The sequence below is a fragment of the Hippopotamus amphibius genome, chromosome 1 (genome assembly GCF_030028045.1).
Source record: "Hippopotamus amphibius kiboko isolate mHipAmp2 chromosome 1, mHipAmp2.hap2, whole genome shotgun sequence".
NCBI lineage: Eukaryota > Metazoa > Chordata > Mammalia > Artiodactyla > Hippopotamidae > Hippopotamus > Hippopotamus amphibius.
In genome coordinates this window covers 187,405,116-188,400,286 of record NC_080186.1, presented here as the reverse complement: position 1 = coordinate 188,400,286, position 995,171 = coordinate 187,405,116, and the positions used below count along the sequence as shown (strand labels likewise).

General features: G+C 38.4%; 3 protein-coding genes and 2 pseudogenes across 8 annotated transcripts; 2 read left to right on the top strand and 3 right to left on the bottom strand.

The window, feature by feature from the left end:
* Nucleotides 1–98,264: 98,264 nt before the first annotated feature.
* On the bottom strand, nucleotides 98,265–166,001 carry PJA2 (praja ring finger ubiquitin ligase 2). Of its 5 annotated transcripts, none has more exons than XM_057737757.1 (12): nucleotides 165,895–166,001; nucleotides 158,825–158,936; nucleotides 153,686–153,797; nucleotides 148,395–148,511; nucleotides 146,874–147,074; nucleotides 144,370–145,420; nucleotides 133,896–134,081; nucleotides 123,542–123,727; nucleotides 121,348–121,459; nucleotides 104,304–104,418; nucleotides 103,794–103,915; nucleotides 98,265–101,433 (listed from the first exon to the last, which is right to left on the bottom strand). In XM_057737757.1, the coding sequence occupies exons 4-12, from the start codon at nucleotides 148,423–148,425 to the stop codon at nucleotides 101,308–101,310; spliced, it is 2,130 nt and encodes a 709-aa protein (XP_057593740.1). In that variant the 5' UTR covers nucleotides 148,426–148,511; nucleotides 153,686–153,797; nucleotides 158,825–158,936; nucleotides 165,895–166,001; the 3' UTR covers nucleotides 98,265–101,307. The 5 variants fall into 5 exon arrangements, with proteins under 5 accessions (XP_057593740.1, XP_057593746.1, XP_057593731.1 ...); XM_057737763.1 differs by having other exon boundaries at nucleotides 158,861–158,936; XM_057737748.1 differs by lacking the exon at nucleotides 153,686–153,797.
* Nucleotides 166,002–169,757: 3,756 nt separating this feature from the next.
* On the bottom strand, nucleotides 169,758–451,001 carry MAN2A1-DT (MAN2A1 divergent transcript). Its single transcript, XM_057737741.1, has 4 exons — nucleotides 449,425–451,001; nucleotides 441,318–441,509; nucleotides 204,401–204,488; nucleotides 169,758–171,593 (listed from the first exon to the last, which is right to left on the bottom strand). The coding sequence occupies exon 1, from the start codon at nucleotides 450,870–450,872 to the stop codon at nucleotides 449,829–449,831; it is 1,044 nt and encodes a 347-aa protein (XP_057593724.1). The 5' UTR covers nucleotides 450,873–451,001; the 3' UTR covers nucleotides 169,758–171,593; nucleotides 204,401–204,488; nucleotides 441,318–441,509; nucleotides 449,425–449,828.
* Nucleotides 298,208–299,396, top strand: LOC130854848 (dnaJ homolog subfamily A member 1-like; annotated as a pseudogene).
* Nucleotides 450,123–614,548, top strand: MAN2A1 (mannosidase alpha class 2A member 1). Of its 2 annotated transcripts, XM_057737710.1 has the most exons (22): nucleotides 450,123–451,136; nucleotides 474,250–474,507; nucleotides 476,817–476,961; nucleotides 492,600–492,771; nucleotides 510,090–510,217; nucleotides 518,616–518,789; nucleotides 521,515–521,701; nucleotides 525,326–525,503; nucleotides 530,794–530,996; nucleotides 533,826–534,008; nucleotides 538,495–538,609; nucleotides 539,896–539,963; nucleotides 567,040–567,205; nucleotides 568,535–568,753; nucleotides 569,448–569,570; nucleotides 572,487–572,601; nucleotides 585,871–586,004; nucleotides 588,786–588,927; nucleotides 591,339–591,472; nucleotides 599,005–599,199; nucleotides 609,471–609,581; nucleotides 611,216–614,548. In XM_057737710.1, exons 1-22 carry the CDS (start codon nucleotides 451,002–451,004, stop codon nucleotides 611,366–611,368), a joined length of 3,438 nt encoding a protein of 1,145 aa, XP_057593693.1. In that variant the 5' UTR covers nucleotides 450,123–451,001; the 3' UTR covers nucleotides 611,369–614,548. The 2 variants fall into 2 exon arrangements, with proteins under 2 accessions (XP_057593693.1, XP_057593701.1); XM_057737718.1 differs by lacking the exons at nucleotides 450,123–451,136; nucleotides 474,250–474,507; nucleotides 476,817–476,961 and adding an exon at nucleotides 490,271–490,388.
* Nucleotides 495,004–495,444, bottom strand: LOC130854863 (protein BEX4-like; annotated as a pseudogene).
* Nucleotides 614,549–995,171: the final 380,623 nt, after the last annotated feature.

The following is a 995,171-nucleotide window of genomic DNA, read 5'->3' as shown; positions in this document are numbered from 1 at the left end:
ATGATAATGGGTGTGTGTTGCTTACAGTCCAATCACCGCTTCCTCTTTAGAAATCAAAACTGAAATGTAGTTCAAGTCCTATTTCTCTGTGCTGACTGGCTGTTTGCCAGGGTTTTTGTTATTGTTGTTTCATAACAGGATCTGTTTAGACATAACAAAAGGATTTAGGGGAGAAAGGTGGATGAGAGGGATGTTTGCAAAGAGAAGATGAAAACTACTGCTGCACGGCAGTTACAGGCGTGCATCCTTGCCTGGCTCGTGTACAGGGCTGAGCTGGTCACAGAGCCAAGATGCTGGACTTCTGTTTACCCTTCAGTCAGCAAATCGATAACCTTTCTAAAACGGCATGCTGTCATTTACACAAGTTCCCCTGCGTTAAACCAAGCCCTCTCCCATCCCTAATCTTGCATTAGAAGAGGTAACCGCTCCCCTCTCAAAAGCTTCTAAGGACTGGCAAAATGAATCCACACAACCCTCTCTGACTACCTGCTCCTGCAGCACTCTGGCTGACCAGAGTTGGGTGTTTCAGACCCTTAGCGAATCCTTTCACCATAGCTCTTAATTGTCTGGCTGAGATTGCATCTTCATCTCCGGCAGGTTTGATTTCTGACACAGCATCCCAGACAACCTGTGCTTTTACTGACTTCAGTTAATTAGGACCAGGTGCATCCATCACCAAGGAAGGTTGGCTATTGGACAGAAGTCCCATTCCCCAGGATGCATGAACAGCATCTCTGAAATTTCCTGGAGTTCTCGTGGTATTTAAAGGCCTAGGTGTCACTGTTATATCCCCCTCTGGCTAATGATATCTTCAGGCAGATGGTGGTGATGTTGCTTGCAAAAAAACATAGATGTAAGAACTAGTATCCATTAATTAAAAGCATCAGTGGTTGTTCCTTTAGGTAAAAGCTGAATGTAAATGAAGTATATTTTTGAACTCCTCAAATCTGCTACAATTGGACTGACCAACCACACTTTGGCCAAACTCGTGACTACAACTGAATCAGGCTGTTGGTGCTACTTTCAAAGGCATCTGGTATTGAAACACACACCAAGCTGGGAGCTAGGAAACCTATGTTCTCATCCCTGGTTGGACTCTCACTAGTTTGTAAACTTGAACAAGCCACATCACTATCTAGTCCACAGTTTCCTCACCTGTAAAATAGGTCGGACTAAATTATTACCTAGTATTAAGCTTTTTTTAAAAAAAATTTGCTTCTCTAAAAGCACCCTTATTCCCTCTTCAGTATTTGATATAGTCCTGATGGTGCCCTCCCGCTGTGGAAGCCAAAGGGCGGATCCATAATCTTTATTTACCCAGTTGGATCCTTTCTCCCAAAACTGAGTCTTGAAGGACAGAAGGAAGAGTTGGAGGACTTTGTTCCTGGGAAAATATTGCTGTAAAGTCTCCCTAGCCCTCCAGGGCACCCTTGGTCTCTTCCCATTCCCAAGCCTCATTCTCTAGTCTCCTATTGACCTTGGAGCCTCCCGATGGCCTTCCAGCTCATTCCCTTTTACTAAGCTATCCATAGAGCAGTTCTGCTGCCTGCAACCAAGGATCCTGGCTGATACAATGACCTCTGTGGTGAGGCCCCTTCCAGCTTTGAGATTCTGTGATCTCCCAAGTCTTCTCAGCGTCATTTTAAAATCTGAACACCTGCACTGTGCAGGTTGCGTTCTGTTCTCTCACTTTTACAGTGTAGCTGTCAGAATTCAAGAGTGATGAGAAAAAGGAAAACTCCCTAAGGTTCCATCATCTAAATGTGCTGATTATCCAAACTAAGCCTTTTAATGTCTCCCCAGCTCTGGACCTAGGTAATTCAAAATTATAAATGTTTCTTTTGCAGTCTCCCTGTGGTGACAGTAGCACCATAGGATAGTTAAATGATAAGGTCAATGGACTAGAACATTGTGAGAGGCTAATTGATCTATCACAGCAATATAAATGCCAAGAATTAATAGAAAAATAAATGTCATAGGAAGCGGAGATATTGACAACCTTAGAAGCTATTCTCTCCTGGCCTCTTCCCACCTTTCATTAGGGCTTGGTCTTGTTCCATATTCAGAGGGTCTTTTCCTTTCCTGCAAACACATTCAGCCCCCAAATCTTTCCTTCTTGACCTGGGTAAGGGCCAATGAATAATTTAAGCCTGCTGCGTTTTTGTCCCAAGTTAATTTTCCAAGCAGCCACTGGACGCCTTCCCTCTGTCTGCAGTCCTCTTCTTGTCCCCCTGCCAAATGTCAAGGAATAAGTATGACACAGTAATACAGCACAGAAGGACTTGAAGGAACACACTGAGGATGCATGTGCCTTATGAAAGGCAGTGAGTGGGTGAAGTGGGAGAATTTGCTCACTGGTGTCCCTCACTGAAGGTCCTGTTGCAGCAGCCAAAATCCCAGAAGCCCGGCTTTTTCTCTTCCAGAACTGAGCACTTCATTAGTCTTCCAGGGAATACCAGTCAGAGATAGGAACATCTCATCTGCTATGGTTGAACTATTACCTTTAATATCAATCAAATCAGGGGACAGGCAGCCATCTGCCCTAGCCAGCTTAACTCCTAAATTTCTTTTTATATCAAACTAAATCCAGCCTCTCTTCTACGTCGCTCTGATTCATATAGAAACTCACAAGTGGGAGACCAGGAGATTCACAAAAGCATCTCTCCTCTCTTCACTTCACTGTTCTCTTTCTTAAAACCTTTCTCATGGCTTGAAATTAGTCCTATAAAACCCCCCACAGTTTTTTACCTCAAAATAGATGTCCTATGAAAATAATCATTGCTGTACATTAACGTATATTCCTTGAGTACTAATTTGGGAAAACCAGAGTCACCTACAAGGTTAAACATATGGTAAAAAAGGAAAATTATAAATAAAAACAAAGTCCAATTATAAAGTCGAATTATAAAGAGCAGAGAAAGAGAGGAAACCAAACATCTAAAATCTGTTAATTACAATGAGGCAATAAGTTTTACTGAACTTCCTGACAACCAAAAAAAAAAAGGCTGAAAATTCATGAACTAAGCATTCAACTTAAAAGATTAGAAACTGGCACAACAGTGTAAAGCAATTATACTCCAGTAAAGAGCTTTAAAAAAGGTTAGAAATAACGTAATTCCGGAACTTTATGTTTTCTAAGATTGAACATAAGAATCACGGCAGTGGTTTTCAACTGGAAGTAATTTTGTCCCCCAGGGGATGTTTAACTATGTCTGCAGATATTTTGGGTTTGTCACAACTGGTAATAGCTACTAGCATCTAGTAGGTAGAGGCCAGGGTGCTGCTAACCATCTTACAATGCCCAGGACAGACCTTCACACTAAAGAACTCTCTAGACCCAAATGTTAATAGTGCCATGGGTAAGACACCCCGAGTTATGAGGCTTCTCTGAACTTTCATCCAGGGGAAATGGAAGGCTTTCTTTAACTGGATAAATTTTAAAGGAACAATGGAAGACAAAAAAGAAAACTGCTTTTTAATTTCTTTCCCTACACTGATATGTTTGACATACTGCTTATGCAGACAAACAAAACCAAAAGTTGGTTCTTCAATGAGATTCACCAAGAAAAAAAGAATAAATTATCTTAGGAATGAAAAAGTAGATATAAATAACTACAGAAACAGCAAGGATTGATAAGGTGATAAGAGAATACTGTGAACTCTCTGATAAATTTGAAAACAACCTAAATTTTAAAAAATTGATGATTCCTAGAAACAATATAACTCGCCATAGCTTTTTCTAGAAAAAACAGGTGTTCAGAATAGTTCGGTAACTATTAAAGAATTGAAATCAGCAGTTTAAAATCGTCACACAGTATTTAACCCAGATAACTGAAAGTTTATTTCATGCATAAACTTTTACACACATGTTCATAGTAGCTTTTTTTTGTTTGTTTTTGATTTTTTACTATTTTAAATGAAGCTAGAGGAATTAATAAAGATACCCTTTAATATGATTCAATTCACTGCAGGGCTGTTAGAAAATCACAGGTGAAGTTCCTAGGCTTAGGAGAGAGATGTTAGAAGTATGCTAGCAAGATATATTATTACATCTTTAAAACCATTTACTTTAAAGCTTGTAAGATCACAGAAAAATTTAAAATAACTTTTAGACAAGATCAGGTGTGTTCAGGTGGTATGGCTGCAGACTACGGCCAACATCATACTTAGGGGTGAAAAGCTGAAAGCATTTCCTCTAAGAGCAGGAACAAGACAAGGATGTCCACTCTTGCCACTTTTATTCAACACAATTTTGGAAGTACTAGCTATGGCAATCAAAGAAGAAAAAGAAATAAAAGGAATCCAAATTGGAAAAGAAGTAAAACTGTCACTGTTTGCAGATGACATGATACTATACATAGACAATCCTAAAAATGCTACCATAAAACTACTAGAGCTCATCAACGAATCTGGTAAACTTGCAGGACTTTGTTGCAGGACAAAATTAATACACAGAAATCTGTTGCATTTCTATACACTAGCAATGAAAGATCAGAAAGAGAAATTAAAGAAACAATCCCATTTACCATTGCATCAAAAAGAATAAAATACCTAGGTATAAACCTACCTAAGGAGGTAAAAGACCTATACTCAGAAAACTGTAAGACGCTGATTAGAGAAATCAAAAATGACACAAACAGATGGAAAGACATACCGTGTTCTTAGATTGGAAGAATCAATATTGTCAAAATGACTATACTACCTAAGGCAATCTACAGATTCAATGTCATCCCTATGAAATTACCAATGGTATTTTTTACAGAACCAGAACAAAAAAATTTTAAATGTGTATGGAGACACAAAAGACCCTGAATAGCCAAAGCAATCCTAAGAAAGAAAAACAGAGCTGGAGGAATCAGGTGCCCAAACTCCAGACTATACTACAAAGCTACACTTATTAAAACAGTATGGTCCTGCACAAAAACAGACATATAGATCAATGAAACAGGGTATAAAGCCCAGAAATAAGCCCTTGCACCTATGGCCAATTAATCTACAACAAAGGAGATGAGGATACACAATGGCAAAAAGACAGTCTCTTCAATAAGTGGTGCTGGGAAAACTGGACAGCTACATATAAAAGAATGAAATTAGAACATTCTCTAACAATATACACAAAAATAAACTCAAAATGGATTAAGGACCTAAATGTAAGTCCAGATACTATAAAACTCTTAGAGTAAAACATAGGCAGAACACTCTTTGATATAACTCACAGCAATATCTTTTTGGATCTATCTCATAATGGTGATGAAAATAAAAAATAAACAAATGGGATCTAATTAAATTTAAAAGCTCCTGCACAGCAAAGCAAACCATAAACAAAACAAAAAGACAACCCACAGTATGGGAGAAAATATTTACAAATGATGCAACCAACAAGAGATTAGTCTCCAAAATTTACAAACAGCTCATGCAGCTCAGTATCAAAAAAAAAAAAAAAAAAAAAAATCAAAAAAAATGGGCAGAAGACCTGAATAAATATTTCTCCAAAGAAGACATACAGATGGCCAAGAAGCATAGAAAAAGATGCTCAACATCACTAATTATTAGAGAAATGAAAATCAAAACTGCAATGAGATATCACCCCACACCAGTCAGAACAGCCATCATAGAAAAGTCTATAAACAATAAATGCTGGAGAGGGTGTGGAGAAAAGGGAGACCTCCTACACTGCTGGTGGGAATGTAAATTTGCACACACTATGGAGAACAGTATGGAGGTTCCTTAGAAAACTAAAAATAGAGCTACTATATGACATAGCAATCCCACTCCTGGGTATATATCTGGAGAAAACCACGATTTGAAAAGATACATGCACCCCAGTGTTCATTGCAGTGCTGTTTACCATAGCCAAGACATGGAAGCAACCTAAATGTCCATTGACAGATGAATGGATAAAGAAGATGCAGTCCATTTATACAGTGGAATATTACTCAGCCATAAAAGTGACTGAAATAATGCCATTTGCAGCAACATGGATGGACCTAGAGAGTATCATACCAAGTGAAATAAGACACTCCACTTAGTATGATAAGGGCATACTAAGTGTCTTTATCACAAGACAAAGACAAATATCACATGAACATTGCTTATATGTGGAATCTAAAAGAAATGATACAAATGAACTTATTTACAAAACAGAAACAGACTCAGACTTCGAAAACAAACTTATGGTTACCAAGGGGAAAGTTAGTGGGGGAGGGATAAGTTCGTAGTTTGGGATTGACATATACACACTACTATATTTAAAATAGATAACCAACAAGGACCTACTGTATAGCACAGGGAACTCCACTCAATATTCTGTAATAACCTAAATGGGAAAAGAATTTGAAAAAGAATAGATATATGTATATGCATTACTGAATCACTTTGCTGTGCACCTAAAACCAACACAACATTTTAAATCAATTATACTCCAATATAACACTTTAAAAAATAAAATAACTTTTAAGGATGTGCAGTTAATTTGACAGCAGTTGTTGTCATAACAGCCAAAAACTGCAAGCTACCCAAATGTTCTTCAATAGGAAACTGTGTGGTACATCCATACCATGAAATACTAGTCAGTAATAAAAATGAATGAACTATTGATTCACACAATATGAATGAACCCCAAGAAAATTACACTGAGTGAAAAAAAAGTCAGTCTTAAAAGGATACATACTGCATGATTTCATTTGTGTAGCATTCATTAAATAACATCACAGAAAGAAAACAGAGCAGTGATTGCCAGGAGCTCGGGATAGAGAAAGGGGATGGGTGTGGCTATAAAGGAAAAACATAAGGCAGTCTTGTGATGATGGTGCAGTTCACTACCATAATTATAGTGGTGGTTATATAAGGCTACACATGTGATAAAACTGCGTAAAGCTACTCACACACACACACACATGAATGTGTACAGAGGTAACTGGTGAAATGTGAATAAATCCTATGGATTGTACCAGTGTCAAAATCGTGGGGAAGGCTGGGGAAGCACACAGGATTTCCCTGTACGTTTCCTGGTAAACTCTTGTATATCTATAATTATTCAAAGTTAAAAGTTAAAAAATAAATAAGAACATAAAAATCTCACAAAGATAATACCAGGCCTAGAGGTATATAGGGTTTAGAGGGATCCATCACTCTTTCAAGGAACAGATAATTCCTTCTTACAAACTCCTCCAGAGAGAGGGGAATGAAAAGAAAGAAGACTCTCTAATCCATTTAATGAACTAATGTAACTTTGAAAACAAAGAGCAAAAAAAGTGCAAGAAAAGAAAATTTCAAGCCAACCTTCGTCATGAATATGGATAAACCTCCTCCAAAGTAAAGGCAAACTTAATCCAGCAATGAATAAAATATTTAAAACATCAATTTTGAATTAGATTTATTCCAAGAATGAAAGAATGGTTTAATTTTATAAGATCTTTTTAATGCAAGTTATCATATAAACAGACAAAATAGGGGAAAAAACACATAAAATTCTATGAGACAGTCAAAAATCCAGTTAACTGGGAAGAAGAATGTAACTTCTTTAAAATTATAAAGAAATCTACAAAAACCCTTACAGTAAACATTGGAGAAACATCAGCAGCATTCCCCTTAAAGATCAGGGATAAAACAAAAGAACATCTATCATCATTTCTATTCAACCTTGTACTGGATGCCCTAACAGAAAAGTCAAGAAAAAGAAATACATAATGTTTTCCATAGATATGATTGTTTACATTCTAAACCCAAACACGTTCTTATAATGAGTAAGAACCAGCTAAATTTCTATATATAAGATCAACATGAAAAAAAATCAACTACATTTCTTCAAAGAAAAATATTTTTTCTTTATAATAATAATATTCTTTATTTAAAAGAATAAAATTTTTAAATACTATTACAATAGCAACAAAAACTATAAAATGCCCAGGAGTAAACTAATAAGAGATGTGTAAGCCCTTTAGCGAGAGTTTTCAAAACATCCAAGACGACAGCTAAATAAATGGAGAGCTATATCTTTAATGGCAAGGAACACTCAGTATTATAAAAATATCAGTACTTTCTAAATTATTTACAACAATAAAATGCAATTCTTATTTAATATTCAATAGAAATCCGTATAGAAATTAAAGAAATGTAAATGTATATAAAAAAGGGTCAAGAACAGCAAAGATATTTTTAAAGAAAAATCAAGGGTTACAAGGTACAGAGGTTTCTCCTATTATACAAGACTTATCATAAAGCTATAATATGGTATTAGCACAGAGAAACAAACAGAAAAATAGACAAGAATAGAGAGACTGAAAATAAACCTAAATACAAACACCTGATACATTGCAAAGGTGGTACTGCAGATGAATGGGGGAAAGATGGACTATTCATTAGATGGTACAGGGAGATTAGGTTATCCTCATGGGGGAAAAATGATATTAAATGCCTACTTCACACTCTATGTACAAAAATTTTTAAAAATTAAAAACTGATGAGATTAAAAACTTAAATGTAAAACGCAAAACATTAAAAATTTTAGAAGAAAATATTGGAGATATCTTCACAACTTTGGAGCAAGACAATGTTAAAAACAAGACACAAAAGGAAAAAGTTACTAAACGCAATTATATTAAAATTAAACACTTCAGTTCATCAATGGACATCATAAAAGATAAAAAGACATTATAAACTGTAAGACAATATTTATAATACATGTAACTGACAAAGAATTAATAATCAACAATACATAAAACACTCCTATAGATCAAAAAGAAAGGACAGTCCAAAAGAAAAATTGAAACCACTTTACAAAAGAGGAAATATAAATCACCCATAAACATATGGGAAAAAAAAACCTCATCAGTAATCAGGGATATGCACACTGAAACTACAATTACACATAACTTTATACCTACAAGGTTGGCAAAGTTTTAAATGTGGATAATCTCAAACACAGGTAAAGATGTAAAGAGTAACATCTACATAGTCACTAGTAACCTAGCAATTCCTTTCCTAGGTACATATCTGAGAGAAATACTTGTGCAGCTGTACCAGGAGACATTTTTTTTAAAGCATTTATAATAGCATCACTTGTAATAGGAAAAAAAAAAAAACCCTGATGTTCATCAACAGGAAAGTGGAACGTGAATTCTGATATGTTCTTATAGTGACATACTATGCAGCAGCCAAAATTACTGACCTGCATTCACTAGCATCAACATGAATCAATCTCAAAAATAAAATTTTGGACTCTTCTACTTCTGCTTAGGATGCAGAAAGCCACAGGAAAATGTCACTCCCACCCTAAACAATGAGGAAAAACCTGAATAATCTACAAAGTCATAATTTTTTTAACCATCAGAGAGTTGATGTCACAAGATAACCACGTACAGTAAACTGCAAAGAGTGACAACTCCTTTGAGGAGATTTTGGGGCACATAAATTGTTTCACATTTGACTGAGCACAGGAAAAAGTGACAGCCACCATAAAAGCAGTTAAATGGAAAACAACTGAAAGCATAACAAATTAGAGGCTAAGTGGGAGATAGTGTAACAGAGAGACATTGGCACCCACTTGCCATCTCTCTTCCATGGGTATCCACCACATGCTCATGAGGGCAGGAAACCTGAGAATGTCCTTCTTGGTGGCTGAGACATGAAGAAATTGCCAAGATTTGAGAGTGGAGCAAGAGTACAAGGAGGATCCCATCTGCATTCTTAGCCCAGCAGAGGTACAGGATCACCACTGGCTGCTGCTAGAGAACACACAAGAAACTGGCCTGCGCCCTAGATATTAAACATTTCTGTGCTAAGAAACAAAAACCATCTGCCTCTGAGGCAGAAAACCCCGAGCCCTAGAATCTACACTGATTAAGAGGAAGTAGAAGTGGTCTGCCATTAGGGTGGGGATAGGAATGCTGAGAAAACCCCATCCCTAAACTCAATGAAAATGGGAAAATAAAATAATAAATTTTCTGGAATGCAGCTAAAGCAATGTTGAGAAGGAAATTTATACCAATTTACACCATTCTTTTACTAAAAAAGAAGAAAGGTTTCAAATGAATGACCTAAAGAAGCTAGAAAAAGAAGAGCAAATTAAACCCAAAATAAAAAGATAGAAGGAAATAACAAAAAGTGGACTGCAGTGAAACAGATAACAGGAGAACAAAAGAGAAAAATTAGTGAACCTAAACACTAATTTCTTGAAAAGATCAATAAAAGCAACAAAGTTCTACCAGATTGATCAAGGGGAAAAAAAGGCAGCAATACAGATGACTAACATTAAGAATGAAACAAGGGGACAATCCTACTGACTCTGCAAACATTAAAAAGGAAAATAAGGAAATATCATTAATAACTTGGCAAACAATTTTGCCAACTTACTAAAATCAACAGATTCCTCAAAAGACACGAAGTACAAAAGCTCAGTCAAGAAGAAATAGATAACCTGAAGAGCAAACCTGCTGACCCTTGAACAACATGGAGGTTAGGGATGCTGACCCCCGTGCAGTCGAAAATCTGCATATAACATATCGTTGGCCCTCTGTACAGGCGGTTCCTCCAGACGCGCAGTTCCTCTGCATCCATGGTTTTGCATCTGTAGATTCAACCAACCAGGGCAGTACTACTGTATTTACTACTGAAAAAAAATCCACCTATAAATGGACCTGCCTTGTTCAAACCCATGTTGTTCAAGGATCAATTGGATATTTATTAAGGAAAGTGAATTTGTAGGTAAAAATCTAACCACAAAGAAAACTGCAGGACCATATGGTTCCATTGATGAATTCTACCAGTGATGGTTGAAATAACAACAATATTACACACACTTCTAGAATGTAGAAAGGAGGAAATACTTCAAGACATTTTATGAGACCAGCATTGCACTAATACCAAAACCACACAAGGATATCTTAAGAAAACTCCAGACCAATATTACTCAAGAACATAGATTCAAAAATCTGTAAAAAAAAAATTAAGAAATCAAACCCACTAATATGTAAAAAGGAAAATAAAGCATGAACCAATAGGTTTTAATCCAGGACAATAAGGTTGATTCAACAATCAAAATAATAATAGTAATAATGAACAATGTCAACAGACTAATAAAGAAAATCTATATGATCATCTCATTGGATGGAGAAAAACATTTGACAAAATTCAATAGCTTCTGATGACAGAAATTCTTAACATAATAGAAATAGAAAGGAATATCCTTAAATAATAAAGGTTATCTATGAAAGATCTATAACTAGGAGTTTGGTATTAACATATACACACATATATATAAAATAAAAACAAGGACATACTGTATAGCATAGGGAATTATATTCAATATCTTGTAATAAGCTATAATGAAAAGGAATCTGAAAAAGAATAGGTATATAGATATATAAATATGTATAACTGAATCACTTTGTTGTACACCTGAAACTAGCACATTTTAAATTAGTTATACATCAATTAAAAAAGATCTATAGTTATCATATTTAATGATTTAAAAAATTAATGTTTTTTCCCCTAAAATTAGGAACAAGGCAAGGATATCCACTCTCATTGTGTTTATCATTGCACTGGAGGTCATGGCAAGTATAATAATGTAAGAAAAAGAAAAAAAAAGTAATAGTATATGAGAAGAACAAAGTAAAGTCATCTTTATTTTCAGCAACATGACCCTCCATGTAAAATACCCTAAGGAATTACCAAAAAAGCTACTAGAACTCAATAAGTGAGTTTATATAGCAAGGTCACAGGATAAAAAGTCAACATACAAAATCAGTCTGATTCTATATACTAGCAACAAACAATTGAAAACCGAAATTTCACAAAACCATCTACAATAGTATCAAAAAACCATGTAATATTTAGGATAAATTTAATAAAAGGTATGTAAAAACTGTACACTAAAAAATACAAGTTATTGCTGACAGAAATTGGTAGAGAGCGATATCATGGTCACAGATCGAAAGACAGTATTAAGTGCTCAGTTCTCCCCAGATGATGTGTAGATTTGATGTAATTCCAATCAAAATTCCAGCAGGCCACTTTTAAACAGTTATTTAAATATTTATGTGTAAAGGCCAAAACTTTTGAAAAAAGAAAACTTACACCACCTAATTCTCTATAAAGCTACAGTAATCAAACAGCACGGTATTTGCATAAAAATAGACATATAGATCAATGAAACCAAATTGAGATTCCAAAATTGATCCACACATGGTAGATATGATCAATTGCTTTTCCTCAGCATGCCAAAACATTAAATATCTCTATGCAAAAAAGAACTTTTGCCGTTACCTCTCACTATATAAAAATTAACTCTAAATGAATCAAAACCTAAACATAAAAAGTTAAATTATAAAACTTCTAAAAGAAAACACAGAAGAAAATCTTTGTGACCTTAAGTTAGGCAAAGAATTTTTAAAATAGACTATAAAAGGCACAAACCATAAAAGAAAATGATAAATTGAACTTTCTCAAAATTTAAAAAAAAAAATGCTCTTTAAAAGATACTCAATAAAATGAAAAGACAAGTGAAAGACTAGGTGAAAATAAAATATCTGAACCAATATTTTACCAAAGAAAAATGAAAAAACCAATAAGCACATAAAAAGATGTTCAATGTTGTCATCAAGTAAATAAAAATTAAAACCTATACCATTGCACAGCCAGCAGAATGGCTAAGCCTATAAAGATTGACATTACCACCATTGGCAAGGATGCTGAACGACTGAAAATCTCATATACTACTGGCAGGGATGCAAAATGACATAGAAAACACTTTGCTCTTTCTTTTTCGATTTTTTCTTTTCTTTTATGGCCATGCCACGTGGCTTGAGGGATCTTAGTTCCCTGACCAGGAATCAAAATGGGGGCCCCCTGCAGTGGAAGCACAGAGTCCTAACCACTGGACTGCCAGGAAAGTCCTGCCCTTTTCTTATGAATTTACCTATCATATGACCCAGAAAATCCACTTTTAGGCATTTACCCAACAGAAATAAAAGCAAAAGACCACACAGAAATCTGTTTGCAAAAGCCTTCATGCTAAGTGGGAAAAAAAAAAAAAAGCTTAACAAAAAAGACTTTATAATGAACGACTGATATCACCAAGATGTTGACATAGGTTGTTCCTGAGTTTTCTCTCCCCCACAGGAACAACTAACAACTGCTCACGGACAAGACACCATTGAGAGAAAAGGGGTGAGGCTGAAGCACCCTCTGTACTGCAGAGACCAAGACAGACTGCATTTAGAAGGGTGAGGAGAGGCTACTTACTGCATTGCCCCTCCCCCAGACCAGTGCAGCGCCATGCTGAGAGGCCTCCCCTGAGCCTACAGATTCCTCCAGGTGGAAAAGTGAGCCTAAGGTGGACCTCTAGCTCCCCAGCCTTGTGGGTCACTTTTTGGGAGTCTCATTCCATCCAGTCTTGCCCTGTAGGGATTGCAGGGGAATCTGCAGGGCCTGACCACTGGGAAACTGATTTTGAAGGAGAAGCGGGGAGGGCCTTGCAACCACCAGCACTCTGACCTTGGCAGACCAATTTCCTACCTGCACTGTCCAAGTAGTAGTCCCAACTAGCTGCTTTGCTTATCTGTAGAGCCAGGATGGTGGCACGGTTTGACCAGAGAACTTGGTGATACACATCTGCCTGGTTCAGGTCCTCAGATGAAGAGACTTCCTGGCCCTGAAACCTGTTCTTCCTCCACTGAGGCAGGAGTGCTGAGGGATAGCCCAGCTCATTGCTGAGTATAGCTTCCTGTCCTACCTTGCCAGAAAGCCAGGCTAGAACCCCTGGGAGCTGCAGAGCCCAGCAACACTCAGGCACAGAATATGCAGGTATTGCTGATCTTCTGCAGAGCAAAACCAGTGGCTCTGTTTGGCCGGGAAATCTGGGGAGTGGGTCCGCTTGAGTTAAAACCACAAAGAGCTTTACTGGGCTTAGAGAGTCCCCTTGCTTCACAAAGGCATGTGAGCTAATTCATAGCCTGGCTCGCTGCTGAGTGTAGCCCCTGGCTCCTCTCAGCCAGAAAGCCTGATTGGGAATACCTGGAAGGTGCATAGCCCAGCAACACCCAAGAAGAGAGTATGGCAGGCAGAGCTGATCATCCACAGAGCAAAACTAGTTGCACTGTTCAGCCAGGGAACTCGCACATGAGTCAGCTTAAGTCAAGAATACAAAGAGCCTTGCCAGCCCTGGAGCTGGTTCACCCACTACACCCTGGCAGGAAAACTAATTCACAGTCCTGCCTATTGCTTAAACCCACTCAACCAGGGAACCTAACTACAGCACACAAGAAGTTGCATAACCCATCCAACAGCCCAATTTACAGTAGAACTTGAATAAAGAGCATAGCCTGTGGCTTTCCACCTCTGCAGAGCAAAACCAGTGGCTCCATCTGGGCAAGGAATTCAGTGCACAGTCTTGACTGATTTGGGTCCCCACACAATGAGGCATGCAGGTCCTGGGTCCTATCCTACTGTTCTGGAAGGGCAGGGAAGTTTTCATAGCCTCACCTACTGTTAAATATAGTACCCCAGTCCCAGGCATCTGGTAAGCTTGACCAGAGAACTTGGGCACTATGGAGCTCATCCTACAGCCTTACTTGGGCAGGGAACCAAGCCAGTAGTCCTATCCAACTGTTCTCAGCCAGTAGCACCCCAAACCAACTCGACCTCAGAGCTCAGGCAATGGCTTCTCACAAAAATAGACCCTAATAGCAAGCTCCACTGCCCACGGACATTACTAGCAGACAGGTCCAGAAACCCAGACCCAAACTTCACTATGACTGGTAAAGAACTATTTCTGCCAGCATGAACCTGCAAAGTCTGGAAGAAGAGACTGTTTACTCAAAAGTGCAGATGCCAACATAAAGGAATAAAGAATCACAAATTTAGGTATACATGACACCACCAAATGAAACTAATAAATCTCCACTAACTGACCCTAAAGAAATGGAGATCTCTGAACTGTTAGACAAAGAATCCAGAATAATCCTCTTAAAGAAGTTTACCGAACTACAAGAACACACATACAAGCAACTACACAAGATTGGGAACACAACAAATTAACAAAACAAGTTCAACAAAAGAAATATACAAACCATAAAAATAAAAAAACAGCCCAGATGTCCTAGAACTCAAAAATACAATGACAGAACTAAAAAATCAAGATAGAAAGTGAGAGAACCCAAATCAACACTATTTTCAATGAAAAAGACATTACAGCTAATACCACAGATATAGAAAGGATCATAAAAGGCTACTATGAACAACTATACACCAACAAACTGGACAACCTAGAAGAAATGGAAAAATTCTTAGAAACACACAACCTACCAAGATTGAATCAGGAAGAAAGAAAATTTAGACAGACCAATTATTAGTAAGGCAATTGAATCAATAATAAAAAAATTTCCCAACAGAGAAAAGCCTAGGAACAGATGGCTTCACTGGTGAATTTTACTAAACATTTAAAGAAGAGTTAATGCCAATCCTTTTCAAACTTTTCCAAAAAATCAAAGAGGAGTGAATGCTCCCAAACTTATAAGGTCAACATTACCCTGATACCAAAGCCAGAAAAGGGCACCACCAGAAAGGAAAACTACAGACCAATATTCCTGATGAATACAGATGTGACAATTTTCAATACAGTACTAGCAAGCTGAATTCAGCAGCATATTAAAAGGTTCATCCACCATGACCAAGGGGAATTTATCCCTAGGATGCAAGGATGGTTCAATATACACAAATCAATCAATGTGATACAGCACATTAAAAGAATGAAAGAAAAAAAAAATGTGATCATCTTAATAGATGCTGAAAAAGCATTTGACCAAATTCAATATTTATTTATGATAAAATCTTAATAAATTAGGCATAGAAGGAATATACCTCAACATAATAAAGGCCATATATGACAAACTGTAAAAGAAGAACAAACCTGGAGGCATCATGCTTCCTGGTTTTAGGCTATATTATAAAGCTACAGTAACCAAAACAGTAAGGAACTGGCACACAGTACAAACAGACACACAGACCAATGGAACAGAATCGAGGACCCAGAAATAAACCAATGCATATATGGTCAACTAATATTTGACAATGGGGCAAGAATACTCAATAGAGAAAAGAAAGTCTCTTCAATAAATGGTGTTGGGAAATTGAATATTCACATGTGAAAGACTGAAACTAGACCCCTACCTTATACTTCACAAAAATTAACTTGAAATGGTTTAAAGACTTAAATGTAAGATTGGAAACCATAAAATTCCTAGAAGAAAACATTGGAAAAAGCTTCTTGACACAGGTCTTGGGAATGATTTTTTGGATATGAGATATGACTCCTAGATCACAAGCAACAAACCATATATCTGATAAGGGGTTAATACCTAAAATATACAATGAACTCATACAACTCAATAGCAAAACCACATCTCAAATAATCCAGTTTAAAAATAAAGAAAAGGGACTTCCTAGGTGGCACAGTGATTAAGAATCTGCCTGCCAATGCAGGGGACACTGTTTCAAGCCCTGTTCCCGGAAGATTCCACAGGCCTCGGAGCAACTAAGCCCATGTGACACAACTATTGAGCCTGTGCTGTAGAGCCCGTGAGCCACAACTACTGAAGCCCATGCACCTAGAGCCTGTGCTCCACAACAAGAGAAGCCACCACAATAAGGAGTCTGCACAACACAATGAAGGATAGTCCCCACTTGCTGCAAGTAGAGAAAGCCCATGTGTAGCATCAAAGACCCAATGTAGCCAATAAATAAATTAATTAATGAAAAAAATAAAAAATAAAAATGAAAATAGAGCAAGGAACAAACTCATAGAAAAAGGTATCAGACTCGTAGTTATCAGAGGTGGGAATTGGGGGGAGGTGACATTAGATGAAAGTGGTCAAAAAGTACAAGCTTTTCGTTATAAATAAGTGCTAGGAATGTAATATACAACATGATGCCTATAGTGAACACGGCTGTATGTTATATATGAAAACTGTTGAGAATAAATCCTAAGAGTTCTCATCACAAGGAAAAACAAAACATTTTCTTCCTTTTTTGTATCTGTGAGATGATGGATGTTAACTAAACTTACTGTGGTAATCACTTCACAATAAATGTGAGTCTAATCATTATCCTGTTCACCTTAAACTCATACAGTGCTGTATGTTACTTATATCTCAATAAAACTTGGAAAAAAGACTTTATACTGTAAGATTCCATTTCTTGGATATTCTGGAAAAGGAAAAAAACGTCATAGTGACAGAAAACAGATACCTGGTTGCCAGGGGGTGGGACTATTAGGGGTATGAGCAAACATGAGGTGATGGAAACACTATGTATCTTGAGTGTGGGGGTTATCACGCGGCCGTACACATTTAACAAAACATTTCAACTCTGCATTTTCAAAGGTGATTTTTATTGTATGTAAATTATACCTCAACAGACCTAACTTAAAAAATTTGAATGTGAAAGCCAATCATAGAAGAATACATACAGTATGAGCCTATTTCCATAAAGATCAAAACTTTTTATAAAATTTACAATATTGTTTTGGGATACATAAGTATTCAGTTAATGTTATAATATAATAAACACAAAATTCCAAACAGTGCTTTTTTATGGGGGAAATGAAGAGGAATAGGTTTAGAAGTAGATAAGGTCTTTACAATCTTTTTCATCCTCTATTTCTTAGGGTGGGTAATCTCTACATTGTATCTATATTATTATCCTTTATTTCTTATACACTACATATATATATTTCTGTATGTATATAACATAATAAAGATTTATTGGTTTAATATTTTTCCTATAGGGAAACAATGCTTGTGGTACCTTGTTTCTCTAATAAATGTGTCATTTATGCAGACAGCAGTTTTCTGCTGAAATGGGACAGAGGACCCAAGGAATGACATGCTCTAGTTCTAAAGTGTCTTACAGGAAATCACCTCGAGACTTCCATCCATGTTAAAGAGGACGATCTCTACCTGGCAGGCCTGAGGGACAGAAAGGACACTTGGAAGGGCTGTCCTCCAATTTGAAAATAATTCCATCTTTTTATTTTCTCTCAATAATGACCAGAACTTTGCTTAAACATCTAGATTCAAAGTGCTGAGTGTGACACTTTGTTGACCATAAATCCAGCACTCAGGCTATAACATGCTTGGCTATCTTGGTCCAGGAAAATCAGAGTGACCAAAGGAGCCTGTGAGAGAGTGCACAGAGCACTGGGGAGTACTGAGCAGATGTCCCAGCTCGGAAAGATCACAGGGAACTTTTGGCATTGGGGTTCTCCTTCCCAATTTCAAATCCCCTGCCCAAAAGTCTGGACTTGTGTCACCTGCTCAATCCTCTTCAATTTGTCAGTCTTTCCACATTTATTCTTAAACTGCCTTTTGGCTCTATCCCTTGAAAGAGATCAGATGCTGCACAAGTGTGGACTAGGACAGCATGAACAGGAATAAAAGTCATGAAGATGGTCCAGTGACCTCAGGGCTGGCCAGGCAACAGAGCGGAAGCTGGGCAGTTGCTGGTCCTCTCATAAATACTTCTGTCATGAGTTTGCCTGACCCAGCTCGCTTCGCTCTGTGGAAGCATTAGGCCACTGCTGTTAGAAAGTCTGTGCAATACTCAAACTCACGCCTAATAAGAGAAATGAAAATGAAGACTGCATGGAAATACCATCTCTTTCCTTTCAGATCAGCAAAATTCAAAACTTCAAAAAAATTTTTTTAAAAAGTAGATTCTAAAATATACACGGAAGTTTAAAGGGCCTAGAACATCCAAAGCAATCCTACAAAAGAACAAAGTAGAAGGACTTAAACTAAGATGGCAGTACTGGCATAAGGACTGACAAAAGGATAAATGGAACATAATGGAGCCCAGAAATTGACCTCAAATTATATACTCAATTGTTGACAAAGGCATCAAAGTAATACAATGGGAGAAAGAAAATGTTCTCAACAAATGGCCCTGAAATAGCAGGATATGGGGGGAAAAAAAAGATCTTCAATCCCTACCTCAAACGATACTCAAAAATTGAGATGATTCATAGGCCCAAAATAATAGCTAAAGCCATAAAAATTTTAGAGGAAAATATAAGAGTTTGTGACTCAGTGATGAGGTAGCCACAAGTTTCTAGGACAGAAATAGCAAAAACCTTAAAAAATTTTGTTAACTTGACTTCAAAATTAAAAACTTACACTCATCAGAAAGAGACAATGAATAGGCAAACCACAAACCAAAAGAAAATAATCACAAAACACCTAACATAGAACTTCTACAACTCAATAATAAAAGACAACTCAATTTTTTTTAATGAATAAAAGATCTTTTTAAAATAAAAACCTTTTTTCTTTTAAAATGGGCAAAAGAAATAGACCATTCACAAAAGGAGATGTGTGAATGGTGAATAGGCACTAAAAAGGCACCCAACATCATTAGTTATCAGGGAAATAGAAGTTAAAGTCATAATTAAATACCAGAACACATCTACCAGAATGACTAAAATTATAGGCTGACGATACCTAATATTGACAAGGATGTGAAGCAATTGGAATTCTCATACACTACTGGTAGCATGTAAAATGATGTAACGTACACCTACCCTACAGCCTGCCAATTCTACTCCTAAGTATTTACGCAGGAGAAACGAAAACACATGTCATATGTTAACCAAATACAGAATATTTATAGTGTGTTAGTAGCCAAAAACTAGATAGAGATGAGGTGCCCATCAATAAGAGAAAGAATAAACTGTGGTCCATGGGGTAAGTACAAAGGGATCCTATTCAGCAATAAAAAAGAGTGAATTACTGATCAACACAACATGAATGAATCTTAAAAGCATTATGTTACATGGAAAAAGCTTTATGTAAAGGAGTATACACTATATGATTCCATTTATGTGAAGTTAAGCAAAACTTCTCTGTGGCAGAAAAAAAAATCAGAACAGTGGCTGCCTCTAGGGTGGGAATAGGGATTGACTAAAAGTCATGTGGGAACATTGTTGAGAAATCACAATGTTCTATATCACAGTAGGGGGTTGGGTTTCACCAGGACATCCATTGGTCACAATCAGCAGATGTACAGTTAAGACTTGTGCACTTCACTGTTTGTAAATTTTATATCAAAAGAGAAGAGTAAAATATTGAACAGTAATTAATAATGTTCATGCTGAACTATATAAGAGTAAGTGCAATGATGTCTGTGATTTATTTTGAAATACATTTATTTAAAAAGATGAACAGATTGAAGGGTAGAGAAATGAAAAAATGAATAGGTATGTGATAAAACAAGTATAGAAAAGTGTTAATTGTAGAATATAAGTGATGGGCATATGGTTGATCTAACAACTGTTAAAAATCCTCCAACTTTGTTGTTTGTTTGAAATCTGTCATAAATGCTTTTTTAAAAGCAAGATGCAGAACTTTAGATACAGTATGTGGTCTTTTCTTTCAGAGATAGGAAGAAATAAAAATACATATATTCTCCATTTGCTTATATTTGTCTAGAGTAACACTAGAAAGATAAATGAGGAGGTTGATGAGGGCATGTCAGTGCATACTTTTAATATTATTTCACTGTTTGAATCATATAAATATATAACCTATTAAAAACAATGGTATTTTTAAAAAGAAGACAGCTTGCCCACACAAGGAGTAAAGGCTTAGGGGATCTAGTTGACCAGCTCCTCATTTCTCCTGCCCTCCCATGTTTGAAATCTACTCATTCTAAGGTCTTTGGGAGAAAAGAGAAAAGGCAGATGGTTGAACTTCTTGGAAGTTCCCCTTGAAATCTGGAAATAGTGAGATATCTGTCTTAGCTACACCTTTATCCTCCCTTCTGCCCTACATACACGCTCACATACACTCATCCACACTCACACATGCGTTCACCCACACTCACTCACTCACACAGCAGTGTGCGTGGCTCCCAAGGAGCCATCTCCAGTGTCCCTGTGGCTTCCTCCCCCTCCCCACACACCCCAGTTCCCCTCCCCCCACTAGCCTCCTCTCCTCAGGACAAAGTTTTTCAGTCAGGTACCCAGGACAGCAATGATGGGGAAGATATAAATTCAGGAAACAGCCACCCTAAACCAGTTTCTCAGGCAAGGATCGGATCCTCCCTAAGAGGTGCTTCTGTGATATGTTTTGCTCAGAAGCATGACTGAGCTGAAGTGATAATATGACCCTGGAGAAGGGAATCTCCAGCTCCTACCAGAGTTTTCCTAAGGCTCGGAAACCTAAAATTGAGACCCTGTTTAGCTGAATCCTGCCATACATTTTCCCTCCGCCTCAAAAGTAAGCACCTTGTCCAGCTGGCCCCAAACTGCCAGAGAAGACAGAACACCCACCAGCAGGACAAGAAACTCGAGAGCAACCACCTCCTGTGCAGGCGGCCTTATATGCAGGGCCCTGGTCTACCAGATGCCAGCAATAAAGTGAACCAGAGGGGTAAGGAATTTATGAGAGGATCGAATATTTGGGGAGATGAGAGAGAAAACATTTTTCTCAGGTAGGTAGAATGCTTATTAAGACTGATTACTCTGGAGAATGGCCAGAGAAGGGCAAATACGTTGACCCTGTAACTAAAAATTAGAGCTATGAACAGCAGCCAAGAAAACCCAACTGATTACGCTGCCTCTAAAGGAGAAACATCAAAGAAGAGATTAAATTAGAGCAGCGAATTTTAAATCGTGGATGGGCTGTCTTTATCAGCTCACATCGCTAATGAAATCCGAATCTCCGTGGAAAGCAGGGACAATAATACAGAAATAGAAAGAACGTCAAGGGGAGGCTGGCTTGAGAAACGAGTGTCCTGGGAGAGGCGAGATGTTTAAAATTAATCAGCGAGCCTGTGGGAACCACCCCGATCTTCTGCTTCCCCTTCCTGGAGCTGAGCCCAGCTCTGGGAGAGCCTGAGCCCTGAGGGGTAAATCTGGGGAAGAGAAATCACTGGAAGGAAAGAAAGGAATTAAAGAATGCAAAACAAAAATAACAGGGGCTGATCTGAAGATCATTTTACACGCAAGAGGGGTGGCCTCAGGTGCTATGGACAAGCTGCCCAGTGCAGCGCCCAGGCTGTACATGGGGAACCCCACACCCTACAGGGCCCCCACATTTGGGTCCTCTTTGGCTGTCAGCCTGGGATTTGCCTGTGGGGGCTACACAATCCTATACTAGGTGGGCTGGCTAGGCCCTGGTTCTCAAGCAGGCACAACCAAGTCTCAGTGGGATTCCCCTCCCCCCACATTAGGGAACTAGGAATGATCCCATTTGCACCAGAACAGAAGACGTGTCTACACTTGCCTCTGCCAGGAAGACACTGCTCGGTGGGGCTCAGCACCGCTACAGCCCCAGAGGATGGTTATTTATCCAGTTCCCGGGCATGAGCACAGCCAGAGGCTGTCCCTGGACGTGGCTACAGGGGCCTTCTTGACATAACTAGAAAAATCCCACAAAGGAACAGACTAAAAGAACCCTACCCACCTTGCTCTGGTAAGCCTCCTTTTCCATGCCCCAAGCCAGCCAGCTCTGGGCAAAATTATTATAGGAAAGGGTGGGGCGGCAGGGTGCTCAGCCTTTCACTCCCCTGGACCCTTCCCCTGAGCTCTAGAAGCCTGGCTCTCTGATTCTTTCTTCATCTTGGCAATGTCTTCTGTTAGGGGAAGTTCTGCTGTCAATTATTTTCCCTTCAAACTACATGGGACAGTGGTGTCTATTAAAAATTACATGAGCTTTGGCATCAAAGGATCTGAGTTCAAATCTCAGCGCCACCACACTGTGAAACACTAAACAAGTCTCTTTGAACCTTGGGTCTTCCACTGAGAAATAAAGATAATAATACCCACCCCATTGGTGTGCACTTTAATTAAGAGCAATGTGTGTAAAGGGGCCTAAAGTAGCACTTACTACTGAGAAGTGCTCCGTAAAGTACTCCCTTTACCTTTCCTCAACTTTCTCTAGAGATCTCCACTTCAAAATGCTTGTAAACATAACGGTAACTTCCAGGCAAAAATCCACTGTATTCCAATTAGATTTAATACAGTGTCTTTAATACAATGTCTTGAGTTAGGATGAGTTTTGGTGGACTCTGTGCTCCCTAAGTCTCCTAGAGTCCATTTTCTTAAGCTTCTTTATCTAAGTACCCTGACCTGAGGGCACCTCACAAAGGACATTCTCTGCCGCTCATTTCTTCATCTTAAATCTTTCTCTGTGACCGGTACAGCCAGGGTGTTTGTGAGGCCTTGGTCTTTGTGGAAAGCTGAGAATTGTCCCTCAACATATTTTACGGGCTGAATTCTGCCCCCCACCCCACATTCATATGTTAAAGTCCCGACCCCCAGACCCTCCAAATGTGACTGTATTTGGAGAAAGTGTCTTAAAGAGGCAATTAAATTAAAATGAGATTATTAGGGTGAACCCTAATCCAATAGGACTCGTATCCTTATAGCAGGAGGAAATTTGGACATACCTATGCTTGGAGGGAGAACTTAGAGGAAGCCAAGCCTGCCAACACTTTGTTCTTGGACTTCTAATTTCCAGAAATGGCAGAAAATTAATCTCTGTTGTTTAAGCCACTGGGTCTGTGGTATTGTCATGGCAGCCCTAGCAGACTAATACAATATCAATTCTGCCCTTTTTCATTTTAGAAATATGGCTTCCCAGCTAGAAATTACATTTCCCAGCCTTCCTTGAAGCAAGATTGAGCCATGTGACTAAGTTTGAGCCAGTGGAAGTAGAAATGAGGTGGCAACTTCCAGGTCCTTACTTTAAAGGGAAAGTGCTTGTACTCCACTTACTGCTGGTAGGGAGATGGCTACAAGCAGAGCAGCTTCCCAGATCAAAGAGATGGAAGGCGCATCTAAGCTCTCCCCCAACACTAGCCCACCCACTGCTATACCCAGGACTTGATAGAGAAATACATTGCTACCATATCTATGCCTCTCTTGGGTATTTTGGGCCTCTAGATTACCACAGCTTAGCCTGCCTTTTGGGTAATATGGCTGTTCTCCCTCCAACACCCAGATGCTCTAGTTCCCAGGTTCCCTAGAAACACCGGGCTGTGGGAAGAACAGAGACCACCAGTGCTGTACTCAAAGTAAAGACTCTCAGAGATCAGGTGGATGGAGGCCCAGGATCCCAGGATCTTAGAGGGACCTCAGTGACTCTCTGGCTTCCCTTTCCACCTAAGGCAGGTACAAAAATCTCCTCACCTGTATGGCCAAGTTCTTATCCAGCCTCTGTTGCAATGACGCTCTCAACATAGATCTCACACCCCAGGAGGCTACCTTTAACATGGTGCGGTCCGAGTGGGTATGGGACCACACCTGTAGTCAGATAGTCCATCCTTCTGTGATCTGAAATTAGCCTCCTACAACTTTGCTCTCTGCTTCTAGTCCCAGTCTCTAGGTGAAATGGAAACAGCCCTTCAAGCATCTAGAAGCCTGGATTGTTGAGTACAGGGCTTCCCAAATGTCTCAATTCTCAGTGTCCTTAGTGTCATAGTAACTTTATTCACAACATCTAGGCCAAAAGAAATACTTCATAAGTAATTATCCCCAACCAACTTAATATGTATATCTTAACAACTTAGTAGCTTGAAATAACATAAACTGAAAGAAAAAGATATTTTGATTTTGCTTTGAAATAACCATTACTTATTAATGGGATGTGTACCTGCACTGTGCAGCTGGGCACTGCACAGCTTCTGAGACCTTGGAATCAGACTGGACTTAACCACCCCTTATTTCCTGTTCCACACTGATTTTTATTCAGTACTTGTTTTTATTGCAGCGACCACTGAAAATCCAGCTTCACAAAGAAATGTCATCAAGTAGACTGTAATATGGTCTAATGTTGAAAATGTAAGCTCTATGGAGCTAGTAATTCGCACAATAGTCAACAGATATTTCCCTCAAATTTTTAAAGTATCCCATGGGATGCCTATGAATTTCTATGGTACTTTGGGGTGCCTCAGTGCACAGTTTGGGAACCATAGGCCTAGTCATAAGTATTTAGTTATTAGAAGTCTATCTGGGTTCAAATCTTGTCAGTTTCCACATCTATAAAATTTGTAAAATTAGGGGGCCTACTTCATATGGATCTTGTGAAAATTAAATGAGATTATACATTTGAAAATGTCTAGCACAGGACCTGACAAAGAGAAGTCCTTTGTATTCGGTTTCTATCGCTACATAACAAATTACCATAAACTTAGAGGCTTTAAACAATACGCATTTATCATCTCACGGTTTCCATCAGGAGACATAGCTTAGCTGGCTCTTTCGCACCAGGGTGCAGTCAGATATTGGCCAGGGCACAGTGTCATTAGAGACTCAAACGGGAAAAAAATCACTTCCAAGCTCCCTCAGGTTGGTAGCAGAATTCATGTCCTCAAAGCTGTAGGACTGAGGTCCCTCTTTTATTACTGGCTGTTGGCCAGGGGCTGTGTTCAGCTTTTTATGGCTATCCACAGTTTCCTGTCATGTGACCCTCCCTTTGCAGGTAGTTTGCAATGACAGCAGCTTGCTTCTTCAAGACCAGTGGAAGAATTTTCTTTCCAGTCTTTAAAGACAGAGTCTCATATAATGAAACATAATCATGGGAGCGGTATTTGCCATGTGAAATAATCTCATCAAGAGAGTGACCTGCCATCACTTTTGCATCACATATTCTGTTCAAGAGAAAAAACCCACAGGTTCCACCCACACTCACAGAAGGTTACTATAAAAGGGCGTGATTCATTAGGGGTCACCTTAGGTTATGTCTGCCACAGCCTCAAAAATAGCGTCACGTCCCCCTTCTTTTCTCCAGGCTAAATATGCTCAGGTGCGTCCACTATAGCCTGTGTGGTTCTACCCTCTATGTTGACAACAAAAGACATCTGCCTTGGAGGAAATGGGGCGGCAAGGGGAGGGCATCAGCACTGCTTTGTTGTGTACGGGAACTGGGTCCCCTCAAGAGCGGAGGAGGACAGTGGAGATATTTTCCATTCCCATTTAGTTTACTCACCCTTCCACTCATTTACTCAACCATTTTGGGGGAACAATTTCTACGATACAGCCTCTGGTTTGGCACTGAATGCAAACAAGGATTAAGGAAAATCCTCATGGGTTCCTGTACACATGGTCCCATGTACCCACATTAGACACAAACCTCAAAGTCTGAATCCATTCAAATGGTACCTTTAGCACATTTCCCAGCCTGTGACTCCTTTGAGGTCAGGGAACTGCCATTCCACGGAAAGAGCTGTGGTCATTCGTTTAATACAGATGTGCTCAAGAGCCACCAGCCCTGGGAAGAAAGAGAGGGAAGTGGCAGAGGTGGGTGACACAGAGGAAAGAGAACATGACCAGGTCAGGGTACCTGAGTTTCAGGGCCCTCTTGGAGTGTGTTCCCGGAGTTCCCCAGGGCTCAGTTTCTTCATCTTAACAGAGTAGGGGTGATCTGAACCAGTGGCTACTGAACTTTCCACCACTAAAAACTCATTTTTATTATCTTCCAAACATACACATTTTGAAAAATTGTGTCTATCCAAATCAGCTGCACATATTAAAAAACAGTCCATTGGTTTTTCAATGAAATCAGCAGTGTTATACTTGAGTTGCTATGATTCCAGTCAAACACTGAGACGCTAATGCTTTTGGCAGACCCAGATAGCCAGGGGGCATGCAACTGAGTGCAGTACGTTAGAAACTGAAACATGCTCATGGCACCCAATACTACTGTGTGGCCCTCTATGCATACCAGGGCCCAGCCTACCCAATATCTCATCAAAGTGGTATGTGAGCACTAGCTAATCCTGGAGATCAATTAGGTGGTACATCATAATTATAGGTACATATTTCTTTTAATATGCAATAATAAAAATTATAACTAGCCCAAACCAATGAGATAATTTCCATTTAAAATAAACTAAATGGAGAACTGTACAGAGTAAATAAGTACCAATCCAGGTGGTGTATGACTCAGTAACACTGTGAGGCCATATGCAAATGACTGGCATTTGGGAAACTGTGGCTTCCCTCACCCCCAAGGACCCCTCACCCCACATTCTGTGATGCTGTTTGAGTGCACTGCCTTTCCAGGCCAACCTCCACGTACCACCCCAATTCCTCTCGGCTTCTGCAATAATGGGGCCCATAGACACACTAGGAATATGGTGCTCAGAATAGCCAGACTGGGTAACCAGCTCTTTGATTGCTATTGATGTGTTTTGAATTGCTGATCAGCTGTTTTACAAGAGCCCTAGCTTTTCCATCCCTACAATTTGCTGTCAAATATCAGATAGCAAAGCAAAACGTGACAATGGTCACGGATGTTTTGTCTTGAGATTTTAAAAAGTAATGATATTGTTCTCACTAAAGATCAAATGCAAAGCTCTTTTACTCAGCACATCAAGAACTGTGTTGCCTTGATGCTTCCCCTGGCCCTCCTCTGCGTGACACATTAGGATGCTGGCTTTAAAAATCTTTTTCTTTTCTCTTTTTGTTCCCCAGCATTTTTCCTGGCAAGAAGTTGACAGTGAAAAAGCGAAAACTAAGCCTAGAGCCTTGACATTGGAGATTACCAAGAGACTAAATGAGATCTCTGTCTGTCAGTCTGTCTTGGGCACATCCGCAGCACCCCCACCCCTCTCACCAGTTCAGCACTGTGGACAGAGAGTCAGAGTACAGGCTCTTGATTTATTTGTGCTTGCTATATTCCTCAGAAGCATATTTTTTAAAGGAAGGAAATTGGTATTTTTATATCTCTTATGGATGGGATACTTTCTCCCTATCTATAATAGTTTGGAAATGCTTTTAAAGAAACCCAGATGATGAGGTTAGGAATAAATCTTTCTTCTGGCCTTGGAGTTTCCTGAGAGAGGAAGAAAAAATGAGGGCCTCTGTAAGGCCAGCTGAGCAACACCACCATCTCACGTGTCGAGAAGAATCGTGCTGTTCCGCTGTCATACCCGCCCCTCCCTGAGGCAAGAGTGGGAAACAGGGGCTTAGCCTCAGTGTGGGGAGTGAGGGCAGGAGGGAGATTTGCCTTGTGCAAAGGCAAATGCACTGAGAATGACTTACAGGATGTTTGCAACTGACATCTACTTATTTATTACAGAGCAAAATGTGCTCCTAGTTTGAGGAAAATAGAATGGGCAGCAGGAAAGCCACCTGGCTTAGTTCTCTGAAAGATTTTAAACGCTTTTGCCTCTTCCAGTGGTGGATGTCATGGTGGAAACTTCCCCCATCCTCTTCTCCCCTTACATCTGCCTTTCTAAGATCTGCTGCCCCAGTTCTAAGTTCCCCGCAACAGCCCTAGATTCCTTTATCTGTCTTCTAATGTGAATCAGCCCTTGGGCTCACTGCTCTTTCTTTGCCTATGGTCTCCATATCCCTTGGGGTGCTCAGAAGCCCAGGAAAGTAAGAGCATCACAGCTCACAGAAGGAATATTCTGCAAGTGCTGGGAGGAGGGAGAAGAGAGGAAGTGGAGGAGTAAGTGACTGACACACTTTTTTTTCTTGGGATCCTGTTAATTTATATCACTGTTGGAATTGGGGGGAACATATTCACCTTATGAATATAGTTAAAGCTCTTTTATGCCAGTTATGACAATAACAGCCACTGGAATATCTCACATAAGTAAAGCTCGAGTCAAACTTCAAGGACCTATCCTATCTACTGCTTCATTCATCCCCAATGCAGTTCTAGCTCAGGATGCTCTCAAGGACCTGCCATGTTTGAGCATCTACAAGGAAGAGTGTTGACTGACAGAATTCACAAGAATCACCCTAACTTCATTCCCACAAAGTAAAGCAATGCCTTCAGATCACTGGCCCACAGATGCCAAAGGGGGGTTGGAAGAGTCAAAGGTTGGGGGCCATAAAAGTTTGAGATGATCTTGACATCGAAAGGGAATTGTCTTAATAACCGGGACCACAGGACAATCCTAGGCAAGCTGGGAGGTGTAGTCACCAATTCTAAGACTAAGGGACCCTGCTGGACATTGCCTCCTGTCTGTCACATTCAGAGCCTCCCCCACTTTTTTGCAACACATTAACTTTGTAATGTTGAATTTGTGCAAATTGAGATATATTTAGGATGCATGCAATGCACTAGGGATGAAGAGAGGTAGACTCACAGAAAATGCATCTTAAAAGGAATATAGGGAAAAGAAAAAAATATTGCTCATTGGAATTGAATTATATGGAAAAGTATTGGCGATGTAATTCAGAGTCAGAAATGTGACTCTACTCAAATGCAGAAATATTTCACTATAAACTACTTCCCTTTCATTGTCTCATCAGCCCAAGTTCAGCCATCTTGGGCTACTTTGTCCAATTGATTATCAAGGCAGTGGGCTGCTCATAGGACTCAGTGAAGCTGGCTGCTGGAGACTGGGGGAGAGGAAGGCAGGTGAAGAGACTGGCCTGGTATCTGAGACAGAAAGCTTCCCCAGTTATGGGGCCATGAGTAAGTGATGACATCCCTCCAGATTTCAGTTACCTAATCTGTATGTGGCAGGGGGCACAGCTCAAGCCTAAAACACATTTCCTGCAGGATTCAGGCATTGGCTCCAAGTTGAAACCATGTCCCTGGAGGACTCAGGCCTATCTGGGGATAATTAGAGGACTGGTGGGCAACCCTCTAGGGCCTATGGTTAGGTAAATGATTAAGGAGTCATGGTCAGCATGGGAGGATGGAGAGATTTCAGGCACACAGAGTCTGTCAGTCAAATGATTCCCAACTGATATAGCCCATCCAGAGGGGCCAATTTATAAGCCTTTGTCTCTTTTTAAGAATACCAACCCAAGGCCAGCATTACCCTGATACCAAAACCAGACAAGACACCACAAGAAAAGAAAATTACAGGCCAATATTGCTAATGAACATAGATGCAAAAATCCTCAGTAAAATATTAGCAAACCAAATTCCACAGGATTGCTGAGAAGAATACTTTTAAAAGGATTATACAGCATGATCAAGCAGAATTTATTCCAGGGATATAAGGATGGTTCAACATCCACAAATCAATCAGTGTGATTTACCATATTAACAAAATGAAGGATAAAAATCATATGATGATCTCAATAGATGCAGAAAAAACATTTGACCAAATTCAACATCCATTTATGATAAAAACTCTCAAAGTGGGTATAGAGGAAATGTACCTCAACATAATGAAGGCCATACATGACAAACCCACAGCTTACTACATACTCAATGATCAGAAGCTGAACACTTTTCCTGTAAGACCAGGAGCAAGACAAGGATACCCACTCTTACCACTTTTATTCAAAATAGTATTGGAAGTCCTGGCCAGAACAATTAGGCAAGAAAAAGATACAAAAGGCATTCAAATCAGAGAAGAAGTAGTAAAACTGTCAGTATTTGCAGATGACATGACATTTTACATAGAAAACTCTAAAGACTCCACCAAAAAATTGTCAGAACTAATCAAAGAATTCAGTACAGTTGTAGGACACAAAATATACAAAAATTGGTTGCATTTCTATACACTAATAACAAACTATCCAAAAGAGAAGTGAAGGAAACAATCCTATTTACAATTGCATCAAAAAGAATAAAATACCTAGGAATAAATTTAACCAAGGAGGTCAAAGACCTGTACAATAAAAACTATAACACATTGATGAAAAAAATTGAAGACACAAATAAATGGAAAGATAACCACACTCATGGATTTTAAGAATTAATAGTGTGAAAATGTCCATATTAGCCAAAGAAATCTAGAGATTCAATGCAATCCTTATCAAAATTCTAATGGCATTTTTCACAGAAACACAACAAACAAGCCTAAAATGTGTATGGAACCACAAAAGATCCCAAGATCCAAAGCAATCTTGAGAAAGAAGAACAAAGCTAGAGGTATCATGTTCCCCAATTTCAAACTACACTACAAAGCTATAATAATCAAAATGGTATGGTATTAGCATAAAAATAGACACATGGATCACTGGGACAGAATAGACAGCCCAGAAATAAACCCATGCATATATGGCCAATTAATTTATGACAAAGGAGCCAAGAATATACAATGAGGAAAGAACAGTCTCTTCAATAAACGTTGCTGGGAAAACTGGACAGCCACATGCAAAAGAATGAAACTGGGCCACCATCTTACACCACATGCAAAAATTAATTCAAAATGGATTAATGACTTATATGAAGACCTAAAGCATAAAACTAGGAAAAAACACAGGCAGTACGCTCCTTGATATTGGTTATGGTGATGATTTTTTAGATTTGACAACAAAGCAAAGGCAACAAAAGCAAAAATAAACAAGTCGGGTTACAGCAAACTTAAAAGCTTCTACAAAGTAAAGGAAACCATCAACAAAATGAAAAGGCAACCTACTGAATGGGAGACAATATCTGCAAATCATGTACTTGATAAGGAGTTAATATCCAAAATATATAAAGAACTCATTCAACTCAATAGCAAGTAATAGTAATAATAATTCAACTAAAAATGAGCAGAGAATGTGAATAGACATTTTTCCAAAGATGACATAGGACCAACAGATACATGAAAATGGGCTCAACATCGCTAAGCATCAGGGAAATGCAAATGAAAACCACAGTGAAATATCACCTTGCACCTGTCAGAATGGCTATTATCAAAAAGCTAAGAAATAACCAATGTTGGCAATGATGTGGAGAAAAGAAAACACTGCACTGCTGGTGGGAATGTAAACTGCTGCAGCCACTATGGAAAACAGACATAGAGGTTCCTCAAAAAATTAACAATAGAACTACCAGCGATTCCACTTCTGCGTATTTACCCAAAGAATACCAAAAAAACCCCACTAATTCAAAAGGATATATGCACCCCCATGTTCACTGCAGCATTACTTAGAATAGCCAAGACATGGAAGTAACCTACGTAGCTAAATGATACATGAATGAAGAAAATGTGGTATTTATATACAATGGCATATTAGGTGTAAAAAAAGAATGAAATATTGTCATTTGTGACAACATGGATGGAATCTGAGGATATTATTCTAAGTGAAACAAGTCAGAGAAAGATAACTACTGTGTGGTCTCACTTATATATCAAAAGAAAGAAAGAAAGGAGGGAAGGGAGGAAGGAAGGGAGGGAAGGGGGAGGAAGGAAGGGAGGGAAGGGGGAAGAAAGGAAGGACCAAAAAAATGAACTCACAGAAAACACATTGGTGGTTGCCAGAGGCTGAGTTGGGGGAGAGGAGTCTTTGTGAAACAGGTGAAAGGGGTAAAAAGGAACAAATTTCCAGTTAAGTCATGGGGATGTAATGTACAGCAATGGGGACTATAGTTAGTAATACTGCACTGCATAGTTGTTGCTGAGAGTAAATCTTAAAAGTTCTCATTTCAAGAAAAAAATTTCTGTAACTATGTGTGCTGTCATGTTAACTAGACTTGTGATCATTTTGCAATACATACAAATATCGCATCATTATATTGTACACCTGAAACTAATATAATGTTATATGTCAATTATAGCTCGATTGAAAAAACAAAAACACCTGTTTACTACTCACAGCAATAGTAGTAGGCAGAGTAATACCGTGCACCTGTTCTCCAAACCCCGATTCCCACAGAGCAACAAGATCAGGCCAAGTGTTGCCTGCACACGCAGTGGGGTGCATTATAGCAATGGAGCTCTGAGATTAGCAAGCCCCAATCTCATGCAAGTGTTTCTGGAAAACCTGCCCATCCTCCTTTCCAGAGAGAGACATTACGCTGAATGTAAGCAAGTCTGTTCTGAGGAGGGGATGGGGATGTCTCCATCTTTATTAACCTGTAACGTAAGAGTAACTGCTATCTTGCCAAGGCTGCTTGTTTAAACAAACATTCTCGAAAACACAGTACCTGGCTGTTATGCCTCATCATCTAGAAACTTGAGAGATTTATGGAGAATCATCTCCCAACTTGTACGCCAACACTGTAAACTTGTGACCGGCAGAGGAGGTAGCCAAAGAAGCGATTATCTGATGGCCTCAATTTTACTCTTTTCGGTCAAGTACCAAGTGAGATTATTTGTCAAGAAGAAAGTGTGGTGTGGTGGAGAAGCAGATTTTTAAAAGACAACTGAGAATGTAAAAGCACCTGAGGAAAGTGGAGAGGTAGCTGGCTCAGGCCCAGAGAAGGCTTTTCCAGCATCAAGAGCCCAGTTAACGTTGGTGATCATGAATGTGGGGCAGGAGCAGAGACCTCAGCCTGGAAGATGGATAAAGGGCTGGGAGATTGCAGGGCAAGCACAATGGAAGCCAAGAGAGTGCTGAAGTGAAGTGCAGGACCATGCATGCGATCTAGGCAGTATTTCCTAACGCTTTGCACCTGATGGCACACGGGGGTGCACGGAGACTGCCTGCACTTGGACACAACTGACCAGGGGCTCCAGCCCCAGGAGACAGAGGGGATTGGTATTGCTACATACCTGTTGCTCCATCAGGACACGTTGGAAGGAAGCTCAGAGCTAGAGAAGGAAATCAAGTCAGGGGGAGTTAATACACAGGGAGGATAGCCTAGCTTAACAGAAGACTGAAGAGTCTGTATTAGGGGTGAGTGAGGGAGACAGCTGGAAGGACTCAAGGCTATAGCCAGAGAATCAGTACCTTAATAATTTTGAGTCTTCTGAACCATACACAGAATATCTCTCCATTCATGTAGGATCCGCACCGTGATACGCCACGAGTTCCTCTTGTTCTGTCTGAAAAGGTGCCGGCCGACCAGTGATGCTTTGTACCGTACTTCTGTATCCCTCTCAGACTGCTCTCCGACACCCCCTGGCTTGGTGCACTCAGCCACACAAGGCTACTAATGTTGCTCTGGGGGAAAGAGGCCCTGCGTTTCCAAGTGCCTCTAGTTGGGTGTAGGTTTCTGCCCCCGTGGATCTTGGAAGGCGTGGAGACACAGCAGGGCTCATCTGCTTCCACCAGCATCTACCCACCAATTACTCTCCTTTTGGCTCCCAGTCTCTGCGCAGGCTCAGAGTCGGGAAGCAGCGTCCTTGCGTTTCACACATTTTTCAAATTTCTTGATTACCTGCAGGGCCCAGGTTTTTGAAATGTAGACGTTCCTTTTTCTGCATTTCTGCAGTAATAACCCTTCCCTGAGGAAAAGACTCCCAAGTGGTCCCGCTGCTGTCTGAATGGGGATAAGGGGCAGGTATAAAGGAAATACGGGGGATGGGGGAGGGAAGCATTCAGCAGTATTTTGCTACTTTCTTTTAAAACCCCTACAATATCCACCCCACGTGGCACAATGTCTGGCATCTAGCAGCCATGGTAACTCTAGGGCCCTTTTCCCCAGCCTCTGCCCATGTGAACTTCTTTCCAGACCTAACATTATCTGTTTCTCCACAACTGTGTGCCTCCCATCCCAGGTGCCTCTTTCCCTCCTTGCCCTGCCTGGGAGCTCCCTGGGGCCTCTGCACAGGGGCTTACAGACAAATCAGAGCAGCTGGGAAATGCTTCTCCCCATCGGGCCCCAGGGCTGCCATCAGTGTTTCTGACCGGACCATCCATCTTGTATAATTACCACTAAATTCGGAGCTCAAGTTCTTATGTGGGTCCCCTGAATAAATCTGAACAAAGCCTTGAGGAAAAATACTGATCTCAAGATGAATCAAACCTGACTGCTTTTGCTGAGCGTATCAGCTTGTTAATGTCATTTGGCTTCTTTTGGGACAAACGATCCCAGTCACAGTTCAGCTGGGAGCTGGAGGACAGGACCCTGTTCGTTCCCTGAGTCTTGCCCACCAGGAAGCCATGGGCTGCTCTGTCTAGAGAACCACTTCTCCAAGACTTCATTTGTGAATCCAATATTTCCTCTTTAGAACTCTCCGTCGGTTCTGAAATGCTGAGACTTGAGTTTTGTATATTAGCACGGGTTCAAAATTTGAGTCTAAATTAATTTATTTGAAGATTATTATTCAGGCATTGCTCTATATTCAGCAAATCGTCCAACTTGGCCTTTAAGCCTAGAATGATTTCCTAGCTGCTGAAATAATCAGGTGCCCAAGAAGTAGCATTTAGCCAAGAAGAAGTGGGAGACGGAGGGTAGCAAAAGCCTGGACGTTTACCTCCGTGTAAGAAAGCATGTGATGCCACCGCGAGACACTGCTGTGGTAAATTAGAAGAGAGTCTGCGATTTATATAGAGCTTTACAGTTTATAAAGGGTTTTCCCATATGTCATGGCATTTGTTTTGTGGGTTTACTCTGGCATTAGTTCAGAGTTTCGGTGTTCTAGAAAGATGCTGAGCTGGGGGCCAGAGCCTGGGTTCTGCTCTTAGCTGTGCCACTGATTAGTTACTAAACAAGAGCAGAGAGCAGGGGTCCTGAGGCCGACCCCACCAGTGGTGATGAACCCTCCCCTCCTGTGGGGCTGCATGGGGGAGGAGTGGGTGGGAGCTGGGTCACGCCCCCTCAGTGGCCTTGGAATCTTTTCAGAAGATGTCTTTCAGGCTCCCTTTATTCTGCAGATGGGACCAGCTGGCCAACAGGCTGGGCCTTTTCCAAAGCCCAAGTGTGAGGACCAGGAGTCTGACCACAGGGAGTGCCCCTACTGCCTGCCCTCGGGAGACCACCTGATGGTGTCCCTGTCATGCACCATGCTGCTCTCCCTGGCCACACGCTGTGAGTGAGAAGAGGAGAAGCCGGGGAAGGAAGCGGGATTCTTTCCAACAGCCGCGAGAAGGGTTCACCCAACACGAGTGCATTCAGATCTGATCATTATGTCAGCCAACCAACAGGTTCCAGGGACACAAGGGGGCCTGACATAGATGTGCTCAAAGGCTCTGAGGCCTTGCATCAGTCTGCTCTTGTGTGGGGGATGGGGAGCCACGCGTGCCTGAGCACCAGCAGCTGCTGCAAGAATCTCTTTGGGGCCACCTTCTCCAGGGCAGCTTTCAGGAATGCTGGCTGGAGCCTTGGGCCTCAAAACAATGGTGTAAATTGATCCTGGGCCTGCCGGGTTTGGGAGAGCCTAACTATATACCCTGCCGTACCAATCACCCGACGCTGATGTGGGAAGACAACGCGGGGATCCCAGCAGCTCAGAGGCACACTTGCACGCATGATCCATTCCTTCAGGCCTTGCACAGTCTCAGGTATCGGCGCTCAGAACTCCCAAATGTCAGTACCCCAGAGGCACGCTGAGCTATCCAGTGTCAGCCAGAACCAAGAGAGGAGACTCTGTTCAACTTGGAGGAAAGAAACATCTCGGCTCAACCTGGCCATCATCTTTCTTATTTTCTAAAACTTTTCACCTGCCTCTCAGGAGTCTCCAGGGACACAGAAAATAAGTGCTGACTCCAGGTCTTCTTGCTTCTCCCTTTTCAGTTTATTGGCTTTGAGTCTGATGCTTCTGCCTCCCCATAGACACTAACCTTTTTAAAGACTATTTGATTTCTCTTTGCTGCTTATATTGTTCTAAGGTGCTTTACCTACCTTAGAAGAATGTATTCATATCTAGCTTTCCGGATAAGATTTCTCCTCTAACAGCACGGGGCCAGGATTTGGAGTGTCTCACACTTACTCTTCCTTCAAATGTATTCTTGCCCATACCAACTGGATCACTAGATCACTGCTATTGAGGCCACTTTTGGAATTGTTGAGCTGCCTTAACTGGATCTTCTTGCCCAAAGTGATCTCGACAATATTCACGGGAATTTGTTTTCCTCCTGATCCTTTGGGAAATGATAATATAATCTCAGCCCAGAAAGACATCAGGAGATTTGTGTGGCTGTGAAATGCCACCTCTCCAAAGCAGCCAGCAATCTGTAGCCAATTTTTTTTCCCCCAAAGTCAAGTTGCTTCTTCTACCTCCGGTTTTATAAACACTGAAGAAGAGGGAAGGACAGAGACCATGAAGTGTTAGAGCACTGAGGATAGTAGGTCTCGGTAATTAATTTAGATGAGACTAGGACTCAGGGAATTTGTTCTCAAAATGCTTGGAAAAGGTTCCGACTGGTTGAGCGATGAGATTGTGTGTGAATCTTCAGAGTGAAGGAGATAAAACTTTGGGCCGGCAGAGCAGCCTGCCTTCTTTGAACACCTGCCAGCACTGAACCTCAGGAGACTCCACTGATTCAGCTCTGGCCCCACAGTCTCCTCCAACGGCCTGCCTGATCGAAGGAGATTCTCCTCCGGGTGTGCTGTGAGGTTTCTATGAGCAAGCGCTCCTTGGAAACCATGGCAACCGGCCAGGCCTCCAGCGTTTTGCTGGGGTTAATGGTCTCACTCGTGGTTTAGTTTTCCTTTGTGCCTTCTTTTTCTCCCCTCTCCACCTCCCTTTCCCTTGCAGTGTTGGTGTTGATGGGGTAACACTCAGCTGGTAGGGTCGGTTTGCAAACAGCCCTCAGAAGGTTTGTTTCTACACACAGCCTCTGGCCTGTCTCCCCCAGATGCTGATTCAGTGGCTCTGGGATGGCCTCACAGCCACCAAGCAAGTGCAGGTAGAGGCGAGGATAATCCTGATGGTGGGTTTTCCCCACTCAAATAAAAATTCAAATTACTAAGATAAGGAACATAACCTTAGTAAGTATTGCTAAGGTTACGCTTAATAAGTACTTCTGTCTTGTCCCAGACTTCCTGGGTTCCTTTAGCCCACTGAATTCACCTAGAAGTCTGCAGAAGGGAGCAGAACATTCTTTGTTAGCCTCTTCCTCTTCCCCAGCAGTCTTTTTCCTTTCATCACTTTCGAAGACACAGCCACCTTAGTCCATGCTGAGTTTTCAGGGAGAATAAGGGGTCTCAGGGCATAGTGCTGCTAAATTTTATTCAACTCAATATTCTTAGGTTTCCATAAAGCACTGGGATTTGTAATAGATTGAATTAGCCTTTTCCAGGCACCACTGGAATATATTCTCTTTCAATTGCTTGCCGTCCCTTCTTCCAGGCTTGGGTCAGGCTGAATCTTTGGAGGAGTCAAGATGAAAAAAAAAAAAAAAATGCACAGCTTGGTGCTTTTTATCTAATGACTGGATGTTACAATCATTACTAATTCTGACACTATTTTTTTCCTTAGTTCTGAACAAGGTCTGATCACCTTGATTTAGTAGGATAATTTAGGGAGCCTTTATAATCAGTAGCGTAATTTGTAAAGGTGGCATTTTCTAAGGAAAGTTGGTTGCATATTTTGACTCACTGAGCACCTGTAATAGTCTGACAGGGAAACCTGAGACCTCATGGAGAGAGGAAAAGCATAGATGGAGACTGCCTACACCGAGACTTGGCATTGAGAGTTACAGGAATGATATGATTTTGCACCCTGAGTGCAAAATGCATGCTGACCCCAAATGCATTTGAGTCTCTCAACGCTAACTTCAAAGAAGAGTCTGCACACCCCACCGCCATACACTCCTCAGAGCCCTGCCAGCGGCAGACGGAGGCGAGGCAGGACACCCCAGAGCCTCCGTGTCGTTTCTCCTCTCTCATAGATCATGAAGGATGATGCAGCTATTCAGTTTTTGGGTTTGTGGGGGTTTTGTGTTTTAAGCAACCTCCTGATTGTGTCAGGTAAAACAGGGATCTGACACCGGGCAGATCACGGTCACCCCGAAGCAGCACCGTTAAACAACCTCATGCCGCCCCCCTTGTATGATGAAGATGTGGTTTCAAAAGCCCCAAATGCAGTGGCTTAAACAAGACAGACGTTCATTTTTCTCCATACATGTGTCCACAGTTAGGTGCACAAGAACATGAGGGAGGCCTCAGCGGGGGGGTGCGGGGGGTGGGCAGGGCTTAGTCTACGTCACTGCTCAGCCACATACAGATCCTGTCCCCCAGGCCACCTCGCAGCTAAGGTGGCTGCCCCAGCTCCAGCTGTCATGTTCACACTGCAGTCAGCGAGAAGGAAGGAAAGCATGGACAAGAAAGATGCTTCTCAGAAGTGCCAAACACCATTTCTGCTTCCATCTCATGGACGAGAACTTTCTCACATTTTCATGCCAGCTTCTAGAGGGTAGAAAATATAGTCTTTTTTTTTTTTTTCTGGAAACCCTATGCCTAGCTACAAAATGGGGCTTCTATTATTATAGAAGAAGGGGGAATGGATAGTTTTGAGAACAGACAGCATGGTCTGCCACACAGCCTCTGTTTCACTTCCCTCAATGCACATATTTTTACATCACCACATTAAATTATCTTTCATCTTATTCTGTGCTCAAATCCATCCCAGAGGTTGCCAGCAGACTCCAAAACTTCAGACTAATTTGGATCAAAATCTCTTGAAACTTCCTCCATCAGCTACATTGCATTTCCTACTGAAAACCCACTGGCCTTTCTTAATCACACAGTCGTACTAGCATCCTGGTCCTTAACTCCTTGATCCCCAGGCAGAAAAACACAGACATGCACACGCGCACACACACAGGATCCCGAATTCTTATTTTTCCATTCATCTAGAAAGAAATTATAACCACAGATGTTGTTTGTTAATATAACCCCTGTGGCTTTCTTTTGCAACCAAAAGGTGGTCATTTTCTAATCTCTTGCTTAAGAAGAGACAGAGGGTCCTCCTCCAAACAGGAGTCACCAGAGCCATGTGCCTTGGCATCTTTGGGCTATCTAAAAACACCTTCATACTCTTTTTAAGGGAAACAGTTTTTTAATCATAAAAGTAACATTATAGATAGAACATGGGGAAATCGGTAAAAGAAAAAATATGTATTATGTATCATCTATAACCTCATTAGTCTCACACAGGCACTGCTGCCAAAAAAGTCTCACTGGAGCAATTTCTTTCCAGCCTTTTTTCAAATGGGCATAATTTTATAAAATATATACATACATCTTTATTTGACATTATTTCCTAAAATTTTTCATATCTATACCTTAGTTTTCAATAAGCCCATTATTTTAACACATGGAGTAGATATATCATAACTTACATAACCATTCCCTGTCGTGGGCATGCAGGTTGCACCCAACTCTCTTCCTTTTCCTGCGATAATAAACAACAAGAACTCTTATAAAGATTCATTTCATATTCAGAGTTACAGGGATTCAGAATTTAATTTTTTAAACAGATATTTTTAAACTACTGTGGTTTCATTACATAAATAATACATTCACGTTTTTTTAAAAAGCCAAGCAGACAGCAGGGCGTTAAGCGATCTCTCCCCATGCCTGGTACTTGCCCACTCCCCAGTGCTATGTTTCTGTTGTTATTCTTCTGGTGACCTTCCAACATAACTTTAAACAATATTTATGTGGCTTTAAATATTTACATCTATGAGCTGGTGACTCCTGAATTTATATTGTCCTCTTGAGCAAGGATTCTATGTGCATCAAGGTCTAATGGATCCATTTTTATTTCCTTTCTCTAACTTTTCTCACATCGTCTGGTTCATACTCAAGTCTCTCTGTCTCGTTTCTGATGTCATTAATCTTCTGGACTCCTTACTTGTGTTTGTCTGGAATATGACCTCAAATAATTTTTTTCAAATGAATGAATGGGGGGCTGGTAAACTTTACAAGTGCTTTCAGGTTAAAAAATGCACCGCAACCTCCCCCTGCCCCAACACACACACACACACACACACACACACACACACACACACACACACACACACACACACACACACACACACACACACACACACACACACCAGACAGTTCAGCTGAAAATAAAACTCTCAGACTAAATTCCTTTTAAATTCCTTTTTCCTCAGGACTCTGAAGACAGTCTTTTAAGGACAGATCTCACATTGGTGCTGAAAACTCTGACACGGCAACAGATGCTTTTTCCTTTGGATCCTGGGCGCTCACCTTATAGCAGGCTTTCTCAACCTTAGCACTATTGACGTCTTGGGTCCAATAATGCTTAGTTGTGGGGTCTGCCCTGTACATTGTGGGATGTCTAACAGCATCCCTGCCCTCAATGCCCTGGATGCAATTACGGTTTAATAAGTGTGATAACAGAACTAGTCATGGGAGTGTTAGAGCACAGATGAGGGTTTCATCCATGGTGGTGGCCGGGAGGTTAGGGAACTGTCGGGTGATATTCGAACTGGGTCTGAAAGAAGGAGAAGAGGGAGTGAGCCAGCAGAGACCGGGAGACCGTGCTCCCGGCAGGCTGAACAGCAGCCCAAATACATAGAGGCCTGAAATCAAACCTCACACCCAGGAGACCTGAAGCAGAGTGTGTGATGGGGACCTGATGGAGGGGAGGTAAAGAGACGGGAGGGAAAGGCAGAGAGGGCCAACTCTTCAGGAGGTTGCTACCTTCTGAGATAAAGAAATGTTCATCCGGACTTTGGGCTAAGATGACAGCAAAGCCGTCGCTCTGTGCTCTTCTTCTCCCTTCCATCCCGCCCTCTCTCTGCTTCTTGCCTCGGATTTCCTTGATCTTGATCATTCTCAGGCAGTCGATCCTCAAGTGATGGATCCTAGGGGATTAACGATTTTAGAAAGAAATGGATGCCACTTTCTTCACAGCTCCAGTGAAAGTTCCCGGGGTTGGCCCTGCTGAGGTTGGGGGGGCACCTGTGACCCAGTGAGCAGAGACGGGGTAACCTGGGGCAGACCTGGGTCATGTGCCCACCCCTTAAGCTGAGGGTAGGAGAGGCGGGCAGGCAAAAAGCATATGTCCTCTACAGGGAACTCCTGGAGGGATTGCAGAATGACGATTGCTGGCAACAGTGTAGAAACTGGCTGCAAGGGAGGGAACAGCACCTGGAAAGACGTATCGGAGCGTCTTAAAAGTCCAGGAGAGAGGAGATGAGGGCTGTGGGCTAGAGGAGAAATGTCATGCTGAAGAGATCTTTAGGAAGAAGAATAAGCACAAGGTAAGGGCTGCTTACGTGTGGGTGTGAGGAGGGGGGCATCTAGGTTCACAGGCTGATTTCTGATTTGGGAGAGGGTATCCCCTAGTGAAGTCAGAGCAGACAAACCTTTGCTTGTGCCCTGGGGCACTGTGGAGCTAAAAAACTTCAGAAGCTGAGAGAAAACACATCTGATAAAACAAAGAGAAAAGGATCTCAAAAGTGCTGGGGGATTTTTATTCCCTCTCTCACATGCCCTGCTTTTCTAATATAAATGCAAATTTTTTTAGCAAGAAAAAGGGGGGCTCTGACTAATTGAATCAGTGTGTATTAATTATGCATTAGTGAAGATTATTCCACAATCCAGTGCAGTCCTCACAATCAGTCTTCAAGCAGAAAGCAAGTGTAGAATATCATTTTTCATGATAATAACAATATCTGTTAAAGAAGAAGAGTCCTCAGCACCACTCTTGCTGGAAATCTAATCAGGAGTAAAGTACTTGACAGACTGTCTGCTGGGGGTTGACAAACAGGCAGCCTCTGTGGCCAAACAGCATGGCTGTGCGGAGGCTGCCTCCAGGCTCAGCTAAGGGAAGTGTCTGAGTGTGCTAGGGATGCCATAACAAAATACCACAAACCGGGTGGTGTAAACAATGATGTTTACTTTCTCACTGTTCTGGAGGCTAGAAATCCAAGATCAAGGTTCTGGTCCATTTGGTTTCTGGTGAGAGCTCTGTTCCTGGCTTACAGATGGCCGTCTTCCCCCTACGGCCTCACACAGCCTTTCGCTGGTGTGCCTGTGGGGAGAGAGAGCGTCTCTTCCTCTTATAAAGACGCCTGTTCTATTTGATTAGGGCCCCACCCTTATGACCTCACTTAACCTTTATTATCTCCTTACAGCCCATCTCCAAGTACAGTCACATTGGGGTTAACACTCCAACACATGAATTTTGCTGGGGACATGATTCAGCCTATAATAGGAAGTCTGCCACAATACAAGCAGTTGTCACTGGAGGCTACCTCATTTCTAGAATTTCTGAGATTACTTGAGCTGAAATAGAAGGTGATAGCCGAGTGGCTATCTCTAGTATGATACCTAGTGGTTTTCCATCCTGTTTCAAGGCTCCCTTGCTATTCCTTGTCCAGCCTCAGGGACACAGAGAGCAGAGGCGGCTGGCATTTTCTCTGAAGCCCCCCCGCCACTCCCAAAACCCAGATCCAGAGCTGTGAACATTTATAATACGGGGAAGTGGAAATGGGGCTACAGTGGGCCGGACGACAACCTTGGGGGAGCAAAGACCTGGAATTGAGAACCAGAGGTTTTTCTAGGAACACATACTTCAGTCTCTCTGCAGCTCAGGTTTCTCATCTATAAGATGACGCTGATGATGCCAGTTTCACAGGGTGGTCCGCACAGTAGATAAGGTGATGCATGTAAATAACTGGCCTTTGAGAATTCATGCTTTTGGTTTTCTATTTTGGTACAATGAGAACTATTCCAAGGGATTTTACTCTCCCTGCCTAAAAAATAAACCTTGCTCCACAGGACAGAGAGCCAACAGAGCGATTCTGCCAGTTGCTAATTTCATCTTTTCCAATTACACCCTCAAGTGCCTGGGAGGTAGAATGGAGCCATCAGACATATTGTGAGGTGGACATGGACCAAAACATGAACTTGTACCAAAACACCATTTCCAGCTGACCTCACATTCTGACTGGTAGACCACACTGGCATTTTAAGAGCCAAGACCAATGATCCCCTAAACAGCTGGGCATTTTCCTCCACCAATACAAAGTTACCCTGGTGAAAGTCTGCAGGTCCCTTAGAGAAGGCTCAAAGGGCGATTTAGAGGACATTTCTGTGACTTAATCATCAGCTCCCTCCTCAAGGTTATGTCACAACCCTTCACTCAGGGAGCTTCAGATTTGCAAACCATCTCAGGCTTGGGAATTGGGGGAGAGGGCGTGATCCTCTGATAATTCAAGCTAGCTTTTGTTCTGAGGTGCAGGGTTTTTTCAGCTACACAACTTCAGGAGTGCCCTAGTGGGCCACCCATCCATCCTAGATGAGTTCCAGGGACTCTGTGACCAATCAGTCACCAACAACATTCCTTGAGGATCAAACCATTCTGATACGCCATCTGACCATTTGCCCATGACAGAAAACATGCCGACCTTGCCCTTGGCAGATAACTGCTGCTGCTTGGCCTCCCCGACCCAGGAATCTAAATACCCACACTAAAACCAAGGAGGCTGTTTCAACGGCAGCATCTCCACTTTCATCCCGGCCCTCAGAGTATAGCCACTTCTGTTTTTTCAAAGATGTGAGATGTCATAGCTCAGATTACCTAGAATCACAGCCTGGCTAGGGTTTATTTGTGAAAATAATTTATTGGTGAGTGCTCTCAGGAGAAGGGAAGTGACAGAAGCAGGATAGAGCAGGGGGAATGGGGGAGAGCAAGGAAGTCTTGGCTGGGCAAGGGCACTAGTTTCAGCCTAGTCCCCAGTGCTGAAGTACGGATTGCACCACAGAGCTGGTAGCACCCAGAGGCAAGGGGACCTGCCTTAGATTCTTTGCGTCCATCAGTCTTTGGCCTCTGGCTGCTTAGGAGAGCAACAGGAGTGGTGTAAACTCTCAGTCAAATGGTTTCTGTTTGGTGGAAGAGAATTCTATGGAGAAGGCAGTAGCCAGCACTCAGAGCAGCTGTCAATAGATGCTCCAGCCTCACGAAGGTGATTTGGCATCAAGAGTATGCACCACGCAAACATTCCCGCATCCATGTATCACTCAACGCTGTTGTGACAGAGGGGTCCTCTGGATCTTTCAGGGGACATATGGGCAAGTAAGCCAGTAGAACATGATTAAGTTACTGTACCATTTCTTCCTATATTCCCAAGTCTTTGAAATCCCTCTTCTACATTACCCCAAGGAATTTCTGACATCTCACCTTTGCCTACTGTAGACCTAGACCACTACACTGAATGGAAGGAAGAGAGGGAGTGTTCCAAACAGAGGAAACAATGACTGTACAAAGACTCAGACCCAGCATAGAGCATGGCAAGTTCAAGGACATGGAAGAAGTTCAGACAACCAGTTCGAAGAGAATGAGGGAAGAATGACCAAAGACATGCTAGAAAGGTAAGTGCAGGCCATGTGATACGGGGGCTGGGGTGTAGTAAAGGAGTTGAACTTTACACAGTAGTAACAAGGGTTCTGACCATGGGAACAGCACGATCACACTTTGTCTTCAGAAAATTTCACCCTGGCAATGTGTTAGGACTGGGAGTGGATTAAAGGAGAGCAAGAATGATCAAGGGTCAAATGGTTTGGAGGCTGTTGTGGTCACCCACGCAACGGATGATGGGATATTGGGCTTAGGAGTTAGTGGTGGCAATGGAGACAGGGGTTAGATCCAAGAGATTGTCAGGGTGGGATTTTTCAAACTATGGGACTCAACTAATTAGTAGGCATAAATGTATTTAGTGAGCCATGATTCGAACTGTTTTAATGAAATAGAACTAAATAAAACTACCAGAGGGGAATTTCCCCCAGTTTTCTTGGGTAGCTCCCATGTATACAGGAGGTATAAACATAAATAAACTTGTTTTTTTCTCCTGTTAAAATAAATAAATAAAAAATAAATAAAAATAAAAGCTACCACCATGAGCCACAACTGTTGACCCCATGTGCCACAACTACTGAAGCCCATGTGCCTAGAGCCCGTACTCCATAATGAGAAGCCATTGCAATTAGGAGCCCACGCACCACAATGAAGAGAAGCCCCTGCTCACTGCAACTAGAGAAAGCCCCTGTGCAGCCACAAAGACCCAATGCAGCCAATAAATGAATTAAATAAATAAATAAATTTCTTAAAAAAAAAAAAGCTACCAGAGGACTTTGCACTTAAAAAGGGTAAGTGCTACTTCCTGAAATGGTTGTTTCAGGGGTGTGTGTGTGAGATTGTGTCATATGGTATCGGAGCTGCCATATAAAATATATTTCTTCTTGCGGGGCCACAAGAAGAGTTTGAAACCACTGATGTAGGAGCAAGACCTAAATCTGATGACGGATGGGATGTGTAGACTGAGGGAGGGGCCGGAGCCGGTAGTGACTCCCAGTTTTCAGGCACCCCCTTCTCCCCCCTACCCCCCAACTGGGGTGCAGAAGTCACTGAGGTAGGGATGGACGCTACCGAATGAGGAGATGGGATAAACGATGTTTCTTCACCATTTTAGGTGGACGAATATAGGTCACAAATCCTGTGGGGATGGAGGGCCCTTGGAATACACAGTGCTCCCAAAAGAGGCCTCCTGGCAGGAGTGAGCCGGCTCCTCTGCAGCACTTCATGCCCTTCAGGAAAGGTGTGAGCAGCCGCCAGGCTTTGGGCAAGGTCTCGGACCTGGGCCTGGACCCTAGTCCCCTCCCGAGGACATCCCCTGCTCGGATGCAGACCAGCCCACATGCCCATCACCGACTCCACAAGAGAGGCAGGCAGTCGGCAGCGTCAGTGCCGGGATTTCGGCCTCATAACTCACAGCCCGCTCCTGGGGTGATGGATGGCCTCTGCGCGGCTTGCCATTGATCCGGGTCCTCGCCGAGGAGTAAAACAACGGTGGCCGCAACATTTACATCGCGCGCTGACACGTGTCTGCCAGGCTGCGCCGAGGCCCGCGGGACTGTGGCGGCGACATCTGCGAGGCAGCACACGGCTCAATTCCTCCTTCTCTCGCCCCTTTGTAAATTGCCTTTGTCAGCTTCTCCTCGCGGAAGCTACTCTCTTCATCAATCAGAACCAATGGCCTGTTGGAATGAAAAATTCCCCTTCCCAGCCAGCTGAAGAAAAGGGTTTCAGGCCTGGGCGCTCGCTCCTCGCTCTCAGGCGGCCACCAACAGGCTCCCACACCCAGCGCTGGGCTGTCGGGCGACACACACACACAGACACACACACACACACGCACACACACGCACACACACGCACACGTGTCCGGCCTGCCGCCCCTACCGCCAGGCACTCATCTCCCACCTGATGATTTTGGTGCCTGAGCAGAATTCAGATTTGGTCCCTTGATTGTAAGGATCAGAACTGCCCAATTTCTAGTCCTAATAAAGACAATATCTTCTTATATGTTTTTAGCACTTCATGTATCCAGTAAATCTTTTCAGTAAACCTTCCTTTATGAAACACATGCTAAATGCCTGCCTTCTGGAGGCAAGAGATTTCCAAAGTAGTTTCACGTAGATTATCTTGGCAAAGTTATAGCATAAGGTTACAAGAGGGGGTCCTGAGGCCAGGCTGCCCAGGATTCAGTTCTGCTTTGCTACGACTACTGGCTAGCTGTACAGCTGTGAGCAAGTCAGTCACTTAACCCGTTATTTCTGTAAAAGGAGGATTATATGGGTACCTACCTCATTGGAGCGATATGAGGACTAACAGAACTAACAGATGTCCTACAACATTGCCTGGAACACGGTAGGTGCTACGTAAGTGACACCTGTTATTTGTCATCAACAACACCATCACATCACCACATTCATCAATATCTGAGTAATCCTGTGGGAGAAGAAGATTAAGCATTATTATGCCCATTTTCTAGATGGAGAAACTGAGCCTCAAAAACTTAAAGATGTTAAGTGACTAACTCACAGCCCTGATGTCAGCAGGTATGTCCCAACTCCAAGCCTAATGCTCTTTGCCCCTCAGTTATGTAGATCTATAGAGTTAAGAAGGCTCTTTTATCTGCTTTATTACAATTCTAATAAAGCTTCCAGAGCTCACCACTCCCAATATGATTTGCCCATCCTTAGGGAGTGTCTCCAACAACATGACTTCCAAAGGCTGCTGCCATCACTCACCAGGGGAATGGCAGGGGGTAGAGGAAGTGTCACTGTCCTGAGGGCCACCACCACCATTGCTGTAGCTCTCCTCCACCTGGGAACAAGTGTGCTCTGGAAAGGTAGTCATCCAGTAAGCTGCAAATTGTTTCCCAGGTTGTTGGTGATACACAAAGCCATGGGTGGTCCCCATCTTCTAGCGGCTGGCTGGCCACTAACTGCAGGATGCACCGCACCACGGCTAGTGAGGGAAGTGGCTTGGATTCTGCCTTCTGTTCTGCTGGAGGTGGGAGCGCAGAATGGACCCAGGTGGATCATTTGATGGGGTAGCTGTTGAATAAGGTCCACGCTGACACGAGGCTCCCAGGCCCCCTCCACCCCACGAGGGTTTGCTCCCAGCTCCTGAATGGTGCCTTGTCTGGACAGACAGCCCAGTCTGCCCTGCAGCACCCTTACCTAGGCCCTCATTGCTGCCTCCCTTCCTCTCTGTCTTCCAGCCTCAACTTCCTGAGGGCTCTCTGCGGTCAGCACTTTTGATTCTGGGCCTGACTTGATGGCATCCCCTCCCTACTCCAGCCCTGGGCCCAGTGGGCTTCCTCACTCCTCTAGGAAGTAGTAGCCTTTCTTCAAGGGTGTTCCTGCCTAACTGCACTGAACAGTGACGGTGCACAGATCTGGTTTCTGCCTGTCACTTCCCTCTGTTGCTATTAGCCATCCACTTCCTTTCATGCCTATCTCCTGAGAGACAGAGCTAATCAGTCTCCACTAGCTCACCTCGGAGGCGTGAATGCAGTTGATTGCCTACTGACAACAGCCGGCAGAAATACAAGAGTCTCTCGGTACAAGGTGGGAGAATGTTTATGTAAACAGAGTAGCCCAAAATTTTAGTCTAGCAGAGGCATGAATGCCGGTATTGGAAGTTGGAACGAAAACCCTTATCTGTACTTACAACGTGCATCTTCCTGCCTTTTATACAAATTCTTCCTAAGAAATTCTATGTCTCACACTGCTAGAATCCTGAATATGCCAAAAGCAAAACAGCAGCAATCCAAACAAGAAAAAGGCATTTGCTGTAACTTACACTCACTGCTGGGATGCTCATTAAATATGCTTGTTGTCATGTGCTGTGAAGGCTAAACCCGTAGAGGGCAGAGGTTCCTTCATGAGACACTAAAAACACTTAGACAAGGCTCAGGAGCTCATTTCCAAGCTCCTCAAGGTTAATGGAGGTGCCCCGAGAGCTTCTGCTTATTGTTGAAGGAGGTTGGAGTATGTTGGGAAGATAGCGCTGTTTGTGATGTGACCATTTAGCTCTTCTGAGTCTACATTCCTCTCTGCAGCTTTGGGGGTGGATTTGGTGGTAGCTGCAGTGAGCAGAGGTGGGGACATGGCTGCTGTCACCCGTGCACATAGACAAACGTGTCCACGAGCACAGCTGTGCAAATACATGCTCTGGAGAAGCTGCAAATGTGGCAAATGCCTGAGGGCATTAAACTCACAAAGAAACAATCTAGTAAAGTTACCCCGGAGTTACCTGTTTATTTTTGCTGTCTCCATCCCAATTCTTCTATTAGAACAAAATGTTATTGTTTTAGGTTTTATCAACCTTGGAGCCTCTGTTCTCTGGACCAAACCAAGCTGATTCTGGTTTTATTGTGATGAACTAGAAGTCACAGGACACTGACAGACAGATACTGTCAACATGCTTTCCACGTTCCTCATTCCCCATCAGATGCCATGTGATGTCCAGATTGACTATCTACACTGTTCCCAGCTTCCTGCCCTCAGTGAGATTCTTTACCTGTCTAATCAGGGCCCCCAGGACTGGTGCTGCTTCTTCAGTAGTGGGTGGGCTGTGGGAGGGATAGACCCAAGGGTTGCCCACATCTTCAGCCAGCTCAGTGCAGGTCTGTGGGGGGCATTGTTCTAAGGCAGGAAGCGGAGGACCCACCTTTTCTTGGTGTCCTTAGGTCTCGGTTGAGGACCCACGTATATATATGTGGGCTCAGCTCTCTAATGTTCTTTGGAATAACTAAGGGCAGGTTTTCCCCTGTTCTTTAATGGGGACGTAAAAAGTAAGTACTTATGATTTCTATCCCAGAGGTACATGGAAGGAACTTACAGATGTTACCTCTGTCTACCCACTCTCTGGTGAGGCACCCTGTCCTCAGGGAAGAGGGTGCATGGGCCTGGGCGTATTTTGCTTGAAGAAGAGGGAGAGAATTCCCAACATATCAATCCCATCAGCTTCCCGGAGGAGGGGTCTCAGGTCCCAGGTCCCTGCGGAGAGATTGTCCTGAGAGCCCCCTGTGACATGACATAGTTGAGTGAGAGGTTTCTTCATACAAGGTTTCTCTTCTTTAACACATTTGCCTCCAGCAGCAATCACTTCACAGCAGAACACGGAGCCACAAATCTAACACTGAAGCTTCAGCATAAAACTGTTGAATTCTACTATACAATTGTTCACGGCATAGAGACATTCTTTGCCTGAGACAGAAATTCTGCCGCTTTCTCATTACCTAGTTTCCCCAAACAACAGCAAAAGCTCCTGATTTATAAACAGTCTCTTTCTCCACAGCCCCTCCCTGAGCTATTTTTGGCCACTTGCTGAGGAACAGAAGCAAAATTACATTTTAAAACCAACTATTAGTTTATTGATGCTGAGAAGATTTGTTAATCAAGTCAGACTTTTTCCTTTCTTGATCAATACAGATCTGGCTTGTCCTGAGAACAGACAGTTATCCAATTACCCGCCTTCTAATTGCAGCCTCCACATCCTTTGACAATTCAGCTTGTTTCATTGATCAGGTAACAGCTAAATTGGCACCAGGTCTCTTGCAGAACAGATTTAATCTGACCTGCATGTGATTAAAACGCCTCACCAAGACCAGTGCCAGCTCTGAATTTATCACTTGTTACAGTGCCCTCAGGAGTTATCACAGCACAACATGTAACAAGGCCTTGCAAGGGGAAATTGAAGTTGTAAGTCCACTCACCAGTCCTTGGACTCTCCTAAATGTACGAAGGGATAAATGTGTCCTAGAAACCGAATTCTTGGTCCTCACCTCCTTGAGAAAAATTTCTAGAAGTAGAATTCTCAAGTCAAAGGGACGGTTCCTTACACATCTGATGATTTATTGATTACAGAATAAAAAAAAAATCAGAAAATAAATGTCAGCAAAATATAACTATGAGAAAATACAGTGTTCCCTTTGTAAATTAATTTAATAAAAGGTAAATTTCGTGAATCACAGTGTGATGCAGTAATAATTTTATAGAAACCTTTAAAACAATTCCTATGTCCTCAAGCATTTCTGCTGCTAAAATTTACTTAACGAATCTCTCATATTGTGAAAAAATTTTAATTAAAATGGAACTGTAGACTGCAATTCATTCATACAGAGTAATAACTTACCCTGTCCTTGGGGATTAAATAATGAGCCTAAAGGCTTTCTAATTACCAAGGGGAAAAAATCTGTTTTCTATGTCATTAGTTTTCACCTCAACCTTGCAAAAGGAGAAAATGCAATTAATTCGTTTGCAATAAGACTCCTGAAATTGTAGGTAGAAAACCAAAATATATCCAATATTTTATCATGTGTTGGTGATGTGTGATGTAAATGTCAATTATTTACAAATGGATTACATTATATTTGTAACAGAGGAACAATGAACTCCTTGTCCAGGATAATGCAGATAAGGAACAAGGTAACTCAGCTTCTAAGACGCCTTAGAAGCCATGGGGGAAAGTTAGTGGCAGGATTCCTGCCTTGACTCCACATAAACTATCTAGGCAGCTGTGCAAAGGGAGCTCAAACCCAAAATATGCTTCAAAAATGTTGAAATATAAAATATTAAAAAATATAAAAATATTTTTTAAAATCTGCTTTCTCATGAGAGGAGAGAATCAAGTCTGTTATTATAGAATAATGCTTTATAGTTCTTGTTTAAATGATACTAGGGTTGGATTCAGATGAAATGCCTTCACTTCCTTATCTGAAACCAGAAATAACAATAACATACTATTAATATTTACATAAGTTACATTCGTACAATATTATTTACAAGAAAACATTAAATAACAATTTTCTTCCTCTAAGTCAGTACTATACAATAAAGTGGAGGTGAATATAAGGGTAACAGATAGAAAGAATACCTGCAAACAATAAATTGGGGAATTTCTAGATTTTACCTTTCTAAATCAGTCATACTGGTCTGAGAATAACTACCCTAAAAAGACGAACACTGGAGCCTGGAGCTTCACAGAACAGGAACCAAGACGGAAAATCTGCAGATTGCTGGGGGCCACACTTTTCCGGCTACTTGCCAGATATCAGCTACCCACCCTGTCTTGCTGGGTTCAGCAAGATGCAGTGTGTCATCTCCTAGGACACGGTGTGGAGTACATTCTTGGATGGAACTGCCTTTGATGGAGCGTCTCTAGGAGTCCATGAGACCCTCTGCTTTCCCTTCCTTCTCCAGGCCCTTCACGATTGCCCCAACCCTAGTTCCAACTCTCCTTCTGGCAGGGGGGTCTGATCGAAGACTGAGATCACTATGGCCAAGCACCTCAGCTTTTCTCAGGGGACAAATTGGCAGGTGCTCCCCTGCGTTGACGTGGTTTTAGATGTTGCTTTCTGAGGGAGCAGAAGAGCTCTATCCTTTCTTCTGAGGAAATGTCTGAAACCGCCGCTGCTGCGAAGTAGCAGGTGGTGCTGTCTTTCACGGTTGAGAGCACCGTCCAGCTGGGTGGCGGTGGGAAGGTCGAGCACTTGCCTCAACTGTCCCCAGGCCCCCAGACGGGCATATAACCGGGGGGCCCTCACGTGGAAAGAATACTTTTTGTGGCAACGACACTGAGAACGCGTGAAGGTGTTGACTGAAGTGTCTCCTGCTAATGAGGAGCTGGAGCCGGCCTCCCCTGGGTCTGTCACGTCATGTAGTAGGTGCCTAGGCCTGGCACACAGTAGGTGCTCAAAGAGCGTTGCCTGAGCAAGTCTCCTGTGCAGAAGAGGTGGGCTTTTATCGCCACTTCTGACAAGAGTCTCTCAAGGTCAGACCGAGGCGCCTAGGGAGCAGGGCTCCCAGGAATTGGGTGGCCGTGGGCCCAGGCAGCCTCCTATAGGCTGGCCTGGGCCTCTAGACTTCCCGACCACTCGGGAGAGTCTAGTCACTGCAGGGGCCCGGTGTCCGGTGGGGCTTAGGAATCTTCTTCCTGTTTACCTTCTTCCTCCTCTGCCACGACCTCGTCCTCTTTCTACCTCTAGCTCACTCCAGCCTGCTTCCCTCCCAGTCTCAGCTTGCTTAGTCTCCTCTCCCTTAATGCAGCCGAAAAGCATCGACGTTAAGAGGAGAAGGAAGCATTTGTGATTTTCTATTCCAGCGCTTTCGTGTTACCCACAAAGAAATCAAGGATCGGACAAATGACACGATCTGCTCAAAGCCCCACGGCTGGTAAGTAGGAGTTCTGATAGTTAACACGAGTGTTTACTGTGGGCCAGACACGGTTAAGTGATTCACAGCTATCGCCATAGCTTTACAACGGCCTGTGATGTAGGTACCTGTGGTGCGTCGACCTGACTAGGCTACCGTCAAGCATTAGACCGTCAAAGGCTAATCTAGGTATTGCTATGAAGACATTTCTAGATTTAATTAAAATCCATAATCGGTTGGCTTTCGTAAAGGAGATTGTCTTGGAAAATCTGGGTGGGTTTAAAAGCAAAGATTTCCATGGCTGTGTGTGTGTGAAGCATTGTGTTGAACGATAGATTTGAAGGGAGCTTCTGAGCCCCAGCTTAGCCCTAGAAGCCAGGGATGGTGGTTCCTTCCTCCTTCCTGTTCAGCTGCAAGCAAGGGTCCCGGGCTTTCGTCCGAAAGGATCGTACTCTCCCCCTGCAGTCTGAGGGTGGGTCGTCACAGTGGACTGGCATCTAACTCTGGCTGTTACATTTACATGGTAAAATATGACTGTTCTGCTGGTAGAAGGAGGGGCGAGGGGCAGCTACAAAGGAAAGGCCTAACCCTTCAGCACCTACCCACCTGGCTTCCCACGGACCAGCTGTGAGTTGTGGGCAGAGGCAACTTCCGCCTTGCTCAAGAGGGCCACCTGCGGGGGGCCGTGGGGGGCGGTGGCGGGTAACGTTCCCTCGGGATAACGAAGCTGCAGGTGAACCACTGAAGTTCAAGACCCATCATGAGCGTCAATCACCCACATCAAGGGGACTGCAAGGGGCAGTTGCAGGCAAAGGGGTCAGGGAGGGATGGTCTAGCCCCCATGAGAGAGTCAGCAAGGATACATGCCAGGCTCCGTATGAGAGGGGGACGCTCACAGCAGTGCTGTGCAGGGAAGACCTTTCCTTACCTGAGAGGGAGGATGGATAGAAGAGCGCTCTGAGGGGAGAGAGGAGCCAGCCATGACCCCCTTCTGCTTTCTGCTTGGAGCCACTGGCCCAAGACTGGTGTGGGGAGATGCCTCAATTTTAAATCAAGTACCTAGTTTTGATTATTACAGGGACTGGGCTTATAATTTCTGGATAAATCCTGTGCAGAAATTTAGAATACCTGGAGGATTTGTATGACATGAGAGGGACCAGGAAATTCATGTGATGCCCTGCTCCAGGGAAGGAACTGGCCCTACCAAGTAAATTTAAATGGAAGCAAAAATAAAGTGTTTTTGTTTTTTTAATACAGTGAGACACTTGTATGAGACAAGTCTGCTCTGTGTACCATGTACATGAATTGTAACATTTCTAACAAGTTTGGCACCCTCAATGCCCTAGAACTGGACGCCTTCTTCTCCAGAGAACATAGCACTGCTTTATCGTCTTTGAGGCTTCTTTGCAGTCTTAGGTGCTTCAGGTGCAAACTCAGATATCTGTTTCTTTCTTTGAAGTTACTCATTATCTTGTGAGTGACTGTTGATTGTCATTATGAAAGGAGAAAAATGCAAACAAACAACGTATTCTTATTTATCCTTCTACTTCTGACACATCATTAGTCTTTGCAAATTCTTCAGCTGTCATACTTCTCAACCATTGCTACGCTTTAAGCCGCCTAATTTCAAACATTATCTTTAGGGCCCCAATTCTGAAGTCAGTACTTCACTGCTCTGCAGGGTCTGGCACCACAGTGGGTTTTAACATGTATTGTTTTCACTCTGTTCCGTGAGGCGGTAAGAGTGGGAGTTTTTTTTTTATTATTATTAACACACATGTACCCGTACATTTAGAGGGAGGTTTTTCCTTTTTTGTTCTCAAGTATAGGAGACTATGAAGGAAGCAGGCTACTCCCCAAAGCTATAACTCCAAAGAAAATTTGCTTGTAGACGTACCTCAGATGCTTGGGTCTCGTCTCCCTCAAAATTTGTTCTTCCCTTTCCTTCCTTTTCTCTCTCCCTTCCTTCTCCCTCTCCCTCTGTGGCAATGTGAGAAGTTACATATATTTCCTTTCCTCTGTGCAAGAACACTTCTGCCCCTCTCCCGTGAGGCCTCTCTTCCGCTAATGGAAGTTTCCCAGGATCACTTGCTGAGAAGGGTGTGCTCCCCCTCCCTACTCCATAAAGGGAGATTAATTGTCAAACATGTGAACACAGCCAACTGGCAGAGCTGCCTCCGGACCAGTGATCTTGGATCTTCCGTGTGTACCGTTTTAAATACCTTGTCTCCCTCACCTTCATGAAAGACTGAAAGAAAGATAAAGCAAAACAAACCCCAAATCCTATAGAAAGCAAAATAGTTTTCTGTTAACTCAAGCGGCAAAAAAAAAAAAAAAAAAAAAAAAGCAATTGTATGAGGCTATATATTTGGAAAAGCCTCTGCATTTCAATATTGTGCCACCTGCAAACATAACAAGCAAAATTGAATTTAGGTTAAATAGATAAGATGCACCATCTAACTGAAGGGTTACAATACATGAAAAACGCGTATTCATCAGGAGATTACAGTTATATTCTCTGCTGGTTACAAAGAGATAACACAAAGGTGCAGATAAGAAATACGACGCCTAGAGCCATATACAGGCCAATCATCCTTTTGGAATTCCACTAAATTCTCCCAAATTGCCTTCTTTCTAAGAAAATTGTGTTGCTGTTTACATGAGCTCCTTTCTCCTCCTGACATTTCCCCGTTGGCAATCACTGTCACAGAATATTACGTTTTCCTCCCTTGACTCAAGTCCAGGTCAGAGGCAGGATGGAATAAGTGACATAGACATTCAGACAAAAATTTCTGGCTGAGTTTCTTGGCTCACAGCAACCCAAGAATATCTGTGACCCTAAAAAGTGACCCTCGACTCTTCACAAGAGACCCCCATTTCCATTCATTTTGAGTTTTCCCAGGTTTTTCAGTCCATGCCATGAACGACCAAGAGTAGCTAGAAATCACTACAAAGAACCTGAAACAGGCTGATTGTCATGTTGTCCACAGCCAACCTGGAATCACCCTGAAGGATGTCATCTAGTTCTGAATTCAGCATGTTACCATGAGGACACGGGCTCCATGGGTAATGGGACTAAAGGGACTGGCAGTTTCGTGGGCACAGTTGGAGCTGGAACCCAGGTGAGCAGAGCTCCCTGTGTCCTCCCTGGACCAGTTCAGTTTGCCTGTCGGAGGTTTTGTGGACACAGAGCCTCAGGAATCTCATGCGCCGTTGACACACCCGACCCGCCTCTGGTAAGGTGGGGACTGTCTAGAAAGAGACAATTGTGAGAGGGGAGCGTCTTCAAGGATCACAGTCAGTGCTCCACAACCACTCTAGAAAGGGGGTCTCCCCTTTATCTTCTCTCTCAGATTTCCCTGAGGTGGGAACTCTCCTGCCACTCTCTGCTTATCCACCCTGTGCTCACACCTTCATTTCCTATTAAAGGCAAGTTTACTGAGCTATAATTTGCACACAGTAAAGTTCACTCCACTCCCAGAACCTAGCAAATTTTGATGTCTTCTGTTCCTATAATTTTGCCTTTTTCAAAACATCATTTTGTATCTGACTTCTTTCACTTAACAGAATGCTTGTAAGACTCATCCATGCTGTTGTACTTTAGTATTTCATTTCTTCTTATTGCTGAGACGTGTTTCATTGAATGGATGTCCCACAATTTGTTTAGTAGTTTACAGCTGATGAACATTTTGGCTCTTTCCAGTGTGGGGAAATTATGACTAAAGCTGCCTTGCAGGTCTTTATTGGACACGTATCTGTTCTTTCTCTTGGGCAATAACTTAGGAGTTGAGTTGCTGGGTCATATAGTGAGTGTATGTGAATTTTATAAGAACTTGCTAATTGGCTTCTGACATGGCTGTACCATTTTGCATTCCCATCAGCAATGTGACAGAGTTCTGGTTACTTCACATGCTTGCCAGGACATGGTATTGTCCATTTAAAAATGTTTAGACACGTTAGTGGGTGTATAGTGGTATAGAGGAAGGAGGAGGAGGACGAGGAGGAGGAGGAATACCATCTCCCTAGCTTTTTCCAGTTGAGGCAGTTTCCTTGGGGTCAGTCTGCTGTGGTCTCAATGTTTGTGTCCTCCCACAATTTATATGTTGAAATCTTAATGCCCAATGTGATGGTATGAGCAGGTGGTATTGAGAGGTAGAGCCTTAAGGAATGGGATTAGTGCTCTTGTACAAGAGACCCCACAGAACTCCCTAGCCTCTTCCGCCCTGTGAGGACCCAGGGAGAAGTCAGCAGCCTGCAACCTGGAAGAGGGCCTTCACCAGGACCCCACCATGCTGGTGCCATGATCTTGGACTCCCAACCTCCAGAACTGTGAGGAATAATGTTTGTTTTTTTTATAAGCCAACACAGTTTATGGTAATTTTGTCACAGCAGACTGAATTGACTAAAACAGAGTCTTTTTTCTCCATTCAGAGACCTGGTTGCCACGGATCTAGTGGCCCAGGATGCAGACATATTCTTTGTCCACATCCCGCAGCATCTCCTCTGCTCACCAAGGCTGCCTGACTGCCAGTACCTGCCACTCTCTGCCTGAGCACTTTCCTCTCCTCGCTGTAGGCGCCTGTGTACCAGGAAGCAGCCCTCAACCAATGAAAGATGGGGGGCTAATGAATCAATATCCCAGCTTCCTCACCGCCCTCCTCCCAAGGTGAAATGATTGATGTGTGCTCCACATGGTCCCCAAGATCCCAGGCAGGACTGACCCCCAGTTCCCCAGTGGGAATAGGCCTGATGCACACCCTTTACTGGCCTCTTTCTTCTCCCTGGCTCACTTCTCTACTTTCTACCTAGGCTTCTAGTGTCAGCCATCAAATAACTACTTGCATTGAAATCTGTCTCAGGGTCAGTTTCTGGAAGAACCCAAATCAAAACAATATTTTTTTTTTGCATTCTTTTGGACAGCTTTGCCCATATGTCTAAAGCACAAGCCAAATCCTTTTTAGAGAAAGCCTTGGCCAATGCCAAAGAAGCAGAAGGACGGATTCCGGCAGCCTGCTATCAGGCTTTTCTGAGTAGTCCACTCAGAGCCCTCTGGGCTGCCGCTCATCCAACATGCTTCCAGTAGATTCCAGGTCTAGTTGTTTCTAAAATTCAGAGCTAAATATAGTTGCGCTTAAGAGAATTCACTGGATCTGGCATGACGTGCTTCACACAAAGCCAGGCAGCTTCTGAGTCTCCAACATGAGTGGCTGTGTACAGACCACATTTAGATCAAACCATCAATGACCTTCACTAACGTGCAAACCAAAGCAACACTTACATACACAAGATTCACCCCAAGTACTTCCCTAAACCAAATAGTTGGGAATATTTTATCTAATAGACTGGCAGAAAGCTTTAAGAAAATTAGAAAAGAGTCTTGCAATGAGAGTCAGTCTAATATCAGATCAAACCTATTCTGACATATCTACTTTATGAGCCCAGGCCACTTCTAACACAATGAAACTGCCTTCTTTACTGGCCTATATCATGTTCGAATCCATAAAGCAACACGATCCAGCTTTGACATTATTTGTAGGTATAAAGCCATGGTGTTCTGAAAAGAATTATAAATGCTTCACTGAGCTTTAGGAGGAAAGTCTTCTCTTGAAAAATGGAAATCAATGTCTAGTGTAACATGTAACACTTTTAGAAATAAGGCAGATTCTGTACAAGTGACAGAAGCTTGCCGGACACAACAAGCTTGAGTGCACTCAATCCAGCCATTGCTGTTATTCCTCACAATAGCTGAAGCAGGTTGTTAACAGGAGAGATGGGAACACTGGGTTCACAGTGCAAATGAGAACCACATATGACACACTGTGGTGTCAGTGTCCACAACTGAACTCACTATCCAGCAGGGTCTCACGTCAATGTCTAAAGCGTTGTCACTAAAGGATGACTGAGAACATCTGGTCCACTGTGACCAGGGACTTGCACCTCTTCCGGTCTGTTCTGGTTGGGTCTGGGAGTCTCTTAAATGTGCCAAGTTCTACTAGTGTTCATCTGTGTGCCATGAATGCTATTCTTATCTTCTTTATTACCAGACTACTAATTTTCAGAAAATTCTTAGCTCCTGTGTATGCAGTTGTTCAGTGCTTACTTTAGTACAGAATCTTTACTCGATTGCTAAAAGCCTTCTACTTTCTGTCACTGTGCCCGGCAATGCTGGCCTCTGGTTACCCACAGCCTGGAATGGCATCTCGCCAGCGCACTGTGGGCCAGGGCTCTGAGTCTGCACGTCTGCATGCAGCTGCCCAGGCTGACATTGTGGGAGGGTTATTTATTATGCATCCTTACTTTTAGGTGGGAGGTAAGAAGCATCCAAAGCTCACAAGATTTAAACAACACACAGAAATAGGAATCCCAAGTATAATTAGAGTCCCAGTTTGGATGGTTCCAGGAGATTCTTCCCACCTGCATTTTCCGTGAGATTCTCTTTGAAAATTAAACTGTTAACAGGGATATAACTAAACAGCAGTGCTTACCAGTGTATTCCTTCAGCTCAGGTCTTTGTTGGTCAGAGATGAGCTCTTTTGAAATCGCACAGAGCTCTGAGTTTGGGTCAAACTAATTTATGTCTCTGTAAATGTCTTGCTTGGAGATGACGTTAGTTTTTAAAACAATTAAAGGCAGAGCGGATGCAATAGATCTTTAGAGGGAAAAAAAAAGTTCCCAGGATAATGAAAATCAATTGGATAATGTTAATGTGGAAATGGCTTTCAGAAATGGTTCGAGTGGTTTATCATAATATTAGTCACAGACCTCCGAGAACATTAAGAAAATGTTACACACGTATTAGAGCACAGGGAGTCTTCTCTTGATCATATAACTTTAGAGGCAGACGACCTGCCATTTGCCTTAGATTTGTTTAATGGCTCCAGGACTCAAGATCCTACCTGATGGTGATGCTTAAGCTTCGTGAATGTGAGGGCGCAGCCAGAAACCTTTCCCTGCGCTTGCTTGCTGGATCTCAGCAACAGGCCAAAGGCCAGGCCAGAACCATTTATCATCTTGTATTAACATCTCAGCCGGCTCAGGGCCTTGTGCTATTGATTATCCCTTCCACTCCTGTACTATCAACCCGTTTCTTGCAACGGGCTCATTTCCATTAACATTTACCATTTAAACCTGCTCCGTGTGCTCCTCTCTTAAAATTCAAATGCCTCCCCTTACCCCTTTCTTTCCACATTTGGATGTCTTACACTTACTGGCTTCAATCCCTTACCTCTTGCTCATTCCTCAACCCAAATGCAGCCAGACGTGAGCTCCATGAACACTGCTCTTGCGCACATCACGAATGGCCTCCTCGACACTGAGTCCAATGGACACCTTTCAGTCTACATCTCCCTTGACCTCCTGTCACCTTCTCATGCTGCTGACCTCCGGGGGATCCCACTAGGACGGGGCAGAGGCTGACAGGCTGCAGAGGCAGTTCCCTGTGATGCTGAGGTCGTACGAGGTGGGAGTGTTAAGGAAGCGGGAACTAGGAGAGTATAAGGATTCAGAGTCACAAGACACACATCACCCCCTCCGCAATTCTACCCACACTGATGCTAGAAATATGACCCAGCACCCTGTGCTATCTGTTGCAGGAAGGAAGAACCAAGACTGGCTTTACAGTACTTTTTCTTTCCTCCTCCTTAAAATTCAGCCATTCGAGTAAAGATGACAGTTTCCAAGCAACATGCAGAAATAAGGGTATCAGCCTTCTCCCTGAATTTCTGGTTAGTTTATCAAGCATAATATGCTACATTGTAAGTAAACATTGTTTTGCTTTGTTTTTTCACTGATGGAACTAGAACTAGGCAGGTTAGCTGTCATCTGTGTTTCCCCCTTTTACCTTCGGTCACATGTGCTTCCTCCACATAACCCCACTGCCAGCTTCATGAATTTCTATAAATAGTCATAACTTCTTGATTTACAAACCACACCTTCAAGCTTGCCAGTATATTTGTCTCCATCATGATTCTGTAGCCATGACTTCTACCCAAGTAGCTTTCTGTAGTACCTGGAATGACAGTCATAAATTTGCTTTCTCTACAGTTCGCTTTTTTTATTTCCTAGATAGAGCTCTGGCACATAGACACATGAGGGCATAAGTGCTGGTCTTCGTGACCTCCTTATTTCCCACTAAGCACTTAGGTCACCATTTTGTGACTGTGCCCTTTTTTGTGCAATGCCTCTTGTTGAACAGCTCTCTGCTAGAAAGCCCCTTTTGCACATTGTGGTGCTTAGTAAATGTTTTGCTAGAATTACACATCTCTATCCACCTCTAGTAACTTTCATTCTTCTTTCCCGTGTCTACCTTCTGGGGTTACCTAAAACATCCATGTGTTAGGCTAGCATAGGGCATATTTGATCATTCTATATGACAGTCATTAAAGAATGAAGATAGATGTCCTGTATTCAGTTAGGGCAGGAGCCTCAAAGCACTCCCTCTTTTCTATTACAGTAAAGGAAAATGCTTTTTACTCTGATAAAAATAAAAATCCTGAAGTCTTTACAATGGTGTATAAGGCCATACTCCTGTTGTCATCATGCAAACCTCCAGCCTACTCTCCCTGCTCACTGCTCTCCAGCCTCACGGCTTCCCTGCTGTTCCTCCAGCACTCCAAGGACGTCTCACCTGACGTTCTCGCTCTCGGTTCCCACTGCCTGCGCTGCTCTTTCTCCCCACTCCCCACTGGGCTCCCTCATCACCGCCACCAAGTCTGCTCAAATGGGACCCGAGCCCTCACAACCCACACGCTTTGTCTCAGAGTTCCCGATGCCCCGAATTCTTGCTCCGTCCTTTGGTCCATAGTAAATCATGTAATTCACTTATTTACTAAGTTCACTGCTTACTGTCTGTCAACCCCAAGCCTCGCCACGAGGGCGGGGTGTTTGCCTCTTGGTCTCTTCACTGTGTATTCCAACTACTGAGAAAATGCCAGGCACGTAGTAGGTGCTCAACTTATTCATTACTGTATGAATAACAATGTAAGCAAAGTGGATATAAAAAAGTAAAAATGTATTAGTTGTAAGCAAATTTCAGCTGGTTGTCTTTTTCTGATAAACTGTCTACAGCTCTATTTACTATCTTCATGCTTTTTCACAGCTCAGTGGAAAACTGGTCCTTAGAAAAGAGATTAAAGAGGTTCAATTGCCAGAAACCATAATTTTGACAAAGGATCATGTGGTGGGCTGGGTTTGGAAAGGAGGAGTTGGAGGGTATAGGTTCAGAGATGGTGGTGAAGGGGGAACGCAGCCCCTCACACACAGAGCTACTGAACCGCTGGATGAGGAGTGACCAGTTCAAAACGAACTCATGGTTTCTTGCTAGAAAGGACCCCCACAGGGATGTTTGCTGTTGCTGCTGTCTTTCACCTGCGTTGTGGTAGACTTTCATCATGTTTGCAGAGCCAGAGGAGAGAGGCCAGGAGACCTTGTAAACTGCCTCAGTCCAGGGAACAGCCGACCTCAGGAAGGTGAGCCTTTCTTAAGAAAATCACAGGAATGGTTTGTGAGTGCATCAAGAGTGCGAGGCTGGTGACCGCGTGGCGCTCCCCTGGAGGTGAGTCTGCATTACGGGTCCAGCACACACTCATCCAAGAGCTGTCCTCAGCCCTTAGCACTCTTTGGGCTAGAACCCCTCACTCTCAACTTCCCCAAACTGGGGAACAGGGACTTTACTGGGCAGTGGATTGAGCCAATCTTTCTGGAGCAGCTTGCCTGGGCCAGGACTGCGTTGGGTCATGAGAAACATGAGAAGACAACAGACGCAGCAACTGCCCTCAAGATGCTTCTCCCTGAGGGAGAAGATCAGCGTGCACACAGAGGACCAGTGCCATGGCCACGACACACGTTAGTAAAAGGCCTTTAGTCTGAGAATTGAGAGACCGTTTCTACCTGGAAGAATCAGGCAAGCTGTTATAGAGGAGGCGGCGGCGAAGCTGGAATGGAGGAACAGGTAGGATCTTAGTGGGACACGGGGAGCCCCTTCCTGGCAGAGGGCACTGCGTAGGAAGAGACATGGAGATGCTGGGACTGCGGCAGGTTTTCCATTCAGTAAAATACTTGGCACCCTTCAGGAGCCGTACAGGGAAATAAGGGCAGAAGTCATGTTCAAACTGGGAAGGAGGCCGAAGTCCAGCCTCGGGGATGAGCTTTATTCTGGCAGCAATGACAAGTCACTGGATGTTTCTGAGTGGGTATTTAAATGGGTTGGAAGCAGTTTTTTCTTCGACGTTGAAAAGTGAAGACTAAGAGGAACCCATTGGGAAGAAGGCTGCCCAGTTCTGGACGATTCTGGGGTCCAGCTACCATGACAGACATTAGAGATCAGAAGGCAAAATGGAACATTACAGAAGCCCAGGGGGCTGCTCCTCTGCTCCAGGCTCTGAGTCACAACATCCAGGCCTCTCTCTGGGCCTCCCCAAGGTAGGTGGCCCCAGGTCACAGAGATGAAGAAAGTATATCCAGGCCCAGGAGAAACAGCAGTCATGTATCTGAAATTTATGCTCCCTCAGTGGATTCTCTACCTCCCATTGTTTCTGCCAGCCTGCCAATTTCTCTTTCTGGTTTTACGTTAAGTCAAATGTTTTTTTTTTTTTAAAAACAACCTTTAAAAGGAAACATAATAGACATACCGAGTGAAAAATAAGCAGAAGGGAGCTGTAAATCATATTTCTAAAAGTAGTAAGATGGAATAATCACATCCATTTCAGAATCTTGGTCAGAAAGACATCATCTAATGTCTGATTAGATAGTCCTCTTCAAGAAATAAATATAGATGCTGACAATTTTGTTGCTGTCTGTGTATGTCATCATAGGCCTGACTTCTTCAGAGGTTACAGGGCATGAGTAGAAAAATCGCTCTAAAAATAATCCTCTGCCATTTTTCATTTCCAAATAAAATTGGTTACTTGGCTCAGAAAGTACTGCACAAGAGATAAATAATTTTTAAGAAATATTGAATTGCCATTAAAGTTTTTTCTTTATGTGGTAGACATTCTCACTTTAAAGATAAATACGTACTTTACAAATTAAGGTATAGCAGGAGCATTTGTTCTACTAAAGTTGACAAGAAAACATGTTGAAAGGAGCACGCCATCTGTTTCCCTGCCTTATGTTGATATGCCCGGTTCCTCTGCATGTACCTACACGCCTCGACGTACATCACGTATTAATAACAGACAGTGTGACAGATGCTCCCATTTCTGCTGCTTTTGGAAAAATTTAACAGATTGTATTTAGCTATTCCGTGATGATATCGTCTCATGTTGAACAACCAGCGTAGAACTTATGCTGTTCTGTAAGTAGCCAAAGCTAAGCACCAGCCGTGTCTTTTTACATTACCCGAGGGCACTGGCTGTGGAGCTGTATTTTAAAACCAGGAAGGTTGTCTTAGCTCAGGATGCTATAACAGAACACCACAGATAGGGTAGCTTATAAACAGGAGAAATTTACTTCTCACAGTTCTGAGGCTAGAAAGCCTAAGATCAGGGCGCTGGCAGATTCGGTGTCTGGTGAGAACCTGTCTCCTGGTTCACACACAGCCTCTTCTTGCTATGTCCTCACACGATGGAAGGGGGAAGAGAGCTCTATGGGGTCTCTTTTATAAGGGCACTAATCCCACTTATGAGAGCATCAACCTCATGAACTCACTACCTCCCCAAACTTTCACCTCCAAATACCATCACATTGGGGATTAGGCTTCAACATACGAATTTGGGGAAGATACAACCATTTGGTCAATAGTAAAGGTATAGTAGTTTTGTCTGGCTTCCTCAATTTCTTTCTTCCCTCTTCTATAACAGGCAATGCTGGCCTTAAAAAAGCATGTTTATCGAGGGGGGGGGAGTCAAGGTAGGGAGGGAATACGGGGATATGTGTATAAAAACAGTTGATTGAACTTGGTGTACCCCCCAAAAAATAATAAATAAATAAATAAAATTTTTAAAGAAGCATGTTTATTTTTTTAATTTCTATATATTTTGATTAACACGTGCAGAAAGACTTCATTCTTAATTAAAAATAAAACACTATGTGCATATGTGCGTGCTCTCACACACACACACACACATACTAAAACACACACAAGGATGTTGAGACTGCATTTTTCCTTAAAGATATTTAGCTAAAGTTCACTGAACCATCCTAGTGCTTGAGGTAAAGTCCAGTTTGAGTATGCCTTCAATCAATCTCCATATTTGTTTCCATAACTCACTCAATTTCACTCACACATCTTTGTCTTTTTACAGTACATCTTTGGAGTATTTTCAATTAGTTGAAAAGAATGCTTTTAAAAAGCTTTATTGTTTTAATACAATTACCAGGTAGAAGCACAGGATGTATCTGTTGCTGAAAATTTATAGATCTGCTTTGACAACTCTGCCTCTCCACAATGTGGAGGAGATATTTTATAATGTGTTATTGGATGCAGGCTTATCATGCAGCATTAGTGCATTTATTAGCTTACACTGAGGGTTCTCTGTTTACATGCAATCATAGTTTTATTTTCCTTTTAGTATAAATACCTCTGATGAACAAAATGTATCCTGCAGTTACGTGTGACATTTCCCTGCTTCTCTTCCACCTTGTCTGACCTTTTATGCATTCGCTGAGTATCTTTCTGCTGCAGGACTTGAACAGCCCTTCCTGTGGCATGATGAATCCAGTCAAAGGTGTGTCCTGGAAATGGTGGAAGTACTGATGTTCAAGGAAAGGAGAGAAGGAATTAAGGAGCACAGGTCATTCTGAGGTGTGGGTGTCACTAGAAATATAATCGAAGAAATTTACAGTCCCAACAAACATGGTCTTCAGAGGACCATATTCCAAACACTCTTACCACTCTGGGCAGTGTCCTGAAGAGTCCAGAAACTCGACCATGTAAAGAATAAAGAAGCTGCTGAGGAGCCTTCTCTCCTCCCTCCCTCCAGGCACAAAAAGAAATAACGGGACTTCCCTGGTGGCATAGTGGTTGAGAATCTGCCTATCAATGCAGGGGACACGGGTTTGATCCCTGTTCCGGGAAGATCCCACATGTTGTGGAGCAGCTAAGCCCATATGCCACAACTACTGAGGCTGTGCTCCAAAGCCCTCAAGCCACAACTACTGAGCCCACGTGCCACAACTTCTGAAGCCCATGTGCCTAGAGGCCGTGCTCCACAAAAAGAGAAGCCTGTGCACCACAACAAAGAGTAGCCCCTGCTTGCTACAACTAGAGAAAGCCTGCGTGCAGCAATAAAGACCCAATGCAGCCAAGAAAGAAAGAGAAATTAAAAAGAAAAGAAATGGCTAAGGGAAAAGGAAGGAGAAAACTGGTCCTGTGTTGTTCCTGGGAACAGGGTCAGGGTCAGAGTGGGGAAGTCGGAAGGGACTGATTTTAGCATTCCAATATTAGGATGTAATCTGTACCTAGATTTGTCCTCTAGAGGAATGAACAGCCTTAGGAACTCCGTGGCACTGACGTTTCCCTGGGGAACCACAGATGTTCTTTTCTACCGGAGGGAGAAGTTGGCCTGGATCAGTGGTTCTTGGTGCTGACAGTACTTTAAAATCATTTGAAGAAATTTTTTTTGAACTGACGATTCCTGGGCCCTATGCCAAACTTACAAATCAGAATATTCAAGGGAGGGCCCTAAATATTTGACCTTTTATAAACTCTCCAGGTGGTTCAAATGTGCAACCAGCACTGGGAGCTATTTGTAACAAATAACTCTAAGATGCCATTCCAAATCAAACTTCTACTCAACTATCCACAACAATATGATAGCAATAACAATAATAATACCTGTGTCATCAGATATCTGCTTGTCTTTCCAAGCTGAAATTTTGCTTTCCTTGATGTTGAATCAGCCAGGATCTCTCCAAGGGGTGGTAAACTGACTACTTTCACATACTCCCTTCCAAGTAATACTTATTTGCCAAAAATCTTGTATTTCCCATAATGTGAGTAGAAGCATGAAATGAAGCAGGAACGAATTTTTAAGGAATTGTGTGCTGTTAACCTACAGTCATATGAAAGTTTATTTTCTTATAGAAGGTGAACAGCTGGTCTCAATTCCTCCTGAGAATAGTGCAAGACAAAATGAGTTTGCTTTAGACACAAAGACAAGCACCTTCTCACTGAAGGTCATCACACCTGGAATATGTTACTGAGGATACATGCATTCCTCGTGGGAGTCTCTGGAAACTACATGGGTTACTGTCTGTCCAAGAGGACTGAGTTCTGTCTGTAGGTCATAGGCTCTTGCAGCCCTTAATTCTACATTAACTTTCAGCCCCCAAATGCATCCGCAATTTTGACTGCTTTCTCAGGTATCACTTCAGTGTCTCTCTAGGAGAAGGTGTGTCTGCATCTGGTGGCGGGGTTGTAGTAGTGGTGTGGCCCGGGGCCTGGCTTTAATTTACAAACTTTATTTTCATTGTTTCTTTTTGAAACCAGGGCACAAGAAGGTAATTGGACTCTTGTAGTTGTTTTGGTTATTCATTTATTATCTAACTCTCGTTTTCATAATGAGAGAATTAAACTTGTTTGATAGGCTCAAGGATGTTATCACCAATCCCTTGAACTTTTGTCGAATGAATAAATCAGAAAAATAATGAGTTTGAAAGCTGGGCGATCGATGGCCAACTTATAAGTGCTTCTTACTTTCTTTGCCCAGACTTTACACGCACTTGGTTCACCTGACCAAACACAAGGTCCCCTCCCCTCTGGGAAGTGAGACCCTGGCCAGGGCACTCCCAGAGTGGTGAGCACCAAAGAGAGTTTGTGTTCTATGAGCTGTGCTTGCCTTGGAGAAAGGTCACCTGGTGGAGGTCATTAGCCATAGACCACTGAGTACCATCCTGCAGGAAGCTGGGAAGGTGGTAGGGAAGTGTGGGTGGTGTGCAAAGTGCAGCAGGGCTGTTCACCACGTAGAATATATAGGTGCTCCGTGGGAGTGTCCAAGAAGCTCCATGTTGTGAAATCAGGGAACTGAGGATAGATGTTTACTGAGCTGGTGTCAATGGAAAGCAGTTTCCCAGATCAACCCATCAGAAGTCTTTTCATCTCCTCATTTTGCTGTTTCACTTATCTTTATCAATAACATCCTCCTCTTTGGATACGTCAAGGTTGCATATGAAAAATATTTTACTGCTTTTTTCTTATAGAAATTCTGATTTATTGAGCCTGCCTTGGCCATTTCTAAGATTGTGTTTGATAGAGAATACCCTGTCTTCATGAGAATTAGTGCAGGAGGGGGATGGTTTGGAAGTGCCATTCCACAGGGAATCTGTCCTCCCTGGGAGCTGCCAACTGGCCTTGAATCTGCCAGCTCATATTATTTTTGGATCCAACATTCTACACTTCACACTTAAACAAGAGACAGTGGAGTGAATGTCTTGTATTTTTTTAATCCTAGAATTTCTTTTGCTACCCACCATCTAAACATGACAGACCAAATCTTCTGAAACGTTTTCAACACCCACAGCCTCGCAACTCAGAATAGGAAAAAATCATGCACAATATACACTTTAAAAGTATTTTTAGTTTCTTACATGAAGTGACATTTTATCTTACTCTTCTTAAAAACATTTAACTGTCAGCAATGCCTCATGTCTGCTAAGTTCTGCAATTTCTCTGAACAACTTTCTTAGTTCCTCAAGACAATGGACAGCTTCACCATAACTTGTCTGCCCAAGTTACAGTAGGCTCAGAGCAATTTGGTGTGATTGTGAAATAATGGAAGTTTACCAAGGGAAGTGGTAGCATCTGCTCTCCCAGAACAAAAAAAGAGTCCAAGTCCTAATCTAAAATAGGATACATTTATACCTACCTGACATGAGATATATCAGTATCCCTGGGGAAAAAAATGGCATATCCAAAGCAGATAATTTGAGGGTTTTTCTTTCTTCTTTTTTAATGGACTATTTGCAATGGTGTGGGCAAAGTGATGGGAACTGGTAAGGAAATTCGCAGGACTAGCAAGAGAAGGGAGTTACCATCTCTAGGCCTTAGATGGATGGAGGAGTTATATAGGACCCCAGAAAGAGTAGTTGTACAAAAAGAAGTTCCTAGTCCAGACCTCACTCTCTGCCTATCCTCCAGTCTCCTGCCAGTGTTTCCATCAGCTAAACCTGTCAGAAGCCAGATGACAAGGGAGCCTGTTGATTCAGCCTCCTAGGTCACAGAGGGGGATGGAGAAGGATGGACAATGGATTCCAGGGCAAGTGGAAGATATGCAGTAAATAGGGATTTAGAGAGGCAGAGGTGACCAACCAAATGCTCTAATTCATCTCTCTGTTCATTCTTTCATTCATCAAACATGTATTTGTTAAGCATCTGCTATAGATTGTTAAGTACCTTGGAAAACACTGGTGAAGAATGACAGTTCCTTCTCTCAAGAAGCTCTTAACTGAACAGGGGGAAGAAGGCATAAAACCAAGTGGAATGTCATAAAACAAAAGCTCAGCTCAAAGTAGTAGCATGGTAGAGAGTCGGAGGAGGGGGCTGTCAGCATGGGCCCTGAGGGAAGGGTGTGGGTGGAAGGATAGAGGATTTTAACAGGACTTATGGGGGGATGGGGGATGGGAGGGGGTGGGCAGGGGGAGAGTCCTGAAGCCTTCAGTCCCCACTTCGGCACGTCTGGAGTGACAAGCTGACTTCTCAATGAATCCTAGGGCCATACGAAAACTAGATATACATACTGCTTTTCATTGAGTACTTACAATGTGTCAGGCGTTTTACATATAATATCTCAACTGAAGCCTTATGATGACATTGTGAAGATGGATGTTATTTTCCACATTTTATGGATGAGGATAAATGAAACTCCAAGAGGTAGTGTGTCTTATCTAAGATAACATATCTAGTGGTAGAGAAGATGGGATTCAAAGCCAAGTGTTTCTGACATCAAATTCTAAGTTACTAACCTTAAATAATAATGACAGTAAAGGACTTAGCAACGGTGCCTGACTTGGATTTAAACATTTCTTTTGATAATACCCCCGTGTGTTCTCACATGACTAGTAGCTAGAACTATTCGCCTATTTTAAGAAGCTGCTTGACTTGTAAAATAGGTATGAGCTGCTTGCATTTAGTTGTAACACTGGCATCTGAGGAAGTCTGTATTGAGGTGCTATCTTTGTAACACCCCTATTTAAAGCCCTCTAATAACATTTCATTGTGCTTGGAATTAATTCCATGAGCTGTATGAACAAATGATCTAGGCTCTACTACCTCTGATTTGATCTCTTACTAACCACCATTTTCTCATCCTGCTCTAGCCACACTGGCTTTCTTTCTGGTCTTTGAATAAGTTATGCTCTTCCCACCATGGTTGTTGCTCTAAGTGTTCCCTCTGCCTAGAATCTTTGCCCCACAAGTTTTCACAAACAGCCTCTTTTGTTAGTCTCAACAGAAATGTCAGAGAGTCCTTTCTGACCATGTCCCATAACGGCCTCCCAATCAATCTCTAAAACATTACCCTTCTCTTAGAGTAATGGAAATAGAAACAAAAATAAACAAATGAGACCTAATTAAACTCAAAAGCTTTCGCACAGCAAAGGAAACCATAAACAAAATGAAAAGACAACCCATAGAATGGGAGAAAATATTTGCAAATGATGCAACTGACAAGGGATTAATTTCCCAAATATACAAACAGCTCACACGGCTCAATATCAAAAACAAAATCAAAACAAAACAAAAAAAACCCAATCCAATCAAAAAATGGGCAGAAGACCTAAATAGACATTTCTCCAAAGAAGACATACAGATGGCCAACAGGCACATGAAAAGATGCTCAACATCGCTAATTATTTAGAGAAATGCAAATCAAAACCACAATGAGCTATGACCTCACACCAGTCAGAATGGCCATCATCAAAAAGTCTACAAACAATAAATGCTGGAGAGGGTGTGGAGAAAAGAGAACCAGGGAACCCTCTTACACTGTTGGTGGGAATGTAAATTGGTACAACCACTATGGAAAACAGTATGGAGGTTCCTTACAAAACTAAACATAGAGCTACCATATGATCTAGCAATGCCCTACTCCTGGGCATATATCAGAAGAAAACCACAGTTCAAAAGAATACATGCATCCCAGTGTTCACTGCAGCACTGTTTACAATAGCCAAGACATGGAAGCAACCTAAATGTCCATTGACAGATGAATGGATACAGAAGATGTGGTCCATATATACAATGAATATTACTCAGCCATAAAAAAGAATGAAATAATGCCATTTGCAGCCACATGGATGGACCCAGAGATTGTCATACTAAATGAAGTAAGTCAGACAAAGACAAATAGCATATGATATTGCTTATATGCAGAATCTACAAAAATAATACAAATGAACTTATTTACAAAACAGAAACAGACTCATAGACATAGAAAACAAACATGGTTACCAAACGGGAAAGGCGGAGGGGAGGGATAAATTAGGAGTTTGGGATTAACAAATACACACTACTATATTTAAAATGGATAACAATAAGGACCTGCTGTACAGCACAGGGAACTCTGCTCAATACCCTGTAATGACCTAAATGGGAAAAGAATTTGAAAAAGAATAGATATATGTATATGTATAACTGAATCACTTTACTGTACACCTGAAACTAACACAACATTGTAAATCAATTACACTCAATACAACATAAAAATTTTAAAAAAAACAAGAAAAAAATAAGCATCTGTAATATTTTTTTTTAAAAATTTTAAATAAATAAATCATCACCTTGTATTATGTAACACCCATCACTATGTAATGCTTCCTGTTGGCCTACTTACTCTCTGTCCACACGAGGACTACAAACTTTCAGCATCTTATGCAATGCTAAATAACCATGTCTTGAACAGTGCTGAGCTCCTTAAAAGTTTGCCAAATGAATGAATGAATTCATGGAAATGAACCCTGGTTCAGAAAGAAAAGTAATCAGCATAGTGTATTTATTTATTATTTAATAGTCACCTACCTTTGTATTATTTCTCCTTATATTTCAAGATGAGAAAAGTAAAGTTTACAGATGCCCAAGACATGCAAGCAACAGAGCAGGACCACAACACACACCTTCTGTCCCAAAGCTATTGAGCTTTCAAACCCACTACTGCTGCTTGTGTAAGTTATGGCTGTGATTATGAGGCCCCCAAGTACTGTGGCTTAAATAAGATATACTGATTTTTCTCCATGTAAATGTAGAAGTCAGTGTTTCTGCCAGGTGGAAGGTATAGCTTCCCTCTATGATTCCAGGCTGGCTGTTCCAGTTGTTGCCATTTCCTAGCCAGTGGAAAGGGGGAAAGAGAGTGGGGAGGGCCCGTAGTTTCTTATGAAGACATGATGGGGAAGTTACATGATGGGGAAGTTGCATGCTTCATGTTCACCAGAGCTACAGGAGAAGCTGGTAGATGCAATGGCTGGTTTGGAGAATATGTGCTCAATTAACAGTTGGTGAATTCTATTACTATGAGGAAGAAGGGGAAACTAGATGTGTGGGACAACAAGCAGACTTTTAGGCCTTATAACAATCACATTGGATGAGATTAGTTCATTTCCATTTTACAAATGGAGAAACTAGGGCTTAAAGAGGTCAGAGATCACACCATTAGTCAGTAAAAGGGCAGGACTCATAACAAGATTCCATTTTAGTTCCCTGTTTAACATTTTTGTCGGTCTCTCTGTCTCTCTCTGTCACACACACACACACAGAGCTCAGTGTTCCGTGCTTAGATGGGATTTATCCCATTTTCATGCTTGGAATGTCATTAGCCTTGACCTCTTAGAAAGAATTCAACCAATGAGGACAAAGAAGGAAGTAGATGTGAGTGGCTGGAGGACCAGGACCCTGTCTGACTCTCTGACAGCAATGCTTGCCTCCTGGGAAAGCTTGCCTCTGGGGCAGCATGTACTGACGAGTCAGGACCTGGGTCTCAGGTAGAGGGGACTGAATGTGCACTGGGAGCTTTGTAAATAATGAGAGGCAGGAGTCCCTGACTCCTAAGCAACGATAGCAAACAGGCCGTCAATAGGTACGGCGGTCACGTGTCCTTGTGAACTGAGATCATCTTTGCCCACAGCTGCTGTCCCAGTGTATTTATTAAAAGTACCCTTCTCAAAAGTGCCCCAGTTTGGATAAAGCATATGGTCACCCGACCAACAGCCCTATGTTACCATTAGTACTCAGCCTAAAAAATGTCAGGGAAAAAACTATGGAGGTGTTAACAGCTAACAAGCAGGAGAGATGCCTAAATATGAGCTCTAAATTTAATTGTCATTGTTAAGTCCCAAAAAAGAAATTGATCAGCTGTTCAAATTAACAGTAATTCCATCCTGCTGGATAAACTTGAACAATCTAATTATAAAGGTTAATTTTATAATTCATTCTTAGATTACCGAACAGAATAAAAATGTCTTGGAGGGTGTTTTACACTGCAGAATCATTAATATTAAAATGTCTGGGAACAGAAGCATGCATAGTTACAAATTATTCAAACCACATAGGACTTCATAAAATTCTATCTCAGAGAGGCATTCAATAAATAACCCAGAATTCATCTATTTCATGTCCATGCCCTTTGGTTTCAATGACATTCTCATTTTTCAAAACAATATTGAGTTATGCTGCACATGGAGTTTCAGAAAAGTTCTTCCCAGTTAATCAAAATTTACTCAATTTGTAGCACAACAATTTTATTCCTAGAGGTCATCATTGACACTCCATAGCTATGAATCTGACCAAAAAATCCTGGAAGGAGAGTTGCAAAATGACAGTCCTCAAGGAACTTTATGATTTGGAATCAGAGAGATGTAAAGATCAAGACATAAAAGAAGTTTCTGCTTCTTGAAGGCAGAATGAAATACAGGACATGTTCATTATCTAAGGATAATGGATAAGAGAAAGAAAATAGCAATTTAAAGCAAACTCTCACAAAATAGAGACCAACATTTCATAGTAAATGATGAAAACAAAACATGTTTCCATAGGATTCATTGAAATCAAGAACTGTGCAGATTTTGCTGTAACTTTCCAACAAAATTGTACTTCACATTATGCCATATTTTATATGATGCTTGATTTTCACAAGAGACCACAAAGAGGATCATTTAACAAAAACATGTGAGGGCTTCCTTGCTCTCCCCAGGGGATTCCTTAAACCCTTTCATTTCCAAATATTTACTTGGGTGCTTAGCTAGTTGACCTCCTTGTCCTCTTCTCTCATCTGTTGATTAGTCTGACTCTACATTTATCAAAGTCTTAGCACATGTGACTTTAAGCATTTTTCACTTCCATCAACCTCATGAAATTCTGCATCTTTCACAAGATGTGCATTTTCGCTTTGCAGTCAACGTGCATTGTATTAACAGTGCATTGTTGGATATTCCAAACAAACAATAATCCTGGGGTCCAAAAAACAAAGATATTGATGTGATTGGTGGGAATCAACACTAAAAGGAGCAGAATGTTTGAATGGGGATTAATTGTATGACTATTTAGCCCATCAGATAATACTTTTCTTTTAAGCCCCCCTTGCCAACTGTGTGACAGCACGGCCTTAGATAATGAAATCTGGGGGTAGTCAGGACTCCCTAGTATTTCAGGTTCAAGTCCTAAATTCATCAGCTTGTTCTATGGTCTTGAGCAAGTCACTTTATTTCAAAGACCATCCAAGACCAAGAAATCCAGATTCATCTTCTGGTGTCCAAGGAGTTCTGCATATATGTTTTAGTGTGCATGTTCTCAGGGAGTTTTCTCATGTGTTTCCTCAAATTCTCAAAAAAATTCCAACCATCAGTCATGAAGTTTCTCACATGATTTCTAAGGCTGCTTCCAGCACTCACATTCTCTTATTTCTGACTTTCCCTGGGTCAGATTATATGTAGGGAATATAAGTGGAGGATTGGATTAGGCCAGGGGAAAAAAAATCTGTGAACTACTACTACCTGTAATCAGTGTTGAAATGTAAGTAGGTAATCCATCTGTTCTAACCAACAATCTACTTCCCAGCAATCTCTTAAAGCTTGTTTTGAGAAACTAAAGATTTTCAAGTTTGTTGTTTCAGGAGAGGCAGAATGCTATATAGAAGATTTAACAATGCTTACGCAAATCTTTAGAGAAATACTGGGCACTCAGCTGAGTCTATTTCTAAGGATTTAAAACATCACTAATAACTACCACCCTGTATTAGTAATTAATTATGACTAAAATCATTACAAATATCAGAACCAGAAAGATAGAAAAATGACATAATATCTGATGTGGACAAAGCAAGTAGGTTTTCTGAATTGGCCTTTAATACAGTTATTCCAAACCTTGACATCCTCAGAGCTGTAACTTTATTAAATGCTAAATGCTAAATCTACATTTAAAACTCTGAAGATGATCTGAATATGATACTCCTGTAACAGCAAATACAAGGCGGGGGAAAGGGACACTGCTTTCATGACATCACTTTCACTTTTTTTTTAAGCTCTTTATTGGAATATAATTGCTTTACACTGTTGTGCCAGTTTTTGCTGTACAACAAAATGAATCAGTTGTATTTATACATATATCCCCATATCCCCTCCCTCTTGAGCCTCCCTCCCACCCTCCCTATCCCACCCCTCTAGGTCAACACCAATCATCGAGTTGATCTCCATGTATTATGCAGCAGCTTCCCACTAGCTATCTATTTTACATTTGGTAGTGTGTATATGCCAATGCTACTCTCTCACTTTGTCCCAGCTTCCCCTTCATCCCACACCCCGTGTGCTCAAGTCCGTTCTCTACATCTGCATCTTTATTCTTGCCCTGGGTTTATCAGTACCTTTCTTTTAGATTCCATATATACGAGTTAGCATACAGTATTTGTTTTTCTCTTTCTGGCTTACTTCACTCTGTATGACAGACTCTAGGTCCATCCACCTCACTACAAATAACTCAGTTTCATTTCTTTTTATGGCTGAGTAATATTCCTTGCATATATGGACCACATCTTCTTTAGCCATTCATCTGTTGATGGGCATTTAGGTTGCTTCCATGTTCTGGCTATTGTAAATAGTGCTGCAATGAACATTGTGGTACATGTGGTACATTTTTTTTGGGTTATGGTTTTCTCAGGGTATATGCCCAGGAGTGGGAGGGTATATACTAGATCATATGGAAGTTCTATTTTTAGTTTTTAAGGAACCTCCATACTGTTTTCTATAGTGGCTGTACCAGTTTACATTCCCACCAACAGTGCAGGAGGGTTGCCTTTTCTCCGCACCCTCTCCAGCATTTACTGTTTCTAAATTTTTTGATGATGGCCATTCTGACTGGTGTGAGGTGATACCTCATTGTGGCTTTGACTTGCATTTCTCTAATAAAGAAACCATAAACAAGACAAGAAGACAACCCTCAGAATGGGAGCAAATATTTGCCAATGAAGCAACTGACAAAGGATTAATCTCCAAAATACACAAGCAGCTCATGAAGCTTAATATCAAAAAAGCAAATAACCCCATCCAAAAGTGGGTGGAAGACCTAAACAGACATTTCTCCAAAGAAGACATGCAGATGGCTAACAAACACATGAAAAGATGCTCAACATCACTAATCATTAGTTTCACTTTTAAAGCTCTTTAGAATCTCCTTTGTTGAAATCAAAGGATCTGAGTCTCATTTATTTATCTAGTCATCAGAAGTGGAAGGGACTCAGGATGGGGAAGTTTAGTTTGACACTATTGCACTAGTGCAAGCTTGAACTCATAAAATCTTAGATGACAATATTCTATAGTGCATGGGCTGAGGCCCAGGACTTTAGGAAAATAGCCTATATATTTTTATTTAGCATTCATAGGCAAATAGAGCCTATCCCTTTGTAAGTGTGGGATTGAGAAATTTATGGAAAAACTTAAAATAGGTTATAGGGGCTGAGTTAATTCAAATATAATGAGAGGCTAGGACACAGACATTGTTAAAGCAATTTACTATCTACTTGCTCAACCATAGCCATTTTTTTATTTTTAAAGGGCTCTGAGAAAACAAGTATATTGAACTCCTGATCAAGCCATGCTTCCTCACAGATATGGAAAGACATATGAACAAAATGAACCTGTATGGAGAAATGAAGAGTGAGGCTTACTAATTCAAGTATATGCCAGGATTTATATTCAAATTGGATAGAAATATTGGATAACTGACAATAGGAAGGAATTATTTTCCACTACCAATCTGCCAAGAGCTTATTCAAATTACATATTTTCAAAAACTGCACCATGATGAAAGTAAAGTGATAGTTTCCGAAGAGATTTGTAGGTTTTTATGACCACATAGCAGGTGACATTTTGGACATTCGTGGACATTTGCCTTCCCAGCATTCATCTCCCCTTCTTTCTTGTGGTTGCATGTTTTCCATTGGGATTCACCCCTTCCCCGCTATCAGTCCGTAGGTCTATGCAACTCCATCCAAGGCTCCAGTGGTGGCCTTGTGATCAAACACATGACTCAGGCCTGACCAATTAGAGCACCACTTCCCTCTGGTCACAGTGACTGGAAGAGTAATGGGTATGACCAAGGTGGCTGCAACAGTATTGAATCTTGGGGTTGTTAGCGAGGCTATTGAAAAGACTCTCTCGATTTAGACTCAAATATAGGAGGATGTGAAGATGCAGTGACTTTGTCTGGGACCACCTTGAGGAGCCTGAGGATAACATACTGCTACAATCTAAGCCCCAGACCTCACGCCAGTTTAGGCAAAAAGGTCTGGTTCTGAACCACACACTGCTTTTAATGATCATGTCTCTGAGCTCCCTTTTAGTCTGGAACAGTCTCTCAGTTTTTCTCTGACTTTTCTGACCTTGAACCTTTTGAAGATGACAGGCCAGTTGTCTTTAGAGTGTTTCTCAACTTGGGTTTTTCTGATGTTCCTTCATAGTTAGATTCAGGTTATGCATCTTTAGCAGAAATATCACAGAAGTTTTTCTGAAGGTCTCCTATCAGGTGGCACAGGATCTCAATCTTTCTCGTTACTGATGTCTGTTCACTTTGACAACTTGGATAAGGTGGTGTCTGCCAGATGTTTCCACTGCAAAGTTGTCTTTTTCCCATTTGCAGTAAGTGTTTTATGGAGAAGTACTTTGAAATTATGTAATTATACTATTTTTTAATCAAGGTTTCACTTATTTATTACCTGAATGGATTCATAATTTCCTACTTTATTTAATGGGTTATAGTCTTTCATGAGCGTTATTTATTTTGATGTAAAAATTGTCCTCTATTTGGCCAGTGGGAGCCACTTCTAGTCACCTTTTGAGTCTTTGTGGACTGTCTCCATCATTCGTTGCTCACTTCCTTTTCTGACTCAAGGTGTTTTAGGCTCACCTTGTACTTTTCCTAGCCCAGCACTAGAATCAGCCACTTCTGCAATAAGCCCTGGTCCCTTTTAGTGGCAGATGGTTTTTAGAGACCAAGATCTGGGTATTAGGATTATCACTGCTCCCAGCATTTCAGTGGGTGGGGGTAGGCCACGCTTGTTTGCATGTACCCGCACACACGTGCACTCTGCGCGTCTATGTCTGTGCTTCCTGAAGACCATGAATTCACACTGCCATATCCAATTCCAACCAGGATCAGAGGGCTCATTCTACTTTTCTCTGTCTCCACATCTGTAACTCCCTTCACTGACAGTAAAAATTCTGGATTCTGTATCAGTAGTATATTTATGTCGTCAGTCTCCCCCGATGTAACCGATCTCCCGTCTCTGCCACCTGCACTCACCTCAAGGGCTCTGGATCTCTGCACAGGGCTGCCCCTGCATGGATGCCCCCCCCCCCCCCCCCGCCGTCACCCACTTGGCCTTGACTCTCTTGGGCGGGCAGCCACCCCACCCCTGCTTGGGATTTGATTACCCTGCTGGGCCCTTCTCTGAAGGGACCCTCTCCACACCTGTTGGGCTCCAATACCCCACCCATGGCGTGGGACTTGGACACAGTAGGCTGAGCTGTGGAGATGCCTCCTCCCCCTTCTCAGACGCCAGCACCCACTCTGGGCCACATGCTCCCCTCATCCTAGTGCCTATACCTTCCTTACTCTGTCCTACCTAATGGCTTTAACACTGAATTGTTCAGAAAGGAGAGAGGAAGGGGTAAGCTTTAGATTTTTTTGAAGCAAATTTTTTGTGCTTTAAAAAACAGCTTTGGTACTGAAAAGTGAGCCATTCTTTTTGATTGGAAAGAAAAGGAAGGAAGTTTTGGGGGTTTCCAGTGGTGACCTGATCCTCTCTTAAGCTTTTTGTTGAGGGTAATGGATGAAGGGATTATGAATGTCTTTAAAGAAGCAGATCCCAGCATAGAGAAAGTGCTTTTTCCCTTAATGGGTAAGGGAGACAATAGGCCTAGGGAACCACCACCATTGGCCCAGCCTTGGCGGCACCTCAGCTTGGTTCTTCAACTCTGATTGTACCCTACAGAGGATAACTGCATGCGTACTTCAGAGGGCCTCCTGGTCAATGGGTCTGGCCTCCTTGGCTGTTGTAGCAACCTGGCCCTCAAATACACTTTTCTTTTGCTCAGAAAAGATCATGTCCTGGGAGGTTTCATAATTTATCTTCAAAGCTTTGAAAATAAATTTGGGCCTTCTTTTCGGTGCACTACTTAATGGAAGCCCTGCTGTTTAGGAGAGTGGATTATTAATGGATTTGATTATTATTTATGAATTCTGTGAAAATCTGGGTGACCATTTTATCTTGGACAGAAATTACAGATGATGATAAAGGAAAGCATGAGTTTTATAACAACTCGGTATGCTTATTTACACACACATGAGGTGAGGAAAGTTTGTAGTCGTGTGTTCGGAGCTGTATTGTAGCAGAACTTGGCAAGATGAGCGCAGGGGCCTCCTGACAATGCCACGTGGCACCGAATGGCTGGACCCCAGCCTGTGCACCTGGCCCTTCTCCATGAGCAGAGAACACGAGGCCTGTGTAGCCCACCCAAGAAATAGCAGTGAGGAAGGAGTTCATGCTAGCACCATGCATCCCCAAGGAAAAGCCTCATTAGTCTCAGAAAACATGCCTGCTTATTTTTTTTATGTTTCTGGAAAAGATTAGGGAAATTCTTGCCCTTACGGAAGGTATCTTACCCTTCTTAAAAAGACAAAATACAATTATGATTGGGTGAAGCCTTGGGCTCTCAATTTCTGCCTTGAGTGAAATTCATTCTCTGAGTGAATTCTCTGAAGTGTGAGAACATGCCCCACTTCGGAAGGGTTTCCTCCCTGTAGTGCGGTGGAAGCTCTGTGGTGACAGGGGACAGGCCTGCTCCTCTTCAGGCCTCACCTCCTGAGGTCCAGGACTGTTGGCACAGCGGAGGATCCCACCCTTAGTTTGAGGGCTGGAAGCAGTGGGTGGGATCATGACTGGGCATTTCTTGGCATTATAATAATGGAGGATTAAGGAAAACTGAAACCCTTTGGCCAGTCTTAAGACTCCAGAGTCCCGTGCTTTCTCTTTTGTTGTGATTAAGAACCAAAGTGAAGCATGTCCTGAACAGTCAGCCAGTCAGTCCTAACTATGGCAGGAAGGCCTCAAAGTGGAGGGAAAGCAAGTAGCAATCCTATGACAGGACAGCTTGCTTAAAAGATAATATTCTAAGCAAAAACTGTCAACAAATTATAAATAAAAAATTTGTAAAGAAAATCTTTGCCGATAAATAACACTATGTTGACTGAGTCTCTAAACACACACACACACATACGGCATAATTTCAGGGGATTCATTTTGCTTTAAGAAATAATATAAATCACAGAAATCTGAGGACTTTTGCCTAAAAAAATGTTTGCTCTAAACGTCAGTGTGCATGAGGGTCACCCAGGAATCTGTTTACAAGGCAGATACCTCAGCTCTATCCCCAAAGACTGTTTAAATGATACAAAGAGCATACTTTGTGAAACAACAAATTAGAGAGAAAAGAGCAAGGGTGTCACAGGAGACAAGACTCCTTAGTGTGACTCAGGCATGGGGACCCTGAGGCTGCAGACTGCTGGGAGAAAGGCAATGGCTGAGCCTCCCTTAGAAAGAAAGTATTTATTAAATTATATTAAAGTAAGATAACTATATTACATTCTTTTTAAAAAAAGCAACAGGAAACATATAATAATCCAATTACTCCAACATACTCTCTATTATCACTTTATTCCCATCCTTTTTCCAGATGCCAAATTTTCCTTAGTTATAACCACAAGATATACATTTATACAATTGTGTTGTGTCCTTTCCTCCCTATTTAATTTCACAGAAGTCTTTTTCCATGTCTCTACCTGGCCGCCCTAACATAATGGCAAAGCACTCCACATTGGTTTATCGATTGGTTTAACAATGATTTATTTTTATCATGTCCTTCCTACATTTAGTAAACATTTAGTTTGCTACCAATTTTGCTATGTTGAATACCTTCATTCCTATAACTCTTGACCTTTTGAATTAAATGCTTAAGGTAGATATCCTTCTTCCTGGGCATCTTGTTTTTTAACCCATGAATGCACCTCTCTCATCATCTTTCCCTCAAGTCAGGGCCCACGTACAGTCTATGGGCCTCAAGAGCACGGCAAGTGAGGGCTAGGAAGCAAAGAATTTTCATTCAGTCCAAACTACTGAAGGACATTAAGAAGGAAGGGGATTTCTTTCTGTGCTATTGTCCAGGTCTCTGAAACAACCATAAAAACAAACAAACAGGGACTTCCCTGGTGGTCCAGTGGTTAAGAATCTGCCTTCCAATGCAGGGGACATGGGTTCAATCCCTGGTTGGGGAACTAAGATCCTACATGCTGTGGGGCAACTAAGCCCAGACGCTGCAACTACTAAGCCCAAGTGCCACAACTACAGAGCCCACACACTCTGGAGCCCGCATGCCACAACTAGAGAGAAGCCCATGCGCCACAACAAGGAGCCTGCACACTGCAACTAAGACCCAATGCAGCCAAAAATAAATAAGTAAAATATTTAAAAACAAACAAACAACAACAACAACAACAACAAAAAATCCAGGGATCTTGTAGGGCTCAGAGAAGAGTTTATAAGCTTTTGGGAATGGAAGGGAAGGAGAAAAAAGAAAAATAAAATGCAACCTTAGGAAGTGGTTCAAGATGGCAATGTAGGAAGATTCTGAACTCACCTCCTCCCACAAACATACTGAGTCTAAAGCTACATATAGAACAATTTCCTAAGAAAAAGATCTGAAAACTAGCTGAGCAACTCCTACACATGTGGCAAATGAGAAAAAGGCCACATTGACGTGGGTCAAAAAGACTGAGACACAGTCTCACCTTGAACCCCACCCCCGACATAGGGACCCACAATTGGGAGGGAACTCACAAACTCACAGCTTCTCTCTGAGAAGTGAAAGGTTCATACCTGATATCAGACACCTGACTTTTTAAGACATGCACCTGACAGACAAGCCCCTAAAACATCTGAACAATGGGGTTCATTTCCATGAGAACCAAAGGGCTGTAATGAACTGAGAAACATCTCCTAAAGGACCTATGAATGCTGTCACCCACCCCAGGGCCCAGGACAGAAGCAGCTATTTGAAAAGTGTGCAGACTTCATGTGAAAGAGATTCATTTGCTCATCTTAAAGTGCTGGCCAGAGGAGTAGGGGCTTGTTGGGATATTCTCTGGGGATGCAGGAGTTGGCAGGTGCCATTTTTCTACTCTCCCTCTGCCTTGCTAAAGCCAGCAGACACTATTATTTTTATTTTACTCTAGATTTTTATTTTTTTCTCAGCAGGTACCATTTTTATCTTCCAACTAACAGGCACCATCTTTGCACTCTCTGCCTGCATCTCCCAATGGGGAGTTTTCACACATGTCCGCTGCCCCAGTTCTTACATCTTGTGTCTCAGTTTTTGCAGCTGCAGCCCAGGGGATGCCCTTCCTTCACCAGGCTCTGGAGGTCAGGGGATCTTGCATTCCTGGGTCCAAGGGGTCTGTAACAATCAGAAAGACAGTTCTTGGCAGTCTACCACCTCCAGGGTACTGCACAGACAGCTGACTGAAAGATACCCCCAGCCTCTCTAGCAAAGAGGCCCATTTGCTTATCCTGGAGTTTCAGTCTGAGGAGCAGGCTTCAGGTTTGGCACACATCCAGGGGCATAGGGAAGTGCTCTCAGGGAACATAGGTCAGAAGACACCACCTTTGAGCTTTCCCTCTGCCTCATTACACCTTGCTGGTACTTCCCAGAAAGGAGCCAGCAGGGCTTACTTGCAGTTCCACAGGACTGTATATATTTGCATACTTTAAAGTTGTCACCTGAGGGTGTGGCTTCCTGAATCTAGGTGCTGAAGTTCCACCCCTCTGGGACACTGACAAGTCTTGGAACATGCTCAAAAATTGAGAACTATTAAAAATTAAACAGGCTACTTGGACTGGGAAGGGTGGCTGTTTTATCTACTACATGAAAACAAACACAGAGATCAAACAAAATGAGAAAACAGAGGAATTTGTTCCAAAGAAAGAACACGATAAAATCTCAGGAAAAAACCTTGATGAAAAGGAGATAAGTAATCTACCTGATAAGGAGTTCTAAGCAATGGTCATAAAGTTGTTCACCGTAGTTGAAAGAAGAATGGATGAACACAATGAGAATTTCAACTAAGAGACAGAAAATATATGAAGGTACCAAATAGAAGTCATAGACCTGAAGAATACAATAATTGAGCTGAAAAATGCACTAGAGGGGTTCAATAGAAGACTAGATAAAGCAAAATAAAGGATCAATCAGCTTGAAGACAGGGCAATGGAACTCACCCAATCACAGCAGCAAAAAATAAAAAGAATTTTAAAAAGTGAAGACAACTTAAGGGACTTATTGAACAACATCAAGCAGACTAACACTTGCTTTATAAGGCCTCCAGCAGGAGAAGAGAGAAAGGGGCAGAAAACTTATCTGAAGAAATTATGGTTGAAAAGTTCTCTAACTGGGGAAGGAAACATATCCAGATCCAGAAAGCCCATTGAGGTCCAAATAAGATGAACCCAAAGAGACACGGGACGCATAATAAGTACGATGTCAAAAGTTAAAGACAAGAAGAGAATATTAAAAGCTGCAAGAGGAAAGCAACTTGTTTTGTGCAAGGGAACCCCCATAAGACTATTAATAGATTTTTCAGAAGAAATTTTGCAGACCAGACGTGATATATTTAAAGTGCTGAAAGAAAAACACTTCCAACCAAGAATACTCTATGTGGCAAAATTATTATTCAGAATTGAAGGACAGATAAAGAGTTTTCAGAAAAGCAAAAGCTAAAGGAGTTCATCACCACTAAACTGACATGAAAAGAAATGTTAAAGTACTTCTCTAAGCTGAAAAGAAACGGCACTAATTAATAACAAGAAAACATATGAAAGTATAAATCTGACTGGTAAAAGTAAGTATATAGTGAAGGTAGAGGATTAACCATTTATAAAACTAGTATGAAAATTAAAAAAAACAAAGTACTAAAAATAACTATAACTACAATAATTAAGGGATACACAAGATAAAAAGATGTAAAACCCGACATCAAAAACATAAAATGTGGTGGGGGAGAGAAAAATGTAGAGGTTTGGAATGTGTTCAAACTTAAGTTATTACCAACTTAAAATATACTGCTATAAATATAGGTTGCTGTATGTAAGTCTCATGGTAACCACAAAGCAAAAATCTATAGTAGATGCACAAAAGATAATGAGAAAGGAATCTAAGCATACCACTAAATAAAGTCATTAAACCACAGAGGAAGAGAGCAGGAGGAGAAGAAAGGACTAGAGAGAAACTACAAAAGAAACAGAAAACAATTTTAAACCTGGCTAAGTTAATATCTATCCATAATTACATTTAAAAAGTGGGTTAAATTCTTCAATCAAAAGACAAAGAGTGGCTGAATGGATTAAAAAATAAGACCCATCTATATGCTGCCTATAAGAGACTCATAACAGATGTAAGGACACACACAGACTAAAAGTGAAGAGATGGAAAAGGATATTCCATGAAAACGGAACCCAAAAGAAAGTTGGGGTGACTATACTTATATCTAACAAAAGAAACTTTAAAACAAAGACTGTAACCACAGACAAAGAAGGGCATTACACATGATAAAGGGGTCAACCCAATAAGAGGATATAACATTTGCAAATATTTATACATTCAACATATGAGCACTTAAATATATAAAGCAAATATTAGTAGACCTAAAGGGAGAAATAGACAGCAATACAATAATAGTTAGAGCCTTTAATACCCCACTTACATCAATGAATAGATATCAGATTTAAATGACAAATTAGACTTAACAGATACATACACAACATTTCATGCAAAAGAAGCAGATTACATATTCTCAAGTGCACATGGAAGATTCTCCAGGATAGAGCATATGTTTGGCCACAAAACAAGTCAATATATTTATGAAGACTGAAATCATATCAAGCATCTTTTTTGATCACAATGATATGAAGCAAGAAGTCAATTATTAGAAAAAACTGAAAAATTCACAGATATGTGGAGATTAAACAACATGCTACTGAGCAACTAATGGGTCAATGGAGAAATCAAAAAAGAAATAAAAAAAATCTTCTGACAATGAAAATGGAGATACAACATACCAAAATTTATGGGATGCAGCAAAAGCAGTTCTAAGAGAGTTCATAGTGGTAAGCACCTACCTCAAGAAATAAAAATAATCTCAAATAAATGAAGTTCACACCTCAAGTAACTAGAAACCAAACCAAACCAAACCAAACAAACCTAAGAACTGTGAAAATTGACAAACCTCTAGCCAGACTCATCAAGAAAAAAAGACAGAGGACTCAAGTAAGTAAAAATTACATCCGAAACAGGAGATGTTACAACCAATGTCACAGAAATACAAGGAATCGTAAGAGACCTCTAAAAATAATTATATGCAAACAAATTAGACAACTTAGAAAAAATGGATAAATCCTAGAAACATGCAACCTTCCAAGACTGAATTATGAAGAAATGGGAAATCTAAATAGAATGATTACTAGAAAGGAAACTGAGTTGATAATCAAAAACCTCCCAACAAAAAAAAGTCCAGAACCTGATGGCTTCACTGGGGAATTCTACCAAACATTCAAAGTAGAGTTAATATCAATCCTTCTCAAACTCTTACAAGAAAAAAAGAGAGAGAGAGAGAGAGGGAGAAGAAAACACTACCAAACTCATTTAATGAAGACAGCATTATCCTGATACCAAAACCAGAAAAGAACACAAGAAGAGAAAATTATAGGCCAATATTCCTAATGAACACAGACACAAAAATTCTCAACAAAATGTTAGCAAATCAAATTCAACAATACATTAAAAGACTTATACACCATGATCAAATGAGATTTATCCCAGGGATACAAGGATGGTTCAACATTCATAAATCAATCAACATGATACAGCACATTAACAACATGAAGGCTTAAAACCCATATAATCATCTCAATAGATGCAGAAAAAGCATTTGACAAAATTCAATATTCACTTATGATAAAAACTGTCAACAAAGTGGGTATAGAGAGAATGTATCTCAACATAATAAGGCCATATATGACAAGCCTACAGTTAACATCATACTCAATGGTAAAAAGCTGCAAACTTTTCTTCTAAGATCAGAAATAAGACAAGGATGCCCATTCTTGCCACTTTTACTCAACATAGTACTGAAAGTCCTAGCCAGAGCAATTAGGCAAGAAAAAGAAATAAAAGGCATCCAAATCAGAAAGGAAAAAGTAAAACTGTCATTATTTGCACATTGCATGATAATATATATAGAAAAACATAAACTTTGCCAAAAAACTGTTAGAACTAATCAATGAACACAGGTAAGTTGCAGGATACAAAATCAATATACAAAAATCTGTTGTTTCTATACTCTAATATCAGAAAAAAAATTAAGAAAATAATCCCATCTAGAATTGCATCAGAAAGAATAAAATACCTAGGAATAAATTTAGCCAAGGAGATGAGAGATCTGTATACTAAAAACTGTAAGACAGGAAAAAAGTTGAAGAAGATGCAAATAAATGAAAAGACATCCATGACCATGAATTGTAAGAATTAATAGTGTTAAAATGTCTATACTACTCAAAGAAATCTAGAGAGTCAATGGAATCTCTATCAAAATTCCAATGGCATTTTCATAGAAATAGAATAAACAATCCTAAGATTTGTATGGAACTACAAAAGACCCTGAATAGCTAACACATTCTTGAGAAAGAAGAGCAAAGGAGGCAGCATAATAATGTTCCCTAATTTCAAACTATGTTACAAAGCTATAATAATCAAAACTGTATTTTATTGGCATAAAAACACATAAATAGATCAATGGAACAGAATAGAGAGCCCAGAGATAAACTCACACATATATGGTCAATTAATTTATGGTAAAAGAGCCAAAAATATACAATTGGGAAAGGACAGTCTCTTCAAAAAATGGTGTTGGGAACACTGGACAGTTACATGCAAAAGAATGAAATGAGACCATTATCTTACACTGTACACAAAAATTAGCTCAAAGTGGATTAAAGATGAGTGTGAGAACTGAAACCATAAAATTCCTAGAAGAAACATCAGCAGTAAGCTCCTGCACTCAGTTTTAGCAATGATTTTTTTTGGATATGACTCCAAAAGCAAAGGCAACAAAATCAAAATCAAAGGGCTTCCTAGGTGGCGCAGTGGTTAAGAATCCGCCTGCCAATGCAGAGGTCACGGGTTTGATCCCAGCTCCAGGAAGATCCCACATGCCACGGAGCAACTAAGCCCGTGTGCCCAAAAAAAAAAAAAAAAAAAAAAAAAAAAATCAAAATCAAATCAAAAAGCCTCTGCACAACAAAGGAAATCATCAATGAAATGAAAAGACAATGTACTGGATGGGAGAAAACATTTGCAAATCTTAAGAGTCCTCATCACAAAGAAAAAAAAATTGTAACTATATGTGATGATGGATGTTAACTAGACTTGTGATCATTTTGCAATATATACATATATTGAATCATTGTTGTATATCTGAAACTAACATAATGTTATGTATCAATTATATCTCAATATTTTAAAAATGTAACCTGAATGCTTAAAAAATGATAATAACTAACTTTGAGTGCTTACTCTTGGGGACTTTGAGATGGTTTGAATAAATACCACCCCTCTTCCCTGATCAAATTCTAAAAAAACTGAGGAATAAGATAAAAGAGTGGCAGATAGTGGCCAAAATAGCACCTTTGTTACTGATATAGTTAAGATGGGGGAATGCCTTTTTTCTACGAGCAAATGCTTTTCTTCAGGGCAACTCCTAAGGTGTGCAAGGTTCCCAAAAATATTTTTGTTGGGCCCTTGTCTATATAAATAATTTGATTAAAAATATATCATAAACCTCATGGACCCACGTGAGGTATTGTGATTCATCAATCAAGATTTAGAACCAATAATGAGAAAAGATGTACTTACATATTTGTCTCTGATCCATCAGTGCATGTGAAGATCTTTCATACTATGCAGGCACCATTTCTTCCTGTCCAGGTCCAGGGACCATTTACTCATGTTCTTTATTATCATATGCATCATTCCTGGCTAATTTCATATCTCCCACAGTGAGGAAATGATAGCAATAGCATTATTACTCTTGATGCCACAGCTTTCGGAACCTGTTTGCATTGAAACAACATAGGTCTTCTTGCCTCTGCAGGTTCCTCCTTCCACGCTGGTTGCATCATTACTCCTGTTGCCGCTGTATCACTCAAAGTGTGGCCTGTGGATACCAACTTCCAATGACTCCAACAAAGGTCGTTATTGTGCTTCACCGATGATGACCACATATGCAAGTCTTATCCAGAGCAGGCAGGAGGATGTGAACAATAATTCATTTCTAGATACGTTAAATGCACTGTTCTGAATTCGATGACATAAACAGAACAGTGTATCTTCCAACTACATTCCCCCTGAACTCCTTAGGCTACAATCACTTCATTCCTAGAATATGATCTCTTTCCATATGGACCTCTTCCACACACCATCAACAGGGAGAACAGGTGTTGGCTGGCAGGAGAGAGCAGTTCCTTTCACACAAGAAATGCCAATCCCTCATCCAGCACAGTTTAAGACCAACCTGTGAGAGCACAATGTCACCATGACTGGAGGCAGGAGAAACGGATGGAAAGGGCCCCTCTGGTGTGGTGGAGCAACAGTCTCAAGTGTCCTCAGACGAGATGGCACAGCCACCCCAGAGACGACCTGCTGGGGGTGAGTGACTGCCCTGGCTGCCAGCAGTGGGGGTGGAGCAGGGTAGGGAACACCTGCTGGCTCCCACCTTGAGTACCACGGACCAGGTGGCTTCAGTGACACAGGCCCACACATGCAGCTCAAGCCCAAACTTGAACTTGTTCTGTTTCTGATGTGAGAGGCACTCCCGATTGGCATGATTCTGGTGGCCTAATCTTGCCCACTTTTTCAAAAGAAACATTCTGTCAGTCAGCAGGAGAGAGCTGCTGGCCAGGTCATTCTCCGGGAACCAGAGCCAGGCCATGGGTCCCAGAATAACCCTGGAGATGCGTCCTGGAACCTCCGGGGCGTCTCACTGAGCCCACTTGCGTGGTAGAGGGTGAGGGATAAAATGCCAGTTCTGGGGCCCACACTGGTGCCTGTCCAGCCAGCCCCAGGCCCCGGAGGGGGACCTGGAACACCTTAAGGAACGAAGGCCAAGGCACAGGACTCCTGCTTGCGGCGAAGCGCACGCAGCGCTGCTCTTCTCCATAGGGACTCTGGGATTAGCCTTGACGGCGCCGCCGGTTCAGCAGTGGGCCAGAGCCAGTCTCACGTGAGGGCTGCCTTGGAAAAGCAGAGGCAACTACTCACTTCCGAGAGAGGAAAAGAAGCTGAGACAAACATGCCGGTTTACTCACCCTAATTCTAACCGGATTAAGCCACTGCTCAGCAAGTGAGAGCGAGAGAGGCCAGGGGTGTCTCAGCCGTGGAGCTCCCGCCCCGTGGAAGGAAACACGGGGAGTGGGAAGAAGTGTTCCCCACCTAGAACTCATTAGAAGCCTGACCAGACAAGTATCACTACTTTGCCTGTACTCACTCAATCCTCACAATCGCTCTACAAGGGAAATACCACCTGTCCCTGTTATACAGATGAGGCAGGAGACAAGCAGGTCAAGCAAGCTGCCCAAGGTTTCACAGCTGGTAAATGGTTGGATTTAGGATTTAAACTGAGCTACTCTGGCTGATGAAGGAAAGAAGAAGTAAAGGAAGGAAGACGAGGAGGGACAGAGAAGAGTAGAAAAGCCTAGTGCCTCTCACCTCTGGAGTAACTAGCAGGATTGAAGGGTTTTTTCTTCCCTTGTAACCTGGAGTGTGTAAAAACTGCCTCAGCTTCCATTTTGCTAGGCTCAAGAAAGCCTGCAAAGAACAACCCTAATTTTGAAAAGAAAAAAATATTCTCCTTGAGTGCAATGAAGCTTATCCTCACTTTTGTCGACATCATCTCTTACTTTTAACAGGTCACCAGAGAATGCTGTTACTCAATTTACAAGACAAAGCGTTCCCTTCAATGTGTGTGTGTGTTTTTTTTAAACCCAGCAGGTTCCCTACATCAGGACCATGAAAGCAATCACCAGTTCCTAGGGATGATTAATCAGTGTTATCCTTAAAAAGCGCAAAATTTCACACTGTACTTTCATTTTAATAAAGGGCCTGCTGCAAAGCAAGCTGTCAGAAATGCAAAGGCAGGCTAGGCTTCAGTCTAGAAGAGATGAAATGCACCTCACCTCCTGCCTGGAGCTGAAGAAACATTGCTTCCCATGAGGCCTTCCACAGACTTTCCAGGGAGGAGCTATGGTGGAAAACAGGCCAGAGGTTAGAGGTAGAATTTTCTGCAGAAGGAGTCCAACCAGAGAAGGATAAACTAATTCCTTTGAGACATGAATTACGGGTGTCCTCCTGAATGCAGTGTGGCTCAACTTTTACCGTGATTTGGGAGCAGAGCATTACAACAGCACAGTCTCAAAGTCAGCAGGGAAGGAGGCTTATCTAGCTGCTGGGCTGAACAACTGTGGCACATCCCACAGTAAACAGAGAGATTGGGGGGTGGGGCAGGGCGTAATGAGGTAGAGTTGGGAGCAGGCACAGCTCTCAGCCTCCAAGCCACCTTTCCCACACCTAAGGTGGACATAGCTTCCCAATCGTGTCACTCCCTGAGCCTGGATTCAACTGCACTCCCTGCAGCCAGCAGATTAGAGTCGACAAGTTAGGCAAAGCCCACTTATGATCCTTGATGGTGGAAGACCCATGTGGTTTTAGGAGGGCCTCTGAGAATGAGTCAGGTAGTGGAGGCTGATGTCAAAACAACTTTCCTTGGTACATGTCCCTTTTTTGAGGAAAAGAAACAACTATTATACATAGGTATACATATGAGAATTGTCTTCATCAAAGTAGTAAAATATGAATAGTTCTTAAATTATCAAATCCACTGCAGACAGATGATGGGTATAGAGGGATTTGCTATGTTCTTTTAATTTCTCAGGTATTTTTGAAATGTTATTAAAATGTTTTTTGAAACTGATGACATTTGTATTTTAAAACCCCTTAGAAGTTTAATGTTTGTGCTCTGCAAGAGCGTCAAACACCTACTGAGAAATTCCTCAGGTGCTGGAGTCCAGAGAACCACTGACATTGCTTTTATTTTCTGTCTCATTCTAGTTCCCTGTTCTACCACTCTGTTTTCTTCCTTCTCTTTCTTTCTTTTTCCTTTCCTTTTCTTTCTTTCTTTTGTCTCTCTCCACCTCCCTCCCTCCTTTTTTCTGTCTCTCTCTGTCTCCCCCTCCCTCCCTTTCTCTCCCCCCCCTCCACCCCAGCCTTTCTTAACTTAAAATGGTCCTCAAATGGAAGAATAAAAACAGGAATTCACAAGCAAAAGTCTTGATCTGCTTATTGGTCATTATTTTCCTGCTTCATCTGCTGGAAGCTGAGAACCTATGCACAAAGCAGGTTTAGAGGTAAAGACAACCTACCCCTGATCTAACCTTGCTGCTGGCCTGACTCACCAGAGGATGACACTGGGCAAGAAAGCAAAAGCACAGTTTTGGGCACAGTCAGAAGACGTGCCTCCAAGTCTTAGCTCCTACGTTTTCCAGTTGTATGATCATGGGCAAGCCACTACCTCCTCCTTAGATGAGGTAATATATTGGTGATTTAATTGTTAATTTTTCATTGATTCTAGTACAGCAGCCTATGAATAGTAAAGCACCTACTGCCAAGTTGCTTGGACAATGGTCTCCCAGCTTCCTGTGGTATCTGTTACTGCAGATGATGAGGCCATGGGTACTCATTAACCAAAAGGATTAGCTATCTGGGAGAGAAACTAATTAGGACTGAACAAGATCATGTAGAGCGGATTTAGGATGAGGAACAGTAGGGACTTGACACTTACCCTATTCAATCACAACCTGCTTTCTACCCAGGCTTTACCAGGGTGAAAAATAACAGGCTCCCTTTGACCACATTATTGTTCTTGCTTATTTAGAGATGTGGATAGTGGTCACTAATACTGTGGATACCACAGGGACTGACAAGAGAAGAATGGTGGAGGCAGAATTCTCTTTGAGCTGGATTGGAGAGTAACATAAACTTCTGCATCTGCTGAGATCTTTTTCTTTTTTCAGGTAGGAGCCTAATCAATTTAATATGTTTAGGCTCCTCTCAGCCTCTTTGGGCTTATTCTCTGAGATTATTAATAAAGGTAATTACCAACTTCAGAGTAGTTTTTGGTCCAAATGTTAGGTTAGGCTATTGAACTTGCAGGTCAGTTTGTGAGAACTATCAGTACTGAAGCTGAAATTTACTTCATTTATACTTGAGTGTTAACTCACTTACTTATGCAGGATGAAACAGAACAAAGCAGTGAAGAGCACTGGATTGGAACCCTGATTCCCCTACTTACTACCTGTGTGACCCTTGGCAGCTACTTAACCTTTCGATGCCTTTTGGAGATTAGAGGTCTACATCTAAAAATTTTTGTTAGGATTAACTAACATAATGCATGTAAACTACCTACAAAAGTTCCTGGCATACAGTACGCACTCTATAAATGTTAGCCAATTTACTGTCCTATGACATTTCTGCACATCGTCTGTTCTTCATAACCTGAGTTCTTTTTTAACTACAGACTCACTCAAATTCTCTGCAGAAATGACTTATGTATGTGTTACTATAAAGGATGCCTATTTTGGTGTGGGGAGCAGATGGAGATGAAAAGCAAGGAGCTAATGCTACTTCTCCGTTCCAGTGTCCACAGTAACAGGCTCAGCTTCCTGCCCTCCGCTGCAGTTGGCTTCCTCCCCAATCCACTCTCGCATATCTTATTCTCTCGTGGTTTCTAGTTGCTTTTTCTGCTGCCTCATCACTTCAGCATGATCATGGCTACTCACAACTTTAATATCCCTCCTCATACAACCCTTTTGCTGAATTCATCCCCCATTTCCTACTGGGAGTTCCCTATTCCCCAGCATAAATTAGTGACAGAACTTCACTGGCCTGCCTAACCTTTAGCCCCTGGCCACTGGCCAACTTCTGAATGGATAGGTCTTGAGTCAAGTGCCCCCACCAGTCACATCACCTGAGGCTGGGGTGAGTGGGGGGTTTTTGACCTGCAGTATCCCATCCCTTTAGCAGGAGCTACAGTGTTGGGAGACAATTCATGGGTTTCTTGCGTTTTTCATGTCTTCTGAGCAAGAGGCATTGACAGCTCTGTACCGTCTTTTTGAAGAGTCTATATAGAAAAATTGTAGAAGACAGATATATATTATCCTCTCCTCCTGTCCCCAGGTCAGAGGACAGATTTGTTTCCTGACCAAGATAAAGTATAATGTCTTTCTCTGGGACAAAGGTTAGGCAGGCTTGCCAGAAGCCCCCTTGTAAGACTGGGGTTTCCTAAGCTCAAATTTTCTTGTCTGTGACACAAACTCAGTGTGTGTGCAGCAGACACCTGGACCAAGCTCTGCATTGTCCAGAAGAGATATGGGGGCAAAGTAAACTAAGGCAATTATGTAGCTCACGCTGCTCACTATACCATGATAAATAAAATCCTTTGTCTCTGATCCAGGGGTCTCATAGATTCTGCCAGAATCTATGAAATGCATTTGCTTACAAGCAGGGTAAAATCTCAGACCCTCTGCAGCTCTGGACAATGAGAAGGGATGCTTCACGTAGGAGGGCCATGGCAGGCAGCATCTAAGGCAGCCTTCTACTCTGCTTCCTCTTTATATAAAGTTTCACTTATATAAGGATTAAATAAGCTCGAGGGGCTCTTTGAGGGCCTGATTTTGGGGAGAAAAATGCGTTATACGGCAAGCAGTGTGGGTGGGGAAGACACGAGAACCCAAAGGAATGTGGGACATTTCTGCATACCATGGTGCTGCTGCTGAGTCAGGCAGGGGCTGTCCTAACACGACTGTGCATCTGCATAGCACTTAGTGCCCTTGCAGCCCAGTGTGATCTCACATTTGGTTCATTCAGCTTCTGTGAGAGTCACAATGTAGTAGATTTGAAAATGGTGCTTACTCCATTGCTTGTCCAGCCCTTAGTAAGACAGTTTTCAGGGTATATTAGCCCTGGTCCTCCAGCATGGTTACCAAAACGTATACAGTATTTTGTACCCAGGTTACTCAGCCAGCAGGAAAGCAATGACTCAGAATTGCCTGCTTTATGTTCCATTTTCTGGGGAAAAACAAACTGGATGCTTATGTATAAATGCCTTACAGCACAGGGAGTAGGAGGGAAAGGTAATAATATAGCACAGGAAATACAGTGAAACACTTTAAGTTTTGCTTCTCTCCATTATGGCCAGACCCATCCCTGCAAAAAAAATTCTTTGCAACTTCCTGGTTGTGAGATATCATGACTTGCTGGGGGCGACAGGGCATATAACCTCCTAAGAGATCTTCAACCTATAAACATAGTAACACAGCTACAAATCATTGGGGAATGAGGGTAGTTGCTGGTAGCTAGTCGCCTTGCAGGGCTTGGCGCTTGTTATTCCTCCTCCCTGCTTTGGTTGTTTCTCGCTTGGATAATCCCAGAAAAGCCCTATGAGCCAGGCATCTCCCAGGCCAAGATGAACACCTTCCCATCTAGAGAATCCAGCTGCTTTGGGAAAAACATGTAGTAGAGTCTCCTCACTACAGGGGACACTCCAGGAGGCCAGGGAGTTTGGTGATCTTGTGAACAGTTGTACTAGAGTAGGCCCTTGATAAACATTTGTTAAACAGCAGCTCAGGATATGGAGTTAATTTGTTGGATTTGATGAAAGTGTTGTATCAGCAGATTCAGGAGGATGCCAGGTTGATATGTCTAATATATTACTTTTATAATCCCACTAATTTTTATTAAAAAATTTTCAACATCTTCTTTCAGGTGCTATTTACTGATTTAGATGTGGGCCATGACCACTTCTTCACTTGTGAGTCATCAGTCATCATCATCCAATCTAGGCTAGAGCTTGCTTTCTAGACAAGGTTGATTTTGTAAGCTCCCCAATTCCTAACCTCATCTGCTTTAAATGTGAATTTAAATTTGTAAGATCCAAATTCCTATCCTTATCTGCCTTAAATGTGAATTTAAACTAAAATAAAAAATCTGACATTCTTTAGTGGCACCAAACATAAGGTACTGCAATACCAGGGTTGATGGATCCTTGGCCCGGATCAAGAGAAGGAATTGTTTGTGGAGTGGAGGCCAAAGGCCAATCAGCATGATGGTACGTAGTGAAGCCCCTAATAAGAGCTGTAAGACTTGAGGTCTTTTAACTAGAAAATGGGAATAAAATATAGACAAGAGAACTAGGGCATAGTTTAAATGCCTAGAAAGAATTTAAAATACTATTTAAGGATTGAAATCAAAAGGAAACCTTGTGTCAAATGTTTGTTCCTACTGATGAAACAGTTTGAGGGTTAAGTTCTTCACTCTGGAATGAATGCAATTGTGAGGGCAAATGTCCACAGCTTCTGAAGGAAGAAATCCAGAGACTTTTGAAAAGAGTAGGGCTAGTTGCTTATAGACAGATATCTACATTAGTGAGGTCTCATTGGTTGAAGAGACAAGAGGATGCCACACATCTCTCGGGCCAGAGAGTCTCTGCAGAAAAATTTAAGGATCCCAAATAACTAGGCAAAGGTAGGAAGTTCTCATCAGATCTTAATGGTGACTAAGAAACTTCACTAAGTAGGACATTAGAACTTTGATCAGCAGTATATTACTTAAGGCAAAAATGTCTATAAAAATTAGGAAAATAATATGAAAAGGAAAAACTAACAAAATATTTTTCAGAATTTTAAACAGACCCCCACTTTTCCCACTTTTAAAACTCGGACTACATTTCAAAGAACTTAGTTAAATATCAACATTGATCAGATAGGCTGCTCCTACCCAAGAAGGTAGCATGAACTACACAGAACTCTCAGGCCTTTGCTTAAGAACCAGCACTCAATTTTTTCATTTGCAAAAGTTGGGACAATACAAACTACCCTGCAGATTCATTATGAAGATTATCTCAAACAGAGAGCCTAACAGAAAATCTAATATTTAGCACTTCATAAGTGGGAACTATTCTTATAATGTAAAAACGCATTTTTCTCAATGAATCTTATAAAGAAGAATTGCTGTTTTATAATCAAAGGAAAAGAAATCATGGTGGCTTGCAGAATTTCTCTTACTGACAGTGAATGGCTAAGAGGTAGTATCTTTCCAAAAAATAAGATGAAGACCTCCCCCCTCTAATATTCACTAAAAAACTGCATATTGATTATAAACTAAGACTACAAAATGGAATAAATTGCCATATCCAGGCATGTAGCCTTTTAGTAAAACTGACATGAGTTTTTTCTTTTGGTTTAATAAAGTTTCGATGTCAAATTCTTTCAGCTCCTAAGAGGTGATTAAGATGCTTTTATTTTCCCCATGACTTTGCACATCAACAAAGAACATTTTTTTCTCAACATTTAATTTAGAGTCTTTACAGAGAAAACACAAACAGAGTGATAGTGACTTGTCAAGGTCATGTTACTTCAAATATCATTAATTTCTGAGAGGAAAAAAAGTAGATTCCAAAAATTACAAAAATGAGGTTGACATTGATCACTTACCAATTCTAGAGAAGATTAACAGATGGCATGTGAGCAGTTAGAAAAGGAGGTAGTATGGTTTCACTAAGAGTGAAACATTTCCAGCTAACTTCATTTGCTTTCTTGATTTAATATACTAGCAGATGAGTCTGCTTCCATACTGCTTGTCAGCCAAATAGGACAAAATTTCTTACAGTGTGCTTTTAGGAAACACGAAGAAACACAACCACTTTAAGTGACCGGTAGTTGCTTCAACAACTGTACCCGAAGTACAGACCGGTGGATCAAAGTCATCTACAGGGCAGTCTACAGTGGCACCCTGAAGAGGGTCTGTATTTCATCCTGTTCTATTCAGTATTTATCAGTAACTTGGACAAAGCCACTAAACAAGAAAGACGTTCTTCATCAAAATTGGGACTGACACAGGCTGAAAGAAGAATCAGAATTCATATGGACCTTTACAAGTTGAATTTAGTAAGGATGAATGTAGTCCTTCAATTAGGTTAAGAAGAAACTGTGTAAGTAATTATTAGGAGCAGACTTGGCTTACTAGCAATACCCTGAAGATTTTAGCAAGAGACAACAATGTGATATGCTTGCCTAATAATGATGGTAATGATAATAATATCAACATACACTAGTCATAACAGTCACAGAAGAATCACTTTGATGTTGGCAATAATGCTTCTGGACCTTGCTCTAGTCAGACCACAGAAGAACTGTGTTTAGTTCTGAGCAACACATGTTAAGTGAGGGACTGAAAGAGCCAATGCCAGGCTGGTCTGGAATAGAAATCATGCAAGATCTGAGAAAAGTGTGAAGCCTGAGGGAAGATATGAAGAGGTGGCCACATAGAACAGACAGGACCTTTCTGCCTAGCTTCACATATGTGCTGTTTATAGGAACATTCATTTGGGTGACACTTGTCCAACAATGAAATCCAACCCTTGTAGGGGTGCTGAGTAGCTCCAAATCTGGAAGTCCATCAACCACTTCTGTACAGCTGGGGTCTCTTTTCGGGTCTTCCTTCTCAGATCACAGTTAAAGAACTATAAAACCATGTGCTCAGGAGCCTATTCCAGACTTCCTTAACATCTCTTCTTCACTATTGACACTAAATCCTCCAGGGGCTACATTATAGAAGTGATACGACCACACAATTAAATATTAGAAATGACCACTGAGTATATCCTGTTTATTGTTTATGATTTACACGAAAAATGATGGACTGGGGTTGTAGAACAATAAACCAATCATTACATTTAGACCTGGGCTTCTGAAAAACTTGCATTCCATTTTATCAGTCCACATATATTTAACAGCTTATATATAAATCCAGATCACAAATAATCTTAGGAGTTAGTTAGCTTAGAGATAAACAATTAAGAAACACAAAAGAAAACCACATAGATCTACTTTTAAATATCAGCATTCATATTATAGGAAAGAAGAAAATGTTTAAAAAAAATAAAATTATTAGGTCAAGTCACAACATATGATAGTGAAATAAGAGAAACAATATTTTTATTAATATTTATACTTCTAATTTACCTTCATATATTCTTTACTTTTTCAAAAGGATCCAAGATGTGATCAAACAATATTTAGGTGTCTTAATCTGTCAGCCTCAGCTTATATCAGCTTGTTACAATGAAAATTCTAAAACCTCAGTTTTCTTTTTAAAAGAATTTTTAAGCCAACTCTTATTCAACTCTTCTCCTTCATAGCAGCTGTTTATAGATAGCAGGAAGCCAAGAATGAAGGGCAGAAACAGATGGAAAGCAAAAAGTACAACAGCTATCTTAAGTTCAGCTCTCAACACTGCTGGTTGAATTTGGAACCAAAACCTCTTAACAACTGGCAGATAATAGCTAAATCTTAACAGGCAAAGAAGAAATATTTTCTTTGGGACAGCTGCTATCTAGGAGAAGAAAACTAAGGTCCCTTTAAACTGCCTAAATATAATGTGTGGCTTATTATAGAGAATATGTAACAATGTCAGTTTAACCAGTAGGTGTCACACTGATCATTATTACTTAAAGGAAACAACAATAGAAAAATCACACTAGCCACAAATTTCCACAATATACACATGAGAATTAATATTAATCTGATTTGACTCCTTGACACTAACTGATCATTAACGAAATATGGTATGGAAAGATCACAGAGTAGAAAACAAGCAAAGATTATAGTTTATACAACAGTGACTATATACATCAGAAGGAAAACATGCTACCTAATGCAACATTAAGGCCTGAATGTAAGCATTTCCAAAGTCACAGAAGCCCCAAAGAACCCCTAAATTACAAAGTCACCACATTACATGCATGCAATGTTCAGTTTTGTTTTACCCATAAAAGGATACACAGTATTTTGCTGTAAATACCAGACACATTTACAATATATGCAAAAATTAGAATGCAAGTGTTATATTCCTTATATTTAAGCCTCAAATGTGCGAACAGTGAAAATTCATTTATTTTTAAGAATGAAGAAAAGAGATGGAATATAAATACTCAAGAGAAATTACACAAATAAAATGTAATTTTGCATTTGGAAAGCCATGTAAACATTTTTTTATATGTCCAACCTAAATTATCAATGTACTACTTGGATGGATGTACACTCACTATGCACTTTACCATTTTACTTGCCCAAATGTGGCATTCTAATACCCATCATTCTCTGGTGTTACCTAATCACATCTGTAAGTTAAATACTATGCCCATGTTGATACATACTTGCCTACTAGGTGTGATCACCTAAATGGAAAGCTGTGCTGTCTTAGTTTGGTTACATAATTACAAAGGTGATCTTGTGGGTCAAATTTCCCTTTTAAAAAAAAAGTAAGGAAAGCTGATTTCCTTACTTTTGTAAAAGCCTGTGAACAGATCTCTTTCAGAGAATAAATCTGAGGTCAGCATCTTCTTTTCTCTTTTAGAAAAAGAAAAATAAGAAAGGACTGTGTTACCTGTTCAGTTCCATTCACACAGTCACTAGGCAATCATATAATCTATTCCTTTTTCACCCATGGCTTAATTTAAAACTACTTGTTTTTATTTTAGTTCCAGGTAAATAATTTTACCAAAATAAATTAGTGTAAAGAAACAAAGACTTATAATGTAATATGAATAATCCTTGTTCAGCAATACTTTAAAATAATAAATTATAACATAGTAAGCTTTAGATATGTTGTAAAAAGGTATGGCCAAATCTGTTCTGTACCCCACCCATTTTATGCTTTATATAAGACAGTACAATTAACCTTCTAGTTTTTTAAGGATTCAGATTTTCCTTTGGCATACAACCGAATGAGTGTTTTAAAACACTTTATGCTTGTTCTCAGGCTTTCCAAAATATATCAGAACTAAAATTACCTTTACCTATATCCAATATTTATTACACAAACGTGCCATGAGTGTTCTGGACCTTCAAGTATAATTTTAACCAAGTAGAAAGGATTTCATAAGGCCATCTAATTCATCTCACTGTACCAAGCACTGAGCACACGAGATTGTTCATATGCTTTACTAACCTTACTTTAAGCACATCCACCATTTCAAACATAATAATTTATTTACTACCTAACCATTTCAAGGAGACTACATTTAAGATTTAAGAATTTTGTGATGCTCTAGCCAGAAGTTTTGTTTGATATTCTAAAAAGTCCTAATTTTAAACAAAGATGAAAGAGTAGATATCTTCTTACAAAACCACTCAGTATTATGAACCAAGAGGTTTTGATGAAGCAAAAGCAAAGGGACCAATGAAAAGGCATGCTTTAGAGTTTTTTTATTTCCAATGAAACCAAATTTTACTACTGTTGTGACCACGATCTTCACATTTGATACAAATAGGAAAGCTTAATTATAATCACTTAGTGGCAGTACTTCAGACAAAACCAATAATGTGTGCCACATAGATGATTATTTCTTCTGGAGAAAGTTAATTGGTAAGCTTGACTTTACAATTAATAACATTAAACTAAAGAAAATGGATGCACTACTTCAACATTCAGCTTGAAAATGTTTAGTACTTTCTGCAAACCTAAATTTAGTTTAGAAAGGTTAATATTCTCTTTCTAAACTATGGCATAGACTATATATAGCATTTTTAATGTATTTATATATACTTATTTGCACATCAGATTTAGAAGGAATCTGCAGATTTACTTTGATAGACCGATCTCATTCAAGTGTTAAGGTTTAGGGGGCTTCTGCAGTACTGTCGTTTGAAGGTGGGGCATCATGATCAGGCTCAGAGGAAGCAGCTGGAGGTGTTTCCATCACAGCAGGTGGGAAATGACGGCGGCACACAGGGCACGTCCCTGACTGGAGGGACAAAAAAACAAATTCATAGCCAATAAAAAGGTCTTGGCTGCTACAAAGTATCAGAACAGTATCATTATCCTAAAAACAAGTCAAACAACTTAAAAACAAAACCAAATAAACTTCAAACCCACACAAGACAGAGAGGCAAAATTTTGATGCTATTTCTTCTTCATCCCAATCAGACTCCTCATTTCTTTGAGTGTCTCCTAATCATGTTTGTATCTTTTAGGTCACTCATCTTTCATTTAGGGAGTATTAATTGAGAATCTACTATACTCTCCACTTGGCACTGATACTACAAGGGTGAGCAAAGAGTCACAGGGCATGTCCTCACCTGAACTGAATTATTATTATTACTTAATCTATGATGCATATATTATAGAAACCAGAGACCTAATTAATTCACATATTTATTACACCAAATCATCCCCCTAGGATCTTCCTGATATATACTAAAGCTTCACTTTAGTGTAGCACAGATATGTCAAAGCAGATGGACCACAGACCTTTATAAGCCATATACTTCCTCTTCAAAAAGATATGCAGCGTTAGGTGCCTTCTAAATGATAAAACAAATCAATGAGGGAAGGTGGAACAGGGAAAGCAGTTAGACTGGGAGTACATTATTTTAGGACCAATGGAAGATTATAGAGATGTGTCTCTGGCGATATGTTATCCCCTCACAAATCTTGTCTTGTTCCCAGAGACCTCCCTGATAGAGAGGGAGATCTTTGTCACTGCTGCTGAAGGTGACAAAGATTTACATCTTGGAAACCTTCTCCCCAGGAGAAAGCTTCACAATAAGCTGTTTCCTGACAGGAGAGAGACTAAAGAGATCATTACCCTGGGTCAAAGCAAAATCAATGACAATTCAAGACTGTACAACATATATAATATTTACAATTCAAGAATTTAATTCAGCAAACATTTATTGTGCACTTGCCATACAGATGGGGCCAAAAGAGCAACATTTTAGAGTCAAATACATGAGTACAGTCTCAATAAACCACATACTAGCTGTGTAACCTTGGCTGAGTAAAAATTATTGGAAAATGAGAATAAGGATACCAATACGTCCCAGAGTTACTCTTAGATTAAATGGGAAAACAAGCATGAATCATCTAGCACTGCGTGACACAGAGCAGGCACAGACAACACTAGACCCTTCTTAAGGTTCAGATACTATTGTAGGAGTTTAAAGAAAGGGGATATTAAGGATAGAAAAGGTGGAATTTAAGCTGGACCTACCTAGATCATCTATTCTTACAGGAAGGGGAAGATCACACCAGGTTAAGCAAACATGAGTAAATGTACAGAGGAGTAAATCTGAAGAGATAGACTAGATCACAGAAAGCCTTGAAAGCCTCTTAGACAGAAACTTTAGATTTTTTAAAGGAATAATGAACATTTCTGCACTGGATTTTAGATATTAGCTAGAGTTTTGACAAAGATGAAGTAGCAGTAGAGGGGGAGAAATAGCAAAGAAAGAGAAAGGAAAGAAAAGAACGGAGGAAGGAGAGGGGAGGAAGTAAGAGAAGGGAGAAGGAAGGGAGTGATTATAGAAGAGAAAGGGAGCCATATCCATAAGTAATTCAGCTGGGAAATCATTCGGGAATTTCTATTGAACTGCATGAAATATCCTTCATGCAAGAATAGAGATCACTGAGAAGATTTAAGTAAAACGTTTTCTTTTTTTCTTAAGTAATTAAAATATACTTATGAAAATTATTGGGTAAACACTCAAAAACAGTAAATAAAATTTGAATATGAGGTAGTTGGTAGGTTATTAAATGCGTATCATGTACACTTTTATTTTTTTAATACTTTATTGAAGTATAGTTGATTTATAATGTTGTATTAATTTCTGTTGTACAGCAAAGTGATTCAGTTATACATATATGTATATTCCTTTTCATATTCTTTACCATTATGATTTATCCCAGGATATTAAATATAGTTCCCTGTGCTATATACAGTAGGACCTTGTTGTTTATCCTCATATACGTCTCATATTCGCAGAATATCTGTACAATGTTATAGTACTCTGAATAGCCCTAAAGGCTTCTTTGCTTAAGATATTTCTGAAAACATCAAATTTCAGGGGTATAATCAAAGATCTAATTAGCTTTATCCTAAAATCATTTGCCTATATTGTTTTTAGACAATGTTATTAAGATAAAATAGTTTGATATATCATTAATCTGTAATCATTAAAAAGTAACCAATTTTAAACACTGAATTAAAAAGTACTACAAGTATGTAGGTAAATAAAATAGGCTTAAAAGACACTACTATCAATATTAACTTGTGGGAGAAACTATTAAAATATTAATTAAAAAAAAAGTAAATCTGCAACTCACCTTCTGTAGCCAAATTGACACACAAGGTTTGTGAAAGAAATGGTGACACGGTAACTCTGTTGCTATATCATCCTTAATATACTCACTGCAACAGATTGGACAGCATTGCTCCTGACCAATAGCTGAAAAGAAATAATTTGATTTATCAATCCCATAAATTTCAATTTTAATAAAATTGAAAATCAACATATTAACTCATAGATAATACCCATGAAAGACAAAAGAACCAGGCTTTGATCAATTAATTGACAAATGTGTTTTGGCTTTAATACATGACAATTTAGAATTTAATAAACATTGTTTTTTGTAAAAGCTGACTGGAGAACATTTGTTCCAGCCTATCACTTGATAAATTAAAAAATTCCACTAGGGAAAAGTTTGTGTGAATTAGGTTTCATACAAAACCTCATGAAGGTTTCTGATACTCACTATTTTATCTTCTAGGTGTATTGGTAATATACTTGAATGTGCAATGTATCATTTGACATTAGAGATCAACTTTGCCCTTACCAGTGTGGTCTTCAAGAACAAGGGTCTCTGGAAGACCATCAATGCTCTCCTTACTAGCTGGTGGATTGGCCACCTCAACATCCACTGCAAGAGACTCTAAATGTGCCAGGGCAGTCTGAAAATGAAAAGTCACATTTCTTTGTTAGAAAACACTTTTTAAAACAGTAATGAAAAACTATTTTTAAAGGTATCTTCCAAAATTATATCCACCATTATCCTCTTCCTACTGGTTTCTTTTGTTTCAGTCCCTGCCCTTTTTGCCTCCTTCCAAAAGGAACCATCATCACCACCACCAAACCAAAAATAAAAAAACACAGGAAAAAATAACCCCTACTTTTAATAGGTACAACAAAAATCTATCCTGTCTCAGTAACCATTTACCTGCCCAACATACTTATATTTGTTTACCTCTTCCAACTTATCAGTTTATGTGTGAGACCAATAACATGAAAGAAAGTAAATACTCTGGACAGGTTCAACTGATGAAAAATAAAATGTGGTCAAGATTACAAGATGTTCAAGGTAGGGAAGCAAATAATGCATTCCTGAATGGCTATATCTGCTACTGGCATAGAGGCAGTGTACCCACATTACTAGTTCACTAGTACTGGCACAACTCATTTTATTGCACTTTGCAGATACTGCATTTTTTACAAATTGAAGTTTTCTGGCAGCCCTGTCTCAAAGAAATCTATCAGTGCCACTTTTCCCAACAGCATTTCTCATTTCATGTCTCTGTGTCACATTTTGGTAATTTTCACAATATTTCAAACATTTTCATTATTATTATATTTGTTATGGTTATCTGTGATTGGTGATCTTTGATGTTACTACTACGACTCACTGAAGGCTAAGATGATGGTTAGCATTTTTTAACAATACAGTGTTTTTTAATTCAGGTATGTACTTTTTTTGCACCTACTGCTATTGCACATTTAACTGACTACAGTATAGTGTAAACATAACGTTTATATGCACTGAGAAACCAAAAATTTGTGTGACTCGCTTTACTGTAGTGCTCTTTAACTGAACTTGGAATATCTCTGAGGTATGCCTGTACTCATAGGTTACCTGTGTTGTGAACTTTATATAGGGGTTCAAATGTCTGGAAACAGTCACTTACAGGGATGGAAAGAATGGCAAATCATATGACCATCTAGTATGAGTCATCCTCATCCTTCTGTGACTTGATTAGCCCTTTTGGTTATAATCAGGTTAGAACTGCAGACAGTACCTATATTCATAAGATCTAAAAACTAAGTATTCACTGACAGATGAGTGAATGAACAAAATGTGGTTGGTAAAGGTAGGTATTCAATATATAGTCAAATTCAGAATACTTAGATATTGTAATATGGTAGTATACTGATCACTTTACTAAGTATAAAAGTTAAAGGACAAGAGTATTAAAAATAATTATACTACAATAACTAGTTAATGAATATTCAATATAAAAATGGTAAACTGTGACATCAAAAACATAAGAGTGGGGAAATAAAAGGATAGAGTTTTTGTATGCAGTTGAAATTATCAGCATAAAATGTTTTATGTAAACCTCATGGTAACCACAAAGCAAAAATCTATATTATATTCACAAAAGATAAAGAAAATCATCAAGTCAGAAAAGAAGACAACAAGAGAGGGAGAAAGGAACAAGGGAACTACAAAACAGCCAGGCAACAATTAATAAGAAGGCATTAGTAAGTTCTTATCTATCAATAATTATTCTAATATAAATGGACTAAATTCTCCAATCAAAAGGCATACAGTGGTGAATGGATTAAAAAACTAGACCCAACTACATGCTGCCCATAAGAGACTCACTTCAGCTTTAAGGAAATACATAGGCTCAAAGTGATGGGATGGAAAAAGATACTCCATTCAAGTGGAAACCAAAGAGAGCAGAAGCAGCTATACTTGTATCAGACAAAAGAGACTTTAAGCCAAAAATGGTAACAAGAGGCAAAGAAGATTATATAATGATAAAGAATTAACTCATCAAGAGAATATAATAATCACAAATAAATATTTACCCAACAACAGAGCACCTGAGTATATTAAGCAAATAAAAACAGATGTGAAGTGAGATTAGACAATGATATGATATTAGGGGAGTTCAATATTCACTTTCAATAATGGGTACATCATCCAGACAGAAAACAAAATGGAAACACTGGACTTGAACCATACTTGAGTTAAAATGGACCTAACAGACATATACAGAACATTCCACAAAATCAGCAGCAGAAGATACATTCTTCTTGAACTGGAACATTCTCCAGGTTAGATTATGTGATATGGCACAAAGCAAGTCTTGACAAATTTGAGAAGACTGAAATCACACCAATTACCTTTTCTGACCAATATGGAAAGAAATGAAAAATCAACAACAGGAAGAAAACTGGAAAATTCACAAATTTGTGGAAATTAAATAATACACTCCCAGACAACCAATGAGTCAAAGAAGAAATCAAAAGATATCTTGAAACAAACAATAATGGAAACACAATATGCCAAGATTTATTGGATAAAGCAAAAGCAGTTCTAAGAGGGAAGTTTATAGCCAAAAAAAAAAAAAAAGTCTACATTAAGAAAAAAGAAATATTTCAAACAACCTAACTTTATAACTCAAGGAAGAGAAATAGTTTGAATTTTTTTGGAAAATATCTGAAAAAGAAACAAAGCTGAAGGTTATCAGAAGGAAGGAAGTAACAAAGATCAGAGCAGAAATAAATGAAGTAGAGACCAGAAAAACAGAAAACACCAACTAAGAGCTATTTTTTTGAAAAAATAAAACTGACAAATCTTTAGTTAGACTAAGAAAAAAAGGCAGAAGACGCAAATAAAATAATAAATGAAAGACGAGACATTACAACTGACAACACAGAAATACAAGGTTATCAGAGGAGACTGTCATCACTAACTGTACACAAACAAATTAGATATATTAGAAGAGAAACATAAAACCTACCAAGAATGGATCATAAAGAAACAGAAAATCTGAAGAGACCAATACAAATAGGGAGAATGAATCAGTGATCAAAAATCTCCCCCCAAAGAAAATCCCAGGATCAGATGGTTTCCCTGGGAAAGTCTACCAAATATTTAAAGAATTAATGCCAATCCTTCTCCAGCTCTTTCAAGAGGAGGGAACACTCCCAAACTCATTTTATGAGGCCAGCATCACTCTGATAGCAAAGCCAGTTCAGGACACAAGAGGCATACCTTGCTTTATTGAGTTTTGCTTCATTGCTCTTCACAGATATTGTGTTATATACAAATTCAAGGTTTGTGGCAACCCTGTGTTGTCAGATGATGGTTAGCTTTTTTAGCAATAAAGTATTTTAAAATTAAGGTATATACATTGTTTTTCTAGACATAATGCTATTGCCTACTTAACAGACTACAGAATAGTGTAAATATAACTTTTATATGCACTGAGAAACAAAAAAACTAATTGACTTGCTTTATTGTGATATTCACTCTATTGCGGTGGTCTGGAGCCAAACCTGAAATATCTCTGAGGTATGCCTGTACAAGAAAAGAAAATTACAGCCCGATAATTCTGATGAATACAGACGCAAAAATCCTCAACAAAATGGTAACAAACCATATTCAACAGCACATAAAAGGGTCATACGCCATAATCAAGTGATATTTATCTCTGGGATGCAAGGATGGTTCAACACATACAAATTGATAAATGTGATACACCACATTTACAAAATTAAAAGATAAAAAGCATATGATCATCCCAATAGAAAAAAAAAAAAAAAACTCACCCATTTGACAAAACATAGCATCCTTTAGTGATTAAAAACTTTTAACAAATTGGGTATAGAAGGAACATACCTCAACATAATAAAGGCACACAAAGCCCACAGCTAACATCATAATCAACAGTGAAAGCTGGAAAGTTTTTTCTCTAAGATGAAGAACAAGAAAAGGGAGCCCACTCTCACCACTCCTATTAAACATAGCACAGAAGTCCTAGCCAGAGCAATCAGGAAAGAAAAAGAAATAAAAGGCATCAAATTGGAAAGGAAGCAGATTAAAAAAAAAAAAAAACCACTGGAACTAATCAACAGCTGCAGTAAAGTTCAGGATACAAAATCAACATATAGAAATCATCTGTGTTTCTATACATTAACAATAACATATCTGAAAAAGAAAATTTTAAAAACCCCATTCATGACAGCATAAAAAACTTAATAAAATACTAAGGGATAAACTCAACCAAAGAGGTGAAAGATCTATACACTGAAAACTATAACACTTTGCTGAAAGAAACTGAAGACATGAATAATGGAAAGACATCCCGTGTTCATGGATGGAAAGAATTTAATATGTTAAAATGTCCATACTACCTAAAGCAATATATAGATTTAATGCAATCAAAATTCCAATGGCATTTTTCACAGAAATAGGAAAAATAGTCTTAAAATTTGTATGGAGCCACAAAAGACCATGAATAGCCAAAGCAAAGAATAAAGCTGAAGGCATCATATTTCCTGATTTCAAACTATACTACAAAACTATAGTAATTAAGAGGGAAGTTTATAGCAATACAATCCTACCTCATGAAACAAGAAAAATCCCAAATAAACAATCTAACCTTACACCTAAAGAAACTACAGAAAGAAGAGCAAACAAAACCCAAAGTTAGTAGATGCAGAGAAATCATAAAGATCAGAGCAGAAATAAATGAAACAGAGACAAAGAAAACAATAGCAAAAATCAATAAAACTAAAAGCTGGTTCTTTGAGAAAATAAATAAAATTGATAAACCTCTAGCAAGATTCATCAAGAAAAAGAGGCACCAAGTTCAAATCAATAAAATCAGAAAGGAAACAGGAGAAGTTACAATGGACACTGCAGAAATAAAAAGCACCCTAAGAGACTACTACAAGCAACTATATGCCAACAAAATGGACAACCTGGATGAAATGGACAGATTTCTTAGAAAGATATAACCTTCCAAGACTGAATCAGGAAAAAATAGAAAATATCAACAGATCAATCACAAGTAATGAAATTGAAACTGTGATTAAAAATCTCCCAACAAACAAAAGTCCAGGACCAGATGGATTCACAGGTGAATTGTATCAAACATTTAGAGAAGAGGTAACACCCATCCTTCTCAAGCTCTTCCAAAACATTGCAGAGGAAGGAACACTCCCAAACTCATTTATGAGGCCACCATCATCCTGATACCAAAACCAGACAAAGATACTACAAAAAAAGAAAACTACAGACCAATATCACTGATGAATGTAGATGCAAAAATCCTCAATAAAATACTAGCCAACACAATCCAACAGTTACACATTAAAAGCATCATACACCATGATCAAGCGGGGTTTATCCCTGGAATGCAAGGATTCTTCAATATCTGCAAATCAATGTGATACACCATATTAACAAATTGAAGGATAAAAACCACATGATCATCTTAATAAATGCAGAAAAAGCTTTTGACAAAATTCAACACCCATTTATGATAAAAACTCTCCAGAAGGAGGGCAGAGAGGGAACCTACCTCAACATAATAAAGGCCATATATGACAAACCCACAGCAAACATCATTCTCAATGGTGAAACACTGAAAGCATTCCCTCTAAGATCAGGAACAAGACAAGGATGTCCACTCTCGCCATTACTATTCAACACAGTTTTGGAAGGCCTTGCCATAGCAATCAGAGAAGAAAAATAAATAAAAGGAATCCAAATTGGAAAAGAAGAAGTAAAACTGTCACTGTTCGCAGATGACATGATACTATACACAGAAAATCCTAAAGATGCCACCAGAAAACTACTTGAGCTAATCAATCAATTTGGTAAAGCTGCAGGATACAAAATTAACACACAGAAATCTCTTGCATTTCTATACACTAACAATGAAAGATCAGAAAGAGAAATTAAGGAAACAATCCCATTCACCATTGCAACAAAAAGAATAAAATACCTAGGAATAAACCTAACCAAGGAGGTAAAAGATCTGTACTCAGAAAACTATAAGACACTAATGAAAGAAATCAAAGATGACACAAACAGATGGAGAAATATACCATGTTCTTGGATTGGAAGAATCAACATTGTGAAAATGACTATACTACCCAAAGCAATTTACAGATTCAATGCAATCCCTATCAAATTACCAATGGCATTTTTTACAGAACTAGAACAAGAAATTTTACCATTTGTATGGAAATGCAAAAGACCCTGAATAGCCAAAGCAATCTTGAGAAGGAAAGATGGAGTTGGTGGAATCAGGCTTCCTGACTTCAGGCTATACTACAAGGCTATAGTGATCAAAAGACAGTATGGTACTGTCACAAAAACAGAAATATAGATCAATGGAACAGGATAGAAAGCCCAGAGATAAACTATAGTCGACTAATCTATGACAAAGGAGGCAAGGATATACAATGGAGAAAAGGCAGCCTCTTCAATAAGTGGTGCTGGGAAAACTGGACAGCTACATGGAAAAGAGTGAAATTAGAACGCTCCTTAACACCACACACAAAAATAAACTCAAAATGGATTAAAGACCTAAATGCAAGGTCAGACACTATAAAACTCCTAGAGGAAAACATAGGAAGAACACTCTTTGATATAAATCACAGCAAGATCTTTTTTTGATCCACCCCCTAGAGTAATGGAAATAAAAACAGAAATAAATAAGTGGGACCTAAGGAAACTTCAAAGCTTCTGCACAGCAAAGGAAACTATAAGCAAGACGAATAGACAACCCTCAGAATGGGAGAAAATATTTGCAAACAAATGAACAGACAAAGGATTAATCTCTGAAATATGTAAACAGTTCATCCAGCTTAATATCAAAAAAAAGACAACCCAATCAAAAAATGGGCAGAAGACCTAAGTAGGCATTTCTCCAAAGAAGACATACAGATGGCCAAGAGGCACATGAAAAACTGCTCAATATCACTAATTATTAGAGAAATGCAAATCAAAACTACAATGAGGTATCACATCACACTGGTAAGAATGGGCATCATCAGAAAATCTACAAACAGTAAATGCTGGAGAGGGTGTGGAAAAAAGGGAACGCTCTTGCACTGTTGGTGGGAATGTAAATTGGTACAGGCACTATGGAGAACAGTATGGAGGTTCCTTGCAAAACTAAAAATAGAACTACCACATGACCCAGCAATCCCATTGCTGGGCATATACCCAGAGAACACCATCATTCAAAAAGACACATGCACTCCAATGTTCATTGTAGCACTATTTACAACAGCCAGGACATGGAAACAACCTAAATGTCCATCAACAGATGAATGGATAAAAAAGATGTGGTACATATATACAATGCAATATTACTCAGCTGTAAAAGCAATGAAACTGGGACATTTGTAGAGACATGGATGGACCTAGAGACTGTCATACAGAGTGAAGTGAGTCAGAAAGAGAAAAACAGATATCGTATATTAACACATACATGCGGACTATAGAAAAATGGTATAAATCAACCGGTTTGCAAGGCAGAAATAGAGACACAGATGTAGAGAAGAAACATATGGACACCAAGTTGGGAAAGCGGGGAGGGTTGGGGGGGGGGAATGAATTGGGAGACTGGCATACCAAATTGTACACTCTAAATATATGCAGTTTATTGTATGATAACTGTATCTCAATAAAAGTTCTTAAAAATAAAAAAATAAGCTTAAGAAAAATGGTACTGGCATAAAAATAGACACATAGACTAATGTAACAGAATCAAGAGCCCAGAAATAAACCCTGGCAAATATGAATAACTGATAAGGGAACTAGGAATATTCAATGGGGAAAGGATAATCTCTTCCATAAATGGTACTGTGAAAACTGAATAATCACATGCAGATGAATAATCACATGCATAAAACTGAACCCCTACCTTATACTACTCACAAAAATTAACTCAAAATGGAATAAAGACAACATATAAGACCTGAAAACTATAAAACTCCTAGAAGAAAATATTGAGCAAAAGTTCCTTGACATTGGTTTTGCCAATGATTTTCTGGATGTGACAACTAAAGTATAAGCAATAAAAGCAAAAATGTAAAATAAGTGGACTACATTAAACTCAAAAGCATTTGCATTAGGAAAAAACAATCAACAAAACGAAAAGCAAAGCTATGAACTGGGAGAAAGTATTTACAAATCATGTATCTGATAAGGGATCAATATTCAATAGCTAAAAGACCAACAATAAAAAGATAAGCAGAGGAACTGAACAGACATTTTCCCAAAGATGACATATAAAAGGCCAACAGTACATTAACAGATGCTGAATATCACTAATCATCAAGGAAATGTAAATCAAAACCACAGTGAGATACCACCTCACACCTATTAGAATGGCTATCATGAAAAAGACAAGAAATCAAAGTGTTGGCAAAGCTGTGGAGATAAGGGAACCCTTATGAACTGTTGGTAGGAATATTAATTGATGCAGCCACTATGAAAAACAGTAGAAAGTTCCCCCCCAAAATTAAAAATAGAACTACCATATGATCCAACAACCCCACTTCTTGGCGGTTACTTAAAGGAAATAAAACTAGGATCTTATCTGCACTGCTATGTTCACTTCAGTATTATTCATAATAGCCAAGATATAGAAACAACCTAAGCATCACTTATGAATGAATGGATAAAGATGATGTGGTGTACACACACACACACACACACACACACACACACACACACACACACACTGGAATATTACTTAACCATGAGCACACACAATGGAATATTATTTAGCCATGAGAAAAAAAGGAAATCCTGCCATTTGTGAAGACATGGATGAACCCTGAGAGCATGATGCTAAGTGAAATAAGTCAGAGAAACACAAATACTGTATAATATAACTTATACGTATGGAATCTAAAAAAGGTGAACTCATAGAAACAGTGCAGAATGATGGTTGCCGGAGACTGGGGGTTGAGGAAAATGGGCAGTTACTGGTCAAAGGGTACAAACTTCCAGTTATAAGATGAATAACTTCTGGGGATCTAGGGTAGCAAAGTGATTACAGATAACAAATTGTATTATATACTTGAAAGTTGGTAAGAGAGTAAATCTTCAGCGTTCTCACCACAAGAAAGAAATGGTAATTATGTGAGCTGATGGAAGTTAACAACCCTACTGTGATAATCATTTCACAATATATGTGTATCAAATCAACACACTATACACCTTAAACTTACACAATGTTACATGTTAATTATATCCCAATAAAGCTGGAAAAATGTGGTATACACATGCAATGGAGTAAAATTCAGCCTTGAAAAAGGAAGGAATTCTGATACACGCTAAAACAAGGATGAACACTGAAGGCATTATGCTAGTGAAATAGGCCAGTCACAGAAGGATAAATATAGTATACTTGATATGAGGTACCTAAAGTAGTAAAATTCGTAAGATAGACAGAAGAATGATGGTTGCCACGGGATGAGGAAAGGAGGGAATGTGGTTATTGTTTATGTACTTAATGCCACTTAACTATATACTTAAAAATGATGAGTAAATTTTACTTTATGTGCCTGTTACCACAATAAAAAACAAACTAGGCTTCCTAGGTAGAAACTGGATTCTGCCTGATGTGTTCTCTTGGATGGCAAACATAATCTTCTGTATACTACTCAAAATCTAGCCTAGATATTTTAGCAATTTTTTTTTCCAAAAAGGATTTGAGATGACTTACAATAGAGGACAGGGCCAAAGCAAAGTCAGGACTGAGAAAAGAGTGAGCAAAAAAAAAAGTTCATTGTAAAAGTTAATAAACATAGTTAATAATATTGAACACCAAATTTGACTCTGGATTTGCAGATAGATATTGCAAAAAGAAAAACAGTGTGCCAGTAACAGAATTACTGCCTCTCAGCTCCAAATTCACCTTTCATTTCCATTCCATTAAAACAGATCTGAGCCCTTTAAATAGTTTTCCCTTTGTCAGCCACCATGATCTTAGGCTCTGTCAGTAGAGGGTGCTGGAGAGACATCACAGGAAGAAGGGACTGCTTCTTCCTTCTAGTAGGCTTGGTGGGAGCAGTGTGTGAAGCTTCCCTATTGTGGGCTTCTGCAACACAGATGGCTCCTCCTGCACCAGGCTCCCCCAGTGTGAGTGGCTTCTCCAGTGCCTGGATCCAGAAGCACGTGCAGCTTCCCCAGTATCTGACAGCTGCAGTATAAGGTGGCCAGCAGCTTCCCCTGACACCATCTTGGGTGGTTTTGTAGCAGGAGCACTTCCAGTTAGTCACCTCCCTGTGAATAGTTTCTCTAGCACTCCAAAGGCAGATTTTTGCCAAAATCCAGAGGGCAGATTTCCAGCAAGTTCTGCCAGCATAGTAGCACAAACCCTTCTCTAAGAGCCATGGTTGTGTCCTCTTCAACAGCCTGGATCTCAGAGGTGGAGATGGGGGATGGGGAGATAGAGTGCTTCATCTCAGCCCTAAGGCTATTCCTTAAATCTGCTATTCCTATATTCTTTAGAATTCACTTTACTTCCTAGCAGCCTAATTATAGGTAGTAATTCTTTATACCAAACTTACCCTGTTCAAATTGTTTTCTTTCTTGTGACTGAGCCCAGATTGATAGAGAATTGGTATCAGGCATGATTCCATCAAGTAAGAATGGGATTGCTTTGGTTGAGCTTTTGGGCTTGAGCTCACTGCTGAGCCCCTTACCAACTGGAGTGGGATGCTATCAATCCATGGTCTGCAGTGGCAAAATTAAACTATCACTGTGGTTGAATGCAATGAAGTGCCAACTAAAGCACATTTAGGAACCCAGGTGGCTGCCGCACCTGGCCTTATGAAAATAATGATGACTATAAAAACTGTGATGTGGGAAGGATCCTTTGGAGTGCCCCTGTAAACTTACAAAAAGAAAATGACAAACTTGGGCCCATTAACTCTCAAAGTGAAGCACAGTATGAGAACCAGAGTGTCCATGACAGCCCTGAAAAAAGTCTCCTACTTCACACGTACATTTTAAATTAAATTAATTCTCAGTCTTCTCAAGTTTCTCAAGTTATACCACTGACTCCGGTTAAAACAGGATTCTGACACTTAGAATGAGGACATTTGGTTGAACTCAGATGAAACTGACTATTTTGAATCCCCATGTCACTCTGAGCCTCTTTGTACCAGCAGTAGTTTACCCTCCACAAACCAGCTTTCCTCTACTTGAAAATCCTGTGATAACTGCAAGTACAGAGTGCACAACTTTTAGTACTTCTATGCTCATTAGTAAAGTTACCAAAAAACTACAGCAGCCAAAAAAGGCATAATGATTGAGGGCACAGACTCTTGAGAAATGTAGGTTTGGGTCACACCACCAAGTAAAGACTCCTAACTAGGTAAGATTCTTGCCGAAGACAGGGTTAATAAGGAAGAAGGACTCTACAGCTATCAATTACAGTCTGTGACCAAATACAGAAACAAGGACTAGTAGCTTTGCAGATTTTCTATCTGCTTGTTATGTGTATATGTTTATGTGTAGCTACTAACCATTTTTTTTCTGTCCTTACCATTTTTATTTTAAATAGCAGTCAACTTCACAATTTATATTTTTTTAAATTAATTAATTAATTTATTGGCTGTGTTGGGTCTTCGTTGCTGCATGAGGGCTTTCTCTAATTTTGGTGAGTGGGGGCTACTCTTTGTTGCGGTGTGCTGGCTTCTCCTTGTGGTAGCTTCTCTTGTTGCAGAACACAGCCTCTAGGCTCTCGGGCTTCAGTAGTTGTGGCATGTGGGCTCAGCAGTTGTGGCTCGAAGGCTCTAGAGCGCAGGCTCAGTAGTTGCAGTGCACGGGCTTAGTTGCTCCGCGGCATGTGGGATCTTCCCAGACCAGGGATGGAACCTGTGTCCCCTGCACTGGAAGGCAGATTCTCAACCACTGCGCCACCAGGGAAGCCTACAATTTAATCTTTATATAAGAGAATATTCAGTATGACTTGACAATTTCTGGAGTAATTAAGATAGCCAGCAACAAATACAGTGACTCTTAAGACTGTTTATCTGTTCATTCTGGGGAAAGAGTGAAAACAACTTCTTTTGTAAGAACAGCTGTATCTTGTTAGGTAGAAATATAGCTGTACTGTTGCTGGATGGGAGTTGAAATGTGTGTAGAAATGTATATATGGAATCCAAGTAGTCAAAGATATGGACTGTTCCAATGATCAACTGATTGCTTCTTGGATCTAAATTCACTGTTTTTGTAAGCTCTGTGAAAATGGATCTGGGCCATTTAAATGTCTTCCCTTTTGACAGCTGTCATGATGTTAAGCTTTGTTTATGACATAGAAGATGCTGAAGAGACAGTACAGGAAGAAAAGGGCTTTGCTTCTGATCCCAGTAAGAAGCCTTGACAGGTTTCTGTGGCATGCATAGCTTTCTCCAGCACCAGACTCCTGCAATGTGCACAGCTTCTCTAGCATCTAGCTCTTGCAATGCACAAGGTCAGTATCTTCCTCCAGCACCCACCTTGGACAGTTCTTTAGCAGAGCTAAAGGGTTTCCAGTTAAACATCACCCTAAAGGGCTGATTTTCACCAAGTTCTGCCAGCCCAGTACCACAGTGACTTCTCTGCTATTCAGTGAGCCACAGCTGTGCTACCTCCATCAAGGTATGAATCCCAGCCTGGAGTAGTGTGAGAAGTCTGCCTTAGGTGATCCTGGGTAGTGGTTGTTCCTTATGTGTGCTTATTCTATATTCTTTAGAATGATCTTTGTTATTAAACAATCTCTTTTTACTCTAATCCCCTGTTACAGTCAATAACTCTTTATATTAAACTTTCCCATCAGGAGATAGGAAATGGAAAGCAAGAGCCTATTATTTGTCCTTTCTTTCTCATGAATAACTATAGCTATAATCATGAATCTCCTCCAAATCCCTATGTACTTCTCAAGGTAGACTCCACAAGAATTTATCTGTACTAAACATAAACAAAAAAAGGGATATTATTTATAGGAAGATCCATTTTGGGAGGTTATTCCAGGCTAACTATGCTTTAATACATGTTTCTGTCAATGTGTTTGTTATTCCTTTCTGATGACTATCTGCATATTTGCAGTGCTAACAAATACCTGAAATTTCAATATATGTAAAAATAATTTATTGCCTTGGTACTGACATATATTTAAGGTGATCTGGGATTCTTTATAAACAAGAGAGACAATTTTATAGCCACTGCTATGAAAATCCATAAAAATCTGCCTATACCTTAGGACAATATTTATTCAAACGTTAGTCCAAGTGTCAGGAAGACAGCTAGATGGCCTAAACAGCCCAACTGGAATACATCTAGTTTTAAAGTAGCATAATCCTTTGTCAGTACAAAATATAGTTTCTAAAGAATAAAACATAACTTCGTTTTTAAAAAATGAACACATAACAAACAACTGAATACTGATTTTGAATGACTACTGAATCTAGATTTGCTAGATGATTACCACTTGGTTTACTGCTAATTTGAATGTATCTTTGAATATAGCAGCCATTTACTGAGAGCTTACCATGGCACTAGGTATTTTGCTAAGTGCTTCAACACAATCTCACAATAACTCGTGAGGTAAATTTTGTTATTCCCATTTCATAGAGGAGGACCTGAAGCTTGAAGATGTTAAGTGAACTATCCAAGGTCACATAGCCTAAAAGAATCAATCTAACTCAAAAGCCTATGTGCTTACCTCACATACTATCTTCCTAAGGCCTATGCCCTAAGTGTAAATGAGGTGCTCTGTAAGTATGTAAAGACTTTCCTAGGGGTCCATGGGCATGGGGGGTCTTAAGAGACTCAATTTCAATCAACTTTCTTATGCAATCTTTCCTCAAAGGAATCTGCCTAACAACGCACCTGCAGTCACAGTATCCTGTTGGCTCTCCTGTTCCCACATTCCTTTTTATATTCACCTTTTTTCCACTTTACAAATAAAAACATACTTCTTCCCCATTCAGAGGGGAAATCTGAAATACTGGGGTCAAACTGAACTATAATGACTTTGTAGATGGCTTCCGATTTTCTACTTTCAAAAAAAATTGGAGGATCTAAACAACTTGACAAGTTTTTGTGATTTTGGCAAACATCTCAGAATTCAGTGACAATGCTATGATAAACTCCTTCCATCCCCACCAATTTATTTATTTGAATAAGGTTTCTCAGCCTATGTTCATAAAGATAAAAAACAGAAATAAAGTTGATGCTGAATTATGTCTCGTTCCAGGAATAAAATTCACTCATAAAGGAATTAGGAAGGAAAAAAGCTTCTATTTCATTAAGAGATGCATTTCTAGTGAAATTTTACTTATCTTTAATTATTTATCAAATTTTATAACTGTTTTTGATCAATAGATACAACAATTTTAACTCAATCTAAACCAATTTTTTTTCACATTTAAATTTCTGAACATTTTTATTGCAAAAGTGGTGTAACAGAGTAAATAATATTACTTAGGATTTCTGCCAAAAAAATTTTAGATGCCAATGTAAAGATGTGCAAAGAAATACTTTTCTTTTTCCAAAAGAGTAAAAAGCTTTAAAATCATTGTTTCAAACAGTTAAAGATCTTAAATATTTGCCCTCATATCTGAGACAGAGGTATGAGGTAAATATTTATTGCCAATATATTCACCAGCATTTACTACCTGAGAAGAAAGATCAGTAGTACTGGAAAAACAAAAAAATGAAAACCACTGCCAAAAAGAGACAGGGCTGCTGGGAAAAAAAAAACTAACCAAAGCACTCAGTTGGTCTGATTACTTGTTTTTGCTTCATTTAAAGAATGTTAGTGTTAAATTTAAAAGGAAAAATCCTAAATTATAAATTATTTCAGTTTCATTTTTCAAAATGAGTAAGTACATACTCTACCCAGAAAAATAAAGATTTCTAGAGAGTGATGGGAAGAAGGAACTGTATTGATTCTCTAGCAGTGAAACATGTCTCAATCAAATTCAAATAAAATAAAGCTGAGCACTAAATCTGAAGAAGCTGTTATACTATGGAGAAGGGGAGACACTTAAATCTGAAACAGAAGGATAGATGGGTAAGAACAACTGAAAGTGGCAGCACCACTGGGTTCCCAGAGAGCAGAAGCCAACAAAGTGGAGACTCTTAAGTTCCCTGGACATACTATGTTCTTTCTTGCCTCTTGTCTTTGTCCACTCTGCTAGTGCCTTCACCTAGCATGACCTCTCATGACCAGTCTCTCTGGCTCTTCTTTGAAGATGCCAATCAAATGTCACAGTTCTCATTAGTAACAAATAATAAAACTTTTAATTTTCAAAACTTCTTTTTAAAAACACCTCCATATTGAAGGAATCATAAACCACTAGCATAATAATGGAAACAAACTATTTAAGCACTGTGAAACCAGACTCTAACACTGATGTATTCCATGCAGTCACTTAAAATATCTTTAACTCAAGGAAGTTAGTAATCCTCAATCTTTGTAAGTTCTAGTCCTGATGCAGGTTATCATGCTGCGCCACTGTTTCTCAAGTGTCGGAATTTGACAAGGCAAGTTATATAGTCTAGGAAAAGTCCTAAGTGTATTATCCTGTCACATGGTATTCTGACTTCCCTCTAGTATTTTTCTTTTTCTCTCCCAGTTTTACAGAGATACAACTGACATACAGCACCATGTAAGTCTAACATATATAGCATAATGATTTGACTTACATACATCATGAAATGATTATCCCATTAAGTTTAGTGAGCACCCATCATCTCAATATAGATGCAAAATTAAAGAAACAGAAAAAAATTATTTCCTTGTGATGAGAACTGTTAGGATTTACTCTCTTTTAACAATTTTCATATATAATATACAGCAGTGTTAATTACATTTATCATGTTGCACATTACATCCCTAGTACTTATTTATCTTTTAACTGAAAGTTTATGCCTTTTGACTGCCTTCATCCAATTCACCCCCCCTCCTCATAATAACCACAAATCTGATCTTTTTTGCTGACTTTGTTTGTCTTTGAAGTATAATTGACCTACAGCACTGTATTAGTTCACTGTACTATATAGCGATTAGGCATTTCTATACATTTCAAAATGATCACCACGATACATAGTATTTCTACTATGGTCACTTTGAGAAAAACATACTATAATGCATAATAGAGAGCAATGATCTTCATGGGAGATTACACACACTCAAAAAAGTGATGCCAATGCAGAGCTACCTTGTGTATGTACATGTGCGTGCGTGTGTATGTAGATAAATACGTCTGTCTCTATCTAATTACCTAAACTAGGCTTTCTAATCTCATAAAATTTCAAGATAAAATGCTATTATAGTTTTCCTGAAAGTTCTTTCATTCATTTTTGTTTCTCACTTTTAACTCATTCACGTTATTACTGTTCCTCTACTCGGGAAACAGTGATTTAAAGAAAGGCTTCTTACAGCAAATCCACTAGTGCAGTGGAAGTTCCCAAACGTGAAAATGCTTGGGCTTTTGACCATGGGTACATACAATTATGAACAAGTTTTTGTGTTTTGGTCAAATAAAGCAAAGGAGGCAAGACAAACAGGCACCAAATGTGCCACATTTACTAACCCGTATATGTGTGTGGGGATTAGAGGAAATAATTCTCTAACTATATTAAGCAGCTAGATAGACTTAAAAGCCAGAAGAACCAAAAAAGGGAAGTGATTTGTAATATATCTTTAGAGATCTTTAATTTCATTTAACAAATATACTTGTGTGCATGTGTGTATAAAATATTCAGATTTACAGACCTGTATACAGTAATTCGATACAGGAAGTATATTTTCTAAATGTAAGCAAAACAAAGACTTTATATTCTGCAGTAAAAACCGGAAAATATTGTAATTTTAGGCAAATTGGAAGGATATCAAGTATAACATACACACATACTGAATCACTATTCAGTGATTGTTATTAAGTTGGTAAGAAAATTATTCACCTTTTCTTAAAAGCAGTTAAAAAATCCTTTAATTTTTATCACTTTGCATCCCACAAACCTATATATGGGTACCAGAGCACTAAAATAAGCACTAAAATACCTCCATAGCCTGGGCTAAGCGTTCTTCTAGTGCCATGTAAGTGAGGAACTGAGGATCCACATAAGAAATAGCTTCAGCAACTCCTAGTCCATCTGCAAAGCCGTCAAACAGACTGGAATAAAAAAGTACAACCATGATTTAGGAAACCTTTATAGTGAAGACATAATTATATTAGCATACTGACAAGCCAATATACATATATTGAATAGAGTACCACAAAACCAAATAAGGAGGTGTTGCCATATCTAGACAAAATTCAGAACAGTAACCTTCAAAAATTTTGTCTTAAAATTAATGCTAAATTGTTTTCCATATTAAAAAAATACTGCTTTAAAGCTCCCCAAATTTGGGGACAATCAGCAATGTCTCTAAAATCTTAATACAACAGCCATAGCCAGAAAGATCAATGAATTAGAAGTTTTCAAATTTAAGTTAAATTTTATTCAATAAAGACCTCAATTATTCCTTCAAATTCTTATGTGAAATCTTTTTTGAAAGTTATTTAGAAATATATCCAATATATCGAGATCTTAAAAAATATCACGTATCTTGGTAATGTCACCTCTTATTAATCTGTCCTGAAGAAATAAACTGAAGTACAGACCAAGTTTTATGGGGGGGGGGGGGGGGGGGAGGAGTTTACTGCACTATTTCAGTGGGAAAATAATTAAATTTTAGTGTATGTATAGGATGGAGCATCTATATAATGGAGCTGTAAAAAATTATATTCATAAAATTTCAAAAATGTGCAGAATGAAATTCTTCATATGTAACCATAACCACCTCTCACCATGCATAGATATGCTGAAAAGACAATTCTGTCATCTGCTGAGCACTGTGAGTAATGACTTTGTATAATGTCATCAGAGAAGACATCAGAATTAACAAGCAGTTCAGCAACAGGGGAATGCGCAGACATAAAAGGGGGAAGAAATGAAGGGGGTGTCAAGATCATGAAAATTAGGACTAGGTGAAGCCACTGATTTTCCATAATGTTTGGGAAGACAGAAAATAGGTTTTGGAGGAGAATATTTAGGATGGAATTACAAATTCTTTGTGTGGCTGTGAGGAAACCCTACTTCTACTTCTACAACATGGTCAATACAAGCCTGCTTGGAACATATAATTTTTTTCTTCCCCTGGGGAGTGAGAATAGGAAACAGTAAGGAGGACTTCATGGAGATGCTGAGTTTTGTGTCTGGAATAATTTGGAGAAGTACAAAGAAGTAACTAAACACTCACAGAAACTGAAGACACAAAGGAGGCCTTAAAAACATAAAGTTTTATCCAACCTACGGGGTTTTCAGGGGTATGAATGAGTTTTTCTTACCTTTATTTTTCTAAATTTTCTGTAATGGAATTTTAACTGGAAAAACAAGACAAATTCTTAAAAATATATATGTGCAGAGATGAAAACAAGGGTAGTACCAAGCCAAATTTTTTCCAGAAAAAGTAACAAAAAGGGATCAGTTGGAACAAACATTCTAAGACTCAATAATTAGCTGCTTCCAGAGGGCTACTGCACACTTGAAAAATAAGTCTGAGTTTATAAACCAAAACAGTTAAATTCTGAACATTATATCATGAGCTGTAATAGTTCTATAATCCTTTTAATTTATATATTTTTATATGTTACTTTCATTTGAAGCTCACTATTCTTTGTCAGCATAAAGTAAATTTAATACATTCAACATCTCTGGGAAGGTACAATTATATATTCCGCATTTTGCATATGGAGAAGGAAAACTATAGTCTTATGATTCTTCTGATTCAATGACAGGTTTTGAAATTCTTCAAGTAGTATTCATTATGGACATTTTTTTTAAAGGATTATATTAAGTGCTATATTAAGGAGATCGGGAAACATGACATATATTTGTTGTAAAAAAAAATTTTTTTTTTTAAAGTCAAATTTAAAAGTTGGAAATCTCAAACCATAAGTGCATAAATAACTAGGATATAAGGTGAGCTTCCATAGAGCTAAAGTCAAAGAAGGAAGAGGTCACTGACTGAAGTAAGAAAGAAGTTCACGTAGAAAGCAACATCTGAAATGAGCTTTGAAGGAGAGGAAGACTGACAGATGAGAAAATTGAGATATTTCTTAGCTACAAGGGATTCAGTTTCCATAATTTAAAATCAGAAACAAATTCTACTTAATGATCAATTAAGATGGTAATTACACTGTGCTACATACCTCCAGTCCACATCCAAGTCTTCACTCACACTGGAGTCATCCTCAAGGTTATTGTTACCATCCAACATGAAAGCTTCTGGCTGTGCAAATTCGTTGGCTGGCTCATTTCCTTCATCACTGCTGCTTTCATTGACTTCATTGTACTGTAACCAAGGAATTTCTCCTTCTTCTAAGGATGTCTGTTCCCTAATACAAACATTTTAATGGAAGAAAAAATATTATTTTTAGAACACATCGTAAATTTTTTCTTTAAAGAGTTCTCTTTAGTGCAGGTAGATACTTTATTCTTTGAATTTGAAATTCTTGGTACTTAAATGATTCTAGAAATCTGTTTCCTTTAAATGTGTAATTATTTAAAAGGGAAGCAAATTTGTTATAGGGTCATATGTATACAGAAATAGCTCCTAATTACATAAGAACCTATTCATTTGATATACATATTATCTAGCCCCTATATTTCCTCTTTTTTTCAGGAGAAAAATAAGAAAAACTCAACCTAGACAATCTGAATCTTTAAGCCCTGATCTTGAGTAGTTCCCTTCACAGTTAAAATAAAACCCAAGTTGCTCAGCCTGGCCTACAAATCTCTGCATAATACATGCTTTCTCCTCAGCCCTCTTTTCCATCTATTCCTATGTTCCTCCCCCCCCGCCCCCCCTTACTATACTCCTACTATTCTTTCTTCTCTTGGAGCACATCCCACCTTAGGGCCATTTCCTCTGCCTGAAATGTACTTTCAACAGATTTTTTTTGTACAGCCACCCCCCCCCCCCACCACCCCCCCCACCCCTGGTTTTCAAAATCAGAGTAAATGTTACTACTTTCAGGGAAGCCTGTCTTGACTGCTCATTTTAAGTAGATCATCAGTCACTGGCTATATATCATTCTGCTTATTTTCATTACAGAACTTACTTTTACTTATTTTCTTATTTGTTTACTGACAGTCATTCTCCCACTAGAAAATAACCTCACAGAAACAGAGACAGACAAATCAATGGTACATATAAAGAAAATAAGAAAGATGAAAGATGCATTTCAAAACAACAGGGAAAAGGATCACTCCATAAATGATTTTGAGACAATGGGGTATCCACCTGCAGGGAGGGAGGTTAAACCTCTATGTCATTATTTAGTCTTAAACAAATTCCTGATCTACTTATTAAACATGCATGTGTACCCTTAATACCACTAAACAAAAAAAGTACTAGAAGAATCATGAGAGACATTTTGACAAAAATCTCTGTCATTTTAAGCATGAATGCAAAACCTTAAAGCCAAAGATAAACAGACTGTTAAATTTCGTAACATAGACATTAAACACTCATGGAAAAGTCAAAACACCAAAAATTTGGACACAAAGACCAAACTGAGAAAAAATAATAATTATAATACATAAGAAAAAAAGGTATTTCAAGGCTGCAATGACTGAACAACAGGTACTTTTGAATTTAGAAATAAGAAAACTATACTGGTAGGATTTTCTTATTCATTTTATTTAACAAGAAAGTACCTTTTAGTATATCAAAAGGAGGTTAAATCTTAGAGTATAGTCTTGGCAAAGTTTAATTTTAGTTTGGGTTTTCAACTTGAAGAACAACTCTAATTAGAGTTCTATTCATTCTAATGTGCAAATTTAACTTCAGGGACAAAAATATTTATGAAAGAGATGTAGGTAATGCCCACATACAAGAATCAAAACATTTTAAATACAAAGAAACAGTATCTTTTTGTATACCTAAATTCATAAATGTTTCTTTAGTTTCAGATCCTACTAAACTACACTTCAGAATAACACGTTTATAAAATTTAGTCTAGTAAAATCAGAGAAATAGCATAACAAAATATGATTTTGTTAATTTTTTAATGTCATACATAAAGATAGTAGATGCTTTCTTTTTGTGCATAATTAGATCCAATGAAAAATTAAGCCTCAAATGGTTTTAAAATACAAAATTAAACTAAAAATTCCTAAGCAGCAGATCTCTCTTCACACCTTTATGAGAGTACTTGTCATATTGTACTGTAACTCTTCTGGTGACTCACTTGTCTCCTCCTAGACTGGGAACTTCTCAAGGGCAAACAATGCTGTCTCTCATCATTGTAACCTCACTCCCTGTAACAAGTGCTTGACACATGATTAGATACTCTGTGTTGCAAATATAATAATAAATCCTTGAAAAATAATCTTTTAAAAGTCAAATAATTTAGAGATTAAGCCGGAATAGTCCTTGGAAATGTTTGTTATTTGTAATGTATGCCTACAAGAAATATATTTCTTTTTCCTCTTATACAGCCATCAAAATGACTGTTACTCTGTACTTCAGATACATAGCATAAAACTCAAACACACTGGTGAAAATGACTTGTATAAGAAATAAATATTAATTTATGAGTTTTTTTTTAAATTCAAAGAAGAAAACTAAAATAAATCATTCTGAATTTAAACAATAACGTCATTTTACTATATACACAATTCTTGGCTACATATTTTGCTTAAACATTTGATTCTGTATTTCACAACTCATTATAACACAGTTACGGAAACAGAAATGAAGTGCTGTGTGGCATATGCTTTCAACATGTTACATAAAGTTCATTCACCATTTAACACAAAATTCATCAGGCTAGAAGAGCAGCACTGTACTAGGCCAGAGTTGGCTTGATAGTATAACAAAAGGAATTTTGATCTTAAAAAAAAAAAGATTCTGAATAATAGGGTCAAAAGTATCTTTTGTGTAGCTATCAACAGAAACAATATTCCCATGGGAATGTAAGTATATAAGTTTAAATGCTTAAAAAATCTTAAAAACATTTCAGCAATATCTGTCTTCTTCCTCCCTATAACTATACACATATGCACATACCACACACATACCATATGTAACACTGTCACAAAAATTTAGATCTTCAATGCCCTTTCTTCATTTTGGTAGTTCAAAAATCAACAAAATGTCATTACACTGTTACACAGTAATTTATGAGACTTAAAAAGACATATTATCTAATCACACTTCCAAATGGTCAAATCTAAAGAAAGAATCCAGCAGATGGAAGATGCAGAAGCCCTACCACCACTACTACCAACGTCACAAGTATTTCACCTAGGAGGGGGAAATTACCAATCTGCCCTTTCCTTTTGAGCAATTTCAGCACAGTTTGGAGGAAATGAATGCTACTGCTGTAACAGGAAGCCACAAATGCCCCATAATGTATCTGCACAACCTACTTCCAGTGAAAACCCTAGAAGACCACCAGCATGATATTCTCTTGATTACAGGCTACACTGTTACTTCAAAGCTTCAGATAAATAGACTGTTGCTCCCTTTATGATTATGCTTCATGATTAAAGATCTCTGTTCTTCAATGACAGAAACTAAATTTAATAACATTACTGGAACAGCAATATTAAAAGTATTAAGATATATCAAGAAACTAATACTATTGAATATCTTAAAGAAATTTTCATTAAAAAGTTTTAAAATATGCTATTATATAATCATGCATCATAGAATTTCCTGAGAAATGAAGAAAATGAAAGGTAGACAAATCAAATTAAATCTCTGAAAACACATTACTCTGATTTTTACAAATGAGTGGCTTCCTTTAGCTAATAAATCAGCAATTCCAGTATCCATTAAAAACAGCTCAGAATATTAAATTCTTCGGTTAATACCAACATATTAAAGGGCTAAGGCTTTCATAAAGTAATATAGCTATATTATAAGAAAACTTATTTTATAAAATTCTGGGGTGCATAATAAACATTCTTAGTTAAATGGTAATAAGCTAACTGCTTTTCATTTTATAACTCAAGACACATACATTTAAGTAGTTGCTAAACTTTAGGAATAAGCTCATTTTTAATAATTCTAATTGTATGGCAAATGTTTAAGATTTCTAGTCCCTATCTTGGAGGTAAAGTACAGAGGAAAGTAAACTAAATTTGACTTAAGAGTCAAAAAAGCCTAAAGGGAATTACAGCTTACAAAATCAAGGGTACCCTGTTGTAAATCCTTTGCATGTCATCCAGTTGCAAAGATGGATTCCCAGCACTTAATTTGAAGAATTGTTTCTTCATTCTAATAAACTGTCTTGATTAATAGAAAAATTTTATTATTAAAAATTTACTAAAAAATGTTAAGACTATTTACATTAAAAGTTTGTAAAGTCACCAGAATAGCTGGAAAAGCCTAAAGAAAAATACATAAGTGTGATTTTGTTAATTTAACTTTAAATTCAAAAACACATCTCAAATGGACACAATACTGTCCAACAACTACTAAGTGTTTATCTAATAAACTTGTGGTCTAGTTCTCTGAAAGTCCATTTCCCATCTTTTTCTTCTTTACTTAAATTTCATCTTCCTATCCTCCCCATCTCTCAACATCTAGTAACAACAAAAATACTAAAGTCACTCGAGACTCATCTTTTCTTCCCATCAGCAAATTTACAGACTCACCTACACTTGTACCTACCTGTTACCTTCCCACTAGTTCCAATGGAGGAGTCTGCTCCTATAGACCCTCTTCCTGAGCTCTGGATCCCAACCCTTCTCATCTTCTCAAGAACTTCACTTTATCTTTGCTATAATTATCAGTTACTGACTTTCTTCTTGAACATTCTATAAGCAAACAGTCATGCTTCTAGGTTTTTAGGGGTGAGGAAAACACTTTTCTAAGCCAAAAATCCACCTGTGATACCTTTCCTTTTGTAAAGAATTGGATATCTCCATTTTCTCACCTTCATTTCCCTTAATTTTTTCATTCCTTTTTTTTCAAATGTAAAATATATACAATCTATTTTAGTTATAAAGCATATTATATTGAACATTCAGAAACCCACCAGCCAATCCAGGAACTAGAATATTACCACTGACTACCATACAACTTGTGTTCTACACTTTTCCTATTCCCTTGGCCTGACCATCCAGAGCAAAGTACTATCTTGATGCTGCTGTCATTCCATTGCTTTTGGAAAGATGTTTTCACTATTTTTGTATACTTAAACAAGGTATTTACTACTGCTTGGTTTAAAGCTTTATGAAATAGGTATCATACACATTTTCCTAGGGATGGCTGTTCTCACTCAGCATTCTATCTTTAAGATTCATCTATGTTTTTGCACATAACTGTGGCTCATTCATTTCCACTGCTGTGTAATACTCCATGTATGAATATACCACTAATTTTTCTCTTATTAATCAATACTTGGGTAATATTCACCTCAACAAGCAGTGTGTACGAATTGATTCATATCCTCCAAAACTCCTGACATTGTCATATTTCTTAACATTTGCTAATCCAATGGGTGGGTAAAAAATGATACCTCCTTGTGATTTTAATGTACACTCCCCTCATTACTAATGATCATCGTTTGAAATTTTTATTCACCATTAATATTTCTTCTTCAGTAAATTATCTGCTCAATGTTTTGATCATTCTGCAATCAGACTGTCAGTTTTTCTTACTGATTCCTAGGAGTTCTTTATATATTCTGCACATCAAGACTTTATACTATAAATACATTTTCCTAGTTTGGCTCTTTCCTTTTCAGTGTCTCTTCTTTTATATCTTCTTTTACATCTTTTTGCCTTTTATTATTCTCCCATCCTGCCATGCTAAGACATGCCTGTCAATGGCTACAGAAATGGTGCAACTTGTCTTGCTCCTGATCTTCAGGGGGAATTTTTTTTAATGCTTATTGAAAATGATTTCTATTTTTTTTAGGTAGTTTTTATGAGGGCAAAGAAATTCTGTTCTGATCTCAGTTTCTGAATTTTTATCATAATGAGGTGCTGAACATTACTAAGTGATTTTTTTTCCCCTTGCATCTACAGAATCTATCATATGAATTTTCTTCTGTATTTTGCTAATGCAGTGATGACATTTACAGGTATTCTATGTGAAACTACTTTTGCATATCTGGAAAAAACTGAGATTGGTAACTGAGTTTTATCTGTTAAAAAAATACACTTACAAATTCAGATTTCAAATAATTCTGTTTAAGATTTTGATGTATATTTTAATGAACAAATTAGGCTTATAATTTTCTTCACCATACTCCTTTGGTATTAGGGTTATACTGGCCTTATCTGAATGACTTGGAGAAACAGTTCTTTTTCCATTCTCTCGAAGAGTAATGTGATATGGTCCTTGAAAGTTTAGTTTAAGAGAATTCAGCTCTAAAACCATCCAGATCGGTTGTTATCTCCACGGGAAGAAATTAAACCACTGATTATGTATCTATAATACTTCTATTATCTAGGTTTCCTATTTTTTTCTTGAGTGAGTTTTGGTGAATTCTATTTTTCTAGGACTTTGTCAACTTCTAAGTTTTCAAATTTACAGGTACAAAGTTCATAGTACTCTTTTTAGTCTATACAATCTTTATTGTGTTTGCAGCTGTGTCTACTTTTGTATTTCATGATTATTTATTTGTGTCATCTTTATTCTCCTGTTCACTATTAAGTGGAATGTCTCTTTTTCTTAATCTTTTCAAAGTATCAGCTTTTGATTTGTTTGATTCTCTCTATTGTAACTGTTTTCTAATTTATTGATTTTTGTTCTCATCTTCCCTAATTCTAATGCTTATCTCCTTAATTTGTTTATTCTAATATTCCTTTTTTATTTCTTAGGTTAAATGCATAGCTACTCCATTTTTAGCTTTTGTTCCTTTCTAACATATGCATTTATAAAGGTAAATTTCCCTTTAAATATCAATTTCCTTGCAATCCCACAGATATTGGCTGGTGGTATTTTCATCATCATTGAGTTGGTGAGCATTTTAAACTTCTAATATGATTTTTTCTTTGTCCTGATTTTTTATAAGGATGGATAATTTAAAATGCATGGGAGGTTCATATATATATGAAGTATATATTTATACGTTAAAAATTTATATTTGTATTATTTATTTCTAAATGAATTGCATTGTGGTCATAGAAAGTGGTCTGCAGGATATTGATTCTTTGAAATGTGTTAACCTGTGCTTTGCAGTCTGGTACATGTTCAGTTTTTGTGTGTTTGTATATTCCACAGCATGCAGTGTTCATTAAATCATGCTTAAATGAGTTGTTCAAATCTGCAATTAGTTTTTTATAGCCGTGAATTAGTAATTGAGAAAGGTATTTAAAAATTTTCTAATACGACAGAAAATCTGTCAATATTCTCTAGTTGGTTAAATTCTGATTGATATATTTTAAGTTTATTTTATTAGGTGCATTCAAGTTTAAAACTGCTACATTTTACAGGTAAATTGGACTTATTACCTAGTGACCTTCACTCTCCCCAATAATGCTTTTCTGTCTTTAAGTCTACTTTGCTAATGTTAGTATAATTAGTCTATTTTCTTTAAGTTGATACTTTCCTGAAATATCATTTTCTGTCCTTTTACTTTCAATCTTTCTGTATACTAATGCTTTAAGTGTGTCTTTTGTAAACATCATTTTTTAAAAAAATCCAACTGATTTGAAGCTTTGTCTTTCACAAGTAGAGAGTAAGCAATTTATATTTATTATAGGACTTTTTCTTACATCCTGCCTTTTTCATCTCTATTTTTCTTCCTTCTTTTATGCTTTTTCTTCCTTTTTTTTTACTGTTACTTGGATTGACTTTAAATGTTATTTTTCCATGTCTTAAATTCCTTTTCTCCTCTTCTACAGGTTTCCAATACATATACTCTGTATTTATTCTTGTAGTGGTTACCCTGGAAATTTTACCGAACAAATTTAACTTATGTCAAAAGTTAACCTTCAGACCTCTCCCAAACTATACACTTCAACCCTGATCTTCCCCCATCAACTTAAATACCAATGCTGTCCAGCGTTTTAGTTCTGTCCCCCTCACCACTTGACATCTATTTTTTTTAATTACTGGTTTTATTATTGTAGGATATCAATGCAAGTAGCTGATGACTTTCAAACATGTTTCTGGTTCCACTCATGTATCGTATATGTAACTACAATTCAGGACACTTCCCTTAAACTTGTAAGTTAAATATCCAAGTGCCTCCTGCCATCTGCAACACGTCTGACTGACACTTAAAATTTCGAAAAGGAGTTCCTATTTCCAAGCCCTCTCCTCAGGCTTCCTCATCTCAGTCAGTGACATTAATGTCTACCCAATGTTCAAACCAAAAAACTCAGTCATAACTGACTGATTCGCCCTCATTTCACACCCAATCCATCCTAATATTTATAACTCAAAAATATTCTCAAACCTGTTTACCTTTCTAAATTCTCACTACGATCCCCTCACAGCCTAACCCACTCTCATCCTCTTTTTAACTTTAGTCCCTTTCCAATTCAATCTCCACAAAGCTGTCAGAATGAACTTTTAAAATGTGTATCAAATCAGTTAATTCTCTACTTAAAATCTCACCCCTCTCTGAATAAATTCCAGATGCTGTATGTCCTGCATACTCTGGTTCCTGCCCACTTCATCTCACATTACTCTTCTTTTCACTCATCTGCTTCAGACCTACTACCTTCTTACATGCCAAGCACTTTCCTTTTCAGTGTGTCTGCTCTCATCTTTCTTTTTGCCTAGAAAGCTCTCTAATTCTCATCTTTATATACCAGCTCAAAAGTCAATTCCTAAGAAAAATCCTCCCTGACCACTCTAATTAGTGTAAGCCCCTATCAGTTACTTTATCACATTAGTGTTTTATTCCCTTCACAGTAATTATAAGTTTGTACTTTTATCATACTCATACCTTGTTTATTACCTACCTCCCCCACCATAATGTAAACTTCACGAGGGAATCTTATTTGTCTTGTTCACTGATATAGTCCCAGGATCCAGTACAATGCTTGGCACATACTACATGCTCAATAAATATTTGTTGCATGAATAGTTACTATCACAAACTACATATGAAAAATTTAACAATATTTAGTAAACTAACTAATAGTGATTAGAGATGATCAAACATAAAGTTAGGAAGAGCAAAAAATGCCACCTCAACCTACCACTATCAAAACCAATTATGTTTGTGAATTTCTTTCTTTACAAATTACCTAATGTCTTATTTCCAGATTTTCTTACAGAATTAATCTCAAGCTGGAAATTTATAATTTTTGAGAAGTAAAAATTTTAATGTTAGTCCAAATTGAGATAGTTTTTTCCTAAGAAAACATATTTACCAAAATAGATCCCACGAGACTAAATTAGAACCAACCAATTTTTATCACAGATAAAAATTTTACTTATTAAAGAAATACTCCCTCACAACAAAACACCAAGCCTAGAAGTTTTCACAAGCAAATACTTACAGCCTTTAAAGGAATAAACAGCTATTTAAACACCAAAAGATAATATATATACACAAATATTCTTTTAGCAAAGTGATCATGTTAGGTTACTTACAAGTAAGGGGGTAGCTGAATATCAGGAAATCTAGTAACGGAATAATTGCTCGTGATCATCAGGCTAAAAGTAAAAAACTATTATGTCATTTCCACTGGTGCTAACAAGACTTTAAAAAAATTCAACCAACATTATTGCCAGAAACCTATAAAATACCAATGGTAAAATTTCCTTACTGTGATTTAAAACAAAAAAAATTGTATGTGAGAGTATATGTATGAAGTCAACCTGAAAACCAGAATCATTCTTACTAGGGAAATACTTGTGGAGCAAAGACTGGTAAACTATAGCCCACAGATTATTTCCAGCCTGCCACCTGTTTTTATAAATAAAATTTTGTTGAAAGACAGCTACATCCATTCATTTACATATTGTCTATGGCTACTTTTACACTATAAGAGTAGAACTGAGTAGCTCCAATAGAGACTCACACACAAAGCCTAAAGTATTTACTATCTGGCCCTTCACAGTATAAATCTGACAAGCCCTGTTCTATAGCATTCCCATTAAAGTTAGGAAAAGACAAAGATATTTATCATCAACCACTAATTTCTGGAGATATCATCCAATGCAATTAGACATAAACATTAAAACTTCAACTTTTACAACTGCCTGCATTTCCATGAATAAATCACTGATTTCCCTCTGAGGGCTTCCCTTCCCCCATGCCATTATCTCCACTGAACAGCAGTGGCAGCTCTGACTCACTCATACCTGATTTAACCAAAATGATCTTTTAAATGTCCAAGGTTTCTTTAACAAAGCACAATGGAAACACATACCATATCTCAAGAGAAGACACTGTAATTATCAGTATTTGCAATTTAATTGTTCTTTGGAAATACCAAAAGTATAACAAAATTCAGTAGGATAGACTGGTCCTACACAGGGCTTGTAAATGCAATTAATAGCATACCCAATATTTGAATGTAATGTACAGCACTCTTGTGCAATACACATAAAAACAACAAATCTTACTCTTAACATACCCTTCCTGAAGAGATAATTCTTGGTTTTCTTCTTCAGGACCACTGCTGTCACTTTGTAGTTCAGGTTCATTCTCATCTTTTCCTGGCAGAGTCTCCCAGCTTTCATCACTGGAGGACTGATCTTTTTCAGCACCAGAAAATCGATGAGGCAAAGAAGCAGACCATTCTCCATCACTGCATTCTGAACTGCAAATTTAGAACAGAAATAAATTGTCATTACATGTGCATTTATCATTTTGAGTGTTAACCAGGCATCTTGGAGAGAGTGAACTACTGATGCTCTACATGTTTCATCAGGTGCCAGTTCAATTTTAACATATTTTTAAAACACATACAGAGATAAATATTCAGCAGAATGGGATTTTTTCAAACAAACATAGAATAAAGTAAGTTCTAAAGAGGGAGGGGATATGGGGACATATGTACAAATACAACTGATTCACTTTGTTGTACAGCAGAAACTGGCACAACAGTGTAAAGCAATAATACTCCAATAAAAAAAGAATATGGCAAGTTATGTTATCAATTTATTATTTTCTTCATTAAAGTAACTAATTCCATGGTGCTTAGATATAGGTTCTTTATATTTTGGACATGTTTCTAAACAAAATTTTAAGTAATTTATTTGGTAATCACTGATTAAATGCTATCTGGAATAAATAATAGAGTTATTACTCACCTGACCTAGCCAAAACAACTAATTACATACTGACAACTTATATCATATCCTCTATGAATAAATTTTCACTATTACCATGTTTTAAAAGCTTAGCTATTGTTTCTCTTCCTTTTACAAAATACACTTCACAATGGAGAGAGATTCAAATTCATAAAAAGAAGCACTGACAAATCTTTACTGAAGTCCTTTGGTAGGACTGTGAACACAAAATTAATTTCAACTCAATATATAGATAAGGAATGAAAAAGTGTGATAAAAGGGTTAATAAAAAATCTCAGAAAAATTATTTTTAGTTATATGTATTTAACTTTGGTTAATTTGGTTACATTCAACAACTCACAAAGCATTAGTCATCTTAAATCACCAAAAGTTAAAATATTACTTAACAACACTGAAAATAAATCCTAAATGCTCTTTCCAACTGTATTAACCATTCTGGTCAAGAATTTCCTTAAAGATTACCCTTTGTGCACTTTTAAGGAACCCCAAAATAACAATATTTAATTTATTTTTTTGAAAGGAAGTGATAATTGGTATTGTCTCCTTCTATAGGCAGATGAACCCAAGAGATCAAGATGCAATTAACAAAGAGCAGCATTAATCTGAGCTCTGAGAAATTAGCAGAAGTAAAAAAATAAAAATCAACTTCCCATTTTCAGGAAACAATGGGCAGCAGGGCACAAACATCCTGGAGAAGGAATAGACCATAGGCCTGGCACAGCAAATAAAAGGTGTTCCTTCACTGGGTATGAGCCCAAACTGCTTATGTTCTGTAAAATTTTCTGTGACCCAAAGAATAATCTAAGATCAAGTAAATCATTTCCAGACTTGTATCAGTGTCAAAATCTAACACAGAAAACAGTTTTAAAGGAACTTACTGAGCTAAGTTTCCTTAACTATGAAGCTTCTGAAATTCAGAGCTAAATTACCAACTCCAATTTTGAAATGTCTTTAAGAAGTAGAGTAAGATTTCTATATTAATTTGTGGCAATTTTTAACACACTTACTTAATAGCAAAATTCATTTTTTAAAACATTTCTCTGAGAGTATGATCCTGTCCCCTGTCCCGAAGATAACGTATGAAACTTCTGAACTTTTCTGAATTAATGAAATAATGATGGAATATCTCCAAATTTCAATATAAAAAGGATGTCTATGATCAACAGTCAATATATTTAAGAAGCTTATGTCAAGGACTGGCAAACTATAGCCTTTCTTAAGCCAAATCTGGCCGTGCTGCCTGTTTTGTTTTGTTTTTACGGTATGTGAGCTAAAAATGGTTTTTTACATATTTATATTGGATTTTGCCTCTTAGTCAGCAAAACCTAAAATATTTACTACCTGGCCCTTTAGGAAAGTCTGCATATCTCTGGCCTACATTATTACTCATTACACAGAACACTGACCTCGAAGTAGATAATTTTTAAACATATATCCCCAGCCCTGACCACCATACTAAGCTTTCATAACCACTAACTGTCCACCAAACATTTTTAGATTTTTACCCTCCTTTTACAAATTATATTTTTATAACAAAATTCATATGCCATTTAACTCCCTTTCTTGATTTTCTATCTACTAATGGTATTATCCTGCCTTTAAGCTGAAAACCACGTTGTCTTTGACTCTTCACAAACTCCCCACATTTAAATCCTTTCTTACTTTCCATTCTTTCTGTTCAATGGCTCTTATATCCTAGCTCCCTTTTCTCCATTTCCCCTAAAAATCCTTGGTTCAAGGGCTAGGTTTTCTCCAAACCCAGACTCAGACAATCAGTTATTAACTGGTGTCCCTAAATTTAATCCCAGCTCCCTCAACTCACTTAAAAAACACATTCTGAATATCCCTATCACTTCAATTTATATCAAACAGTACATTTATAATATTACTCCAAAAATATTCAACAGTTCATTTCCACTAAAGCTGTACTTCATAAAATTAAGCCATTTGCCTACAGCCCTCATAATTTTTGCTACAGCTGTACATTGATACTGTGTCTTAAGGTACAGCAGTTGAGAACACAGGTTCTGGAGTCAGCTGGCCTGGATTTGAATTCACCAGTTACAAGCTGTGAAAAAGTTATTTAACCTCTCTGTGCCTTTATTGCCTCACCTATCAGGTGAATATAATAACAATATCCACTATTTCACTGAGTTCATTTGAGGAGTAAATGAATTAATATACAGAAATAGTCTAACAGTGCTTGGTAAATAAGTCATCAGCAACTATGATCAAATCTTTTTTTTTTAAACATCGCTTTTTTTTCCACTCTAATAACATTTTAGTTATCTCCTAAGCAATATCCATAAAGTCCCAAATTTGATGTGCTAGCTATATTTTTCTCTGATTCACATTAAAATAAATATATAATTATAAAAAAAACACTTGTCTGTGTGCCACTTAATATATTTTACCCACTTTAAAAAAATACTGGCCTATAGAAAAAAATGTTTGAACTTCCAATGGCACTTATGACTTACTACAATCTGATTCTAGTTACAACTATATTCTTATATCCAATTCTTTCCTTCCAGCATGCTCTATTCCCAATACTGTCCCCAAAATACGAGTTTTCATCACAACTATTCCTCCTACCACCAAGAATGTCTTCACAATCACTTCACCTTTTTTTCCATTTCAGGATCAGATCATTCCTTCAAGACCTTCCCCTACAACACTGCTTCTTTTGTTTTTCAATTAATTCATGGACTAGCCTTCTTATTTGTTCAGTCTAAACCACTAAAGTGCAGCTGCTTCTTTAACACTGCATTTAAAGGTATTTTTCATAAGTGGAAAATCAGTTCTTTTACCAGAAAAGCATCCAAGGAGATTTGCCTGAATTGTGAAGTCCTTGTAAGCTTTTGGAAATTAACTAAGACTGTGTTATCGAGTCATTTTAAGTAGAGAACTTCAGTGATCTCAGTTTATTTAAAAAGGGCCAACAATTAGTCCTCTTTAAAGTATGTTCCCCAGAAATTAATATGCATTTGTGATATGTGATAGAAAGTAATAGACCAATAATTTCCTATTAATACTTCATTCTGAACATTATTATCTACAACAAATTTCAAACTTAATATCTATTACTGGGCTTCCCTGGTGGCGTAGTGGTTAAGAATCTGCCTGCCAATGCAGGGGACATGGGTTCAAGCCCTGATCTGGGAAGATCCCACATGCTGTGGAGCAACTAAGCCCGTGAGCCACAACTACTGAGCCCACGTGTCACAACTACGGAAGCCCATGTGCCTAGAGCCTGTGCTCCGCAACAAGAGAAGCCACCACAATGAGCAGCCCACTCACCACTACAAAGAGTAGCCTCTGCTCGCTGCAACTAAAGTCCGTGTGCAACAACAAAGACCCAATGCAGCCAAAATCAAAAAACAAAAAACAAAAAAACAAAACCCAAAAAAGTCTATTACTAATTTGTAGCTCTAAAAGTCCAAACTGGCTCAGAGGACTAGTCAGAGGAAACTATGCAACTATGACTAAGATTTTTTACTATGAAAAACAAAAACCTACTACAGGCAATTTCTTTACTGAAGAAAAAAAATACAGTATTTAACATCAGGTGAAAGTTCCATCTATGACATATGACAGCCTTTTTCACCCTGGCAGTGGAACACCACAATGGCAAGAGCAAGCTTTGAAGTCTGACACTGTTAGGTTAGGATCTGCTCAGTACTTACTAGTACAAGCCTAGGCAATGAATGAACTTCCCTGAGCTCACTTTTCCTCATCTGTAAAATGAGGATATTAATATTTACTTTTCAGGTCTACAGTGATGTTTAAATGAATACCACAGAAAAATGTTTTGCACAATTTTTGGAAAATGGTAAACATTTAATAAAGGTGGTAGTTACTCTTTTCATTATATAAGCTGTTTGCTTAGAAATTTCAACTGGATTTCCTACCAGCACACCACCATCTTCCTCTTTTCTCCACCAAACAAAATCTACTCGACGTCCTCTGGTTTGTCTTACTGAATAGCAGTATCAGCCTCCTGGTCACCCAACAGCTTTTTATCAGGGGTCAGCAAATTATGCCCTGGCACATGAGCCAAATCTGGCCACCTGTCTGTTTTTCAGTGGCCTGGAAGCTAAGGATGTTTTTTGCATTTTAAAATGGTCATACAAGTATCCACATAATATCAACGTTGCCTTTTGGTCCACAAAGGCTAAAATATTTACTATCTGGTTAACCTTTTAAAAAAAGTTTGCAGGCCCAAAGAAGATGTAGCAAAGAAGCATCCAACACAGGTCAATGGAAGAGAAACCATGGAGCAGAAAAGGGTGAGCAAACACCTCAATGGTAGCACTGAAGTCAAAGAAAACAGGTAGATAAAAAAATCAATTGGCTATGGAAATTAGGAGGTCACTGCTAACATCAGAGAATATAGAAATAATACAGGGAATTAGATTTTGAGGCATTTAATAAGAGTGGATAGTGAAGGAATAGGAGCAGCAGTGGATGTGAAACATTTATTCTGAAAATTCAGCAGTGGGAGGAGAAAACATAAACAGGCAAGTAGTTAAAAGAGGGACCAAGATCAATGAAAGCTGTCCCCAGGATTTAGAAAAATTAGAGAAGGAACCTAGGAGTAAAGATAATAGATATTCAAGGTGTCAGATATGACTTCAGGCACAGAATGAGAAAAGTTACCTCTCTTCACTGAAGAAGAAATTTAAAATATGAACCAATACCAACATATTCTAATATGTTAGTATGTTAATATATATTCTGATGGAGGAGAGGAAAACAAGAAAGTTCACATTTAATTATTTCAGTATCTTCAGGATAGCAGAGGCAGTTATCTACTAAGAATGACAGGAGTATAAGGAACTAAAAGCAAAAAGAGAAAAGATTTTAAAATAACTTTTCAAGGAGGACAAGTAACAGAATAAATACAACACAAAATGATCATGGACTAGTGAGGACCCAATTGTTCTTGATTATAAAAGCACATGAGTTAAACATTTCAAATTTTTCAAAATAAAAACTAAAATACCTCTGTGACTTTCATATGGCCTTTCATTAGTACTGTCTCCCATTAACATTTAGAGCTGTATTCAAAAGCAGAAAACTATAACTTACTCAAATATTACACCCTTACAGATTCAACTGTGAATCAAAAAACCTTTTTCACATAAATAAAATTATATGTGTTTTCTAGACAAAATATTTTATGTACAAATCCTACGTAGATATAAGATACAGAAGTAAAACCAGCCAAAAGCAACCTCTTATTCTCTAAATCTCCCGAGGAATTGGTTTGTCTTCTCTGGTATTTATCACATCCACAAAAACTCAACTATATAGGAGCTTAGGGAAGAGTGAAATTTTAGATAATTTTCTTATCTGACCAGCTGTGGATCAAAAACACTTTTTGAATTTTACTGAAAATACTCTGGAAGAAAATTATATTAAAACATACTATAGGGCTTCCTAGGTGGCGCAGTGGTTCAGAATCCGCTTGCCAAAGCAGGGGACACGGGTTAGATCCCTGCTCCAGGAAGATCCCACATGCCGCGGAGCAACTAAGCCCGTGTGCCAAAAAAAAAAAAAAAAAACCCCAAAAAACATAAAAACATACTATATAATTCTCTGCATTTTCCAAAATAGTATACTAAACATAATCTAAGCAGTTTGGGATTTTTTACTAGTACTAACACTGAACTATGTTGTAATAAGGTGATAAAAATGAAAGTTGTTCAAATCCATAAGTCTGCTTAATTTACTAAATAGAGTCCAAATCATTTGTTCTTTTGGCTGTGCAGCTTGTGGGACCTTAGTGCCCCGACCAGGGATTGAACCTGGGCCCTCCGCAGTGAGAGCATGCAGTCCTAACCACAGGACTGCCAGGCAAGTCCCTGGTTTTTCTCTTTGAATTGTGCCTGCCTTTCACAACTTTCTGGTCTTTTCCCTTAGTATCAAAATATTATAATCTGTGACTCCTTAGCATACCTTAGGAACAAAGTTATTTATCCCCAACTCATTCCTTCTAAACTCCTATGAACTTGGAAACAAGATAAAAAGTTTTCCTAAAATACTGGAGTATATGCTTAAAGATCTTTGTTTTGGCTGTTCACAGATATTTTATCTGTTGGGAGGCAGTGAGATCACAGGAGCTTTATTCATGGCTTTCAGCTAACACACAGGAGAGGAAAGGAGCTTAATCTAGCCTCATGATAATTATCTGTATATTCTGTCTTCCTCATAAGGCTGGTGAACACCAAGGCAATAGGGATCATTATTATTTGTATTTACAGAGTACCTGGAACAAAATGTGACCCGTGGGAGGATTTCAATAAATCTTTTTTAAATATATCAAATTGAAATCAACTCAATAACTAATATTCCTTTTATTCTCCCAAGGTCATCAACAACAACAAAAAAGTTGTCCTGACATTTTTATCTTAGGTAAGGTTTCTTACCTTTTAAGCAAGGTTAAGACCTAGGGACTGAAAAATTCTGAAAAAATACAAACAAACAAGCAAAAAAAAAACAAGTGCTATAAGAAGTGCTCAGGAGATGGCACACCTCTCTTCAGGGCAATTAGGCCTAAGGTTAAAATGTGCTGGCATGGTTGAAAGATTCTTTTAAACTCAAGATCTTGTCCTCAAACAGTTATTAAAGTTCTTAGGGTATATTTCAAAAGATCAGGGTATTAACCTTAGCTCTCTGGTGTAATTCCAAGTCTGGTAATTATATGCTGCCTATTAAAATTCCCCTTGCAGTTCTAATTTAATAAGGCGGTGTTCAGTTCCTGTCAAACAGCTCAGAGCAATGCCACTAGCTGCAATTCTTATCCCCAAAAGTGTAATGTTTCAGATGTGATTAAGTGATCATTTAGAATTTTTCGGGGAAGCAGGTCATACATGAAAATACTTTTCTGCTTACAAAGAATAAACTATATATTTTTTAAGTGGCCAAAAATTCCTATATCTTAAAATGTCACAGTAAATTTTAGTTTATGTTCTTGATAAGAAAGTTCTATTTGTAGCTACTATAATACTACATGACAAGAAAACTCTTCAAGTATATCATCTTTACATACTGCTTTTTCTCTGCATTTGCAGAGAAAACAAAAAAATCCTCACAGATTCAATGCAGAAGCTATTTATATTTCCTTCTCAAGGTACTGGTGGGAGAGTCACTGTGTTTCCCATGTCTCCAATCTGAGAATATCAGAACTGAGCAGAACTACAGTAAAACATTAGGAAGATGAACAAGTGGCAAAAGGAAACTAAATAGGAGTGTATAGCTACTAAATTTTAAATTTCAATGTTTATCTGGCACCAATATTAATTAAAAGGCATTCTGGAACTGTGATCTTTTGCAGAAAGTAAGGGTAGAGGAACTGGAAACAGTAGCATAGAAACAGAATTACTCCACAAGATTGTACAGATTATTGAAATGAGGTCCTAAAACGTATCTTAAGGCTTACAGATGCATATATAAGCAGAATCCTAGGTAGAATTGTTATCCTTGAAAACTTATTCTGTGATGAGAGCCTTAAAAAACAAACAAAAACAAAACAGTATGTGTTTCTGGCATATCAATGTGTCTTAAAGAATACTCCAAAATTAATTCCATCATTTAAATACACACCAACTACAGGTTCTATAAGTCAATATAGTACTAAAAAGTCAAAAGAAAAAAAGTTCCTATTAACTATAAGTGTTTTTCTCATCTGTATATTCTGCTTATAAAAAAGATCTGTCATTGTTCACAATATTGACATATCACTCAAGGAAAAAATTATAAATAAATATACTAAGAAAACATCCCATAACCCTTAAAAATTCAGAATCATTCTAGGCAAAGAAAACACCTCTACAATTAACAACAACAACAACAAAATCAATTTAAAAACCAAGAGACAAGAAAACTACACTTTTTCTTGAGGCTGGCAAACAGTGTAAATATTTCATCAACTTCATTAGATGTCATTAGGCCTGACTATAAAAAGCAAATAGAAGAGGTGTTTATCTTTGAGTAGTGTATCTGTAATGGAGAAAGCAGAGCCAAATTCAATGACTTTCTTCAAAAAAGCAAAAATGTGGTAAAAAATGCAACAACCTTATACTTTCAAAAATATAAGATATTAAGCCATTGTTTTCAATAGTAATCTAAAGGTATAACAGAGGTTCACAATCCAATCCAAAAATCTTGGGGCAGAATATGCTTCAGAATTTAGATCCGTCCCCCACCCCGCCCGGAGATTCAGATATACTACTTAACGATTCCCAGTGGGGTCTAAGCCAGTACCCAGAAATCAAACACTTTCGTATCTCTGCAGCAAAATGTATGAATACTTGAAAAAAGGCCTCATTTTAGTTCAGATCTAGATTTGCCATCAAGGAAGTTAATACTGGGTCAGGTTTTGTTGCCAATTTCTGTTTTTAGAATTTTGTGAATTTTGGATAAAAGACTCTGGACCTAAGCTACAAAAACAGCAATAAGTCAGGCACAAGGTTTTTTGTTTTTTTTTTGGTTGCACTGCGCAGCATGCAAGATCTTAGTTCCCAGACCAGGGATCAAACCTGTACCCCCTGCAGTGGAAGTGCAAAGTCCTAACCACTGGACCGTGAGGGAAGTCCCAGGCACAAGTTCTTAACTAACTTTATTCTTAGCTTAGAAAACAGTAGGTTACATAAATATTGTCTGCTAACCCTTAAAGTTTACAAACTTCAAGATAGCTGTAGAAATTATATTTCAATTGTTTCTACAGGTTGCTTATACTATATTATACAAGCTTAATTCATGTCCAAAGAAAATCAAAAAGATTTTATTAATTTTATATGAAATAAAATATATAAAATGCATTCATATTCAAAAGGATAAATTGCTTCTCTTGCACTACTTTTCAGTTAAAAAAACGATTTCTTTAAGTTAATAAAATCTTGAAATTGCACTGTAACTGAGCATGGCAAGAGTTACCACTAGCTTAAAAGAATAGGTAAAAGTCTAGACTCTGGGGTAATGAAAAGTCAGCAGTTGTACAAAGAAATTCTTCATTTCACTCTTCTTTCTGTTGTCTTACAATTTGGAAAAAAGAGAATCTATGTAAGAGGAATCAGAATGCTTATTATAAGAAAGTTATATGTTCTCTTGAAAACAGTAAATTATAGTGGCGAAGAGCACAGAGCCTGGAGTTGGTAAGTAGATAGTCAAATTCCAGCTCTATCTTTTACTAGCTTTGTGACCTTAGGAAGTTAGTAAACGTTCTTATGCCTCAGTTTCATCTACAAATGCAGAAAATAATAGATGTACCACATAAAATTGTTAATGAAAATTAAATGCTAAATAAACATAAGTAAAAAATAAACAATGATAATAACAATGGGAAGAATAAACAGGTGATATTAATAAATATTAGCAAAGATAATGCAGTATTATCGAGCAAGATTTTCTGTGATCTTAATCACTCTTTAAACCCAGACTGGCTTAACAGAAATTTTTAAAAATACAATAGATGTTTACCTCACATTTTATTAGCTGAAACACCATGAATCGAAATAATTAGTATCTCTATCCTTTTACAATAATGAATAATCATTACCTGAACTTATAATTTCTGTAAACTCTTGAAACCTCTCAAAGAGATTTTCTGTGAAAAACTAACCCGTAGTTTACATGTATGGTTAGCACTCAATAAATAAGAATATTTGATATGTCAAAACATCTAATTCCCCAACTATGCTAGAGAGCCCATTCACCAAATACCAAGGCACTAGAAATAAACCACTTTGCTTATTACTAAACTATCCCATGAAGCACTGCACGAAACCTTACCTATCTTCATCTTTGTCATACAGTTGGTAATAATCTCCACAGCCATTCCAAAATGTGTTATCCATAACTTCTTGCCTTCCGGTGGCTCCATTTTCTGGTGTTACTTGGTTATCTTCTGTTTCCCTCTGTGTAACTCTTGCAAAAGGCATATCCAAGAACATACAATCATGTTCTCCATCATAGTCATCACATTTTATTAAGAGGTCATCTGAGCCATTTTCCTCAACTTCCAAAGCCTCTCTCCACCTCTGAACACTTCTTTGTTTAGCCTCATGCCTATTAAAACCTGTTTCTTGGTCTACCTGGCTTGAACTTACCAGTTTCCTAACTTTGGGCCTCACTACCTGTTCAGGAGAACTTCCCTGGTTTTTGCCCCTATCACTGGTATTGTGTTCACTGCAAATATGCCTGGGAGCACAGGCTGAATCTTCAGTTGAATTTTCTCTTTGTTTCTCCTGGCTAGTTTTATTTTGCTGTTTCTTTCTAACCACTTCATCTTCAGAAGAGGACTTCTGAAATTCCTGATTGTTTTGATTGACAAACTCAGTATCACCAGCAGAACTTTTTACTAAAGGTGCTGAATCTACCTCTTTAAACTCATCTCTTAATTCACAGTTAAGAGAGGGAACTGTTGGTGAAATACCAGTGTATGCCTCTACCTCTCCATTTTCCAACTCAAATACTGTACTGCCCAGTGCTTCCTGATATCTATCACCTTCCACAACAACTGCAGAGAGCTGAAGATGGTCATTTTCCTCTCCATGTCTGCCATCTGGATCATAAGAGTCAGTATGAACCAAGGTAATTCCATTTTGGACACTTGAAGCGTTACAAACTCCTGGAGCATATTCTTCCTCAGAGTGACTGTGAAGATCCGTACTGCTTTCTAAGGCCTCCCTGCCTTCCTTGCTATGATGTACTGCAGCAAAGGATGGACTGCTCTCAATTGTTTGATTCAATGCTGTATCACAAATGGGAATTTCTGCTTCACTTTTTTCAAATAAAGGGTCACTGGGTAAAGAAGAATGAACTTGATCCAATGGACTGGAACCTTCATTGAGAACAAAATAAAACATGTTTAGACAGATTAAATTAGATAACATTTTATTTAATAATGACTATTTAACTAGAAATCATACCAATTATTATCTATTTGAGAATATGAGTGAATTTCTCTGATAGGTGCTTCTAGACTCCCTAACTTAACTGGGAGGGCAGATTGGTTACCCTATGAGTTCATTTATGCCATTGTATAGCCTCTCAATATCTTCTCCCTCAGGTGTCTTCTGTAGGTTTTTCACCTAAATTCTAATACCTAAAACATTCTGTAAAAGACATTTAAAAGAGAGGCTAACGAGAGACTAATAGCAAGAGGCATAAGTAAAGTTACAGGGTAGCCAATCTGCCCTCCCAGTTGTTGGAATGTGCAATGCAAACAAATTATTTTATTACATGTAGATTTTTTTTAAAGTGCTTATATTAGATGTAAGAACAGGTTAAAGACCTAACAGAAATGAGACTACTGTGTTTTATGTCAATTCAGAAGATTATATCTCAGTCACTAGATACATATTAGATTTCCATCCTCAAAATGTATTGTTGTAATATATCTACGAGTTAACTTTAGCTGTTACAACTATGACGGAAAAACAACAAAAAAGTCAATATGTTGATTCTCTTTATCACAGTTTGTCAGAATTCTGAGACAAGAGTAAAATCCTATATACTCCGCAAATTACTTTAAGCATGACTATCCTTTACCACCAGTAATGTAATAATAAAAAATGAAGACACTGAGACCTGCTAGAACAAAAATTTATAAATTATAAATAACAAGAGAAGTCTTGTCATATCACAAAGAGTCTTCTTTAACAGAACGACTTAGCTAATAATTCAGATTCTTGTATATAAGTGACAGCAAAAAAAAACTTAGAATTATCAAAGTTGCTCAGGACAAGAGGAAGATGACATTCCAGTCCAAAAATGTGTAGTTAAAGTACATGAACACCTGCAAAACATTTTTTCAAACTAATGAACAATTAAGAAATTTGAATTAAATAACTGTATTACTTGACATTTGTATTTTATACAATGATTCTAAAAAAATCAAATTAACCAAGCTAAATTATTCAGAGATACAAATAAAACAACAAAAAGCTATTTAAATGCAATAAGCAGGGAAAAATATACTCAGTTCACATTAAAAAAATTTTTTGGATTGAAAGATGAAGATTTCCTCTGGCTGAAGGATATGAAAATGTAATCATGTCATGACAATGTAGTTATAGTTTAAATGACTGGCCATATTCTATTTTCTTCTATTTTTAAATGTATATACTATTAATATTAACTTCAATAGAAAATTTTAAAATAGAATTTCTTGATAGGAAATGTACAGTTTTTATACTCATAGACACACATAAGACCCACTCACTATTTCAAATATTACAAGATCAATTCTTACATGGTTATTAACAGCTTTTAAATAATTCCATGTTGCATACCTGAGGAACTTTCTTTTGGAACATCATCTAGTTCCAACACTTCATAGTCATCACCAGCCCGACCTAAGCTTCTTTCATGCCTGGTCATACATGGTTTAAAACTGACATATGCATGTCTTCTGCCATATCTCCTGCCTGTGATTGTCTGATATCCTCCTGCTGGTTTGGGCCAGGCAGCCTTGCTGGATTCTTGATCCATTGCTGAAAAATGAGTTAAAATTAAGAGGCACAGAAGTAACTTTTATTCTGACATTTGCAGTAATGTTTCAACATATATGCTATTATTTGCCAAATCATGTACTACTGAATATCAAGTGCCCCTTACTAGTAATATAAAACATACTCGAAAAGTAAACATGAAATACTATGTTATAAGAGTTATGTGACCCCTTTACCCCCCAAAATATCTTTTAAAGTTTGGTTCCTTTATAGTATTTCAGATTTTTATAATGTAACCTACCCCAAATTTTTCCCACAGGCCAAATTACTATACTGTAAATACTCCTTAAGGATTAGAGAATGATCTTCCAAGTTAACAAAGTACCTTATGTATAAGTGCTCAACACATATTTGTTGAGTGAATTACTTGCACATGATAACAATGGTTTCAATTACATTAAAAGTGAATAAATTCCTGTCAAAGGTAACAAGTAATTTCTTTAAATGGTATCTGTACTATTATAAAACACTAACTGGACCAGAATAAAATATATCCCAAAGATTAGGGTCAAGTAAAATTCTCCAAAAGAAAACAGTGGTGATCCAAACTTTTCAAAACTACCAATTGTAAACATATAGTATGTATGAAAAAAAAAAAGCCATCAACATTTGAACAACTCCAATACTAAGTTCTGATGCCTGAGGGATATATAGTAGCAAACAGTAGCAAGTTTTACTAATAGGACATTATCTCATATATACATACAGTATAAGTTTGCTTAGTCAATTTGAGTTTTACATATATTTCGCAGGAACTAAACAAAATATTTTCTCACAGTATATGGAATAGTCAATAAATGAAACAATTCCATATTTTATTGCATTAAAATAAGAAATATAACTGCTTCTAAGCACAAAGAAAAACAAACAAGTATTTATAACATATAATACCAAGTGTTACATTGTTACTTCATCCCTCACAAACTTGATGAGGTGGATACTGTATTTTATTTTAAAGATTAAAAAATTAGGGTTAAAATCAATTATTTAAGTAACTTGTCCAATAATCCAATATTATGACTCCAGAACCAGTACCCTTAACAACATCTCCAAAAGAGTACTCTCCAAAGTGGAAAGCACAACAGATGCCAAGGGGGTATGGAAAGAAAATTTAAGAATTTCTGTTTATACTCATTTTTTGTATCAAAAATTAGAAATTAAGCTTTATAAATATTCAATACATGGATTGAAACTGGCCTTAAGTAACACCATGATCATACATCATATATGGTACTCAAGGAATCCAGAGAAAAAAATATTAAGTCCTCAATGTAGAGGAATTAACAGAGACACCTTGCTTACCTGCTGGCTCTTTTTCAGTATATTGTGACATATGTGGCAGTTTTGTGTGCCCAGTTCAGTGGAATTATGGATGTGATTTAGGTTTTACTCATACAATGGATAAGCTGCAGAAGATTCCTACAAAGAAACCATGGATTAAACAAAATACTAATAATATAAGCAAAACAAAACAAAATGGCAAAACTAATACTTCTCCTAGTGAAGCTCTTAGGTAGCCCATAAAAACACAGAAAAATACAACTGGGTCTGACAAGTCAGTCAAAAATATCTCAAAACTATGAAGATGGCTATTTGAAAAGAGATTTAGATCTCTTGAAAAACCTTGCCTTAAGTATATATCATCCTTTAGACTGACAATGATAATAACACACAAATAATTTATAAGCAAATAAGCAAATATATTGGGAGAAGTGTTGTCTGGGGTATGTGATCAAACTGGACATCTACTACACACTGTGCTATCTTTGCTTCTCCATTAAGCACTAAAGTTCCTTTAGCCCTGGCACTGTTAAAAGAGGTTAATCCTAAGAATACAAACTTCATTTAAAAAAGGAAAGTGGCTTATGACAACTAATAAGTAATGTCTATAAAAAATGATATTCTTGCTCTTTACAATAGTCAATTGGTCATTCAGATATTTTAATTCCAAAGAAGAACCTATTCTAAATCAGAAAAATTAAAATTTACTGTGTAACTTACATAAAGACTTCATCTGTTTTTAAATTTGTCTACTTATTTATTATTTTAAAAGTTGCAACCTGCGCTTTTTTTTAAAGTTTGGCAAGAGCTTAGCTTTTTAATTAAACACCTTATTTACTTAAATAAATATCTGAGTTATTGTTAACCACCTATCACCAACTTAAAGTTATTAGATGACAGTTCTAAAATTTAGTTTAACTGTATGTTACTTGTCTAGCCATGTATAGCTATAAATTAGCATACACACACGTTCTCCCATTTAATTATAAATTCTGCAACAGGTTATACAGTAACGCTCTAATATAGCTGAATCAAGTCAGATCGTTAACAATAGCTAAAGGAATACCAAAAAAATAACCCTACCATACTGGCAAAAACACAAGCTCTGATTAATACTGTTTTAATAGTAAGAAAAATAATCTGCAATAACTTGAATCTTCACAGACTCCCAGTACAATACATGGCAGTCTTAAAGGATGGCCATGGATTTAAGTTCATGAGTATTTTACCCAAAGCCATTTCTTTGAAATAAGGCAACATTCCAGGCACAATTTTCAGTGCTGAGGATATAACAATGAACAAAACAGACAAATGTTCCTGCCCTCCTAAAACTGCACTACGGGCTCTAGACACTAAACAAAACAAATAAGTAATAAATAAAGATATGTTAGACAATACACACTATGGAGCAAAATAGAACAGAGAATAAAGAGCTGCTATGGGTGGGAAGTTTAAAGTAGTGTGGTTAGGAAGGCCTCACTGAGAAGGAATCATCTGAGCAAACACCTGGGAGGGAGGGAGCCACGTGTAAATTTAGGGAAAGAACAATCTCAGCAGAATAAACAGAAGATCCTGAAGTGAGAATTTCCAGAAGTTACCATAGCAAGAAGTCTGGGATGGAATAAGGAAGAGAGAAAGTAACAGATGAGGTTAGAAAGTTAATTAAGGAGAAGGTAGTAAGGTGGAACAGATTACATAGGCTTTTACAGGATAATACAAGAAATGTAGGCTTGACTTTGAGTGAGATGGAAAACCACCAAATAGTTCTGAGCAAAGAGACATTATCCAACTTCTCTTTTAAAAGGAACACGCTGGCTACTGTGTTCAGAATGAAGGCGAATAAGGTCAAAGGCAGGGAGATTGGTTAGAAGGCTATGGAAACACTGACAAAAGATTATGTGGTTTGGACCAGGGTAAAAATACAGGTGGTGAGAAATGGGCAGATTCTGGATATAATGTGAAAACAGAGCCAACAAAGTTTTCTGATATAGGTTATGAAAGAAGGTTAAGGATTTGAGGTTGAAACTAAGTTTTACAGCCTGGACAACTAGGAAAATAGAGTTGTCATAAATTGATGTAGGAAAATTTGTGGAAGAAGCAGGTTTGGAGAAAGTATCTTAAGTTTAGTTCTGGATGTGATAAATTTGACATATCTATTAGATATTCAAGTAGAAATGTTAAATAGGAGGCTGGAGATGACTAGAGAATTCTGAACTCCCAGTATAATTTGGGAGTTATCAGGATATAGATAATATTAAAAAATGCTTGAACTTGGAAGAGATGTCTAAGTGGACTTGGAGAAGGAAAGTTCACTGGCCGAACCCTGAAATGATGAGAAAGTAAGAGGCCAGGGAAAAAGAAGTACAGGAAAACCGACCAGCGAGAGAAGCTGGTGAGAGAAAAGAAAAATCCAGGAAGGTGGATGTCAAATCAAGAGGGGTGCCTTAGACCAAAAAACTGATCCACTGTGCCAAATGCTGCTAAAAGGTAAAGTATGACAAGGATCTATAACTGACCACTAGACTCAGTAATGTGGAAGATTACTGGAGTTCTTGACAAGGGCACCTTTGGTAGAATACTAGATATAAAAGCCTGATGAGAATGTGCTGTTAAAAGAGAGCGATGTTGAGTACAGAAATCATAAAAATCACCCTGCTTCTTAATCATACTTTTCTTAACATGAATCCACTTCCTTCTATAAGATTCTTTTCAGAGCCCTCCAACATCCTGATATAAATTTAGTCTACTTGTTTTCAAGATCCAACTACCTCTGCGCTAACTTTTGACTGTACTTCTGAGTTAGGCCCCCTGATTTGAAACCCATGTTCTCCTTTCTTCGTTTTCGGAAGGGGTGTGCATTTGTTTGTCTTTACTCAATCTTCAAGTAACTGTTTCAGGAATTTTATGTAAGGAGGTAAATGCTGACTTTGCATGTCAAAATATTTTCATCTTTCCCTTACATTTTGGATATAGTTCAAAACAAAATCATTTTTTTCCAAACTCTAAAAGGCATTGTTTTCTAAGCATCCCATACTGCGGTTAAGAAATTTTCCTGCCAGTTTATTTCTCATTCTTTTGTACGTAAACCAATTTTCCTCTCTGGAATAACCAGGATTTTCTCTTAATAAATGGTATTCTATAATTCCCAAAGGACTTTCTTAGGCCATTTAAAAAATTTCTACTGCTGCTTTAATTTAAAGGCTTACGTTAGATTGTCTCAAAGATATCCTTTTTCTCCCTTTCCTATTTTCTCTGTATTTGGCCCACACAGTTTAACCCTTTGCCTCTAAACTTTCTCATTTTCAGTTTATGGAATGGTAGATTTCATCTACTTTTACTTCCAGCCTTCCAATATTCTCTATAATAATTTTTTTAAATTTCTTGCACTTTCTTATTCCCTTCTTATTCTATCACCATCATCATCTTCAATAGTGGTTCTTGTCTCATGAATAACATGTAGACTCCACTCTCTCTGTGGATACTAGCTATCCCTATTTCATCTGAGGCCAGCTACATAGACAAATGTTACTCATTCCTATCTCTAAAACATAAAAAAGAAAACAAAGCAGAACAGGGAAGAGAGAGGATGAATAATGAAGTATAAAGACCATACTTGTGTGTCAAGATTAAAATGATTAATTCATCAGTGCCAGATTTGTATCTAAAGTTTATTGGGAATGCTTGGTCCCTGAGTTCTCTCTAAAGAAATGTTTCCTTTGCTAGTACTATTCACCTAATAAATAACATATGCTTCCTTTCTGCTTGTGACAATTATTCATTTCAAATGCTTTGGAGTTTTCATATACTTCTTCTGAATTATAAAAACAAAAACAATAACCAAGAAAAGAGAGAAACAAAACAAAGAACTCCACAAATGTGCTGCTAAGAATTAAAAGAGTTAATCAGGGAAGTATAAATTCTAACTCTTTCAATTATTAACCTAGATGTAATCATTTTAGCATTTTAACTAGGATAGTACACTAGCAGCTCTAGATAGGCAATGGAAACAACTTTCAAAACAATACAAGGAAAAGCACGGGAATGGGGTGTACACCTCCCACAGCAGGATTGAAAGACTGAATTTAAAGACAGAGACCTTGCTTTAAGTACATTATGTCTATTAAACACACTGTGTCTATTCACTGTCTAACATAATCAGCTGTGAACAAAGGGATGAATGAATGATAATTCTGTGCTCCTTTCTCTGATGGAAATATATTGAAAAGAGACAGAGTCAGAAATATTTAGATCCAAACACCAACTCTTATACTTTCATACATTAAATGGAAGCTAGTGGTAATTCTGAAAACTAAAAATCCAAATTAGTAATAAAGCAAAAGACTTAAGCAAACAGAATGCTCGTATACCTAAATGAACACAATATACACTGAAGTTGATATATACTAAGCCTACACCTTGAATTGCCTTCAGAATCATAGTTCTCCTATACCGCTGAGTAGTCAACTAATAGACCAGCTTGTATATTTAAAACTTACACATTTATTATTATTATTTCTGCAATGTAGCCTACTCACTTCAGTAACATCACACCATACCTGTTAGAATCATGTGGTGGTTTTGCAACATGTCCACGAATTCTTTGATATTTCTCCCTTCAAAAAGCAGAGCTTAATTTCTTCCCTTTAAGTGTGGGCTATAATTAGTGACTTGTTTCTAATGAAGACAATGTGACATAAGTGACAGTGTGTGGTGTACGAGGGTGAGTCAAAAATTATCCACACTTTGGCTGTAGAATTTATTTTAATTAACTTAGAAAAGACAAATACATTATTTTTCAACATAATCTCCTTGCTTTTCAATACACTTTGTCCATCTGTCAACAAGCTTTCGTATTCCCTCATTAAAAAATGTTTTGGGCTGAGGTGCAAGCCACGAACGCACCGCTGTCTTCACTTCTTCATCAGAAGCGAATCTTCGTCCTCATAGGGCTGCTTTCAGGGGACCAAAAAGGTGAAAGTCTGATGAAGCAAGATCAGGACTATAGGGAGGATGCTTTAACACCTCAAAACGAAGTTTTTGCAGTGTCGACAGTGTGGGCAGAAGTGTATGGACATGCACACCTTCAGATCAGACAAAAAAACGAATCACTGCAAGCTGTTCTTCTTTCATGCAAATCATAAATGGGGCATCCATTTTTGCTTGCATCACAGTTACAAATGAACTTATGTAACACATTCACACCCGCACAGCAGTGACTGGGGACACAGCAGCCTTGAAAAGAAAGTGCTGGTAAGACAGTGCGGCCAACAGAAGTTTTAATATAACAGGAGTACGGATAATTTTTGACTCACCCTCGTATAAGATTCAGGCACAGAAGACATTGTGGCTTCCTCCTTATTCTCTCTTGACTGACTCTCTCTGGGAGAAGCCAGCTGTTACACCATTAACATCACTCAAGTAGTCCTATGGAAAGGTCCATGTGATGAGGAACTGGCAGTTTCTGCCAAAAGCCAGAAGAAACTGAGGTCTTCTGGAAATAGTCATGTGAATGAACCACCTAGGAAGCAGATCTTCCAGTCCCAGTCAAGGCTTCAGATGACTGAAGTCCCAGCCTACATCTTGACTGTAGCCTCATGAAACCTTGAGCCAAAACCACTTACCCAGGCTGCTCCTGAATTCCTGACCCATAGAAACTATGAGATAATACATGCTGTGAGCTGCTAGGTCTATTGCTGCATAACAAATTACCTGTGTTAGATAAATACAAGCAATTTAAATTACGCATACTTAAGATTCTGAATTTTCTTATATTTCCATCTATCACCAGATCAAAGATTTTCTAATACTACCTCACAAAAGTACATTTTCACCCTTTAAAAGATCTACTTTTTCTCAATTTGGAAAGTGCCATGTTGGGGATGACAGTACCAAAATGCATTATACTGGTCTTTTGCTTGTTGACAATGTCAGAACTGCTGCTTAGCACCTACACGCCACCTATCACCTAGTAGATACTCACTGAATAGCTACTGGATCAGGAACACTTACTTTCAGAATTTACATCTAAATAATTTAAATGAAGTTTTAAGCAGAAAGAGAGAAAGAAATCAGTTGAACTTTCAGAGGGAAAGTTTCAACTGAAAGCCTGGATCTATACCCTGTGACCTATTTGCTGGGTGCCAGAAACAACTCATTTGGGGAAAAAAAAAAAAAAAAAAAGAGGCATTAATGACATATAACATTGTATTAGTTTTAGGTGTACAACATAATGATTCAATATTTATATATAGTGAAATAATCATGTCTGGTTAACATCTGTCTGTCACTATACATAGTTACAAAATTTTTTTCTTGTGAAAAGAACTTTTAAAATCTTAGCAACTTTCAAATATACCATACAGTACTATTAACTATTAACTACTAGTCCCCATGCTGTATATTACATCCCCATGACTTACATACTTCATGACTGGAAATTTGTACTTTTTGACCCCCTTTCATCCATTTTGCCTGCTCCTACCCCACACCTCTGGCAACTACCAATCTGTTCTCTGTATGTATGAGTCTGGGTTTGTTTTTTGTTTGTTTGTTTTTGTTTTTTGATTCCACATATAAGTGAGATCACATGGTATTTGTTTTTCTCTGTTTGATTTCTTGGTAAAATGTCCTCAAGGTCCACCCATATTGTCACAATAGCAAGATTTCACTCTTTTAAAAAGAACATTCCTCACATTTACCTCTCATTTAGATAGGAAGATTTCTGGTTCAGATGTGTCACAAATAAGAAGGATGCTGCTCAACCTACTCTGTTTTGAGATGCACAAGTCAATCAGCTCAGAATAAAAAAGCTGAGGAGAACTAACACAACACTGTAAATCAACTATACTTCAATTAAAAAGAAAAAGCAGAGATTTATTTTCATGTTAATGAGCCAGGAAAAGAAAAAACAAGGGTACAGGAAATAAGGAAAATAAAAAATTCAAGGTTATGCATACCAAAAGGTAGCAAATCTCATCTGACGGTAAAAAACACAAAATGTAATGTATCCGTGATAAATACTTAGATGTGTGCACTACCAAAAAAAAAAAAAAAAGAACATATGTGAGTGAGGGTTGGGGACATACAGAAACAAGCAGGCAAAATGTTGAAGCAAGATGATATGTACATGGGGCTTTCCGTGTACTCTATAGAAATTTGTTTGGAAATTTTCAAGATAAAAACTTAAAATATTTTCCTTTTCTCTGCAATCACTTGTTGAAGAATTGTTTACATATAATAAAGTACAAAACTCTTAAGCATGCATTTTAATTGAATGAATTTTCACATATGCATACATCTGAATAATTACCACCTAGATCAAGGTGTAAATAATTTACCATCACTTCAGAGGGTTCTCTCTCCCCCATTCCAAGACACTGACTCCTCACAACCCAAAGGCAACCACTGTCCTGACTTCTAGTACCCCAGTTTGGTTTTTCCTATTTTAAACTTCATACAAGTGGAATTACACATCATGAACTCTTTTGTGTCTGTCTACTTTTGCTCAATACAATGTTTCTGGGATTCATTTATGTTGTTATAAACATCCTTATACATGTTTTGTTTTGTTTTGTTTTGTTTTACCTTTCTTGGGTACATATGACCTGGAATTACTAGGTCACAGTATAGAACTATGTTTAGCTATAACAGATAACTGAGTTTTGTAAAGTGGCTGAAACAACTTACATTCCCATCAGCAATATATAAGAGTATCAGTTGTTTCATATCCTTGGCAACACTTGATATTGTCAGTCTCTAATTTCAGCCATTCTGGTAGGGGTGTTATGGTGCCTCATTGTGACATTTCCCTGATGAGTAATAATGTAGAGCACCTTTACCTACGCACACTGGCCATTTGGATATTTTCTTTTGTGAAGAACCTGCCTGCTTTTTTGCATATTTTAAAAAGTGTGTTGTCTGCCTTTTTCTTTTTGGTTTTTAAGAATTACTTATATTTTCTGGATACAAGTCTTTCACCAGATTTACTTAATGTGAGTATATTCTTGCAGTCTGTGGCTTGCCTTTCCTCTTTAATGACGTCTTCATGAATAGAAATTCCTAATTTATTGTAGTCTTAATTTATCAATTTTATGTTCTATTTAAGAAATTTTTGCCTACCCCAAGGTGATGAAAATATTCTTCTAGGTTTTCTTCTAGAATCTTGTTAATTTTAGCTTTTACATTTAGATCTATGCTTCAACTCAAATGAATTTCTGAATATAGTATCAGGTAAAAATCATGGTTCGTTTTTTCCCCAAATATACAATATCTAACTTACTGAACACAATTTATTAAAAATAAATATTTTCTTAACTTCAGTGGAGTGCTGTCATAAACCAAGAAACCACATATGTGAAGGTCTATTTCTAGAAACTCATATTCTTCCATCAGTTTTTCTGTCTACCTTGTTCTAATATTACACTGTCTTAATTACTATAACTTTATAGCAAGTCTTGAGACATTTAGATTTTGACATAAATTTTGGAATCCATTTGATCAGGATTTTTAAATTCTGGGATTTTAATTGAAATTGTATTGAACCTATAGCTTAACTTGGGGGAAACTGACATTCTAACAATATTGAGTTCCTACTGTATAAAGATGGACTATTTCTCCACTTATTTATTTTAAAATATCTCTCAGCACTGTTTTATAATTTTCAGTGTGAAAATTCTGCCCAAGTTTTTATTAACTTTATTCTTAGGTAGTATCTTGGATATTTTGATGTTATTCTAAATGTGCTTTTCTAATTTTATTTTATACTTTTTGGTTGCTAATACACAACTTACAATTAATTTTTGCATGTTGTCCTTGTATCCAGTCATCTTGCTATCCATTCACTTACTTTAAAACTTTGCTAGTAACCACTTTTAAAATTTTTTTCCATTTTTTTAAGTTAACTTTTTTTAACCTGAGGGCACTGGTTAGGATTCCAATATAACGTTAAATACAAAAAAAGATATGGAACATGAAACAAGGTTTTTCATTGAGTATGATATTGATATTAGCTGTAAGGTATTGTTGTTGTTGATACTCTAGAAAATTAGCAATGTTTTCTTCTATTCCTAATTTGAGGATTTTTAACACAACAGATTTGTCAAATGATTCATCTACAAAGATGATAATATGAGTTTTCTACACTTTTATGTTAAAGAGATGGATCACACTGATTAATTGTAAAACATCAAACCAAACTTGTATACCTGGAACAAATCTGTGATACATTTTTTACATAATCACTGGATTATTCCTGTATCTATGTTCTTGAGAAATATTGGCCCGTAATTATCTCTTCTTCGTCATGTTCTTGCCAGGTTTTTCCTACCAAGATTATGCTAAAATCATAAAGTATTTTGGGAAATGTTTTCTTCTTCAGTTGTCCAAAGAATCTGTGTAAAATTAGCATTATGTCGTACTTAAATGTTTGAGAGATTTACCAGTGAAGCCATCTAGGCCTGGGGTTTTCCTGATGAAAATGTTGTTAATAAATTCAATTAGTTAATAGATATTGGACACTTTATATTTTCCATTTCTTCACATGTCAGTTTTGATAAGTTGTGTTTTTCAAAGATTATCATCTTTCATTCAAGTTATCAAATGTACTAATAAAAATTGTTCATAATTTCCCTTAACAATTTAAAATCTATATGATTTGTAGTGATGCTTCACTTTTTCATTCCTAGTATTGGCATTTTGTGTTTTCCCCTAATTTTTTCTTGATCAGTCACTACAGGTTAATTATTTTTAAAAAATCTTCTCAACAAACTGACTGTAAATTTTTCTATTTCATAGATTTCTACTTTTATATTTACTATTTCTTTCTACTTTGGGCTTGATTTGTTCCTCCCTTCAGTTGTGAGTTTACACTACTGATTTTGAGCTTTTCTTCCTTACTAATATATGCATACAGGCATACCTCAGAGATATTGTGGGTTCAGTTTCAAACCACCAAAATAAAGCGAATAGCACAACAAAGGGAGTAACAAAATTATTTTTGGTTTCCCAGTGTGTATAAAAGTTATATTTTCACTATACTGTAGTCTATTAAGCATGCAGTAATATTGTGGCTTAAAAAAAAAAAAGGACACACCTAAATTAAAAAATATTTTATTGCCCAAAAAATGCTATCAGTAACAAAATGCTGACAAATGGCACCAATAAAGTTGCTCATTGCAGGGCTGCCACAAACCTCAATTTGTAAAGAAACACAGTATCTGTGGAGTGGAATGAAGCAAAGCACAATAAAAACAAAGTGTACCTGTATAAAGCAATAAAGTCCTCTCAAAGCACTGCTTCAGTTACACTCAACAAGCTCTGATGTAATACTTTTGTTGTTTTTCAGATAAAAATATTTTCTAATTTCCATTGTGACTTCATTTTGATTCATGGACTATTTAGAAACGTCTTAATTTTCAAACATTTGGAGCCTTGCTTGCTATTCTGTTACTTACTTGTAATTAATCCCACAGTTGTCAGAAAACACGTACCATACAATTTCAATCCTGTGAAGTTTGCTGATACTTCTTTAAGGACAAGAATATTTTGACAAATGTCCCATGTGCACTGGAAAAAAAAATACAGTCTTCAGTTGTTAGATAAAATGTCCTATGAATGTCAATTATATCAAGTTGATTAATGTCATTCAAATTTTCTATTCCCTTACTGATATTTTTATATAATTTTTCTATCAGTTACATTAAATGTAATTTAAAATCTCCAACTATGAATGCATATCTATCTTTACTGCTAATTATATTAACTTCTATATTCAGAAGCTATGTTATTAGGTAAACACACACTTAGGATTATGTCATCTTGATGAACTGACCTACTTATTATGATATTTTCCTGTTTATCTCTTATAATACTAATCCCTATGTCCATTTTATATAATTGAATATAGGCACATCAGCTTTCTTTTGGTGAGTGTTTGCAAACAATATTTATCAATCTTTTTACTTTCATATTATGTATGCCTTTACAGTGCTTTTTTTAAAATAAATGCCTTTAGAGTTTTTTTTTTTTTTTTAATATCATGCAAACACTAATCAAAAGAAGGATAGGGGGACTTGAGGGAGGGTGGGGGGTGAGTCGAGGGAGGGAGGGAATACGGGGTATGTGTATAAAAACAGATGATTGAACTTGGAGTACCCCCCCAAAATAATAAATAAATAAATTTAAAAAAGAATAAAAAAAAAAGAAGGATGGAGTGGCAGTATTAGTATCAGATAAAGTAGACTGCAGAAGAAGAAATACTACAGAGACAAAGAAAGATACTATACAATGATAAAGGGGTCAATTCGCCAAGACATAACAATCCTAAACATATATGCACCTAACAACAGAGGTTTGAAATACATGAAGCAAAAATAGAACAAAAAGGAGAAATAGACACATACACAATTAGACTTCAACTCTTCTCAAAGTGATGAACAAAACAAGCAGACAAAACCTCAGTAAGGAAAGAGAAAACGAGCATCATCAGTCAACTTGACCTCTGACAATTACAGAATATTTAATTAAATATATATTTTAGTATTCAATATGGAATATAGAATTTACAGAATACTCAACCCCAATACAACATAATATACATTATTTTGAATTGCACATGGGACATTTTCTAAGACTGACCATATTCTGAGTCATAAAACTTCAAACAAAATTATATAAAATATGTTTTCCGTCTACAACAAAATTAAGCATAGAAACAGATGGGCAAAAATCAACAAATAGATGGAAATTAAACAATATACTTCTAAACAACCTATGGGTCAATCTGAAAGTCACATAAGAACTCAGAAAACATCAACATAAAAATTTGTGGGACCATCTAATGGTCTCAAATCAACAGCCTAAGTTTACACCTTAAAAAATTGTAACAGTGGATTTAAATCCAAAGCACACAGAAGAAGTAGTAAAGAGCAGAAGTCAAAGAAATTGAAAACATTTTTTTAAAGTATTAAAATTGAAAGTTGGATCTTTAGAAAAATTAACAAAATTGTTAAATCTAGAAACAAACTAATAAGACAAAAGACAGCATACATCGCCAGTATCAGGAATGAAAGAAAAGACCACTACAGATGCTACAGACAATAAAAGGACAATAAAGAAATAACTTTATGGTAATTAATAGATTAAAGAGATGAATTCCTTGAAACATACAAACTACTAAAGCTCATATAGGTGATTCACGTAGTCAAAGACTGAGAGTTTTTTTTTAAAAATTAAATGACCCTAACCATCCTATACCTATCAAAGTAATTAAATTTATCCTTTGAAGCCTTTCAATATAGAAAACTAGGCCCAGATGATTTAGCTTGCAAACTCTGACAAACATTTATGAAACAGCACTAATTCTATCCAAAATTTTTCAGGAAATATAAAAGGAAGAAACACTTTAAACCTATGAGGCCAGCATTATCCTGATACAAAAATATTACACAAAAAGGTATCCTTCATGGACACATATACAAAAAAGTATTCAACAAAATATTAGCTAATCTAATCCACCAATTTATGAAAATGATAATACATCATAACCAAGTGAGGCATATCTAGAGAACAAGTCAACATTTGAAAATAAATCAATGTAATTCATCTCATTAACATACCAAAGAAGATAACCATAAGTTCATCTCAATAAATACAGTTAAAACATTTGAGCACACTCAATGTGCAATCGTGATTAAAATCTCTCAGCAATCTAGGAACAGAATGGGGACATCCTTAACTTGATAAAAAGATTATTATACTTAACATAATATGTAGTACATAATAAAACCTGATAAAAAGCCCTAGTATACTTAATCATGAAAGACTGAAAGCTTTTCTCTTAAGATCAGGAACAAGGCAAGGATATCTGCTTTCACCACTCCTATTCAACATTATACTGCATGTCCTAGCCAGTGCAATAAAGAAAAAAAAAGGATCGGGGGGAGGTGCTTACGTACAAACTGAAAACAAAAGAAACAAAACTGTTCTATATTCACAAATGATATAACTATCTACATGAGAAAATTCGAAAGAATCTACCAAAAAAAAAAGTTACTGGAAAAGTCAGTGTACAAAATCAACTGAATTTCTAAATACTGTCAGTGAACAATTGGACATGGAAATTTAGGAAAATTATCATTTATAATACTATTAAAAGTGATGAAATACTTGTATATAAATCTGAGAAAATATGAGCAACAACATCTGTATGTTGAAACTATAAAATGCTAATAGAGGAAAATGAAGATCTTTGATTAAAATCAAATAGATGGAGATAACCTGTGTTCATTAATTGGAAGACAACATTAAGATGTCAATTTTTCCCAAATGGATCAATGCATTCAATATAATCTAAAATTAACAACCCCTCAGTACTTTTTGTAGAAACCAACAAGTCACTTTCAAAAAGTTTTATGGATTTTGCAAAGGAATTAGAACAGTCAGAATGATTTTGGAAAAGAATAAAGCTGAAGAACTTACATTACCTGACTTTAAAATTTACTATAAAGCAACAATAATCATGACAATGTGGCATTGGCAAAATGACAGATACAAAGATCAAGGGGATAGTCCAGAAACAGACTCACATACATGGTCAATAGATTCTTGACTAAGTTAATTCAATGTTTGAAAGGAAAGTGTTCCCCCAAAATGGTGCTAGAACTGGGAAAGTAAACTTGACCCTTACCTCACACCATACCCAAAAATTAATTCAAAATAGATGATACATCTTGACATAATAACTATAACATTTGTAAAAGAAAACAAGAAGAAACATGCACAACTTTGCACTGAGCCAACTTAGAACATAGAAACACAAATCATAAAGGAAAAATGGACAAAGTGAATTTAATCAAAATTAAAAGCTCCTCTTTTTTAAAAAAGTTAGGAAAATGAAAAGGTAAGCTTCAGACTGCACTGTGTGTGTATGCATCTGTGTGGGTCAAAGGGCTTATATAGAATAAGGTACAAAGAATTCCTCCAACACAATAAGACAAACAACTCATGCTAAAAAATGGGCAAAAGATTTGAAAACATTCTTCATAAAGGAGGACATACAAATGACCCGTAACACACGAACAAATGCTCAATATCATTAATCATCAGATAAATACAAATTTAAAATACAGTGTCATACTACTACATACCCACTAGAAGGGCTAAAATTAAAAAGACTAAAATAACCAAGTGTTGATGAGAAGGTAGAGCAACTGGAACTATAAAATGGGAAACAGTTTGGCAGGTTCTTATAATTAAACATTCATTTACAATACAACCCAACAAATCCATTTCTAAGTATTTACCCAAGAGAAATGAAAACATATGTTCACATGATAACTCATGAATAAATATTCATAGTGGCTTTATTAATAACAACCCCAAACTGGAGACAATCCAAATACGCATACATAGGTGAAATGGTCAATAACTGGGGTAAATCAATACCATAAATTAGTACTCAGCAATAAAATGGTCATGAACCAGCTAAACATACAAACACATGGATTATCTTCAAAAACATCATAGTGAAAAAAAAATGGATGCAAAAAACATAATTCCATTTATATAAAATTCTAGAACAAATGTAACCCATTTATAGGGAGAAAAAGAGGACAAACTGTTTCCTAGAGCTGAGGGTAAAAATGTGACTTGCTGCAAAAGGGCAGAAGGGAACTTTGGGGGATAACAAAAATATTCTGTTTCTTTACTGTGGTAATGAAAATATTCTATTCTTGATTGTGGCAGTGGTGACATGGATGTATACATCTGTCAAAACACACTACGTTTTAAATACATACATTTTATTGTATGTAAATTATCCTCAATAAAGTTGATTCTTTAAAAAAGAACTCTCTTGAGAAAATACTAACCAGGGAATACCGGTGATGCCCCTATACAACCACTCAAAAGATATCAAAAATATCAATAAAATGTCATCAGAAATGAAAAACAACAATAAAATCATCTTGGAAAGCTAAAAACACAAGAAAACATTTTATTCTATTATACTCTTCATTTGTCAGAAAGCGTCAACAAACATAACTGATGCTAAAACATCAGAAGCAATCCCCTTAAAGCCTGAAACAACACCAAGTTTTAAACTATCACTGCTATCATTTAACAGTATATAAAACAAATAATAACCAAAGCAATGAGGAAAATACAAAATTTAAAAGAAAGCCACAAAACTGTATTTTCAGATAATCAACTCAATAAAATGATTAGATACATGATAAGCAGAAAGAAAATCAAAAGCTTTCATGGGGGGGGGGCGAGGAGAGAAAAAAATGTTACTGAAAGTTTCCATCCACCAGAGCTATCAAATCATAAAACAGCTAGGAATATTAAGAAGGAATGTCATACATATGGGATTAAAACTATAAAACTTTCCCTAAGTAAGATGCGAATAAAATGTAGAGACATACCATATATACATATATTTCTGAGGGGAGAGACTCAATATCACAAAAGTCAGTTTGCTCCATATTAATCTAAAATTTCAATACAACATTCAAAATACCTGAGGATTTTTTATTTAATTTACATATTGAGTCTAAAATTCATTTGGAGAAGAAATGTATAAGGGTCAAGAAAAACTTCGAAAAGTGTAATGAGGGAGAAATTGTTATCAAAATTTTAAACATGCATTCTCTTTTTAAGCCAGCAATTCCATTTCTAGGAATCCATGCTCCAGAAATAATCACCTAAGAGGACGTTTCCTGAACAGCTGACTCTTAGGATGAAGGTAGAACTAGAAGGGTAAGTGGGAGGTGCACTTTTTACCTTACAGTCTTCCATACTGTTTTAAGTTTTAAAATTTAAGATTTAAAGTTTGTAATTAAAAACAGACAAATGTAAACGTTGGCTTCAAATAAAGTATTATCTGTGATAGGAAAAAAGGTGGGGGGGACTCGAGGGGGGTGGAGTCAAGGAAGGGAGGGAATACGGGGATATGTGTATAAAAACAGATGATTGAACTTGGTGTACCCTCCAAAAAAATAATAATAAAAAAAAAGAAATTAATTTAAATGTCTTTCAGTAAGGGAATCGTTAAGTAAACTAGAGCCCATTGAAACTATTGAAATATCATTTAACTTTTAAAAAATATCAGGGAGGCTTATATTTTACAGGTAAAGATGACCAAGATATATAATTTGGTGAAAAAAAGCAGGTGATATACCAATGTGTTTGGTATATCCCCACCAAACTCCCCCAACTTTACATGTATGCATATGTGTTTAAAAGTGTACATTAGAAAGATGTACAGTGCTGTTAACTCTAGACACCGGAACAAAACTGGGGGATGAAAGGAAATGTTCACATTTTACTTAATAGTTCATTTTCTGCATTGCTGAATTTTACATCTAGTTTGCATTCTGTAATTAATTTTTAAAAATTAAAATTATTTCATATAAAAATGAAAAATTCCAGAAAACATGGGGGAAAAACAGTTTAAACGTTTATAAAAATCGTTTAAACGTTTATCGTCATGTTTATTTACATATTCTGCAAATGACCTACAGTCTTCACCAGAAGTGGCTGCCAATATAAAGAAATTTAACTTACCAGTTATGATAAAAACAACAATATATTAGTCCTTTAAAAAAAATCATAAACTTCCCCCGAACTAGCAGCCTCAAAGCAGTGCCTATGCATATGTTTTAAAAAAAAAAAAATGCCTGGAGAAGTAAGTCTCCTAAATAGATTCTTCCTGTCAGTAAAAATGACTGCCTCCTCCCCTTTTCTTCAACTTCGTCTGAGCGGCTTTAAACTCACCATTTTGAATGTGCGCAAAATGATTAACAAGCAGTAATCTCAGGGAGGCCGAAACTGAAGATGCACCCGCCGGAGGCGTGCTCTGACCTGACAGCGCTAACGGGGGGAAGCACTGACGGAATGGTGCTAACATCTGGTGAAGAACGATTTTTATGGCCTGTACAGGGTGTCTGCGTGCCCGAGCCGCGGTGACAATCGGGAAAAATGCCAATACAGTCAGCAGAGCGACGGCAACGGAAGGTTTTTCGGGGGAGGGGGGCTGCTGCAGGCCTGTGGCGCAAGATGGATCAGCTCTCCACAGGGTGACTGGAAATGGGCAGAGACGGCGGGTGAGAGGTGTGGGTATGGGACACTCTTCAAGCGTCGTCGCGACTGAGGGGAGAAAAGCAGCGGGGTCCTTGGCCAAGCCACCAAGGACAGCACAAGAGACAGCAAGGAAGAGCGGCCGGTGGAGAACCCGACACCAATCTATGCCATCGCCTGAGGCAGCAGGCGCGGCGACCACGGACCAGAGTGGCCCCAGGTTCGGGCTGCACAGGGCCCAGGAGGCGAAGAAGGCCTCTCCCAGCCATCAACCCCACCCACCATGGCCGGCGCAGCGGGCCAGGGACAGGCCCCGCTCCTTCTCGACGACAGAAATTAAGAAACGGAGGAGGGGAAGGCAATAGTTTCCTCGCCTTGACCCTCACATTCCCAACAGGAGAATAAGCCAGATTTAAAAAAAAAAAAAAAAAAAAAATCCCCTCACCGAACTGTGCAGCGGCTCCGGAGCGAGAACAGCGCTCGATCCTCCACCCGCCACCACCGCCTTCTTCTCCGCCTCCGACTCCTCCCCCGCCGAACGCGCAGCGGCTGGCGGCGGCCGCGGCGGCGGCGGCGGCGGCGGAAGCAGAGGCGGTGGCGTCGCGTCCCGCCCCTTGCGCCGCGGCAGAAGCGAAGGAGGAGGGAACGCCAGCCCCGCCCCCAAAGCAGAGTCGACCAATAAGCTTAAAGGACCTCTGCGGGAAAAATCCATATACCCAATCGGAACCTGAGCAGTAGGCTCACGTCAATGGTTGGGACGTGGCAGAAAAAGGGAAAACTACTTGGACTGTCTTTACACCCTGGTCCCCCTTTCTAGCTCAGGGGAAACTTCACCGATTGGCGGTAGAGCGGAAGGACGAAACCCACCCCCACCTGGCCCCGCCTCCTTTCCCTGCAGCACTGCGACGTTTGGGAGGGGGCGGGGCGCCATGCTCGGGCTGGAACAGCACGGCCTTTTGTGGTTTGGGCTGGGAGAAAAGGGCGGGGTCTCAGGGAAAGGGAAGGGGGTGTGGAGAACTAAAGGAAGAACTGGCGCAGCTAGACTTTCAGAAATTCCAACAGCGGCAACCAAGCTGGAAGCATTAAAATCAGTCCTAGTTTGACTGGAAACCTAACAAGATTAAGATTTCCTGGCATAAAGTTCAATCCATTGCAGTTCAGATATGGGTGGCCAAGAGAAAAGAGACGGAGGAAGGGCAGGTCTTCCCTGCCCACCTTGCCAGCGCACTATATAGTGCCTTCTCCCCTCCCACCCCGCAGTCCCGCAGTCAATTACCTGCCCCCTTTTTTTCTGATTCTGTTGGGGTGGGACCGGATTATAGGGGATGCCTGCGTTCCCTCTGTATAGCCGTGGCCTGACCAGAGCCTTCCAATTTGCACCTTGGGGCTGGTGGGTTGTCAGCCGGGAAGTAACAGCTCCCATCACATGCAACCGAAATAAATACAACAGCTGTAGTCCCTGGACACTTTGCCTAATTTAAACACGGATAACAGTTTAGTCAGTTATGTCACTGATGCTAAATTGTTTCTTAGTCCTGCACATGTCCCTTTTTTCATCCTGAACATGCCGGCTTCTCTGATTACAGTCCCACCCTACTCGCATCTTACCCCCAACCCCCTTCACCCCCTCCACACACATGCCCGATGCCCAAGATATATTTATCGCATCCCCTCCGCCGGGAGTTAAGAGCCCCACTTCTTATGCTGTCACTGGCAACTGCAAAATCTCCTGCCAGTGAATCGAGACTAATTTTTTTTGCTGTTGATGAAAAAAATTATCCAAAATTTACTATAAAACTTGGACTATGAGAGTTTGCCAGACATTTTGTGAAACCAAACTCTCAGCCCACCCCCGTAGTATATTTCTTACCAAGAAACCATTTCCCACTCGATATTTCTCTGCTTTACACATGTTGCTCTAGAAGTTGTGGCTCTTTCCCCATCCAAGTCTCCCCCTCTTTAAAAGAGAATTGATACTTTAGTCACATTTCCCTGATCTCCTTTTAGGATGTTGCATATTGATTCACTTGGATACACTAACCTGTTTGTTGGGGCAGGGTTTCCCAAATTTCAATCTCTTTCATACTATATCTGTATGATACCACTAGCAGTATTTATTACTTCCTTTAAATAAATGTTATTCCTTCAGTTTCTTTAAGAGGGAAACTTTATAAATTACTATTAATGGAAAACCTGTATCACTTCTCCTCAGTTGAAAGTAACTGAAAGAAAAGTGAACATAAAACAATGTTTTTAAATTCTGGGGATAGAGACTATTTTTTCTACAAAAGTCTCTCAGCCTAAAGCCTACTCCCTGTGAAAAGGGAAGGTCTCAAAGCACTAGAAGTATATTTAAAAAGCAAACAGGCAAATGGCATTTTTATCATGATGTAACCAAAGGATAGAAAAATAGAACCAAAATAGGAATCCCTCTCTTACCATGTGAGTCATTGTTTTTAATCCTGCATGCATGTCCCAACTAAAGTTATCCAAGGCATCAGAAGTGATCTATGTTACTCTTTGAGAAACACTCTTGTGGAGGCTTGCAGCATGTACTCTAGAATCAAGACTCTCATACTAGCGCCTGCATTTATTGCTGAGTGCCTCTAGACAATCTCTCCTTACCTCTCTGACCTCAATTTCCAATTTAAATATGGGGAAAGAAATAAGGCCTACTCATGAGCTGTTGCACTATAGACTAACTTAAGTGTGAAACATATCATACCTAGCATGTAGTAAGTACTAAATACATATTTATATTGGCTTATTGTATTATATATTTATAGAGAGATAATATGTATTAATGACATATGTATTATTGCTGATTTCAGAGGTGGGAAGCACTTCCTAAAGCAATGAGTTGAAGGTACCACTAAATGTAATGCAGTAGTTCTTAAAGAGTGATCGCCATACCAACAGCATCATCATTACCTAGAAACTTTTTTAAAATGCAAATTCTCAGGTAGGTCCAACCTCAGACCTGAACTGGAAACTCTAGATATGGTGCCCAGCGGTCTGTATTTTAGCAAGCCTTTGAGATGATTCTGATGCACGCAAGGTTGGAGAACCACAGACGTAATAGAAGGAGGCTTGGTCAAAGAGTGAGAGGACCTGAATATGAATTATATCCTTAGAGTGACATCAGCAAAAATGGAGACATAAGCACCTCTGAAAATTCTTCTCTCTATAAAAGCAATGAGAAAACTGGCAAAATTGTCAGTCAACTTTTTCAGAACTCTGAAAATCAACCAAGGGCTTGGAACAACCCAGGAAGCATTTATTCAAGAAAACAGCTGAATCTCAGAAAGAAGAGCAAGCTTTGTGATGTTTTGGCTTGCTCTAATCCAATCCCCTCATCTCCAGCTCCACTATAACACTGAAAAACAATAGTTGACAATCATGGTGAAAAGGAGCAGCCTGGCAGATACCAGACAAGGCAGAATGAAGCTGGAACTCCTTCAAAGCCTAATTCCAAGAGAAAAGTCATCATTTAACCTATCTGGTGGTTCTCCAGAAGATCTCATTTGCAAGCCTGTCTTGATTTGATTTGATTCTGAGCCAAACCAGTGGTTTTCTGGGGAAAAGAAAATGCTTTTCCCCCAGAAGCATTTGTCAAACAAAACAAAACAAAAAACCACAATGATAGGGAATTGATTAACTTTGCCACACCTAAGGCAGTGGAAACAGTTTGGGGCAGACAATAGGTTAACCAAAAAGCTTAAAAGGAAAAGCTGGAGATTGTCTTAGGAACTTTGTAAGCTCCAACATATTCATGAGAATTCAGAAACCCACACACTTACCCAGGGCTGTGCTAAGCAGTGCATGATAAGTTCAGGAAAGACCTGAGAAGGCCGTAAACATTCATCTAAGGCTGACCTTGAGGCTTTGCATAAGCAAGAGGTGAAGGCTAAGGGAGAACCGTCAACTAACTGCCTGGCTTGGTGCTGAAACCCTGCCTGAAATGCGCGTGCGCGTGCAAACACACACACACACACACACACACACATACACACACACCCCCTCAACAAACCCTGGGAGACATACTGATTCCAGGCATTTAAGGAAATCTCTGTCTAATCATTAGATGAGGACTAAGGTAACCAAAGAAAATGTTCGATGGCCACATACCACTGTTGATGAAAAATTAATCAATTGATATAAGAAAGAAATGGAAAATTTTATTCAAGGCAAATTGAGGATTATAACCCAGGGAATAGTATCTCAGAAAGCGTTGAGAACTATTCAGCCCATTAGAATTCAAGGCACAGTTATATAAGTTTTTTTGAGACAGAGGACTGTACATTAAATGACATATTATTGACAGTTTACGTAATCCATATCTAAGCGCCATCATGGTCCTTTACAAGATCAAGAAGCAATGTTATCTTTTAAGGAGTTGTCTTATTGATGCAAGGAAAATGTTGCTCTTTATGGTTGAGAAGGTATTTCTGCTAATGGGGGAGGTTTGGTCAATGTATAAAACACAATAGAGGGGAGAGATGAAGCCAAAGGGTGAAGAAAAAAAATTTTTTTATGTTTAAATGCTTCTTGTCATAAAATATGAATTTTATTTCACAATTTCCCCCTTTTAATCATTAATCTTTTGCTAGAAAGCAGTAGGTGAACAAACATTTTGCTGGGGTGGTTGCTTGCCTGCACTGGTTCCATCATGTCCATTGATGCCAAGTCTTAATAGCCTGGTTCTCTCTTTTTCGGGGGGTTTAAACTAGCAGAATGTTTGGCAAGGACTGACAGTCAATTTTAAATTGTCCAATAAGACTAAAGCCAATTTTTCTCACATGTGCATTGTGTATGCCCATTATTTTATAGAGAACTATTGGTGTGATCTATAGTTTCAAGTCATTTAGACATCATCTTAGTATGAGCAAGTGACACATAGTGTGAAAGGCAAGAAACTATTACCTTATAAGTTCCACAAACTATAACTAAAATTGCCAGTAGGATCAACAACATTATTAGCAAATATTTAAGCCAAGATCCTCCTGAACCAAACCATTTTCCTAGTGTTTCCCCTAAACTGGGAAGAGGATTGTTCAGAGCAGAAATGTGACACTTCATATGGGTCATAAGATTGGTAACATTTGAAGACTCTTCAGGTACAAATACCCAGTATTCAGTACATATTACAGCACAAGTTCCCCTTGGGAAGCAGCTAAAATACTGAGGGCCACGCAATTCTGTAGGACTGATTTTCTCATCATGGAGACGTCCAAATTGAGCAGCTAATGGGTTGATTACTACCATTCAAACCTTGCCGAGTGAATTTTGTTAAAGCCTCTATATGAATAATGATATCTTCTATTCCAAGTGAAGGAACAAACATTGAGATCATATGATCATACTATTGGAAAACTGATCGAGCCCAGTGTGCCTGCATTAAAAGCAGATAGGAAGATTGGCAGGGGCTGTTTCCAAGGTTACCTGCAGGTTACCTTGGGCCCAAGGGAAACCAATTATATACCTTCCTAAGCAACCTGGGGAGAACCAAGGTCATAAACTTGTTCCAAAATTCCACTGGATCCTGTTAGGAGCTACCCAATATTCAACATCTAATGAAAAGGAGTATTTATGGTCAGGTTCAGAATAGGCATTATTAATTGGCTGGGTAAGAGGGTCTCATTTAGTAATATTGGTGGTAATATTAGCTTGAATGGTGCTAGAGTTTCTTTTCTTTAATAAAAATTTCTAAAAGCCATCCAGTTAGAGCCCTGGAGAAGAAAAATTCACCAAGGCAACCAGGGAGTAATGGACATTGGTAATTGGCCATAAACCTAGAAATTTGATTAATTTTTGAAACTTGCATAAGATTGAGCACAAAGATGAAATACATTTGGTTTATAAGCAAAAGCATGAGCAACTGTCGAAGTATCCAGTATACAGGCCTAGTCCAGCATCTTGGGTTAGTCTTATAATTCAGATATCATCTTCTCATCCTGGTCTGGTAGTGCTAGTCTTAGTTGTAGTCCGGTGTCAAAAACAGGAGTTGCAGTTCATCCAGGAGCAGCCTACTATGGTTTCTTCCAAGGTAGCTGTAAAGAGTCCTTTATCTGATATCTTTTCCAGTATGTATAATCTCCTGGTTGCAGGTCATGCTGAATCCGATCTTTATCCAAAGTTGGATTACTGTGATAAGTTTCAGAAACAAACTTAGAGTGTCCTTTTAATAACTAAACTTTACAAGGAGCTATCTAGAAAGTGAATACAGACTGACTCAGTAAATACAGACCTCAATTAACAAAACTAGAATTTTATATTCACTAAAACATAATCTTTTTCTCTCTAAAATTACTGTCATTTCTACCAAATAGAGTCAAATCAAGACTAATCTGTTTGCAAAATAAGTTTGGTTAATTGATCACATAGGCTTTTTTAAATTGGCTGTGGTGGAACTTTTCATAAGGAATCTCAGATTGAACTTGAAAAAAGAGTAAAAAACTCTTGAAGCCAGGAAAGCCACACCAGAGGTGTGTCATAGAGTTCACCTGTGATATCTATAGATTTGGGTGACCTCTTCTGGAGGTCCCCAAATGCCTTGAGATTCCAGCACCTATTAGAAGTTGGCTTTCCTTATACCTGAGAAAGCTTCTTGGAACCTAAGAGTTTCCAAATTCTGGAAGAATCAGGTAGAGAGGAAAGATAAATGTTTCAGTTCTACTTATAGAAGTGTAATTTAAAGCTTTCCTTATATCTGGAAAACACAGGTTAAAAAACAGTGATATTTCAGACAGGAACAAAAAATTATAACCATACTCATAAGATTGCTCAGTCCTATGTAACTTATTCTTGATATTAATCTTCTATTAATAGTTTTATGAAGTCATCAGGTTTTCCATTAGAATTTTTAAATTTCTTACCCAGTTAAGTGGTATGATCTGAAAGTTATCAGAAACCTGTACTTGTCAAAAAGTCCTTTCTATGAGTTTTCTTCAAGATAAAGAATTTTTGCAAAAGCATCAGAGTACAACAATACATGACAAAAGGCTTAAAAAGTCAAGTTTAAAGACCTTATTACAATCCAATTGAAAAGAAATTTGGTTACTGCTAAGACATAGAAATTTAATATAATTACTAGAAATATGACTGATAACATTTTACCAGGACATACTAGAATTTTAGGAGTTCCATATAATTTCTAGAATATTTATATTGATAACATTTACCCACATGATACAACCAAAGAAGTTTTATAACCACTCATCCAACATTTCCCATGTTATTCAACATACCAAATAAGCTTAATTACTTTAATATTTCTCTCTGAGATAATGAGAAAACAAATGTTTTAAGGTCTTTCAGGGACCCTTTGGAAAACCTCAAAGTTAGCTAGAGGTCAAACTTTATTTAGAATTTGATGTTTGGGAATTTTGTCAAAAATATCAAAAAGTTTTAAAACACTTGGTCAAATAGGATCATAGGTCAATGTGAAACAATACCCATTCACTTGAAATTACAATAAAAGATCTCAACGGTTGTAATGAATCACTTAAATACAAAGAAACTTACACAATCTATTATCAAAAGCAGTTCAATATTTTAAGAAAACTTTGTTGTCTTAGAGAGAAAACCAAATTCAAGTTTAGTACCATTTTACGTTTAAATTCATTTTCTTAATTAAATTCAATCTGAGCCAATCCTGACCAAGAACAAAACTCCCTCAGTGTTCCTCTTCCACAAACCTTCCATAACTTTCTGTATCCATATCAATCTGTCCCTATTTTTTTTTTTCCATTCAGAAACAACCAACTCCTGGACAAAACTACCCCTTTTCCCATTAACAAAATGCATTTCCATTCTTCACACCTTCTTTTACCGACAACACATGTCTTATTTTCCTGGGATACTGATTCTGGATCATGTAAACTGTTGGTAATACATCATTTCATGTACAGCCCTCTGTCTTCTGACTTCTTGTCTCCTTTGTGTACTAAGAATGCCACTTTGGGCTTGAACTCTAGTCCTTGGCATGACAATTTGGTAAATGCTCTCATGGAAAAATCCAGGATAAATGTGAAGCTCCCCATATGTTTCACTTCTCTCAAGAATCATAGGTTCTCAAGTCCTACCTGTATTGGTACCTATTCAATGCCTTCAAACATTGTTTTATATATTTTCCCAGTTTTTATAATTACTTTCAGTGGGAAGGTTAGTCTGATGGATGTTTATCAATTGTGATTGCAACCAGAAGTCCACTGGATGATTGTTTTAGAGTTTGAAAAAGGAAATGCATTTTTAGTCATGAACCATTTAGAATCACGGTTCTTTATCAATAAAATTCCTTTCAAATCTTAAACTTTTGACATTTTTTCTTCCATGCAGTGTTAAGCGATATTAGCCATTTTATCAAGACTTCTTTCCCAGATTTTATTCTCAATTCTTGTTTAATTCTTTTCTTTCTAACCTCCATGCCTCTCTATTTCCATTTAAAGGTGATTACCTTGAGGCCATCAGGCTTGGGTAGGAAAGCCATACTCAGACTGAAGTTTTTCATAAAGCTTAGTCTTAATTGCCCTGTATTGATCAAAACCTTTCTCAGTCTTTTATCTCACAGCTTAGAGTCTAGTGGAAGTCCACTATTCTAGTAATTTGCAGCTCCAAACTTCTGGAATTTCTCTATTTCTATTTGGATACAACCATTTTTTGCCTGAGTTCATCTCTTTCATCTTATATTTTGATAAACCGTCAGTGGCAACAGCGCACACCTCTAACATTCTGTTTTCAAAATTTTAGGCCTCCAGAACTCATTTATAACTGCAAGTTTGTACCTATGACCAACAGTTCCCCTATTCTCTCACCCTGGTAGCCACCATCCTACTTTCTGTTACTGAGTTGACTTTTTGAAATTTCACATGTAAGGGAGATCATGCAGTATTTACCTTTCTTTGTCTAGTTTAGTTCACTTAGAATAATGTCCTCCAGGTTCACACATGTTGTATAAATGGCATTTTTTTAAAAGGCAGAATAATATTCCATAGATAGATACATCTATCTGTCACATTTTTGCGGGTGCTCACTATGCTCTCACTTTCCCCTGTGGGAGAAATTGTTGGTTAAAGGGATCTCTTTCAGCATTGAGCTGTGCTGCCTTGGGGAAGGGGTGTCATGGGTAAAGTAAAACTATTCTTCCTGCCCTTTTCAACACATCTATTCTCCGATTTTTTTATTCCAATGGTGTGCTGAAACTTCTCCACTGGACTCCTGGGTGGTTGTCAGAATCAGTGATCTGTAGGGGGAATGATGACAGAAAACTCTTATTCTGCCACCTTCCTGACCCCCAAAATTCTGCTTAAAGGTTTCTTTTATTTTTTTAAAGTTCCCTTCTTTTGTTTCCTTCAGTGTTTTTATAGTATTTCTTAATCTCAATATTCCTCTCTCTTTTATCACAAGATTTTTTTGCATATATGGTGGCCCTTGATTTGTGTTCTGATTTGAAAATAAGTAAATTGTAAGTTCTGTGAATATGAATGGGGCTTGTTGACTGGAAGACAGCCTTTTTTTTTTTTCTTTTGGTCTTTAAGTGGGGGAAACCCTTTTGCTGAGAGAATCACAAATATTAAAATGCCAAAATATTGCTTCCAGGGCCATTCAGTTTCTTCAGGGGAGTGAAAGCACATTTAACTTTTCCTGTCTTGGCAATATACATTTGACTGTTTTGCTTTTCTGCGTGGAATTTCATATAGAGCTACATGGTGCAATACACTAGCTACACATGGCTACCGAGCATATGAAATGTAGCTAGTTTGAATTAAGATGGCTGTAGGTATAAAATACACACCAAAATGTAAAGACTTACTACAAAAAAAAGAAAAGAACTCATTAAAAATTTTATATTGATTACTTGTTGAAATATTAGTATTTTGGATATGTTGGGTTAATTTAAATCTATCAAAATTAACTTCATTGTTTCTTTTTACTTTGGCTACTGTAATATTTTAAATTATATATGTGGCTCAAAGTGTATTTATATTGCTTAGCACTTATATAGAGCTTTTGATGATCTTTTCTCAGTTCTGTATCTTAAGCTTTTCATAGTTCTAATATCTACCTTGCTGAATACCAAGTATATCTGAGGCTCTTTTAAGTTTGCTAATTTCCCACATCAGCTATAACTCCTTCCAAGTATCCTTAGATTTTAGCACTTTTCTGCCTGGTTCCATCAGTTACATTCTTCCATTTGATTTCTATTTTCTAAAAATTAATTGAAATGTCTCATGTGCTCATGTTTTTCCTCTTATTACCTTTATAGTTTAGGGTTGATACTTATAAATTTTTAAAATATTATTTTCACATAGATTCAAGAATAAGAGGAGATAACATGTTGTTTTGAAAATACTCTTTGATCTAATAGATTATTCAAGCCTGGAAGACATTCTTTGGATCATATACTTGGATATGTCTTCAGCATTGCCTGGCAAGGAGCACCAAAAACAGTAGGGATTCATTTAATTTCTAATGAATCCATTCTTGTAAGAGAAAGAGAGTATATATTTAAACTGAAAGTGATGAATTCTGTTTCCTTATGATGGGGACTGTATCAGTTTAAGGTTGAAATTAAGCCAAACTGGTTAATTAAAGAGGTAAATTAAAGGACTGAAAAAGATACTGGGGTGGAAATCAAAATGGTGGAGTAGGAGGACATGGTGTCACCTCCCCCCATGAATACATCAAAAATACATCTATATGTACAGCAATGCTCACTGAAAACAAAGTGAAGACTGGCAGAAAGATTCTTGTACAATCAAGGCTGTAAGAAAGATCTACACGTAACAGGTAGGAAGAGAAGAGAAGTGATCAGGTTGGGACCTGCACACCTGGCAGGGGACACAGAAGAAGAGGGGAATCCTCCCTGGGGAATGAGTGGTTTGAACCCCATATTGGGCACCCTAGCCCTGAGATCTAAATCTGGAAGACGGGTCCACTTATTTGGTTTGAAAACCAGTGAGATTAGCAGGAGGGCTGTTAGAAACCTGGACTCCTGTAAAAGGCAAGCAAACACTTGCTTACTCCAAAACAAGGTAGAGGAAGCAGATTGAAATTGCCCATGACTTTAGCCATTTTCCTGTGACTGCCCCATGTACACCCCAGCCTGAGCCCAGTGCCTGCTCTGGCTGCACTTGCTCTGTGGCACAGTTCCACATTAAGGTATGGGCTGACACAGCTGACGGGAGTGCAGAGTCGCAAGGCACAGTACAAGCCTGGACGCAGGATGGCATCTGAATGGGGTGAGGGTGGCCATTGCTGGTGCCTATGGAGGCAGTGGATCAGGAGCAGTCCACGACTCTGACACAGTCTGCACCCCATTGCATGCTGAGCACCTGCTCCAGATGCTTTTGCTCCAGGATTGCTCCCCTCTGGGCCAAGGGTGTCAGTGTTGCAATGGGGAAGAGCACACTTTTACAAAGACACTTTTACAGAGAATAGAGCCAGCTTGGACCTGATCATCAAGACCTCTGCTCCAGCAACCTGGGACCCAACCCTGCCCTAATAAGGTGATGGGTGGTGTTGGCCACTGAGCAGAGGAGAAGCCCTGATTCATACCTGCCTCTGGCTCTAGTCTTTCCAGGTCCAGCTCCACCTTCTACCAAGGTGATAGCTGTGAGCACACCCTGGAGGAAGACATGGCTCATGCTCACATCAGATCCAATTCTCCCACCAAAGTCACTGGGTACACAAAGACCTTAAAGGGACAATCCCACATAAGAAAACCCCTTCAAGACTGCAATAGGTAACTATTTCACTTAATTTCACAGAGATAAACTTCATCAACATGAGAGGACAGAGGTATTTATCTCAAATGAAAGAACAACAGAAAAACCCTGAAAAAACAACTAATGAAACACAAGTAATTTACCAGATAAAGAGTTCAAAGCATTAGTAAATAAGAATACTAAGTGAATTAGGGAGAAGAATAGGTGAACACAGTGATAATTTTAACAAGGGGCTAGAAGACATAAAAAAAGAACCCATCAGAACTGAAGAATACAATAACTGAAATAAAAAATACACTAGAAGGAATTAATAGCAGACTGGGAGATACAGAAAAATGCAGAAGTGATCTGGAAGATACAATGATGGAATTCACATATTCAGAACAGCAAAAAGAACAACAAAAAAAATAACAGTTTAAGGGAACTCTAGGACAACATCAAGGGTACAAATATTTGCATTGTAGGGGTTTTCAGGAGAAGAGAGAGAAAAAGATGTAGACAATGGATTTGATGAAATTATCACTAAAAATTTCCTGAACCTGACAAAAGAAACAGATATCCAGGTACAGGAAGCACAGAGGACCCAAAAAGACCCACAGCAAGGCATATCATAATTAAAATGGCAAAAGTTAAAGGGAAAAGTCTAAAGGCAGCAAATGAAAAAAAAGAGTCATATAAAGAAACTCCCCTCCCCCATGCCAATAAGGCTATCTACTGATTTTTCTGCAAAATCTTTGCAGGCCAGAAGGTAGTAGTATGATATATTAAAGTGCTAAAGGGAAAGACATACATTCCAAGATACTCTACCCAACAAGATTATCATTTAGAATTGAAGAAAAGATAATGAACTTCTCAGACAAGCATTCACTAAAGGAGTTCATCAATACTAAATCTACCCTAAAAGATATAAAGGGTCTTCTCTAAGTGGAAAAAAAATGGCTACAACAAGACATAAGAATCTATAGGAAAGGAAAAATCCCACTAGCAAAAGTAAATGTATACTGAAGGCTGTGGATCAATGACTTAAGTAAAATAGTACAAAGATTAAAAGACAAAAAAAGTAAGATCAACAATAACTACAAAAAACAGTGAGGGGATAAACTTGAAGATATAACATATGACATCAAAAACACAAAATGTAGGGGAGGGGACTAAAAAATGTAGATATTTTAGATGTTTTAGATTCTTTTTGAACCTAAATGACTACCAGTGTAAAACAAGTAAATATAGTTCTAGGTCAATATATATGAACCCCATGGTAACCACAAATCGAAAACCTATAGTAGATACACAAAAACCATATAGAAAGGAAACAGCATGCCACTAAAGGAAAACATCAAACCACAAGGAAAGAAACTAAAAGAGAAATGATTAGAGAACTATAAAAATAGCCAGAAAACAAATAAAAAAAAATGGCATTAAGCATTTACCTATCAATAATCAATTTAAATGTCAATGGAATAAATGCTCCAATCAAAGGACATATGGTGACGGATTGGATTAAAAAAACAAACTCATCTATATGTTGCTTACAAGAGATTCAATTCAGAGCTGAAGACACACAGAGACTGAAAGTGAGGAGATGGAAAAAGATATTTCATGCAAACATATGACTAGCAATACTTATATTAGACAAAATAGGCTTTAAAACAAAATCTATAACTAAAGACAAAGAAGGGCATTATATCATGATGAAGGGATCAGTACAAGAAGAGGATTTTATATTTGTTAACATATATGTACCCAATACAGGGGCAACTAAATATATAAAGCAAATATTAATGGACATAAAGGGAGAAGTCACCAATAATATAATAAGAGTAGGGAACTTCAACACCCCACTTACATCAATAGACAGATCATCCAGACATAAAATCATTAAGGTAACAGTGGTCTTAATTAATACAATAGATCAGTTGGACTTAATAGATATCTACAGGAAATTTTATCCCCAAAGAGCCGAATACACGTTTTTTTCAAGTACATAAGAAATATTCTCCAGGATAGATCACATGCTAGGCCACAAAACAAGTCTCAATAAATTTAAGAGGCTAAAAATTATATCAAGTGTGTTTTCTGACTACAACATTATGAAACTAGAATTCAATTACTGGGAGAAAAATGGGATAAACACAAACATGTGGAGACTACACAGCATACTACCAAAAAACAAATAGGTCAATGGAGAAATCAAAGAGGAAATCAGAAAATACTTTGAGAAAAATGAAAATAAGACCACAGCCTTCCAAAATCTAAGGAACACAGCAAAAGCAATTGTAAGAGGGAAATTTATAGCGATACAGTTATACCTCAAGAAACAAGAAAAGTCTCAAACAACCTAACCCACCATCTTAAAGAATGAGAAAAAGAAGAAAAAACAAAGCTCAAAGTCAGTTGTAGAAAGAAATAATAAAGCTCAGAGAGGAAATAAATAACATAGAGACCAAAAAGGCAATATAAATACCAATGAAACCAACTGCTGTTGTTTTTGAAAAGATAAACAAAATGATAATCCTTTAGCCAAGTTCAAGAAGAAGAAAAGAGGACCTAAATAAACAAAATAATTAAAGAGGAGAGATAACCAATACCACAGAGATACAAAAAATAATAACAGGAGAATACTATGAACAGTTATATGCTAACAAATTGGACAACACAGAAGAAATAGATAATTTCCAGACACACACAATCTTCCAAGACTGAATCAGGAAGAAATAGACAATCTGAACAGAACAATCACTAGTAGTAAAATTGAATTTGTAGTTTAAAAAACTCCCAGCAAACAAAGGTCCAATACTAAACAGCTTCACTGAGGAATTCTACCAAACATATAAAGAAAAACTAATACTACCCCTCTCAAATAATTCCACAAAATTGAAGAGGGTGAAACACTCCCAAATTCATTCTATGATACCACCATTACGTTTAAACTATAAACAAAGACATCACAAAAAAAAATTTAGGCCAATATTTCTGATGAATAAAGATGCAAAACTCCTCAAAAACTTATTATTGAACTGAATTCAACAATGTATAAAAAGGATCATACACCATGATCAAGTGGGATTTATTTCAGGGATGCAAGGATGGTTCAATATCCACAAATCAATGAGTATGATACACCATATTGACAAACTGAAGAATAAAAACCATATGATCATCTCAATAGATGCAGAAAAAGCTTTTAACAAAATTCAACATCCATTCATGATAAAAACTTATCAAAGTTGGTATAGAGGGAACATACCTCAACATAATAAATGTCATATGTGAAAAATCCACAACTAACATCATAATGGTGAAAACTGAAAACTTTTTTCTAAAATCAGGAATAAGACAAAAATGACCACTCTTGCCACTTCTATTTAACATAGTACTGGAAGTCGTAGCCACAGCAATCATATAAGAAAAAGAAATACAAGGCATCCAGATTTGAAAGGTAGAAATAAAACAGTCACTCTTTGCAGATGACATGATACTATATATGAAAAACCCTAAATTCTCCACCAAAAACTATTAGAACTACTAAATTAATTCAGTAAAGTTGCAGGTTATAAGACTAATATACAGAAATCTGTTGCTTTTCTATACATTAATAATGAACTATCACAAAGAAAATTAAAAACACCAATGCCATTTACAATTACATCAAAATAATAAAATATCTAGGAATCAATTTAATTGAGGCGAAAGACCTATACTATATAAACTATAAGGCACTGATGAAGGAAACTGAAGCCTATACAAATAAGTGGAAAGATTTCCCATGTTCATGGATTGGAAGAGTTAATATTGTTAAAAGGTACATCCTACCCAAAGCAATCTACAGATTTTTTTTGGGGGGGGATCAGTCTCCTAAGGCAAAGGAAACAAAGGCAAAAATAAACAAATGGGACCTAAATAAACTTAACAGCTTTTGCACAGGAAAGGAAACCACTGACAAAATGAAAAGCCAATCTACTAAAAGGGAGAAAATATTTGCAAATGATATGACCAATAAAGGGTTACTATCCAAATATATAAACAGCTCATATAAGTCAATATCACAAAAACCCCAATGCAACCCAATTGAAAAATGGGCAGAAGACAAGAATAGGCATTTTTCCAAAGAAGACTTACAAATGGCCAACAGGCACATGAAAAGATGCTCAACATCACCATTCATCAGAGAAACACAAATCAAAACCACAGTATAATACCAATTCACATCTGTCAATATGGCTATCACCAAAAAGGCTACAAATAACAAATGTTGGTGAGGATGTAGATAAAAGGTAACCCTAGTATACTGTTGGTGGGAATGTAAATTGGTGCAGTCATTATGGAAAACAGAATGAAGACTTCTCAAAAAACTAAAAGTAGAACTACCATACGATCCAGCAAATCCACTCATGGGTATATATCCAAAGAAATTGAAAACATGAATTCCAAAAATTACATGCAACTTGATGTTCAGAGCTGCATTATTTACAGTAGCCAAGACATGGAAGCAACCTAAGTGTCCATCAATAGGTGAATGGATAAAGAAGATTATGTAGATTTTTAAAATATATATGATGGAATATTACTCAGCCACAGAAAAGAATGAATTTTTACCATTTCAACAATATGGTTGGAACTAGAGGGTAGTATTCTTAGTGAAATAAATCAGACAGAGAAAGACAAATACTGTATGTTATCACTTACATATGGAATCTAAAAATTATAACAAATGAGTGAATATAACAAAAAGAAACAGACTCACAGATATAGAGAACAAACTAGTGGTTGCTGGTGGGGAGTGAGGAGGGGTGAGGGACAAGATCAGGATAGGGGATTAAGAGGTACAAACTACTATGCATAAAATAAATAAGCTACAAGGAAATATTGTACATCACAGAGAATATAGCCAATATTTTATAATAACTTGACATGCAGTATAATCTGTAAAAATTTGAATCACTATGTTGTTCGCCTGAAACTAATATAATATTATAAATGAACTATATTTCAATTAAAAATATATATTGGGTAGTTCCCAGAAGTATAGAGAAGACTGGAGAAGTAAGGTTGGGAAACTGGCAGGGACAAATAGAGGTTTAGCATTCAAAATCATAGCCCAAGGCATGTCACATAACCACACTATCAGTACACTGCTGCCACCCCACTGAGCATTGGATGATACAGCCTGCACCAATGCTGGATTTTGCTCTTGGCAACTCTGCCTCTGAAAATTGGTTGCTGTTGTTGCCAAAAGAATTCTTCCCTGACCATGCTTCTTTATATCACCAGTACCTGAGTCAAAGTCCCTGGAGGGGGCATCTGATTACCAGAGCCTAAGTCATATGCCAGTAGAAGGTAGGAAAGCAGGTATCTGTCATTTTCTGCTACTATAATGAGAAGCTCTGCTTCTCCTTAGGATTTGTATAGTAGGAAATTCCTCAAACAGTAAAGAGGTTTGGATTCTAGGTAACCAAAATGGCCACCTCAGAGCACATAGCCAATATTCAGAACCAACATTCAGCATAACTTTTAGAAATGTAAATGCTTAAATATGTTTAGAAAATAGATTCTTCTAATTATAGTAACAGCAAACTGCAGAGATAAATAGGCTATGAGATCTATAACAGTATATCAAATGATTTCTGAAAGATAAAAAATCTGAAGATTTAGAAGAAAGAGTTAATATCAATGGTTCAGCTTCTTACTCAATTCAGAATCCTTCTCCAAGATCCATTTCAACATTTGCCAAACACTTTTGGGGAGCTCATTGAAACAGGGTTTCATTCCATCTCCGACTTGTTAGTAGTGTAATGTTAGAAATTTCCTCCTTATATAAGATGAACTTTTTTCTCTCATAACATCCACCCATGAGTCCTAGATCTGATGACTGTAGTTATTCAGAATGGGGTGCAGTAGTTAAAAGTTTTATTTTAACTACTGGAGTCAGACCAATATTTGGTTCCTGACTTTGTTTCTTACTAGCTGGGTGACCTCTCTAATTCTTATTTTCTACATCTGAAAAATAAGAATTACAACAGCATCTACCCTAGAGAATTATTTTAAGGTATAAGGCAATAATTTAGTGCTTAGATTGGTAACCAACACAGAGTGAGTATTCAATAAATATTAGTGATGATAATGATTGATGGGCTGATGGTGATGATGATAACAGCACCTCTGAAACTGAAAGTCAGCTTCCATGAAAGTGCAGAATAAAACTGAAGAAAGAACACTGAACTGTTGTGAGATTTTGGTTGCAATCCTGATTCTACCACTGACCAATTCCATAGTCTAAAAGAAGTTACCCTATAGTTCTTTCTGCAAAATGAAATATTTGGATTAAATTATCTTAGTAAAGCCCCTTTCAGCTCTAAATATCTGAAGTTCTGTATACGTATGTCATTTGTTTTTCATGCTGAACATTACCAATTCCTTCCAATGACCTTGTATAACTTAACACACTCATGACAGCCTTTGCCACCTTTCCTCAGCAATGCTTGTCAGTACTCAGGCTATTATTTTATTAAGTAGACTTGTTTTTTCAGATAATTAAAATTCTTAGTCATACTATAGAAACTGAAAATAGAACATAAGGATATATATCTATAATACAACAATATAAAGCTATGAACCATATGGCTTGCATTAACTCTTCATGAAAAGAAATAGTCTTACACGCAAAAAATTTGATTACCCATGTTTTAAACACAGGTCTTATAGTCCTAGAAAAACATATGTATTCCACAGATAGTCTGTATGTTTGATCACACTCATCTATAAACCCTATGAAGACAACATATATGTCTTTTCTCCACTGTATCCTGGCATTTAGCAAAGTATATATGAGTGTACACACACACACACACACACACACACACACACACACACGATGAACGGAAAATTTGCAAAATTTGGGTAACCCTAATTCTACCTCTAAGCAAAACTGACATTTATCTCTTCAAGTGCTTACTTTGCTTTTGAGGAATGGTGTTATGAAGAATTTTGAATGGCACCTCAAAGAATATGGTGTCATATATTTTGCTAAATTAATTTAATCCATACTTTTGAGCCATTACCAAGGCTTTGCAAAGTCAATGCTCCCTGGAGTTTATATTGCCAAAAGTTTGGAAATGTTGACTTAGAGGTAGGAAGAAGAAGCCAGAAATTGCTTTTCTAGAATACCCCCTAATTTTGTTTTGAAGAAAGACTAAGTGTAGATGAGGACACTGAGAAAGAGAGATATTTTGGACTGCAGGGCCGTCATTATGCAGATAATATTCAGCTTTATTCAGCTATACATCTCCTTTTCCTCTAGCCCAGATGGTGAAATGACTCATCCATTCCACTGGCCAGCAAAACAAGGGAGACAGAAGAGGAGCTGTTATAATCCAGATAAAAATGGATGATGTTTCAGAAGCAAGGGGAAAATATTTCTAGGCAATGATGATGGTACATTGATAGTACTTGCTAATACTTTACATTCCTTTTCAGATTCACAGCTTGAGTTTCATATTGCTTCCAGGATTCCTGAGGAGTAGTAATTCTGACCAGGAATTCTTTTTATCTTTGTCGTGTATGTAAGTTGCAAATATTTTTGAGCATTAAATTACTTACTTTAGCAATTTTTCTTTGTGAAGCCTAAATATCAACCTTCAAATGTGACTTTTAAAATTAGTTTCTTTGAAAATCATCTAGCAATTTCATGTGGAGCATATTCTAGTTAAGGATTTGGCTAGGATGAATGTACAAATTCCTTTACTGAATAACTGGGGAAAAATGGCTACTGGGTAGGAAGAACAATGAGGCAGATAATTATGGGGACTGAAAGACAAAAATTAGTGGAGTAGGATAAAGAAGGTTTTGTGTATGCTTGCTTCTGTGGTTGTCATTATGGGAAGCTATGCTGTGTCTCTGTGCAGGACCTTTTAGATATGTCATTACAGAAAATCATGAATCTTGCCTTCTTCCCCAAAGATTTGAAGAAATAATCAATTTCTAGGAAATCAGACTTGTCTTTCACTAACTGGAAACTTAGTTTCTAATGCAAGAGAGAATGGAAATAACTAGGTAAGATTTGTTCTTAGTTATTAGTGGCATAACTGTATTTTGAATCTAACTTCCTATTCCATTTGCTCCCAAAGCCATTGAGCTGAGATTCCTTAACTACAGTTGCTGTTAGTATTCCTCAATCCTAAAACATTTGATAGCTGTCTATGCCTTGTGACATTAGGTAAAATCTCTCACCTGAACACTCAGGGACAGTTCTACACAGCTGAGCCTACTTTCCTGTTGTTATCTTGGAAGGGTTATTTGTATGCTCCATGTTAGCCAAACTAAACTTATATATACAATTTATTATGATTCCACTACAACCTAGCTGACAAAGCCATTATTACTCAGAATACCTTTTCCTACTACAGTAGGCATCTTTATTTTGCCTACCTAACATACAATTCTCGTTCTTCTGGTAATAACATCTAGATTTTCCATTGGGGAAGAACCTCCTCTCATTGCAAACAATTTTTGTGCGTCCATCAATCAAGGTGTTCATCCCAACTCTGGCTAAGGAGTGGATACATTACTTATGGAAAGCCAGTCAGAATCTCTCTCTCCCTGGAATTTCAGTCTTGAGCAGCATAAAAATAAACACAGTTGGAGCTATTCATCAAGAGAGTAGTGTCTATTAAAAAGGTTGCAATCATCTCCTACTTTCTGGATATCCAGAGCTGCTCTGTTTCACACCCATTCCAACACAAAATTATTCAGCTTCTCTATAATTTTATGAGCTAAACCTTTATCCATCTAATAAATTCTCTATCTGCTTAAGTTAGAGATAATTTCTATTGCTTGTAAACAAATAATACTGATGGCCTCTGTGCTAGACAGAATAACGGCTCCCCAAAGATGTTCACAACCTAATCACCAGAACCTGTGAATATAGTATACTACATGGCAAGGGAGAATTAGGGTTGCCAATGAAATTAAGATTGCTAATCAGCTGATTTGAAGATGAAGAGATTATTCCAGATGGCATCTTCATTTTAGCCCAGTGAGACATATTTTGGATTTCTGACCATCAAAACTATAAGATATAAATCTGTGCTGTTTTAGGCCACTAATTTTTCAGTAATTTGTTACAGCAACAATAGGAAACGAATACAGACTGTGTAAATCCCATATATAAATACATAAAACATGACTGTGTAAATCCCATATATCATTCAAGGGAAATACCACTTTCTCCATGTAGCCTTTTATTTTTAATTATTTTTTAGTTGTGAACTATTTCAAACATTTATAAAAATCTAGAGAAATTTATCATGAATATACATATACGCCATCCAGTTTTGCAAATTATATCAATAAAATTTGCAATATTTTCTTCAGTATTTTTTAAAATAAACAAAATATAACAAAGTCCCTTGAGTGCACTTTTCTTAATCTCATTTCCTTCCCAATTTCCCTAGGTATATCTCCTAACCTGAATGCATCATTCCTGTGTACATATTTTATACTTTTATTTGTTTATATCAAAACAATAGGTAGTTTTCTTTTTCACATTTTCACACTTATATAAACCTGTATAAATCATTCAGTAACTTCTTTTCACTGAAAATTGTATTTTTGGCTTTTATATATGATGAAATATGTTAAAATAATTCATTCAATTTTGGTATCTAGTAGTACACAGCTAAATATAAGTAACGAACCCCCTCAAAACAGAGTCACTTAAAACTAGATAAAAGCATATTTCTTTCTCAACATAATAGTTCAGTGTTGGGTAGTACAAGGCTGTTGTGTCATCCTCAACATCTGGTTTCCACCTATGGGACGAAGATAGTTATGTTTTAGCTCTTCTCATTTCCCAGACAAATAAAGAGGGAAAGGATAAGAGTAAGGTAGTTGCATTGTTTTTTGGTATAACTAGGAAGTGACATATCACTTCAGCTTACATCCCATTGCCAGAACTAATTACAAGTTCACACTCAGCTGCAAAGAAGCTGGAGAATGCTGCCTCTAGCTAGGCAGTAAAATGCCCAGCTATAATCTAGAAGTTCTGTTACTAAAGAAAGGAGGAGAAACTTCAACACTATCCTATCAGTAAAATAGACCTAGTAGAAAGAAAATCACCAAGGACAGAGAGAACCTAAATCCTATAGGTCAATTGAATCTAGTTAACATTTATAAAGTGTTCCATCCACAACAGCAGAATATACATTCTTTTGAAGTGCACAAACTCACCAAGATAGATTTTATTTTAGGTCATAAAACAACCTTAACAACTGTAAAAGAATTGAAGTCATGCAAAATGTATTCTGACAATAATGGAATTAAACTAGAAATCAATAAAAGGAAAGTGACAGAAAAATCTTTAAACACTTGGAATTTAAAATACAGTTCTAAACTCAGTATGCAAAGTACAATTCTCGAGGGGAATAAAAAATGTTGAACCAAATAAAAATGAAAATACAACTTAGCAAAATCTGTGGGATGCTGTTACAGCAGTGCTTAGAGGTAAATTTATAGTATTAAAATTCTTATACTGTAAGAAAAGAAGTTTCAAATAAATAAAGCTTCCACCTCAAGAAAATAGAAAAAGAACAAAATAATCCAATGTAAGCATTAAAAAATAATAAAGACTAGATATTAGTGAGACAAAGTATAAAAACAATAGAGAAAAATCAATTAAAAGCTGTTTCTTTGAAAGGATTAATAAAACTGATAAAACTCTAGCAAGTCTGACAAATGAAAATAGAAGACACCGATACCCAATATCATGAATTCAAGCGGGGAAATTTATAGACTCTGCAGAAATTAAAAGGATAATAAAGGAACACTGAAATAACCCCCTACACACATGAACTCAATAACTTGATAAAGTGGACAAATTCCTTAAAACCAAAAGATAAAATATATAATGATTAGTCCTATAACTACTAAAGAAATTGAATTAGTAATTTAAAACCTTTTAAAAGAGAAATCTCCATACCCATGGTTTTACTGTCCAAAGTGGGAACAATTTGAGCACGAAAATAAAGTAGTATTGAATTACAGCCTAGAATAGAAACTAAATATCAATGAGTCCATACTGATAGAAATAAATGATTAAAATAACAAGTGGGAAAGAAGAGACAAATCTGTGCAGAAGAATTTCAAATAATTTATGTAGATACTTCAGCCTCAAGGAAGGGAAGCATAACTCCCCACTCCTCAGGGGCAGGACAGTGACTTTCTTCTGAAGAGGACTGTATGGAAAGTGGGGAAAAAAGAGTAATGTTACAATGGAGAAAACTGACGTATATCACCTCAGCCAGGTGATCAAGATTGACATCAGTTTTCACAATTCATTTGCTGGTACTACATACTCTTGATGAAATGTGATGAAAACAACACTTGACCTGTGTGGTCTTCCTCCCCCAAACCCGTGACCCCAGTCTTATCATGATGAAAACATAAGAAAAATGCCAAGAGTGGAACATTGTTTGGAATATCTGACTAGTACTGAAACTGTTCTAAAACAATGTCTATTTTCAAAATAAAATAAGATAAAAAAAATAGAGGGGAAGAGGATCAAAAATAATTAGAAAAAATGGGGCAAAGACAGAAACAGGCAATTCACAAAAAAAAGTATAAAAATCTCCCTTAAATATGTGAAAAGCTGTTCAATTTCACTTATATTAGAGAAATACAAATTAAAACATTTCTAAGTTTGTCTCTGCAGAACATCTTTCCTTTTTTGGAGACGGCACCCCCTTTTGTTAAAAAGTGTTCTTCTACCCCACTCCATCCCTGTAGTTCTAGTTAACAAGAGTCAGTTGGAATCTCTTGATACACACCAAGCACTCTGTTACTGTCAGCTAGTAAATCGTTATTTGACTTGTGGCAAAACCCACATTTGAGAAGATTTCTGTTCACAGACAGCTTGAAATTGTAACACATTCACCTTCTAGGTTTGGGAGATTGGAAAGAGGCTAATAGTGACCACAGTGGGCATCATGGAGGCAGCAGTACTGGCAGGGGAGTCATATAGACATCAGGATCCTCTGTTAGGTCAGGCCCAGGATATATGATACACAGTTATACAGAGGGGTACTCTGACTCTGCTCCCCCTTTCTTACTTGCAAGATTGATACCTATCATATTGGCCACCGCAGTGACAATTTTGTGCTGGTATTAGTTTGATTTCTAGGCCAGACATCAGGAAAATGTATTTACACTCTCTCTTTCTCTCTCTTTCTCTGTCTGTCTGTCTCTCTCTCTCACATACACACACACTGTTCACGATAAAATTAAGAGTTACGCAGGGAGGAACATCTCACTTCAAGGACAGCTTGAGCCACATTCACCTGTCCCAGGCTCTGAGAAGATGCTCATTTGTAGGTTTCAGTTGACTGGGCCGCCTACACAGTGGTGGATGTTGAAATCCAGCTTGTGATATCAGACACTCTCAATTCTTTTTTTCTTAGCAAACTTGGGTTTTTACATACCTTGATATGGTTTCTAATATTGTAGCTGTGGTGGCTTAGTTTAGGATTGAGTATAGAAATTCCCAGATAGATCAGCATTTGCAAGTGGGCTCAGGGAGAGGCCACTGATAATGGTCAATTTCTAGAAGTCCTGCGACACAGATTAAATGTAAGCTGCCCAGGAGATTGCAGGAGATATCAGAATGTGAATTTATTAACTAAAAATGAAAAATAACTGTCAAGGGAATTAGAAGACCCAGAGTTACATGAAGAGCTTTTCCCTCCTTATAATCAAGGTTATGTGATTAAAAGTTTATCTGAACATAAAAAATTTTAACAACAGGCAATAGATAAATCTAATGTTTGTTACAATCAGGGCTGATGTGTCCAAATCTCCATGGACATAGTCTTGCCCTAGGGACAGTATTCAAAAGTATGATGCCTAGGACTCCCTCTCATTAAGAACACATTGAGATAGACACTGCCAATGTTATCCTTGATAACCCTCCTTTGTGTGTGACACTGATGAAAGAAGTCAAAGACGATACAAACAGATGGAGAGACATACCATGTTCTTGGATTGGGAGAATCAACATTGTGAAAATGACTGTACTACCCAAAGCAATTTACCCAACGCAATCCCTATCAAATTACCAAAGGCATTTTTCACAGAACTAGAACAAGAAATCTTACGATTTGTATGGAAACGCAAAAGACCCCAAATAGCCAAGGCAATCTTGAGTTGGTGGAATTAGGCTTCCTGACTTCAAACTATACTACAAGGTCACAGTGATCAAGACAGTATGGTACTGGCACAAAAACAGAAAGGAAGATTAATGGAATAGAATAGAGAACTCGGAGGTAAACCCAAGCACATATGGGCACCTTATCTTTAACAAAGAAGGCAAGAATATACGATGGAAAAAAAAGACAGCCTCTTCAATAGGTGGTGCTGGGAAAGTTGGACAGCAACATGTAAAAGAATGAAATTAGAACACTTCCTAACACCATACACAAAAAGAAACTCCAAATGGATGAAAGACCTACATGTAAGGCCAGACACTATCAAACTCCTAGAGGAAAACATAGGCAGAACACTTTATGACATCCATCAAAGCAAGATCCTTTTTGACCCACCTCCTAGAATCATGGAAATAAAATCAAGAATAAACAAATGGGACCTCATGAAACTTAAAAGCTTTTGCACAGCGAAAGAAATCATAAACAAGACTAGAAGGCAACCCTCAGAATGGGAGAAAATACGTGCCAACGAAGCAACAGACAAAGAATTAATCTCCAAAATATACAAGCAGCTCATGAAGCTTAATACCAAAAAAGCAAATAACCCAATTCACAAATGGGCAGAAGACCTAAATAGGCATTTCTCCAAAGAAGACATACAGATAGCCAACAAACACATGAAAAGATGCTCAACATCACTAGTCATTAGAGAAATGCAAGTCAAAGCCACAATGAGGTATCACCTCACACCAGGCAGAATGGCCATTATCAAAAATCTAGAAACAATAAATGTTGGAGAGGCTGTGAAGAAAAGGGAACTCTCCTGCACTGTTGGTGGGAATGTAAGTTGATACAGCCACTATGGAAAACAGTTTGGAGGTTCCTTAAAAAACTAAAAATAGAACTACCATATGATCCAGTAATCCCACTTCTGGGCATATACCCAGAGAAAATCATAATCCAAATAGAAACATATACCATAATGTTCATTGCAGCACTATTTACAATAGCCAGGACATGGAAGCAACCTAAATGCCCATCAACAAATGAATGGATAAAGAAGATGTGGCATATATATACAATAGAATATTACTCAGCTATAAAAAGGAATGAAATGGAGCTATATGTAATGAGGTGGATGGACCTAGAGTCTGTCACACAGAGTGAAGTAAGCCAGAAAGAGAAAAACAAATATTGTATGCTAACTCGTATACATAGAATCTAAAAAAAAAAAAAAAGGTACTGATGAACCCAGTGACAGGACAAGAATAAGGATGCAGATGCAGAGAATGGACTGGAGGACACGGCGTTGGGGGGGCAGGGGGGCGAAGGGGAAGCTGGGACGAAGTGAGAGAGTAGCATAGATATATATATACTACCAACTGTAAAACAGATAGCTAGTGGGAAGTTGCTGTATAACAAAGGGAGATCAACTCGATGATGGGTGATGCTTTGGAGGGCCGGGACAGGGAGGGTGGAGGGGAGTCGTGGGAGGGAGGGGATATGGGGTTATGTGTATAAATACAGCTGATTCACTTTGGTGTACCTCATAGGCTGGTACAAGAGTGTAAAGCAATTATATTCCAATAAAGAGCTTAAAAAATTAATTATAATAAAAAAATAAAATAAAAAAAAAAAAAGAAGAACCTATTGAGATGGACACTGCCAATGTTATCCTCGATAACCCTCCTTTGTGTGTGGGGGGAAGGATCCCAAACTACCTTCCGTGACTCTCCTTTTCTGGATTTCCTTGGCTGACCTGACAGGTATGGATATAAATGTCACCCAAACTTTATAGTTCTGAAGGCCCAAAAGTTATCTCTTTTTCAGGAGGATCTGCAAATCAAAGATATGGTAACTATGCTCATTTTAGTTTGTCTCATAAAGCAATCTATTTCCTTCTTTTCTAAGTTCTTGAGGGCCACCTCTATATATAGTTCTCTATGTACACTACATCTAGCTTTTGACAAGCACAGCACTTTCAATTTGTTGCCATATGGAGAAAAATATGTAAGAAACTGATGGATAATAGCCTTGGAAGTTTATATTATGAAATGCAATAGACAGGTGCAAAAATGTTGAGCTGCCAAGTTAAAATTAATTATAAAAGATATATCCATAAAATAATCAAAGCCAAAATTTGTTCTCAGTCTAGATGGCATTCAATCCTTTTGGATCATTCATCATGTTTTCTGTAACTTAATTGATTTTTAATATTTGATGCATTTTTATCTTATTAACTGTAAAACAGCGATCAGCATCAGATGAGGGTAAATTTGTTTCTAGAATGAGCGATTAATGTCCTGAAACCCTTTTGTCAAAGGAATTATGTTATCAGCTAAAAACTGTTCAGATGCTGGCATCTGCACATTATTCTTCTTTTCTTAAACTTTTCATGTATGAGGTAGTGATAAATCTCAACTATTTTTCAAATAGGCAAAGTTTAAAATTATGAAAGGTCATTAACTCATTTGCAGTTTTACGTTTTGACTATTTGCCAAGTTAACTTCCTTTCGCACATGGCCCTTATTTTAGAGCATGTTTTAAAAGCTCACAATATGTTAGTTGTATGAAATAGCTTGTCTGCTGGAAGGATTCTGGAAAGGAAGACGCTGTTCCATCTTGGTTTTGGTTCGTACAGGCTAATGTTCTGACACTGGAGAGGAGGTGAGGCTGAAGTCAAACTACTCTGGGTGTGGATAATAGCAACTGGTTCTGTATTTAAGCCAGTAACTCCTGCACAGTCACTCTCCCCTGGAGCTGTTCTTCTGGATATTCATTGTGTTTTGGGCCCAGCATTTTTGAACAAAATGCCCGTTTCACAGAATTTCTACTTTATGAGGTCTACCTCACCAAGATAGAACACAGAAAGTCCAGTGTCTTTAGCAGTGAGGAAACAGGCATGTGATCTGTATGTCTCCATCAATCACTCTGTCATGTGAAACTTTGGGAAGTCAACAACTGAAGGAAGGCAGCTCTGGGGGCCCTATGTGGCGAGGATAATGACTAAGATATACAGATTTCGAGGGTGGCAGTAGTTGCATGGTTGAGTTCTGGACTGGCAGTGGCCTTACTACTATCGGCATTTGAGTTTTTGGCACCAGTGTAAACAATGCACCCAGTACTGGTGGTGCCAGTGGTAGCATTGTGGTAGTTTCTTTAGACCATTCTTGTTGGAAGCTTGTGGCTGCAGGCATGGTTCTTTAGCCTTTACAATTCTGTAGCCTACAAAGTAGCCTTTTAATAAACTCACTTGCTATTTAATCCTCAGAGTCTGTGTTTACAAGTAAGAATTCTGAGTATAATGTAAAACTGGTAGATATAAACCTAGAAACTTCAGGGGCCCTGACAAGAAGATAACTTTGAAAATAAAGTTAGAATAAAAGAAAGGATGACTGAATCATCAAGATTTAGAAACAGACTGAGATTGGATGAGTACCTGGACCCAGCCTTGCCTGAAGCTAATATGAATAGCTATGTAAGCCAACAAATAAATTCTTTTATTTAAATTTTTGCACAAACCACTTTGGGTTGGATTATTTGTCATTGAAGTTGAATGCATTCTTATTAATACAGGTTCTTGATTAATATCTATCTATATATTTATGGCAGGAGTGTCAAAGAATTTGTGTTTTAAGACCACCACAGTGGGGCTTCCTAGGTGGCGCAGTGGTTAAGAATCCGCCTGCCAATGCAGAGGTCACGGGTTTGATCCCAGCTCCAGGAAGATCCCACATGCCACGGAGCAACTAAGCCCGTGTGCCCAAAAAAAAAAAAAAAACCACCACAGTGACACAGCTGGTCAGTGACAGAGTTGTGGGGTTCAAACCTAGGAAGTGTAAATCTTACCTGCTATGTCAAAAGGGATCTATTAATCAGAATATTACATATATATATATATATATATATATATATATATACCGAAAATTACAGACATTAAAACTTATATAGAGCAGTGATTTTTAATTTTCCTTTTTAGCAGCAGAACCCTTTAAACAGATAAGTGGGTTTTTTTTTTTTTAAGTAAAGCATATTTTTTAAAAAGTCTCCTTTTGATCAAGATTGGATTTGGGATGGGGTTGGGGTGGGGCATTACTCAGTCCACTCAGCCACAGTGTAAACCCTGAAAACCCCTCAGGAATCTCAGATGAAGCTCTACGTCTCTTCAGAGTGCCCGTTTAAAACTGTTTATACATGAAAATTCAGGGATGTATAAAGATGTTCAATATGCAGGGTTGGTGAGAAAAGCAAATTAAAAAGTAATACGTGCACTATGGTCCCATTTTTGTTAACAAACAAGCAACCCCACCTATATATGAAACAATACATAAGAAAACACATGAAAATATTAATGGGCTGGTGGGCTTGCAGGTGATTTTAATCTTTTAATTTAAATTTTTTATTTATCTGAATTGATTATCTTCGTATGAAGAAAATCAAGGCTTTTTAAAAATGATTATTATTAAGTTCAACCTTTCTGAGATGACTTCCCCTCTACTTAAACCCTGACCGCACTACTTTAAAATAATATGTTGACAACTTTTGAAGCTGAATCAAATTAATTTTTCAAAGTTATCAGTAAACTGAGAGACATAGTGATGTCTGGGAAATTATGCGTGTAGCATATATTTAACAGTATGCTGACACTCGAGAGTATTTCAATCCTGAACTGAACTTAGAATTCTTGGTTTCTATTCAATAGAATAAAATTCCCTTTATTTTATTGAATAGAAACCCTGAAACAGCTTCATAGCTTTTGAACTAGTCAAGGAATATTTGTCCCTTTCAAAAACATGGCATTTGAATAGACACCGTGGCTTTTAGATGCAAATAGATAATTTATTTGATACAGAGACCTCATCTCCTCTCACCTCCTCTCTCATCAATGCCCTTTGCAATCTCACTGAGATAGATGTTCAGGCTTAGTCACTGGATCTGTTCTGGTTCAGTGGTGTACAAAATTAGCCTCTATGCGATAGTATCCTTCTACATTTGCATGAAGAAGAGAAAATCATTATTGGTCCTTCATTAGCACCACTAAAGATTTTGCCTTTCTGACTAAAAACTGTAATTTTTTGTCATTAAAACAGATAGACCGAGAGATTCAAACACTATTTTGTTCTCCCCTCCAGTACGTGACATCAGCGTTTGTATGTTTAAAGACAGCTGTAATGAGAAAAATCATGGCGTGTTGGAGTTGTATGGGGTCTTGGAGATGATATGGACTTGTTTTGCTGGTGAAGAAACATATACTGCAAAGGTTGTTACTTGTCAGAGTTACATAATACAAAGTGGGATGACCAGACTAGAATGCAGTTCTCCTTACTCTGGGGCAGTTCTTGCGCAACCACGCCATACTGCTTGTTATAAGAGAGCTTCCTAAAAAATTCTGAATGGGCTTGAGACCTCTGGCATTTCTATGGGATGATTTATTTTTCTTATGAGAACATGGAATTATTAGCTCATGACCACTGTTTTTCAGCAAAGTATGCCAGGGTCACAGGGCCCTTTTCTGAAAAAGAGACTGGATGTCTGGAGTGTGGGTATGTGAGTGATATCTGTGCATCTCCTGCAGTGAATCTATAATTGAATTTCTCATTGAGGTCACAGTTTTACCTTGTGGAAAATAATAAAAAGGGTTAGAATACACCCTTTTCTAATCTGGGGGACCCCCATAGAGACTTGGATTTAGAACTATGAAAAAACACTTTCTATCACATACTCCCCAGTTGCCAACTAAGAGACCTCAGCTCTGGGGCTCAGGACAGCTCAGACAAGAGTCTCACCATTAGACAAAGAACTAGGAGGAACTATTCATTGAGAATTCATAGGGAATGAAGGGTATCTGTTGGCATCCTGTTAATTCTTCTTCATTGCAATAAAAAGAAATTTCACCCAAAAAGGAGGCAATTCCAAGTTTAGGAGATTTCTACAACAACTCTATGATAGCATTCTATGATTTAAAGAAGCAGTTTTATTTTATATGATTCTCTTATCAGTTCTTTGATATTAGCACAGAGGACCATGTGGTCCAGAGAAATGGAATGACAGGACCCGGTCACAGTTCTGACTCTGCATGGGGAACTGCTCCTCAAGCTCTTAGTCATTGTTGATGCAGATACATGAATCTTACAGACATGGAAACAAGCAGTTAAAAAAACATAAAGATTAAACAACAGGAAGTATTCTGTTGAAGGCAAAAATCCTATGACCTAGATAGTTAAAATACTGTCCTCACAGAGGCAGAGATGCTAAGAGTGGCTTCTTTTCATTCTGGCTTTTGGACATGAATTTGTAACCGTGGGAGACAATTCTATTCTCTCATCTGAGAGAATGAGATGTCTAAGAAAATGAAACTGTTTATTTTTAAAACTGTATCCCCAAAGGGAAGAAATACTTTTCATACCACTCAATGTGTCATTGGGGTATTACATTTGAAAGCAACTGGATTTTGACATGCCCTTATGGTTGATAGACTTAAAAAGTGGTACAACTAAAAATGGTCTTCTACCCTGTTGTGAAGTATACTTTAAGGTTCTGCTGCAAAATCTTTTATAACACCTGGAGAGAGGTTCACAGACTGTCAATCTGCAAAGTTGTCCCACAAGTTTCCCACACATCAAGGTGACCTAAAGCAGAGTGTTATGTTGACAATTATCAGCCGATTGAGACACTAGTTTACTAGGTAGAGCATCTGATAGTTTCACTTTTATTCATTCAAATTACTCACAGATCCAGTTCTTATACGTTTAGTTTAATTTCATTCAGGTTGTATAATTTGCATGGCTGATTTAACAAAACGATTACTTTTTTTTCTGGTAAAAATTCCTTTTATAATATTCACAACAAGTATCTATTAAGTTAGACTTGAGCTGACCCCTGTTTGCAAATTTCGTCCCTCTTTTATCTCTTTGTCTCTTACACTCTTCCCTCCATCTAGAAATATCCTTACCCTTTTTCTTTTCTGGCTAACTCCTCCTTATCCTACAGACTCATCTCTTCTGAAAAGATTTTCTTGGTCCACAAATTACTTCGATGCCAATATTTTTATTTACTCCCTGATGGGAATAAATGATCTTCACTGGGGAAGAACATAACATGTGAAAACAGAATTGGTTTGTAATGGACACACAAAGGAAGCCATGCCTGCAGGGGAGAAGGAAAAAGAGTAGTAGAGAGATAGGAGAAAAAAAGGGAGAGAAGCAAAGGGACCACTGTTTCCAGACATAGAGCATAGTGAGCCTTGTTCACTGCTACAGAGAAGACAAGTTAGCTGAGAAGTGAAAACCATTGTTGGTTTGTATTTGTATCTGCTTCAATGCACATAGAGTACACTGGAATGATTCATAAAAATCTAAGAACAGTGATTACTTACAAAGGAGAGTAGGCTCTGGGCAGATGAGGAATATGGATGGAAGGTTGACTTTTACATTTTGCATACCTTCTAAAGTTACTGAGTTTTGAATTATATTAATGTAACACATATTCAATAAATTAAATTAACATTAGACTAATTGTAACTCATTAATGTTCATATCAAATTAGCAAAATATACAAACTTTTAAAATTTTTATATGAAATTAAAATTGAGTTTAATGGGTCAAATGATCTAATCAACACTTGCATGAAATTTGTACAATAAAACTTTGTAAAGATCATTTTTGCATTTGTTAATTATACTAAATTGGAAAACAGAAGATGTTTTCCAATACATTTGGATTCAGAACCAAAATATACTAATATTGCATAAGGCATTTTCTTGATTTCACAAAGCTTCTGGAATCCTTTTATTTTAAAGTAAGTGAAGTGCATCAGAAATACAAGACTTAAGTGTACCTAATGAGGGATCAAATCTTTATGTTCACCATGGAGTTTATGTAGGAATGAAGAATATTAAAAACACAACTTTCCTTTGGGGAAATGAAATAATGAAAATGATAGAATTATTCCACTTTCCAAGGAATACTTGTCAAAGTATTAGTGTCCAAAATACTCCATCAGATTCGCTAAGGATTTTTTTCTTGTTTTATATGTGATATATTCTATCATTATGGGTTCTAAGTGCTGCCTATATGGATACTTTTTTAACGTACTGGTTACATATTATAATTTCTGTGTATTCAAGCTTTTGAAATGTTTCTACGCCATTTGCTGTAGTCACTCTCTCTTTCTGTATCAAACTCCCTACGTGGGGTCTTGGGATGACATCTAACCTGTCACACCCTCCTTTCTGGGCTTATTTGTAGCTAAACAAGAGATTGGTTTTCACTGATTTTAGCTGAGCAGCCTGTAATAAATTCCAATTTATTTTATTTTTTTATTAAAATCTAGAGTTAGGAAATTCCCTGAAGTTCAGTAAAAGTGATAGTATCTATTCTTTTTAAGAAGTATGTAAAATCTTGGTTATATACCAACTTTTCTAAAACTTCCAAAAGAATTTTCCAAGAACTTAACAGTTTTTAATATTTTAAAAATAAGACTTTCTTCCAGTGGTTAAATTTCACACTTTTGCCTAAGAGAAATCCATAGGGTATGTATTATGTTTCAATTTACTAGTCTCAAAGAATGATAAAGGGACATACTCCGTCCTTAGAGTAGCTTTTTGAAGCCTAGTAGGCATATATGAGTCCTTAAGGGGAAAAAATGTCAAAAGCCCAACATTTGATTCATTTTCTATTTTAAGCACAATTATAACATTATAATCTACATTTTATTAACCATAAGAGAAAATATACTAATTTCCATAATTATTTTTAAGATAAAGTCCCAATCAAATAATTTTTCCACTATTTATATTGAAAATTTGTTTCTCTGATTAGGACACTTAGGATGGGCTAGACTATCTTGCAGTAGTAAACTAATCCTGAAATCTCTATGACTCAACACAACAAAGGTTTATTTCCAGTTCATAAAATGCTAATCCAAGAATGATATTGTCCACTATGCAGACTCGGGGATTCAGGCAGCTCCCATCTTGTGGTTCGGCCATCTCAACAGGTGGCCTTCACTGCTGAGGTAGAGGCACCTTCCACTCCACTTACAGGCCCGTGGCCAGAATTAGCCACATGGCCACAACCAACCATAAGGAAAGCTGTAATATGCTATTTTTCCTTGTGTTCAGGAAGAGAAAATGAAATAGACTAGGTGAACTCAGAGCATTGCCTTTGCCACAGTTTTAAGTGTAAACCCTTTGAAAGTACTTTTTCTACTACCAAATATCCTTGCAAAAGGAGAACCTCTATGACTGAAACCAAATTAGATCTGTTACTCATCTCTGATTCCTTCTGTTTATGACGGAAATGTTTTGACCAACCATGTACTCACATACAAGTGACCATCCAACCATGGGACTTGTGAACATCTCTGGTGTGTTATTGTTTTCAAGATTTCATGTCATAATTTGTTTTATTTTAATTGATATTGCAAATAAGGAGGGACTGCATATGTAAGAAGATATCAGTTTTTAGAATTGCCAAGCAGAGAGAGAGTCTCCCATCATGACTTTAGTGTAGCTTTTAAAAATATTATCATCAAAAATGGTTTTCATGCCTCTGATAATAAATATGGCATTAAAAGTTTTACTGCATTAAGCATTTGATGGAGTTGAGAACCTACATTAACAAAAATGAAATTATATCTAATAAAAATACTCTGTAAATGTCACAGAGATAAATGAGGTATTTTCATGACTTAAAATTCTCTCATCTGGGAGTATTTTTAACCTAAGATAAGAATTCAAATTTCCCCAAATTTTATAGTTTCAGGCTATTTTGAATTTTGCCAGAATGAATTTTTTTTTTAAAACAAAAATTTCCCTTCCAAACTTGAAAGTGCAGTCAGAGAAGGCTGAAATATTTGCTGTTGGTTTGCTTTATTAATGTGAAGACATCCTGGGTACAAAAGAGAATCAACGGCCATATATCTAACATACCTAGACATTTCCTTGCCACACAGGGTACTTGGAATGGACCATATAGCTGTCATCTGAGGTCTGTGGGTTGACCTACTGGGTACAACATGAGGGTTATATATGGTAGCTGGCTTGGCAGGTCTGAGCATTGGTATAATATTTATGAGTTTCAGTGTGGCTCCTGGACCCTTTTTAGTTTCAAATAAGTAATAGATGAAACCCTGAAAAGTAACTTTACTGTTGGAAGTGAGGCAAACTTACTTTAGCCAAAATAATAAATAGATAAACAAAGAAGCAAGAAAATAAAGCTTTAAAAAATTTCCACAAAAGAGATTTCTTATCTCACATTGCTATTAACAACACTGATGGCAAAATCTGACTATGAATGAGAAACAAGAGAAAAAGCACATTTTGAGTACACTGACTCAGAAATAGCCAAAAGATAAAGATTTTTTTGTTAATTCCTGCCGGCAGCCATGGAACACTGTGTGGCCAATACCACTCATGGGACAAAATTGGGGTAAGGCTTCCTACGGCCAGCATAGCCACTGGAGTCAAAATGGGCAGTATGATAAGAGAGATTTTGAGGCATTTGGAGGGGTCCTTAAACTTAAGGCTCAAAGAACTAATCATGGGCCCAAGGTTGTGGTCCCTTTGAAGATCAGGCAGGTATAAGAAATGTTCTAGTCATTTATCTTTTTAAATTTATATATGTATATGTAATTATATGTATATAACTTGCAGGTAAAATGAGATTAATAGTTAAGAAGACTGTACCTATAGTAGACATATTCTTTATTTTCATAAACAAATCCTAGGGAAAATTTGGGATACACACATAATCATATACCTAAGCTGGCAGTTCAGTAAGTATTTTTATTATGTACCTGTCTTTTCCAAAATTATGAATTAAATAACTATTTGAGATATAAAAACTGTAACACCTCCTTGACCCAGATGCAACCATTTGATAATCTAGGGTCCTGATAATATTCCATAGTCAGGGTTTTTCCATAATTGACACCTCTTGAGAGATAGATCCCTCAGTGGCTTCTGAGCAGAGGTCAGGCCTGGCTTTGACATCTGCAGAGTGTTGCACCTGCAAAGAATGGCTCTGACTGATCAATAATGTGGTGAGTAGGGTAACTACCACCAGATAAGGCCTTGTGGAAGGAATGTACTCATCCATTCATCATCCTTCCTTTCACCCATTCAGGAATATCTACTGAATGGCTACGTTATACAGGCTTGGGTATAAGTAAGACCTAATCTTTGCCTTTCAGATGGTTACAGTTTAGAAGGATGATAAGTGAGCCATATAAAGCAAATGGGGCAAGTAATTTGAAGGAATGAGTAAAGTTAGCCTTCAGTTGCTGAGAAAATCAGGTAAGTTATGAGAACTCAAGCAAGCAAGGAATGTGAGGTGGAAAGGGTTTTGTAACCAAGCAGACCGCTCAAGAAAGGGCTCTGAGGGCTTATCTGCCACAACTCCTTCAGTGAACTTTGTTACCCCAGCAGAAATGGCCACTCCCAACTTTATCCTCTGTTGTACCAGGCACACCTTTCAGTACAGATAGCTTTAATTTTGTTGCTTTATTTTGTTTATTTTTTTCCCCTCAAAGCTCTGTCTTATTCATCTTTGAATCACCATCACCTAGTGTAGTATGTTTAGAATTTAGATTGCAGTTTATTTTACCTGACCAACTAGTAGTTGATATTGGACTAGTTAGTGGTTGTCTGGACTATGAGAGTGTATCAGCTATGAAAGCAACTAAAATAATTAGGTTGTCTCCACACAGATTAATGATTACTAGGACACATTTTTTCCACTCCATAGTACTTTGCACAATGCTCTCAAGAATATAGTATCTGCTCAATAAACACACAGTTACTTGCTATTTAGACAAGCTAAGCCAAGTGTAGTGCTTGCTTTACTTGTCAGCTGACGGTTGCTCTTCAAAGTGGATGTAAAGGAAGTGAAAAAAGAATAACAGGAAACATATCATTGGCTCTTATGTATATAGAAAAAATGCTCAATCATTTTCCTAATAAAAGAAATGTAAATTAAAACCAAACTGAGATATCATTTTTCACCTAATCATTGGCAAACACCAGGAAACTTAATAACACCATTTTTAAGAACATGCAAATGTAAAACTAGTACAAACTAGAATAGTAGTTTCTGGAGGGCAATTTGACAGTATCTATCAGAATTACAAACGTATATACCCTTTAACTCAGGAATTCCACTTCTAAGGATGTTGGCACCAATATTCTCATATGGGGAAAATAATGAATCAGCAAACTTATTTAGTGCATCAGTGTCTATAAGAGCAAAACATTGGAAACAACCTAAATATGTAGTCAGTAGGTGTCTGGTTCAATAAACAATGACACAAGGTACAGTGAAATACTATGCAGCCATAAGTAGAATGGGGATGCTTTCTTTTTTTGCATTGGTGGAATAATCACTGAGACAGGCTAAGCGGAGATAAGAAAGGTACAGAACAATGTTGTAATTATGCTATTCTTTAGGTAAAATAAGAGGAAAAAGAATGTGTATTTATACTTGTATATGCAGAAGATATCTTTGGAAGATGACAGAAGAAACTAGTAACACTGATTGCCCTTGAAGAGGGGAACTGGGTGGCTGAGAGGCAGGAATGGGAAGGAGAGTTTTCACCACGTGCCCTTTTACATTTTTGAAATGTGGAATCTTATGACTATGTGGCCTATACAAAAATAAATAACAATAAACACACTAAAGTGGGCACTGTGGTTCCTGGCAGGGAGCTGCCATTGCCATGGTCACCTGCTGCGGCTGTTATATTGGTGTGGTCACCTACAGTGACATCTGTTGTTACTTTCCAACAGCTCTTTTAGGTCAATTTTTTAAAACTGCTAGTTTGAAAGTGGGCCATGAAATCACTTTAGTGGGTTCAACTAGCATTCAGAAAAAAGAAGGAAAGAAACAGAATATAGAAATAGAATAGAAAATTTCAGAGTTCATAACCAGTAGTGAAGGTAAATCCTACTGTGTAAACTTTGGATTGGTTTATTTATATATGTGCTCTATATAATATATCTTTCTTACTCTGCTCAAAAATGTTATAAAGCACCATCCTCAGTGGTGACCTTTTTTCCAGCCAATCTAGACTTCCACAGTTCTCCCTGAGCAACCAATATATTCATAGGGAAGTCTTGAAGTTCCCATCCTGGTTGGGCCAGGATTTTCAAACCATGATTATAGGGTTCCCAGCTTTGCAGGTTGGTCCCTCTGCTTATGTCTCCATTACTACTGTACACAGTGTCTATTCATGCAGGCTCCAGGCTGTGTGTCTCCTCACATGAAAGCATATCCATTTTCTTTAGGAGAATATATCCCACCTCATAGAATACTGTGCTGTCAACAAGGATGTTGGCATCTAGATGGGAGTAACTGGGACCAAGCTCCAATGTGGAGTCCTTTGTGGATCCTGGGATTGTCACACTGTAGCAACTTTCCTTCTCAGATCGACCCCAGTGCCTTGGATCATGCAGCTGTGCTAAGCAATGCCCTTCTCTCCACCTTTGCTTACTCCAGTCTAACTTCCTTCAAGACCCTGCCCAGTACTACTTCTTCCATTGAATGTCCCTAATTCCCTCAGTCTAAAGTGATTTCTCCTGTAGCTGTCATGAATAAAACTCAGCACAAACTGGTCTTAAACAAAGAGGGGGAATTAGCTTAACTAATTGAGAACTTCAAGAATAGGTTATATGCACAGGCTAAAAAGATACCATCAGGACTCAGTCTCTCTCTCTCTCTCTTTCTCTCTCTCTTCCTCTTTCTCGCTCTTCTTTTCCCCTGTCTACCCCTCCTCCATCCCCTTGCTTTCCTCTGTGTTGGCTTAATTCTTGAATAGACTGTTCTTTCATGGTGGCAAAATGTCTTTTAAGAGCTCAATGATTATATCCAACAAGTTGAATTCCAACAGGAAAAGAAGCACATTTTTTTTCATGACCCTACCAAGAGTTCCAAGGATGTGTCTCACTGGCCTAACTTGAGCCATGTGCCCGACACTGAGTCAATCGTTGCACTTATGAGATTAGAATCCATTGATTGGCCAATCTCAGATCACTACTCACCCCTGGAGACCAGCCCAATTGTGGAGAACAGCTACATAAAGCGTGGAAAAGGGATGGTTCCTCAAATATATATCAGGCGTGCTGCCACCTGAAGGAGAAGAACGATAAAACAGGCAAAAACAATAAATGTCCTTGTCAAATTGCCATCTGTACAGTGAAAATGCCAACTACCTAAGTATGTTTTTCTGTGTTAATACCTTACCTATGTGAGAACGAATCATTTAAGATAAAAATGTCAGGGAAGCAAGATTAACATTTCAATTCGTATTGAATTGAATAAGTTATCTCATTCAATTGTTTTTCATATTTCAGGCTTCTCCGTGGTGTGTTTTCCCTTAGGATTCTATTTAGATCTCCCTCTAACCAATCTTATGAAGAACTGAATAGTTCATCAGCTAATAAAATCTATGCCAATGATAAAACTATTGAATTCATTGCTTTTGCCCCATTAATTTTGGTCAAATATTTTAATTGCAATAGAAATCTAAAATCTATAAAGGAAGACCAAAGAACACTTTGAGGAGCACATATCTCACTTTCTGCTTTGCTCATTCTTTCTCAGGAAACAGAAAATGTTTCTAAAGAGAAACATCTTAACACATCTGGTGTGATTTTCTAGTTATCCAGTTTAGGCCAAAAAAAAGTGGTATCATCTGTTTTTCTCTTATACGTTTTGAAACATGAGTCTCTGAAAGCTATTTCCTAACACGTCAATTTAACATCTGCCAGTTCCTAACTGATCGCCAGAAACAGCTGCGCTGGCAGCGCCCTGCAAGAGTGCCAAGGTATTTCCCATTAGAACTGTCTTCACTTTGGAGTTGTCAGTAATATTTTTACTCTAGGGGTAGCCTATTTCCTTAACTTGAAGGAAATGTGTGAGTTGGAAGCATAGAGCAGGAGGAATAAATAGGATGATGTATTTACAGTTATGTGGGGGTACAGCAGAAAACAGTTTCAAAAAAAAGTATTAGATAAGAAAGTCCATGTCATAGGTTATGGATTAAACAGCTCTGGCAAGCATGCTTCCCTATACCACATCTTAATTTCTCCTTGTTATTCAATATCAAGAGTGGTTGCAAGCAGAATTAAGATGTATTAACCATAACTAAGGGTACCCAACCATGTCCACATCTTCTCTTACATTTCTTCTCCTTTTTAATCCTTTGATGGAATTTAAAGTGCATCAGTGAGCTTCCATTTCTGTCTGGGAATTCATAATAGAATGATATTTTGACATTTATTTTGAAGAGGGAGCCTAAGTGCCCGCCCTGGGAGAGATCAATATTTTTACCTGCTCCAAGACAACCTGGTGTTGAATTTAGCAGTTAAACAATTTCCAGACCTAGCAATTCAGGGGCCTCCAAATGATTAGTGTCATTTGTTCTCTTTAATACATTTTCCCCACCCTCATAACATTACTGCATTTTGTTTCATTGGACTTTAAAGGTAAAGTATCACTGGGGGCTCATCAAGGTCAAGGCTATCTGCATGTCGTTACTGCTATATCCTCAATGTCAAACTCATTGCTTACACAGTCAGTGTGGAATGAATGAATCAATCCTGTCCTGAAATTCTGAGATCCAGCGTTTGCTTAGAGTCCTCAAATTCAGGCATCTTGAATAGTCTTACATAAATTATAAATCCATGAAACTGACTTGGATAAAGCAAGAAGAAATAAGTTCTAGGGCTTAGACTTCCACAGGAAAACTTTAATGGCAGTTTTCTCTAAATAAATTAGGGAACTCACATGTACTCTATGCCAAATACCATTTATGGTAGTGGCCACTCAAAAACGTTTCAGTGAATATAGTGGTTCTGAATATAAGTGTGGAGATTGTGGAAAAAGAAGGAGCTTTGGTGATTGATGGAGTTGAAATACCGGATCCACTCCTTACAAAGTTATTTAACCTCTACTTCCGTACCTTCAAAATAGGCAGAACAACACTACCATGCAGGGCTGTTGTAATAAATTGAGCACAATAATTAAAAAAAAAATAAAGCTTAGCCAAGTGCCTGGTGTGTGCAGTCACTCACTAAGTGGTAGTTATTATGATTCTTGTTATAACCACTCTTGATATCAGCTGTTCTGATATTACATAGCACAGAATATATACATGCTATATCTAAATTAAACCTTCATAGCTTAGTAAGTTGAAGCCAAATTCTACCCAGTGCTTTGTTCATCACTGTTGCAGAATGGTAAATGATGTTTCCTTTTCTGTCATATCTTCAGCAGTGGCATGCTAATAGGACATGGCCCTAATAAAACTCATGCCATGAGGTCTGTGTTCCCCCCCCAACCCTCCCTGCTTTCCCCACTTGGTGTCCATATGTTTCTTCTCTACATCTGTGTCTCTATTTCTGCCTTGCAAACTGGTTGGTCTGTACCATTTTTCTATAGTCCACATATATGTGTTAATATACAATATTTATTTTTCTCTTTCTGACTCACTTCACTCTGTATGACAGTCTCTAGGTCCATCCATGTCTCTACAAATGTCCCAGTTTCATTGCTTTTTACAGCTGAGTAATATTCCATTGTATGTATGTACCACATCTTCTTTATCCATTCATCTGTTGATGGACATTTAGGTTGCTTCCATGTCCTGGCTATTGTAAATAGTGTTACAATGAACACTGGAGTGCATGTGTCTTTTTGAATTATGGTGTTCTCTGGGTATATGCCCAGCAGTGGGATTGCTGGGTCATATGGTAGTTCTATTTTTAGTTTTGCAAGGAACCTCCATACTGTTCTCTACAGTGGCTGTATCAATTTACATTCCCACCAACAGTGCAAGAGTGTTCCCTTTTCTCCACATCCTCTCCAGCATTTACTGTTTGTAGATTTTCTGATGATGCCCATTCTAACCGGTGTGAAGTGATACCTCATTGTAGTTTTGATTTGCATTTCTCTAATAATTAGTGATGTTGAGCAGCTTTTCACGTGCCTCTTGGCCATCTGTATGTCTTCTTTGGAGAAATGCCTACTTAGGTCTTCTGCCCACTTTTTTGATTGGGTTTTTTGCTTTTTTGATATTGAGCTGGATGAGCTGTTTATATATTTTGGAGATTAATCCTTTGTTGACTTCCTTTGCAAATATTTTCTCCCATTCTGAGGGCTGCCTTTTTGTTTTATTTATAGTTTCCTTTGCTGTGCAGAAGCTTTGAAGTTTCCTTAGGTCCCACTTATTTATTTTTGTTTTTATTTCTATTATTCTAGAGGGTGGATCAGAAAAGATCTTGCTGTGATTTACGTCAAAGAGTATTCTTCCTATGTTTTCCTCTAGGAGTTTTATAGTGTCTGGCCTTACATTTAAGCCTTTAATCCATTTTGAATTTATTTTTGTGCATGGTGTTAGGCAGTGTTCTAATTTCATTGTTTTCCATGTAGCTGTCCAGTTTTCCCAGCACCACTTATTGAAGAGGCTGTCTTTTCTCCATTGTATATCCTTGCCTCCTTTGTCATAGATTAGTTGACCATGGTTTATCTCTGGGCTTTCTATCCTGTTCCATTGATCTATATTTCTGTTTTTGTGCCAGTACCATGTTGTCTTTTTTTTAAATTAATTAATTAATTAATTTTATTGGCTGTGTCGGATCTTTGTTGCTGCACACGGGCTTTCTCTAGTTGCAGCAAGCGGGGGCTACTCTTCGTTGTGGTGTGTGGCTTCTCATTGCAGTGGCCTTTCTTATTGCAGAGCATAGGCTCTAGGCACATGGGCTTCAGTAGTTGTGGCACATGGGCTCAATAGTTGTGGCTCATAGGCTCTAGAGCGCAGGCTCAATAGTTGTGGTGCATGGGCCTAGTTGCTCTGTAGCATGTGGTATCCTCCTGGGGCAGGGCTCAAACCCATGTCTCCTGCACTGGCAGGCAGATTCCTACCCACTGCACCACCTAGAAAGTCCCATATTGTCTTGATTACTGTAGCTTTGTAGTATAATCTGAATTCAGGGAGTCTGATTCTTCCAGCTCCATTTTTGCCCTCAAGATTGCTTTGGCTATTTGGGGTCTTTTGTATCTCCATACAAATTTTAGGATTTTTTGTTCTAGTTCTGTAAAAAAAATGCCATTGGTAATTTGATAGGGATTACATTTAACCTGTAGATTGCTTTGGGTAGTATAGTCATTTTCACAATGTTGATTCTTCCAATCCAAGAACATGGTATGTCCCTCCATCTGTTTGTGTCATCTTTAATTTCTTTCAAAAGTGTCTTATAGTTTTCTGAGTACAGGTCTTTTACCTCCTTAGTTAGGTTTATTCCTTGGTATTTTATTCTTTTTGTTGCAATGGTGAATGGGATTGTTTCCTTAATTTCTCTTTCTGATCATTCATGGTTAGTGTATAGAAATGTAAGAGATTTCTGTGGGTTAATTTTGTATTCTGCAACTTTACCAAATTCATTGATTAGCTCAAGTAGTTTTCTGGTGGCATCTTTAGGATTTTCTATGTATAGTATCATGTCATCTGCAAACAGTGACATTTTTACTTCTATTATGTTGAAGAGTAGTGGTCAGAGTGGACATCCTTGTTTTGTTCCTGATCTTAGAGGGAATGCTTTCAGTTTTTCACCGTTGAGAATGATGTTGGCTGTGGGTTTGCTGTATATGGCCTTTATTATGTTAAGGTAGGTCCCTCTATGCCCACCTTCTGGAGAGTTTTTTTTTTTTTAACATAAATGGGTGTTGAGTTTTGTCAAAAGCTTTTTCTGCATCTATTGAGATGATCATGCAGTTTTTATCTTCAGTTTGTTAATATGGTGTATCACATTGATTGGCTTGCGTATATTGAAAAATCCTTGCATTCCAGGGATAAACCCCACTTGATCATGGTGTATGATCCTTTTCATGTGTTGTTGGATTCTGTTGGCTAGTATTTTGTTGAGGATTTTTGCATCTAAATTCATCAGTGATATTGGTCTGTAATTTTTTTTTTATAGTATCTTTGTCTGGTTTTGGTATCAGGGTGATGGTGGCCTCATAGAATGAGATTGGGAATGTACCTTCCTCTGCAATTTTTTTGGAAGAGTTTGAGAAGGATGGGTGTTAGCTCTTCTCTAAATATTTGATCAAATTCACCTGTGAAGCCATCTGGTCCTGGACTTTCGTTTGTTGGAAGATATGTAATCACAGTTTCAATTTCATTACTTGTGAAATACTTTCCATTCATATTTTCTATTTCTTCCTGATTCAGTCTTGGAAGGTTATATATTTCTAAGAATTTGTCCATTTCTTCCAGGTTGTCCATTTTATTGGCATATAGTTGCTTGTGTAGTCTCATGGTGCTTTTTATTTCTGCAGTGTCCATTGTAACTTCTCCTGTTCCATTTCTAATTTTATTGATTTGAGTCCTCTCCTTTTCTTGATGAGTCTTGCTAAAGGTTTATCAATTTTGTTTATCTTCTCAAAGAACCAGCTTTTAGTTTTATTGATTTTTGCTATTGTTTTCTTTGTCTCTATTTCATTTATTTCTGCTCTGATCTTTATGATTTCTCTCCTACTAACTTTCGGTTTTGTTTGCTCTTCTTTCTCTAGTTTCTTTAGGAATAAGGTTAGATGGTTTATTTGGGATTTTTCTTGTTTCTTGAGGTAGGATTGTATTGCTATAAACTTCCCTCTTAGAACTGCTTTTGCTGCATCCGATAGGTTTTGGATTGTTGTGTTTTCATTGTCATTTGTCTCTAGGTATTTTCTGATTTCCTCTTTGATTTCTTCAGTGATCTCTTGGTTATTTAGTACTGTATTGGTTAGCCTCCATGTGTTTGTTTTTACAGTTTTTTTTCCTGTAATTGATTTCTAATCTCACAACGTTGTGGTCAGAAAAGATGCTTGATATGATTTCAATTTTCTTAAATTTACCAAGGCTTGATTTGTGACCCAAGATGTGATCAATCCTGGAGAATGTTCTGTGTGCACTTGAGAAGAAAATATAATCTGCTGTTTTTGGATGTAATGTCCTATAGATATTAAATCAAGCTGATTTATTGTGTCATTTAAAGCTTGTGTTTCCTTATTAATTTTCTGTGTGGATGATCTGTCCATTGGTGTAATTGGGTTGTTAAAGTCCCCCACTATGATTGTGTTACTGTGGATTTCCTTTATGACTGTTAGTATTTGCCTTATATATTGAGGTGTTCCTACACTGGGTACATATATATTTACAATCGTTATATCTTCTACTTGGATTGATCCCTTGATCATTATGTAGTGTCCTTTCTTGTCTCTTGTAACATTTTTTATTTTAAAGTCTATTTTATCTGATCTGAGTATCATTACTCCAGCTTTCTTTTGATTTCCATTTGCATGGAATATCTTTTTCCATCCGCTCACTTTCAGTCTGTATGTGTCCCTAGGTCTGAAGTGGGTCTCTTGCAGACAGCATATATATGGGTCTTGGTTTTGTATCCATTCAGCCAGTCTGTGTCTTTTCGTTGGAGCATTTAGTCCATTTACATTCAAGGTAATTATCGATATGTATGTTCCTATCACCATTTTAATTGTTTTGTTTTTGTTTTTGTAAGTCCTTTTCTTCTCTTGTGTTTCCCACTTAGAGAAGTTCCTTTAGCATTTGTTTTAGGGCTGGATTGGTGGTGCTGAATTCTCTTAGCTGTTGCTTGTCTGTAAATCTTTTGATTTCCCCATTGAACCTGAATGAGATCCTTGCTGGGTAGAGTATTCTTGGTTGTAGGTTCTTCCCTTTCACCACTTTAAACATATTGTGCCACTTCCTTCTGGCTTGCAGAGTTTCTGCTGAGAAATCAGCTGTTAACCTTATGGGAGTTCCCTTGTATGTTATTTGTTGTTTTTCCCTTGTTGCTTTTGATAATTTTTCTTTGTCTTTAATTTTTGTCAGTTTGACTACTATGTGTCTTGGTGTTTTTCTCCTTGGGTTTATCCTGCTTGGGACTCTCTGCACTTCCTGGACTTGGGTAGCTATTTCCTTTCCCATGTGAGGGAACTTTTCAACTATAATCCCTTCCAATATTTTCTCGCATCCTTTCTCTCTCTCTTCTCCTTCTGGGACCCCTATAATGCGAACGTTGGTGCATTTAACCTTGTCCCAGACATCTCTTAGGCTGTCTTCATTTCTTTTCATTCTTTTTTCTTTATTCTGTTCCATGGCAGTGATTTTCACCATTCTGTCTTCCAGGTCACTTATTTTTTCTTCTGCCTCAGTTATTCTGCTATTGGTTTCTTCTAGTGTATTTTTCATTTCAGTTATTGTGTTGCTTAACTCGGTTTGTTCTTTAATTCTTGTAGGTCTTTGGTAAACTTTTCGATCTTTCCATCCAGTCTTTATTCAAAGTCCTGGATCATCTTCACCATCATTATTGTGAATTCTTTTTCTGGAATGTTGCCTATATCCACTTCATTTAGTTTTTTTCTGGGGTTTTATGTTGTCACTTCATTTTCATTTTCTCTATGTTTCTGTGGCTGTGGTTTTCTGTTCCATAGAACAAAATACTGCTGATACTGCTTAATACTGCTGTCTGCCCTCTTGTGGAGGAAGCTATGTAAGAGGTTTATATGAGCTTCCTGATGGGAGGGACTGGTGGTGGGTAGGGCTGGGTGTTGCTTTGTTGGGCAGAGCTCAGTAAAATTTTAATCTGCTTGTCTGCCAATGGGTTGGGCTGCATTCCCATCTAGTTGGTTGTTTGGCTTGAGGCTACCCAGCACTGGAGCTTACAGGCTCTTTGGTGGGGCTAATGGTGGACTCCAGAAGGGCTCATGCCAATGAGCACTTCCCCGAACCCTTGCTGCCAGTGTCCCTGTTCCCATTGTGAACCACAGCTGCCCCCCCACCTCTCTAGGGCAACCCTCCAACACCAGCAGGTAGGTCTCATTCAGTTTCTTATGGGGTCACTGCTCCTTCCCCTTGGGTCCTGCTGTGCACACTACTTTTTATGTGCCTCCAAGAGTGGAGTCTCTGTTTCCCCCAGTCCTGTGGAGGTCCTGCAATCAAATCCTGCTGGCCTTCAAAGTCTGATTCTCTGGGGATTCCTTCTCCCGTTACCGGACCCTCAGGTTGGGAAGCCTGAAGTGGAGCTCAGAACCCTCACTGCAGTGGGTGGACTTCTGTGGTATAACTGTTCTCCAGTTTGTGAGTCGCCCACCCAGTGGTTATGGGATTTGATTTTAACATGATTGTGCCCCTCCTACCATTTCAGTGCAGCTTCTCCTTTGTCTCTGGATATGGGGTGTCTTTTTTTGGTGAGTTCTGGTGTCTTTCTGTCAATGATTGTTCAGCAGTTAGTTGTAATTCTGGTGCTCTTGCAAGAGGGAGTGAGCACGTGTCCTTCTACTCCACCATCTTCCTTGCCATTTCCGCATATATTTTTAAATAAAATTGTAGTTCATTTTAGAGTTAACTGGATTTTACAGACATAGATATGATACCATGGCTAATAAATGTAAACAAGATTAAATTCAAATTATAATTTTTACTGGCCTCCAGCAATAGCATTCATATACCCAAGTTTCCCACACTATTCCTATCAACTGTTCTATCTTCACCACTTTCCTTTGCCTTCTCTGCTGGAAAATGTATTATCTTCTTGTTTAATCCAGGCTTGAAACATTAAATTTGTTTAGCTTTTCTGTCTTTCTTCCCTTTCCAGTTATCTATTGCTGTGTAATATCTATTGTGCCCCAAAACTTATTAGCTTAAAACAACAACAACTGTTGATTCAAAGAAATGGAAAGATGTCCCATGTTCTTGTATTGGAAGAATTAATATTGTTAAAATGGCTATCCTACCCAAAGCAATTGACAATTTTATGTGTTCCCTATCAAATTACCCATTACAGTTTTCACAGAGCTAGAACAAATAATCCTCAAATTTATATGGAACCACAAAAGGCCCAGAATTGCTAAAGCAATCCTGAGGGTAAAGAACAAAGCTGGAGGCATAATCCTTCCAGACTTCTAGACAATACTACAAAGGTACAGCAATCAAAATAGCATTGTACTGGCACAGAAACAGACATATAGATCAATGGAACAGAATAGAGAGCCCAGAAATAAACCTAAACACCTAGGTTTATAATTAATCTCAATTAATCTTCAACAAAGGAGGCAAGAATATACAATGGAGAAAAGACAATCTCTTCAGCAAGTGGTGTTAGAAAAGCTGGATGGCCCCATGTAAATGAATGAAGTTAGAACACTGCCTCACACCATACACAAAAATAAACTAAAAATGGCTTACAAACTTAAATATAAGACATAACACCATAAAACTCCTGGAAGAGGACACAGGGAAAATATTCTCTGACATAAAGCATACCAATATTTTCTCAGGTTAGTCTCCCAAGGCAATAGAAATAAAAGCAAAAATAAACAAATGGGCCCTGATCTAACTTAAAAGCTTTTGCATAGCAAAAGAAACAATAAACAAAATGAAAACACAACCTACGGACTGGGAGAAAATATTTGCAAATGACTTGACTGATAAGGAGTTAATTTCCAAAATGTACAAACAGATCACACAACTCAATACTAGGAAAAACAAACAACCCAATCAAAAAATGGACAGAAGACCTCAATAGACATTTCTCCAAAAAAGACACACAGATGGCCAAGAGGCACATGTATAGGCACTCTACATTGCTAATTATTAGGGAAATGCAAATCAAAACTACAATGAAATATCACCTCACACCAGGCAGAATGGACATCATCAGAAAGTCTACAAATAATAAATGCCGGAGAAGGTGTGGAGAAAAGAGAAAATTCTACAATGTTGGTGGGAATGTAAATTGGTACAGCCAATTACCAAGCAGAGTTACCATATGATCCAACAATTCCATTCCTGGGCATATATACAGAAAAGATGAAAACACCAATTCAAAAAAAGACATGTACCCAATGTTCATAGCAGCACTATTTACAATAGCCAAGACATGGATGCAACCTAAGTGTCCATCAACAGCTGAATGGATAAAGAGGATGTAGTATATATATATATACAATGGAATATTACTCAGTCAAAAAAAGAAAAGAATGAAATATTGCCATTTGCAGCAACATGGATTGACCTGCAGATTACTATACTGAGTGAAGTAAGCCAGACAGAGAAAGACAAATATTATATGTTATCACTTACATGTGGAATCTAAATATTAATCAAATGAACATATTTACAAAACAGAAACAGATTCACGGACATAGAAAAAAACTTATGATGAATTGGGAGATTGGGATTGCTATATATGCATTACTAACAAGAAAAAATATCAAATTGTACAGTTTAAATATATGCAGTTTATTGTATGTCAATTATATCTCAATAAAAGTCCTTAAAAGAAAAGAAAAAATTTATGGTTAGCAAAGGGGAAAGTGTGGGGGAGGAATAAATTAGTAGTATGGAGTTTACAGGTACACACCACTATGTATAAAATAGATAAACAACAAGGATTTATTGTATAGCACTGGGAATTATATTCCACTAACTTATAATGGAAAAGAATCAGAAAAAATATATATGTATAACTAAATCACTTTTCTGTATACCTGAAACTCACACAATATTGTAAATCAACTATACTTCAGTAAAAGTTTTAATAACATAATAATCATTTATTATTACTTTTTAATTGTTCCCAAATCTGCAATTTAGGTAAGACCCAGCAGTGTCAGCTTTTCTCTGTTCCACGTGGCATCAGCTGGTGTAGCTCAAGATGGTTCAATCACATTAAGCCAGATGGTGCTGGCTGGCAGGTGGAAGCTTAGCTGGGTTGTTGGTTGGGGGCCTTTGTTCCTCTCCATGTGGATCTCTCTGCTGGATTTCTTGGGTTTCATCAGAGCACAGATGCTGAGTAACAAAAATGATTGCACCAAGAGGCCCAGGAGGAAGCTGCAAGACTTTTAATGATCTAGCCTCACAAGTCTCAGAATGCCACCTTTGCCACATTGATCAAGCAAGGCACTAAGACTATTGAGATTCAAGGAGAGTAAGGAGTGTCTTAATGGAAAAAGTAGCAAAGATTTTGAAGACATTTTTACTCTACCATGTCCTGTCTTTATCCAAGTTCTGCTGAGTCTACTAACAAGAGATTGCTCAAATCCATTCCTCATGCTTTCATACACCCAAATCTTCTTGTGCAGAGCAGACAGAGAAAATCATGTTGGCATTGCCAATAGATCATGGAAAGAGATGATGTAAGATCCTTGCAGCAATGTGTTGGTCTCTCCAAATAGCCACAAAGGCAGCTTTGAATAAGTTGGGATACTGGGAAAGCTTAAAGGGAAAATATACTTTCAAGGGAGGTCCTTGCCATTGTCATTGTCATCTTTTTTCTAATAATCATCCTTAAAATCTTTCACTAAACGCTTCCTTCTACTCTGTGGATTGATTTCCAATGACTGAATATGAATATTTATAAAGAAAAAAGTATAGACACATTTTCTGATACCTTGGATTTCTTTTAAAAAGATCTGGGCCAACAACCACAACTTATCCTACCCTTCTAAAAAGGAACAGAAAATTAATGATGATTAATTTATAATCAATATATTATAACTGAATTTGATTTTTTAAAATGTGCTATAGGTATATTTGCCCACTGTGTAATCAATGTAGATGGGAGCCCCATGCCCATTTTATAAGATGTGGAGTATGATTTCTACTGTTTAGATTATTATAGCTATATCTCATTGTTGAAGCTTTGTTTTTAGTGAAAATAAGCTGGAAAGTTTGTTTTTGTGTCTCTTTTTTAGGACTATGACCCTCACTTACAACACTAATGTTATGAGGGAAACTGATCACACAGATCCCTATACGGCATGGTTTCCAGGAAAGCAGTGTGGACATGAACAAGGACTGTCTGTACTATTCTAGGAAGTGAAAACAACACAATCCAGCATTTGCGGGAACACTGAAATGCACCCTGCAACCAACCAATGGATCAGGGCACAAGATAAGTGAGGATTCTAATGGAACTTGAAGAAGAGCACTAAATGGAATTTAATATATTGCTCCCTAACTTATCTTTCTTTATGTCTCTATAGGGGGCCAATTATTTTCCTCAATCCTGTGACAAAAAGAATTGGATGGGACAGGAAGAGCAAGAACAATTTGGCTCTAAGATAATTCTCAATAAATGATTAATGAACTTCATCAGGACCAATTTAAGGAGATTAACCAAGATGGCAGAGTAGGAGGACATGGAACTCACCTCAAAAATATATCTACTTGTGGAACAATTCTCACTGAAATCTAACTGGAAACTAGCAGAAAGACTCCTGTACAAATAAGGCTGTAAGAAAGATCCACACAGAATAGAGAAGTGATCAGGTCAGGACCTATGCCCCTAGGAGGAGACTCAGAAGAAAAGCGAAACTACATAGCAGGAGGTCCACCCTGGGGAGTAAGTGGTTTGAGCCAAATACTGGACACAACATTTCTGGGGTCCAACTCAGGGAAGATGAGCCCCCTTGTTATGTGGTAGGGGTGTGTTAATCCTCTTAGGACTAACAGAAGGCTTGTGGGAAGCCTGGACTCTGCACTGGATTGCCCTCAAGGCAGGGCAGAGAGGACAGATTGAGGAGTACTTCAGTGGCTGCTAGGTTTTCTGTGACAGCCCCAGCATGTGCTCTAGCCTGAGCTGAGTGAATGCTCCAGCCCTGCTTACTTCACATCAGAGCTTAGCACTGGACTGAGGGCTGCAACAACTGGGGAGAGAACTTGGCCATGGGACACAGAGGTGACTTAGACCTGGGGAGGTGCCTAAAGGGGGTGGGGACAGCCACTGCTGGTGCTTACACAGAGGCAAGGGTGCAGTTGTTGGAGAGGAGAGAGCATACATGTAAAAGGAACAGAGCCAGCTCGGACCTGACCCTCAGAGCTTCTGCTCCAACAAGTTGGGATCAGACGCCACCCCCAATAGGGCAGTTATGGCCACCAAGCAGTGGGGAAACCCTGCTTCGCACTTGGCTCTGGCCTTAGCCCATCTCCAGCCCAACCTCTTACCAAAGTAATAGATGCAAGCAAACCCTGAGGAAAGACATGACTTGTTTTCAAGTCAAATCCAGCTCTCCCACCAAAGGCACTGGGGAAAAAGAAGGTACAAGGATGGTCCTTTATAAAGGAACCCCTTCAAGACCACAATAGGTAACTGTTTCACTAAATTCATAGAGACAGAGAAAGTTAAGCAAAATGAGAAGACAGAGGGACTGGTCTCAAATGAAAAAGCAAGAGAAAGCCCCTAAAAAATGAATAATGAAACAGAAATAAACAATTTACCAGATAAGGAATTCAAAGCATTAGTAACAAGAATGCTAAGTAAATTACAGAAAAGATAGGTGAACATAGTGACAATTTTAACAAGGAAATAGAAAATATAAAGAAGAACCAGTCAGAACTAAATAAAGAAGAACCAGTCAGAAGTAAAGAATACAATAACTAAAATAAAAACACACTAGAAGGTATTAATATCACGCAGAAGAATGCATAAGTGATCTGAAAGATAGAATAATGAAAATCACCCAATCAGAATAGCAAAAGAAAATTTTAAAAATAAAAATAGTTTAAGCAATCTCTAGGATAACAGCAAACATACCAACATTTGTATTATAAAAGCCCCAGAAGAGGAAGAGCGAGAAAAGGTTATCAAACATGTATTTGATGGAATTATGGCTGAAAACTTCCCAAATCTGAAGAATGACATACATATATCCAGGTACAGGAAGCACAGAGGGCCCCCAAAAATGATGAACACAAACAGACCCACAGCAAGATATGTCACAATTAAAATGGCAAAAGTTAAAGATTAAGGGAGAATTCTAAAGGCAGCAAGAGAAAAACAAAGAGTCATATACAAGGAACCCCCCCTCCCAATAGGTCTACCAGCTGATTTCTCTGCAGAAAGTCTAGGAGACTGAAGGGACTGGCATGATAAACATATTCAAAGTGCTAAAGGGAAGAACATACAATCCAGGATGCTCTACCCAGCAGGATTATCATTTAGAATTGAAGGATAATATAGAGCTTCTCACACAAGCAAAAACTAAAAGAGGTCATCAATACTAAACCTACCCTAAAAGAAATGTTAAAGGGTCTTCTCTAAGTGGAAAAGAAAAGTCTATAACAAGAAGTAAGAATCTATAGGAAAGGGAAAACTCCAATAGGAAAAGCAAATAAATAGTAAGGGCTAGGATCAACCACTAAAATAAGCTAGTATGAAAATTAAAAGACAAAAATTGTAACAACAACTATAACTACAATAAACAATGAAGGGATAAACATGAAGATGTAAAATATGACATCAAAAATATAAAACATGGGGGATGGAGGTAAAAAATGTAGATCTTTCAAAATGTGTTTGAACTTAAAGTAGATACAGTTGTAGGTCAACATATATATGAACCCCATGGTCACCACAAATCAAAAACCTACAATAGATACACAAAAACTAGAAAGGAACAAAAGCACACCTCTAATTAAAATCATCAAACCGCAAGGGAAGAAACAATAAGAAAAAGAAATGGAGAAGAACTACAAAAACAACTTGAAAACAAGTAATAAAATGGCAATAAATACACACCTTTCAATAATCACTTTAAACATCAATGGACTAAATGCTCCAATCAAAAGCCATAAGGTGGCTGACTGGAGAAAAAACAAACTTATCTATATGCTGCCTGCAAGAGACTCACTTCGGAGCTAAAGACACACACAGACTGAAAGTGAGGAGATGGAAAAAGGCAAACAGAAATGACAAGAAAGAGCAGGTAGCAATGCTCATATCAGACAAAATAGACTTTAAAACAAAATCTACAACATAAGACAAATAAGGGCATTATATAATGATGAAAGGATCAGTATAAGAAGAGGATTTTATACTTGTTAACGTATATGCACCCAATACCGGAGCAAATAAATATATAAAGCAAATATTAACAGACATAAAGGGAGAAATTGCGAAAAATACAATAATAGTAGGGGACTTTAACACTCCACTTACCTCAATGGACAGATCATCTAGACATAAAATCATTAAGGCAACTGTGGTCTTAATTAATATAATAGATCAGTTGGACTTAATAGATATCTACAGCACATCTCATCCCCAAACAACAGAATAAACATTCTTACCAAGTGCATGTATAATGTCCTCTGGGATAGATCATATGCAAGGACATAAAACAAGTCTCAACAAATTTAAGAGGCTGAAAATTATACCAAGAGTTTTTCTGACCACAACAGTATGAAATTTGATATTAATTACAGAAAGAAAAATGAAAAAAGAACAAACACATGGAGACTAAAATACATGCTACTGAAAAACAAATGGGTCAATGAATAAATAAAAAAAGGAAATCAGAAAATACCTTGAGACAAATAAAAATAAAACCACAACTTTCCAAAACCTAGGGATGAAGCAAAAGCAGTTCTAAGAGGAAAGTTTATAGAGATACAGGTATACCTCAAGAAATAAGAAAAGTCTCAAATAAACAACCTAACCTACCCTCTACAGGAATTAGAAAAAAAGAGAATGAACAAATCCCAAAGTCAGCAGAAGGAAGGAAAAAATAAAGATCAGAGAGGAAATCAATAAAAAGGAGACCCTCCTCCCCCCCAAAATACAAAAGATCAATGAAACCAAGATCAGATTTTATTTGAAAAGGTAAACAAAACTGGAGGCTCTAGTCAGGCTCATCAAGATGAAAAGAGAGAGGACCCAAATAAACAGAATAAGAATTGAAAGAGGAGAAACAACAAGCAATACCATATAAATATTAGATAATCATAAGAGAATACTATGAAAAATTATGTGCCAACAAATTGAAGAAACATGGAAGAAATAAACAAATTTCTGGAAAGATAGTCTTCCAAGACTGAATGAGGAAGAAACAGACACTCTAAATAGACCGATCACTAGTAGGGAAATTGAATTAAAAAAAAAAAAAAGTCCAGGCAAATAAAAGTCCAGAATTAGATGGCTTCACAGGGGAATGCTAGCAAAGATATAAAGAAGAGTTAATACCTGTCTTTCTCAAACTATTCCAAAAAACTAAAGAGGATGGAACACTCCCAAATTCATTCTACAAGGCCACCATTACCCTGATACCAAAACCATACAAAGACACTACAAAAAAAGAAATTACAGGCCAATATCTTTGATAAATACAAATGCAAAAATCCTCAACAAAATATTAGCAAACTGAATTCAACAATACATTAAAAAGATCAAATACCATGATCGAGTGGGGTTTATTCCAGAGATGTGAGAATGGTTCAAAATTTGCAAATCAATCAATATGATACACCACATTAACAAAAGAATGGATAAGAATCACATGATCATCTCAATAGACACAGAAATATAATTTGACAAAATTTAACATCTACTTATGATAAAAACTGTCGTTAAAGTTGGTATAGAGGGAGCATATATCAACATAAGAAAGGCCATTTATGACAAACCCACAGCTAACATAATACTCAATGGTGAAAAGCTGAAAGCCTTTTTTCTAAAATCAGGAACAAGACAAGAATGTCCACTCTTGCCACTTCTATATAACACAGTATTGGAAGAATTAGCCACAGCAATCAGACAAGAAAAAGGAATACAGGGCATCTGGATTTGAAAGGAAGTAGTACAACTGTCACTATTTGCAGATGACCTGACACTATATATAGAAAACCCTGAAGTCTCCACCCTAAAACTACTAAGACTAATGAATGAATTTAGTGAAGTTACAGGATACAATATAAATATGCAGGGATCTGTTGCTTCTGTATACACTAATAATGAATTATCAGAAAGAGAATGCAAGAAAAAAAATCACATTAAGAATTGCATCAAAAAAAAATAAGAATAAACTTAACCAAGGAGGTGAAAAACTTATACTCTGAAAACTAAAAACATTGATGAAGAAAATTGAACATGATACAAAGAAATGGAAAGATATCCCATGCTTGGATTGGAAGAATTAATATTGTTAAAATGTACATACTATTCAAAGCAATCTACAGATTTAATTCAATCCCTATCAAACCACCCATGACAATTTTTCAAAAAATCATAACAAATAATCCTAAAATTTATATGGAACCACAAAAGACTCAAATTACCAAAGTAATCTTGAGAAAAAAGAACAAAACTAGAGGAATCACACTCTCTGACTTCAGATTATACTACAAAGTTACAGTAATCAAAATAGCATGGTACTAGCATAAAAACAGACATATAGATCAATGGAACAGAATAAAAAGTCAAGAAATAAATCCATGTACCTATGGTCAATAAATCTATGATAAAGTAGGCAAGAATATACAATGGAGAAATGACAGTCTCTTTAATAAGTGGTGCCGTGAAAACCAGACAGCTACATGTAAAAGAATAAAATTGAACATTTCTTCACACCATATACAAAGATAAACTCAAAATGGATTACCAATCTATATATAAAACCTAAAACCATAAAACTCTTAGGAGAGAACATAGAGATAACACTCTTTGATATAAACTGCAGCACTAATTTTTTGGATTTGTCACCTCAGGCAAAGGAAACAACAGCAAAAATAAACAAATGGGACCTAATTAAATTTAAAAGCTCTTACACAGCAAAGGATACCATTGACAAAGCAAAGGACAATCTGCTGAATGGGAGAAAGTACTTGCAAATGATAGGACAAGTAAAGGGTTAATATCCAAAATATATATACAGCTTACACCAGTCAATATCAAAAAACCCCAAACAACCTGATGTTTTAAATGGGCAGAAGACCTCACTAGACATTTTTTCAAAGGAGAGAGAAGATGCTCAACATTGCTAACTATGAGAGAAATGAAAATCAAAACCACAATAAGATGTCACCTCACACCTGTCAGAATGGCTATTATCAAAAAGTGTACAAATAACAAATGTTGGGAAGGATGAGCTGAAAAGGGAACCCTTGTACACTCTTGGTGGGAATGTAAATTGCTGCAGCCACTATTGAAAACAAGTATGCAACTGACAAAGGATTAATCTCCAAAATACACAAGCAGCTCATGCAGCTCAGTATCAAAAAAGTAAACAACCCAATCCAAAAATGGGTGGAAGACATAAACAGACATGCAGATGGCTAACAAACACAAGAAAAGATGCTCAACATCACTAATCATTAGAGAAATGCAAGTCAAAGCCACAATGAGGTATCACCTCACACCAGTCAGAATGGCCATCATCAAAAAGTCTAAAAACAATAAATGCTGGAGAGGGGGTGGAGAAAAGGAAAGCCTCCTGCACTTTTGGTGGGAATGTAAATTGGTACAGTAACTATAGAAAATAGTAGTGAAGTTCCTTAAAAAACTAAAAATAGAACTACCATATGACCCAGCAATCCCACTCCTGGGCATATACCCTAAGAAAACCATAATCCAAAAAGAAAGGTACCATAATGTTCTTTGCAGCACTATTTACAATAGCCAAGACATGGAAGCAACCTAAATGCCCATCAACAGATGAATGAATAAAGAAGATGTGGCACATATACACAATGGAATATTACTCAGCCATAAAAAGGAATGAAATGGAGTTATTTGTAGTGAGATGGATGGACCTAGAGTTTTCATACAGAGTGAAGTAAGCCATAAAGAGAAAACAAATACCATATGCTAACACACACACACATATATGGAATCCAAAAAATTGGTACTGATGAACCCAGTGACAGGGCAAGAAGAAAGATGCAAATGTAGAGAATGGACTTGAGGACACAGTAGAGGAGTGGGCAGCAAAGGGGAAGCTGGGACAAAGTGAGAGAGTAGCATTGACATATATACACTACCAAATGTAAAATAGATAGCTAGTAGGAAGCTGCTGCATAGCACAAGGAGATCAATTTGATGATTGGTGATGACTTAGAGGGGTGGGATTGGGAGGGAAGGGATATGGGGATATATGTATAAGTACAACTGATTCACTTTGTTGTACAGCAGAAACTGGCACAACAGTGTAAAGCAATTATACTTGAATAAAGAGCTAAAAAAAGAAAACTGCAACTTAAAAAATATCTATATCATTAAAAAAAAAGAAAACAAGCATGAAGTTCCTCAAAAAACTAAAAAATACAAATACCATATGATCCAGCAATTCCACTCCTGGGTATATATCTGAAAAAAAAAAATGAAAACACTAATTTGAAAAGATCTACACCCCAATGTTCATAGAAGCATTAGTTACAATAGCCAAGATATGGAAGCAATCCAAGTGTCCACCAACATATGAATAGATAAAGAATTTTGGGTATATATAAATACAACAGAATATTACTTAGCCATAAAAAGGAACAAAATTCTTCCATTTGCAATGATGTGGACAAACATAGTACTATGCTTAGTGAAATAAGTCAGGTAGAGAATGGCAAATACTGTATATTGTCACTTACATGTGGACTCTAAAAAATAAAGCAAATAGTTGTATGAAACAAAACAGAAACAGACTAATATATATAAAGAACAAACTAGTGGTTACCAATTGGGAGAGGAAAGTGGGGAGGGGCAAGATAGGGGTATGGGATTAAGAGATACAAATTACTGTATAAAATAGACAAGCAACAAGTATATATTGTACAGCACAGAGAAGTATAGCCATTATTTTATAATAACTTTAAATGGACTATAATCTATAAAAACATTGACTCACTATGCCATACATGTATAATATTTTAAATCAACTATACTTCATTAAAAAAAGATAAATAAGTATTAGGGATGTAATGTACAATACAATAAGTATAATTAACACTGCTGTAAGTTACATACAAAAGTACTTAAGAGAGTAAATCCTAAGAGTTAACATCATAAGGAAAATTTTTTTCTTTTTCTTTAATTTTGTATTTATATGAGATAATGGACGTTCACCTCACTTACTGTGATAATCATTTAATGACATATATAAGTCAAATCATTATGTTGTACACCTGAAACTTATGCAGCACTGTATGTCAATTACATTTCAGTAAAACTGGAAGAAAAAAGACCAATTTAACATTTTAAAACAATAAAATTTCATTTAAACAAATTATTCTTGACAAGTATTTTCAAGCCTGACTTGTGTAGGTAACTTAGACCGATCAACTTATATCCAACTATTCCAGTAAAATATGACTAGAGCATACTTATTCATTCTATTTAAAATTTTATTTCTGTTTGGATCCATTTTCAAATCTAAAAACTTTAAAATTTTTAAACATTTGCATTTATTTAATATGCTGTGTTTATAGTGCAATACTAAAGGAAAACATAACTAAACTATATTTTCCAAATTTTCTACAATAATTGAAAAAAGGTTATAAGTAATTAAATCCATGGGCAACTCTTATAGAGTATACCTAACTGGCAAATTTGACCTATAATTAATCCTAACTTAGCATACCGTGTAAACCAGAAGCTGGGAAATGCAGCACATGTTCTTCTAAACTCAGCCACAGTTGAACAACTGACATCCATATACCTTTCAAGTAAGTGAGTATTCCCTAAAAGCAATTTTTAAAAGGAAAGGAAAATGTTATCTCTTTCACATAAGCACTTTCTTCTCTATTGAGTCTCATATTTTCCTCCTTTGCTTGCAAATTTCCAAGGTGGGGAACAAAGTTAGCATTTATACTTTGAAATTTTCCCTGGATCAGATCAAAAGGCATGTGAATTCTATATTTTGAGGAACAAAAGAATACAGAGGATAGTCGATATAGGGCAAAGATATGTATGAGGGGATCAAAATGTCAACTTTCTTTCTTATGAAATATAAATGAATCACTAGAACTAACATTCCTTGCTTTACTTCAGGTAACTGGGGTATAATTTATGGAAAGCTGAAAGTAAAAATGCCTCTTGCAAAGTAATTTTGTTTGCTGAAGACTGAAACAGTGTGAGAGAAGTAGCTCTTGCCATTTGATCCAAGTTCCTAGAGAGCTATGGTTAAGATTTTTTTTCTACTTACTCAGTCTATAATTTAATATGATTATTTGTAAATGGGGCCTGAAATTTATTATGTTAAAATGGCAGGCAGTGGTGTGAAAGAGAATGAAGCATGAGATGAAGGAATCTGGTCTGCAGAACTGTATCTTTGTTGCACAAAGGACACAATTATAACTTCTTTTTCTTGGTTTTTTCTTGATTGGGCTAGAGTAGCTGTAAGATGTGTGGCTCTGGTAACTAAGCAGATAGCAGAAAATATACTGGGAAGAAAAACTTCCAATGGTGTTATAGGACTCTGGAAACATGATTTTAATAGTCTGCATGCCTCTAGAGGTAGGAAGATAAGTTACTGTTTCTCAAAAAGAAAAACCAAAATGAAAATTCTAGTTCTTGTGAGAAAGTGCTAGAAGTAATCATTAAAAAAAAAAAAAAAGAAACAGAATCCACTTTCTATTTTTTTAATCAATATTGCTCCCTAAGTACAAAAATAAGATAGCATTGAAAAACAACAATAACTGTAAGGCTATTAGGGATAGCTGAACTGACACGTGTTAATGTTTTTCTTATTTCTTTAAAAATAAAACTTGAATGCTGAAGTAAAATGTTTTCTTTAAATTATGACATATTTTATATATATAAATAATACCAATGTATTTGTTACCCAAATTTGTCAATATTTCCCCTATTTGTTTTAGATTTGTTTATAAGTGGAACAAAACAGTTGAAGTTTCCTGTGTCTCCATTCCCATCCTCCCCAGAAATAACATGATCATGAGCTTGATATTTATTTCCCAGAATTTCTTTATAATTTTATAAATAAGTAATGATTCATAAACAACTTCTTGTTTGTCATGTTTCTAAACTTTACATAAATTGTTAAATAATGTAACACCATAAAAACTTTATCCATTCACCTATCAATAGAGCATTTAGATTGTTTCCAAATTTTTGTTTTTACAAAAGATGTTGCTTCTATGATATTTATCTAGAAGTGAAATTTCTGGGTAGTAGAAGGTGAGTATCTTGAATCTTACTTGATATTGACAAGTTGCCCTAGAGAATAATGACCAATTTACATTCTTCTAGGGATGTATAGGAACTATAGTTTCTATACACTATCACAAAACTTAGAGTTAACAGATTTTTAAACTTTCACCAGTGGGACAGGTGGCTTTCTGTAGTTTTAATTTGCATACCCTTAATAACAGTGAATTTAAACATCTTTTCCTATGTTTATTGGCCACTCGTCTCCTATACTGTAAATTGTCATTTTTATATAGGATTATTTATTTTAAAAAGTTTATCCATAAGAAGAATGTAGGTATTTGTGAATGTGTTGCAAATATCTCAGTTCTCCTTCTTTTTGTTATCTTTTGATGCACAGAAGTTAATATGGGAAAATTTATTACTTTTTGTTTTGTGCATTTAGTGTTTTATTTAAAAAAAATCCCTATCCTGAGGTTAAAAAAAAACCCAAAACACTTCTACAATTTCTTCTCACAGTTTTAAAGCTATGGTTGAAAATATCTAGGTTCTTAGTTGTCCTGGAATTTATCTCACTCATGTGAGATAAAATTTTAATTTTATTTAGGTTTAATGTTTTCCCATATAAATTCTCCTTCCTTTGATTTTTGGGATGCCATCATGGATTTTTTAAATTAGATTTCTATTTTGTTCCAATGGTCAAGTAATGCAAGTTACTCCTATATGGTTCTTCTTCAAATTGAACAGACTATGTGTCAAGTCATGTAGTTATATATAGATTTAGTATCACCTTGTTAATTTACACAAACAATTGTGTTGGTATTTTGATTGGAATTGTATGTAATATGTAGATCAATTGCAGAAACTGACATTTTTATATTTTAGTTTTTCTATCCATGAACATTGTATAGCTCATCATTTTTAATAACTTTTTAAACCTGTTTAATAATGCTTGATAATTTTCTGCATAAAGCCGTGCATACCTGTTGTTAGCATTATTCCTGAGTACTTCATACTTTTTGTAACTATTGTGAATGGGATTATCTCATATATTATGTTTTCCAATTGGTTATTGTGAATACATAAGTAATAATGTTATTGTTTTTTGTATGCTCATCTTGTGATGAAAGCTTTTACTAGCACAAACTTTTATTACAGAAATTTGGCATTCATTCTGATTCAGCTAAAATCATGGTTCTCTGGAGATGAGTTAATAATTACCTGCATTGGTGTGCTAAATCATTATAAATCTTTCACTTTAAGACCATTACATTATATTAGACCCAGTTTGGTAAGACTTAATGACCCCATCTAGTGGCAGTTTGAAATTCTAAGTGAATTGGAAAATGCACTTACAGATTTTATTGGATAGCTATTTTACTTTAAAGAATTATAGTAGCAACAATATCCTTGTTGGAAATGTCGAAAAACAGCAAAGATTAATTTGACACATCAAAATTAATTATGCTTATACTCTTGTGTTGCTGATTTCAAGATTAGAATGAGGTATGCTTACAGAAAAAATTATGTACAACCTCCCATGCTGGAACCAAATCGTGTATGTGGAGATTTAATTTTCAGGATTGTTATTCAGGGACTTATGATAGGTCATATTCACATAGTATTTTAAAAATAACATTACCAACAGCTGGCTAGGGTCAATCCATATGACCTTTATAATAACAAAATACTCAGAGTATAACCCATAAGAGGACTATCTCACAGTGAAGGATGCTTTAAAATGAGGCCCAGTTTTATATTTCACTAATCAAAATTTTTTCTTTGTGTAGGAAATAAAATTTTATGCATAATCATACTCAATTTCAGAAAACACTGGGACAACTTGCTAATCACTCAGAAAAGTATTTTTAACTCAAAAATGAATTCAAGATGTATTTAAAATGTAAATGTATACACAAGAAGATTTTTAAAGTGTAAGATTAAAATACTTGTGAAAGCTAATTTTGAAGTGAGGAAGACCTTCCTAATGATAGATAGAACCTCTAAGAGTAAAGGTTGAGTAAAACTTTTTATAAAAAATAAAAAATTAAATTAAAACAACACTCATATAGTTGGTAAAATTTAAAAAATGATGATTCTGTGTGTTAATACAGGTTAAAGATGAAGACATTGGGCTTCCTAGGTGGCACAGTGGTTGAGAATCTGCCTGCCAATGCAGGGCACATGGGTTCGATCCCTGCTCCAGAAAGATCCCACATGCCGCGGAGCAACGAAGCCCGTGCACCACAACTATTGAGCCCATGTGCTGCAACTACTGAAGCTCACGTGCCTAGAGCCCATACTCTGCAACAAGAGAAGCCATGGCAATGAGGAGCCCGTGTACCACAACGAAGACTAGCCCCCACTCACTGCAACTAAAAAGAAAGCCCACGCACAGCAAAAAAGATCCAACACAGCCAATAAAATAAATAAATAAATAAATAAATAAAAGATGACATCAAGAACAGACTTTTCTTGTATAAAGGGAAATTTGACAATGCCATCAAAAGCCTTAAAATATGCTTAGCCTTTGCCCTGGAAATTATACTCCTCAGAATAATTATAGGCATACAACAGAGAAATGATTATAAGAATGTTCTTTATAGCAGTATTTAAAATATTTTAAAATTATAAAAAATAATTGTCCATCAATAGGTGAACTGGGAAACTAATTAGAATTATACGTACAGTAGAATTTTATGTTACTATTAACCTTAATGTTACAGAATAATAGTTGAAGATATTTAAAATATTTGTACATATTTAATTACATAATTACACAATTAAGTGGGATGATATTCTCAGAATAGTATTAAATGAAAAGCAGAGACTTACAAATCATTTTCATTTTCTACAAAATTTTTTTTGTTTTCACACAGAAAAACAGAATTTAAATACTCAACAGGGGTGATATTTTGAATTGTGATATGCCCTCCCCCATTTATATGTTGAAACCTTAACCTCCAATGTGATGATATTTGGAGATGAGACCTTTGGGAGGTAATTAAAATTAGATGAGGTCACAGAGCACACCTTCATGATGGGATAAGTGCCTTTATAAGAGGAGACATCAGAAAGCTTGCTTTCTCTCTCTCTCTCTCTACCATGTGAGGACACAGTGAGAAGGTAGCCATCTGCAAGCCAGGAAGAGAGGTCTCACCAGGAACTAAATTGGCCAGCACCTTGATGGGGGATTTCTAGCTTCCAGAACTATGAGAAAATACATTTCTGTTGTTTAAGCCACCCACTCTTTGCTATCTTGTTATGATATCCTAGGCAGACTAAATCACAAGATGAGAAGGTTTCTTTTTTTTCCTTCTTTTGCTTATCTACATTTCTAAATTTTCTCCAATAAACATACTATGTTCATAAATTTGAAAGATATTATAAAATATATTAAACCGTATTAGAACATTTTCAGTGCATACAGATAATTCAGTGAGAAACTCATCATTAGCAAAATCAGTTATTCAAACCTTGTTTGTGATTACTTTGACATAGCTTCATTAATTCTCTTCATACACTAATTATCTGGCCTACAGTTAGACTTAACAAAACAGATTGAATCCTTCTTAGCTATGAATGTCAAAGATTGATAAGGTTTCTAAATATACCACTGAAGGGCAGATTTGTTTTCTCCCATATAGCTACCCTACAGTTATTATTTGGAAACATTGACCATTTTAATCACTGTATTTCCAATTAGAGTGACTAATTAGCATCCTGCCTTAGGATCACATGCCTAATAATGGTGGAATTATACATTTTCTTGCATTACAAGACAATTTTCTAATTATCTTACTTATCCATCCTATTTCCCTTATACCATCAAATTTCTAAGAAACAATTTACTCCTTTTTCTTCTGTTACAATTATATCCAACCATAAAACAGAGGTGAGATCATAAGTCTCTCCACGGCAACATGTGATGTGTAATACATCTACACACACACACACACACACACACACACACACACTTTTTATTAGTTTTATCTTCATCACCTCAAAATCCCATGTTAACACTGGGTATCCTGGTGAGGGGAGGAATGGAGGAAGCAGGGCACATGTTTCATGAATGGCAAGTTTTCTCTGTGGCAGCAAAGGGTCTGAATAATCCTGGGATCTGAGGAATGTGGAGTCCATCTCTAGAGAGCTGAAAAGTACCTGGCAGCCGGAAATTTCTCCTCAGGCACAGTAATCCACTGTTAGTGTATACAGAACACTCAAAATGACTAGGCCTGTAATGTACATTCATCACTTGAGCTACCTGCCACATGTGAGCACTTTCTTTACGTTATGATAATTTCCCACATTATATGTCTCACCTTCCCAAAGAGGAAACCAGAAAACCTGCAATCCCAGACTCGCTGCATTAGGGGGCAGGCATGACCTAGCTTCCTCTAATCAGACTATCCTCGGGACACAGATCTGACGGGAGCACGTGAGGAGGCAGTTGCACCTAGGAATATTGGTCTTTTGGCAAACCAGGAGGTGGAAGGGTCAGTTCTTGAGGGCAGGGAGGGGCAGTGCTTCCAGCAACCAGTCCTGAGCATCATAAGTGCCAACTGCTAGTGTCAGTGGTATTTCTGCTTGGAAAAGTAGAGGTTGGCTACTGCACATGGATGTTCAGATTTATTGTTGGATCCTCTGGCCCTACCAGACATTCTGTGAACTGTCTAATAGCCTCTCACCAATTCCTTTTCTACTCAAATTGCAAAAGTGGATTCTGTAGATTACAGTTAAGCACTTTGCCCAATATATCATCCCAATAATAAACCCCTCTCCTCAAAGCAAAATGAAACAAAACAAAGCCTAACTCTAGTAAAGTTTCACTGCTCATTGTTTAATTACCATGAAGACCAACCATATTTATAGATATTAATAAGAAAATTTTACATTTAAATCAGTGCTATTTGTTTATTTATGGAGATTTAGTAATTAAAAAAAGAACTTTCTGGCCAAAGCCCCCCTCTTCTCTCTCTCTCTCTGTCTCTGTCTCTGCAGTGATCAGCAGAATTCATTCTTCCTGTTTCTTTGGTTTCACAAATAACACGAAGATTCAAACAGAACCTGTAAAGTTGACAACTTCCTCATTAACACGTTTAATCTCTGCAAAGCCTCACTATTCATTTACTGGGTGCTTAACTGCTTATTTCTTGTTATGCAAACATCTTGAAATTCTACTTCATATCACATGCAATGTTGACTATCACATGAAAAAACCTAGCCATCAGCCCATGAATATTCTCAATGTAAACATAAACGCCAGCAGGCGAATATTTTTATTGGGAGCAATGTGTATCCAGGATGAAGGAAGGAAAGGACACAGAGGAATCAACTGAAATACATTCCCACATGAAAAGCCTGTAATTAGAGAGGCCACTGCTCTCAGGGACAATAGAAAAGCATCAGAAGTGGCTGAAATTGGAATTATTTTTCCAGCTTTAATGAGATATATTTGACATAAACCACTGCAAGTTTAAGGTGTACAACATGATAATTTCATATACGTTTATGTTGCCAAATGCAAAATTGGAATTTAAAGAGATTGTAAGTGCACAACAAGCATTTGATCATGTGTTAGAGTGATTATGTCTCAAAAATAACTTTCATTTTCTGTTTGATGGGATACTATACCGTCTAAACATTTATATTTTGTGAAGCTTATTTTTAGCTAAAGTTTATTGGACATTTAGTACAGGCCAGCCTGAAGACTGTGTGTCCCATAACTCATTTATTTCTCCTGATAGCACAAGGCAGATACTGTTAACCCTACTTTAGGGCCAGAGTGATTCCCAGAAGGGTTAATCACCCAAGGTAATACAATTACTAAATGACAGAGGTAAGATCTGCCCCCAGACCCATTAGACACCAAAACTCCCTACCCTGAATTACAAAGGCTGTGCAGCAACACTGAAATAGTACTTATGGTTTTACGTTAAGTGCCAAAGGAAGAGTAGAAAATTATATGCACACTATGATGCAACTATGTGAAACTGTATACACACGTGGACAAAGGCTTGGAAGGGGGCACGTCACGTGCTGCTTACTTCTGTGTCCAGGAAACTAAGAGAATGAAGAAACAGAGAGTTTGTAAAAGCGAAAAAAGATTAAGAGTTTGTGTGTGTTGTGTGTGTGTGTGTGTGCATGTGTGTTTGTGTACATGCATCATAGTTTTAAGAAAAGAAATTAGGAAACTTGAACTCCTTCACTAAACACATAGAATAAAGAGACTTAGAATTCACAGACTCTCTTCACTATGCAGGTGGGTACTGGATTATTGTTTTTCCCAGTATTTTTTTTTCAAATGTTCTTGAAAGCTGCTATATTGTTTTTAAAATTAATAGAGAGATAAGAATAAGCAATACACAGAAGCAGAAAGGTGCAGGATTTCAGGCCCGGAGAAGTGCTGAGCTTGTATAGGCTGAGGAAACCAAGGTCAGTCCCACCCCATTGCCGCCAGGGCAACTGCTGGGCTCTGCCCAAAGCTAGAGCCAAGTTTGGTTTGAGAGTCCATAAGGTCACTGAGCAAACAGCTTGAAAAGGTCATGCTGTCTCACTGACAATCAGAGACCCGCAGGAAGGTAAACATCCCTTCACTCCATGAAGAGAAACATGTTATCCTAGGATCCTAGGGATGAACCCTCCTGACTGTTGAGAAACTCGTGGCTGTTTTTTTAAATTAGTGATTTGGCAATCTCTTAACCTGTGGGCTTAGGGTCATCAGGCCTTGCCAGCTAACAGAGTCCGTGCTGGTACTTCCCCGTTACAAAGTTCTATCATATGAGCAGCAGCTTGCGCCCTCTTATTCACTGAAGGGTAAAAAACAGAAAGAGAAAAATCAGGTGAAATGTAAATGTAGCTTGGAGAAGAGAGGGATGAAAGATCAGAAGAAGCTCCCTGAAGGAGCTGTCCCTGAAGCTAGGCCATGAAAAATATGAATACTTGGGGAAAAAGGTAGAAAGCTACTCTAAATGGATAGAGAATGAATAGAGTGCAAAGACCTAGAGGAAAGAAAGTTCAAGGCTAGCATTCCTCTGAAGCTTCACCCATTGAAGATAACCATAATTATTTCTAATTTCTCAAAAACCAGGATGACATGCTAGATGCTATGGTCAGTTACAGATATGTGATCTTTGAGTTCTGATGGCTAATGTTTTTCAATAAACATATTCCGGTTTATTTGGAAGAACAGATAAAAGCCTTAAAGTACTTAAGTTATATGTAATAGGGTAAATGTCTTGGCTTGTGCTTTGAGAAAGGAAAACTTCAGCATCACACAGTATTTTACAGCAGTTTAGCTTGGAAAGAACAGGAAAACAGAGACGAATTGGATGAGTCACCAACAGGCTAAGCATGTCTAGGACCAGCCAGGGCTGAAGAACAGCTACCCATGAAGGGCTGTGGCAGCCTGCCTGCAGGATGGCCCCAAGGCTCCCTGCCTCCTGGTATTCACACCTTGTGTAGTTCCTTTCCACGTTATCCCAGGGTTGGTCTATGTGACCAATAGAATACAGCAGAAGTACAGGTATGTCGCTTCTGAGATTAGGTTATAGAAACCATTGTGGCTTCTACCTTAGTCTCTCTTGCTTTCTTGGATCACTTATTCTGGGGAAAACCAGCTCACGTATCATGAACAGTTCTATGAAGAGAACTGAAATCTGAAGAGAACAGTTCTATGGTAAGGAACTGAAATCTCTTGCCCCTGAATAAACTTGGAAACAATCCTGCAGCCTTGGATGGCAGCTTGACTTCACAGAGATCTCATGAGAGACCTTGAGCCAGAATCACAAAGCTAAGCTACTCCCAGATTCCTGGACCTCAGAGATTGTGTGATAACAAATGTTTGATGTTTTAAGCTTCCCAGTTTGGGAGTAATTTGTTACATAGTAATATGTAACTCATGCTAATGGAATGGTGGACACTGTAGGTCCCCACAGAGGTTACATTCATGGAGGTCATCTAAGACAGAGAGGAAAAAGCAAGGCCACACAGCAGAGCCAAAATTTAGGGAGTCGGTAAGAGCAAGGAGGAAGCAGTGGTCTGGTAAATCTGATGCTATAACCTCAATAATCACCTGTTAAATGAATGCTCTCATGTGCCTAACTTCCCTTCATGAACCTTTTAACAAAAGACCTATTCTGGATCTTCTACCAGACTTTGAATGTCACTCACTTTTCTGTTGTTTCAGATTCTTCATTACAAACCAAAAGTCACGTGACCTCAGAGATTCCTACCCTTGAATGCCTGTACTTTGCTGTCGCATCCCTGGGGGAGGGTGTGTGAGTGACAAACGCTTGTGGAGAATTCTCCGAAATGACTCCTGACTACTTTATCTGAATACCACTGGGCCTTAACAAATCTAGAGGTCTTCACTGGTGGTTCTGGAGTTCCTGTGGGGACTCAGACCTCCTCTTCATACCTAATATTTAGAGTAGCTGACATTTTAAATAGCTCTGCTACTATTGACACTGTGCTAAACATTTCATATGAATTTTGTTATTTCATCTTTATGACAATCTTGTTACATAGATATTAGTGTAATTCTCATTTTAGAGATAAGGAAATTGAGGTAAAGAGAGGGTATATGGTAAGTGTCCAGGTTCATACTGTTCTTAAGTGACAGAGTTAAGGCATGGATTTGATCGGTCTGATTACAACACCCATGCTCTAAAATACCCAGCTATAAATGCCTGGAAGAGAATTTTGCCACCTGTAGTTGCCACTTCTAGACAATCAGCCCATTTTGGTGAATATTTGATTCTTCACACAGAACCCCTCACTCTTTCTGATTGATTGCAATAGTCAAGCTAAGTATCCCCAAATTCAGTTGTATCAAATCCATAGCTTAAAGCATTCCATGAAAAAGAGAATGGTAAGTACTTCATTTTAAAAATGTAGGTGGGGAGAAAAATGGCTTTCTTATCCATGTTCAAGTTTCTTACACGTTACCTAAAATTATACACTTTGAGGTAACTCTTCATGCTCTCTCCCACTGCTCTTGGCTTTATGATAGAATGCTTTAATTTGCACCACATATAATATCCTTGCAACACTGTTTTTTGTAATTTATACCACATGCTGTCCACTCTCTTGTACTATTTTATTCGGTAAAGCACTTTGGATACCAGTTTATATAAAAGATGTTATTTGAAATGAAGTTGTATTGCAAGCTACATTATTATAATTTCCTTCTTGCTTTGGTCCTACTTCATCTTACACTGTTGCCTGATGTTTGATGCAGTGCTGAAATTTAAATGAGAAGAGTGTTTGGAATTGATGCACAGGTATTACTTATTTAATCTGCTGTCAGAGCAATCCACTATCCAGTTCTCAGTTTTCAATATCTTCCAAGACCTGCTCTGACATCCATCTTACTTGTTTCATGGAGAAAATATGCACTATGTATATTGTTATGAGTTAAGTATAAATGAGCAAGTTGTTTTGGCTTTGAGGGAATGTGTCACAAGGTACAACTTAATACTACACAATTATGGGTAGTAGAAAATTTTGTCAGATCTCACTTATTCAGGGACTAATTGCCTTGGTCCTTTGTTTCTGTTCTTTTTTCATTCTGTTATTTTGCCTTTTATTCATTCCAATGATTTACTTTAATACTTTTAGAAGTTAAAGAAGAAGAAAAATCTGAATGGGTCACTTGAATGACTTCTTGGCAGATCTTGATAAAGACTCAACAAAACAGAAGATTACTTTGCAGACAAAGGTGAAGCTAGTGCCTGAAATCTACATATTCTCTGTATTTGTGATTCTTTCTGGATTTAAATATATTTCAGGTATTGAATGAATGTTGCCTAACTTAATTTTGCTAAAAGGACTATATTGATACTGAATAATAACAAAGATGACAACATTATTACTATTATCATTTACAAGAAAACACATTCCAGTGTCTTTTTGGTAGAGAAGAGAGATGCTAATAATGTAGACAGCACATAGTAGTTCTGGGTTACTGTTCTTCTGTTCCATTGCTTTAATCTCTGCATGTTTAAGCCCATCCTGTAGCTTAAGGCTTATGGTCACCTCCCCACTCTGACTCTCAGAGCACTTGTGGTCCCTGTCCGGCAGTGGATATTTATATATGCCCCAAACCAGAGCATGCACTCTGAGGGTAGAGAAAGGTTTCGGTTCATCTTTTATTCTTCCCAGCACGTGTAGAAAGGAGGTGTCAGGGAGTACCTTAATAACTAGATTTTTGTTTCTTTTTTATTCTAAATATTATACAAATTACTAGTACAATATGTTGACATGTAAATAACAATAGATGCTCCCAGGGAGTCTTTGGAGGGAGGCAAGCTAGAACTAGAAGAAATCTTAGAGAACAGCTAACCCAACCCCAGGTTTCACGGCTTGCAGAGCTTGAATGGAGACCTGGGGCTAGCATTTATTGTTAGCATGCTCCTCAGAAGACCATTTACCAAGCCTGGACTTCACCTGACTCTATTTTAAAAAACAGAGATATTCGCTTTACACAGTTGCTGTCAATAGTAAGCGAGATGATGGATACAAAAGTGCTTTTTAAAATGGTAATTACTTTATCAAGGTTAGATCAGGAGACTGGTGTTTAGAGAAGTTAAGGGACAACTTCATGGTATCTTTTACAGTTGGTGGCAGAGCCAGGTTTCCTTAGGGGGTGTCATGCTATTAAGTAAGAACTGAATTTGGGGTCAGAAGGAAGGTACATTTCAAGCAGATCATAGTACTCCTTGGAATATACCCAGAATATCCTTGCCACTTTGGATAGTGCTAATTAGAAATATAACAATTAAATTGAGAGTTCTGAAAAATAAAATTGACTTCAAGATACCGTCACTCCTCAGCTGAGCTTGTTGGTGAAATGCAGAATGGAGTTAAGAACAGTCCTACCTACCTTTTACAGAGCTTTGTGTCTATCAAAGGGGATAATGGGTGTGCAAGTATTTTGGTAAACAGTAAGGAGCTATGTAAATGTTATTATTATGGTCTCCTGCTTCCTCTGTGTAACTTATTGTATTTTTCACATCAGGAAGAAGAAAAATAATTCTCATGCAAATTTCACATTAAGTAACTGGAATAGTTTCGTATAACATTTTTTGGGGGAAATAACGTTGATTGATTTTGTTCAGCATGATAAGTCCATTAAATCTTCCTTTCACGACACCCATTTCATTTTTCAAAACCTCTTTATCTTATTTTCTTATTTTTCTCCCAAAGACTGTTACTGCATATTTGTTATTATTTTTTGATCCCACCCTGTCTCCTACTATTAATCATTTTGCTGCTTTGTTTCTTGTCATTAATTTTTATCATACACTCTTTGTTTCCTATTACCTGAATAACTCTCCTTCCTTCTACACCCACAAACCTTATGGAGTCTTACAAATAAAGGCTCTGAATTAAGGCAAAATTTTTTTTGCGGGAATTCTTCAGTTTCCCTTTTGGGAAATGGTTGCGATTTTGACATTGTGTTTCTCTTTAAGAGAATTGCTCTAAAAGAAAACTGTCCTGAATCATAACTCTTACTAGTCCCCAATTTATGGAGCTCCCTCTGCATAGGAAAAGAATCCATACAGAAAGAATCGCAAATAAACACCTAATAAAAGAAATTCAGCTCACATTAAAATACTAGAATACCAGATGGTGGAGTTTAAGTATTATTCAACTACTGTTTATCCTACCCAGTGCTCATTTTAAATTCAACATTTTTGAGAATTATTCATGGAGCCACAGTTGTATTTCATGCAGATAACAAGCTTAGTTTGGAGTGAATTACCAGAATGCACCCATAATTTCCATACTTCCTTGGTTATTGTTAATTTGGATTGCAACTATTAGTTAAAGTTGAGAGGCTTTCCAAAGCAAATCGACACCAAGCTATCGCGGACAATAATTTGTTCAGCAATCTGCGGGGAGGGCAAATCATTAAATTTTACAGGGTGGAGGAACTCACCAAAGAATGTGATGTTCCATCTGCCAAAGCTGAAAAACACAACTGTTTGATGAGTGTGTTTCTTCCTCTGTAGCAGCCTGCCCACTGAGCAGGCAATTATTCTTGCTTTTATCTAATGGCTGTGGCATAACTTTTAAGTGAATGTAAAATGCAATTTCATCTCCCAACACCTCTCCACGTGAATGGACAAAAGATCAACAGAGCTGTCTTTAACAGAGCACAGTTCCTTATGTAAAGTCACAGGGCCCTGTGAGTTGATCGCTAGGACACACATTATAGAAAATGTTGATTACTGAGCTCCTCCCAACTCCAGTTCCTACCATATATTTGTATTTTATTCACATTGTGTTAGGGAAAATGACAAGCTTTCCTGCTCCGAGTCATTAAAAAAATATTAGAAGACCTTTTAAAAGAACATCCATTCTAATGCTAAAAGCTCATACTTTGACAGCTTAAAGAGTTTTCACTCCATGTTTAAAATTAATGTTTGAACAATAAAAAGTTATATTCAATATGACACATCCCAATGCCTGAAAAAGCTTTTACATGGAAAAACAGGACTTAAAAATCTCCTGATTTTATTATTGAATTTTCCAAATTTTGAGAGCAACAAAAGTTAAGACGGCTTTGCTTACAATTATCCTACAAGGCGTCATGACTGCTGTCTATTGTTGAGCACTTAGTATGTGCCTGAATTCTGTTCTGGGAGCTTCACATCCATGGTTTCATTTAATTCCTACAATGACTCTTCAAGGGATCCCCACTTCAGGAGGAGGAAACTGAGCCTCAGAGAGGTTAGTAAGTATTGAGCTAAAATTCCAACTTGACGTGGTCTGACTTCAGGGCTCCTGTTTTTTCTATTGCGACATACTTCCTCAAGCAAAGTAGATATGAAATTATATATGGAAGTTAATATTTACATTTTAAAAGTGACATTACACAGAAGAAAGCACAATTTATTTTTCAAAACACCTACAGAAAACTTACCCTGGGTGCATCTTTACACCCAACCCCACTCTTTGAATGACTCCTTAAATTCATGCAGTTCTCTCTAAGCTTAAAGGTCTTCATTTCTAAGGGGAATAATGATAGCATCTACATCATGTTGTGAGATAATTCCCCGTGAGCATCCTGCGTTTCTATATGTCCTGCAAGCACAGGCACAGAATGCTTTTGTTCTGGACTAACTGTTCAAGGATGTCTGTACAGTAAATACCCTTGAAAAGACAGTGACAGTGTCACCCTCTGGAGCAAACAGTAACATGCTTACTGTCCATTTTAAAAGATTCACGTCCTCTAAATTCAGGGCTCCTCTTCTGGAATGTGACCCACTGTGTGTTCTTCATCTTCTCCTGTGGGAACTAGAGCTTGGAGAACTGGCCCAAGAAAATGCTGACACTCTGGTTTTTGTTATTTCTGTGGGTAATAAAGTCCTTTGTCTCTGACCCAAGAGTCTCATGTTTTCTGCCAGCATCTATAAAACTATGATAGGCTATTTTGTTAACTTCCAAGTAGGGTAAAAATCTCAAACCCTTCATAATTTTTGACATCTTATACAGCTGTGACAATTAAATAAGATCATCCATGTAGCTGGATTAGTGACCAGCACGTAAAAAGTACTAAATTTATATTGGCTATTAATGCTATTATTGAATCAGAAAAAAAAATACATAATTGTTTCATTAATAATATAGGTATTTTGGTATTGTACATGAATTAACTTCAAACTGCTTTTTTTTTGGTATGATAAATGATCTGATAGTAATATTTTTTGTATATGCTATAGATAATGCAGTTGGGACTCTTGGAGGGTCAAATCAATTCTATAAAGATAGGATTCATAATTCTTTTTGCCTCTTATGGCTAGGGAAAGTGGTATAGAAATAACTTGGAAGGCATATTTTACAATGTAACTGGAATATAGATTTTGAAATGTTATAATTGAATGTTGAAGGAAAACTGATAAAACAATCCCACAACAAGTGGTATTCAATAGTCTGCCAAAGTATAATGACTCAGAAACCCTAAAGCCCATGGCTCTTTATGACTTTGATCTAAAGAACACTGGAAAAATGATTTTTATTCCATCTGTGAACCATATAACTTTCTGATAAGAAATTGAGTTAAGAAATACGAATGATAATGCAGCTCTGAAAACTATGGAATCTGTCTGGAATTCCTTCTACTTCTTTTCACATTTTAATCTCTTTATTTCAGCTCTGCTCTTGAATTATTGAAAAGAGAAGGTTTCTTAGTACTAATGGCAAATTGTTTGACCCTTCATGCCTTTCTGAGGGTGTTTTTGTTTCATATGCTCTGCCTTTAGCATTTCTAAGATTCTCTGGTTCAGGATAATCATAACAGCCCACCAATCTCTTCTGGCTTTTGGTGCCACTAGTAGAGTTCTCTTATGTATGGATTACATTTGCATTTCCTTCAAAAGTGAGTTGCTTAGTGTGTAAAATTTAAGAAGAAATAGGACATTTGAATAATTTCAAAGTATCTCATATGTAAATAAATGCTTATTAATTACAAAGGGAAAAATAGTAGATTTCTGGTGGGGAAATTGGGCAAACACAGCCTTAACCAAGATTAACCTCAGCAGTAATAAGACGTATCCAGATCAGGTACCCGCTTATGAGATACAGTGATGATGGGCACATCACTTCTGTGATATTCTTTCTAATAATGCATAATCTGTCTAAGCATGGAAAAACATTAAATAAACCCAAACTGAGGAACAGTCTGCAAAGTATCTGGCTAGTACTCTTCAAAAGCCTAAAGTTAATGAAAGACAGTAAAAGACTAAGGGACTGTCAAAGATCAAAGCAGACTAAGGATATATGACAAACCAAATGCAATCCTGAATTAGACCCTGCGACACAGAAATAAAGGACATTAGGAGAAAAACTGGTGTAATCTGAACAAAGTCTCCTGTTTAATAGCATTATACGGATGGTAATTTCTTAGTCTAGAGATCAATCATCTCTATCTCTTTGGTTGAGTAAGGTGTTAACATTAACAGAAGCTGAATGAAGTGGACATGGGAACTCTGTACTATTTTTCAACTCTTCTCTAAGCCTAAAATTATCTTAAAATAAAAAGATTTAAAAAAATTATAAAGTGAATTATTTATTAATCATTGTGATAAAGTCTGGTTTTATTTTCCATGCTAGGAAATAAAGTTAAAAGGTGAAAGAATGCAACAGATTAATCTTCGCAAGTGAGAATAATTATGTAACATCAGGAGATGCAGGATAAAGTGAGGTCATTTATGAAAGACATTCACTAAATGGCATCCACTTTGCTTTGATCACTTTTAACGTGTAGGCAGGTGGATAGGCATAGTCTGTCTCCTGAAATAGATTTTAAGATCTCCTACATTTTATTTTTCTGCTGTCTAGTTCATATTTTTATACACACTAGATGTTCAATAGAGGTTTGTTTTGATCTTTGAGGATGATAACCAAGTGCTCTCTGCTGGCTCTGATCTCAAGTACTCTTTTTTTCTGGGTGCTGAATATCTGCTCTATTGACGTTCCATTTGCATATTCAACATAAGTTCTGAGCTACCAATTTCTCTACATAAACTTAGGAAAAAAATACTTTTTCCTTTACTTCTAATTCACAATTTCTCTCAGCATTACCAGAACATACACTCAAAGAAGATCGTATGACACATTTTCTTTAACCAGTGACAAGAAAAATGTTTTATTTCCACTGCTCAATTATGTTGAGTGTTCATGTCAATGAATTAAGGGTTGAAAGGGAGGGGTGAAGTTTTATGTTTGTCGTGATATTTTTGAGAGGCTGGAAAAAGATGCAAATTATACTGATGTTCATACAAAGGAATTCTTACTCTGCTACCATCTCTTCTTTGAGATGTATTTTTCCCTTGAAACCCCAACCGTTTTTCATCATTCTCATCAGAAGATATTTTTCAAGCATATTTTTCCCTGTCACTACAACAGAGATGGACAAAAACATGTGGTACCTGACTTCAGGATCTTGTAGAATTGAGACTTTTAGGTGTCACGCTAGAAACTTCAGCCTCCTTTCCTGAGACTATAATCTTCTGAGACTGTATCAAACTGTCACTGATCTAAAATTTCACCATTAAAATTTCATACCACGGTAGCTTGCTATTCAAATGCAACTGAAACTAAAAATTATATGATTACATATATATGAAAATTATTATATTATTAAATCCCTTCTAACATGATAGCTGGTTAAAAGTCAGTTTGAATACGAAGAGCTGACAAAAGAGGGAACACCAAGAAAGAAATAGAAAATAGGGAGGGTACATTAAAAGGGGATTTAGAATTAATAAGACCCAAGGTTATATTTTGGCTTCTCCATATACTAATTGGTTAACTTTGGATATATTGCTCCCCCTCTTTTAGCTCATTTCCTTCATTAGTTAAAGTGTGACTAGTTAGCTCACCTCCCTGGAATGTTGTCAGATTTAAAGGAGCTAAGAAATGTGAAAACACCTGGTACAGCACCTGCACTGGAAGAGGTGCTGAAGAGTGTCTGTTTTGTCTTTTTTTAACTGAATACAAACTTTGTCCTCTTCACGATTTTGACTGTAGGATCAACTTTTACTGAATTCAGAAACCTCAACACTATCCGCAGAGGTTTAAAGACAGTATGAGAGACATCCTTCAAGCCCATCTCCTTGCATGTTTGTGCCTCGGAGACTGAGCTCTGGATATGCAGCCTCCCATTGCTCTGCCTGTGCAGAAGGCACGAAAACAGCTGCTCTCTCCTTTCCACCAAGGTGCGATCCTGGTTTCTTCCAGCAGTACCCTAGGCTTGATCTGGGAGGCAGTCATGTTGGATGAAGGGGAGAAGTTACTAGCAGTAGAAGAAAGTCTCTGTGCAACCCAGCTGTGAGGGAGAGCCCAGGTGAGTTACTAATGATGCCCTCAGTTGAAGAGGCGGGCAAGGTGAAACTCCAGGGCATTTCAGAGGCTGGACAGATTTATGAGGAGCAGAGCCCTGTTTCCAGTGAATCTGAGGGAGATAATTGGCCTTTTACATGGACCTGATATGGGTCATCTGTAACAGCTGTGTCTGACTTTTAACCACTTCTCCTTTGGCCTGGAAAGGTGTAAGTCAACCTTCTGTTTGTCCTGCCTCAGTGCAAGCACTGTAAATACCCATCTCTGTGTTGAGAACAATCTTTGAATAGCACTTTTAGACAGCAGTTGAAGGAAGCTTTTCTTGCAAGCTGCTTTTAGAATCCAATTGGGCTCTTTTTCAGTAAAGAAGAATTTAAAATAACAACAAAAGTAATGCTTATTTTTCCCTGAGGCTTTTCACTGAGGTTTACTTTATTCATCTATGTTTATATATTTACTTCAATTTTGTCTCATTAGTGTCTAAAACAAAACTAACCAGCATGCACTTCTGTCATCATCTGTATGTTCTATTCTTTGGGGACTTCTTTTGAGTATCACCTCTGAATAATCTGAAAAAATAACCATCAATCTGAAGAAGCCATCAGAGAAAACAGGTAAACCCCAAGTATCTACCATTTGTCTTCTGTGATAGTTGTTCTCTATGCTCATGAGTGAGGTTATATCTGCTTCAAAGCCTATTGGCAATATACACAATCAGTGTTATTGCTTCACAGTCAAATTATTTTGACTCAGACAGCATCACCCAGTTTGGTGACTGATCTTATTTACTGAGTACTAATACAAAATTACTTTTTCTTGAGATCTGGTGAACATAAAAGATGAATTTTTAGGAAGTGGTCTCCAAGCTCAAAGAGTTTGTAATCTATGGTGGAAGTATGATATCTAGTGAGGAATTTATTTTCAAAAATCAGGTTTCGTCAATATTGCGAGTATTCAAAAATATGAAATGTGGGCAGCTGGTGAAAGTGTCAGTTGGAGAGAAATATGGTAGTAATAAGAGTATCTAAAAATGTACATTCTCTTTTTTTCCAGAAATTCTACCTCTAGGAGTTAAAATAACTTCTAGAAATTGTAATTCTACCTCCATTGAAATAAATGTGCACAAAAATTCATGTTCAAGGTTACTCATTACAGTGTTATTTATAAAAACAAACTATGGAAAACATTAGATAAATCTGGCAATAAATTGCTGTACATCTGTTGAACACTATGAAGCCATTAAAATGATAGTGACAATAATATTTAATGACAAGGGGAAATATTTATAAAATATTAACTGAAAAAATCAGGTTACAAAACATTCAGAGTATTTCCAAATTTGTAAAACATATACGTGCATATATAGATAGATTAAAAAGAAACCTGGAGTATATACCCAAACTTTTATGATTGTTTTTAAGTGGTGGGATTAACATTGATTCTGCATGTGTTTCTGTATTTTTCAAAGTTTTCAGTAAAAAGTGTGTATGTTTGTAGTTCAAAAAAATAGTCACAAAATTTTTAAAAGTGTTTTGACTTTGAATGTGATTACAACAGAGAAAATTTAAACGTGTTTTGGCCATGTTCGGGTTATGTAAAAAGCTCCATGGGATGATTACTTGGAACTATCTCTATGTCTTATCAGTTTCCAAACAGGTTATTCTACAAAAAAATGTATTTTACATATTTGTTTAAATATAGGGAACATTTTCCCAAAGAAAATAGCAATCCAGATAATCTATAAAGAAGCATCTGGGTGCTTACTCTCTAGAAATCTCTCTGCTACAAGCTCTGAAGAGTACAAAATGAATGAGAAACAGCTGGGCTGTCAGGGCTTGCAGAGCTTAGCTGACTTGTCCAAGGTCACCCATCTACATAGAGGCAGAGACTAGAATTAACAAATAGACATGTCTGGAGGCCAAGAATCCTTCAGTCCTACTGATGACTCTTGTTCTGTGTCATGTGCCTCCATTTACCACGTGGGCTTTGACCTTCTCTCTTCCCAGCGTGACCAGTACAGAGACACATGAAGATGTACTGACCACCACCAACCCAGATCTCTTTCCCTTGTATATACTGTTCACTGAGGCCTGTCATTTCCTCCACCCTTGCCTCATCCTCCTTACCTTTTACTTTTCATTTTTATTAAGGTTAATCATATACATCAAAAAATTCCAATAATTGACAAGATTTGCTATGAAACACAGCATTGCTCCACTCCTTTTCAACTTTTTTGTCCTCCCCAAAATTAACCACTTTCATCTCTTTCACCTCCTTATGATGTCGTTTAGCTTCATGACTCTAAGTAGAATTCTTGCTACTTCTTGATTTTTCAGTTTCTGACACTGTTAATTCACTTCCCACTATAAAGTAGAGACTTGCATCTCTCTTTCCCCTTTCTCCCTCCTTCCCTTTCCACAAATGCATAGTCTTCTCATTCTCTTTTCTTCTAGTAGATTTATACTGTAATTTTGGTTAAATTAATATTGCATATTAATACATTATTATGACTATGTAAATTCTAGTTTTAGCTGAGACATGTAGTAAACTATGAGCACCATTCCTTTCCTGCACAACTTTGTGTTTTCCCTAGAGCTATAATTGTTTCCACTTGCTTCATTTTTTATGTTTAATCACTATTTGACCTCTCACTCTTCAACAGTCGTCTAAATTTTCTCTCAAGAGTCTTCCTGAAAACTCTTCTACTGAGTTTTCATTCTTAGCAATAATATTTTTCATTTGTAAAAGCTCTTCTTTGTAATCTACTTCTTTAGTATCCTGTTCTTGTTTTTGGTTGTATGATCTCTCATCACCTGTAGATACTAATGCTGTTTTGTTCTTATTTTCAGGTTTTCTTATTTTTGCATAGTCTCTGTTGTCTGCAAGTTGCTTTAAATTTGTTTTGGTCTCTATCTTTCAAAGTATATGCTGGCTTCCAATGTCTGATAACCCTTTATTGTCTTCTCGTATTTTATAGTATTGTTGTCTTCTCACGTCTTCATACTTTATACATAATTACATATGCATATATGTTATTGTCTTCTCCCATTTAACATATATTGTCTTTTCATATTTTGTAGTATTTTAAATAGCTGACTGGTCCTTTTGAGTGCATTAGCAGGCCTTATAGATTGTGAATTTCATTTACAGTGATCAGGTTAGGCTATTTACTCAAGAAATTTCGATGTCAGCATCTTTGGAACTTACTGTTGAGTTGGTATTGCTTTCCAGAGACCTTTAATTTCTTCCCTGGATGGTGAAGGCCTGGCTACCAACATATGGGGAGCTGAGTGGCAGAAAATGGCCAAATTCACTTAGTTCTTTAATTTTCAATATAGTACTCACACCTTCAGCTTTGTTTTTTTGCTCCCAGATCAGAGACCCTCTGTCTTACACACTTCAGAAAATAAACCTCCAATCCTCCTCCAAAACTGAGGTTGATTCGGAAATCTTATAAAAGATCAGAATTTGTCCAAGCATGTCTGTCTATAGTCTTGTCACATTTTGGGGAAAAGTGTGGTTTAGCATTCCTGAGGAGCAAAGCAGTAGTTTAATAAAAACAACATAAAAACATAGAGCATCAAAAATACACATCATCTATAATGGCTTGTATTCCAAACACACATGCGTGAGCAGCCAACTTCACATTAGATGGAAATGATGATGGGTGTTGAAGCTCTTGCTTTCTCAATTCTTGACCCTGAATATCCCATCCTTTCACAAGAAGGTGGCCCAGTGTGACATGCCAGTCACGAGCAGAACAAGTTGATGAAATCATATTAAACGATCTGCATGTGCAATGTGCTCCTGCCCACATCACTTTAGGTAAATGGGAATGCCTTTTTAGACTACGTATCTGAGATCAAGGTGAACTTTAAGTATGAAAGTAAACATTTGTTTTTGACACTAAAATAAAACTTAATCCCTGGCATTTTTCTATAGTGGCCGAGTCCCTAAAGCATTTTGTTCAGCAGAACCTACCTTTCCTGGGGTCCTACTTGTAAAGCAAAGACATCAACGAGTTAAGGAAAAAACATTTCTTTTCAACCATAGTAACAGGACTTCTTCCATGTTTTGAAAGATCTTAATTTTCATTTGAATTTGAATATTGTTTCCTTTCTGATGATATCTGACATACAAACAGGTCTTGTTAATAAAATATAGGCCACCTTTGACTAATTGGTCATGATAAGCTCCATCAATCAGTCTTCCTAACATTTTTCCCCATAAATTAAGCTTTGGAGCTTTGAAAAATATGAAACAATCAAATCACTGTTATTTGAAATAGATACAGTGTGTCACGCTGCAGTTTAGTTTACAATGGGAGCTCATTACCATACTTATTACCGTGAATTATGGGAGTTTCCTGGCTGGCCTTCATTAACCATCTGGCTTCAAACGTTGATTTGTGGTTACGTATGTTATTTTTAGAAAAAGAACACCTGAACATCTACTGCAAACATTTGTTTCATCTTGTTCTACATATTTTTAAAGGCCATGAATCTCGCTGTTGTGAAAATCTCATACATTCTGGTGTATCTTCATCTTTGACTTATATTCATGTATTAGTTATCCAAAGAATAGCTAGCCATGCTATTAAGTCTTGATCCTATAAACTGCTTAACCCAAGAAATTTCCTAGGAAGCGTGATAGGAAAATATAGTAGATGGAAGACAAATCTAATCCTATAGATTTTCATTCCAATGTAGTGGAAAAGTTTATATATTTGAAAGTATATAAGGACTTTGATATTGGCGTATTTTGAACAAGAGGATACTAAAAACATTCATTCATTAATTCAGTCAGCAAATATCTACTGAGCAATTTTTAGGGAATAGAGACTATTCAGGTGCGGGAGATGCTGGGGATGCAGCAGGGGACAGCAAGGCTCCTATCCCATGTAGTCGGACAATAAACAAAGGAAAGGACCGATAATCAAGATAAGGGTATGAAGAAGATAAATTAGACTTCATAATGGAGAGAAATCAGGGAAGGAAGCCTACTTTAAAAAAAAGTAGCAAAAGCCTGCCTGAGGATGATATGAGAATTGAGAACATGTGAACAACCAGTAGAAAAAACTTCTTGATAGAAGAGGCAGCGAATTCAAAGGACCTCAGTCCATAAAGAGCTGGGTGTGCCATGAGACAGAAAAGAGGCCTCTGAGACAAGCACAGGGAGTGCAAACAGGCTGTGATAGGAGATGAGCTTGGAAGTGCTGGCAGGGATCAGATCCTAGAGGGTCATTGTAAGGAGTCTGAGTTTAATTTTCACTGTGACTTACCTTTGAAAAACATTATGGCTACGATGTAGAAAAATGACTCTAGGAAGGTAAGAGTTGAAAGATGGAGATCACTTAGAAGGCAACTATAATAGCCAAGGTGAGACAGTCTTATATTCTTTATCAGAGAGATCTAGCTTATTTTCATGTGTTTAAAAGCCCATTTGCTTTTTGAATGTATGTGAAATCTCAGCTCAAGTTCTTTGCCCACTTCCATTGGACTGCTAAGTTTATTTCTGTATGAGTTCACTACTGGGTACCTTCTCCAGCAAACCCACAGGGCCATGATGATGCTCACACATGGGAAGGAGCAATGAAGATCCTCATCCTCCCTCACTCGGCACTAAACTATTAGCTTTGCTACCAGTTTAAAAACTGTAGTGGTAATTTTGGTTTCTTCCCTGCACTCTGGTCTGGGAAGCTGAAATAAAGTATTTTGGGGGGGGCGGGGGGGCGGGAACCAAGATTCAGTGTTTTTATTCTCCCCCTGCTTCTCTTAGTGAAGGAACAGCCAAAAAAAATTACTGCTCTCCTAGCTCAAAAAGAAACATTAATTAAAAGTAAGCCATGGGCAAGAAGTAAAATGGAGAACTTATAAGAGTAAATTATATCATAATTAACACAATAATACCTCTAAATTTTAGGGGATGACTGTCTTGTTTGCAAGACATCAAATATTGATATGCAGCTTTTTTTTCTACTAAGAGAAGCCCAGAAAAAAGCATACAGCATTAGACATAGGGATTCTAAGTTCTGAGATACTGTTAAAATATTGTGCAATCACAGAATTTCCCTGAGCCAGTGCTGAACAATATTTTTCTATTTCTCTCTATCCATGGCTATCATTCATCCATTCATTCATTCATGCCTCTGTTTGATCATTTGTTCATTGATTCATCTGTTCATGCAACATTTGTTGAGTATATTTTGACTTCCAGGCACAGTTTTAGACACTGAGACTCACAAAGTTGAACAAGACTCAACCTGTTAGGCATTTCATTTATAGGAGAGACATGGGGATGATTAAGTGTCACGTAAGTACTTTATTCCATTTGAACTTCAAACTGGCCCTGTAAGTTAGTGCTCTTGGCTGAATGTTTGTGTCCCTCCAAAACTCAAACATGGAAATTCTAACCCCAAAGATGATGTTATTAGGAAGTCTGGCCTTTGGGAGGTGATTAGGTTATGAGAGTGGAGCCCTCATAAATGAGAGTAGTCCTCTTATAAAAGAGGCTCCGGAGAGCTCCTTAGCTCCTTCCTCCGTTCGGGAACACAAAGAAGTCTGAGACATGGAAGAGGGCCCTCACCTAACCACGCTGGTGTCATGATCTTAGGTAGCCAGTCTCCAGAACTGTAACACATAAATTTCTATTGCTTATAAGCCACCCAGTCCATGCTATTTTGTTATAGCAGCTTGGACTAAGCACTTAAGTAGAACGTGTGTTGCTATTCTCACTTTATGGGTAAAGAAAGGGAAACTTCAATGATGGCTAAGTAAATTATCCAGGGTCCTACAAACAGTAATTGTAGGCCAAGACACAAATTCAGTTCTATAATTCCAAATCTACATTCTTCTTATTGCCATGCTACATGGTGCTAATGTCCTTCCTCGAGAAACTCCTGGAGACAGCATTGCTGGTGTGACCACTTTACTGACCCTTGCCATCTGTGCCATGAACCATGAAGTATGTCCAAAAGCAGACAAATTCACTGAATAAACTAAGATTTTATTCGTTTTATCTGTTGATAACAGAAAGACAAGCTTATACTATGCCCCAAAGTTTCCCATAGCTATGCTTTAGCAATAGCAAACTTTAAAATCCAATTAAGCCCCATGCATGGAGGAATCAGTCTCATCCCTCAAAGCAAACTAACACACATCTTCCTAATGATGTTATCAACACCACACATTTTCCTTTCCTGCAACACCTTAAATGATCATGGTGTTCCCTGCAGAGCCAAATTTTAATATATAGCAAGCCATGTTGTGATAAGCCTAAGAGATAAAGCTAGGTGTGTATCACTGTCATAATACAAGCTGACTGACTACTTAGGAATAATTTATCCAAAAGCAGAATTTAAACGTGAATGGTGGAAAGGCCAGGCATGGACTTAGAAGAAACACACACAGTTACAATAATTGTAAACAAGTAATTGTAAACATCAGGTTTGGTAGGACTTCACCCCCTCTCCTGTACCTTCTGATCTCTTCTGGGATGATATATGATATGACCCAAAACTGGCAAAAGACAGGCTTCTACATCCTGGATGTCATTGGTCACTTTACCCTAGCTAGACCAATAAGACTCAATTTGGGGATTTTTGTTGGGACAACAAGGAAAAAGAAGCTCCTTTTTCTCCCTCCCTCCCTGCCTTCCTTCTTTCTTTTCTTACTTGATTGGAAGCTGGGAGGATATAAGTCTCCATAGAGCTTGTAAGGGGCATAAGACAGAAAGAGCCTGTCTGAGAATTAAGCCAATACAGAGAAAATTTGATTTAAAAAAATGGAGGAAAACTGAATCCTAGTATTATTGTCTCAAACCTGGACCCAGCCATGCCTAAAGTGAGAGCTACCGCTGTACTACCCTGGTAATTAAATCAATACATTCCTTTTGATTTTCTCCTCCCCCTCCCCCTTTCTGTTACTTGCTCTCACTTTCTTCTCACACCAGTTTAATGTAGATTTCTGTTACTTGTTCCGAAGAGTTCTAATTCAGGAAAATAGCAACCAACCTTTTTTCCCAGTGATTTTGTGTCTTTGTCTGAAAAATTCTAGATTATTAGGGACAGTAGCCATTTAGCCCCATAAACCCTTACCTGTGCAGTCCATAAGATTCAGGCTTGTCCCTTTTCTTGATGTTTAGAGAGCGACTGAAATAGGTTTTGGAGAAAACATAGCCTAGAATGATTTAAAATTTTATTTATTTACTTTTAAATTGAAGTGTATTTGATTTACAATATTGTGTTAGTTTCAGATGTATAGCATAGTGATTCAGTTTTGATTTTTTTTGCAGATTATATTCCATTACAGGTTATCACAAGATACTGAATATAATTCCCTGTGCTATACAGTAAATCCTTGTTGCTTATCTATTTTATGTATAGCAGTTTGTATCTGTTAATTCCATACTCCTAATTTGTCCCTTCTCCCTCTCCCCTTTGGTAACCGTGAGTTTGTTTTCTATGTCTGTGCGTCTGTTGTATATAAATTCATTTGTATCATTTTTTAGATTCTACATATAAGTGATATCATACAGTATTTATCTTTCCCTGTCTGACATAAAATTTTACTTCTTAATGAAAAGCTAATTCTATTATGAAATCCTGAGACCAGAAACAGTTAAATGCTTGCAAAGTTAATGACATTTTCAGTTGCTATAATAAACTGCAATCTTTTATTTTAAAGATCACAGTCATTTAAAATCATCCAATAAACATGGTACACTGAGTTCATTCTAATGCTCTAATCTGTTTCTCACAATCTCTTTAATTCTGCCAGTTGCCCCTGAAAACACCTCGGGTTTCAGTGAGATTCCATGAGGACGTAGTTTTGTATGGTTTTCTTAATATTTAGAACTAAAAAGGGAAAAATGGTTTCTAAAAATAAAGATCTCTGGAGCCCTATATCTGAAATCCCTAAGGTGGGTATCGTGTCTCAACAGGCTTTTCTTTTTCTTTTTCTTCCTTCATTCAACAATAACCACAACAGCAACAGAATTTTTGAAGAACTACAGACGTTGTACACACAGATTAGCAAGATACATTCTCATTGTCTTGTGGCAGAGAGGAATTAGGAAGTCAGTTAATAGACTGCTTTTTGTTTTCTTTATTCAGAAATCTCCATGATATTTTAATACTTTTATTTGAGCACTCCTAGGCCCCTAAAATTATAGATTAAATTTTGAGTAAGCAGTTTAAACTTGAAACTAGTTTATCAGGCAAATATGTTGACTTGTCTGATTTTGGTACCATATAAACACAAATATGTTATGTGGGCCTGAAGGGTGGGCTAAGGTTTAAAATAAAATGTGAAAACAACTTTAATACTTCACATGAAAGTCAATGTGTAACCCATGGCAAATGCTAAAAGAGGTGGTAAGGAAACCAACACTTGTTATGCACTAATGTGCTAAGTATTTTTATAATAAGTTTTCTCAATTAATTCCCAGAACATCCTATGAGGTTGGCACTATTGTCTCTGGGGATCCATTCTGCTCTCCCTCCCCAGGCAGGCCCTGTCCTCCAAGGCTGTTGTGGGGCAGGGAGAGCCCTCTGGGGAGGCCTGGGTATCCCAAACCTCTACAACCAGGTACCAGAAGAGTGGACACTTGCCATTTCCCCGTTCAGGGCTCCTGATTTCAGGGGTTTCCTTCCAAGCAGCAGTCTGATTAGACTATGTGGCAAAGTGCAGACGTGCAACCACCTGATTTATTATTTACCTCTGACTCTCACCAAAGTCAGCTCCAAGAAGCAACAGGTCATCAGTACCAGATGCTCTCCCAGTGCCCAGGCACCAGGTAACCCTTTCTTGTATAATCATATTCTCTGTTGTGGCATAAATTTTTGTCTGTAACCTAATCCCCTTTCAAACTCCCTCCCAGATAATTCTTAAGGCAACATTCATTCATTTACAAGGAGTAGTTTTCTTTATAATGGTATTAAGTTAAAGTAAGGATCCTATTGTCAGGGTAACCTGATATAAGGCATAATTGTGTAGTTTTGACCAAGACCTTTATTCCTACCTGGCCAGAGTCCTACTTTGCTCCTGAGATTTTCCACTCTGTGGTTACAAGAATGAAAATCAAGTCATTATTCTGCCTTTTTCTCGCCTTGTTCTGTCTTTGTCTCTCCCTGTGCTCTGGTTGAGCTACACAGCTCCTCTCCTTTCATCGATCAACTCCTGCTATTTCTACTAGTTAACTCTAGTTAATTTCTTGTACTACAGATGACTCCTCTGAGCTTTCTCAATAACGACCATTTTCCAAGTGAAGACAATGAGGTTCAGGGAAGTCAGTTATAGCACTAGTAACACTAGAGCAAAGATTTGAATTCATAACTGTTTTATTTCAAAGCCCATAGGCTTTACTCCACCCTCTGTGGCAACTCTCGCGATTGCTTCATTTGTAATTGATTTAGAAAATAAAATCGTAACGGAATGGACTTTTTGGATTACTTAACATGAATCCTCCCCTATGGCCAATTATCCTGCTGTTGAACATTTTCAACTACACATAAATAAAATGTGTATGTTCACACACTATAATATTTTTCATTATTATCATTTCACCTAAAGACATCCTAAAATTGATTTGTTTTTTCCTGAGATTTTTAGTAAGAATCAATCATATCATATAGCCTTGCAATTTTTAAGAAAATTATGCTGCTTTTACATAAAGATCTTGGAAAGGATATTCTCCAAAGGAAAAAAATGTAGTAATAAATAATATACAAGGTTAACTCTAGTTTCCTCAAAATAACTTCTGCCCTTGGATGGGTTTCTATGATCTTACTGGCATTGGCATGTGTAAATATAACTATTGATGACATTCCCATGCCCGGTTCCAAATGGCTAATAATTGTAGTTAACACTGGAAGTTGAAAATATTTTCAAGGTTATCTACATTTTGAAGTTTTGCTTGTGGTTCATTTTCTACAAAGTTCTTTTTACTTGAGAAGACAGGATTTTATTTTCTTTGAGGGCTTTTTGGGCAATGTAATCTCATAAATAATAATTATCTGGGACTGTAAAATAGAATATATCCTTGAGATTCTGTTTCTTTTAGATCAAAGTTATTGATTGTTAAATTACTTCTCAAGTTTCTAAAAGTCATATTGTGTATGAACGTTAGTTATTGTCAACAAATTCCACTGCCTTGTTTTACTTCTATTTCATGCATTTAGCCTGCCTAACCTGCTAACAAACCAGATTGTGACAGGACTTTGTGATAGTCATTCATTTACTCACTCATTTATGCAAATGATTTGAGCAGCTCTTGTGGGCCAGGCACTGTGCTAGATACTGAGGATGAACTAGCTGGCAAGACCAAGTCTCTGCCCCGTGGAGTCTAGCTGGGAAGACAGATGGTAACTTAGTAAGTAAATATCTCACCTACTACATATGATTTTGGGGCTGTATAGGAGAACTTGAAAAGCAAAATCTGGTAAAAATAAAGAGTGAGAGCAGGAATCTAGACTGTCCAGGTCTGATTGGTTCATCCTTCAAAAACATTCCCTTTGCCACATATTCGTGAATCTTGGCCACAGTACTTTTGCTGTATCACCTGAATGACATTGTCTTCCCCAAGAAAGTGGCAAACTTGGCCCAGTTAAGATCAAGAAACAGGCAAAATTGGCTCTATTTATTTAGCCACCCATTCCAATAAACATGTATTCACTTTGTTAGATTTTTTTTTAATTGGAGTATAGGTGATTTATGTATTATATTAGTTTCAGGTGTATAATACAATACAGAGATTCAATATTTTTATAGATTTTACTCCATTTTAAGTTATTATAAAATATTGGCTATATTCCCTGTGCCGTACAATATATTCCTGTAGTTCATTTATTTTATACATAGTAGTTTCTACCTCTCACTCCCCTACTCATATTTTGCCCTTCCCCCCAACCCTCTTCCCACTGGTAACCACTAGTTTGTTCTCTATATCTGTGAATCAGAGGGACTTCCCTGGTGGTACAGTGGGTATATCTGTGAATCGGTTTCTGCTGTGTTATATTTGTTCATTTGTTGTATTTTTTTAGATTTTACATATAAGTGATACCAAACAGTATTTGTCTTTCTCTGTCTGAATCATTTCACTAAGCATAATACCCTCCAGATTGATCCATGTTGCTGCAAGTGACTAAATGTCATTCTTTTTTAATGGTGAGTAATATGAATATTTCATTGTATGCATGGTTCTTCTTTATCCATTCATCTGCTGGTGGACACTGAGGTTGTTTCCATATCTTGGCCATTGTAAGTAATACTGTTATGAACATTGGGGTACAGGTAGCTTTTCAAATTAGTGTGTTCATTTTCACTGGATATATACCCATGAGCAGAACTGCTGGATCATATGGTAGTTCTATTACTAATTTTTGAGGAACTCACGTACTATTTTCCACAATGGCTGCACATTAAATATATCATGCCAGTCTCTTCTAGCCTGCAAAGTTTCTGCAGAGAAACCAGCTGATTGCTTTACGGGGGTTCCCTTGTTTGTGACTCTTTGTTTTTCTCTTTCTGCCTTTAAAATTTTCTTTAATTTTTGACATTTTAATTTTGGTATGGATCTCTTTGGGTTTATCTTGTTTGGCACTCTCTGTGCTTTCTATACCTGGAAATCTGTTTCCTTCCTCAGCTTCAGAAGTTTTCAGCTATAATTTCATCAAATACTTTTTAACCCCTTTCTTTCTTTCTCCTTCTTCTGGGACCCTTATAATGTGAATGTTGGTATGCCTGAGGTTGTCTTAGAGGTTGCTTAAAATATCCTTATTTTTTAAAATTTGTTTTTCTTTTTCCTGTTCTGATTGGGTGATTTCCATTATTCTATCTTCCAGATCACCTATGCTTTCCTCTGTATCACCTAGTCTGCTGTTGCTTCCTTCTAAGTGTATTTCTCATTTATTGTATTCTTCAGTTCTTACCAGTTCCTTTTTATATTTTCCAGTTCCTTGTTAAAATTCTTATTGTGTTCATCTGTTCTTTCCCCAAGTTCAGGTAGCATTTTTGTTAGTAATGTTTTGAACTCTTTATCTGACAAATTATTTATCTCTGTTTCATTAGGGTTTTTTCAGGTTTTTCTTCTTCTTTCATATGAAACAAATTCCCCTGTCTTCTCATTTTGTTTAACTTTCTGTGTCTCTATGAAATTAGGTGATGCAGCCACCTATCCAAGTCTCAAAGGGATGTCCTTGTGTGGGAGTGTCCCTATGCCATCTGCATGTGCCAAGTGGCTTTGGTGGAGAGCTGGAGCCAAAGTGAGGATGGGTCACATCCTCTCCCAGGGGGTTCTGGCAGCTATCACCTTGGTGTGAGGTACGGCTGGAGATGGCAGGGCCAGAGCCAGGCCCTGCATGAGCTGGGGCTTCTCGTGCTCAAAGACCATCACTACCCTATTAGGGCAGGACTGAGGCAGTTGGAGCAGGACCCCTGAGGGTCAGCTTTGAGCAGGTTCTGTTCTCTCCCCACCAGCAAGGGTACTTCACCCTAGCGGTGAACAACACCTGAGAAAGAGGGTCTCAAGGAGATGCCTGGTGTGAGCCTCGGTGTGCACTGGGATGGTCCCAGCAAGCCAGGCAGAGCCCCAGGCAATTGCCAATTCACTGCCTCTGTACACTCTCTGGCAATGGCTGCCCTTGCTCCATTCAGAAGCAAGGTCAGGTCTGAGTTGACTTTGCTTCCTTCTGGTACATGCACCCCTGCCCCCGCCCCCAAGCAACGGCATCTTCACCCTAGTTGAGAGAGGTGCCAGAGCAAGAGAGGCTGAAGCAGGTGCCCAGTGAGGGTCAGGGCATTGACTGGGATGGTCCCAGCATACCAGTCAGAGCCTCAGATGGCTCCCAGTCCGTGGCCTCCATGTGCACACTGGCAGCGGCTGCCCTCCTCTTGTTCAGATGCAGGGCTGGGTCTGAGTTGGCTCTATACCCCGAGTGTGCACTCTCCTTGGCAGCAGCAGCCAGCCTCCAGCCTAGGGCAGAGTTGTGCCAGAGCAAGAGGACCTGGAGCAGGCACCCGGTTCAGGCTGGGGTGTATGCTGAGGCGGTCACAGGAAACCAGCCAGAGCCCGAGGCTGTTTTCGGTTTGCTTCCTCCCCCTTGCTTCAGGAATAATCAAGCACATCTGTGCTCTCTTCTTGATCTGAGTCTTGGTTCTTTTATAGCCTTCTGGTAAGCCCCACTGGTTTTCAAACTAGCTAAGGGGATTTGACTTCTCAGTGTTGGACCCCAGGGCTGGGGTGCCTGATATGTGGCTTGGACTTCTCACTCCCCAGAGAGGATCGCTAAGCCTGTGATATCCCCGCGTCTTCTGTGTCCCCTGTTAGGGGTGTAGGTCCCAACCCGATCGATTTCCTCCCTCCCTACCGGACTCTGTGTGGATCCTTCTTTACAGCCTTGGCTGTAGAAGAGTCTTTCTGCCAGTCTCCAGTTTGTTTTCAGCAAGAGTTGCTCCATGTGTAGATGTATTTTTGATGTGTTCATGGGAGGTGGTGAGCTCAGCATCCTACTACTCCACCATCTTGATCTCCCTCCACTTCATTAGATCCTCCTGGAAGGCCACATTGTAAAGATTAGAAACATGTGGAAAAGGACGTCTGCTTCTGAGCAGAATCTGAGAGGCTAATACTCTTACTTGAACAAACAAAATATTACAAAAGTCATTTTCAAAGCATTAGAAAGCTGTGAAAGCAATGAAGACTAAATGAATTAAACTTCTAGGGAGAGAGAGAATAATTTTGAGATGACCTCATGACTGTCAGCTGTTCTTCTCTCGGGGCACTTGTCAGTCTTGGAGATGCACTGAGGCTTGGTTTGACCCATGTGGAGGGACTCTGAGAAGAGAAGCCAGTAAAGCTTTTATAATCTTGTGCAGTTTTGGAAATCTGAGGAGCCGCAAATGCACGCCTGTCTCCCCAATGTACTGAAATCTCCCACAGTCTCATAGAGCTTAGAAACAAATTCTCATTAGGAAGAGGTCTGTCTCAAACACATGGCCAGTCTCCCTCTGAGGACTACCTGTCAAATCTTGAAGTTGCATGGGACAGGAAGCCAAAAAGTAAGCTTAAAACTCCTGAAGGGCAGAAACGTATCTCCTACAGGCTTTCAGTAATGAAGAGGCAAAGAACGACATGCTTGCAATGAAAAGCCTGGGATACTCATGTACCAGGAAAGTGATTAAACCAGCAGTAAACTGAATCTCACTAAAACTTTACCCCAGTACAGTTCCTGATTGGATTTAAGTGATTAGGCCCCATTTTCTGTGTAATAGTGGTGTATTAGTCTGCCATTGGGCTGCCATTACAAAATACTGAATACTGGGTGGTTTAAACACCCAGAAATTTATTTGTCACAGTTCTGAAGCCTGGGAAGGCCAAGATCAAGATTCTGGCTAATTTGATTCTGCTGTGAGTTCTTTCCCTGGCGTGTTGATGGTGGCGTTTTTGCTGTGCCCTCACATGGCCTTTCCTCAGTGCATGAGAACAGAGGCGGGGGTTCTGGTGGTGAATATTTCTTTTTCTTCCTATAAGGTCACTAATCCTAACAGATTAGGGCCCTACTCGTATGACCTCATTTAATCTTAATTACTTCCTTAAAGGTCTCATGTCCAAATATGGTCACATTGGGAGTTAGAGCTTCAATATAAGAATTTTGGGAGGACACAATTCATCCACAGCAAGAAGACAGAGAAAGTTTTTTTTCTTGTGGAAAATAATAACTGGAATCTCTATGGGTCTTTTGTACAAAACATCCTATTTGCAATCAAGTGTTACTAGACATGTGAGGAGGCAAGGGCATATGACCAGTAATCAAGAGGAACAAAACCAACAAAAGCAAATTGACAGATTCTCCATGTAATTGAAGTCAGCAGACAAGAACTTCAAAACAACTATTATTGGGGACTTCTGGGTAGCTGAAGACAGTGACAGCTGCCTAACTACTTGCCTCCTGATATTTCTTCCTCAAAGGCTTCAAAACAACAAGATAGGATAGGCAACTCTGCATAAAACGATGCCTTCAGCATAACTTAAAGACAGAATGCCAAAACTTTAAAATGACTGTGACTAAAAAGAGAAAAACCACCACATCCCAGTGCATGATCTCCCATACTTGCTGACCCCTATAAAACCATGACGTTCTGTTGTGGGCAAACGCAGACTGAGAAAAACTCCGGGAAAGTTGAAAAGGGAAGCTAGCAGAGGAGCTTAAAGTTCATCAAAAACTACCATCAAAAAGACTAAATTCACCTTCCATATGAAAATATTATCACAGTATCCAGGCATAGCACAACATGGAAAGGGAAGGGGAAGCTGGGACAAAGTGAGAGAGTAGCATTGACACATATATACTACCAAATGTAAAATAGATAGCTAGTGGGAAGCTGCTGCATAACACAGGGAGATCAACTCAATGATTGGTGATGGCCTAGAGGGGTGGGATAGGGAGGGTGGGAGGGAGGCTCAAGAGGGAGGGGATATGGGAATACATGTATAAATACAGCGGAAACCTCACAACATTGTAAAGCAGCTGTACTCCAATACAGATGAAAAGAAAAACTAAAAAAAATATGATACAAATGAACTTATTTACAGAACAGAAACAGACTCACAGACATAGAGAACAGACTTGTGGTTGCCAAGGGGGTGTGAGGCATGGGGGAAGGGTGGATTAGGAATTAGGGATTAGCAGATGTAATTATTATATATGTATAACTGAATCGCTTTGCTATACAGTAGAAGTTAACAGAACATTGTAAATCAACTGTACTTCAATAGAATAAATTAAAAAAACTAAGAATTGTGAAATACTTTCTCAACATGACCATTTTTATACATATACATTTATATATATACATATATATACCTGTTATATGTATGTGTATATATATACATACATGTATATATACTTCATATATATAATGAGCTCCCCTTCACATAAGAAAGGGGGGATATAAGACAATATATATGCATCTGCTAATTTGTGCAAAAAAAAAAAAAGGGATTATAATCCTAATGTTAAAGAAACTGGTTACCTATGGGGGGTGCAGGGTGGAAAAGGGGTAGAAACAATGCAGAAATGAAGAATGACTAGTGAGGATGAGAAGAAAGTGACACGTCTGTGCGTATCCTTAAGTATTTCTCTGACTCTTTGAAACCATAGTCTGCCAGTTGGTTTAGCATAGAGGCCAATGGTCAGGTTTTCTTCAGGATTGGACACAGGAGGCCAGCAGAGATACAATACTCATTCCTTATTTTTGTGCTTTTTACACTAACTGTATTGCTTCACTTATAAAACAGCGCATAGTTCTTTGTCTAGATTTTTTCTAACCTTAAAGTAACTAACACCCCATTTACAGTGATGGTTAAAAGAAAAATCAATTTTAAGTACCAAATAGATCATTTTATTTCTAATTTGTAAATTATGAGTTTACAGTAACCATTGCCTTTTTTTGATACCCACAGTGTACCCTAGGCACTTTTCACTACTCTGGACAATCAAACTAATTCATAACTGGTTGACTTTACACAGGGGTTAATTATCTCCTCAACACATTCCTCTATCTCTCTCAGCACTAACTGCTCTTAATTGCCTTCAGTTTGCCATGAGAAACGGGAGAAGAAAAAGGGGAAGCCTGGGAACTCCAGTGTGCTGCCTTTCATCTTTTGTGTGGGTGAAGCAGAGTTACTCAAGCAATTACTAAGCCCCTTCAGAAGCCTTCTATTTTCACCCACCATGGCTTACATTTTGTGATATTTGCTACAAGAACATGTGATCACCCTAAACCATATGTCCTGGTTATTTTGGTGTAACTCTATTTACATTTGCACATTTTAATTTAAGTTGTTAATGTTACTTAGCCTTGTTTCCTTCATATAGGCAAAAGAATTAGAACTGAATTTGAATTCTGACTCCTGCTTATTGACTTCAGGCAAATCTTTCCGAGCACTGGTTTTTCTATTAGTGAAACTGTAATAACTGTATATAATAAAACCTAAGCCTCAGTGCCAGTTACTAGTAACATTCAGTTAATCTTAGCTTAATCCATTTAAAAAATTTAATCTTCCTTCTGTAAACAGTAAGAACTCATTTTCTATCACTATTTTTGAAAATAACACAGAACAGTGTTTCCTAAGGTCATTTGTTTCAGTCAAGATTTGTGACTGTATGCAACAGAAACTAACTCTGGCTGATTCAAGCAGGAAATTATTTAATTAAAGGATATTGGACAGATCACAAAACCTCCAGGAAAGCTTGAGAACCAGGCTTGGAGGCTACATAACCTGGAAAAAAGGCTCCACACCACACCCCAGAACTCTTTAGAGCCACCCCCCTGCAACTGCAGTTGGCACAGGCAGCAGGTGGTATATCCAGCTCCTCGCATCCTGGAGCCAGGATGATGCCACCAGACCAAAGAGCCTGTAGTCTCTGCCTGTGGCCTTGCTAGGACCGAGTCCTTGCAGTCCCTGATTCTATACGTCACCACCTTCTGAATTATATCTAGTGCAGGCTCATCAGATTGGACAAGTTTATGTCTTGTGTCTGTACACTCACCACAGGGGTGACTGGAAAAATATCTCTTAGGTGTTTTCCTCTTCTGGGGGGGTTGTGTCTGGTTTATACGCTGAGGGTCCCCCAAAATAGGAAAGGGGTTCAGGTATACTGGTTGGTCAAAAAAATAACAAATGTTTACCACAGAATTTGAGGAGATGCAGTAAGCACTGCCCGAGAAAATAAGGGTCTATCCCATGAGCAGATAAATTGGGGAAATGCTCTTTCCCCTTCCTTCTTCCCCCTGCCTCTCCCTCATTCTTTACCTCCACCTCACAGAAACCATCTCAATCCTTAGGCAGCTTCTCTCTCTCTCCCTCAAGAGTGTGCAGGAAATGTGAGCAAGGGGTAACAGCATTAGGCTAAGGCTACTCTTTAATCCCCTCTAATCTATTAAGGAGAAAAGAGGAATCAGTTCTAAAGTTTGGTATTTATTATCATTATTAGCAAATATAGCAGAATTACAGTTGATTTTCATATGAGTCATAACACCACGACTAAAGCATAATTTAGGCCAAATAGTATCAGAAAAACATTGCTCAAAATGTGCAGTTTTGGAACCTGCTCTATGAACATTAATAATAAACCAAGACCCCAGTGGGTTTTGCTGTGTCCTCTTTCCTTTCTACAGAGGACAGCCAGTTATGCTATTACTGATATTACTTTGTTGTTGTGTCCACTTAAGCTTCTAGTATCTTTCCACATAATCTGCAATCAATTCTAAATAACTGCAAATTTAAATAAAAACTTTGTAACCAGCCAACATTAATCGCTGCTTTCCTCAATTACAATGCTTCCCAAACGATTAAGTCCATAGGCTAGTTAATGTACAGTGCTTTCAATTCTAGCCGATTATGTCAATTACAAATCACTTTGTGGCGTCTGGTAGTGCTGATCTGTGAGTTGTGCTATCACCTTATTGAGCTTTTATCCTGTTAATGACCGTGCTGCCACAATCCTCACATCATTCAATATAAATTAGCTGTGGCTTCATGCCTTACCAGTGGAGTACCGCATGTGTGTGTGTCTGTGTGTGTATCTCTCTTCAGAAAAAAAATCCACTGTTTTGTTAATAGCCCAAGTGTCTCTTACTCAGTGATCAAGTTAAGGGTATTCCCAGAGACTGACTGGTGCCTTTAATGCCTTGGGGGAAATTCCACTGTACTATGTTTGCCATTGGCCCTCACCTCTAGAAAGATAAAGACGTTTATCTAAATTTAGCATAGAAGTCCCATGGGTGATCCTATCATCTGCAATCTGGCCCAGTTTCTTCCGTTTTTGACTTACATCCCCTGATACAGTTTAAATTTTTCCTTCTTATTGGAATGGTTCTTGCTATCTCATTCTGAGCCCCTATTCCCAGTCCCCTCCTTCCCCAGTACTCTGCCTTGGGTTTTAGATGAAATGGACACCACGTAGAGCCTCCCCACTGCTGTCCTAGGATGTCCCTGGACCTTGCCTGTCCCCAGTTTTCATTACCCCTGGTGGGAGAATACATGTTAAGACATCTCTCATTCCATTGATAGTGCTGGTCTGGAGATATTTGAAATGCATCAACTCTATCTTTTCTCATTTTCCTTCTGAGAGTGTCTCCAAAGTATAAGAAATGAAGAAAAGGGAATCAACAGGAGAGAAGAAAATGGAAGTTGCTTGTATAAGCCATAGGCTACATATTTCAAGTCCCAAATAAACAAAAGATGGCCTGGATGCAGATTTAGAAACCTTAAATTGTTCCTATTTGCTTTTAAAAACTTTAACGTTTATTACCTTTCAATATGTCCGACACAGTGCTAGGTTATATTTGAATATACGACATAATATAATGTAATATATTGCCATGTAATATAAATTATATATGATATTATTAATAGTATGTAAACATACACATACATAATTTACTTCTTACAACAACCCTCTGGTACAAGGATTATGGGAAATAGTAATTATCTGGTTCGAGGCAATCGATTTGCCTCTCTGAAAAACTGGTCCCTAATTTGTATTTGATATTTGTGTCTGAATTATTCCTATCGGTTTTATTCTTCCAGATCCCCTAAAGGAATTAAATAATGTTAGGTGACCTACTAGAATGGCAGTTCTGCTTCTAGTAGCAGAAAATTAGGCTGGAATTCTCCGGAGATTTGCCAGCAAAATTAGCAGCAGAGGGTGTAAAAGCAGCAACTAATTCTGCTAGAAAATGAACAGAAGGGAAGGCACTAATCTTATTAGCAGCTATGTCATTAGTCAAAACAGCAAGAAAGTAGGAACGAAGTTTTGAAGGCTATTTTCTTTTTAAGGGTCCCTGTTTCTCTTCTTATTTCAATACCAATGGCAGGATAAAGGATAATGGTAGCAAACGAAATTTAACAGAGGTGAAAAAGCAGAGTTGTATGATTGTCCTGTCCCATAATTCTGCAAAAGCTGGTCATGGCTCAAGAGTGACTCTGGGCACGCACAGGACTGATTGCCCAGACAACAAGCAGTTGTCGCTGTGTTCGAAGTATACTGAAAGCTTTGCAAGAATAGTCCCTCTGCGTAGGGTTAGCCTGAGTGGGTAGGCCTGAGTGGATTCAAATATGAAGGACATGCATCAAGCCCAGGTATCCCTCAGAGAAGACAATCTGCCTTTTGCTGGCTCAGCCCACAGTCCAGAGGCCATGAGGGTGGGCCACAGGGATGTGTTCTGTTCACTGACCTGTAACCACTGAGACTAAGTTAGTGTATATGTGGCCCAGCAGGGGAGATGGGGTAGGTACTTTGTTTCTCCTTTTATTCAGTGTAAGGTTATAAGTCAATAAAAGCCTAAGGTTTTATGAGAAACCTACTTCTCTTAAAGGAAAAGGACTAAAAAAACTATACAAGAAAAATATGATCTCATACTTTACCAGTGTGAGAGACCAAATCTTAGACTATGGCTAAATGCGCAAATGTGTTTGTTTACATTGAATTTCTTCTCCTGATATGAATCGACCTGAATTTTATTCCTAGCTTTTATGGTCTCTGGTCTCTCATCTGTAAATTCTCCAAGTCTCCTTCCAGTGTTAACACTCGAATTTTGTAATTAATCAAGTCAGACTCATAACAACTGGAACAGTTAAAACATGTAGACACAAGTGTTTATGGGAAGTCTTGTGAGGACATCAAAAAAGTGGGACTTCTGAGTCACCAAATCTCAGGGCATTAACTTAATCTCCAATTAGATGCAATTTCTGGTAACGTCACATAGGACCAATAGGAAATTAAAAATATAATGACTTTCCCATTTTCACATTCATTGTTGAATTGATAAAACATTTGTTTTTTAAAACCCATATGGTTGTTGATTTTTCCTGAACACAATTAAGGAACTCGGAGTATCAATACAGTAATTTAGGCTGAATGACAATACAGTCTCATGTGATAACTTTCAAAGGAAATTGTGGTCAAGCCAGAAGTAGTTTAGGGAGGTGAGTAAACCCCTATCGCCTGTGCTTGGTACTAGAGAGCTCAAAAATGTCATTTCTCATTCTTCTTCTGTATTGTCTAGTTTACTCTGAGAAAATCATGGGCTAAATCCAGAATACTCCATAAAACTATCCTGCTAGAGAAGTCTGCCTGTTTTTCAAGCTGAAGGGTGGAGATTGGGCTCCCATACTGGTCTGCTGTTGGTTTGTATCTGCATCACTTCTACTCTTATTTTTTATTTTTATTTTTTTAATAGTACCATCATTTTCCTTTTGGGAGCCATTTTTCATGACTCTCAGCCTAAGAGGTGTAGGTGGCTGGTGCCAGGATGCACCCATGCCTGGCTAACCAGCAAATTCAAACACAATGATTCTTACCTCAGGTTCCCTGGAACTCATCTGCCATTGGACTTATTGGTGATTTTATAAATTCCATTTCTTAAAAGCCAAAAGAATTCTAGCCCTCTTATTTTAGAGCAAAGTCTGCACAGGCAAATTCCATTTTCTTTCCACACAGGCAAATTCCATTTTGTGTGGCCACAGTGCCACTAGGTTCACAGCATTTTTCATAGACAGTGACACTCCCATACTTTCCTACTGTTTTGATTTTCTGAGCTCTGCTCAGTATAAGACACTATTGATTTTGAAGGTCAAAAAGGCTAATTCTTAGAAAAGAATCCCAAGAAATATGCAGTTAGGACAGAGCTAATAGTTAGTGAATGGAATGTAGAAATGATCTTCTTCTTCCCCTCCAGGTAAGGGCGGCAAGCTTTTCCTAGAAGAAAGAAGAAAGCTTATTCACCTATAAAAGCCCACACCAGTGCAGTGAAATATAAATCAATGGCTGTTGTCATTGTGTACACCATAATCACTGAAGGAGAAAAAGAACACTGAGTGGCAGACAAATATCTTTCTGGAGCTTTCAACTTTTACTTAAGAGAGGTAGTATAGCATCATGGTTAAGGTCATAGAATTTGGGGTCAAATTGCTTGGTTCCAAATCCTACCATGGTCATTTACTAGGTGTATCATCTTGAGAAAGTTAATTAACTCCTCTGTGCCTTATTTTCTTCACCTATAAAGTGGAGATTAGAGCTATCACATAAGTTTGTTTTTTTTTTCAGATTTTTGCTTTAAGGAATTAGCATATGCAAAATGCTCACAACATTGCCAGGCCTATAGTAAAGGCTATTTTTATTCTTGTCAGGTAGCACTGCTTCATCTTGTTATTAATTGCTCTTTATACTTGCAAATTTCAGGATCACTACACAGCTCTTAGATCTCTATCTCTATCTCACCTAATCTCAGTCCTTTTCTCAACTACCAAATTTCTGACAGTGGTACCTCCATCCTCGAGTCTAAACTCCAAACTTTTGGATTATCTCAGGCATTCCTCCCAATGAGATGGATCAAAGAAGAGTAAGTTTATCAGATTCTAGCCAAGGCCAAAACAAATACATGTCCCATCACAACCAACAGTGTGACTTTGGGTAATGTCCCTGTGCTTCTCTTGTCTGTAAAATGGGTAAAATTGCTCCCATTGAGTCCATGCAAGGCTGATGCTGGAGTCAGTTCCAAGCCTTACAGGCAGTCCTTCTGGTCTGGGGCTGCAGAAGTCAGTCTGAGTTAGTGGGGCCCTGAACTGTGAGCTCCCTGAGGTGAGTGAGGGCCACACATTCCTATTCACTGTATCCCCAGGGCCCACCATGGGGTCGATACTGAAATACATATTTGTTAAATAAGTGAATAAGTGGTTTAGAGATAAGAGCAGCTTCAACTCTGGGGATGACAATTGCCTAACTGCTTCAAGGTGAGTTACTCACAGGGATTACTCCCAATAACCACTTTTTCAGTGCGCAAAAAATTTAGGCCATATTATGTGTGGGGGTTTTTTTATTAATTAATTAATTTTTATTTTTATTTTTTAATTTATTGGCTGCGTTGGGTCTTCGTTACTGCACAAGGGCTTTCTGCAGTTGCAGAGAGTGGGGGCCACTCTTTGTTGCAGTGAGCAGCCTTCTCATTGAAGTGGCTTCTCTTGTTGTGGAGCACGGTCTTCAGTCGTTGTGGTGCATAGGCTCAGTAGTTGTGGCTCTCAGGCTGTAGAGTGAAGGCTCAGTAGTTGTGGCACATGGGCTTAATTGCTGCAAGGCATGTGGGATCTTCCCAGACCAGGGCTCGAACCTGTGTGCCCTGCATTGACAGGCGGATTCCCAACCACGGAGCCAGCAGGGAAGCCCCTATATTGTGTTGTTTTTTTTTGATTTAATTTTTATTTTAGATTGGAGTATAGTTGACTTACAATGTGGTATTAGTTTCAGGTGTACAGCAAAGTGATTCAGTTATACATGTACATATATCCATTCTTTTTCAGATTCTTTTCCCATATAGGTTATTACTGAGTACTGAGTAGAGTTCCCTGTGCTATACAGTAGGTCCCTGTTGATTATCTATTTTATATACAGTAGTGTGTATATGTTAACCCCAAACTCCTAATTTATTATATTGGTTTATGGGTCTCTAAAATTGCTGATATTAGTTACTAAATTGTCCCAAGTGAAAGCTACACTTTATATGTTTATAATAATGCTTTTTAGTTTTAGTCTAGCAGGATTTTTTATGTCATGGATTAGTGCTGCATGAAGGTATATGCTTTTTATTTATTTATTTCCATAGAAGTTCATTAAAAAAAGTAAAAATAAATTAAAATTGCTTAAACATGGTTCAGTAACAAACCATGAAATCTTTTGGGGGGCATCCTATGAGTATGTTTATAAAAGTTTTTTTCATATGCAGTCATATTGAGAAAAACATATTGTCTTTATGTGTTACATTTTCTTTGTTTTTAATTTGTTGGTAAATTTAGAACAACCTTTGGCAATACTGACCATGGGTTATATTTATAAAGCTAGACTGAGACTTCATTAATCACTGTATCATGAATTTACATTAGGTTTAGTAAATCTGATAAACATTTATAACATTTAGTTTTTCAATAACTTGCTAGAAGGAAGATCTTGAATCATCTGTTAGTTAAGACATCAATGAAAACAGATTCAGTTAATTTATTAAGGAAATAGTTGCTGCAATTTCTCAGCGCAAACCCTTCTTTCCTGTCATATTTATTGAGTTCTGTCCCTAGTATATGAATCTGAGAACTAGGCTACTTAAGACTGAAATTAGAAAAGATTGTGGTAACAAACTGCACATTCAGATGAGCATTCATTTCTGTTTAGCATTAAGTTTTAATGGCATATTTGTTAACCTTGCTGTTTCTATAACTCTTAGAAGTAAATCCAGTTTTATTCAGGGCAGAAGCTGATACAACTGGATGATGGATTTTCTTGGTAAATTACAGAGGGGCTATTAAGAGCTGTTGGGTGTGCTTGCTATTATTCCATGAGGAATTTTTTCTATAGAACTTCTCTTTAAAAACAAGGCCTCTGGCTTATCAAACATTTAACAAAAGTAACTCCTTTCATAAGTCTCAGAGCGTCTCAAATTTAGTTTGGTTTCATGACATCCAGAGAAGGGCTCTGTTTACTGTAAATCTGTGCTTAAGTGCAATGCCACAAACCAGGCAAGGAATTGCAGAGTGCTCTCATGGGGTTCACCATGAATAGTGAACACCATAAATACAACTAAGCCGGGCACCCCATTCATCCACTAAACAAATATTAAACGTGAATTCAGAGCTTCCCATCTCTGTAAAACATGGAAGAAAAGGAGGGAACCAGAACAGCTGATGTTATGTAGCCCCATTTTGATTTGCCATTGGTTGTTTAATTAAAGTCCAATGTATACAAAACATAATAAGTTTGGGATTATGGTTTTCTTTGGGTATATGCCCAGGAGTGGGATTACTGGATCATATGGTAGTTCTATTTGTAGTTTTTTAAGGAACCTCCAAATTGTTTTCCATAGTGGCTGTACCAACTTACAGTCTCACCAACAGTGCAGGAGAGTTCCCTTTTCTCCACACCCTCTCCAACATTTGTTGTTTCCAGACTTTGTGATGATGGCCATTCTGATTGGTGTGAGGTGATACCTCATTGTGGCTTTGACTTGCATTTCTCTGATGATGAGTGATGTTGAGCATCTTTTCATGTGTTTGTTGGCCATCTGTATGTCTTCTTTGGAGAAATGTCTATTTAGGTCTTCTGCCCATTTGTGGATTGGGTTATTTGCTTTTTTGGTATGAAGCTGCATGAGCTGCTTGTAAATTTTGGAGGTTAATCCTTTGTCCGTTGTTTCATAGGCAATTATTTTTTCCCATTCTGAGGGTTGCCTTTTAGTCTTGTTTATGGTTTCTTTTGCTGTGCAAAAGCTTTTAAGTTTCATGAGAAACTTGTACCATAATGTTTATTGCAGCACTCTTTACAATAGCCAGGACATGGAAGCAACCTAAATGCCCATCAACAAATGAATGGATACAGAAGATGTGGCATATATATACAATGGAATATTACTCAGCTATAAAAAGGGATGAGATGGAGCTATATGTAATGAGGTGGATAGAACTACAATCTGTCATACATAGTGAAGTAAGTCAGAAAGAGAAGGACAAATATTGTATGCTAACTCACATATACGGAATCTAAAAATGGTACTGATGAACTCAGTGACAAGAACAAGGACGCAGATACAGAGAATGGACTGGAGAACTCGAGGTATGGGAGGGGGCGGGGGGTGAAGGGGAAACCGAGACGAAGCGAGAGAGTAGCACAGACATATATATACTACCAACTGTAAAAGAGTCAGTGGGAAGTTGTTGTATAACAAAGGGAGTCCAACTCGAGGATGGAAGATGCCTTAGAGGACTGGGGCAGGGAGGGTGGGGGGGACTCGAGGGGGGAGCGTCAAGGAAGGGAGGGAATACGGGGATATGTGTATAAAAACAGTTGATTGAACCTGGTGTACCCCCCCCAAAAAAAAATAAAAAAAAAATAAAAAAAAATAAAAATAAAAAAAACATAATAAGTTATTCATTCATCTGACATTTATTTCACTCTTACCATAAGAAAAAGCATTGAAGTAAGGGCATGAGAGCAAGAATAAGACCCAATACTTACCAAGTGTATATAGCAATTACTTGGTGTAGAGAAATCATGTAAAAATGAACAATGTTAGTCCAAAAACCCGAGGCACCGAATCACTACATCCCCACTTCACCCCTTCTGTTACATATGGTCCAAGTGGTAAAAGCTACTGCAGGTGTGGGTTGTGCTTCCAATCACATATTGGGGCCCTTCAAGTTCAGCACAGTTTACCAGGTTTCCCTCCACATGCCTGCCCTGCTGATGTCTACCAGGGTCTGCCCAAGAAGAGCTCAACTGCATTTATAAAAAACAGTCTTCAGTCTCCAAGAAGCCTGTTCAGTTGGTCCTAGCTGTGACCTCCAGTTTTGGCCACATTCCTAAACACTGGCTTCTTGGTTCTGTGCACTCAGCCACAGCTTATGAGGCATATCACCTTGCTTTTGCTTCCTTTCTGGTCCTGGCTAACCCTGGCAAAGAGCCTACCCGTGTTCTTTATCATTGTACCAGAGTCCACAGCATGTCTGCCTTTAGCTCAGCTCCCTCAGCTGTCCTGATGCAGCAGCGTCTGGTATGGTGGGGCAAGAAGGGCTTGATCTGGGCCTCAGATAAGAGTTCTGACCTGCCTTTGCTGTTTACAGAAGCTGTGAGATCCTGGACAAAACAGTTAACCCTCCCAGACTCTGAGACTTCTACTTCGAAGCAGATAATAGTTTTTAATTTCCTCTGATTGTTATGAGGATTAAATGAGCTAATGCAGGTAAAATGCTCAGTAAGTAATTGTGCTAAACACACACGAGTTAGCATTTTCCTCTTTTTCAGACCCTTACTTTCATTAGCCAGTCTCCACACTCTTGTGCCTGACAATTTACCAGCTTAGCTCTTGAATATTCAATTACTACATTTGTCAGCAGAGCTTCCCCAGACCCTCTGTGGAGAGTCCCAGGTCCCTTGCCCACGGCCTGTCAGGGAAGAGGGCAGTTTCCACTACCAATGGACAATGCAGTGTCTGTGAAATAAGTGGTTCCCATAGACAACTCACACATCACTTTTTGGGCACAATTAAGGATGATTCAGATAAAGGGATGTTGAATATAGGAATGAAAGGCTTAGCTTAGGCCAAGCTCTCTTATTCCTCAAGAGCCTGCTGGAAAAGATCAAGCAGAGAAAAGAGGTTGGTTTTATTCCCTTTGGGTCCATATCCCATTCCTTACACTCAGGAGCAAGCATGACATTGTTTTGAAGGCTGCCAGGGATTCTAGGAGTGAGTTATTTAACTTCACACACCTCAATTTCCTCATCTATAAAGCAAGGTCAGTGTCTACCTGTTTCAAGAGTCACTGAGATCAGTTCTGTGAGCTGCTTAGAACAATGCCTGGGACACAGTAAACATTATGTAAGTGTTTTTTAAAGTAGAACACACTTAAAATGCTAGGTACTAAAACTGTGCCCAGATCTTGAAGGGTGAACGCACGCACTAGCTCTTTCCTTTTGCCTCAACTGCACCTGGGAAAGCTCTATGGAAGCTACTCACAAAAATTCTGCAGGTTGCCACTATTCCCATGTCTGCTCAAAACTGCACTAATCTAGAAATACAGCTGCAATATGTGACTTCCATGCCTCCATCAGTATGTGAAGGATATGGGCTTCATGAAGTTAGACTGAGTGCTCTTCCTTGAATGGATTACCCAAGATATCTACCTGACTATAGAAACAGTGCTAGCTCTTTGCATATAAAATTTGAAAAACAAAAAACAAACAAACAAAAACCCCCAAAAAACAACTTTAAAATACTGGGCCAGCCAAAAAGTTTGTTTGGGTTTTTCCATACCATCTTACAGAAAAACCTAAATGAACTTTTTGTCCAACCCAATAAAAATGCTGCTTACCCTGAGGCAAACTGGAAGCCTTTTAATGATAAAGGTTCTGCATGCTTAGACCTATGACTGTTTTCCTCATCTTCACCTGGAGAATGTATTCTGTTACATTTGTGAGCCTCAAAGCCCTCTGCTCAGATCCCTTCTGCCATGCTGCCTTCCTTGATCTTGAAACAGGTGAGCCTTCTCCTGTCTAGTTTACTTTCTCTCCTAAGTTCCTTTCACTCAATATACTGAAAGAGCACTTACCACGTGCCAGGCACTCAGTCAGGCACTGAACGATACCGATGAATAAGACACACATGGGCTAGCTTGTCCTGGAGCTTTCAATTTTGACAATAAGAATTGTGTTTTCTTTGTTCTGTAACTCTGTTTAAACACCTGGTAAAATGGTTTTCCCCAAAATGGACATTTGATAAACCTGTTAGACTCAAGGAACAGTTAACACAGAGACAGGAGAACAGGGCTCTATTAGTATATAACAAGGCTGTGTTTTCTTGGATAAGTGACTTACATGTTTGGAGTTTCTGATTCCTTAACAGTGTGATGTTAGGGTTGGCCTGTGCTGTCTCCAAAGACCCCTGGCTCCTCTAAATGTCACTAAACTGTGTTTGTGAAATTTTAAGATAATTGCAGGCGGGTACATTAGTGTGAGCTGCCTTTTAAGTGAAGGGGTAGGAATTTAAAAATAAGATAAATTACTAAAACATCTCTGAAAGAAACATGAAAGTTTCTAGGATCAGTTTTATAGGTTGCTTTTGAATTATTATAACTTCAGTATGTAGATTTTTTATTTAAAACTAGAAATAGAACAATGAAAAAAGAGTTAAGGTGACACCAGGTAAAGCACAGGTTAACATTGTATCTTTTAAAACTGCTGATAGGAAATTTTCATTTCAACATGAATATTTGGTGATAAAATCTCTTCTCTTCTTGAGTGATGTAAATACACACTTATCCAAAAGTGGCTACACAGGGGGTGAAATTATCCGCAAAACTTAGCTCAGTATGAGCCTGAAGTAATGACTTCCATGGGCAATTAGGCTTATGAATCCAGGTTCTCTGCAAATTATATGTACTTGTATTTACAGTTCGATTTGTATATATTAAATGACTGATGATCAAGAGAAAAGAATATGTTGTACAATCCATATTTATATGATTTTTTAAAAAGCAGCCTAAATGTCACCATAGTAAAATTTTTTGAAAGCAAAATGTCAAGGAAAATATCCAATACTTCCTTATATCAATAATTAAAGTTGGATTATACTCATACAGATCCTTAAGATCCTAAAAGATGAGTCATTAAAAGTCTGCCAGTTTGCAGAAGCCTAGAGAAAATAAGTGACCTTCTCAACGCCACTCCATGAATTAGCAGCAGAGCTGGAATTCTAACTTATTCCTTTGGTCAATTAAATCCCAAAGATTTTGTACTCTGTGTGTGGAGGAAATGGAGACAGGTCATCTCTGCTACCCATATTTTAAAGATACTCAGTTTAGAAAGCTCAGAATATCCATACTTTACGGATCTTTGTTTTAGCCACTTATTTTAGTCAAGCTGTTTATTATTAAGCTAAAGCTTTGATTTCTTCTTTTAACCTAAACATTTCTTCTAACTTTGAGCCCCCCCTTTCTCCTTCTTCTTTCTGTATTTCTGTATTTTGTATAAAGCTTACCTTCACTTGCTTTACTTATATAATCTCGCTAGACTTGATCCAGCTGTTGGTGCAGTCCTTGACAAGCTCTGCAGCATCTCCTTTCGGGATTCTTAGAAGGATTTTACTTTTGACTTTAAAAGCTGGCACATATGCATTTGTATCTGGTGTTTCTTATTTCAATTATTTTTGAGCTGTTATCAAAGATTTAATGTGTCTGTGTAAACTTTATCTCTCTCATCTGACACTTTGAAGACAAATTCCTTCATCCCAGATCATCCTAGGGAACCACACTATTAAGTTCTGGATGAAATGCTAGATATTACTTGACAGATGTGTTTGCTAGTGGTAACCCTTTCAATGGCATAAGCGGGTGGGGAGATAAACATAAAATGATTGAAGGAGAAAGTAATTAAATTTTTGATGCTACTTAGGTAAAGAAAGTTGTTACATTAAGCTTGTGCAGGTGGTTAAGTATCAGCTTCTTTCATTCTAAGTTGGTAAAACACATTCTCCCAGAAACATTGGAGAGAGAATCATTCTTCTTTGACTCTGCTTCCAAGGGGAAATGAAGTCATTTCCCACATCTATGTGAACCTATATGTTTATAATGTCTTAGCTCCCAATATAGGCTTATTGCTAGAAAGGAAAGTTAATCTCTGAGCCTGAGTTAATACTATGCTTCTAGAACAGTCAGTGTGAAAAATTGACAGGGAGGAATTCTGCTTTTGATTATGTCAGACTAGCTTATATCAGACTAAACCTCTCACTGACTAAAATTACAAAAGCTGCATAAAGAAAATGTTTGAAGCTATCCAAGAGCTTCCAAGAACTTTCTGTGCTTGAGGGGCTATGATGCTAAAGAGAAGGGAAGTACAGGGAACCTGACGTTTGGCTGAACATTTCTCCTAAGCCATTTGCTGCTTTATAAACAATGAATGAAGTGAAGACAAAGTAAGAAGAGTTTCTGGCAGGCTCATAAGGCTGATGAGACAAAAATTTGGGTTTAAGCCCCACCAGAAAGGAGGGATGATAAAAATTCTACTCTTGCAATGAGCTCCCATGAAGCCTTAAACTTTAGGGAAAACAGGGAATATACCTGCCCTCATAAAAACTGAAACCAAGATTTGAGTCATCTCAATCCCCAGTTAGATTAAAATGATCTGCCGCTAACCTAACTGCTGAAGAGAAGCTGAAGCTATTCTTTCTAGGAGGAAGATGACATCATTCAGAGCCTCAATTATCTTTACAATCTTTCAAAAGGAAGGTCTGGAATTTAATTTTAAAGTTATCAGGAAGAAATAAAAACAGAAAAAAGCCTTTGTGAGCTTAGGTTAGGCACAAATTTCTTAGCTACAATATGAAAAGCTCCATCCATCAAAGAACAAATTGCTTTATTGGACTTTATCAAAATTGAGACCTCCTACTCTGAAAGACACTTTTAGGAGAATAAAAAGAGAAGTTATAGAATGAGGGAAAATATTTGTAAATCACATTTCTGATAAAGGACTTGAATCCAGAATATGTAAAGATCTTTCAAAACTCAATAATAAGAAAACAAATTACTCAATTAAAAAAATGGGCAAAAGATTTGAAAGGAGACTTCACCAAAAACAATATACAGATGACAACTGAGCACATGAAAAATGGTCAACATCATTAGTCATTAGGGAAATATAAGTTAATCATAATAAGATACCACACACTCTAGTTATAATGGCAAAAAAGAAAAAGAAAAAAAAAAAAGACCAAACCAAATACTTGCAAGGAAGTACTTAAAGCCACTGGTACTCATAGATTGTGGTAGGAATGGAAAATGGGAAAGCCAACTGTGAGAAATAAAATGTTTTCTATTTCTTATAAGATTAAACATACACTTAAAATAAGACCTAGCAATCTTACTCCTATTTATTTTCCCAAGTCAAGTAAAAATTTATGTTCATACAAAACCTGTATATGAATGTTTATAGTGGCTTTATTTGTAATCACCCCAAACTAGAAAAAACCACAGAGGGAGAGTTTAATCACGTCTAGCAGTAACAGATTGAAGAAACATACAAATGTTAGTTAGAATATAGACAACTTAACAACATGATTTACAAAATGGAACTTATTGGTATATCTAGGAAACTCTACCCCAAAACTTCAGAATACAAATTATGTTCTAGTGCTTTTGAATTATTTACAAACTGAGCTACACTAGACCATAAAACATGTCTCTACAAATTTCAAAGGACATAATAATGAGCAAAATCTCTGACCACCATGAAATGAAGCTAAAAAAAACTATCTAAAAAGAGGAAATCACCAAGTGCCCAGAAATATAAAGTACATTTATATATAATCCATTGGTTAAAGAGGAGATCACAATAAAAATTAGAAAATATTTTGGACTGCAATATATAAAATAGAACATATCAAATCTTGTAGAATACAGCTAAAACATGTTAAAAGGGAAAGTTATAGCTTTTAGTGCATATATTTCAGAGAAGGAAAGGCTGACAATCAATGATTTAAGTATTTGCCTCAAAAGGTAAAGAAAAAGAAAACACTATAGAGCCCCCAAAAGTAAAGGAAGGGATAATATTTAAAAGAGCAAAAAATAATGAAATAGCAACAAGTCCCATAATGAAAATAAACAGATGTAAAAGTTAGTTCTTTGAAAAGGTCAATAAGAAAGATAAACCCCTGGCAAGAGTGGTGAGAGAGAGAGTGAGAGAGAGAGCGAGAGAGAGAAAGAGAATGAATTCCTAGTACCACTTGTAGAAATGGTGACATCACTATAATTCTTCTTTTGTTACAAACACATAGCTGAATGTATTGACTTATTGCCAACAAATTGAAAAATCAAAAAAAAAATGGACATGTTGATTGAAAAACACTTTTCAAAAACTATGTAAGAAGAAATAAAATATATAAATATTCCTGAATCTAATTTAGTAATCAAATTTCTATTTAAAAACCATCCCCCCTAAAAAACTCCAGACCCAGATGGCCCCACTAATGAATTCTTTTAAACATTAAAGGACAAAATAATACTAATCTTACACAAACACTTCCAGAGAACAGAAAACAACAGTCAGCTTATTTTTTGAGGTCAGCATAATCTTGAGAGCAAAATCCTATAAGAACATAGATGTAAAATAATCCTAAACAAAATGCTAGCAAACTAAATCCAGTGATATACAAGAGGAAACACACAGCATGGTTAACAATGTGTCTGGTTTAATTATAGAAGAATACAAGACCAAATAAATGAAGAGGAAATAGGAAAATTGCCTGAAAAAGAATTCATAGTAATGATAGTAAAGATGATAAAAAATCTCAATAACAAAATTCAGAAAATACAAGAAACAGTTAATAAGGACTGAGAAGAACTAAAGAGCAAACAAACAGTAATGGACAACAAAATAACCAAAATTAAAAATACTCTAGATGGTATAAACAGCAGAATAACTGAGGCAGAAGAATGAATAAGTGAGTTGGAAGATAGAATGGGGGAAATAACTGCCACAGAGCAGGAAAAAGAAAAAAGAATAAAAAGAATGGAAGGCAGTCTCAGAGACTTTGGTGACAATATTAAGCACACCAATATTCGAATCACAGGCATCCCAGAAGAAGAAGAAGAAGAAAAGAAAGGGTCTGAGAAAATATTTGAAGAGGTTACAGTGGAAAACTTCCCCAACATGGGAAAGGAAATAATGAACCAAGTCCAAGAAGCACAGAGAGTCCCATACAGAATAAACCCAAGGAGAAATACACCAAGGCACATATTAATCAAACTAACAACAATTAAACACAAAGAAAAAATATTAAAAGCAGCAAGAGAAAAGCAACAAACAACATATAAGGGAAAACCCATAAGGATAACAGCTGATCTTTCTACAGAAACACTGCAGGCCAGAAGGGAGTGGCAGGAGATACTGAAAGTCCTGAAAGAGAAAAACCTACAGCCAAGAATACTCTACCCAGCAAGAATCTCATTCAGATTTGAGGGAGAAATCAAAAGCTTTCCAGACAAGCAAAAGTTAAGAGAATTCAGCACCACCAAACCAGCCTTACAACAATTGCTTAAGGAACTTTTCTAAGTAGGAAACACAAGAGAAGGAAAACACCTACAAAAACAAACCCAAAACAATTAAGAAATGGTAATCAGAACACACATGTCAATAATCACCTTAAATGTACGTGGATTAAATGCTCCAACCAAAAGACACAGACTGGCTGAATGGATACAAAAAACAAGACCCTCTATATGCTGCCTACAAGAAACCCATTTCAGACCAAGGGACACATATAGACTGAAATTAAAGGGATGGAAAAAGATATTCCATGCAAATGGAAGGCAAAAGAAAGCTGGAGTAGCAATACTCACATCAGACACATTAGACTTTAAAGTAAAGACTATTACAAGAGACAAGGAAGGACACTACAGAATGATCAAGGGATCAATCCAAGAAGAACATATAACAATAGTAAATATCTATGCCCCCAACATAGGAGCACATCAATACATAAGGCAAATGCTAACAGCTATAAAAGGGGACATCGACAGGAACACAATAATAGTAGGAGACTTTAACACCCCACTTACATCAATGGACAGATCATCCAAACAGAAAATAAAGACACACAAGCTTTAAATGAAACATTAGACCATCTTGACTTAATTGATATTTATAGGACATTCCATCCAAAAACTACAGAATACACTTTCTTCTCAAGTGCCCATGGAACATTCTCCAGGATAGACCACATCTTGGGTCACAAATCAAGCCTTGGTAAATTCAAGAAAATTGAAATTATATCAGGCATTTTCTCTGACTACAAGAATAAATCAGTATAATCTACTGCATTAATAGAACAAAGGAAAAATTATATGATATCTCAATAGATTAATTAGAAACATTTGACAAAATTTAATACCCATTCATAATAAAAAACCCTTAGCAAAATAGGAACAGAAGGAAACTATCTTAATTTGAAAAAGTCTATCTATTAAAAAAGCCTATAGCTAGCATCATACTAAATAGTGAAAGAGAAAAAGTATTCCCCTCAGATTGGGAATGAGACAAGGACATCTGCTACCTATAGTTTTATTCAGCATTGTCTTGGAGGTATTAGCCTGGGCAACAAGTCAAGAAAAATAAGTAAAAGACATCAGGATTGGAAAAGAAACTGTCATTGTTCACAGTCAATATGATTATGTACAATGAAAACCCAAAAGAATCTGTAGGTACACTATTAGAATTAATAAGTGAGAGCTTCCCTGGTTGCACAGTGGTTAAGAACCCGCCTGTCAATGCAGGGGACATGGGTTCGAGCCCTGATCCAGGAAGATCCCACAGGCCACAGAGCTACTAAGCCCACGTGCCACAACTACTGAAGCCTGCATGCCTAGAGCCTGTGCTCTGCAACAACAGAAGCCACTGCAATGAGCAGCCTGTGCACCACAACTAGAGAAAGCCCAAGTGCAGCAACGAAGACCCAATGCAGCCAATAAATAAATAAATAAATAAATAAATAAATAAATTTATTAAAAAAAGAATTAATAAGTGAATACAGAAGTTTCTTGATACTAGAGCATTATACAAAACCATTTTTATTTCTAGATATAAGCAGTAAGCAATTAGAAAGTAAAAATTTCAAGAATACTTAAAGTAGCATAAAATTCAAATACCAAAAAATAAATCTAAAGACAGATGTACTAATAAGAAAAACATATCAAATTGTACACTTTAAATATATGCAGTTCATTGTATGTCAATTATATCTCAATAAAAGTTCTTTTAAAAGTTCTTTTTTTTTTAAATAAAGACAGACGTACAGGACTTCTATACACACTCACACACACGTGCACACTATAAAACATTATTTAGAGAAAATAAATATGGTGTAAATAAAGGGATATATCACATTCAAGCACTGCAAGCTACGATATTGTAAAGATGTAAATATTCTCTATCCTATCTACAGATCATTTGAATCCCAACCAAAATCTGTTTTTTTGTGTGTGATTTTTTTGAGGGGTGAAAATTGACAAGCATGTTATAAAACATAGGTGGAAATATAAAAGGCCTAAGATAGTCAAGACAATTTTGAAGGTCAAAATTGGAGGACTTTTGTGAGCAAATGACAGAACAGTCATTAGGGCAGTGTGATATTGGTGCAAGGATAGACAAATAGGTAAATGAAACAAAATACAGTTCAGAACCAAACCCATATATATGATACCTGATTTATTACAAAGTTGTCAATGCAGAGAAATGGGGAGAAATATTCTCATTAATAAATAGTGGTGAGTCAATGGATAACTCTGAAAAAATGAGTCATTACCTCCACCTCACACTTACAAATAATAAACTCAAGATGAGTTGTTGATCTAAATGAGAAAGACAAAATAATAAAGGTTTAGATTGATAATATAGAAAAAATACCTTTGTGCCTTTGAGAAGTACAAAAACTTTTAAATAGTACAGAAAAAAATGCTATCTATTAAAGATAAGATTGATCAATTTGACCACATTAACATGAAATTCTGTTCATTCCGTTAAAAAAAAAAAAGAAATGAACTTACTGAGTGGAGAATATATTTGCAGAACATAAAAACAAAGATTTGTAAGAAGATATAAAGGAGCCCTATATTTCAAAATAAAAAGACAAACCAATTTTAAAAAGTGGGCAAACTCTGAAACATGTAATTCACAAAAGAGGATATCTAAATAAACTTATGACAAACGTCATTACCCAACATCATTAATCAGTAGGGAAATACGATATAAAATAGCAATGATATACCACCATATACCCCCCAGATTGGTTAATTTAAAAAAGACTCACAACATGGCAAGTTGGCAAAGATGTGGAACAACTGGAACTTTCATATTCTCCTGGAATAATTACTTTGGAAAACTGTTTTGCAACATATCCTAAACCTGAACAGTTGCATATTTTGACTTAGAAATTCAACTCCTGCATATATGCCTAACAGAAATACACACACATGCATGCTAAAAACATATACAAAAAGTTAACAGCAGCATCACTCATAATAGTCCAAACTTGGAGATAACTCATAAGTCCATCAACAGTAGAATAGATAAATACATTTTAATATATTTATACAAAGAAATACTATGCTGCAATAAAAAAGAACAAATGACTAATACATGTAAAAACATGGATTAATCACACAAATGTAATGTTAAGGAAAAAATACACAAAAGAGCAAATAGTATATAATTCCATTCCTATATGGTTCAAAAACATTTAAGATTAATCTGTGGTATTATTGTGAATACTGGTTACCTTTGGGGTATGAAAGGTTGGTGCCTGGTAGGGAGCACAAGAGTTGTTTCTCTTGTGCAATGAAGATTTTCTTTCTTGATTTTTGTGGTAAATACAAAGGTGTGTTCATATTACGGAAATTAATCAATCTGAACAATTACTATTTTTACACATTTGTATATGTGTGTATTACTTTCATAAAATTTTGCTTGAATAAAACTAACGGGGAGACTTAGACAGGAGCACTTCCCTACAAAAGGTTTAGCAGAACAGCAAGGTTATATTCCATTTCCAATTTTTTAAATCCAAAATGACAAATAGCATAATTTAAACAGAATTAATGAAAACAGACAACCTTATAGTAGTTTCTATTTCTTTCATCAGAAAGCAGGTTGTAAACTAACAGCACATTATAGGCAAATATTTTCTTAATATTTATAATGATTACATTTCCTTTGTTCTTTATTGAGTCTTTTAAATGTGTATTCAAGGAAGTGGCAGCTATTTCCTTCAGAACACTATGTTCTTAAAAAAAAAAGTATTTCTTGTTCAATCACATTTGTGATGCTACTGAAAGAGTGTCTAGTAGATAAAATTCAGTGTCCCATGGAGATAAAAGTGTTTGCTTTGCTACAAAACAAACAAACAAACAAAATGTATCACTTTAGAATTAGGCTTTAAATGTTCCTGAAACTAGCAGGAGTTTTTTACAACTAGTTAAAAATAGGTAACGAGGATTGAAGGATAGCAATAAGGCTAGTGAAAGGTCTTGAGTGAGCATAAAAAACAAAATGAACTAAGATGAGATGCTATCTTTCTCTAAATATTAAAAAGAATACAGTTTTGTGACAGAAAATTTAGAAGGTACATGGAGGGATAAAAAAAAAAAAAGAAAAGAAGAATCATCTATGATCCCACTACCCAGAGGTTAAAACGTACCTATTCTTAAAATTTATTTTCTTGGTCTATAAGTAGGCTTTACTGTATTATAACAAGCTTTCTACCCTTATCATTACGTCTGGAACATGTTCCCATGTTGTTATATACTGTCCTGTATTTAATGGTTTAAAATTGTTCATCAAATCAATCTGTGTGGAGTTTTAAAAATACAGAAACCTGGATCTAACCTGCAGCCTACTGATTTGATTCTCTCTTTAGAGAGACCCAGGCATGGGTTTAAAAAGTTTCCCAGCTGATCTCAATGCAGAACCAGAGTTGAGACTATTCTTTGACTACTCTTTTTCTTTTAATAGATGCGTAGAATTCTATCATATGAATATAGCGCAACTTAACTTGTTCCCAATATTATTTGACATTTATGTTCCCTTTTTTTTGGGGGGGGGTGGTGGTATTAGAAATAATCTTGTAGTGACTATCTATGGACACATCTCTGATTACTTCCTAAGATTAAATTCCTAGAAGTAAACTTGCTGGTTTGGTTTAATTTAAGGCTTTTCATTGCCAAATCAACCTGTAGAAATGTTTTGTCAGACTATTCTAGATGTTATGAAAGTCTCTGTTTCCTTGCACCATCACTAAATAATGGTAAATATTACAATTTTAAAAGATTTTGGCTGAATTTATTATTTGGTGTATGCGTTTCTTTGGTTATCAGTTAGGTTGAACAATTTTTCATCAGTAAATTGCTTCTTTATATCACAAGCAATTCTTATGTGGAATAAGACTTGAGGAAAAGCCTGAAATTTTAAAGTAGAAATGAAAATGACTTGGTATTCAATGTTCCAAATCAGGAACCAAAGCAAAATTTGAAGTTTTTATTGAGAAATCTAAAGTTATTTTAAATATGTTTGACTTAAATTAAAGTTAATAGAAAAAAAAGCACTCAAGGAAAAATGAGTTGGTGTTTATATTTAAACACCTAGTATATTTAACTCTGAATCAATGTCTATAAAATAAATTTGTGGATTATCCATAAAAAATTAAAATCTAAATGGATATTTGGGCCATCACTTCATCTAACTCCCTATTGAAACATTTACTGTACATTGTATCACCTGGAGTTCCAACAGAAAACAGATAGTCTACACATATTAGCATAATCTGAGGAGGGTTTATTTACAACGGACTAATTACAAAGATGTGGGCAAGGTAATGGAGAGCACAGGACCAGGGCTGGCATGGGCACGACTGCTCCATCCTCAGTCCTGGAAGAAGCCAGAGTTAACTATACATAGTAGCCCACTCTGAGAGATCAGGAACCTTGGGCAGAAGAACCCAGCCAGTCTATAATTATTTTATAAGGAAGACGCTAGTGAGTAAATTCCCTGATAAGAGGGTCCTGTAGGACCTCACCTATACTCTCCAGCCCTATCTCCTACCATTGTCTCCCCATGTCTTCGCATGCCAAATTCCTTCAGCTCAGTTGGATATCTACCCAAATGTTACCTCATCAGAGAGGCCTTCCCTGACATGCAAAGCAGCCAGAAGAGCCCTGTTCTCCCTCTCCCAACTCCTTACCCTGCTTCACCCTACATTATAACCATTACTGCCACCTGATATGGTACTTTTTTTTTGCCTACTTCATTGATTGCCTCCAACTTCAGAAGGCAAGCTTTACGAGGGCATGGATTTTGTCTATGCCATGTTATCTGTATCTTCAGTGCCTAGAACAGTGTCTGTCTCATAGCAGGTGCTCAATATTTTTCATCTTTGAGAATATGTTTAGTAAACTCCCATGTACCATAGAAACATTAAAAGTCATCATTTAAATTACATATAACACTGTGTAAATACACACTTTTTTGGGATTATCCCATTTTCACTCATGTGCCTTTCTTAGCACAAATGACTCATTTTATATCTAATTATATTTCCTATAGATTCTGCCTCCAATATATATCTCTAACCTGTCCACTTCTCTCCATCTTTACTGACATCATTCAAGACTAAACTACCATCTCCCACTTGGACAAATACAATAGCCAACTTGTCTCCCTGCTCTATTTTTCCCTCTTTCATTCTTCCCACACACAGAAGCCAAAGCAGGCTTTTAAAAATCTGCTACCTCTTCCCTGTTTAAAAAGCTTTGGAGAGGCTTCATTTTGCTCTCATGAAAGAATTTAACATCTTTAGCCTCACCTAGAAGGACCTGCATAATCTAATTCACCTGCCCCCTTTTCCTTCACTTGCAATGCTGTGGCCATTCTGACTTATTCTGTTTCTTGAACACCCTAGCTCTTCCCTGCCTGAGGGCATCTATACATCTCTCCACTGCCTGAAACTCTCATTCCTCATGCATTTCCTATCTAAATTCTACTCAATCTTCACATCACAGCTTAAAGGTGCCTTCCTCAGAATGGGCTTCCCTGACTCCCTGATCTTGATGGGGACCCTCTATCTTAAGTGCTTAGAGTACTTTGTAATTTTAGCTCCTAAGGTTTTACAATTGTAGTTTTAGTGTTATTTGTGTGACAATTTGTGTACTCTGTCTTCCCCACTAGACTACAAGCTCCAAGGAGTTTGAGCTGTGCCTGTTTTGACCCTGCTGTCTCCAACAGTTAAGATAATGTCTGGAAACTACTGACAATTTTACTGATTCACTTTTGAATGAATAATAGAGTTTATGCCTTTAAAATTCTCACCTTTAACATTTCAAAATGCATGTCCTTGTATGTGAAAGTGGCATTTAAAACTCAATTCTGTTTATCAACTGCTTCGATTTCCTATCAGGGCAATACTTATTAATAGACCTAGAATAAAAACTGTTGAAGAATTCATGAATGTCCACAAATGAGGGACTTATTCTTCATGTCTAGTTAGATTCTTAGCTCCCCAGGTTAAGGGGTGATGGCACACGGTCCAGGTCTTCACACTAAGTGAAAATATGATGGATGGATCTGGGAATCAAGATGGCGTAGCAGGAGGACGTGCGCTCATTCCCTCTTGCAAGAGCACTGGAATTACAACTAACTGCTGAACAATCATCGGCAGAAAGATACTGGAACTCACCAAAAAAGACACCCCACATCCACGGACAAAGGAGACGCCACACTGAGATGGCAGGAGGGGCTCAGTCACATTAAAATCAAATTCCATAAATGCTGGGTGGCTGACTCACAAACTAGAGAACAATTATACTGCAGAAGTCCACCCACAAAAGTGAGGGTTCTGAGCCCCACGTCAGGCTTCCCAATCTGGGGGTCCAGCAATGGGAGGAGGAATCCCCAGAGAATCAGATTTTGAAAGCCAGTGGGATTTGATTGCAGGACCTCCACAGGACTGGGGGAAACACAGACTCCACTCTTGGAGGGCAAACAAAAAATAGTGTCCTCATCAGGACCCAGGAGGAAGGAGCAGTGACCCCATAGGAGACTGAACCAGACATACCTGCTGGTGTTGGAGGGTTGCCTGCAGAGGTGTGGGGGGCAGCTGTGGCTCACCAAGGAGACAGGGGCACTGGCAGCAGAGGTTCTGGGAAGTGCTCATTGGCATGAGCCCTCCTGCAGTCTGCCATCAGCCCCACCAAAGAGCCTGAAAGCTCCAGTGCTGGGTCTCCTCAGGCCAAACAACCAACAAGGTGGGAACACAGCCCCAGCCATCGGCAGACAAGCACATTAAAGTTTTACTGAGATCTGCCCACCCAGCCCAACCCACCATCAGTCCCCCAAATCAGGAAGCACCCATGAGCCTCCTAGATAGCTTCCTCCACAAGAGGGCAGACAGTAGTATCAAGCAGTTATCAGCAGTATTTTGTCTTGTGGAACTGAAAAACAAAGCCACAGAAAGATAAAGAAAATGAAAAGGCAGAAGACTTTGTACCAGATGAAGGGACAAGATAAAACCCCATAAAAACAGCTAAATAAAGAGGAGATAGGCACCCTTCCAGAAAAAGAATTCAGAATAATGATGGTGAAGATGATCCAGGACTTTGAAAAAAGACTGGATGCAAAGATCGAAAAGTTGCAAGAAAAGTTTACCAAAGACCTAGAAGAATTAAAGACAAACAGAGATATGCAACACAATAAATGAAATGAAAAATAAACTAGAAGGAACCAAGAGCAGATTAACTGAGGCAGAAGGGCGAATAAGTGACCTGGAAGGCAGAATGGTGATAATCACTGATGTGGAAAAGAATAAAGAAAAAAGAATGAAAAGAACTGAAGACAGCATAAGAGACCTCTGGGACAACGTTAAATGCACCAACATTCGCATTATAGGGGAGAAAAGAGAGAAAAAGAACCTGAGAAAATATTGGAAGAGATTATAGTTGAAAACTTCCCTAACATGGGAAAGGAAATAGCTACCCAAGTGCAGGAAGCACAGAGAGTCCCAGGCAGGATAAACCCAAGGAGAAACATGCCAAGACATATAGTAGTCAAACTGACAAAAATTAAAGACAGAGAAAAGTTATTAAAAGCAACAAGGGAAAAATGACAAATAACACACAAGGGAACTCCCATAAGGTTAACAGCTGATTTCTCAGCAGAAACTCTGCAAGCCAGAAGGGAGTGGCACTATATATTTAAAGTGATGAAAGGGAAGAAACCACAACCAAGAATACTCTACCCAGCAAGGATCTCATTCAGATTTGATGGAGAAATCAAAAGCTTTACAGGCAAGCAACAGCTAAGAGAATTCAGCACCACCAAACCAGCCCTAAAACAAATGCTAAAGGAACTTCCCTAAGCGGGAAACATAAAAGAAGAAAAGGACCTACAAAAACAAAAACAAAACAATTAAGAAAATGGTAATAGGAACATACATATTGATAATTACCTTGAATGTAAATGGACTAAATGCCCTAACCAAAAGACACAGACTGGCTGAATGGATACAAAACCAAGACCCATATATATGCTATAAGAGACCTACTTCAGCCCTAAGGACACATACAGACTGAAAGTGAGGGGATGGAAAAAGATATTCCATGCAAATGGAAATCAAAAGAAAGCTGGAGTAGCTATACTCAGATCAGATAAAATAGACTTTAAAATAAAACATGTTACAAGAGACAAGAAAGGAGACCTCATAAAGATCAAGGGATCAATTCAAGAAGAAGAGATAACTATTATAAATATATATGCACCCAATATAGGAGCACCTCAATACATAAGGCAAATGCTAACAACTATGAAAGAGGAAATTGACAGTAACACAATCAGAGTGGGGGACTTTAACAACCCAATTACACCAATGGACAGATCATCCACACAGAAAATTAATAAGGAAACACAAGCTTTAAATGACACAATAAATCAGCTGGATTTAATAGATATCTATAGGACATTACATCCAAAAATAGCAGATTACACATTCTTCTCAAGTGCACATGGAACATTCTCCAGGATAGATCACATTTTGGGTCATCAATCAAGCCTTGGTAAATTCAAGAAAACTGAAATCTTACCAAGCATCTTTTCTGACCACAACGCTATGAGATTAGAAATCAATTACAGGAAAAAAACTGTAAAAAACACACATGGAGGCTAAACAATACGCTACTAAATAACCAACAGATTACTGAAGAAATCAAAGAGAAAATCAAAAAATACCTAGAGACAAATAACAATGAAAACACAATGATCTAAAACCTATGGGATGCAGCAAAGGCAGTTCTAAGAGGGAAGTTTATAGCAATACAATCCTACCTCAAGAAACAAGAAAAATCTCAAATAAACAATCTAACCTTACACCTAAAGAAACTACAGAAAGAAGAGCAAACAAAACCCAAAGTTAGTAGATGCAGAGAAATCATAAAGATCAGAACAGAAATAAATGAAATAGAAACAAAACAACAGCAAAAATCAATAATACTAAAAGCTGGTTCTTTGAGAAGATAAATAAAATTGATTAACCTCTAGCAAGACTCATCAAGAAAAAGAGGGAGAGGACTCAAATTAATAAAACTAGAAATGAAACTGGAGAAGTTACAACGGACACTGCAGAAATAAAAAGCACCATAAGAGACTACTACAAGCAACTATATGCCAATAAAATGGACAACCTGGAGGAAATGGACAGATTCTTAGAAAGATATAACCTTCCAAGACTGAATCAGGAAAAAATAGAAAATATGAGCAGACCAATCACAAGTAATGAAATTGAAACTGTGATTAAAAATCTCCCAACAAACAAAAGTCCAGGACCAGATGGATTCACAGGTGAATTCTATCAAACATTTAGAGAAGAGCTTACACCCATCCTTCTCAAGCTCTTCCAAAAAATTGCAGAGGAAGGAACACTCTCAAAGTCATTCTATGAGGCCACCATCACCCTGATACCAAAACCAAAGATACTACAAAAAAAGAAAACTACAGACCAATATCACTGATGAATTTAGATGCAAAAATCCTCAATAAAATACTAGCCAACAGAATCCAACAACACATTAAAAGGATCATACACCATGACCAAGTGGGGTTTATCCCTGGAATGCAAGGATTCTTCAATATATGCAAATCAATGTGGTACATCATATTAACAAATTGAAGGATAAAAACCACATGATCATCTCAATAGATGCAGAAAAAGCTTTTGACAAAATTCAACACTCATTTATGATAAAAACTCTCCAGAAGGAGGGCATAGAGGGAACCTACCTCAACATAATAAAGGCCATATACAACAAACCCACAGCCAACATCTTTCTCAATGGTGAAAAATTAGAAGCATTCCCTCTAAGATCAGGAACAAGACAAGGATGTCCACTCTTGCCACTACTATTCAACACAGTTTTGGAAGTCCTTGCCACAGCAATCAGAGAAGAAAAAGAAATAAAAGGAATCCAAATTGGAAAAGAAGAAGTAAAACTGTCACTGTTCACAGATGACATGATACTATACACAGAAAATCCTAAAGATGCCACCAGAAAACTACTTGAGCTAATCAATGAATATGGTCAAGTTGCAGGATACAAAATTAACACACAGAAATATCTTGCATTTCTAATAATGAAATATCAGAAAGAGAAATTAAGGAAACAATCCCATTCACCATTGCAATAAAAAGAATAAAATACCTAGGAATAAACCTAACCAAGGAGGTAAAAGACCTGTACTCAGAAAACTATAAGACACTAATGAAAGAAATCAAAGAAGACACAAACAGATGGAGGGACATACCATGTTCTTGAATTGGAAGAATCAACATTGTGAAAATGACTATACTATCCAAAGCAATTTACAGATTCAATGCAATCCCTATCAAATTACCAATGGCATTTTTCACAGAAATAGAACACGAAATCTTACGATTTGTATGGAAATGCAAAAGACCCTGAATAGCCAAAGCAATCTTGAGAAGGAAAGATGGAGTTGGTGGAATCAGGCTTCCTGACTTCAGGCTATACTACAAGGCTACAGTGATCAAGAAAGTATGATACTGGCACAAAAACAGAAATATAGATCAATGGAACAGGATAGAAAGCCCAGAGATAAACTATAGTCGACTAATCTATGACAAAGGAGGCAAGGATATACAATGGGGAAAAGGCAGCCTCTTCAATAAGTGGTGCTGGGAAAACTGGACAGCTACATGGAAAAGAGTGAAATTAGAACGCTCCTTAACACCACACACAAAAATAAACTCAAAATGGATTAAAGACCTAAATGTAAGGCCAGACACTGTAAAACTCCTAGAGGAAAACATAGGAAGAACACTCTTTGATGTAAATAACAGCAAGATCCACCCATTAGAGAAGCGAAAATAAAAACAAAAATAAATAAGTGGAACCTAAGGAAACTTCAAAGCTTCTGCACAGCAAAGGAAAGTATAAGCAAGATGAAAAGACAACCCTCAGAATGGGAGAAAATATTTGCAAATGAATCAACATACAAAGGATTAATCTCCAAAATATATAAACAGTTCATCTAACTCAATATTAAAAAAACAAAAAACTAATCAAAAATGGGCAGAAGACCTAAGTAGGCATTTCTCCAAAGAAGACATACAGATGGCCAAGAGGCACATGAAAAGTTGCTCAACATCACTAAGTATTAGAGAAATGCAAATCAAAACCACAATGAGGTATCACCTCACACTGGTCAGAATGGGCATCATCAGAAAATCTACAAACAGTAAATGCTGGAGAGGGTGTGGAGAAAAGGGAACCCTCTTGCAGTGCTGGTGGGAATGTAAACTGATACAGCCACTATGGAGAACAGTATGGAGGTTTCTTGAAAAAACTAAAAATAGAGTTACCATATGACCCATCAATCCCACTATTAGGCATATACCCAGAGAACACCATAATTCAAAGACACATGCACTCCAATGTTCATTGCAGCACTATTTGCAATAGCCAGGACATGGAAGCAACCTAAATGTCCAACAGATGAATGGATAAAAAAGATATTGTGCATATATACAATGGAATATTAATCAGGTGTATAAAGGAATGAAACTGCGACTTTTGTAGAGACATGGATGGACCTAGAGACTGTCATACAGAGTGAAGTGAGTCAGAAAGAGAAAAACAAATATTGTATATTAACACATATATGCGAAATATAGAAAAATGGTACAAATCAATCAGTTTGCAAGGTAGAAACAGAGACACAGATGTAGATAACAAACATATGGACACCAAGTGGGGAAAGCGGGGAGGGTTGGGGGGGAAAAACTGGGAGATTTGGACACCAAATGGTACACTCTAAATATATGCAGTTTATTGTATGTTAAATGTATCTCAGTAAAAGTTCTTAAAAAAAAAAAAGAAAGAAAGAAAAGAAAGTATGCTAGATGGAGCAACATCATTTTTCTTATGGCATTCTTTTGTCATCCTAATGTCAAATGGTGGTACCACACAGTTTTCCTGGCTAAAATGGGCTCCTGAATTATATAAGTTGTGAGAAAGGTTCCTAAGGTTGCTACTAACTCAGGGAACTCATTGTTGGCTTTGAAAAAGGCCCCCTTCTTCAGGCTACTTTGCTTCCATTTGTTTGCAGTTGTTACATTATATTGTTGATTTCATTGGAATTTTACAGCCAAAATTGTTCTAATCATTACACAAATCTGCAACATCCACAATGTGAATGCTGCCCTCTGGGTGGTGTCATTGTATCTGCCCAAATGTCCATGGTAGCCTTGGGAGGTGCAATAAATATGGAATATAATACCAAAAATATGTTACCCATTGCATATTGGTGCAGTGATTTTTTCTTCACCAGGGATACTAAGTACAGTAAATGTCAAAAATCTATCTTTATGTTCATTGGGATTTTTCTGAAGAAAGATTGTAACCTCATAGATAGGTCTTAAATATTTGATTTTACTGTTCTCATTACTTCTTCGCAAACCCTATCAGTTTTGCTCGATTCCATTTTGCCCATGTCACTCTGACTGATCTCTTACTTCACTTTTATGATAGACCTTTAAATTCACTCTTTAAATTCATCCCAGAGGGCATCATCTTTCCTGCCTTGAGCAAACAACAACAAACAACTCAGGTAGTCTTCTAGAAAACAGAGTAAAATGCAATTAAATTTTAAAGTAGCTGTTTTGTTGGCATGAATTTTCTCATTTGCAGTGAATTTTATCCTCTCATCTAGCATTTCCTAAAGTAGTATTCTGTAGAATGCTAAGAAGAGTTGGGTGGAAAAAGTATCCTGTAAAAATTAGGGAGCTGCTGGTTCATCACATTCAATATGGTTTGTAAGTTTTTCTAATGGTTTGGCTTTTGGTAGGTTTTACCTAGATCTTTAATTAAGTTAATGTGTATTTGAATTGAAAATGTTTTGCTATTTAATATAAACTCTTTGTAGCACCTGTTAACAAACCCTGAAAAACGTTCTGCAGAACACGGGTTTGGAAAAATGCTGCTTTATCGATTAGTTCATTTGTGTGTGCTCTGGGGAAGAAGCCTCCTGAAGAGCAAAGGCATCAACTAATAACTAGTAGACCTAGTTTGTAGGCCTTCTTCCTATTAAGTAGTTATATACCTTGGGCAATGAACTAAATCTTTCTATGTCTAGTTTTTTTTTCTCATTGAAAATTTGTTTAAAAATGTGTCAAGTTAAAGTTTGGAAAAAATGGGCTGAGTAGGAAGACCCTGAGCTCACTTGCTCCCATGGACACACCATGATTACAACAATTTAAAACTATTTTCAGAGCAACTATCTATGAAAATGGGCTGAAAATTATCATAAAGGATTTTTGACAACTTAAGATATAAAGAAGGAGCTACAGTGAGATGAATGAGAAAGGCAGAGATGAGGTATAGTCAAGACCCACACCCCAGGTAGGTGACCCATAAGTGGGAAGATCATCATAATTGCTGAGATGCTCTCCAAGGAGCAAGAGATCCAAGCCCCATCCCGCTCTCCCAAGCCTGGGATTCCTGCACCAGGAAAATGAGACCACAAAACGTCTGATTTTGAAGGCCAGTGGGGCTTTCATTGCTGACTTGCATACAGGAGAGCTGGGTGGCTGTAGGAAACAGAGACTCTCCTCTTAAAGGGTGTACACAAAATCTTATATGCTCCAAGTCCCAGCACAGGCGCAGTAATTTGAAAGGAGCCTGGGTCAAACCCATTTGCTGATCTTGGAGAGCATCCCGAAAAGGCAGGAGGCAACTGGGACTCACCCTGGGGACACAGACATGGATAATAGCCATTTTTGGAAGCTTATTCTACCATGAGGACACTGGTGCTGGAAAGTGCCTCTTTGCAGTCCTCCCTCTAGCCTATTAGCACCAGGGGATTACCACCCACCAGTGAGAAAGCACCTGTCCTTGGACACCCACTGACCCTCTAGCCAGCCAGCCCTGGCCCTTCCCACCAGTGGGCTTCTATAAGCCCTGGGCACCACTAGCACCCACATCCAGACACTCTATGACCCAGTCCTACCCACAAGTGGGCTGGCAGTCAGCATATGAAGCAGGGTCTGGTGGCCAACCAGGCCAGGGCAATTCCTGCCTATCAGAGTACTCACAGTAGTTGGCCCTGACATAACAGAATGGCCCATGCAGCCACATAGAGGGTACTCCTAGAGCATATAGCACTGATGAACAGAGGAGTGTGTGCTGATGGGCCCCACAGAATGTCTCCTACATAATGCCACTTCTCCAAGATCAAGAAACATAAAACTATCTAATACATAGAAATAAAAACAGAATTTGGCAAAATGGGGAAAGAGAGGAATATGTTCCAAATGGAGGAAAAAGACAAAACCCCAGAAGAAGAACTAAGCAAAGTGGAAGTAAGCAAGCTACCATTAAGAGTTCAAAGTAATGGTCATAAACATACTCAGTGAACTTAGGAGAATGAATGAACACAGTGAGATTTTAGCAGAGTTATAAAGTATAAAGAAGAACCAAAGAGAGCTGAAGAATACGATAGCCAAAATTAAACAAACAAACAAAAGACACACTAGAAGGAACACACAGTAGATTAGATGATGCAGAGGAATAGATCAGTGAACTGGAAGACAGCATAATGGAAATCACCCAAGCTGAACAGGAAAAAAAAATTTATAAAAATGATGATTGTTTAAGAGACCTCTGGGACAACATCAAATATACTAAGATTCACATTATAGAGGTCCCAGAAAGAGAAGAATGAGAGAAAGGGGCAGAAAACTTATTTGAAGAAATAATTGCCAAAAACTTCCTTAACTTGTGAAAGGAAACAGACATCAAGGTCCAGGAAGCAGAGAGTCCCAAACAAGATGAATCCAAACAGGTCCATGCCAAGATACATTACAATTAAAGTGGCAAAAATTAAAGATAAATGTAAAAAACAGTAAGAAAAAAAGCACCTAGTTATGTGCAAGGGAATGCCCATATAAGTACCAGCTGACATTTTTCAAAATTAATTAATTAATTAATTAAGTTTTTGGTTGCGTTGGGTCTTCATTGCTGCACATGGGCTTTCTCTAGTTGCAGTGAGTGTGGGCTACTCTTTGTTGTGGTGTGTGGGCTTCTCAGAACAGAGGCTTCTTTTGTTGTGGAGCACGGGCTCTAGGCTTCAGTAGGTGTGGCACATGGGCTCAGTAGTTGTGGCTCGCAGACTCTAGATTGCAGGCTCAGTAGTTGTGGCACACAGGCTTAGTTGCTCCACAGCATGTGGGATCTTCCCGGACCAGGGCTCAAACCCATGTCCTCTACATTGGCAGGTGGATTCTTAACCACTGTGCCACCAGGGAGGTCCTACTAGCTGACTTTTTAGAAGAAACTTTGCAGGCTAGAAAGGGAGTGGCATGATACATTCAAAGTGATGGAAGGAAGAAAACCTACAACAAAGAACACTCTACCTGGAAAGGTTATCCTTCAAATTTGAAGGAAACATAAAGTTTTACAGACAAGCAAATGCGAAAAGAGTTCATCAACCACTAAGCCAGCTTTATATATATTTTAAAGGGATTTCTATTAGTGGAAGAGACCACAATGAAAAATTCAGAAATTACAAAAGGAAAATTCTCATTGGTAAAGGCAAATATACAGCTAAGGTAATAGATCAGCCACTTATAAAACTAGGAAGTTAAAAGACAAAAGTAGTAAAGTCAACTATAGCCACAATAAGTAGTTAATGGGTACACAGAACAAACAGATGTAAAATATGATGTCAATACAGATGGCCAATAGGCACATGAAAGGATGCTCAACATTGCTAATTATTAGAGGAATAAATATCAAAACTACAATGAGGTATCACTTCACACTGGTCAGAATGGCCATTATCAAAAATAAAACTACAAATAAATGCTGGAGAGGGTGGGGAGAAAAAGGAACCCTCCTACACTGTTGGTGGGAATGTAAATTGGTGCCGCCACTATGGAAACAGTATGGAGGTTTCTTAAAAAACTAAAAAAAGGGTTGCCATATGATCTAGCAATCTGACTCCTGGGCATCTTCCAGAGAAGACTCTAATTTGAAAAGACACATGCACCCTAATGTTCACTGCAACACTATTTAAAATAGCCAAGACATAGAAGCAACCTAAATGTCCATGACAGATGAACAGATAAAGATGTGGCATATACATATGTGTGTGTGTGTACATATATATGCAATGGAATATTAATCAGTCATAAAAAAGAATGAAATAATGCCATCTGCAGCAATGTGAATGGACCTAGAAATAGCCATACTAAGTAAAGTAAGTCAGAGAAAGAAAAATACCATATGGTATCACTTATATGTGGAATCTAAAATATGATACAAATGAACTTCTTTACAAAACAAAAATAGACTCACATACATGGGAAACAAAGGGGAAAGGAGGTGGGTGGGGGTGGGATAAATTAGGAGTTTGGGATCAGCAGATACAAGCTACTATATATAAAATAAACAACAAGGTCCTACTGTATAGCACAGGGAACTATATTCAATATCCTGTAATAAACAATAATGGAAAATAATATGAAAAAGAATATATATATCTCTATATATCTCAGATATATATATCTTTCTCTCAGAATCACTTTGCTATACACCAAAAATTAACACAACACTGTAAACTAACTATACTTCAATTTAAAAAATAAAGCAAAAAATGGGAAAGAGTTGTGGGATAAAAATGATGTCAAAACATTAGGCTTTGTGAAGGGGAATAAAAACGCAGGATTGTTAGAATAAATTCAAACTTAAGAGACCATCAACTTAAAATAATCACATATATATATGATACATATGTACTTATATCTAGTTATATATGAACCTCATGGTAAGCATAAACCAAAAATCCATAAAAGATACACACACACAAAAGAAACGAATCCAAGCATAACACTAAAGATAGGCATCAAATCATAAGAAAAGAAAGCAAAAGAAGAAAGAAACAAAAAAAGACCTAGAAAAACAACCCCAAAACAATTAACAAATGGCAATAAGAACATACCTATCAATAATTACTTTAAATGTAAATGCTCCAATCAAAAGATATAGAGTGGCTGAATGTATACAAAAATAAGACCTATATATATGCTGCATACTCTAAAGACACATAGAGACTGAAAGTGAGGGTACAGAAAAACGTATTCAATGCAAATAGAAGGAAAAAGAAAGCCAGAGCCATACTTATATCAGACAAAATAGACTTTAAAACAAACAGTGTAACAAGAATCAAAGAAGGACATTACATAATGATCAATGGATAAATCCAACAAGCAGAAATATCAATTGTAGATATATATGAGCCCCTAAACACACAAAGTTAATATTAACAGGGAGAAATTAAAAGGAAGAAATTAACAGTAACACAATAATAGTAGGGAACTTTAACACCCTACTTACATCATGGATAGATTATCCAGACAGAAAATCAATATGGAAACACTGGCCTTATATGAGACATTAGAGCAGATGAATATATATATATATAAAACATAAAAATATATAAAACATATATTTATAAAACATTCCATCTGAAAGCAACATAATACACATTCTTTTCAAGTGCACACAGAATATTCTCCAAAATAGATTACATGCTAGACCACAAAATGTCTCAATAAATTTAAGATTGAAATTTTATTAAGCATCTTTTTCGACCGCAAAAGTATGAGACTAGAAATCAACTACAAGAAAAAACTGCAAAAAACACAAACATGTTGAGGCTAAACAATATGCTACTTAATAAACAATATTCACTGAAGAAATCAAAGAAGATATAAAAAAAATACCTGAGGGAGGGTGGGGGGGACTCGAGGGGGGGGGCGTCAAGGAAGGGAGGGAATATGGGGATATGTGTATAAAAACAGTTCATTGAACCTGGTGTACCCCCCAAAAAAAAAAAAAATACCTGAAGACAAATGAAAATGGAAATACAGCAATCCAAAATCTATGGGACATAGCAAAAACAATTCTAAGAGGGAAGTTTATAGTGATATAAGCCTGCCTCAGAGAACAAAATCTCAAATAAACAATGTAGACTTACATCTAAAGGAACTAGAAAAAGAAAACCAAATAAAAGCTCAAGCTTAGTAGATGGAAAGAAATAATACAATCAGAGCAGAAGTAAACAAAGTAGTGACTAAAAAACAGTGGAAAATATCAATGAAATTAAGAGCTGGTTCTCTGAAAAAATAAACAAAATTAATAAACCATTAGCCAGACTCATCAAGAAAAAAAGAAAAAGGGCTCAAATGAATAAAATCAGAAATGAAAGAGAAGTTACAACTGATACTACATAAATACAAAAGATCACGTGAGACTATTATAAATAATTATAGATCAATAAAATGGACAACATAGAAAAAATGGACAAATTTCTAGAAACAATCTCCCAAGACTGAATCAGAAAGAAATCAAAAATATGAAAGACAGATTACCTGTTATGAAACTGAATCACTAATTTAAAAACTCCCAATATACAAAAGCTAGGCCCAGATGGCTTCACAGGTGAATTCTGCCAAATATTTAAAGAAAAGTAAGTTAACACCTACCCTTTTCAAACTAGTCCAGAAATTTAAAACAGAGGAATGTTTCTGAACTCATGCTATGAGGCCACCATCACCCTGATGCTAAAACCAGAAAAAGACACCACAAAAAAGAAAATTATACACCAATATCACTATGAACATAGATGCAAAAATTTTCAACTAAATACTAGCAAACTTAATTCAATGATGCACTAAAAGGATAATGTACCATGATCAAGAAAGATTCACCCTAGGGTCACAATAAGGGTTCATTATTCAGAAATCAATCAAAGTGATAACAAATTGAAGAATAAAAATCATATGATCTTAAAAGATGCAGAAAATGCTTTTGACAAAAATTTAACATCCATTTATGATAAAAACTCAACAAAGTGGGTATAGAGGGAACATATTTTAACATAATAAAGGCCATATATGACAAACTCAGCCAACATCACACTCAATGATGAAGAGCTAAAAGTGTTTCCTTTAAGATGAGGAACAAGACAAGGATGCCTATTCACACCACTTTTATTTAACATAGTATTGGAAGTCCTAGTCACAGCACTCACACAAGAAAAAGAAATAAAATAATCCAAATTGGAAAGAAAGAAGTAAAACTGACACTGTTTGCAGATGACATGATACTATATATAGAAAATCCTAAAGATGCCACCAAAAAACTATTAGAATTAACAAATGAATTCAATAAAGTTTCAGGATACAAAATTAATTCACTGAAATCTGTTGAATTTTTATACAATAACAAGAAACTATTAAAAATAAATAAAGGAACTTTTCAGAACGCTCTGTGAGACGCGGAGTGGCGGCCGCCCGAGCTGCGCACAGGGACGTGCTCCTCGCTCCCCAACACTGGCATCAGCCCGCTCAATGGCTGTAGAAAATGGTAAAAGAAACCACTTACTACGATGTTTTGGGGGTCAAACCCAATGCCACCCAAGAAGAATTGAAAAAGGCTTACAGGAAACTGGCCTTGAAGTACCACCCTGATAAGAATCCAAATGAAGGAGAGAAGTTTAAACAGATTTCTCAAGCTTATGAAGTGCTCTCTGATGCAAAGAAAAGGGAATTATATGGCAAAGGAGGAGAACAGGCAATTAAAGAAGTGGAGCAGGAGGCGGTTTGGGCTCCCCGATGGACATTTTTGATATGTTTTTTGGAGGAGGAGGCAGGATGCAGAGAGAAAGAGGTAAAAATGTTGTACATCAACTCACAGTAACTTTAGAGGACCTATATAATGGTGCAACAAGAAAACTAGCTCTGCAAAAGAATGATTTGTGACAAATGTGAAGGCCGAGGTAGCAAGAAAGGAGCAGTAGAGTGCTGTCCCAATTGCCGAGGTACTGGAATGCAAATAAGAATTCATCAGATAGGGCCTGGAATGGTTCTGCAAATTCAGTCTGTCTGCATGGAGTGCCAGTGCCATGGGGAGCGGATCAGTCCTAAAGATAGATGTAAAAGCTGCAATGGAAGGAAGATAGTTCGAGAGAAGAAAATTCTAGAAGTTCATATTGACAATGGCATGAAAGATGGCCAGAAGATAACATTCCATGGTGAAGGAGACCAAGAACCAGGACTGAAGCCAGGAGATATTTATCATTGTTTTAGATCAGAAGAACCATGCTGTTTTTACTCGACGAGGAGAAGACCTTTTCATGTGTATGGACATACAGCTGGTTGAGGCATTGTGTGGCTTCCAAAAGCCAGTATCTACCCTCAACAACCGAACCATAGTCATCACTTCTCATCCAGGTCAGATTGTCAAGCATGGAGATATCAAGTGTGTGCTAAATGAAGGCATGCCAATTTATCGTAGACCATATGAAAAGGGTCGCCTAATCATTGAATTTAAGGTAAACTTTCCTGAGAATGGCTTTCTTTCCCGTGATTAACTCTCTTTGCTGGAAGAACTCCTACCTGAGAAGAAGAAAGTGGAAGAGACTGATGAAATGGACCAGGTAGAACTAGTGGACTTTGACCCGAATCAGGAAAGATGGCACCATGACAATGGGGAAGCCTATGAGGATGATGAGCATCACCCTCGGGGCGGGGTTCAGTGTCAGACCTCCTAATGGAGCTGCTGGATGGCACTTGCTGCTGGCGTTTTATTTGCAGTAGTGATTGAATGAAGGACTATAATCATAATATGCTCACTACTTGCTATTGTTTTGTTTAAATATTCAATTATAGTAGTGTTTTAAAAGTTAAATGAAGAATAAACACGAATATAAAAGCTCTGACTTTGCCCTGTATGTATGATGACTTCAGTGTGCAAGATAAGTTTAATACTTGTAAAAACTACTTTAAGAAATTTCCCCTAGCATTTGTTAGGCCATACTTTGTAAGTGATTTCAGCTATGTACATGAACTAGCTTAGACTGAAATGCCAGGTATACGTATTGACTTCAGTGTATGACCCTTAATTGCTAAGCTATGAAGTTAAAACTGTATTTAACTAGCAGTCAAACAATTTGCAGAGGAGTGCTGGTCTGTATAATGGGATTAAGTGGGATTCATTGTGATGCCTCTGCATTTATTCTGTTGCCTCAACTGTTACTTGAAGATGGCATGCTATATAATTTAATTTAGCCTGTGGTATCAGTGGTAGAAATGATACCTTTCTGAAGAAGGGGTTTATCAATATAACATGCTGCTTCTTGAGGGCTTGCATTTGTAGAATTGCATTCCCTTCTGCTGTGCCATCTTTTTTTTAATATATATAGCTATTGGTCCTGGATACTTTTTTCCCCCCCCTTCTCTTTGGACCACAGTAAGCCTTTAGAGTAGTGACTTCTGGAGCAGGGTAACTTAAGAGGTTAGAGTGATGAGACCTTTACATGGAGAAGTAATTTGCATGTATGAAATAGGAAGGTGTTTTGCAGGTATGTTACAGGCTTACTTTAAACCTTTTAATTATACTTCAAAGTAACTGTAATTTAATGTTGGTAGTATAACAAATTATGATGAATAGCTTTAATTGTATGTTTAAAGTCATATGTTGACAAGCTTAAATCTGGATATCAGAATTTAAGCAATTCTTGAAATGTATGAATGTCTCCTTAATATACTGATTACAAAGCAAAAAAAAAATAAAATAAAATAAAAATAAATGAAGAAAACAATTGCATTTATAATTGCATCAAAAAGTATAAAATATCTAGGAATAAATCCAACCAAGGAGGTAAAAGACCTGTACTTAGAAAACTATAAGACATTCTTGAAAGAAATTGAAGACAACACAAACAAATGGAAAGACATGCTGTGCTCCTGGATAGGTAGAATTAATGTTAAAATGACCATACTACCCAAGGCATGTACAGATTCAGTGCAAGCCCTATCAAAATGTCAATGGCATTTTTCACAGAACTTGAACAAATAATTCTAAAATTAACACAAAAGACCCCAAATAGCCAAAACAATACTGAGAAAGAAGATTGAAGCTGGAAGTATCACGCTCCCTGATTTCAAAGTACACTAGAAACCTACAGTCACAAAACAGTATGGCACTGGCACAAAAACAGACACATAGATCAATGGAACAGAATAGAGAACCCAGAAATAAACTCACACTTATATGATCAATTAATCTACAACAAAAGAGGCAAGTATATGCAATGGAGAAAAACAGCCTCTTCAGTAAGTTAGGAAAACGGAACAACTACATGTGAAAGAATCAAACTGGACTACTTTCTCACAACATGTACAAAAATAAATCCAAAATGAATTAAAGACTTAAATGTAAGACCTAAAACCATTAAAATCCTAGAAAAACACATAGGCAGCACATTCTTTGCCATTGGTCTTAGCAAAATTTTTTGGATGTCTCCTCAAGGCAAGGGAAACAAAAGCAAAAATAAAACAAATGGGACATCAAACTAAAAATCTTTTGCATAGTGAAGAAAATTATCAACAAAATGAAAAGGCAGCCTTCTCAATGAGAGAAGATATTTGCAAATGATATATCTGATAAAGGGTTACTATCCCAAATATACAAAGAACTCATACAATTCAACATCCAAAAAACAAACAACCTAAGAAAAACTGGGCAGATGACCTGAATAGACATTTTTCCAAAGAAGATAGAGATGGCCAAAAACCACATGAAAATCTGCCCAACATCACTAATCATTAGGGAAATGCAAATCAAAATCATGAGATACCACTTCACACCTATCAGAAAAACTATTATCAAAAAGACAAGAAATAACAAGTGTTGGTGATGATGTGGAGAAAAGGGAACTCTTGTGCACTGTTAATGAGAATGTACATTGTTACAGCCACTATGAAAAACAGTATTTGGGTTCCTCAAAAAATTGAAAGTAGAACTACCATATGATATAGTAATTCTTCTTCTGAGTACTTTTCTGGAGAAAACAAAAACATTAATTTGAAAAGATATATTCACTCCCATGTTCACTGCAGCATTATTTACAACAGCTAAGATATGGGAACCCATAAATGGATAAATGAATAAAAATATGGTATATATACATAACAGAATATTACTCAGCCATAGAAAGAATGACATCTTGCCATTTGTGAGAACATGGATAGACCTAGAAGGTATTATGCTAAATGAAATGTCAGAGAAAAACAAATACTGTACAATTTCACTTATAGGTGGAATGTGAAAAACAAAACAAACAAAACAAAAATAGAGTCACAGATACAAAGAACAAACTGCTGGTTGCCAGTGCAGAGAGGGGCTGGGGGTGAGGGAGATTAAGAGGTTATAAAACAAATAAACCATGGGGATGTAATTTACACCATAGGGAATATAGTCAATAATATATATACTTTTAAATAAATTTATTTATTTATTTATTTATTTATTTATTTATTTATTAGCTTTGTTGGGTCTTCGTTGCTGCACACAGGCTTTCTCTAGTTGTGGCGAGTGGAGGCTTCTCTTTGTTGTGGTGTGTGGGCTCCTCATTGCTGTGGCTTCTCTTGTTGCGGAGCATGGGCTCTAGGTGTGTGGGCTTCAGCAGTTCCGGCACATGGACTCAATAGTTGTGGCTCACGGGCTCTAAAGTGCAGGCTCAATAGTTGTGGCACACGGGCTTAGTTGCTCTGTGGCATGTGGGATCTTCCCAGAGCAGGGCTTGAACCTGTGTCCCCATTGCATTGGCAGGTGGATTCTTAACCACTGTGCCACCTAGGAAGACCCAGTCAATAATATTTTAATAAATTTATATGGTGATGGATGATAGCTAGGCTTGTGATCATTTTGTAATGTATAAAGATATTGAGTCACTATGTTGTACACTTGAAACGAACATAATATTGTAAGTCAATCATACTTCAATTTTCAAAAAATCTTGCCAGTCAATATTCTTCTTATTTAGTCATGCACTGGGCTGCCATAACAAAATATCAAAAATTGGGTGACTTAAAACAACAGAATTTTACTGTCTCACAGTTCTAGGGGCTAGAAGTCTGAAATTAAGGTGTTGGCAGGGCCATGCTCTACGATAGCTCAAGGGAAGAATCCTGCCTTGCCTCTTCTAGCTTTTGGTGTTTGCTGGCAGTCCTTGGTGTTCACTGGCTTATAGATGTATCACTTCAGGCACATGGCCACCTTCTCCCTGTGTGTCTTCACACTGTGCATGTCTGTCTTTGTGTCTAAATTTTCCCTTTTTATAAGGACATCAGTCATATTGGATTAGGTCTCATCCTAATAACTTCATTTGAACTTGATTGCCTTTGTAAAGACCCTATTTCCAAATAAGATCACATTCTGAGGTACTGGGGGTTAGGACGTCAACAGTATCTTTGGGGGGAGCAATTCAACGTATACCAAGCAGCCACCAATAAAGTTTGCTTTTTCTCCTAAAATACATTAAATTTACAAATACTGCCTTTGTTAGGAACTACACTTGCTCTCCAACTCTATGCTACTCACTCTATGCTTTCCAGTTATGTGCTTTGCTTATCTCTGGGTTGACCTAAGACGCTGACGTACAATATGATCCCCATACCAGCAGCATCAGTATCATCTAAAAGAGCAGTCCCCAATCTTTTCAGCACCAGGGACCAGTTTCTAGTGGAAGACAATTTTTCCACGGACTAGGGTGGGGGAGGGATGGTTTCGGGATGGTTCAAGCGCATTACATTTATTCTGCATTTTATTTCTATTACTATTCCATTGTAATATATAATGAAATAATTATACAACTCACCATAATGCTAACAGGAGATGGAGCTCAGGTGGTAATGCAAGCAATGGTGGATGGCTGTAAATACAGACGAAGCTTTGCTCACTCGCCCACTGATCACCCGCTGCACTGCTCACCTCCTGTCATGCGGCCTGGGTTCCTAACAAGCCACGGACAGTATGGGTCCATGGCCTGAGGGTTGGGGACCCCTGATCTAAAAAGTTTGCTATAAATGGAAACCCTAAGCCTCACCTTAGACCTCCTGAATCACAATCTGCATTTTAAAAGATCCCCAGGGGAATATATGCACTCTATTGAAGAATTAGCTTCCATGAGAACAGTGGACTCCTAAAACTGAAGTAGGAAGCTGCCTCTTCTCTCAAATCTTATTGAACCAAGGGGAAGGCTCCCCAGGTGTTCTCTGTGCTGCCTTCCTGCTTTCTAGTCATCTGCTCCCCTGACTTGTCCTGACAGAGTGGACCTCTATTAGCATCATCTAGTTTGACTCACATCTTGGTATCTATCATCCTCATCAGTCCTTGCTAAGTCCTTCTCCTTTCCTGGATACCCATCTTGTACTTATATTCTGCCACGGCTGCCTAAGCACCAGCATGCTATAAATAATTATAGTGCCACTGCACCTGGAGTACAAAGAGTTATAACAAAGCAAGTCAAAGACTATCAAGCAGATGTATTATTGTATCCTCAAACGACACTGGAATGTTGGTTTCATTAGTTTCACAATATGTAAGATAACTCTTTCCCCCGTTACTAATATAATCCACAAAGCTAAAAACAGAAGCTGCCCACCAGCTGGGAAAGTCTGTGATGTAAAGCAAAATCAAAATATTATGATATTGAAGTTATAAAAGTACGTATGTAATTATGCTGGCTCTATTTTGCATTGGATTCTCTCCGAGGTAGAAAATGAAATTGCTTTCCTTTGATAAAAAAGTAAAATTCCATTTATACAGGATGCCATTTGTAACAGAAATTCAGTTAGATGAAAATAAAAGTGAATGGCAGAAAAGCAATCAATAAGCCATAGGAGACATGTCATTTATTATTCTATGTGTAAATTCTAGTTCACTAATAAGAAGAAACAAAGAAATACTAAACTTATACTTCATCATTATTTCAATGTTATTTTTAATGAAATTTTAGATAAATTCCTAACTTTTCTTTTTTAGAAAGTTACTTTGGATCATCTTGATTGCTACTTACTTCATTAAGATAAGATTTTACTACCTGCTTATGAAAAATGCATTTTTTCCCTAATGTTATTTACATATGAAATTTTATGTCTCGTAGAGCTGGAATTTTTTTTAACTAGGAGTACTTATTCCACCTTTTTTTAATCCTATCTTGTTATACAAAGCCAAATAATGTCTTACATTTAATGGTATATTGCCACTATCTATATGTAATTGCATGAAATTATTTAGCTTCACTTTTAAAAATTTATATCTGGTTCCTCTTCTTAAGGCAACTTGTTTTTAGTAAGTTTATATATTGATTTATTTACTGATTGATTGGTTGCATCGGGTCTTCGTTGCTGTGCAGGAGCTTTCTCTAGTTGCAGTGAGCAAGGGCTACTCCTCATTGTTATGTGTGGACTTATTGCGGTGGCTTCTCTTGTTGCAGAGCACAGCCTCTAGGTGCGCAGGCTTCAGTAGTTGTGGCACTCAGGTTCAGTAGTTGTGGCTTGCGGGCTTAGTTGCTCCGTGGCATGTGGGATCTGCCCAGCCCAGGGCTCCACCGCGTGTCCCCTGCATCAGCACGCGGTTTCTCAACCACTGCGCCACCAGGGAAGTCCAAGTCAACCTTTTTTTAACGTGAGCAATGTTTAAAATGGAGCTGTTTGCCTGAAACTTGATCATTAACAATTCTTATCTATGCCACCCAGTTCGTTTCAGATGTTGAGATTCAAATGGAAAACATTCACAAATACTATCTTTCTTATATAGTATGTGTTATGTTCTTCCATTAAATGTGTTTTTGGCTAAGCATCCTAGAAAGAAAACATTTATGACCAGGAAAGTGCCTGCACTGAAAAACAGAGCAGGCTGGACACAGACTGACATTTTACACTGAGAAAGGCAAAGATCGACTCAGATGAGACAAAATTGGAGCTCAGTGTTTCTCGTTCTGCTAGTAAATCACTTATATGGCTTTAGGCACTTAATTAACCTCCCTGGACCTCATTTTCTATCTATACAAGTAGGCCTCTACCTATTGCAGTAACGCGCTTTTGATATGAAATATGGAAATGAGCTAAATAAAAACAACTTAAGTAAAAATACTTTCCTATTCAACAGTCATTAAACAAATGGTTTGAACACCTTATTCCAGGCAACATTGCTGACTTGAGGAGCTAACTCACAATCTAAGGAATATATCACACGCTTGGAACCGAGGGCAGTGTGAGGCAGGAGAAAAACCTTACGATGTGCAGTTGGAAGGACCAGGCTTAACTCTTATTATCTGGGTGAACCTGGGTATATCACTAAACTCTTCCATCTTGGTATTCTCATCTGAAAAATGAAACAATATTCTTATCTGCCTGGAAAATAGAACTATAAGTTGAAAGTGCTATACAAACATTAGTTGTTATTAGTTTTATTAATTTATAGAAACTTAAAATATGCAAAACTATGTTGCCAAACTGTCAACTAAACGAATGACTGTAGCGCTTTAAACCTTATCATATAGTTAAAAAGGTACAGGATGGAAAGTAGGAATTACTGCATATACACTGCACATAAAATATGATATGGAAATCCATAACTATAAGTTATTTTCTCAACTCCAACAGAGAATTTGCTAAAAATCTGGGCAATCACTCATCTTTTAACTATAAAGCCCTTTCAGATGAAAGGTTCTCTGTGAATTCAAAATAACATTGTTGACAAGGTTTTATCAACTCTTAATCCACAAACTGGGTGATCAGACCCTGAATAAGATCTGTGCTCTTTGATAGATGCAATTATTTTGCATGAATATTGTTTCAACAGGAGTCAGGATCTATCTGCTTCTTGTATAGACAAGAGAGATCTATACATCCTCTTGTATACATCCAGAGAGGTCTGCTGTATTTTATAAATGTCCCCTTACTGACTCCAGCTGGACCTGGAAGGGCATCCTTCCACAGGATACAGAGTTATAAGTGAGGTGGAAAGAAGGGATGGAAAAGCATTGACGGGGGTGTCCCTAGTGAGAGAGGTTAGAGGAATTACCAAATCACGGGTTATAATCTAATAGTGACCTTCTGCAAAAGCATCACCTCTCTGCTCCTTGGTTTTATCCTACAATAAAACATTAGAAACAATGGTCTCTACGGATCATTCAGAGGAGTATATGAAATGATAGGTAAGCACTGAACATGGTGCCTGCTATATAAGAGATGCCCTATAAGGTAGCTAGTCTTATCAACATCACTACCACCACCATCATCATCTTAGTCTCTCTTCCTTCCTCTAGGATTAGATCCTCTGGGGCTAACTTGCTCTGAAGATAAAACTGTGCCTGCAGCCAGTTTTTCTTGCTTCCATGGTGGTGGCTTTAATTAACATTTTAAATATCGCAAAGATAATCTCACGTTATTTGTTATCTACTGAGTCTCTCACGTTCTCTCAGCTTTTTCCACTCCGTCATAGGGGAAAATGTGGCCATTTTATCTCTGTCCCTTCTATTAAAAAATATTTGTAATTTGTGACTCTGCTTCCTCTGTTACGTGTCTGTTGCATGATTTTAATGTTATTTTACCTTCTCTGCCTTGACACTTTATCATGAATAACATTTCTACATTTGGCAACCAGTTTGTATCTTCTTAATCTGAATTTCTTTTGGAATCGTTCTTCAATCAGCCCTTGATTTTTCTTCAGGACATTTAAATACAACAGAGCTCAGCTTTTGTTTTTTAATTTTAACATATAGAAAAAGATATTTCTTGTAAAAGCTAGGATTTAATAAAACATTTTCATTTTATGTAAGTAGTATTTGTCTATGTCATCCTCCTGTACTCTAATAGTTAAGAGGTGATCAATATTTTCATTAATATTTTATTAATATAGAAAATAATAAAAAATAGCCTATGTTTTCTTCATCTTTGTGTCTCTGCTAAAGCAAGCAGCAAATTTTTGAATGAATAAATAAGTAAAGGATTTTTATGCAGGAAAAGGATTTCAGTAGTTATAAGTTTATTTATGGTAGAGAACTTATGAAAAAAATAAAGTGAGGCTATATCAAAGAAAAATCTAAGCAAGAAAGTCAGAGATTAATCTTCACATCATAATTATGACTTAAACCCCAATACATCCAGTGGCCTTATCTGAAAGCCTGAGTACTGTTTTCTGCAGATAAGGTGCCTGTAACAAACAAGTATTTATTCTTCTGTAGAATTCTGCAGTTCAAATGCTAAAAAAGAAAACCCAGGTACCATAATTTTCCTTCCAGAATCTTTTGCTCACAGGATATTTAGAGATAAATCTCTAAAAAGAGTAAAGTTAAATTATATGCAAAGAAGAATAAAATACTAGACTGCTGAGGAAAGGCACCCCATTGAGAAAGCATTTGTGTGGGTCTTGGCTGAACTTTAAGGGGAAACTTTAAAATTAGAGTGTACAGGTAAATGATCACCACCACAAGAATACTGAGTCTCTGAGAAATACAAGCTAAAGACAGAGAGTTTACTGGAATTACTTACTGAAATCAGTATCACTTACATAGCCTTAAACATTAAGATAATTCAGGATTTGCTTACCAGGTTACAAATCATAAGGATTCTGTGATTTTAAGCATTTTTTCGTGTAGTGATGGTATTAATAGTATGAGTATTAATTACAAAAATTAGAATATAGCATAATTAGTTTTCAAGATAATATTTTCCCCTATCATTCTGAAGGAATTAGGAAATCATATTACTGTCAATATTTTCCAGAAAGAGTCATGGAAAACCCCAAAGTTCAAGCAAAAGGATTACTTATCACCCAAAAACATAGGGAAGAAAGAGATGATGCTTGCAATCCACCCAGCAAATAATAAAAATAGCTAACAACCGCTAGAGCCTATTATATATATGATGAAAACTGACAGAGCCTCACAGAAATCCCACAAAGTAGGTGCTATTATTGTACCCATTTTACAGGTGGGGAAACTGGGGGCACAAAGATATATTGTAACTTGCTCCACATCACACATCTGGTTAATGAGAGGTATGAAAGTTGAATGCTGGCAGCCTGCACTCAAAACCCAGACTCTTGTATTCTGCATAATACCATTTTCCAGAGAGCAAAATTCCAAACTACTATTCATTCTGAAAAAGATAAATGTTTACATGTTGGTGCACAACATGAAGCATTTTCCATAACATACTCAGTTCAGTTAACAGCATTAACAATTCTCTTTTAAGAAATCCCAGTTCGCATTAATTAGGTTTGGTTTTTCAATTTGTCTTTGTTGAATGTCTCCAGCCTGGGGTTACACTATGACTACTGTGTACAGCATTCATGAATGTTCAGACCACCTGGGAGAAACAGGACACAGGAAAATTTTCAGGCCTTGCCTGGAAGGAGTCTCCCCATGTTGTCTGGGGACCCTGTGGCCACAGATGGCAACCACCCTGCTGTCCTTCCAAATAGGGCCAAATCTCCACTGCGATCAGGTAAGAAGTTACTATGCCTTCAGCTGACCCAGTTTTGCTTAATAATTAAAAATTAAAAACAATTTTCTGGCACAATAAGTCCAAAGGTAGGGATGCTCCAAGGTTAAATTCAGTGGCTCCATCCTACCATGAAGGATCTAAGTTCTTTCCGTCTTGTCACTCTGCCATTCACAGTGAATTGGATTTGACTTGTGATAAGATAGGAGTTACAGCCAGTCTGATAATGTCCAGACAAAGTGGAAACCATCTTTTCTAGACCTTTTCTCATGTTTTATTACTAGGTCACATGTCCACCCTAGGCCAACATGGCAAGGGGAATGGAGCTGCTATGACTGATTAACAGAAGCCCTATAACTGGGGAGAGGATTCCTTTCTTTAGTCACTTGGAAGAAGGATAGAAACCCAACCATCTTGCTCTGCCAGCAAGGTAAAGGAGAAAGAATTGGGGATGGGCCACCAATAGTGTACACTGTAGGAGGATCAACTGCTCATTTTGAGACTGATCACCTTTGAGTTAAAAAGGAAAAAAAAAAAAACCAGCTACCTTCAATTCCAAAAACTATATTCATAATACTGTCCATCTTTCTGGTTATGAGAAAGGTTCATTGGTATTTTTTACACTCAGAGACACTTTTCATATTCCTAGCTCTAATTTAATTTTAACTTTGCAGGAAAATTATTATGCAAATAAGACACAAACTGAGGAAGCAAAAGCATGACACACTGTGTAATACTTTAGCGGTTGAAGAGGGAGAGAAGAACCTGAAGTCGCTTAATAGATGGATCAAATAACTCTTTAACGGATTGTCTTCCTTTCCCATGAAATTTCAAGTTCGTACCCCAGATAGGGATGGGAGAATGGTGGAAAAAGCACAGAGAATTTGGAAGTTCCAGTACTTAAGTCCTGGCCTGCCTAGAGTGCTCTTAACTGACACTCCATTAATTTCCCTCTCTCCGTTGGTGATGGAGGATAATGAAAACCTACTTCAGGTTTATCATGAAGTTCAAATGAGATATTGTCTATAAAAGCATTTCATCAGTTAGAAATACTTTTAGCTACAAGTAACAGAGAATTAAAACCCTAATACTTTAAACAAATAGAAGTTCATTTTGTTCTTATAACAAGACACCTGCAGGTAGGTCAGCAGGTATAGCAGCTTCATGACATCACCAGGGTCTTAGGACCCTTTTATCTTTCCATTCCAACTTCCTTAGCAAAGTTGGCTAATTGCTTCACGCTCACAGTCTGGCTGCTGGGTCTCTAGATATTCCCAAGTGACACGCAGCAAAAAAGGGAGAAGTGCGCGTGAACTTTGTCTCTTCCCCTCCTCCCAGAGCTCTCTCAGCAGGCTTCACTTATATTTTATAGTCTCCAGAATGAAATGGCATGGCCATGTCTTTGCCAAGAGGGCTTTTCACCATCCATAGCAAGAGAGGGAAAGGAGTTTGAATAAGATAATCAACAGTGTCTGCCACGCCATTTTGTAAAGTGGTAACTCTGGGTACATGTTAATTACTAGTGTTCTAGTTGAAAGTTTCCTGAAAGTAAATCAGTCACTCAATAGATGGTAGATGAGAACTAGTAAAACATATAAGAAGAGGAGAAAGTTAAAATGCTGGCTTATTTAGAGGGATGCCTAGTTTCTACTTTATCACTGTAGTAAACACCACTAGGTCATACCTGTTACCTTTCTCGCAGGAAGGAATGTCCAAAACAGGCCTCCAAGTGAAATGCTACAAAAGCATGGATTAATTGGGCACCATTTCCTACGCTTACCATCCTTTTTTACAAGCAGATGAAATTATTTGTGCCCTTTCCCAGCCCCTTTTTAGTATTTGTCAGTAGAATGGAATGTCAAAAAGGACTTACAATGCCTGAAACATTTAGAAATTAAAATAGTATGCAGTAGTACCATGACCTTTTCAATATGCTGGATTTGCAATTGTTCAGCCATTCCTCTTGTTCTTTTCCCCTAACTCTTCTTTATGAGAGGAAAAGGTGAATTGGCACCTAAAGTAGGGAGCACTCACAGGAACAAAACAGCACATCATTAAAACAATTCAGAGGCAATCCTGCACTGCTTCAGAGTGGCAGGGGAACAAAAGAGGGTAACTTTATTAATTGTGACGAGGCTGGGGGAGTGGATTTAGAACTTTGCCATACCAATTTTCCTCCAGCGTGCTCTGCATGTAGCCTGGTCCGCATACAAACATCTATTCATGAGCAATATGTGACCCTGCCTATTCCAAAGAATAAAAACAAATAAATCCCATAATGGTATTGCTATTCTGCTTCTCTGAAGGGAAACAGTTACGTTTGTGTCATTATGGTTCCATGACATCTCTTGGAAGAAGCCTTCTGGGGATGCCCAAGCCTCTGCTCTGGGTTTCCCTAGCACTCTGCATGTGTTCCATGTAGGAAGCACCGCATGGTACTGCAAGCTTCTATTCACCAATTTGCTTTCCCAGGTAAGTGTGATTTCCTGAAGGGCACCTAGCACATGCCTGGAACAGAGGAGGAATTCACAAAATTTTGGCCCAATAAATGCCACCCTGTGCCAAGGAGCAGGATAAGTCTGCAACCTAGAGGCCTTCTCTCTGGCTAGTCAGAGGTTCTTCATCTCTGAAGAGACTTGAGGAAACACCAGGCATACTGGATGTGTGACGCCTGCTCCACAGTCTCCAAGTTTTATCGCAAAGCTGATTTTGGTACAGCTCTCCCTATACTACAGAATTAGACTACCTAAGAATTCCACAGATGTAAGCAGCTGTAAAGCCATTCTGTTACTTTCTTACAGTGAAAGAGGAGACAAGTATCATTTTTAGATAATAACGGTAATTTCACAAATCAAAATAAAATTAAAAAACCCTGTGCCTCACCCTTGTATTTTTATCCTTCTCCTTTCTTGCTTCATTCCCCAGAGGTGGATAGCTTCAGAAACTGACAGCCAAGCATGGTTAGAAAGAGCCAGTCTCAAAACAGGTGTCTGTACATGCATGTTAGGTAGGTGTCAGAGCAGAGCAGGTGCTGGCATATGGGACTATATATATAACAGGGGGAGACTTTTTCTAATTCTGTTAAAAAGGGATGGGAAAACCGTAACACATGTAACAGTGAATGATAAAGTGTATTATATTGGTTAAGGGAGAGGCCTCTGGAGGAAAGGATAGAGGTTCAAATCCCAGAGCTGCCACTTTGTAGCTATGTGCCTTGGTTACTTAACTTCTCCAGCCCTTGTTTTCCATCTCTGTAGAATGGGGAGTCTTGCTAGTGCCTATATCACATGCAGTTGTCGGGAGAATGAGAAGTGATGTACTATTGGTGAGTTCTCAATAAGCATTAGCTGTGAATATGAACTCTCACTATGTGACAGTGGCGTGTCATTGCTCTTCTAGGAGGCTGAACATTTAGAGTAGAGCGGGTGCAAGTGTCAGGAGACCTGAGCTATAGACTCAATTCTATGACAAACTACAGACTCAATGCTGGGCAGTTCATAGAACCTCAATTTTCTCATCTAATAAATGGGAAGGGTTTAGATGAATCACTTCCTACCTGATTGTTCTGGAAACGCTGGATTCTAGCAAGCAGTACAAAGCAATCTCAAGACTTAGTCCTGGGTATTTTCTGTGGGACTGGATGCAGCAAAGACCGGCTTCCTGGGAGCATCCCTTGACAGGTACAGGCTTTAAGCTTATATGAGGCCCATGCCTACAAAAAAAGGAACGTGTATTTCTTACTACAGAACTACTGCCAACCCACAAATGAGCACAGACTGTCCTAATTAGCTCCAACCTCTCCACAGCTCTTTTTTTGGGTTCTTGGACCCAATTGCAATGTGTGTGTTTTGGGGTGGGGGTGGGGCCTCCCACACAACAGCGAGCAATTCTCAGACACTAGCAGGGTATCTGAGAACTCAACTCAATTCTGACATATCTCCCCAGAGACAACATCAGATTCCATAGGTTAAGGGCTCAGTGCTACAAGATGAAGCCCCCTCATCCACAACTGCAGATGCCAACAACAACCCCAGGTTGTCATCTGTACTTCTGACCACTGGCCATAAATCAGGGGTTCCCTTCACGCCCTTCTAGGTTTGATAATTTGTTAAGGAGGCTCACAGAACTCAGGGAAACACACACTTGTGTTTATCAGTTTAGTAAAGGATACAGCAAAGGATACAGATGAACACTCAGGTGGAAGAGAGGCATAGAGCAAGGTATGTTGGGAGGGCTGTGGAGCTTCCATGCCCTCTCTAGGCCCACATGCTCACCAACCTGGAAGCTCTCCAAACCCAGTTCTTCTGGGTTTTTATAGAGACTTCATTACATAGGCATGGTGGATTAAATTATTGACCATTGACAATTGATCCAATCTCCAGCCCCTCTCCCCTCCGAGAGGTTAGGGGTAGGATTGAAAGTTCCAACCTCTAATCACATGGTTGCCTTCTGGTAAACCAGCCTGGAGGGGATGTGGAAACTCCATGTGTATTTTTTTCCCATGTATTTCCCTACACATCTCTTCCATCTGGTTGTACCTGAATTATATCCTTTTATAATAAACTGGTGATTAGTTTAAAAAAAAAAAAAAGAACCTCATTAACATAACAAAAGACATCTTAGCTGTTCTCAAGTCTTAGGAAATTCCAAAGATTTTAGAAGCTCTGGGCCAGAAACAGGGAAGAGGACTAAATACTAGGTGTATTTCTTATTATAACTTACAATATCACAGCCACCTAAGTCCTCCCAGCCATAAATGCCTATTTTCCTTGGTTACTTCCCAAGGACACCTTTCTAGTTATGCTTCACCCTGTAACTTTCGTTCTAATAATGCTTTGTTCATCTCCCTGCTCCAATCTCCTGTTCTTCCCCACCAAACTCTCCATCAACACTTTACAACTCTTTTTCCATGGCCCCAAATCATAGCCAACATCCTCAACTTCTTCAAGCAACATTCCCTGTCTTTTCACCTGCACAGACATTTGGCTAAGACCTTATAAAACCACTGGTTCTTCGAACTTCTTGAGTGAAGGCTGTGTTTTCCCTTCCACACCCTGTGTAGCTCAGCATTGGGAAGTAGTCTTCAGCCCATACCTTCTGCCTCTAGTCTTTTACAAATGAAAACCTCTGTCTCTGATGCTCTGACAACTAGATACAATCCCCATCTTTGGCTTCTCCACTCATTAACTGGTGACTCTGGCAACTAGCTCACTGTCTACCTCCCTCTCCGAATTCCTGCCACTGTTCTGTGGAATGCAAATGTGCATGTGGCTGGCCTGCCCAGCACACAGCGTCTCAGGCCCATGACTGCTGTCTGCTCAAACATCTCCTTCTCTCCAGCTGAGTCACTTAGTTCCAGTTTCACATCTTGTACCTTGTCATGACCTGAAATTTTGCCACTTTCCAAATCTCTAATTACACCATCTTATGCTTCAATCACAGCTCCTTATTTTTTAAGATTGACTATTCATTTACTTTCTCTATAATCGATCATTCACTTTATCAAAACAGCCAGTCCCTGGATCCATCTACCACCTCTTTACTCAGGGGCCTTCTCCTGCCTGACCTCCCTCCTAATCAAGCTTGGATATCATGGTCCATAGTTTTGCACCCATGTGACAAAATTCCTGCCCTGATGAATTCACTGTCTGCTTTCCGTACCTAAACTTGAGCTGCTGAGACAGCTGTAGAAAAAGAAATTGCACAATCAGACAAACTTACATCAGTATAAACCTATGCTTTCTATCAATCAGGATAGACCAGATTACGTTGCAGTGACAAACAAAATGAAACAAGATGAAGCAAGCAAAACATAAACAACAAATCTCAAACATCAATGGCGTGATACAAGTTATTTCTCGTCTATGCTGCAAGTCCAGAATGGGGTTCCACTCATCTTAGTCATTCTGAAACTCACGGGGATGGAGGCTACATCTGAGTTTGTGCTTCCAAGGTCATTGCAGCAGGAGGAAAAGAGATATGGTGGTAAGTACATTGGTTTTGAAAGCCTTCTGTTAATCTTATATTGGCCAAAGGAATTCAGGTAGCCACATCTGAGTTCAAGAAGCTGAAGTGCAATCTTCCCATGTGGCAGCAAGAAGAAGAAACAAATCTTAGTATTTATGGACAGCCAGTGGCTGCCACGGCCATCAATTTCAGCTGCTCCTGGCATTCTTAACGTCTTTCTAGTTAGCTTCCTCTCTCTATGGCAATGATTTCAAACTTCCTTTACCCTATTCAGCCTCTGACTCTGCCTTATTCTCGTGCTCCCATAGCTGTGCAGGTTGCAGAGAGATGAGACTAGTCCTAGGACAGTGACTGTGAGACTATCATCTAGTTTCCTCATCTGTAACACTGAGGTAGTAACAACTGTTAAGCTTACTTCAAGGCCAAGGAGGTGTAAATATTAATTGAGAATATATTTGAAAGTACTCTGAAAAGTCAAACACTATGTTTTATAAATGTAAATTATTATTATCATTACTATTTATTTCAGAATACCTAACATGGAAAAAAATGCAAAATGGGGATATTAGCATTGCAATGGTTTAGAATTTAAGCTCCACATGGGCTGACTTTTTTTTTGTCTGTTCATTGATATGTTCTCAATGCATACAGTGTCCAACACATAATAGGTAATCAGTAAATATTACTGAATGAATAAGTTTTTATAAAATATGTGGTCTGATATATAAGACAGCATCACTACTATAAGGTGTTAAATACTTTGATCTAAATTCATATACTAGGAACTATTATCTAATTCTATATACAATTGAATATTTTCTTGTTTATCCAATATAAAATTAGGACTGTGTGTTGGGAAGTGTAGGGGGCTGGTTATCTGAAAGAAAAAAGATCAAAGTCCTATCTAATGGCATTTTGAAAGTAAAGTTTTGCTTGCTAACTTACCCATATTCCAAATGCTGTTCAAATTCATATGTTTTGTATAAGCATAAAAAAATATTATCATTATTATAAATTTAAAATGCATTATTTAACATAAGTGACAAATGTTTGCCAAAAATGTTTTCATTATATATTAGACAAGGCAAATACATCACTTAAATTATGACATGAAAATTTAACAGGAAATATTCACAACTGATCTTTTTTTAAATAAGCTGGATGCAAGTTGATATTTACTCTGCAAGTTATCAGTCATTTTTTAAGTTTATATAAAATGGTTCTTGTCTTTATTTTTTAAACTTACATTTTATAGCAGTAGTATACATGAATAGATATGCAATTACTATTTATTTGGTTTCCCTTGTAAATGCACCACTTGCTAATATATTCAAAAACAACTATTTTCGAGTAGTTAATCTTTGAAAACATTTATAACTGGGCAATTTTTTTCAAGTTGTGAAATTCAAATAGCACATCTATTTCTTTAGCCTTTTATTCAAAATTTTTGTTTTATATGTAATGGTTTTTTGTCAGAATGGACATTGAAATGATGTTTAAAGCGGCCACCATAAAGGAATAGCCTTCCTGAGAGGTGACATCCAGCAGTGACAGCCCCAAAGCTGCTCGGTATTGCTGAAGCAGTCATTTGCCTCACTGTGACCCCAAGCCACAGATATCAAGTAAGTCAGGTTTACTATGTCACCAAATCCCCCAAAGACTCAGGGTTCTCCCATATCCCCATTCTTGCACAGAGATCACTGAGATGCTCCATTACATCTGCTGAAGGCAGCACTGATGATCTCTTTTGACCTAATTTTCCTTATTAAAATCATCTGTCTTTATGTTCTCTACCTTTATATCTTAGGTGATATCTTGCTACTCATCTAATAAGCGAAACAAACTACACTGTTAATGAACACTTGATATGCTTCCCTTCAAAAACTCAAAACATGTTTGAGCATCTATTATATACAGGTGATATGCCAGGCTCTGCTTGTCTATGAAAGGAGTTAGAAAAAGACCTTCTCGAACATAGGCAAAACATTCTCTGATGTAAATCTTACCAATATTTTTTTATGTCAGTCTCCCAGGGCAATAGAAATAAAAACAAAAATAAACAAATTGGACCTAATCAAACTTACAAGCTTTTGCACAGCCCAGGAAACCATAAACAGAAAGAAAGGACAACCCACAGAATGGGAGAAGATGCGACCGACAAGGGCTTAATCTTCCAGATATACAAACAGCTCATACAACTCAACAACAATGACAACAACAACAAAAAAACCCAATCTAAAACTGGGCAGAAGACTTTAATAGACATTTCTCAGAAGAAGATATACAGATGGCCAATAGGCACATAAAAAGATGCTCAACATCACGAATTATAAGAGAAATGTAAATCAAAACAGTATGGAGCTTCCTCAGAAAACCAAAAACTAAAAATAGAATTATCATATGATCTAGCCATCCCACTCCTGGGCATATACCTGGACAAAACTAGAATTCAAAAAGAGATGCACACCTGTGTTCCTAGTGGCACTATTCACAATAGCCAAGACATGGAAACAACCTAAGTGTCCATTGACAGATGGATGATAAAGAAGATGTGGTACATATATACAATTGAATACCACTCAGCCATCTAAAAGAATGAAATAATGTCATTTGCAGCAACATGGATGGACTTAGAGACTGTCATACTGAGTGAAGTAAGTCAGACAGAGAAAGACAAATATCATGATATAGCTTATATGTGGAAAATGTACAAGTGAACTTATCTACAAAACAAATATAGAGTTACAGATGTAGAAGAGAAACACGTTTACTAGGGGATAAGGTGGGGGAGGGATAAATTAGGAGATTGGGATTGACATATACACACTAGTATATATAAAACAGATAATTAATAATGATTTACTGTATAGCACAGAGAATTCTACTCAATACTCTGTAATGGCCTATATGGGAAAAGAATCTAAAAAAGAGTTGACATATGTGTATGTATAACTGATTCACTTTGCTGTACACCTGAGATTAACACATTAACATAGTTAATCAACTATATCCCAATAAAAATTTAAAAAAGAAAAAGATCTCTTTAAGGATTTCTACCTGTAGAATTAGACAATATACAATTTTATTAGCTTTTTAAAATCTAACTAAAGTTAACCAAAATTTAACAAGAAGGTATTACTGGCCAGTCATTGTGTTGGGCTCTGTGTATACACAAGTGAATAAGATTCCTTCCATGCCCGCAAGGAACTCACAGTACCACAGGGCAGAACCTGCAAATTGGTGCCTGCAGGCCCACTCTGGCGGAGTGCTTTAGCAAATTTGAGACTAAACTTGAAATTGTGAGGTTTCATATAAAACCTAACTTTCCAGTTTCTACAGAAAAATCATAACATCCGGCACTGTTAGTCCCACATTCCTGGCACAGCCACCTGACACTGAGTGGCAGCCTCCTCTTTTTGTCGGGGTGTGAGTTTTATAGTTTGCCATAGTCTTCACCAATCCCTCTTCCTTCCCGACACTAAGGTTGGGTTTTAGTCGCCATTTATCAATGAGTTTGAAAAAATACTAGAGAAAGTATCTGTACATCTGTCTACATCAAAAGTGGGAAATGAAAGGTCCAAAGGACTACATTTTAAGGAAAAGGGAGAAGAATGGAATTTTCTTTATTTCATTAAAGAAAATAACCCAAAGAAATTTAAAGGAATTTTCTTTATTTCATTAAAGAAAATAACCCAATGTATTTAATGTGCAACTAGTAGGCCTTTATCATTTATTTAGGCCATCTGCTTCACCTCTTTAAGTATCTGAATGTGGGGTCCCTATTTTAGGGGATATTGGTGTAAACTGCAAGATGGAAAGAGGAGATAGAAGAAGTTGTACAGGGTAATGGGATACATAAAGAGAGAGAGGTTGATAATTAGTAAATCTGAAAGGGCTTCAATCAGATGGTGGCATTGTCCGCAGGGTAGGAAAGGTAACTAAGAGGGAAGTGTCATATTGAACCAAGTCCTGAAGGTGGGAGAGCATTTAGTGAATATTAATGAAATAAGTGGTAGAGTGAGGACAGGGGTAAATGGGTGATAATACTAAAGCTGTAACCTCTGATGCATACAGTATTTTATATGGGCTTCAGGAAGACTAATATGAGTAGGTCTCTCTCATCTTTTTGGTGACTTCTTCTTATAGGCACCATAGACCATTTTCACTATGCTTTTTCAAGGCCACCCCTGAATAAGGCTAAAATGTTGCACCACTCCATTTTTGGATGATGCCAGTATGCCCTGAAGAATCATCACAAAATCAGGCCCAAGTTGTGTCTTTATCAGCCAAATGATCACGGGGAACTCCCCTAGGACTGTACGTGTGGGTCAAGGGAGAGGTGATCAAGTAGCTGGAGTTGGTACCATGAGAATCTGAACCAACTGCTCACTTAGCTTTTCCGTCTTCAGGCCTTGCTTGAGCATGATCTCATTTATCCTACTTCCACTTGATGATGGAGTGACACTGCCATGCCCACTGTGGCTCAGTGAATTCAACAACTTCCAGCTCATGATGAGCAGCTCAGGCTGTATGGTTGCTTGATGCTCTGTCATTCAGTCTTTACTTGTATCCAGATTTACTCCAAGAGTTATTTCTCAAAAGAAGAATTATCTGTCGAAGAGAGCATGTTTTGCTCTAAAACCCCAAAGGCTGCACTGTAATTCTCTAATCTGGATTTGTCAGAGGCTTAATACAGCATTTCCATTTGCAGCAAGTGGCCTTTATATTGAGAAGAAAGCATCTGTCAGATCAATAACGGCATACTTGATGCCAAAGGATGTGTTAATTTGCTCCAGAAAAGATAGCACATTTGAGGCAGTAGTCGTAATTAGTGTCACAACCTGATTACGTTTATGATAATTTACTGTTTTTCTCCAAAATTCATCTTTCTTCTGCAAAAGACAAATAGGGCAGATTTATTGGGATGTGATAGGAATCACCACCCCTGTATCTTTCAAGCCTTTGGTGATAATATTAATCTCTGAAGGTCCCTGGGGGTTGTAGAACTATTATTAATTTACTACTCTGGTAGAAAGGGGATAGTTCCAGGGGCTACCTCTTGGCCCTTCCTATCATAGGAAGAAAGAGTCACTTCAAGAGTCAGGAAGTGAGGGTTCTACCAGCTGTCAGCTGTACTTTTGGAAACTGGGGAAATAACCACAAGGCTAGGTTTACAGATCCTCTGGGCCCTCTGGGAGAGGAACTCAAGCCAAAATTCCATTTATTATCTGGCATTCCTAACTCCCCACACTAACTGATGGAACCTAAAATTTTGGGGGTCATTTCAGAGCCAGTGTCCAAAATTCTGGAAATATCTCAGCATTTTCCTTTCTCCAGAGTATATAATCACCCTGATAAATGGATGCATTTCCTTTTGGGGAAAGCTAGCAGGAAATTTTATAGCACATTTTTGTTACAATCCCATTGGGTCCTTCCTCAAAGATCCCAGCCTCCCCTTCTTTTAAGGGACCCTGATAACTAGCTTAGATCTGAGGACTGGTGAGTCCATGACTCTCTACTGTGGATATTTAAGTTAGATATCTGTCCATCAGATTATTATTTTTTTAATTTTACAAATGAACTAAGGATTTATTAGCCTGACAATCCATTTCAGTACCGGGACACTATGATCAAAAGTCACTGCTAAAGATCTCTGTAGATAAAGTCATCCAGATTATTGTGGACAACAGGTCAAAGTTCTAATCTTGGCTACCTTGTTTCTCTGGTGGCCAAGTGCTGTCAATTGGCCTCTGCAACTCCCAGTAGCCCTTCTGTTATTATTATACTCTCATGCCTAATCTGAAAAGGGACAGACTCCACTGAGCTTTTCAAGGGTGCTGGTGCTTCTCTTACTAATATACTTTTCAATACCTTTGATGGGAGTGTCCTCTGGACTCTCCTTGGGGCCATGGTTAAGGGGTGGATGAGCCAGTTATATATGATTAACTCATGCTAGCAAAGTTATCTTCCTAATCCTTTGAATTTCTTCTTGTTATACCAATTTCCTTTAATGAGGACCACTGTTGGGTCCTAGTTTTAGTCAACCAATCAAGCAAACTCTATAGGGCTGTTCCTAGTCACTCAAACTAAATCATGAATATAGAATCTATGGTAATTGCACCCATGCTAACACATTTGCCTATACCCAAAATTAGGTTTCTTCTTCTTTTGTCTAAAACCATTAGATTCCATTCCCGGTAATGTTTTCCACTTTTCCTATATCCTCCCAGGATCTATTGGACTCTGACTCTAGTTATAAGTCTGGGGGCAATAAGTAGCGGAAGTGGACCATGAAGAGACTTTGGATCCGTGTGAACGGTAAATTTTCAGGATCTTTAGGCTAGGGAAGGCTAACCTCAAACAGTGAAGAAGGGCAGCTCAGTGGGATTTAGAAGCTGGTGACTCTCAGTCACTGGAATCTACCCAAATAGCCTCATTCCAGTTTCTGCTCCTTCTCAATCAATGCCCGAACTTTTTACGTAAGAAATCTGGCAAGTCTGTGAATTCCCTTTGGGTTGTAACTGTGCAACCTACAGGATAAAAAAATTATACATTAGCCATATGGCTAAAAGAGATATTTTTAGGGCAGTCTTAGAAGCTCTCTGGTTCTCTGTGTGTTGAGATGAGAATTTGAAGTCCTAACCTTCTACTTAGAAGAAACCAGCCCATACTATAATCCTTATAGTCCTTATTCCCTCTAAAAATCCTATGGTAACATTTAGTAGTCTCTTGAAGGCTTCTTTGCAATAAACACTTCATTCTGGAAAACTATAGATAATTATTTTGCCACTGCTTTCTGTGAACTACTGGTATTCCATTTTTCACTGGCAATGATGTCTTAACTGCTTTCTAATCTAAGGAGGTAAGATAACTAATCCCAGATTCCTATCTTTGAGTTTCTGCATCCGGGAACTCAGGAACCAAACACTGTTTTATCAGTCAACGTTTTGCCAGGAAAGCACTTGCCTCTTTAGTGTATAGCAGGGAGGGATGATTAAATACAAAGGGAATTACAAACTTACAATACTGTTGGGAGGACTGCGGCAATTAAGGTTCATGGTAAAATACTGATGGCTTTGAGGAAATTTAGAAATCCAGGAATGACAGTAAGTAACTGGTGATTACAGCTACTTGAAGTACCAAGGTAGATAATTCACAAGAGCTCACCCAGAACCATCTGTAAAGTTCATGTCTACTATCAACTAAGACATCTACCAGCCACTCCTGGGGAAGAATAATGGCTGTCCTCTCTTCTGCTTTCCAAATTTTGTGCAAGATGCCTTTTATTGACAGAATCTAAAGGAGGCGGTGAGGGAGTTTAAGCATTGTATTTTCCAGACTTCCAGACCTATAATACAGGGAAGAGGTAGGATGGGTAGAGATCATACTGAATATAAACAGTCAATATTTGACACAGTTATAACCATCAGCTTCTCAAAAATATTTTAAATGTGGCAACAAAAATTAATATGTGAACATTCAACTTTTTCCCACTGCCTTTTCAATAAGTAGAGGATTATAGTTTTCCCATGGTCTGTTTCTTCTTTTTCCTCACATTTCTGAACCAGTTATTTTGAGCTTTTAAGATGAGACTAAGTAGGTAAGAGGTAGATAGAGATGGATTAAAGGATCAGGGGCAGTGACTAGGGAGGGAGCTTTTAAGGTGTTGGAGAGAAAGGCTCAAAAGTAGCAGCAATATGACAGCTTTGGATGGAATGGGAAAACTGATTTTAAAAGCATTTAGTGAAATATGTTTATTTCACAGTGCTTGAAAAACACAAATAAAGGATTCTAGTCATTTTAAGATTCCTTTGGCTGTCACACTTCATATGTTTGTTTACCGCAGGGATTCTCCAAGTGTGGTCCACAGACCACTGAAGGTCCCCAAGAGCCTTTCAGGGTCCTGTGAAATCAACATTATTTTTGTAATAATAGCAAAACATTGTTTGGCTTTTTCACTATGATGAAATTTCTATGGATGTGCAAAAGCAATGGTGCGTAAAACTGCTGGCAATTTAGCAAGAATCAAAGCAGGGCACCAAGCTGTACTAGTCTCAGTCAGTATATTCTTCACTACCATGCACCCACGTTATAAAAATAAAATTTAAATGCCACTTTCACTTAATAATGTCCTTCATGAAGTAGTAAAAATTATCATTTTATTAAATATTAATCTTTGAGTATACATCATTTTCATATTCTGTGTGACAAAATGGCAAGTACATCTGTAACGTGCTTCTGCTGCATACAGAAGTATGATGCTGTCTCGAGGAAAAGCACTTCTGTCATTGAGTTGTGAGCTGAACTAGCCAGTGTTTTACATGGAACATCATTTTTACTTGAAAGAATGACTGACAAATCATCATTATTCAGACTTGGGTATTTGGCAGACATGATCTTCAAAATGAACAAAATGAGCCCGTCATTTTAAGAAAAATAATTTACACTATAGGTTGACAATGATAAAAATCCAAGCTTTTAAGTAAAAATGAAGATTTTGAAAAACTTTTATCTAAACTGTGAGCTTGACAGTTTCCCAACATGTACTTGAAGTCTTTTCTAATGAGATTGGTGGTGATATTAAGTAATGTGACATTTGGTATTGGATAATGAAATGTGTCAAAATTTGGAAGATCTGCATAACTCAGCGAATTTTCCAAATGACCAATGCTTGATGTTATGAAATCATACATGGGTTAAAGATCCAGTCAAAGGGTAAGACGGTAGACTTCAATGTTACAGGCTACCAAGAGTTCACTGATAATGGCTTCAGATACCACCATGCAATTCACCTTTAAGTAACTACTAATTGTTGAGTTTTGGTGTGTTATCAAAGAGTGTCCACTACCATCTGAAAGGGCTATTAAAATATTTCCTTCTTTTCAACCTTATATCTATGTGAGGCTGGATTGTTTTAGTATATTTTAACCAAAGCAAGATATTGCAACAATGTATGCAGAAGTAGGTGTGAAAATACAGATGTCTTCTATTGAACAGCATGTTAAAGAGAGTTGCAAAATGTAAAACAATGTTCTTACTCTCACTAGTTTTAATTTCATTTTCAAAAATATAGATTATTTTAATTAAAATGTTATTTATGGTAATATGCAACGGGTTTAATCATTTTAAGATAAATTAATCTATAATTATTTTTAAAATGCCTCAGCTTTACTTTCAGATATAATAAATAATGGTAGATATAACTCACATAAACAAAAGATTCCTGGGGTCCTCAAGATGTTTTTAGAGTAAAGGAGTTCTTTTTATTTATTTATTTATTTATTTATTTTTTTTTTTTTTGGGGGGTACACCAAGTTCAATCATCTGTTTTTATACACATATCCCCGTATTCCCTCCCTCCCTTGACTCCCCCCACCCTCCCTCAAGTCCCCCCCACCCTCCCTGTCCCAGTCCTCTAAGGCATCTTCCATCCTCGAGTTGAACTCCCTTTGTTATGCAACAACTTCCCACTGGCTATCTATTTTACAGTTGGTAGTATATATATGTCTGTGCTACTCTCTCGTTTCGTCTCAGCTTCCCCTTCACCCCCCACCCACTCCCAAACCTCGAGTTCTCCAGTCGATTCTCTGCACCTGCGTCCTTGTTCTTGTCACTGAGTTCATCAGTACCATTTTTAGATTCCGTATATGTGAGTTAGCATACAATATTTGTCTTTCTCTTTCTGACTTACTTCACTCTGTATGACAGCCTCTAGGTCTATCCACCTCATGACATATAGCTCCATCTCATCCCTTTTTATAGCTGAGTAATATTCCATTGTATATATATGCCACATCTTCTTTATCCATTCATTTGTTGATGGGAATTTAGGTTGCTTCCATGTCCTGGCTATTGTAAAGAGTGCTGCAATAAACATTATGGTACAAGTTTCTTTTGGGATTATGGTTTTCTTTGGGTATATGCCCAGGAGTGGGATTACTGGATCATATGGTAGTTCTATTTGTAGTTTTTTAAGGAACCTCCAAACTGTTTTCCATAGTGGCTGTACCAACTTACATTCCCACCAACAGTGCAGGAGAGTTCCCTTTTCTTCACACCCTCTCCAACGTTTGTGGTTTCCAGATTTTGTGATGATGGCCATTCTGATCGGTGTGAGGTGATACCTCATTGTGGCTTTGACTTGCATTTCTCTGATGATGAGTGATGTTGAGCATCTTTTCATGTGTTTGTTGGCCATCTGTATGTCTTCTTTGGAGAAATGTCTATTTAGGTCTTCCACCCATTTGTGAATTGGGTTATTTGCTTTTTTGGTATTAAGCTGTATGAGCTGCTTATATATTTTGGAGGTTAATCCTCTGTCCGTTGTTTCATAGGCAACTATTTTTTCCCATTCTGAGGGTTGCCTTTTAGTCTTGTTTATGGTTTCTTTGGCTGTGCAAAAGCTTTTAAGTTTCATGAGGTCCCATTTGTTTATTCTTGATTTTATTTCCATGATTTTAGGAGGTGGGTCAAAAAGGAACTTGCTTTGATGGATGTCATAGAGTGTTCTGCCTATGTTTTCCTCTAGGAGTTTGATAGTGTCTGGCCTTACATGTAGGTCTTTCATCCATTTGGAGTTTATTTTTGTGTATGGTGTTAGGAAGTGTTCTAATTTCATTCTTTGACATGTTGCTGTCCAACTTTCCCAGCACCACTTATTGAAGAGGTTGTTTTTTTCCATTGTATATTCGTGCCTCCTTTGTCAAAAATAAGGTGCCCATATGTGTTTGCGCTTACTTCTGAGTTCTCTATTCTATTCCATTGATCGTCCTTTCTCTTTTTGTGCCAGTACCATACTGTCTTGATCACTATGGCCTTGTAGTATAGTTTGAAGTCAGGAAGCCTGATTCCACCAACTCCATTTTTCCTTCTCAAGGTTGCTTTGGCTATTCGGGGTCTTGTGCGTTTCCATACAAATCGTAAGATTTCTTGTTCTAGTTCTGTGAAAAATGCCATTGGTAATTTGATCGGGATTGCATTGAATCTGTAAATTGCTTTGGGTAATACAGTCATTTTCACGATGTTGATTCTTCCAATCCAGGAACATGGTATGTCCCTCCATCTGTTTGTGTCATCTTTGATTTCTTTCATCAATGTCTTAAAAGTTTTCTGCATACAGATCTTTTGCCTCCTTAGGCAGGTTTATTCCTAGGTATTTTATGCTTTTTGTTGCAATGGTAAATGGGAGAGTTTCCTTAATTTCTCTTTCTGCTCTTCCATTGTTAGTGTATAGGAATGCAAGAGATTTCTGTGCATTAATTTTGTATCCTGCTACTTTACTAAACTCATCAATTAGTGCTAGCAGTTTTCTGGTAGAGTCTTTAGGGTTTTCTATATATAATATCATGTCATCTGCAAAGAGTGACAGTTTTACTTCTTTTCCAATTTGTATTCCTTTGATTTCTTTTTCTTCTCTGATTGCTGTGGCTAAAACTTCCAAAACTATGCTGAATAATAGTGGTGAGAGTGGACACCCTTGCCTTGTTCCTGTTCTTAGAGGGAATTCTTCCAGTTTTTCCCCATTTAGAACGATGTTGGCTTTTGGTTTCTCATATATGGCTTTTATTATGTTGAGGTAATTTCCTTCTATGCCCATTTTCTGGAGAGCTTTTATCATAAATGGATGTTGAACTTTATCAAAAGCTTTTTCTGCATCTACTGAGATGATCATATGGTTTTTATCCTTCAGTTTGTTGATATGATGTATCATGTTGATTGATTTGCGTATAGTGAAGAATCCTTGCATCCCAGGGATAAACCCTACTTGTTCATGGTGTATGATTTTTTTAATGTGCTGTTGGAGTCTGTTAGCTACTATTTTGTTGAGGATTTTTGCATCTATATTCGTCAGTGATATTGGTCTGTAATTTTCTTTTTTTGTGACATCTTTGCCTGGTTTTGGTATCAGGGTGATGGTGGCCTCGTAGAATGAGTTTGGGAGTGTTCCGCCTTCTGCGATATTTTGGAAGAGTTTGAGAAGGATAGGTGTTAGCTCTTCTCGAAATGTTTGATAGAATTTGCCTGTGAACCCATCTGGTCCTGGGCTTTTGTGTGCTGGGAGATTTTTAATCACTGCCTCAATTTCCATACCTGTGATTGGTCTGTTCATGGTTTCTATTTCTTCCTGGTTCAGTCTTGGAAGATTGTATTTTTCTAAGAATGTATCCATTTCTTCCAGGTTATCCAATTGATTGGCATATAGTTGCTTGTAGTAGTCTCTCATGATCTTTTGTATTTCTGAGGTGTCTGTTGTTACTTCTCCTTTTTCATTTCTAATTCTGTTGATTTGCATCTTCTCCCTTTTTTTCTTGATGAGTCTGGCTAATGGTTTATCAATTTTGTTTATCTTCTCAAAGAACCAGCTTTTAGTTTTATTAACTTTTGCTATGGCTTCCTTCCTTTCTTTTTCATTTATTTCTGCTCTGATCTTTATGATTTCTTTCCTTCTGCTCACTTTGGGGTTTCTTTGTTCTTCGTCCTCTAATTGTTTTAGGTGTAAGGTTAGGTTGTTTATTCGATAATTTTCTTGTTTCTTAAGGTAGGACTGTATTGCTATAAACTTCCCTCTTAGAACTGCTTTTGCTGCGTCCCATGGTTTTGGCTTGTTGTGTTTTCATTGTCATTTGTTTCTAGATATTTTTTGATTTCTTCTTTGATTTCTTTAGTGATTTCTTGGTTGTTTAAGAGTGAATTGTTTAGCCTCCATGTGTTTGCATTTTTTGCAGTTTTTTTCCTGTAAGTGATATCTAGTCTCATGGCGTTGTGGTCTGAGAAGATGCTTGATATGATTTCAATTTTCTTGAATTTGCTGAGGTTTGATTTGTGACCCAAGATGTGATCTGTCCTGGAGAATATTCTGTGTGCACTTGAGAAGAAAGTGTAGTCTGTTATTTTTGGATGGAATGTCCTATAAATATCAATTAAGTCGAGATGGTCTAATGTGTCATTTAAAGCTTGTGTGTCTTTATTTTCTGTTTGGATGATCTGTCCATTGATGTAAGTGGGATGTTCAAGTCTCCCACGATTATTGTGTTACTGCCGATGTCCCCTTTTATAGCTGTTAGCATTTGCCTTATGTATTGAGGTGCTCCTATGTTGGGGGCATAGATATTTACCATTGTGATATGTTCTTCTTGAATGGATCCCTTGATCATTATGTAGTGTCCTTCCTTGTCTCTTTTAATAGTCTTTACTTTCAAGTCTAATTTGTCTGATATGAGTATTGCTACTCCAGCTTTCTTTTGACTCCCATTTGCATGGAATATCTTTTTCCATCCCTTTACTTTCAGTCTGTATGTGTCCCTTGGTCTGAAGTGGGTTTCTTGTAGGCAGCATATGTAAGGGTCTTGTTTTTGTATCCATTCAGCCAGTCTATGTCTTTTGGTTGGAGCATTTAATCCATGTACATTTCAGGTGATTATTGACATGTGTGTTCCAATTACCATTTTCTTAATTGTTTTGGGTTTGTTTTTGTAGGTCTTTTCCTTCTCTCATGTTTCCTACTTAGAAAAGTTCCTTAAGCAATTGTTGTAAGGCTGGTTTGGTGGTGCTGAATTCTCTTAACTTTTGCTTGCCTGGAAAGCTTTTGATTTCTCCATCAAATCTGAATAAGATTCTTGCTGGGTAGAGTATTCTTGGCTGTAGGTTTTTCTCTTTCAGGACTTTCAGTATATCCTGGCATTCCCTTCTGGCCTGCAGTGTTTCTGTAGAAAGGTCAGCTGTTATCCTTATGGGTTTTCCCTTATATGTTATTTGTTACTTTTCTCTTGCTGCTTTTAATATTTTTTCTTTGTGTTTAATTGTCGTTAGTTTGATTAATATGTGCCTTGGTGTATTTCTCCTTGGGTTTATTCTGTATGGGACTCTCTGTGCTTCTTGGACTTGGTTCATTATTTCCTTTCCCATGTTAGGGAAGTTTTCCACTAGAACCTCTTCAAATATTTTCTCAGACCCTTTCTTGTTTTCTTCTTCTTGTGGGATGCCTATAATTTGAATGTTGGTATGCTTAATGTTATCACTGAGGTCTCTGAGTCTGTCTTCTGTTCTTTTTATTCTTTTTTCTTTTTCCTGCTCTGTGGCAGTTATTTCCCCCATTCTATCTTCCAACTCACTTATTCGTTCTTCTGCTTCAGTCATTCTGCTGGTTATAGCACCTAGAGTATTTTTAATTTCAGTTATTTTGTTATCCATTGCTGTTTGTTTTTCTGAGTTCTTATGAACTGTTTCTTGTACTTTCTCTATTTTGTTATCGAGATTTTGTATCATTTTTACTATCATTACTCTGAATTCTTTTCCAGGCATTTTTCCTATTTCCTCCTCATTTATTTGGTCTTGTGGATTTTTTTCCTGCTCCTTTGCCTGCATGGGGTTTCTTTGTTTCCTCATGGTTGTCCAAACTTTTGGGATTGCTTGTCCTGGCAATAGAGGTTTTTATAGAAGACTGTCCAAGCCTCAGACTAATGTCCAAGTATTGGATTAAACAAATACGGAGTCTAGGAAACACATACATGTATAAGACACACAATTACTGAATCCATTAGGACATAAGGTTCTGGAAAGACCTGACAGAACCCCAGTATGCTATCAGATATTCAAGGAGTAACCCAACAGAAATTGACAACTGAAACAGAACAAATCAGAGACAAAAGCAAAAGCAAACAAACAAACAAATAACACCTTACACATACAAACACTAATCCAGGGAGATTTTGTAAGCTAGGATCAAATATAGAAAAGAGCTCGAGTAGCACCAGACAGGATGGAGATTCTCAGAATGAAATTAGACAACTGTACTAAGAACTAAGATAAAGACAAAAGCCTAATATTAAATACCAAGGCAGTGCGTCATCTGGAGAATAGAGCAAGGAGTCTGAGCAGATCGATAGTGTTGCTTATAAGCATGCTAAGATAAAATAAACTTAAAGTGGCTGGAAGAAAGGGAAACAGAAGAGCGTATGTGGTTGGAAATACGCAAATAAAAAGAAAGGAATAGAAATGTATAAAAGATAGGGATGAAAGGAAAGTATGAGAGATATATTGTCCATACTACCAAAAACTTAGCTTGATATAGAACTATATAAAAAGGCAAAAAAATAAAAATAGAATAAAAAATATCATTAAAAAATTATGTTATAAAACTTGTAGATCCCTTAGGGCTAAGATCGTATTTAATAAAGAAAAAAAAAAAAGAGAGAGAGAGAAAAAAAAAAAAATCCAGAACTGATCCCAGAATGGACCAGTTCAATAGGATTGATACTAATATTTCTGTTTCCTTAGAGTCTCAGCTGTAAGTGTCCTTCTACTCACATTGGGGTTTTTTTTGCATTATTCCGTGAACAGCAGAGGTTCCTTTATTGTTCGTCTGTAAGCCTCGGTGTGTGGGGAGGGAGAGGGTACAATAGTGGCTCCTTCCTCTGGGAGTGAGTGAGCAGTGGCGCACTGTTGTTTCAGTCAGGCTTGGAGGTGCCTGTTGCAGAGGGACACCGGTGGCTCAGGCGTACACAGAAAGTCTTAGAGTTGGGCCTCTCTCCAGTTTTTTTGTTGTTGTTGTTGTTTTTCTCTCGGCAGCCTCCCTGCTGCTGGCATTCCAAGGGGTTTTAATCTAGCCCTGCCCGAGTGCCTGAGGGTGCTTGTTATCCCTGAGTGCCTTAGGTGGCCCACAGGCGTCTCTCCACTGCCTGTTGCAGAGGCACCAAAAGAGAGGGAGAGGCTACGTGCGCGGCTCCTCCCCCCCGCCCGTGAGCCTGCAGCCTCCAGCCGCCATCATGGCCGGGCAGCTCTCAGGGATGGGCAATCCTCTCCGCGGACCTCCTCCCTCCTGTCCTCTCGGTCCGTCACCCTACCGGCAACAATGTTTCTCACCCGGAACCAGCTCTCCGGTTCCCACGCTCCCGCTCCTGGACCCTCCGTTCAGCCGCGGATCGATGTCTCGGTCAGGGAACGCTGAGCTGCACTGCGGACCCTCCGTATGTTTCTCACTCCCTCCCGTCTGCCACAGCTCCGCCGCTTCACCCTCTTTGAGCCTTCGTAGATGCCTCCCTACCGGTTATGTCGGGCTCCTTGCGGTCCTTTCTGGTGTCCGAGGCCGTCTGCTGGTGTTCAGCTGGTTCTCTGTGGGAATTATTGCGTCCTTCGGTGCATTCCCAATGCATCTGTGGAGAGGGATGCATTCCACGTCCCTCTACTTCGCCGCCATCTTTTTCCCCCGGTAAAGGACTTTTAAGACTAAAAAGTTTGAGAATTATTCGTTCACAGCAGTACCACTCTAAGACCAAGTGAAATGGATTATAGAATTAGATATGTTACATAAAATACTGAGGTGCATTTGTATATAAATGCTTTCCTTATATTAATATGTGTTGTACACATCTACTGTATAAAAATCTAGGATACCTTAAAAATTACCATGATTTCTTTTAAGAAAAACACATTGAGTCATGTTATATATACAAATTAATTTAGAAATAGATAAACAATATAGGAGAGTGGGAAAGTACCTGATTTTGGAGCCAAATATAAACTTAAATCCCAGTTTACCTATTGCTTTAGTGTATCATCTTATACTTTTATACTCATACTTTTACTTAACCTCTTAATTTTAATTTCCTTATTGTAAAAGAGAAAATAATACAGACCTCACAGGCATTATTATGTTTAAGCAGAATTATGTTTAGATATTACTTAGAATATAGGCTAAAGTGCTGTTTAAGGGTGAGATAAAAAATTACAGCAGTTCAAACAAGATTAGTTTATTTTTGTCTCTGTTAAAAAGTCTAGTTGGTCCAGAAGAACTAGATATTTCTGTTCCACACAGAGAATCAGGAGCCCAGGTAATTTTCATTATGTTGCTTCTGTGTTCCCTGGGTTCTTGTTCTACGTGCGTGGCCAAGCTAGTCTATGGACACATCTATATGTCATCCAGTAGAAAAAAGGGCAAGAGAGAAACAACACAGGACAAGAAAGCTTTATTTATTTAAATGATGCATAAGTTGTACACTGCACTGCTCACATTCTGTAAGGCTGAGAAATAGTCTCAAGGTGGAAAACCATGTGCTTGTCTGAAAATTCATTACTGTTGAAGGAGAGAATACACCAGAAGCCAATTATCGGTTTGCAGAAGCTAATGTGTGTTAAATACCTAGTATAGCACCTGCTAATTCAGAGGAACTCAGCAATGGGTATCTATTTTTATTATAAGAGTAATACTATAAACAGGTGTGTGTTTTGTCAAATAAGTTAAAAGGTTTACAGAAAGGTCTCTGAGACAGCTTTTCAGCAAAGCCATATTTTTAAGTGGAGGCAGAAGTTTAGTACAAACATGCATTTCTTGGCTTAATATGAAGGTTCATAGCCTTAGGTTGCACTTCTTCCACTCTTCTGAAAAGTTTGAAAATTTTACCCTTAGGGTCTAATTTCTTTGAATACCCTGGGAGTGAGTAATACAATGTTATTAGGGGCTAGTACCATCTTAGGGCAAATTCATTAATTTATTATCTCCTGTTTCGCTCCTTCCCCTCTTCCCATTTATTCTTGTAAAAATCCAGAAGAATATATATATGGAGAAGCAATAATTTCCCATTTGGGTAGGAGAAGAGAGGAAACTAAGCAAGGAAGGCCAGGACCCTCTTTATAAGCTCAAGGCAGTTACTTGTCAGAACAAGGGAGGAGCATAACAGGTGAGTTTTAGGAGAAAAGGGGGAGAGTGTGTGGTTCTGAGCCAGGGCTCATCCCTGAGAGGGTATGTCTTAGTGAAACTATAAAAGCATTCAGTACAAATGGCCAACTGGCACATGAAATGGTGCTCAACATCACTAATCATTAGGGAAATGCAAATCAAAACCACAATTAAATATCACCTCACACTTGACAGAAAGACTATTACCAAAATGGCAACAAATAACAAGTATTGTAAAGGATGTGGAGAAAAGGGAAACTTTGTGCATAGTTGATAGGAATATAAATTGCTGTAGCCACTATGGAAAACAATATGAAGGTTCCTCAAAAAATTAAAAATAGAACTATCATATGATCCAGAATTTCCTGCTTCTGCGTATTTATCCAAAGAAAATGAAAACACTAATCTAAAAAGATATATGTACCCCCATGTTCACTGTAGCATTATTTACAAAAGTCAAGATATGGAAACAATGTAAGTGTCAACTGATGGATGAATGGATAAAGAAGATATGAGATATATGTGTGTATGTCTGTGTGCATATATATATGTGTGTGTGTGTGTGTGCAATGGAATATTACTCAGACATAAAAGAGAATGAAATCTTGTCATTTGTGACAACATGGACATACCTTGAGGTCATCCTGAAATAAGTCAAAGACAAATACCATATGATCTCATTTTTATGTGGGATCTAAAAAACAAAACACAAACAAACAAAGCTCACAGACACAGAAAACAGAATGGTGGTTGTCAGGGGGATGGGGATGTTAGAGGGTGAGAGAAGTAGGGGAAGTGGGTCAAGAGGTACAAAGTTACAGTTATAAAATACGTAGGGAGGATATAATATACAGCATGGTGACTATAGTCAATAATACTGTACTGCATATTTGAAAGTTGCTAAGAGAGTAAATCTTAAAAATTCTCATCACAAGAAAAAAATATTTTTTGTAACTTTGTATGATGATGGATGGTAACCAGACTTACTATGGTGATCATTTAGCTATGTACACACACACACACACCCCCCCCCTCAAATCGCTATGTTGTATACCTAAAACTAATATGTTATATACCTAAAACTAATGTTATATGTGAATTATACCTCAGTTTTTTAAAAAAAAGAGTATTAGGTGCTCCCGAGGGGAGAGAAGACAACAAAAGGGGGCCCTGGAGTTGCTGATATCAAAGGAGCTATTTCACAGTTTTTTCCCAGGGACAGCCATTCTTCAGAGGCTTTGCTGCAGCTACATTTAGCTAGAGACAAGGTATATGAAAACTCCCAGGGCGACAAGCTCTTAAAAAGCTTGTGCAGTTGCTGGGTTTTGCAGTTATTTAATTAAGGCAAGCAAGAGGGTTATAAATTCAACAACTTTGTGATTGAGATTAATGTGCTTAGAAGTTACCCTTGCCTTCACAGGTAAGTGAAAAGTGAACATTAGACATTCAACATTCTCTAAATTAAATGTGCCTGCTTGGTGGCCTAGAACAAAACATGGCTCCTAGAATTTAACCTTTTCAATGGTTGCTACCAGAGACAGATTAAATGGTGGCCAGTAGGATATTACCAAGAGTTGAAATCTGTAAAGGGTGGTAAAGCATCAGTAATAATGCAATAAAATGGGTAAATGTGATTTTGTTTTCAAGCAAAATTTCTTTTAGGAAGGTTATTTTGCTACTAGAAGGAATAATTTGAATATGTTATGTAGGGTTGATGTCAAAGCCAAAGAATTTGCTTAGAATTCTTTCTGTCTTTTTTTAAACTGAGACTTTAAAAGCTAAGAATAAAACAATAGGTTATAGGTGTGCTTACAGTCCAAAATGAAGTGCTAAATCAGCATGCAAACAAGGTTGACCAATTTTGCACACTTAGGCAAACATTTGAGCACATAAACAGGTTTGGGTTGAAGATGTTGGAGGGGGAAGTGTTTTGGGGGGAAAGCTGTTGAAGTACTATGGCCTCATCTTCAGTAATGCTGGAGTGGTAGGGTGTACCACTCCTCTACCTCAAGGAAGAAGAAGTTCAGGAAAACTACTTAAAAAGTTTGACTCATGTCCCTGAAGTTTGTAAGGAATAGAGACTGGAAAAGTATAAAGATGAGAGACTGTGGCTGGCTTGCTACTCTCTAGCAGTTAAGCAGTCTCTGGGTAGCAGCAGGTGGGTAAATGTCCTGAGGATCACTATAGAAACCGCTAGGTTGGTTTGCCGCACTTTCAGAGATTTGGCTGGTAAAGTGACAGCGAACCCAAGTGGATTCAGGTAGATTCTTGTTACACAGCAAAATCAAGGTCCCCATGGTGTCAGTTCTCCTTCTCTCTCTCCCGCAGGACAGGGGTGGAGATGATACCAAATAAGAAGGGCGATGTGGGTAGTGGCCAGTCTGATGCTGAGGAGCCAACCCTGAATGAGAGCCAAGCAGTGTTATAGACTTACATAGAAGCCTGTATCTGTACCCGAAGGAGGGAGGGGAGAAGTGGGTGGAAAGCCCTGTGCTTGGTTGAAGTCAGGGAGACGGATGGGAAATGGTCTCATGGCAGTTTCTCACAAGACAGGGAGGCAGATGAGAAACTGTGCTGGACAGCTCTTCACATGGCTGCTTATCTCCCCTTATTCTGGGAATCACAGGGCATTCAGCCAAGACTTGGATAAGACTGTGATCAAGCCTTGCCTATGTGGCCTAGTGGAGAACAAGGCTGTCAGGGTGCTGAAGTGAAGCCTACCCAAGTGTGCCCTGGTATGACAGATAAAAGAAGACTGCTTTGGGAAGTGCTTTGGATTTTTCCTGAAAAGACAGTCTGGAGGATGGATAAGACTCCTAATAGTGGAGACCAACTACATGCAAATGACCAGGAATCATAAGATGCAAGTGGAAAGAGATTTATCTCCAAATTACATGAAATGCAGTTGGATATTTCCAGTTGATAAATATCAGAAAAACATTCAGAAGCACTCAATAGGGGAAAAAGTCAGCCTTGAACATGCACCAAGCCCAGAGAGCACCCAATGCTTTATCACAACAGCACCAAGACAGATCCTTCCTACTGCCTAGCATTTCTGTCTAACCCCACCCCCAGAGCAGAAGTCAGAGTCAGGCTAATGAAAATGGAGTGCTCTAAAACAAGCACAAGTCAGAAAATAAAGAGGCTGACTGTTCATCCATTATACCACCATAGGCTTTCAGCTGGAAGTAGCCCAATACAGAGGAAAAGAGAAGCTTTCCATTTGATTGAAGTTTGCAGTTTTGACTACTATATTGGAAAGAACATTTTAATTACTGATATTGTGCTTTGACTAAGTTCCTGGAGGACTTTTAAAACATTATGTACAAGTGAACATAAAAGCCAAGATTTCATCCACTGACAAGGAAAGAACTAGGGCACAGAAAGGATTTAAGGGAACTTGAGGAAAAAAATAACATTGTTTTCCCTTTGTGTCTTATTGGGTTCTACTTTTTTAACATCAAGGCTATATCCAAGAGTATGCCTGAGTAACATTACATGGTGAGAAACTGACTTTGATGCAAGGTGGATGTCCTTCTGCTGAGTGGGGTATGCAAGTTTAGGCTGGAATTGAATTGCCTAGGGAAACTGAGGAAGGACTGAGGCTGCCCCCAACCCCACCTTTTCCACCTTCCCCCCAATAACTGTCAAATAAATATTAGAATAATATTTAAGAAATGTAGATTTGAAGGAGTGCCAAATTATTAGTCTGTTAGCTGCAGCACATAAATTGGTCCAACTGCACCAAAATTTTTCTTCCTAACTAGACTAAGAATCAGGTTGGAGGTAACTAAGTGGAACAGATTTGGAGTAAGAAGAGGTGGAGCATGTCCTTTTCCAAACCTTGCCGCCTCTGTGAACAATTCACTTGGACTTTCAAAAACTCATCGGAAAATAGTACTGTATTCCTTGGTAGGTCACATCACTAACACAGACATGATTTATGCTTTATTATTAGGACATCTAGTATCCAGCAAGTTTCAGTGTTTATGAAAATATGAAACAACTTTTACAAACAACTGCAGGTTTCATGTAAAGATTGGTTAAATGCTTTGAAAAGATAATTTGTTCAAACCAAGCGAACAATTTGTTATAATCAGGCACCACTTAATGGTTCTTAGCTCTGGAAAAACTTGTGCCTAGGCAGACACTGGTGGGTGTTTCATGACTGAATGAAAACCTGCACACTAGGCCATTAAAAATAGTGCTTAAGAGTTTCAAAAGATCCTGTCATTGTCCTAGTGACCAATCTGGATGTTTTTCTCTTCATCCCATATAGCCAATATAACTATTCAACCTTTGTTTTCTAAATGCCAAGACTAATATATCTCAAATCAAATAGAAGCTAAATATTAACACACATTTAATAGAATGATAGAACTAAAAAGAGACTTGAATCATTTGTTTGGTTCATCAAAGTGAATGCCCCAGATCAGAAATTTTCATTTATTTTTGCGACATCTTACATTTAATTGAGGGAATCACAAGGGGACTTTTAAAATATTCTAATTGAATTAACTTTAAAGCGATATGCCTTAACATACTCTTAGCAGGAAGCCTCGGTATAATAAAATACAGCAAATAGTGAAGGTATCTACTGCCAAAAGGTTGGATCTTGGTGTCTGTCAAAGTGGAAAGTTGTCTACCTATAGTTTCCATAAATGGAGGGCCAAGAGTTTCCCTCTGCAACTTCAGTAATTTCTTACACTCCTGTTGGAAAAACAGATAATCCCCATGGTAGATACTTTGTCTAGCGTCCCAAGTACTGCCTGAAGGAAAATTCGTATACTCTGTACAAATATAATGGGGATAAATAGAATTTTGTTTAGGGTATAATAACTCAGGGCAATCAACATATCCTCATAACTGAGGATAGAGGGGCATGATGGTGATGATTGGACAGGTGGAAGGGTCCCCATCAATTTGTGTTCACAAAGAGCAGTTTTGAACATGAGATAGGCTGGGACCTGGGACCTGGGACCTGGGACCTGGGACCCTTTACGGGAGCACTTGCACCTAAACAAATGTCTGCTCGAACAAAAGAATACAAAGAAACTATAAGAGACTAAAAGTAACTGCAGGCATATAAATAATAAGACACAAAATGGCTACAAACCAACTGCCAGTTTTGAGCAGGGTATACACAGCACTACCAAGGGGGTAGACAGATCACCTAAGCTACTCCTTCAGCCTGACCCTACCCTCACCCCATTTAAGGAACCAGTCGTCCTCCTTGGGGAGTGAGCAAGGGGACCTGTGCTTGTTTTTCTCCCTCATGCTGCAGCATGAGTCCCAATAAAGCCTTATCTGAGTTCCTTATCTGGCCTCTTATAGATTTCTATTGATTAAAGAATCCAAGGACCCAAGTCAGTAGCAAACACATAACATCCATTCAAGACTTATACACTACTACCAAAACAAAACTCAAGAGACTCCCTTGTAATGCCAAATATTGCTCACATTCTTTCAAAGGTGTTCCTGATGCTAATTTAAACATGATTGTTCCTGTGAGATACATTGTTTTCAGGCTCTGAGTACCTGGATAATTAGCTCTGGATCTGGACTCACTTGGTTGGCTCTGGACCTCTTCCTACCTGGAAACAGTTACAAAGCTAAGAACAAAGGGTCATTCAAACCTTTCCCCAAATACAGGCTGATCCTCCTTGCCACTAGCATTTGTAACTCATCTCATCACTCATCATATTCAGTCTCTGCAGAGTCCCAACTGTATTTCTTTAGTATTCTTTTGAATTTCTCTTCTGAATCGTCATTGGATGTTTATACTCTGCTCCCTGCACCAAAACTTCACAGAATTGCATCTTTCTGACTTCTGCAAGAAATTCAAACCTACTAATTATACCATGATTTGGGGAGTTTTCCTGAAGATTTGTGGGATCTGAGGAAAAAATCACAGTGTACATTTTGGTGGCATCCTGCTGCCTGCACAACCCCTGCCCTGCTCATTTACTTTTTGTTTCTCAGATTCTCTTCTAGTTGTCATTTGTTGCCTTCCCAAAGCCTGTGTTCCTGTCATGTGACACTCGATCCTGCATGGAGCCCAGGATTAGTTGTAGAGTCCTTCATACCTGTTTTGACTTCTTATTCTCCTTGCCCCTTTCTTTTGTTAATAGTGCCTCTATTTCCCCTCTCACATCCACTGCACGCATTTCAGGCAAACTGTCCATCATGGTGCCTTGGAGTCCCTGGTAGAAGAGCCTCAGGGCCTAAGCTGGGCCAATCAGCTGCCCTCTTCCAGTATTTGAATCAGCTGAAGCGATTCCTCCAGGGGGTTGAACCCCCAAGAAACTGCCTATTAGGTGCCCTCGTTCCTTTCCTTTCTAAAGCCTTTCTCCTTCAATTCTCTCAGCTACACTATTTATTTCTTTTCTACTTAAGTCAGTAGAGCGCCAACCAAAGGACCCTGAGTGATACCAAAATAGTGTCTACTTTCTTGCCTCAAATACTTGGAAAAAGCAATTTCTCTGGAATTCTGACAAATATATATATATACACACATATATATAACTGAAGTATAGTTGATTTACAATGTTGTTAATTTCTGCTGTAAAGCAACGTGATTCAGTTTTATATACGTATATAAATACAATACATATATAAATACATTTTTTTCATATTTTTTTCATTATGGTTTATCACAGAATATTGAATATAGTTCCCTGTGCTATATAGTAGGACTTTGCTGCCTATCCATTCTATACATAATAGTTTGCATCTGCTAACCCCAAACTCCCAGGGAGTTTTCGAAGTCTGACAAATTTTCATCTTGTTATATAAATATCAGGAAGATTCTCACAGTTCTCAAACTGAGCAGGTTTTTGGTTTTTGTTTTGTTTTGTTTTTTTAAGAGGGGTAAGAGTAAGAGTAGGAGAAAAAAATCCCTCAACTATCATTTCCATGGGGAGAGGGGAAGGAGTAAGAATTGATACACAAACTATAGGCAGATCTATTACTTAATCTGCCCACAAAAGCTTTAGTATATGTCCACGTTGGGCTGAGATATGCAACTGAGTTGTGTTCTAAAGGCAAAATTCACTGAATGATGGAAAGATTTTCCTGGAAGTTAAATAGTGGTTTGAATGTAATTGTTCCTTTTTATTTGAGGACTCAGACTGTTGGCACTCATTATGCTGTATAGCCTTCCTTTTTGTCATGTGGTTAATCAGAACAACTTAACTGTATCTTCTTCTCAGCTAGGAAAATGCAGTACTAATATGTTAATGATTTTATTGTCCTGGATTTCTCTCTATATAACTAGATTTTTGAGTAGAAATTATCAATCAGGTTAACTTAAAATCATGTTCAAAGAAAATATTATGCAACTCTCATCAAGTGATCACCCACAGCTTCTTGCAAAAATGTAATACTAAAGCAAGTTTTCATTTGGTCCTGCATAAAAAATACACAGAGAAACTTAACAATATTCCAACATTTTGGTCTGGCAAGTATCATCAAGGAAATATTTTCAAGAAAAAGAAATGTTTAAGAAATAAGTATTTATCCATGAGATGTGGTTAGGCATAAGTCATGGGAAGGTAATTACCAGATGGAGCAAATTACTTGTGCTTTCACATAAGGTGAAAGGCATTCTGTGAAGAATATTTATCATATAAAGTATGATGTACTCAATAAAAATGGAAATTGGCTGGAATTAGACTTCAAGTTGGTCTAATATTGTGATTGATTATCTTGACTGTAACAGAACTGAGTCTTACAGACTTACGGCATTCTAAAGCAGTCTATAGGTTGCCATGGAAACTCCCAAAAATATATTCCTACACTATTTGGGGGCATTTCCACTGTACCAATTGACAAGTGCCTGATAGAGAAAGACTATTCAGTCAGTGGTTTACCAGAGCAGTTTTGGATTGGACCTCAGAAGAAAAGATAATTGTTAATAAGAATGTATATGTTATTTTGCATTTTTCAAACTATTTAAGACACTTGAATTTGGCATTCTTTATAAAATTTATGAAGTAGGTCAGTATTATGATTGCCCTCTTTATTTAGCTGAGAAAACAGAAAAAATAGAATTGTGTGGCTAGAAAGCATTTCAGGCCATGGTCCTTGGGTAGGATTATAATTAGTTATCAGAAATAAACCAACCTGCATTTTATTCTGAGAAATCTCTAATGTATTCACAACTTCCTAATTGAAAAGAATTTTCCTTAATTACTCAGTCTCTATATCTGTCCTAGTAAAATCTAAGCACGCTTGTTAAGAAGAATAAATAACGGGATTTCCACGCTTAGCACACACACTGAGCACTGTGTCTATGCTGAGTGTTCTGCTAAACTCTTTTCCTATGTTATAATACTCCACGTTTTCTCTCACAGAGTTCTGCGTAGGAGCTGTTGTTACTGCCATTTACAGGAAGAGAAATTGGACTCAGAGAGGGTAATCAACTTGCCCACGTTCACTATTAAGTGAAAGAAGCAGAATTTGAAACCAGATCTGTTTGGCTCCTAAGCCTACTGAGTTTTTAATCATTTTCCCATACTTTCTGTTGCCATTTTATATTTGCATCCAACATGCAAAAATTTGTTTTGCATAGCACTGTGATAAGCATCATATGTATAACATGTTTTGAAACAGCAGTGGGCTAAAAAATAAAAGTGTTGGGATTAGAGAGCATTGGGTTCAAACCCAGACAGAAACCACTTTGTGGTTATTGCTCTCTGATTATGAGAAGGATTTCATAAAATTAAATAACAAAGTCAGCCTCAGGGCTTAATATAGAGGCACAGAACAGGTGGTCAACCCATTCTTCCTAAGTCTCATACAGAAGAATTTTTCTCACCTGATCCATTCCTGTCACTTCAAGCAGTAAGCCTGCCCAAAATGCAGTCATTCATACATTCATTCATTCAAAATGCTTATTGAAGTCTTACTGCTGGACACTGTCCTAAGTGCTGTTGACATAATACTCAACAACACAGACCAAGCTCTAGCTCTTCTAGGGCCATTTTCCCGCAAAAGCTCTTCAAGGGCTCCACCTTACTTACCAGATAATACTCACATCCCTTATCAGGGAACGATTAATCATTCTTGACTAGGCCTCTGGAATGGAGAGATTTATGATACAGTCTGGAATGTTGAGAGAAGGCAGGTAGGACATGAGACAGCCAGAAGGAAGGCAGGAGTCTGAAAAGCTAAGCAGGACCATGGACTGGACTTGAGGAAGCCTGACTTCTGGCTCCAGCTGTGAGTTCTGCATAAGTTCTCCCTTTCTCTGCCCTGGCTCCCCATACCCCTGCAAACTCCACAAGGATGGACAGAATTATGGTACCCTCATCTTATACCCCTATTGCCTGACCCAGGCCTGCACACAGTAAGAGTTCAATAAATCGTCCAACACAACAGTCCTAAGTATCTGTGGAAATTTAAGTTTCTAAATCCAGTTTGGGTCAGATTTTTCTCTTCTGAAAATGAGGTCATACAGATTCTTGCAACACAAAATGTGGTCCACAGACACGTAGCATTGGCTACACCTTGTTCAAAATGAAGAATCCCAGGTCTCACCCAAAATAAGTGGCTCATAGTCTGCATTCTAAAAAGATCCTCAGGTGATGCATATGCACATTAATGTCTAAGATGTGCTGGCCCAGATCATTTTTATAACTGATTATAATTTTAAGACAAAATATAAGCAACTCTATAACATTACACTCTGGTAGTGCCCACTGTTTTCATAAATATCAGGGGACAAATACAAGGCCAGGGCCTCCATAAGCTGCAACAGGATACACTCTGAAATCCTGTAAACCTCCTCGGAAATATTGGCACCCAAGGGGGAAGGACTTTATAGCTCCTGACAAAGTTAGGAGGCTGTAGACAGAACATATTGCATTTGTCAACCTGAAAACATTAAAGAAAGTTTGTTCTTTTGTGCAGTCATTTAGCAATAAGGTAAGGCTTGCCAGCTAGATTTATTGGGATATTGGATTTTATGTTTCTTGTATCGAATAATATTTTTTACACTGTTTATGTCTAAATAAATCTGTCTTCTATTTTACATTGCCCTGTTGTATTGCTGCTTACAGATAAAGGGTTCAGGTAGCATAATTTGCTCTGCCCTTGGGACATGCAGCCATACATTAAAACCCAGTCACATGGCGACTACAGCAGAGAATTTCAATGTGCTCTGAAAAGTTGCACAGAAATAGTGAAGAAATAAAGCTCAATGAGAAGATGTGGTTTTTGATCCTGTCTATCTAGCCTGTGCCTGTCAGACACTGATTATCAGCAGAATTCAAACCCAAAGATGATAATTTCAAAGCAAAATGTAAAAGCCCTAAAAACCCCACTTATGATCCAATCCTTGCAACAGCTGTTTTGTGACACCCAAGGCTGTGTGACCATCAGTACATATGTGGCTTTGTTTTTTTTTTTTTTTTTTTTTGGTATATATACAAAGAATTGAACCAGTAAGCAATAGTGAACATTAAGAAAAATATGATCAGATTAGAGCTTTAAAATTACTTAAAATTTTGCAAAGGAAATCATGGCTATTGTGAGGCAAATTAATGTAGACCCTTCTTTGTGCTTATAAAAGAAATAGAAATGTGCTCTCATTTTGAACAGACAGGATAAAATATGTCCATTTGTGTTATAGTCTTTATCCGTTAGTCTGCTTTAAGATTTGATTTCATGTTTTCATTGTTCCAAAGCAATTTTCCAGATTGAATCTTAAAAGGATTATAAACCACAAAAGTCATTTTAAATTCTACATGGAGTTAATACACCTATTGCAATTCTGTGCATCTGTCTTTAAAATTTTATTAAAAAATTTGTTTATGGACACCAAGTAGGGAAAGCGGGGAGGGCTGGGGGGGGGGGAAATGAATTGGGAGATTGTATCTCAATAAAAGTTCTTAAAAAAAAATTTGTTGATACTTTCCCTTTTACCTGTTTCTCACAATCCATTTTGTGTAAAAATTTGTCAAACACTGATGCCTGTCGTATTTGATATGTTTTAAAATATGCCAGCCAATCAGCATATTTCAAATGTCAAATACACTAGAGTTTTACATTTTTTTAAGTATTAAAATACTATCCCACATTGAAGTCATTTCGTGATGCAACAGAAATAAATAAGAGCTTAAGTTCAGAAAACAGTCTCTGGAGGTTGTTGTTTTTTTCTCTCCTAAGTCTCCTTGTGACAAAAGGATGGTTGTGTCTTTCTTTTCCACTCTAAAGTGGAGCCACTACTGACATCACTGGCGAATTTAATGGATCAGTCTTCCTGAGCACCTCCGAAAGACAGTCTGTGTTTGAAATGGAAAGAGAAAAACTGAAGAGTAATGAATTCTTCCATCTGGAGAAATAAGAGCAGGTGTAATAGTTTTTCAGCAGATCCAGAACATTTAAGAAAGTTGACGAAGAGGGCCACTAATTTTTTAATTAGAAATTTAAAATTTAGCCTTTTCAAAATGAAATGAGTAACCAACCAGTATTTCCCTCAATTATCATCCTCTCCATAATTCAAGCACAGGAATTCATAACTCGTTTATTCTCTTATTTATAATTCTTACTGTTTGTCTGAGATCCCAGTGTAAGAGTCCAGGCCAGGAGGATTCAGCCAAGTCCAGGAGGTGGGCGGACTTTCCAGAAAAAATAGAGGATCCTCATGGGGATGACTTCATTGTGAACAGACAAAGAATAGAAGCTTCATGGGAAGGACTTCAAGGAAGTCAGAAGTGAGGGATACACATCACCTCTAAAGACAAATTTTACATGAAATAACACATGTGCACCATCAAGTTTGTCCTCTTGCCTTTCCAACACTGGCCTCCACCCCTTTCTCTTCTTGGCGTTTACGCCTAAGCTTGAGGAGAAGAAAGCCCCAGAGAGGATGAGGTAGCCCTGCCTCTGGCCCATGGAATAGAGGAGTACACAGATGGGAGCAAGGCATTTTATCCCCTTCAGTGAAGCTGGTATTGGAGGATGGTGAAGTATAAAACAGAGCATTGGTTATGAGTTCAAATTAGCAACAAGCTATGTCTTTGTAGTGGCCAAAGGTCCATGTAGCCAGGGTCAGAGGCAGTGGAGGCCCATAGAGCTTCTGTCTCATTTTAAAGCGATATAGCTACATATTTACATTTCTTACTTGATAGACGGTTGAACACAAAGGTATAGTCAATGAGCCAAATATTCAACCTGCACTCTGCAGTTCTCAAAGCCAGTATCTTATATGAGGAATAGGTGGGGTAGCCCACGACAAATTCTGTTATACTCTATTACCCTTGGGAAAAATATCTTTCAGGAATAGTATTAGTTTCTGATTTTACTGGCCTTTGTTCAGCCTTTAGCTCAAAAGACAGCAATCAGTTTTAGGCATAATTTAGAAACTTGATTATGGATACAATATCTGCATATTAATTCTGCTGTGAGAGTCAGGGTTGGTAATAATCTGTACATAAAACAAAAATTTCCAGCAGAGTAAAATACACTTGTGTTCTGTTCTCCTGCCTCCCCTTCTTTTTACTTTTTAAACATCACGCTTGGATGGATTATTACAGCCCATGTAAGAGGGTGCACTTCTCTGATCTTAGGAGCCAGCAGTCGTCAATTTGCAAATTGATACTCCAGTTGCCTGACACATGCCCAAAGTGGGCTTTCATCCTTTCTTGGAATAGGTGATTCCAATTTTTCCAGCCACTGGATGGCCATTTTTCATACCAATGCTACTAATGATATCCAAACAAGTCCCAGCAGATTGCACAACTGGTGTGGCAGTGTCTGGGATATGATCACACAATAAGTGTTTTTATTTGATAAAGAGTTTCTATCAAATAGGCAAAAATCAGAGCTAATTCTGTACTTTGTATTTGTACCTACTAACAAACACATTGTTTTGTCAGATACTAATCCAGGGTCAGAACGTACTTCTGCTTTAAAAAAAAAAAAGTTAAAATTAAAGCAGTTGTAAGAGTAATCTTTTTGCTAAATTTTCACAAAAGATAGGATTTTTCTAAAAATATGACCACGTAGTCAAAATCTTGAATTCACTGCCCACTTTCTTATACTCCCATACTATTCCACAACTTAAATTTGCCCTTTCTCCACAGGTCAGAACTAAGAGCACTCCTTTGCACATCCCTGGTATGGACAATGAGTGGATCAAAAATGAGGATTTGCTAGGGGCATGCAATTGCCTCACAGTTGGTTATGCCTCACTCTGTCACTCTCCATTGCCTAGTTGTTCATCTACAATTACACACTCAGGAGAGCATCTCCTGATGCTCTCTTGGTTGGTATCTCCTGCATAGTTAGGAGACCTGAGCTCACTCTGCTTTATAGGCAGACTTCAAGCGGAAGCCGGTTCACTTAATGTAATAAAGTCATTCTTCCCCAATTAGCAATTGGTATCATTTTGTCTATCATTTGAGACAAGATTGTGAATATTTTCCAGGAAGCAGAATCATGTAATACAGAGTTTCCATGGTAGAAACCACACGGATAGACATCAATTTGATTGTCCAACTCCCAGAGGTATCATCATGTTCAGCCTTTTCCAAGGCTAGATGACTCTCCAAAAAGTGTCTTAGTATAGGTAGCATTTTAGAACTAGGATGAGAGGGATCTTAGAGTTTATCTGGTCTTATCGCTTATTTTACATTCATAGAGGATATATACATATATATACACACACATATCTATATAATAAAATAAGATAATTCATGCAGATTTCTTGCCACACTGTCTAACATGTGTTCAACAAATATTAGCTATTATTATATTGGTCGGCAGTTTGCTTTCTCTTTAAATATATATCCTTGAGAATACATATCATGGACCTTTTTTGGATCTATTTCATTTACTTATATGAATGTATCACCATTTTTAAGTAGTTCTTGGCTGATGAGCATTTAGGTTATTTCTGATGTTTTAAATTTTAAACAATGTGTAATGAACATCCTTAAAGAAGTATTTTTCCATACCCATGTATGATTTCTGTAGGCTAGATACCTAGAAGTGGGATTGCTGAATGTGTGTATTTAAAGTTTAAAAATTATTGCCAAATATTTTTCTATGGCTATTCTACTAATTTGTACTCCATCAACCATGTATAGGAAAATTTCCCCACAATCTTGCTTGCACTGGATATAATCAGTCAGTCATTTAAACATTTTTTTTTTCAATTCAGAAAGTTAAAAAAAAAGATAATTTGGTTTTGTTTTACTTTGTATTTCTATCATTATTTTTGAGATTGAACCTCTTTCCATGTAAACACAGACACTGCATTTTTCTGTGTATTTCCTACCATATCCTTTGCTTATTTTTCTATGGGGTGTCCTTTCCTTATTAGTTTGTAGAAGTTATTTATTTATTCAACAAACACTTACTGAGTGTCTTTATGTGCCAGATGTCCTTGCACTGAGGATGTAACGGAGGCAACGGCTATCATTTACTGAACATCTACTGTATACCAAAGACAACGCTCAGTGATTCTCACAAAAATGCTATGAGCTCAGTACTGTTGTTACCCCCATTGGGCTGTTACCCTGAGATGTGGAGAGGCTACATGACTTGCCCAATGTCATGAAGTTTGCAAATGGCAGGGCCAGAGCTTCAACCCAGACTTGGTTAACTCTCTTTATGATCCTAAGAACTCTGGATGAGGATGGACCCAAGAACTTAACCAGAGGGATGGTGGCCTGAGAAAAGAGATTCCCCGCAACAAGGCTCTCAGTGTGAAATTACTGTTGAGAACCAATAGGGAGTAATGCTGAGGATAGTGCAAGTGAGAACATCAACTCTTTGTCAACAAGTGTCACAGATATTTCCTCCAGCTCTCTTGCTTGAGGGTTCTCTGGGGGAAGTTTTGGAATAGCTTCAGTACAGATGTAAATTTAAAAATTACATTATCATACCTGTCAGACATTTTCTTTTATGGTTTCTGGATTTTGTTTCTTAGAAGGGCATCTTCCAAAGTCAGATTTTTAAAAATTTATCTAGTTTCATTTTGATACTTTATTACTTTTTTAATGCTTAGATATTTAATTCATATGCACTTATTTGGGGGCTGACTCTAACTTTAGATAATCCAAATAAACCTCTTTCTAAGTAAAATGAGTTCCATTTCATTCACTACCTTTATTATTTGCAGTTGCTAAGTTATTTGATGCTAAAGGATTTTAGGCTGAAAGAAAGGCACTGATAAAAAGTCTGCCTCAAAGGATTTTGATATTGGAGTTTTTTGAGAGGATTTTTTAAATTAATTAATTGATTAATTTATTGGCTGAGTTGGGTCTTCATTGCTGTGCGCAGGCTTTCTCTAGTTGCAGTTAGCGGGGGCTACTCTTTGTTTCAGTGAGCGGGCTTCTCATTGGGGTGGCTTCTCTTGTTGTGGAGCACAGGCTCCAGGCACGTGGTCTTCAGTAGTTGCAGCATGTAGGCTCAATAGTTGTGGCTCACAGGCTTCAGAGCGCAGGCTCAGTAGTTATGGCCCATGGGCTTAGCTGCTCCGAGGCATGTGGGACCTTCCCAGACCAGGGCTCAAACCCGTGTCCCCTGTATTGGCAGGTGGATTCCTAACCACTGCACCACCAGGGAAGCCCCTCTTTAAGAGGATTTTAATGTGTCTTTCTGCAGTTGGGCACACTACTGAGTACATGTAGAAAAGTCTAGTGATCAGTAACAGGTTGATTTCTTCTTGGCCAGTATGTTAGAAGAGAAAGAACTTGGACTCTGGAATCAGACAACTTGAGTTTAAATACTGGCTACATTACTTATTGGTCAAATGACTTTTAGCAATTTTTTAACCTTTATGAAACTCAATTTCCTTGCCTGCAAAAATGAGGTGGGGCATATCTACCTTGTGAGGTAAAGGTAATTAAGATAATGTGGGGGGAAAAAATCAGCTCAGTACTTGAGCAATAACAGGTCTGCAATAAATATTAGTTTGGGTTATGTTTATGATGTTGATTGTCATATTACATATGATCCAGAAATATTTGTCTCCTAATCCCCCCAGACGCTTTTGTCATTAGACAAGGACATCAGCTATTACACCCTTAATCAAATAAATGGTTTCACACACATATTTCTTATTTAAGTGATAAAAAATCAATAACAACTTAAAAGCTCTGTTGCTATAAACAATTAGCCTGGTTGACACACATGTAACAAATGTAAGGGAGGAACCCATTAGAGGAGAAGCATCAGCTAAGTGGTGAAGGAAGGAAACAAAGACCTTAGGGAAATAAGACACATTGCAAATCATATTGTTAATTTCTAAAGTAACTCCCAGAGATTCATATAAAAGCTAGATCCAAATGACCATATCCCAGGCATTCAGTAGACTGTACTTAATGGTGAAAGGCTAATTTGTCAACTAAATGGAAGTAATCAGAGTAGATTTTAAAAGAAATGGTAGGGACTTCCACTTTCACCTGACATAGAGTAACAGGAACCAGACTTACTCTCCCACATTAAACAACCAAAAAAGGGACAAAACATATAAAAGAATGGCTTGCAGAACACTTGATATAAGGTAACAAAGGACAGTAGTCCTTGAGAGATGGAAGCAAACAGGTAAGTCCTACAACTGCCCCAGCTTACTGCTGAGAGGGTGTTTCCAGGCTGTGGTGCAGGGAGGGGAAACCCAATTAGAATCCAGTGGCTTCCTAGGATTGAAGAGATGGAGCTGGGTATCCAGAGACGTCAAGGTGATCAGTGGTCATAGGACATTGTACAAGAAAGAGGAGAGGGGCTTCCTAGGTGGCGCAGTGGTTGAGTCCGCCTGCCAATGCAGAGGTCACGGGTTCGATCCTAGCTCCAGGAAGATCCCACATGCCGCAGAGCAACTAAGCCCGTGTGCCAAAAAAAAAGATAAGAAAGAGGAGAGCTGCAGAGCGTGGAAATTCCAGACATCTGGGGAGGGTCTGCCTCAGTTGAGGTTTGAGCAGAGCATGCCTGTGCAGAACTATTTGAGTTAAGAGAAAGAAACACTCAAAAAGACTAGAGGTAACAGTGTCTGGCACTCATAAGGCTGGGAAGAGTGTCTATTCTTACCAGCCAGATCAGAAAACCTCAGAATTCACGGAGAACTATACACAATACACAGAAAATTCTTGCCTCAGTAATGGAATAAATAGCCCTAGATTGGACTTACTCTAGTTCTGTCTAACAAATCTTAAGAGCAAGATCAGGAAGGATCAAACAGTTGCTAAATAACTACATTTCAGAGTAAAACTCAAGTGTTCTTATAGGCATACAAAAATACCCAGCACCCCAAAAGGTAAAATTCATGAGATCTGGCATATGTAAAAAAATTACCAGCCATGAAAAAAAAAACTGGAAAAATACTATCCATAATAAGGAGAAAAATCAAACCACCTAAGCTGACACAGATATTAGAATTAGCAGATAAGGACATTAAAACAGGTATAACTCTATTTCATAAATTCAAAAAGTTAAGATGTAAAAAAGACCCAAGTCAAATTTCTAGAGATTATAACTACAATGTATAAGATGGCAAACGTACTGGATGGGGTTATTGGTTATAGACATTGAGGAAGAAAGATTAGTGAACTTAAAAACACAGCAATAGATACTATCCAAAATGAAACCCAGAGAATAATTTTTTAAAAAAATTAGCAGAGCATCATTGAGCTATGCAACGACTTCAAGCAGACTGATATTTGTTTAAATGGAGTCTTGAAGGTGAAGGGAAGACACAAATATTTGAGAAAATAAGGGTTGGAAATTTTCTAAATTTTATGAAAACTATAAATCCATAGATCCAAGAAGTTCAATGGACCTCAGATACAAGAAACATGAAGAAAATGACACCAAGTCACATCATAACTGATTTGCTCAAAACCAGTGATGAAGAGAAAATATTAAAAGAAGCCAGAGAAAGAAGTTACATTATGTAAAGTGGAACAAAGATAAAGATGATAGAGTGCTCAATAGAAACAGTGAGAAAATAGTGGAGCAAAATATGCAAAGTACTGAAAGAAAAAAAACTATCAACCTAGAATTCTATACTCAGTGAAAATATCTTTAAAAAACAAAGGCAAAATATTATTATTTTCATACAGAAAAAGCTAAAAGTATTCACCAGCAGACATACCCTATAAGAAAATTTAAAGTTCAGGCAGAAAGAAAATGATAACAGATGGAAATATAGATGTGCAGAAAGGAAGAAAGAACACCAGAAATGGTAATTACATGGTAAATATATATAACTTATTTCCTTATTATTTAAATCTCTTTAAAAGATAAGTGAGTGTTTAAGCAAAAATAATTACGATATAGTGTGTAGCTTATATAAGAAGTAAAGTGTGTGACAACTACAGCACAGAGACCAGAAAGGAAGAAATGGAAATGTGCTGCTTAAAGGTTCTTATACTATGTGTGAAGTGGTATAATGTCAATTGACAGTAGACTGTGACAAGTTAAAGATGTATACTATAAACCCTAAGGCAACCACTAAAATAACAAAACAGAGAATTACAGCTAATAATCTAACTAAGGAAATAAACTGAAATCATAAAAAATTTAAATAATCTACCATAAGGCAGAAAAGAAAGAAAAAGAGAACAAAGAAGAGATGAGAAAAACAGAAAACAAGTTACAAGATGATGTATGTAAATCTAATCATAAAACAATTGAATTAAAGTGCAAATGACCTAAATACCCAGATTAAAAGGCAAAGATTGTTGCACCTATATAAATACTGCTTTACAGGACATTTACCTTAAATATAAAGACAAACATGAGTTAAATTTAAAAGGATGGAAAAAGATATACCAAGATTAAAGCTATATAAAGGAAAGTTGGAATAACTACTATCTACTATATTACTACTATATTACTATCAAGTGAGGTAGATTTCAGAGCAGCAAAATTCTACTTGGAATAAGATCATTTGGTAATTATAGAGATCAATTTATTGAGATGACATAACAATCCTAAACATTAATGAACATAATAACGGAGCCTTAAAATACCAGAAGCAAAAACTGACAGAACTTCAAGGCAAAATAGAAAAATCCACAGTTATAGTGGACATTTCAATACCCCTCTCCTGGTAATTGATGAAACAAGATGAAAAAGTTCAGCAAATATTCAAAATATTTGAAAACAGTATTAACCAACTTGACCAGATTGACATTTGTAGAATAGTAGAAAATATATTCAAGTGCACACAGAACATGTAGACCATATTCTGGGTCATAAAATAAGTCTCAATAAAGTTAAAAATGATCCAAATTATAAAAAGTATGACAGGATATTTCTGGAAACTCCTCCCAGAATTTGAAAATTAAATAAAACAGTTCTAAATAACTTACAGGCCAAAGAAGAAATCAAAAGGGAAATTAGGTAGCATTTTGAACTGAATAAAAAAGAAAAAAATATATTTTAATCTATGTAATTTCACTTATGGGGAAATTTATGGCACTTATCTATATTATGAAAGAAGAAAAGTAAGGTGATGAATAAGTAGACTTGTGATCATTTTGCGATGTATACAAATATCAAATATCAAATCATTACAAAATTAATACAATGATATATGTCAATTATACCTCAATTAAGCTGTTAAAAAATAAATAAAGGGATCAACAAAGAGGGAAAAAAGAGAAAGGGTTATAAATTCAAGGATCAGTGTTTGGAGTAAGTTATTTATAGTCTGGATTAGGAAACACAGAAATGAATTTATTTATTAATGAGCCAGATTGTCTCCAGTCTCTAAGTAATTCTCTAATAGGAACTTAGGTGTATAGCGTTGAACATTATCTTTTTCTAATCATCAGGGTGCCATTAGTGACTCTCTAGAAAACCAGCCATAATTGCAGTAATGCACTAACCGCTCAGAGCGGAGCCAGTGACTCCCTGGGGATTCAGCTCAGCTCTCAAGATTCAGAGCATCCCATGCTTGGCCAGAGGTTTCAGCAGCATACAGAGGGAGTGACATGGAATCTTCACTGTCCTGTCCTAGAGAGAACCTGTCCTAGCTAAAACGTATTACCGACTTCCCAGGGTTTCCACCTGTATTCTGGGCCATCTCTAAACCTGCCCACTAGGCAGAACCAACAACATGAGGGAAGTGGTGACAGCAGTCGTCACTGCTCAACTTTTGCTGAGGACCTGTTCCATCCCAGCTGCTGTGCGCAAAGCTCAGAGTGCAGCGCCTTCTGATAGGTGCAGGACCACAGGTGGCAGCCTCTGTTGTGGCTTCCAAGGCACAACATACTCCTTATCACAGCTGGCTCTGGGCACTTCTTTGTGAAGCTTTTCTTAGCCAGGTCTTTCTCAAGGTTAAAATACGGAAATAAGTACTAAGCTTATCTCCTTATCTCAATATATTTTACCCACTTAACTTCGTGGCTATTTGTGTGTGTGCATTTTAGATATCATCTACTGAGTTCTTTCATGAGTCAGACATCATTTAAAAGCCTAATGTGGATTAACACATTTAATCCACGTAAGAACTCTGTGGGATAGTAGTAGTATTATCCTCCTTTAAAGATGAGGAAACTGAGGCATAGAGGGGCTAAGTAACTTGTCCAGCTTTTCAGAGTTAGTTAGAAACAATGGAGACAGGATTTGAATCCATGAGCCCACACTCACTTGATCATAAGACTAATGAAATTGAATGAGGGTGAGGACATGATGCGCTGGGAGCCAACTGACTTTGCCAAGTGAAAAACATTCTGTTTTGTGGTCACAGAGCCCTTAGAATGTTTGCTTACTTGTGACAAGCAGTATCAAGTGAAAGAAATAGAGTGGCTCATTGTAAAGCCATTCTGATGGCTTGAAAAACAGCCCCCAGCGCACCGAGTATCAGCAATGCCAGCTCACCCAGAGGGCCTGAGTAGTCTTCCCTCTCAACTCTGCCCAAACTTCACTCCTGTGAGGAGTGGGGGCTGCAGAGTCAGTGGGAAAGGCAGAAACTGGAGCCCTGGCCAGAGGAGAATTGCTGCCCATTGCCCGAAGCTGTCAGAGAGAAAAGGGACAGGGCTAAGCCTTGGTCTCGGAGACTCTAAGGGAGAAAACATAGGAATCAGATTTCAAGGTATAATAAGGAAGAACTAGAAGGAAACACTCCAACATTTCAATAGCAGGTATCTAGTTGGTGGTGTTAACGTTATTATGAATTTTTCGCTTTATAGGTCTATATTTTCCGTATTTTCTACCAAAAATCTATAATTAACGTCATAATCTTTAAAACGATAAATGGTAGAAAAACATAATGAAGGATTTTCTGGCAGAGTTGCCAAAGGATAGAATAGCCTAGAAATATCAATAGCAGGACTTAGGAAACACATATACACACAAGTTGTTAACCAGGAGAGATAATGGGCCTCATCAGAGGTAGAGAGATTCCTTTCACAGGAGATAAGTATAGGTCAAATGACCTTTTGATGGCATATAACACAGAAGATTCAAGCATCTGCTGGGAAGTCAGCCTAGAACCCTGCTACTCAAAACATGGTCCATGAACTGGCAGCACACGCAGTTAGAAATGTAGAACCTCTGGTCTCCACCCCAAGCACCAAGAATCACCTGGGAAGTATTTAAATGTTGGGCCTGGCTCAAATGTAGACACTTCTTATTTTGTAGTGCTAGATCAGGGGCCATGTTGGAGAACCCCTGGGCTCAGCGACCTTTCAGAGCCCTTGCAAGCTGGAGAGTCTGAGAATCTCAGCTTTCCAGGCCCTGGTGGCCACACCCTAAGAATCGGGTGCTTACTCCTACCACAGACGTCAGAATTCTGCCAGCCTAGCCACCTTGGGCATCCTCTGCTCTTGGAGGTATTTCATGGCTTTGATCCTTACCAGATGGGACATTCAGCCTCCACTCTCCTCACAGTGTTGAGTGTCTTTTCAGCCTGCTCTGCCTGTATCTTTGCCAGACTCCCATCCATGGGCCCACTGATGGCTCTCCTTTTGCTTCAGGTCCACCTTAAGCCAATCCTGTTGGAGCAGGAGTGAGAGCTATCACCTCTGTCCCAAGGTCTGAGGGAAGGAGGTGTTTAGTTAAGTAGCCCACATAATTCATGACACTGGAGAGGGTCAGCCCACTGTTCATCAGAGGGTTCTAGGGGTGACCTATGAATATCTGTGTTGCCCCCCTTAAAGTGCAGTAATTGCTATCGCTCCTTCTCTCATATTGCCTATATGATTGTTCTTGTGTCTGGTCCTGAGGTCTGACTGATTCCTCTTCCTTGTATACCCCAGAATCTCTCTAGAACCCAAAGGAAATGAACCAGTCATATGTGAGCACCTATACTGTGCTGGAAACTTTGTTATCAAATTTAATCTTTACCCTCATATTAAGAGGACATTACTAATGGCTCCATTTTTCAGATTAGAAAAATGAAGGCCTAGAAAGATTAAGGACCATATTCAATATTACACAACAAGTAAGAGGCAGAGATTTGACCCCAGAGCTGGCTGATCCCAAATTTCTATGTTCATCCCACTGTCCCATCCACCATCCTGAATTCCCAGCAGGCAGCTGGGTGGCCAGAGGACCTGCTGAGTTCTAGCTGCATGGAACTAAAGAATCCTGTGTAACAAGATGGAGATGTTTTTGTCTGCCAAAATTCCAAGGCTGGGGAATTATGAAAAACAAAGCAACCCGGTGAGGCCATGGGGTCACACATCAGAGCAGAGGCTTCAGAGAGCTGCAGAGCATGACAGACTGGTCCAGTGGAAGAGGAGGGTGGACTGGGAACAGGAAGCTGGCAGGTGGTCACACCTTCCATGGAGTTTACTGCCTATCTTTCCCACTGGACTGGAGACTCTAAGGCAGAAATTATGTTTGTCTTGTTCACTGCTGTATCTACAGCACTTAGAACAGTAACTAAAACATAGCAGGTGCTCAGTAAATGAACAGATGTGATTGCCTCCTGCCCCTTGTCCCAACAAATATTCAGTAAAACTACAAAAATTAGGATATACTTTGTGTGACTGGATTTCTTATGAAAATTGAGGAGGGATTAGGGTGTTGCACCTGGGTTAGACCTTTGGTTTGGTGAGGACCTAAATTGTATAATGGACACAGGAGTAGAGATACAGAATAAAAACAAGCCTGGAAATGAACAGTAGTTGTGGTGAGTCCTCACTAATCTCCAGCTGTGAGCACAGAGATTTGAGAAAAGTTTACCTAAATCTCAGAGAGTAGAAAAACCCCCAATTGACTCATGGAAGTCCTCGAATAGACAAATGTTCTGACTGACAACTATATCCTTCCTAATTTTTATTTTATTTTTCATTTATTTTTATTGGGGTTTAGTTGTTTTACAATGTTGTGTTTGTTTCCTTCCTAATTTTTAAATACCAACCAACATCCTCGCCCTGCATGCTTATTGGACCAATACCAAGAGTTTCCAATATGGGGACTAAAACTGTTTTTTCTTGGGCACTAGGTCTCGGTTTCCCTGTTGTCTCCTTTGGTGTTCATTCTCCAGAAGAGTTAATTTAGTCCAATTGCTGCCTAACTTTGGTCTGTAGGGTATTGTATTCAAATCTGTGTTGTTCCCTAGTGAACCATACGTCTTGAGCTCAAAATCCAGGACTTTGACATGAGCCCTCATCCTTCTCTGGCTTTTATCTTGGCTCTAGCAGCCCTGATCGATGGTCTATCTGCTCATCTTTTGCTGCCCATGGGCTAATTACAAAGCACTCCTAGGGCTCAGGGGCACGGGCTACAGACCTCTGCTCAGTTATCTTCATCTCATGTCATAATCATCACTGCATCAGGCATGCCCTTCCCCAGGCCTGTGAGTGGCCCAAGGTTGGTGCTTTCTTTTCATATTCTTCACTTTCTGTGCATACACATAGCATGTGCTCAATAACATGGCTGACCAAGAAGATGTTGGATCACTCTAATTTCTAAAGTCCTGTAGGGCAGCAGTGGTTTTCACATAACTTGACTCTAGGTAGGGGGATCCTGAAGGGAGGGTAGAAGCTATAAATTTCCTTAGTTATGCCTCTGCATAATTTTTGTGCTATCAAGATTTTTTCTGTTCCATTTTCACTTAAATTCAGTGAGACATTAGTAAAACGTGAGGCATATAGAGACACATTTCAGAGAAGCCTAGAAACATAGCCCATAACCTTGAAAAAAGAAAGAAATCACTATCTTTTTTTCCTTCTTATATCCTTTATGTACACAGTGATGACAAGCAACAGCAATGTTAATGAGATTAGGTATAAATGATGAACAATTACGGACCATTATGTTATTGTGATTTGCCTGATTCTACTGTTGATGTCTAGTAGTTAAGAGATTCAAACTAGATCTCAACTATAAGGTATTAAGTATAAAGGGGAAAAAATCACATAAGAGTAAAGCAGTAAAGAACAACTTGGTTTGAAAATTTTGGAGGGTCTTTGAACAGTTGTACTTGCTGAGGAGCTATGCAGAACTTACATGTGGGTAGGTGCGGGATTCTAGGAAGACTGGCAAAGTGGAAGAGGGTCTTGGTGATGATAAACTGTAGAGTAAATTCAACACTGCTGTTCCCACTGCAGGCACAGAGTGGGAGGTTCCTGTCTTCAACCTGCAAGTCTTCATCCTTCATCTTTTGGCATCCTATGACCACCCTGAAATGATCTCATTCCAATTTGCTTTTTCCTTCCCGAATTCCTCCCCTCCCCTATCGCTTTTCCTGCTATCTCCTTTCCTTTCTTTCATCCTTGAAATACAACTGCTCTCCACACTGCTATTCTCAGCCCTCTGCTCTTTTCTTGATATACCTTCCCTCAGAGACCTTATTCACTATCAAGGGGTCAACTACCACTTCTAAGCTGTTAACTCCCAAATCTTTATTTCTTCTCCTAGCCCCTAGCCCCTCTTTCCATGCAAGGGCACATACTGCCTACCTGATTTCATACTTCATTTCCAAATGCTGTGTCACTTAAAGCTCAGGATGCTTCAAATTGAACTCTGCCCAAACCAGCTCCTTTCCCCAAAGTCTCGCTAAGTAAGGCATCTCTATTCCCTTAATTCCCAGCTGTCCCTCACCCTCCATATCTAATTAGTCCTCAAGTAACATGCCTTTGATTTTCATAATTCTCTCATCTATCCCACATATCCATGCCCATTTGCCACTGCCAGAGTTCAGGATCTTATCCTTATTTGGACTGTTTAAATAGTCTCCTAATTGACCTCCCTGCCCTTAATCTCATACTGCTTCATTCCATCCTAAAATCTGCTGTCAAAATAACTTTTTTTGAACACCACTGGGATTCATCTCCTTACTCAAAAATCTTATGGCTCCTGATTATCCACTGACTAAAGAACAACTCATACAATCCTTCACTGAACAAATATTTATTGAGTACCTACTACATGCCAGGCATTTGCACAGTACTGGGCATTCAGCAGTGAACAACACAGAAAAGAATCCTGTTTTCAAGGCTTCTGCCTTATAGTGAGAAGATAGGCAGTAAACAAGAAAGCAAATGAACAAGATGATTTAGTGCTATGAAGGTAATGAAATAATTAATGAAGTAATAGGTAGAGTGAGTTGCTGGGTAGAGAGGGAATTGCTTAAACAAGCTGGTCAAGGTGAACCCTTTGGAAGAACTGACTTAGACTGCAGACCTGAATAATGAGCAGGACCTGATCATCTGGAGATCTAGGGAGAGCATTCTAAATAGAGAGAACAGCAAATGCAAAAGCCCTGAGGCAGGAAGGGAATTATTTGTCATCCTTCGCCCTCTACCAAGTTGACCCAAGTTAGCTTTTCAGTCTAATCTCATGTAACTCATCCACCCAATACTCAGGTTCCAGCAATATTATTTACCTTACTTTTCTCCAAACATAACTTTGTGTCCCTACCCCATGTTTTTCTCCATTTTTCCCCTTTCATATGGAAAGCGCTCCTCTTTCCTATCTATGACTATTTAAATGCAGCAAATCCTGGTTCTGAGGCCACTCCCTGCTTCTGCGAAAGCATCACAGATCACTCACAGCAGAAGTCTACCTTTTTTTCCTCACTGAAATCTGATTGCATATGTTGGAACCTCTCATGTCTTACTTGCTACATCCAGATAGTTCTATAGGGGGCTGCATTCCCAGGAAAGGAATTATAAATTGAAATATGTAAGCCAAATCAGAACTTTCTCATGGAGACTGGTGTCATGATGATGGTTACACTCCCATTTAAGGACCTGATCAGCTAGTATACAAAGAAATGTTCCAAAACAACAAATTTAAGAAACTCTAATAAACCCATATTATATCTCAGAGCTATTAAAACTTCATTTTTAAGCTCCCCATAATATATACCTGAATTATCCACTATATAAAGCATAAAGGCAGAGCTGGTCTGGTCGAATCAGGGAAAAAAGATCCAGGAGTCTCCTTGCTCAGCGTCTTTGCCTCTGAAAGGGACAGATCCTCTCTCTCCACTCCTCACCTTTACCCAGTGAGACCTCTGTGGAACCCTAGGGCTTCCAGAACATGATTTAATAACGCACAGTCTTACCTTACATAAAGCATATGTAAATCAATTCAATTAATCTCATATTTTAAATTTCTTTAGCATGACTCCAATGGAGACTTTGAGGCCATTGCTATAGGGCTTACAGAAAAGAGCTAGCCAGATTATTTACAGGACAGAGTTTCTGAGGTCCTATCTGCATCCACCTTAGCTTAGCCAATTCCTCCTTTCCCTTTGAGTCTCAAATTCAGTACCATTTATTCCTGAAAACTTCCCATGATGCCAAGCCTGGGTTAGATTTCTCTGTTATGGGTTTGTACATCACCCTGCACTTTCCTAACCACAACTCCCTATTGTGACTGCTTGTTACACTGTAACTGAGCAGTGTTTTGTGAGCTCCATGTGAGCAGCAACTGTACCCATCTTGTTCACCCCAGAAGTCCCAGTGCCACAAATGCATAGCACTAGGTGGATGCTCTGGTATCTGCTGAACAAATGGATGTACAGGTGGATGAAAATAGACAAGGAACATTACAGGACAGGAGAAGACAAGGAACGGGGCCTTATCAGCCAGAACCCACCTGCAGGCACCCTGAGTGCCATGTAGACAGTGAGCAATCTGCTGTATTAAGGAGTGTTGTTGAGTGCCCTTCATACCTATTTTTCTTTCCTTCTAAATCATAAGCTTATTGGAAGGCTCCAATCACAGTTTATATCTAAACCCCTTTAGAGAACATTTAATGTTTGCTACCCAGTATTCGTCACCTTTTAACAGTCCTTTTAGGCAATTACTCTTGGCACCCCTCATCCAGCTGCTGTCAATGCAGTGACCATACTTCCAGATCCAGGGTGGGTCCTAATTGCTTTGAGCCAAACAGCATATTCTGTCCCAAGCAGCCCACAGTGATTGGCTCGAGAAGAGGCACATAACCCAGTGTCGGTAAGCTATCAGTGGCTCCTAGCTGGGGATTCTAGGAAGAAAGAACTCAGCAGGGAAGTTATAAGTACAAAACCTAGCTCCAGACTGGGTTGGAGCTCTGCTTGCATAGCCATGTAGCTGAAAAACCTTAAATGATAATAGGTTAATAATACTTAACCTCTCCTTGTCTCAGTTTATTTACGTGTAAAATACATATAATGAGATTTTATATAGTATATACTCTTCCCTCTATATCTTGATCCCTAACTATATCCCTATTGCTTAGAAAGGCACCTGACATGGATATTAATTACCTTGATTATAGTGAATATTTTAAAATGTATACATACATCAAATCATCATGTTGTACATCTTACATATATACAAGAAGGAAAAAAGAAAAGAAAGACACTTAACACACAGGTCAATAGATAGTTGCTGCTCAGAGATGAAAAAGAAATAAAAGGAATCCAAATTGGAAAAGAAGTAAAACTGTCACTGTTCACAGATAACATGATACTATACATAGAAAATCCTAAAGATGCCACCAGAAAACTACTTGAGCTAATCAATGAATTCGGTAAAGTTGCAGGATACAAAATTAACACACAGAAATCTCTTGCATTTCTATACACCAACAATGAAAGATCAGAAAGAGAAATTAAGGAAACAATCTCATTCACCATTGCAACAAAAAGAATAAAATACCTTGGAAAAAACCTAACCAAGGAGGTAAAAGACCTGTACTCAGAAAACTATAAGACACTAATGAAAGAAATCAAAGACGACACAATCAGATGGAGGGACATTCCATGTTCTTGGATTGGAAGAATCAACATTGTGAAAATGACTATACTATCCAAAGCAATCGACAGGTTCAATGCAACCCCTAACAAATTACCAATGGCATTTTTCACAGAACTAGAACAAGAAATCTTACGATTTGTATGGAAATGCAAAAGACCCTGAATAGCCAAAGCAATCTTGAGAAGGAAAGATGGAGTTGGTGGAATCAGGCTTCCTGACTTCAGGCTATACTACAAGGCTACAGTGATCAAGACAGCATGGTACTGGCACAAAAACAAATATAGATCATTGGAACAGGATAGAAAGCCCAGAGATAAACTATGGCCGACTAATCTATGACAAAGGAGGCAAGAATATACGATGGAGAAAAGGCAACCTCTTCAATAACTGGTGTTGGGAAAACTGGACAGCTACATGGAAAAGAATGAAATTAGAACACTACCTAACACCATACACAGAAATAAACTCCAAAGGGATTAAAGACCTAAATGTAAGGCCAGACACTATAAAACTCCTAGAGGAAAACATAGGAAGAACACTCTTTGACGTAAATCACAGCAAGATCTTTTTTGATCCACCCCCTAGAGGAATGGAAATAAAAACAAAAATAAATAAGTGGGACCTAAGGAAACTTCAAAGCTTCTGCACAGCAAAGGAAACTATAAGCAAGATGAAAAGACAACCCTTAGAATGGGAGAAAATATTTGCAAACGAAATCAGCAAAGGATTAATCTCCAAAATATATAAACAGTTCATCTAGCTCAATATTAAAAAAACAAACAACCCAATCAAAAAATGGGCAGAGAAAAAAAAAATGGGCAGAACACCTAAGTAGGCATTTCTCCAAAGAAGACATACGGATGGCCAAGAGGCACATGAAAAGTTGCTCAACATCACTAATTATTAGAGAAATGCAAATCAAAACAACAATGAGGTATCACCTCACACCAGTATGGACATCATCAGAAAATCTACAAAGAGTAAATGCTGGAGAGGGTGTGGAGAAAAGGGAATGCTCTTGCACTGTTGCTGGGAATGTAAATTGATACAGCCACTATGGAGAACAGTATGGAGGTTTCTTGAAAAACTAAAAATAGAGTTACCATATGACCCAGCAATCCCACTGCTGGGCATATACCCAGAGAACACCATAATTCAAAGACACATGCACTCCAATGTTCATTGCAACACTATTTGCAATAGCCAGGACACAGAAGCAACCTAAATGTCCATCAACAGATGAATGGATAAAGAAGATGTGGTACATATATACAATGGAATATTAATCATCTGTAAAAAGGAGTGAAACTGGGACATTTGTAGAGACATGGATGGACTTAGAGACTGTCATAAAGGGTGAAGTGAGTCAGAAAGAGAAAAACAAATATTGTATATTAACACATATGTGTGGACTATAGAAAAACAGTACAAATCAACCAGTTTGCAAGGCAGAAATAGAGACACAGATGTAGAGAACAAACATATGGACACCAAGTGGGGAGAGAGGGGAGGGTTGGGGGGGAACGAATTGGGAGATTGGGATTGCCATATATATATTACTAGTAAGAAAAAAAATACCAATTTTGTATACTCTAAATACATGTAGTTTATTGTATGTTAACTGCATCTTAATAAAAGTTCTTAAAAAAATATAGTAGCTGCTGTTGTTTCCATTGTTGTCATTTTTGTTATTACTCCAGAGGTTATGGCGGTGTGCAGATATGCAGCTTTGGGCTGCAGCCGTCAAACCAAGTGGTGTGCTACCCTCTGTTACAGTTTTGCTTGTGCTGTATCACTTAACCTTCATTATGACCTCTAAGACAGGCATCTATGATAGGTACATCCCCTTTGTATGGATATGGAAACTGATGCTTAGAGGGATTAAGTGATTTACCCAAGGTATAGAACTAGTTAAGGGTGGATGTGAACCCTCCACCTTCTGACATGAAGGCCTGTGTTTTATCTACCACATCCTTTACCTCTCCCCAAGGAAGGAAGAATAGATTGGGCTTCAAAGGATAAATGCTTCATATTTAGGTACTTGAAAAAAACATGGAGTGAAATTCAGCCCTTCCTGATTTTCATATCTCCTCAGTATCATGTAGTAAGACTGTATTTCAGGGACAAGTGCTAGTTAGCTACCAAATGTTTCAAGAATCAATAATCTAATCTAATCTTTACAAAAGGAATCAATTCCATACTTACATTTTTAGGCTATAGATCTCAATTTTTTAGAGATACTTTAACCTGGCTGAGCATTAAAAATAGAAAAGATCATGAAACTGGTGTGAAGAAGTTGTTTGGTTTTTTTTTCCTTTTTTTTTCTCTTTCCTACTTTTTTAACCCAAGGCTCTATATGGGTGGCAATCCTAACTAGGAAGTTATTTCCTTTCAATTAATTGTAGATGGCCATAGTCATATTACAGGCTATAATCCACAGTTCAATATATATTCACAAATGTTCCTGTGGTGACTTGTGATTGTCCTAGTTTTAATAGTTATTTCCCTCCTGCTTTCTATAAAATCAACCTTTTGTGAATCCACTTATACACTGCTAGCAAGAAATTTTAATTGTGAAGAAAATTATATGGATTCTAGGCTACTTTCTGACACCCACTCTGCACATACAGTTCTCTACGTGGTGATGTAGGGCCCTCGCGTGAGCTCAAAGCTCTCATTCACACCATGGGTGAAAGCTGCTAGTGATAAGAAGGAAAGTTTGTGGCAATTCTAACCTTCCTGTGAAAGATCTCTAGGATCTGCCACTACTGTTGTGCAATTCATTTTTCCCGATGCCATTGCAAAAGCAGAAGTTGCAAAACACTCATTCATTGCTGGTATAAGTTCTTTACCCCACAATATCCCTAGTAAAGAAAAGATTAGGGGGAAAGGAAAGATGGCAGCAAAGTAGAAGGACATGGAATGCATCCCTCTCCACAGATGCATCAGGAATACACCAAAAGATGCAATAATTCCCACAGAGAACCAGCTGAACACCAGCAAACAACTTCGGACAGCAGAAAGGACTGCAAAGATCTGGAGATAACTGGGTACGACAGAGGGGGAAAAAAGGAGAAAGAGGAGAAGAAAGGAAAGGGATGGGTCCCACACCCTAGGGAGGGGTATCTGAAACAGAGGGGAGATTGCCGAATTTGGGGAAACATCCTTTATCTGACGGGGAAACCCCTTCTCCAACAGGGAATTTCCCTGGGTCAGAAGGGAGGCATTTAGGACTGTTCAAAGAGGGTGAAGTGGCTGAGCTGTGGCAGACGGGAAAGAGGGAGAAACACACAGAGGGTCTGCACCATGGCTCAGCGTGTCCAGACTGAGACATCGGTTCCCAGCTGAACAGGGGGTCTGGGAGCTGGAACATGGGAACCGGAGAACTGGTTCTGGGTGAGAAACATTGTTGGCAGTGGGGGGACGGACTGAGAGGACAGGAGGGTAGAAATCCGCAGTGGAGAGTGCCTATCGCGGAAAGCTGCGCTGCCATAGTGGCAGCTGGATACTGCTGACTCACAAGCAGCGGGGAGGAGCCGCGGGTATAGCTTCTCTCTCGGCGCCTGCTTGTGACGGACAAAGGAAGGACCCCTGTGGGCTTAGCTAACGCATTCAGGGATAACAAAGGCCCCTGGGTGGGGCTGGCCTAGAGTGCCTGCAGCCGAGAGTCAAAAGCCGGCAGAGTGGCCCAACTCTGGAGATATTCTATTTACACATGAGCTGCCAGCATCCCTCTGCAACAGGCACCACCATGGACAACTGAGCCGTGATGACCCAGGCAGGGCACCCCGGCGGAGTTGTAGCAGCGGGGAGGAGCCGCGGTTGGAGTCACTCTCTCAGCCTGAGCCGCCCAAGCTGCCGTGACCCAGGCAGGGTGCCGCTGCTCACTCACTCTCAGGGGAAAGAGCCACTATTGTACCCTTTCTCTCCCCACCCGCCAGCACTTACAGACAAACAATAAAGGAAGTGCTGCTGGTGGCAGAATAATACAAAAAGCCCAAGGTGGGTAGAAGGATACTTACAGCTGAGACCCCAAGGAAACAGAAATATTAGTATTAATTCTATTGATCTGGTCCACTCTGGGGTTAGTTCTAGTTTTTTTTTTTTTTTTTATTAATTAAGATCTTAGTCCTAAGGGATCTTCACATTTTATAACATATTATTTATTCTATTTTATTCTAGTTTTATTTTTAGCCTTTTTATGTATTTCTATTTCTAGCTAAGTTTTTCGTAGTGCTGATTGCATCTCTCCTACATTCTTTTGATCTCTATTTTTTATACATTTCTATTTCTTTCTTTTTCTGTTCATATTTCCAGTCACACTACGCTCTTCTATTGCCTTGTCTTCTATCCCTTTTTAGTTTCTTTTATCTTAATATACTTATAAGCAATATTATTGATCTGCTCTGTTTCCTTGCTTTATTCTCCAGATGACACACTGCTTTGGTATTTATTATTAGGTTTTGTCTTTATCTTATTTCTAAGTATAATTGTCTGATTTCATTCTGAGAATCTTCAGTCTGTCAGGTGGTACTGTTGCTCTTTATTATACTCGATCCTAGCTTTCAAAATCTCCCTGGATTTGTGTTTGTGTGTGTGGTGTTTTTTTGTTTGTTTGTTTTTGTTTTTGTTTTATTCTGTTTTGGTTTTGAATTTCTGTTGGTTTTCTCTTTGATTGCCTGATAGCATACTGGGGTTCTTCTGTCAGGTCTTTCTAGTGTCTATTGTTCTACTGGATTCAGTATTTGTGTGTCTTATACATGAATGTGTTTCCTTGACTTAGTATCTGTTTGAGTCAACACTCTGCCATTAGTCTGGGGCTTGGACAGTCTTCTTTAAATTCCTTTATTGCTGGGACAAGTAACCTCTGAATTGTGGACTACTAATGAGAAAACAAAGAAACACCATGCAGACAAAGGAGCAGGAAAAAAACCCACAAGACCAAATAAATGAAGAGGAAATAGGAAAATTGCCTGAAAAAGAATTCATAGTAATGATAGTAAAGATGATACAAAATCTTGATAACAAAATACAGAAAATACAAGAAACATTAATAAGGACTCAGAAGAACTAAAGAGCAAACAAACAGTAATGGGCAACAAAATAATCAAAATTAAAAATACTCTAGATGGTATAAACAGCAGAATAACTGAGGCAGAAGAACAAATAAGTGAGTTGGAAGATAGAATGGGGGAAATAACTGCCACAGAGCAGGAAAGAGAAAAAAGAATAAAAAGAATGGAAGATAGTCTCAGAGACCTTGGTGACAACATTAAGCACACCAATATTCAAATCACAGGCATCCCAGAAGAAGAAGAAAAAAAGAAAGGGTCTGAGAAAATATTTGAAGAGGTTCTAGTGGAAAACTTCCTCAACATGGGAAAAGAAATAATTAATCAAGTCCAAGAAGCGCAGAGAGTCCCATACAGAATAAACCCAAGGAGAAATACACCAAGGCACATATTAATCAACCTAATGACAATTAAACACAAAGAAAAAATATTAAAAGCAGCAAGAGAAAAGCAACACATAACATATAAGGGAAAACCCATAAGGATAACAGCTGATCTTTCTGCAGAAACTCTGCAGGCCAGAAGGGAATGGCAGGAGATACTGAAAGTCCTGAAAGAGAAAAACCTACAGCCAAGAATACTCTATCCAACAAGAATCTCATTCAGATTTGATGGAGAAATCAAAAGCTTTACAGACAAGCAAAAGTGAAGAGAATTAGCGCCACCAAACCAGCCTTACAACAATTGCTTAAGGAACTTCTCTACATAGGAAACACGAGAGAAGGAAAAGACCTACAAAAACAAACCCAAAACAATTAAGAAAATGGTAATAGAAACACACATGTCAATAATCATCTTAAATGTACATGGATTAAATGCTCCAACCAAAAGACACAGACTGGCTGAATGGATGCAAAAACAAGACCCTTACATATGCTGCCTACAAGAAATCCACTTCAGACCAAGGGACACATACAGACTGAAAGTAAAGGGATGGAAAAAGATATTCCATGCAAATGGAAGTCAAAAGAAAGCTGGAGTAACAATACTCATATCAGACACATTAGACTTTAAAGTAAAGACTATTACAAGAGACAAGGAAGGACACTACATAATGATCAAGGGATCCATTCAAGAAGAACATATCACAATGGTAAATATCTATGCATCCAACATAGGAGCACCTCAATACATAAAGCAAATGCTAACAGCCATAAAAGGGGACATCAACAGGAACACAATAATCGTGGGAGACTTTAACATCCCACTTACATCAATGGACAGATTATCCAAACAGAAAATACATAAGGACACGCAAGCTTTAAATGACACATTAGACCATCTCGACTTAATTGATATTTATAGGATATTCCATCCAAAAACTACAGAATACACTTTCTTCTCAAGTGCACACAGGACATTTTCCAGGACAGATCACATCTTGGGTCACAAATCAAGCCTCGGTAAATTCAAGAAAATTGAAATCATGTCAAGCATCTTCTCTGACCAGAATGCCATGAGACTACATATCAATTACAGGAAAAAATATATAAAAATTACAAACACATGGAGACTAAACAATACACTATTAAACAACCAAGAAATCACTGAAGAAATCAAAGAGGAAATCAAAAAATATCTAGAAACAAATGACAATGAAAACACAACAACCCAAAACCTATGGGACGCAGCAAAAGCAGTTCTAAGAGGGAAATTTATAGCAATACAGTCCTACCTTAAGAAATGAGAAAAATATCGAATAAACAACCTAACCTTACACCTAAAACAATTAGAGGAAGAAGAACAAAGAAACCCCAAAGTGAGCAGAAGGAAGGAAATCATAAAGATCAGAGCAGAAATAAATGAAAAAGAAAGGAAGGAAACAATATTAAAGATCAATAAAACTAAAAGCTGGTTCTTTGAGAAGATAAACAAAATTGATAAACCATTAGCCAGACTCATCAGCAAGAAAATCGAGAAGATGCAAATCAACAGATTTAGAAATGAAAAAGGAGAAGTAACAACTGAAACCACAGATATACAAAAGATTATGAGAGACTACTACAAGCAACTATATGAAATAAATTGGATAACCTGGAAGAAATGGATAAATTCTTAGAAAAATACAATCTTCCAAGACTGACCTAGGAAAAAATAGAAAATATGAACACACCAATCACAAGCACTGAAATTGAGACTGTTATTAAAAATCTCCTGACAAACAAAAGCCTAGGGCCAGAAAGATTCACAGGCAAATTCTATCAAACATTTAGAGAAGAGCTAACACCTATCCTTCTCAAACTCTTCCAAAATATCGCAGAAGGAGGAACACTCCCAAACTCATTCTAAGAGGCCACTATCAACCTGATACCAAAACCAGGCAAAGATGTCACAAAAAAAGAAAGTTACAGACAAATATCACTGATGAATATAGATGCAAAAATCCTCAACAAAATACTAGCTAACAGAACCCAATAGTACATTACAAAAATCATATACCATGATCAATTGGGGTTTATTCCTGGGATGCAAGGATTCTTCAATATATGCAAATCAATCAATGTGATACATCATATCAACAAATTGAAGGATAAAAACCATATGATAATCTCAACAGATGCGGAAAAAGCTTTTGACAGAATTCAACACCCATTTATGATAAAAACTCTCCAGAAAATGAGCATAGAAGGAAATTACCTCAACTTAATAAAAGCCATATATGATAAACCAAAAGCCAACATCGTTCTCAATGGGGAAAAACTGGAAGAATTCCCTCTAAGAACAGGAACATGACAAGGGTGTCCACTCTCACCATTATTATTCAACATAGTTTTGGAAGTGTTAGCCACAGCAGTCAGAGAAGAAAATGAAATAAAAGGAATCCAAACTGGAAAAGAAGTAAAATTGTCCCTCTTTGCAGATGACATGATATTATACATAGAAAATCGTGAAGACTCTACCAGAAAACTGCTAGCACTAATTGATGAATTTACTAAAGTAGCAGGATAAAAAATTAATGCACAGAAATCTCTTGCATTCCTATACACTAACAACGAAAAAGCAGAAAGAGAAATTAAGGAAACTCTCCCATTTACCATTGCAACAAAAAGAATAAAATACCTAGGAATAAACCTGCCTAAGGAGGCAAAAGACCTGTAGGCAGAAATCTATAAGACATTGATGAAAGAAATCAAAGACAATACAAACAGATGGAGAGACATACCATGTTCTTGGATTGGAAGAATCAACATCGTGAAAATGACTGTACTACCCAAAGCAATTTACAGATTCAACGCAATCCCTGTCAAATTACCAACGGCATTTTTCACAGAACTAGAACAAGAAATCTTATAATTTGTATGGAAATGCAAAAGACCCCAAATACCCTAAGCAATCTTGAGAAGGAAAGATGGAGCTGGAGGAATTAGGCTTCCTGACTTCAAACTATACTACAAGGCCATAGTGATCAAGACAGTATGGTACTGGCACAAAAAGAGAAAGGAAGATCAAAGGAACAGAATAGAGAACTCAGAGGTAAACCCAAGCACATATGGGCACCTTATTTTTGAGAAAGGAGGCACGAATATACAATGGAAAAAAGACAGCCTCTTCAATAAGTGGTGCTGGGAAAATTGGACAGCAACATGTAAAAGAATGAAATTAGAACACTTCCTAACACCATACACAAAAATAAACTCCAAATGGATGAAAGACCTACATGTAAGGCCACACACTATAAAACTCCTAGAGGAAAACACAGGCAGAACACTCTATGACATCCATCAAAGCAAGATCCTTTTTGACCCACCTCCTAGAATCATGGAAATAAAATCAAGAATAAACAAATGGGACCTCATGAAACTTAAAGCTTATGCATAGCGAAAGAAACCATAAAGAAGACAAGAAGGCAAGCCTTAGAATGGGAGAAAATAGTTGCCAACGAAGCAATGGACAAAGGATTAATCTCCAAAATATACAAGCTGCTCATGCAGCTTCATACCAAAAAAGCAAATAACCCAATCCACAAATGGGCAGAAGACCTAGGTGGACATTTCTCCAAAGAAGACATACAGATGGCCAACAAACACATGAAAAGATGCTCAACATCACTAATCATTAGAGAAATGCAAGTCAAAGCCACAATGAGGTATCACCTCACACCGATCAGAATGGCCATCATCACAAAATCTAGAAATAATAAATGTTGGAGAGGGTGTGGAGAAAAGGGAACTCTCCTGCACTGTTGGTGGGAATGTAAGTTGGTACAGCCACTATGGAAAACAGTTTGGAGGTTCCTTAAAAAACTACAAATAGAACTACCATATGATCTAGTAATCCCACTCCTGGGCATATACCCAGAGAAAATTATAATTCCAAAAGAAACATGTACCATAATGTTCATTGCAGCACTATTTACAATAGCCAGGACATGGAAGCAACCTAAATGCCCACCAACAAATGATTGGATAAAGAAGATGTGGCAATATATATACAATGGAATATTACTCAACCATAAAAAGGAATGAAATGGAGCTATATGTAATGAGGTGGATAGACCTAGAGTCTGTCATACAGAGTGAAGTAAGCCAGAAAAAGACAAATATTGTATGCTAACATATATACAGAATCTAAAAAAATAAAAAATGGTACTGATGAACCCAGTGACAGGACAAGAATAAGGATGCAGAGAATGGACTGGAGAACTCGAGGTTTGGGGGGTGGGGGGTGCAGGGGAAGCTGGGACGAAGTGAGAGAGTAGCATAGACATATATATACTACCAACTGTAAAATAGATAGCTAGTGGGAAGTTGCCATATAACAAAGGGAGAGCAACTCGATGATGGGTGATGCATTAGAGGGCCGGGACAGGGAGGGTGGGCAGAGTGGCGGGAGGGAGGGGATATGGGGATATGTGTATAAATACAGATGATTCACTTTGGTGTACCTCATAAGCTGGTACAAGAGTGTAAAGCAAATATATTCCAGTAAAGAGCTTAAAAAAAAAGAGAAAAGATTAATTTATAGTTGCTTTCTGAAATGTAAATATCATGAGAAAACATAAAGATAATTTTTACAGTAACAATTTATAGAGTATTGATAGTTTCAATTTTTCAAGAATGTATATATAATTCTCTCAGTACAACTTTTCTAATTACATTTGATAGTATTTTATCTTTCAAACTTGTAGTTTGAAAGAATTAATTTTGTATAGAAAGGCAACAGGAAAAGAAGAACCATGTCACTGAAGTTGCTTTGGGGCATTTCTTTGGAGACAAATTGGATAATACTTTTAGCAACCAGTTAACATGTATTTTTATGCCATTATGAGAATTCTTATCTATTCTGGTGCAAGCCAGTAAAGGTTTATCAGGCAGAGTCTGTGGAAGCGGAAGCTTGCTGGATAGTGTTCATGGGACACTTTATACCATTTTCTCACATGGAGTTTAGGACAAAGAATGTCAGTTCACAGTGCAGCCTGGGGAAGAGGGAGACCTGAGTAATTACAGGCCTTCTCCCTTCTCCTCAGAAGCTTATACCTGGGGTTGCACAGTGGATGAAGCATCATGTTTAGGATGAAATTCCAGCACAAATAGGAAGTGGTATGGTTTTAGCGCAATCTGCTATGTTTGTTCACTGAAAGCCAGCTTGTTGTGCAAACTGTAGAAAAAGTTTTGAGCAATGTGTCAGAAAAGGCAACCGAAGGTAAATTTGTTAAGTCGTGCACTCTGTGCTCCGTTAGCATCCCTGATCAGGGCCACTTCCCACTCTCTGTCACACACCTTATACTTAACGTATGCCCACACCTCTGTAACACCTGGGCCTTCCACCCCACCCAAGGAAGGGAGCAGGTGGGAGAGTCAGTTGGCCTTCTTTACTAGCCAGTGGATTGGGATCCTTCACGGCTTGCCCTGACTTTCTCCATCTTCCACTCTGGAAGAACTGAGTGTGCCTATAGACCAGGCATGGGGTGTGAGAGTATAACAGAGTGGCATATCCCCAGGCAAATGTTACCAAGAATTCTTAAAGCTTTTCTTATTCTTTACCTTAGATTCAGGTAATATAATCTATAGGACAGAATCCAAAGTGTAGTGAGTGTGTCTAGTCCGGCCAGCTTGTTCCCATGCCTTATCTATAGGGCATTTCTAGCTTTTGGGGAGCTGCATTGTCTACCCTAACAATAGCTGGCAGATTCTCCATGGAGCCTCTCCTCTACATGCTTTTCACCCCTTCTCCACCCTATCCCAAGCGTCTGGTCCTCTCCTATTTCACTTTTTGGCATAGGGTCTAGCCAGTCTTAACACCAGATAGAGTGGAGGGGGATGCCTAGGATCTGAAGCCTGGAGGGGGAGTAGGTCATCAAGTGGTCGGATGAGGCAGAAATATCTTTCTAAAACTCTTACGTTTCACACTGTGAAGGTCACACAGACTTTTATTTTCAGCCTCTCCCAGGCTGTTTTAGTCCAATTGTATATATCTCTGTACATGTCCAATTAACAGTGACCATCTTTGCAAGTTTCTGCTGCTATCCTGTAAGTGTTCCTATCTATTTTCATTTGTAACTGTCCCATTTGCTTGCCTGTGTATTTTATTCCTTCCATTAGATTTCACACTCCTAAAAGGAAGGGGCCATACCTTCTATTTCATTTTAATTCCCTAAATTCTCTACAAACAGTGCTTAATGGATGCTCTTGGCTGCCTGTTATGCCTTAACAGATAGCTTTGATTCTGCTGGTGCCCTGGGCTTTCCACAGGAAGCCTGTCACGTGAAGGTGCCCCTTTTGACCTTGAGCAAAGCTCTAAATCCTAGTCAGCTGCGTGTTTTCCTTTCATCATAAACTTGCTGCCAAGGAGTTGTGGTCCAACACGGACTCAGGAATCAGACCTCAAGTTTGACCCCCCTGTCGATATTGAGGACAAGGGTGACTGCAAGTCACACCCCGGACACTGGTTTTCTAGCTCTAGGGAAATCCTGTGTAATGAATTGTTCTGCGGACAGAGATTCAACCACACTCTCTTCCTCTGAAAAGAGAACAGTTTGCCTGACAGGCTCGTAATGAAATTCTTTTTGTCCCTTTCTTGCATTCTAAAAAATAAAAACAAGGCCATCCACAGAATAATGACACCAAAATAATACTAGGCTCGTGAATGAGCATAACAAAGGCAGAGAAAATTGCGGGCAATTAAGGCTGAAGCATTGTGCCTGTCTTTCTAGGCACAGCAACGCCTTTTCCAAACTGTTTTCTTCCTCTTCCATCCTGCCCAGGTTTTTTGAGGACATGTAGACATTTGGTCATTTTAGCCTTTGTTATTATGCTTTTTCCTTGTTGTTTGTTGAGGAGTTTGCTGTTTGCTCTTTTAGTGCTAAGGCTTCTTTCACATACTGGGATTTTCAAGGAGGATGTGAATGATCCCATGAAGGACAACGTTTCAAAAGCTCCTAAACTGACACATAGTGATGACTGGGTGAACCGGGAAACAAAGAGACAGAAATTAAGCCCGGGGTCTGAGGAAGATTAGCATTCAAAGCTCAGTGTAGAAACCCGAGGTCATTCATTCAGGCACCCAGAAACCCAGCATGGCTTATGATCAGTGCCAAATGATGAGGACTACACGTCAAGGTACAAATGGCATCATGTTTGACGATGGGGATATTGGATCGGGTGCTTTTATTTTGACTGATTTTACTTTGTCACCAAAGTGGTAAATATATGGACTTCATTGGTTATCACATAAGTGCAGTCTAAGAAAGCTGGAGACAGCATCACTGTAACTCTGACTTTGTCTTTAAATTAGTCTCTTGAGCTTCGTTAATCCAGTGAAAAGTGATGGATACCCAAAGTTTTAATTTTCTTATTTGTTTAGAAGAGCACTGACTTCTCTTTACACCTCACTTCCAAATTCTCCTTTTTATTTCATTGTAATTAGCTCTCCCTTGCTTATGTACAATCTCAAAAGGAAATTCCGCATATATTTATGAGAATCAGGTCTCTCAGTAAGGAGGAAATTCAGACTTACTCTATGTTATTCCAGGCCAGAGAGAAGGAGTCCCTTTAAACACTAACTTTGAATCTACTTTAAACCTCATTGCTCTTTTTTTCAATGTATGCCAATACTCCTCAACCTATCTTGAATTACCTTTTTGTTTCCACACCCTTACCTGCTTTGACATGAAGACCCATGCTTTTGATTTCTTTTGATGCCTCTCATGTTTGAAATCATGCTGAGAATCTTTACAATGTAATAAACAGAGAAGTATAATGTATTTACCTCGTACCTGTAGTTACTCAGGACCGTCTCACAAAGAAAATTAATTCATCTCTAAAATTCAGGGCTTCCCAACCGCTTCAAAGTCATGCAGTCACACGCACTGATGTGAATATATATATATATATATACACACATACATACAGGCTTAAGAAATGGAGTCCTCTGCATGCTGCTGCAGCTGGGATCTGGGACTAGTGAAAACGCAGCTGGGAACTCTTTTCAACTCATAATGGGCTCTACTCCAAGTTTCAACCATCACACTGCTTGTTTTAAAACACTTACTCAACTTCTAGGGAACATACAAATTCCTGTAGGGGGTGGTGGGGAGAGAAGAAGGTACAACCCTGCCAAGGTCTAGAGGGCATGAGCCACCTTCTCCTGGGGGATGAATGAAAGCAGAGGAAAGAGTCAGGCACTTTCTTCATTTGTCCTGCACTTACCCTCTGGCAGTAGCTAAAGTCAATACCAAAATTTGACTGACGGTAAAGCAGGGGGAAGAGTACAGTGGCCCTCCATATCTTCAGGCTCCATAGCTTTGGGGTCAACCACTGAGGATTGAAAATACTTTAAAAAAAAAGTTCCAGAAATTTCCAAAAAGCAAAACTTGAATTTGCCATATGCCAGCAACTATTTACATAGCATTTACCTTGTCTTCACAGCTGTTTACATAGCATTTACATTGTTTTTGGTATTATAAATAATCTGAAGATGATTTAAAGTGTGCCGGAGGATGTGTATAAGTTATAAGCAAATACTATGCCATTTTATACAAGGGACAGGAGAACCCTCAGATTTATGTATCTAAGGGGGGTCCTAGAACAAATCCCCTACGGATACCGAGGAATCACTGTAAAGATGCTTGAAAGGAAGCTAGTTTTGATTATTTGATATTAATAAAGACATCCCTAATCTTTTCCACTGCATTTCCATTGCAAAGACGAGTCAACCAAGAAAGGACAATGAAGTTAGTTTGAAAAGTTCCCTTCTAAGGAAACAGAAATTTCAAAGACATGAGAGTTAAGCAAATCCCATGCTTGAATTGAAGCACCCAATGTAAGGCTTTTGAACTAACTCCTATTCTTAGGAATGCAAGATATTCTCAGTATAGCAAAGGACTCATCCACAAAATGTTCTTCCCCTCCCTACCATATCTGGTTTAATTTTAAAGGTAGATGTCAGAAAGGGTTTATGAATGTTAATTTTTGCTCCAGGTACTACAGCTTTTATCTGCCAAGGTTTCTCTTATTTTCTGGCCATGCCTAGAGTCACTGCTCAGGCATACACTCACCAGCTTTTTAGTGAACAACAGCCAAACTGGGCATGGTGCATGTGTATATAAACATAAAATTCAAGTATTATTCTCAGCACTAAAGTTTGAAAGCATGAGAAACTGGCTCTATGCCCTGTCATGACTTGCAATTGGTCTGCTGATGCATAAGCTTTGGTTGGAGGAAAATAGGTCCTCTGACAATAATTCTAAACATTAACTTTAAGTGCTCTCCCAAAGATTTATTTAACTTCCAAAAATACCATGCTTCAAATTAATGGTACTTTTGTCTGAAAAGAATGGATGCAAAAATGGTGAGAATGATATTCATACTATCAGCTTAGAGACAGGGCTCCTGGTTACCTGTCTAGGTTATCCTGGGAGGGGGAGAAGAGTGTACACCAAAGTCACTGTCAACATTCTTCCCCCCAGAAACAGAGAAATGTAAGTGCCTGAATCAAGACACACGATGACACTTTTTAAAACATAAAAGACATATTTAAAGTTACTTTTTGATAAACTTACATTATAATGGCTTTCCAGGGTTTATTTCATTTTTTGAGAAATTCAGTGTCTTCCCACATTGTCTCCCTGCTCTTCAAAAATGAATGAGAGCTGAGAGAATGGTTTCCTTATCCTGATTTCAGAGTGACCCTCGATGACAAAAATGCCCCACATTCTTTCACTGAATAAATATTTACTGAATGCGAGTCACTGAGCAAGTTCTGTCACAGATGTTAAGGACACAGCAGTGAGTGGGCAAGATCCAGGGCTTGCTCATTGAGGAATTTACAGTCTTGGGGGGAAGAACTCAATTTAACAGATTATTGTAATCCAGAAGTATACGGATCACTATGATAGTTAATCAGGGGTACCTGGGAGCAAATGGGAAGGAAACCTAACCCAGTATGTTTGGGGAAGAGGTCAGGGGATACTCTCCGGAAGTAGAGATGTGTAGGCTACTACCAGAAGAATCAGTAATTCGGGGAAAAAGTGGCAATCTGGGGCATGTGGGGAAGCTTTTCAGGAAAACAATGTGTTCAACCCTGCTGGTAGTGAGAGAGGGTTGGGTTTCCCAGTAACCAGAGCAGCCAAACTCCAATTATTGTCTTTACTAGCATTCTCCAATGTGGGAGTGGTCAATAATGAATACTTCTATAGAGTTGGTAAATATGCAAAACAAGCTGGTACTGCACTTGTACCCACGGAGGCAGTAGGCACACCAGTGGGCCATTTTACCTTACAATGGGATTTCATGCAGAACTATTATACCTATTCCTGTGATTGTTTTTGACAACTGGAAACCATAGCCTGAAACACTTTTCATTTATTTTTGAAGGTTACATACATTCACATGGTTGAAAATTCAAAAAGAACCAAAGGGCATATGCCTTGCTTTATTTCCTTAACAATGTATCTTTAAGATAATCCCTAATCAGTAGGTTAAACAGCCACCCCCCACCCCCTGCCCTTTTGTTTTAATGGCTTCATAGTGTTCTGTTTTATGGCTGTACCATATAATAGTACTATTATATAGACATTTACATTTATCCAAAATTTGATATTACAAATACTTCTGCAACAGTAACATTGTATATTCCTGCAGGCTAAATTTCTAGAAGGTGCACTACTGGATTGAATGATACGTGGACTGCAGATTTGTTAGGCACTGACAAATTGCCTTCCAGGGGTATGTCAATTTGCAATCCCATTGGTAATGTATAAGAGCACCTGTATTCCCCCAGTTTGTATAATTTTTGAATCTTTACCAATCTGATAGATCTTTTAAAAAGATATACCAGAATAATTTTAATTTGCATTTTTCTTGTAAATGAAGCTGATCATTTTCCATCTTTTCTAAAGAGCCATTTGTCTATATTCTTTTGTGAATTGTCTGTGCCTAGCCTTTGACCCCATTTCTAATATGTTTTGACTTTCTTTTTTGGTTTGAAGGAGCTCTTTATATAGACAAATAGTATATGTATGACAAATAGTTTTTTTTTTTATATTCTGCTTAGTGTAGACCTACATACTTTTGAGCTCAAAACTTATTTTAGTTTACTCTCCAGTGTGGAAAACGGGGTCTCGAGCATTGGTTCAAGTGATATAGGGAATTCGGAATGGTTTCCTAAGAAATATCTTGATTTGGATTTCAAATACCCCGACCTTCCACATAGAGGAAATTTTGCCTTAATTTCATCATAAAATATCCTTATCCCCTATTCATCTCCATGGTTTCCAAAGCCAATAACTTAGTAGTGTAAAGATCCTTTATTTCAGGCCCTCTTTAGGGAGTAGAGTCTTGATGTGCCTAATACCAGCTTCTATGAAGAGCTGTTTGAAGGTAATGTCCTCAAGGTATGTGGTATGATGAGGTGTAGGGATAATGTTACCCGTTTACTCCTCAGGTATCACATTTTAAGTTCTATCCATGCATCATTTGAAGCCATCATTCAGAGCTACACATTACAACCATAGCCCTATAATCTCTTAAACAACTGCCTTCACTGAGGTGATGGTTTTATGGGTGTATACATATCTCCAAACCCATCAAGTTGTATACATAAATATACCTCAATAAAGCCTGGACAAAATGTTTTTTTTTTTTTATAAAAAAGACCTGCCTTCACTTTGTCATTAAGCATGGGAATTTCTCTCAAAATTTGTGCCAGGAAAAACTTTGTTTCCTAAAACACTAGTTTGTTTCCTCCTTTTATGGAATGAAAGTTTGAATTCTATCATCCCAACTCCTTCTATTTAAATTCCTTTAATTATTGTTACCACTCTTTTTGATGAATTTAACTTTTTTGAGGGGAAGGAGTGATCCAGATAATTAGTAACCAACCAATTCAATCAGCATTTCTCAACCCAATCTGCACACTAAAATCACCTAGAGTGATTGAAAAACTCCCTATGTCCTGGATGAGTCAGTCAGAATCTCCAGGTGAGTCTATTTAGAAGCTGCCCAGGTGATTCTGATGCTCCGTGAGGGCTGAGGACCAGTGAGCTAAGTGAACAGGTTAAACTGTAGCAGCAGAGAAGAAACTGCCCAACCACATCATTATTTCCATTCTCTGTGTGATTAGTAAAAACAGTAACAGCAAATAGGTATTGTATTAACAGTCATAAGTTTGAAATGACATTGGGGGTGAAGAGCTGTGCCTCTCTCTCTCTCCTTCCCCCCTCCCCCTCCTAGAATAATGGAAAAGAAGATTTATGCAGTTCTTTTCTACAAAAGAAGAAAATTCCCTAGAAAATTTGACCAAAGAGCTAATATCATCTTGGGCTTTTCTGAGGTGAATTTTTGTCATTTCTTCACCTTTCCACTTGATAGAGTTCATTAAAATCAAGGATCATTTCTTAGCAGCTTTATATGCTCAGTGTCCTACATGTTGCCAGGAATGTAGTTGGTACTTAATAAACATTTGTGAAAGGAATTAAGGGATTACGTTTAAGATTGTTTCAGTTACCCACGAATATATTGAACATTCCATAACTGTTTTGTCATTTTACACTGCATTTAATCACTCAACTGGAAAATTTCTCATGGAAATAAATTATCCTTTAAAAAAAAAATCACCTAAATAAATATCCTATGAAATGGGCATTAAAGTACACACAGAGTAAAGACAGGACCACTAACTGTGTTGCATATTCCATCCTGCTTGATACATATTTATCTGTTTTATTTCTATTTCTTTCTCACCTCATTGATGTTCATTTCTGTAGACAGAAAGTGAACCAGTGTGGAGGAAGGGTTTCAGAAAGAGAAAGAGACGGGGGTGGAAAGAGAGATGGGAAAAGAATGAACAAAAGGAGAGGGATAAAGAGAAAGGAACAAAAGTACAAAGAAAGGATTAGTTCTACACCATATGCATTTATAGTCAAAAAGTTCAAAATAACTTTCATGAGATTTTTCTATAGGAACTGATCCTTCACATAAAGCCGAGGGAGGGGTGAAGGGAGCAAGAGAGTGTAATAAGGGGCCTTGACCTGTAGGAAGATGTCCAAACCTGCTATACAGATAGTATATCATGTAAAGCAAGCACCCTTTCCATGACAGCTCCACAGCCCACCCCATTTCCATTAATTCAGGAGACGTTCACCTAGTACTTAGTATTTGCAAGATATGGTGCCTATGAAAATATGAGCAACATATCAAGATGGTTTCAGCAGGAATCCTACCCTCAGGAATCTTGTGTCTGTACCTTCAACTATAATTTTAAATAGAAAATAATACTTGCCATAAAAGGTACACATATTATGGAATTTTATAAAAAGGATATATCTCACACATTGTCATTAGCAGCCCTTTTGATGTTTTCCTTGACAAAATGAAATTATCTCTAAATGTCTTAACTTCCTAGAGTCAATCTAATGTGCCTAAAAAGAAACACTCATTATTCTGAAGTATTGACTCCAAGTTAGTACCAAGGTACCTCCTAATTCTTGAATTCCACATTCTTATTAAATAGTGAAATTTCCAGATATATATGTCATAGTTCTGGACTGTTAAATACACACAGCCCTTGTCTTTAAGGAGTGGAAAACCTCAGTAGTACATCAAATATACAAACACAAATACACATTGTATGATGGACCCCCCCCCCGAAATTATTTATAGGAATGAAGTAAGAACTGACACAGACATCTTTAGAGGTTCTTCAATTATTGGGACCAATCAATTGGAGTATAATAAGGAGGAATTAGAGCCAGGCTTGACACCAAGGAAAATCTTCTAAAAGAGTTGGGGTTTCAGTCGATGCAAAGGGTAGAAGAAAGCTAACTTTAAAGTGCCAGGGTACCCCCGCTAAATGAAATAAGGTGTGAAGGCTCATGTTTGGAGGGGATAGAGAGAGGGACTGCTTTTTAAATACCTACACTGAAATAACATCTGATATATTTGTAGAATGTATAATTTTGCTATCATATTGTTAATGATGAATCTGGAAAGGGCTGCTCCTGTACGCATCTTAGAACTGCCCTAAGAGAAACTTGGGAGACAAGTGGAATTGATTACAACTTTGATGTATGGCAATCATCTTTTCTCCTAATCCAAGAAGACAGACCTCTGCGGCCAGTCCAATAGGAAATACGGATGCTGACGTGGAAAAGGCCAGGACAAGGATCTTAAACTTGTCAGGTTCTGTGCTTTTCAAGTAAAAAAATTCTTTTTGGGAAAAAAAAAGGTAATTTGGTTTCAGTGACCCAGTGGCCTAGGGGTTGATTGATCTCATTTCATTCAGTCAGTGCAGGCAGGGAACAAGATTGTGCTTGAGGTACATGCAGTGGTGGCAGCAGCAGCTGTCTCAGCTCAGCCCCCTTCTGAGAGCCTGTGGGGCTCAGGCAGAACTAGAGGCAAAAGTGCTGGATGAACGGGAGAGGAGGCTAGGACACTGACTCACTTCATCTGGGTCTAGCCTTTGCCAGGTGGCCAACACTGTGCTGACCTGGGCTAAGAGAGTGGGGAAAGGCTTAAGAGATGCAAATAGAGGTGGTTAGATCAGCAGAGCACCTTGTCTAGGACTTAATGCTGACATGATCAGTGGGGAAAGGGGTCCTTGGGGAGCTGTTGTTAAGGAGAAAAGCAACATGGTCAAGGAGGGGAGAGAAATCCTCTCAGCAGCAGCATGAACCTTTATGAAGCAGACTTCTAAGACAAGAGCGTGCAAATCCTATCAACTGCTGCTGTGAATCCGGCTGAGCTGGCTCCCAGCACTTCATATTGTTCATGTCACTGTCAATTTGGTAAACCAGGCAGCGACTGGAGCCACCACTTCAGGAACCTCATAAAGTGAAACTGCATTATAATTTCAGCAATGTTAAGAGAAACCGAAGGTTTCAACAACATGAAACCCTGTAACTATAGATATGAAGCTCTATCTTCCCTGAAAGTGGCTTTATAGCATATAAAATCAACCTTCAACCAACCTTCCTTTCTGCAATTAAACCAGAACAAGATGAATGTGTCTCATTCCTTGACCTAACGGCCTAGAAGCATCGTAATGGAAACACTCTAATAAAAGTTTATCTCAAATACTGACCAAACCTTAGCACTGGCTGCAGTGAGGGTGGTCAGCAACAGCCCCAAGCATTCAGCCTGATCGAAAAAGAAACTTCTGTGTCAAAACCTGGCCACGAAGAGATCAGGATGAATTGTGAGAACTGGGAGGATGGGAATAACAAAACTACATCTGGACCGAGCCCCTCACCTGACAATCTCAGAGAAGCACTTTCTGATCTTTCTGTCTACAGGTCTTCTGAAGACTTTCTGATACCTCCATCAACCCCCGTGCAGTGGCTGGAAGATGAATAGAATGGTCTCCAGTCTCTCTTTCCTGTGAGAGCCGTGTAAAAGAACAGGGCATCACTGTATTACTCACACTGGAACTGAGCTCCTTAAAAATAAAATCCCTTCTTAATCTCTAAAAGAAAGGAAATAAAAGCCTTTGAGCAGCCATAAAGAAAATCCTAAGACGTGTTCAGAGAGAAAAATGCTCCTAAGTAACGCACCTCTCGGCACGAATACAACACCTTCAACATGGATGGAAATATGAACGGCATTTCCTCATGTGGTTTTCCATTTCCACAGGAATCATGACATTTCCAATACAGCCTCCCATAATGAGTGTATTCCACAAACTTCAGGCCTAATTCACATATATATGCCACTTCTCAACCCTGTCCCCTCCATGGGGCACCAGGGATTCATTGATCCTCATTTCAATTGGTGCAGTCAGGGAACAAGATGATGCCTGAGATACAGAAACAATAATCAAGCCACTTTAATCTTAAAGGAAGCTATGAAATTGGGATATCCTGGGTAATCATTTTCATGTCCACAAAGACTACTTAATATCTATAGCTTTATTTACAAACGGGCAGAATTTATACTGAAACTTAGCAGTCAAAATGAAATTTAATCACTAAATTTGTTTCCTGTTGTCCACCTTTGCTTGAGAATACCACCTTATACTGGTGCTGTGATCTGATCAGAGTGCTGGGGAAAGCCATGCCTATTTAAATGATAGCCGCTCTTCTTGGACTTCAGAAACTCACCCAGTTGTAAGTCAATGGCATGGACTTTCCAGTAAGTCCCTGTCTGAGCTGGTATCAGTTTGAGTCTCTGTCTCACAAGCTGCTGGCTATGCGACAGTGGCTAAGTTATATACCTCTCAACAACTCAATTGTCTCATCTGTAAAAAGGCAGCTACTTCACACATGTGTTGGGAGAAGAAATTCAGATAAGGGTTATAAGTGGTGGTGTCTGGCACCTGGTAAATACTCCATAAATGGTAGGTGTTAGTAGTAGCGGTAGAGCTATTATCATTCAGTTTCTCTGGCTGTGTACATAAACCAGGCAGAAGAGGCCAGAGCCGAAATATTCAATGTATCTTCTTGTTATACTTTTTGTTTTGCTCGTTCTACTTTTTGGCAATGGAAGGGCATCAGTGAGGCTTTCGAGAAAGTGGATCCAATTTTTTTTTTTTTCTCTATTCAACTGGTGCCCTCTTTGGCCATGAACACAGTGCCACAATGAATAATGAAAATTCTATAATGTTTCCACTCAACTTCTGCCTCTTGGCAGCCATGACCAAAATCACCCTGCAGCTGTCATTTACAACAGGGTTCCCCAGCCAGTCACTTGCAGCCACCCCGCTGTGAGGGGCAGCTGCTCAAGAGTGTTTCAAGCAGGAAAAGTGACAGAGCCAGATGCTATCAGGAATCCCTCCATGAGGTCAGGGTATTAGAAAACAGGAGGCCCTGCCTCTCCCCTCCACAAAAGGATGGGGACTCCTGTTTCCAATCCATGCCAAGCAACTAAACATACAATCTTCCTGAGATCTTATTAATTACAGCAAAGGCCCAGATAATTTACTGTGCTTGGATACATACATAATTAGGAGGAAACCAGTGAAGCACAATGATAAAGTTTCACGAAAGGTCATCTGTTAGGACAATCCTTTAAACCTTTCTTGTAGGATTTCAGAATTTTTAAATGCAATTATGTGGGATAATAATGCATAGCTGGAACTTACACACAACTCTTTCAAATATATAATACACGTTATCTCCTTAAAAACTCCTAATTCAATAACGTATCTGGGAAATCTGAGAATTCTTCCTCCACCAGAATGGGAAAGATGTCCATAAAAGCATCTCCCACTGGTTGTTTGAGAAATGCTAGTTTCTTGGACTGTCAATAGGTATCACACAAAAGGTATATCTAAATTTATCTGAATGAAATAAAAATAAATAGGATTCTTTATCACCAAACACCTAAAGCTTTTAATATGTTGATGTACCCTGTGTATAGCATGTCCCACATATATCTGATCAGAGAGAGAGAGACAAAAAAACTTAGAGACAGAAGTGAAGAAACTGTAGAAACGTTTTATCTGCAACACACTTGGGAAAAGCACTCTAGACTGTAAGCATCTTGAGAACAGGGACATTTTATTTTTCTTTATTACTCCTAGACCACTAGCATAATGACTGGAATGGAATAGGTATTCAACAAATCATTCACTGAATGAATCAATGAATGCTAAGGCAATTTTTTAAATTTATTGATAAATTCGTATACAGCAAGGGGAAAAACAGTTTCCGGTCAGAGCAAAAGAATGGTTGCTAAGATGTGTCACTTGATGAAGGGACAATCAATTTTATAATAAAATATAGAAAAATTCAGAAAATAAAAAAGAAATGGATATGTCAGTGACTGAAAACATATTGGTCACATATCTAGTAAAATAGAAATTATTTTAATATGGGAAATTCAATAAACGATGCTTTTGCAAATGACTTCTACGGGATAGTGTCTTCTACCTGCTTAAGCACTGGTGATGGCAAAGAGTGACCCAAAGGCCTGCCTTGCCCCAAGGCAGGGCATCTCCTTGTTTGTCTTCTCTTTATTTCACCTACAGCACACAAGAAAGCTAAAGCGGTTCCTCAGGTGTGATTGCCCTACAATCCGTAGTGAATAGATGCAGGCAGGAGGAGAGAAAACAGTATGAAGGAGGAACATTTCTCCATCTGAAGCTCCTTTCTCCAGGCCTGACACACAATAGGCCCCAAACCACACAGCCGGCCCTGCTGCCCTGTCTCCATCCCTTCCCTGATCCACACAGCATTGTGAAGACCATCTATCTGGATCACTGCTTGTAGCTGCAGACTTGATAAGGAAGCCCACATCAGCTGCCAGGATGTCAGTTGCCAAGCCTAGCACCTGTCTCCCACAGAGACTTTCAGGGATGCCAGAGAGGAGAGCTGAGGACCTGTTTATACCTGGCAGGGTAGTTGATACAAGGAAATATAATATTTCATCTATCAGAAAGGAAAAGATCAAATAGTTTGATAACCACCTATGTTTACTCATTTTCTTAAAACCTTATATTATTTATTCTGAGAAGACTAGGCTGGTGAAGAATTTTTAGTAGACTGGTAAATTAACAGCATCTTCTGTTGAAGGCAAAGAAGGTGTTACTGTCTAAAGTAAGATAATTAAGTTGCAATTCTTCAGTGTACAAAAATACTTTAAACTCTCTAGCAGAATATCTACAATCAAGCAAAGTCTCTTCTTCCTATGCCAGCAGCTGCTGCATTTTTAAGTGCTTTCCTAGGAATTCTATGTTGCCAAAAAATACAATTACTTTTCAGTTACTTCAGAAAACTTAAAAAAAAATGTTGGAAAATGTCAGAATCTGAAATAAGAATCTGCAAAGAAACTTGTTTCAATCATATTCATTTTGGCTGTGAGGTGCAAGCTTGGTGATTCCATCCTGATAGACTGTGTTTCATTTGCCTTGTAAGCACCGTGTAATTTATGTCTATGGTTGAATTCTATCAGTGGAAATCTGAGCTCTGTGGGATTTGCTGTCGGGTTGCTTTCTGTGTGTAAGGCCTAGGATGTGTCTTCTGGTTGAACCTAATGTTCTGTTAGATCAACAGCACACAGGCAGTAAGCACAGTCAAGTCTCCAAATTGATCTCATATAACTACAAAGTTACAGTGGGCATTAAGGACTTCTAGAAATCCTTTAACATTTCTGAAATGGCTTTAGACTTCTATTTTCTATGACTATTTTAAAACTAGAAGACCAGTGCCCCTAATAAACACAGGGCTGTGCTTAAAGAACCAGACTATACCAGGGCCTTAGCTGATCTCTGGAAAGAAGAGGAAAACTATGATTGATTTGGGTGCCTCCCAGATGCTGTTAATACTACTTCAATGATCACATCTATGATCTTATTTAATACTCACAAACCCCTGAAATGTTGGAATAATTCTCCCCACTTTCCAGGATAGGACACTCAGATACTAAGAAATTCATTCATGTGACTTAAGTCCTATAACCCATGTATTATGTGGCAGAGCCACATAACACACAGCTGATCTGTCTAAATCCAAACAAAGTCCAGGGTCTTTCCACTAAATAACCGAGAAAGATTACATTAATTTGGTCAGTCCATCAAGATTGTATTTGAGATGCTCCTGAGCTAGTCTGTCCAACAGAAAGTTTTCAGAACAGTTTACCAACTTTCTTATTATGTACACCTCTAATTGTGAACCAGGCAAGGGTAGAAAGTGTACAGGACTATTCTTGTGCCCATGACCCTAGTACACTCATGCACCTTGCAGTACAGTGGGCTGGAATTTACGCAGCCTCCACAGGAGACCACCTTGAAGAAGACAGCTTCATTGGCATTGGGAAAATGTGGCCCATTCAGGTGAAGTCCACCTTCATTTCCCATGCTATAGCACACTAAAATGGGATGGACTCCAGCCCTGCTGGTCCTCACCATGACCCGCCTCTCCCTTCAATTGTCCTGTTTAGCTACCAAGAGTGTGAACTGCTTAATCTCACTATCAAAGGGAAGAAACATGAGTTGCAAAGGAAGAAGGTGTCCTTCTTGTCCCTTTCAAGCCATGAAGGTCAATGGCATGCACAGTCTTCAACAACAAGTCCAAGGCCACACTGGCAGAATGCAAAGCTCAAATCAGGCCTGAGGCTGGGGCATCCTGCCTGAGTAGAGACTTGAAGCATCTCAGAAGAAAGTGAAAAGCGTAGAGTGATTCATCAACTCACACTTTGTCTCACAAATAACAACTGCTACTCTGTTCCACCTGGAAACTAAGGGGATCCAGTTTAGCATAAAGCATCACATATTCTCCTTTTCAAGAGCATCTGGGCACCTTGACGTTTCTGCCATCTTTTATGAAAATATTTATTTATGACACCTACTATATGCCAGGCACTGTTTTAGGTACTTATTGGATATTCAGTAATGAAAAAAACAGCAAATAACCATTAAAAGACTTCCATGAACATAATCAAAGTAGTACAAATTTGAGTATACGCTTTAATGACTACTATGTAAAATACATATACCTCAGGCTGAAGAATGCAATAGCAAACGCACAACTGAAAATAATTTTGTTGGCATCCAGGATAACAGTTGATTTCTTTTTATTTTTTCAAAATTTTCTTTAATATTGGTCGTGTATGATTTTACAATTTAAAGGAAGCAAAAGATAGGAAAATAGTTGTTAGGCACTAGAGTTAACTTCTCCGAGCTGTATTTTTTGTCAGTCTCTGATTCTTCAATGTAGGGTGTTTTTAATCCTAATTTTAATTAGGAACTTAGGTTCCTTGAGTATGGAAACTCAAGGTCATTTGGGATAAGAGTTGGGGATGGTATGGCAATAAATCTATGAACAAGAGGAAAATCTAACTTCTAAAAGAAGCACCTACCAAATCTTGAGGTCCATTTGTTATATTGTCAAACTGTAATTCCCAATGATAGAAAGGGGAAAAAGGAAAGAAAGTAGGTTCCATAATCAAGAATTAGAAAATAAACAGAGATGCATTGAAGTATATTCACATATACTTTCATCCAAGTGAATTTGTTATTTGAGACATGATTTTAGAAGGTATCACAGTTTGCCCAAAATTTCCTACAATGTATTGTTTCAGCAGAGTCTGCGTATGTTAGTTGCACTGTTTAACCAGTTGAACATTATGCGGATGTCACTGGCAAATAGATGTTGATAAACTGTTGTACTGAAGTACTGAAACCATTAATGTCACAGTGAAACTGCACTTTCCTTTCTTTACCACCATCTTTTCAGCTTCTGTTATAGACACGGGATCATCCTCAAGGGGACCAGGTGAAATCCAGTCACATCCAGATTGTTGGTTTTTGTTTTTGTTTTTTTGTCATTATTTATCAAGTAAAACTCAAAGTACTGAGTCTTGTTTATAGTCTGCATTAAAAAAGAACTAAATATATTGTCACCACTAAGTCATTTGACCAATTTCTCATTATGAATTTGCAACATTTTCTGATGACCAAACTCCTTCAAGCATTACATAAATGATTTTCAATTGAGCAGGTCATACTACCAAATATCACTTGTAGTGTTTTTTCTTCCTTAGGTGGGCAGAAAGTTTTGCACTGTCACTGAAAAGCAATCTGGAGGCTCACTTTACCACATCTAGAAAGAATTCGGTCTCATACCGTGGTTAAAAAAATAATAAATAAATAAAATGCACAAAATGAGAAGCATTTCTATGAGTAATTTCACACATGTTGCTAAGTACTGCAGAGTATTGCTAAGACTAGCCTTTAATCTCTATGGGAGCCATAACAGCTGTAAACTCTTGTTTGCAGTCAAATGTCTTTTGCAGGGTTATTAGAAAAGATAGGAGGTAAGAAATCCTTCCAAGTTACCTTACTTTATTTTTTGACCTGATGTTATTATCATTGCCACTTTATATCTGTTGATAGCTCAAAATGTGCATATTTCGCCAGCCCCAGGCAAAATTATGAAGCAGGATTCATGAGGCTTTGGTGTTTTTCTCCCTCTGCTTTCTGGGTTCTTCACCTACATTCTCTGCCAGCAAGTTTCTCGCCCCCTGAACCTAGCTCCTGCTCTCTGTCCAAAACACCTTTTAACAACTTTAAGTATGTATTTTCAGCAAAATGCAGACCAGTATGATCTACTGACCCACATTCATGGATCACCCTGCTACATCACTCAGGTGAAGATCTTACATGAGAAAATGGGCCTGAAAGAGTAAAGCTAAGCTGTGGAGAAATCAGACTTGTTGAAGTAGTCCCTCTCCTGCAGTGGAGGTGCACTTCTAGATCTTTAGCAGGCTCTGAATGTGCTCCAGCTTTTCTTTCTATAGAGTTCCACAGACACGCTTTGTAGGATTACCTGATTCCCCTGTCCTCACTTTTGCGACTCTGGGCAAAAACCCAAACTACCCAATAGTTTCCCAACTTTGATGCTACCCTCCTAGTGCTGGAAACACACTCCTAGTTTTCAAACCCTTTAGAATTTGTAAGGAATGATAAGTCCTGCTACTAACTATGTAAGGGCAAGGTGGGTAAGATGGGAGGTAGCTTTAGCGCTGTGCTGAGCTTGGAGAACTGAAGAGCAAGTTTTCAGGAATTTTGTGAGTCAACTCATATCACCTTGGCAGCTTACTATCAGCCACAGGTGGGACTCTTACACTATGAATTGAACAAACTTACACAAAGTAGCTGTTCCCCTCACCACCAGCTGCTGTGGGGAGAACCAGAACTACCATGTGGTTACATTTCGCCACCACACCATAAGTTCTGTGTGTCCAGCTCTCCTGGTTCTATATTGTTCACTCTTGTATCCCCTTCCCTAAGTACTCACTAAGGGCGTGCTGAATAAATGAGTGAATGAATGAATGAATGAGTTGGAGACAAAAGAGATTTTTTACACTGTATGTAAAATTTGTTCTGGTCTTCACTGAAATATCAAAAAAAAGTGTAGGCCTATTTCCTCCTGGCCTCTCTTTGCCAGCCTATTTAGAAATTCCGATAGTAATTGCATCCTAGCCTACTCACTCTGTGACTTTAATTCCTGGGACTGGAGTTCACCATTTGCTTTACCCCCTTCCTTACACCCATAACATTACCCATTTATTTCTGTCACATAGGTTCATGAATATCCTACAGAATATATTCTTAAAAAGTTAGGAAGAAACAATGAAAGAACATTAAATGTTTTATTCTATTTGGGTTGTTATTACAAATTACCATAGACTAAGCGCTTATGAACAACAGAAATAGATGTCTCATAGTTCTGGAGACTAATAAGTACACAATCAAGGCACTAGCAGATACAGTGTCACAGTGTCTTAGGAGAGCCCACATCCTGGTTCATAACCTGCCATCTTCTTGCTGTGTCCTCACATAGCAAAAGAGGCAAGAGAGCTCTCTGGGTTCTCTATTATAAGGGCACAAATTCCATTCATGATGGTCCCACTGTCATGACATCAGCACCTCTCAAAGGCTCCATCTCCTAAAACCATCACATTGGGGATTAGGTTTCAACACATGGATTTGGGCAGAACCAAACATTCACTCCATAACATTAACTTTTCAGAAAACTCAGCTTCCAGGTCAGTTCAGTCACATGAAACCTGTGTTGCCTCAAGAGAACATGTAACCCCTAGGTTATCTGGTGTCTTCATGTATAAGTTAAAATGTGATTAGCGCTATGCCTACCTCAGTGAGTTCATGAGGATCAAAGAAGATGATACAAGCATTTTTTCCAACCACAAGAGTATAAAATCAAGAATAGGAAGAAGAGGAGAGTAGAATCAAGGTGGCAGAGTAGGAGGACGTGCGCTCACTCCCTCTTGCGAGAGCACCAGAATTACAACTAACTGCTGAACAGCCATCGACAGAAAGACACTGGAACTCACCAAAAAAACCACCCCACATCCAGAGACAAAGGAGAAGCCTCAATGAGATGGTAGGAGGGGCACAATCGCGTTAAAATCAAATCCCATAAATGCTGGGTGGGTGACTCACAAGCTGGAGAACAGTTATACCGCATAAGTCCTCAGGGTTCTGAGACCCATGTCAGGCTTCCTAACCTGGGGGTCCAGCAATGGGAGGAGGAATCCCTAGAGAATCAGACTTTGAAAGTCAGCGGGATTTGATTGCAGGACCTCCACAGGACTGGGGAAAACGGAGACCCCACTCTTGGAGGGCACACAAAAAAGTGTGCTCACCAGGACCCATGGAGAAGGAGCAGTGACCCCATAGGAGACTGAACCAGACCTACCTGCTGGTGTTGGAGGGTTGCCTGCAGAGGTGGGGGGAAGCTGTGGCTCACCAAGGAGACAGGGGCACTGGCAGCAGGGGTTCTGAGAAGGGCTCACTAGCGTGAGCCCTTCCAGAGTCCACCATTAGTCCCACCAAAGAGCCTGTAAGCTCCAGTGCTGGGTCACGTCAGGCCAAACAACCAGCAGGGTGGGAACACAGCCCCACCCATTGGCAGACAAGCAGATTAAAGTGTCACTAAGCTCCACCCACCAAATCAGATTAAAGTTTTACTGAGCTCCGCCCACCCAGCCCAACCCACCATCAGTCCCTCCCATCAAGAAGCACCCAGGAGCCTCCTAGACAGCTTCCTCCACAAGAGGGCATATAGCAGAATCAAGCAGTATCAGCAGTATTTCATCTTGTGGAACTGAAAATCACAGCCACAGAAAGACAGAGAAAATGAAAAGACAAAAAAAAGACTTTGTACCAGATGAAGGGACAAGATAAAACCCCAGAAAAACAACTAAATGAAGAGGAGATAGGCACTCTTCCAGAAAAAAAATTCAGAATAATGATGGTGAAGATGATCCAGGACTTTGAAAAAAGATTGGATGCAAAGATCGAAAAGTTGCAAGAAAAGTTTACCAAAGACCTAGAAGAATTAAAGAACAAACAAACAGAGATATGCAACACAATAACGGAAATGAAAAATACACTAGAAGGAATCAAAAGCAGATTAACTGAGGCACAAGGATGAATAAGTGACCTGGAAGACACAATAGTGATAATAACTGATGCAGAAAAGAATAAAGAAAAAAGAATGAAAAGAACTGAAGACAGCATAAGAGACCTCTGGGACAACGTTAAACGCACCAACATTCGCATTATAGGGGTCCCAGAAGGAGAAGAGAGAGAGAGAGGACCTGAGAAAATACTGGAAGAGATTATAGTTGAAAACTTCCCTAACATGAGAAAGGAAATAGCTACCCAAGTCCAGGAAGCACAGAGAGTCCCAGGCAGGATAAACCCAAGGAGAAACACTCCAAGATATATAGTAGTCAAACTGACAAAAATTAAAGACAGAGAAAAGTTGTTAAAAGCAACAAGGGAAAAATGACAAATAAAATACAAGGGAACCCCCATCAGGTTAACAGCTGATTTCTCAGAAGAAACTCTGCAAGTCAGAAGGGAGTGGCATGATATATTTAAAGTGATGACAGGGAAGAACCTACAACCAAGAATACTCTACCCAGCAAGGATCTCATTCAGATTCGATGGAAAAATCAAAAGCTTTACAGGCAAGCAACAGCTAAGAGAATTCAACACCACAAAACCAGCCCTACAACAAATGCTAAAGGAACTTCCCTAAGCGGGAAACGTAAAAGAAGAAAAGGACCTACAGAAACAAAAACAAAACAATTAAGAAAATGGTAATAGGAACATACATGTCGATAATTACCTTGAATATAAATGGACTAAATGCACCAACCAAAAGACACAGACTGGCTGAATGGATACAAAACCAAGACCCATATATATATGCTGTCTACAAGAGACCCACTTCAGACCTAGGGACACATACAGACTGAAAGTGAGGGGATGGAAAAAGATATTCCATGCAAATGGAAATCAAAAGAAAGCTGGAGTAGCGATACTCAGATCAGATAAAATAGACTTTAAAATAAAACATGTTACTAGAGACAAGAAAGGACACTACATAAAGATCGAGGGATCAATTCAAGAAGAAGAGATAACTATTATAAATATATATGCACCCAGTATAGGAGCCCCTCAATACATAAGGCAAATGCTAACAACCATGATAGAGGAAATCGACAGTAACAGAATCATAGTGGGGGACTTTAACACCCCACTTACACCAATGGACAGATCATTCACAAAGAAAATTAATAAGGAAACACAAGCTTTAAATGAAACAATAAATCAGCTGGATTTAATAGATATCTATAGGACATTACATCCAAAAACAGCAGATTACACATTCTTCTCAAGTGCACATGGAATATTCTCCAGGATAGATCATATTTTGGGTCATAAATCAAGCCTTGGTGAATTCAAGAAAATTGAAATTGTACCAAGCATCTTTTCTGACCACAACGCTATGAGATTAGAAGTCAATTACAGGAAAAAAACTGTAAAAAACACAAACACATGGAGGCTAAACAATACAGTACTAAATAACCAACAGATCATTGAAGAAATCAAAGAGGAAATCGAAAAATACCTAGAGACAAATGACAATGAAAACACAATGATCCAAAACCTATGGGATGCAGCAAAGGCAGTTCTAAGAGGGAAGTTTATAGCAATACAATCCTACCTCAAGAAACAAGAAACATCCCAAATAAACAATCTAACCTTACACCTAAAGAAACTAGAGAAAGAGGAGCAAACAAAACCCAAAGTGAGTAGATGCAGAGAAATCATAAAGATCAGAGCAGAAATAAATGAAATAGAGACAAAGAAAACAATAGCAAACATCAATAATACTAAAAGCTGGTTCTTTGAGAAGATAAATAAAATTGATAAACCTCTAGCAAGACTCATCAAGAAAAAGAGGGAGAGGACTCAAATCATTAAAATTAGAAATGAAACAGGAGAAGTTACAACAGACACCACAGAAATAAAAGGCACCATAAGAGACTACTACAAGCAACTATATGCCAATAAAATGGACAACCTGGATGAAATGGACAGATTCTTAGAAAGGTATAACCTTCCAAGACTGAATCAGGAAGAAATAGAAAATATGAACAGACCAATCACAAGTAATGAAATTGAAACTGTGATTAAAAATCTCCCAACAAACAAAAGTCCAGGACCAGAAGGCTTCACAGGTGAATTCTATCAAACATTTAGAGAAGAGCTAACACCCATCCTTATCAAAGTCTTCCAAAACATTGCAGAGGAAGGAATGCTCCCAAACTCATTTTACGAAGCCACCATAACCCTGATACCAAAACCAGACAAAGACACTACAAAAAAAGAAAACTACAGACCAATATCACTGGTGAATGTAGATGCAAAAATCCTCAATAAAATACTACCCAACACAATCCAACAACACATTAAAAGGATCATACACCATGACCAAGTGGGGTTTATCCCTGGAATGCAAGGATTCTTCAATATATGCAAATCAATCAATGTGATACACCATATTAACAAACTGAAGGATAAAAAACACATGATCATCTCAATAGAGGCAGAAAAAGCTTTTGACAAAATTCAACACTCATTTATGATAAAAACTCTCCAGAAGGTGGGCATAGAGGGAAGCTACCTCAACATAATAAAGGCCATATATGACAAACCCACAGCAAACATCATTCTCAATGGTGAAAAACTGCAAGCATTCCCTCTAAGATCAGGCACAAGACAAGGATGTCCACTCTCACCACTACTATTCAACATAGTTTTGGAAGTCCTTGCCACAGCAATCAGAGAAGAAAATGAAATAAAAGGAATCCAAATTGGAAAAGAAGAAGTAAAACTGTCACTGGTTTGCAGATGACATGATACTATACATAGAAAATCCTAAAGATGCCACCAGAAAACTACTTGAGCTAATCAATGAATTTGGTAAAGTTGCAGGATACAAAATTAACACAGAAATCTCTTGCATTTCTATACACCAACAATGAAAGATCAGAAAGAGAAATTAAGGAAACAATCCCATTCACCACTGCAACAAAAAGAATAAAATACCTAGGAATAAACCTAACCAAGGAGGTAAAAGACCTGTACTCAGAAAACTATAAGACACTAATGAAAGAAATCAAAGAAGACACAAACAGATGGAGGGACATTCCATGTTCTTGGACTGGAAGAATCAATATTGTGAAAATGACTATATTACCCAAAGCAATCTACAGGTTCAATGCAATCCCTATCAAATTACCAATGGCATTTTTCACAGAACTAGAACAAGAAATTTTACAATTTGTATGGAAACGCAAAAGACCCCAAATAGCCAAAGCAATCTTGAGAAGGAAAGATGGAGTTGGTGGAATCAGGCTTCCCGATTTCAGGCTATACTACAAGGCTACAGTGATCAAGACAGTATGATACTGGCACAAAAACAGAAATATAGATCAATGGAACAGGATAGAAAGCCCAGAGATAAACTATGGTCAACCAATCTATGATAAAGGAGCCAAGGATATACAGTGGAGAAAAGGCAGCCTCTTCAATAAGTGGTGCTGGGAAAACTGGACAGCTACATGGAAAAGAATGAAATTAGAACACTTCCTAACACCATACACAGAAATAAACTCAAAATGGATTAAAGACCTAAATGTAAGGCCAGACATTATAAAACTCCTATTGGAAAACATAGGAAGAACACTCTTTGACATAAATCACAGCAAGATCTTTTTTGATCCACCCCCTAGAGGAATGGAAATTAAAACAAAAATAAAGAAGTGGGACCTAAGGAAACTTCAAAGCTTCTGCACAGCAAAGGAAACTATAAGCAAGATGAATAGATAACCCTCAGAATGGGAAAATATATTTGCAAACGAATCAACAGACAAAGGATTAATCTCCAAAACATATAAACAGTTCATCCAGCTCAATATCAAAAAAACAAACAACCCAATCAAAAAATGGGCAGAAGACCTAAGTAGGCATTTCTCCAAAGATGACATACAGATGGCCAAAGGGCACATGAAAAGCTGCTCAACATCACTAATTACTAGAGAAATGCAAATCAAAACGACAATGAGGTATCACTTCACACTGGTTAGATTGGGCATCATCAGAAAATCTACAAACAGTAAATGCTGGAGAGGGTGTGGAGAAAAAGGAACGGTCTTGCACTGCTGGTGGGAATGTAAATTGATACAGCCACTATGGAGAACTGTATGGAGGTTCCTTGCAAAACTAAAAATAGAACTACCATATGACCCAGCAATCCCACTGCTGGGCATATACCCAGAGAACACCATAATTCAAAAAGACACATGCACTCCAGTGTTCATTGTAACACTATTTACAATAGCCAGGACATGGAAACAACCTAAATGTCCATCAACAGATGAATGGATAAAGAAGATGTGGTACATACATACAATGGAATATTACTCAGCTGTAAAAAGCAATGAAACTGGGACATTTTTAGAGACATGGATGGACCTAGAGACTGTCATACAGAGTGAAGTGAGTCAGAAAGAGAAAAATAAATATTGTATATTAACACATATATGTGGACTATAGAAAAATGGTACAGACCAACCAGTTTGCAAGGCAGAAATAGAGACACAGATGTAGAGAAGAAACATATGGACACCAAGTGGGGAGAGCAGGGAGGGTTGGGGGGGGGAATGAATTGGGAGATTAGGATACCAAATTGTACAGTCTAAATATATGTGGTTAATTGTAAAAAATAAAAAGTGTAAAAAAAAAAAAAAAGAATAGGAAGAAGAAATGGGAAAAACACAAACATGTGAAGACCAAACAACATTTCACTAAAAAAATCAAAGGGTCAATGAAGAAATCAAAGAGGAAATCAGAAAATACCTTAAGACAAATGAAAATAAAAACACAACTTTACAAAATCTGTGGGACGTAACGAAAGCAATTACAAGAGGAAAGTGTATAGTGATATAGGCCTTCCTCAAGAAATAAGAAAAATCTCAAACAGACACCTAACCCACCACCTAAAGGAACTAGAAAAAGAAGAGTAAACAAAGCTCAAAGTCAGAATAAGGAAGAAAATAATAAAGATCAAGAAGTAAATAAAATAGAGACAAAAAAACCAAAAAACCCAGGAAAGATCGATGAAACCAAGAGATGGCTTTTTTAAATGATAAACAAAATTGATAAGACTCTAGCCAGGCTCATCAAGAAAAAAAGAGAAGGGATCCAAATAAACAATTAAGAAATGAAAGAGAAGTAGCAACTGATATCACAGACAGAAAAAAATCATAAGAGAATACTATGAACAGTTATATGCAAACAAATTGGACAACCTAGAGGAAATAGATAAATATCAAGAAACACACAATTTTCCAAGACTGAATCAGGAAGAAATGGACAATCTGAAATGACTAATCCCTAGTAGTGAAAATGAATCTGTAATTAAAAAAAAAAAACTCCCAGCTAATAAGAGTCCAGGGCCAGATGTCTTCACAGAAGAATTCTACCAAACATATAAAGAAGAGTAAAAACCTATCCTTCTCAAATTATTTCAAAGTACTGAAGAGTATGGAACACTTCCAAATTCATTCTACAAGGAAAACATTACCCTAATACCAAAACCAGACACAGACACCCCAAAGAAAGAAAATTATAGGCCAATATCTCCAATGAATACAGAAGTGAAAATTCTCAACAAAGTCTTAGCAAACTGAATTCAACAATGTATAAAAAGGATCATACAGCATGATCAAGTGGGATTTATTTTAGGGATGCAAGCATGGTTTAGTATTCACAAAATCAATCAATGTGATACACCACCTTAACAAAAGGAAAGGTACAAATCACATAATCATCTCAATAGATGCAGAAAAAGCATTAGACAAAATTCAACATCCATTCATGATTAAAAACTCTCATCAAAGTGGGTATAGTAGGAACACATCTCAACATAATAAAGGCCATTTATGACAAACCCACAGCTAATATCATACTCCATCATGAAAGCTTTTCCTCCAAAATCAAGAACAAGACAAGGATCCCCACTCTCACCACTGCTATTTAACATAGTATTGGAAATCTTATCCACAGCAATCAGACAAGAAAAAAAAAGGCATTCAAATTGGAAGAGAAGTAAATCTATCACTATTTGTAGTTGACATGATACTGTATATAGAAAACCCTCACATCTCTGCCAAAAAATAAAACTATTAAACAAATGATTTCAGCAAAATTGCAGAATACAAGATTATTATACAGAAACCCATTGTGTTTCTATACATCAATAATGAACTATCAGAAAGAGAAAGCAAGAAAACAATACCCTTTAAAATTGCATCAAAAAGAATAAAACACCTAGGGATAAACTTACCCAAGAAGGTAAAAGAACTGTACTCTGAAAACTATAAAACACTGATGAAGGAAAGTGAAGATGATATAAAGAAATGAAAAGATATCCCATGTTCATGGACTGGAAAAATTAATATTGTTCAAATGGCCATACTACACAAAGCAATCTACAGATTTAATTCAATTCCTATCCAAACAACCATGACAGACTTCAAAGAACTAGAACAAATAATCCTAAAATTTATACAGAACCACAAAGACCCTGAATAGTCAAAGCAATCTTGAGAAAAAAAGAACAAAGCTGGAGATATCATATTACCTGGCTTCATACTATACTACAAAGTTACATTAATTAAAACAATATGGTGCTGGCACAAAAACACACAGAGCTCAATGGAACAGAACAGAGAGTCCAGAAATAATCCCATGCACTTATGGTCAATTAATCTAAAACAAAGGAGGCAAGAATATACAGTGGAGAAAAAACAGTCTCTTCAATACGTGCGGCTAAGAAAACTGAAGAGCTATATGTGTAAAAGAATGAAATTAGGATGTTTTCTCACAACATACACAAAAATAAATTCAAAATGGATTAATGACCTAAGTGTAAGACCAAGAACCATTAAACTCCTAGAAGAAAAAATAGGCAGAACACTCTTTGACATAAATCATAGCAATATTCTTTTGATCTGTCTCCTAAAGCAAAGGAAACAAAAGCAAAAATAAACAAATGGGACCTAATTAAATCTAAAAGCTTTTGCATAGCAAAGGAAACCATTGACAAAATGAAAAGACAACCTCCTGAATGGAAGAACACATTTGCAAATGATAGACTGATACAGGATTAATATTCAAAATATATAAATAGCTCATATAACCCAAAATCGAAAAAATAAAAAATAAAAAACCTGATGAAAAAAATGGCAGAAGACCTGAATAGACATTTTCTCAAAGAAGATACACAGATAGCCAACAGTTACATGAAAAGATGCTCAACACCACCAATCATCAGAGAAATGCAAATTAAAACCACGAGATACCACCTCACACCTGTTAGAATGTCTATCATTAAAGTGTCACAAATAACAAACATTGGGGAGGATGTGGAGAAGAGGGAACCTTAGTACATTGTTGGTGGGAAGGTAAATTGGTGCAGCCATTATGGAAGACAGTATGGAGGTTCCTCAAAATATTAAAAACAGAACTGCCACATGATCCAGCAATTTCACTCCTGGTTATACATCCAAAGAAAATGAAAACACAAATTCAAAAAGGTACATGCACCCCAATGTTCATAGCAGCATTATTTACAATAGCCAAGATATGGAAGCAACCTAAGTGCTCATCAACAGATGAATGGTTAAAGACGATGTAGTATATATATATAAGAAAACTGTTACATAGAAGTGGTGAGAGTGGGCATCCTTGTCTTGTTCCTGATTTTATAAGATGTAGTATTTATATATATACACATATATATTGTATATATTAGTTATATCAATTAGTTATATTAGTTATATTAATATACATAATATATATAATATATAGTATGATATAATAATATATTATATATTATATACATATGATGCAGTACTATTCAGTCATTTAAAAAAATGCAATTTTCCATTTGCAAAAATGAGGATGGACCTGGACCTGGAAGGTATTATGTTAGTGAAATAAGTCAGACAGAGAAAGGCAAATACTGTATGCTGTCACTTATATGATATATAATAATCATCTCTCGACTTTGTAAATTCTAATGTGAAATCTAAAAAGTAAAACAAACATATTAATATAATAAGACAGATTCACAGATACAGAGAATAAACTAGTGGTTACCAGTGGGGAGAGGGAATAGCGGAGAGGCATGACAGAATTAGGGCATTAAGAGGTACAAAGTACTATGTATAAAATAAATAAGCTGCAAGAAAATATTATACAGTACAGGGTTATTTTATATTAACTTTAAATGGAGAATAATCTATAAAAATATTGAATCACGATGTTGTACATCTGAAACTAATATAATATTGTAAATCAACTATACTTGGATAAAAAAATTAAGAAGTTGATACACTTGACAAAGCTTTGTAAACTGTGAAGTGCTCATTTTTGTTAGAGCCAGTCAGATGCAATGAAATAATCACTGACTTCAGAGACAGTAAGAATTAGATTTGAAAGCCATCGCTGTGCTTTCTAGCTCTGTAGTGTTAAGCAAAACTTTTAAGTTTCCTGAGCCTGTGTTTCTTCATTCATAAAACGAGAATAATGATACCTAACCAGGTTGTTGTGAGGGTTAAATGAAATCACTTAACCAAAGGGTCTGATTAGCACAGTATCCCAATAATATTTCTTCCCTTTTCCAATTTACCAGTTCAAATATCTTTGGGATGATATTATTATCATGGTTATTTGTCCATCACTAAGGAACTCCTCTGTTCTCAAGAGAGAGCAAGTGGTATTTTTTTTTTTTTTGGTGACATGTTTGTTGAAAATTCTTTTAAATTAAAGTATAATTGCTTTACAATATTATATTCATTTCATGTGTACAATATAGTGATTTAATATTCTTATACACCACAAAATCACTACAAGAAGTCTGGTTATCATCTGTCACCATACAAAGTTATTACAATACTACTTATTATAGAAAGAACCATTTATATCTTAGATGTTAAGAGTGAGGGTTCTGGAGTCAGATCACCTGGCTTCAAGGGCTGCCTCTGCCACTTGCTAAGTCTGATCTTGAGGAAGTCACTTAACTTCCCCATGCCTCCCACTGTTTTTTATCTGCAGGAGTACCTACCTGGGTGACCAGCCTTCCCAGCTTGCCTGAGACTAAGGAGTTTCCTGGGATTCAGGACTTTCGCTGCTCAAACCAAGGAACTTCCAAGTAAACAGGGATAAGCTGGTCACCTTGGAACCCACCTCACAGGACTGGAACAAGGATGATGGGAGGTGTGTATGTAAGGTGCTTGGAAACAGTGGCCTGCAGTTAGTAAGTATCATACAGGACTTAGTTATCACTATTATTTCTCTGGATACATTCTTTTGGTTCAAAGGTTGAAGAGTAGATTTAAGGGCACAAATTATGCTAGAGATGCTCATGGATAGAGGGGCCTCCTCAGAATCATTGATCTAAGCCCGGACACAGCTGTCTACCTGGAGCCTGGTGCTGATGATGTTCTGAAACGTTCTCAGCTTCATGGGATGACAGGCAGAGGAGAGCCCCCTGTCTACTGCCCCTGTCTCCTACTGTGACTGTTGTTCTGATCACTGAGTCTGCTGCTTGAAGGGAGGAGAGAGGTCAGAGGAGAAAATTACCTAATTGTCTGATGCTTCTTGTGAGGACTCACCAAGGGGGTGAGGGGAGGTGAAGCAGGGATGGATTTCAGTTCTCTATCTTTCCTATTCTGCCTCTGAACAGGTTCCATGGGGACCCTGGACTTTATTTTTGATGCTGTGCACTGAACATGGGCACTGGACTATTAATTCTGTGCATATCCCTGAGTCTGAAACAGCCTGCTTGGGTTCTAGTCCTGCCTCTGCCCCTGAGAGGTGGATAAGTTATTTAATTTCTTAGTATCTTCATCTGTGAAACGGGAATAATAACAACAGGACCCACACCATGAAAGTGTTGTGAGAATTAAATGAGATAAACCATGTAATGAACTTTTCTCCGAGCCTGGCCTGGCATATGGGAAACTCTCAAAAGTTATTCCCTTCAGTGCCCATTTATACACAGGGCATTGAGGGGAAATGATGACTCAATGATGTTTCATTGCTATGCTTATATTTCCAAATACTAAAATCTTCTTTTTAGCTAATGAAACTTATACATGATTTATTCACTCATTTTAAACACATCTCTGAAATGAGAAGGTTCAAATTTACCACTAAATATTTTTCTAAGCCTAATGCTAGTTGAAATGGAGATCATGTGTAGTTTCCCTGCCTTCTTAAGAGTTAATTTATGAAAGGAAAAAATTGACAAAACCTTAGCTGAATTAACTAAGACAAAAAGATAAAGTTATACATGAAAGAGAAGACTATATAAATGATTATCTGCCAAATAAAGTTATACATGAAAGAAAAGACTATATAAGCAATTATCTGCCAACAAATTGGACAACCTAGAAGAAATGGATAAATTTCTAGAAACAAATAACTTACCAAGATTGAGTCAGGAAGAAATAGGAAACCTGAACAAATCAATAACCGTAAAGATTTTGAATCAGTAATCAAACCCTTCCAACAAAGAAAAGCCCAGGATCAGATGATTTCACTGGTGAATTCAACCAAACATCCAAAGAATTAATGCCAATCTTTCTAAAACTCTTCCAAAAAAACTGAAGAGTATGGAATATTCCCAAACTCATCTTATGGAGTGAGCATCACCCCGATACCAAATCCAGATAAGGATACTACAAGAAAAGAAAACTACAGGCCAATATCCCTGATGAATATAGATCTAAAAATTCTCAACAAGATACTAGCAAACCAAATTCAACAGCACATTAAAAGACTCATACATCATGATCAAGTGGGATTTATCCCTGGGATGCAAAGATGGTTCAACACACACAAATCAATAAATGTAATATACTATATAATAGAACAAAAGATTAAAACTATGGTATTTTCAGATCTATCTTGGGAGAACCCTATATCCTAAATATAATTGGGGATGTTGTCCTCTCTATATATGTATATCAATTTCAAAATGCCAGTTTGTGTTAGCAGGTATATCTGGCCAAGTGCTTCAAATCTTGTATGAAAAACAGTTATAGAAAGTTTAATAAAGAACCAAAAGGAATTAACAAGAAAAAAGTTAGTTTGCTTATTTTCAATAACCAGTAAAAATTTAAAATCTGAGCTGCCAAAAACTGGTTCCAGAAATTAGGTTTTAGTGTGTCATTCTCCCAGAAAGAATGCCAGAAATGAACATCAAACAATAAAGTTATATCTTGCATGTTTAAGTGCTTACATGTTTACCAAATTACTATTTTTTATACTGATAAAATTCCCAATTCTCCCTCTTATCAATGTTTCAGAAGCAGTTTTAATTGTGAGAAGGAAAATTGAACAATGCCTTAAATTTCTTTATCTATTTGTCCTTCTTTCGTGCTCTTCTGCATTTGACTTTTTGATATTCTCTAGTATTTTTCCATGCAGAGGATCTTACTCTTGGAATTACAACACGAGACAAGTCTTTTTCCTTTAGACAGGCTGATGCTGGTAGAATTACCTATGCTACTCCCTCTCCCATCCTCTCTATATAAAACAACAGGACCATATAAGGGTCTTTATTAAAGCTTTGGGGACCAGATCATAAGTGCCAAGAGCAGCCCTCTGCACTCATTCTATTCATACAATCCCATTTCTGCATAACAGGACTTAAGGTCATATGAGTGGGGTGAATACAAGGGAAACATACCTTCTGGCTGCGTGGTCTTCCCAGAGTTCATTGATGTGCATCATTAATTTGGAGTTCTAGCATATATACTCAAAAAAGAAAATTTTTAAAAATTATGTATTCTGACTCTTGTCAAACTGTACCTTCTGAGTAAATGTAGCCGAAAATATATTTTAAAGGTAATTTTAATAATCATCTACATTTCTGCTAAGTCTCTGAATTTATTCTAGCCCTATAGGTATTCAATGTGCTGCTTGAAGGTCAAAGACTGTGCATCTCTAAATTTTATGTCATCTCTCTTTTAAAAACTGGATCCACTCATCAATGGTAAACCAAAAATCTGCCTGTTATTCTTTGCAAATTAAATTTAAGTTTTAAAATAGGAGAAAAAAAAAAACTTAGAGCACTTAATTCAGGACCTCTTGGCAGTAGGGCCTGGATACAGGTTTTTTTTGTTTGTTTTTTTGTTTTTTTTCAAAACTCCTGAGGTGATTCTAATGTGGAACCAGGGAGGATAAACATTATTCTCTAATATAAGACAATCAACAGTAGTTTAGGTGTAGGGTTTGGGCACTCCTACGGTATCTGGGCATAGCTGTGTCTCCTAGTACTGAACTCCTACCCTCAGTCTCTAATCATATGCTACAGAAGCTTAGATAATGCCATTCCCTTTTAAATCCTCCACTCCTCTCCACCTAGACCTTCTAGAACTTATTATTAAGTATGCATTTTTGGAGGGTATTTATGAAGCTGCCATGACCTCAGAATCTCTTCTCTCACTCATCCTGCCAGAATGAACATTTGCCTTACTGTGAGATTTAAAAAATGCACAGAAAAAGTTGAGCTTAGGGACTTCCCTGGTGGTCTGGTGCGTAAGACTCTGCCTTCCCAATGCAGGGGACCCAAGTTCGATCCCTGGTTGGGGAATTAGATTCCACATGCATGCCGCAACTAAGAGTTCACATGCTGCAGCTAAGAGCCCGTGTGCCACAACTAAACATGCCACAACAAAGAGTCCACATACCACAACTAAGACCTGGTGCCGCCTAAGTAAATAAATAAATAATTTTTTTAAAAAAGTTAAGCTTACTCTTGTCCTTTAATCGGAGAGTAAAATCATTATTTTCACTGCAGTATGAGTTTGTCTCCCCTTTTTCTTGCCTTGCTCCCCTATTTTTTTGTCAGGAGCACGTCTCCATGACACACTTAGAGCTAGGAAGGAACTATGCATCTCACACAGGGAGGCGTGAACATGTTCACCACAGACCACAAAAGGCATAATTGGCAGTTTCCTGGGCCAGCCCAGAAACCAGAAGCGTGGGTTGCAGTGAGTATGACAGAATAGCTTGCATCTATTCTCTCTGAATCCTACTGGCAGAATGTTTTTCTGAAAGATGACATTGATCATCTCATGTCCTTAATCAGAATTTTCAAGTGGTCTTTTGGTTGCAGGAGAAAGTGCAGCCTCCACAGTCCACTACTAAATAGCCCTACTATTCAGGCCCACTGCTGCTAGTTCAAGTCTCCTCCTCCACTACTTATCAGCACTACTACTTGCAGTTCCCCAAGTGAATCCTTCCCTTCCCACCCCACTCCCTTTCCTGTGCTTTATTCCTGGACATCCTCTACTCTATTCAACCACAATTTGAAGTGACCTTTTCCTTCCCTGAAAGTGTAAGACTGTGCTCCTCCTAGAATAAATGTGGGCTTTGGACTCAGGTCCACTTTAAAATTCCATGACCTTCAGCAATTTCTTCATTTTTTAGCAAAAAAAAAAAAAAAAAAAAAAAAGGCAACAAAAAGCAATGATAATACTACTCCTGGGGGAGGATGGCTATAAGAATTATATGAGATCATATGTGAATGAATTTAGATGATCAATACATATTTCCCTTCCTTTACCACTCAGGTAGCATTACTCTCTATTGTGGGTTTTTGAAAGCAGGTCTTACTGTCTCTAAGAGCATGGGGTCTTCGAAAGCAAGAGTCTTTTCTTAAACTCATTTGAATTCTCTAACACTAAGAAGAGAGCATTGCATGCAGAAAGTCCTCCATAAATATATTTGATGGCTGAATTAATAAATAAATGAATTTTCTGAGCCTCTGTTGGATAAAAGATAATGGCATAAAGGGATGTTAAGGAAAGTGCCAACCTACTTAAAATAGAGTGCCCTCGAAAAATGTTATAATCATTAGCATTAATGATAATTATGGAAAATGCATTAAATAACTTATCCAGTCATATCCTAGCCTAGCTAGGCTTCCTGGGCATGGGCATGAGGATTTCAGCTTCACAAGGAATTGATGAGCTTATATTCCACACAAAAAGGGACTCAGAATCACACAAAAAATAAATTCATTGACATTTGATGTCCTTACACTTGCAATGTAAAGAATAAAATAGGCTCTTACAGTTACTATTTAAAACTTCTCTTTAATAAACTGCCCGCTACTGTGTAGTCCAGATGGCTGTTTGGTATATCAATGTATAAGAATGCTTTAAATTCCCTGAAAACGGGGAGGATGCACACAAAAGGGATGTTTTATGGACAGTCCAGGCAGGAATGGTGTCTCTTTCACAAAAGGGACAAAAAAAAGACCCCCCTTTTTTTTTTTAAGATTCTGTATATAGAAAGGTTATTGCTTCATTAGGAGGAGAGCTGTTTGACAAAGAGATGATGCCAGAGAGTTTCTATTCCTTAGGAGGAGACATCTTTGTTCTCTCTCAAGAGAAAGAAAACTAGATGTGACGCTTTTGAGTGTTTACTGCTAACAGTGCTAAAAAAACACTCACAGTCTTATTAGATGATATAAGAACAGACTCAGTTTTATATTGCAAGGCAGGAATGAGCCACTTATTGATGTTTAAGATCCATCAGGATTTTCAGGTAAATTGAGACTCTTGACAGACAACCTTGAAACAAAGCAGTGCAATGTGATATTTCTCTACTACCAGAAAGAAAAGACATTTTTGACAGCTGAGAAATGGTGACCAGATCTTGAAGTCATTTTTTTTCCACTTAAAGGAATTTGAAATATAAAACTTAGAACAGAGGTCACATCTTTGCTAGGCTCCTCAAGAGCTTAAGGTAATATCAAGATCACACAAATAAACAATGACTCCTAATAATTAAGTTTCTAAGGAAAAATAATATGATTTAGTGAGAATTAAATTTAGAGCATAGTTTAACAAATGTCTCACAATTTCACAAGGACAGATATTTATTCAGTTGGACCTTCATTGCCATATGTAGTATTGATGGAAAAAATATAGGTTAACATAAAAACTCCTCGATGTAAATGCACGATAATAGTAGCATGGTTACTTCTCCAGCTACTTCTCTTTTGGATAATAAATATGACCAAAATTAAACAATGGTGCATTTTATTAACACCTTTAAGACTTTTAAGAATCTGGATTATTCTTTCAGGTCTTATAAAACTGTTTTAAAAGAGGGAAAATCACTTTTCACATTAATGATTGATATTATAGCTAGTGGATAATCAGTGACATATGATTATTTTTCTAAAAGCCTAGATATAAAGCAGGAAGGAAAACTGAAGGGAAACAAAAGAATGGAATTCTAGGATCTATCACTCTCACCAAGATAACAAAACATTTAACAAGAATCAGATTACAAACAGTAATGTTACTGTTACTCTCATTTACCAAATATGCCTGTTAATGCTAGAGATATTTTCAGTTTCTAAGTCTGACTATGAAATATAAATGAAGAAAAATATCTTACAATTATTTTACTATCTTATTGGAGGAAAGTTTTGCTGACACCATTTCTAAAATGGATACCTTTTTTGCAGCATAAGCTGTGTTTCTAAATTTTACCTTATGATGCGTAAGCCTAACAGACTTACTGAAAAGACAGAATACAAAATGGGAATTCACATTTTAATGTATGCCTTTTTTCATATTTTTCTTCAATCACATAGCTGATATGAGGCCATATTTTTTCCCTAATCAATAAAAGTAGAGGTGGAAGGATTAAAAAAAAAAAAGTCCTTCCCAGAACTGATCAAAATTTATTAGTCTTTATTTTACTCTAATTATCCTAAATAAACACTTTTGTCTAGAAGTTTTTATCTTTTTTTTTTCCTTCTAATCTCCCAGGTACTCTCTAATTGCTTCCACATTGTAAAGAATGTGAATATTGTCATGACAACTAAGAAGAAACTTTGCCACCAGAAGTTGTTCAAAACACAATGAAATACTGTTAGGTTTTCTAGTGTTGGCTGAAATTATAAAAATGTACTTTGTGTCTCCCACCTCAATCTAGATCAAAGTATTTTGGACTAATTTGTCTGCTTACATCAAGAAAAAAGTGTTTGCTTTTAATTTTTGTGTGGGTTTAGTTGAACATATTTTAGTTATAGTAATGGTACATTGAAGGGAAGAATGTTTAAAACCTAATTACTTTCACGGAAGGGGACGGTAGTGAAAATTCAATGGGAGAAGCACGTAGCGTGTCTTAAAGGCCATGTAGCTTCAAAAAGGTATACCAAATTAAACAAAAATGGGCCAGGCTAAAAACTATAGGGTCCAGGTTTGTACTCTTGGGTGACAGAACTATAAAGGTAGTGGTTGCTTTTGAGTGATGGAACAGCTGATAATACAATTCATGTGGAGAGGCTTTTGAGGTAGCCTTGTAATAATGCATTAAGCTATACATTTATCTAGCTTTCTGTATCTGTGTTTCATTTTACAGTTAAGATTTAAAAAAATTTAAGACTATGTAGCTTTAGATTATGAGCATAACTCTGTAAACTATTTATAATCTGGGGGTGGTTTTTTGGACTTTCGGCAATGCCTTTGCTTTGTATGTTCTGTACACAGAAAGGGTTAGAGAGCAAAGAGAAAGATAAAGAAGAAATGCCAAAAAAGGAAAAAAACTAAATACTTGAAAATAAAATTGTAATTTAAAATTGCCTTTACATTATTATTCAGGGTAATAATGGTATTTTTTCCAAAGAGCTACATGCTGAAGTATTTATAAATGAAATATTATTTGAGAGTTGCCCCCAAAATAATCCAGTGGGGCATGAGATATGAAAAAAAGTGTGGTAATAGGTGAAAACAGAGTGCCCATATGTTGATGATTGTTGAAGCTATGTGACTGGTGGATGGGAGATCATTGTATAATGCTCTCTACTTTTGTGTATGCTTGAACACTTTCATACCAAAAAAGTTTCAAAAGTAAAATAAATTCTAAAGTATACAGTGAGAGTATACATATTTTATAAAATGCCTTTGGATACTGTAGTCTTTATGCAGTTTGTAGCATTCCAATCAATTTTAGGTACCCGATACGACTACTTGTGAAAATTCTAACAGAACTATCTTAGAGATTAGCCCTTCATTTGGGACTAGTTCAATTAGAAATTAATGCCTTAAAATAGTTACAATCACATGGTCCTGTAACTGAAATATCACAGGTATATAAGCAGGTGGGGAGGTTTGCTGTTTCTGGCATTCAGAGAATCTATGCATTATCTCTAACTCACACTGAGGAAAGGAAGGGAGACCAGCAAAGTAAACAGTCAAAATGGAGCAGAGGACTGAATTTACTCCTTATACAATTCAAAGGGGAAAGTATTAGAAGACAGCAATGGTTTCTAAAGAAGCACTGTAATTTTTCCTTTTTTTTTTTTTCTCAAAGATATCATACCTATTCTCTGGAAAGTAGTTTGTTTTCTCTTACATATTGTCATTTACTTAAAGTAAAATGTTAAAGCTATAAGTAAATTTGCTATAACTTACAATCTTATATTCTTCCCATTAGAATGTTATTCATTCTTGAGCTAACAACTTCTCAGGGTAAGAAAAAAATATCTTCTCTTGGAACAAAATAGTGCTCATAACCAGCTTCTTTAGCTGTATTCCTAATTACTGCTGTCTTCTGTACAGATCGGTGTCCTCTGAAAGACAGAAAAACAGTTCATCAAGAGAAGACCAATTCTTAAACAGGAAACTTTTCATACGAAAAAGCCCTTTTCTTGAAGTGTCTTTCCTAAATATACAAGAAACATAAAGTCCCAGCAAACAAACAAAAAATCCACCCTTTTTATTTGGAAATAATTTCAAACTTATACAAAGATACAAGAGTATTACAGAAAATACCAATATTCACTTTACCCAGATTCACCTACTGTTAATATTTTACTCCACTGCTTTGTTTTTGCTTGTTTTCTACCTATCTATCCATCCATCCATCCATCCATCGTGTATATATACATATATATACACGTAAAATATTTTCCTGTCAACAATTTGAGAGTAACACGTATATATAATGTTCTTCATCCCTAAATACTTCAGTGTATATTTCATAATATTAGGGATATTCTTTTGCATAAGTAACCACAATATAGTCTTCAACTTCAGTAAATACACAATGAGACAACACTTAGACATAGTCCACCATCCACATGTCAATTTTACCTATTAACAAAATAACACCTTTATAGCATTTTTTTCCCTTCAGTATGGGATCCAGTCTAGAATCAAATATTGCATTTACCTATCAACCTTTCATTGCAATATTTCCACAGGCTTTCTTTGTCTTTCATGTTACTGATTTTTTAGGAAGTATATAAAAATATACAATAGTATCTCTCATTTAGGGTTGTCTGATATTTCCTCTGATATGATTCAGGTTATACATTACTGGTCAGAATACCACAAAAGCAATGTTGTGTCCTTTTCAATGTATCGTATCTAGAAGTGTATGATATATATTTGCCCTTCACTGGTGAGGTTAATTTTGATTACATGGCAAAGGTGTTGTACTATTTGTTTACTATATAGTTATTATTTTTCCCCTTGTAACTAATAAGCAACCTATGGGGGTTTCTTGAAGACCATGCAAATATCCTGCTCCCCATCAAAATTACCCCTGTATTCAGCATCTACTGGTGACTTTAACCTGGGCCAATCTTTGCAAATTAATATTTATCCAACTTCAGCTCTCCATCCATATTTGCCACTCTACACTCAGCACTCTACTGTGAACAAGAGCCCTCCTTATCCTCTATCGATTTATCTACCTATTATCAGTATGAACATATGGATTCCTATATTATAATTGGTTTATAATTCATTACTGTACACAGTTATTTTGGCATTAAAATTGTCCCAGATTTGGCCGGTGTCATCTCCTTCAAACTGGCCTCTATTATTTTTTTAATCACTTCAGTTCTGGCATGACAAAATATTATAGGTTCATCCTTTACCTATTCTGCTCCAGTCTTATAAACAGCCTTTTCTCTAAGAATTCTTGGATCCTTTACATAAAGGAATATTAGACATCAAAAGAAGCATGCTAAGTGTGTTCATTTTGACTGTGGTCTCTTTATTCCTATGTGGCCAGGGCTAGGAAATATATGCATATATGTAGATATAATCATATATACATATGTATACATACATGCAATATACACATGCACTTTGATATGTCTGTGCACAGATATATACATATTTTAGAAATCAGGAATTCACATTCATTTCTTCAATTCTAATTCATCACCATGGTCTTTCTTAGTTCTGTATGTGTGGGTATCTTCTTTCACAGTGAGAACACTGGCTCTCAACACCATCAGTATATTTATTATCTTGCTTAACTGTATAACACATCTAAAATGGTTCTAAAATTGTTTTTTCCATAACACTTCAAAACAAATAAATAAACCTACTAAGAAGAGCTCAGAATTTGCTTGCAATACTCACCCCATCCCATTCCCCAACCAAGTCTAAGAGTATATAGTCAAATACTGTGTTTATAAATTACTTTGATTAGAACTTTTCTCCTCTTCACTGTAGTTATGGCATACATTTGAAATACAAATGTGTTTGTTTATGGCAGGTGATCTTCTATTGTAGTTTTCTCCCTCTTTCATCTTGGAGAATTAATTTTGTTTCAAATTTGTAGAACACTAACTTGCTTCCAAAAGTCAAAACTATGCAAAAAGGTATAATGAGAGAAGTAGAACTGCTTTTCATATCCCTTCCACCTTATTTATTGTTCCCATTGTAAGTAACCAAGTTCATTGTTCTCTGGTTTAGCCTTCTGTTTTAGTTTGGTAGAGTTGCCATAACAAAATACCACAGGCTGTTTGGCCTAAATAACAGAAATTTGTTTTCTCACAATTTGGGAGGCTGGAAGTCCAAGATCAAGATGCCAGCAGTGTTGTTTTCCTCTGAGGCCTCTCTCCTTGGCTGCCCTCTTGCTATGTCTTCACATGGCCAGTGCTCTGTGCATGAAAGCGCCTGGTGTCTCTCTGTGTGTCCTAATATCCTCTTCTTAAGGACATCAGTCAGATTGGGTTAGGACCCACCCTGATGGTCTCATTTTAACCCAAGTACCTCCTTAAAGGTCCTTTCTCCAAATAGTCACATTCTTAGATACTAGGGGTTAGGACATCAGCATATGAATTTTAAGGGAACACAATTCAGTCTACAACACCTTCCTATGTTTATTTTTGTAAAGATAAGTAGATACATCAATGTTTTCTTCTTCCCCTTCTTTCTTACACAAATGGTAGCACAGTATTTATATTCCTTTGCACTTTTCTGGCTCACTTTTTTTCAGAGGCATTTTGTTAAACATGGCTTTGAGTTTTAGTATCCGTTATGTAACGTGTTGCATACGTTCAACATATTTCCAAGAGCCAAAAATTTTTATGCATTTGTAATGACTGTATGGGTCTTCACCTCATAGAAATTATGTTTGGACTAGACACTGAGGAGTCATTTTGGGTTTCTGGCCTACCAAGGGGTCCTGAAAAATAATAATTTCTAGGTACAGTGGCTTAATCCATTAAGGTGGATATGAAATAATTAAATAGCAAAATTTCACATGACTGTAGCCAGGAGGCATTTGATGTGTGAGATAAGAAAAATAACTCTTCCTCAGAAGAATAATTTTTTTTTCAAGTATGAATTAATATTTTCTCTCCAAAAGGAAGGGTGGTCTGAATAATCCTTCTATCACAGCAAGCAAAGAGAAAATGCATAAAAATATAAAAGATATCTCTCAAATGTCTCTCTCCCAACTCCAATACCTAAAAGCGATTACACTGCAGATTAAGTTTGGATCTGTACAATAGCAAATTAGGAACTTTGGTGGCCAACGCAGTAGGGATAAACTTGCTCAAGACTCTATACCTAAAGCCTGAATATACATCACTGAAATAGAGACTGCATTTCTTTGCAGGGAAAACAACCTGTAATTGTGAATAGTGTGCACAGGTTTTGGAGTCAGACATCTGCATATTTGTCAAGTGTCTTTCACTTTTCTGTGTTTGGAGAATCTGCCACTGCATGTATAAGTCAAGTGGAAGTCAGGTCCTAGACTCCCATGATGGAAGAAAAAATAAAGAAGCTGGTTCACTGTTACTGACTGAATTGTGTGCCCACAAAATGCATGTGTTGATACCCTAGCCCCAGTGTAACTGTATTTGGAGGTAGGGTCTTTAGGAGGTAATTAAGGTTAAATGAAGAATGATGGGGTAGGGCTAGTTGTCTTATAAGAAAAAGAAGAGAGAAAGAAAGAGAGTGGGAGGGAGAGAGAGAAAGAGAAATCTCTGCTGGCACACAAAGAAGAGGTCATATGAGGATACTCCGGGATAGAGGCCATCTGTAAGCCAGGAAGAGAGTCTCACAGAATCTGCCTTGGCCAAACCTTGCTCTTGGATTTATAGCCTCCAGATCTATAAGAAGTAAATTTCTGTTTCCTGTTGTTTAAGCCACCCAGCCTGCGGTAGCTTGTTATGCAACTAAGCCAATACACTTGTCCAGATCCAGGCAGATGCTCTCCATCTTTAGATGTTCTCCTTCTGGAGCAAAGAATGCAGAGAAGGTACAGATGCAGAGAGCTCATGTTGATGGTGGCAGCAGCAGTTACAGAATCCTAACCAGATCCTTCCTCTAGCATTTATAAAATTATTACATGTATTACATAAACACAACTTTACATAAATGCAGAAATGTAATCATATACATATGGTGTATCTTTTTAGATTTTTTTCTTTGCCTTTTTGCTTGATTCCATCAACCCTCACTCTGCAAACTCTTCCCCCCCACCCCATTCCCACCTCAGCCAATCACTTTTGGTATAAGTACTTTGCATCATCTTGATTTTCTTACTCAGCAGCTCCTTATGAAAATCTATCCAAGGTACCAGGGAGAACATTATTCATCTTAATTAGTGGCAGCATTATATTCAGTTAGTTCCATCATAATTTATTCAGCTATCCTCCTTGATGGCCATTCACTGTCTCCATTTCTATTTCTATTGTGAACAAGTGGCATGATGTGGGCTGAGCTTCTGTCTAGTCTCTGCTTTGATCCTCTGCTTAGTTCTGAGTCTATTTCTCCAGCATAATATACTTTTTTTTTCTAATGGGAAAAACACATATATATATTTTCTGGAATAATACATATAGATGTTGTGAGGTCTCTGATATCCTTTCAATGAATTACTCTTCTGCTTTATGTTAACCAGAATCAGAACTACTGTCTGCAACCCAGAACCCTAAGTGGTACACCAGGATTCCCATCTTAGCTTTCACAATTATTAACCGTGTATCCTCTCTGAGCCCTTACTTCCTTGTGGAGTTATAAGAAATTGGAAAATATATGCAATGTGGTTGGCGCAGTGCTTGACATATACTAGGTTCCCAATATATGGTAACAAGAATAATAATTAATAATAGTAGTTACTGATAAGTTAAAGAACTTGGATGAGGACCAGTGGAAGACATGGAAGAAGGTGAGAATCAAAATGGGACCAGGTTCAAGATTTCACCAATCCTTTAATGAGAATGATTTGGGAACCATATAGTATTTGTATGCCTAATTATCCATTTATGATCCCATATATTCACTCTCCAGTGTGGACTCCAGCATTCTTACTTTGCCCCTTCCGCTGCCATCACAAAGTTTGGCATTACAAGAATCCCTTGTGATATTAACATGAATGCTGAAAGGAAGCAGAAGACACATCTGATAACAGGTATGATTTGGCCCAGGATGGGTAAAGCAAGGAGGTAGCTCCTCCTACCCCTATAAGTGCCACATGTTAAATTACCATTTGATGCACTCCAAAAATGTATATATCCCTTTGAATTTATCTTTACCACGTAAGGGTATGGTCACAGCAGTTATTCCAATGAGAGGAATGTCTACATTTAGATGTTGATATTTTAAGTGGGTCATGAAATTAAATTTCCCTTCAGTAGTGAGCATCTGTTGACAGTGATGGCAGAGCTGTGAGTGAGTGTAGTTAGGAAGAAGGAAAGAAGCCTTCTGTCTTTTAGATGCATATTCATGGGGAGACTCATAAAGTTCTTTGAGAAAAGTTTCATTTATATATTTGATTCTTGATAATTAAAGCAACTGACTGAAAGGGAACCATTAGCTTCACAGTTTTGTTGGTAATTTAGTGCTGTTAACACATGGTAACTAATGTGTTGACTGTATTGTTCAGCATTTATTTTCTGGTTGTTTTATTTTAGAATCATGAGATAAATTTATTTCCATTGAAAATTATCTCACTTTTTTGACCAAATAATGATTTCCCTTTGTTAAACTTTCAGTTTTTTTTTCTTTGATATATTTGATGTTTGCCATTGTGTCCTTACAGTTTTTTTTATTAATTTTTTTCTCAGTTTTAAACTAGTTTACTATTATGGTAATTCATGCTCATGGCTAAAAATTTAAAGAATATGGTATACACACTGAAAAGCACAAATATACCTCTCACCACAGTTTCACTCCTAGGGGTAGTCACTGTTCACAATCTCTTGTGTATCTTTCCAGAAATAATTATATTTATACACATTTTTCCCTTTAAAGAGGTGTACATATGATACCATCATATAACTAGAATTATTTTTTCACTTGGTAGCTACCTTTAATATTTTTCTACATCCTGAGTATCTACATCTTATCTGTCCATCCTAATTATGATTTCTGTAAAGTATTTAAATACATTTGTATATACATGTTATTTTAATAGCTGATTAGTACTGCATTGCATTGGATGTATTATAATTTTTAGTCTTCAATTTATTAATATTTAAGATATTTTGAGGGTTTTTTTTTAGTAGATTACTTTTTTATTGAAGTATAATTGATTTAAAACGTTGTGTTAGTTTCTGGTATAGCACAAAGTGATTCAGTTTTAAATATATATACATACACATATACATATATATGGCCTTTTTCAGATTCTTTTCCATTATAGTTTTTACATGATATTGGATATAGTTCCCTGTGGTACACAGTAGGACCTTGTTGTTTATCTATTTTATATATAGTAGTTTGCATATGTTAATCCTAAACACCTAATTTATCCTTCCCCGACCTTTCCCCTTTGGTAACAGTAGGTTTGTTTTCTATGTCTGTGAGTCTATTTCTGTTTGTAAATAGGTTCATTTGTATCATTTTTTAGATTCCACAAATAAGTGATATCATACAATATTTGTTTTTCTCTCTTACTTCTCTGAAGTGACTTACTTCACTTAGTATGATAATTTCTAGGCCCATCCATGTTGCTGCAACTGGCATTATTTCATTCTTTTTTCCTTCTGACTAACAGTCTATTGTGTGTGTGTGTGTGTGTGTGTATACATACCATATCTTCTTTATCCATTCATCTGTTGATGGACATTTACACTGCTTCTATATCTTAGCTATTGTAAATAGTGCTGCTATGAACACTGGGGTGCATGCATCTTTTCAAATTAGAGTTTTTTCCAGATATATGCCCAGGAGTGGGATTGCTAGATCATATGGTAACTCTATTTTTAGTTTTTTAAGGAACCTCCTTACTATTTTCCATAGTGGCTACAACAGTATACATTCCCACCAATAGTGCAGGAGGGTTCCCTTTTCTCCACACCCTCTCCAGCATTTATTATTTTGATGATGGCCATTTTGACCAGTGTAAGGTGATATCTGGTTGTAGTTTTGATTTGCATTTCTCTATACTTAGAGATGTTGAGCATCTTTTCATGTGCCTATTGGCCATGTGGGTATCTTCTCTGGAGGAATGTCTATTTAGGTCTTTTGCTTTTTTTTTTTGATTGGGTTGTTTGTTTTTTTGTTATTGATTTGTATGAGCTGTTTGTGTATCTTGGAAATTAAGCCCTTGTTGGTAGCATCATTTGCAAATATTTTCTCCTAGTCCATAGGTTTCATTTTCTTTTTGTTTATGGTTTCCTTTGCTGTGCAAAAGCTTATAAGTTTGAATAGATTTCATTTGCTTATTTTCTATTGCCTTGGGAAATTAAGAAAATACTGCTACCATGTATGTCAGAGAATGTTTTGCTTATGTTCTCTTCTAGGAGTTTTATGGGATCACATCTTATAGTTAAGTCTTTAAGCCATTTGAGTTTATTTTTGTGTATGATATGAGGGAGTGTTCTAACTTCATTGATTTACATGTGGCTGTCCAGCTTTCCCAACACTGCCTGCTTGAAGAGATTGTCTTCTTCATTATAAATTCTTGCCTCCTTTGTCAAAGATTAATTGACTGTAGGTGTGTGGGTTTATTTCTGGGCTCTCCATTCCGTTCCACTGATCTGTATGTCTGTTTTTGTGCCATCCCCACACTGTTTTGATTACAGTAGCTTTGTAGTCCTGTCTGAAGTCTCATAGAGTTATGCATCTAGCTTTGTTCTTTTTCTTCAGGATTGGTTTGATGATTCTGGGTTTTTTGTGGTTCCATATAAATTTTAGAATTATTTGTTCTAGTTCTGTGGAAAATGTCATGAGTAATTTGATAGAGATAGCATTAAATCTATAGATTGCTTTGGGTAGTATGGCCATTCTAACAATATTAATTCTTCCAGTCCAAAAGCATGGGACATGTTAGATTACTTTTAATAAAATGATGGATTGTCCATCCTATTATCGAGTAATGGATATCAACTGACCAGAGGAAAGACTTCAAATTCACCAGTATCTAACCCATGCCAGCCTCTGTCCCAATAATGATTCATACTCTGCTTCTCTAGCAGTGTTCTGTAAACCAGTTAACTAAAGCAAAAACCTTCCTAGCATCACTACTTTTGTCAGTAAAATACACATGCATTCATTTCTGGCTGAGAGTTTGCTATGATTTAGGAAAATTTATTATTTTGATAGCCAGTTATATAATTTTCTTTTTGATGAAAATCATGCTTGCCAAAAAGGCCATGGATCAGTAAGATCTCAACTTCGCCTGTGTACATTGCATAATTGTCTGTGTGATTACCATAAGAAATGCAATAATAGCAGCAAGATAATTCAAAGTGAAAAAGAGGATTCAAAAAATCTGCTACAAAATGCACCAAATGCCGCCCACTTATCTCATTTATTTTTGTACAGTTTTTTATTGATGTTGCCTTTGAGTGTTACACAATTTTTTTAAAGTGGAAATTGACTTCTTACCTTTCTGTTAATGGATAGATTTCTCTTTTTTGGGTGACATCCCCCCATTTTGTGGTACCTACCAACATGAAGCTAATAGTGAATACAAACAATTTTATCTTTGAGTTTTTGTCTCTGTCATTTATTTAATGGTCTCAATTTCATAAATAGTCCCTTTTCATACTTTTATTGACTTTATTTTTATTTCTTAAATCATCACTATTGCAGATATCCCATGATGCATGTTACATGAACTCTTTTGTGTGTGTGTGTGTACTCTTATTTTTATCTTTCTGTAACATAAATGATTCCTAATGCAGGATATTCCTATGCCTCCTAGAATGGGCTCCGCTATCATACACAGATTGGTCAGGCATTCTCCAGTCACTTCTCTACTTTACTACTGGCTCTGAAATATGCATTATTTTCTGCTTCTTGACTCTTCCTCTATTTCTCTGTAGCAACATGTGAAAACCCTTATGCTGTGGGGAAAAAAATACACTACCAAAACAAAACCCAATATTTTATTTAGATTGACTATCAGTTTTCAAGGTGTTTTCTTCTTTGCATTCTCAGCATCTTAGAATATTGCCTGGTACTTAGTATGCAGTCGATAATTACACATCAGGGGATTTATTTACTTTTTTGAATAGATCCAAACTGCTACACGTGCAATTGCAAAATTATGTTTGACGCTGGACAAACTCGAAAAAGAACATAAAAAAATAACAATTGATTTGTTAGGGTGAGGAGTAGTAGTAGGTACTTCGCTGCTCTTTTTATCATTTGATATGATTCTACTGCTGGCTGAACAATAAAAGTTCTGCTAGAGTTCAACTGTTACAGGTCTATGGCTAAATTCAGCATTCCCTTTTCCTTTGACTAATGACAGAGCACACTGTGGCCTTCCTCTGACTCACCCCTAGCATTTTTTGATACAGTACAATTGAACTGAAAAGACATTAAGGTCAGTGTTAAGGATAATGATAAAAATAAAAGCCCAAATTGCTTGTTCACAGTATTTAGCACCGTGTGTGTAGCACCACATTTAATCCTCCTGACATGGTTAGGAGGTAGCATTATTATTGTTTCTGTTTTAGACATAAGGAAGCAAAGACTCCAAGAAGTTAAATAACTTATTTGGGAACCCCCACTAGCTCGAATGTGTCTCCCAAGTCCTTGCTAGTAACCATAATGGGATAAGCAGTTCCGAACAGACAGCTAGCAGGTACATCTACTTTGCTCCAACAGGATTAATGGGTTGATTGACTATTATTCTTTGTTTGAGGGTTGTGACTACTGCCTCAGCTTTGTTTACCCAAGACTCAGATAAATCAGAACATAACTGAAGAGCAAACAGAGTGGATCCATCGAGGAAGTCATTTGCATAAAAGATAAAGATGTCGGCTGTGGAAGTAAAAAAATAAGGAAAATAACAACAACAACAACAACAAAAGCATATTCTCATTCTTCATAATAAGACAGTCAAAACTGCAGGTCTGATCTAAGGCTCATCACTTAGGATCAGAGGAAAGCATCTGTTCAGATCCATAACAGTCCCTGGGTCTGAGGCCAAAGGTGTTTCAAACAAGATTACCAAGGGACTCTTTCATACCATCTGTCTGAGGCTTTAGGACCATCACTTTCTAAACCACGTAACAGACCACATATAGACCAAGAGGTAGAGTGTGGGGTGAGGGACTCTTCACACTGCAGCCTCAAGAGTCTTGGTTGCAGGAAGCCAAAGAAAACAAGGAAAAAAAAAAAAAATAGAGAGAGAGAGAGAGATGAGTCCAATCATGAGGTCATGTGAAACAGCCCTTGTGTTCATCCTGGGTTCATCAGAGCCTTCTTTTCCTCCCTGGACTTCTGACTGCTTCCACAAGTCACGCTCCACTGGATAAGGGTTATCTGTACCAGAATTCACTATACCCAAGGGAGAACAACATTTTACTGTTTTTGTTATTAAATATTGTTGTTCTAAGAAGATGGTGAACTCTTCAAGGGCAAAGACAATATTATTTTATGCCTCTCTTGTAGGGCTCAGGACAACATTGGACATAGTACATGCAGTTGATAATTTCTCATTAACCTGACATGACATTATTTGACAAGTTTGGTTCTCACTGTTAGTAACTCAAAACTGTACAAGACTGCTAAAAGGTATAAATGAAAAGAAAATAAATCCCCCCTTCCTGGCTATCACCAAGGACAACATTGCTTGGAAAGGATTAAAACATTTTCTGTCTCTACCTACCATTTCCCTGGGAAGCAAAGCAAAGCCTGTAATGCTGATTAACAATGTTAATGTTCTTCTGTAGGCGGACAGGCAACTCAGAGGCTTGCTTCTCACCTTCCCCCTCTTCCTTAGATAGAATGACTTAACTCTTCTAATTTTCAGAGAGAGAGTCCGGGTGGGGGACGGGGAAGAGAGAGACTTATTTACAGTTATGCAGACTCTACTTGGTGTACGCATATCCTACAGGAATTTAGAAAGCAGTGAACTTTAAACTATAACAACAGCACACATACTCTTCGCTTACTTAACCCCGTCTACCATATCAGAATAAATTAGGAACCAGGAACCGAGAAAAGACTTGATGCTGTAGGCCATTTAAAGGCCTTCTTACTGAAGCCAGTAAGGTTTCATTATCAGAAATAGCTGCAGCCCCCAGATCTCAGTGACTGTGGGAAAAATAAAATACACAACACACCTGGCAGGTTACAGTCTCTCAGCTCAGTTGTTTATTTATACTTCACCACACACTTACTTGACTAAGAGACCGTTTCTCTAAAACATTTTATTGTCAGACTTTATCCCCTGATTTTTCTGGTGACAACTGGGTGTTTGTTAATTTCTTTGCCCTCTGACAGAAATTAAATGGTGGGATGACTTGTGGTTACAACAAAGTTTGATAAAGAATACTTATCTATGGCAACAAGGAGTGAGCACTGGTCCAGGAGTCAATCGATTTTAGCCTCATTCCTTACTGAACTTTGGAGAGAACCTCACCTCTTTAGGCCCCACTTTCTTACTTGTAAATGAGCAGGCTGGATTAGATGATGTAAAGGGTCCTTCCCAACTCTTATGTTCTGTGCTATATCTATGAGAGAGTGCCGTATGACAGATATGTCCAACTGAAAAACCAGAGGACACGGCTTAAGGTCCCCACCTGGCTGTGTAACAACTCATTAAACCTTTCTGAGCCTTGACTTCTTTTGTCTATAAGACCCATTCCAGTTCTAAATTCTATGATTTTTTATGACGTTGCTTATTGAATCTGAAAATATCACAAACATAAGGTCTCAGAAATTACCTTCAAGATTTTCGTACTACACAGATTGCATCTCATAAACAACCCAATATGATAATCAACCACCAGCATCTATTGTGCAAACAAATAGTTTATCTGCACAACTGTGCAGGGATGAGAGGATGCATATTTTGCAAACATCACTCAGTAGTGATGGTTTTATTTGCCCTGTCTTAACTGTATTTTAGATCACTTAATATTTAGCATGAATTACCACCTTGATGTCTGGTTTTCATGAGGTTAAACACTGTGTCAGGTTGCTAAGTTCTATATTTTTAACACTCTGGGTTGCCTGCTTTCTACAGAATGGTCCCACTGGCAAACAGCCAAACAAGCACAGATGGGTACCTTCACCCAACTGGCCATTGGAAAACTGCATTCTGAGGTACTTATGCAGCCTGCTTCCTGAAGTAGGTTCCACTTAATGGTTTCATCTACTTCCTTCCTTAGGGAATAAAGTGCCATTTTTGTACCAGCTTGATTATGGCTAGGCTGTTGTCTAAGCTATGAGAGTGTACTGAGAAAAAATGGCTGTTTCCAAAGAGAGATCTGCCAGATGCAGAGGGAGCTTGCGTTGCTCTGGGGTGCTGACTTTGTGCTCATCATTTTCCAGTCTGTCTTATTGGCTTTCCTCTAAAAGCAAGAAACAGAAGTGCTGGCTGCCAAAGATGGTTTGAATCCTTGTTTGGCAGCTGCCAAAGTCAAAAAGGGAGGAAAAAAGATGGGAAATAACATTTATTGAGCACTTTGTGTTATCAGACACTGCTTAACTCTTTCAATACTCATGAAGTGACATCAGACATGAAGGAATCATTGACCCAAACAATGTGCTCAGGACTCTGTCTCCATCTCCCAGTTCTGCTTTACCCTGCCCGACTGTTCTCACATAGGCTCTTTTCACTCGGTAGCAAGATGACACCAGCGGCACCATTCTCACATCCTCCTGGCTTAGCACGCCCATGAATGGAAGACTTCTCCTGCCCATGTCTGTATAGCAATCCCAAGGAAGATTCAGATTGGGACATGCTCCATATGTCACATGTTCATGATTGAACAAATTCCACCCAGGCATGGCGAGCATGTGCAGGAGTCAGGGTGGCACAGTGGTGGATAGTTCCAGTGTGAAGTCTGGCAGTTTCTTTAAAAAACCAAAAGAGGAGGGTGGCAACCCTTGCTAGAGAGATGAAAATTCTGTCCAAATGGCTACCCAGGTCCAATGCAATCAGCTACTTAAGAATAATGTTGGTTTGAGTTGTCAATTTGAATGTTTTCTCTAAAAGAATGGAATCAAGAATGCAAAAGGGAAAGTTGAGGGCAGTTTACCAAATCTCAGTGGACATATACATTAACATACATTTATCAGACAAGCTACATAAATCTGTCTTTTTTCATCTTTTGATGACTCTTGTGCAGAAATGGCAGTTAGCTTTCTCTTGGATACGTATGCAGTCATCTAGATTTAAAGGCATATGGTCTATCTTGGATCGCTTACAGATTGCAAGATGGCTCTGAAGCCAAACTTGCTGCTTATTTCATGCCCTGCACATTTAATTACTGCTTGATGTGAATGAAGCGTTTTATCCGAAGATATGCGCCGCTGAAATTTTAACTGGGTTGAGTCATAAAACAGTTTTCAACAGATTGAGGCAATCTTAGAGGGAAGTTTGTGAAGAAAGTTGGCTTGAACTATCTGACTGCAAGTCATAAATGTTTTGAGTCAGCCTGAATATTGCTGGATAAGACGACAGATACAAGTGTTCCCACTTTAGCACTTTTCTGGAAAATTCAAAAACCAAAATTCCTCTATTGGGGTTGATCGGTATTGGTAAATGGTTAATCATTATAGGAGTTAGTTCTGAAAGAGAGATAGGGCATTTTCCCTAGTCACTTGTTTCTTTTCTGGGTTATTCTTTACTTTTAGTTTGGTGCAAACTAATTCCTCTGCAGCACAGGTTTCCTTAGTTCCACTCTCTGGCTTAGCTTCCATGTTTTCATGTCAGTTAAACCATTCCTCTAGCTGGTCATCTCAGGTGGTACTAGCCTGGAACAGGGAAGAAGCAATAACTGGAGAGCCTACACAGCTTGGTATTTCAGCAAATAAAGAGCTTATGAGCTCAGGTTGTTCTACCTCATGGGTTGCTCTACCAATTTCTAAGTATGTAACTGTAGGAAAATAGCTAGGCTTATGACGAGGACTGAGTAAAATAACACTAGTGAACTGCCCAGCAAGGTATCTGGCACATGCCCTTCATCTAAAACGGCTGCCATGTTGTTATCATTCCAAGGCTGCTGTCCACGCACATTCTTCATATTGGAGCCCTTGGGCTGGTGCGGCGGGGGAGTTGCTACTAGCCACTCCTGGCTCCTGAATGCCTGCTCTAAACTATCCTCTGCTTTTTCTTTCTCTCCTGCCCTCCCTTTGTGCCAACTAACCAGGACAATGCAAAAAAAAAATTTATTTTTCTTTTTAATACAAGCTCTCATCTTAAGAAACAGGAGAGAGAAAATAATTGTATTGACTTATGTAAACTTTTCCAAAGCATGGCATGCTCTCTCCTCCTTAGGAGCCTTCACACAGGCTCTTCCTTCAATCACAACACTTTTCCTCTTGTATTTGTTTCTTAAGCTTTCTCACAATCAAGGCCTTAGTGTAGATTCCTCTCTCCTCCATAAAGCCTGACCCCTAACCCCACACCTTCTAGGTCTTCTAGCATATTAGACCCTCCCTATCACTGTAGTGCTCATTCTGGTGACTGGCTCAGACAGACTGTGAGTTCCAGGAAGGGCAGAGACCATGTCTGCCTCATCAATCCATACGGATCACTGTACCCTTGGTTCCTAGCACAGTGCCTGGCCAAGAACAGGCACTCAATAAATGTTCTTCCTGGGAAACATGTCAGTGCCTTTTCTAAAAGGGACTCAAGGATCATTTGCTCTTTTGTATCGCCTCAGTTATCTGTATCCTGGGGCAGTGCTGCTGTTATGGTGGAAATGTCGCATGGCTGTGTGGCTAGCAGAGTGGACACTAGCCACATGCTGCTCCTGAGCATTTGAAATGTGGCTAGTGCAACTGGGGGCCTTACATTAATTTAATTTGAATTTAATTTTAATAGCCAATGTGCTATCATATTGGCCAGCACAGTTCAAGAGTCTGAGGTTTAAAAGTTTGTCTCCAGGAACTATAACTCTAAGAACTTTCACTTTTTGAGGGGATAAAATTGTCACAAAATTCAGAAGTTTGGCAGTAACACTCAAGTTTAGTTAATGTTTGGAACCATGCTTCCAAAGAACACCACATTGTGTCACTTTTTTGGGCTATGCACCTCAATTTTAGGCAAAGGAGTGCAGTGCTTGGCTTAGCAGGCCTGCTCTGATACCTTCTGCTGTGTGACCCTGAGCAAGTCACTTAACATCTCTGTGTCTCAGTTTCCTTACCTAGAAAGTGGAGCTAATAGCTGCTACCTCAAATTGTGTTAAGTGAGAGTGTGTGTGAGAGAGAGAGAGTGTGAGAGACAACAGTCCCTGGCACATAGTACGTTCTTAAAAATGCTAATCACCATGGTTAATTATTCCATTCTTCCATGTTTCTAGATCAACATGGCCTTTGGATATATATGTGTGTATATATACACACACACCCCAACAGATCCACTAAACCTGCTTCATAACTTCTGATCAGGCAGAATAAGAATGTGAGTGTAAAGTACTATGAGAAGTTCGAAGACAGGTATACTAGAATGTTACACGGAACCATTATTAGGGAATAAAACTCATTTTAGAAAGGTAAAGTACCTTGAAATATTATTTTAAAACAGTAACAGTATTTGAAGTAGGGAGTAGAATTTCTGCTTGCAGGAAGGCTTTCTGCAAACATTTCTATTTTCCTTCTCCTTTTTTGTCACCTGTCCAGGTTGCCCTTTTGCCATCCTCTCAATAGGCAAAATGTTCAGGGGATGGTTGCCTTGTACCATGCACCAAAGGGACTGAAATGAGCTGATGCAATGAGTCTAACGTCCACCCTTTGAGTTCTACTATTCAAATTAATGTGCTATACAATGTTTTGTGTATCCTCTGTGGCCCCTCAGCCCCATTAGAAAACTGTGTGAGCAAGGGCAGGAGACAGGGAGATGGTTCCTGGAATCAGTAGCTGATTTGCAAGCCAGAGGAGTTTGCATGAAAGGCAGCAGTAAAAGTCAGTCATCAGCTCTGATATTTATAGTGAGAGGGAGGAAAGAAAGAAGAGAAAGCCATGAAATGTTATTAGGAAGTCAGGGAAATAAGAGAGAGCTACTCAATATAACTCATGTCTTACTACCTGTTCTTCATTTTCCAAAAAACTTTTTTTTTAATGTATGATGTATATGTGGGATCCTTTTAAAGAAACAGAAACAGCAAACCTCCTCCCTCTGATCAATGGTATATAAGTTATATTCTTTTGATACAAGAAATTGAAATGAACTAGCCACACATGCAGGAAGATGAGGTCTAAAAAGCAATACAAGGTTTCCTTTATTTCCCTTGCTTTTTTGTTAGAAATTGGGGAATCATGCTTAATTTCAAATAATCCGCCAGGTCCTGATACCAAACTGTTGCATGCTTTGCAAATTGAGATGCATTTTAAAAAACATTTTATAAAATACATGTTATATAGTGAGAAAACAGATGAAAAAAAGTAATTCTCACATGATATTAGAAGAATATCTAGTGGCTTGCAAATAAGGAAGCACTGATTTTATGGTCAATAGTCACAAATAAATACATAGCCATAATAGGGAGTCTCAGATGCTTTGAAAACTGTTGGAACTACTGAAATGGCACAGAATTAGGGAGTTTTAACATGCCCTCATGAACTGTCACTATTGTAAGTGCAGAATCATCTGGACTCACTGTTTGTTTTTGTATCTTTGATTTATTATTACCCTGGGGAAATTAGACCATGGTGTTTGGAATTCTAATTGATCCTCCACACTTGGAAATTATTCCCTTATACTATCTAGCAACTAGAAAGTAGGCAAGCTTTCGGGAGGAAAATAAGCTCAAATAAACAGTAAAGTGAAAAACATATAGGTACCCCGTCTTTAAATGTTTTCTTGGGTCTTTGAAAAGCATTCATTTTGGCACGAAACTGCTCCTCGGATTAGAATTAGGACCCTTTGGGAAGGCTTATAAAAGCATTCACCTTTGGGAGGCTACTGGGCTTCTAGGGCCACGAGTGAACCTAACCAGTAGTAATCACAGAATGCTAGGGTCTGAAGTTAGAGAAGCTCTATCCACCCCCTGTTTTGCACTAGAATCCCAGAGGTTGACAGCCTTGCCCAGGCCACACATGTCAGGCATAAGGCTGTATCTAGAATGGCACCTCCTGACCTCATCTAGTTTCTTCTTTGACCACAGCATACTCTCTGGAATACTCTGGTACCCAGCACCTCCACCAATGCCTGGCATGTAGTAGACTCACAATAAATTTGTATTGACTAACTGAATGGCCTGAGAACCTTGATAATTAAAAATATCATTTTAAATTAGTTAAAAACACTGAACAAATCTGCTTTTCAGAGAGGCTAGCCAACTGCAACAAGACCACTATGCACAAGAAGAGGGGCTGCTGAATAATATAAACAGGAGGAAAGAATTTAACTACAGCCTTTAGTAACAAGCTGAAACACCCCATGATGGTGAGGGGCTGGAAAAGCTGGTGACCTGCGACTATATCAGAAACACTAAAGCATCCTTGGCTATGATGGAGAGAAGCATAGCATGAGATTCCTTTGCTTTCTGCTGCTATTCAAACAGCAGGCATATGTTCAGAATAGTTCTTTTAGAGAAAACAGGGTGAAATTTTGACATCAAAAGGTCTTAGGATAACCACAGAAATGAGAGTGACCACTGGGGGAAGAGCATCCTTCTTTTATACTGAACTAGAAGATAGCTATTTTGAGCATTCTTATTCAAAAAAATGGAAATTTTGCTTAATTTCCATTTATCCTGTTCTAAGTCTACCAACCCTGCAAAGCAGAGGCATGATTGATCTTAAAATGTCAATCTCTCACCTAAGGAGAGGAAGAAAAGATTTATTTAAAGAATAAAATGTCATAGGGGTTCTTAGGAAAAAAGCTCCTGGGTTTGGATTTTCTTTGACAGCCAGGCTTCCAAATGAGTAATTTCTCCCCTCCGTACATCTTGTAGCAGCTCCCTAGATAGCTATGAGTGAAGACTCCAGACTGGCAAATGCTTCCATGTTTCAGGGTCCTTTTTGGCAGTCAGTCTACCTGGATGCTGACTTTCAGGAAAGACTTCTTGGTACTGAAAGGAAACCTCCTCAGGACTTTGGAAAGATGATAAAATTTTACTCCTGGATACACTCATCCCAATGAAAATGCATCTACTAGGCTGGGGTTGGGGATGAAGGAGCTGGGATTTAATATCTTTGGTTTAGTCCTAGGGGATCATGGAGGCAAATGAAACCCACCATTTGGAGAGTTCACCTGACTACAGTTTAAAGTATGAATGGGTAGAGAAAATGTGGATGGATTCATCAGGGAGCCTGAAGAATTCTCAGCATCTATATGCAGTCTTCACATTGAAGGTTTAATATACACATTATGCTATATTTCCAGCATCTACAACAGTGCCTGCCTGGCTCATTGCAGGCTTTTAATGATTATTGGTCAAAACATTTCAGTGTTAAAATTAGAGGAAATCTCCCACTGGTTTAGGTGCAGACAGAAATTTATATTATTTATGAAAATTTATCCATTTTTATGACCTTTTCAGGTAAAAAACAAAACAAAAAAAATGAGCTTAAAGACACCTTGGATTTTATCTAAATTAGCCTCTTGTTTCAGAAAGAATCTTACTCAAATCACCCTAGATTAATGAGTTCTACTTCTAAAGACATTTGGATGGAGAATGGCTATATATAAAGTCCGGTGACTGGCACATTGGTTTTCTTTGTGTGAGGAAAAATAATTCCTGCTCTTCAGGTATTCTGCATTTTCCAGATGGTGGGCAAGATTAATGGTGCCTGTTGCCATTGCTCTGAACTAGCTGGAAAGACCTCTAGTCATCCTGACAACCTGGAAAACTAGGTCCCTCTTCTCACCCTTGCAGTCGTTACAGAGGATCAAAAGGCAAAGAGGAGAACCACTGTCACTGCAGAAAACCAGCCTAAGGAAGGACCAACCTAGAGATAGGAATGTGTGGTCTGCTCTCACTCTTAGGGAGAGTGAGGAATGAGTCAGTCTCTCCAAGGACCACCAGGCTGCCAGAACCCACAAACTTTCATTTGTCCTCTTTAGGATGGGGAGGGACAGATGGCACAGGTGAGCACCCAGCCGCCGTTAGCTATACTGAAACCTTTGGGAGAGCATGGCCTCGAGAAAGAGAAAGAAGAGAAGGGGGCCTGCAATGGCCTGAATAGTTCACTTTCTTTCTTTTTTTTTTTTTTAAGATTTTCTTGATGTGGACCATTTTTTAAAGTCTTTATTGCATTTGTTACAATATTGTTTCGGTTTTGTGGGGTTTTTTTGGATTTTTGGCCACGAGGCATATGGGATCTCAGCTCCCCGACCAGGATCAAACCCGCACCTCCTGCACTGGAAGGCGAAGTCTCAACCACCGGACCCCAGGGAAGTCCCTGAGTATTTCATTTTCAACAAAATTTATATTTTGAAATCCTAACCTCCCAAAGGTGATGGTATAGGAGGTGGGGCCTTTGGGAGGTGCTTGTGTCATGAGGGTAGAGCCCTCATGAATGGGATTAGTGCTCTTCTGAAAGAGACTCCACAGAGCTCCCTAGCTCCTTCTGCCACATAGGGACATACTGAGAGAAGCATGCATCCCAGAAGAGGGCCCTCATCCAACCATGCTAGCACCCTGATCTCAGATTTCCAAACTCCAAATCTGTGAGCAATAGATTTCTGCTGTTATAAGCTACGTAGTCTATATTTTTACAGTAGCCTGAACTGACTAGGATAGGACCAAACTAACAACGTTCCTAAAAAGTAAATCGACCAGGAAACCACCTATTCCTGGTTTCCATATAATGCAAAGTTCATTCATTTATTTATTCATGCAACAAACAGAGCAGCTCAGACCACTGTTATGGATTGGCCTGGTAAGTATCTCTGCTTCTTGGCAGAGAATCAAGCAAGACACTTATATGTGATTTTGGACTATTCTTTTAAATAATTTCTGTAGGTTACATAGTTGCATGTGTATGGTCAAACGTACCAAGGATAAAGGGAATATTCTGAAAACAAAATCACCCTTCAAAAATTATTTAAAAGGTCTGGAAGATTTTAAATTGAAGGGATAGCTTAGTATGACGTCAGGGTACGAAGGTACCAAAACTGCTATATCTTAGCAAATTTATTCCCTGAGTGGGTAGCACAATATATATGAAACTGAAAACGCACAGGCCTTTGGTTCCCCAGCGGCTGTAGGGTAATACTCTAATTTATCTGGAATCTGCCAAGGAAACAGCTTACCTTTTCATTTATGTCTCATTTTATGTTTTTGAATTTTTAATAAGTTTTATTGATTTTTGTTGACCATTTTTCTATGACACACTGAGAAAAGTAAGTTAAGTGTTTCAGAATTTTCTCTCTAAACACTTTCCATAAAATGTAATGATATTGCTTTTCCTTTGTATAGTTCTTGGATGCTATTTTCCCCTCTTTGTGTCAATGACTCATCACAGGAACAAAAACGTTCCCACCCATTCTTTGCTCGGTATCTATATGGCTGTAAGTGAAGACATGGGCTTTATCCACAAACTGCTATAGTCATATTGTTGCCGAAATGTGAATTAATTACTGCAGAACCAATGTACTTCTGTTACCAGGAACCAGAGAGTTAAATCCAGGATCCAAGGCAATACCTAAAAGCAAAAGTGGTGATTTGTATCTGAATCATGGTGGGATACTAAGGTGTATGAGGGAGGGTGAGATGGAGAGACAGAGAAAACCTCACCACAGCACGTGGTCGTTTCTCCTTAGGAGAGCCTTGTGGCTCATTGTGCCTGTCAAGTAGGCTAATGTGCCTGTAAATTTCCTCTGACAGAAAACACATCACAGCAGTAGCAGCAGCACCAGAAAACAACACAACCAAACTGTGGAAGACTGAAAGCCCAGTGCTTTCAAGGGTGATGAGAATGTAACAGAGTAAAAAAAAAAAAAAAAAAATACAAGGCATGGAAAATAAACAAAGGCTAGGAAGAAATGAGATCACTTTCCAAGAAAAAAGCATTTATCATTTATAGGCAAAATAAATGCTTCTCCTACAGCCATTTTTTTATATATTATTTGGCAGTCTCGGTTCAAGGTCAAAAATATTAGAGGGCAAAAGGAATATGACTCAAGATTTAAGATTTGTCGTGACTGGCTTTGTAATTGCATAAATATTAAATATGTAGAAATAATTGTAAGCACATTATCTCCACATCTCCACACGTTGCTTTAATTTTTAATGCAATCTTTTATCCGCCTTTTCCTGAGCTGGCTGCAGGTCTGTGATTTGCATAGCTAGAATGATCCGGTGCCATCAATTTAGTAATGAAGTTACTCATTGAACAGAAGAGGCTTCGAAAAGATTATACAAAGCTGCAGGAAAGCAGAGTGTGGAAATGAAATTTTATGTTTCAGGTAAGTGGGAAGTTTATTTTAGAGTACATTTTCCCATTATAAATTTAATATGGCTACTTGAAAATAAATTTGGAAAACAGAGAAGAGGGGGAAAAAGCACCTATATTTTTATCATCCTTAGTGTTTACATAGATGTAATCACAGTTCTGTGTGTGTGCATGTATATAATTTTGTATCCAGATTTTTTCTCTCGTTAATATGGTTTTCATAACGATAATTTTATGACTATAAAATAATAATAATAAAGGGGTCTACCCACCAAATTTCTGGGGGCTAGCATTAGCAGAGAAGTTAAGCACCTGACACTGGGGCCAGATGAATCAAATACCTGCTACCTAACTGTGTGGATTTGGACAGATTAGTAAAGGCTGTGCCTCAGTTTCCTGATGTATAAAATGGGTGTAATAATAGGGCCTTTATTAGAGTGTTATTGTGAGAATTAAATGAAATAATCCATGGAAAGCACTTAGCCTGGCTCTTCCATACAGTAAGTACTACATCTAAGTGTAAAGACAAAAAAGTCAAATACATTACAATGGGTTAAAAAAAAAGCTTGAGTTCTATAAAACTGTTTCCTGAGACATTGCCATCATTCCCAAAATCCCCATGTGCCTTTCCTGTGACACCTCCCCACCTCCACCATGAATCAGACTTTGATGGTTAACACTTCCTCGCTCTGCTTCATACTTTAACATCGAAGTATGCTTCCCTAAAAGTGTAGCTTCATTTTGCTTGTTATTGAACTTGATATAAATGGGATCTCTCTCTCTCTCTCTCTCTCACACACACACACACACGCACACACACAATATCACTGTACTTAGGAAGTATACAAACTAAGGCTTGGTTATGCTGTGATGAAAAAAAGCTTCGGACAGGGAACCAGAGAACGTGGCTTCTGGTCTAGTCTCCGTGACATCTTAGGCAAATCTTTCTACTTCTCTGGGGCCTCCATGTAAAATGTTTGGATGTGCTAAGTGTCTTTGAAGCTTTAGAGTACTAAATTGTTAAGCCCTTCCTATTTGAGTATTGTGTTGGTATATGAGAAATCAGAGCCAAAAAAGAATCCAGAGAAAGGCCTGGGGCCTGCTGGAAATAAGCCTCCTCTTCTAAAAATTCATGCCAATAATAGTGTCAGCAAACAAAGGGCTATAGAAAAATGAAAGTGATGATCCCACATCACAAGTAATTTTCTCATCTCTGATATGTGTACATTTAGATATATTATAGGCCTTAATGTGCATAGGGAACATTTTCCCCAGGATAAATCATAGCCATTAAGAGTTGCATGTTAGGAGTCTGGAGTTCAAATAAATAATCACATCATATCGGTTTTCCTGGACAGAGTCAGTTTTGAACATTTTAAGCCATTCTCTCTGTAGAGTAGAAGTATTTGTGTTTCTCCAAATACGTCCTGGGGTAAAATACTACAGGTTGGCTTGCCCAATGTCCATTCTGCCATCCTCTTATGGTAGTTTTCACAATGCAGAGACTAGAAGCTAAAACATATCCTAGACTTCTCTGAACCTAGAGCTATGGATATGAATTAGGTCTGCCAGTAAGATATACTCATGTAAGATTTAGAAAACATAAGAGAAGTTGAGGCATCCTTCTCACTACTTCTGACTGTACTTCTCTCATAATTAAGATCATGGAAACATTTTTCTAGAGCAATGTTCCATACTTCATTGCCTCCTGGAAGACAATAAGCAGCTGTGGCAGCTATGAGAGCAGTAGCTTTTTGACTCCACTCTCTATCACAGGGTTATGTTCTTGAACCCAGTGTTCCAATCATCCTCAGCAATAATAACTCCACTGATAGGTCAGCTCTGTATTGTGCTGGAATCATGTTCATTCTTTTTTTTTTTTTTATTTTTTTTTATTATTATTTTATTTTATTTTTTTGGGGGGTACACCAGGTTCAATCAACTGTTTTTATACACATATCCCCATATTCCCTCCCTTCCTTGACGCCCCCCCCTCGATGCCCCCCCACCCTCCCTGCCCCAGTCCTCTAAGGCATCTTCCATCCTCGAGTTGGACTCCCTTTGTTATACAACAACTTCCCACTGACTATTTTACAGTTGGTAGTATATATAAGTCTGTACTACTCTCCCGCTTCTTCTCAGTTTCCCCTTCACCCCCCGCCCCCTCCCATACCTCGAGTTCTCCAGTCCATTCCCTGTATCTGCTTCCCTGTTCTTGTCACTGAGTTCATCAGTACCATTTTTAGATTCCGTATATGTGAGTTAGCATACAATATTTGTCTTTCTCTTTCTGACTTACTTCACTCTGTATGACAGATTGTAGTTCTATCCACCTCATTACATATAGCTCCATCTCATCCCTTTTTATAGCTGAGTAATATTCCATTGTATATATATGCCACATCTTCTGTATCCATTCATTTGTTGATGGGCATTTAGGTTGCTTCCATGTCCTGGCTATTGTAAAGAGTGCTGCAATAAACATTATGGTACAAGTTTCTTTTGGGATTATGGTTTTCTTTGGGTATATGCCCAGGAGTGGGATTACTGGATCATATGGTAGTTCTATTTGTAGTTTTTTAAGGAACCTCCAAATTGTTTTCCATAGTGGCTGTACCAACTTACAGTCCCACCAACAGTGCAGGAGAGTTCCCTTTTCTCCACACCCTCTCCAACATTTGTTGTTTCCAGACTTTGTGATGATGGCCATTCTGATGGGTGTGAGGTGATACCTCATTGTGGCTTTGACTTGCATTTCTCTGATGATGAGTGATGTTGAGCATCTTTTCATGTGTTTGTTGGCCATCTGTATGTCTTCTTTGGAGAAATGTCTATTTAGGTCTTCTGCCCATTTGTGGATTGGGTTATTTGCTTTTTTGGTATGAAGCTGCATGAGCTGCTTGTATATTTTGGAGGTTAATCCTTTGTCCGTTGTTTCATAGGCAATTATTTTTTCCCATTCTGAGGGTTGCCTTTTAGTCTTGTTTATGGTTTCTTTTGCTGTGCAAAAGCTTTTAAGTTTCATGAGGTCCCATTCGTTTATTCTTGATTTTATTTCCATGATTCTAGGAGGTGGGTCAAAAAGGATGTTGCTTTGATGTATATCAAAGAGTGTTTTGCCTATGTTTTCCTCTAGGAGTTTGATAGTGTCTGGCCTTATATGTAGGTCTTTCATCCATTTGGAGTTTATTTTTGTGTATGGTGTTAGGAAGTGTTCTAATTTCATTCTTTTACATGTTGCTGTCCAATTTTCCCAGCACCACTTATTGAAGAGGCTGTCTTTTTTCCATTGTATACTCGTGCCTCCTTTGTCAAAGATAAGGTGCCCATATGTGTTTGGGCTTACTTCTGAGTTCTCTATTCTGTTCCATTGATCTTCCTTTCTATTTTTGTGCCAGTACCATACTGTCTTGATCACTATGGTCTTGTAGTATAGTTTGAAGTCAGGAAGCCTGATTCCACCAACTCCATTTTTCCTTCTCAAGATTGCTTTGGCTATTCGGGGTCTTGTGCGTTTCCATACAAATCGTAAGATTTCTTGCTCTAGTTCTGTGAAAAATGCCATTGGTAATCTGATCGGGATTGCATTAAATCTGTAAATTGCTTTGGGTAGTACAGTCATTTTCACGATGTTGATTCTTCCAATCCAGGAACATGGTATATCCCTCCATCTGTTTATGTCATCTTTGATTTCTTTCATCAATGTCCTAAAGTTTTCTGCATACAGATCTTTTGCCTCCTTAGGCAGGTTTATTCCTAGGTATTTTATTCTTTTGGTTGCAATGGTGAATGGGAGAGTTTCCTTAATTTCTCTTTCTGCTCTTCCGTTGTTAGTGTATAGGAATGCAAGAGATTTCTGTGCATTAATTTTGTATCCTGCTACTTTACTAAACTCATCAATGAGTGCTAGCAGTTTTCTGGTAGAGTCTTTAGGGTTTTCTATATATAGTATCATGTCATCTGCAAAGAGTGATAATTTTACTTCTTCCTTTCCAATTTGGATTCCTTTAATTTCTTTTTCTTCTCTGATTGCTGTGGCTAACACTTCCAAAACTATGTTGAATAACAGTGGTGAGAGTGGACACCCTTGTCTTGTTCCTGTTCTTAGAGGGAATTCTTCCAGTTTTTCTCCATTGAGAACAATGTTGGCTTTTGGTTTGTCATATATGGCTTTTATGATGTTGAGGTAATTTCCTTCTATGCCCATTTTCTGGAGAGCTTTTATCATAAATGGATGTTGAACTTTGTCAAAAGCTTTTTCTGCATCTATTGAAATGATCATATGGTTGTTATCCTTCAATTTGTTGATATGATGTATCATGTTGATTGATTTGCGTATATTGAAGAATCCTTGCATCCCAGGGATAAACCCCACTTGATCATGGTGTATGATTTTTTTAATGTGCTGTTGCAGTCTGTTAGCTAGTATTTTGTTGAGGATTTTTGCATCTATATTCATCAGTGATATTGGTCTGTAGTTTTCTTTTTTTGTGACATCTTTGCCTGGTTTTGGTATCAGGGTGATGGTAGCCTCATAGAATGAGTTTGGGAGTGCTCCGCCTTCTGCAATATTTTGGAAGAGTTTGAGAAGGATAGGTGTTAACTCTTCTCGAAATGTTTGATAGAATTCGCCTGTGAATCCATCTGGTCCTGGGCTTTTGTGTGTTGGGAGATTTTTAATCACTGCCTCAATTTCCGTACTTGTGATTGGTCTGTTCATGGTTTCTATTTCTTCCTGGTTCAGTCTTGGAAGATTGTATTTTTCTAAGAATGTATCCATTTCTTCCAGGTTATCCAATTGATTGGCATATAGTTGCTTGTAGTAGTCTCTCATGATGTTTTGTATTTCTGAGGTGTCCGTTGTGACTTCTCCTTTTTCATTTCTAATTCTGTTGATTTGCATCTTCTCCCTTTTTTTCTTGATAAGTCTGGCTAATGGTTTATCAATTTTGTTAATCTTCTCAAAGAACCAGCTTTTAGTTTTATTTATTTTTCTTATGGTTTCTTTCCTTTCTTTTTCATTTATTTCTGCTCTGATCTTTACGATTTCTTTCCTTCTGCTCACTTTGGGGTTTCTTTGTTCTTCTTTCTCTAGTTGTTTGAGGTGTAAGGTTAGGTTGTTTATTCAATCATTTTCTTGTTTCTTAAGGTAGGACTGTATTGCTATAAACTTCCCTCTTAGAACTGCTTTTGCTGCGTCCCATAGGTTTTGGGTTGTTGTGTTTTCGTTGTCATTTGTTTCTAGATACTTTTTGATTTCCTCTTTGATTTCTGTAGTGATTCCTTGGTTGTTTAAGAGTGAATTGTTTAGCCTCCATGTGTTTGTATTTTTTGCAGTTTTTTTCCTGTAATTGATATCTAGTCTCATGGCGTTGTGGTCTGAGAAGATGCTTGATATGATTTCAATTTTCTTGAATTTGCTGAGGTTTGATTTGTGACCCAAGATGTGATCTATCCTGGAAAATGTTCCGTGTGCACTTGAGAAGAAAGTGTAGTCTGTCGTTTTTGGATGGAATGTCCTATAAATATCAATTAAGTCGAGATGGTCTAATGTGTCATTTAAAGCTTGTGTGTCTTTATTGATTTTCTGTTTGGATGATCTGTCCATTGATGTAAGTGGGGTGTTCAAGTCTCCCACTATAATTGTGTTACTGTCGATGTCCCCTTTTATAGCTGTTAGCATTTGCCTTATGTATTGAGGTGCTCCTATATTGGGGGCGTAGATATTTACCATTGTGATATGTTCTTCTTGGATGGATCCCTTGATCATTATGTAGTGCCCTTCCTTGTCTCTTTTAATAGTCTTTACTTTCAAGTCTAATTTGTCTGATATGAGTATTGCTACTCCAGCTTTCTTTTGACTTCCATTTGCATGGAATATCTTTTTCCATCCCTTCACTTTCAGTCTATATGTATCCCTTGGTCTGAAGTGGGTTTCTTGTAGGCAGCATATAGAAAGGTCTTGTTTTTGGATCCATTCAGCCAGTCTGTGTCTTTTGGTTGGAGCATTTAATCCATTTACATTTAAAGTGATTATTGACATGTGTGTTCCAATTACCATTTTCTTAATTGTTTTGGGTTTGTATTTGTAGGTGTTTTCCTTTTCTTGTGTTTCCTACTTAGAGAAGTTCCTTTAGCACTTGTTGTAAGGCTGGTTTGGTGGTGCTGAATTCTCTTAACTTTTGCTTGTCTGGAAAGCTTTTGATTTCTCCCTCAAATCTGAATGAGATTCTTGCTGGGTAAAGTATTCTTGGCTGTAGGTTTCTCTCTTTCAGGACTTTCAGTATATCCTGCCATTCCCTTCTGGCCTGCAGAGTTTCTGTAGAAAGGTCAGCTGTTATCCTGATGGGTTTTCCCTTATATGTTGTTTGTTGCTTTTCTCTTGCTGCTTTTAATATTTTTTCTTTGTGTTGAATTGTCGTTAGTTTGATTAATATGTGTCTTGGTGTATTTCTCCTTGGGTTTATTCTGTATGGGACTCTCTGTGCTTCTTGGACTTGGTTCATTATTTCCTTTCCCATGTTGGGGAAGTTTTCCACTAGAACCTCTTCAAATATTTTCACAGACCCTTTCTTGTTTTCTTCTTCTTCTGGGATGCCTATAATTCGAATGTTGGTACGTTTAAGGTTATCACTGAGGTCTCTGAGGCTGTCTTCTAGTCTTTTTATTTTTTTTATCTTTTTCCTGCTCTGTGGCATTTATTTCTTCCATTCTATCTTCCAACTCACTTATTCGTTCTTCTGCCTCAGTCATTCTGCTGGTTAGAGCATCTAGAGTATTTTTAATTTCAGTTATTTTGTTATCCATTGCTGTTTGTTTTTCTGAGTTCTTATGAACTGTTTCTTGTACTTTCTCTAATTTGTTATCGAGATTTTGTATCATTTTTACTATCATTACTCTAAATTCTTTTTCAGGCATTTTTCCTATTTCCTCCTCATTTATTTGGTCTTGTGGGTTTTTTTCCTGCTCCTTTGCCTGCATGGTGTTTCTTTGTTTCCTCATGGTTGTCCAAGCTTTTGGGGTTGCTTGTCCTGGTGATAGAGGTGTTTATAGAAGACTGTCCAAGCCTCAGACTAATGTCCAAGTATTGGATTAGACGAATATTCAGTCTAGGAAACACATACATGTATAAGACACACAATTATTGAATCCGTTAGGACATAAGGCTCTAGAAAGACCTGACAGAACCCCAGTGTGCTATCAGATATTCAGAGAGAAACCCAGCAGAAATTGACAACTGAAACAGAACAAATCAGAGACAAAAGCAAAAGCAAACAAACAACAAATAACACCCTACACATACAAACATCAATCCAGGGAGATTTTGTAAGCTAGGATCAAATATAGAAATGAGCTGGAGTACCACCAGAGAGAATGGAGAGTCTCAGAATGTAATTAGACAACTGTACTAAGAACTAAGATAAAGACAAAAGCCTAATATTAATACCAAGGCAGTGCATCATCTGGAGAATAGAGCAAGGAGTCTGAGCAGACCGATAGTGTTGCTTATAAGTATGTTAAGATAAAATACACTTAAAATGGCTGGAAGAAAGGGGAACAGAAGAGCGTAATGTGGTTGGAAATATGCAAAGAAAAAGAAAGGAATAGAAGTGTATAAAAGAAAGGGATGAAAGGAAAGTATGAGAGATATTTTGTCCGTACTACCAAAAACTTAGCTAGATATAGAAGTATTTTAAAAGGCAAAAAAAAAAAAAAAAAGAGTAAAAAATATCCTTATAAAATTATGTTGTAAAACTTGTAGATCCCTTAGGGCTAAGATCGTATTTAATAAATCAAAAAAAAAAAAAAAAAAAAGAGAAAGGAAAAAAAAAAAAAAAAAAAAAATCCAGAACTGATCCCCGAATGGACCAGTTCAATAGGTATTGATACTACTATTTCTGTTTCCTTAGCGTCTCAGCTGTAAGTGTCCTTTTCCTTGCCTTGGGTTTTTTTTTTTTGCGTTATTCTGTGACCAGCAGAGGTTCCTTTATTGTTCGTCTGTAAGCCTCGGTGTGTGGGGAGGGAGAGGGTGCAATAGTGGCTCCTTCTCCTGGGAGGGAGTGAGCAGTGGCGCACTGTTGCTTCAGTCAGGCTTGGAGGTGCCTGTTGCAGAGGGCGCTGGTGGCTCAGGCGTACACAGAAAGTCTTAGAGTTGGGCCTCTCTCAGGGTTTTTTCTTTTTGATGCTGGTTTTTTTTTTTTTTTCTCTCGGCAGCCTCCCTGCTGCTGGCGTTGCAAGGAGTTTTAATCTAGCCCCGCCCGAGCGCCTGAGGGTGCTTGTTATCCCTGAGTGCCTTAGGTGGCCCCGCAGGGCGTCTCTCCGCTGCCTGTTGCAGAGGCGCAGAAAGAGAGAGAGAGGCTATGCGCGCGGCTCCTCCCCCCCGCCCGGGAGCCTGCAGCCTCCAGCCGCCATCATGGCCGGGCAGCTCTCAGGGATCGGCACTCCTCTCCGCGGACCTCCTCCCTCCTGTCCTCTCGGTCCGTCACCCTACCGGCAACAATGTTTCTCCCCCTGAACCAGCTCTCCGGTTCCCACGCTCCCGCTCCTGGACCCTCCGTTCAGCCGCGGATCGATGTCTCGGTCCGGGAACGCTGAGCTGCGCTGCGGACCCTCCGTATGTTTCTCACTCCCTCCCGTCTGCCACAGCTCCGCCGCTTCACCCTCTTTGAGCCCTCGTAGATGCCTCCCTACCGGCTATGTCAGGTTCTCCGCAGCCCTTTCCGGTGTCCGAGGCCGTCTGCTGGTGTTCAGCTGGTTCTCTGTGGGAATGACTGTGTCCTTCCGTGCATTCCCAATGCATCTGTGGAGAGGGATGCACTCCACGTCTCTCTACTTCGCCGCCATCTTTTTCTCCTCCATGTTCATTCTTATAGGCCTAGTCTGTTAACTCACTTCTCCAATCCGGATATAGATTTTTTTTAAGCACCCTCTATTAAATACCTTCCTGCTTAAAATACTTAGAACTGTTTCTGTTTTTTTGCAGTGAACCCTGACTGATACACATCCTAGGTATTATTTTGGGAAATCTATTCACTGTCACACAAGATGCAAAGTACTATAACTCTATAGAAGGGGTTTTGAAACCAGAAAAACAAGCTAGTTTAGTAGCTATGTATCCTAAAGCAAGTTATTTAACCTCTTTGTATCTAAGTTCATACATACACACACACACACACACACACACACACACGAACTAGATATCAGTATACTAATTTTGTAGAGTTGAGAATAAGGTAATACAAGCAAACTATCCATGTACTTACTATCTAGCATTGAATGGTCACTCACTCACTAGAGTTCATTTCTTTCTATCCCCATATTGGAGTCCTTTAGTGATTAAGGTGATTAGTAAAATAATTTTGTAGGGAAATTCTCTTTAAAGAACTTTAAAAAAACCTTGTAGGAACACAAAGATTTGGCACTGGTTCACAAAGACAAGAGGAATAGCTTTAAACTCAGCCCAAGAGCAAACAGACTTCTGAGTACTACCAATTCATCCCAACTGGTGGCTCAGGGCCCAGATAATTTGTTAATTATTTCAATATATATTTATTAAGCCTCAACATTTATGGACAATTTACTCATTAAGATACAGTGGTAACTCCTAGAGTAATGGAAATAAAAACAAAAATAAATAAGTGGGACCTAAGGAAACTTCAAAGCTTCTGCACAGCAAAGGAAACTATAAATAAGACAAAAAGGCAGCCCTCAGAATGGGAGAAAATATTTGCAAATGAATCAACAAAGGATTAATCTCCAAACTATATAAACAGCTCATCCAGCTCAATATCAAAAAAACAAACAACCCAATCAAAAAATGGGCAGAAGACCTAGATAGGCATTTCTCCAAATAAGACATACAGATGGCCAAGAGGCACATGAAAAGCTGCTCAACATCACTAATTACTAGAGAAATGCAAATCAAAACTACAATGAGGCTATCACTTCACACTGGTTAGAATAGGCATCATCAGAATACGGGGATATGTGTATAAAAACAGATGATTGAACCTGGTGTACCCCCCCCCAAAAAAAAATTTAAAAAAATAAATAAATAAAAAAAGAAAAAAAGAAAATCTACAAACAATAAATGCTGGAGAGGGTATGGAGAAAAGGGAAGGCTCTTGCACTGTTGGTGGGAATGTAAGCTGATACAGCCACTATGGAGAACAGTATGGAGGTTCCCTGAAAAACTGAAAATAGAATTAGCATATGACCCAGCAACCCCACTACTAGGCATATACTCAGAGAAAACCATAATTCAAAAAAACACATGCACCCCAATGTTCATTGCAGCACTATTTACAATAGCAAAGACATGGAAGCAACCTAAATATCCATCAACAGATGAATGGATAAAGGAGATGCGGTACGTATATACAATGGAATATTACTCAGCTGTAAAAAGGAATGAAATTGGGACATTTGTAGAAACGTGGATGGACCTAGAGATTGTCATACAGAGTGAAGTAAGTCAGAAAGAGAAAAACAAATATCGTATATTAACTCATACATGCAGAATCTAAAAAAATGGTACAGACCAACCGATTTGCAAGGCAGAATTAGAGGCACAGATGTAGAGAATAAACATATGGACACCAAGGGGGAAAAGCGGGGGGGTGAGGGGGGTGGGGTGTTGGGGTGGGATGAATTGGGAGATTGGGATTGCCATATATAGACTACTAATAAGAAAAAAAAATACCAAGTTGTACACTTTAAATATATGCAGTTTATTGTATGTCAATTATATCTCAATAAAAGTTCTTGGGGAAAAAAAAAGATACAGTGGTAAATCAAAAGGTCCCTGACTTCCAGGAGCTTGCATTCTATTGGAATGCAACAGAATTCCATTGACATAAAATAAGTCAATATATAACTTCAAATAATGAGAAGGACTATGAAAAAAAAGGCATTCTTCCTTTAGCTCTCTTTCCCTTACCTTCTCAGAAGTTTATTATGTTGCTTGACTCATCCCCTCTCACAGCTTCCTTCCATGGGACGAAAGGCACAGGGAGGTGGAGATTATGTCAATAATGTCAAGATTCTCTTAGGTAGGTGAGTAGTTTCAGGATATGTGAAGAGTCTGGGGCCTGCTACTGTTTCATGGATGCCAGCAGAAAACAGAAGATGCCTGAATTAGAGAAAAAGGAGCATGTCAAAACAGCACTAGCATGATGTTGGCACTTGTTTCCTATGCCCCCCAAATCCCACAGGGTCTAAGGGGAGGGGTCCAGGTGGCTGCCAGTGCACAGTGGTTTTCTGTCACAGCCAAGGAATACTGAAATTGGGGAATTTGGTGCTTTTATAGTGTTTGGTAAGCAATCCTTCTCTTTGTTTGGTTGAAGATATTACTTGGCTGCTCAAGGTTGCTTGCTGCAAATCCAGCCCTGAGAAATGACCCAAGTGAAGAGTAGTCTAGGTTCTGCATCCTGGGCATACCCAGAAATAATGTATAGAGATGCTCACAACACTTGGCAGCTTGCTTTTCCCAACAGGTAGAGGGGAGAAAATAATTGAACCCTCCATCCTTTACAGTTTTGTGCAATCATAATTATAAAATTTTCTAAGGTTCTTAGAACTTAGAACTTTATCTCTACCCCCTTCCAATCTTTCACCCCAGATATGATGTATTTAGGTGATTGAAGACCTCAGGCAGATTATAGTAGAAGTTGATAAGGGAAGAGAGAGATTTTCCAGTTATTACCAAATATAACCAGAGGCTTCTGTATGGATATACAGCCTCTCATCTCCAGAAGCATGGTGCTAGACCTCATACCTTCTAGAAACTTCACCCCAGGCTCTTTTCCTGTTCAAGATATCACTGAGTGCTCATTTTAACAAAGCTTCACTGCAAACATATATTTATGTGGGTAGGGAAAAGAGCAAAATGTGGTATGTTCTCAGCCCTGAGCTCTCCTGTATGGCCATTGCTCTAGAGTCCTGGTAGAAAGGGCCATTCATGGGTCATCCTCAGAGTCTACCTTCCTTGGGCTCTCAAGCCAGGAAGAGAAAATTATAGACTTGCTCCATAACAAATCACTGTTGTCCAATTATCTATGTGGACTCCACTCTCCATTTCCCATGGTGGTGATTTCAAATATTCTCCAACCTATTCACATGTTCATGGAACACATTTTCCTGTTTCCTAGAGAAAATGGAAGGCATATGGGGAATGCTCTTCTAACATGTCATTTGTTACCTCTTGATTCCCACAGCAAATGCTGAAAAATAGCTATTATCATCTCAATGTGATACATTAGAAAATGGAGTTTTGGAGATTTTATGTAACTTTCCCAAAATGACAAAGGCTGTGTTTCCTAGAGAAGAAATCAGAAGAAATCTTTATGACATGGGACCTTCCTCACGTAGTCTTCTAGAAATGGGAAAATAAAACTTCCCTGTTTTTTTTTTTAAAGTGTTCCTATAAGAGGCTCTAGCCTCCTAGGCCACAGAAATATATGCACTATAGAGAATGTTTTCTTTCACTTTTCCTAGATACATTTCTCATACTATAAGGATTAGATCTGTAGCTGTTTGCTTTCCTAACGACAGAGCTAACTGCTGTGATCCAAAGGGTTAATAAAACCTCTCTTACCTTCTCCAAAGCAAAAAATTATATCCTGGGAAAGGCTCCTAGGTTAGTTCTGAAGGTGCTGGAGAGATTGGAGTATTATCTTTATAGTTACTTAAATTTCAACTAGGAACAAGGCCCTGGAGCTTGGAGACATCTGGAGTAAGAGACAGACCTTTTCAGGAGGGGTGGAGGGGACAGCTGCCTCCTTTACCTATATAAGCAGAGAAAAATCACTTTCCCTTGTCCCTTGTCTACAGAGTTTCTGGCCACTCATATAAGAAAATTTCCATTGGCTTTCATCACTTCGTCCCAGGGATAAGGCTTGGGCAAGCAGGGAGGGGGAGCATGCAGTTCTTATTTACTGTGGGATAATAAGAAATCTGCCTCTGATTCAGGACACCTCATGTGTTCATTCAGGATAAAATGAATAAAGATGGGTATTAAAAACCCACCACTAGACAATTCAGAGGAGGGATAAGAACTCAAGTATCACAATTGAAGCTTCCAGGTTGGCTTGCTACACTGTGAGAGATTCAGCCATTAAGGTGACCATAGGCTCAACCGGATTCAGACAATTTATTACTTGCACAGCAAAAATAATACCAACATGGTGTCACCTCCCCACATCTCTAGTCCCACTGAAGGACACTGAACTGGAGAGACCCAGTGACAGAGATAGGACTGATGGCTGATCTGCTACTGAGAAGCCATCTCAACTATAGCCAGGCAGTTTCTAGACTTACACAGAAGCTTGCAGCTGTATTTGAAGATGGAGTTAGATGGAAAGTCCTGTGCTCAGCTGACATGAGGGAGATAGATGAGAAATGGTTTTACAGCAGTCTCTTGGCAGCTCCTTACAAGAAGCTTATCTCCCTCTGATCAAGGAGGAATTGCAGGGCATTCCATCAAGACTCTGGTCAGACTTGCCTGTCTGACCTATGTAAAACCATGTAAAGTCATGTGGTAGCAGAGCTGTCTCTCAGTAACTCCATCTCTGACCTTTCATGTATCCAAGAAAGAATTATTTTCAGGAATTCAGGCCACCCATTAGATCACCTAATTAACTCTACTGATTAACTACAGGGTCTTGGATCAAATAGTTTCTATTTGTCTTCAGTTACCCAGATGAGAGTGACCATGACTCTGACTCCTAGCAGGATGATCAGACCAATTTAAAGGCTAAATTGCAAACAGAGCCAAGCCAGCTAAGTACATCTCAGGTACCACTGATATAGACATTAGAAAGCCACACAGCTTTCTCTCTAAGGTAGAAGATAGATCGCTCCACCTGCCCTGATTTATTAATCCCAGTGCAGCAACAGGTGTTGTCATTTGAATATATTTCCTTGATTGGCCAGCAGGAGGTCTGGAGCAATGTGATTGTCTATAACCACTTGCATTAGAGAATTCAGACTGGTTTTTGTCAGGCAAGCACAGGCCTGATGTCCACATCAGCAGTACCCTATTAGGGGCATAAACTGTATTAGGAGTGTTTATATTATTTACTGGGACGGGTCAAATCTGTGACCCTTGGGATGGGCAAAACCCTTGGTTAAACCTAAATTATTCCTGCAAAGCAGGCTGCAGTGCTTCTGAGGAGAACAACCAGCCATAGCCTTTACAGTAAGAACTGCTCCAGGTAAACTAGATTCTGCTAATAGGTTTGCAGTGACTTCAGCAACAGTATTTTGCTGACACGGGGGTCAAGGTTTGATTTTTCAGTGTCCAAAGGAACATCTGTTAAGTATTTGGCAGTAGGGTCAGGAAGGAGTGATAGATATAGCAATCACTCAAATTCAGAGCAGTAGCTCTGCTCGTGGGACAGCATAGAAGGGAACCTTGCTTTCTCCTTAGCTGGTAAATAGAGAACGCATGGGACTGAATAATCTCAGGCTAGGGGACCCATGTTAACGTCCAGAAAATTATCTTGTTCTGTCAATGTGGGTGGAAGTCATCCATCCGAAACATCAACAGTCCTGAGTTTAAGATCTAAGGACTAAGGATCTATGTCCTAAGATCTAAGGATCTAGGATCTAAGTTAAGAATGGGTATTCAGTTACCAATGTATCCTGAGATACCAGGCCAGGTGTCCTACAGGTAAGAGCCAAGAGAGGTTAATGTCTTTCCCCTACGCTCAGCTTACTGGGGTTTAGGGTGTTCCTTCTCTCCAGCTGTGTTGTTGCTTTCCTCCCATAGCTACACGATTGGTAGGGCTGGTGCCTGCACCACTCACCTCACTCTTTTTTTCCAATCCTATAATTTCTAACCAACACCATTTGCTTGGATTTATCTCTCAGGGGCTTTTTCCTTGTAAGCTTGTACCATCCTAGAACTTATCCCACCCCTGAGGTGTGGGCCTTGCCCGGACCACTTCAGAGTTGTCATCTCACACTCCTGATTATCTGATGTCCTCTAGTTCAAATAAATCTTATTAAGGTGTATAACATACTTGCTGCTTCCTGCTCATCATATCCAATCAGCATACTGTTGTCATTATGAACCACCAACATGAACCTGTGTGATGTTTTGTGGAATGTCTAGATGATCAACACTTCTGCAGGGTATGTTAAGGAGAACTGATGTGTCCCTGAGGTAACACTGTGGAGGTGTACTTGTAATAAGGAAGAACTTGCTAACAAGTTAAGAATGTTGCCTAGAGCCTGAAATATATAGGATAGCCCATTCTCAGGGCTCTGATCTTTAAGGGTATCATACTTGTTCCTACAGAGATAAAAAGTTGCAAAATAGAGAATAACACTTTCTTATTGGGGGTTTATAGGAACATTGTGACATGACCTATGTGGACAGCTGTAAGAACAAAGGATTCTAACACCAAGAAGTTTGCAACAACCAACCATGCCCCCTCCCCTTTTAATATAAAAGAAGCCCGAATTCTAACTCGAGAAAGATGGCTCTTTGGGACACTAGCCCACCATCTTCTCAGTCTGCTGGCTTTCAGAATAAAGTCACTATTCCTTGCTCCAATAACTTCTCTATTTATTGGCCTGTTGACTGGTAAGTAGTTGGAGCCTGGACTTGGCAACATACTGTTGGCCTTGTTAGGTAAAAGCCAGCTGCTTCTGGTGGTTTTTACAAGTAAGTACAGAGAAGACATCACGAGCCACCTCAGCAGCTGCATACCAAGTGCCAGTTTCTGTGTTGACGTCTTCTAGTAAAAACACTACACCTGGGGAAAGCAGCCACAACTAGAAGTACCTCCTGGTTAAGCTTATAATAGTCCACAGTAATTTCTTCAAGATTCACTTCTGCACAGGCCAAACTGGTGACTTAAATGAGAATGTGATAGGTATCACAGCACCTCTGCTTTTTTCAAGTCTTTTATGGCGACATTGTAACAGGGAAGAACAAATCTGACTCCATATTAAATCTGTTTCTTTTACTTTAACCTTTGTATTCTATTGCTTTTGCTACAAGTTAATCACTTAAGGGATGTTGCCTGTAGCTTAAAGTATCCATAATGGTCCATCTCTGTGAATCCCGTCTCCCATGCCTGAACTTAACCTAAAATACCTTTGTTTAGCTCACAGGAAACATCCTGACCAGGCCACCTGTAAATGGCTGCAGGTGCAGGAAAGAAGAAATGAACACATCACTTCCAGAGTCTGGCTGGGACCCAGAAACATTTGCAAAAACTTATTGCCTTTCTTACTTTACCTCCTCACCTCCTCCTCTTTGCTCTATAAAAGAAACTAGCATCCAAACCCAGACAAGACAGCTCACTGAGACACCAATCCACCATCTTCTTGGTCTTCTGGCTTTCTGAATAAAGTCACTATTCCTTGTCCCAACACACTGTCTCGATTTATTGGCCTGTCGTGTGGAAAGCAGCATGAGCTTGGACCCAGTAACAACATTAATTGTTTTACTATCTTGGAAGAGAGTAAAATTTCCAGGAGCATCCACTTAGCTCTTCCTACTATAATGGCCCTCATCCCATGGATAAGAAAGCCAAAATGGGGATATAATCAGTTCTAGAACTGAGAAAATAATCACACAATTAGTGTGTGGATTAAGTGACCTAACAACCAATTGTGAGATGGATATGAGCTAAGACTTCACCTATCTACTGACCAAGAGAAACTCCAGCTTTGGTTGAAGGGTCCCAGTGGTGTTTTGTGTCGCCAGGATTTAGCATCAATTCACATCCAGTGTCTAGAAAACCTCCAAAGATCTCCATATTTCTTTTCCTCCAATGTACTGCCACTCTGCTATATGGCCATATATTTCGGGGGGACAAGGTTGAAGGAACATTTACAACATGTACTATGGCAATGGTGCAAGGTAATTCCTAAAGAGTACACAGACTGTCCTTCAATCAAGGGGTTCTGGGTCTGTGAATTTATATAGATCTAAAAACTGAGTGAGAGTCTACTGTGGTGACTCAGGTCAGATATTGGCTACTTGATTTAGAACTTTTCTTATTAATAAATATAAAGCAGTACTCTATTAGGTTGCCTATCTATTTTTTCCCTAGGGCATCTCTGTGGGCCAAGGCACTCTGATTGCCTGTACACAGCGGTTGCCCTTTCATGATGCAGATGTACCCACATTATCTTTGGTGGTCTGTGCTATTTTGGGATCCTGTCATCCCCATTCTAATCAATGAGTCCACCTCAATAGTGGCATCCTCTATGGTCATACATGGCCTACAGAGGGAAACATCCAAAGAGATTTTCAAAGATGCATGTCTTCCTCTCACTAGTGTATTTCTCAATTCCTCAGTGAAGGGAGCATCTTCTGGGCCTTTGCATGGAACACAGTTGGGGGATATGTATGCAGATTACATAGAAGTCCAGTGTAACATTTCCCTAAACTTTTGGATTCCCTGCTCCACATCACGTCAGGGAAACTCTGGCATTTGAACCTCACAAACTCTAGGTAACCAATGAGTCCAAGTTTCCATCAATCAACCAAGTAATAAGCTATTAGAACCACCTCTAGCTACACAAGCTAACACATATAACAAACACCATAACAATATGTTCGGCTCAGTATATGGTATTACATTCCATCCTCCATGGTCTAACACCCTCAGAATCCATCCCCACACATGTTCTCCAGGTTTCTGCCTATATATTAGCGAAGTCTCGTCCTTACTTTGGTGTGTAAGTTACTTCTTCCTCCATGATAGTGTGCACCTATACCCCAGAAGCGTGCTGAAATTTGATACTAGTTGTGAGTGCATTGGTAGTAGAGGGTGATTACCTTGAGATCTGAGAAGACTGAATTTCCTCGCAAGGCATCTGACCCAGGTGAGTTATCAAGCAGAGGAAGCCTACCCCTTCAGAAACTAGAGGGCAACCTACTTCCACTAGTAAGAGAGGCTCAGAGTGACTTGGGGGTTCAAGATTGTCAGTTCCATCTGGGTCTAACCCACTCCAAGTTTTGGAATCCTGTTATTTAACAGCACCCTAACTTTTACGTGAGAAACCTGGCACAACCCTGAATTCAACAGAAGTTGTAATTTGGTAATTTGAAAATCAAAATTTTGTCTTTGATTTTTAGCAATATCATTTTGTTGCTACAATCAATAAAAGTTACTTTTAGAGTCGGATGGAGTCTCTCTGGTTCTCATACCATAACTCGGAACTGTGCTTGTCATTTCTCTTTTTAAGCATTCAAAGGAACTCAAAAGAATACATCTCATGCCACAGTCCTTATAGTTACCTTACAGCCATAACAGTCCAGTGTAGCTACCACCTGGGGCCCCAAGGCACTTGGTAGTTCATCACAATCAGCCACAGGTGACTGACTGGTTAATCGGGATGCCTCATGTACCATGACTTACTAGCGTCTCAATTCACTCTGGCAAGGAACTCAGCACTGAGCTCAAGCCAAAGGCCCAAACTCCTAATCCCACCTTTGCAGGTCTATCTCTTGGGACTACAGGTAAAGTTTAATAAAAAGAAGTATTAACTACAACAGGGTTTTGGAGTAATGAGAGATTCCCTAGTAAGAAGAGAATACCAGAGAATACAGCAATAGCAGCTGTAAGGAGCTAACCTTATAACTAACCCTAGGGCTAGGAGACAGAGTTCTCAAAGAAGAGCGCCCCCAGTTTTTCCCAGGGCTAAGATCCAGACCTTGCTGGAGAGGGCACAGCCTCACCCACTGAATGGCAGAGAAATCACTGTGGTGCCACACCTGGTCAAAAAACCAGCCCTCTAGAACTTGCTACACATCTTGCCTCTAGGGTACCCAGAAAGCTATTCATGAGCTAGTGTCTATCTTTAGATCCTCTACTACAAAATCACTAGAGCTGGAGACGTGGGAGGAAAGTGCTGGCCCCTGAGCAGTATAGGAGCTCGGCACTGGAGAAAGCCATATATGCTGCAAGAGCCTGCCTACCAAAACACCTAAACCAGGTAGCAAAACACCTTTCTTCCTGTTATGTCTCTTCAGCATCCTCTACTGACAAAGCTTCAGCTCCTGCTGGCAAAGAAAAACTTACTTTAAAAGGCCCAGATCCATTTTCACAGTGCAGTCAAAAAGGGTGAATTTGGAGTTGAGGGGCAGTGATTCAACACATGGCACAAGCATCACTTCTCAGGTTCCCCTCACAGATTTTGTAGCCAGGTACCTACACCTGTCTGGAGGGATCTCCGGCAGGTAGGCTCTTTTCCCTCAGGGTTCAACAGAAGTCACCAAAAGCAATGGAGGTAAAGATGAGTCTGAACAGAATTCGCAGCCTCCTTCTTCTCATCGAGTTTCCGTCCAAAGCACCCCAGGCCTGGGACCTCAAGGACAGGAAACCTGGGCATCGAAAAGGAAGTGGGGAGAAAACGCAGCAGAACGGGGCTGCCTGGCTCCCCAAGGCCTCTCAGGGCCTCAACTTCAGCAACTCTCCCTCCTAGGTCACAAAAGCCGCCTGAGGTCTTCCCTCCGCCGGGGCTCCGGGAGGCCGACGCTGGGCGGGCCCGGCGGGCGGCGCGTTGTGATTGGGCGCCGGGGAGCCCGCCCCCTCATCCCGGCGCGTCGGGAGGGGGCGGGGCCCGCCGCCTGCTCGGCTCCGGGGCTGCGGGCGCCTATTGACCCAGCGGCCACTGCACCGCCGCTGTCTCCTCCTGCTCGTGGCGGGCGGTGCAGGAGTGCCGAGTGGCGCTGGAGAACCGGCGTTTCCTCTCGCAGCTGCCGCCGCCATCTCCGTGTTTGCGGGGCGGGAGGGAGGGAGGGGACTCGCGGCTGCAGCTGGAGCAGGCTTCTCTCCGGGGAAGGTCCTCTTCTTGCTCTCCTTTTCCTCCTCCGCGCGCCGCCGCCGCCCGCCCCCTGCGCCCTCCCGGCGCACCCCGGGTCCAAAAGCGGAGAGGAAAGGGCGGCGGGGGCGGGAGGGGCCGGCGGGCGGACGCGCGCTCGGGGGAAACTCCTGCCGGACCCGTGCGTCCCCGCGCCCGGGGTGCACCCCGGGCCGGCCTCAGCGGCGGCGGCGGCGGCGGCAGCAGGAAGGGGCTCAGTCGGGGGAGGCGGAGGCGGAGGCGGTGCCACGGGGGCGGGCCCGCCTGTCCCGGCGCTAAGTTGTGGGGCCCGGCTCCTCCCGAGCTGATTTCTTTCCCCACGGCTCCTCGAACCCAGTTCCGCGCCGCGGGCCCCAGAGCCGCCGAGCCCGCACCTCCTGGGTGAAGAGGACACGCCTGCCCTGGTCGGGAAAACTTTTCCTGCCGACTCGGTCGGGGCGACGGGGGCAGGAAGTCCTGACAGCGACCTTTTCTCCGCCTGCCCCGCGCGCCCTGCCGGGTGCCGGCGCTGAGCTCGAGAGCGAGTTGAGAGAGCCCCTTCCGGGCTGCAGAAGAGTCCCGCCTCAGGAGGGACGCCCGGCCCCAGGGAGGGAGGCGGGCCGGGGCGAAGGCCAAGGGCGCGTGGCGGCGCCGGAGATACGGTGCGGAGCGCCGCCGGGACCCGCATCCGCAGCGGAGAGCGCGGAGAGCACGAGCCCCGGAGCGGGGAGCCTCCGGCGGCCGCTTCCAGGAATCCACGCTCCGCCTCCTCCTCCGGGCGAGGACAGTGCCCTGGCCCCGAGTCTATCCAGGAAAAATGAAGTTGAGTCGCCAGTTCACCGTGTTTGGTAGCGCTATCTTCTGTGTGGTGATCTTCTCGCTCTACCTGATGCTGGACCGGGGTCACTTAGACTACCCCAAGAGCCCGCGCCGCGAGGGCTCCTTTCCCCAGGTAAGGACCGGGAAAGAGGGGGCGCGGGGCTCCGAGAGGGTAGGGGTGGGGGCCCGTAGTTACCCGCTGCTCCGCCACGTCTCGCTCGCGCCGAGGCTCCGCTCGCCGGCTGGGCGAGGCCGAACTGGAGGAGGCTTGGGTCCTCCTCCAGCCTGGGCTCCGCAGCGTTCCGACGGCGGTGACCGGGATTCGGGAGCCGTCTCCTCCCGGGCGCGCGGAGTTAACAAAGTATCAGGCGGCTTGCGGTGGGCCGAGCACGCTCACGGGAAGTGGCCGTGTTCCCGCACGCGCACCCGGGCCTGTTGGGGTGGTCACCTGCTGGCCAGTGAACCGGCACGGCGTGAGGCGCTGCCTCGCCGGCGCAGCGCCCCCTGACAGCTGTCGGCTAGCCCCTCGGCCCGCACAGGGTTAAGCCGCACAGAACCCCCTGCGCGCACCCAGTTACGGAAAGGGATCCAGCAGACCCCAGATGGGTGTTTTATTTGTTTATGTTTTAACTCCACTGCCTCTTGAGAAGTAAAAGTTTATTTCGTGTTGCAGATCTCGAAGATGTGAATCTGTGGGGTTGATTTTAGTGTCGTCATTCTTCAGCTATTATATCGGGTTTGTTTGGAGCAGAAGAGGGAGCCTAGTGGGGAAGCGCTTGTTATACTCCGGCCGGAAGCTGTGGGGCGCTCAGTCCTGAGCCAGCGGTCAAATTGTCAAACGAGTTGGGAAAACGACCCGTCTTGTCTTTTATTTAAAGTTACTAAAAATAAGCAAAGGGAGACAATCGGTTCTATTGGGGAGGATACCGCGTCGCATGTAAGATTTGTTTCAGGTTATTTGTCAGTGACCTGTACGATCCAGAAATTTTAGTGAAACTGAATTGTGTAGTATATCCCCTGTGATGAATGAACCTGAAGAACTGAAAACCCTAACAAGCTGATTTATCAACTACTTGACTCAAGGGTAGATAAACGTAGGACGTGAACAAGTTGGTGTTTGTTTTTTCTTTTTCTTTTGTGTGACAATGTAAATGACCGAAGAATATTCTTGCCTTTTGATTTTGTGATACGCTAGGACGAAACGTTTGCGTTTAATGAAATTAGACTACTAATTTTATCTGAATTATTATCAAAGTGAAAAAAGACCCCTTTGTGGATAGTGTCATCAATACAGAGCGCTCCATTGCTTTGCAGATGAGAGAGATTAAAAATCTGGTTGTAAACAGATGTATCAAAAAATTTAAAAGCTTTTGCTTTTAGGTAGTATTATAGAGAAAATATAGTGAGATAAACACTATGGGATATCTATAAATATTGATTTTAGAGTTTGTCCAGTGCTTGTTGATGAGATTGAATAAAACGCTTAAAAAAAAAAAAAAAAAAAAAAGAGGGGGTGGGTAAATCCTCTGAAGCCAGAGCAAAAGGAGGAGGTCTAAGCCTTTTTAAAATATGTTGTGTAATTTTGGGGCTTAACTTACTGTGATTTTTTTCTTCCAGTAATCCCATTTTTAGGATTTTCTCCATTACAGGGAAAACCATAAAAACTGATAGATTTTACTTAATGTGTTATCTTGAATAATGTCCTTTGGCTTTGGCTTGATGATCACTTGGAAATGATTTATGCAGTCATCTGGGGCGGGGATTCTCTGGCAACCTTGACATTTTACTGTTTCTAAAGAAGTGAGTGACTCATCTGGTTACTGGGGAGTCTTAGGCGAAGTTATTTCCAATATTTTAATATCCAGCCCTAGTCCTCGTCAAGGGGCTGAAGTTCTGCTTAGAACACAAAGCATTTAATGGAAAGTGACAGTGGCTGCTGGAAGAGAAGGCCCTGTGTGTATTGTGTTTTGTGTGCAATGGGAGAGGGTTTGGAAGATGGAACTTTTTATACTTAAGTTTGCCTTTCTCAGATTTTCAGTACTGGATTTTCAGTGCAAAAGGCACCTTTGCTGATTTAGTTTTGGAGAGCCACTGAATCCCCAGGCAGGTAGACTGGATAAATGCTGTGTAAGCCTGTCTTGCATGTCTGATAGCAACCTATGTGTCTTAGTCTTACATGATAAATTGCATTCACACAGTCACTACCCAGTAGATGAGGAAAAACTTAGGCACAGAGAGAGTAACTTGCCCAAAGTCACACAGCTAAAAGCTGAGATTTCAACAGGCAGCCTTCGGAGTCTAAGCTGTCAGCCACTATGCTGTACTGCCCCTTAGTAATCCTTTGCTTACTGTTCAGGCCCCAAGTTGCTTGTGGAAAATAGAGCATTTTGCTCCTTAGCTTATGACTTTTTTTTTCTTTTTTAAGAAATTGTTATTATGAAGCCCTAATGAATGTGCCCCTTTTTTTAATGCTTTTCTTTTAAATTGTTTGATTTTGAAATACTTACAGGTTCACATCAAAGTATAAGTAATAATACAAAGAGATCACATGTATCATTTACCAGTTTGCCCCAGTGGTAACATCTTGCAAAACTGTAGTACAGTATCACACCATGGATATTGGTATCTTGATACAGTCAAGATACAGAATATTTCCATCACCACAAGGACCCTTTACATTGCCCTTTTATAGTCGCAACCACTTACATCCTGTTGGTGTCCCCTTCTAGCCGCTGGCAACTACTCATCTGTTGTCAGTTTCTATAATTTTTGTCATTTTAAGAATGACAATTGAAATCACAGTGTGGAAGCTTTGGGGATTGGCTTTTTTCACTCAGTGTAAATCTCTGGAGAGGCATCCAGGTTGTTACATGTTTGTTCCTTAATATTTTTTATTGATGCTATCTTTTCATTTTTCTTCTGTTCCTTATTATTGCTGAGTAGTATTCCATAGACAGAGCACAGTTCATTTAATCATTCACCCACTGAAGAACATCTGGGTTGTTTCCAGTTTGGGACAGTTTGTTTTGAATAGAGCTGCTATGAACATTATAAACATTCACATACAGTTTTTGTGTGAACATTGTCTTCATTTCTCTGTGAGAAATGCCCAGGAGTACAACTGCTGGGTCATATGGTACAGGCATACCTCAGAGATATTGTGGGTTCAGTTCCAGACCACCAAATGTGCTCCTTTTTATGAAACATTTAATGCTTGAGATGTGTACCTCTCCCAGAATGTCTTCTAGCTCATTTGATAGCTAAACATTATGATGAAAACCATTATGCAGAATACCATCCCAGCATTTGAGTTGATTTTTATTTTTTTCACTACTTCTAACGCCTGTGTAAACTTTAATCTGATGAGAACACCAAACATAGCAAAACTAGGTTGCACTAAATTATATTTCTTTGATGAGTTTGGGTATTGAATTCCTTAAGTTAAATAGAGCCAAACTAGTCAGTCATTAGAAATTGCTTTTTTTAAATGTGTTTGATAGGTCTTATTTCTCTCTCTCTCTTTTTAAAAATATGTATTTTTTAATTTTTTTGGTTGTTCCGGGTCTTAGTTGCAGCACGCGGGATCTTTGTTATGGCATGCGGGATCTTTGTCAGTTGAGTCATGCCAGCTTCTTAGTTGCGGCACACGAACTCTTAGTTGCGGCATGCGTGTGGGATCTAGTTCCCCAGTGAGGGCCCCTTGCATTGGGACTTTTGTTGTTAAGGTCTTCTTGAAATTCTTCATCACTTCCTACAAGCAGATTTCACAAGTTGCTTACTGTTTACATTGTGTATAAGAGGATGGCTTATTAATGCCTTATGTTTGGATTTGGAGAATTAATGACTCGTATTATTAATTAAATATTAATTAATTAATAACAAAGGATCAGTCTTTAAATAACTAGTGTAGTATATGATTATAGGGATTAATATTAACCCTTGAAAGTGCAGAGATTGAGACTGATGGAGAATGTGAAAGTGAAGTTCAGATTTTATCTTTGTGCCCAGAAAACATTTGTCAAGTGAGAAAGTGTAAATGTCTTTAAGTATTTGATTGAAAGACATTGGTGGGTGGGGACTTTTATGCCTTTTGGGTTTTTTTAACTTATACTTTGAAAATAAAATACACATATAAAAATTGCTTAAACACTTTACATCTCTAGTGCTTTCTAAAGAGTTCAATGTAGTGTATGTTTAATAAAAGTTGACCTCAGTCCCCCAGTTGTTTTTTCTTGTTTTTTAGAAATCTGTGAATCTTAAGAATAAATAGAAAAATATGATCCTTTCTGCTTCTCCACACTCCAGTGCACCCTATTTGTAAACCATAGCACTTGTTGCTGGGGTTTGTGCAGGTGTAGGAGGGAGTTTGTTTCATTTCTTGGGGTACACTGTTTGAGATCTGTGACTTTTGAGAAGTGATAGAACTTTGAGTTTGACAGTGGTGGCAACCAGGGATTTAGGAGAAGTGAGTGCAAGAACATGAAAGCCCCTGAAGAGGGCTGGTTTCCTCCACCCTCTCCTGAGTCCAGCAATCCTTCAGGACTCCTCCTGCCAGCATGTTTCAGTAAGACTCAAGAGTCTTCCTTTATACCAAGTGGGAAAGACACTCATGACTGCATCTGGTGTGAAGGCTTAAGTCTATTATTTTTTTTAAATTGAATTGAAAGTGTTAGTCCCAGATCAGCACTGCTTTCAGGGCCTAAACAAATACTTTTGCTTGGGAAATGTTGCAATCCTATTTATCTGCAGGAAATTTTCTCTGTAACTCATTAATTAGCATTAAAGGATATCTAGGCTGTGGGCAAAACATTGAGTAAAATTAAGACTTTTATTGCTTTTATTTTGAGTCAGCTATTGCTTTTGGTGATAGCTGTTACAATTTTTGCCTTTTTTGACAGACTAGACTAAGCGTTGAGATTTTCCTAGAAAGAGTAGTTAAGTAGCTGCTGCTGATTCCCTGCTTTACTCTTAGTTTTTTGAGTCCAACAGTCTTAGTTTTCCCAGGTTGTTCCCTCACTTCCATGGAGATCTTTAAGAAAATAGGAGGATATTCAACAGCTGGGATGTAATCTCTGGTTGCTGGATTGTAAAGGCCGCATCGTGTTTTTGGCCCTTTCTGTCTTGGTGGTCGCATTCCTGGTAGCATCAGCTTTTATGGTACATGTAGAGCTAAAGAGAGGAGAAGGAACTCTAAAGAGCAAATTTTGCTTGTTTGCATAGTTTTGATTAGTAAGCTGATCAGGCGAGGAAGTAGACCATTTTCGCTAAAATGGGTTTCTGTTTCAGTTATAGGTGTTATACCAAAGCAGCTAATTTTAAGATTGAAACCATGTTTAGGGTCAAACAAGTTTGAGGGTTGACTGTACTGAAATGGAGTTCAGACCTAGTGCCTGAGTATTGTTAAATTTGCCTTGTCATGGGAAGTAAATCATTGGATTTGAGTAAACTCAGTCTCTTAAAGTTACAATGTAGCTTTTCTATGAGACTGTGTATTTAAGGCAATGTTATTTGTTTATGCAGACCAGTGTATAGTAGGTATCCAGCAAATATTTCATGTTAAATTTATAAACTTAACATATTATATTCAAAGAAAAGATCCACCTTGAAGCATGCTAGCTTAAACATGTACATACTTGACCTTTTGCTGCCTCACAGACTTTGCTGTTGACATTTGGGGCTGGATTCTTTGGTGTGGGGAACTGTCCTAGGCATCATAGGGTGTTTAGCAGCATCCCTGGTCTCTACCCAGTATACGCCAGAAACACCTTTCCCCAACTTGTAGTAAACAAAAATGTCTCCAGACATTGCTAAATGACCTTGGGGGAAAAAATCAACCTTGTTGAAAAGCACTTTGGCTGCAGGCTAGCCTGAGATCTGTTCTTTATACCCATTGCACTTTGTTAGCACTTTGCATTTTAGGAAGGAGTGATCAAAAGGCTTAATTGAAGTATAGTGTTAGTTTCTGGTGTACAGCAAAGTGATTCGGTTATACATATGTGTGTGCGCGTATATACATACTTGTGTGTGTATATATATTCTTTTACGTATCCTTTCCATTATGATTTATTATAGGATATTGAATATAGTTCCCTGTGCTATACAATAGGACCTTGTTGTTTATCCATTCTGTATATAATAGTTCGCATCTGCTATTCCCAAACTCCCAGTCCAACCCTTCCCCACCCCCCACCCCCCTTGGCTGTTCTCTATGTCTGTGAGTCTGTTTCTGTTTTGTAGATAAGTTCATTGTGTCATTTTAGATTCCACATATAAGGATATCATATGGTATTTGTTTTTCTCTTTCTGACTCACTTCGTTTAGTAGAATAATCTCTAGGTCTGTCCATGAAGCTGCAAAAGGCATTATTTCATTCTTTTTTATTTCTGCGTAATAGTCCATTTTGTGTGCAATACGTATATATGCCACATCCTCTTTATCTGTTCATCTGTAGGTGGACATTTACCAGTCTTGGCTATTGTAAATAATGCTGCTGTGAACATAGGGGTACATGTATCTTTTTGAATCATATTATAGTTGTGTCCGGATATATGCCCTGGAGTGGCAACTCTGTTTTTAGTTTTTTGAGAAATGTCCATACTGTTCTCCATAGTGGCTGCACCAATTTGCATTCCCACCAACAGTGTAGGACACACCCTTTCCAGCGTTTGTTATTTGTAGACTTTTTAATGACAGCCATTTTGATCAGTGTGAGGTGGTACCTCACTGTAGTTTTGATTTGCATTTCTCTAGTAATTAGAGATGTTGAGCATCTTTTTATGTGCCTATTGGCCATCTGTATGTCTTCTTTGGAGAAATGTCTATTTAGCTCTTCTGCCCATTTTTTGACTGGGTTTTTTTGTTTTTTGAGTTAAAAGATCTGTTTGTATATTTTGGAAATTAAGCCCTTGTCAGTTTACAAATAATTTCTCTCAGTGCATGGGGTGTCTTTTGTTTATGGTTTCCTTTGTTGTGCAAAAATTTATAATTTTGATTAGGTGTCATTTGTTTATTTTTTCTTTTATTTCTCTTACTTTGGGAGACTGACCTAAAAAAACACTGGTATGATTTATGTCAGAGAATGTTCTCTTCTAAAAGTTTTATGGTGTCATGTCTTATATTTAAGTCAAAAAGCTTAATTCTAATACTCAAGGATAACTAGCATTTTTTTTGATGACTGAAATGTATGCTTTCACTAGATGCCTAAAATTCACTTATATTTTTGGGATTCTACATCACAATATGTTACAGAAAATAAAAGGGTAGATTATGTTCATATGGAAGTTAAAAACAGAAGATTATTATAATGAAACTTAACTTTTAAAAAAATTGAACATGCATATTATTATGAGAAAAGCATTTGGTCAAGTGATAGTAAATAGATCATGTTTTACTTTCTGCAAGCTTAGAGGTTAGCAATAGTCTGGATTTATTCCCCTTGCCTTTTAGCATGGGAAGATAAGATATATTGATTAGTAGTAAGGTAGTATGAAAGGCATATGCAAAAATAATTTGAGATGTCTGATGATTCTGGTTACTGCATTTTGTATTCCTTCTTAAGATTAGAAAAAAGCAGGGAGAAAAACTGGAAAATGAAGTGGATGGAAACTTCCTTCCCGTTCATTTCATTTTGTTCTAAATAGCCTTTTGAAAGAAAGGGGGGTGGAGGGTAGGGGTAGGAAAAGAATGAATTTCTGGGCATTCTCCTTCCTTCCCTTTTGTCCCAAGACCTCTGGTCTTGAACTTTGCTGAAGTCAGCTAACTGTGGGCCCAATCCAGCCTGCCACCTGTTTTTGTAGGGCCACAAGCTAAGAATGATTCTGACATTTTAAAATGGTTAAATATTTCATGACATGGTCACACTCATTCTTCTGTGAGTCAGATCATCTCTGGCTGCTTTTGTGTCACAAGGGCAGAGTTGAGTACTTGAGACAGAAACAGTGTAGCCCACAAAGCCTAAGATATTTACTGTTTGACTCTGCAGAAAAAGTTTGCCAACCCCTGGTTTAAACTGTATTTCTCTGTTATTAACATTGGAGGCAAATAGTGTGATTAGATCTGTTGAAGCAGAGGTGGGTTACTTAAAAACAAAATTCTCGTAAACTGGTCATTAGGTAAGCATTACTCAAACTTTGTGTTTTGAGAGTGTGGTTTAAAACTCATGTTGTCTCTGTGTTTCATAGATTTCCAAGCCTCCTTGGGGAACTTCTGTGCTAGAGCATGGACATGCTTGACACGTTTAATTTGTTTCTCTTCTATTACCCGAAGATATCTTACTCGGGACCGATCTGGGACGGAGGGTTCTGGAGCATGAACTAAGCATGAACATAGTCTTGAGATTGCAAACTGTGACTTTATTGTATTTTGGATTTGCTGTAATTCACAGATGGGCTGAATTCTGAGCCTAATCTCACTGCTTGGATTGCTTAGTACTGGGGAAGGAGAGCCCAGGTCCAGGTGTCTTCTCCATAAACCGTATTTCTAGTCTGGAACTTAGCAGTCATGTCTGGGACCCTGAGGACTGCTCAGCTTGAAGGCGAAGAACTGACTACCAGGGCATCCGCAGGGCCACTGTGCTATTCTTCTTATCCAAGAGTAATTAATTCCTGCTAATTTTGATCCCTCTTCATGCTTCTTAAAGATTATGTGTGACTTTCATCTGTCCTTCTGGCACAGGCCACCATTCCATTCGTGTCCCCAGAGACTTTACTGTCACCATTAAAATGTAGTATGCTTCTTCTGAACAAAATAAGTGTAATGCATCTCATGAATGGTGTAATTTTTAATTGTGTTGTTCCCCCCCCCTTTTTTAAATATATGCATCTTTTCATATATAAATGATTTCCACACTGGCTTCCTTTGCAGGTATTTGCCTTCAGAAGTCCAGAGAAATCAAATGCTTCTTGCAAAGGCAGAGCAGGTCCCAAATGGGACCCCATCCTACCAGTGAACCTTATTGTCTTGAATCAGGAGTCTAGAGAGCCAGGAAACTTGCCAGTGATTCTTTTCTTCTGAATATATGTTTCTTCCAGGTCTGATGTTATTTAATTTTGTGATGGGAAGCTCTTCCTCTCCAGGGTGAAGCTGTACTTTGGGCCCGAAGTTGTACTTTGCAGCATTTGTCCTCTTTTCCCTACCACATGTGTGGCGGAATGTGGAATTTATTGGTCCTGGCCTTTGTGGTAACATTTTTACCTGTGGAGCATTAGAGGATGGAAGCCTGACAGTATGAATCATTCTCGGAAGTATTTTCTTCATAAAAAAAAAAAAAGTCCTGAATTTGTGTTTTTAGAATCCAGTGAGGTAGTCATTCTCTTAGCAGTCATCAGTACCCCAGAAAAGTCATAACATGAAAAAGTCATAGAATTTTTGGAGTTGGGAGGGCCCTTCCAAGGTTGGGTAATTTAGTCTTTGATTTTTCAGATAAGGACACAGATGTGTAAACTGGACCTCAGCAGTTTTTGTTTTTGGCCTAGGTCCCATAACTAGTCATAGCATATCTGGGACATGCTTGCTGTCCTGTAATTCAGTGACCTTCCTGTTGTACTACAGCCAGCATATATTTGATGAATCATTGTGTGTTATGTACTATGGAAATTGTGGTAGACATACCAGATGTGCTACTTGCTTTTTGATGGAGCTTCTTAGTTATTTGAGGAGACACAACTGCAATTTGTGAAACAATTAGAGACAGTTGAGTGTTAGTTATTCTTTAAAAGAGTTAATTTTAAAAAGTTAGAACAGTGCCTGGCACGTGGCAAATGCTCAGTAAATGCTAGTTATTACCAATGAACAGAGGTTTATATAGTACCTATTATGTACCAGGCACTGTTGTAGGTTCTGGGTATAAAGGAACTAAGAATAAAACAAGAGTCCATGGTCTTAATTTATATTCTTAATATAAGGGCAAAGGCCTTAAAGAGAATTCAGTACTAAGTTTGTGTAATGGCCTAGCTCAAATTGATCTAAGGACATGGGACAGACGCTAGGCTTTTCTGATTGGGTAGGACTTTGAAGGGAGAAAGAACATTCCTAGTGTGAAGTACAATGCTTCTGAAGGCTCAGAGTCACAAAGGAGCCTAGCACCGTGAGAAGAGGTGAGGAGGCTGGTTTGATTTATAATATTTGGAGCTTGTAAGGAGTAGTTGGGAAAACACAGCAGGTGGTTTGGGATCAGATTGTGAATTTCCAGTGCAATGAGTTATGAATTGGATGGTGGTGAACCATTTGAAGTTATTGAGTATGTCAGGAAGTTGCCTGAGAAAACCAATGCTAGAGAATTAATTTCATAGAAAAGTTTAGACCTGGAAGGGAGCTAAGAGAATATTCAATCTAAATTATTCTGGTAGCAGTGTGTAGGAAGACTCAAAAGCAGGAAGGCAGCTGAGAATCTGTTTGAGGTAATACAGACATAAGGCAGTAAATCCCTGTAGCAGTATTGAATTGGCTGGAATCAAGAGGAAGAGGCAAAATGTGGAGACATTTTGTAAAAAGAAGCGTCCGGGCTTTCTTACAGATTTGATAAAGGGTAATGATGGGTGGCTTGAGTAAAGAAAGTTCTCCCACCTTTTTCCTTTGGGGCTTTTGGAGACTGCTTGTACTGTTTGCAGAAGGGGATAGTTGGAAGGATAAGCTAGTTTGAGAAGCCAAGTTCAGTTTAGTTTGTGATGAGGTGGGTGTGAGTGGAAACAGCCAAGTGGGCTGGAGTACCAGAGTGAGAGATCAGGGAAGGGAGATGCTGATTTGGTATCATCAGCACAGTGGGGAATGAATGAGCTCACTTGGGACTTTGCTTTGTGAGAAGAAAGCAGAGAGCCAAGTAACATTTCTTATAGCCAAAAGCAGCACTCCTTAGATTAAGATTATTGTGTAGCAGATGTTAATAAAATGCAGCAGCTTGTATTCAAATTGTCAGAAACCAGCTCATTGATCCGCATACCCCAGAAAAGATAAGGCTATCATAAGAAAGGATTTCAAAGAAACGTTTCAGTAGGAAACGAAAAAAGGCCCATCTCATCTTTGGCCCACATTATGGGGTAAATGATTGTTTTCTAGGTTATAAGAACAGAAAATAGATTACTCTGTGTGTATGTGTGTGTGGGAGTGTGTGTGTATGTGTATTGGGGGGTGGGGGAGGAAGAGAGAGAGATTTATTAAAGACCAAAACCAACACTCTAAATAGAGGTTGTTCTGAAGATCAGCCAGAGTTCTGAGAATACCCCCAAACTGCCTCTTGTTTATAAAGAAGAACCTCTCCCATTTGATGGGTGGCTGACACCCCCTCACCCCCGCCCCCCCGCCCGCCAAATGGAAGAAGTAAGAACTGTTTTTGTTCCTGTGCCAATTCTTGAAGATTTGTAAGGCCAAAGGACAACACTCAAGATGCAAGATACTTCTTGTGACTTTCAGCGGAGATCTAATCAATAATTGTTTAAAAGAAAAAAAAATTGAAGAACCCCAGAAATGTATATCTTTAACTCATCTTTAGTAGCTGATAGTATGACATTTAGAAGTTATTATTATTTTATGTTCTTATGTGTTACATTGTACCTTACTATTGCATTTGTTGTGTCTGTGGTATTTATCATATCCCTCCTTGCCCTTGTAGATCAATTGGTTCAGACTGACTTTAAAAAAAAAAATTTATTGAAGTATATAGTTGATTTACAATGTTGTGTTAATGTCTGCTGTACAGCGAAGTGATTCCGTTATACATATATATACACATTCTTTTTCCTATTCTTTTCCATTATGGCTTATCACAGGGTGTTGAATATAGTTCTTTGTGCTGTACAGTAGGGCCTCGTTTATCCATTCTATGTATAATAGTTTGCATCTGCTAATCCCACACTCCCAATCCATCCCTCCCACCCCCCCTCCTTGGCAACCACAAGTCTGTTCTCTAGCAGACCGATTTTTATAAAGTCACTAGGAAAGGATTTGTAAAACTTTGGAATATTTAATGCTTGTAAAGAAAAGTGAGGAAACTCAGAATTTATAATATTGAATAATTCAAGTGGGGCTTGCCTAAACACCTCTCTTGTCTGTAAGGAATAGAGGGGCTTATTCAGGAAATGATTAGTATAAACAAGATGGAAGGTAGGCTGATTATCTACTTAATACAATCCTACCTTCAGAGGTTCCCCAGAACTATTTCTGTATGAAAAACCGTCTTAGACATGCCAATTGCATTTATTTTAAGAGGCTAAATAACACTGTTTAGGCTGACTTGCTTTTTCCATTATTGACAGTTACTCTCTTTTTACATTAAAATTGTTTCTCACAGTTCCTTGTGTAAAATTATAATATGTCAATAGAACTTTTATTGGCAGATGCTAAAATACAATACATGCCATTCCTTGATGGAGAATGAGTTTAGGTAGTATACATGGATCATGCATAATAACCTTGTGTACAAAGATAGGCATATGTCAAAAAATATAAGCTAGATTAACAAGATAGACTAGAAGTCTTTGATCAGATGAATACATGACAGTATGACCCTGGTTCCCTGGGAATTGTTGCAGGCCAAAAGTGTATTCCATGAACTTTTATGCATGTTCTTGGGTGGGATACAATGTTGACATATTATCTCAGAGTGCTGTGTATAAAATAGAAATTCCATTAAAATATAAAATATGTTTTAGAAGAAAAATTGATGTGGTTTTTTTAAAAAGTTGCAAAAATATAAAGAAAAGTAATATTCCATAGAACAGTTTGCAAAGTGCTGAATTAAAGAAAGAATTCCATTAGTCAACACCTAATTTGCTTAGTGTCACTTAATTGCAGTTATTAAATATATTTGAAAGTAAAAAACTGCACTCTGTGAAAATCTTTTATAACCTAAACATTTTGAGTTACCGTCAGGCCCTTGTTCCCATAATCATTTTAAAAAAGATACCCGTTTTGCAGAATTTCACTTTATACTCAGAGGTTTGGTGCCTCAGACGTTGCCTCAACAGGAGGTGGTTTCTGTGCAGCTGCATTGGGCTGCTCTGGGTGGGGTTGATAGGGTTGTAATCTCAGTAAACACCTGGAAACCCATGGGGTGGAAGGAAAGCTGTGTCCTGGAGCCTGCAGAAAGCGGACAGCAACTTGAGTCCTGACAGTACTTTTGGAGGTGGTGAGAGGATGGGATTACAAAGATGGGGAAAACCAGTGTGGCCTGTTGTTTTTCTGGGTCAGGGCTGGGATTCTCTGTAGTGATTCCAGCAGGTGCAGAGTGGTTACCTACATGCAGCCATGAGTCTTTGGGGTTCCTTACAGGAAACAAGGGATGGTGAACCTGGAGTCCCAGCTCTTCCCTTCACAGTCACTTGGCCCTCTATTCATATACCTACATCTGAATAGCTTTTGTTACTGTCACACCTAGGCAGGGGTGAGATTTATGAATGATGATTTCCAGGGCAAAGAGTGCCTTGGTTCCTGTGTTTTGGCAGGGTATTATGTAATTGAATATTCTTTATTCTCACATGGTGAGGGCATCTGTTTCTTTGAATGGACAAATAGAAGCACAAAGACAATACTTTGGGTGAGATACAGGCGTGATAGGCTCCAGGTCTGGGCAAATCATTGAAAGGTCATTTGTAAATGTGGTTTGTGCCTTGCTGATAGAGAAGTAGAATTACATACATAACTGTGGCCACAGCCTTAGTTCACACTCTTTCTGGCCTCAGCACTGCACATCTTAAGGGGTGGAGTGGTCACTTGGGTCACTTGTCATTTTATCAAACCAAAATGCTTTCCTGTTAAGTGCCTAATGACTAAATAGCAGGATTTTTCTGTATAGTTGAATAGCAGCTGACTGACTTGAAACTATGGCAATAACAGTGACACCCCTGCTGGAAATACAGACTCTCTTTTACCTAATCACTGTTCCTATATTTAGCTTTAATGCAGTGGTTCTTAAGTGAGAATTGCCTGGTGAGCCTTTTACAATGATAAAAGGTGTATCTGTTCACTCTCTCTCTGGGTAATCCCATTCGTTCCCACTGCTTTAAGTTCATATTTGTACTGACCACTCAAGCTTACATGTTCTCCTGACTTTCAGACTTGCATGTCTGTGTGACACCACATTGAACTATCTAATAGTTCCAGAATGGAACTTTTGCCCCTTGCTCTGCTCCTTCCTCAGCACTCCCTGTTTTCTTAAAATGCTACCCACCATCCTCCCAGTTCCCCAGGAAAGAACATCCTCCTCCCAGTTGCCTCAGCAAAAATAAGCAGCCATTTCTCTTGCTTTCCTGCCTGCCCCCCCCCCCCCCCCGCCCCCAGTCCTTTCAAATCCTTTGACATTCCTCCACCTCTGCTACCTTGGCCCTGGCTGCCTCGGTGTTTACCTGAGAAACTGCAGTAACCTCTTACTCCACTGCTTCACTGCAGCTCCAGAATAGCTTTAAAACACTTCTTGTTCATTGATCCCAAAACTGTGGAGGATGAAGATATAGATGTTTCTTTCCCTGAAAAATATTTTTAACCATAAAGTCTTTTCCTACCTCCTTTATTCAAAGATAGTATATAGTCTTGTTAGTTCAAAAAATGCCCCTGGGAGACAGCTTATAAAGTCACATGGTCTCACCTTCCTTGCTCCATTCTATGGGCTCCCAGCTCTCCACCTCTTCTGATGGGCATTTGGGCAGACTTCCACTAACAGGGACTGCAAGTGTAAGAATACTTGCTGAGCTTTATATAGGTCAGCTTTCTGCCAGGTGTATTAGTTTCCTAGTAAATCACAACAAACTTAGTGGCTTAAAACAAGAAAAATGTATTATCTTACAATTCTGCAGGTGAGAAGTTTGAAATGAGTCTTATTCAACTAAAATCAAGATGTTGGCTGGGCTGCCTTCCTTCTGGAGGCTTTAGGGGAGAATCCATTTCCTCACCTTTTACAGCCTCTAGAGGCTGCCCGCATTTGCTGGTGCCAAGATCCCCTTCCAGCCTGGCATCACCCTGACCTCCTCTTCTGTCTTCATATCTTCTCTGACTCTGACTCTTCCATCACCTTCTTTTTTCCATTATAAGGCCCCATGTGATTATGTTGGGAGTATCTGAATATTCTAGCACAATCTCCTCATCTCAAAAATCTTAATCACATCAGCAAAGTCCCTTTTGCCATGTAAACGAAGCACAATTCATCCAACTTTACTCTTCTTTCTTGAGATTGCTTAGGCTTTTTGAGGTCTTATGTCATTCTATACAAATTACAGGACTGTTTTTTCTATTTCTGTCAGAAGTGCCATTGGAATTTTGATAGAGATTGCATTGAATTTTGACAGGGATGGCGTTGGGTAATATGGACTTTTTTTTTTTTTTTTTGGCCATACCACACAGCATGTGGAATCTTAGTTCCCTGACCAGGGATTGAACCTGTGCCCCCCGCATTGGAAACTTGGAGTCTCATTCTCTATATGTCCAACCACTGGACTGGCAGTCAAGCCCAATATGGACATTTTAACAATATTTGTTTCTTTGACTTGTGTACAAGGGAGATCTTCCCATTTGCTTCTCCTCTAATATTTGTTAATTCCTTGCTTCTGCTAACTTTGGGCTTAGTTTGTTCTTCTTTCTCTAGTTCCTTGAGTTGTAAATTTATGTTTTTTGAGATCTTTCCTTTTTCTTAATGTAGGCATTTATCACTATAAACTTCCCTTTTAGAATTGCTTTTTCAACATTTACTGGTTTTGGGTATGCTGTGTTTCTATTTTCATTTGTGTAAAGATTTTTTTGATTTCTCTTTTGGTTTCTTCTTTGATCCATTGGTTATTCAGGAGTGTGTTCTGTAATTTCCATGTATTTGTGAATTTTCCAGCATTCCTCCTATTAGTTGATTTCCAGTTTGATTCCATTCTGGTGGGAGAACATACTTGATATGCTTAAATCTGCTAAACTTTCTTTGTGACCTGTCATATTGTGTATTCTGGAGAATGTCCCATGTGTGCTTGAAAAGAATGTGTTCTGCTACTGTTGGATGAAATGTTCTCTATATGTCCATTAGGCCCACTTGTTCTAAAGTATGCCTCAAGTCCAGTGTTTCCTTTTTGATTTTCTGTCTGGATGATCTATCTATTGTTGAAAGTGGGGTATTGAAGTCCCCTACTATTATTATATTGTCTGTTTTCCTTCAGGTCTGTTAATAATGGCTTAATATATTTAGGTGCTCCAATGTTGGGCACATATATATCTAAGATTGTTATATCTTGTTAACTAATTGATTGCTGTATCACTATATAATGGCCTTTTTGTTTCTTTTTTTTACCATTTTTGACTGTTTTGTCTGATAGAATTACATTTACTTCTGTTCAGTTTTGGTTTCCATTTGCACAGAATATCTTTTTCTACCTCTTTACTTTGAATCTGTGTGTGTCCTTAAAGCTGAAGTGAGTGTTGTGTAGGCAGCATATAGTTAGGTCTTGCTTTCTGTCCATCCAGCCACTCTGTCTTTTGATTGGGGAATTCAATCCATTTACATTTAGAGTAATTACTGATTGATAAGAACTTACTAATATCATCTTGTTGTCTGGCTGTTTTGTAATTCCCTTGTTCTTTCTTCCTCTCTTGCTGTCTACTTTTTCAACTTGATTTTCTGTAACAGTAAGCTTTGATTCTCTTCTCTTTAACATTTGTGAATCTGCTGTAGCATTTTGCTTTCTGGTTACCATGAGGCTCACATAAAACATTTTATAGTAATAACAGTCTATTTTATCATGATAACAACTTTGATCACAAAACTTTACCCTTTTACTCCCCTCTTTGATGTTTTTGATGTCATGATTTACCTCTTTTTATATTGTGTATCCATTAGCAAATTACTGTAGCTATAGTTACGTCAATGCTCTTATTTTTTAACTTTCTTTATTAGAGTTAAATGGTTAACACTCCACTCTACCATGTTACAGTATTAGAGTATTCCAAATTTAACTATATAGTTAACATAGAAAATACAAAACACACTGGTAAAGGTTTTCATGTTACTAATTAGTGTGTTTTCATTTCAGCTTGAAGACTTTTTTCAGCATTTCTTGTAAGGCAGGTGTTGTGGTAATGAGTTCCCTTAGCTTTTGTTTGTCTGGGAAAGTCTTTATCTCTTCTTCATTTCTGAAGGACAGCTTTGCCAGGTAAACTATCCTTGGTTGGTAGCTTTTTTTCCTTTCAGCACTTTGGGTATATTATCCTACTCTCTCCTGCCCTGAAAGATTTCTGCTTAGAAATCCATCAGTAGCCTAAAGGGGGTTCCCTTGAACTTTACAAGCTTTTTTTTTCTCCTCCAGCTTTTAGGATTTTCCCTTGTCTTTGATTTTTGTCAATTTTATTATACTGTGTCTTAGAGGGGATCTCTTTAAGTTGATTTTGTTCAGTGACCTCTTAGTTTCATGAACCTGGTATCCAAATCTCTCCTCAGTTTGGGAAAGTTCTCAGCCATTAATTCATTAAATAAGCTTTCTGCATCCTTCTCCTTCTCTTCTCCTTCTCAAGCTCCAGTAATTTGCAGACTGGTTCTTTTGCTGGTATCCCACTGAATATGTAGGCTTCTAAAATTCTTTTCCATTTCTTTTTCTTTTTTTCTCCTCTGATTGGATGATTTCAGTTGATCTTTGAAAGTGGTCTTTGAGCTCACTTTTTCTTTTGCGTGGTCAAATCTGATGTTAGAGCTCTCCATTGATCATTGTATTCTTCAGCTCAAAAATTTCTTATTTGGTTCTTATTTGTGTTTTCCATCTCTTTGTTGAATTTCTCATTTTGTTCTTATATTGTTTTCCTGATATTGTTAAATTGTTTATCTACGTTCTCTTGTAACTCTCTGAGCATGTTTTGAAAAATTATTTTGAATTATTTGCTGGGCAATTTCTGTATCTTCATTTGTTTGGGACCAATTACTAGAGGTTTACTGTATTCCTTTTGTGGAATCATGCTTCCCTGATTGTTTGTGATCCCTGTAGCCTCGTAAAGGTGTCTGCATTTGGAGACGCAGTGACCTCCTCCAAACTTTACAGACTGACTTCAGTAAGTGAAGTCCATGGGGCATGCTGGAGCATGCTGTGACCCCAGGTCTAGTGGTGCAGGGCTTCAAGTACAGAGGTGTGTGGCTGCATCAGTTTTAGAGGGCAGTGTGATGTTTCTTTGGCTCAGGCCACTGGATTCCACAGCATTGATATGTGTGGTCTCTGGTGAGTGGTGCAGGGTGTTTGCAGTGGCTGTGAGGGCTCTGAGTCCTCAGTGGCACCACTAGGCTCAATGGCTAGGCATCAGAGCAGACAGCAGTGATGGCCAGAGCTGGTGGTGTGCACACATTTGGCTATGGGGGCCAGCTACAGGGGCCAGTGTAGTGGCAGGGCCGGTTGCAGACGTACATGTGGTTGTGGTACTACAAGTCAGGCAGCAAAGCAGGACCCAACTAGGGGTGCACTGATAGATGTAGGGGCCCTGGTTGTTGACATGTACTACTATGACTGCTCAGTCTCACCATGGCCATGTGGTAGTGGAGGCTGGTGACAGGGGCAGTCTGGGGGCCATGCAGGTGCACAGCTGGTGGGTCTAGCTGCCGGTGGGCACAGTGGTGCCTGCTGGGGATGGAAGACACGACCTCATCCTGACCCACAAGCAGCTGTAGGGGCCCTGGATATAGGCATACTTTCCCATGGCTGTACAGCCTCTTCCTGGGTGTGCACGGGTGATGGAGGCTGGTGATAGGGATCAGGTTGGTGGCAGCTTGCAAGTGCACAACTGGTGGCGCTCCCATGGTAGTGGGGGTCTAGGCTGGAATTTTGTACTTGAGCAGCCACAAAGGCCTGGAGTGGCTGCTGGTGCGGTTCCCGGGCTGCAGAGGGGCTGGATGGGGAGGAAGCAGGAAGGGACACAGGTGGCTGGTGTCAATGAATGTAAACACATGTAGGGTGAAAACTGGTGAAATCTGCAGGGATTCTGTGGCTACTATGCTGGCCATTGGTTCCTCCTTCAGTGATGGAAGTTGCTGGGTTTCTGCATAGAGCAGGTCACTGTTGAACTTCTCCCATTCCTGCTGCGTGACTGGTATTGAGAGCCTCTGTTTATCTTCCTTGTTCCTAGCTATCTCAATGTGTCTCTTTGTGCATGGCTCCAAATTGTTGAGGAAGTTGCTCTCTCACCCTGCTTTTCTTTCCCAGCAAGGGAAACTCTTCCTAGCTGTGGAGTTCCCTCTTGGCATTGAGCAGTGCTGGCTTGGGGGATGGGATGATGCAGGCAAGTGAAGCTGCCTTCCTTCTGTTCCACTGTGTTGCTGAAATTCTGTAAGCAGACTCCAGAGCTCTCCCAGAACTATTTTGTTTGTGAATAGGTGTCTAATTGTTGATCTTTGTGGGAAGATGGAGGTGGGGGTCTCCTGTGCTGCTGTTTTGGTGTCTTATATGGGGCGTATAATTATATAATAAGTTTTTGGATTTAGCAGTAGGTATACATAGATTGATTTTATTCATAGGGCGCTGTGGGTACTGATCTTGGTTTGCTTGTAGTAGGCTCTAAATTTTCTCTCTCAAGTCTTTGCTATTGGTGGTTTTTTTGTTGTTGTTTGTTTGTTTTGCTCAGTTTTTCTCTTTCACCAAAAGCAGAGTAAATCAAATATCATGACCTCCTTCCCCACTCCTTGGCAGTGCAACACTGTGGCCTCCCTGTAGAATGGATTAGCAAATCAGAGAATAAAGTGGTTTTTCTCACAAGTGATTTTCTTGCCCTATAGAAAATTGGCTTTTTCAATATTACCATCAGCGTTATTTGACTTGTCAGCAAAAATGAAACATTATCTATGATTTCTGTTATTTTAATGCAGGCTACAAGTGCATCTTTTTAAGGTCATGTTCTTCTCTGTTGTGTGTACAGAATTTGCTTATGGAAGTATATGTATTTCAAGAATTTCAGCTCTTTGGAGTGAGATTTTATTCCACTGCATAATATAATTTAAAAAATGATTTTCATTAGACCATTATGCTAACATATCCCTAGGCCACAGTTTTCTCCATGGAGTTATTAATTCTGTACAGAATTCCAGGACTGATCATTAATTGTATCTTTAAAGCTACAATGAGATTGAAAGTCGTCTTTAGTGCCTGTAGGATCTTTTTTTCATGGAACATCCATTGCCTGTAATGTTTATTTTGTATAGTTCTCTCATCCATGGGTAATGGGACTGAGGCCATACTGAGAATATTCCCAAAAGGAGCCTCTTTTTTTCTCAGTATGTTCTTTTAAGCTATGGGTGGCTTTGTTATGTGCTTGGCTCCAAAATTATCTTTTCCCGAAAGTACAGAAAGATCTGGAGAAACATGGGCACCCATGAATTAATTTATACATTATAAGTGTCTGATAAAACATGTGGCATCTATAAAGGCTCTGGGATGGTGGTATTTTAGACTAAGCTAAGGTTTTATTTTATGGAGATGTGTAGCTTTACTGCAGGCAAGACAAGTCAACATGTTCTAATTCTGGTTGGAATCAGAGGAACTTGATTTACTCTTGTTACCTGCTGTGGTAGAAATTGCAGACATCACTACTGAAGTAAGCTTGTATCTTCAGTATTGGAAATATTCAACAGAACTCATCAGAAGTGATTTCAAGGAGCCTCAGTCTGGGGTGTTGTGATAACCAGTGAAGAAAAGTTTTTCTTTTATTTCAGACAGCCTTTGATAGCATGTCTGTTTAGGAAAATATGTAGAGATTAGTCAGCTGTGTACCTAACTCTCAAATATTTTTAGCTTCTTTGGGTGAACTTTGGGTTATGCCAAGGGGTCCCCTTTGGCCTTTCCACGAGAACCAGTCAACCAATATGGATGTGTGATTATAAAGAAAGATGCGTAGTATATTACTGCTCAACTGCTGACCTGCAGCCTCCATGGTTCAACTAGCTTCTCTTTGGGCCCTGAATTGGTATTTCCCTGATCCATCAAGTTTCCTTTGCTTTGCCATTTTTAGTCAAGGACTGATCCATATTCTCTCTCTTGCTTTTCACTAGGGGAAGTGGGGCTTGTCTTGCAGGATGAGTTCTTTGCTAAGACCTTGCACTTACTGCTTCTCTGTATACTGATGAACAGGCTTGAGTTCTCCCTTGTGGAGACATGGCACCTCACCTTAGAGGTGACAGTTGCCTTAAAGGAGGACTACAGTTCTGACCTGTAGGGGGCTATTTCTGTGGCTATATGTGTCTAAGTAGGAAGGCCTGTCAGGACATCTTTCAGGTCTGAGGAAGTCCATGGCCGCCTTGTGCTCCTTGTCTCTTCAACGTCAAGGCTTTGGGTATTCGTCTCCAGTGTTGTCTCTCCCCCTCACCCCCAAGGTACTTTCCTGCTGGTTTGCTTCTCATCTTGGCTACAGTAAGTTCCCTACATATGAACCTTCAGGTTGTGAACTTTCAAAGATGAAAATGTGTCATAAACCTATTACAGTACAGTACTATCAATATATAGCTGCTTGTGTTAGTTGGTTACCTAGATTAACTTTGTTGGACTTAGATGAACGAGCCCTCAGGATGGAATGCATTCGTATGTAGGGAACTTCCTGTACTTTTTTTCTTATTCCAAAATATCTCCCCTAGTCCCTTCAGACTTCTGTCAGCTCTCACACAGTTCGCTGTGGCCTTCTCTTGGTAAATAGCACTCTGTTGCTTTCTGCCCTCCCCTTGTTGAACTGGCCAATACGTGGAACTTGAATCCTTCTTACTCTTGGCCTCCCCATTACAAAACCTACAACACTCCTAACAGACTAAAGAAGAGTATAAATACACATCATCATTTTTTTCCATCTTGATTATGGCCTTCCTTATGTATTTTTTTGTCAGAAGAGTATCAGTCATGTCATGCATACGGTTTTTTCATACGTACTATTTTAAAACTGTGTTTTCTTCACTGTATCTCCTGAAAGTACCTTCCTAATATTTCTTTTTTTTGAAAAATTTGTATTTCTAGGGACTTCCCTGGTGGTCCAGTGGTTAAGAGTCCACGCTCCCAATGTAGGGGGCCCGGGTTTGATCCCTGCTCAGGGAACTAAGATCCCACATGCCATAACTAAGCCTGCATGCTGCAACTACTGAGCCCAGGCTCCACAACTAGAGAAGTCCTCACACTGCAGTAAAGACCCAGTGCAGCCAAAAGAAATTAAGAAAAAAAATTGTATTTCTAAATTTTTAGTGACTGAAAACTATTTAATGATGTTAAATGTATCATTTGACCAGTTCTTCACTCTGGGACATGTAGGTGTTTTTTCTTCTTCTTTTCCTTCTCCCTTTCTGTCTACCTGTTATTTACTGGTGAGAGAACTTTGTTACTGGGTATCCAGATTTGTTTGTTTTCTATGCATATATTTTATTAAACCTTAATGTGGACTTTTTGGAGATCATGGGGCAGGCTATTGCGATTGCTGTGGCACAGATACAAAGTCCTTGTGTATTCAGACAGGGACCCATATCTAATGCACATCTGTCTTTCTAATGCACATCAGCATGTAGCATTATACAGTGGGTGTTCACTAAAGAATTGTTGTTGAGTTAAAGAAATGTGAGAGCCATGTGACAAACATATAAGTACTATGTGTTTGGGACCCAGGAACAAGGCAAAGATTGTCATTGCTCTCATAAGTTGAATGGTTATTCTATATAGTAAAGTTTCTGTTTAGAGGTGTCAAGCCTCTACATGTGAGGATCAATTAAAAAAAAACTGAAGGGTACACAGTAGTACACCAGAAAAAATCTAAATGACTTACAGCGCAGTTGCATGGGGAAGGTTCATGCCAGTCTCTTCCGTGATATAACTAATTGAGTTGACTAGTTGATTTTTCTATTGATGATAGTTCTTATTTAGGATTATTCACTGATTGAAATGGAATGATCTTTTTCAGGTTCATTCTCTTTTACTCTTATATTATACTTAAATTTAAAATTTCATACCTGAATATAATATGGTGTTGTACTTAGTGATTTTAGAGACCTGAAGATCTTTTAGGGCTGGCTTTGGGGTAATAGGAAATACAGCCCTAACTATTTTTTGGTCTTCCTGTGCACATTTAAAATATGACTAAACAAAGATTGCAGCCACGGAGAAGATTTTCTCCTGTAAATTGGTGTTTTCACCGTGCCAGCTGTTCATGCTTTCTGTGATCCCACTTATAAAAGTGGAAAGTGAAGGGTGAGTGGCTGCCCTCTTGGTCAGGCGCATAGTTTAAAAAAAATGTTGTGTGTCTCAGCAGAGCTATATTAGAGTTTCATATAGCTGCCTTTTTCTTTTTTATTGTAGGGCCAGCTCTCAATGTTGCAAGAAAAAATAGACCATTTGGAACGTTTGCTAGCTGAGAATAATGAGATCATCTCAAATATTAGAGACTCGGTCATCAATTTGAGTGAGTCTGTGGAGGACGGTTCAAAAAGCTCACAAGGCAATTTCAGCCAAGGTGCTCGCTCACCATTTCTGCCATCGAAACAGCTGTCTCTCACAGTTGACCCTGGAGACTGTCTGTTTGCGTCACGAAGTGGAAGTCAGAGTTCAGATGTGCAGGTAATGTATGCATTCATTGATAATTACTGGGCTGTGATTTGTTTTTTTTAGATTTGATCTGGTATCTGTTCTTAATTGCTAAATTCTCTGGATTATCATTTCTATTTGTGTAAAATCATTTGCTTACTCACGTGATCATTAATGTTCTTTTTAGCAATAAAATTCTGTAATTCTGTGTTTCTCCTAATTTTTCTTATTTTATACTTTGTGATTATGGCCTTTTCTGTATGTTTCTTAGGTCTTATCTTCTGTAATAGTTGAAGACGTTTAGAGGTTTAAATCTGGCCAAAGAGATTTTTTTCTTTACTTTTCTTTGGAGAGTACGAGAAAAGCCCTACTCTTAGTATATGTCTGTTATACGTTATAGGTTTTATACAGTATAAGGTTAGATTCCTTTTACTGAATGTGCCTTTGTGAGAGAGAAGGGAAATGTTCTAGAGCTGTGCTGTCCACCTGTGGTTAGTGAGCACTTCAAGTGTGGCTAATCTGAGTTGAGATGTGCACTAATATCCACACACAGTGCTGAAGATTTAGTGTGAAAGAAAAGAATGTAAAATATCTTGCTTGTTTTTATATTGATGACCTGTTGGGATGGTACTATTTTGACTATATTGGGTTAAATAATATATCATCAAAATTAATTTCGTGATCATGGTATCTCCCCTGCCAGGTAAGTATGTTTCATTTTACTAGAAAATTTAAAGTTACGTATTTGGCCTGCATTGTGTTTCCCTCGGGTAGCACTGTTCTAGGGGGTAGTGGAGTTGAAAATGAAAGTAAGAAAGGACTTCTGTGTTTCTTAAACTTTGAATGTGTCACTCATATTTGCTCTGTTCTACAAATTGGCAAAGAGCTATTTTAACGTTGTACCTTAACTGGAAGCTAGAACTTGGTGACAGGACCCTGAGGGGTGAATATTTTAAAGTTGGACAGAAGGAGTTGGCTCTGGCCTTGCTTCAGAGTAGAGGTTTTCACTAACTCTTGGGGAAAGAGAACAGGATATGATCTTGAGGTGATGGCTCACAGGCCACTCCGGAAGCTGGGGACAGTGGAGCTGCCTGGGCCCCGTGCCTGCAGCCTCATCAGCTGGTGTGTGGCCAGGTGCAGATAGGATCAGGATCCTGTGCTTCGAAGGGATATCTGTTTCTGTGAGGCTTGGCTTTGTTCAGGTTTTAATTAAGTACCTTTTAAAGGGAAACGATAAAATCTTCTTTTTAGAGGGGGTGGGTTCTAAATCTGGCTGGACAGGAGTTGCAGAGCAGCCATGGAAGTCAGGCAGAGTGAGGCCACAGGGTACTGGGAGAGCTGCAGGGCGCAAGGGAGACCTGGAAGGAATAGCAGAGACTGCTCTCACATCCTCTTGTCCAGCTGGTTCCCAAAGATTTGTTCTCATCCTTGGGAGCATTTTATTTGTTATAAATTTCCATGGGAAAGATATGTTATTGTCTTAAAATACTTTGTATTCACTTTTATATAATTTGCTTGTAGTCTTTAAAAAAAATTTTGTAACCCATTTATGTATTAATTAGGATGTAATTTTTTAGAGAGTTTAAATTTTACCGAAGGAGGGCTGTGTTCTTTGTCACACTTACTATTATAGAGAGTATGAAAAGTAAGTTTTTAGGTTTGTTTGGCTGTGGTTTTTGGTACTATTTTTTCCATTGTGTCCAAATAGATTATTATCTAAAAGGAATACACATTGGAAACTTAGAAAATATTTGAACACTTAAAAGCTGAATCTCAGTTTAAAAAATTCTTCCATTTTAAACCAGTTGACCCCATTATAGTTTTAGTTTTAGAATAAAAAAGGTAAACATACATACGCTAAATTACAGCTGTATATCCATTTCCATTCAGATACAGATTTTAAAATATAGGACACTGATTATAAAATAAAACAAAGTATAAAATAATTTTCCGTACTGTTTGCAAATGCTAAAATATTTAATCATAATGAAACATTTTTTTGTTTGCTCTTCTGTTCCTGTCGTTTTCTATTAAATTGTATTGGAAATAAAGCAGGGGAAGAGGAATTGAATGAAGTTATTTTATATTAGAAGCAGAAGAGGAAGGGTATTATTTATTGGGTTAATTATGTAATACAAATAGCATTTTATCCCTTTGAATGGAGATTAAATGTTTTCTGCCTTAAACTCTTTAGTGTCTACAGAACTAGTTTTATTTTTTAAAATATATATACAGAGTACAGCAATGAGTAGTTTTGAGCAAATATTTCCAACATTAAGTTTAAATTAATAATGGTTATACATGATTCAACTTAACTTTTTTTGTGTCTTTTACATTTTTAGATGTTGGATGTTTACAGTCTGATTCCTTTTGACAATCCAGATGGTGGAGTTTGGAAGCAAGGATTTGACATTACTTATAAAGCTGATGAATGGGACACTAAGCCCCTTCAAGTCTTTGTGGTGCCTCATTCCCATAACGACCCAGGTAAAATTTGCACTTCAAAAGTCTGGAGGTTAATAAGTCCTTGTAGGCCCAGAGTATTTTAATGAGAATCTGGTATAACCCACTTCTCAAATTTTTGAGACGCTATTCTCTGACTTTTAACAGTAACATATTTATTTTATATATCACTGTGTTCTCATTGTATCAATTTATGGGCCATTCAGGGATAATACTTGTGCAGTATGAAATAGGAATACATACAAGAAGGTCTTAGCTTTGGGAGATGAAAAGTTACATGCGTTTAAGTTACTGATAGTTCATTTCAGTTACTTCTTACATATTGTGTGGGAGAATTTTTCATGTCCATAAATTCTATGTTAGAAAATGCAGAATGCTCATGGGAAAGTTTGTATCTTTAAAATGTAGAAATGGTATAAAGTGGTTAAGAGCCTTGGTGTCAAGCAGACGTGAGTGTGAGTCCCAATCCCAACAGTTAGACAGCTTTAGGCCAGTTTCTTAACCTGAGAGTAAGTTTTTTTTCCCAGGTAGAAACAGGGTAAAGTATTTACTTCATAGGGTGAAATATTAAAGGTATGTTGCACGGCCCAAGAGTAACTGTTGTCATTATCATTAATGTTATTATTCTCTCATATGACAGCTTTTGTTATTTATTGGGGCCAGAGATTTTTTCCCCCAAGGTAAAGGCAAGTTGCTAAAATAATGATGGGGAATATGATTCGATGTTTATCTTGGTTAGTGTGAGCACACAGGCACTCAGTAAATGCCCAGTGAATTAAGTTGCAGGATTTTTTTTAGCATGTACTTCCAAAGACTTCTTTTGAATGACTTGCTTATGCTTCTGTTATTTTTCTCAATTTCATTATTACTGTCGGAGGCGTCATATTCATTTACTACTTTGAAGGTTTTTTCTTTATTCCCAGCATTCAATTTTGTCATACTTATATTCCTTCCCACTAGTTTATTATATATTTCTTTCTAAGACAATAGAACCTGTTACTTTATGTCTGGACATATGATTTGGTGAAGTTCTGTGTGTATGTGTGTGTGTGCATGCGCATGTGCTGCTTTTGGATGTGAGAGAGAGTCTGGGAGATGCTGAAATGTTTGAATTTCCAGGATACCTCAATATCTAGTATGCACAGAGGTATAATATATATGAAGTCAATATTGTTCTGGAAATTTGTGATGAGCAGTTACTACACATCAGCTTCTGACTTGTTTCCTTGTCTTTGGTCTTAATGTCTTCATCTTTTCCTAAAAATCCCTGTTAGTCTTATTAACTTTTCCTCTTATATGTTTTATATCATCTTCCTCCTTAATCTTAGCCCTTCCCTTCAAATCAAAACTCAAGGTTGCCTGGGTATTGTATAAAGGCTGCAGAGATTTGGAGCCAGGCAGAATGAGGCAGACCTGGTGTCCTTGGGCTTGTTTATTTGTGTATCTATAAAATGGAGGTCATATAGGTGGAGTAGCATCTTAAGCAAGAATTAGTTATAAAGTAAGTACAAAAGGTGATGAAAATCACATCTAATCAAGATTCTTTTTGCTGTTTACCCACGGGAGCACCAGATTAAATAGTAAATTTGCATTTAGGGGACACATATGAAAAACACACTATCTTTGTTTATATCTGGACTCACTCAGTGAGATGAGGTGCTCACACTTCACACGTGGGATCTGAGACTGCCTGTAGGACTGCAGATTTTTGTTGTTTTTTTTTACTCTGAAATATTCCTTCATTGAGTGAGATAGTGGCAGAGCCACTTTTATTATTTAAATTGTTCTCTCCTCCTCTTTTCTCTGCCAATCATGTATAGTTTAAGTCTTGTCACTTAATTGGGTATATGATGTGATTCCATTGCATACTAGTCCTTGTAGGTTTAAAAATACACTTAGCTGTGTGTTTTTCAAGAGCCCCTAGCGTAAACCCAACTCTCGTCCCTTTTTGATTTTTTACAGACCTTTATTATCTTTTCCTCTTTTCTGCCATCCTCAATTTCCACCGATCTCATTTGTTGTTATTCTATAATGTGGGCTCTTAACTGAAATAATAAAATTTGTAGTTTACCAGGCAATGTGCCAAACGTTTTATAAACATCTCATGCTCACAATAACTTTGGAAGGTTAGTGCCACTATTCACGATGAAGGTGTTACCAACTTGCCAAGGTTACACAGGCAGTAAGTGGCACCAGAATACATGCCTGTTATTTTACCTAGATCTCCCACCCAAGTAAGCTCGAGTGGCCGAGAACATGTGTCTCTTGTTACACTCTGTCCTCATTGCCTTGCCCAACACTTGGCGTACAGTAATCGCTAAATATATGTAGGGCCTTCACTGACCTGCCCACATGCCCCTCTGCAGCTTTTTCACACGGTGTACACACACGTGATAGAGCGCCGCAGCACACAGCCCTCAGCACTCGGTCATTGCTGCACACCGTTACCCCTCACCCCCTTACCAGGCAGTGGTTACCGGGAGACCATTAATGTGGGTCCGTTTGAGCATTAGAGGTCCTGCTCAGCCATGGGTCGGTGCCGCAGTGGGCCCCATTCAGCCATGGGTCGGTGCGCAGTGGGCCCCATTCAGCCACGGGTCGGTGCGCAGTGGGCCCCACCCCCCAAGTGAGCCCCTGTCAACGCGCGACCATTAGAGGGGCACTGAGCCAGCGGTCAGCAGAGTGGTGGTCCTCACATGGAGAGTGAGGTATGAGGCAGATCCCGGCCTTCTCCCCAGGGCCCTCCAGCTCACCCGGCCTCCGGCCAGCTGGGGAGCCCAGGAAACAGGCTGGTGGTGTGTCCTGCAGGGCTCCAGAGCCCTCGCCTACACCGCCCACTGGTCAGGCCCAGGCCCTGAGGCGGCGGTGAACCTCTCCTCCATCCGTCACGCGACCTCATGGCAGCGGCCGTCTGCGTGGGACACAGTCTGAGGACCCTGGCCCCCACCGTTTGGGCAGCCTGAGGAGCCTGACAGCCACTTGGGTCCTGGGTGCCTGGCTCCCTCAGTGATGACAGCTGGGCAGGGTCTGGAGACCTGGTCCCTGAGGGAGCCACCGACGGAGATCTGCCTCTTCATCCAGGCCTGGGCACTGGCGGGAGGACCCAGACTGGGTGCTGGACAAACACTCCAGGGCAGGGTGACCCCCCCACCCAAGGGACCCCCTTCTCTTACCAGGCCTGGACCTCGTAGGGTGAAAATTGTGCCTTGGGACCTTCCCCTTTCTTGTCAGAACAGAGAGTGACATTTGTTTGGTGGAGATTTACAGGAACGTCGTTACCTGACCTCAACCTGACCTCAAGAACATAGGATCTGACACCAAGAAGTTTGCAACAACTAACCATACCCCTCCCTCACCTTTCCTATAAAAGGGCTTTGCTGAAAGCTTTCGGGGAGTTTGGGGTTTTTTTTTTTTAAGGCATGAGCCATCCATCTCCTTGCATGGTCCTGCAGTAAACTTTTCTCTGTTCCAAACCTCCAGTGTTTTGGTATAGTTTGGCCTCACTGTGCATCTGGCACATGGAATTGCGGTTCAGTAACACACACACACACACACATACACACACTAATGGTTGCATATAGGTACAGGTATAAACTTTTGCTTGGTCTCCTTACTGGAGTGTAAGCTTAATGAGGGCTCAAACTTTGTTTTCTTACTGGGTCGCTATTGCCTAAAACAGTAACCAGCACGTAATACAAACTCATTCAGTTAAATAAGTTAATGAACAAAGGAATCTGACTGCAGACTCAGATGAAACAGTTGATTTATTCTTTGGCCTGTACTTCTAACTTCCCTCCTTCCCTTATTCCTGTTGTCTACTTATTTCCTATTCTTTTTAAAAAAAAGCTTATTTAAAATGTACTTTTAAATACCAATAGCAGTTAATATTAAGCTCTTAAAGGGCAGGGACTGCCTCTGTCTTTTAGACTTTGTTTGCATTAAGCTTCCTGTTGCAGTTAGTATGTTGTTCTGTGAGAAGACATTCTGAATAACTGTTCTTGACTTTAATAAATGAATCTGTCTGTTGGTATCCTAGCAACCACAGTTGAATCTTTTTGTCTTAGTGAAAGATGTTAATGACCCTTACCTCCAGGCCCTTCTCCACTTGAGTCAAAAATAATGGTCAGGAACAGACCTTTTAAAACTAAAGCCTTTTTTTCCTATCAAGCAAAACGCTAGAGAAAAGAACCTGCTGACTTTTCTTAATAATTTTCACTGCTCCTTAACAAGAGTGGAATTTAGATAAACTAAATTATTCTATGAAAAACTGAATCATTCAGATCATGAAAAACCACTTTCAGTAGAGGAAAAGAGATGAGTATGTACACATACATTCCAAGTCAAAGTGTGACTCTGTGATGGGAAATCTTTGTATAATACTTCTAAATGAATGTGCAATTAAGGCAGTTTACTTTCTAAATGAAACTTATAGAGATTTGTTTGCATTTTCTACAGCAACAGTTTAAAACAAACTTTAGCTCAGTAGTTTGTTTCATCAGTGGAGTTTTGCCTGTTGAGGATAGAAATATTTGAAATAAATTTTTAGAAGATTCCTATATTTAGTCACCATATTTAAAAAATTATGTTGTTGAATTTTTATATGTGGAGATATTTTTCTTTTTGGATCAAATTGGAAAGACAAATTTCAAATTATATTTGTATATAAATAAAATTCCTAATTACGTCTTCTAGTCCATAAGGATATGTAACAATTATCATATAATATTTTGTATGGTTTACATGAGTTAAAACAAAGTTGGAAAGGAATTGTTAAGTAATGCTGATAACTTTGTACCATGATGCTTTTGAAAAGTTTTGAATCATAGACCATGAAATTAAATGTTAGTTGATTGATACATGTTCATGTTGAATTTAATAAGCTGATTAAAACACAATTACAGCACCTTTGTATCTACAATCTTAATTCTTTGCTTCCTACTAAACTGCTGAAATATTTAGTTAATTTTCCTTCAAAGAAATCACAGTGTGTAGAGAGAAGATAAGGTATACTAAATAGAAAATTGGACAGCATATTGTTAGTTAAGCAATTTGTAAAATGAACATTAGAAAATAATCCCCCGTGTGGTATGACTCCAAAATAGGAGGCCCTAGGCCCAAGAGTCACACTGGAAAATAACTTTCTTTCATGCATTTGTAGTTCTTTTGCAGAATTTGTATTGACTCAAATGAGTGATTAGGATTTTTCAGCCTTTTTTTTTTTTTTTTGAAAGTTAGGGGAACAGATTTTTGCATTTAGTATTATATGATAATCTGAAATGAATTTGTTCATGTATGCTTACTCTTAAAAAGTTTGTGAAAAAGAACAAAAACATGTGAGGACATCACAGTGTAATGTTGTTTCACAGCTTTTCTGTTCACATATTGTTAAGCACAGAAGCAAACAGTTCTGGCCAGCCATGGTTGAGTGATGCCCATGTAGGTGAAAGGCAGTGGAGACAGAGCTCAGGCTGCCAAAGGAACCTGCCCAGCGGAATGAGATGATCAGGAGAAGGAGAGCTTTGTACATGAGCATAGTTTGGGGGGGTATATTTTTCTGTTTAGTTATTGTGGAATAAAGTGAATTCTTTCGTTTTGGCTACTGTGATGGGAAATTTTGAGTTTCTGGAGCTAAGACACTATGACATTCATAGCCTGTCCTGCCTCTGTGTGTCAGGTGTGTGTTATTTCATGTAATCCGTCCTGCAGCCCTGAAAAGTGGTAAATTTTAATGCCATTTACCAGGTGAGGAGAGTGAGGGTAGAATAAGTGTAGTTATTGTTCAAGGTCAAGCAGTTATACGTGGGCAGAGGATGGTGAATTGGAGCTCAGATTTGCCTGATTCTAAGATCCATGTTCTATACTGCCTCTTAAGATACCTTGTTTAGTTCAAATGATGCTAGTATTTCTCTTCTTGCTTTATGGGCATTAGTTAATTTAGCACAATTATCTGAACTTTGGGTTGTTAGTAGAGTTGCCAGATTTAGCTGGGGGTGGGGGGAAGAAACAGGCTGCTCAGTTAAATTTAAATTTCCTGTAAACAATGAATAATTTTTTTACATATGTTGCAGATATTGTATGGGACACACTTATACTGAACATTATCTGAAGTTCAAATTTAACTTGGCATCCTGTATTTTATCTGGCATTCTTAATTGTTAAGAAATCGTGGTATTTTAAAAGTTAAATATTTACATGGCTCTTTAAGGTGGTCTTTTTAAGAGATCTCTAGAATTGGTGTATTGAGATTTATTTTTAGAGGGAAAAAGTCTGATTGATTGGGCTCTGACTGGACTGTATTCTTCCGGAGCGCAAATGTCAGGTAGCGCCTAAGAGGTGTAGGTGATCATTAAGCATTTCCCGATTTGCCTGTTTTGATCCTTTTGTCTGTCTTCTATCCTAGATGCTTCAGAGCTCACCAGTATGCTGGTTATGCAAATAATTGCTGGTACTATGGGAATGTATTATGTTCCAGGTGCGGTTCTGGGTATTTTACTCTTCTGTATTGAGTCCGTCTCTCGTCTCAGCAACTTTATGACAGAAGTCCTGTTTGTACCCTCATTTGGCAGATAAGAAAACTGAGGCAGAAGAGAGGATAAGTAATGTGTCTGTGGCAGGGTTGGGTTTGAACCCAAGCTGTCTGGCTCTGGCATCAGAACTTGTAACCATTAAATATTGCCTCTTGCAGGTAATACTTCTGAAACTACAAGAGAGCTTCTAGGAAGAAAGTTTTTAGAGTTTTTCTGAGCCAAATGTCACCTACTTTAGTATTATTAATCATATAAAACATTTTAATACCTCTCTTGCGAAAGTAGATACCTCACTGCACTGTTTCCTATCCTTTTTTTCTTCTCGTCTATCCTTATTGAAACAGATGTCTTTGTCCTTAAATACTACATTAGTACATGAAATGGTGAGTGGTTTTCCTCATTGCTACATATTTTACAATTAGAAAGTGATTGAGAAGCAGTATTTTCCAGCTTTTAAATGGTTTCTTCTAGATACTTTGATAATTTGCCCAATATTGGCTTACCTATGAGGCTAAGTAAGTAGACTCCTCACATATCCTGAGAGTAACACTACAAAGGAATATACATGTCTCTCATAGACACTTTTCATTATTTCAAACAACCAGACTCTATTTGGAGAGAACTTATTAGGCCTGAAGTGTCCTCATTTGGTGTGAGTAGATACTCATGGATAAAGTTCTTAGCAAGGGAGGAAAGTAACTTTAGCACAGACTTAGAAAATATTTTGGAGGTTGATCTCACAATTGCAGGTGTCAGGTATCAAGGTATGCGGGTCTTTTAAAGGGCATTTAGAAAAGCAATACAGTAAGAGGTCACATTTGGCCATTATATACATATAGCTGCGGGGTGAACAAAACCCCGCTGTCCTAATAGTAACGCAAATGGGCTCTTGTGGTATGGGATAGAATTTCCAGTGACAGCACATTACATGGGTTCAAAAAATGCTGTATCTCAAACAAGTTAATGGAAGTGAAGCTGATATGCTTTAAAAACGATTAGATGACACTGAATCACCTGGCAAAAAGGTTGAGTTGCTTTGGAAATCTGAGTTCAAAAGCATTTAGAGGAATCAGCAGGTTGTAGGTTTCCAAAGACTCAGCTTCATCTTTGACTCTCCCTCTACTCTCTTCTGGAAACTTAAGTCAATTACTAAGTTCGCTTCACTTTGCCTCCTTGGCCTCTTATTTCCCTCTGTTTGTTTCCACTGTGATCCATTATCATACTTTAGCAGAATTATTGCAGTGACCTCATTTCCTGTTTTTCTTCTACTTTACCTTGTTAGTCTAGCCTCTACACTCACAGTACAGTTATTTTTGAAAACACAGAGATAACCTTAACATCCTTCCTCCTAAGTTTTTAGTGAGAAACAAGGATTGTTGAGAAGGTTTTCAGTGATCTGACCCCCCACTCCTGTTTGTCTCACCATGCTCCCCCCATGTAAGCTGCAGTGCGGTCATACCCGTCATACCCAGCTGCCTTCTGTGCCCTGAGAGTGACGTGTAATTTCATGGCTTAGTGTCTTCCCTTTCCTCCTCCCTCTGTTTGGAACTTCCACCCAATCTCTCTTACCAGATTCTAATCTAAGAATCTCTCTTCTGTCCTTCTGGTCGGAATTTACCATTTCTTTATTCCCATGGCATTTGGTCCATATTTTCACTGTAGAATCTGTTTTCATTTAGCTTAGCTTTATTGCTTTGCCCTTATTAGATGCTTGGTTTGTGTTTGAATGAATAAACCAGAACAGAACATTAATTAAAACTCTTTCACAGTTTATCAGGAGGGAAGAATAAGCTTATTTTATAATAGAAATGTTGGAATTAAAATTAATCAGCATGTGAGTTATGATAATACCAATTAAAATTGTATGTGACCCCTTCAGTGTAAGTTTGGATGTTGTAGTCAAATATCGAAGGGTTTGACAAGTGATGGAAGACACTTGTTGATCATTTGTTGATATAGAATAACTTAATTACTGAAATAAAGGAGCTTTCCTTTTTGATGAACTCTACTTGTATTCTTAAATTTGAGAATATTATGTTAAAATGGAAATAACTTGAAGCATGTTGTATGTTTTCAGTGTTTATTATCTGGATATAATTGTTTTTGACTCAGAATCTTTTTATTTTCTTAACACTTGGTACCCATTGAACTTTTGAGTGAAATTAATGTACTCATTAAAAAATCATTATTGCAGCAGTTAAAACCATAACAGTGTAACAATGATTTGAGGGGCATGCCTTCTTCCGGATGTGTGTTTTAAATCATCTTAGGGCTGACAGAGCCTTTTTAAATATAAAATAGAAACTTAGAGATATTGTTCAAAGATTGCTATCAGAACAGACAGCGAACATAGTAGAAGCTAATAGTGTCTGGTATCTTTGACCTTTGGTTTCATTTCTAGTTGAAGTAGTAAATTTGCATTTATATTCCACATGATTTTTTTTCTCCAGTCCTTTGGGCCGTACACTTCATTAACCTATCAAGTACTTATTGAACGCTTGCTGTTTGTAGACTGTACCAGGTGCTAGATTCATGAGCATTGACTTGTTTGAAGTTCAGGTTGTAGGCAGTATCTAGGCTTGCTTCTACAGTGTGTAGCACCTGGGGCAAAAGTACATGGAGGCCCTTAGACACTATGTCTAAACATTTAAAAGTTACAAATCAAACTAATACATTGCTAAGGAAAATAAATCTTTTCCTACTGCCTTGAGAGATAGCTGAGTGATCCGGAAGGCCAGGTGTGGGTTCAGATTGCTTGGTCTCCAGCTCCCCACTGGAATGTGCTGGTGTTATGGGGAGAGCCCAGCCCCCTCTCCTCCTAGACCCGGCCCTGTCCTAACCCACGGGGGGCCCTTCTTGCAGACACTCCAGCACTCTTCCCACATCTCTACAAACGGCAGCCCCATGACTACTGTCCAAGCCTGTTAGACTGCTTGACCTGCAAGGTCGACTGTCCTGGCAGGGAAGGCCTTGTAGAAGGCCCCGGGAGGCTCAAAAAGCTGGCGTGGGGATGTTTGGACACAGATTTCTGGGTCCCAGGGACTCGGGAGGGCAGGGCTGGGTAGGACAGGCTATGGGTGGGCAGGTTCTTTGCCCTATGGATGTATCATTTGGAAAGGGGTGTGGTCATAGGAAGAATAAGGAGATCCCTCTCAAGTCCAGTGCTCAGGGTGGGGCACTCTTGCCCAGGTCCTAAGGGTGGTATGGTGTATGCCCTTAAACTAAATAAAACTAAGTGTTCCTTAAGAGGATCAGATCTCCACAAAGTCTATAGACTTCAAAGCTAGGTAAAGAGCCCAAAATTTAAAAAATAAATTGTATTTTGTTAGCGAACAGTTACTAGGTGCGTATTTGTTTATGCACATTAAAAATAAGCAATAGAGCTTTCAACTTTTTCAGTTTTATATTTTGGAACTTAAAAATTTTTATGATAAAATCATGGTAGTGAATTTGGAATTATGCTGGCGGCATAGAACTTCTAATTGTGTACTTTTTGTTTTTAGTATTTCTCCACTTATTTAAAATAGTGATTAGCTGTTTTATGGGTGATAGTGTTGTTAGAATGAAAAAGAATAAATTGAAAGGTATTCTTAATGCTGTTCTAGCTCTGGTTCAATTTCGAAGTGTATTCAAGGGAAAGAAAAAGGCTGTGAATTGACCGCTTAAGTAAATCAGTTTGCAACTGAATGTCCCAAGATTATTAAATCTAGAGGTAGGAATATAATTTTGTCACAAAAATTCATCCCATACAACTTTTTATAAAATACTATATCTTTGTGATTGGTCTCATGTTAATATACAATTGGAGTTTAAAAGTAATTTAGAAAAAGAAAGAGCCAATTCAATGTAGAAGGGAATACTTGATTACTCTATTGTATAAGAGCAATAAAAGCTAATTTACTGTTATATTACTCAATATTGAAAACTGCAAGAGGCTATCTTTCAGTTCATTCTTCACTAATTGTGCTGTATTGTAGTGATATTAGTATCTATTATAGATGAGTTTTATGGAAGGCTTTTAAGTTGACATCTCTGGGCTTGTATTTTAGCTCACGTAAATATCTTTGACATATTTTCTGCATGATTGTTGACGGGCGAATGAAGTGTTGAAGGCAAGATGGATTAATCAGTCACTGTGATTCCTCCATGAAAACTCCCGTGATAATCTATTCTTTGAAATGGCCTGAGTTCATAAAAAGTGTAACTGATGAAAATAAGTAATTGTACTTAAAAAAGGCCTTTCACTTTTTTATCTTCATAAAGACTGTTTCTTCTAAATTTGCCTCTTTTGCTAGGTTTCTGGTGTTCTATTATTAAATTAATTTTGGAGGCATTTCACTGTTCATAGTTCTTTTCTTTGAGTTATCAGCCAAGTAATTAGGGATTAATTTTGACCTTTGTTAAAATTTAGGCAACAGGTAGATGTGATGTCTTAGGGACAATAATTCTGATAGGGCCAATTAGTAATTTACCTGTTCCTTATTGCATTATATAATAACATGATACAGAAATCGATGTTACTTATATACATTTGATTTCAGCTAAGTCTTGCAATAAGGAGGTGGATGTATATTAAGTACTATGGTGGTATTTGGTAAAGTATTGACAAATTCTCTCCACATTGCGACCTGTATATTTTGAATAGTAACAACACATTTTTTCTAGTATGGTATTGGTTTGCTACGGCTGCCTTAACAAAGTACCACAGATCAGGTGGCTTAAACAATAGAAAATTATTGCCTCACAGTTCTGGAGGCTTAGAGTACAAAATCAAGGTATCTACAGGGTTTGTTTCTACTGAGCGCCTCTTGCCTTGGCTTGTAGATGACCATTCTTTTCCCTTTGTCTTTACATGGACTTCCTTCTGTGTATCTCTGCCCTAAATGCCTCCTCTTAGAAGGACATACATGATACCTTGCAGATATTGCAGGTTTGGTTCAAGACCACTGCAATAAAGTGAGTCACACTGATTTTTTCCCAGTGCATATAAAAGTTATGTTTATACTGTACTCAAAGTGTGCAATAACATTTTGTCTAAAAAAATCAACATACAGACCTTACTTAAAAGATATTTTATTGCTTAAAAGTGCTAGCTATCATCTGAGTCTTCAGCTGGTGGAGGGTCTGGCCTCAGTGTTGATGGCTGCTGACTGATCAGGGCGGTGGCTGCTTAAGGTTGGGGTGGCTGTGGCCGTTTCTTAAAGTGAAAATGAAGTTTGCTGCATCAGTTGACTCCTTTCATGAAGGATTTCTCTGTAGCATGCAATGCTGTTTGATAGCATTCTGCGCATAGTAAGACTTCTTTAAAAATTGGAGTCAGTCCTTTCAAACCTTTCCATTGCTGCTTTATCAACTAATTTATGTAATATTCTAAATCCTTAATTGTCGTTTCAGCAGTCTTCATAGCATCTTCATCAGGAATAGATTCCATCTTCAGAAACTGCTTTCTTTGCTCATCTATAAGAAGCAACTCCTCATTCTTTTAAGTTGTATCAGGAAATTGCAGCAATTCAGTCATTTTCAGGCTCCACTTTTAATTCTAGTTCTCATGCTATATCCACCACATTTGCAGTGACTTCCTCTACTGAAGTCTTGAACCCCTCAAAAGTTACCCGTGAGGGTTAGAATCAACATATCCCAAAATCCTATTAATGTTGATATTTTCACCTTTTCCCATGAATCACAGATGTTCTTAATGGCATCTAGAATGGCACGTCCTTTCCAGAAGGTTTTCAGTTGACTTTGCCCAGACCCATCAGAGGAATCACCATATATGGCAGCTGTAGTCTTATAAAAGGTATTTCTTAAAGAATAAGACTGAAAAGTCAAACTTACTACTCAATCCATGAGCTGCAGAATGGGTGTTTTTATGAGCAGGCATGAAACCAATGTGAATCTTGTACATCTCCACCAGAGCTCTTGGGTGCCCAGGTGACCATTGCTAATGAGCAGTACTATTTTGAAAGGAATCTTGTTTTCTAAGTAGAACATTTCAGTAATGGGCTTAAAATATTCAGTAAACCCTATTGTAAACAGGTGTCACCAACTGCATTAGCCCCTAACAGGACATGAACCTGTCCTTTGAGGCTTTGAAGCCAGGCATCAACTTCTCCTCTCTAGCTAAGAAAGTCCGAGATGGCATCTTCTTTCAATAGAATGCTGTTTCATCTACACTGAAAATCTCTTGTTTAGTGTAGCCACCTTCATTCATTATCTTAGCTAGATTTTTCCGGATAACTTGTTGCAGATTCTACATCAGCACTTGCTGCTTCACCTTGCACTTTTATGTTATGGAGATGGCTTCTTTGTTTAAACCGCATGAACCAGCCTCTGCTAGCTTCAGACTTTTCTTCTTTATCTTCCTAAGCTCTCTCAGCCATCATAGAATTGAAGAGAGTTAGGGCCTTGCTCTGGATTAGGCTTTGACTTAAGGGAATATTGTGACTGGTTTGATCTTCTGTCCAGACCACTAAAACTTTCTCCATATCAGTAATAAGGCTGTTTGGCTTTCTTATCATTCATGTGTTCTTTGGAGTAGCAGTTTTCATTTCCTTTGGGAATCTTTTTGTTTGCATTCATAATTTGGCTAATTGCTTGGTGCAAGAGGCCTAGCTTTTGGTGTGTCTCGGCTTTCAACACACCTTCCTCACTAAGCTTAATCATATCTAGCTTTTGATTAAAAGTGAGAGACATGTGACTCTTCCTTTCACTTGAACACTTAGAGGTCATTGTAGGGTTATTGATTGGCCTAATTTCAATATTGTTTTGTTTCAGGGAACAGGGCGGCCAGAGAAGAGGGGGAGAGATGGGGAATGGCCTGTAGAGCAATCAGAACATTAAGTTCACTCTCTTAGGTGGATGTGGTTCATGACACCCCAGAACAACTGCAGTAACAACATCAAATATCACTGCTTACAATTCATGGTAACAAACATAATAATAATTAAAATTTTTGAAATATGAGAATTGCCGAAATGTGACAGAGACGCAAAATGAGCAAATGCTGTTGGAAAAATGGCACTGATCGATTTGTTTGGTGGAGGGTTGCCACGAATCTTCAGTGTTTAAAAAGAAAAAAGCGCAACATCTATGAAGCAGAATAAAGCAAAGTACAATAAAATGAGTCATGCCTGCATTGGATTAGGGCCCATTCTCATGACCTCATTTTACCTCCATTATCTCTTCAAAGACCTTATATCTAAATAGTCACATTTCTAAAGTGGGTGTTACTGGGTGTTAGGACTTCAGCATATGAGTTTCAAAGGGACACAGTTCAGCCCATAATGGGGCATAAAATGAATTCTGTGGAAATCGAAGTGTTGGGTAACCAGTATGTTTAAGATGTGGAACTTTTCAAAATTAGATGTTAGGAATATCTTTTATTTCTCATTTGATCCAGTTTGATTGTAGAGATGTGGAGGGGGCAGTTAGAGACTAATGAGGATTATGATAATAATAATAGCAGCAGCAGCTATTATTGTTAATAGTAAGTGCTATATTATATACTAGGCTCAGGTCTGAGCACTTGACATTTTTTGTCTCTCAGGGTGCTGTATGGTCAGGAGGGAGTTAGGGCATCTTCATTGAAGGACAGGTTGAATGTTCTTGTCTCTGGGAATCCAGATGTGGATCCTGGCCTCGGTGCCCTAGGGCAGGGTCCAGGTTCGTACCTTTGTGAAGCAAGGTGGGATTCTTTGTAAACAACTATTTCATGAGATATCTCTGAGTTTTCTGTAGTACAGGCTTTTTATTTAAACATGGAAGAGTTGAATTATTCAGGTAGCCTTCTTTGGTGACAAACCAGCTTAAAAGTGCCCCGGTCAAGAAAGTCCTATAAAGAATATTTTACGTTGTATTCCTATTTGGCTCATAGCTTCATACCCGTCACTTTGTATGTGTTCAGTAAATAACTGTAGAATGAATAGATTTCAGTTAAAGCAAAAGGGAGAAATACAGTCACAGTGGCAGTGCCCTTTAGAGACTCTTATTTGCATTGTCGAAATAGTATATTGGCGGCTCAGCCCTACCAGGTTTCCCTTATTTTTCATCAGCAAATACAACATGCATTGAATATTCGCTTAATTGTAGACAGACAAAAGAAATAGCCAGTTGTGGACCCCTTGTATTTTAGACCTCCCACGTGTTTGAGGCTTGGTAACAATAGAACAGTAGTTAGGCCTGTCTGTGTAGAAACTCCCTGTCAGTAAGATTTCATAGATAAGAGGTTCTTCTCCACAGGGTACATCTTGTCTTTCACCAGTAGGGGGAATTGGTGGCTGTGTATGTTTTGCCTCAGCCACTTACCATGTTGCTTTATTATTCTGCTGAATGGGGCTGTATTTGGAACTATGAGTCTTGTTAAAGATGTTTCTTTATAGTGAAATTGCAAATGTCTTTAGGTAAGGTTTCCAGGATATATGAGAAGTAGTAGGAAAAGTCAAAAAACTAAGTTGACAACGTCAGTACTTCTTTTTTAAAAAAAACTTTACATAGTTGTGTATACGTTTGTTATTTGATTATTGTCAATTTGTACTTCAAAAACATGGAAAAATGAACAGCCTTTTGGGAACTCGTGCCTATTTTTGGTAGAATTCTTCTCAGTATTCATAATAGTGCTGTAATTACCTTATTGCTCTGCTACTGGCTTTTCAGTATAGTTTGTACTTGTGATTTCTTTTTCTAAGTTTAGGTTACTTAATGGATAGGAAATTTTAGATGGTATGAAAGGATAAAATTTTGATTCCATATTATGAGAATATTACTGCCAACTTAATAACACTGTTCAGATTTTTTAAATTAAAAAAATTCCTTAAATTAGAGATAAATTATAAACAGTTGAATTAGATACTATAATTGTTAAGTATGAAATACTTTTTGGCTTTTTCATTTTTCTCATTGATATCTGAGTTTGTACAGTTTTCAGAGTATTTTTATCATTTCAATATTAGTGACTTTTTGAGTTTCACGTCCATTCAAGTGGAATTTCATTAGTTGAAAACGTTTGCTAAATTTTTAAATATGTCTTTTTATGAATGAAACATCTAAGGTTATACAAAGGTAATGCATTGGAATGTGACCGAGTTTAAATCGGACATATGAATCAGACCTTTGTGGTATACTTGTGTCTTAATTTAGGTTGGTTGAAGACTTTTGATGACTACTTTAGAGAGAAGACTCAGTATATTTTTAATAACATGGTTGTCAAGTTGAAAGAAGATGCACGGAGGAAGTTTATGTGGTCTGAGATCTCTTACCTTTCAAAGTGGTGGGAAACTATAGATATTCAGAAGAAGGATGCTGTTAAAAGGTTTGTTTTTTAAAACTTTTTTTTTGAAATTTGATAATATTAAACATTAATTGTACAGTGAAACAGGTATTGAATTTTTAAAAGGTGAAATTTCTTAGCTTTATATCTGAAACTTAAAATATTTCTTCACATCTTGTTTTTCCTTGATTCTGGTTCATCTCTGAAAAAGTGACTTGAAACTTTTTCATTGAAATCCTTATGTTCCAGCTTTGTCCTAGAAATGGAATTACTAGGTCAAAGGGGCTTAATGTTTTGAAGATTTTTTTGAAGCATATAATCAAAGTGACCCCTAGAAGTGTGGCTTCAGTATATTCTTCAGCCTTCCATACAGAAATGTACCAATTTCTCTGCATATTAGGCAACAATATAATTTTTTCTAAAACTTTGACCAATTTAAGTGGTGAAAAATGTGAATTTTTGATTAGTGATAGTGTTCTATATTTTCTCATATATACAGGCAGAGCTTTTTGTGAATTGCTTGATCATGTACTTTTTCTTACTGATTTATAAGAATATTTATATACATATATCAACCCTTATTTTTCCTGAAGCTTTAAATTTCTTCTTAATCCTTAAGTTTTTGATATATAGACTTTTAAAATTTTTATGTAGCCAAATGTATGTCTATTTTCTTGACTTTGCTGTCATATTTTAAAAGGCTTCCCCAGTCTAAGAGATGAGATAGTCTTTTTTTCTCCTAATTTAGTTTTTTATTGTTCACTTTTATAAATTCTCCAGTTTATTTTTTTAATGTGGTGTAATGGGAGGTTTCACTCCCCATGTCTCCTTCCCCCCTACTCTCAGGAGTTTAAGGATTGTCTTAGCATAAATTGCTTTCTTTTACTTATTTAATATCACATATACAGTACTTACTGTATTACTTCCCATTTTAAGTACCTCACAAATAATAACTGATAATCCTCTCAACAATCCTGTGACGTAGGTATAATGACTATTCTGACTTTACAGATAAGGATGTATAATGACTATCCTGGCTTTACAGATAAGGACACTTGTCATCCAGGGTCACCCCGTTGCACATGCCACACTGGTTACCATCCAGCCCAGTCTGTCCAGCCCTGTAGGCTGTTGCCTTGTGTGTTGTGCTGTGGTGCTTCTCTAAGACTTAAGTAGTCCATTCTTTTCTTGTGACTTGAAGTGCCTTCTTTATTGTATTTCAATATGCATTGATTTCTGGGTTTTCTGACCTCTTTCATGGACTTTTCTGTTTAACTGTAATTGTTGCAGCCTTATGTGTTTCATTAACAGACAGTTTAAACCTCCTCTTGTTTCTCTTTATTGAAAAGGTAATGAGTGACCACTTAATTTTTGCAGAGAGCTTTAGAATTAACTTGCTAAATTCTTCCTACTCTATCAAAAAAAAAAAAAAAAAAAAAAAGCATGGGGGGCAGTGCTTTTGATAGATATTGACATAAACATTTCAAAGTAATTTGGAGAGAACTGGTTTTCCATTATTATCTAAGAAACTTTTTTTATTCACCTGATAGCATGCTGAAAATGCTGATAAGAATGTCCAGGAAAGTGCCATAACTGAAGGCTGTAGGCTCTCGGGGTCCTGAATGCACCAAGAGTAACTGCCGCATCTGAAGGGACTACACCCTCTTCCACTCCTGCCCAGTGCAGCTTTGGGAACCAGAGTTGTCAGGATATTCTTCCAGTTATTCTTGACAAGCTGGACTTCCAAATTATTACATAAAATGCCTTAACTTTTTAAATTGAGATGTGAGGAGCTAATTTAGATTAACACGTGCGCGTGCATGGGCGCTTGTGTGCGCACGCACACACACATCTTTCGTTTAAATCAAGTTAGCTACTGGTTTGCAACGTTTCAAAAATTAAGAACAGCCCTGTAAAACCCTATGGAATTGGTGTTTGTCTATACATATATTTTTTTTTACAAAGTTTAGAGATTAAAACTTTTTTTTTTTTGTCTGTCTGGGTCTTATGTTGCTCCTTGAGTACAAAGAATACTTTATAGTTTTTTGGGGTTTTTTTGGCTTTTTAATTGCTTTATTAATTTTATATTATGAAAAGAATACTTTTTTCTATAACTGGATGAAATTGCCCTGCTGACAGAAAGTTTTACACTGAGACAAAACAGTATTCAAGTAGAAACTGATCAGTGGAAACACCAAAAGGTTTACAGAAAAAGTAAATCACAAAACTACAAGCATGATGCCACATTATTAACCTCAGGGAAAGTCTTAGGGTTCAAGGTATAAGGCAAAACTCATAATGATTGTCAGGTTCAGGAGTTTGGTAGGGCACATGAAGCCTCATTTGCTGCTGCTTAGTCTTTCTCCTGATTTGCATCATCTGCGCTACGTGCTTTTCTACATCACCCCGCACTTCATTGTGACCAGTATGCCTGTTGGGTATGGCCCATCTAAAATTAGGGACCAGTAGTCCAAGCCGGCCCAACCTGACATTTCCTCCAGGCTTCTGGCCTCCGCGCCCCACCCCCTGCCCATATCGCGTGATTCTTCTCCATTCTGCAAAGGGACCTGGTCCCCTCCTTTGCTGTCCTGTTGGGCATTTTCCACGTTGAGATTTTTTTACTGCTTCTTCCTCTTTGGACCCCATTGCTCCTGGACCTATCCTCGATGTCTCCTGCGCCTTCCGATTCTTGCTGCAAGTGCGCCGCAGCGACACTTCCACTGGCGGACCTGCTCCCCAGGCGCCTCTTACTCGTGGGGGCCACACTCACTCAGGGCCACCGGGAGCAGGGACCCAGAAGGGAGCCAGCGACTGCCCAGGCTGAGGCTAGAGCTGGGCGCGCTCGTCCGTAGTTCCTTAAATTATAATTTTATAGTGTTTTACTCAGATTATTCAGATTTTAAGACTTTATTGCATCTGTAGTTTTTTTGTTTGCTTTTTGTTATTCTTATTTTTTTCTTCATCTTGATTAGATCGGCTAAAGCTTTTACTCTTTCTGTTGGTTTGTGTACCCCCACCTGTTCCCCAAAAAACTATTATATTTGTATTTTACTGGTGTTTACTTTTGACTTTTCTGCTTTTATTTAATCCCTTCCGCGTTTTTTTTACTAATGCTAAATGGGTCAGTTGATTTATTTTAACAAGGAGCATTTCTCCCTCTATGTTTGCCTTTTAGCACTGCTCTTAACTAGCTTTCACGTTTTTATGTTATTTTTTCCCTAAATATTCTGTAACTGTATGTATTGTTTTCTCTTTGACTTGAATATGTTAGGAAAATTTTCAAATTCATATTTTTTTCCCAGTTATACTTTAGCTGTTAAAAGCTACTTTTAATGACTTGTGGTTAGAGAGTATGGGCTGTACAATTTTTACTCTTTAGAATGTTTGACATTTTCTTTGTAACTAAGTTTACAAAGAAACAGTGCCGTTGAGCCCTAAAATTCCAAACTTTTGCCATAATCTAGGTATGTATAATTTATTAAATTTTCCATCTATCAATTCAGATATTTCTCAGCTTTTATTTGCTCTAATTAATTACTGTTTTTATTTCATTTGTTTTAGAATTCAGTTACCTAGTTGTTAAGTCTCTGGTCTCTCTGGCATATGCCAGTTAATTTTAATTTTTTGGTTATATTTACTGCATTATGTGAGATTTTTCTCGAGATTTCTTTCTTTTTTGTTTGTTTGTTTTCCCCACTTTACATTCTATTCTTGATGGTGTGGAGCCTGTTCTTTTCTGGCTTTGAATGCTTGGTTTTAACTATGCTTTTTAATTACTCTTTAGTTTTGGGTTTCTTTATATTATTGTTGTCTCTAAGTCCAAGCATTTTCCCTTTTTTAAATTCATCCATGAGCAATAACATATCCACACCTGGAATTTGTTTCAAAACAGAGAGTTTAACTCAAATCCCTTCCTTTTCTAACTGAACACTTTCTTTCCCAATCATTTCACCTGGTTTCCTTTTAGGAAATGGTCTCCAAACACAGAAGTCAGATCCTTCATTTTCCTGCTCCAGGTCAAATAGGTCAGTTATGATCTGAGCTCAGCTAATCAATATATTATTTCCCAGGGTTTTGAGTCTTTAGAGTGAAGCAAGGGTGGAGAGATGGAAAGAAGGGAAGCAGAATGGAGGGAAGGTTGCAGGTCATCCTTCACAGCACTGGCGCCTTCACAAGATGCTTCCTGTCCTGTGTCACGGACCCTGTCATGCCTGTAGCATTGCCTCTCATTTTTTTCCAGTCCTTTGTTAACCCTGGATTTTTAGCCTGTTCTCAATTCTGTGTACCCAGGACAGTCCCCCAGTACATTTTCCCTTTACACTCAGTCAGTGTTGCTTGTGACCAAGAAGGCTAGCCGATATATTTCTCTCCACATCCTTTGTTGGGGATCTGGGTTCCAGTAATAAAGCAAAACAGATAAGAAGAAAACTTAATAGATACATAGGTTTGCTCCCATTATTTAAAATTCTGAGCTTGTACTAAATGGCATTACTGATAGAATTTTTTTGACTGCTAGTGTAGTGCTTATGCAATGGCTTGTTTTTCTCTTTTTGAAGATGAGTCTATGGATTAAATGTCTGTACCTAAATTTGCAAGTTAGCTGTTGCAGAGAAAAACCTGTTAATTCTAGCAGAATTCTGTGTAAGCTTTTATTGTCCTTGAAGAATACCAATTGATTGTGGGAACTTAACAGAAACATAACTCAAGTGATCCTCATAATCTGTGCTAGCAATGACTTGTTTGATTCTTCCCCTCTGTGGCAGCAGTATTCAGCTCTATAAGCTTTTAAAACTGAAAATCTAGTTAACTAAGGGGAGGTCCATGCAAACAACATCGAGCTTTTTTATTTTGTGTGACTCAAAGTAATTTAATCAAGTATAGTCATGGTTCCTGCTTGTAACACATACCCAGTGGATTTAAAAGAAACTGCCTTGTTATAATCAGCACTTTTTCTGTCTACGTTTGTTTTATTTTGAAAATGACTGGTATGCTAACATTCTTTTTACATTTTAGCCTTCCTATTTGAATGTTTTTTGGCTAAATGCAGTTAAGTACTGCATGACGTTTATAATACTGCAAAATGCGAACCCTATTCAGAGTCAAACAGCTGAAGCATTAGCCTTAGAGTTTCCTTTGACTAGCACCCAGCATGTTACATATTCATTTTTCCTCTCTGGGCTCTGAGACATTGAAAGAGTTTTTACATTGCATCTGCTTCTGCTGTTGAGACCAGTGTTCGACTGAGAAGCTTACCGGACTGTTGGAACCTAGAACAGTTTACATGTTTGCCAGAATCTTGACCAGCTTCTCTGTGTGGACCTTTTGGTATGAAAAAAGGCTGTGAATGTGTGAGTGGGGAAAGGTACCATTAGATGTTGTGTCTTCACCACATTGCTGGATTTTATTGCTTTGCCAAGACAGCAAAGTCTTTAAACTTTCTACCATTCTCTTACATTTTTTTCCCCTAGGTTTATAGTTAAGTGAACCTTCTACCCTGTCCTTATAACTATCTCTGCTTATTGAAATCAGAGAAATGTTTGAGGTTACTTTCTTAAATAATACAAATAAGACAAATCCAGACTTACATTTTGCAAGCTAACATGCATTCTGCATTGTGAGTTCACTAGAAAAAAATACCTTTAAAATTCTTATACTAGCTAGTTTATTATACATTTTATACAGGTCAGATTTTATGGTATTTAACCAAAGGCTGCTGTAAAATTTGCAGAGCAATGAGAAGTTACAGTGTGTCTTGTGATGTTCAGAGTAAATTGCAGATTTGGATGGAGTTTAGAGCCTAAAGATATGTAGCATTTCATCAAAGGAATCAAAAGCAGTGCACCAGTGCTTTCACTTCTCATTCACTTCAGCTGCTGGCTTCTGTTTACATCAGCTATGGGCGAAAGCCACGAGGACTTCTCTGCCGCTCTTTCTGTTGGATACTTCTTCAGTCCTCTGGGAGGATTTCGTTGCAGCATTGACACTGACTGCTCCATTCTCCTTGAAATTCTTTCCTCTTTTTTTTTTGTCTTCTGTGACTCAGAGCTCTTTCTCTCCTGGTTCTAGTCTTGCATTTCTGAACACCCCTTGGTCATCACTTCTCTGACTCCCTCCTCTGCTCTATCTGGAATGTCCCAGTTCTCACCGGTGGAGTAGCACTGTTGGTTCTCCTCTTCATTTCACATGTGCTTCCACACTGTTGTTTTAATTTCCAGGTGTGTGGGCTGCTTCCAGATCTAAAGCTCCAACCTCAGTTTCTTTCTTCTTCCCTAGTTGGGGGTAACAGTAATGGCTAACACTTATTGAGTGCTTACTCTGTACTCAACATAGGAGGCATGTTCTGAACACTTAGATGTGTTAATTCTGCCCATCCTATAGCATTGCTATGTGTTAAGATCCTTCAGTCCTCATTTTACTTCTGAGGAAACTGATGCAGAGTGGTAAGGAAGGTGCCTAAGGTCCCCCAGCTATTAAGTGTGGAGTCAGGACTGGAACCAGGCAGCCTCACCCCAGAAACCAGTGCTCCTACCCACTGTGTGCTCTGCCTTTCCTTCTGCTGTTCATCATCCAGTCAGTCCCCAAGCCTGTCACTTGTGCCTTTTAAGTATCTCTGCACTCTGTCACCCCTGCTGTATCCCCATTACTCCTGTTTCCTGCTTTCATGAAAGCCTCCCAGTGGTCTTCCTGTTTCCAGCTTTGCCACTTCTAGGTGTCCTCCATTTCACTCACAGAATTAGGTTTCTAATATATGAGTCTGCCCATGTCTCTTCTTGGCTTTCAAATGCTTCAGTGACAATTCAGTGTCAGAAGGTACAGCTCAACTTCCTTTGCCTTGTCCTCTGATTCCTCCCTGCTTGTCTGCCCTTACCTCCGATCACTTCCTGCCTTATACCCCACTCTTAGCCATACTGAACCACATGCCCTGTGACAGGTTATTTCTTGCTTCTTAGGAATTTGCCCATGAGTTTAGCTGAGAATATTTTTTTCCTTTTGTATATTGCATAATCTCAATTCTATTTATTCTTCAAGACTTGGCTGAAATATTACCTCATCTCCAAAGCCTTCCCTTATCTTCTCCGTCATCTATTCAACAAATATTTGCTGTGCTAGACTCTAGGGATACAGTGATCCCAGCCCTCAGGGCAGAGCAGGGAAGACAATGTAATTAACACAGTATCACAGTAAAGCCTTTCCTTCTATGGAAGCAAGAAAGGGGGTCTTGGAAAGCTTCCTGAAGCAGGTGATATTCAAGCTGAAACCTGAAAGGCTGTTAGAATTAGCCAAGTATGAAGAGGGTAGTGGAGGGAATTCCAGGTTATGAGAGGAGGATCGTGATTATGGGCCAGGGATTAACAAGAACATGGCATGTTCAAACACCTGAAAGAAGTTGATTAGGCTGCAATAGTGCAGGAGAGGGTGTACATGCGAGGGCTGAGTTAGGCGCGGTTATCAGGGAGATGCAGATTAAAGCTACCACAAGATACTATCCCAAACCCCTTAGAATGGCTAAAATAAAAAAGACTGGCAACACCAAGCCTTGAAAAGCATATGCAGCAACTGGAACTCTCCTATATTGCTGGTGCGAATATAAAGTGAGAGATCTACTTCCTGAAAGGCTGCCAGAGTTTTCCAAAGTTAAATATACATCATGTGATCTGGGAGCTCCCTCCTAGGAATTTATCCAAGAAAAAATAAAAACGTTCACAAAAAGACCTGTATAGACATTTTCATAGAAGAATCTTTCATAATGACTTCAAACTGGAAACAGTTCCAATGTCCATCAATAAGATAATGGATTAAAATTTTGTGCCATATTTAAACAATGGAGTACCACTCAGCAATGAAAAATAATGAGTTACTGAAATACACAGAAGTATGAATGGATCTAACAAACACATCAGCAAAAGAATCCTGACACCAAAGAGTATTGTATGACTCCATTTTATGAAGTCTGAGAGTATCTAAACTAATCTGTTGTGATATAAATCACTAAGTGAGAATATCTTTTTTGGTGGGGAGGGGTGGTAAGCTAGTAATTGATTGGAAAGGGCCAAAAGGGAACTCTCTGAGTTGATGGGAATAGCTTATGTCTAGTTTTGGGTAGTAACAGTTGTTTTGGGTAGTAACAGGGTATAAACAGTTGTCAAAATACATCACACTAAACACATGCATATTATGTGTTGTTATATCTCAATTATAAATACTTTAGAAAATACAGTACAGCCATAAACATTATGATATATGTCTGTTTATTAACATGGAAAGATGTTCATGGTATATAGTATTGAGTGAAGTTAATTGATTAAAAACTATGCCTGCCATAACCCTTTGTGCATTGATAGCAAGATATTGAGTGGATTTTTAAATTTTATTCTTCAACCTTGTGTACTTTATGATTTATTTGAATGAACATTTAATTAATTTTATTTTGGAAAACGAGAAAATGAAGTAATATATACAGTGAAATATTTAAAGTATATCTTATTAAAACTTTACAGAAACTATTAATTCAACTGTCTAATATGAGAAATATTCTTAAACAAAATTGCATGACTATTTTATGCTATAGTTTTGTTTGTTTTTAGTGCTTAGGAGAAATCAGGGCAATATAGCATTTATAGTTTAGAAAAAAATTTATTTAATTCATATTATAGTATAAGCCCAACTATATAAAGGGTACACAAGAAAGGTAAGGTTCTGACCACTCCTGTCTCCTTGTCATCTGACTCTTCTCACAGGAGGCAGCTACTGGAACCAGATGCTTATGTAATTTATAGACACACAGGAAAAATATGTGCCTGCACGTATGTGCAAAGACACAATCTCATGTTTTATACAAATGATAGCATACCATGCACATTATGCTTTTTTTTTTTTTGAGTGCATCTTTTTTTTGTGGTGAAATGTACATAGCATAAAATTTACCATTTTAACAATTTTATGTGACATTCAGTGGCATTACATATATACATGTTGTCTTGCAACCATAACTATCAACCATGTCCAGAACTTTTTCATTATCTCAAACTGAAATGCTATACCTCGTAAACAGTAACTCCCCATTCTGCTTCACCTCTGCCCTGGCAACCGCTATTCTGCCTTATGTCTGTATAAATTTGACTGTGCTAGGTACCCGATATAAGTGGACTCATACAGTGTTTGGACTCATTCACTTAACATAATGTCTTCAGGGTTCATGCATGAGGAAGCATGTGTCAATTTATTTCCTTTTCAGGGCTGAATAATATTCCATTGCATGAATATACCATGTTTTGTTTACTCATTCACCCATCATTGGACTTTTGGATTGTTTTTACCTTCTGGCTATTATAAAAATGCTGCTGTGAACATGAGTATACAAATATCAGTTTAAGTCCTTGCTTTCAGTTCTTTTGTGTTCCAGAAGTGGAATTGCTGGATCATATAACATATTCTATGTTTAATTTTTCACAGAACTCCCATACTGTTTTCCACAACAGCTGCACCATTTCACACTGCCGCCAGCGGTACCGGAGGCTTCCAACTTCTCCACATTCCTTATCAACACCTGTTTCCTGTTTTCCTTTTCTTCCTTTTTTCCTTTCTCCCTTTCTTTCTTTTATTCCTTCCTTCCTTTTTTTTTTAGGGGGGGTGATAATAGCCATCCTAATGGGTTTTGTACAGTGCTTTTTTAACTTAATATATCTTGGTGAACCTTTCAGGAACCTTTCTTTTTAAAGATTGTATAAAAGTCTTTGTTATCTGTGAGCCCCAATTTGTTTTTCTCCTGATTAATGACCCTGCAGCCCTTTAGGTTTGTTTCTAGTCCTTTGTGAATGCAGAGAGTGTATCTGTCTTTAGTGTGTATAAGCATCACTGGATAATCCTCAGGGGGCTGGTTGCAGAACCTGCTCCAGATGCCCAAAATCCTTACATAAAATTGAGTAATATTTGCATTTAACCTATGCACATTCTCCTGTATACTTGAAATCATCTTGAGATTACTTACAATATTTAATACAGTGTAAATGTTATGTAAATAGTTGTAAATACAGTATCAAGGCTATATAGATAGTTGCTAGTGTGTGATAAATTCAAGGTTTGCTTTTTGGAACTTTCTGGAATTTTTTTTTTTTTTCTTTTTAAAGTTTTCCTTCAGAAGTTGGTTGAATTTGTCAGTGCAGAACTTACGGATATGTAGGGCTGACTGTACGGTGCTTTTGTTTATTTTTATGTATTTTCTGACTTCATTTTAATGAGCGTAGATAAAAATATATATGCGTTTTAAAATTTGATCGTTATTGACAGCCTTTAAGTAACAATACCTGTTTCTAAATATCCTTGACATCACAGTATGTTATACAACTCTTTGATCTCACTGAAGTTTTATTTTGCATTTCTTCATAGATTAAACTACCTTGCATTTTTAGGAGCTAGGTATTTCTGACATATCTGCTTCAAATCTTTTGTTTCATTTTTGGGGGGGTTCCTTTTTAAATAGGAACACCCAGATTTAAATGGCGAGCAGAAGATATGATTCTTGCCTTCATGAGCTTACAGTCTATTTAGGGACAAAGACAGTAAACATGCAAATATGTTGTTCAATTTTGTGATAAATGCTATGAAAGAAAAGTTTTGGATTTTATGAAAACAGCTTAGGTGGAGTTTGGGTAGAGTGTGGTGGCCAGAGAAGGCTCCTAATGGACCCGTTTTGAGGCAGTGAGGCAAATACTGGGAAGGAAGACATTCCAGACAGAGATAGAGCATGGATTGCAAACTCAAAGATGGGGTATCGCTGGAATAAAGTGAGGAAGAAATGAGGAGATGACTCATTGGCCATCTGTCCCTCATATACTCTCTAAAGATGGGTGTCTACAATACTCAGACGTATATGATGAGTTTCCCTGATTATTATGTGAGGGGTTTTTAAAACAAATCTTATTTTTATTCTCTTATTAGATACTCCCCATGAAAGGCATATGAATCAGATAATCTGATGAGCAAATGTTTTAAGCCTATTAATTGATTCATGGGGAACCTCCATCTTTTTGAACTTTCTATTTAACTAATTTTTTATTTAAGAATGAATCCCTGTACATCATCTTGTATTATTTCATATTTCCCCAGATGTATGATTACAAATTCAGCTCGTTTTCTCATGTGAAATTAATTTGTGATTCTTTGAAGCTCGCTAAATGATGCATTGTTTGCTACTAAGTTATCTGTAACAATTTCCCCATTAGGGAAAAAAGCTCTTTGAGTCTGTCCTTCTGTGTGTGACCAAATTTCAAATGTGTAATGTGTCTACATAGGGGGAAAAGTGACACTCAGAGAAAATGATTTGCAACTTCTTGTGCCTGGCAAGTAAATTCATAAATGTAAATTCTGAATCTTGGGCAAAGTGAGCTGTGACAGATGTTCTTAGCTTAATTTTGATCAGTATTTTCTCAAGCTTTTTATATCAAATTCTCAAGGAGAGAAATAGAGAAGTACTTAGTAGCTTACAAGTCAACCATTTAAAAAAGTAAAATAAGGATATTGTTAATTGTTAAAGGTAGTGCCTGATTTCCTGTTTTCTGGCTTTGCTGCATATATATACTCTTCTCTCTCCCTCTCTTTCCCTGTCTTTTCATTTATTTCTAGACATCTTGTTTATTAGGAAATATTAGGAATATTAGGAAGAGTATTTATGGAAAAAATTTGCCAGAAACCAGTGTCTCTTGGCAGAAATTAAGCAATAGACCCTATGAGGTGGACACATCTTTTCTGATTTTGTACTCCCCTGACTTTTTTTTTGTTTCAGAGTGATAACAGTGGTTGTTATAGATTCGAGTAACTTTTATTTACAACTTTCTGCATCCTTTCAATTTTGTGTTTAGAACAGGCATTACTCTTCTCGAAGTAGTATAAGCACTGTGCCTGTTATTTTTTTAAACAAATAACCTTTTATTGAAGTACAGTTGATTTACAATGTTGTGTTTGTTAGTTATAGATATTCAGCAAGGTGATTCAGTTATACATACACACACACACACATATTCTTTTTCATATTCTTCTCCATTATACATTATTACAAGGTATTGACTATAGTTCCCTGTGCCATACAGTAGGTCCTTGTTGTACTGCCCTGATAATTGCAGAGAAATAGCTCAGTTCATGCTTGTTGAGCACTAAGTGAGTGAAAATACTTGGAAGCACCTGTATTTGTTCTCAGTAACTTTTTCTGTAGGTGTTTCCCATTACCTGATTTTAAAATGATTAAGAAGGTGTCAAATGTACAGCTTGCAGTCTGTCTTAATTTTATTTTATGTTGCTAACAATGGCAGTTTTAAATAGGGTTACTTTTTGTAGGCTAACATAGCTTTTCTGCTTTTGCTTATAAATATTTTTCTAAATACTTATTTCCTGGAGTGTTATTTCTATAAGACTGTCAGGCCTACTTTTTGTATCAATACCTGTCACTACATGAGGATGATGGTGGCTGTGCTTCTCAGTCATTAGGTCAGTGCTTTCCTCATGTTTATTTGGACCATTTTGTTTTTCCGTTATTCCTCAGATACTTCTTAAGTGCTTATCACGTATGTTCTAGAAATCGGGTATACATGGCAAATTTGTGCACTTTGGCAATTTTTATGGGTGTGTGTATTTGTTTTGTTTGTTTTGTCGTTGTTGTTGTTTGACTGGTCAAATGGCAAGGGTTCTTGCCTAACACGTGAGTATCTGATATCAAGCCTGACCTTCCTGCCAATGAGAGTGTCTGGTTTATAATCTGGTTTTTACCATTCGTATGTATAGACTAGGGAGAGCTGGTAGTTCAGTGAAATAGGAGTACTCACTCACCTGATTATGTGGCCGGGTGTCCACTCATTGTCACCTTGCTTCATATCTTAAATCAGGTTGTCTATTTTCTTCCATTTTGTTCTACCTGATTAGAGAAACTGTGCTAAGAAAAACTGAAACCTGTGTTCTTTCTGGCCTGCTATTATGACATCACTTATGCCACTTATGACCTCTTCATGTAGTTTTTATTAGAAACCTGTCTGAGCCATTTCAAATATCAGTCCTTTGGTTTCCATGACATAGTATTTTGGCTTTCTGATGAGTTTAAGTCACTCTGACTGAAGGTTAAAAAAATAAGCTGTAATCCAGTCTTCCCCACTAGTTTAATGGCTATTTTAATAATATAAATATTTTTAAAATTTATGTCTCAACTTTATATTCTGACCCGCTGATGTGTCTATTTCTAAGTCACGGTTATATGGTAGCTTTTTCTTTTTTTTATTTTTTTAAAGCTTTTTATTGGAATATAATTGCTTTACACTGTTGTGCCAGTTTTTGCTATACAACAAAGTGAATCATCTGTATTTATACATATATCCCCATATCCCCTCCCTCAAGCGACTCCCTCCCACCTCCCTATCCCATCCCTCTAAGTCATCACCCATCATCAAGTTGATTTCCCTGTTTTATGCAGCAGCTTCCCACTAGCTATCTATTTTACATTTGGTAGTGTGTATATGTCAGTGCTACTCTCTCACTTTGTCCCAGCTTCCCATTTGCCCCCCACCCTGTGTCCTCAAGTCCATTCTCTACATCTGCATCTTTATTCTTGCCCTGTCATTGGGTTCATCAGTACCACTTTTTTAGATTCCATATATGTGAGTTAACATATGGTATTTGTTTTTCTCTTTCTGGCTTACTTCGCTCTGTATGACAGATTCTAGGTCCATCCACCTCACTACAGATAACTCAGTTTCATTCCTCCTTATGGCAAGTAATATTCCAGTGTATATATGTGCCAGATCTTCTTTATCCATTCATCTGTTGATGGGCATTTAGGTTGTCTCCATGTCCTGGATATTGTAAATAGTGCTGCAGTGAACATTGTGGTACATGTTTGTTTTGGATTATGATTTTCTCAGGGTATATGCCCAGTAGTGGGATTGCTGGATTGTATGGTAGTTCTATTTTTAGTTTTTTAAGGAACCTCCACACTGTTTTCTATAGTGGCTGTACTAATTTGCATTCCAATATATGGTAGCTTTTTAAACTATAAAAATGCTTTTTACCATGGAGAAGTGTAGGTTGCTCCTCATTACTCTTTTCTAGAATGTTTCAGGCTATAGTCACAGATTTATTCTTTTTTATCTTTAACATTCTTTATCGCCTCCATTTTCTCTTATATTTTCCTTCTGCCTGGTCCTGAATCTCCTTTTGACTGTTTTCTCCAGACTTCCCATCCTTCTCTATTTCTTCGTTTCATTTCTCCAAAACTTAATTTTTATGTGGGCCTTTTTCCTAAACTTAGTTTTCTTTTTCAGTTAGATCCTTTGGCTGCCTCACTGTCACATCAAATAGCCTTATCCAAATTTATATTTATGACTGTACAGTGATTCCCTTCTCAACTGAACTCCACTGTGTGTATTATCACCACCACCCCATTAGACACCTAGAATCATAACCCCAAATCATATGCACTTTAGTCCTTCCTTCTATGTCCAGACATTTCTTGATTCCCACTGAGGCTTCATGAAGCATCTCCTCTCTCTCTCCCTCCTCATTCGTTTTCCCTGCACGAACCACGTTCTAGATCATGTCGCTTCGTACCTAGATTATTCACACTCCTTTTTAACTAACCCTTCCCTCTGCGGTTTATTTTGCATATGTCTGTGAACTTCATCTAATATAAAAACTTTATGTTAATACTGATTTTAAACTGAGAATCTCATTCACTCATTCCCTATTCACCTAACAACAGAGTGCCCATTATATGCCAAGTAAGCTTCTCAGTGCTGGACCTGGACAAAACAACACGTCCTGGTCCCTGCTCTCTTGGAGCTTATGTTATGATGGTGGGTGGGGTGAGGGAGGAGCAAGAGGAAGCAGAAATGAAGGCCATTTTTGTGAGAAATACTATTGTGTCACAGAGTGTGGGGGTATGGTGGGAGTGTTGGTTTAGGTTGGGTTTCCCGGAGACTTCTGTGGGTAGGTTTCATTTGAGCTGAGACATGAGGGCAGCTGAGAAATGAGGGCAGCTGGGACAGCCAGATTGGGAAAGATAGGAGAGAACAAAATAGATAAGAAAATTATGAAAAAGATGTTAATGAATAAGAGGCTTTCATGCCTCCCCCATATTAACAGATAGGATAGTCTTTAAAGTAATCATTGTGTACAGGTAAGAACTCTGTATACAATCACAGTAGCATCTCAGGCATCATGGGGAGGGGGAAGGGATAAATTATTCACAAATGGAGCCAGGAAGATACATGTGTGATTCTTTGCTTGGTTGGCTGTTTCTTGGAGCCCGTTTATGCCTGCGGTGCAGGGAGTATGTAGCAAAAAAAAACTGACTGATATAGATGAAAAATTCCATCATCAGAGTGATTTTTTTTCCATTTAATATTCAGACTACTTATAGTTTCTCTTTTCTATTCAAGAGCAGCAAAGAATTTATTTTGACCAATTTATTTCTGATATTTTCCAAAAGATCTGTGTATTGGAATACTGAGATAAGGAGGCCAAGTTTCTGTATTTGTTGGCTCAACATTAAATCCCAAATCTGTGCTGACATCTCAGGCTTGCAAATACTGGTCATAGGCATAAGGGGTGGGGCTGGTCCATGGCGTCCAGAGTGTGGCTAAATCAGGCAGTCACCAGAAACATAAGTGGAGTCCCATTGGCAGTAAGAGTGGGACAAAACAGCCTTGGATTTAGTTGTGTTCTTAAAGAAATACAATTTTTGGAACTTCCCAGCTTCTTTCTTATAAGTTGTTGATGTGGTCCTGTGAGAATCGGAGGTTTGACTGGATGTTGGGGTTTCTTTCGACATGAAAATGAGCTATCATGTTCTCCATATGAAATTGTATTAGTTGGTGATCCCCATGGTAATACAGATGTAGTTAATATCTTTTTATTTTATACAAGGAAATCATTCATGCATTCAGTCATCTTTAGAATTGCAGATGTAGAGAATGGACTTGAGGATGCGGGGTTGGGGGTGTGGCGAAGGGGAAACTGGGACAAAGTAAGAGTGTAGCATTGACATATATACACTACCAACTGTAAAATAGATAGCTAGTGGGAAGTTGCTGCATAACATAGGGAGATAAACTCAATGATCGGTGATAACTTAGAGGGCTGGGACAGGGAGAGTGGGATGCAGTCACGGGAAGGAGGGGATATGGGGATATATGTATAAATACAGCTAATATACTTTGGTCTACCTCAGAAACTGGCACAACAGTGTAAAGCATTTATATTCCAATAAAGAGCTTTTAAAAAAAAAAAGAAAAGAAATTGTGTCCATTATCCACTCTGTCATTGGTTCTTTGATCACTCACATGTTTGAAAAAATCAGATGTTCTGTTAATGCTGTGGCTTCTGTTACATGCTTTGTAGGAAAATATTTATTCTTTATGCCTCTGGTGTGTTTCAGCTAAATTTGGCTTGGTGCCTAGCTGTTAGCTATAGGCATTCAGTGATGTTTATCCTTATTAAAGCTGCTTTTCCTTCTGAAATTTTACACCATTTTCAAAACCACCTTGTCTCAAACTCAGAAGTCTGTGGCACTTAAGACACTTGCTTCAGTTTTTGACATTTATACTTCCTCAGGTAGTTCTTCAAATTTTTAATGGTTGATGATTTTTTTCTTTCTCTGAGCAAGGTGTCTTCTTGTAACAATTAGCTTTCCAGGCCTGGGGTCTAGTTACTTTGTATGGTTTTATGGTAAAGAGTACCAGTGAACAGCTGATGATAATGTTAGAGCTTTTCACTCAATAATGGAAGATAAACTATATAGCCTACATTATAACTGACTCTGGAGCAGAGTGCTTTAAAATGTTTTCTGTATTCCCAGAAGCATGTGATATTTACTAGCTCTACCTTTATTGTTATTAATTTTGTAGTTGATTAACGTATCAGTGTTAGAAGTACTAAAATAAATCCTGATTTTTCAGCATAGGCGTAATGAAACAAATATTGTGCTTAAAATGACAGTCCTCCAGCAAACACTTATCAAGCATATACTCAGGTATTTGCTAGGTGCTCGGCAAGATGCAGAAGTAAATCAGCCATGGCTGCTGACATCAGGAATCTTTGAAATTGTGTGGGAGGTTATACCCTTCTGAAATGAACTTCCAGAGTGACCTGCATGGCTTTGCTTGGGGCAGGAGGGGTTACCTTAGATACTTTACTAAGCATGCTTTATCACTACCCTCCCAAAGTTGAAATACATTCACTGGTTTAAAAAAAAAAAAAAGTAACAACTAGTGTAAATACTAGTTACATTTAAAGGCTGTCCCTAATGTTTATGATGTCTTACTTTTTTATTTGAATTTTTCTTATATATGTTAATGTAAACTTTTATGTTATTTTCTCCCTAGTTTACTAGAAAATGGTCAGTTTGAAATTGTGACAGGTGGCTGGGTTATGCCTGATGAAGCTGCTGCACATTATTTTGCCTTAATTGACCAACTAATTGAAGGACATCAGTGGCTGGAAAAAAATCTAGGTATGTACTGGTCTCTTTCTCTTTCATTTGGGCAATTAATTTTGGGGAATGTGAGATGGGGCTTTTTAAGTTTTTAAGAACTAATTTGTCCAGTACTGATTATTATTGAATAATTTATTTTTCATCTATTTATGATGTTTCTTGGATCATAAACTAGTTACATAGATACAATATGGTCACTTTTAGGGTCATATACCTTGTTTCACCTACTATTTTATCAATTTTATCTATTTAATTTTAGTATTTTTTTCTAAAAATATCCCACTGGGATTTTAATTATATATTAGTTAAGACTCTGGATCATAAGAGGCAAAAACCCAATTTACTAGCTTAAGCAAAGAAAAAAAGAAAAAGGAAGAAGGAAAGAAAAGTATTAGCTTTGTCATTGAGAATTCCAGTGATAGGGTAGCTTCAGGTAAGGTTGGATCCAGAGTACTTAGATTATGTTCTCTGGATACTATCTCTTGATGCTGCCATAGACAACCGGGACTCTGATCTTCTTGGTCTAACAATTAGGAAGGCGTCTTCCTTAACACCTTACCTAACTGACCCACTTCAGGTTAGGTGCTTATCTCTTAGCCAGTTTACAGTGGCCAGAGTTATAGCAGCTGAAATCACTGAGGCCTGGTTAATTTGATGGAAATGGTCATTGTGGGGAGAGTGGTTTGGGGCAGGGTCAGCCTCGCCTGAACCATGTGAATGGGTCCTCCATGGGTAAGAAGGATCCTGTTACCACAAGCAGACGGGAAGGGGATTCTGAACTGATAAAATCAGATGTTCATACAACTCATAAGAATATGGGACTATTTGAAATCTTTGTGATATCTAATATGTACATTCTGCAACATGGTATGTAACTGTTTTCAAATATTTCATATCTCTCAGTACTATTTTGTAGTTTATGATAAATATACATGTTTTTTATTGAAGTTATTTCTAAATATTTTGTTATTATTTTAAAATATTCTTCTGTTAGGGATGAAATCCTCCCACCCCCATTACTTTTTATTTTGGAATAATTTCAAACTTAAAAGTTGTAAGAACACTACAAAAAACTCCCAGAAAGCCCCCAACCAGACTCACCAATTATTATTTTGACACACTTGCTTTACTTTTTCCTCTTTCCATATTGTTGTTGTTGTGATTGTTATAGAGTAAGTTGCAAATATCATAACCTCTGCCAAACAGTTAATATAGCAAGTCTGAAACTGCTATCCTTAGAAAGATCTTGCTTGCAAAGTTGGTGGTTGGCTGCTGTCTGAGAACTTGGATTTCTTAAATGATGAGTGACTCACTGTTTAAACTGTTTGTTAAAACAACGTAGTGTATGCTAAACACTTGTTTCCCTTCTGGGAGTCACACGGACTCTAGGCACGTGGGCTTCAGTAGTTGCAGCACATGGGCTCAGTAGCTGTGGCTCATGGGCTCTAAAGTGCAGGCTCAATAGTTGTGGCGCACGGGCTTAGTTGCTCCACAGCATGTGGGATCTTCCTGGAGCAGGGATCAAACCCGTGTCCCCTGCGTTGGCAGGCAGATTCTCACCACTGCGCCACCTAGGAAGCCCCTTAAAGCCCATATATTCTTGATATAAGTTCCTTGTCAGCTAATTGAGTTGCAAATGTTTTTTTCCATTCTGTGGGCTGTCTTCTTAGTGTCTTCAAGGTATCCTTTGATGCACAAAAATTTTAATTTTGACAAAATCCAATTTATTTTTCCTTTTGTCACTTGTATTTTTGATGTCATAGCTGAGGAATCATTGTCTAACCCAGGCTTATGGAGATTTACTACTGTGTTGTTGTTTTTTTTCCAAGAGTGATGTGGTTTTAGCTCTTACATTTAAAAAATGAATACATTTGAGAATATGAAATTTCTTATTGTAATTTTGACTGCATCTTGTAAATTAGAGTAGTGTTTTCAGTTTTGTTTTCTAAACAGTTTAGAACAACATGTTTTGGACACTGTTTTTACATTTGGTTATGGGATACTTTTATTTCCCTTATTTTAAAAAATATTTATGTATTGACTGTGTTGGTTCTCATTGCTGCATGTGGGCTTTCTCTAGTTGTGGCGGGTGAGCGGGGGCTGCTCTTCGTTGTGGTGTGTGGGCTTCTCCTTGCAGTGGCTTCTCTTGTTGGGGAGCCTGGGCTTTAGGTGCATGGGCTTCAGTAGTTGTGGCACACGGACTTAGTTGCCCCACAGCATGTGGGATCTTCCCAGACCAGGGCTCGAACCCCTGCATTGGCAGGTGGATTCTTAACCATTGTGCCACCAGAAAAGTCCCAAAGAATAGTTTTTAAATTGTTTAGTCTTAGTGGTTAATTTCTGCTTTTATGAATTTTATTATATAAATTTGACCATTAGAAACTTTTTTGAGTTTTTAAGGTTATCTTTTGCCTAAAATATCCATTTTGTAACTGTTGTCTGACACCTCATAAGCTTTAATATTAGATATATTTGGAATAATCCAATTTTATTAATTAAATTATTCATATTGCTCATGTTCTAATTTTTAAGTCTACTAGATTTGCCAGTAATTGAGTGGTTTAATGATTGTTTCCTGTAATTTTTCTTGTTTTTACTTTTTTATAGTTTGACAATCTTATTCTTACATGAAAACACAAAATCTTTCCTGGTTTTTATTGGCATACATGCCCTCTTTATAAAATTTTGGATTTTTCTTATATGGCATTTTCCACTAAATTTGTCACTTGCCCCCTTAAAAAAAAGAAAAAAAACAAAGATTCTCTTATACCAAGGAAAATCCTAGCAGGATACTGGGTTCCCCTCTATGTCTCCCTAGCTTTCACCTCCTTTCATATCAGTTTTTAAAAATGTAATTTATATTCTCTCCCTTCTACATCATTACTTCTCAGGGATTCTTTAATCTGTTGCAGCTAGGTTGCTATTCCTGTGTATCTTGTGATTTTGATATAGAAAAGATCACCAGTGATGATAAAATCTCAGACATCACTGTAACTTTTCATGTTGATTTTTATTCTTATTTGTAAGCTTATTCTGTCCTAGTTATTTGGGACAACACATACATCTTTTGTTTGTTTTGTAACTTTTGATTTCATTTCAAATTTTTAAAGAATTGCATGATAGTATTTGGGAAGGGGTCTTATATATCCTGTAGAGTTGGCCCTCTGTATTCACTAGTTCCACGTCTGACAATTCAACCAGTCGTGGCTGGAAAATAATTGAAAAAAAAAATTCTGGAAAGTTCCAAATAAGAAAAGGTGAATTTGCCATGCCTGGCAACTACTTACGTAGTATTTACATTGTATTTACTGCTATTTACATAAAATTTACATTGTATTATGTATTATAAGTAATCTGGAGATGATTTAAATTACAGGTGTACCTCATCTTACTATGCTCAGATATTACATTTTTTACAAATTAAAGTTGTGTCACAATCCTGTGTTAAGCATGTCTATTGGTGTCATTTTTCCAACAGCATTTGTTCACTTGTGTCTCTGTGTCACATTTTGGTAATTCTAGCAATGTTTCAAATTTTTTCATTGTTATTATGTTTGTTATGGTGATCTGAAATCAGTGATCTTTGTTACTGTTGCAAAAGGATTGTGACTTGCTGAAGGCTAGCCATGGTTAGCTGATTTTTAGCAATAAAGTTTTGTTTTGTTTTTCTTCCAGTTTTATTGAGATATAATTGATACACAGCACTATGTAGGTTTAAAATATACTGCATAGTGATTTGACTTACATACATCGTGAAAAGATTATCTCAATAACTTTAGTGAATGTCTGTCACCTTATAGACACAAAATTAAAGAAACAGAAAAAAATTTTTTTCTTGTCATGAGAGCTCTTAGGATTTAACTCTCTTAACAACTTTCACATGTAACATACAGCAGTGTTCATCATATATATCGTGTTGTACGTTACATTCCTAGTACTTATTTATCTTTATAACTGGAACCTTTTGCCTGCCTTCATTCAATTCCCTCTCCTCCCACCCTCGCTTCTAGTAACCGTAGATCTGATCTCTTCTTTCTATGAGTTTGTTTGTTTTTGAAGTATAACTGACCTACAACATTATATTAGTTCTTGTTACACAACAGTGATTCGATATTTCTATACATTTCAAATTGATCATCAGGATAAGTTTAGATATGTCACCATGCAAAGATATTACATAGTCATTGACGATATTCCCCACTGTACATTTCATACCTGTGACTCATTCATTTTGCACCTGTAAGTTTGTACCTCTTAATCTCTCTCATCTATTTCTTTCCTTATCCAAGCCCCCTGTCTTCTGGCAACCACCTGTTTGTTCTCTGTATCTGTGACTTTGTTTATGTTTTATTATGCTTGTCATCTGATTTGTTTTTTAGCTTCCACATGTAAGTGAAATCATACAGTATTTGTCTTTGTGTGACTTATTTCATCAGCACAGTGTCCTCAGAGTCCATCAGTGTTGTCACAGATGGTGAGATTTCATTCTCTTATATGCCTGAATAGGATTCCATTTTATACACACACACAAACACACACACACACACCCCCCACATTTTCTTTATTCATTGGTCCATCTTTGGATCCCTAGGTTGCTTCCATATTTTGGCTATTGTAAATAATGTTGCAATGAACATTATTGTTATATAGCACTGTATAGGGGGTGCCTGTATCTTTTCAAAGTCATGTTTTTGTTTTCTTCAGAGTGGAATTGCTGGGTCATATGGTAATTCTCTTTCTAATTTTTTGAGAATTCTCCATACTGTTTTCCATAGTGGCTATACCAGTTTACATTCCCCCCAACAGTGCACAAGGGTTCTTTTTTCTCCACGTACAAAGTATTTTTTAACCAAGGTATGTACGTTTGTTTAGCCTTATGCTATTGTACACTTAATAGACTACAGTAAACGTAAATGTTATATGTACTGAGAAACCAGAATATTGTGATATTCTCTTTATTGCAGTGGTCTGGAACTGAACCCACAGTATCTCTGAGGTATGCCTGTATGGAAGAGGCTGTGTGTAGGTTATGTGCAACTACTACACCATTTTATATAAGAGACTTGACATCTAAAGATTTTGGTATCTTCAGGGCTCCTGAAACCAATCTCCTTGGATACCAAATGGACAACTCTGGTTAGATTTGTGTGCATTTTTTTCTGAACTATTTGAGAGTAAGTTGGAGGAATCTTGTCCCTTTGTCTCTCAATACATCATTGTGTTATTTCATAAGAAATAAGGATGTTTCCTTAGATAAGCAGAAGATAGTTATCAAATCAGGAGTGTCAGCAGCAATACCATAGTATAGTTCACAGATTATATTAAAATTTTGTCAATTGTGTCAATAATGTGCTTTAACAGAGGCTGCTTTTTCCCCTCCCAGTCCAGGATCCAACCCAGGATCATGTATTGGTTCTAGTTGTCATGTCTTTTTAGTCTCCTTAACTTGAACAGTTCCTCAGCCTTTCTGTGGATTTCTTGACCTTGATATTTTTAGGAGGGCAGACCTCTGTTGTAGAAAGGCTCTCAATTTGAGTTTGTGTATTTCCTTATGATTTGCTTTAGGTTGTTTATCTGTCTGATCTGTCTTGTAATCTAACCCCATCTATTTTGCTAGAATATCACTGCAGTTATTTTCTGTTGTCCTCAGCGCATCCTATCAGAGGTGCTTGTCATCTCTCTGCTCCCATATTAGTGACAGTGTTCTTGATCATTTGTTTACGTTGTGTGTTTTAACTTTCTTTACTGCACTGTTACATTTCCTGCCTTTTGAATTAATTACTAATTTCTAGGAGATAAATTGAGAATAGGTAAATATCCTGTTCCTCATCAAACTTTTAGTTTTAGGATCCACTGATGATTTTCCAATTCCATCATTCTGTCTATGATTATTAGTTAGCATTATATTAATACTAAAAGGAAGAATGTTCGTTTTTTTTTTTAAACCCATCTACTCAGGAGATGGTGTTTTTTTAAATTAATTTATTTGTTGGCTGTGTTGGGTCTTTGTTGCTGCACATGGGCTTTCTCTAGTTACACAGAAGGAGGCTACTCTTCACGTGGTGCATGGGCTCCTCATTGTGGTGGCTTCTTTTGTTGTGGAGCACAGGCTCTAGGCACGCGGGCTTCAGTAGTTGCAGAGCATGTGGGCTCATCATTAGTTGTGGCTCTCGGGCTCTAGAGTGTAGGTTCAGTAGTTGTGGCGCATGGGCTTAGTTGCTCCGTGGCATGTGGGATCTTCCTGGAGCAGGGATCGAACCCATGTCCCTTGCATAGGTGGATTCTTAAGCACTGTGCCACCTAGGAAGTCCCTGTTTTTTTGTTTTTTTTTTTTAATTAATTTATTTATTGGCTGTGTTGGGTCTTCATTGCTGCACACGGGCTTTCTCTAGTTGCTGTGAGCTGGGGCTGCTCTTTGTTGTGGTGCATGGGCTTCTCATTGTGGTGGCTTCTTTTGTTGTAGAGCACAAAAGAAGTTGTAGGCTCTAGGCATGCGCGGGCTTCAGTAGTTGAGGCACGTGGGCTCAGTAGTTGTGGTGCATGGGCATGTGGGATCTTCCCGGACCCAAGATTGAACCCATGTCCCCTGCATTGGCAGGCAGATTCTTAACCACTGCCACCAGGAAAGTCCCAGAGCTTTCCTTTTTATTTCCAATTTATTTGTGAGGTCATAGATTCTTATTTTATTCAATGGGTTATAGTCCAGTACTGTTATTATTTGTTTTGATGCACCAGTTGTCCTGGATCTGGCCAGTGGAAGCCCCTTCAACTCTCCTGATTTATTTTTATATGTTCCCATTGCTTTTTTGACCATTTCTTTAATTTATGCCCCAAGAATATGGTCCAGGGTTATCTTGCACGTTCCTAACCTCAGCCCTGGAATAATCATTTCTTTAAGATCATTTTTAATAGAGCATGGCATTTAGAGGTCAGGGTCTGGGATTGAAGATGTGTTGATTGGTACTGAGATGTTACTGTCAATCAGCTCTCCTAGTGCACTGAGCTAGGAAATTTATGTGTGTGTGTGTTTAATATATAGAGTTTGTTTAAATATATACATTTGTGTGTATATATGTATATTTACTCATAAGTTAGTACTACTATCTCCTACTTCAACTCAGTGTCATAGGGTTCTACTCTTACATATTTACATATTTTGTAGTTCTTTTTCTTAACAGTATAAAACCTGGCTCCTTCATCGTAATTTACTCAGTCTTGAAACACATGAAAGTTTCAGAATTGCTAAACCTAAACTACAACAAAAACCCAAAATTACTAGTTCAAGATCCTTTATAATTTTTTGGAAGTAAATTACATACCTGAAATGGACAAACTTTATATGGTCACTTTGAGTTTTGATACATTCTCTTGGCCCTCTGACAGTTCTGACTTTTCCTTCTCAGTCGCTTTGGTGGCTTCTCATCTCTGTGTTAATCTTCAATATTGTTCTACAGAGTTCTCTCTGTTCTCTTCTCTGTGATCCTGGGTTACACCTATTTGCATGATAATCTCTGCATCTAGAATCAGGATCAAGATTAACTCATTTTTGTAATCCTGGGGCCTCTTTTAGTCTTCAGTATATGAAGGGTGCTAAACAGTGAAAAAATGAGTGAAAAAATGTACACAGTTATACTACTTATGTTGATTTATAGGTTGTTTGTAGAAGCCTTCTTTGAGAATCCTGAATAAATAAAAGATCAGATTTGTATAACGCTTAATGAATAACCTTATTTCATTAATCCTAATCCATGCATTTATTTTGGTTTTTTTTATATTTTATCCTCTGTGAAATTGAGATATAGCTTTAGTCCTTCACTCTTAGAATTGGTGTGTCAGGTGTGAAAAATTCTATTGGCCCATTCTTGGTAGAATGTACCAGCATCAAAATGCCTTAAGATTTAATGAAATATGGTACAGTTATTTTGCCCAGTTCTGCTACTGTATGCTATGATGATTTGGGACTCTTGTTAAGGTGTAAAAGATAGCCTAAAATCCCTTAATGTTGGAGTTGGGGAGTACCAGTTGAAATGCCTGAGGTTACTTTTGTATGTTACATAACAGCGAGTGGCTGGGTTATGCAGCTCTGTTGCATCCTAGAGGGCAGTGACTTGGCCCTGGTTGATTCTCTGGCTCCACTGAGTGCAGCAGCTTTCTAATGTCTGTCAGGTGGCAGAGTGCTTATTTCACTTCCAACTGATTAACATCCAGTGGGTTCACCCTGCCTGGGGGGAACACGCAGTAGCAGAATCCTCCTCTCAGGGGGTCCTGCTGGGCATGCCCCCTGAGGGTCGTGCTGGGCTCCCCTTTATCTTAGAACCCAGGGGACTGAAGGACTCTGACGGGTCTAAATTTGTTGTGACTTCTTGTATTTCATTTATCAGTTTAAAACCATAACACTTATTTTCTTTATCAACAGGGGTGAAACCTCGGTCTGGTTGGTCTATCGATCCTTTTGGACATTCACCAACAATGGCTTATCTTCTAAAACGTGCTGGATTTTCTCACATGCTTATCCAGAGAGTTCATTATGCAGTTAAAAAACATTTCTCATTGCATAAAACGCTGGAGTTTTTTTGGAGACAGAGTTGGGGTATGTAGCATTTGATGAAAGCTGAAGATCTCATTTGACCTACATGTTATTTCACAGGGGTTATGAACTCATGCTGTTGTGGGTTTTATTCCGAGTGTCAGTCTTGAAAGATACACGTAATTTTTTTTTGCCTAAAGATACACGTAATTATTTTTTCAGCGTATTTGTGTCAGGAGTCTTTTAAGCATTGGTGAAGATATTTATCTCTAGAACATTATAGATTCTTTTTTAAGCCTAAAGGAAGTAAATAAATATAAGAAATTAGTCTTTTGCAAATGATGCTTTCACTTGCTTCTGTTTTGAGAAGTACCTGTTTTATCACAAAGTTGGACATGCACTGGAACTGATATCTAGTCATGTATCTCATAATCAGCCCATGTTTCTTCCTTCTGTCTCTACTGTCTCTACATCTGGTAAGAATTGCCTTTTAAAACCTTAATCCTGTCCTCCTAGAACAGCCCTCCTACTACCTATGTCGCTTGTTTTCACACTCTTTTGTGGGCGCCCAGGTGTTCCAAGGACATACTTCTCCAGCTCTTTGCTGGGAGAAAGGTGACAAGATTTAGGCCTCTTGAGAGGCCTTTTGCCTTTCCTAACCCCCATGTAATTCAGAACACTTGTTTTCTTATTTAATTTTATTTATCGAATCCTTATTATGGGCCATGCATTGTGTTATATGCTTTATATTCACTCACTGAATCTTTATAATTCTTTAAATTAGGTTCTATTATTATCCCTTTTTAATGGTGAAGAAATGGAGGCTTAGATATGTGAAGCCATTTGCAAAAAATCATACAGGCAGTGGGTACAGAGCCAAGATTTGAATCCAGTTCTGTGCTGTTCCAAAGCCCAGGTCCCTAACCCCTATATATACCGCCATCAGTATTAAGTTCTTGGTAAAATCTCATCTGAAAAAAGGATTTCATTGCTAAGATAATGTTCAGAAATCCCTGCATTACATCATACTTGCTGCTGTGTGTAATCTGGACCCTGCTTCAGTGTTTCAGAAAAATCATTTGTAAATTTAGAGGGTATCTTTATATTTACTGTTGTTTTCTTCGACAAGGAAACATATTAGCTATATAATTTTTTATCCTGGAAAATTAAACCTGCAGGGAAAACAAGAGCTTGTAGAGGATTGCATCCTGTATAGTTTGATCAAATGCAAAGGAACATATTAATTTTTTTAAAAAAGATTATTAATTTGAGGAAGCCCTACTTAAACTACTGCTTGCATTCGAATTGCCTGTAAATATCCATTAGCATGAAATTACTGAGTACTTTTATGTATTTAATACCATGCTAAGAATATAGAAAACATCCTTGTCTATAAGGAAATTATAGTCTAATTTGATAAAAGACAAACACCACCAAATACAGCAGATAAACTGAAATGTGTAAATGAGCTGCTAAATAGTATGGTGTGAGGAGAGGTAGTGGGATGTAGAGTATGTCCTTGATTCATAGCAAAAAGGAGGGGAAGTTGCCATCAGTCCTGGGACTGACAACCTCTGCAGGTAGCAAGCGTTAGTGACCAGCATCCGTGGTATCACAATGATGAATGTGATTCAGTGAAACAACTCACAGCACACAAATATACAAATTATAAGAGCTTTAAAGTTTGGGAAAAACCTGGTAATTATTTTAACTAAATGGAGTATGAGATAAAACTGGAATATTTTAGGACTTACCCGATAGATTGGGACATGTTGCTTTAAAGTGATGTTTTGGAATTAAGTTGAGCTTCTTTGTGTGTTTTGGTTCTTAATGAAGCAGTTTTCGTTTTTTTTAATGTACATGTTGCTTGTTTTTTCTTATCGTCTGTCTTTGTTATAAAAGCAATACATTGCTGAGAATTGGAGATCCATACCTAAAAGGGAAGAGGTATTTATAGGTCAGAATCATAAAAAGATACCACTTTTAACTCCTATTGAAGTCCTTCAAACTTATTTGGTGGGAGGCTTCTGACCTCTTCAAAGCAGTGATATCAACACATACCAGCATTGAGGTTTCAATTAAAAACAATTCTGTGTCAGGAACCAGTGCTCATTTTCTGTATCTTTTTTGTTTGGTTTGTTTTGATTCTTCTTTTTGCTTTGAAAATTACTTTTACTTTTCCTCTGCCTCTGTGGAGAAAAGTCACATTGGTTCTTTATTGGTGAACATCAGGGTGACTCCACAAACTTTCCTGAGTGCACTTCTTTCTTATCACTGCAAGACCAGTGTTTCCCTAGTATTTTCATAACCCCCTCCCTCTTCTTCCCTTATTCTTCCAGTTTCCCTTTTTACTTGCTTCCTCTCTTCTTCTCACCCAGCCTCTGCAGCTAATGGTCTCTCTCAGAGTGTCCTATTACCTGAGGTGGGAGCAGATGTGGCAGGAGCTGGCAACCAGGGTTGGATATGGCCGTAATTTTAGATGAGCCAGTTATAAGTTTTGCTTCTGCTCAGTTTATATCCTTCCAGGTCAGCAGATGCTGCTTTGATGGGGCTTTTCTATCTCAGCTAAGTTTAGATAATAGAAGAGGTAGATAGAGACTGAAATGGGAGTATCTTCCTTCTGGCTAGTGGTCATTAATTGCTGCTGGGGTGTGTGTACTAGTAGTTAAAGGGATTGTTGATTTAGGGTAGAGCTTGTATTATGTATCTGTAAAGTACTGGCGTTTTGAACAGTTTTGGGAAAACAAAATTTATAAATGTAGATTTGTCTGTTGGCTCTTTATTTTAGATCTGGGATCTGTCACAGATATTTTTTGCCACATGATGCCCTTCTACAGCTATGACATCCCTCACACTTGTGGACCTGATCCTAAAATATGCTGCCAGTTTGATTTTAAACGGCTTCCTGGAGGCAGATATGGTTGTCCCTGGGGAGTCCCCCCAGAAACAATATATCTTGGAAATCTCCAGAACAGGTATGAAAATATGCATTTTGTAAGACAGCATCTTGAACAAGCAAGCATTAGTGACTTGTTGCTGAAGCGTTGCATAAATGGGTTTTAGTAGCCAGTATTGTCCTTGTTCAAGGTATTCATTCAAACTAGATCTAAAGCAACTTGAAAGTGCCAGAGCCTTGACTGTTTGTCTTGTATATCTTAATGGAAAGTGAACAATAGTAGATCAATATACAATGGATAACCTATAATACACTGTTATTACTGTCTCCTTTTCCTTCCTTATAAAAGCCTTCTACTGTGTTTGACTGATCTCGTATACTTCTGTTGATAATAAAACTTATGGTCTCTATGGTATAAATTGGTAAGAAAAGCACCCCAACTGCAGAAACACATTTATTGAAATGGAACACATAAAGAGTATAATTATCTGTTCCCTTAATAACAATTTCAGTAATAGTGAATGCTGCCCAGCTCTGATGAATACATGTCTTTGCCTCTTTCTGATATTTTTGACTTACAGAAAACTGTAATTAGGAATATTTATACTTAAAGATTGTTAAATAAAAATCAAAGGAATGAATTACTTTTTTTTCTTAGAAGATGACTGTCCTAATGATGGAAGCATCTCATTAAACCAAGCTACCTATACTTCTAATTCTGGTGCTTTCAAAGTTTAATTTCTTCACTTTAAAATTAGTGGCATGTAATGTATTAAAATAAAACATTATGGTGTAACATAAACCACTCAACTCTGCTAAAAAAAATAATATAGCGTTTTAAATAAAGTAAGATTGTTGCTCTGTGCTCAGTCAAATCTGTTTTTTAAAAATGTTTTTTAAAAAGTGTATGTGAGGATGAAGGTGAGATTGGGTCTTTTGGCATTGAGTGAGTTCTTGTGGCCATAAAGAAAATATTCCTGTGTGAGCCTCTTACTGTGGCAGACACAGAAGTATTTTAGCATGGCAGGCTTCTTGAAGCCGTGGATCCTTTGTATGAAAATCTGGCTTTCATAGTTGTTTTGAAAAACTATCCAAGATTTGGGATCAACCTGGTTTCATTTTCTTGGTTTCCAGAGCAGTGAGGATTAATAAGAGACCCTGAACAGCCTGCTTTCTAGCATCAGGCTATTTAGGCATAAGAGGAGAATCCAGTATATTATGTGGTGAAAGGTGTAATGGAAAGGAAATGGTGGTGGGTTGGTGGCGGTGGGGGGATCGTTGCTGGCTACTTGGGAAAACAGCTTTTTGCCACGGAATGGTATTTACACTCCTCTCATCTTCTGTGGTCAGGGATGATAGGAGCCTTTCTGAAGGGTAACCAGATGCTTTAGATGGGCAATCCCAGTGCACCCACAGATATTGTGAGGACCCTCTTTTTCTATTTTGGGTGCTGTTGAGAGTACCTAAGAACCATTTTGTGTAATCCTGTTGCTATGTCATAGAACCCTTCAAAGATTACCCTTCCTCCCTCTTCCCATCCGCTAAGAACGCACCTTGTGCTCAGTCAGTTCTAGTGATCCTGAAAGTGGTTTCCAGGCACCTGGGACATGCTGATGAATGAATCTATATAATGTTTACATAGATTTTTTTTTTTAACTTCTTATACGTCTTGAAGTCTTAGCTCTAATGGTTATTTCCCATGCGGTTATCACCTTCCTTTTGATGCTGTGGAGAACAGAGATCAAACACGGGCATTCCAGCTTAATGGCACTTGATTTTTTAATATCCTAAAGAAAATGAAATTTAAGTCTAATGTATAGGTGATACATTCATTACGTTCAGTTTATCAGGTTCCTCTGCTTTGCAGATAAAGAAATACCATTCATCATCAAGTTCAGTTTTTGCTCCAGTGCCCTATATTTTGCATATGATGATGATTTACATGTCAGGTGATTTGATGTTTCAGGGAATTCTTTTTTTTTTCGTTGTTCTAGTCAAGTGCACTTTCTTAGCTGGTAGAATAAGTGAAGAGCAGATTGCAGCTGCACATCGTTAAATGTGATGTTGGTCAATGCATTTGTCATAAGTTTACCATATATTTAGTGAGTATCCACTACCTGCCAAGTGGGTTTGGTTGGTCCCTTGGCTTTCCCAGCATTGGCACTTTCTGAGCAGAAGCTTGGGAGTTAGGATAAATGCTGAACAGAAAAGGCACTTCATTAAAATTTGTGATTTCTCTCCTCTTATGTGTTTTACACATATACATGCAAAATATATCTAGTAGTAAGCCTTGGGATGCATTTAAATGATCACGTACCCTTTTTTATGGTTGCCTGGGGGATCTAGTTGGATGCTCATTCGTACTACATTCTATATCTGTGATTTATGTATGTATTTTTCCTCATTTCTTTTGGTCTTATATATCTTCCTATGTGATTAATCTCATTGTATGTGGTTTTTTTTAAATTATAAGTAATAATCTAAATTTTTTTTGGAAAATGTGGAATATTAGTAAAAATTAAGTACTATATTGAGTGCCAATCTCAGAAAACTAAGTATTATATGTTATATAAGAATATTACGGTTATATTTTACTCACCAAGTTATTAAATTTTTGCTAATTTAATATTTGCAAAGCATTTTCAGAGACTGTCAACATAAAAAGATCATATGAGATTCTAGATTTAGTTAGATTTTTTTATAATTTCTATAAAATGCCTCTTTCCATCATTGATGTTCTTTGAGAGGTCTTTAAAAAATTTTATATTGTGGATTAGAATCTACTTCTGGATAATCCCTGAAATGAAATTTGGAATACTGTATAAAAAAAACATATTTGTCGTTTATCACTGTTTTTTTAAGCTTTGGCATTAGAAGTATGGATAAGTACTCTGGGTTCATCTGCTTGTTTAATTTCACTTTCAGAAGCCCTTCCTCTTAGTTTCTGAGACTTACTCAAATGGGTCGCCAATTCATCATCTCCCAAAGGGTTTTCTACAGAATATGAGGACATGAAATACAAAAGCACAACAGCACATTGTGTTTAGCTGACCTTTTGAGTCATGGGTTAGGGCCCAGAGAGATAGAAACCAAAATAGCTCATTCAGCTCCTAAGCTTTATCTGTTGATCAGTATTAAGAAGGACACCGTGAGGAATACTCAGGTTATTGATGGAAGGTGTTAAGTGAGTTGATTTTCTTCCTTTAGAAAAGGAAATGTGGTTCTATAATTGGCTTCATTCAAAATACCTTTTTATGTTTAATTAGGCAATTTTAGATTAAATTAGAGAAAGGGATATTAAGTCAAAGCAAACTTCAGAGTTCACATAGATGAGAAATCCTGTCTTTTTGGACTAAATTATTTAATGACACAGGCTATCTGGGAGCCAATCTCTGTGGCCAAACGTTAGGAGGGCATTGATGCCCCCAGAAATTATATGTCGAAGTTGGTATGTGACTTTACTTCTCTAAGGATATTCCATTGGAAAACTATAGGTTTTTTTTTTTTTCCCTCTGATAAGAATTTATGAATATTTTAAAGGGATAATAAAAATTAGTATGGTAGTTAAAAAATATGCCTCATAAATCATGCTAAGCTAGAATATAGGTAAAATATACAATATTTTAATATTATACACTTTTTAATGAGTTACCACATTGTTCTTTTCTTAGCAGTATTCCTGTTTTCTTTTTTTCTTTTGTAGGGCTGAGATGCTTTTAGACCAGTACCGAAAGAAGTCAAAGCTTTTCCGTACCACAGTTGTCCTGGCCCCACTAGGAGATGATTTCCGCTACTGCGAACGCACAGAATGGGATCATCAGTTCAAGAATTACCAACTGCTTTTTGATTATATGAATTCTCGTTCTCAATATAATGTTAAGGTAATGAGAAAATATTTTATTGTCATACTGTATTTGAAGTTGAGTCTTCATTATTAAAAGGAGCCTTAGTTTCTTTGTCCCATAGCCCAGTATTTCTTAAAATATGTAGTTCTTCTGCAAAAGTATAATTAATGAAGAGGAAATTATATTACAGTTCCATTTCTAAAGTTGTCCTTTCCTTACCACTCATTGAGGGTTAAAGAGGCATTAATTTATGTAATTGAAAACATGCACCTACTAAGTTGTGATGTTCATTTTCCAGTAATGCCCTCTTTCCCCACCAGCACTGAAAGTTTGTTGTTTCTTAAAATTGCATCCTGTGATTTAGTAGTGTGACTGGCAGATGCAGATGCACATGTCAAGAATTTTGCAAACAAATGTCTTGTATCCAGAGACTGCACTAGCATTTTTCTTAGATGAGAAGGCTTCTAAAATTAATCATTTGTCTGTCATTCTTGCTCTTTTGCCCCCCTCCTATGGAAAGACTAAAATGTACCCTAAAGTTTTGGGAATAACATAAATTGTTCCCTCCACTCCACCCCCGCTTCCCATATCCATAACTTAGTTACAGCAATCATCAACTCAAGGTCACTCTTGTTTCAGCTGTGCCCCACTGTCATCGCACTCCTCTCTCTCGAATTATTTTGGAGCGTATCTCAGCAGGTTGTGTATTTTTGTCTATAACCACTTCAGTATGTATCTCTAAATGACAAGGACTCTGTGTAAAATATGATCATAATGCCATTATCACATCTAAAAAATTAACAGTAATTTAATTATATATTCAGCGAGATTCAAATTTTCCTGATCTCATAAAAACTTTTTTTTTTTTAGCAGATGCGTTGTGAGTCAGGATTTGAACGAGTCATCATGTGTTGGACCCTATATGAGAAAATCAGTTATCCAACATGTTTATTATATCACATATGAACCTTTAAGACAATGAAAGATCTGTGTAAATACTATAGAGAGGAAGTGATATAACTGGGTAGGAAATTAGAAAGGTTATGATGTACCACATTTTATGTAGTGAGAATTCAAGTGTATTAAGTAAACTTAATATCAGATAGATAAATAAACTTAAATAAAATATCAAGATTATTCAGGATACTTAAAACTGAATTTCTACCATGTTATAAACTCTGAGCATTGGGCCTATGTTTAAATCATCCCTGTAATCTCAAAGAGAAAGAGCATACTTAGACGTTTGAATAGAAGAGTATGTATGTTTGTGGATATCTTATCTCTAAATATATCTTCTTGAGGAATGGTTTTGAGGTCTGCAGAAGGATCCACTGCATGATTCTGAAGAATTTAATCCTGCTTTTAGTATTTTACCTATTTCCTCCTTTGTTTGCCCACTAGAACAGTTAAAAGTTGATGTATCACATAGTATGCATCATACAGACAAACTGTTAAGTATACAGAGAATATTTTCAAGTTTTAAAATCCCCGTGTAATATAAAAAAAAGAATGTAGATATATGTATAACTGAGTCGGTTTACTGTACAGCAGAGATTGGCACAACATTGTAAATCAACTATACGTCAGTAAAATAAATAAATAAACCATCGCACCCACCCGCCCACCCCACACATAACCACCATCCAGATCAAAATGTAGAACATTTAAAGCCCCTGGAAGGGTCCCACAGATGTCCTCCAAGTCATTACCGATTCCTGCAAAAGTAACCACTATTTTTATTTCTGTCACCACAATTAGTGTTGCCTGTTTTTGAATTTTATGAGAAGGGAATCTTAAATATGTGTTATTTTGTGTCTACCTTTTTTTGCTGCACATTATGTTTTTGAAATTCATCCATCCACTGTTACGTGTTGCTATAACAGTAGTTTATTAACTTTTAATGCTGTATAGCATTTCTTTTTTTCTTTTTAATATTTACTTATTTGGCTGCGTCGGGTCTTAGTTGTGGCATGTGGGGTCTTCCTTGCGGCATGTGGGATCTTTAGCTGTGGCATGTGGGATCTTTAGCTGCGGCATGTGGGATCTAGTTCCCTGACTAGGAATCTAATCCCCTGCATTGGGAGCATAGAATCTTAGCTACTGGATCACCAGGGAAGTCCCAATGCTGTACAGTATTTCTAGTATCCATTTGATATAGATAGATAGATATATACTGCCATTTATCCATTTTATTGTTGATGAACATTTGGGTTGTTTCGTTTTTATCTATTACAAATAATGTTGCTTTAAACTTTTTGTGTATGTTTTGGTATACCTGAGTATGAGTTTATGTGGGTATAAAATGAGATGGAGTTTTGGGGTTATCGGGTATAAACATGTTCAACTTCAGTAGATATTGCCAAACAAGATTCCCAAATAGATACACTGAATATTGCATAGTATGACAGCTTCACTTGCTCTGTTTTCTTACTCAGGCTTTGTATTGTCGAGATTTTTTTTCTTAATCTTTTATGATAGATGTGATGATTTTATTTTGTATTTCTGGTAGTTAATGAGGTTGAGTCTCTTTTTGTAAGTTTGTTGCCATTTGGGTATCATCTTTTGTGAAGTGCCTATTTAAGTCTTTTGATGATTTTTTTATTAAATTGGGTCATCTGTCTTTTTCGTAACCATTTATAGTTCTCTTATGTATTTTGGATTGAGTCTTTTTTCAGATTAAAGTTATGCAAATATTGTCTCCCACTTTGTAGCCTGTGTTTTCTCTCTCAATGCTGTCTTTTGATGAACAGAAATTCTTAATTTTAATTGAATCTAATACAGCAGTATTTTCCTTTGTGGTTAGTGTGTGTTATGTTTTGCTTAAGAAATTTTTGTTTACCCCATGGTCATGAAAATATATTTCTTATGAAGGTATCCTCTAGAAGATTTATTGTTTTACCTTCAACATTTAGGTGTGTAGTGTATTTGGAATAGATTGTTGTGTATTGTGTGAAGGGAGGGATCAAGATACTTTTTGCCCATGTGAATATCCAGCACCGTTTGTTGAAATGATCATAGTTGGCCCATTGCACTGCAGCATCATCTTTATCATTAATCATGAGTGAGATAAATGTATGTGTGGGTCTGTGTCTAGACTTTGTATTCACTTTTGTCTATTTGACTGATTTCATACTGTCTTAATTACTACCGCTTTATAATAGATCTTACCATCTGATAGTATAAGTCTTCTAGTTTCGTTTTCTTCAGTATAGCATTGGTTATTGAGCTCATCTGTATCTACTGGGTCTGAAGTTAATGCTGTATTTCCCTGTAATTGTGACCCTCCTTTCTTATAGGTTCCCCCACACACATTCTGCTTCCTAGTAGTTACATTCTGCTTCCTAGTAATAAGATTAAGGAGTAATACTTAATATTAACTAAAATGTATTGAGAGATTATGATTTGATGTTAACTTTTTATAGTGCTTTATTTTAAAAATTTTTTTCTAGTTTTACTGAGATATAATTGATATATTACTGTTTATGTTTAAGATGTATAGCGTAATGATTTGACTTACATTTATCGTGGAATGATTATTTCAGTAAGTTTAATTAGCATCCATCTTCTCATATAGATACAATTAAAAAAAGAAATTTCCTTGTGATGAGAACTCAGGATTTATTCTCTTCACAATTTTCATACAACAAAGTTAATTATAGGTACCATGTTGTGCATTACGTTCCTAGTACTTATTTCTCTTATAAATGAAAGTATATACCTTTTGACCACCTTTCTCCAATTCCTCCTCCCTACCCCCCACCTCTGGTAACCACAAATCTGCTCTTTTTCCCTAAGTGTATTATTGTTATTATATTTCACATGTAAGTTGGATCACACAGTATTTATCTTTCTCTTTATCTACTTAGCATAATGCCCTCAAGTAAAGTGCTTTACTTTAACAATTATTTAATTCTCTGAACATTTTCTGGTAGGTACTATAATTATTCCTACTATATATGAAGAAACTGAGGCACGAATAGATTAACTTGCCCAAGAAACACTATATTTGGTGAAGCCAAGATAAGAGTAGATAATATAGTTGAAAACTGCTTTTCTTTAATGTAAGCATAAGGATTTGGAAATAGCCATCTACTTTGCTGTTACAAAATTTATTATATCACAATTAGATTATAATAACTTATATTTGCCATACTAATATCATTGTTATGTTTCCAGTTGATATTTTGTCTTTGCGTTGGATGAATAATAGCTAAAGTTTATACCATTATTTGCCAGTCATGTTTCTAAGCATTTTACTCAGAACCCTATTAGCTGTAACATAGAGAGACCCAGAGACATTATATAATATGTTCAAAACCACAATGTAGGATAAGTGGTAGAGATGGAATTTAAACCCACATTGTCAGGATCCAGCTTCTGTGCTGCTCTTAATAACTGCTGGTGTGCCACTAACTGTTTTTGACTACTTTAATTATTTTTCTGTCACATTGAATCAAATGGCTCTCAGTATCTTGTGTGTGTCTGTGTGTGTATGTATAAGGTCAGAAACAACAAAATTAGCATCTTATTAAAAAGAGCACATTCCCTGTTTAATTGTTTACCTCTAGCAACACTGCCTTTTAATATCTGTTTATGAGGTCTGGTATGATGTTTTTTTTCCTTGGATTTATGGAATAGTTTGGGCTCATAAAAATTGATTTATGTACTAGTAATTTGAGTCAGTAATCAGAAAAACCTTTTCCTTTGAGCAGTCAACCTTGGAATTCTTGTCCTTCTTTGTGTTTTACCTCTATTCATTGTTTCCTGCTGGTAGAGAAAGTCCATTTTTTAAATGACCTGCTGTTCTTAAAGTCTCTCTTTTCTCCATTGTAAGAACACAAACTGGGGAGAAGGGGAGGCCAGGGGAAGGTATGTGTGTATCATATATGAAAATACTTAATAGCTAACAAAGCTGTTTTTCCAGAATTCTGGAACATTTTGCTCAAAATATGTCTTTTATTTTTGCTGCTTCCCCCACTTTCCACTCATCTCTGGATTATTCCATATCCTGATCCTTGCACACTTAGAGATTCTAGAGATATGTAAGGACTCTTCAGATCCACAAATTTGTAGCTCTAAATAACTCTTCTAACTGTTTAGGTGTACAGGTTTTCTCTTTGTTTAATTTGGGACTTGATGCAAGTAAAAGAAAGTCACTGAGTGCTTTTCCCCCTGCATTTGGGTAAATCTGAGCTATATATTTATCTTAACTTGGAAGCATGCCTTAAATATTTATTAGTAACTTTTCCTTTCAGTGCTAGAAGTAATTTTAAGGTAGAGATGAATGTGTGAATAAGTGAAATGTAACTTTTTTTTTTTTAACTAGATACAGTTTGGGACTTTATCCGATTATTTTGATGCACTGGATAAAGAAGATGCAGCCAATAGAGAGAAAAGCCAATCAATGTTCCCTGTTCTAAGTGGAGATTTTTTCACTTATGCTGACCGAGATGATCATTACTGGAGTGGCTACTTTACATCCAGACCCTTTTACAAACGAATGGATAGGATATTGGAATCCCATTTAAGGTACATTTACCTTTAGATAGCTACATTTATTCTTTTCACTTCTTTAATGTTATCATAACTTATCTATAGAGTTTTGCATAAAATACAGCATTTATGCAATGTTAGGATGCATTTAGTGTAATTGTGAAATTTTACTGTAATCAGAGATATGTCTCCAAACCATAATCAGATTATTTCAGAGGCTTTTGTTCTGGAAGGAAAAGCAGTTTATGTAATTAGATTTGCTGGGAGTTGTATTCAGTATTTTATATTTTTCTAATTAAACTACCTGTATTATTTGCACTCCATAACAGTATTCAGCGACATCATTGTGTGTCTGCAGGCCAGTAATCTGGCAAGCTAAATTGTTGGAAACGGGCAAGCGTCAAAAGGAGCAAATAGGGTCTCTTCAGCAGCCAAAGTGTAGGCCTCAAAGTATATACTCTAAAACCAATGTATTTTATATGTGGGAGAACTTTAGAGACTCCATCTTAGTTCTTATTTATTTATTTGAAACACATTTCTATAGGTATGATTTTCTGCTTCGAAGAGGAACGTTTGAAAGAGATGATAACTGATGGAGGCAGAGTGATTGGTTGAAAAAGTAAACAGATATGGAGAAGACAGAAAAGTCAATAGAAAAACATAAAAACACTCTAAACCTGCATTATCCAGTTCTTTTCCATTACTGTCCAATAGAACTTTCTTCAGTAATGGAAATATCTATTTCTGCACTGTTTATGCAGCGTGGTGGCCACTAGCCACATGTAACTGTGGAGCACTTGAAATGTGACCAGTGTGACTGAGGAACTGCACTCTTAATTTTATTTAATTCTAATGAATTTTAATGTGCATAGCCACATGGGGCTAGTGGCTTTCATGGTGGAGAGTACAGTTGTAAGTAACTGGCCTCATTGTTTTTTGATAAAGGGAAACCACCCCAAGGGAATCCTGAGGCTTTTTTTTAATATGTACCGCTCAAGAGGGTAATTTATTTTCATGACGAATTCATTGTCAATTCAGTTCAAGCTGTGAATTCATGATGGTTGATTTTCATGATGAATCTCAGTATTAAAAATAAATAGTTATATCAAGCCTGCCCTCTTCTATGTACTAGTGGATATTGAGTATATTTTGGACTGCCTTTTTATGAATATCATTCATGAAGAGTTGTACTTTGGTATAGTAGTGTGTATTTTTATTATTTTTACTGCTGTCGTGCTATTGTTCTCACAGACTAACAGTAACTGTTGTTTAAAAAGCCTAACCTTTGACTATTTGAGGGGGGGCATCCACAGATGTGCCAGATGAATACATATTATTGTATTTATAACAAAATAGCATTTATATATTATAGATTTCTGCTTCTAACCCAATAGAATGTTAGTTTTCTGTTATTTTATTCTAAAATTCTATTTTATCTGTGATAAAACCAGAGCAAGTACTAAATAATGTAGAAATTCTTTTGGACCACTGCATAATTTTTAAGTGTCAAGTATTTTTTAGTGACAAAGTTATGAATGTTGGTTCAGTCTTAATTTATTGAAATTATTTAAGGTGTTGCCTAAATACATTACTACTGGTAATTTATTTTGAAAATTCTGCTGCTTTAAAATAATAAAGTATATAGTAATTTGAATTTCAAAATGTAGTTAATGTATTTGAAAATGTTTATTGTATGATAATAATGATATTTCATCCTCAGCTCATTTGTAAAAAATGTGTATATAATAGAAAAGTACAAAGAAGAAAATATTCTTAAAATCCACTTTTTTACATTTTGGAGTATTTATATGTATATGTACTCTTTCCATTACCAGGAATATTTGCTCTGGGTATATATGTATACATATACATACAATTTCCTTAATTCTACTACAGTGATTCTCATGCCATGAATTTCAGAAGGCTGATAATTTTTAAAAATGAAGATTATTTAGTGTCTTTTAATTATTTCAGCAGTTCAAAGGATTATTTTTTAAAGTAGTTTGAATTTCTCCATTTTTCCTGATATCATGATATATTTTCATGCTTCCTTGATTCTTCTCTCCATCATCTTAACATGCTTGTCCTAAAGAACCTTCTTGTATATTTTACTCCATCAAACCATGCCTCTTTTTAAAGAACTTTTTAGAAACCTATCTTGAACCGTATCCTCGGATGAAAAAACTTAAAGGTGAAAATCATAAATCCCTATATTCTTGCTCAAAACTGTTCTTAAGCTAAGGTGCTTTTATTCTTTACTTTAAAATAAATGAGAAAAGGCCACATATGCTTTATCATCTTTCAGTTCTATTGTTAAATTCTCTATAGTGTTGTATGTTATCATTCAACACTTAGACTAACTCTTGTCTCTGAGCTGTCAGGCCATCATTTTCTTCCTCTCCTTTACTGTTAGTGTGACACTCACGTGGCCATGCATTTCCCTACCACCTCTCCTCTTAATGAATGTATGTGAGGGTAAATGGCTTTCTGGTGATGAAGTTCATGGTATATGTCTATGCTGCTGAGAAGAAAGGACAGAAACACTTATCCAGTTTTTTACTGCTTTGAGATATTTTTTCACTGTTATATTTAAATAGACATATCTTGCTGCCAATGGATACTGGTTTCTCTCCCTTATATCAGTAAGACATGGTGTTCTTTGATGATGGAGAATTTAGATTTATTAGGTAGACACTGGTGGTTTAATAGAAATGTTTATTGTCAATATGTCTTATAAATTGATCGTACTGAAATCGTGGATTTTGGGGGAAAAAAATTTGAAAATGTATCAGTGCCACCTATTTCAGGTAGTAAACTAAAATGTTTGTTTTGAAATAAAAATTAATGACTGTTTTATGCAATTAGGGCTGCTGAAATTCTTTACTATTTCGCCCTGAAACAAGCTCAGCAATACAAGATAAGTAAATTTCTTTCATCATCCCATTACCTGATGCTGACAGAAGCAAGAAGGAATTTGGGACTATTTCAACATCATGATGCTATCACAGGAACTGCAAAAGATTGGGTGGTTGTGGATTATGGTACCAGGTAATATCATTATTGAAAAGGGAACTTAAAATCTTTTAAAATTTTGGGTCATAAGCTTTTATCTTTTTATGAAGTGTTTTTTTAATTGTAATACTGAAATTTTATTGAAGTAAAGCACACTAAATCAAACCAGTTTCAAAGATACATGTGTCACACCAAGGAAACACTTTCACTTATGCTGACAGCCCAAAATGCTTATCTTTTGATCACATTTTTAATAATTATATACCTTATAAGTATTGCTATAGAAAAACCACCAGTTTTTAGAGCCACCATTTTTTCAAGAAATCTGTTGACAAAGTACTGGCTGTCCCAACTTTTTATTGTAGTGCATTTCTATAAATGGAGTAGTAAAACAGTATTATAAAACTGATCCCACTTTTCCCCAAGTACAGTGTGGTAATTGAGGTTACCTTCTTGACCAAGGATTTCGTATCAAATAAATCATAGTTACAATCTAGGGAGATAAAGAGCTCCACTTCATTATATAGCCATTTAATTTCATCCTGTTTCATATCAATTTGTTCTTAGACATCTCATTTTTGAAAGAGGCATTGACAAAAAAGAATAAGCCTAGAATAATAGCCAGGAAGTAGACGAACCTAGAAACTTTGTCGTATATGTATGACATAAGGAATTGAGCTGAAAAGGGATGGCCTGGGTATTGATATCAAAGACATCTTTAGCTCTTAGATGGTGTGTTAGATGAATGAGAGAGTAGAACTCAGTTATTTTCATCTTGTAGATCAGAAACAATGAGTACAGGCTTTGGCTCTCACAATAGCAGAGGGCTTTGTAAACAGTGCTTCCCAATAAGCTTACCTTTTGTGATAGCGGGATTTCCATGGTCATACCAGAGCTGAGGCTACCATTCGTTAGGATCAGCACAGAGGAGATTCTGACACTGGGGGGAGGAGTTTTGCCTATTGTTTCACTGTAGTTTAGATTAGTATTTCTTCCAGATTATGCTTTGATAATATTTCAAAATCATTAAAAATATGCTCTGATTATAGATTTAAAAAGCGAATCTCTTTTGTTGGTATTCTCATATGTGGAAAGTGTACATAGCACATAAAGTCATCATTAAAAAATTGATCCACAGCTGATACTACTAATTGTAATGAGGATTAATTAAATTTTTAGTTAGTGTTTTGACTGCCTTTCAAGAAACTTGGGAAAAAAGTATTCTTGAGATTTCATTAGTTGACTTGAGTCTTTAAAAAATATATTCAAGGTAGTACCTTGAATATCTTCTCAGTTTTCTTATGGCAAATGTATTTGGCACCCATCTATTGAGGTTGAGCTGGGCTTAAAGTAGAAAATACTTATTGGGTGGTAATGATGTTATTTCTTCCACAGAAAGCATTTTTGAACGTAAGGCCAGGTACTCCATTTTTTCTTTTTCACCTGTTCCGGTCTCCTTGGTTTATTGAGAGTTTAAAAGTGAGGCTACTGGGAACCAGACCAGAACAGAGCTCTTAAGAGGAAATAGAGAAGTCATCCTCCTCCACTTCTGCCTACTTGCTCTCTCCCTGGCTGCCATGTTGAAGGAGATTTGGGTACCGGTCATTGGGTTTTTGCTACAGAACATTTTCTGTCTCATAACCTCTCCAGAAGGCCTGTCATCAGTTCCTCCATATGTTCGGTGTTGCTTTTTTAGCTTATAAAAGCATCCCCATACAAAATGGCATCTTAGAGAAAAAAAGACACAATAATTCTCAAATTGTGCTTGACATTTGTAAATTTGCTTTGTGAGCACTTCACACTTCATTGAAAAGTCATAAACAATTTTCAAGTCATTAGCACAGACATTTTCAGTAGGAAATTTCAAAACATAAGTTAGAGAATTATAAATAAAGAGACAGCTAGTATTGGGTAGTCTTTTGTTCTTGGATTGTTTACTACTGTTTATTCAGATGTTGGCAGAAATGTCCCTATGAACAGGTGTGTGAATTAAGGGCTGCCTTTGGCTACTAGTAATAGCAACTCAAAACAGAATTAATCCCATCCTGCTTATTTTTAGGCCATGTGAAAGAAGTCTGCAGGTCACTGGTTCAGGTGTGACAGCCCCACAGAGCCATCAGGGCTCCAGACCCTTTTAGCTCTCTCTTCTGCCATCTAAGGGGGACTCAGAGTCATGCTGTCATCAGTAGATTGGATGTTTATGTAATTATAAACTGGAGAGCAAGCATACATCATGGCATATTTGGAGGTTAATTCTAATCATGGCATAAAAAATCATGGCATAAAAAATGAATTAGACTGGGCAGTGTTTATGTGGATGTTCAGCTTAAAAGTGGATAATGGGGCTGTGTGAAAAAGGAATGGTGATGAAGTCAGTTACAGAATGATTAAGAATTCCGCCAATTGCTAAGTTGTAATAAAGATAAGTAGGAGAAAAAAATGCACAGAGGGTAAGAATGAGGCTCCTAACGTGTGGGTCAAACTGTTGAATGACAGACATGATAACGTCGCCTTTAAACAGCAGCAGTGGTAACAAACTAGATAACTGTGATTCCAAAGTGATGTTTCCTGAACTGTTTCATAATAGGATAAGGGCATATTAGGGAATTAGAGGCTCTGAGAAATCCCACATCGATGAAATGTTGAAACCTGTAACATTTTGTTTTACCCAATTTTCCCCAAAGTTATTTACTATGTTTAGCTTTGTTTTGTTTTCAACAAAACAGCTTTATACACCCTGAGAAAGTGGTAAATACGCCTGTCTTTAGTGGTCATCTCATAAGACTGCGTGTATGCCTTTAGGACACGAACATTGATTCTTGGCATTCACTCAGTTTAATTAGGAATCTTTAATACACTGTAACACATATAAAGTTTTAGCTGATGGAGAACATGAATTTTCTGCAGGGTCAGATGACCTCATAAGGATAGCCATGTAGATAATAAAAATAAACTTAGATTGAAGGAGTTGTTTTTGTAACTGAATTTTATTCATTCATAAATATGGTCGTTTAGTCTGGTGAGAACACTTACTACTATTTAGTAAAACATTTCAATAGACTGAGAAATTTAGCTGGATGATGGTCTGAACTCAAATCCATGAGATTTTAATACTGTGGTTATAGATTTACTATGTAAATGCATTTAATTAATAATTTATTGATAATCACATATCTCAAGTAAATCTTAATGTTCTGCAAAAATAAGTTATTTCTAATTCTTTCACAATTTTTTTGTGGTTGCATGCCAACAAAAATGTTTTTAACACATAGATTCAAAATTGCTTCCTGTGTTGAGGAAAGTAATATAATCACTCTACATGATTGTAGATTGACTCTACATGATGATTGATTGAAATCATGATTAGCAGAGTTTCCCTACAGATTTCTCCAATGTAAATTTACTTAGAGATGCCTACTCTCTAAAGCTTTAAAGAAATAAGAATAAACTTGGAAAAAGGCCAGGTTTTTCCCCTATGTGTAGTGCTTCACCAATAGCTGGTAATGTACTGAGATTATATTCCAGAATTGATCTTGAAACAGTTGATTCATAAGCATCCCTTAGGTTCCTCAGACATAAATACACGATTTGGATACAGTTAAGAATTTCAATGACAAAGAAATACAATAAGGACAAAGACAATTTCTTTATTTGGATCTGTGAAGAACTTTTTTCTCTAGTTCTTTTGAACAAGAACATGAAACTAAATTCAACAAAATATTTGAATTCTTCAGGAATTTAAATTCTTTGAAGTGTGTATACTGATTGAATTTTCTTGTGAGTGAGAATTAATCTCATGTGTTCTTTTGTCATTATTTCAATGCTTGTTAAGGATTTTTCTAAAGTAAAGTATCAAATCATTGCTTTTTGGTAGAATGCCTTAGAGCTATTGGGGTGATGATGCTGGCTGTTCTTATTGTTTGGTATGATATTCATGGAGAATATAGGTAGTTTGAGTAAGTTTATGTGTTTCAGGTGCATCCAGAAAGTTTTCTATTTTGAATGAATCCTTTTCAGTGATACCTTATGAGTAACTCTTTTTTTCCCCCCTAAGTATTGCACTTCATTCAAGGGAGAAAAAAAAAAAAAGAGCCAATTCATCATAGGTTTATTATAGGTTTCACTTTGAATACAGGATGAAGGTGATGGTGGTCTGGCCATAATTGAAGAAATTGAAAATATTGTATACAGATTTTTAAAATGTTTTTATTGAAGTATAGTTGATGTACAAAGCTGTGTTAATTTCTACTGTACAACAGTGATTCAGTTATACACGTATGTTTTTTTATATTTTTTCATTGTAATTTATCACAGGATATTGTATATAGTTCCCTGTGCTATACAGTAGGACCTTGTTGTTTATACAGTCTATGTATAATAGTTTGCATCTACTAATCCCAAACTCCCAATCCATACCTCCCCTACCCCTCCACTGCCGACAACCACAAGGCTATTCTCTATGAAAGTATTGTATACAGATTTTTGAATTACTTCTCAGACTAGTAAAATTTTTGGTTCACAGACTCTTTCATTCATGGATGAATTTAAAGAAGATAATTGGACATTCTGCACTGCTGCTTATTTTGAAGGACAAACGCTCGTACGACTCTTACTCTTCTGATACCTTCCTAGAAATGGTTAGTTGATAACTTTCATAATAAAAATGTTTGATTCTTTTGTACTTGGATTGGAAAAGGGAGTGAGAAGCTTAATAAAAAGAGACATTGAAATATAATTATTTCTTCGTACGTTATTTGAAAGAAATTCTGTCACTTTATGTAAATTACCTGTGTGTTCTTCTTTCCTGTAACTGTGTCTCTATTTGATTTATAGTGTGTATTTTGTTCTCACTAAATCTAAGCATGAAAAATAAAATGATGAACTTATTTCAAGGTATGTGAAACATACAGGCTTTTAGAACACTTAAATGATATCGTAAGGTAACTAGACATTATAATTGTTATTTTCCTTAGCTTTAATTAGAAGCTCCTTGATATTTGAACTTCTGTAAATCCTGAATCTGTTCTTGCTAAATTTCAATTTGCATGATCCTAAATTGTCTTCTGGTTTTAGGATGAATCCAAGGAGTGCTCTGGGCAGTGTTGAGATGTAACACTAGAGCAGTGATTGAGGAATTAAGAGACTAGCTATTAGCCTCAACCTCTGCACCTGATTGCATGGGCCTTAAAAAAGTTACTTCACATCTGTGAGCCCTCGTTCATTCATCTGTAAAATGAAATGATAATATATGCCTTAGTTTGTTAGGATCAGATAGATGAGCTAATAAAACAGACCGTGCTCTGAAAGGAAGAACGTGGTATTCTACAGCAAGGAAGAACAGTTTAAAAATTGGTTGATCGCAACCCTCTTTACATTTCCACTTAGCAACTCAGGTATTTAAAAATTGTCATTTATTTATCATTAGAATCTATTGTAAATGATGACTTTGAAATTTTACATGTAATTTGAATTCGCACATCTGGAATCAGGGATATAGCTTCAATATTTCTTACACTGTTGCTTGTAATCAAACCATAATTATATACTTTCATATTAAAGTAAAAATGCAATAAACTTACATTTCTTAAAGATATGAAACATATGACACAAAAGTAACATAGTAAAACTTTTTGTAGAATTGTTTCTAAAACTCTGATTTATTTGGTTAATTGGAACTACCTATTATGGACTCTAATCACTGTAACATGTGCTATACTAGAAATCTAAATACACAATACATATGCACAGACACAGGATTTCCTTATTTTGAGCTTTGATGGACATTATGTGGCTGGAAAGAGGTTTTGGGCCACCCCCCGCCCCCCATGCCCTTTTCATGTTTTTTTTCCAAGGTATTATTACACAGCTAATTTTGAAACTTTAGTTTTAAAAGTAAAATAAAAACTTCTGTTCATTTTTATAGGATTTGAAACAAAGAACACAGAGTTCTCTGCCACAAAAAAATGTAATAAGTCTGAGTACGGAGCCAAGGTAAATAGCATAATTTCTCATAAACTTTGACCACTTCTGTGACTTGACTTTTTGGGTTTTCATGATTTTGTTCTGGACCCAGCATATATTGTAAGGCAGTATTTCATTTAATCCACTTATTAATTTAAAACAGTTGTTTTGAAGAAATGGATTTTCTCCCATGACTGTGTCACGTTCAATGCTAAAAGCTAACACAGCGTTTGGTATATTGGTAGCTGAATAAACCATTATAACCATATTTCTTGCTGATACTTGATGTGAGATGGTAAATATGTAGCTTTATTATAAAAACTACCTTATATTTGTAATATTGATTATTTTTAGAGTATGTTCTTTATTAACTTTTTATTTACTTACCTTGTTTTCATTAATCTCTGATCCTGTATTTTTAAATGAAAGAAGAAACTTAATTACTATTAGAAGATAAGGGTTCCTATACTATAATTTACTTGATAATTGTCGTTGTGCTTGTAAAACTGCCTCATTTTCTCACTGTTGATTTATGTTTAAGTAAATGGGAAAGGTGTTCAGTCGACCTAAAAATTGGGCATTTAACTGATGGCTGCCTCTAATTTGCAAAGAAATGTTTTGTGTTTTTATTGGCAATTATTTAACCAAGTTATCTATTTTTAATGACCATATATCAATCAGTCAATACCCACTGTACCCAGATACACAGTGTAGTTTTGTAATACAACTTTTTGCTATCTAAATTGAGAAATTGAGTATCACCTCTTATAAACTGTAGCATAAAAGAGTAATTGTAAAGTGTAATTCTTGATTTTAACTAGATACATTTTATTAAAATTATTTTAAAATAAATGGAATCAAAGTTATCACAGAAATTTTACAGTCACTAGTAACATTGGGATTTTGGTTAAACATAGATTAGAGCCTTAGGGGACTAAACTTCAATAAGCAGAGACTTAAAGCATATATAGCTCACAGCTTAGAACAGGAAGATAAATATATTTCAGTAATACCAAAGTGTCACTAAAGTAATACTAAAGAAACCCTACATCTCTTTTGGCCGGAAAATGAAGGGGTTAATTTGAAAAGAAAGTTTAAGTCTCAAGTTTAGTCTTGCTGAAGTCTTAAAAACTTTTATATTGCCAGGCCATGGTTAGGATGAAAGGATAATGATACTGAAAGAAAAACCAGTTATAAAATTAAAAAACATTTTATTTGTCTTAAAATAAGTAATGTTTGGATGAATTTTGGGTTGTATGGCCATTTTTCATTTATTTTGTCCCTAATAAACTGTGGTGTCAGTGAATCTATTTGGCTTTAGGCATAATCCCCTTATCTATTACCTCTTTTATCTTTTTCTGTTTTGGGGAGGGGAAGGTCTTCTTTTTTGCTGACTGTAAGAATGGCTTATGCTTACTGTGAGTAATTCCAGCTCCTTCCCACCCCCTTAGTTTTCCTGTGGGTACATGTTAGGGTAGGTGGGATGTGGTGGGGTTGGGGCCATAATGAGTCAGAGGAAAAGATTCGTTCTTTGGTTTCTCTCCTTCCTGTACTGTGCTTGCCTTAGCCAGCCGTAAGTGATCATTCAACCTTACTTTTGCTGGAGGAAGAAAGTTAGGAGATACAGATCTATTAAGGAAAAATGTATTTTTGAGCTTTAATATTGAAGAGTTTTAATTAAAGATAAACATAAATAGACTTTTTGAATCTATTAGGAAAACAGCTGCTTTTTGATATTTCCTTTTAAACAGTTTGTATTTAAATAGTGTTCTTCATTTTAATATTATATCTTCAGAGTTCTTGTCTACCAAATGTCAGTGCTACTGTTTCCATAGTTAGGTGAATTGGGACTACTTAGGATTGTCAGCTTCGTATTTTTATCTTTATTTTTCCTTTTTGAAGTACCTCATGAATAAAACCATTTATATTTTTGGTTTTAAAATGTGTTTTTTACTTGTTTTCCACAAATTATCTGAGCTATTGATCTTTCAGTACAATCAGTGAAGAATGGAAGACTGATGATGGCGTTTAAAATGGAAGCCTTTGATAGTTTTATTTTGCAGCTACCAAAAGTTAAATAATTGTCTGTAGTTCTCAGTCTTTAAATGGGCAGTTTCAAAAGAGTGGCCACCATGACTCAGTCCTCAATTCTTTGTGAGTCTTCTGTGATGCACTAAGGCTTAGTTTTGATTATAAGAAAAATTTTCATTCGAACAATATATTATTAATCCAAATAAAACATGCATCCTCAATAGGGAGATGCCTTCCCCGGGAGGATAAGAATTGGTTCTTGGGCTGCAGGAGGTGGGGGGCGGGCAAGGGGGGTTGAAAAAAACTTAATCTTTTTAATATGCAAAGGACAGTTACAGTACATAATATGTAACAGATAAACATTTTATGTGTAGTATTAAAATTGTGTAGAGGGATGGTTAGGAAAAAAATGTCTAAAATGTATCTTTAAGGAGGTTGTAATGAAAAAAGGTTGAGAAATACTGGTCTAAACCCATACAGTTTAAATCATACATGTAAATGAATTTGATCATGCTGTTGGCAACATTAGTTATAGCTATAACCTAACATGATTTAGTTTGTGAGTATTTAAAAAGTGGTCCACGATCTGCTGAAAGTGACGTAGTACGTCAGTGTGCCTAGTAAGTTCACAAGGTTATGTGAACTGTATAGTGAATGCGTTCTTAGTGTTTGTATAAAAAGCAGATGTAATTAAAAGTTAAAAGTTAGGGCATAATGAGCAAGTCATAAATTTTTCATAGCCTTAAATAATCCTTAAATGTACAAAGATGTTTCTGGTTCTCTACACTCACAATTGCCTAAGGAAACCAGTCGTAAGGACACTTAATATAAAGACAGGATTAGGGACTTGGGGAACTCTGAGGAAGCAAAGTAAAACCTGAGACAGGCAAAGAGATTTCAGTCTTCTTTCAGTATTCCATCTGTTCAGGTAGGATAGGATTAAATATTGTCATAGCACAGGTCTGTAAGCCATGTGGTTTGACAAGATATAAAAGAAATTTTTTTTAATGGTGGATAATTTGAAATGCCACCAAATATATAATCAAAATTACATCGATTGCTTCTGTAGAGCTGAAAGTTTAGTTTTTCAAGTAATAGATACATTTTTAGTTTGAGAGTTATTTATTCAAACCACTATTGCAAATTTACCTTTAAATGCTTTTAATTTTTAGCAAGGTATTTATTGGTAAGGAATCCTACATCTCTTTCTTTTGGCCAGAGAAAGAAGAGGTTAATTTGAAAAGAAATCGTTAACAATGTGGAGACAGAAAAGAAGTCAGTGTTTTCCAGGCTTAGGTGATTTCAGAATATCAGCCAGATATGAAAAGGACAGAATTCCAGAAAAGGCACTCGATACCCCATTCACTTGGGGTATTGCCATTCATTTGTTGGCTGACCTCCCTGCCCATCTAATTTAATTTCCTCTGTTTTTCTCTGTATATGCATTTCTTATGGATTCTAATCTTGATTGAGAACATCATTTTCTTTTTAGCTGTCTAGGTTCTAAAACCCCAGAATCCACTTTGACTTCTTATTCCTTTAAGTATCATCAACTGGAGAGTCTTTTGGATTTTAGCTTTAGTCATCTCTGACATCCATCCTCTCCTAATCTTTCTATTACTTTTGATTTTAAGCCATCCTTTATGTTTTGCTTGAACTACTGCAAAGGCTTCTTGCCCATAGGCCTTTCTCTGTGCCTGAATTATTAACTATAATTTACGTAGTAATCTGAGGAATCTACCCAAAGCAGAAGTCTGAAAAAGTTACTTGGATAGAAACAGCAAGGCTCCTTAGGACCTAGACTCAAAAGTCCTGGATGGTCTTTTTCACTACATTCTATTAGCCAAGCAAGACACTAAAGCCAGCCAGAACATAAGGGAGGGGAATTATTCTCCATTACTTGATATGAGGAGCATATGCAGGAAGCAGAGGGAATGATGGCAGTCCTCTTTGGAGTCTATCTACTGCAGTTCACCACTGGCTATCACACTTCACATACCGCCCATGTGCAAAATAAAATAAACTCACCCTCTTCCCAAGATGCCCAAGATCTCACCCCAAGATGATACTGGCCCCAATTTTTCATCTAAATCAGGTCCAACATGGCTCAGCCGTACGGCTGGGAATTGATGTTGGTTTATTTCTGTCACTATAATTGTTTGAAGTTAAGCCCACTAGACTGCAAACTCCTTGAGGGTACAAATTATTTCTTTCATTTATGTCCACCAGTATGCCTATGGTATGAGAGTCAACATAGTAAGAATTTAGTAAATATTTGTCATGATACATTTTATTATTGCTTGAAGGGAATATTAAATTTCATACACCAGATATGCATAGACTATGTTTCACATTCTGTGTGAACGTGTGGTATCCTGGTATATATTCTCCCCAAGTGGTTCTTTTATCTAGTGTTTGGAGGTTGAGTGACAGAAGACTTCCAATCCACTAAATACTAATACAAGTAAAAATAAACAGTAATTCAATATAGCTTTGAATGTGCTCAGCCTTTAGACCACTGTTCATTTGAGGTTTCAGTTTCATACCATGAGACTTGACAAAGTGGGGGCTGCATCTCAGCATCACTGCATTCTTATAAACTTTGCTGGGATTGCATTCTTGGGGGCTCTTCAGAATGAGTGGATTCAAAAGATACTCCCAAATACCTGAGTGAGTTGACTGTATCAGATAGTAAGACTTTTTCTGTTGTTGTTGACAGAGAGTATTTGCCTGATTCTACATTTTGTATTTTTAATATTGTTCTCAGAAACAGTTCTTCTGGTAGTAATTATCCACTAGTGTGATGGGATTCAAGGCTTTAGAGCATTTTCTGATTGGTCACTATGTCATCAACCTATTTTTATACCAAGTCAGAATGTATCTAAGAGAGTATCTAACATCTCTACCAGTTATTTAAACGTAAGCTTTAAGTGCATAAACCAAGTTCACAGCCTTATTTTATTTTTATTGTTGGGAATATTCAGCATTTTTCTTTGGGGGAGATGGAAAACCGTTAGCGGTGAGGATTAGTGTAAAGGCGGTGCTTGTTGCTCACGGATTGCAACGTTCAAGCTCACGTCTTACCATGTACTAGCAAGCTGGCGTAGAAGTGTCTTCGCAGTAGTTAGCAGAACAATAAATGGATGCAAGCACAAAGATTGAGGGTTTTTTTTTTCCCTTGAAAATGATGAGCTGCATTTAAAAATTATCCTAAGGGAGTTCAAGGTGATAACAGAGTACATGATTTGACTAGGATTTTACACTGTACCCTCCAAAGGTTCTGTTATTTTGAGAGCAGCCCGCATGTCCTTTCCTGAGAAAGCTAGTTTAGAACTTTTCTTTGAATGGGGGAATTGTTAACTGACAGTACTGGAGACTCAAGAAAACTGAGCTATTCTAGTCTGGGTATATCTGCGTGTTAATGGCATAGTCCATTTAAGAATTAATACTCATTACTGGACCTGAAGGATGAGTTCCTAAACTCTCCTCTGAGATACTTTTCTGTTGAAGTATTACTTGCTTGTGAAGGATCTTTGTGTATTTTCTTCTGCATTCCATTTGAGTTGTGTTTTATTAACTTTGACTATTCTTAAGATGTAGATTGATCAGTTATCTGACTATCCAGAAACACATTTCATCCTGTTTGTAATCTGGAATATTTTTAGAGAGGATATTTTACGCATAAGACTGAGTGGGATATAGTATATTATTTAAACAACTAAAAGTTTCTTAGGGAATTGGGGATACCTTCCACATGGTACATTAGTTAATTAAAACTTCTTTGCCTAGTGATTGGAATTAGTTTTGGAACAATCATATCTGGCAAGCAAAATAAAATACAATAACTTTGTCTGGAGTTTGCCATTCTAAATCAGTCATTCACTGGCTTGCTTTTTACCTGACTTTTCAGGGAAATAGAAAGATCTTTGGGGAGAGAGTAGGGGGAAAGACTCCACCTTTTCCCACACTGTTCTCCCACCCTTAATATTTCTATTTATTTTATTATATCAGGAATGATGAGTATTAATTCCTGAAATACTCTTTCAACCTCACATTGACTTAAATGAAATAACACCTAGTATATGTTTTTTTTTAAATGTTGACACTTCCATTTTATATGATGGCTGACTAGGAACCCTGAGACTGACTCTCTCAATTTTTTATTAAAACTCATGAAAACATAAATGATGAACAGTCAGAGGAGCACCAAAACCTTGGCTTGACAGTCACCCTATTGCCACAATCTAAGATAACTGCAAACTACAACGCTGATTGAACTGGACTAAAAAATGCAGTTACTCACTGACCAATGATGATAGTTAGAAATACAAACAAGAAGCAGGTCTCTAAAAGCAGGTGTGGAGATTGATTCCTTTACCTTTCTATAATGTCTGCCCCCAAGGCTTTGAAATTCTGGTCCTTTACCAATAAGAAACATGGACAAATGTTTTTCTGCAAGGAGGTTGCTATTTTTTGTAGCTTGATAGGTAGATTTTCTTTCCTTTTCGCCTAAGATCTCTATTAAAAAATCTCCACTTAATTGACCAGCCAGATCAGCTGATACTCTACATTCCTTTTCTTTGCCCATGGCACCCTGACCTCGTTGCTAGCAGACTACAAGCTAGCAGGTGCCTGGCAGACTTCTCTCCCTCCAGTATTTCATTTGAGTTGTGTGATTACCATGAATCAATTACTTCTTCCCAAATCCGTTTTTCATGTTACTTTTCTCTCATAATTTGATTTTTCTTAAACTGATGAATTAAGCAAAAAGATTTTTTTTTTAATATAAAGTTGAATGCTTTGGAAATTTTCAGTAAAGGTGAATCACTGATAAATACTGATGAGATACCTACAAAAGATTTGGGAAGAAATTGTATAGATATTTTTAAGTGTTTAAGTTCTTGGTCTGCTTTAGAAAAACTAAGCTAGAAATCACAGATAATTTATCATATATATGGTTATGTAGAAAATATAATACAGAATGCCTACTAGTGATCCCATAATCAAAGCAGAAGCTTTGCTTTTACATCAGTAGACTGGGGCATGATACACATTTGTATGTTTTATGGTAAAGTATATATATGTATATATATATGCACCTTAAAGATGTCCTACTTTATAAGTCAGAAAGAGAAAGACAAATATTGTATGCTAACTCACATATACGGAATCTAAAAATGGTACTGATGAACTCAGTGACAAGACCAAGGACGCAGGTGCAGAGAATGGACTGGAGAACTCGAGGTTTGGGGGGGCGGGGGGGTGAAGGGGAAGCTGAGACGAAGCGAGAGAGTAGCACAGACATATATATAGTACCAACGGTTAAATAGCCAGTGGGAAGTTGTTGTATAACAAAGGGAGTTCAACTCGAGGATGGAAGATGCCTTAGAGGACTGGGACGGGGAGGGTGGGGGGGACTTGAGGGAGGGTGGGGGGAGTCAAGAGAGGGAGGGAATACGGGGATATGTGTATAAAAACAGATGATTGAACTTGGTGTACCCCCCAAAAAATAAAAAAATTAAAAAAATGTCCTACTTTAATTTTTACTTTTAAGTCAATGAATCTGTTGCCAACCTTAATCACATTGATGGCTTTCACTGTGTCTCTGTTTTACAAACAATTTGGAGACTGAATCTGCCAGAAATAAAATAGGCAGGAGCAAATGGGGAACTGACGATAGAGCATTGATCTAGGGCAGTAACCACTCAAGGAAATTGCTGTTGGTCGTGGCATGGACCAGAAGAGTACCTGATGTTGTTTGTTGAAGAAAGAAGCCCTCCATTCGTTCAGAGCAGCAGAGCTGGTGTAGAAGACCAGATGGTGTAGGCAATAGCCTCCTTGGACAGTAGCCTTTTGGGAACTTGCAGTTAGACTGCATTTATACATGTGAACTTATTTTTCACTCATTCTTTTCTCCATTACTGCATCTTCTTTACATGCTTCAGGCGTTACTAACAAACATTATTTCCTTTATTTCTAGTTGTCCATCTCCCGTGCTAAATTATTAGCTCCATGAGGGCAGGGAACTTTTGCTTTTGAATCCGCTGGCAAATACCTGGCACATTATAGGTGCTCAATAAGTATTTGTCAAATAACTAATTCTGAATAAGAGATAAACTTCAACACATACTGCAATAAGACCAAAGGGTACCTTTCCCATACACAGGGTCTAGGTGGATGTCTATTTCTATGAGGATAAGTAAATGGAAAGTTATAGGAAACACGTGAAACTCCACAGAATGATGGAAATTAGGGTAACATGAAGACTGAGAAGACCAACTTATCTCTTAATTTATTACAGAGACCAGAAAAAAAACTTTTTTTTAACTCTTTTGAATTCTCAAAAAGTTTGAGTCCTGATATCTAAGAAAAAAGAAACAGAAGGTGGAAAGCAAGATAAGATGCTATAGAAAGGGGGAGGGTTGAGATAAGGAAAGATTGTTAGGGGGACAATAGCAGTATCTTTATTAGTGATACTTAAGAGTGAAAGCTAACATTGTGAAAGAGTGTATCAGTGACATGAAAAAAAATGTGATGCTTTTCAAGAATGCAGGGAAAAGGAGGATGATGATATGGAGGACAAGAGTTCAACAAAAGAATCTTAGATTTTCTTTAGAAAAAAGTGTAGCAGAGGCAGTGATCAAAGATATAATGAAAAGTTTTCTGAGCTGAGAAGGCCTTTCTTTGTAGATGAAAAGGGCTAAGTTCTTGGTAATATAAATGAAAAGAGTCACCCCTAGTGCGTCTTGGTAACTTAATTCAATTAAAAGGAAAAGGACATATTGTAAAAGTACCCAGGCAGAGAGACAGATATTGTATAATATGGAACAAAAGCTAGACTGACTTAGGTTTCTTCTCTGTAACAAGAAGTCTATGGAGTTTTGAAATCATTTTATGCTCAAAGTTATCTTTCATATGTGAAGGCAACAAAAAGACATTTTCAAATATGAAAATACTTATAAAGCATACCACAGGTACTCTTTTCTTCTTTTAAAAAGGAGATTTTTTTTAAATGTTCCTGATAAAGTCCACTCACCTGACTGATATATGAATCAAAATTAAGAAGGCATTGGAAATAATTAGACATAGTGGAAATCCAAATCTTGATTGTAAATTTGATTACCAAGCTGAATGTAAAAATTTCCCATCTAGTTTTGGCAGGATTTTTATAATGTAAAGATAATTTACAGATAGTAGTATTTGTAGTTTCAGATTATGTTAACATCTGAAAGAGGTAGAGAGGCAGAAGCATATAGATCTTAAAAAATAATTTTTTTGCCTCAGGGAGATTTAAAAGATAAAAATTTCTGGTGAGCATGGTATTTCTTTCCCATTGGCTTCATTTATTGTCACTCTACTATTGACTTTCCAAATACACATCTCTGCTGCGAAGTCTCTGGAGCTCTAGGCTCACACGCCCATGGGCCATGTGGATAGCTCCATTGGGGCTGCCCACTCACATCTCCATCTCAATGTGTTTAAAACTAAACTCCTCCCTTGCCCAAACCTTTTTTGTGGTCCCAAGCTGTTTGATAAATATTAGCATCGTCTTCCCATTTCCCAGGCCAGAAACCTGGGCCTCAACTTTAACGTGATCATGTATTCTAGTTTTTCATTAATGTCCTTTTTCACTCCCAGAAGTCTATTTGTTAGACAAGAAATTGTAGGATTACCCTGATTATCTTTGTCTCTTTCATTTTCACCTTGGATCCAAATAAACACCACATCTTTTCATTCTATTTATTAAATTTAATCTCAATTTTGTCCATGTTTATTCAGTGCCAGCTCTTTCTCCCCTGGGTGTTGGTGACAACCCTGTGACAGGTGACCCTGCCTCATTTGTTGGAGGAATTAAAATAAGATTATGTATATGAACTTAATCGGATGAGATCTAGCACTAAGAGTAGGCACTGAACAAGTATTGCCAATGATGTTGTAACTTTCCTGCTCAAAACCTTTTTTTTCTTCATTGCCCTAAGGATGAACCCCCAAAGTCTTTAACTTGGCTTAGGTATCTGCATTTTGATTTCTCTTATATTACCTTTCATATCACTCAATCTATACTATGAGCTCTAGTCTTTCAACAGCTGTCAATTTTTTGACTTGTCATGTTCTGTCTTACTTATAGGTCTTTGCTGCCTGGAAACAAAACAAAATAAAACCAAAAAACCCCCTTCCACCCCACCCCCAAACACACATGCGCGCACACACACACACACACACACACACACACACACACACACGATTTGCTTGATTAATTCCTGAGTATCTTTTAGGACTCAGCTCAGGTGTTACATCCTCTGGAACCTTTCCTGATACCCTTGAGTCAGGACTAGGCCTTGCTCTTGTACGCTCCCACAGGAGTATGTGTTTACTCACTGTTGCTTCTCTTACCACATGTGTAATGTTCCTCTGAAGAGACTTACTGTAAACCTCGTGAAGGTGTGGGCTGAGTCTTGTTCATCATTCTAACAAGGAACCTAACAATCTTTCAGGGAAGTGACCTAGTAATATGTGCCAGGAGCATTTGGATTGGGCCTTCTGCTGGAAGAAATCTATCCTGCAGAAATAATCATATATAGAGATGAAGACAACTTTGGATAAGGATATTATGTCTCTTGGTTTTATTGTGTGAACAAATATTTTAAAAGACTTCAATGTTCATCAAAAATAACCATCAATGAATTGGTCAGATATTCTGTGTTTATAAAGTTCTATATGAAGTTTAAAAAAGATGCCAAATTTTTTTTTGTAATAACAACAGCATGGAATTGGTAAATTCTGAGGTTTTTGCTTATGTCTTTATGAAATCTGCCTTCCAAGTCCATGGAGGAAAGGAAGATGACTTGTTTGCATTAAAGAAGTTGTGATTAGTTGAGTCAAATAAGGAAGAAGTGCTTGGCACATAGAAGATGTTTGCTGACTTGCTAACTAAAAATTGAAATGGAGGGGGTGACAATTATGAGAAAGAAGTTATGTGGAATATTTGATAGGCAGTTAAGGACTTGTTTAAAAATAAGCAACCCTTTAAGGAAAAGCATGTCTGTAGTGATGAATCTATATGGGAAATTTTTTGCTTTAGGAGAATTATCTTGCATTCATTATTACCTTCTTCTAAGTTTTTGGTACTTTTTGGCTTCCCTTTGTTACCCGGTATTATTTCTTTTGTGTTTAGTGAATCACCCCGGGTTGCATTCAACTGCATATAACAAAAACCTTATTAAACTGGCTTCACAAGAAAACGATCAATTTTTCTTATGTATAAGTTTCGAGATAGGTAGTCCAGGACTTGTGATGTGTCTCATGGGGTCATTATAGGACCAGTCTCCTTCTACCTTTCAGCTTTCTGCCATCCTAAGCCTACAGCTGTTGTTCTCATGGTCTCAAGATTGTATCTGCTTCTCCAGACACTGCATCTGTGTTCTAGCCAAGAATGGGGAGGAGCAAAGGATGAAAGTTATGCCAATTGAGTCTGCTGATTTTTATTAAATTGGTGATATAATAACTTTCTAGGAAGCTCTACTTATTGAATTCTGATTACGTTTTTTGTTGGCTACAACTATGTCACATTGTCACCCCAAGCATGGGGAATCAAGGTTTTGTTTGTTTTGATTTTTTTTTTTTCCAAGCTAGGATTTTTGTCATCCCAAGTAAAATTGGGTTTCTTTTGGCAAAGTGGAAAATGAGAATGACTGTTGGGTCAGCAACTAGTAGTATCTACTCATTAAGTTTATTGACTAAACTGCAGGACAACTACCATATTTTCTGGTTGTTGGTTACTCTTTCCTGCCCCCTTCAGCTCAGAGTGGACTTATGTTCTGTGTACTGTAGATACAGATCTGTGTTGAATAAATCAGTCCTGGGTATTAGAAGCTTCTTAAAAACTTGTCCTCAAGACTTTCCTAGCAGTTAGGTAGAAAAATCATATCAAACACAACTATTAAAGAACAGAGATATTCTGTTTATTCCAAAACCAAAACATAACTGGATATTACAAAATTAAGAATTGGGAGAGAGATAAAGTTGTATCTCATAAAAGAAGAGGATATATGTCCTTTTGGGCTTTGGGGATTTCACATATTATCAAAATAGAGTATTCTTAGACATTTACTATTTCTTAGTGACCTGTTTAAGACCATGTTAAAATATACCTGGTCCTTGGTTCAGTCTGTCAGCCATCGAATGCCAGATTTATTTTGCGTTCCTGCCCTTTGTAGCACTATGCTGGGGTGTATACACGTTTTCTTTCCCCTTTTATTTCTTAGCTCTTTCTTGCTCAGAATCTGTAAGTAGTCTGTGACTCAGATTACTATATAGGCTGCAAATACAAGTCCTTAATCCTTTACCTGAAATCTTCAGGGCTAGATATTTATTTGTGAATGCAGAATTTTTAAAATTTTCGGAATGTAATATGCATGTATGGCATATTACATAATAGTTCAGAGTCTGGGGCAGAACTCATCAAATACTTTAAAATTTTTGAATATTCAGGTCAAAAGGAATAAATAATTATATATAATTTCATGTCAGTTCAGTTTAGGTTTTGCCTCCAGATGAACATTGAAAAATCTTATAGACCTGTAGATTAGTGGTTTGGAAGAATGATAAAAAATTGTTTAGCATAATTAGCAAGTTCCCTTCAGAAGACACAGAAACCACCATGATTCTTCCAACTGGCAATGGATTATTACCAGCAGGTTTGAGTGCCTCAACTCTTCCTCTCTGATTCCCATCCCTTTCAAAAATCTGTTGGAAAATGTCTGTCTCTCAAGAAGTCTTTGCAAGTTGAGCAGTGCCAACTCTCCACCTTTCTGTACCACATTCCCTAGTAGCCATGGATGTATTTTTTCTTCGAGACTACTAAGTGTTGTAGCTTCTTGATTATACTCCAAGCTTCCTCATTATCAGAATTAAAAAAAGAAAAAAAAATTTCTTATTCCTTTCTTGCACCTCCTGAAATAATAATTTTTATAATTCTTTCATTAACGAGTTTAAAGTTTATGATAGAATGATTTAAATAATATAATTATTAATTATACATACTTTGTATTGTCATTTGTAAGTTTGAAGACAGTGTTTGTCAGTAGGCGACTACCAATCTCACGTATTGATTTTTAAATGATTCACAATGTGGAAATCATCCCCTGAACGCCTTCAAGGTATGGTATCTTAAACCATTCTTTTCATCAATTTTATATAAACTTGAAAAGTTCAGGTTTTTCCCAGGCCCTTATAATTAGTCTGCTGTGATTTTTGTTCCTAGGTACAACATTTTTTTTAGATTCATCAGATTTAGTTGTCATTTGTGGAAGTGGTTGAACAGACTGCATTTTAAATGATTGTTTTCAGGTTTATTTGTTTAAAAGCAATGACAAAGTAGTTATATGTTCAGTGAACACCTGCTAAATTGCCTGGTTAGTCTATGTTTTAATTGCCTTTTTATTGTTTATGCTTTAAATCAAATTTTCTTAACTAGCTGTGTGGTTCTGGTTTATTGTTGTCAGATTATTATACAGTGAATTAAGTTTACACAGGGTGTTTTAGTTGTGTGGTTTGTCTAATGAAATTAAAGTGATTTTGCACATTGCTTACAACATCTTACAATTACTCCACCAAGGACCTCAATCAAACAAGTGCAGAAGATGGGGAGGAGTAATATGTGCCTCTATAAGTAGGATTATGATATTATTTTGATACCTTATAATATGAAGGCAGAGTTAGCATGGGGACTACCACCTATGATCTAGGAAGGACTATAATAATTTCCAGTTAAGGTGTTTGGAAATTAGTAACCTTGTAAAATCTAAGAAAAAATTTGTAAAGGAGATGAAATAGTGTCAAAGAAGAGCTGGCATTAGTTTTGGTGTGTCTGCCAGATAATGCAAATTTTGAGTGATTCTGTTCTGTTATTGCTTGTAGCACCCCAGTTTTCCCCCATTAGTTGGAGTTATGTCGTGCACTGTGAAAGTATTAAAGTAAATATCTGTCACATGAATGATTTCTCTAGTGATTTCTGTTGGGTGGGGAGAATTGACGAGTATGTGAGAGTGATTCCTTATTTTTTCTAGTTTTGTGCACACTTGTTGTCTGTCCTCTCTCTCTCTCTTGCTCTCTTTTCCTCCCAGTGTCCATCACGTCTTCTGAAATTGCTAACACAAAGCTCATTAACTCAGAGCAGTTCAGAGTACAGACCGAAGTGATGCGGCATATTTCAAAGTCTTCCATTCTTCTGAACCAGATTTTTTTTCCTTCTAAATGCAGATTAATAAACCGTGCACTACAAGAGGAACAAGGAAAAGGATTTTAGTGAAGGTATCCTGATCCTGAAAAAGTCAGGGAGGGCTTCAAGCCCATCTTGGACTTCAGCACACTTCACAACTTTGTGGTAAAAGAAACATTTTAAATAGAGCCTTTGGACTTACTTATTTCATCCTTATTTGGAGAGTAGCTTTATTTTATTTTTTTAGGCAAGAAAATTAAATGTGAAATTGGGGTACTTTTCAAACTAAAACATACTTGGGTTTTAGATTTTGATATTTGATATTGTAGGTGCTTAACATACACTCAAAATACAATAGGTGTTTGGATGGCTTGTGTGTTTTTCTTTGGAACGTTCTCTGTCCCTTTGTGATGTGGTGTTCACCTTCACTGTGAGTGATGTTTTTTCTAGTATTTTGTATCTTCTTTAATCGGTTCATTCGACTGTAGTGTCTTTCCCAGAACCAATATTGTGTAAAAGTGTTTTGAAAAGAGAGAGTAGTTTGTGTTTTGTTGTTTTCATATTTTTACCTCTTACCTGATGGCTCACTAGCATGAAGAGATGTAGCACCAATAGAAAGTTGTTATTTTTCTCTTCACCTGAAAACCTCACACAGGATAGATTTTCAGTTGTCAGCAAAGTGAATACAAACATATTTGCCATTTTTGTCTTTAGCAACAAAACAACCTTATTTTACTGCATTAATTTTTAAGATCTTTTTATTTATGAAAATCAGCTTGTTTATGTACTATGTATTTCTCCAAAGTTATGGCGTTATAGTCATTGGAGAAATGAAATTTTCTTCTAGTAGATGAAAATTACATTTTGATTGAATATCATTCCTTATGCAGTCATCCATAAATATAATGTCTTTTGCTGTCTTTTTGGAAAATGGCTACAGATGTGATTTTTGAATTGACAAGAAAATAGAACATCTTAATGTTTTAGGCGAAACAGATGGTATTTTTGTTTTAGGCAAAACTCTCAGGGTGAAAGCAACTTAAATGGTGACAAGACTCTTGAGTTCAGCCAAATTATGTACAATTTTTGTATCTGTTTCTTTTTATTGCTTTAGTATCAAAAATTTTAGAGTAGTTGGAAAGGAATATTTATCCTTTTCATTGACTTCCTATTTTCTGTTATGCACTGGGAATAGTTGCAAGATTTTTCAACCTTATTTTGTTTAAAAAAGTTATGAAATTACATGTTGATTCTACTTTGGTTGTGGTTTTATTTATGCTGTTAGAAATGCTTTTCTCAGTGTAGGAAAGCCTGAAATATGTAGCTGTACTTTTGAGGGTTAACTTTAATTTATAGTATTGAGTTGCATTTGTAGCTATAAATTCTGATAACATTTATGATACTAACTCTTTTGCTTCTGTACCATTGAGCTTTGGGCAGATCTCACTGCCAGATACCTGGAAAGAGCACACTGCTGTGAAGGGAGCCTTGGACTGAAAGTCAGAGGATTCATTCTGGTCCCACCTCTGTCACTAACCAGCCTTATTTTTTGAAATGTTAGTTCCATTTGCAACATGTGTTGGGGGAAAGGGGGCTAAAGTAGTTAATCCCTAGGGTTACATCCAACTGGCATTTAGTTTTCTTGTCTGTTGCAAATCATTTACAAAGCATTCATTTGAACACCAGGAAAGGAATTTGGGGGGTAGAAAACTCAACTCTGGGAAAATAACCAAGTTTGTTCAGTAACTGGGACATTGGATAAGGAGACAGTGTCCCAAAGTATCACCAATATTGTGAAGTAAAGACCTGTAATGTAGCAATACCTATCCCATTGCTTCTTACATAAAGTAAGAACTACTGAAAGAACAGCTTGTGTTATTAAGAGCAGCTTAGATAAGTAGCCTCAGTTTCATCACCTCAAAGAAAGCCCGCCCCACCCCCACCCCACACCCCCAGTCCTGCCACTGCAGCTGGCTGGGGACTTTCAGAGTGAAAGCTCTTTGCTAGGGTGGAGGTGGAGCCCTCTGATGAAGCACTGTTCAGAGAGCCTTGGGGAGACGGAGCTCTGGTGGGACTCTGTGCTTCTAGCACATACACCCCAGGTCCCTTACGCGCTGGAGAAGAGCAGGGCCACCTAACCTACCAGCAAGATGCCTTAAAGCCTGACTGCTTGCATTTGAATCCTGGCTCTACCATTTAAATGGCTGCGAACCATGAGCTGGATGCCAAACCACTATACACATCTATATAATGGGCGTGATTTCAGGACTTGATAAGGGTTGTGAAGCTGAAAGAAGTTAATTCCAGTAAAGTACATAGAGTATGCTAGGCGCTGCTCTAAAGGCTCATTACTGCTAGCTGTTTGGTATTATTGCTATTTTTGTTGTTGTTATTACTATTAACATCTGGAACACTCTCTGTTACTTATCAAGTCAAATTCACTTTCAGTTGAAAGTAGCAAAAAATATTCCTTTAATATACAATTTTATTTTTGATTTACTGCTTTGCCTATTAGTATTACAAACAAACATAATTCTCTACACAAAGTAATGTCTTCTGACGTAGAGATTCTAGAATATTTACTTAATAATTGCATACTTTTCATCTAAACTAAGAACTCCTATCAGTAATATTTAATGGAGTTCTTGGATTTTGTAAGATATTTTCATAAATCAAAAACTTAATTGACAACAGCAGTTTTAGGTGCTACTATTATCCTACTGTTTCATAAAGGGCATCTTCACCCTGCAGTACATTTGTTTACTTCCCTTTTGAATCTTGTCCTTGGGTGAATGACTCTCATGGGATGATAGATTTATAATATCTTTGTGCATGAGTTTTGATTTATTTCTCCTAAATATAAAAGAATGCTGAAATAAACTTTCATGTGTTAGGAAGTTCATATAACATTTATGCACTACTGTATTCAAGTACATTCCTAATTTTGATTGCTGAGACGAAAGAGTATTCTGTTCCTTAGTGTTAGATTTCTTTTTTTTGTTCTTAAATTAAGCCAAATAATATATGTTACAGAATCAACTAGAAGCTTCCAGAAAACGTCATGTTTTATTTTTCCTATTGCAAATATAAATTCCAACATCTGGTCATGGAAGATAAGTGAGATTGTTATTGTATAGTTTCTAGAGAGGTTTTTATGGGAAAACAGTTAAATGTTTGCATATTTAAGAAGACCTATTTTATAGGAATAGAAAGGTTTTTAAACTGGGAGGCCTTGGAGCTTGTATGAAAAATCTTGTGCATATGTGTATTTCTTCAGTGAATGGTATCTGTATAAGGCATTCAAAGATTAGGAAATAAGTAGAATTTTAAAAGGTTAAGAATAACCACCTTACTCAGTGTAAGGGACTGTCAGCCATTTGCTTTTTTATGAAGTGCAGGTCTGAGGGTTTTCTCCTCTGCTTTTTCCTTATTGTTAGCTGTGGGCACTTGCACAGGGACAGTGTGAATTTGGTCAGGTCCGTCCTCATAGCCAGCGGATGAGGAAGTAAGAGGGAGTCCTCCATGAGAGAGCAGGTCAGAGGGCTAGACACACTTACTTCAGTCTTTGCTTGGGCCCGGTTCCAAGGACCCCAAGCTCTTCTTATTTCCCTTTGTCCTCCCCCACCCCGCCCCCTTTTCCAGCACTCAAGTTTTTTTTTTTCTTTTTGTGTATGGTTGTCTTTGTGATGTGAAACCAGAGGTTGGCCCTCGTTTTCAAGAGGAATAGTATAACCTGGTGTATTAGTTTCCTATTGCTGCTGTAACAACCACGAACTTGGTCTCCTAAAAAAAAAAACCCACAAATTTATTATCTTACAGTTTTTGGAGGTCAGAAGTCCAAAATCAGTTTCACTGGGCTGACAAAGTGTTGGCAGGGCTTGTTCCTTTTGGAGGCTCTGAGGGGAAAATCTGATGCTTTGCCTGTTTCATCTTCTAGTGGTCACCTGCATTGCTTGGCCTGTGGCCCCTTCCACACACATTCCAGCCTCTTGCTTCTGTTGTCATGTGGCAGCCTTCTCTGTTAGACTTCTCAGTCTCTCTCTTATAAGGACCCTTGTGATTATATTGGGCCCACGTGGATAATCCAGAAAATCCTCCAATCCCCCCCGCCCCCCAAGACACTTAATCACATCTGCAAAGTCTCTTTTGCTATGTAAGGTAGTGTATTTGTAGGTTCTTGGGATTAGGATGTGGACATCCCGGGGTGGGGGGGGAGTGTGGAATTATTCTACCTGCCATACCTGGAAACCAGTATATTTCCAGTGAATAAATGGGATAATTAATTTAAGAACATCAGGATAAATCTATGTAGATGTTCCTCAGGTACCTCAAATTCGAGAAGTCTAATTCTGGATTTATCACCTTCATCTTGATACCTCTTCCACTACCCATCCTTAGGTGTTCAGTCTTGCTTAGTGGCACCACAATGTCTATGCCACCCTAACCGAAAAATAGGAACTATAGACTTTACCTTCTGCTTTATGCATCCTTCTCCAAGGAATCCAAAAAATCCTATTAATAAGGATTCCTACCTGTTTCTCAGACTTGTTCTTCTTTTTGTATTCCTACCACTCCTGTAACGTAGGTTTTCACCTTTTCTACTTTGGCTGCTGTAGCTATTTACTTGATCTTCCTCCTTTGAGGTTTTTTTTTTTTTTTTTTTTTAATTGGCTGTGTTGGGTCTTTTTTGCTGTGCGCGGGCTTTTAGTTCCGGTGAGTGGGGGCTACTCTTCGTTGTGGTGCGCGGGCTCCTCATTGCCGTGGCTTCTCATTGCGGAGCATGGGCTCTAGGTGCCTGGGCTTCAGTAGTTGCAGCACATGGGCTCAATAGTTGTGGCTCACAGGCTCTAAAGCGCAGGTTCAGTAGTTGTGGCGCACAGCCTTAGTTGCTCCGCGGCATGTGGGATCTTCCTGGAGCAGGGATTGAACCCATGTGCCCTGCATTGGCAGGCGGATTCTCAACCACTGCGCCACATAGGAGCCCCTCCTTTGAGTTTTGACTCCTTAAGTCTTTCCTCTACTGGGCAACTAGAAGTACCTATTAAACATGAATTTGACCATGTTAAACCTTCAAGTCACTCCCCATACCCCATATAATAAGGTTTTTAGCAATTTGTAATGATTTAAAGACATCCCACTCCTCAGTGTGACTTGAGATTTTTCTCCCTTTCTGGCTCCATATTGGCATTTAGGCACATGCTTTACTATGTAGATTCTAGTGATATTAAATGACCTATATGTCCTGGAAATGATGTCCTTTTTTTTCTGTATATATCTGTACCTTTATTGTTATGGTCACTCTACCTAGAGCGTATTTCCCTACTTTCTTTTACCTGGCTAACTCTTCCCAACCTTTTAAAAAGTTGCATGTTTTTGTTTTTGATTATTTTAAAAACACATGCTTTCTGTAGAATAGTGTTTTAAATCTAGATGTCTAAAAAGTAGTTGCAGAATGTTCACTAAAAATCCCAAATTCTAGAGGAAGTATCTCTGTTAACAGTTTAACTTCTCTTCTCCTTAATCTACTCTTGTTGTTAAACATATCTGCTGAGTTCTTAGTTTCAAATACTTATCCTTCTAGAATTTCATTTGGTTAATTTTTGATGTTTTGAGTTTCTGTGGTGGGATTCTTTTTCTTTTCATCTGCTTTATTCATGTTTTCTTCTTTCCTTGGACTTAGTAATTATCATTTTAAAGGCTATTAGTTAACTCCGGTATCCAGATCATGTATGGTTCTAATTCTCTTTTTGTTGTTTAATCTTGTGGCTCTGTCTTTGGGAATGTCTCAGAATTTTATATTGAGTGCTAGACATTGTGTAGAAAATTTTTATAGGCTCCAGAAAGTGTATTCTAAAGAGAGTTCACTATTACTCCAGTCAAAGGCTATGCTAAATTGAGGCTAATTCTCTCAATGTCTTCTTTATCTAGCTCATTAAGTTTTCAATTAACAGCCTGGTATATTCTGTAGGCCCTATGCCCCAGTGGGTTCTAAAATCTTATGTCTCTGCTCTACTTTTTAGAAGCTTTCTATTTAGATTTGAAGCCTCCTTTTCTGTGCAGCTCCCAGTATTTGGCACATGCACCGATGAGAATGCCAACTGTGTACTTGAAACCTCCTACAAAGTGCTTTTTAGCCTCTTTGCCCCCACAGCGAAACTTCTCTAGGCTTTGTACTGGGCTTTGCAAGGAACTCAGCCTTTCCCATGCTGAGAATTGGCACAGTCCAGGGTGAAAATGGCTAGAGAAGGCAGCTCTCTTTTCTGAAGTTCTTTCTCTCTTCAGCATTTCTCTGTTGCCTTCAGGCAGCTGATTACTGTATTTTTCCTGGATTTTCTCGTTGGCCCATAGAATTGAGAGCTCTTGTCAGCTACTTCATCTCTCCTGGAAATGGAAGCATCATTTATTTTTCAGCTTCAATTTGGTGAAAGAAAAATGCTTATTTTTTCCATTTGAGTGTTTATATTTCTATTGATTTGTAAGTGTACTTTACAAGTTTCCCAAATTTGATCTCCTTTTATTTTTTTTATTCTTTAATCATATTTCTAAGCTTTTTGTTGTCAAATCTGTCAGCCTTTTGCTTTACTATATTTTCCCATTATGGTTAAAAAGAGTTTCTGTACCACAAATTATATATTTATTTTTCGTACTGATTTTGTATCATTTTTTTCTGTTTTTAAATTTTTTTAATTCATTTAGAATCAGTGTTGGCATATTATTTTAATGCATCTGTTTAACCGTTTGTCTTGCCCATCTATTATTGTAGATATATCATAGGATTGTTTTGCTCCTTTTCTCCCAATAAAATGAGTTCAGTGGAATTTTGGTTGGCAGTACATGAGATTCATGAATTAATTTAGGGAGAGTTGTATATTTTGCAGTATTTTGGTTTTCTCACCTAGAAAAGTATGTCTCCCCATTCATTCATTTTTATGTCCTTCAGTAAAGTTATGTCAACTTCTGTTGACGTTTTGCTCATTTTGTATTAATTTTCTATTTTGAGTGCTCTCCTAATTAATTCTTAATCATCCTGACTGCCATCTTTTTGTATCACAGGAGACATTGTACATACTTTTGTCTTATTACCTACCCTATTATACTGAACTCAATTTTTCTCTTTCTCCCCTTCCAGACTACAGGTATTCAGAACAGGGACTGTGTAGTCACATTCATAAGTTTATAACTGCACATACCGGGATGGGTCCTTCTCTCTGTCCTTTTTTTTTTTTCCTTTGCCTTTTAATTTAGCCATATGCCATGTGGTTACTTTGTATGTGTGTATCTTCTGTGTGCCTCTATTTATTTCCACCCCCTTCATATTATCTGAACTCTTGTTTCAAGGAATGTATGTTATAACATGTGTGGTTTTGTTAATTTCTTTTATTTAGATTTATATATGCCTTAAATAAGGAAGCATGTAAGGCAGATTAGTGACCTGGGTTAATTAAAACATTTCATTTCACCATCTGTGTGATTCATGTACCAGGGTACCTGGTCAGGACACCAGGAGGATCTTGTAAGGGAAAGGAGAGATTTAATTGCTGTTGAGGTTCTCCTTTTTGCCAGGTCTGAGCTCTGAGCTCTGTGATTTTCCAAACATTTTATCATTTAACTGTAATCGCTATCTTGTCTCCTTATATTATAGATAAGGATACTAAGGCTTGAAGAAATGAAATCACTTGTCCAAAGCTTCTCAAATTCTGAGTGCCATGGTGGGTTTTTGAACCTGAATGTATCTGACTCCAGAGCTTAGGACTCACAGATCTGATTGTGATTTTTTTTTAATAAATTTAGTTAGTTAGTTAGTTAGTTAGTTAGTTAGTTAGTTATGGCTGCATTGGGTCTTTGTTGCTGTGCACGGGCTTTCTCTGGTTGTGGTGAGCGGGGCTGCTCTTCACTGCGGTGTGCGGGCTTCTCATTGCAGTGGCTTCTCTTGTTGTGGAGCTTGGACTCTGGGTGTGCGGGCTTCAATAGTTGTGGCACGTGGGCTCAATAGTTGTGGCTTGCAGTCTCTAGAGCACAGGCTCAGTAGTTGTGGCTCACGGGCTTAGTTGCTCTGCAGTATGTGGGATCTTCCTGGACCAGGGATCCAGCCCTTGTCCCTGCATTGGCAGGCAGATTCTTAGCCACTGTGCCACCAGGGAAGTGCCTGATTGTGATTTTTGAAGATCTAATGTATCTCAAAAAGGCTCCCTTTTTTTTAATATCTTGATTTTTTTTTTTTTCCTCATGGTTAATATGGTAAGCATTATGTTTTAAACCTAGGAAACTAAGTAGACTATATGAAAAGGAGTTCATATCTAGAAATTGCAATTTTTGTAAACATATAAAACTATATTTTTGTATTCAAAATACTGTGTAAAGGTTCCTACTCTTCTTTAGATTATGCTCCACTAATGAGGCTACTTAGAGAAGACGAATATATTGTTTGAATTTTTTAATATGCTCTCATTGATTAAGAATTGGACAGACTGAGCTCTAGTCTTTGCTTTTGTTCTTAACGTTCTCTGTGATCTTGGATCTGTCATTTTCCCCATTTTTGCAAAGGGGTTCATTACATAGCTTGTCGACAGCATTTTTTAAGGAATTAAAATAATCAAAATGAAAATGATTTGATAAAACTATAAAGCTCCACACTAGTAGGTATTATTCACAAATGATAAATTCTCCTACTGGGATTTTTGTGTGTTACTCATTCATCACCTATTTATTGAATGTTATTCCATGCCAGGTGCTATACTAGGCACATGAAGTTACAATTACTTTTCATATAACCTGGTGTTTGCATAATTGGTTTTAAGCTGTACTTACAGGGGACTTGCAAATATTTTTCATTTCTGTCTTCCTTACACAGGCATGAATGTATGTAGTATTTTTTAAATTTTTTTTGAATGTTGTTTTTGCTTTCCTCATGCAGTGAGGTCATAAGATAAACTCTTTAGTATATATTACAAGATTTTTTTCTATTCCAGTGTTCCAGTTTATAAATTTTTCTTTCACAAATATAATGTACTGAAATGTAAATAGCTTTTTGTTCATCCTGAGCTTCCTGAAGAGAGAAGATCTAGGGAGATCTTTGGCATCAGTGAAGACAAAGTTCTTCTCAAGAGAATTAGGAACTAAGGGAGTCTCCACAGGAAACCCCAGCTGTCAAAAAGGTCTTTATAAGCTTGGCCTGTGAGTAAAGTGGTATAGATGGTTAGAAAGACAGTAGTAGACTGAGTTAGAGTTAGTAATAGACTTAGACTGAATTCTAAGCCTGTTGTGGCACTTTTAGCGGGTTGAGTCTTGGCAACATACCTAACCTCCCTGAACCTCAGCTCCCCTGTCTGTCTGGTGAAGGATGGAAGGCTGTGCCTCGTAGACTGCAGGCCTGAGGACTGAGCCTGGCGTATAGGAAGCACGCTGTAAGTGGTAATTGCAACGTCACTCTCACCAAGGAGCATCTTACTTTCCTTCTGCCCTGTGTCCAGTCCGAGAGGGAAGTCCGTGTGGTCCTAGTCTTTGTTCATAGTAGGCATTGATTAGATTTGCCTCCAAGAGAGGACCTGGAGTGCCACAGTTGTCTTTCTTACCATGACGTGCATCATTTCTACCAAAAGGATGAGGAAGTTCCAGATATACTCCTCCTCGTTAGAATCTTCAAGGACAGAACCGCATGTACAGTGGAATTCTAGTTCTTCATAAAATGACTTCCAATTTGACGTGAGTGTACAGATGTCTTTTCATTTCTCTCCAATCCTTTCTGTCTCAGCCACAGTAGATCATAGTCTGCCCGCTCATTTGAGTGGCAGGTAACATATGAGTACTTTGTCTTCATGAGGTGAAGGTTGTTCCTTGTATATAGAGAATTGAGATAATTGCCCATAACTCCAAGTTGCGGGGGCTTAGTGTCATAATGAGAACGAGGAGGCTGGATGTGACTTGGTGACAGATGATGGATAGGAAGCTAATGCAAATATAGGGGAAATTGGGAAAAGATATTTCTGAGCTTCCTATACAGTTATTTCCAAGGTAAAATAGAAATTAACTATCCCCATTTTTCAGGGATATTTTTCTTTTCATTTGTTAGTGTGGGTGAAATAGTATTAATTTTTAATAAGTCAGTATGGTATTATAATATGAAACCTCTTGGTTCTATTCACAATTGACTGGCTTAAGAGGACTCGTGTTTGGAGATATTGGCAGTGTAACAAATGTTTGACTACTAAACACGGTAATGACAATGAAAATTTAGTTAATTTGTGATGGTGTACTTATTTCCCAAGGAAATGTAATTCATGTATGATAATGCTTTCTCTGTACTCTACTTGAAATGTACATAGGTTGAAATTTGTGTGTCGGATAAATGTGCACTGTGATGCACTTGAACATGCTGTGAATCTCTAATTATGTTAAAAAATTATTTTCTTAGTGCCGCATTATACTCATTATGTACTCTACACATTTAGTTTTTGAATAGATTCCTGGCATGATAATTACATAATCATTCAGTACAGTAGAAACATCATTATGGTCAAATACTAATTAGCTACTGAAATGAAACAAAACAGAACCTAGTTCACAGCTTATTATAAAAAGCTGTTTAATATTGTACAAAACGAAATGTATAGTTAAAATTATTATTTGCTTTAAATTTGAGTCATTTTCTTCCTCTTGGGGAAGAATTAGTGTTTTGGATGCGTGCTGCCTAATTTATTGCTTGGACACATTATATTTTACTATCAGAGCCTTTATGACCAGCTCTGGGTAGTGGAGCATCCAAAGAACTTGAAGTGAGAATTCTGGGCTCCATACCTAGGTCTGTGTCAGGGCTTCTGCAGAATTAGGAGACTGGCCTAAGTCTTCAGACTACATGTTCTAGAGCTCTTCACATACTGTCTCTAAGCCTGTGTGCACATGGAGTTCAGTAGAAAGTCACTCATTTCTGGAATGTTGGTTTGAACATCGTTGGTGCTGGACATGGGTGAACCTCAACTGCTTTTCTTCCCCAGTGCACCTGAGGAATACAGTATAGTCTAGTTGATACCAGTGAATTCCTGGCATTTGTGATTCTCCAACTGTGTTTGTGACAGGAGAATACTCAGGCAAACTGTAAGCCCTGGTGGAGGGCGGTGGCAGGGTGCAGATAGGTTAATAGATTTCTTCAGGCATACCTCTCAAAGGGGCAGTACTCTCCTTCTCCTTGAGAATTGCTTCTGTGGACAAAATAGGGTTTTGTCTAGTACTTCCAGGCTTCAGTGCTCTTTGTAGATATGTTTTTGACTACGTGCTTTAGCTGCTCTTTTCTCATATACATAGGGGTACAAGCCAATAGGAGCTAGAGACATTATTATATCTTGTTACCTACCTTAGGTATCTCATAATATTGTCTCAATCAATGCTTCTCCTGATAAACAGTTTATAATTCAAACATATTATAGGTTTTTACGCTACGTACTCTTTCTTTTCCTTCGTGCTTTTCTCTTATCCTTTACTTTTGGCCACTGTATTAATTTTATTTCCTAACGAACCATTTGCAATGCAGTTGAAATATACAGGACACGTACAGAATAAAAAAGCACTGCTAGGCTTTCTGATGCACTAAATAAACAATGCTAGCTTGCTTGGACCATGTGTGACATGGGTAAGAGGTAGAAGTGGTTGACTGACTATTCAGTTCTGTGTTCCTGAAGTTACAAAATTGTATAGGAAAGCAAAATATTTCAGATCATGAATTATTCACTGATGAATCAGTTTTATTATTAGTCAAATATCCTCTTTGAAATACTGCTTATTTTATTTGAAGACAATATGATGCAAATTGATTATAAAGTAAAATCATAAATCTTAAAAAGAATGCATAATTCATGAAGTCTGTGACATGTTGATCTAGAACGTTTTTACTCACAGGCAAAGCCATGAAGCAGTGAGCATCCGGCAGAGTTATGCTACTGAGAAAACCAAGGATGTTAGGGGCTTCAACTGACAATTACATAAATGTCAAAGAATAGAGAGAGAACTTTAGGAAAAAATGATTAAGTCCTTGAATGTTTTTTGTAAATATAGATATGTTTAAAACCATCCTGTAAAAATTAAATGTTATGTGAAGAATGTCATAATGTACTAATATAAATTATTGTTGGAAAAATTTTGCCAAAAACCCTACTTCATTCTAAAAACTGTTCTTAGTTGCAAGTATTGCTTAAGCTTATTTTAATAGTCTTTATTTCCCTTTTCTAGCCAAGTTCCAGTCAATTTTTTTTACCACTGTTTATTATAAAATTTCAGCCTCTATTTTAAGTAGATTCACTTCAAATGACCTTTCTTCTAGAACCAACTCTCTTGGATAATAAGGGCTCCTGTGTAGAAAATATATGTGTGAATTATATGATTCTGCATGTATAGCCATACATTTCACTGTGTTTTAGTGATCTAAAATGAATGTCAGAATTTTAATTGAAATTAATTGTAACTTAAATGCAAAGAGACAATTTAGGTAATTTTTTTATTCGGTGAGATAAATTCGGGATCAGGATGTTAGTTGTATAGGGCTGGCTATTTTAGAAAGGCTAATGAAACCATATGTATATAAGTCATTTTCTGGGACATAGGAATCATTATAGTTCTATTAATGTCTTCCATTTGTATAACATTTATTTTTATTCTTAGAAAGTGAATCATTATTTCATTACCCTTTGTACTGTGTGGTATTTGTTGGGATGAAATTGCCTGTTCTCCAAAAGTTTTACCAGACTGCTTCTTATAATTCTTCTCCATCTGTTGGCTTTATGACTATCTATGAGCTGAAATCTTACTAATAATACGAAAAAGTACAAATATTTTGAGACCCCAATAGTAAAGCAACTGTTTTTGCAGGTATCTCGTGGTCTATAATCCTTCAGAACAAGACCGAAACTCTGTAGTCTCAGTCTGTGTGAGCTCTCCGACAGCGCAAGTGTACTCTGCTTCAGGAAAGCCCGTGGAAATTCAAATGAGTGCAGTGTGGGATACAGCAAATTCTGTTTCACAGACAGCCTATGAGGTATGTGCCCTCTATGGAACTGTAAGGGGCAGCACGAGAAAAGCATAGCCAGTATATAGTTTATATATATATTAACATATACCCCTGAGAGCTGTCAAGTTGGTGTATGTGAAGTGGTTAAAGTTGTAAATGCCCAAGGGTTTAACTGGCCAGTTAAGTGACACTAATGGAAAATAGATCCTGTGTTTTCCAAAATATTAATATCTTTGTTAGTATGTGTATTGTATGTTACTTTTAGTATGTTATTAGTATGTATATTGTGTATATTTATGTGTGTTTATTGTAACGTGTTCCTAAAGTCATGAAGTAATCATTCCTCATAAAATTTTGAATTTTTTTGTCTAACTCAATTTAATGACAGTTATAAATATTGAAATGGAGGTAAATACCATCCGTCTGAATAACTTTGGATACTTTCAACTTTTCATTGCAAAGGTGACATTAATATACCATGAAAGAAAGACATCCTAAAATAAGATGCTTCTTTAATGAGATATAATTATGGAAAAAATCTGGGCTCAAATAATAAATATTTCTTGAGAAAAATGTCTTAAAATAAGCAATATTAAACTGAACCTCCATATCACTAGGAAGATACGGAGTTTTAGAGTTTGGAATACAATTTAAATTGTACTTCTGAAGACACCGACATAAGCTAGGAACTCTAGAGGAGAATTAGAAGCCATTGCTGGGTACTCTTATAAATTCATAATCCTTCAGGTAGAAATGAAAAGTATAACACAAGTTTTGGTCAGATTGTACAGGAAACACCCCATGTAGAGAATGGAACAGTAGCTCCTGGGAGGCAGGAGTCATGTCTCACAGTGGGTGCATCCTCCATGCCTTGTTCAGTGTCTGCTGGACCCCAGGCATTTGATGGTTGGTGTTGACTGAACTAATGTGCTTAATATTTATATTGTTACACTTACCATTTTTATTTTTAATGTACTGAAATATCATAGTATTGTAAAAAGATTCTTAATAATTAGGAAAAATCATTGTTCACAATAAACCCTTACCTTCATGGAGAACTTCCCTGTCTGAGTATCCACTAAGAGTACCGTAGGACAACTGAGGATGGTCACATAATTTCATATATTGGATGAAAGCATTAATGTTTTTGATAGCCTTACCCAAATGAAGCTGTTAGGTTCCTGGATAAACAGAGATGTGGATACTCTACCCATAAGTTATCAAAACATATTTATAGAAAAGTACTATATTCTCTTTTTTAAATATGGTAGTTTCTTGTTTTTACTAGAAGTATATATGGTTTCCTTTCAGTAGCTACTTTTCTCTTTAATAAATTCTCTCCTTTATCTTGTAAAGATCTCTTTTCTAGCACAGATGCCACCGTTGGGACTGAAAGTGTATAAGATTTTGGAAACAGCAAGTTCAAATCCACACTTAGCCGAATATGTCGTATATAATGGTAATATAGCAAATAAAGGAATTTTCAACATGAATAATATAAAAAGTGCCCGAGCAGATATAACTCTGGAGAACTCCTTTATTAGGCTGCGATTTGGTCAGTCTGGGCTTATGGAGGTATGTTCTGAATAGTTCTGAAGTTTATAGAAACCTTGTCACTTTTATTAAAATCTATGCAGATTACTTGTGCAAAGTGGAAAAAGTGGACACAGATATTCTGGGAGAAAGAATAGATTCTTCTTGTCCACAATGACCACTTGCTCCTCACAAGTGTGGTCTGTGGGCGGTGCTGCTCTGTGGACTGTTATTAGTCCACAAGATAAGTATGGAAGCTGTGGCTGTTTAGAAATGTTTATGGAAACTTTGAAAGTAATTTGGCTAAGTAAATTTATGCCTATTGAATCTAATAAAAAAATTTGTGTATTTGGCATATCACTTTAATTTTTCTCGTAATTCACTTTCATTGTACTTTACAGAAATATTGTTCCATGCATATTGGAAATAAAAATAAATCCACTGCTTTACTACAGAAGTTTGAGAAGTACTGGTCTAATCTCTTAATTTGTGTATCTCTTTCTTCCTGCGTAAAATGTGTTCTTTTTGTTCCTATTACAAAGGTTTTAAATCCAAAGATTAAGTGTAAAATTTTGAGTGTTTATCTAAGAATTGTAAATATTAGCAGCTGAACGTTATCACTTTTGAATCTATCTCAAGGTAATTTTCTTTTAATTGATATATACATAGAACTAGGTACAAGTCGTTAATGTCTTGATAGTGAGTTACCTTAAAAAAAATTTTTTTTTATCCTTAGGAAATGATAAATAAAGGAGATGGTAAAAGTCACGAAGTAAAAGTGCAGTTTTCATGGTATGGAACCACGAGTAAAAAGGACAAAAGTGGTGCCTACCTCTTCTTACCTGATGGGGAAGCCAAGGTAAGTGCTGAGCTGAGCAATGAATAAGCACTTACTGAAAGAATAACCAGGAGGAAAATAAATGCATCTTAATGTTTTGTCACCTGTTAGGAATAGATGAATTGGCTCCACTATTATATATCATTTTTGACATCTAGCAATTTCTAGTTAATTATTAGATAAACAAATAATTTCTCAGAGTTGGAATTCGGTTAGGATGCCACAGTGTAGACAAGTGCTCTCTGTGGAAAGAAGCTAGATTTGGTTTGGGATTAGGGTGCAGCTGTGCTGTTATGTATGTTATGTGGCATGGCATATATACAGACACAAAATTCCTAACTGTATGGGAAAAACAGATTGACCACTGAGCCATTTTTCTCCTTAAGTTTTAGCACTTTAAAGAACAAAAAAATATTCTCCTACCCTTGACTGTAAAGGTAGTATATGCAAATCTTAGCACAGTTAATGCAGAAAACTGAAGAAAACAATAAAATCTGCCAACTATTCCACAAGCCCATGAAAACCCCTGCCAACATTTTGATGTATTTTTACTGTCTTTTATTCTATATGTATCTTTTTCCCCCATTTTTAAGTTTTGTCTTCCTCCATGAACATATTTTATTTTTCATTGTGACGATGCTCACAATCATGTTTCTTGAAAACACAGTTTTAATATACATTTTTGTGTGTAAAAACTTTTAGCTATAAGAGGAATTAGGTCTGAGGGTCTAATGTGTTATATGGTAACTGTAGTTGATAGCACTGTATTGTATCATTGAAATTTGCTAAGAGAGTATAACTTAAGTGTTCTCACATAAAAAGTGTGTGTATATATATTTATATATGGGGAAAAGAAGAATTTTCTATTGTTGCCTGTGTATCTTTTCTCCCAGTCCTTTACTACTGTGACATTGTGATAAGCTTTCTCTGTAGCATTCTTTTTTGTACAGTACTAATTATTTCCTGAGAATAACTTTCCAGAAGTCAATTTATGTCAGTGGATGAAGCCTTTTAAGGCTTTTGACATGTGCATACTACTTACCTTCCCTCTTGAAAGATGGCATACATAGTCACTCCCACCAGTGTTTTTTTGAGAACAGCTCTCTAGTATACTCTTCTAAGCTCTGAGAAGTGGCCATATTAAATGCTTTACCTATAATAACAAGTGAAAAATATTTTACTGTGAAAATTTTTATGATTATTAGTGAGGTTGAACTTTTTTATGCCTTTATTTGTCTCATATTTCTGCTAGGAGTTTCCTATTTAAGTTCTTTGACCATTTTTTCTATTGAAATGACTTGTGGATCTCTAAGTATTCTTTATATATGGTAAAATTAATCCTTTTTCCTGTTTATTGCAATTCTCTCTCTTATTTATGCCCTCAGTGTGTCATTTAGTTTGTTAATTATTCTATTTTTCTCTTGTAGTAGTTTTTAATTTTTGTGTAGTCAATTTTGTATTGTTTTTTCTTTAGAGTTTCTTCCTTTGCTCTTACACTTACGCGGGCTTTCTCCACTGTAAGATAAATTAAATATTCTCCGTATTTTGTTGCCTAGGGTCCTGTCTCCTGAAAAAAAGTTCCCTTTGTTCTAGAAAAGTCTGCTAACCAAAATCAAATACAGATTTTAAGAGATTGTGTAGGCCATGCTCAGGATTCTAGTTATTTGTTGTTGTTTCTGTTTTTGTTTAATCATTGAGGAATTAAAGATAAGCTACACCTCAAAGTAGGCATTTCAGGATGGGCAGTGGATCCTGAGTATAAGCTTACGTCAGTGTTTTCTCACTTAACAGCTTTTGTCATTAGACAGGGCTTTTGTTTTGACTGACTTTTCTTTAAAAAGGAAAAAAGTAGCTATGCTATAGAATATTATACACTGACAATTGTAATTGCTAATTTATTTAAAATTATTTTATCTTTAAATAGCTCTAATATTAGATAGAAGGATGAAGAGCATCATCATGTGTTTACAAAGAAGAAATAAAAGAACATCAGGGAAAGAGACAGCTGGGTTTATCAGAAAAAGGCCCAGACATTACTGTCCTAGGTTTCATTCTCCTCCATTACTTTCTAGCTATGCAATAGTTAGGTACAAGAACTTTGTTAACTATAAAGCATTATTTAATTTCAGAATGTTTTTCTCTAACCAAAGAGGTAAATTTGGAAGAAAATCACACAGTTCTGAAAATCTAGTGCTACATTGCAAACCTAGCTTTTTATGCTATTGTTGAGCTTTCTAAGGTGTGTAATACTTAAGAAAATAAAATACTTCATAAGTGCTTTAAATTTTGTTTCTGTGTCATATAAGTTATGTGTTTTATTCCTATAATTTCTTGAATCTAGTTTGTAAATAATGAAAACTAAACCAGTGGTTGCCATAGTTTTTCAAAGTTTGGAAGTTGGCTTTATATTCAGCTAGTTCTTTCAAGTAAAAGGGCAGTGTGTTTTATAGAGTAGTAAACCTGGCTGTGATTAAACTATGTTTCTGAATCCTGCTTCCTGTTTGCTTAAGATGACTCCCTGTGGTCATCCTAGCCACCTGCCCAACCCCTGAACATTAGGGAACCATGGTTATAATAAATGTTTGCCTGGGAAAATGTCACTGCTGTAGAATGATTGCTCATTCTAATGAATAACATATGGACAATATAGAAGGATTTTAATAGAAATTTTAATATCTGGGAGGAATGTTTATAGACCATCTAGGCCAATCAGGTTGTAAAAGTTTTATTTTCTATTTTCAGCAATTTTTGTCTAATGCAAAACTTTGTTCAATTTTTATTGCATGTGTGTATTCCAATACCTTGTAAGGTTTGTTTTTCACTTAAAATTGCAAATATCAGGTGATATACATTTGCCAGTTTGGAAACTATAATAAACATTCCTTGGAAAAACTAAAAGCCAAAATGCTTTTCTTAAAAATGTGATTTCCTCCTCAGCCTTATGTTTACACAACACCACCCTTTGTCATAGTGCAACATGGAAGGTTTTATTCGGACGTGACTTGCTTTTTTGAACATGTTACCCACAGAGTTCGACTGTACAACATACATGGTAAGAAAACAGAGAAATGCAGCTGTGAAACAAATGTATACTGATTCTTGAATTCTTGCTTTTCTTTTGTTGGTTTTAGTAAATTAGCAGTCTGATTTTGGAGATGAGATAATCCTCTGTCTAAACTTGACATCATACTTATCGTATGATTTAAGATGCAATATTTACTCTTTGATAATCAAAAATGGTAAAACACTTAACACCCTACATACACTTGTTCTTTTCTTCTGTATATCTTCTCTTTCCTGTTGCAGTATTTGTCTTAAGTCATGTGCTCATATCTCAGATCTAAAAACAGTGTAGTGATAGTTTTTATTTTATAAAATGGAAATTATATCAAATGTGGCTTTCAACTAATGGATCAGTGACTACCTCTGGCGCACACGCACACACACACGGCCTGCCTTAAATATAGAATGTATTGCCATAGTGTGTACTACTAGAATTTAAGAGAAAAATATTCTCTACTTGTTCTGCTTGTTTACGACTTTTTATCTTGTAGAGCATAAAATCAGGCAGTTTTTATTGCTTTAAAGACATTATTGAAGCAGCTTCTTTGTTAATTAAGTGATAAGAATTAGGCCTTTATCTCATTAGAAACTGAACTGTGGGCAGTGGCACTGGTCCTTCCATAGGATTTGGGTGGAACTGTGGTTCCCAACCAATCTCAGAATTGTACAGTTATGTTGGTTGATTTTGCATTCACTGTTTTTAGAATACAGTACTTTTCTAACCATAATTTTAATCCTAGTAACCAGGCCATTTACCATTGTATCAACTCTCTTAGAAAAGGACCTTATAAAAACATCACTTTAAATGTTTTGGTGCTGTTAGCTAAGATGAAAAATTAGAAAAGGAAAATACTCTCTCCCAGAATCTTTAGGCAGGTAGACAATAAAGCATTTCAAAGTAAATGATAAAATATATGGGCAGGCACTGTTTACGTTTTAGGTATTGTGGGGAAGCAAAGGCCGCTCTGTTCAGGGAATTTTTTAGACAGCTAAGTTCAGTTTTCAAATTTCAGTGTCTAAATTTGATTTTGGTTTTAGTTAACTTTTTTAAACTTCAGATTTCATCGATGTTTGCCTTTGCCTTTTGGTCAAATTTCAGGTATGGACACACTTCCTCATGTGGCTTCTTAGGTAGTAAAGTGATACAGTTTCAGGATAGCCCATGATTCATATGTTGAATTTAGAAGTAAAAGGTCTTCTAGAAGGTGGGAAAAGTCATAGTAGACACTAACTTTGTGTCTTTTGCAATTACCTGCAATCACTTTGCTACCTCCAAGAAAGTCTGTAGTTTTGAAATAATCCTTTGTTGAGTTTCCCAAAACCTTTTAAGTCAGAAACACTATTTTTGGCCATTCCTTTGTACTCTTGCATAAAGCATTGTTTAATGTTTCTGAGAGCCCTAAAATTCCATCTTCAGCTATGGTCAGAGGTTTTATTTCATGGGTAGAAAATAGCATGATCACACAGGAGATGTGCTTACCTACTTTTAAATTTGCTTAAAGCTATTGTTTTTTTAATGGAAAATTTCTTCCTTGAGTATAACATGATGCACCCTTTGATATAGATCTGCATCATCAAGCTTGGTTTACTGTTGCTTTTCATCAGTTATATTTAGGGATAGGCTAGGTCTTAGAGTAAATGCTGAAGCAGCTCATCAGAAAATTCCAACTTCTCAACAGGTATATTTGCTTAATTGCTTTTGCTTTTGTTTATTTGCATCTGTCCAATGCAACTTCTGAGTTTTTTTTTTCGGTCAGCTATGGGATCTGGGTCTCATATCGAAGGGTGGTTTCTGTAAATTAGAGGGCCCTCTTCTGCTTCTGTGGCTGTAGCTTAGCTTGCTGTCATGCTTCAGTGGCCAATTTGGAAATTAATAGGCTCTGACTTGGCCTGTTTACTTACTCCAACAAACACACACTCCTCAGAGCTAAATGCTTGTCTTTTCTTCTCTCCCCCTATCCTCCTGTCCCCCACTGAGCAGTCAGAAATGCCCAGTGGCTGACGAACAGCCCTTTAGCAGGAGCAGGGGCCATGTTAACTGACTCCCAGCTCTCCAAGGTGGCAGTGCTGGCTCTGATTAGTCAGTTAAGGAATAGAGGTTGTTTTAAATGGGGCACGTAGGGTATTAGCATAACAAAAATAATAATGAAAAATAAATATGCAGAGCTCAGATTGCCTCTGGATGTCTCAGTGGGTGGAATAAACTTGACCTGAAGCCTTTTCTCCTGATGTTAGATTTTTGCAGCTTGAAAGCAGGAAGCTTCAGAAGTTTGTAGGAAATGACAGATAAATAAGTTAGATATAATGTGAAGTTAAGTTAAAGTGCTCTTCAGATGAGTTTTACTATACTTGCTTGGACTGAACCTGAAACCAGCATATGTAACTATTCAAAGTGGCAAATCCATCTTTCTTTTTGCTCTCTCAAGCCCAGGGTATTTTTTTTTTTTCCAAGCAAGACTATAGTTTGTGGAAAATGGAGATTTTAGATCACCTGCAAGGCTTTCTTCCAAACTGTATACGCTCCCATGTTTGTATTTGAACCCCTCTCAGCATATCTCTCTCCTGGAAAAAAAAAAAATAAGCCCAGTTGTGGAGATGGGGCTTTTTCTTGGTAGCCTCTGTGACCCATTTCCACTATTGCGTGAGGGCACAGGTTGTCTGGATCCTAGCTTAGTGGGTTTTCATTAAATCACTAACCCAGGCCTTGACAGAAAAGTGAAATCTTCAGAGTGTTTGATTCTCTAGGTGTTCATATTACCTGAAAAGGGTTTGGTTACGCAGTGCTAAAGCAGCTGTAACTAAGAAATACTTGACAGCTCTTCTTTTAAACTTTGGCCACTTGTAAACCAGGCTTCTGAGTGATTGATCAAAATGCATAGACAAACTGACTTTTGATCTTTGGTGCTACCAATACTTTGGCCAGCTTCCATGCTTTTGTAGTTTGGCTTTGGTTTAAATTTTCTTAAGGTAGCAGAAGTATCTATTCTTGAATTTAACTTCTTACACTATTTTCAGATGTAAACTAATTGTACCCCCTTTAAATTGAATGGATGCAGTTATTTGGATGAGTATTAATGACTAGAGCCTGTTGTTAGTACCAAATTCATGAACCAGAAACAAATGGGGATTGGGGGGAGGGAGACTATTCATATTTTATAATTACATACTGAAGTTGTATTAGTTTACTAAACCACTTAATCATACAAAAGATTATATTATCTCTCAGCAACAAGGGTAAAAAAACAGAAAATGAGTTAATATTATGGGTTGTCTTTAGTGAGTATCTGTTTATATTAAACCTTTCAAATTCCATTTACTTAAAACATTCTTTTAAAACCTAAGGTAATGCAGACCTGGCAAACTATATTTAAGTTCCTCAATCTCTTTTTTAGTTATTCTTTGATTCTTCTCTCCATAAAGTAACTTTTACCCAATTTAATCTTCAGCAGAAAACGAAGTCAAGGACAAAAATCAGCCAGCACTTCCCAAAGTACATAAACTGTGTGGTCATTATTGATTTTGAAATAAATTGAGTTGGGAGGCCTGGGTTCAGCCTGACTTCTGGTTTTGTTCTTGGTTTGGTATTTAACTTTAGTTTCTCTATTTGTGTTCTCTCCAGATTCTGAAAATAATAAGCGGTGCAGTTTAAAGTCTCTCTCTTAACATCATTTAAGCTATTAAAAACACTGTGTTTTTATTTTCATTATTGTTCAGACATTACATTCAAAAGGTTTCTAGAAATATTAAGTTAGAGGGAATCTTGTGCTTACAAGCTTTGAAAGCTTCAAAAGATCTGAGCAATTTCAGAGGTTTCTATCATGCTTTGCCTTTTATCAGGTTAACTAAGGAATCCTTTTTGTGGTGACCATAATTTAATGAAATGCCCTTTTAGAACTGTTTTATGATTTCTAAAAGATTATTTAGTTTGTAGAAAATAACAATTTTCTGGAGGAGAAGGTGTGAGAAGTGGGGATTCATTTTTCTTGTAGTGTAATCATCTTTCATTAAATTGAAGCTTTAAATGTTACCAGATATGCTAGTTTAGCTTTTATCATTAATCTTGGATTAGAAGATAGGATATGATACAAGCAGAAACTCCTGTACCCCGTTGTGTTATAGTAATTTGATATTTTACCATCGCAAAAAATACGTATCTTGCCATGATGTTATGATCAGTAAGTGATATTCGCTAGCTGTAGTCTCATTTGTCTTCAGGGTTGTAATTATTAGACTTTGGTGCCCTAGTTTTCTGACATCAGCTGCTACTTTGAAGAATTATGTTGCTATGGGTTACCAGTGTGTCATGTACATTTTCACTGGCACAAGGTTCAGGTTCCAGATCTGTTATAATATATACCTTCAAGGTTTTTTCCTCCCTCAGGACTATGTTCTCCTAGGCAGGTGTTAGTGAGTGAGTGAATGAGTGAGTATGTCTGTGCAAACCATGTTTCAACCCTTAGGAGAAATATTTTAAATGCAATACTTTTGCCTGTTTCCCACCAACACCTTATGAAAGTACTGCATATAATGGATCTTGCCAAAAGAAAGTACAAAGTAGCCTGGGGGTAAAATGTAATGAACTGCCATCAAAAAGAATGGAAGAAAAGACTTTCCTTTGGCTGAAATGACTGATGATTTCCTTTCAGGGGCGTATTTATCAACCAAAGAGAGGTTGCTTAGTTTTTCTTCTGTTTTGAATATATAATCTAAATGGATTCATAATATGACCCTTGACTTTTAGAGAGTCAAAATGAACTTTATCCAGTTAAGCATATGAGAGAATCACATTGGGAATTAGAGATCTGAATCCTTAGTTTCGCCTCTAAGCAAACTAGAGTGACCTTGAGTTTGTTCTTTAACTTCTTAGGTGAGAAAGACTAGGTGGTCAATTAGGTATCACCATCAAAGAGTCTTCACAAAGCTTATTTTCGCATCAAGTTTCTTTGGTGCTTGACTCCTCGCTTCTAAATTCATCTCCTCTCCTAAGGATACTTGAATCTGGGGCCCTCATCCCTGGAGTCCTTCCACTTATAAACAAGGTCTCAGAGCTTCGCTGAAGTTGTTTTTATTTCCATAAAAAGATTCATGAGGATATTAAAATGGTTTGTAATCAATCTCTCATTTTTCCCAGGACTATGTTCCGTTTTTAGTTTGTTTTAAGAGTAAAAAGCATTAAGTAAGTTATGGCTAGGCAGACTTAGGTAATTAAAACATTTTTGGAATATCATAATATGCAATTGACTGCTAAGGATTTTTTTCCTGTTAATTGGAGCTTTTAAAAAATGAAATAAGTAGCTATGTCTCGAATCTGATTATTCCCTACAGGCATGGAAGGGAATGTTATTTTAAGGGGTGGTAAGCACAATCTGGGCACAGAATCAGAACTCAGAGGTTATCTTGGTGGCTGTTTAATAGCAGCTGCATTGAAGGCATAGCTTCTTAGCAGGAAATAGCATCATCCCCCACACATATGTGTTGTACTAAACTCAGATGAAGGGAATAGGGATGGGAAACACAGGGGAAGTGTGATGGTTAAGAGCTCAGACTCCAGAGTCAGCCCATATACATTTCATCCCCAGCTCTCAAGCCGGCTCTGCTGCTTACGGGGTGTTTGACCTTGTGCAGGTTACATGGTCTTGGTTTCATCATCCTGAAAATGATGACAATAATAGAGTCTTCCTGATGGGAGTGTTCGAGGATTAACTTAGTTAGTGTACATAAAGCCTGGCATGTACTAAGTGTTGTATCTCCTTAAGAGGATGTGCAGGCCAGATAAGTTAGACCATAAGTGTTAGAAGAGAGAGTGGTCATTGGAGGCTTGTGAAAGTTGAGGAAGATTCGAAAAAGGAAGTGAGTTTTTGAGATGCTAGGTCTCGGAGAAATGTCACTTGAATGGGCAGGAAGGAGGAAAAGAATATCACAAAGTGTGAAGTGGTGTGGGTGAGATCAAATTCCTTTGTTCTTATAAGAATTTGAAGAATCTGTGTCTGTTACATATTTGTAATTTGACATCTGGTTTTTCTTTATATGGTTAAATATTTGCAAAGGCTATTATTTTTGGTATATTGTAAATATTGACATTTTAAAATTAGCATATCCAATGGGTAGCAGTTTGATACTAAATCATGCATTTTTTAAAAAGCCTGAACAAGCTCCTCTTAACAAATTTCATATCATTATTTTCTCCTTGAACTCATATTTCCATTCTACTTCCTCCACCAATTTTTATCTTAATGTAATACTTTATGCTTGAGAGTCTTATTGGTCAACTTTCATTATTCTTCTGAAATAAATGTGTTTTAAATATATGTTTTAAAATTCTGTCATCCTAAAACTCCAAAGTATTAAATTTCTTCTGGATTGAGTTATAAAAATTATTATTAATAGTATAAAGTGATCAAAACATATAATTGATCTATATATATTACCATTTTGATCATTTATTTTATAAACTTTAAGAGAAACATTTTTCTTAATGAGATGAATTGTACCCTTTGTATTCTAAATGTTTATGCATTCATTGGTGAATGTTACTTGTTGCTAGAGTGAGATAGGTTTCAGCATCGATTTTATTCTTACTTTTTATTCTTATAAATGTAAGGCAAAGGAATGTTGCTAACATAAGTAGGTGGGAATAGAAGTAGTTTAGTTATGAGAATACTGTTTAATTCCTTGAACACTTTCTGAGTTATATTCCATAAATCACAGTGATCTATTGCCAAACATTAATCAATTATTTTTAATGATCTACTGTCTGACAGCTTTATTAGGCAACCTTCAATTTTGTTGAAAGCCAACAATTGGAAACCGCGTTTTGCAAAAATATTTGTTCCCTAGTCATTAAAGTTCAATCAGACACCAATATTTTGAGAATTGTTTTTGTTCAGCCCCACTGGAGTTAGGGTGGGTGAGAGACATGCTGCTGCCTTTTTTTTCTTTTTCTTTTTTTCTTTATCTTTCTCTTTTTGGTTAAGTTGGGAGAAGGAATAATGACAGTGTAGTCAAAAAAGAAAAACAACAAAGGAAGAACCACATGCCTCCATGGCAGGTCCCTTTTAGTGGAATCTGAGCTTCCTATCTAAAAGCGCCTTGGAAAAGAGCATGGGAGAGTGAGGACAGGAAGTAAGCGACTCCGGAGTGACTGTGGAGGCAGACAGATCATTGAGATTACTCCAACATTCTCTCCTCTGTGCGAGACCAGCCCAAGTCTGAATTGGGGGTCATGTGCGGTTTATTCACCTCCCAGGGGGAGGTGACGGTTAGTTAGACCGAGTCTGTTTTGGATTTAAAAGAATGTTACTGATATAGGTGTTATGTTCCTCCAAGACAGGGCTGCTAAGAAACCTGTTGTTTTTTAAAATCAGTGTTTATTAGAAAAGAAAAAGACAGATTCCCAGTTCTGTTGTGTTTAACCAGAGTTTGCAATCTGCGTGATCAAATGCTATACCTTTCCTATTATGCATTTACTTTTGTGTCATGAGAATTATTGAAATCAAAAGCATAAAAAATGTAGACTAGTGCCTAGCTCATGATAAGTTGATCACTAGTAGTCATAGTTATTTATCTAGTGCTTTATAAATGAAACACAGTGGTGCATCATCATTTTCTTAAATTTGAGTCTTGGAATGAAATTTACTAAACTTTGTATTCCTGAAAGCAGATGTTAAAATTTTCACTTGTGGAGAAATAATCAATGTGAACATTTACAGCCTTGGAAATCAGCAAGCACCTCAGAGGAGAAATTAGATCTTGTAATGGACGATAAGTTGAGTTAGTCAACATGGAGAAAAAGGTCATCTGCTTGTGGGAATTACTATCATTTCTATTCTTCGTACTTTCAGATAGGAGTACAGTTTTTTTTTTTTTTTTAAGTATAGTCATGGTATTATTTGCTTTCTAAAAACATCATCTACATGTTGACCTACTAAATTTATTGTTGTTGTGAGAATTGTCATTTAAGTGCATGTGTCAAACTAAGCAGCGTGTGTTAATTAATAATCATGTGTCAACTCCCAGGTAAGCTAGATAAGTTTACGAAAAGAATGTCACAAAGTAAATACACACTGGGAGCATTATTTTTATATTTTTGATCACTTAAATACAAAACAAAATTCTCCCAGAATTGAAGGGGAGGTATTCAAAATTAGAAGCCCTGGTTTTCCATGACAGCTTTTATTGTCCTACTTCTGCTATGATGTGAGGGCTCAGTCCCTCTCTGTGTTCAGACACAGACTTGAGGAAAAGAGATGAGGACAGCAGACTGATAGCAAGGTTCTTCTTTTGTTCCAGAGCCCACATTTTAAGGACAGTCACTGAAGACCTTGCTTTAAATCTTGGATGGTTTTATTGAGGATTTATTTTATATGATTTCCTATCTATGTCAGATTTCTGTTAGACTTTTGTTTGAAGGCTTAAACACCTCTCTTAGGGCCCTCGCCATCACTTTTCATTTTTCCTGGTGGGTGTGGGCCAGTTGCTGTTTTTCCATCTTGATCTGATGACTTGTCCTAAGCACACATTGCATGCCACTAACAAGATCTTGGATTCTTGCTGGAGTGTGACTGAGGCTCTCTTTTTCTCTTTCTCCCAAGCTGCTGCCTCTCATTCCTGTAACTACTTTGGTGTCATGAGAGAATTGTCTGATTTATCAGGTCTATTCCTTGGAAAAGTATACCTTGCATTTCAGAATTGCTAAAGTAAGGTGATCTAGACAGGTGGAGGGGCCTCAACTAGGCTGTTCCAGGTAGACTTTAGCATGGTCTGATGTGAAGACAGTAGACTGTGCAGAGGAGATATGCCTAGGATCCTCCAGAGGCCATTAGTTGCTGCTCACAGCCATGACCCCAGGCTTTCCATCTGCATGACTTAGTCGTTAGACCTTCCTGGATATTTGCTCAGCCTCTTCTTTCAGGCACAGGGGATGTGTTAGAGGCGCTCTGCAGTGTTTCTCTCCGTACTCCTTCGAGGTCGTTTCTTGGTTTCCTTAAGAGCTGAGCAACAGAGTCAAGAGGTGATGCCCTCTGACCCTGACCCCTTGCCTCCTTAGTTTCATTTTTTCCCCTGCCTTCTCAGAAAATATTCTTTTTAAAAAAATGCTTAAAATTATTTTTATGTATAAAATGCAAATTGTGTGTGTGTTTATACACATATTCTTTTGACAAAAATTTCACACATTATGGATATAACACAAAATCTGTCTGGAATCTGTGTCTGGTCCGTATCCACTGCTCAAGAGAGGTAATACAGATATCTGTGCACTCTTGCTCTCTCACACACACACAAACACTCACACACACACACCCCTATAGAAATGTATATAATATTATGTTTGTGTCCGTTTCTGCATAAAGTCTGTCACGCCGTATAAATGCCCTGTTTGCTTTTTCCATCAGATCTTTCTCTGCCAGGGCAGAGAGTTGCCTCATTCTTTTCATTTGCTACACAGCATGGGTGTACCTGATTTTACTATTCATTTGCCTTTGATGGACATCTAGCACGTTTCCCCATTTTTTTTTTTATTCTTGCACAGTGTGCTGTAAACATGCTTGTGCTCGTGATTAGTGTTCATTTTAAGTAGATAAGAGAGATAATTAGGGTATGTGTCTTTAATATTTAATGTGTATTTATTGGCTTCTAAAGTGACTGTGATGTTTTAAAAGAGATATTTGGATTGTTTTAAAGAAGTTTTGAGTTCTGGCAAGCCTTGTCCCTTCATTTTATTTCATTCAGTTCAGTAGCTCTTGCTGCGTATCAGATCCCAGGTCAGTGCCCTCTCTCCTTATTTAATAGTAATCTGGAGCTCTCCTCTGCTTAGAGCTCCTACAAAGCTTTCCCTAATCCTTGGTCCCAGAGTAATTTCAGCATTTTCCAATAGTTGGTCTGCCATTGAGACATGATGGTTGAGAGATTTAGTCCTGGTCCTGCCAGGGCTTGTGATCTGGGTAGATAATTTCCTCCTAGGCTTAGGGTCAGGATTGAATAAGTTACTATATGTAAAGCCTATAGTACGCGTATGGTACATACATAGTAAGCACTTGGTACTTGTTGGCTGTTGTCATTCCCTCATACAGCTGCCACCCTTCACTCACTTCTTGTGTACCTATTATGTACTGAGAGCATAAAGATAAAGAAGACATGTTTCCTGTACCTGAGGAGCTGACATTCTAACATGCGTGTGTTTGCTCAAAATGAAAGGGCTTACTTCTCATCTCTCTATTTGAACCTTATCCATAGCCCATCTGCTTTTGCCCGCCAGCTAACTTCTGCATGATGAGGGACAGCCTCCCACATTTTCACTCATTCTGTTTAACAGTGATTCAGCACCAACCATGTGCCCAAAAGATTGTTAAAAACTGAAATACAAAGATAGTGTGTAAGACAGCCTGTGTCTGGGAGAAGCTCATAGGCTTTAGGGATTCTTTTGGCTTCTCTGTTATAGCTTTTCACCTGTGAACTGGCTGAATTTTCCTTTGTGTTGCCTATGTTAGTAAGAATAAGCAGTCTCCATCCTCTTTTCTCCAAGGGTGCAGAGTGTGAGGTGCTAGCAAGAGAGCACTTAGTTCTCTTGAAACCTGGGAAGGGCCTCACACCTGCTCCCCCTCCCCCGTGGACTACTCTTGTAAAGTAGGAGCTATTTTCTTTCCCAGGATTTAAGGAAAACCAGAGGGGCTCAGAAAGCCCTGACTGTCTGTGCTCTGGTAGAACCATTTTAGTAAAAGTATCTTTTGCTGCCACATCCTGCAAAGATCCAGCAGATCACTGGGACCACTGGGTTTGTATCCCTGCTTCCTGGGGAGTTCTCCCCGCAGTCCCATAAGCTTCTTTGGGACTGGCACGTCTTAGGAGTTCTTGATACAGAACTGGAAAAGTTAGCAGTCTTCTTTCTCCCTCACACATGTTCTTCTTTTAAAAATAATAATTTTTCTTTGAGAACTCAAGGATACCTCCTTGCTTTTATTACCATTACAGTTTTCATTTAGTTTGTTCATAGTAAGTATATTAAGTCTGATCTTATTTTAAAAGTCTGTCCTGGCACAGAATTTAAATTAATGTATTGCTGAATTGTGAATGGACATGGAGTCCTCCTTTTAAAGGAGCCTTAAGCATTTGTTGCCCCAATAAGATATGAGCATAATACAGAGCTTGAGAAAGATGATTTTCTCAACAGAAATAGTTTATCATTGCTAGAGGTAATGTGAAATTATTAATTTTTCCTTGAAGCATGTTCCCTGTAAATGTTTTCCAGAGATACATGGCTTGAAATTAATGACACTCTCCTTTGTGAAGACTTTATTTCATCTCATGTGTTTTGTTGACCCCTGAGATAATATTCCATCTAGAGAGGAGAAAACATAAAGTAGTACTAAAAACCCTACAAATGCTTTCAGTAAAGTAGAGTCACTTACCATCTGCTGTTTTCCTTAATGCTGCCTTAATACTGGCATCCCTAGTGCTACATTTTGGGTTTGGGCATCTTTGGTTCATTTGTGGATGCTTGTCTATTAAAATTTCATATACAATTCATTTGGTTTTAGAAAAATACTCTGGTTAATATAAGTATACCGGAACGAATGTTTGCATTTAAAGTAATGCATTTCGTAGTTCAGAGAACATACTATTTATTGTTCTATCGCCAGCGTATGTACATGTTTTTTCCCCCCAAACTTCCAAATAGTGATGAAGAAGTTTGGATCAGCTATGTTGGCAGGTTCTTCTGGTAATTCTCAGAAGGAGATGTGTATATGCGTTTAGCTAGCAGAGGTTAGTGGTTCAGACTGTGGTTATAAAGCAGGAAAAAAATGGCACTTCCTTCCCCCACCCATGGAGATCATACTCATCATAGTAAGAAACTGAAGTTGGCTGTGGTTGAGGTTGTTGAGTTTGGAAGAGCAACATCTACCAGGAGAGAATTTCTGTGAGCATTCTGAAAATTATATTGATGGAAGCTACTGCCCCTTTAGTATTGTTACCTTATTATTATTTATGGTGTACAATTTCCAGTGTACTTTTCACACGAACCTATAATGCCTGGACCAGCTGCATTTACATTTTTTCTACGAATCCCACAGCTTCAAACTTCCTTTCTATTTGCTGTCACCTTCTGTAAGTTCTGGGGATTCCTCTTGGCTCCTGGAAAAAGGCTTCCTCACTCTTTCTCCCCTTCCTGTTTTTCTGTGCACAGCCCTCTTTGTCTGAAGAGTGCGCTGGTTATCAGCTGAGTGACAGCTTGTGTGTGAGGAGGGGAGAGGTAGGTCAGAATAACAGCTGTGGGTAAGTGTCCAAGGGTCTTGGAACCTCAAAAAGCTTCAGCTGTATGAAATAGGATATGGCCGATCTTCCTTCTTTGACCACTTTCCTAATAGCTCTCTTTCTTAGAGGATCCTACAATATCTTTTATACCCACTCAGTCTGTATTAAGAGTCTTGTGTTTCTTCATAACTCTTCTCTCCAACTCTGAAATAGAACCAAGGGTTCACTGAGGACCTGAAGATAGAGTTAGGGTAGTATGACAGATAGAAATGAGTAAATACTTTAGGCTTATCCAAAAAAAAAGGAAAAATGTTCAATACATCTGTGACTTTTTCAAGCTCTCTTCTGCTTTATGTCACAAAGGGCAAAATGAATCACTACATTACAAGGGGTCCTAAGAGATACCAAACTCAATCAAAATTGATTTAAGTTTGGGGAGCTCTCCAGATTACACTCCACAAGTACTAGTGTGGTAATATCGGTTTCAGTCATAAATCATTTCATTGGATCTCCTGTCTCTTTTCCTGGATACAGATCATGGGCAATAATACACTGTGTCTTGAACCAACAGAGTGTAAATTTCACTGCTCATAATTTGCAGTGTGTGAGGAGAGCCTGGTGAAGAAGTAGGCTCAAATGGCTCTGCTGAGGAATGGCAGCACCCATGAGCGGTGGATTGACCTGTAGTGGGGCTGACCTTTTCTCATTTAATGTCCCCTTTCCCCTCTAGAACTCATTGCAGAATCATTTGCATGTTATATTTCATCTATATTTATCTCATTCCAGCCTCTCCATCCTTTTGTTGAATTATATATGCTCCTGAATAAGTGTTTTCTATTGTCTGATTAAATAGAGAGAGAGGTGAATTGTGACACCATTTAGTGTATGAGAGATGGTAAATATACGAAGTAGGAAACAGGAAAATATGTGTAACTTTGGAAGGAGTTCTGTACAGTATATTTAAGAAAAGCAGGGCAATTTCTTAATGTATATATTCTTTCAAATTTAGGAATAGAAGGACAGTCTGTGGAAATTTCCAATATTGTGGACATCCGAAAAGAACATAACCGTGAGATTGCAATGAGAATTTCTTCTAGCATCAACAGCCAAAACAGATTTTATACTGACCTAAATGGATACCAGGTAATTTTCCTTTAAAGTTTTTAAGTAATGGTTATAGTATGTAACTTTTATATGTGATAATGGGTCAGTTAATTTTGGATCCTTTGAAAAAATATGCTTAAGGTTGCAAATTATTTCTAAAATAAAACTGAATTTTAACGGACACTTTTAGGTTCTATGTTCAACCAGATTTTCAAGGTTAGAACAAATATTTGCAAGACTATTTTATAAAACCTATTTGTAAGGATTTATTTTTTTCAAAGGAAGATTTGGTGACCATTATGCATGTTGAATACTTTGATGCTAAAATATATGTGAATTTATCTAGTAGAAAGGAAATATTAATTAGGGATTGATGTAGTATATCTTTTTTTTTCCTCATAGGGAATTGGTCCATGCATATTTAGTTTATTCCACTTATATTTTTAAATGTGTGATTTAATAATGGGCTCTTAAATTTCAGGAAAACTCTTCTCTCTACCGATGTATATATATGTATGTACATTTATACGTGCACATATATGTGTACATAGACATACAAATAAAAACATTTATCTGTTTAGAAATGTGAGTAGGTATGTATTTAGTCCAAATTTTCGTGAAATAGTTTGAAATAGTAATGGGAAAATTGATTCATAAAAATTTTTCAGATTGTCATTTCTCTAATTTGCTTGAGCTCTTTTGATTGTTACCTAAATTTCTGTATTCAAAGTGTATGTGCGTAACAACACATCTTTGAAATTATACTATTAAAAACATGAGCATGTTTTTGAGACATTAGCATTTTAGAAATTTCTGACTACGAACAGAAATAATTTCACAAATGCTGTTACTTTGATTTTCAACTGGGATGAGGGAAAAGGATTGTGATAATTTCTCTTCCACAATTTCCTGCAAAAGTTAAATTTAAACCTTTCCAAAGCATAAAAATTGCAGCATACATTTTGAATTAACATGTTAATTCTACTACAGCTGTTTGGTTTTCAAATGAAGCCCTGGTTTTATGGTGATTCATTTTCCCTTGTGTACAAAAGAAAGGCTTTTCTTAAAGTCTTACAGAAGCAATAATTTGTAAGTGTGGGTGTATACATGAATGAAAAAACTTAGTGAAAAATGAATAAAAATTTCTTTACAAGGATCAAGCATTTGAATAAATAGGAAAATATTATTTTTAAGTCTATAACCTAAATGTTTCTTCTTTAGAATAGGCCTTTACTTAAGCTTTGAAAAGAGTAGTTACTTGGGCCAAACTAGAAGTCTAGACCCACAGGTGTGGAGTGTCACACAGTTGTGACAGTTTTAAATGTCCTTTTTTTAAGTATACGACTTAATTGGAGTAGGAAGATCAGGATTGGAGATTTTTTCAAGCTAGCTTTTCCTTCCTTCCTCCCTCCCTCCCTCCTTCCTTCTTCCTTCCTTCATTTTACAGTTTTTTTTCCCCCCTACCAGCTTATTAATTTCCTAGGGCTGTGATATAAACTGCCACAAACTGGATGGCTTAAAGCAACAAAATTTATTCCCTCACAGTTTTGGACATTAGGAGTCCAAAATCAAGGTTTGGGCAGGGCCCCACTCCCTCCATCAGCTCTAGGGAAGTATAACCTTGTCTCTTCTCGCTTCCGGTGGTTGCAGACAATCCTTGGTATTCCTTGCCTTATAAACACATCACTCCAATCTCTGCCTCTGCTGTCACATGGTCTTCTTGTGCCTCTGCATGTGTCTCTCTGTCCAAATCCCCCATATCTTGTAAGGACCACTCTTTAGATTATCGCCCACCCTAATCCAGTATAACTTGACTATATATGCAGAGATCATTTTCAAAATCACATTCACAGGTTCTGGGCAGACATGAATTTGAGGGGACACTATTCAAAACCAGTAGGTTGAAACAAACTGCTGCATGGTTGTTGTGAGGATTAAAGATCTTATTTGTGAAATACCCAGTGCTGTGCCTGGCGTTCATGGATACTCAGTACATGTTAACTTATTACGTTTACTTTGTACTTCTTTTCTGAGTTTCATGTGAAACTTTCATGAGTTTAAAAGAAGAGGTGACATTTTTATATGGTATAAGACTTCTGATAACAGAGTCTCTGTTTGGTGTCTCCTGCTGAGGTTTGAGTGAGTCTCTGTGACCCAGACCAGCTTAGTGCATTGTCAGTCTTCCTCAAAAAATAAAGTTAGAGTTGTATTTCATGCGTTCAGAAACTAGGCCAAGAAAAATTGGAATTTGGATCTACATTGAAACTAAACAAGAAGAGTAAGCATTAGTTTTTAAATATAAATATGCATTTGATTATTATAACATAGTATGTTAGAGGATTTGGTGGGGAGCTGTGTGGTATTTATTAAAACTGACTCAAGAATTATAAGATATATTTCTTGAAAGGGGATAGAGAGCTATTATGCTTAGCATTCATTACAAAAGTTGTGTTTTAGATTTAGATGTGAAATGAATACTTAATACCTTTATAATTTGTTATATGCAAATATTGGAGAGCTAGAAGACTTTTGTTAAGGATTTTTATTCTGAATTTAAATAGTAATGCCTATTTTCAAAATCTGGACAAGTTCTGCCGTTCTTGTTTAAAAATTGTTTTCTAAGATGCTCATGGTTTTTCTTCATATTGTTTTGAAGAGTGTTTTAATTTCTAAGTTAGCTGTTCTATTGGACAAGAAAGGTGCTGTACCTTTTTCTGTTTGGAACAAATGCCGTCTGTAGTCAATGGTAATTTTTTTAAGTACATGTGTAAATATCACTTGATTTTTTTTTTCCGTAACGAGACTTGTTTGGTCTTACAGATTCAACCTAGAATGACAATGAGCAAATTACCTCTTCAGGCGAACGTCTATCCAATGACTACAATGGCTTACATCCAGGATGCTGAGCATCGCTTGACCCTGCTCTCTGCTCAGTCTTTAGGTGTTTCAAGTTTAAAAAGTGGTGTGTATTGCTTAGATTTTTTTTTTGGTCTTACAAGTTTCACTTCCCAGTGTAGTCTTCCTGTTGATCACACATATTACCATCCATCCCATCACAAGCTTTCTTCTTTTGGGAACCAGACTTGTTAGCTAATTTTGAGCTTTGTGAGACCACCATAAAATAATAAATTTCCTCAATCTTCAGAGGAAAACAGAGGGACCTAAAAGTCCCTGAAACTGGTTATTTTTAAGGATAATTTACTTCTCCTGATAGCGTATTGTTTGCAAAAGTCTCTGTCATTGTTGTGAGTGAATGGATATGGAAATTCAGACTCAGGTTAAACTAAGTTTAGATAATTTAGACTTTAGATAAGTTAAGTTTGCAAAGGCAGAAAGTTAGTTCAAGCTTAGGTCCTTCTCTGAATCGGGTTCTTCCAGGCCACTACCACCTGAAAGATGGAAAGGAGTAGAGATGATACAGATATGGGAATAAATTGGTGACAGACATGTCTTTATGGATTCCAAAAGAGAGACTGAAATGGAGAGAAAGAGAAAATAGATCATAGATTGATATTTGTAAAACTTTCTATTGGGAGACTAGTCCTTCATAATACATGTTTTTAATTATCATTTGCATGTCAATTGCTCCTCTTTCCTTACATACTAAGAACTGCAAAGACAAGTGTGTTATAGAGCCAGGCAGGTAATAAATGAGTGCAGGTGCCCAGCATATTCATTTTAATATTGGGCATATGCTTACAAACCCACTTTTTATATTAGGCGTGTACATGCATTCTGTACTTCCACACACAGAAAACCTTACTACTTGTCATTTTTCTTTGTGGCCTTCATTAGACAAAATCATGACATCATGTCATGAGGACTTGAATGCAGTTATAAAAATAATAATGGCCTCACGTCGGGGCTACTGCAGGGAGTGCTGGAATTTGAGGGAGTTGCAGAGCACCCCCCCCCCCCGGTACAGTGGGGCAGCCACTGCATAGTGTCAGCTCCTCGCCATGGGGAAAGGGGCCCAGTGTTGCCAAATTTTTTTGTTTTTGAAGAAAAGCCCAGAAGTCTGGAATTTTATGAGAAGTTGCCCATTCTGTAAATGTTGAAAACCTCTTTGTGTCAGAGATGACTCCTGAGTTACCCATTTTTAAACCCTGCCTTAAATTCTCAAAACTGGGCTGTAAATAAGGGACTAGACCTTAGGATTCAAGCAGTCACAAACCAAACAGTGTTATCTCACTTCCTTGGTAAAGATCTGATATAAATACCCGGATACCCTAGTGTTTGCATAGCTATGGATATAGAAGCAATTTGAGTACAGGCCAGGAACTTACTAAGTGTCACATAGTATATAGAGTAACATTTGGAGGCAGAAGAGTTAGAAATAACCAAGAGATTGATATACTACTTTGAATGTGAAGTGATCAAATTCTAGATAGACATGGGGACAATTAGCCCCAGGACCTGAGGAGCAAATTCTAGACAAGTGTATTATAAAATATGGAGAAAGCAACAATGAAAATTCTAACCACCGCTGGTAATTTTAGGTACTGGACACCTAAACTGAGAAGAAAGAGGCTAAACAGAGTTGGTTTGACTATGTAAGCATAATGGTTATTAAAATCCTTTACGTAGTTCCCTTTTATGCCAAATGATTGCTAAATACTGTAGCAAATATAAATGAGTGGATGGATGAATATATATATATATTTAAATACATATAACTTTAGTGGGTTTTGGGGGGAGCATAATCTTAAGCATATAAATATGTCTCTGGGTGATTTTTTTTTTTCCAGTTTTTTTAGTTTGTAATTTCATAACCTAACCATTAGCCTACAACTCAAACTAAAGGAGTTGTAAAGTTATTCCATAGCGAATAAAGGAACCAAATATGACAACTTTTGGGGCTAACAGACACACAAACGGAAGGGGGTACATGGTGCGTGTCTCCAAATCCTAGGGCTTCAGAGAATCACAACACATCAAGTAACCTAAAATTTTACTTCAAATCCTTTTTAGATTCTATCCTTCTGTGTTTGTCTTCTTACTCCATATGTGATGTACATTTTTTAATGAACCTCATAAACATTTTTAAATTCCTAGTGCTGCCACTAAAAGTTTTAGAGGATTAAATGTACTGTTTCAATTAATTTTGTGTGTTTCACTTTAATTTTGATCTCTTCTGTCCTGTTTTTAAATTTCTTATTAGATTTTACTAGATACTGATAAAGAAAAGGAGAAATACAATCTTGTTTTATGAATTTATACTAGCTGCTTTGAGCTATTATCGAGAGGAAGTCCATGGTACTTTGGGTTGTGGAGATCTGTCTCCCTGACTGGAGGAGAAACTTAAATCGAGACCCTGCCTTGTATTTATGAGATTCTCAATGAATAACCCTGGCCTGTTTGTCTGTTTGGTAGGTCAGATTGAAGTCATCATGGATCGAAGACTCATGCAAGATGATAATCGTGGTCTTGAGCAAGGTGTCCATGATAACAAGATTACAGCTAATTTATTTCGAATACTACTAGAAAAAAAAAGTGTCGTGAATATGGTAGGAAAAAAGCTCTCATGTTCTGATGTTGCTTGTTCTTTGCCATCCAAAATTATGACTTTATAAGTTTTTATTTTTTGCATTTTCCAATATTGAGATATCTTTATAATAGACTTAGCCTGTATTCACAAAAAGAAGTTCAGTTATATATATCTTGTAAGATTTACATTTAGGCCATTTTATTTTTTTAGTTTTGCTTATTATGTAGATATAAAGTAATGTGAAGGAATCAGCTTGGGTGAAATTTCCTGAAATTACTTTGAAAGAAATAAGAGTTGAGTTTAAAGAATAGAGCTTAGTCATGTACTTAGATTAAATTTGATTAGTAAAATGTATTTGAAACCTTACTCTGCTCATTCTAGTCTTAACTCATCTGTTGAAAGTAGATTTACTTGTCTGCCTTCTTGTTCAGTTTTCATCACAGCAAAAATCCAGCATTCTGTGTAAAAGAATCTGGCAAAAGCTTGGTTGGACATGAACCAACCTGACAATATACTTCTTCAGGTGGCAAAAAAGTTACCCTCAGAGCCCCCCGTAGACTGCTGACTACCCACCTCAGATGGCCCTAGACATGGCCCTTTTTCTCTTACCCTGCTCTCCCTCTGTCTGCACTGACCATTTCAAATCTTTTCTACTCTTTTCAGCCAGTGGCCTCACCATCCACTTTGTAGAAGAGAACAGCCATTCGATAGGGCACTCTGTTCTGGATACCAAGCATCTACTCCCACCCTTTCTTTCTTCCCTCATATTACCTTCCTTTCCTTGTAGCCCAGTCCCTCCAGTGTCCTTGGAACTGACCCCCCATCTCCCTCTGTTACTGAGTCCAAGCTCGCTCTGCTCGCCGCACAACAGGCCAATGAATCGGAGACGAGGTGTTGAGGCAAGGAATACTAAAGTCGGCAGACCGAGAAGATGGCAGGCTCATGTCTGTCAAAAGACCATCTTATCGGTGTCCGGATGCTAGTTTCTTTTATAGAATTGGAGAGGGAGAGGCGGGGAAGTAAAGCAAAAAGGGTTATGAGTCTTGCAAAACATCTCCTGGAATGACTAGCCTTGGGGAAGCGATGTGTTAGTTTCACAGGCAGGTAGGGTTCCCCAGGCAGGCCATTGTGTGTGATTAAAGTAACGAAAAGCAGGGCTTCCTAGGTGGTGCAGTGGTTGAGAATGTGCCTGCCAATGCAGGGGACATGGGTTCGATCCCAACTCCAGAAAGATCCCACATGCCGCGGAGCAACTAAGCCTGTGCACCACAACAATTGAGCCTGCGCTTTAGAGCCCGTGAGCCACAACTATTGAGCCCATGTGCTGCAACTACTGAAGCCCACGCGCCTAGAGCCCGTGCTCCGCAACAAGAGAAGCCATGGCAATGAGGAGCCTGCACACCACAATGAAGAGTAGCCCCCACTCACTGCAACTAAAAGAAAGCCCTCACACAACAAAAAAGACCCAACACAGCCAGTAAAATTAATTAATTAATTAATTTTAAAAAAAGGTAACGAAAAGCAAAGGTTAAAGTCAAAAAAAATCAGATCCAACATGGAGTCCGATTTAGCTCTTCCGGGAAACATCTCCTAAGGATCCTTTTGTTAATCATCTTCCCTCCTTCCCTGTCCCTGCCCCTCATAGCCTTTCTGTTGGCTTTTCAATGCTTTTGATTTTCTTCTATTAAAAACAAAAACAGAAAATAGCCCTCACTCAGACTCTCATTTCCGTTTCCCCTACACTATCTCCTCTACCCCACTGAGCCAGAGCTGATGAGATGAGTTTGTGTCCTCACGTCCCTCTCACAGTCGGTTCATTTCAGTCTGATTTTAGCCTCCATCATACACCCTTGCCCGTGTCACTAGATCCAGTGAGTGTTTTTGCTTATCATCTTACTTCACCTTTCAGTAGCATTTGACACTGACCCTTGTCATGTCCTAAAACACTGCCTAGCCAGGGCTTCCATGGTGCCCTACTTACTTGGTTTTCCTCCTGCCTCTGGGGCACTTCTTTCTCTGCTCTATGATAGCTCTTTATTCAGCCATTAAATATTAGAGCCCTCAAGGCTCAGCCCCAGGCCGTTTCCTTTTCTCATTTTGTATGTTCTTCCTCTGCATCAGCTGGAACCCGCAAATACAAAAGTGCTCCCTCTCTTGATAACTAACAGCACCTTCCATCCAGTCTAGATGCCCAGGAGTTATCTCTGATAAACACTTCTCCCTCGCTTGCTCTCTTCTCACAACAGAGTCATCACCGGTGCTTGGCTATCTCATTGCCTACGTATTTCAAATCTATAAACTTGATTACTTCAACGACTCTAATCTAAGCTAGCATCATGTGTTTCCTGGAGGTAACCTATATACATCCACCTTTGCTCTCTTGTTTCTGTTCTTAAAAAATCTGTTCTTAATCCAGTAAGCAGTACTTTTGTTTTTTCAAAACCAAATCTGTCCTCACTGTTCCCTGCTTAACCCCTCTCTGTCTTCTCATTGCTCTCAGTATGAAAGCCACATCCTTACCATGGCCCAAGAGCTCCTCGTGATCGGGTCTGCCTGTCCCCCATCCTCACCCACGTGGCTCTCCCTGTTTCAGCTCTGGGCCAGCTGGTTTTATTTCAGTCGTAAGTACTTCCCATGTACCCAGTCCTCATAGCACCTTCGCCCACGCCTTTCAATCTCTCTGCCCAGCAGCTCATAGTAATAGTTCAGATCTGAGCCTATTTCGTCAACTAACTGCTTCAGTTTGACCAGGTCAAATCCCCTTCTGTTATGCTCCCTTGGAACCATGCATCGCTCCTTTGTGTGTGTGTCTGGGTGTGTGTCTATGTGTAATTTTGTGATCATTGTTTTTCTCCTCCTTTGGACCATAAACTCACTAGGAGTAGGGGTTATGTCTCTGTCTGCTTCTAGGATTGTTCCTAGCAGAGCAGAACCCAGTGTATGTTGTATGAATGAGTACACAAATGCACAAATGAATGAGCTGTGATAGCACATTGCCCCACTATATTTATAGCAGTTCCTGCTTACTGCCTTGTCACCATATGCATGTTCTGTTCCCCCTACTAGATTCTAGGGACTTGTCTACTTCATTTGCATGTGCCCCACAGGGCCTCCCTGCCTGTGGTAGGCATTCTATAAATAAAATACTAGCTGACTGAATGAAATGGCAACAGCTAATTAAGGCAAAGAATTCTCCCAGTATTTAGAATCTTTTAGGAAAAAGATTTTAATATCCATTTTAGATGTCAAGATTTATGCCAGTTCTTGGGACTCTGGGTTTAAATCAATTACTGACAAGATAGCTTAGTTTTAAGGCTAAAACTGCATATAAAAATCATTGTCTGAGTGCTGGCAGCTACTGTCTTTTGCTCCTCCTGAAATGTTTCTGGCTTTGATGATTCTTCTCTCTATAGACACTAATTTACAAAACTTCTGTTAGCTATGGCAATAAGAATTTTCATGTCAGATCTGTAAAGCTTTCACTTAGAAGTTAAATAATTTGTTTATTCTCATTCAGAACTCTTTAGATAGTAATTGATTTAAATTTGATTCAAAGGTTTTATAATCCTGCGTTGGTTAAATTTTTCTTTTGCTCAACTATAGATTCTTGGGCTTAAATCAAATAGTGTTTTTTAAAATAAGAAATGAACTAGAGAAGAGAAAATATGTTTTCATTTCTAGTGAAATTGATTAAAAAGCATTTGATAAAGAAATGTTAATATGTCACGTAACTTAAATTGTCTAGAAAGTGTCTTTACCTTCAACTCAGACTTATGACTAAAATATCGATGGTAGAAACTGAGGTGGGGAGACACACCCTAAAAGGGAAGGGATTTTAGTGGAAGGCCTTGAGCCTCGTGGGAGTAATCCGGGATGGCTAAATGGAAGTGTCCTGTTCTCAAGTGTTCTACACGGAGGCAGTGAGAACGAGACTGGAATGATAAATAATCGCTGGGAGAGGTATAAATGCCCAGTGGAGGACCGTGACTGTGTGAGGTTGACTGTCATCTTTGGAAATAATGCTCAAGGCTCAGCAGAAGTGGAAAATAGGAATTGTCTTATCAGCATTGACTCTTTAGGATTTGTTTCTTTGACCCTTACATCCTACCCACCTCTTGCTGGCGACTAGTGTAATAGTAAAGGGGGTGTTGAACTAGGAAGTGTTCATGAGTTACAATTGGGTCATTTTACCTCTGGATACCAGTTCTTTACACATAAGGAGAGGAAGTTGGGAGAGATCGGATGAAAAACTCAAATGCTGCTGGGGCTCAGGGAGGTGAAGGAGTGAGGGAGGTGTAAGAGCAAAATGCTTAAGTTAGGTGACCAGAGGGTCTGGTGAACATGAGGATGGATACGTTCCATTTGGGAGCCACAACTCAGCCCTAGATGATGTTTCCATGTGAGAATGTGGGGACCCAGTGTGACTTCATTTTCCAGTGTTTGGGGTAAAAAAAAAAAAGTTATCTGAGGCATTTTTTGTTATTATTGTTGTTTTTGATGATTTTCATGTGAAGCCTCTTGGATTTTTTTCTTTTTTTGAGAGTCAGCTGAAAAACAAACAACTTTTTAATACCATACAGGGCTATCAAAACATGTCTAATAGGCCAACTTGGCCCATATACTACTAGGCTTCAGCTCTGCATTAAATGATATTTATCTCTAGATCTTACAAGTCTGTATATTTTCATTCATTCTCTCTCCTTCTCCCTCTTTGTCTTTTTAACCCATCCTTCCCCCTACAGTAATTTTCTCTCTTTCATTTATATTGCACTGCTTGTTAATGTAGTAACTAATAAAGTAATTAATCATCAACAAACATTTATCAGGTTCTCACCATGTGTCAGGTCATTCTAAATAAACAAAGGTGACCCAAAAAAAATGATCTCTTTATTGATAATTTACTAGGTTTTGATGTAGATGAAGTGGAAACCTTTGATGTTTAAGAATCAGATACTCAAGTGGGCTTAGTGAAGGGCACCAAGGAGCCCTGGCTGGAAGTTCTGACTTACAATATAAGGGCTGAAACCCAGTGGAGAAGATCTCAACTTGATGTGGTTAGGATCAGAATATGGTAGAAACTCTTTTTAATCTTGAGCAGAATGCAGGGGGAAAGCCAGACTTACACAGTCTGAAACCTTCCAACCTCAAGAAACTAAATAATGTTTAGAGTGGTATATTAGTTACTGTAAGGCTGGGGAATTCATTTATAGCTTAAACAAACATGTAGAATTTCCTATAGCAAATACGTTTTATAAACTTTGGGTTTATTATCAGGGTTAAAAGATTAGTGATAGCTCCACAGTTAAATATCTTGCCGAGCCCTTTACTGCTATAAATATGTTAAGAAAATGTGTGAATGATGGAGCTTTCCCTGAAACTTTGCCCCACCCGGCTGGTCAGCACCCAGCAGTGCTACTTGTTCATGGAGTTCTTCTGGCACCGAACCACAACTTTTATATAAACTTCTCTCCCTTATCTTGCTAGGAGACAATAAATAGCACAGTTCTTGAGTGCTCAAAGTGCTTACATTCACAACATTGTATCCTTTGACAAGACTTTTCATTAACATATTTTTGAGTATGCATCTTGGTTTTTTTAATCCCAGACTAGTTAAAGGGTGAGGTTTATATTTTTGATTCCAGTGGGAGCTCTGTTTCTTCTAAAAGGTTGGGAGGATGTCTGAGGTGGCAGTTCTTAGCACAGATCAACAGAACAGTGTGGGACTGACTATGTGACATTTACCTTCCCAGGATCCCACCCCGGGAGATTCTCATTCAGTAGATTTGGGTTTGGATCCAAGGATCTATGTTTTCTGAAAGTTCCCCAAACCCTTCTGATGTATGGTCAGTCTAGGGGAAGCACTGAAGGGCAGGAGAACTGATCTGGGTTTGGAGGAATAGTAAATATACACATGACTGCTGCTAAGGTATAGATAATCTATCAAGAAGTAACCTACCTACTACTCACCGAAGTGCCTGAGGATTCCTCCAAGAGCATAGGACAAAGCCAGGAGGCTTTTTCTGAATGTTTCTTGACCTAGAATGGACTTAATGCCTCTAGAATTTGATAAGGCAGGTGTTTTCCTTTCTGTAAGAAGCTCTTATCTTTTATTACTCAAAAGTGATTTTGTCAGCAATCCTGACCTAGATTATGAAGTCCTTTGATCTTTGAGTACATTTAAAGCTTCTTGTTGAAAATGTTCCCTCTCTCTTCATGTTGTTCTACAAGCTGCATTAAATTTTAGTACTGTTGAAGAATATTATTTTATGTGCTTTATTTAATCTTTCTTTAAAAAAAGAATGTGGAATGGATAAAATGTTTTAACAACTCTTTTTATACCTAATATTTTTTGTCCGTATCTTAATATTGTAGTGTCCCTCTGTTGCCTTTAAAAACTTTTTTTTCTCTTCATAGTCTGGATTGTAATGACGTCTACCGTCGCTGCTGGCAAGATGCTTGTCTCTCTTTGCTAACACCCTCTGTTCAGTTCTAATCTGACGCTCTGAATTTTAAGCTCTGTATCTTCTGTAGATCATATGTTTTCACACAGATAAGTAGCCAAACCTTTTGTTTGCGTCCTCTGTTAAAAAAAAAAATACATGCAAAATCAGAAGATCTCAGTGAAACAGTCATTTCAACAAATAAGATACAAAATTAAATTTTCTCCAAATATTGCTTCTGATCAAAAGACCTTTCTACATAAGTTATGTTTTCTTCTTAGTGCTTTTCTGTGTCTGCTTTTACACCTTAGGCATTATTGGTTAAGGTTCTGCTTAGTCATTGATTTAATTAATTGTGTATATCATCTACTGTATGTATATCCCCACTCCTGGTAGATTTACTTAATGTTTGAACATGCTGAAATACATGTCTATAAGCATACACCATAGCAAAGACTAAAGTATTTTAAAATTATACTAAATAATTGTGTACCATGTAAATGTGTGATAACTATTCTGTAACACATGTAGTAGTTCCTATTTATGGAATAAAGTGAAACAGCTGACAGTGATTTTACCAAATTTAAAGAAAACAGATGATCTAGATATGCTACGTGTGTTGTTTTAAAGCCTTATTTATTTTGAGTTTTTTTTTTTAATCCTATCATTGGGTAACATTTATAGAACATAACTTTGGATCAATACATAACTTTATGGTCTAGTTAAGTGTATAAATGAAACCATGAGAATATGATGGGTAAAACCTGAGGGAAAAGAGATAACATTTGATGGTGTACAAAATACATGAATATCCAACCCGTCTGCTGAAAGAGTTTTGTGGTAGGTTGAGAAAGAATTTTCGTAAAAGGTTATACCTTGTCCTAGAATGTTTGTGGGGAATGTTATCAGGATTTTTAGTTTTAAAGCAATGGGAAAGAGATATTTCTAAACATAGGAGTTAAGTGGACACTTTTTGTTGTATTGCTTAGAACTGAACTTTGTATTAATACATATTTTTTTCCTGTTTAAGCCCTGTCTGATAATTCAATTAATACTACAAGAACTACAAATATATATAATTCTCTTAAGCATTTTTGTTTTTTCTTGATAGGAGGAAGAAAAGAAGTCGGTCAGTTACCCTTCCCTACTTAGCCACATAACTTCTTCCTTCCTGAATCACCCTGTCTTTCCGATGACAGAAAAGATCCCTGTACCCACCCTGCAGCTGCTGGGTGAATTCTCTCCATTAATGTCATCTTTGCCTTGTGACATTGATCTGGTTAATCTGAGGACGATACAGTCAAAGGTATATCCCAAAATATATCTATAAAAAATCACTTTTCTTGTAGTATACTTGGTGTAAGGGGGTGGGAGGAAGAAAAGTATAAATTTTACTCTGCTTCAAGGAATGATTAAGAGGACTTCACCTTTAGGCACCATCATCATACCTTTCATTTGACTGTTGCTCTATAGTTTAGAATGTGTCCTTAGACTGATTTATTTTATTCTCAGAAAAGTTCTCTGTGGTGAGCAGATCAAGGAATACCAGCTTCTTTTTACAGATGAGGAAGCTAAAGCTGGCCTGAGGTCACATAATTGCCAGGTGTGAGAACCAGACCTTAAGATCAGCCCTATTGGCATTTTGCATTTGTTTCTCCTTATTAGCCAGTGTTTCTCAGGAGTTAGAGAAACAGAAAGTATAGTGTTTAATTATTTCTGTACCAGAGGCTTTTTACATTCATATCTTTTCTCTGAAAAATACAAAAAGAAAAAATTCTAAAAAAAAAAACCCCCAAATCTTTGCATTAAGAAACCAGCTATGTAGGAGAGATGTAAAGATATATTAAATAATTATGGTACATGTTTCTTTTTGGATTATGGTTTTCTCTGGGTATATGCCCAGTAGTGGGATTACTGGATCATACGGTAGTTCTATTTTTAGTTTTTTAAGGAACCTCCAAACTGTTTTCCATCGTGGGAGGGAGGGGATATGGGGATATAGGTATAAATACAGTTGATTCACTTTGGTGTACCTCACAAGCTGGTACAAAAGTGTAAAGCAATTATATTCCAATAAAGAGCTTAAAAAAAAAATAAAGGTATATTAAAGGAAAAAACAAGGGAAAGTTTTATTAGGTATGGAATTTTAACTTCATTAGATTGCTTGACTTTACCCATATGCCTACTTTTAAAGTCAGAGACTGCATTTGAAAAGAATAAAAGATGAGGGGTTTGCATCATTTTTACTGTTTTGTAGAGCTTTTTTGATATTGTGGATTGGCATACACTTAGCTGGAAATAGTAAGTGGTTATGGATTCTGTGGGAAATATCTTACAATAAATGGCCTGAGTGTGAGAAGAAGAGAATGTTCATGTTTGAAGACAGCATAAGAGGAAAACTATGCTTAGCTTGAGAACAAAGAACCTTCCAAATAAAGGAAGGATCAGTGCCTACAAATTTGGACATTTAGAGCTTTAAAGCTATATGTCCGAGACTACATAGGAAAATACACGACTAGTAAGAATGAATACAAGTGAATGTTAGAGGCCTGTGCGTATATCTCTGTGTCAAAAGGGCTTGTTTGATCATCTGAGTGAACTTCAGGTTTTATTTCATGCCTGCTACATGCCAGTTATTGCTAAAAGCACTGGGGTACAGTCATGGACTAAACAGACAAGAGCCCCTGCCTTTCCGAAGCTTAGATTCTAGTGAGAGGAGAAAAATAATTACAGATGAACAAAGAAGAGAAACATATTAGATGATGGTAAGTGTTATGATGAAGGGGAAAAAGGAGGGAAGGGCAGTTTTAGACGGTGATTTGAATAGGGTGGTTGGAGAAGGCCTTGCAGAAGAGATGATAATGGAGTAAAAATCTGAAGGAAGTCAGGGAATAAAAAACTCGTGCAGATTTCTGAGGGTAGAGTGGTCGGGAAGAGTTAGCAAATGGAAGGCCTGAAAGCAGGAGGTGCTGGTCTGAAAGGAAGAGCCACGAGACCTGGGCTGTTCTTTGATTCCTTGCTGTATCCCCCCCTGACGAGGACAGAGCCTTCAGCTAGTAGGGGCTCGGTAACAATTTATTGAACAAGTGGATCTTGTGAGTGCTCTGTCTAGAATTGTGCTATGGTCTTTTGCGGGTCTACTTTTTGACTCATGGAAAGAACACACTAGAGATGGTCAGCCTCCCTGAGGTAACCTGTTATTAATTCATGGGCTACATAGAATGAAAGGGTAAAGTAGAGACAGCAAAGACTCTGAGCGTCAGGCTGCCACCTTTGGGCATGGATGGTAGAGGACGTTAGCGAGCTGAAGGATCCGAGGGCTTCTCGGGCCCATGGCAGGGCCGTTCCTCAGCCTCGCTTCTAGATGACTTTTTTCCATGATTGTTTTCTGAAAGCAGCATCAGCTGACTCTACAGTCGGTAAGTGTAGGGTTTTACCCTCCAAGGTTTTTGCTTGTTTTCCAGATCACCTCTTTTTTGTGCTTACCTGTTCCTTTCATTGTTCCTGCTGTTGGCTATCTTCCTGTGATACAAATCTAGTCACTTTCGGGATTAAAAATCCCATGCCTGGGAAGTTGATTTAGACCCTTGGGCATTCAGGCCATCTGCAGTCTGGCCTCCACTGGCTGTGGCCAACTGGCTTCCCATTGCCCGTCTCCCCTTTGGACAGGTGGACCACCTCCACTCCCTGCTGGCTGTGTGACCACTGACTCAGCTACCATTTATAAAATGGGCCTGATACCAGATACGCCTGCTTCAGGTCTAGCATGAGAAGCAGATGAAATGGTGCTGTGAGAGCCCTTTGAAAACAGAGGTGCTTTGTAGACCTACATTGTTATCCTGATGATGCTTACAGTCCATGCCAACACAGGTGCAGGCTGGGGTTTTAGCAGAGGGAATCAAAAGCAATTGAACAACTTAACCAGAAGAATAAAGACTGAAGTGCCTGACTGTAGGCATAGGTAGCGCGTAGCCACATGCTCAGAGCTAAATATTTGGGGCTGTTTTGCATTAGCATATCAATTGGTGCCAGTTCTATGTTAATCTTTGACTCTTGGCACATATTTCTAACAGTTGTTTGAAAATTTACTAGGAATCCGAAGGGGTCCTTTAAAGAACTTCTCTCTGTCCCCTAACCTCTGATAATAGGAGAGTAATCATTGAAGGAAGCTGATGTAGAGATTCATTCAAAGAAAGCTTGGTACTTAAAAGGGATCAAGTGTAATTCCATGGTTATACTAAAAGAAAGACAAAAATAACTCAATCCAGAAGCCAGGGCTAAACATTTTGGATTGTGTTCTTGTTTTTTGTGTGCTGGCAGCTCCCAGCATACAATAATGAGTTGTTCATTTAGAGACTGCAGTGCATTTTTCCCATTGAAATTATGTAAACAGAGAGGTTGGCTTCCAAACAAGACTAGCTAAGTAAGGATTTTCCTAACTATCGCCTCACACTATTTCCATGAGAAAAGTGTCTGAGGACCACCGTGACATGATAAGGGCACATCTGTCTTCCCTTCTGACCTCCTCTGTCAGCTGTGTAATAGAGAGCACCACAGCTTGCCCATGCCCCAGGCTGCTGTCTCAAGGCTCCTCAGTTCTAAGTACACCTCAGTCTCCTTTACTCCTTGTGGAGAAAGGGGTTATGGGCTCAAGCAGTAGTGAGAGAAGCAAGGTGGAGGCTGGAGATTTGCTAACCACGGAAGTGGTTCAGTGTTTCAAGCTACCGGTTCTCAGAGTCACTATGCCCAGATCACACTGGGGAGATTTTAGAAAAAGAGACTTCTACAGATTTCCTCATCTCTTAGATTCTGATTCTGTAGGTATGGGGTGGAGAGCTTAGGAATCAGTAATTTTTTAAAACTCTCCTCGTGATTCTAGAAATTGCTGCGTTATCTCCATTTACTAAATTGGGAAAGTAGGGGTTAGAGAAATTAAATGATTAAAATTAAACTACCCAGCAGTAAATGGCAGAATTAGGAGCCACATCCAGGTCTTCAGAATCTGAAGGCTGAACATGGCCTCAGAGGCTAGTATTTGACCTTTTCAGACTTACTAAATCTGTTCTCAAAGTCCAGTTTTTCAGAAACTGTTCTATATTGGTAGATGAATTTATGTTTACATAGGCATCTCTTGCTTTTCTAATTTATAGATTTTTGGGGGGAAAAAATTAATTATATGTCATATATTTGTAGTCAGACGAAGAGGGGAATAAACATCTCTTAAAACCCTGCCTCAGCCCTACCCACCATCAGTTCCTCCCGTCAGGAAGCACACACAAGCCTCCTAGATAGCTTTCTCCACAAGAGGACAGATAGCAGTATCAAGCAGTATCAGCAGTATTTCATCTTGTGGAACTGAAAACCACAGCCACAGAAAGATAGAGAAAATGAAAAAGCAGAGCACTTTGTACCAGATGAAGGGACAGGATAAAAACCCAGAAAAACAACTAAACAAAGAGGAGATAGACACCCTTTCAGAAAAAGAATTCAGAATAATGATGGTGAAGATGATCCAGGACTTTGAAAAAAGACTGGATGCAAAGATGGAAAAGTTTACCAAAGACCTAGAAGAATTAAAGAGCAAACAAACAGAGATATGCAACACAAGAACTGAAATGAAAAATATACTAGAAGGAACCAACAGCAGATTAACTGAGGCAGAAGGGTGAATAAGTGACCTGGAAGACAAAATGGTGATAATCACTGATGTGGAAAAGAATAAGGAAAAAAGAATGAAAAGAACTGCAGACAGCCTAAGATACCTCTGGGACAATGTTTAACACGCCAATATTTGCATTATAGGGGTCCCAGAAGGAGAAGAGAGAGAGAAAGGACCCGAGAAAATACTGGAAGAGATTATAGTTGAAAACTTCCCTAACATGGGAAAGGAAATAGCTACCCAAGTCCAGGAAGCGCCCAGCATGTTCCAGCCACTGTCTAGGAATTTAAATGTTAGCCTTCTCATCCTATATGCCTGGCCTCCAGCCCTCTTCTCTTCATTGCCCTCTTTTCTTGCACTGTCAACAGCTTGAGATATAAAAAGAAGCTTCTATAAAACTGGGGACTCAAGTGCACTAAACAGGAAAACCATGTCATTAAGAAAGGGCAGTGGTTTAGGGAGAAGAGAGCCTCGATAGAGAGGATCCTGGGAGAATCTCGGGAGGATGGATCATGGGTGAATGGTTCAACCTGCAATGCTCACATTCCAGGGATGAGGAGGAACTTGATTAAGCTATTCAGCTAGGCTTCATGGAGCCCTTCTGCCTTGATGTTTTGAACAATAATATCTATTTCAACTTTTTTTGCAGATTATTTCCACAGCTTTTATGTTCAGATATATTTTTATTTAATTTATTAATAGATATATATCTTTATATCTATACTCTATCTATAGCTGTATATTACATTTAACTTTTTATTCTCTATGGAATTTATTTCAATTTGTGCTTAACTGCTTCTTACAAATAGTTAACCATTCATTTCACCATATCAGCACCACTTATTCAATAAGATTTTCTCTCTCAACTTGTTTACACCACCCCCTCCTTTTCTTATAAGAGGCAGTTTAAGGTTTTACTTTATTTTGCCTTTCTTATAAGAATTGATTGGTGCTTTATTGATCTTGCTAGCTTCTGGAAAGGTGAAAATTGTGGGGGAAAAATGTCCTTTTTGTACATATTTGAGAACAACCGTTCACCTTCGCCTTTTTTTCTGTCATGCTATCTTGTTGATTAAAACAGGATAACTGTTACTGACATTTTAACGAGTCCCCTGGAAAATGAATTTCTACTGGTTACTTTCTGTCTCAGGACTTTTAACACAGTGTGAGATTTTCTAACCTTCCCAGCTGCCAGAATGCACTGAAATATGAGTGTTGTTTGGCATTTTCAAAGAACCTGAGCGAGTTGGAGAAATTTTCCCACCAGGTGTTTAGCCATGCCTTTATCTACATACACCTCACACATCCTCTGAGAAGTGTGGGTTCACATTCTTCTTGGAGAATCTGGTCAAAGTTATGACCCCTCTCTTCTTCAGAAGACAATGTGTGTACAGTCACTGTTTACCATAGTTTCCAGGAGTTACGGATTTGTGAACCTCACTTTCCTAATGAGAAAATCCAGTTTGTTTTAGCATGAGACAGGAGTAGCTCAGCTCTCACATTCTGCAGCGTTCTCATCCACCTCAGGAGAGGCACATTTGCCTGTTCTTTTTCTTAGAAGAGACTGTCGTGTGTGTGTGATATTCTGAGTGGCTTTAAATCCTGTTTCAAAATGGGATGAGTGCATGGGTGGGCAGGTTGTGGATGGATAGAAACGATAATTTCTAAACCTTTCTTTCTGAATATGTTTTGATAAATCGTGGTTTTAGCTCTGTTGGAACCATTGATTAAATACTCCCTTTTTCCAGCCTCAGATCAGAGGGGTGATCTCCTTTAGTTGATAGCCTTTTGTTATGTTAATTCAAATGCAGTCCTCCTCTTTCCTCTCCGAGCTAGGTATCTGTGAGCACCAGTCCACAGCTAGAGCAAAGGCAGGAGAATGTACCTGTGAAAGTACAGACTTGGGAGTCAGACCACCCAGGTCTGAATGCATTTCCTCTCCGTGCTGGCTGGGTGTCTTAGAGCAAATCACTTAATCCTCCAAGTCCCAGTTTCCTCACTAGTAACAAGGCAGTGGGACTAGTACCCACCTTAGAGATGTTCTGAGAGGATTAAATGAGTTGATGTTTGTAAAGCGTTTAGAGCAGCATCTGGCACTAAGTTCTTAACAAATAAAAGGTTCTCAACTGTGATCGTTCAGTCATAAGCAGTTGTGATTGCTACTAATAATGAAGTAAAAATGTAGGCACTGTTTTTTTTTTATAAATTGGAGAAGGTTGAAGTTTATTGCCAAAGTAAATCTTGAAGTCACTTTGATGTGTATTCCTTATATAGTGTATTACTAATGCCTCAGATTTTTCAAAGCAACATACCTATAGTTGTCTCCAATGCTAGGCATTACCCTGAGTGCTTTCTGTGAGCCTTATTTAGCTCTACGACAACACTGTGAAAGTAGGCATTGTGTGTGCTCCATCGTGTAGAAGAGGCAACTGACTGACCTAGGCATGGGGGTAGCTTTCCCAGGTCACACAGCCAGTAAGTGGAGGTGCTAGGAGGCACACCCCAACGAGTCTTGACTCCAGATCCCTACTCAAAACTTTATACTGCCTCTTACGTGGGAAGACAAGGGGAGTGATAGTGCTGAAAGTGTTGGGGAATGCACTGCCTGTTATTCTCTTGTCTGCTCAGTAATAATGGGACACCTGTGGAAGGATACACCAGCCATTGGTGGGGAAAGATCATGAAGGGCCATCGTAGTGTCATTAGTGATAATTGCTGTTTGAGTGTCAGAGGGAATGTTTTGTGATGGGGGTGTTCCTGTACCTTTAAATATAGCAGTACTCGTTGTATACCACTCAACTACTTCAGAGGTTGTTGCAAGATGAAATGAGTTAATCCATGAAAAGCCTTCTGCACAGGGCTGGCACACAGCAGGTGCTCAATAAGCGTTAGCTGCAGTTACTGTTATTGTCACTGTGCTTGGCCCTTGATCCTCAAGGGGGCTCTTCATGAGTCTAACCGAGTTCCCTGAATTTTCAGAGGATAGACTCAAGTCACTTAACTGGCTAATGGTGGAACCAAACCTTGCCTCCAGTCTAGCTTTCTCTGAGCCTGATGGCTTCATTTTGTAAGCCAGATCATCTTCCCCCACATTCCCCCCAGTTGCTGGAGAAGTTTCACGGGCCCCACTTAGTCTAGGAGCTAGATTTTGGTTTATCCCCTGAAATAAGTTCTATAGTGGATTTCCTGGTGCAACTTGGGTACATCCAAGCAGGGATGCAGTCTCAATGGTGCTCTGAACTGTTTTACGAAGACACTTAATTTGAAGCTCACCTAGCACAGTGCTTGGTGCAGTTTCAAAATTTGTAAGTTTTCTTCCCCACACCCTCCCCTTCTTTTCTGAGGTCTGGATGTCACTAATGTATTAATGAATATAAAAACAGGTCTTTCAAAATTTGTTTACTCTCCTAGAGCATGTAGTGTGACTACTTGAAGGTATCTGTTTTCCTGAATACATATTCAAGTTAAATTCACAGTTTCCCTTCTTTGAAAAACAGTTTTCTTGGAAATAAAATGTCTAGACAGACTTTGAAACTGAAAAACTGCTGCCTTGCCTCAGGTATTTTTGCTCGAAAACTGATACTTTCATGAATATTTGATTTTTAAAAACTTACACAAGATGAATGCCATTTCATTTTGGTGTTTTAGTCTTTATGAAAAGTGATGCAATTTTAGTTTTTAGGGAAAGTAAAACTTTTTCCCATCATTGAAAATTAATTTTTGTGATTTTGGTCTCTACTTTTGTATTGTTTGTTTAAATCTCTTATTGAATTCAGTGGTGGAATTCCAAAAATGTTTCCCTTCCCACTTTTTTTGTCACCTTCAGTCTGCTGAAGGCCTTACACATTCATTATTCCAAGAACAAATGCATTGCAGGAATTTTAGCAATGCCTGCTTATCAGTGGTTTTTTAAGGATGTTCTGGTGAGTTAAAATGGCCAGATGCTTTAGGTTAATAGTGATAAGTGCTTTTGGAGTCTTAATTAAGAGGCCATCTAATTTGTGCATTTGAATCAAGACTCTGTTATGATTTTGATGTCTAATTGTGGACATATAATTTTGGGCTTCCCTGATTCCTTAGCTGCAAAGTTATGATGTCAATAAAAGAAATTCGTGAATAAGAAGTTAAATGAGAATATTGTTTAATTTGTAGCTATTATGAAAATAATCACTATTTTTTTGATGGATGATGTTGATAAGAATTAATAATAATAATCTGAGGGCTTCTTCTGCTCCAGACCCTGGGCTAAGTCTTTGTTATACTATTTCATTTCATCTTTTTTATGGTAAAGGAAAAACTGTTTTGCTGAAATCAGCAGCTAGTGAATTGCAGAACTAGGATACAGATCTTAGGCTGTCTGACTCCCAGCCCGGATTCTGAACCACTCATCTCTACAACTTCTGCACTAGCACATTCTGTCCTATAAGCTGCTACCTTACATAGTGTTTTCAGTGGGTTAACCCAAACCGTGACTCCATGAAGGAGGTAGACATGAATTTGCTCCATTTTATAGACGAGAAAACTGATGCTTAGGAAAAATAAAGGACTATTCCAAGGTTTCATAATTGGCACAGCTCTTATCCTTCCGTATATAATAAATAAAAGATTTTCTTATGTGCTATTTTCGTGCTTTTTTGGGACTGTGAAATTGGAATTTCATTAGAAACCTTTATCATATGATTTCAACTTGCTGTGTGTATCATGTGGTCCTGTGATGACTCAGAACCCTTAAATGAGTTTTTTCTATCCCTTCAAACAAAATTTTAGCAGTCCCACTGCAAAATACCAGTGTAAAATGTCATAAAACAGGTTATTCCAGCCAAGAATCTGAGGTGAGGACAGCTTTAAGTTGTTCAGTCACATTAAAATCAAATCAGTGGTGGAAATGCTGGCAGCTATTCAGAAAAGATGTCTCTGTAGCACATTAAAAAAGCACATTAAAAAATTCTATGGCCTAGTAAGATGATCAAGAACCCAGGCATATTCATATCTGTGGCCACAAAAAAAAAGAAAAAGGGACCAATTTCGTCGCAGTGTCAGTGCCAAGCAGCACATGACTCTCCTTGGAATAAATGGGCGTTTCTTAATTTTTCCAAGGATTTTTAATTCACTTTATTTATCATAAACATTTTTCCAGTTTAGGAAACATAAAATTTATTAAATAATTGTAATTATAAATATTCAAGGACTTGAAACGTTCATGACCTTGTTACTTAAATGGGTACAAGAAATTTTACTGCAAGAAACTGTATACTGATCCCCCTGTAGCTGACTTGTCATGTTTGGTGTTTTCCTTTTTGCCTGCACAAGAAGAATAGCTTTTGTAATGTGAATTTAAATGATACATCAAGCTAATAAATGTGGTTGACTTAGCAAGAGATAAGCATAACTAATTCAATTTAAATGTCTCATATAAAAATAATGAACCAATACATTAAAGATTAAAAATGTTAATGCAATTAGCAAAAATTAGTATTCAGTGAAGAAGCATGTTTCAGTTTTAAGAGGGATGATATATCACTCAATGACCAGATAAGGACCAAATTCAGGTATACTTTATTCAGTTGATGGATTTATTAAAAATAAATTAAAATGAAATGCTTTATTTGAAGAAACTTTAATAAAATGGTATACAATATGTGGGCAAAAGATAACCCATGTCCTCAGGAACTATGGAGGAAACCAAAGCTTGAGTGACTTAACAAGGACTCTTAGAACATATCATCTGAGTCCTTGGGGGAGAGGGGGGCAGGGGGGTGGGCACAGTGAGCTTGGGACCTGAATGGAAATGGATTTGCGTGAATTCACTTTTAAAAATGAGCATTTGTAGTTTGGGGACACTGATATCGAGGGTGTGCAGGAGTGTCTGTATTTGCCTTAATGTTGCCATGGCGTGTTGGCACTCTGCTCATTTGCAGGTGGATGGCCAGCATTCCAACGAGGCAGCCTTGATCCTCCACAGGAAGGGATTTGATTGCCGCTTCTCTAGCAGAGACACTGGGCTGTTTTGTTCCACTACCCAGGGAAAGGTGAGCTGAAAGCTGATTTTTGTTTGTTGAGTTAGCATGCCTTGAAATCCTTACTCTTGACAATGAGATGTTTCATTGCCTCTTCGCTGACTCATTCCCCTCAACTTCAAACTAGTTAAAGTTTCCCCATATCAAGAACGGCCTTTCTCAACGTTCAGTCTCTTCTCCTTGTCAACGTCAAAATGCATAGGCAAGCATGTGCACATTTGAAGACAGTGCCCTCATCGATTCTTAGGCCTTCCATTTCCAACCTGCAAAGCATCTTCTTCCCACTCGCCCACCCCACCCCCATTTCCCCATTTCCATCTCTCTCAGACATGCTCATGTATGGTCCAGTTCAGCGACATCAAACCCAGGTCCTACAGGGGCCAAGGCAAGTTTTATAGTAACTAAAGTGGGGTGCTGGCTTGCAGTAGGGGAAGACAGGGAGCAATGAGACTGGCCAGCAGGATAACTCATCTAAAGCCCCGAAGGCAACTGTACTTAGCTCCAGTCAGTTGTTTCCCCAGTGGAAAGATGCACGGCTAGGTCTTCTGATTAAGCAGCATTTGTGCATGTGTCCACACTTTGCAGACCAGACAGATCCTGAGGCTGAGCACTGCTTGGTGGCTGCGCATTTCTGATTTCTCTTCAAGTCCGTCTTGCTGAGAGTTCTCGTCAGGCCTCTCCTTGGAAGGAAATGAACCTCCAATCTTGTACCTCTGGCTCTGAGTTGACTATAATTCAAAGAAGATGCTTGGGCTGATTCTAGCACTACCGGATCTCCCCCACCAAGTCAGCTCAGCTGACCCAGCTCTTCTCCAAAACCTCATAGACATACTGTAGACCAGACTTAAGTGATTCAGTTCCAGCCCTACAAAATTAGTGTGTACAGAGGATTCAAAAAGAAGAGAAAAGAAAATATGGTAGAGGGGCCTAAGTCTGCTTAGAGAGATAAGCTTCTCCATTTCTTTTGCCTCACCCTGCATGTGGTTGGTGCTAAGAAAGCACTGATAATCTTTGTTTCATTACATTTGCACTCTACCTTATTATTGATGATCTGAGAACACTTGCTTGTGAACATTTGTACTCAAACATTAAGGCATTGAGTCTTCAGGGGATTATACCATCCAGAGAGACATGTTAGAATAACCTGCCAGAAGTAAGGATAGTATTTTCCAAACAACTTCCTCACCCTATAAACGGGACTCACTGACATGATGGACCTTCCTTGTGGCGGCCTGTGTCCTATCTCCCAGCTCTTTTGGCACAGGGCGGATGGTGGAGAGGCACCACTGCTTAGGGGTCGGTATTGACTGAAAGAGGATGTAGATGTGTTTAAAGCTTCTTGGCCTGTAGATGTCCTTTCTTTTATTGAAAAAATGGCCCCTACACATAATATGTTCTCAAGCAACTGAAAAGGAATACAGAACACATTGTCCTGTCCTGTTCCAGTTTCCTGTGTCTCCCTCCAGGGTTAGTCTCTATGTTCAAGTATGTAGAGGTGGATTTAATCTCCCTCCCCTTCCCTTCTTTTTCATTAAAAGGGAACTTCAAACATACTTTTCACTTTTTCTCATGCTGAATATATAGATGCGCTACTAATCTTTCTTCAGAGTTCTAAACATGCAATATTTTTATCATTTACTTTTTAGGTATTGGTACAGAAACTGTTTAACAAGTTTACTGTTGTAAGTCTCATACCTTCGTCATTATCCTTGATGCATTCACCTCCAGACGCCCGAAATATAAGTGAGATCAACTTGAGTCCCATGGAAATCAGCACATTCCGAATCCAGTTGAGGTGAACCTGGCTTTCAGATTTGGATTGGGAAGCATTGGCTTTTATACACTTCTTGATTTGACGTGCAATAAAGAAGCACATTATTTTAGCTTCTGGCTACTGTGAGGACATGAATTCTGTGATTCTTTTTTTTTTTTAAAACTAGTACAGTAAGAGAGAGAGAGAGAGAAAAGCCATGCTACAAACTAGTTTTTTTTTTTTCGGTTTTTTTTTTTTTTTTTGAAGTTCCTTCCATGAACTACCATCATCAGTATGAACTGATGCAACAAACGAAGAAATGTCTACAGACAACCTCTCAACAGATTGTATCTCAGGTTAAATGTTAACTAATTATATCTGTGTTGGGGGTTGTGAAGAGATTGTTATAAGTATTCATGTTGCTGACCCTTTGTTAGTTTTACAAAAATACCCATTTTTACCAAAATGGAATAAAAAGCTGGTGGGTAATAGCTAATGGCCAAAATGGTTGCAATCATTCATACATGTTAGAAAAATTTTATGTGTTGAAATATGTGGAAAAGTGCAATCCATCAACCCTTATAATATACATAGTTAACTTTACCTGTTTTTCTACCGCTTGTACCACTTGACCCCTCCCTTCCTATCCTTTGTAAGTATTTCCAGAAATATCAGATTTTGAATCATTCAGTAGTAGACAAAGAGGCATATTTTCATTACTTGACAATGTGGGATAGGTGCAATTTATTCCATTGTCACTAAAATAGAAGAAGCAATTCTGTAGGTACCATGACCTCTTTTAGGTACCACAAGGTGTCTTTTTACACAGCTCATTTGAATACAGATGTTCTGAGAAGGGGTTTTCTATTTTAAAATTACCATATCAAAATAAATGTGCCTTATTTTTTATAAGTCTTGTTAAATCTTTTGGTTGTCCATATTACTGTTGTGGGAAGGGGAGAGGTTGGGGGAGGGGGAGGGGTGGGTACTTTCTATGACACATAAATTGTATAATTTTTGCCTGACAATGCTGGCCACGTTCTGATTCGTTTCATTAAATTTGTGGTGATGTTACTCTAAACATTTTGACTATTTGAATGTACTGAGATGTCAGAAAACAAAACAAGGAAGAAAAATATTGTTAATTAAAATATGCTGCTGCCAAGGAGACTGCAACTTGAAGCACGGATTTTGTAACATGCAGAATCCACATACTGTTTTCATTTCACAGGAGTTAACCATTTTGAAGAGAGAATGCTTTAAAATAGACCGTGTTTTGAAACCCACTTATATGTAGCTCATCATAATTTATCTTATTAAAGAATATGTTTATTCAGTGAATTCCAAACTTTTGTACATGCTAACCTCAAAGTGAAGTTCTAAACCTATGTGCCATTACAATACTTCTGATAAAATTTATTTGGGATCATTGTTCACTTGGCATTAAAATAAAAACCACATTATCAACAATTAGAAAATTCAGTTTTAGCATAGAAAGGATTCTTGACTGTGCACTTCTGAAAATTCTTTGTGTTAGCTAATAGATTTAGTATTATCTAACTTTAAACTTCCATTTACCTCCTGCCATTCCAACATCTTCACATAGAAATAAAACATAATTTCTGTTTTATCATGTAGTCTGATCATCATCTGGATTTTCAGTCAAGATGCAGCTCCTAAGATTATTGTTATGTTAAATGCATAGACTTTTTTTGCCTTTAATTATTAAGGAAACAATGCTAGTGTTGATAAAGATATTACAAGAGAGTAATTTCATGCAATAAACATGTACTGTACGTTTCCTTCCTCATTTTGGGGGGATAAACAACTTTTAAAAAAAAGCTTCCTTTTTGTGGACATCTACAGATGTTAGGATTGCCAGAAGCAAATCCCAGGAATAAGATCAGTATTTTCATCGCATCTTAAATGTAAAACCTTCCTATAGGAGTTCACTGTGTTCTGTGGTTTAAGTGGGTGTGCTTAATTTTTCTGGAATTTCTGATCCATTGAAATAAAAAATCTTGATGCAATAACTGGTTTTTGCCACTCCTGGTTGTTTGAGATGGATCTGTCCCGTGTTCGGTCGGGGTCTTATTTAGTGTGTGTTACCACCAGCTGCTCAGAAGTAAAGCAGAAATTCTCTTTTACCAGCAAGTTTCTGCTTTTTATTTTTAGAATAAATCATCAGGGAAATGAAGAGAGGATGCTTTTGCTTTGGGTTGTGGTCAAGAACTGATTAAATAGTTTCGTGTCCCCAGCACACACTAAAAATCACACACTTCAGTTGTGATCTCAGTGGCATATTTGTTTGCTTAGGTTTTATTACATGTTCATTATCACAGATGTTCAGTTGACCAAGTAGTTCATTACTTTCTCTTATTTTTTTTTTCTGAAAATTTAATTTGGAGTTATAACTGCAGTGTTTGAGAACTCAGCATCCTTGTTTTCTACAAATAATGATTAAAACAAAATGCTGTAAAATGTGTTGTAAAACATTGTAATTACCTTCTCATGTCTTTGTTGTATTTGTGCTGAAATGTTTTCACATTCCTTTGGAAGAAAATCTTTGCTTTCATTTTAAATATGTTGCTTACCTTGAAATCAATAGGTTTTGATATTTTCTCTTGGGAGATTTTATATCTTTTTGGGAATGTGTAATATAAGATGTCTAATAAAAGAGAAATCTTATCATGTGCATGTTCTCTAGAGTAGTTCTTCAGTCCTCTTTTGTAAACAAGATATATTAAAATGTTTTGAGGGGCAGGGTGGAGAAGTGAGGGCTTGTTCTTTCTTCCATCATGAATGAAACACTCCCTCTTCAGTCCAATTCTAGTTAGAAAAGGTAGTTTTAGTGAGCAAGTGGCAGGCAGGGGTGGTAGTGAGTTTCACATCTGGGTTTGGTGTCAGCTATGAGGTTGGAGTCCAAGAACCCTCCCAGCAACACCCTGCCTGTATGGCCCTCTGAACTAATGAGGAGATTGTGGCCACATTCTGTGTATTCCAGAAGCAGATGAGAGTAAGCCAAAATGTGAAGCAAAGAAGGTCCATGTAAGCTGAACCAGAAGGTAAGGCGTGTTGAAAGAGTGGCATCTGGAGACCCTCTGCCAGCCCACTGACCCAGGCCAGCACACAACTTAGTGGTTTTAGGGGAGTTCCTTCAAAGCCAGGAGGTAGGGAAAGGGGGAGGGATGAATATCCTGGAGGTACATATGGGTTACGCAGGCAAATGACAGGTGCTAACTAGGAAGTTTGGACTTGTTTTGAGTGACTTTAGTAAAGAGATTAAGCAATTTGTGATATGTATATACTGAGCTGTAAAACCCTAGAGAAATACTAATAAAAATACTAATTTCATCATCAGATAATGAAAATTATTTTTGGCTCCATAATATTTGATTATCAACGTCAAAATCATTTGAATGTTAAAACTGGTAAAGAAAAATTTAGTTCAGGTGGATGGGTGTTCACATTCCTCCTACAAAGCTGTGATATGAAACCAGCCAACAGTTATTGTGGCTGTGAATGGCTGAAGGAGTGGCTCGAAGGGGAGTGGGCAGAAGACTCTATGATATATGCTGCAGTATATCCTATATAGAGAATGCCCGAAGAGAGGTTGTGATGGATGAGACTACCTCAGTGTACAACTGGCTTAAGCAAAAATAGATGATTTATTGTCCGCAGTTAGTAAGGTTCAAGGGTAGATAGCACTGAAATACAGGTGTAACCAACTATAAGGTGATGTCATCCAGAATGGTTTTTTTTTTTCTCTTGTTTTGCTCTCTGAGTTATTCTCCTTCTCATGCAAGGAATGCACATTTGATGGCGAGATGGCTACCATCAGACCCAAACTTGCATCCAGCAGGCTTAGAGACCCCATTGGTAAGCTCACCTTCATCCAGATTTTCAGCAAATGTCCTGGGATTGACAGTACTGGCTGTCATCTTGGTCATATCCTAATGATGGTGGCTAGGGGTAGAGCTAGGTTCAACTGAATCACATGGACAAATGCATGAAAAACAGCCCTCCCCTCACCCCCCCGCCCAGTAGAAAACGGAATTCTACTACCAGAGAAAAAGGAGTTGGGTACTAGGATACTAAGCAGGCAAAATACAGTAAGAAATACATTGCTGAGAAGAAACAAATGTGCACATTTAAAAGAAGCAGAAAGCACACTTAAGTTTCAATTTCAGAAAAGGTTCCATAGAAGAGGTAGGCTTGAGATAGTTCCTAAAAGACGTATGTGACTTTAGCAGTATAAACAATATGCATGTTCCTAAAAAGACCAGAATGAGGGAAGACATGGAAGCAACAAGCCTGAAGAACGAGGAACAGTTCCTTCTTTCTGGAGCAGCCCTATCCAATAAAACTTTCTGTGATAATGGCAAGGTTCTTTCTACATGTGCTGTCCACTATGGTAGCCACTAGCCACATGTGCCTCTTGAATATTTGAAATGTGATGAATGCAACTAAGGAGCTAAATAGCTTATTCCAGCTGAATTCAGTAACACCACATGTCTATAGGATTCACACTAGTCTGAAGTATGTGGTATATGTAAGATACTAGTGAGAAATACAACTAAAAATGCAATTTAGGGGCACATTGTGCTACAATCCTGCTACTCAGTGTGGTCCTCACCCCTGAAGCACTGGCGTTACCTGGAAACTTGTTACGAATGCAGAACTTCAGGCCCCACCCCCGACCTGCTGAATCATAATCTACTTTTTAGCAAGCCCCCCAGAGGATTAATGTGCACACTAAAGCACCAGGCTAGAACATTTTTCAAGAAATAAAGTCAAGCCTCTTAGAATGACTGTTATCAAAAAGGCAATTATCGAAAAGGCAAGAAATAAGAAGCGTTGGCAAGCATGTGGAGAAAAGGGAACCTTCACCCACTGTTACGATTATTTTTCTTCGGGGCTTTGCACTTGATCCCTCTGCTTCAGTGATTCTCCTTTTATACCTTCCAGTGGCAGGCTCCTTGTTATTCTGCTTTGGTTCATTGTCACCTCGAGAGTCTCCCTGGACCAGCCAATTTATGCTAGTCCTACCTCCACTTCTTCCCTAAGTTTTTTATTACCCTGCTTCTTTTCTTCTTAACAGAGCCAAGTGTGAGGTTATGTCAGTTTGCCTTCCCCACTGATATAAGCACTGCCGAGGGCAGGAACCCCAGCTGTGTGTTCAGCCTTGACTCCCCACACTTGGAACAGCAGACATTCAGGAAATATGTGTCTAATAAATTGAGGAAAGTGTTTATCACCATTAAATGTTGAGAAACAAACATTGCAATCTTCAGAACCGAAGGCTGCGAAGTCCCTTACATCTTAATTGTATTTGCTCATGTTATTTTCCTGCTCAAAACCCTCAGGAAGGTCCCATTACCAGAAATTAAAGTATAAATGTTTTAAGCTGCATACTTAATTTCCCTAAAGAATGTGACCTCCTTATGGAAGATATTATAGTTTCTTAACAACCAGCCACTGGCCCTCTGGCTTCTTTGCTAATAAAATCCGGATTGAGCCTCAGAAGGTGAATTGTGATTGGTCTAAATTCGTCTTGGTGATTTTCTTCTCTAGGCTTGATGACTGATTTAGGAATTGACTTGTGACACAATTTTGGCCAGTGAACCGTGATGGGAAGTCAGCTGATGGCTTCTGGGTGAGGACTTCTCCCTGCTCAAAGGAGGAGGGCATCACCTGACCCCCACGCAACCATGTTGAGAGGCACTTTTGTGTAAGTGTTGTTGCTCGTGCTACTGCAGCCATTTTGTAGCCCTGCAGAGACAAGCCTGAGAACAAAAGTCAACTGGGTGACCACATCAGTGAGTAGAGCTGATGATGTGGGGCTGCTGCATAAACCAACTCCCACCTTCTTGTTGTATGAAGTTATGTCACTTTAGTATTGAAGCCACTTCGAGTTCGGTGAAAGCATTGAAACGGATGCTCCTCACCACTGCCTCAGCACCAGGCTCTCTTGTTTAGAATGGGTACGTGTGTGCTGCCTAACTAAACCTTAGTTGTAAGGTCCGCTTCTCAGAACACAGCCTCTTACTTGGTCCCTACTGCTCCCACCACCTTGCACGTTTGCTCAAAATATTTAATGAAACTGTTCTTAATGATATTGTGTAGACATTCTTTACAAATATGAAATGAGAAGAAGGATTTTAAAAAATGCAAAATGAATCCAGGATGTGTGTACCAGCAAAATGCCTGAAGACTGCAGACTTCCTTTGGTATAGGCACTCAGAGAGTGTGTCAACTTAAAGGCGGAATTGGGGCTGGCTCCTGTGTAGTAAGGTAAACTTACAAATGTTAAGCAAAATCTGGAGGCAGAGGGGAAGAGGACCAAGGGGCTGGGGTGGGAGCAACGAGTCTGTGGGGGCTAGCCTCTTCGAAGTACGGCAGCTAACGCTTTAAATATTTTAAGATTTTTCCAAATAGATTTAAATCTTTGAAGGACTGTAAGTGAATTTCTGAATCTCCAAACCAGGCAAAGGAAGGAAATTGTAACAGTGCTATTTTAAAGGGCATATTTTAAGGGCTTATATGGAGCCTAGTGTTCTTGGCTCCCATGCTCTATGTAGCTTTCCAATTTTTTATTCATAAGCTTAGCCTTGGGACTCATTTTCCAGTCCCAAATCTAAACGGCAATGCTAACACGCAAAACGTATCTCTAGGGTCTGGAGGTGTGAAACTCTTTTACTAAACCAAATGGAGCCCTCATTGGTTGACTTTCAAAGCGTGATCTGAAGTCGCACGGATCCCTTTGTTTTGATCCAAAACTCCCCCCGGAGCAGAAGATCAGAGCAGTTGCCTTCCTTGGGGTGGATGTCTTGTCACACACAGGGTTGAAATCATTTTGGGCTGGCTGTATGGAAGTGAGTTTTCAAAAAAAAAGCGGTTTGATTCATTTGTTTATTTTGTCTCCCTAAATGGATTTTTAAAGAAGTTAATAAGATTACTTTGAAGTTTAAATCTATTTTCTTAAGAAAAATCTATAAATTCATCCTCAGTGAATGTGTGGGCTCCCTTTAATAGAGCCTGAAGTGAATTTTTTTTTCAGTAAATAAATTTATTTATTTTTGGCTGTGTTGGGTCTTTGTTGCTGTGTGTGGGTTTGCTCTAGTTGCAGCGAGTGGGGGGTACTCTTCGTTGCGCTATGCAGGCTTCTCATTGCTGCGGCTTCTCTTGTTGCAGAGCGCGGGCTCTAGGCACACGGGCTCAGTAGTTGTGGAACATGGGCTTAGTTGCTCTGCAGCACATGAGATCTTCCTGAACGAGGCATTGAACCTGTGTCCCCTGCATTGGCATGCAGATTCTTAACCACTGCGCCACCAGGGAAGTCCAAGACAATCGGTTTTAGATTTTGTGTTGAGCTTTCAATAAACCTTAACCGGAGTTGTCATTTGCACAGGGTACCTGTGCTAGGCTCTTAGGGAGCGGGATTTTAATCATCTTGCCCTCCTGTCTAGTAAGGGAGAGAAATCCTGCATGGAGTGAAGGTGCCCTGAAGATCAGAGTGCAAGTGGGCCACTTTAGCATTGGTGGCACAAATGATAAGAAACTTAAAGCACATAGGAAGGAGACTTTGCTTCCATATGGAGTGAGGGGAGAAGAGGAGGAGGTGGGAGGATTTGAGCTGAGCCTGGAAGGATATAAGTATATCACCAACTAGATGTGGGAGAGGAGGGTGGCGTGACACCAACAGCATGAAAACAAGAAATCTCTTGTCTGGTGGAAGTTTTGTGAAGGGGAGTCATTGGAAATTAGACTGGAAATGTTTTTGTATAGTTTAAAGGTTCCACGTAATCTGTATCTAGACTTTGGACTCTGCAGAAGGAAGCGGAGATGTGGTAGTGTGTACATTAATATTGATTGGTAAACACATTTAAGAAGGTGAAAGGAAAGAAGCATGTGTGTAGTTTTCAGGAAACCTTATTAATTGCCAGTAACAGTGAAGAAAGGGAAACATATGTCTGAATTGATTTTTTTCATTGTAGCCATGTGATGCTTGATTAAGGCAATTATGAAATGTAAGTTTCTTGTGTATGAGACTGTTGCCTCCAGAACTCTATAGTGATTTTGTTAGTAAAATGGTAGCATCTAATCTAAGCTTGGACAGAACAATTTTATAGGGTACCAAAGTAACTAGCTCCTTTCATTAGTCCACAGTCAGTCTACTTCACGACTGTCTCTAGGGTTTAATTTGTCGACTATAAACTCTAGAGTATTTGTCATCCAGGTAAGAGGTCACAGAATTAATGAGACACATTATTAAAATACTTTTAGCTTTAATGGCATCTAATATTTTAAAGCTTAGTAGAATTTTGTCATATGCAGTCTCTTGGGCTTGTGTCACTGAAATGCAATGATGAGGTTTTGTAAGTCAGTTAAAAACTACTCAAGGTGAAAGACTAGCCCACCTTATCCTGAATCCCACCCTGTTTGCATGGTGAGAGATGATTGAGGTTTCAACAGAGTTGTAGCCCCAGTTTTTACAGCTTTAACAAGTACGGGGGACATGGAGCCTTTTGGAGGACAACACTTCAAATTAGAAGGGAATGCAAGGGGCAAGATTGCACTGGCAGAAATGACTGGTTTTTGAAACTATGCACCTGACTTCATTAAAATCTCTAGAAATAAACAAGGAAAATGAAACCTTTCCAATATTTAAAAAGAAAGCTACCTACTTGAGCACCTGGTATCACGGAGCCAGGAGGCTATAGGAGTTCCAAACTTGCCAGGATTCCAAATAGAAGGCAAACCGTCTGTCTCGGGCCTGTAGGGTCTGGTGTTGCCATCTGTGGGGTTGTGACAATCAGCTACCTGATAATGTATGTAGAGCAGCAGGCAGATATCGTCAGAGGGCAAGGAGAAAGAAAGGACCACTAAATGTTGATTCCTTTTTCTCTTCCTTTTTCAGAAGGCATGGCCAGAAGGAAAATACAATAATAATAATAATAATAATAATAATATTAATAATAATAATAATAGTAATAATTGCCAGCACTTATTGTTATGTGCTAGGTACTGTAAATACATAATATATTTAGGTATGCCTCACAGCCACCCTATAAAGTCTGTACTGTTATTATATCCATTTTACAGGAAAGGAAAGTGAAGGCTAATGAAACTGAATTCCAATCTTGGTCTGTTGGGGGTCTGAGAACTATGGTCCACAGGTCAAAGCTAGCCTACTGCCTGATTGTATAAATACAATTTTATTGGAACACAATGATACCATTTGTTATGTACTTTTTATGGCTACAGTATGGCTACAAAGGCAGAGTTGAGTAGCTGTGACACAGACCATATGGCCCACAAAGCTGAAAATATTTACTAATGGTCCTTTAGAGAAAAAGTAGACCTTTTATCTATCTGACTGTAGAGTCCACTTGATGTGGAATCCTCAGAGTTGTCTTTCCAGTGAGTACTGAGAATATTTTAATTATAAAAGAATGGAAAAGGTGGCAGCAGTAGTGGAGAGAACACTAGACTGGGAGCCTGACAATCTAGATTCTTGTCTCAATTCTGCAGAAAGTAACCTTGCTGCATTGGAAAAGTGTTTCTACCTCCTAAGAAATCTTTCTTCCTGATCTACTCATTAAAGCCACACTGCCAAGCTTCCAAATTAAAAGGTTTCCTAAACACTTTTTCTGGTTTGCAAAAAGCTATTTTAACTTATCAAATAAAGTGCATTTTTACCAGTTCTCCATGGCAACGCTCACGGCTCTTGCCAAATAACCTTTTGAAGTCCTATTTCTGCATGTTTAGGGTATGACACCTTTGGGTAGAAAGATGTTTCAGAATGGGAATAGAATTATCTGTTTAATGCAAAAACTTATTTTTGTTTTGGTTTGTTTTTGTGAATGCCAAGGTTTCCTTCCACTGAAACCACCTAAGCCTAAAGCTTTCTCTAGGGAGATTGAAGTCTGAATGTGAAGAGTAATATAAAAAATCCCTAAAGGATTATGTGAAAACCATTGAGTTTCAAGCTGCAAAGCAGCACCTATAGCTCCTACATGTTTTGGTCTTCAGATCACTACAGGGACCTATGGAACAGGAGATTCTTTGATTGAAGAACTAAGATAAGAAATCACTTTAAATCTCAAGGAATCTTAGTCTTTGGTCATCTGTGGTTAAAAATCAGTCCCGGTGTAACTTTACCCTGAAAGATTAAGGGAAAGGACTACTTAGAGGGGGGAACAAAGTTGCCTTTTGGTAAGTGCCTGAGCTACTGACATGCAAAGAGGATTTGATGAGAAGGCTGGTAATGGGAACTGTATCTTGTTCCAACAATGCATCATGGTTTGTTTGAAGCAAGAAATGTGTTAGTTTGGTGATCCTGTCTTGACTCTTTTCTATTTAGTGTGTAGATTTGGAGTAGGAGCAGAAAGGAGATAATTAGAATCTTTGAATTAAACCTCAGTCAAGTTTGAGTCTGAGAGAAGCTGTATGTATATTTTCGAAAGAGAAAGGTGTCAGAACTCCATGCCCACCATTTAGGAATGAACTTCCATTTAGCTAATCTCAGCTGTGGCCTGTTAGGTCTCAAGTTGGTAAAGCACTGCACACACTGAAACTGATCCCTTCTTATGATACAGGCATTTGTAGTGGGTGGAAGGGGAAGGGGTGGTCCCAAGAGATTTGTCCATATCCTAATCCCTAGAACCTGCTAATGTTACCTTATGTGGGAAAAGGGTCTTTGCAGCTATAATTAAAGAACTTGAGATAAAATGGATTATCTGGGTGGGCCCTAAATCTAATGCAAATATCTACCAAAGGCTGGAAGAGTCACAAGAGGATTCTCCTCTAGATCCTAAGGAGGGAAGGTGACACAGCTGACACCTTGATTTCAGACTTCTGGCCTCCAGAACTATGAGACGATAAATTTCTGTTGTTTTAAGCCACCCAGTTGTAGTAATTTGTTACAGAAGCCTCAGGAAACTAATATAGTACTCAAAATACATCTATCCAATCCATCCCTCTGCCTGTCTGGATAAGCCCCCGGGGCTTTCCCCAGTCTCCCCTGGGATCCTGTCAGAGAATAAAAGGCTGCGGGATTATGTTGATTTGTGGCAGAAACAGCACTTTGCCAAAAAGAGAGAAGCACAAAACTAGACAGGAACCCCTTCCGCATTTGATTCACTTTGTGGGATTACTTATCTACTGGCAGTTTAGAGTACGACTTGGAATAAAAACAGGAAAATGTTTTTAGTGTTTTGCCACCACTTACTACAGAAAGTTACTCATCTAGTTCCAATCAGTTTGAGTAAAGTCTTCTCAAGATGAAATGGTTGGATACTTGTCAATAATAGAAAATATGAATAATTTTCACTTCTTAGGAACTTCTCATTTTTAGAGCACTTTTAATATGCAGGTTAATTTTCACTCTCTTGTCTCACAAATAACTCTGAAGCAGGTCAAATGGGTATGCTTATAGATCCTTCAAAGCAATGCATCTTAAAGCTGAAAAACTAATGCAGGCAGCCTGAATGGAAGATAATTTTTTTTCTGATCCAGTGCCTTGCTCATTGGCTTACTTTTTAGGGATTGACTGGATTCAACAGAGACTTGATTAATTGACACGTGTTTACTTGACTGTGTCCTTGACTGAGACTAGGAAAAATGTTTCAAAGAAGAAAAATAGAGATTTGCCTTATCACATAACAAAACATACAGATATAACATATACAAAATATGATAAGGATTGCAACTCACACTGGAGGTGAAGAGTTAGATCATTCAATAAATAGCATGGTCTTTATTTAGAGAAAAAATTGTGTATCTGCCTCAAACACACACAAATAATTGGCAGATTAAAGATTTAATTGCAAAAATCAAGACTATACATATAATAGAAAAAATACAGGAGGCTATTTTAATCATTTAGGATTGAAGAGGCATTTCTATGCATGGTAAGAACTTGAGAGCTGTACAAACAATTAGACAAATTTGATTATTAAATTAAAAATGGCATGGCCAAGATGTCAGAAATAGGGTTCAGAGAAAAACAAAACAATATAACAGTGGTAAATATTTGCAATATATGTGTTATTCATTAATATATTCACAGCTTTGGAGTACCAACTATGGTCCTGACACTGTAGTTGGTGCTGGAAACAAAACAATGAATAAGTATAGACTATACCTGTGAAACTTGTGATTTAGTGAATAGGGAACCACTCACTAAACAATTTTGAACAATTTTGAGTATAATGAATATTATAAAGTTTAAGTCTGGATGCCATGGGAAAGAATGAAATGGATAAGTATTGAAAGACAGGAGTTAATATCTCTAGTATATAAATAACTCATGGAAATCAATGAGAAAAATATTAACAGAGAAAAATTGCCAACAGATGTATACTGGAAATTCCCAAATGGAGAAATATAGTTTACCAATAAACATAAGAAAAAATGTTTATCTTCATGCATAATCAAATATATGCAAACCAAAATTAGATATAGTGCTTTATCAGATTATGAAAGAATAAAATCAGTTACAATAAAAACTGCTAATGATGAGATGTAGAGAGATGGGAACTCTCACACATTTTGGTAGGAGAGTAAATTACAGAAACTCTGAAGATGCATATCAACACAATTTAAAAATTTGTCCCTCTGTTCAATGTGTTATGAACTGAATGTATCTCCCCAAAATTTATATGTTGAAGCCCTAACCCACAAAGTGATGGCATTTGGACCTTTGAGAGGTAATTAGTGTTAGATGAGGTCTTGAAGGTGGGGCCTCCAAGATGGAATTAGTGCCCTTGTAAACAGACATGAGAAAGCTTGTTCTCTCTCCCTCCACAGACACACACTGAGGAAAGGCCATGTGAGGACACATTGTTTTATAAAGTATTATGCAGTGTTTGATAGGGTGACTTCTTACATACAGACATGAGTATATGTCTTAAGATATTTTCAGTGAGAATTACAGTTCAATATAGCATCGTCCAATTTTGTAAATAATATGTATAAAGAGAGATGCATACATATAAAGTGCTACATTGTGCCAAGTACTGTGCTATGCACTTACCATAATTTATCTCATTGGCTCATTTATTCCATACAACATTCACATGTGTTTAGAGTACTACTATCCCTATTTCACAGATATTAATTAAGGTCTAAGAGGTTAATTTGCCTAGTCACACAGCTAATAAGTGGTAAAGTGGGCCTGTGCATTCACACTCTGAATCACTACACTGTGCATAAATGTTCAAAAAGGACAAATACCAACAGTTATTATTTTAGATTAGGGATGGGAATAGGAATAGAACTATTAGGGCCTATAATATCTTGATATTGTTTATTGTGTTTACTGGTAATAAGTGATTGTTGTTAAAAATTCAAAGTTCCCCTATTTTGGAAGAGAAAGAAGAAATGAGATAATTCAGTGACATTTGCCTATCTATAAGATGATGTTTATAGTCAGTAAATCATGGATACTGTCACATTAATGCAAAATACATTGAAATCTGTCATTTAAAATCATTCTTAATTAATTTGTTATCAGAAAACCAATTCAGTTTTAAATGAAGAAAATAGAGCTTTAACATCAATTATTTTTCTAGAAAATTGCAAGAGAAGGAAAACTATAAAATGTCAAAGCTTGGAATAACCATGGATTTCCTAAGTTTGCATTATTCAAATGGATGCAATTTTCCTGCCTTGTCATTTGATAGTTGTGGCTTGGTGGAAATAGATTTATGTTGAAAGTAAATTTGATTGAATTAAAGACTTGGATTTAAATCTTATCCCTGACTTTTTACTAGCTAGGTCATTAAATAACAGGTTATTTACCCTCCTGAAACTTTACTTTCTTCATATTTAAAATAGATATGTTAGTCCCTAACTTTGGAGATTTACATACATTAATCCTCTAAAATACCCAGTACATTGCCAACCACTTCGTTGGTGCTTAATAAACATTGGCCATATCTGCAGAGATATAATTTAAGCTCTCAAGTAGAGAGTTAAATTGGTCAACTCAGATTTTTCTGTCCTCAGCTCCACTAGACCAGAAGGAAGGTGGTTTTCTCCCACTCACTAGCACAAGCCTGCAACAGCACCATCCGGACTAGATGTTCATCACTATGGTAACAACCATGGTCTCCCTGCTTCCTGCTCAGTGTTTATGCTCCCATTTTTTCCCTCTCCTCAGAGCCAGACTCAGCTTTATGGCTCCCACTCAGATGTCCTTTTGAAAGGAATAGACAAACCATAGGAAATAGAAATTGGACATATCTCTTTTTCCCTTAAAGTAAGATACCACAATGGTCCAATTTTTTTTAAGGAATCTAACTAAATACTGTACTTCCATTCTTATAGCAACACAAGAATCCCTCATTTGATGGAAATATAAAAGGCAAGACTTGTGATACTCAATCCTGGTGGATTTGCTCTTTAAAGCTCTAACGTAGGGGCCTTCAGATTAAAGTGGCTGCAAGAGCAAAGACACAAATACAGATATGCAATCAGTGGATCTGAAGGTCCATGGGTTATCTGGCTTTGTTGAAAGAGAAGGTTGACACAGATAAGAAATACGGCTGGAGTACTAGATTGGGGTCAAGTTGTGAAAGAATGGATACTAATAATCTCATTGGTTTCCTAGAAGTCATCTCTCATTGTTCCAAATTTCTCTGTAATAATCTCTATAGAGTCCTGTACTGCCTATGTTTCTATGATTCTAGCATCTGCAAGAGATCCAAATGTGTAGAAACTCAACAACATTTGGTCTTAAGCAGTTTGTCATCTATGGCCCTAGATGCAATAGTTACACTTGCATAAATTATTCTCTTAGGTCACAATTTCCAAAAGGCAGATATATCGAGATTATCATTTTTATAGGAATAATATTTTTGTAAACATTAAACTGACATTTTTTCTTTCCCAGAAATCATGTTGCTGTGTGGCTCTGTACTTAATAAATCAATGGACTTCATCATGTCATAGGAGTTTGAAACACAGAAGTCATTTCTTGACAGTGAGTGGAAAACCATATTTTAAAAAAGTTCACAGGGAGACCATAGTGTTAAAATCTAGGCTTTGTTGAGAAGGAGGAAAAAAGTTTGTTTAACTTTGCCAAAATTCCTTTTACAAATCAAATGCTAAGCCTAGGGAATCTGGATCACTGCATTTTATCTTAAGCCATAGTGTAGAGAGGACTGATATTTGCTCTAAGGGACATTTCCACCTCAGAGGAACAGGGAAATACCTTCCTTTTTTTGAGAGGAGGTGTCTGCGAGTAGAAAGGAGAAGAAATACAAGTCATCAGATGTGAAAATCCCAGCTGTCCGGCCCCATCGGGGTTGTACTTTTTTGGAGTATGTGGTGGAAACATGTTCCAGAACAGTGGCTTATCCTAGCATATATTTCAGAGCATCCCCACAGTTGGCATGACACCACATCTAGCACGGTGCCAGACAGGATTTTAGAAATGGCTTAGGAAGGTGTCTAGAGGGTTGAACTTTAGCTATCACCCCATGTCTTCATATCCTACCATGTGATGTATCCCTGGCAGGGATGAGAAATGAAAGAAGCGGTGGACCAGAAGAGGCCCAGGGTGAGAAAGAAGATGTCATACGTGTGACCTTACAACTAAAGCTGAGGCTTCAGCAGAGGGTGCCAGCATGGCATTTGAAGGAACCAGGGGAAAGCACACTACTCGTGATGAGGTTGTGGGAGAACTGACTTGTTACCCAACCTCTTGTATTAGGACTACTTTGTATTAGGAAGTTAATTTCCTGCACTATATGAAGAGTACACATGGCCTCCAAATATAGACCAGTTGTCTGACCACAAATGTCACTCCCTTCTTACTTAAGCATTGACTGAGAAATACATATTCCACATCAGTAGATTGTTCTTATTTTGTTTTCCTAAAGGAAAGGAAGTTAGGCTTTCAGCCCAGAGACATTTTTTTTTTTTAAAAAGACAGTTACTATGAACCGGTTACTATGAACCGGTTACTGTTATCCCAGCCTCTTTAGTTCCATTTCTATATTCTCCTAAATGCAGTGCAGATTTTTCTTTGTACCTCCAGCAAATTTTCAGTCTTTGTTAATTCTACATCTCTTCTGTGGAATGCCTTCTCATTTTTAGAGTTATTCTTCAACCTGCTTTCATCTACCTGTTTAACTGTTTATGTGCATTTGTATGTTACCATTACAATGAACAGACAGAACTTTTAAGGAATAAACATAAAGTAACTTAAAATATTTTTTCTCTTCCAACTGCTGCAGCAAACCCACCCCAAGGGCTGATTCTTTTCTGTCCCTAGATAAAATTGGAGGTAGGTACCATTGGCTTTTCTGGTCACAGTTAGAAAATAAAGATATTTAATCTGCGGAGTAGTCTCAATTCAATCACCTGGATTTCTAATCATAACTCCAAATTTTATTCAGACGTATAACTTCTCCCTTCCTCCAGCTTCTTTGGCCTGTCAGAGCCCAAGGTGAGAAGGTGAAGAGGATGTGATTGACTTCATTGTTCTGCTAGCTCTTTTCTGCCCTACTCTCCAACTCCTTGACAAGGTAAGAGGGTGGGAGAAGAGGCAGAGGAGTGGGGGACGGTCTTCATTGACTGCCATCAATGACTTTGTCATGGGACATTTTCCTAGGTTCTTTAAGAACCCTCCCCATTGTTGGTAATCTCTCACTGACCTTTCCCTTGATGTGGGCACAACTTGTGGTGCATCTCCATCTTTGAATGTAACATCTTCCCCAAACACAGCCCACTTTTCCTTTGGCCACCTGGTAGGCATCCATTTCCACCATTTTCTACCCTTTTGAGAACAGCAAAACTGGATGTGAACCATGTGTGTTACAAACCTTTCAGAGGTACATCATCTTGGAATCGGGGAGCAGTTGCCACCTCTTGTCTTAAAGCTTCAGGCGAAACCAAGCCCCAGATCCATCTTACTTTCCTGTTGTGTTCAATTGGAGTCAGATCTGTGCAGCAGGGTGGCGAGCTGGTGTGTATATAACCCTGAGCACCCATGTGACTCTCTGTTTCCTTATGTCGGGGACTTTCTCTTTTCCTCTTCCATCTGATAAGTGCCTCCTCCTATGAAGTCAACTCTAGGGCACTTACTTTATACCATTTTTCATTCTTTGATTCTGTGGCTCTTCCCAATTTATTTCCTTGGTTGATCTCTCCCCACCCCCAAAACCTAAGGATTTTTAGCTTTTGTTCCTACTTTCTATTCAAGTCTCCTATAAAAAGGTAAGAGCTGTATGTCTAGAAAGAAAAGTTTAGGAAGTTTTTCCAACACCCTGGGCTCTTTGCTCACAGATTCTTACTTGCTTCAAGGGAACTCTGTCTGCTTGTAGGGACAGGAGAGACACTGTTGTTTGTTGGCTAAGTGTGGCACAAGCATTGAGAGGAATCATAGTGTGAACTCTATTTGCTTGTAGTATTTCAGCTTGTGTATACTTATTTTGTTCCACTGCCGGGATCAACTCGGCGACTCGAGGTGAGTGACGGGTGCCGCAAGCTTGAAGAACACACAGACACAGACTGAAGAGAAAGATGGGACCGGGGGACTCAAGACCTCTAGGATCAAGAGCCCTGCTGATTGATCCCACGTTGCTTTTATTGAGTTCTCGGCATAGCCTAAGGGTCTAACACTCCCAGGTTAATCCCATAAACAATCAAAGGCCTCACATGACTGGGGGCAATGATCTTTGTTTGCCTCCTGGGTCCTGATTTGAGCTGGGCATGGAGAGCAAAGCAGCCCTGGGGGCAGGAGACCTCTCTCAAAAGGATTAAGGGTCTGTGCCCCACCCGTGTTGGCCCCTCTGCGACTGTGCCTGTCTTAGGTTGTTCCTCCCTTGAGGAATCTTACCCGTCTCTGGCTAACCAGTCATCCTCCAGGGCCAAACACGGTGATATAAGGAAGGCTCTATGCACCACCCCTGTTGGCCCCTCTGCGGCTGTGCCTGTCTTAGGTTGTTCCTCCTCTGAGGAATCTTACCCGTCTTTGGCTAACTAGCCATCCCTCAGGACCAAACAGGGTGATATTAGTCTCCACGCCCCGCACCCTCAGCTCCTCCACTGCTCAAGCAGGACATTCTGAATCCCATCGCTCGGCCCACATACTTCAGCATTTTCAATGTTTCAAAAAGGTTCCAGAATGTCTTCCCACATTCCACTTCTTTACTTTCAGTAGAAGGACAAACAAAAACAAATTTTAAAAAAATGACTTTGGTAAAACCACACAAAGCAGGTGTGGTTTTTTTTTTTTTTTCAGACTAAATTTTTTTGAAGTACTTTATTTACTGTTGAAAAGAAAATAATAGAAATAGATAAAATGATGTTAGTGCCAAGCTAGGAAGATGTTAAAATCGACACACTGCATTATATCGTTATCAGTGATTTATCTGGCCACATGATAAAGGTTATAAATGCTTTCAACTTTCCTCTGGATCCTAAAAAGAATGTTTTTTGTTCACATTAGACTAATATACTTTGGAAAATAATTTGAATTTAAGAAGCTAAATATTTAGAAAAATTTTGATTAGATTGCATATTAAAGAGGGCTTAAATATTCACCATTAGTAATTCCCAATCTAATAGTGCCAATGAGGAAATTCTGAACAGCTGCCATCTAGAATTCTAAAATATCACTCGTTGTTAAATGTGCAACATAAGCACCATAGCTCAACAAAATGAAGTGCAATTTTCTCTTCAGTCAGAGAAAAGAGCAAGTTCAAGATTAGTTATGCATTAAATAGTCCATTTGGGGAGGCTAATTACAGAGAGAAGACCTTGAAATAGAAGTCATCAGAAAAAGCTAGCAGATGAGTCTTTTTGGAGACTTAATTTGTCCTTTGTCACAAACAAGAACACCTGTGAAAAGTGGAAGTTGCCCTCATCCAAAGTCTGGTTATGAGGTTCACAAGGTTTTCTAATCCTGGAGGAAAAGAACAGTAATAGTTCATGAGATTGTCTTTAGGGGCACTGGTGCCTTTTCACTATCAGGTTTCCAAATTGGTAGAGCAGGTGTGCAAATTAAGTGCCAAAAAAAAAAAAAAAATAGACATGGGTGCAAGAATTTGCAGTGTTCTCTTTTCCCTAGGACTTTATAAAGATTGAGAATGAGTAGAACATGTAGTGTGAAGACAGTCACATTTTAAACAGGAAACCTAGCACATGAAAAAAAAGTATCTGAATTCTATCCCATTCAAATACACTCAGGTTAGTATAATTCTCACTCCAACCAAATCACAATGCCCCTGGAAGCTGGGCCAGTTTAATATCACATGTTATTTTTCTGTAGCATTTACATCAAAAACAAGAAGTAATTCTATATAAAGATATTCACTTTGGTATCATTAATGAGCATACTTCTAGAAAATGTAGACAATATGTTTTCTTAACAAATTTGTGTTAGATTATCAATATCCAGAATGTTTCTCTATATTATCTCATGAGAGGGCAAAAAAAAAAAATGCTGTGGAAAACAGTAAAAGTGTGGATTGTCCATTATGAGGGGTGTCTACAAGAATTAGTGATCACTCTTATGAAATATCTCTGAGCAGACTATTCTAGGCCTGTCTTTGTAAGGGATGGACAAAATGCCCCGAAGAAAAGACCACAATCATAAATTAAGGGCTTTTTTTTTTTTTACAGCCTCTGTTTTCTGAAGAGTTGGCAGCCCAGCCCTGAAACCAGATAGACCGTAAGTTCAACACTTAAACTTTATCAGTGTCAGAAACTCTCAGATGATCTATTAAAATCTGAAGCCATCTACTTTCTCTTCAGAGAAACTATTTTTATTGTGAAAAAAACTAATTCTGTTCTTCATATGCGAAGTAACAAGGCCAAGGAAGGTCACTTCTGGTGATTACATAATGAGGCTTAATGAATGGTTGAATTTGCCCAATCCTCTGAACTTGGGGTAGGCAGTGATTAAAGGCCAAGAGAGTTGCTTTGGGGTCATACTATTTACTTCTCTTTCACCCTTTCCTCAAGTCTTCCTTACCTTTTTAGGGGAGGTGTCTCAGTCCCAAGAAGCAGAAATATCCTCTTGACCTGGGTTAGTTACTGCAAGTATATGCTTCTTGAAAAATATCTCCAAATCTCTGCAGGCTATAATCTCATGGATGTGAATGACTTCATTTATATTTAATTCCCACAACAAAGGGTGATATTCAAAACATTTGACAACTAATAAGATACCTTTATGGATGATTCAAATGGTACCCTCGAACAGGGCTGGAGCAGGGACCTGGAGGCCCCTCTGTGTCTTTAGCTGGAGGATTATGGAGAAGTGTGAGTAGCGTCCATGAGGAACACTGTAGAGGCTTGGACAGTGATTACTTACCAGTTTGCACTGAAAATTTTTAATATTTTAACAATCAATACAGCTGAATCATTGAGGGTTGCCTCATTGGAAGCCCTGCTCACAGCAGCCTGAGGCAGAGGTTATCGTCACTATCTTATAGTTGAGGAAACTGAGACTCAAGGCGATGAAGTAGTTTTGCTCTTGTTGCTTAACTAGAAGGAGACAGAGGGGAAGGGGAAGCTGGAGGGCACCCAGGCTTGGAAGATGCCAAAGCACAGGCTCTTTTCCCTGTGCAGACTCTATGCAGTGTCTCTGTCAGCCAGGCCCACTTTTATCCAGCTCTTCAGCATATAGTCTGATGTTAAACCAACTTTAGATGTAGCCTCCGACCCTCTCTCATTCTGTGAGGTTGGCCCTGCTAGAAAAGGCTGCAAGAAGACCAGGGAGTTGAGTATCTACAAAAGAAAGTTGTTACCACCCTGCCTGTACTGCAAGCAGCTGCCGGAGGCCATGGTCATATTCAGGCCGTGTAAGACCGTGTTCAGTGCCTGTGTTTCTGAATAAGAGATGGAAGCTTGAGGGCTCATCTTTTCTGAGGTTGCTTTGGGAATAGGAGGGTTAAATGTACTCCTTTTAAATTATTTGGTTTTTCTCTTTCTCTCTGAAAATCAGTAAGGCATACAAAGGAAATGAATTTTGCTTGTACCCTTCAAAATTCCTCAATATTTAAGAAACTTTGCTGTTGCCTGTAAAGTTAGCATATACGCACTGTAGATGATTGAGGAAAAAAAGTTGCTTTGAAAATTGCTTATGTTCCTACTACCTGTTATTATATTTATTTACATACCTAGTTTTGGATACATAGTTTTTAGCACTTTAAAGTTATTTTAAAAATTATTAGTTTTATAAAGTTATTTTTGAAGTAGTTTTATGAGTTTTTTATCTTATTACATTATCTTTGAAATTTATGTGATGATTCCTTTATTGTTGGACATTTAGGATATTTCCAGTTTTTCACCATTCTACATAATCCTCCATCCAAATCTTAATAATGTGAATCTGACTCACCACAGGTTGTTTTCTTAGGTAAAATCCTAAAAACTGAGATTACAGACACAAGAGTGTTAATATATTGTATTTAATGGCCCTTTGTGTCTTTTCTCTTTCTGAATTGTTTGTTATAGCCCACGGCTCACTTTTATAGCCACATTAGCTCTTTTCTTACTTGTTTCTCTACATGTCTAAGATGTTACGTATTGAGCTGGCATAGTCCATGTCAAGTAATAGCTCCTAGTATATTGTTTGCCATTTAAAATTGTTTATGGTATTTTTTATATAGAAAGTTTTCCACTTTATAACCAATTCTACTGCCCCTTTCTATTTTGATTTTTACATTTATTAATTCCTTAAAAGGCATTCCAAATATCAAGATCTCATAAATACTAAATACATTTTCTTCTCATTTGTTTGAGCTAATTTTTAGCATTTCACTCTTTAAATCATCAGAAGTTTTATCTGATTAAGATGAACTTATTTTTTTTCAAAGATGAGCTAATTATCCCAGAACTACTTATTGAATATTCATTTCTTCCCCATAAAGGTGTGATACAACATTTATTTTACAGTACGTTATTATATATACTAATATTGGCTTCTTGGCTGTTTGTTTTATGCTATTGATTTACCTGTCATTTCTTTAAGCAGTACATATTTATTTATATAAGAACCATAGGGTTACTATAAAAGAATTACTATCAGTGCTTGAATGATCATTTAAGAATATTATTTATTTTAAATAACTAAAAATCACTCACTAAGACATATATATATACATAATGTATTCATACATGCTTCATTCCCAAAGGCTTTGGAATATTTTACACAAATGTACAAAACACAACAGAATAAAAATAAATGAGAACATTAAAAAAACAAGATACATCCAGGAATCAGGTTTAGATATGAAATGATTGTCATAATGAACTTGAGTTACTTTAGAATATGGACCATGTATTGGTTCTAAGCATCCTAGCGATCAAAGCAGAAAAGAAAATGTAATCAATCACAAGGTTCCAAGGTTAAGCAATAAAAATTATTTTTTTAGGAAAAGTACTGCTCCCCTGATACTGAGACCCAAAGTGTTGGAAAACATTCCTAATTATATCCCTACAAATGGTGAATGAGTCACTCCCTCCCTGTGCTTTCAAGACATTTTTGTGTCACTATTACAACACTGTTTATAACATAGTATAAAAGTGATGTAGGTCTTCCCTGGTTGCACAGTGGTTAAGAACCTGCCTGCCAATGCAGGGGACACAGGTTCCAGCCCTGGCCCGGGAAGATCCCACATGCTGTGGAGCTACTAAGCCTGTGCGCCACAACTACTGAGCCTGTGCTCTAGAGCCCAAGAGCCACAACTATTGGGCCCATGTACCACAACTACTGAAGCCTGTGCTCCGCAACAAGAAAAGCCACCTCAATGAGAAGCCCGCACACTGCAACAAAGAGTAGCCCCCACTCTCTGCACCTAGAGCAAAGCCCATATGCAGCAACAAAGACCCAATGCGGCCAATAAATAAATAAATTTCTTTAAAAAAAAGCGATGCATGCTTTGCCCTCTCCCCACCACCATGACCTTCCCAATCCCAGCCTGTGAACTTCTTTAGTGCTTGTTTTCATAACCTTTGTGATTGGCATAGTGCTTAGAACAATAGAGAGCTCAAAAATTGTGGAAAAAAATAAAGAAAAATGTTGGAGGGTGGGGGGGAAGGAGAGGAGAAAAAGAAAAAAACATAGTAATCAACATGGATTGGTTTGAAATTAGCACTGACAGGCGAGTGGCTTCAGCTTGCATCCCATGTTGTTGCTGCTTTTTTTTCTTTGGAGTCAAAGTTCCTATTTTATCTTGTTTTATTGTGGCAAGAACACTTAACATGAGATCTACCCTCTTAACATACTTTAAAGTATAAAATACTATAGTGTTGTTAACTGTAGGCACAACACTGCACAGCAGATCTCTAGAACTTATTCATCTTGCATAACTGAAATTTTACACCCACTGACTAGCAACTGCGCATTTCCTCCCCCCAACCCCAGCCACTGGCAACCACCATTCTACTCTTTGCTGCTCTACATTTGACTATTTTCACTACTTCATATAAGTGGAATCAGGCAAGGTTTGTCATTTTGTGTCTGGTTTATTTTACTTAGCATAATGTCCTCAAGATTGTTGCATGTGGTAAAATTTCCTTTTCTTTAAAGGCTGAATAATATTCCATTGCATGTATATAGCACATTTTTAAATGTATTTGTCCATCCTTAGATATTTAGGTTGTTTCTACATTTTGGCTAACATGAATATTGCTGCAATGATTATGAAAGTGCTAGTATCTCCTCTATATCCTGATTTCAATTCTTTTGGATAAATACCCCGAAATGGAATTGCTGGGTCATATGGTAGTTCTATATTTAATTTTTTTATGGAACCTCCATACTGTCTTCCATAGTAGCTGCACCATTTTGCATTCCTACCAACTCTTTACAAGGGTTCTACTTTCTCCACATCCTCACCAAAATATATTGTCTTTATTGTTATTTTTTTGATAATAAGCATGCTAATGGGTGTGAGCTGATATCTTGTGGTTTTGATTTGCATTTTTCTGATAATTAGTGATGTTGAGTATGTGTGTATATACATATATATATATGTAAATTGGTCATTTGTATGTCTTCTTTGGAGAAATGTCTATTGAAGTCCCTTGCCCATTTTTTTAAGCTCTTTATTGGAATATAATTTCTTTACACTCGTACCAATTTTTGAGGTACACCAAAGTCAATCAGCAATATTTACACACATATCCCCATATTCCCTCCCTCCCCCGACTCCCCCCTACCCTCCCCGTCTCAGCCCTCTAAGGCATCATCCATCATCGAGTTGATCTCCCTTTGTTATACAGCAACTTCCCACTAGCTATCTATTTTACAGTTGATAGTATATATATGTCTATGCTACTCTCTCACTTTGTCCCAGCTTCCCCTTCACCCCCCGCCCTCCCAACCTCATGTCCTACAGTCCATTCTCTGCATCTGCATCCTTATTCTTGCCCTGTCACTGGGTTCATCAGTACCATATATTTTTTTTTTTAGATTCTATATATATGAGTTAGCATACAATATTTGTTTTTCTCTTTCTGGCTTACTTCACTCTGTATGACAGTCTCTAGGTCTATCCACCTCATTACATATAGCTCCATTTCATTCCTTTTTATGGCTGAGTAATATTCCATTGTATATTTATGCCACACCTTCTTTATCCATTCATTTGCTGATGGGCATTTAGGTTGCTTCCATGTCCTGGCTATTGTAAATAGTGCTGCAGTGAACATTATGGTACATGTTTCTTTTTGGGTTATGGTTTTCTCTGGGTATATGGCCCAGTAGTGGGATTACTGGATCATATGGTAGTTCTATTTGTAGTTTTTGAAGGAACCTCCAAACTGTTTTCCATAGTGGCTGTACCAACTTACATTCCCACCAACAGTGCAGGAGAGTTCCCTTTTCTTCACACCCTCTCCAACATTTGTTGTTTCCAGATTTTTTGATGATGGCCATTCTGACTGGTGTGAGGTAATACCTCATTGTGGCTTTGACTTGCATTTTCCTGATGATGAGTGATGTTGAGCATCTTTTCATGTGTTTGTTGGCCATCTGTATGTCCTCTTTGGAGAAATGTCTATTTAGGTCTTCTGCCCACTTGTGGATTGGGTTATTTGCTTTTTTGGTATTAAGCTGTATGAGCTGCTTGTATATTTTGGAGATTAATCCTTTGTCCGTTGCTTCATTGACAAGTATTTTCCCCCATTCTGAGGATTGCCTTCTTGTCTTGTTTATGGTTTCTTTCACTGTGCAAAAGCTTTTAAGTTTCACTAGGTCCCATTTATTTATTCTTGATTTTATTTCCATGATTCTAGGAGGTGGGTCAAAAAGGATCTTGCTTTGATGGATGTCATAGAGTGTTCTGCCTATGTTTTCCTCTAGGAATTTTATAGTGTCTAGCCTTCCATTTAGGTCTTTAATCCATTTGGAGTTTATTTTTGTGTATGGTGTTAGGAAGTGTTCTAATTTCATTCTTTGACATGTTGCTGTACAATTTTCCCAGCACCACTTATTGAAGAGGCTGTCTTTTTTCCATTGTATATTCTTGCCTCCTTTGTCAAAGTTAAGGTGCCATATGTGCTTGGGTTTATCTCTGAGTTCTCTATTTGGTTCCATTGATCTTCCTTTCTATTTTTGTGCCAGTACCATACTGTCTTGATCACTGTGGCCTTGTAGTATAGTTTGAAGTCAGGAAGCCTAATTCCACCAACTCCATCTTTCCTTCTCAAGATTGCTTTGGCTATTCGGGGTCTTTTGCATTTCCATACAAACCGTAAGATATCTTGTTCTAGTTCTGTGAAAAATGCCATTGGTAATTTGATGGGGATTCCGTTGAATCTGTAAATTGCTTTGGGTAGTACAGTCATTTTCACAATGTTGATTCTTCCAATCCAGGAACATGGTACGTCCCTCCATCTGTTTGTGTCGTCTTTGATTTCTTTCATCAGTGTCTTAAAGTTTTCTGCATACAGGTCTTTTGCCTCCTTAGGCAGGTTTATTCCTAGGTATTTTATTCTTTTTGTTGCAATGGTAAATGGGAGAGTTTCCTTAATTTCTCTTTCTGCTCTTTCATTGTTAGTGTATAGGAATGCAAGAGATTTCTGTGCATTAATTTTGTATCCTGCTACTTTAGTAAATTCATCAATTAGTGCTAGCAGTTTTCTGGTAGTCTTTAGGATTTTCTGTATATAATATCATGTCGTCTGCAAAGAGTGACAATTTTACTTCTTTTTCAATTTGGATTCCTTTGATTGCTCCCTTGCCCATTTTTAAATCAAGTTATTAGTTTGTTTCTGTTTTGGGGGTTTTGGTTCTTTCTTTCTTTTTTCTTATTGAGTTGTTTGTTTCTTACATATTTTTGGAAATTAACCCCTTATCAGATATAAGGTTTGCAAATATTTTCTCCCATTCCATAGGTTGCTTTTTTACTCTATTGTTTCCTTTGCTGTGCAGAAACTGTTTAGTTTAATGTAGTCCTACTTGTCTGTTTTTGCTTTTGTTACCTGTGCTTTTAGTGGTATAATCCATGAAATAATTGCCAAAATCAATGTCATGAAGCATTTCCCCTGTATTGTCTCCTAGGAATTTTATAGTTTCAGTTCTTATGTTTAAGTCTTTAATCCATTTTGAGTTGATTTTTGTGTATGGAGTAAGACAGGATACAATTTTATTGTTTGCATGTGGAAATCCAGTTTTCCCAACACCATTTGTTGAAGAGACTATCTTTTCCCCTATGTATTCTTGGCACTCTGGTTGAAGATCTATTAACCATATACGTGTGGATTTATTTCTGGGATCTCTATTTTGTTCTATTGGTCTATACGTTCATCTGTATGCCAGTACCATACTGTTTTAATTGTTGTAGCTTTGTAATATATTTTGAAATTAGGACATTTGATACTTCCAGCTTTGTTCTTTATCAAGATTGTTTTGGTTATTCATGGCCTTTTATAGTTTCATATGAATTTTATATTTGTTTTTTTCTATTTCTGTAAAAAATGCCATTGAACAGGTAAATCATATATCTTAATTTTACTATGGTTGGTTTCTGAAGGTTTAACTTGTTTTTTGTTGAGGAGGGGGAAGTCATGGGAGGACACATTTCCTTGTTTCTTTATTTTCCTTGAGTCTCTCTGTTGGTGCCTGTGCATTACATAAAACAGCTACTTCTCCCAGTCCTCATGGACTGAACTTGTACAGGAGAAGACCCTCCAATATGTCCAGCTAGAGATTCTGGAGGCCCCTCAAACTTTTGTGCTAGTCCAACCTGTTTTATTTATTCTTAGCAGCCCCCAGGTATCTAGAGTATATCGGGTCCTGTCAGTATAGGTGAGACAAGTGAGAAGCCAGTTCCTTGGGCAGCACTATGAAAAGCTGGGACATTAGATGTGTGATTCAACTCTTTTCATCCTCAGGGAGAAGCTGGAAGCTGGGGTTTATTGCCTGTCACTATGTGCTGAGCTGGAGGGAACTGCTGTGGTGAGTGGCTGTACACCAGTTCAAACTGTTTTGTCCTCTGTAACCCCAGAGACTAGAAAATGCCAGGCCCTGTCAACTCTCTAAGACAGGCAAGATTCAAACCAGTCTCTTGGGTAGCACTCAGAAAAGTTGAGACACTAGATGTGTGGTGTAACTCCTTTGCTTCTTAGGGAGAAACCTGGAACAGGGGGTTCTCTCCTGATCATATGGCCCTGTATCAGGGGTGGGGTGATAAAGGGAGGGGGTTCTCTGTTTTTCCTACTGGTTTTATTTATTGATTGGCTGAGCTGGATTTATTTATTTATTTATTTATTTATTTATTTATTTATTTATTGGCTGAGCTGGGTCTTCATTGCTGCACATGGGCTTTCTCTAGTTGTGGTGAGCGGAGTAGTTGCAGAGCATGTGGGCTCATCATAAGTTGTGGCTATTGGGCTCTAGAGTGCAGGCTCAGTTGTGGTGTACAGGCTTAGCTGCTCTGCAGCATGTAGGATCTTCCCTGACCAGGGATCGAACCTGTGTCCCCTGCATTGGCAGGCAGCTTCTTAACAACTGCGCCACCAGGGAAGCCCCCTACTGGTTTTAGTGTGGCTGGATTTGTACTTGCCCAAGATGTAGGAACCTCTCACCTAGTTTCTGATTTACCACAAGGGTATTGATCCATGTGTTGCTGTTGGATCAGTGTGTCTGTGGAGAGGATAGTTCAGGGCCTCCTATGCCACCATCTTGCTGACATCAAGAAACCCCAGACTGTACCTCTAACTTATCCCTGGAACCATCCAGGGTTCCAAATCCAGTTCCCATTACTCAAAACAACAGAAGTTGGGATTTTAAGCTCTATGCTTAATCTCCCAATGCTAGCCCTGACAGTACACTGTATTTGCTCATATTAAATGACAACAGATGATCTTCATGGTCAATGTGATGGAATTTGAGGAACAGAATGATTTCCAGTTAATAATGTGACATCAGTAGTTCATAGATTTAGCTTCAGCCTCAGAAGCTAAGTCCAGCTCACTCACCTGCCTTCAGTGACACTGTAACTTAGTTCAGAAGGACCATTTGGAAAGCAGAGCTGCCAGCTGCTTGCTCACTGCTTCTTAGATAAGGGAGGCCCATTCCCTTGGCTTATTCTCTGAGCATAATGTGCTCACAGCATCTGTCAGGACTGATTGCTTATAAAAGAAAAAGACTTACCTTAAATCAGCTTAAGAATAAAGTGAAACTCAGGCAACTAACTCGTACAACTCATGCCACTAAAAAGTCCAAGCAAAGTTGAGTCGGGGATCAAAGCAAACTGTGTCACCAGGACTCAACTTCTCTCTCTCTCCCTTTTCCTTTGTCCTCATCTCTCAGGTCTGTTCTTCTTTATTGCCATCATTCTTAGGTAGGTCCTTCTCACATAGTGGTCCCCAATTGTTCCTTGTTCCTGCCCTATATCCTCCTGGGTCTTGAGCCTGCTGGCTTTTGGATTAGAACTTGTATCATTGGTTCTCCTGGTTCTTCAGTTTGCCAGCTCACCCCATTGAGATCTTGAAACTTGTCAGCCTTCATAATAACATGAGCCATTATTCGCTCTCTCTCTCTCCATGTGTATAGGTTCTATTGGTTCTGTTTCTTTTGAAAATTCTCATTAATATAGCAGGAAAAACAGGAGAAACTCTCCATTTCTTCTCTCTAAGACTTTCTATTCCTTTTCAGCCTGTGTGTTCTATCTACTCGCATCCTCTCCTTTCTGTCGCTGAAATATATCTATTTCAGGGCAATCTGTTCCAGAGCTCATTCATATCCTTTCCTTTGAAGTGCCCCATGTTTTTATGCTTGGAGAACTAGGCATCACCCACTTTATATAGTTTCACAGGGCACTGGAGTTTCCTTACAATTTGCTCATTCTCTTTCCGCATAGACTTCTTCAGCTTCCTTACCTTTAAGGGAGAAAGAGCACCTTCCTTTTTGGGCACCTACTATGTACAAAATATTATGTTATATGTTTTATGGAATATGGTTAGGAAATGTTAGTTTCTTTCTCACAAACAGAGGAAGAGTCAAATAATCAGGGTCTTCTCCTCCTCTCCTCTAACCTGGCTTTCTTATTCATCTCTAAACAGGCAGTTCACAGTATTTCTACAAGCCATATTTTGTCCCCACACTGTTGCTAGGGTAGTAATTCAATTCTGTGACCAGTTGCAATAAACCAGAGTGATTATTGGAAAGAGCAGTGAAATTGGCTTGAGGAGCAAATGAGAGGCAAGCTGTACCAGAGTTGGTCCTTTAGGGTGGTAGGGGGCCTGCTGAAGTGCCTGGCTGAGGAGTGACATCAATTACAGATGTAGCAGTAAGATCCATCTCCCATAGTGTCTGATTCACCTTGTAGAAGCCAGTCTGGCGAACTGTAAATGATCATAAGGCCTGGGGGCAGATCTGGTACCACCACTGACCTAATGTGAGATCATGGGGAGGCCACTTCACTTTTCTGGTTGTTCTCTCCTATGTAACTTGAAGATGATGGACCTTCAAGGCTGGCTTCATGGCTGTACAAGATCTTTGCAGTCCTTCAGAACCCAATGCTTAAATGGCCCTATACTTGGGTTGGTGCTCTGCTGTCACTGACTTGAAATTCTTAATGATTTTTGTATAAGGGGCCAAGCATTTTCATTTTGCACTGAGCCCTACAAATTATGTAGCTGGTCCTGTAGGCCAGGTCAGTGGTTCCTCAGGATCTCTAGGGTTGTTTTATGGAATAAGGGACCCAAAGTCCCATCAGTTGGAAAAAAAATGGGCTAACTGTTAACTAAAGTAAATAGATTCTTGTGTTAAAAAAAAATCTCAGAGTCTTTAGTATGCCAGTGTGCTTAGTAGTCTTCCAGGAAGGGGATGTGAAAGTTATTTTCTAAACTTGTTTGACCACAAAGCCCCTTTTTCTTTCAAGAAGCATCTAGTGTAACAAGTATTACACAGACTACATGTTGAGGAATGTTGATCTCAATGTTTGCTTAGGTGTCTGTGAACTCTAGCAACCTTTACTTTTCTGTTATAAAGAATCATGTGCGAAGAGTGGAGATGGGGGGTGGGGGGAAGTAAAGCTCTAATTAAGGAATGAGGGTGATGCTATTCCTTGATCCAGGGCTCTGTTACAAGGGAGAGTTATGCAGTTCTAGTCTCAATAAAGCCCACATAGACCCACCATTTTTCTCCTCTGAATCTTTACTTATATTGTTTTGTCTACTTAAATGCCCTGTTCTACCTCAGTCCGGTAATTCTTGTTGTTTCTTTTTCTAAAATATATCTCAAATTTATCTACCTTTGTATCTCCCGGTTTCACCCTTGTATAAAACACATTGTCTCAAATGGACCAATGCTGCAATCTCTGTATTCCCCTCCCAGCTCCAGCCCGTTCTCCACATGGTGCTTTGACTTGACCTCTCTTTTCAAAATGCAAATTGGCTTCACGCCACTGCCCAGCTTAAGACCCTTCAAAGGTCCTTCTACAATTAGGGGAAAATCCAGATTCCTTCCCATGACCAATGCCTTGTAAGACCTGAACCCCACCTACTTCTCCAACCCCTTCTCAAGCTGGCTGGCCCATTGCTTCCATTTTCTGGCCACAGTGACCTTTTGAGTCCTTCTTGATAATCTCAAATGCTTTTTCTTTTTAGGAGTTTTTCACTTAATGCTTACGGAATCTTGATCGTTCCAATCTCTGCTTTTCAAATGGCTGGCTCTTCCTCAGGCCTCAGATCTCCACTAAAACTCACTTCTGGAGTAAGATCTTCCCTGCCCACTTTGCCAAAGTAGGTACGCTACCCTGCCACCAGCACCACCTCCTCTGGTTAATACTATCAGAGCATTCTGCTCATTCAATTCTTGTATCCATAAAAAGCTATAATCAATTAATTTGTTTACTTGCTCATTGTCTAATTAATCACTGGAATGCAGATACCTTGAGGCAGGGATTATGTCCCTCTTGGGTCTCCAGTTCTTAACACATGCTTGGTACATGATAGATGTTCAGTGAATCTTTATTGACTGAATGACTGAATTCCTAAAAGTCTGTATCAAATGTTAGCTCCTCATCCATGGTGTCTTTTTTCCAACCAGAAGCAGTGTCTCCTTTGTCTGAATTCCTATAGCTCTTTATCTGTACTCCTTTATAGTTCTTGTCTTTGCCTCTTTGCATTATTTCTGGGTTTATTGCATCCTCCTCATTCCTCAAGTTCCTGGAGCAGTATCTTAGTGATCTTTTTATACGTCTGTCTGGCACAGAATGGGTGCTCAATAAATTCTGATTGAATTGATTTGAATAATTGAAAAAGCTTTCAATAGAACAGGCAACTAAAAAAAATGTCAGATAGGTTTATTTAAAAATAAGACCACAATAAGCACTGGACTCCTTGTCAAAAATGGGCATGTTTCCCGGCCATTCTGGAGGTCTTGGAGAACGGCCTAAACACCAATCTCCGCTGATCCAAATCAGCTCCATTAAACACTCCCTGGGCATGTGAGATGGATGGCATGTGAGCCGTGTCTTGACAGGTGGGGAGAAGAGATCTCCCGCCTCCAGGTGCTCCTGGCCCCAATTAATGGGCTTGCCATGGAAACTTTCAAGGAGGAAACTCTGTTATGGTCATGAGGACTGAATAATGCTTCTTTTTCTGGACCTGTCAGAAGTTTCCTCTGATTGAGGAGGAAGCCTGTATATATATGCATGGGTGGGATTGCAGTGAAGACTTGGGGGAAAAGAAAGGTATCTATCCTGGCCAGGACACTTAAATGAGAGTGACCATCACCACTCTGAGTTCATTTGTTTTATCTGTAAATTAAATAGTACATACCTCGTAGCATTGTTTTGAGTATTAATTAGGATAGTATATGTCTTAGCTTTATATATAAATAGTGGGTGGTAAATATGTGTTAAGGTCCTTCCTCTCTTTCTTTCCACTCCAGGTGAGAACTCCACCCATGGCCTGCAGGATGGGCCAATTCTGGGTACACAGCAAGAGTTCGTAGGCAGGGGGCAAGTAGATTTATAAATGTGTGTGTATGTGTGTGCATAAGGCTCAGGGATGTACTGTGTCATATAGAGTGAAGCTTATATTTGCTATGCATTTTGAGGTAATAAGTGAATAATAAAATGATGTGTAAGTAGCATCTGTTACTTTTACACCTGGAAGAGAATGGAATTGGAATCTAGGTCTCAGTGTGGAGAGCAATGACTTGCTGGGCTAACGTTTGTTTGTGGGAAGGAAAGTTCTGCACCTTAATGGGACAAATGAAAGTGAAATGTTCATACTCAAGCCAGGAATAAGAATGAATTTAATCTGTGGCAGACTGATAAGTAGCATCAAAAAAATTCGAATTTCTTGTTATAAAGATTGCTCAATAGCCAGAGGGAGGGATTCCCACTGGTAGAGGTGGAAGCCTTTTCAGGTTAGTCTTGATGATTTATTAAATGAGCACAGGAAGTGGATGATTAAATGATTATCTGTATTGGTTTTCTAGGGCTTCCATAACCAAGTGCCATAAACCAGATGGCTTAAATAACAGAAATCTATTGTCTCACAGTTCTGCAGGCTAGAAGTTCAAAATCAAGGTATTGCCATCTGGAAAACAGGTTCCTTCTGAGGGCTGTGAAGGAAAGATCTGTTGCAGGCTTTTCTCTTTGACTGGTAGATGGCCATCTTCTCCCTGTGTCTTCACACCATCTTCCTTCTCCATGTATGTGTCTCCAGAGATACCAGTCATATTGGACTAGGGGCCACGCTATGTCCTCATTTTAACTTGATTACCTCTGTAAAGATCCTGTCTCCAAATATGGTCACATTCTGCTGTACTGGGGGTTAGGACGTCAACATGTGGATTTGGGGTGGGGCTGGGGGATATAGTTCAACTGAATTGCTTAACAGTTCTGAAACTTGGAAGTGTCTGCTAGATGCTATGCTCCTAGCTCAGCAAAAGAGAGGCCAAATTATATTAAGATGCTCACTTTTGCATCTCTGACAATAGGTTCTGGACACAGGTATGGAAAGCAGATTACTTGGATGTAGAATGTTTCTAGTAGGAGCTCACTTAAGGTTCAGGATGTACTGGAAACAGTAAGGTGTATTGCTCCTCATAAATGTGATGTGACAAGTTCACCTGTGGACCAAATGAAGTGATTGCATGGAGGGCCACCAAATCATGCATTTGCCAGAGAATTATTCCTACGACAACCTGACTTCAGTTTTCAGGGAATGTAGCTTCTGGGACATAATCCTTGTGCCTTTTGTATCCTACTCTCCACCCCGTAATATTTCCTCTGTTCTTTCATTATAAATGGGCAGGAGATCGAAAAAGAAAACAAGAACTAAAGTGAACAAACAGACAAACATAAGACCCTCAGAAGCTTGTATATGTTCAGGAATAATAGATGGAACTTGAGGCATATTGGTCATAATGATAGCTGTTATTTAAAATAGCTGTCTCTGAGGTTTTGTTTAACTGACTTCTTTTAAAGTGAATTCTATAAGCATGGTATCTTTTTGCATTTCTTTTCTAATTATAAGATATACAAAATAATATGTATATTGGTTTTGTTGTTAACAAAAGCTTATTTTAAAAAGACAATATTGAAGACAAGATTCATAGGGAGAAATGGCCATCTGCCCTGACATTCAATACTACAAAATTAAACACAACAAAGTACTAGGGAACTATTGCAACAAGTTCCAGAATGTTACTCTTTCAGAGAATCCTCCCCAGCTGTTTGTATCTTTGCTCCTCTGTCTCACTAACAGTTGCTTTAGTGGCACAGTAGCACTAGGGTGGTTTATTCGATGAAACAAAGGCATTTCATGGGAATGGAGACACACTCAGTCCTTGAGTGAAGACACAAGCTGGTATTGGGAAGAACACATTTTCCACAGGCTGGGTGTTGATGCAGCCTAATGTCAGAATGTCTTTGGTGAAGGGTTTTAGTCCTCTTTCAGCACTGAGCACATCACTTCATGTAAAGACAGGACAGAGCCCTTTAAAATCTTCCCTGGAGCTTAACGAATGGATTTGAACATGCGTATAAAAAGGGCTACATAAATATTTTTCTTTGCCCATTTCAGACCATGCTAATCAGAAAGGCTCTTTGGAAACAATATTTTTATCTGTACCTCAAATTCATCCATACCCATTAGCTGCTCAATTAGGTGAAACAAACTTTCAGTTGCACGCCAGGGGCTTAATTTAATTTGCCTGGGATAAGCAGTTGGCCATAACTGTGAAACTCTGTGTTTTTTTAGAAATTAAACCAGAGTAGTGAAGCAAAAACTCTTGAAATGCAATGTGGAAACTGAAGTAGACCATAGTTCATATGCTGTGGAAATTCCAAGCGATTTAGTAAGCAGTATGCAGGTATGTTAGTCACATCCTCCTGATCTTGTTTGCTTTCCAGTTACTGCTTGTTTTTTTTTGTTTTGTTTTGTTTTTTTGTTTTTTTCACTCTAGTCCTGTGGATTCTAAAGCAGAACAACTCAAGTGACATCAGTTCAGGAAGACAAAAGAAGCTTTTTGTTTGATTGTGGCAGGGTGGGTGTTTAGTTCAAACAAGAACTGAGCAAAATAAAAGTTGTCTTTATAAATCCTTAGCCTAATGGAATTTTCTTGGATTCAAATGTAAATTCTATTAAATTACTTTTCAGTCATCATATAATGTACTGAAGCATTTCTAGATCGTGAAATACATTCAGCCTAAATGCAAAAAGAAAAAAAAAAAGTTACCTTTGCAAGAAACTGCTCTGTTATTTTTAAGCATTTTAAAACATCTAAAATACCCAATTCTTATAAAAAGGAAAGTTAGAAGGCTGATTCTTTATGGCATTAAAATAAGTATATTTAGGTATGATGTACCTCCTAGGAAAACAGGGGGTCAATAGCAAAGCCTGCTTCCGTTGTGCATCACGAACACATGTGCTGTGGGGGAAGCAGGAAGAGCCATGGATGGGGCTGCAGAGGCGCAGGGTAGGAGTCCTGCTCTGATACTGATAAGAGCTGCTTGACTTCAGACAAGTCACTTGACCATGTTATCTCAGTTTCCCAGTATGTGAAAAGTTGAAAGAAATACTGTCTGTCTTATACAGCCCACGGGGTTGCCTTTATCACAGGAGAGACAGATGAAAGTGATTCCTGTATTTCGGGGAGGGGGTCCAAATGAGATGTGTAAGATGGAAGAAGAAACAGAAGTAGGTTCAGAGAAAATTTGGAATAAGAGCAAAGTGGCCAGATGTAGTAACTAGACTGAGAAGGATGAGTAGAAGGAAAAGCATCAGTGAGTTTGAGCTCAGAGGAGCTGGCATGAGAATGGACAAGGACTCTGTGGCAGTGGGAAATGGGGAGCCACTTGAGGGAGATGGGGGGAGTCTTCTACCTTGACCACCTTTGTAGTGGGTACCTTCTGCTGACTATCCCCACTCTGCAATCGCTGACAGTGGAATTTTAAGAATTCTTGTAGTTTCAAGGTCAGGGAGGGAATCAGTGCGAAAAAAAGGCATCGTGTTGATGACCAAGTCCCCTGCCAAGCCTGGTAGATGGAAACATTCCATGTAGTGGCTGAGAGTGATGAGGTGAGAACTGAAGAGGCAGAGTAAAAGCCACAGAACACCACTGGGTGTTCAGTGCCCAAAGCTTCTCAGCATGCTGGGTGTATCTAACGGGAAAAAGGAGTAGAGGGAAGTGACTGGCTGATGATCTTTCGGTTGTATATTCACTCGCTTAATTGCCATCGAGGGAGACAGGCTGCTCACAGGTGAGTTGCCAAAGTGAATAATCGAGAATTATGTTAAGAAATTAACAAAAGATGAATTTCAGGTAACTTTCTGGAAAACACAGTCTGGTGATAAGATCCACTGGACTGTGAAATAGCCTTTCAGTGGAAAGGGGAGGGAGTGCCATCATTTAAGATATTTAAAACAGGACTAGCTAAAGCATCTGCTAGAATCTCATCCAGAAGGGAAAAATCCAGACCTGGCAAGAGATGAGCTAGCTGATGTCTGAGAACTTTCACACCTCTTATTCTTGATGTTGAAAAGTTGTGGTGAAATCCCTGAACATTTTCACAAGCACTGTGTGACTCATTAGTCATTCCAGTAATCTCTAGGATTCAGTGCCAGCTGTGGAATTTCAAGCAGATGTGGCAAAACAGCGAAGACTACCTTTCAGATTCATATCCTCTTTACCTCTCACTCTGGTTTTATCCTTGGAAGAATCTGAGCATATTTTTAAAGGGCAGGTTAGGTGGTGGTAGAGATGAGAAAAATAAAGGAAAAAGAAAAAGCTGTTTAAGACAGCTTCTAACTTCCTAATTTGTATTAAAGGGAGAAGAATTGCAAATGCCCAGGTTTAAGTGCTATAGATGATGCCTTGATCTGACCATTAAGGACTGTGCCCATCCCAGAAAAATTGTCAGCTGTTAATTACACATTTGAGCATTAGACCTGGCAAATTGATAATTCCAGACCATCTTCTCTCTACTGTCTAATATGTTTCTGGTGCATCCCTTGGCTACTTGCTAGCAGAATACACTATATCCTTGATAAGTCTGCCATTTGAGAAGAAGTGCATCTGGAAGGACTGGCAGAAGAGAAGGAATAGTAGTGCTCCCTTGATAAGTCATAACAACCATCTGTCAGCTCGGATTCTCTGGGCTAGGCTGATTGGGGAAAAGACAGGTGCAGATCAAAGTTGAAAACATTTGTTTTGAATGAATTTGTCAAAAGTTTGCCTTACTTAATTTCCACAAGATACTAAACTGCTGGTGGCGTTGACTCATCCCCTGAGAGTGGCATTTCCATTGTGTGTCACTGACACACATGCTGTGTGGAGAACCAGGGATGGGGTCTCAGAAGCTCAGAGTATGCGTCCTGCTCTGATACTGATATTAGCTGTTTGACTTCAGACAAGTTGCTTCACACAAGTTGTCTCAGTTTCCTGGTGAAAGGGGAAATAAATAATAACCTATCTTTCATATGTAGCCCACAGGATTGCTTTTATTAAAGGAGAAAAATGAAAGCAATTAGTATATTTATTCTGGGAAAAAAAGCACTTAGATTAGAAAAATCTGTCCTATCAAAGCCAACTCCTATTCATTTAGGAACTGGAGCTTATCCTCTTTTAATTAAACTCTTCATTTTCTATCCTGTATTGTCTTAGTTCGGGTTGTTATAAGAATAATATCATAGACTGGGTGGCTTAAAGAACAGAAATTTGTTTCTCACAGTCTGGAGGCTGGAAGTCCAAGATCAAGCTGATGGCAGATTCATTTCTTGGTGAGAGCACTTCTCCTGGTTTGCAGATAAATGCCTTCTTGCTGTATCTCACGTGGTGGAGAGACAACATTTATCTCATGTCTCTTACTATGAGGGCACTAATCCCATTCATGAGGGCTCTACCCTTATAATTTAATCACCTCTCAAAGGATCCATCTCCAAATACCGTTACATTGGGGATTGGGGCTTCAACACATGACTTTTGGGGAGACACATTCAGTCCATAGCATATATAATCAATTTTGTCCTCTCTACTGGATTGTTCCCATAGGCATGCAAATACTCCTAATACTTCCTATCTTAAAACAAACCACCAGGAGAAAAAACTTGACCCCAAGTTCATGTCTTCCTTCAGCTACAGCCTGTTTTCACTGCTCATTTTGATGACAGAAGCTCCAATACAGTAGTATACACTCTGCTTCTGCTTGCTCATCTTTGAATCTCTTTTTAATTCATTCCCTTGTGTTTTGTCCTCACTACTCCTGATCAAGTCTCCAATCCCTTCCCTGCTGCCTACTCATGACCACCTTACAGTTCTCATCTTTTGGCAACTCTCAGCATCATTTGATACAAATTTTCACTTCTCGTTTTTGAAACAATCTTCACTTGGCTTCTAGGACATCACAATTTTCTCATATTCATTCTGTATCCTCAACTACTTCTCAGTCTTCTCTGCTGATTCCACCTCTTCTTTCTGACCACTATTTGGGGTGCACTGGGGCTCATGTTTCAGATCTCTGTCTTCTCTATATCCTTAGATGATTCTATCTAGTTTCATGTCTTTACGTATTTTGTGTATCCTGTTTCCAGCCTCATCCCCACCTCTGAACTCCAAACTCACAGCAAGGTGCCTTGTTGGAATCTCCAATGTCCAATCAGTTTCTCAAACTTAGCATGTACAATAAATCTACTCAGTTGTTCAGGTCATAATTACAGGAGCCACCTTTTAATCTTTTGTTGACTTCATATCCTACATCTTACCCATCAGAAAATCCCATCTATTCTTCAAATTACACCTCAAACCCAACTATTCCTCAATTTCAAGACTACTATCCTATTGCATCACCATCATCTGTCATTTAGACTAGCACAAAACTTCCTTATGAATCTTCCTGCTTCTGACTGACACTGCCCCAAATCCAATCTCCACACAGCAGCCTCAATGGTATTTTTAAAACTTAAGCCAGATTCTGACATTTCTCATTCAAAATCTTTCAGTATGTTCCTGTCATGCCAATGATAAAATAAAAATTTTTATCGTGGCCAACAAATCCCATATATTTTCTGCCTATTTCTCTAATATGATTTTCTACTTCTGTCCCTGTTACATATTCTCTTCCGGTCGTGTGAGCTTTCTTAGGTCTCATGAACACACCAGGCTTATTTCCTCCTCAGGATTATTGCAGTTACTCTTTCCTCTGTCTGAAGAGTCTCTTCCAGATCTTTAAAAGAGTTTGCATAAAGACTCTTCCCTTGCCCATCCTACCTAAAACATTCCTTGCCCCCACTGCTGTTTTGCCACAATCCCTCAACCTGATTATATTTTCTTCAGAGCATATATTTTCTTCAGGATATCTGAAGGTACATCTTTTATTTATTGTCTTTACTTGCTTTTCTCTGTCTTCCCACATAAATGTAAATTCCCGATAGGCAGGGACTTTTAAAGTTTACTATTGGATCCTCAGTACCTAGAATAAGCCTAACCTGTAATAGGTGCTCTGCTATAGTCTGAGTGTTTGTGTTCCCCTCAAATTCAGATGTTAATATTCTAAACCCCAAAGGTGATGGTATTAGTAGTTGGGGACTTTGGGAGGTGCTTAGGTCATGAGGGTGGAGTCCTCATAAATGGGACTAGTGTTCGTTTATTAAAAATTTTTTTATCTTATATTAAAGTATAGTTGATTTACAATGTTGTGTTTTAGGTGTACAGCAAAGTGATTTAGTTATACATATACACATATCCATTCTTTTTCAGATTCTTTTCCCGTATAAGTTATTACAGAATATCGAGTAGAGTTCCCTGTGCTGCACAGTAGGTCCCTGTTGATTATCGGTTTTATATATAGTAGTGTATATGTGTTAATCCCAAACTCCTAATTTATCCCTCCCCCTACCTCTCCCCTTTGGAAACAAGCCATAAGTTTGTTTTCAAAGTCTGTGAGTCTGTTTCTGTTTGTAAATGTTCATTTATATCATTTTTTTAAGATTCCACATGTAAGTGACATCATATGATGTTTTTCCTTTTCTTTCTGACTTACTTCACTTAGTATGATAATCTCTACTCTAGGTCCATCCACATTGCTGCAAGTGGCATTATTTCATTCTTTTTAATGGCTGAGTAATATTCCATTGTATATATGTACCACATCTTCTGTACCAATTCCTCTGTCAATGGACATTCAGGTTGCTTCCATGTCTTGGCTATTGTAAATAGTGCTGCAATGAACATTGGGGTGCATGTATCTTTTCAAAGTATGGTTTTCTCCCAATATATGCCCGGGGGGTGGGATTGCTGGATCATATGGTAGCTCTATTTTTAGCCTTTTAAGGAACTTCCATACTGTTCTCCATAATAGTTGTACCAATTTACATTGGGGGATTAATACTCTTATAAAGAGATCCCTCACCCCTTCGGCCATATGAGGACGTAACTAGAAGGTGCTGGCTATGTACCAGGAAGAGGGCTTTTACCAGAATATGACCATACCAGAACCTCAGTCTTGGTCTTCCCAGCCTCCAGAGCTGTGAGAAGGAAATTTCTGTTGTGTATAACCTACCCAGTCCGTGATATTTTGTTATAACAACTTGAATAGATTGACGTGTTACATAGTGATTTTTTTTGCCTCTGATTAATTCACCACACCTTTTAAATTTCTTTCAGAATTGCTTTGTTATGTTTAATTTTTGATGCATAAGGAGACCAGGTCTTCTTTATGGAATCAGAAGATGCCTGCTGTATTGGATAACTCCAACATGCTATTCTTTATTCTCACAGTGATGCTGACTAGCAGTGTTTGTTTAGTGACTGATTCTTTATAACTTCTGTGTTTTTTTTTCTTCCTAAGGAGTTGTAGATATGTCAGTTATCATAGATCACAAGGGAAATTAACCACTTGCATGTGCTTTGGAATTGGCTTTTTGGTGAAGCTAGAAAACCTGGGTTCTTTTTTGGTCACCTTCCTGAAACACGGATGTGTCAGTATGAGGACTGGCTTGAAGCAATTAGACTTGAGAATGGAGGAGAGTGAGCTGACCAAAGAGTAAGCCAGGTTGGGGATGTTTCCAGCACATGGAAGAAAGCAGAACTGATAGCCTGTGAATAGACCAATATGATACCTAAAGGCAGAGAACAGACGCCCAGTAGCTGGACGGTGGGAGGTCACTGATGGCCAATGGCAAGGTGAGGGGGTGAGTACAGGGCAGAGCCATAGGAGTAGATGGGATCTGCAGGAGAGAGGGCTTGGGGGTAAAGGAGAGACAAACTTCCACTCAGAAAGGCCCTCAGATAATTCTTTCTGGAGCACTAACCAACTCTTCATTCAACTTAATTGATTATTTGGGAATTTATTAAGTGCCCACATATGGCAGTCTTTCTCATAGGAAACTAAGAGATCCATTCTATTTATATCCTCAAAATGATCACAGTCTGATACGTTATTTGTTCTCAGTAAACCTACAAACAGATGAGTCTTTGTTAAACCAAATAAATTTGGTTTAATTTTGGAAAGATAAAGGTGATGAAAAGTGGTTGAGGTGGGGTGACTGAAGAAAGGTTGGACAGAAAAGAGAAGACCTGAGGAGGTAAGGTCCCTTCTTGAAAATAAAGAATTGTCATTTTTTTTTCATTATTATCTCAGTATTTATTAGAGGCTTCATCAGTGTAACTAGTGCTTCACTGTCAAAAGATATTTTTTTTTCCTCTTTGGCTCACATCAGCACAGGAGCATGCATGATGAAATAGGAAATCTGACGTCAGTTAGATAGGCATGTTATTTCCCCAAATGTCTGAAAATTTTTATACAGTAGATTTGAATGTAGGCAAATGTTTATAAATGCTGTTCTTTTCTTCCATGCTCTTCTTCTTTTTCCCTAGGACTCCTTGGAGAAGTTTGCATGACATTCTGTTTGACGTAAAATCAGCATGTGTCCCAAGTAAATCAACAACAGCTGTTTTAAACAGCAGATTGTATCCCAAAATATCATTATGAACCAGGGGAAGAATTGCTTGGATGCTCGTGTTTTCAGATTACACTGACAGAGCCCTGCATCTGGACACTGTGACCACGAGTAGACAGAGTTCAAGTTGGCTGAGAGAGGATGGTGAATTTAACAGGGCAGTGACCTTTGGGGGAGACTTTAGTATCATCTCAGGGCTAGAGGTGCCAGCAAAAAGGGGCCCATCTACATTCAGAGAAGAACATTGCTATGGTTGAAGCTTTTACTCAGAATCCTGGGGATTTCTCTAAAGGGCCAGAGAAGCAGTTCAAATCCCCTTTCTCCCCTTCAAAAACACTCACACCAGTGCTTTAAAAAATATTCAGTACCTTCCTCCCTCCAAGAGTTCATAGTATAATATGGTGGGCTAATTATATCATCTGGTATCACTAAGAAAAGTTCAGTTCTGTGACCTATAGATTGTTTTAAGGTCAGGCTAGAACCAGCTATACCTTCAGTCTCTCTCCTTGCCTGCCATTGGCTGGGATTCCCCTGGCAATGCCTGCGGTACTGCCCTGTGCTCGTATCTCAGGCCTCGGAGGAGGGCTTGGGCATTTCGCCTTCGACTCCTAATACTGCCTCTTTGAGCTATGTGCTCCCCTTCCACAGTGCTGCCAAACGTGGCCTTTCCTGTGGAGACTGTCTCAATGAGTTACAGGAAAACAGCTTCACGTGGCGGACGGCACATGCATATCTCAGGAGCTTCAGAGTGGGCCTGACTCAGGCAGGCAGGCCACCCTCCCCTGGGAGCCTCTCGTTTGCCTTATTTTGCAGGCTTGCTGAGAGGCATCGCCATTTTAAGGGACTGAAGCTTCACCAATCGTCTTGTCTAATGGCTTCCTCCCTGCAGAGGCAGGCTTGTCCATTGGGCACAATAAGTCTCTGTGCCACCTCATACCCATCAGGATGGTTACTTTCAAAAAAACCAGAAAATAGCAAGAGTCGGCGGGCTGTAGAGCAATTGGAATTCTTGTGCACTCTTGGTGGCAATGTCAAACAGTACAGTTCCGAGGGAAACAGTATGGTCGTTCCTCAAAAAATCAAAAGTCAAATCACTTTGTGATCCAATAATTTCGCTTCTGGATATATTTACCCAAAAGAATTGAAAGCAGGGCCTTGAAGAGATACCTGTGCGCCCATGTTCATTGCAGCATTATTCCCAATAGCCAACAAGTGGAAGCAAGTGCCCATCGACGAATGAATGGGTAAACAAAATGTGGTACGGACATACAATGGAATATTCCTCAGCCTTAAAGAGGAATGAAACTCTGACGTATGCTACAGCATGGAAGACACTTGAGGACATTAAGTGAAAAAAGCCAATCACATTAATTGATTCCACTTACACGTGGTACTTAGGGTAGTCAAATTTATAGACAGAAAGTAGAATGGTGGTTGCCAGGGGCTGAGGGTAGGGGGAAATGCAGAGCTGTTGTTTAATAGGTGTAAAATTTCAATTTCACGAGGTGAATGAAGTTCTGGAGATTGGCTGTACAGCAATGTGAATGTGCTTAACACATATAGCTGATTCATTTTGCTGTAAAGCAGAAACTAACACAACATTGTAAAGCAACTATACTCCAATAAAAATTTTTAAAAAATGGTTAAGATGGCAAATTTTATCTATATTTTATCACAACTAGAAGTAAAAAAGGCCCCTATGACCAGTCTCAGTATCTCAAGAAACTGCTAGAATTGACCTTGTGCCCCACATTTTCTGTGACAGCACACCTGCTAACTTCAGACTGACCACAGCTAGCCCACTTTTCCTATGTATACTTCCAGACTAAGGGCAATCCCTCCCCAAACCCCCATCCCCAGCCATCAACAGGGCTTTGGGCCCCTTGCTACTCTGGGATCATATATACCCCAAAGGAATTACTGGAAAATATCAGTTTCTATCACTTATATCGAAGTTTTGCCTGGCATAAGTAAAAAAGTGAATCCAGAGCGTTCGCTGGTCCCGCTGTTTTGGTGCCCTTTGCTTTGAAGTGATTGGTGCGGTACTTGATGAAACACCTGCTGGTCCCAGACTTCTCTTGTCATGGAGAAAATTTATCTGAAAGACAAAAATCTCTTATTTATTTTAGGATTTTCACTGTTAAAAAGATAGGAAAAAAGCTCACACATTTCAGTGCCTGTAGAATGCCTTCCAGTTAGGTCCAATACTATGCCCACCCTTTAAAGCACAGCTCAAATGCCAAATGATCCTCTGAGCCAGAAGTGATCAATAACTTCCTCTTTTGAATTCCAAAGCATTTCATCTGAAACTCTCTTAAGACACTTATACCTTTCATCCAAGTTTATGGTTATTGATGCTTACCCATCTTCCATGTGGACTCTGTATAGTACAGGCTGTCGTAGTGCAGAGTCTCCCACAATGCCTGTGCATGCTTGAAGGATGCTTAAAGTATGTTTGCTGAATAGAAAATACAGAACTCTTTGAGAGGGTCATGTTAACTCTGCAAAAAAAAAAAAAAAAGAAAGAAAGAAAGAAAGAAAGAAAATGGCAACATTTCTACCCCTGTAGCTCCTGGTTTGTGCAGACGTCTTTGGACGAGGATTGTGGGCTATTTCTGGTTCTTCCCAGACTGACCTCCCTGGGCAGCTTGGACTCTCAGGAAGGCTGACTCCAAGTGTGAAGTTGTTAATGAGACAAATGCAAGGTGATTTTGACCACTCACCCAAGCCACGATGGTATCTAATTAACAAGGGTGGTTTTGACCAACATGTGAGGATAAAAGTTCACATGCACACTAACATTGCCAGGGAGACCTTCTGAAAGAAAAAGGAGTCTCATCGAGTGGCAAAAAATGGTTATTTCATGGAGAGAAGCAGCCTGGTTGTTTTAATCGAGCACAGGCAGGAAGATGTGTTCAGCCTGGGAGAATCAGACTTAACTCTTTCAAGTGCACAACAAAGGACTCTCCAGCTTTCAAAACGCATTTCTTCTGTCTGCTGCTCTCTCCTTCTAACTCATGATGAAGGTCAGAGAAAGGACAGACTATAAATGAAGTTAAAAAAAAAAATTATTACCAATGCGGCTACTTTTCCCTTGGAAGTTAATTTCTATTCAGAATCCTCTCCACAGAAGAGCTTAGAGAACACACGATAAAATCAACGAGAACAGCAGACAAATCGCTCTTTCTCTAGGAAAGTGATCTCAACAAACCCTTCATGGGACATTCCAGTGAGCAAAGCATTGATGGTCTTCTCTCTTCATACCAAGATTCTGCTCCCCTGAACTCTTAGAACCAGCCACCTTACCCTGCCCTTTTACCCAGATCCTAAAGTTACTTTTCAGTGCCTACCCAAACCAATGACTATGAAAACCCCATTGCTTATGCCTTCTGGTTTACTGTATTTACTGTGTAGTCTTGAACAGCCAAGGAGTATGTGGGTGAGTCCCCAAAATTGCACCTCATAAGGCCCCTTCTGTGTGGCATGTACATTCCCCTTTATTAGCTAAATGGAGATGCTTATATCGGCATAATTTACATTATTATTCAATATTTATTTGGGCACCAATGATAAGCAAAGTATAGAACATATGTTTAGGTAATATTTCTGCCCATAGGGATGTACGTGGTGAATGCAGAGCAACACGATTACTGAAGAAATGCAATGCTTAGTGGCTGAGGACAAGCAACTGGGTCCATTCTGGTTTCCTTTCCCCGGAGGAACCTGGAAGATGCCGTCTTCCTTCCCCATGATCGCCTCCACTCCCCACCCCACTGGCCCAGCCCTTCTTTTGCTCCCACATCAGATGTGCACACTAGAGGACTGGTTCTGGCTCTTCTGAATTCCTGAATCGTATGTATAGATCCTTTGTTTTGAAAGGTGATTGGTGGTTGTGTGTTTGTTTTTTTTTTTTTTTACCAGAGATACTGACTTACCCTACAGTAAGTGCTTCCCATTTTAGGGTGGAAATGCTGATGTTCAGAGAGCAATACCACCTGAGTATAAACTGATTGTATGGAAACTGATTGTCCAGAGCTGGTAAAGTATGCCCAGGTATGTCCTAGGATCTAACATGTAAGGTCTTGGCTTTCCCTGGGGAAAATGTAGAGGTTTTGGACCAGATTTATGTGGCAACTTCCATTTCCCCCATTTTCATCCTTTCCCCCTCAAAATTTGATCTGATTCCTGAAAGTGAGACAGTAATCCTGGGATGCTCTATTCCTTAATTTGTCTTTCGAGTAACATTTATGGAGCATCTGCTATGCACAGGGAAGCTTCTCTACAGAAACAGAACTAATAGGAGAAATAGATATTAACAAAGAAATAGATAAACATATGATTATGGAGGTCGATAAGTCCATGATCTGCTGTCTGCAAGCTGGATGCCCAGGAAAGCCAGTGGCATAAATTCCAGTCTGAGTCTAAAAGGTCTGAGAACCAGGATCACCTGATAGTGTAAGTCCCAGTCTGCAAAGACTGATGTCTCAGCTCATGCATTTAGACAGAGAGAGTGAATGCAATGTTCTTCTGCCTTTTGCTCTATTTGGGCTCTCAATGGGTTGCTTGATGCCTCCCCACTTTGGGGAGGCTTTACTCAGTTCACCAATTCTCAGTCTATTCTGGAGATACCCTCACAGACACACTCAGAAATAATATTTTACCAGATATCTGGGCATGTTGTGGCCCTTTCAAGTTGACACATAAAATTAACCAACACAGCAGGTCTCTGTGCTGGGTACAAATGAATAAGAGCTGAGCCTTTTCCTCAGTGTGCAAAACTGCTAAAATAATTTCTTCCTTACTGAGAGTCTACAGTGGTCCTTTATCATCTGGCTCTTGTTTGCTGCTTCACCTTCCGTTTTACCTCTCCTCACCAGGCATGATGGACCAGCTTAGTTACCTGGGTGAGCTGTATTCTCGCAAGCCCTGAGCCTCAGCACAAGCTACTTCCTCTGAAGGCAGTGGCCTCCCTGCATTCGTGTCCCTAATACATGCTTACCCTTCAAATTTGAGCTTAAGAGCTGCCTCTTCTGTAAAGCTTTCCTCTATTTCTTCAAATTTGGATGCTCCTTCCCCAATACACTCATAACACTGTGTATACAGTCTCATAAGCTTGCTAAAAAATATGTCTCACCTCAAAATCATAAGCTCTTTGAGGACAGAGACTACATATTTTTATTTTTCTAACCCTATCATCTTCCCCAATGGGTTGGCAGGTGCGCAACACATATTTGATGATCGAATAAATATACAAATAAATGAGTGTAGAAAATGGTTAATATCCTAAGAGGGGAAATGAAAGTGGCAGCTGTCATTTATTGAGTGCTTATTCCATGCCAGGCATGGTGCCTTGCCTTTAAACTCACCATCTTGTTACTATTTCCTATGTTGTAGATGAGGAAACTGGACGTGGAGAGGTTAATTAACTTGCCTAATTTGACATGGCTAAAAGTGATGATGTGAGATTTGGATTCAGGTCTGTCTGGTTGCCCTTAACTGCCACACGGTATTATCCTCATTGAGACAGAGCTGATCCAGGAAAGTGATCCTGTAATTTAGAATGTTATGGCTCTTTTTAAAAGCAGCAGTCAGACCCATGCGTATTATTGTAAATGTATTGCCCATGATTTCCGAGTCTGCCCTATAACCTCAGACGATGGTTTTAAGGAGGAAACAAAACCTTAGAGCGGAACAAGCCCAGAGCAGGCAGTGTGTCTTCTTCAGAAGTTAGGTCACTGCGTAATGCACAGTGTTTAATTGATGCCTGATCAAATTCAAATCTCATTTGAATGTGGAAATTAAAGTTCTCTACAGTGAACTCTGAGGGATTTTGTCAACATGAGATAACTCTCTTCCAAGATAATGACTGAATTTAATCTCACATACGCCTGATAACAGGCAGTTCTCCCGGCAGCCATGGAGCTGCTGGGCTGCTGTGTGAGTGGGGAGGGGCTGAGCAGTCTGCAGAAGTCCCAGGTGTGGAGTGGGAGGGCGGCGGGAGCAGAAAACAGGACATCTCCAGGAAGAGGAAGTCTAGGCCTCTTAGAGCAAATGCAGCTCTGTCAAAAGTACAGGCAAGGATGATATTGGACATCTTACAGGCATTTTTGGATGTATTCATTTTGATTTTCTTAACCTCATTTTTTTTAATGCTCATATTCCTATTCGTCAGCAATGGAAAATTGACTTCTCCTCCTCAGCACAAAATAAAAGATATAATATTTCCCTGACTTTGTACCTCAGTCTAGAAACACTTGAGCCAAAACATTTATTGTCCATGATTGGGTGCAGAGAAATTAGCCAATGTCTGAGCTCCTAGATCTTTCTAAATTGACTTAAAAATTTTGTTTTCCAGCAGTCCCACTACTGGGCATATACCCAGAGAAAACCATAATTCAAAAAGATACATGTACCACAACGTTCATTGCAGCATTAATTACAATAGCCAGGACATGGAAGCAACCTAAATGTTCATCGACAGATGAATGGATAAAGAAGATGTGGCACATATATACAACGAAATATTACTCAGTCATACAAAGGAATGAAATTGAGCTATTTGTAGTGAGGTGGATGGACCTAGAGTCTGTCATACAGAGTGAAGTAAGCCAGAAAGAGAAAAACAAATACTGTGTGATAATGCATATATATGGAATCTACAAAAATGGTACTGATGAACCTAGTGGCAGGGTGAGAATAAAGATGCAGACATAGAGAATGGACTTGAGGACATCAGGGGGAGGGGAAGCTGGGACGTAGTGAGAGAATAGCATTGACATATACACACTACTGGGTGTGAGTGGATGGCTGGTGGGAAGCTGCTGCAGAACATGGGCAGATCAGCTTGATGCTTTGTGAGGACCCAGAGGGGTGGGATGGGGCAGTTGGGAGGGGGGCTCGGGAGGGAGGAGATATGGGGATATGTGTGTACAAATGGCTGGTTCACTTTGTTGTACAGCAGAAACTAGCACAATACTGTCAAGCAATTACACCCCAATAAAGACCAAAAAAGTAAAACAAAACAAAAAATCTTATATGGACTCTGCTAGGAGCTGACTTTGAATGGATTTTCTCTCTTGTTCCTCCTTCTCCACCACTGAGAGTGGTCAGGGATTCCAAGGCCCATGAGGGCCCTGCCCCTTGCTCCCTGGGGCATGTGAAAGTAGGGCTCTTGGTGGGCCACAGCCAGGGGCGTGTCTCTGTGGGTCCTTGAGCATCTGGTTTTGATGGGGATTTCTGTCTTGCTGTTGTTCTGGACTCTTTACCTGTGAGGGTCCATAGGGCTAGCTTTACTCAGTTACTTTGCAAAGTGTCATTGCTGATTTCCCCAATTCCTCTCTCAACCAGGTCTGGCTCTCCAAGGACACCCAAGGTGAAGCAAAAAGGCAGAGTCCTTTTGGTCATTTCTGGTAGCTATGGTCACCTGTGGTCCATCCCTGTAGCCATAGGAGGCTTATGGTCCTGTCACTACTTCTTGCAGTTGATGGGAGCTGGATAAAGCCTTTGACTGGCAGGGACCACTGATCCACACTTGGGGCTAAAGGAAAGATGCTGTAATTATGATTAGAAGCCACCACCATTTGCACTGCAGACTCCCTCATGGAAGGGAGAATTACACAGAAATAGACAGCAGGGACATCCAGATGGTCATGGCTCACCAGACCTTTGTTGGCCAACCACAATCACCTTGCTCTGACCTTTGGAAATTACACAGTGCTTCGTTCTCTGGATGCAGAATAAGGATACTAAGGAGGGCGGCTGAGAAACCATGCCTTGAGATGCACATTGTCACTGATTTATTATTTTCTTTCCTTCTAATCAATCATGCAATCCAAGAGTGTGCTAAAATGATTTGGGCTCATGACATTGAGGGACACAATGTTAACACAGACGTAATGACTGAGAACAATAAAAGGGAATTGAAAATGACTGCAGAATTGTGTGCAACTGTCTGAAAGGGTTGTAGGAGGAGACTTGGGGGCTGTGGTAGGCAGCCAAGAAAGGCTTCGAGAAAAAGTAACTAAAGCTGGGTCTTAGAAAATGTGCCACATTTGAGTTGGGGGAGGGGAGGACTGTCTAAGAGCCAAGAACAAAGGGGAGTCTGCAGGAAGTTTCGATTCAATGCTAAAAAGAGACGTGGTACAAATCCAAGCCTTGGAAAGACAGACTGTGAGCGTCTTTAATTATAGACTGAGTTCCTGAGGGCACCCTTGTTCAAGGCAAACCAACTGTGACTCTCTCATGTCGAAGGTCCACTAGGTGACCCCTCAAGGTCACCATGCAGTCATGGTGCCAGAACGCTGCAGTGCATCTGCGCAGTCATAGGCTCAAAGCACGTCTCTCTTAACCACGTGGCATTCGCTCCCCACTTGTAACTCCTTTGAAGCTGCCAAAACACAGGTGTGCTTTTGTTTTGATTACAAACTCGGAGACAGAGCGGCTGGTGGGACTTTTTGAATAATGTAGGCAGCTGTTCAAATCCTTCCAGGAGCAGAGGCCTGAGCGGTAGGGGGAGGGGAGCATTTGTCTTCAGAGGTTTAGGTGGGAGGCGTCTTTTCCACTGTTGCTCCCCTCCACTTTGGAAGCAGAGGGTTCTGGCCTCTTTCAGAGAAGATCCTGAGCTTCCTCCTTGTCACCGATGGCCCTGCTGTGCCAAGCACTGACAGGAGGTCGTGGCCGCTTTCAGCTGAGCATTAGCCCTGATGGGTTTGGCAGGATTTTAAAATAATCAAAACAAAGCAGGTTAAAAGGTTCGGTGGGGGAGGGATGTGGTGACTGCCTGAGCTCAGATCACGGGATATGCCACACAGCCTGGGCCCAGAACAGCTCCAAGGCCTGATGCCAAGGGTCTGAGCTGAATAGAAATCTGCAGTGGCTTTATCAGAGAAATTAGCCTGTGATTAGCGCTGAAAAGAGTCACGAGTCTTAACACGTATTTAGCACTCCAAGGATAAAGAATCCCGTGTGGTACTAAATTACTCCCTCTGGCTCCAACAGTCTCCAGAGGGAACGGGGAGGCTTATCAAAGAAGTATGGTGGGGTAAGATGGGGTGGCAGGGGTGGCGGTTGCTTAGAGGGAGCCGCGGGTGGACGTGCTTCCACTTTGTTTGGGGGAAGTGAAATCCTTTTGGCACTGATTTGAGTCCAGTGATCAGATACCTAGACCATGGATTGGAGCTAAGGAAAGATGGAACTTTGATCAGATTGGGTATAGAGTTTTCAATGAAACTGGAATAGTGTATAAAGTATCTTGTTTCTTTTTTTTTTTTTTACATCTTTTAAAAACCTTTTTATTTTGAGATAATTTTAGACTCAGAGAAGAATTTTGAAAACAGTGCAGAGAATTCCCACCCACCCAACTTCTCCTAGTGTTAACACCTTACCTAACAATGGCACAGTTATCTAACCTAAGACATTGACATTGGTGCGGTGCTGTTAACTACAGACTTGATTCAGGTTTCACCCATTTTTCCATTAATGTCATTTTTTTGTTCTAGAATCCAGTTCTAGGATCCATGTTGTATTCAGTCGTCATGTCTCCCTTTGTCTTCTTCAGTCTCTGACAAGTCTTTGCTCGCCCCTTGTCTTTGACACTTTTGTAGAGTACAGGGATTTTGTGGAAGGCCCCTCAATTTGTGTTTAGCCTGTGTGTTCTCAAGGTTAGGGTGATGTAATACATTTTTGGCAGGCACGCTGTGGGGGCGATGTGCTCTTCTTAGTGATCAAATTAGGGGCACATATGTCAGGATGTCTTAAGTTTTAAAATTTTTTATACAATTTTTAAGGTCACTTTCTATTCACAATTACTATAAAATATTGGCTGTATTCCCCGTGTTGTACAATACATCCTTGAGCCTATCGTACACTTCTAAAGAAAGAACCGGCAGGCCTTCACCGTGGTGGGGAGGCAGGGAGTTGCCCTCCCCAGTTTCCTTTTGGCAGGAGGACTGTGTTCCAGTCACACTGGGACACTCAACCCTGCAGCTTTTAGATGTAACCGACTGACTGTCCACTGTAGGGAAGTGGGGTTGCTTTTTTGTTCCTGACCCCAGGACAGAATTCAGCTGAGAACACTTTAGTGGAGTCCCAACAGGTTACAGCTTGAGAACAGCCAGGGAGAGATGCAGTTGTCAACAGCAGTCCCTGGGTTTGCTCTTTTGCCAGAGGCTCCCTCCTTCATCCTTGGTATCTTTGTCTTCTGGCTCCACGTGCCTCTGGCAAAGACAGAGTGCTGAAAAGATTCTTTCAGAGCCAGCAGGGGGGTCTGGTTCTGAAATGGGCCGGGCACTGGTCAGCCCAGGTGGTGGCAAGCTCCCAGCCCAGCATGGCTTTGCTGAGGGCTGGACCTGAAGCCTGGATTGGACCCTGCCCTCGCTTCGCCAGGGGTCTTCCTCAAAGCTCTTTTTGATGGCACACAAACTAAGCAGAATGAAGGACTGATGTTATGAAAATAGGGCTATTGCCTGAAATTCAAGGAAAGGCTAGGCTTGGGCCCAGGGCTGGCTGGGCCCAGCACTTCAAAATGTGTGAAAAGCAGCACAATTTCTTTCCCTTTCCATCTCACTCTGGGCTCTAGGTCCCCACTTGTCATCGTGTACCTGCTTTATTTTTCTCTCACTGCACAAAACTTTGCTATTTCTTCCAGCACATGGCAGAAGATGCCACCTCTTAGCTCCCAATTTTACAAAGCCGTCGGTTCAGGCAAACAGCTGAGCTGATCCTCTCAGTGCCAATTCCAAAGTCACAGAAAAAAATCTGATTAGTTGAGGTTAAGTTAGAGTAGGTTCAAAGGGCGAAGAGGGCAGGATATGGCGATTAATATGGTGATTACCTGATTTCTGGTCGTAGATAGGCCTAGCAGCCTGGGTCCAAAGCGGCTCCAAGGCTATGGACAGAGGGCAGCAGGGGGAGGGAGGAGTGTGGGGAGTGGTAGTAGAGAGAAGGTCACAGAATGTGAACATGGCTACCTGGACCCACATTCATTAGGGCTCAGAGGTGTGTGTGTGTGTGTGGTCTTATAGTTGGACAGTGACCTCCGTAAGTGTCTACCACATCAGATATATAACCAGAGAGGATAATTGGACACACCCTTTATCTAGAAATTTCTTCCTTTGAAGGTACCTCCCTGCTGTGTGCTTCAGCAAAGTTCCTCATCAACATGGCGCTGCTGAATCTGGAGATTTGGTCCCAGATTATCTAATCATCCTCTGTCTTCCCAGAGTGGATAAACTGATATATGCTGGGGAGGCTTTTATGAATTTACATTTCCTTTAATATGCATTGGGCACAGATGGTTACCAGGTTGTCTCTGATCCATAAGTCTTCTTTCATCAAGGGCTGATCAAAATTTAGTGCAAGCGAGTTTAAAGGGACAAGCTTTTAGGCTTGGAAATGTGCATATAAATAAAAATGTTGCTGTAGTGGCTCCATTGTTAATGAAAGAAAAATGATCCATGTCCTCTTCCGGGATAACAGAGTCTCTGAATATATTTATTTCAAGATTTAAGTGCTGGGGGAACTGGCCACAAATCACAGAGCAACCATTAATGAGCCTCTGTCCCTACCTGTTAAGCTTATTAACTGCCTGTTACCTACAGTTCTATATCCCACCTGGGGAAACAAAATAGATGTTTCGGCAATGCAATGGCTGAAAAATACAGAAGTTAATCAAAAGCACAGGGGGGCCTGGAAATGCAATCAGAAGACATGTGCTGGCTGAGATCACTGGGGCACTGGGAGGTCGCTGGGAAGAAGGATCTGATGCTGCCTGATTTGAGACTTAGCTAATTAAATTCAGCTGTCCTTTAGTCAGTGTCTTCTCACTCCAAGCAAGCCGAGGACATGAAAGGCAGGGTCCCTGCCCTCAAGGAACCTGCATGCTAATTGGATGGGCAAGCTCCACATAACTGAATCAGATGGATTCTGTTGGGAAGCAAGTTCAGGGCAGTTATGCTGAGGCAAGATAAGTGCTAAAGTTAAAAAATAAGAGAGTTAGAGCCCTTTGCTGGGAGAAAGGAGACTTTGGGTTTTGCTCCCATTCCACCCTATGACAGGGGCTGTGCTATTATTCATTCTCTTCCAGTCTCAGTTTTCTTTCGATAAAAGAGTTTGAACTTGGTCATTGCTATAAAGTATTCATGAGATGCACTTTCATGTGTCCGTAAGACAGAAGTGGTGACAGAAAATTGCTTAGAGGAAGGCAGCTTGATTTGAGCATTTAGCATTTAGTATAGGATGCAATTCGTGGAGAGGAATGAGGAAGCCGCTCTTAGAAGGGCCACTTTTATGCATCACGCTTAGAGGTGGGTGTGTGTCTGCAGGGGGGATGGCCTGCCTTGTGGGGATGGGAGCTGAGGAAGGAGGGAAGTGGATACAGATTACAGGCAAAGAGAGGAATAGACCCGGTTAGGGGGGTAGGCAATGCAGAGATCAATGCTGGAACCTATAGTTATGTTCTTTAACCCAAATATTTCAGGAATCTTCCCAGTTGCTTTCCCACTTGAAGGCAAGTTTCTCTCTACTAAAAGCAGCAGCAGTCTTTTTAATGTAATTTGAAGGTAAAGATAAATACTGAAAACTGAAAAGCCTCAGCTCTATGATGAATTAAAGGAATCATCTCAAATTTAGAAAATTGCTTAAATAAAAGAAGACACCAAATTGCATCAGTGTGCCTCCATATGTTAATTATGGCTATTTCCCCTTGTTTTTCTGCTGCCGCTACAGCCATGTCCCATCTATCACTTGGTTTCAGGCGTCATGATCAATTGACTGTACCATAAACAACATGTTGTACATGTGGCAAATGATAACATCATTTAACTCAACACAGGGTAAAAAAAAATTCCCTCTTTTTCATCCTTCCAGTTCCTCAGAAGAGAAAAAGGACAGCCTTGAATTAATTCCTTGCTTATTCAGTCAAGCAAGCATTTTTTTTTTTTTTTTTTTTTTCAGATTCTACAGGGTAGAGAAGCAGAGCCCAGCCGTCCCACCACAAAACTAGACTCGCCATGATGGAAGCTCCACAAAGGAGTCTGTCTGTACCCTAGGACATAGAATAGTGCCCGGCACATAGTAGGCACTCAATTTTCTGTATGTCACCAAATCACCACTCCTAATTTTAGTTTTTCTGATAGGTGGTAAATTTCATAGAGAATTAATATTCATCACCAGAAGGATGTTTGTACCCTTGGAGAGCATCACATCTTTTTTTGCTGGCTGAAAGTCAGTCAATACAGAAAATCTTTCAATGGCCTCCACTTAGCAACACCCAGCTCCGCATGGAATTAACCAATGCTCTTCCAATTCTCCTCTAACACAAGGCGCTGAAGCTCATGGCCACCGAGTGCTTATAGCCAGTCGACCACCCAGCATCATGCCCTGTTCTTCCGCCTCCTGGGTGAGCTTTATGCCTGTGTGCTTACAAAGACCCAACTGCATTTGTTTTCAGATCTCTTCCACCCAGTGGTGCTTCAGATTGTAATTATAGAATTTAATTAAATATTACATAAACTGGTGATACATGTAAGGGAAGAGGTTCTTTTTTTCATATGAAAAATAAGTTGAATGCTCTGGAGGAACTCAAAGTCAAGTGCTTAAAAAGTCTCTGTAACATTAGTGGGCGAGACACCTGTAAATGATTGGAAGGGAATAAACATCTAGAAGAAATGCACTTTTAACCTTAAGGAAACTAAATCTGGAAATAATTGGTGATGTATGGGTTGTATGAATGTGCTTGATGCAAGAAAGACAGCATGCAGCTCCAACTGGCAAACACCCACTCGAAGAAAGTACACAAAGTTTCAAGGGAAAAGAAGTATTTAAGCCATGTATGGATAATTTTTGGAAATGGTGTGCTGCTTTCATAAACTTTTTACAATTAACCAGTTACCTATTCTTCCTGATTGGTGGGTAGCAAAAGAGGAGTTTTACTAAAAAAAAAAAAAAAAAAATTACTGAATTAGAATTAAGGCCACACAAAATCAGCAGTCTGTCTTTGCCGTGAAAGCACAATGAGTGGTGGTCACACGCTTGGAGCCTGAAATAATATGGGAGATCAGCCAAGCACCCCAAGTGACACAGGCCAGCATGCCTCTCACGCAAGGTGGCACTTCCCTTCGATAACAATTCCATCTTGCAATCAGCTTGTTGTTTGTCTTATAGTATCTTTTGCTCTCTCTTTTTCTCTAAGGTTTTACACAATGTTTTATTTTGAAAAAAATTCAAGCTTATAGAAAGATGCAAGTGTAATGTAATGAACTTCCTTCCCCCTTTACCTAGATTCACCAGTGTTAACATTTTGCAATCTTTGCTTTGTTTCTCTCTCTTTCTACATGCTCCACACCCCTGTGCACATACTTCTTTTCCTCCCACTCCTCCTCTTCCTTCTTATTAAACTTGCTAAGTGATTTGAGATACCATGACTGTTACCCCTAAATAGTTCTGTGTGCATCCCTTAAAAACAAGAATATTCTTTTACATACCCCACGATATAATGATCAGATTCAGGAAACTTAACATTGATATAATAGTATTCTTTAATGTGCAGTTCATGTTTACATCTCATCTCAATAATATTTCTTTTACATATCATCTTTCTCTCTTGATCCAGGATCAAATCTAGGATCCCTCACTGTACTTTTTAGTCTCTTTTAATCTGGAATAGTTCCTCAGCCTTTAATTGTCCTTCTTGGTATTGGCATTTTGAAAGAGTACATGGCCAGTTGTTTTGTAAAATGTCCATTGATTTGTGTTTGACTCTTTCCTCACAATTACTTTCAGGTTATGCATTTTTGGAAGGAATACTCCACAAGTGATATGTGTCCATCTTAATGCATCATATCAGGAGACAGGTAACCTCCATTTGTCTCATTATTGGTGACGTTAGTTTGGATTGTGTTGTGGGGCATCCACTGTAAAGTTACTGCCGTCTTCTTTGTTAATTAGTATTTGGAAACTATATCAATAGCCCGTTTTCCATCAAACTTTCACCCAATTGTTTTCATCCTTTGATGATTCTTGTGGGTCAGCTGTTACCATGAGAGTTGCTAAATGCTGTTTCTCTTTACCTCCCTACTTCCAAATGGAGAAATCCAAGTATTTGCTAGAAATTGGAGGGAGGGATGGGGAAAAACAACAAGTACTCTCTCCCTACCCTCACTTGGCCCATGAAGCAAAAATAGATCCCTTAATTTATTCAATATGCCCACAAGTTGCATTCTAGAGTCTTGGGGATGTTGGGTACATGGATGGCCTTCCCTCCTTCTTCCTTATGGCAATCCCGACAGTTTCTCAGGGCTTTTAACACCTTTGCTCTCCGTCCCTCATGTTTCTGCTATTTCCTGTGTCCAGCCTCAAAACATGGGAGATCAGAAATTTTTTGCTCAGCCCAGTATTTTTTTGCTGAATGGAATGTGTGTGTGGAGGCAGGGAGGGGCGGTAAAGGGAGGGGAAGTGGCAGCTGTGAAAGCGGAGCGTCACGAGGCTAAAGGAGCAGAGGGAGAAGAAGCCTGTCGGAGGTCTGTTCTCAAGTGAAATGGCTAAAAAAACAGTCAGATGTCTTGCATTACAAAGGTTAATCTCCTGATAGCTTGGCATCTCTTTTTGTTACCATATTATGTTAAGTGAGTGTCTCTCTGCTCCCCAGGCTTGAGATACTTCTTTTGCTTTATTTAATGCCTACATGTACTCGTGCTTTACTTGGTTTATCTCATTTACATCTTGCAATAACCATATGTCCTAGGTACTATTGTTAGTGTCTATTCGCATATGAGGAAACTGAAGCTTAGCGGGGTTAGCCTAAGATCGTATAGCTGATAACCAAGGCAGTCTATTTCCAGGGGCCATTTCTTTTGCCACCGTGTTTCTGAGAAGACAGAAAAATAGGCAGCGTAAAGCTCATGCTCAGGTACACAAGTACGGAATTACCTTCTGGCTCCCCAGGTAGAGTTGACTGATTAAATTTTGAACAAAGCTCTGCTTCCTAATATAGTAATCTTGGTGATATGGTTCCCCCTGACGAGTAGCGACTCCGTCTCAAGTCACAGCTGATTCTCATGAGAAATGACAATGGCTACACTGACAGATGGCAGCTGGGCAGCCAGAAAGGAATCAACAGAGGGTCCTGAACGGCCCACTCAGAGCAACTGTAGTGAACACATCTAGCCCCCAAGACGGCAGCCTAGGGCAGGAAAGATTCTCAGACACTGACAAAACGGAAACAGGAGGGAAATCATACATTGTGTTTCAATAATCTCTTTTACCAAAAAAATTTTCTTTGGTGCGTAAGATCAGGGTAAGGTGGTCTGAGGAAAGTCACTTCATCTCAGCTGCAAAGGAAGGAAGCAGAATTCAATGATCTCTAAAACAGTGGTCCCCAGCTGTTCTGGTCCACAGCCTGTTAGGAAGCAGGCCTTACAGCAGGAGGTGATCAGCGGGCGATGGAGCAAAGCTTCATCTTCTGCTTCCCCTCCCCATCGCTTGCATTGCCACCTGAACCATCCCCCACGACCCCACCCCCTAGTCCATGGAAAAATTGTCTTCCATGAAACTGGTCCCTTGTGCCAAAAAGTTGGGGGACTGCTGCTCTAAAAGTTCCCCTCTAGTTTCATGAATCCACACATGAGTTATTGTAATCATCAGTTCTAGAACATCAATATCTTCGTTGTTTCTGTGACACATAAACATGACCTACACTGAAGTTAATCCTGCTGCTCAAACCACAGTAAAATTCTTTAAGACAGTGCTCTACTAATTGGTTCCTGGAGCAGACGCTTTTGGTGAATAAATCCTCCCAAGGAAGAACTCAGATCATTACCATATTGAGAAGACAAATGCATCACCTCGTGAAAATGTTAATGTGCAGCATTAATTGGAAGCAGAGGTCCGGCTGGGAGTTCCCTGTAGATCCTGGGAGCCCCAGAGGACTCTGGCGTAAAGTGCGTCTTTCTGGGGCTGGACAGGGAGTGCCATAAGCCCCTTAGATGCCCCAGTTCTCTTCCTTGCCTTTTGCACTGTCTGCCTTTGTTCTTAGCTTCCGCCTCCTCACCCTCTCCCCCTCTTCTCTCTAGTAGTCTGTTCCTCATCCCTGCTATATATTTCTAGCATGAGTATTAAGGTTCAGGGATGCAAAGGAAAGAGAACAAAACCAGCAAAAATGTTGCTTCGAAGGAGGCAATGACACATCAACCTGAAAATTATTTAAGCATAGACTGTAGCATCTGCTATCAGGCACATCACACATGAGGATGCACCTTCCCCATGTCTCTGTCTAGACATTGTCTTTCCTTTGTGAGGTCAACTCACAGTAAAGAAAATATGATAGGTATCCTAGCTTAATTTTAGCTCCACCCTCGCTTTTATTTCTTTTGCTCCCACTTGAAAATTATGCTATTCTATCGTATTTTACTTATTTGTGTTAGCTGCCTCACATTCTTTCCAGAGCAAGAGGGATTCAAACAACAAGAAGCATGAATTTGTCCAGTTGTGAGAAGCAATCCGTGTGTTTCTATTATCCATAATGGGAATCAGCCCTTACATGGTACCTACTATTGGCCATTCTTCTACCATTTCACATATATTGGCTCATTTATTCTCCAATCCCGCTGTGAGTTAAGCACCATTATTACCCCTTCCCCACCTTTTGAAGGGGAAAGGAAACTGAAACCTAGAGCAATTAAGTAGCCCTTGCAAAGTTCCAGCTAACAAGAGGTGGAGCCAGGACTTGAAATCATGTTCTCTGAGTCTAGACTCCAGGCCTTTGACTGCTGTGCGATATTGCCTCTCTCTGGTGCGCTATTTTGGGTGTGATGAGTGAAAACATATGAACAAACACATCAGTGCTCAGTGAACTGGGACCAGCCATTTCGGAGACAGTGACTTCACACAGCTACTCTTTAGGAGCTAGGATACATATAGATTTAAATACAACCCAATCAATTTCTTAAGCCGCAATAGATCCTACTAGAGAGTCCAGCTTTAACATGGATTTTTGGTTTTGATTTTGCAAAAGACATTTCTAAAATGTCTGTTGATCTCTTCTGGTAATTTTAAATACGTAAGAAATATGCTTCCCTCTCTCCTCCTCTCTTGGGCATTTTGGACATCTCATCTTCCTCTTATCTCCTATGGCTGTCCCTTGTTACAGCTTCAGCTTTTTCTACCTGATAGGTAGTAGCTCCTTTGCTTCCAAAGCAGTCCCACCTGATACTGTTTCGACCTGAAACTCATTTGGCTCTTTTGCTAGAGAGCAAAGCCCACTTGGCTCAGAGGCCGTGGATGCAGGCGGTTGCTGCATCCTGCATCTCTGAGGACGGGTGTTGAAGAGTTTCCTTGAGATGTCTGCTGACTGGAGGAAATCCGCACAGCCTAAAATGTGTGAGTTAAGTTTTATTCGGGGATCTTACTGAGGACTGTGGCCTGGAAGTCAGCCTCTCATGTAGCTCTGAGGAGCTGCCCCGAAGAGGTAAGAGAGGAGCCAGGATAAATTGGAGTTTTTTGCGAGAAAAAAATGTATTTTCACAGCAAAAGGTTACTGCTAATCACAAAGAACAGGGATCTCGTGAGTGATTTTCGTGCTTTTCAGTGTAAAGAGTCTGGGCTTGTTGAAATTATTCCTTAGATATGCATCTTGACTACCCGAAGCACGGAATGCTTTCTGTTTTTCTCCTTCCTGAATTCCTCTCAGGTTGCACCAGTTGGGGCTAATGGCTTGATCCTTGTACAGCTGGAGTGGCAGGCAACAGTCTTTGTTTACTGGAGTGGCAGGTAACATTCCCGGCCCACAGGTCCATTCAGCCTCAAAGGCTGACGTGTGTAGCTTCTGTGCTAGCCCAGATCACACTGAAGTCTGCCTTGCTTGGGGCCATGTGGGAGGGCCGATTTGACTCTTATGTTTGTGGATATTGTTCTGGCTTAACTTAAAATCCTAGCTTATTCCAGGTCCTCTGATCTGCTGACGGGAATGTCCAGGTAGAAGGAAAGAGATGCAAATTTTCCTTTGAAATTCTACTGTTGGCTTGGAACTCTTCTCAGCCCCAGCCAACAGGAACCAGCAGGGATTTTGAGTTGTTTTTCACTTGAGCCCTCTGCGCTTTTTAGCTATGGGTGTTGGAGAGAAAAAGGAAGCACGTATACATGTTGCATTGGTTACATGCTGTTTGTACAGAAGGATACGTTTGTTAGCAGTTAAATCTTAACCAAGTAATAGCTTTACGAGGCAGGGACCCCCATGCTTGGTGGAAGCCCCCTCCTTTGTTTGGAAATCGTTAAAAGTCAGTTTCAAACTTTCTGTCTTTAATGATATCCCAGTAGTGTGGCTTCCTTTCAGACATGATTATTTTGAGTGACTGCACTGCTTGAATTGTCCCTGCCCATTTTCTCTTAGGGACAGTTTCTTGGGACACACCAATGGCTCAGTGACTTCCATTCAGCTGACAACTTTTTGTTTGTCAGGTTGTGACATGTTCCTTACACACATGGTTGTGTGTGTGGTGGACTGTAGGAGGCTCTTGGCTATATTTTGTACCTTTCCCACCTTAGTTATGGTAACCATTCCAGTTTTCCCTTGACGGGTCCACATTTATGCTGGTTCCTCCCAGCACAATTATGAACAATGCTCCTTTCCCTCTAAAAATTGTTCCCATTTTGATAGTGAATTATATGGTTGTACTATTTCCAGGGAACCCAGAACAGATGTCATCCAGGGGACATCCATTGTGGTATAGTAAAAAAATGAGGTTTAGAACTAAAAATCTGCTTCTACCTCCTGGATTTTCCGTGAGTGATGGAAAAGTAATTTAAAGTCTCTGAGCCTCAGTTTTGTCATCCAGAGAATAGAAATAATAACATCTCATAGAGATATTATGAGAATTAACTGGGTCAATATATGTATAAGTGAAGACACGGAGAAGTGTGCACGAAACCCAGCAGGGAGTTGCAAAGTTTGTTTAAGGACAAAGTCTTTTCACCTGAGGTGAGGGTAGGGCTGGATTGTACCTAGCTGCCATAGAAACAAATTTTTGTGATGGAAATAGGGCAGAGAATTAAGTGAAGAAGAGAGCTGGAGGGCAAAGGAGGAAATGAGTTAGAAGTAATTCTGGTATAGGACACAGGAATGCTGATTTTAGAAGTAGCACGGAAATTGTTTGCACTCAGGTGTACGTAACAATTACACCCGCATCCTCCAGGGCACATGTGAGGTTTCTCAATGTGTTTCATGTATTGAGGCTTTTGATGCTTTGCTGTGCTCCAGCCCATCTCTCATGTTCTTTTGAAGCAAACGAAGCTTCCTCTGGAAACATGGCATTTCTGTGGAAAGGCTTGTGAGTTCTCTGGGACTTCAGTCTCCGATAACAGAAGAAAATTAATCCAAAAAAAAAAAAAAAAAAAGTGGCACATTGCAGTGTTGACAAGACCAACAGAAAAGCTGGTCCATAACAATTATTCTGGGGCCGTTGGTTTCAGCTGTTAAAACATGAATTACAACAGGGTGACTAGTGTCATGTATCTGCAAGATGTAGAGGCCTAGACACAACCAGATTCTATGTTTTCCTTTTTCTGTGACCCATTTACTACTTCACCTGGAATAAAGATAACTACAGGAGACGTTATGCCGTTAATATCCTTTTACTTAACCGTCCTCATCATGTTTATTATGGGAAATATTATCCGTGTTTCTACCATTCAGATGTATCCACTGTTTTGGCATGTTTTATTTGGTCATATTTCTATAATTTTGTAACCCCCCCCCCACCATTTTTGGCTCATAATTTTTTCATGTTAAAATTCCCTTGGATGAATCTTTCTGAAACTTACATAGTCTCCAAATGTTAGATTTAATTTTTTTCAAATTTTTAAACTATCAATCTTTGTATGCATTTGGGATTACTTCTTTAGTATGAAAATTAAGGAAGAGGAATTATAGGGTCAAAGGCATGAACCTTTTAAAGTTATGCGTATTGAAAGCTAAGAAGCTATTTTAAAATACTGCTCTCAGTTCACAACTAACATTTCATTTCATAATCATTTTAGTAATAAGTAGTAAGCACTCTCTAATCAATAGTAATCAATCCAATTAATCCTCACATCACTCTGTAAGATATGCTGCTCTAGCCAGCATATAAATTAATCTGGATTTTTCAGTATAAAAATTCTGATTTCTGCAATACTCCATACTGTTGGGATAGACTGTGTTACTCTTCTGATTTTTCATGGCCCGACGTTTTCCTGGGAATCTTGCTGGTCCCTTTTCCTGTTCATCATTGTACTCAAATTATTTTAAAAGTCAGGCTGGCAGCAGGAAGGGAGGAAGGGCAGAACTTTCTTCCTGTAGAAGCACCTTAAGCACCTTAAGTAGTCTCAAGTGGGCTATACTTCTGATATTTGCAGCATATTTCTACACAGATTGTGGAAAAGATGGTTTCACTTTAAAAAGAATGATTTTTATATTCTATTAGCTTCTTTGGAAAAGCATTGTAAAATTGGGCAGAAATCTTGGAATGGATTTCCATAAGTGGGGGTTCAAAATCTGTGGTTGCTTTGTGTCTCTTTGAGGTAAAAGCTCAGGTCCCAAGTGACAGCTCTCACCACTCAGTGGCTCACTCAGAACTTATTGGGGGAGAGAAACCTCTTCCCTGCAGAGGAGAATAACCCTCCGGATTGTCTTTTGCCTTCCTCTTTTGAATATAAAAGCACCTGGCCAAGAGAGGAGACATCCTCAGAACCAAGCTAAGTGCCCAGACTCGGATGGGATGCCACCTTTGAGAGCAAGAAGCCGTTAGACACCAGGTCCTGCGCTATGACCTAGCACTCCATGACCACATGGGATGACTGCTAATTTTCTCTGGGAAATACAACATTCAAGTTCTCACTCTGTCAGATAATGAGAGGACAACACTAATTTTGAGCTCAGACAATTTTTGGTCAAGATGGATATATTCAGAATTGATTTTGATGATTTCTGCAACGTCAACAGCATTTTCACCATCATTGTGAACTTCTCGTCTCCTGGCTTAAACATCCTCAGTTTCTTCAATGATTATTCTGATAGAGTAGTTTCTAGAATTTTCCCTCTGGTCAGCCGTCCTCCACATCCTCACCAAACTTGGTCTCATTTGGAATGTATGTAATTAGCCTACATTTTTCTTGAAATACTGTGCCTGCGTTAGCATGATACTTCATGTGTCATCTAGCATGGCTAGCCCGCATTCTAATAGTATGATATATTCCTGCGATCAGGATAATATTATTGAGAGAGCCCAAAGTTAAGTTGTCCCCCCACCCCCACCTCTGACACATGATACTCTTTGTCTATAATACATCTGTTGTCTGCTACGGCCTTGGGAGTCACTGCCGAGACAATCTCAACTCTGTTTATTCTCAACTTGTAGAATTGCCCTGTCTTTTTTCTGTACACTTGGATGTATTAAATAGAATTTTACATCTCTCTTATTTCAAGTGCATCTAGTTTAAGTCTAGGGAAGGCCTTGCTTAGTATTATACGATGTTCCTAGAAGGTGCTTAAAAAATGGTTGTTAACAAAATGCTTAGTATATGCTTTTTAAATAGGTGATCATGGAGTCTTTCTGGTATTGTTAGAAGTAGCTTTAATTCTACTCATCCTTTTCTTTTCCTTTTCACTCTATTTTAAATTCTTCCTGAAGTTGTCAGTGCAGAAATCTATTTCTTTTTCATCTCCTGACTTGCATTAATGAAATACCAGAATTTGTCTCTAATGGTCTTAGTGCTACATTTTAAAGAAAAGAAAAAAAAGGAAAAAGAAGAGAGTTAAGCATGCATTGCCCTCCTTAATAATACATGTTTTCTGTCCTCTGAATAGTTTATTATTTAGAAACTGTGGACTCTAGTATCTTTCCTATAGCAAACAGAAACTGCATAGGGTAAATCAGAATGATTAGTATGCAAGGGGATGATTCTGGGATATTCACTATAGCTTGTCCTTTCAATGTGTCTTCTTTTGACATCTTCACCCCGGGTATCCTGGCAACAGAGTACTTCACAAAAACAAAAGTCCCATAGACACTGTTTGCTGAATTCCATCAGAATAATAAAAAGACCGTTTTATTGAAGCATTTACTGAAGACAGTAATTTAGAAAAACAGCAAGATGGCAGCTAAAAGTACTTGATTCCAAAGTGACTGACCCTGAAGTAAACCCTAGTCCAAGGATGGCATCTTTGGGTCACATAATTTCTCAACCATTTGTAGGAAGACAGGGGAGGGAAAAAGAAATGATTTATGGGTTAAAATGGGAAGTAAACCAACATGAATGTACTATAGTAAGAAATCCCTAAAAAGGGCCCATTTATATAATGTGGGGCACATGTCTCCATACAAACTAGAGATGTATCTTTGCTCCTGTGAAGGGACCTCTTTAGGCTGCACAGTCTCCTTCTCCTCAGTGCTGCATTTGCTCTGGTGGAGTAGCAAGCTGAGCTCTTAGGGGGGCACACTCACTCTTCCTAGGCCTTTGGGGATCCAATCACTGTTGTAGGACATTTGGCAGTTCTGATGCGTTTAGTGCAGTGATAATGCGGTCATTGGTCCCCTTTGGGCTTTAACAGGTTAATTAAAGCACGCCCCACCCCACCCCGACTCCTGCTGTCTCCTTCCTTAGGCACTGGGGAGAGGAGCGCACAGTGGATAAGAGCTATCCTGGTTAACATAGTTTAGTTAGACTTGCCCTTGCTGTGACATATCGCCTTTGTGACTTACTACATGGGTGCAGGGACTGTCTGCTCTTCCTGAGGGCAAACGTTAGGAAATGTTATCTTACTGCAAGGCTGAGGCCTTTATTGAACAGAACTCAAGACTCACAGGGAGGACTTGAGGGACAAGAAGTTTAAGCTCCTCAGAGAATTGGAATTCAAGCAGGGTCTGTACGAGCGCAGATGCATTTTGATGGCATACGCAGCCGGAGAAGCCCCTCCTGGTGCCTCCCCGCTCACGACCCTCCTTCCCCAATTCTCAGAGGCTGCTGCTGAAGGCTCTCTTCATCCAGTATGATCTGACTCCCACCCCCAGCCCCTGTTCCAGGCCACAGATGATTGGACCAGGATCAGACCCCTAACCCCATCTGTCAAGTCATAGTCTCTCACCTGGGAATTTGGAAATGAAATTCATCAGTGGTGGTCAGTTCAGCTGGTTGTTTGAACTTGGGACATTTACACTTGGAGGGCTAACTTCTATGGGCATGCAAAAGCAGAGACAGAAGTGACATAGCTACACAGCAAAACTAGATGAGAGAATGTGAAAAGAGAGAGAAGCTGCCTTGATTCTTGGTGACTTTTTAGTTCCAGTTGCTTCTGGGTTTCGACTCTGCTTTTTTCCCTTGTAGTCCAAGCAAGACCCACACACAAGACCCTATTTGACCTAACCTAATTTGAGTGCGTTTTACTCACATATAATTTTTTAAAAAGCCTTGACCAAGCTGATTAAAGAAAGATGCAAAACTGGAATCCAGGCCCCCTGTCAAATGTTTTGTCTGCATCCCTGGACCTTCTGCCTGTTAGCTGGACTCCAGGCTGCAAAGGCAGGACCGCTTTCCTTTGGCAGCTCTGCTCTGTCCTGGGGAGGGCCAGGTCTTACCATTCAGCCTTTTGCCCTAGATGATTCCCAAACTGGATGATCTACTGGTGTCCAGTGCTCATCTCATGCAGACTGGAATAGAAGTCAGTGCTGTGGCCTCCTCCACGTGCCCATCTGAACAGCATGTCTGAAAAACCCTGGACCCTTGCACTCCTGATTCCTGCATGACTTCTCACCACCCACGGGTCAGTTTCTGGGAGCCCTTACCTGAGAGGCCTCAGGTGATGAAGGTGATGCCTTCTACCCCTTTGGAAGAGTCACTTGAGAATCACTGGAGGAGAAGAATCCCAGACAGGCCCTCACTTAGTGCTCTAAGGCGTCAGCTCTTGTTTCGCTGCTGTGTGCTGTTAGGATAAGGGCAAGCTGACATTCTGCACAAGGCTAATTGTTGGGAGCAGGAGGGAAACAGGAGAAAAAAACAGGCTTCTGATGGTGTCAACAGTGTTTCTATAGCTCCTGCTGTGGGAGGCCCCCTCTCTCCAGCACAAGGCAGACTGCATACTTTTGGCATGAATTAAAGCCGTGTAGTGATCCAGGTTTGATCTCTGCACAGAAGAGCTTCCTGCATTATTTGTGGCTTTAGAATGGGCAGTCATAGATTTCTGGGCAGGGAAAAAAAAAAGCTAAGTATTCTTGTATTCTTGTGAAGCAAAGAATAGAATTAGTGGGATAAATAGTACTTGAGAAGCTCTTGACCATTCCCGTACTAATCAGAAAAAAGTCTAAATGTTGCTGATTATACTTTAAACGATTTCTTTGGGGCCTAATTTGGCCTGTTCAAATGCAGGGGCTGGCTGCAGTCTCTTGTAGGGCCTGAAGCCTGGTGAAGAGGGAAAGCTCTAGTCCTTTTGTGACCACTGTCACAGCAACACGTTTCTTCACTCTAAAGGATGAGACAAGTTCTGTTCGCAGAAGCCAGTGTGTTGCTGGAGAGAGCCAGGACATATCAACATCAAAAAGGGCTGGAGTCCTTGAAATTATTGTCCTTTTTCATTATCTATACATTACCTTCCTGGCCTCCCCTTCAAAAGGCCTGCAGGCACATACCAACACACATTCACGTTCACACACACAAGCACATGCATACTCACACCACTGCAGTGGTCCCTTTGATAAAAATCTATTTTCAAACGAATGTAATATTAGGGTGAGAAGGGGCTTTAAAGTCTGTGCTAGTCATCTATTGCTGCATTACAAGTTACCCCCAAACTTAGCAGCTAAAAAGAACAAACATTTATTCCCTCACAGTCTGTGGGTCAGGAAACCGGCGTGGCTCCCAAGGCTGCAACCAAGGTGTCAGCCAAGGACGCTATCACCTCTAGCTTCAACTGGCAGAGAAGATCTGCCCCTAAGCTCACATATAAGGCTGTTGGTGGGTCCCAGGTGCTCACTGGCTGCCGGCCAGAGACATCATTTCCTGCTGCAAAGGTTCCATTGAGATGCTCACAGCATGGTAGCTGGCTGCCCTCAGGGTAAGTGAGCAAGCACCCAAGAGGTCAAGAGAGGGAGAGAGGACACCCAAGACAGAAGCCACATAATCTCGGAAGTGACTTCCCATCACCTCCACTGCATCCTGTCCTCTAGAAGGGAGTCTCTAAATCCAGCCCACAGTCAAGGGGAGGGGATTACGCAAGGGCATGGATACTGGGAAGGGGGAGTCACTGAGGATTCTTCTAAAGCTGCCTACCATGAAGCCATCCAGTTCAACCACATCTCTGCTCTGCTTGCATACCTCTTATGCAGGAAGCTTTGTCACTTCTGAGGCAGCTCTTTCCATTCCACTTTTTTTTTTTTTTAAGCTCTTTATTGGAATATAATTGCTTTACACTCTTGTACCAGATTTGAGGTACACCAAAGTGAATCAGCTATATGTATACATATATCCCCATATCCCCTCCCTCCCGCCACTCCCCCCCACCTTCCCTGTCCTGGCCCTCTGAGGCATCACCCATCATCCAGTTGGTCTCCCTTTGTTATACTATTCCACTTCTAGAATTTCCTCAAAGTGATCCATAAAACCTGTGTTCTTACAGTGGGCATGTTTCGTTTGCAACTTCCCAGCTTCCCTTTCCTTTCTGGCACTTTTCCATCAGAGGCTCCCTCTTCTATCTTCAGTCTAGTTTTGGGGTGGGCACAGGACCCAGCCCTGAACAATCAGAATTTTGCATCTCTTAGTAATTGATTAAGGAATGGGTATAGGTCTCAAGCTGATCTAATTTACATACCCTAAGATCTCTTTTTACCATTCCTGTGAACCTTCTCCCCTCTCTCCCCTACACTTTCAATATGTTCTCAAGGGCTTTTCATGAGAATTCTCCTGAGGACCACTCTTGGGCTGCCTCAAACACTTTGTCCCAACAACAGTGAACTGGAGGTACCCAGGAATTTATATTATGCCCCCCGTTTTTATTTTGGACCAGTTAAAAAATTTTTATTGAAATATATTTCACATACCATAGTCTTTACTCAATTAAATGTACAAATCAATGTTTTTCAGTATATACACAGATACATGCAGCCATCCTCACATTTTTAGAATATTTCGGTCACCTCAGAAAGAAGCCCCATACCCTTTAGCTATCACTCCTTGACTCCCCCCAGTCCCCACCCCATCCCTAAGCAACTGCTAATCAGCTTTCTCTCTCTCTAAATTTTCCTATTCTGGACATTTCATATAAATTGGATCATATGTGGTATCTTGTGACCAGTTGATTTCACTCAGCATAAAGTTTTCAAGGTTCATCTGTGATGTGGCATTTACCCAGATGGCATTTATTCCTTTTCATGACCAAATAATAGTCTATTGTATATATATACCACATTTTGTTTATTAGTTCATCAACTGATGGGCATTTGGGTTGTTTCCATGTTTTGGCTACAAGGAATAATGCTGTTATAAAAATCCATGTGTGCATTTTTGTGTTGACATGTATTTTCATTTCTCTTGAGTATATACCTAAGAGCAGAATTGACTGGGTCATAGATACCTCTTAAATGTTTGAGGAGCTGGCAGACCAATTTCCAAAGTGGTTGCACACCATTTTATATTCCCATCATTAGTGTATGAGGGTCTGATTTCTCTACATGTTCACCATGTTATTATTGGACTTTTTTATGCTAGCCATTCTAGTGGGTATAAAATGGTATCTTGTTATGGTTTTAATTTACATTTCCTTGATGACAAATGGTGCAGAACATTTTTTTCATGTTTATTGGCTATTTGCATATCTTCCTTGGATAAATGTCTATCCATAAACTTTGTTTTTTAATTGGGTTCACCCACCCTGTTGACCAGTAACTTTTTGGTGTGAGAACATGAAAGCTGCATTCCCTTAGGTTGGGGTACCTTGAGACATGACTTTCTCTCCAGACTTCCAGAATCAGGTAGGAGTCAACACTACCTGAGACTTTTGCCTTCTTCCCTTCCCTTCCCTATCAGACTCCTCTGGTAGAATGAGGTAGCTTGTCTTCAAAACTGGCTGGCTTCAATTACTTCCCAACCTGTATTACATGTCATTCCTCCACTGCCTTCATCTACGTGAATCTGGGCCAGCTTGTGACTACTTTGTCCAACAGAATACAGTGATCCAGAAGGGATACTTCTCACTTTCAGACTTAGACTTGAGAATTGAAGCAGTTTTCACATTTTCTCTTGAGTAATTACATAAGAAGTCCAAGTGGTAGTTCTAATCTGATCCAACATTTCAAAGTTTTTCAGACCAATCCAGTTTTACTCTACTATAAAACATTTTTTTTGTCATAAAATTACAGTTTCTCATTGTAGAAAATCTGGAAAATGCAAAAAAATAAAGGAGGAGAGAGATGAATAGGCAGATCAGGGAGGATTTTTAGGGCAGTGGAAACACTCTGTATACCATACTGATGGAAACATGTCATTATACATTTGTCTAAACACGTAGAATGTACAACACTAAGAGTGAAGCCTAGGGTAAACTATGGACTTAGGATGGTTATAATGTGTCAGGGTAGGGTCATCAATGATAACAAATGTATCACTCTGATGAAGGATGTTGATAATGGGGAAAGCTAGGCATGTGTGGGCCAGGGATTACATGGGACCTCTTTGTTCCTTTCAATTTTGTTATGAACCTGAAACTTCCCTAAAAAAAGCTGTTTTAAAAAAAGCATAAATAAGATAATAAAAATCACTGATAATATACTTCTTAGTGATAAGCACTGCTACCATTTTGATATATATCCTTGAAGTTTTGCCTGTATTAATAAATCCATATCTAGCCATCATTTGTCTACCAACCAATTTATCTTTATGTATTTTATCAAAAATATTTGGCTTGATTTATATGTACTTTTCCAAACTCTGTCAAGTTTCTGACCAGGGTCATTATTTTCCTGGTCTCAGAAGCCTAAGACACTCTGACAAAGTATTATAGAAGGTATTTGAGTTCAAGAGGTATAAATTAAGAAAGAAAGCATGGAAAAGGGAGTTGTGAAAGAGGGAGAGGGAAGAAGAGCCGTAATTTCCCTCTTAAGTGACATTAAAATCTCTCATTCTTAGCAGACCCACTATTTCTACCTTCTAATTCTCAAAACTGACACTTTTCATCTTCATAGAACCCATTTTTGTTAAGGGAATGGAATGGGCGAGGTACAAAGAACTTCTCCCCTTGAAAGCACTGATTCAGCAGATGCCCCCTTTCCTAAAACACTTACTCTAAATAAACAAACACCAACATGAATCTGCAAGTTTTAGATGATGATACTTTAAGATAATGAGTTCTGCTTCAGGTGGCACAGGGTGAAATAAAATCACAGAAGATGATTCTCAAACATTGACTGCAAGTCCTAGGGGTTAATTGGATGGACGAGAATGGAGGTGACAGGGTAGAACAGGTCAGAATGCATTGACTGTTGTGGCGGCTGGATGCCTGGCTAGAGGTCCATGAAGGAGCACAGCTAGTCCGTCAGCAGCATGTCCTAAGTGAAGTCCATGAATCATTCGTAGCTCTAGAGTTATACAAAATAAAACATTAGATAAAATGTCTGTTCTGTTAGGATGGTGGGAGCATGGGCACAAACCATAGGAAAAGGATATACTGACAAGAACTAACTATTGTAATCATGAAGAATCAACGGAAAATTGATTCCAAATACATCTGCAGTGGAAATCTATGTAAAATCCAAGAAAATCAGTTTTGCCATCTTCTTGCAACAGTATAAATAGATAGCAAATGAGTTAAAGGTAAAAAATCATTTGGAAATGCTGTGGTTACCTTCTTCTTTATGAATATTGAAAATGTCATTTGTTCTATCCAAGCTTGGAAGAGTGGAGGCATGGGGCTCTCAGTGAAGCATCTGCTTTCCTTACATGCTCTCTTCTGGCATGAGAAGGCTGGTCTCTCTTTCCTTGTTGGAGGTTTGCTTATTGAGGCTTGCCAACACACCCTACACTGCCATATCTACTCAATGGCAGTGTCATATTTTATAGGTTCTCACAACTTATTGTGTCCAAGTTTCCTGCCATTAATCACCAAAGCCTGCCATCTTTGCACTTATGAAATATAATCTAATGAATTTACATCTGCTGAAACAAACCCCTTTTCCTGGCTGCTGTAGTGCTAGAAAAAGAATGTATATTTCTGGTACGTTGTCTTGTTCAAATGCAGTTCCACCAAGAAAGAAAGAATAACTCTTCTAGTTCTAGTACCAAATTTTTTGTTTGTTTTGTTTTCTTGAGAGCACTTTTGCAAATCAGTGGTTATTGGGACATTGACTTTATTAGGTAGTAACCATTGACCTTGCTTGATTTCCCAAGATGAATTAAGGCTGAGGACTAGTTGACAGACTGGGTATTTTCACAAACCCTGACCATGCTGATTTACCTCAAGTAATGTTAGCATTTAGATAAAATAAGATTTAAATACCCTTACATGCAAAGATAACAGATGCATGTTAGAAAATGGCAAAATGAAGATGCTTACCAAATGTAAAGCTCTCTCTATAGAATAAATTCCAATAATAAATATTAGAACTTGTTGATTCTAAGTTCAGGTAATAAAATACATGTATGGTTCTTTATTTCATTGCTATTGCATATTCATTTAAATACTAAATGCTGCCATGGTATATTAATTAAGATAATATTAGCAAGAATTGTAAAGTCCTAAATAAGGCTGTGGTGGTGGAGATAAAGAAGAGAGGAAAGATCTGAAGGACCTTTCTAATAGAGAATCCCTAGGAAAGTGATTCTATATAGAGGAGAAAGGAGCTGGATAACTTGGAGCTTTCGCTGAGAGGAGGAGACACCATTAACTGAGTTCTGAGAATGCTTGGTTCAAGGTATCTACATGACATGAAGAAAATGAAAAGTGAACTACCTAACACAGTAAGCCTTAGTAAATTAAGATTTCTGTTTGAAGATGCCTCCTTTCCTCCATCGATAAGCAGGAGTTAGCCTTGCAGGCCAGGTTTGGGCATGAAATCCCAGTACCAGTTTCTGGCACTGCCTAGCCCTGATATGTGTCTGAGTAGTTTTAAGAGAGAGCATCCGGGGAAAAGCATATTGAAAAGCCAGGAAAATGGTCTAAAGCTATATATGAGTCCCATTCTAATAGACTCCTTTACAGAAAAAAATCGCTGTTTTTTGAAGACCAACTTGATTAGGACTCTGAGTGCCCACTCCTGTTCAATTGGAGGCATATTCCATCTCTGTCATTGGGGATCCTTCTTTCTCTTGGAATGGAACCAAAGCCTGGGATGGAGTGCAGGCTTACCCGATGGCTGCAAAAAACCCCACAAAAGTCTCCAGTTTTAAGTCCACTGTGTTCACTGCCGGCATCGTCACCATCCAAACCCTCGGTGTCTCCTGACATCCGGTAGCTCTCTGTTTCCACATCACATGGGATGTGGGCAGTTTTGATGAAGCCAAGACTGTCTGTGGCTAGGGTCCCAGCCCTTGGGTGCCCATGGACCTGTCTCATTATGAGGTCTTTGTGCACCAAGGCAGCACTGCAGAGCAGGGCCATGTAGTTCTCCATTTGCTCTGGGCACCTGCAGCTCTCTCTCCACCCTCCAGCCCAAGGGAATCCCCATTGCCCCCACGACTGCTCCACGTCCCTCCACTTCATCAGCCCTCTCCTCCTCAGCGGGTTTTGGGTTAAGGAAACACAGAGCAGAAAATCTGGCAGGCTTCCTGTTTTGCACTCTGTTGTGTACCTGCCCTAAGGCAATGAATCAAAGAGCTGGCTACCTGCTTTGATGAGGGAAGAAAAGGGGGAAAACACAGGGAGGAAATCTACTGAGGAAATCTACTTAAATCAATACCTCAAAACATGATGTGGCTGCTTCAGTCAGGAATCTGAAGGCACTAGGCAGAGAGAGAAATTCTGGGTTTTGAAGCCAATGTAGTGAAAGCCTGGTAAGCCCACAGATTGCAGGCTTGGAGAAGTAAGTGGGAGATGGAGCCTGAAATAGTCCCTTCAGCTGGGGTGGAAGTGTCTAGCTATCACGTCTCTTCACAGGATGTTCAGAGCTCCGTGGAAATAGGGGGAGTGAAGCAGCGTGAATGTTTCTTTCTGTATTTCCTTTTCAAAAAGGTAACAGAGTAAAGCTTTACCCTCAAAAGGAAGTTGGGTTTACCCTACTTTCTGCAGACTGATTGATCTGCTCTTACATTTCTGCTTCCTGGTATGCCCTGCCCCTCCCAGGCCCTGGAACTCAATGCCCTCCTAACCCAGGGCAAGGCAGACTTGGAAGACTGGGCTGAGCAGATGGGGAATATTAGTTGATCCACTGCTGGGCTGGACCCAGTTATTGATTAACTTACGGAGCAGAGAAGACGCAGCTGATGGTGCTCTTTCAAAATAAATCAGTATTCCAGACACTGAAAGGGAAACTAGGTCTGAGGGAATTGCAAAGACAGGCTGAGAAAAGATCAAACCACAGAAGGTCAGGTACCACCAAGAGGTTTCTGGCAGAAGGAGGTAGCCTTTGTATTGAAGATTGTGGGCAGCTGGGGAAAGGCATCAAAGCCGATTATCTATTTACAACTCCCGATTCTGATGTGACCTGCATCTCTGAGTCTGCCCAGAAAAGATCAAGAAGGGAGCTGGGAGTGGAGAGAAAGTGGTGGCTCAGCAGGTACCGATGTGATGGGGCAAGGGCACAAGTGTCTGATGAGGGGCCCAGCAGAGCTATGGGTGCCACTCTGATACGTATGTCCCTCTGGGTGGGCTGCGAGGTGGCGGGGGTCCCGGGGGACTGCCCGCCCGTTCCTTTGCCAGGAGGTGACAAGTGCTAGTAGCATCACTGTGGGCTGGGTGCAGGTGTCTGGGTGCGGCTGAGGCTGGCCGGCGGAGTGTGGAGCCAAGCACTGCCGTGATTGAGACTACAGGAGAGGACACAGCTGATCCTGGGGGATCCATTTTCCTTACTAGACCTTGGTTTTCTCACCTGGGGCACAACAATACTCTCACACATTTGTGAGTATTAAATGAGGCCGTGCATTCGTTTGTTCATTTACTCATCCATCTATTTTTTTCCTGGGTAGCGAGGGTATCAGTGCAAAGATAAACTCTTGCCTTCATGGAGGACACAGGCAATAAACAACTCAACACAGAAATCTAAGACTGCCAGGTCCTGAGCAGTGGTAGGAGCAACATGAAACAGGGTGAGTAGATGGGGTGATGGAAGATGCAGCTTTAGATAGGGTGTTGGGGAAGACTTCTTGAGGAGGGGGCATTTGAGTAGACTCCAGTGAGCAATGGGAGCAAGCCAGGCTGCTCTCTAAGGGAAGAATATTCTAGGTAGTGGAAATAGCATAGAAAACCCTGAGACTGAAACACACCTGATGTTCTTGGGGAACGACTGGTGATAAAGGAAAGAGTCATGGGAAATGAAGTTAGAGAAGGAGCCAGATCACGTAGGGCTTTGTAAGCCATGGGGAGGACTTAGGAGAGAGTATTTTAAGTGTGATGGAAAACCTAACATATTCAGGGAGTTTAATTAAAACACATATGGAGCACTTACTGGGAATCAGGCTCTATTCTAGGCACTTCACTAAATCATTTCTCACACAACCCTGTGATGGCCCAAGAAATTCGATTCTTACTGACCTTTGTGAGTCAGGCCCCAATAAGAGTGCTTCTGTCCGGTGTTGCTAGCACCCATAGAAAGAGACTGAGTTAGGTACAGAAACAAAGGAATAGAGATCAGGATCAAAGAATGGAGAGTGCAAGCTCACCCTGTAAAGTACACGCTTCTCCCAGAAAGGCATTTGGCTGTTTTTAAAGGGTTCTCGTCTAGGAGAGAGGAGCAGAGTCCTTTCGGGTTGGCCCTCTCTAGGCAAGTGAAACTAGACTCAGCACAAAAGAAGAGGATAGATCTCATCACCTACATGCCATCTTATTTTTCCTGGGGACCCCAGTGGGCTTTGGGGGAGACACGACTTGCCCAAGTTCACATGGCTGGCAAGAGGACGTGTCAGGATTTGAACCCAAGCAGTTTGCCTTCAGATCAATGCACATAACTTTGTCCCTTTGCACAATGTCACATAGGAAGTGGTCAATATATGTGTATGCTGTTGCTGTTTAAACCTTTTAATTGGCTTCGCATGTTCCTAGGAAAACCTCCAGAACTCTCAGTAGCATCTGCCAGTTCTCTAGGTGTCTTGAGCTTTCCCAGCCTTTGCCCTCCTTTGCATGTTTGCAGACCCCACTGCCTCTGCCTGGAAAGTGCTCCTCTGGAGCCCGTGGCCAGCATTACTCATGTTCTTCTCAGATGGGACCACTGACCACACACCTGATAGTTGGTCTTCCCGCCCCGTGATTTTCGTTTGTGGTCTCTTGTTTCTTCAAGCACGTGCTGCACGCTGAGATTGTTTCATTTGCTTTTTCACTTGTTACTTTGGTTTTCATATCTCCCATCCATTCTACTATAAGCTCCGTAAAAATAGGAGTATCTGGCTTGTTCATTCTGCATCCTTGAGGCCCACACTCAAAACATATTTTTTGAATAAGTGAATGAATGAACAAATGATTATTTTTATGAGGAGACCTTTACGGGAAATTTTAAATTTTTTCCGCTTTTTTAACAATACACCTGTTACCAGCCCTTTCAAGTCATACTCCATACTCCATCAAGGGTCCCCTTGCTGAGGTCCTTTGAGCAAACAGAGTGAGATAGAGTTCGGTTCAGAAGCAAAGGAAAGTTTTATTCTTTGATCAGAGAATGGAGCGGTGTGAGCTGGTGCTTAGAGCACATGCTCCCCCCACAGGCAATTGACGGGGCTGCTTTATAGGGATCGCCTCAGCTGGGAAGGGGGCAGGGCTCCTGGGGGTCGGGGGGAGCTGTGGTGCTCCCCATGATCAAGATCAAATCAAGTGCTGAGGGTAGCGTCTCTGCACATGGTTTGCCCAGCTGAAGTGTTGGGTGCGAGGCCACTGCACCCGGCACCCTATGAGCAAGTGAAACTAGATGCAGCACCAAGAAAAAGAAAAAAAAAGGTTAGGTCTTATTTTATTACTCAGATTCTATTTTTATTTCCCAGGAATTGTTAATGGTGATAAATCCCTCCTGGTCTTTTTTCCTGCTCCTCATTCTTGGGGGTGTAAAGGGTAAGGTTCTTCTGCAACTAATTCCTGATGCGTTTAGGTGTCACCCTCATGCTGAGTGGAGGGGCAGGGTTTCTCCCCAGCTGCCTTCAGATGCCATGTGTGACGATCACCAGGCCTCAGCCCTAACTATTCATATCCCTGAGCAACCACCATTGGTCTGAACTTTTGGAGACAAAGAATGCCAGACAATTTAAGATATGTGGCCCAAATATTAGCAAGAGAAAAATGGTCATGTGCCACATTTTTCCTAAAAATGAAGGTGTCTAGGTCTTTTACCTGTAGGCACAAGTGTGCCCCGATGTTGAGGCTCACTTCCTAGGTCAGGTGACTGTTATACATCGTGACTATGGTTTCTATACAATCATGCTGGGGCTGGGGTGGGGGGGTGTTTCTGTGGGTAGCAGGGTGGCAGCATTCAGCATGTGACAGGTTTCTGTTGTAGCCACTGGGTTGTCTAAAATCATAGCCTGAACTTGACCTCCTGGGGGAGAGCCATTCCCTTCCCTTAGAACTTACTAAAGCCTAAACCTGGTGGAGTCTATATAGTGGTTATCTGATCAAATATTAACTTTTCAGCCTCCTTTAGCAGGATGGTACTAGCTGCTCCTGCCTGGAGGCAAGGAGGCCATCCCTCAGCAGTTTGATTCAATTGTTTAGAGAAATAAGCCACCATCAAAGTAAGAGTTCCCAGTTTTTGAGCTGATACCCTGAGGGCGATTCCCCTTCTCTCAGGAATGTGAAGGTCAAAGGGTTTAGCTAAATCTGGGAGGGGCAGGGCAGGGGTCTGAAGTAATTGCTTTTTCAATTCTTGGAAGACTCCTTCACATCTGAATTTCACTCAAAAGGATATTCATCCTTTCCCTTCAACTTTCCAGGTAGAGGCCTTGCTATCAGACCTGAGTTAAGGATGTGGCAATACCTGCCTCCCCCCAGGAAACATCTAAGCTGCCTTCTAGTTTTAGGAGGGACAAGTCTCCTGGGGTAGGCTTCTCTGACCTCTGTGGGAATGAAGGCTCCGTAGGTCACCCTAGTTTGTGATATTTGAGCCTTTTTCTTGGACACTTCATATCCTTATCGGCTAGGTCCTTCAGAGCGGTTATAACCTGGTGTCATTGGAGCCAACAGAACGAGACCCCCTTCAGTTCAAAAACAAAGGAAAGTTTCATTCTTTGATCAAAGAATGGAGCGGTGTGAGCTTTGCACTAGAGCACCTCTTTCCCTTACAGTCCATGGGCAAGGCTGCTTTATAGTGTTCAGCTGGGAGTGGTGGGGCGGGGTTTTCTCTGGTTAGGCACAGGTGCGCTGCTCTCCATGCTGCCGATCTCCGTGCCAGGTGCAGCATCTCTGCGCCGGCCCGCTGCCGCTATCTTTTAATCGCAGCATCGCGGACAGCACTTGCGCACGCGCCCTGCAGAGCTGAGGTGTAGGCGCAGTCATTTTGCGCTGGAGCTCTGGCCTGAAGTGCCTGGTGCAAGGCCTCCACACGCAGCACCCTAGGAGCAACTGAAACTGGACCAAGCTCAACGGAAAGAAAGGTTAGACTTTACTTTATTACCCAGGTTCTACTTTTATTTCCTGGGATTTGTTAATGGGCTTTGCTGGTGACACATCCGTTTGGAGATGGTGTGACTGAAGTGTCATAGTCAGTTATATCGAAGTGCTCATAGGTTTTCTTCTCTATAGATGAAAAGGTTTTGAGTTTTGAAGAGTTGCAGGACAAATAAACTTTGACTTATCTTTCATAATATTTTATATCGCTACCAGTTGTAATTTGTTTTTTCTCGTAGGAAGTGTTCTAAAAGTCAAGAGGCATCAAAATAATGATTTTTTTAAGCCTAATGGGTAATATTTACATACAAATACTTGAAAATACATAAAATTAAATGAATAACCATAGTTATTTGAGAAATCATTAACTAAGGTATTAATTCATTCAAACATTGAGTGCATCTGTGAAACAGATGCTGGGCTACAGTCTGGACCCAAAAGATAAATAAGCCAAAGTCCTTTTTCCCAACGAGTTTATAATTCGATGGGAAAGACAACAAAACACAATTACAACCCAGTTTGACAAATTCTGTGCTAGAAGGAAGCCCAAGATCTTGAAGCAGTATGTGAGAAGGGGGCCTAATCCTGAGTGAGGGGGATGTGTCAAGGAAGGCTTTGTGGGTGTGCTGCCTGAGATGAAGCTGAAGATAAATAGAGGGGGTCAGAAATGGCATTCCTGCTGAGGGAATAGCATGTTCAAAGGTGCAAGGGTGTTGGAGAGCAGGGAACATTCCAGGAGCTGCAGACGGAGCAGACAGAGCCAGTCCTACATGGAGATCCTTAAACAGCTCCACGTGGGTGACTCTACAAGCACAGCTCAGGCATCCGGCTCTCAGACTGCTCCACATGTTTAGCCCATCCTTCCTCTAATAGCTTTCTCCCCTCCATTCGGGGTTGTCCTACTCATTCCATACTTATTCCAGTCCGTAAACTGTGGAGCCCTGTGGCAAAGACACAGAACAAAAGAAGCCCCTGGACCGAGTCCAGGGGCAGCTGTCAGCAAGGGCTCCCTTGACCTTGTCCTAACAGCCCCTCCCCACCCCAAGACCTTGGCTGAGCAGAGCACCCCGCCCCCCCCCCCCAACTCCTTACTCGGTAAAGTAGCCAACATTTAGCAACCTGACCAATCACCTAATGACACCCTTTGCCTTACGGCATACTGACCAATCAATTAATGCCATTTTCCTACCAGGAATTTTCTTTGTCTTGAGGGTATAAAAATTGGCTTACAAGCCCACGAAAGTGTGGGCTCTCCCTGGTCTGCCAGAAAGTCGTCCCACTGTCGTTACAGCGTCCCTTCCCTCTAATAAATTCTATCTTCCTTACATTCTGCCTTGTGTCTGGAAATTCTTTTCCAACCCACACTCAGACCTTTTTTATCATAATGTTCCTAATCCTTAATACCTTTCCTATTCTCTTATGGTATTTTAACCTTTTCCGCTTTTCATTGCCTGTCTCAACGACTGCCTCTTCTAAGAAGACCTCTCAAACTATACCTGTTCACAGTGATCTCGCCTCTGAATTGATTTTGTCCTTCAAAACAATACCCTTAAGAATCTACTCCATTATCTTTTATTTCAAGTGTTAGTTGCATTTTCAACTAGTAGGTAACCCTTTGTTATTTCAATTTGTCTAGCTCAGTGTAGGGCATGTTGAACACTCTTGGTCAGGACTATAAGTTGATAAATATTAACTGGACACTTTTTTCAAGGTTACTGCTATATGGTGGTTGTGTTTTGGAGTCCCTAGCCTCTTGTACAATTAGGTAGTAAAATGGGAAGGTTTGATTTCTCCTACACAAACATCCTGTGACCTGGGGAAATTAAGAAGAATCAACTAGATCTGTGTATATCACGTATACACCACTGAAACACACTATAGAGTGGAAATAGCGACTTACAGAATAATACAGCATGATATGGTTTATGTAACTTTTAAATGTATATACATACTATATACATTTTCATGGGCATCTATATGTATGTTAAGTGGATTGGAAGTATACATATACAATTCATGCTAACGGGTATCTCTGCATTGGGAGAGGATGGTCAAAGAAAATTGCAATGCAGTCTATTTTTATTTTACAAAATAAAAAACCCAAAGCATATAAGATAAAATATTTTCAATGGTCAGTGTTGTTTTTCTAACAGTTAATGTTATGGGATTGTTGTATTATTCCTTACAATTTTCTCTATTTGAAATTTTTTTCTCTAACACCTAAACACACTACACACACACACACACACACACACACACACACAGAAATTGCATGTGTGTTCAAGAGCTTGAACATTTAGGAGAAAAGGAGACAAGGAAGGTAGAGAGCTTGAACAGCTCAATTATTGTGAGTGGAAAACTTTTCTTGTAAAATATTCCAGCGCCTGCTATTTTGCTATTATAGCTCCTTGTAGATCAGGAGACAATTCTAGTGAAAAGAAATTCTGTGGCCTTTGCATGGTCTTTGGTTTACTGTAGGCTTCATGAGATAATACGGGTGCTGCCCTGGAGGAGTTCAGCGAACTGTCTCGAAATGAACTGATGCTTCCTCTCTGCCTTTTCTCAACTGTTTGATTTCAGGTGAGGTTAACGGGCATTAGTTATACCAGTAGGTGGACTATATGGGGCCTGAATTTTAATGCCCGAGCCCTTGCCATTCTAAGGCCGATACTGACTCAGGAGAGTTCCACGTAGGTAGACAGCGTCAAGGGGCTGATCATTAACATTCCCGTAAAAGCCGAGAGGGTGGGGTAGGTCGAGGGGGTCGGCCCTGATCTAGAGCCAGGAGGACCTGAGGACAGGACCAATTTATAAGGTCTGAATTGCTCTCACTTAAACTCACATCAGTGGAAAACTTTAAATGAACAAACTGAGCTGATTCAACAAGATTCTGTGACCTTATAGCCAAGTTCAGCCTGAGGAGATAATAAAGAGACAATTGATTCTAAAAAGGAAGGCCCAATTGTTTTAATACTAACTCACAGAGAGGGAAGGTCCTTTGAAATCCAAGTCGGCCTAGGTTCCTAAGAATAGGTCTTGAGGTAGACATTTAAAAATCCTTTGAAATTATGCCTTTAAAATTATGTATATGTTTATGTGTATAAACACACAGGTATGCATACATGTACACACATAAACATATAGACACAAACATATGCAAGTGATAGGTATACATATATCATGATAATACAGAAATTTACATTATATTTATATATCAATGAGAGATTATATGTATATCGATCCCAACAAATCAGTACCTATGATCAATAAAGGTATGGTGAATTGAGTGAGCACCACAAACAGAAAAAGCTTCTTCAGAGTAATATTTTCCTCTTAGACGTCTTATTCTTCATGGAGGTTTGTTAACCTTCCTGACTTAGACTGAAGTTTCAGGACGCATGGTAACAACTGGGACAGCAGGGCAGGTGAGGGGGGTGGGGGCGTTGAAGGAGAAAGATCGGGAATGATACATCTCCCATAGTCACTAGCTCGTCCTTCCTCTCCTGCTGGCTGGGGAGTGGTTGCGCTTCTCAGCTTCACGAGCAGGCACTATGTGTGAGGCACTGTGCTCAGCTGCTGACAAAGATCTTTCTCACGTAACCCTCACCACCAGACCCACCAGGTATCTGCGTCCTCATTTTCAGAAAGAAAAGCTTAGACTAAGTAGCTTTGCCACTCAGTCTATAACTGATAAGTGGCAAAGCTGGGATTTAAACCTGAGTCTGACTGACTCTCAGTGCCTGCTTTAGCAGTCACCAGGGAGGATGCTTCTGACTATACTCAATAGCAGGTGGAAGGAGCTTTCTCTCTAGTGCAAGCCTGAGGGACAGTTCAGGCTGCAGTTAGAAGTAGGTACCATACAGATGCCTACCCCCAGCAGTTGTGAGGACCACATAATACTCACTGACCATCAAAAGATGTTCCCAAACCACACACCAGAGGCAGCAGAGAGAGCTTTAGGGTGTTGGCTCTGACTGGGTAGAAGGCAGCATAATTTGGGGAAAGAGTATGGGCCTTGGAGCCAGTTGAATTTATGATCAAATCCCACACCTGCCACTTAATAGTTTTGTAGTCTTAGGAAAGTGACTTAACCTCACCGAGCCTGGTTCTGAAGCTCTAGGATGGTGACAGTAGTGCCTGCCTTGCAGAGTTAGTGTTGGTACTGGAGAAAAGTAGCCTGCAGCACATGGCAGGTCCTAAACTGCAGGTAGCAATTACTATTAACAACATGAATTATAAAATTTGTTGGATATTGAACCTAAACAGAAAAAACTGTACAGTGGTCTAGATAGAGGGACAGAATAGCCCTAGTGTGAATCCATGGCTTACAGGTTAGTGGCACAGAGGTTCCCTGTGGAAATGGCTTCCCCTTTGCTGGTGAACAGGGTAGTCAGGCTCCAGGGGAGAGCACACAGTCTCCCCTACCCATATATTGTCACGTGGTTGATCCACAGGACCATGAATGGTGCTCGAACAGACTTTGGCAGGGCAGCTCGAGGGAGCGTGCTCTGGGGTGTAGTAAGTCTTTGGACAACTCTCCACTTTGGTCCATTCTCTTGTGTGTGCCGAAGGTACCCATTCCCTTGTATGCTGGCATCTTTTAAGGACAGAGTTTTCTCTTTGAGTGAAAGGTTTGGCTTCCTTTGAGAATTTTCATTCCCAAGAGGAACTCATACATAGACTTATTAACGTGGACATACGTAGCGAAGAAAGAGAGCAGAAATGATAAACTTTAATAGCTAAGATTTATTTAGCACTTAGTTTGTGCCAAGCACTTTTAAATACTCTACATGTATTAGTCTTTAATAATTTAAAATTTAATTCTCACAATAACACTACTAGGTTGATACTAGCGTTATCTCAGTTTATAGTCAAACAGGCACTGAGCATTTAGATATGTTGCCCAAAGTCACAGTTCTTAAGTGGCAGAGCCGGGATTTAAACTCTGGCAGTCTATCTCCAAAGGTCTTGCACAGTGGGAGGCAATAATTGGTATTTACAGCCCCACAGACTTCATATCATGGTGATAGAGTTGTGTACAAAGCAAAAAGGCAGCTAGCAGAAAGAGTCCCTCGAACTCAGCAGCTCAAAGGCTTTGCTACCCGGAGTTAAAGACAGGCTTCTCAGGATTGTGTCACTGGCATCTAATTTTAGAGCAGTTAGGTAGCAGCAGGGATTCTAGCCCATATTTACTGAAATCAAATTAAATGTCTGCTCATTTTGTTATCTTGGAAATATACCGTACCTTAATGATATGCTAAGTGGATACAATGTCATGGCAAGATCACACAGTATATCATCTTTGTTAGCTATACATAGGCCAGCGTTTGTGATGTTATTTCATGGGAACTTGTTTTTTCGAGTGCCTGATTCATGCATTCTCTAATTTCTTTTATGCTCTACATGTTGTTTATTTTCTTTTCATAAATTTACCTTGCTTGTAACAGAGAGTATATTTTTGGTTTAAATGGATAGGTAGCGGACAACAGTAGTGGGTGACATTCCAGGCCCTGGGAATTCTGAAATGTTTTAGGCTTTCCAGTTAGAAACAAGCAGCAAGTAGTAAGTAGCTGGGAGAACACACAGATACTAAATTTCATTCTGCTTGTTCTCATTTCTATCGTAGACCCAGGGATCTGTAATGCTGAACTCTGTTCTAGGCCACAGAGAATGGTTGGGTTCTGGATTTTCATCCTTAATTGCAGAGGCCATTGGCCAAACCATTGCTACCAAATGGATAAGGAGGTTTATAGTTCAGATGACACAATACCATACCGAGCTTTGTAGTTGTCATCTGCTACACACCCAGGGAACTGCATGAATTTGAAGTACACCATCTGTTATTAGGCAAATCTGAATCCATGGAGCTTCATTCGTGTGGATTCCACATCATGAACATAAGATCACTGGACCTGACTTTGCCCACTGGGGAGAAGGCCTTGCTAAATATACAATAAAGTCAAAAGGGTGATGTGGTGAACTTTTCAGTGTTGAAACTTCCCAATCAGCATCTCTTTTTCCTGCCATGATGATACCACCTCTCTCTCTGGTGAATCATGCCTATGCCTCCTTCTTCCTCCTCCTATCAAATTTGGGGCTTGTGAAATACATTGATAAAATCACTTGCAGTAACAGGTAATTGACTGATAAGATTTCTTTTTTTTTTTCTTCACTATATTGTGGGACATTTGCATTTTAATAGAACTAAAGTCTTTATCCAAAGGAATAAATGCATTCTAGAAGTAAGGAACTGGTCAAGCAAGTATAGTTTTGAAATTGAATATTTCTTTCTGGTACCCATGAACACATAAATGACCACTTTTACTGCATACTTGAAGGGCTGACCTTGCATACTAAATGTTCATGTGTTGAGAAAAATAAACTATGTGCTGAGTCTTTTTGTTAACTATTAAAGGCAAATGATGAGAGGAATTATAAATGATTGTTAACTACAGTATATCAGTATGGTCTGATAATACACGTGCTTATAAAAACTCATAGAATTTATTTTGCATATAAACTTAATACTAAAATAAACACTTCCATGTTTGAATTTTATACTGGAGGATAATAATAAGGCTGAAAGGGCTATATAGATCAATGTTTCCAAAGTGTGGCCTCTGTACCAGTAGCATTAGCATCACCTGGGAACCGGATAGAAATGCACATTCTTAGGCTCCACCTGAAAAATGCCACATCCAGAACCCGGGGGGGTGAGCCCAGCAGTCTGTGTTTTCACAAGCTCTCCGGGTAATTTTGATGCATGCTAAAGTTTGAGAACCAAGGTTGTAGATGATTAGGTTTGAACTCATCCTATTTCACAGATGAGTAAATTGAGACTCAGAAAGATTAAGAGGCTGAGCAGAGCTGGTGGTTTTTAGTAGTGTTCTTTTTACCATCCTAAGATAAGTCCCTCAGGCTCTATAATCAGTTTGAATGAGTGAGTTTTGCTGCAGCATCTTTGATTGACAGGACAGTCAAATCTCTCCCTGATTGTGTGACTTTACCCTTGTAAGGCTCGGGGGTGAGACTTGAACAACTTCAATCTCTTGGAGCCTCTCAGGGATCAGGCTGTTCCATATTCACTCTCTTTAAAAAGATCAGCATTCATTTTCCTTTAAAGTTGGGGTTAGCCTGCCTGAGTTGCATACTAATAAGAAGAATGAATTCATTACCAAAAGCTAGATTAAGTTTTGCAGCTGTTCCGCCTGGGGATCTAGTAGAAAAAGGGGCCAGCACAACCGAAAATCCTTTACTGATCAAGGCAGTCTGAAAATGCAATCTTACGTGGTAAGTAGCATTCAGAAATATTGAAATGAAGTGAAAAATTAAAATGACTTTTGCCTAAAGATGTGGGGAATGGGGAAATCCTGGGGTGCCACCAAAGGTGTATCAGAGCTGTGGAATGCAGATGCTGTCTTTTCAGCCGGCTCACCCCAAGGGGAATGCCGCTTGTGGATGTAGGAATGAGAATTCACATTCAAGACTTCAAGGGGCTGTATAAATTTTAGGACAAACACTGATGTTTGTGACTCTAACAACCTCATTTATCCATTTATCTCTAAATCACAGCCTCTAAACTAGGCAGTATCTGGGAACTGATTTCTTATGACCTGCTCTCCTCAGTATAGGAATGAATGAATGCTTTTATTCATTTGTTCCTTCACGAATGCCGCCATTTATCCTGCCAGTATTTTAAACCTATGTACTATGTGCCAGGACTACTTTGGGATTGTTTTTCTCTCATTTCTTGCCTTTTATTCTCTCTCTCTTTTTTTAAATAGATTTATTTATTTATTTATTTAATTTGTTTATTGGCTGCTTTGGATCTTCTAGTTGTGGCAAGCAAGGGCTACTCTTCATTGTGGTGTGCGGGCTCCTCATTGCTGTGGCTTCTCTTGTTGTGGAGCACGGGCTCTAGGTGTGTGGGCTTCAGTAGTTGCAGCACATGGGCTCAATAGTTGTGGTTCACGGGCTCTAGAGCACAGGCTCAATAGTCGTGGTGCACAGACTTAGCTGCTCCACGGCATGTGGGATCTTCCCAGAGCAGGGCTCGAACCTGGGTCCCCTGCATTGGCAGGCAGATTCTTAACCACTGCACTACCCAGGAAGTCCCCTTTGCATTTTATTCTTGATAGAATGAGTAATTTTTATCTTCTGTTTTTCCCTGTACCTGTTTGAAATTTGCACATTCTGTTTCTTTCTTTTAGTGGTTACCCTAGAAACTTTATGACATATATTTAAATTATTGAAGTCTAAAGTTAACCAAAACCTGACCCTCCTCCCAGTAATACAAGTTCTTTTCAAAATTTAATTCCATTTATCCCCTCTTGACTTTTGTTATTGTATTGTATTTTTAAGTCTACTTAAAAACAAAAACAATTAACATTATTACTGTCTTATACAATCAGTGCTAATGAATATTAGTTCACTTTATTCCATCCTGCATTTCAGATCTTACATCTAAAATCATTTTCCTTTAGTTTATCTTTTAGTAAGAGTATGCAAGAGATTATCTCTCTTAGGTATATAAATGTCTTTATTTTTACTTCATTTTTTTTATTGAAGTATAATTGACATATTAGTTTCAGGTATACAGTGTAGCAATTCAATATCCTTGTACATTACAAAATGGTCACTATGATAAGTCTAGTTACTTCATTCTTGAAAGATATTTCAAAGGATATAGACTTATAGGTTGGCAAGCATTTTCTTTTAGTACTTTGAAGGCTTTATTCCACTATTATCAGGATGCCATTGATGTGTTGAGACATCAGCTATTTGACTTACTCCTTTGCATATGACCTGTTTTTTTCCCCCCTCTGGCTTAAAAAAATGTTTTCTTCTTGTTGATTTTCAGCAATATTAATATAATGTATGCTTTTGGAATTTAATTTATTCTATTTGAGATGCAGTAGGTTTCTTGAATCTCTGGATTGCTGTCTCTGATTAGTCCCTGAAAATTTTCAGATATAAGTATACTTCATTTTATTGAGCTATGCTTTATTGCACTTCACAGATATTGCATTTTTCACAAATTGAAGATTTGTGGCAACTCTATATTGAGCAAGTTTATCAGAGCCATTTTTCCTATAGCATTTGCTCACCTTGTATCTTTGTGCTACATTTTGATAATTCTTACAACATTTCAAACTTTTTCATTATTATTATATTTGTCACGGTGATCTGTGATCAGTGATCTTTGATGTTACTACTATGACTTGCTGAAGACTTAAATGATGGTTAGCATTTTTTAGCAATGAAGTGTTTTTTAATTCAGGTATGTACATTTTTTTAAGACATATTGCTTTTGCACTCTTTTAAAAAATATTTGTTTATTTATTTGGCTATATAGAATCTTAGCTGTGGCATGTGGGATCTAGTTCCTTGACCAGGGATCAATCCCAGGCCTCCTGCATTGGGAGTGCAGAGTCTTAATCGTTGGACCACCAGGGAAGTCCCCTATTGCACTCTTAATAGACTACAGTATAGTATAAACATAACTTTCGCGGGCCCTGGGAAACCACAAAATTTCTGTGACTTGCTTTATTGCAGTATTTGCTTTATTGTGTTGATCTGGAACGGAACCCACAATATCTCCAAGGTATGCCTGTATCACCTTTTCAAATAGTGCCCTGACCCAGGCTGTCTCTTCTCTCATTTTCGTTCTTCAATATTTATACTTGCTGTTGTGTTTTCCCCATCCCTTACCCCCTCTTCTGTATTTTCTGCCTTTTTTTTTCCCTCCTGATGCAGAATTCAGGATCATTTATCCTATCTAATTTCCCTAATACCTGGTAGGCATTCAGTGAATCTTTGTTGAATGAAATGAAATATTGAACTTAAAAAAAGGTCTTAGTATATTAGAATAATTTTCTGTGAGACATACAACTTGAAAAAACCTGATCCGATACAATCCTTTCAATTTTATGTTGCGAAAACCAAGGCCTGTAGGTTAAATGACTTAGCCAAGGTCATAGAGCTAGGTAGTAGCATATCTGGCCCTAGAACTCACATCTGACTCCATTGTTCTTGCCACTTCACCACACAATTTCTCATTCCAATCCAAAATATTACAGTATACCTAATGACAATATGGGTATGACATTTTCACTATCTTCACTTATGAGAAGTTACATTGTTATTTACAAAATAATCTATTTCCTCTATTAGTAACCAATAGAAATGAGGAATTTGGAAGTGATGTAGGGAAGGACAGTGGATGGTTTAAGAACTGATCAGGGAGGGTTTTGATAGCTTTCAGGAAGATACTGACTTACTAGTGGAAAGCCCTCAGGTAAAGAAAGCATCTTCTCATTCACTAGTTTGGCAAAATCCACCCAGAAGCGTAACAGGAAAAATAGTAGATTACAACGAAATCTTGTCTATACTAAAGTGGTGGAGAATGTTTAAAGAACGATAAGGACTTATTCTAATGCCTGAATAGTTAGCCCTAAGATGTGAGCTCTTTAATTCTAAGGACACTTGTCTGCTGATAACAGACTCTTCTACATGAGTGAGGACAAAACTGAAATTAAACAAGATCTGTGAATGCAATCTGTGGGGAGACATAAGTTATGGGGGAAAGTGGAAATGCAGAGAAAATACAAGATAAATTCAAACACTTGCAACAAAGTATGTATGTGAGTGTGTGTGCTGGTGATGGGAGGAGCAGTGAGGGAAAAATTAATTTTTATCAGTTATTTAGGAAAACTACCAAACGGTAGCACTTGTGTATGAATAAATCAATGAAATAGCCTAAAAGACTTCTATGAACATTTGGACTAAATTAAGCACGTGTCCTAAAGGGCAGTTTTGAGAGATACCGTATTTTGTATCTTTTTGCTTTTGGCTATTTGAACATATTTTTGAAAATTATATTTACTCATATACTTGCTCAGTTCTCCCCAATTGTGTCAGTTCCCAATGCAAAATTATGGGAGGATAAAAAGAATAGAACACAATGACTCCATGTACTCACTTTCTCACACTTCATCCCTGGCTTTGAAACAATAATCATTTCCGTATGCCTGTTCAGTTCCTCCCAGTTGCCCTGTATAGTACATTGCTTCACAAATATAATACATACTTACATGATGATAGATAAGGAGAGAAACGATTCTTTCATGTTCTTTTCCCCTCCATAATTTGTATCTTTCCTCCCTGTCAGGATAAGCTCGCTAGTCTCAAGTCTCAGAGTAACATGACTCTAAGAGCAGCTTTCCAGAGAGGAGGGGGCAACCCTGACTTATAGAGCAAAGAAGAATAACTAATGGCCTGGGTCTGTGGGAAAGGGGGCAGCATCCAAGCCTACCACAAACTACAGATACCTTGGCCATGTGCTTCCTGTTAGCCTGTAACCTTAAAGGGACAAAGCAAAGGATCTAGACCCATATATACCCTCCTTCTCTTCATCCCAATAAAGAATGTCATCATATCACAAAATAAGATCTGACACATTCTCTGAAGACCATCTCTTTTCAGGCAGCCATCTGCATTAAAGCCATCTGTCAGCTTCTCTTGCTTATTAGTCACGTCCCTGAGAAACCAGTTGTAGTATATCTACTAATCCTTAAAGGCCATGAAATATTATTGATCAGAAACTGAAAAGGATGACATTTCATTGTACATAGTCTGCATCCTTACAGTGCAAAATAAAGCACTGAAAATTTAAATTTTATCAGCATAGAAAGCCAAGCAGGAACACTCATCCCTCAATGTGTATTTTTTCTGCCTCCTTCTTTGTTTTGGTTAGTTGGTTGGAATTTAATTTGTTTTCTGTCCTGAAACTGATTAGGGTAAAATTTTTTTTGTCCTGAATTTTTCTTCTTTGCTTGCTTGTCATAATTGATGTGCAGGAAAAGGTGATTATTCACCCAAACCATTCAATCCTAATCTTTTTCGAAATTTCAAGTTTAATCCAGGGGGAGTTTTAAAATTAGCAGCATAGAAAGAGCACTGGCTCATTTGTCAGACATCCTAGCATCAAGAGTCTAGGTTTCAAATTTGGTAGGTTATTTGATGTGATTTACTTTGCTATATATAATTTAAAGATAATAATATCTTTTTTATTGAACTATAGCTGGTTCGCAATATTAGTTTCAGATGTACAATACAGTGATTCAATTTTTTATAAATTATAGTCCATTTAAAATTATTACAAAATAATGGCTATAGTTCCCTGTGTTATACAATATGTCCTTGTTGCCTATTTATTTTATACATAGTTATTTGTGTCTCTTAATCCTCTACCCCTATCTCGCCCCTCCTTCCTTCCCTCTCCCCACTGGTAACCACTAGTTTGTTCTCTTTATCTGTGAGTCTGTTTCATTTTTGTTATACACATTATTTTATTTTTTAGATTCCACATAGAAGTGATAACATGGAGTAATTTGTCTTTTTCTGTCTGACTTAATTCACTAAGCATAATAATTTCTAGGTCCATCTATGTTGTTGCCAATGTTGTATATAAATACCACATCTTCTTTAATCCATTCATCTGTTGATTGGCACTTAGGTTGCTTCCATCTTGGCTATTGTAAACAATGCTACTAACATTGAGGTGTGTGTCTTTTCAAATTAGTGTTTTTGTTTTTTTCAGATATATACCCAACAGTGGAATTGCTGGATCATATGGTAGTTCTATTTTTAGTTTTTTGACGAACCTCCACATTGTTTTCCATAGTGGCTGCACCAGTTTACATTCCCAACAACAATGTACTGGGTTCTCTTTTCTCCACATTCTCTCCAACATTTGTTACTTGTAGACTGTTTGATGATAGCTATTCTGACAGGTGTGAAGTGATATCTCATTGTGGTTTGATTTGCATTTCTCTGATGATTAGTGATACTGAGCATTTTTTCATGTGCCTGGTGACCATCTGTATATCTTCTTTGGAAACTGTCTATTCAAGTCTTCTGCCTATTTTTTAATTAGTTTCTTTCTTTTTTTGATACTGAGTTGTATGAGCTGTTTATATTTTTGATATTAACCCCTTATTGGTCAAATCTTTTGCAACTCTTTTTCTCTCATTCAGTAGGTTGTCTTTTGTGTCGATGGTTTCCTTTGTTGTGCAGATCTTTTGTATTAAGTCCCATTTGTTTATTTATGCTTTTCTTTTGCCTTAGGAGACAGACCCCCAAAAATATTGCTTCCACTTATGTCAAAGAATTTTCCTTCTATGTTCACTTCTAGGAGTTTTATGGTTTCATGGCTTACATTTAGATCTTTAATCCATTTTGAGTTTATTTCTGTTTATAGTGTGAGGAAATATTCTAATCTCATTCTTTTGCATGTAGTTGTCTAGTTTTCCCAACATCACTTATTGAAGAGACTGTCTTTTCCCCATTGTGTACTCTTGCCTCCTTTGTCATAGATTAATTGACCATAAGTGCATGGTTTTATTTCTGGGCTCTCTATTCTGTTCCATTGATCTTTTTGTCTGTTTTAAAGGTAATAATATCTTTTTAAAACAACTAATAAAGTTGGTTACAAAAGACGAAATATATTCATTAATTCACTCATCCAATTACCTACTCACCCATCTATCTATCCAATCGACAATCCATCCTTTTAAAAAATATTTCTAACGTGCCAGGAAGTGAGGGTAAAGCAGCAAACAAAACAAAATGTCTGCCCTCATAAAGCTTAATTCCTAGTAGGGAAAAGTAAACAGGTTATAATAATTAAGCTATATAAATGATCATAGGTGTTATGGAGAAAAACTAAGTAGGGAGGAGGGTTACAGAATTGTGGTTTTAAATTGAGTCAGCAGGGAAGTCTTCACAGAGAAGGTGACATTTGAGCAAAGACCTAAAGGAGGTGAAAGAGTGAGCCATGCAGGTATCTGGGGGGAAATTGTTTTAACCAAGAAAATGTAGGAAGAAAATTCCTGAGGCAGGAATGTGCCTGCCATATTTAAGAAAAGGCCAGGAATCCAGTGTGGCTGGAGGGCAGAGTAGTGGAAGATGAGAGAGATAATGGAGGGACAATTAGTAAACAGGAGGTCCTGCAGCCCCTGAAAGGACTTTGGCTTTTATTCTGGATGTGATGGGAGTCATGAAAGACTTGGGGCAGAGAAGTGATATGATCTGACTTAGCTTTTGGATTCTGTGTTGAAAAGAAGCTGTATTGGGGTGGAAAGGGTGTGGGAGTAAAGACAGAAGCAGAGACTATTCAGGAGGCTGTTGCCGTCATCTGGGCCAGGGTAGTAGCAGTAATGTGGTGAGAAGTGGTAAATTCTGATATATTTTGAAAGTAGAGTCAGGTATATAAGCTATTTAGAAAGGAAAGAGAAATTAGAGAATTTGGCCTGAGGAATTTGAATAGTGGAGCTGTTCTATACTGAGATGGTAGGATGGGACCTACTGGGGGAGAAACCAGTTTGATGGGGAAGATGAGGAGGTGGGTGTTTGATTGATGAATTTGAAGAGCACCCAACTAGGAGCCAAATCACACTGAGTTCTTGGAGGAGGAGGGAGGTGATGGGCAGAGATGACTGAATGGCCATCCTGGCTTGAAGGTTCTTATTCCTTACAGAGGGGAATGGGCATGAAGCCAGATAAATAAAATAGAAGGCAGACTAGCCTAGGCTGCAGGAACAGTGCCATTTCCACCTAGAACTTTCCCTCAGGATAGAAATAAGTGGCCCCCAAATGGTTCAAACTTTTAATCATGTATTCAGTCTTGAGACCAGGCATAATCAATTTCACACCTCATCTGATGACAGCCCTTCCTCGACACCATTAGTGATAAGACTGGAAGAGACCTCTATTGCCCTGCACACACTTGAAAACCACACTTTGATGGCTATGTGATTATATACCTCTTTGGAAAAAAGTTTCAAGTAAAATCAAATCCTTTTCTTGATATCTCAGACCTTCACCTTTTTGTTCTATACATTTTTGCCCAATATTTTTTCCTGAAGCTGGAAATGGTTAAGTTTCGTCTTCACCACTATGCTAACATAGACAAGAAGTTCTGTTGCTACTATGTATAATTATCAGTGATTTGATAAATAGTCCCATGAGTTTTCAGAACAATGTCTTTCTAAGATTGGTTTTAAATGAAATTTAGGGGTATCAAGAATAATTGTTAAGGCAGTTTAAAATCAATGTCCAAGACTGAATGAACAGCAATAAGAATTAAAATAATTGTGCTGAGGTGGTAGATTGTAGGTGTTTTCTTTTTTCCAATGTTTATATTATTTAAAAATATACAGGCTGAACCTCAAAAAATAAATAAATAAATAAAATGAAAAAATAAAAATAAAAAAAATATACAGGAAAGAACCACTGTCATAGTTCTATCTTGGATTGATAGTGTGTTTACACATTTGATTTTTAAAAATATCTGTTGTGAACATTGCAAAGCTAGTGTATCGTGTGTTTGTGCTACATGCCAGTTTTTCCTTGCTTATTACTATGCCTACTGTTCAAGTGAACTGGCAATGGGAAGGAAGAATAGTGGTGCCTTGTCCTAACAGACATCAATGTGACCTGAAGCCACTCACGTGGGCTTCTTTGAGTACCCTACTCACCTCAGTCTCCTCCAGGGAGAGCCTTAGATGCACAGAGTGGGGAGAGTATGGGATCAGCCCTCAGATGAAAACAAACAGACACAACAGTTGGATGATACGGACTACTGAGATTGGAATGGGCGGATCCTTTTTGATATTGGGACACAGGTTTGGAAGACATTCTTTTTGAGCACTAATTTCATTTCCTGAAATCTCCAGGAAGAAGATTAGGAATAAAACTTGGGTGAGAATAGGAATCAAAATGCATCTTTTTAGTTCTCTGGGGAGAAACTAGTTTTCTATGGGTTCTGGGGCCTGAAATTGTAGGGAATCTCCCTCTGTCTTTGCATAATGCTTAGAAGGAACTTTGACTTTGTAGGCTTGGACTATGAAGGGCCCCACTGAAGAGAGAGAGATTATGGTGCTGGCCACCTAAGGCTTGCTCCAGGCTCAAAGGGAAGAAAGTACATGGTATGAACAACCATTGTTTTTTTCCATACAGCATCTCTTCTTTCTTCTTTATTAACAACACCCACCTCCTCTGAAGAACTTGTCCTCCACCACTCAAAGTGATTTTGTAAGAAGTGCCATTCACAGACCCTACCCCTCTGGCCTAATGGGAGGGCCTGTGAACCAAGCTTACATAATCAGTGCCCTTCGCTGAAGTTGGGAGGGAGAATTCTCCCTTTCTCCTTGGACCATGAGCTGCAAAGATATGACTTCAAAGATGTCAGATCCTCCAGAATATGGAATATAGCTGAGAGAATGAAGTCAATAAAGACAGAAGCCAAGATGAGAAATGAGTAGACGTAGAGTGGTTGAGATGGAGATAGATTGTAAGGTAGAGAGTGAGTAGGCTTTACCATGTTTAATTCCTATGTTCTTGGGGATACTCTACTCCCATCAGACCTGGGACACTACTCATGCCTTGTCCATGCTTTGGTTTTGTGATCCAGTAAATTATCTTTTAAAAAAATACAATTAAATTTTTTAAATTAATTTTGTTTCTTTTATTTTCAACCATATTATACACATTAATATAGGGAAATGCATACCTTTTCTAGAAGTCCTAGTCTGTGTTTGCAACATAGGCCAGCAGGCAGGTGGGAGAGAGAGATTGTGCCTGTGGCTAGAGATGTTCTGTGTTGATTGTTTCTTTTTCCTTCTCCCTCCCTCCCTCCACCTCTCCTTCCTTCTACTTTTCCTTCTCTCTCTCTCTTTCTGCAATTGAGCATAGCGGTAGAAGTGAATGAAGAAGAGGAATAGTAATTAGCTGAGTTAATCACATTTACTGCAATTACTAACTATTTAATGTCTAATGTCCAATTTAAGTGGGGACTTAATGTAGTAAAAACAGCTGGGAGAGGAAGAGAGCTAACATTAAACTGTGCCTGTTACATCTTCAACATGGGAAAGACACTTTGTATTCATCACCTTGTCTCATATTTATGAGAGTCTTATAAAGTAAATGTATAAATTCCATGTGCTTTATGGCTATTCTGTATTGGCTTCTAGAATTGACTAGGTCTAAGATTAGAACTGTTGCTAGGAGGGTCTTGATTCAGTGCTGAAGTGAGGTCATCATCCATTTCCGAGTCAGGACCATTGTGTCACATAATTCCTGTTACCTAGAAAAGTGAGTGAGCGGTATGCCCTGGAGTTGTGCAACTGCTCCGGCTCTTTTTTTCTCACAGTTCCATTATTCTTAGGCTTACTTTGTAGACCCTGGAACTTGAGCCTCCTGTTATGCCAGCAATCTTAAAAAATAGAAACTGTCTTCATGAGAGTATTAACAGAAGTCCTGGAATTGAGCCTTACCAATTCTATACAATTGCGAAAACAGTTAAAGATCATAGATCCTTGTAGTCAGACCATGCTGACATTAAATACTGGCTCTGCCATTTACTGGCTGTGTGACCTTAGATATTTCCATGACTTCTCTGAACCTCAGAGATGGCCAGTACCTTCCTGCTAAAATTTGGTGCCGTGATTTGCTCAGAAAATGAAATTTGTATAACCTAATTTATTTACTATGTTTTTTTCATCTTTATTGGAGTATAGTTGCTTTACAGTATTGTGTTAGTTTCTGCTGTACAACAAAGTGAATCAGCTTTATGTATACATATATCCCCGTATCCCTTCCCTCTTGAGCCTCCCTTCCATGCGCCCTATCCCACCCCTTTAGGTCTTCAAAAAGCATCGAACTGATCTCCCTGTGCTCTGTAGCAGCTTCCCACTAGCTATCTATTTTACATTTGGCAGTGTGTATAGGTCAATGCTACTCTCTCGGTACGTCTCAGCTTCGCCTTCCCAACCTGTATCCTTAAGTCCATTCTCTATGTCTGCATCTCTGTTACTGCCTGGTCACTAGGTTCATCAGTACCATCTTTCTAGATGTTTTTTAGAGATCCTAGAAGCCAACACTTTAGTTCAGGAGCTGCAATATACTCTACTCAGGAAACCTAGTGCTTTAACTCTTATGCTTAACTCAGATGGATTCTGTTTTTTCATCCTGAAATTGCCTTTGAGACTTGATTTTAGCAGTAGCCAGAGACAATCTTATTGAAAGCAAAAGGTTATGGTCACCCAACTTTTGCCTGAAAAACATCCTTCTGATGTTTTCCTTCTAAGTAGAAAGGAGCTTTTACTAATTCATTCTAAACTTTTCTCCTTTCATCAAAATGCTGAAATTTTTGTATAATTAGGGTCTCATGAATTGTTCTAACATTGATTTCTATTATGCACAATTTTTATTTTAAAGGATCACTAATTTTTCTTTCATAGATTTTTAACTTCCTAAAGGATATGTAAATAGTAACTGTGTATTAAAAACGAGTCATCTTTATCATATGTGAAATTACACACGTGCAAGAATAATAACTATCTCCCTGCCCCTCTAACGTCTCTCATCTTTACCTCCTGCACATCAGTATTTTTACCTGTCCTCACTTGACCTGGAGTGTCTTTGATGTTCACAGTCTGTCTGGTGAGTATCATGATATGTGGTAATACTCCTTTTGATAGGACTGTCACAAATAGATATTTATCACAAACATGTGCTCTTGGAATTCACTTCTGGAAAATCAGCAGCAATTTAGAATATGTTGTCTTGGATTTTACTCTGGAACTGAGTTTGGGTTTTGTGGACACACACTTATCAACAAGACTGAAATATGTTAAACATGCTGTGAATCTGAAAACTCCCAGAACTTGAATGCAGTTCAGAGGTTAAGACAGTTTGTGTCTACTAAGGCATCCTAGTGTGTAAGCCTCTGAGGGAATCCAGTCCTGTGAGCTTGGAGAACTATTTTCCATTGTCAGAACTTTCACGTTATTAAGGTACAGTGATATAAAAAGAAGAGCTCTTTAGGCATCGTCCTCCCTTCTGATAGAGTTCCACATCACTTCCTTTGTCACACAGCTTTGAGACCATGCACATCCCACTGTGGGTGATATAAGGGTCTTCTCAGAAGAAACATCAGGGGCTTAAGGCTTAGAGAAGATATCAGAGTTGCCCCCAAATACTTGACAAGTTGTCAGGTGAAGAGGACCCCCAAGAACTGAACTGGAGGTAGAACCAATGGATGGTAGATTTTATAGGAGGACCATATTGAGACACAATTTAATAAGAAAATTTCTAAGAATTGTAGCTATTCAACAAAAGAACAGGTTTCCCTGTAGTATTCAAGAAAGTACTGCATACTATTCAGGTTACAGAGTAGGGGCAAGAGGTTTAATCTCATGGGCTCTCAGAATGTCTTAAAAAGAAAACAGTCAGAATAATTTCTTGGTCCTGTTGGACACACTTACATTCTGAGATGTGAAGAAACTTGTTCATCCTACCCCGATCTCAGAACTACCTCCATACACTTTTTTTTTTTTTTACAGAGTGGAGTACAAAGTACTCTAAGGGGCATAGGGGATGTGCAGGAGGGAAATATAAATGGGTGGGCACTGTGGTTAAATAGAATCAAACTCTATTTCAACGTACATGTACCTATGGCTTCCTTTTGCCTTATGGGAATTGAGAAATAATGTTGCCAAATCTGGAATTTTCAAGGAAAGCGGGAAATTGATTTTTGTATGTGAAAGCTCTTGACTTTTTCAATGTTGGCAACTAAAAACATTTAAAACACAGTGCAGAATTGAGGGTGGTGGAGGTTCAAACAAAAATTCTCTGCGAATCAAATTTGGCTTTTAGACCACCTTCTCGTGACACCTGGAACAAGCAAAGAGATCATAAAATGAATGAATAAGTAACTATCCTGTTCACAGATGAGAGCACAGGTGAGGATTCATGATTTCGGAGTCACGTATCACTAATTTTGTCATCACTCGTGCCATGTAATGTCTTGCTCTTGGAACATGGGCTGACTAAACATCTTCACTGTCCTCACAGCAGTACAGATTCTGGAGAGGTACTGTGGTGGTGTGAAAGTGTTCTAATACACAAGTCCTGTCAGGGCTCTTTGTACATCATCAACAGTGCACCGTACTGGAGGAAACAGTGGAGTCAGAGACACCCGAGGAATTATTCCTATGTCCCTACTCACCAGAAGGTGACCTCAGAAGATCACTTAACCTACCTGAGTCTGAGATTCTGGGTCTGAAACACGAGGAAACTGATACCTACCTCTTAAGAAAGCTGTGGTTTGAATGGAAGGAGTATATGAAGCACCCAGCAAAGGAGCTCAAAGGGAATTACTTCCCTGGATTTTTGTCTGAGCTCTTCCCTCGCATTCATTTAAGTTGATTTTCTAATGAAAAGGAAGAGTAATTGTCTGAGTTTATTCAGGAAAAACAAATAAGTGAATAAAAAGTCAAACAAGATCCTGCTACCCTCTTCTCATGATACTTCATATCCTACCGTTTCATGAAGTGTTCTTAATGTTGCGGGGAAAGGCTGGGTGGCGTTTAGCTGGCTCATGAAGGTCTCCATGTGAAACTACAGGAGGGAGAAATTTTATTACTGCAGAAATTTCATCTGGGGTCCTTTGGGGCCCACACTGTCATGCTTTGTGTTAAACACCCTCATACCAGCTCTCTAAGATTTTGAGCATCTTTGCTAAACTCTTCCTATATCCACATCTAGAGATAATGTGCAGATCTGTGTGCTTTCTCCTTCTAGTCCAGGATGTATGAGCCAGCCATCTGCTGAAGTTCCATCCTGATTGCTTAGAATCCACGGTGCTCACATGACTGCCATTAGGAACACATAGCTTCATGGGGCATTTTGGGGGAACTGTTATTCTGTGCAGTCATTTCTCTGTCAGCACAGTGTGTGCAGCTCCTTGAGAATTATTTGATACACTCTTTTCTCACTGCACTGCCCATCTTTAAAAAAAAAATCCTAAAATCCATTAGTGCATTAAACAAGTGATCTCAGGAGGTGACAGTGATCCTAGTAAGATCTGACTTATTCCGATTGTATTCAAAACAGAAATGGGTACAGGCAGACAGTTGTCCAGATATCACCCCATATATACGCTACTATAACATCACAGGACGAGAAAAAGATAGCAGTTTTACTCTCATCACTAAATATATTTGTCCCACATCCACACCTAGAAAGCATGGCCGGGTGCCATTTTGCAACATAAAATCTAAAACAGATATGGATAGTAACACAGAACATTATTCCCACAGTAAAAAGGACTGCACCAATCAATATTTATTCTGCAGTTTATGGAGGCTTCAATGTCCATTGTGTGGGAGCTGGACAGAAATGGAGTTAAAGTTGGGAAGGAGAAAAATATAATTACTTTTCTTTCATAAAATTAGAGCAGCCTTTATAGAGAAGGTAGATGTGTATAAATTCTTAGAAAATAAAGCTTGGCCAAGAGCTTTCAAAAATTAGAAAAAAATGTTGATATGATCATCACTTGGTACATCTTATTGGCCCTTTTAGTTGAAAGAAGGTGTGAGTCTCTTAATTGAGCAAATAATAGTAAGCAGAATTCCAGAGACAGCACCTAGGCTTCAATTTTGAAAGTTGCTTAAAATCCAGCGGGATCAGAGCTCCCTTAATGTGACAGTGTAAGGCCTTCCTCTCCCAATATGACACCTTCTGGGTTCTCTGAGCAGGGGACACCCAAGTTAGGATCCAGACCTCTATTAACTCTATTTAAAGGCCTAGAAAATTGCTACCACTGACAGTTTGACAGCACCCATTAAATTAAACAATGCCTAGTCACCATTTTTAGGTTTAAGTGTTATTAGGTAGATTCTTCCTTCTTTCTTCCTTTTGATGTTTCTTTCACACAAATTTCATCTCACATTTATAATTCATTCTGCCTTAATTTCCCCCCATTATGTCAGAATTTTTCAAATGCTCGTGTCTTAGTTTTCTCTCTTTAATTTCTCCCGTTCCTTCCCTATTATCACAATATTTCCTTTTTGCAAATATTGTTCCCATTTGGCATTAGTCTTTTAAAATATATGCATAAGAACCTCATATCCATGGGAAGAATGATCTGCATTCAAATGTCTTCTCATATTTTTTACTTTTTTATAAGACTGTAAAAGAAGAAAGAAAATAAATTTTATGTTGTCTTTCCACTCCCCGCATCACAATGCAGGCCCATTTCCCATGTGGGCAAGGCTACCTCCCCCCTAGTTTTTCCAGCCTTAGTCAATAGCAACCTCTACTCGTCAAGTCACCCAAGATAGACTCAGCCCAGACTAACACCTCTTCCTTATTTTCCAACTCCTCTGTATCTCTAAGTACTTCACTATATACACCCTCCTGGCATCTCACATACCCACCTTCAACTCTGCTGCCACTGACACAATTTAAAGATCCTAATAATCTTCCACCTGGACTATTTCGGTTGCCTCTTGCTTCTAGTCTCACTTCCTTTATTTATTCAAAAAGTATTTTTGAGATCCTACCATCAGCCGGGTTGGGTGTTGACCAAGTTGAGCATGACTGGTGATCAGCACCCTAACAGAGTTTGTAGTTTAGTAGGGGAGGGAAATGTGAATCGAATGATCAAAAAATATGTAGGTGCAGAATCTCAGCTGCCTGTACAATTTTCCCAAAGGCAAATCTCCTCACACTTCTTAACATCTTTCAGTATCTCCCCATTTCCTTTAGGATAAAAAACCCAAGCCTAGTGAGGCCTACCAGGTCCTCCACACTCAGGTTCCTGAGGGTCTTTTCAGTTCTCTTCCTCAACGCTAGCATCTCTCTCCTCTCCCCAGCACTACAGCACAACCGCCTGCTTTGGCTCCTGCACTCCTGGGCTTGAACTTTCTTCTTCCACTCCTCCTGGGACCTTTTCTGCTAGGCTAAAACTATGAATTTCCCCAAACTCAACTCAAACATCAGCTCTATTTTGGGGAAACATCCTTGCCGTTCTCCACATGTGACACAATCCACCTTTGTCTCCCTCTGTGCCTTGTGTAGACTTGAGTCTCACTCTTGCACCACTTTATCACATTTACACGCTCACGTGGTCATCTTACCGACTAGATAAGAAATGCTTTGAGCTTACAGACCTTGTTTCGTTCCTCACCTCTGCATCCTCCAGGCCGGCTCTTAAGGCTGCCACACGGTAAAATAGTTCACTGCAGATGAATACGTGAATGAGTAAATATAGAGTTATCGAGATATATCGAGAGCTACGTTAGCAACTGTGCTAAATACTTTATGTTTTTAATTCTGGTAGCAACCCAAAAGGTGGGTACTATTATTTTCTCCATTTACAAGTGGCGTTATCAAGTTAAAAACAATTTGACTAGTTAGCTCAAGCTTACCCAGGTTGAAAGGAATGGAGCTTGGACAGTGAGTACAGACAAATGGTTAAGAGAAGGAATGACTGAATGGATGAATTCAGACAATTTAAAATAACTTCATTGAATTCAGTTGTCCTTATTTTGTCACCATGGAAGAAATGATTTGTTGTTGGAATGGCGCTGACTCTAAATGGCTAGAAATTTGGGCAAGGCCTTTGGTCTTAATTCATCTGTGAGCAAGAGGCCATGATGTACCTCCCATAGGTATGTTGTGAGGGTTAAATGAAATAAGTGACAGCAATTGCTGTTATCATTAATCACAACAGGAATTCTTTCTTTTCCTTCTTTTCTTAATTGTCAAAACATTACAGAAAGTTTTATTAAACAGACAGAAGAGGACAAAACAATAACACAAACCTCCATGTACTGAACACCTAGATATAACATAAATTAACAAAGCATAAATCCTTTTTACAGGTAAAGTCATAACATAATAACATTTTATGGTTACTATTGAAATCTCTTTCTATGCCTCCCTTCCCAGAGGTAAGGACTATACTGATATTTGAACTCGTTCTTTCTATTCGATATTTTTTATACTTTTATTACATATATATTTATCTAAAAACAATATACACAGTTGTTTTGCATGCTATTAAAATTTGCATTAAAGTATTCTATATACTTTTCTATTTTATAACTTGCTTATTCATTTAATATTGCATTACTGAAATTTACCTATTTGGGTATATATATAACTTGTTTATTCATTCCATTCTGTGGATATACTACCAATTCATCTTATGAATATTTATTCATAAATATATTTTTCTTAAAAATTTTTTTTTGGCTATAAAATATCCTAATATTAATACATGTCTTATTATGTACATGTAAAAGAGTTTATCCCTTCTCAACTACAGTTTTGAGAGAGAATTAAGCCCTACTGCTCTAAAATACCTACCATGTGTAATGAATTAATTCTCTCCTATGAATCTAGAAGGGAACTAGCTATGGACTCTGGGAGAATAGAGAAAATAGTTACTCAAATTATCTTCTGTAGGAGTTTGTTTTCTCGCAGAACCGTGATTGACGAGGGTTGTACCAGGAGGGGAAATATTAGATTATAGGGTATATATTGGTTGCACCATGTGAAATTGCCAATATCTAATCACTTTTGACTTACAAATGTGGCAGTTTTATATAGCTCAACCTACGTCTTTAACTTTGAAAAGTTTTTGCTTATATGATGTTTATGAAATGGTATTTTATTGTTGTTTTAATTTGTATTTACTGGATTACAGGGAAGTCTGAGAATCTTTTTACATGCTTTTGACAACTTGGCTTTCCTTTCCTGTTCATAATCTTTGCCCATTTCTCCGACGGATCTCTTGTCTTTAAACATGCACATATGTGTGTGATAGTAAATATCCTTGCCCTGTCTTTGGGCCTTTAAAATATTTTTGTACGGTATCAATTTATGTAGAAGTTTACATTTCACTATAACAAAATTGTTAGTCTTTTCCTTTTTAGGTTTTTCTTCTTATTTAAGAATTGTTTCCTACTTTGACAGCAAAATATATTTTCTGTGTTACCTCTGAATGTTAAAAAGTTTTTCTTTTTATGTTTAGGTTCTTAAAATATTTAGAGTTTAATTTTATGTGTGGGGTGAGGGATCTAATATAACTTTTTCCCATCACCCATCCTTGACTCCTCATACCCACTTATGATCTAGAAATTACAGGATTAGTATCTGGTACACTCAGAGCCTCTGTGCTGAAGCCCTCTAGTTGATTGCAGTACTCACCTATTGAATATTTAGACTATCCTTCCTGCTAATATGTACTATTTTAATTGTGACAGTCTTATAATTTCCTTATATACATAGGAGAAAAATTCCCATACTTTGTTGTTGGTCTTCAAAATTGTCATAAATCTTCTTTGCTCTTTGTTCTGCTATGAATTTTTAAGATCATTTTACCAAGTAAGTTCCACCTAAAAATATATTGGGATTTTTAAGAAAACAATATATTATTTGAATCAAAACAAAACTGAAGCCATAAATTTTTATTTCTTCATGTGTCTCAAGTCTCTTTTAATCTGTAGGTTTTCTCTCCTTCTCTCTTTTTATTTCTTTTGTAATTTATCTGTTAAAAAAACAAAAACAAAAAACAAGCAGACATGCTGTGTAAACTGTTGAGTTTCTTACAAAAACTCAGTCTGATAGTTCCAGATTGCATTTCAAGGCATATTTTAACATGTTTCTTTGGCCCTTGTTTTTTTTTCTATAAATTGCTAATTAGAGCCTCATGATCTGATTCAGGTTTGATTTTTTTTTTTTTCCTGATTGCACGACTCCATCAAAGAGGATCTCGTCTCAAGGTCCTTAACTTGATTACATTTGCAAAGACTCTTTCCAAATAAGGTACTTTCTTTGGTTCTGGGGGTCAGGATATAGGCATATATTTTTGAGAGGCCAAAAAGTGTAAGCCTCAGGCTTGGTTTAATGCTCCACTGTTCCTATCTTTAAATTCTTACTAATTTTATCTTTGAAGCTGTGTTTTCTAAGCCAGATCTGATGGGACAATGGAGTGTACATGTGAGCAGAGGAGATGTGTGCACCATCTGTGTCTACTGCTCCCTGTGGCCCCATGTGCTTATAGTGTTCACAGCACAGACTTAGCGTAGACCCATGATATATGGGAGCTCAGTGAGACTCAAAGCAAATGCAAGGTAAGTGTGTAGGGTCTATGCCTGAGTGGTGGACCACGGACAGCCTGAGAGCTACACTTCCCATTCAAATAAGAATGTGCTTCTAGTGTATAAAGAAGGCAAGGGATTCTGCTTATGAGTAAAGTGCTTTTTTATTTGCATTTAAAACTGGAATTGTGCAATATAAAGATGAACGGCAAAATTCATGCAAATCATTTGTAATTTTAATTTTTCATTACTCAGAGTGACATGAAATAGCAAATAAACTGTCATAAGTCAAGAGAGTATAGAAGAAAGAAAAAGTCTTTATATTTTAGTCCTTTTAATGCCATTTTTCCCCCCGTGTTTTGAACAAGGGCTCCTGCAATTTCATTTGCCCCGTAAGTTATATAATTTGCCCTGGTTCTGTCTTTAGACAATCATGATGGTTTCTGAGTCCTTTGGATAGAACTCTAGTCGTCAACTACAGCTTCCTGGGCATCTGTGATGACAAGATATTCCAGGTTCATCTTGGACATTTCTGTCCCAGACTTGAAATCATGCATTTCTCTAAGAAGTTCTGGATCTTTTTAGTTGAAATTGGTGTTTTGAGACCACAGTCTGGGCACTAGAGGTGCTGATTGCTACCATGTGGTTGTTGTTTCTAGATCCTGTCAGTAGAGAATGTTAGGAAATAAGATTCTTTTCTTTCTTTTTTATTGAAGAAAGAAGAAATATTTATATACAGAGAAGTATGTACAAAATATAAGTATACTGAGTGAGAAATTTTCACAACCCCTTGAGTCAGGAAGCAGTATTTCCAGCACCCAGAAGCCCCCTCTTGCCCATTTCCAGTCATGTTTCCCTCCAAAGGTATACTAACTTTTAATACTAGGGATTAATTTTGCTTGGGACTTTATATAATTATAATCATACATTATGTTATTTTTGTGCCTCACTGCTCTTGCTAAATACTGTGTGTATGAGATTTATCTGTGTAGCTGCTGATAGTTGAAGTTTATTTTTGTTGCTGTCTCATCTTTTATTCTCTGACAATACTGAAATGACTGTCTACTCCATCACTGATGGACATTCAGATTGTTTCCAGTTTTGGCTATTACAAGTAGTGCTGTTGAGAACATTCTTGTACTTGTCTCTTAGTGAACTTGTGTACCATTTCTGTTGGGTGTATACTTAGTGGTACAGTTGTTGGGTGTGTTGATGTTCAGTTTTAATAGGTACTGGAACTGATTTCCAAAGTGATTAGGACACTTATGTTCCCTCCCACAGATATGAAAGGACCAGTTCTCCACATATTTGCCAATGCTTGGTACATTTTAGCCATTGTACTGTGTTTATAATGACATCACATCATGGGTAATACCTTGTAATTCCTGGGTGATGAATAAAAAGGGTGCTTTTTATATGTTTATTAGGTATTTAGATATCTCCTATTATGAAATTCTTCTCTCCGTTCCCACCTATGTATTTTCTTTCTTTTTTTTTTTTATTGGTTTGTAAAAGTCTTTTGTATACTCTTGATGTTAGTCCTTTCTTGGACGGATGTCTGAAGGTATATATGTATCTATCTCAATTATCTTTTCCCATTCTTTCTGTGGGTTGTCTTCATTATCTTAATTATTTAGTAGAAGTATTTAATTTCAATATAAATTTTATCATTTTTTGCTCTGAGATTAATGCCTTTTGTGTCCTATTTTAGGAGATCTCTGATTACTCATAAAACATGAATATATATTCTATGTTTCCTCGAGAACATTTTGCTTATTTTTCTCATTGAGGTCTGCAGTCCATCTGAAATCATTGTGTGTGTGTGTGTGTTAAGGTAGGAGGTAGGGTTCTAAACTCATATTTTAGTATGGATTAATCGAATTAGCACAGTATTTTGAAAGATAATTATTTCTCCTTGCACTACAGTGTCATCTTCAGAAATCACGTGACTGAATGTATGCCGACTACTTACTGACTCTTGTATTCTACTAGCCTATTTTATAGATTCTCATAATTGTTTTTGATATCTTTGAGTCTCCCAGTGCTCATATGCTTCAGAATTGTCTTTGTATGGTAGGTTTTTTTGAATTTTCATATAGAATTTTCATATAAATTTCATATAAATTTTGAGAATTTATATGAAATGTAGAATTTTAGAAGCCTGTTAATTTGCACAACTCTTTGGGGTTTTGTTTGGGAATGCATTAAATCTATAGGTTAATATTGAGATAATTGACAAATTCACAATGTTGAACTTTACAAAATATGCACATGATAAATCCCTCCACTTACTTAGAACTTTAATTTGTTAGCATTACTCATATATTTTGGTGTAGAAGCCTTCCTACATTTTCGTTAGATACAATTCTAGGTATTTGATGTATTTCAGTGCCAACATAAAGCTTGTTTGATGTTATATACTAATTCAAATGGTCAAGCAGTTCCCAAGATTCACTTGTCACATTTTCACAAATTTGATCAGTAAGGGAACGAGCCAAAATGGATGTAGATGATTTATTACTCATGGCACAACTTATTTACATCAGTTCCCTTAGCTCCCTTCCCCAGGTTCCATGGGGGTGAGGCAGAGCGGGCCTGGGGAACGCTGCCCACAGAGGTCTGTGTGGCAGCTGAGCAACACGGAGTACTAGAAACATCTAATCTCACAAGAGATTGCTACAAACCTACCCATTCTCAAGAGAGGGAGATTGGGTTTATTATCCAGGAACGTAAGCAAATGGCTCCAGAGAGATAGGTCTCAAAATCTCTCCAGAACCATGCATTATCTCTTGCTTCCAAGACATTTGCTATTCAAACTTGCCTCCTTGCTTGGGAAGCCTAAACGTTGCAGAAATGAAAATATTCGTGGATGATTTTCTTCAAACCTATATAAATTCACTTCAGAATTCTTCACAATTGTTTTTGGATTTTCAGTTAACTAACTAATTGAATTTCTATAAATACAATCATATCATCTGTGAATAATGGCAGTTTTATTTTTCTGTTTCCAATCTTTAAACCACTGATTTCATCTTGCCTCACTGCATTGCTTGGAACCTCCAGTGTTGGACAAAAACAGTGTTAGTGAGTCTTCTGGCTTATTCCCCATTTCAGGGAGAAAGTGTTCATTAGATAACACTTTGTGGATAACTTAGATTAAGGAAGTTCTCTTTTCTGTCTAATTTGCTCACAATTTTTTAAAGACAGTAAATGGGTATTGAGTTTTTGTCAAATGGTTTTTTTCCCTTCTGTTTACACATAATTGTCTCTACTTTTTTGCTATTAATATGGGAAAACATACTAATACATTTTTGAATGTTAAACCACTTTTGCCTACCTGAAATCCCATTTGATTGTGATATATTACCCTTTTAATTTGTTTCTGGGTGGGAATTTCTAATATTTTGTTTGGAATTTTTGCAACTAAGCTCCCTAGAATATATGGTCTGTAATTTTCCATTCTTGCAGTGTTCTTGTTTGATATTGATATCAAGGTTAGGCTGGCTGCAGGAAATGAATTTGAAAGCATTTATTGTTTCTCTTCTCTGAAAGTATTTGTATAATATTGGTATTAGTTCTTTAAATGTTTGAAATAATTCGCCTGGGAATTCATCCAGACTTAGGATATTTTTTGTGTGAATTCGATTGCTTTAATAGATACCAAACTATTTGGAATTTATTCTTTTGTTTGTTCGTTTTGATCGGTACTCTTTTTTCAAGGAAATTGTTCATTTTATATAAATTTTAAAATTCATCGAATTTTGAACTTATCTTTACTAGGCTCTTCTGTTTTCTCTGGAGTTTATTTGCTTTTAGTTAGCTTTTTGAATTGAAAAATCAGATTGATTTTTTTAGCCTTTTCTTTTCTAGTCTGTCTTTTGAAGGTTGTACCTTTTCTTTTCAGTACTGTCTTATTTGCATCCTACAAGTTTAAAATTTTGGTATGTCATATCTTTATAATTATTTAATTTAAAGTCAGTTCTGCTATCTTTTGTGTTTTGTTGGAGAAGGTCATCTAGAGGATGTCACAACTAGTCGACCTGTGTGCTAGATCTGGGCAACTGGAGGTTCCTCACCTCCTCCCCATCCTTGGAATGTGTATTTCACCCATCATTCCCCACAATGGGAACCAGTTTCAAGGACATAGTCTTGAGAGAGTTAGGTGTTGTTGAGACCATCTGCATGGTATTGATATATGTGACTAAACCTTGTTAAGGTCTCCAAATAAACTTTAAAGATTTAGGTGGGCAGGGGCAGAGGTCTACTCATCTTGCAGCTGCCGAGACAACCCTCCTATGTACTTTTCCTTGCTTACTAAACCTGCCACCTGCCAGTCTGGAGTGGCCTGCCTCTTTTTTTGGTCTCTCCTTGCCCTCTATTATGGGGACTACTTTGCAAACTAACAGTTTTCTTCTCAATTTGTGGATATTTATAAGTGTGCTGCTTAGTTTTCAAACAATGGGGGCTTTGCTAATTATCTTCATGTGACTTATTTCAACCTTTTAAAATTTATTTCTAGTTTGGTCTTTATGGTCAGAAAAAATGCTCTGAAATTATTTAAATCCCTTGCAGTTTGTTGAGATTTCTTTTATGAGCAAATGGTCTTTTTTTGTAAATATTTCATTTCTGCACTTCAAAAATGTTCTATTGTTCACTTGTTGGATTCAATGATCTACATATATCAATTCACTCATATTATGTTCCTCACATCTTCAATATCCTGATTTTTTTTTAACTGCTTGTTTTAGAAGCTATTAGGATTATAGAACTATCAATTTCTCCTTTATTTTGGTAGTTTTTTTCCTCCAAATGTCAACCTTCCATCGATAGCCAAACTGTCAATAGATGTTTTGAAGCTATGTTGTTGAATGAATACAGATGTAGAACTAGGTTTTCTTTCTGTTAGATTGGCTCCTTTATCATTATAAAATGCTCTTCTAATCTCTGGTAGTGTTCTCGTCTTAAAATTTTCTTTGTCTGACATGTTGCATCTTTTTGCCATCCTATTGCTTTCAATCTATCTCTGTCCTTATATTTTGAACTTGTTTCTTAAAGCAACTCAGAGTTAGATATTGTATCTTAAAATGTTAAATGATAGGGAATTCCCTGGTGGTCCAGTAGTGAGGATGCCACGCTTCCACTGTAGGGGGCACGGGTTCGATCCCTGGTCAGGTAACTAAGATCCCATAAGCTGTGTGGTATGGCCAAATAAAAATTAGATAATAATCTTAGTTTTTAAATGGTAATATTTAATCCCTTTATTTTTATTATAATTACATTTGTATTTGGGTTTAAATTATTTCATTTGCCCTCTCTGCTTTATATTTCTTTTAATTTTTTAAATCTTCCCTTATTGGATTAATCAAATATATTTTTATTATTTCCTTTTCCCCTCTACATAGTTTAATTATTTGTTCTTTTTCAATTCCTAGAGACTAAAATATGTGTATTTATTTTGCTACAAGCTAATATTATTTTACAACTTCCTTAAGATTCTAGAACCTTAGAACACTTTAGCTAATTTACCCTTTCTGCCCCTTAAATTTTGTCATGCATTTTAAATCTAGATATATTGTAATTCCCACAAAAGATTTTAATTTTTTCCACAGCTAATAGTAATTTATATTTATCCACATTTTTTACTTCTCTCATTGTTCTTCCTTTTTTTAAAAATTTCTATGGTTTCATGTGTTTGACAAATTCTTTGTTTTTTTTTTAATTGTAGGTCTACTGGTAATAATTTTTTAAAAATTTGTAACAAAAATGCATTTATTTTACCTTCAATTTTGAATTTTTTTTCCAATATAGTATTCTAGGTTGGCAGTATGTCTTTCTTTTGTTTTCTGCTTTTCATTATTTTTGTTGAAAATTCACTTTAATCTTTTACTACCACTTTAAAGATAAAATGTCTTCTTTTATCTGAATAGTTCATATTTTTTCTTTGTCTTTTTTTTTTTTTTTTTTAGCACATCTTTGGTAATTAGCCTAGGTTAAAAAAAAATATCTTCAAAAGCATTTTTATTTTCTTTCCCCTCCCTTCTTCTGCTAACCTAAGATAAGGATATGAATTTTGAAAAATCTGGGGGAATAAGAATTTACATCTCTCTGGATTTGGTGCTTAATTCGTAGGTAGATTTGTAAAATTTCTAATTTAACTTCTTTAATTGTTATAAGATCACTAAGTTTTTTAAAAGTCTGTGTTATCAGTATTGGCAATGTATTTTTTTCTATAAAAATATTTCATCTGAGTTTTCAAATTTATTGCCAAAAATGTTCTTAGTTTCCTCTTCCTCCCTCCTCCCATCATTTCCTTCTTTCCTTCCTTTTTTTCTTTCTTTGCTCTGTAGCTCAGTGAAATTATTATAACTTAGAAATACATTTTATAAAGGATTTCCCTGAGTTTATTTTGGAAGGAAAGCCTATGTAACTTTAGTAATCCTAGTAACTTTGTAACCATGTAACTAACAGTAAGCATGTTACCTAAAAGTTAGATCCAGTTAGATTTATCAGGATATTTTCGTGCTACCACTGAACAAAACAGACAGCTAGTTATATTACTTTCTTGAGATAATCTAGTTTCCTTTTTGTGGGGTGGTGGTAGCTTATAATTTACTTATTTTCCTATGCTAATTCTAATTTTATTGCTCTAAATTTTAATGTATGCTTTCCCTCCCTTTTCTGTTCTTTTCGGGGGAGAGTGCAGCGCCATTTTCAAGTGGCACATTTGTGTGCCTTTGTAGGAAAAGCGAATCCAGTTCTGCACATCACAATAAATGAAATAAGAAACAATATGTCAAGATGAAAAACAATATATTTCACTCAGATGTACACTATAGAAATATCATAGCCATTTTCTGATCTAGTGCAGTATTTTACACAAAATTTTCTTCTCTAATTTGAACAGCTCACTGTTTTCACGTGAGAATCCATCTGCATTGTCTTTATTCTCAAAAAATATATGTATATGCCTGGAATGGAGCTGATTGTGGGCTGAAGGCATAGAGACAAGTTACCTAGTGATTATTTTTCTTGGCTATTCCATCCTTGACAAATCTTAGCCTCCTAGTGATATAGAAATGATTTCCTCCAGGAACCGTTTAGGCACATGAAAAGATACTCAACATCAGTAAATATCAGGGAAATGCAAATCAAAACCAAAATGAGATAGCACCTCACTCTTGTAAGAATGTTTATTATCAAAGACAACAAATAGTAAGTGTTGGTGAGGATGTGGAGAAAAGGGAACCCTTGTGCTTTCTTGGTGGGAATGTAAATTGGTGTGGCCACTATGGAAAACAGTTTGGAGATTCCTCAGAAAAATAAAAATAGAACTACCATATGATCCAGCACTTCTACTCCTGGGTATTTATCTGAAGAAAATGAAAACACTGATTAGAAACACCCCTGTGTTCATTGCAGCATTATTTATAATAGCCAAGATATGGGAGCAACCTAAGTGCCCATCAGTAGATGAATGGATAAATAAAACGTGGGGTGTGTGTGTGTGTGAAATCTTGCCATTTATGAAAACATGGATGGACCTGGAGGGCATTATGCTGACTAAAATAAGTCAGACAGAGAAAGACAAATACTGTATGATTTCACTTACATATGGAATCTTAAAAACAACAGATGAGCAAACATAACAAAACAGAATAGATTTACAGATACAGAGAACAAAAAGGTGGTTGCCGTAGGGGAGGGGAGAAAAGAAACAGGTGAGGAAGATTAAAAGGTACAAACTTCCAGTTTCAAAATAAATGAATCACAGGTATGAAATGTACAGTGTAGGGAACATAGAATAGCTATGTAATTTTCATATGATGATGTGCCTTATCTAAACTTGCTATAGTGGTCATTTGGAAATATCAAATCACTATGTGTAACAGAAATATAGTGTTATAAGTCAGTTATTTTTCAAAAACAAACTCATAGGAAAAGAGATCAGATTTGTGGTCACCAGAGGCGGTGGGGGCCGGGCGAGGGGGAGTTAGAGGAAGGGTGTCAAAAGGTACAAACTTCCAGTTCTTGTCTCTCAGTTTTTGTTTGGATGATGGATTATGCTATATTGATTAATATGTTTTATTTTTGTCTTCCTTTGAAGAGTTCGACAGGCAAGTGAGCTTTTACGTAATCCTGATTCTTAGGATTGTTTTTTTAAGCTTTTAAAGTGTATCTGGAAGAACTTTTATTCTAGGGCTACTTTAGTCCTATGTCTGAGGAGCGACATATCTGGGCTCTCTACTGAATGTCTTGGGTGGTCAACCAGGTCTTTTCACTTTTACTGGCCAGATTTCAAACATTTCCCGGATCTGAGATCTGAGAATTGTTAAATTTACTGCTTTCTGGCAGTTGCTATTTACCCAAACTTTTGGTTACCTGTTAGAAGTCTCTCCCAATACGTGCACATATTGATATGCAGACTTAAGAGGACACCTGTGCAGTTGTCTGGAGACAGTTCTGTGTATAGCTTTCCTTTCTGCCCCACAAACCCCACTGCATCAGCCTCCACAAACCCTTCTATTTTTCCTCAACTCAGTGGGACCACCAGCCCTGCTTAGGTTGCCTCTTCCTGCATCACACTTTGAAAAATGCCTTTAGGTAGATAGCTAGTGCTATTGCAAATCTTACACTGTTTCAAAGATCACAGTCAGGTTGTCTATTGTCCACTATCTGCATGTGATTACTTCATATATTTTGTTTCATTTCTGAGTTGTTTATGAAGAGAGGCAAAGCTGATATCAGTTTCTCTGTCATGGATGGAAGCAGAAGCACTGGCCAGTCTAAGTAAAAGTTAGGGAAGAATTAACTTTCCCTTGAACTGGGGAGAAGAATTCTGCTATATTCTTCAAGGATACTTGGAATGTATTCCAAATTTGATACAAAAATGTGTCAAGTTTTATATAATATATAGTTCAAACTCCTTAATAATGATTCCTTGCCTCAAAATCTTAAAGGACACACATAAAGGATTCTTTCTCCATGAATGAGTCAAAACTTTTTTTCACAGAAGGCCAATTTTTAACAATAGAATGGTTATTGATTTAACTCACTAAGTATCTCCCTGAGAAAACTATCAAAGAATTGACAAAACTAGAACCATGTTAAAAATATGCATGTACAACCCAGAGAACAGATGGAATAAATAACGGAAGAATTTAGAAGTAATTTTTAAAATCCTTGGTAAATGTTTTTCTCATGCTTCAGGATTGCCAATCATACTCTAAATCACAGTAATATTGAACTTAAAATAAAATCTGGTTTGCATATCTTTTCTATCTAATATGACACACTGTAGTTAACATGCCATCTACAAAAACAAACATACTATTAAATAAATTGAATTAGTCATTCAGATAGCATTTACCTATTTCCTCACACACTGAAGGAGAGAAAGAAGAGATAAAGATTGGCCTTCCCTGGTAGCGCAGTAGTTAAGAATCTGCCTGCCAATGCAGGGGACAGGTGTTCCATCCCTGGTCAGGGAAGATCCCACATGCTGTCGAGCAACTAAGCCCGTGCGTTACAATGACTGAGCCTGTGCTCTAGAGCCTGGCAGCCACAACTACTGAGCCTGCGAGCCACAACTACTGAGCCCATGTGCCTAGAGCCCCTGCTCTGCAACAAGAGAAGCCACAGCAATGAGAAGGCCAAGCACCACAACAAAGAGTAGCTCCCCGCTTGCCACAGCTAGAGAAAGCCCGTGCGCAGCAATGAAGACCCAATATAGCCAATAAATAAATAAAATAAATAAAATTTATTTTAAAAAATCAAATCTGTCATCTAGGGGTTGGATATGTGGGTGTTCGCTCTACAACTCTGTTTTCTGTATGTTTGGAAAAAAAAAAGAAGAAGAAGAGGTAAAGATGTAAAAGGACAGCCTGGGTTTTCTGGATAACTACAGACCTATCACCACACATTGCCGCACTACTGTTCTCATAACTCCTCCGCTGTATCAGTTAGAACAGTGTCAGCGTTTACTCACAGAACTCTATCAGTGACATGCTCTTGATTGTCTAGTTGACTGTAAGGCTATTGAATGTTTTCAGTATTTTCCCTCCAGCCCTGCCAAGGGCTTCCTGCCATATTGAGGCTAAGGATTAAAGATCCCTATTAAATTGACAAAATGTTGACAGCTGTTGGAGCTAGGTGATGGGTTCATGGGGTTAGTTTCCTGTCTTCCTTAGTATCGGCCTTTTGGTCTTCCTTGCTCCCCTTTACCCTCTGGCATAAGCTTTTCAAGGGTTTTTCTTACTCCACTGGAAACTTTTTTTTTTTTTTATCATCCTTGCTTCACAGCCCTTTCACCTACAAAACTCCAAGGATCTTTGTCTCCACTTATCTTTGGTGGCAATTCCTGTTCTTTCATCTCTTGCCCTTTCACTCAGTGATTCTGAAGCTAGAATTTGCTTCACCACGAGCTCCTTGCCTATTCTCAGAGCGCATCCCCTTTTAGCACTTTCTGTGTAGACTCACGGCCTGTAGCCATTAACAAAGCCATTTTCCCGAATCTTCAGATCCCTCTGTCCTCATTGGATCAGTCTTCAGTGCTGTCTGGTCTCCTCGTGTCTGATCTGTCTTCTGAGATGAAAATCTCTACTTGATTCTCATACTCTCTAGTTTTAACTGGATCCTGACAACTGTTTGGCAGACTATTTAGTCATCTTATTTGACTGGCAACTGCAATCAGATACTGACCCTGCTATAGATTCCCTTATTCTCAGAAGATGACTTATCTCTCACTTTTAAGACATCAAGATAAATGAACAGAAATTCCTTCAGCTTCCCTTTTTCTTTGTAAAAACTTCCCTGTATTGTTTTCCATTTTCTGTTCTCCCTGCATGTCTGTGATAATGGCCCTTCTTATTTTACAAAATAAACCCTCCATGTAATGCTCAAGTCTTTGCAATCGTCAAAACCCCCTCTTTTAATCCAAATACTGTCTCAAGACATTACTCTCTCTGTATCTTTGCTTCTTGAAAGCTTGGTATCTACCTCCTATATCTACTTCCTCACTAACTCCTCACACCTTCCCCCCCAGTCACTGGTGGGCTCTCGGTCATCACATTTAACAACCCGGGGTTGCTGTTTGTTCTTCTCATTTTGCTGCTGTTCACTTTCTCTTTGAAATTTTTTTCCTTCTACTTTCTCAGTGCCTGAATCTTCCCTGACCTCATGAAGGAATAAGAGATGACTAAGATGAACACTGACAGAGTAGCCAGGACGAGGCTGAGATGAAAGAGGCTGATTGTATTCATGACTGATGGGGAGCTGGAGATGCAGGCTCTTGTCCAGTCTGGAAGACCACCCACTAAGGTAAATGCCACACCTGGAGGACGTAAAGGGAGGATCATAACTGGAGTTATGGAGCCAATAATTTAGAGCTGGGAATGTGAGGTTGTGGGAGACAGACCTGCGTGACGACTTTCACATCGGCTGGTGTTTGAGGATTGCCCTTGTGAGCTGGCAGGGGCCTGATGCATGGGTAGGTCAGTCTAGTTTTTAGGCCACAGGTGGATCAGCCACTGTCACAGGCAGAGTTCCAACAGCCCCTCTTTATGTTTTCCTAGTGGAATTCCTTGATGTGGCCTAGTACGTGCTTAAAAAAAGATGCTTGTTCCCAAATATGTCCTTTAGCCTTTACACTTTCAGTTACTCCAAGCATTGGTCATACAGGGTATCAAAAATTTCTATCGCTGCCTAATCTAATTCTCTATTTTTGGTTGAATGGACTGAACATGGGTCTGTATAGTATTTAAAAGACAACCAGGAGAGGTTGAGGACCAGGTTAATGGTGAGTTTCCGGGAGTTTGTGATAGATACTACTAGCTCAGCAGGTTGTCTCCATTAGTGTTCAGTAGGATGCTGTGTGAATAGAGGAGACTCACCAGGGAAGATTAGCATCCAGTAGTAACCTGGGCAGTGGTGGGAGAACTGGAGGGATTGGCTTAGGTGACTAGTTGGGCACAGGGTGGGGTTTTATTCTGCGATACTTCCTATGTTCTTGGTTTCTCAAAGCATGTAACTAGAGGTAAGGGCCTGATTCACTCAGTTTCGCAGATACGCAAAATCTGGCCTCTAAACTCATTGGTAGGAACTAGCATTCATTGAGTGGGAGTGTACAGTGGATCTGACTTCTTCACTCTTTACCCATGGCGGCATTTAAATTGAGAGATGGGTTTCCGTGTGTGTCATGAATTTTTTCAACTAATTGCTGGCATTTTTCTGTATTATTTTTGTGCTTTTTGATAGCAATAACTGTGACTTCCTCATTCAGGTACGTTTTACAGTAGCTAGGACAACAATGGCTTTGGTGTTCCGTTGACTAGTCATTCTGAGCATGGGGTCTGTGTGTGACTGTACTGTGATTTGATCAGAGATAAAGAAAAAAACATTACTCCCAAGTTGAGAATGCTGATGCACCTCCATTGTTGAGTTTTCAGTCTCTGTGTCTTTCTTTTCTTAGTACTACTATTGCCCCCCATTACGTTGCTTTACGGCACACTACAATAAATAACTAAATGACTGTGTCATTGCCCAGGGCTGTCCAATGGTCCCATTGGGTTATTTAATGTATGTATATTAATTGTAGTCATTGCTGGTAATGCTATAGGTTCTCCTGTTCCCTTTCCATTGCCCTGTATTAATTTGATTACCCAAGGTGGCTTTGTTGAGAGTACTATATACAATAAGGTGTATTATTAGCAGTAGTTTTAAAAATCATTTGCAAGCAAATTGCAATGTCAATGCCCCATAATGATGTTGACTACTCCTATTCTTTGCAAAGTCGTTTTTATTCCTTCAGAAATAAGTCATACTCCTAAGAACTTTTGCTCTAAATGAAAATATGAGCCAGTATACATCATAATGGAGCCCCCTCCAGGGTGATAACGTTATTCCCATCATAAGGGGATTGTACATTTAACAGTATTAAGAAAAGGACCCATACTTCATCTCAGAGTTGTGCTACAATCTGTTTTTTTTTAAGTCTTTCCCTCTCTTCAGGAGAACCGAAGCTTGTTTCTGAACCAGGAAGGACATTTGCAAGGACATTTTTTTCCTCCCAAATCCCTGCATGAGCTGTCTGTGTCGACTGTGCTGTCCTAATTCTTAGTTGATTGCTTTCATTTGTCCACTCTTGCTCTCTTAGTGCCTTTAAAACATGTGTCCTTTAAGTCACACAGTTCTGCTCCAAGCCTCGTGCTCTTGTGCCTGTATGATAGTATCAGAAAACTTTGAAGTGCAAATATCTTCCTTTCTAGGACAGTCTTTGGGTATTGGCAAAGAAAGGGTTTCAGTCATGATAATGTATAAAGTGGGGGTGAGTTAGGTTAAATTTCCTTTACCACTGCTGTTTGGACAGGCTCTTCAAGAACCGCTGGGGGTGGAAAAAAGCAACGTTTTTTCCCCCAGACCAGGATCCCATATCAGGTGAAATACATTTCTTCAGCTTTGGGGAATAGAAACCAAGAAAATTTTAATTTGTCTCAAGATGGCTAACAGTTTGTACATCATGGGAAATTGCAGTGTTGACATTATTGTAATGATCAGATCCTGCCTTGAGTTAGTTTCTAATAACAGCTCACATTTGTTGAACTCCTCTTATGCTCTAGGTCTACATAAAAGTGCTTTATGTATGTATTGTGGTTGTGAATTTGAGTCTATAACTCAAGGATGCAAACATATATTTCTTTTTTTACTGAGATGGCAGTCCACGTACCGCAAAATTCACCCTTTTAAAGAGTTCAATTTGGTGTTTTTTAGCATATTCACATAACTGTGCAACCATCACCACTGTTTAATTCCAGAAAACTTCTTCACTTAGCCCCCCGTCCCCCCAAATCAGATGCCCATTAGCAGTCACCCCCTACTTCCCCTCCTCCCCAGACCCTGGTGTCTACTATTCTACGTTCTGTCTCTCTGGATTTGCCTGTTTTAGGCATTTCATATAAATTGATCAGACAATGTGTGAAATTTTGTGTCTGGCTTCCTTCACTTAGCATAATGTTCACGTTGCAGCATGAATCAGTACTTCACTCCTTTTTATGGCCAAATAATATTCCATTGTATGAATATATCACATTTAATTCATTCACTGGTTGATGGACATTTGGATGGTTTCCACATCTTGGCTATTAATGGATAATGCTACTATAAACATTTGTGTGCAATGTTTTGAACATTCATGTTTTCATTTCTCTTGGGCGAAATGGATTTTCCGGGCCATATGGTAACTATGTTTTCAAGGAACTGCCAAACTGTTTTCCAAAGCAGCATTTACTTTCCCATATGTGAAGGTTCCAATTTTTCCACATTCTCAACAACATGTTATTATCTTTCACATTATAGCCATTCTAGTGGGTGTGAAGTGTGGTTTCTCATCGTGGTTACGTTCTATCTCTTATTGTTTACGAGTCAACTTACTTTCTTTTGTAAGCCTCCATCCTGCCAGGTTTAAACTCTGATTTTTGGTGTCTTCTACCTGAGGTTACCTCAGGGTCCTGGGAGACTTACCCGGTACCTAGATACTGGTGGGTTAGGAACTAAGCTGTCTGGTCCTTGAATTATCCACAGCTAAGGCATCCAGCAGCTTGGTCCATATGGCCAATATATGTACACAGTTATTTCTATCCCTCTTGGACACAGAAACCTTTTGTTAGGTGCCTCAGGATTCCATCTGCATAGGCGTGTCATGAAGCCATACGTTGCTTTGTTCTGCTTTGACACTAGTGTGGTTGGGCCCCAGTCTACCTTCCTCACTATCCTAGCATCTCTCTATTTTTCCTTTAATCCCTAGAGAATCTAGCCTGAGCAAATCTTTTTCCTTTCATGTTTCTCCCACCCCCCAAATCTTTCTTTCTCCCACCCTCAACTGTGGGGATTAAGGTTGTGGAAACAAAAGCCATGAGGCAAATATTTTACAAGGAAACAAATTTTGTTTCCTCCACACTGTGTATTTTCCTCCTAGGCAATATGCACAGGACTTTCTCCCTGCTTGTTGGGAGGGAAAACTAAATATTTTAGGGAAGGATAGGCCCTCATTTGTCTCCTTTAAGAGATACTACGCAGGTAGCTACTAGAATGAGCTAACCCCTAGAATGAGGTGGGTAGACAACTAAAGTTACTATCTCAAAATGTTAGTGATACATGCATTTTTATAATTGAACTCTTACAACCTTAGGAATAGGGATTATTACCCCCATTTTCAGATGGGGAAACTGAGACTCTGAGAGATTCAGTAGCATATTATGCAGATAATAAGTATTGGTTGAAATAATTGAACTTACACAGGATTATACAGTTGCTAAGTTATAAAATGGAATCACATTATAAAACTCAAGCTCTCCACTTGACTTCACTATTTAAAGTGATTTGATATTTTGGCTCCAAATGACTACTTACAATCCAACATTGAATTTTATCACTGAATTCCTCAGACAATATTATTTCTTCTTTTTGTACTTAAAAAAAAAGATAATTGCATTATAGACATGAATTTGAGGCTTCTCATGTGCTCTGCAAGTCAGGAAAAGTGTAAATGTATGTATGTGTGTGTAGAATCTGGATTTTTTTTAATCGCCTTAGTGTCAACCTAAAAAAATGCACAACTTGAGAGTTGCAAGTTAAGCTTTACTTGGGGCAAAATGAGGACTGCAGCCCAGGAGACAGCATTTCACATAGCTCTGAGAAACTGCTCCAAAGAGATAGGGAGAAGGTCAGTTTAGATGTGATCTTGGTGAAGGAGGAGTCAAACATATTTTTGTAGAAGGTTTCTGCTAGTCATGAGGAGCAGACATCACCAAGAAGGAATTTAGTGCTTTTCTAGATATGAGGAGATGCAAGGATGGGGCTCATAAAATCAGCTCCTGAAAACATCTAACTATCTGAAGACCAGTTCTGCCTATTTTCCCAAAGCACAGAGTGCCTCGTTCCTGATCTCCATCCTGAATTCCCTTCAGGGGATGCTGAAAGTCAGCAGCTGCAGCAGCACATGTGATTTAATCCTTGCAAAGGTAGATGGCAAGTGCCTATGGCAAATGCCAATTTGTAGTTGACGTTAGAACAGACTACCACGGTGGCTGGATTTGCAGAAGGCTAAATTGGAGCCAGTGTTAGGAGGAGGGATTGAATGTGGCAGGGGCACCATTGTCCTTTCGAGGGGAATGGCCTTCCTGGGCACTGGAGTTGAGGATGTTAGACATTTCTGGGACATTTATCTCTTTCTGTCCTCCCAGTAGCTGTGGCCAGGTGGGCTGTGTCCCACTGCACTTGGTTCTTAAATCACACCCCCTCCTCCATGTTTACCTTATCCACAGGGAGGCCAGGCCATATCAGCAAGTAGGTGAATTTACCCTTTGCAGCTGATGTCTTTTCTTCTAATACTTTTATTCCATGTAGTCCCAGAGGTCCCACCCTGCCTGTGTTTCCTCCCTAATCAAAATGTGCCCCTCAGGGTGTTATCATTAGTCATTCCCGCCTTCCATCAATTCACCTAAATTTACCAGGAGTGTCTTTGTATTTTGAGAAGCTTTTTCTTGAATCCTGGGGAAAAAATAGTTTTTTTCATTAACAAAATTTTAACTTCCATGGAGCTGATAGCTTATGGATTGATTTTCTAAAAGTGGAGTTTATGTTGGGCATATGATGAAAGCTAACATTTACAGAAAACTTCATTCCAAGCCAGGCAAGAACTACTGCTTTATATGTGTTAACTCATTTAGTAAACATAATAACAGCTCTTAGATGTAGGTATTACTATTATGCAATTTTACAGGTGAGGGGGAGAATAGTTATACTGCAGAAGTCCACCTACTAAAGTGAGGGTTCTGAGCCCCACGTCAGGCTTCCCAACCTGGGAATTCAGCAAGGGGAGGAGGAATGCCCAGAGAATCAGACTTTGAAAGCCAGTGGGATTTGATTGCGGGACCTCCACAGGACTGGGGGAAACGGAGACTCCACTCTTGGAGAGCACACAAAAAAGTGTGCTCACCAGGACCCAGGGGGAAGGAGCAGTGACCCCATAGGAGGCTGAACCAGACCTACCTGCTGGTGTTGGAGGGTTGCCTGTAGGGGTGGGGGGCAGCTGTGGCTCACTGAGGAGACAGGGGCACTGGCAGCAGGGGTTCTGGGAAGTGCTCATTGGCGTGAACCCTCCCAGAGTCCACCATTAGCCCCACCAAAGAGCCTGTAAACTCCAGTGCTGGGTAGCCTCAGGCCAAACATCAAACAAGGCAGGAACACAGCCCTACCCATTGGCAGGCAAGCAGATTAAAGTCTTACTGAGCTCCGCCCACCTATCCCTACCCACCATCAGTCCCTCCCATCAGGAACCAAGCACAAGCCTCCTAGATAACTTCCTCCACAAGAGGGCAGACAGCAGTAGCAAACAGTAGCAGCAGTATTTTGTCTTGTGGAACTGAAAACCACAGCCACAGAAAGAGAAAATGAAAAAGCAGAGGACTTTGTACCAGATGAAGGGACAGCATAAAACACCAAAGAAACAACTAAATGAAGAGGAGATAGGCACCCTTCCAGAAAAAGAATTCAGAATAATGATGGTGAAGATGATCCAGGACTTTGAAAGAAGACTGAATGCAAAGATCGAAAAGTTTACCAAAGACCTAGAAGAACTAAAGAGCAAGCAAACAGAGATATGCAACACAATAACTGAAATGAAAAATGCACTAGAAGGAACCAATAGCAGATTAACGGAGGCAGAAGGGCGAATAAGTGACCTGGAAGACAGAATGGTGAAAATCACTGATGTGGAAAAGAATAAAGAAAAAAGAATGAAAAGAACTGAAGACAGTCTAAGAGACCTCTGGGACAATGTTAAACGCACCAACATTTGTATTATAGGGGTCCCAGAAGGAGAAGAGAGAGAGAAAGGACCCGAGAAAATATTGGAAGAGATTATAGTTGAAAACTTCCCCAACATGGGAAAGGAAATAGCTACCCAAGTGCAGGAAGCGCATAGAGTCCCAGGCAGGATAAACCCAAGGAGAAACATGCCAAGACATATAGTAGTCAAACTGACAAAAATTAAAGACAGAAGAATGTTATTAAAAGCATCACTAATCATCAGAGAAATGCAAGTCAAAGCCACAATGAGGTATCACCTCACACCAATCAGAATGGCCATCATCACAAAATCTGGAAACAACAAATGTTGGAGTGGGTGTGGAGAAAAGGGAACTCTCCTGCACTGTTGGTGGGAATGTAAGTTGGTACAGCCACTATGGAAAACAGTTTGGAGGTTCCTTAAAAAACTACAAATAGAACTACCATATGATCCAGTTATCCCACTCCTGGGCATATACCCAAAGAAAACCATAATCCCAAAAGAAACTTGTACCATAATGTTTATTGCAGCACTATTTACAATAGCCAGGACATGGAAGCAACCTAAATGCCCATCAACAAATGAATGGATGCAGAAGATGTGGCATATATATACAATGGAATATTACTCAGCTATAAAAAGGGATGAGATGGAGCTATATGTAATGAGGTGGATAGAACTACAGTCTGTCATACAGAGTGAAGTAAGTCAGAAAGAGAAAGACAAATACTGTATGCTAACTCACATATATGGAATCTAAAAATGGTACTGATGAACTCAGTGATAAGAACAAGGAAGCAGATACAGAGAATGGACTGGAGAACTCGAGGTTTGGGAGGGGGTGGGGGGTGAAGGGGAAGCTGAGACGAAGCAAGAGAGTAGCACAGACATATATATACTACCAACTGTAAAATAGTCACTGGGAAGTTGTTGTATAACAAAGGGAGTCCAACTTGAGGATGGAAGATGCCTTAGAGGACTGGGGCGGGGAGAGTGGGGGGGACTTGGGGGGGGGAGTCAAGGAAGGGAGGGAATACGGGGCTATGTGTATAAAAACAGATGATTGAACTTGGTGTACCCCCCAAAAAATAATAAATAAATAAAATTTAAAAAAAAGATTAAAAAAAAAAGCAACAAGGGAAAAATGACAAATAACATACGAGGGAACTCCCATCAGTTTAACAGCTGATTTCTCAGCAGAAACTCTGCAAGCCAGAAGGGAATGGCACGATATATTCAAAGTGATGAAAGGGAAGAGCCTACAACCAAGAATACTCTACCCAGAAGGATCTCATTCATATTCAACAGAGAAATCAAAAGCTTTACAGACAAGCAAAAGCTAAGAGAATTCAGCACCACCAAACCAGCCCTACAACAAATGCTAAAGGAACTTCTCTAAGCAGGAAACAGAAGAAAAGGACCTACAGAAACAAAAACAAAACAATTAAGAAAATGGTAGTAGGAACATACATATCAATAATTACCTTGAATGTAAATGGACTAAATGCCCTAAACAAAAGGCACAGACTGGCTGAATGGATACAAAAACAAGACCCATATATATGCTGTCTACAAGAGACCCACTTCAGACCTAGGGACACATACAGACTGAAAGTGAGGGGATGGAAAAAGAAATTCCATGCAAATGAAAATCAAAAGAAAGCTGGAGTAGCAATACTCATATCAAATAGACTTTAAAATAAAAAATGTTACAAGAGACAAGAAAGGACATTACATAAAGATCAAGGGATCCATTCAAGAAGAGGAGATAACAATTATAAATATATATGCACCCAATATAGGAGCACCTCAATACGTAAGGCAAATGCTAACAACTATGAAAGAGGAAATGCAAGGCAGAAATAGAGACACAGGTGTAGAGAACAAACACATGGCCACCAAGTGGGGAAAGTGGGGAAGGTTGGGGGGGGGGGGATGAACTGGGAGTTTGGGATACCAAATTGTACACTCTAAATATATGCTGTTTATTGTCTGTTAACTGTATCTCAATAAAAGTTCTTAAAAAAAAGTATTACAGAATTGCTTTAAAAAATGATTTATAAAAAAAAAAATTTTACAGATGAGGACATTGAGGATTTGCAATGCTAAGTGATTATTCCCAGTTTACTCGGTTAATAAGTGGTGGGACTAGAAATTTGATCCAGGAATTTCTGACTCCAAAATCCTCTCTAGCTGGCTGCTGACTCCTTTCATGCTTGCCTCTGAGATCTCAAAGACAGGTCAGAATACCACCTCTGGAAATTAGTGAATTCCCAGTATTGACAGAGAATGTGGATCAAGCAGAAGATGTATGGAGTATTATTTAAATGCGGTTATATATGTGCCTGTAATTAAGTAAATGTTTGTGGCCCCCACTCCATTCACATATTAAAGTCCTAATCACCAGTGTGATGGTATTAGAAGGTGGAGCCTTTGGGAGGTGATTAGGTTAAGATGAGGTCTTAAGGATGAAGCCCCCATGATAGGATTAATGCCCTTCTAAGAAGAGAATCCAGAGCTCTGAGTCTTCTCCATGTGAGGATACAGGGAGAAGGCATCCATTTGCAAGCCAGGAAGCAAGCCCTCACCAAGGACTAAACCTGCCAGCACCTTGTTGATCCTAGACTTCCCAGCCTCCAGAAATGTGGGAAATAAATGTCTGTTATTTAAGATGTTCTATTTTGTTACAGTGCTTCACCCTAAAATATCACCAGCCCCAAACTCTTATCTTTCCAAGAAATATTTAGGATTATATTCTTTGGGGCCAGAAGGCTTTGAATTCCAAGAGTTCAGATTCCCATGTGTATTTGTGTGTGTGTTTATATTAGAGATCATCATGCCTTTAGCCATTGTCAGCCAGTTAGCTACCATTTGAGCAGGAATGAATTTTTCGACCAGAAATGGAATACAGATAGATTCATTCATTCATCTGCTCTTCTGGGGCAAGAGGAGGGGGAAGTGAAGGATATGCAAGGAGCAGGGTAAGTGTGCTCTACAGGAGGCTCCCTTCTTCCCTATTAACTTATCTTTGATACAGATAGTTGCAACTGTAGTCTGAGGCCTGACAGAAATAGGAAAATTCTGTAGATGTGTCATAAAAAAGGGCTGCCTGCCTTGCAGAGATGAAAGTGGAATCTGTCATCAGTTCTGTGGCTTATGCCTAAGCAGAGAGGCAGTTTGGAAAAGGCAGTCTAATTAGGTATTATTGTATTGTCAACCTTTCCTTGTTTGGGCGTCTTTTCATCCCACAAAGAGACTTAGTTCTCCAACCTCCAGAAAAATCCTTTGTAAGCTATAGATTTCTTTCCTTTTTCCTTACTTTTCAAACTTTCCAAGAATTTGTATCCTCCTCCCACTTTCTTACTTCCCTTTGAACTTCTCATCCCCTTATAATTGGGCTCTGCCTTCATCATCCCACTAAGACTGATTTCACTGAGAACATTCAGAAATGAAGCACAAGAAAACTGTCACTTGTCATGTCCAAGGACATTTTTCTGCCTCTTGCTACAAAAGCACCTGCAGCATTTGACTCTGAGGATTGTATCCTTGCTCTTGAAATTCTCTCCCACCTCGGATGCTGTTGTAGTACTCTCCTCCTTCTCTTTTGTTCAACACATTCATGTACTTTTTCATTGAATGTACTGGTTTTCCAGGGCTGCTGTAACAAAGTACCACAAACTGGGAGGCTTAAACAACAGAAATTTATTGTCTCACAGCTCTGGAGGCTGGAAGTCTTAAATCAAGGTGTCCGTGTCCCAGGGCTGGTTCCTTCTGAGGTTTGTCGGGAAAGAATCTGTTCTCCTTGGCTTGTAGACAGTAGTTTTTACTTTGTATCTCTTCACATTGTCTTCTGTCTATGCATTTCTTTCTCTGTGTTCAAATTTCCCCCTTTTATAAAGACATCGGTCATATGGGATTAGTGGCCAACCTAAAAGCCACATTTTAAATTGATTACGTCTATAGAGAGTCTGTCTCTAAGGTCCCATTCTGGGGTACCGGCAGTTAGAACTACAGCATAGCTCTTTCAGGGAGTGACATCATTTAACCTGTAACACTCAACAAACTTGTTTTAGTTTCCTTAATTCACCTGACAGTAATCTAGGAGTTGGTAGTTTGGATAGAAAGCTACCCAGTGCCTAACGTCAGAGGGGCTCAGAGTCCAGGGGGGAGATGAACCAGTCCTTGACTGTGTCTTGGACCTGACAAGATGGAGAGTTAACACAACCTCCTGGGTGGCTCCACGGCAGAACCCTGGAGGTTCCCGAGAGTGAAAGGAAAAGATGATGAGAAACCCTGGGAAAGGGGGTGTGACTGTGACAGAAGGAGTAGGGAACGGAAAGCTAAGGTAGTCAAGGCCAGGTGCCACAGTCAGGAAGAGTCCCACGTGCACTTTGCTGTCACATTGCCTGGAATGGCTAATGGGTGCTTTTTTCCCCACCATAGTGGGGATGGAAAACGTCTCAACACCAGCCCCAACTGGGTGGTGAAGGGGATTAAGGGATAATAACCGAGGAGAAGGAGGGGTTAGGGGCAGGTGACCACAGGTGTGGGCGGATTGGCCCACTTTCAGGCATTTTCTTCTTTTACCTCCTCGCACGTTCAAGTCTAGGCAGTTATAGCTGAAAAGTAAAAGCTTTCAGAGAAGAGCAGTGCTTGGGCCTTGAGGAATGGAGTGGCTTTCTCAGGCACAGGACCACCTGGTAAGCAGAAAACAGTGACGGGTGATCCAACGCAGACTGTGAGTACATTACCAATCAAGATAGCCGGTAACTCTAGGGGAGGAAAAAGTCACAAGCCATGTAATCAAGTAGTGAACAGCATAACTAAGAGAAAAGACAAAACAGCCTCTATGGAAGCAGAATGAATGGAAAAGAGAGATCAAGAATTTAAAATACATGTAATTAATTACTTTTAAGGAGATAAGATACTGTAATATGAAGCATGTCAGCTTATAGAAACCTGGATGTACATCATTATGGGAATGGGAAATTTGAATATGATAAGGGTAACTATAAAATGCCCTATGAGAGTAGGAAGCCAGAAATTTGATGTAAAATACCAATTTGATTCTCACCAAAAGAAATAAAAAGAATTAAGTGGCAAAAGTAAGAAGTAAAAAAAAAAAAAAAGATTTCAACACAAAAATACTTATGTAAACTAAAAGCTCACATATTCGTAAAATATATATTACATTTCATAAGAATATAGGCAGATATAAGAAATATATCAAACATATTACATGACCACCTATTGGGCAGTTGGTGGGAATGAGAATAGGGATTCAGGAAAGGGGTGAAAAAATAAAAAAGGAGGGGAACACAATTCTCCACATTGAAGCAAAACCTACTTCTTGTGCCTCTCTGACCAAATCTTCCTAGGTTTCTGTCCTGGTTCCTTTTCCTCTTAACTACCGCTTAAATATTGACATTCTAATCATTGACCCTCTTTTATTGCTTGGTAAGCATTTCACCACACCCACGATATCAACAATAACCTATTGCCAAATGGGCCTCTCCAGCTTTCTCCTGTTTCCTCACCTCTGGTCTTGTAATTCCACCCATTGGCTAGATGCCCCCACCCTAAGTCCTTAAGTACAAAGAGCACAGCTCCAAGTGCCTGGATCTTGCAGAAAACATGGTCTACAGAAGTGGTGGCCAGAAGCTTGTTTTAGTTTCCAGTCTTCTAAGGTTCTCTGTAATGTCAGATGTGGTACCTTCAGGTACAATGATATGAGGGAGAAGAAGGTACAATATTGACAGAGACCAAACGTTCTCCATTTTATGGTTTTCCTATCAACTGGCTCTGAGACTTCCTGCTGCCCCCATATGGGTTTAGTTGCTCAATTGCTGGGAATATCCCTTTGGGGCTTTGAAAATGTGTCCTCAGAATGTTGCCCAGATTGTTTTAGGACTGGTTTGTTGCAACATGTTTGGCACAGTATGCTTGAGTATATGCGTGTATATATATATATACACACATACACAGACACACACACACACGTGCAGACATTTTGAGTTGGAATACATATTAGTTGTCAAAGAATTTTGCAGTTATCAAACTCTTCAGAGCCTTAAGATTTCCAAGCGAAGCTTCAGGAATGGGCTTGTAGGCTGTCCACCTCGCTTTGGTTAAAAGTGAGAAAGAGCTTTGGTTTAAAGCAGAGTGCTTGAGAGCACAGACCCTGGAGCTGGATCCTATCCCAGAACCACCATGTATGGCTGTGTGACCTTGGGGAAGCCTCTTGATCACTCTGTCCCTGTAAAATGAAATTTATAACCAGATTTACCTCATAGGCTTTTGTGAGAATTAAGGTGAGTAAAATATACACGGAGCAGTTGGAACCCAGCTGTGTGCAGAGTGCGTGCTTGATGAGCAGTCTTACTGCTGCTGTTGTTATTAGGATTTATTTCAGATAATGGGATGTGGATAAAATTTGATTTGAAAATGGAATTGTATAAAAAGTTTAGAACTTATACTTTCTAGTTCTTTCCCCATTTTCACAAATGGGGAGGCTATGATTCACTCATAATCACGCAGTTAGTAGTAAAGTGAGAGTAAGATCTTGGGGTCCCTGACTCTTAACAGAATGCTCAGTCCCCCTACCCCCAACCTTGATCAGGGTTGGATATCCCAGTTCCCTTCCTACATTCATCATTACTCCGTAGATCACAAGTGACAGAAAACCAAACTGGCTTAAGCAGAATAAGGATTTATTTAGCCTTGGTCATCCCTGTGCCCAGATCTACTATCTCATATCTCCTTAGCTTAGCATCTCCCACCACCTTCCCAGGGAAAGATCTGTTCTCCTAATTACGGCAAAAATCCAAGAACTCACTCTCATGCTTTTATAGGTCCAGTGTGTGTGTGTGTGTGTACACACGTTATTGAACCAGTTATTGTGGCCAAGGAGCCCAGATGCCCTGACTGTCCAGGAATGAATCAACGCCCAATCCTGGAGCTGCAGGGTGGGCTAGTCCTTAGCACATCTTACAGTGGTATTGGATGCGAGAGAGGTTGCTCCCAAAGGAAAATTGAGAAAAGAAGAATGATTATTGGGAAGACAAAAACATCAGGAGTCCTCCTTATTTGCAAGAATCGGCTTAACCTCAAAAGAACTAAACACCTCAGAGAAAACAGCCCTATAACCTAAAAGATCTGGGCCATTTCACTTTCTATTATCAACTGTTCACTGCTGGTTAAGTCCAATTCACCCTCATCCTTTGCTCCCCTCGATGGCTGCTAGACCTGTCCTCTTGCACGGCTGCGATCCTTGTGCTTTTCTTGCAACCAATGATTGAGATTATTAGGAGGGTACTTTCTGAATGACCATCTAAACTTCACAGTGGACTGGGTAGATATGGCGTGTAGCATCTTAGGTGATTTTATATTGTCAACAATTTTCCCTGGGTCTATCAGGGCTTAGTTATCATTTGAGTTTGAGTTTTGTATCTTTGAGATCTTCTGGGAACATAGCATTTCCCCTGGGACTGCTAAGTGGGGTGAGCTATGGGGATACTAGGCCCCAGTGTGTTTAGCCTGCCTTTTCCATTCCCGGTACAATTCTCTGTAAGACACTGACCTCTAAGTCCCTAAATAACCCAACTCCAGTCTTGGAAATTGCTCCTCTTCCCTTGTGCCATCATGGCAATTAAAATGACTTGAAGCACTCTAGATACAATTTAGAAATTTAGTCTTCAGGGAAAGTGGAGCAGGAACTTCCCTTGAAGGGTCCTCATTCGTAGAATTTTCCCTCCCTGCCTTGATTGCAAAGCTCCAGTGGAACAACAGCAACAAAAATTTATTATGGTGAGTTTCTGATGCTAATATATGGTGTCAATGTTGTTTGCTATCTATTTAAATTAAACATTATTTTGCACTGACTCCCTGAAGAGTCTATACCACCAAAAAAAAAGCACAGTTTCACAAATCTCATAAACAGCTAAACAAATACATGCCTTTGCACACTGATACCAATTGGAGTCTCTGTATTTTCATAAGTTCCATCTATTGCAAAGACAGCTATTTGTACTTATTTGTGCATGAGTAATTCCTCCAGTTTCCTTGGAAGTAAAGCCAAAGGCAGACATTGGCTGCTTTGCCACACATCTCTGTGTGTACACAGGGATCTATAAATATGAATGCTCATACTTTCAGAGTTTGAAAATAAAACAACCGAATATTATTTGAATGAAACTGGTCTTGCTTTTAATTCACAGCTGCTCTCTGGAAAACATGCTAATAAAACCACCGTTAACAATCACGTTTCTTTGGAACCATCAGTATAATTAGCCCTTTCAAGAAGAGAATGAAACTGTGTTGGAAACCTTAATTTGAAATACAGTGAAGCCAAACACCTACTTAGAATGATGTGGTTTTGGGGAGGGGGGCTTTTTTTCCCTCTTGCTTTGATTTCCTGGCAAGACAATATTTGTTCCCCCTTCAGTGACCATAATAGTTTTGGCATAAATTTTGCCAGGTAGGTGAAAAACCTTTGGGTGCTTCTTGTTATTTTGGAGGATATTCTGAGAAATAACCAAACCAATTGTGTTCTTAGAGGGCTACCTCTGGAAAGGGAGGAGTCCCTCCTGAGCCAGGCTCCAGACAAACACTTCGGTCTCCCCTTCCCCTCTCCCCAAGACACTCAGTGACCTCGAATCCCTCTTCCCTCTATTTGCAATCTCTTCCTGTTCAAGGAAAAGGTTATATAAGGAAGGGCTTTCAGAGTAAAGAGAAATCTTTGAGGAATCTGGGAAGGCTTGTAGAGGAGCCTCCTTGAAAGAGTTGAGCTAGAACTTTTACCTCCTCTGGGAGCTTTTGTCTTAAAAGCTTTGGCTATGGAATGAAAAGTTTTGTCCCTAGTGAAAGGAATTCCTCTGTGAGCAGGATGGGGGAACTGTTTGTGTGTTGGGAGTCTTCTCCCAGGTAAAGAGACCTAGAAGAACAAGTAATATAAGCATAATAAATAGAGCTGGTGAGAGCTGGGATTTCCAGGTGACTGCTCCAGTGCTCTAAGGGCAGCCCCTAGGGTTAGGAGCTAAAACACCTCACTTTGCACCTGATTTAATAACTACCCTGAGGGAAGAGTTGTTCTGGCTGATTGGATTAAATCTATCTTCACTTTTTTTTAAATTAATTAATTCATTTATTTAATTGGCTGTATTGGGTCTTTTTTGCTGTGCGTGGGCTTTCTTTAGTTGTGGTGAGTGGGGGCTACTCTTCATTGTGGTGCACGGGCTCCTCATTGCCGTGGCTTCCCTTGTTGTGGGGCACGGACTCTAGGCCTGTGGGCCTCAGTAGTTGCAGCACATGGGCTCAATAGTTGTGGCTCATGGGCTCTAAAGTGCAGGCTCAATAGTTGTGGCGCATGGACTTAGTTGCTCTGCGGCATGTGGGATCTTCCTGCAGCAGGGATCGAACCCGTGTCCCCTGCATTGGCAGGCGGATTCTTAACCACTGCACCACCTAGAAAGCCCCTCTTCACTTCTTGATTTGCTCCTGAAGCATGGAAGAAGCTAATAGTAAGGATCAAATGCTCAAGTCTCATTTCACCATCACAATACCAATACTAAAATGCATCTGATCCTACTGGTATGTTCATTTTTTTTCCGTTATCATAGATTCCTAATGAAGGCTTATATTAAAAGCTATGGACATTAAAGAGGAAAAGCAAACCAGTTGGAACATTTGCACCTTATTTTTAACCTTTTATTTTACATTGGAGTATATCAGACAATGTTGTGATAGTTTCAGGTGCATAGCAAAGCTACTCAGCCATACATATACATGTATCTGTCCCCCCCAGGCTCCCCTCCCATCCATGCTGCCACATAACCTTGAGCAGAGAGGGAACATTTGCACTTGGATTTGATTGATAGGAAACCATTCATGTAAAGTTTCCTTTCTTATTTTTCTCAAAACTGTTGCAAAATTTTAAGTGAAACATCATGTTTGAAACATGTCTCCAGATGCAGGTTACCATCAATAGTAATTTTCTTTCCTCTGGAAATGATAATAGGTGTCAATAAGCCATCCTTCCTTATTCCTTGGTAGCTTCTGAGGCACTGATGACAAAGTCTGAAATAATTTACGATGCTTACCAGGACTTTAGCATTGGGCATTCCAGAACTGTTACCCTCTTCTTTGTTTTCACATTTTAGTTATCGTGCCATCTTTCAGCACCTGGAGTCCATACTGCTTTCTCCTGCTTCCGAGAATTCACATGTGCTACATCCCTAGCCTGGAAACTCTTAGTCCCACCGTTCATCTAATAAACCTCTGCTCACTGTTCGAATTTCAGCTTAAACTTCAGGTCCTCTCCTGGACCACAGAAGAAGTTGATTCCCTTGTTACTTATGCCCTTAATATTCTGTCTAACTTTAGACCCTGCTTCTATATTTATAGTTATTTTTTCATTATCTTTTTTAAACATTTTATATTGGAGTACAGTTGATTAGCAATGTGTTAGTTTCCGGTGTACAACAAAGTGATTCAGTTACACATATACATGTATCTACTCTTTTTCAAATTCTTTTCCCAAGTAGTTTGCTACAGAATATTGAGCAGAGTTCCCTGTGCTATACAGTAGGTCCTTGTTGGTTATCCATTTTAAATATAGCCGTGTATACTTTGTCATTAGAACACAGGCTTCATGAGAGCAGACACTATATATACACATTTTCCTTTTTCTTCTTTGCGGTTATCAGCACTAGACTTGGCACATAATAGTCAATAAATGTTTGTCAGACAAACAAAATGCCTGTGACAAGATCAAGTATTTATGTAAAAGTTTTAGTAAAAAGTCTTTTGTTCTGTTTCCTTTAAAGAAAAAGTGTACACACAGGATTCTGCATCATTTATGTGTGAGAATTAGGGGGCAAGAAAAGAGTAAGCAGATGTAACAAATTAAATACCATGGTGTCATTTTCAATGTAATTAGCTCAAAATAGGCTCCTTTTTCTTTCCAGTGTGACCTGAAGCAGCCTCCTGATCGCTCATGGTGCTTCCTAGAAGTTCCTTCTAAGACCATGATTGTGAGCCTAACAATAAAATTTCAGGAATGGGCTTTGGCTTCACATTGGTCCTTTAGCCTGGTCTGTGCTGGAAACAGTCATCACCCTGCTGTCCCCTCTTCTGTCAATCTCTAGAATATTTAGTTAGATCTGAATAGAATGGTCCAGAAATTTTGGTTGACCTGACAGTGAAGCTTAGACTGAGCAAAAGATTCTTATTCCCATTGATATGATTATAATGACTCCAGACTCCCATGAAATCCAGAATATAAACTAGTCAAGTTTAAGTGAATCCTATGCATCAACTCTTAGGCCATGGGAAGGGGAAGGCTGGCACCAGGTGTTTAAAGCCTAACAGTAGGTCTGCCAGGCTGGTGGCTTTACTCAGACTTTGTCCACAACAGCGAGCACTCTCTTCATCCCTTGGAATCAGACCAGGTGCCTGGACTTCTCTTTTGCTGGATAATGGTCATCCTGGCTGCAAAAGGATTCATTTTACTCTTGATTTAACTTTAATTCTTCCTTAAGTCTTTGTGCTATACTCTAAGCTCCATCAGAACTTTTCATTATTAATGCAGTTTTATTTAGAACCATTAAAATTTTGCATTCTAATCAACATTTAAATATTATTTTATCAATATTTTAGCTTATAAAATGTTTTTGAAGCATGTAAGTCATCTATATACATATCCTTAAATCTCCACAGATGGTGGTCACACTGAATCAAATGACATTTTTTAATGGAAGGTTACACCTTTGAAAATTTACGTAGGAAATAATACTTTGATCAAATTCAGGATAAGCATTTTAATAACTTACTTGGTGCCAAAAATTTACAGAAATAGGAAACCTACCTTTTCATCCCTACCCCTGCCTCTTCTTCCCCATCCAAGCTTATTTTAGTATTAATAACTTTATAGAAAGGGTGAGGTATGGAACCAATTTATGATAAGTTCATCATCTTTGCAGCATTTATTCAACATGCTCAGAGGAGTTAGAATCATTTCTGCCTAGGAAAATACACTTTCACACAAGCATTCATTTATCAGAGTATTCGTTAGGAATAAAACCCATGTGCACATCGTAAACCACTGAATAAAAATTTCTTATGCCCTCATATATTCCTGAACTTGTTATAGGCATTGGAGCCTTCTGACTGATTGAACTGTCATCTGGAGCCCATATTGTTTTTTACTCCTGAGCATTGATCAAGCATTGACTATACACCAGGCACTGTTCTAGGTTTTGGAAGGTTACAAAGTGTATAGACACATTCTTTGCTCCGGGAGCTCATTGCTTGTAGTCTACCCAAGGCACTTAGAATAATTCTTGTGTGAGCCTAGGTCATGGGGATGTAAAATGAGGTCACACATGGCAACGGTCTGAGAGTTCCTGACAGTGCCTCCCTGGGTTACTCTAAAGGGCATTATGGCATTTTAAGAGATGAGAAAATTTTGGCTTACCATTGGAAACACAAACAGGAGGACTATCCCTAAGTGAATGCATAAAGTTGACAGCAACTTCTTTGGCCTTTGCCTCAAGTCTCCTGTTGTTTCTGTTTCAGTGCAGACTCTCTGAATTAGCTCATGTCACCACAGTTTTATCTGGGTAATTACTTCCCCTCTTATTTCTCATTTTAATCATGACAGAGAAAGGACCAAGTGCATCCAGAGTGCAGGGACAGTTCCTTAGCATAAGCAGGTTGATTTAAGATTGAAAATTAAGATTTTAAAGACAGGAAGATATTTTTTGACAAATGAAAAATTCCAGTTGTGCAAAGCCTTCTGGGTTAAACATTTGCATAAATTTGGCAGTGCCTGGATTTATTTATTTATACACTGCCTTTTTCTAGAAATGATTTCAAGCAGACTAAAGTGATACATGAAATACCCCAAAATGACATGGGTTAAAGTGGGATAAAAAATAAAAACAGGGATGAACACACAGTGGTTTTAGAATAAGCCCAAAGACAAATGCTGTGGAGACACCACACGCCTACAAACGGTAGATAATACGTGTGTCTGTTCCTGACACCAAGTTAGCACAAAATAATGATAATTGGCTTAGAAAAAACCTTATGTGTAATTACCATCTCTTCCTGATTGACTGAATTGAGTTCTGTGGGTTGGTCCTCCTCAGGGATGACTGAGTTGACATATTATTTTCTGTTTTCTGTCAAACTTTTCAGGAGATTGTAAGCTCCTTGGGCTAGCAGCGTGTTTTTCTTTGTAACTGTGGCATCTGACAGAGTGTGTAGCATATACTGGGTGCTGAATAAACCCTGACTGATTGGCTGAGTAAATGAGGAAATCAAGAAATATGAATCAGGTGATTTGCCAAGTTGGGGCAAGCATTAATTATTTTGTTTAGATTTTTACTGTTTTTAACTGTGACTAAGCGACATTCTTGGACTCCAGCATGTTTTACTTTACAGCATGATATCTGGAATAAAGATAGAAACTTTGGCAATTAATATATACTATTCACTCTTTTAAAATAAAAATTTAATGCATAGAAATAACATTTTAATATCTCTTAAGAAAGCATTATAGAGCTGATTTACAGTAACTACATTTTTTTAAAAGAGGCTCTCAAAAGCTTGTTTCACATTTTCTAGAATGGAGAGCTGAAAGGAAACTTCCAGAATTCCTTATTATTCCCCTTTCCTACTCTTGTTATGCAGATGAAGAGATAAACCAGATAGCTGACATTTCTTTTTCAAGTTTACGCAAGTCTGGGTGGGGGCTCTGAGTAAGTACTGATTTGCAGCCTAGGAGTTTTTCCCTTTGATCAAACCAAAGCTGGACCACCATTCCTTTATACCACCCACTTTGATCAAGTGATAAGGTTGTCTTAGAAAATGGAACTGAATGAAACATTAGGATTTGCATGAGGTGGTAGTAGAAATGTAAGGGTCTATGTAATTGTGTTTGGCAGATTTTAACAATGGTAATATATCAAGATTTTAATTTGCTTGGTGATGTGTCTGTTCACCCATAAGGTATATCTGGCTTGAGTTTGTTATGATTTACTACTGCTGGTGATCACTTTGATTCAATAGCTGATGTATTTACAGAAATTCAAAAACAGGTGTTCGTGATTCAGCAATGTCTCCAACATCTAATTCAGGCTGTGTATCATATTTATAGGAACTCCATTACATTCATAATAGGGTGAATATTTTCCCTGGGCAACATCTTAAAGTTTATCAGGGAAATTATTATGTATTCGTGGCCACGTACATGAAAGTATGTAATTGTGAATTTAAATTTCTTTTCCCCACCTTGTTCTTTCTGAATCATCTTGCTCTTTGAGAAGCAAAACATAGAATAGCTTTTTCTTTATAAATTCTCAGCTGCATTTTCCTGCATCCCAATGGTGGGACATAATGGTTTAAGTGTTTAGAAGCCATGTTAAGTGAAAATCTTCTTGGCACCTCTGGAGAGGGGCCGATAGGACACTGAGTGAGGCCTACATAATGCCGCTGGATGTTGGAATAAAGAGCTGGTTTAATCTCCTGGGTCTGTAGACCTTGTTCTCGCTTCAGGGCTGTGAACAAGATGCTAAAATATATTGCTGATCCTTTGCCTCAGGGAGAAGGCATTTGAAGTCTTAGGGAGAGAGATAGAAATCTAACTTGTATTTGTAGTTTTTACTTTGCATGTTATTTTTACTGAAATATAAACCATATACAATGAAGTATTAATCTTAAGTGGATAGCTCAATGAATTTTTATAAAGTGGACATAGAAATTTTTACAAAGTGGACAAAGTGGAATTAGAGCACTACAAGCTCCTTCACAATCTTCCTCAAGCCAAGTCTCAGTAATTACACCAACTGTAAATTAACCACTAATCTGTCTTCTCTACGAATAAATTAGTTTAACATTTTTTTCAGTTTTATAAAAATGGACTCTCATAACGTGCACTTTTGTGTCTGGCTTTTTTCCTCAATATCATGTCTGTGAGATTCACCCAAGTCAGCATGTAGTAGTAATTTTGTTTATCACTGTTCTATAATATGCCATTGTAGGACTATACCACACTTACTTATTATCTCATCTATGAACATTTTGGTTATTTCCAACTTGCGTCTATTATGAATAATATTTTTAAGAACATTGTGTGCATATCTGTGGTGCACATACGTGCATATTTCTGTTGGGTATTCCCCTAGGAGAAGAATTTCTGGTTCATAGAATATGTATACAACCAGCTTCAATAGTTACTGCCGTGTGGTTTTCAATACAGTCCAATTTTTCAATCTTTTATTATGACTAATTACTTTTGTTTAGTAAATCTTTGACCCAATGTCATTAATATATTCTCTATATATTCTTCTGGAATTGCTGTTTTATCTTTCACATATAGTTCCACATTCTATATGGAATAGATTCTTGTGTATAATGTGTAGTGGGGTGAAGTTGCATTTTCACTTCATGTGTATGTACAATTGACCCTGTGCTATTTATTGAGAAGACCATCCTTTCCCTACTGTGTTATAGGAGCTCTTAAGTCAAATATCAGGCAATTGTGTAAGTATGTCTAATTCTAGGTTCTCCACTCTGTTTCACTGATATCTAATTGTCCATCCATGTACACAGTGCTTCCTTAATTACTGAAGATTTGTAAGGTCTTAATATCTGGTACTAAAAAACTTCTAATTTTGTTGTTTTTCAAGATATTCTTTCCTATTCTTGGCTCTTGCCATTTCCACAAAGCTGGAATTTTGATTGGAATTGTACTGAATCAGTTTGGGAAGAAATGAAGTTTTATAATAATGATTATTCCAATCCATAAATGTGACATATCCTTCTATGCATTTAAGTGTTAAATTTCTTTCACTATGTTTTTTACTTTTCTGTATGGCAGTTTTACACATATTTCCTTTATTTGTAGGCATTTGAGGACTTTTATGCTATTTTATGCTGACTTAAAAAACCTTCCTAATTATATGCTGCTATTATATATACAATTTACTGATTCTTAATATTGAGCTCAAATTGAGAAACATTGTTAAATTTATTAATTTGTTTGCTATAGTTTAAGAAGTTTACAATGCACACAATTACATGATCTGAATGAGAGCAGTTTTCTTTCTTCCTGCTGTAGAATGTTTGTATCTCCCCCTCTAAATTCATATGTTGAAACCTAACCCTTAGTGTGATGTGAAGAGATGGCTTTGGGAGGTGATTAGGTCATGAGGGCAGGCCTTCATGAATGGAATTAGTGCCCTTATAAAAGAGATCCCAGGGAGCTCCCTTCCCCCTTCTGCCATGACAGTACCAGGATGCAGGCCCTCACCAGACACCAATTTGCCAGTGCTTTGATCTTGGACTTTTAGTCTCCAGACCTGTGAGAAATAAATTTTTGCTGTTTATAAGCCACTCAGTCTGTGGTGTTGTGCTATAGCAGCCCCCAAAGACTAAGACACTTTCTGAGACTTATTATGTTTTATTTTTATTTCCTCTTGCACTGCCCAGCTCCTCCAGTGAGTGATAAAGAGTCCGGAATAACTGACATCCTTGTTTTTCTCCTGATCTTAGGCAGGAAGAAAGTTTTTAATATGTCACTATAGAAGCCTCTTATTAAATATGACATTTATTGTAGAAAGTTTCCATAATCAGATTAGAGATGTTACCTTGTATTCCTAGCTTGCTAAGAGGATCTACCAGGTAGATAACTCATCCCTTCTTCTGGGAGGAGCAAATGAAAGTTGGCAACAAGTTTGGGAAATGTTATTCCATTATATAACATGGCTCCCTCCTGGCCAATGGCACGCAGGGGTACAGGGAATTTGCCCATAACAAAGAAGTAGAAGAGAAGAGGAGAGAGCCTAAGTAGGGAGAGACAAAAGAATTTCTTCTCTCCTGAGTTACATTTCTCCTACCGTCAGCCCCTCAATGGGTCTGACTCCTCTCAACATTTTTGTATCTTTTTTCTCCTTAATTTTCACTATAGATTGCAATTCATATGTGCCCTGGATAAAATGAATAGAGAAGCATTCTTCTAGTCATTTCAACCTCCCTTTTAGCTGGGAAATCACTTTTAACTTGCTGTGTTGGGTGACTGGTGACCAGCTCAGCCAATACTGTCCCATGGGCCACGGCAGCAGACGCCCATTGACCTCACATCCAGGGCAACAAGATGAGCTCTGGTGCTTCACAGCTTCCCTCTGGAACCCTCTGTCCCAACCCCTCACATTTTCTAATAACAGCTGTGCTGTTGGAGTCTCAGTGATTAACAAAGTATCAAACCACTCCCCTGGAACCTTCTAGAATTGCCTCTCGGGGGACATCTGATGGATCTCCGCTTCACAGATGGTTTATCAGTACATCAAGTAATAACTTTCTCTTCTGTCTCCATTCTCGTGGGTACATTTTAGAGGAAAAAACCCTCCAGGTCATATGATAGGTGTTTCATCTTTGTTAAGACAAGCACCTGGCAATGAATCTTTATAATATTAGCTGCATGCTGAACCAGACTATCCCTGGGCTCACTTTGAGAGTCTATAACTCCACGTTTGCTTTAGCTTTCTTATGAAAGCTCAAGATTATTTATTTTCTCTGTGTATATTCTTGGCATATTTCTGCCTAGAGGAAGAGCAAAATCAATAAGTCCTACAGTTTTATTAAGTTTCTTAAAGAGCAGGATATCTGATCTGTTGGCTGGAGTTGGTTAATCACCATCCTGTGTGAATCCATCTTTGGATGGTGGTTTTTCCCACATGTTTTTCAGTTGACATTAGTAATAGTGTTGTCTAACTTGAAAACCTTATTTAAAGAATAATTGTTGCTCCTGGCCACATATCAGTGCCTCTTGGTGTAGCCCAAAGCAGCCAAAGGTAAAGAACATTTTCCTACACACATGTTCTGTAATTTTAGTCTGCCACGTACTATCGTTCAATCTCTCTTCTGTTTTCTGTGGGTCTAATTGTGGCAATCCTGTCTAACACTTAGCCTACACCAATCTTCAATAAAAATTGTGAGATCACATGACGTATATTCACTATCACTCTAATCTGGAGGATTCTGTATGCAGGGCTTGGGATAAAATGAAGCATGCTGTCCCCAAATTACTGTGCTCTACTGGGAAGGTCAGCAGCAGCTTGCACAAACCCTTCGACCTCAACGGGACTCTCTGTGCTGCCTGGAGTCATTCTGCACGCTGCCAGTCAGCTGCTTTTCCCTGTTTTCTCCATGGATATTAGGAACTTTCATCATTTTCTTCAAAAATGCCTTCCTCTGCCCCATCTTCTCTTGCTCTCAGCCCATAAATTTGCCTTTTTATTCATTCAGAAAAACAAGAAATCACTCATCTCACAACCCAAAGCCACCTCTAAAATGTATTTTCACCAGGACCCATGCTTTCACTGTTTTTCCTATTTCTCACTGCCAAAGTCTAATTTACCTACCCAACTACCTGCCTTGGAGTTTGTCTTCTGACTTGACAGAGACCTTGGGCCATCAGCCATCTACTTTGCTTTATATTCTGTTTGCTCCCTTCAAATATAAACATATTCTTTAAAAATAAATTACTCTGACCCCATATTACCCTCTAGCTACTGTTGTATATCTCTTAGCCTTTGCAGCCAAACTCCTTGAAGAGCCATTTAAATTCCCCATGTCCCTTCCTCATTGGCCATTTACTGCTCATCTGACAACGATTTGTCTTCTCTCCCCCAAACAGCAATGAAATTATTTCCACCAATTAACTTCATGTTATTCAATCCAGTGCATGTATTTCTTCTTCTTTTTAATTATCCTACAATGTTAACAACTTCCTCTCTCTTAAACTTCCCTTCTTTTGACGTTCCTAACAGTTTTCTTCTCTGGTTTTCCTATTACGTCTCTGGACACTCCTCTTAATCTCCCTCATTGGTTCCTTTTCTTGTGATCCCTCTAAAATGACAGTGTTCCCAGAGGTTTTTTCCCAAATGTTAGTATGTTTTTCCACAAAGAGTTCCACAGCCACTTATATGGGTGACTCATAAGTCCAAATATACAGCTCATCACTCTCTGCATAGTTTCAGGCTCTCATTCACTTGAATATCTTAGTCACCAGAACTCAATATGCTCCAAACTAGTGTCATTGTCCTTGTTCCTAAGCAGGCTGCTTCTGTACTGAAAGAATAGCACCCAGAGGCCCAGAAGAAAACCTAAGTCATTCCTAAATTTATCTCCTGAACATAGCATAAATCTCTTCCTTCTCATTGTCATTGTTTTATTTCACTAGTTGCCTATATAGCTTTCTAGCTGGTCTTTTCTTTCTTTGGTTTGAACCTGCCAAACCTAATACACTTACCATTACTAGAATGATGCTTCTAAAAGGTGGATCCATGCTAATTTCACCAAAACTTATCTGTAGATTTGCTGCAAGTCTAATAAAAACAATGACATTTCCCTCAAAAAATAGATTTTAGAATGTGACTCTAAAGTAGATATAGAATAGCAAAGAACTAAGAACAACAGATGTTTGTGAAGATTAGGGTGGAAACACTTGCTTTACTGATACCAAGGTTTATTTGAAAGCTGTCATTAAGGCAGTGTGTTATTGCCTCATGGGTATTCCAACCAACAATACATAATAGAAAACCCAAGAGACCCACTTATAAATGGAACAAGGATCTTTGACAGAGGGTTATCTCTTACGGCAAAATAGGGGAAACAGAAACTACTCAGTATTTCAAGTAGGAAGGATTTAAAACAGGGAAATAGAGTTATGTAAATTATTGAAGGGCTAGAATTACAAACGTTTGGGACACCAGGGTGCCTTAACTTTATAATTCACTGCTACAACCATCCAGAGAGTCAGAAATATTTGGCTGCTACCCAGACGTCAGCAAATTTTGGGACACTCCTTCAGCATCTCCAAATTGCAACCCCAAAACAGGTGACTAACATAGGAATTCTGAGTCCATTTGGCTCCTAAAAAAAAATCTTCCTACTACCCAGGTCTGTAGTTCCTCTACCACTGTTTCTGGGAATGAATCATTTCTACCTCCTTACTGTTTTCCAAATTTCATAAGTGCATTTCTCTGACAGCATCTAGATCACATCTCAAACCTTGCTGGCAAGGAAGTTTGAAAAGTTTATTTCCTAGGTTTCTAGCTTTTGTGATAAAGGCGAGAGCAAGAAGGAGAAATCAATGGGTGCCACAGGCCACAGAAAACATCTAGCATGGGGTCCATTGAAGATCAATGGAGAAAAGAAGAACTGTTCAATAAATAGTGCTGGGAAAACTGGATATCCATTCTAGAAAATGAAATTGAGTTCCTGCCTCATGCTATGCACGAGACTCAACTTAAAGCGATAAGGACGTCAGGAAGGAAATATAGAAGAATGTTTTTCTAGTTTTGGGGTGGTTTTGATAAATGAAGTATAAAAAGTTCTAAACATAAAAGAGATGGTTAATTTTAATATATTAATAGCTTCTATTTACCAAACAAAGGATTTGAAAAGACAACAAAGTAGAACATATTTATCACACATGTAACCAACAAAAGTTTAGTACTCAGATTATAAAAAAAAAAACTTCCACTAATCAATAGGAAAAACATACACACACAAACAAAATAGAAAAATGGGTAAATGACGTGTAAGTGTGTGGCCATTAACCGTAAGAAGGTGTTTAATCTCTTAAGCAATCAGGGAAATGAAAATTATAATCAAATTGAAATATTATACTTGTTATATTGGTAGATATTAATAAGTAGATATTGAGTCATCTTGACTTTTTACTCATGACATCTTTGTATGTTTTATCTCCCAAATACAGCCTAAATCTGTTTTTTTTTTTTTAATCTTTTCGCTTTCACTGTCATTGCTTTAGTTCACAAAGCCTTGGAGAGAATATGGATCAATAGGAATTCTTTTATAATGGTTTTGGAAGGGTAAATTTGAAAGTCACTTTGGAAAACAAGTTGGGATTATCTTGGAAATCTGAACATGGAAACACACTATAACTGAGTAATCCATACCTAATGTATACCTAATATATAAAATGATCTGTGTTCTAAGATGTTCAGCTTGTTTTACTTTTTAGGAATGTTTATATATGTGCCCAGGAGATAGGCTCCTAGCAAACAGTTTGTAATAGCCAAGAACTAGAATTTTTAAAAACTCATTTTAAAGAGATGGATATATAAATTGTGCTACATTTACACAATGGAATGTTATACAGCAGTGAAAATGAATGATCCACAGACATACTCAGTCACCTCTGAATCTTAGAAATCTGGTGTTGAGTAAAAGAGAAGTTCTAAAAGACACTAAACAGTATGATACCATTAAGATAATGCTCAAGCACACAAATTAAGCAATGTTTTTAGAGATAAACATTTAATAGTGCCTGTTTTTTAAAAGTAAAGTATGAAATTCAGAATAGCACTTTAATCTCTGGTTTATGGAGAAGAGGATGAGATGAGATAGAAGAGAAGTAGATGCAATTTATTCATAAAGTGTTCAGTGGTTAGTAGCTTCAAGAATGTTACAATATAAATATGTTAAATACTTTTGTATGTGACTGACATTATATTAAACATTTAAATAAAAATCTGTATTCTAAGATGTTCAGCTTGTTGTAAGAGTAAGGCTATTTATTTCATTTTTGATGTTTAACAAATACATCATGATGTTTTAAAAAACTGCTTTCTGGCTGCTGTCATCTATCTATATCACACATGTGGCCACCCAGTTGCTAAAAATATTTGTTTTCCCTCAGTGCCAGAATGGCTTACTGCCCACCAAAACAGAAAGCAGTGTAATGAAAGGAAATACATCAGAAGAAAAAAAAAAAACAACTGATTTACTAAACTGGGGGAAATGTAACATTCATTGAAAAGCACCTGGGGATTTTATGTGCTAACATCCAGCAGGGGAAATAAACCTGTGACAATGACAAAGTAGAGTCAGGATCAATCACTATGGGTTTTTGGTTTTCTTTTGAAATCTTAGTATAGTTCACTGTTGGAGGTAGTGGGGAAAAAAGCAAAATGAAATAAAAGAGGAAATAGTTCCTTGTCTCTTTTTTTTAATCCTGTGTTCTCTCTCTTTTCCTTTTTGGACGAGTTTCCAATGCCTCAGTGTTACACATAAGACTTCTTCTCTTAGGGTCTCTGCCTTCTCTGCCTGTCCAGCCCTACCTTCTATCACATTCCAGGTCTCTACCTGCTCACACCCTTCCCATAATGCAAACTCACCTTCCTGCAGATCCCTGAGTAAGTCCTGCTGTTTCATGCCTCTGTGCCTTTGCCAAGTCTGTTTGCTCTTCCTGGAAATCCCATCCTTTCCGTCTTTCCCACTGACCTCTCACTAGGAAATCTTGCCCAAGGGATCCCTTAGTCTCTTATTGGATAACTTTCTCATGGTAATTCTTACACTCCCATAGAAGTGAATTTTTCCTATCTTTCCTATTAGACCTTAAGCTCTTTGGGATCAAAGATTATATCTTTTCTTATTAATTATACCAGTGCTACCCAGTACTTATCAATAATGTTAACTGAACCGGCCATGTATGGGGAAAGTACTCTTTTGAGTCTGAATTCCTTCCCTGCCTTAACCTTTCCTCCATTGTTCTTCCCTAGGGCTGGCGTGCTCCTCCCACTCCTCGCCTAGTTAACTCTTTCCTTGCTTCCACAGGAATCTTCTTTGCTCTGTATGAGTAGATGGTTTTCCTCCTTGTGTGCTCTTTCATAGCACCATTTATTTCTCTCGTAGTTGTGCATTTATGTCAATTTGTTTGACAATTTGAATAGTGTTTGCTTCTCCAGCTAGACTGTAAGCTCTGTGAATATAGGGACCAGGTCTGCTTTTGTTCATGATTGCAGTGCTACAACGTGGCATCGTGTAGACTTTCATAGATATTTGCTGACTGACTGACTGAATGAATGAACAAACCATGAGCATTGCTGGAATTCAGGACACAAGAATGGACTGGTAGGGGATGCACAGCCCCCTCTGTTACCTGAGTGTGTGCGTGAGGGCGACATGGCCTGTTCAAAGAAGGATTCCATGGGCACCTGCAGTAGAGATGAAGATGGGGAGTATAGCATGCTGCTTCTTTCAGTTACTGCTCTCCCTTCCTGGCCCACAGACTTATGTCTGAGTCTAAAGGAGAAAGGTTTACAGGCATAGGGTGAAGCAATCCTTTCCACTAGGGAAACTCAGATGTATAAGATACACTGCTTTTGGGCCTGGTTGTCATAGTCATACAAATTGGAGAAAAGTTGGGAATTTTCCTGCCCCTGCAGAATCCAGTATGGTGCTTTTGGTGCAGGGTGACTGAATGAGGATGGACTTGAGTATTTCCTCGTTGACATCAGGTGCAGTGTGAACAGCTGGGTGCTACTTTCAGGTAGTTTTCTGGGTCAGGCATCCAGAATAAAGAGGAGCTTGGGTGAAGAAAAACCATGTGCACTCCTGTGAGACAGTCTGAGGCAGAAATTCCTATGAATCCCATGAACACTGTCTTGTGCATGTGGAGTACAGAGCGGTGGAATTGGGAGGTTTAAAACATTTTTTTATGTGGGTCCCTCTATACACAGAAGTTGCTGAGACCCGGGAAAATAAGTTCTCTTTGGTTGTCATTGTAGCCCTCTGTGTTTCCAGGTAAGAACTTGCTTCTGAATTATTTAAAGTTTTGCAATGGGTATAGTCTCTAGTCTCAATCTTTAGTGTTGTGTTTTACTGGCGAATTTACTTGGTATATAGTCTGAGTTCTAAAAAGAGCCCTTTAGTTTGACCGTCTGGAAGTAGTATGAATTATTGATGTTAATTACTTCCCTTCCATATTCTATTTTTGTGATCCTCTCAGTTTTCAGCCTTTGGTGATACATATGACCATCATTAATATTTCATGTTGCAGGAGACGGCCTCTAGGTCTTCATTAAGTGAGCTTATATTGCCAAATGAATATGTTAACCTGAGAGAGCAAAGCCATTTATTGCCTCAAACTTTTTGCCTAAACTTGGTTATATTTTCTATAATTTCTTCACATGCAACCTGCTTTTATTTGTAAGCCTTTAGTTACTCTGGAGGCAATCTTTATTATCTATAAGAAATCTGTCATCTGTAGACTTTCCTTTGCATGAGAACTTCAATTCAGTTTCCAACGCCAATGCCTACATCTTTCAAACGAAGGTACTTTACTAGTCGCAGGAGAGGCAACCTGGGCAGGTGGGAGGGTGCTACATTGCACCTAAGGGGAGCTTGCATCTGTTTCTGGATCTTCCACTGACTCTGCGGTCCTCGCGTTTGTCTCCTGCACGATTAAGGTGATGAACAGAACATCATCAAGCAAGAATAGACCAGTACTTAGTTTTGGTGGGTTGGTGGGGGCAGACATTGCTATAACTCAACACACATACACACACGGAAGGAAAGGCCTGGTGCATATCAGAAGGTGGTGGAGGAGGCTATGTGCCAGAGGTGGAGAGTTGCTTGAGGGCCAAGTAGTCCAAACAAGTCTTAATTTTGTCATCTTCTCCTCCAGTTTCTACCTGTTCAACCTAATTCTTCATACCTCTTCCCTCTCTATCACTTACCTGTTTTCCTCCTTTGGCATTCCTTTAATAGGACACTTTCTGCTCCTTGGCTTTCCAGCTGCAACTTAGATTTCTCTCTTCTCACATATTTGAACTATGCAGTCTCAGGTCGTTTTGATAATGCTTGTCCTGGTTTAGTCCACAGGGGTCCTTGTGACTACCTTAATTAGCTTCTTTTCAGTTCTGTCAGGCCAACTTGCTGCCTGTCCCCAGAAAATTCCATCCAGCCACAGTGAACTCTCATTTCTTGGTCCTTTCTTGAGTCTAGCAGTCTAGAATTTTATGCAGATGAACATTAATGTTCCTTAACACTCAGATTTCCAGGCCTCATGGGGGATTCCAGAACCATAATTGAAGATGAGTACGATTCTTCCTATTCTAGTTCAACCCACTGTTCTACCAGGGATTGGGAGACTTATTTATTAGTTGCATCTGAAGATAAACATTAATTTTTTATAGTTCACATTACTTAAACCCATGCTGAAGAAGGGATATTTTCCTTCTTACTAGCCCTGTACTTTAGAAACTGTGTTCTCTGGTTATTGTTCTGTAAAGTATGGCATTATTGCACTCTCCGTCTTGGATCTGGAGGCATCAACATAGTCTCACGGGTGGGTCTAGTTAAATTATGTTAATTTTAAGCTTTTCTCTGATGGGAGATCTATTGGCGCTTTATTTTTATCAATTTAAAAATTTTTTACTTTCTCTTTCTATCATTTAATATTTTTCTTTACAACAAATGAAAACATAATATAAATGCTGTTTTGTAACCAGCTTGGTTTTTCACATAGGCATCATTTCATTCCAACAATTTTCTGTGTCAGTTATCGCAGTATTCCACTGATTCCATAGTATTTCCATATTATCAACTTTTTTGTTGATCATTTAAATATCAGCACATTTTAAAATCTATTCAGACATGTACTTTCAGTACCCAACAAGCAATGTAGTATAGTTTGGTCATTTAGATTATTCATATCATGTAATTGCTGTGTTTGTTTAACTTCTCATCAAAAATTCAGAGCTGTCTCATTCAGAACTGCTCTAGTGCCTATACTTTTAAATGCAAAACTTGGATTCCTTCCTGTTCTTGGTCATGTCCATAAAAAAGAAGCTCATAAACAGTTAAAATTTTCCAAGGAGTCTTGAATTCTGACCTACCTCTTAGGGATCAGGATGATAATTCAGTTTTCCTAGTATTCCTCAGTTTTCCATACTAGAAACATGGTGTATAAAAATATATCTTTGACTTATTTCACTCTGTATGACAGACTCTAGGTCCATCCACCTCACTACAAATAATTCAATTTCATTCTTTTCTTCTGGCTGTGTAAAATTCCATTGTATACATGTGCCACATCTTTTTTATCCATTCATCTGTTGATGGACACTTAGGTTGCTTCCATGTCCTGCCTATTGTAAGTAGTGCTGCTATGAACATTGTGGTACATGCATCCTTTTGAAGAGTGAAGTAAGAGAAAAACAAATACTGTATGCTAATATATATATATGGAATCTAAAAAAATGGTACTGATGAACCCAATGGCAGGGCACAAATAAAGACGCAGGTGAAGAGAATGGACTTGAGGACACAGTGGGGCAAGGGGAAGCTGGGATGAAGTAAGAGAGTAGCATTGACATATATACACTACCGAATGTAAAATAGATGGGTAGTGGGAAACTGCTGCATAACACAGGAAGATCAACTCGATGATGGGTGATGACTTAGAGGGCTGGGATAGGGAGGGTGGGAGGGAGGCTCAAGAGGAAGGGGACATGGGGATATATGTATAAGTACAGCTGATTTACTTTGTTGTACAGTGGAAACTGCACAACATTGTAAAGCAATTATACTCCAAAAAAGATCTGAAAAAATGTATATATCTTTACAAATAGGGGACAAATTGTATTGGTTTCCTACCACCACAGACTTGGTGGCTTAAACCAATAGAAATTTATCCTCTAACAGTTCTGGAGGATAGATGTCCAAAATCAATGTGTTGGTAGGGTTGGTTCCTACTGGAGGCTCTGAGGAGGAATCTGTTCCATGCCTCTCTCCTAGCTTCTGGTACTGACCAGCCATTCTTGTGGCATTTCTTGTTTTGTAGGTTTATTATTACACTCTCTACCTCAGTTTTCACATGGCATTCTCCTCTATATGTCTCCATGTCCAAATTTCCCTCTTCTTATAAGGATACCAGTCAAATTGGATTTAGGGTTCACCCTAATCCTGTGTGACTTCATCTTCACTCGATTACATCTGCAAAAACCCTATTTCCTAATAAGGTCACATTCACAGGTGGACACAAGCTTTGGGGGGACAATATTCAATCCAGTTGTGCTAACCAACCAATGAACTTTCATTTGGCTTCTCTTGTTGGGGCTTGGGCAGAAGGGAGAGGGGGATTTTACTTCTCCCAGTTTTTGATGGATACCTTCTATAAAAACTAGAAACAGACTTGGATGCAACTCAGAGAAAACCCAAAGAACATTTTTTTCCTTATTCTCTTTCTTTGTATTTGACAAGAAGTCTGGAGACAGATGGCACAGAATAGGTACTGTGGTTCCTAGTGCCAGCTGGGAGCCAGGTGCTCCTTGTCTTCCCTCTCTTCCCCTTAGCATGTGGATTTGACCTTATGCTTGCTGCCTCATGGTCACAAGATGACTACTCCACTTCAGCATCGCACTTTGGCAAAAGGTACACACCAACTGATGGCTCCTTTTTACAGAGCTTTCCTAGAGGTCCTCTCCAGTGCCTTACACTTAGGTCTCATTGTCTAGAGACAACTTATGTGCCAGAGAGATGGGAAGATTTTTTATTTCATTTCATTTTATTTTTTTTAAGCAGGACACATTACTGCATTAGAACAAATGAAGTTTCATTTACCAAGAAAAGAGGGAAAGTAGGTATTGCAAGAGCAAACTAGGACTGTCTGCAGAATCTCCCAATGTTTATCAGAGCCAGGACTCTTGGTCCTCAGTGAGGAATTAGGGTTAATTGTTTTAAGTAGCCAGTGAATGTCTCTGTTTGTGCAGGTACACGACATAGACCCAAGGACTGACTTTTTCCGATGCTGGCCAGAGACTCTGCTACCTATTATTAAACAAAATCTTGTTTTCTAAGCTTCAGAAACTCTCATGCTCTAACAGCTTTTTTACAAGGCTTGTGTTTTGTGAAAATGTATCACTGGCTCAAAACTCTAGGGCTAAAGTACTGGTTGCAGAGTATTCTAGTAAATGTATATTTTACAACTGATTTTATTGGACATTTAAGTTCTGATAATTTCTTAACAAGTTTCTTTCATATAATTTTCTAATTGGGTGACTTTTAAAAGTTTCCCACAGTCGTATAAGACTTAATTACTGCACAAGTTTAGAGAGCTTGATTTTATTAAGACTGATGTTAGTCTGGGTGGGATACATTGGGCTTTTCTATGCTCAGTGTAATGGTGTGTGATTTTTAACTTGGCGAAGAAGTGAGGACAAAGTAGCGACCGATAGATAATCTGAGAGTAAAGGGGAGAGAGAACTCAATAGCCTTTCCTTTGCGCTTTTCCCCTCTTTGTCCCCCTATGCTTGGCTTCCCTTCCCCATTATTACCATGTTCCTTACCCCTAAAATTAGCCCAGAGGTATTATCGTTGTTAATTCTTTAAGACAGGTTTTAAAAAAATCAGTCTCAGCCACCAGCTGCATTTTGTCTCCTCCTCTCTTCACCTCCACTTTGATTCTGACACAACCATCTGACCCCATGCATCAGACATGGGCTCTGGCTTCCAACAGACGCTTGGTCTCTCTGTGTCTCTTTTCCCTTTGTTCCTGGGTTTGTCTGCTAGGGCTTTCCAAGGCAGGAGGAGGCCCAGCATTACGCCTTTTCCCAGGCCATATGCAGCATACTAAGGCTTGCTCCCCGGGCATTGGTAATTGCAGATATGGGCTGTGTATGTCAAGGATGAAAGTAGGTGAGCAGCTGCAGCTGCCAGGCAAAGATAATGCAGGAAGGAGAATGTCGAAGTAGCTTTCCCAGGCCTGCAATTAACTTTGCTTGTTTCCCTTCGTTTTCTCTCCTTTTCCATTCAATCTTTCTACCCCAGAGTTCTCAGCATCTTTCTCAAGACTTTGATCTGTTCTGCTACATTAACTGAGTTGGCTGTTCTAGGAAGAATGGTAGCCCTCAGAGGAGGGAAGGGTAGAAGGATGGTGGTGTGGAGGGGGAGGGGGAGGCAGGGGTAGGAAGAAGAAGACAAAGCAGCATACGGACGGGAAGACGTTTATCATGTATCACAGCACCTCACTAGAAGCACCAATTAGAGTGTTTCTGAGATTATAATTCAATTCAGGGTTCTAATTCTTAGCCAGCATGTTAAAGTATATATTGCAAGTCTAGTGATGTTATGCCCACCTCACATTTTAATGCTGGATAGTTCTGTCTGCCTCTGGGAATTAAAATGAACGATGCATTCCCCATGCAGCACATCACTCTCCATCTTCCTTCTCTGCACGGTGGGAGCCCAGCTCATTTGTGCACCCCTGGCTTGCCAGCCTCTTATTCTTGCTTTTCCATTGCTCTTCCTCCCTTATCTTGCAGGAGTACAAGTGGCTATTTTTTCCTCTCGCTGCCTTGCAGCCCAGCACTGAGATAATTCACCTTTCCTCCCCTTATTGACAGACACTGACATCACTCTAAGAGTGAGGACAGAATCCGCAGGCTGCCCTCTGCCTGAGTGTGACCTGGCTCCATGCAGGGGGCCAGGTGGAGGCGGCTTTGATAAGCTCTTGTGGCCGCTGCACTGGTGGACCAGCCACTGGTGCCTCTGGAGTGTGTGCGCTCCCCCATGACCTGGCCCTTTGACAACACCATTTGTTGTCATCGATTTCCTGATGCTCGGAAGGCCGGTGGAATCTGCAGGCAGTTTCTTAAATCTTAGAGGAGGAAAGGCTGCATACTAACTCTTTTGGGACCCGCTAGTCTCTTTTCTGGCTGGAAAGAAGCTCATCTAGGGGCTGAATAAGTGCTCAATCGTTGGTTGCATTTAATTCAGCAGATATTTATTGAAAAGTTGCTTGGAGTCAGACATGACGCTAGGCAAAACAAGGCATGAAAGATGAATGGGACCCAGACCCTTTCCTTCTAGGAGCTGAAAGCCTAGTGAGGGTTATAGTAAGACATGTTTATGAATAGCCTGAAGATCTAATAAGAGGCAACAATTCTATAATAACTTGGATTTTAGGTAGGTCAAGATATAGCAGATTCATTCTGACTGGACAGGATCTGGGAAGTTTTAGAAGGTGATGAAATGCGAATAGGGCCAAGGAGAATGTGTGTAATTGTAACAGAGTGTGTTTATGGGTACATGGTAGGGAGGAGGATGGATATGAGAAGGGGTATTCCAGATGGGAAATGAAGAAAAAAAAGACTGTTGTGGTTTGTGTAGGGTTGAATTCCACATACGTGTGTGTCTTAGCTTGGGATACCATAAAAACGTCATACATGAGGCCTTAAACAAGAGAAATTTATTTTCTCACAGTTCTGGGGGCTGGAAGTACAAATTGGGGTGCCATCATGGTTGGGTTCTGATGAGAGCTTTCTTCTTAGCTTGAGGATAACTGCCTTCTCACTGCTGTGTCCTCACATGGGGAAGAGTGAGAGCAAGAGCCAGCTTGGAGTTGCACAACAGTGACCTGGGCACCACTCTGCTCTCTCTTTGGTCAACTTCTTAGGGTCTCAGTTACCTCATTTGCACAATGAGAGAGTGGCGTTAGGTGATTTCAAAGGCAATGTAATCCTTCTTTTTCTCCCCAATTCCTTCTATTCCTCACTCTCTCCCTCTTTTCTTTCCTCCTTTCCTTTCTTTCTTCCTTCTTTTTTCAAAAAATATTTGTTAAGCACTCACAAACCTTCTGCTGGATATTATGAGATGGGTGTGGTGCTGGTCTAGCACTGCCATGCTAAACCTCTTGTCTATCCCTGATAACACAGTGAGCCTGCAGACAGAACACAGAGGTTGTGCCACCTTGTCTGATCACTTCCCATCCACGTCCAAAGTTCTCAGAACCTTCTCCTCCATTGTCCACATCTTCTACCCCTTGGTCTTGCTTTTGCTGGGCCTCTAACTGGGCAGAATTCTATTCTAGCTCATGAAGAAGAAGGCAAGTGAGTCTTTCTGTACATACTGAGATTGTGGATTGGAAGACACAGGATCTCTTGTGATGGCCTGCCTGTTCACCAAGTAAGAATACTCAGTTTCTCTATCTGCAAACTCTGAGAAATTAACCACCACCTATGAATTATCTAATAGCAAGTTTATGCTGAAGAATATAAAATATTAAGGAAATAAAGCCTTTATGGGTCACATGGTTAACATTAATATTAAGGAGGTACTTACTACGTGCCTACTAGTGAGGTCTGCTAGACTTTGATCTAGTCATGGCTGGTGCCTGAGACCCTTCTCTCTTTCCACAATGTTCACCTTCTAGAAATAAGTGGGAAAGATTTATTTTCCCGTATCTGAGGTTTCTAGGAAGTCCTGTTCCTAAGAACTTGAGTCTCTGGCATCTTAGAATTTTTTCTGAATTGCCAAGAAGAGGTGACTATGCTGCTTATTACTACCTTTCTTAAAAGTACTAAATAGTACTAAATAAATCAGTGCCGAAGTCGGCAGAGTAGGAGGATGTGTGCTGACTCCCTCTGTCAAGAGCACCGGAATTACAACTAAATACTGAACAATCATCGACAGAAAGACACTGGAACTCACCACAAAAAACACCCCACATCCAGAGACAAAGGAGAAGCTGCAATGAGACGGTAGGGGGGTGCAATTGTGTTAAAATCAAATCCCATAAATGCTAGGTGGGTGACTCACAAGCTGGAGAACACTTATACCACAGAAGTCCACCCACTAAAGTGAGGGTTCTGAGCCCCACATCAGGCTTCCCAACCTGGGGGTCCAGCAATGGAAGAAGGAATCCCCAGAGAATCAGACTTTGAAAGCCAGTGGGATTTGATTGCAGGACCTCCACAGGACTGGGGGAAAAGGAGACTCTACTCTTGGAGGGCACACAAAAAAGTGTGCTCACCAGGACCCAGGGGAAGGAGCAGTGACCCCATAGGAGACTGAACCAGACCTACCTGCTGGTGTTGGAGGGTTGCCTGCAGAGGTGGGGGGCAGCTGTGGCTCACCAAGGAGACAGGGGCACTGGCGGCAGTGATTCTGAGAAGTGCTCATTGGCGTGAGCCCTCCCAGAGTCCGCCATTAGCCCCACCAAAGAGCCTGTAAGCTCCAGTGCTGGGTCGCCTCAGGCCAAACAACCAACAGGGTGGGAACACAGCCCCATCCATTGGCAGACAAGCAGATTAAAGTGTCACTGAGCTCCACCCACCAAATTGGATTAAAGTTTTACTGAGCTCTGCCCACCCAGCCCTTCCTACCATCAGTCCCTCCCATCAGGAAGCATGCATGAGCCTCCTAGATAGCTTCCTCCACAAGAGGGTAGACAGCAGGATCAAGCAGTATCAGCAGTACTTCCTTCTGTGGAACTGAAAACCACAGCCACAGAAAGACAGAGAAAATGAAAAAGCAGAGGACTTTGTACCAGATGAAGGGACAGGATAAAACCCCAGAAAAACAACTAAATGAAGAGGAGATAGGCACCCTTCCAGAAAAAGAATTCAGAATAACGATCTAGGACTTTGAAAAAAGACTGACGCAAAGATCAAAAAGTTTACCAAAGACTTAGAAGAATTAAAGAACAAACAAACAGAGAGATGCAACATAAGAACTGAAATGAAAAATACACTAGAAGGAACCAACAGCAGATTAACTGAGGCAGAAGGGTGAATAAGTGACCTGGAAGACAGAATGGTGATCATCACTGATGTGGAAAAGAATAAAGAAAAAAGAATGAAAAGAACTGAAGACAGCCTAAGAGACCTCTGGGACAATGTTAAATGCATCAACATTCACATTATAGGGGTCCCAGAAGGAGAAGAGAGAGAAAAAGGACCCAAGAAAATATTGGAAGAAATTATAGTTGAAAACTTCCCTAACATGGGAAAGGAAATAGCCATCCAAGTCGAGAAAGCACAGATTCCTAGGCAGGATAACCCAAGGAGAAACATGCCAAGACATATAGTAGTCAAACTGAGAAAAATTAAAGACAGAGAAAAGTTATTAAAAGCAACAAGGGAAAAACAACAAATAACATGCAAGGGAAATCCCATAAGGTTAACGGCTGACTTCTCAGCAGAAACTCTGCAAGCCAGAAGGGAGTGGCATGATATATTTCAAGTGATGAAAGGGAAGAGCCTACAACCAAGAATAATCTACCCAGCAAGGATCTCATTCAGATTTGACAGAGAAATCAAAAGCTTTACAGGCAAGCAACAGCTAGGAGAACTCAGCACCACCAAACCAGCCCTACAACAAATGCTAAAGGAACTTCTTTAAGCGGGAAACATAAGAGAAGAAAAGGACCTACAGAAACAACAACAAAACAATTAAGAAAATAGTAATAGGAACATACATATCGATATTTACTTTGAATGTAAATGGACTAAATGCACCAACCAGAAGACACAGACTGGCTGAATGGATACAAAAACAAGACCCATATATATGGTGTCTACAAGAGACCCACTTCAGACCTAGGGACATATACAGACTGAAAGTGAGGTAGGGGATGGAAAAAGATATTCCATGCAAATGGAAATCAAAAGAAAGCTGGAGTAGCAATACTCATATCAGATAAAACAGACTTTAAAATAAAAAATGTTACAAGAGACAAGAAAGGACACTACATAAAGATCAAGGGATCAATCCAAGAAGAGGAGAAATTATAAATATATGCACGTAATATAGGAGCCCCTCAATCCATAAGGCAAATGCTAACAACTATGAAAGTGGAAATGCAAGGCAGAAATAGAGACACAGGTGTAGAGAACAAACACATGGACACCAAGTGGGGAAAGCAGGGAGGGTTGGGGGGGAATGACCTGGGAGATTGTGATACCAAATTGTACACTCTAAATATATGCTGTTTATTGTCTGTTAACTGTATCTCAATAAAAGTTCTTAAAAAATAATAATAAATTTAAAAAAAATCAGTGCCATTTCCCCCTTCATTTTGATAAACTGATCTCAATTACCAGGAAGGCTATGAGGATTCCAGGGGGTTTTTCTGACCAGTTTGGCAAACAAAGTGAAAGAGCAAATCCACATGAGTCCATGACGGCGCCTCTATCAGACTTTTTGTTCCTGGCACTGCCCATCATCTGTTCTAAGTTGCTCCCACAAGGGTGACTCTAAATAGAGTTGGGTTTTGCTGCCATCAGTTGCTGAAAACTCATAATTAGCTGGAGACTGTCAGTTACCAAGTCTGTTTTGGCATCACTACTGTCTTCTTGTTTCGGATCACTTCTCCCTGCCTGAGGTTAGTACGTGCTGGCTCTTCATTACCCATAGTAAAGCTCTTTCCAGCTTGCTTTACTTTGTATCCACTCCTTCGTGGCTTTTTTTTGTGTGTGTGTGGCGCACAGGCTTAGTTGCTCCGTGGCATGTGGAATCTTCCCAGGGCAGGGCTCGAACCCGTGTCCCCTGCATTGGCAGGCGGATTCTTTACCACTGCGCCACCTAGGAAGTCCGTTCGTGGCTATTTTAAACACACAATTACAAGGGAAGAATAGGTGGCTTTGAGGTATAATGTTAACATCAACACCTGACTCTCACAGTAATGTGACAACCTTTACCTTGCAGAATTATGGGTTCTGTTTTAATAATATGAGCTCACCTGGTTTATTTCAGTAATCATTTGAAATTTTACACACACACACACGTTTTTCCAGGAGACTACAACGACAATTTTTAATGAAATAGAACTTACATTGTACTTCAGTGACTATACAAACATTGACCAAAATGTCTACCAGATAGTTTTTGTTCATACAGAATCTGATTATTTTTAATAATAATATTTACGATAATATCATTTATCAAGCATTTCCATTTCTAAGCAGTTTTAATGTAGTAGCTCCTTTGAAAATACACTAAATCAAGCTTAAATGATATCTAATGTAGACAGACACTATGTGTCCATTGAATTCAGATAATTATCAGTATTGTTCTTTCCTGGAAACTCACATCCCTTAGGTTGTTTATGGTAAATTCTTTTTCTCTTTTTTCAAAGGATCTGGAGCCAGACTGGGCAGAAAGAGTCTCCCTGAGAAGCCCACACAGCCTGTGGCCCTCTCCCTCTCTGGGAGGAGTGGCTGCTCTTTGCTCCTTTCATACCCCTCGTTATTGTTGCAAACTGACACATGTGTCTCCTCTCCTTAGTACCACTCTATTTTCATGAACACTTGCAGTTTGGTACAAATTTAGTGCTAAAACTTGATGTGGCCAATTTGGAAGAGCCCCCTGCTTTGTTCTCCTGGTCTCACCTTGCCACTATCCTTGAGGTTTTTAACCTGGATGATGTAGAATGTATAAACTTCATAGTCAGCCTACACAGGAGTTTGTGTGTAGGTAAGCCTTCCCATAATTGCAGTACTCTCAACCTGTGCTTTCCTTTTCTTCCACTTCCTAGGATACTTGTGGCTCCTCCAGTGCTGAAATTAGGGAAAGATTGGGAGGGAAAGGGGTGTATACATGTGTTCTTGCTGGCTGATATTGTCATGTATGGGCATCAGCACAGTGTGGGGTACACTCCACTCGTGGAGTTTTTGGAGACCTCCCACCCTATCACTGAGATATACTCTCTGAGAGTTCACCTTGATAATGGTAAATGAATTCTTCAGGCAGGTTACTTCGTGCTCCTTCCTAAGCCTCTAGCCTTGTAGGAAAGCACTTCAACCTTCTCTCTGCTAGGATCCCTTGACCCCTCCAAGTGGCCTTTCGAATAGGATTTAAGATAGCTTCGCGCCAACTCTCCCCTTTGCATGGACTGCTCCTGGTCCAGGAAAATCACATATGTTTTTTGTTCCATGAAACCCTGAGGAGGGACCGCCTTCTCTTCCGCTTGCAAAGTGGCTGACTGCCCACAACAATTTTGCTTTAGATTTCTTACAAGTGAGACTGCAGGCCCCTTTGCCCCAGGCTCCAGGAGACAATGATTAAGTTTTGGCTCAGGTTAGAGGAGGGCATCTTTAAAGCCCATTTCACTTTTTTTGAACAACAGAAATGTGTCTCCTATTCTTACACCCCTGTTAACCATTCCTCAAAATTCCCTTCTGGTATTTCCACCCTTTGTCAGCCTCTCCAAGTTCTTTTGTGGATTGGAGGTGGGTGTTCAGCTAAGTCCCCAAATTGTTTCTCAGCTACCTATTTGAAAGTCTCTGCTTTTGCTTTCTCACAGCTCACTTTGTGATGTAAATAAGGTTGAGCCCTTGTCTTATGGCCCCAGTCAAAACTGCACTGTGTTAGTTCCATTTTAACGTTTTGTGTTACCTACAACCAAACAGAATATTGGTGAGAGTTATGACTAATCAGTTCACAGATGCAATCATATAAATAGCCAACACACATATTAAAAGATGCTCGGTATAATTATGAAATCTTGGAGATGTAATTAGAGCGATTAGATATCATGTTTATCATGTTGGTGGAATACAAATGATTGATAACAGATAGTATTAGTGGCATGTAGGGAAATGATACATGGTTTTTGGAATATGTACTGGGATAGTCTTTTCTAGAAAGCAACCTGTCAGTCTCCATTAGGATAAGAATTGTGCACTTTCTTTGAGCCACCATTTCTGTATCTCTTTTTTCTACCTTAGAGAAATATTTGTTCATGTACTTACAAAGGCAGGCCAAACACATTCATTGCAGCATTAATTGTGAGAACAGAAACTGGAGACAACCTATCAATGGCAGAAGAGTTAAATTAGCAATTTCAAAATCTCCCTTGAAGTTAGTGGTATAATATTAGTGGAAAGAATGTGGGTCACTTCAAGGTTATGTTTTTTAACGAGTACATGTACCTTCTCCATGCTCTTCACTTACAGGATGAATATAATCAGAAGACCCTAGGAGATGGCTGGTGACCAGATGGAAGGAGCTTAGGTTCCTGAATGGAGGAAAGCTACCTGTCAATCTGCATCACTCTCATTGGACTGGTCAGTGAATAAGACAGACTTCTGCTATATCAACCTACTGACGTTTCGGGATTTATTTGTTAAAGTAGCTAGTGTTACCCTCTTACGAATTATACGTAGCAGTTAAAAAGGAAGTAGATTAGTATGTTTTGACTTAATTGTATCTCAAAGATATATTAATGAAGAAAGCATCATGTATATTAAATAACATTTATATATGTGTGTATATATATATATGTATGAACACATAGAAAAAGTTTTGGAGGGTAAACACTAAACTGATAATAGTGAATACTTCCAAAGAGGGGAATGGGATTAGGTATTGTGGTAACTGGAGACTTTTGCTTTGTATTATTGAAATTTTTATGAGAAGAATATTTCTTGTAATACTTGTGTAATTAAAATTATAAAAGAAATTGGTTTGGCTCCCTGGGCAATTGCTTGGCTCGAACTGCTCATTTTTGTTCCTGTCCTCATTTATGTGAGGAAAATAGATAAAAGCTTTCCATCCTGCTCTGTTCACCAATATCCCATAATCAGTAGAGATTATTGGGAGTAGTTCCCAAATTATGGTTTTTGGCACAGTTATGAGGAAATTTATCAAGAATTTTAAAAACCACAGAAAATTCTAAAATATTAATAAGTTGAGAAGACAAATGCTAATAAATCAATTATGACACCAAAATTATGTAGATTTAGAAATATTCTGAGGGGACTGTTAATGTAGCACTATCAAATCATAAATATGCCTTTTATTTTATTTATTTTTTTAAAGCTCTTTATTGGAATATAATTGCTTTACACTGTTGTGCCAGTTTCTCCTGTACAACAAAGTGAATCAGCTGTATTTATACATAAAGCCCCATATCCCCTTCCTCCTGCGACTCCTTCCCCACCCTCCCTATCCCAGCCCTCTAGGTCATCACCCACCATCGAGCTGATCTCCCTATGTTATGCAGCAACTTCCCACTAGCTATTTTACATTTGGTAGTGTATATATGTCAATGCTACTCTCTCACTTTGTCCCAGCTTCCCCTTCGCCCCACCCCCCACCCTGTGTCCTCAAGTCCGTTCTCTACATCTGCATCTTTATTCTTGCCCTGTCACTGGGTTCATCAGTACCGTTTTTTTAGATTCCATATATATGAGTTAGCATAAGGTATTTATTTTTCTCTTTCTGGCTTACTTCACTCTGTATGACAGTCTCTAGGTCCATCCACCTCACTACAAATAACTCAATTTCATTCCTTTTTATGGCTGAGTAATATTCCATTGTATATGTGTGCCACATCTTCTTTATCCATTCATCTGTTGATGGGCATTTAGATTGCTTCCATGTCCTGGCTATTATAAATAGTGCCGCAATGAACATTGTGGTACATGTTTCTTTTTTGGATTATGGTTTTCTCTGGGTATATGCCCAGTAGTGGGATTGTTGGGTCATATGGTAGTTCCATTTTTAGTTTTTTAAGGAAACTCCATACTGTTTTCCACAGTGGCTGTACCAATTTACCATGAACATGCCTTTTAAAGAAAACTGGATTTACTCAACTGCCATGACATCACCTTTCATCAAGCTACGATGATGAAACTTCTCATTTTGAATTCAGTATGACAGCAGCAAGGCAAGAACGGAAGCCCCTTTCCTCTCTGCACTGCTTATGGCATCCAGTGAGTCACTGGGGTATGTTTTCTAAGAAAGTAAGAATATCTAAAGCATCCAGTCATGAGTAACCCAGAAAACAGCAGAAAACAAAATGGCTTTGCTCCTTTTCCACCACTCCACTTTTTATTCATTGCTTCCTTCAGGCCCGCTCTGCCAGCTGGGTCATTGACACCTTTATACAACCGTAATTGGTGCTTCTTTGGCTACCCCTTGGGTTACCAAGGCAACTGCCTGTTCTTATGCCCTTTGGAAAAAAAAAGTTAGGGACTCTCTCAGAGGCTCTGTGACTTGGACTAACGTGGTCGTTCTTCACATCTTCATAAGACCTCAACTTCAGATCATGCCTTACACATCACACACCACTTCCCTACAGGGAGGGAACCTGTGTAGGTTTAAGTCTCATTCCCCTCTTCTCCTCCTTTTCATTTCATTCTTCTAAATAGGGTCGTATTTGACCTTATACTCCCCATTTCTTTCTCCATTCAACATTTCCTATGCTAGTTTTTTCCATAATTTCTGCTACAGCATTTAGTAAGATTCAGATAAAATAGAAATAGCAATGTATCAATGTGCTTAGCAGGAACACCATAATGTTACTTTCCTTCCCTTGGTGTCTTATTTCTTATATTCTGCAGGTGTTTATCAGTGTTGCAAAATACCAACCAGGTGGGATTTTAAGCTGGGAGTTTTAAGACTGGAATAGCAGGTGTTGTGCTTTATGGAAGACAAAAGTGGTTCAATCAGAAAATGATGAGGGTGATGAGGGTGGTGGGCTCAAGGGTGAGTTAGGAGCTAGGGAAGCCAAGGGATGACAACTGCTGCCTGCAGGAGCTGACTATGCCAAGGACCTTCTCCTGTTAAGAATCACAACCTGGCAGTAAGCTTAACTTCCATTTGATTCTAATACATTAAAGCTAACATCGGGGTAAAAGAAAAGCAGCAAGAAAAGTCAAAATCCTACCTCACTGCATATGCGATTACTTACCAGTGTGAAGAAGAATTGTGGACTGAGCAACCAGAGTGATGGAGGGATCCAGCAGGAATGAGAAGATGAAGAATTGTCTTGCTGTAAGTCAAACTCTCCCTGTTGGTTGGGATGTGTTTGCTCTACTCTGCAGGTCTCTGCTGACCTCATTAGCATTCTGCCAATAATTTGCTCCCTCCCGCTATCTCCAGCCTGAGGCTTACGTGGGTCCTGATGTGACCAGCATACAGGCTCCTCCACTTACTCTCTCCTGCACCCGCTCTTCTGCTTTGGCTTGTGGGACCGTCCTTGTACTAGGGAGAGGCAGTCCTTCCTCTGGTGCCTTCCTCCTCTTTTTCCTCTTTTTGTAGAAACTCTGCTTCCCTCCCTCCCTCCACATACAAGTCTCCTTGCTTTCCAGATGCTCCTTCTGAACCATTGGTTGATTCTGATTCTTACAAGTTGAATGCTCCAAGTGATGGCATTAGTGTCTCCCACTGCCTCTGCTTGTTTCATTTTGCTAAGTAATTTTAACGTCTTGTGCGATTCTTTCTCTTCTGCCATCTTGGGATTCAAGTTAATGACCCTTAATCTCATCTTCCTTGACCCGGTTGAATGCTAATTTTGTCCGCATCTCCATCTGTCCAAAGTTCATCCATCCCAGGCTCAACTTAAAAACTATCCCTTCTTCACAGCTTTTCCTGATTCCTGTAGAAACAACTACAATTGAACTATTTTTTTTCTGGATGACCATATTCCTTTATTTGTACCATTTTATATGTTTAAAATTTTTGATCTTGAACAGTAAAGATTTCCCCTTGTTAAAAGTATGATATTTAAGGCCAAGAACTGTGTTTTATTCATCTTTATATTTTTGTCAACCTTATTCCAGCACCTCCTTTTGCATTTGGCATACAGAGTGCACTTAATAAATGTTAATTTGAAGACTGAATGATGACCCCTGCCTCCTTTTCCTATTACAGTGCTTATTATAGTGCCATAAACTACAACCGCTAAGACTCAAGAATTCCTGGAACTTCTTGGGTCACTTCCACAATGCTATTTCTAATAATATTCAATAATGGTTTTAAGCATATCTTGTATGTTGAGCCCTGTCCTAAATGTTGGTGAAAGAGTATTCTAACTAGCTCCAAAGGAAGTCACTTGTCCATCCTTATGGCTGGGGGAGGACCTATCAGCCGGTCTGAACCATGTAACTTGATCCGGATTATAAAATAGGGGAACAGTAGTCCCTAAAGCAAAGAGCATGTGTCCACTCCATTTCCCACTTAAATTCTTCCTTACCTCCATTCTGTAGCTCTCCTCTAGGCCTGCTAAGTTGCAATTCTGCATAAATCCTATTTTGTTTAAAATCCTTCAATATCTTTCAGCATGAAGGGCCCACTTTAGCAGTTAATGCTTTCCTGAGCTTCCTGTTTCTGGATCTTCTTGCACTAAGCCACATGCATGCCCACCCTTTGATCATGACAACCTTGTTTTAGTTCTCAAACCGGGCATGCTATCTTGAGCATCTGTGATTTCTTTACTTCATGTGTTTTTTCCTTTCTAAATGGTTTCTCTTCTTCATTTTAAGAATGAAGAAACTGGTTTCTTAGCTTGGGCTGTCCTTACAACATACCACAGGCTGAGTGGCTTCAACAACAGGAATTTATTTCTCACAGTTCTGGAAACTGCAAAGTCCAAGATCAAGGTGCCAACAGATTCAGTTCTTGGTGAGAGCTTTCTTCCTGGCTTGCGGAGGGCAGCCATCTCACAGAGAGCTCACATGACCTCTTCTTTGTGTGCACTTAGAAAGACAGAGGGAAAGGGAATGAACTCTGGTCTCTCTGCCTCTTCTTGGAAGGATACTAATTCCCTATTTTAGGAGCTCCACCCTCATGACCTCATCTAAACTTAATTACTTCCCCAAAGCCTCACTTCCTGATACCATCATATTGGGGAATGGGGCTTCAACATATGGATTTTGAAGAGACATAAACATTCAGTCCCTAACAACTAGGAAACTCCTTTTCACCCTTTAAATTCAGTTTAAGGATCATATATCCTGGGAATTGCTTCTCTGTTTTATTTAAACTCTCCTCTCATAGCATTATTTAGTTTGCTCTGTCATAGCACTTACCACACATTCTATGATGGTGAATTTACATGTCTGCTTCCTTTTGTTTAATTCAATGTTTGCATTCACAGCACAACCCAGGGTCTGACTTACGGTATGAACTTGGTAGCTTTAAAGGATTTAACTCTCAATACTTTTCAGGCCCCTCTATTAAGTCTGAAATAAATAATTGCTTTATTTATTTGCTTTTCTCTCTTTTAGAAGTGTTTATATTGGACACATTTATTATTTGATTGTAGAATTTTGTGAAACTTTCTAGTCACTTCTATTTGGATGAATATGCTATTTCTAGTTGGATGGTTATTAATAGTTGATGTTGCTATTGAAGCACTTATAAAATGGAATTATATTAATTATTCATTTGCTTCTCTATCTCATTCTATTGTGAAGTCCCAGAGGCATGGTCCACATCCTATTCATTATTGCACAGCCAATGCCTGGCACACAAAAAGTTCTCAGCGAATGTTTATTGAATGAATACAAATACATATCCTGTTTTTCCAACTAACCTCTCACCTCCTTGTAAAAGTACTGAAATTGACTTCCCTTTTTTCCCCCCCCGCACTCTTTAGATCCCACCTTCTTCTGTCTTTTAAGGATCCCTGCTTGTATAATTTCTCCTTCTTTCTTTTTTTTTTAAGAACTTTTATTGATATATAATTGACATACAATAAATTGCATATATTTAAAGTGTACAATTTTATATTTTTTTTCTTAATAGTAATGTATATATGGCAATCCCAAGCTCCCAATTCATCCCATCCCAACCCCACCTGTCATGCTTTCCCCTCTTGGTGTCCATGTTTGTTCTCTACACCTGTGTCTCTATTTCTGCCTTGCAAACCAGTTGATTTGTACCATTTTCCTAGACTCTGCATATATGCATTAATATACGATATTTGTTTTTCTCTTTCTGACTTACTTCATGCTGTGAGTCTCTAGGTCTATCCATGTCTCTACAAATGTCCCAATTTCATTCCTTTTTATGGCTAATATTCCATTGTACATATGTACCACATCTTCTTTATCCATTCATCTGTTGATGGACCCCCTTCTTTCTTAACTAGGCAAAGGAGACACTAAGAGGAGTACATGCTGTCTGCTGGTGATGCTTTCACACCTATGAGTTCTAACTGGAGGACAGTGGCAGCTAAATGGGAGGAGGCGCCAGGAATCCTATTTGGCAAATTCACGTCATCTTCATGGCAGTCTATGCAAGTGAAGACTAAGCAGGTCCAGGACACAGCACAGGAGCCTCTGAAAGTCAAGGTAGGATTGATTCAATCCCTTGCTTGAAACTGTGTGCAACAGAATCTTTCGAAGAAAGGCTTTGTGGCTATCACTTGCCCCATTGTTAAGGGTTAGGAAATAATGTGAGCAAATGAAGGGGTGCCAGAATGTGAATCAAAACGTCAGAGTCTTAGTGTCTATTTTTTCTGCTTGCCAGATGTTGTGAAAATTATAAGTCCTAAGAGCCTTGGTTTCCATGTCTCTGGTGTCGGACAATCACATGTATCCTCCCTGCTGCATAAAATTGTTACTAAAATCAAATGAAATGGGGGCTATAAAATCAACTGCAAATTGTTAGGATGTTTACCAGTGTGGGGGGTTATTATTGTTACTCTTATTTTGTAGAGGAAATGGTATTCTTACCTAGTTCCCAGGTTTACAGTGCTAATTAGACTGTCTGCGTTACTTTATTCTGTACTGACAGTTACACTCATTACACGCGTTTTCAAGAAAAACAATAACTAGTCCTCAAATAAGAGGATTTGGCAGCACCATTAGTCACACACAGTTCACCCTAACTTTACCTGATAATTGGGGTACCCACCTATGTTAGCTCCTTAGCTTTATTCAGAAGAAAAACAAACTTCTTATACCTTAAGGACAACTTGGAAGAAAGTGCCCCCCAAAGTTAAGTTTCTACCCTCCCAACAACTGTTTCTCTTGATGTTTGCATTTCAAAGAGATGGTTCCCAGGTTCTTGATGGAGACGTTTTTGGGTTATCAAGATGACAAAAAGTTTATCTAGTTTTCCAAAGGTTTTATATACATTGCAAAAGGAGGAGGAAGCACTTATAATTACATTCTCTAAGGTGAATAGTCTAAGAAAAAGAGGAGAGGTATTTTCAACAGACAGAATGAAACCTCTTATTTTAAATTTTTATGTCTCCTTACACAGACAGCTAATTTAAGAATTCCAAAGGTGAAAAAATGGTCAACTCAGAAAGACTGCCCTGTGGTTTATTTTTTCTTATTGCTTTGTGAGTGCTCACTCAAATGGAGGGGGGTATGTATCTTTCATACCCTGCACATGTATTTCCACACTACAGTTGACCCTTGAACAACACAGGTTTGAACGGTGTGGGTCCACTTATCCACTTGTATGTAGATTTTTTTCAATACATACAAAAATATACATGTAGAAGAACATCATGTGTGATATTTGTATTAAAGTAGATAGCCTATTTTTACATAGGCTTGAAGTGAGTGATATTTAATATAAAATTAATAATATGTTAGTTTTCTTACTGTTTTATAACTTTGCTTTCAGAGAATTATATTACTGTACAGTATGCTTTTCTCTATAATTGAAGAATCTGCTTATCAGCTTATCATCACAGGTAAGCCGTTACTTTTTAAAAAAGTAACCATGTTTTTAATACTGTATGATGAATATGATGGTAATACAAAAATTTTATAATGACTTATTCAGGAGTGTATAGGCTAGGCTACGGTGAAGCAATCCTATTGATTACACCAGGCTGCTGTAAAACAATCATGTTGCTGCTTCTTTGTTATCAATCCGTGAATCATTTAACCTGTAAATAAATATGAATTTCTGTTTCACATTATCTTTCATTTTTGATGTCTAGTGTTAGTAATAGTATAACATCTACAGTATTTTGTATCGTATAAGACAATATTGATATAGGTACTGACAGACAATTCATCTTGTGAACCAATGGTATAAACTTATGTTATCAATAAACACAGTAGAGTACTATAAATATAGTTTCTCGTATGGGTTTCTTAACATTTTTTAATCTCGCTTAGTTTATTATAAGAATACAGTATATAAGACATATAAAATGTGTGTTAATCGCCTATGTTATCGGTAAGGCTATTGCAGTTAAGCTTGGGGGAGTTGAAAGTTATGGGCGGGTTTTCGACTGTGCTGGGGGTCAATGCTCCTAACCCTCCTTATTGTTCAAGGGTCGACTGTATTTCCTTTGTCTTCTAATTTCATGGTATGTTTTACGATGGATAAATACTAAGACTCCTTACCTCCAGGAAGTTGGGGGAAGCTGCAGTGAAATTTCACTTGATTTAAATGGTCAAAGTCTACAAATTCATTATGAAAGCAAAATGCGCTAGAAATGGGAAGGTGTTTCTAAACCTGGAGCTTGTCTGGATTTTGGTCTTGAGGACTGGCAAAACAGCTCGTGGTGATCATAATCACACTTTAGCTTGACGACATTTCAGCATTTTATTCTTAGCATCTTAGAAGTCCCAGGACAAAGTAGGTTCTCAGTAAACCTTGGCTGACTTGATGAATAGCTGGGTTGTCTAGAGACAGAAGCATGCTAGCCATATAGAGAGGGATGAGTGTCACATCAGGGTCAGCGGACTCCTCTGCAGTTTCCCTAAGACAATTAACTTCATGAATATCCATGTCTCAGCATTTTCCTCTCTTCTCTGCCAGCCCGCTTGGAAATATCTGAAAACCACACACTTAAGTTTGGTGAACATAAAGCAATATTAATCAAAATTCTAGAACTTCTGCTATATACATCTAGTCTATAATGGCTGAATAAGAGAGGGCCCTTTTTATTCTACCTCCCCCAACCAAAGGCATATCTTCCTGATACTTGGGCTTGAATCTCCAAAGCTCTGGGGTTGATAAACGTTACTGACGGTAGGTAGGTATAAAACACTACACCATTAGGGTCATAAGTGGTGGAGAGCTTGCTTCTTCTCACTTGTAATCACGTCCTCTTTCTCACTTTCCTCCGATGCTTTTCCTGTGCTGGTTAGGGTCCGTTCTGAAACCTTTGTGGTCCCTCTACTCCCAAGAAACTTCTGAAAGTTTCTCTTTCTCATCAGCTGACAACTAACCCACTCTACACGGTGCATCTCTGTTACAGCTACACTACACACTTTTTTACTATGTATATGTATTTAGAATACGAGAGTCACCTACAGGTAATCACTCACGTAGAATATGATACTGCACGTGAGCAGTTTCCTCCTTCCCCAAGAAATCCTAAAATATGTAATCATGTTTTCCTAGTTTCAACCATAAGTTGTTGGTAATTAACTTAACCTTATTAGCAATCCTGAAAAAAGCAATGACTTTTCACTTTTTGGAGACACAGACTCTTTTGAACTATTGTGAAGGAAGAATCCCAAAGGACATTAAATGAGCCCCATTTAATACGGGGGAACTGCGATTCATTAAAGCTACCCTAGCAGTGTACAAACACTTTGGTGACGGCCAAGCTTTAAACATTTAGCTTTAAATATTTAGTCAGTTGGTTATTTGGCATTATGCCATCGAAATGTACAGATGATTGATTTCATTTTTAAATCACTAGACCACATCATCCTGATGTTTTGGCATTTTGCCCATGGCCTCAGCATGCAGTGCTTTTAAAGAGAGCTCTCTACTGCCACCTCATGTTGAATGAATGAATGGCCGGGAGTTAGGAGTCAAAACTGGCTCTACCACTAGCAGGTAAGTTTGAGTAAATTGGATAATCTTGGGTAAATTAATGTGTGTGGGCCTCAGTTGCCTCTTTTATAAGTTGCAAGTTGAATTGATTATAAAAGTCTTTAAATATAGAGCTGTCTAATTGGCAAGAAAAACGCTAAGAACTCCGTGAATAACTTTGCATAAAACCATGCATTTTGGCCTCTGTGCAGTTTTCATTTTGACTTCTAATGTATTCCCTGACTCACAGGTTCAGGTGATTTATAAGGAGTTCCGTGTCGTCCCTATGAATTTATACACCCTTACACTCTTCCTGTCCCAGGGCTTAGGGGCAACATCTTTTTTTGAACACAATAAGGGCATTCTTCAGGAGGATAATTGAAAGCTTTTGCCCTCAACCAACAAAACAGGCTTTAATCAAAAAAGTTGAATGCAGAGATTCCTCCTCAGAAGTTGAATAAATCAGGTACAAACCAGGATGCAGATATGGAAGATCAAAGTGGAAATTACCTCTGCAGCTCCCTTGAAGAGCAAATTGTTTTATTGACTTTTCTTCAACATAGTTCTTGTTCTGCCTTGTAGGGGTTTTTCTTATTTGCATTTTTCTAAAAAATAGAAATTGATGATCTGTAAGGAAAGAGACAAAGACCTTTGACTAGCACAGCCTCTGTCTTGCTAGAGGCAGAACTAACTTTGATATTGTACTTTTTAATTACAGTGGAGACTTCCATGGCCTCCCGAGTAAAAGCCAGCTACAGCCTTTCCTTTCAGAAAGCAGACAAGGGTGTAGGCAAGAAAACAAGGGCATCTCCGTCTTCCTGAAAATAGGAGCCTCAGATGCTTATATCAGGAGGAATTGCTTGGGCGCTGTCTTTTCCTATTCAGACTTTAGCTTTTTGGGGACTGGCAGAGATATGGTGAATCCCTCTCTTGAGAATTTCTGAGGGACACACAGGGCCTGGAAAAGCCTCGTTTTGCAACTTAATCAACCCAAGGGATATGAGTAGCAATGCTTTGCCTGGTAGTTATATAAGATGAAAGGAGTCTCAAAGTCGAATGAAACTGTATTATTCAGCTGCTTTCATTTACTCTAAAGACATCCTACTATACAGGTTATGCATGAATTTCTCCCATTTGCAGGAGTAAAGCACAGTAACCAAAAGTCATCAATGTTTTATAAACTGTGACTAATCTCTTACATAGTCTCTGTGTGTGTGTGTGTGTTCAAAATTTTTTTCTATTGGCTGACGTTTAGCTGCTACTTTACAGTACTATTATTATTATTCTTATTATTATTTATTTTCAAATCACTTGAGACCATGGCATACTGTGGGGTTTAGGATTGATAGGGTTGTTAGGGAAGCCTACTCTCCAAGCCTTTAGATTGCTTTGAAATATTTTGCTTGAAAATGGCAACAAATAAATCTGAAGCTCTGCCTTCCAGAAGCAGCAGCATGGTGCATTTCCAGGGTCCGCTTGGCTTTTACTGAGCGGTTGCCACCCAAAAATAGTGGTGGGCTCATAAATGTTCAGCAAATCATGATAATGAATGTGGCCAGGGCAAACGTAGCCAGTGTGTGTTTTTTTAATCATGCATCATTTAGTGCAAAGATGACTCTTGGATGTTTTGGCGAATTAATTTGTATTGCACTTCAGAGAAGGGAGAGAGCAGCTGGGCTCCAGCCCATGGAGCTACACTGGCTGTATCTGCTAATAAAGCTACTGCTGCCACTGCCTCCTATGAAAGCCCAAATGGAACTGAAAGGCACAGGGAATTCTCTGTAGCTTCCCTCCAGGGTTTTGACTGAAGTCATGTCAGTCCTTCTCCAGTGGTTCCAAGAGTTCCTATTGTGCTTTGTTAGCAACTTCAGTGCAAGAACCAAGCAACCATTTCCAAAAGAATCATCCTCTACAATTTAAAAATCAGTTACCTCATTACATAGAGTTCAATTTTCATTCCTTTTTATGGCTGAGTAATATTCCATTGTATATATGAGCCACATCTTCTTTATCCATTCATCTGTTTGATGGGCATTTAGGTTGCTTCCATGTCCTGGCTATCGTAATAGTGCTGCAATGAACATTATGGTACATGTTTCTTTTTGGATTATGGTTTTCTCTGATACAAGAGTGTAAAGCAAATATATTCCAATAAAGAGCTTAAAAAAAAATCAGTCACAATGCCACCTTCTTTGAAATCTGGTTAAATATGTACTCCTGGATATTGGTACAATTCAAATGTAACTCCTCCCTCATCAGTGTGTGATATTTTGTGTAACCCATCATGAAAGGTCTTATGTGGCCTAGCTACTTTTCTAGGTGTTGATTTAAAGACAAATGGTCTGAAAGAAAACCGCATTTAAAAACGTTTCCAAATTTACTCTTTTAAGGAAACATCACATGGGAAGCGGAAGGAGAGGGAGCTGTATGTTAATATGCACATAAACACATTAGAAATCTTCCCACTGTTTGTCATTCTAACAGCCTCTGCACAAATGGCTGTTGTTATCCCCAAATGCTTCGACATTAACTCTCCTCTTCCCACTGAATTATATCCCAACAGCCAGCACACACGCACCACCGGGTTTTCTTTTCTTCTTCTAAACCACCTCCCCTTTTTATTCGGTTCCCATTCAATTCTTTAAAAAAAAATTTGGAATATATGTTTTTGATGCAAAGCCTCTTTTCTTTGATTTTTTTCCCCCGGTTCTGCCTCTTAACCATTGCTAGAATTCTGCATGAAGCATCCTTGCTCCTCTGCTTAGAGGGCAGAGGAGTGGGAGAAGCCACAGAACTTTCTTTAGCAGGAGAGAAGGAAGGCTGGGAATATGCATACTTTAATAATTTTTTAATGGCTACAGTCTTGTCTCTAGGTATACGTGAACTCCTTCTAAAAATAAGAAAATCACACTATTTTCTGCCTTTCAGAGGAGCTCCAGGGTACCAGGGGTGGCTGAGGCCTGGGGTTAGTTTCAGGTATTTTGTAATGGAAATATGTCTCCTGAGACCTTGCAGAATTGAGTTGGAGTAAACAAAGAGTGTTAGAAAAAATACAGGCTTTTCATATTATTTAATACTGTCATTTAATACTAAAATATAATTTTTTAATATTTTGATCAATAGTTCTATGACAATCTTTGCATGTAAGAGTTTAGCATTTTAATTAATTTATACCTTAAGCCTATGTGTTTGGTTATTTGGTTGCTAAATGGTTTCAAGGACTCTTTAGTCCTTGGAAAGGCTGGTAGTGTTTTGTGGTATGACCCCTCCCGATAGATTTTGTGGTGGTGGTGATAGCTAATATTTATGGAGAAGCCGATTTGCGCTAGGTGTGTTTGAGAACTTTATGTGTAGTAATTCAATCTTCATAACACCATCATTAGTAGGAACTCCTATTATTTCCATTTTTCATATAAAGAAACAGAGGCACAGAGAAGTTCAGTAACTGATGAAGTGGGCTTGGTGCCAAGTTGCTTGTATTCACTGAGCACAACCAGTGCCTAGCTATGCAGCCTTTAATAAACGGCCAAACAACTTACCCTAGGGCTGCCTTTGGTGGGCTGTCAGCCAGTTTGCCACCATTGCTCGACATTTATCTCTATTAGAAACACAGATTGGAAAGTTGCCACTGGCTTCTGATGTCAGATAATGTGCCATCCAGTTACACATTAATAAATAAGGATAGGAAATAGAATCACAGCTTTTGGCCTATCTGTGGCAGACAGACAATGGACCTTAGGGCATCTGGTTTCTGAACAAATTAAAGACATTTTTACAGAATTATGGGTAGCAGTTTTCAAAGCTGAGCATCTGCTATTTTGTGCCCAGTACTGTGCTAGGTAGACATAATAGAAAACATAAAAGAGGCAGAAAGATACTATTATCAGTGTTAGAGCCACCTACAATTTTGGAGGCAAAATATGACAACACACTGGCAGGAACAGTACGTGAGCACATTTGAGTGAGGTTCAAGGTGTGCTGTTCAGATACCGACTATTAGGGGAGCTTTTTATTGTGTAATGCAGACTGGACCTAATACAGGGGAAACATGTGGCTGCTTCAACAGCTCCGTCACCCACAAGCCCTGGGAAATATAAAATGTCATCCCATGTTTACCGTCTTCAAAGCCGTGAAATACAGCATGACTAACAGCATTAGGTCAAAAATTGGCCAGTGATATTTTTCTGCATTAACTTTGGATTCATAGATGTGCAGGTGAGTGTTAGAATCAGTACTGGAAAGTATAGGGTGACCTCTAGAAGTGTCTTTGCCACTTGCTGGAAGGCTTGGGGTCATTGTTCTTCATTGGTTCTGAAATGTCCAGTGACATGGTGTGGCCCAAATGGCTAAACCATTCATTCATTCAATGCATAAAAAGAAGCTGCTGTTATGTGCCAGCTTCTCTGCTAGCTTTCTGAAGATATTTCAAATTCTAGGAAGGCAAAGGACAGAATTTAGTGTCAGGAAATCCGGATTATAATCTTGGCTCTCTCCTTAATTTATATTGAGGCAGAATAAAAGTCCATTTACTTACCTTGGCTTCAACTGCACATTTGTGAATGAGAAATTGGCTACACCTGTTGCTCATAAGCTGCTCCAAGGATTTCTGTGGCTGCTTTCTCAGGGTTGCTGGGGATATTCTGGAACAGTGGTTCTCCACAAGGGGCAGTTTCCTGCCCTCATTCCCAGAGGACATTTTGGTCATGTCTGGGGAGTGTATTTGCTACTGGCATCTAGTGGGTAGAGGCCACAGATGTTGGTAAACATTCTACAGTGTATGAGATAGCGCCCATAACCAAGAATCGCGTGGCCTGAAATGCCGATAGCACCCAAGTTGAGAAGGCTTGCCGTGGAAGATGTGTATGAGCCCGAGCCTCTAACCCACTAACACCAAAGTACAACCATTTTTACTTACTGGGTGTAGCGGACATACATTTGACAGGCAATAAACAAATATGCAGGTTTTAATTTTCTTTATTTCCTGTAAGTGAGCTTAAATTGTATCTTAATTCCCCCACTCTGGTTCTCAGTCGATTCAGAGTTTGCACTAAGGTCCTTCAAGGCTCTGCTCCTTTGTTTTCTTCTCTTCAGCTCCAAATCTACCCCTGGGGCTTGAAAAGGAGGAAGTGGATGTCTAGTTCATTGCCACCTTTGATCCTACACTCTTGACTGCAGCCATCCACCCCTCTTTGCTAGGCTTCAGCCACCAGGTTTGTTTTTTATTGAAGCATTGTTGGTTTACAATATTGTGTTAGTTTTAGGTGTACAGAACAGTGATTCAGTATTTTTGGAGATTGTATTTCATTATAGGTTATTACAAGGTAGTGGGTCTAATTCCCTGTGCTATACAAGAGATCCTTGTTGCTTCTCTATTTTATATGTAGTAGTTTGTATCTGTTAATCCCACACCCCTACTTTGTCCCTCCCCCCCTCCCTTTGGTAACCACAAGTTTATCTTCTATGTGTGTGAGTCTTTTTCTGTTTTGCATATACATTCATTTGTATTATTTTTTAGATTCCACCTATAAGTGATATCAGGTAGTATTTGTCTTTCTCTGTCTGACTTATTTCACTAAGCATAATATTCTCTAGGTCCATCCACTTTGCTGCAAATGGCAGTATTTGAAGACTTAATTTGTTTAGAGTGTTCACAACAGAATTGAGAGGAAGGTATGGAGAGTTCCTATAGACCCCTGCCCTACACATGCATAGCCTCTCCTATTATCAACATCCCCCACCAGACTGGGACATTTGTTACACCTTATGAGCCTACACTGACACAGCATAATCACGCACAGTCTATAGTTTATTTTAGGGTTCACTCTTGGTGTATATTTTTTGGGTTTGGACAAATACATCATGAGATGTATCCATTATCACGGTATCATACAGAGTATTTTCATTGCCCCCCAAATCCTCTGTGTTCCACCTATTAGTCCCTCCTTGTCCCGCCTCTAACCCCTGGAAACCACTGATCTTTTCACTGTCTCCATAGTTTTGCCCTTTCCAGAATGTCATATAGTTGGACTTACATGGTATGCAACATTTTCAGATTGGCTTCTTTCACTTAGTAATGTGCATTTAAGTCTTCTCCATGTCTTTTCATGGCTTGATAGCTCATTTCTTTTTAGTTCTGAATAATATTCCATTAACTGGATGTGCTATAGTTTATTTATCTATTTGTCTACTGAAGGATATCTTGATTGCTTCCAAGTGGGCAATTATGAATAAGGTTGCTATATACATCTGTGTGCAGGTTTTTGTGTGGACTTAAGTCTTCACTTCTAGTCATCAGTTTTTATCTTTGCTGTTCTTTGCCTGACCTGCCATAACCACCTGGGCCTCACAGCGTCCACAGTAGTATGCTCTAATCACAGCTGTCATCACACTTCTGGTTCACTTCCTCAGCCACTTGTGTTCCCATTTGGGGTTCACTGGAAATTTTCACACTTGCTTCCTAACCCCTCTGGGGTATGGAGCTTCAGGGTAGGACTCGCTCGGACCCTCTCTACCTACAGTTGTGGTACCACAATGGAGGGGGAGGCTTTTCTGTAAGGCTTTCTGCCACTCCTAATGCAGGTGTGAGGAGGAGGTACGTTTCTCTCTGGCTCTGAGAACACCTCAATCCTATCTAGATTTTCTTTTGCAAAGGCTCCCACCAGCAACTTAGTCTACTATTATCCCCTTGACTATCCTCTTCTCCTCCCAGCTGGTTGAAATTTATCTCTTTTTAAGAGTGGAAAATGGCTTCTATATAATCTGGCATTTTTTCCTAAACTTATTGTATATAGTATAAAATTAATGCTCTTATTTTTATCAAAACTGCCATTTCAGTGAATGCGTTCTTCTTTCAAAATCCTTGCCCTTGAAATAGAAAAACTGTCTTTTAAGCTAATAACTCTGCAATGAATTTCAAAACCCTAACTATAAGAATTGACTTCTTTGTAACCCAGTGGTATCTGGCCTCCTCTAATGACATGGAATGCCACTGATTCAATGGGTAGTGGGTTTCAGGATTAATAGTTATAATTTCAGTGTACTTTAAAAATGTGATCTGCTGCTTAGAAGAGAAGAGAAGGAAAGAAAGAAGGAAGGAAGATGGGAAGAAAGGAAAGTATAAAGAAAGGAAAGTTGAAAACCCTGAGCTAGGTGGTCTCTATTCTTATTCCTTCATCATAAAGTGATCTGGATGTGTGAAGAGCCTGGATCTGTTATCCATGCCTATTACTCTCCTTCCTTGATGTATAATTTTCTTCCCCAAAGGGACCACGGGAAGAAAGGCCTCTGGAGTTTCCATAAGGAAGCAAGGAGCTCCACAAGGAATTTTTTCTTTTAAACTCAGGTCAACAGAAAAACATAATTGGATAATTAGAAACATTTTACATGGGTATTTGGCTAAATACCACTCACATATTATTCCAATCCAGAGTACCAGAGTCTTTGTTTCTGAACACCTAGAAATACTCAGAAGGGAGAAAAATGTTTCTTAACTGGGAAAAATAATCTCTTTTTCTAGTTTAGAGAATGGAAAATAATTTGCTTATTCTCTTACCCACCCCTCCTCTTTTTCTCTTTCCCCGAACATCTCTTTTTACTATCTATCTATGTACCTATGTATCTATCTAATATTTAGTGTGGGTAATAATTTCTGCTTTTTTATTTAGGAGACTAAAATTTAAATCCCCAATGACAGGGCAAGAATTTATTTGAAAAGCATTGCATGTCAATCATTCATTCAAGGAATATTTATTGAATGTATATTCCATGGATAAACCCCTGACCTAGTATAGTACCTAGAAGACTAGATCCTAGTCCTGCTTGGGTTGTTAACTCCTGATATGATTCTGAAAAAAGCCACTTAATCTTTATATGGTTCAATTACTTCATCTTTAACATTGAGGGCTATTTCTATGGTTCTGTTTTAATGGTTAGAAATATGTATTTTTTTCTCCCACTGGCCACCCCAGCCTATACAACTTTTTTAGAATCTAATGTGTATGTAAATGTAACTTCTATATTTAATGCTTTAAACTGTCTATGATTAAATACTCAAACAGTTCTGTTTCACCACTGTTATCTTTTTTAGCAATCATTATCTGTTAAACTGCACAGCAAATAAAAATTACTGATTATTAATGAGTATAAGCCATTGGCAACCCAAGAACTAAAATCCACTTTGACTACAAATAAACTTTTTGTATTTCAGATAAAGTCTAAACTATAACATGTAAATTTTTATTCAAAGCAATCTGACAAATAAGTCACTTCAGCTGAAAACAAAGTAAAACCAATCTATTCTTCCTTTTCTTTCCATTTAATTCCCTGACTTTGGGCAAAATTTAATCAATGCAGGGTCATGTTGAAAGCTAACACATTTATCTGGTGGGTCAGCTTTCTGATTAAAGAAGGAACATTGAACTTTTAGTCAGGACAACATTCTGGGAAATGTAGCTTTTCAGTCATGTTGCATCTGCTGTTGGAGTCATTTATTAAATCCGTTCATTAAAGGAAGGTGTAGGTAATTAGATTTCAACTCAAAGCTTTGCTATCTGGTAGGAGCTAACATTTTAAATTAAAAGGACTTTTGGAAGGGCATATTTATATGGGGGTTACTATAGGGTCCCAAGGAAAAAAATCACCTCCCTTCCATTGCTAAACCTCATAGCATGCTTCCAAAATGCTTCCCTGGAGGTTCTCTGTCCATGTTAATGTCCGTATTTCTACCTCTTCTTGAAAAATGGACTATCCTGTTATTGATGTTGAAGGATAAGTCTCTGGGTTCACAAGTTCACACTGACCTTTGTATTAGAGTAGCTTATAACTCTGCTATCAGCTGACAATTTAACTCATTTTTCCTGAAGCTCTGGTTGAAGGTAAGACTTCACTTGCATTCTGATCTCCAGATGGAATATGTACGCGTGTTTAAAAGTGTGCTTGTGGACACCCATGGATGAGAGGCAGAAAGAGTAAAGAGGAGTACAGTACAGATCTTGTGATAGAGCCCGTTCTTGTCTTTCCCACAGTCTGACAGATTGATTGTAATTCTGATCCCAATGCTGGCTCTACGTTGGGTAATTATGAAATGCTGGGTAAAGCATTCACTTACCCTCTCTTCCCTTGCCAAGGTATTTGATGAAGATGGTGATGGGCTCTAAAGCAATTTCTGTTGCTGTTAGTCAACACATATTAAAAGGCTATTCTAGTACATTTTCTGCAAACACAAATAAGCCAGGACTTTTGTCCTTTAAAAATTCACAAGGCTTTAAGATGAATACATAAATAAAAATAACTCTGGTGTGTACCACTATCATCTGAAGTTTCATTTGTAGAAGATAGTGCTATGGTTTTTCTGTTATTACAGATTCAATATTGGCTGGAGTTACACCTAGATCCCTATCATCTAGCTATTATGTAGGTGAAGAATATGATATTCTGCTAGATCACTTAGATGTTTCTGCTTTACATATTCAGTTCTTAAGGAGATCTCTTAATGCCCCAGTATTTTAACGTGAATATGGTCAAGAATCATCTTTTGAACTAATAAGATCTAATCTATAGACGAATCTGACTGCAATTGTTTCTTCTTCCTAAATGTTTATTTATTCAGAAAAAGCACAGAAGAGAGTTTATGGATCATTTGAAGCTTATCAGGACCCGTTTAGTAAAGAGAGGCAGTTGGAACGGCATATTTTCAGTTGTGCAAAAGGAAATTAATATGAGATGGAGATAATCACGGCTTCTGTGGAAGGCGGCTTGCAACACAGGTAAGATTGCCTCCCACTGAGTTAATGCAGCAAGATAAACACAGCTGCTGATTGTCTTGTGCTTTTGTGCAGAGGCCTGTCACAATACAGTATAATGGGGATCTATCAAAGCACCATCCAAACCCACAGGTCAAAGTATTCTAATACCTTGTGTTTATGCAGCACCTGGCCCCAGGGACCTTACAGTGCCGACACACAACATTACTCCCTGATTGCATTTCACAAGTCCCTGCGGCGATTGGGTGACCGCTGTGCAAATCTAGCCATAACTGCACACTTTGAGTGTAGAAACAGAATCATAGTTGGAAACCCAAGTTTGAACTTTAAGTGCATGATGAATTAAAGGCAAGGAGGCTTGGGCTGGCCATCAGAAAGGACTTTGTCTGCAGAACACCATTCAGAGTAAAATTAGGTTCAAGGATAGAGTAGTCATGGCTGGTAGTATTAAAAAAAAATGACTACGCATTATAGATTATTATTAAGAAATAAGAGACCAGTTATCAAGAGAAAGATTGTCTGAATCGTTGGTCCAGTCTAATCACCATGTGTTTCCTGTGCGTCAGTGACTCATCATGACACAGTAAAAGGACTATACTTATTTAAATCTATATCATGCCACAGCTCTACCTGTGGGAGAAAACTGTAACAGGCAGGAGAAATTTGTTCCAGGGAACATCAGACACATCCAAGCTATCTGGGAACTGGCAGACCTCCCAGTGCAGCAATTTAACACATTTATTGGGGGTAGTGGAATGTACCTGTATATCAAAGGGAGGTATATTTAGTCTTTTTCAACGTATTTTCTGCATGTGAGTATCGATGTTTTCCCTGACTGTGCTATGAAGTATAAGAGATCCTCAGAACCCAGAAAAACACGTGGCCATGATTTCCACATAACCGTAATGTCTCCAGTATAGACACTTACTTATAACAAACTAATGGTGTTGAAAACGGCCCCTTCTACCCACCCCTCCTCCTGATGTCTTTTTGGTACATGGGCTAAGAGCAGTGATTCCTTCTCTTCTGTCATTAGCTTGGCCTGTTATTTATAGGTAGAATGATAATCACCTTATGTTCGTATGTGAGAAAATCCAACAAAACCTTCGAGATCAAACCCCAATTAGGACGCTGATTACCATATTGAATAACTTGCCAATATATTATCATCGCCATTGGAATGAAGGGAAGGAAAGAAATTAATAACTATGGGTCATCAAGACAAGTTTGGGGACATTTTAGTTCGTTTACTTCCACACTTAGAATGAATGAGTATACAATAGATCCAAGACCATTGTAGACTTTGACTGCTGTGACTCTTACCTTAGGCTCAGTGCTTTTGTGGAAATCCCTCTAGTCTTCTTCTGGTTGCTTCACTCCCCATGGGGAGAGGAGTACACTGGGGAACAAGGGGACATGTCCATTTAAAACCCACTCTCCCTTATAGTACGTACTCAGGGTACCCACACTCTGATATCAATTGGCTTCAAATCCACTTCCAATGATTGTGTGTGCATTTTTACCAGATTTCTCTAAGTCTGAGGACAAGGGACACTTGTTTTAGGGGTATGTGGATGGGGCTTAGATTTCTGGGTTGCTTGGCCCAGGTGTGCTTGTGTGGTCCCTCACCATGTGATGAGTGGGAGAATGGAAGGGTGAGTATTCTGTGAACTGGGGGCCTCTCTGTCCTGTTGCTTTGCACCCTGAAAATACTAGGTGTGGGTCTGTCTAGACACACGCCAAACAATCTCAGTCACTACTCCTATTTCTACCAATACATCCCATAGTGTATGTTAGACTTCTGGCTCTAGGAATAAATTTTTGCTTTTCCTTGAATTGCTACAAAGCACTGCCCTTCTGCCTTTTTGTTAAAACCCAAAAGCCAACCTCAGATTGCATCCTACTTTTTCAACCTTCTCCAATCTTTGTAGGGACAAAGAATGCTAAAGGCAGCACAAAAATACTCAGTAAAGAAAGTAACTTTGGAAATGATGGTCTGCACAAATGGATAAGGCAATTAGGTGACAGTGGCCATGGTTTTAATGCTCAGGGTGAAATTATGTTCAGGAATTTTGTGTGTGTGTAACTGATTGCCCCCCAGGTCTACTTTATTCCTTATTTCTTAGAAATCATTTTCAGATCCCCTGTTTTCCATCAACGATTTCTTTCTATATGGCAAGTGTGAGCCTGGCAGGGCCCAGTATGAGCAAGACTTTGAGTTAAGTAGACAGAGTAGCTGTTGTGGGATTGGATAACTGAATGTAATTTTAGAGAAGCTAGCCAGGTCTATTCTCTCCTCAGTCTAATACCTCTCCTAGCCTATAGCTTATGCATTAGTGAGGGGAGGGGGGACAGCCAAGGAATAAGAAATGGAAGACACTGAGAACTTGAGAGAAGGGAATGGGAGTCAGTGAGGAGGCGAAAGGCACAGAAGGGAGATGTCAACCAAATTTGGCCTTTTATAAAATTTTCATTAAGGAGAGGCTTGGCAAAATGAATACCTGCTTACAAATTATACCATAGGCATTTAGAATCATTTCTTAGGGCGAATCCCCAAAGTGAGATTAATTGGATCAGAGGATATTGATATTTTAAGGCTCTTGCTATCTAATGTCAACCTGTAATCTGCACTCCAACTGGAAGTGTCTGAGGGCTCCTACTTTATTAAATCTTTGCCAGTATTAGCAATTACTTTTTCTTTTTTATTATTTAAAAAATTCTTTGCCTAATAGCCAAAATGTCATCTTACTGTTTTAATTTTATTTTCTAGTGTTATTAGTGAATCAAATGTTTTTCACTAACCCTATTGCCTTCTATTTCCTCTTTTAAAATTATTTGCACAAGACCTAAAATTCTAATATATATACATATTAGAATTTTAGTATTTTAGATAAGCCTTCCTTTAAAATACCAATGGCACAGCTAGCGTATGTGTATATACAAAATGGCATACCAAGGCAAAATGTATAAAATGGCAAGATACCAAAGGGCACAGCTAGTGTTTATATGAAAAAGTGGCCAGTGCAATGTGTTTTAAACTCAATGCACAATTTTTTTATGTCACCCATGCATTCTCTTTTCCTTTTTATTTTATTTTTAAAAATGTTTGAGATCTTATAGTGGTGAATGATTTAGAATGGGAATAAAGCTGATTTTGTCCCATTAAAAGACTATTTTTAAACTTCGGTCATTTAAAATCCAACCAGAAGATACTGTGGATCATCAATTGAATCATAACTATAGCTAATTCTAACTTGTTTTTAAATCAGCCAAAACTTTTTTTTTTTTTAAATATAAACACTTATATGAGACTCACACAGAGTGATTTTCTCAGCAGAAGAGAAAAATCGCAGAGGTTTTTACTCCTTTGAGAAATACTATAGAGAGATCTGGTAAGAGAAGGAAGCTTGTACCAAGGATTTTCCCTTGGTTCCCAGAGACAGTAGAGATGAAATAGCCACTTCAGTCAGTCTCCACCTGCTACAAGAGTACACACTGAAGCCTTCTTTCACTTATTTTCCGGACTAGGTTATTTATAAAGCAAGTTCTTATTTTAAAAGAATAGCATATATATCATGAATGAGGGATAGGAAGACACAGTAAAATGTACTTGTCTTTCAAACTAAATCAAACGATATTTTTTGGATGATTCAAGAGGTTGCTTTTTTCCTTCATTTATTCATCCGTTCAATTGGTATTTATGGAGCTTCATGCTTAAGGCATTATGGTAGATACAAGGGGAATATAAAAACAAATTACTCTGGATCCTGCCTCGCAAGCAGTGTGGTTGAGTAGGAATGATGTGACACATTCTTAAACTGAAGTAATCGGAGGTGGAAGTGAGAAACATACGAAAGAGTCACCTGAAGGTGCCATGAATGTTCGGTATGGGGAGAGCATCCAAATAAGCCTACCTTGACCAGACTTTCAAGCTGTTGCTTACTGTTCCATTTCCACTTGCTTGTGTGGTTGGAGCAGCTACATTGCAAACAGCAGACCTTCCCTGGAGCGCAGACAAAGACTGCCCTCGGAGTCTACCAGGGGACCCCTCCACATTTAAAGTAGACATTTGATGTTTTATGGCAGTCCGGCATATTTTTCTTATGCTTTCCATTTGGAATATTACTTCTTACCCACTGAGTATAATCTGACAGTACTGAATTAGAGGTCTTGTCCTTAACTAAATTCAGCATATGCTAAACCTCAGTCCCACTCTCGAATTTGAATTTAGAGCAAAGTGGCCAAGTTCATCCTCACTGGATTGTTACTATAGTTTCTATTTCTAGTCTTGATTCCCTTTCATTGCTGAGTCTAGTTCTGTAACCTCCCAGAGGTTATTTTTCAAAATCTTCACCTTTTGTAGGTTAGCTAGAGTTGGGTTTTTGGTGCTGTGTAGAACATCTGTTGTGTCCTGTCCAGATCCTTTTCCTACCCTCCTCTGCTCTGCTGTCTGTCTAGGAGGCTGGCCTCAATAAACAATATCAACAGGCTTCTCTTTTCCTCTGGTTTCTGCTTGTGTTTTGACAAAGGGGAGTTTCCATAAGAGATCAGAGGAAGGAGGAGAATGAGAGCATATCTCTTGGTCCCTTCCCTGTGAAGTCAACTATGGGCTGCTATGTCTCTCAACTAAGCCTGGGTTCTGACTGTAAGGGATGATGAATTTCCATGCTAATTAAACACACAACACTGTCAAGTCTCTTATACTGGAGTAAGGGGATTGGTGGAGATGGGGTGAGAACCTGAGAAGTTTAATGGGATTAGGCGTGAATAAGAATGAGAAATTTTACGTCTGAGTTTCCCTGAACATCTCTTTATGGAGGATGGAGCCTTTTCTTGCCCCTTCCCCATCTGAGGGCACTAGCCCTCCTCTGCTTAAAGATGTTCAGATTGCACTTGAGACAGTGCTAGAGTTGCCTTAGAAGTTGATGTCCATCTTCTTTAGCATCTACATCAGTGTATTGCCTTGTGGTCCATGAAGAAAATTAGATCCCAACATTGCCCAGGACTACTCCTACCCCCGCCCAAAAGCCTATACATTGTGAAAATAAATGACCTTATAAAATGAGTTTGAAAGCGGTCCCCTTTCTTAAATTTTTTGGAGGAATTTAAGAGGTGTTGATGTTAATACTTTTAAAAATGTTTATCAGTGAAGCCATCTGGTCCTGGGTTTTTCTTTGTTGAGAGGTTTTCTCTTATTGATTCAATCTCCTTATTTGTTGTTGATCTATTCAGGTTTTCTATTTCTTCATGATTCAGTCTTGGTAGGTTGCAAGTTTCTAGGAATTAATGAATTTCTTCTAGGTTAACCAATTTGTTGGTGAATAATTGTTCAGAGTAGTTTTAGCATTACACTAATATCAAAGCCAGACAAAAATATTGCAAGAAAACTATAGGCCAATATTCCTAATGAACGTAGATGCAAAAATCCTGAACAAAATGCTAGCAAACTGAATGCAACAGCACATTGAAAGGATCATACGCCATGAGTAAGTGAGATTTAATTCTGGGATGCAAGTACGACTCAGTATACACAAATCAATTAATGTAATACATCATATTAATAGAATGAAGGAAAAAATAAAATGAAGAATAAAGATCACAGGATCATCTCAATAGATACAGAAAAAGTATTTGATAAAATGTAACATCATTTTCATGATAAAAATTAAGTATAGAAAAACTTAGGTATAGAAGGAACTTACCTCAATATAATAAAGTTCATATATGTAAATCCCACAAATAACATTATACTTAATGGTGAAAAATGCTAAAGTTTCCCAGTAAGATCAGGAAGAGGCAAGGATGCTCATTCTTGCCACTTCTATTAAGCATGGTATTGGAAGTCCTAGCCAGAAAAATTAGGCAACAACAACAAACAAGTATCTAAATCAGAAAGGAAGAAGTAAAATTTTCTCTGTTTGCAGATGACAAGATCTTATTCACAAAAAACTCTAGAGACCCCACAAAAATTGTTAAAATTCAGTAGATTTTGTGTCATAAAAAATCAGTCATGTTTTTATACACTAACAGTGAACTGTGCAAAGAAATTAAGAAAACAATCTCATTTAAAATAGTACCAGAAACAGTAAAATACTTAGGAGTAAAATTAACCAAGGGGATAAGAGACGTGTACATTGAAACTCCAAAGCATTGCTGAGAAAAGTTAAAGAAGACACAAATAAGTGGAAAGACATCCTACGTTCATAGGTTGAAAGATATCAAGGTGTTAAAATGTCCATGCTACCCAAAGTGATCTAGAGCTTCACTGAAATCCCCATCAAAATTCCAATGGTGTTTTTATTTTGTTTGTGTTGCTTTTGTTTTTGTTTTTTTACTTAAAAAGAAAAAAATAATTCCAAAACTTATATGGAAACACAAAAAGTCCTAATAACAAAAGCAATCTTGAGAAAGAACAAAGGCGGCGGCATGAAAACAAACATAGACTAATGGAACAAAATAGAGAGTCCAGAAATAAACCCATACATATATGGTCAGCAGATCTTCAACAAGGGTGCCAGGAATACATAATGGAGAAAGGACTGTCTCTTCAAAAAATGGTGTTGGGAAAACTGAATATCCACATGAGAAGAATGAAATTGGACACTTATCTTCCACCATACAAAAAAATCAAGTCAAAATGGGTTAAAGACTTAAAAAAAAGAACATAAAGTATAAATTCCTAGAAGAAAATACAGGAGAAAACCTCATAACACTGGTATAGGCAGCTATTTCTTGGTTATAACACCAAAATTACAAGCAACAAATGCAAAAATACACAAGTGGGATTATGTCAAGCTAAGATGCTTCTGCATAGCAAAGGAAATAATCAATATAATGAAAAGGCAACCTGTGAAACAGGAGAAAATATTTGTTAACCATATATCTGATAAAGGGTTAATACCCCAAATGTCTGAGGAACTCCTACAGCTCAATAGCTAAAAAACAAGTAATCTGATTTAGAAAATGGGCATATGGATATTTCTCCAAAGAAGACATACAAATGACCAATAAGTATATGAAAAGATACTCAACATCAGGGAAACACAAATTAAAACCACAATGCAATATCACCTCACAGTGAGGCTTTTAGGATAACTAACAAAAGACAACAAGTATTGGTGAGAATGTAAAGAAATTGGAACACTTGTATACTGTTGGTAGAAACGTAAAAGGGTGCAGCCACTATGGAAAACAGTATGGAAATTCCTCAGAAAATTAAAAATAGAACTACCATAGGATCTAGCAATCCTGCATCTGAATATATGTTGAAATCAGGCTCTCAAAGAGGTATCCACGCTCCCATGTGTTTTGCAAAATTCTTAGCAATAGCCAAGATATAGACAATCCAAATGTCCACTGATGGATGAACTGATAAGGAAAATGCATGTGGTATGAATATAAAATGCAATCAGCCTTAAAGAGGAAGGAAACCCTGCCATACATGACAACATGGATGAGCGTGGAGGACATTACACTTAGTGAAATAAACTGGTCACAGAAGGACAAACACTGCATGATTCCACCTATACAAGTTACCTAAAATAGTCAGACTCATAAACACAGTGGAATTGTGGTTGCCAAGGGATGAAAGGAGGGGAAAATGGGGAGGAACTGTTCAATGGATATAAAGTTTCAGTTTTCCAAATTGAATTAGTTCTAGAGATCTGCTGTATAACACTATGTCTATAGATATCAGTACTTACTGGGCATTTCAAAATTTAAGAGTAGTTCATAAGTGCTCTTGCCACAATAATAAAGAAAAGTTTACTTACAAACAATAAATACATTTCATTATTTGGGGAAAAATATCTGTAGAGGACATTATTGGGATAAGTGGCAATTCTCAAATACAGATAGTGAATTATATAACAATATTGTATCTAAATTAGATTTCCTGATTTTAATAATTATATGCCGCTTATGTAAGAGAATGTCCTTGTTCTTGGAAAATACATATTGAAGAATTTTGAGGTAACCATGCATGATGTCTGCAATTTCCTCTCAAATGGCAAATGATTCAGAAAAAGTGTATGAGGCTATGTCCACATAGAGAAAGAGAAACAAAATCATAAAGTAAAATGTTAATACTTGCTGAATCTCGGTAAAAGTTATATTAGAGTTCTTTATACCATTAATGCAACCTTAATGCATTTTTGAAGTTATATCAAAGTTGAAAAGTTAAATAAAAAAATAAATATACTTCTGAAAAAAGAGCAAATGATCTTGCCATTCTCTATCATTGGTAGCCTGGAAAGTAAGCTTGGAAAGTAAGCAAGGAGTGGATTCTTTGGGTGTTTGAGCAACATTGATGAAGTATAATCAGAGAAGGCTGAATTCATTGATCTGAATGGACTCATTTGAGATTCAGAATATAATGTTTTGGTTAAAGTACTTGGTAGAGACATCTATAGTTGGCTGAATTGGCTGATCTAAAGCTGTACCCAAAGTTGGCTTATAGTTAATAAGGTTAAAATGCTAGCACTCCTCACTCCAGCATTCTGAAGAGGTAGGAGTCCAAAGCTGAAGGAAATGGGAATATTGGGATGGATTTATTATGTGTAACCTGCTCAGCCACTCCCAGTCACACACTCTGGGGTTACATGGAGGGCAGTCTTTACTGAAGCATTAAGAAATCATTGGTAAGGAGCACACCACCATCCTTGAAGACCTCTGAATTGCCAGTTCTCTGTAGTCCAGGTATGGTGTAGGGAGATTTCAGTGACATTGGGTTTTTTTTTTTTTATCTCAATGGGAATAATATCCTATGGAATTGAAGAGAACAGGTGGTGATGCAATTACTACAATAAAATCATGTTTAAAATGGTTATCAAAGGATTTCTGACCTGCAGAAATTTCTGGCAGTGGCTCCTTAGAAATGAAATAGGTGGGCAGCCTAGTAAAATCCTTCTCAAAATACATAGGCAAAAACAAATTTTAGTTTGGCTGGGAGGAAAACAAACTTAACTTACCTTAAGTGGGATTTATACATTTCCTAAGTCAGTGCACAGCCCCAGATTCCTTTGAGTTAAGGGGAGGTAGGGTCTCTCTGAGGAATGACTGTGTAACAAACCCACAAGCATCCTCCAACTGTTCCAGGTTATATGGAGTCCTGGATAGTGTCTGTCTCAAAGTGTGTCCAATAAGAACACAAACCCATGCTCAGGTTATTTTTCCAGAGTTGTAAAACATACAGTATGCTTAGTAATTGGAAATAAAACTTCCATATTGGTTTCTTGTGGATTGAGGAGAAAAAAGTACAAGCCCAGTTTATAGATTTATCCGTATTGTATGTCAGTGCCAGCAAGATTAGTTTGGCTGCTACACTACTGTCCTACTCAGGATGGCCTGAAAGACATTGGTGAGCAGGAATCCTCCATGTGAGCAGACCTTTTCACAGAACATCTGGTTGTATATTTTGTGTGGAAAGAAAGCCTAAAATACTGAGCTATTGTGACTCATGGGCAGTAGCTAAAGGGACTTAGAAATAACAAAGTTGAAAAATTGGTTGTAAGAATAATCGGTTGTAAGTATAGCTGAAAGAAAGGTGTATGCACGGCTCTCTTAGAATGGGTACAGCATGTGAAGATACTCATGTTCCATGTAATGCCCATCAGAGGACATCCAATGCAGAGATGAAGATGTTCTTTCCCGTGGATGCCGTTTTTTTCCCCAGCCACCTATCTCTGTTCCAGTGAGTCCAAGCACAAAGTATCCAGGGTAGTAGCGATAGAAGCTATACATGGGTTCAAACTTGTGGTCTTCCCCTCAGTTGGCTACTGCCACTCCTAGCTGTGCAAATCACCAACAACACAGACCAACATGGACTCCTGATAAGGTACAATTTTCAAGGGAGGACCAGCCAGCTACTTGTTGGTGTGCTAGTTGTATCTGACCAGTCTTTAGATAGGGAGGGCATAGCTTAGTCCTTATAGGGCTATGCTTCATATTTCGGAAATGCTCAAACCCTCATTCATGTATCTGAGAAGTATTTTCTTCGTTCCTGTGGGATACCATATGACATCCCCTCTGGCCTGGGGACACATTTTACAACAGAGTACAGGAACACAGGCACACACCCATGGTTTCAGCGTGTGTTTGATCCCTGAGAAGCGCTTGGCCTGATAGGGTGCTGGGATGGTCTTCTGAAAGTTGTTATGTTTCTAGCTTGGAAATACCTTGCAAGATTGAGGTGCTGCATGATAGGATGTGGTAGATATTATGAACAAACATCTCTCTGAGCTAGTTTCTCATACACTCGTTTCTCTGTTAGCCAGAGTCCATGGCTCCTGGTACCAAAATGTGAGGACGAGAGTGACCTCTCTCCCTATACTTAACAACCTACTTGGGAGACGTTTGCTCCCCATATCTATAATTTTGGCTTTGGTGCTTTTGGAGCTCTTAGGGCAAAAAGGAATTATTTTATCAGAAAGCAGTCATTGTTCTGCTGTGCTAGGCACTCTGATCATTTTGGGTTCCTTGTGGCAGAGAAGAGGGTTGCTGTTTTATCTGAGGTGATTGCCCCAATTACCAGGAAGGAATACAATTTTTGCTACTCAATGAGAGCAAAGAGTAGCAGGGCACCCAGGGAGTTTAAGGAAGAACTTCTTGCTTGTATAGTCAGTAGTCTATACTCAGTAGTTCTGGCCAATGGAAAATCTCAGAAACCCAATTAGGATAAGACCACTAAAGTCTTAGATTTTGTAGAAATAAAAGTTTGGGCCACATCATTGGGTAAAGTATTTGTCTAGCTGAAGTCTTGGTGGAGAGGTTAGGAACATGGGACAGGGTGGTAGGTTATTATGACTAGCTACAGCAGTTATGTTGTGTTCTATAATTATATTTTTCTTCCATATTTGTCTATTTCTCATGTGATGGACATGAATGGTGATTATCATTTTAGGTTCCAGTGGGAGTTGATTAAATGACATCAGCCTGTTCTAATGCATTAACTAATGAGACAATGTGTAACCTCTGTATTGGGGAAACATTACTTTTTTAAGAAATTAAAAAAATTAAAACTTCATTAAGGAATAATTGACAAATATTTATATGTACATTTAAAGTCTGCAATGTGATGATTCACTATACATATACACTGATTGATTACCAAAATCAAGGTAATTAACACATCTATCACTTCACATAATTAACTCGTGTGTGTGTGAGAATGCTTAATATCTACTCTCAGCAGCTTTCAAGTGTACAAATATTAACCATAGTCACCATGCATATTAGAACCTCAGAACTTATTCTTCCTATAGCTGAAAATTTATACCCTTTGACCTACATCACCCAATTTTCCCTTTCCTCGGTCCCTGGCAACTAACTATTCTGTTCTCTGTTTCTATGAAATTGCTTTTTTTTTTTTTTTTTTTTTAAGATTCTACATATAGGTTATACCATATAGTAGTTGTCTTTATCTGGTTTTTTCATTTAACATAATGCTCTCCAGCTTTACCCATGTTTTTGCAAATGGTAGGACTTCCCTCTTTTTTAAGTCTGAATAATATGCCAATATTATGGAATTTTCCTTACCCATTTATCCATAAAATGACATTTAAGTGTCCTTTATCTCGTTTCCATATCTTCCATATCTTATTTGATTGTGAGTAATGCTGCAATGAATATGGGTGTGTAGATATCTCTTTGAGACACTCATTTCAATTCCTTTGCCTATAAAACCAGATGTGAGATTGCTAGATCATATTCTTAACTTTTAAGAAACCATCCCACTTTTCCGTAGCTGATGTACTTTTCATCTGGATAAAGGATCAGAAGAGACACTGGAGGGTAAAAATAGGTTGACCATGCTAGACATCTCTGATTGCACTCCAGATCCTCTTCATCATTCTCCATCTGGCCTCTGCCTTAGAAGGCTGTGGTTTCCAGTTAGGTTTGGTCATTGAGTCCCTGCATGATAGCTTAAGACTGTTTGTATCCCTTGACTGAGAGAGGCATCTTTTATACACCATTATTCTTGTCGGTTCTGGTAACCCCTCTCCCTTCTTGTTATTGCACTATCTTTCGTAGTTTTCTACACTGAACAACAGCTTTGTAGATAGCCTTTTGACCTTCCTCAGCATATCCCAATGTGAATATATTGTTTTTGTTGAGTTCCTGATCAATACAGTTGCTTAGCACCACAACACAGTGACAAAAAAAAGGAACCAAAATCTCACTGTGCATTTACCTCCATTAATCTATATGTTGACATTATACTGATAACCAATTTTTCGAATCATAAAAGTATTAAATTTTGTGTGGAAAATTTTAAGATGTGAAAGATTTTTATCATAACACGATTTTAATACACATTATTTTAGTACTAGTTAATACTTTAGAAATATTTTATAACAAGAGCTGAAAAAACAAAGCCAGAAATACTAAAAGACTTGGCCAAAATGTTGAAGTAGTACCAGAAATGTGATTAGAATTTTGTGCTTTTCTCAAAATATTCTCTATTCTTTGATTTGTATGTTATCAGAAACTTGGTATACTCATTTTTCCTCATTGGCAAAGCTTTTCCATAAATCATTTAGCTCAACATATCCTATCTTTTAAGTACAGAGTACAATTTATTTATTTAATCAATGGAGATGATTTCACAGAATCTTTGACAAATTTGGTGAATTTTAGATTATACTTTTGTATTTATTCATTTGTCTTTCAAATTACATACCGAATTTTGAGGTCTGGATTTTTTAGTGAATAAAAATTAGCTTTATTGAGATATAATTTATACACTGTAATGTTCACATGTTTAGGGTGTACAATTCAATGGTTTTTAGTTTATATATAGAGTTGTACATCTATCACCTTAATTTTAGAACACTTTCATTGTGCCCCGAAGAAACCTCATACCACTTAACTTGATATTCACTCACTCGGACTTCTCTGGTGGTCCAGTGTTTAAGACTCTGTGCTCCCAGTGCAAGGGGCATGGGTTTGATCCCTGGTCAGGGAACTAAGAACCTGCATGTCTCATGGTGTGGCAAAAAAAAAAAAAAAGTCACTCACTATTTTCATTCCCCATGACACTATTTTGCTCCCTATAATTCTAGGCAACCACTAATCATTTCTTTTTTTTAATAGATCTGTTGAGGTCTGGATTTTGATCTTTATTTCTATATGCTTAATGCTTAGTAGAGTGTCTGTTACTTAGTATCCATTCAGTATAGTAGATTTGTTTAATAAATGTTCATCACTAGCTGGGTGAAGTTAGATAAGGCTTTTATGAATAGCCTGCTTTCCCTGAATATCTTTGAATGGTCTGAATCTTTTAAATTTGTTTCTCTGGACATGCCAAATATGAAGCCAGGAGGCTATGCTTTTATAAATTGTGTTTTTTATCTTCAAAGTTTAGATCTTACAGCTGCAGTCAGCATTGTTTTATGACCAGGAGCATACCTCTTTACTTAAGTTCCTCCTTGCTCCCCAGAAGCCTTTTGTGACTTCACCATCAGCTCTGTAATTGTAGAATCAGGAAGAATGTCTTTGAAATTCAAAACTTGCTCTTCGAGTGGTCTGTTGGGACATCCTCAGGTATTCATGTATGACGAGATTTATTGAGAGAATCCCTTCTATCTTCATAGACAGGTCAGGGTTATATAGCCAGTGTTCTATGTCAAGGACACTAGTGAATAAAGGCTGACAAACCTGAGGGAGCGCCTTGAGGATATACGTTTTGGAGATGACCCAGACCCGGTCATTTGCAGCCCGTCCCTGCAGACTAGCGGTGACACCTAAGTGCAAGGAGCTTCAGAACTGTCGTTCTTAGAATAGTAAAGCGATATCTAATACAGCTCAGATCACTTAATTATTGAACTTTTAGTCAGAGCTTCCTTCTGTTTTCAAATGAAAAGGAATAAAACTAACCCTCTAGACCCTGTGAACTGGGCTACTAGGTACAATTCCACTTAGTGACATTTTGTACTGAATCCACACAAGAATGTGTGTGTGAACATTTGGAGGGAAGGTAATATTATCACATTAAAATCATAACAATCTAAGAGGTTGGAGGAACACAGATTTTTCTATTTTCCCCCCACAGTCTTTGTACTGCCTCTCACAATAAATACGCTTGCTGTGTCTCCTCAAGGCTGCTGCCTGATATTATTTTGTTGCTACAGAGTGCTAAACAAAAAAATTTCTCATTCTCAGTTTTCACTTTCAGCTGTTAAATTGCATCTTAAATGAAAAGGAAAATGACGATTGCTAAGATATGGCACAGTGCTTTGACTCGTTTCTTTTCTTAGCCTCGTGCCATTTTGGTGTTAGGCAACTGGGAGGGGTGGTAGAGATTGCAGGGCATAGAGAGAGGAAAAGACAAGCATTTTTAGTCCTAGTCCATTTTAAACACCATCAGGTGGGAGGTATTAATACCTGGAGAAAACTTAATGACTAAGTATTTGCAAAAGGGAAAAAAGGAATATGAAAAATCAACAAGAGGGAGAAGTTGTTTCTGCTTTTAGAATTTGATCTCAAAAGTTGTCAATTTGTGTATATCTGTTAGACTTTGGAACCCCTTCTCATGGGATTTTGAGGGTGTGGGGGAATTTTGAGGGAATATTGCTACTCTTGCATAGAATTGATACCTACGATTCAAACTGGAGGACTGAAGAGTTAACACAATTATGCTGCCTGTTTACATTGCCATGTTATTTACATCTAGTATTGTTTGCTTGGTTTGTCACTGTAATTTCTGATAGCCAAAGGAATTGGATAAGCTAGAAATATGATGCACTTTTGTGTAAGAAATGAGGGGAAGGGTGAAGAGTGGAAGGAGAAGCTTCCATGGTGGATAGTCTCTGGGGAAATTTTACTTTCTCTTCCACTTTCCAGAGACACCTTTGTTTTGTACTTTATTCTCACGTTCACAGCTGTACACAGTAGAAATTTGTAAACAAGAGCCTGTCTACATCCTCTCTGGGGATTTGGGATTTCCTTGGAATACCAATGGTGTCAGGGGAATAGGAAGAGCTGACACAGATTTCAGGGCTGATTGCTACCAACAGACAAACAATTAGGTAGGTGTAACAACCAATGTGGTTAAAATATCACCTCAGAAAATGTCTCTGCCCCAAAAAGAGGATGGTGAGTTAGTGACTGACTTCCTCTATACACATACCAGGAGCTGTCAGACAGTCCTAGTGGGCAGAGAGCATGTTCAGTCCTCTGAGGTTTGCAGTAAATGGCTGTGATGTCACTGCTCAGCCAACAAGAGTGTTACCTGTGAATAAGTCAAGAATCGACACATCACTCAGCTCAACCAAGGAAAACCTGTGACCTCTAGAGACTCATACAACCCAGACGCAATTTCTTTCTTTGTTGTAAATCAGTCACTATGTGAAATTGTGTTAACTCTTCCAGGCCCCTAGAGTAAGGTGGCAGTGCTAAAAGAGTCTCAGTAGAGCTTAACAGAATGCCTATCTCATAAGGAATGGCTATTTTTTTAAAGAGAGAATTTGGTTATACTTTTATAAAATAGAGAATCAAGGCTCCTCTACTGTCCTCTACCTATTCCTTATATTTTATTTTTCACACATTCTTTTATTGATCCAACATTTACTGAGAACCTATCTTATCAAGCCATTGTGCTAGTCACAAGGTATATAGAGATGAATGTGGTATAGGTGGAACTCTTTATTTGCCCTTGCTGGACTCCCGAGCACACACCTGCTTCTTCTGTATCGTGTGCTTAATCTCTATCACGTTGGCTGACTGATTCCTGAAGCAGCCTTCAAAATTGTGTGTATGGATGGCCAACAAACACATGAAAAGATGCTCAACATCACTGATCATTAGAGAAATGCAAGTCAAAGCCACAATGAGGTATCACCTCACACCAATCAGAATGGCCATCATCAAAAAATCTAGAAACAATACATGCTGGAGAGGGTGTGGAGAAAAGGGAACTCTTCTGCACTGTTGGTGGGAATGTAAGTTGGTACAGCCACTATGGAAAACAGTTTGGAGGTTCCCTAAAAAACTAAAAATAGAACTACCATATGATCCAGTAATCCCACTACTGGGCATATACCCAGAGTAAACCATGATCCAAATAGAAACATGTAGCATAATGTTCATTGCAGCACTATTTACAATAGCCAGGACATGGAAGCAACCTAAATGCTCATCAACAGATGAATGGATAAAGAAGATGTGGCATATATATACAATGGAATATTACTTAGCCAAAAAAGGAATGAAATGGAGCTATGTATTATGAGGTGGATAGACCTAGAGTCTGTCATACAGAGTGAAGTAAGCCAGAAAGAGAAAGACAAATACTGTATGCTAACTCATATATACGGAATCTAAAAAAAAAAAAAAGGTACTGATGAACCCAGTGACAGGACAAGAATAAGGATGCAGATGCAGAGAATGGACTGGAGGACACGGGGTTGGGCGGGCAGGAGGCGAAGGGGAAGCTGGGACAAAGTGAGAGAGTAGCGTAGACATATATACACTACCAGCTGTAAAATAGATAGCTAGTGGGAAGTTGCTGTATAACAAAGGGAGATCAACTCGATGATGGGTGATGCCTTATAGGGCCAGGACAGGGAGAGTGGGAGGGAGGGGATATGGGGATATATGTATAAATACAGCTGATTCACTTTGGTGTACCTCAAAAGCTGGTACAAGAGTGAAAAGCAATTATTTTCCAATAAAGAGCTTGAAAAAAATAACTGTGTGTATGTATCTGTATATGCAGAGAAGACCCACAGCTTTCATCACATTTTCAAATAGGTCCAGGGAATAAATCTTTTATAACTAAAAGTATTGCTCCTGGTAATTTGAGTAGATATGGAGATGTATTTGATTAAATTGGCAGATTTTAGACATCAGATTATACCTACAAGCCAAAATTTGACAAACTTTAGGACCAGAGGGACACACCAGACAGTTTTGCAAGAGTCTCTAACTGCTGCAGACCAGAGAGAATCTTGTTTGCACGTTTCATCAGGCATCTGGGGCTTTGTATACAAAGTGATTGCTCAACACATTGCACATATAAATACTGCAAAGCAAAAGAATTTGATTCACCACCAGCCACTGATCTATTTTTTACAAATCTGGCTATTTTTGTTCATTGTATAACTTTATTCTGACTTTTTAGAAACCAGGATGTCCTCTGGAACATGGAACTGTGTTTTGCTACATTTTACCATTTTAAGGATATTTATTGTTGTGATCTATTGTAACTACTTAAAATGTCATGCATAATCAATGTAATTTGAAGAACAATTAAGCAAATTACTAAATTGAGTACTGTGCTATTACAAAGAATGACCATTGTTGACTTAATAGTAAAAGGGCTCACAACTTATAGTATGTTTAAATTTTCCTGATGCATCTGTGGAGAGGGATGCATTCCACGTCCTTCTACTTCGCTGCCATCTTTCTTCCCCTTTGTTTTATTTAGCACTTTTTGAACATTATCTTAAGTTTCAAAATAGTTCTATTAGATAAGCATTACTATCCCTATATTAAAGACATGAAAATTGATCCTTAATTACAGTCTACCTTTTTGGAAATTATTAGCTATGTTTGAGTATCATGTAAGCAAAGCAAATGTGCAGAAAGTCCTCTTATTAGTAAAACCTGAATATAATGTTTGCTGAATATTTTGTCTAATATATTAAATATAGATGGCTTTAGAGCATGCAAAAATCTTGAGTTTTCAACAGCTATGTGAACGCAATCTTTGATTAATTTGTAGTCGGTGTTCCTTTCTGAGGACATTTACCTTTTCATGCCTTTGTTCTGTTAGATGGGAATATTACTAGACTTACCAGTTACCTAGCACAGTGTCATAGAGTAGATGGAAATGCTAATAGTATTGTATAAAAAATAAGCTATTGACAACTGGCTACCATTGGGCAGGCCAACAATAGGTGCTTTGCACTCATGAGCATCAACTTTTAAGACCAAGCCTTCGTGGTAGAAAATATTTCTGATGAGGAAATTGGCATTCAGAAAGTTGTATAACTTGTCTAAAGTTACTCAGTCCATGAGATGTCCACCTGGGATTCCAATTTAAGTCTTTTTTGATTTAAAAACTCACCCCATTACCCATGGCACTCTTCTAGGAGCAAATTTGGAGGAAATACTGAAAAGTGAAGATAACTGCTGTGACTGTCAAATTAATTATCTGCCCACTGGGTCACATGTTCTCTTGGAGACCAATAATGGAAAGGCAGTGCCAGCTGAAACTGATAGAAACTGATGAAATCATTGCCTGTTGCTGATTTGTTTTCCCATTTGTTCCCAGAGAGTCGATTTAATGGCTGCACAGGCACTATCCAAACGCAAAGAACTGCGTAGGGTCACTCAAAATGAATAGCACTGTTCATTCCGACTGGGATAAGCAGAATAAAGTTGGCAGTGTCTCTGCTCCTATTCTTTGCTTCTCAAAGTCATCAACCCAGTCATCGAAGCCTCAGTGAATTTCACCACTACCTTCTAAGAGGATTGCTATTTGCAGAAGGTGATGACACTGAAGCATCTCTTAAATGACCTTGAATGATCTTCTGAGGTTTGGCTGAGTCAGTAATTACACATTTAAATCTCTGAGTATGTCCTTTAGATGATTTCATGGGTGTGTATCTAGGAAGTATTAACAAACATACATGTATGCCACATAACAAGAGCCGACATTCACTAAATATGGAATGCCTTGGAATATAACTGTGAACTCTAATCTTGATATTAAATCTATAAAGACATTATCATCCCAATTTCATAAATGAAGAAACTTAGTCTCATTCCCTAGACCTATTACAATATTCCAGTCTACTGTGCTGTCTCAGACACTGAATGCATGGTCTGATGCAAACACAGATACATTCATGTAAACACAGCTATGGATAAGGTTAGGCAGGGCCAGAACATCTGAATTTACATTTCAGGCTTTCATTAGAATTGCTTGTAGAATAAACAGTAGTACTATATAATAAAAGTAATTTATTTCTTCTGTTAATTTTTCTTTAACTAGTTTGTCTGAGTCCATAGTGGATTGGCCAAAAAAATGTTATTGTCAAATTACAGTGACTCATTTGACATAGAAAAGTTGAAAAAGATATGAATTATTTAAATAAAAAAAAAAGCCCCTCCATGACAAGTCATTTTTTTTAAAGGGCAAGAAGAATGAGGGACATTTTTGCCCTGCCATCTCTATGGTCACCACTGAAATGTAATGGTGCCTATGTGACAGTTATAGTGAGCTATGGTTGTACTGCAGATGCTATGACAGAACCTGTAATTACATTTTCCCCTTTTGTTTCTTTACAAAGGGAAATATGGACAAGTTTTGTGTGTGAAATCAGCTAACAGAGTGAAACTTTGTCCCAACGATCTGAGCACAGAGAGAAAGTATTTGATATTGAGTGTTGGAAAGAAGGTTTTTAATTTTCACATATGCTAGGGGCATGGCTGAGGGGAAAAGTCCTGAGCAAGATAGGAGAGAAGAAGGTACAATTTACTCTATAATGGACAAGAGAATTTTGTCATTTAATTTGTTCATGTTATCAAAGAGACAACCTGCCTGACTGCATGAGCACATACCATATCTTTCATTTACTCATTTGGTTAGCTGTGGAAAGATGTCTGTTTCCAACACAAGCCCTGGATTCTCTGGGCTCAAGTAGCAGGGGCTGGAGTGACAAACCCAAAGGCATGAAGAGGTAGGATAGGAGGCAATGAGAATTACTTGGGAAGCAGGGAATAAATTCCTTGAGCAGCCAAGTGGGCCTCGTCCACCTCGCTTCTCTGGCTCCTGTGGTCTTTCTGAATAGAGAAGGTCAGTATCCAACCCATGGGCTATGCAGTAGTTAGCTAGTGACTCTGCTGGTTAACCCACCTTTAGTGGGTGGATACAGTCTATAGAAGGGTTAATTTGACTATTATTTCTTGATGTGAATATTAAAGCAAAACAACACAACAGCAAAACACCCTGCCCAAGTAACACTTGATTCTGTTGTGGGTATCTCTGTTTTTCAAAAGAATCAATATTTGATTCCTATAGCCTAGAGTTGGACATATGAAAAAAGAAAAGAAAAAAACATAGACCTGGTTCTTGGGAACAAATCATAATTACTACTGCCACATTTGGAATGCCAGGCACAGGACCTACAATATCCTCTTAATTTTTACAACATTTTTATGAGACACACATTGTCATACAATGTCACCTAATGATTAAGTATAAGATTTGGAGTCTGCCATGCATTGTCCATTGGCAAGTGACAACTTTCCTAAACCTCAGTTTCCTCATCTATAAATGGGGATAACAGTAGCTGCCTTGTACGGATAGCATATGAAATGCTTAGCACAATGCTGGAAACTGTTCAGTGCCAGTTTTTATTAGAAGTTCAGAACGGTTAAGCACTTTAGTCAAGGTCACAAAGTTAGTGTGTGGCAGAGGAGAGATTCACATCCAATTTTGGTTGGCTCAAAAATTTTTTTTTCTTGCTGTACTACAAATCAAGTTTTTTTCTTTGTCTTTAAAAATAAGACTATTTCTTCTGAAAACCAAATCCCAAATGCAGAGTCATATTGGAGATAGAAGGATGATTTCATGGTCCAGAATTCCATATCTAGATTAGATATCAGATGATGTATTTGACTCCAACGCCAACTAAGAAAAAGGGAAGGAAGAAGGGAAGCCCCTGCCTTTAGGAGTTCAGATTTAACAAACAAATCCTATCTTAGGGTAAAAGGACTCATTAGAAATGTTTTCAAAAGAATAACCCAGAGCAGAGTCCTCTTAGCCAGGCATAATCCTAAGGAGTATTAGTCTTGACTCTTACAGTCACAACTGCCAGAAATTCACTTCTAACTTCCTTCATCAAAAAAAAGGGGAGTTTGCTGGAAGGTTCTTGGAGTAGATGATGTGCTTACTTACGTGTAGAGTTGAGAGGAGACAGTGATACTTCTGTGCTTCAGCAACAGCTGGAGCCAGGTAATCACATAACACCAGAACACCTTTGAGTCATTTCACATCACAGCTTTAATCTATATTTGACCTTGTTATTATTTTTAAGTACAGACATTCAGAGACCATTGCTGCTGACAGTTTCCAAGTTTCAAGTTTTGCAGCTTTCAGCTTTCATTGCAAGAGAGTCTAAATAACTTCATCAGTTACCATTTCAAATCCCAAGGAAGAGTTCTGGCTGACCACGCTGAGGCCCAGGGGTCAAGGACTATGGGAACATGACAGAACCCTTAAAAACCTCTTAGAATTGGAGGAGGATCAACTCTCTAAAAAGGGAGGGTGTATAGTTAGGCTACTCTCTAGCTACATCAGGAAGCTGGAAAACTAGAGGCCATTCGTTTTCAAAACAGGCTTACCAAAGTGTAAACTTACGATTTGTGAGGCTTAAATATGGACAAACATGTTTAAAATATGTGTGGGGGAACTCTTTTAGGAAAACTTAAAGCATCATGGTATTCTAGAGCAGATTTTCCTAAAATGCATGACAATCAGACTATCCAAGCTCATCTCATTTTGCAATCTTATTCTTCTAAATGGATAGTGGAATTCGACAGGGAATGGGGATATTTGGGGAGATGGGACTTTACCTTTTAAGGTTAATGGTAAAAAGCAGAGTTAAATTCTTTAAAAGCATGCTACTAAGATTTCAAATCCCAAGCTGGATCAATCCATTAACATAGTTCTTGAAGTTTTTCTATTTATTTGAAAGCACTCGCATAAGACCCTTGATTTTCTCTTTTCCTTTTTCTGTTTCTGTTTAATTCCTGTCACTAATTGCCTCCATTATGGAGATACAAACTGATGTCTTCCAAAACTTCATTTTACTCCAAATCTGCTTTATTTTTAAAAATCAGCTTTCTCCTAATGAAAGAAATGGAGCTATAATATGGTTCCCCTCTTTTCATCTTCCTCTTAAATGTGGATATTTCCTAAAAAGTGTCTATTTTCATCCCTTTTCCTCGCTTCTTTGGTAAATGTATTCAATCCCAGAGTTCCAACTATTACCTGTGTATTGGATTTATATAGACCAGGTCTATAACTCTAGCCCCACCTTTCCCCTGGTCTTTCAAATCATTTCCTATCAGCATCTAGAGTAAATCTCTCAACATCTACAACCCAACATGTGCAAGATAGAACTCATTACCCCTCCTTTAAAACCCGTTTCTTCCTAGGACTTCCTTAAGGTAATAACTCTGCTAATTGCTCAGTCACTGAGGCTTGAGTCAGATTTTCAGTGATGGCTCCATTACCCTAGCCACCCTAGTCAGTATCCAACTCTTAGCAGTTCTGCTTCCTCTTCTCCCAGTTCTCAGAACCCCTATACTGGTTCAGATTCTTATCTTCTCTTGCCTAGACTTAAAAAACCAACCAACAAACAAATAAAAAACCAACCAACCAAACAAAAAACACCTTTTTATTGGGAAAATGTTACATAAATAATACGGAAAATTCTTATTCCCCTCACTCAGCCTCCCTAACATTGATACCTTACCAAACCATGACATATTTATCAAAATTAACATCAGTATCAAATTATTAACTGAACTGTGGCCTTTATTTGAATTTCATGAGTTTTCCTATGAATGTCCTTGATCTGCTCCAGGATTCACCTTACATTTAGTTATCATGAATCCTTGAATCTCAATAGTCTATGATACTTCCTCAGTCTTCTCTTATCTTTTATGACCTTGACACTTTTGAAGAGTATGAGCCAATTACTCTATGGACTCTCCCTTCATTTGGGTTTCTCTCACTTTTTTCATGATTATGTTAAGGGTATCCACTGTGATTTGGCCTGTGCTTTTTCCCTTTACTTACCTGTTAAGTGACTTCTTTGCTTCTGGCTTCTTTCCAGTTTCTCTGTCACATTGCATATGAAGTTATCCATGTGAAGTACAGATTTACCCACATCTCTATTCCTGCACAAAAAAAATCTTCTAGGGATACACCAGAAGTCCGCATTTCTTTGCCCAACATTCAGGGCTGTGAATAGTCTTATCCCAAACCACATTTCTAGACTGCTCTTGAACTTGGTGCTGAACGGGTGATCCTGAAGGCAGATTGTTTTGACTTTTCTGTTTTCTGTGCTGGGCTTTGTGGTTCCAAGTCTCTTCCTCCTCATGCCTACCCCATATCAGGTATATTATTATTATCTTCATTTTACAGGCAAGGAAACTAGTATTCAGAGAGATTAATAAACTTGCCCAAAGTTAACAATCAGACTTAATATTTAAATTCAGATGGTTTTCCCTCCAGAAGTCAAGGGATTTAGCCTCTACACTATACTATAAGCTCCTTTGTTAAAAACTGGGGCCTTATTCATCTTGAATTTTCTCACTGAATCCAGTACAGTGTCTTGTACATAGTATGATTCCAATATATGTTAGCTGAATGGATAGATCTGTAAATAGTGAATTTGAGGATAAAAATTATAAATGTGATTGTAAAGGGGGGGAGGGAGAATCAGAAGTTGCTTCTATCAGCACTATACTCTCATGAGAATTTATTGTAATGTGTGTTACACAACAGTTATATTATTGTGTATTATACAACTCCAAAGAGGGAATATATCTGGCTCTTTCTCTAGTTAACTTTGGAATTTAAATTATTTACAAAAGGCCATGTGTTTACTTAATCTACCTTTGAACCAAATCACACTCACTCCCAACACAGTCTTTGTGGTATGATTGCAGCCTGGTAACTAACAACAAAGCTGCCACGTTGGCAAATGTGAGAGGAGAGGGAGAACTGAGCTTTCAGAGCAACAGGAAGATCTCTAACCTCTCTGTGTAGGCAGGGAGCCATGGAGCTGCTAGAGAGAGAGAGAGGGCTTGAAGGACGGTGATTTTGATACCCCTCCAGGGAGGTGACCCTCTGACCTTCCCCTTGTATGCTGGCTTGTGTTGAAATGTAGTTTCTGGGTTACTGGCCTTAGACCTGCAGGGACTGTGAGCACAGCACACACGTGCGGCTCCTCAGCTGCTGGAGGGCACTAATGTTTCCCCCAACAATTTTGATTTGTGTTTTAATTTTCCTTCAGAGAGCACGTAATATATTTTTAGAGCTGGTTAATTCTCCAAACCTCTGGGTGCTATTGAAAAAGTGGCATTTAAGTGCTCTGCCTCTGCTTTTAACAGTGCAGTGCATTCTCATTTTCAAACTCCTTTAGGTATCAAGGACTTAGGGCATTATAAATTCTGCTCTTCGTGGCACATTTGAGGACTAGTCTGTCCCCCCAAATCAACAGTGTGTTGACATTGGGTAAGAGAATGGGTTGTAAAATACATTTTACATCTCTTCAGTAAGTCACTTATTTGCTTTTGTTTTATTTATTTTTTGCAAGGAGAAACTCATTTGGGAGTCTTTTGGCAGTGACATTTTTTAATTGACCAAAATCAAATTTTCAAAAGCTACTCCTTTCCAATGGAAGAAAAAGGTCATAAATCCCTATTTAAGGGAGAGTTGGTTTTGCACTTGAGGGAGAATAACAGTTTTCTTTTTTACTTCATCATCTTGAGTTTTAGAAGCATGGACTGTTTTTATTGGTAAAATGGGCAAGGTATGTTCATATTCAGTCAAAATATCTTCAAACTCTTGTTTACAAAGGTGAACTGCAATTGATGGCTCAGTTGTTGGGACTATCTTACTCTAAGAATTGTGAAATAAAGACGAATGTGCTTCATGTGTCTATTGGCAATTTCACATTAAACTATATCAAATACCATTCAATAATCCTTTACTGATTCTTCCTTATAAATACCTGTCAATGTTAACATCATCATTTTATCCCGTGACTGCTTTGGGGATCCATGCTGTCATCTCCTCTTCACCACACTCTGTCATAACCTCCCATTGGTCATCTGCTTCTATCCTAACTTGTTCTCAAATTATTTTCCCATACCCCAGCCTCTTCATCCTAACAAAATGCAATTCTAATCCATTTCACACCACTGCGTAAAACCCTCCAGGGGGTTTCATTGCTCCAGGGGTAAAGCCCACAGGTTTTTGTTTTTGTTTTCCCTCCAGCGTTAATGAGGTATGATTGAAAAATAAATGTTATATGTATTTAAGGTATTCAATGTGTTGTTTAATATATGTATACAGTGTGAAATGATTCCCCCCAATCAAGCTAATTAACGTATCCTATTTACCTTCTTTTTTTATGGTGAGAACACCTAAGTTCTACTCTCTCAGCAAATTTCAAATGTACAATACATTGTAAACTGTGGTCTCCATGCTGTACATTAGATCTCCAGAACTTGTTCATCTTATAACTGAAATTTCGTACCCTTTGACCAGTATCCTCACATTTCTTCCAATCACCTGCCCCTGGTGATCACTGTTGTATGTTTCTATGAGTTTGGCGTTTTTAGATTTCACATGCAGATGAGATCATACCGTATTTGTCTGTCTTTGTCTGGCTTATTCCACTTAGCATAATGTCCTCTAGTTCATGTTGTTGCAAATGGCAGGATTTTCTTCTTTTTATGGCTGAATTGTTGCATTGTATATGTATATCACATTTTCTTTGCCCATTCATTCATTGATGGACACTGAGGTTGTTTCCACATCTTGGCTATTGTGAATAATACTGCAAGAATATTGGAGCACAGATATCTCTTCAAGATACTGATTTCATTTGCTTTGGATATAAACCCAGAAGTAAGATTGCTGAATCATATTGTAGTTATATTCTTAATTTTTTGAGGAAGCTCTGTTTTTTCATAGTTGCTATACCAATTTACAGTCCCACCAATAGTGTTCTAATTTCTCCACATCCTGACCAACACTTGCTCATTCTTTACTTTCTGGTAATAGCCATCCTAACAGGTACAAGGAGATATCTCATTGTGATTTTCATTTCCATTTCCCTGATTATTAGTGATGTTGAGCATCTTTTCATCTTGGCCATTTGTATGCTGTCATTTATTTATTTATTTATTTACTCATTCATTCATTTTTTAAATTGAGGTATAGCTTATTTACAGTGTTGTATTAGTTTCAGGTGTGCAGTAAAGTGATTCAGTCATATATATATATACACACTCTTTTTTGGATTCTTTTCCATTATAGGTTATTATAAGATATTGATTGTAGTTCCCTGTGCTGTACAGTAGGTCCTTGTCATTTGTTTATCTTATATATAGTAGTGTGTACCTGTTAATCCCAAACTTGTAATTTATCCCTCCCTTCCCCACTCCCTTTTCCCTTTGATAACCATAAGTTTATTTTCTGTGTCTGTGAGTCTATTTCTGTTTTGCAAATAAGTTCATTTGTAACTTTTTTTTTTTTTTTTGGTTCCTCATTTTATGCCTTCTTTGGAAAAATGTCTATTCTAGTTCTTTGCCATTTTAGACCAGGTTATTTGTAGTTTTTGTTCTTGAGTTGTATGAGTTTCTTATATATTTTGGATACTAGTCCTCTATTGAATATATGGTTTACAAATATTTTCTCCCATTCCATAGGTTGCTTTTTCATTTTGTTGATGGTTTCCTTTGCTGTGCAGAAACTTTTTAGTTTGGTGTAGTCTCACTTGTTTATTTTTACTTTTGTTACCTGTACTTTCAGTGTCATATCCAAAAAATCATTGCCAAGACAAATGTCAGGAAGCTTTTCCTCCATGTTTTCTTCTAGTTTTTCAATTTTAATTCTAATGTTTAAGTTTTTAACTTATTTTGAATTAATTTTTGTGTATGTTGTAAGATAATAGTTCAGTTTCATTCTTTTGCATGTGGATATCCAGGTTTTCCAATACCATTTACTGAAGAGACTATCCCTTCCCAATTGACACAAATGAATGGAATGGTATCCCACGTTCATGGCTTGGAAGAATTAATATTATTAAAAGTCCATATGACCCCAAACTATCTGCAGATTCAATGCAATTCCTATTAAAATTCCAGTGCCATTTTTCACACAAGTAGAAAAATAATGTGAATGGGGATGGAGTACTCTAAGTAGTGGGGCATAACATGAACAAAGAGGTGGAGGTAGAAAGTCGTATGTAGTCAGATTGGTTAAATTATAAGGCACAAGTTCTTAAACTCAGCTGCATTTAGAATCATAAGAATTTTTTGAAAATATTGCTTGTAGGACCCCATCCCTGAGATCCTGATGGACTTGTTGTGAAGCACAGCCTGGGCATCAGGATTTTCCCAAGTTCCTCAGATAAATCTAATGTGCAACCAAGGTAGACAACCATCATTTTAGAGTATATAAAACTAAGTATATAAAAAATTTAGATTTGTAGATTGAGATCACATACTGGAAGAAATTACATAGAAGACTCTGAAGATTGGGCTTTGCTTTATGGATGGGAGGATTCATTAAATATTCTTTTTTTACCAGGTGGGCAGTAGATGAAAGTGATGGCTGTTGAGTCAGGCTACTTGGGTTTCAATCCTGGCTCTGCCACTTGCTAATTTTGTGCTCTTGGGCTTCTGATTCTGCCTCAAGATTTCTTCACGGCCTAAATCAAAACTTTAACAATAAATGCTGCTCTTCACATACAAAGGTGATACTTCTGAGCCTTCATCATGGATCCTGAACTCTGAGTTTGTTTTCTCAGGACTGCAGTTCCTAAATTTGCTCTGTTCTAGCGTGCATCACTTGCTCAGTATCCTTATGACCATCATGCCTGGTATGAGATGTTTAGCTGGGCTTAGAGGTATCATGGGTAACCCTGTCATGGTACAGGTATCTAGGCTGCATAAAGAACAGAACAGCTGAACTGATGCACTAACCTCCTAAGCTCATCACTATAGCTATGTTACCCTGTGTTACAGAAGGAAGGTGGCCATATTTGCCCAATAAAGCGTGAACATATCTGTTACTCAATATGAATTAAAATTATTATATAGTATTTTAGGAATGAGTGTTTAAACCAAAATTCTTAGAATCAAGTGGAAGAGACCATAATATATGTTAAACAAAGAAAGACATATGCATGTACTCAAATGGCATGCAGAGAGATTCTAATAATATTGACCACAGTTGTTTAACAAAAATGAGAAAGGATGGGGTTGGTGTAAATGAAGGAAGTTTCACAAAGACAGTACAACCTGAAGGCCCTGTGAGAGGATAAAACTTATTCAAGTGAAAGGGGATAAGAAGAATCAATATATGTTGCCGTGGGAATGGTTGTTCTGTTTTTCTTCTTATTTGCTTCCTTAAAAGGATCCTCCCATTTCTAGAAGAACACACTTCACTGCACACACCCCACCAACAGGGATAGAATGCAAATATTTTCCCTCACCTCAGGGGAGTGTTTGAAAACACTCTCTTGAAAAGGAAACCAATTTATTTGGTTGCTAATTATTTTGGCTCTGGTTTTAATGAGCCATCCAGTGTGAAAGATAAAGGGGATAGTAAAGCCTTTTCTCTCTCTGCTTTGGAAAAGTGATTTAAAGGCTACGGACAAGTATCATATAGCAGTTAGGATCATGGACTCTAGTGCCAGACTGTGTTTGTATCCCTGCTTGTTAGGTGTGTGACCTTGGGCAAATTACTTAAGCTTATCCTCTCTGTGCCCTAGAGTCCTCATCTATAAAATGAGAATAGTAATAGTACCTCTCTGAAATGGCTGTAATGAGGATAAAATAGTGGTTATTAGTATTGTTGTTATTATTATTTATTGTTATTATTGGCCTGGGATCGTGGGAAGGGATGGGGAGTAGATCGTATAGACAGATGGGACCAGAGAGTCTTCTAAATGATTCCAGGGTAACTGCCTAGGAAATTGTGCATGTGTGAGTGTGTCTGTTGGGGAAACAGTGCCTGGAAACGAGACAAAGTGCTGCCTGGACAGTGTCTGTTGAGCACCCTAGAGAAGGAGTCTGTGGAGGACATTGTTTTGGTAACAATCAGATTTCTCCCCAGCAGCCAGCTGCCTGGTCTGTGTCTAATGAAGAATCTACTTTGTGTACACCCAGGACCCTGCCAGTTGCTCCTGCAACCACTGAGAGGAGGAACAGACACATCTGCTGTTTTCATATGTGTTTTAAAAATTGGTAGTCTAACAGAAGTATGGGCCACTAATGCCACAGGAATTTGGTTTGTCTCCGTCAAATTTACCTAGTGTGGACATCTATAAAGTCTGCAAACAACACACAAAAAACCTTAGAATGCCTGTCTCCAAAAGGGGGCTGTAGGCACCAAAGAACTGGTGTTGGGGGAATTCCTCTAGACCTGTATGTCTAGGGTATCTGAATTGGACAAGTCTGAGGCCCCCGATCTGTGATACTATTTAGGAACATCTTTTGTTACAAATGGCTGAGTGTTGTAATGATAGAAGGACCCTTTTTTAAAGAACTACTTGTTCTGTGGAAGGAGCTCCTCAGACACGTGCTCTGGGGCTTTGCCACACAGTGTGGTCCTTGGACCACAGCATCAGTGTCACCTGAGAGCTCATAACAGGCAGAATCTCAGGTTTCCTTCCAGACCTATCAAATCAGAATCGCCCTCTACAAGGTCCCAGGAGACTCAGGTGTGCATTCGAGTTTGAACAGCTCTGTTCCCGTAGATGCAAATGGGTCATAGACCTTTTCTGGGTGCCTGGAGTTGCAAAGCACTGTGCAAGACTCTGGTTGATCATTTCCCAAAGTTCAAGGAAAAGCATCCCCAGAAAGCACAGATAATGCTAATAAGCATAGCAATTACAAGTAAACCCTTTTAGAATTAGCAATTGAAGAAATATACAAAGGAATGTGTGCAGTTCTTCATTTTGAGACTTTTTAACCCTCAGAGATCTTGAAAGGAGAGATGCCTCTGGAATGTGGCATTACATTTAGATCCTTCAGATATTTAGATCAAAGGTGAGAGTCATCAAAGTGTCTGTGGGCTCAAAGGCAAAAAGGCATTGGCTCTGAAATACAAGAGTTGTGCTGAGGCGGTTTTTGTCCCTTTGTGCGTCCTTTTGAGGAAGAGTGCTTCTTGAGCCTTTGAACCCTAGAGACCTGCCAGTTTGAGTGCAAGAGGTGGCATTTTCCTTTAAGCTGTAGGTTGCCTTCTGTTCAGATCCTCAAGCATCAAGGTCAGGTCCTGTTCAGAATAACTGCATGTTAATTGACTTGCTGGGAATTAACGTGCATTATCTTGTTTACACCAATGTTCTGCTGGCAGTTTGTAAATCATTCTCCCTGGTAGACTCTGACATGGATTTGAAGTTTGTTTCTGTTTTATAGGAGTTGGGTACATCTCTAGCTATGCTAGAGGGTTAGAGAAATTAGATAGAATGAGAGGGGGGGACCTCTCCCCTGCACACTCCTGTATCATGAATGGTTATCACCATCGACAGAGACTGTGGAGACTGCATTTACCTCCAGGTAGGAAACAGGCTGGCTATATAATTAGGCTAACACTTTCTAGGGAGATGCTTTTGTTCTTTACCTTTACCAAATGTATATAGGCTCCTGCTTGCTGGAGCAACCCTTGGCAACTAACCAACACACACACACACACACACACACACACACACACACACGTAGGGGCACAGACTGGCTGGCACACTCATAAACACCATGCAAGGTGACCTCAGTGATTTGTATGGCTATCCCTTGCCATGGTCCATTTCTCAATGCATTGGGCAGCCTTCCAAATACACAGCAGCTCTCTATGCAGTAATCACTTTGACTTCATTGAAACCCCAAGCCGAAGATGTACAGTTCCCCTACATCTTGCCCTGTTTTGGGTCTACATTAACTGTAGTCCCACTGTTGCTTTTTTTTCTTGCCACTGACTGGCTGTGTAATTTTGGGCAAGTCACTGCTTCGGTGTCCTTATCTATACAATTAAGGGGCTGTACCTTTTAGCTATAGCCTGGGTTGCATGTGTTTTCCTTTGGTTCTAGGAAGTAAAACGGTTGCCAGCTCCCAGGCTGCTCATCGGGAACCTGAAGCCTGGAGAGGTAATGCTATAGTTAAAACTGTAGTGGCTTTAAAGGGTTTGTTTGGAATTTCAGATCGGCCTCTAACTTAACGTGCATCTGACCTTTGGCAAGTCTCTTGGCTCTTCCGTTTTCTCATCTGAAAAATGGAGATGAATATCCTGTCTTGCTAACCCTGTAGGGCTGTGATGAGAGTGTTTTGCACTCAGAAAAATGCTAATCAGTACAGGGGCTGATAAATTACCAGGTTTTTCTGATCTGTTCTTTTAGCCAGGGAGACGGCAGCAAGCTGGTCCCAGTCCCCAAGTGTCCTCAGTCACAGCTGCAGTGCAGAATCCTATAGAGATACGATTCCCAGGCCATCCTCAATACCACCCAAGCAGAGTTTCTAGGGGACAGGATCAGGCATATGAAATCGACGTGAAAGCTGACTGGAGAACTAGTGATCTGAAGACAAGGAAATCTTACCATTCTCTTGATCTGAAATCCTAATATTCATTGTGTATGACAGAACGTCCCTTCTCACATCTGATGCCTGAGGTGTGGTATCAGCAAAGATAGTGTATGGGGCTGTCCTGCTGTCACCTTCTTATTAAGCTTGATAAATATACCTTGTAGTCTTGATTCTTGGTTTCCTTCATCATATGTTAAGTGGAAATCATCTGTGACAGAACTGTTGGAAATGAACTTCCGGAGAAGTGTATATCTTTTGGGAAAGAGTTCAACTTGAACTATATTTACCCTCTCTAAGCCCTCTTTAAAGCACTAACTAGGGCACAGTGGAACTTCATCTGTTGCCCTTTGGAGCACTACAGTGTTAGGAGATGATGGAAAAAGGAGGAGAGGAAGTAGAGGGGGGCAGTGCAAATCCGTTTCTACTTAGACCATTTTGTTACCTGCTAGAGTCTGTTTGGAACTGACACCAGTTAGTTAAGTTCTGTGCCTAAGGCACAGCTTTGGTGTGAGAACCTGAAGCTTATGCAAATAGATTCACAAGCCACAAAGTCTTCGCCTTAGTAGTTCCTTTCGCTTTTCTTCTGATCCAGTTCCATATGTCTGGCAATGAACTCAGGCTAGATATTTCAGAGTCACAGTCCCAGGCTGGCACCATAAAGAACCTCAGAGGAGGTGGAGGGATGGGGAGAAAGAAAATACCACTGTCCAAAATCTATGATTCAAAATTAAAGCGGCAATGTAAATTCTCAGGAAGTGAACTTTTTATTTGTCTTTATTTATTTCACTTTAATTTGTCAGTGAAATGAGATCAGAACATCTGTCTCCTGCTAAATAGGAGCCACATTCTTTCAGGTAAGAATGATAATGCTGGGGGAATGTATTTCTGCAGAACTTGCCTTAATCTATTTCTGGGGTAATGGACTTGCACAGTGGCCTCGAGAGCCTCTGTTAATAGCTTCTTGCTTCTTCCAGCAGAAATGCACTAGAGCTGTTTTCAGATGTATATTCACTTTGAGGAAAAGAACAACAGAACCTTCTGCAAGAGAGAGAAAGAAAGAAAAAAAGGCTCCTTTCTTTAATCTAGCAGAAAAGAAGAAATTACCTCAGTGCATGCTTCTACTGGTATAAATAGCAGTATTAGGAAAAAAGCTTGTTTCTCCATGACTGAAAAGCATTTAGGACACAGAACCTGGACTCCATCTCTTCTCTATTCCCTGGTTACTTTAACACTGTGAGCTTTGGACTCCAGGGAGAAAGTCTAAAAATACTGTAGCCTATTTGTTCAAAAGCAAGTAACAAAGATGGAAGGGGCCTGCTCTTGCCTAAGGGGAAAAAAGGAATATAAAATCTTAATGTTTTCATTTTTGAACTCTACACCAAAGTCAGACCTTGGAATATTGTTCTTTATTTTTATTTTTAATAGGCAATGTGAAGACATGGTAACAAATTCAAATGGCAAGAAAGGAAATATATTGAAAAGTTATTCTCCCTTCCAACCCTGCCCACCAGCACTCCAATCCCCCTTCCCTGAGGCTGTGTCTAATACCAGTTTCTTCTGGATCCTTCCAGAGATGATATTCACTGCATGTAGAAGTGTGTGTGTGTGTGTGTGTGTGTGTGTGTTTATGCATGGGCACCTTCAGAGAGTTCTGACTTCCTTCTTTTAACATAAATAGTTGCTTCCTATACACACTCTCCTGTCCCTTGCTTTTCTTCACTTAAAAACATGTCTTAGAGACAATTTTATGTTAGGACCTAGAGACCAGTCTTCTTCATTTGAATAGCTCTAGAGAAGTGCACTGAGGTGTGAATCATAATTTACTTAACCAGATTCCTACTGGTGGGAACTTAGGCTCTTTTGACTCATTTGCTCCTACAATGTTGGAATGAATATTCTACATATACCTTATGGTATAAAATATACTTGAATCTTAAACTGCCACAGTGTAAAGTGCTTCTCGCATCTCTCCTCTTCTGTGGTTGCAAGTTTCTCCCAGGCTCAGCAGAAAACTTTAGCTGACTTGATTATATTTTATTTTTGAAATATAAACTGTATGTCAGAGTACAATGCTGATTTCTGGATGTGGGATTTCTCTCTGCTTTAGTTTAGCTGTTACCAACCTAGCCAGGGAAGACAAAAGTTTGAGCTGTTTCCACACGGCCACTAGATCAGTCACTGAACAAATATGAGCCTTTCTGCTACAGTGTTAAGGTCACAAAAGTCACCTTAATGGCCTGAGGAAATCAATGCCAACAATGTCTAGGAAGCATCTCTGACTCAGGGCTTTCTGGATGCATAGAATTTCTGCCTCTCCATTGATAAGGTCATACATATGTATGTACCAGAACTCAGGGTTCCCTAGGGCTCTAGTTTTCAACTCTGAATAAATAGTATCTGGAACATATCTGAAATGAGATTGAAGGCTCTGGGAATACTGGAGGTTGTACTTTTATTTCTTAAATAGCAAACACGTTTTGGGGATGGATAAATAGGGACCTAGCCGTGTAGGGATGGTGAGATAAGCCTTCCATCCATCGGATGCAGAGCCATGCAAAGATACCAAGGATGTCTTTAAAAGCTGGAAGCTTCCTACTTCAGGGCATAATTGCTAGAGAAGATTTGTTGTTTGATTGATAAGGGAAAAGGAAAGAGATATTGGGGAGGGAAGCAGGCAATACAGAGGTAGTGAAAAGAGTACAGGTTAAGAATTAGAAAACTTGTACTTCAGTTCAAGCACTGCATGATTTTAGTTAGGACCGAGTCAGAAAGCCCAAATCAAACTTAAGTGAAAAAGGAAATGCATTTGTTCTACAGGATTGTCTTGATTCAGGGGTTTAAGAAGCATCTGTGCACCCAGTCTCTCTTCACCTTTCAAGCTTTTGTCTGCTCTGCGTTGACTTTATTCTCACGCTCCAAATGGTAGCACATTGGTTCCCTACAGCTCCTGTCCTGAATCTTCCCAGGCTCAAGACTAACAGAAAGAAAAACTCCTCTTCCCTTAAGAGTTCAAGTAAAAGTTCTAGAAGGGTGAGGATCTGAAGTCAGAGTGCTCTTATCAAATAAAGGGAAATAAGTACTTGGTGCCCCCAAATTCAAAATGTCTGCAGCAGGCGCTCATTGAGCATCTGCCTTTGGCTCATCTAAATTCTTATTGTCTTACATTTCTGGTTTGTAAAGTATGGTTAAACTTGATAATCTCTGTGGTCTCTTCCAGTTGTAAACGAATTTTCTTTCTTCCTTGATTCCTTTGTTTTTTCATATTTATTGAGCATTTAATGTAAACAGGTATTTTCTTAGTTCCAATTTTGATTGTGTTTTAATACCTATAAGAAACGGGTATATGTCTAAAAATAAAAACATAATGTATGTAATCTAATAGAGGTAAGTATGAAGAGCAACTGAAACACAAAAGAGGGAACAATTAATTCACTTGCGATTATAACATCTGAATCTAGCTTGAAGCTTGATGAGGCTTTGATGACTCCTTGGTGCCAACATTAGCAGGTAGGATACAGGCAGTAAAAGTGTGAAGCTGTAATTAATTACAAGGAGAAAAGTACAGCAGCAAATTCACCCACACTTATGTACTGACTTACTATTCCTTTTGCTAGTACCCAAAGAGGGTGAGGACAATATAGAGGCAGATCAGAAGGTGCTAACCAAATGGTTAAAGATGGACAAGCATGATTTCTGAGCAAGTATCATGGACTTCGTTCCCAGTGAATCTGAGGTTCCTTCTTCATTGTGAAAGAATTCAGAGACGAAGTGATAGGTAAACAGTGGATTTGTTTAGAGAGTAACACAATCCAGACGGAGTGGGCCATCTCAGAAGGCAAGAAGCAAGAGACCTAGAAATATGGTGTGGTTAGTTTCTATAGGCTGGATAATTTCATAGGCTAATGAGTGGGAGGATTATTGCAATTACTTTGGGGAAGGGGCAGGGATTTCCAGGAATTGGGCCACTGTCCACTTTTTGGCCTTGTACGGTTAGCCTCAGAACTCTCACGGTGCTCGTGGGTGTGTCATTTAGTGTGCTAATGTATTACAATGAGCATATAATGAAGCTCAAGACCTACTGGAAGTCGAATCTCCTGCCATCTTAGGCCTAGTTGGTTCTCACTAGTTTCCGTCATGTGCTGTGGCTGTGTTGTTCTTTTAAAGGATGTGACCTGCCCCCTTCCCTCCAGTTTCAACTTGAGTTAGCGAAAAATGCTCAAAAATAATTACATAGTAACTTTAACAAGAGATTGTCAAGGAATAAAACAAATCTAACTTAAGTAAGTCAAATTCATCCAAAACACCACTATCAGCCCCGGAAGACAGCATAGTGACTTGTGGTACATAACCCAATGAAGTTAGAGATCAATTAGCAACGGAGACTGGAGTTTTCCCCTGAGATCTTGAAACATAGGCATCTCCCTTGTGATGGATTGTGTGTTCATACCCGAAGTCAGAGGAATGAATGAGAAGATCCCTTAAAGCCCTAAGGTCCTCACATTCTAATATTTTGCATTGCCTCAATGCTGGTTCTATGCAGTGACTTTACCCCAAATGAAAAATTGCTGCATCTTAATAGTTGATGCTTATTCAAGACAAATGTGGCTGCTCCAGGGAACTATTTTAAAGAATATAAAGAGAATGCCATTCTCTAAATTTGGAGGGGGGAGATAACAACCAAAATTATCAGAAAAAAAATGCTTGTATTCTTCTCAAGCGTATTCTCCTTGAGAACAACAAAAGGCCTCACAGAGGTGGTCACTATAAAGACAGCAACTGAGGGGACAGGAGAGGGCTAGTCAGGGATGAAGACTGAGTTTTCCTACTCTCCCTTCCCTTTCTAATCCACTTCTTTTCTAAAGCAAATTCTTAAGAGGCTAAAAGTATTCACTTTTCTGGGCAGAGTTAATTACAATCTTATTTAGAAATAAAAGAGTGCCGTACTTCACCCTTTAAAGTTACTCCCTGGACTATTGTGATTCTACTAAAATGCTTTAGGCATGAAATAGAGTCAGAAAACTAAATATGCATTCCTGGTTCTAATGCAAAAAAAAAAAAAAAAAAAAAGTTTCAAAGACGAGAAAAAGAGAAAAAAAAAAGTTTTTCCTATTCAATATTTACTTTCATGGGAATACAAATATTTAGCATTGTTGTGATTTCCACACTGAAGGTGAATGTCAGTTTACTGCAGAGATGGGAATTAATTCTTGAAGTAAAGCCTAATACGCAAAATAAAATTTCGAACACATGTTAGAAAGAATGTGCTGTGCTGGGCATTGTGGAGAACATTAAAGACACAGTCACCACCTCAGGGGGCTTCTAGACTAATGGGAGGTAAGACTGTCCACCGGAAAAAAAATGCACAAGATAAAAGCTGAGAATTATGTTTTATTTGGTGGACAAAACTGAGGACATAAGCCCAGCATTTCAGATAACTCTGACTGCTCCAAAGAGGTAAGGGAGGAGCCAGGATATATAGGAGTTTTTGTGACAAAGACCAGGTAGTCGGAACTTCAGAAGATTACTGTTAATTAAAGAAAACCAGGTATCTCAAGTTAAGGAATTTAGTGCCTTTCTATTTATGGGAAGACGCAAGAGTCTGGACTCACTGAAATCATTCCTTTGATATGCAGTCATCTCTCTGGGGCAGTATTCTGTGCTTTCTCATCCTGAATCTCCTCAGGGTGCACTATCATTGACTGCTGGAAGGTGAGCATCCCGTTTCTACTCTGAGTTCCTTCAGGGCTCGCTGTTGGGGGGGGGGGGGTGGCTGTATTGTGATGGCTTGATGGCTGCAACATCCTTTGTTTACTGATATTGCAGGCAACACTTTTTTCATTGATAAGACTTCAGCTGCTACAGGCATGATATGCCAAGAGATATCCAAGGAAAGAGAAATCTGTCAGGGAAAACTCTGAAGATGAAGTGAAGTTCCATACGAACCCTGAAACAAGTGTAGATTTTCTAGCAAGGAAAGAAGGGGAGGGTTTCAAGATGGAAGAAACAGCATGAGCAAAGGGACAGAGATAGGAGAACACAAGGGGCATGTCAGCTGCAAATTGGAACTTGCCATCTGCCTGCACAAGGACTAAATCACATTGTGCTTCTACTGCTGCTGACCTTCCACACCCCCTGAAGGGCATTCGGGGTGGAGACCAGGAATGAGGCACTCTGTGCTGCGGAAGATGGGCGGAACAGGTCTTTACATAGTTAGGTGTTTTCAGGAGCTGATTTTATGAGCCCAACCCTTGCATCCCCTCATATCTAGAGAAGCACTAAATCCCTATATGGTGACGTCTGCTCCTCGTGACTAGCAGAAACCCCCTACAAAAAAATGTGTTTGATTGAATGTATGCCTCCTTTACCAAGAATACATATATACTAATCTTCTCCCCTGCCTCTTCGGAACAGTTTCTCAGAGCTATGTGGGATGCTGTCTCCCGGGTTGCAGTCCTCATTTTGCCCCAGATGAACTTAACTCGCAGCTCTCACGTTGCGCATTATTTTTAAGTCGACAGGCAGTAGGTAAAACAGTGTAACTGGCACAAGTAGCTTCACACGGGGTGGGCATGCCTTACCATGGACTTCTGAATGAGGCAGAGCAGAAAGCTATGTAGAAATCTCTGGTATATCTGTGGGAAAGAAGGAGACTGACCCCTTGGGAAGCATGGACAGATCTTTGTGCTGCGCCCTTCCTGATAGACCATTATGCTGGATTTCATTAGGAAAGGAATGGGGCTGGAAGGATTATGAGGAGATAAGGGGGGAAAGAGAATGCTTTCTGGGACCGTTTGCCTTCTTATGTCTGAGGCCCCTTCTGATGACTGTTTAAATGTGACCTTTTACATCATTTTCTTCCCCCAGAACAAACCCCGAGTCATACTCCCAACGTCAGCTGCCATCCCTCTCCTGTATGATAGAACAGTGTCCTTTCCTGAGTATAATCTTCGCCAGGTGCTTTGACATGCGATCACTGATTCTCAAATCAACCTTACAAATTAAATACCGTCTCCGTTTGATAGCCAAGCAGACTGGAGCTCACAGAATTTAAGCAACTAGCCCCAAATGACATGGGTACTAAGGGTTAGAGTCAGGACTCAAATTTGCCAGCCATGTGAGTGAGCCATCTTTGAAGTGAGCACCACAGACCCAGTCAAACCTTCAGACCTCTGGCTGACATGCCCTGAAACCACATGAGAGACCCCAAATAAGAAGCCAAGTCCTTACCATATTCCTAACAAAAAGCAACAGGAATAGATAATAAAATCACTATTTTTGTGTAAAGCCATGTGACCTATCCTAAGGATACCAGTCAGGCCCCTTTCCTCCACCACCCATCCTTGCCAAGTGGGCTCACAAAGTGCCTGTAGTGTTAGGGTTAGAGGTTATCTTTAGACTCAACAACAGGGGTGTCCACTCACCAAGGCTGATTGGGCTGCAGCCACTCCTGAGTGTGCAACCTGTCAACAGCAGAGCAACCCTGAGCCCCTGTTATGGCATTGTTCTCCAGGGGAACCAGTCTGCTGGTTGCACAGGAACATGTATACCATGGAAAGGGCAGCACACTGTTCTTATGGGAGTAGACACTTACTCTGGATACTGATTTGCTTTCCCTGCCAGAACTACCATTGATAGCCTTGAGGCCTGTCTCATTCATGGTCGTGGCGCGTTAGTTTTCACTGTTGCATAACAAATTACCACAAACTTAATGAATTAAAACAACCCATTTATTATCTCACAGTTTCCATGGATCAAGACTGTAGGCATTGCTTATCTTGGTTCTCCGCCGTCTCAGTAAGGCTGCAAAGTACTGTCAGGCTGTGTTCTCATCTGGAGGCTCAGTCAGGGAAGAATCTGCTTCCAGACTCATTTGGCTTATTATCGGCTGTCATCTAGAGAATGATCGCAGGTCCTAGTGATCACATGAGGATCCTTACTTTGTGAGCCACTCTGTGAGCAGTTCAACATTTGGCTTTACTTTTCAAATCCAGTAGGAGAATCTCTCCCTCTGATCTGTTAAGATGAATATTATAAAATGAAAGATGATCCTGAGAGTAACATCCCATCACTTTTGTCCTATCTGCAAAGGTAACATGTTTATAGGTTCTGGGGATTAGGTTGTGGACATGTTTGGGCAGATATTATTCTGTCTACCACAGATGGCTCGGGGGATAGAAGCCTTTAATGCTGCTAAACGTCTGACCATAAAGAGAATGGGCACCACAACAAAGATTATCTAGCACAAATGTCAATACTGTGGAAACTGAGAAGCCCTCAACTGGCAATCTGTTATATAGCGTTGCTAAGGCACAAGGTGAATAATACACTGATGATGATTCCCTAAAATTCTCCAAGTCTTACTCCCTGTTGCAGGGAAAGCAAAGAACTAAGAGTCATCAGACTTGTTTTTAAGTCCAAAATTGGTCATATATTAAATATTCAGAGTGTGGAAAATCTACCCCTGAATCCCAGTTTACTCATCTGTAAAATGGGAACAATAATACCCTAGCTCATAGAGTTGCTCTAATGCTTAAGAGACCTTGTATACATAAAAGGTCTTTGTAAAGAGGCATAGAGAACCAAGACACATTTTTATTATTAAGATAACTGGAATTCTATTTTGATAAAATTACATTAGGATGATACATTGTAAGACTTATAAAAGTAAGTTAAAATGTTTACAGACACGTTCTATGGATTTCTTTAACCGGCTTATTACAGTTTAACATAGAAGCGAATACAATTTTAAAAAACAAATTAGTCACTGATTTTTTTGAATTGGAAGAAAAATACTAAAAATATATACGTATATATATAATATATGTATATAATATAATTAAAAATCAGTGACATTTTTATTAAAATTGATGGCTTCTATGATTTTTTAGATTCTTATTTCTTTTCACTTGGTTTTGCTCAGGATGAAAATGTACTATAATGGAGGAGAAAAATATATTACTTTTCATTAGAAGAAACTAAACATATTAAGCTAGCGAAACCAAAAGGACAGCATAGGTTCCAAGACAGCTGGTAAAGCAGAGCAGTTAAGGAAGGCAAGACTGAAGATGGCAGAATATATGCATTTGTGGCCACTGGTCAAAGGTACACAGAGGGGCACAAGGACTTCACACTGCAGGCCTCACTCCTGGTTGCTTTCATTGCAGGCCTCTTCCCAATGTTACTGAGTCTAGAATGACAATTAGACTCAGGCAAATAAAGTAGGTATTAATAAAGAGAAAATCAACTTGTCCTATAGGTATTGATAAAGAGAAAATCAACTTGTCCTTCCTCTTGGAGAAGGTGGTTTAGAGAAAAGTTTAGGAAAGTTTGCATGGCTTAAAGAGATCTGATAAAAAAGAGAAGACATTTATGTTTTGTTTTAAATAAGGCTGTTCTCAGCCCACATGCCTAGGGACTTCCGTTTACCTATAAACAACTTTGTCTCTCCCATTGACTTGATTGTCTCTTGATGGAAGCAACCTAAGTAACACAAGCATGATGTTTCTGGAATCTTGACGCTTCATGGAGAGTGCCTGTGAGAATTTTCCACTCTGTGCAACAGTAAAGGTGCTTGGGCTTTTCCAAAAGTACTTACCTCCAGCCACCATTGCAAATTCTAAAATTTGTAGAAGGCGAGTATATCTCAAATGCCACTTTTTGGGAAATGAGGCAATATGCAGATATGTGCCTTCCCCTTGATCTCGGGTGACCTCGGCCCACAGCGGCTTGAAGCGGGGTTTCAGCTCCTGGTCAGTGATTGAGGCTGGGTAGCAGTGATGAGAGCACCAGTCACCAGACCAGTGGTCAGTGACAAGGCCCTGGCCCTACGGCTTTGCAGAAAAGAATTCCCACAAAGACAGAAAGCAGTGAAACAAGTAAAGTATTTATTAGGGAAAAAAAGGAGCTGAATATGTGTGGATAGACACACGGGCGAACTCAGAGAGAGTCATGTCCTTGTGGCAGTTTGAATCACTTATACGGGGCATTTCTTCCATGTTTCCTTTGACCAATCATTTTGATTTGCCTGGTTCAAAGTCCATATTTGGTGTATCTCAGGATTTTCCCACATGTGCGTGTGCATCTCTTAGCCAAGATGGATTCCACTGAAGAGGCCTATGGGTAGGTTTGGCCACTTGGCATCACTCCCCTTTTGACCTCCAAGGAGGCTTTCTGCACATGTGTGGTCGGGGGAGAATAAGGAATATGTGGTCTCTTATCTTCTGTCTGGGCAGGGCCCAGCCTTCTCTCCCAATTGTCCTGTTATTCCTGTCTCAGAGTATTGGTCCACAGGGAATGAACTGTCTCCTGCCTCACCCTCCTCCAGAAAATGGTAAAGACATATTTAACAATATTAGTCATTTGATGCAAGATTTTTCTCAATTTAGTTTATATTCACAAGTGACCAACATCATTCTCCACCTACCTTCTTTATTCAGAAAGCCTTGTGTCTCTGTATGGTCTGGCAAATTAAGTGCTATTTGGAGCACATAATCTTGCCTGGAATATAAAAGGCGATGTGTGATTGCACCCAGGCATTGGGAATGCCTCTGACTGAGACTGAGCAGAATGAAAAGCAGGGAGGAAGCTCTTAGGACTTTGAGCTTTTAGCTTTCAAGAGCAAGAAAATTTTATTTTGAAGTTCAATTCTTGTGGACCTGAATGTTTTTGCACTTAAACCTGCAAGGAAATTTAATTTCTGATATTTTCTTTCTGGGAATTTGATAATAGGAAGGGGTTTATATTCAATTTGGGTGCATCTCTATGTTGGCATTTTATTATTGGAGTATCTTCGTGTTGTCATTTAATCTCATTGCAGGATTTTTGATGTGCTGTTTTGGGTAATGTTGCTGGATGTAACTTGAGAACCAAAATAGAGAAGATAATGAGTTTTATTTTCACTCTTGGAGTACAGAGTGGAATTGATTTAATTAATGCTCCTTTCTTACCAATTTCAGAATATGCCAGGGCCAAGTCTAAACTGTCTACAAGTTGTCCTGGGATAATACACAAAAGAGCAATAGCGATCTTAGGAGCGTGGTCTAATGAAGGTGGGAGCAGGGCTCTACCCTGGCAGCTTGCTCTTCTCCCCTGAAAGGGAAAGTCCCAGGACCAGTTGGCCACAGGTATAATGATGAAGCTGAATGGTTGAAAGAACAAAAAGCTAGAGAATGTTAGCAGCAAACACTTCTTCCATGAGGAAGAAACCCAAATAGTGTTACTCTAATTCTTTCTCTTTTACTGCATTTCACATTCTGCTGCATAGTAGGAAAGAGTTCTTATATGTTTTAGACACAAATCCTTTGTCTTATACGTGATTTTGCATATGTTTTCTCTCAGCCTGTGGTTTGTCTTTCATTCTCTTAACAGTGTCTACCATAGCAAAATTTTTAATTTTGATGAAGTCTAATTTAATTTTTTTTCCTTTATGGGTCATGCTTTTAGTATAATGTCTATGGGCTCTTAATCAAACTTTAGGTCATAAATATATTTCCTGTTTTCTTGTAAAAGTTTTATAGTTTTATGTTTATATTTAGATCTGTAGTCTATTCATACAAACTATTGGATTAGTTTTCATATAAAATGAGATGTTCAGGTCAATGTTCACATTTTTTCATGCACATTAATATACAATTATGCTAACACCATTTATTGAAAAGACTATAATTAATCATTAAATTTTTTTGTATCTTTGTCAAAAATCAAATTGCCATATTTGCATAGCAATATTTCTGGACTTTCTCGTCTGTTCCATTGACTTGTGTGCTATCCCTTTATCGATATTACAGTGTCCTTGGTAAGTGTTAAATTCACTTCCTCCGACTGTTTTCTTTTTCAAAATTGTTTTAGCTGTTCTATTTTCTTTGCCCTTTCATATAAATTTTACAATCAGTTTATTCATATCTACAAAACATTATTCTAAGATTTTTATTGGTATTAAATCTGTAGATGAACTTGGGGACTTTTGACATTTTTATTATGTTAAATCTTCTCATCCCTGATTATGATATTTCTATTTATCTAGGTTGTCTTTTATTTCTTTTATCAGCATTTTAAAGATTTCAATATAGAGCTCTTGTACTTGTTAGGTTTATACTACTTATATTTAATTTTTGTTGCAACTATAAATAGTATTGTTTTTAATCTCTTTCCAGTTGTACATAGCTAGTATATATGATTGATTTTTGTGTGCTGACCTTTAATCTTATAATTTTTTAAAGAACCTTCTTATGGATTCCTTGGGATTTTCTACATAGCTTGTAGTGAGTAGGGGCATTTTTATTTCTTCCTTTGCTCTTTGTATCTTTCTTATTTATTTTTTCATTTAAGCAGAGTTTTAACAGGCTCATAAGGCTTGCATTATAAAATTGGACTTCAGGGCCTTCCAAGAAGGTGAGACCTTGGTCAACTCCATAGGTTGGAACTCTGAACATTTATACCTTGAGGGTAAAAGTGAGCTGGAAACAGTCCTGCCCTCTCAGGGGTGACTTGTTTTGAATCCTTCTGCTCTTTAAAAGAATTAATCTTTTTTTTTCCTTTGCTAGTGCCACTAGCATTGTTCCATGGGAAAAATTAATTTCTCCATCAAAAAAAAAAATAACATAGACCTAAGCCCCAAATTGTCCCTACTATTTTTGTGTATATAGTGGGTAACATTCAACAGAAAATACCCTAACATACAAGAGGAGAAAAAAATGTGGCCAAAACTCGAGAGTAACAACATATTATAACCTAGGTGATATATAGAGTTGTAGGTGATACAAATAATAGAAAAATCAGACATAGACTTTAAAATTACTCTGTTCACCATCTTTAAGGAAATAAGTAAAGGGTGGTAATTTTGAAAGAGGGCTGGAGACATAAAAGGCAACAAATTACAAAACTTCTGTAACTGAAAAAATATAGCATCTAAGTTTAGGAAATTAAGGATGAGTTAAAAATATTCAGAGTTGAATGGACAAGGATGAATTGAAAAGCATTTCAGAAGGAAGTGTCCGGAATGAAGCACACGGAGGCAGAAAGAAGGAAACTACAGAAAATGTTATGAGAGAAATGGGAATGTGTAAAAAATTCTACTCTAAGTTTACACTTCTGAGGTTCCAGAAGGAGAGAAGAGAGAACAGTGACAAGAACAATGGCAAAGAAAGAATTGTTTGGAATTTTCTATAAAAGATGAAAGACACTAAGCCACAGATTCAAGATACTATGAACAATAAATAGGACATTTTATAGCATAGTAAAACTGCTAAAATGAGTGGAAAAGTAAAAGCCTAAAGCAGCCAGAAAAAAAAAAAAAAAGTTTAGCTAAAAAGATGTGACAATCGGAATGTCAGCTGACTTCAACAGAAAGAGTGGAAACTAGAAAAAAAGAGAAATATCTTCAAAGGGTTAAAATTATTCAAAACCTAGAATTCGAAATCCAATAAATCTTTTTCAAAAATGCCGAGTTTAAGACATTTATATTCAAACAAAAATAAAGTATTTATTAACATTGAATAAACCAATAAAGGGAGAGTTTGTGTTCAGGGTGTGTGGAACCTGAAACTCATCAATTTTGGTCACTCTTTTTTTTTTTTGTCATTTTTATTTTTTTATTTTTTTTATTTCTTTGGGGGTACACCAAGTTCAATCGTCTGTTTTTATACACATAGCCCCGTATTCCCTCCCTTCCTTGACTCCCCCCCCTCGAGTCCCCCCCACCCTCCCCAACCCCAGTCCTCTAAGGCATCTTCCATCCTCGAGTTGGACTCCCTTTGTTATACAACAACTTCCCACTGACTATCTGTTTTACAGTTGGTAGTATATATATGTCTGTGCTACTCTCTCGCTTCGTCTCAGTTTCCCCTTCACCCCCCGCCCCCTCCCATACCTCGAGTTCTCCAGTCCATTCTCTGTATCTGCGTCCTTGTTCTTGTCACTGAGTTCATCAGTACCATTTTTAGATTCCGTATATGTGAGTTAGCATACAATATTTGTTTTTCTCTTTCTGACTTACTTCACTCTGTATGACAGATTGTAGTTCTATCCACCTCATTACATATAGCTCCATCTCATCCCTTTTTATAGCTGAGTAATATTCCATTGTGTATATATGCCACATCTTCTTTATCCATTCATTTGTTGATGGGCATTTCAGTTGCTTCCATGTCCTGGCTATTGTAAATAGTGCTGCAATAAACATGATGGTACAAGTTTCTTTTGGGATTATGGTTTTCTTTGGGTATATGCCCAGGAGTGGGATTACTGATCATATGGTAGTTCTATTTGTAGTTTTTTAAGGAACCTCCAAATTGTTTTCCATAGTGGCTGTACCAACTTACAGTCCAACCAACAGTGCAGGAGAGTTCCCTTCTCTCCACACCCTCTCCAACATTTGTTGTTTCCAGATTTTGTGATGATGGCCATTCTGATTGGTGTGAGGTGATACCTCAATGTGGCTTTGACTTGCATTTCTCTAATGATTAGTGATGTTGAGCATCTTTTCATGTGTTTGATGGCCATCTGTATGTCTTCTTTGGAGAAATGTCTATTTAGGTCTTCTGCCCATTTGTGGATTGGGTTATTTGCTTTTTTGGTATTAAGCTGCATGAGCTGCTTGTATATTTTGGAGGTTAATCCTTTGTCTGTTGTTTCATAGGCTATTATTTTTTCCCATTCTGAGGGTTGCCTTTTAGTCTTTATGGTTTCTTTCGCTGTGCAAAAGCTTTTAAGTTTCATGAGGTCCCATTTGTTTATTCTTGATTTGATTTCCATGATTCTAGGAGGTGGGTCCAAAAGGATCTTGCTTTATGGATGTCATAGAGTGTTCTGCCTATGTTTTCCTCTAGGAGTTTGATAGTGTCTGGCCTTCCATGTAGGTCTTTAATCCATTTGGAGTTTATTTTTGTGTATGGTGTTAGGAAGTGTTCTAATTTCATTCTTTGACATGTTGCTGTCCAATTTTCCCAGCACCACTTATGGAAGAGGCTGTCTTTTTTCCATTGTATATTCGTGCCTCCTTTGTCAAAGATAAGGTGCCCATATGTGTTTGGGCTTACTTCTGAGTTCTCTATTCTATTCCATTGATCTTCCTTTCTATTTTTGTGCCAGTACCATACTGTCTTGATCACTATGGCCTTGTAGTATAGTTTGAAGTCAGGAAGCCTGATTCCACCAACTCCATTTTTCCTTCTCAAGATTGCTTTGGCTATTCGGGGTCTTTTGCGTTTCCATACAAATCGTAAGATTTCTTGCTCTAGTTCTGTGAAAAATGCCATTGGTAATTTGATCGGGATTGCATTGAATCTGTAAATTGCTTTGGGTAGTACAGTCATTTTCATGATGTTGATTCTTCCAATCCAGGAACATGGTATGTCCCTCCATCTGTTTGTGTCGTCTTTGATTTCTTTCATCAATGTCTTAAAGTTTTCTGCATACAGATCTTTGGCCTCTTTAGGCAGGTTTATTCCTAGGTATTTTATTCTTTTTGTTGCAATGGTGAATGGGAGGGTTTCCTTAATTTCTCTTTCTGCTCTTCCGTTGTTAGTGTATAGGAATGCGAGAGATTTCTGTGCATTAATTTTGTATCCTGCTACTTTACTAAACTCATCAATGAGTGCTAGCAGTTTTCTGGTAGAGTCTTTAGGGTTTTCTATGTATAATATCATGTCATCTGCAAAGAGTGACAGTTTTACTTCTTTTCCAATTTGGATTCCTTTTATTTCATTTTCTTTTCTGATTGCTGTGGCTAAAACTTCCAAAACTATGTTGAATAATAGTGGTGACAGTGGACACCCTTGCCTTGTTCCTGTTCTTAGAGGGAATTCTTCCAGTTTTTCCCCATTGAGAATGATGTTGGCTTTTGGTTTCTCATATATGGCTTTTATTATGTTGAGGTAATTTCCTTCTATGCCCATTTTCTGGAGAGCTTTTATCATAAATGGATGTTGAATTTTGTCAAAAGCTTTTTCTGCATCTATTGAAATGATCATATGGTTTTTATCCTTCAATTTGTTGATATGATGTATCACGTTGATTGATTTGCATATATTGAAGAATCCTTGCATCCCAGGGATAAACTCCACTTGATTGTGGTGTATGATTTTTTTAATGTGCTGTTGGAGTCTGTTAGCTAGTATTTTGTTGAGGATTTTTGCATCTATATTCATCAGTGATATTGGTCTGTAGTTTTCTTTTTTTGTGACATCTTTGCCTGGTTTTGGTATCAGGGTGATGGTGGCCTCGTAGAATGAGTTTGGGAGTGTTCCGCCTTCTGCAATATTTTGGAAGAGTTTGAGAAGGATAGGTGTTAGCTCTTCTCTAAATGTTTGATAGAATTCGCCCGTGAACCCATCTGGTCCTGGGCTTTTGTGTGTTGGGAGATTTTTAATCACTGCCTCAATTTCCGTACTTGTGATTGGTCTGTTCATGGTTTCTATTTCTTCCTGGTTCAGTCTTGGAAGATTGTATTTTTCTAAGAATGTATCCATTTCTTCCAGGTTATCCAATTGATTGGCATATAGTTGCTTGTAGTAGTCTCTCATGATGTTTTGTATTTCTGAGGTGTCCGTTGTGACTTCTCCTTTTTCATTTCTAATTCTGTTGATTTGCATCTTCTCCCTTTTTTTCTTGATGAGTCTGGCTAATGGTTTATCAATTTTGTTAATCTTCTCAAAGAACCAGCTTTTAGTTTTATTTATTTTTGCTATGGTTTCCTTCATTTCTTTTTCATTTATTTCTGCTCTGATCTTTATGATTTCTTTCCTTCTGCTCACTTTGGGGTTTCTTTGTTCTTCTTTCTCTAGTTGTTTGAGGTGTAAGGTTAGGTTGTTTATTCGATCATTTTCTTGTTTCTTAAGGTAGGACTGTATTGCTATAAACTTCCCTCTTAGAACTGCTTTTGCTGCATCCCATAGGTTTTGGGTTGTTGTGTTTTCATTGTCATTTGTTTCTAGATATTTTTTGATTTCCTCTTTGATTTCTTTAGCGATTCCTTGGTTGTTTAAGAGTGAATTGTTTAGCCTCTATGTGTTTGTCTTTTTTGCAGTATTTTTCCTGTAATTGATATCCAGTCTCATGGTGTTGTGGTCTGAGAAGATGCTTGATATGATTTCAATTTTCTTGAATTTGCCGAGGTTTGATTTGTGACCCAAGATGTGATCTATCCTGGAAAATGTTCCATGTGTGCTTGAGAAGAAAGTGTAGTCTGTCGTTTTTGGATGGAATGTCCTATAAATATCAATGAAGTCGAGATGGTCTAATGTGTCATTTAAAGCTTGTGTGTCTTTATTGATTTTCTGTTTGGATGATCTGTCCATTGATGTAAGTGGGGTGTTCAAGTCTCCCACTATTATTGTGTTACTGTCGATGTCCCCTTTTATAGCTGTTAGCATTTGCCTTATGTATTGAGGTGCTCCTATATTGGGGGCATAGATATTTACCATTGTGATATGTTCTTCTTGAATGGATCCCTTGATCATTATGGAGTGTCCTTCCTTGTCTCTTGTAATAGTCTTTACTTTCAAGTCTAATTTGTCTGATATGAGTATTGCTACTCCAGCTTTCTTTTGACTCCCATTTGCATGGAATATCTTTTTCCATCCCTTCACTTTCAGTCTATATGTATCCCTTGGTCTGAAGTGGGTTTCCTGTAGGCAGCTTATAGAAGGGTCTTGTGTTTGTATCCATTCAGCCAGTCTGTGTCTTTTGGTTGGAGCATTTAATCCATTTACATTTCAGGTGATTATTGACATGTGTGTTCCAAGTACCATTTTCTTAATTGTTTGGGGTTTGTATTTGTAGGTGTTTTCCTTTTCTTGTGTTTCCTACTTAGAGAAGTTCCTTTAGCACTTGTTGTAAGGCTGGTTTGGTGGTGCTGAATTCTCTTAACTTTTGCTTGTCTGGAAAGCTTTTGATTTCTCCCTCAAATCTGAATGAGATTCTTGCTGGGTAGAGTATTCTTGGCTGTAGGTTTCTCTCTTTCAGGACTTTCAGTATATCCTGGCATTCCCTTCTGGCCTGCAGAGTTTCTGTAGAAAGGTCAGCTGTTATCCTGATGGGTTTTCCCTTATATGTTGTTTGTTGCTTTTCTCTTGCTGCTTTTAATATTTTTTCTTTGTGTTTAATTGTCGTTAGTTTGATTAATATGTGCCTTGGTGTATTTCTCCTTGGGTTTATTCTGTATGGGACTCTCTGTGCTTCTTGGACTTGGTGAATTATTTCCTTTCCCATGTTGGGGAAGTTTTCCACTAGAACCTCTTCAAATATTTTCTCAGACCCTTTCTGGTTTTCTTCTTCTTGTGGGATGCCTATAATTTGAATGTTGGTATGCTTAATGTTATCACTGAGGTCTCTGAGACTGTCTTCTGTTCTTTTTATTCTTTTTTCTTTTTCCTGCTCTGTGGCATTTATTCCCCCCATTCTATCTTCCAACTCACTTATTCGTTCTTCTGCCTGAGTCATTCTGCTGGTTATAGCATCTAGAGTATTTTTAATTTCAGTTATTTTGTTATCCATTGCTGTTTGTTTTTCTGAGTTCTTATGAACTGTTTCTTGTACTTTCTCTATTTTGTTATTGAGATTTTGTATCATTTTTACTATCATTACTCTAAATTCTTTTTCAGGCATGTTTCCTATTTCCTCCTCATTTATTTGGTCTTGTGGGTTTTTTTCCTGCTCCTTTGTCTGCATGGTGTTTCTTTGTTTCCTCATGGTTGTCCAAACTTTTGGGGTTGCTTGTCCTGGCGATAGAGGTGTTTATAGAAGACTGTCCAAGCCTCAGACTAATGTCCAAGTATTGGATTAAACAAATATTAAGTCTAGGAAACACATACATGTATAAGACACACAATTACTGAATCCATTAGGACATAAGGCTCTAGAAAGACCTGACAGAACCCCAGTGTGCTATCAGATATTCAAAGAGAAACCCAACAGAAATTGACAACTGAAACAGAACAAATCAGAGACAAAAGCAAAAGCAAACAAACAAACAAATAACACCTTACACATACAAACATTAATCCAGGGAGATTTTGTAAGCTAGGATCAAATATAGAAAAGCGCCAGAGTACCACCAGAGAGAATGGAGATTCTCAGAATGTAATTAGACAAGTGTACTAAGAACTAAGATAAAGACAAAAGCCTAATATTAAATACCAAGGCAGTGCGTCATCTGGAGAATAGAGCAAGGAGTCTGAGCAGACCGATAGTGTTGCTTATAAGTATGTTAAAATAAAATCAACTTAAAATGGCTGGAAGAAAGGGGAACAGAAGAGCATAATGTGGTTGGAAATATGTGAATAAAAAGAAAGGAATAGAAATGTATAAAAGATAGGGATGAAAGAAAAGTATGAGAGATATATTGTCCGTACTACCAAAAACTTAGCTAGATATAGAAGTATATAAAAAGGCAAAAAAAAAAAAAAAAGAATAAAAAATATCATTAAAAAATTATGTTATAAAACTTGTAGATCCCTTAGGGCTAAGATCATATTTAATAAAGAAAAAAAAAAAGGGAGAGAGAGAAAAAAAAAATCCAGAACTGATCCCAGACTGGACCAGTTCAATAGGTATTGATACTACTATTTCTGTTTCCTTAGCGTCTCAGCTGTAAGTGTCCTTCTCCTTGCCTTGGGTTTTTTTGCATTATTCTGTGACCAACAGAGGTTCCTTTATTGTTCATCTGTAAGCATCGTTGTGTGGGGAGGGAGAGGGTACAATATTGGCTCCTTCTCCTGGGAGTGAGTGAGCAGTGGCGCACTGTTGTTTCAGTTGGGCTTGGAGGTGCCTGTTGCAGAGGGATGCTGGTGGCTCAGGCGTAAACAGAAAGTCTTAGAGTTGGGCCTTTCTCGGGGTTTTTTTTTTTTGGTGCTGTTGTTTTTCTTTTTCTCTAGGCAACCTCCCTGCTGCTGGCATTGCAAGGGGTTTTAATCTAGCCCCGCCCGAGTGCCTGAGGGTGCTTGTTATCCCTGAGCACCTTAGTTGGCCCACAGGGCGTCTCTCCACTGCCTGTTGCAGAGGCCCCGAAAGAGAGAGATAGGCTATGCGCGCGGCTCCTCCCCCCTGCCCGTGAGCCTGCAGCCTCCAGCCGCCATCATGGCCGGGCAGCTCTCAGGCACGGGCACTCCTCGCCGTGGACCTCCTCCCTCCTGTCCTCTCGGTCCGTCACCCTATCGGCAACAATGTTTCTCACCCTGAACCAGCTCTCCGGTTCCCATGCTCCCGCTCCTGGACCCTCCGTTCAGCTGCGGATCGATGTCTCGGTCCGGGAACGCTGAGCTGCGCTGTGGACCCTCCGTATGTTTCTCACTCCCTCCCGTCTGCCACAGCTCCGCCGCTTCACCCTCTTTGAGCCTTTGTAGATGCCTCCCTACCGGCTCTGTCGGGCTCCCCGCGGTCCTTTCTGGTGTCCGAGGCCGTCTGCTGGTGTTCAGCTGGTTCTCTGTGGGAATGACTGCATCCTTCCGTGCATTCCCAATGTATCTGTGCAGAGGGATGCACTCCACGTCTCTCCACTTCGCCGCTATCTTTTCTCTCCCCTAGATTGTTAGGGAACGTCGGATCCACATGGCCGCCCTGGCCAGGTGCAGTAATAACTGCTTGCCCGACTTGTCTCTCAACAGGAGGTCCCGACAAGGAAATGCGGGCTGAGGAGCTGCCACCAATCCAGAAGCTTGGTCACTCTTTAAAAGAGGAATTCAAATTTTGTGTACAAAGTTAGATTTAAAAGTAAATATTTATTAGAATAAAAAAACAAGGGAATACTTCTAAGAAAGCCAGAATTCCCTACAAATATCTCCAAATCCAAATTGTTTATTTTAATTAAATATCTACTAGACATACCTCTAATCCTTCTTTGAAATGTTCCTGTGTTGTTTTGTTCCGCCAATTTTACCAACTGTTTCATTTAGGCTACTAGATAGTATCAGGAAAATATGCATAAAATACTCTAAAGTATCTTTTCTACTGATATGCATAAAACATCACATACAAAATTGATGTTTATAGAACTACTGTATGTTTATACTTTATAAGCAGAAAAATTCTGATACATTTTATTTCATATGATTCCCATCAAGAAAGGAAAGTGTAAAATGATTATTTATAATGGGTTTAAAATATTTAATAATTTATAATTATTAAATGTATTGCTGAGATCAACTTTTTGTTTTTATTAAGCATTATTTAGAATCTAATCTTCCATTTATGATTTTACATGTCTGATGAATCAGAGAATTTCCCACTTACTACTACTGGCTTTGCACATTTCAGTCTTTTCCTTTCCCTCCCCCTCCACCCACCTCCCACCTCCTTCCCTCCCTCTCTCTCTCTCTTTGCCTCTCTCTTCCTCCCTCCACCCCTCTTTTTCTTTCTTTCTTTCTTTTTCTTTCTTTCTTTCTCTTTCTTTCTTTCTTTCTTTCTTTCTTTCTTTCTTTCTTTCTTTCTTTCTTTCTTTCTTTCTTTCTTTTTTCTTTTCTTTCCTTTTTCTTTCTTTTTCTTTCTTTCTCTCTTTTTCTTTCTTTTCTTTTCTTTTCTCCTTCCTTCCTTCCTTCCTTCCTTCCTTCCTTCCTTCCTTCCTTCCTTTCTTTCACTTTTTCTTACATAATCACATATTCCCAATGCTGAGTGCCATAGGATGTCTTTTTTTTAAATTTGAAATATGGTTGATGTACAATATTATGTTACTTTCAGGTGTACAACATAGTGATTTTACATCTGCATACATCACAAAATGATCACCACAATAAGTTTAGTAACCATATGTCCCCATGCAGTTATTACAGACTTATTAACCATATTTCTTATGCTATATATTACACTCCCTTGGCTTTTTTTTTTTTTCTTTTTATAACTGGAGGTCTGTACCTCTTAATCCCCTTCAACTATTTTGCCCCCACCGCCACCCCCTTTCCTCTGGCAAGCACCCATTTGCACTCTGTATCTATGACTGTTTTCATTTTGTTTTCTTTGTTCATTTTATTTTTTAGATTCTACATATAAGTGAAATCATATAGTATTTGTCTACCTCTGATTCATTTTACTTAGCATAACACCCTCTAGATCCATTCATGTTTTTGCAAAAGGCAAGATTTCATCTTTATTTATGACTGAGTACTATTCCATTGTATGTGTGTGTATATGTATGAGTGTATATATACACACACACATATGTATATATGTGTGATATGATATACATGATACATGTGATATGATATATATATGTATATATGTAACTTCATCTTTATCCATTCATCTACTGATGGGCACTTAGGTTATTTCCATGTCTTGGCTATTGTAAATAATGCTGCAGTGAACGTGGGTGTGCATATATTTTTTAATTAGTGTTCCTCTTTTCTTTCAGTAAATATCCAGCAGTAAAATTATTGAATCATGTGGCAGTTCTATTTTTAATTTTTTGAAGAACCTCCATACTGTTTTCCATAGTGGCTTCACCAATTTGTAATCCCACCAACAATGCATAAGAATTCCCTTTCCCCCACATCCTTGCCAACACTAGGTATTTGTTGTCTTTTTGATAAAAGCCATTCTGACAGGTGTGAGGTAATATTATTGTGGTTTTGATTTGCATTTCCCTTATAATTAACAATATTAAGCATCTTTTCATGTGTCTGTTGGTCATCTGGATGTCTTCTTTGGAAAAATGTCTATTTAGGTCCTCTGCTCATTTTTTAATCAGATTGTATGTTTTTTTGATGTTGAGTCTTATGAGTTCTTTGTATATTTTGACAGTAATTCCTTATCAGATATATTGTTTGCAAATATCTTCTCCTATTAAGTGGGTGGCCTTTACATTTTGTTGATAGTTTCCTTCACTGTGCAAAAGCTTTTTGTTTTGACATAGTCCCATTTATTTATTTTTGTTCTTGTTTCCCTTGCCTGAGGAGACAGATTCAGAGAAATATTGCTGAAACCAATGTCAAAGAATATATACCTATGTTTTCTTCTGGGAGCTTTACAGTTTCAGATTTTGAATTTTTTTCCATTTTGAGTTTATTTTTGTATATAGTGTGAGAAAGTAGTCTAGATTAATTATTTTGCATGTAGTTGTCCAGTTTTCCCAACACCATTTATTTAAGAGGTTGTCTTTTCCCTATTATGCATTCTTCCTTCCTTTGTCATAGCTAAGCTGACCATGTAAGTGTGGTTTTATTTCTGGACTCTCTATTCTGTTCCATTGATCTATGTGTTTGTTTTTGTGCCAGTACCATAGTGCTTTGATTTCTGTAGCTTTGTAGTTTAGCTTGAAATCAGGGCATGTGATACCTCCAGCTTTGTTCTTTTTTTCTCAAGATTCCTTTTGTTTTTTGAGGTCTTTTGTGTTTTCAGACAAATTTTAGAATTATTTGTTCTAGTTCTGTGAAAAAATGCCATTGGGACTGCATTGAATTTGTAGACTGCCTTGAGTAGTATGGTCATAACCACATTACTAATTTTTTCAATCCACTATCATGATGTATCTTTCTATTTGTGTCATCTTTAACTTCTTTCATCAATATCTTATAGTTTTCAGATTACAAGTCTTTTACCTCTTTGGTTAGATTTATTACTAGGTATTTTATTCTTTTTGTTGTAATTTTAAATAGGATTGTTTTCTTCATTTCTATTTCTGGCACTTCATTGTTAGTGTATAGAAATGTAATATTTCTGTATATTAACTTTTTATCCTGTAACTTTATTGAATTCATTTCTTATAATAGTTTTCTTGGTGGTGTCTTTAGGATTTTCTATATATAGTATCAGCTCATCTGCAAACAGTGACTGTTTTACTTCTTCCTTTCCAATTTTGATTCCTTTTATTTATTTTTCTTGTCTGATTGCTGTGGCTAGGACACCCAATACAATGTTGAGCAAAAGTGGTGAGAGTAGGCATCCTTGTCTTGTTTCTGATCTTAGAGGAAGTGTTTTCAGCTTTTCACTGTTGAGTATTGTTAGCTGTGAGCTGTGGGTTTATTATATATGGCCTTTATTATGTTGAGATATGTTTCCTCTATACCCACTGGTAGCTATGAGGGTAAATCCAATTAATTACTATATAAAGCAGTGAAATTAAGTCAACTGTCATTCAAAATAAGTATAGAATTAAAATACATAACACGAATAGCATGTAAGTTAAGAGAAGGAGGAAATACAGTTGCTGTTGTATGGTTCCTGAATTGTTGTGGAAAAAGGGGAGCATAGTAAGGAACATTGGACTTTGGTAAAGATAGGAGGCCTGTTTTAATCTAGTGAAATCACTGACGGAAGAGTAAAAGAATGTACAACTACTGAGTTAATAGGAAAATGGGATACTAAAAGATTATCAATCCAAAATTAGACAGGAAGGAGAGACAAAGGAACAGAGTGTAGGCAAGACAAATAGAAAAAAAACTTAATAAGATGTAGATTTAATTGCAAATATATCAATCAAGATATTAAATGTAAATGAAGAATCTAATGCCTCCAGAAAATAAAGATTGTGAGACTAGATTAAGAGACAACAACTATATGCTGCTTACAAGTGATGCACATAAAATATGACATGGAACATTTGAAAGCAAAGAGGGTAGAAAGATATTTAATACAAATGCTAACACGAAAACAGATCTTGCTAGAGTTATATCACACAAAGGCAAGAAACCTCATTAAAGACAAATCTGGTTATTTTATAATGATATAATATTAATTTCTTTAGTAAGGGGTAATAATTCTAAATGTATATGTTGCATAAAGCAAATATTGACAAAACTGAAAGGAAAACTAGACAAATCATATTCACAGGGGGATATTTTAGCATACCTTTCTTCTACAGCAATCTCAAAAAAAAAAAAAAAAAGAAAGGGAAAAAGAAACAAAACTCTGAGACAAAAAAAGGGGGGAGAGGGAGGAAATGCTTGCCAACTCAGTTCATAAAGCTAGCAAATCTCGATATCAACACCTACAGGGACATTAAAAGAAAAATTATAGGTCAATCTCACCCATAAACATGGATATAAAACTTGTAAAATGGCATGTTATCAAATCACATCAAATAATACATAAAAACAATAATATGCCATGACCAAGTTGGCTTTATTTTAGGAAAACAGGGTTGATAAAATATATGAAAGCCAAATCAGTGTAATTTATCACAGTAATGGAATAAAAAAGAAAACTCGCATATAATTTAAAAAGATGTAGAAAACAATTTCAAGAACATATTATACATTCATTATGGAAAAATGTAGAAAACAATGACTAGAAGTGAACTTCCTTAACTCTGATAAAAAAATTTATTAAAGCATCAGTTTAATGATATTAACCCCTCTGAGATTAGTATCAACACGAGGAAGTCTGGTAGAGCTCCGTCTATTCAATAGCATTCTGAAAATTAAAATCAGTAAATTAGGGCATGCATGAATAAATGAAAGATGGGCTTGAAATAAATAAAATTTATTATTTATAGATAATGTTTGCATTTCTACATAAAATTTAAAATCCACTTGTGAAGTTCCAGAAAATACTTGGGATTTTGATTGTGAGTGCATTAATTCTTAAAATCAGTTTGGAAAAAATCATCAGCTTTACAATACTGAGTATTTCAACTTATGAAACATTTTCTCTCTCCATTTATTTAGATCATATTTTATTAGCATTGTTAATTCTTGCTTTGCATATTTTGAAGACATAATTTTAGATAGATAAAAATATTTTCCTGGTAAATTAAATTTAATAATTTGAAATCTTTCTCTGTATCCTGAATAATGCTTTCTCTTAATAGTCTAATTTCTCTGAAATTAATCTAGCTATATCAGTTTTCCTTTGATTAGTATTTATAGGGTCTTTTTTTCTTTTCAAATTTTCTGTATATTTATATTTTAGAGTCTCGCGTCATAACAGGATTTTAATTTTCTTTATGTAGTCTGATCATATTTTTCTAATAACTGAAGCAGTTAGTCCATTTATATGTAATATAATTGTTATTTATATTGAAATCTACCATTTTTAAGTGCATTCAATTTGCCCTGCTTGTTCTAGACTCCTATTTCCTTTCTTTTTTCTCCACCTTTATTGAGATATAATTGATATATAACATTGTATAAGTTTAAAGTGTACAAAATTATGATTAGATATATTTATATATTGAGAAATGATTATCATAGTAAGGTTAGTTAACACATCCATTGCAAACCACATATCTGATAAGGGGTTAATATCCAGAATACACAAGGAACTTATACAACTTATATATATATATTAAATAACAAATAGTCTGATCTAAAAATAGGCAAAGGACCTGAAAGGACATTTTTGCAAAGAAGACATACAAATAGCCAACAGGTACATAAAAAGGTGTTCAACATCACTAATCATCAGGGAAATGTACATCAAGACCACAATGAGCTATCAACTCAAATCTGTTAAATAGTTACTATCAAAAAGACAAGGGATAACAAGTACTGGTGGGGATGTAGAGAAAAGAACCCTTGTGAACTGATGGTGGGAAAGTAAACTTCTACAGCCGCTGTGGAGAACAACAAGGAGGTTCCTCAAAAAATTAAAAATAGAACTACCATATGATCCAGCAGTTCCACTCTGGGTATTTATCTGAAGAAAAAGAATACACCAACTCAAAAAGATATATGCATCCCCATGTTCATTGCAGCATTACTTAAAATAGCCAAGATATGGAAACAACCTAAGTGTCCATTGATGGATGAATGGATGATGAAGATGTGGTATATATACACAATAGATTATTATTCAGCCATAAAAAAAAAATGAAATCTTGTCATTTGTGACAACAGAGATGGACACTGAGGGTATTATGCTCAGTGAAACAAGTCAGACAGAGAAAGACAAATACTGTATGATCTTATCTGTGGAATCTGAAACAAAAAGTACAAACAAAAATGAACTTACGGATAACAAAACAAAGATTGGTGGTTGCCAGAATTATGGAATGGAGGATGGGAAGAGTTGGCAAAATGGGTGAAGGTGATCACAAGGTACAAACATCCCATTAAAAAATAAATAACTCCTGCGGATATAATGTACAGCAGGGCGGTGATAGTTAATGATACTGTATTACATATTTGCAAGTTGCTGAGAGAGTATATCTTAAAAGTTCTCATCACACAAAAAAATTTGTAACTGCATACGGTGACGAATGTTAACTAGATTTATGGTGGTGATCATTTTGTACCATGTACAAATATTGTCATGTTGTACACCTGAAATTAATATAATTCCATGTCAATTTTCCTTCAATTTGAAAAAAAAAATAAAAGAGGTTAGGACACAAACATGCACAGAGGGAAGACCATGTGAAGGTATAGGGAGGAGATGGTCATCTACAAGCCAAGGAGAGAGGCCTTAGGAAGAACCGTTACTGCCGACACCTTGATCTTAGACCTGTACTGCAGAACTGTGACAAAATAAACGTGTTGTTTAAGCAAAAAAAGAAAATAAAATAGCACCACTGTGTTTTCCTTAAAGTAGCTATCAATCTGCTGAAAGAATTTAAGGCTATGCTACAACTCACATATGATTAGTGTTAATTGCCAGCCACGTAACCAGAAAAAAATTGCAGCCCTTAATGTTAGCACAATTAAAATTCTGATCCAGGAGTAGTAAGCCTGTTGAGAGACTGAGAGGCAATAAATTCAGTTCAGGGACATTTTCTGCATATAAAATGACCCTTAGTATTGACCCTGAAATGAAATCAAGTTGAAAATTGATTGGGAAAAATCAGATGGGATAGTTATAACATATTTATTCATGATTTTATGTTACTAAGAAATTAGAGGCTGTTTCTCTCATCACTATATCTTTAAAATGACAGACCGCCATAAATGTTCTAGGACTAAGAAGAGTAGCACCAAAACAGGATGCGGGTGGTATGGTTCATCATGTGTCAACATTAGTTTCCTGTGCCTTGCATCTTATCCCCAGTCTTCACCTGTGGAATATAATATCTGAAGAATCTCAACACAAAAATTACTCTGGCGGTCTGGGAGGATGTATAGTTTTTTCCAATAGTTTGGGATTCCTTAGTGAAAGCACCTTACCAACCTGACCGTGAAACTCCATGTGTGAGTAGATGAGAGGATGGTGGTCAAAGAGATGTTGTGAGCAAGAAAGGAGATGATGGAGGGATGCTCACCCTTTGTTTCACTTGCAGCCTGTAAGAACAGGCAAAATCTGTCTATTTTAGAAGAAGCTTAGATTACTTGTTAGAAGCTAAAATCGGTCGAGTTCCAGAGTGCTAAGGGAACTCTCGTGTTTTGAAATTGGTAGATTGATGGAAATTGTATAGTGGTAGAGATCAGAGAGTGTCTTACTTGCCTTTGTATCACCTGTGCTTGAAATCTAGGAAGCACTCAGTAAATGTTTGTGGAAAGGAAAGGAAAAGAGAGGGAAAGGGAAGGGACTATTTGTTTGTAAGGTTGCCTAAAAATTCCTCAAACTAATTAAAAAAAGAGAATTTAAAATGAAGATCAGATTGGAGGTAAAGTAAAATATTTGTCATCTGTGGGTGATATGTCTGGAAATGTATCTTTTCTGAGCAAAGGGCAGAAGTACACCAGTGAATGTGTATGTGGCTGGAAATGTCAAAGCTTCTTTGAGAACAAATGTAGATAATTTGTACTCTTAAGAATCTGGTTATTCTTTTGTGCTAACATTATTTATAAGTTGGAGTCATCACTGAGACTGGCCTGGAAAGTGGTAAGTTCAAAGGATATTTACAATTCCTGTTGGGTGTTGATATGTTAAATATTGTCCAAATCTATATGCTAACAAATATAAAGTATCTTCAGAGTTTTCGATTGTCAGTTTTGTTGGGACTGGAACTGAAGCTAGCAACATGGTAATATTATACCATTTTCATGAGTTTTACACAAAAGGTTGGTACATATATAGCTATGTGTGTTATTCTGAAAAACTGAAATCATAGTTAATGGGCTGTATTATTACTTGACATTATTAAACTCAGTGAGTAAGTTGTTAATTAATGAAGCTGATAAATTCACAGAATAACGTTATACGCTCTTTTTTTTGGGGGGGTCTTAAAAACATGCTTCCTAGAGTCGGCATTCCACTTAACTGGGCTCCCTAATTCATGGAAATGAGATGAAAAAAACATTTAAAAACTGCTAAGGCATTTAGGATGTGATGGTTCCCAAACAAGAAAAAATAGATCACAAGCAGACAATAAAAGTGTATTTCTGGTTTTAACTCTTTTTTTAAGAAAATTTTATTTACATATGCTAGAATCGTGTAATGGACTCATTTAATTCACATGCTTGGCTTCTTACCTCTTTCAAAATAGGTTTGCCTGAATGATTAAGTCACCATGACAGCCGTGGTCCATCTGCATCTCTGTGGCTGTCTGTCATGAACTGTGGCGGGCAGAGATGCCTTGCTGTATCATGGTGGTTCACTCAACATCAGGTGAATTCGCTTGAGGGGAGGCCTATGACCCCACACTAAGAAGCTACAGGAATGAAGTGAGGCAGAAGAAGGTTATACGGACCATGAATTCATTTGCTAATGTTATCTCCACAGTGGAGCATAATGCCAAACATAGATGAAATGATTAAAGGATAATTTAATAAGAACTGCATGAATAAATGAAAAGAAGGACTGAAGTAGGTTGAACAGACGTCAGACTTTCAGCTAAGAAAGCAAGATGTGGTCTCCATGGAATTTGAAACTTTGTAGTAATAATGCAGGCAAGTGAGAGACCTCCTGATTCCAGCTGTTGATGTGAGTTTGGTAAAGGGCAGGATGTATAAGTTCAGGGAGGCTAGGAAGCCTCACTCCAGAGGATGTGTCCATCAGTCTTTTTGTGACTCCAAAAGCAAAGGGTGGAGAGGCCTGGGATGGGGAGAAGGATATTGGCAAGAGCCAGGCAGAGTTCCAGGTTTTTAAAGACCCAATTATTTTATCATTTTTAAGTATACTTTGTAAATTCAGGTATTGTAGTACTATATAGTAACGTTAAGAAACGTATACTTCTCATAAACATGTAGTTGCACAAAGTTCACAAACTGAACGAACCTATGTAAAAAGACCTATCTCTCAATAAATGAAGTATTACTAGCACATCAGGAAATCCTTTTTATGCCCACTTCTAGTCATTATTTATCCCTCTCCATCAAGGTAACCACTATCATGATTTCTAATATCAAAAAGGAGTTTTGCTGTATTTATATGTTATAAGAATGAAAGCATACAATATACACTCTTTCGTCTGCCTTTATTTTTGCTTCTTCGTGGGATTCACCCATGTTATTGCATGTTGTCATTTGTTCATTCTTTCTTCTGTATAGTAATCCATTATTTTTATATAATACCTTTTATTTATATCCACTCTATTTGGATTGTTTCCAGTAGCTTTTGGCTATCACAAATAGTGTTGCTATGAACATTATTGTGAAGGTCTTTTGGTGAACATAAGTGCACATTTCTTTTCGGTATGTAGCTAGGAGTAGGATTATTGGATCATAGGTTGTGTTTGTTTATTTAGATAGAGACTGTCAACTATTTTTCCAGAGGGGTTGTATAGGTCCTCAGTTTTTGAAAGGGAATCTTCTGCAGCTTATAGTGTAGAAAATGGAGACCCAAATAAAGGCTGCACACTAAGGCTTGCTGAATGTCTTCCAGGTACTCAGGATCAGAAACGCATGTATTAAAGCCAGTTATCAGATAGGGAAGTACTGTGGGGGGAAGGGCTCAATTGAGAAACGCTACAGAAATCTAACTGAAGACGTGAGGAAGCAGCATCTTGAATCTCATATCAGTGATAATGACACGAGCTGCAGAGGATATTGCCTGTGGTCAGTGTCTTGGCCTAATTAGCTGTGTGGTATGTTAACTGAGCCCAACTACTGCACAGACTTAGACCCAAGCCTGAGCTAGGGACCTGAGAGAGCTAATTTCCTATCTCATCCCTGCATGGCTCTGTGTGCCTGGCGGGGCAGCTCACAGACCATCACCATAAGTGCACCATGTACTTTCATTTCTAGGAGTCCAAATAACCCCATTCCCTGAGAAAGAAGCAGCTTTTTCTCCACCTTGGTCTAAGACTTTGTTCCTCATATCCTTCCCACAATATTGGCTGTGAGGATACATCCATTCCTTTTTAGGGAAACCACCCATTTGGGAGGGTCGGGTTAGCTTATAGCCTAATGAAGAAATTATAGGAGTCTGCATAAGTACATTTCTTAAAATGCGGGTTATTTAATCTCATCACCATCGTGGTATGAAAATGTCTTAAGGAATTTAACTCTGAAATCAGTAGGTAATAAGGGAAGTAGAAAAGCCACTGTATACTTTTATCTGATATTTTACTTCCTACAAAGTCTTGTTGACTTCAGGGTGTGTAAACTGGGTCTGACATAGTTAGGTAATAAGGGGGTCCCTTCAAATTAAGGGAGGGTGCCCTCTTCCTGTAGGGTAGCAGTTTAAGGATATGTACAGTATTGGTGCAGACGGACTCTCCTCTCTGCTCTGTCCTTGGCAGGGGAGGAAAGGCCAGTATACTCCCTATCTCACATATATGGCTCTTTCCTACACCAGGATTCATAGAGGAAAAAAACTTCCCTCATCACTAGGAAAGTTAGGGTGCAAATGTCGTTTTGGTTAGTGTTGTATCAAACTGAGTACTTCCATGCTGGGAAAGTGACGTTTAAGGAATGAAGAAGGAGATGAGATTGGAAGATTCAGATGACTCGCTTGAACAGCCTAACTAATGGTTAATATATAGGCTTTGGCATCAGGAAGCTCTTGGTTTTAACTGCTGTTAATCCTCGCCTTGCCAGTTACTAGTTGAATAAGTTGAATAACTTATTTAAATAGTTGGGTAACTGTAGTAGTTTGTTTAACTAGTTGAGAAACTGTGTGAGGCGGTTTACTTGCCCTCTGAGTTTCCTTTCCTTGGCTGAGAGAATTCAATATAATGTGCACCAAGTAGTTTCACTAAACCATATACCTAGATAGTGGTGGTGGAGTGGCCTACCCTACATGCATTTGTGAGAGGTGCAGTGCCTGAGGAGAATTTAAAAATAATAATACCTACTAAAAGTTGGGTTATAATTTATCACTTTGTACCGTAGATTCTAGACCATTTCAGTAATAAAATACTCCACCCTGCCGAATAACCCACTGCCATCATTCCCACCACCTTGACCACTGAGCAGTTAGAAGATATCAGTCTCTCTTGTAAGAGATATAAATACGTGTATGTGTTTTCTTGGAGTTCCAAGTGAGGTTGGATGATAAGACAATCTCAGCCCTAGCTTCTCAGCACTCTGTATGGGTGTATAGAGCTTAGGTTACAGAAGACCTCATTTCTTTCTATGTGAAGATACAGACCACAGCAGTGGATTAATTCCTGAGATTTGGTCCATTCAAAAACTCAATGGCCAAAATAAGTTTAATTTAAAATTATCTCGATGAAAACAGCCTGATGTCAGTATGTACAATATTCCAAATCTTTCTTCCGAAGGAATTACATTGTTCATCTTCAGTATTCTACTTAGGAAAGATGGATTTGTATACCTCTCAGAGAAATAACTCAATTAGTTCAAAAAAAGCACTCACTGTTAAACAATTAAATAATAAGTATTTGCCGGAGGTAACTTTGTGTCTTCCTTTTTTGAATGTGATTCAAAAGCATAATTAGCTCTGAGAGGAACCGATGCAGTTATCACTCAGAGGAGTTCTCACATTAATCTTTTATTAGATGAAATATTGTTTCTATCCTTTTCACCCTGCAGATAGAATGTATTCAAATGGACTTTAGTGCCTAATTTTCCTTCCTTTCATTTTCATGAATCTGGATTGGGATTGACGATCATAGTTTTTCTTTTCTTGAGAAAATTTAACTTTTACTGTATAATTTATTGGTTAGTCCATTGCAACTACATAAGTTCTACAGCACAGTTAAAACACCCACTTAGTTGGTGCTTTCTCCCCCTTTGGTTGCACGTGCAATGAATTGTATGAAGAGTAAAAATTCCAAAACCAAATGAAAAATCAGAACTAATTTACATTTTTTTTTTTGCTGTAGTACCCTTTTTGCTCTAGACACTGAAGCACTGTTATCACTCCTGCACTGTGCTGATGTAACATCATGTTTTCTAAACCTTAGTAGCTGTCTGGTGGTTTACTTGAAGACACAGGTGTCATATGTTATTCTTCTTGCTAACAGCAAAATGAAAATGATTTAAAATCTTCAATGGACACTAGATTGTGAGAAATGAGAACCTCCAAGTTTGGTGCAAACATAGCAATGTCAGTAATTTATGTTCATGTTATCAGAGATTATTTTTATTTTCCAACACTTGGCCTTTGGGCCATTTGAGACGAAAGTTTTCTATTTGTCTAGCCAGATCACCATGCAAGGAGAAAAATCCCCAAATTTGATAGTAACTGCAAAGTCTTAAATGATTATTTTAGTGACTTCAGTGCATTCTCAGGTGTAGGCATTAGGGGCTGCAGATCCTCTTTTCCTGTGCTATTCAGCTAGCAAATGCCTGTTAGACTTTGAGTCTATACCACTGGGAGAGAGAGAATCTGAACTGGCTTTCCTGTTGTCAGCTAGTCTCACACATTTATTTCAAAGTGCAAATTTGTCACTACTTTTCTATTTAATTCAATTTTTGATATCATTATCTATTTCTAGAGTAGAGATTGATGTTCATCTTTGGAATATTCTAACATAGAAGAAATAAAACATTTTGAATGAGGAGTTTTTTACTTGTAGCTGTCAACTATTATTTAATGATACAAAGTGTTCTGAAAGTGCACAACCAGGCCAAACCTTATTAATATATTTGAAATAAAAGCTGAATTTTCCATAATACATTTCCCCCTAAAGTCTCCTTACAAACCTGGTAAGGATATAGGCAACAAGAGCAAAATAATTTTGACTTTCTATTTTTTCTTTATATTATTTTTAAGAAAGAATGGAAGAGGTGGAGCCAGTCTCCTAATAAATGACAGTTTCTCAGAGGGACAGCCTTAATACTTGTGGTCCTAGATGTTACTGCTGTGTGGATAAAGAGAAAATATCATACTGTTCCTGTTCTGATGGTACCATACCCTGCATCCAGGATGACTATGAGAATGGTAAGGATGTAAGAATTTACTCCTATCTGTTCCCTACAAAATTCATTTGGGGGCAAGTCACATGCTTACTGTATCAAACTAGAAGAAGGAAAAAGAGGATGGGGGATCATATATAGAAGGGTTTGGGGTTTAAACTTGGCAGTGGTAAATATTACTTCTTTGTATATTTCATTGGCTGAAAAGGCATTAATGACTAAACCTAACTTCAGGAGAAACTGTAACAGGTACTTTAGTTGTAAAGGCAAGAAGAAGAAAAGCTAGATTTTCAAACTCGCTATTCTTTGCTATGAAACATGAGTTAACTTTGAAAAGTTCATGTTAGCCTTCATGAGGACAAGAAACTGGAAGGAAAAAGTAGAAGCTGGTAGTCCAGTTAGGTGACTATTAAAGCAGTACAGCCAGAAAATGATGGCTTCTGGGACTAGAGAGAGAAAAGTGGAGGTGGTGAGAAGCTGGTGGGCTCAGGATATCTTTTGAAGATAGGGTCAAAATGATGGATTACGTATGGGATGAAAAGAAAAGAGAAAAAGCAAAGATGATCACGTTTTGGCATTAACAAGTGTTTAAAGGGTAGTGCCCGCTTTTGAGATGAGAGAGACATGGAGATGGGCAAATTTGTGTTTCAGGTGTGAGAAGTCAAGAATTCTCTTTTTGAACTTCCTACCACATATTTAAATACCAAGAAGGTAGTCATATATATAAGTCTGAAACTAAGAGAAGTAAATGATGCTGATATACATGTGGAGGTCATCAGTATATACAGTCAAATTGGATAAGATTATTTAGATAGGAAAGAACCACTTTAGGATTCAGGACTAGGGCACTGTACATTAAGAGAAAGAGGAGTCATCAAATATAATCAGTGAATAGGGAAATTTCCATCTGAATTTGATATTTTTGAAGCTGAATGAAGCAAGTTTTTCAAGAAGGAAAATGTGTCCCTTTGTCAAATATAATTGTATTGAAGGACCAGAAAAATCAAGGCAGAAGTGATCACTGGCTTTGGCAAGATGCAGTCATTATGACTACAGCTAAAGGAATTTCAAGGTAGTGGTGGAATCAAAATGTTAAAGAGAAAATTGAAGTGTACCTACGACTCTTTCAGGGATTCTTGCTATACAGGAGAGAAGCTGATAAAAAGTGTGAGGACATCAGAGAAACTTTAAAAATAGGAAATACTATAGCGTGTTTGTATGTTCTGAGAAATGTAAAGAGAGTAGGAATTATGATGTGGGAGGAAGAGGAGATACATTCCCTGAGTAGGTGAGAGAGTGTCGTCCAGTGCACGCTTTGAAGAATTGATCTTTGAAAATGGGCATGGACCCGACAAAATTTGAAATAGTAGGTAAACAGAGTCTGTGGGTACAGATCCCTACTGGTTCATAGACATAATGCTGGGAAAACAAGTCCTTTTCTTCTGATTGTGTCCTTTCTTTCAGATAAATAAGAAGGGAAGTCAGCTGCAAAGAATGAGGAGGGATGGTTACATATTTGAGGAGAGGAAAAGTTCCCTGTGAGTGAAGAGACTTATGGACTACATAAGAGTGCTCCAAGTTCTGAGTTCTCTGGGATGTTATTAGTTACTGCTAAACACCTGTACACTCTCCTTTAGTATCGTGCATTCATTACTGGAGATGTGGGACAGAGGAAGTCAATGGATGGACTTTTGAAGGCTCTTTTGGACTGAAGATTAAATTATCCAGATTTTCTTTTTTGCACCATCTCTTGCATTTTGCAACAGGACGGCAAGGATTTATTGCACCCAATTATATGAAGACATAATTCTTGCCCTCAAGGAGTTGACAGTCCTATTCGTTCCATTCATGGAGGTGAGGTGATCTTTAGGATGATTATCTCAGAGTTTTAAACAATACTGAAAACAAATTGGAGCCTGCTATGATCTGAATGTGCCACCCCAAAATTTATATGTTGACATCCTAGTGCTCAATATGATGGTATTAGGAGGTACAGCCTTTAGGGGGCTTTAGGAGGTGATTTCTGATTTCAGCTCACTAGGTTACTGAAGCATGTCCACTTCTCTAGCAACCAGTGGCCCTCAGGTTCCCCTTGGTCTCCCCTTGTGCAGCTTTATAGTGGAGTGTTTCCACTGAGACACATCCTCATGAACAACTTTCCTTGAAACCCTAGAAGGTAAGTTTTTGGTAAGTTGCAGATGGTAGATTTTCAGCAAGTCACACTAGTAAGAAACCACAGCGACTTCTCTGTCATTCAGTGAGGCATGGATGTGTCCTCTTTAATGAGGTCTGAATCTCAGCCCTGGGGCAGCTGCTTCCTTGGGTGTTCAATCTCAGCCTGAAGGCTGTTCCTTATGTCTGCTATTCCTATGTTCTTAGAGCCCTTATGCTTTTTGTTAGCTTCCTTCCTTATTCTAACACCCTGCTATGATCAATTCTTTATTTTAAACTTTTCCCATTGAAAGTATTTTGTAATTCCTCTCTCCTGATTAGACACTAACAGAATTCTCTCCATTTTACAAATGAAATTGATGTTAGGAAACAGTATTAATTTGTGCAAGATCAGACAACTAGCAAGCGAATAACTAGGATCTGGATACAAGCATTTGTGAAATCAGAGCCTATGGGTATAACCACTGTGCTAAACTGCCTCCTACAGGAAAATATAATGAATATATTGTATTCTATGAAGTAACCAATTGAGTGATACGAAGCACCTTTTTTATTTGTTCTTACTTGGGGGTGACATCTAAGCCATTATGTACACATGATAGAACTCTGTGATTCCATAGCTTTCCAACCCATATATTCTGAACTGCTCACTTGTTATGATGCTATGATTCTTTATCTTTTCAATGGAAAGGTATTATTAAATCATTTAAAATCTTTATTTAGATATCAAGCCCTCCAATCATGTTAATTTCTCTACCTAAGTCATCTCTGGTTTTATTATGTAAATAAATACTTCGTAGGAAAATTTTCTGTGCATGTGTTATTTCCTGTGCATATATTACACAGTTATACAGGTAGCATGTAACTTTTTGAGTGTTTCCTCACTAAGTTAATACTTAGAATTAGCCATACAACCAGGTCACCAATGGTAAAATCTTGAAACATGATAATGTATTAATTGTGACTGTGATACCTTGTTATTACTCTGCACTTGTAGTATGAAAATAAGGCTAAATATTTAAAGGAATCAGAATGACAGGGTGAAAACTTAGATTAATTAGAGGTGATGATTATTGAGAGAGACAGAAAAAGAGAGAATGATCCCTCCTTGTTAGGAACAAATAGTCTTGATTTCATTCTCAACCTTTCTGGAATTGTTTACTTGAAAAGGGAAAAACTCCATGAGAATTTGGGCTTTCTCTATGTCCTAATATACATAGCTCCTTATGTTTGGTTTCTCCAAAACACTGAAGAAATATTAATCTTAATATTAAGCAATATTAAGTCAGTTATCTCTCTGTTTCAACAACAGTCAAAAAAAAAAAAAAGAAAAGAAAACCATACACAAAAAATCAACAGTAATTTCATTCCTGTAATTTGCAGCTTTGCATACCTCCTTGGGAAACTTACAGGCTTGTTTGTTTGTTTTTTCAATTAAAACCAAAATAATTGACTGGTTTGAAGAGAAATGATTGAATTCTGAACTTTACCACGGAAGAGTGTGAATGCACAAGCTGCGTTCCCACCTGATAGCCAGGCAAACACTGCATCTTCCCAGTGTATAACCTGGCTCTGCAATTCATTAGTGTTACCTTCATTATATCCCCAAAGTGACAGCTTTAGCTTTCTGAAAAGATTTAATTGGTTAAAAACAAATCCCCTGTCTGTTTCCAAGGAGCAAGTGCCTATTTTGTTTTTTCTCTCAGAGGGAGAGAATGAAAGTCAAAGCAGAAGTGCTCAAAAAAAAAAAAAAAAGAAAGAAAGAAAAGAAAAGCAGAAGTGCTCATGGAGACATTTGAGGGCCTTGTGGAGTAGAGATGCCCCACTTTGACCTCTTCATCCATTTTTTCATTTCTCAACAGAAAGATTCCACAATGATAACTGGGAAGCTTACATGAAGCAGAACTGAGTTCCTGTGGTTGGTTACATGCGATACCAGAAACAGAATCCTATCGTAAGTAGATCATCTCAAATGTAGCATTTTTGTAATATAACTTAATGATCTCTTGGTGGCTGCACTTATTTTTTGTTGGGTGTATTTGTGTGTATTCTGAACATATGTTTATATACAGGTATAAAGTGTGTGTGTTATGCATTAGTTTATGTTTCCATAAACACAAAATGACTGAGGTGTGCTTCACTCACGGGTCACCTATAATCTGATGATTTTGATTTTTTTCTTAACCAAAACCACAGGATATTACTTTTATCCATTTTCCTATGAATAAACCCATGTAAGCGTTGTGAGGGATTTTTTTTTCCCATTTTGTCTTTTTTCAGTTAATTTTAACTTCATTATTAAGATGAATTGTAATGATGTTTAAAACCCCAGAGGCAAACTGGCTTCATTTGATTTCTTCTGGTAGATGAAAAAAAAAAACAACTGTTAGCAGTTCCAATCTTCTGTGAAATGTGCCCTGTGCTTTGTGCTTACATTTTTAATGTGCCTTTCAAAACAGAATTGATTTGGTTCTTTCTTTTAAAATATAAAACAATAAATATTTTATAAGGGAAGGGATAGGTTTTTTTCCCTCTTTTTTGGGGTATAAGAAAACTGAAACAGTAAAAATAATCTCACTCTATTAACCAGTTTAAAACAAACAATGCTGTTTTTAATTAGTTTGAGTTTTCCAAAAATATTTACCTCAGGATGTAACTTGTCAGGCATGTGCTGTCTCAGGAAGTTTTGTCTCGGCACACCAAGAAGTCTGTCTGCTGCTCAGGTCTCTGTTCTTCCAAATAAAAAGAAAGGGTGCAAGTAACAAATGCTGTCTAAAATTCACTCAAAGGAATTCATTCAAACAGACATAGGTGTATCATGGTCATGGTTTCTGGTGGAATTTCAGGTGCCCTCATGAAAAAATGACACATTTTCATGCATTATGCAGCTTTCTGTAATATAAACTTTATTTCATATGAAGAAAGGTCACCACTGTTTGCCAAGCTCTGTTCAGGCCTTGGGAACAGGAACAGTTATCTGGATATTACTCTCCATATTACATAGAATTTATCTTCTTCCATTCATTTATGTAACACACATTTATTGAGCACCTTCTCTGTACTTTGTTCTGTAGGAGATAAAAACATGAATTAAGCGCAGACCCTGCCCTCAATGAACTTCAGGTCTGATGGAAGATATGCACAGGTGCATATTGTTTATACTCGTGGAAGTAAAGAAGAAAGAAGAGAAGGAGAAGAAGAAAAAAAAAGGAAGAGGAGGAGGAGAGGTAAGTATAGTGTGAAAGGAATGTAAGAGTATTGTAGGATCTCTTGGGAGGGGAACTTGACTTAAAGACCACTTCTTCTCTGCAGACGGCATTGAATACTGCATGGGATGACTTTTCTGTGATAGAGTTTAGTCTCACCTGAATTTGAGGGAACAGAGGCATTTTTGGTGGCTGCTTCTTCATCTTTTCTCTCTCATTAGGGCTGTGAGTTTTGTGAACCGAAGGGGCCCCTCACCCACCCTTTTGGTAATAATCTTAAGCCTGCCTCGCCAGCCTAATTATTAGCAAATTGCTCTCGCTAGATCAATGGGCATGCTTTCAAGTCTAATAAGAATGGAAAAAAAAAAGTGTTCAAAGCTGAGATATTTTTAGTCTTACAGAGAGATTGATTTTCTATGAGATTCTGAATTAACTTAAATAAAAAACTTCTTTTAAATTCCAGCTAACATTTCAAGTTTGAGACTCACCATATGAAGGAATGTTTCTTGGATACACCTCCTTCAACTAATTTCTCATATTTCTCTTGGTTGGAAACTCATTCATGCTTTCTTAGTAAATGTAACATCCTAATGTTACCAGCTTTTGCTATATTTAAAAAAAAAAGTGCAACTCAGATGCCTAAAATCATCAATATGTATCATGTATCATGATTCTGTGGACTAGCTAGATGTTTTGGGGTGTAATAGATCAGCTGGGCCTAGAGTGACCTCATTAATATGATTGGGAACTCAGCAGAGAAGCTGTGATGGCTGGGATCTCTTCCTGTGGCTTCTCATTATTTGGAGGCAGTATGGGCCCCAGAGCATGCAACAGAGGGCAAGCCCTAAGGCACTTCTGAAGATTCTGCTTCAGGCATGTTGGCTAGTGTCCCATTAACTGAAGCAAGGCATAAGATCATACTCAGATTCAAGAGTTGGAGAAAAAGACTGCATCTCTTGATAGGAGAGGTGGCAAAGTCACTTTGCACAAAGCCATGCATACAAGGAATAAATATGAGGCCATTACCACTATACTTTGCTACACCAATTTACCCTGAGAGGTCAGCAGGAGGTAGACTCACAAGAGGAAGATATTAGAGGATAGATATTCTTGTACCTTAAAGGGCTACAAGTGTAGATGGACTTCCCTAAAGCTCACCTCCATTGCAGCTTTTATCATCCTGCAATTCATTACCCCTTGAAAGTTTCAGAAACTGCTGTACTAGACTCGATGTCGACAGGGGCACTCATGGCCAAGAGGAAGCTCCAAAGCAGCAATGGAACTTATTAAAGAAAAACATGGGCACGGGATAAGATAAGCAGACAGAAGTAGATTTTATTCTGATGCTGTTGCTAGCAATAGGGCAGAGAGCCCAGAGCAAGTCTGGATCCTTCGGCTCACTGAAACAAATGGCAGAGGGTTTCAAACCCTGAGAGTGAGCTAGTGGAAAAGTACTGGGGGATGTGAGAGAGCAGGTTGATCACTGGGATTTGTCGAGCACATTAGTTATTCCTGAGTTTGAAAATGTTTTTTCTGTGATTAGGCCACCTGTGTTTGCTAATTGGCACCCATGGAAGTTAGACTGCTACCCTCCACAGAAACTGGGAGAGTGGGGCGCTTTTTCTTTCAATGTATACTTTTCAAAATGATTCCTAGGTCCTTGAGAAAAACATTTCATGGGTTGTAAAACTGGTAAGAGGCTGGGAGAAGATTTACATACATTTCAAAGGGACAGTGAAAGGATTTACAATGACAAGTTTTCTAAAATAAATGCTCTAAGAAAAGAGAAGTCAAGGGCCTAGAGTCAGGAAGAAACCCTTCTAAAGTTTAATCAGGCTGAGGGGAAGGTTAAGACAATCTTGATTAAGCTGTCCAGAGCAAAACAGCCTATTTTATACCTCTGCACAGGGCTGCCTGAGCTAAACATCTTCTTCACATAATCACTGTCAGAGAGGAGAATATTTTAACCAGTTTAATGTTTTAATAACTGTTCAAAAACTTTTTAAGGATTTTTAGGGAAAAAAATCTCTGTTTCTATGTATAATTTTTTTCTTTTGAAAAAATTTTCATTGAGGTATAATTGATTTACAATGTTGTGTTACTTTTAGGTGTACAACAAAGTGAATCAGTTATATGTATACATATATGCACTCTTTTTTAGATTCTTTTCCCATATAGGTCATTAACAGAGTATTGAGTAGTGTTCCCTGTGCTATATAGTAGGTTCTTATTAGTTATCTATTTTATATATAGTAGTGTGTGTATGTCAATCCCAATCTTGCATTTTATCCCTCCCCCCATCACCCCCCAGTCACCATAAGTTTATTTTTTACATCTGCAACTCTATTTCGGTTGTGTAGATAAGTTCATTTGTAGCTTTTCTTTTTTAAGATTCCACATATAAGCAATATCATATGATATTTGTCTTTCTCTGTCTTACTTCCCTCAGTATGAGATTGTATGCTATTTTCTAATGAATAATTAATATCTCTCACCTGAGTATTTCTCTGGTCTCTATGCATCTCTGACACAGTTATGTATCTATGGTGGGTATTATTTACTGAAATAAACATTAAAGGCCATGTAGCTGACATACATTCTACAGAAGAGGAAAATGAGGTTTAGAGACATTAGATGATTTGCCTAAAGTTTTATAGATCAGTACAACAAAGATAGGATTTTGACGAAAGTGTGTCTGACCACAGTGCCTAGGCACTAAGAACTTCTCTAAAAAGCCACTCTCAGCGTGAAATCTGGCCCTGGGTTACTTTGAAGGATGCCCAAACTCTGTCTTAAATATTCTTTAACTTCCTGCTTATTGCTCATTTTCCCTAGAGTCTGGCATCCATCCTTTCAAAACAGTTACCCTTATGCCATCTGGTCCTCTGGCCTATTAAAACCAGATCTCAGGGAAGGTTCTGATATCTACCTTGCAAAGATATTGGATTGGGTATTCTTTTCATTGGAAAATGAAATGTTGATGTCCTAGGAAGGAAAATTTAATCACAAGTAAAGCAGGTGAGGAAAGCATTGTTTTTGTTTGTTTGCTTTCTTTTTTTTGTTTTTAAACTAGTGGGGTGAGGAGGAGAGGGCAGAAGATGCCCTAACCACGGTGCCTAAAGACAGCTGAGCACACCCAGCAGAGAGTAAAGCTATAGCCTTGCTAAGCTAGTACAAGAATTTCTATGGGAAATATTCATGTGCTCTGAGAAGTTGCATTTCTATCAGTAGGAGAATACCAGTTTTGTTTTTTTTAATTTCTTGATGTGAGGAGATTTCTTAATTAATTAAAAGTTTCACAAGTACTGTTTTCTTCAGGTTGATGTCCCATCCAGTCTTAATGTTGTTAGTAGCAGGGCTATTCTTAAAACCATCCCTAAAAAATAACCATCTCTCCAGAAACTGCTAGAACGTTCCCTGACTCTCTAGAAATTCTGTCTCATGCCATTCTTGTTTGGAACATACTATGCAGTTAACAGTTTGGTAGTTCCTAAGAGTGGTGGAAAGAATGAACAGTGAACATGGATGTAAATATCACACTCATTTGTTTCAGGAATGGTAAAGCCAAGACTTAATTTGATAGTTAGGACAAGGAAGGAAACAAGATCCTTCTTACCTCCTTTGATGCCTCCATATTTTATTTCTGAAGTAAATAACCCATAAATTATAGGCCAGGAAACAGGATAATAAAATGATTCAATTTTATAAATGGTAATATGTAGGAAGCACTGTATAACTGGTGATTTCCTTCTGAGTTTTGGTTAAACCATTGGAGACTTCACTGCCCAGGAGGCAGAGATGTTGGCTCTGCCCTAATTATCTCAACTGACAGGTCTGTTTGGCCCCAGGAAGGTGGCCAGGTAATGAATGCAGATATTACTCTTCTCAGCTCAAACTGAGAAAACTGCTTTCTGGTGCTTCTGTGGAAGGCAGAGGCCAACACACTCACTGCCAGTTTAGCCTCCCTCTTACTGTGGGTGTAATCCCAAATCAAAGACCCCAGCCATAAATATCATCCATCTGGTATCTTCCAGGTTAAAAAAAAAAAAAAAACAGTTCCCCATTTGTGAAGGTTCTGGTTACAATGAGCTGAAAATCAGTCAGTACCTTTGGTCTGGGAACTTCACGAGACAAGAGAAGTAGCTCAGAAGATACTATTTTTAGAGTTTCAAATAGGTTTATCTCACTCAGCATTTAGGCTGTGGGAAGAAAATTGTGACTAGAAATGCTCCAGAGAAGAAACAAGGGACATTCTCTCATCTTTGGACATTTTAGAACTCAAATTCTGTTTCCTGCAGATTGCTGAATCCTTCCTAACTGGCCTTTTTGGGGGTGTTACCAGGCAAAGGGAAATGAGGCAGGCACTCATAAGTCATTGTTTCTGAAGAATGGCTGTTCATATCATCCCATTTGGTCTGGGCACCACATCTCAGACTCACAGCCCTCCATGGCAGGTGGGGCAGTAAGGCACTAACTCGTGGACAGAAGACTTGCTTCATACGTGATTCCTACAAAACAGTGAGTTGTAGGAAACTTTGTCCAGTATGAATTAACTCCTGCTTTGGGGTGGTGGAGGTACAGAAAGTGATGTGTAATTGTGCTCTAGAAAACCCCAAACGTACAGGCTGGGACGAAGTGTGTGACTTGAACAGCAATGTATCACTCTTATTAGGTTAGCAGAGCCTCCCCAAATCCCCAACTAAATTGCTGATTGTTATATAGACCATCATAACAGCAGGAGAGGGAGTTTCACTGAAAAACCAAATATTTAACCTGCCAACACATTTATCTTACATTAGCTACTAACACTTTCCCCCATCATACATTGATACAATCCATCTGAGTGAAGGACATAACAGTATAATTGATGGGCTCAACACTGTAATCAAGTCAGTAAACTGCCTGATTTACTGACACTATGTGTCAAACAGTCATACACTAGGTAAAGGGGGGTGAGGAAACGTGTTCTTACTAACTATTGGGTTGGCCAAAAAGTTCATTTGAGTTTTCCCATAATATTTTTTTTGGCCAACTCAATAAAATGCTATTTGCCAACAGAAAGAAACAACCATTATAACCTGTTTTTCATTGCCCTTGATGGCGTATAGTTTAATGTGTATGTCTTCTGCATTAACAGGTAAAATATTTAACTGTTTGTTGATGGAGGCAAACAAGGAAGCCTCCATTCTCTATAGGAGGGATTAGAGGAACAGTCTAATGAAGGGGATGTAACCAGGTGTCTGACCTAAAGAAAAAGGAAGTTCAAGGAACAGAGTCCAGTTAGGCCTCCGAAGAGTTAGTGGAGAATTCATTTCTGTGGCAATGGCTGAGGCTGTAGCTGGGTCTCTCTGCTGTGATCCAAGCGGTAAGAAACAGAAATGCAATAGGATAGGGCTTTCTTCCAACCACTGTCCTTCTTCCACACCTGCAAATACCCACTAATGTGCAACTACAATACTTCTTGGCATAGACAACATCCCCCTTATCTAATACATTTAACCAGAGAAGGGAATGTTATTTTGTAAGAGCAACCTTGTAATATAGAAGCTACATGACTCACCATGATCCAACCCTTTATCTTCTATCAGAATAGGTCCCTTTGGGAAAGATATACTTAGAAAATCATGTTTTATATTCCTATGTGGACTTTTTTAGTGACAAAGTTAATTTTACCCACGAGACATTTTGTGAATATGTTTTTATGTATAATCATTTTCTAAATGTACTGGATTTAGCATGGCTGAGGTAATATGACTATCATATCAAAGAAATAGACTGGTCACACAAAGCATTCATTTGGGATTGATTTGACTTTCAAGTATCTTTAATTATTGCAAGGACTCGATACACATTCTCTTTTCTATAACCTTTCATTTCCCGACTAAGATGCTTACTTGTACTTGCATCCATCTGACAGATTTTCATCCAGTTCTTAAAAATAAGGACCTCTCTTCTTATCCCAGCTTCTTTCTTCGTCTGTTCCCTTAAATCCATCTCCTTCCTCATCCATACAGATGTTCCATTTACAAACATTTCTCTCTCCAACATCATTAATTTATCTTCTGTATTGGCTCATTTTCCTCACATTTTAGGAGACTCAAATGTATCCCATTCTCAAACTACCTACCTTGACACTATGTTTCCCACCTGACACTGTATAAACTCTCGTCTTATGTAAATTTCTTACTCTATCTTTACTCCTCTTTTCCTGTAATATTAACTGTATTCTTTTATTTACCTTTTACTCCCAAATTTGCCGTAATTTGCTTTCAGCCTCCCATACTCTTTGAAAACGTCTCTTGAAAATTATGACCTAACATCTAATTGCCAATTCCAGTGAACGTTTTCCAGTTTGCAGCTTCCAGGCTTCTCTTGTGCGTGCTTGCCGACTCCATGTGCCTGGTGTTGGTAACACCATCTTCTCCCAGTTGCCTTCCTCTGTCTGTGACTATTTATGCTCCTCCTAATTTTTCAAGTGTTGGTGTAACCCAGGTTTCTGACTTTTGCCCAATGTCCTTCTTATTTTACGTATTCTCCTTTAGTGGTATCATCTAGCTCCAGCCCTTTCCTCCATGACTCCCAATGCATGCCTTTAGGCTACACTTTTCTTTAAGTTTCTGTAGGCAAGCTTGCTGGACATTTGGGACATTTAGATGTCCCAAACACTCCTTAAACTCAATATGTCTCAAACTAAACTTATTAATTCTTCCAACTAGAGTTTAGACTCACTATTCCACTAGTATCTTTTTTTTAGAAATTCAAAAGTACCAAAATTGATAAAGAATAATTTAGCAATTGCTATTGTATCTGAATGGTAGAAAGATACTTTTTAGGTCCAGATTCAGGGATAGCACAGTGTTATCTATGTTCCCAGTTTTATATAAGAAGACTAGATCTGGTTTCCTACTATATTCAAAAAAGCCCTACAACTCCTGACTTTGGATAGATAATAAAACCCCAGGCTTTACTTAAGGAATATCTTTTCTAGTTCCTCCTTTGTCCTAGCCTTCTCTTTTCACCTCCCTCAAACCTCATTCCAAACTTCGTGAACAACAATCTGGCTCCTGGAGATTTTTAAAAATTAAATATAGTTATGCAGAATTCTGTATATTTGAAGTGTTTGTGTATGAAGAACTGATGGGGAATGGAGGGAAGTATTCTTATATTTGCTTTGCTTGAATTGCCAATTTACATGGAAACACCAACAGGCACCCAGTGAATCACTGAGTTCCAGACAAACTCTTCTCTCTCCTCATTATGTAGTCATCATCCTACATTCTTACAGTAACAGAGTTAATTTTTAATTAGTAATCAGAGTAGTAACTGTCATGAAGTAGCCTACAGGCATGAAAAGCAAAAAATGACTAACAGCAATCATAAGTTTGTAATATTAACTAATCCATTCATCTTACCTGTTAAAATCAACTTTGTTGAAGAATAATATTTATATTCAACAAAATGAACCCATTTTAACTACGGAGTTCAATGAATTTTTAACTGACTGCATCCCCATACTAATTAAAACAAGAAACATTTTTACCACACCCCAAATTTCCCTCATGCTCTATATTAATTTGCTAACAAAGCACTACAAGCTGGGTGGCTTAAACAATTGAATGTATTGTCTTGTAGTTCTGGTGGCTAGAAGTCTGAGATAAGGTGGTGGAAGTGTTGGTTCCCTCTCAGGGTTGTGAGGAAGAACTAATTCCTTGTCTCTCTCCCAGCTTTTGTTGGCTTGCTGGCAATCTTTGGTGTTTTTTGGCTTGTAGGTGAATCACCTGATCTCTGCCTTAATCTTCACATGGCATTCTCTCTGTGTGCCTGCATGTCTCTGTGTCCTAGTTTCCTTGTTTTATAAGGACATTGGTCATATTGCGTGAGAGCCTAATGGTCTTGTCTTAAACTTGACTCCATTTGCAAAGACCTTATTTCTAAATAAGGTCATGAATTGCCAATTTACAATTTATAAGGTCATGTTCTGATGCACTAGAGTTAAGAGCTAAACATATCTTTCACCATCACGCTCCTTTTCCTGAGCGCATTCCCCAATACACCACATGAAAAAGAATCCTTGTTCAGTGATAGAAATGTTCAAGCAGAGTCAGGAGCACAATTAATTGCATGAACAGGTGGTTCAAATTTCCACGTCACCTGTCTCAAAATACATTTATGGTTTCTGTGTGGTTTCCTTCAACAACCAACAGTGTTCAGTATGTAACTGCTAGGCAAGAGTGAATCATCACTGCATTAAACCTTCTTATAGGTGGTCGTGAAGAAAAGTTAGGAAATCTTCCCAGTTGGCAGAGCTGCAAGTCACGTACTTGGATGTTCATGCTGTATAAGTAAAGAACTGAGCTTAGCTATGGGTATACATGGACTTCTGTGCCATGGTAAATAGTTTGGTTATTCAGGGGTATTGAAAGAGCAAGATTAGACCACCAGAAACAAAGAAGTTTGAGGAAGAGACATGTGGATAGACTTTCTGTCCATGTGGAGTGGGCAGAAATATTGAGAATATTTGTGCCTCATGCCCTAACAGCATCTACCTCAGAGGAGTCACTAATATCAGCTTCATAAGATGACTCATCTTGTGGTTATTAACCAGTCTTTTTTCTTGGTTATCCTCTTCCTTACACAATGGGCCTCTGCACAGATTAGTGGTAATGGCAGGCATAGAGGCTGCCTATCACTAAGGTTGATCATTTCTAACTGCCCTCCCGCCAGCAGAGATCCAACATCACATCTGTATAACTTTAGCTCAGACCACAGGTAATGTTTTCTCATAAAGGAGGTATGCCTATGGGTGTATGACCACCCATGTGGTCCACTGCTACTGCCTCATCTACAGTATGTGGAAAAAACTTGCCTAATAGGATGATAGCATGGCTTATTAAGAGCTCAGTTAAGGTACCAGCTTGAGTATCACACTCAGGAAGGTACAGGATCTATTCTCAAAGATGTAGTCTGTACATTGTGTGTGGGTGTGTTTTTGTTTGTTTGTTTTTTGTTTTTTGTGGGTTTTTTTTGGTTTTTTTGGCTATGTACACAATAGCTAAACAACATGGATTTGGGAACTATGTGTGGAAGTAGGATTGGCTCCCTTACTATTCCTTCCATTAAGTCACTTGGGGAATTTGTTTCTCATCTATGCAAACTTAGAATCTGCTAGACTAGAAAAGTCCTCATTCTCAGGGCTGGTGAAGTAATGGGATACAGTAGTGGATCCATTAAGCCTGAAGCTATGACTCCCACTTGGACATTTTGAGATCCTTGTGCTATTGAACCAGTAAAGAAAGGAATTACCCTACTGGTATTTTCAATGAGCTTTATCATTAGGTCCCAGGGAGGATCTAGGATTATCACTACACAAATGAGGACAGAAAGATGTAGGTCTAAAATCCAGAGAACTCACCAAGTCATTTTTTGATACCCTTAAACTTAGTGATAATCACACACTGAAAACTGTAGCAACAGTAGCCCCAGGGTAAAGTGCTTGAGGACTCTGAAGCCTCAGGATTGAAGGTCTAGGTCACCCTGTCAGGCAAGCAAATTAGATCAACTGCTGATGAAATCAAGTGCTGAATAAGGGTAAGACAATCCAGAATAAGTACTGAAAAGTTAAGTAAAATGATTGCACATATCCCCTTGTTTTGTGCTCTGATTTTGGGAGGAGCGTGGGCTAAGACTCTTAGGAATTGGTGAAATCTATAGAGGGTCAGGCTAGTGGGATTCACTTTCTCTTGATTCTTATCCTTTCCCAACCCCCACATCATTCTTCTTTTGTTCCTTTTTGTCAAGTTTTCTTTTAGGGCCTACGCTGGTCTACACCCAGTGCCAGCTCCTTAGATCAGGCTTGACAGATTATTTGGAAAGCATTCTGAATCTTTGTAAATTTTTTAACTTAAATACTTGAGGCATATAGAGAAGTATAGAGAATAATATTGCAAACATCCATTATACCCACCAAATAAAATGTTGCAGATTTAGTTGAAGCCATTTATTAATGCTTCTCAGAACCCCTGTGTGCTCCCCTCAGAGATAAGTACTTTGCTGAAACTGGTATATATATTTCCACACTCATGTATTCATAAATGGTGTGTAGCTTTATGTGTTTTGAAAATTAAGCAAATTATATCTCATGGTATATACTTTTATCTGTAATTTATTTTTTATTCAACATGTTTTTAAGATGTATTTTTGTTGATTAGCCTAGTTTTCTTTTAAAGTCCAGAGGTTGGTGGGGTGTCTTTTCTTTTTTTTTTTGTAGGGGGTAGAGAACCATTATTTTAATTGTCAATGTTCTAATGTCATCAACTCTTCATGTAACTGTAGAATGTTTCATTCTCATTAGCAGAGCTTCTTTTAATTCTGGAACAAAAGTGACTCACTTTATTCCAATCTAAGACATGCATCAGAGAATGAATGACTGCTACAGAAGAATGACTTATTTTCTCTCCCATGCAGTATCCTGGTACTGGTGTTCAGGAAAATTCTTGTGGATTTCAGCTTTGCAAGAAAATAATTCCAGGTTGAGACCCAGAAAATTTAAGAGAAGTTATTGACTCTGTTACCCAATTGCTTGCCAATAATTATTGAAGATAAATTCGTTCTGCTTGCTTTTGTCTTCTTTTTCCAAGAGAATTCCCCATTTTCATTGTAGAAAATATATTGTATTGGAAAGCAATGAGAAAAAAAAACCCAAAGTATGAACAAGGCTTCATTGGGTAACTGGGAAATAACATAAAATTCTTACAGAGAGCTACCACGGTGACTAAAAAGAATCAATAAACCCACAACTAACATCAAACAACGGCATCTCTATTAAACATAACAGCTATACCATGGAGCTATTGTGCTATATACTTTCTTTCCTCTTAAAAGAAATTTGTGTTAAAACAGAGTTTTAGAAGTCTAACAAAGTCCTTATAAACATAACTACTCTCCAGAAGTTTAGAATCCATGTTAATATTTGAAGTTTTAGTTTTTCTTTCCTAGCTTAGTAACAAAAGCATCCTCTATACCTACTCTCAAGACCTTTATTATTCTTCCACAGAAGTCTCTGTTTTGGGAGCCTCAGAGCAAGTGGTAACTGGTAATGTTACCTCTCTAGTTTATAGCCCATTGCCCTTCTAGTAAAAAATGGTCAGGCATTATCAAACACACTTAGTTCTATCAAGCCAGGTAGCAAGAACAATACAATCAGGACAAATTCAGATGTAAACAAAAGTAGTATAAAAGAAACTAATAGAGTTTTATGAGGCTCTGCTTCCTTATTCAACATATTTAGGTACTGTTGCACAAACGATGACAAGAAAAACATTTTTAACTTTGAATGAATTGGACTCTGATTGTTGGAAGATTGTTAATACCACATAAAGACTGTATTCACTTTATGTCTAGGTGTGTAGAGGTCAGCTATCCTGTATTTTTTAGTTCATAGATCTCCAGATTAAGAATAGCTGCAAAGATCTGCGTTTGAACATGATGTAAATCATGAGATCGTTTCCATATTGGCTTCTTTCACTTAGTAATATGCATTTAAGTTTCTTCCAACTCTTTCTATGGCTTGATAGCTCATTTCTTTTTAGCACTGAATAATATTCCATTGTCTGGATACAACACAGTTTATTTATCCACCTCCTAAAGGATATCTTGGTTGCTTCCAAGTTTTGGCAATTATGAATAAACTGCTATAAACATCTGTGTGCAGGTTTTTGTGAACATGAATTTTCAATTCCTTTGGATAAATGACAAAAAACAAAAACGTAATGGCAGAATCTTATGGTAAGAGCATATTTAGTTTTGTTAGAAACCACCACACTGTCTTCCAAAGAGGCTGTACCGTTTTCCATTCTCATCAGCAACGAATGAGAGTTCTGTTGCCCTACATCCTCACCAGAATTTGGGATTGCCCAGTGTTCTGGATTTTGGCCATTCTGGTAGGTATATAGTTACATCTCATTGTTTTAATTTGCATTTTCCTGATGACATATGATACAGAGCAGCTTTAATATGCTTGTTTGCCATTTGTATATACCTTTTTTCAATTATATTTTTATCTTGAATAGAATCCTCATGTTTTAAAACTACTGACCTAGGCATATTTAAAACTACTGAGCTAGGTAATACTACTTAGATATTAGAGTTAGACACTGCTCATGGTTCATTTACTTCATTCCTGGCTCAGAAAGGTGTTAGTGTTAGAGAGATGAGACCAGCAGTGGGTGTGGAGGATAGTTGATCATGTACCTGGGGCATGCTAAGTCCTTTCACACAGCAGTGGTAGGCTACTGTCACCTCATTCGTCCTGGGAGAGGGTCTCGGCCATATGGAGGAAAGGGATAAAAATCCTGCTAGTATAATAGGATGAGGACATTCTAAAGAAGACCATCACTATTAATGTGAGAAATGCTTGTTTTCTGCCACAGAAAATTTCACTTTGAAGTTGCTAATGGCTCCATCAGTGATGTATAGGGTCTGAAGGGCATACCCTTGTCCCTCAGAACCAAATGTTAAGAGCTTGGATCCTGGCAGTGATGCCAGTGGAAGGTGGGGAGCAGAAAGTACACGTAAATTCTGGAGAGGGAGAAAGACTAAGAAGGAGCAGAGATTCATAAATTTCTAGCTGAGATTGAATTTAATGAGCTGAAAAGTGATTTGAGTGAAAAAGTAAAGAAAAATTTGCACCAACCTCTGAACTCTAAGATTTTAGTATCATCTAGTAGCATTGTGATAAAGTAATATTTTCAAAATGTTAACTTATGTTCCTCCTCTCTTTCAAGCAGATAATAGCCTGTGCACATTGCCACAGGGAAGAAATGCAGAGCAGAAAGCCCATCAATTTTAAGTCTCTTTCTGAATTATTTGTTCAGAAATCCTTGTGTTTGAAGGTAACATGGACAAAAATATTCTCAATAAATATACACTAAAGAGCCAAAAGTTTAAGGAGAGTGGGTCTTCTCCTGGAGATTTAAAAATAAATTACCAGTTAAAGGGAAGAGAGGTCTAGAGGGGAACTGTTGAGATGAGACCTGGGTGAGTCCCAAAGAGGTGTGCTGGTATTCATTAGAGCTGTTCCTCCCAGGTATCTGGCTATATCCAGTCTCTAATTCCATCCAATATACTGCCCCTACTTAAGAAATGGTAGGAGTGCATTTCTTAGGTCTTTTCAGATTGGATGTGGCCGTATGACTTACAGTGACAGTGTGAGTGGGAGTGATATGTGTAACTTTAAGAGCCACGGTGTGACTTGCCACCTTCCCTTCCCACTGGGGTGGTTTTTGTGGGAGCATATCTTAAGATGAAGCCCCCATCAGCCTGAGTCAGAACCAGGAGCAGAGCTTCCCTAACCACCTGCGTTGGACACAGAATGATTGAGAAGCTGACATCTGTTGTGTTAAGCAGTTGAGGTTTGGGAGGCGGGTGTGTGTGTGTGTGTTTGATTTCAGCAGGCATTAAAAATAGAGCCGTAAGTTGCTATCAAAAGTCTAGCTGGTGGAGTGCTCAGGCTCTGAGGTCAGATTTCCTGGGTTGGAATCCCAGCTCTGCCACCTACCAGCTACGCAGTCTTGGGCAAGTTAATTGCCTTTCTGTACCTGAGTTTCCTTATTTGGGAGCAAAATAAATAATACTTACATGGGAAGAATAATAATATTCTGTGCACTGTTGTTGAGGATTAAATAAGTTAATACTTGTAAAGTGTTAAAAACAGTTTTTGGCACACAGATAACATATAAATGTTACTTTTCTCTCACTCCTCTCTCTTTCCCTCTCTCTCTCCCCCTCCATCCTTCCCTTCTTCCCTCCTTTCCATGTCAGGTCTTCCCTAAGAGATAATCCATGACAAAGAAATGAGCAGAATATTAACCTGCAAGGATTTTAAATAGTTGCTTAATTTATTTGAAGTTTAAAAAAAATATCAAACAAGAGCCTTAATGAGAATAATAGAAGGCCTCCTTTCATCATAACTGCTTAACAATATTGATTGCAGTTATGTCTGTGCCTCTGTGAGGTAACTAGACTTTTAATATTACTGGACTTCCAAATAACTAGCTTCATACAAGTTTTCCTCCCCATTCATGCTCTTCCTTCCCCCACTTCCCCAGGAAAGGGGCCGCCAAACATTCAGAAAGATAGCTAACTAACTAACTTTTAAACTTGGTTTCATCTTCTTACCCACAGTGAATCAAGAATCCTCTCTCTGCTATCTGGGTGAGTGCTGCAGGTTTTAAAGCAAGCTTTTAAGATATTCACTTGATTTTAAAGACAAAAACCTCCCTGGGACTTTTAACCACGGGCACCACTTTTGCTTTTCTGAGTGGCTGCTCCTTGAACTTATCTGAAGCTGCTGTTAGAGGTGGTTGGGATATATTTCCAAAAATTCAAGTTCTGTGCTGGACCATTAAACCTTTGAGGTCCAAGAAAAACCACAAAGCATTGCTAGTGTCAGGACTGAGGGAGAAACAAGCTTTGAAATATAGGAGAAGATAAAAAGCAAAGCCTCTGCAGGTATGTCATTCCCAATCAGATAAAAATACAAACCAAGGGGACAATAAAGGCAGGCTTTGCAAAGCTGCTGCCCATGGGGTGGGAAAGTTGGGGGTGGGGAGATGGGTCAGAGAAAGGGGAATGAAAACCCTCCTGGTGCACTTAAACCTAAACCTGATGTTTAATTATAGTATTACCGCAAAATTCTTTTGAGTCCGTGTTGATGACCAAAAAGGAACAGAGTGACAAGAGTGCAAAGACAGACATTTTAGAGGATCCTGGATACAGAAGCTCTGTTCTCTGTTTATAAAGTCTTTCAAAACCCTTGGTTCTAAATCACAGGTTTCATCTACACGGCTCATCAAAAGATCACAAATTTCAGTTTTCCTCCGGGATACTGACGAGGACATTCAACCAGAAATAAGGCCATTGGCAAAGTGATTCAGGGTTTATTGGATTCTTAAGGTTGTTTTCCAGGGATATTTATAAGATAAATGTAATTTTGGGAAGAAAAATATGTTGTGAATTGATGGCAATTCTTTCTGGCCCCAGATCTTTATTAAGGCAAAAGCATTGCAGCAGCACAGAACTTGAGTCTCAGCTTTCACTTTTTTTCACATAAAAATGCGCCAACCACAGTGCTCTGTAGAAAGACCTGGAGATTTTAATGCCTTTAGTTTTGTGGTTTCCTGATTTACATGGGGCATTGTGCATAAGTAAGCCATGCCCCACTTCCTTGATGAAGATAGGCTTTCCGAGTTCACAGGCCTGCATACATTGTACTGAATTTCTCCACGAGGGTTAAAATTTATGTTGAAGGTTGATCCGAGGAAAATTGACTTGAAAGGATTTCTCCAAAACTAGCGGAAGTACCCACTTTAATCGTAGTTTCTGGTAGATGAGCTGAGTAGATAAGATCATGAAACATATATTAATGACAATAATATGAACACTTTTATTAAAAAATCAATTTAGGAAAGTATAGATCAGAGAGAACACTATCCATTTACCATGACTTTTTGTATAGAATTTTCTGTTTACCTCCACTCAAGAGATTTGTCATGATTCAAAATGTCTTCAAAAATATACTTTAGGAGACAACCTATAAATTTTCCATAGTCTCAGCCTTGCTTTCTAATTATGGACATGTGAAACACAGATCTTTTTTAATGGAGTCTAGTCAGGACTGTATGTGAGTTCATTTTGCCTGATTTCATGTTTCATCTCAGCTCATTATAATTCCTTTGGGTAAGATGTTGTTCAAGCTCTTGGTAAAAGTTTTCATCATACTTCCTTTCCTTTCATCATCCTTCGTTCCTTCTTTGATCTTTTCCTACACCTCCTCTTCCTCATCCACTGCATTTAATGCTGCTATTGAGTGCCTTCTAACATAATAAAATTCCAGACTAAGAAACTTCCATCTTTTTAAGTCTCATTGTGGACTTGTGATATAGCAGCAGTGATATGGAGGCTATTAGAGTAGATTTATTCATCAAACAAGAGCTTGTAGGCAAGTGTCTGAGGTCAAAAGTGTTGGGAAACATAAAGCACACCATCTGCATCCAAAGAATTTATAGACAAATATACTGTAAAGATAGGATAGTAGGAGAGTAGGGTAAATTGTTCAAAATCCTACATGACTTTCTCCTTTACAGAGAGTTACTTCACCCCACCCATACCCAAAAGGAAGGAGAGTTTAAGTGTTTCATTTCTTTTTGTCTGTTTGAAATTTCTTTGCTTCTGAACAGAAATTATCTTTCAGCAAGTGGGAGTTTATATTAAATTCATAATGCATTAGAAATCTAAAATATAATTTTCCTAAACCACATTGGGAGAAATATTGAAAACCAGACATGGGATAATATGAAAATAGTATTTGAGTGAAAACATTACCATGGAGGACTGGTATGCGTAAGTGTGACGTTTCTCATTTGACCACAGTTGACTGTAGAAGCTGTTAAGTTGGGTTAACATGGTGCAACCGGAACAACAGTTTAAAAACCAATTGGATTTAAAGCTTTTTTTTTTTTTAACTGAGTATATTGTTTAAGCAAATAGACTGGTTAAAAAGGTCAGGGTGGTTGTGTGATTCATGTAAAACAACTCCAGACCCATAGTGAGGTTTGGGCACATGGCCCTTCACTTGACCCCATATAACTTTGGCTGTACTTCTTATTTCCCTTTAGTTCTTTGAGGTTGTTTGTGTTTTTCATGATACTCTGTATTGATGAAGCAACTCGAAATATATTTGCCACAGTAAGATAGTTTTTCGTAACCAATTTACTTTTCCAACATGGTATTTATTTTTCATCTGCTTAAAGAACCCTATTAGTTTTAAGGCTAAGCCTCTCACGCTGGCTTTCAAGGATTTATGGAACTATCTATGATAAATATCTGGGGAAGGAGTTGGGTATTCAGCACTCATTCCTATGCCTTTTCTGCTTTATCCTGTGTGGCAGAGGCTACAAGCCTTGGAACTACATTTTCTAGACCAGTTTGACTCCTGTGTTTTAGATAGATTGACCTTTTGCCTAGTAGACAAGCTTATGCAAGATTTAGAAAGAAGAAAAGAGGCAGAAACTGTTATTTGCTCTCTGACACTACACTATGGGTTTTATAGAGATGAGTTTTGTAATGATCTCTGTTTTCATTTGCTATTCACCTGCCACAGGTGTGTGGCGGAACTCTGAAGTGTTATTGGTTTTCTTCAGGTTCTTAACCTCTGGATGTAAGTTTCTGACTCTGTCCAAGCCATTCCATAATGTGTAAGCTCTTAATTTCCTGTACTACTATATTCTTTTCTGTTTTAAATACATAGAATGGCTTCTCTTTTTCTAACTGAACTCTGACCTCCTCTAATGAAGATGTCTAAAACCAATGGCAAAACATGGACTTACTCCATGTGATGGTGGACTCTCTTGTCTCTCCTTTTCTTCTACCCATTCAAATCCGTCTAAGTCTGCCTTCATGCAACATTTCCTGATCCTGAGCCCCCACTAAATCCATATTTCTTAACTCTTCCATTGGTAGTAGCCTGCAGAGAACAATTGCTCAGTTTCAATTTTACTCTTCTTCTGTATTGTTCTTCTTTCTTTATCCCATTTGTTTCTTTAGTATCTCTCTTTAAATTGTAAGCTCCAAGAGAACCAGTCTATTTAAAATTTTTTTCTTCTCATTCCTTTATAGGGGGAACACAATATGACATATATAATCACTAAAAAAAAGAAAAAGAAAAAACCCTCTGTCGTTTTGTTTTCTGATCGTGAAAGTTATATATGCTTATTATACACATATATATAGGAAAGTAACAGATAATGTTCTTAATTTTATAATTCAGAAAGGATCACTATTAACATATCCTTTAATAAGAATTTTATTCATGAATGTTTAAGTATAACTTGAATTAGGAATAGGAATAAAGTTGTGTATATCATTTTTTTCTACTAACATTATAAAACAAGTATATTGCCCTCATTAAAAGTTTCACAGAAGCATTGAGATGGTTTTATAGAACTTTATTGTGCACATGTGCTATCATTTACTTAACAATTCCTCTATTGCTGAATATATAGGTTGTTTACATTTTTTACTATAATGTTGCAGTAAAAATAATTGTACAAAAGTCTCCTTAACATCACAAAAAATTCTCAGTGTACTATTTCCTTAAGATTAGAGCTATTCAGGGGTTATCTATTAAAATGCATCTATTACAATAAATAGTATTATAAGTGACTTGCAGATAGCTATGAGAGTGCCGAAGAGAAAGCAAAGAATTCATTAGTAGAGTGGCTTTCCTCAGATATTGATTTAGTAAATAATAAATAATGATTCAATGAACGAACAAAACAATCCCGTTGAAAATCCCTTTCACACATGCCACATAAAATAGTTGAATGCTGCATTTAGAAATGTGCTTTATGTGAACATGTGTCATTGATACCTACACGATTAGTTTTACTCTATCCTGAATCTACTATTGATTTTGAAGCTTCTCTTGCATAAAAAGTTGATCAAAGTCTAGTACATATTAGCACTATCAAATAAAGAATCCAGTCAAGGACATTATTTCACCACTGGTTCTAATTTAAGAACAAATCGCTTAAGCTCAGTGAAATCCAGACTAGGGGGGATACTGAGGGCCCTAGAAAGACGAGTAGGTGGCACTTCGGCATTGTGGTCTGCCTGAGTAGAGCAGATTGCCTGCAGGAAGAGCAGCAAGGGCGGCACCATGGCGTGTTGACGTGGGCCAATGCAAATGTTCCGGGCTAAAATAGAATTATTTTGAGGCTTAATCATTTTAGGGGGCTGCTCTCTGGACTGTAATCTAGATGAGCAATATGATGAGATCATTTCTCAACTGAGGGAGTTGCAGTGGGTAAACAAAGACAGCTATTTCCAAGTTAGCCTCTGGGCAGCCAATTCCCAGAATTGGCATTTAGCATATCATATGCTGATAGTTTCTTTCTACCATATTGGTGCCTTTAAAAATGGAAGAAAACACATCAAATACCAATATAATATGGGGGAATATAAAGGTCAAATTTCATATAATAAAGGAAATCAATTTGTTCTGCTGAGAATCCCTAGAACTTCAGCATTCAGGATGTTAGCTATAGCCTCGTGATGAAAAACATGAGGGGGGAAGCTTCTTCTTCTTTTTTTTTTTTTTAATTTTATTTATTTATTTATTATTTTTGGGGGGGTACACCAAGTTCAATCATCTGTTTTTATACACATATCCCCGTATTCCCTCCCTTCTTTGACTGCCCCCCGCCTCGAGTCCCCCCCACCCTCCCCGCCCCAGTCCTCTAAGGCATCTTCCATCCTCGAGTTGGACTCCCTTTGTTATACTACAACTTCCCACTGACTATCTATTTTTCAGTTGGTAGTATATATATGTCTGTGCTACTCTCTCGCTTCATCTCAGCTTCCCCTTCACCCCCAGCCGAGGGGGGAAGCTTCTTAAAATTACAACAAATCTGATGAGCCAGATTTCTTTCAAAAAAATGTTCCAGAAGGAAATCCTGAAGGAAGCAAAACACAGCATAAAATAATGTTGGTTTAGGTAATGAAGTTAGGGTTCACCTTGTAGAAACTTGTAGACAGCCTTCACTTTTGTTTGGCATGAGTGATTAATAGCTGTTTCAGCCCACAATTTGTCATCTTACGTGCTGGGCTCTTGGCAACCTGATGTATGTGCAGCCAACACAGCTCTTACTTTGGCACTGGATCTTGACAGGAACAGTACTCAAGACAGAGCAGATATTCTATTGGTGCACCTTTCTGGGTGACCTAGGAGTAGGGAAATGGTAGATCTTCCAAAATGGCTTAACAATGGGTCACGAATGAGAAGTTCACTCTTGAAGACAATAATAGAAGATATTTTTAAAGACTGATTAATATTAATCTGGCACTGTTTTAAGTGCTTTGCATATATTAACTCATTTAGTCCTCACATCTACCACAAGAGAGAGCCACTGTTAGGATCTCCTACAGATGAGGAAACTAACTCATAAGAGATACAACTCAAGGAATCTTCCCAAGTCACAGAGTTGAAATTCCTGGGATGCAGCACAACACTCTTTCCCTTAAAAATCTCTCTGATGACTTCCAATTCATGTGTCAACTAAATCTTTGCCAATCTGGCTTCAACCATCTTCTCTGTCTCATCCCTTATTACTACACAGACACTCTATTCTAGGCACTCAGATGATGTGCTGTTTCCAAAATTTGTTTTATCTTATCTATCCACATCTATCTGACATACTCCTTCATTCCTTCATTGCTTGGCAAATTTGAACTTTAAAGTTCAACTGAAATATCTCCTATTTCTAAAGTGGTCATGGATGTCTCCTTTGCAAGAGAGCATAATTATTCTCTCCTCTGTTCTCCAAAAGCCTTTCTTCCTTGGCCTGATTTGCACTTACCATGTTGTACTGTCATTTTGAATAGCTTTATCTTTCAAGTGGCTTTCCTTCAGAACAGGAGCAAGAACAATGTGCTACTCATATTTTTTTTAAAAGATTCCCCATCTCCAGCTGAGTGTGTGGTATCAAATATGTACTTGATAGGCTTATGCTGAGTCAATAATAGCAAATAAATGGTTAGCAACATAAATGGATTACCATAAATGGAAACAAGAAGAGTGGGAATATTATCAGACAAATTAGGAATAAATGGTGCTTACTTACTTAAACATAAAGGCAATATCTGTGATTCTGACCTAATTAATTTATATATGTAGTTTATATGTATATATCTGGAGTTGATAAACTGCTAGTATACCCAAGATTGGCTCTGAGCCATTCTTCCCAGAATGTGTTCCCCTGATTTTTGCTTAATTGCTACCTTCGACTTTTGCTGCTAGTTTCACCAATCCATGTCCATTTTCCATGTAGCCATTTTCCATATTGATCACTGACCATGAGGCCAGAGGAGCAGCTGCTGGTGAAGGCTCAGCCCTCAGTCCTCACCTTTCTCTCCCTCACTGGCCTCTGCTTCCCTGTACAGTTTATTTCATCCTTCCATGAGTATTCATGGACACATTCTATGAGACATCATTCTACAGGTTTGGTACAGAGATATGAACAAGAAAGACACAGTTCCTTACCTCATGGGGTGGGGGGAGTGGGCACTGGAAAAGTGCACAAGTAGCCACTGTTTTGAGGTCCTGGCTTCTCCACCTCCACTCTTTTGATTCCACTCTTGGTGAGATCAGTTGCCAAGAGTAGGAACTTTGGTTGTGATCAGTAAGTGTGAAGGCATTAGGAGAGGGTCGAGTGTGGCTGGTGTAGCAAGTGAAATGGGAGGAAAGCAGTGTGAAAGAGGCCTGCCTAGCAAGAAAATAGGGAGAAATTCAGCCAGAATCTAGCCATACTCTCTTCTAAATGGAAATACTCATCATTTTGAGAACAGAGACAAACAAAATGCAGGAAAGAAAAATGAATACAATAACAAACAGCATTTATCTTACAATACTGTTCTATATATTTTGCAAATATTAACTCATAAAACACTATTAGATAAACAGTAGTGTTATTGCTATCTTACAGACGAGAAGTCTGAAGTACAAAGTGATATAAACAAATGAGTGACGAAGGTAGGATTTAACAAAAGTAGAACCAAGAGTCCTTGTTCTGAATTCTTAAATGATCTTGTGTCTTAACAAGATACTTCTTTACGTAAAAGCAGGTGTAAATTATCTTTCTACATTACAGGAAAATCACGGACATTTTATATGCCTTAAAAAGTGGTTCAGCTAAGTTTTAGTTATTATGAGTTGATTTCCTGGAGTATGGATTATTGAAGTATTTCAGCTTTGCTTCCTCTCCCAAGTCTTTTGGTGATATGCCTAGTAGGAAAGAGAACAAAGGAGAAAAACTAATTGCACCATTTCACTGAGGTGCAATTCACTCAGTACTCCTCCATGTTCTGCTGCCAGGCAAATTTTTAAAATTAATACCACATATAAAAAACAATTTTCTCTAGAAAATTTGTGGAATTTATTCATAGAATTCTAGATGATCACTAGGGTGGATTATGGGGCAGGGAGGAGTTGGTGAAACTGAAGACTGTCCTCACATAGGAAACAGGTACTGCGGTTGGGACGTAGCAGCTGTGGTAGGGAGTTGGGGAGAGTTCCAAAGACTCTAAGCAGATGGACATTTACTATAGAATAAATGTAACTACTGAGAAAAATCAGTCTTCATAATGGTTTAGAAAAAGGCACAACCAACTTTCTCTCTAAAGGGCCATGTGGTAAATATTTTAAGGTTCTTGGATACATGTTCTCAACTCATGGGGACAACTGTTTAACTCTGCCACAGTAGCACACATGCAACTGAGAAAATACCTGAATGAATGAGGATGGCTGTGTTCCAATAAAACTTGATTAAAACAGATAGTGGACCAGATTTGGCCTGTGGGCCATAGTTTGTGGGACCTTGGTTTAGGACCATAGGTGAACAAAGTATTTACCACTGAAGAGTATAACTTGTCTCCCTACCATTTACTGTGCTTCTCTTAAACAGTGTTGAATTAAAAGATATTGGTCTGGGTTCAAAGAAGAACTTCTCTGATTGGAATTCTGAGCCGTTCTGCTTTGAAGAAAGGTATCAGGCCAGGTGCTGGCAGTAAATATAAAAATGAAGCAGAATGGCCTAAAGCCCAAGAAAAGGTGTTGGGAAGCAGATAAAGAAGGAACTTTCTCTTTTGAGGTCTCATAGCAATGGCTTCCTGATCTAAGGCTTGAAGACCTGATCCATGGCTCTTAGAAGGAGAAAAATGGAGGCTGCTGAGGGAGCCTCCATTGCTGGCTGCAGTGCCATCCCAAGTCTGTCCCAGGATCAAAGGGACATAGGATAGAGGCCAGGAAAATTGCTGAGGCTTAAATATCTGGTAAAATATGAGGCTAGCTTAACTTAACTACTTTAAGATATGTATTATGCAGAGTCATTAGTTTCTATATTTTTATACTTTATCTTTCTTTCACTTTTAAATGCTTTCCTTGTCTGTGTGTGTGTGTGTGTGTGTGTGTGTGTGTGTTTCAAAAAAAGATTCTTATGGAAAAACTTCGTTTCATCTTCCCTACACATATCTTTGCCTAGTCTCCTGTCTGTCGACTACCACTGTCTACATTCAGGCCCTTGGGTTTCTAGCCTGGGTTATGGGAACAGGTTCATAGCTGGTCTTGTTGCCTCTGGCCAGAGCCTTGGATGACCTCCACCACTCTGTAATTTGTCTAATATGCGAAATCTGACCATGGCACTTCTTGTTTCAAGACCTTCAGTGGCTCCCCACTATGTGCAGAAAAGAGCTCAACATTCATAAAGCAAAAGAGAGGCACCTCACTATTTTGCCTTTGTCTACTTCTCCAGGATTCCTTTGCCACTGACTATTTTGAATTTCCTATTTGAGTGACATCAAATGGTTTTTAGTCTCTTTCATGCTGAACTGTTTCTTGCCTCTGTACATTTGGTCATGCCAAGATTCTCACTTCTTGACCCGTCTGCCTGACTCTCATCCATCATTTAAAACTCAGATTCTATTAGTTTCTCACAATCTGTGCACATTTTTCTCATTGTATTAAAATATTCTGTTTCCTTACCTTCACCTCCAGTAGATTGTGAGCAGGGCCTGTATTCTTTTTTATTATTATTATCATTTTTAAAATTTTTGCTGCACTGGGTCTTTGTTTCTGCGTGTGGGCTTTCTTTAGTCATGGCGAGTGGGGGCTACTCTTCGTTGCGGTGCACGGGCTTCTCAGTGTGGTGGCTTCTCTTGTTATGTAGCATGGGCTCTAGGTGTGTGTGCTCAGTAGTTGTGGTGTTCGGGCTTAGTTGCTCCGCGGCACGTGGGATCTTCCCAGACCAGGGATCGAACCCGTGTCCCCTGCATTGGCAGGCAGATTCCCAACCACTGGGCCACCGGGAAGTCTAGGACCCGTATTCTCATACCTGTAGCATAGGGCCTGGCAAATACTATAGATGTTTTTCAAATCAATCACAAATGAATAGATATCTGTGATAACTAGGTGAACAGAATGTTCTTATGGATGAGATCCACAACAGGGAAAGAGAAAAGATGTCAAAACTTGGAACAGAGAAAATGGATCGAGCTTGGATACTAATTGCTTTCAATCTAGGTTGAATTATGGACTAACAACAAATGCAGGGTATATAAGTAAATAAAATACGTCATTCCACATAGCTTCTTCCTAACATTTTTTTTTTAGTAGCATTTAATATGAGTTTGTATGCTGCAGTTTAAGGAGATTTGGGCATCTGTATTGGTGCTGAGCAACACAGCTACTGAGAGGAATGTACCCCTAACTTTTCCCCTGTCTTAATTAATGCTTTTAACTTTTAATGATAACCTCTGCTCTTGGGTCTGCAGCCATTCAACATAATTTTGGGGGGCATTTCATGTGTAGAAAAAACGTATATGGACTCATCTCAAAAAAGCCTAGTCCTTAAGCCTTTTCTGCTTATCTGTAGCACTTATACCTGTGGCTGTTGCCACACTAGCTCATTACCATGGTGATAAATAGTTGGTGGTGCTATCCCTAAAGTTTCCTGTGTAATTCAATAAAAATATCAATAATGACTATTTTTTATTGGTTATGCCTGACATCATGCTAAGCACTTCACATGCATTATTCCAATTAATCACAATAGCTCTGTGGTACAAATTAGGAGTCTGAGGCCCGAGGCCCAAGGCCCTCCAGCGGCAGAGCCAGGATTCTGACTCTGGTGACTATGCTTTTTATCATCACACTATGCATTTGCTCTAATTTATTAATTCCTTTAGGTCTTTCTCTTTCAGATGCCTTTAGTTAACACAGCCACTGTGGGACCTGCACACATACTGCAAATAGCATGGTCTGCTAATCCCTCCACGGACTGTGTAAGTCAGTTTCTCGTTTCAAGCTCAGGTTCAAACTATAGACTCTTTTGTGTGACTGCTGGCAGAAAGCAGGTGAAAGGAGGAATTCGAAACCATTTCCTTTGTTGGGAGAGACACATCAAGTAGTTGGGAGGAAATGGGGCTGCCTTTCTGACATAGTTCCATTCAGCCCATAGTCTAGTCTCTTGGAGAGCAGCACTGAAGTCTTTTCCATAATTGCCTGCCTGGAAGGTGAAAAATGGGATGTGTGATGTGACAGCAAATGCAGACATGCTGATGCCAATATCCACGTCAGTGAAATGGCTTAGGGATTGGCTAGGCATCCTTAACCCATTTTCACATTTAGTTTTTCTTCAGAAGAACACTATATAAAATAAAGAACAATAACCCATAGCTTGTTTCAAAGTGCTTTCTTCTGACAGTGTTTATTAGCGCATGATTAGAGTTGAAAACTGAGAAACTAATCCTCCTTCAGTTGCTGACCTGCAGTGTGAAATGCAGTCAGGTGACCTACCCTAGGACCAACCAAGGCACAAATATTTTTTAAGTATCTATTTGCAGACCAGCATGAACTTTTGTGCTTTGGATATCAAGAGTACTGAGAACAAGATTTCAGCTTAATCTGAGCAACACACAAGTCAGAACAATGCATTTCAGTGCTTAAATAGCTTGTAGAAACTATGGCAATTGAGAAGAAAATAGATGAATGACAGCTGGACTGGTCAGGCATAGTGGGCAATTGCTCTGACTGTCCACAATCTACTTATTTTTTCTGTAATAACATATGCAGATTTTGCTCTGAGGAATCATGCATCCCCTACTCTAAGGCCATTTAGTTTAGGTGATGACTAAGACGGGAATGGGCACATAACTGACTATAGCCAATGAGATTTTTTAAAAATTCCCACATTGCCTGTAGCTAAAGCCAGCCTAACACATGAACTTTTCTGTTAGGTGAAACAATAAATTCCTTTTTCTTAAGGCAATTTGCATTGAGTTGCTTGCTACTTGTAACAAAAAGTTTTCTAACTTGGGTTTTTCTGCTTCTAGATAGAATATAGTAGACTTCTGTTTCTAAGTAGGATACAGTAGATGCTGACAGGGTAATGCTCCCACTGCAACAACTTGAAATAGATAAATTGTAAAATTCATATTTCCGAATGCACGAGAGAGCTGTAGAAGTAACAGAGATGAGATAAACCATAACTCTTGAGAGGGGAGAAGTAAGATGACTGCCTCTAGTCATTTTTCACCATTTGCCAATTTTGGGCATGATCTGAGGACTAGTGTTGCTGATACAGCAGGACTCTACTGGGAGTACGAGTAACCACCTAAGCTTTTACCAGTTTAATGGGGCTGATGTGGCAGTTTGGAAACTTGAAGGGACTCAAACACTTGTTCTTCCCAGACAAGTTCTGGAGCTGCAGGGGAGCTAAGCTAAAATCTTCTAAAATGCAGAGGAAAGTATCTAGAGTTTCTTGGCACTTAGGAACTAAGATCTGCCAGTGAGAGAGCTTTCATCAAGAACAGTATCTGTCAGGAATTCAAGACATTTGCTTGGGGGCTGGATATATTGACTGAAACTTATAAAGAGCAGCAATGGAAACCATTTACTGATCTGGGGCTCAGTAGACAGAGTCCTGTCAGGGTTCTATTTAAAAATCTGGGAGACTGATGCTCTTAGAGCAGTGAAAATCAGAAATGGACTGAATGTTATTAATATTGCAATCTAGTTTTGTTCCTAATAAATTTCTAAATGGATTAAGATGATCATATTTCACTATATTTGCTTAGTTGTGGATAGAACACTCTATGGTGAAAGATAAAATGATTTGGACCCTCTGATTCTTTTTCTATTGAAATATAGTTGATTTACAATATTGTGTTTCAGGTGTACAGCAAAGTCATTCAGTTTTACCTATATATATGTGTATATATGTGTGTGTGTGTATATATATTTAGATTATTTTCCATTATAAGCTGTTACAAGGTATTGGATACAGTTCCTGTGCTACACAGTAAATCCTTGTTGCTTATCTATTTTATGTATAGTAGTTTCTGTTAATCCCCTAATCCTAATTACCCCTCCTCCCTATTCCCCTTAGGTAGCCATAAATGTGTGTTTTCTATGTCTGTGAGTCTATTTCTGTTTTGTACACAGATTCATTTGTATTTTATTTAGATTCCACATATAAGTGATATCATATAATATTTGTCTTTCTCTGACTTACTTCACTTAGTATGTTCATCTCTAACTCCATCCATGTTGCTGCAAATGGCAATATTACATTCTTTTTTATGACATATATATATCACTTCTTAAACCAATCATCTGTTTATTGTTTTTGTTTTTTGGGTTTTTTTTTAGGAATATTTCTTATTGTATTTATTTTTTTATGCTACACCATGAAGCATCTGGGATCTCAGTTCCCCAACCAGGGATCAAAACTGACCCCCCTACACTGGAAATGCCAAGTCTTAACCACTGGACCGCCAGGGAAGTCCCTAAACCAATCATCTGTTGATGGGCGCATGGATTGTTTCCATGTATTGCTATCATAAATAGTGCTGCTGTGAACGTTGAGATACACGTATCTTTTAGAATTAGAGTTTTCATCTTTTCCAGATACGTGCCCAAGAGTAGAATTGCTGCTTGATATGGTAGCTCTATTTTTAATTTTTAAAGGAACTTCTATACTATTTTCCATAGTGGTTGCTCCAATTTACACTCCCACCAATGTGTAGGAAGGTTCCCTTTTCTTCACATTCTCTCTGATGTTTATTATTTGTAACATTTTGCTGATGGCCATTCTGACCAGTGTGAGGTGATACCTCATTGTGGTTTTGATTTGCATTTCTCTAATTATAAGTGCTGTTGAGCATCTTTTCTTCTGTCTGTTGGTCATCTGGATATCTACTTTGGAGAAATATCTATTTAGGTCTTGTACCCATTTTTTTTAAGCTCTTTATTGGAGTATAATTGCTTTACACTGTTGTGCCAGTTTTTGCTGTACACCAAAATGAATCAGCTATATTTATACATATATCCCCATATCCCCTCCCTCCCGCGACACCTTCCCACTCCCCTATCCCAGCCCTCTAAGTCATTACCTATCATCGAGTTGATCTCCTTGTGTCATGCAGCAGCTTTCCACGAGCTATCTATTTTACATTTGGTAGTGTATATATGTCAGTGCTACTCCCTTACTTTGTCCCAGCTTCCCCTTTGCCCCCTCCCAACCCAGTGTCCTCCAGTCTGTTCTCTATATCTTCATCCTTATTCTTGCCCTGTCACTGGGTTCATCAGTACCATTTTTTTAGATTCCATATACATGCATTAGCATATGGTATCTGTTTTTCAATTTTTGGCTTACTTCACTCTGTATGACAGATTCTAGGTCCATCCACCTCATTACAAATAACTCAAATTCATTCCTTTTTCTGGCTGAGTAATATTCCATTGTATATATGTGTCACATCTACTTTATCCATTCATCTGTTGATGGGCATTTAGGTTGCTTCCATGTCCTGGCTATTGTAATCAGTGCTACAATGAACATTGTGGTACATGTTTCTTTTTGGATTATGGTTTACTCAGGGTATATGCCCAGGAGTGGGATTGCTAGGTCATATGATAATTCCATTTTTAGTTTTTAAAGGAAACTCCATACTCTTTTCCATAGTGGCTGTACCAATTTACATTCCCACAAAGAGTGCAGGAGGGTTCCCTTTTCTCAGCACCCTCTCCAACATTTATTGTCTCTAGATTTTTTTTTTTTTTTACTCTTAGTAGATATTTTATTAAAAGATATGTTACTTATTGTTCCAACATTTCTACTGTTTTTAAGAGTATATTTGTCTTCCTTGCAAGTTCAAGTGATATAACTGAACATGTGGTTGTCTCAGTCACAGGGTGCACAAATCTGTGGAAATGTAATCAGCCAAGCTGGAATCCCTTCAAAGTCTTCATTGAAAGCTATTCACTTTGATGTATGGTTCATTCTCCCTATAGAACTGGCTGAAGAGGCTGAGTATCTCGAGTTCTCCAGTCCATTCTCTGTATCTGCATCCTTGTTCTTGTCACTGAGTTCATCAGTACCATTTTTAGATTCTGTATATGTGGGTTAGCATACAATATTTGTCCTTCTCTTTCTGGCTTACTTCACTCTGTATGACAGTCTCTAGGTCTGTCCACCTCATTACATATAGCTCCATTTCATTCCTTTTTATGGCTGAGTAATATTCCATTGTATATTTATGCCACACCTTCTTTATCCATTCATTTGCTGATGGGCATTTAGGTTGCTTCCGTGTCCTGGCTATTGTAAATAGTGCTGCAATAAACATTATGGTACAAGTTTCTTTGGCGATTATGGTTTTCTTTGGGTATATGCCCAGTAGTGGGATAACTGGATCATATGGTAGTTCTATTTGTAGTTTTTTAAGGAACCTCCAAATTGTTTTCCATAGTGGCTGTACCAACTTACAGTCCCACCAACAGTGCAGGAGAGTTCCCTTTTCTCCACACCCTCTCCAACATTTGTTGTTTCTAGATTTTGTGATGATGGCCATTCTGATCAGTGTGAGGTGATACCTCATTGTGGCTTTGACTTGCATTTCTCTGATGATGAGTGATGTTGAGCATCTTTTCATGTGTTTGTTTGCCATCTGCATGTCTTCTTTGGAGAAATGTCTATTTAGGTCTTCCGCTCATTTGTGGATTGGGTTATTTGCTTTTTTGGTATTAAGCTGCATGAGCTGCTTGTATATTTTGGAGATTAATCCTTTGCCCATTGCTTTGCTGACAAATATTTTCTCCCATTCTGAGGGTTGTCTTCTTGTCTTGTTTATGGTTTCTTTGGCTGTGCAAAAGCTTTTAAGTTTCACTAGGTCCCATTTATTTATTTTTGATTTTATTTCTATTATTTTAGGTGGTGGGTCAAAAAGGATCTTGCTTTGATGGATGTCATAGAGTGTTCTGCCTATGTTTTCCTCTAAGAGGTTTATAGTGTCTGGCCTTACATTTAGCTCTTTGAAACATTTTGAGTTTACTTTTGTGTATGGTGTTAGGAAGTGTTCTAATTTCATTCTTTTACATGTAGCTGTCCAATTTTCCCAGCACCACTTATTGAAGAGGCTGTCTTTTTTCCACTGTATATTCTTGCCTCCTTTGTCAAAGATAAGGTGCCCATATGTGCTTGGGTTTACCTCTGGATTCTCTATTCTGTTCCATTGATCTTCCTTTCTATTTTTGTGCCAGTACCATACTGTCTTGATCACTGTGGCCTTGTAGTATAGTTTGAGGTCAGGAAGCCTAATTCCACCAGCTCTATCTTTCCTTCTCAAGATTGCTTTCGCTATTTGGGGTCTTTTGCGTTTCCATACAAATCATAAGACTTCTTGTTCTAGTTCTGTGAAAAATGCCTTTGGTAATTTGATAGGGATTGCATTGAATCTGTAAATTGCTTTGGGTAGTACAGTCATTTTCACAATGTTGATTCTTCCAATCCAAGAATATGGTATGTCTCTCCATCTGTTTGTATTGTTTTTGATTTCTTTCATCAGTGTCTTATAGTTTTCTGCCTACAGGTCTTTTGCCTCCTTAGGCAGGTTTATTCCTAGGTATTTTATTCTTTTTGTTGCAATGGTAAATGGAAGAGTTTCCTTAACTTCTCTTTCTGCTCTTCTGTTGTTAGTGTATAGGAATGCAAGAGATTTCTGTGCATTAATTTTGTATCCTGCTACTTTACTAAACTCATCAATTAGTGCTAGCAGTTTTCTGGTAGAGTCTTTAGGGTTTTCTATGTATAATATCATGTCATCTGCAAAGAGTGACAATTTTACTTCTTCTTTTCCAATTTGGATTCCTTTTATTTCTTTTTCTTCTCTGATTGCTGTGGCTAAAACTTCCAAAACTATGTTGAATAATAATGGTGAGAGTGGACACCCTTGTCTTGTTCCTGTTCTTAGAGCGAATGCTTTCAGTTTTTCCCCATTTAGAACAATGTTGGCTTTTCGTTTCTCATATATGGCTTTTATTATGTTGAGATAATTACCTTCTATGCCCATTTTCTGGAGAGTTTTTATCATAAATGGATGTTGAATTTTGTCAAAAGCTTTTTCTTCATCTGTTGAGATTATCATATGGTTTTTATCCTTCAATTTCTTAATGTGATGTATCACATTGATTGATTTACATATACTGAAGAATCCTTGCATCCCAGGGATAAACCCCACTTGATCATGGTGTATGATTTTTTTAATGTGCTGTTGGATTCTATTAGCTAGTATTTTGTTGAGGATTTTTGCATCTATATTTATCAGTGATATTGGCCTGTAATTTTCTTTGTTTGTGACATCTTTGCCTGTTTTTGGTATCAGGGTGATGGTGGCCTTGTAGAGTGAGTTTGGGAGTATTCCTCCTTCTGCTATATTTTGGAAGAGTTTGAGAAGGATAGGTGTTAGCTCTTCTCTAAATGTTTGATAGAATTTGCCTGTGAAGCCATTTGGCCCTGGGCTTTTGTTCGTTGGGAGATTTTTAATAACAGTCTCAATTTCAGTGCTTGTGATTGGTCTGTTCATGGTTTCTATTTCTTCCTGGTTCAATCTTGGAGGATTGTACTTTTCTAAGAATGTATCCATTTATTCCAGGTATTCCAATTTATTGGCATATAGTTGTTTTTAGAGGTCTCTCATGGGCTTTGTATTTCTGTGGTGTTGGTTGTTACTTCTCCTTTTTCATATCTAATTCTGTTGATTTGCATCTTCTCCCTTTTTTTCCTGATGAGTCTTGCTAATGTTTTATCAATTTTATTTATCTTCTCAAAGAAGCAGCTTAGTTTTATTGATTTTTATCTTTGTTTCCTTCATTTCTTTTTTGTTTATTTCTGCTCTGATCTTTATGCTTTCTTTCCTTCTGCTCACTTTGGGGTTTCTTTGTTCTACTTTCTCTAATTGTTTTAAATGTAAGGTTAAGTTGTTCGCGATTTTTCTTGTTTCTTGAGGTAAGATTGTACTGCTATAAACTTTCCTCTTGGAACTGCTTTTGCTGCATCCCATAGATTTTGGGTCATTGTGTTTTCATTGTCATTTGTTTCTAGATTTTTTTGATTTCCTCTTTGATTTCTTCAGTGATTTCTTGGTTGTTTAATTGTATTGTTTAGCCTCCATATGTTTGTATTTTTTACATTTTTTTTCTTGTAATTGATATCAAGTATCATGGCATTGTGGTCAGAGAAGAAGCTTGAAACGATTTCAATTTTCTTGAATTTACTGAGGCTTGATTTGTCACCCAAGATGTAATCTATCCTGTAAAATGTTCCATGTGCACTCGAGAAGAAAGTGTATTTTGTAGTTTTTGGATGGGATGTCCTATAAATCAATTAAGTTGAGATGGTTTAATGTGTCATTTAAAACTTGTGTGTCCTTATTTATTTTCTGTTTGGATGATCTGTCCATTGGCGTAAGTGGGGTGTTAAAGTCTCCTACTATTATTGTGTTACTGTCAATGTCCTCTTTTATGGCTATTAGTATTTTCCTTATGTATTGAGGTGTTCCTGTGTCAGGTGTATAGATATTTTCAATTGTTATATCTTCTTCTTGGATTGATCCCTTGATCATTATGTAGTGTCCTTCCTTGTCTCTTGTAATAGTCTTTACTTTAAAGTCTAATGTGTCTGATATGAGTATTGCTCCTCCAGCTTTCTTTTGACTTACATTTGCATGGAATATCTTTTTCCATCCCCTTACTTTCAGTCTGTAGGTGTCCCTAGGTCTGAAGTGGGTTTTTTGTAGACAGCATGTATAAGGGTCTTGTTTTTGTATTCATTCAGCCAGTCTGTGTCTTTTGGTTGGAGCATTTAATCCATTTATGTTTAAGGTAATTATTGACATCTGTGTTCCTATTACCATTTTCTTAATTGTTTTGGGTTTGTTTTTGTAGGTCTTTTCCTTCTCTGCCTAGAAAAGTTCCTTTAGCAATTGTTGTAGGGCTGGTTTGGTGGTGTTGAATTCTCTTAGCTGTTGCTTGTCTGTAAAGCTTTTGATTTCTCTGTCGAATCTGAATGAGATTCTTGCTGGGTAGAGTATTCTTGGCTGTAGGTTTTTCTCTTTCAAGACTTAAGTATATCCTGCCATTCCCTTCTGGCCTGAACAGTTTCTGCAGGAAGATCAGCTGTTATCCTTATGGGTTTTCCCTTATATATTATTTGTTGCTTTTCTCTTGCTGCTTTTAATATTTTTTCTTTGTGTTTAATTTTCATTAGTTTGATTAATATGTGCCTTGGTGTGTTTCACCTTGGGTTTATTCTGTATGGGACTCTCTGCACTTATTTCCTTTCCCATGTTGAAGTTTTCCACTATAACCTCTTCAAATATTTTCTCAGTCCCTTTCTTTTCTTCTTCTTCTGGGATGCCTATGATTCAAATGTTGGTGTGCTTAATGTTGTCCCTGAGGTGTCTGAGACTGTCTTCCATTCTTTTATTCTCTTTTCTTTTCCCTGCTCTGTGGCAGTTATTTCCCCCATTATATCTTCCAACTCACTTGTTCTTCTGCCTCAGTTATTCTGCTATTTATACCATCTACAGTATTTTTAATTTCAGTTATCATGTTGTTCATTACTGTTTGTTTGCTCTTTAGTTCTTCTAGGTCCTTTTTCATTACTGTTTGTTTGCTCTTTAGTTCTTCTAGGTCCTTATTAACTGTTTCTTGTACTTTCTCTATTTTGTTATCAAAATTTTGGATCAACTTTAGTATCATTACTCTGAATTCTTTTTCAGGCAATTTTCCCATTTCCTCTTCATTTACTTGATCTTGTGGGTTTTTATCTTGCTTGTTTACCTGCAAAGTGTTTCTTTGTTTCCTCATTTTGTCTAATTTATGGTATTTGCTTTCTCCTTTCCCTATGCTTCCTAGTAGTAATTCCTCTTGTTTCTGTTCTTTGCCCCCTGTGGTGGGGTTGGTCCAGTGTCTTGAGTAGCCTTTCTGGTGGGAGGGTCTGGTGCTTGTTTTCTGGTGTGTGGATCTTAGTCTTTTCCCTCTGATGAGTAGGGCCGTGTCAGGTGGTATGTTTTAGGGTATTTGTGAGCTTAGTATGGTTTTAGGTAGTCTGTGTGCTGATAGGTGGGTTTATGTTCCTGTCTTGTTTGTAGTTTGGTGTGAAGTATCCAGCCCTGGCAATTGCAGGCAGTTGGGTGAGGCTGGGTCTTAGATTTTGATAGAGGCCTCTGTGTGAGTTCTCTGTAGTTAATCTTCCCTGTGGCTGAGGACTCTCTAGTGGTGTAGCATCTGTGTTCCCTCCCCAGACCCTCCAACTTGACGTATGGGCAAGGAATCCAGATTCCAGAGGTTGCTCATCCTGGCAATAAAGAGGATTAAAAAAAGACTATCCTAGCCACAGACTAATGTTAAAAGGTTAAGCCAAACAAAAATATACTGAATCAAGGAAACGCATACATGCACAAGAAAAACAAAAACAGAACTCAATAGAATATAAAGCACTAGAACAACCTGACAGGAGAACCTCAGAATGCAATCAGACAATTAAAGAGAAAACCAAAAAAAATTACAAAAAAAAAAAAAAAAGAAAAGAAAAGAAAAGAAAAAAAGAAATGGGAATTGTGGAAATGAGGACCAAATATAACAGAGAACAAATAGAAACAAGGAGCAAATATAACAAAGAGCAAAAGAACAACCAGATAGACTGAAGATCCCCAAAATGAAATCAAAGAATTATAATTAGAACTAAGACAAAATCTAGTAACAAAAACCAAAGCAGTGTGTCATCTGAAGAATAAAGCAAGGAAACTGAGCAGACCAATAATATTGATTAAAAGTATAAGATAAAATAAATAGGGATAAAACACAGAGCAACAGAAGAGCATAGTATGACTGGAAATATAATAAGAAAAAGAAAAGATATAAAATAGAAATGTATTAAGTATAAAGAAGAAAAGAAGATGGGGAGATAAACTCCACACTACAAAAAAGCTAGTTAGAAATATAAATATATAAAAAGGTTAAAAATAAAAGTAAAAAATAGAATAAAAAATGTTATAAAACATGAGAATTCCTTGGGACTAAGATCATAATTTAAAAAAAAAAGCCCAAGCTGACAGCAGAATGGATCAGATAAATAGAATTAATAATAATAATTTTGTTTCCTTGGAGTCTCAGCTGTAAATGTCCTCGTACGTGCCTTGAACCTCAGGCCACCTTCACCTCCCCAAGAGGCCCTCCTCTGACTCTGGGTTGGACTCTGGACCTGCTGTGGGTCCTATGGGGTCCACTTAGGCTCTGATTTGGCCCAGTTCCTGTGTGCTTTCTCCCAATGTCCACAGCTGCCAGAGCTAGACCTTTTTTATTTGTGGGAACATTCATTGTCTACTCAGATATTCCAAAGATATAGGGTCTACCTAGCTGAACACAGGGATTTAGTCTTCAATGTGTATATCTGATGGAAAGATTTTAAAACCTCTTCCTTAGTCCCCCTGTCCCTGGTGTTCAAATTTGGTTTTGTTCTTGCTTCTTCATGTGGTCTGCCAGAGTCTGATCCTGAGGCTGCCTTGGAGCACTTTGGGTCTGCCTCAGTGAGGGTTTCCTTTATTGTTCGTCTACAGATGCAGGTGTGTGGGGAGAGAGAGACTTTGATATTGGCTCCCTTTATTGTTCGTCTACAGATGCAGGTGTGTGGGGAGAGAGAGGCTTTGATATTGGCTCCTCTCCTTGCATGTGACTAAACAGTAGCATCCTGCTTGGATCACGGGAGCCCTGGGGGTGATGCCAAATGCGCAGGGTTGCCGGCAGCTGCTGGTATAGGAAATCTAGCCTTATTGTGATTCTTTACTGGTGCCTGGTGCAAAGCGCCTGAGGCGCAGCCCTCAGAGGCTTTTTGTATTACTCTGCAACCAGCAGAGCTTCCTTTATAGTTTGTCTGTAGATGCCAGTATGTGGGGAGAGAGAGGGTACAATAGTGGCTCCTTACCCTGCATGTGAGTCAGCAGTAGTCCTCTGCCTGGGTCACGGGAGCACTGGCAGTGGCAGCAGTGCCTAATGCACAGGGAAGCCAGGAGGCTCAGATGTAGGTGGAATGTCTCCAGAGCTGGCCCTCTCTGTGGACTTCTTCTGGCTCTTGGCAACAGGCACACCAGGCTAGTCCCCCAGGGAGCTTTTTCTATCCCTCGTTGGCTGCGACAGCCAGGCCCAGAGGGGCCTTCCTTTGTTCATCACAGACATTGAAAGAGAGGCTACAACAGTGGCTCCTTCCCCTGCATGTGACTCAGCAGTAGTGCTCTGCTTGGATTGAGAGAGCCCTGGCAGCAGCAGTGGTGCCAATTGCACAGGGAAGCCAGTGGGCTCAGGTCTAAATGGAATGTCTCCAGAGATGTCCTTCTCTGTGGACTTCTTCTAGCTCTTGGCAACAGGTACCCAAGGCCAGCCTCCTCAAGGGGCTTATTCTACCCCTTGTTGACTGCGACAGCCAGGCCGAGAGGGGGCCTCCCTTTGTTTGTTGCAGGCACTGAAAGAGAGGCCACAATAGTGGCTCCTCCCTCCTGCTTGCAACTCAGCAGTAGTGCCCCACCACCATGGCTGCCCAACTTTCCATGGTGGGCATTCTCCACTGTGGATTTCTTCCCTCCTGTCCCCTCAGTCCATCTCCCCACAGCCAACAATGTTTCTCACCCTGAACCAGTTCTCTGGTTCCCATGTTCCAGCTCCCAGACTCCCTGTACTGCTGTGAACCCACGTCTCAATCTGAGATGTGCAGGGCAGTGGTACAGACCTTCTGTGTGTTTCTCACTCTTTCCCATCTGCCACAGATTGGCCACTTCACCCTCTTTGGACAGTCCCAAATGCCTCCCTTCTGACCCAATCAAATTCCCCATTTGAAAGGGGGTTTCCCTGTCAGAAAGGGGGTTTTTCCCTGAATTTGGTAATTTCTCCTTTGTTTCAGCTCCCCCTGCCCGAGGGTGTAGGACACATCACTTTCCTTTCTTCTCCTCCTCTTTCTCCTTTTTCCCCCCCTCTGTCCTACCTAGTTGTGTCAGGATATTTACAATCCTTTCTGGTGTTCAAGGTCTTCTGCTAGTGTTCAGCCGGTTTTCTATGGGAATTATTGCATCTTTTGATGTATTTCTGATACATCTGTGGAGAGAGATGCACTCCATGTCCTTCTACTTAGCCACCATCTTTTTCCTCCTTGTACCCATTTTTGATTGGGTTGTTTGTTTTTTTGATACTGAGTTGTGTGCACTGTTTGTATATTTTGGATATTAACCCTTGTCAGTTGCATCATTTGCAAATATTTTCTCCAATTCCATAGGTTATTTGTGCATATGGTTGATGGTTTCCTTTGCAAAAGCTTTTAAGTGTGATTAGATCCCATTTATTTACTTTTGTTTTTATTTTTTTTGCCTTGAAAGTCTGATCTAAGAAAATATTGCTACAATTTATGTTTGAGAATGTTTTGCCTATGTTCTATTCTAGGAGTATTATGGTGCCATGTTTTGTGCTTAGGTGTTTGAATCATTTTGAGTTTATTTTTGTATATGGTGTGAGGGAATGTTCTAATTTCATCAATTTATATGTAGCTGTCCAGCTTTCCCAACACTACTTGTTGAAGAGATTGTCATTTCTCCATTGTATATTCTTGCCTCTTTTGTCATAGATTAATTGACTGTAGGTGTGTGGGTTTACCTCTGGGCTCTCTATTCTGTTCACTGATCTATATGTCAGTTTTTTGTGCCAATACCATGCTGTCTTGATTACTGTAGCTTTGTAATATTGTCTGAAGTCTGGAAAGTGTTATGCCTCCAGGCTTTTTCTTTTCCTCAGGATTGCTTTGTCAATTCTGGGTCTCTGTTGTTCCATATACATTTTAGGATTATTTGTTCTAGTTCCATGAGAAATGTCCAAGTATTGTGATAGGGATCACATTAAATCTGTAGATTGCTTTGAGGATAGTATGGTCATTTTAACAGTATTAATTCTTCCAGTACAAGAGCATGGGATACCTTTCCATTTCTTTGACTAATCTTCTGTTTCTTTATCAATGTTTTATAGGTTTTTTTATGTATCTTTTACCTCCTTGGTTAAGTTTATTCTTAGGTATTTTTTTTTAAATGGGAGTTGTTGCTTTTTTTTTACTTTCTGATGTTTCATTGTTAGCGTAAAGAAATGCAATATATTTCTGTATGTTAATCTTGTATCCTGCTGACTTGCTGAATACATTTATTAGTTATAATAGATTTTCTGTGGCGTTTTTAGGGTTCTGTATATAGAGTATCATGTCATCTGAAATTAATGACAGTTTTACCTCTTCCCTTCCAATTTGGATACATTTTATTTCTTTTTCTTGTCTGATTGCTGTGACTAGGACTTCCAATACTATGTTGAATAGAAGTGGTGAGAGTGGGCATCCTTGTCTTGTTCCTGAATTTATCAGGAAGGCTTTCAGCTTTTCACCATTGAGGATTATGTTGGCTGTGGGTTTGTCATAAATGGCTTTTATTATGTTGAGATATGTTCCCTCTGTACCCATGTTGGTGTGAGTTTTTATCATGAATGGATGTTGAATTTTATCAAATGCTTTTTTTCCATTTATTGAGATGATCCTATAGTTTTTATTTTTTCTTTTGTTAATGTGGTATATAACATTGATTGCTTTCTGTATTTTGAATCATCTATGATTATTATATTCAATATATCTGGCATACAATAAAAAATTAAATAGACCCGTGAAGAGGCAAGGTAATATTACCAGTGATTAAGAGAAAAGCCAGAAAATACATTTCAGTTCTCTGATGATCAAGGTAACAGAGTTAGCACACAAAGTATTTTAAATAACTACAAACAATATATTAAAAAAAATTAGAAAAAAGGACCATAAACATAAAGCATATTTTTAAAAAAATCAAATAATCATTTTAGAACTAAACAGCAACAACAACAAAAACAAACCTGAGACTGTCTGGATACAACAGAACACAGAGTTAGTTAGGTTAAAGCAGTTCAATAGAAAACATTCAAACTGACACACAGAGGAAAACAAACAGAAAAAAACAGAATAGAGGGCAAAAGACATGTGGAACATACTTAAAATTATATAGTAGGTACCAGATGTAGAAAAGTAGTCCTAAAAGGAGAACATAGAATAGTGCAGCAGTAATATTTAATAAGATAATGATGAAAAAATTTCAAAATTAAAGAAATTCATCAACCCAAAGATTTAAGTTTAGCAAATCCAAAGTAGGGAAAATAATTATGGACATATACAATTTGTTTGGTAAAAAAAAAAAAAAAACTAAAAAGAAGGAAAATAATCTTACAAGCATTCAGAGAAGAAAGTCATATTACTTTCAAAGAAAATAAAATTAGATTGTTAACTGACTTCTTTGTGAACACAGTGGAAGCCAGAAGCAGTCAAATAATATCTTTAAAGTGTTGAATGAAAATAACTGCTAAACTAGAATTATGTATTCTGTAAGAATTACCTTCAGAATAGCATGAATGTTTTCAGACAAAGACTGAGAGAACTTTTCTTGAATAAACATGCAGTAGAAAAAAAACTTAGAATTTATCAGACAGAAAGATTAACACAAACAGAAACAGAGAAATGAAGGAGGGAATAAAAAATACCAGAAAGAATAAATGATAAATACATGATAAACATATTGATAGATATATGAATAAAGCATATTCGCTGGGTATGAATATTGACTGTGGAGTTGCATTTATATGCAGAACTAAAATGTACAACAATAAAAGTTAAGAATTTAAAAGTCTTGAAGTAATAACAGTACAACAAAGTGGTAAATGTAATAAACTGAATTGAACTATATAATTCAAGAGTATTTTTTGTAATATCTATGGTTACTGCTAACAGAAAAGTATAAGAATATATGACTAAAGTTAATAGAAAATGTAGATTTGTATATATATATATAATATATGTATATGACTAACCCAAAAGAAGTCAAGAATGGAGGAAAAGTGAACAAATGGGAAAATGGAAAATGAATAATAAGATGGTAGATATGAACCCAACTATTAACAGAGATTGCTCTAAATATAAATGGACTAAATACTCCAATAAAAATCTAAGGTATACCGAGTAACAATTAAAAACTCTTTTTGCCTCTGACCAGAGACACACATTACTTATAATAACAAAGAAAAGTTTAGAGTCAAAGGTTGGAAAAATATTTTACCTTACAAACACCAATGGAAAGAAAATAGCCGTCCTAAGAGACAACATGAATAGCAAGAAGCAAGGGTATTTTATTATGAGAAGGTTAATCTAACAGATATATAACCCCAATCTTAAATTTATATGCACTCAGTATCACAGTTACAAAATAAAGCAAAAATGAACAAATACACAAAACAGAACTGATATGACATGCAGAAAATTCCTTTGATTAAAGTTGGTTTAACAAGCAGACAAATCTCAGTAATGGCATAGGAGATCTGAACAACATATATAGAACACTGAAATCAGAGCACATAAAATTCAAATCATTTTCATATGCACATGCCAAAATTGATTATATGCTGGACCAAAAAGAAAGCTGCAAAAATTTCAAAGAATTAGAATTATTCAGTTTCTTCTATGACTACATTGAGATTTAGCCAGGGACCAAAAACAAAAACATAATGAGGGAAATCTCATGTTCACTGAACTTAACAAACTTTTAAATAGTCTATGGGTAAAAAGCAATCAAAATAGAAATCAGAAAGTATTTTATATGGAATGACAAAGAATATTAGCATATCAAAACTTTTGGAATAAATCTAAATCAGGAAAATTGCGGGAAAATTCTTAGCTTAAATGCATTTAAAGAAAATAGGAAAGATAAATATATTCACCTTTCAAGAAAATAGAGAAAGAGGAGCAAATCAAAACTATGGAAAATAGAATAAACAATACAGTAAGGGCAGAAATAACTGATAGAGAAAAAATACACTGGAAAATCAATGAAGACAAATTTTTTTTCAAGTTTACTGAAATTGATAATTTAGCCATCAAGCACAATTGAAGATGGAAGGAAAGACAGGAAAGAGAGAGAGAGAGATTGAGAGAAATGGGCTACAGATTTTATTTTACAAAGAAAATGTTATAAACTTTAGGCAAAATATTCAAGAATATGAATAAAATGGGTAATATCTGTGAAAATTTTTCCATAACAATGCTAACAGAAGTAGAAATAGAAAATCTGAATGATCTTGTTCTGTTAATGGAATGGACATCTTGTATTAAGAAAAAAAGTCACTTTTCAGTGATGCAAATGGCTTCACTAATGAATTCTTCTATTCACTCCAGCCCGCACAACAGTGAAGTCCATCATATAGTCTTTCTTTAATGCTGAAAAGTGCTTGTGGCCTTGCCACCCAATTACAGAGTACAGCCTGCAGCCCCATCAGTCCACAGAGCTCAGACAGGGACCTTGCATGACTATAACAGTCTTCAGCTCCACTCAGATGTGGAATACAGCCCAACAGTGGAGCACAGCCAACAGCCTTCCTAAGGGTGAAGCCCAGGCTGTTCCCTGCTCCTCAACTTCAGGCACAGCCTGTGGTCCCACCTAAATGCAGAGTATAGGGGGCAGCACCATCACCTGGGAGCACAGCCTGAGGTCCTACTGGACCAGAAGCAGTTGTGGAGCACAGCCCACAGCGCTGCCCAATCATGGAATACAGCCACTGCCCTGCTAGGGATCATAGCCTGCAACCCCACCTGGCTAGAGGTGACTGCAGAGCCCAGTTAGGTGAGCTGCTGGCCTCACCTAACAGCAGAACATTGTTAGCAACCCTGTCTGAGCAGGGAGCCCACCCAGTGTTCCCACTGGAACGTGGAGCCCAGCCACCTGGGAATCTAATGTACAGCATGATGACTACAGTTAACAGTACCGTATTGTTTACTTGAAAGTTGCTAAGAGATTAGATCTTAAAATTTCTCACCACAAAGTATATACTTATCAGGTCATCATATTGTACACTTAAACTTATACAATGTTATATGTCAGTTATAACTCAGTAAAGCTAGAAAGAAAATGAAAGAGAAAAAAATTACATGTTCATCTCACTCTGATTAAAAACATTAAAAGAAATTCTGACTCATCCATCAGGGAGATCCTCATGCAGGAACTACCTTTTGATTTGGATCTTGAAGCATTTCTAAGAAGAGCAGAGGAGTGCCTGTTGCCTGAGCTACTAGGATTTTCCACTGGGGATGTTGCAGATGGAATTCCTGGTTGGATCCGGGGTCCTACAAGATGATGGCTAATGTGGCTTCTAACTCCCTGAGCCCATGATTCACGATTTTAATAACAAATCAAACTATAGTTTATTGACTCCCTAATATGCCCCAACTTTAAGAAAATTTCCACTTCAAAGAAATATAGCAATTACCTATTTATTTGATGGTAGTTGCTCCAAATATACGCAGTAAGAGACTTAAAAAATGATCTATGTAGGTGCTTAACGTATGGACCATAATGTCCCTCACTGTTGATTTATCAAAACAATGAAACAACATAAAAGACAATACAGGGCAGTCATTAAGAACATGAGTTTTGGCATCACCATGCCACTGTTTAAGTCCTTGCTCTGATTCTCAAACTTTTATTTTGTCTTGTTTCTTTTATAAGGGAGATTTGGGCCCTGGTGAGCTCTATTATGTACAACTTCTTACATATCAGCGGAATGACCCTCTTAAAAAAAAAAAATCCCCCAATTATTTTTCTCATCTGTAAAATGAGAATACTAAAAGCAACATACTCATTGAATATTTATGAAAATTAAAAGAGTGAATTCATGTAAACTTTTAACACAGTGGCCAGCATATACATATTATGTGCTCAATAAATGTTAACTTATATAATAATTATTCCCATTTAGTTTCTTGTAAGCAACAAAAGAAGCATAATTCTCACCATCTCAGAAGTATTGAGGACATTTTTATTTGGCTCCAACAACCACTACTTTCTCAACAAATATTTTCCTTTTTATACTTAGATACAATAATTAAAGGTCATTTCATCTTGCCAGCCTCCTTACCTAGTCCAACCACCAGGCTGTTCTAAAGCACAGCAAGGTTGACCACAATAGCGAGGCTCCCCTTCTGCTTAAATATAGTTAGATTTCTAACAAATGAGGACAGGATGGAAAGGGTATTAATTAATATTTATTGTTTTCCTTTCGTGGCTACAGGCATAAAAACATGCTTTTTTTTGGAAAAAAAGCAGGCTTCCCATGTGGCCTAGAGCTGGGGAGATGGAAAGTCATTGTGGTAGGGTTTTATGGAGGTGATTTCTCCATCCGCCAAGACAGTCCTCAGCCCACTAAGGTGGCAAATGTGCTAAGGATTCCAAATGGAGGAATCTGATCTTCTTTTATGGGTCCCTTGGTGTATGTTTATTTTCTCTAAACAGTTTCACTTTATACATCAATGTTTATTGTGATTTATGTGCCCAACATTGACCCTAAGATAGAAAATATGTTGACAAATTTAATCCAAGCTGCAAATGTCTATCAGCTGCAGCTGAACCACTTTATACCTGAACCACTTTATACCTATGGATGGTGCATGGGAGCTGACAGCAAGTAGAGCGCCCTCAAGAGAGAAAATAGTAAGGTCTCTAAAGGAAACATGTATCATTTAATTTCATCCAGTGTCAGCCTCTGTATTGGCTAGGACGGTGTTTCTTAAAGTTTTGAGGAGCTTTAAAGATTCACATTTCTGAGTCCCATCACACACGTACTGAATCAGTTCTCTGCTAGGGGTACGGAGTGGGGTGGGTGGGACTCAGCCTGCATTTGTGTAAATTCCCATGTGAATTTGAGCATCTCTGTCTAAGAGTGGTCAGCTCTACGATAGCGTGCACAGCCATGGAGAGAGGGACATGGTACAGGCCTGCTGGGAGCAGGCACGAGTTCCCAGTCTGCCTGCCTGTTGGGGAAGGATGCCATTTAGGGGCGGTGTACGTCAGCAACCACGCTTTACTCATCGCCTCTGCTCTCCATATTTAGAGCTCCCAGCGTGGCTCAGTGCAGCTGCCAGCTCCTTCATCATTTTAATATCTTTTCTGAACTCTCTGCCCACTGATCATGTTTTTCTGTTTGAAACTATTTAATTTATTAATGCTTCCCTGAAGAATGCAGCAATTGTTATTTGGTGCACCCAGGAAAACACACACACACACACACACACCCCGCCCCAATGCTACAAGCCACCATGTTAGACATATAAGATGATTAATACTTGCTATTCGCACCCAATTTGAAAGCCTGATGTTCGTGTATGTTAATAAAAATAAGATGCCACTATCATCTCCACCCTTTCAATTATGCTTGCAAGTACAGCTGACATTTGCCTGCGAATATTTCAGTAACGGCCGTGGGGTGCTGTGCCCAGGTCCAGCTCTACTCTTTGCTTTTGCACTAGCCAGTCTGCATACGTTCAGCCCTCAGGTGCCCACAGCACAGCTCCATGAATCTCCAGTCTTAGTTGTAAACCTTTCTCTGAAGGCCCTGGGAGAGCGACTCTTAGTGGCATCTCTGTCTTGCTTCCTGGCTCCTTTCCTTAAGTCCCCTCTCTCAGACCAACACTATCTCTTTGTATCTCTTTCTCAGTGGGTGTCAGCTCATGGGGGTCACCCCATAAAGGACTGAGTTAAGCTTTCGGGGAGGTCACTTTAGCTGTGGTAAGTCTGGCCTTGGGAATAAGCACAGACCTTACATACTGGTCCAAGGGGATGCCAAGGCTTTGGCATGATCACTTCATGCAGGTCACTCCTGCAGCCAGAGGAACTTGGCAGGCTCACTCAACAGTCTCCTTGGACCTGCTAGAATCTGCAAAGCACCTCCTCAGTGCCTCAGATGTGGAGAAAAATGCACATGGGAAACTTATTTTTCAGGCTCATTAGGCTGTGCAGTAGCCAACCAAGTGCACACGCTAGCTGCCCCTACCAGACTGGACCTGAGCGTCAAAGGGCAAATGGTAAGCGGCCCGGCTCATGTAGGCTTTACGAGGTTTAGAGAAAGAGCAATGTTAAAAACCAGAGGATGCATACAGGTTTCACTTTGTACACAGGTGGCATTTTAAAATGGATAAATCTTTTTTTCATTATGTAGCTTTTCAAAAGGAGAGTAGAAGTACATGCACAATAAGGGATCTTTTCAGAATGTGTGTGTGTGAAAGAGACAAAGAACTATGAAAAACGCATTTCTCTCTTTGGCCAGACCAGGGGTATCAGCCTTTCCCTAATGCCCAGTGGTCAGTGCAGCAGCATCCTGTGCAGTGCCCCCACTTCCCATCGCCCTACCAAGACAAACTGGGGCCTCACATCAATTATGTGGCATTGACAATTTGGGGAGATAATTAACCTCCTAAGCCATATTTGAGTATGGGCAATAACATAGCTCACTCAGTTCTAAACCATGACCTCAAATAGCAATCTGAATAGCTTTTAACTTTTCAGATATCCTCAGAACATTTAGCAGGTCATCTCTGCTACTGATAGCAGAGGTTCCTCCATCTACTTGCTGATATGAAATTAAATGTAACATGTTTGAAGAGATCACATGGTTCAGGTGAAGTTTTATCTAAGACTGGATCAGATGTATTTTTTATACTTAGTTATTTTCACTTATTTCTGATACCAATTTATAGCATTTTGAGTGTAGTTGTTTTTGCTCATTTGGCTAAAAGATTCTCCACGAGCACGCGTACATGCAGAACTGATATGCTGGCCATTTCCATGACAGCCAAAAGCAAACATGTCATTGAAAACACTTGATCTCTGCTTTTAATTGTCCCTCGCCCCGAGCCTATTCTGGGCCCTGGAGGACAGAGATATCATTGAGAGTGTTTGCAGGGAGAGCAGATTTAGGATGGTTACTTGGAGAGATGACGTGAAAACATAAAATGGAACAACAAAGAGTTCACGTGCCCAGTGAGAGGTGTGGAGGCAAGAGGAGGTCTACTCTCAGGAGAACCACAGAGGAGAAGTGAACACAGACGTTAAGGACAGGAAATGATCAGAGTCAGGAACTGTAATAAATCTGCTAAGCTATTGATCAGGTGTGAACCTGCTTTAAAGAAGCTGATAGTTTTAAGGGGTACGGAAATGCAGGGATAGAAAGATCTGTTACCTTCTTTAAAGAGCATTTGCTGGCCATAGCTGGCAAAAAGATGTACATACACAAAAAAGTTAATTAAGACAAAAATATAAGCCCAGTAGCCTCAGAGCAAATAGCTGGGGATTGTCAAGGGCTAGCAAACGATTACCGTTTGGGAACAGTTACCTATCACAGGCGAACACATCGGACAAAGCAGCAGCTCTCTTACGGAATACTCTGTGTCACCTGCAAGTGTGACAACTACTGCCATGTCCTGAACCGTTTTAAGGGCGTCAGCATCCTTCCTTGAATCCCCAGAAACTGCCTCATCTTGCCAAGTGCTATGGACTGAATGTTTGTGTCATTCCCAAAACTGATGTATTGAAATCCTAACGCCCAGTGTGGTAGTATCAGGAGGCGGGGCTTTTGAGCGGTAATTAAGTCAGGAGGGGAGGTCCTTGTGAATGGGTTTAGTGCTTTTATAACAGACATGAGAAAGCTTGCTTCCTTTCTGCTCTCTCTGCCAAGTGAGGATGCAGTGAGAAGATGGCTGTCCTCACTGGGCGCCAGAGCTACCAGCACCCTGATCTTCAACTTGCCAGCCTCCAGAACTGTGAGAAATAAATGTCTGCTCTTTAAGCCACCCAGCCTGTGATCACTTGTTATAACAGCGTGAAACGATTAAGACACCAAGATTAGCAAGTCATCTGTAGTTGTCTCTAGGCCCACAATAGAATCTCTTCCAATGGTAACAAGCTCCGGGGCCTTGGACTGGCAAGCAGCCTGAGAGTAACACCCTTCTCTACTAATCTAAAGGCTGGAAATCCCTGGGCTGGAGCTCCCCCAGTGTGAATGCTGCATATCAGAGATGGGACCAGTCCACGTATGGTAGAGAAACAATATATTCTCATGGAACCATACATTTTCTGCATATACATTAGCAATCTGTGTAGGAGCCTCTATAAATATATTGGATCCAGGGTGAATACCTCAGGTTCTCAACATAGTTTCCCTTTTTATTGGGAAAATATATTGGATCTTTGTTTTTCCAACTAGCCTCCAAACGTTCTTCTTTTTACTACTTAGCTGTGACCCAGTGCTGCTGCTTCTTATCCATCTACCACTTCCTTTAACCTTTGGCGTCTGCTTTTCATCCTCGTAACTGTATTGAGACTTCTCTCTTGAAAGTCACCAGTATAGTCCTCGTCTTAGAAAATACAGTTCTGCTTAACTGCACTATTTGACTCTTTGAAATCTGTTTCTTTTATAAACTTCTTGTTGCTTGGTTTCTATGACATGATACTTTCTGGACTCTTCTATGTCTCTCATTGTTCTTTTTCTGTTGCTTACTCCCCCTTACTGGTTTTACTTTCTTGCCTCTCCTTCCCTGATCCTCCAAGGTGGTGGCTCTTTAAGATTCCAGATTTTGCCCTTTGCTTTTCTCTCTTTGAAAGTTCCTCTTTGATTAAGGTCATTTATTTTTGTGTCTGTAGCACCACTGTGAAACCCTTAAAAATTGGAAATCAGCAGCATCAATTTTATGCTATGGTATAGGTCTAATATTTCCGAAGTAATATTATAAACATGTAATAATGTCAGTCTACCTTAAAGACATATTATAATTCTTAATTCACATCTTTCCCCCTAAATTTTGTTCCCTCTCCCAACTATTCTGGTTCCCGTCTTTCTAGGACTAATGTCATGTTGGACAGGTCCCTCCCTTGTGTCCCCTTTGTCCCATCTGTTTTCTGCTCCTGCCACTCTTATGGTGTGTCCCTTAAATTTGTCCCATCCATTGTATTCCTATTCCCACTGATCTCATCCAGGGTTTTACTCCTTTTGCCTAGATTACTGCCAACCCAGTTCTGAACGTGCTGTAGAAGAGAGTGTACATGTGTGAAATGAGGCTGGGGGGATGACCGCTGACTACCCTTACCCTTACCTATACTTTGCCCATCCTTTTCTCCTCCCCAAAACTATCTTTGGGCTGAGCCTTTGAAGGTGCGATCATCAGGGCAGGCCTTGAGTATAATGCGGCTGACCTGGTTCCAAACCACAGTAAGAAAAAATTAATTTACATATGTGGGAAATTGGGAGCTGTGGGAGGGATGTGAACTTGGTGATGGCTTGGAACCTGTGAGGTTTTGTGAAATAGGGCAAATCTCAATATTCCTGTGCCCCAGTTTTCTAATCTGTAAAATGTGCACTTTTGAAGATTTTTTTTAAGTTGAAGATGGTTGATTTACAATATTGTGTTAGTTTCAGGAGTACAGCAAAGTGATTCAGTTATATATATATATATTTTTTCAGATTATTTTCTATTATAGGTTATTGTAAGATACTGAATATTGTTCCCTGTGTTATAGTAAATTTTTGTTGTTTCTTTTATAGATAGTTTGTATGTGTGAAACCCCTACTCCTAATTTATCCCTGCTTCCTCTCCCTTTCCCCTTTGGTAATCATAAGTTTGTTTTCTCTGTCATTCTTTTTCTGTTTTGTATATAGATTCATTTGTATTATTTTTTAGATTCCGTGTTTAAGTGATATCATATAATATTTGTCTTTGACTTACTTCACTTAGCATGATATTTTCTAGGTCCACCTACTTTGCTACAAATGGCAATATTTCATTCTTTTTTATGGCTGAGTAATATTCCATTGCATATATATATACTGCTTTTTTTTTTTTAAGCCAATTGTCTGTTTATGGGCACTTGGGTTGTTTCCATGTCTTGGCTATTGTAAATAGTGCTGCTATGAACATTGGGGTGCATGTATCTTTTCAAGTTAGAATTTTTGTCTTTTCTATATATATATATGGAGTGGTATTGTTCAATCATATGGTAGCTCAGTTTTTAGTTTTTTAAGGACACTCCATGCTGTTTTACCTAGTGGTTGCACCAATTTACATTCCCACCAACAGCGCGGGAGGGTTCTCTTTTCTCCACAACCTCTCCAACATTATTTGTAAATTTTTTGATGATGGCCATTCTGACCTGTGTGAGGTGATACTTCATTGTGGTTTTGATTTCATTTCTCTAATGATTAGCAGTGTTGAGTATCTTTTCATGTCCGTGTTGGCCATCTGTATGTCTTCTTCAGACAAATGTCTATTTAAGCCTTTTGCCCTAAAATGGGCATGTTAATATATGACTCCATGGTGTTATGGTAAGGATTGACCAAGTTGACCTCAATGTTTCTCTCAGCTTGACTAAAGTTTAGACAGGCTTCTTTCTTTATGGAAGACAGGGAGGCCCCTGACCTCCCTCTCACCCACGTCCTTGTAGAATCCAGATAACCTATAATTTCCCACCTCTTAAAAACTCTGCCACCCTTTAATTCATTGGAGATAAGTTCAGATTGAGTTCTGAAAACACTGAAAATACTACTGTGCCACACATTCTTACTATGACTGTTATAATCCTTCCAGCAATACATAGATCAGCAAATGTTCAGAGAATTCTTGATTTTTGTCAATAGGAAAAGTTGGCAGTGAGGGAGGGGATGGGTCTTATCCAAAACTTTGAGTTATCTAAAACTCAGGCAATGTCTTATAAGCCTTGAGATGGGCAGTAAACTAAAAGTATCAAGATTACCAGCTTCCTGAGCCAAAGTGCCTGCTGAGGGCAGAGGCCTCAGAAACCTGCTGAAGGGCAGGCGGAATGCAGGCTGGGTTGTTTTTCCCTTAATCGCTGAGAGTAGATCAGTTTTACTGAATTCTCTTTAAGGCTGTTGGTCCACACCCCTTTATGCCTTGGATAATTCCCAGTTTTTAGAGTAGAAAAGGAGAGATTAGAGATAAAATTTATCGTCCTAGTTAACGTCTCCCTTCCCTTCTCTCTCCCGTCACACCCAAACCAAACCAAACCAAACCAACAAACACAAACACACACCCCACAACTCAGCCATTTACATTTTCATCTATTCTTAATGTGGGCCTGGAGCTGGGTTCCACCGGAGTTCAGTCAATGATTTTCCTCACAATAGCCCTACTGCCCTCTGCCTCAAGGCTGTTTTCCCTGAGGACAGAGATCTCTAGGATGGCCTCAGTCTGGTGCTATCTTCTGTAGCTGTTGGTTGTCTTGGACTCCCCTCCTCTCCCTGCCAGGAATTAGGAGGATCTAGGTGCTACTTTTCTCCCAGTTACAACTAATATCCAGCAGAATGGATATTCATTAGGGAAACAAAAGCCTTGTTACCAGGCTGTGGAGTCTTCTTTCCAAATTTTTGATAGATTAATTCCCAGAAACCTGTTTGCTCTGAGATAAGAAGTGTGTGAGAGTGTGGTGGTGGAGTGCGTGGGGGCAGGTGGTGGTGTATTGATAGTGATAGCCATTTCTCAGTCATTCAACAGCAAGTATTGGCTGAAAAATTATCCTTGCAAAAAATAACAGTGTCACAATATTCAGAGCTACAGAAGGTCTGGGAAAGGACTGATCTGAAATGAGGGGCCCAGGACCATCCATGACAGACCCCAAATATAGGCAGGGAGAGAGGCAGCACTGGGCTCTCCCTGCCCCCTTCGGTGTTGCACCAGGGTCAGGGTGCTTCGCCTTTTCACCCTGTTGGTCATACTCAGGTTCAAAGAGATTCAGAACACAGGTTAACAGCTGAATCTTCACTTGTACCTGAGCTTCCTCCTGGAATCTCTTTCTGTTTCTCTGTGATAAACTGTACTGGACAACACCAACAGTGGCCATTTGAAGATGGTCTATTTACCTTTAATGTATTCTACCTCACTATGTCCGTAAGTGCACCTATTTTTGTCAGAACAGGCCCCAGATGAGCTGGGTGCTCCTCTTGCTACTTTAACCTATAGATTTCCAAGAGCCAACTCTCTCTTCTGCCCTCCTTCCTCTCGTTTCAAAACACAGGCACGTGTGAAATCCTCTGCAAGCTTCTAAACATTTTTATATTTAGAATTATTCTCCTTATGATCCTGTTGCCAAACATATTGCCCATAATGTTATGAGGCCAGTAACTGGGCTATAGCCTTCTTTGTATTTAGCTAATTCAGGTCATTAAGTTCTTGCTAATAAACAGTAAGCAAATGTGTAGTGTAGAAATCCTGGGAAGTCTCTTCCTTCCCTTCTACTCTTCTTATACTGATGCAAAAATGTGGCTGTGATGACTGGAACTCCAGCAGCATTTTTGGGCTATGGTGATGAGGGCTGCATCCTTGTAATCGCAAAAAGAACCTGAGTCTCTGGTGACCATGGAACTATTATTCCAGCCCAGGTCTGACTACTTCCATGCTTTGTTTCTTATGTGAATGAGAAATAAACTCTTATTAGCCCTTTCACCTTCAGTTAGAATATTATTTTTAATCTTATACTAACTATAGTATGTCAGCATGCGCTAACACACTGGGTTTACTTTTCTCCTATTGTTATTAAATTTCCACGGTCGCTCCTGAGATCTTTACATGTCATCTTCTATTTTAAATTTTCCCTTAAATAAAATTCAGCATAAACCAGTGTTCTAGGAATTATGCCAGGCTACTGGAAAATAAACATTAGTAATGTAATATTTCATGGGTGTGACACCAGATCCCCCATTCTAAAGAAGTACAGGTGGGTGACATCAGATGAATATCACTACCATATAAATCAGCTTTGCTGTTCGCATATGAAAAGAGTAGGTCTGTTCGCTGGCTTTGGAAAAAAAGTTAGCCTAATAGAAAAGGAGAACAGAAGAGCATAAAACAATGAATGTTTACAAGCATCCAGGGAGAGCTAGATTAGTGTTTCTTTTCCTTTCAGGCTAATAGTTGAGAAATTAATAATCTTCTGGAGGTCTACTATTAAAATAGAATCAGCAATGACCTTGTAGGGAGCCCAACAACTTTCAAATTGGGCTTCTGCTTCCCTTCACTGCTTGGGTGCAATCCAAAAGCAGGGTGACTATGAATGGCCAGACATCTGCAAAACAACTTTACTTTTCTCTGATTCTTGAAATTGTTTTAATATTTTTTTGAAACAAATGTACTTTAAGTCCTTGAGCCCTATTAAAGAGTTCTAAAAACATGGCTGAGAGTAGGAAAGGGGAAAATTATACTTTTCCCCACTACTTTCTCTAATCTAGGAGTTTTGAGGTTAGGGGCCAACGTCCAGTAAAGCCAAGCATTCTTTTTTTTTTTAATTGAAGTATAGTTTATTTACTATTGTGTTAATTTCAGGTGTATAGCAAAGTCATTCAGTTATATATACATATATATATATATTTTTTTGCAGATTATTTTCCATTGTAGGTTATTATAAGATATTGAATATAGTTCCCTGTGCTCCACAGTAAATTCTTATTTTTCTATTTTATACCTAGTGGTGTGTATCTAGGTTAATCCCATATTCCTAATTTATCCCTTCCCCTCTCCCTTTCCCCTTTGGTAACCATAAATTTGTTTTCTATGTCTGTCAGTCTTTTTATGTCTTGTATATAGATTCATTTATATTATTTTTTAGCTTCCACATATAAATGATATCATATAATATTTGCCTTTCTCTGTCTGACTTACTTCACTTATTATGACAATCTCTAGGTTCATCCATTTTGCTGCAAATGGCATTATTTCATTCTTTTTATGGCTGAGTGATACTCCATTGTGTGTATATACCACACCTTTATCTATTCATCTGTCAGTGGACACTTAGGTTGCTTCCATGTCTGAAGCCAAGTGTTTTTGATGCTTATGAGCCTGTGAGTGTTACTATGATACTGCCCTGTCCCTTTTCCTCTTCTCCTTTCTGCTGTGGCTACCGGCTTTGAGCAAATGCCTACTGTGTGCTAGGTACTACGTGCATTCTGGCTTTACATGAATGATATCTCTTAATCCTTACAGCCACTCTGTGAGGTAATATAACCAGGGTTTTACAGATGAGGAAGCTGAAGCTTGGAGAGAGGAAGTAACCTATTCTAGGTCACTCAGCCAGAAGTGTAGCCAGGGTTTGGATCCTGGCACCCTGACTCCAGAACTCTTTGTTTTTAACCACAACACTGAAGTTTATAAAATAATATGAGCTCACAAGTATGTGGAAGGATCAGAAAGTTGTCAGGTCAGAGAGTTTGAGCCCCAGGGGCAAGCTACCTCTCTGCCTTCTTCCTTCTGTCATACCAATATGGGAAGTTAAAATGTTGTAATGGGAGAAGACTGGAAGAAAAGTTAATTTCAACTTGGAACGTGAGAGGCCATCTCTGAGTCAACCTTGGCCCAGACCATGCTGTGATTCCCGTGGTGGGCTGTGTTCTATGACCAATAAAAGCATCTAATACTCTGTTGTGACCAGCCTCTGCCTCCTGGATGCTTGAAGGTAATTTTCATTACCTCGGGAGTACAGGGATCATGACTATGAGGAGGGATGGGAGATATACCCTGGCCTGTTGTGATTCTTCCTCTTCTGATGTTTTCTCCTTTCCTTGGAAGCTGAGAAATAGTCTCTCTGCTGGGTCCCTGTCCTTGGCTCTCATGCCTTTGGGCCAGCTGAAAGGATAACCCCTCTGAATGGAGGCCATGCTAACACACAGCTTTTATTGCTGTGGAAGACTGTCTGGGTCAGGGATCAGGCTGATCGTATTCACAAGTAAATAAAGAAAAGTGATGGCCTTTGTGTTTGCTCTTCTCTCTGTCAGGAATGCTCGCCCCTTCTTATAATTCAGTTGTCAGTGCAAACGTTACCTTCTCATCCAGGATTGCTCTGAGCAGCTGTCTTAAATATCTCCCTCCAGTATCATCCCACCTTCAGAGAATGCATTTTTATTCTCTGAAATCACTAGTTATAATCACTAGCTATAATGATATATACTAGTTACACCACGGGTTATAATGATATGACTAATGGTATATAATGATATAACTAACGACTAAAACTATAACTAGTTATAGTCTCCTTGAGGACAGGGGCCTTTTGTTCAACACTATATTCTAAGCTCCTAGAATTGGTGCCTTGCATACAGAAGGTGGTTATTAAATTTGGGTGAGATGGATGAATGATTGACTCCATTAGAAAATAATGAGCTCATTACTTTCTTTGGATAGGACTAGCAAAAACAGTCTGTAAAACACAACCAGAGTTGACAAAACTTGCACATAGTTTTAGTACAGATTTCCTTTTACAATAAATTCAGAAAGTGGGGAGATTCTTTCCTCTAAATGACCAATATGTGTGTTATAGCCTGTGGCCAACAAACTTTCTTCTAAGGGTTCTGAAAGAGGGGCTGTTGTACTCCCTCCACCCCTGCCCTCCCATTCTGCCAGAGGAAAAATGACAAACTCTTTTGAGCTAATTGCTCTGTTTTCAATGCTTGCCTTGTACTCTCCCTGTGTCATTTGTATACGTGTGCATGTGCACGCACACACGTGTGTGCTGTCTAACACACTCTCCCTGCTAGAAGCTGCGCTCCTAACAGATGAATCCAGTAGTAGAATGAGTGTGACATGGGTCAGATGCTGGTCACGGTGGGCCACAAACATTGCCAAACAACTCCCTCCTGGAACGCTTCCTTACCAGATCCCACCCAGGCATGAGGGGAAGCCATCCTGTACACTTCAAAACAGGAAGGCAAAAATAAGATAAACTTCCTTTTGCAACCCAGAATGAAGTTCTTTGTATAAGTGACTGCCATTTTCCACCTGTCTCCATCTCTACTGATACAAGGAGACATAACCCATGAAAAAATACAGGCATTTAGGCTCCCAATTGATTAATCCTACAAACCATCCATTATTCATTGCAGACCTGCAGTGCTCAGATTCAGTGCTACATGCTCTAGGGGATAGAGATGACATGAACTTGTGCTTCAGGATTTCATATTCTGAGAGGAAGTATGAGACCATCTCTATCCAACACACAATATAATTAAGGCTAAGTTGGTTTTCAGGGCAATATTGTATTGTTATAGATTTGCTTCAGGTTTGTAAATCTTGTGTCCAGAAAAAGATTGTAAATTACAGGGATACTGTGAAGTACTTCTAAATTTTTAGTGACAGCAACTTGTGTAGTCCTGGATACAAAATAGACCCTCATGGAAAAAATGGTGGTTTGAATGTTATGGAGCCCTATAGAAAGTTGGTCAAGGATGCTTTTCTACTAATTGAAAGGAATGGTAGATGGGGCAGAATTTCTGTACTCATCTCAGGGTACATTTTAAGAAATGAGTCACAAGAGCCATCCCTAGAAGCACTACTGAATATTGAAGGAGAGCCGCTTCAAGTTGACCCAGAAAGTTTCAAGGTGTCCCCAGAAAAGGTGACAGCTTGAAACTGCTCCAGTCATGTCTGCAAGACCAAACAGTGTTTTGACACTTGGTGTCCTATGCTCCTAATTAGTTATACTGTTGCCAAACTCTCGGGAGCCCTAGCTCTGTCAGAGGCCTGGGAAACTCTGCCTGGCCTCAGCGCCATTGTCTGCCTGCTTTTGTTGTTGGTATGCCTGCTCTTTTAGTGAGTTTAAGTTTGCCCTTCTTTTGTTCAATTCCTTTTTCTGACCAGCTGCCCTGAACCTCATTCAAATGCCATGTGCATGTTTTTGAAACCTGGCCATTTAATTCACAGAAGAGCCTTGGGAAACTTTTAGGTTTCAGGTGGTGCAGGGGTCACATTACTTTGAGTTTCAGCTTCCAATTGATGTTTAAAAAAGACTAAAAGCAGGACTCCAGCTGCACCTTCTGAGTTTCACCAGGTGTGTTAGCAGAAACCAGCAAGAAAAGGAGGCAGACAGATTGGAATCATATCACAGTATTTCACATGGATTTACTGTACTTACACTGTGGTATTTCATAGGTGGTTATTACTGTTCATCACAATAAACTGAAAATATAAGAAGAGAAGAATAAAAAAGCACTAGCGAAAATGATGGATCTTGTGTTCCTGGGACCCCAAGCCGAGAACTGGAGAGTTCAAAATTCTAACAGTCTCTGCTTCGGGCTGTCCTTCCCACTGAGGCTTTTGTAAGGTCCCCTAGTTTCTGCAGACCTCTACACCCATATCTGTCTAAAAGAAGGAAAGAACCCAACCTACGTTTCAGAGCCTTAGGCCTATGAGTGAATGACTCAGTGGAGAGATATTCTTAAAGTTCACAGGTTTCGAATCTCAGTAATAGAAATAAACAACATCTCAAGAGGTCTCACATCACTTTTCTTTTTTTCCAGAGCAGTGTTGCAACCAGTAAATAACCAGAAAAGTTATTTACTGTTTTATTTTGAAAATGTTTCTTGGAAATTAGATTTTTTTCAGTCAAACCTTGTTTCCCACTACCTCTTGTTGTGCACTGGGGCGTATGTAGGACAACACAGGCTAAAGGCTGAGAGAAGTGGATGGAATGAGCTTCCCTGAATTACTGTTCCAGCCAGAGCCTCATTGGTGTGCAGCCCTGGGGGTTTCTCTTCTGTACTCTCCTTGGGACCTGCTTCTCCAATACAGTCATCCATGATTTGGCCTTTGAGTACAGAGTTGGCCCTGAAGAATTATGCGATTGTTACAGAAGATGTCATGTGCATGAGGGAGTATAAAAGTTTAAGAGGAAAAGGTTTTCCCTTTAAAATGGAGGAAGCTAGCCAGCATGGCATTTATGTTTGCAATCAAACCTTTTCCTCACCATTTTAGGTCTGTCTTGGTTCATGGTAGGAGTTGTGCTTTTAGCTACATCGTCTATACTTGATAATGAACAGCTAGACTTTGAAGCCAAGCCATGTCAAGTTGAAAGTACTTTAAGCTCGTCATTCATCTAAAACCTCATCTCAAAACAGAACTTTTATTTTCCCTGACACTTTTCAAATTGACTTCTTTTGCAGGGGGAAAAAAAAAAAACCTTTGCATGCGTTAAGTTCTTTGGACTTCCCTATTTTTATTTCCTAAGTGGCATGTTGTCATTTCCTCTGTCATACACAATCTGGCCTTATTGTACTCCTTGCCATTTGGTCTTTTCAAGTAGCCCAGCTTCATCAGCCTCTTCTCTGACATTGAGAGTTTTTGCCTTATGCTGAATATAAATGACCACATTTCAGTTCTATGAAAAACTCGAGTTTCAGATTTTATCTGGTTTGCTCACAGTATTAAACTTCAAGACTACTCTCAATAGCTGAGCTCCAGAAAAATGATCAGATCTAAATGTGGTAAAGACCAAATTTGCCAGCTATTAAATTCTTCAGTCAGTTTTATATCTTGCAGTTTATGCTTCTTATCTTGGTTCTCCTTTCTTGGGACTCTGACATTCCATCCATCAAAAGAGTAAATGCCCTCTCTGTTTAAGTGACTTCATTTATAAACTGGAGAAATTAATAATACCTACTTCAGTGGGTTGTTGATAGAGTAAAACAGATACTACATGTTCAATATTTAGAACAGTGCCTGGCGTATGGAGACTGCTCCCAAACATTGTTATTATTATTGTTGTAATAATTATTAAATCTGTTATTGAAATGACATTTGCTTCCAGATAGTACATGTTAACAATGTTGAGATCATTTATGACAAAATAGGACTTTCTGAACATACCTAAGTGGCATATCCTGCTGGCATATCCTGCTGGCATATCCTGCTGGCATTATGGACTAGTCACCGTCACGTGATATTAGTTTGCCCTCTCTAATTAATAGCATTGCTTTATCACTTATTGTTTGTTTGTTTGTTTTTACTTCATGCTCAAAGCATGTGTCCTTGCTTAGTCTAATTACATTGTGTTACCCTGAAAATGCCTACTTTTTTATTGACAACTTTCATTTTCCCTGTTTTGTTTGTATCACAGGGTCAAAAGAAATCTGAGTTTATTTAGATCCTCCCTGTCATCAGATTGATGCCAAGTCAGTCACCTCAAACAGGTAAGACACACTTTTAGAGTACCTCTAGGGAAGGGCACTGCACATCCCACTTTGTAATTTAATGTCAAAGTACCAAATAAAATTTCTGTTTGACAAATATCTTCAAGTAGCTTTGCTACTCTTTGCTCTAGTATGATTCTTTTAAGACACTTAACACAATTTCTCTAAGGAGCATCCTGTGCTTTTTTGGTCTTTAAATGATATCCCCACTGATTTTTCATACTATCTGTTAAACTCAAGTGGCAGAAAACCCAGGTCAAACCTACTAAGAGATTTAATGTATAATTTAACTGAGAAGAGCAGAACTAAGGTGGCTTCGGATACTGTTTAAGCCATCAGTCAACCAACATCACCAGGACTGTTTTCTCCTCTGTGTCACTTCTCTATTCTCCTCCTTGTTGGTGCCATTTTTCTCCAGGTTCTCTCTTCATTTCCATATGATACGACAGTTCTGCACTTTATTCTCAGCTTACAGTCCAGCGAGAAAGGGAGAATCTTAGTGAAACAAATTTAGATATTTACAAACATCATTAAGCAGAGCAGTGTGATAGAGAATTGGTGATAGGGTGGGTTCTTTAAGCAGAGTGGTGGGGTAAGGACTTCTGGAACGTGTATTTTGAAGTCAGTTCTAAATGAGAAAACAGCCATGAAAACATCTTGAGAAAGATGGTTCAAAGCAGAGTAAATGGCTGGTGTAAATGTCCTGAGACAAAAATGGGCTTGACATATTCTAGGGGCAAAAAGAAGGCTGGTGTGGCTAGAACTGTAAATGAGGGGGCTTGGAAGAAGATAAGGTGAGAGGTGGCAGGATCACATTTTGTGGATTCCTGCAGACCATCACAAAAAGGAGTTCTGATTTTTATTTTGTAGTAAAATTAAGCCACTTGAATGTTTTTTGCCAGGGATGAATTGATTTTCATTAGCTCTCAAAAGGTAAATGTGGCTGCCCTGAGGAAGATGGACTATGATGGGTATGTTAGCCTGGCCCCCCGGGCTCCCCCATGCTCCCCAAAGTAGTAACTAAGCCAAGAAGGTGCACATAGTGTATATGGAAGATGATCCTAGGGAGCCCAAGTGAGAGACCAAAGTAAAAGAAATAGCTATATAGAAGCTAATACAAGTTCCAGAAATAGCCACCTCATTTCTCACTATCTCTGATTAGGTTACTTGCCATTCTCTGTAGCAATCACTCAGGAAAATCCTCTGATTGAATGTGACCTAGGGCACATACTAACGCTGGAGTCAGCAGCCAAGCCTTTCCCAAAGCATGGGAGCTAACACTGGGGAGGGGCAATGGCTCAGAGGGGAATTAAGGCACAATTACCAGAAACGTGATGAATAGGTAATAGATGCCATCAATGATAAATCATCTTCTTAGTTCCTCTTCCTTAAAATCCATAGATGGTTGGATTTTAAAAATAATAGCATCTAGGTCTTAGATATTAGAATTTCTTTATATTATCCTTCCATGATATTGAGTGATGGGCTTTTGATTTTTATTATATTTAAATAATACAAATGAAAAAGCACAGATGCATAGCACTGATGGTAGGAAAAATGTTGAAAATAGGAAACCTGATAGCAAGTTTTAAGAAGATACTCTGCAGGATTTGATTTCATGGCATTATTATAGTAATTTTTGCTGAGCAATCTGTTATAGGGAAAGACATTTATTTAGCATTTTATGCATTTATGAAAGGCTTATGTTTTGAAAGAAGTACTTTAAATATGTCATATCTTTCTGTTAATTTGGATCTGAGTATATCATAAAATAATCTTTGAACTAATTTCAATTTCAGATTACTTTCAAAGAACCTACCTCTTATTCTCAAAAAAAAAAAAAAAGCGAGCTTGGAGAACACAGGAAAAGTTTTGATACTGGAGGGACTGACACCATAGTTGAAGATAAAAGAGTGACATCTGTGTGTTTGTGTTTGGCCATCACTAACAAGGTAAGGCTCGGGACAGATATGCCTATCTTTCCATGAAGCAGAGGGTCAGCCGTTGCAGAGAAAGAACTCAAGCCAGGAAGCATTTAAAAGGAGCCTACTAAAAGATTAAAAAAAAAAAAAAAGGGACACCCCAGGCTGTGAAAGATAATATTGTTCAAAGTATATGGAAGCATTCCCAGTACAAGGAAAAAAAAGAAACAAGAAATAAGGACACCCCAAGCAGAGAGGAATAATATTGCACACATAACTCAAAGGTCAGATGGCTGAGCTACAGCTACTTGGAGTGATGAGAGAGGGAGGAGAAGAAATTATTTGAATTTGGACCAGTGCCCACAGGCTGTCCTGCAGGGACAGCTCTCCCCTGGAAGACTGGTCAATGTTCTTTTGTGGAGGCCTGATTTTCTAAAATTTAATTTCTTTATCCTGGCCTTATTTGCTACTTCCTTTAGTGTTGCAATGCGAGTATAAAATATTGACATGTTATTGTTGAAGGACATGCTTGCCTTCCTGGGGTATCTAAGATTTCCCACTTCCTCTCTCATGGCCCTAAGGAATTTCATACCCCCAGGCTTGGAAGCTGTTTCTCCTAAAAAAGGCTGTCAAACCATAGGTGGATTTGACAACATAATTTGTTTTTCAATATAATTCTCACACTGGGGGGCCTGTTTAGTAAGATCCATTGCTCTGGTCCCTGATCTGCAATACAGTCTCCAAATTGGAGCCTAAGCCTAAAGATGTGATAGAGAAGCAATGAAGATAGACACAAAACACAGCGGAAACTCTCATCGCAGAACAAAACAAAGCAAACAAAAGGAAACCCTGCATTGATTTTGTATTTGTCGAAGTAAAAAACACTAGTTGCTATGACAGGTAAGTCCTGAAATCTCTGTAATTTAACAAAGTGAAACGTTTTTCTTGCTCATCTCAGGGCTATTCTGGTCAGCATGTGAATGGTTGGGTGGGTGGAGGGGTCAAGTGAGAGGTGATTCTGTTCTACAGGACGATTAGGGAAACAGGTTCCTTGCTTCTTGCGCCTCTGTCTTTTGGGACTGCAGAGCCTTCTCCATTGAGCTGGCAGATGAGAAAAGAGAGTTAATATCTCATTTGGGGGAAGGGTGGGTGGGGAGGGCCATCAGGCCTGAAAGTGATGCATATCACTCCCACTCATATTCTATTAGCCAGAACTCAGTGCAGATGACCACATCCAAGTGCGAGAAAACTGTAATACGACTGTTTTCCCAGGGCGGGACACCAGTGAACTCTATCACGGGGTGCTTGGCTGCTCCTGTTCCCGCCCATTTACTGTCACTCAGACCATCCTCCAGCCGGTGGGCTGGAGAGGACTAGTTCTAGATCAGAAGAGCCAACTGCCAAATTTTCGGGAATTTTGAAAACTGGTTGTGAAACACAGCCATTATTAAAAACTAAATTTTACAAGCCCACTATTTTAAAATGTTTAAACCTACTATTTAAAAGTTAACTACTACTTTAAAATTAAAGATAAATACTGAAAACTCATCAGTTTTAAAATTGTTACCACTTTTTTCCTTAACTCTGTTCTTGAGGTTACTAATCTCTAAAGTACCTGTGTGGCAGAAGCACTACAGAACAGTGTACTACTGTGTGTTCCTTCCCAAATTCACATTCATTGACTTTACATTGGTAGCTTGAAATCAGCCATCATAGGAGTAGGTTCAGTCTGGCAATAGGCAAATCTACAAATCAGGGGATGATTTATTGTTCAGTTGATTGTCTGGACTTAAGAAAATGTTAATAATTCAGATTAAATTTAAAAGTATCTTATGCCTACAGCCTTTACATAGTAGATAGGATAGCACCTGTATTTGAGGAAATATTCCTCCAGTATTAAACACGATTATCTAATTCATCAAAGAAGGTGTTTGCATCATTGATGAAAGAGTGAAGTTTGAAATATGGTAGTGATGAGGCCAAAAAGGTTTCTATTTAATAAATCAAATTTGTATAAGTATGCAAAGTAGTTTAAAAGTAGGTCACACATCAAATTTAGTAGCAATAAATGTATTAGGTAAAGTTAGCATATTGGGATACTACTCTCATTGTCAAGTCATGGTTAAATTGAAACTATAGGTTGTTCAAGTATATAAGAATTCAGCAAAAAAGTTTTTATTGAAGTATAGTTGATTTACAATATTGTATTAGTTTTAGGGTTCAGAAAAGTGATTCAATGATACATATTTTTTGCAGATTTTTTTCCATTATAGGTTATTATAAGATATTGAATGTGGTTCCCTGTGCTATACAATAAATCCTTATTGCTTGTCTATTTTATGGATAGTAGTTTGTAACTGTTAATCCCATACTCCTAATTTATCCCTCCCCCTGTCCCTTCCCACTTTGGTAACCATAAGGTTGTTTTTTATGTCTGTGAATCTGTTTCTCTTTTGTATATAGATTCATTTGTATTAGTTTTTTAGATTCCACATTTAAGTGATATGATATAATATTTGTCTCCCTCTGTCTGACTTACTTTACTAAGTATAATATTCTCTAGGTCCATCCATATTGCTGCAAATGACAGTTTCATTCTTTTTTATGGCTGAGTAATATTCTATTGCATGTGTGTGTGTACACACATGCACAGGTATATATGTGTGTATATGTATGTATGTGTGCGTATGTATGTGTCCATATATATATATATATATATATATATATATAGCACATCTTCTTAAGCCAATCATCTGTTATTGGGCACTTGGGTTGTTTCCCTGTCTTGGCTATTATAAATAGTGCCTCTATCAATATTGGACTGCACATATCTATTCAAATTGGAGTTTTTGTCTTTTCTGGATATATGCCCAGGAGTGGAATTGTTGGATCTATTTTTAGTTTTTCAAGGAAGCTCCATACTGTTTTCCATAGTGACTCTACCAATTTGCAGTCCCATCAAGGGTGAAGGATAGCACCCTTTTCTCCACACCCTCTCCAGCATTTATTATTTGTAGACTTTTTACTGGTAGCTATTCTAGACTGTGTGACATGATACCTCATTGTGGTTTTGATTTGCATTTCTCTAATTTTCAGAAGTGCAGAGCATCTTTTCATGTGTATATTGGCCATCTGTATGTCTTCTTTGGAGAAATATCTATTTAAGTCTTCTGCCTATCTTTTGATTGGATTGTTTGATTTTTTGACATTGAGGTGCATGAGCTGTTTATATATTTTGGATATCAACCCCTTGTCAGTCACATCATTTGCAGATATTTCCCCCCATTCCGTAGGTTGTTTGTTCGCTGATGGTTTCCTTTGCTGTGCAAAAGCTTTTAAGTCCCATTTATTTATTTTTGCTTTTATTTCTTTTAACTTGGGAGAGTAAGAAAATATTGCTACAATTTATGTCCAAGAATGTTTTGCCTATGTTCTCTTCTAGAAGTTTTATAAGGTCATAAAAGACCTTATATTTAGGTCTTTAAACCAATTTGAGTTTATTTTTGTATATGGTATGAGGAAGTATTCTAATTTTATTGATTTACATTTCCAGCTTTCCCAACAGTACTTGTCTTTTCTCCATTGTATATTCTTGCCTCCTTTGTCATAGATTAATTGACCGTAGGTGTGTAGGTTTACTTCTGGGCTCTCTATTCTGATCTACTGATCTGTATGTCTGTTTTTGTGCCAATACCATGCTGTTTTGATTACTGTAGCTTTGTAGTATAGTCTGGAGTCTGGAAAGGTTATGCCTCCAGCTTTGTTCTTTTCCCTCAGGATTGCTTTTACGATTCTGGGCCTTTTGTGGTTCTATATAAAGTTTAGGATTATTTGTTCCTTTAATTTTAGCATTTTAACAATATTAATTCTTAGCTATATCAAGTCCCCTCCCAGGGCCTCTCTGTGTGAAATACAGCACTTTGCTATTACACATTCTTGTGGCACCAGCCTAGTACATGCACTGACAATATCTGCCTGGCTAGACCCATCATCCCTGTGCATGCACTGACAGTGGTCTTCACAGTTTAATCTGGATCACACCCCAGGTGCCCTGGTCTGTCTCTGCGCAGCTAGACCAAATATCTGGGTTGGAAAATGTGGTGAGGCTGCAGCTACCAGCAAAGGTCTCTTTCTGCCCTGATTGTTAGCAAGCCAGCACATGTGCACTCCTAGTGAGTAGCATGTAGGCTTCTCCAGTCCCTCTATCTGTCCCAGCATATTTCTCAGCAGGCAAGGGGGCCCCCAGGGCAAGGGTCTCACTCCCTTACAGATTCCTCCCAAGGGCATCAGTCCTGTCCTGGTGCCTACCCGCCCCCCCTTTTATTCTCCTGTCCTACCCAGTTATGTGGAGATCTTGCAGCTTTGGTTGCATAGGATATCTCCTGCCAGTTTCCAATTGGTTTTCTGTGAGAATTGTTCCACATGTAAATATATTTATGATGTGTTTGTTGGGGGAGGTGAGCTCCATATCCTCCTACTCCACCATCTTGATTGCCTTCCCCTAGCAAAATTTTTGAGAATCTATTTGTTGTAAGGAATTTGCAATAAAGAGTATTTAATATTATTGTTATTTGTAAATTGTGGGCTACACATCATTGATGTGTAAAATTTACAATAAACTTACATATGTATATATGTATATATTATATGTATATATAGATATACATATATTGTGTGTGTACACATTTTTCCCCCTAGAGACCTGTCATCAGACATTTACCAGCATAACTGCACCCACCTCCCATCACAGTGGGTGTAATTCTCAGCACTTTACCTGATCTCCCTCTCACTTCCTTGCTGTTTCCCCTGTTTCCTTCTTTTCTTCTCCTTCTACCCATCATTTGCACATCTTATTTCTTCAAAAATCACCAAGTGTTTCTGTCTTCAGGGATTCTTTCCTGGGTAAGTTTTCACCTTACCCTCCCATAGTGAGTTCAGTAATCTCTTCTCTATGTTCCCACAAGTGCCTTATGGACTAACTGCTATTCTGATTTTCATGTTTAACATTGTTCTCACTTTTTGTTATAGTTGTAACACATTTAAATATATATCTAAGAAATATACTGTTTTAAAATTTATATAAATTATATATGTGGATTCTCTTAAATCTTACTTTATTTGCTCAATATTTTGTGTCTGATATATGTCCAAATTGAAGCCTGTAGCTATAACACACTTATTTTTACTCTTGAGTGACATTCCATTGTATGAGTCCACCTCAATTTATTCATCCTCTGCCTATGCACATGTAGATTTTTTTCCGGTTTGTCAGTATTAAAAACATTTGTCTATTAGAAACTTGAACGTTATGACATGAGTTTTCTACAGTTTTCCTGTGAGTGAAGCCAGTTAAACTTTGTAAGATGATACCAAATAATCTTTTATATTGTTTTCATTAATTAATACTACTACCAGCAGTCTATGTGCATTCTTATTGATCCACATTCACTCATATGCTTTGACCATTTTTCTACCAGGTTTTCTTTTTCTTATTGTTTTTAATTGAGTTTTGAAAAGTCCATTTTCATTTTATTTGTGGTATATTTTGATAACCAGAAGTTCATAATTTTAGTGTATTCAATCATTTATTTTATGGTTTATATACTGTAAGAAATTCTTTCCACTCTTAGTTTATAAAGACATTATTTTATATTTCTTCTGAAGTTTTAAAGCTATGCTTTTCTCCTTTAAGTCTAATCTAATTGTACATGACTAATTCTTTCCCCAACTCCATTTATCAAATGCTTTATTCTTTCCACCCTGATCTATCATATATCATGTTTCAGTATATGCATGGGTCTGATTCAGGGCTATGTATTCTGGTTCATTGGTCTTTATCTGCCTCTGCACTAATGCTATGTTATCATAATCTTAGTAATTTTTTTAAAAAAATCATTATATTTAGAAAGGAGTGCCGTTCTATCTTGTTCTTATTTAAGATTGTCTTGGTTACTTGGGACCATTTTTATTCTATATCCATTTATAAGAAGCTTGTCAAATTTCATAAAGTACCTCATTGACAACTAATAGGACTTTCACTTAATCTTTAGTATAATTGTAAGAAAAGTGAATCTTTACCTTATTAAATCTTTTTCTATGTGGATATAACTGTCTTTCCTTTCCATAAGTCAGAAATGGTTACCCCATCCAGCTCAAAGCCCAGAGTTATCTGGAGAGGGCACTGTGCTCTTTATAAGATTTTCAGAGCCCTCGTGGTCTAGTGACCCCAGATCTAAAAGACAATTTCTCTCATATGGGGATTGTAGGGATGATCCATTTTGCCCTCCATTCCAAATTATAAAACTTGTTACCCCTGATATCGGAAGTGCTATTGGCTGACAGCCCTCAGTTGCCTTACCCAAGGCCGTGACACCTTCCCAGGTCTAGTGACAGTTGTATGTGGGAATAAAAGGCCTAGTTCTTTCAACCCATCTCAGGACAGTGCTGAAGGGACATCCCATCTTTTTATCCCCCACTGGGTGGCTGAGGCTTTCAGTAAGACTGCAGGTGGAGGTCTACATCTTCATCTTCTAAATCCTATTTCTTAGCTTTACTCCAAAGGTGTTTTTCCCAACAGCATGCTGATCTCTGTCAGAGTCTGCTTCCTACTTAAGTAAACCTGTGACATTCTCCAAAAGCAGAATTAGGATCTAATTAAAGAACTTGTTTCACTGCCAAGTGGAGGGACCTCAGAAAACCCACTCTGTAGAGTTACTTCATTGCCATGGATTAATGTCTGTGGTGTTTCTCATGCTTCTCTTTTATAAATGGAACTTTGTGTGGCTGTTATCCTTTTCCCACTGCTCCACTGTAGAGTGGGTTGTCTTTCATAGGGGTGAAGGAGAGTGTGACCATAAAAGGGTGGCATGGGGAATTTTCTTTGGGTAAATGAAACAGTCCCATATCCTGATTGTGGTTGTAGTTACATGAATCTATACATGTGATGATGTTTCATAAATCTAACCTTTATTTAATTACATAAAAAACATGTAAAACCAAGTGAAATCTGAATAAGATCTGTAGTTTAGTTAGTAGATTTGCACCAAAGACAGCTTCCTGGTTTTGATCATTTTATTATAGTTATGTAATATGTTATTTGACAAAGCTGGTTAAAGGGTACACAGGAGCTCTGTACTATTTTTTGCAAATTCTATGTAAGTTTAAAATGATATCAGAATTAAAAGATTTTTTGAAACCTTCTTTACTCATTGCCTTTAAACTCAGGCTCACAGTAAATATTAATTTAAATATTATATAGAGCTTTTAAGGAGAGTGAGAGAAGTCTTTTCCACACTCCTAGCTGCATAAAAGAAGATGTAGGCTGATGTGTGAGAGGGTGCCATTGGCTGCCTCTGTGTCAGTTAATTATCATGATAGGACATTCACTTCATGTCTAATAGTATACTTTGCTTCCAGTTCCTCAGCCACTGGGACTCTACCATGTTTGACTGCTAGGCCTCCCATAGACTAGGTTTCCTATCTCTGAAATTCCCAGAGGCCACATATTTGGGGACACTTGGGGATGGGAGAGAGGTATAAGAGAGATACCAATCCTGTTCCCAAACTTATCATCTTCTTTGGGAAGTAGAAGATGGCCACGTGAAAGGATTTGGCAATCTCAAAGTATCACATGAAATAACCATAAATGAGTAGATAAGTAAATAAACGTGGGAAGGTAGCAAAAGAGGTGAGGAGGAAATATGAAAAAAGGGCCTAATTCTAATCAAACTAGCTTTAATGCTTAAACAAGGCCAATTTGGTTTTGTGGTGGATTTAAGATGACTGAAAATTCTTTGGCATTCCTCCCATTAAGAGGTTGGGTCTCTTTCTTTTCCCCTTCAACCATTTGGTTTGTGACTGCTTTGACCCGTGAGGTTCAGTGGACATGATGTTATGCAGGCTCCAGGTTAGCCTTTAAGAGGACCAGCAGCTTCCTGGTCTCTTGAGGCCCTGAGCATCCTTGTAAGAAGTTCATGTATCCTGTGGAAGAGACTATATGGTACTGAAAAGGGGGTGAGTGTAGTTCAGCTTTCCAGGTGTCCCTGCCAAGGTGCCACTCATGTGACTGAAGCTGTTTTGGACTTTGAAGACGAGTCCAACTATCAGCTGAATACAAGTCAACACTTGAGGACGGAAGAATCATCTGGCTGAGCTCCGCTCAAGGTCCTAACTCACACAGTGGTGACATGGGTTTGATCAGGAAATGAAAGGCCTGACGTAAGTGATTTATTACAGAGTTAGACATTACAATACTGTGAGAAAAGCGGGGGACGTGGGTCTGGAAGGGATGGTTAAAGGATCAGAGAAGTCACCAGGGGACCCAAAGGGAAAGCAGTCAAGGAATCTTTGTTCATTCACACTGCTGTAACAGAATCCCACAGAACGGGTGCTTACAAAAACAGACATTTCTCATAGTTCTGGAGGCTGGGAAGTCTGAGATCAAGGCACTGGCATGGTTTTATTCTGCTGAGGGCCCTCTTCCTGGTTCATAGCCAGTGCCTTCTTGCTGTGCCCTCACGTGGTGAGGGATCTCTCTGGGCTCCTTTTACAATGGCACTAAATGACCTAATGGGAGCCCTCAGGACCTCATCACTTCCCAAAGACCTGGCCTCCTAATACCAACAACTTTGGCAGTTAAGATTTCAACATATCGATGTTGGGGTGAGGGACACAAGCATTGAGACCACAGCACTGAGGAAGGTTCTTTCTTCTGCATCTGGGATGGGCTGTGATCACTATTGGTCCCCAGGACAGGCAGTGGGAAGGAAAAGCTAGATGTAAAGCAGGGAGAGACTGGAATCTGCTAGGACAAATGGAATCCATAAGGACAAACTGGAACTCACGTTAGTCTCTCCCTACATCTAACCTTGATAATGGGGAAGATCTGCAGAAGGATCTGGGACCCTTTGCTGCAGAGTTGCACATGCACCTGAAAAAAATGAAAGATTTTGTATCAGTTGAAGGGCTACAGTTCCAAGTTGCTGCTGCCTAACGCAGTGAGGTGAACCATCAAATCAGCAGCAGAGGGCATGAGTTTTAGAGACTCCATTTGAGCTTAATGACTGCTACTACACCCCACCTCCACACCTCATGCAAATTCTTCTGTGGCAACGCTAACGTGAAGCCTACAAGGAAGGGAGACCTGAGAAACATGGTTCCAGCTTAGCTAAATACACCAGTTTTAAATGTGGGTTTTTACTTACTATTTAGGGGCTTAATGATGGTCAGAATAGGGCTTCATGGGCCTCTTTGAAGGACTGAGTGACTTGAGAACTACCACAGCAACACATTTTAGAATTTAATAAATGAAAACCAAGACAAGAAAAATGAATTGGATGTTTTAATGAGCCAGAAGTATAAATGCAAATGACAACTAAGATCCTTGGCTCTGAGTCCACTTCCCTCCTCTATACCAAATTGAGGAAATAGCAAACTCATTCGTCTCAGTCTTTTCTTTAAAAAAAAATAAATTTATTTATTTATTGGCTGCTTTGGGTCTTTGTTGCTGCTCGAGGGAGTTCTCTACTTGCAGTGAGCGGGGGTTACTCATGGTTGTGGCGTGCGGACTTCTCAGGGCAGTGGTTTCTCCTGTTGTGGAGCACAGGCTCTAGGTGCTCGGACTTCAGTACTTGCAGCACATGGGCTCAGTAGTTGTGGCTTGCAGGCTCTAGAGCGTGGGCTCAATAGTTGCGGTGCAGGGGCTTAGTTGCTCTGTAGCCTATGGGATCTTTCCAGACCAAGGCTTGAACCCGTGTACCCTGCACTGGCAGGTGGATTCTGTCTTTCTTTCTTTCTTTCTCTTTCTCTTTCTTTCTTTCTTTCTTTCTTTCTTTCTTTCTTTCTTTCTTTCTTTCTTTCTTTCTTTCTTTTTCTTTCTTCCTTCCTTCCTTCCTTCCTTCCTTCCTTTCTTTTTCTTCCTTCCTTCCTTCCTTCCTTCCTTCCTTCCTTTCTTTCTTTCTTTCTTTCTTTCTTTCTTTCTTTCTTTCTTTCTTTCTTTCTTTCTTTCTTTCTCTCTCTCTCTCCCTTTCTTTCTTTCTTTCTTTCTTTCTTTCTTTCTTTCTTTCTTTCTTTCTTTCTTTCTTTCTTTTTCTTTCTTTCCCCTTCCTTCCTTCCTTCCTCCCTCCCTTCCTTCCTTCCTTTCTTGGCTGCATTAGGTCTTCGTTGCTGCACATGGGATTTCTCTAGTTGCGGGGAGTGGGGGCTACTCTTCGTTGCAGTGTGTGGGCTTCTCAGTGCGGTGGGTTCTCTTGTTGCAGAGCAGAGGCTCTAGGCAGGTGGGCTTCAGTAGTTGTGGTACGTGGGTTCAATAGTTGTAGCTCACAGGCTGTAGAACGCAGGCTCAGTAGTTGTGGTGCACAGGCTTAGTTGCTCCACAGCACGTGGGATCTTCCTGGACCAGGGCTCAAATCTGTATCCCCTGCGTTGGCAGGCAAATTCTCAACCACTGCACCACCAGGGAAGCCATCACTGTGTCTTATTTCATAGATCCTTGAGAAGCTCAAAATTATTTAAATGGCTTGTTTTTGTCCTCGGAGGAAGGTTTGTTGCATTATCTATTTCCTTCCTGGCAGGACTGAAAGTTGCGTCATTAGCAAATATCACCATTTTCATTTCTCCTCAGGAGACTTGATGGGTTGGAACTTAAGCATGAGTATTCAGCGGAGACCATACCCTGTGATTCAGGTTAAATGTGACATAATTCCATAAATATTCAGCCTCTTCACACCAAAGCAGAGTTATCAAATATAGAAGGTTTTCCTTGGCTTTCTAGGATTCAGTGTGACCTCAGAATCTTGGCACCTCATGTTTCTTTCAAGGGCATACTTGAGCTTTCCTCTTATGTTGTTTTCATGTCTAATGAACATGTTTTTCTTGAGAAGCTTTGATGTCAAGTTATTTCTCACCCAGAGCTACACTTTAATGTGTTATCTGCAGAGTGCAACTCCCAGAGCTTTACAGTGTCATTAAGTTAGGTAGGCGTGGGAGCCGCTGCAGAAAAAGAAGGCTGGAGTCTTTTTATTTTACTATTAAAGAGTCCCCATTGGAAAAGGAAATGGGTGTTTTTAAGTTTTATTTGGTCTGTGGTCTTATGAAGGAAGAAGAGAAGAAGGTTTTCCATTTGCATTGTGCCATTATGGGATTTCAAATAATATACTGCTCAAAGGTGATTACAGTTAATTTTAGTCTGTGTGAGAACTCAGCTACCAGGGCTCAGTCTCTCTAAAGACCTTGGATTGCACAGAGAACAAGAGAAATTACTGGGTTCCGAATGGGGGAAAGTAACAACATCAAGGAAGACAACACCTCCCTTTTTTTCTTAATGCTTTAGGAGAGGATTCCAACACGGTTCTGAAATTATTCCTGGTGCCAGTGGGATGACTGAAGCAGACTTTCAGTTCTGGGGATTGCTGAGCTCCTACAGTTTAATGAGCACCTAGACTAATAGCTCTATTGAGAATTCAATTTAGAGTTTTACGTGAGGTAATATCCACTTCAATGGGAATAAACATTTTTTATCTACACATAGGGTTTAGCTCTTAGGATTAAAACAAAGTCATCTATTGGATAATTTCTTCTGAAATTTCTTGCCCAAACTAAACCAGCAGCAAAATCCAACTCAGCCTTGTGATGATGGTGCTGATGAACACTTTCATTTTTCTTTCAGTTCAGAATAGCTTGTTCTTTCGAGCAAACATAAACTGATTTGAGTCTATGCACAAGAGTATCATAAATGCTAAGAGAAATGCTGCTCTGCATTAACGAATGCATTGCATTAAAGTCAGCTAGTAGTCTCTTGGCAATAGAAATGTTACTGGATGTCATTATATTTGGATTTAGCTTTTGTGACCTTTAGAGGCTAGCTAACATGGAGGATGAAAGAAAGACATTTCTTATTGAGCAGACAGTGCACGGTGTAAGGTTACAAAAAGCTATTGCTTTCATCACATAAATCTCTTTGCCTCAGCGAGGTTGGAAAAATCTTAGTGATTCATGGGCACAAACTTTAATTTACTATTTTTCCTGGCTGCCACTGAGGGGTGGTAGGAAAGAGAAACCTTATTACAAGGAGCACTGTTGTTCTATTAGGGGAAAAAAAAGATGTGAAGAGAGGATTCAAAGGTTGCTATCACCAAACATTTGCTTGTTATCAAGAAGACTAAATAAAATCTTTGTGCATAATTGTTTGGGAAGTCTTGCAGCATCATACATTTTCTTTTGGATTGCGTGTATACACCGAAGCAGTAGGCTGGTGTTTTGAATGGTTAAGTTCTCTATTATGTTAGGATAAACTGAAGAAAATCGTTTTCATGGCTGTATTGTTTTATGAGAGCCCATTTTTGTGAAGCATCTCCTGAAGTAATACGTATGATAGATGAAGTGGGTGTGAGACTCTAGTGAGCAGCAAAATAAGCAGAGATGTATCATGTGCCCTCCTTTTTATTTTGGGATTTGTCATGATTCTAGCGGGAGAAGTTTCAAAATTTGAAAACTATGTAGAAAGTACCACCTCTTTGGACGATGATCTTGCCCTTATTTGCAATGTGCTAAAAAAAAAAAAAAAAAAAGTCCTGAGGCATCCAGACTGTGGTTTTATTTCTGATACTGCTGTATGGTCCCATGTCCCAGCATGCGGTGGAACCTTTTTATTATTATTATTATGCCCACTTATCTTTGGCGGGCAACGTATGTCCTCTCTGGCAGGGACCAAACTCAAAGCACAGACACTAACATCTGCTTCAACACTTGAGACGGCAGTGTCAGACATTTGAAGCCACAGGAAGTTCCTTGGAAAGCGATTTCTCAGTGTTCACAGCATTGCAACAAGTCCTCACACCTGACCTTAATAGGTGTCCTTGGCACTGTTATGCAGATCCTAAGCCGGCTTTCACCAGGCCCTTCCTAAAGAGAGGCTCTTGAGGCAACACTCTAACACTGGAGTACTCTAGAATGCACCCAACATCTCAAGAGCACAAATCATGTTGGCAAATAATGTTTCACATATAAATCAAATAACATGTTCATTACCTCCAAGGACCTTGAAATTAGCGCTGGAAATTGAGTTGAGTTTCGGTTTAGGCTGCCTCTGGTCGGCTTTGAGGAAAACAGCAGGGAATTGGAAATATTTTCATGGACACCAATAATACGGTCATTGGGGAATGTTCCCTCTATAGTGAAACTAGTGATTCATACATCTTGAAAATAGTAATGATGATTAAAACAAAAAAGAACTGTTACTCTTTTTTCAGTGATATTCACAACTGAAGAGGGAAATCGTATCAATGGAACTTAGATCATGAAGAAAGTTTTCTCATGTGCTCTTTCCTTATGGCATAGCAGGAGGAATAGTCTAGATTCAGTGCCTGTCCCTCAGGGACTGATATACTCAGGACAGCTCACACTAAGTACAAAGTGGGACATGCTTTAAAACAGGCGTATTTGCCGTTTTCCACTTCCATTTCTTTGACGATTACTAAAGAGGCATTGTATTTGTGTGACGGGACCGTGTGCTAAATAATAATTTTTGTTTGATTTTCTGACGTTTTTTCCAAGCAGGTAGACAGCCTCTTAGTATTTTCCCACTTCAGGATGTTTTTGTAGAGCCCAAAGCAGAAGCCACCTAAAGTCAGAAGTTGTTTCTGTCCCTTTTGTAATAGCATAGTTTCTTTGAAGGATTGGTGGTTATGCCTCAGAGGGAAGAAGGAGAAAATGGGCCTCTCAGGAGAAACCGTTGCAAACCTTGTGGGTGCTGCAGCAGGGCAGATGATGTTTGCAGAACGCTAGGGGAATGTAGAGCTGAAATACGGACTGAAATGGAACTCAGAAATGGATTTAAATATATATATATATATATATATATATATATATGTATTTTTTTTGGCTGCATTGGATCTTTATTGCTGTGTGTGGGCTTTCTCTAGTTGTGGAGAGCGGGGGCTACTCTTTGTTGCAGTACACGGGCTTCTTATTGCAGTGCCTTCTCTTGTTGCGGAGCACAGGCTCTAGGTGCACTGGCTTGAGCAGTTGCGGCATGTGGGCTCAGTAGTTGTGGCTCACAGGCTTAGTTGCTCCACAGCATGTGGGATCTTCCCAGCCCAGGGCTCGAACCCATGTCCCCTGCATTGGCAGGTGGATTCTTAACCACTGCACCACCAGGGAAGTCCCTAAATATATTTTTAAAGAATACATTTAATATCTCCTACACCCTAAGTTGTGGGATAAGATTCATACCCTCTCATTTTTTATGTGTCCTAGCAATTATATGATACCTTGCATAGTAGTTGGCATAAGTCATTCTGCTAGAGTGTAAGCTGCAAGGGTGTACTAATTAGTAAGCCTCTGTCCCAGCTTCAAATGTACCCTTTCATGTTCTACTTTGTGCTGAGACTCTACAGTCACGTATCTGCTTTGCCCTACCGCCTCTCCATTAGGCTCTGCCAGTAAGGAAAGTGGAGGAAGATGGAAGACTGGAAAAGGAAGAAGGCACACTTACTTCCCTGCTTGCTTCATGTTCTTGTCAGTGTCACCCTGGGAACACTTCTGCATCTCAGCTGTGGCGCGTCCTTCTCATAGGAGCATTTACATTTGCAGTTTCCCAGAATCAGTGGCATACTGTCCTCTCAGAGACCCAGCTCCAGCCAGGCTTCCCTCTGCAGAGGTTCAGTCACCAGCCTTACACAGCCTTTCTCTGAGTTGAGACACTAGTACCTGCTGGCTGACCCTTCCTTAGAGGACTGAGTGGCAAATCTGTGGGTCCCCATCTTCAAAATTCTAAGTTTTAAAAATTCTAAACTTTTCCCTCTGATCCTTAAGTTCTAGGAGCAGAATATGTGTCCTACTACATTTGTGATCCTCAAACATTTATTTTATTATGCTTTTTCAGTTCTTCAAGACCTAGTTAACTATTCTACACGTTCTTTATATGATATTCTCTCTGATAAAGTAATCAGTATGGTTTCTTTCTCCTGACAGAATCTGGACAAGCACAGAGGGAATCTCTCTTGCATCCATTACTTTTGTCCCTGTTATCTAGAATGGTGTCTTGCACTTAAATGCGCAGTTTAACTGTGCCTTGGTTTGATTTAGTCCTCTGCCATGACATGGCAAGAGGTTTGCCTTTAAAGCAGGGTGGTAAAGACCAGCAGCTTCAGAATTTGAAAGAGTTGGGTTCAAAGCTCAGTTCTGCTACTTAGTAGCTGTATTATTTTAAGGGAACTATTTCATCCTTCTAAGCCTTCATTTTCTCATATGTAAAATGTACATAATAAAGTGTCCACTTCATGGTGTTGTTATGAACATCAAATGGACCATTGAAAGCAAAACTCTGAGCAACTAGTAAGTGTCCAATAAATGATAGTTATTATTATTTGTAAAAAAGTGAAATTCAGAAGAAGACGAAAAGTGAGTTTGCAAAGTATAGAACCTTGGAGGAAGGTGAAAGAAGGGAATAAACGGGGCAAAGTTAGGGAAATAAAAAAGTGCTGAGTATGTGTTGGGGGTGGGGGAAGGGGAATATGTGGTAATACAGGGAGGAAAGGGAGTAAATGTGTGAAGCTGCCTGAATTGATTTTTAGCAAAATTTGTCATCTTATAATGAAGGGTCCATAGTGTGCTTCATTTTGTCCTTTGTCCATTTAAAAAAACCATGACAAGTCACAATGATGTTTAATTTATTCAGCTTAAGATAACTGAATTTTTGAAAATCAAAAAAATTTTCATGTTTAACTGCTTATGTTAGAAACCTCTCTAAAGGAGATTGCATATTTCATTACCTTCTTTCATTCTTTTCACTGACTTACACTTTAGTAGAGAAATGTTACATCATACCTTGATAACATGTCAAATGTTTCTTCTTATCTCTTCCGAAAACTGTTTTCTTTTTTTCCTATTGAATTTAAGAGTCCGTGTCTTTAAATGTGAATCTATAACAATTCTGTCACATCCTTAAATTGTACTGTGAAAGCAGAAAATTCTCATTTGCTCAAGCTGATGCTTGGAGTCATCTCACTTTTGTGGAATGACAGGCTGCAATTTGCATACAGGTTCACCAACCAATAATTGAGCTGAGCTCATGTCATGTGATCTTTCTCCTGGTATGTTTTCTAGTATTGCTGTGTTTTCTAGTATTTGTATGTTATGCTGGATGCCAGGTATAAATACTCTCTGCCCTTGCAGAGCACGCTGGTAAGTTTGATAACAGCTTTTCACGTCTTTAGAGGAGGTCTCATGTGAACCAAACCACCTAGTGCGTGTTGTCTTTGACAAGTCAGTAAAGATGACACTAACTTGAATTGACCTGTAACAATTGCTCTGTTTTTTTTTTCTTAAAAAAGCTACCATGCTTGCTGTAACAGACACATGCATACCATTAGTGCTAGTCAATATGAATGTTGTACAGATTTATTTGTCCCTGAGTGGTTCCATGTGGCTGTGAGGTATGAGGACAAGGTCAGTGGTGAAAGAAGACACAAAAAAACTGTAAAATAAAACCCAACTCATGTTTATTTATGTAGTATATATAAATCTATGTATGTACACATACACATGGTAGATATAAAAGTATATATGTGTATATCACATTTTCTTCACTTTTTCTGTTATTGTTTTTAAAGTGTTCATGGACTCCCTTCTGCCTGTTTGCCTATCAGTGCTTTCTCTCTGTTGTAATCTGTTGTCCTCTACTGAAAAGGAAGGGAAAAATATACTGACTCCTGCGTGTCCTAAGAAACTGAAAGCAAAGATGGGGCTTCTTCTTATCTGCAATCCTAGTTCCTGTATAAGTAAAGGAAGCACCAAAATAGGGAATATGTGTGTGTGTGTGTGTGTGTGTGTATTTGAGAGAAAGACAGAGAGAGATAGAGGGAGATGTAATGGTCAAGCCATAAGACTGTTAGAGGCACCAGGGCAACAAGACATGGGTATCAGGATGGACAGAACCAGTAAAGACACAAAAGCCAGTGAAACTGAAGGCAGCCCGGTTAAATACAAGTGACTGTTAACGACATTGGGTGGTCATTTGTGTACAAAGGATGTTTGTGTTAATGAACACGAACAGTTTAAGGGACCTAGGACAGAGCAGGGTGCATTTGCCAATCTGCTTTTTTCCAGAAGACCCCCAAATTCTTTTTGACTAGTTTTCTATTTATAGTCTGCTAAGGATTAGAGATCTAGATGATAAAATTGTTATACTGCTGTTCACATTAAAGATAAAACAGTTGTGAATGAGATTATGTTTGTAGAAGTGCATGGGATTTAACCCACAGATGGTTTGATACGTAGAGTGGGTTCTCAGAGGCCATTATTTCATGTTCTTTCAGGAGAGTAAGGATTTTCAGGTATGTGACTCGTATGTGGAAAAAGTGAATTATTATATATTATTGTTAAAGATGTTTGTTTGACAAGCCTGAGAGGACTACAGAGAATTATGAAGCTTTTACAATACAAGTAAAGTATAATTTCATAATTACTTGGAAATATTACATTCAAGAAGTTGTAAAATAATGGTAGTGAGATATTTTGTTAGGAAGAATGAAGAAAAAAGTACATTTAAAATAGTAGCCTTTATTAAGAATTTTATTTATAAATTATAGCAAACATGTAACTAAATATTTAATTAGAGTTAATAAAAGTATTATAAATATACTGTAAGAGCTCTGCACTAAGCAAGAGGTTAAAATTCAATATGTCAATTAAAAAACTCAAAGGGTAAGAAATGCACTTATATGAAAATTATTAGGAATGCATTTCCGATTAAGGAATCTTTGAGTCCTTGCTCTGAATCCCACCTTCTTATTCCCTCTGGTCCTACCCAAATCCACACTTAATAAATTTCATTTTATTTATTTATTCATTCATTCAAAAGACATTACTGAGGTGTCCACCATATGCCAGAGCTAGTCTAGCCACAGGTGATAGAGCTGTTAACAAGGTAGACATGGTTTTTGTCTGCCTGGAGTTTACGTTCTTGTGGAGGAGACAGAAAGTAACCTTGTAATCCAAGAAATACATCATACATTTTCAAAATAACATCTCAAGAAAAAATAAAGTAGAAAAAGGAAATGGAGAGGGAACATACAGGGACTGGTACCTTATATATCAGAAATGGTGGTGAACAAAGACCTCCTTGAGGAGGTAGTAGTTGATCAGAGCCTTCAATGCAATGAGGAAGTGAACCATGAAACAATTGATGCTTCCCAGGTGGAGGCAACACTCAGTCAAAGCACCTGAGGCAGAAATAAGCTTGTCAGATTCAAGGAAGAGCAAGAAGCACCTTAGGCAAACATGGAAAGAGGGAAGGGAAAATGGTAGGAGGTAAGTTTGGAAAGAAGTATCAATTACCTACTACTACCTGTGATACACACTTAGTCTCCTAAAACACCAACCAGATGTTTGGTCACAATTCTGCAGTTTGGGCTGGTTTAGCTGAGGGGTTCTTCTGCTACCCATGTCTAATATCCTACTTAAGACCTACCATTTTTAAGTAGTAATAATAGCTAACATTTATTTGGATGACACTTTATTCCTACCCAATATTCATTATCCTCTTCTCACCTGCTTCCTAGAACACAGATGTTTGGGACAGCAATACGCTTTTACCAAGCAATGAAGCCCGATAGAGCTAAGCCCATCTTAGGGACTGTTTCCTTCACTTTCTCAGGGTTTGTTTGAACTAGGAACATCTCATTATTACTGACCCAGCTAAGGAAGAAATAAGGGAAGTTTGCTAGAGAGATTCACTTAGTGGAGGGTTTTAATGTTCCTAATTAAAGGGATGAATGGTATTTGTGACATTCTTTCTCAGATATAGAAGTGATGCCTGGAGATGTGACAGCCATTTTGACAGAAAGAGGGAAGGATTGAGAGGTTGTCAGAGATACTGGCCTTCAAATCTATATTAGTTTCTTAAAGCTGCTGCAACACATTTACCACAAACTGGGTGGCTTGCCACAACAGAAATTTATTGTCACAGTTCTAAAGGGCACAAGTCTGAAATTAATCTATCAGCAGAGCTATGTTCCTACTCAAGGTTTTAAGGGGTATCCTTCCTTGCCATTTCAGCTTCTGGTAGCTCTGGGCAATTTTTAGTGTTCCGTGGGTAGCATGCACGTCCCTGCGATCTCTGCCTCCATCTTCACATCACCACCGGTGCTTGACCCTCTAGCCTTCTGTTCTCCTCCTGGGTGTCGTGGAAGCATGTGTTGATATAAAAGTGTCATAAGATGAAAGAAGCTCAGATGTTGAGCTAACATCTGGGGGACAACTCCTCAGAAACTTGTCCGCAGAACACATGTCTGCAGACAACTTAGTATGAAGGGGCTGGATGAGAGTTGGGGGTTGTTTTTTTATCATAGAAAACCTAACCTGTCTTGACTCATACACTGTTTTTGGTGAGTAAAGGAGGGGAAGAGGCTTTAAATATTGACATGTTAATATTCTTCTTACATGTGTCTTCTCGTTTAATCATCAAAACAACCCTAAAGGTAAGTACTTCTTTTATATCTGTTTGATAGACAAGGAGACAATGGCTTAGAGACCTAAAGTTGCACAAGGACACACAGCTCCTAAGGTGGCAGGGCTGGGGCTTAAATTGAGGTCAGAGTTCATGCTCCTAGAGTCCATGCTCCACTGCCTCCAATAGTATTCACTCACTCACCAAGTGAGACCCTGAACTCTTCTCTCCACCAACATCGCAATCCTCCTGTATCTGGTTAGTAATAGTTGTGTTCATGGCTTCATTCCAGATGGAAATATACCAAATTTAACCATAGAAGAGGTGGTTTTCCTGATTTTATGGAACTTTTACATTCTGCTCTTTACAATAATGTGAAAAACCTGATTAAAAGAGCAATCAGCTTATAGTTAACAATACTGTATTGTTACTGAGAAAATTGGTAAAAGAGTATATCTCATGTTAAATGCTCTTACCACAATAAAAACAGAAAACAAATAAGAGAAATTGACTTTCTCACAAAATATACACAGATATGCAAAAACACACATGCATATTGTCACAGGATAACTGCTCTATCATGTACCAAATAGACACAATATTTATGCCAATTATTTATAATGTATATTATTTTTATTTCCAAACTGACATTGAGTGGCTACCTTATTCGTGGATTAAATACATTCTAGTGATGTACACATAACAAATCTATGGAAGGCATGTAAAATGTGATCAGTTCAGGTGGAATGAGATGCATGCAAATGACCATTTCATTTCAGTCCCCCTTCCAAACTGACTGGTTTAGCAGAAATTTTCATTTGTCCAAACTACTCCAGTGATCCATTCTGCTGACTTCTCTCTCAGTTGCCTTTAGAAGTCATTATGTTTCCCTTCAAACTATTCCAACTCTTACAGCAACCACACTTCACAAAGCTTTATGTAACATCAAGTTCTTGTCCCTGAAATAAAAGTCTAGTTACATTCTTTGTGAATGCCTCCTTCAGCTGGATGGAATTGAAGCTTTTCTGTTTTCATCTGTTCAAATAACTACCAGGTCACACAGAGGCCACAAAGGAATCAACAGAAATACTTGCTGCTCAACACTTTGGTGGCTGCAGCCATTGCCGTTAGAAAGTGAATAGAATGCATTTTCCTGACATAAGCCACCTACTTTGTAATTTTCCCTGTGCCTTCCATATTCAAGAAGCTGTGATTCAAAAAATAAATGCAATTTCCATGTTTATATTAAAAGTCTACTCCAGATATTCTCATTGAATATTTTATCTTTTCTAAAGTGTATGAGTTTCAGATATAGATAAATAGGACTCTAGTCCATGAACTGTGGTCTCTAGATTTGCTATTGCATTTGAGAAAAATTAGAGCAGTCAGATCTGTGGCAGTCAGATTTGATTGTAGTTTCTGATAAAGTAAGCCTTTATCAGTTTAAATCCTACATTAAAGGACATCAGGACAGCCAACTAGAATTTGTAAAAATTATTAATGTTCTGAATGTTCTTACAAAGCAAGAAAAAGAAACACTTTCCAAATGTCTTGGTGCTTTCACTCTAACATAGGATCCTTAAGTTGTGCCTAAAATATAAAATATTGACTGATATTTGAAGACAACTGATTAAATGCTTACTGGCTTAGGGGTGGTGAGCATGAAATTAAAAGTAAGCAGAAAATAGCAATGATGACTACCTACTACCAAGAGGAATTCAACTGGCTTTACATTACATCCCAGTACCAACTTTTTTCTAGTTGTGCATTTCGACAGAATGTGGATTCAGCTTTATTCCTTTGTTAAATAAAGTGAGTGAGGGTTATAGTAAAGGTAAAGGATTCCTTTCAAATTCACAGTGCCATGTCCTTGTTTTGCCAATGCCACCACAGGACGGACCTAAAACTGATTGTGGAATGTTTTGGTCCTAGAATACTTCCAAAAACTACATATACAGGCTTCATAGCACAAGTCATGTACTTATTTCATCAATAGATTATGAAATTGACATTGTTTATATATTTGAACATCTCAAAGCTCCCAAAGAGTCCAGTTTATGAGAAAGACAAATCACAGGACATCTGGTATTCATAGAAATAAAATTATACTTTATATGATGTTAACAAGGAATATTAATAGGAATTTTTTTTTAAATTCAGACTTTGATGTATGTTTTGGTACTTGATTGCTGCATAATACCTATTTCAAAACTTAGTTATTAAAAAATAGAATAGGAGAAAATATTTGCAAACAATGTATCTGATAAGCAGTTAATATCCAAAATGTATAAAGTACTCAAGTAACTCAATAGCAAGAAAACATATATTATGTAGGTCCCTCCATGTTGCTGCAAATGGCAATATTTCATTCTTTTTTACATTGTTTATACATATACAAACTTCTTAAGGCAATTATCTGTTGATCAGCATTTGGGTGTCTCTATGTCTTGGCTTCTATGAACATTGGCATAGCTGTATCTGTTTGAACTAGTATTCTCATATTTTCCAGATATATGCCCAGGAGTGGTATTGCTGGATCATATGGTAGCTCTATTTTTAGTTTTTTAAGGAACCTCCATACTGTTTTCCATAGTGGCAGTACCAATTTACATTCCCACCAACAGTGCCTACACCCTCCTAAGGGTTCCCTTTTCTCCACACCCTCTCCAGCATTTATTCTTTGTAGACTTTTTGATGATGGCCATTCTGGCCCATATGAGGTGACACCTCATTGTGGTTTTGATTTGCATTTCTCTAGTAATTAGCAATATTGAGCATCTTTTCACATGCCTGTTGGCCACCTGGATATCTTCTTTGGAGGAATGTCTATTTAGGTCTTCTGCCCATTGTTTTGATTAGGTTGTTGTTGTTGGGTTTTTGTTTTTGTTTTTTCTGTTTTTTTTTTGTTTTTTGTTTTTGTTTTTGTTTTTTTTGGATATTGAGTTGTATGAACTGTTTGTATATTTTAGATATTAATTCCTTGTTGGTTGCATTATTTGCAAATATTTTCTCCCATTACATAGGTTGTTTGTTGATGGTTTCCTTTGCTGTGTAAAAGTTTTTAAGTGTGATTAGGTCCCATTTTTTTATTTTTGCTTTTATTTCTTTTGACATGGGAGACTGATCTAAGAAAATATTGCTATGATTTACATACGAGAATGTTTTGCCTATGTTCTCTTGTAGGAGTTTTATGATGTCATGTCTTATATTTAAGTCTTTAAGCCATTTTGAGTTTATTTTTGTATATGGCGTGAGTGTTCTAATTTCATTGATTTACATGTAGCTGTCCAGCTTTCCCTATACCACTTGTTAAAGAGACTGTCTTTTCCTCACTGTGTAATCTTGCCTCCTTTGTTGTAGATTAATTGACTGTAGGTGTGTGGGTTTATATCTAGACTCTCTATTCTGTTCCATTGATCTGTATGTCTGTTTTTGTGCCCATACCATGCTGTTTTGATTACTGTAGCTTTGTAGTATAGTCTGACATCTGTATGGGTTATGCCTCCAACTTTGTTCTTTTTCCTCAGAATTGCTTTGGCAATTCTAGGTCTTTTGTGGGTCCATATAAATTTTAGGATGTTTGTTCTAGCTCTGAAAGATGTCAGGGGTATTTTGATAGGGATCACATTAAATCTGTAGGTTGCTTTGGGTAGCATGGCCATTTTAACAATATTAATTCTTCTTGTCCAAGAGCATGGGATATCTTTCCACCTTTTTAAAGCAACTTTACTTTCTGTTATCAGTGTCTTATAGTTTTAAGCATATACTTCTTTTACCTCCTTGGTTAAGTTTACTCATAGGACTTTTTTGGGGGGGACATAATTTTAAATGGTATTTTTTTTTAATTTCTCTAAGAGAATAGATATTAATTGTTCTTACCAAAAGGGCAGGGAGGAAAGAGATAACTGTGTAAGGTGATGATATGTTAATTATCTTGATGGTGGTAATCATTTCACAATGTATACATATATTAAAACATCCTTAAATATACACAATTTTTGTCAATTGTACCCCAATAAAGCTCAAAAAAGGTAAAAAAAAAAAAACAATTATTTGCTTATGAATTTGTAATTGGACAGGGTTAGGTGTGGTCAATTTGCTTCTGTTCTGTGCTGTATCAGTTGGCCCAAATGAGGCTGGTAGGTTCTAAGATGGCTTACTCACATGGTGAACAAATGGTTTATTGCTGTCAGCTGGTACCTCTGCTAGGGCTGTTGGCTAGAAGCCTTGATTCTTGTTTACATGGACTTGTCTGTGTAGCTGCTTGGGCATCCTCAGATCATGGGGGCTGGGTTCTACAAGGGAAAAAGCAGAAACCACTAGTCTTCTTAAAGATTTGGCCTCAACCTGGCACAACATCATTTCTGCTGTATTTTAACAGACAAAGAAATCCCAGGCCAGCTAAAATTCATAGACTGCATTTGATAACAAAGTGGCATGAATGTGTAGGAAAGGAATAAGTTGACAGTGGCCAACTTTGCATACAAGCCCTCACACTGTAATTGAGGACAATAGATTTGAAAGTAGGAATGAGTGACATCAGACGTTTGATTTCTGGTCAATATTGTCCCCTGTTTTCATTTCAGGTTTTAGAAACTCCTTTTTTAATTGTTGACTAATCATTTTCTCCTTTGTAAATGTCAGCTACCAGCATTTATTTGCAAGAAAGAGAAGACCAATGTCCATCACAAAAGTCTGTCAGACACAGAGAACACAACTAGTTTGAAGGTGGGGTACTTGAAACCACAGCATGGCTCTCCACTAATACCTTCTGATTTGTTAGTGCTCAGGAATGCCTGAAAATCTGACTAACTTTGTGGACTGTCATATTTTTCAATATGACTTTAATATTAGGTGCTTTTTTTTTTTGCTAGAGATTGAAAAAGAGTATTTAGAAATCAAGATATGAAATAGCCATATAAGAAACACAGAATAGCTGAGTTTGCTGGATTTTAACTCAAAATACAAGAATAAATGCCTACATCCACAAAAGTAATATTTTTGCCTAACTCCTTTAGAAAATTTGATCTGAGAGTCTGGTTTCTCTCCAGGCAAAACTAAAATAACCATTTAGTGGTGAGGCTACTGCTCTCAATGTCAACTTGGGTATTAAAAGCTTAATATAATATGGTTAGTAGTCTTGAGAGCATCATATCAGGGTTTTTCAGCCTTGGCAGTATTGACGTTTTAGGCTGGATAATTTTATGTTATAGGCAGCTGTTCTGTGCCTTGTAGGATGATTAGCAGCATCCCTGGCCTCTACTCACTAGATGCCAATAGTTCTCACCAGTTATGACAACCAAAAAATGTCTCCAGACATTGCCAAATGTTCCCGGGGTAAAACTGCCCCCTTTTGAGAACCACTGGGTTTTAGTAAATTGATCATTAGAAAAAATTTTTCCCTAAAGCAACTTGCTTTGTCTCAGTAGTATTCTTCTATCTGCCCTTTGATAGTTGGAGGTATCTTCATGACCTAGATTCCTCTTCCATTTAAATGGAAAAAAGGTCTTCTTCAATTTAAAATTTAAATTGATATTTTAAGAAACATAAATGGATGTGTTTGCTTATTTTTTGTGCAATTTACCCCAATGCTATTTTTGGGTGTCCCCTATAAGTGACTTTCTAATATAATAATTTTAAGAAAGAAATTTATAAAATAGAAAATATAAGTAAGACTTCATGTATCATAGTGCTAGAAAGAATCTTCACTTGCTCCTATCATAGACTCATATGACAGTAGAGCTAGAAGAGCTTTAGATAGTATGTCGTTCAAAAAATTCTTATTTATAAATTAAAAAAATCAAGGCTTAGAAATACATTTGAGTTGGTCACATCTTTAGACTGAATCACAGTTAGAATCAAAAGTAGAAGCAAAAATCTCTCAATTTTGACCCCAGCTCTCTTTTCACTATCCCATGGTGCCTTTCAAGGAAGTCCTCCCTTATTATCTTCATGGTGCAGTATTTTTACATAAACATATGCTGCAGTATTTTTAGACAGGACCTTATAGCACTGTGGGTGTAATATTGAAAAGCTGCAGGAAGGGAAGAGCTAGCAAGGAATGCTTATTTTAAGGAAATTTCATGTCTGTGGAATCTGTTATGATGAGGCTTAACTGTACTAATAAACACTCTGATATGTATTTTCTATTTCCAGTGTTTGGCTATATCTATATTCACATATGAGACTATTTCTTCCTCTGCTTTCCCACTCCCAATAGCCCTGAGAGATTATTTGACATTGACACTATGCTCTTGGGAATATAATTTACTTACCTGTTTAAGAAACAGGCAAGTCTAGTTCCAAAGTTATTCCCTAGGGTGACATTCACACTATAGATTGAATATATTTTGACTGGTTTTCCAAAGAAACTAGGCCTGAGGAGCAAGATCAGAGGACGAGATAGCAGCAGCCTACCTGGCAGTGATGGGGAGAAGAGTTCAGAGCAAAGGCTCCCTTGGAGAAGACTCAGAGCTGGAACTTTCTTCTCCAATGTTCTAGTCTCTACTTTCTAGATTCCTTCCAAAACTCTCTGTCCCTGAGCTGTCCTTTTACTATCCATGATGCCAGAAAAATTTCTTCTTTTATTTCAGCCAATCTATTTTGCATTTGGCCTTTAAAGATTAGGATAATTCTTCCAAACACCTATTTCTTGAGAAGCAACTTACTGACCCTAGCAAGTGACTCAGGACAGGTACACTCTAAAGGAAGGTAAGACATATTCATCTTATTCTAAAGATGGGAGAATACAGGCATAAGAAATGAAGGATGTGTCTGAAGACTCAAACATCTTAAGCAATAATGTTGATGATTCAGTACTTTCCACAAGACCCTACCCTTCCTATACTTAATGCATGATCCTTAAGATGAGCTAGAGAGGAGTAAAATATTCAGCATGTTGTCTGCTGAAAAAGAGAAAAGAGATGTGGGAGTCAAAAGTAAATGTTTATAGTGTGAGAGGAAGGAGTAGGGATTCTCCATTATCTTTCACCCTCTTCAAATAACTTAAAAATAAGTTATTTTTTAAAATAGAAAAGTTAAATGAAACTATCGTTGTTATTCTGGAACTTGCTTCAAAAGCATTGATCAGGGTCAGTGCTCTAGTAGAGAGAATGGTATTGATGAATTCTCACCAAGACAGTTTCTGAAACATCCAGCAAATCAACCGCTTTAAATTATTAGGGATTTAGGCAAGGGATATAAGCATGGATGGGTAAATGAATGAATAAATGGATAAACAGATGAACCATAAATAGACAGAAAACTAAGGATTCCTACTACATCATTAAGTGTATAAATCCAGCTTTTAATTGGTTGGAACATTCTTCTGAGGCTGTACATTCCTTTTCTCATTCCTGTTTCATAATCTCCTTCCCCCTTCCCCCACATGCAATCAGTATCTTTTGGGAAGGGGTGAAGACTTTGAGCTTTTGAACTTCTTCCTTATGACACCCAAAGAATGATGTTGAACTCTGAAAACGAGCAAAGGAAGATCACAAAAAAAAAAAAAAAAAAAAAAAAAAAAGGAAGGTACAGTTTTCTCTATTTTAATCACTGGTAATTTTAAGGAGTCAGAGCAGCTAGGTACTTAAAATTGTTTAATGATTACAAAAAGTTTGAATGGATAATAAAGTTTACTTACATACTTATGTCACGCAATGGTATATATGATCTCATTCTCACTTGGTATCCATTATTTATGTTCACTTTAACTGACAATCAAATTATTACCTTGAATATATCTGTGTGTGTGTGTGTTTGTGCCCGAAGCATAAAAATTGCTTTTTATCTAGTAATTTTGAATAGTCAGTAGTTAATATCTTTCTGTAAAAGACTTGTATGTGATCGGTACCAAAATGTTCCCAAACATTAGTTCTCTATATACTATTTCCACTTTAAATTTTTTCTACTCTTAAGACCAGAATAATTTTGTTTAGGTCATGTAGAATGATATACTCTATTTTTAACAGTTTACATAAGAAAAAAATTTGTTGTTAGTTGTTAGAATGCAACAAAATTGTTAGATAGTCTTCTGAAATGATGGGGAAAACATTTTTTAAAGACTAATGTACATAGACATTTATCGTAGAATCATGTATAAAGAAAAAAATTGGGAACAATGAATACTCCAACACAGTAGATTAAGTTATGGTACATCCAAATAGTGGGACACTGTATCATGAAAAAGCAAGACTTCAAAGATTCATTAATTCAGAAAATGCCCACCCAAAATGGTATGTGTTGACTCCTGGGATTAATGGGGGTATGTGTACAAAGATTCTTCTCTACCCTTGTGGAAAAGCGTTTTCACATGGGACAAGGACACTACTAGTCCACTGGACATTCTGCTGGAGGGTGAAGTCTTGGTGTGGCCAAAGAAAAAGGCAGTAATCCTAGTGTCTACATAGAGGGCTTTCTTGAATTTTCATACTTGCTCTTGGAACTCTTGTTGCTCTAGATTCTCTCTCTTAAAAGTACATGGTGAGTGTAGGGGTCCAGGAAAAAGGGAACAACAAGGCTGTTAGTCTAATCCTAAACCAGAGGGACTGACATAGCCCCTTGTTGCCCATCAGATTTGGTTAAATTCCCTGAAGATGGGATTCTACAAAGAAGCGTAAAGCTAAAGCCTAATAGTAATAACAAGAGTAGCTGCTTTGAGGTTTTGGGAGTTTATGGTCCCTGCTGTCTCTCAATCTCATGCATGATATATTTTTACATAAAAAAAAATCAGTCTACCAAACAGCATGCATGATAATGTATGAAATATATCAGTGGTGTGATGGATATAACAAAACATTAAGAATGGTTATCTCTAAACAGAAAGCATGGGTAACTTTTATTAGTTTTATTTTTCTTGAGCTTTTCTGTATTTTCTATAATGATTTTTTTAATCAGAACAATCACATGCATGCAGACTTCTACACACAAACATACATGCCCAGAGAATAGAAAAGAAGGGTGGAGTATATTTCAAATTCTGTGGGTGTAAGTTTCAAGGCAAGATCAAAAAGCATAGCTCAAACATGTTCATTGCTTATCTGAAAAAATAACACACTGTGATTCTGTTTGAATATTAGTGTAGATCAGTGTTCATCTGGTCATAATTCTATGCAGAGAGTCTGTATCCTTAGAACTTCTACACAAAGCAAGGCTCATTGTTTTGAGTCTGCTCAACAGTACACCCAACCTTAAAATGGTTGTTTGGTTCCTGCTCAGGGATGAAAAGAGCAGCTCACTGAGCAAACGCAAAGATCTCTTTGCTCGGCTCAATGCTCTCAGGGTCAGTGATATGGGAACTGGAAGCCAAAAAGTCAGGAGGACCAGCATTTCTCCCAGTTCCTCACCTTGGTGAAGCCAAATGAGGTTTTTTTCAGTTTGATTTGGAGGGGCACAGTCACAGGAGGTGGCAGCCACACACAGTGAGAGCAGATTAGGCTGCCCCATCATGAATGACAGATAATTGTCCCTGCAACAGCTCCTTCAGGGACTGGAGGTGTTTTCAGCCAGATTCTGAGAGTGCATGACTTTCCATCTCCAGACTCCTGCCCATTAATTCTATCCTTCCTCTCTTCGGGGGGCGGGGTGTGGAGTCTCAGTTGAGCTACTGATGTAATTCTTCACAAAATCCTAACCCTCTTAGTATCCAAATAAAAAGCTGAGAACTGAGAGAAAGAAAAGAATGAGGAGGATTGGACCTTTTCATGTTTCACCTCTGAACATTTCTGGTCTGCTCCCAGAAATGCATATCTACTAGTGCCAGATACTTCTGGGTACTCAGTAATTGTTCATTTTTGTGCTCAGAAATCCCGGTGATTCTAAGTTGTCTCCAGATCAGTGATGTCTCCGAGGCATCCATGGGAGTTTGGAGAGCTATGGGTATCGCTTTACGCATTCAGACCCCACTCCAGCCTCCCCAGAAACCTCTGAAGCATGGCTGATCTGGTGAGGTCAGATTGTCTCAATTAGTACTGAGGCTAACGCCAGACTTAAAAAAGAAGCCCAGGAGGCAAACTTTGTTAATGCAGGAGACCTTTAATTTAGTGAGAATCTGTGGATGGCCATGTGACTTGAATTCTGGACTTAACAGTTGGAAAGTACATTGGAGTAGGCAGAATTCTGAGATGGTCCCCAAGATTCCAGCCCCCCAGTATACGTGCCTTGTGTAATTCTCTCCCCTGAGTGCCACAGAAACTGTGAACATAATGGGATATCATTCCCATAATGAGGTTATGAATCAGTTGGCTTTGAGATAATCAAAAATGAAATTATCTGGATGGGACTGACCTAATGAAGTTAGCCTTAAAAGGTCCTAGGGTCTTCTTGAAAGAGAATTTGAAGCATGAGAATGGGAGAAGGCCTGAAGTGGCTCACAGGGCAAGAACTTAAGAGTAGCTTCTAATAACTTAGAGTAAGTCCTGGCCAATAGCCAGCAAGAAAATTAGGACCTAATCCAAGAGTTGCAAGGAACTGAATTCTGCCAATAGCCTGAATGTATTTGGAAGAGAACCTCAGGCATCAGATAAGACCCCAGAGCTAGTTGACTCCTTTCTTCTAACCTGGTGAGACCTACCTAACTCGTATCCAGACTCCTGACCCATGAATACTGTGAGATAATAAATTTGTATTGTTTTAAGCTAGTTTTGTGGTAACTTATTATAGAGCAATAGAAAACTAATATATGCCTCAAAGTTTATTTAGTTTACGGTGTAAAAACTACGCTGATAACATCCATGAAGGTGATCATGCAGCTTCTCCTTACTTAACCTTCAGTTCAAGGAACTCATTCTCTTTCAGAGCAGCTCATTCATTTGTTGGAAAGCTTTTAATTATTAGACATTATAGTCTTTTTCATATTGAGTTGAAACTCACTCAGTAATTTTTATTAATTTATCTTGAATCCATGTTCTGGAGTGTTGTAAAAAACACTCCCTAATTCTTCTATCATATGTTAGTCTTTCAGTTATCTGAGGATTGCTAACTTGATCTAACTAGATCTAATGTACTCTGTTTAAAAATCCAAACTCCTGGACTGCCCTCATCTGATACTTTTCTAGATATTTCATCAACTCAAATTTGTCAGACACTCTTAAAACATGAGACACAGAAAATTGTCCAAGCTGTAATCTTATGAGTACAGATCCTGTGCTTTCATCACCTCTCTACTCTGGGTATGGAGCAACTAGTTAACAATGTGGTAAAAATTTATCTTAAGTTAGGTGCCCTAGGAAACAGACCGTGACCCAGAGTTTCACTTGTAAAGTGTTTAGTGGTGGGTGCTTTTGGGCACAACAGCAGTGAGGTGCTGAGGGAAGCAGTTAGGCAGAGGAAAGGTGGAAGTGCAGTGCAGGTGCAGCAGAGGCCTCAGCCTGCTCCACAGTGAGCTCTGGAACTCTAAGGATCTTGCAGAATGGACCTCAATTGAACCAAGAGGACTGGGCCTACATACCTTGACATTGATCAGTCATTTGATGTTGCTGGCTCCTGGGGAGGAGATAAATACCACCACCATCAACTGAGTCCAGTTTCCCAGGAGGGACTAATCTATGGGCCTTTGGCTGCCAACAGCCCTGGCAGCTGAGGAAAGAGTATCTCAGGGGGTCTAGGTGCCAACCAACAAGAGTTATCATCATCTACTTATTGTGCTACTCAGATCCACTTGCTTCATATAAAATTTTCATCCCATCAGGAAACAACATTTCCAGGATTCTGGTTGGCTTCACTTCCTGGGGAGCTAAAGAGAGGAAGTTGAGTGGCATGAGCTACAGCCTTCTGCCACTGATACTCATCTCAGGATGCAATTCATAGTCATTTTTGGTCCTATATTGCTCAATTTATGTTCTCCTCACCCTCAGCTAGCTTCTCTGCTGGTCTGGGTTGATTGCTTGATAAAATGACTCAAATCCTCATCACGGAAAGGTTGGCGCCCCTAGTCAACCTTGCCTTTTGGCGACATGTTTGCCACAGTTGTCTATTTACTGATCAAATTGGGCAGGGAGTAAAAAGAGATGCTCCCTTGGATCACCTGGATGTCCAGGTGTTCTTCCCTTCCCCCAACTATGAAACAGCTAACCTACCTCATCCTTATGATTATGGTCAATTGCCCTGACAGGATGTTAACTCTTCCCTGCTTATTTGTCTCTCTCCATGGGGAACCTGAAATAATTGGGTGGCAGACATAGCTTAAGGTTTAACTCAACTCTTTCTGTGTTTCCTGGTAAAAGTATTTCCTCTTGGGAACTAGGACCCAAGACACAAAGCTTAGAATTGTGGGGGGACATATCAAAAATTTCCAAGTGGGTCACTGGGAATAATGCTAAGCAGTTCTATTACTTCTATCTCTTGGATCCTGGACCTATGGATTTCACATATTGAGGACACAGGACTTTATAAGGGCAGCTGATTCGGGGCATGCATTCTTTTCTGATGGATGGGTATCACAGGGTATCATAACCACGGTGGCACTTCAGCTGTGTCTTCAAAAGGCCATTTGATTTCTCTATCATACTGGCAACTTCTGAGGGCTGGTATACATGATAGGATTAGTGGCTACCATAGTTATATGCCTACTGCCATACTTCTTCGGCTGTAAAGCAGGATCGTAGGCAGATGCCATGTTATACAAGATCCAGCTTCAGTGAATCACAACTCTGTAAATCCTCAGATAAGCTAGGTAGCTAAGACCCTGTGGACAGAAAAGGCAACTCTATACCAGGAATATGTGTTAGTTTTAGTCAAGATGAACTGCTGACTCTTCAAGTAATTCCACCAGAATGAAACAGGTTCAGTGCAGTGAACTTGCCACCAGTGACTGGCTGCTTGAGGAAGAGTGCCATATCAGGGATACAGCATTAGTCTTTGTTTTTGGCAGTATGGACATTCGGCAGTGGCAAAAACTAGATTGGCCTTTGTGAGTAGGAGTTACACGCGTAGCCTATGTTCCTGCTACAAAAGTGACTGTATTAACATACCTATGGTATGGGTACTGAAGCAGCTGGTAATGAATCCAGGTAAAAATCCACTGACTAAGTCATTCTGTCTAGCTCATTGGTCGGTTTCTTCCATAGTGGATAAATTCTGGTGGTCGTTAAATTGCACCTTTGTGCCTGTTTCCATAGGTATATTCACATGCCTCTTTTCAGATTTCCTTGTTACAATCTTTCAGTCTTTCTCCATCCAGTCCCCGAATTAATAAACCGAGCCATTCACCACTGTCAATGAGTTAATATATATTATTATATCAGGCTGCTTTTCTATCTATATATAAAATGGATGACCAAGCTCTCACTATTTGAAGCCTTGCCTCTGTTGGGAGGATTTCTTCTCACTAATACCTTTTAGCAACATACCACAGCAGGGCAGTAGTGCAGCAGCAATTCCTCTTTGGCTTGTACCATCATGTGCAGCCAAGCTACCCATGGCTCAGTCTTTCATGGATTCCCCACCACACCCCACACCCCCTTTCTACGCTGGCCGTAAGGACTCCTGTGCAGCCATATGAGGACAGGAATAGAGAATGTTCCAGTGGTAGATGTCATAAGGATTTGTAATACCTGCATATGCAGCTAACTTCTCCCTCTGACCTTGTTCACACCAGTTTTCAAATATGCTTTTTCCATTTGTGATGAATCACCTTTGGGCCCACCCAAATGTATGACTTGGTGGGTCTGAGAGAAACCAGCTCACGATGTTTAGTTCGGCTGCATGGTCACTTATGTCTCATGATGTGGCTCTGCTTCTCCCAATACTGGTTAACATGCCGAAAGCTGTTTTTCAAATAGTGAGACCCTGGCATAGCCTTTCTCCAGACACCAAGGTTTTGTGCTGTGATCCTGCTACTGTGGCTTATCATGATGTCAAGGGGCACTTTCTACCATAGATGCCTCAAATGCCACTGGATCTACCAAGTTGCCTAAGCAGAGCAGCAGGGCTACTTACCATATAGCCAGGACCTACATCAGAAGGCTTCCTTGGCCTGGACCCTAAAGCTGGCAGCCACCTGCACCTCTCAAAAATGATCAGAGAAGTATTCCTAGGAGTGAAATACACTGGCTGCAGAACCTAAAGAGGCCAACCAGTAATGAGAGTCTTTAAATGCAAAAGTTTGTCTTCTACTTTGCATGGTGAAGTAGTAGTATGTCCTTTATTACTGGACTCCTACAAAGGTAACTGATGTGACAGAACTGAAACTTTGTCAAGTTTATCTCCTACCATCTGGAGCCTATGTATCTTCCTAAGGCCTTCAGCATCTTACCACTTCTTACTAACCAGGTCTCCACTTTTACCATATTATCTAATTCTAATTACCTTGCCATCTCCTGATACCATCACATTGGGGGATAGGGTATCAGCATGTTAATTTCAGGGGAACACTAACATTCAGTCTGTAACATAGTAGTGTATATAGTTAGCAAAGCAAATGGCCATTGATTCCTTTGGGGAAGAATTTGGTAAATCATAGTCGCTACTGCGGTGGTGCACAGTCCTTCTTCCTGGGGACTGATCATCTTCTTCAACCAGTGGGTTCTGGATCTAAAAATGGGCTTACCTCCAGAATTTGGGTGAAGGATCATGAGTTTTTATTGAGGTGATTGCCTTCAGCTTTCTATTTTGAATGTATAAATTAAACTATAAACTTCTTGGCTACCATTTGTTTTGCTCCTAGCAATTCCACATTCCATGCGCTTCTGTGTTGGGTTACCCTGGATGCCACTCTGAGCATGCCCCTCATTTAAGTAACTGTGTCTACCTTGCTTATGATGGATTAGTGTCATCATTTGACTTCTATTATTTTGAAATCCCTTTATCCCCATTACTATCAGGGAATAGCAGCTTTTTATATCATCAGCTCTGAACTGTAGGAGAAAGGCATAGCTGAATTTATCAATGATTTCCATTTCTTATTGTTTTTGTAAACAGGCTAGATTTGGGATATATTTTTTGGTATAACCAAAAGGATTTGCTGATGAATTTTGTATAGGGAATGAAAAAAAGAAAGAAATGATGATGACTACTAGATTTTTGGCTCCAACAATGAGATTAAGATGTAACTATTCACCACCACATTAAAATCTGCAAGGGTAGCAGGCTTGGTGGAAGAGGAAATTGGAGTAGCATGGAAACTTGTATAGTTGAAATTTATTTTTTGGCTAGAAGCTAAGACTTTGCATATAACCCTGGTACATTTCAGCAGCTTATTTTTGGTCTGCCTGGTTAGTCTGGCATATTAGGATAATAATCATCTGTCTCTAATTGGAGCTTACTTACCAAGATCTGACTCAGAATGAAACCAACATCTGGGGTGATAAAACATGAAATAAAGGAACAAGTCAAGATGCTTGGCACTCTTCCAGTTCTTCTTATTTCTCAATATTCCATATGGCTCTGTTTCTTGGGCTGCTGGAAGCAGCTGCCTTTCAGGATTTAACATCTGCATGGGGGAATCATTTTGAGGAGATGGAGGAAGGTACCACCATTGCCATTATAAATCATGGATTTTCAAGGAAATTAGATAAGACACATCCCTGAAGAGCACACTCAACTGGAAATGGCTCTAATATTATTCAGGGGCTAGAAAATCTGACCACCTCTGCTTGACTCATTAATGGGGTAGACGGTTCTCCTTACTGCACCGCCACAGCTTCCCTGAAAGTATGAACCATCAGATTGAAATGCTAGTTTGTTAGCAAGCTGTCCTCACACTCTGATTATGGGGGTGACTGAGCCAGCTGCCTCATTAAGAGCCTGGCTTTTAGACAGAGCAGATTATGTCAGAGAGCAGGAAATGGTCACACCATTTTACAAACAGGAAAATGAGGGAGTGAAAGGAAGTTTTTGATTTTTCTAAATTTATATTGAAAAATGCCAAAACTGTAAAAGATGGGTACTGGCCAGCTGTGGGATTAGTTACAGGGAAATCTGCCCTGTGACACAGAAAAATATAGCTAAGAGATTGACTCTGGCAGACCTGGGTTCATTGGCATGCTGATAAAATGATTGCAGTTGGATTGAAAATAAGCCCCTACAGGCAGAGGTAGTTTTTAATGGTCTAGCTCTTCACCTCTGAAAGGTTCATTTTAACCCATTTATAAAGGATTACACAGGAGACAGACTGGAAGCCCTTCTAGCCTCCCTCAAATAAATGGTGAGGCAACTTCCAACTTCGATTCAGGATACACTGATTTTATTTATTTGTTTGTTTGTTTATTAAAGCTCTCTTTTCTGGGGTACTAGAGACTTGAGTCTTAAATTTCTCTTACACTCTGAGTTCTCCTGCATTTGGTGGTTTCTGGCATCATGACGATACTTTCTAATTGAGAAAAATTGAAGATGGAAAAGAAATTCTCCAAAGCAGTCAAATTCAGAGCCTTAAGTTATCTGAGAAGATTAGTCAAAAAGCACCATTATTGAGGGATAAGGACCTCAATCAATGAATACATTGGGAAGAAGGAATATAGATGGCAGCTAAACACTGGGAGTTGGGCAATTAGGATTAGAAGAAATCTTCCCTCATTGTGTGTGGTGCTATTTACTTTACATGCATTTCACAAATCCTATGTTACGTAATTACACAGCAACTGAGAAACAGTTAAGTCAAGAAGTATGCTATCAGAATGGTTTATTCCTTTGAAGTTGTGGTGGGGAGAATAATAGTTGTCCAAAGGTGTGAATCCCCATCTCCAGAATCTGTGAATATACTACTTCACATGGCAAAAGGGACATTGCAGATATAGTTAAGGTTGAGGACCTGAGATGGGGAGATTATCCTGGATTATCTGGGTGGATCCAGTCTAATCACATGAGTCCTTAAAGCAGAAACCTTTCTGGCTGGATCAGAGAGAGTGTGACAATAGATGAAGAGTCAGAGATATGTTACTTTGCTAGCTTTGAAGAGGAAAGAAAGAGGCTAGGAGCCAAGGAATGCAAGTGGCCTCTAAAATCTGGAAAAGGCAAGCAATGGATTCTCCCCTAGAGTTTCCAGAAGGAAACACAGCTTTGCACATACCCAGTGAGATCTTGGATTGCTCACCTCTAGAACTGTAGGATTATCAATGTGTACTGTTTAAGCTGCTACATTGCTGGCAATTTGTTACAGTGGTAATAAAAACTAATGCAGAAGAATTATATCTTTGATAAATTTTACTATAACTGAAAATCTTTGATGTACAAATGTGCTATAATCACCAAGAGGTGAAGGAGAAGAATGTGGGCAGATGGCCATAGAGAAGCCATTTTCTCTTAAAAATTAACTTTAAAAAATTATATATTTTATTCTTTTTCTGATTCTAGAAATAATTTCTATTCAATATAGAAATTCTGGGAAATAAAAATATGAATAAAAGAAGAAAATGTAACGACTTAAAACCTCAATATTTTTTGTCATTGCTATCATCATAGTGTCATAATCCTATTTAAACTCTTTTCAAGTATGTGTGTATATATTCACATATACATACATATACATTGTATTATATACATATGTGTATAGGTACACATATATACAAATGAACATATATGCACATACAGAATAATTGGGATTTTATTATGTATATATATGTAAACAAAAAAACCTAATTAGAATCCTTACTCTGCTGCAGGAACGGTGGATCCAATTAATAGCAAAGGCTTTGTTTTCCTGAGCCCCTTAAAGGATTTGTGAAGGCACTTGCACACAGTCTACATAGTTACCAAGCTAGAAACTTGGCAGTCATCCTAGACATGTCTTTCTCTCTCATTCCTCATCCCCCATCCATCATCAACCTCTGCCAATGTTATTGTCTTAAGACATTAAATCTATTTCTTTCCTTCTCCATTACTACTACCCCTGTCTGAGCCACCATCATAGTCTACCTGGACTATGTTATCTCATTCTGGTTCTCAAAAGCATATCTTCACATACAACCAGAATGATATTTCTAAAATATATTTCAAATATTGTGAGTGAAATATTTCAGTGATTTTCCATTGCTCTTAGGATCTGACCAAAATATCCTGAATTTGACCAAAAATTATTTGCATCATGTGCTTTCTTCTTACTTCTCCAATGTTTTCTTGTGTGGATAAATGTTTTGGGGGGAAATTTAAAGAAGTTTTGAGATTCTGGTCTCAATCATCGCTATATATAGTATGAAGAAATGCAAGAAAAGGTTCCTATGAATTAATTTTAAGGAGATTTTGGGCAGAGATGCCTCTGCTGAAAATTGGATTCCATATGGTTTGTAGTTCTCCTTTTTTAACTAAATATGTGGTAAACATATTTCTGTGCCATTAGAAGCTTTTTCAGGTGTAGGAGAGGAGAGTAGGACAGATTTCGGAGGTGCTTTGGTCCAAGGGATCTCCCATATGAGAGAGTAAATAATGATGGAATCTGTAAATCTTGTCAAACCAAACCCCAGGATTCTGAAGTTGCTGCAGCTGCTGGTGTTCACGGTAACCATTTCACCCACTGACCCCATGGAAGTGTCTCCTCTGCATGCCTCAAGAAAGTGAAGAAAAATAAGCTGACCTTCATTTAGAACTTGCACTATGCCAAGCATTGTGACGTTTAGAAACTATCTGAAATATACAAGAAAAGTCAGACAAATCTAATCTCAGTCATTCTGCAGAAGAGGATGAGAGGTTCATATTTAGAACCGTTTTTCTCTGAAGAGAAAAATTCATGAAGTCAGGGCACTAAGGGAAGATTGCTAGGGCAAACTTCCACATTCCAGACAGAGAACTGAGTGCCTGTCTGCTTTGGAAACAGATGGAAGGAGAAGCAAAGGGTGAAGAACAAAGAACGAATTGCTCATAGTCATATACTGATGGTCTTCAGCCCATCTGCTGATAACACATTAATCTGGTGGGTAAGGTCCTTATTATTTTCAAATATTAATTGGCTTATCCCATCTTGTTTCAGAAATATTTTAAGGTAGACTATAGGCTATGTAAAATACAATGAGATAATATTTAGTGAAAGCAGGTGAAAAACTAGAAAGGAAAGGGTGAGGGGTCGTAAAGTATCAATAGAATGAAGAACGAAGTAGAGAAAAGTAATGCCTTTAGAATTGTTGTAGATTCTAAAGCACCAAACTCTGCTAATGTGCCACCTACAAGCAGTGGTGATGTAAGTCCTAGTAAGGATAGGGTAGTAGGGCTTAGCCAGCAGATAAGGTCTCTCTGTTTTGGGAACCTGCCAGGCAGACAGATTCCCATCCTGTTTTCACCACAAGTATCTCTCAGTATCTTTTTCAAAATATTCATCATACTTATGGTTACTTGTGCAGTGTCTATTTTTAGTGTTTAACTGTAAGCTCGATAAAAACTTGATCTGGAAAGTTTAGTACTGTATTCTATCACCTAACACAGAGACTAGCATTTAGTAGTTAAGTTAATGAATACTGGATCAAGCCAAGAAAAACCTGAGAGAAACATGGGGAGAGTTAAAATGGATTCACTCTGAGCTGAGAATGAAATTTCTTTCTCAAAAATGGCACCTTATGGATATATAACATGCAGTCATATAAATGGTGTCATGATATGTTTAAATAATCTCCTATTGTTGGACATCTTGTCTGTTTCCAATAGCACTCTTCTGAGTATCTTCATCACAAATCTTTACTACTGTCACAGTTAGACTATATTTCTAAAGTGAAATTATCATATTGAAGGATGTGAACTATCAGAAATGAAGTATTGCCTTCTCTTCAAGTAGTAACTGCCTTATAATACAAGCTGAGTGTTTATATCCCTCTACCTTTTGTTATTTAGTCTCCATATTCAGGGATCAGTTTAAACTTGTGACTTCCCAGAAACTGCTGCATATTTAAAAAGATGCTATGCACAGACCCTCCCCAGTTTTGTGCCCACCAACGTGACTCATCTTTGGTAGGCAGAATGACCTCCCCCTGCACCAAGATGTCCATGTTGTAATCCCCAAATATCTGTGACTACGTTCTGTTGCATGACAAGGGGAAGTTAAGGTTACAGGTGGAATTAAGGTTGCTAATCAGCTAACTTTAAGAGATTATTCTAGATTATTCTAGTAAGCCTGCTAAAATGACAGAGGTCCTTTAAATGTGGAAGAGGGCGGCAGAAGAGTCAGTGTCAGAGTGACAGGATATAGGAAAGACTCAAGTGGCCATTGCTGACTTTGAAGATAGAAGGGGGCCAAGAGCCAAGGAATGCAGGCAGCCTCTAGGAGATGCAAAAAGCAAGAAAGTGGATTCTCCCTTAGAGCCTCTAGAAGGAACCTGCCCAGCGAACACATTGATCTTACCGCAGTGAGATCCATGTTGGAATCCTAACTTTGAGAACAGTAAGATAATAAATGTCTGTTGGTTTAAGCCACCAAGTTTGTGGTAATTTATTACAGCAGCCAGAGGAAGCCAATACAACACTCTTCAGCTTCCAAGGACCAAGCTCTGCCTCACTTATGCTCTCTTTATCTAGGAAAATAACTCTTTTCCCATTCCAGCAGCAAGTGCTTAGCCAGCTGTCCATGCTGCTCTACCTTCTGCTTCATGGTTGTACCCCCTGAGACACAAAATAAAAATAAGTATAGAGGAATGGGATTGTCAGGTCTAAGCTCCAGACTTCAGTTTGGAATGCACATTCATTGATGTCTGACTACCAGATCAACTGACACTGACAAACACCATCTTTTGGCCACACCTGTACTTTTTTGGCTCTTGTGCTGAGCTCTGCCTCCTTCGATAGATGTTAATCAACACATATTCTCCAAAAGAGAGAACAGTCTATTAGCACAACCTCCTAACCGATTTCAGAAGCCTGGTCCTTTGCCCTCACAGATCCCAAACTGAAAAATGTTTACCCATTTTTAAGTACAAGCAGCAGACTTGGATATGGCAGATGATCTTAAACAAGGTGATTGCTTAGCCGATGTTTATTGCATCCTCTCTGTCAACAAATCCCAAAGAGGAGATCAATCTCTGTGTGAGTCTCACTGGGAAATAGATTATTGTTTTATGGGACTCCTGTTGCAAATCCCTGTGAACGCTAACATCAGTCATGGGCTGCAGCTGCAGGGTAGGAATATAACAAATGCACACAGTCCTTGCCTAAGAGTAATGCTCATGGTTCAGGTGTTCAGTCCATGGTGCCAATGTCAGATCCAGATTCAACTAATGTTTGAGGGGCACCCACAAGTGTAACAGACACTGTGCCAGGAACTTTCATATTATCTCATCAATTCTCACAATAGCCCTCATTTTATAAAGGAGAAAACTGTGATTCAGAAGGGTTAAACACATTTCCTCCAGCTCATACAAGCTAGTAAGTGACAGTCCGTATTTGAACCTCCAGGTTTTTGATGTGGATTCAGTGCTCTTTCCATTCTATACAGTCCCTACCTCACAGCACTTAGACTAGGAAGGTGGGACGCACAGGCAGGAAGCAAGCCCCCTCTGCAGTAAAACCCAATAGCCAGGGTCCCAGGTCAATACTTTCTGTTGACCACGCAGCTATTGGGCTTCTTTTGTGGCTAACACAGGGTAAGAGGCTGTTGGTTCAAGCCAGGGGGAAGAAGATACAAAAAAACACACAGCAGCCTAGGAGCAGAAAGTGTGTCAAGGGAAAGAATGTGGTATTTTCCAAAAGGGAATCTGGTTCTTCAAGTGTAGCCTCGTAGAGAGAATTATACAAGTATTTTAACAATAGAAACATTATTTGAATAAATGGGACTTAGAATCACAACATTCTAGAATGAGGGGGAAACTTAGACATTGTCCAGTTCTATAATTCACTTCAAAGATGAGGAAACTAGAGGTAAGAAATATTAAGGTTCATGGCCAAAATCTTACATGAAGCAATCATGGAGGTTGAATTACAGCTTCTCACAATTCAGGGCAATGTTTTTGTTTATGCATGATGTTATCTCTTCTAAGGAATGATAATTTAAAATAATAGCACGCTATGATTTGGCTATATAATTTCCACATTTTTTTTAATGAAAAAAGTGCCATTTCTTCATAGTAAAAGATCCTGTTAAAATGACTAAAAAATGCAGTAGAGCTCTAGTGGATTCTGCAGCCTCTTATTGCAAGACCCAGAGGAGAATTGTAAAAAGCAGACATGTTTTGTCTGCATGAGTGGAATCCTTTGATTATAGCTTTTCTTCAAATAAAACAATTAAGGTAAAATAATGAGTCACATACTTAGAGATTTCTCCTTTCTTTCATTAAAATATAAATCATCACTGTTAATGATGATAAAATATCAACTGAGGAAAGCATAAAATTTTTGTTTCCAAAGCAATAAAATGACCAGTAACTTTATCCCCTAATGGTAATATTTGCTCTATGTAAGTGTACAGTGAGAAAAATAAGCCAGAATAAAAACCAAATAGGCAATACTGGACCAGCTTCTAAAATGACTCAGTGCAGCCATACACCTTCTTAGGTTGACTATGAAAATCCCCCACCATAGATTCCTTCATTGATCCTGATTAAGGACTCTGATGGTTTCTGATTGGAGACAGTAAAAATAAAAAACTCTGAGGAATGAAGAAAAGAACTTTACATGGTATACTATAGTCTTGTGAATTAAATTTGAAGAAATTGGCTACTGAGTGTTCCTGTGATTTTTGACTTACATGCACATTGGAAAACTTCATCTTCTTTAGGTATACTGCATAGAGTTGGTAAAATAGAACTTTAATGGTAATTTCAATAAAGCTGGGTGGCAAACATTTGTTCAGGAATATTAACTCATTATGCCACTTTATTTTAATGAGACAATAAATTTTCGACTCCACAAAATTCTAATTTTAGTGCTTTATTCTAAGTATATAACTCACTTTAAGTTTGATGAACATTTGTACTAAGAAGAGTGCCAGGGTCCAGTGTAAATCGTCCATTCGGAGAGTTCTGTCTATGTCACTGTAGGAGCCCAAAGAATTTTTGTTCAGAATTTGCTTTAATCTAGATAATTTTTATAATCAAAAGTTCTCAGAATGGCGACACCCTTTCCTTTTTCTCTCTTTGGATAAGGGAATTTTCAACCTACCCACTGGGATAATTATCTGCAATATAGAGCCCACTCATTAAGAGACTACATGCTGAATTACTTAGTTTAAAAATAAGCCACCCTAAAAATTGATGCAGTGGAGAATTGTTCGCTTTTAGGTGGTCAGCCTAAAATCTGTTTTCTTTCGTCTGGATTCATGGGAGACAACAGGCTATTACTGTCCTTCCAGATCACTTTTATTCTTTCTAGATAAAATAGGCAACTGCATTTGTATTAATTTAATTAATATAGCTACATATAGAGTCTTATTACCTAGTAAAAAGTAGAAGATGAATTGCAAGGAAAACTAGTCCTATTCAAAGTCTAAGATATTTTTATCCAGAACTCAATGGCATTTTCCTTTTTATTCTTAATGATTCAATGATAACACAATTATATCCCCACCACAATGTTTACTACAGTTGGTGGGCTGTGCATGGGTGTGTGGGTGTGTGTGTGTACTAGAATGAATGTGTATGTCTGCATATTTGCACATGCTTGCAAACCTGGTAAGCATCACTCTAAGTTGAAAGATGAACTAGAAAGCCTGCTAGGTGGTTTCAAAAGGAGTCCTGGGGATTTGTAGTTTCAGTAATTTAACCCTTCTAAGAGGGATCGACTGAGAGCTCAAATTTGATTCCAAGTCACTTTGTAAGCCAGTAATTTGTTCTCTGCTATTTCCAGACTGTGTAATTTTTTTTTCACAGTTCCTTCAACATCCTGGTGAGGCTGCTGTTGTTTTCCATCTCATATAGGAAACAAACTAAATATGGAATGCCTAAGGGATGCAATTATGCTAAAGAAAAGGGAGGTGGGAAATGACGGCTCAAGATCTCTATGCTGGAAATTCTTGGCAGTGCCAGGTTGAGTTCTAATTCTGGGTGGAATGGAGACCTACTTGGCAAGGACCTGTCTTTATGGTGCCAGCACAGGAAGGCAAAGAGTGAAAGTAGAGAGCAGACAAGCTCTTCTCTGGGCAGTTCAATTCACTTCTTTGATTCTTTTTTTGGCTGGCTCTTTTTGCTTGGCTCAAAATTTTGTTTTTATTTTGGCATCAATGACTTACTTTTTAGGGATCTTGAAGAGATTATTCTAAATTTAACAGGGTAGTTTAGGATGTTTTAAGTTTAGTAGAAAGAAAACACTAGAAATCTCCATAAATAAAATATGGACAAGAAGTATTCTTCAGCCATTGGAAAGAGAAAACAGATTGTGCCGACGTATACGTATTTATAGTCACTGTAAACGTTTCTTGCCATGCCAACCTCAGAGTCATAGGTTACAGATGGCAATCACCCAGACTAGAAAATATTCCACATCGTTATTGGGATAGTTTTAAAGTAAGAAGATTAGAAAGAAAACATCAGAAAAATGCTGATAAAAAGTAGTCCAAGTCACCATATTATAATAAAAATAAATAAAATCACAGCATTCTGAATTTGCAACATGGTGGGCTAAATAATGGGAATACATTTCCCACTAAAAACGTTCAAAAGAGCTGAGTATAATGTAAAAACACTAATAAAAGACAGTTTAGATAGTGATATTAATTTCAGAAAAAAATAGCCTATAATAAAAAAGTCACTATAGAGATAGAGTGTCGCTTCATAATGATAAAAGAGTTAATTCACCAGGAATATATAACAATTTAATTTTTTTGGTAAACTTATTAATGCCATTTTATATTTTTTAACCCCAAAGTGACAGAATTTTAAGAGAAAATATTCGTCAGAAATATTCAAGTCCGCACTTTGAGAGAGATTTTTAACATAGCCTTCACAGAAACCGAAAGATCAAGCAGGCAAAATAAATAGGTAAGAATATAGAAAGTTTTAACAGTATAACAAATAAGCTTGAAATAATAAACATTTAAGGACATTTCTGCCCAACAAAGGCAGAAGGCTCACTTTTTTTTCAAAAACAGGTGAAAAGTGTAAACATTAGCTACACATCGGTGTCTGTCATTTACTGGCTTTCTCTGCTTTGTTTTTTTTTTTTTTTTAAACTCAGTCTCAATATCCTCAAGTTTAAAATGATGCTAATAGCAGTTATCTTCTAAGATTATTGTGAGGATTGTATTAAGCAATGTATGTCAAACACTTAAAAGGTAGGAACTACTCAAGAAATGTTATCTATGCATTCTCCTAATATTGGCTTCACCCGAGTTTCAAAGAGGAGAGCCCTCATAAAGCTGTCCTAATATATCAAGGATTTGTAAAATAAGCTTATATACAATTTGTCCCTAATTTTTATGGTTTTTTTATAATTTTAAGGTTTTTCTGCTTCTGCCCTGTGCGTTCAGTCCAATATTTAATATCAAATATTTACTTCCAAAAGATTCTGTTCCTGGTGCTTCAGTCATTGTAATTTTCTGTTTCTGGACTCTCTGTAGTTGTATTTTATTTTTTGAGCCTAATAATGCCAGTTGCTGCTGGGTGGTAAGTGCTCTAAGGTTTTTGGAGCAGCTCTAAAATTCAGCAGAAACCATTTTATTCAGAGGTCACAAATTGTTCCTCATATATATTCTCAGTTTTTTACAAATCCCCACAGTAGCCAAATCATGTCCATGTAGTTTGTTCAAATGTTATAACTTTTCAAAAGTATTCATAGCAATTACTTAGTGTTCTGTCATTTTATTTGCTTGCTTGTTTGCAGTGTATATATGTAACTTAGCCAGAATACAAACTCCTAGGAAGGCCCAGAGTTAATTCCTCTAGTATTCATCCACAATTCTTAGCAAGCATTAAATATGGTCAGCACTCAATAAATATATGTTGATCAGTAAAGGACTAACCAGACACTTATCAGATTAGAGAAATGTCAAGAAAGAGGAAAGGAGTAAGTGAGAGCAAGAAGGTAGTGTACAGAGGAGGAGAGACTAAAACAGACTTCAAAGACTGAAATGTTTTGGAAAATACTGCAAGTACAATAACTTATGAAGTCCATGATGGTGTGAGGTTGCTCACAGGTCACTGATGATGTAGAGAGTATGTACAGTACAAACCAGAGCTGTGAGCAGGCTGATTTAATTTTTCGTTAGCAGTGGCACAGACTATAAAACATTTATGTTCATATACTAAATATGTATGCCTGGAGTAAGTAAATAATTTACTGTGCAGGCTATAAATTATTTACTAGGTTATTCTAAATATACATAGTACTTGCATTTTGCTGAAAGCGAAACAGGTAGACGGATGGTCTCTTTGGGTCCTAAAAGAAAAAAAGAAAAGAAAACGAATCACAACTTAAGCTACAAAAGGAAGTTTTCTATTAAAGAGAATGAAAAAGCAGAAGACCCAGTCCTAAATACATTGCCTTCCTTGTAGAAAATATCAATGTTATTTGATATCCCCAGTGCCCAACCATGAATTATCTGGATTTTCTTTGAAATTTTTGAGCTGGGCTTCTGAATTAGAAAATTTGGTATCACAAAAACTTTTTAAAATTCCTTTAATTCCTTAAGGCTTGCTGTGACTTCAAAGCGATAAGCAAGATTCTGTCCTGTTTGGGCTGGCTGGGTGCACCATAAAACGTGGCTATTTGGCTGGTTTCATTCTTTAGAATCACTCTGCCAAAGATTTCAAATCCCCAGCAGTGACTTGGAAGAAAGCTTTTTCCTGAATAAACTTGCATTCTTCTTAAGCATAGTATCTGTTGGTTGGACAAACAACTCAGACTGATTCCCTTGGCAAGCAGAATTCTGAGTCAGAGTTGTTTGGGGATACATCTGTTCCTAATATCAAGCATGGAATCATGCCTTCTTGCCTCCCACACACAGACCTGAATGTACCCTCAACATGCCTTGTGGGAGTTAAGTCTATGCTGATTAAGGATGTGGGTCTGCTACACAGAGTTCTCATCTCAATCCTTGAGACAAAGCATGGGTATTGATTTAAAAACAAATGATTCCTCCCTATGTGCCCAAAAAACTTACGTCACACTGCATACCAACAAGACATAGGCTCTAGAGGCTTATTTATCTGATTTGGGTGATCTTGGGCAAGTTAACCTCTATGTGCCTCAGTTTTCGATTTCTAAAATGGTAATAATAATATTACATACCTTATGGGCTTGTTATGAGGATTGGATGAGTTAAATCACACAAAACACTTGAATAATGCTTTACATATAGTATGTGTTCAATGAGTATTAGTTGTTTTTACTATTGGTATTATTGATACATAATAGTTTTCTCTATTAAATTTTGAGCTTTTTTAAGAAAGCAATTTTCCTTATTAATTTTGGTAAGTAGCTGGATATTGACCATGTCATGTGATCAATAAATACTTATTAAATGAATGAATAAGTACATGACTATGTATGTGAATAAATAGATTAACAAATGAGCAAATGTAGTGAGATAAATATTTCAGCACAGTGCGAATCCTGAATAGTTAAGAAATTTTTGTCCCAACTTTGGGTGGAAATTGAAAAGATATTTCTCTGATTTCCCCATGCTGTAGGCTAGAAATTTCTAAAAATGGTGCCCTCATAAAGGAGAATCTCCTGAACTTCTTGGTAACCTTCTTATATTACATTGTTGGTTTTCCCTTTTAAGCTTCCTACCAGTGAACCCATGTTACAACAATCTTTGGGTGATAGAGTGGTGGACAGCGGGCCTCTTTCCTAAGAACAATTGTAATTCTCTCTCCCCAGGACTCTGGAGTCACTGTGGTTTGCCAGTCCTTCACTGGATTATAGTAACGTTGCTACCAGGCAATCCTCTGAGAACATGGTGTCTGATGAAGGTAGAGCTGGTTAGAACTTGTGGCAGCCACTGAGGAGAAGCAATGGCAATATTTCTCTCTGGATTTTCCATAGACAACCCAGGGCCCAGATCTGGGCTTGGCTTAATCCAGTTACCACCTACCAACCTACCAACGTGGCTTAATCTACCAACCTATGAATGGGCGGGTGAGGTGTTGCCTGGACTATGGCCAGCTGAAAAAATCTGTGCTACCAGGTGTAGAGCATTATGGTAGGGGAGGAGGTAGCCTATCTTATCAACAGGCAACAGCATCCTCAACTTCAGTGTAAGAGGGGAGAATGGAAGCCACCAATAAAGAATCTGTCCTCTTAAGATTCAAAAGAGAGGCTTTCTAGTTCTGCTCATTTCTACATGTATAAGACGTGTGCAGAGAATAGTATTTATTTAAAGTTTTGATCTGGCCTAAAAATCATTCTTGGCACTCACCCTCATTCCTTTCTTGATATTCAATCTATTCCTGAGCCTTGCCAAATCAGTGTCATTTACATCAACATTGGACTATCCAAAAGGGAAAGAGTAATGGATGGAATAAAGGAGAGAGAATGAGACTCAGGGATGTGATGGTAGGGACCTCCACTGTGTACAACAGTTGATTGTAAAGCTATGTCAATATTTTGATGTAGATGACCACCATATCAAAATACTTTTGTCTCAATTGTTTTTATTTTTAGTGATGAAGTTTCTAATAAGAATTTATGCGTTTCAATACATATTCATTAATAGAGGTAATGCTTTATGTCACTAAATTTTTTGCCACCTATTTAGAGTTCAACGTTCTCATAGCTTTTTTTAAAAATTAAAAAAAAAATTTTTTTTCCTGTGCCATGCGGTTTGTGGGATCCTAGTTCCCCAACCAGGGTTGGAATTCTGGCATTGGAAGTGAGGAATCCTAACCCCTGGACCACCACGGAATTCCCTGAAAGTTCTCATAGCTTTTTTTTTTTTTTAATAAATTTATTTATTTATGTGTTTATTTTATTGGCTGTGTTGGGTCTTCGTTGCTGGACATGGGCTTTCTCTAGTTGCAGCGAGTGGGGGCTACTCATTGTGGTGTGTGGGCTTCTCATTGCGGTGGCCTCTCTTGTTGCAGAGCATGGGCTCTAGGCGTGTGGGCTTCAGTAGTTGCAGCACATGCGCCCAATAGTTGTGGCTCACGGGCTCTTGACTGCAGGCTCAATAGTTGTGGTGCATGGGCTTAGTTGCTCCGCGGCATGTGGAATCTTCCTGCGGCAGGGATCGAACCCGTGTCCCCTGCATTGCCAGGTGGATTCTTACCCACTGCGCCACCTAAGAAGTCCCTCTCATAGCTTTTTGCCACATTTTTCTTTCTTGTTTTTCTCTTAAAAAACTATTTGATCTGTAAGAGTTAAAATGTTAATGCTTTTATTTAAGATAGTGAATGATTTTTATTTTCTTTTGTGCTTTTGTGTGCTTTCTAAATATTATACAAAGAACCTCCATCACTTTAGTAATCAGCAGAAACTATTAAAGTAATAATGGGATTGCAGAAGAAAAGCTCACAATACTTCCCATGAGGCCCTCCTCTGGCTTTCTTCCATGAAAACATTTTCTCTCTGCATGTGAGTCGTGAGAAATTGCTCAATGCTTTGTTATTCTTATTTCCATCAAGTCTCTTTTACATGGCCCCACCTCACTGATTACCCCTGCTTCATCTCTTGTAATAAGATAGTTCATGGAGGGGAAAATAAAGATGCTATTTGCCGATGAAGAAATACAAAATACTTCTTCCAACTTTGTAGCCTTGATTGCTACTCTAGACACTCTACTGCACCTCCTTACCCTCCCACATCTGCTCAATTAACATTTTGTGGTTGAACAGGGACCTAAAAGAGGAAAGCCATGCTTCTTCTCTCACCTTCCCCACCTTTGCTGCCATCTCTAGTCTGAGTGTCCATGATGTTCAGTTTCTTCCTGCCCTCACCAAAATACATGGGAAATACTTCTCAGGCTACCATAGCAAGGTCAACCTGGTTTTACTCAGGTCTAGCCATTAGCATGGCAACCAATTTTCTGTCTCTTATGTTTATTTCTTAACAATTCAAAAGAGAGCAAAGATGCCTTTTCTATCCTCCTTACATTTTCTGTTTCCACTGCCAACTCAATGTCTGGGCTACTAGTTGCTTAGGGAGTATTGCCCCCATGGTAAGCTACTTCTCTGCTTTCTCTACCACTGAGTCTTTCTTTGGGAATTGATCCTTGGCTTTACTGAACCTGGTACCTCAGTCCATGGAGCATCTGAATGTGGTTGAGGCTTCGCTGGACCTGTTTCTTCTGAAACTCCCATCCTTTCTTCCTCTTTACCTTTTAGAAATAGAACATTGCTGCATCCTTTCTCACTGAAGACTATTCACAGTGAGATTGCTAGAAAGAGATTTCACAGTCAGTTTCCTAGGAAGGAGAGGGAGAACAGCTGCCCATTTAGAAAGGGGAAAGCTATGTATATTAGAGACCCCGACATTCCAATTGCAGGTCCTGAAAAACCTCACTGAGGAAAGAGCATCCTGACTCTGTTCTCCCATTAGGCACAGCACGGTCAATGAAGAGGCATGTACTGTTGTCTCTGCTGGAACACCTTTCCCTTCTGGAACCGCCTGGCTAGTCTCTACTCATCCTTCAAGACTCAGCTCAAATACCTATCTTCTTTGGAATTAATTTTTTTTTTCTGCCTTAACTCCAATGCATACCTTTCCCTGTGGCCCACTGCTCTTCAGCTAGATGACCATCCTCCAAACACCCACAATACCCTCTTTGCCACAGTCCTCACTAGACTGTGAGCACATTCAGGGGAAGCGTTATATCTTCTTTTTCTTTTTATCCTTGACACCTAGCATGAGATTAGAGCACAGTAAGATCTCAGCACGTATTTGTTGAACGGATAAAATTTTGTGGCTCTGGTCCTTCTGTTGCAGTGTCAAAGACAGAGCCCAGGGTAGAGGAGAAGGCCACAGTGTCACAGACACTGTGATTCCTCCCTGTGATTCAAATGGTCAATTACATCTTTTCCTTATTGGAAATATGAGATGCCAATGGAGTCAAATTTTCCAAAAAATGAAGTCCCCATTTAGCCTCCAGGACTCCACAGCAAGGTTCCCATGCCAGAAAGGGTTAAACTGTACCACTCTGCTCTTCATTTCCAACTGTTAGCCCTTAGCCATCTGATGCAACTTTCATTTTGGTCTTCTTTCTGATTCTTCATCTCCAGTATTGGCAAGAGAAGGGTGAGTAAGAAAAAGGTCTCTGATATTCCGCAGCAGCTTGGCAGTCACTCCCCGCTTTGGAAATCCGGAGACCATCCCAACTCTGTCTGTGCAGTGGCATCGCTCCAAGTGTTTTAGTCTAAAAACTGAGCTCAGTCTCTGTGAGTTAACACATGCACTTTGCACACACTCTGTTGTCAGCTACGTGGAGAGACATGTCCCGGAATAAGAATGTCAGAACTGCACAGGCTCCCTGAGATCATAATCTTGTTTTTCAAAAGAAGAATGTAACGGCCGGAGAAGTGCAATGATTTCCTCAGGGTCACACAGCGCTTCGTAATAAAAATGGGAGTAGAACTAGAAGCCAGGTTTCTTGCCCCCCATCTAGTGCTTGTTCTGAACACACTGGACTGAACTTTCTAGGCTGGAGGAGTGTTCACGGCTAAGAACGGAGGGCGGGAAAAAGCAACTTTCCCTTTAGCCAGTGGAGGCAGAGGCTGGGAGAATACCACAGACACTGGCACGTGACCTTAGGCAGGTATGGAGCTCTTCTAGACTTTAGCTTCCTTATCTTTAAAGTGGGAATGACAATAGCCGCCCTACCAGTTCTTTGGAAAATTAGGTGACATCATGTCAGCATAGTGCCTGGCACAGAGCCTGGGCCTGGGAGACGATGCTCAGTGAACAAGGTCCGCTGTTATCAAGGAGCATGTTGTTCAGCTCTGCTCCTTTTCCAGCTCCAGACAGCTTCCCATGGGCAATCAACGCAGCAACCCACTGGCTGCCAGGCGGTGGCTCAGGACACATTTGGGAAGGGTTTGAGAGCAAATCTCGTGTGCGCGAAAACAACCAAATTCCCTTAAAGCCTAATTATTTGCACTGTTTATTAATAGCCCTGTTCCTCTTCCTCTCCCCCAACAGCAAAGTAGGATCTGACTTGAGCGATCGCTCTGGGAAGGCAGGGCCTCGCGTGCGTTTCTGCGGGGGGTATCTTGTACATAATGCATCCTGGCCCCCGAAGGGGGCCTGGATGGCGGCCCGCTCTCAGCTTCCCTTTGTATCTGCCATCATTATCCATAAGAGCCTTCATTATGGTTCGGGTCCCCTTTATTGCACGTATAAATAAAATCTGACAAAATTGTAAGTAAATCGTTTAGTGGTAAAAGCTGATAGAAGAGGGCAAAAATTAATTTTATGCATGAAGAATCTCATTAAGTAGCTTCATGGAAATAAAAGGAACTGGCATCAGAGACTGGCGGGGTGCGGGCTTCTCCAGTGTGCAGGTCCCACGGCCTTGTCAGGGGAGGCAGCGTGCTCCCACTGTCCTGGTGGCACCAAGGATCATGCTTGGCGCCAGAGCACACCTTCAGGAAAGGCTTTGGTTTCGGTTTCGAAGGCAGGCAAAGCTAGCTCCAAGGCTCCTCCACTCTGGCTCTCTCCTGAAGGGAAGGGTTTGCCAAAGAAGGGTCTTGCACCAGGCTGTGGGACAAGGCAGGAGGCATGCGTCTGAGAAAATTAATTCAAGATACCTGCAACCAGACCTAACTCCTGTTCTGTAGGACCATCCTATTCAGTAGTAACCCCTGGGCTTCTCTCACTGGAGGATGAAGGATGGCGTACAGACACAGGGAACCCGGATTCATCTGCTGGGGTCAGGAAATATACAGTGCACTCAGATGATTGGCAGGTGAGGCCCAGGCATCAATGACTGACTCCAAATAAGTTTTTTTTAATTAATTAGTTAATTAATTAATTAATTTGCTGCATTGCATCTTCGTTGCTACGTGTGGGCTTTCTCTAGTTGTAGTGAGCGGGGGTTACTCTTCATTGGGATGCACGGGCCTCTCATTGCAGTGGCTTCTCTTGTTGCAGAGCACAGGCTCTAGGTGCATGGGCTTCAGTAGTTGTGGCACATGGGCTCAGTAGTTGTGGCTTGCAGGCTCTAGATCACAGGCTCAGAAGCTGTGGCACACAGGCTTAGTTGCTTGGCGGCATGTGGGATCTTCCGAGACCAGGAATTGAACCCGTGTTCCCTGCACTGGCAGGCAGATTCTTAACCACTGCGCCACCGGGGGAACCCTCCAAATTAGTTCTTGATGGATTGATATTATGCATTTTTTTCTGATTTTGATTGTATTGTGTGGGATCAATGATCCACTTAAGGGGGTTTTTTCCCCTTCTGGAAAAGAAGCTGTCTGCATAAGACAAAATTAATCTGTCCAGTCCATCTCCTTCCACCAGCTTTCTGCTTTGAGCATTTGTGTGTGCTAGTCTATGCCATTAATCAACACATGATGAGTTGGCTCTAGATGTAAAATAATGCATCATCAGTTATTTGTGATTTCAGTGTACAAAGATGATTTCATGCACGAGTTGCTTATTGCAGATTGTTTTGATTGGTTGACTATGTGTGTAAATACTATAGACTTTAAACACATAGTGAAAGCATGCAGAAAAGGTAAGGTTTATCTTCTTCACTCAGAGTGTCTTTGAGGATTATGGAAAGCTATGCAGTGCCTGTTTTATCAGAGGCTCTCCATAAATGACAGCTCTTCCAGTCTTTAGGGAGCTGAGATTGGATGTATAAGGTGAACCAGATTGTAATCTCTGGGTCTTTTCCAACCATTTGCATCTGACTACTCCTTCATCTCACTGAATATCTTCTGTTCCATATGTCATGCTTTCGCTTTGATGAAAGTACCACAGTGATTAGAATAAAGAGCAAATACATTTTTGAAATGTCAGCCCCAGAGCATTGTTTGGATGTAGTTTCCAAGTTCCTTTCCAAATTGTTTTCAAAGAATTCAATTTTCTTTCTTAACTACGCTTGCTGATCAAGGCACCTGCTTCATTGGTTGGGAATGCCTTTGGCTTTATAAAACTCTGTCTCCATCATAAGCCCCCACTTAATTGCTTGCTCTCAATTGCTGGGTTTGCCTTTTGTTTTGGCTGTGAGCAAAAAAAAAAAAATAATAATAATATTTTAGCTATTATTACCTCATTTAAAATGAAAAAAAACCCAAAATCTAAATGTCATGCCTACAATTAATTAGAGAGTATCATTTGTGATTAAGTGAAGATAGTTTTGCTTCATAGTAAGAGCATGATATTCTATTCAAGCTGTTTGCTGCTTTTTATGCTTTAGTGAAGACTTAACACTTTGAAAAATGTGAATTTACCTGTTTCTTCTTAGGTACTTTTTCATGCTTGTCCACCTCATTGAACCACTGTTTGACAAAGGTGAAAGAAACCTCATGGTTTTTCAAACTAGTTGCACATCCTACCTTTTGTGGGAACTTTAAAAAATATAGAATCTTGGGACTCACCTCCAAATACCCAGTATAGCTTGGGGATTTTTAAATTACCCATGTGCAACTGTCCCATGAACTTGTATTTGGGGAACATTAATCTAGTCCAAACTGCACATTTCATAGTTAAGGAAATTAAGGGACAAAGGAGTTAAAACAACTACCAAGGTAACACAGCTGGATGATAGCAGAACAGGTGTCTGACTACCAGAACCATTCTGAATTCAGCCCTTACATACTGCTCTTTGAAACAATTGATTTCAATGCTACTATCTCTTTGGGACTTTTCAAATGATTTCTTTAACATGTGACTGAAAATTTAAACTCTGTAATTGCTTATCCTAAATCATAGAAAAGAGCATTGCAATACCAAGATGGCAAAATACCCAGTTCACAGTGGAAGATGCTTCTAAAAGAATCCAAGAGATTCTGGAGAGAAAATGAACAAGACTTAGGAAATTTCAGTTTTGCCTTCTCATCAATTCCTTGAATGCACCCCACTTATCTGACCGACATATTGGGCCTTGGGATGACCAACCAAGGTACCTTTGCTTATTTAACAACCACAGCTGACTCCTGCATTGATGGATCAAGTACCATGGAACTTGTGCTGTACGTGGTCAACATTTGACATGGCTAGTTTAGCTGAGAGGCAGAACCAGGATGCCCTCTCACAAGTCTTTGAGAAACCAGATCATGGCAGGTGCTGGACTCTGAGCACTCTTTCCGCTTTTTTCCATTTCTGCCTTCTCTTTTTCTTCTCCTCCTCTTCTTTTCATCAGACTGGTTCTGAGAGAAGCAGATGGCATAGATGTAAGCACCATAAGTTGTCCAGTGCCTGCAGAGTAGCTGGCGTTAGGGCTGATGGAAATTCTTGACTCTGTCCTCAGACTCTTTCTGTGCCCTCTGAGTGGGCAGCAGCAGACTCCTGTACTCTGTTCCTCTCCAGTTTGTCTTAGCTCTCCTTTTTCATGATGATAGCAGGTAAGTTTTTAAAGTTTGAATGGCTTGAGTTCCCCTGAAGAAATTTAACCTGAAGACAATTTGTATATTAAGACCGTATAAAAATTCTTAGCCTCAATTTCCTCATGGGCAAAATGTAAGAACTTAAGTATTGCATAGTGTTTGATCACCAATACAAGTCAATAATAATAAGCTAACAACTACTGAGGGCTCCTTATTACTCCTAATTAAACACTCCTAACTAATTATATGAAAAATTTTGATACAGAAGTGTTTTTCTAGTGAAAGATTCCAAATCTTTCTACCATACTCAAAAACAAATATGCTCAGCCTGCAGGATTAGCAGCTTTTTAATCTGTTCCCAAAGCATCCTGTATTAGGAGAGCATATTTCTTCACTGCATTTATCACAATATATCATAATTAGTTATTTTTAGGTTCTTCTCTTTACCAGATTTTGAGCTCCTAAAGGCCAAATACCATGATTTATTCACTTCTGCATCTTTGGGGACCTAATACAATGCCTGGCACATAGTAGCTGTTCAGAAAATGCTTGCTGAATGAATGAAGAAAAGGTCTCAGGCTCAAGAAGACACTGGGTAGTCATGACAGCAAACACAAGGCTCCCAGTTTAAAAATCATGAGTACTCTGGCTTTGAGTTTTGGTTTTCCAAGTTACAAAGGAATGATAATCAGTTTTGTCCTCCTCCTGTCTGCCTTGTAACTCACGCTGCTGTGGGTTAGAAACCTTGGCAGGGATAGGGCAAGAAGCCATTCTGTCAAACTTGGCAACTTGCTATAAGTTTGAAAAACAGGTCTACTCGGTTTTTAAAAAAAATGAGGCAATCTGGGCTTCCTCTTCTCTTCATTGGAGTCAGATAGTTGCAACATTTTTTTCAGGCTTCATTTTACTCCCCTCTGTTGTAAGACAATAGGGTAATCAACTTCAAAGGGGACTTATTTTAAGCTGGTGCTCTATAGATACATGGCCATTTGCTACAGAGACAATTGTTTGTGGGACAAAAAAAAAAAAAAACCTCTGTAGAATTCAGACACATTACACCGGCTTTTTAGTTTAATGGTGACTCCTATGAAGGCACAACTGATCTATACATTCATCCGATAAATATTTGTTAGGGATCCAGTAAATTAGGCTAAGATTTTCCTCTATAGTTACTTTTGGAGATAAAGCACAAGGTAAGCAGGAAAAGCTTCCTGGTCTCTAGAGCTTTAGCAGTTATTTAATTCCCCTTCGCCATTGTAGAATCAGCAGATATTGCAAGTCAGACTCTTAGAATCCATCAGGGGTCACATCTTAAGGCACTGGCAGGTAGGAGTGGGTTACGCTAGATGACGTGAGGGGGAAAAAAAGCAAACATCACCCTCTGTACTGCACAAGCTCTACCCCAAATGCATTTATGCTCATCTTGCTAACTCTGTAACTGACCTCAAATAGAGCCTGCCCACTTTGATTTGCTCCTTTCTCTTAATGATTTCCAAAAGGTAACAGGAGAATTGCAAATAAAGGAACAAATGAGGAAAAGAAGATACACCCTAAGCAGTTTTTAAACAATTCATCTGGAAAGCTTATGCACAGCTGCCTGTGTGTCTGAAGGCCATTACCAGTTCCTGGAAGGATAATATGCCTACTTCCTCTTCACTGCATTTATCTTCTCTGCTTGGCAGGAGAAAACCACTCTGCTTTGCCTTGCAGGAGATCAGGGACCAATTTTCATCTCAGCTGCTTTCATCCAAGCTCATACCACCACCTAGTAGAGCACTGGGCATGTAGTGTTCAGTAAATATTTGTATACTTTACTCAGTGGTGCTATTTTCCTGTGTATGAGTCAAAACAAAATAAAGTCACTTGAGTCTGAGATATCTGCAGTAGTAGTAGTAGTTTAATGGCTAGAAGGATTCTAGGCACCTTTAGTAGAGCGGCACACCATACCAGGTCAGGGTCATCTTTTCACATTAAGTGTGACTCTTTCTAACCCCCAAATCAATACTCTTGCTCTGTTTACCATTCCCAGTTGACTAGTTGTAGAGCTTTGTATAAAGTAGAGTGACTCCTCAGGTTCCATCCTGACGCTATGTGACCTCAGAAAAATTACTTAACTTGGTTGGACGTTTCTTTCTTTACCTGTACAACAAGAAGGTTGGAAAAGATCATCTCTAAGATTAGAATAGCTGAGGTTTTGTCTGGGTACCAATATCACTCTGTTGGCAGGCCCTGCCTAGAGCACTGTGCTTATAAAAGTTGGGAGGCCACACTTTGGCTCAGAAAATGAATACGATGTCTGTTGTCTGGGTGGAAGGATGAGTTTGCGAATTGAGTGCTGTGCATACACCCACTGTGTTCTGAGTCTTGTTAGCTGTGTGTCCATGGACAAGTTACTGAATTGGTTTTCTCATCTGTAAATGAGTATAACATTAGTACCTACTTTGTAAAGTTGTAATGAGCATTAAATATGGTGGGTTACATATGAGACACAACAGTGACTGGAACATGATATACACTCAGTAAGCATTACCTATTGTTATTTTTGTTGTTGTTAGTGTTACATCAATCACGTATACCTAAGATCTCAGCTCTGATATTTAATTATGATAAGCCAATACTTGCACTTGATGAAGAGTACTGGATCAGCCTAATGGCATGCATTGAAATACTTGATTTTGGATAATCTGTTAAGTGTCATTTGTGGTTTGACACTGGGGGGTCAGGAGCAATCATTCTTCATAGGAGGCTGCAAATAGGTTAATCTTATTTCTATATCAAGTGGACTGCCAGGTAACAATAAATGCAACTAGGATTTGTTCTTATTTCTGCTTTTCATTTATTTATTAAATCTTTAATTAGTGAACACCTACCATGTGCTAGACACTGTTGTAGACACTGGAGATGCAGTGACAATTAAAACAGACAAGATCCCTGTCCTGAAACAGCTTAATTCTAGTGAGGGCAACAGGCAAAAAAGTAAGTAAACAAATAATGGTCAGTCTCAGATAGTGATAGGTGCTATGAAGACAATAACACAGTCAATGTGATAGAGGGTGCTACACACTGAGTGCTCAGGAAAGACTTCTGCGAGAACAAATACTTGAGTTGAATGCTGATTCATAAGTAGGAATCAGCTACTTGAGGATCTGAGGAAAATTATTCCAGTTCCTGTGAACAGCAGGTCCTCATATAGGAACTTGGTATAATCAAGGAACAGATAGAAGCCCAGTGTGGTTGGAGTAGAGTTAGCACAAAGAAGAATGGTAGTGACTGAGATAGAGAGTAAAGTAGGGTCCAATGGTTTGGGACATCATAAGTCCTGATAAGAAATTTAGATTTTATTCCAAGTGTATTGAGAAGCCATTTGAATGTTGTAAGCAAGGAAGTGCTCTCTGGTTTCTTCGTGCTAATAGATGCTAGTGGACAAAAGTGAAATTAGGTTAACCAGTTGCCACTAATCCAGTAAGAGCCAAAGGGGCTTGGAAGGTGAAGAGAATGGATAGATTTGGGATGTGTTTCAGAGGCGGAGGTGAAAAGATTTACTTCCAAAAGTGCTTAACTTCTTATCTGGAGTGACATTTGCCCCATATCTGGAAACTTCTTTAAGGACCCAAGCCCACTCTTTCCTCAAGTATTTTCCTTAGTCTGTAAGTATTCTGCTTGGTGTTCTAGAAGCCTGAATGAGTTAATGCAACTCTTCTGAGTATTTCTCTTGGAAAAAAGTTTCTCCCATGCAACTCACACACTGAGAAACTGAATCAATATGCAGCACCAAAATAAATGTCATTGCTTGGTCTCTTGGAGGTATTAGTATGATTTTTATTGTTCTACAAGAAATTACTTAAAGCTCACAGCAAGTGATTAAATGCCCATTAAAACACTCACTTGTTAGTGAAGGAACATGAACAAGCTTAGATTCTTAAACCAAAGTACTCTCAAAACTTGCAACATTCCCCCTGCTTGGCTGGCCCCAAGTGTGTGGGCTCCCTGCTTCCTACCTTCCTTTAGAGCACTAGAGATTACATTAGTCAATTTGCAATGACTAACTTCCTCAAAAGAGACTTTAATCCTAACACTACCTTTCAGTGCCTTTGTCCCTGCTACACTGCTTTTAAGATATGATATCATGTATTTCTGTCATTCTCTAGGAGGGGTTGAGAACTCAAACACCTTTGCTTCTCATTCAAATGAATGATGCAACCTTTATGTTATTGACCTTTCTTATCTGGTCACTTGCACAACTATCTACAGACCTGTTTCTCCAGCCTAGTTTGAATTTCATCATGGGCAAAGTCTGGCTGCTCATTTATAAAGTATAAAATGTGTAATTGGAACTTTCTAGAATTGTGTGAAAATGTAGTCATACAATATGTACTGTTTTATCTCTGACTTCTTTCAGCATAATTATTTTAGATTTATTCATTTGTATATTAATAGGTCTTTTTATTGCTGAGTAGTAGTTCAGTGTGTGTGTGTGTGTGTATCACAATTCATCCACTCACCATTTTATGGACATTTAGATTGTTTCTAGTTTTGGGCTATTACAAATAAATATCTTATGAATATTTGTGCACAGGTTTTTTATGTGCACATATGCTTTTATTTCTCTGGAGTAAATATCCAGGAATGGAATGTCTGCATCATATTGTAGGGATATGTTTAACTTTTTAAGAAACCAAAAAATATTTTTGAAAGTTGTACCATTTACCATCAGCAGTGCATAAAATTTCCAATTGCTCTGTGTCATCCTAAACACTCGATATGGCCAGAAATTGATGTAGTAGTCTGTCCCAGCTCTGGTAACACACATTTACAGTTCACGATCCAGTGGAAAAGAGAGAATAAACATCTCCTTTCTAACACCATAAATAAGATATTGGGAAATAATTCTACCAGTGTGCCAATGATTGTCCTGTGATGTTCTTGACCAAGGGAGGAGAAATATTATAATAGGAAGTTCCATCATGGCCACAGAAAATGGGGGAGGAAAAGTTTCCCAGAACTTCCAAGGGTTATTACCAGTGGAAAAGAAAGAAGAAATCTGCCTAAAAACTAAATGTTTTAGTATTTCTTTGAGTTTAAAGAGTATGAGGGGAACAGTAGTAATAATAACCAATAAAGTTTATGAGTGATATGCAAAGTTGCCAATATAAACCTGGCCTTCTATGTCTGCAAAGATTAAGGCAAGAAGGGCAAGGGTGGTTATCAAGATAAAAGACCTGAAGTGTATAAGGCCAGCGATAAGGACCCTGGAGTCTGACCCAGAAGTGCTCAGTTGGAGGTAATAAATGATCCCAGGGATTATTCTCTGAGCCAAGGGAAAAACCAATACAGTGGCTTTTTGGTATGTCCTGAAAGTTTGAGAGTGCCTGCTGGGAGTTCATACTTTATCACTTAACTGATGACTTTTAGTTATGATTACAATGTTCTATACGTGGATCATTTACAGATCATGGAAAACAATAAGTTCAAGAAGTTTTATTACCCCCAAGTTAAAGCAGTCCTAGACCTGACATTCAGAAAGATTCTGTGTCATCTCTGTGTATTCCATTTTTGTTTGTTTTTAAGTCTGATGCTCCTTTAAGAATGTTCTCAGCTCATGGGGATATATTGAATGTTCAGTTTCCTCAGTACAGCTGATGATTCCAGTGATTGAGTTAGTATTCAGACAGAAATGCGGATTGTTATTTTGAGGTACTAATTTGTCTTCTGCTTCTGTAAGCCCGATCTTTCTTTGTATTTTTATCTTTAGTGTGGAGAGGACATTTTTAATGTTGAAATTATTGATATTATATAATTACAGATCTGTGATGCTTTACCGCAATAAGGAAATTGCATGATTGATATGGAATATTGATACCTCTCAAATGTTTCTGAACTTAAACCAGTTACATTGTTTCCAACACTTATGAGATTTGAGTAATTGTCTCATGAAACATGAAATTGTTGCTGTTACTAGGAAGTATTTCACTGAGAGGTGATGCGGATGTTTGAATTCTGAAACAAAGATAGGAGGATCATTTGACTTCCAGTGTTTCAAATATGCTGGCTTGGCCTTGAAATGTTTCTTCTTTAGTTATACTTTACCCACCAGATTTCTCTCTCACTTAATTGCTGCAATAGACTTTCAAACTGGTTAAAGTCTTGTCTACAAATGCAAGCACTGCTTCTACATTCTCCCAGGTATAAACACTCTTTAAAACCAGGCTCATGGGCCTTAGCTTTCATTGCTCATTCTTTCATTCCAAAACTCTAAGACCAGTGTTCTAGCGTTTGACTGAAACACTCTTCAGTTCCAGGTGCCATGTTACATGGATATATCAAAATCACAGGGACTAAAAAGATGAAGGCATTTTATTTTATGTAGGCTAACTTGCCTGGCAGATTCACTTATATTCGTTCCACAAAAACAGATTGGCTTCTTTGCTCTGAACTTTAGGCTGCCCTGCATAAGAAAAACAAGTAAGGTCAGAAACAGAAAATGTTCTGCAAATGAGTTTCCTGAAGGCAATCTTTACAACAGCAATTACCAGGAGACTTCTAGGGATCTCAACAATACCTATGAGAACTCATGGCAAAAAAATGGTTCTTCTAAACAAATCCATCCCAGGAACATTGGTGAGCAAGGTCTTTAAAGTAGATGCCTCAGGACTTGGATTTTCAGGAAAATTTCCATATAAAAGTTGAACATAGCTATGGTATACCTTTCTTTCATTTATTTCATTATATCATTGAGGATTCTTGTTATCTTTATGATATGATGACTCAGCTAAATATTTGCTGAGGATATTTGTGCCCAAAACTATGGATATAACTAAAGGAGTTGAAAAAAGGTAGAAAAAAGTCATTCCCTTATAGTCTAGAACTAAAAGACAAGATAAAAAAAATTAGATTAACACAAGTAAGAGAGCTATTGTAGTGTGAAAGTAAAAGCACCAAACTGGGATTCAAGACACCTGGGTGGGTCTTCATGCTGTGCTAGTTTTTGTGGGAGGCTTGGTTTGTTTCATGTTGAGCCACTGAACCTACTAGTAGCCACCTACTCCCAGAGTTCCTGATGTGTGAAATAAACCAATAAAAAAGCTCCACCTAATCTTACAGTGCTGAAAATTGGGTTTTATGTTACTTGTGTTTTAAAGTATTCCTAATGGGTATCGCACACAATGAAGTAATATGTGCATATAAAACTACTTCATTATTTGAGGATAATTGGTGCTGAAAAAGGCCACTTAAGGTGAAACCATATATAACAAGGGCAGCAACATCTTAGTGAATAGGGACAAAATGTTTAATTGGGATTTAATCTTGGAAAATGAAGCTAAAATTGATGAAAATAATTTAATTAGTAGTTAACATTTAGGTTATAATTATAATTTCAGGCGATAATACCATTGTGATTTTTTAAACAGCTTCATAGAGGTATAATTGACATGTCACAGAATTTGCCCATTATGAATATACAGTTAGACAAATTTTAGTAAATTTACATAGCTGTATAATTACCACCACAATCCTGTTTTAGAACATTTCTCTCACCCTAATAAGTTCCCTCATGAATGTTTTTAGTCAATTTTTGCTCCTACCTCCAGTCCCAGACAATCACTACTCAGCTTTCTATATCTATAGATTGGCCTTTAGTAGAAATTTCATATAAGTGGAGTCATACCATATATAGTCTTTTGTGTATGGCTTCTTTCATTTAGCATAGCGTTTTTGAGGCACATTCGTGTTATTGCATGAATTACTAATTTGATCTTTTGCTGAATAGTAATCTATTGTTTGGATAGTCTACATTTTGTTTATTCACCAATTCATAGGTATTTGAATTGTTTCCATTTTTGAGTTATTATGAAAAATGCTCCTATAAACATTGGTGAAAAAATCTTGGTGTGGTGATGTTTTCCCTTGTGTATTCAGGAGTGAAATTTCTGGATCACGTGGTATGTATATGTTTAACAATTTAAAAAACTGCCTACCTATTTTCCAAAGTGGCTGTATTTCCACCAGCAATGGATGAATCTTCTGGTTTCTTCACATCTCCCCCAATGCTTGTGATTGTCTGTCTTTTTGTTTACAGCCATTCTAGTGACTGTATAGTTTTGTCCTGTGGTTTTAATTTTCATTTCCTGAATGTCTAAACATGTTGAGAAACTTTTCATGTGATTGTTGTCCATTTGTATGTCAATTATTTCCTACTTTAAAATTGATTTTTTTGTATTATTTAGTTGTACGAGATCTTCATACCTTTATATGAGATACACAACATTTATTAGATATGTGATTTAAAAATATTTTCTCCCATTCTGTGGCTTGCCTTTTCATTTTCTTAATGGTGTCTTTTGCAGTGCTTATGTTTTTTTAGTATTCAATTTATCAATATTTTCTTATAATTTACAATTACTGTCATAGCTAAGGAATATTTAACCTAAATTCACAAAGATTTTCTCCAATATTTTTTTTTAAATGTATAGTTTCAGCTTTGTCACTTAGGTTCTTTGATCCATTGAGCTTACTTTTGTATGTTGTGAAATAAGGACTTAAATTCTTTTTTAAAAAATATGGATATCCAGTTGTTCCAGCAGTTTTCTGAAAATACAGTTCTTTTCTCATTGGATTTGGCACCATTGCAAAAGTAAATTATTCACAAATATAAGGGTATATTTCTGAACACTTGATGCTGTTTAATTAATGTAAATGTCTGTTCTGATACCACCACTACCTGAAATCAGGTGGTATATCCTTCAAAATTATTATTTTTCAAAATTATTACAGGTCTTTTGCATGTCCATATAAGTTTTAAAACCAGGTTTTAATTTCTATAAGAGAGCCTGATGGGATTTTGATAGGGATTGAATTGAATTATAGATCAATTTGGGGAGAATTTTCATCTTAATAATACTTGGTCTTCCTATTCTCTAATATGGTATGTCTCTCAATTTGTATAAACCTTTAAAATTTTCTCTCAGCAGTATTTTATAGTTTTCAATGTACACGTTTTGCACTTTTAAAAAAAATTTTTCATAAACACTTAAATCCTATTGATGTTATTTCGAATGTAATTTTCTTAATTGAACTTTTGGATTTCTCTTTGCTAGTGTATAGAGACGTAAAATGCACTGAGATCTTGTATCTTGATATCTTCTTGAATTTGGTTATGGGCTCTAGTGGGTTTAGGGTGAATTCTTTAGCGTATTGTGCATACAGGATCACCTTGTTTGTAAATAAAGGCTGTTTTACTTCTTCCTTTTCAAAATATATGCCTACATTGCATGACATGATCTGACCTCTTAAAAGCTTCGCAATGTCATCTCTGTCCATTCTACTCTTCATTCATTACTTTCTGACCTCACTGACCTTTCTTTCCATAAAGCTCATCTGCCCTCATTTCTGTCTTAGGACATTTGCACATGTTATTCCTTTTTCCTGCAACATTCTTCCCCCAAATGTTTCATGGCTGCCTCCTTTCATCATTTTCATCCTTCACATCTCAAGTCAAAAGTCACTTCAAAGTGAGGCCATCCTGAGAAAGTCTCCCACTACTGTAACTATTCCGTATCATTCTGTAAACTATTTTATTCAGAACATTTACAACCCCAAAATAATCTTATCTTTTTACATAGTTATTTTGTTTCCCAACCCTCAACTTGAATGTAATTTCCTTAAAAGCATGACCTTGTCTGTCTTTTGAGTGCTCAATCCCAGTGCTTAGATTAGCGGCTGCCTCATAGTAGGTGTACTTTTTTCTTTTTACTATATGATTGACAGAAGAAAGAAAAATTTAAAGCATGCAAACAGAAACTATTCCAGAGAGTGACTTTCATACTTTAGTTATTGCTGTAAAATGGACTGGAAATTATCACAGGGATTAACTGTTCCAAAGGGAAGAAAGGGCATTAAAAGTAACCTGACACATTTTGATTATGTGTTGGACCCTTGAAACACTACAGGATGTAATATCTTAGTGCACTCATGCATGGTCCTGGGGACTGTCTATCACATCTTGGAGTTTGAGGAAGGAATATTCAATTGCATCTGTGCAGATTCTTTTTGTGAGTTAGTATGAGAGTTAAGAGTGCAAGCTCTCGGTCTGGAAATTTCTGTAAAGCCCAGACCAGTTGATGACGTGTGGACCTGTGGCTTGACCTTTGTTCTTGTGACCTATTCTGCCATCATCTTGTGGTTGCTCAGCCTGGAGTTCAAACAAAGCATCGCCATCATGGAATGAGGTGCTGCAGAGCTAATGGTGCTGACACAGAGCCACGGGGACCACTCTGGCACATCATAGCATCCACCACTGGGCCTGCCAGGTTATTTACTAGTTGCCTTGGTGTCATTGTCTTGACAAGTAACTCTGGGAATTCAGTGCATTTTTTCCCTTCAGCTAGACACCGCCAGAATATTTGACTCTCTAGATGTGTCAGGCAGGCTCTGTAATTAAAAGGCTCAGCATTTCTGTTTGTCAGGGTGATATAAAATAAGGGGAAAAAATGTTTGCTTTGCGAAGCCCTGCCATAAAACCTTCAGGAAGGATTATACATCATCAGGCCTTTGGCTCCCAAAGGAAAATGCTCTGAAAGACAAAACATCTTTAGTGTCAATTTTCAACCAGGAGAAAATTGAATGAAATGAAGTTCGACATATGGAACAGTTTTCATAAGTTGTTTCAAATATGAGTCACCAGAAAGGTCACTTTGAGGATATGGTGGAAGATCAGCTGAGCTGTTTCTAGTAACCTGCGCCCAGAGCTGACTTACTTTCTGTGCTGGCAGGCCGTGCCGTGGACACACTCAGTCAGGGAAGAATTGGACCCGTTAATTATTTGTGATTACAGAGTTTGTACCTCTGCCTTACAATTGCTTCTATAGAAAGGGAGGCTGAAACTAGCTTGGAAAACACTTAGGGGGACTGCCTCTACCTTCATTTATCTAAGCCCATCACTTGAAAACAGTCCTTTCACCACATTCTCCCTCACCAGCAGCTGTCCTATATACGGCTAAAATCATAATGAATGTGACCACCACAATTGCAAGTCCGTCATATTAGAAATTCAGCCTATAAAATTAACACTAATATGCTATGATGAAACATAGTTGCTACACAAAACTAAACACTGTAAAAAGAGTGTATTTTTCAGAAACTTTGGTCATATATACATTTTTGGGTCTTGGTAAATTAATATGATTAAGACACAATCTCATAAAGTATTCATAGTTGGCTATCCTCAGTTCTAGATTCAGAGACAGCATAGAGGAGCTATTTCAGATTCATTCTTTAAAGGAATTAGGATTTTCCAAGCCTTGTACCACGTGTTTCTTTGTGCAGTTATGGATTAAACTAATACACATTCTTCCTCATTGCCTCCTCTCCCATTCATAATCTCCAGTTTCCTTAAACACACGATAATATGTAGATTTGTTTCTGTTGTCTGACAGTTCATGGAAAGTTAAATTAAAAGACATGACAAAGCCTGAATAGTAGCCCTCACTCCTGACTCACAACCTCAGCAAAAACAAAAAAATGGATAAATCAATCTTCCCTTGGAGAGGGATAGCTAGTAGCTGGAAAGGCAAAGTTTCTTCTCATGTGTTGGACATAAGAAAATAAAAGGGAGTTTTCATTTTATATTTATGCACGTCTGTCACTGTCTCCTCCCCAATGTCTGAGCCATTATAGTAAGTACAGAAATGAATTGTACTTCTTTTTTCGATTGATAGCATGTCAACCTGAGATTCATAGAGGATAATCGGTCCTCCAGGTGTGCATAGCCTGTCATCACAAGTAGCAGCAAGAAACAGGCAAAGATACAGAAGTGGATTGGCTTCTTATCTGAGTTCCCTGCACCCCATTTCCTGGGGCTTTCCTGTAGTATCTAGGGCAATTCTGTGTGAGAGCTTTTGTGGTTGTGTTTCAGCCTCCCACATGACCCAAATGCTAATCCTTAGTGTATTTAAGGCACCAGGCCCTTTATCATCGGTATCAGTCATGCCGATCAATTTTAATTGAAAAAGAGAAAGCACATATTTTGCACAGTATGGCACAAGGTACATCCATTAATAGAGCTGCCGGTAGGGAGGCTAGAGCAGTTCCTACATGTTTCTCTCCTAAAAAGCTTTTCCTCTTTTGACAGAGTCTACATTCTGCGAGGAATGTACATAATGTGGAGAGGGAGGAAAGGGGCCACTTGTGTGCTGCCCGTCCAGGTTGTTAACATGGAGAAGATGTCATAGTCATATCACACTCGCTGGTGCACCCCTTGAGAGAAACCATGTTGTTGGACAGCAGCTTTGTGTCTATAAAGGCTAAATGGTAGTGATAGGATTTGAAGCCAGGTCTTCTTAGATTGGTTCTAGTTGTATAGCATGATTTCAGAGCTAGGATCATCTTTTCCCTTGGAATTATCTTGCAATAATTAAAAAAAATTAAGCAGCAGCTAATCATTTATCTAGACAATTTCTTTCCAAATTTTCAGAGCTCTATCTCAACAGTTTTTTTTCTCTTATGAATTTGCCATTAAAAAAGAAATAAGCAAATGAATTTAAAAACAGAAAAGCAGAAAAAACCCTCCCCTCTTAAATTTTGCTTCTGGACCTTGTAAAGCCCAAACTATTTCTTTTGTTGTTGTTTTGTTTTTAATAACAACTTTGTTGATATATAATTCACACACAATGAAATCTACTCTTTAAAAATATATAATTCAGTGGTTTTTAGGCTCTTCACAGAGTTGTGCAACCATCACCACTACCTAATTCCAGAATACTTTCATCATCCCCCAAAGAAATCCCATAAACATTAGCAGTCTCTCCCATTTGCCTTACCCCCAGTCCCTGGCAACCACACTAATGTACTTTCTGACTCAATTCTGAACATTTAATATAAGTTGAATTACAAAATATGGGTATTTAAAAAAAATAAAATATGGGTATTTTGTGTCTGGCTTCTTTCATGTAGTATGTTTTCAACGTTTATCCATATTGTAGCAGATATCAGTATTTTAGTCCTTTCATGTAACCAAATAATATTCCCTGTATCACATTTTGTTTATCCATTTATTAGTTGATGGGCATTTAGATTGTTTCCATTTTTTGGATATTATGGATAATGGTGCTGTGAACATTTGTGTACAAGTTTTTGCATGGATATATATTTACAGTTTTCTTAGGTTATACCTAGAAATGGAATTTCTGGGTCATCTAACTCTATGTTTAAATTTGGAGGAAAATGCCAAACCATTTTCTGAGGTGACTCTACCATTTTACATTTCTACCAATGATGAATAAGGGTTTCAATTTCTCCACATCCTCACCAACATAGTTATTCTTCACCATCTTGTTTCTTGTGGGTATGAAGAAGTATCTCATTGTGGTTTTGATTTGCATTTCCCTAGTAACTAATAATTTTGAGAATTTTTTTATTGAGATACAGTTGATGTACAATATTACATAAGTTTCAGGTGCACAACATAGTGATTCACAATTTTTAAAGGTTATACTCCATTTATAGTTATAAAATATTGGCTATATTCCCTGTTATACAATATATCCCTGTAGCTTATTTACTTTATACATAGTAGTTTATACTTTGTAATCCCCTACCTCTATCTTGCCTTTCCTACTTTCCCTCTCCCTACTAGTAACCACTATTTTGCTCTATGCATCTATGAATCTCTTTCTTTTTTTTTTTTGTTATAGTCACTGGTTTGTCTTATTTTTTAGATACCACATATAAGTGGTATCATACAGTATTTGTCTTTCTCTGTCTGACTTATTTCACGTAGCATAATACCCTCCAAGGCCATCCATGTTGTTGCAAATGGAAAAATTTCATTCTTTTCTATGACTGAGTAGTATTCCTGTGTGTGTGTATGGCTGTGTGTGTGTGTGTGTGTGTGTGTGTGTACCACATCTTCTTTATCCATTCATCTATTGATGAACACTTAGGTTGTTTCCATATCTTGACAATTGTAAATAATGCTGTTCTGAACACTGGGGTGCAATTTTGAGCATCTTTTCGTGTGCTGATTGGACATTTGTATATCCTTTTTGGAGAAATATCTATTAAATTCTTTGCCCATTTTTAAGTTCGGTTATTTATCTTTTTTAATTTTGAGTTGTAAGAATTATTTATAAACTCTGAATAAAAGTTTCTTATCAGGTATATGATGTGCATATATTTTCTGTCATTCATTGGGCTGCCTTCACTTTACTGATGGTTTTCTTTGAAGCACAAAAGTTTTTCTTTTTTTAAAATTTTGATTGTCAATTTATTTTTAATTGTGCTGCTTATGATTTTAGTGTCATATCTAAGAAAGCATTGCTCAATTCCAAATCACAAAGATTTATAGTTGTTTTCTTCTAAAATTTTTTATAGTTTTAACTCTTCTACTTACATCTATGACCCATTTTGAATTAATTTCTGTATATGGTATGTGGTAGGAGGGCAATTTATTTTCCTTCCTTCCTTCCTCATATAGATATCCAGTAGATCCAGCATCATTTGTTAAAAAGATTTCTCCATTGAATTGTCTTGATACCCTTGTCAAAAATCATTTGACCATAGGAGTAAGGGCTTATTTATGGTATAAAACTATTTCTTATCCCTTTATCTTTTTAAAACATCTTGATTTTGGAATAATAAGTCCAAGGTGCCTATCCAGAAAATCTCAAACCACATTCTCTGGACTAGAAATTCTTTATTTCTGGTTCTCAAGTCTTGTTTTAGGTTGTATTCTCCTAGAAGTAGATTCTAAGACCAGAATTCAAGTGTGAATTGCTTACTTAGGAGGTGTAGGAAACATTGGTTGAGAGTGGAGAAGAGACACATGGAAGGGAAAGAAGACAATAAAGAATATATTATGAAGTCATCCCCCAGAGTGGGCAACTGGAATCCAATCTCATGGAGAAACAGTGAGAAGTGACTAAAGCAGTCCTCCAAGTTATGCTACCTAAAAGATGAGGGACCTCCGGTGTTTTATTTAACTTCTGATCATTGTTCCTAAAGGTGTTAATTCTCTAAAACTTCCAGCTTGTGCAAGAAGAGTGACTCTCTGTAGCGGCTGAGGGAGATTTTAGGCACAGAAATGCAGATACTGGCAGTTAGAAGAGGCTGGAGTACACCAAAACAGTAAGGTCAGAGGAACATGAGAAAGGCATTGGCAGTGTCTGCTACGTGAACAAAAGAGAGGTTTTCTTTCTCAATGGGAGCATAAAACTCAGGCCCTACCCAAACCTCCCAGCCTTTACCCCATCCACCATTTCCAGAGGCAGCCGGAAAAAACACAAAGCAAGAGAATAATACCAAGATATTACACTTGCAGCAACATACCATTCTGAGCTGATACGCTGGACAAAATACAATTTAATTCATATTCAATGCAGCAGGAGGGTGAACCACTTTTTTATATGAGGTTCTTGTTTTGGTCAGTAGTCTTTGGTTGCAAGTGGCAAAAACTAAATTTTCTTAAATAAAAGAGAACTGTACTGGCTCATATAATTGAACTATAGAAAGAAGTGGGGGCAGCCGGCCTTTGGGATATCTGGAACTAGGAGCTCAGATACATTTACAAATCTGTCTCTACATTGTGGCTTTTTTAATCTTCAGCTCCTCTAAGCAGAAGGAACATGGCTTTCTGCTATTCTTGGCTCACTTCCTTTTAGCTGCCCATTTGAAAGAAATGGGCACTTCTCTGGCAACTGCAATTTAAAACATTCCCAGGGAGCACTCCAATTTGGCTTACTTTGATAACATATCCTATGCTGACCATTCTGTCCAGAAGGATGTTGCTCTGACTTGGTTCATGGTCACATTCCTGGCCAGGGAGTAGAGGCTGTTATTAGATGAAGAGAAGTAATCATGGGCAGAAGTAAAGAACCTTTGATCTCGGGGTGGCGGGAGGGGGGGCGGGAATTGGAATCAAGGGCCACACAAAAACATACAAAGAAGACAAAAAACTTCTTCTTGTCCCCTGAGTCCTTTGTGTACTTCTGTAATATCCCAGGAACCTCAGCTCCCCATGGTATACTATTTCAAGGACATACAGAAAAATTCCTGCTTCTTGGATGTAACCTATCAAATGACAACTCCCGTGAGGTTACATCATGCTGTGGGATAGATGATTTCCTTGTTTGTATCTATAAGGGGGGCGGGGGTAATAAAAAATCTGAATCAATCTTATTTGTCTCTTTTTTAAATCCTCAAATATTGGTTCATTAGGAAAGAAGTTACAAATTTCAATGGTGCCTAGTTAGCAAGAGCCATTCAGCTGTTTTAGAAATAAGTGAGTGACATCAAATTTCAAATAATCAGTCTCCAGCAAAGATTAGAATGGGAAAGCATTTTAAAATGCTTGGGAAATTCTGAAGTGGTTTCCATATTGTTTCCAAATAATTATGACCATTTGTATCCCTCAGGAATGCTCCAGACTGTGACAAGATCCACAAACCTTTTCTGGGTAGGGAGAGCTGGGGCTCTTTGCTTGTGTGGGAGCAATGTCTTTAAGCAAGAAAAATAACATTGAAACTACTTTCACTAGTGATATGATAAACATAGCAAGTGGTTACATGCTAATTCAGACTATCACCTTTAATTAGGACTTGAGGCTGAATTCTGCTGACTTCAGTTTTTGGAAATAAGCACTCATGATCAAAGAGCTACCTTCTTTAAATAATTTAAATAGATATCCATTTTAATTAAAGTAGATATTGAGTATTGGATATAAAATGACTGCTTCTTTTTTTTTTCTTAACCTCTAGATTTGGTGACTGGAAAATAGGTCCCTGTACAGAAGGAAAGGGCCATCTGGCTTAGTCCCTCTTTAGGGCTGAGGATCAAGCACACAGTCAGCTGTAGGCCTTCTGTGATCCCAACACTTCCCTAGGATGGAGCAGGTGGGAGGGAGCCTCTTTCAGAGTTGCCTGGTGGGTTACCATACAGGTGGCAACAGCTGCTAGAGGACAAACCAATCTGGTTCTGCTCCCCTGGGAAGGAGATAAATGCCTCCCTGCCCCCAAACAAGAGTGGTTTGGAATGCAGCAAAGCATTTGATGAATCATTAGACATATCCTCACAATTTCATGAAAAGGTCCCTGCTGAAAAGATATTCAGCCTATTCAGAGACCTGAATGTAGCCCATGTATACCATCATAAGCAATAAGCCAGTCCTGTTCTGCCTTTTATTGGTGAGCAAAGATGCTCATAAGAAAAGTCTGGCAAAGAACCATTAGGTTGCAAGATTTTAACTGTCCTAAAATTCTTCAGTAATTCCCTCTTACTTTCTGCCTCATTTTTCCTATTCTCTCAGCTGTCTTGTACCTTCTCCTTTTCTCCCAGATCCCCAAGCCAGTAGAATATAGAAGATGTCATCAATTAACAATCACATTCAAAAGAGAGAGAGAGAGAGGGAGAAAAGAATCATGAGAGACTGGATAGCAGAGAGCAAAGTTTATGTAATTATGCTTCCTGTTTCCGTATGCCTACAGGCTTCCTGCTAAGCTTCTGGGGGCACGGGGAGGGAGGAGGCTATGCTCTTTTCCTTTATGCTCCTCCCCTTCCTCCTCCTCCTCCTCTTCTTTTTAAATATTTATAGATCCTGATTAAACTCACCAGTCCAAGTTGATTTCATTTATCTCACATTCTATTGAAGTGGAAAGAATAGGTTAAATTCCACGGCCACTCATTTTATAGATGTCTTCATTAATCAATGAAAATATCCATAAAAATCAATCTAGAATAATATGCTTCTACATGCTTATGAAAACTCAGCAGCGTACCATGGCCCAGCTCCTCTGCTCATTCTCCTTGGGCTCCCATTTACTGGGTCAGATGTGCATCGTATCCCTTTTATACTCTCTAACTGCTCAACATCTCTTTGGATCTAAAGGTCAAACTCCCTTGCTCTGAGAACTTTTGGCCCACCCATCACAAATTTGACTTTTGGAACCTTCTCTGAGATGACCTTTGACAACTGTCTTCTGGCTTCATGCACTAAACTTATGGGCAAGAGTTACTATGTCTTTCAGTCACAGATTCCAAATCCAAGTAGCCATCTTCACTTCCCTACTTGGCTTTTACTTCCATAGAAGGGGGTGGAAACCATGTAAGCTATAGTTTTGTTAAAGGAAAATAAAAATAAATAGAAGCCAAGACTTCCAGGCAGTAGTAGTTGAGGTAGTGCATGGAGAATATGGATGGGTCAGGCAGAGGCAGAGGATGGCCTATCTGGTGAAGATGAGCAAGGGGTTTTAAGGATAGCAGTGGTTTGGGGTGGCTTCTGTCATACTGAATGAGTCAGAGTGTAGTGTGAGCCTAACCCTGATGGAGGAGAGAACTGTAAAGGAGGTGATGGAAGAAATCTCAAAGCAGAAGTGTGTTCAACATCAGAAACATTTAAAAAAAAAAAAAAAAAGATTTTCAAGACATCCAGGAGGTTGAGATACAGTTTGATTGGTCATGTGTTTTTTCCCAATACCAACAAAGACCAAACCAATATGTGGCTAAGCAAAGAAGTCCTACATCCCTGGCCACAGGATAATGAGTTTGAAAACATTCTCTTTTGAAACCAAAGCACTTGATAATTCTGGATGCAAAGTTTGTGCTGAAATAAAAGTAAAGTTTGTTTTAACAATGGCATTGGATTCTGAAATGAAGCTCAGCAGCCATAAAAATTCAGCATCAATTGCACACAAACATACTGCATGACCTTGCATTAAAATAAGTCTTTCAAAGGACAGGATGTACTCTCAGTTGAGCAAGAATCAGGCTCTTTTTGAAATGTGAATGTCAGACAGGCATCAAGATTACCCTGTTTCTATTGGAGCTCAGGAAAAGAGTGACGATAGAAATAAATGGGCCATTGACTACCACTGCTAAAAAGCTGAGGTTCATCCTTTCCATTGCCACAGTGAAAATCATAATAAAATGCTGACAGCAGTAAAGAGCAAGTCAGACCTTTCTATATAAGGTGCAGAATCAGTACTAAGAGGATCCGAGGGAGAAATCAAGATGGTGGAGTAGGAGAACATGTGCTCACTCCCTCTTGCAAGAGCACTGGAATTACAACTAACTGCTGAACAATCATGGACAGAAAGACGCTGGAACTCACCAAAAAAGGCATCCCACATCCAGAGACAAAGAAGAAGCCACAATGAGATGGTAGGAGGGGTGCAATAGCATTAAAATCAAATCCCATAAATGCAGCATGGGTGACTCACAAACTGGAGAACAGTTATACCGTAGAAGTCCATCCACTAAGGTGAGGGTTCTGAGCTGCACGTCAGGCTTCCCAACCTGGGGGTCCAGCAACAGGAGGAGAAATTCCCAGAGAATAAGACTTTGAAAGCTGGTGGGATATGATTGCTGGACCTCCACAGGACTGGGGAAAACAGAGACTCCACTGTTGGAGGGCACACGAAACATAGTGTCCTCACCAGGAGCCAGGGGGAAGGAGCAGTGACCCCATAGGAGACTGAACCAGACCTACCTGCTGGTGTTGGAGGGTTGCCTGCAGAGGTGGGGGACAGCTGTGGCTCACCAAGGAGACAGAGACACTGGTGGGTTCTGGGAAGTGCTCACTGGTGTGAGCCCTCCTAGAGTCTGCCATTAGCCCCACCAAAGAGCCTGTAAGCTCCAGTGCTGGGTAGCCTCAGGCCAAAAACCAACAAGGTGGGAACATAGCCCCACCCATTGGCAGACAAGCAGATTAAAGTTTTACTGAGCTCTGCCCACCCAGCCCAACCCACCATCAGTCCCTCCCATCATAAAGCACCCACGAGCCTCCTAGATAGCTTCCTCCACAAGAGGGCAGACAGCAGGATCAAGCAGTATCAGCAGTACTTTGTCTTGTGGAACTGAAAACCAAAGCCACAGAAAGAGAGAGAAAATAAAAAGGCAGAAGACTCTGTGCCAGATGAAAGAACAAGATAAAAACCCAGAAAAACAACTAAATGAAGAGGAAATAGGCACCCTTCCAGAAAAAGAATTCAGAATAATGATAGTGAAGATGATCCAGGACTTTGAAAAAAGACTGGATGCAAAGATCAAAAAGTTGCAAGAAAAGTTTACCAAAGACCTAGAAGAATTAAAGAACAAACAGAGATATGCAACACAATAACTGAAATGAAAAATACACTAGAATGAATCAAAAGCAGATTAACTGAGGCAGAAGGGCAAATAACTGACCTGGAAGACAGAATGGTGATAATCACTGATGTGGAAAAGAGTAAAGAAAAAAGAATGAAAAGAATTGAAGACAGCCTAAGAGACCTCTGGGACAATGTTAAATGCACCAACATTTGCATTACAGGGGTCCCAG

Excerpts from the sequence above, each read along its gene's own strand:
- PJA2 (XM_057737757.1), bottom strand. The coding sequence starts at position 148,425 with ATGTCACAATATACTGAAAAAGAGCCAGCAG. Across the intron at positions 147,075-148,394 it reads TACTGAAAAAGAGCCAGCAG|CAATGGATCAAGAATCCAGC; the intron begins GTAAGCAAGGTG and ends CTCATTTTTCAG. Across the intron at positions 123,728-133,895 it reads GAATTATCTCTTCAGGAAGG|GGAACAGACATCCTTAGAAG; the intron begins GTATGTTAAGAG and ends TGTTTGTATTAG.
- MAN2A1-DT (XM_057737741.1), bottom strand. The coding sequence starts at position 450,872 with ATGCGGGTCCCGGCGGCGCTCCGCACCGTATCTCCGGCGCCGCCACGC.
- MAN2A1 (XM_057737710.1), top strand. The coding sequence starts at position 451,002 with ATGAAGTTGAGTCGCCAGTTCACCGTGTTTGGTAGCGCTATCTTCTGT. Across the intron at positions 530,997-533,825 it reads ATATTGGAATCCCATTTAAG|GGCTGCTGAAATTCTTTACT; the intron begins GTACATTTACCT and ends TTATGCAATTAG. Across the intron at positions 609,582-611,215 it reads GTTCCACTACCCAGGGAAAG|GTATTGGTACAGAAACTGTT; the intron begins GTGAGCTGAAAG and ends TTTACTTTTTAG.